The sequence below is a fragment of the Podarcis tiliguerta genome, assembly GCF_965153285.1.
Source record: "Podarcis tiliguerta genome assembly, chromosome: 5".
Lineage (NCBI taxonomy): Eukaryota > Metazoa > Chordata > Lepidosauria > Squamata > Lacertidae > Podarcis > Podarcis tiliguerta.
In genome coordinates, this window is record NC_139538.1 from 64,897,781 (window position 1) to 66,051,213 (window position 1,153,433).

General features: G+C 41.0%; 2 protein-coding genes and 1 long non-coding RNA gene across 27 annotated transcripts; 1 reads left to right on the forward strand and 2 right to left on the reverse strand.

Annotated features, from left to right (window-relative positions):
* Window positions 1-77,821: 77,821 nt before the first annotated feature.
* Window positions 77,822-686,865, reverse strand: PCDH15 (protocadherin related 15). Of its 24 annotated transcripts, none has more exons than XM_083441361.1 (42): window positions 682,250-686,865; window positions 620,311-620,535; window positions 522,654-522,732; window positions 498,163-498,299; window positions 472,968-473,001; window positions 462,234-462,298; window positions 369,140-369,258; window positions 341,713-341,727; window positions 340,653-340,718; window positions 310,401-310,561; window positions 306,963-307,118; window positions 287,966-288,085; window positions 284,176-284,286; window positions 280,321-280,491; window positions 262,538-262,646; window positions 255,312-255,424; window positions 246,057-246,263; window positions 238,321-238,455; window positions 236,833-236,982; window positions 223,620-223,813; window positions 220,128-220,260; window positions 217,985-218,064; window positions 213,741-213,834; window positions 208,980-209,108; window positions 197,144-197,449; window positions 195,457-195,681; window positions 181,782-181,898; window positions 171,458-171,598; window positions 168,835-168,947; window positions 159,841-159,950; window positions 159,588-159,728; window positions 145,311-145,438; window positions 131,533-131,748; window positions 127,605-127,693; window positions 116,628-116,804; window positions 110,256-110,474; window positions 105,799-105,909; window positions 90,513-90,534; window positions 88,958-88,996; window positions 86,054-86,127; window positions 84,201-84,312; window positions 77,822-78,643 (listed from the first exon to the last, which is right to left on the reverse strand). In XM_083441361.1, the coding sequence occupies exons 7-42, from the start codon at window positions 369,228-369,230 to the stop codon at window positions 78,092-78,094; spliced, it is 5,127 nt and encodes a 1,708-aa protein (XP_083297487.1). In that variant the 5' UTR covers window positions 369,231-369,258; window positions 462,234-462,298; window positions 472,968-473,001; window positions 498,163-498,299; window positions 522,654-522,732; window positions 620,311-620,535; window positions 682,250-686,865; the 3' UTR covers window positions 77,822-78,091. The 24 variants fall into 24 exon arrangements, with proteins under 24 accessions (XP_083297487.1, XP_083297477.1, XP_083297488.1 ...); XM_083441351.1 differs by having other exon boundaries at window positions 84,201-84,336; XM_083441362.1 differs by lacking the exon at window positions 682,250-686,865 and adding an exon at window positions 681,008-681,122 and having other exon boundaries at window positions 84,201-84,336.
* LOC310677842 (uncharacterized protein) lies at window positions 78,652-82,201 on the reverse strand (the record flags this gene model as incomplete). The annotated part of the gene is made up of 1 exon (XM_083441029.1): window positions 78,652-82,201. One exon carries the CDS (start codon window positions 82,199-82,201, stop codon window positions 80,906-80,908), a length of 1,296 nt encoding a protein of 431 aa, XP_083297155.1. The 3' UTR covers window positions 78,652-80,905.
* A 338,312-nt stretch (window positions 686,866-1,025,177) lies between the features above and the next one.
* Window positions 1,025,178-1,056,948, forward strand: LOC310678129. Of its 2 annotated transcripts, none has more exons than XR_014511638.1 (3): window positions 1,025,178-1,025,287; window positions 1,054,477-1,054,646; window positions 1,056,325-1,056,948. It is a non-coding gene; the product is annotated as an uncharacterized lncRNA (long non-coding RNA). The 2 variants fall into 2 exon arrangements; XR_014511639.1 differs by lacking the exons at window positions 1,054,477-1,054,646; window positions 1,056,325-1,056,948 and adding exons at window positions 1,035,450-1,035,654; window positions 1,041,459-1,041,537.
* Window positions 1,056,949-1,153,433: the final 96,485 nt, after the last annotated feature.

Here is a 1,153,433-nt window from a genome sequence, read left to right on the forward strand (position 1 = left end):
TGCCCTCTACAAAATACAGACTTCAGCCAAGACCAGAAGATTCTAGAAGTGTCTCCTTTGGCTCCACCAGGCAAGCAAGTAATTGAAGAAAGAATAGGGAGGACTTTGATCTCAGTGAGGTGCTAATTTGTAAGATCTGGAGGCTGTTAAGAACTTAGGAAGCAAGGAATCAGTACATAAACAATGACCTTTATCTAAGGCCATTACTGACGCATTACTCTTTGGATACATTCATTTACACAAGTTTTTGAAGACAAGACAATGTGTCAATAAAGGAATTAGACCAGACACCTTGAGTCCATCACATTTATCTCAGTTTGCTGACAGGAACAGTAGGTGACACTAAGTCACAGAAAATACTTCAAAGTCTCCTGGGCCCTAGGTTTTCCACAGAAGCCAAACAACATTTACTGCTTTGGTAACAACAAACAATGTGTTGGGTTAATGCAGCTGTAAGATGAAAGCCTAGTCCACTTAGCAAACACAAAGCTTTCACATCCAGTATTCTTTAACCAGATTTAATTCAATTGCCGTTGGCTTTTGAAAATTGAAATTATTTCTAACTTTCATCTTGACCATTTTGAAAGGAACACTTATTTTTTAAATGGATGTAGCAAGGTTGAGAACTAGGATGTTTAAAGCCATGAAAAGCCAGAGTATTTGTTTCATGCTGTTTAGAACAAACACAGCATGTGGTGTGACTAAAAGGTAAGGATCATTTACCGGGGAAAAAACCCTAATTTTCTCTGTAATAATTTGGACTTCTGCAAACAGTAAGTTTTTCTTCCCAACCCTCCCCAATATACAGTTTATAATTGTTTGGAGCAATGGAATAGCTCTCAAAATTGTGCAGGGCTTCCAAGATGCTATGAAATAGAAAACCCAGGTGAGCTGAGTGTGCTTTTAATAAAGAACCAGGTTCTCCCTTGAATAAATATCCTGTTTACTTAATGCTGTTGGTGGTCAAATCTAAAACTGGCAGGGTCTTTCAATAAAAAAAGAAAAAGGACATTTTGTTCTGCATTTAACCTACCAGAAAACTGAAACATCAGTCATTTGAAAAGTGATTCTGATAAACAACAGCAACAATTCTATTATCACCTCTTTTAAGTCCTGCTGGCCTCACCACCTAAGACTGTAGCTACAATAAGGCCACTGAGAAACAAGAAGGATAAACTGGCATGCAATGTCAGCAGAAGTACAATGCTTACTTAAAACAAAGTAAAATTATATGAAGAACAACCAATACTTTAAAACAATGCAAAAAACACTTAATAAAAGAGGTTGTTTAAACAGCATATAGTTTATTTTATTGACCCCAGTGTAGGCCTGTTGACTTTCGGTTGAAGAAGGCAACGAGTAAGGCTGCTTGTCCTTGAGCTCCATGGTCTGTTTTAATTTGTTTTAATTTTGAATAGTTTTAAAGTCAGTTGACTCAGCTGTTAAATGTTAATTGAAACATACAGGCAATGAGCATATCTGTTTATCTATTTTACTTTTACATGGGCTTAAAAGCCATATATTTTAATTGGAGGGCAGGCGGTGGGATAACGGCTGTTTTGACTCAGCGCTTAGCTGAACTCAAGGAGACTGCAGTTTTAATATGGTTACCATGCAAGCACAGACCTGCAGTGCTTCAGATAAATCGTCCGGAACTCCATTGCCAAATTTAGTCCAGAAATCTATGCTAGACTCTGGTGAATCAACAACTGGAGAAGCCAGAGCAAGAGAGGCAGAAGTGACTGTAAAGCATTTGTGGCAAGATGCAGTTCATTTGTCGTCTATGGACAGGAATGTGCAAGGAATGGGGCTGGAGATGCCGGATCTCAAATAAGACGTTTTGCAGCATATTCCTCTAATGAAAGCTTAACCAACTTTAATCTGATAACTTTCATTGATCAATTAATCCAGACTTGTCAGGAGCCAATACATATGCTCCCAAGCAACCTCAGCTTCCTCCATATAACGAAACCTCAACCATGCATAGTAACAATTTTGGCATAATAGACTTGGCCACAACAGAGGCTGAAACTCCCTCACCGTGGGAACTTTCACGTGACCAATGTCTCTTGACAAAACAAACAGCAGAGGGAATCTCTAGCAGAACCAACATATTGGAAAATGAATTTCCAGTTCGAATGCCATCATTAATACTTCTGTAGTAAAGTACTACGGCTAGTCATCCTCATCCTCACTGTCACTGTCAATCATCAAGTGCGTTTATAAATCACTTCCCATAAAACAACCTTAAGCAATTCAACTATCTGCATTTAAAAGGCTTCTGGGAAGAGGAAGGTCTTCAACAGCTGCTGAAGTATTTCCACACAGCAAACACTACTGTACCAGATAGGCATTTCTTTATTAGTAAGATTGGTTGCTAATGTGGTGATTAATGTTTCCTCAATAGAAGCTAATAGTCGAGAATGATCTTAAGTATTAGTCATAAGATGGAGGAAGGGGCTTATGTAAGGCATGCAAAGTAGTAGTAGTAGTAGTAGTAGTAATAGTAATAATAATAATAATAATAATAATAATAATAAATTTATACCCTGCCCATTTGGCTGGGCTCCTCCAGCCACTCTGGGCGGCTTCCAAGAAAAGATTAAAAATACATTAAAACATCAGTCATCAAAAGCTTAACTAAACAGGGCTGCCTTCATATGTCTTCTAAACGTCAGATAGTTGTTTCTTTCTTTGACATCTGAAGGGAGGGTGTTCCACCGAGAAGGCCCTCTGCCTGGTTCCCTGCAACTTCACTTCTCACAGTGAGGGAACCGCCAGAAGGCCCTCGGAGTTGCACCTCAGTGTCCGGGTAGAACAATAGGGGTGAAGACGCTCCTTCAGATATACTGGGATCAAAAGAAGCATTTTGGGGGACAGAGAAAAACGAAGCATAGAGAGAAGAATGAGCTGAAGGCTGGAAGCATCTTGGGTCCAAACTAGAGATGACTTTAACTTGAAGTCTATGGTTTGTTTTTAACCATATTCCCCCAGCAATGATTTTCATTGGGACAGCTGCACACAGGGAGGGGAAGTTAATCCTTTGCTTCCTTGCTGTGGTCATGATGAAAATTCCTACTGCTATAGCTCTTAATAATAGCATTGCCATGTTTAGCATCAAGGTTGGCACTGGATCTGCTGCCTGGTAGGCGTGCAAGTGCTGTTTCCCCTCCACCTATGCTCAGCTTCTAAATAAGCAATATATATAAATAAGCAATATATATATATCCATATATCCATATATATATATATATATATATATATATATATATATATGCTTTCGTAGATTTTCACGGGTACAGGAATGCAGGTTTTGGTGTCCTCGGGTGTCTTCCCGTGTAAAAGTTGGGGTGTCTAGGCGACGTTTCGACGAGGTCTCACTCGTCATCTTCAGGCTGGTGCTTTCGGCTTCTTGTTACTGGAACAGAGCAGGATCTCAGTGTTTGAGTTCCTATAAATACTGTTGAGGAGGTGTGGTGTATAGCCTCCAATGTTCTGGGCAGAGAGGAGGTTCCCAGGCTAGTGTGCCTTTTCTTCTTTTGTTCCTTAATTGCTTGAGGGATATCTTGAGTGATTTCTTGAGTGATTTCCTGAATCCCACTTAGGTGGGTCATTAGGTGTGGATTAGTTGCTAAAGCCTTCGTGTCTTGAACTCTTGAACTTTGTGAAGAGTTTTTCTGAGAAGATGGCTGTACTGCACTTGGTTGTGCTCTGGCTTGGCTTCGTGTATAGGGGCGAGCAAAAGTTCAAGAGTTCACAAAGTTCAAGAGCAAAAGTTCAAGAGTTCACAAACTCTTGAACTTCACAAAGTTCAAGAGTTCAAGACACGAAGGCTTTAGCAACTAATCCACACCTAATGACCCACCTAAGTGGGATTCAGGAAATCACTCAAGAAATCACTCAAGATATCCCTCAAGCAATTAAGGAACAAAAGAAGAAAAGGCACACTAGCCTGGGAACCTCCTCTCTGCCCAGAACATTGGAGGCTATACACCACACCTCCTCAACAGTATTTATAGGAACTCAAACACTGAGATCCTGCTCTGTTCCAGTAACAAGAAGCCGAAAGCACCAGCCTGAAGATGACGAGTGAGACCTCGTCGAAACGTCGCCTAGACACCCCAACTTTTACACGGGAAGACACCCGAGGACACCAAAACCTGCATATATATATATATATATATTTCTTCAGTGTTTTTTTCCTCCAATAGAAGCCAAATCCAGATAGTGCTGCCCCTGGATCTTTCCACTTCTCAGGGAAGTGGGGTGCTTGTAAAAACAGTAAGTGTCATTACAGCATATAAAACTTTCTTTATATTGTTTAACAGATTGCAGCCTGATTAACTGATTCTTTTGGCTTGGCCAGTGCAGATCTCAGACCAAGAGCTGCATGACAGTTTTGCAGAAGAGGATAGAGAAAGCAAGGGTTGTGTAGCTCCTTAGAGCTTCCACATCTTCCTCAAGTCCCTCATGTTGTTCTTACAACAGCAAGAGAATTTGATACAGTGCTTCTCCCCTTCCTATTCCTCCCCCTTTATCCCCAACTCTTCTAGCTGAGTTATGCTGCAGTTGCAACTCAAGTCTGAACTGCGCAAATGTTGTTCTTTTGGCACACTAGGAATGTTTATGGGCTAGGTCGCTTCTCCATCCCCCTCTCCTGCTAAAGCACTACTTTTTAAAAAGAGCAAACTGCTTGTATTTACACTGTCACTCCTGAAAGTTCCACGTAGATTGTTATCTATGTACCAGGCTGACAAACGGTTTCAGCCTGCCAACAGTCACTCCAGAATAAAGTATATATAATTTTAACTTATGCTTATGATTGTCGGCAACCGGCTCCCAAACACTTTATTCAGTAAACAACTTGCACATTAGACAGAATGGTGATCAGACTAACACAGTCTTTTCACTGTAGTGTGTGTGTGTGTGTGTAAGCACGTGCACCCACACACCCATCCCATGTTTCAATATGAAGTTTGCCATCCATGGGCAAGCTTATGATTTAGTAAGTATAGACCAGCAGGCTAAATTTGGTTTTCAGAAGTTATCCTGTCCCAAAATGAAAATTTCCAAGGGCTAATATGAATTTTGATTGTGAACCTATAAGATAAATAGGATCATCTTAAAAGATGGTCCTGGTTGCAGGCAGGCCCTCAACTCAGATTCACCCCCTCCCTGGCGTGGGTGGAGTAATACCCTCACGCCAGGGTGGCACCACGATCACCCCAGGCCTATTGGCCAATCATTTTGAATGGGGTGATCATGAGGGGGTATAAAGGCGGCAGCACGACGTGTGCCAAGCACCTGCTTCACACTGTCCGAAGTCCGATTGAGGGGCTAGGGCCATGCTAGGCCTCTGGGAACACCGAGGAAAGCTGCAGGTGGGTTCCCCCGATGTTGCTCCCTCTTTTGGTGGTTTACCCTTACTGACTTCCTGCAAAGGGGGCAGGAGTCTGCTATAGTCTTTTGCCAATGCCTAAGCCAATACTGCTCACATTTGCTGTAATCAATAAAGTTGTGACCTAAATTTTGCCCAATAATCTTAAACCAAAATTCTGTGCCAGTGTGAATTTCTTTATTCTAACAGGGGGGCTGGCTTGGGGGCCTTGACACGCAAGTACTGGGCAATTTGACACAGTCTGTTTCTTCTATATACAAGCAGTCTCCCCCACACCCACTCCCCGGCCACACCACCCAAACATGGAAAATTTACTAACATGGACTTGAGGATCAAAGACACCACTAGTCATTCTCAAGGCTACAGTGGTTGAGAAGTGCCATGAGATCAGTGGTATTTTCAGATCAAACGACAGACTTCCCCTCACCCACCTTTGAAATGAAATGCTGGTGCCCAATCTTAATTGTGATAATGTTTTGATTGCTTTTATTGCTCATGCTTTACCTCTACCCTTAATAAAGTTGGGGGTTTTTTTGTGTGCAATGGAATGCCTTTGCATCTTTAGGAAATAATATGTCCAGGATGGGTCACATGCAAAGATTTGTTCATGCATCTGGAAGATTCCTACCACTTGCACCTCCAGAAAGGTTGGCAGTCCTTTTGGAGTGGCATCCAATGGGACACGAGAGACTGCAGTCACAAGTGAAAATGTTCAACACTTCCATTTCATATGGAAGCGTTTTAAGGTTTACACATACACTGAGCTTTGGGGGACTCAGCCAAAAATATAATCCTGAGCATTATAGTTCAGTCTTTTCAGGTGATTCACATTGCTCAGTGAGAAGTATTACCCAGCACTGGATCATTCCTGTTGCTAAGTGAGAGGCATTATACAGTGGTGGACAATTCATTTGTGTTAATTCTTGCCTATCTCTATTACCATAGGTGAAGAGAGACAGGAGAGGATGAATACTCTTAATAGCATTTTCATGTTGCATGACAGTTTGGTGAATCCCGCCATCAAGATAATCTCTTAATCAAAATGTGGCAGGAAGAACAGGGATGTTGCAAAACTCAGCACAAATGCATGACTTGATTTGAATTATATTGCATATAAATCACCAGCCTGAATAGTTTGCAGCAAAGGGCTTTATGTTTCAGGATGGGGACCTGATTTTGTGTAGGAACATCGTGGCAGAGATGGGTTATTGTAGCTTAAAGGTAAAGGTAAAGGGACCCCTGACCATTAGGTTCAGTCGTGACCGACTCTGGGGTTGCGGCACTCATCTCACTTTATTGGCCGAGGGAGCTGGCGTACAGCTTCCGGGACATGTGGCCAGCATGACTAAGCTGCTTCTGGCGAACCAGAGCAGCGCATGGAAACGCCATTTACCTTCCTGCCAGAGCAGTAACTATTTATCTACTTGCACTTTGGCATGCTTTTGAACTGCTAGGTTGGCAGGAGCAGGGACCGAGCAACGGGAGATCACCCCATCGCAGGGATTCGAACCGCCGACCTTCTGATCTGCAAGTCCTGGGCTCTGTGGTTTAACCCACAGTGCCACCCGCATCCCTGTTGTAGCTTACTGTGGGGAAAAGGTGAGGCAGTGGGGAGGTTGGTATGATGCAAATGCAAATGCACTGGCATCAGTGCTTTCCTCCTTGACCATCCACCTTCTGGTAAGTAGCAGTGACCCATCTGATGGGAAGCCTGCATAGCAGAACTACCCCACCACCAATCAAGCCACTTCTGGACCCAATAGAGAATAAATAGGCCCATTCCTTTATTTATCTCCCTATTGGAGCCTTATAGGCAGCTCTGCACCCATACAGGTTTGCTCCTAAGAACAGAATACATTTGTCCACTTGTAGAACAAGTAGTGATGCATTTGAAAGTGCAGAAGGCCACCCATACATCAACAGCTCTACTGTTGGTTTACACACAAAAAAATTCCTTCTTATGTACTTTATTATTTTTAATCTCTTGTTTGCGGTTTACAGTGTTCTGCTGTCTTCAATTTGTGGCCATTCGCTAACCACCAGTTGTGATTCTCTGCCAGAAGCTGTCCCCATTACAGAAGCTCTTCTGGGCAGCCACAAAGATTTGGAGAATTGGGATGCAGTGGAATATTTACAGTGGAATTGTTCAGCTGTTGAGAGAAAGAAAACAAAACCAACAGCAACTAGACAGCAACGCTCTAAAAATGGTAAATGCCGGTGAAGAAACAACAAGCAGGAGTAAATTTCTGAACACTGTGCAACAAATCTAATCATTTTATCATGTCAAAATCTGTCAGACTAAAGACCTATCTAATCTGGGTATGTGTAAAATGATGCTGGAAACTGAATTCTCACAAGACCTGCTGAAATCCAGCTTGCCTCCTCCAGCTACTAAATGACAGATGGAGGAGGGGCATTGCAAGGAGCATCGCCTCCCACATCCCCATTGATTGCTCTTCCTTTGTACAGTACCATGCATACTAGTAGTGCATGGTTCAAGAAGGTCTTTTCAGGTGCCATGAAGTAGTAGCTAGTATGGTGCAAAATAGAGGGCTGGACTGCAGTGCAGTTGTTAATATTTATGCTAAGCATTATATGGATATAAAAAATAAGACAGCCTGCAGGCTCACCATCTAAAAGCTATGATGCAAAAGGAAGCAAGAGCAAAGAGGAGGAAAGCAAGACTTGGAGACTATGGACTAAGACCTGCATACCTATCTTTGACCACACAGGACCAGAAAGCTGCAAAAGAAGATGGGGGAAAGGTAAGCCCATAGAGGCTGTATACATACAATACATTTAAAGCACTTTTTAGGACCTCCTTGAAAGAATCTTTGGAACTGTAGTGTGTTAAGGGTGCTGGGAACATTAGCTCGGTGAGTGGTAAGCTACAGTTCCTAGCATTTTTAGGCGCGGAAGGATGTGCTTTAAATGTGTGTACATAGCCAGAGACTATGGTGTTAAGAGGTATACAAACTGTTGAAACAAACTATTGCCCAAACATAGTCTATGGGGACAGTCAACAAACTACCCATAAAGCACAATCCTATTCAAAGCAAATATTACTTGATTCAGTGGGTCTTACTCTCAAGTAAGTGTATATAGGATTGTGGCCTTAATGAAGGAGTGATACTTTTCTCCCTTTCCCTGCCTCCATGACACAAGATTCAAGATCCAAGCCCAAATAAGAAATTTGTCCCCAATGTCAGCTTCCTAAAATTACAACATCTGTTTTTATTTGGTGTGCCTCCAAATCAGAATTTGAGAAGCCAGCTGGAAAGCACACATATGTACTGTAGGCACTCCCCAGCAAGGCTGCTACCTTCCTGCAGTGCTCTTACTGATGGGATGGGATATATATATATAGACTCTCATCTCCAGAACCAAACGCCATATATATAGACTCTCATCTCCAGAACCAAGACTCTCATCTCCAGAACCAAACGCCTGGCTGACGAAGACCACTTGACAACTGAGTTACAGAATCTCTCAAATGTGTTAATTGCCAATGGATACCAGCAAAACAGGGTTACGAAGCTAATCCAAAAAGAAACACCCCCCAAAAACCAAGACACAGAAGAAAACAATGGCATAGCCCTCCTTCCTTATATCAAGGGCACTACAGATAAAATTAGCAAAATCCTCCATAAACACAATATCAAAACAGCCTTTTGCACCAACCAAAAAATAGCCAATATCCTCAGAAACCCCAAGGATAAAATTCAGTTGGAAAACCAAGGGGTCTATGAAATACCCTGCAAAGTCTGCCCAGCCACGTACATTGGACAAACAAACAGACGAATAAATGCACGGATCGCAGAACACAAGAATGCCGTCAAAAAAGAAGAAAAAACTTCCTCTCTTTTCCAACACATGAAAGAAACAGGACACGAAATTAATTTTGCAGATTCCAAATTGCTCTTTAACATGGAACATCACCACAAGAGAATAATCATGGAAGCCATCGAGATAGAGAAACACCCTCACAACATGAACAAGCGTGACGACACATCCCGCTTGCCAGACATCTGGAAATTAGCCCTCCCCACAAAATCTGACACCAGATCCAGAGGCACACAGAACGCCATCACCAATCAACCACACCAGACCCAAACCCAGACCCTCTCCACAGATAAATTACAGACACCATCCAGTAGCCAAACCAGGGTGGCACCTCCGGATGCTGCACCCCCCTGCAATCCCTACACAGATCTGGCTGGCACAGGCCACAAAACCACAGCTCGCCCCTATACACGAAGCCAAGCCAGAGCACAACCAAGTGCAGTACAGCCATCTTCTCAGAAAAACTCTTCACAAAGTTCAAGAGTTCAAGACACGAAGGCTTTAGCAACTAATCCACACCTAATGACCCACCTAAGTGGGATTCAGGAAATCACTCAAGAAATCACTCAAGATATCCCTCAAGTAATTAAGGAACAAAAGAAGAAAAGGCACACTAGCCTGGGAACCTCCTCTCTGCCCAGAACATTGGAGGCTATACACCACACCTCCTCAACAGTATTTATAGGAACTCAAACACTGAGATCCTGCTCTGTTCCAGTAACAAGAAGCCGAAAGCACCAGCCTGAAGATGACGAGTGAGACCTCGTCGAAACGTCGCCTAGACACCCCAACTTTTACACGGGAAGACACCCGAGGACACCAAAACCTGCATTCCTGTACCCGTGAAAATCTACGAAAGCAAATATATATATATATATATACGCACAAAGTTTACAGTTTACAGCTAGGGAGTACAGAGGAGCTTGGGCAGAACTACACCATATATTGAAAGTGCATCCAGCACACATTTAAAATACATGATTTAAAGCACATGGTAAAGGATAATGGGAATTGTAGTTTCTGTGGGAGTCAAACCTAACACTGCAAGTTAGTATACGAAGGGGTTAAGGACCACAGAGTTCTAATTGCTGAAATAGTGTCAGATATGCCACATCTCCTCTTCTCCTAAGAGGGACGAAGTAAGTCTTGTTTCCTGTTTCTTTTCTCCCTCCTCCTCTCTTCACACTGCATGCAATGGAGTCAGACATGCCTCAACATAGGTATCTGTGTCAAACATGTGTCTGAGGCTGCCTTTGCTATATTTTTCTACCTAAGAACATAGACCTGCATTTCTTATTGCTATATAACATAACACAACACATGATTGTGACCTTGGATCAAGTAAGTAAATCATTTTTGAACTTACTTCAGAGTGTGGTCTGTTTCATGGCATTAGGGTATTATTATTATTAATTCATTTTATACACCGCCCTATACCCGGAGGTCTCAGGGCGGTTCACAAACAAGACCACAACATATAAAATCAAACCAAAAACAATAACCCAATAAAAAACCCCCAAAAGAGCCACATTCTAAAAGGGCGTTGGATGTCAGTAAGATCAACCAAAGGCTGGGTTAAAAAGGAATGTTTTTGCCTGGTGCCTAACGGTGTATAATGAAGGCGCCAGGCGAACTTCCCTGGGGGGAGCATTCCACAGATGGGGAGTCACTGCCGAGAAGGCCCATTCTTGTGTTGCTACCCTCCAGACCTCTCAAGGCGGTGGCACATGGAGGAGGGCCTCGGAAGATGATCTCAGGGTCCGGGTAGCTTCATATTGGAAGAGGCGGTCCTTGAGGTATTGTGGTCCTGAGCAGAGGGTGGGGGGCAGCTACCTTAAAGCAGCTTGAGTGTAGTCTATACATAGCCTATCCCTATGCTTCACTAAATCTGCCTAATGATGGATTTATTCATGCTGTACTCATGAAGATTGTACTTTATTATAAATGTTCTCCAAACCGCTCCTTACCCAACAAAGGGGACATGGCACTTACTGGTCCTTGATCATGAATATGGGCTGCAAATAATTGTTAGGCTTTACACAGAGGCTTCTACCAGCCTGTTTCCTACCTTGCAAAAGGTAAAATATAGATCTTAATCATTAAATGTCTGAGAACTACTTGGGGAATGGCATAGATTGCCTTACCTCATGTGTAGGGCAAGATACTTGGATCTAACACCGCTATGTCCTACTAATGCTATTGAATCAATTCCCTCCTGCTAAATTAATTTAACTTAATTAGCACAACAGATTACAATGCATGTTAGAGCAAGTTTGCGTAAGAGACCAACAGTGATGAGTGAAACCTAAGAACTAGGACTTCAGCCATCCAGCATGAAGCTTTATCAAGCAGGCAAATCAGGCTTTTAAGTTGTGCAAAAAGTCTGTACGATCATATTAGATAGGTTCACGCGTTCATTCATGGTGTTGAATATTTACAGTCACAGTCAGCAGAGATGATATTTACCATGTCCAGGGAACAAACCCTTTCCATATACTGGGGAATCTGTTCCAGAATCTTAGCATAGTACTTCTCATGTCTCAGTTATTAATTGGCATATTTATAAAATGAAGATGCAGGAGTAACTTGAATGAAGTCTCCCATGACTAACAGTACAATCCGGTACATGTTTATTCATGCCAGAAGTAAGCGTCACTGGTTTCAAGTTGGGTTTATTTCCAGGTAAGTGTGTAAAAGATTGCAGCAAGGGTAGCCAACATGATGTTCTCCAGATGTTGCTGGACCACAACTCCCATAGTCTTTGGCTATGATGGCTGAGGCTTATGACAGTTGGACTCAAACAACATCTAGAGAGCTCCACATCACCTACTCCTAGATTGCAGCCTCAAAATATAATCTGGGAAACTCACGCCTATGAACAAAGGAAAAACCAACTAATTTATTCTGTTGGTGCACACTGATATCCTTTCATCTCTCCCAGTAGGGTTGCTTTCCTCCTGTTTTACATGAGAGGGTGTGACCCAATCAGTCCCAACAGCCGATGCTCTTCCTAAATGCCTGCATTCCTGGTCTGAGCAGTATACTTCCTTTCTCCATCCACTATTTTCACTTGGGTTTCCTCCATCATGGAGAGTGCTACTAGTTGGAAATCCTTAGCACCCCAGATGAGCAAAAGTATAGCAGGAGTGCCAGAACGAATGTAAACAGAGAATTACCTTATTACAGCTGCATGTGGTGTTATAATTAAATAAGACTGCAGCAGAGCCACTGGTGCATCACATGCGCCACAGTGTCGCCAAATCTGCAGATTTTCATCCTTACTTTTATTAAGCATGACGATGCCCAGCAGGATCTATTTTGTCTGATTATACTCGACTGGAGAAGAATAGTAAAAGGCAAGATAATTAGAAATATATGCCGAAACAAAGGATGTGTCTACAATTCCTTTTTTCCAAGGCTTTGAAATAGTTCAAATTTCTCAGTTGGCTCATATGTATACGGAACCCAAAGGATGTCTTAAATTTAGACATATGTCTTCAGTCTGTTTAATGTGCCAGAACAAAAAACATTGCTTGAGACCACCATGAATTGATCTCCAAGTGGCGGCTTGACAGAGTGATCCTAATTTTTAATATGCAACGCATGCCATCATCATATATCTACAGATCTTTGCGGAGGAAACTGCTGCAGCCTCTTGTTCATGATATTTCTGAACTGCTGTAAGTTTTCCCCACTCCTCCCTGTAGTAAAAACTAGGAAGTCTTTGCTGACATTCTCATATGAGATCTTAATTTTAGAAAATCATTTCTTTGAAACACACAAAACAGCAACAGCAGCATACACATACTGAACTATTTGCTGTCTTCCAATTATGTGGTTTCTCAACTTACTGAATGAGTAAATTAAGACAGACATGTTTGTGTACAAAATGATAGCCGTTTAGCAGCAGTAGTGGCCACAAAGGCAGAAAAAAACACATATGGATGGAAGCTGTACATGATGCATTTAGGCTGATCACCAGGCCAATAATACTTGCTCCCACCCAGAGGACAATGGCTGTGCCTTGTTTTCTTTTCAGGCTCCATAAATGAAGGCCAATCCATGTGTTATACATGTATAATCAAACAAGCAGATTTCCTTCTAGCAGTTAGTACTGGCAGCGGCGACTGGAGAGAGCCCCAAATAGACCACTTACCGGCTGCTATGGGGGGCAGTGTTTGTGGTCTGGCATGGCCCCAATGGTGACTGGGCGGACTTCCGGTGCCGGCGCAGACTGGAGGAGGATACCACTTCCTTCTCCCTAGGCTTCCAGGGCCTGCCCACAACTGCAGCTAATTGTGGGCAAGCTGAGGGGCATGAATCATAGAATCATAGAATCATAGAATCATAGAGTTGGAAGAGACCACAAGGGCCATCGAGTCCAACCCCCTGCCAAGCAGGAAACACCATCAGAGCACTCCTGACATATGGTTGTCAAGCCTCTGCTTAAAGACCCCCAAAGAAGGAGACTCCACCACACTCCTTGGCAGCAAATTCCACTGTCGAACAGCTCTTACTGTCAGGAAGTTCTTCCTAATGTTTAGGTGGAATCTTCTTTCTTGTAGTTTGCATCCATTGCTCCGTGTCCGCTTCTCTGGAGCAGCAGAAAACAACCTTTCTCCCTCCTCTATGTGACATCCTTTTATATATTTGAACATGGCTATCATATCCCCCCTTAACCTCCTCTTCTCCAGGCTAAACATGCCCAGCTCCCTTAGCCGTTCCTCATAAGGCATCGTTTCCAGGCCTTTGACCATTTTGGTTGCCCTCCTCTGGACACGTTCCAGTTTGTCAGTGTCCTTCTTGAACTGTGGTGCCCAGAACTGGACACAGTACTCCAGGTGAGGTCTGACCAGAGCAGAATACAGTGGCACTATAACTTCCCTTGATCTAGATGCTATACTCCTATTGATGCAGCCCAGAATTGCATTGGCTTTTTTAGCTGCCGCGTCACACTGTTGGCTCATGTCAAGTTTGTGGTCAACCAAGACTCCTAGATCCTTTTCACATGTACTGCTCTCAAGCCAGGTGTCACCCATCTTGTATTTGTGCCTCACATTTTTTTTGCCCAAGTGCAATACTTTACATTTCTCCCTGTTAAAATTCATCTTGTTTGTTTTGGCCCAGTTCTCTAATCTGTCAAGGTCGTTTTGAAGTGTGATCCTGTCCTCTGGGGTGTTAGCCACCCCTCCCAGTTTGGTGTCATCTGCAAATTTGATCAGGATGCCCTTGAGTCCATCATCCAAGTCGTTGATAAAGATGTTGAATAAGACCGGGCCCAAGACAGAACCCTGTGGCACCCCACTAGTCACTCTTCTCCAGGATGAAGAGGAGCCATTGATGAGCACCCTTTGGGTCCGGTCAGTCAGCCAGTTACAAATCCACTGAGTGGTAGCATAGTCAAGACCGCATTTTACCAGCTTCTTTACAAGAATATCATGGGGCACCTTGTCAAATGCCTTGCTGAAATCAAGGTAGGCTACATCCACTGCGTTCCCTTCATCTACCAGGCTTGTAATTCTGTCAAAAAACGAGATCAGGTTAGTCTGACATGACTTATTTTTCAGAAATCCATGCTGACTATTGGTGATCACAGCATTCCTTTCTAGGTGCTCACAGATTGTTTGCTTGATGATCTGCTCCAGAATCTTCCCTGGTATTGATGTCAGACTGACTGGGCGGTAATTATTTGGGTCCTCTCTTTTCCCCTTTTTGAAAATAGGGACAACATTTGCCCTCCTCCAGTCTGCCGGGACTTCGCCTGTTCTCCAGGAATTCTCAAAGATGATTGCCAGTGGTTCTGAGATCACATCTGCCAGTTCTTTTAATACTCTTGGATGCAGTTCATCTGGCCCTGGAGACTTGAATACATCTAAACTAGCCAAGTATTCTTGTACTATCTCCTTAGTTATTCTGGGCTGTGTTTTCTCTACTGAATCATTTGCTCCAAATTCTTCAGGTCGGGCATTGTTTTCTTCATCGGAGAAGACTGAGGCAAAGAAGGCATTGAGGAGTTCAGCCCTTTCTGTGTCCCCTGTTTGCATTTCACCATCTTCTCCTCTGAGTGACCCCACTGTTTCTTTGTTCTTCCTTTTGCTACGAACATACCCATAAAAGCCTTTTTTGTTGCTTTTAACCTCTCTAGCAAGCCTGAGTTCATTCTGTGCTTTAGCTTTTCTGACTTTGTGTCTACACGTGCTGGCTATTTGTTTGAATTCCTCTTTGGTGGTTTCCCCCCTTTTCCATTTTTTGTACACATCCTTTTTTAATCTTAACTCAGTTAAAAGTTCTTTAGATAGCCACCCTGGCTTCTTTAGGCACCTTCCATGTTTCCGTCTCATTGGTATTGCCTGAAGTTGTGCTTTTACTATCTCCCTCTTAACAAACTCCCAGCCATCATGAACTCCCTTTCCTTTTAGTATTACTGTCCATGGGATCTCACCCAGCACTTCCCTAAGTTTTATGAAGTCGGCTTTCTTAAAGTCAAGAAATTGAGTCCTAGTATGCTTGGCTGCTCCTTTCCGTTGTATAGTAAACTTCAGAAGAGCATGATCACTTGCGCCTAATGATCCTTCCACTTCTACCCCATTAACCAGGTCATCGACATTGGTTAGGACCAGATCTAAAATGGCTGTTCCTCTTGTTGCTTCTCCCACTTTCTGGACAATGAAGTTGTCTGCAAGGCCAGTGAGGAATCTGTTTGACCTTATGCTCTTGGCTGAGTTTGACATCCAACAAATATCCGGGTAATTGAAGTCCCCCATTACTACTATCTCCCTTCCTTTTGCATGCTTGGCCATCTGTTCCAGGAAGGCATCATCTATGTCCTCCGTTTGGCTTGGGGATCTATAGTAAACTCCCACAATGAGGTCACTGTTATTCTTCTCTCCCTTAATTTTGACCCAAATGGCTTCGGAAGTGGACCAGAGGGGAAACCTCTTTCCTCTGGTTTACTCCCTGCCTATATAAGCTAGTCACGCTCTGCACCTGGGCTCAGTTAGCACTGAATTCCCTACCATCCCACACTTAGTGTTACATTCCAGGTCTCAGAATTTTTCAGCTATTGTATTCGGGGCCAGGGAGCAATTGGTCTTCAGACTGCATTGGACTGGGGCTTTTGCTATAACCTGATAGCAGTTAAGGCATAGGGTGGGATTCTTAGTCAAGGTGGACCATCCTTGGAGTCCCACCCATTGTGATCCTAAGGAAGGGTATTTGTCAGGGGCCGGGCAGAGGAGGGGTGGTGGAGACCACCTCGCCATCCTGACCCTTCCATGGAGGAGAAAGAGGAAGACAGAATAGATTTACAACAGGGTTTGAGGCAGGTCACAGCTCAGAGGCAGATGAGGGGGAAAGCTGGGAAATCATGGGAGAGCCGGAACAATACATTGTCATTAGAAAGCATTCCAGACCCTCCATCTCCCAGAACCCGATGATCCTTAAAAGTAGGAGAGCAAAGAGCTCAAAGACCGAGGGCACGTAGCAGCACCCATAGAGGGGGTGATGATGATGACGGATGAGGAAGTGGGAGAGATGGGGCAGTGCTGATGGAGATTCACTCAGGACAACACCATTATCCAAGAGGCTGGGTTCTATAGCCTCTCTCTGTAAAGACAGAATTTAAAAAAGGACGGTAAGAAATTTTCCCTTGTCCTTATACTTTTCTGGGCAACCAGCCGGCAGCCGCTTAAAGCATCCTGACAATATCCCATTAAGGCAGCCTTTCTCAACCTGTGGGTCTCCAGATGTTGTTGAACTACAACTACCATCACCCCTAGCTAGCAAGGCCAGAGGTCAGGGATGATGGGAGTTGTAGTCCAACAATATCTGGGGACCCACAGGTTGAGAACCGCTGCATTAAGGGGATCCAAGGGGAGGTGCTTCTGTCCAGATGCCCAAATGGTGGCTGATGGTGATCTCAAAATGGTGATATTGGAGAGTGGCCCCCATTTGATGTATGTCGTAGGGCAAGTCTTAACCTTGGTTAACCCTGCCAAACAATCAATCAGCTGTGGATTCATTGATACTGGATACACACCCAATACCTGCCAAGATCCTTAATCACTCAAGTTGTGGCCTATTTTATGCCAAAGTGATTGAACTATGCAGGGCTGTCTTAAGCATATGCGGCGCCAGGGTGCACAGATCCGCCTGGCGCCCCCCCCCCCAGGTTGCCCAGAATTGTCCACCTTTTTTTAGCAGAGGAGCCCAGCACAACAAACCACCCCAAGGAGCGCTCTGGGCAGGCAGTCAAGGCACACACAGCAGAGCTGGCCAGCCGACTCAGCGACAACAGAGAAACCCAAGGCAGCGGCGCCAACGCCTGTGTGACTTCTTTATTTTGAAGTGAAACTGCTCACACAAGGAGACCACTTACATGTGTCACTAAGGTGGCTACGGTAATATTGTTGTCGACCCTTCTTAATCTGTTCTTTGCTAAATTCAAGTTTTAGTGGGCTATAGGACAAGGAGCAAAGAAAAAAAAAGCATTATGGGAAATATAGTTTGTTAAAGATACTGAGAGTTGTTAGGACAGCCCTGTTTCCCTCACAGAATTACTATTCTCAAGGTTGGTTTAACTATCAATCCCTCTTCTCAGATAACTCTGCAAGAGTGTATTTTTTCATTTCAACTCTTGTTTGCTTCCAAGATACAATTGAACTGGTTAACTATTTTATTTTTAAAAACTAACCCTATGACACAAAGATGGCGCCTGTAGCTATAAGTGGTCTCTGGCCTTGGAGCCATTCCTAGTGCCTCCAGGAGCCAGCTGGGAGATAGTCACCTGGATTTTCTGCTAGGAAAGGAACTATAGGAATGAAGAGGACGATGCCTGTCCCTTTACCTGCAGGTATGGATGGGCAAATATATCAATTTCAGTTTCTCATTTTTCCAGTCTCCAGTTCTCCATATTTCCACATCACTTTTTGATTACTATTATTATTTTAAGAGAAGCACTCATGAAAATTCATCAGCATTTTTGTGCAAATTTCCTCCACAATACACATTTTACAAGTGTGTTTGCCTAATTGTAGACCAACTTGCTTAACAAAAACTGGTGGAAAGTATTTTAGATAAAATAACCAAGGATGTCAAAAAACAAGACTTTCTGGAGCAGAAGCAGCATGGCTTTTACATAAGTAAATCCTTTCTCACTAGCCTATTACAATTTTTTTCTTTATGCATCATTACCTAATGTTCACATTTTTGAAAAGCAATTTCTCTTAATATAATGCTTTTTTGAATGCTATTTTACTAATATATGCATTTTGGTGCACACTTTACTCTAGTGTGTTTACACACACACACACTTTACTTGGATGGAGAAGTGCATTGCAAAATTCAGGTAAGTTTAAATTTCAAATGGTAGCTGTGTTTTGCATTGCACATTGTTTCAGAAAATATGGATTTGGTCTTGTCAAACTGCAGCAAAAGCTTTGTTTCAGGCTTAGCGTAGTAATACTTTCAACAAAATTAGGAGGAAAATGTTTCCTGTGTGTTAAGAAAACACACTGCAGTTCTCATCAACTCACCTATGGACCTTAGCCCTAGGAAGGGACCCATCCAGTTATCTGTTCTTGGTATGTTAGCATGCCTGCATGCTAGCAATTACTTTTCCATGTGTTCCTCTGAGATTTGATCTGCTGATAAAACATTTTGTTCAGCATGCAGCACTTATCATGTGAGGTCAGATGGAGGTGGCACGCCCACTTCCTGTTGACTGTTTGCTGCCACACTTCCTCCACTATTACACGAACAGTTGGACACTAAGCATCCTCTTTAAGGAGGTTTTTAAAAAAATTCCGGAAGTGTCGCTTACACAGTGTTGAACCATGTGGCCCAGATTCCTTTCCAATGGGAAGCTTGCTGTAGCACTCTGCTGTATTGATTTAATTCTTTTGTAGTCCCTAAGACTCCCCCTCTGTGTCTGTACAATTGCCAGAGCCAGAAGATTAAAAAAAAATCACATCAATCTCATTAAGAAGCAGTATCTAGGCACATCCGGTTAAGAGCTTGCTTCTACTTTTTTTTTTAGCATGATTGAATTAAAGGCAGTGTTCAGTCAACTGAGGAAGGAATAGGAGACCTCTCAGCTTTTTATGGTGTCTATCACCTTGTACCAAAAGCATCTCAGTTTAGTGTTTCTGCTTCTACAGTTTCTTTTATTGCTTCTGCCTACATTCTTATCTCAGACAAAACACTGACTCGCTAGTATTCCTGATCTTCCACTGGAACGATTGGCCTTTCAACATGCCAGACCTTTGTGGAGTGCTGCAGTATGGAGCTGCCTGTTAATATCATTATTTTTGTGGGGATGGATATTCCCAAAACCTTAGAGTTGCTTCGATTGTTTCAGTACAGCTGGGTTACCTTTTCATTTGAGTTTCGTGTTCAGTGAAAATTATTTCCTGTCCCATAACCCTGCAAGATAAGAAGTCTCAAAACTGGTCTATAGCTACGTTAGCTTGTTATTTAATATAAAGATCTCGAAAAGGTTTGAAAGGCATGCATTTTAATTTTGCTTGGTTTAGCATACGCATACACACACACACACACACACACACCAGTGGCGTATTCCAGGTATATCTTGTCCTTTCCCTTAAAAAAAGAATCTATTTCATTAGTGTATACTTGCAATCAGAAGTGCACAGAGCCCTTCCCTTAATAAATTGGGAGTGCTTTTATCATGTGCCCAAACACCAATTCCTGGATATGTAGTGATTTGTTTGGCACCATTAATGTTAGACATTCCACAACCTTTTGGATATTGTTGGTCAAGCTGAACTGAATATACACCCTCTTTCACAGGACCATTTATCACCCTCAAGAAATAGGAGTGGGATGTCTGGGGACTAGAAGGGTGGAGAGGTGAACATTACAAATGTTCATCTCATCATAATTATAAGGTTTTTCTCTTTATTTTAAACAAAAAACTGGTCTTGTTCCCACTTTGGAATGCCCCTGAAATGACAATAAATAGGTAGGTTATAGAATTGAATTCAACTAAGCTGAAGATGAAGTCTCACAAATTTAAGGATTCTATTGCTTTGCCTGATATAGTTTATAAAACAAGAGGGGAAATTGCAGGCGAGAAAAACACATGAAACCATTTCTTCCATGTGGTTCTGGCATTTTCTGTGCAATGTCATCTGATGGAGGGGGGGGAAGTATTTAAATATAATTCACGGGGGAGGAGAATGATTTCACTGAATGTATTGTAGGAGAAAGCAGTTTATAGGAATTATCTGTGGTTTACAAGAAAATAATCCTTTTGGATGAAACATAAAACAAACTGACAAACTAAATAAAACAATTCCTCTGAACTGTGCTTTCCTTTGACAGTTTAAAAACCATCGAAGCTCAGGGAATGTTGAAACCAACATGAATACTTTTCCTAAAGGAGAAGCTGAAAAACAATATTCTTTCAGTGGATCATCTATTTTGAAAATTATATAGCTCATGGCCACCGTTTAGATAATTTCTGTTGTTTAATTGACTGGTTTATGCCATAGCATGCAAGTGTCCTTTGTGGCTGGGAATGCCTTTTAGCAGCTTCATCTGGTTCATCAGCTACTGCCATTCCTGAACAGGGTTAGCCTAAACACTATAATCCATGCGCTGGTAACCTCAAGGCTAGATTACTGTAATGTATTCTACGTAGGGCTGCCTTTCAACAGTCATTGTAGACAATACTGGGCTTGGGTCTGGTAGTGGTCTAGTTCAGTACAAGGCAGTTTTCTATGTTCCACTGCTAACTTGAAGAAAAGTAAGATAGAAATATAAATATAAAGATCCAATCTGTTTTATAAGACAACGCCTCATTTTCCCCAAAGACACCCAGGCAGTTCAATTAGTTTTCTTAAAGCCTGCTGTTGCCCCAAACATATTGCACACGATCCAAGGCACCATGGACCAGTTATTTCTAAGTGATCACTTAGAATCCTATTAAGGGCTGCAACAGTTCAACTGTGCGTTTGGTTGGGCAACCAGGCACTCCAATCAGCTTGTAAGTATATCTTATTGGTTGGTGCAGGATTTGACGACAATAAATGTCTACCAGCTCCATCTGGTACACCGGCTGAGACCCTACCTGCCTGCAGATTGTCTCGCTAGAGGAGTACATGGTCTGGTTATCTCTCGCTTCTTGGGAGCCAGGAGAGTGGAGTTTTCACTAAGCACTCATCTTTTGCAAAGCCAAAACTCTCTGGAACTTAAGAGCTCATAGGAAATATGTCTTTAATTATCAACAGTATAAACCACCAGCAAACAGTACAGAAATTAAGGAAGGAAGGAGTTTTATGTCCTAATTTAGTGGAGGCTTTCTAAGTTGTAGCACATAAGTTTGCAATCCCACTGCCATATATATTTTTTAAGGGTGCAGCAAAAAGCATATGTATTGGGTGGTAATGGGGTTTTCCTTAAACAACACATTTCCTCTGTATAGCTAGCATCCTTTATTCTACAATAAGCAGCACATCCTGCAGTTGTGACTTAACACGTACATTTTTAATTATTTCAATATAGGCCAGAGCAGGACTGAGACCAGGGTGTGCAGAGAGAGATACAGTGGCCCCACAAAAAATTCCATTTGAAGCTGATATTAGCCATAGCTATCAATGGAAGGTCCCCACCCAGACATTATTAGTGGGACTGAGGTGCCTTGCCGGACATTTTCGGGAGAAGAAAAGGCTAAGGAGTGAATCCTACACAATTCCAGAGTGGAGTCCCTATGATGGTTGGGTGGCGTCTTGTACGCCTCCTACTGGCAACTCCTGCAGCCAAGCTGGTACCAACTATAGTGCTCTGCTTTCCTTTGGACCACATCAGTAAGGCCAAGAGAGGGCTTTTGCCATCTGGGGAGCCAGGACCTCCATACACACTGCCTGGGCTTGGTTTGACTTCACCCCTGGAGGTACAGTCCATTGTCTCTTGAGACAGATGGATGCCAACAAGAGGTACATCAAGGTGCAAAGGAACTTGACCCTCCTCCCCAGACCCTACAGTTACAATCCTGCTCCCTCATGACTGATATAGTTTGAAATTGCACCAAGACACATTTCAGAACTGCTACCTGCTAATATATAAAAGGAGAAACACTGCATTCAGGACTGTTCTTGCCACTGGCAGATGCTGCAAATAGTAGTTCTGGTGTTCATGACATTGTGTGCATTGGTTATTTGAAGCTAGTTGAAGCACTACTCTCCTCATCTATCAACTGACTATTCTGCTTAGCATTTTTCCATTGTGGAAATGGGAATTCATTGGATTATTGAGTCAGTAATAGACTCTCCAAATCACGAGTGATTTATTTGCTTCATCGTAGTCATTGATTTGTTGGACAATGACTGATGGGCTCCTCTACACACGCTAACCTATATTAGAATCTCCATCAGTAACAAGTTAACTGCTAAACTATGTCAAAAGACAGCTAACATCCTTATATATGCAAAACTTCCAACTCTGAAGCATATATGGCATATAGTCTTTTAAAGGATATATGAATTTTATGCATGTGTGTGTGTGTACACATACATACATACATACATACACACAGTGCTTTTTTCTGGGGGAACGCAAGGGTACGCATACCCCTAAACATTTTGTGAATCTAAGTTTGGCCTCATTGAGGGGCAGTATTTCAATATGAGTAGGAAAAATGAGAGTACCTCTAAACATTGTTTTAGAAAAAAAGCACTGTGTGTGTTTGTGTGTTTGCTCATTGGCTTGCATGAATGAAAAGAGGCAACATATTATGGCTACTCACATTCCCTCTCCCTCTTCTGTAAGCAGTAATATAAAGACATTTCAAATGTGTGCATTGTGTTATATCCCTTATGGAAGGCCTACACACTGTGTGCTTTGTCACTGATGGATTTTAATTTTATGGTTGCAAGCAACAACCTGCAACAACCTAGTAACATTTCCTTCCGCTGGTCTTCCACACATACCCATAAAAGTATTACATCACACATGTTCTTCCTCCACCATATGGACAACATACAATCAGGAAGTAGGCCATCATTTCACTGGCCTTGTTGGTAACATGGTATATATAGTTTGGTGATAGAACTAAATGGTCTATCATCCCCTTCAAGTTAAAAATTATTTAAACAGCTTGCAACAAGCAAGAACAACAGACTGGGTGGAGTTAGGATAGTATGCAGGGGTGCCACTGGAACAAAATATTGGGGGAGGAATGAAAGCTTCACCCCATATAATCGATCACAAGAGACGGGGTGCATACAACATTTGAATGGCAATGCCCATCAACTTCAAATGTGACTGTGTTGGATTTTCTTAGCAATTGGCCATTTACATGTAGATTTAATTTAATAGCACTATAATCCCTGCTCCCAACTAGTTTAATAACACATCTTGCACCAGAACTTGGGCGCCCCTTAAGCTCCTTGATAAAATAAAAACCAAAGTACTCCACTTGTTACACTAGTTGTATGTGGAGTTATTACGAATCCAATTGCTCAAAATGCTCTTAATAATTGCCTGTATTAATATATTGACTTAATACAAGCGCAACATACAAGGATTGTGAGATTTTAAAAGGATAAAAAATCCCCCCTCCCCCCGTAGGTAAGCAGCTTAAATCTTCATTGATTTCAGTGGATGTAGGATCAGATATTTCTTCATTTTTGAACTTCTTTCCTTTATCTAAAATCATTGGAGCCCCGATTCATTAATACCTCTGCCAGATATCTGATGTAAGAAACATAATTACAGCTCAAGACCTTGTCTTAAATCATTAACCAGAACTTTGGCTTTTGTGCCCACAATGATTTGAGTGAAGAATTGCTTTTCAGAGGCTGTCATGACTAAAAAGTCATTACAATCAAAATTTCCATTGTTGATTTATTCCTCCTATTTGGGCTCTTAATTTTCAGGGCTTACCAATTAGTTCCGATGATTAGAATGAGAGCTGTTACGCTTAAACTAAAGGATGTTGCCTCCATTATTCAGAGACTTCCGTGTTGGTTTTTTTTTTAAAAAAACCTAAATAGACTTCTCTTATTGTTCATGTTTTCTCTCGTCTTAGGTTATTAATTGCTATGGCTATGATGGGCTTTGATTTATTTAAATCAAAACAGGCCTATCTGGCTTCAGTTACTCTTCATTTAACTTCACGTAGACATCGTTAGAAGTCTTACTGATACAAAGCACATCTGGTTTTGATAAATGACATCTGGGGATGCATGGCACCAGTCAGCTCCAAAAACATCCGCAGTTTACCATGCATCATTAGATGCATGCAAATTTTGTCTATGGCTCTAATAACACTGAGTTGATTAAGGGGGTAGAGGTGATAAAGCACAGGAAACTCTCAACAACACAAGGGTTCAAGAAGTAGACTATCACAAGGAGGCACTGCATATTGCAAATAGAGAGGGAAAAGGTTATGGAGCCGTATATTGTATGAATTGTGTAAAAATCTACAAATATAATTGATAAAGATGTGCATATACACATTCCTATACATAATAACTTGGGAGTTTTTCTATGCCCTGCAAATAACAGATTGACTTCTAAGTCTGAAGATGTTGAAATCATGTGCTGAAAATGGGTTTGGAAACGTGCATTTTAATTCTAAAAGCATACTTTGAAAATAAGTCATATTAAAATTAATAGGACTTGCTTCTGTGTAGTTAATTAAGGCAGAAATTACTAACCTTGTGGATCAGTGGACCAAAATTTTGAATTCTGAGAGAGTTCTGTGGGTGCAAGTCACAAAATGGCTACCTGGGGATATGGCACAACAAGTCAAATTGTGACTTGGTGTGGCATTTCCAAGCAGCAACTGTCCCCAACTTCCCTTTCTTTCAGTTCCAGGCATGCCTACATCTGCTGTCAGTTCTGCAGTTCCTTCCATGTTCAAGTTCAGTTCTGCTGAAACTCATAGCCCCAGTATCCTGTGTGTCTGGTCATCCATAGCCCCAGCTGTCAGGAAGGCACCAGCTATAGTTACAGATATATGTATATTTTGGCTACTTCCCTGTGGTCTGGCGAAAGTAAAAGAACAACAGCAGATACCCACAGCAACAATTCTTGTCATCATGGCAGTGAGAAAAAGTGCAGCCACAATAGCGGAAATTGCAGCCAGATGCTGCTACCTCTATCTGTGCACACTCAGCCTGGTTCACACTGACATTATCTATATTTAGGCATGATGATGAGTGATTTTCATGGAGATTAAAAAATGTGCTGCTTGAATATATAAATTAGCTCCTAGTTATCATACAATGGGGGGCAGGAAAATGTGATAGAGAAGTAAGCGCAAGAACACCCAATCACTGCTAAAGAAATTAAGTAAAAAGTAATCAAAACAATCTGGGATTCTCAATCTGAATTAATGAAGCTGTGCTAGATCTGCAAAATTGTAATAATAATATACTCAATGCTTTTATGTTGGTACCTTAACTACGATTATGGGGGTGCAATTTCTGTAATGTCGGTTTTTAGAATAAGATAGAAAGAAAAATGATTTCTTATTCTGGATGCAGTCTCATTCCCTGGCAGGAATATGTGTATTGTTTGTTTAGATGTTTGTTTCTCAGGCGGCGGGGGGGAGGGGGTTACTCCTTGATCTATGTGCCTTGAGACCCAGGTGGTTTTGGTGGCTGTAATGGCTTATTTCCAGCCATTCCAGGTAGTTCACCAGCTTTGGCTGTTCCTGGACAGGGATAGTCTGACAACAACGATCAACACTCTGCTAACTACCAGACTAGACTAATGCAAGGTGCTCACTGTGGGGCTACTCTTGAAGATGGTTCAAGATGCAGAACGTGGTAGTAAAGCTGCTGGTGGGGGTTTCTGACCAGACACATATTATCCTGGTTTTGAAATATCTGCACTGGTTGCCAATTTGCTACCAAGCCCAATTTAGGGTATTAACACTGAAATATAAAGCCCTTAGGCCCCAAATAGTTGAAGGAGCATTTCCTCCCATGTCAACCTGCCTGGGTGGTTAGGATTAGTGGGGAGGTCCTGTGGGACCGCTGCCACTGTCTGTGGTTTGAGACAATGCATGAGAGAAAGAGCCTTCTCTGTGGTGGCCCTACAATTTGAGGAATGACATCTCTGTGTCTTGGGCCATCATTTAATGATTTTTGCCAATTGGTCAACATGTATCTCCTTACACAAGGCTTGGGCTGAGTGGATGTCTTCTCTCTTCCTGCACTGCTGTTCTGAGTTGCTATTTTGTTAACTTTGTTATTGCTTAGTTGTATTCATATATTTTATGATTTTAATATCATTTGTGTTTGTTTTAATTGTGGTTTTTTTTGTAACCTGCTGGAACCATTATAAAGTACAAATAATAAATAAATATTTTATGGATCTTGAAGAGCAATGCAGAGGAAGATTTGGAGTACCATGTTAAATGATAATGCTCTTTGTTCAGCTTTTAGAAAGTTTGTTTCAATTTTGGAATACAATGAACAGAAACTCAAAAAATGCTGATGCTATAAAGATGAACATATTTATACATAATCTCCCTGGCTTGATATTTCAAAAATAATAATAATAATAAATTAAGCAACTGTTGACGATGAGTTCAAACTAGCAGATCTTAAACTGTAGGGTAACTATTGAATGATAACAAGGAAACATTTGGAAAACTGCTATGGTGGTAGTACATAAAATAATTTCCTGTTTCCAATGACTTGTATATATGGCTCATTCAGAATAAATTTAATGGGTAACTAAAATATACATTGGAAAAGAAAATGGCACAATATTCCAGAGAAGTGTTTCCATATGCATCTTAGAAGAAAGGCATTCTACTGGCTAATAGAAACATGTCCTTTAATCTCAGTGAGTACAATCAAATGATAAGGATCCCAAGTATAAGACAAGGCTTATAACGTCTGCAAGTTTATAAAAAATTAAGGCCACAAAACAGAATTAAAACATTGTGTAGTATTTGCTGCTAATCACCCCCATCCTCTTTTAAGTTCTGGTGCCTCATGTAATCAGTTGGCCAGATCACTTCCTGAAAGGGCTATTTTCAGTTTTGACAGGGTGCCTTTCTGGGTCCCTCCACCCCTGCTCACTTACTGAAGGTCAAACTGTGTTGAGTTTATAAGCGGGTTAATGAAGGAAATGGATGCATGAAGTGCAATGATTAGATCTGAGCTTAACAATATTAACTAGTATGATTTGTCCTTGTGTTAACATTTATGGATCTTGAGAGACATGGTAAAGTAAAAATGCAGATATAATTCTTCCATCATTCATCATGCTATTTCATCAGAATGTACTGGTGCCCCAAGGAGAAAAGGATTAGGAATTTAGCCACAATTTTATGTTAAATGCTTGTTTCTTTTATATCACCATAAACCTGCATTCCACTTATTTTGGTTGAATCGCTTAAAATCCTACATCATTGAATGGGATGATAATTTCAAGCATCCTAGAACCAGGATACATATTACGCATAACATTTAAAAAGAATCTAGTCTGTCTCATTTAAAGTCAGCAGCATTTTCTTCCACAACAGGAAACAATGAGTGGACATTGGGTGCATTATTGAAATAGCTGAAGATAAAGTTCAGGAAACTTTATCTTATGTTCATGGAAACAGCCTTTGGCTATCTTGGTGGAACAACTATACAAGAAAAGGGGCAGAGAAAGCGTGGCCTCACTTCCTATGGCTGCTTTGATAGGTGGGCAGAGGTGCCCACCTGCCAATCACCTGACATCACCAGGTGACCCAACTCTGATTCTTTCATTTCCTCCTTTTCAGCTCAGCTTGAACTGAAGTTGAGCTGCAAAGGAAGTGCACTTTGTAGCCACTGCATATCAGCTGATCAGCATCGGATGCCAACCTCAGTTTTGACTTGCCTGGATAATTTCCACTCAGGAATTCCCAAGTTCAGCTGATCTCAGCAAGGTTGCAGCCGCTGCCGACCGGCTGATTAGCACCAACTGCAATCCCCTCCTTTGGCAGAAATCGGCTGCAATCCAGAGACTCTTGAGTGGAGCTGATTTCAATCAGCCGGCCATTGCCAGATGCAAACACCAATAGGGAACTCCCAAGTGCAACCAGTAGGCTTTGCCTTTGGCACCAAATTTAAATGATGTCAAATACAAAGGAATATGCCTGCCAAGGAATATGAACTTTAAGGTTCCTTTTTCTCTCCCCCCGACATATCTTTACCTGCCTCACACCTGGTGCTGCTTATGATGTCAGGTGAGGGGCAGGTGAGTGTGGCTTGGGATAAATTAGGCTAACAAGCTGGATATTTCCACCGCTATCTTAGATCTTCCAGAGACATCAGTATCCTTCTGAATCACAGTAGGAGCCACCACCTTTAATCCCTTAAGGATCTGGCTTGCAGTTGTGAGCGCACCAGGACATGCAAGTGGAGTACTTAATACTCTATTAGGAAAGCCAAAATTTATTTTGCATCATGGAGATGGAGACCTGTGTGTCTGTATTTGTTGTATATATGATAAAATTCCACCAAACAGCATAGAGTTTTCCAGGATCCTCTGAGCCTTTGGCAACATGTGGTTTATGAGTTATTTTTTCAGCGAATGCTCAGCTCCGCATTTTGCTAACAAAGCAAAAGTCTCAAGTCCTGTAAAGCTCTTGCTTTCCCCTGCGCTTTGTTAGCCAGCAGCAATTTACAATGCAGCACCTAGGTATAAGAGGAAAACTGCAGCTATTACAATCCTGAATCCGTTATTCATTCATTCCAAGGAGCAAAAAACCCTCCTGTATGGCATTCTCCAGTTTCTTAAGATATTTACACTCCCCTTTCAGAGCAATTTCTGTTGGCTCTAAGCCAGTTCAGATTCTGTTGGCTCTATGCCAGTTCAGATTTACATTTTAGTGGGAAAAGGAAAAAAAGGAACAATTGCTGTTAGAACATGAGCTGAACAAGACTTGATTGATACCTTTGATCTGAAAATGCATAGTTTATGAAGAAAGGAAATAATTATATCACTTATTTGCTCATACATAGTATAGATAACCATTTCACCTACATTTTCCATAACATGGCATGGCATTTGACATTAAGTACTATTTATGTGCCCCTTATCAGCCCCTTGCTTATGATAAAGCAACTTAATGGCAGCTTCAATACCTGTAATTGCTTGGGATACCATACCATTAGGCAGGGAACTATAATTATCAATTCTCTAAAGGAGACAGCCTTGAAGACCAAGGAGCTAAAATGTGCAGTATCTAAACTACTTAAATACAGGTCTTCCCTGATTCTTCATAAGGTTGGTCTCTTAGAGCCAGACAATGTTAGTTCATTTCTTCTGTTTACTATGCTGCTTGAATATCTAGAGGCAGCTCTCTTCCTGAGTTGTAAAGTCCAGAAAACTCTGTGAATGATAAGCCTGAATATATATTATGGCAAGTGTGCTTTTAAAAAAGGGCCCAGGCACACTTGGATGAATATGATTTTCTGGATCCATTTCAATCATGGTTCAGTCTGGTTTCAGTACTGAAACTTCCTTGGTTGCCTTGTGGAATGACTTATTCTGGGAGAGTAAAACCCTACAGCTTCTTCTGGACCTCATGGGGCTTATGATTCCATCAGTCATGGTATCCTTCTAGACAGACTGTCCTAGTAGAGTGTAGGTGGGACTGCTTGACCTTTAAAACTCTTCATGGCTCGTGCCCACAGTATCTGAACAATTGCCTCTTCTGGTATGCACTTGAAACCATCAGTGACAGGGCCCCTCTCTGATTGCCACTGTCAGTTTATATATAGTGGGTGGCTACAAGAGAAAGGTTCTTCTCAGTGGTGGCCCCATTGCTATTGAATGGGCTCCTCAGATAGTACCTACTTTGATATCTTTTTGGCAGCAGGCAAAACCCTTTCTTTTCTCTCATACTTTTAAAACTTGCTGCTTTTTAAGTTGGCTTCATTTAAATTTCCTGTTTTTAAATCTACAGTTTTTGTAGTTTTTAATGTGGTTTTAATCCCTGGCATTTTAAGGTTGTTTCTGCTGTTTGTATAGTTTTTAGTCCTTTTTTCGGTTTAAGGATGTTTTCATATTTGATGCTGATTTTTGCTTTGTTTAAATTTCCATTTCTTTCCCCCTTTTCTCTTTCTCACATGCCGAAAGAGCAATAGCTATTAGCTGTCTAATAAAATCAGTGAGTATTTTAACTAAATCATAGTCTTGTCTCTAGATTTTTGTATAGCTTGGTGACCAGAGGATGCCTTGAACCACTGGGATTTGAGACATGTCTCACCTTCCTGAAGGAGACGGTGAAGCAGATTGTATTCAGCTGGCCAAAGATCTCAGGTTTTAGCCACTGGCTGGCAAGAAAATACAATAATCTCAGGACTGCTGCTAATTTTGGGGATTGATATTGTTTGAGGAGCTGTGCTGCTATTTATCCTGTGCACAGAGTTCAGGTTGTAAATAAATGGACTGGGTTAAAACACGTCCTCTCTCCCTACAAGGAAAAGGATGGTGTGTGGAAGCCTTCTCTTGGAATATCCTACCACTCAGGAAAATGGGGAGCATGGAACAGTATAAGCCACAGTACTGATAACTGGTTGATGTATGGGAGGTTTTGATTCATTAAGGCACCTTAGATGAACATACTCTCAGCCAACAGTAATGAGAAATGCTTAGTCTCAAATTGTAAGAGAAAGTTCACTGACTGATCAACCTGAATCCACAGGTAAGAATCGTAGAGCTGCCTGCCCAAATCCCTGACCATTCCATGTTGAATGGGGAAGTCTGAAGACTGTTTGTAAGCCAATTCAGTTGGACACACAAGCCTCCTTGTGATCAGGAAGCCTGATAATGCATTTCAACACAATGACCTTCAATGAAGGAAAGTTAGAGTTGGGTGGAATTATTCTATCACAAGAAGCTAGGAACGTAGAAAGTTGCCTTACACTGAGGTAGACCATTGGTCCATCTAGTTCAGAGGCTCTCCAGGATTCAGAAAGGAGTCTTTCTTAGTCCTAGCTGGAGATGCTAAGGATTAAAAATAGGTCCTTCTGCTTGCAAAGCAAGCACTCTTCCACTTAACTATGCAAACTTGCAATTGCAGCATAGAGGACATAGTCCTGCAGAGGAAACGGCTTTAGTCAGAGGTAGAGAACCTTTGTATCCAACTCCATATATTTGAGACATGATCAGTCTTTCAATGCTAGTTCCCCATTTCAGAAGGGGCAGAACTCCCTGAAACCTGGCAGGGATGCCTTAATGTTACCCGTGCTCATTATGAAAATGTATGGCAATATCCCTCATTGTGCTAAGCTAAAATAAAATAATCTGAATGAGGTTCTGAGACCCCCATGCTAATCTTCAGATTTCTCTTCTTTGATGGAATGCCATGAGAAAACTGCTTTTCATGGTAGTTCCCACTACAAGCACATGGCTTTCATCTGGGCTGTAACCACAAAAAGAAAACCACGTGTTTATGGCTTGAGAACACCAAGGAGAGAACCCGTACTCATTGAATTCAGGCTAGAAGAGATGCGCTACGAAAAAGTCTCGATTCTCTTGCGTCACCAAGTCCTGCTATTATTATTAAACAAGATCAAATGGGTCCAGCCAAGATTAACATGAAAGCAACAGACTTTTTTGGGGGGTGGGGTGCAGGGTTGGGGGGGATAAGGCAGTGAAAAGGAAGTGTGGAAGCAATAGAGAACAAACGCTGTGTGCAGGAATTTGTAATTTAACTTTTAAAAATCCACCACATTTGGTATCCATGTCACTTCCAATATTTTAAAGACATGCATTTCTGAAACCTACATAGACCTGGTGTATTAAACTGTGAAGTCTCACTGGAATGCCATTTCCACATTGACTTGACATGGTCAACAACAAGGAGAACTCCATGAAGGCAGGCTTGTGGAGACCAACGATCAGTGGCCAGCAATTTAAGTTCTCAAGGAGGGAATTCTTGAGTCTTGAAATCACTGTATGTGTAAGTGCATGAATTATAGGTGTGCAACTGGCAATTCTGAAGTAATAAGAAAATTTTAAAAATGTATAATTACTTTTTTTCCTTACTTTGAGTTTGATGTGTACAAAGTTCATCTTATTATGAACAGCTTAATCCAAGATTATAATACAATTAATTTTAAAGGAACACACACAGACACACACACACACACTTGTTATTTCCCCCTGCCCCAGGCTAAAGCTGCATTCAAAAGCCCCTCTCGCCCATGTCTTAATTTATAATGTAGTTCAAATGGTGTCAAGGAAAATATCTTACAGCTTAAATTCTAGATAGGCAAAGGATTTAGTAATATGCCTAAACTATCCAAGGAATGCTTTGTTGTAAAACATCACCATCATTATTATTATTTTACAAATGGTTAGACTCTAGAGGTGTGATTCTCTTAAATTATATTTTCATTCCCATGAGATTAACACAGCACCCTTTTTTGTAGATTTGTGTGTGCTGTTGTTGTGTTTTATCTGACCTGATATTTCATTGTATCATTTGATTAGCACTTTCATTTTTTGTGGAATTGAGTAAGTTGTGCACTATACAGTGGTACCTCAAGTTGCAAACGCCTCAGGTTACAAACGCTTCAGGTTACAAACTCCACTAACCTGGAAGAGTTACCTCGAGTTGAGAACTTTGCCCCAGGATGAGAACGGAAATCGTGTGCCGGTGGCACAGCAGCAGCAGGAGGCCCCATTACGAAAGCATGCCTCTAGTTAAGAACAGTTTCAGGTTAAGAACAGACCTCCAGAACGAATTACGTTTGTAACTAGAGGTACCACTGTACATGTATCTTGTTAGATACTTGGCATATGAACTGAGATATCACTGCACCATTTTTAAATAGAAAATGCATCATTATCACATGTACTGTGCTACACTATTGACCAGAAATGTGATTAATAGTAGGTGATTTTATTTTCAACTTTGCAACAATCATAATGCCCTTAAAGTGACTGTAGATACAATAGAAAGTTTTGCTTTTTAAATAATGTCCTTCATTTTAACATTTCAGCTAGAAACTGTAGTTTTGGGATCTCCATGTAATTTTCTTAAGACTTTTAAGCAGATTTCATTTCATGTTGTATTTGTCCTTAACTCATTCAAATATATCCCAAATTAAACTAATTTCCCCATAACTCATTTTCTCTACATCCAATTACAGCAGTTTAACTTTGCCATGTGGTTTTCACCGTTGCAAAGAGGAAACTTGAGCTCTGCAGAAATTCATGAAAACTCAGTCAAAGATTTACTGAAAACAACCCCACTGAGGAATGTTTAGCATTAGGTAGTTGTTGCCTTCTTGTAGAAACCACAGTTGGCAAACCTTGCTTAATGATCTGTCTTAATTACTACCACAGAAAATGAAAAGATTGAGTCTTTTGAATACAAAAGGTGCCCTCCTACCAACTGAAGTTGTATATTAGAGCAATATCAATTACTACTGATCTGAGTAGCCAAATCATAAACAATGTAGGCTTCAGTCCCAAGCAGTAATATGATCAGGAAAAATCGTGAAGCTGAGGCTCCAATACTTTGGCCACCTCATGAGAAGAGAAGACTCACTGGAAAAGACCCTGATGTTGGGAAAGATGGAGGGCACAAGGAGAAGGGGACGACAGAGGACGAGATGGTTAGACAGTGTTCTCGAAGCTACAAACATGAATCTGACCAAACTGCGGGTGGCAGTGGAAGACAGGAGTGCCTGGCGTGCTCTGGTCCATGGGGTCATGAAGAGTTGGACATGACTGAACAACTAAACAACAACAACATATCCCAAGAAGGTAACAATTTTGCCCCTCTGGAACTGATGTATTTTTACAGGTTGGAATTATGGGGCTTTTAAAAATTCCTAACGTGATACGCTCCATGTGGCTGGCAATATGATGAACTGCTAACTGGGAGTTCTTAAATAGCACACAAATGGAAAACCTCAAAATCTTGTCTTGCCCAGACTCAAGTGTTGAAGAAGTCGGGCTCTGCACTCAGTTTGTTGCACTCTATTTATATGCCTTTACATAGAAAATGCACTTTTTGCTGGGCCAATATGCAAGCATTTGACTTACACAGAAATATGCCACAGCTTTAGGTTTTCAGAGCCGAAATTATCTTATATATTAGCCAGATGAATCTGCTTGCTCTTCCCAACAAAGAAACCATATCATGGCAACAGTGGCGCAGCGTGGGTTGTCAGCACCCGGGGCAAGGCAAGTAATTTGCGCCCCCTAACCCGTGGATTTTAGTAGGGGCAGAGAGCTGCGAGTGCGAGTGCGCCCCCCCAGATGTTGCGCCAGGTGCGGCTGGCCCCCCCTGCACCCCCACGCTATGCCACTGCGTGGCAAAGCACTATCTCAACAAGGTCTTCAGACTTTTTTTCATTATGTGCTTTAATTGTATGACTCTTCCACAATGTTATAGGAAACAGGGAGATTGTGTTGCTCTTTGCTTCCCCTTTAAAGAAAGCTATATTAGTGGGACAATGTCCTCTTGCACTTAAGAGCGGTTGCACAGATTCAATGGCAGAAACTGTTGTGAGGGCTATCTCAGAAAGGAGCTCATAAAGCAGTTGCTGAATGAGTGTCCAACACTTGCCTGCATGCAACAAACAAGAAAAAAGGGTCAAAAGCAATATGTTTTGGGAGAAAAAATTGTTTCCTTATTTGCTTATTTAAGGAATTAACATTTATAAACAATGTTGCATTGGTTATTATTCAAGCCACAGGCGAAGCCCAGTAGAAGACGCTCAAAACAACCACCTTCCATATTGTAACCACATTATGAATAGTAGAATTAGTAGGGATGCATAGGATCAGATTTTCCCAGTAACAGTCTGTTGGCAGATGGGTACAATACACATATGCTATCATTTTGTAACAGGATCAACGTCTTCTTGAAGGGAAATATTTGGATCCTATGCAACTGCTCATTTATTTAACACACACACACATATATAGTTTGAAATGTCATTTGATTGCCTTGCTGGGAATGTTTAAGTTACATATAGCCAAACAAACATATCTATGAAGTACATCTCAATGGCTTGATTTGGACAATTGTTCACAGCTTCCAGCCAGGAACAAGTGTTGGGGTTGAGTCATTTTTCACATGCATCTCAAGATTCTTCACAAGCATACCATTGGTTATGCTGTGAGCAAACCAGGAAATTCTGGCTTAATGTTGGGTAACAAATTGGGCGAAGACGTCAGGATCATATCTAACATTAAGCCAGAGTGGCGCAGTTTTTCTGTAAACAGGAAATCTGCCTTAATACAGGCCAGGTTCTTTCTGCCAAAGCCAGCGTGTGATGGGACTAAGGGATGGGTGAGAGACGAGTGCTTGACCACATCACAAGTTCCCAAATGCATAAGCAATGGACTCCTTTGGAATGAGGTGTACTCTCCTTCATTTAAGGTTTATAAACAGAGGTTGGATGGCCATTTGTCAGGAATTCTTTAATTGTGATTCCTTAGCTGTAGTTCTCGCATTGCAATGGATTGGAGTATATGATCCTGGGGATTCCTTCCAACTCTGTAATTCTTTGAAGTCTTGAACCATCATTTGAACCATGCCACTGACTTCGGGTGAACTTATTTCTTGACCTGCCAGTTGAGAATGACACTTCATGCATCCGATGAAGTGGACTTTAGTCCATGCAACATTATACCACAAGAAACACATTCAACTTTAAGGTGACCCAAGATGTGCTGTTTTTGCCTAATTTTAAAGGTTTTATAAAATGAATTACTAAAAAGAAATGTTAATGTGGTTGTAACGACTCCCAGGAATATTAAAAGTTTTATGTACGCAGGATTCTCTACAAAAGTCAAAGCTGCAGCAAGTCACATTTGCTAATCCTTGGTTTCAGAACTTTGGAAGATAATACCCCTAGAGAGGGAAAGAAAGAGTGTGTATATATATATATATATATACATACATATATATACTGTCTTGTTGAATGTGGTTTGTGAAATGATAATTCCTGCCCACCCAGTGTATAGAGGATTCAGTGCTTTGAAATAACTTGTTACAGAAATCTATTTTTGGTGATATTTAATTCAGATGTAGGAAGGGAGGCCTATTGAATACAATAGACACATATAACAAGAAACATCTTATGGACTGCATTTGTGTGTGCTTGAGTAAAAAGACAACCGACACACAAATCTGTCTCTGGGTGTTTTCATTCTCCCTTTCTCATATATCACACGAAGTAAACAATATGTTCACTTTGACAGGCTCGTGCTTTTATTCTTGTCTGTTCAAGAGAAGCAAAACAGTGAAACCTAAACCGGTCAGCAATCTTGCATACCCACCAACATTCCTCACATGAAAATAGAGACATTTCTCACACTCACCCAACTGATCCTCCTTGACCCCCTCCCCATTTTTTGTGTCCCCCCCCCAAGCATTTCCTATCAGAAGAAAGGCAAAAGCCACCACTACAACCGGACACAGCACACCCACCCTTCACTGTCCTGAGAAAACTCCTTAATCCATTTTTTCATTGCTTTTTGGTAGGGGAAAGATTAGATGTGGATGAACAAAGTATTTATAAACAAAAACCAAGACTCCTTGCACTCTGCTCTGTTCACGCATTCTCCTCTCCCAGGGTGGCCCTGCCCTCTGCCTGCCCCTCAGAGCTAGCAAGTCACACAGGGCTGGGCCTTTCCTCCTCCTCCTTGCCTGCTCTCCAGCAGCTGCTATGAACTGTCCAGGGGAGAAGGGCTGTCATCAGTGTCCATGGATAGGCAGTGGGAGGCTCCCTCGTAGCTGCCACTACTACCACCGCTGTCACTCAGGACAAGCGTTGGCTCCTCTTCCTCCTCCTTGAGCTTGGCAGTGGCAGCACTTGCAAGGAAAATGGGGCCATTCCAGGATCAAATCAGAAGCTGGGGTGGCGTTCATGATTCTGGGTCTGTCCCTGCAAAATCAGGACACTTGGAGGGTATGAGCTTGTGATTGACCTTCCCTCCCCATGTGTTGGGTTCCTTCGCTGACACATGCCAGTGTCCTTAAAAATAAATTATATCAGCTTGGTCTTCAGTGCTCTCAAAGGCCCTCTTGCTTTAAAGCTGACAGAACCTCACATTTGTCCCTATTGAAATTAATTTTGTTAGCTTGGCACAGATTAGAGAAACTGGGCCAACACTAATGAAATAAATTTCAACAGGGACAAATGTAAGGTTCCACACTTAGGAATCAGCGGAAATAATATAAGATGGGGGGACACCTGGCTTGCCAGTAGTACATGTAAAAATCTAGGGGTCTTAGTACACCACAAGCTGAACACAAGCCTACAGTAAGATGCAGCCGCAGCAACAATAACCAAAAAGCTAATGCTATTCTAGGCTGCATCAACAGAAGTCTAGTGTCCCGATCAAAGGAAGTAACAGTACCAACTCTATTCTACCTTAGTCACAATTTTGATGGATAGCTGTGTTGCACTTCTCATATTGTTTTGGAAAGAGTGATTTTTTTATAAATTTGATTCAGTTTGCATTCATTGCCAAATTCATCTTCATTTCTATCCATGACCAGCAATAATTTTGTGCAATGTCACCAGTTGTGCCTCCATGCACTCCACTTACCCTCCATGCACCCACACTTTTCTTTGGTTGCCTATGAAAGATGTCATATCAATTTATCAATATAATGAGTGGGCAGTGGAAACATTTATTTATAGATATACACAAACAATAAAATGTCTGCAGACTGGACTAAAAGACCACTTCCTGACATTAGATTTATTTTGAGCCCAAAGCACTGCAATTTGATTTCTGAAGGTCTTGCGCTCACTGCTTTTAAAGTGTATTTCCTGCCTTTGACCAAGCAGTTGGGAAAATGTCTAAAACAGAATTCATGTCAAATTTCCCCTCTGTATTGGCTGCTTCTCTTCAAATATATGTGAACACCTCTGACTTTAAATAATAATTCAGAGGTATCACTTCAGATAAATATTTCATAAAGCTATTGCTTTATAAAAGAGCTTTAAGCTCTGCCAAAACCTTGCTCACATTGTTCTTGTCATTCCTCTGCACTTCCAGATGTTACCACGATTGCCATTTTTGGAATCTGAACCTTAAAATAACAAACACATCCAACTTTTTAGAAATCTGAGGATTAGTTGATTAGACTTTTACTTAATCCTGGTATGTCAAGGAACACAGAACGTAAACTTTGATAATTACTGTAAAATCAAAGGCCTCTATGACATACCTCTTCCAGGAAAGAAAAAGGCATATTTTATATTAGAGCATGACACAAAGTAAACAGAGAAATGTTGTTATCTTACAAGTGCTGTTCCGCTTCTTCAGTTTCCTCTAATTATTACTCTTCTAAAAAAAATTCTACGGCAGTTTAATAATCTGTGCAGGCATCTTTTAAAAAGGTAACTAAAAAACCATGCAATTAAGTATCATTCAATGCACACAAACCTTTGGGTTGTGAGCAAAATATACATAACTGAATACTGACATTTACATGTAAATGCTGACAACAACCCCACATGCCTTTTGTGAATGAATATGTATCTCAGCTTTTAGGACATATACCAGTGAATGCTTCCAATTGTATCAGTGGCAGAACATCTGCTTTGAATTCAGAAGGTCTCCAGTTCAGTCCCACGCTTCTCCAGGTAGTGCTGGCAATGTCCTCTCTCTGAAACCCTGGAGAGCTCCTGCCAGTCAGTGCAGACAGTATTGAGCTAGATGGACCAATGGTCTGACTTAGTATAAGGTGGTATCAGGGACAGTGCTGAGGAGGGCAGCACTGAGGAAGAATGGTGGGAGTCACCCCCTGACCCTGAATCTTCCCAGGAGCAGGAGGACAGTATAGATTTGGAACAGTGGTTTGCAGAGGGGCATAGTTCAGAAGGCATATGCTGGGAAATACTGGATGGGGAACAGCTAGCAGAAGAAACACTAGGAGAGAGAGAGTTAACAGATTTGCAGTCCCTGGAGAGTATCCACCCCCTCCCTTTCCAAAGTCACAGACAGCTCAGAAAGTGTCAGAACAGAAAGTGCAGAGGTTACAAACTCAGATTACAAGACATAGGAGTGACATATATTAATAGGGATGGAGTGGGGAGTGGCCCTTAATTGGGAGCACCACCATTCTAGGAGACATGTTCTTTGTTCTCTCACTGTGATTATTAAAGATTCCATCTGGTAAGACGTTCCTTTCATTTGATCCTTTCTTTACTGCCACGGGGGAGCAAGTCGATTCCCTGAAGCCTGACAGGTGGCTTCTTATGCTCCAGAGCAATCCTATCTACTAGGAGAAGGCCCAGAGTCTTGCTGGCTAGTAGCAGCTAAGATAGGAAGTTGGGGGAGAATACATTTATAATTTTGTCCCCTCCCATTGCAACCAGTGGGAGAGAATTTACTATGCCTGCCCCATGGCTGGTAAAACTCCAAGCTGTTTGAGGACATGTTGGGGGAGCATGCCTCACTCTTCCAAATTCCTACTCTAACTCTATGTACTTTTTAAGGAGGCAAAAAGATAACCCTCCACCTGACAGTAGAGGGTCCCAGTGGCTTTGTGGGGATCAGACTTCAAGGGCGCCACATTTGCGACCCCTGCTGTAAGGGAACGTTTTCATAAGTTTCCAAAATTAATTCAGACCTACCTTATTTTACTAATTGATTAATAAGTACGAGGAGGAAAGATATGGAAACACTCTCCTGCAGTACGCATTTCAAATTGTTATTTAGTGATGCTGAAAATTACTTCTAGGTAGTGGTGCCTGCCTACTGTAGAAGCCTGTGGTCTCTGATAACCGGATTCTAGTTAAATGAGTCCCATTTACAGTGCAACTGAGATTTAAAAGGGTAAAAACCCAGCAAGTTAATAGATGTAAATTTAAGTAAAAGCACTAGACCATGCCTGCTCACTAATATCAAGACTCGAGCCAAACAATTTGCTTTGGGCATCCAGAAACTATTAAATTTGTTTTGCACATTTGATGGTGGAAGTCATGCAGAGAAACAAATGGATTCGTGGAAATGTGGGATTCAACTATAGTTATAGATTTAAATTCATAAATTATATAGTCATGAAGAGATATTAATGTAAAAATAAACACGAGCATATTAAATGGGCTGGGATACAACCCAGAGGCTACTGCTACTTTCTAGAGCAGAGAATGGGGAATGTCTGGCCCTCTAGGTGTCATTAGCTTCCAAGTTCCATCAGCCTGAGCTAGTGGAGCTAATGATCAGGAATGAAGGGAGTTGTAGTCCACCAATATCTGGAGAGCCACAGGATCCCAATTCTGGTCCTGGGGGATTCTAGCTTTGAATAAAAAAAAGGATATGTGTAGGGCCAAACAAGAAATAGAATAGAATAGAATAGAATAGAATAGAATAGAATAGAATAGAATCATAGAGTTGGAAGAGACCACAAGGGCCATCGAGTCCAACCCCCTGCCAAGCAGGAAACACCATCAGAGCACTCCTGACATATGGTTGTCAAGCCTCTGCTTAAAGACCTCCAAAGAAGGAGACTCCACCACACTCCTTGGCAGCAAATTCCACTGTCGAACACGTCTTACTGTCAGGAAGTTCTTCCTAACGTTTATGTGGAATCTTCTTTCTTGTAGTTTGGATCCATTGCTCCGTGTCCGCTTCTCTGGAGCAGCAGAAAACAACCTTTCTCCCTCCCCTATGTGACATCCTTTTATATATTTGAAATTCATAATGGTGCTAAAGCTATCGCTAATAATAATAATAATGATTGTTATAAAACACCATGATGGTGTTAAAGCTATCGCTAATAATAATAATTTATTATTTATACTTCACCCATTTGGCTGCGTTTCCCCAGCCACTCTGGGTGGCTCCCAACAGAATTAAAAGCACAATAAAACATCAGACATTGAAAACTTCCCTAAACAGGGCTGCTTTCAGATGTCTTCTTAAACTCAGATAGTTGTTTATTGCCTTGACATCTGCTGGGAGGGCGTTCCACAGGACGGGCGCCACTACTGAGAAGGCCCTCTGCCTGGTTCCTTGTAACCTCACTTCTCGCAGGGAGGGAACTACCAGAAGGCCCTCAGCGCTGGACCTCAGTGTCTGGGCTGAATGATGGGGGTGGAGACGCTCCTTCAGGTATACTGTGATCGTTCTACAGTTTTCACAGGGAGGAAGGTTTATTCTTTCCTCCCTGCTGCAGTCCAGATGAGATTCACCTCTTCCCCATGGTGACTTTTCACTCCAGAAGGTAAGCTCATATGGACACTGCCAACCTGCCTGCCTACTGGATTACTACTTCTTCATTTTGCATGTTGACTGGTGGGTTTTACTTCAGCTGTGGTTATGGAAACTTACAAACCATTTACCTGAATTGACTTTACTACAGTGCCAGGTTGTTGGTCTGCCTTTGGCAATGTAAAATGACTAATAATACAGATTTTTGCAAACAATTTTCCAAAATATAATCCACATTATATGCATTGTGTTTTCATTTGCATTTTTTTATGAACACTTTCCCCTAATATAAGTATTTTTATACAATGTTTGGCTGGATAACTGCATTGCAAAATTCAGGGACATAAGAATTTCAAAGGAGAATTGTCTTTGAGTTAACATATTGGTTTAAAAAGTCAAAATTAGGTAGTTACTCAATAAAATGCAAACAAAATTGAATTTCTTCCCCATTTCTAGGTGCAAATCGGTTTCTCTGTTTCACAAATTCAGATGGAGGAGCAAGTTACATGACTGCATACTCTTCCATAGCAATCATTAAAAAACAAGGGGGTGACCATTTTAGTCTCTTCTAAATGACACACAATTGCCAATGCATGGGTCCTTTGGGACCTGGAAGAGGGAAGAATGGGCCAGAACAGAACAGGGCAAGATGCGCTTATGCACACACAATCAACATGCACAGGGGCTGGGAACGGAACCCCTACACGAAATGGCCGTTGCTTGTAAAATAAAATCCCCCACATAGCAAACTAGATATCAGGAAGTGTACAAGCCTAATTCATCCCAATATGCACATTTTATATACCCTGGAATTTTTTGGTATGGAGGAACATGAGGTTCCTATGAATACAGATGTATGGGTTAGGACTAGGTTTGTGCACATGCCCCAATCCTTATTTGGGGCCTGATTCAGCATTTCAGAATAGCCTCGGAATGATCTGGGGCCGACCCAACCCATATCAAAGTCCTAAACCTGGGATATTTGCATAGTGTGTAATTAGTTTTTCAACCTTATTCAACATGTGATGGGGCGGGGGGGGGGGGGGAGAGGAAGAGAAGGAGACACAGGCAATATTGGTCCACTTTGGTTTGGGATCTGTGATTTGGGCAGAGTAGTTGCACAGCTCTAGTGAGGACAAAACTGACTTTAAAATGAGTATGCGATATATTTATTAGATATTACTTTATGTTCTGCTAATTTATATTTGCAGGCTTATAAATTCGCATTACATTTACATACCACTCTATGTCAGAAGGCTATCAAAAGGTATACTCAAAAGACTTTATAGTCTCACAACATCTCACTCTCTGCTTTTCTAAAGTCTGAGAGAGCCCAATGTAGAAACCACACAGAGTTAATGATAATTGAGATCATGTGTTCTTTATCAAAGCTTCCTCAAGAAAGCAGCTTAAGGGGAAAACCCATAAATCTGTCTTGACCACAGTCTACCAGTCTTCTTCCACATTGCTGCCTTTAGCTAATTTGTTGCTTTAATTTGTGTAGGAAGAGGAAAGTCCATAAGAATTATAATCGAACGTTGTTCAGATAATCAGATAAAAATAAGCTTGATTCAGCAAAAGCTCTCGCCTATCTTTGCAATCCTATACCCATTTACAAGGGAGTAAGATCCACTGAACTCAATGAGACTTACTTCTGAGTAGACATGTATAAGATTGAACTGTTAATGATTTTTAAAGAACATACTGCAATTTATTATATTTTATTCTGATTTTATTTTGTATTTATTATTGTTTTTGTAAACAATCTGGGAATCTTTGCTGAAGGGTGATAGGTAAATATTTTAACTAGTAATAGATACTACAGCCTTGCTATGGGGCAAAAAATAAATCATAGCTGATATGGCCAGTTAAGGCAAAGAGCAAAATCTTTTCCTGGTCCCATTCACTAGAGATTGACACTGTCCAAATTCAAAACAACTGCAGTTGAGGATGGGTGGGGAAGCTGGCAACAGTGAGCACATCACAGTCATGGAGACAGAAGAAAAAAATATTCTCCCACAGCCCTCCACCCTCAGCAGCCAGCTTTATGTGGAAATGTGTCCAGGTGGGAGTCAGCAGGCCTATCCTGCCTCCACTTTGCCAGTGTGAAGAAAGGTTGCTCTGCAAAGGCAGTGAGAGAGTTCTTATGCATGCATGAAGTTTGTCGTGGCAGCCAAGCAACTCTCGTGGAACATGCCCCCCGCATGGGTGTCTTTTGGGGATGTGATCTTGTGCGAGCCAAAATGAGACACCCCAGGTCCAATCAGAAGCCGGGATGGCTTCTGTAGTTCCGGGATGTCCTACTAAAGTCGGGACAGTTGAGCAGTATGGTAAAGGTAAAGGTAAAGGTAAAGGGACCCCTGACCATTAGGTCCAGTCATGACCAACTCTGGGGTTGCGGTACTCATCTCGCTTTATTGGCTGAGGGAGCCGGCATACAGCTTCCGGGTCATGCGGCCAGAAGCAGCTCACAGAAATGCTGTTTACCTTCCCGCTGGAGCAGTACCTATTTATCTACTTGCACTTTGACATGCTTTTGAACTGCTAGGTTGGCAGGAGCAGGGACCGAGCAATGGTAAACAGTATGGTAGTGGAAGCACATACCTGGAACCTCTGGTGCTTATAGTATGCATACAAGGGAATGAAAAGTGGTGGATTTAGACAGTCTGTGGTTGCTGCTTTTATCCTCTTTCCTATATTTAATTGAATGGATTGTGTGATATGCAATGAGATTTTAAACCAGCGTTGAGAGCATCAGCACCATGTGAAATGAAAGTAAGGAACAGGCGGAAGTGGGTAACTGAGCAGGGAACAGATGATTATGAAAGTACCTTTGAGGAGTCTGTATGTCTGCCAGGATGGGAGGGGGGAGTGATCCAAGAGGGGGGAAAAACAGGAAGTAAGTTGTTTGCTAAAATTATCACTTTCAAGTCCATGAACCCAGAATATGTTAGTGCTAGGATAAAAATGAAAAATGCTGTCCATAACTTGTCATCAAAGTTCATTGTCAGAGTCAGCATGAAGGCAGCGAGGCATTTTAAATATAGAAATTTATAAGTAGCTATTTATGTCTTTAATAAAATGATACTATCCAAGGAGAGCAGAAGGAACAATGGGGAAGTTCAGTTGCAGAAGCCTTGTACACAGGTTTGCACTGAACTTTTAGATCAAATTGGTGTCTATTTGTCACAGTTTCATAGAATTTGAAAATCTTTCCTGTTGAAGAATACAGTGGAAAATTCAATAGCCTCTGTGTGAAAAGCAGATGATTAAGAAATCAGATTGCTATCACCTGCAGAACGGAAAGATAAAGGAGGAAACATAAAAAGGATATTTGATTGCTGCACAAGTAGAAATTGTGATGCTGGGATCAAAGGCCCTGGGATCTAACTTCCTAACCGTGTGCTTACATTTCATTCATTTCAATAGAACTCAGCAGTATTTAACAGTCTGGCTTCCAAGCTTCTTTTTTAAAGTGTGAATTGCAAAAAATCATAGGAAATCAGAGAAAAGTAGTGTCATATACTAGCCACAGGTATGCAGCTACGATCTGTGCCCCTGCCCACTATGCTTGCCTACCTCCTTGCCATTCCTCCCACATTAAGCCCCTAGAGCTTCCCCTAACCACCCTATGCAATTACCACGCTACCTTTTCACCTTCCCAACCCCATTTCTGAAGGCACTTCTGTCTTCTATTCTGCCGCCCTTCTTTGCACCTCTGTTTCCGCATTCAACCTCATGCCGATGCCTCAGCCCATCTTTTCGTGCACACAAACCACCCCTGGTGAATCCTCCTGCATCTTCAATATTGCTCGCAGTTCAATATTTCCATGCCTTTAGTAGGAAATAGATACAGTTCTCAAATACAGGTAGTACTTTATCAATTCATGAACAAAAAATCAGGAACCTAAGAAACATTTTGATCCTACTTCTCTTCCACTAGCAGGAGAACATAGGGAATGGGTTATAGTGAGACAGACCATTGATCCACCTAGTACTGTCTACAATGACTGTCAACAGCTCTCCAGGATTTCAGACAGGGTTCTCTCCCCAGTGTACTGCCTAGAGATGCTAGCACAGAACCACTGAGATATGGCCTTTCCCAATATTGCACCAGCATGGTGTACCAACCTACCTAAAGAGACATGTATTTATAAATATAAGCCTGTCTGCATGTACCATTTGCTGGACTGGAAACTCTGCATAATCTGAATGTATATATGAATGTGAACTAGAGTGAGGACACAATCTATCACCACTGTAATGCTTTGAATGGGATAAGCATTCTAAATATGCTGTCGAATGCATGTGCCTGTCCACATTTGCATGCACCTAGTCATGATGCGGGTGGCGCTGTGGTCTAAACCACAGAGCCTAGGGCTTGCCGATCAGAAGGTTGGTGGTTCGAATCCCTGCAACAGGGTGAGCTCCTGTTGTTCGGTCCCAGCTCTTGCCCACCTTGCAGTTCGAAAGCACGTCAAAGTGCAAGCAGATAAATACCTTCCAGCGGGAAGGTAAACGGTGTTTCCGTGCACTGCTCTGGTTCGCCAGAAGCGGCTTAGTCATGCTGGCCACATGACCAGGAAGCTGTCTGCGGACAAATGCCGGCTCCCTTGGCCTACAGAGCGAGATGAGTGCAGAACCCCAGAGTCGTCCGTGACTAGACCTAATGGTCAGGGGTACCTTTACCTTTTAGTCATGTATTAACATCTTGTTTAAATGGGATTAGAGCTGGATGACCAAGAACATGTGCTAGAGACCCATGGCAAATCAGAGATCTTTGGTGTATATCCACTGCAAGTCCCTACATCTTTACAAATGTTATCACCTGCTTCCCCCAACGTGTATGAGGACAGCCAGGACATAGATCAGATTTTTGCAACTTGATGCCCTCTAGAAGTTTTGGACCAGAACAACTCCCAGCCAGCAAGTACTGATGGGAACTTCAGTCCAAAACACATGGAAGGCATCAGGTTGGGAAAGGCTGAACTGGACATTGTTATCTTCAGATAAAACTTAGGTACCAAGCCCGTCAGTTGTTCCTGTTAGTGAATTTCATTGAAATCAATAAGATATTCCATTCTACAATAGTTGTGAATGAGATCAAAGCCAATGATCCAAATCCTGCTAAAGTTAGCCATGACCGAGTCCTATTGAAGACAATGAGGCTCTGGCTTGTTCACAGTGAACTTTAGAGGATATAAAAGAACTGATGCAGAATTTGTTTAAATAAATGTAGAAAACCAAAGCTTTTTTTCTTGCCACAGAAGAAAAGACCAAACAACAACAGCAGTAATAATAATAATAATAATAATAATAATAATTCATTGTGATGTTTACTACATGGAATATGCTTGAATCCATTGTCCATATAACATTACTTACTATTTATTTCATGTAATTTATAAACTGTTTTGTAGAGCTCATAAGAAACTGTGAGCAAAAACAGAAGTAAACTAATGAAAACACTATAATCAATAAAATGACACTAAAAGGCAGTGGGATCTCCCTTGGGATCATTTCACAGTTGGGGAGCCATCGCTGAAAAGGCTCTGCACCTGGTATGACCACAGAGGTTGACCTGATGATGACAGGGTCTCTGAAGCTAATGGGATGACTTAAACAGGTTCATATACACAATTCCCTACCGGAAGCTGTGATGATGGCCTGTGGCTTAAATGGCTTTAGGGATGGTTTACACAAACTTAAGGAGGTGAGATATTTCATGTTCAATGACAATATACTAGGCTGTTGCCTTCATGTCATAGTAGTCAGTTGTCATAGTAGTCAGCTTCCCACAGACATTTGACTATCTAGAAAAAGGATGCTGAACTGGACATGTCTGATCTGGCTAGGTCCTTCAGCGTTCCCTGCAAAATTCATTTGTTCATTCTGTAGCTTCTGGGACTATTAGTTTTAAAACTTAGCACAAAATAGGTTAAGTATTTGTACTTAATCACAGCGGCAGACAGGAGCGGTTTATGCCTAAACCACTTATTTGCAGACAAAAATGTTCATTGAGCTAGCCAGGAATCCCCCATCTTTAGGGCTGTCAATCTAGCACCTTTCTGAAGTGCTACTCTAATTAAAGCCAAAATCTTTCCTTTTGAACATAAGTGCATCATCAAACTCTGAGCCGAACAACCATCCTAATATGGGGTCACCAGCAAAGGAGACACAACAGTCTTTATCTGAACTCCCCGGCAAAGGAAAATTGAGGATTTTGTTGTTGTTTTGCTTGTGTTTCTTAACTTTGTCTCCACTAATTAAGCAGCAGTTTATCTACTTGCACTTTGAAGTTTCATTCAATACCTGTCCTGTGTTAAGTCAACAAAAGGCTGAGCTCTAAGGCAGCGAGTGGCTGGCTACCCCTTTCTGACTGCCTAATTAAATGTAATTACTTTATTTTGTACCAGAGATCGTACTTGTAACATTGCCTTGTAATAATTTAAATTGCATGCGTGCTTCAGGGGGACTGTTTGACGCCAATGAGGAGACATTCCTGCTGTCCCTCCCCTTGTCGTAGCATCAAAGTCAAAAGTACCGGGATGTCATCCCTCTATCTGCTTATTAACCTCACTACAAGAGAAACTTACCAGAGGTGGTGTCTCTGCTTAAATGGACAGGATGTATCCCAGCGGACCCCGTTGTATTGCTAATGGGGAGTGGAAAGGATCCTGTTTCTGGAAGTTTGTAAACAGACCTTTCAAACAAATACATGTTTTAACTGGCTAATCTGCTTCTGTTTTATCCATTTTTTAAACAAACAAACCAGAATAATTAGTGGCACAATATGGTGATATGTAACAAGGTAATGGCTTCTCTAGACAACTTAAACACAAGATCTGTATGTAAAACTGATTTCACTGTCACTAGGCAATACCTTACCAGCCAGATATTTCTCTCTCTCTCTCTCTCTCTCTCTCTCTCAGAGCTTAGATAGATAATGTTTAAATGAACTTTTTCATCAACTTTACATCGCAAAATACAGAAGTAAAAGAGGGTAATAATAGGGGTTGCCCTGTCTTTCACTTATGTACAGTTTTGCACACACGCATACACATTGAAAAGAATTGTTTCATTTCTCATTACCTTCCTTAAAGGATTTGGGAAATAGTGTTCAATCATAAATTGCAGCAGGCTCTCCCACCCACTTTTATGTTCTGAGATGCTGGCAAAAAATATTAAATCAAAAGAAGTTTATTGATATCATAGAAATAGTAAATTACAAGTCCTATTAAAAAAGACAGGTTTAATGAGCTCTGGATAAACTCTCAGTAGCCAGCCAGAATTTTGATTCTGACTTCAGTGATTAATCATATGGTAAATCTGTGTGTCACTAGCACTAATAATAGGGTTTGCTATTTAATCTTTGTTGGCTAGTGAAATAATAGCATCTTTTCTGAGTGTCAGAGCCCTCCCCTTTTGTTAATGGTGCCAGTAGGTCTACAATGCTAGCAGTTAAAACTAATATGAGACCCAAGTCTCTCAAATTGCATCCAAGTTTAAAGAGCAAAGGGGAAGTGGAGCGAAGAGAGCCGTACTTCTTGACTTGGGAGACACAACCAATTTGTGTATTGTGCAGGCAATATTACAAAGAGTGCAGGTGGGGAAAAAACAATTCACCCACTTTAATTCAATAAACAAATATTTTATTTATGTACTTATTTTATTTGAGTGTTTCCACACCACAAACTTGTTCAAAAGTGATGTAACATTTTTAAAACACTATAAAATTATAAAACCATAAAATGCAAAAGAAATGACCAAACCGATTAAAATTAATTCTCTAAAAGCTCTTGGTGAAGCAGAAATGTTTTCAGCAAGAGGGAAAATATCAGAATTGCAGTGGCTTGCCTGATTTCAATAGGAGCAGTGTTCCAAGGTACTCGTGTCACTACTCTAAAAGCCTTCATTTGCCTAGTAGAATAAAAGCCTATCATAAACCCAAACACTACCTTAAAATCCCTGCTGCAACAATGAGCCTTAGTCATGTCTCTGCAGTTCAGCAAGGAGGGTGCCTGTCTAATCACAGCTGAGGAAGGAGTTCCACAGGCTTTGGCCCACTATGCTGGATGCACAGCTTCCATACCTGCCAAATGCCCCAGGAAAAATCACTTTGTTTGGGGCAAGAGTGATGTGCGTCACATGACTTGTCTGGCAGAGAGTCCTAGAAGACATGTGTTCCAGTTGGATGGTAAGAGCTTCTAGCAGTTACAATCCATGCATCCGAGTCACAGGGGACCACCAACAGAGACTTCCCCAACTATCTCAGTGATCAGGCTGGTATATAAGGAACAACAGAATTGTAGCATTGAAAGGGACCCCAAGGGTCAACTAGTCCAACTCCCTGCAATGCAGGCATCCCAACACATTGTCCCCCATCCAATTCAAAATGATACTGGACCCTGCTTAGCTTTGCAAATGTGCAAGCAGTTTTATTGCAGCACCACTATCACCTTAGGATACCGTGGACCATGTTGTTAAGGGCCATACAAATTAATACAAGAACACTGAGCTCAGCCTGGTAACATACCAGCAACCAGTGCAAACTTTTAAGCACTGGGGTTTTGGCATGGTGGCAGTCTGTCCCCATCATCAGTCTAGCCACATCATTTTGCAGCAGCTGGAGCTTCCTAACCAGGTGGAAGGGTAGCCCCAAGACTCAGCTATACAGCTGCAATCATAACTAGAGGGGGATGGTGAGTTTATGGTAAATTCGATATATTTTTCAAAACGCTTAAAAAAAGGAGCATTTTCACAGTGTTTTTTCATATGTGTCTAGATTCTGCCCCACAGAGAGCAAATTGCAATGGTGAAGTGTTGAGTTTAACAATGAATCCCTGCAGCCAGGCTACCCCTGTCCAGGAATGCCAGTATTTGTTGCACTAGTCAGAGCTAGTAGTAGACACTCCTAACTATGGAAGGTAGCTGAGCCTCAAGGGACAAGGATAGGTTGAGGAGCACCTCCAATCTACACATGTGTTCTTTCAGAGGGGAGAGTAAACCCACTGAGGACAAAGAGATGGCCAATCTCCTGGAACAGGAACAATCTCTCAATCCACATCATGGGTCTTAAGCACTTTTTAAACAAGCTATTAACATAATATGTAGCTTAGCTCTCATTTAGCATTCCAAGCCAGGGACCAAGGATCTATTTCTAACACTTATTCACCACAAATGATAGTATATATGTGTACAAATGAATAAAAAAAGCAATTATTTGGGGTTACATAGAAAAGGGGGGATATGGAAACTTGGATTCAAGACCATTTGAACACATACAAAATCTTTTGATTACTGTATCAATCAGCAGTTGGGGTGGGGGGAGGCAGTTCCTGATGTGATAAATGGCTGTCAGTCATTTAGCCATGGTGAAGTTGTCGCCAAGCATCCCCTCCACTAATACAAAACACACACAGCTGGCTGTGCTCTCCCTGTTTTCTTGCACAGAGCCACACCAGAGCAGTGCGTCTCTGCCCTGCTCCAGGCTGTTTGTCTGTGCTAATACCCATGGAGACAACAGCCTGCTTATGTCACAAACCACATCTGTCACCGTGAGCTTTGTTTCTCTAGCCTTGAGTTAATGATTTTTGAAGGAGGCACCAGATCACTCTTGCTCTCTCTCTTTCTTCATCCCAAGTATGGAGCCTGCCTTTTGGTAGAGGTGGTTGGGAGATCAAAACCATGCCTTGGACAGTGATGGGTGGCCCTGAGCAGCGAGGATGACAGCGTCAAATCTGTTAGATAAAGCTATAATGTGAATCTCTGTGGCGAGCCACGCTGCATGGTCCAAATGCTTTCTCTGTTGCTGCCGCCACCAAGCACAACGCTTGACTTTCATAGCTCTCTGTTTTACTAGGGCAAGCACATCCTCTTCCATGCTAATAAAATAGCTCATTTTTGTCATCACGCTTCCTGATTAATAGCATTTAAGGACCGCCTACTGGTGTTACATTTGCCCACTGCAAGAGCACTTTTGGAGAGATTCTAGGGAAGGCATATCATACGGAGGGAGAAAAAAATGACATGCCAGAATCAAGCTGCCATACAAAGTTTCCTGCAACAACCATAAGATCAGGAAATGTGACCTGCTTTTCAGCTATACCCCTGGAAAACCCCCATTTGGACAACATGCTGGTTTCAATTTGATTTCATCTATAGAGTTAGAGCAACATTTGGGTCAGCTCTAGGTTTGAGGTTCCCCACTGAACTAGGGCTGCTTGACAGGGCTTGCCAGCATTGGCATGTGAATCTGTGGCAGGTGGTTATGATTCACCCACAATTTTAATTCGTTTTAATTTATTTATTTATTACATGCATTTATTACCTTTATGCACCATCCATTCCTCCATGAAGCTCAACATGGTGTATATGGTTCTCCTCCTCCTCATTTCATCCTCACAACAATCCTGTGAGGTGCCCATGTATGATCTCCCACATAATGTATTTAGATTATGAGCCATAGAGAGGGAACATTTGGGAATATCTGAGTAGAATAGCTCTTCTGCTTGACTACCATAGTTACAGACACTTTGTCCCAGCATCTGACAAGCCTTAGTTGGGTCTTGGCATGATTCAACAACATAATTAGTACGTCTTTTTTTTTTGCAGGCATAATGTAGACATTTTCTGAGTGTTTCAGTCAGATTTAAATCAGTTTTATGTATCCTGCTTTTCTTTTGATGGTATACTGGTTTTTTAAAAAAGTATTTCCTGTGCAGTGTCGTCTGCAATTCTGTTTATCATTCCATAGGAAATCCTACTTTTAAGTTTATTTGTCCTTTAAAGCTCATATTTTTGATTTTTACCATGGACACTCGAGGTCAATTTCTACATTCCTTAAAGAAGCAAAATTCCCTTCTATGTCAATCATCTCTTTTCTTGATCCTTAGTGTTCAAATCTGTTGCTTTCTCAACAATAATCTCCCATTCCATGGGAATGCTGAGTTTTGCACTTAGCAAAATAATTGCACCCATAATCACACTGCAATATAACCGTTCCTTCCAATAAATTAAATATGTCTTGGACAAATGTGTCTCATTTGAATCCATTAAAAAAGGGTGGGTCTATTGCCCCGCTTGCTAAACACTGGTTTAGCATTCTGAGGATGAGCCATGGAAAGACCTGGGCCTTCATATACTCCTCCTCTCTTCTCCTTCAGTTTGGCAGACAGAAGATCAAAAGCTTCTGTTTAGATTGAACACAGTCATGTCATCCAGACCTGGACAAACTGTGGTTAATCCTAAATATTCTTAGCTGAAACAAAACAGCTCCATAAACCATAGTCTGAAGTTAGCTTCTATAATCTAACCATAGCTAACTTCTACAGGCAGCTCCCCATATTTCCCCTAATTCTGCTCTGGAGGGTCACCAGATTTAGAGAGTTAGGGAGGGTGTTTCCACTGACAGAAGCCCAGAAACCATCAGTTGAATGACATCATTGCATCATACCCATACAGTTTATATATTCTATGCTTAAACTGATAAATTAATCTAATAAAAGGTATAAATAATAAAATAAATTCCTCATGGTTAGTTGGAACAAGTAGCCTGCAACTAAATACTAACAAGACTCAAATGACCAAATTCAACAATAAAGAACCTGTAGAAGATACAGCCTCTTTTTGGTGTGATGAATCCCAGTCCTGAATTCTACAGTGCCAGACGTCAGTGGATATTGTAGCTTAACTACAAAATATCTCAACCAATCCCTTATAGAGAAGCCCCCTCCCCTCCCTTCAGCCAGATGCCTTTGCCTGTGAGTCACTGACCTAGAACTATGATGATAAGAGAAGCTTTCAGGGAATCTCAGTAATGTGTGTGGACTACAAAGGTATTACAAGCTGTTTTCTTTTGGGATTCCATTAGATCTGCCCTTTTCATCTCTTAATCAATCGGTTTAGATCCTACATGTATTCATTTTAAGTGCCTTTTATAAGTCCGAAACCTTTGAAGAATGCTGCCCAAAGGAGATCAGCATCAATACATTTCCAAGCATTTTGGGCATTTGGTACCAATTTTATGTGTCTGTTAGGACAGACCACACAAGGTTGGCCCTTGAACCAGACACAGATTCAGGTGAGGAGCAGGGAGAGCAGGACTCTCCAGCACAGGACTGGGGAACCTTTGCCCTCCAGATGTTGCTGAACTACAATTCCCATCATCTCTGATCCCTGATGCTGACTAGGGCTGATGGAAATTGGAGTCCAACACCTGGTTGGCCACAGGTTTGCCATCCTCATCCTAAGTAAACTTTCCAAGCTACGATGACATAAACAAATAGAACCTTCACTCTTGAGACTGGGCCCCACTCCAGGAGAGGTTCTTCCATTATGTGCCTCAGCTGATCCCTCCCATTTGCCTCTTTTTTGAGTTTCTCACTGAGGTGCATAAAAGGATAACTTGTCATGGTCCCTATTGCAGTTCACACTGGGTAGTACTGAAGTCCACTTGTGCCATGGTTTACAGGGGAGAAGCGGCTGTAAAGTGCATAAGGGAGTAGCCTTAGGATTATGCTGAATACCATTTGGGATGTATCCGAGCAGTATAACTATCCTATTTATTTACTAAATTCATATTCCACCTCTCTTCCATCACAGAACTCAAGGCAGTGTACATGGGATTCTTAAGCAAACACTCATTTAGGCAATGATCAGACTCAGACTGGCTTAACCTTCAGTAAGGTGGATAAATTATGTGCAAATAAGCCTTTGAAATATCACAAGTGAGTTTGTGCTTTTTTAAAAAAAGAATTAAATGGGTGAAAATACAAACTGGCATTTTGATGCCAGCAAGATCATGTAGACCCAGGCGGGGGGGGGGGGGGGAGCAGAGAGAACTCCCTTGCCAGCATGAAGCATTGGTCCCAACAATAAGTACATGCTTGGAAGCAGCTTTTGTTGTCTTCAGAAGATGATCTGAGCTTGAGGAGATAAGGCTTTTGATCTGAGCCATCAGTTTTCTACATGCAACAAATATTGAAGTTGTATTTTTAGAAACAGATCTCAGTGAGAAATGAAGCGAAAAGGCAGAGAAGCTAAGCTGCTATGATAAAAACAAGAAACTATACAGGGAATATGTTACAAGAGGTTCTTCCATTCATAGTTGCAATATCTACGTGGAATCAGGACCAGTCTGCTGCTGCACAATTTATGAATACAAAAGGGTTTTGCTTTTCAAGGAGGGTGAAATTTCCCCACCCCCGGATTATTTGAAGCTGCATTGACAGTTCTTCAAAATGCTGACTATACACATGCTTTATCAACAGAATAATTACAGAAGGCCTAGTAAGACTTCATTGAGATGGAACTTCCCTATTTGTTCTTCAGTCACCATTGTCTTAAAGTGAAGAGACTGATTTGGCAAAAATTGTGTATTGCATTGTTAGTTTGGGTGGGTTCGTCTAGATACCATCTGAAGGGTCCCTTGGAGCCCTGTGATTCTTGGCTGCAGGACTGGGGTTTGATCAGGAGAGGGCTAAGGGAACAAGCAGGACTGCTGGAGATTGTCTTGATGGCCCTGGGACAGTTGTCAATAACTCTCTTATTTTAAGGAAGTGTCTCTCAATGGATGGGCTTTTCTTAAAAGGAGAGACCCACATGGAAATCGGGTACGAAAAAGGGACGCGGGTGGCGTTGTGGGTTAAAGCCTCAGTGCCTAGGGCTTGCCGATTGAAAGGTCGGCGGTTCGAAGCCCTGCGGCGGGGTGCGCTCCCGCTGTTCGGTCCCAGCGCCTGCCAACCTAGCAGTTCGAAAGCACCCCTGGGTGCAAGTAGATAAATAGGGACCGCTTACTAGCGGGAAGGTAAACGGCGTTTCCGTGTGCGGCTCTGGCTTGCCAGAGCAGCGATGTCACACTGGCCATGTGACCCAGAAGTGTCTTCGGACAGCGCTGGCCCTTGGCCTCTTTGAGTGAGATGGGCGCACAACCCTAGAGTCTGTCAAGACTGGCCCGTACGGGCAGGGGTACCTTTACCTTTACCTTTACATGGAAATCATGGCTCTCACACTCCTCCCTTGAGTGTGAAATAAGAGCAGCTAGTTTAATTTTGCAGCTGGAGCTGGGAACATCCATAGGCCTGATGTTGCTCTTTGTGAGAATCCAGTTTGGGAGACCACCTTGAAACCTAATGGGGTGTCTGTTGCAGTGTCAATGCTCCGAGCCCTCTATCTTATGCTCAGACTGAAGTCTCATCTGCACTATACATTTTACAGCAGTGTCATAACTCTTTTCAAACTGGCCCGGTTTCCTGGGAATTGTAGGGGTTTTTTTTCGTTTTTTTTAAAGGGTGCTGAGAGTTGTAAGGAGACCCCTACTCCCCTCACAATTCTCAGAGCTGCTTAACAGTCAATCCCTCTTCCCCAGGAACTCAGAATTTTAGCTCTGTGAATAGAATAGGGGTTATCAGCATTCATATTTGGCTCCTATACATTGAAACGGTCACATTGACTGTGCAAGTTTATTAACCCCTGGGGTTTGCATCAGCCTGGTGGAAGGGCAGCTTGGCCAACTTGCGGCACTATTGGTTGGGGTCACTGAGTGGGGCTTGTGGGTGTCACTAAGGGACCTCTTCTCCCCTCTCCTGCTAATCAGGACCTTGCAGGACAAACCATACAATTGGGGAGTTACCAGATGTCCTTGCATTTACTAATGAGTAAATCTTGGTATTGATGGGCTTTCTGCATAGCAGCACTGAGACTGCTGTGGCATTAGGAACTCAAAATAGAGGGGCAACTAACGTGGTAACAACATTCCTAGGGCATAACAGTTTGGTAGCAGTAGTTGGATTATTTGGTGAGGCTAGCCTGAGATTTCAACCCACAAAAGAACCTTATCTGGGAACAAGAGAATGTATTAGCTCTGGATGGAGGAGAGCTGCTGGGCAGGATGAACTCAAACAGAGAAGCATCCAAACAAAAGGCTGCTCGGTTGACTGATCTGGTCATGTTAATTGCAATCCACAAGAAGGTCCTTGAGAGCAAAGTCATTGAGGGCAGTATCAATCAACGTCTTCATGCACTGTCAATGAACACGGATTCGTGGCAGTTTCACTGAGAGGGAAGCTAAATATGAATGCACTTTTGTAGCCGACTTGGTAATTCACTACAATCAGTCTTGGTGAGAGGAAGGTGCTTAATGTGGAATATCATGTTGCACATGCAGTTACAGGGCTCCTGGTCTGCTGGACTTTGATGCCACAGGGCAACACTCAACCCACCACCCTGGTTTCCAGCTTTCTCCACAAATGAAATCTATTTGCCCTAATTTGGCTGCTTTGAGGGATTCCTCTCTTTTACAGCTGTTTGCCCCTAATTTTATTTTATTTTTGTACTTGGGCAAAACTTGCCGCATAGGCTGATTCCACTCTTGTTTATTGGTTGTGCTGTTTTGGCTACATTGGCACCCGACACCCCAGACACTGGAAAAAGAGGGAGTGGTGCTTTTCTCTATGGGGAAGAGTCATAGCTCTGTGGTAGAGTATCTGCTTCACGGGCAGAAAGGCCTAGCTTCCTATTCCCAGCATTTTCACATAGGCAGGGCCAACTCAGGACATTTTGGCATCTGAGGCAAACAACAAAATGGCGTCCCCCTCCTCACTAGGGCAGAAGGGGCGAGGGGAGAGCCACATCAGAGGGGGGGGGGGAGGATATATGAAGATGAACATCAGGGTTCTGCTGCCCCTACGGATCCTGCTGCCTGAGACAGTCCCCTCATCCTGCCTCATGGGTGGGCCTGCGAGTAGGAAAGAGAGAGAGGGCTGCTTGAAACCCTGGACAGCCATTGCCAGCCAACCTAGATAGACCACTGGTCTGATATGGCAAGGGGTGCTACCTATGTTGTAATTCTGTGATCCAGCCTGCCAAGAGTATAAATATATTATAATTCTACCATAAGCTTTGGAAAATGGTTTGTCCGCCCATGTAACCTCTGTAGGTTTAGCTGCCTCTTGAGATATTTTTTCCAAATTTGGCATAAGGGTTGCCAAGGTGAGGGGGGGAGAGGTCTTTATTAAAGGTTGGATGTTGGGTACCATTTTGAATCAAGATGATGGAACCAAGTGTGGCTTTGGTTTGACTTTGCTGACTTTTAGCCTGAAGGAGAACTCACAAACTGCACTATCCATTTAAAAATCACCTTTTTTTTGTTTCTGCAAATTCCCAGGCACTCCCCAATAGTAAATACAGAGACGTTTCCCCGGAATCTCAATGTATTTATTTGTAATACATCTATGCTGTTTTTTTATGCTGTCATGATACTATGACTATTGTGTGTATTCTTCTAGCTCACTGGTCATGGACGGTAGCCCATCAGACTCTTTTTTTGTGCCTGCCAGGAACTTAAAAAACAGGTGGGCTGTCAGACACTCTGCAGGCTATCATACATAAGCTAATGGTATCCCATTTGGCTTGGTGGACCTCAACTTGTGCAAGTCTGCATTACGGTTTGCTGATTACTTTGACAATGTAATAAAGCCAGTGCTTTTTTCTTTAAAAAAAAAAAATGTTTAGTACTCTCATTTTGACTCAAGAAAAACCACCATTTTATAGTTCAAATTGGGGGAAAAAAATACAATAAATGGACAAAAGTACGAAGGTTCACAAAATGTTTAGGGGAACGCGTACCTCTGCGTCCCCCCAGAAAAAAAGCACTGAATAAAGCTATAGCTGCACAATAGCTGCTCAAAGCTTCCTTTGCCAGATCCCTCTGTATTTTTTCTCCCTTAGGAGCTTCAAAGAGATGTCTGTTTAAGCCTGAACACACAACTTCATTTAAGCTTTTGTATAACAAGGTTGTGATGTCAGCTGGGAAGCTCTTACAAGAAATTGTTGACCTTTGTATTGTGTGGATTTTGACATGAAACTTCCAGGTTCGGCTAAATGGCTTATACCACAAGAAGTGTGGTTGAAGAAAATCAGAAGTAGAACAAACAAAGGGCATAAATGATTAAACAAAACACTTCCAAAAAGAACTCTTCCCTCCAATGAATGAAAGTGAGTCTTTACTGGAAAGCTGTTTTGTTTTTTTTGTTTTTTTAAAGACGTATCAGAAATGCAGGCAGCGCCCTCTTCTGCCTAGTTTTGGAATAGGCATAATATGGAAAACAAATACTGTACAAAGAAATAGTTTTTATCCGGCATTAAAAGGTAAAGGTAAAGGGACCATTAGGTCCAGTTGTGACCAACTCTGGGGTTGCGGCACTCATCTCGCTTTATTGGCCGAGGGAGCAGGCATACAGCTTTCGGGTCATGTGGGCAGCATGACTAAGCCGCTTCTGGCAAACCAGAACAGTGCACAGAAACGCCGTTTACCTTCCCACCAGTGCGGTACCTATTTATCTACTTGCACTTTGACGTGCTTTCGAACTGCTAGGTTGGCAGGAGCAGGGACCGAGCAACGGGAGCTCACCCCGTCGTGGGGATTCGAACCGCCGACCTTCTGATCAGCAAGTCCTAGGCTCTGTGGTTTAATGCACAGCACCACCCACGTCCCATGTTCAAACCAAGTGAGATTAGGATAATTAATACTGGTCAACACTGGGAAGGAGTAGAGGGCTGAAAAATAGTGTTTTACCACCCACTGAAGAGATGATCTCACTGGGGCGGCAAATGAACAATTCTCCTTGTTTGGGATGTTTTCACCCTTGTGCAAATAAGCATGCCACATTAGTTAGACCTAGAGGTGGCAGCTTTTGAATCAACTCTTGAAAGCACTTGACTCTGATAGCTATGCCTATTTCAACCCCCCCTTTTTTCCCAATAGTACATGAAATTCTTTCAGGTGTGGGCACCCTCAGAACCGATAAATGCCAATATGATTTCAACAGCTCCTTCCCATTTCTGTCTTAATTGGCCCGCAATCAAAAATTGAAAGTGGTGTTAAGATGGTGAGGACAGCAAGAGCAGATTTTTATTTTTTGCTACAGCACGAGGTGATGGTGAAATGTGCATGTCTCCAAAAGTTACTCAATAGAACAGTTTTATCTGTATTAAATACTTATATTTTAGAGCCACTTTTTGAATTTTAGCTTAAAGGCTGTCTACTGAAAGTATTTGATTGTTTGATCATTTGATTGTTGTTAGCTGCCCTGAGCCCGGCTTCGGCTGGGGAGGGCGAGATCCCAGCGCCTGCCAACCTAGCAGTTCGAAAGCACCCCCGGGTGCAAGTAGATAAATAGGGACCGCTTACCAGCGGGAAGGTAAATGGCGTTCCGTGTGCTGCGCTGGCTCTCCAGATGCAGCTTGTCACGCTGGCCACGTGACCCGGAAGTGTCTGCGGACAGCGCTGGCTCCTGGCCTATAGAGTGAGATGAGCGCACAACCCTAGAGTCTGGCAAGACTGGCCCATACGGGCAGGGGTACCTTTACCTTTATTATTATTATTATTATTATTATTATTATTATTATTATTATGTGCTATATCTCCAAAGCAACTGTGGTTTGGTGGAATAGATTAGTTTCCAGCGAGGTTCCAATTGCATGTCATTCCTTCATTCTTGTCCTTGCTAAAATTAAAAGTTCTTCAGTGTTAGTTGGCAAACCTGTTGTTGTTGTTGTTGTTGTTGTTTTAATCATCATTTCACTGGGCTCTTCGAATAGGTAGCAATGTAAGCCAACAGTGCTAATTACCAACTTACCATCACAGAGGTTTCTTGGGGAAAGAAAAATGACACGGCTGATACCCTTGTGATTCCCCATAACCCACATTATGTTCTGCTTCATCAGTCTCTTCTGCAACACGCTATTATTCTGCCAGCCGCAGAAGCAGGCCATCATAAATCAGGCGCTCAGAATATTTCCTCTAAACAAGATGATGATGCAGAACCAGGATAACAAGGTTTTGAAGCAATAGGGCTTGAACGCCCAGGCATTACTGCAAGACAGGAAAAAAGCACTAAACAGAAAAGTATGCCTAAGAGATAGGAGTAAGTGCATGGGATCTTCATCAGCTGGTGTTTTGCCTCAGAGATAAAGTCAATGTCAGCATAAGCAGACTTGGCTTTGGATCAAAGGACCTAGGAATCTTCTTAGAAAAAGTTGCCCAAGCAGTCGCAAAGCACAAGCAGCATGGGACAGCACCAGGGGTGAAATATCCAATGGCAGGGCTGGCTCCAGGTACATTGACGGCTGGAAAGTTGCTGGGGGGAGGGGCAAAATGCTATAGTATAGTATAGCATAGTATAGTATAGTATAGTCTGGTCATGTTGTGCGGATGCCTGATGATCGCCTTCCAAAGCAACTACTCTATTCCAAACTTAAAAATGGAAAGCGTAATGCTGGTGGTCAACAAAGAGGTTTAAAGACTGTCTCAAGGCAAATCTAAAACAATGTAGTATAAACACCAACAATTGGGAAATACTGGCCTGCGAGCACTCCAGTTGGAGAACAGCCTTTACCAAAGGTGTCATGGACACTGGAACTCAGGATGCAAGGGAGAAACGTGCTAAGAGGAAGGCACGCTTGACAAATCCACACCGTGATCAACTCCCGCCCAGAAACCAATGTCCCCACTGTGGAAGGACGTGTGGATCCAGAATTGGCCTCCACAGTCACTTACGGACTCATTGTTAAAACCGTGTTTCTGGAAGACAATTTTACTCGGCTACGAGTGATCGCCAAAGAAGAAGATGATACAGTGGTACCTCGGGTTACAGACGCTTCAGGTTACAGATGCTTCAGTTTACAGACTCCGCTAACCCAGAAATATTACCTTGGGTTAAGAACTTTGCTTCAGGATGAGAACAGAAATCGTGCTCTGGCGGCATGGCGGCAGCTGGAGGCCCCATTAGCTAAAGTGGTGTTTCAGGTTAAGAACAGTTTCAGGTTAAGAACGGACCTCCAGAACGAATTAAGTACTTAACCTGAGGTACCACTGTAGTACTATTTTTCTGGGGAGGTGACAGAACCAAAAGGTTTAACTGCATAGATTGGACTCTTCTGCCAACACCGCTAGCTGACTGTCTGGCACTGCATTGTGGGAGAATTAAAATGGCTGTGCCAGAGACTCCAGGCAGTTGCATGGGACTGGAACTGACAGTTGCCTGGCAAAAGGAAAAAAGGAGAAGAGGGCAGACTGGACCCTGTGGGAATATCCACTGCCACAGTTATAGATGTAAAGGTGAAGCAGAGCTATGTTTCACCAGCGTATTGCTGGCAACATACTCCAAAACTTTGTGGTTTCATATAGTTGCTTGCTATACAAAAAAGAGCTCCAAACAACTTGCAACATGTTTAAGAGCATAAGCAGGAGGAAAAACTTATTATAGTAAAAAAACATGCAATTCATAAAATCTACAGAGCAGGGTCAAAAGCAGCAGCTAAAAGCTTCAGCAGGGCAACAAAAGCAAAAAAATACCAATGTAAATCCAGACAGGGCAATGAAGGAAAGTAGGACAAAAAAGATCAACATGTTAGAAAAGATCAACAGGAGGAAACTAAAAAAGTTTTAAAAGAAAAAAAATAAGGGAGGTACAGCCAAGACCTGAAACAGATAAAGAAATCTAATCCTGTCAGTATGTTTATCAGGATGAAGCAACAGCGGAAAAGAGAAGACCAGTAAAAGAAAATGCAGCAGAAGTAACTATCGGAAGAAGATAATCAAGTATTAGGGAAAGAACAAAAATCCAAAAGAACGCTTATAAGACAATGGAATGAAGCAGAAGAAAAGGTATTGAAATCAGATGCAAATAAGCAAAGGAGGACTGCGCTTAAGACAATTGCCAACAGATGATCGAAACCACAAGTCAGTAAACAAATATGAAAAGACAGAAGCTGCTTAACACCAGTATGAGTCAACTGGGCAGAAAATGAGAGCGGATGCCGATTCTGCAAATACATCTACAATAGTCAGCCAAATTATGACACTGAAAAACTCAGTACAACTCAGTAGAGGGAAACTTGTGCTAATTTACTGGAATTATTCTCTAATACACATCTGGGGAGGGGAAAGGGGTTAGACTAAAAATATTGAATCACCTTTTTTGTTTGTTGTAAGGTAGAGAATAACACAAGCAGAGTCCTGTTGGGGCAGGCCAAAAGGGCTCAATAAGTGGCGTCTTTATGATATATGTTTTATTGACACATATATACAACCTGAACCTAAGACGGAGGGGCTCACAGCATTAACACTCTAAGAGGATCTTGCTTCTCCCATGCCCACAGCCTTGGATCCCAGCAGAAATTAGGCCTGGCTGTGTCTCTCAGCTGCCCAGCCTGCTTCTAGCTTCAAGCTCCCACACCTCAACTCCAGCTTTTGTCTTTGTAGCTAACAATCAGTTGAGGGAGGGGCCCCCACCTTTCTAGCACAGACCCACTCCCTTTGTGACCTTATGGAACTGTACTTAAACCATTACCCCCCAAAAACCTTGCCTGGCTATTCCAGGAACTGAAATCTTATTGGATCCAGGAATTAGAAGGGACCGAGGCATACAGGCTATCCCCCCCCAAGAAAACCCTCACAACAATATCATGACAATAAAATAAATTTCATTTCAGCCAAAGAGGTACAAAAACCTCACTAGCTTCTTGTCAAATACAATTTCCAGTAAATGGCTCACTGTTTTCATCCACCAGAGTAAAATATGATTCGAGGAAGAAGCTTAGCTGAAGCTGCCTGGGCATCTCAGACTCACAAGTAGATCCCACAGAAGCCACAGCCTTTAGATGGGAGCCAGGCAAGTAAACACCCAGCTGCTGGTGAGAAAACAAGTTCCAGGACTCGGTATCTGTGCCTTATTAACTTCCAAGCTTGAAATATTCTGACTGGTTTATTTGCTGCTTGATGTGTACCGGCAAATGTCATTGCTGCACTGTTTAATGTCTAATGCCCGGAGCTATAAACTTGCAGTGGTAGAAGACTGCTTTTGCAGTTTGTGTATTTCTCCAGCAAGCAACCTGGCAATTCATTGGAGGTTAAGGACGAGGTGCTTCTTTTATTAGCATGGCTCTGTGAAGGCTTCCACAGGCAGAGCCACACACTACTCAGTAACAAAGCATGAAGAAGAGGATCCCCATTCATCACTGAAGCAAATGCAAAAAAATAATCCCAGTGGTGTGACATTATCAAACCGGGCAAAAGCTAGTTTTATAATAGCAGGGTTAAGTGCACCAGCAATGAAATCCAAACCCAAGATCTTGTGGGATGAGAGAGTTTGGGTTTGGCAGATCTTGGGATTTCCTAGTCATCTTGGGCTCTGCCGGCAATACGCCTACAGGCAGGAGATCCTTCATCCTAGCTCAACTGGGGCTTAGCCGGCAGAACCGAAGCCAGTGTAATGTACGCCAGCCTAAGTCATTAAAAGGGTGTGTGGCAGGGGCATGATGGGATATGGAAGGACTTGCACCTATTCCAAACCCCTTTCAGCTCAGTCACGTGATCTAGCAAGCCAGGGGAACTTAGCTGGCAAAAAAAGATGGTATATTCCTCCTCACTGGAGTTTGGAATAGTCTTCTTCAACATCATCTTCACATTAGATCAACGGCAAAGAACAAAGAGCTGCCTCGGGACCTGCTCATGTCCCAAGACACTGCAGCCTACATACCTGTGGTGGAGGTAAGCCAGGTTCCCTGTCCTCATTCAACATTAGCAAATCTCATGTTGCAAGTACAATTATCAATGATCTTGAATCAAGAAGTAGAATCAAAGATAACTCCTTAACTTTTGCCTTTGCAGGTGGTCAAACGAGAGCGAGACTTCATCTTAAAGTCCTTGTGTGGAATAAGAGACTGCTCCAGAAAGGCTTCAAGCACCATTGTTGGGTTTGTTTGCATATTCCTGGACCGTTGTGGGCTGCTGTTTTATACTGTGTTTCTGTTGTAGATAGCTTTAATTTTGTTAATAGCTTTTTAAAGAAGAAAGCTTTCCCTAAAGTGCGACCCAGTCACTTAATGGCGTTATAATTGCACAACTGTAGAAGTGGCTTTATTGCTGTTAGTTTACTGAGTTCGTAATCTTTTATGCAGCAGACCTGCAACTTACATGGAGGGTTACGTTCTGAGGATAGTGCATAAAGCCAAAATCAAGTATAGTCAAAATATTTTGGGTGCAATGGCAGGAAGGATTGCCAAAATCCCCTTTCCCCAGACACCTGCCCCCTTTCAATTTTTTTTTTTTTGCTAAGCACAAGTTAAATGTAAGCAAGTTGCAGGTCTATTGTATTTTATATTTGACTGTGCACTGTTTCTGTTACTTTGAGTTGCAAAACAGCTTATAAATCTGTAACTAAAACAGAATAAATAGCTCTTACCCACTTTGGGATCAGGAAAGTGATGAAGGGTGGGGATATAAATCTAAATAAGTGCAATAATAAAAGTCCAGTTCAGTTATAAATAGTTTCCAGGCCTCTTGGAATTGATGGAAAAGCTTGCATAACTGTGCACTGGATTGAAGCCCAGATGATAATAGAAACTGGAGGACAGAAATTTTGGAACAGGCGTCTGGGCCACAGCATATTAAAGAGACTGTACAAAAGGCACGTACGGGGGGAAATTATATGTATTTTCAGTCACATGCAGACACTTAACACATTTCATTAAAGATACAGCTCAAGGACCATTATGTACTCCACCGGCACCATTAAAATAAACGGCGCAAAATCCATTTAAGTAGCAGGTTGGCTTATGGATATACGAAAGCAACTGTTCATCTTTTAGTACACGTGAACCCTTATTTAAATATAATCTGGGGTGGAGGAAGCATAGGGTGGGAGGAACGCAGTTCTGGCAAGGCAAGGCAAAAGAAAAAAAGAAAGTTTGTTTTGAATGAAGCCCTAACAGATGACCAGCTGCCAAGGCCTTTTATGGCCAAAAAAAGATGCTTTTCTCATGCTGGCTGCACACACACACACACACACTACCCTTCAATTTTGTTTTGACAAAACAGTTATAAAACCTGTTTTAGAGGCCAGTTTGTTATTATAAGGCAGCCCATGAAAGCAGCCTCAGAAACTGACGCTCTGCATTGTTATGGCAAGCTCTTAGACCACAGGCACAATGGTTCTAATCGCTTACTAATAATAAATATATTAGTCTCTTAAATAGAAATCTAAAATTAGAAGCAGCTCAGTCACTGTCCTCCTATCAACACCACATTCCTATCAAATAGCTTTTCCTGGTTTGCTCATTAGTTCCTTGTCCTGTGGTGACCCCTACTGGAAACTAAATGTACTGCAGCCAGCTCTAGGAAGGCATTTTTGTTTAATTTCGATAAAGCTCATAGACGTTTCATCAGTTTTTGTTTTACAGAGGTAACAGATTCCCCACCTGCCCCCCCCCCACATCAAACGCCTCTCTCTCAGCTGGCTCTACTGCACCATCCCACTCACTCCTAAGGATAAAACAGAAAGTAAAAGTATGAATAAATAAGAACATGAAATCTGAGGAACAGAGAGTGGATTAAGGAGGTTCCTTCAGAGACACAGGGTATTTTAGGACTGTTCAAACGACTGCAATGCTCCCTTCAGCCTGCTGCAGCCTCTGTGCCTCATTCACTGTGCCACAGGGGTTAGAGTGTCAAACTAGGACTCATGAGACCTGGGTTCAAATCTCCACTGTGGCATGTGGGGGTTAACTGCATTTACCTGGGGAGGGAATTCCACTAGTGGGGTGCTGCCATCAAGGAGGTTGTTCTCTCTGGTCTGAGCTACCACCTTCTTGATGGCAGCTCCACAAGCCATGCCCACCTAACTGCTTGCAAGCAGGGCCTCTCCTGGTGATGTCAGAACACAGGTCAGTAGGCACAAGAAGGCACTCATTTATGTAAAAGTAAAAGTAAAGGGACCCCTGACCATTAGGTCCAGTCGTGGCCGACTCTGGGGTTGTGGCGCTCATCTCGCTTTACCGGACGAGGGAGCCGGCGTACAGCTTCTGGGTCATTTGGCCAGCATGACTAAGCCGCTTCTGGAGAACCAGAGCAGCGCAAAGAAATGCCGTTTACCTTCCTGCTGGAGCAGTACCTATTTATCTACTTGCACTTGATGTGCTTTTGAACTGCTAGGTGGGCAGGAGCTGGGACTGAACAATGGAAGCTCACCCCGTCATGGGGATTCGAACTGCCGACCTTCCGATTGGGCCCCTACTTGCACTTTGACATGCTTTCAAACTGCTAGGTTGGCAGGAGCAGGGACCGAGCAATGGGAGCTCACCCCATCGCAGGGATTCGAACCGCCAACCTTCTGATCGGCAAACCCTAGACTCTGTGGTTTAACCCACAGCACTACCCATGAAGATCAAACACATCCATTCTTGAGGAAATCAGCCCTGAGTGCTCACTGGAAGGACAGATTGTGAAGCTGAGGCTCCAATACTTTGGCCACCTCATGAGAAGAGAAGACTCACTGGAAAAGACCCTGATGTTGGGAAAGATGGAGGGCACAAGGAGAAGGGGACGACAGAGGACGAGATGGTTAGACAGTGTTCTCGAAGCTACAAACATGAATCTGACCAAACTGCGGGTGGCAGTGGAAGACAGGAGTGCCTGGCGTGCTCTGGTCCATGGGGTCACGAAGTGTCGGACACGACTGAACGACTAAACAACAACAACAACTACCCATGTCCCTTCTCATTTATGTACTTGGGTCCTAAACCATTTAGGACTTTGTCTGATGGTGGCAACACCTTGAACTGGGTCCAGTAGCCAGTGCAGAACTGTGAGGACCAGTGTCACATGGCCTTATATAGCTGCCCTGTTTAACAGCTTGGCAACCATATCATGCACTAGCTGCTGCTTCTGGACCATCTTCAAAAATAGCCCCGCACAGAGTGCATTACAGCGATCCACTTAGGAAGTTCTTAAAGCACAGATCAGAGTCCAAACTGCATGATCTAAATGTTTTCAGCATAGCATATCAATGAACACCCCACCCCAAATCCCCAGATAGCTGTATTTTAATCTATTAATATCCATCAAAATCTATTTTAATTTTTTACAATCCATTCCATTCATCCATCCACTATGTGCAATAATTCAACAGAGAGATGTCGAATAAGAACTGTGAAAGTTCTTACTGCTAGATGCAATCAGAGTTCTCACGGAGGTCAACTTTACATGGGAATAGATTGCGACATAAAATTGCAGATGTAGTCTCTAGTTGCTTTCATCAGCTGGAATGGACAACAGATACAAAGACCAATTGTTTTCACATGAAAACAATTTTAAAAATATGAAATGGCTTTCGGATTGTCATTCACAGAGGTTTAAGGTGACAAACCATAATTCTAATTGTGAAATAAAGGCATTGCCCTAATATGGATTTTGGGACTTAATTCCCTCATTTTTACAATCGCTTCCTCTTCCTTGCTGTATGTTTACAATATAAGATGAATGCATCCCCTAGGCAGCTCTGTGGAAAGTTCAGATTTGAAAAGCTATTTAGAGTGGCGGTTTTAGTGCAATGCAACAGTTTGTACCAATCCCCGCAACGACTCTTTGAGCCTTCAAGCACCAGCAATCAGGCTTTACCCAGAGTCTATATTTTAACATCAGCATCACCTGGGAAGCTTTTTGCGTGTGTGTCATGTGCCAAGGCTGTGGAAGAGCACATCTCCTTAAGGAGCTGTCAGCTATAAACAGAGAAGAAAAATGGGTTGTGAATCATTCATTAGCAAGCAATGGGAAAGTTGAGGAGCCATTTTGCTGAATCGCCACTTTTGTTTTCTAATGTGAAGGTAAGCAGGTCTAGAATACTCCACTCGTGACGACATTTCAGTGTCATTCGAAGCTGTGAAACAGAAGCCACTAAGGGCAAGGGACACTTACCCTCAAAACCAACGAACCTTCATAATCATTTATCTCAAAGAGGGTCATTGGGATTAGTAAACATTTTCACAGGTGGCCACAGCGTTGGCGGTCTGTCAGGTTGGGCGCTGGCTGAGGGCCTGATGGAAGGTTCCCTCACAGATCTAGACCTGACTATACTCTGCCTCGCCTCTAGGCCCTCAATGCTTTTGATTGGTTGGTGGCTAACGAATGCAAGCCAAGCCCATCTTCCATCTGTGGTGACTGCTCACTGTTTTGAATTATTCAAAATGTAGTGCCCAGGCCCATGTCTTTATGAAATGCATTGGTTTCCTAGACCTATAATTTGGGCATGTAGTCAATGTATAAGAGGACAGCTTTGTTCTACGTATAGCCATAAACCTTTAAAAAAAGTTATGATTAAAGCCTTTAAGAGAGATTGCTAATTATGGCTAGTATGGCAACCTTACACAAATGCACGCTTGGAAAATGGAGGTGAACAAATAGAGGGTTATCAAAAGGGAATTGCCTCTTTTCTATAAGATTCCCCCAAATGCATGCTTGAAATTGTATTTGCTGTTCCAGTTCTATGGTTTCGGCGACAATAAATCCGATTATAACATTTAATGTAAGATAATGGTATTTTACGCCACGGTTTTAAAATAGCTCCATTTAGCTAAGGGTTTCTGCTTGCCGTTCAGTAATTCTCTATAATGAATTAAGTATCACTTTCTCCTTCAGAACAAAAGTGATGACAGCTTCCCATTAAAAAAACACCAAACCAAACCTGGATGTTAGTGAAGCTGTGTCTGAACATTAGCATGGCTACCAGAAACAAAAGGCAGTATTAAAGATGGAGCTTTATGTTCTTTTTAACTTGAGCCTTATTTCATATAAAAATTATGTTTTCTAACTTTGTAACAGACTTTACAGTTATCTTGCCAGTGTGAACAAAGCCCGTTGTTATTTACCTTCTACTGCAGGTACTTCACTCTTTGGCCAACAAGACTCCCAGAGCGGATTAAGAATCACAAAATCAAGGTGGTCTCTGCCCCCAGGTTTTCAATCCAAAAGACACAACACAAAAGGAAAAATGGATGAGGAGAGAAGAGGAAAGCAAACAAGCTCAGTTGTCAATTCTTAAAGTTACAGTAAGTAACATTACTTTCTAAATTTCTATTATCATGGTGCACTCTACACATGCTTAGAGACACTTATATTTATATATAGACTTTGGGACTGCTTGAGTCAAGATTCCTCTGCTCACATGGGGGGAGCGCCACACATACACATTAGTAAGTGCATTTTAAAGATTTTTCCAATCTTCAATTGAGTTATTCACATTTCCACGAGTTTGCATTTTTTTAAAAATAAAGAATTCACGAAAATTCATCTAATTACATCTAATATACTTGTTTTTGCATGCAGCTTTGCCTAATATGTTGCATTTAGTGTGCTATTTCCACTAATGTATGCATGGGCTCATTTGCAAAAGCTGTGTATCTGGCCTCTCTTCTGCAGAGCAGGAAAATGGATGCTGCTATCATTCATCATCTCTGGTAGAGTTCATAAAGACTCTCCTCCCTGAAAGAGAGGGGAGTGGTTGTGGGCGGGAGCCCGAGCTCCGCCCCTAGCAGGGGGCATCCGCCCCCTGCTTGCTTACCTGGCTGGCGCCCCGCCCACCAACCGGCACCCAATCGGGTGCCGCTGGGGGCGCGTGACCAGCGGGCTTTAAATTGAAGCGCTAGCCCTCTCCCGGCCTCTTTTCCTCCTCGTCTCGCCGAGATTATTGCGGTATGGTGTGTTGGAAGGTTAGGTGTGGCCATCGCCTAAGCCTTCAATTTTGGGTATTCCGTTAAAGGAATCCGGCGGTCGTGTATTCTGTCCGATGCCTGCTTGGCGGGAGGCCATGGCACGACCCCCGGTGATGTCAGGGGAGAGCCTATAGTTGTATTATCATCAACAGGCTCCGCCCACTGGTGATTCAACCCCTGTGGTGGACATCCAATGCCTAAGCCAATACCTTTTCACTGCTGTAACCAATAAAGTTGTGGCCTTTTCATGCCCATAAACCATAATCACGTGTCCTTGTCTATTCATTCCCACGGCGCGGGGGTCGGGTCCTCGAACCACAACCACCATCCCTAAAAGGTTGGCACTTCCAAACCCTCCATAATTCTATTATTTCCACCGAGTATGTCTCATTCTTAAAACTTAAATGGCACAAAAGGATTTCTCTGAAGCTTGGAAAACTACCAGGGTCAAAGCAACAATGCACAGTGACAATGAGTCGCGCTTCCTGGGAAAATGGGATAGAAGAGGTTCTGCAAGCCATAGTAATTCTCAATTATGAAGCTCCCAATTTATTTATGTACAAGGGAGCCCCATGCCATGAAGCTCTGCCAAGACATTAGCTGTTCCTGTATAACAAAACCCGAGAGCTCCACCATGGGACCCAGCACAACTAGCAGGTAAGAAAAGAGTCCAGGTGTCTTGGATGTATCAATCTACAGAAACAAGCGCAGCCAGCAGAGCGTAATTGGCTTTGGCAGCAAAGCTTGTACAGTGTGTGGTAGGAACAGGAGGGAAGGGCAATCAAAGTCTCTCCTGCCATTTCAGATGTTGTTTTCTATGGTAAAATATAGTTACTATGTCATCACCACAGCTGCCACCTGCACACCATTTTCACGTTAGGTTCACGGGGTGGGAATGATTATCCTGCATATATTTATGCTCTTGAATCACAAAAGGAGAACTCACAGCACGACTCTGTATTGTGCCAGCACAGGCCAGTATCCAGGATGGGTGATGCTGGCATGGGGAGAAGCCATACCAAGGCGTCTCACGTGGGACAGGGCTGAGCTGTATTAGCTCCCATGCTGCTAAAGTAACATGGGTGGGTGGTGCCATTGACACCCCTACTGCAACGCTTTCAACATTTAATTCTACTGACAACCATTAAAGTGATTTTTTTTTTGCAAACAAAAAAACAGAGTTGAGTCAGCAAAACGCTGGAGAGGTTGCTACTCTGCAGGCACATACCTCCACTTGTGGTGAGATTGCCCACAAATCTAACCATTTGGGACATCAGTCCAACAAGAAATAACTAAACAGGTACAGTGGTACCTCTGGTTGCGAACGGGACCCGTTCTGGAGGCCCGTTCCCAACATGAGCAGAATGCAACCCGCGTATGCATCTGTGCATGCACGGGTCACGATTCGCCGCTTCTGCGCATGCGTGTGACGTCATTTTGCACGTCTGCGCATGCGCGAGCGGCGAAACCCGGAAGTAACCCTTTCCGGTACTTCCAGGTCACCATGGGACGCAACCTGAAAAAACGTATCATGAAGCAAACGCAACACGAGGTATGACTGTATTAGAAGCCACCCGCAGAACTGGCCCTAATGAATATTTTCCAAAACAATAATGTGCACTCACACTACGAAGAGCTCATCTCTTCAGCCAGGAGCACGATAGCTAGACACTGGAGGGACCTGTCAGGAGTGAACATGATACTAAACTGTATGGGAAACAGCCTTACTACAAAAGCTAGCCAACAAATTGAAACTAGCACAGGGACAAATAAAAGAGGATGCCTTCACCCTGGTGTGGCTCTCTTTTATTACGCACGCAGCGCAACAGGAATGCACCGACAGCATATGAATCGATATGGCTAGCTTGACCAAGAACCCTTCCCCCTCTCACATACAACCACAACTCCCTGTAGTCAACTGAAGGCAATCAACTATGCCCTGGGCCCCCCCAATCTCTCTCACCACCAATGGAAACTAATTAATGAGTAAAAAGTGAACCTACCCATGTGACAATGACACAAAAACCTTCTACACACATGATTTAAAAGAATGAGAGTTTACTACCCCGTCTCCCCCCCATCTCTCTTCTCCCCCAACCTTATACTGTATACAACCTTTATGATCTGAAAACAGAGACGACGTATGTACTTTTGTAACCCAAGAAAATACTAAATAAAAACAATTAAACAAATGTAGTAAGCCTGCAACTTACACAGGAGTTCCATTCTGAAGATCATGCCTAAAACCAAAATTGTGTATAGTCAAAACATATTGGGTTCAATGGCAGGTGGGACTGCCAAATCATTTTTTCTTGTATGTCCACTCCCTTTCCACCCTCTTTTAATTTTTAATTTTTTCACAAGCATGCAAAGCTGAATATGCACTAGTTAAATGCGTGTAAGTTGCAGGCTTATTGTGATGAAAGTGTTACAAAAGAGTGATGTTAAAAAAAATATTCATCCACAGAAGCTGGGGTGGGAAGAAGGGGCTAAACTTCATTGTCTCTCTTTGCAGCTGCTCCTCTCCCCAATGAGAAAATGTCAATTTGTTTTTTTTAAAACAATAGCATTATTCTGAGGCAATCTTAACTAATCAGAGATCACGGAGGTGACATGAAAACATGATCATGCAAGCCAATCTTGACCACAGCATCACAAAGACAAATTAAAGAGAGGGTAGGAATCATTACCCTCACTCTGAAGAAGATTCCTGATGGTGTTAAGAAGTTTGAACGGAGCAGGGAAAGTGCTTTCTGCCAGAGTTCTATATGGCACCTCCTGATAAAAAAAGCTGGTGTGCTTTACCAGTAGGCAAGTTTTGTGTATACGTGCAAAACTCTGTGTTCTGCTCAATCTAAAACAGCAACCAAAACAAATAACATCTATTCTTTATGCTGCCAACAAAGCATAGACCCTATTTTAAAATCATGTCCTCTCAGAAATACTGATTCCAAAATGTCTACACTTTTTTAAATGCAATAATGCCTCAGATTCACCAATACTAGCAATGGTTTTTTAAAAATTCAATAAATCATAATTCATGATACTTAAGGGACGAGATTAACTTACACCTGTAGAGAATGATGCTGTGCTGTTTGCAGGACAGAACTCAAACACACTTTATCACACTGATCAGTAATTAACAGACTGTTGCTTTGTGGGAGCAGCCCTCATATATCTTTGCCAAAGCTCTCCACAAGCTTCTGCTTCATTATTTTGTGCTTTAAAATGCACACGAGGCACACAGTTCTGTGCATATTCCTTTACCATCCTATGTTCCGAATACAAAATATAATTCTTTCCAATCTGTATCCTTTATCCCAATTTCAGTACTCCGTCAAAATATGTACAATGAGGCAGTAATAGTGACCTAAATGCTTTATTAAGAGTGGGTTTACGATGGTTATCATTATAACTTCAGACATCCAAGAAAACTCAGTTGGAGGGGCTGTAAATAGGTTTCCTTTCCCCACAATTTTCAGTCTCATCAAAAGATGGTACACAGCCCCCCTGCGGAAACATAGGAACATAATCTCCACATCAAAAGCACATCTCTCTTGATAAGAGTTGAAGAAGACAAAATGGAACCAAGGTGCTGGTAGTGCCAACCAATCTTGGCTGGCCTTCGTAACTGGCTGAAGCAAAAGCTATGCACAGAACGGAAGTTCCCAGCAAGCTGTGCTGGAATGTAAACAGACATGTAACACGTAACAATCCCATGCATGCTCCTTAAGGCAGAATGTAATTTTCCAACAGTTTTCACCTTCGCCCTGTCCTGCCTTTGGGGGAAGTCATCAGAATCATGAGACCTTACACGGAGCTCAAGACACTGCATAACTGGGCTGGAGAGGATGAACCTCTGCTTTCCTCCACAGTTGGGAAGGTTGGTCGTTCATTGCTATTACAAGGTGGGGGGGGGGGGGAGAGGTACAGATCACCAGTGGCCACCTGGTAAATGTATTTGTGGACCCTTTGCTAAAGAAGACTAAATCATGGAGGAGGCACATTCAAAGCCAGACAAGAAACAACAGAGAAGGAGTACATTACCAAATCTGCGAGCTGTGGGGTGAAGATAAAGTCCAGTGGAGGTTCTGGGTGAAAGAGGCTGAAGAAATGGTATCTGCTGTGGTGCAAAACACCACTAGAATTCAGGAGCCTGATACAGTCCTTTGCAGCCCTTGCTTAAATTAAAGCTGGGGCTGCAAGGGAAGAAAGAGGAGTGCACTTAGAATGTGCTCCTGATTATTCAAGTTGAATCACCTGGTGGGTGATTCAGGTGGATGTCTCTGCCCAGCTGTTAATAGTAGCTCAGTTCTAGTTCTGGCTGTGGGGCAGATTCAGTTCCCTAGCCAATTTAATGGGACACAAGTAGTACCTATATTTAGGTTTGTTTGTTTGCTTAATGAAATGTCTTATTTTTGTTTTGGAATTTACATGAAATATTGGCCATGGAGTGGGCAGTGGAACTGAAAGAGTGAAGGGTGATTCTTCCCTTGTTTGAATGCCCTCTCACCTGAATGCCTTCTTCCCCTCACCCTGTGCAAGGCATTTATTATTGCTTCACCTGTTCAGGGAGATTTTAAAGCAAAGGTCTGGTAGATCTGGGCTTAAATTAAGCCCTGGATTAAAACTCACACAAATGGTCACAGGACTGGTCAGGGATAAAGGCTTTCCCCTTTCTTAGGTTGCACAGGTGCTGGATTGAATCCAGCAAAAAATTTACTGCTCTGCCTTGATGCTGCTACTGCTGCTGCATTAAGATGTGGGTAATAATGTGTTTGGGAGGATGTTGCATCACTCAAATGAGCGTTTCCACCTGTGCAACGTGTTATGCAAGCACAAGTTAATCTGCAGACCTTTTCTGCCAATCTAATTATATGGGTTGTATGCAGAAATACCCTCTTAAAAGTGTGAAAGGGGGATCACTGGCTCTGTATAGCAGTCACATTTGATTGGGCTCCAACAAAGCAGGCCAGAGCTGTAAGGGAAATGTCAAAATATCATTATAACCCGTTTTCCCCCAGGGGTAATATATCATGGTTTAACTTTATGCAAACAAACATTTCTTTGATGTGCCCAGACCCTTTTTGTCCCTGACAGGTCATTTTTATGTAAGCTAAGCTTATTAAAGGTTCAGTGTTCATTGGCCTTGTGGAATTCGTGGTGGAATCCTTTTGGCCTGGAATCTGTCTTGCATTCTTTAGCCCAAAGACAAGCTGTAGCTGAAAATAAATGGATCTGAGTTCATCGCCTGATTACCTTCTGCGTCTCTTGACATCATTCAAGTGCCTGCGTCATTCTCATTTTAATTCTGGCTGCTGTTGCCATAAGGTAAAGAAATTATTGATTAATCATAAAAGCTGTAGACACAAACAAAAACGGATGCATGAGAAGCTTTACCAGAAAAGATAGATATTTTTTTTTTAAAAAAACCCCTCAAGATTAATTATCACAAACATCCCTGCTGTAAATGATTTTGCACCATCTTTAATCTTCCATTCTATGCATCTACAAAGGTTATTGCATTATATAATGAGTATATTGCTGATACCAGGGGCCTGATTCATGTTTCACTTAGAACAGTTTTATAGCTTAAGAATTCCATTATGGAAGCTCCCCAGCAGTTGTAAATTTACAAAGCTCCATTGGCTTTAGCAAAGTTATGCTGATTTAACCTAGAAATAATTAGAAATGTTTCTAATTTATAATGCCATGAGATCTGGATTGTTCCCTTTGCATATTTAACAGCTCTTGTGAATGGGATATATTTTTAAGACTGTCCACCAGCTGTATTGTGCAGCATGTTGTGCTGTAAATGTGATAGGTTGTATCCAATGGGTGCTTTGCTTCTGCAAGTTAATTTCCAACTACTTTTGCTCCCTGAAAAGCTGTTCCTAAAGACTAAGCTAAAGCTGTGTGTTTTTTAATGTGAGCTGATGGGTCTCCCCCACTTTCTCTAACTTTCCCCCCTCTTTATAAATGTGCTATTCAGTGCTATTTTTCTAGAAAAAGAGGTGCCGGAACTCACCATAAATATGTCTCTTGTTCTCTTATAATGACAATGGTGCCCACCTGAGAGGTGCCGGAACTGCTATCTGATGAGTGTGTTTTTATTTGTGTGTGTGTGTGTGTGTGAGAGAGAGAGAGAGAGAGAGAGAGAGAGATAGGAAGACTCTCTTGAATAGAAAGGGATATGTGGAATTCTGGAGTAGGTAGAGGGGGATCAGTGACAATTAGGTGCAAGCAGAAGAGTTTTCCATTAAGGCAACAACACCATTGGCTATAGCCTGCAGCATCCAAAGCAGTTAAATGAGAGAGTGCATTACACTTGGTCCACTTCTAACACGCTAAAGTCTCTGTATGCCCAAAGTGGTCTATTTAGAAGCAAGGCATGCCATCCATTTCAACAAGATGATGAAGCAGGACCTCAGGAAGAAGTAGCTTCTTAAGGGTCACATCACATATCTAAACTGGGCAGGCACTTTCAAGAATGCAAGTTGAATAGATCTGTGCATGGTTTTTTTGTATGTGCTGATGGTATCATAAATTTGCTCAAGAATCTGCTCGGCTAAAAAAAAAAAGTCAAGTCACATTGAGTACATCCACCAGTCAGTAGGCTTGTTAACTTTTTATTTTTTTTGAAAAAAAATATTGATCCCCCCGGGTGAAGCTAAGTAATGGGACCAGGGCAGAACCAGACATGTCAGACACACAGACAAGTAAGCGCTGACCCACACCACCCATTTTAAGCACATCCAATATACATCTACTGCACACATTTTCCCCAAGAATCCTGGGAACTGTAGTTTGTTAAGATGGCTGGGAATGATAACTCAGTGAGGGGGAAACTACAGTTCCTAGGACTCTTTGGGGGAAACATGTGTGAAGTAAACATGTGTTGGACGAGCTTTTAAGTGTAAGGTGTGGATCTGCCCAATGGTGCGTCATGCAAAGAGGCTGGAAGGTTCTGGAGCTCACTGGCTTTCAGGCTCCCCATACTGATTGCTAGCTTGGCACCCCTCAGCCTTTTAGGATTCCTGCAAATGTAAGATTGAACTATGCGTTGACAGTGTGAAGCAAATCTCAACCTTCATTCCCATCACACCAACTCTGTTATGTGAAGTGACCTGTAACGGGAGCTTCCTGTGCAAACTTTAGCATTAACAATAGCGATAATAAGTGGAGAAACGCACCTGCAATGATGAATGGAAGAACTTTGAGTTACATGTACATTATCTAATACTGCTGCCCATAGTGTGTAAAAGATGTTACAGATCAGAAGGGATACAGAGATGAGCTGCATAAGTTATCTAAGACATGAAAAGGATCTTCAGAGAGTCAACATGCTAGTTTCAAACAATATTTGATTTAAGTCATTTGGAGGGAGGGAGCATACTGGTCAATGGCTCTTCTAATTTTTTGAGGAAGACATAGTGAGAGCAAATTGCTACATTGTTGGATACATTCTTATTAGAAATAAGGCACATTTTTTAAAAAAAATAAAAATAAAACCTGTTTCCCAAGGCAGCTAGTGATTTTCTTCATAGTTTGTTTCATTCAAATAAAGGCTCAACCTTCACAAGAAGGGGTCGCACAACACAGGCCACCTTTATGCAGTGTATAATCACTGAATTTACCATCCATGAGTGGCCAATTCACAGCCTGAAAATAATTTAGATCAGGGGTGTAGGATTATCAGCAGGGTAAAATCTGAAACAGCAGTGACCGGTGGTTAAAGCTTCTATGTGCTTTACCGACACATCAAACAAGTGTGTGATGGTTGCCTTCTCAGCTACAATCCACTTGATCAATCAATTTCTGTGCATTTCAGTAGTGGTTTGATGATTATTAAACAATAACTCCAGAGCCAACAAGACTAGTCCATTTTAATGATATTTGTTCAGTGAATTCGGAGCCTGTCAAAAAGAGTTGTTGGGAAGAACAATTAATTGGTACAAATGTGAGTGCAAATTCTCTGGATTCCCCCCCACCCCTCACCCCCTTTTTACTTTAAAGAATTTGGTTCAAAGTATACAACTTATGTGCACGATAACAAAGTTCATACGGTTTTCCTCGGTGACGATAAAAAGCCTACTTTTTGTTATAAATGGGAGTAAAAATCAAAATGAAAAAGAGAGGTCACAGTTTTGTCATTGGTATGTGAAGGTTGTTCCACGGACCCATCCACAGTTCGTCGTCGTCTGACTGCGTGTGATCGCTGGGTAATTCCAAAGGCTCCTTGACATCCTCGTTGTCAACAATGGACTCCTGCTCTTCTGTGCTTTTCAACCTGTTGCCCCCTGACTTTGCTCCTGTGTTATCAGCGTCTATAGCGGAGGATGCAAAGGAAACACTACACGGTCTTGTGTTCAGTTTGTCACTAGATGATGCCCCCGTTGAAAACGTGTTGAGTGGGACGTTCTCCTCGTGCGTCACTGCCAACTTATCAAGTTTCTTGAAATGTTTCCCCAGCCTCACAGGGGATGTGACCTTTAAATTGTTTGAGAGGCAACTGCGCCGGGTTCGAATAACCGAGCCATTTTGGGCAATGTAGATGTTCCCGTTGATATTGGTTTGAATGTTGGGGTTGCTGAGACGATTCCTCTGGCTTTCTGGGGCACTGTCCTCTCCAGTGGAGCTGGTCTCATACTCGGGATCAACAACCAGCTTGATCCTTTTTTTCCTCGCCCACTGAGTGATGACAAAGAGAGAGAGAAATCAATTATTTTATAGTGTAGTTTTTTTTAATGCATAGCACTGGCAGCTCCGTTGCTTCCACTAGAAAACAAAATTAGGTAAGTGAACAATTTCCTTTAGAAAAATCAATTTAACTGCACTAAAATATGCTGAATGACTTGTTAACCACTGTGTATTGAGATTAAAACAAGGAATGCCTCAATATGGATATTTTTGTTTCAGAAATGAAGTAGAGGATATTTACATTAATATCTATAATAAAACAGAGGGGGCAGGAATGTGTGAAGCAACAAGTCTTATAAACATCTCTCATCTCTCACTGGACACATGCAGGAAAACACTTTATTCATGACCTGGAAGGGAGGAAGCAAGTAGAATCTAGATTTTGATTTCTGTGGTGGCCAGTGATTACAAAGCACTTCTGAACTGACTTTGTCTAGTTCCCCCCAGACGTCACTGGACTACAACTCCCATCATGCTTGAATATTGGCTGTGTTAGGTGGGGTTGATGGGAGTTGCAGTCCAACAAGATTAGGAATTGGGGAAGCCTGCTCTAGAATCTCTGTTCCCTGACACCATTTGTATAATGAACTGAAGGTGTTTTCAAGTTAACATGCTTGGTTTTGCATTTCTATTAGCATTGGCAGGAGTGGATTCTCTATATTGGAAAGACTTGGGAAATGAAACACACTGAGGTATCTTCCCAGGAAATGGTGTGATGTCATCTTCAGGCTGATCCGTTTGACCCCATAAGCCAACCAGTGAGCCCAAGCTGCAGAAAATATGGGTGACTTTTCCTGGGACTCTCTCTGAAAGCCTGAGGTTTACGTAGTTCTCTCTGAAATACATTCATCTGAGGCAGTAGATTACGAATGACATCTTATCTCTTGATATGCTTACCTCCATGATCAGAAACTGAACTTACATAGAGTTATATCCATGATAACTGTCTCTGTCAGACATAACCAAACTCCCAAAGTTTTCACACCATAAACACAGGCAGATAGATGAACTAGCCTTAGAGATCAACAGGGTATGTACAATATACCAATAGGGTACATATTTGGAAAATCATTATCACTTCCTCCTAGAATTAATCACTTGAAATATTGTATTGTAATATCAGCTCATGAAGAGCACTTGACATTTCTGCTTCAAGGGGGTCATTGAACGAAAGCAGTGGTATTTTACAGCTTGACAATCTTAGTTTCTGAAGCAAGTGTAACCGTGTGCATGTTGCAATTAAAGGGGATGGGGAATATACCACATGAAACCATGCTTATCCCCACATGATGTCTCGCTAGCATGAAATCCCGATGCATGTAAGGATTTGCTCATTTACATTAATCGAATTACAGTACACAAACCAAAACTTTGGAATAAACCAGCCAAATATAATTGCAACAGATTCAATATAATTATTAATTATCTTCATAATTGGCCTCCCAATCTGAGCACTAACCATGTAAATTTAATGAAAAATAATCTATCTAGTTAATAAGTAGTTTTCATGCTAAATAACGAACCTAGCTATAAGCAATTTGGGTAGGCATAGAATTTATGCAAATAGTTTTTCAGTGAAAATGTTTTTTATATATATATAAAGCAATTTGATTTCTAAGGCACAGAGACATCTTTAGAAAATGCAAATCACACAGTGGTAGAAATAGACATATCTACCCCTCTCCCCCAATATTTAAAGAAACCGCTAATTCACACACGCTGGCTGTTTGCTTGATTACTGCAGCTTCAGCTTTTCTGAGTGAATGAACCATCTCACAGCACAAACACCAGAGGAAGAATGTTCATAGCAGCTCACACCACTTCAAACGCAACCCCATTCACCGGAGTTCACCTTCTACTAAGGATCAGGAAATGCTGAGAAATCAAGAATCACGTCTGGACTCAACCTAATCAATCCATCCATCAATAAGTAATAAAAGTTTTGTTGTCAAAGTTGTTGTAATCTGGACAAGCCACCCTGTTTTTAATTATTCTTATTATTTTAGCCCCTGTGCAATCCTATTAGTGTGTATTCAAGTTCGTGAAACTGTTCAGCTAGGAGCCCTTAACTCTTCTGCAAAACAATTCTTTTAATAGAAGAGAGTGGCAGGCAGGCTACTGGCAGGTTCCCAAACTGTGTCCAAGACTTGCATAATGCTCCCTCCCTCCTAAAAAAGCAACACAGAGAGAGCACAGCAAACCAAAACCACACCTCACTGCACACTGTCTACCTCTTGTTCCACCTCCTGTGTTCTAAAAAGATGTAGAGTCACTGGGATTTTCTGACTCAGCAGTATCTGCGATCCTTGTGGGCCCTTTCTTCCGATTCCTCTCCCTTTTGGGGACATCTTCAGAATCTGTTGGAGTGGCTGAGCTCTTGGTAGTACCTCTCTCTACCTCACTGTCCTCCTCTGGGTCAATTTCGTCCTCACTGCCCCCTCTCTGTTTACTAGAGGTTTCAATGTCATCTGACTCCTCCTCTTCTATAGCTGATGGTGGCTCTTCTTCTTCTGATAGTTCTTCTATGGCATCATCTAATTCACTTCCTCCTGTAGATGACCGGTTCTTGAGACTGGACTTGGAGCTCCTGCTTTTCTTTGTCCTGGCAGTAACTTCGCTGCTGACGGAGCTCTGCAACGACGACGACATCTTGGACTCTGTATCTTCGGACGCTTTGCTCTGAGAATCGGAGGTTTCGTCTTCGGAGCTGCTGCTACTTGAACTGGACCCGGACGAATCTGAACGCTCTTCATCAGAGTCCACTGTGCTTTCAGTGGTTTCGTCTTGGTCCAGCGTCACTGTCAAGTAGTCTTTATCAGAGGCAGAGGTGCTGCTTGCGGACGACGACGACTCACTTGAAGACGACGACGTCCTTCTCCTTTTCTTCCTGCCGTAGTCGCTCACTTCAGACTCGCTTTCCGCCGTGACGCTGATTGAAATCCCTGACTTCGAGTCCGATTCGCTCACTTCCTCTGATGTACCACGCTCCCGGAGTTTCTTGGAGGTGCGCTTCAGGGCACGGCCAACCTTCTTTGTCGATATCACGTCACCGGCTGATTTCTGGAAATAGCTTCCCTTGATAACCATGCTGTCTTCTCCTTCCGCTTGGCGAGCTGCTGCCTCCAGCTCTGCATAATCTGCATCTTTCCCTTTCACTTTCTGCAGCATCATTGGGAAGATCTTTGCCTTCTTCCAAGGAGATGGTGTTGCCTCCGTGGTGGGTCCTGGCTTGGGGGCACTAACTGCTATTCGGCTCAGCTGCATCACTGCTTTGAGTTTCTTCCTTCCCTGGCTGGGGCCTGCCTTTTTAGCCGCCACTTCACCTACTGCACTAATAGCTACTGGAGGCCCTGGCCTTTGGCTTACAGCTCTTCTGGGAACAACTGCACCAGGACTTGTCCTCTGCAAATCATAAGAAATGGAGCTTAGTTGGCTGGCTTGAAAACATGTCTCCCTAGAATACTTTGCAGCAGGAAGAAATGAAGAGTTAATTGCAAGGGAGAGGGGAAGAAGCAAAATAAGTATATGGATTAGACTTGTTTTTAACATTGCCACTGGTAATATCTAAGGAACAATGAAACTAAAGTAGTTGTGAAAGTCATAGGCCAAGTCTTCTTTTTTTTGGGGGGGGGGAGATCTCCGTACGGCTTGCAGTGGAGGCAGGAGACAATTCTATGGCACAGTAATTTGAATCTTCTTCATATGTTTATACCAGACCTTTTTGATTGTTGCCTGTACCAAAGGCTTTTAGATATGCACTAGTTATATGATAATTTAAAACCACAATTGTAATAAAATGCACTTTATCACTTTAGCCACTAGATGATGCTGCAGTGCTGAAAATGAATAGATGTCAAAGAAACCGTTTTGTAAAAACTCTCTCTTTCCCCCTCTGCTCCGCCATATAGACCCATCTAGAGCCCTAAACAAGTGGCCTCTTGAATTTCTCTATCATATTTATTGGCAGAGGCACAGACACTCCCCCTTTCCCCCCTAAGGTATTTTCTTTCTTTCCTGGCCACCCTTTTGCATCCTTGCAGTGCTCCAGAACCAGAGTTCCCCTGAGGCCCCTGGGGGCTGGGATGGCAGCAGCAACTCAGGCTTGATAGCATATTATTAGGGCTTTGGTCATGCTACAAGATTGGTCTCAGTTTTATAGTGCCCACAAGGAGGAACGTCTCTGAAGATGCAGAGAGTACACTTCCTTCCTCTCAATCCTCTACATCCTGGGTAGGCAAACTAAGGCCCGGGGGCTGGATCCGGCCCAATCGCCTTCTAAATAGGGCCAGGAATCAGCGTGTTTTTCAATGAGTAGAATGTGTCCTTTTATTTAAAATGCATCTCTGGGTTATTTGTGGGGCATAGGAATTCGTTCATATTTTTTTCCAAAATATAGTCCGGCCCCCCACAAGGTCTGAGGGACAGTGGACTGGCCCCCTGCTGAAAATGTTTGCTGACCCCTGCTCTACATCTGTCTACTATCCCAGAGGCAGGCGACAGCAGAGGGAGCTCTAGATCAGGGCCATGGAAATGTAGCTTTCCAGGTGCTGTTGGATTCCAACTCCCATCAGCCCCAGCTGGCATGGCCAATGGTCATGGCACGACCAATCCACAGGTTTCCCCCACCCTGGTCTATGTTATCCACTTGAGAAGTGGGATATGGAAGGTGAAGATAAGAGACATATGACCCTTGATTCACTGTATTCTCATAAGCACCAGCTTCTCAAGATGACTGAGGGGGGCTGACGTGACGTCCTGACATCACACGTGTGACTTCTCATGATGTCCTGAAGTTACAAGCGTGACATCATGCAACGTTGCAAGGAGCCAGGGGGCAGAGCTGAACGCACTCTGAACATTGAGGGGGACCAGCACCCTCACAACAAACATGGGGGGGGGGGCGAAGTGCCTTGGCCCCAAGGAGCCAGCACCCATGCATAGACTGCCACGTATAATTGTAAGATATATTTTAAAACATATCTACTATGGCAGGGCTTCCCAAACTTGGGTCTCTAGCTGTTTTGGGACTACAATTCCCATCTACCCTGACCACTGGTCTTGCTAGCTAGGGGTGATGGGAGTTGTAGTCCAAAAACAGCTGGAGACCCACATTTGGGAAACCCTGTACTACGCTATCACTCTTTCCCACAACTCAATTTTTTGATTCACAGAAATTCAAATACTGAAGATGGTAACACAATGCGGTGTGGGGTGGAGAACACTGCTTAGAAGTGTTTGGACAGAAATCTGCTTGGCTTGGGGCAGCTGCCACCTCCCTTGGCAGCCTCACTTCCATGCCACTGTGATTAGGAAGTCACCCCAGATAAGTTTTTTAGAAGGGCAAGTGGCTTTGGAGAAGAAGAAGTGAATGCAAAGCTTTCCTTCCACAAATGTCCTTCCATTCGCTTACCTCAGAATCGATGCTGACCCTGTCAGAACCGAAAAATTGCTTACCAAATGTACACATGTCCTGTTAGGAGCTTTGATATATTTGCAAAAGGTCAATACATTTGGAACTGGAAAAAAATAAATAAATGAATAAACCTACGTCTGCTTCTGCCGTAGGTCCCTGTGGGCTATAGTAGTAGCCGCCATCGCCTTCCACGACCACTTCGCCATATTCATCATACATTCCAGAAGGAGACAGCAATCGGCGACGACTTCCGTATTGAGGCAATTCGTACCTGGGGAAAAAGCCAGGTACAGACATCCTCTATGTTTGTATCCATGTTGGTTGTGTATACTCACAAATACATGCAAGAGCACTCATCCTTAGCTTGCTTGCTTCCTTTTTTTTAAAGTGAGTACTCTTGTCACATGCCTTTGGCCTCCTATAGTTTTACAGCAAACTGTATCTTATATATGGTACCTTCCTGGTTTTGGTGGCAGTGAGGAAAGAGGGACACACACACATATATACATACAATTTACTTTTTTTTAAAAAATTGCCCTTTTGCTTTCCTACCTCAGTCTTACAGCTATTTTGAGGAATTGGGGAAAATGTCAGGGGGGGTCACAACAAAACTGCTATGAAGCCCACGGAAGATACACATGTGTTGGTAATGTAACCATCACTCTGACACTACTGTAGTCAGTCACAACAAGGGATGGTTGAATCAGTCAATTTTGGTTTCTCTTGGTTTCTTGTTTTTCTACTCACGAGTTCAGTTCTTTTCATTTTCACATCAGTTTGCATTTTTTTTTTATAAAAAAAGAGGTTCTCGTGAAAATTAAGCAGCTATCTATCATCTATCTATCTATCTATCTATCTATCTATCATCTATCTATCTATTCATCCATCCATCCAATCAATTTATATTTTGCCCTTCCTCTTGAAGGAGCCCAGGCTGGCAAACTTTAATGCAAACTTCTCCTAATATACACATTGTCGTATGCAATCTTGCCTAATATACATTTTGCGAAGCAATTTCCACTAATATAACGTGTTTTTCTATATTATCTGCACCAATATATGCATCTTTATGCACACTTTGCCTTGCATATGCATTTCTGAACATATTAATTCTCCAGAGAATGACATTTCAAAATGCAGAGAAGTGCAGATTTCAAAGAATTGTTGTGTTTCAGCCAGGCGTATTGTTTTGGAAAATGCAGCTTAGATTGGTTTGACTTTAAAGGTGAACTGAATCAAATTTCTCCCCCATCTCTTGTCACAATGGGAGACTAGAATACTATTTTATGCTGTACTTGGCCCTGTCCTTGGAAGCAGCGACAAATAAATCTAGTGTAAAGAAATCTAGTGTAAAAACTGTTTGGCTATGCCTAAAGCAGCCCTTTCAATTCTTGCTCTGGTTGGCATGTAAAGTTGTGAAGTTTTACAAGATTAACAGACACAACAGAAAGGCACAACAATATAATCACATGCGGCATGCCCAAGGGCAGGGACGGCCTGTCCCTTCTTGCCGCCTGAAGCAAATTGGAATTGCTGCCTCCTGGCTTGCCGTGGTGCACTACATCACAGCCCACTTCCTTAGCCACTGTGCCCCAGCTATCGCCACATTCTGTGGAAGACAGGATGCTCCTCAAAGTGTTGCCCCTCACTCAGCTTCTCCTCCCATGAGCAAGGAAGATAGGTGGCAATGCCACACACTGAAGCCCCTCCCTCTCAGCAGTGGAAGTGGTGAGACAAACAGAGCACCGCCTCTTGCACTTCAACCGCCTGAGGCCGTCATGGGTGAGCCGACTCTGTCCAAGGGAACGAACAAAGTGATTTTTAATTCAAAGGGACTTTCGCAGTTTGTGATATGGTACTGGGCTCTGCTGTTCAAAGCAATCTAGTGTAAAAACTGCTTGGCCATGCCTAAAGCAGTCCTTTCAATTCTTGCTCTGGTTGGCATGCAAAGTTGTGAAGTGGTATAGAAAATGCAGAATGAATAATACCCATGTTCATAACTGTAGTAATCTTGCCCATAGTACTCTTGGCCAGGATCAATTCCAGATTCCATAGAAAGTTCCTGTTTGTCACAATACCAAGAAAAAGAGAAAAAGAAATCTCAGTAGGAATACACAAACCTATAGATCATAAAGAGCCCTGAGTTCATGTGTGAGAAGGGTATGAGCACAGACAAAAAGATAAAAGTTGCCGGGTCCTTTTTATCCTCAACCTTTGGCACTGGAATAATAACACAAATAATAATCCCTGGGGTTTTTCTCCCTTTAGTGCCAGTGCTCAGATGTGGGAAACATAAGAAGTTCTTCTGTGGTGCTCTTCAGAATTCTCAGCCAGCAGTGGGGCTGAGGAAAGGCCAATGGGAACTTCAGACGCATTTTTGGAGTATGCCTACGTCTATTTCAACTTCCAAGAGGATCCAGTTGACAGAATCTGACTAAAGCTGAAAGAACAATATTTTGTTATTGTGCTTTCTTTACAAACTATTTTCTCTGACATGATGGGATCATCCTGAATGTGGTATCGTACTTCTAAAAAATAAAATAAAAAATGTCAAGTTTTGCTTTCCTGCCCCCAACTTCGTTTTATATCATTGCTATAATGCCAAAGAGCCAAAGAGAGAGAATTCATTCTCAGTACTCTTATTCCTATGATATAAACTACATAATTACCATACAGTTGTTAAACAATTATTGCACAATTTCCTTATTTTTATTCCCTATAGTGTACTTGGATAAACCATTGTAAGTCATGAAAACATTTGTCTGAACCAGAGTGCACTTCAACAGATGCATGAAGTGTCCTCCTGTGTTCTCTGGTAGGAGTGTAAAGAGGGCAGGGGGAAGTTAGCAGTGAGGTCTGAGAGAAATGAAATGAAATGCAATAAATACCATTGTGATAATTATGCTAAAGCTTAGATCGATGTAAAACACAGTGCCTGTTCACTGTAGTGTTTGTTTTAAGTTATGATGATAAATATCCTTACACTGATCGTTAGTAATGAATAGTCACTGCAATTATTTTACATGCATCTAAGGCAGGGGTAAGAGAATCTGCAGTCAGACGTTGTTTGACTATAACTCCCTGACCATCGATGATGTTGGCTGCAGCTAATGAGGGTTCGAGTCCAACAGCATCTGGAGGAGTAGAGGGGGCCACCAGTCCCCCACTCCTGAACTAAGCAGACATATTTCAAGTTGCTTGGAAACTAAACTTATAAAAACAGTGTGAAGTAGACTGTTTTTCTTTGAAACAAATTTTAACAGTTGGAGACATTAAATATGGGGAGGCAGTAACAAAACTCTCTATCAAACTTGCTTGGAGGGATGTTATGGTCAATCATGCACAGCTTACGTTGAAGCAAGAACAACAAGCATTCATCATGGATTACCAAAGGACATACCAACAGGAGAAAAAAGGCTGATATAGCTCATGACATTAATATCTCCTGAATCACATCCATATTGCTTCACTATAATAGCCATGAGTTGTTACAATGTGCTCTGCTGGGCAATATCTATGGCTGGTCTCCTAGTCTATTCTGTTTAAAAGCAGTTGGGCCTATGCTGAAGTAACATCTTTTCATGGGTGGGGAGCCCAGGATCAAGCCTTGAAAATGTGCAAATCTGACACCATGTGGATTGTTGAGTTGGCCTAAATACATGCACCATTTGCTTCCAAGACATGGTCCTTCCTCCTTTTGAAAACCAAAGAAGGATCAAGCATGTGAGAATCATTAGTGCATGTATGTCGAGATGTGCAAACTTCAAGCTTGCAGGATCTATGTTGGCATTTTTACTAGAACCTCAAAGTCCACTAGCCAAAATTTAGTGCAAAATACATACCGTATTTTTCGCCCCATAGGACACACTTTTCCCTCTCCAAAAATGAAGGGGAAATGTGTGTGCGTCCTATGGGGCGAATGCAGGCTTTCGGTGCCTGCACATGGTGCAGGGAAGAAAAGTCGGTGGTGCGCACCGACCCCTCTCGCTCTCCAGGCTTCAGGAAGATATCCGCAAGCCTTGCAAGCCCGGCGGGAGTTCCCGCGGGCTCACAAGGCTTGCGGGCAGCAGCCTGCAGCCCGGGCGAGTGTCCGCACCGGCGGTGCGCCCTATAGGACGAAAAATACGGTACATGTAAAATTAAAGAATTTTAGGCCAGAAAGTTTTTTTTAATACTAGAATCCTTCTACACAAAAAATTCTTCCTCCTGGTTCATCCCCAGGATATATTTATTCCAGCAGTGAGAAAGGCATTTTGTTTTTGCCATTGTTAAATAATTGAGAGTCAAAAATCCTTGCCAGTCTTCTGCAAATCACTACTAGATCAAGGGCTGCCTTCTTCCTTCTGCTTTTATACGCTCTTCATTGCCTCGTGCAAGATATAATTCTGGCTTTCCTCACGTGGAGGATGATGCTATGGCCCGAACCTCTAAACCAAGTCTTGCATTTCATAACTAAAGCACAATCACTTATCAACATACTTTACAAAGAATTGAGGGTATCGTTCATGCTGCTAATGAAAGTTCTTAAGATTATTAGAGCATAAAGGGTGCTTGTAATTATCATTCAGCTTCTTGAGTATAGCTTATAACACTGCAGTTAATTGAGTTATTTGGGCCAAAAAGGATCTTGGGACAGTTTGAGTAACAGCAGAGAAGCTATAGAAATATGTCAACTTTAAAATCACACAACTGAAGTCCGCAGGTTCAGGTGCATGAAAATATCACAGTATTGCCAAATAACTTGTCAGCATAAATACACTAAAAAACAGACTTTAAAACTTGTTTTCTCCTTCAGTGTTAATGATAAGGAAGTGCCAAATGTATAAATGTGTGTCAGAAGGAATTCTATATGAGTGCTCCCAAAGTTCTAGAAGAAAGTGAGAAAATTGTACCTCTGGTCTGAGAAGGGACGGCCTCAGCAATTGCTGTTGCTGACAAAGAAAATTGGAAACAGAAACAGGTTGATGAGAAAGATATAACAGAAAATGCAAGTAATTTATTTTGAGGTTGAAGGGTTACGAGGTAACCTTTAAACCAGCACGACAACAGTAGTTTTGCTTATGACTCTAATGACCAAAATATTGCTCAGAGCTAATTTAGTTCTACTCTAATGATGGATTTTCTCAAGGCAAAAGGGCAAAGCCACTTCAGATCCACATGTATTAAATTCAGCTTCGCTGCCCTGTGATTTGGCAAAGGTCCCAACAGGCCATAGATGTTCTTGGCCTCTAGGGAACTGGTTCCCACAGTTGTCAGTATTGTCATCTTCTTCCAAGACATTTATACTTATTCTGAACAGATTCCTGAGTCCGAAACACCTGTCTTGTGTTAGTTTTGAAGAGTGACCACATGTAACAATCAATCAATCAATCAATCAATCAATCTTTATTGTGGTCAAAGACCTGACAGGGCCACATGTATAATTTACAGATTTTCTCTTCAAAAACTCACATGAAGAGTTATTTCTGGAGGGAAAAGTTACAATTAGCATACTTTGGTGTCATCTATATATATATAACTGAAGCTAAATGTGTATTTTGATCTGGGAAATCTGTTCTCAAGTAGAAAATGTTTATTGTAGCAGTTCTAGCCAGTGCTTTTTTTCTAGTGAAAAAGGTGCCAGAATGTACCTCCCTTAGAATACCCACCTGAGCCCAAAGAGGGTCTTCTCACCAGCCAGAGGTTTGTTGAGGCTGCTCAACTGAGGAGAAGGGCGCCTTTCCATGCCTCAGCTGAGCAACTTAACAAGCCCCCTGCCCATGCCACTCCAGCTCACATATCATATGGATTTCCCATATATCAGCTGTTAGCTGGGGGGGCTGAAGAGCCTCAGTAAAGCCCAGATGCACATCCAGCTCGTGAGGACACCCGCTCTGGAGTCTGTAAGGGATTTCATCTTTGTGCTCTCAGGAGGGTCTCCTTGCGAGTCAGAGGTGCAGGGGGACTTTGCTGAGGCTGGTCAGGTCTCTCCTCCCACTTCCGGGGCCCAGCTGAGAGGTCCCAGCACATTGTTCTGGCAAGTTCTGGTTCTAGCTCCCTGAGCCCATTTATTTCACAACTGCCAGTCCAACTGGGTTTTGAACAACAAATGGGAGAGAGGCTTTCATATATTCTTATGCAGAATGCCTTGTGCAGGCCCTATTCATGAAACATTCCAACTTCTAATGCTCAGACACTAGGCAAGCATTCCTGCAAAAATTACTTTTTTGAAATATAATTACAGAATTTGGAAAGGCATTTCACAAAACAGGTACCGAGGAGATGCCAGGTGTGCTGTATTTGGAAATCCCACTTGCGGCTGTGCAGATCCTCAACTCTCATTGATAATGCAGTTTAAATGTTGTGTTCAGTGAGTCAAATAATATAAAATGCAAAAATTATCCAAGCCATGCTAAAGAGAAAAAATGTAAATGGTAACTTCTTACTAAAATATAGGGTATGTCTTACCTCTTGCTGTGCATATCCACGCCTGAAATTAAGCACAAGAAAAACAGGACATTAATCCAGCTATTCAAGTTGTAAATAGAAATATGCATTTTACCAATATCATTTTCTTCAAAATGTAAAGACTTTGCAATAGAACATTATGGGCCTCACAGTACATCCCACTGAATTCTGTAGAACTACCCCAAAACAAATAACATGACATATAGATTATGTTGCATCCTTATGGGGACTTTTCCTTGCTGTGCTTCAGGATCCCAATCTAGAAGGTCCTTGAGACTTAATTTGGAACACGAATGTGGGAGGCAATCACATTTTCTTTGTTTCACCTTTGTTTAAAAAGGGCATCAAAGGCATTAACATGAGGGTGGCTCTTGGGCAAATGCATTGGAAATAATGATCAAGATACAAAGAAACAGATAATGATGGCAACAGTATGAAAATAGGCCAAAAATATCTTAAATACTGGATTACTGTGGGTTTCTTTGGATTATTACTGCCAACAGAATAATAAAAATGAGAACCCAAAATTGACCAAGGAAGGCAAGGTTCATTTGACATGGGCTGGGTACCATATCCTAATCCTAGATCTCCCAAGGAGATATGCGTAACTCTCTCTCTCTCTCCCCTCCTAAGAATGCATAGAAGCAAAGGTGGAACATCTATTTGTAGTTAAAAGCTGCTGGCCACATGTCAGATATTCAAAAGCCTTCCCCTTGTATCTACTGCCCTTGGAACCTTCCATAGGGTCACTTCAGAAAGTCAAGACACATCTAGGAAGATCTTCCATCGAATCCGTAGTTCAGATGGAACTGTGGTCGGAATGGAACATACTGAAAATCAGGATCTGCCCCTCAGAAATAAGTTTCCTGGTAGCACCTCATGTATCACAGTACTGAATAGCTTAAAGCCAATGGAGGGTTGGACCCAGAATTAGCTTGCTTAGAGTAGGTGCATTAATGGCTCTACAAGTTAGTCATGACTAAATTAGGCTCCATTGATTTCAATGGATCTACTCCAAGCTGGAGCCAACCAGGACAAATTTCAAAGCAGCTTGGGAGTTTGGATGGCGGAGCTACAGGTCAGTAGTGGCTGCTGAGGTGGCCCCGGTCAGACACCCTCACTCTCCTGGCTTCCTGACACAGTGGGTTACTGTGGAGGGGGTGAGGTGCAAGGAACCTGGCCTTGTGGTGACAGATTGGCTCTGCTACCATGAACCAAGCACCCCCACCCCTCCTGGGAAGTGCCAATCAGCTGCTATGCTGAGAAGCCAGGAGAGCAACAGTGTCACATTGCTCCACTGGCTATTGGGTAGCATCCAATGTTTCTGTTGACAGAAGTCTTTCATTGGAAATTCCTTTTCTTCCCCATTCTACCTTCTATCAGTAGAAGGGAAACATTGCAATCCACTGAATGGAGAACTGTAGATTGTTAAGGGTTCCAGGAAACTCTAACTCTGTGAGGAGTACAGTACATTTCCTAAGATTCTTTAGTGTGGGGGATGTGCTTTAAATGTTTGGTGTGTTCACAGATGGAATCTTTAAATGACTTGGGAGGCAGACGACGATCCCATACACAGTTACTTCGGAACAAACACAATTGGATTTACCAATTGGGATGCAAGTAGCTGTGGCTTCCCCTACCCATTTTCTCTGATACCTTTGTTCCACCCCATGCTCCCCGTTGTAGAAAGCCGGATTCAAAATGTGCTGCAGAGTGGATGTGGCAGGCAAAGGGCAGAAGGTGAAATGGGTAGCTGCTGTGCTGTATGCTTGATCTAGCTGCCAAAGGGACAGCATCCATTTCCAGGGTGCAGTTTTGAAGACTTAACATCTTCTCACGACTTATCCCACTAAATTCAAGGGGACTCAGCCCCCCAGTAACTGTGCATTGATTGCCAGATTAGGTGTTTAATTGCATGCTTATGGACAACTGGTTTTAGTCAGCTTTAAGAGCACTTAAGTTCCTCTGGACTGATCTCTTCATGTTCTGTTTAGGACTTACATTTTTTTATCTTGAAGCAGACATGCACACAATTATATTAAGGCTAAACTAGTAGAGAGGCAGCAGATGAGGGAAACAATTTAATGACACCTAGGGGGGAAATAAAGAAGAGTCTGGAGGATCACATTTAATTTTTAATATTACCATCTGCAAAGCTTTTCTATTAGCATTCAGCTTGTGTATTGGATTATCAGAGGTAAATTATTGCTGTAGTCCATTTGATAGGAAAGTAAGGAACATCTAAAATGGAGATTTATCGCTAGGATTATCAATGACTTTTCAAAGTCTACCTAAGCAGTATTGCTTTATTCTTTTGTATGGCATGTTCCATTGCTGCCTCGTGGTTAAAACTCTGGCTGGCTGCTGCTTCTTAGCAAAGTGGCACTGAAAGGAGGAAACCTGAAGAGCAAAAATGGCAGAGAGCAGCAGGGGAACTTAACTTTCCCTTGTTCATTGTTCCACAGACACACCTTCACACAACCACTCCCACCCCAGTTGGCGTTCCTGACTGACAGAAACATAGATCTGAAAGTTGGGAGGGGGGGAGTTGTTCGAGAGGCCATAATTTATAGGGAAAAACAGTAGGCAGGAGGGGGGCAGCTTAAGCCTTCTCCCACCTACTGATTTCCTCCTGAAAACCCACCAGTTAAGGTTTCAGGTACAGTATATCCTCACAATGGCAATATGGACCTGAAACCCAAGATGTGAGGAGTACTGGGTGGGCAGAAAAGACCTTGCCACCCACTTCCTTGTCCTCATTGTTATTCCCTGTGAATGCAACTTTGCAGAAGAGAGGTTGTGGTTCGGGTTTTAAGGCACAAGGTAGCAATAGAATGTGCAACTCCACCCACAGTCTCCAAAACCAAGATGGCTCAGATCCCAAGTGGCAATTCTCAAAAGCACTTCTACGTTTACATAGAGACTGGCAATTCTTCTGCTGGCCAGGTCGCAGCTTCCCAAGTCTCAATGATCATGTTCTAGATGGTTCAGTCTTCAGATGACGTTTTAAAGAGCTGCCACTAGAAGGAAGAAGCTAATTGTCTCTGAGCACACGCTTCTGTGATCCAATATTGCAAGCAAAATAAGCAACACTATTGCTTTAATTCAGGGATGGGGAACCTGTAGGACTCCAGATGGACTACAAGTCTCATCATCCCTGATCACTGAGCAGGCTGGCTGGACCTGATTGAAGCTGGAGTTTAGCAACATCAGAGGCCGGGGAACTGATATGCACTGAATGATATAGTGTCAAATAAAACTGTTCATAACAAAACATTACATAATAGTTATGTAATAACTTGCAAACTGTTCATAATAAAACCAAAATAATACTTTTCTCTCTCTCTTATTTTTATAAAACAGACCTCAAAATATTTTGGCAATGGTTGCCATGCTATTGCCCTATGTATTAAAGGAAAACTGGAGAAGAACCAATATACATAATATTTCTTATACACATGCAGTCGTTACTAGAAATCCTGCCACCACATTTTACCAGTCTCTTAAGTTGCACTCAATGTGTGCAACCAATGATCTGTTAGATAATTTGAATTCCTGACAACTTTGGTTTTCAATCTTTCTTTCTTAAAAGTAAGGCACATTTCTAATCATTATTGTTACGAAGAAAAAAAACTTGAAAATGCATTTATGGTTTTGGCTAAATGTGAAAGCTACATTGTAATTCTAGTGGCTTGAAGGAAAACCATAGACCTATCTCCTGCAAACTGTCAACATTTCTGGATTACTATTCAATGAATACTAGTAGCTGAGCAAAAATCTCTTAAATCTCAAAAAACAAATAATGATATATAATCATGTCCAAACAGCAGCAGATGTCAGAACACTTTCTGTAAATATACACCACTTCTGGATACAAGAAACATAATTTGCACAATTGTTTGCATACTGTCCTGCAATTTTTTGGTGATACAGATTTAAACGAGTTATAATTTGTCAACTCCAGTTACTGGATAGATAGATTCCTATGTGTATTTGCCTTACTCTAAACATATTTTAGTTGTTATCTTCTATGAAACCCAAAAGATAGATCCAAATCAAAGGCAGTAAACAGAATGTAGAATTAGAACATGCTTTCTTGCAACTTTTGGCTCCTGAGATAAAGGTTTTACTATTTAAAGCTTCAAAGATACTGCCTATCTCTGTAAATGATAAATACACAGGCTCTTTTCAAATAGCTCATGGAAGGATCACTTGTTTCTCTTTAATCAGTTCCATTCTATCCTTGCTGTAAACAGACTATAGTTTTTCAGAGTCCCTCTCTGGTCTCTGATCAAACAGTGCTTCAAAAATGGTTTGCCACTCAGAGCAATGTCAGCTGGACTGAATTTTCAAGGGGCCTCAAAACGCCAAACTTCAGGTGTGCATGGCCCTCAAGGCTAAAAATGCCCAACTTCTAACAAGATATGTAGCACAGAGGACACTGGTCTTCTCAATGGCTTCAGACACTTTATGTTACATGCTGCAGATATGTGCAGTAGGAGGTATCCTTGTGGTGCAATTTCTTTTACTCCTGTTTTAAAAGACATTGGAGGCACCAAAAAAGTTCATATATTTGCCCTTTACAAATGGCAGGAAATGCTAAAATAGGAAGTATGGGGAAGGAAAAAAAACAGGATGGTTTCAAAACAAGCGGAAAAGAAGAGTAGGCCAGCCAGAAGCCACATCCACACCATACATTTAAAGCACCAGGTCTTCCTCTGAAGAATTCTGTCAGCTATTTTTTTTGAGTGCTTAGAGTTCTAACTGTAATTCTGGGAGGAAAATAGGGGTCTCCTAACAACTCTCAGCACCCAAAACAAACAACTGTTTCCAGAATTCTTGGGGGGAACTCATGACTGTTCATGGAATCACATTGCTTTAAATTTATGGTGTCTATGTGGCCTTAATTATGTCTACCTGAAAAGAAGTGGGGTGGTTACGGGTCTACCTGAAACATAGGCAAATGGCATCCCACCCCAAACAAAATGATAATTTATGTTGGAAAAAAGACACCATTTATGGCCCTAAAAAGCATTCTTTAGAATGACAGCATTCATTTCACCCAGGAGATTAGTCTAAACTTTGGCTGAACTAAAGAAACCTTTGTAAACAGGCTTCTTGTGTACTGGCTGACCCACTTGCATATGGAAGGTCACACATGATTAGAGATTCATTATCCTCTTGATGAGATCCACTAGAAACTAATTTTGAAAGGCAATGGCCATTTGGTTCTGAATAATTTAGTGCTTTGAAAAATATGTTCTTCAGTAATAGATTTCGCGTGCCCTCTCTGGTCTGCCCATATCAGCCCTTCAAACCCACATGACTAGCTTTGTTCAAAGTAGGAAGTGTAATGGAATCTAAACATACTACAGACGTCATAGCACATGGAAACTGTTTTTAAGGACCTCAACATGATGTAAGGCTCCATCTTCAGGTTTAACCTGAATAACAGTAATTGAGGCTGAAATCCTATATCCATTTGCCTTGGAGTAAGCCTGGCGTGCTCTGGTCCATGGGGTCATGAAGAGCCGGACATGAATAAATGACTAAACAACAACAATAAGCCTGCTGGAACTTCATGAGGCTTACTTGCTCACAGACAAGTAATCCACACATTTTCACAAGGGCTGGAAAAAATGTCTGGTCTAACATGAAAAGTAAAAACGAAGATTATTTTGATTCTTGCTTTAAATTATGCACAAGGACTTGACTATGGGAGGGACTCTGCTTGTGTGATTGCTGGTGCACCCTCTTAATAACAGGTTAATTTGTACACAGCCAAGGTGAAGAACCTGTGAATGATGTTGAGCTCCCAACTCTCATCAGCCCCAGCTGACATGGACATTGATCAGGAATTATGGGAGTTGTAGTCCAATAACATCTGTAGGGCCCCAGGTTCCCTACCCCTGATATACAGCAACATGATAATTTCCCAGCGGGCTCCGCATCAAGGCAAACTGATCACGAGAAGCAGGAATGGGAAACCCATAGCCCTACAGATGCTTCTGGAAACAGTTCCTCCCTGGCTACTGACTAGCATGAGGGTGACGTGAACTGGAATCTGACAGCAAACCCCTTCAGTATATCATCACCACTATTTTAATATATTCCCCACCCTTCACCCTAAGGTCCCAGGGTGGGTTGTGACAGAGTAAAGAGGGGAGTCTTCAGCATTTTCCAAAAACTGTACAGTGGTACCTTGGTTTTTGAACGTCTCGGAAGTCGAACGCTTTGGTTTTCAAGCGCCGAAAACCCAGAAGTAAATGCGTCCATTTTCGAATGTGCCTCGGAAATCAAATGGCTTCGGCTGAGCCCCCCCCCCCATTTTCTCTATTGAATTTGCAGTCCGCCCTTTGCGGCTTGGTTTTCGAATGTTTTGGAAGTCAAACGGTCTTCGGGAATGGATTACATTCGAAAACCAAGGTACCACTGTATAATGAAGTTGTCAGATGCATTGTATAGAAGTATAGAAGATAGTATGTTTCTGAATACCAGATGATGGGTAACGTAAGTGGGAAAGTTCTGTGCTGCTCTTGGTGGCTTCCCCTACACATCTGGTTGGCTACTGTGGGAACAGGATGCCGGACTAAATGGGCCAGTGGGGCTCTTATGCTTTCATGTGTCTTTTGGGGGGCCACAAGTTTCTCACCCCTACTTTAAAGGCTGCCCTGAACTTTCCATTACTTAAAGGAACTCAAACACTGTATGGCAGCATGTTACAGTATGTTGATAACGCTTGAAAATTTAGCTAGTTATGCAGCACTGCAGCATTTCATTCAATTTCAGTGCCATTCTGAAATAACAGAATGAAGCAAATTGAAACTTACAGATTTAGAAACCTCTTATTTCAGGAGTTCCTGCTGTTCCTGAAGTCGTGCTATACTCAAGAGTGCTCAAAAATGTTAAACTTCTGTTGTAGCAAGAAAAGAAAATGAATTGATTACTGTACTCACTACATAGCTGGCTATTATTGTTACTGATGGCATACGCTGGACCTGAAATAAACTCCACCTTGAATAGGAGACTTTATTAAGCACAAAGCATTTTCTAATGTGTCAGCAGAACTCAAGTGATGAAGTTTGCAGCGCTTGGCTCTGGGACAAAATAGAATCTACCTTCAGCAATTTTTGATTGAGCCATCCATACTTGTCCCAAGAGCCACTGGAGAAAAAGCCAGACGGCGAAGAAAAGCAGCATATTTTTAGACCTTTAACTAAAGTACCCTTGTAATTACTTGTCTGTGCATGACTGATAATATTAGCCCAACAAACTGGCTTTAAGCTTTTAAAGTTCACTCCAAATACATGCTTTCTTTTGACACTGTTCATTAACACTTCTCTTAAATATTAGTTTTAATATGATTATTCTGATTTGAAGGGGCAAGAGGAAAGATGTGATGAGATGAACTCACATCCTAATCAGGGTACAACAGCAAAGATCTGTGATTAAATCACCCACTGTCATTTTCTTTCATGGAAAGAATATCCAGAGTGAGACTCTTTTGCTATTTTGTTGAAGAGGGGAATCAATGCTTTCTCTGATGGAAGTCACCTTGTTTCCTATGCCCTAGATCAGTGGTAGGCAACCTAAGGCCCATGGGCCTGATGCGGCCCAATCGCCTTCTCAATCCAGCCTGCAAGACGGTCCAGGAATCAGCATGTTTTTACATGAGTGGAATGTGTCCTTTTATTTAAAATGCATCTCTGGGTTATTTGTGGGGCATAGGAATTCATTCATTATTTTTCCCAAAATATAGTCTGGTCTACCACATGGTCTGAGGGACGGTGGACCGGCCCACAGCTGAAAAAGGTTGCTGACCCCTGCCCTAGATGGACAGAAGGTAGGACATTGGAGAGTTTCAGTAGATAACCAAGGGTTTCTGACTCACTAATTGTTCAAGACTAGCAACAATTTAAAAATTGCCCACCCCCTTTTTCTAAAAAAACTAGGCTACTGAAATGAAGAAAGCTGAGGGGGAAAACCAAGTGGATTTTGTGTATGGCAGGCCTATGAGCTCATTCTTGATACTGAAAACAAATCCCTGGTCTGTGAATATGATCAGAGGTACCTTGTTCCTTATTTTTAAGAGAATTGCCCCCTTCCACTGCCAATCACTATTTTACACCTGGCTCAGGTTGACGGACCTCTGCATTTTATGAAAAACTGCTTCTGAAGTCCACTTTCCTCTGCAAGCTAGTCTGGTGCAGTATAGACACCTCTCTTCCCCCCCACTCTGTGGCTAAAAGCAGTTTTGAGGGGAAATGTTCAATCTCCATCTCCCCAGTGCTATTCCCATGATCCAAATAATTCCCTGCCCCTCCTTCTGCTTTTTACCACAGAATGGCAGATATTTGCCTATACAGCTCTAGCTTCTCCATCTATTTTGGCCTTTAGCCTTTTTTCTTCTTCTAGCTTGTCATGTATTCAGAGAGCCAGCTACCCAATTTAATAAAATTATCATTTAAGAAATAGGTTTCATTAGGAGTACTTCAAGCCAAATGCCTGCAAAATCTACCCCACCAAAAACCCCGCACACTTATAAATCCCTCTTTTTGTAATAACGATTCAAATAACTTTATTAGATTTGATGAAATTGGGGGAGGGGGACTTTCTGAAAGAAATATGCTGAGCAATGTAGCATGCGGAATGGGGAAACTCTGTGTTTTAATAGGAATATTTTCTTTCTTTCTTTTTTTATAAAATGCTTTTTACACAAAATAAATTACAAACGTGAAGCCTTAGAATATGCAGTGTCAGTATATGAAAAAAGTAATGAAAGGCATGCTGTGGATTACAGAAAGAAGGAAGAGAAGGTGGAACGACAAATCAGAAAACCTTTATCAACACGGCAAGCCTGCCATCCTCTCCAATCTACAGAACAAGATGATACGTTATTGTAATAACTTCAGCTTTCCTCTCCCCCCACTTTTTTTTTGCTGAGTCTGTTTTGCTTGCTATCTCTTGCTTTCCAGTGACATCCAACATCTTACAGTGGAAAGTTAAGACTTCTCCCCTGGTGAACATTTTAACGTGAAAGCAATAAGACACCACAACCCCTCTTTGCATTGCAGAGTAGTTGCTTTGCTTGTTGATACAAACGCTTTTGACGGAAGGATGCCCCCGTCCCCGATAAACAAAAACATCCCCATTTAGCATTGCATCTGAGCTAACATGTGCTTCCAGTCCGCTGATTTTAGTTCTGGAATGCCTCCTCCTCCACCTAAGAAATAAAAGCAGTACTTTTTGAAAAAGTAGATAAGGACAGCACTCCCATAGGGAAATAAGCATCATAAAATTAAACCATCTGGACCAGCTGAAGAAAGGTGTTATTATGGATTTGCAGGTTTGCAAAGTCAGGAAGAAAAAGCAGAGAAAGAGAAGAGGAACTCTCAGTGACGATGACAAAGCAGTTCTGTGGATCCTGGGGTCCTGGGCAACAGGTCTGCAATGGTACCAGGTTATACATCAGGCAACATACACAGGGTTGTCATAATGCAGTGGACTGCGATGGGAATCTTTTTTCAAGTTCCTCCACTATGCAGCTCAAGTTTCCATTCTGCTGGCTGTGCTCCGTCTCAATCACCGTTTGTGTACTTGGTGGTTCTGGCGTTGCAACTGGCCTCAGCTTGGCGATGTGCTTAGGTAAGATGTGGTTTTTGTCTATTTGACTATACATATTGGCCACAGATTTTTCAATATCTGCTAAGTTCTGGATGTTTTTAAGAATCCCCTTCAGCTCCCGGCGAGGAGGGTCAGGTAAATCAGGGATGCAGACCACTTCTTGTTTGGAGGGTGACTTGGTGTGTTTTGCAGGGGAGAGGAGCTGAGTGCTTAGAGTAGAAGAAGACGACGATAAGGAAAGGCTGGGAGGAGGGGAAGGAAATGGAAGTGGCAACGGGGGAGGAGTTGGTGGTGGGGGGAGGGGAGACGGAGGCGGTGGTGGCGGTGGAGGGGTTTTGGGTGGATCAGGAATGATTTCCATTGCTTCCACTGTAGGTTGACAGGGTAGAAGATTTTGGCGAGCTGGAATTTTGATCCTAAAGGAAGGAGGAATGGGCTTGTGAGTTGGTGGAGGGGACAAATGTTCGGGAGCATCATGGTGAGTTATGATCACAGAAGGTATAGTAGATGTGTCGAGTTCAATAACCTCAGAGTGAGGACTGAGGGAGGAAAAAGAAGGTGAGAGATGGACAGGAGATGGAAGGAGGCTTTCGGTAGACAACTCAAGTGAGCTCTCTCCATCCTGAGTGCAGCTGCTATGTGTCGGTGAACGCAAACTTTTCATATCTCGGGATCTCACTTGTTTCATTTCTTGCAGGGCCTGTTGTTCAAACTGCCTTGCTTTCTCTTTGACTGATATCTTTGTGCCAATGATCTTTTTGAAGACTGGGCTGCCAACATCGGCTCTGCGGTGCTGAATCCCTGCCCTTTCCTTCTCTTCCCTGATTCTCTCCTGCTCCCACTGAACTGGGTCCATAATGACTGCCCTACTCAAAGCATCAGAGAGGTGTCTTCTGGGAAGACGAGTTGGTAGAGTCCACGCCCGGTGAATGCTTCCCAAAGGCCATACCAACAGAGAATTTTTCGAGGCTAACCTTCTGGGAGAAACGGGGGACAGAAAATCTTTTCTCTCTGGCAGGACCCCAGAATAAGCAGAACCCTGGATTGCACCCTCCATGTACAGAGGGTTCTGAGTTGTCAATGGGTTCTCATCAGACAAAAGCGTCACATTACTTGCAGATTTGGGGAAGTTATTGTTCAATGTTCCATTGATATTAGATTGCTTGTGGGCCTCAATAGCACGAGAGGCAAAGCTGCTTATAGCCCTCTGACGGTCCCCTTCTTCGAAGACTGACTTTTTTCCCCTGCTTTGTTGAAATTGATAGAGAAGAAAAAGACTTGAAAGAAAGAAAATAATCACAGGTAAGGAAGCATGCATGGACATTGATTTGAATGAGAAAATATAATCTGAATGCTGTGAACAAAAAACGGTGACGTCTAAAGCTTTCTAAGGATATCTAAGAATCTAGAGCTACATGTAATTAATCTATATGTAATTAAGCTACAAACACAAGACATTTATTTATTTACTAAGGGAAGTGGTTCACATCTCTTACCAAGGGAAGGCAAATAAGGTAAACTTTGATCTTCTTAATTTAAACAAATGCCTTTCAAAAGCTAATGCTTTTTATAAATCTGAATTTTCTCCTGAAAGCTCAAAAGCCATGACAAAGAGGCATTGTGTATGAGATCTATTTCAAGGAGTGCACATGGTGTCTAGGTTCTTGCTTATAGTAAGTGGGGATCAAAGAAATAAAAATGACAGGACAGTATATTGTGAGGGAAGTTCCCAGTCTAGTGCATTTCTTTTGGCTTCAGAGACCTGAAGTACACATGGACTCAGCCACAGAAAGGGCTTTACCATTCATCTGAATGGTGGAGACAGCTTCATGTTGAGAGCTGCCCCTTGAGTCGATATGCACCTATGTGAATAAGAACTCGGTTGTACATTATTGTAAACATAAGGGTCTGGACTGGGATGTTTAAGTTGCAAATGGGCTAGAACAGTCCTTATGGTCACCAAAACAGCTGTTAATCCCTGTTCTATCTGAAACATCATGGATTTATGGTAACATGCTGTGCATATGCTCCATATTCCTAGTGGGATCAGGAGTCTATTGCTCTGTTGATATGGTGATTACGGGGGTAGTGTGGGATGAGTCACTTCTCAGCGGCATCCCCATGGCAGTTGTGCCATGTGGTCTCCTTGCAAGAGCAAATGGAAATTGTATTTAAATGAGTCAACCCACTAAGCGATACTCCTGTGCAAGCTCTGCTCACTTCACTAACAAGGCGCTTTCAGGAGCAGTGGTTGGCAGGCTATGCTCTATGCTCCCTATAACTCAAATCCATTTTGGCTTAGCCTAACTGCAGACATGGTGAAATGAAAAGGCTACGCTTTGGTGATTTGATGATTGCAAAGCTTAAGCTGCTCAATAGCGATCAGTCCCATTGGCGTTAATGAGCCTTCCAGTAAATGCACGTTTTCAGGTTGCAGCCTCTAAATTTTAGAGGTGCCAACAAGCTGAAGGGGATAGAATCTACTCACCAGAAATGTCTTCACACGCAGTGCAATGACAATGCTTTCAGTTCCTTAGCCCTACTTCCCTTTGGAACGTAGTACATTGAATGATTTAGAAATAAATGTCTTCCAGGTACTACATTACTAGGAAATAACTGCAATTCTCAGTAACAAAAATCAACTACTTTCCCCATCTGCTACAATATTACCCGCAATGGTTTGAGTTTACTTACTGATGCCTATGTGTCCAAAGACAGAGGAAAAGGAAGAAATGAGACATGAAATGAAATGTTAGTTCATGTATATAGTTGTGTATATTATGAGTAAATCCAAAGCCAACAATGAGAAAACAAGAGAAAACAAGTAGAATGAGTGATACGGGGAAAATCAGAAAAGCAATTAGAAGCAGATGTCCTCTTCAGAGCACCTATCATTTAAATTTGGAGAGATGACAGACGCACTGGCACTTCAATTTCATGTTGAAGAACTTATTGAAGTGATACAAGTTATTGTTTTGCACAAAAACAATTTCACCGATGAGGTTTAAATACAACACAGTTAAGCAAAGCAAGGCGTTCTTAATCCACAAAGTCTCTCAGTAACTTCTCTGGGCACAGCAGGTTTTCTGAAGTAAGTCCCATTTCTAAAAACAACCTCATCCCACTGCCATCTTAATAATTGGCTACCAGTGCTGCATAGAGTGCTGGGCTGCATTTTGGACTCTTTGGATTTTGAGCTCTATCCGATCTATATCTGGACATTAGAACTTCTGTACATGCATACCATGTTCCTCACCCCCTGAGACAACCTTGTCCTCCCTCTTGAAACTCTCCCTCCCTCATTACTGGGATTTTGCACTCAATAATTTTTAAGGACTAAACAGGCTGAAATGTTATGAAATGTCATAAGTAATGACATTTTCTAGGCAAGTGACAGTATAGTGATGATAACCTTTCGTACAATTTCCACTTTAATGCAGAAGTTAATAAAACATATACACGCACTCTCTTGAAAAAGAACAACAGATTAATTTATTCACATGTGCTATTCATAAATGTACAGACCCTAAACCTGGTGACCGCACACTTTCCTTTAATTTTTTGTTGAGCACTATCCAGAACTTCTGCATGAGGTGCGGGAGTGGTCAGGAAGTTCTGATGTATATAGCTACAATCACAACCCATTAGAAGGAGAGAGCTTCCTATGCTGTGGTACAGGTGGATGGCATCACATCCCTTACAGGGCCATGGACTTATCCGGCCACATACTAAATAATGGAAGATTACCTCCTGCATCACCCATGCACTAATTCCTGGGCAAGCTAGACGTTCCAAGTTTTGTATGTCAAGAATGCAATTTTCTGGTTGAAATACCAGCCTGCTTGAATATCACTTCCATCATTTACAGCTGAATCCATGGTGGATTGACTCTACGCCATAAAACCCTGGTGTCAGAACCAGCTTCATAGTGTGAGTAGCGTGTCAGTGAAAGCAGCAGTACAGAATCCTGGTGGTGTGAAATATTTTGCTTCCTCCAGATTTAACTTATTTTGTCTCCACTCTGACGACATCACTGGCTCTGCTCCCTCAGATCCTGAGCTCCCTTCCCCAGAACTTGACCTGGCTCTGACCACACACCCCTCTTTCTATCCTAGGCTGGCAACTTCCCTGGGTCTTGACAACCAACCCTTGACTCTTGCTGATACCTGAAAGAAAGTCAGTTTAACTGGCACATCACTAGGGATACAGTGACCAGTGAGAAATGCTAGGACCCACAAAGCTCATGGGCTATCAATCTCCCCCATTCCAATTGTCCGAGGATGTGGTGACTCCTAGAAATTGGTGCAACAACCCCTTCTTGGCACAGGATCTGCCTGGGCAATCTTCCCACCATAGCTTGGCTTTGCCCACATGCTCTAAGCAGGAATAATCTGCACAGAAGGGGTAGCCCAGACCCAATAAGCTGTGGATCATGAAAAAAAGGTATAGTAGCAAAAAATGATATTGCCAAGGCATGGCTTGCTGCCCAGGTATGCCCACACATGGAGGCTTCTACAGCCAACTCTCTATCGATGATAGTGAATGCTGGATCAAGCCCAGCATTTAAAAGCTGTAAACTATTTCTGAAATGATACGCTGTTGTCCAACATGTTGTTAAAGTGGTTTTTTAAAAAAATGCTTTGGAGAAAATTATATGATGCTATTTGAGATACATTTTCCCTTGATGCAACCGGCATCAGTAACCCTGAGCAAACTTATCCTTCCCATAATTGCCTTGTATTTAAAAAAACAAGCAAATGAAAACACTCTTCCTATGTTAAAAAAAGGGAGGGCATCATAAAGACGTTTACATGGACTAGATTATAAGACTTACCAGAATAACAAGGGCAAAAATGTGCAAGGGCAAAAATGTGCATTGTTTGATGTAATAGCATCTCTTACCACAGTTGACAGTATAATCAGAGTAACCTTGGGCCTCAAATGCGTTCCAGAAACAATCAATGCTGAATTGACCAACATTGCTATGACCAAGCCATTTTACAACCTCAACCTTCAGGGACTGAATGTGGCCCTCCATGGATCTCTATGCACCCTCAGGACCCTCCCCAGGTCACATTTATTTCTTGTTTACATATTTATAAACCACATTTTCATATATAATATCATGTCTTTCATTGATCCTGTTCTGTGAAGTGTTACCAAAAAGAAAAGTGTGGGTGGGGAACACAGAAGCCTGTCTTTTACATGGCTAGCCTGTTGCCTATTGGACAAAAGCAGTGCCTTTTCTTTCATTTGGGGGAACTCGAGGGTACCCAGTACTGGCATCACATTGTTGTTGTTAAAAAGTGTGGGGTTTACAGTAACAACGTCATGGTGAGTACTGGCACCTATTTTTCTAGAAACAAAAAGCACTGTACAAAGGTAAGGGTTACATCTGTTGGTTTGGCCATTTTTGCCGTTGGCTCTGCCCACCACTGGTATTTGGCTGTCTGGAAGGTTGATCATGTTGGAATGTGGCCCCCAGGCTGAAAACATTTCTCCATCATAGATCATAACCTTGATGTTTAAGCCACCATGAGTGGCTTATTAATTCTTCCCTGTTCTTGAATGTACGCAGCAATGTCAACTGTAATCTCTGAAGCATCAGAATTATACTTTGAATTGCTAGTATTTTAAACCGCAAACATCACCGAGGACTTACATGGTGCTGTCGCCGAGTTCTTCATAGAGATTATGGGCAGGAGTGCTTGCTGGTTTGCCAGCTGGTAAGGCCATCTGGATTCGAGCTGTCTTTGCACATTCTGCTTGTCTCCTTTGGTGAGTCACATGGAAAGGAAATGGAGAGTGTCACACATGGTCTCCCACCAAGAACACATCAGCCGCGACAGCCCCCAAAGGGATATTTGTTGCAGTTTTTCACCTCGTGATTGGTGACAATACTAAGAAGAGAATTTGAATGCACCACATGGCAGAATAAAATCTGGCTCCTGACGATTTTATTTGCTTCTGACATACTGTATGCAACTCAAGTTATGATAAAATATCCATTAGTGAGAGTTCTGAAAGAGTTTTAAATATCACCTCTCACTCTTGGAAATGGATACCTGAGATACCTAAACATGAAAGTGAATGATGTTTTCAATGGAGCTTATTTCCAAGTAAATTTAAGAAAAGATGCTGCATTTGTGTTACAGAGCAGATAAAACCAGATTATCTCAGTGTGTTACTGCTGACCTAACAATCCATGTATTGATTAGTCTGTGTTAGGAAAATACACCAGGATTTATTCTTAAGGCGATTATACTATTCATTCCTCTGTCATTCGTAGCCATGTTCAAGATTCAGCAGTTTTTAAGAAAGTGCACTTCCTTTACACACACAAACACACCATGCAGTGCAACACGACATCTATCATCTATCTATTTATCTATCTATATTGATAACTCTTATCTTTCACTATACAGGCTATATAATTATCCTGTCTCTTTTAAAATCTAGGCATACTTTGATATATGCCATTTTCGTAGTTTAACTTTATTGCTTTCTGTAGGAATACTTCAGCCAATATTAAAAGTGGCATATGGTGACCTGTATTTCAATATGATCTCTGCTTTCAACAGGCAATAGCCAAGGGGTGGAAAATCTGGGGGCAGAATGTATCCCTCAAGTTCTTTCCATCTGGCCCTTGGGATTTTTCCTTGACCACCCTCCCTCTCCTCAGGCCACAATCTCCAGTGATATTTATTTATCCTATGTAATGCATTTGAAACAAGGCCAAAAATAAATACTTACTCTTTAAATCTGTTTTGTTATGCAGAGTGATAAAACAGAGAACAAAGGTTGTGAGTTTCACTTAGTAAAAATACTTCACATTGTGAAATCTAATAAATTTCATAAGGCATTAAATTTAACTGTACAAATCACATTAGGGCTAAAACATTAATGGGTTAGTCAGTTAACAGTGCAATCATATAAAGGTCTGCTCAGAAGTAGACCCTATTGAGTTCAATGGGATTTACTCCCAAGTAAATGTGTATAGTACTACAGTCTTAAGAAATCAATTAATAAACTAAACAGGCATTACTGATCAGGCAATGCAAATTAAATTAAGCATTTTACTATAACCAGGAAAACCACACATGACAAAACACCATCTTAAGAGAACAACCACCATTCTCCTATAGGAGTTAAAGTATGTTCTGAGACAGCAGCTGGTGTGTCATATAAATGCCCCCTCTTTAAAATAAAACAGCAAGCTTTTTTCCTTTAAAACAATCACATGTAAATTGGCCACTGTTCGTGGTTAAGGAAGGAAGAGCTTAACCCCAACTGAAGATTTAGATGACACACTAAGTAAAACCTTGGCTTTACTGCCATGGCGCACTCAGCTAAGGATTGTGGAAGAGCAAAGTGGCTGCAAGCTCCTCTCTGGGAGCCTCTATGTTCATGTAGTCCTACGAAGCCATAGTTCGATTTATTGTGTTGTGCAAACAAATAGTTTCCTGGTGCACTGGCTTAGGGCTAAGAAGGCATGCAAAGGTCTTCAAGTGACCCAATGGAATTTCCAGCAGGGAATGGGTCATGCTTTGCAGTTGTCAATTTATTACTTATGGTTTTGTTTTTTTTTTTTTTTTTTTTAAATCATTGTAATAATGTGATTTGCAAGAAGAATTCCACTGGCTAAAGACAGTCTACAAAAGCCAATGTTTTGTTTAAGTCGTTAATAATAAATTTCCTGATAGCAGCCCAGATGGAGATTGCAGTCTTATGGAGAAGTGGTCACTTGTTAACTATGCAAAACTGGCATGATAGGTTTGGAAGACAGCGCCTGTAAACAAACTAGCACAACATTGCAGAGTAGTTAGAGTCAACATTATCAGTGATACATTTTATAGCTGGTCTATCTTAATTTCTGTCATTAATTAATTAGATATATTATTTCCAGTGTGTAATGGGGACGTGTGGGTCACTTATGTATTTTGTCTCTCTCAGTGTGGTATTTGGAATGTTTTGATTGTTTGGTATTGTATTTTGTTTTTTTTAAAAAAAAACAACACCAAAAAAACCCCAGTGATTAAAACAGCAATTCCAACTAGAGTTGTTGCTTTCAAATGTTAGGAGACAAAAAAAAAAAGTCTTACAATTACTTTCTGAATTCAAATTATAGATATAATATAAAGGAAATTAAAAATAATAGCAAAGCTGTTCTCCATTTTGAGGTCCATTTAAAACGTGCCAATCTACTATCATTAATTCATAATTTGTGGTTCACCACTGATTTCTTCTTCAGTACAGGATACCGAAATTTCAGAGGTGCCACCTAATAGAAATGAGCAGCAATAATTTTTTGGGTTATTTGCAAACTATACAAGGAGGCACTGAGCAGTGCTACAACACTGTTAATTCACCCTGGAAAACAAGTAGTGTAAAATTCATTTAACTTTACTGTGCTTTTTTACAATCTGCAAAAATTAATTCATTGAATATTAAGCTGATCAGTGGGCTGGAAAGTATTGAAAAATGTAGCTATGACACACACACAATTTTAATATAAAGCAATTCTTAATGTTTCCATTTTATGTGCACCAATGATGACAGTTATGTTCATTTGGCTTTAATTCTTGCATTAACTTGAATAGTTATTTTGCTAGCTTTGGTATTTGGTGTTTAAAGCACAGCAAAACCTTAGGAGAAGAGGAAAATACACATATTTCCTTATTATTTTAGTACAGATCACAGGTGACAGGTACACAGGAGTACTATTGAATATGGCTTTAAAAACCATCAAGGTATTCTTATTCTTATCCTTATTAATCTTACTAAATTTTATTAGTTGCTCTTTCACAAAAGAGGCATGAAGCAACTGACAAATTTGTAATACAACAAAATAGTTCAAAATACAAACATTAAAGCCAAGTATAAAAGCCAAAATAAATCAAAAACTTAAGAATGCATCCACACATGCAAAAAAACAAGTTGAACACATCCTACTCCATTAAAAGAGGTCTGGAGGGTGGCAATACGAAATTGGGCCTTTTCCACGGTGGCTCCCTGGTTGTGGAATGCTTTTTCCAGGGAAGCATGTCTGGATCCCTAATATCCTGCCCCCAGGTCTTTGGCTAATTAAACGATCTATGGCCTTTTAAATGTGCTGGTGGTGGGAGAGAGTTATTGCTTTTGGTTGTTACTATGGTATGTATTCTTGTGTTTTTATATTGTAAACCTTCCTATGATCCTCTGTTGAAGGGTGGTATATAGATTTATAAATAATAGTAACCACAATACTAACAACAACAAACACCTAAAACACTCCAAATTAAGGGCCAAAAGCCTGGGTAAAAGGAAACATTTTTTGCCTGGTGTCTAAAATTATTGTTATTATTTATTGAATTCATATACCACTCTATACCCGGAGGTCTCAGGGCAGTTCACAGAACAGAATCAAAATATAAAACCACAAAATATATAAGCAAAATAAAAACATCAACCCAATAACCTATCCCCCCAAAAACCCACATTTTAAAAGGGCATAGGAGCATTCTACAAGCAGGGAACCACCACTGAAATGGCCCGTTTTGACCTCTTGCACCTCCCTCGGAGGGATCACACAGAGAAGTTTAGAACTCACAGGATGGAAGTAATCTGAAAGATGGATGAGGTACAGAAAATCTATGTTGCAGCCCCTGGAAAAAAACTGGATTGCTGCACTAATGATCCCTTGAAGCATACCAGAAAGTTGGAGGCCTTTTTCAGAACATGATGAAAGGGTGACCAGGTTGTGTAAGAAGAAAAGGAGAAGGTTTGGTACCTACAGGCAGCTGATGTATGCTGAATAGAAACCCATAGCTCATTTGGCTGAATTGTTAGTTCTTCTAAAGTCTTGGGAACAAACCTGGAACCTTATTTGCGATGTGTATCTTCTACCTTTTAGTCATGAGCCTTGCCCCCAAATGGTGAGCCTCTGTTTCCAAGGGGGGTAGAGCCTTGAGTTTTTCTGTAAATGCTCTTGGTGAGGAGGAGAGACAGTGGAACCTGGAGCCTAAATAGGAAGGGCTCCTCAAATGTGCAAGCCGGAAATGTGACCAAAAGTATGAAACCTGCCACCAAGCACAGCCCAGTCCTCCATCTTTGATGTATACAGAGTGCTGGAATACTTACTGTTTGTAGCTGACCATAACTATTAAAATAGCAGGCATGCAGCAAAGGATGATGATGACAGCCAGAGCCAGCAAGGCCCCTTCTGTGTAGCCTACGGCTTGGGCCTGCTTCTTGACATTGGCCACCACATCTGGAGTGCGGATCTCCAAAATACGTCCTCCTTGCCCAAGGTACGGCTGGAATTCTTTATTGATATCCAGGAGTTTGCCATCCAGAAATCTTGAATATTAAAATAAAATAAAGAAAAGAAAATAGCAAGTAAAACAGGCAAGATCAAGCTGCCATGTCTCTTCTCCAAACTTGATGCCTCCTCCAGATGTTTTGTAGTGGGAGTTTTAGTTCAAAACATCTCAAGGGCACCATGCTTGAGAAGGCTATTCTATTCCTATTTAGGGCTGCACCGGACATTATTTAATATTTACTCCAATATTAGCATATTAGACACAGATAAATAATCATCAGGAAGAAAGCAGGAAAGTATTTATTGGGGGGGGGGATATGAACATTCTGATTTCCCCCCAGTGCCCTTTTGTTTCCTGATAATGATTTTTGTGCATGGGGATAACAGTTTCCTCTTCCTTCTTTGCCTTCTCTGAACCACATGCGATCTCACTGCCATGGTGGGATGCATTGCTTGGCTCACTGCTTGGGCTGTAGTGATTGCTCTTTAGAGGGGTGACATTTTCAATGACATTGCATTAGACACAGCATCATGATATCACAACAAACCTACATTGCCATTGTTAATTGGGCTGAACTGCATCAGGGGCAAAGGGGGAGGAGTAAAATGGAGCTAAGACACAATGACCCCCGAAAAGGACCAAAGGGCATCGAACAACACCGATGCAATGCAAACATGATCATAATAGTGAGTGCCCAAAAGACCACATAAAAACAAGAACGCATTGCAAGGTGTAGATGCTGTTCTGCAAATGGGCAGAACATCAGGAGACTCAGTGTTCCCAATATTCTTTCTGAACTATACCATGGGTCCATTGAAGCTAATGGACATAACTAACTTAGGTTCATTTATTTCAGTGGGTGTACTCTGTGTAGGACATAGTTGAATACAACCCCATTAGACTAGCTGCACATTCAAGTGTAATGCAAGAAGAAAGCCTCTCACCACACACTAGATGATGCTCGTGTATGCTAGATGTCATTTGTACCGATGAAGAACATGAAGGAATTTTGCTTGGCTGGCAGTATACTTTTGGGAGATGTAACACTGCCTCTCCTAAAAATTCTGTAAGCAATTTCTCTACAAACCTCTATTTTAAGGTTTTTATAGCTCAACTGTGCATATTCCACTCCAGATGAAATCTGGCATACTGTACAAAATGAGACAGGGGACCTTTTTTATTTTTTAATGTCACATATTTTCACGAAGACAGTTTGCTTGAGAAATTTTCTCTGTCTCTCGTGTTTGTAGATGATAATGCAGGCACCTAATATTTGGTACCTAACAGTGACCTTTTCCTGGTACTAGTAATGGAATTGCAATGTAGCACACAACTGGAGTTACTTTGGCAAATAACTTCATATGCATCTTCAGGACACTCTCAAGTCAGCACTCAGTTCAAAACTGCAATTATATAATTGATCGCAAGACTTTGCACACTTAACTGGAAGAAAATGTCACTGAAATCAATGGAACTTCCTTCCAAGTATGTGGAGTTGCAGCCAAGAATACCAGATAAAATTATGCAGGTTCATTCTGTGTGAGCACTTCAATTAATGAGAAGTGAAACAATCACCTAATATCCAGTGACTATAGAATGTTGATATACTGAAATAGGGAACCATAGCCAACTTTATGAACTAATGTTCAGATCAGAAGACACAGTGTATACCTGACAGCCTGAGGAGTCCCATCCCTAAACCCAGCTTGGGAAGACGAAGAATCATGAATATGTTCTCTGGATTATGGAACTGCTTTAAGCACATATATGTTTGTTAAAAAAATGCAAATATGGCTATTTAAAACTTGCTGCCTGACTGCTACAACAGACCAGCTCAAGTCTCCTGATGTGACTAGACAGCTGTCTTGCTTTTTTCAGAAATGTTGCCATAAGCATTGGGGTTTTTTTTGGTCTTGCTGGACAGCCATCCTGCCCTAAGTAGATTATGAAACTGAGCCCCCTTACTCCTCTCTTGATACGAATAGGACATCTGCATAGTCACATCTAAGTTTCTCTTTACTGTCATACAGCCACATTTTGTCCACAGTGGGCAAACTATTGTTTGCATAGTCAAGATTTTTTTAAAATTGTGATCTCCAGTTGTGGTCTGCAGACAAAAGTGGGTTGCATAAACTATGCTTTGCTGAGAACCAGGAAATATGGGAGGATATAAGAGCCCATGAAGGGAGGAGAGAGATACAACAGAGGGCTTGTGTCCTTTATTTACCTCTCTCCATTCTCTCTCCCCCAAAACACATTCTTTCTGCTGTTCTCCATTCCCTGAAGGACATTCCTTGAATCAGGTCATGAGGCATGGAAAGAAGAAAAAACAGGTGTCTGAAGAACCCAGCTTACTCTTCCAAAGGACAATGAAAGCCATCTCTAAGATCCCCCTGCAGGATCTGCTGGGTAAGAAAGGTCACAGAATCCCCTTCAAAGCTTCTTACAGCAGGATTAGGTGATGGAAAGTACCAGTTGGAGTAGCTTTGGAGATTAGGATAAGAATCTGAGCTTATCTGAACCAAACCTCTGGAGGTTCCCAGCCACAAGCTAAAACATGTTAATGCTTCAGATTGAAACTCTCACTTCATTTCCCCCCTTTACTTTGCTAAGCTGACACTCATTCACCTCTACCCCAAAGCCAAGGTAGTATTCCCTAGGATTTTGCTGATTTAAATTTTATAAAGCCTTTGAAGAATGGGGGAAAAGGCTGACTGTGCAAGCATAAGAAAATTGTTTAATTAGGTTGCTTCTAAGCCAGTGTTAATCGGTAGCTGTTCAAAACAAGAAACCACACACTTTCTTCACTTTTTTTTCCATGTTAACCTTCTTTAGTACAAAGTCTGTATATTAAATGAAGGAAAAATGATACAAGATGATTCCTCAGACCTGTCTTGGGGGAGGGGGGGTAGAGGGTTGGAGAGAACAACCAATTAACACAAGATGCTAAATCTCTAAAAATTACACAAAGCTGAGGCTGCTGTTAGTGCTGATGGTATAGAAACAGTTCTTTTTTTAATATGTGATCCTGTGATCCTGTGTACATTTACTTGAGAGTAAAACATCTAGGCTATTGGGTGCTGCAGCTCTTTGGGTGTTCTGATTCACAATAAGAAAATGTAGCTGTATAGTCAGTTTATTAGTTCCTGGCTTGTTTATTCTTAGTTGTTCAGTTACAGTTATGCAGCTAAGAAGAGGAAGTCACAGAAGACTGACAGAAGTCATATGGAATAGGCTCTCATAGTCCAAAAGGAAAGTAGAGTTGCCAGCCAGTGACGGTAGGTGTTAAAAAAAGAGTTGGTCCAACTGCTGAAGTATCACCAGTGATTTATGCAATTTGTGCATATGAAGCTTAAAATAACAACTGCGTAATGTGTGCAACAAAGGTGTTTCCATTTCCAGGTATAGATTGTGACAGGAGCAGCTGCACTGGTGAAGCTTTCTGGAGCACCAGAAATTGTGTGGTGGTTGTGATCTTGTGGATCATCCTTGCAGAGTAGTTATCAAACTAACATGCCAGAAACAACACACCAGAAACTACAAAAAACAAAAACTAAGGGTATTTTCTTGACTCCATATTATGAGAGGAAGAATTAATCAGGAGACTGTTCCGCAGCCATGTAGGTAGCCGGTCTAAACGACTATCAGCTGACTGACCCATCTACAGAGGCATGATGCGAGTGGGCTTTGTGTATGTGTCAAGGAAAATGTCTTGAGCCAGAGAAGAGTACCAGCCTGGCTCCTGGGCTTAGGCCTAAGAAATATATTCTACTATCGTAAAACAAAACAAAACACCCATTTTGAGGCTGTTTGTTACATAGCTTACTAGAAAGGCAGTGAGATCTGTAAACTAGCAGATCTCTAGGCAAGCTTCACAGGATCACTGAAACCCCGTATTTCAGAAATTGTCTTCATTCCATTGAATAAATTGAAACCAAAGAGCGATTCTAATAAAATATCTTGTTGAGTGCATGATTAACTATGACTTTTAGGACATAAAAAGAGGACATAGCAGGATAAAAGACTGACTAGAGACTGAAATACTACAACATGGGACAAATTTGCACAGGGATAATATTCCTGCATACAAACACAGCACTGAGAAAATGCAGATTAAGACATCTCACCATGAATGCAAATAACTATCTTGTCTTAAGTGATAGCTGTGTGAATGCAACTGATGACTGAATCCAGCCCTTCTTTTTTGAGTGTGTATGTGTATCTGCATGTGAAAGGGGGGACCAATCAAGAGGTTTGAAACTACAGAATAAATCTTATGTTTTCTTGTTTTGTTCTGTATGTTCAAACCTTTACCACTGTCAGGCTGTATATTTGCTACCTGTTAATATAATATTAGTCTATAAATTAATTTTCTCCTCTCTTTTTCTGTGGCTATTTCTAACTCACACCACCTATGATGAGCCTATTCACTATACCTCTTCTTAACAGCCACATGCTTTTCTATATCACTTGTGCTATAATTTATCCACACAAGATTTGGGACTCAGGAGAATAAGATTCCTCTAACGAATCACAATTCCTAAGGCAGCCCATAGGTATTTGCTTCATGGACATATGACTGACAGATTGCCTCATTCCATCATGGAGAACTGTGACCTGACTCTCCTTCGGGGAGAAGAGGTACTATAAAATATATGCAAAGCAGCAGCAGGCACCACAGGGGGTTTTGAGAAAGAATAATGATCTCCCACTTTCCACAAATACAAGGCAACAGATGAAATAGGTTTGGGAATAGAGATGAAAAATAGCAGTCTTCACAAATGAATGAACCAACACATACACACTCATTGCAGCAAATGTCCTTAGCTTGCTGACTGCATCATTTATACAACTGCTGAAGATCCCAGACAAAGTTTGGGAATAGGAATATTCGTGGGATGGAGAGGAGAGAAATTCAATTCAGTTCGTATTTGAAGCCAATTTTACACTTTCCAAAATGGTATGCAAATTGAGAACAAAATTCATTCTGTCCTTTGCAATGCAGTTCTCCAACCAATGTTTACAAAAATGTAAATATTAGAAGAAATGTGTGAATAAATGAGTATATATTAGTGAAAATAGCATACAAACTGCATTATATTAGGAGAAAATGTATACGTTGATCAAAACTGCAGACAGAAATGTGTTTATTAGTAAAATATTGTACTTCATTTAGGACATTATTGAGGAGAAAAAAGGTCTTTCCCACTGGCCAGGCTAAGCTTTTCTCCCTGACTTCTAGTTTTCTAGTTACAGAGAATGCTTTATACGGAAGAGCATTCTGTCATGAGAGCCTCTACCAGTGATCCAGATACAGGTTCAGTTTGCCTTCAGAGTCCTGTTTGAGTGTCCCCTCCCATGTGATTATAGTTATGAAAAAGGGGAGAGTGCTGTTGCAGTTTCTGTCTCTCCCCCTCTGTTGTGTCCTCCTTGTCTCATTGTATATTGTCCAGGATTCTCATTGTATATTGTCCAGGATTGTATATTGTCTTGTCTAGGATTCTAAATCACATATGGAGCCAATCTCCTTATGGTAGGCTTCCTGCTGCAGAAGGTATCTTTATTACAGGTCAGAGGTGTGCAGATTGAGTGGTGAGGACATGAGAGAGGAGGATAGGTTTAGAAAGCATGACTCAGTCTCCTTTGTGCACTGCAATCCCATGAAACCTCAATAATGCTCAGCTGCTTGAGAGAACTAAACCTATGTTCTTCCTCATTCTGAGCCCTGGTATCTAATCCATCTGGAAAAAACCCAAACCAAGCAACCTTTCTGTTTCTGGTGGGAAAAACTAGATATATGCTTCTTTCCCCTGCCCAAAAGCTAGATAGCGAATGGGAAATATATATTTCTACATCTACACTGGAAGGGCAACCTTGAAATGACACTGAGTCAAGATAAATCCAGTTTCAAATCCTAATGTGTTGTATGAGACAGCAGCATTACATGGGTACTCAAAACTTTCCAATGAGCCTTATGTGGAAAGTGGCTATAGTATTATATACATATATCAACAGCTTATAGGTACATAATGGTGTGCATGAAATCACAGTGTGGTACAAAAGGAGAGAGGGGTATTAATTTTGCTAAGCAATGTGGTCAAGTCAGTAACTGAAATAACCATTCTGCCAACCAGATATTCACAGTGCTGACCACAGAGATAATGCTACAATGACATGATGGAATACATACTTGAAAAGCTCGTTCCTCATTATAGCACGGTTTGTTTGAGGGTCAATTGCGTAGACCATAAGATCGGATTTTGAATAGTCTTCTTCTGAATAGCCATCTCCGTATCTGCGAGCACCAATGGATTCTACCACAACCCTTGCGCCAGGAATCTGGTCTTGAATATAGCGTTCCAAAATCCTGATAACGGAATACAATAGAAACATCTTCTGTGACTAACTGACATGTTCATTACAGAGAGACAGAGAGAGACAGAGACAGAAACAGAGAGAGAAGCTCAATGGTAAAAAACACATAGACCCTAAAACCCAGGTATTTTTAAGTGCAAAACTCCTAAGGAAAACTGTAGCAACAAAGAAGCAGCTCTCACCAGCATTGTGCCCATAACACTACTAATGTGTATTTATGATAGCATTTGAGTTTTAAATGGCTTTGGGGAAATTCCAATGGTATTTTCCAAATAAAACTGTTAGCATTATATAGGAGTCGGTTTCACCTCTTCATAGAAGGCTAATAAATTCTCTCTCACACAAAATATGCCCACGATGAGTTGCAGTAGAATATTTCATTGATACATACAAGATGACATAACATAGCAGGTAGCAGTGCAGCTAGTATTCCTCAAGAAATATAGTAAGCTTTGCAATCAGGGTATGGAGCTGACAGGTTTACCACAGGATGATAAAACAAACAAGCAAAAACCAGGCCTGCAGTTAAACCACAGGCATTATATAGAAACTGACAAAACTGTTGCAAGATAGCTGAAGCAATGTAGATGCACAAACATGCACTGTATCAGGGACATAGAAAACACAGTTTAAAATTGTCCTGAATCTAGCAGGTGGGATCTATCCACAGAAACAGGCCTCTGCACTGATACATATCTAAATGCACATTTATGCTCTTCTTAAAGGGGGTTCAAAGCAAAAACAACAACAACAATGCAGTGGAAAATTAAAACAGTATAACAAACCCAAAAGAACTGTAAATTAAACGAAAACAAGAAAAATCAAGTCAATAGAAAAACAGCAACAACTGGATTTTGTCGTTATTGAAAAAGTAGCAGCTGAAAAACTTGTTGAAAAAAGTAGGTTTTAGCTGTTTATTGGAAGGCAAGATTTCCTTCAGCAGGGCATTCCTTTGACACAAGTCTACCACAAAAAAGACCCTTGTGCTGACTTGCCGTACTTCAGATGTGAAGAGGAACAAAGAAAAGGGTCTCAGGGGACAAACTCAAGAGTCAGGAGGATTCATATGGAGGGGGGAGAGCCTAAAACAATGCCTATATTCTGGATTTCATGTTGATGAGATACCGACCTTTTTCAGTGCTTAAGCCAGCCTGAAAGGGGTTAAGTGCATTCTGAACCATTAATGAGAGGTGCATCTTTTTCTTCTTGATACTATTTTCCAACCATTTTTTTCTTTACCCCTTTTTTGGGTCCAAAGAGCAGGGGTAGCTGGCTTTTGGCCCTCAATATGTCGTGGACTCCAACGTCTGACCAGGGTGGCCAATAATCAGGGATGATGGGAGTTCTAGTCCAGGCATAGGCAAACTCAGCCCTCCAGATGTTTTGGGACTACAACTCCCATGATCCCTAGCTAACAGGGCCAGTTGTCAGGGATGATGGGAATTGTAGTCCCAAAACATCTGGAGGGCCAAGTTTGCCTATGCCTGTTATAGTCCAACAATATCTGGAGGGCAAAAAGTTAGCCACCCCTTCTACAGGGTACATACATTTTATGTCCTTTATACAGTTGACTAACAGGTCTGGGAGTTGAGTGGTTTGTTACTGTTCAACATTTTGCTATGTTCGTCTTTGGATTCTCTGATTCTCTTTTGGCCTATAAAGCAGATTTTCTTGTACTCATCCATTCAATCCCCAACCCCCATCATCACATGGACTCTTGTTATGAAGGTTTTTCACCTCAGGTTTTTTTATATGATGAAAGGTGTGTGTTTTTTTAAACGCAGCATTGTAAAGAGATATGTAAATTGCCTTGTAATTTATGTTATTTACACATTCATTGATGTGTAATTGGTGCTGTCCCAACAGGGGCCTTTCTTTTTCCTGAAGTGTTGTTTGCTAATTTTATATGCAACAAAGTTGTTTGTTTCTAGAGGCAGTCTATAGACACTAAGGATGCAATTCTAACCATGTCAATTCAGAAGTATCATTGAATGATTGTAACCTTTTAAAAATAGAGTGCATCATTCATGATTGTTCCTTTCACATGGAAATAAGTGACCTGTTGTCCCCTGTTGATTTTATCTGTGCTCCTCAGTTAAAATCTGAGGATTTCTAGCTGTCAAACACAAAACCCTGTTTACTACAAATATTTAAAACATAGACTAGCTTGAGCATTGTTTCAGCAAATGCATACACACAACCATCTTCTGTATAAAATACTCATTTATGAAATAAAATATTGCATTGCAAACACTTTTATAAGTGGCATTACAATGACCGAAGGAACATGCCTGTAAAATATTTATTATGCCCACAGTAATTCACACAAGCCAAAACACAAAGAGCAAAAAATATCAACAGGATGCAAAACTGTCCTTCCCTGATATCTGAGTGAGGGAAATGAAACAGGAATAAATTTCTGCTGAATCAAGGACACAAGCCTTCTAGCTTGCCTTGTCCTGGAGTAAGCCCAGTGGAATTCAATGGGATGTATGTCTGAGTAGATATGGTTAGGATTAGATTCATTAACTTTGAAAGGGAACCCATAGGGAAGTTAACTGGTTTGTAAATGCTGATGACTGATATATGCATGTCTATTGTGCACTACAATATTAGATAGATAGATAGATAGATAGATAGATAAATAAATAAATAAATGTATTTCCACATCAGCAAATGAGGTAACAGAAGACTTGTGTAAAATAAACCAATAACAGAAAATACTGGATCGAAGTGTGAATGAACAGATTGAGGTACCTTTGTACATCCCTATTTGAGGATACTTCAAAGAACAACCATTATATTTATATCCCCACTTTAAGATGGGAGTCCCAGGTTCTCTTGTACAGAAACCTGTAAGAGCCTTGCCCACAATTTAAGCAACACTAGGAATCTCTCTTGGGCCTCTGCCCCACCTTTCCTTTCTCAGTTCTAATCTGGAAACTCTGAGAAGGGTAATCCTCATGGTTCATGCATCCATTCTGCACTGGAAAGAGGTGTCTTTTAGTACTCCAAAATGTTTGCTATGACAAAATATATAAACTACTCTAAGGACAAAGCGTGTTCTCCTTCATGGAGAGCACGTGTTGCGGTGGGGTCTACTGAGCCACCCCTCTGTTACCAGGCAGGGTCTCTAAAGATGGCCTGGGGCAGTGATTGGTTCACTGGGTTGCTGGGATAAAAGTTATGTTGCAATTTTGGTGGGAGGGGGTAAAAGGTTTAAATACTCTGCACGCAGCCTTGTTCTTTCTCTTTTGCTGCGTGCAACGAATCACCTGCCCACCCGCCCTAGAGTAAGGGGTTGTTGCGTTGACCTTGCTATTGCCTGTCATGGGGTCGTCTGCCTTTGAGCAGGGGCCTGGTAGCAATTTTTCCACCTGGCAAATTGGCTGGCTGGGTGGTTTTTGCCTACTGCGTAGCAAATCGTCACAACTTGTAAGGTTGGGGTTAGGCATTGGTTATAAATCTGGTGGAGGAGGGGTTAGGATAGGCTGTGCCTGCCCCTCCATGGTTGCTGCGGAAAGGGAATTCCGTTAAAGGAATCCTGGGGCTTGCCATCTTTTCGTCCAATCCCTGGAATGGGACTAGGGCCGGCAAGCCTTCGGGGAGCAGGCGGGTGAGAGTTGAGGAGCTGTGACTCAGCTCCAATTCCTCCCCGACTTGCTTTCCCCCGCACTGTCTTTCGGTGGTGCCCGGAAGTCAGTTCTGTCCCCAGGCGGGGGGACAGATAGTCTTAACCAATGCCTAAACAACCACTCACGGTTTGTATTTGAATAAAGTTGTGGCCAAAATCATGCCAAAAATCTTAAACAAAAATTACGTGTCTGTTGTGAGTTATTTGGGGGGTGGATTGGGGACCTGGACACGCAAGATAAGCAAAACTGCAGCAGCATAATACTAGGAGTGGCAGAAAACTAATCCAGTTCAGATCAATATGTGCTGTTCCTCACAATATTCTCTGAATTTCATTTATTGTTTTAAAAGGGCTTGACACTGATTATTCTAACCATACAATCATCTTGGGTACAAACCTCACTACTGAAAATTTCAATATACAGATCAATGAATTGTTTTCAAACTGATCCAATGAACAGTATGCCTCTGTCCTGTTTCCTCTGAAATTTAACCTGACAGAAAGAAACTACTAACAAAAGAAGTGCTTTTCATATTCATTATAGACAAAGGCATATATACATTTCAGAATAGTATCTCTGTGGGCATTTGCTACATGCTGCATCTAATGAAAAGGGGATTTACAGGAGTTACAGGAATGACTGCATGAACTTCAAACATTGTAATAATGTAGCAAACAGCTATTCTGTTCAGCAATTTAGAAGTTGCTGAAATGTGATAGCGATGGAAGGTGAATATTAATGATTTTTTCCTTTAAAAAACCCCACCTGAAATGTCTACACGAGTGTTAAGAAAACTAAGGCAATGATTTTGTACATTTCTAAGGCAATGATTTTGTACATTTTTGTTTGTTTGAAAAATACACATAATTGTATGGCTCTAGAAATAACGCAAAATCCTCCCAGTATGGTTATTCTATAAATATGGAATGAAAAGGAGCATCTTGATGAAGACTATATGTTGTTGGTTTTTTAGTGTGAAAGCCTTGCTTGTGTGCTGTTGCTGCTGAACTCAACAAGAATAAGAGATGAGAAGAAGAAAAAAGATAAGAAGAGCTCTGCTGGATCAGGATGGTGGCCCAACTAGTCCAATATTCTCATAATGGCAAACCAGATGCCCATGGGAAGCCTGAAAGCAGGTCTTGAGAACAACAACCTCTCACTTATGTATCCCAGAAAATGGCATTCAGAGGCATCCAATAGTGCAGGCAGAACATAGTCATGATGGCCACACAAAGAGAAGCAGAGGTTAACGTGGATTGTAAAGATCACAGAGATAAGGTATGTGAAGCACCCCGGAATCTCAAAAATGGCATATATATATATGGGAAATATGGTGAAACTCTGCCAACCGCAACCGCACTGTTTCCAGTATAGAGTAGCACATCTATGCACTTATTTTTGTCCAAAAATTTAAAAACCTGAATGATTTTAGGGACCATCAACTTTAGGCAATATTGGTTCTGTTGTAGCGCAAAAACATCTAAAGCAGGATGTGTGTGGGAGCATATCTGCACATGAAAAAAACTGTCTTGGACATGGTACCACACACACACACACACACACTGCTACATGTGCCACAATCATGCACACGTGGCAAACACACATATGCACACAAGGCATCACAACCACACACATGCACACACTACTGCGAGTAGTTTTTTTCAACACTACTTTTTGGGGGTGGGGGAAGGGGTACTTCCCTGGGTTTCCTTAGGAGGAAGGTAGGATATAAATTGAATGAATAATAATCTTTCTCAGAGTGCAAGAGTTGATTTTAATGCCCCAGCTGCAATTTTCAAAAAGATCACATCATTATAAATATTAGGCTTTTCAAAAAAAGAGGCTTTCTCCAATACCCACAGAGATCCACCCAATCAATGTGTGCTTTTCTTAAGCCTAACTCACTCAAGGGGAACATTTTAAGTGAGTGTGTGTGTGTGTGTTTGGGCCACAGCTGGAGACATACTAGTTAACCCTTCTCTATCCAGCTGTGACTCTTCCTCCAAAACAGAGAATGACAGGGAAAGCCATCATCATCATCATCATCATCATCATTCTCACTTTATCTTGCCCAGGGCAACCAAACAAAAATACAATAAACCCCACATAAATATATTAAAACACGAGGAAAAAGAAATACATTAAAAGCATCCTACCTACATAGAAGGCCACTTCTATAAGTTCATGTTTGTTCATAGGTGCTGCACTGGCTTGGAAAACAAGAAAGGATTTGTTGTCTTCTACCCATTTTTCCAATCCACTTGTGGAGAACACAGTGCAAAGCCAATTAACTCTCTGTGTTACCTAAACCAGGCACTCAGCTCTTGTTATTTTTCTTTACCTAACTTTTGGAATGTAATGGATTTTCAATGCCCACCCCCTGCCCCACATTCGTCTGTAGGAAAATGAATAAAGCTGTACTTATTTATTGCCCTTTCCTTCAGTTGTTTCCTCCATTTTTGCATTACAATTATACAGCAATGCTTTCCAGGAGATCAGCTCTGCATGCTGCCTTTGCTTCTGCTTTTGTATCAACATCTCTTATTTCTGCAGCTAGCAGAGCAGCTTTCAGAGGCAAGGCACCCTCTACATTTCTCTCCCCTCAGCTTGCTTCTTTCTCTCTCCCTCCTCCTTTGTACTTAACCAAACCTCAGGGGGCTGCTTCTCCCCGGGGAGGCAGACATTCTGTTCCTCTCTCCACCCTGCATAAACATCCTCTTCCTCATGCATGCAGTTCTACACTTTAAAGCAGGGGTGCGCAACTCAAATCACTATGAGTGCCATCTTCAGATTTTTATTACCTCAGGAGGTCCACGTAGCTACATTAACTGCAGGAGGTGATTTCTGTTACCATTTTAACTAGTTGCTTTCTTTTCAACAGTTATTTGTCAAGCTTCCTTTTTCACTCTTCACTTGCATAGATTAACCACTTTTTTCTGCCTATAGTACATATCGTGTCCTCTTTCTTTAAAACTACTGAACACCTGTATTCTATTAAACCTTTTTCTCTTTTTCTCTTTCACCTCCAGTTCATTTTCTTAGCCACCCCCTTTCCTCTCTACACCCCACAGGGTTCCTTCCTTCAACATCTCCCTCCTTTAATTCGACACCCCATCTTATTGCCACTCTTCCTTGTGGAATTTGCCAGCAACAACACAAACAGCTTTAACTCTTCCTGCAACTAACAGGTTGGGAGAGGCTGGCCATGCAGTATGCCAGAATAGCAGCAAGAAGTTGCAAAAAATGGCTCTGTCAGCTAAACTGGCCTTCTTGAACAAAACGTGGGGTGGGGGGTGGGGGGGTGGCAGGCCCATCTTGCCCTGCCCTGCCCTCCACTACCTCGCCTTGCCAGATGCTGCTGCCTCCTCATTGTGCTGCACTACTTCTCAGCCAGGGGTCACGTTGACGCACGCCCAGTTCAGTGTAGTGAGTACAGGTGGTTGGTGGTGGTGGTGTCTGCCTTCCTTTCTCCCTCCTTGCCTCGGTCAGCTGCCTTCCCCCAACCATGCTCCCACCTCTCCAATGCGTGCTGCTGCCCGCTGGCCAGGTGTGCTCATCAATGCTCAGGCTGTGGTAGTTTGGAGGGTGGCCCCCAAGGGACCCACTGTCCCTGCCATTGGAAGACACTGTCTCCACTGGCTCACCTGCCTGACCATGCGCTCCTGCAGGGCTCCTCTATGCCAAGCCACAAGTAGGCAGCAAGCGAGTGAGCAGGGGAAAGAGGGATGTGCAGCCAGGACATGCACACGCCACAATTGCCTATGCCCATGGCCACCGCTGCATCCCTCTTACTCCCCCTGGAGACAAGCCAGAAACAGAGGCAGCAAACTGAGGGAAGGAGAGAGGGAGGTGGAAAGGCAGGCAGGCGGGGGAAAATATTAAGGGGACTGGGCCCCCATAAGAAAATTACAGGGCACGGGGGAACCCTAAGGGACACCAGCTCCTTAAAAATCTGGCACATATGTGCTGTACTGTCATTTCAATTCAATTCATGCAATGAATTCTGCTCCACCACTGGATATGAATGTGGGGTTCACAAAATTTGGCACAAGGATCCTGATCTTAACGATACAGTTAAAAGTACAGACTCTTCCTCCAACAGAGCTATAGCTATTAATTCATTTTTCCAAAATGAAAAGACCAATGGAAGTATTAATGTTTCATTATACTGATTCCGCCCCCCCAACTGCACTGAAAACTGAAATTTACAGAGAGATTATTATAATAGACCCAACAAAGCCCTAACACTGTATATTGAGATTTGCTTCGAGATCTTCACCATGCTGTCTAGAATCCAGGAATCCCAGTGGAGGATCAAAGGCTGAGCATACGTATGTCAGATAAGGATTTGAAGATATTAATTCTTCATTCCAAAATAGATATTGTAAAGCCTTATGAAATGTCATAGGATACAGCACTGTAGCTCATTGTAAAAGTCACAGGCAGCCGTAATACCTAATTTTAACTCCCAAATGTTGAAATTGTGTATTTTCATTTTTTGTTATAAACATACCTTTAGAAGTAATGCAGTGGGAGTGGGGAGGAAGGTCAGTCCGTAATTGGGAAAATATTTCTTGCTTATAAATGCCCAGGCACAAACACAAAAATGTATTTCTGAGTTGCCAGCAATATTTACATTAGCCTGAACAGCCAAGATGAAGACACTAACATATCTACAGGCTTCTGCAAACATAGCTGCAAATGCAAATATAATTCTGGTGACCTTTTGAGCCAAGTGGGGTAACTGAGCCATTTTGTACTCCACTTCTAATTCACCCCTTTGGTTGGGATGGAGAGGAATTCATTTTGGTTACCTAATTTGCAGTTCACAAAACAATATGTGTAGCAAAATACTTCTCCTAACTTTCCAACACAGTTCTGCAACCATGAAGGTGATATATAAAAATGCATAGTTTAGGAGCAAGTGTGCATAAACATGTCCCCCTTTCTTAGTTAAAATAACATCTTGATGTTTTCAAATTTTGTAGTGACATCTCAAGCCGCAAGGCCATTTTATTAATTATCTGCCATTTTTTGTACATAAGCATTTAAACACATGTAATTAGATATTTATGGACTCTTGCTAACTCCTCCAAGCAGGCAAGGCAGGTATTGACATTTCTCAAGCAGCAGTGACATGGTGCAATAACCACTAGAATGAAACCACTGTCTCCAGATTAAAGAGCCCCATCGTTGTAAACACTTATGTTAAGATATGTGTGCACATGTAAATTAAGCATAAGTCAATCTGCTAACAACTTGCTATTTCAGTTGTGTATGCTTGGATTAGGCCCACTGTGCTGAGACCACGGGCATTTCAGTTTTGTGAGAGATGAATGAATTTCTGTTACTCATTTGTTGTACACACAGTCTTCATGTAATCACCTTTGCATTTCCCTTGCTGAGGGACATGGTAATTCCTGAGTACTGAAAGCACAGCACCTAAAGCTGTTAACACCACACCTGTGTTGCTGTTGTGCTTTCTTCCTGGAGTGCTAGGTGAGTGTCCCAAATAGGTGGGCTCTCTTGTGACACAGTTCGTGATAAGCCGCACAGATATCTCTGCATATGACTGGCTACGCCCATGTTTAATAATACGCTTTTGATTTTACCAACCAAAAATTTTAATAACCCCATTTTATTACACAATATTATTTTGATCCATTGTCGCAGGGCCCCTAGAAAGCATGGCACTGTCACACAACTCGATTTTGTTAATGAATAAACATTTTAAAATAGTAAGCTGTTAAAAGATGGATTGTGGAGAAGAAGGGAAGGACTATTGTATGCATCCTGTTATAGTAACAGAACAATAGCCAGAATGAGATGCTTTCTAAAATTGGTCTTTGGTCTCACAGCCAAAATAAATCTTTGGTCTCACAGCCAAAACAACATATCTGCATTGAACTGGGAAATGATCACCAGTGCTTTTATGGTAAATAAGCTAAAGAGTAGTCTCCTTGATTTCATCAGAGATGTTAACCAGAAGTAATTGCTCTCCTTGTGGTCTAATTTATTGTTGCTTTGTTGAAGAATGAATAAAATAATTCTTGGCATAGAAATAAATCATAAAATCCTAATACCTTTAGGTAGAGCTACAAGTTGTTGTTGGTTTAATCAGTGCATTAATAAAAAAACCCTGCACTTTATTTATCACTGAGGATCAATTTTAATACGTGGGAACTGTGGGTTAAGAGCACATTTCTTTAATTTGTTTGAGGTTCATTTTGTTCTGATGTGCTACTATAATAGGGAAGGAATAAAAATGGAAGATGGTTTTTAACAAGGAGTGCTTTTTTTTGTTAAAGAAGAAAATTTTAAGTATGGTTATCTTACATTGCCTTCAGTGCTTCCAAAAAAAATATGTCTTGAGAGATTTTGATAATAACCACATTTATATGAATGTAATTAATTGACTGAAAAGACTGGATTGTGGAATTTCTTTCACAGGGTCAGCAAGGTGAGGATATATGTGGAATTTCCTGGTGTACTTGTTACCTTTTCTGATTCCCTTCCAAGTAGGGATAGATGCCTCAATCTATTTCTCATCCATGTCAATTTTGCACGTGCTTATTCCTAAGTCCATTTCATCCTGTTTCCTCATTAAATGGCAGTGATTTAAAAACAAAATCTGTACCAAGGGTCAGATTCAACTTATGAGTCCTGCTAGTAGAATGGTCTTCTGCTAGTGCTGGGGGGGGGGGGCTTTCTGTCCTCTCTCCTCCCCCGGTGTTTAATTAATTAATTAATTAATTATTGAATTTATATACCGCCCTGGGGGTATATTTGAACCCCTCCCTGGAGGTTCAAAATTGGCTTGGAGGATGGGGAATTGGGGAAACCCATAGAACAGTGGGGGTGGGGAAAGAGGAGAGATTGTTCCACCTGGCAAGCTGAAATGGATGGACCAAAACAAATGAAATGTCAGCGAGCCATTCAAAACCACACCCAAGTGGAAGTGCTTTCCAAAAATAGCAAAAGTGAAACTCAAAATGTTGTGCCTTAGATCTTCTCCCTCGGTTTCTCCCTTCTTTCTAAGCTTTATATTGCCTATTGCACTGATGTTTCAGGAAAGATTGAACAGTAACATTTTAACCACTGGTACTTTCCAGGGTTTGACTCTATAAGACGTTTAGACAATGAACACATTTCATTACCCTATAAGCTGATCCTTGCTTTGTTCCACAAGAGTAGGAGGAACATTGGAGACAATGACTTGCATGTCCAACTGGTTGACTACAGAGACCTGGAAACAGAAAAGAAAGATACACTTGAGCTTTCAAAACATACATTATCTCAGAATGAGAATGGGAGCAAGGTGAGATTCTCCACCTGCACCTGTAAGCACCTTTGATGTGGGGCAGGGATAAAGAAACACTGAGAGGAAACGTATCACTAAAGAAAAAGCTAAGAAGAAACAGAATTGGGGGGGGGGGTAAAGGTAAAGGTACCCCTGCCCGTACGGGCCAGTCTTGACAGACTCTAGGGTTGTGCGCCCATAGCTACAAATTTAGTTACCATAATGTGAATAGAAATACAATACACCTCTCACCACAGTGGGAAAGACTGTTGACTAGGCAAGGTCGCTTTCAACAAAACGTGGACTGTCATTTATAAAGAAGGGCACATGGCTATCCTAGTTGCAACACTGTGCCCACTTACAGTGGTACCTTGTGTTACATACCATCCCCCTTACGAATGCTGCGGGTTACGCGCTCCGCTAACCCGGAAGTAGATGCCCCTTGTTGCAACCTTTGCCCCGGGATGCGAGCGGAAGTCGCGCTCCGGCAGCACAGCAGCAGCAGGAGGTGCCATTAGAGAAAGCACACCTCATGTTACGAGCAGTTTCCGGTTATGAACGGACCTCTGGAACGGATTAAGTACATAACACGAGGTACCACTGTATATGTAAATTAATTCCCCAAATTACACCTGAGAAGCTAACTGTGCGTAAAGGTTCTGAAGCACAAAGGTATCAAAGATAGTGCTTTTCTCTTTCTTTCTGGAGACAAAACTAGTAACTGTCTCCCCTCGAGCTCTGTTTCTCAGAACAGCAAAGGCAACCTGTTAACAGCAAGGCAAACAGTGATAGGAAATCTCAGCTCATATTTTGTCCCCTATATGTGAGACAAAGCAAGCATAGTGAGAGTTTAGCCACATGTACACTGAAAGAGCGATCAAGCTGTGTGTAGTTTTTTCTTTCCTTATCAAAAGTGGTACAGCGTTGGTTTCAAAGATGACAGGAGGGAAGGAAAACAGCTTGAATGATTTTTTTCAAATGGACAAGCAGAGAAAACTCCAAGCAAGCAGGGCAAACTTCTCTCTTCCTCTATCACACAGAGCCTTGTTTGTCTCTGCTGGCCTGTATGTGAAAGGGAAGCAATCAAGTTGCTGAACTGAGAAAAGAAATATGAGAGAATTCTCTCCTCTAGTGTTCGCAAACTAGCCAGGGCAGTTAAGGGTAAACAGTATTAATGGCACAGCAGACAGATGATAAAGGGCCTACAGTACTACCAACAAATGTCCATTCAGTGATAAATCAATCAGTTTTCCATACAAATATAGTGCACAGCATATAATCTACAATACAGGAAGTTCCATCTCTCAGTCATGGTTATGTACATAAGCATGTAAAGGGCAGAAACAATGTGTTTGCAAACATACATACCATACATGTGCACATCTTAGGGAACCATAAACTTTCAGGTATTCGAAATAAAGTCAGTGGCTCAGCTGTGAAGGGGATGCAGGGGCAATAAACTTTAGCTGAATTCAGTAAAAAATCCCCCTTGGATAAGGAACCTGCAGTGTTTCTGAATGTGGGGAGGATTCTACCCTTCAAAGTGATGGTGTTGGAATCCCCATTCAGAGCTTCATGCTAAATGCACTGGGAAAAGGCTGGGAGAAGAACTGTTGATAATGTTCTAGCTCTGGATTTCCTACACTTAGCTGCCGATTAGCTTACAAGGCCCCTTCAAGCTCTATGATTCGACATAGACAGTTGCTCCTCAAATTTTCAGGCATATGTCTCTACAGCCCTACTTGGAGATGCTGGGGATCAAACCTGGAATCTTCTGCATTCTAATCATGAGTTTTACCACTCAGCTGTGGCCCTTGCTTGAAAATCAGTTGCTTCCCCATCTGCACATTGAGACAACTCCACATACCTGGGACAAGAGTTTGATAAAAAGGTAATACTGCAAATGATATGCAGAGGTACTAGATAATTACATGCAGATACATGTGCAAATCATCCGAATGCTATTAAACTCAAATGCAAACTTCAGTGTAATCTACTAAATGAAACTCTAAAGCAGTGAAGTGTTGGTGTATTAGTCATTCTCAACATGCAGTGTTTTAAAAAGGACAACTCTAGTTTGTTTGTTTTTAAGAGATGGTATTATCTAATTCTTTATAGATTTAAGAATACAACCTTTCCATTCAGTGGCCAGGTACCCCTCCACTGAGATAGTGCAATAATGGAAACCATAGTAGTGGCTTTGGTAATTAGAAGTAGTATCATCTACTGTATTGAAGAATAAATCCTAAAGACATTTCTTAACACCGGATGACCGTGCCTTCTATTTCAATTTGTTCTTTAAAGCAAATAATAAACACTTGCACTCTACATACTCCCATTTGCACCAGCAGGTTTGTAATAAGGAATAAATGCTGTGTAGATCTGCAAAACTGAAGGAACAGGGGTCCACAAGGTTTGATTATTTATGGTTGCCACTGTTGGGAATTTTATTCCTCCATGCTGCAGATGTGTGATTGTTATTGTCATACGTCTGTGTTTACATTCCACAGTGTTGGATGTCATGGGGAACGGATACACTGTTCCGTTCTGTATTGCTTTTGTTTTTTTCCTTCTCTCCATGGAAGAAAGAGAGAGGGGAGCCATGTTTTCTTTGTTCTGTTATGTTTGATTTTGTACATAATAAATCAGGCTTAGATGTCACACCTCAAGGCTCAGCTTCTGTTTGGACTCTGCTAGTGTTGTGTCCTCATGTACTTGGATATGGGTCACATCAGCACGATGGGACACAAGAGTGAGGAATCATCCCAGACGGCGCTGCACTGGGGGAAAGGTGATGGTCTTGGTGTTTCCCAACAGCCACTACACCTTTTCCTATTTCTGAATAGGGATGCAGAAAGCTTGGTGTGGGAGGAAGCTGGTTATCTCATGTTCTTTGGCAGAAGTGGAAGCTTTGGAGAAAACAAGAGGAGCTTCTGCCTGCCAGAAAGCCCAAGTGATATGAGATTATTTGATGCAAAATAGTTCTGAACTAAGTAGCAGGGGCTACACTCTCTTTCCTCCTTGAGTGCTTCCTCTGAGTGCTGCAATTTGAGTCTGACCAACATAGTAATTTGTGCCACCAACTTCATCCTTGGACACATCTCAGACAGTGAAATATCAGCTTCAAAATCTCAAGGCTGGATCCAGCTTGCCAGTGAGTGGAATGAAGATGAGTGAAATGACATCTTTGCATGACTCAGTTGCTCCCTTTTGCCATGGCTGGATGCACAATGAAACTACCACAAAGCAGTGACCTTCACACTCTATGCTTCTTGCTTCTGCTCTAACCTCTTGTGGGTAATGTTGGCTAGTTGTCTTTGAAAGTTGAAAGAAGTGACTGGGCACACGTTTCCTCTGCGCTTGAGGACAGAGACCCTACTAGACTACCCAAGACTTCTCAATGCTTTACAGAGAATTGGGGAAACAGGGAGAGGAAGGCCTCAGGTCAAGTGTTTTCAAAGTTGAATGCAATCCTCCGCAACTCGCAAATAAACTTTGGACAGGGAACTAATACGCTGGTGGGTGTTGTACACAAGTTTCACTAGGGCACTAGTCTTTGGCAACCTGCTAAGTCAGCCCCCTTGAGGCAACAGGAACAGGAGATTTAAAGACCCACTGATGGGCTACTTAGGAAGGCCTGACAACACCAGCTATTGTATCCTCATCATATGCAATCAGAATAACAAAAAAAAAAAAAAAAAACTACAAGGAGGGTGGATGCCTGTAGCACAGTGTCGTCTATAATAAACTTTGCAGCAAGAATAAGCTCCCAAATGCATACTTACAAGTACATCTGATTTATTGCTCAGCCCCTTTCCATAGTTGTCTGTAGCAATGACCTGAAACTTGAAATATGATCGCCGCATGTTTTTGAAGAGCATAGCAGTTTTGATCAGCCCCGTATAAGGTTCGATCACAAAACCTTCCTTGCCATCCTTGATTGGAGGGATGATGAGTCTGTACTGCATAGCACTGTAGTTGCCCGTATCTTTATCAGTTGCCTGAGAGGTTCAAAAAAGAAGGGGGAGAAAGAAGGCAGAGAAATTACTGAGATAATCATGTATCCTGAGAAGCACTCGCTGCGGCTTCTGTAATCAATACAGAAACTAATCTCATGGGCATTATGATAATCAGTTTGACTGCTTTCTGCATTTGTAATATCAGAAATTAATTTTTAGTAGTTTCATGGCTTCCAGAGAAATTTAGGCTAGGGGTGGAGAACCTGTTTCAGCCCAAGAACTGCATTCCCTTGTGGACAACCTTCTGGAGAATGCACTTCAGTGGTGGTTGGGGCCAGAGGGAAAAGTGGACAGAACAATGGATGTGAGTAGTAGGTTATATTTCAGGCACACAAACACACACTTGATCCTCCATGCAGGCAAGGAAAAGGCATCATCACACTTCTAAGGCCTGAGGTTCCCCAACTCTCATTCAGACTCACAAAAGTAGCATCAAGGATGTGGGGGAAAGCAGAATAATTTTTGGGCTATCTTCAATGAACTCAGGGTAGAGTCATTGAAATTAACGGCCCTGATTGATTTTGGTCCATTCCTTTCAATGGGTCTGCTTAATATTCAGTGGGGTATTTTGTTCAGTGCACTTAAATCCCTCCCTGACAGGACCCAAGGCAGCTTACAGATAAAAACAAGAACCACTAAAAACAGGGGGGGGGGGAATTATGTGAAAATAATTAAACACCGATACAATTAAAACCATATACAGATATAAAATCTGTTCAAAACATTTGTTCCAAAATTGTTTAAAAGATTGACATGAAGACTACTGTCTGCTATAGTAAAAGAAATACTGAACACAAATAATCAATTTATTAAAAAATTATCATGTGTTTTGTCTGCAATTTGTTTTTCTGTGTTTTCTAATACATCTTTAAACGTTAGTAAAAATAAATAAATAATGTTTATCTGTTTTGGGACCACCAGAGCAACCCTAAGCTCAGCAAATGACATAACAAGCACAAGTTCTTTTTAACACAAGGGAAGGGAGCTTGTTATTCCTATAATTTGTCCTGAAGGTAAATATTTTTGTCACTTCATTAAGGGAAGATATGACACCTCAAGGGAAGTGATATGCCTGTCAGAAAAGAGAAAGGACTACAGTTGATCTTAATAGCATTATATATTTTCTTTTGTTTATGTGGCAGACATAAATACGCAGATGTTTTCACAATTCTTTTATGAATGAATGTTGAGAAATATTATATGTCCTCTGTGTCAGACTTCACCTCAACTGTCAAAATAAGGAGCGGCATTATCTTTCGGGTGCAAATTTATAGCTAAACTGAGGCATGTTTTAAAGGTGCTTAAAATACCAAATCCTTCTAAAGCTTCATCATAGGCTACTTGTTCACATCTATGAAGGGAAATGTTTGGGTGAGAAGGGGTTGGAGTTGGGAAAGAAGCCTCTTGTAATGGAACACCCTGCAGAATTGATTCCCCTTCCCCTATAATGGGGAGGAGACATGTCTCCTTTCTCGGGCCCACTGCCAGCTGTATGTTTACTTGGGGTTTTTTAAAACCTTAATTAAGCATTACCCTTGTCACCAAATTAATTTGGAACTATATCTGTGGAGGGCTGGGCGGTCCTTGGGTTGTCCCAGGGTGGACTAGCCTGATTGAAGACCATTGGATTATAGCCATAGGGTGGATCAGGGGTGCTGTGTACAGCCCATGGTCTCTCATTTGGCGAATGAGCTCTGGTAAGCCTCCTCTCTCCTCTTCTTTTGTAGTTGAGAAGAATAAATCGGAGGCTTCCACTTCTAATCTCAAACAAGCAATATTTCTCCACTATATCTAAACTCTGGGAACTGTGGTTTGTTTGAACTCTAGCTAGCAAGAACAAACCTATATCAAATCAGGATTTCAGATTCTGATTTGTACACTGACTAGAATTTAAATCAGCTTTTGCTAACCTGGGACCTTCCCAAGATTTGGACTACAAGTACCATCAGTCCCAGCTATTAGTTGAAGGAAAATCTCCTCCCAGATCAGCCTGCCAGATACAAATAATCATTTACCAATGACCTTTTTGAAGCACCACCTCTAGCACAGGTGACGTTTCTTATGACAAAGGAGATGGCTTTTTCAGTAGTGACACCCCAGGTTGGAACTCCCTCCTCCCGAGTTATGCCTTCCATCAACCTTTAGTGGCCAGCTGCTTAAAAAAAAACCCATCCAGACATTTTAAAGCATGTTTGATAACTTTCCAGCCTCTGCATCATTCAATAAACTGCTTGCAAAACTTGGATGAACTTCAGGAACAGCCTTTGACACAGCGTGAAGAGTTTCAACCGGGTTGTGTTTGTGTGTGTGCCCATTTACCACATGTGCAGAAGTGCTGACAAATGGCCTAATGGGACATTCTGGATTGCAGCCACTGTCGTTAGATTAACTCAATTCATCGGCAATTATCTCTTGAAGATATGGCATCTTTAACCAAGTGTTCAAAATAATGAAAACCGATCTACTAACACTGTTTGCATAGACATGCAATCAATCAGGACCTAATCACTGAATTGTCAAGATGAAAGAGAAGTGGCAGTGGACCGAAGCATAGATGGAATGTGCTTCTGTTTCTGCTGTTTTTTGCACTGCGATGCATCTTCCAAAATACAGACTGTTGTAAAATTAATCCATATGTGCAACCACGCTGTGTGGGTTGTCAGCTGAAACAAACAACCCCATGTGTAGGCTAACAAAAAGGGGCTGGTGCTGATGAAATGATCCCCATCTTTTTTTATTGGTTAATTTCAAATCCTGGTAAGTATTAGGCATGGCTAAGGTGGGAACTGATATCCAAAGTTTTCAGTGGCAAGGGATAGGGTGAGGTGAATTTATGTCAGAAAGGGAAGAGGCCAGAGGAGAGGAGCATGTGATCCTGTGGCCCACTTCTTCAGCCATGCTTAGGAATTGGGAAGCTTACATAGGTATTGGCTTGGTTTGTGTTTAAAAATGTCAACGTCCCATAGCCAGATGACCCCTCTCCCCAACTACAGACAAGTGTCTGATAAAAGTGAAGCTAGTGATGCTAGCCTTTGTATAAGGGAAAGACTAAGGTATATTAAACAGCATGGCTGGGAGAGGGGCCAATTGCCCACAAAACACTAGATTAGGAAAGAATCATCAACCACAAAACAGTGAATGCTGCCCTTGTCAGAAAAACAAAGCAGCTATACTTCTGAAATTTGGCAGGCTTCATCTTACAAAAAAGGACTACTATGCCTACAAATTTTATGCAATTCTGCTGGGAGGGGGAAGTTATAGACATTTCATTTAAAAACACACACAATAACTTCCAATGTATCCACTGTAATACCCCTGGACTTACTTGGCAGGCTTAATCTGTTCCTGAGGGGCTAGTATGCCTGCAACTTCCATCTACTTCTACCAAAAGTTATAGCTTTTTAAAGATGTCCCAACAGTAAATTGCAGTGGGTGAGGAGGGGAGACAAAGCCTTGTTTGTTTGCTTGCTTTGCCAAAGTAGATCAGGACTTAGACCCCAAGTTGAACTGGTCAACCTCCCAAGTGCTTTGGACTGTTTTCTGATGTGCCAAACTGGGGTCTGAACTGAATCTTATAGTTCTAGGATGTGCAACAGTTTGATCGCGATCTACAGGTCAATCTTGGGGGGGGGGGGTCCTTGGTCAATAACGGTCAACCGCGGGATCCCGACCCCTTCCCCCTCCCCAAAAAGCTAGATCACTGCCAATTTCTTTATAGTGGAAGTAGATCGCAGTCTCTTGAACATTGGACATGCACACCCCTAATATAAATGCACAAAAAACATATGATAATGTGGAACTGCCTCTATGTACTTGGGCTTTAAGCCACTGATGTTTTAGGGCCCCATGTTGCCATTACCCAATCCTACATGGCCAGAAACCTTTATGTGGCTGCCTGAATCATGTCTCAGTGAAGCAAACATCCAAGAACACAAAGTGCGTCTCCAATACTACTCTTATTTTCAACCTGCAAATACAGCAGGTTCCAATGTTCTCTTTATAATGCAGGGGTGGGAGAAACCTAATCTCAGCAGAGTTGAAACAAGGTGAGCGTGTGGAACTCAGAATTTGAAAGTAGTAAATACCATCCAGACACTTATTGTAAAAGACATATACTGTATTAGCATGGAAGCTTACAAGGACGAGTTTAGTTTTTGCTCTTGGAGAACATACACTTGTAGATGAGTCATCCTTGTGGATCACTAAGATTACTCAAAAGAAGAAGTTGTTATCGGGAATTTATAGCTGGAAAACCACCTATCAGGACAACCAAGATAGTCACAATACAATGATGGAAACAAGTGGTATTTTAACTGGGGTCAAAGCAAGGCAAAAAGAAGAGTATAAAGAACATCTAAAAGTGAGAACAAATTTACTCACAACTATATGTGTGAGACAAGGCACTAATGTCAAAGTGTTAAAAATACTGGGACAGCAGATGTAGCTTTTAAAACTGAACATATACATCAAGCTGTCAGTTCCTGCAGGGAGAAAAGTGATCTTGTTTTAAAAGCTATTATATTTTGCCGGAAACTGTGATTGGAAACATCTGAATTTGCCATCTGCTTTAGTGGAGCTAATGTTGACTAGGAAAGCCTATTCGTTTTATGAGCCCCCTCAGTATATTAGAACTAAAATTAAGAATGACCCTATGAGGAAGGCTGCAATGCACAAAAGGACTGGTGATAGTTTATTCGTCCCCCTCCTTGCTTTAAGTAGCTAGTTTGACTCAAGCTTGCTTTCTTAAAAGGAGAAAAAGAAATGGTTAGCAACTGATGGCTGTCACTGCTAATAAAATGATAAATTTTCAGCAGTCTTCAGCCCCTGAGCAACATTTTGCTGAGTCCACAGAGAAGGTAAGGTGATAGGTCAGTACAGTAGTCCTCACAGACTCAATAAAACCAAAATAATTGTGCAATGCATTACTAAAGTGACATAGACAAACTGTATCACCCCTTAACTTTTTGATATGATTTTTATTGCAAAATCAGAAAGAATTTCATGAAGCTATAGCTTCTTAAAAGTGTCTTAGAAGCCTAGCTCAAAGTTCAAAATGCGGTATTTCTACTATATCCTGGAATTCCTCTCTTTTAAAACAATACTGCCATTTTGTTCAGCCACTGCCACTTTCACTCCAAATTATAACAAAATGGAAATACACATGACTACATTTGGTCACATCTATGCCCTGCTACCCATTCCTCTGCTGCGATTTGCTTATTATACCAAATTGGGGAGACTGTACACTTTTGCATTTTCATGGACAGCTAGTCCCATGGCTTACTTTCCATCTCTCTCTCTCTCTCTGTGTGTAATACATATGGGCAACACCTGTCCATAACAATAATTAAAACCATCTAATATGGGGAGGGTGAGTGGGGAGACTGGTGACAAAAATCCCATAGCCCCGCAATCAGATCCTCAATTATGGTGCAGAAGGAAACCCATTTATCCTTCTGGTGTGCTCCCTGCCCTTAGAGCCCACCGGTGCCACTTACTGGCTCCTGGGGTGTGGCCTTCCCTGGCCATGATGCAGCTGAACCACTGTCCACACACCACTACTTGCAAGCTACCACCACAATCCTAGTACAATCAGGCCTGCTCCTCACCTGTGCAAGGGCATAAGATGAACCCAAGGCTACTGATAAGTCTCAAATTGGAACCTTAGAGTTGCCAGGGATACGGTTTGACTAGGGCTGCCATCCATTGGAAACAGCGCCCCCGAGTGTAAATCTCTTTAATGTCCAGGGAAATCTGGACTTGGCTTAAAAACTTCATTTTTTGTTGTTGAGATTTTGCAAACAAACCAAACCCAACACCTTGACAACTTTTGTGCCCAGATTTCCCCTTTTTGAAATATGGCAGCCCTAGGTTTGAGAAAACTAGTGCCTTTTTTCCCAAGTAAAAACGGAATAATATAAAGAACATATTTTGGTTTCCTGTTACGCCTCGTGAGGTCAGGAGAAATGATATATAAAAAAACTGGACAAAAATTAAACAATGCCAGTATGCCATGTTATAACCAGATGTTAACGCTCAGGAAAGCAGTGAAGCAACATGACAACAGTATTGAACTGAAAGCTCGCTCCTTTAATTAATCACCCACAAGATAACATGTGTTAATTATTCTTTTTAGAGCAAAATTAAGGAGTTGAGAAGAGTGAAGAGATAGGACTAAATAATGTGGAGGGAAACAAAAGGTATGTGAAAACACAATTGATATGCAAAGCACTAAAATCATATCATATTAAGTAAATCTCAGGCTTCAAACCCCATAGATTAATAGCTGCAATTATTGCTGGTTTATATTTAATTTACTTATTCACCACAAAAATGCATGGTGTAACATTTGGCCTTAGAATGATAGTAAAAAAGGAACAGCTGCTCTAATGTGAAATTTCTAAAGAAATGGAATTATAACAAAGGTTGTCAAGGAAAGATAGATACAGTTCTAAAGCAACTCGTTCTGTTGATGACTGACTTTTTATAGCAAATCTCTATCTCAATATCAGGGTGGGGCACCCTGGCCACTAGGCCTCCCTACTTGGCCTGCAAGTCTGTATCTGGGTAAGTCACACGCATGGGTCCTACTCTTGCCATCACACAGGATACCAGGCATGAGGCAGTCAACAACAGGATTTCAAAGGAGCTATCAGGAGCTTAAGGTGACATCCCAATTGTTTCTTTGCTGAAGCAAGGTGCTGATGGGTGCTGGAAGTATGCTTTGCTCCAAGACTGGCAAACAGTTTCCATTTGAAACTAATGTTAAAATCTGTGCTTTGAACCTCTGGATTGCAGAGCTGTTTGCAAAAGGGCTTTCAAACAGCCCCAGCGCTGTGCTTCCAATCCTGACAATCTGATTTGGCCTGCCAGGGGTGGGGAGATTAAGATCTGGACTTCTGGCCAGAAAATGTTCCCCTCTCTCCCTCCTGATCAAGATATTATATTCCCCCACAAGAGAGTTACAATTCTCAGAGTTCTCTAGGAAGAGGGATTGATTGTTAAACCACTCTGGAAACTGTACCTCTCTGAGGGGTATGGGGTCTCTAATACCTTTATGATATCCAAGGAACAATCATATTGCTTGTGATGAAGAAGACAACTGCCTGCAGAGTTTCTTACAAATTCACCCCCCCCAATAATTAATTTCAGATTCAGATTACAAAGGCAAAATATATTTCACAACTATTAATATTGCTTGTGAAATTATTTTAAGAATTTTGAACAAGGTAGTTTCTGTAGCCTTCCCAGGGGTGCCAACTTGAATAAAATATTGTGGGAGCCCAGGTAAGCCCCATCCCACATAATTGATCACATGACACAGTGCGCACACACTATTTGAATGGGAATGTCCACCAACTTTGGGGGAGCCCAACCCCACAGCTCCCAGGAGTTGGCTCCTATGAGCCTTCCCAATTTTATTTTTATTTTGTACAAAGAACATTTTCCTAAGGCATTGTTTTCACTTCTTCCCTTTGATGTCTGTATCAAAAAATAAACTGAATAATCAGTATTAGACCTGTGGTCAAATTTGCGCCACTAAAAGACACAGCAAGGACATAACAGATCTACTTTCATTTTATACTCAAACATAACAACCCCCCTGTTTTATTTTTGTTCCATTTTAATTTAATTGCACTTGTTGATGATTTTTGTTTCTTTGCTTAGTTCAAATAATATTTAGCAGGAGAGATTAAATAATGCTATACAAAGAGCTGTATTTCTGGTTCGTTATTATATTTATATGTGACAAATAGGAGCCTACAATTATTGCACAAACATTAAGGCTATATAACAATTTTTAGGATTAAAAACTTCAGGGATTAATTTCTACCTAGATTATTGCTCATCAGACTGAAGTCATTTTTCATGAATTTGTGACAAAACAGACACACACACATCTGTGGCAAGTGAAGATCAATTTACAAGCATGCAGCTGTGGCACATTTGATATGATGCACATAAATTGCTACCCGAAAACTTAATAACTACAATAACTAAATCATCCAGGACTATTAAAGTGACACTAATTATAGTGAAAATTGTTTATACTGACTTGAAGTGTGCACAAGCCTAAAGAGCTTGTCTTTTTAACTTCGTATAAATTACACACTTTAAAACTTGAAATGCATTCCATACCAATAAGACCCAAACTTTTTACTCCAAGCTGAATGATAGAGGGGTAACTAAATACAAAAGAAAAATGCAAGAAATTGATTCGGAACATTTTATAGTGCTTTTCAATTAAAATTTATTCAGTGACTTACAGGGCACTTTTAAGTGTGTTTACTCAGAATTCAGGGCTGTTTCCAACATTGTAGCTTCGTTTGCAACACAGTTTTTTCTTCTTCCCCTTGAAAGCAGAATTGCATATGACTACCTGAAAAGCAGGGACACGGGTGGCGTTGTGGGTTAAACCACAGAGCCTAGGACTTGCTGATCAGAAGGTTAGCGGTTCGAATCCCCATGACAGGGTGAGCTCCCGTTGCTCGGTCCCTGCTCCTGCCAACCTAGCAGTTTGAAAGCAGTTTGAAAGTGCAAGTAGATAAATAGGTACCGCTCCGGCAGGAAGGTAAACAGTGTTTCTGTGTGCTGCTCTGGTTTGCCAGAAGCGGCTTAGTCATGCTGGCTGTACGCCGGCCCCCTCGGCCAATAAAGCGAGATGAGCGCTGCAACCCTAGAGTCGGCCACGACTGGACCTAATGGTCAGGGGTCCCTTTACCTTTACCTGAAAAGCATCATGAAGACAAATAATCATAGATGCTCAACAGAAAGGTGGTTGGAAGGAGCCTTGTGTCTTTGTGATTTCCCCTCTGGAATTTGGGGTTGCAAGTTGGAACTGTGGAGCTGATGGTGGAATCTGGTCTGGTGACTTGGGGCTTTTCAGGAAGGCAGTAAGAAGTGTCCAGGCTGACTAATTCATGGATGGCACAAACCTGACCTTTTGTCTTTTACCAATGGCAATACTCTCTACTGCCGTGTCCTGTTTGAGCTTTGGCTTGTCTGCATAGGAATTCTATTGCTTCCTGGATACTTGTGCCACATGCTCAGCTGCTTTTGTTCCAAGCTGCTACAATTTCTTCCAGAATACTTTTTTGTCTCCAAGCATTCTTTTGCCCCTGCTTTTTTTTTTTTTTTTTTTTTGCCAGTTGCCACTCTATATACTGGACATTTTTCTTAAACCCAATCCATCCTTTGCCCCTAAAATTCCCAGCAAGTGTCATGAATCACACAATGCACCCTCATTCCTTTTCTCAGGTAAGGCAGCTACAGCCTCCATTTGTCTTTCATACTGCCCTTCATTATTAATGGTTTTACTTCTTCAATGTGTCACCTCGCTCTGTATTGTTCCTTCCCAGTCCCCTTTAATTCTGGCTTTCTTGATCTCAGTTTGGCTTTTATATATATATACTTTCGTGAGCCTCCAAAGTACAAATCTACTAGAAAACACACAATGTAAAAATGATACCTTCTTACTCAGCAGATCTCCCTTGTGCATTCATCATAATACTGCCTACTGCAAGAATGAAGAAGTTCTTGCAACTTTTTAACTTGAAGTAAAATAGCCATGCAACAAGGGACAGGCATTTTAGAAACAGGCATTTAACTCAGTATGTTAAATTCCTACAGATCTGAATATCCAGTGCTACACCGAGTCTCATTTCCCAGGCTAACAATACTGCAAAAGTGGCTCCTGTGCCTCCGCTACCCTGATAAAATACTAGTGATGACTGCCGTATCTGTGAATACTTTTACTTGCTATGTTTCTATCTTTGAATGCAGAGATGTTTTACCTGTTGTGAAGTACGATTTAAAAAATATTAATTATGGAAGGCAAATCTTAATCAGTATAAATAATTACTTCAAAATTTGTGATCTAACTTTCATCAACTAAATAAAATTCATCTGCAGAAATTCAACAGAAGGCACTTCCAAACTAACTGTATTTTATCATTTATTTTCCCTAAATGAATAAATAGCCCAACTGAGGGTTAACAGCTCTATTCAGAATGCACTATATGCAAGCTTTGGAAGAGTTAAAACTCCCCACAAATTTGCGGCAATGCCTATATTTCCTAATTGGTTGTATTCGGTTTTTTGCTTAGATTTATCATTGTCAATGACCTGCTGTTTTACTGCTGAGAAACTCATAGTAATGGCAATAAGAAGGAAACATCCATACGTCAGCAAAGTTTTGGAGCATCCCTCTTGCGCATTAAAAGATCAAGTACCTTTCCCCTTACATCTTATTTTAAAGCATGCACATTTAATGATCTTTGCTGTTAAATTTACAATGGCATGACTTGCTTTTACATTCAAATGCAAGCATCTTCAAAACTAACTATAAGTATGCAATGAATTTCTTTGATACTGGTATTAATGCAATTTTTAAACTTCAGGGTCAAAGTGACATTAGTTGAAAGGCTTGACTTGATTTTAAGCATATTGCTTTCTCCAATTTAATGAGGACAATTATGAAATTCAGAATCCTAAATTACAATGTAGAACTTTAAAGAAATTTTAAGCCAGAAATGTCCTTTTTCTTTTCCGAGAACACTATTTTTGTAGTCTAGTTACATAAAACTTAACTTATGTCTAGACCCATAAACATGGCAGGGTATTTTATAGTTACTTTTTGCTTTCTTTTCATTTGCTGCCTTGTAATGTTATGCAATAGTGAAGGAGAAATAAACTGCAGGGTTGTTATTCATTTCATGATTTTATGTAACCTGCAGGTTTAGTTGATCTGTACTTTCTTGCTGCCTATCTAGAGAGACAATTCTTTGGAAAAGGTACAGATACAACTTTCATTTACAGTAACGTTCATTCTAAAAGACTTACTGTTTGGAAGGGGGGAAAGTCAATCAACTCGGAAAATGCACTTCACGGATCAAGTAAATTGATCTTCTTTTCCCTACATAATGGAAGTGTATGATGATTTTTGTATAAACATGGAATATTCATACAGTTAAGGTTGTTTTGTGATTGCTGTTTCAATGGTTGATTCAAAATCTCTCTCTCTCTTTTTACTGTAATGGCTTCTGGGATGGAATAAAGTCAACCTATATTTTGGATTATTTACTTGCAATTTTAAGAATGGCTATTCAAAAGTGAGTTTCACTGAGCTCAGAAGGGTTTATTCCTTTGGTAAACAAATTTAGGATTAGAGTGCTAAATTCTGTAAAAGTCTATAGGGCAAAATGTGGAAGGTCAGATGTAAGAGTTCAAAAATTAGACAGAGCGTAAGAGGCTCACCTAATCCAGCATTTTGTATTCATAATGGCCAACTAAATGCCTATGGGTATCCCACAAGTAGGACCTGTGTGTAACTGTGCTCTCCTCACTTGTGGTACTCAGCAACTGGTATTAAATGGTATAAAGCAGTAGATGATACAGTGGCCAACATCAGAGGCATGGCATGGTCATAATCATTGTCATTATTTTAGGGTTAAAAAGAAAGTTGGGTGACAGTTAGATACAGAAAGAAGCAGTCATAAATCTAAAATAAAACAAAGAAAGAAACAAAACCCACTATAGTAAGATGCCCACCTTTGTGACGTATGAGATGATAGCTGGGCTTTTACTAATGAATAGTGCAATTCTATGCATGTCTACTCAGATGTAAGTTCCACTGAACTGAATCATGTATAGGGCTGCAAGCGAATTCAGCCAAAGTTGGCTCAGCCATCTTTTGTTAATGGAACACATTTCTGTGGATAAGAAATGCCTTCATTCTTTTTACACTGGTGAGCAAGAGGACGGAACTGATGGGTTTCTTTATGGCAACTAATTATAACTATAGACTGGCTGTAAATAGAAATTACAACAGTAGTTTAATTCTCTGTGATACGAGCACTTTTATTCTTCTGACTATAGTCAATCCAGTGATTGTACATTTCTATAGCACATTTATGGATAATCAAGTACTCCTAATATCCTCTGCCCACTTCTTAAGCTATAATGATTCCTGCTTAGCCTTTCTGATTTCAGGGTTTGCTTTCCTGGATGTAGATTTCCTCCCAATAGGCCTCCTGTCTCCTGCTGCTACTGTCAGAGACGGTGAGAAAATATAAATGATGAGAGCTTACTTCTTCCCCTCCTCTAAATCTTAACCTAACCATAATACCTCTGAGTTAACATTATGAAGAACTACCTTGAGGGAAAATAATGGGCCTCTTTAATAAACTGCTGTCATTCTCCATTAGATTTCTAGCTCCCTAAATCAGGTCCAAATAAGAGAATTCTTGGTAGGCCAGGCATCCATGGACACTTTTCAACAAACCTGTCAGCAATTTAGATTCTTCCCCATGTTGACTGCACAAAATGCAAGATGAGGAAGATAGAAAAGGACACACATAAGTGTATTCTAGTCACATGTAATCTCTTCATAAACATACTTGCTTATATGGTACTTTTTGCATTATCTTTCCCCCTACTCCCTTCAAATGCAACACCCTGGTATACAAGTTTTTAAAATGTATACAAACATCAAGTAGTGAATCTGATTTTAGGGCAATTTTATGCTTTTGTATGTATAGAAAAATAGTCAAAAAATATTTTTAGATAACAGCCTTAGTAGAAAGGACCTCTGCCCAATTCGGACCCACCCCCTTCCCCAATATCTCCCGTAATATTCTCAACTCTCTGGAGAGGTTTTTCAAGGGTAAAGATGGCTGTAGAGGGAGAAGGAGGGGAGTCAGGGATAAGAAAATCCCTTTCCATGAAATTAACTGCATTCATGGTTCTTGGGATCCATGCCATCTTCTCTGAAGCAACTCTTACTGATTTTGATGGTGTTAACATGCAAGTATGGATGCTTGGATTAAAGCCTTATTTTAATTTTATGATTCAGTATTGCTATGTGAAAAGTGCTTTTCCTTCAGGGATCAAAAGATGGTGGAAAGAAAAGCTCCAAGACTGGGGACAGCTGTTCAAACTCTTTGCCATGCCTCTGGTGCCTATCTCACCGCCACCACCAAAGACACCAGGGCAAGTGCTTCTATGTGGAACTATAAGAAAGGACAAGTCAATGTAACAGTAGTGTCAGCTGCTGCTGCATTGGAGCTGCAATTTCCCATGGGCTAGCCCATGCCCACCAGTTAGAATCTCATGCCAGTACCAAAATCCTAGCACCTCCTCTCTGCACATGTGAATGGACTATCAGGACTGACACATAAGCATGCCTTTAAAAAGTATTATTGTGGTATTAATTATACTATACTATAATAATACTATAATAATGTATAATTATAGTAAGTATAAATGAATATTTATACTTTAGGAATTAAAAATAATTGTATATTGAATCAGTTCTGAAATTTCTTTTCACAAGCAAACCTTCACACCCATAAATAACAAAATATCTGTATACATACCAAATGGCATCTTCGCATCCTGATAGACTCAAAGCTAAGTGTTAGAATAGGCAGGTGGATTTGCTTTACATAGTTGCACCTTTTGAGGACATCTAAATGAACATATAATATTTAGACATCCAAAATACAGGACTCTTGACCTCAGCCATGTGCTTGTTTAATTCTCACCTTCACTTTCATCACGGAAGCAAACATTCTAGCATCTTCAGACACGCCTCCTATGTATTGCTTTCTTGTGAAGACAGGAGCATGGTCATTTTCATCCTGTACTTCAATGAACACCTTGGCAGTATTACCTAAAATAAAACACAAGGAATTAGAAGAATTTGGCTACACACTGAGTGCTTTTAAGTAATCAGCATTTCTGAAAAGAGACACATAATGGAAGGAAATTAATTTGTAGCATTAATGCCCTGATCTTAAAGGCCTGCAGAGGTACACTGTGCACATTGCATAGAGTGGCTTGCTGCCAACGTTGCTAAAATAGTATTCTGTGTGAGACTTGCTGGCCTATGCAACTCCATTATATAATGTTTCCTCAACTGCATGGAACGGCACCCACAACGGCATTTAGGTGAAATGTTCCTTTGTCCTTTTCTTTAGCTCCAGAATGACTTTGGGTGGTATCACTGCCCCTCATATGAGCATGGTCATGGTAGTTATTGCCTGCTGCAACTGCACAGATCCACACTTCAAGGGCCACAATATTTTACTGATGTGGCACATGATTATTATTTATTAAATGTATATTCCACCTTTCCTCCAAAATGAGCCAGCAGTCGTGACAGGGCACTGATATTGCAGTGACTGCAGTTCATTCTGAAAACAGACTAGAATTTCACATGGTTGGGTTGTTAATCACACAGAGACCATTTCACAACAAGGAGTGAGGGCAGGGTAGCAAAGTGGTAAAGGTGAAGCCATTATTGAGTGGAAGAAGAAACAAGGTGGTAGGATTTGTGGGGTTTGTGTTTAGTGAGACAAAGCAAAGAGATTGATGTGGGACTAGTCACAGCATGTATTTATGACTCTCTGTCATATGAAAGTCTTGGTAGGTATCTCTTAGGAATGGGAAATTTTGCCTCATAATATAGCAAGGTAGCAGGTTGAATGATATGGCTACGAACTCTATCATCATCAATGCATAGACTGAGGCATCTAATCAAATGAAATCTAGCCTTGTATTTGTAACTACAATTTGGTTCCCAGCTTGAACTGAATATGAGTAATCGTACTAATAAAATGGATACCAAACTCACTGCAGCCAAATAATAGATCTTAGATTTGAAAGAACTTTCTTTCTGGTAACCTTGGGCCACAAGAGCACAAAGCCTGAACATCAATATGAAAAGTACATAGTAATCTAACTCCCCCCCCCCCCAAAAAAAAACCCCACATCACTTTCAGACTCCATAATCAAAGAAGTTGACACATTGTCGAAAACGGTGAAAAGTCAGTTTGCTGAAAGAAATCCCATTTGCCAGTGAGAAATGATTTCCTTTCAGAGTTGATTCTTTTCCATGACGGCAAGTTATGGCTGTTTTATACTGCTATATATGGGGCATGTTTTCTTCATATCCGTCACCCTGATTATTTTGGTCTCTTTTCTTTTTGAGTACCGTATTGAAAAGAGTTCCATAGCTGTATCTGGAACAGAAACCACTTCCTATATTGGCCAAGGTGTCAACAATATGACATCTTTTGAAGTCCAACCATTGGAAAAAAATATAACTTCATAAGAAAATGGAATCTCATGCTTTATATGCATGAGAAGATAAACAAGGAACTGGTGATACCTCAGCAGAATATCCAGTTATTCAATTTCTTTGTTGATGTCTACAGGTCTTGTTTTAAATCACCACAAGGTGATGCTTCTATAATTTTCTGTTGCAGACAGTTGCACCTTTCCCTCCCTGCAATTTATTTCTTTGTGACTGTTTCCCTACCTATTGACACCAACGTAATGGAAAATACCTTTGGTAGCTCTAGGCTGGAATAGTTTGGGGGTCTGTTTTGTAGGCATACTGCAGGAATGAATGGACTTTGGATTCAGAGCATCCAAGGCTGCTTCTGACACATGCTATTTCAGCTCCTACTGCCAGTCATAAATCTACACCTATGAATCTTTCTATGGGCATACTGGGGATCTCTTGGCTCCATCAGAACTCCCATCTCCCAGCCTTCAGCAGTGGCTAAAATTGCTCTGCTAGGTTAGAACTACGGCAGTGAATTGTTCTCAGCAGTTCCTTTACTTCAGTTATGCAGTGAAAGAGTATTTTGCACAATTATAATCTATATAAATGTTCCAGATTTGCAGAGCTTGTAAATTGCTAGTTATTGGCAGACTACTCCAGGAGTAAAGATTAATTTAAGTTCCATGCTTGCTGGACAGCAGAAATTTGCATAATATATTTAAAATGTAAATTAAAGATTTCTTCAATAATGCTTGCTGTTCTTGATTTGACAGTAAACAGGAAGGGGGAGGGGGGAGATTGTGGCACACCAGCAGAGCACACCTCTGCACTTTCACAAGAACCAATGTGGCGTAATGGAACCTACTGGGTAACCTTGAGCCTGTTACTCAGTCTAACCTACCTCACAAGGTTCTTGTGAATATAAATTGAAGATGGTGCCTTGAGTTCCTTTGAAGAAAAATGGGATAAATGTATTTTTTAAAAAACCCTATTTGCAGTTGTGCTCCCCACTGATATTTGCATAATCACCAAGATGCTTCCAATTTTTAAACAAGGTATAAAGGTCAATTTTTATTTTAACTATAACAACAACAAACCATATATATATTGTTTTAGAGGTTTCCTAATGACTTGCCACATACTACCTCAGTAATCCTTATAACTATCGATCAAGGGAGAGCAGTATTACCACAACTCTGTTGTTTGTGTTCTAGAGGCTTATTAGAAGGAATAGGAGGGGGAAAGGGCAGTAGGAAAAGAGTTTCTTAAAAGAAAATAAAGTGTGATATTTCTGTTAGTAGAACCCACATTACAAAATAAATGTTTAGACCATCTCCACCTTCCCTGCCTGGTGCACTATGTATTGCTAGAATCAGTGCCTTTTTTGGTAAAAGGTGGCTGGACTCATTTTTTGATAAACGTACTGTGGGCTGCTAGCACATAATGGCTCCCACAGGCAGGGGAAAACAGGAGTGATGGTACTTTGGAACAGTAAGTACCATCACAAAAGAGGCTCTGCTAGAATCACAGAATTGTAGAATTGAAATGAAGGGACCATAAATACCATTTATTCCAACCCCTGCAATGCAAGATTCTTTCACTCATTGTGGGGCTTGAACCCACGATCCTGAGATTAAGAGTCTCATGCTCTACCGACTGAGAAGCAGAACTTCTCCTTAGCCAAAAGACTGAGAAGCCCTTTCAAGACTTAGCCAGACATGACCCAAGTCAAATACAAATGGCCGATCAGGTCATGTTGCTGAACATTTATGTCATGTTCTGCAACAGGAAATAATAAGTGAACTGCATTATAACTTCTATTTATGTTTTCTGTTAAAAGAGAATTAAATCCACTTTCAACTTCTTCTTTTTAAGCTAAGCTAGCTAAAATGTTACTGTGAAAGGCAACTGGCAGACCTTGGTTTGGTAGCTTTCAGTACTTCCAGGTCATCGAAAGAAAGCTGAAACTGGAGCATACAAGAGGTGTTTTCAACACTACTAGTCTACTTAGCTCAATATATTTATTCAAATGTCAAGTAATCCCTTCCTCTGCATAATTAAAATTATTCTGTTATTTCTGTGTCTTCTAATTTCTGACATTAAACTATTAAAGCCTTTAGTCCATATAGTTATTTATCTACATAAATCAATCTACCTTCCAGCTTTAACTTCGATGACATTTAATTTCATTAACACCTTCATTTCAGCTCATCAGTTCATTTTTATACATGGCATATATTTCATTGGTTTGGCAGCTTGAGAGCACAACATCTGTGAGTCACTCATTATTTAACTCTTTCCTGCTAGGAAGCTCCCAAGCAACCAGCAGCTAACTATAATGGAAGAATTAATATGTCAAAATATAGTCATTGGTTTGTCTTCCAGTCTGGGCTAACAGATGTTATAATCCCAGATCTCATTCTTCACACAAGCAGATATATGCAAGAGGAATGTATTTGTTTTGATTGTGGAGGCAACTGCAAAAACACCATGTGTGACATAAACACATCTAATCTATCTATCAAGTCTAATTTACAACAGACTTTTGTGTCACTCTCAACTATGAAATGGAATCCAGCATGAGGTTAGGGAGGCAAAGGGTACAGTGTATGCCCGTAGGAGCATGTGTTATTCTAAAGTTATTGAGATATATGGAGGAAAGTAGGCTAGCATAATCCTGCCCCACTTCCCCAGGATTCCCCCCCCCCCCCAGCATGGAAGCTTTAGCCCCCTCCATGAGTTATCCCTCAAGCAATCATTGTGTGGAAGCAGAATGCGAGACTCACTTTGGGGGTTCTACATCTTGGTGGGAGTCTACCTGTGAATAGGAGTCTCTCCCCGACAGATGCATCTCTCAGCACATGAATGGCAGAGAGGTGAAGCTGATAGACAACAGCTTGGGATCAGTGTGGGATCAGTGTGTGAGGCCCATATTTATACCCTCACATGCAATCATTAATCATGTGAGGGGGACGACCTGAATGGGTGTTTAAGTTTTAAATATTGGGCTTTATTTTCAATATAGAAACTATGCAACCCCTACAAATGAAGAAACTGCAAACTCTCCCTTATTGCCCTCTACAAACCCGCATTATTTTACTGGCTACTCTAGAAATTTTGGCTTAAAACCAAGAGTGCTATTTTGCTAGTGGAAAATGTCTTCCTCTTCAGCAAGGGCTGTTTCTGATGAAGTGGAAACATGCTGTGTGAGTAAAGTGAGGCCAAACCTAGATTTCTTCCACTCACAAAACTCTTTTCATGAGGTGTTTTTTAATGGTCCACTGAAGTTTATTTGCTATCACATGAATTTTCTTTCTCCACTATATTTCTCATCACTGTGAGACTAGCACTTATTCAAGAGTTCACATAACGGCAGTAATATATTTTCTCCTTCTGCTCACAGTTGCTTAGATCCACCCCATGTAATGGCAAAAGCAATAATAAATATTTAACTTTTATTTGGGACTTCAAAATATTCAGAGTACTTTACATACATTATCTCATCTCAGAACTCACTATAACAGCTTGAAATACATGCTGGTACTATTATCCTGCAGAGGAGTGGAGACTGAGAGGAAACTGAGAGAATTGTAGCTTGCCTGAAGTCATGTAATTCACAACTGAGGTGAGATTACAACCAGAGATTTCCCAACTCAGACTCTTAGACACTCTGCTGCACTAGCTCTTCACTTGCTTTACCTACAGCTCATTCCTTCTTCACTGTATCTGATCTTTTCCTCTTTTTTAAAACAAAAAAGCATGGTGAATGCTTCCAAGATAGAGGCATTTTGCACCAGATAAAGGTGAGGCTCAGAAAGGACAGTGATAGGTTTTAAACAGGCAATATTGTAATATATCAAGAATAGTTTTATACTTCATTATTCACACCTTATTTCTCTTCATGGTGATAAATTCCAGGGGTGCAGTGCCTACCTATATTTGGTTTCCCTGAGAAGGGAGGTGACTGGAGATGACAGACAGACAATTCTGTCAATTCCAGTTTCTCATTTTTCCAATCTTAAGCTCAGTTCTCAACATTTCTGTGCTTTAAAAGTGCTCATGAAAATTGATCAGCATTTTAGGGCAAATTTCTCCTAAAGTAGACATTATTTTTGTAGGTAATTTTGCCTAATATGCACATTTTTGCAAAACAAATTTCCTTGGTATGCTCTTTTAAGTAACATGCATTTAACGCACACTTTATCCTAGTATATGCATTTATGCACACATTACCTGGCTGGAGAACAGCATTGCAAAATTTGGAGAAATGTTTTGAAAGGTGGCTGTGTTTCAGCTTGCACATTGTTTAGGAAACTGAGAGTTTGGTACATGCATATTTGAATGCAAACTGAATAAATTATCTCCTCCATCCCTACACGAGGCCTATGGTATCTTGTAACAGCTGAGTGAAGGAAAGGTGGATACACACCAAAACTCCAGATTTACTGCCAATATCAGATCTCCAGAAGGAGGCAGTGAGCACCCCAAAATACTACTAGATTACAGAGCCTCTAAAGCTCTCTTTCCCCAGATCTCTCCCAGTTGGACTCATTCTATGACTCAATCTGCAATTCTGTTGTTTATTTTCACAGAGAGACCTAGAATACATCCATGCTTAGCTAGAGGTGGAGAAAGGGGAGGCATGTCCCCTTTCAGGACCACCTAGATATTTCCTAGCTATTCAGAAATTACCGGTACCCACAGACAGGAATCAAGTGCTTGGCCACTTGGCCACCAAACATTAAATAAAATTTGCAGTCACTGTGGGCTCATTAACCTACTGTCCTGCCCAAGCCCTCAGTCTTACATTTATATGCAGTTGAACTGAAATATTTACCAAGCTCCATGGCATTAGGTGAACACTACTTTTGGTTGATCCTCCCTCAGAGGAATGCTCAGCAGAAAAAGAATGGAGCACCTGTTCTTTTCCACAGTAGGTTAAAAGTAGACAGTTATTTCTATTACAAAGGCCGCTTTAATTAAACTGTGGGTGAGCAATATAAATTGGATGGGCATCAGTAATAATTTATGCAGTTCTGCCCTTAACGATCTGCCAGGATGTTCTTGCATATTGGCAGGTAAAATAAACCTATCTATTGCTAAGCTCAATTTCTGCCTTAAAAACCTGGCTTCAGCCACAGTAATTTAATGACAAATCTTACCTGTTATTTCAGTTCATCAGTTGCCTGCCTTTTAAACAATCAATCACTAGTTTAATCTGGTAAATGTAAATACATTTGTCTATCACTAAACTTCAATACACGGACCATTTTGACATAATAAAGGGAGTGCAAAATAATTACAATGTAGTACAATTTAATAAACAAGAGCTACAACATGTTAATGAGTGATACTGAATGTCTTGCCAGAAGCAGCAAAAGGCAGGCCACCTTCTCTCCCCTCCCTACAACCACTGCATTCCCTCTCCCCAAATCTGCTCCCCCCAAAATGTGTTGCACAAGCAGAATGGTACTGTTTGAAGTCACCCCCTTCTTCTTTTCATTTTTGCTTCTGATACTGTTGGAAAACTACATATTACCTTAAAACATGTGGCTGCTGCCAACCTATGTCTTATTCCTACTTCTTCTGATGATATTTAGTTAAAGTAGTGATGGCCCACTAACTTGGATAGCTTGAAAAGAGGATTAGACAAATTAATGGAGGGTAAGGCTACTAGTGGATACTAGTCACAATGTCTATGCTCTGCCTCCAGTGCTGGGGACAGTAAGCCTCTGAATAGCAGTTACTGTGAATCACAGGTGGAGAGACTGCTGTTGTGCTAAGGTCCTACTCGTTGCCTTCCCATAGGCCTTCGGTTGGCCACTGTGAGAACAGGATGCTGGACTAGATGAGCCATTGACCTGATTGGGCTTCCCTTATGTTCTTAAATCTGTCACGTGATAAGATATTGTCACACTCAGCTATTTCCATGCCTCCTACAAGTTGCAGACAACTGAAGTTTGACACAGCTACATAACAGAACCAAAATAGCTGGAGAGAAAAAAAATAAACTTGACTTACGGTCTTAAACTGACAAAGGCTTTCCGGAAAGGTAGCCAGGTCAGTCTGTTGCAGCAAAAGCAAGAGTTTTTAAACTCATGGTTAAAAGACTGGCAGGGATCTTGCAGATATACAACTCAAAGGGTGGAGTGGAATTCTACCTCATTATTAGCTGAGCTGTTTTGTCCCTGAAGCATCTGCTCTGAATAAGAGCAGGCTCCCCAGCTCTAAAAGCAAGCGTGGTAGAGAATAAAGACTTTAATCTCTGTATTGTTCCCCTTTTAAACTAACCCCAAGGCTTTCTGTGTCTGTGAGCAGATGGAGGGCCCAAGGAAGGATACTGCCTTCTACTTTTCCCTCTCCACTCCTCTCACAAGGTCCACTGACTCTACAGAGCAGCAGGCAGAAAGATGCTTGTGTGAGTGGGGTGTTTTAAATGCAGAACAGGTACCAACAAGGACTTATAAACTTTCTTCCACTAATGTTGTATGGTGAACTCCTGCTATTGAGCCCTGCTGCTGCTTAGTGGGGAGATATATGTAGTTCTCATACATGTGAATAAAGTATTCCAGATGTCCTTGAAATAATGCAAATTGCTACACATAATCTTAGGAAGTAGCATAGCTTTTTCATCACATCTCTTCATTTAAAGTGGGGTGGGGAGGGAAAGTGTGTCCCAAGTTGTTAGACTACAACTCCCATCAGTCCTAATTGGCATGGCCAACAGTCAGGGATGATGGGAGCTGTAGTCTAACAACATTGAAGGCAGGATTGCAGGTTCCCCATACTGGCATGAGTAGATAAATAGCTTCTGCTGTGGTGGGAAGGTAAACAGCTTTTCCATGCACTCTGGCTTCAGTTATGGTGTTCCATTGTGCCAGAAGTGGTTTAGTCATGCTGGCCATATGACCCAGAAAGCTGTCTGCCAACAAATGCCAGCTTCTTTGACCTGAAAGTGCAGATGAGTGCCGCACCCCAAAGTCGAGTTTGACTGGACTTAACTAACCAGGAGTCCTTTACCATTTACCTTTACTTTTACCTGTACCCCACATAAATCTATCTAATCTATCTATCTATCTATCTATCTATCTATCTATCTATCATCTATCTATCTATCTATCTATCTATGAAATAGAAACTTTGAAACAGCACGCGCACGCACACACACAGGCACACAGACACACAGACGCACACACGAAATAGAAACTTTAAAACAGCACACATTTCTTAAAAGGCACTAAACAGTAAAGCTGCCTCATTTCAACTTAAAGGTGGTGGTAGGGAAACTAAACACCTTTTTTCGCAATATGATTATCCACCTGAGAAATACTCATCACCTCTATTGCTTAGTTCTTGAGCATGGCAATTGCTCTTTGAGGTGATAAAACAGAAGAGAAGATGCATTCTCTCTGTAAACATCCTATAGCTATAAACAACCTCCTAGTCTACAGCTGACACAACAGCAAAAAGAAGATAGTGATCAAAGGTAACATTTACCGAAGATGAAGTTTCCACTAGGCATCATCTGCCAACTGGCAACACCTTTATCTTTGAGGACTTATTTTTCAGCCATCTATTTGTATCCATGACCATTTTCAGAGTGACACTAGAACAGCCTGGAGGCTTCTTCCACTGAATCTCTGCCAAAGCCTGCTAAAGTTGGGTGTCATATGTAACAGGAGTGATAATTCAAGAAAAGATAATAAACTGTGACAACTACTGTCAGCAGTTGTACAATAAGCAACCGTCAAGCATTATACCTGAGGGGTCATGAGAACTGAGTTGAAATATAAACAGCCACCTTATTTTTTGGGTACTGTAAGAATTAAATATGAGAAAATATGCGACAAAACCCCTCAGTTTTGACTCTCTAGAATATGGGACAACACTGTGATCTACTAGTAGGATACAGCCCCACTGGTGTGAATCAGATTGCATTACTAAGCCGTAAGGTACTAGATTCTCTGTCAGGCCTTTCCGGAATGAAAACACCTGACTGTGACTGTAATAATAATATTTCCCACATGCCATGGCTTTAGTAAGGTATAATGGTTACAAAAATATATTATCTTGTCACACTTTTCTTCTATCCTCTTAGATCTCTTTGTTCTTCTTTTGCTTTCTAAGCTTCTCCTTCACACATTGCTTTGGCTTCCTGAAATTCTCCATTCCACTTCACTGCAATGCTCTTTCTTTCCCCTCAGGTGAGTGTGTCTTATATTATTTATTATGAGTAAGTGCCAGGTGCATTCTCTTAAAGTGACACTCACATGTTGTCGTATCTAGCACTGCACTTTCAAAGCACAGATCCATCTGGATCCACACTTCCAAAAGGCACCCCTTTTTGGTATGTTGCATGGATGGATATCTGCAGTGTGTGAGAGAGAGATGCTTCACCCTATCTCCATGCCACACAGCTTCTCTCTTATTAAAAATAGAAGGAAGCAGTGCTGGGTGGTGAGGAACTTAATGGAGAGAGGATGAGTGGTGTCTTTGGCCCCGCCCACTACTCTCAGTGGCCTACCACCATTGTTTTAAGGTGGACTTCTACCTTTTCCACTTCAAAATTACTGATTTTTGCTTTCTGCCTCAAATTCTTTTCATTTGCGGGCTCAACATTTTAAGTGGGGTAAGATGTTTGTGGTCAACTTCTGTAGAAGTGATAGGTTTCAAGAGTCTTCTTCCCATTCTTCCTCAGGCGCATGTGCCCAGCAGGAATTCTCAAATGCAAGGGTTACTGCAGTGACTGTAGAATCCATCCATTGCAGCTGCTGGTAGAAACATGCCCTTGAAGATGGATTTCACCCCAAAACATGGCAGGCCTGGAATGAACCATATTTCTAGCACCTAAAGTTTGTTCTTCTCTTTTGCCTGTCAGTGGTGCCATCTCCGCCTTATGCTGTTGTTGTTTCTCTTCTTCCAATTACCAACTCTAGATGAATTATAAGCACGTCAAGATTTGTCTTCTGATCTTGTCTGGAAGATCATTAGCATTTAGGTACATCCATCATTCATATATATATATATATATATATATATATATATATATGAAGCAGCTATTTATATATGATAAGGAGAACTCTTGTGTCATACACTTTTGACAGCTTCTGTAAAGACACATCAAGAATGGAACTTGGCTCATATGATGATAAACTCTGCCAATCATTCAACACACCATATATGAATTTCTAAAATAGGTGGGGTGGGACGCGGGTGGCGCTGTGGGTAAAAGCCTCAGCGCCTAGGGCTTGCCGATCGAAAGGTCAGCGGTTCAAATCCCCGTGGCGGGGTGCACTCATGTTGTTCGGTCCCAGCGCCTGCCAACCTAGCAGTTTGAAAGCACTCCCAGGTGCAAGTAGATAAATAGGGACCGCTTACTAGCGGGAAGGTAAACAGCGTTTCCGTGTGCGGCTCTGGCGAGCCAGAGCAGCGATGTCACGCTGGCCACGTGACCCGGAAGTGTCTCCGGACAGCGCTGGCCCATGGCCTCTTGAGTGAGATGGGTGCACAACCCTAGAGTCTGTCAAGACTGGCCCGTACGGGCAGGGGTACCTTTACCTTTACCTTAAAATAGGTGGGGAAATGAAAGAAAGTGAAACAGGGCTGGTGGACGGTTCACAAACATCACATCATCTTTAAAGTATTTACATGCTTCATAGTTGCCAATAATATTGCATTCATCTTGACTCTGGTGAATGAAGAAATGAAAGTGACAAACACCCCATGGACCCAACAAGTGTTTGTTTAAGGGAGCCATACTTTATAATCAATATGTACTGATTTTTAACATTGAGCCTCTGGGAATAAATAGCCTCAAAAAGCCATGTTCACAGTCTGAAACAGTACTGGAAAACAAAAGGTAGCAGAACAATGGAAATTATAAAACAAAAAATAGAACCATAAAATGCATATAGATGTTGCTGTTATCATTTTACTGATAAAGAGGTATTGGAATTAAAATGGAAAAGGAAAAGAAATATTGAAGCTGAGAGATTTTTCCCTACTAAAAGTGCAGAGCTGAGGCTGTTTTGGCAGACAGCCACTGACTGAAAGAAAACTGTTATTGTTTTACTTTCTAAAACTGGCTGAATAAGGAAAAAAAATACTTCAAAATAGCGCTTTACTTAATTAAAATATGTTTCTGATAATAGAGATTATATATATATATATATATGGCCTTCCATTTTCTAAGCTCTGTGGGTTGGAGGAATCTTAAGCTATTTAACCACTGGGGCCTTTCAGGACACCCAAGGAAATAACACAGACTTTCTTTGCTATGGAAGAGCTAGCAGCTGTGTGCGATGAGTGATATTTTCTGTGAATGCTAATTTTAATAAGAGGTGCACTCGCTCACATCAGTCTTTGGGATCATTTTTGGCATACTGCCTATGAAAATGAGAAACATTACAAGGATATGCCCTGAAGCAAAAACATAAAATGGAATCAATAACATTCAAGTTGTCTTCATCACAAAATTTATTTTAATTGCCCTGCAATTCATTATTATTTGGAAGTCTGATTAGCCAAGTGTTTTGATGTTCTCAGAAGACATGTTGCCGTGACTCCCAGTATTTTGGTTCATGGTTATTATGGCTCAGAGACAAATGGGAAGGCTGGATTAATTCAAACAATTGCTTATGAGACATGCTGTGCCCCTTAGAGTTTTCCCCTACATCCCTATCCAACTAGCAGCATATCTTATGATGGAAACATCATTGCTCTGAAATGGAGCAATCTTTTTTGCCACTTTTCAGGGACCTACAAAACTGCCATGTACTGAGACAGGCCACCAGTCCCCATCTACCTCAGCATTATCTACTGGCAGCAACTGTCCAGAGCTTCAGCCAAAGGTCTTCTCCAGCCCCACTTAAAGATGTCCTCTCCTAGTGAACTGTGGCCCCTTCAGTTAATTGCATGATGTCCTTATAATGGAGCAATAGTCCACCATGTTAGTAGCTATCCCATTCTGCCATAAAAAATGTATAATTCCAAGATTTGATTACAGTTCACTTCTGTAGTCTGGAAGGCAGATGTGGCATTACAAAACATTTCATATCACAACTTGCGACTTGTATTTAAAATACACCAAAAGAAGAAGAAAAACCACACAGAAAACTGTGTCTGCAGAGAGGTAAATGTTTTCAGAAAAGCAGAAATGTGCATTATTTCCTCTGTCTAACCTGCGGCCCTTCAGATGCTGCTAGACTACAACACCCATCATCTCTGACCAGTGGTCATGCTGATTGTAGCCGACTGGAGTTTAGAGTCCAGTAATATATTGAGGGCTATGCATTCTACCCCACTGCTGTAGAAGAACAGAGTAAGCCCATCCAACCAAATTAAAACTTGAAGATGATCTCCTTGTTCTATTACTTAAATCCATTAACTTTAATTAATTGGGATGAAGCAAGTAGATATTCATAAATTAAATGGCCATAAATTTTAATCAATTTAAGATACCAATTAATGTATTGTTCTTATTTAGCTTCATGAACATTTAATTATGCTTATTGAAAAGTTTAAAAGACTTCCATTCTTTGCTGACTGCATACCAGGAGACACTCTTTCATAAAGTATTCATGCAGAACTTATTGCTATATTATTTGACCAAATCTTCCAGTTTTAATTATGATTCACACTTTTCATTTAAATACTTGTTTCTTGTACTAAGAAACTTTTAGAAAAGTTGCTAACTCAAGATTGCGTCAGGTTTCAGAAGCTGAGTGTAAATTGGTACAGGAGAATGTATGAAACACATAAGTGTTTCCTTTAAAATGAAAGATAGGAAACAGAATATTGTGTGTGTGTGTGTGTGTGCGCGCGCACACACACACACACTTTGTTCATATATACTGTGCAGGATTTTCCTCAGAGAGAAACACAATATTACATTTTTTTAAAAAGTAAGCACGACCCATCCTTTATGTGTAGTGGAGTCTGGTCCATTAGTATGGATACGACACTGCCCCACCAACTACAGCTCTCAGCTCAGCCACACCCCATCCACCTTCTTAATTACAACCAGACAAGAGGATGAAGCTGTCAGCCTCTTTAGTCTCAGCATTAGCCTTGTAGAACTAAGCAAGGAAGAGGATGAGGGCAAAGGGGCTCTGGCTCCACCTACTGTTGGCCTCCCTGCCTTCCAACCTACCAACCCTAATGGGTAGCAGCCACCACTGCTTATGTATATAGCTGTATAGCCTTTTATTGGCCATATGCTACTACAACTCCATGGAAGAGAGGCATTCTGTGTCACCCTGATGATAGTAGTGGGGATGGTCTTACCAAACTGTGTTGAATCTTCAGAAAGACTGACATGTGGAGGAGGCTGGGCAGAGATGAAATGTTTGGCAGTGCAGAAGCCACCCTACATCCTGCAACCAGCAAGCCATCCAGAGAGCTGCTGGCGATGCACCAGGACAGCAGTATTCAGTCATTACATTTTCAAACAACACACGGCATATTGTTAGCACACAGTAAGAGCCAAATAAGTAAGAGTCCTAGATATTCTTACAGTAGAATTAAGTTGTAGTGGCTTGAGGCTCTCTTTGTACTACTATATCTGAAACTGCTAGGCAAATTTAGCACATGAAGGAATTAACTAACAATGTAAGAAAAGTGGCAGATTAATTCTTAAGGTAATGTGTGCAGCATCAGTGGTGGGGGAGGTGATGAGGGGGAGAGCAAGATGACTTTTTGCTCAAATATCCAAATGCACAAAGAAATAATAAAAAAGGTGAAAGTAACTTGCTTTTGGATGGCACAGGTAAATTGGAGCGGACCACTTGTAGTGAGTCTGCTTGCACACGAAGTAAATAGCTTTTCACAGTTTCATAATCCAGTGGGTTTTTGACGGAGATGACACCTGTTCTGTTATTAATAGCAAACACATCTGGAATGCAGCAAAGAAAGGAAAAATTAGTGACATTTGTTCCCTCCCCTCTCCCTTAAAAGTACTTTTTATTCATGTATCGTACTAGACCACCTGGGACAGTATTACTTACCGTCTTCATTTCCTGAAACAATGGAATAGATAATCGTCTGATTCAAAGCAGCAGCAGTTACAACAACAACGTGAGTTCCTTTGGGTGCACCTTCACTCACAGGAGGGGGCCTGCAAAATTGGGCAAAACAGATTGCTCTTTCTTATTGTCACGTTCTCAGTGCTCTACTGAAATAATATATACAAGATTTTTCTCCTTGTCTGGCAGACAAGAAGAACCTGGAAGCTCTGTATGACTAGGATCATGTAATTCCAGCTGTTGCCTGACATGAAATAAGGAAAAAAAATAAGCATACAGAATAAAGCAACAATAATGGCTTGAATCACACACTAGTGGCGTGATTGCTGCTTAAATTTGCTGCTACAAGTGAATATGTAAACATTTCAATCCCTTTCCCACATGGGTCTGCCTGATTGCTTGTGGAAGGAATTCCAATATTCTCACAGCCATATAAGATCCCCCCCCAGCCTTATTGCAGAAAATGTTGGTGGGCAATCTATGCCATTGATTAAACGTTTTAAGCACATCTATGATTACTCCTGTCCTCTGCACAAAAGATTTCTGCACAAAAGAGGCTGGATAAACTTGCCGAAAGAAGTAAGCTCAGGACTAAGGCTGAGCTAGAAAGAATAATGTAGTTGCTAGTTATTGTCTTTGCTGAAGAAAAAGGGCCATGCAATGGAGACGCACGCCCTGAGAAGCTTCTCTCTAAAATGTCTCTGCTGTCAAGCAGCCGTCACAAATAAATGTGCTTGGCAATAAAATGCTGTTCCCTGCACCTTTGAACATGAAGCCATTATTCAGTTAGATCAGTTTGAAAGGAAAGGAAAATGCTGAAATCAATTTATGTTTCTCCACCATTTTGCAGGACATCGTAGGCCTAAGGGCTATATGAATCTTTTCAAATCAGGTCAAATATGAGCCTTGATCATTCTGTAAATGTCCATGGCAAGCATGGATGGATTATCCCATTGCCCTTGTTCGATGCATCTTAGAACCGATTTTCATTTTACTTTTTATACTCTGATCGTACATCTGATGACAATATGTATGCATATCCAGAATGTAGGGTGTGTGCATGCAAATATGAAATTAGAAACAATTATGGGAAAGACTGGATTTTTAAAAATAGACACACACCTAATTCTGCATGTATTTGTCTATGCAGGCTATATACAGGGAAACCCACATCTTCTGTATTTAGTTATCTATTCATACCAAAATACAAAGTATAAAGAGAGAATTGGCTCTAAGATAACTCCAGTACTCTAACTCAGCTTCAGTATGTTGGGATGAAATTTCACCATATGCTGATATACTTGCACAGGAAGGATAGATAGAGAGGAACCTTCCTAGACTGTCTTTCTAGACTGAAGCTATTGATCTTCCCTTAGACCAATACTCTCGGAATTGTTGGCCTCATTTCCTTCTTCATCCTTTCCTTGGGAGAGGAGACAACTTTGTGTGTGTCTCTTGCTGAGATGAAAGAGCATGCATGGCTCTTCACATCTCCACCTTAGTTAGAACAAGGATCTTTGCTTTCAAGTATGTACTTCCTGCAATAAACACAGCCTTTTATTTTCTTAAGAGCAGAGTCTCTGTGTGATTATATCCAGGATAAAGTGTGCTCCTCCAGGGATCCATTCTGCTTCCGTAAGCATGTTAACACCAACTCAGTCATCCTTCCTCTGAATATTGCGCTTCTGCTGGTGTGTTTGCACCTTGCTAGCCTCTGCCTAATACCCCTCTACCTCCTGGTAAGCAGGAGCCATGCAAAGCAAACAGAGGTCAAGTGAATAACCTGCAGTGTAACCTTTTTTCATAGGGTATTTGCTCTATCCCCATTGATTGACTGGGTTGCCCTTTTGTATCCTTGCTTGCCATGCACACAAATAATGTGTGAAAAGAGCTACAGCCTTTGCTAGCAGTGCACCTAAAAAAGGTATTTAAAAAGTGAAATTTTCACATTTGAATTCCAGGTTGGAGTGACATGCTTTTCATTAAAGAACAGTAGAAATGTTTGCTACTTAATGCTTAGTAAGATATTTGGAAATGCAGAGCCACAGAATTATTTTGTGACTGATTTTCCCATATAGAAGCATTTGGGCTGCAGTTGGGTGCAGCCTGAAATCTGATAGCAGACACTATAGTGAAGTTATGGATGACAGGATAAGAATCATAAATTTAATTGTAATCCAACAGATTGAACTGGTTTTCAATTAAACTTTTTTCATTTATCTGGCTTCTGCATTGGTCTGCATGACACCAAAATTCAAGTAATGATAACAATACGTTATTGATGTAATTGGTGAGCAAGGTACATTTGACAAACTCAAATACAGTACAAACAATTTTCTACCTTGTTATTTTCAAGACCTGCAGGCTAGATTCTTTCCATGTCCACTTTTCTAAGATGAAGTCTTTAAAAATTCAAAATGGATTTTTGGGGAGTGCGTGTAAAAACCCTTCTTTTGATCCTAACCTGTTTTTAGCACTTTCTTTTTTTAGTAACATCTCTGTAACTCCTGTTCTGACATTGCTGAATTCTATGGATTGAGAAATCAATATCAATTAGGAAGGTGCTTTTGCATTCAATATGGAGAATTTGAAGGAAGTGAATAGAGAAACACCAAAATTCATGTTCTTTGTAACCTTATAGTAATTGTGCCTTATCGATTTAACTTCCTTGAGTTAACTAATGCAATCAGGTTCAAAGAACAATACATCACTTCAATGAAAACATACTGTTAGTCCCTTAAGAAACTTTTGTCGAAACATATGGAACTGAATGGGTAAAAAGGATAAAAGCTAATATGTGGCTGTGTTTGTCCTGTGTACTTTAGCTCAAGTACTTTTCCTGTTTCTGTAAAGGTCAATTATTAAGCTAGAATCTTGCATTAATTGCACAGAGGGGCTCAATTTCTACAAAGGGGCAGTGGGCCTGTGCAGGTGGCTCTGCTCCTGAGGTTGCCCAGCTCCTCAGCATCGCTATGATGGGTCTACCCTCTTCTTCCCCAAGGGGAGGCATTGTGAGCGGGTCTCGCATCCCCCAGCCAATCAGGCTGGCTGGGGGGCGTGGTTTGCTGCTCTTAAGCAAACACAGGACCGTGGCTCAGCCTGTTTGTTTCCTGCATGCATGGATCTCCCTTCCTCCCTCCCTCCCTCTATTCTTGTGCATTCAACACCTGACCTTGCTATGGACCTCGGTTGGTCACCTGTTGAAGGGGCCTGGTAGAATTTTTTTCCACTTCGCAGATTGGCACCAGCCACTTGGTTTTTTTTGCCTACCTCGTAGCAAATTGCCACAACTTTGTAAGGTTTGGTGGTTAGGCATTGGAAAATGCATTGTGTGTTGGAGGGGAGGTTGTAGCCATCACCTAGCCCTCCCCTTGAAGGGTATTCCGTTAAAGGAATCTGGTGGTCATGGTTCCTGAGCGAAGCCCAGGTGGTGGCTAGGGCCATGGCCCGACCCTCCAGGGACTCTAGGGGAGAATTTCCAGTTGATTTCCACCAACAGGTTCCCCCTACAGGTTGTTAATCCTTGTGTGACTTCCTGCAGGATGGACAGGCATCAAGTATAGTCTGTTCGGATCCAGTGCCTAGGCCCTAAGCCAATACTACTCACATTCTATAAACAATAAAGTTGTGGCCATTTTTCGCCCATTAACCTAAAATACTGGTGTCCATGTGTCTTATTTCATCATAAAGTGGGGGACAGGGCCTCGACTCACAAACATGTCTTGGCCTTCTTAAGAATATATTTGCTTTTTTTAAAAAAAAAAGTGGTAGTAGTAACCTGTCTCCTTCAGTCATAGTCCCCTTCCAACCCCCCTAAGTATGAAGAATGTGTACATTATAACACACTGTCATGTCTCATGCCCAACATATGCCAACAGAGGCTCTTATGTGTAACAGAAGATCTTTATCTAGGCATATATAGGCTTGGCAACGGACACAGTTCAGGAGTCACAATTTGGAAATTCAGGCATCAACCAAGATGTTCAGAACTGGATGGAAACAACAAAGTTGTCCCAACAGTTTCCACACCCTGCCCATCAAGCTCTTAAATAACAGACTTTGCAGGAATGTTAGGAGTACAAATGTGTACTCCTCTGAGGTGGGTGCTATTTGAAGCTGGATGTTGTATTTGGCAATGAATGCATGTGATCTGCTGGTCACAGGTATGGAGACAGGATATGTGTAATTTCAAGCATTTCCCACTTATCAGAAGATTGTAAATTGGGGACACACAAGCACAGAGGAGGAACAGACTTCTCTCCTGCGGTCTAGGGCTTTGGATATTCCTTTCCTAGTGTGGTAAAGATCCACACTGCAGTGACTTCCATTCATGAATCTAAGAAGAAAAGTGGTCCTAATGTTCCCTCTCTGTTCCATTGAGCACCAGAGAATAAAATCATTCTGTTTTAGAGCTCTGTAAAGTTTAGCTGACATATTTTAATTTATAGCATTTCACCTTTGCATGCCTTTGTGCTTGTGTGTGCTGTACCACGTCAGTAAAACATCTGCAATAGGCTGAGCTGCCAACATTCACTGCTTCCAGAAGGCCAATTTAAATTGTTTCTTTTTCTTCTGTGCAATATTATTTGCAAGGTATGTTCAGTGGGATTGTGTGTCTTTTTCTATGCCCCCTCCTTACATTTGTCATATTGGTTCATGAAGTTTTGACCTTTCGGTGATATTTACCTCAAAAAAAAGATGACAAGGGAGTTTAGGTATTATTACAATGAACCACTGACATGGCCTATTATCCTTAAAGATAAATGTCAAACTTCATTCTGATGGACTTAATGTCATCAGGTGCAATGCATCCTTGTGTAGTCCTTGCAAGGATTCAAAATGAAAGCTAGAAGTCAATATTTTTGTCAGGAATTCTTCAGAATCAAAAGAATAGGGGTTCAAACTCCACTCTTCAAATAGCTCTTTAACAATCAAGTATTACAGCATAGTTGCCAAGATGAATTAGATATGGAAAGGTTATTCTGTACGCCGAAAGACAGTGAAAAGGTGGGATGTGCTGCTAAATAAATAAATAAGAAAAGAAAGAAAGAAAAATGAAGGTGTAAGAATTCTTAAATTTTTATGATAAATTTATACTACAGTGGACACTCAGGTTGCAAACGTGATCTGTGTGGGATGCACGTTTGCAACCCGCAGCGTTCACAACCTGCGTCTGCACGTGTTGCGTGCACGCACATGTTGCGATCTGGCGCTTCTGAGCATGCGCAAAGCGCGATTTAGCTTCTGCGCATGCACAACCGCTGAAACCCAGAAGTAACCCCTTCCGGTACTTCCGGATTGCGGCAGTCCGTAACCCGAAAAAACGCAACCTGAAGCGGCTATAAACAGAGGTATGACTGTATTTGTTAAAAATGATTTTGCTGGGGGATGTTTGCCATTAAGAATTTATTTAGCAGCCCCTTCATTTCTTTTGATAATAGTAAGAGCTGAAAAAACTTTTTTTAAACTTCTTTGTGAAGGTCAGAAGAAAGTCTTCCTTTACTGTAGCAGTTGATGCAGAATCTTGCTATGATTACATGCCTCATGTCTTCTGTATTAAACTCCCTTAGGGAGGTGTCCTGAGATTCAGTTATTTGACTTTGAAAGAAGGAGGAGAAAAGAAGTATTATTGTACAGAATCCTCTAAGGAAGAATACTTTGATTTGTTGTGCCTTTTTGAGCATTCTAAAGAGAAAGTCCTGCTAGTGAAAATGCTTTGGTTTGTGAGAGCAAAAGATGTTCTTGGGATCATTATACTGAAGTGGGGCCCATACAGAAAATGAACAGGAAAGAGATGAAATGGCTGGAAAGATATTGGCTTGGTTCTCACACAGTGCTAAGCCGTGGTTTGTTGAACTATGAGTTAACCATGAGTTGTATCACAGATAAATCAAGCAAACCATGGTTTGTTTCTCAAAACTTTGGTTTGTTTCCCCGCTGTGTCTGTGGTGGGATGGCCATATAAATGATGATTAAGTAAGGGTGTGGGGTTCAAACATAACACAATCCACAGTTAAGCAAGGATCATGGTTTCTTGGTAATAAATAAGAAAGCATAGTTAAGCTGTTGGGTTAATAGATAACATTAGTGTTTTTCTTGAACTACCGTGGTACTTATCCAGGGGAAACCTTAACCAGCAAGAGAAAAATACATGCGCTCTCTTAGGATACTGACATCAAGGCTACCTTTATACATAGGCAAGACAAGCGTCTAGTATTTACAAAACCATCTTCTTTAGAAAGCATGGATTGCTGTCTGGCTGCTACAGAAAAATAGTTCCCAGCCATTACTTTTCATATTTTTGGCTGCCATGTAAAGTCAAGCTGACAATGTTTACTGCATTTTTTTAGCTGTGGTGTGAACACAGCTTCATAGTTTATACCACAGTTGTACACGCAGGCAAGATGAATGGTGAAATAACAATTTGCTTCCCAGGCTAAGGAAGTCAATCCTGTCCACCCCATTGTGTGTCGAGTAGGTTGATTAGCTTTAAAATATTGTTTAAATAGGCACATACACGCTTCTGTGTATAAACACTCACACTTCACATTGGAGAAGGAAATTTAGTAAGATTTCAAACTGTTTACAAAACTACACAGACAGAACTGACAGCAGAACACACACACAGAAACACACACACACACACACTTTAAGGATAGTAAAAGCAAAGTGCTTCTCTCCTTTTGAAAGGTTAACATCTGTCTTCACTCAAACTGTCTCCTTAACTGTTATGTACAACTAATTTCTCAGTCACAGTTTTCTCTTACCCTATATGGCACATGCCTGGAAATAGGAACAGAGCAGAGAGGTGAACATTCTGGTCAGTCAAGATCATTCTTGTGAATTAGAAATCTGTGCACTGGATCATGCTTATAGAAAGAAAGGTCATGTTGCAACAACATCAACTGAACACTGTGACCTTTGGTATTTCACTTTTTCTGCAAGAAATAAAGCCCCTAACAGAAAGTTAGTGTTCCTTAACAACAGACCAATTTCCCAAAATGGAGCCTAGGGTTTACTTTGCTGTTTCAATGCATTTGAAAGATGTGACTATTTTCCTTTACTTGACATAAAATGCTTGAACACCTGTTAAATGTGTCCACAGGCAATACTTAATAGCTATTGATTGCACTCTTTAGCTAGCAATTTATTGCCTACAATTGCAGTCCATGGCTATTAACTATGACTTTCTAGTTGTGTAAGAGGACAAGATATGCATTAATTAACAAAAATCCAAGGTACCTTTGATCTCTTACTTTTTAAAAAAGGGTAATTAATCACAAGAGGATGCCATTTCTAAACACACACACGCACACAACCAGATATTAATTTGATTATTTCTGCTTTAGGTTTAATTTCACATCTGGCCTTTGCACATTTTATAATGCTAGAAAGAGTTAGAAGAACTTCTACGCTCCTTTCCCCCAGAAATATTCCATTTTCTTAACTTCAAATTAATTTTGCACATGTACAGATTACAGTCACAGCGATGCTAAAAACATGCCATTGTCAAATTCTGAATGAATCCATAAGCAGCAGAGCACATCGTTTAATGAACTCATCTTCTTTGTTAAAGCACCCAATTATCCAAATGCTGTACATAGCCTGCTGATGTGTCCATGCCTACCAGTTCCTGTGTAAATTGTGTAACTTATTTGCCTGTGATTCACATAGCTAGAATCACAGGCAAATAAGTGTCCAATGCCATACAAGCCAGGCAGGTATATGAAAAATGGATCAATGGAAAAGCAGCTATATTCAGAATTAACAATACAGCACAATAGGAATCTTTCTTATAATTCCCTGCAACCTAGCATAACAACTCTACTCCTCACATGCTTTAGCTTCAATCAACAAATCATTTTATTTCTCTGCTTGCTCTGACACATCCTATTAACTATCCCAGCATTCTGTCCCTCTCGTTGCATAATTGTTCTGGTTATGCTTTGTTCTAGATGTTTTGAGCATAACATACATGGCAAAGTGGTATATAAACGAAGTGGCTATGAAAATAATGCCATTACATTTTTGAATGTTTTCATGGTAAATAAGAGAACAATGCAATCACTTCAGTTTAGCAGCTCTAGTTTTGTGGTACGAGATCTGAGGTGGACCTGGAGTCTCAACATAAGCAGACGTTGGACCTTTGATGTCATGGAATGTCTGGATAGCTCAGCTGGTTACAGCATGGTGCTGATAACACTAAGTTTGAAGGTTTGATTGCCATATGGGAGAGCTACATATTCCTGCATTGCAGGGGGTTGGACAAGATGATCCTCTAGGTGCCTCCCAACTCTACAATTCTATGATTCTATGATCCTTTCTATACATTAAGGGGAGCCATAAAAGGGTACATAATCCAATTATAAGCCCTTCATATCTGTGTAACTGCCCATCAGTGAACTGAAGAATGAATGCAACCTATTAAATAAAACCAGCCAGATGAATGAGACACAGGCAGTTGTCATTAACGTATAACATTTAACTACACAAGACTGTGTCCAGCTAAGCCATAGGCAGAGTAGACCCTGTGGGCTTAAGTTAGCTAAATTCATTTGTTTCAATGGGTCTGCTATATGACTTAAGTTGGATACAATCCACAAGCCTGACAAGGAAATCGCTGTTTATTTCTTGGTGGTACCTTTGCTTCCTGATTACATTATACTTTTCACAGCCTACATAATGACAGAGTTCAAATAATAGTTTCTTTCTCCTCCCCTCACATTTCCCTTAAGTAATATTGATGATATTTTAAATATTTATTCCTTACATTTACATACCACCTTTATCTTCCAAGGATTTCAAGGTGATATGCATGGTTCTCCTCCCCCATTTCATTGTCACAGCAACCCTGTGGTTAGGCTAAGAGATGGTGCCTGGCCCAAGGTCACCCAGTGAGCTTCATCCTCTCCCAGGTCATCCAGCACTCTAACCATTATCCCACACGTAATGGTAGAAATGGAACACATACTATACCTGTATTCATCCTGGGTAAACCTTGGAATTACTGAGGGTTGCAATACTGAAATTTCTACAGTGGTGGTGTTGAACTTCACAGGATCCCCATCATCATAGGCAATGACCACGAGCTATCAAGCACACAAACATAGTGAAGATCAACTCCAGTCTTACACACAATCATATTACATGCCATTTGGCTTCTGGTAAAAGTAGTCAGCTACAAGCTTTGCAGGTCTCCAGAAAACTCTCAATTCCTTCATCACGGACTAGCCAATTTTTTATTATTACTTTTAATATTTTTATTGAGATTTTGTAATTGCAAATTCTAAATATCACATACCATTATCCAATCCTACCTTACCATTACATTTACAATCCTCTCCCTCCCCACGTGACTTCCCTCAACTTCCCCTTCTGGTTTGTTACATTGTTTGTTGTATTCTACATGTACATATACTATTGAATGTTGTTACATTATCATCCTCTATGTTTAAATTCAATAAAGTTGTGAAAGTTTATTCAAATCCTGCCAGTGAGTCCATTTCCTTTTGTTGTTTCTGCACGGACTAGCCAACTTTAGGCGTGATGATGATGTGCTCAGGTGACTGCATCATTGCAAAGCACTCTTAATTTCTTTTGCTTTAAGATTTGCAGCATTTGATTTTTTTATGAACTTACTCACTTTTGTTTAAAGGCAAAAATAACATTGAAATAAAAAATGAGTAGCAAAACAAAAAAACAAACAAAACCAAACTTTTTTAAAAAGCCTGTTTGGAACCCAAAGTGCAATTCTAACTCTTTAATCCTAAAGCTTAATCCTATAAATATTCTGAACCACAGTGAAATATTAAAGTATATTATGCAAAAAAGAAAAGAAAAAGTGGAAGGACTTTAATTAGGGGTGTGCTGCAGTCCCCTGGGAAGTTTCACCAGTCTTACTGAAAAGATTTTCAATTCCCTAAAAGTTATTTGGATCTTTCACCACAGGTGTTTGAACCTCAAAACAACTCTAGAAAGCTCAGGAAAATAAATTACATACATACATACATACATACATACATACATACTAGTTCATAAATTTCCAAACAGAGAATCCAGAAACCAACAGCTTTTGCTCCATTCCAGATGTGTGCTATTATTCATTCATTTATTTATTCATTGAATTTGTATACTGCCCTTCATCCAAAGAGCTCAGGGTGTTTCGTAGCATAAAATACAGAATAAAACCATGGCATACACAATATACATATATACACTATAGTTGATATAGGCTACCCAATTCATTGTAATGGAGGCAGCAGATCTGCAGTCTTCATTGGCATGGAATGAGAAGTTCTTGTGGGCAAGGAAGCTCTGTGTAAAAAAGCTTATGCAAAATCTGTTGTAGTCTATTACATTTTTGAAGCAAAGCATTCAATTTTATATTCAGTACTCCTGAGCACAATTATTTGAATCACTGCAGACAGCAAATACTAGGATAACAAGATAATGTGTGTAAATTATACTGGCATTATTGTATCTCAAAACTTGGTTTCTAGTGTTTTTTTATATAGATGCAAATGATGAAGAGATTTAACATTAGTATCATTCTGTCTTCTCAAAATTTTATTTTAGAACTAATGTGCAGTACAATCCTTTGCCTATTTACTCCTAGTAAGCATACAATCCTGCAGATATTTACTCCCTAGTAAGCATATTTAGGATTGGAACTTAAATTATTGAAAGGTACACGTCTGCAATCTTTGATGGTCCCAGAATAATTTAATGGATTATTCATGGCAACATTTTCCTGAAGCAGAGGTATCAAGATGCCTAAAACCCATTAAACACATTCCTTATACTTATAAAAAGTGAAGCAACTTAACTTTCTGTCATAGTTTCACACACACATATAAGCAAATAAGCTAGAAAACCCTAGCAAGCAGATGGTGTTTTTCAAGAAGACAGATGAGTGGGTTAAAGTACACAAACTCATTGAGATACCTTTTTGTGGGTTGCTGGCATGTTTTTCAATTAAGAAAATGTGTGATTAAAAAGGAACTGCTTTAACCCAACATATCAGAGAAGAATAATTAATTATCATAACTTGAACCAGTACTTTCTTCAGGGAATATATATATATATATATGAACACTCATCCCCCAAATTACACTGAATTCGATTTTCTGTAAAATGATGCATTATAATCTGAGCTTTTAAAGTTGCAGCGTCAACTGAAATCCTAACAGACAAATACTATCAGAATTGCAAACATTAATTAACTTAATGGATCTCCTCAACCAGCAACTGTCAGTACAAAGCTTTGATAACAAGGAAAAGTAAAAAAGAAGAAGAATAAGAACTGCAGGCACCCCCTTCCTCATTTTATACATATTTGCCTGAGTGTAGATCCCTCTGATTTAATTGGAGATTGTTTCAAACTGAGCAGCTTGAGACACTGCAGCAGATTCTGTGCTTGCTCATCCCTAGTGAAAACCCAGCACTGGCTCTGATTTAATTTGTCTTTCTTTTTGCGGCCATTCAGTGGGGTTGTGGAGGACCGGAAAAAAATGCTAGGTAGTTGTGATGGAGCCCTCAGGCTGGGGGATAGCCACTCCAGTGCGAAAACATATTAAAGTGCATATGTGGATGTTATCACCTTAAACAATGTACTGGGCTCTTCATTAAGGTTCACACGAGTAACCACACGTCCAGAATCTTCTTCAACATCAAAGATACTTGCACTGTAAGGGAACTGGACCACATCCACTTTATACCTCACCCAACTTGCTGGTGTCCCCTATAAGAAAAACACACATTTGTTATTGTATACAGCATGGGCTGGAAAAGAAGACTTAAATGTTAAAATACAACCCAATATTATTACGTTGACTTTTTAAAAAAAGTAAATAGTCAAAACTACAGGACCGAAAGCAACCTGCCCAATGACAGGAAAGAGCGAGGGTCACAGCGGAAAAAAACATTTAACACATTGGTTACTGATCTCACGACAAAGGGATGTTACTTTGGAGACCCATTTACAACACAAAAATCACGGGAGAAGTCACCTCGTCAAAAATTATCAAGGCTTCTGATACTAGAACTGAATTACACTTTCAGTCCATTTTGAAATATTCTGGTCCAAGCAAAAGAGCTTTTTAAGTCTGAAACTATGCAACACCTGTAGTTAATGTATCTCATTATATTCATAATTCTTAACTTGAGGGTACCATTTGTACTAATGTTATACTGTGGTCTGCAGTATGCTATGGCGGGGGGAGGGCTTGAGATAATAAGGAAAATACTAGAGGTATTTTCTAAAACAAAGAGTGGCAAGTGGTGAATTAAATTTAACTCCCTTTGGATTCTAATGGTTTCAGTACAAAATTCACATTGTGCAGGAAAACTAGAAGTCCATGGCAATGCCTATTCCATGCATTGGGAAGGTTTGCCTATCACTAATATGTTCAATAATAATAATAATAATAACAACAACAATAATTTTTATTTATACCCCGCCCTCCCCGGCAAAAACCGGGCTCAGAGCAGCTAACATAAAATGTTTAACACATTAACATAAAATCAGGCAATCGATTAAAATACATCCTAAAATCAGATCAGGATCAGAGTAAAATGCAATCAGATGGCAACCCACAGATTAGGGTTGGGAACCTTAAATACTCACCAGGCCCAACTGTTTGTGCTGAACTTATATGGGCCTCTGAGAACAATTGGGAGGCCACTTTCATGCAAGTTCTTATGAAAGGGGAGGGAGAGTCAGACTGAACCCCAACCAAAGGCCTGGCGGAACAGCTCCAATTTCAGGCCCTGTGGAAAGACGTCAAATCCCACAGGGCCCTGGTCTCTTGTGACAGAGCGTTCCACCAGGCCAGGGCCAGCGTTTGTGCTGAGGAGTCAGTTGGATCGTGAAGCAAAATCTTTACTGATGCAATTTTCTACTTTTCCCTTTGTAAGTAAGCAACTGGTTTAGTTGTTTTCAATCTTTATTATCCCTGTGCTGTTTTCCCTGTGAGTAAATTCATTGTTATACTTATTGATGGTTATGAGATGGCAAGCATCAATGAATATGTGATCAATAACAACAAAACTATTTTGCATCATATTAGTAAACGCAGCTTGTGGCAACCAATCATGTTAATGAAAACGTCAGTGAAAATTGGTATTTGATGTTTTGCGTTATTAAGAAAGATGTAGACATTTAAATGGAATCTGGTTGCATTTAGGTAATAAGACAACCTTTCGTTTCTTTTGCAAAACTGATCGTGAATTTTGGAAGTGAATCATATAGAGCATGACCACCAACCAACCAGCCAATTCACTGATTTATTTATTGCTTTATTTTAGGGACGGAGAACCTATAGCTCTCAAGATACTGCTGGACTTCCATCAGCCAAAGCCCATGGCCAGGGATTATGGGGGTTGTAGTCCAACAACATCAGGGATGCGGGTGGCGCTGTGAGTTAAATCACAGAGCCTAGGACTTGCCAATCAGAAGGTCGGCGGTTCGAATCCCCGCAGCGGGGTGAGTTCCCGTTGCTCGGTCCCTGCCCCTGCCAACCTAGCAGTTCGAAAGCACTTCAAAGTGCAAGTAGATTAATAGATACCACTCTGGCGGGAAGGTAAATGGCGTTTCGGTGCGCTGCTCTGGTTCGCCAGAAGTGGCTTAGTCATGCTGGCCACATGACCTGGAAGCTGTACGCCGGCTCCCTCGGCTAATAAAGCGAGATGAGCGCCGCAACCCCAGAGTCGGTCACGACTGGACCTAATGGTCAGGGGTCCCTCTACCTTTACCTAGTCCAACAACACCTGGAAGGTCACAGACACTTCATCCCTGTTTTGATTTCAGGGTGCTTTATATCGCCCCCCCCCCCACATACAACACAGGCATTAATTCACATCCTGGAGGTGAAACAGAGAAAGGGGATTGGGAGGGCCAAGTCCAAGCCATTTTGCAGCAAGCAGTCAGAGGAATGTGCCCCCTTCGTGCCATAACAGAGAATGCTGAAGTACACATCTGGAGAATACACAAACATTTAGCCAGATATGGGATCAATAGGGAATGGGTATCATAAAGTTGGCTCACTGGAAGGGCCTGGAACAAGTTTCAAAAGTCATATGCAGATCCAATATTTGTAGAACAATCACAGGTGAGTTGGGACACGAAACTTTTTATTTTTTTAATGCTATGCCATGGTATAGTGTTGTTCCCACTGGGTTATCCTCAGTGTCGAAAGCCACCAGGCTGCTCCTGCTTATAGCAGTTCACTTGTGCATGAATGGCAGAAACTCTTTTTCAGAAGATTGAAAATTGCATTGTATCTCTACCAGTTGTTCCCAAACTCCCCCACCAACCCACGGATCACTTGAAAAGTGCTCTAGGTTCTTGGTGGACCACTTAATGATTTTTTTGGCCTGTTGTAGCCATTGTAGATGCAAGAGATACTGTATGATTCTTAATTGCATTTTTACAGACACCTTGTGGACCACCTGTATGAAGCTCACGGAGGTGGTCTATGTGACTCGCAGACCACAGTTTTGGCACCCCTGGCCTTCATGGTACATAGCAAAGTTTAGAAACTTCTCTCAGTCTCCCAGAAAGCCCACACAAGTTCATGGGTGATGAATGGTTCCATGAAAGGTGATACTTTCTCCTCAGTCACATCTAGAACCAGATTTTTATACAAACGCTTCAGTTTCAGAGTTGTTTGTTTAGCACCTCTGGCGCTTATGGGCCCACATATGCTTCTTACATTCCATATGGAAAATTAGTGTTGAGAGGGGTTTTTTTTGTATCACTTTTCATCTTATTATTTACAAAATCCTCACAGGAATAGCTATTATAATGTGTGCTACCTCATCACTGTCATATCCTCTCCTCACTAAAACATAACACGCCATTCCTGACATCGCATTCTCTTGTCACCATGTGAGGTGCCAGATGCTTCGAGGTCAGTCAGAAACTTCAGCCACCAGGGAATTTTTTTGCTGTCATCAAGAAATCCCCAGAAAAGCAGATTGGAATTATTGTCCCATCAGAAGGGTAAAGCCTCGGGATTTGATTAATTCTGCACACACTGTCAAAAACATACTAAAATTATTAGTAGCAAGAGGAGCTAATTGAAAAACAAACGTTTAACAATTTTGCAGAGTCCCCCCCCCACGCCATCTCCTGTAAATCAGAATACAAAACTGATTACATGGATTTTTAGATGTGTGTGTTAATTACTGTAAGTTCATAAACAATGTGTCCTAAAGACAGGAGCTGCTGAAGCAACTGTATATGCAAGCTAAGCAGCACATATGTGTCGTCTTTGTGTGTGGTTGTTTTGCTTTTCAGTGGTTTCCATCCTCTATGTGTGGCTTTTCTATGTCATTCTATAGGACCTCATTTACCTTCTGAGCAGCGTTCTGAGGACCTTATGACAGTGGTGGACAGAGGCAATACTAGGCAGATCAATTACTGTAAATTTTACTTGAGCAATTTCCTTCTGTTATGGAGACCTTGTTTATTGTTGTTGAGCTTTTCTTCTTCTTTTTTACAAAAACATCAAAAGAACACTGACCACAGAGAGTACAAATTTAGTTGTGTTGTTCTATTTCACGGAGAAGAGATTCTGCTTGATGAGATGGCTCCTGTATGCCATAATGAGGTATGATGACTACTCACAAAGTCTTCCCACTTGACTTGGCTTCTGCAAGTTGGCTTATTATATGGTTGATTCATATAAGCCTTCTGCAAATCAGCTGCCTGAATTCTGTATCACAGACAAGGTAAACTAAATCACCGCACTATGGTTTTCTTCTAGACTTACATGTTAAAGTTCACTATATCAAACCTTGTCGGTGATACTGCAGCCTCAGAAGAAAATAAATTACATCCTAAACATGCCTTTTCCAGGAAGGGGAAAGAGAACTACCATCCAATGCTGCTTAACAGGAGGCTCTGAAATCAAACTATATATGACTTTCCATTCCGCATGGGTGTAAATTGAGAAAGGCAACTCAAAGAATGGCAGTAATTCCATATATCGAAATTCTACCCCGTATGTAGAAGAGAAAAGAGACAGATTAGGAGGCATGGAAAGCAACTTGTTCTCTTTTCGAACTATCCCATAGTTAATGTGATGAGCCTTCAGAACTCTAATCAGTTCCTTGTGGTGAATTGCAACCCCCAAAAGTATTTGGAAGACGGGTGTGATTGACATTTCGCAGGCTCTGGCTCAGCTTGCAGAAATGATACAATATTTCAATAGAAGGCACATGGCGGCTTCCTACAGGGCATTCCAAAGAGGCCATTTGTTCTCTCATTGGTTTATTACTGCTGGTACTTCTTCTCTTTGTGCATTGAATATGAAGGTCTGAGAGAAAACATAGGAAGCTGCCTTGTGAGTCAGACCACTGGCCCATCTAGTTCAGAATTGTCTACACTGAATGGCAGCAGCTATCCAGAGTTTCAGGAAGTGGTCTCTCCCAGCTTTGCCTGGAGATATCAGGGACTGAACCTGGGACCCACTGCATGCATGCTGGGTGCTCAACCACTGGTTCTTCCTCAGCAGTTAACATTTTACTGCATACTTTTGCATGTCAGGAGAGATAGGGTGGAACCAGAATACATAGGCACACTGAGGGTAGGGTGAGCACATGTACATTTTGTGAAACCTAAAAAGGGCTTCTAATGTACCAGAATTTAAGAAATCATATATTACTGGAATAGGTAATTTTTAGATCCTTTCAAACGTAAGGTATTCCAATGAGATCAGAAGGCACTAAGATGATTATACTCTTAATGTCAGGCGGAAACCTGATTTAATAATGTTTTTACAAAATATAATTAGCAAGAAATTACTCAAACCCAGATAATGTGGTTCAGAATAGCAACAATCACACTCTGTTCCAATGACTAAAACCTACAATTATCATTAAGCATCAGCACATTAGGTAATTAGTTATTGAATTCATAAAGCTGGCATGAGATCATTATTTCTGAGGAAGCTACTTTTCTTCCATCATTTTAGAAAACAACAACAACAGGATATTATAGTTATTGGCAAAGTTGCAATTGATTGACAAAGATCATCAAAGGAAGATTTAACATGGGTTGTTTTTTTTTAATAAACTTGCTTTCATTATCTGTCACATTCATTATCTGTTTATGTTGCTTCAAGTCATTCAGAAAGCATGCTTGCTTCTGTTGTGAACATCAAACATTTTAGAACCCTGGGTTGGAGCACATTTATACCAGGAGAGGTGTTATATCCTATGCTAAGAAAAAGACATAAGCTATGCATTGACTTGATGTGCTGTAGCACATAAAAGGCTACCACTATCATCCTCCACAAATGCTTTGAAGGGGTGAGTGCTGCCAGATTAAGAATCTTTATATTAACTAACAGCATGATGTTATGTGTTCTTAAATGGCAATTGGCTCCATTGAACTCCATAGGATTTACTTCCTCGCATAAACATCAAGGATCAGGGCTTCAAAGCTTCAATTTCCAAAGCATTAAAAATGGAAATGCCACAAGCATTACAATAAAAATTTGTGGTTACTGTCTCACAAAAGGAATTGTATCCATACACCCCCCCACACACCCAAGCTATAGTGTCTATGGAACAGTGAGCAGCCCAGCACAGACATAATGGTAAAAGGTAAAGGGACCCCTGACCATTAGGTCCAGTCGTGGCCGACTCTGGGGTTGCGGCGCTCATCTCGCTTTATTGGCTGAGGGAGCCAGCGTACAGCTTCTGGGTCATGTGGCCAGCATGACTAAGCCGCTTCTGGCTAACCAGAACAGCGCACAGAAATGCCGTTTACCTTCCCGCCAGAGTGGTACCTCAGTTCAAAGCACTGGCTGTAATGAGGAATCGACCTGAAGAACCTACGCTGCACAAATGCCCTTTCCCTTAACTGGTCAGACTTAAACCATAGATTAGCATTACATCTGTACCTTGCCAAATCTAAGCCACACTAAAAAAAGCAGAGTCCACAATAAGGGTTCGAAGCAGGTTCACAAATATTGGTTCAGGGGTCTAGTGTCAGTTCAAATGTATTGCTAAACTATGGTTGACAGCAACAGTGTAAGAGAAGAGCATACATGAGAGAAGAGGATGTTGGGGAAGGAGCCTTCCTGATGAAGGCTCCCTGCAAACCACAACTAAAAACTGGAAATCCACATCAGACATGCATGCTTCTCTTTCTCAGTTTCCTTTGGGTGTGACTGCTTTAGGTGGACAGCAAAGGCAAGGGCCAGGGCTATTTTAAACATGTGGGAATAACTTCAGACTCTCCTTTAGACTTTAGACTGGGTGGTCTCTCTCTTTCTCTTACTGGGAATGAGTAGGAAATTTGTTTTTCATGAGTGGTGTAGGTTTGGAAACTCTTTGCCTTGAGATGTTCCTAACTGCCAGTCAGGGAACTGCCATCGGAGCCAGAGGGAGAGGGAGGGCTCCAGAGGGATTCCGGAGAGCGTCCCGGGAGGGAGAGAAGCAGCACATCTTCTGGGGAAGGAAATCAGCATAGCACCAGTGGAGAAGGGGGGCAGAGGGGGGAATCGACGAGGTGGCTCCAAGGCTCCTCGCCGGGGACCAGCGGGGAGAGCACGGGTCCTCCGATGCCCACTCCCTCCCTGCGCAGAAGGCTTCCACGCAGGGAGAGTAGGCGGCGACTAGGCGTCAAAGAACTTCTTTGCTGGAAGAAGTTCAAGAAACGCCCACTGACGGATTCTGCCAGCGATTGAGACAGCCACGGGCGAGTGGCTGTCCAGACAGAAAGGGTTCACTCAGGCAACCCACCCAGGTGTGGCGCCGATTTAGGCACGAGCAACCCCTAGAACCATTACACTGCCTCACTAGATGACCAAGCACTTACGAAAGTTTATTCCTACATGTTAATGTATTTTGCCTGCTACTTTGGTTTTAATTATCTAGATTATAAATGAATTTGATCAGCCTCCTTTCTTTATTTTAAGCTTGTTTCTGATTACTTGGCTTTTGCACTCCTTATTGCAGTTTTCACGAGATCATTAACTTTTAATTCTTAGCGTGGCTTATATTGTAATACTGGATTTTGAGCAGTTAGGAATCTTAACTTTTATATTGCATTTTTAAAAGTCTAACAATGGAAATTATATAACTGGCCATCAATAATTATTCCGTGCATGGTTTACAGACAAAACATTGTTTAAAAATACAATATATAATGAAAATCAACACCCACCAAAAATTCTTGAAGAAAATAAAACAGATATAGGGAAGCAGATGAAAACATAGACAGGTGGGCAAGTGCCAACAAGGAGCTTGTCCCACCAACCTGCCCCTCATTTCTGTTCACCTGTCATTCACATATGCTGTTAGTTTTCTTTCTCACTCACCTATAAATATGCTTTGCTCCTTCTGTGGTCCCTGTCAAATATTATCCTGGTGCTGTTACTGCTAACAGCAAGGAAAGGAATAATCAGATGCTCACTTTAAGTTCCCAATTCTTCCTTTGTAGCTACATCATTACCTGCCCCACACCTGATATCTGGAACATGGGAAGTGGTTATGGTTTGTGTGAAATGGCCTTGTGGGCCCTTCTTGGGACCTATCCCACGCTCATAGGCCAGAAGTTCCTAACCCTTGCTCTATAGCTATAATTGAGGAAACTATCTGATCTTTATCATTTGTGTTTCCTTGCAGACTCCAAAATCGTACTCATCAATATGGTATGAAAAAGTGAAAAGGGAAAGTATTTTTCCTGCTTTGCCAGCAGGAATGTGTAAATAAAGTATCCACGAGGCTCCCTTAACACCTCATCTCCAGGCTTATTTACTTATAAATAAAGCTAGAAAATTATACACACTCTCCTTGGTTGTCCTAATGGCTCTATTTCGCCCCCTGCTAATAGACTGCTATTGAATGACTATTTTGAAGCTTAGCAGGTTTTGATAAGATTGGCCACAATTACTTGGTGTCCTTCAGTGGCATTATGCTCTCTGCAGTAAATAAGCACTCCCCCGCCCAGCCCACCCCCGTCTTCCTCTAAAGACAATAAAAAATGCCACTCTGACTATGCTAGAATTTAATGTGAAGGGAGGTAGAGAAGATACAGGAGGGACAAGCACAATAATAATGGGCAAGTTCACTTATTCTCAAACTGATGGGACAAATGTCAGCTCAAGGCACTTTGCCAACGAAAAATTACTAGATAGCATAAATGGCTTCTTCCAACTGCCAGCTCTAAAGCCCATTTAGAGACATGCTTGATTTAGTCTTCAGTAGAATGCTGAAGATGTCCACAACCCTCTGCCAAAAGCTAGGACTTCATAGCAAAGAGGAAAATTAACATTTTCACGACTGTTTTGTGGCTTCTTTTACCTTACTGCTACAGTAGCACTTTTCGCGGTCCCTGTACAGAAATGCTAGTCAAGATAAATCACTGCTGTATCCTAATACCTACATTAAACATGGTGTTGATCATGCAGAGCCCTTCTACAAACAGGCTCCTGTGATGGGATAAACTTCAATTCCTCTATGGATTAAATCTCAGGAAATCCCTTAAATCCAAAAAAGGCTAGTGCTACAAAACCCCAAAACACTCATCCCTTTTAAAAACAGCATTATCTGCTGGCTTTGGTAACAAGATGTTTAGGGAGAGTAGAGGGGAGTTTCTCTTTCCCATCCTCTGCCAACATTTTCTACCATTTGCGTAACCTGGAATAATGTTGTGGTCACTGTCCATAGTTAGAAGGAGATTACTGAAGACTGCAGAGATACAATCTACTAGGAGAAAATGACTAGATTCTGACCAGTGGGGGAAAGTAACTATTTTGCAGAAAGTTCCCCCCACACCCCCAGAGGCAGGGATTGTTCCTACATGAAATTTGCCCAAGGCACCTATAACACGGGACCAGTGCTTTTTTCTGGGGGGACACAGGAGTATGTATACCCCTAAACATTTTGTGAATCTAAGTTTGGCCTCATTGAGGGGCAGTATTTCAATATGAGTAGGAAAATGAGAGTATCCCAAAACATTTTTCTTTTAGAAAAAAAAGCACTGCATGGGACTGTCATGGTCCCACTAGTGACAGACTGGGAATACATGCATATTCCCTGTGAATGTTGACCAGTCTGACAACTACTGAGCTTTTCCCTTTAAGCTCCCTAGAATGTGAGATAGCTGAGTCAGTAGAGCATGAGATTTTTGATCTCATGGTCATTGGTTTGAGTCCTACGCAGGGCAAAAAGATTCCTGCATTGCAGGGGGTTGGACTAGATAACCCTCATAACCACTTCCGGCTCTGCAATTCTATGATTCTAAGATCAGTGCTTGGACCAACAAATCAGAGTTTACCCATGGGATATAATACAACTCTGTCAATCGAATGCCAGACTGAAACCCAGATGCTGCTGGGAAAACTGATTCCAACAAATCTGCCCTGCTATATTCTTACATTATATTAACAAAAGGAATTTTTAATGCGGTGTTTTATTTCTTCACACACACACACAAAACACTTTTCATGCTTGGAGGCTTACAATAACAGCAAATCAAGGAAATAACAGCCCTTCAAAAGTTTTGCTTTGTTTTCTGTTGGAGCCACAAAGCTGTTCCAAATGCAGGCCCACCCCTTGCGTTTTCCTGTTTATCATCAACACACTAAACCCTGATAAGGATTTCACATATAAATTGTTCCATAAGAAAAGAAAGCGGAGCAGGGAGGGAGGAGGCATTGGGGAGCTGGGGAGAAGTAAAAAAGAACTCTGCATTATGGCTTTATCCGTCTTGAGAACAATAATTGAAGTGCTCAAGCCAGAGGATAGGCTGGCATAAAAATGCATAGGAGCCACTGCTGGGTTAAAATAAATAAAAATAAATCATAGTAATCACTTATGTTGTTCAGAGGATTAAGGGCACTTATGCGGCTTTTAAAGAAATCTCTCCTGGGTGCAGGGTATTAAGAAAAAAAAATTGTTTTCCTTACCGGAGGGTCCAGATCCTCAGCTTCAACTGTTGTTATAACCGTGCCCTTGATTGCATCAGGAGCAACCATGCCCCTGTACAGAGGTTTGCTAAATACTGGGGAGTAATCGTTCATATCCTGCAAAACATAATTAAGAATTTACTGCTGAAGCTGAAATGAAATTATGGACACATTCACAATAGTTCTTTCAAACTAGGCTCTGCTCAGCCTCTTCTCGTTATCCAATTCATTTACTACTGTCAGGCCTTCTGGCTCCTCAATTGTGTTACTTATCTGCGCACAAGACTGGTACTCAAGAGGAGGATGCAAAATTTTCCATGCAATGTAAATGTGTAAAGAATTGACATAGAGTAGATCTGCTTCATCAGAACAATTGTCATTTCAATAAATGAGATTTCCAGGGACTGAGCAAATTCTTGTAGGCTGTGAAAATGCAAACTCTAGAGTAGCATCTTGAGAAATAAACATATCACTTTTTTATTTTTAAACATAACTACTGATAGGTAGCTTTCATCTTGTGATCTCTTATGAAATTAGTTTCAGAGGTTTGGAGTGTCCCAACCGGTTTTGAGAGGGGGACTCTTTTTCTTTTTAACAAAACGTGATGCAAAATAAATTGGATCAAATCCAGGGTTTTGTAGAAACTGTGATCAATCAAATACACTGGCAATAACAAACTCTGATACGAAATATGGTACCTTAACTTTCAGGATCATCATTAATGCATGACCTATGTATCCTATGGGGGGACTTTAACCATGCTCCCATGGTGCCAGTTTTTGTAGGTTCCACTCACATGTTGAAACAAACGTTACCACTCTCCCATGCATGCAGGAAGAGGCAGCAATCAACCAGAAAAAAATGACCAACCCAGTTTAAGGGAATCTGCTTGCACTGGATTTGTAACCCATATTGGCCAGAGTTCTCGATTGGGTATAGTGGGTCTATGTGTGTGGCAGGGCCCTTTCACATAAACCCTGAAGGTATAGCTACTCCTGAGTGTGATCTCCATGCATTCACTCAGCATGTGAATAGAGCTATTGTGGTTGGATGTGCTGCTCATCCAGCACAAGAAAAGCTATCAATGCAACAACCAGTCCAAGTAATCACCAATGCCACCAAGCGCTCTCTCTCTCTCTCTCTCTCTCTCTCTCTCTCCTCGCTCTGTGTCTGCATTTCTAGTTCATGTTTGTTTGGGGGGGCAGATAGAGCTCCATGCCTTTTTCCCCCTTTTTGTTTTGCCTATCACCCACTTTCTCCCACTTATCATTGGCGAAGTTTGAATCTGGTCAAGCTTAGAAAATTAAGTAGATGGGGGAGAAGATTTTTTTTTTGTCAGGTTCAACATGCTAAGTGAAGGAAAGACCACATGCCTGTTTGGATGTTGCCTGGGGAAAAGCTTATTCCAGCTGACAAACATATTCTGCAGATCAAGTAAGGTTCATATGCTTATCCACATGATGGCCTCTACACCAGTGGCTCCAGTTTTCTGCCTTTTGTAGCAATTGTAATATACTGTGCTAGTTGCTGAATTATTTTTCAATTGTCTTTTTATAGTCATGTTGTAGGCCACCTAAATGAAGTACCCATGGACCACAATTTGGGAACCCTACCTCTACACTACAAAGGTGCAATCTGAATAGCCCAAGAAGTTGGAGGAACTGAAGATAAAAGATGGAGATAGTGTGTAGGCTATTGCTTAAATTGCAGTTATTTCATACCAAACATTTCTCTTTATGGATATAATCTGTGTAGGAAATACTTGCTTAACTGTAATGTATGAAATATAGTGCCAATATTTTTCAGTACACTGATCGCGCACCCCCCAAAAATGTGGGTTTTCCCCCTATTTGTTCAAGAACGTGTAAAACAAGTGATTATTTCAAGCAAACATCATATTCAGCCCTGTCAGATATTGCTATGTCCCTTTATTGTGTCTGCACTGTTTCCCGATAATAGATGACAAATTCAGAACGCCTAAACATTTGTGTTCATCTTCTGCATGTCCTTATGTCCTTTGTGTTAGGAAATCAGCAACTATAAATAGATATGCCAAAAAGAGAAATGATGTAGAACATCCTCTGATAAGAATGTTTCAGAACATCCTCTTCTATGGGAAATGACTGGAAGGCCTTATTTATATTTTTAAGGTAAACAAATCAGGAGCAAATAAAAGTATGAATGCAAAGTTGCCTAAAATTAGGGTCGCCATATCTGCAAAAGTGAAAATCGGGACACAGTTGTTGAGGTTTTCTTTGTAGGAGAACCAAAGTTTTTGAGATTTTTTTTTTAGTAAAGCTACAATCATTTTTAAAGGCATTTTTAACATGATTTAACCCCCGTTGCTGATTTCTGAAAAATTATCCAGGATGCAATTTTCAAAGGCTGGTTCCAGGAAAACAGGACTTATGGCAGCCCTAGCTAAAATGCTGAAAGACAAGACGTTTTTGACCTAAAAACACATTTTTTTCTACTGAGTCAGTCAACACATGAATATTTGGTGAGGTGAAAGTTGCACAATTAGCAACATAGAATGTTCTTCAACAGACATTCAAAAATTCAGCTCTAAACCTTTAGCTTTATGTAGTGAAGTTCAAGGAGAACTCTACCCCATGATTTTGCTGATATACAAGCTTTGTTCTTAATCCCTTGTAAAGTTCACTGTTTGTATAAAAAAGCTACTGAAATAATATTTGGAGGAATCTATTAAGGGAGTGGACAAGTTGGATATGATAGTAATTTAGCTAGAGGGAAAGGGCACACTTCCTTTGAAAGTATACGTGAACAATCAAAATTAGGTAAAATGATAGTTTTAAAAGAGCAGCTATTTTCCATGAATGAAAAGTTGTGAGTGTCCAGCCTGCAATTTTTTTAAAAAAGGAAGGCTTTGTTATCCCACAAAAGGAAAAAGAGAAGAAAAAAATTATCTCTAGCCTGCCTATGTAAGATGAATCAATATGTCAGATGAATCAATCAATATAAATACATTGTAAAGAATTAAGACATTTTAAAAGTAGCAGGGAGATTTGGTCACACAGCTTTTATGTCCTCAAGTAAAGTTACTCATGCACAACTGCATGGAGAAGAATGCATTACGGTTGGAGAATATCTGCCATTGTTAGGAATTGGGGCCTTTTTTATCTCATTTGCCTTCAACCTGGCATGTCTCCACACCAAGACAAAAGTGTGGTGGGTCCTTATCCGAGAGATGCCATTTGCAGATGACACGGCCTTGACAGCACACTCTGTAGAGATTCATCAGATGTTTTGCCCAAGCCTGCAGGTAGTTCAGCCTCCCTTCAGCCTGACAAAGACCAACATTCTGGGTGAGGACATCACCAGCGCTCCACGAAACAGCATTGGTGGCCACATGCTTGAGGTAGTAGATGATTTTGTCTGCTTGGGCTCCACTATAACCAGCAACCTCTCCATTGACACTGAGCTGAATTGGTAATGTAGCTATAGCAAAGACTTACTTCTCCAAAAGGGTATGGGAGAATGTGATGCTAATACCAAGCTGAAGTTCTTCCAGACTTGTGCGTTGAGCTCTCTGCTTTATGGTAGTGAATTGTGGGCAACTTACACTCACCAGGAGCAACACCTCAATGCCTTCGATATGTGCCGCATCAGGAAGTTTTTGGGTATGAGGTGGTAGGACTTGTTTGTGTCTCAAACAAAGAAGTGCTCTCTCAAGCCCACATTTCCAACATGTTCACACTCCTGTCTCAGTGATGTCTATTGGCTTGGTCATGTCCACAGAATGGAAGCTGGTACGATCCCCAAGGACTTGCTCTATGGGGAGCTGGCTTCAGGCACCTGGCCCATTGGCAGACCTTCCAGAGGAGAAATGACCCCAGGAAGGAACACAGAAAGAAGAAACACCATGGTACATCTGCATCAGCACAACTGGATGCCTTCATGTGTCCTGCTGCAACAAAACATGTCTCTCCCTTATGGGTCTCTACAGCCCCAGCAGATGCTGTAACTCTCCAACAGTTTGACTTTACCCCTGAAAGCACACTCTTCCATTGCCCCCCAAAACAAACAGATTCAAACAACAACTAGACTTACAAGAACACTGACAGAAATAATTTCATTTGAGTGTTAACTACGTATTTTAGCTGATTGCCATTTCCCTTATTATTTCATCTTAGATATTTAATAATACTCTGTTTATGTGTTACTCATCCATACAACATATCATTATTACAAATGTGACAAAAATGTAGAAAAAGGGGAAATGAAATTCAGTTTGATGCTGTATCCTAAACATGAAGGGTTTTGTTTCAATTAATTATTTGTATTAGGATTTAGAGTTATGAAGACAGCAGAGACTTATACCACATCACAAATCCCTGGATTATTTCACTAGGGGGAATTATATGTATGTTAAACAGCATGGGAAACAATATTGTAGGATTTTGCATTGAGAATTGAGATATGATAACCCCCTCATAACTTCTGCTTACTGAAAGTGCATAGGCAAAATGGTGGTAGCAAGTGTCCTTTGACATTATCAGCCTGGTGGAAGAGACACTGAAATAGATACTACCTCATATCTATTTCGACTTCTCTCAGGTTTCCCACAACTTACACTTCAGCTGTCACTTATCACCCACAATTCTGTGGAATAAAAGTTGCACATCTTTGCCAGGCATCAGATATTGCAATCTTTGAGTTGTCAGTTAGAGCTACAGTAGGAACCTCTCTTCACATGTTTTGCCACTGTATTATCCTAAGGTAAATATAATCTCTTTCAGTTATTTCTGAGTCTCTGGGCTTGCCGATCAGAAGGTCGGCTGTTCGAATCCCCGCGACGGGGTGAGCTCCCGTTGCTCGGTCCCTGCTCCTGCCAACCTAGCAGTTCGAAAGCACATCAAAGTGCAAGTAGATAAATAGGTAAGGTAGGAAGGTAAATGGTGTTTCCGTGCACTGCTCTGGTTCACCAGAAGTGGCTTTGTCATGCTGGCCACATGACCTGGAAGCTGTACACTGGCTCCCTCGGCCAATAAAGTGAGATGAGCGCCGCAGCTCCAGAGTCATCTGCGACTGCACCTAATGGTCAGGGGTCTGTTTACCTTTATCTTTACCCAAATATAATCGCTTTCAGTTATCTCTTTTGTTGACTAGGATGACTACCCACAGAAGAACCCTAGAGCTATACCTGTTGTAAACATTCTCAGGGGGTTACTACTTCCCTATCATTTAAACAGACTGATGCTAGTTCATAATACAAAATCAAATATTGCCATGTAAAATATTAATAGTGATCTGCATATTGTTTCTGTTGATTAAAATCCAAATGTTGTTTCATATTGCAGTAGATACAGCCTGAAAGCAGAAGACAAAATGCATGCTTTTCTTCTGACATTTCATACTTAAGTATATGTGAAGATTGCCATGTAGGAGGAACGTCCATGAATTCTGACTGCACATTATGAACTCTGTCTTGCTAGCCTTGGAATTATGCCACAGTAAAAATAAAGACTGATAGACAAGATTTCCGGAAGCCATCCCTGTCATCTTGGCTCTGGCAAGATCTGCCAACACCCTTCCATCAAGATGTGAACTGACAAATCAGCTCTATTATATTTAAGAGTCTAAGAAGTTGACACTGACCTTGCAAAAGAGGAAACAAATATAGTAAACAAACAAACACAAGGTCAGTGAAGGACACACTGGGACATGCATTCTAGAGACATGGAGAAAGAATGCGAGGGTACTGAAAACTGGCCAACTTTTTACTGCCTGCTTAGCCTGGTCTCTTGCTTCCTCCATTCATTTTAGTGAGGTCTGCAGGGAAATAGTGCTTGGAGGGGCTGCAAGCAATTAGAAGAGATAACAAAATCACTAGCCAATAATGGCAAATAAGAGGCTCACTGAAAGCTAAAGTTCTGTTATACAAGATGAAGATAAATTGGATTATGATGTACAATTCAACCTGTAAATCAGCTAGATTATGAAAACATAGCCCATTTCACCTGTTACGCTCACATTTCTAGTTTGCATTTCTTTTAGAAATGAATGAAAAATTAAAGAAATGAACTGCCATTTGGTTAATCATTTCTAAAGCACATACGGAGAAACATGTGAATGAATAAAACTTGTTTTAACTGCTTTGCACTGAAGGCAGTGTTTTGCATTGATAACACGGACCAGGATGCTGTGTGCTGTTCACAGAAATGTCACTGTGAGAAGCAGTTGAGAAAGAGCAGTGAAAATAACAAGCCAAGAGATGTCAAAGAAAGATTACTGGGGCATGGGAAATAAAGGGAGGGAAGCAGTGAAAGTATACACAATCACAAAATTTAGGTATGATAGCATTTAGGCTATGTATGCCATTTCCCTTTCCTCAATCTGTCTGAAATTAGGCTGGATTGAAGTAGTGGGTGGAAACATGCCAATAGGATTACACATAGAGAAGTTACAATCAGGAGATTTGCAGCTGGTTTTTGAATTGAAAGTTACAGGGTGGCCTATGAGGAGGCTTTGCCCAAACTGCTTACATTTTGACAGGTCTGATGCCCTGGGAGATAGCGAAATGCCTGCAAAGTTCATGCCGTTTGGAAGGAAAACATGGAACCTACAGATAAAAGAAGACTGTGTGGATCTCCTGTTGATATCAGTGGTAAAATGAATGATTGAGGGAACTGAATGATAAATGAACTAATGCAATTAAGATCTATTCATAACTAAGATCTATTTTCTAGCTACACATTACTGGAACACATAACTTGTTTTCATTTCTATTTTGTATCAATTAGCAGAACTTGATTCTAGAACAGGCATAGGCAAACTCGGCCCTCCAGATGTTTTGGGACTACAACTCCCATGATCCCTAGCTAACAGGACCAGTGGTCAGGGATGATGCGAATTGTAGTCCCAAACATCTGGAGGTCCGAGTTTGCCTATGTCTGTTCTAGAACGTACTCATATTTTCTTCAGTCAAACCTGCACAGTTTGATAAAACCCAAGAGCTTGATGTAACCCTCTTTTTTTGCTGCCTGCTCCGATTACAAAAACAAGGACATGTGCAGGAAGGCATGGGAATGTTAGCTGACCCTCCTTTGTTTAACTGATATTAGAATGATTCCCTCTCCCAAATTACATGTTCCAGAAGTCAGTTTATCTAGCCAGTCAAGTATGTGAATCTCAATTTCATTATATGCATATGCTGTTGCATTACTCTCACAATCCTGGGCCGAACTTAAAACACTTATGAATAAATGTTTAGGTTATAAGGCAGAATGGTTGGCAATCAACTATGATAAAGCCAAATGAATATAAGAAATATATATGTGTTTCAGATCACTAAATAATTGAATGGGGAAATAATTTCAAATATTTGGGAGTTATTTCTCAGCCAACATTGTCCCTGTCAATTCAGATTCAAAACATGACATCTGGTGTATTGAATATTTTAGTGGCAGTACTAAGTTTTTATTATACAAAAGGAGAACAGCGTATACCTTCAGCTTAAATGATTCAGTTCTCTTGGATGTCCTTAAAAAGACAAGCTTCTCATACAAAATATAGGCACATATATATGTATGAGATAATCGGAATATATACACTTTATTGTATAATGGGCCATGAAAAATGGCAACAAATGTTTCACAAATATTCCTTAAATAAATAAAAGTGTGATCTTGACCCCACACTATAGATGCCTGGAGGGAGTTAGCCTGCAGCAATAGTACTTTTCCAATGGCCTTTCTGTTAGTAGGAAGGAGGAAGCAGAGCCTGGGAAGGAAGGGCGCTATTGCTGTTAGTAGCTGAAAAGATGTGTTTAGTGAAGGGGGCGGGGTCAGCAGTTTTGAATATGTGGGATCCAAAACTCCACAGATCTTCCAAAGGGCCAGTCTTCAGTGTCCTCAGCCATGCCCACCTGGAGCTGGCATTGGAAAAACGAAGAAATGAGTCATTTCTCGGCCCACATTGCCCTGGTCAAGTCAGATTCTAAACATTACATCTGCTGCATCAAATATTGCTGAATTTTTATTCTAGAAAAGGAGAACAGTGCATACATTCAGCTTCAAAGATTCAGGTCTTGCATACTTTTCTAATGATACAAATTTTCAGGACAAAGTACAGCAAGGGAGTATTTATTTTTCACACAGAAGATAATCAGAATATAGATACACCATCGTGTAATGGAGCCACTGTCCCAACACTGGTGTCACTACAACTTACCTGAGCAGAGCTCTGGCGTGTTGGGGTAGGAAGCCAAACCTTGCTGCCTTCCTGCCCTTCCCCATCCCAAAAAAGTGCAGCCAGTGTCTGGAGAGTGTCTCTGCCCTGCAACATGGGCCACTGCTGCTGCTGCTAAGTCATTTTAGTTAACGCCACTTATCATTTTGGTGTCAGTGGAACTGTCTGCAACAATTATTGGTAATACTGAATCTACAGCAGAATCGTATCAGAAATAAAGGAGATTAAGCAGTGAGGAGTTTACAGTGAACCAAAGAACTGATTGCAAAGTGATTCAAGTCAACATGGCAGGATTCACTAATACAGTGCCAAGTGACCACTGCAATGAGAGCTGAGATTTGCTAGGAGAACTGTAACAATGCTACTTGCTAGGAGAAACTCAGATTTTCTTAAAATGGCGTCATTAGGAAAATGATATATTTTTTAACCTCAGCCCTGTTTTTTGTTGGAGTAACGACTGACGGCCAGATGACCATATAATTCCATTACATATTATCAGTCTGTCTGACTCACTGTCATTCTCCACTCCCTCACAACTGTTTGCAATGGCCTGAGTCCAAACCTATTCCCTTCCCCTGAATACCTGCAGCCTGAGGGACTACTCTCACATCTGTTCAGGTGCAGAAAGGGGTGGGTGCGTCCCCTCCTTCCCTCCATTTTGAAACTTCCAGTAACCCTTTCACTGCCACCACAACACAGTGTCTGCTGGGCTGAACTGAAGCAGCTGCCATGTCATGTCAGACCTTTGGTCCATCTAGCTTTGCATTGACTAGACTGCCCTGGCTCTCCAGGGTTTCAAACAGCAGATTTTCCCAGTCCCATCTAGAGATGCTGAGGACTGAACTTCTGCACGCAGAGTTACGGCCCTTCCCCAAGATTTTCATGCAGTATTTCCAGTCTAAATAGCAGTGGTACATCGGACTGCATAATAAGTACAATCAGAAAACCTATAGCAAGTTAGTGACTGAGTATTGTGAGGGTGGATGACTTTGCCTTGTCCTTTAAGAAAACTTTTTGGGATTCTGCTCGCAAGTCTTTGCTACTTTTCTTATGACAGTCGAAAATGGCCACTTTCTCTTATTCTCTCTCTTTAAACTAAACAGACCTTAAACTAATTGCAGTAATGTTGTTAACATGGCACAACGGCCTCTTTTTCATATTTAATGTTCTGCAAGCCTAAAGAAGCTAATTATTTAAATTAAGGGATAATGTTCACAATGAAGTATATGAGGCAATAAAAGGCAGGCAGACAATTAAACACCAAAGTGAAGTTCAGGAGTCTGGTATCTGTTCAAGCTTCTTATTACACAAACTGTCCAGTGTGCCAGTGCATTCCTTTTCTCCAAATAAAAACAGAATAAAGAAATATATATATATATATATATATATATATATACACACACACACACACACACACATACACACACACACACACATCCATTATAAGCATTCTCCCTTGTGGGAGCAGTCAAAAATGGATACCCCCACCTGTAGTCTGAAGTGCACCCTTCCCAAGAGGGTGTACTATGTTATATTTCTGCATCCACCATCCAGCTTTAAGAGAACAATCTGGAAGTTGCCTCATGCACCTCAGCTGGCACAAAGTAGTAGAGGATCTGTGCTCATGGTGAAGCGATCAGATAATATTTTCCATATCCCTCACAAGTTTAGCAAGCCATGCCTTGACAAATATTGTTTAGGGCCCGTGTCACAACTGCCACACCACTACTTTAAGTCAATCTACATGGCTTTTGCCACCATGTGATGAGAAGTCCATGTGTAGTGGATCATCATCCAGACTAGGTAGCTTTTTCTAATTCAGATATGTAGTGACATGGGGAGGGGGGGGGGACAATTCAATTGGTGCATTGAGATGAACTTACATGTGGTTCATCACACGACAACATCTCCACATGGCTTTCAGCTGTTCCGTCATGCTATATGCACTAGATTCTAGTTCAAGTTGATGTCAAGACTCTGACTACTGCAAAGATGCCTGAAAATGACTTTTATAGAAACACAGAATTGTAGAGTTGGAAGGGATCCCGAGAGTCATCTAGTTCATCCTCCTGCAATGCAGGAATCTCAAATAAAGCATACATGACAGGTGGCCAGTCAACCTCTGCTTTAAAACCTCCAGGGAAGAAGACTTCCACCTTCTGAGGAAGTCCATCAAACAGTTCTTCCTGATACTTAGTCAGAAACTCCTTTCTTGTAGCTTGATTTCATTGGTTTGGGTCATACCTTCTGGACCAGGAGAAAACAAGCTTGCTCATCTTCCATGTAATAGCCCTTGAGATATTTGAAGATGGTTATCATACCTCCTCTTAGTTTCCGCATATCTAGGCTAAACATATCCAGCTACTTCAACCGTTGCTCACAAGGCTTTGTTTCCATGCCCTTGATCATCCTGGTTGCCCTTCTCTGAACGCCTTCCAGATTGTCAATATGCAAATTCATACATGCACAAGGTTGTGAGCATTCTGACATACTTTCCCCCTTGCTGCTTATCCCATAGGACATGTGGCAGTGAGACTTGTTTTTTCCTTGTTCATTTGTACAACGTTACAAAGTGAAAATCAGACAAGAGTGGTCTGGAATGTACACAAATGTCAGAACAATAATTTCTAAAGAAAGCTACATAATAACTTTTCCCAACAACCACATCCTGTTGTCTTAGTACAACTACAAAGACAAATTATGACCGCAAACACTAAATACAACTGCTAATAGCAAGCAATATATTACTTTTAATAGCAAGAAATGTTTTATTTTAATAGCAAGCAATATTTTACTTTAATCTTTTTTGGGGAAACGTTTTTATCTACAGTGTCTCTAAGGTGTCAACAACCAATGTTTTCATTTGATAAAAAACATTGGCTTTGTTTGCATGCACAAGCCTTGCCCCACTAGCAATATCTCATTCCTCCTCGTGCAGCAGAATTGTAGACTACTTGGTTAACTAAGCATAGTTTTCTGTTACTATATAACCAGAATACTATGTTTACAAGGTACTGTAGCTTGTATTCCTGGTTTGCCCCGGACCTGATATCTATAGTTTCTTTGTTCAGATATTACAAGAAACCATGGTTATTTAACCCAGGAAGTTTTCAATCATGGCACGCCAAGAAGGGGTGGCATGAAGGCAGAACTTGCTTGCACAAAGCAAGGGCATGTCTTGGCTTAATAAGTTGAGATATGTATGTCCAAACTGGGTGAATTGTTAAGGACTTGTTTTAAGACAATTCATTCACTTGCTGGTCCTGAGAGACAGGTCTTTGCACACACCAATATGTACATTAATAGAGATCGCATGAAAATATGTGAGAGCAATAGTATGCATTCAAATGATGCTCAAAATCATTTTTTTAAAAAAGAGAGAGAATTAAAAAACCCACAAATGAAAATACAAACTGTCTCAGCTCAGATACTAGAGAGGCTGTGGTTTTTTTGCACTGTATATAACTATGTCAGGGTATAACCAGAGAAATAAATAGGCATGCCACGTTGATTTCAACGAGTCTGCTCTGAGTTGGATACCTAATAGGATATAATTCATTAATAGCAACATAACCCCAACCAACAGCAACAGTGTCTCATGTACAACAGAAGATATAGGGGGGAAAGCTCACTGCACAGAATACCATTAATTGGCCCAAAATGAAGATGGGAAAGGAGGTAAAGTATGATCAGTGAACAGAACATACGGGAAAGGAAGAGTAATCTGTGCTAAATGATGCACATGATAAACTGTGCTAAATGATGAAAAATAAGAAGCATAAAAATAAGGTGTGTTGTCGTGTTCAAACAAGCCCTGCCTCTAATACCCTGGCTCTACTTCAGATCTGTATGTTCACCACCAAGGCCCATTGAATGTGGTCAGAATCTTCCCTGAATTCAGGAATCCTATACAATCAGCGTTCCCAACTCAAGGGGCAATTCTAACTGTGTTCAGCTGATAGCAGTTAGATTCTTGCCACAGAGGTTTCTGCTCACTGTACAACAAACAACAGAGGGCTGGTGTGTGCTCCTGAAACACAGTTTGAGCCCTTACACTTTCTTTTGAATGTCTGAAAACGGTGGGGGGGGGGAGAGAGAGAGGTATGTCTGGTACTATTCACATGTGGAACAGTTTAATGTTCCCATTGTACAAAGTATGTAAAATACTCTGGCATCGGACTAGGTTGATATTCTGGCTGAGATAATATTCACTCTTCTGTGGTTACTTCAGGCGTTTACCACCATTTAGTTGAAACATTCCATAGCAAGAAGATTGACAAACTGAACCCAGCTACCAATAGTTTAAATTAAAACCACTGAACAAATGAAAAAGAAATAAGTCAAGCTTGTACAGTGGTACCTCGGGTTACAGACGCTTCAGGTTACAGACTCCGCTAACCCAGAAATAGTACCTCGGGTTAAGAACTTTGCTTCAGGATAAGAACAGAAATTGTGCTCTGGTGGCGCGGCAGCAGCGGGAGGCCCCATCAGCTAAAGTGGTGCTTCAGGTTAAGAACAGTTTCAGGTTAAGAACGGACCTCCAGAACGAATTAAGTTCTTAACCTGAGGTACGGTACCACTGTATCTTCTGCAGAGATGAAAGATGCTAAAACACTGTCCCTTTCAGATAAACACATCTTCACTGCCCTGCTGCAGGCCATCCAGTAAGCACCTCTGCAGTTGCCCCATGTGTGCCACTACTGGGTCATTCCCCATTCCAAGAAAACGTGGAATGGGCCACCAATGTGCATTTAGCAACGAACAGCAGCCAATCACAATCCCTTGAAGAGCATACATTTCAAGCATGTGTTTGGGTCATGTTCACAATATACATTGCTACCATTACACTTAAAATGTATTGATTGTACACTTAATAATTTAATGTCTTTAAAAAGCAGGAAGAATAAAGTAACAAGATACCACACTAAATTATGAACAAAGAAATATTTATAATGAAAAAGCAGCTTTCACACGGCCATTTCTTTTGGAAAGCTGGAGCTTGTGACAGCAGAAATTGAAATTCTAATGCAGCATGTACAAGCAGTTGATCCATAAGCGAGGCTCATAAAACTATGGGTTTATGCGAACTTAAACTGAAATATAGATGTTGCTACTTTGGCAAACAATTCTGTTGAGTGTTTATTTCAATCTTTGGGGGAATTTAAAGGATTCACCAATCTAATTTTGTAACTCACAAATCTAGGAGCCAAGGCATAGCTCTGTAATTATGTACATTTGCAAAGCAATTATATTTGTTAGTACTGTACATTTTAAATGTGAACAAGTTCCTGCTATAACGTCTGCAGATATATGCAAATGAAAGAGAATGAACATTATAAAACTGTAGGGAAAAGAAGAGGTTTTCTCTTGGGTGCCTCTGCTTCTGCAAAAATACATTTGGGTCTCTGTTTAATGGTACCATACAGCCAATTAAGTTAGAAGATAGGAATTTTTTAACTCTTACCCTTATTCTCACAGTGACAGTAGCAAGGCCTGGAGGCATTGTTCCCCCAATATCGAAGGCTTCCACTAAAAAAGTGAATGCTGCATCTGGGTCAGGAAATGACTCAAAATCCAAGGATTTTATAAGTGACAGGTCCCCGTTAAATCTGTTCAATGAGAAATACTGCAACGCTTCCCGGGTTCGTATTCCATAGGTAATATTGGCTCCAAGGTCAATATCCTTAGCCTAGAAGACATAAAGAACATTATTTTGGCTTCCAGCAAAAGCAGTATACACAGATGTCATTTAAAAACAACACCACCACCACTTTGGAGGCCAAAAATTATTATTGCTTAATTTAATCTGAGTAATTACGTTTCCCCAAATTGTTTTTTCCTAAAAAATATATTAAAAAATCCGTTAACACAATATATTGGATCCAATAAATCCTAACACGGGCACTTCTGTCCTTCTGAACTCCAGACTGTAGGCACAATACCTCCATGAAAACACAGCCCAACAGAGACAGACATAGAGACAGAAGGAGCTCTTTTCTTTACCCCACACACCTTGATGTGCATTGTCCTTTACCTGGAATAGGAGGCTGATATGCCTACATATATAGTGCTTTCTTCCCTCCCCAAGATCCTGAGAATTAAATTACTCCTATGCCACTGAACCATATTGCAATTGTTCACTGTGCAGCTTTATAGGAGGAGGTCAGCTATTTTGCCCTGTGTTTATAAGGCCACTGTGTTGCCCCCCCCCCTTTCAGTTTTGTGACGGCATGAAAAATGGGGTAGGAGGTAGGAGGAAGCATCTTGCACTGGATTACAGGCAACCTGTTTGTACTGCAAGAGTCTGAAGATACATATAGATCTCTACTGGCTGCAATAGCTTCCTCTTCCATTTCATGACCACATGTGAATTTCTTTGCACACCAAGATCTTCTTTCTCCTTTGGACAAATGGGTTTGTGCACATCTTGAACAAATCCAAGAGTACCTTCAGACCCCCCAATTATAATGCATATGCTTTCTCTTGCTGGTATAAAAGTTTTGCTTTACAATCATGAAAATAGTAAGGAAGCTAAAACAAGTTGCAGAATTTCAAGAAGTCTTCAAGGTGCAATCAGGGGTAGGGAACCTCCAGCTGTTTCTGGATTGTGTCATTCTAACAATTAGACACGTTGTTGGGGGCTGTGGGTATGTTGAAATTCAACAGCGTTTGGAGGGCCACAGGTTCCCTTTTCCTGTAATACAGTAATAGTTTACTGTATCTGTACCATAAGAAAGGAGTTAGATTTTATTAAGAAGACTTTATTAAATTCAAAGAGATGCTGAGATTAATAAGGAGTCATAATTCAGGAATTCAATTTTTTAAAGTACCATTTTGGGGTGGGGAAGAAGATCTAATGGTGCCTCAAGATATTTTAGTATTAATCTAATTTCAAATATTGATGATCTTTCTTTTAATTAATTTATTATGAAGACTGCCAGTGTTATAGACTGCCTTTTGTAGGTTAAAAACTTAATATAAATCCCAGAAATAAATGATTAGAAGTTTTATTTTTTGTTCCCTACTCTCTCAACTAATTTTAATTTTTTTCTTTTAAGAGATAGCCAACTAGGTGGACTGGTTTTGATGCAATACGATTAAGATATATTCTTCTTCACAGAGAATATTCAGGGAACTCATGGCTCTCTTACCTCTAAACGTAGAAAGACGGAGCCCGGGGGCAGGTTTTCAGGAATAGTCACTGTATAGGAGGCATTCGTGAATACAGGGCTGTTGTCATCAATATCCAGAACTTTGATTCCCAGAGTTAACGTTGTACGGCGGGCATCCACAGCTCCATCTGTTGCTTCAACAATGAGTTCATAATAGTCCCTGTTTTCTCTATTTAGCTTCACTGAAGTGTAAATGCTGCCATTGGATGTTATGCGGAAAAGATTGTTGAAGTTTGCCAAACTGTAACGGACTTGGCCATTTACTCCAGCATCTGGGTCAGTAGCCTAAAAGATAAGGGAGGGGAAGAAACATGAAATCAGGAGTTTGTAGCACAAATAGACCCTTTTCAGGTTAATGGAAGGAATTCAGATTCTTTGATATCAGATTCAAAGCCCCACAACCCTAAGAAAGTATGGGCATCCAGGGCCACTAATCCAAACCTCCTTGACATAAATCCAGCTTCCAAAAAGCAAGGTCCCTGAAGGTCATAGGAAGGTGTGAAAATAAGCCTACATAGCTGCCTGGGGTTGCTCTAAAACTGGATGCAGGAATGCTAAATTCAAGTAGGGACCAGGAATTAAGAAGAAGGTTAGGAAGTCCACACCTGCAACAAATAGTTAAGCAGTAAGGATAAATAAATAGTAGACGGTACAATACTCCATACAGATCCATTTCCCAAAGTCTATACTTTATCCTGAATCTCTTGAATTCAGGGTGTTACCAGGGTGAATGAAATCCTTGACTGTTCCTTCGGTCACTTGCTGCCAGTCCCACTTGGACCCACAGCCCTGTTCCATTACTCCATTAGAACCATAGAAGAGGAACAGAACTCAGAATATCAGCAGATGTGACACCATACCTCCTCTTCTCCTTACCTTAAATAAATCAGGGCATAAGTAACTTGGCTGCATAAGAGAAGGGAATGCCTGCTTGAGTAAGGCATTTTCATTTGTGCACATTTCTAAGAGCCTGCAGATAACACCCCACAAGTTGTTACATAACATAAAAGTCCCTGGTTATCAGCACTACTGTCAGGAAGTTTCCAAAGACATTTAATATCCTGCCATGGTGCTCAGTGGGAGGCATAATAATGAAACCATTTATCTTCATGGAAATCAATTAAAAGTTAATTAAAATGGTTAATAAAAATCACACACTTGTGTCTCTTTTGTACTACATCAACACAATAAACATTGGTGGTTTCAGCTTTATTTGTGTCTCAGGTTAACACATCCTTGCAAACAACACCTTATCAGCATCTATGTGGTGCCTACTGTGGCTTCTGCAATATAAGTGTTAATGTTTAGAGAGCTGAAAGAAGCTGCTTTCACTGGGATGGGGGGCTCAGGTACAATAGTAGCATATGCTGCACAGGTTACATTTCTGCCTGATAGGCTGCTGCTAGAGGAATAGGATCTGTGCCCCATTTTAGACACACATTCAGCAGGTGCAACATTTACTACTAGACTACCTGCTTCTCCATCCAACATCTATTAAATTTCTGCCCGCCTTAAGAGTAACCTGTCATCAGGGGCAAAAAATAGCAATCCTAGAATTGATGCTTTTGAATTATGGTGCTGGAGGAGACTCTTGAGAGTCCCATGGACTGCAAGAAGATCAAACACATCCATTCTTAAGGAAATCAGCCCAGATTGCTCACTGGAAGGACAGATCCTGAAGCTGAGACTCCAATACTTTGGCCACCTCATGAGAAGAGAAGACTCCCTGGAAAAGACCCTGATGTTGGGAAAGATGGAGGGCACAAGGAGAAGGACGAGATGGTTGGACAGTGTTCTCAAAGCTACCAGCATGAGTTTGACCAGACTGCGGGAGGCAGTGGAAGACAGGGGTGCCTGGCGTGCTCTGGTCCATGGGGTCACGAAGAGTCGGACACGACTAAACAACTAAACAACAACAACAAAAAGTAGGTATTTGGATATGGTAGTGACACATAGAAGCAGGGTCTTGTCATAAAAGTGTATATAATATGGTGGATCTCTGTTATTCTCATTTCACAGATGGGGAAATGTGTTCTCTTGGCTTCAAAACACCACTTGCTGTTGCCATTTCTGAAGGGAGAGACAGGGAAGGAGGGGGGAAGGCCATTTGGCTCAGTGCAGTCACAGGGCCAGAGAGAATTTCATGATCGCAGCACTGTGGCTGCCCATGTCAAGCTCCCTTCCTTGCACCTCTCCCTCTTGATAACCAGCAGCAAGGTGTGGTGTTGGGATGCTGGGAGAGCAACACAGTTCCAACCACGCAGCCCTGCCAGCTGCTACTGGGTAAATATGTTTGTGATACACAGTTCGATTGGAAATCTAGGCCAGGCCTCCCAAGACTGGCTGCACTGGAGTTTTGCAATAAAAGTTGCTAACGGTAGCTAGTCATAGAGAGTACAAATTAAAAACATTTTTTAAAAATCTTGTTGCAAAAGATTTTCTTTTTCTTTTTTAAAGACAGAATGCATTGTGGGGATTTTAGCTGAGGGAGTAGTGACAGAACACTATATCTTCAAAGCCTTAATCCAAGGAGCCAATGTGTGCGCTCAGATAGTTTTGCTTTAAACAAGGGCCACATGAAAGCAATTAAACAGCTGCTAACTGGATTACAACCAACACCCATTAAGACAATAGTAAATTAAAAAAGATTTATCGCTGTCTGGAATTCAACAGCCAAGTTAAGTTGTATAAACATGTAGCTCTTAATTTATCAGGGGAGCAGAAAGCGGAAATGCCCCCAAGTAACAAGAGAATTTTTATTTGTTAAAAGAACACCACCACACACGAAAAGTATTATTGTTATTGCCATTTTCTTCATTTGAAAAGTTCAGAGCAATTTTTGCTCCAATAAGCCTTCGTGAAAAGCCTATAAAAGTAAATGAAGGTTTTGAAAAAGTATATGACCCTATTACTACACTACATATACCGAATTATCTGAAAGAAAGAAAATCAAGACTCATGTTCACGGGACGAGATAACAATTTGGGAACATAAGAGTTGGGAAATGCCATAGTGGTAGAGCATCTGTTTTACCTGCTCCCAGGTGCAATCCTTGGCATCTCTAGGTAGGACTGGGAGAGACCCGTCTGAAACCGTGGAGTGCCGCCATCAGTCAGTATAGACAATACTGAACTAAATGGACCAATTGACTGACTTCAGATAAGTCTGTTTCCTATATTCCCAATTGCCTTGCTGGACCCATCAAGTCTAGCTCACTGTTTGCCTTGCTGGAAGGGAAGAGAAGAGAAGGTACAGCAACTTGAGGCCCACCTATCCACATTTGGCGCTATTGGGCAAGATGAGGAAATTCTTGTAGACCAGAGTGGGCTGTCCTGGAACAGAACACAGGTGGGGTGCCCTTAGGGGGAAGGGAGATTGCCAGTGCAGGAGATGACTTCCCGAAAGAACGTGACATTAAAAAGCATGCCGCTGTAAAATCGATTCCATGCCATTACCTTGGACACTGATTCTCGGCCAGAGAAGAAACAGTTGTTTCAGGCCTCAGAACACACTGGGGTGGCAATAGAAGGAAGATACCGTGCACAGAACAATTCCTGCCACTACCAAGAAAAGGAAGAGACATCTAATAGTGGAATGTGACTCCCTTTGGAGAGGGATGGAGGCAGCTGTGTGTGGAAGGATAACTTAGGGTTTAAGTTGTCTCTATATTAATGCGCAGTGTATGTGCATTAAGCAAGAAGAATTTGAGTTCTTAATACAGGAAGACAAATATGACCTAACAGACATTACTGAAACCTGGTGGAATGAGACTCATGAATGGAATGTAGAAATTGAAGGGTATAAACTATTCAAAAGGAGTAGATTAAACAAGAAGGGAGGAGTTGCAGCATTATATGTAGAAGATGAGAAGAGATCCATGACATTGAGCATGAAAGACAGATTGAGATCATACACCATCAATGCAGCCAGATTTCGCAGGCCACTGTCCATAATGGCTACAGATCAGTATCATTAAATTAATATCTATTCACAGAATTCTCACATAAGAGAACAGATAAATGCTACTAATATTTTTCTACACCTATCTGGAGGCGGGCTTGTTTATATTCAATGCTGAATCAATACATTGTCTGTTTAGAATGAAACTCTGCATAAATATGAATTAGGGTTCTTCCCCCCTTTTTTCTAGAAGCAAAAACTTAAATTTATTCTCTGCCAACAGCTGCATCTTGTCAATGACTGTAACAAAGGAAGAGGGTGATGATATGTGCTGTTGGGGCTGTACTTTCATTATACACAATCAGAATTGTAACAAGCCAGTTCTTTTGAAGTTTCTACAGTATTTGCTACTGCCTGATCTATTTGACTACCATTCTTTGTAATGTACATAATGTATTACCTTGGATTCAGAGGCAAGGCATGTGGAATTTTCACAGCATGAAAAACAAACTGCAGCAAAGCACAAAAATTTAAAATAAAATGACCTTACACTAAGCAGATACTAAGCAAACAGAGATACCTAGAGAGATGCAGCAGTATGATTCTGAAAATTTACTGAAGTTCTCCTTTCTTAAAGCTCTGGAATTTAACATTTGGAGCAAAAATGTGCCAGGAAGTTTGAATGCAGAATTTTTTTCCAGGTTTATTAGTTTAAAGCATTTGTGGAATGCTCTCCTTGGTGAGGCTCGCCTGGCTCCTTTATTACAGATCTTTAGATGCCAGGCAAAAAATCCCCTTTCTCCCACACCTTTGACTAATTTAACGATCTATGGACTTTTAAACTGTGGGTGGGTGCATGGGGTATATAGTTTTATTTTTTGTTATGGTATATTTTTGTGTTTTTATCTTGTAATCCTTGGATGAAGGGCGGGATAGAAATTTAATAAATAGCAATAATATATAATTAGAATTATAGATTGCAGTCTGCTATCTCTATACAGTCGTACCTTGGATCCTGAACACCTTGGTACTCAGCCGTTTTGGCTCCCAAACACCGCAAACCCGGAAGTGAGTGCTCCGGTTTGTGAACGTTCTTCTGAACCCAAACGTCTGACGGGGCTTCTGTGGCTTCCGATTGGCTGCAGGAGCTTCCTACAGCCAATCAGAAGCTGCATTTTGGTTTCTAAATGTTTTCTAAATGTTTTGAACAGACTTCTAGAATGGATTCAGTTTGACTAAGGTACAACTGTATACTTGTAAACCAGACATGTGTGTGACCACATATTTTAACAGGAACCTGAATGTGTGCCAACTAGTCATTTCCATGATGCTGATAACCAAATACTAATATTAAATTGCCACTGTCCTACAGTCTGCACCTTCTCCATTATCCTAATTGGAATAACTGATTCCATTCTAAACATATCTGTTTTGCCCTAAAGGCTAATGGAATGACATTTAGTTCTTCCACAAAGTTTAACATATAGAACTGAAACCTATTCACAGGAATTACAAGAATAACACTTGCATTCCTTTACAGGGGAATTATATGCAGGCCTCAATTAAACCGAGAAGCCCAGTCCAGAAAACTGCAGTTGCAGAAAGCTACACATCCACTGCTGCACTTATCTTTTTGAAATGTCGCTCATGTAGCAAGGACCAGGCAATTTTCATCATGCTAACATAAATCACCCACAAAATTCTGATGAGGCATGGTGCTGTAAAAATTACTGGATCCAGAGTAACGGCCAACTGCAAACTAGTGCGTTGTACAGAAATCATGTTCTCTAACGTGCCGGTGATGTTTTCTTAAACTGGACTTTCCTTGAAGAAATCCCTGTGTCAACAGGAGAACTCAATGAATCCGGCACTTATCCAGTTTTCTGTTTAATTAGCTTTTCTTTTAAAGCCATTTGATCAAAGCTGCAGATTTTAAAATAGTGATGTGGAATTAAATATTCAATGAAACCTTTCAACTAGTGGAAAAAACACACATCTGAATGGGAAGATCATAATTTAATTATTATTTATTAGATTTATATCCCACCATTCCTCTACGGCGTACATGGTTCTCCTCCTCCTCATTTTATCCCTTACAACAACCCTGTGTGATAGGCTAGGCTGAGAGTGGGTGACTGGCTCAAGGTCACCCAGTGAGCTTTTTGGCCAAACGGGGATTTGAACCTTGATCTCCCAGGTCCTAGTCCAAAACTCTAACCCCTATGTCACAGAAGGCAGCATAACTAAGCTCAGCAAAGTGAGAAGTATCTTAGAAATATGGGGTTTTTTAGGGGGTGGAGGGAAACTTAGATCTTCCACTACAGAAACATTTTTTCCTCCATCACCCAAGGGAAATTGGCACTCAGAAAAATATGCAGTTCCCAGCAAAGCACTCACATAAATTAGTTTTGAAAATATATCACAGGTGGTTATTTTAAGGTGTAGCTTGATAAACTAAACCACCTAAAATAACATAAGAACCCTCCAAAATCCATGTAAAGGTGTATATTCCAATTCTTAGAACCTTCACATTAACGTACCTAAGCATAACAGTATAAGAACTTTATTGTGCTTTTAAGTCGCAATAGTTTCACTGGGATTTAAATGCATTTTAACTTGGTATTGCGTCCTTTGTCTACATGACACCTACAGTACCTCTTTCTGGAGTGCCTTTCTGAAAACCCCCTGCTAGGGAAGGATTAGGAATGTTACACACATACCAAAAGGGAGCACTTAGCTCTTAGCCATTTCTATTTATTTCCCAAAGATTAAACTTGCCAATGGATTCTTAATTGAGAAAGAGATTCAGTGCAAAGGGATGTAGGCATTTTTACATTTCACATGTCAGAGCAGAATATGTAACATGCCGTGCCACATTGTGTGAAGTAGCTTCTTAAAAATGGAAAATATTTCAAACTTTGTAATTATGAATAATTCAGGAAGTTAATTCCGACATAATCTATTCTCCTCTCTTCCCCCTTCAAGGACTCCCACTGTGACATTAAGAAAAATAACCAAGGAACGGGATGATCCCTGCCTAGGAAGTAATAGTTCAATTTCATAGAACATTAGGGAATATGCTGTAATTTTCTTATAAATTCAGTTTATTTGGTCAACATTTCAAAGCCAGAGACTGTACTCTGTACTCTACACTGCTATTTTATTCCTCCCCCCCTTTTGCACAATATCACCCCCCCCCCACTAATCCCTCTGTGAGTTTGATGCCCAGTTCAGAAATTAATGCTTCTCTCTCCAAAGGTGGTCAAAGAGTATTATTGAATTAAGGCATAAATAGAAAGGTCACCTGCAGGTTACAATTATATATTTATTATCCAGCCCTTATGTTGTGATAAACTGTTACAGGATAATAAAAGAACCAAAGAACTTAGGAAGCGGTATGTGGAAGAAGAGTGTAAGCAGACAAGCCTGGTAGATTTCCCAAGGTTACTGTATGGAAAGTGGTTGGGAATTCTCAGCCAATGGGCTGAATGTAGGCCACAGCATCTCCCCACTTAGTCCCACCCACTCCACACAGCAAACAGGATTGATTAAAAATAAAATTGAAGCAGCTTACACTGGTGTCAGTGGAAGTTTCTAAAGCTTAATTGCCACAGTGGCTAGCCATCCACAACACACACATTCCAAATTTTCCCAGACAGCAATTAAGCTGGTGAGGGAAGCCTTCAATTGGCTGTAACTGGAAGCTCCCATTAACCATGGGGTGTCATTTTCCTGGAAGGGATCACAGCTGAAAAGAGAAGGGTTGAGTCTCCCATGCACTGCAGGTGTCACCACCAAAAATCACTCCCCATGCAGTACTTAGTCTTGGGGAAAGAAAAGCTCCTACCAGCCTTAATGGTGCACTGTTTTTAAGCCTAATTGCCACAATAGGGGGGGGGGGGGAGGATCTTTGTGGATTGCAGTTGGAAACAAAAGAGTGTCTATGAACCATGATCTCCATGAAGATCATACCCATATCTAGAAATTAGACTTGAAAACAGAGAGAGAATGTATGAAAAGGTGTGTGTATATGCATGTGTGAGAGAAGTGCACAGTCCTATCTACTTTGTGTTAGTCCCATCATTGCTGGCATGTGGTCTCCAGAAGGTGAGCCACAAGGGGATCTGGCATTTGGGCAAAGCTTCTCCCCTTCCAATACAGAATAAAGAATGGAGGAGGACTCTGGTCATTTCTCTCCCATCACAATAGGAAAGGATCGTGAACTGGAAGAAGATAGAGGAGTCTGGTCAATTTCCAATCATTCTAATTTTTAGGCATTATGAGCCACATATTTTCTTGTATTATTCTGTTGGCGACTATCTTTTCTTTCTGTTCTTGCCTATACAGTGGTACCTCGGGTTAAGTACTTAATTCGTTCTGGAGGTCCATACTTAACCTGAAACTGTTCTTAACCTGAAGCACCACTTTAGCTAATGGGGCATCCTGCTGCTGCCGTGCTGCCAGAGCACAATTTCTGTTCTCATCCTGAAGCAAAGTTCCTAACCTGAAGCACTATTTCTGGGTTAGCGGAGTCTGTAACCTGAAGCGTATGTATCCTGAAGCATATGTAACCCAAGGTACCACTGTACTGATGTAGACACAGTCACAATCAGAAACAAAAAGGAACCTGGTTTAAATATTGGAGTTCTTTGACTCAAAGGAGGATGGTGGACTAGTAGCATTAGTTTTAGATTATTTAAGCTGCAGATGAAATGCTACCCAGTGGGATATGGCCAAAGAAGACAGACAAGAGCCACACAATGTTAGCATAAAATAGATCATGCATATTCAAAGAATAAATAATAGGACCAAGAAGAAGGAGATGAAGCATCAGCCTAGACCAGCCATTGCCACATTACCTCATCTCTGTGATGATGGGAATGGTCCAGAGCTGAGATGGGAAACCACCACCGGGAAGTAAGGAAGCCCAGTATTGCAGCCCCTTCCTTTGGGCAAGGTGTTTTCAGGGGAAGCAGCTCTGGTTTTGGCACAGGGGTATCTGGTCCCACACAAATGCCCACCACAGGATCCTCCCCTCCTGTCTTCAGAGAAGGTTTCATCAAAACTGAGAGAAGAGTCTTGTGGGTCACGCCTAGTCACTGCTGTTACTGAATGGACTTAGGACAAATTGTTAACGTGATTGAGAATAAAGAACTCTGTAAACTGGAACTGGAACTGAAATAATAGTATTTCTTATTTCCAGTCCTAAGAATCTTAAATTCAGCATAGTTTTGAAATGTACTTGGCCTCTCCAGCATCACTATGTCCCCTTTCCCACCAGCAATATAAATGGTTGCTTAGAACCTAGGGAATTGTGTCATCCACACTCATGTTTCTTAAAAATGGATTAGTTGTAAATATTAAAATATGATCTCAGAAGACATCTCGGATATAATTTTTGATCAAAATATTTTAATGTCCTACAGAAGATAAGTCAATAGCTATAAGAAAAGTGGTTTGATATGGTTGAACTTCACTGTCAGTTTCATGCATTTGAACTCTCAAATGTTTCTGCTTCACAGTGGCCTTCTAAAAAGAAGAAAAGGAATTGCATTCAAAAATTGACTTTGGGGGATCCCAATGATAAAATTAAAAGAACAGTGGGGAATCTGGTACAACTCCAATTTCCACAGTCAAGTAAGTACTGTGTGGAGTTTAAAGGATATGAGATGCATCCACAACACTTTGAGACTTGTCCTTTTTAGTTTTTCTTCTTTTAATCTTCTTTGCATTCCCCCATTCCCAGCAGGGGTTTTTCCTATGCCACCACCTACAAGGATACCAGCTGTGAGCTTTTTTACTTCATAGGATATTAACACTTTCTATTGGCTCTGAATATGCAATGAGGTTTATTGATGTAGCTTGGAGTTTCCAAGGAACTATGCAGTCGGAAATTCTCTTGTTTCGGTTTCAGCAGCATGTTCAAAAGAAAAACTCAAGCAAGGATATCTACATTCAGGTGGGAAAGACCTGTTTAACACTCTGCTAACAATAGTTCCATTCCAGTTTTCTGAGTTGTCTTGTGTTTCTTCAGACTGATTTGTGGTGTGCTGTTGTTGCTGTTTTAAACTGTCAGGTGTGCACTGGCAAAGCTCTGCTGAGGCTCCTGAATAAAAGACTACTGTGCCTTTAATTAAAAGCTTCCTCCTTGCCGTTCCCTTTATTGTTTCCCGTTCAGCATGAGTAGCGGATAAATGATGTATTTCCATTTAACTGCTCAGTTCATTTGAACAATTAGTGGGGAATTAATAATTTATGCCCCCAGTCATGCTGGTTTTAATTACTGCATTCTTTTTGTTCCTTTTTCTTAATTTTCTTTAATAGAACCAGTCATTAAAGCCTTGTGCCCTACAGAGAACTGAATACTAATTAAAGGGTAATTCATCACTACTCTACCTTCAAGTGTCCTGCTTGCACAAAACCTGTGGATGTAAATACAAACATGCATAGTCTTCTGTATGGACAGATCCCTTCATGGAAGAGACACATCATGCACTGGGGAGCCTATGCATATTCAGCTGTATGCAGCAGAACATGTGGAGGTTGGGGTGGGTTGGGCCAGTGGGTGTGACCCCAATACTCAGTAAGACTATAGACTTCAGTTCCTCTTGAAAATGTTAAAGCTTTTCATGCTACATGAGTTACAAATCATGATGTCTACTCCTTGCTTGTTAGATCTACAAAGCAACTGAAGGAGTCAAACTCAAATTGCAACCAACATTTTCCAATTAAGGCAGTTTTTTATTTGCATTGTTATTTATCTTTTCTTTGTGCACAGCTAAGTGTATGGCTCAATTAAAGTGGCTGGGAAACAAACCACTCTAAAGCTTCAAGAAAGAAAGAAAGAAAGAAAGAAAGAAAGAAAGAAAGAAAGAAGAAAAGAGAGAAGAGTTAAGTTTTGCCAACACTTTTCTTGTTATTTCCATATTTACTACTAGATGACAATTCTGGCTTCAGTGAAGACAGCACTTTGCATGATTTAAAAATTACAATGACACAAAAGGTAGAGATGTGTTGGAGGACTGATATATTCTATTCTACTACCCAAGCTAAGGAATGAGTTGCATTTTGTTGTTTGAAATGATACACTGACAGCATCCTGACAGAATACAAAACAGATTGAAAAAGATGCTTATTGCTACTCTAAAATGACATGACTATATCCTATAGAATGTCAAAAAATCCACCAGCCACAATTTTATCCCAGTTTCAAACACTGTAGGCTCACTTCAAGTTTTGTTCTGGAATATTTTATGAACACTGTTTTCACATTTCTTACTTAATATTCCAAAATTGGATTTGCACATTTGTGGAAGGCATCTTTCCACAGATGAGAAACGAAGGCTCCATTTTAGATCTCATCAAACTGGTACCTGCTATTTTTCTGCAAAAAGTGAAGTGGTTCTAACATCACATGTTTACTCCAAAGGAAATCCCACTACATTGAATAGGGCTTACATTTTAGTGTTTAGGACTGCAGCCTTAATCACAACGTGGGCCAGAAAAGAATTTTAGAGGGAAGTTTGTAAATATGGGTAACATATTTCATTTCCACCCAAGTACTATGAGAGCAATACAGGAGAGGTATGAAGTTGGTTTCATGGGGAACAGTTGCCAGATACCAAGGAAAGCTGTGAACAGGAAGGGTTTAGTATCCATGTGTCCCTTTTGCAACACTCCATTTCACATTCCCAACAGTTCATGCATGGATTTTGCCTCATGGTGGGTTGGGAGGCAGGGAGGGGTCATTTGCAAATTATATCTACCGAGATATGTTTAAGTTCATTTTTTAATAAAAAACGTAGTTAAAACCAACTTCATAAATTGGCGTCATCCACTGGACAACCTGGCAGCTTTAATTCATTTAGAGACAATTTCAAATCAGTATGTTCACCTTTGCTAGCAACAGACTTACCCTCACTTGACCAACAAATGCATTGGCTTCCTCTTCTAGTACTGTAAGGTTCTTAGGCAGAAAAGGGTCAAAGACTGGCCCATTGTCATTTACATCTGTTACAACCACATTCACTGTAGCAGTTGATGTCTGCAAGAAAAAGGAAATAAAATTATGAAGCAGATGTTTTTACCTTACAGGAGGATACTTAGTCCTTATTATTGAAATTTGTATTCCACCATTTACCATAAGGGTAACATCCATAAGAATATAAGCAAATTAGAAACCATACAAAACACTAAACTATCTAAAATCATTATACAAATGAATGCTACAGAGTTGGATTATCACTATTACATTATACCTGGTGATACTTAGAAGGTACTGCGTTAGTAGGGTAGGAGAGCTGATACATTTACACACACACACACACACATCCAAAGTGTGCACTGTAGATTATTTTTGAAAGTATCAAAAGTAATCTGAGACCAAAGGGGTGCATTGGTTATCGGATGTGTCCCAGGCTTTTTAGACTTGTCTACCCATGTACTGGGACGTGGGTGGCGCTGTGGGTTAAAGCCTCAGTGCCTAGGGCTTGCCGATCGAAAGGTCGGCGGTTCGAATCCCCGCGGCGGGGTGCGCTCCCGCTGTTCGGTCCCAGCGCCTGCCAACCTAGCAGTTCGAAAGCACCCCCGGGTGCAAGTAGATAAATAGGGACCGCTTACTAGCGGGAAGGTAAACGGCGTTTCCGTGTGCGGCTCTGGCTTGCCAGAGCAGCGATGTCACGCTGGCCACGTGACCCGGAAGTGTCTTTGGACAGTGCTGGCCCTTGGCCTCTTGAGTGAGATGGGCGCACAACCCTAGAGTCTGTCAAGACTGGCCTGTACGGGCAGGGGTACCTTTGCCTTTACCTTTTTACCCATGTACTACCGGAAACCAAAGGGGTGTGTTGGTTGCCAGATGAGATTTTTTTTCCAGCTCTCCTACCCAACTGCAGTGGCAGAAGACAAGACTCAAAAACTGTTTTGTGGATAAAATATGTCATCATTTAAAAGTTCAACAAAGGCTGTAATTGTGCAAGTAAAATATCCCAGTAACAGAGCAACTGGATGAACATGAGCTCCCCGCCCCCAGGGGAAGAAGACAATAAACAGGATGCTTTTGCAATGTGCTACTGCTATTGAAATGTAAAATGATAGAATTATGTGCCATTCAAATGAATATTAAGCGAATGTATGGATTTAAATAGAGTCTGAGTCACAGAAAAGAAATTACCTGAAAACTAGGAGGGGAAATTTTAGGCAAAGCCTAAAATGTTCAGCTATGAGAGTATAAAAGAAGCTATGAATATATAGCACCTTTGTCTACATACACTGATAGCCTTGTATAAATGATACCCTGATCAAGCAAGGGAGATCTGCCATGCATACGGTTTCCAAACATGCACACTTGGATGGGTACCTACATCTGCACCACAGTGCTCATTTGGACCCCACTGAATGAACTGGATCATCTTTTGAAGTAAAGATGGGGATCTGCATTCCCTTTCAGAGCCATTAGCTAATTAAAAGACGCCTGCTTCTTGGGAGAAAAGCGATGACAAACCTAGACAGCATCTTAAAAATCAGAGACATCACCTTGCCGACAAAGGTTTGTATAGTTAAAGCTATGGTTTTCCCAGTAGTGATGTATGGAAGTGAGAGCTGGACCATAAAGAAGGCTGATGGCAGAAGAATTGATGCTTTTGAATTATGGTGCTGGAGGAGACTCTTGAGAGTCCCATGAAGATCAAACCGATCCATTCTGAAGGAAATCAGCCCTGAGTGCTCAATGGAAGGACAGATCCTGAAGCTGAGGCTCCAATACTTTGGCTATCTCATGAGAAGAGAAGACTTCCTGGAAAATACCCTGATGTTGGGAAAGATTGAGGGCACAAGGAGAAGGGGACGACAGAGGACAAGATGGTTGGACAATGTTCTTGAAACTACCAACATGAATTTGGTGAAACTGTGGGAGGCACAGGAGTGCCTGGAGTGCTCTGGTCCATGGGGTCACAAAGAGTCAGACATGACTAAACGACTAAACAACAACAACAGACTTTCCTACTATACCATTACCCCAATCTCCAAGCGATATGAGATTCCAGGGGGTTCAAGAAAGGGAATATCCTGAACTTGCACAGTTGGATGCTACATCCTACTGATGGAAAGCTCAATACATTCCTCTTTTACTTTATGTATTGGAGCTACGGGCTGAAAATAGAGTGCAGTAATTAGAAGCAAAGATGCAAATGTGACCTTTCCCATGAAAAGGTGTAACCACAGTGACAGTTAACTAGCCAGGATGAAGCAACTGAAGCAGGAGCTCCCATTCTGTACCTCATTACAGTCTTGCTGATGCTCCTATAAATGCAACTGCAAGTCTTAGAAATTTGCATATTTTTTTCTGCTCACCAAACATTCTGTTTAAAATGAAATAAAGGTAAAAGTACTAAAATCCAAGTGCTAATGTACGGAAGGTTGAACCTTGGACAGATTCCCCACCCCACCCCTTGAGTTATATCTTCATTAGAGAAAACTCTTTGTGCACTAAACAGAGAAGACATGCAAAGTCCTTAGATGGAAGGTGCATATATGATATGTTTATTTTTGCTTTTCTCATGTAGCATTTTCCTTTCCACAAGAATATCCACAAGAAAATAATGAAATAAAAACGTGAAATCTACATGGACTTTGCAGGAAGTTCAAAGAACAACAGGACAGAATCTAGCCTGTTGCTCATTGCTTATTTGACAAAATTCTTACTTGAGTTGTTTGGTATTCCAATCCCCACTCCCCACTTCCCAAAGATAGAGAAAAAAAAGACATCAAAATAATCTTCCTTATGGGCTTTCCACAAACAGGCACAGAACAGGGATTTGGTAGATTGGGACCCCCAGACTATATCGTAGAGCCAGTGGAGAAAAAATAACATTTCAAAGCTAAGGATGAAAGGTTTAGGTAAATGATTGTGCCATTTTTCAGCCAGGAAGCTTTGCCCAACGCTGGTTTGCCCAGGCATCCTTTACCAAGTGATGAATTCAATGTGTGATAAGACATCACAGATCTTACAGCATGGAAAGAGCTTTCACATTTTCTCACAATTGCATTCAGTAACAGGGTATAGGTAGAAGAAGTAACAGCGAATAGGTAGAACTCCATGTGGCAGCTGAAGGTCAGAAAACCATCTTGGCAGGCTGGGACAGAGGCACAGAGATTAAGTTTAGGATGCCTTGGAAAGCTAGTGCTGCACTGCTGGGGAAACAAGCCCCCTTGAATTGTGAATGCTGTAAACTCTGCATTCCCTCCCTTGAAAGCTTCCGGTGTAAATATGTGTAATATAAACCATATGTCTTAAAGGCAGTCTCTGCCACATCTTGATTCCCTGCAGAAGCATGACCCTGCGTGAATGCCTGGAACTCCCCTGGAATCTTGCTACTTCTCGGCAGAGATTGGGGGCGGCATAGAACCTTTGCAATATTACACATATGAGCCAGCCTGTAGTCTCCAAAGTGCAGAACGAAATGTTATGGCAGACACAAGCGTACTTTCAAAACAGCAGCACTGTGTGACATTATTATGCTGTAATCCTCCCTGGGTCCACTCCACTGGCTGCAGCTTTGTGAGATAGGGAAACATAATATCATGTATTGAGTATCCCTTGATTTTCAAGCGGAGAACAAGACACAACATTGCCATTTTTTTTGTGCCAGTCCTCTGTCATTCATAATATATAATTCCTCTCTAAGCTTGCCTCCTTACGGACACTTGTATCTAAACACAGCACGTGAATTTCACTGTTAAGAGAATAGTATCAGTTTACTAGCAACTCATTGCTCATAAATGCTTTCATTATTTAATTTTAGCACTATAAACACTACCAAAATCTTACATTATAAGCAACAGTTCAATTCTCCAAAATGATGCTTCATTTACAGTAGCAAGTATGAACTACTATCACATTTCAGGTGGAAGAAGTGGAACCATGATCCAAAGAAAGACTACTATCCAGGATATGTTGACAGCATTTAAGAGAAATGTAGTATTAGGCAGTAAATGGAAGATTACCTTTTAGTATTAAGAAAGATCACTTGTCACTAGCAGTCAATTACATCATCATTGATAACAAATAATGTAAGAAAGCAAAACCTCCTAGCATCTCAAGAGCTAACCTAATTTGTAAAAAAATGTTCTCTATACCATAGCTAGTGGAAGAAAACATTTGATACAGTTTTCCTTATGATTTGTCACACAACATTTTCAAAATGATTTCCCCAGTGCTAGGGGGGAAATTGAACCAACTATATCTGCCATGTGCAAAGTCTCTGTAGAGATTCTGGTAAAATGTTTTTATATGGCACAACAAGTATCTCAGGTTACGAGTGCAAAGGAAAATGTTCAAAGATGATATATGAGAGACTTGGGCAGTGTCCTGGCCCCAGGGAGCTAGAACAGCCATAAGATGTCCCCCATGGGATGTCCCTCGCAGTGTGCAGTGTCAGTACTGGCCATAAAAAAAAAAACAATGGGAGGTCAGAGGATGTGACACAAATCATTTCAGTTGCAGCTCTATTTCCAAAACAGCACATTGGAGGCATTCACACAAAACCTCCCAACATAAAGGGGAATTACTGAGGGTTATAGACAGTTTAACAAAGACTTGCCCTGTTTTGGCTGTGCTGCTCTCAGTGCCCTGTTGTTTAGGTCTCAGAAATTTGTTTTTATATTTCTACAAGAAACTTACCCCATCTGGTCGGCCATCTGAGGCTGTAACAATCAAAATGTAGCGATCGGTGCTTTCTCTGTCTAAAGGCTTTCCTAAGGCTAGAAGTCCAGACCTAGCAATAAAACAAACATGTATGTTACATCAAAATATGGCTCCTAAAAATTGACAAGCACTGTATATATTTATATGCCGCTGGGCTGGTTGCATTAGTGAATACTTCTCATTGTGATCCAAAGCAAAGCAAAAAGTGATTTTTTTTAAAAAAAAATCAAAGTTTGTAAAAACTGCAGACAAGTACTTTCTAGTTTGTTTTCACATTAAAAAATAAAACAAACCACAAACCGCTAAGTGCTAGGAATAGACCAAAACTATTCTCACGGAGGAAGTTACAAGGCAAGTATGTTTTTTTCATTAACTTCTGCTGATGCAGAAGATCAGAACTCTCAATTCAGGGACATCTTTATTATACCATTGTGAGTAAACTATATTATTTCCTTATACCTTACCTAATTTGGCAATATAAGCAGCAAAACAATTGTGGCTTTCACACACAACCATTCACAATAGAAATCTGAATTCATGACCAACTCTTCAGGCAAAAGGTTCACAGCAGACAATGGATGTGAACAATCCACTTTCTCTGTACAGCTACATACTGAGTTATTTGTATTACTGGCTAGCAGACATTTCCACATGGTGCTATACGTGGGGAAAGGGTTTCCCTATTCCCATATTTCCATTTTGCTCAATCCCTATCTGCAGAAGATATGAGGAACTGGCACAGCATGGGAAAACCGTAATTGGTATCTTAAGAGCTATCTGACACTGATGTGCCATGCCACAATGGCCTTTGGAGGTGGAGAGAATGTCCAGTTATTCCAACTTCATTTTAGCTTTTAAAGGATGCCCCTGGACATGGGATTGTATTTCAAGCCTCTCCTATCTGCTTGATCATTCGAGAAGTGATCGGTTGTGGCATCTAAATACTAGAATTAAGTATTTTGTTTTTCTCCATTCCTGTTTTGAATTCAATGGCTCCCATTATCCTAGGGTCATCTGAGTTCAATGGAAGCAGAGACAAACTGCTCTACACCAGTCAGTTCTAAGGCATGTATATGCTGCAGCACCATTTCACCACCTAAATTCTTCTAATTCTAAAAGCTTGCATACATAACATAGACCTGCTCTTCTGTCCCAGGAACATCAAAGTGCAATGGAGATGCCATGTAGGATCCTACAACATGATCTGGCTCTTCTGACATTACCACTCAACAGCTCCCGTCTCCTAAAAGGAGCACTGGCCCTAGATTACCAACAGGGCATTTTAAAACTCCTTTATTCTGAAATCAGAAGAAACCCTTGAAATGAGAAGAGCAGTGCTGTGTTTATATTTTATTTCTATTTTATTTTTTTGCTGTTCATTAGGTGCTAGTTAATTAATCAGTAATATAGTGGTACCTCAGTTTAAGGACAGTCAGGTTTATGAATGATTCGGTTTACAAACTCCGCAAAACTGGAAATAAGTGTCTTGATTTGAGAACTTTACCTCGGTCTAAGAATGGAATCTGAACGGTGGAAGGGCACTGGTGGCAGGAGGCCTCATTAGGGAAAGCGTGCCTCGGTTTAAGAATGGTTTTGGTTTAAGAACGGATTTCCGGAATGGATTAAGTTCGTAAACCGAGGTACCACTGTACCAGAGTTACACTATTAGACCTACAGGAGGACTAATCAGGGAAGGGCTGCTTGGTACTATCCTACCCCTACCTGGTCTGCTTTTCCTAGCCAATAAGAGTGGGTGGGTTTTTTTGGGGGGGGGGGTTTACTACAGCAGTTTGTTTGTCCTGTAAGATACCTGCCTGCAGGTAAGGTGCTGATTGCAGTGTGGCGTATTGTTTGATTCCTGGCTGAGTAGATAGAGCTGGGGTCTGAGTGTGCCTCCAGAGCCTGCCTCAGTATAGACTCTGCCATAGGTCACCCTTGAAATGGCCACATCAAGGGGGTCCCATATATTGACTGATGATTTCCCCTTGCCCCACCCCATAGGCCAGGTACTGTGGGTGACAGACAGGCCTGCGACCCTTATCCAAGGTGAAAGATTGTGCTCTCACAAAGTTTGGTTTGGTAGGGTTTCTCCTGAGAGAGACAGAGGGAACAGAATGCCATAGTGGTTATTACCTTCAGCCTGACAGTGCACGATGCTCCTACTACTAGGCCTTAGTATATCATCCGTGAACTTAATTTCCCAATTGCATGTAGTGATGCCATATGATGGTGCTACAATGTGCCTAGGTAGGCAAGGAAGCAGGAAGTTGTGAAGATGTGCCCCCAATATCAGCGGTAGTGGGCAGGGGAAGGTGCAGCCGGATCAGAGGGGCTGAGCATGATATCAGGGAAGACCTAGCTATTTGGCTCCTGTTCCTGATTTTAGCCCTGCCTCTTCTCTGGTAGCTTTTCAGCACCTGCTTCAAACATTTTTGTTCAGTCAAGCCCATTCATGCCTTACTGCAGACCTGATTTCTTTAAAGTTTTTAATGACTTGTTTTGATTGGCATTAAAATTATTTCATGTAAAATATAAACAAAGCACTTAGAGGTTTCATTACAATCAAGCTGTTTATAGATTTTGTTAAATAAATAAAATGGATTAAGTAGTTATGTTGGTTCAAATCAGAAATGGAGTACTTCTGTTTTCTTACAGCTCACTAGAGAGAACCTGTCATAATATTATACTGCATGTTCTGAACATGGATCCTCTGAAGAGCATCTCTGCTATACTTGCTTCTGGGGACTGCATGAATAAATACTGTATGTATTCAAATGCAAATATTGCCCATTACTTTCATTGGAATAACCTGGAAATATGAATGCCTTTTGTAACTTTTAATGAGTGCACACAGAAAAGCATATTATAAAGTAGTGCTAGCTGGAAGTTAGTTGGCCCAGACATTTTGGGGGTGGGGTGGAGGGGTGGAGAGGGGGGTGGCATTTTGGCAAATTTTCTGAAGTTGCAGAGAGAGAAATTTCTAGTGTTTTTCAGGGAAAGAGTTTCCCACGATAGATATGAGACAGAAAGCTACAGTCACTCATTTTTAAAATATCTAGTAAAAAAAATAAGCTGGCCATGGAGGCAGACATCTTTCCTTTTTTAAAGGAAGTCAAAAACAAAATACCCCTGGGTAATTCCTACTGGACTATTTTGTCAATGAGAAATGCTGTCAGGATGCTACTGCTTAGAGCAGCTCCTTTATCCCTCGAAGAAATCTTTTTTTGCCAGTTAAATGAGAGGCATTTTCAGCCCAGTCTCATACAAAAGTAGATGCTGCCCTCAACTTTTGATGGTTTATGCATTTGCAAACCTCCAGCTACCTGGTGCAACAGTTTCCACAGCCAGACCCCAATATGCATATATATTTTCCCCTACAATGGAAAGTAAATTGCATAGAAATAACAGAAAACAGGTTCAGGATAATAATCTGCAGTGGCAGAAGCATACCATCAACCTGAGGAGTGGAAAAGTTCCTAGATTATTGCAGCATCCTCTGTTTTTAGTATGTTGCTTATACACACTGGTGAACAAATGTCTTAGTACATGAGCTTTGAGAACATAAGACTCTTGCTTGCTCTTTTCCTAATTTCTGAGAGGGGGAAACCTTCCCTCAATATAACCTTCTTTCTCCATTTACTGCAATTAATATTCAAGCAAATAATAGCTTTGCAAATGACAGGATCTTAAAGGAAAGGTTTTCACTATTTCTGGTACATATGCTTTCAGTGTTCCAGGGCTTTTCTTTTCACTAATTAAGGTGGCATCCATTTAGGAAGAATGCTAAAAGCTTTCTCAGTTAGTAATGCCTGGAATGTCTGGTGCTGAATTCAGACAATGGGCCCAAAAGGTCTTCCTTTTCATTACAGTACATTTCATTTTTCCAGACAAGAAATGGTAAGTAAAAAAAAAAAAAAAAAGTCACTGTCATTAGGAGAAACCTGGCAAGTCTAAAGGCTTCTAATTAATCCCAGGTCACTCATATAATGGAAGTTTCCATCTCAGTGGGTTTTACCTAGTCAAACATTTAAAATAAATAAATGGTCTCGGGTGTACAATTTCAAAGTTCAGTACCATTCACAGAGCTCCCATTAGTGTCTGAGAGCTCAACTTCAAACAGCTGAATACCTCCGATTAGAAGCTGTGTTATTTGCACACAATCTGCATATTCATTTGGGCTGGGAAGTTGAAAATTCAGCCATAAGGGTTATTCGACTTACGTTCGAGAAAGGTTAAATACTTGCTGAGGATCTCCATTCTGTATGACGTATGTTATGGGGTCACCCTCTCGATCAGTTGCCTTCAGAAGAACAACAGAGAAAAAGTGACATGTTACAGATTGCAATGGCTTCTTTTTTTATAAGGAATTATTTTAAAACAAAAACAAAGAACAAATCCTGAGTAGTGACGGGCAACACATTTTAAATGCTAATCAACTCATTCATAACAATTAAACATTTGACAGCTTTAACTCTAGATCAACTGATTGTATGTGTTTGTCCCCCTCTAGAGAGTGTCTGCATTTTGGCTTCATGGAGAGTGTGCTCTCATAAGCATGGTAATTGCTTATTGGAATTTCAGGAAATTAGAGTATTTGCATACTTAAGCTTTAATCAACAATGACTGACAGAACGAGAGGTAATAAAGAGGTTTTCGGCGGGCAGTAAATTCCCCAGCTAATTTTCAAAATAACTCAGTAGGGATTATTTATTACTGCATTCCTTAAAACAAATATGATTGCTGCATTTAAATATTGCACCTATTTGGGCTCTTCTTAAAACATGAGGTATTAAAAATTATACTGGACAATAATCAGTTTGAAAAGAATGAAGAGATTATTAGACAATAACATTAATAAAACAGATCCAGGGGGTATTGAAGACTGATTTTCTAGATCCATTTCAAATAGGGTTTTGGCCTGTCTTTGGCACAGAAACTGCCCTGGTTGCCTTATATAATTACCTCTGCTGGGAGAGAGACGAGGCAATACATCCCTGTTAATCCTCCCTGACCTCTCAGCATCTTTCAATACCACCAACCACTATACCCTCTAGGTGATGCTATCTGAAGGGGGGGGGGGGGCAGCACTGCTTTGCAGTAGTTCCAGTCCTATCTGGATGGTCATTTTCAGCAGGTGATACTTGGGGATTGTTTTTCAGCACAACTACGCATTCACTGTGGGATTCCTCAGGGCAGAGGCAGTTGTATCTGATTTAAGAATATAATACACAATCCAGTTCTGAAGTTAAGCATGTGCTTAACTATCACCCGTTTAAATCAATGGGATAGAGCAGTGCTTAACTTTGACTGTATTTCTCAGTATAAAAAAAGAAATGTTTTGGTTCCACAGTTGTTTAAAAACAACAACAAATAAATAAGAACACAGTGGTTCTCCCCACCCCCCAAATGTCCAAACTTATTTTTTAATTTCAGGTGTCAAATCTTTGTAAAATTATAAAAGTACACCTCATACGTATTACTTTTATGGAGCAGGAAGCTTAAAAACACTGTGTAACATTATCTACTATTGCATACATATTAACATTTCACACCTTTAAACAGCTGCAAATGAAGATCCTAAACATCTGTATGACAAAAGCTGTTATGTTGAATGAATGAATTTCATTTAAGACAAATTAGAGCAACAATTTTCAGAAGTTTTGCAAGGATTCCTCAATGAAAAAATATCTATAATGATGGGCAAGCTACTCTAAATGTCCACTAGTCCATCATTGTTGTCCACTACAAAATGGAGCCAAAGGAGACTGCTGGCTCTGTTCCAGGAGGCATTTTCAAATCCATGATGGGCAACAATGAGATCCAAGAGGCCCAACCAACACTTTACGTGAAGTGAACATGCACCTCAGAAGTGTCTGAGATGTACATGCAGAGGTTTCTCAGCAGGCAAACCAATAAGGAAAGGGTTAAATGGCAGCAGAAACCCCATACTATAGAGCAGGGTCCCAAACTGGGTCTCCAGCTGTTTTTGGACTACAATTCCCATCATTCCTGACCACTAGTCCTCCTAGCTAGGAGTGATGGGAATCATAGTCCAAAAACAGCTGGAGACCCAAGTTTGGGAAACCCATGTTATAAAGCAATGATGGGGAACTTGTGACCCTGCAGCCATCGTTGGAGTACAACTCCCATCAACCCTAACCATTAGCTGCATTGTCTGGGGCTGATGGGAGTTGAAGACCATCACTTGTAGGGCCACAGATTCACTACGCCCCCCCCCCCCACGCTATAAAGTAATATTTGTCCAGAACAGACCCTGAAAACAGCAAAAGTAGCTAGGATCAAGACCATCACATCCATAAGCAGAAAGAGTTCTGTAAATGCTTACATTGAAGCATTCTGTACCTGCAAATTTAGCAAAATGGCACCAATTCTCATGGCCTCACTAAGTTCAAGACTGTACATCTGCTGGGGAAAGCGGGGTGGGCTCTGATTATTTGGAGGAAGAACCTCAATGTAAACAGTAGTGATGGAGCTCCTGCAAAAACAATGGAACAAACAAAACCCAGTCAAAATCTTTATTGCAGTGGTACCTCAGGTTACATACGCTTCAGGTTACTTACGCTTCAGGTTACAGACTCCGCTAACCCAGAAATAGTGCTTCAGGTTAAGAACTTTGCTTCAGGATGAGAACAGAAATTGGGCTCCGGCAGCGTGGCAGCAACAGGAGGAGGCCCCATTAGCTAAAGTGGTGCTTCAGGTTAAGAACAGTTTCAGGTTAAGTACGGACCTCCAGAACAAATTAAGTACTTAACCCAAGGTACCACTGTATTATTATTATTATTATTATTATTGGAAAAAATTTTACACCACACTCCACACTTTGGTAATAAGCACTCAACATTTCTTCTGAACCTTTGGGTTACATCCCTGCAATTCTTTGCATCTGACACAAGGTGCTAACAGGGCAGAAAGATTAGTGTTTAATTACATTTTAATTATTTTATTTTCTATGTTTTTAGCTTGCTCTGTTTTATCTGTGTAAGTTACCTTGAGTCTTGGACTAGGAAAAAGGAAGGATAAAAATAATTTTAATCATAATCATTATAAAGAATATTAAAAAATTATTTCCTTTTTATACTGGTCACTTTAGTTGATTTCACTTCATTGTTTTTCTTTTCTTTTTTCTTTTGGGTGGGGTGAATAAACATTTAACTGATCTAAAGGTTTAAAAAGGTAAAGGGACCCCTGACCATTAGGTCCAGTCGTGTCCGACTCTGGGGTTGCGGCGCTCATCTCGCTTTATTGGCCGAGGGAGCCGGCATACAGCTTCTGGGTCATGTGGCCAGCATGACTGAGCCGCTTCTGGCGAACCAAAGCAGCGCACAGAAACGCCGTTTACCTTCCCGCCGGAGCGGTACCTATTTATCTACTTGCACTTTGATGTGCTTTCGAACTGCTAGGTTGGTAGGAGCAGGGACTGAGCAATGGGAGCTCACCCCATCACGGGGATTCGAACCGCCGACCTTCTGATCAGCAAGTCCTAGGCTCTGTGGTTTAACCCACAGCGCCACATGTATCCCTATAGATCTAAAGGATTAAGAAGCTATTAGTTATGCATAAATAAATAAGCTATTTAGATCTCTGGGGTGATATGGAGAAAAAAGGTGACTTGAAAATTCCTTTCATCTGACCAACTTGGTGGAAACACTTTTGTTTTGTTTTTAAAGAAAACCATGAATATTTTCTTAAGGCTAGAAAAGAATAGTATGGGTGACACAATGCCTTAGAGTGCTGTGCTGAATATTGAAATTTGCTTCTTAAATGGCATCAACAAAAAACAAAACAGATAAAATATAGTCTTATAAATGCAGGGATGGAAAAAGTAAAGCCTGAAGGACGTGTGTACCACACTCAGTGAATTTGTCATAGTCTATGAATTTATTATAGAATCCGGAGGGCAATGACTTTCATTTAAATCTTCTGGCCCTTGCATTTGCAACGATACATTAGAAAATGTGATGGCAACAATATTAAATGAATGGGAACAGCAGCAGCAGCAACAACATCAAAATAACCTTAGAGTTAAAAGTTTAAATGCCTATGGATTTTGAGCCTATATACCACAATTTTCCAATGATAATGCAGAGTTCTTCACATTTAAATGCAACTGTAGGTCTGAACAGATGATAGCTTTTAGCAAATACTGTATACTAAACACATGGATGGGGAAATGGGCCTGCACTTGTGAGTCCCATTCCCTATGTCCACCGGCTCTGCCACCAACGTTAACACATTCAGTGGACCATCAGAAAGGATAGCCTATGTATATATACTTGTACGTGCCTCAGTTCTCCACCCAATCAGGTCAATGGCTTACGTATCTTGGCTCTCCTTTCTGGTGGCTGTTGAAGGTAGTGACATCCACAGTCCTACTCCTGCCTCCACACATAAGCCATACATGTGGAGGACTAATGACCAAACATCCCTACAGTTGCAATTAAAGAGTGAAGACGTTCTCCATAGGGTGAATAGTTTGGTTTTGATGATATTTGGAATGGTTCTTTGTCTCACCTGGTTCTTCCCCATCCTTCTCCCTAAATATGAAAGGTAACATTCAAACCAGGAGGAGAGAAAGTCCCTCTCCTGCCTCTCACACTGCATGGAGAGGTGAAGGGCGGGAGCGAAGTGTCACCCAAACAGGGCATGGAAAGGTTTAGGAGTATCTCTTTTACTCTGTTGTGTTTTGTTTTTATTTGTCTTACAACTGTGTTTTCTTTTTATTTGTCTTACAACTGAGTGGCCAAGATTCCTTAACTGGTCTCTGTTTCTCCAGCTTTGCTTTTCTGAACTTTTGTGGTGCTAAAATGTGGCCAATTTCTATCTTTTTGCCAACACAGTGGTAGCCTTGGCATATACATTCCCAGAAACATGTAATACACATTCCAGAATGGATTGGGTTGACAACGAAATCTCATTTAATTTCAAAATGAATCTGACCTCACTTAAAATACACACATTGCCCGGTTATGTGTAATGTCTTCCCTTAGGTACATACACTGTCACATTTAAGGTGGGGAAACACCTGCAAATTATGACATGCAAATCAGGCTTAAGGCCTCTCAGCTATTCTATTCAAACCTGAAGTGTTCTGTGAGTTAAAATCAACCTTTGCTTTGTTTTGCTTCTGCCAAGTTGGTATGAGAAAATCGTCTCTTTCTACTCTACGCTTCCCAGATCTAACAAGTAGGAGATTAGAAACTGAATGACTTTGCTAGTGCAAATGTAGGTTTCCATGGAGTGTATTTCATTGCTTGTCCGGTGTTTGCACAGCTTGCAATTTGTGCTCTAAATTGAGCTGAGGCACACTATAAGATTGTATCATCTGGATAAAAGGTTACCTCCAGCTCAGTGATCCTTTCATTCCAGGACATTTGGAGATACTACCTTTGCATGATAGTTGGCAATTTACAGAACAGACAACTACTTTTGCCTTTATTGCTTTGCTTTCCTCCTTTCTCTCATTCTCAGTTTCTTAAACAAGCACACACTACAAATATGGATGGAGCAAACTTAACATACTAGAACTTACTATATTAATGCTACTGCTGCTACTAATGCTACTACTACTAATGCCCTATCAACATATTATGGTGCATATATCTGTGTGCTGGATATATACTAATTTCATGAATGAGCCACAACAGTTCAGATATAAAGGCTTCTTTTGAATAGGATGCTTAGCAAACAACCGACTGAAGTGCCTTTTCTAAAGAAACCAAATCACGGGCGTCGTGTTTCTTTGATGACTGATCCTTTACACCTTCTACTCATTATAGTGCAGAAAGGTTAATTTCTCAGCTATGGAGAAAAATATTTAATTATAATATTAATTACCTTCTCTGTGCAAGAGGAGCACTGTCAGATGCTTTGACAGTGAGGGCATAGGAACGTCCTACCACCAATTCAATTCCTGGAGCAATAGTGATAAGGCCCGTTTGCTCATTGATCACAAAGTCTCCCGGATCTCCGGCCAGGATTTCATATGTGATCCGCCCATTTGAACCTTCATCGGCATCCATGGCAGTGAGCTGCAATTGAAAATTAGAATTTAATTTTTGTTTCCCCTTAGGGTTGCTGCTTGAATGACAGGAAACCCAATTTCAATTGCTGTCAAATTAAAGAGATTATTTTCTGTGTGAGGCATCAAACAATCATGAATCAAATATGGACACCCTGTGATATAGGATGAAGCAGAAACTACATTATAGAAAGCATGAACAGCAGCAGCAGCAGCAGATCACTTAATCCAAGATGTTCCAGAGCATCTTTTGGTGCTGTTGTGGTGGCGTGGATTAGCTCCATGGGTGCATTTGCACCACACTGACCTTTCCCCTCCCAGTAAACAGCTGGGAGGTCATCTGCTGGGAGGTCATCAAAGAACCTCCATCCCACCACACAGTCCACTATTGTTGTACACCTACCTCTAAAACTGTGCAGAAGGGAGTCAGTTTCACCCTTCTCTTCCACTTCTGAGCCTCCCTAATTTCAGTTCTGAACCAGACAGAGACATGACACCTACAAAAATACTGATCTATCAGGCTGCATACTGATGTACTTGAAAATAGAAAGGCTGTTTGCTGACAGCGAGCTGTGCTTTCACCTGCCTTTATTCCTGAATTGAGACATATATACAGCATATCAATCTATTCCTGACAGCTTCTTTCTGAACACTCCTCATGCTTCATGCAGGATGTCTGCTTTATATTTCATTTTCAAAGCAACTGGTATAATTATCAAATTACAGATGTGCTTGGAAGGCATTTTTTTAAAAACACCCCCCTTAAAACACACACACACACACACACACTCCTTCAACAAAGCATGGGGGAAGGAGGTGGCCCCATAACTAATACAATGATTGTTAGCATTATTCACAGGCCTGGTGAGAAGGGTAGGTGGCTTTATGACTGACACAGGAGCTGGCCAATAAGTCCTCCTTTTCAAATAATAAAGAAGGCTTTGTCCTAAGCCCACTTTGAGTAAGAAGACTGTATGTATGACACGACTTGTTGAGTTTGGTTCCAAACTGGGCTCTTCAGTTCACGTTTGTCTGTCTGTTTGTTCCTATCATAACCAGCTTCTTGAAAAACTATTACATAATCCCATTTACTTAGATCTCCGATAGGTATTTCTACATACTGGCCAAGTGTACAAGGTTTAGCGAGTGAGCAAACTGAGTGAGCAACAGCAGCCGCCGCTTTTCCTTGCAGATAACACAGGAAGGGAGAGACACACAGCCCCCTTCGTGCACTGAATATAAGCAAGGCTATGGGGCCACATGGCTTTCCCCTTCCCTGAGAAATGTCCTCTTGAAGTATGCTGGAAGGAGTTATTCCCAAGTTCAGATGCACATGCTGATGGCTAATGCATGCAAGGAGGGATTCTGATTGGCCAAGCTCCCTCCCCAAATGCAGGAGGCCTTTGTGTGGACATCTGTATCTCGAAGAACACTTTCTGACAATGTCAATCAGATATAGTAGTGGCGGCGTGATGGCAGTGGACAGGACTAACTCTTATGACCCTGTAGTCACCCCCACAAGTACATTCATCGCCTGGAGGCAGTTGTGTGTGTCAGGAGCTTGTCCTACTTTTGAGTAGGACCCTGGCAGAGACACATGCCCAACTGGCATGTTCCCTCCCTCCTGGTTGATCGTTCGGGAGCTTCAAAAGCTTTCTTCTGCCCGAAAATCACAGCGACCAATGCCAACTGACACCGGCACACTTAGGGATCCACAGAGTCTTCACAGCTTGCGTAACAGACCTCAGCAACTCAGCATTTTGGCTACTCTACTTTATTTACATATAAACACACATGGAACACTGCAACATGGCTCCCTCTCTATCTAGCATCAGACAGCAAAGCGAAAGAACAAAGGACAATACTCCCACTTCACGGAACACAGTAACACAAACATCCTGCCTCCATCACTTCCCACTCTGTGGAGTCAAACATACACCGTCATGTGATAGACAACAATCCTATGACTGCAACCATGGAGCAGGAATTCTTACAGTGTGGAAAAGGCAGTGTGGGAAAGGCAGAATTTTTCTTTCAGCCTTTGCCTGTAGACCATGTGTGAACCAGTAACCTCGACAGGCAGACAACTGATTAAAGCTGCAATCCTAAAACCCACTGATTAGGAAGCCCTGCTTACCTCAAAGTAATGCATAATGTGAGACTGTAAGAGGAGCTCTGTTGAATTGAACCAAATACCCATTGAGTTTGGCATCCTGTACTCACAGTGGCCAACCAGCTGCCTATGGGAAGCCCATAAGCAAACTTGAGTGCAAAAGCACTCACCCCACTTGTGATTCCCAGTAACCAAGAGTCCTACCACCTCCAAAACTGGAGGTAGTACATAGAAATCACGGCTAGTAGCCATTGATAGCCTTATCCTACACGAGATTGCCTAATGTCCATTTATTTATTTATTTTTACATTTATATCCCACCTTTCCTTCTAGGAGCTCAAGGTGGTGTACACACTTCCTCACTCTCCCCCCCCCCAACAAGCCTGTGAGGTGGGTTCGGTTGACTGCTTCAGAGACGCTCAGTTGGCTTCCTGGATGAATGGTGATTTGATGCCTGGTCTCACAGGTACTCTAAAACTCTACACCACACTGGCTGCTTTAAAGCTATCCAAGTTGACGGACATCACATATTGTGGGAGAAAATCCCATAGCTTAACTACATAATTGTATTGCACAATTAGAACGGATTTCTACCATTTGAATAGATCCACAGAGTGTTAAAGCACTGAAGTCAACTATTTGCTTCATTTTTATTGCTGAAAAGGAAATCTCTCAATTCGTATATTCATTTAATCATTTAGAAATTTCCCTGCAAAACTGCTCATAGTTGTTGACCTCATAAACGAATGTCCCTAATAAAGGTTGATGACAGCTTTAAAAAGTGTTATAATAACCTTCTCTAGATCAGCAGTAAAGGGGTTGGGGAAAAGATAAATAAGAGCTTCACGCAAAATGCAAGTCCTAACCATTTAATTACATACTTGGAGCCCAGCCAAGTTTTAGTGCGACAACACGAAAAGGGAAACTGGTAGAATACACAAATACATAAATTAACAAGGTTAATTAAATTTACAAATGAAGGTGCTTTGAAATGCTAAGTCATCTGAATAACATTTTGGGGGCAAAAAGATGCCTGAAAGGGAGAATTAAAGTCAAAGAACTGTCACAGCATTCTATGATTTTGGAAATTCAAATTGCAGGTGGTTTTGGCTGATAGACTCCATAGTTTAGGTGTTTTGGGATGGGGGGGATGAACATCTAAAAGAGACTGAAAAAGGGATCCATTCTGCTCTTCCAATATATCTTCTTCATGCAGTAGCAGCAATTTTGTTCCATTTAAAATGTGCAATGCTCACAAGCTGACAATGATAAATATGTTCCGTTAATGCTGAGGCAAAGACGTGATTCTCATTATGCAAATAGGAAGCTATAAGAAACCTTCACAGCATTGTGCCTTAACAATGCCATGTTGCTTTATTGGGATGCCAGTTCTGATCTGTTGCAATCATTTTGAACAAGGATTAGTTTAGTGGGACAAAACCCTTTTCAACCAGTGATGTTTTCCACCAATATTTGGAAAAGCTAATAAGACACTCTGACTCCAATCTGTCATGAACTAAAAGTTCAGGCAAATTGGTCTGACTCCCAAATGCCTAATGTGATTACTTCCTACTGATCTAAACTGAAACCTGCAGTTGTCGTGTTCCAAAAGGCTTTGCCTTCCAACCACCACCACACATGGAAATAGTGTTCCAGGCAAACAAACCCACTTCCCCAAAGTCATACACAATTAACATAAATTTATTCTAGCTACTCCTACAGTGTTATGAAAATTACCATGTGGCACTGCAGCTGACACCTCTGGATTAATAAGCAAAACTCAGCCAGCCCATTGAATATGGGAGCTTTGTTTGTTCTTGGCCTCAGCAATGCAACCCATTTACCAAGAGGTACAGTTTCAAAAGCTGGACATGAAACTTTGGGGAAATGACATTGAAAGTTCCATGGAGGTGCGTCACCAGATAGTCACCTCACGTAATTATAACCAAATATTGAAAAAAGCTACATTTGTGCATAATAATTCAGCTTTTAACCTATTCCCTCCCAGCTAGTCATTTCTAACTTTGATTCATAAAAAATCATCCTTAGCCACAAGCATTTTTTTTTTAAAAAAGCACTGAGAGATCTTTAAGCACCACAAAAACAATTCCCAAATGAACGTTATACACAGATGCAACTCTTTTGCCACATTTGGAAAATAACTTCTAGTATGACTATTGCATATCTCCTTCACAGATTTGCTTTCGGAAATTGTAACTACGTAAGAGAAAGGCAAATTCTACCTAACATTGTTTTGGTGTCTTCCATTTCATTTTATTTCCAACTGCATGCTGACCATAGACCTGAAGCCCGTAATTACAGTGGTACCTCTGTTTAAGAACAGTCCTGTTTACAAACGATTCGGTTTACGAACTCCGCAAAACCAGAAGTAGTGTCCCGGTTTGCGAACTTTACCTTGGTCTAAGAACAGAATCCGAACAGTGGAAGGGCACCGGTGGTGGGAGGCCTCATTAGGGAAAGCGTGTCTCGGTTTAAAAATGGTTTCAGTTTAAGAACAGACTTCCGGAATGGATTAAGTTTGTAAACCGAGGTACCACTGTACATAAGAAGTAAATCCCATTGAATTCAATGGAATAGGACCTAAATGTTTATAGGATTTGCAGCCTTAGTGAATAATCTGTCTATAGCAGGCTTCCTCAACCTCAGCCCACCAGATGTTTTTGGCCTCCAACCACCATGATCCCTAGCTAGCAGGACCAGTGGTCAGGGATGCTGGGAACTGTAGTCTGAAAACATCTGGAGGGCCGAGGTTGCAGAAGCCTGGTCTACAGCATAGTGAAGCTTTAGCTAGGATTTTTACACACACACACACTTACTTTAAGGCAATATTACTTGATGCTATTTTTTAAAAATAAAAAAAATGGAAGTAAAGAAGGAGGTGGTATGAAACAAAGTGAGGCGGTAGAAGGGTAGAAAAGTCAGAGGAGTTGTGGCAGAAAATCAGATACATCCAAGGACATATGAGGTGGCAGGGAAGTACTTATAATACACAGGATCTCAGGATCCATTCTCACTTCAAGAAAGATGAATCCATTTTAACTCCTTCTCCAGACAGAGGTCAGGTACAGGGGATGGATAAGGAGAAAATAATTATCTCCATATCCTGAGGACTGTGAAAGCACTGAACCGCACAAGTCTCAAAATTGCAGTTGCAAAGGTTACTGTTAAGATAAGAGGGAGAAAGGGAAGAACCCAGAATTCAATTGGCTGTAACCAATCAATGAATAAATCAAACCCACCTACTTCTTCCCTGAACTCCGTCCTTGATTGTGTGCACTCATTCTTCAATTCCACATGGGAAACAGCCAACAATTTCAAATATGGAAAGCCAGTGATTGGGGTTTTGAGGTCAGGTAGGGCTGAGTTTAGCAGACCCGGTGACTGTTTGGGGCACTAGGTTCAGAAGGTGCTTGTCACAGGCTGTTTACTCAGAAATCCACTTCACAAATAAATCAAACAGTACAAAAAGTTCACCTTCGCTTTCAAAGCTGGCTCTGTGTGGCCAGTGGTATGTTAACTTTTTATACTTGTTATTTGCAGGAAGATTTGCATCCGTGATCAGTCAACAAGCCGTGTGTGGGACTGTGAGCAAAGCCATGTGTGCAAAATAATTCTAAACGACAAACTCACAAAATGGGTCCAAATTCAATAAGTTATTCAAAATGTAAACAAATGGAGAGAGATGTTGAGGATGTACCTCACTGGGTAGTCATTTGGGCAAAAGGAGAAACATCTGTGGTGGCTTCAAGACAGGCAAAAGGCCCACTACGCCAACAGTCCCAACACCCTGACTTTCCATGGAGCACCAAAGATGGACAGAGGAAGTGTAAAAGAAAAGTCAGTTTGCACATACCACTTCTTCCAGATAAAGTAGGACACTGGTGCATTGCCCAATGATCCTTAAAGCTCTGTAGCCAGTCCTGCACATGGCAAATGCCATTGATTAATCCAACCCTAATGTTTTCCAAACATTTATCTTAAAAAGCTTTAAGGCCCATGCATCTGACAAATTATACACACGCCAGATAGCGTACTGGACTAGGAACTGTCATTTTTGCAAGACAACTATATGCCACTCAAATTAAATGTTTTACTATCTGTGTAATGCAACTCAATTAGCAAATAGAAGGAGCCTTTCATCATGAATTATTGTCTAACTGCAGAAACGCACTGAGGTCAGGGCTCTTTTTCTAACCTACTTCTTTTTATTGGAGTATCTGGTTTCACAGTCTAATCATGACTGACCTGGGCCATTTTCCTTTTGAAGCTATCGCAGCTGATTATCACTCGAAGGAGGCAAGGGTCCTTATAAGATTATACAGCAATTAGGAGGCAAATCAACAGAGTAGAACTGCACAATTTCCAAGGATGTATATTAAGATCTGTGTGATAATGACTGATATACAACCCTACAATTAAAATTGTATGTTTCTTAATTAAGAGATGTGAAGCCCAATCCTTTATGTGTTTATTTGGAGGTATGTTCCTCTGTGCTTGGAGTCAGTGTTTTGGTATAGTAGCCAAATTCTTAAAGCTTACAATTTCATATACAATAAAATCGGACATCTCATCTGATCCAATATCCTTCCACCATCAAGCCCCCTAGACTCAAGAGACCAACAGTTTAAAAGGAATTAGTATTTAAATACTAGGATGACACCCACACATCCATACATTTAAAGTACTCTTGTACCACTTTAACAGCCATGGTTCCCCCCAAAGAATCCTGGGAACTGTAGTTTGTTGAGCAGCAGATCTCAGAGCTACAATTTGCAGAACCATTAACAAACTATAGCTCCCCAGATTCTGTTAATGTGTGCTTTAGACAAATGGTGTGAATATAGCCTAGATTAAAGGTTTCAGGTGCGTTATCTTGCCAGGTAGGTTATAAGCATTGCAATCCTAAATGTCATTCGTCCTTGAAGAATGTTTTAATTTGAGTTAAATGGAGATCTGCCAAAACAAGTGCGTTTAACACATATCAAATTAATAATTTCTTACCTGAATCAACTACTCTTTATAGCAGTCCAAAAGCCCAAAGCAGATTTATACTCTAACTGTATTGGGAATGCATATTTTGAAATTCAATCCAGATAGCAGAACTGCAAACTTTTGAAAATATAAAAACAGGATATTTAAGCTCACTGCAGTCATCATTGCTACAAGTACATTTTCAGGGCTGCTGAGATATATTTTACTCAGAGGTAAGCGATGCATGTGGTAGGGCAGAGCTGCCTTCCTGGATAGGGCTTGGGGTGGTGGCAGTAGCAGTGAAGCTGTGGCCATGAAGTAACACTGGCAGGACTGCCACTTCGAATCCTCCACCTTTGCATCCCTATTCCACATATAACACTTTAATCTTACTGCATTTCTGACAGTGGGACAGCATACTCCTTCACTCCTGAGGTCATTCAACAGGCTATTTTCGGGGGTGAACATGCAGTTCTTTTCTACAAGAGTCTGCTGCCACACCCTGATCCCAGCATTCACTGCTGGGATGGTTTCATCACTTTTCCAAGTGGTCCACACAGATTCCTTGGAGACTCTAATGGGTTTGGCCGCAGAGAGTATGTGCAAACGTCCTCACTTTGGAGAAAAAGCAAGGTAATGGTATGGCAAACGAGAAAGCTAAAATCTAAAGAAGAATGGAAGGGGATTGTCATCACCTGTATAGGATGGTTATAAGCTGGGAAGAGGTGAGATGAGATATAGTTAAGCAGTAAAGAACATGAAGTTTAATTCTCAGCTCAGCCGAGGACTCAGTGAACATAGCCTTAGGCAAATCACCTAGGAACACAGGAAACTGCCTTACATTGAGTCAGTCTACTGGTCCATCTAGCTCAGTATCGTCTACACAGATTGACAGCGGTTCTCTAGGGCTTCAGAGAACAGTCACTCCCAGTTTTACCTGGAGATGCCAGGGATTGAAGCCGACACCTTCTGCATGCAAGGCACATGATCTACGACAGATCTATGGCCCTTCTGCCTTTCAGCCTGTGTCATCATCAATAACAGAGGACACTGACACCAGCCCTTCTATATACCTACTTATGACAAGTTTCATGGTCAAAACCAAATGGTAAAATCAGAGTAATCCCTTCATTTCAGTGCCAGCTATGAACACACATCCTTTTTCTCAGATTACTGTTGTTGCTGGCAGTATAGCTCTATGTATTTGCATTTTATACAAAAGCCTTTGCTTTTCATTCACAGTCAGACCTCACAAGTGAATCCCTTTCCTCAATATGCTCATGGCCAAGTCACCCCTTTCTCTTCCATTGGGTCAGTCAGCTGAACAATCTGCACTTCTGACCTCTTGACAACTGATCAGCTCAGAAAACTGAAAATTATTCCTGTAGAGGAGGTACTTAACTCCACCTTACTGCCCACATGGCCTCTCCCTCTTCAGTTTAAGAGGAGGCAACTAAAAAGACACAGAGGCCCTTGACTTTTATCTCAGACACATTCACAGTACTCTGATAAAAGTCAACCACAATTTTCAGCTGCTAATAATGAAAACTTCCAAAGGTGATACATCCTGATGAGGGAATGATTTGGTCTCTCCTCATTTATGAGATCAAATACCCCATGAACAGAATGAATCAATTGTTGCACAATGCACATGCTTGTTAGGAGATCACAGTGGGTACTCAAAATGATTTCACTTTTTGATTTGTTCACTCTGGTACATACACAGTGGCATTTGCGTATGTGTGCCTTATACAGAAACAAATTCATTTAATCCAAAGTGTAATAAAATATGTATTGTTGAGTTACCTGGCCTATGGAAGATCCCCAGGTGACTCCTTACTCCAGGAAGCCTCCCTTGCCTTCCTCCTGGTTCCCAGGTGCCTCTTTGAGTGAATTCTGGTGTTGCAAGTTGGCTCACTAGGGGATCAGAGTTGTGGGGGAGAAGCTGCTATTCTGCCATGCCCTTTAATCTGAAGCAAAAGCTACGGTCTCTATCGTTACATTATAAGTGGCTTCATGCTGGCAAAAGTCGGGGATATTCATCATGAAATGGGACAGAATAGCAAAAAATCATGAGTAGTTGCTAGGCAACTCCCGATATGGCCTCTATGGCCAATTGTGACTCTTCATAAAAAGTGCATAGTGCATCAAGCCACAACATACTTTTTGTGTATTTCATGTTTTGTTGTACTTGTAGATATTGTTCCATATATGAGTCAAGAGTGTATATATTTATAAATGAATTAAGGTAAGGAAACTATTCAGTTGGACACCGTCTAGATGTAAAACAAGTAGCTAAGCAACTGTACTATGAATCAGAACGTTCATGGCTAGAATCTTACCACAAACTAAGTGGCCTCCGTGCTACCTAGGCCACCTGAGCCTAAAGCGGCAGCAAGGAATCCAGAAGTACCTTCAAGCTGTTTACCTGTTCCTTCACAGAGAGTGTAGCCTCCCAGCCACCTGGTCTAGGGAACTACCCACTAACAATGCTTCATTCTTATCTGGACTGAGCTTTTCCAACTCCAAAATATTATTTTTGTGGTGAGATGATAAGCACTGTACATAGTATTCCAAATGCGGTCACACCATAGACTTGTATAACAGCTTTATAATATTAGTAGTTTTATTTTTAATTCCTGTCCTAAGGATTGCTAGCATTGAATTTGCTTCTTTTCACAGCTACTGCACACTGGGTTGACATTTTCATCAAGCCATCTACTATGACCCCAATAACTTCTTTCTGGTCTGTCACCACCATCTTTAAAGGAAGCCTTCTCGCCTCTAATAGCTGCTTTGAGTCTACTTGTTAACCATGCTGGGGTCCTCTTGACCCCCAAGGTACCTCCTGATCTGTGGTATACGCTCCAGGGAAAGTTGTTCCACTCATGCATTTTTGACGTTGAACGCGCCCTTCTGATATTGTGGGTCATCCAGATCATGTGGTTACTCCCCATGCCAACATCAAGAGAGCCCATAGCTTCTGTCAAGGGAGCAATTTGGTTTGCTGTTATATTTAAGATACACATAGGTGGTAGATACGGGGAGTGCACACCATTCAAAGAAAAATGAGTTTTAAAAAACAGTAATACATTCTTGAAAAAGTTGCGGGATTATTGAGAAGTAAGCCCTATGTGAGGCTACACTGATATTGATATAAACAATCAATATGCAAATGTAATTTGCCATATTTTAAAAACTGCTATGGGCACATTGTGCTTTATTCATCACCTTCTGTGTTGTGGTAAATAAGCTGCATATGATAGATAAATATGCATACATATATTGCAGCAGTGTTGATCAATGCAAGTTAGTTTCTGCTTTTCCCAGGTATTGCTGACATGCTTAAAAAACATGTTGCAAAATCAGTTTTGGCAAGGGACGATGGTGGAACAGCAACAATGGATGTGTACGGAATTGGCTAAGATGGCTTCATAATACCATTTCCAGCCAAGTTCTGTTGCTGCAGTGAATTAATTGCAGTACATTACATTTATATCCTGTCTTTCCTCAAAGGATCTCAAGGCAGTACACATAGTTCTTGCCCATTTTATCCTCACAACCTCACTGTGAGTTATGTTAGACTGAGAGAGAGTAACTGGGTCAAGTTTACCCATGGCAGAGTGGGGCACATGCTTCTCCACAGGCCTAGTCCAACCCTCTAACCCAACAACACCACACTGGCTCTCCACTCTGAAAAGTTATTAATATATAACGCCATTATTAATCATTACAATAAGTTTTTGTCTGTCCACAGCCTAAGGTTCCTGAATCCTACTGACAAAAGGCTGATGGTAAAGTTAATACTGTTGCTCCTGAAGCATGCAATCTGAAGTTAAAGAAACAGTAGTACAGAATAATGTAGCAAAGAAGCAGAGAGAATTTAAGAGTCCTGTTTGCAACACGTGTGTGCATATAAAGAAGAAGAAGAGTAGTTTGGATTTGATATCCCGCTTTATCACTACCTGAAGGAGTCTCAAAGCGGCTAACATTCTCCTTTCCCTTCCTCCCCCACAACAAACACTCTGTGAGGTGAGTGGGGCTGAGAGACTTCAAAGAAGTGTGACTAGCCCAAGGTCACCCAGCAGCTGCATGTGGAGGAGCGGAGATGCGAACCCGGTTCCCCAGATTATGAGTCTACCGCTCTTAACCACTACACCACACTGGCTCTCATTGGAACATAAGCAGAGCCTTGCTGGATCAAACCAAAGGCCTATCTAGTCCAGCATACTGTTCTCACATTGGCCAGTCAGATGCTATGGAAAGTCTGTAAACAGGGTGAGGACAATTTCACTCTCCTTTAACAACTGGTATTTAGAGGCATGGTACCTTAGATACCTGTTGTTCGGTTCCAGCGCCTGCCAACCTAGCAGTTCGAAAGCACTCCCAGGTGCAAGTAGATAAATAGGGACCGCTTACTAGCGGGAAGGTAAACGGCGTTTCCGTGTGCGGCTCTGGCTCACCAGAGCAGCGATGTCACGCTGGCCACGTGACCCGGAAGTGTCTCCAGACGGCGCTGGCCCCCGGCCTCTTGAGTGAGATGGGCGCACAATCCTAGAGTCTGTCAAGACTGGCCCGTACGGGCAGGGGTACCTTTACCTTTACCTTACCTTAGGAGCTGGAACACAGCCATCACTGATAGCCTCACACTCCATTAATTTGTCTATTCACCTTTAAAAGCTTTCTACTGTAAATTGGTGGTCACCACCACATCTCATGGCAGTGAATTCCATACTTTTAAGTACATGATGTGTGAAGTAGTCTTTCATTTTTGTCTGTTCAATCCAGCTTCATTAGAGAAGCCTAAGTTTTAGCATTTTTCTCCTTATCACACATAAGATACACACCTCTATCATGTCTTATTTGATAGTTTTCCTAAACTGCCCCAAGCATAGTAAATCATCATTTTGCATGCCCCATTCTGCACCTTTTCTAGGAATATTGAGGGGGGGGGGGGAATCTGTATATTGCTTCAACTAGAGTGACCCTATTAGCCAATCTAATTGCCATCCCAAAGCAAATGTGGTGGTTTTGGGATTAAACTCATTTGGAAGCAATGGCTAATTTTCATTTATTTGAATGGCAGCAATAAGAAAATAATCAACAGGATTAGAGAGCTAATCTATGGTAAATGAAGATAATGACATTCACATAAGAAGAAACCACAACTGGTATCTTAAAACAATTAGCTGTCCAATTACAATGCAACAAAATTGCCAGTCTGAATCTCTTTACTCACATGAATATATAATTGTAGTAAGCAGTGATTAAAAAAATCTACAGCTCAGGAGAAAATGTATTAAGGATCAACTTCTGCAAGAGCTGAATTGAAGAATAGCACTAAAGCTATATACAAAGCCCAAATCTCAAGGTAAAGTCTCACAAAGCCAAAACAAAAACAAACCCCCAAAACAAGTAAGTCCTCAATTGTCTAAAACAGTATTCAATACAAGCCTCTGAAAGGTGTTATGTACTGATTTTCCCCCTACAGAGGCCACCAGTGGTGTCAGAAACAATAGCAAGAAAATATTTCCTCCCACTACGGATTCTGTGGAAAATGAGTATTACTTATTTTCACACTGAAAAATGAGAATGCATTCTTTACATTTTTGACTCTTCCTATTTTCCTTCCTAACACATCTTTCACAAGGCAAGTTGAAATGATTGAAATTAAAGACTGTCTGGATTTCCGTCTCATGCTTACTTTACTTTATCTTTACATGCTTACTTCACTTTATCTGTCTACCTATCATCATCATCATCATCTCTCTCTCTCTCTCTCTCTTTATTTATTTTGTATACTGCCCTATACCAGTAGATCTGCTGGTGAAGATCAGGATCCTTCCTCCTGAACATTTTTTATTTACATTTAATATGTTCCACTATAGGCTTTGTTGAAGAACATGCTGAAAAAGCAAATGTACCTTGATAACGCTTTCTCCAGGCCTCATGTCTGTGTAAATCTTGACGTTATATGATATGTTGGAGAAGGTTGGAGAGTTATCATTTGCGTCAATCACAACAATATTGACTGTGACTGGGGGGCTTTCTTGCACACCATCAGAAGCTATCATCTTCAAAAACAAACAGACATGAGAAAAACTTTGAGAAAAAATACAATTAAATGAACATAATAATTCAAATATAACTGAAACTGAGCTTTAGCACATCATGCACACAACCTAAGTATACGGATTAGAGCAGTTCCTGAAATCACTTTAAAATCCCATTTCAAAACATTTTCCAGGTGAAGAATTATATCCAAGAGAATCATGGGGAAAATGTTTTATTTTAATTGGTGAGCTACCTCCATTTTATTCTCCTTTAGATCTATTCACACATTACCTTTTTTTAGGTGTAGATCTAAAGGTGTTAATTGAAAAGAAGGGTGTTGCTTAGGGAGCTAGGAATGGCTGCCGATCCCTGTCAGCAAATACTCACTTGCAAACTTGGTTTGCCCTGCATAATGTGTGTGAAATTGCTCCCGATAATGTATAGATGAAGCAAAAGGAATAAGTAAGCTATTAAAATGATTAACTATCATCTGGGTTTCATGCTCCAAATTATGACTTGCAAGCCTGTAACACCTCCAGTAATAGTCGTTGTTCATTTGCTTATAACAAATGATCTCATTATAGGCAGAACCAATCAGCAGAGTCTACAGTCACAGAAGATGTGTGATGGGACAGTGGTGCTCACCTGACCTCCTCATAGCAGTGACTCAGCTGTCGGGAGTCAGGTGATGCCCACATTACCACCAAACTGTACACTAATATACCACACTGTGCACATGAAGGTAGCATGTCTCACAGGAGACTGAAGTCTACAAAAATACCCTACCTCCTGTGAAAGTACAAGGCACCAGATATAACTTTCTATCTATATGCTTAACAAGGAATGCAACAAAGATGGTCAGCAGTATGGAAAACCAAGTCCAAAGAGGAAAGGTTGAAAGAACTTGGTATGTTTATCCCAGAGAAGACGAGACTGAGTGGGACACACAATGACTCTCTCAAATACATGAAAGCCTATCCTATTCAAGAGGGCAAAGACTTGATCACTGCTGCTCAACAGGCTGGGATTCGATCCAATAGGTTGAAATTACCAAAAGGCAGATTGGTTGAACAGAAGGAGAAATTTTGTAACTGTAAAAGCAGTTTAATAATGAACTGAATTATGTAGGGTGGATGGGTGGGCTCCCCATTGCTGCAGGTCTTAAAGCAGAGGCTGGACAGCTGCTGTTGTTGCGGATTTCCTGCACTCAACAGGAGGGTTCGATGTCACTGCCTACAAGTCTTCTACGATTTTGTGAAATAGCTTTCTTAAAATTTATGCCGACTTGACACATCCAGCAAAAATATCCTACTTGTTCTCCAACTGTTACAATAAACCAGCAACTGAACTTTGCTTACCGAAAAGGTGTACAGCTGTTGGAGCTCCCTATCAACTGGTTGAAGCAAGGTGAGGTAGCGAGTTATGCCAGTCTGAGTCACAGTGAAATACGTGTTGTAGTCGTTTAGAAAAATATGGAGCAGGGGGTCCTTTGTCTTGAAAGAGAAATGAAGAGAATGGTTATTACATTCTCAAAGGTCTAGTAACAATATGCATGCAGGCTGTTTTATTTATAGTACTATGTATCCATCACATTTGGGAGGAAACGCAATACAGTTTACCTAAATTGCCGGAATTACAATCTCTTCTTGAATTGGAGGGAGGTGCTGGGGAGGCAGCCCTTATCCCCACTGTACCATTTCCTTTTAACCAGAAGTGCCATTGAAAAGCCATCAGCCTTTCCCCAAATAATTTGAGCTCTGATCATAACCGTCTTTTGGCAATTGGGCATTTTAGCAATTATTTCCGAGATCAAACTTTTAAAAAGCAGTGGGAGGGTGAAGACTCCAGCCACCTGCCAGATGAACAAAACCGCAGTCCATAGCGAAAGCATTATACCATTCACTGATAACATATTTGCTAAAAACAGCCGTTCTTACAATGCAGATTTCAACACGCCAATGGGAAGATGATAATTTATGATTCAAAGCATCTGCTTCCATTGAAGGTCTTGAGAAAGCTGCCAGTATGCTTAACGTAATTGGGAAGCACAATAGCTTTGACATGTTGGCAACTGGTGTGAGGCTGTTGCTTGTGTGTCATAGAACAAAGGGCTGAAGATCTCCATTTGTGCCACAAAGCGAGCCATTTAGAAAGAATCAGAGTGAAGGATCTTTTGTTTTCTGTATCAGAAAAAAAGGGCTCACATCACTGGGAAATAAGAGGATTCCCTTGGTTTAAAAAATGGTAGAAGGCATTAAAAATGGCTACGTTTTCAATGTGATGGAGCTCTTTGCTTTAATTCATATTGAACCAGAGGTGCCAGCTTGCAAGGGCGATTGCAGGGTCAAAATCATACATGTGATATCAGAATGTCGAGAGAAGCTGGGGGCAGAGTGGAACGCAGTGGCTACATGGCTTCAATGGCTGGCGGCGCCTCCTCCACCTGCTTCCACCCTTCTTCCCCTCTGAAGCAGCAGGAGGAGAAAGAGCTAGCTGCTGGAGCTGTTCTGCACTCAGCCTCCTCCACCCCCTCAACATTGGGCAGCCCTGGCCGCCCCACCCAAAAGATATTGAGGGGGCCCAAAACTGCTCAGCTCCCAGGAGCTGGTGTCCTCCTATAGAACTGTTTTAAAATGCTGGGTTGGATCCAGGCTTAGAGTGAGATCCACTGAAATCAATGAGACTCAAGTGAGTCATAAGTAACTTACTGGGTCAACTTTAAGAATGGATCCAACACACCATAAATACTCTCAACCTACAATACTTTCCTCTGCAAAGTGTAGTCTGCAATACATATTTGAACACTGTGACCAAAGAGCCCAGAAGATGAAAAAATATAAAAAAAATAAGCAAGGCCCGAGCTGTGAGGAGGTGGTGGGTTTTTCCCTTCATCTAATTTGTGACAGTTTTGGGATTAGTGAAAATGTTACATTTCTGAATAAACAAGGCAGCACCATGTGCCACAACGGCAGCCAAAGAATGTGCCCCCCAGGTCAAATCCCGTGAAACTGTATTTTTGCAACGCTGTTGTGAATAGTATTTGTGAGATGCTATTGTGGAGTATGCTGTGATAAGTGAAAGTCATCAGACTCCTAGGCAGCAAGCCAGCTAAGAAGAGTAATAAAGGTCTCATTCCACACACCAATTTTCAGACAGAACAACATCAGGACTTCCCATTTTCAAAGGTTTCCATATAATTTTCTGCAAGTACTGCAATAACATTTATTTGCTAAGCAAATATGTATTATAAAAACCTTGTAAACACCCATTAAAGTGACACACTTTCCTTTCACCAGCTAATTGAAATATCGAAGACTTGTAAGATATTTCAAAAGGAAGTTTCTACAGGTGGCTGCTCGTGTTCCAACAAGTGTTAACAGCATCACTGCAACTGACAGGAATAGGAACAGAGAAACAGGGAAAGTACTAAGGATCTTTCCCACACGTGATGCATCTCTTTCCCCCATGTTCTGCATTCTGTCATATGTCAGTAGCACTGCTGTGTGCAGACAAGAAGTAGGAGAAATACAGGACAGTGCGCAATGGGTGAAAAGGGGGTAAGGAAGAGAGATGGTAGCTTTGAACATGAAGCAGCTGCTGCTTCTTCAGAAGAGATCATCACAGTTCTGATCTTTGGATGAGGTATGGAAACAGAGAAAGGAATGCTGCTATTAAATAGGTTCTTCTTTTCTTCCGAAATTAGTGTTTTGAAAAAGTATATTCAGAAAAGGACAGCTCAATTTTTTTAATTTTTTTTTTTTTAGACAGGAAGAAAGGTGAGGAAAAGTAAAGTTGATGAGTAGGAAGGAGTTAACACACCAACACAAACATCTAAAAATACCTACAGGATTGGCACCTGGTGGGACCTAAAAAACAAAACGAAGCAAATAGAAAATAAAATAAGTGTAAGCAGTAAACTTATATAATGCCTGGAACCACTTTAAAAAGCTATTGAAATAAGACATGTAAAAGCAATGGACCACCAAACAAAAGCACTATCAGGATCTTCTTTCCTTTGTAAAGATTACAAATTTAGACCTAATCTAACACTCAAAACACTTTCCCTTTATAATCACCACTGACATTTCCCTATTCATGAAAGGGGAGTCACGAGCTCATGTGCACTCTCTCTTCTGAAGTTAACAATGTCACACTGTTAGGTCGCACACACATGTTGTGATTTGCAGGAAACAGAAGTAATATTTCTGCACCATCTCTTAAGAAGGTTAAAAGAGTGGAAGTAGATGTAAAAAAAGAAAAAGCTACCTGGCTGGTAAGTTGTTAGTTGGGGAAATTAGAATCCCTAAATAACATTTATACAGGTACACTGCGGTTCCCCAACATCTTCTCTTATGGAAAACCAGTGTTGGTTATTCCTCAGAAAACACTGTGTTTATGAAGGTAAAGCTTTTGAACAAAAGCAGAGGTTAGGGGTGGATTTTGTTGTTGGCCACAGGAACCTGACACCACTGTGTTCATTTCCTATACTATGAAGATGTTATTTGTACTAAACATCAGGAGCTATGAATTTGGATATTGGATACAGTCCCACTGTATTGATTCATCCAAGGTCTTGCAACCTGTGGGGAAAAAGCAGGGGTAAAGCCATAATTCATCTTGCCTTTGTCTCCAGCCAGGGCAAAGCAAGGAGCATAGACAGAGCATAGATATTTCAGCAGAAAGCCTTGTTAGTCCTCAGGGTGACTCTGTCTCCTGGGACACATGGTGCAGTGTCTTGGGAAGAGGCCCTGCTCATAACTTTGCATATTGGGAGCTGCACCATACATTTAGAAGCACCACAGCAGAGTAGCAGTGCAAGGAGCTAAGGATGCTCACTGCCCCTTGCCACAGACTAGGAGGGAGGTGTAGTCTTGCCTTGTGGGGAGAAACAATACTACAGGGTTTGCAGAATCGGCACCTGGCTCTGTGGTGTTTGAGGAGGTTGTAGCTTCTGCCCTGAAGTTTGTTTAATACCTAATGACAAGGCGGCTATGGAAATCCATATAGTGCATATCTTGTAGCAATTATGGGTGGGACAGAAATGTCTTCTTAGAATATCATCTAGTTAGATGTGGATGCAAACTCAAATAAAGGGGTTGAGGTGAGCTCTAGGGTCTGCAGTAACCTTTGAGAATACATAAGGGACTGAATATAGGCTAAAGAGTAGTATTCTGCTCTGAGCTGTATGTGAACTAACCAAACCTCCAGGGAACTAAATAGATGTAAACACAACAATAAGTTTCAGTTTAGTGAACAGAAGTTCAAAAGATTCTTTCCTGAATCACCTTGGCAATGAATTTCAACATCTCCATCATGAATTTTGGTTTTTTTTTGCCAGAAATCTGCTGAGAAACCTCAGAATTGTTTCCCAGTTCAATTGACAACTCTGAAAAATATTGCAAATGATGGCCCAGAAGAACCATCTTTGCCACACACATGGGATTACAAACTATGGTATTAGAGGTAAGGTACAACCAATAGAGGTTATAATTGGCTTCCATGAGAAATATCTCTCTCCCTGAAAGGGACAGAGCATTTTTTCAGGGCCAGTTGAACTGTGCCAGAGGGACCATACTGACTAGCTGTCTATGTTAGTTTCCCTGAGTCACACAACAAGGTTTATAATCCCTTCCACACTGTCTTAAACCATAATATGCCATGTTGCTTTACTGACTTTGGAGCCTGCATGATGCCAGCTGTTGTTGTTTGCATTTATAATTTCCTTCTATTGTAGATCAGCCTTCTGGGTAGGATAACATAGATAGCTCAAGAGCATAAATCACTTTGTGGATCACAAGTTTCACAGGCCTCATCTACACATTCTGCTACAGAGTTAATGTTGAGCTTGGAGCTAATGCAGAAGTCTCATGCTAAAATGAATACTTAATGTTCTACACTAATTCCATGTCTGAGCTTGTGAACTCCACACGATTATTAACACTAACTTCTGTCTTTCGATTCAAGAGGGAAAATGCATGTTCATTAATTTTACCAAATCTTCAGATGCTCATGTTCTCACATGCAGAAATCAAATTGTTACACCCCAGGGGTTCGTCTACAGGGAGTTAAATTAGCATTGAATCTTTATTTCTGTTTTTGATTTAATGGAGGAAAACAAATTTACCGTGTTTTAATTTTGAATTAAATATTTTTGATAATATGTAAATGAGATTACAGTGATGTTAGTTGACAAAGTTGACTCTTTAAAAAACTTGACTGAAAGTATTCTTGAAAAATTACTTAAGCAGCTAATTCTATTCCCCTTTCCTTTTCCCTGTGCTGCCATTGAGTCTATCTAGTCACAGAGATACCTGTTTTGACATACAAGCATTTATTTATATAGTCTGATGACCTATTTAAAAGCTTCATGGCCCCCAAAGCTCCACTTTCTTTTAATCCTTCTAAAAGTCCAACAAGCTAATGCAAGTTCTACAGAGTCCTAATGCTCCTGTATTGCTTCTGGAAACTGAAAGTCAGGGATGCAAAGTCTAGGAATCCAATAGCCACAGGCTCCTAAAATACTGGAGTGAGTGACAGAACTGCTGGTGAGGTTAGGAAGGAGGTTTCTTCTCTTTCCAAGGATGATGCAGCTGCTAACAGGCCACCACCTCTTCTTACTCCTGATGTGGTCCCTACCTAAAATTCCAGGAATAATTATAAATTTGTCAACATCCCAGACCTGAGCAACCAGGAGGAAGTGCTGTAGCTCAGTGATAGAACTTTGCATGCAGAAGGTCACAAGTTCAATTCCTGGCATATTCAGGTGGGACTGGGAGAGGCTCTGAAAACCAGTCAATGTAGAAGAAGAAGAAGAAGAGTTTGGAGTCTCAAAGCAGCTAACAGTCTCCTTTTCCTTCCTCCCCCACAACAAACACTCTGTGAGGTAAGTGGGGCTGAGAGACTTCAGAGAAGTGTGACTAGCCCAAGGTCAGCCAGCAGGTGCATGTGGAGGAGCGGAGACGCGAGTCCAGTTCCCCAGATTACGAGACTACCGCTCTTAACCACTACACCACACTGTCTCCCCAGTGTGTATTAACAATGTATTAACATTATCACCACCATCCTAACCTTTACTCTATGGTCCCAGGGCAAATTACAACATTCGAACAGAACCTTACAAATTAGATAATACTGAGCTGGATGGACCATTGGTCTGACTCAGTATTAGGCAGCTTCCTATGTTCTTAGGGGTCTAATTCCATCAGTGAAACACATTTTCTCTCTTCCTCCCCACCCACTTATCCTGGCAACATGGGTCTGCGAATTTGGTGTCTTCAGTACTATATAGATTCAATGTGCTGACAGGCTATGCTGAACTACAAAACCTCCTTCCAGTTTCAAAACAATCAGTAGGCTGGAAACCTGGGTAAAATCAGACAAGAGGAAACAAGGCATTTTGGAAGTCATCCCAACAGCCTATTCCCACATGTCTCTACCTGTGGACCACACTGTATGGCATGGTCATCAGATGCCAGCTGCTAGTAAATAATGCATCCATCAAGAGAGTTGCTCCCCATGATGAACCGTCTGTGTGAATGTGTATTTGAAGATCATGCACCAGACACTTATAGGAACTGCAGCAACAACTTTCAAGGTTCTGGAAGATTGTGATGGTATGAAGAAAAACACCATAAAAAAGTGAGGCATGATCCTGGTCCTATAGATTTCGGCGAGGAACAGCACTGTTAGCAGGTGGCTCTTAGGCCTAAGCCCCAAGCCTTTTGAAGTGGATCCTGTCCCTACTCCGTTTTTTAAACTTGAAAAACAATTTACTCACTGGGAGATGCTGCAAAAGAACAGTACCAGTAAGACTCCACCCACCTAACCTCTTAATTTGCCTAGTGGGAAATTAATGTGTCAGGTCAAGAATATCCTGTTTTCATCCCGCAGCTCAAAGTAAACTAAAGCTGGATTTTTGTTTTCCCCTCTGAAAGTCTGTTTAAATTTGCATCATAAATATGATTTGCTCTATGTGTATATACTATGTGTGAATTTGTGTCATGAACTTGTGCCCTGAATTTTTTAAGTATCTAGAAATTCTCGTGTCAATGGGCAAAATTTAAACACATCCTTAATTCTTTTCACTACTAAGAGGCAGGCAATCGAGTACAATAGAGCACATTCTTAAATAAATAAATAAATAAATAAATAAATGGGGAACTTGTCAAAGATATGATTGAAGGGGGATTGGTAGAATAGGAAGGCATCTACCTATGGCTGCATAAAATAAACTAAATATGAGAAAGGGGAGGAGACATATGCTGACCTCAAGAGGCTTGAACAAGACAGAGAATAGTGGAGGGCTTGGAGACCAGTCTATGGGGTAAAACATTAGAAGAGTAGCTTTTCTAACTACTACATTATAAGGTGTATGCCCTCTGTAGAACTCTTGAAAGTACTGGGGTCCTGTCCTTCTCTGCATCTAGCCATTCTGCCTATGCTATGATTGGGTGGTGACAATCTGTGAAGCTGCATCCATAGTATCTGTGAAAAAGCATCCAGGTTTATCCACAGTTATCACTTAAGACTTTATCATGAAGAATATTATGATCTGCCTTCTACACAATGTTTTGTTTCCTTCTAAATTGCAAAAACGTATCTTTTTACTACTATGGATGGAATTTCAAAACTTCCTTAGCTAACCGTCCTAATGGTTAATCAGGCCTTATTGTTAAACTTTGTTCGCCATTCCTGCCTGAATTTGTCTAATGGCCTGAACTAATCAGAAAAAAAACCCTGAATCAGAGCCCCTTCAAGTACATTATTGCCATTCTAGCCTGGAATTGAAACACTTCAGTTGCAAAAGCCACTCGAGAAAATATTTCACTGCTTTTTAATGGATCACAGAAACAAGAGATTAGCCTGAAACAGTCTTTGTACTGTGGGAAAGTAATCTGTTGAGGACTGTTTCCAAAAATTCTGATATTTATTTTAACCCATTTTATTGTGTGTGTGTCACATGCAGCAGTTACACTGGTAAACCTTGGTGCAATTGGGTTATTAAAAATCTATTTATGTAATCATCCAGCGTTTATGGACAAATATGGCATTTTACAGAGCACACTTAAATGTTTTAACAATGCAAAACACAAACCTCTTCTACATCGTTATCCAAAGCTATGATCTGCAGTGGAGACGTCAAGTTCTGGTTATCTGAGATCGTTGTACCCACAGGGGAGGACTCTAAAATAAAGCCCTCATACGCTGCTTCTGTGAAGTAAGGCTTCTGATTGTTTTCATCTAGAACTTCAATATGTAGATTGGCAAATGCTGGAAGAGGATGACCATTGTCTTGTTCTGCCTACAAAAACAAAAGGTGTGTTTGTTACTGTTAAAGTTAGCCCACATCCAAGTAGGGCTATTAACTCCAAGAGAATTTATTTATTCATTAAAAACATTCGTAAGATGTCTTTTAGGAGGCCCTTGCAAGCCAGCTTCCAAAAATATTATTACAAATGTTAAAAACCAACCAGCCACCACACACACACACACAGAGTAATAACAAATTTTTAAATAACCATAACTGGCAAAAGCATTTATTCTTATAAATAAATAACCAAATAATATTAAGCATTGCACTCAAGGAAGGACTGTGCGTAAGACACCACATTCCAGAGGTCATTGTCATTTTGAAGCCCCAAGAAAGATCCCATGTAGTGTGATCAGGTGTGCGCTTGTGGAACAGGGCTTCTATACCCTTTCCCGGTCCCCTTTACTTTCAGGCCCCTGCTCTAGCACGGGTAGGCAAACTAAGGCCCGTGGGCCGGATGCGGCCCAATCGCCTTCTCAATCTGGCCCAAGGATGGTCCGGGAATCAGCGTGTTTTTACATGAGTAGAATGTGTCCTTTTATTTAAAATGCATCTCTGGGTTATTTGTGGGGCCTGCCTAGTGTTTTTACTTGAGTAGAATGTGTGCTTTTATTTAAAATGCATCTCTGGGTTATTTGTGGGGCATAGGAATTCGTTCATCCCCCCCCCCCCCCACAAAGTATAGTCTGGCCCACCACATGGTCTGAAAAAGGTTGCTGACCCCTGCTTTAGAGCGTTGAAGGGGCCTCCAAGAATATTTGGGGTGTATGAATGGGAGAATAGGGATTAATCCGCACAAGTTTGTTTCTGTAACACAGATTGGGAATGGGATACAAAACAGCATCACATTTTTTAAGGAATGTATGGCTGGATCAGACCGATTTATCACTCCAATACTAAGTTTAAGAGCTAAGGACATACTGTCCTGGTGGACATGGTAGCGAGTGGAAAAGTCTACAGAGAAAAAGGAGTGTGCGAGTGTGTGCAGAAACTAACCTACTGTACAACGGTAAAATTTACCCACATTTCCCACATTTCCATTTCATGAAAACTTTTCTCGTGGAAGTATTGTGTTCATTTCACAATTTCTTAATTGAACCACTCGGCTTCTCTTCAGTTCTAGCTTCTGAACCGGCTCATGGCAGGATGTGGGGCCTAATGGAGACCTTAAATGCAGCACCTGAGTTGAACCTTGGTCACTATTGTCCTATCTTGGTGCGTTAGGGAAATAGAGGGCAGCAACACTGAGGGTCTTGTGTCGAGCCCTGTCGAAGAGGCAAGTCAAAATGAGTCCAATTAAAGATTGAGACCAGCCCTAATTGGATCTTGGGGGCTGGGATGGATGCCAGGAACTTCATACTCTATTTAGGATTCCAACCCATCACTATAAATCTCAGCATCACCCATCAAATAATAAATATCTCCTTGGCAAGTAAGGAAAAAATTACTGACTGCATCACTGCTGCACATTCTAAATTATGTAGTAAAAAACACCACCTCGTTCATTTTAAAGGATAACCATTAATTCTAAATATCAAAGTCTACTCCAATTAAACACCAGCTGTGTCAGAAATAGGTAGAAAATGCTGATATGGTATTTTTGAACTCTTCCTACTTCCTCACCACTACATCTATGCGCACACAGAGAGAAGGAGGGTGGGGGTGGGGAGGCAGATAGGATGGCCAGGTTTTAAAAAATCTGTGTCAATCAGAAACATACTCAGAGGAAAATTGATTGCGCTCAATTCCTCCACTACTAGAGATCATTTAACCACAAATAATCAGTGTAATGAATCTGTCACCTTCATGAGATGAGATTGTGCAAGTATTTAATATAGGGTGTGTGTGTGTGTGTGTGTGCGCACACACACACACACACACAAACACAAACACATGCATACACAGACACCTATGTTAAATATATATTTTCATTTCTCGCTGCCCAAATTCAGTGCTGATCCAAACATCTCCCTTTCCTTGTGCTATAGGAGGGCAAAATTATCTGGACACAATACTATGGGCTGACTTATCGTACAGAGGGCAGGAATGACATAATCATGTTGTTCTCCTTCCACATGAAGCATCAACAGCAGCAAAGGCTTATGGGTTTTTGTTTTGCTTTAAAAAAAAAGTAAACTGAGATCTCCTTCAATAAAAGTGCCAGGAATAGGAAAGTGAATAGCATTTTAGTTGTATTTGCCTTTAAGCTTCCCTGTAATGAACTCTCATCACCCTCAATTTTGCCAGTGCTGCCTGGGGAAGATAGCAGTGGGGGTCCAACAATATCTGGAGGGCCATAGATTCCTCAACCTTGATTTTTTTGAAGTTCCTGGACATTTTGGCCAACAGAGGTGCAATATCAGCAAAGGACAAGGAATTATGCAATACAGTGGTACCTCAGGTTAAGTATTTAATTCGTTCCGGAAGTCCGTACTTAACCTGAAACTGTTCTTAACCTGAAGCACCACTTTAGCTAATGGGGCCTCCTGCTGCCGCTGGAGCACGATTTCTGTTATCATCCTGAAGCAAAGTTCTTAACCTGAAGCACTATTTCTGGGTTAGAAGAGTCTGTAACCTGAAGCGTATGTAACCTGAAGTGTATGTAACCTGAGGTACCACTGTACACAGAATTATGTGTTTCTGTACCTTTCCTTATTTGTCCAACATTTTAAACACCAGCATGGCCACAAGGAACAGGTAACTGTCAAGAAATTATAAAGCAAAAAGGACATTTAGAGTCCAAAACATAGGATTAATGGTTGTTGAATAATATAACACCAAAACTGCAGTGGAGGAGAGATGGTGCACATTTCAGGGGGACAAGTAGCAGATGTGAGATGGAGGTGTCAATTTCCAGTGGGAAAACAGTGGTCCTAATCCTGTTTGGGATCCCACCATGGTGTTGCTTTAACTGAGACTGGGACTGCCCATGGCTGCTTTCGGTAAGGAAAGAGACATGGCCAGTCTAATCAAAGATGTGATCTGAAGAAGTTGAGTTTAGTCTTTGCTTTGAGGTTAGTGAGAGCTGAGAAAACAACATCTACTTTTGCTTCCCCAAAACGAAGGCATTGCATCAGCTGTACTCAGAATTCTGCATTTATTTATTGTTTTGTTTGAAAATACCCATTTCATTTCTGATCTGTTGGCTAACTGAATATTTCCTATCAAATTGCCGCTCAGTAAATACCCAGGTTGCTAATGGAGGACACTACAGTAGAGAAGTGTCTGCTTGGTTTTTTAAAAAACTAAATGTTCACAACTAAGGAATGCACTGAAATATTTTAATGACCAATTCAGACCTACTGGAGATCAACACACAATTGCACATAACAAAAAATATACATTTTCTTGTCTAGGAGAGTGAAAGGAAATAACTGATTATTCAACAAATCAGAAGCTATGTAATATTTATAAAGAATTTGAATAAAATTTGGGCCAAAAGTTATCCTTGCCAAATGCCTCCTGAGATCAGGGTGGAATGCTTTTATTGCTCTTCAAGCCTGACCTTGAAGGAAGTTTTGTGATTTGATGAGAAACAAAAAGTCTCCAATCAATATTCATCTGGCTGAATTTATACCTTTCTGCCTATACTAATAAGATCAAATGCTGACAGAAGGGTCAACTAATGCTGAATATAATATATCTATATATATCCTGAGCATATTTAAGGGCGACAAGATGTAAGAACTTTTCATTAGTGGGTCTTTCTTCTCTAAGCCAGCCTATATGCCAATAGTTCTATTATGGCAATTTCTGAGTATTCTAAGTACTTAGCATATATTTTTACCCACAGTGCTAATATACCTAATGAAACAGCAACAACAGTTTTCTTCGGCTACTTTCTCAAAGATAGGAACCATGACACAACCCATCCCTGCCACCAAGGTGCACAGCAATATGCCCAGCCATCATTCAATCACAGGAGGCCCTTCTGGACCTCACAGTACATTCAACTCAATAGGTATGTTGTAGACAGCAGCTGCCAAGTGGCCGCCGAGACCATATAACACCAGTCTTGAAAGACCTACATTGGCTCCCAGTAAGTTTCTGAGCACAATTCAAAGTGTTGGTGCTGAACTTTAAAGCCCTAAACGTCCTTGGCCCAGTATACCTGAAGGAGCGTTTCCACGTCCATAGTTCTACCCAGACACTGAGGTCCAGCGCTGAGGGCCTTCTGGCAGTTCCCTCACTGCACTAAGTGAGGTTACAGGGAACCAGCTAGAGGGCCTTCTCAGAAGTGGCGCCTGCCTTGTGGAATGCCCTCCCAATCAAATGTCAAAGAAATAAATAACTATCTGACATTTAGAAGACATCTGAAGGCAGCCCTGTTTAGGGATTTTTTTAATGATTGGTGTTTTAATGTATTTTTAATCTCTTGTTGGAAGTGCTCAGAGTGGCTGGGGAAACCCAGCCAGATGGGCAGGGTATAAGTAATTTTTTAAAATTATTATTATTATTATTATTATTATTATTATTATTATTATTATTATTAATCAAATTCACTGCAAATATATAAAAGCTAGCATCTGCTCAAACCATCTCTCTCTCTTACTGCCTATCATGCTCAGAAGTGCCTTCCAGAACTTCTGCACGAGGAACCTCTCCTACTTCCATCAAATCCCCCTTCAAAACCCAACTTTTCTGTCAAGCCTTTGGGCTGGGCAAACCCCACTAGTTCTCATGTCTTACTGAAACTAAGCTTGCAATCATGCATATGTCAAATGCATATTCTTTTTGCCTAGTTTATCGCTGCCGCTGCTTCTTTACCCTTCCTGTGTTATTTTCCCTATGTTGAATTCTAGACTGTAAGCTCCTTTGGGCAGCAAGTTGCTCTCTTGGACTCTGCACAGAGATGGCTCTGTACAAATTAACAATAATAATCAGAGGTCAGATTAATCAATCTGATTAAGGAAATTTGGAAGCCTTAAAACTCAAGCAATAGAGACAATGTAAAGCAAAGTATCCTTTCCAATCTAGTGATTCTGCCTTTGTATCTTTCACAATAAGTAGGCAGGGTGCCCTCCTTTGCAAAGCAGTCCTTTGCACCTGTTCCTTCAGTTTACCTCACTCGCCACTCAACCAAATCCAACCTTAATTAGGTAGCCAGTGCAATTAAGTAGGGGTCATTGTTACTAACCAAGTTCAGGAATCCCTCACAGACCTAAAGCTGCAAAGGGAAAGGAGCTAAAAACAATTCACGGCTTTTTCCCTTCCCAGCCCCACATAATAATCATGGATTATCAAAGCAAAGCAAAGCACAGTACACACACACACACACACACACACACACATTGTTAATCAGAATTGTAATGGAAACTCTTATCATGTTTTGTAATTTGTTGGCTGTAACACAGAAGCAAAATTTTCACCAATCTATGTAAGCCCTTATTATAAAACAAGATGCTAGTTCAGTATGGCTTTTTCATTCTGTGTTGTGGTTTTTGATCTAGGCTAGTAGCCTAGGAGTTTGTCATGCTCCCACATTGATGTGTTAGTACATAGCATCATGCATTCATGGGCTGATTCAGCTGATGTAACATGTTTCTCCTACTTAGGCTCAGGGCTGCAATGATAGAGCAGCTTTCACACTGCATTTCACACAGGCTATCCATCATCCCAGGCTGGCCCAAGGCATTTTCCTGTCCGAGATAGAACAAGGCAAGGTGCACAGTCCCCAAAGCTGGCCAGGTTATTTTGTTACATATGACAGAGAAGCATACAGGCACTACTCCAAGAGTAAAAAAATAAACTAAATTAAGGAGCTAACAATTTCCTAACCTTTCATGATACCCTAGAATAGATCAACTGCCTGTTAGCAACCTCACTTTGCCTAATGGCAGGGCTGGTCCTGTGAAGTGTCACCCCTTTACTAGATTTTTTCAGGAAAGCAGTTTTAGAAGAGAAAAGTGCTTAGGGGTTCCAGGTGATATTTAACCTGTCACCAACCTGACAAGGCAAGGAACCAGTCAAACTACTTAGAGCCACCAAGTTTTGTACACAGAGAATAATTCTCAAAAAAATTCATTGACTTATGGTCAATTGATCCTTCACAGAAGGCTCAGAATGATTCTATACTATCTTAAGAATAATACAAGTGGGATCTGCAACAAAATGTTGAAGTATACTCCAGTCATTACTAGCTGGTTGACACCTTCTTCCTTTCAGGATACTCCGCTCCATTATTCCTTACCTCTATCCCGTCCAACAATCAGTTAGCATTCCATGACCTCTTGGTATGCTCAAACTTTGCCAGACCATTTCTCTCTCTCTCTCTCTCTCTCTCTCTCTCTCTCTCTCTCTCTCACACACACACACACACACAGACACACACACTTCTGCAAACCTTTGGTCTTCCACCAAATTATGGTACTATTTGGCCTATATAAGGATTGGCACTCAGTTAATTGAGGTATCTGTTAGTATGTATAATTCCCAACTTTTCAGCACAATTGTAGCACTATTCATTCACTGAATACTACAGCAGAGGTTCACAAAAATATAACAGAAAATTCATCCAAAATAATTTATCACATGAAGTATAAATTCAAGGGAACAACTTGTAATGGAAGTAGGGTAGAAGCTTTCCCCAAGATAAGGACAAATACATATTTTTTTTTTTTGAGGGTATCATTAAAATTTGTACGGAAAACTTATTAATGCTGGTGCTACTTGGCTTTATGAATAGGTTTGCCTTCAGATATAAAGAGAGATATTTTGTTGAGTTACACACTACAAAACACAAGCCCAGATAAGCAAATTTGCCACATCTTGCCAGCTTAATGGAACTTTCGACACTGTTGTGCTAAATGATACTATTCAAGCATGTGGCATATTATTAGTCTTACAGATTGATACCCTTGCTTATTATCCACTCAACTACTCACCAACCATGGTAATTCGAATCTAATAATGCCTGTAAAAATTTCCATTAATAATATAGCCAGTTATTAAGGTACTACAATGTGACCATGGGAAATTGGTGGGTTTTTTTTCTTTTAAAGATTGTTATAGAGTTACTTAGCACCAATCCCCGGTTATTTTTTCCAGTAAAAACTAACAGGTATTTGTGAATGTGGGTCCAAGCACTCAAATGTCTGAAAGCATTTGTCTTAACTAACATCTATGCACATCTGAAGCACTCAAATAAGAGAAGTAGTCTAACAACTAAGGCATGAAAATGAATTGTTCAATAAATTCCCTATAATTAATGGCATCAATAGCTGTCACATTACTTAACAAATATTCATATGGAAGCAAACTAGTACAGCATATGGTTGTATATGTATATACACGTGAAGAGGGAGAGAAAGAAAAAGTTTGCATATATTTACCATACTCAAATGGTAATCATCACCTTAAACAGCATAAAACCATTGATACAGACAGTATATACTTGGTGTCCCTTGAAGCTTATATGGGTTTGACAGAATATACTGATGAACAACTACCTGATAAAAAAAAAAAACAATCCTACTGTAGGATCTATGGGGAGGGGGCAATGAAGGCAAAATGCTGCTGGTTGTGTAGTGGCCGTGTATAAAGGAGCAAGGAAAAGGGCTTGCCCTCTTTCTTCCCTTTACCACTGACAGGGGAAATACACGTGGCAACTTCAGGACCATTGCCTCATTTGGGGGTCATGTTGGGAGACTAGGAATGCTCTGAATAATTTGGAGCCAAGCTTTCTCCCACTCTATCCCACCACACACAAGGTTGGAGATCCCTCTTAAAAGGGTGTACCCCTCTTGGTGGAGAGGGAGATAAAAACATCCCATGGCCTCTAGGATATCCTCCCAGGGACCATAGGACTGCAGCCTCAGAGTGGACACAGGTAAGAACTGTTCCCACTACATTCAGAATGAGATTCATCATGGCTGTCTGCAGGGGGAAATCCCAAGTTACAATGAACTTTTTAACTTCCATTTTGTCAGCAACTGTGATTTCAGGGCCTTTTCATAAAGCATGAATATCTAGGGTAGGCTGGATTCTCTGACAAGCGCTCAGAGCCCATGGTGAAGTGGCAACAGAAAAAGTGCTATCTTCTGGGGAAAATGGCTGCCTGAAGCTGCAATCATATGTATGTCGACTCAGAATAAGTCTTATTGAATTCAGAGTAACTAACTCCCAACTAAGAATATACAGAATTGCAAGCTAAGCCTCTCAGCGGAATGAATGAATGAATGAAACTTCTAGTTTGTTACTTAAAATATTGGGTTTTTAAATCCCACACAGTCTTCCACATGAAATCAAATCTATAAATGTCAAAGAAAAAATATATTCAGGCATGTCTCAGACAAAGCTTGGGGTTTGTATTTTCTCCGAAAAACACATCTCCTCAAGACAGAAAATCAAAACATGGTAGCCACAAGAGACTAACGTTAGGTGTGGGGAAGTCCTTTGAATGGCTTAATAATGCCTAACTTTGTATTGAATTATGGTCAGTAAAATTTATTGCAATATATAAAGGCAGTTGTAAAATTACATTTTGTAGCAAATATTTCAGGCACAACCCAGCAAAACTTCATTTTGATTTTGGTTGTAATCCTGTACATATTTACTTGGGCTACAAATAAAATTGATCTCAGAGGGACTTACTTCTGAGTTAACATGCATAAACATTGGGCAGCCTTCCCTAACCTGGTGCCATCCAAATATTTTGGACTGCAACTCCAGTCCCAGCCAGCATGGCCAATGGTCAGGAATCATGAGAATTTTAATCCAAAACATCATAATGGAGAAGACCGATTTGGGACAGAAGGTTCACTGAATGTAATGAAGTGAAACTAAATGCCAGCAAATGTTTGAGGGATGCCAAGTTCAGTGTGTTTTCTCCCATGCAACATTATTGTCAAAGCAATTACAATGATATAGATCAGTTACTTCTAATATGGCACTGAATTAAACTTACACCTTACTGCTAGAAGAATCTTTGTTTATAAGTTGACGGTTCCCTTTTTTGTATAAGGAATCCTCACATTCTCCATGGACACTGCTACTTAGTAATGTACAAACACATGGAAATGAGAATTCAGTTGAAATTACCTTAATAACCAAATCAAATTTCTGGTGCAAATCCCTGTTTATTGGCTTTAGGAGGCTGAGTACAGCAGTTGTCGCATTCATACTGAAATACTGTGAATAATCCTCAGGAGTCCCTGCAAAAAGACAGCGAGGTTTGAATAGATAATTGAGAAGAAGGATCAGCATGGAAAATCAAAACTTTATTTTAAATATATATTAACTCAAATAATCAATAAAGGAATAATTAAAAACAAAAACAAAAAAAACAAAAGAAATACCATAGTGTGAATATTCGATAGAGCTGCATATAAGAAACCCTTCTTTCTTTTTGACCTTGATCACCATGTTTAATAGGTTTGGGGTCCCTCAAGAGACTTTATTTTTTCATAAAAGAGAGATGAGTAGAAATGCCAGCATGCTAATATTTGAAGTGGAGAACACTTGATCAGCAGCTTTTATATCAAGCCATCGGAAGCTCCATTATATGGAATCAAACCATTGTTCCACATCAACTAGTAAGGTCTACAGCAACTGGCTGTGGCTTTCCAGGGTTTCAGGGCAGCAGTCTTTCCCAGTCCTACTTGGAGATTCTGGGCCTTGAACTGGGGAACTGCTGCATGCAAAACATGTGCTCCTTTACTGCACTGCAGTCCTCCCCCCTGTAATTCCTCCCAACGTTCCTGAAACATTCTTACTCCTTACAACATAGAATATGTATGGCATTTCCAAAAGCTGTAAAATTGCACACAAGAAAAGTGCAGGAAAATGTTATTACTCCATGCATACATACTTTTTTTTGTTCAAGGGGATGGATGGAATAACAACTCTGAATGCAAACAAGAATAAAGATGACATCTATTTGCAATGTAACAAGAGAGAGAACTTTCACACAATCTTACTTCTTTCCTGCAGGAAACAATTTTCTAGAACAATTTCTTAGAAGCATTACTTTACAGCAGCATTCCCCATCTCTCCCAGCGCATCCGCACTTAGGCGTTTTAACAATTATACCCCTTGCTGTGCTGGAGATCTGTGTATAGTGCTCACCCATGCACAGAGCAGATGAATGTCTCTATCCATTGCGCACAAAAATAAGAGAGGGGGGAAAAGTGAGTTATCCTCATCGCTGTCTTTAGGGTCTTCCATACAGAGTGGTTCCATTTCAGAAAGAGAATCTTTTCTAGTTGCAAAATGATAGTATAGATTGCTGAGGTTTGATCGGTAATGAAACGTATTGCAGGCTGCATCAAACTGCAAAACATTTCCTAGGGTTGGTAAGTGAAACACCATTCTGATAAATGCTTTTGGGTGCACTTAGTTTTAGGGACACCAAATAGCCCTCCTGAATTCAGCTAGATAGACATACATTCTGTTCCTTCACAACACCCCTGGAAGAGGCACAGGCTCTATCCAGATGGACTTTTAGATCTCCCCAGAAGGAAGAATACTAAAGCAGTGTTTCTGACATGATGTACCTACAGCATCAGTTCCAGCTCTTGATTCTGCAGTCAGGAAGAGCAGGTCTCCTAGTAGTTCAGAGCTGCAGCAGGCCTTAGGTAGAAGCTCTTATAGGGAACAGTGATAATCACTGTTGGCCTATAATCACATGTGCCTATAATTGTAAGATGGCTTCCTTGGCTGGTATAGCTGATTTCTCTGCAATTTATTTCTTGGATGAAAGCTGAGTAGTAGTCAGAGGTTAACCCCTTGCCTGAAACCCTCCCATCACACATTCAAGACCTATTGTGGGCTCTGGTCTGAACACGTGGAAAAAAACAGGCAGAAAAGTGTCTCTGTGCAGCATCAGTACATTCAAACTTCTTTTGGAATTGTGCTTCTTACTATGCACATAGGGAACAAAAGCCTATGAAAAAGTGCGTGATGTGGTATGTTAATAAACCAATAACTCATAGTTGTAGCTGAATGCAAAGCTAGCACAGAATGGAGTGAGGGGTGCATGGATGTATATATTGAAAGTATTAATAATACAATGATTGGTAATGCTGGCCTTTGTTAGTGCTACTATAATGAGAAGCAAAATAAATGGATGTTATTGTAAATTGTGTGTTTCCAGCTGGAAAACACTACTGTATCCACCAAAGCTTACAGGAAGTGTGGGCTCTGTTAGGAAATTCTCATCCCGTAGGAGATTTGCCACTCAATCTTTTCTCTCTCCCTCCCCATACCCCTCTCTCTTTCTGCAGAACTGCCGACAGTGGAGATGACTAACCTTGAAAAGAGCCTAGAGAAATTCACATTGTATGCTAAAACGAGTCCTGATTGTCTTTGTCAGAATGTGGCATGAAAGCCATGCCTTTCTGTGAATGGAAACTATCAAGCTATTGTAAAAATTAAATAAATGGTAAAGGGAATAGAGCAGCTGTATTCTATTGCATACGCGAAAGCAGTAAGTCAATTGTTCTGTATGTCTGGTGGCTAAAATTCAGACAAGAATAAGGCTGACTGTTGCGATGCTAGAAAAATCTGTTATGCAGAGCAGTTCTAAGGATACAAGCATGGAAAGGAAATAGCATCTGAAATAGTCCTTCATAAGTACTGGCTATTTCTGGGTACAGTTAACGTCTTAGATAAGGTGGGAGTGAATTATTCAATTTTGTATGGATAAGTCTTAACAGTTTAAAATTAAAATAAAGGTTAATTTAATTGCTGACTATTCACTATAGAATTGTGTTTTGAAAAATGCTCAATCTATATCCCCCTACAGTTTCAACCTAGCTTGTCACCTTGGCAATGTTAAGTTATGGAACAGAGAAGAGATTGATCATTAGAAAACATTAGTTTATAAATGATGAAGCTGTACGTTGTAATCAAATTGCTGGAATTAAACAGTCTATGAGTACCAATATTTCCACCAGTATTTACAGACAGAAAGAGAGATAGACAGATTTAAATCAGAAACAATGGATGGCATACAGAGTTATAGGAGCTAACTGGGAGTTCTACTCATGCAACCTCCCTTTGCTCGGTGTTGCCCACTCTTCCATTCTTCAGCTCTGAGAGCAGCCAAGGACTCTGAAACAATGGGAAAGAACCAGCTATATCGGGAAGAACATGTAAACTGTGGAGATGCTGAATATGAACCCAGTCCCTGTGTCCAAGCCTGAGTCTGTCAATCAAGAGGCCCTTGAGACTGAGATTCCCAAACTTGGGCCCCAAAGAGAGCATCTTTCTTTTCATAAGGAAAAGGTGCCTGCTAGTAGTTGTAGCCAGTGTGGAGTAGTGGTTAGAGCAGGCATAGGCAAACTCGGCCCTCCAGATGTTTTGGGACTACAACTCCCATCATCCCTAGCTAACATCCCTAGAGATGTCCCTAGAGTTGTTGTCTTTCCACCAGCAGGAGAAGACTTTCTTGTTCCAACAGCCTTTGGGGAATGGACTGCTTTTAATGAAAGGGCTGGTGCCGTGCTGTTTTTATTTTAATTATTCGTATGGTTTTCATAGATTTACCTCTACACTTTTAATTCTATCAATATTTAAATGTGTTTCAATCATTGTTTTTGCCCTATATTTTAGCTGTTCCAATTTTAAATCTGCAAGCTGCCTTGACACTGGAAAAGCCAGGGTATAAATTATTATTATTAATAATAATAATGTTAATCACAATTATCTGAACCTGTTACTGATATTTTTGAAAAGTATTAATCCTTCTCCCCCTCCACCACAAACAATTGTTTTTCATTATCTTCTTTAATGCTTTGTCATGCTTCATCCATAATTTATTCATGTTAAAAAATCCTTTAAACACACACACACACACACACACACACACCACAAACTCAACTGGTGCCATTTCCCAATGACAACACAGAAAAGAGTGATGGCCGGAAACATTTGCCACTGCACCCATGCAAATTGCTCTGGAGAAGTGGCAGTTGTAACAATGGACACAGCTGGGCACAGATGCTATTTCCTCCATGGGGCTTCTCTGCGCGGGGGATTTTCCAGCTTCTGAACCAGCCGTACGCTAGATGAAATGCGAACACGCACCAAGCCAACCATAATTAGTACATCAAATGGACTGAGAAGCCCGAAATGTTCCTGCTCTACAAATGCAGCTGTGGCATAATGAACTGTCTGCTCATCTCCATTTTCTTGTTATTCTTAGCAAAATATGACAGACTATGATATTATAGCAATCAGGATATGAGACATTCGAACAGCAACAGGGGCTTAACTAATAAGCAGAAATGTATGAGGAAAGGAAAGAAAGAAGGAAAGAAGGAAGGAAGGAAGGAGGGAAGTTGGTTAGTTAGTTTTTACAGGGCAACTGGATATGTGGCAAGGAAGATGAAAGAGATCACAAAAATGTACTTGAATCGCTTAGGCGTGCAATTACGTAAATTGCTCAGTAAGGATAAGAGGGGTTGTAATCTTCTCCACATTTTAAATGATCATCTCCTAGGGCTCAGACACCTATTGGAATGCTCTGATAAAAGGAAGTGCTGCTGAAATGCCACTTCAGCTGATAAAAACAGAACTCTCTATGAAAAACAGTAGTTTGGGATTACGACATAGCACCTACTAGCAAATCTTGGAAGGCTTATGGTTTGTAGCACATTGACAGAACAACATTTTTTGAAAAAAACAGTACCCACTTTTTCTTTTGCTTTGGAAGAGAGCACACTGTGGGAGCTGGCAAACAGTTTCTGGCTGGCAATATATTCAGTTGGAGGCCAGAGTATTGGGACATGGCCTCTGAGCAATTCAAAACAACCATGTCTTTCCAAAGGCTTTCACAACCAAAATATTCCTGAAGCTGGGATTTCTGGGATTCTCTTAAGATCACAATGAGTCCCCGTTACAGGAATCAACACTTGACCAGTTCTTGAAAGTAGCAAAACAAAGTGCTAGATCAGGCAATGCCAATATGGTAGGTACGCTACTGATAATGTTGGACTACATCTCCCATCATTCCTCACCATTGGCCATGCTAGACTGATGGAAATTAGAGTCCAACAACATCCCAAAGTCACCAGGTTGTCTAGATGTTGAGAGGAGCAGCCATTTTTGTATACAGTATTTAACAAAGCACCCTGCTTCAGCCAGGTAGATATGAAACCTACCTCACCAGACACACAACCTGGTGAGGAATTTAAACCTAATAAAACATTTCTTCCAAGTCACCAGTGAAATGAAATAGCATATGTCCAGTCTAGGATGATTGGCACTTCAGGCAATTGGTCTTGCTTAATGTTCTTTGATGTGAACAGAGAGCATCCAAAAGACATCATGCAATTATGTGCGTGCACAAAGGCTCTCTCTCACACACAAACACATATACACTCAAAAGATAGTACAAAAGACATAGGATAGTGTGATAAATATCTCACACTCCTCAGTATCATAAAGCCTTTATTTAATTGCAAACCAATATGCTTTAATTGGAACTAATTAGTACTCATGTTTGTCCAGAAAATAGACAGTTTGTAAAGAAAACAGACAGCGTATAACATGGAAAACCTGATTTAAATCAATTATTCAAATCAGTTCCCCACCGCCAACCCGGTTATTTAAGTCTTGATTTCTATTATTCATTTAAGCCGCCTTCATTCAAATTATTCCACCCTGCTTTAGAATCCTTGCTTTGCTATAATTAAATGACCCACCTTTAATTCCAAATGGAATATCTTTATATGTGATAGTCTCGGCTCCTACACACATACCAGAATCCTATTATACCTCAGGTTAATCACTATGTCCCAGTTACTGGACAGTTCAAGCATGAATAAGCTCTATGCAATTTAGTAGTTTATCTTTGTTTCAAACTTACCCAACAGCCTAGTTTTACACTGCTGCACAGGCTTCTGCCACAGAAGCTGAAGCAGCACTCTTTAACTTAGCCCTCCCATCTCTCCTTACTGCATCAAGTCTTTGGGGCAACATCATATCCACACATGACATGATGCTCAATGCTGCAGGTGGTCTTGTGAATGACCAACTTATGCCCTTGAGCAGCTAAATTTGCATCAGTGCAAATGCTGATGCTTCTCTAATTATTCCATTGCAATAGAACATCTGAGGTACAGGTAAAGGGACCCCGACAGTTAGGTCCAGTCATGAACGACTCTGGGTTGTGGCGCTCATCTCGCTTTACTGGCCAAGGGTGCCGGTGTACAGCTTCCAGGTCATGTGGCCAGCATGACTAAGCAGCTTCTGGCGAACCAGAGCAGCGCATGGAAACACTGTTTACCTTCCCGCCAGAGCAGTACCTATTTATCTTTGAAGTGCTTTTGAACTGCTAGGATGGCAGGAGCAGGGACCGAGGAACGGGAGCTCACCCCGTCGCGGGGATTCAAACCGCCAACCTTCTGATCGGCAAGCCCTAGGCTCTGTGGTTTAACCCACAGCGCCACCCACTGAAATTGTGGTACCTCTAGCAGTGCACCGATGAAGAAACAGCAATAACTGGCTATCCATAGTAACGGGGAAAATATTAAAACGGAGGACAAGGAATTGAAGAACACAAGGACATAGGCTATTTGTCCATTTAGCCCAGGGCTGGGTAATGTGTGGCTCTTTTGAGCTGTAAACCCCATAAGTCCTAAACACTGCTCATACTGGCTGTCGCTGATGGTAAATGGAGTCCCGCAGCATTTGAAGGGTGACAGGTTCCCCATGTCTGATCTAGCCCAATATTGCCTACTGCGACTGGCAGCAGCTCTACAGGGGTTCAAGCTGAAGTCTTTCCCATCATCTCTAACCAGCCCTTTTCACTGGAAATTCCAGGGAGTGAACTTAGGACTTCTGAGTATGAGCTTTATTGCTGAGTTACTATCACTCCCTTAACCCTATGAACTATTCATGAGCTACTTTTCCTATGCTCAGGGAAAAAAATCATGGCAACCAAAGAATCTAACATAAGGGGTTTTTGTTTTTGTTACGCCTCTTATTTTTCTTTTATCAGCCCAACATAGTCTAGAAGCAAAATCTATGTATATGGACAAGCATTTCATTGGATTCATCTAATGTAATTGCTTCATTATTCTGAGGCAAAAACAAAACCCTTCCAAAAGAAAGCTAAATCTTCAAACAGCAGCAATCCAATTTGGAATAAACAACCACAAGAAGAAACCGCACAGTAAAACACTTGGATAGAACAATAGCAGCTATCACACCAGACTCAGCATGAATCTGTTATTAGGTTTCTGCGCCCCACTTAATCTTTGCCTGCCTGCTGATAATACAGTGTTTGATTGTAAAAGATAGTGAGGTAATCAAATACCAACCAACTAAGATGGAATAGAGGATCCCTGGCCGATCTGAAGGAGGCTGGATGTTTCGGTCCTGATCTATAGCTTGTATAGTTGGTGTGACATTGATTGGGTTCACACGTGCCTGGAATAAAAGTTAAACACATTATAACAGAATATTTACAAAGTGGGTTCTACTTAATAGTAACTAAAGTTAACTTGTGTATCGAATCCCTATAAAATAATGCCCTATGGTAGACAGACGGCATATAGTTGCACAAGCATATCATTTTGCAATACTTTTAAACCTACATTTTAGGCACAATCTAGAACAACTGAAACCAACAGGAAATGTTCTATTGGTTCACAATTGGATACGCATATGCAGTCACCACTTATCTGGGTTTTGTTCACTTTGGTAAAGAGACTTAAGGTGTTCCTGGAGTGTTCGAGTTTATATACAAAAATGCAAATTGAGTATAGGAGGAGGCAGTTCAATACTCTCACACAGCAAGTCTTTTGCCCCAACATCAGTTCTCGAAGGAGAGACACTACTAGCTTCCCAGATATAAGCAAGATCTGTGTTTGAGGCATCTGAAGTTGGGAATAAGGACACAGATCTTGCTTACATCAGCTGAGAGAGCAAAGGTATGCCATCTACTCCTCCACCCCAGTGTTCTGATGGGTTTCACATTCCTGGGAAGTTTCTGCAATTTCGTGGCTATTGGTTTCCATTTGATTTGAGAAAACTGATTAGTACCACAGCTCTGGCATTATGTACCCTTTTGAAAGTTTTACCCATTTTTAGACTGCAGGTATTTTAGACTGTAAGAAATTGGCTCAAAGAGACTGATGCCATTTTCTAGTTTTCAACCAACTTCAATGTATCCACAACAGTTTTAATACTGCACTGAACAGCGGCACAGATAAGAACAGATTTCATTGAGAGTGACAACCTTTAAAAAACTGTATGAATACAGATCATCACCATCATTTGCTTGTACATATTTCATCAGTTCTTAAATCTACATTAAAAATAGCCTGGGGCATGAGCCACCTACAGACAGATAGGACTTTTCTTTATGCATGTGATTGATTTATGGCTAAACTTCTCCCATTCTACTTTAACAGGTGGTACATTGGAGAGATTAAAAAAAAGAGGCTTTAAATCTGAAGTCATTTTAACTATAATCCCACTGTTGCAATACATATAGGCTACTGTCAAAATGCAGCAGTACAGCCGCATAAAGGAACTGCCTTAAAAAAGATTTAAAACCCATGGGTTTTATGCGCACACACGTACCCCTTCAAGAATAGCTTGGTGTGATTCAAAGCATGTATGGAAAATGAGTCATAAATTTCAGAAATGGAATGTGGGGAAACCAAACCATTTTAAATAGCAGGTTTCTGAGTTCGGCATTATATACTTGTCATATAATATGACAGGAAGATAAACAGCCAAGTGCTTATTTAGAGGTGCCACTTTTGAACACATATGCTATAACTTAGCAGACTTCAACTTCCTATCACAACAATGTTAGATTTAAATTTTACTGGAGGATTTGATATCTTTTATTAAAGATCATTCATGATTTCCCCTTAAATGTGGTATTTAGCAGGAATCTAAAACAGAACAGTAGCGGCATTCACCTCCCAAACCAACTGCGGCTTCCACACAGTGGTTCAAAGTGAAGCGGGTGTTCTAGAAGCTTTGAACCTGCTTCTGAGCTTTGATGCCAGGGATGGGCAGGAGCCCAAGGAGTGGGGGAATTTGTGGGCAACGGAGGCCTGTGGGGAGAATGATTCAGGGCAAGGGACCAGTGATTTGTGGGGTTCTGTGCTGCCCATGAAACAGCTGCTACTGGTGGTGGAAGTGGGGAGTCAGCAGGAAGAGACCAGGCAGCTAGAGGTAGCGGAGGAGGAGGCAGGAGAAGAGCTTCAGGAGATCTCTGGGTTTGGAGAGCCGGTGGTGCTCCCAGAAAGAGTATTTGGAGTCCTCTGCTGTCTCCTTGCTCAAGGAGGGGCTTGAAGTGGTGGGAGCAGCTGGAGCTGTTGGGTGCTTGAGAGCACCATGTCAGACAAGGGGGTTTAAGAAGGCAGGGCGGCAGGGCTACACTGTTGCTCCAACTGTCTGAGATGGGGGACACGTCTGCAGTCATAGGTTCCTTGGACAGCTAGTTAGCAGGAAGCGTTGTCTATTATTTGAATGTTAGGAGCTGATGTAACCAAGTGCTTTACCAATAAAGAATTAAAAATCTAGTCACTTGTCTTCATTGGTTTGAATGTGTTCATGACATTCATTGGGGCAGTTATCAAAGGCTCCATGTGGCCTTCAAAGTACCCCCTGCTATGGGTATGTAGCCCCTAGGCAATTCTTGCATCCCCCCCCCCCCCCGTGCTGTTTCCAGCGACTTGCATAGGGAAAACAGAACAAAACAAAACCTGTGCCCATAAAAATGGCTGGTGCAGTGGGTTTCATGTTCTTTGCGGTATTTACTGCTGAAACTAGTTAAAACCTTTTTGGTTAACCAAATAGGAACACTGAACGGAGCTACAAAATACAATACGCTGTTGGTGTTGTTACACCACTTTGTGTTTTTACACACTTTGTAACACTGCATTTTGCCAAGTAACAACTGTGCAGTAAAAATGTGTTCACTGGGCTTTCCAGTTTGGCCCTGTTTATATATGGCATTAAGCTGCTTTTTGCACATTTATGGTAGTCTCCCAGATATTTGCATTTGTATGACTAATGCAGTGTATAAGACGGATCTCAACTGCAGCAGCTTCAAGGATCTCTGGTGCATAAGGAGTCTGTTGCAGCTGTCAAGATTTGTGAGTTTCCTGTGAACTGGAGATATAATTCCAAGTCCTACCAGTGAAAAACCAGTCATTCGCTGACTTGTGTGGCAAGGCCCCCAAACCAGCCCCTCGTTAGAGTAAAATTCACACTGACACAGAATTTTGGTTTAAGGTTATTGGGCAAATTTTAGGCCACAACTTTATCGATTACAGAAATGTGAGCGGTATTGGCTTAGGCATTGGTAAAGGACTATATTGGACTCCTGCCTCCTTTGCAGGAAGTCAGTAAGGGTAAACCACCCAAAGAGGAAGCCACATCAGGGGAACCCGCCTGTAGCTCTCCTCAGTGTCCCCAGAGGCCTGGAATGTCCCTAGCCCCTCAAGCGGACTTCACACAGGATCCAGGCCCTGGATTCCTTTAACGGAATACCCTTGGTCAATGGAGGGGCAGGCGATGGCTGACCTCACTTCCCCCACAAATCAATGAGCCAATGCCTAACCACCAAATCTTACAAAGTTGTGATGATTGCTAAGAGGTAGGCTAAAACCAAGTGGCCCATGCCAATCTGCAAATGGAAAAATTCCCAAGCCAGGCGACCAACCAAAGTCCAAAGCAAGGCCAGAGGATATCTAAAATAAAGGGTGGATGGGCAGATGTTCGGCAGTGTGAAGCAGGTGCCTGACACGCGTCACGCTGCCATTTTTATATCCCCCCATGATCACCCCACACAAAAGTGATTGGCCAAGAAGCCAGGGTGATCGTGGTGCCACCCTTGCATAACGGCATTACTCCGCCCATGCCGGGGGCGGGGATGGAATCGGCCTGGGGGCCTGCCCGCAACCAGGACCATCCTTATAGATGATCCCACTTCCCTTTGCCATTTAAAAAACTACTATGTGCTACATTGTTTTTTAAAATGAACATCTTAAAAGTAAACAAGTATTTGTGTTTGTGTATTTGTATCACTGCAAACAGAAAGATACATTCCAGACAATATTAAGCACTTCAGCATTGGTAGCGGCATGAGAGGTCTAAGCAAGTGAAACTGATGACATTTAGAAGTACTTAACATTGACTGGAATGTGTCCAAAATGTTTCAACATAAGAAAGTATGTTAATTAACATCAGATCATTTTTGCACCAATAAACAAGCACAGGCTGCACTACTACAAAAGGAATCACAATATTGATGTTAGTCAATGTTACCTTTTCTTGTTCTTTCTTTCTTTCAACCTCTGTCCAAAATGCTATTGCTATGTTTAGGTGCAGAACCATTATTCAAGGACATAGATGCCAAGAGAATTTCCTGGGCCCAGTACACACTGTATGTGGATTGGGACCCTCTCCATCCTGCTAACACTGCCCCGTCCCCTCTATCTTTTTCTACTGCTTATGTACATATATTAACTAAGCCCAGTTTAAAAAGGTAAAGGTACTCCTGACAGTCAAGTCCAGTTGCGAACGACTCTGGGGTTGCGAGGTTCATCTCACTTTATAGGCTGAGGGAGCCAGTGTTTGTCCACAGACAGTTTTCCCAGGTCATGCGGCCAGCATGACTAAGCCGCTTCTGGCACAATGGAACACAGACACCAGAGCAGCACACGGAAACACCGTTTACATTCCAGCCAGAGCGGTATCTATTAATCTACTTGCACTTTGATGTGCTTTTGAACTGCTAGGTTGGCAGGAGCTGGGACCGCACAACTGGAGCTCACCAGGGGATTTGAACCGCCAACCTTTCGATCGGCAAGCCCAAGGCTCAGTGGTTTAGACCACAACACCACCTGCATCCCCAGTTTATCTAGCTGCAAATATAAAAGCAGAGCGAGGAGAAACATGTATACAACCTTGTGCTTTTGGAGGGAAAAGGAAGATATAAATATATACCACATAGCACATAGATAAACTATGCAATACACTCCCATTCGAGGCAGCAATACCCACCAATTTGGAAAACCTACCAAAGCTGCCCAATGGTATTTGATTCCGTAAAAGCAGCCCATTTGGGGAGTGAATGAAGTAATGTAAACATGAGGAGTTTAAACAAACATAGCTCAGCATCTTTCTGTACCCAAGTTCACCTGATTTCTCTGCACCTCTGGGAGGGCCCGCTCCCAAGTCTCAGGAGGGGGTGGTCAACATTCCTTCTTCTGATTGCCTTGCAGCAGTGATGAAGTGATTAAGACTCCCTAGCAATGGGGCTGTCTGTGAAGTGCCAAAGCCTTTGGAGTAGTCTCCAGAATTTGTTTTATAACTTTCTGAAGAGCTTTTTTTTTAAATGAAAGCTAAGAGTCTGGGTTCCTGATGACATGGGACCTGGTACACATTCACCCCTTGTATGCCCCTCTCAGTGAGATCTAGTTGCCAAGAAGCTATAACTTCTTTTGGATGCTGATAATACTATAGTCTACGTGCTTAATAGTGAGGGAGAGAACCCCAGTATATGGATCAAATGCTGAACTGTAAAGAAACTTCCATACCCAGTAATGCCCTTGTCATTGTAACTGACAGCAGGCTAACTCCTCAGCTAACAATAAATAATGCAGGCATGCAGACAAGCTCTTTGCTCAGAATTCACCTCATGAAATGCCATTGACATTATAAAGTAGGTTATAAGAAACTGATTTACTTTAATTATTTATGCTAATGATTAGGAGTTCAAATGCCTACACACAAGCCTATAAATAAATGAGAAAAGAAAGAGATTTTGCATCACCCACGCTTAGGTTGTAGCAGATAAGGCAGGCATTGAGAAGCCTATGAAAGCCATGGCAACTTCATTTGTTTTGCCTTAGACAACCCTCACCGTCCATTTCTTGTTGCAATGTTTGGCTTGGCTCAGTGGGCAGCGCTTCCCACGTTACCTTTAGCCTGGCATGCAAAGTGGCAAAAACACATCTGCCCCACCTGACATTCTTCCTGCCCTTCACAAGGACTGTGCATGGTAGAGCAGTGCCATGCATGGGCTTTTCTGAAGATGGAAGTAAATGGGGAATTCTGAGGAGGATGCAAAATAATTTACTTGACAGGCTACTACTAAAGCTTGTGAAGCATGGCATATTGCTCTCTTGAAACCGGACAAGCTTTACCATCAAATCCTCTTTTTCTTCCCCATCACACTCCAAATGCTTAGGGCCTTTGATCCACACGCAGCACCATGATCCTACAGGATAATAAACATGCCATTCCTTTGAACTTACCCACATCACACAGAGAGAAATTACTAGAGCCAAATTACATGTGACGTCCATTATATAACAGCAATTAATGGGCATTCAGAGGCATGGTGCCTCTGACAGTAGAAGGAAAACACAGCCATCATGGCTTACAATGCCTATTAAGTCACTATGCCTATGGTCAGAGACACTATGCCTCTGAATGCTAGTTGAGGCCTCCCCATTGTGCAGAACACTATTACACGCAGCTCAGGGCTTTGCATATGCATCTGGCTGGCCAGCACATTGAAAATAGGGTGCTGGACCAGAATCACAGGATCAAATAATTGTAGAATTGGAAGGGACCACAAAGCCTATCAAGTCCAACCCCCAAAGTGGGGCTAGATGGGTCATTGGCTTGATTTAGCAGAGCTCTTCTTATGTTGATGTTTATACATTTTAAATAGCTACTGTGGCATTCGAATTATGTTGCATGGGGAGGGAGGATTGACCCTCTTTTCTCTTGAAATGGTCCCAGCAAAAATCAATCACTTGCCCCCTGCCAAATCTGTTATTTGTATCAGGAAGGATGTTTCCATTCACACCAATGGGAGTTTCCCTCCCAATGCAAATGGCAATTTGGGGGGATTTCCAGAGGGATATCGGGGGAGGGGGGGGAGGGTCATAGTCCCCTCCCTGACTGATGCAGTCAAGATCCCACTCAGAGGCCACTGCAAGAGGCATTTACAATAAAAAATAACTGTGCACATTATTTTATTTAATAGTTACAGCTCTCTCTAACAAGCTACAATGTACTTTCTCGGAACTGCTGATTCAGTCCCTGGCTTTGGCAAGCAGTTTAAAATCTTTAGGTTAGGCTTGGTATAAACTGAGGGTAATGGGTTACTGCCTTTGCCTGGTGCTCAGCAGTATAGGTTATATCTTCTATCTCCTTTACAGAACTGCAGCCTTTAACTTATACAGTGGTATCTCAGGTTAAGTACTTAATTCGTTCTGGAGGTCCATTCTTAACCTAAACTGTTCTTAACCTGAAGCACCACTTTAGCTAATGGGGCCTCCTGCTGCCACTGCACTGCCGCTGCACAATTTCTGTTCTCATCCTGAAGCAAAGTTCTTAACCCGAGGTAACATTTCTGGGTTAGCAGAGTCTGTAACCTGAAGCGTATGTAACCTGAAGCGTAAGTAACCCGGTACCACTGTAGATCCTTGCCAGGTTCCTGGTGCTCCCTCTCTGAGCCCCAGTCTGCCCTTGGTGGCTGGAAGAAAACCTATAAAATTCTTCAGTCAGATCTGTTTAGTTCATGGTAGAAGACAATGCACATGTGATTTTCTCCCTTTGTATCAAACTGGAACAAGTGGGATATCAGTTGGTTGGAAAGATGTATATTTCTGCTAATCTATTCATATCTGCTAGTAATGACATGGAAATCTGCATTCATGCTTTCCCCTATTTCTGTGTTTTCTGCTTTATAGTCCCAATGTGGCAATTTATTTTGGTGTGACTCATACATTTGTGTTTAGCATTTACTTCAGGCAAAGCCAACATTGGTCAGATTTGGGGATGGTTAATTGTACCCCCCAACATACACCAAGCACTTTATGTTGTGACAATAATACAGTGAGACAGCATCTTTCCTGAACCTTTAATGAACAATCAGTTTGCAGTCTAACAGGATAGCTTGGCAAGTAGAATTATGATTATCTCCACAAGTGGCAGCACTGTGACAAAGATGAGAAATCTTTTAGAAGTGAAGCATGTTGATAAGGCATCGTAAACTACCTGATCTAAATGTCATTTCAGAATCTCCATATGGTGAAAAATGACATTTAATGATGAAAGTATATGAATGCATATCACTAGATCAAAATAATTAAAGACAATAATTTCCTCTTCTCCTGATTTTTTAATAAGTTTGATTTTTTGCAAAAAAAAGGGAATTTGATGTCAACTTTTTAGCAAGCCTAAATCTGTCGCAGAAAAGATTTTGCAGAGGAATTCCATTGCAGCAAGCATCAGTGGTACCTACAGGGGCTTAATCAATACTGGAAATTGTACAGAGTCCTTAGATGGATAAATGCTGGAGAGCTATCATTTCGGCTGAAAGAGCAGCAATATGTGGGAGAAAGGAGGTCTATTTACATACTGAGATTTATAAGTGGGTAATATAATTTGTTAGTTTCTAGGGCTGTGCATAGCCCCCTGTACTCCGCAATAGCTGACCTGGGGAATACCCAATCAGGATCCAGCACCAAATCAATTTCTGGGACGGGATAATGTGACTTAAGAGTTTTTTAAACCCTATATGATCAGAAGGGGGGTAGGGGAAGGAAATGCTATGTTGCTCCCCTCCCCCAATGTAGAGCAGGAAGGTTCAGTACTTCTGTAGGCTGCCTAGTCAGTATGTTCTCTGCACAGAACAGAATAGTAAAGCAGAGACGGCATGCAACCAGCAGGCTTCCACCCTGGGGGGCTGCATCTGTATAGCAGTCCTGCCAGGCCTACTTGCCCTCCCTCTTTGTCTTGTCCCTTCCTGCATTACTGCCCCCAAATGCCTCACCTATGTGAGCTTCAGTCCCTAGTCATCCTCACCACTGACAATGATGCCACCTCTATGACTGCCATATAAGTTTTAAGTGGTTTAAACAACAACAACAACAACAACAGGATGTAAACATAATGTAATAATGTAACATTAACAATTGGTTTCCCCCCTCTCACCTCTCCCCCAGAACAGAGGACTAATACAACAAATTTTCCAAGTTTTAAGGTATAAACTGTTTTTTTGGAAGTATACAACTTTTTCTTTTTTGAAAGAAATTTTGAAGGAAAGATGATTGCTTTTGAAAGTCTCAAGTTATTTAACCTCCATCACATTTTAAATGTTAGAAGATACACTTAGGCTTCATTATGTAAAATAGCCATTTTAATGTAATTTCAGGTTAAAAACTGAGCCGCTTGCGAAGCACACTTATAAAACAGACCCTTCCATAACCGGATAGCTGTGCAGGTAAAATAAATGCTTGCACATCTGCCAGGAGGGAATCACAAACCCCTCCACTCCTAAGCTTCGTGTATTTCCATATTAAAATTAGTGCCAATTTCTTTTAATTAGCCTTGTCATTCTTTGTGCAGCCCTATGCAGATAAAAATTAATTATCTGTAAATTCACATCTTCATAATTTTTAACCTTCGCTTCACTTGTTTTCAGTGACATTTACTGAAAAACACCACTTATCAGGAGATTGCACATGGAGGACAGACAATTCATCAAAAGGTACAAAATAAAAATAATAGAATAAAAAAGGATGAGAGAGGGGGGAAATCATTCTGAAACAGTGCATGAAGCCTTAAGCCTAAACTACCACATAATCAGGAGCTCATCAAACCTTTCTGTTTTGATGCTGCTGAAAGAGGCATCTCATTTAAATGCCATTAATATGAAATGGCGGTTTTCATTAAGTTGTAATATCTAGTACCTGGCAAGTCTTGCTGTAAATCTGTTGAAGACTTAACATTCCCCTTCACTTTGTATATAAATCACTTTGTATTTATATTGCTGATGACTCTCTGTTCCCATGTTGTGGTAAACTGAAGCCATCTTTAAAATATCAGTGGGAGGGGGGAGTCAAGAAAAATAAATAAGAAAATATTTAAATTTCAAGGATGGCTTTATATCTCAGTGAAATAGCTTCTTACAACTGTTGAAGTAGTTTCCACCCAAAAGGTGAATGTCAGTTTGTCACGCATCTAAAGCTACTAAAGATGCAACACTTAGTCGAGTGGAACAATTTCTGAGAAAACATCCATAGCACTACACCGTAAACATGCCATAGTTAATAAATCCCCAGCTGCAATTAAACAAAGCAAAATAAAACCCTTAGGAGTAAGTACCTGAAATTGCAATTGGCTTTCTTCTCTACCCCATCTAATGATTTCAGCTTTTGCCCACAAATTGTAAAAAAAAAAAATATATCAGTGGCTCTCACGAAATTGACAAATTGTTCATAGTCAGCCCAATGACAACAAAACAGTTACAACTTTCTAATGGGAAGATAGACTGTTTCTAAATGGCCGCAAGTGAGCAAACATGAATAATAATATTAAGAGTCTAATTCCATCCCTAAAGTTCTGATTGTGGCTGAGATGAGGTGACAGGACTAAATTGTATCTAATATTTCACCACCTACCAAATGTCTTTTTAAAGATAGTAAGCACACATGCATCAACTCCATTAGCATTTAAATTTATTATCTGACAAGAACTTGTTTAGGATGAGAGATTATAATCTAATTAACACCATCAATTCAGGGGCAGTCTTGAAGTGTCAAGGTTTTTGGAGAAAGCAAAGGAGCATGGTCTTTGATTTCATATATTGTGGCATAAATGGAAGCTTTTCTTCAAGTGCAGGTAATAAGAGTGGAACCCAAAAATTAGATTAGAATAACAGAAGAGGACAAGGGGTTAAGGCTTCTTACCTCTACCCCCTCAATACCTTCCTATGCCAGGTTTCTGATCTGGATCAGATGTCCTGAACCTGCTATTTACCTTTAAAAATCCTTTCAAACAATTGCATTCTGGTCCCATGAACATGCCATTTGCACAATTTTTCTTCCATCCCTTTTGGTAAAGTAAATTTGGCAAAGCAGGGGTGGGGAAACATTTTGGTTCAGGGCCCAGGATGGTTCTCAGGGCCAGTCTCTCGGGATAAAGTTGATAGATGGGGGGCACTCTCTTGTCAACCACATGACATCAATACCACATGATTGACAGGTAGACGGGGCTATCCAGGTGTCAAGATTGCTTCACCTGCTTTGAAGAACTTCCTGTGATCCCCCTTTAAACCCAATGTGGGTTTAAAAGAGGAATGTAGGGAGACTTGCAAAGCAGCCCTTGAAGGAAGTGAAGGCTGTTTCTGAGAGTGTTTTTGCCAAGCATTTGTAGTTAGTTGCCTTTGCTTGACAGTGCTCTGCCTTTCCTTGGAAAATAAAACCTCCTCTCGTTCTACCTTCTCTGTCACATGGCACACCAAACACAACTCTAACTTTGCTTTAGAGTGGAAGCTGAGGAAGGAAGAGGGAGGAGACTTGCAAAGACTTTCCCCTTCTTCCCATTTAAGTACCCAATCTCATGCCAATCTCACTGCCATCTTTAATTTCTGCTCATCAGTTGGATGAATGGAGATTACATAGCCTGCCTAGGCTTCTTATACTTTCACTGTGCTAAACAGCTCACTAACCCCACCGTACTCCAGGGAGGCACCTGGTTTAGATGCCAAGAAGTTCCCTATTATTCATTACAACTGGCACATAGGCGTGGGAGAAAGCACAATTCTTCCCCTGGGAGCCTCCAGAGGTCAGCAAAGGGCTTCCTCATGATGTGGGCTTCAGCAGGTGCCCAGTGATGCCAGTCTGAGGGAGGGAACATGGTCATCCTGAACTAAGGTGTCTAAATGTTTCTAAACTGGAACCAGCATTGCCATACAATCTTGAAATGAAAATAAATTATTGTTTGCTCTGCCAGAGAGGCCTTCATAAATGGGAAAGGACTATAAGAAGTTTGAACTGCTGCTACAAAGGAACAGTGAAAGGCTTTGTAAGATGTGGAGGTCTACGCAATCTAGACCTATAACTAGAGAGCACAGAGATGACTTTGAAGCTTTCTTTGAAGTTCCTCGCACAGTTTGGGGTTTCTTTTCTGTTCTATATATGCTAGGCTATAGAGAATTCTCTATATAGTTAAGGAAAGGCCTTTACTATAGCTGCACAGTCAACTAGTTGTATCATGAAAACAAATACTTCAATTTCAACACCACTGTCACGAAAACAAAGGTTTTATTTGACCTTGTGCTCTTGAAATTGTTAGTGTCACTTCTGAGATTTCACAGGGGAGATGTTATTTTCCAGGGATTTATTTTGCTTTCAGAATAGTGTACAGTTTTAGAAAAGTTTTTATTTCACCCTCCCCCCCCCCCAAGCGTTAATGTGTTTTGTTTCTAAGAGCAAAGCAGCATCAATGTGAAAAATACTTTAGGAGATGATTGAGAAAGGATGGAATTTGTCACACAAGAATAACATTAAGAAGTACTTTCTGCCCAGTGGTTTCAAGAAAGATTAGAGGGGTGGGGGTGGAACAGAAGCCTAAAAACCTTAGAAAAGAAACACTGGGTTGTATCTGATTAAGTCAGGAGTGCTGAACCTCTGGCCCTCCAAACAATGCTGAATTATAATTCACATCAGCCCCAGCAAGCATGACCAATGGCCCAGGATGATGGGAGCTGTAGTTTAGCAACACCTGGAGGTCCAAGGTTCTTCACACCTGTACTAAGCCACAGTGTAGATCTTGACTCCTATATGTCCATTGATTTCCATGGGTCTAACTCTGAGTATAACTTAGTTGGATACTACCTAGTCTCTTTGTGACAATGTATACCCTGTTCTAAAACTTGAATCTTGAATAGTTTCTTCATTATCAAAACTATAACTATAACCAGGTTTGTTATAGACCTCTCAATCAGTTCAGAAAAACTGTTATCTCCTGTCTCCTCCATGCGTGAAATACAGTTTTAGGCTCATGTAATAGGAACCAGAAGCAAGCAAGTAGTCATAGGCATTGGGATTGGCACAATTAGGGTGCAGAGGGGTTGATTTCGGCCTCAGGTGCCCTTGGATACACACACACACACACACACACACACACACGAGTGGTGAAAGAGACGGAAACAGGACTGGATAACCATTCTTTTCACAGCTACCAGCTCCATCTACAAACATAATATTCTGTGTACAAAAGGCACATTGGATACATTAAGAATTGGACTAAGAGAGAGAGAAGCAGGAGGAAGAATAGGTGATGGCAGAAGAGATTAGGAGGATAATGGTGGCACTGCTGGTGCCACCAAAAAGAGGATTGACTGTGGGAAGCAAGAAATGTTGTTGAATCTGTCCAAGAAACACAGAAATGTGAAAGAAATTAAGTCTTAAAATTTGTCTCCTGAGTATTAGTCAAGGTATGTTTTATTATTCACAGTAGCATGCATTGGTTTTAGCATGTGGAAATTTCATAGTTGTCTCTGAAGAACGGTAAGTTGCAAAAAAAGAGAGAGAGAGAGAAAAGCCTTGAAATATCACTTTTTAAAAATCCCAAGCCAGTGTTTCCTGGCCTGGGTGGCATTGATCATATTGGCATTCATCACATTCCCTAGCTACAAAATGCAGTCTTCTGTGTGGTGGTTCTCAGGTTTATCAAATGTGCCACATGAAGGACATTAGAACTTCAAGACAAAATAGCTTTTCCTTTGTTCATGCAGAACCTTGATGAATTGTGTTTTCTCTAAGATAATATTTGCAGAAGTCATTTGGAAAAACCCTGCTTTATACCAAGTGCCAAAACAAACAATGAGTTGCTGGCAAGCCCTTGTGTATGTGTCGGCTTCATGACCTTCAGTTTGGTGAGAAGGGAGAGATTTATACAAAGAATACATCCGTTCTGACATACACAGATATCACAGATTGCCCTGAAATGCATTGTCTACAATGTTGGTTGTGACGTTTTTCTTGCAGAAAATGTCTGATTAAAAACATTTTGAAAACAAATCATGCAGTCAAAATGAAGAATGGTAAAGGACAAAGCAGCAGCAATGCCGCTAAGTGGAACCAATGAACTTTAGCATGACAATAACTCTTTGAACTTGGCAATGATTCAAAAACAGACAGCCATATTAATATGGGGTGCATTCTGTCATTCTGGGCTAAGTTGGTCACACCCTAGCAAGTGTGTGTGTGAGAGAGAGAGAGACGGGGGCGGGGAAACATGGCTGAACACACCTTATGACTATGGCGTAGGATGGATTTTGATCCATCCTGTGTTTTAGTTCTGCTGTTAATTTGTGTGTGTGTGTGTGTGTGTGTGTGTGTGTTGGGGTGGGAGTTCACTCCTAAAGGGCTGTTGATAAGCTTTTGATAAGCTTGAAACACTGGGTAGTTGGTCAGAAAAGAGAATAACTGAGTATCTGTCAAAACACCATAAATCTCCAGACCCACCCAAACACCCAGTTTCTGCTCTCTACAGCATATGTCTATGTACATAAATGGAACCGCATTATTCAAGGAAAAATAGAAAAATAAATAAATACCTACATACACACAATATATATATATATATTTAAAGGACACCAGTTATTTGTTTCTGTAATGCAGAATAGAAATTGCTATCAAAATATTCTCTTTGAAGATCAAATACAAGGAATAAGAAATTACACAAAGACTGGAGGGAGGCTTGGGCAGGCAAAGCAAAAAGAAACACAATTAAACCTGCTTCATATAGAGAGCTGTTTACAAATGGTGTAGAGTTACCCACACCACATGCAACTCACACTTCTGGACTTGTTTCCAGACACATCCAAGAAGTAGGTTCCGAAATCTTTTCAGTTTACAATTACATTAGGGAAATGTTGTGGTTCTAGGGATTGCTTGTGCGTAAATTGCCTTCACTCGTGGCTGTCTTGCATGGTTGAACCCTTTCTGACAGAGCAGCCTCTATCTCGTGGCTGCCTCAGTCACTGGCAGAATCCGTCAATGGGCGTTTCTTAAACCGCTTCCAACATAAAAGCTGCTTCACGCCCAGTCTCCTCCCCCGTTGCCTGCGCGCAAACTTTTTATGTGCTGTGGGTGTGGGTAACGGAGTGCTTGTCCCCTCTCCGCTTGTCTCCTGCGAAGAGTCTTGGAGCCAGCTCTCCACTTCCTCTATCTCCTCCCCTTCTCCACTGGTGTTACGCTGATTTCCTTCCCCAGCGTATGGGCTATCCCTCCTCCTACTAGGACCCTCTCCACCATCGTCCGAGAGCCCTCTCACCTCCTCCTGCTCCGATGGCAGTTCCCTGACAGGAAACTATATCACTTACTAATGCAAGTTATGTTCAACATGTACATGTAGTCAAGTGGGGGATAAATAATAAACAAACAAAATAAAATGCAGATATGCAAGTGCCAGAGTGACATAAAAGAACCTGGGACCTTTTGCATCCAAAGCATGCACTCTGCCACAGATCTACAGCCCTTTCTCATGTACACTCACTTGAGAAAGAATGAAAGGAGAGGTACAAATTAAACTTTTTGCTGTCCACTGGGAAAGTGCTCTTTCTTTACCGATTAACTGAAAATCTTAATTACTGTCTCCGAGACACCTATCAATCGCCCTTCTGATTTTAAAACTATGCAATTGTGTTTTAAGCTTGCTGTCATTTAGGGGCACATTGATTTGATGGATAACAGCCTCGTATTAAACGCTGGCTCAGATGCTTAGAATTTTCCCTTTAAACTACACATTTGTTGGCTGAAAGCAGGCAACACTCCGATTTCTGTTCTATTACCGAGCTGTCACAATACATCACAGCTGCTCAACGCCATTAATACTGATGTTCTTACAACCTTAAGTACACATTATACCATCAGTGTTATAGCAGGGTAGGGAGGCAAAAATATTGGTGTTGCCGAAATGACAGAGTCCGCAACATCCATTATGACTTCCTCAAGCACCTGCTTCACCTTTAGCCCCCTGTGCATCCCAAAACCAGTTGTTAACCATCCAGCCTTTTGACTCGCAGGGTAGCTATTTCTGTTATAAATGCTTGCGTTAACATCTGTATTCTTGACAAGGAGCAAATAATATAGCTCCTTCAACACCCTTGGGAAAACTTCCTTTACAAAACTGGCAGTTTGGGGGCAATTTAGACCATAAAAAAAGGCCAGCCAAATCCCAAAAGCTGCTTCGTGGAATATTACAAATCAAAGCAAAACATTGTATAGGCCTAAAACTAATGTTCAGAAGACAATGGTTTCTCACAGAGGCATTATTAACAGCTGGCTCCTGGAAGTCATGAATAAAGCACATGTTTAAACAAATAGTGTTCTCCTCAACAGAGTCATTAAATTATGCCAGCCACCTTAATCTCCTCAGTCACATGTAAAATAAAATAAAATGTTCCTTTGTTGAGACTTTGTATGTTTTCAATGTATCACGCTGCTTAATGCTACCAGAAGAAATAATTGCATTACAGATGTAATCTCTTTCTATTTTTTACATCACAGGCGGCTTTAACTACTACTACTACAACAACATAACCAAAAACAACAGCAATGACTGAAAATAATTGTGCTACAGACACAGACCAAAAAACCCTTCTTACATGCTACATTTAAAACTTAGAAATGCAATATTCTGGTTAATTCAGTGTGACATCCCATGTTTAAAAATTACCAGCATCCATAAATGGAAAAGCTACTGTATAGGTGACAATATAAATATGTGACATTTGGAATGCTAAACTCCAACACCACCCTTTTGCTAGGTAGAATAAAGTAAGAACCAAAAGGGAAAGTATTGCAGGAAAGTGAACCCATACAGTATTTGGAGGTCAATAAATTGTGAATGATTACAACATAATTTTGTGTTCCATCTCACTCTAACCACCTAAAATAGTTATGAAAGGCAGATAAAAGGTGGGAAAGAAAGAAGAAAGAAAGAAAGAAAGAAAGAAAGAAAGAAAGAAAGAAAGAAAGATCAGGACTTTTTTCAGCCAGAATTCGCTGTAACTCAGTTCCAGCACCTCTCAAGTGGGAACCATTGCCATTATAAGAAAACCAGCGAGGCATTCATGGTGAGTTGCAGCACCTCTTTTTCTAGAAAAAATAGCACTGATAATAATTATAATTTGTTTGGAAGCAATACAGCAACTTGTATTCCTTAAGTGATTAGTATATTGAGAATTCTATCAATAAACAGGACATACAAATTTATACAGATGCCCAGCAGGGCCTTTCTACCTCTGTTTACTATGGTAAATAAATAATCAGCAATTCATGCCTGCGTTAATGGTAAGGTGACTAGTCTTGTGCCCAGATGAACTGGCAATGGCCCTGAATACAAAAGTATCAGCCAAAGACCAGGATACGTTGTTCATGAGGAAGATAATACTGGATATATGTTGACAAGCCCTGAGGTATCCAGGGACTCATGACCAATTCTTAGTTTGTTTGTTTTTGGACTTGAGCATGCATCTCTCATTACAAACCACATCCATAGTTTGCTGAGTCTAGGGGGAAGGCACATGTGGAATCAGACATCTCTTAAGAAGAAGAAACACCCTTGAAATATTAGTCAAGAAAGGAACGCCATTTCAGAGATTACTCTGAAAGAGAGAAATGGTACTCGCAGCAGTTTGTAATACCTGATGGAAAATAAATACATATTGTGCTCAAGTACATGTCTCTGTGTAGATACAGATATATACACACACAAAGTACAAAAAGTAAAATGAAAACAAGCCCTCATTGGGTGTGGCATGAGTGCTTGTTCTGCTTGAACTCTGGTACAAAATAGTGATTCTGCTACTGTGCCAGCAATGTTCTGCTACAGCAGGGGTGGAGAATTGCCAGCACATGAGCCAAATGTCCCTAGGGTTCAAAAAAAGCATTCTATTAGAGATAGGTTAATCTTCCATTCCCTATGTGTTAACAAAAAACTGAAAATGTTCCCATGCTGAAGTTAGACTTGAAAATAAACCATTCTGTTAACTTGAATAGAAGACTTTTTTCGAGACCAACTGCAGTGTGCCGTAGCACTTTTGGATGGGGTGTCAGTTTTTGCAATCTTCATGGACCTGCAAGAACAAAAGGATGTTCAAGCACCTGACAGGCCACAATATATGCTTGCTGGATTGTGTTTGGCTTGCTGGGCACAGAATCATGCTACACAAGAGAGTGATTGACCTGAACATAGGCAGAGAATGAATGAATGAAAATAAAAGAAAGGGAGAGAAAAAAAAGTCCCTTCTTGTACTTACAGGGTCCGTGAGCTCTGGCAAGCTAGCCTGGTAAGTGAGCGGCCGACAATCCCGAGTGTTAATAACTAATACGCATGGAAGGAACATTGGTCCAAGGTCATCCCCATCAAGGACATCAACAGTAAGGGTGGTTGTACTTGTTCTTCTTTCCATAAGGTTTTGAGCTCGGTCCTGTGGAGAAAATAAGGATTTGACCCGACAATAAAAGTTGTTTGTCTTGGTATCACTGCATATAATAATGTGAAATTCGAAACCGCAAACTGTAAACATGTTGCAAAGACAGGTGGAAGTGAACATTGCATTCCCTGACCCCACAAAGCTCTAATCTGGGACCACTACTAAGACCAAGAGGGGTTTTGTGTGTGAGAGTGAGTGAGTGAGTGAGTGAGAGCGCTTATCAGCCTTTTTTTATCTCAAGAGGCAAATATGCTTCAGGTAACCTTGTTCCCACTTCCTTGATGTCATTATTTTATATCTTAGTATCATATTTTGTACCCTACCATCCTCTCTTTCCTTCCTCAGTCCTTTTCTATGTATCTTCTTCCCTTCCTCCCAACAACCCCATTTTTGACCTTCCTTTATACCTCTATAGGGACGCGGGTGGCGCTGTGGGTTAAAGCCTCAGCGCCTAGGGCTTGCCGATCAAGACGTCGGCGGTTCGAATCCCCGTGGCGGGGTGCGCTCCCATTGTTCGATCCCAGCGCCTGCCAACCTAGCAGTTCGAAAGCACTCTCAGGTGCAAGTAGATAAATAGGAACCGCTTACTAGCGGGAAGGTAAACGGCGTTTCCGTGTGCAGCTCTGGCTCGCCAGAGCAGCGATGTCACGCTGGCCACGTGACCCGGAAGTGTCTTCGGACAGCGCTGGCCCTCGGCCTCTTTGAGTGAGATGGGCGCACAACCCTAGAGTCTGTCAAGACTGGCCCGTACGGGCAGGGGTACCTTTACCTTTTTATACCTCTATTCCATGACACATCTTTCTTTTCTACAGAAATTATTTTCGTCAAACCCTTCCTCCTTCCTTGGACTCCAAATCATCACACTTCTTTTGTGCTGTTTTGGGGGTCAGGGGGCTTGTCTCAGAAGTAAAGCAAGTTATCCAATATCAGCAAAGAAATCTGATATTAGCCATGTGTGTGAGGGAGAAAACATTCAAATGGAAGCCCCCCTCCCATCTAGCAATATTTGGGGAAACAGATTATGTGATAAAATCTTCTTTCTGGCAAATTTGGAACTGATAAGCATTGTTTTCCCACACATCACAACAAAGGATTTTAATCCCCTCTATCTCCAATGAGAAAGTTGTATGGTTTTAATTATAGAATCACTTATCAGCACAGCACACCAGTATGTGTTCTATATATTCTGCTTACTGACAGAAGAATTCATAAATTCTCTTTGTTGCTTTTCTAGTAGGAATAAAGTAGTCTGTAGAAAAAGAATTAAGTCAGACTATTCTTATTCAAAACGGTAGCAACATTATCACATCACAAAGATTTTTAATTTTGTATTCGCATGCCATTCCTGCTTTTCAGCCATTTCATGATGGAGGGTCTGGGGTAGAACATTGCTAATGCCTTGCTTTTGGTGATCAAACTGTTCAGGACAAGGCAATCTGCTTAGGAGGATACAACCCACTATATTACTATATGTACATTTGTTGAGCTGGTCAACTAAATAAAAAGTGCAATGTCTCCAGGAAAATATATTAAAAACTGATATTGGAGATGTGGTCTCGGGGAAAGTTTGAACTCGCAATCTTAGATGATAAACCCAGGAGCTTGGTGGAAAGAGAAGGCTGATACTGTGCAAGAAGGGGGAGAAAATGGTGGCATGATTACATTGCACCCAGAAGAGGCAAGGTTGTGTCAAGATCTGAAAGGAAGGAAGGAAATCAGGTGGAAGGAAGTAAAGAAGAAGAGAAGTTTTGCAACAAGGGCAATATGGAGCTAAGACTGGAACTTGAGACTGAAGTCCATGGCCATGCTACCCAGGGAGTCCTGAAATGGCTACCCAGAGAGTAACTGATAATGGAGAAAGCAGCAAACAGGTCCAGCATCAGCATCAGCACCTAGGCTGGCATAGGGATGCTTAGACTCACTGAAGCATCACTTTGATCACTCCAGCATCTTCTTTTCTTTGCCTTCATCTTTTGAGAAAACATTCAAAAGACAGGTGGTAGCCATCAGGGATTATACATAGTTACAGGTACTCATTTTGTTGTTGTCTTTACTTTAAAAGTACATTACTGTTTTCTACAACGGAATAGTGCTTATTCACAAATGAATGTGTTTTGCAGCAGAATAGTAGAAGCAAACATCATCTTAGTCCTATAATAATCATTACGGCATTATGATTTAAGGAAGTTTAAAATGAAAAAATAACTTCACATACTCAGAGGGGTGCTTTTTTCAAAACCAGGGATGGAAACTTTTTTGTTCCTTCATTTTGTTCTACTGTATCAGGAATGTATAGAAAGCGCAGAAAGGCAGTGTTGGCAGGAAGAAGAGAAATAACTGAAGGAACAGACATGGGAGTCTAAAGCGGGGTCCCCCAAAAGGCTATGGAGTCCAGAATCTAAAATTACCCAGCTTGCACTCTTAGAATGTTGAGCAAATTAAGAAGCAATAACAACAAGGGCATTTACCCTTATGTTTAGGCAAGAACTCAGAAGTGGTTCAGAAGCATCCCTGCTTCTGCCTCGGAGTCTGAACTGTGCTCTGCTGCAGACTCTTCCTGTTCACAAAACCCCGTCACCTATTCTGCTTCTGACACCTCCTCCTCCCAGTCTGCTCCCTTTACCTCTGACCATTCATTGTTGTCCCACCACCATTCCCCAGGCTCTGAGTCTTCTTCCCTTGGAGGTCACCTGGCTAATACCTCCCACGACCCCTCTGCATCCAGCTTGTCCATGGCACACTTGCTTTGAGAAAATGTCATTATAACCTCCTAGCAAACCTATTAGGATGACTGCTCAATAAATGAGTTGTCTGGAAGCACCCTCAATGGAATATGGCACAAGAATGGCTGGAATTCAGGACTCCTTTTAAGCGGATTTATAATTATGCAGGTAACTTGCAGAATTCTGCAATGAATGGAAACTTTGCCAGCTCCGGTTCCAAAGACAACATCAATAGTAAAGCTGATTCCAAGTAAAGCTTTCCAACTGGTATACTCTGTATAATGTAGGCATCACTTTATTTCTCAGCTTGAAATATCTGTTACATAACATGTCAGGAAAATGCTTCACACACACCCCTATTTGATATACACAACTGGAGGTGAAAGAAAAAGCATCTTCAAAAGGTTGCATTTCAGAGCTGAAGGATGCAGTTAAACTGCAGCCATTAAATTAATTTCACAGCAAATTAGTATTGCTAGCTGCAACAGAACAGTAAAACTCATTGACACTACAATGCATCATTCTATACCTTCCCAGACTAAAAAGGCTCTATTTTGCAACTGAACACCAACACCTTTATAACCAGTAAATATGTGAAAGATTGTGTTACATGGCAGCAGAAACATAGGGCTGATTCTCATGCATTCAAGTCATTTGATATCTCATCAACAGATGATGATCACTTGCGGATTGCAAAATAATTTGCTGACTTGCAGTAAAATGCAAGGTCTGCTTGCAGCATCTGCTCTACAATGGTTCATTCAAATACAATGCCGCAGGAATCAAATGATGGATATTCATAGGGTGAATGCCCTCTTGAATTAAAAAAAGTCATGTGCTGATAATGACAATTTAAATGCCCATCAGATACAATATGAAGATACAGTTTCTATTCTCCCTTAAAAACAGTTATATTCGCAATGGACACCAAAAATTACAAGTCAGTCATACTCACATTGGCTTGGACAATGACAAAATAGCGTGTTTTTTCTTCGTAATTTAGCCTCTCACGCAAAACTACTGCTCCAGACAGTGTAAGAGGAATATCAAAAGTTCGATTTGAAGTCTGCCAAAATTAAATGAAGAAAACAGAAATATAGGTCACAGGGGAAAAAAATGATGTAATCAAATTAGGAAGATCCATCAGTGGCAACTGACAACAACACTTCCTTTTCTTCAGTGAGCAATCAGTTCACTTTGCCCTCACATCCTTCCCCATAGACCTAATGAATTTCCACAGAAGACAGACCCTTGGCATAATGACAGTGTGGAGTCACATTTATTCCAATTAAAGAAAGAAAAAAATGCCACCAAGGAAAAAGAACATATCTTTCAACAATAAAAGCCTAATTAAAACATTTCGGGCTAGATAGGAACAGACGATGATATCCAACTGGATGATGCAAAGAGTAGACCCACTGAAATTAGTAACTACAAGTCCATTGATTCCGGTGGGTCTACTCTGAATATAACTGACATTATATATCTCCCAGTTTCTGGTTGAAGCAAATGAGAGCAAGTGATGTGATTGCAAATGGGACCTAAAGCTGACACGACCAACTATGACGTTCTGGGAGATTTGGAACCTGTTCACATGACCAGGCTGCATTTGTGTGCTTCTGGTGACCGTTGAAACCGAGGCAAATGGGTTGCCTGATTTCTTAATGGACCCAGAAATACTGTAAAATCAGCAATATTCTTGCTGTAAATTTCCTGTGGTTATGTGGTCCTCACAACCACAATCATCTGTGGTTGGAAGCTTGCATAAATAGACCCAGGGAGGGGACTTCTCCCCATGAACATGGGTCCTTGAATGAAGGGCCAGCATGTGTCACAACACCCTGTCACACACACTTGTTCATAATTTGTGTAGAACTGCAGTCTGATGAAGTAGAGGTAAAATTCTGGACTTTCCTCTGTTGAAGAATTAACACAAGCTTTTAGGCAAATCAACAGGCCTTCTCCCATGGTTTTATCTTTATTCTTCTTCATGGGGGTGCATTTATACAAAGAGGTAACCATGGAAGGATCTTAGGAATGATTTCTCACCCCACTGTGACATTTCTATGCTTTAAAAAAAACACCAGACAAGTGTATAAGCTCAATTGACTTTCGGTGAAGCCGTGAAATGACCACATTGCCCTGATGAAAGTGCTCACCAGGAGCACAGCACTTTAGTTTGTAATTTGCCTAAAAGGTTGTGCAACCTAAAATCATTACAAGGTATGGTAATTGTGATCAAGTTACTTTTGAGCACTGATACCAGTTAAATTTAAACCGGAATGAATCATTTCTATAGCCAAGGATTCCTCGAACTGCTATGTACTGATTCAGATATCTGCAAGTGATGGGAGACTTTACACGATGGAGCATAAGTGTGTGGGGGCACAGAGTGCTACAGATCTAATGTATGTTGTGGACACTCCACCTACAGATATGGAAGCTACTCTGTTTGAAGCTACTTCCTTCACAGCTAAGACAAAAATGAATGCTGGTGCCATAATTTGACTGTTGTGGAGATGTGACCATATCACTTCTTCACCACATCAAGCCTATAACAACGAATAAACATCTGAAGTGAATGTCATTTTTTTCTAAAGACCAAAGATGTTCAGGAGATAGAAGAAATATTGAAAAGGATTTTTTTAAAGCAAAAAACAACAACTTGTAAACCTATGTTTGGGCAGATCCACTTTAGCCTGCAGCTGATTTAATTCTCTTTCATTTTAAAATATATTCTATGCACATAGCTTTCCCTTTGACATACTAATATTCTACATATAATAACCTCTTTTTAAATGTAGCAAGGGGAACATTCCATCTCATGAGTCCACATGGGCAGTCTGAAATGGCATACTTTAGCAAGACACGGGCTTACCAACATCATCCACAGCTTGTGAGAACTAGGTCCATCTCTTGCTGAATATTAAGCCTTGCATATCAGTATTTTCTCCATCTCCCCCAACACCCTTGGCAAAGTTTCATGGAGCAACACAACACATTGTTTTCCCATGCTTTTGCCTAATAGTGCAGTAACAGTGAGTGTAATTATTTTAATCCAACAAAAGGTGTGCCAATCATTCTCCTGATCAATTTTCTTGAACACTGATTCTATAACTTTCTAGAATACAAACCGTTCACATCTCAGCTTTTTGTATGATCTCAATCACAATGCAGTCTCTACTATTACCTTGGAATAATAAGCAACCTACAAATGATAGTAATCATTCCTCCTCTTCTCATCAAAATGTACTTATTTTAACCTGAGTTTTATTATTATAGTCTTACTGCCACTGATAATTTAGAGCCTTTGCATAGCAATAATAATCCAAATGTGTGTGTGTTTTTTAAAAAAGCTCATGGTGTCTAAAATGAAGTATTTTAGATATATATCACAGGTAAAAAGTTTTCTGTGTATAAAATTGTGTTTAATTCTGCAGTAAAATATTTCCTCAAAAAATGGGCAGTCTAAAATATCATGACATTATTTTGACTTGCCCACTAGGAAACCTTTTAAAAAATCCTATCGACTAAATGCATCTGAATTAAACTTACATAAACTCACTGGTTTGAAATTTTTGTAAGTTAAAAAAGAACAGAATGCAAAGCCCAATTTTAAGAATGATATAAAATGCACTGATAAGTAGATGTACTACTATGTTTTATATTTAGTGCTGTAAATGAAAGTGCCATTTTATTAATACCAAAACTCTATGCTATGCTTGACCTTTGGCTCACTTAGGACCAGTTCATACGGATCATGTTAAAAGTCAATCATCACCAGTGGAACTGGGGCGATCACACAGTCCTCCCCTACACAAGTAGATCCTTTAGTGAGTTGGGACCTGAGTATGTAAAATGCCTACATCAGTGAGCCCCACTCACTGAATCCCACCCCTTGTTCGCAGCGGATGGATCATATGAGTGGCCAACATTCATGACTCTAGTTCACACTAAGCATTCTACATGTGGTGCCCTCCCATGTCATCCTAAAAGTACATTATACATGTGGCATAATGGAGGATAAAGTTCCATACTCATATGCCCTTCTTGGATCCACACACATAATTGCCTACACAAGTAGTTCCAGTTGCCATGACCTATTTTTCCAGGGAATTGATATGAGCTGAGCATTATGCATTCAGTTGTATTTACACCTTCTGGACTGGTTCTTGAACATCCAGCAGGGGCATAAGTGTGGGAAGAAGCAGCACATGGGATTCTAGAACTCCACCAGCAGAATCAAGGAAGGGTTTTGTTTTGTTTTTTTAATGGCTCGTTCTTTCTAAAGAACTTCCACACATTTTTTGTCAGGTTTTACTTGTATGCATAATCTGTTCTACATGTGTATGATTAAAACATCTCCCTCTGCCCCCGCCAAAAAGAATCACTCTCAAATAGCTTAAAAATGAATAATGCCAGGTTTCTTGAAGAAATGCTTTTGGGCTCATAAATCTATGTGTGATACAAATCCCTTTTCCAAATCCCACATGCAAAGGAAAGTCCAGTTCATCCCTCCCCAGGATGCTATCTCCATGACAAATATACCTGTGCCCAGCACCACACACATCAAATCAATCTTGGGTTCAAAGTGCCTTATGAGAAAATGTTACCCCCCAAAAAATATGTTCAAAGATTTAAGAAAACAAGGGCAAATTCTGTTAAAGATAAACTGAGTGTGCTTTTGTATCTTATTTTCGTTCTTCCAACAACACATGTTTACTGAAAATAAGAATTTCACATACTGGGTCGCTGGGATTGTACTGGATGACGTACTCTATCTGTCCATTGGGACCATCATCTATGTCTGTGGCACCATTGTTTCCAGAGAATCCTGTAAAGATGGTAGTTCCAACTGGTGTCAACTGCAACAACAAAAATGATGTGCACACTTAGGAACCCTTGAAAGACAGAAGAAGAAGAAGAAGAAATCCAAGTAATGGTTTCAAGTAAAAATGTAGTTCAATGATGTGCTGGCAATGCTACCCTGTTGGACAATGTTACTGGATGAATGTATTGCGTGCACAAGCATTTCAGCTTGCCAGATGGAACAATCTCACTCTCCTTTTCCTGCATGCTGTTCTGGAGGTTCTCCTGACCCCAAAGAGCCAATTTTGGAGGAGTGGGGACACAGAAGGGAGGAGAGGGGAAGAAAGCTGCACTGTGCAAGCGGAAGTCCTTGCACAGAGCTTCCACTGATGGGGCTCATTCAGCTAATCCCACCCATTATCCCTATTCCCAGTTCAATGTTCCTTTTTAAAAAATAATAATAAAAAAAAACCTCAAGAGAAAATAGGGAGGCTAAGGGCACTTCGAGTGCTGATATTTTTAGGTAGGATTCAATCTCATACTGGCAAATTCACATTGTGCAATTAGTTGACTGAGAGCTCTTGTGCAACAAACCCACTTCCTCAAAAGTTTTGACCTTTTTTTGCAATTAAGTGACAGGAAAATGAACTGGAAACCGAAGGATGCAACATCATCTGACCTCCCCACAAAGAAATAAAATGGGATGTTTGTTAAATAGCCGACACCATCTCTATCCCTGCAAACAAATCAGGATGAATATATTTATTGAGTATAAACAAGCTGTCTGGAAGTGTCAATAGGCTTAATCACACACTGCAGTCCATGAATGGTTTGCACTCTAAAATTAAAGAAATACAGGTATGTGAGAGAGTGAGGCTAGTTACAAATGAGGAGAGGCAATTATAAGGCTGCAAAACGCTACTGACTGGTTGAGAGGGGTAGAGGCAAGTAGCACCGTCCAGTGTGAGCTATACTGACTCAGATGAGCAAGAGGAAATTGCACACCATGGCACTTTACACCATTTCAAGGAACAGTGAAATGCAAAAATTACACTGCAGGCTTTCACAACACAATCACATCCACACGTGCATCAAAGTAACTACCACCGTGTTCAGTGGGGCTCACTCCCCCTGGTAAGTGCATACAGGATTATAAAGGCAGTCTCATTGTCACCTTCAACTTCTCTTGTTCACATGCCAGATATCATTTTGAGAGAAATAAATGATGTTATAGTATTTGTCTGAACAATTTTTAGCAATGTGGAGCTCTACTACCTACCAAAATTTTAGTTGCTTCCACACTGAAGTTACTGCAAGTTGCAAGGATGAGGGGAAGACTTATTAGGCACTTCTAAGATTCAGAATCCACATGTAAATGCTACTCATGCTGATCCCTGTGCTGTTCAAACTACATGTGTATGGGTTTCACAACCTCGTGGAGAAATGCTATACGATTTTGCAGAAGATTATGCCTTCTTTTTCACCTTCTTTTCCAAGTACTGTCTTGGTTTATCGCTTAACCACCAAGTCACAAGTATTCAATCAGTTCCCATATAGATGTAGTATTATAAATTGGGGGGAGGGGAAGACTCCCCCAAAATATCTGGATTCAGTAAAGGATTAGAATCTAAGGAAACCCCTACATTCCTGGGTCTGGTAGGGGTTGGAGTTTAAACCAGTTTTTCCATGTCCAGGAAACCACCTGGCAGAAGAACCATCAAGAGGTACCCACTGGAATGGCTCACTGATTAACCCCCTAAGACGGCCAAAGATGATGAGGTAACCAAAAAGGAAATGTGTCACTTATGCAAGTCAGGGAAGATAGGCAAGAACACAAGGTGGGCAGTCTTCAGAGGTTAGACATGATGTGTGGGGTCTCTTGGAATCTAAGGCTGCAGCAATGGGAGGAACAGGACCCTCTTGGGATATGAATACTCTGCACTCTCTGCATCTAGACACAGGTTGCATATATGTGTAAATAAACCATATACAATAAAGACACCACAGACTCTGCTGTGCCTCACTGTTCCAAAAGGAAACAAAGATCCTGATAAGCATGCCTGGTACCCCTGGAATCTCAGACCGCTCAGAGATTGGAGTGCCATGTAGCACTATGCTTATTCAGAAGTATGGTCATTAGAACGTTAACAAGACTTCATCATTCTGTATGCATTTGCCAGATATAAACATTCTAAAATTGATTTCAAAATTCTACCACTGAAATTCAACTGCCCATACTCTCTCTCTCTCGCTCCAGTTTTTCAAAATCTGCAATTTTTCAAACTTATTGAAATAAAGCCCACACTTTAATGTTAGTACCATTCCTACATCAAAAATCTGTTTCATCTCCGTCACACAACACACACTTGTGAGAATAGTTTTTACAACTCCCAGAAGCAAAACATGACACCCTGTCTTCTGATGGGAACGACTGCTGGTTCTTACTTTACTAGTGTAGCACTGCAGGAGTTATCTAGAGCATTATGGCAACAACTCTTGATATTATAGAAATACGTTTTTCAGAAAATGAATGGCAAAGCTTAGTATCAATCAGAACCATTTGGTGAAGAAGTACAAAGAACATTGGAATATAGGAAGATGCATTATACTGATTCAGACCATTGGCCATCCAGCTTATTACTACTGTCTATATTATTATTATTATTATTATTATTATTATTATTATTATTATTATCACCACCACCACCACAAACACTACCCAGCAGCAGCTCTCCAGGATTTCAGATAGTGGGGGTTTTTTTTAACCACTGGGGTACAGTTCTCCCCAAGGGTCAAACTTTACATGGTTGCATTTAAACAATAAATGCCCTTATAAAAAGTATCACAAAAACATGAATAGGACCAGGACCAAAGTGAGCAGAGAGGGCTTTAGCTCTTTAGACCTCGCTGACATCCTGTTGCCCACTGGCAACAATGGGAGCTTCCCTCAGGTGGTGGAGGGTGGGGTTGGCACTTGGATCCTGGCCGAGGGGAAAGGAAGTGCTAATGTTCACAACTCACCAAAATGCTGACCTGCTTGTGTGTCAATGAAATGAATGGGGATTGCACAACAGCACCATAGTGTTTTTCCTGGATGGCCTCTCTGTTAATCAAGAGATTTTAGTTATATTGCATCTCTTCTGTTGCCATGGACTTCAGGGTGACCCAGGTTAATAATTTTAATTAATATGGTATTAGTTAAAAACAGTAAATTACTGTACCATATGGAAAGCATGTTGTGTGCCAATACAGCAATTAATCAAATTCGTGGGTAGAGAGAAAAGATACATGGCTTAGATTTATTTTTATTTAAATTATAAATGGCTCACTGAAGACTATAAAAATATAACTGATTGCAACAACTGATGAACACAACCCACAGCAACATGTACACATATTTTTCAAATGCTTTTTTCCATTTATCACACTTCTTGGATTTATTTATTTTAAAAAAGCAATTTGTATTTTTACTGATTTTGTTTCAAAGGGGATTAAACAACCACGCACCCCACAAAAAAAAGTATCTGGCAGATACAATTATGAAATAATTGCCTGCATATGAGAGCCAGGATGGCAGAGCTGTTAGGCTGTTTGCACTTGGAAGACTTGGATTCAAATGCTGGCTTGTTTGGGCCATGAAGTTTATTGGATTAACTCAGTCACACTCTGTCTCAGCTTAAAAACACCCACACAAAAATCACTGAAAACCCTCCCATGTTTATGGATGATGCTATACTGCTATGATTTTGAAAGCTGATATTGTTCCTTGGACAAGTTATGCTCCCAACCACTATTTTCAGAACAAACAAAAATATAGCTTAATAACAGAATCAGTTTGCTTGCAGAGAGCCTTTCGGAGAGATATGAATATGATGCGTGGCTTATTTTTCAAGAAGCTAGTAGTCATTGCTTACACTTAGAGAATATTTTATTAGAGAATGTTATTTGCTTGCCACTGGCCTTTGGCAGAAGGAAAAAATGCACACTACCTGTTTTGGGTAAACAGAACACAGAGAGACAAGTTGACTGTGCCTCTCCCCATTTCTAAGTAATTGCTTTCATAATTTTCTCCCCATGGCAGTAAATATTGTATGATCAGTACACAAAACTCTTTGGTTTAAATATTGGATGCAGGAGAGTTTCAGAAGATTTTAGATACTGATGTCAGTTGAAGATAAAAATACCAGATCTGCAAAAATGGATAATTCTTTATTTTACTATTAAGGACTATTGGTCCATATAGTCTGAATTCTCTATCTCAAGCAGGTTCTGGATCCTATGGAAATCAGTCAAATATTGGAACAAGGTTTACCAAAAGGCTAATGACAGAAGCTCCTTACCAGATAGATAAGCATGCTGCTTGGATTTTGTTTTTTGTATCAAAACTGTGCCCTTCTGAATGGCAGAAACTTGCTGCTAAGAGTAGATCAGGGATTAGAGAATCTGAAATTCAGGGGGCAAATATGGCCCTCCAGGCTTCTCTATTTGGTTCTTGGGGCTCTTGCTACACCCCACCCATTCTCCCACAGGCCACACGCCTCATTTGCCCTGCTCCACAGACACCTGAAGTCCTTTTGCATGGTTGTGTGCATGTGTTTGCATTTCCTTCTTAACTTTATTTTTCTGTTTCTAAAAATGCATATAGCAAACAATCACCATTATACTGCTACTCCAATAAGCATTCCCTGTATATACAATGCAAATAATACATCCAATTTAGGTAAGTTTGTCAATAGCTTAAAATTGCTTACATCAGTTAGGTGGTTTTGTAGGGTTGCCATACCTCTGGAATTTCCTGGACATAGCCAGGATTCAGTCGCAGCAAATAGTGTCTGGGCGGAATTTGCTGAAACATCTGGGGAAATCCGGACATATGGCAACCCATGATGAAAGTGTAGATTTTGGGGAATTCCCTTAAAAATAGATCAAAAATGCATTTTAAAAAAGAGATCTTGTAAAAGAAGCTCAACAACTTCTGTGTTCAGATTTTCACTTTTTGAAATACGGCAACCCTAGGTTTTTTGTGTACTTGAACTATGCAAATATGGTAGACATACCTGGAGACAGGGAAGGATTTCAGTACAATGAAAAATTTGGAGCAAACCTATCCAGTCTGCATCTGACATATCATGCCCAGAACAGAATGTCGACATGTGGATTGGATCATGTGTCTACAGACCTTTCCAGAACGCAGCTAGTTATGCTTTAAATTTGTATGAAGTGGGCTTTCTTTCTTTCTTTCCTGCCTTCTAGCTGCTTGCAATGTCTTTTTCTCTGTATGATTACCTGAGAAGGTGTAATATATCATAACGTACCAATGCGTCCAGGAGCTTTTTGCTCCAAGTTTTCAACTCCATCCACAAAGTCCCTGGTTGTCATATACTGTACAGGGAAGGAAAGGAAAGGGAAGGGAAGGGAAGGGAGGGGATATGCAACAATGGACTGCCACTTCCAGAGCATATTTACTCAGACATTTTCAACAGGTTCTTTTATGTAAAAGAAAAGAAGTATGATGTAACCTCTTTTGGACCTCATTAATGTTCATTCAAAAGCTGTTCATTTCAAACCTGTTGAAAACATGTGGCTTTCTAAAGTGTTTTAAATGATTTTTTCTTTAAAAACATCCACCCAGATTCACCAGTCTACTTGTGTTCAAGGGACCCATGCCTGATCAAGACCATTTCATCCATCCACTTTGGCTCTTGCTCACCCATAGCTGGAATACAGTCCCTCCACCAGGGACTGAGAAAAAGTTATGCCATCCGGGAGGAAACTACAAATGTAAAAGACTGACATTTTAAAGAGGAGCAGCCTCTTTCTACCCTGGAGGAGATAAGTCCTCACTCAAGCCCCAAAGAAGCACAGATGGCAAAATTAGGATGGCTTAGATGAAAATGGACAGATAAAATCAGCAGAGCACAGATGTGATGCTTGCAAAAATAAAGAAAGAATGAACCTGTTTCAGTAGTTATGGGGGCATCCAACTAATTTCCCCCCTCAAAGATGCACTTCAAGTTTCAGGGCAAGTTTGATTTCCAGCACTCAAAACAAAGTATTTGGTTTTTCTTGGAAAATACAGTTTTACACATGCCACACCTATGTCTATCACCTCCAACAATACAGAACCTACAGTCTATTGTTTTTATTCCCATCATTTAAAAAGCTCTTCATAGAACTGTGATTTTGTTGAAGAATGTGATGCAGATGCAATGAAACGGCTTTCCTACAATTGTGGTTTGAAACATTTAGTAAGCTCGTTCATGCCCATGCTTGTGATCTTTCGTCATTCAGTTACCAGCATATGCTGACCTTCAACCAAATGCCATGAAAGCACTCCATTGAAAAGTATAGTGTTTGACTTAACAGTACATCCGGTGATAATGAATATTCTGTTTGTGGTAGTGCTATAACAATGGTGCATTTATTCATGAAGGTCATTGCTTGATCAATGAGGAATGGTGTAAGGTAAGCCATCACAGTATGTCTCAATAACAGGTGGCATTTTCAGAATGCTGATTTGAGGTAGCAGTCTTCCCTTACTTAATTCAAAATGTTTAAAACATCTTTTTTTAAAAAAAAACCTCTCCTCAAGGTTATAAAAATATGAGTGTTGGTGCAATCAGAAATTTAATCATGGCAACCAGCAGCAAAGGATATGCAGTGAACGGAAAGCATCCAAAATGAACCCCAGGACAAGAGAGAACGTATGTCAAGATGCTGAAAAAATATAGATTTTATTCTCAAAGCAGTCCAGTGTGTTTCAGGCAATGCTTGTTTAAAAGACTTCTGTGGATCAGGAAGCAAGAAAGCAAAGCCCTGCTGGCTACTAAAAAGAGTGCGGGCTACCAAGCACAGCCAATCTTTGTAGAAGTATGATTGTCTGAATCAGGAGATGTACAGCATGAATACCTTTCAACCCCCACCTCCTTTTCACATGGGCAAGTCTCAATTAAAATATACCTTCTTGCCATCTACATTATGTGAATCTGTGTGCTTCATTGAGTCCTGTGATACTCCCTGAGAAATGAAATAATTCAAAGCACTTTTAAATCACATTTAAATCACATTGCTTCCCCCAAAGAATTCCAGATTTGCCCCCTCACAAAGCTACAATTCCCAGCATACTTAACAAACCACAGTTCCTGAGATTCTTTGGGCAAAGTCATGTGCTTTAAATGAATAATGTGCATCTAGCTAGCCTGTGGAACACACAGCCAAGGGATTAGTGTTGAGACCCAAACTGTAGATAAAGACACTTCAAATAATAATTTAGAGGTTGCAGTAAAGGGTAGGAAGTTTGCATATCCAAAACCAAACAAAACACATCCTATGTGTGCATTAAGTAGGCATTTCCTCTTATGGCCTTTTAGGACATGAGAAAAGCCGCCTCCTTCTTTCTCTGGAACAAATGCACAAGAAGGCTTGGCAGCAATGAGTTATACAGTTACTGCCATCAGATGACAGAACTGGAAAGGTTAAATATTCTTTCAGGAACTGTCAGGTGTGATAGTAGTAAGTAATTTACCAGTCCCATCTATAATATTCTGAGGGACCAGAGAAGGCCTTTAACTGCAAACCTACCACCAAGGGAAAAAGAAAATTGCTAGGTGGACAAACTAAAGTTGTACAATAGCACTCTCTTTAAGTGCATGTTAGAAAATCACATCATCAGTATGAGGGGAGGGGGAAATTACACCAGAGGCATCCAAGGAAGAGACTGCTCATCAGCTATAGGTTAGCAAAATTTTGTCTGTTGGAATCTTCCATATTATATGTCAGCTCTTCTGAAGCCTAGTTACCTTGTTAATTAGTAAAAATTACTGAATGATATCAGTTAAAACAAAACCTTAGTACCAATGCAGACCCTCCAAGTGTCCTTATTTTTCAGGGACATCCCTGATTTAGAGAAGCTGTCCTGGTTAATGATTTGATTCCAGAATGTCTTGCTTCTCCTTAGGACATCCCTATTTTCATTGGAGAAATGTTGGAGGGTTTGGAGATGAAATGTTGGAGGGTATGGAGTTATCCAACTCCCGAGCTGTCTGAAGGCAATCCTATAAAGGGAAGGGTTTTTTTAACGTTTAATGTTTTATTATGTTTTTATATTTGTTGGAAGCTGCCAAGGCAACCCAGGAAGATGCACGGGCTATAAATGGTAATATTTTCATTATGGAATGGGGTGTCCCTATTTTCAACGGAGAAATGTTGAAGGGTATACCAATGTGTCTTCCTGAAATGCTAGTATAACACTGGTGTGCTGGTATGATTGCTAGCACTGCCTTCTCTAAGAAATGATTTATTAGCCAGACAACTTTTTTAAAGAGTTCAGCCCTTATGCCCCTCATTTTCGGTAGTACAGTTTTCAGGGACTGAAAATATGCATCAAGGCTACATTCCTTAAGCCTATTACCCTATAGCAGTCTCATTTAGGCTAAGCTGTTTTCTTAGACTTTTTCTAAAACCCACATGAAATTATATAGCCCTTATGTGAAACCAAATAAAAAACTTTGAACAGGGAGATCTCTTGAAGCTCTACAGCCCAAATCATGCCAGCAGCTGCTGGTGTGACTGCCCACAAGAAAATGGGAAAGGGACATAACTGCATAGTTGAGCAACTGCTTTTCTTGCAAGAGTTCCCAAGTTCGTTCCACTCTGAAACCTGGGAGAGCTGGATGTCATATATGAAGCTGGAAAAGGCAAATCCTGCCACATTCACTTCATAAGGCTGTATATGGGGCTGCCTTTGAATAACCTTCAGAACCTTGCATTGGTCTAAAATGTGACAGCAAAGTTGCTCACGGGACCATCCCATTTGCTGGTGAAAGCATATTGCTTACATTTCAGAACAGGTGCTCTTGTTTAGTAAAACATTTCTGAGACTGATTCAAAGGGCTGATCACCACCCATAAAGCCCGGCACAGTCCAAATCCTGGAAATCTTAAGGAATACCTGCTTCCTAAGACCCAGCAAAGAGGCCCTTCTCTGTGTGACAAAATGGGATGAAGCAAGAGTGGCTGCAAAGTGTTAGAGGGCCTTTTTGGGCCACCACTGACCACTGAGGCTTCATATGGAACCTTCATTTTTTAGATGTTATTAGTTGGTTAAGACAACTTTGTTTAGGCAGGCCCTTTAAAAAAAGAAAAATCTCATGTAATTTTATACTACTCTGATGTTTTAACTAGCTGCCATTTTGCCTCTTTAGTGTTTTGTCTTAACTTCCTGGAGCTTTAATTATTTTTATTTATGTGTTTTTACTGCCTTGAGTTATTTCAGTGGCAAGGTGGGGATAAATTATATTCATACTCAAAGCTGCATTACGTGCTGATTTTTTTAAAAAATGCCAACACTACCATCCTGATTTAGCAAATACAATCTGTCTGCAGAAACAGGTTTCTGCAGCCGAGTCTTCCCTGTCAAGTGTGCAGAAGACTAATGCATGGGCTGGGAGACCACATCCAACTACAACATAAGGCATGTAGAATCCTCATTATACCAACGAACCCAAGCTTGTGCACTGTCTGTATGCAGATGCAGAATCAAGACTTCTACACAGTTCATTAGAATTGTGAACCCTTAAGTTCAGTGCAGAGAAAATGAAGGACAGCTGAGATGGTTAAAGCAACTTAAAAACACAGTTCAGCACTTTGGGAGGCAATCCTTGGGACACCTATGTGGAAGAAAGTCCCATTGAAAAGAAAATTTACTTCTGAGCAGTGGTGCAGCATGGGAATAGAAGAGCAAACTGATTAAGCTGTAGGTGGTTATGAGAAGAAGAAGAAGAAGAAGAAGAAGAAGAAGAAGAAGAAGAAGAAGAAGAAGTTGTTGTTGTTGTTGTTGTTGTTGTTGTTGTTGTTGTTTGGATTTGATATCCAGCTTTTCACTCCCCTTAAGGAGCCTCAAAGCGGCTAACAATCTCCTTTCCCTTCCTCCCCCACAACAAACACTCTGTGAGGTGAGTGAAGCTAAGAGACTTCAGAGAAGTGTGACTAGCCCAAGGTCACCCAGCAGCTGCATGTGGAGGAGTGGGGAAGCGAACCAGGTTCGCCAGCTTACGAGTCCACTGCTCTTAACCACTACACCATGCTGGCTCTAACATCCACTATATACTAGAAGCTAAATTAGACTAGTTCTGCCGGTAATTCACATCTGGGACTATTGTATAACATTCAATATTTTTAAAGCAACATGTAGCTGTGTGGCATCAATTATTTCATGCCTTACTGTACACTATAATAAACAAATTCCATGATTAGGTACTCAGTTCTGAGATGACATAACTGACATACTGCTACAGATATACGGAATGTTCTTATGACATCCTTTGTCACACCAAATTGCCTTCCTGCCAATTTCCTTCTGACAGTATACTGCGAAATACCTTGTGAACTATTGCCCCTTCCTCAGGGTAAAGAATATTAAGCAAGGCTATGTAAAAACAAAATAACAAAACAAATTCCACCTCTGTGTGTGTGTGTGTGAAGAACCTAGAGTCCCTCTCTCTACTCATCACTGGGAGCAAAATAAGAAATGTGAATATGAATGAATGGTTTGCAACTCAGTCAAATATTTTAAAAGGTCAAACCAAACTTGCCAGCCAAATTAACACATCGAGGGACAGATTCCAGTATTCAAAACAATAAAAACTTTCCTATTATCTAGAAAGAGAGGGAATGGAACGTCAACCAACTGGGCACAGTAAAATGAGATACCTTCCACCATGTCATTGCATCAGATGCCTAAGTGTTTAATACTGGGTGCATTTGTTTTAATTGTGCTCAATAAGATATGAAGAATATCTGTCACTTCAGAGACCTCAGGGACTTTCCATCATTATATCTGAGATATATTAAATTTAGAACACCTTGGAAAATTTTGGAAGTACACATTTAAAATAGAAACCCATGGTGATGTCTTATACAGAGTCAGTCTGTTTATCTAGTTCAGTACTGTCTGCACTGACTGACAACCAGGGTTTCTCCAGGGTTTTAGTCAGGAATCACTCTCAGACATGCCTGGAGATTCCTGGGATTGAACCTGGAACTTTTTGTTGGAAAAGCTGTAATCCAAATTTACTGGAACCCACAGAGGAACCAAGTGGTGAAGTGGAGAACTTGCCTTACAGGGAATATTGTATTATATATTGTACAGTGGTACCTCGGTTTACAAACTTAATCTATTCCAGAAGTCTGTTCTTAAACCAAAACCGTTCTTAAACCAAGGCACGCTTTCCCTAATGAGGCCTCCCGCCGCCAGTGCACTTCCACCCTTCAGATTCTGTTCTTAGACCGAGGTAAAGTTCTCAAACCAGGACACTATTTCCGGTTTTGCGAAGTTTGTAAACCGAATTGTTCTTAAACCGGACTGTTCTTAAACCGAGGTACCACTGTACTCATTTATAACAATATGATGTGGTTTAATTATGCTTACTGATTGCAATATTCACTGTAACCAATATATCTTTGCCTTAATATAGTGAACATAGGAACAGAAAACGCTGCCTTAGACTACATAAGACCATTGGTCTAGCTCAAGTAATGTCTACACTGACTGGAAGTGGTTTCTCCATTGTAAATTGTTCTGTCTGCTTCTGATACATCCTGGATTTCATCATGTCTTGAGCCACTTCCTCATATTATTTTGATTATTTCACTGGAACATCGAAGTCCTTCATCCCTATAAAACAGTCTAACATTCCTTTAGCATGTCACCAATTCTTCATCATTCAAGCATCAGATTGTATCCACTTGCCAGATCTCAGGATGTCGTAAGAGGAAAGTTGCTTGTATAACTTTGCAAGAAGAATAATCTGTATGTAAGTTTCAGTTTTCAGGGACTGAAAATATGCATCAAGGCTACACTACTACATAGTGCTCTGATGGTGTTTCCTGCTTGGCAGGGGGTTGGACTCGATGACCCTTGTGGTCTCTTCCAACTCTGTGATTCTATGATTCTATTCTATGATTCAGGTATCTTTTTATCATGACATCTTTTTAATATGACAGCCTGCAATAAAAAGCATCTACATTGTTGCTCATCTATGTCAACTGAAGGTTCCCAAATAAAAGGGGGAGGACAGCCAGAGAAACTACTGCAAACTGTCTAAGTGGCTCTTTTTAGAAGACAAACTACAAAAGTTTATTGCTGCCAATTAACAACAAGACATTCTTACATCCCTGGGAAAAGTGGAAGCATTGTAAGTAAAAGAGAACCTTATCTACATATGGAACACTTAAGCTTTAGAAATCCACTTCAGTAATTTATGTATTAAATTAATCTAATTTCCATGAGATGCATTCATTACTTTCATGGCCTATTAAGCCTTATTAAGGCAATAATATTAATAATAATATTAATAATAACAATATGTTACTGAGGACCTTCATAGCAAAGCAAAATACAATGTACAGGTAATTATCACACACCAATATGCTTCTGATGCTGTACATACCAACTGAGATTAGTGATTTAAACACCAAGGTGGCGTGGGGAGAATAATTACACTGGAAGTAGAAGAAACTCACTTTGAACTATAATTTCCACGTTCACATCTTACTACGGACTTTACTTCCAACAAAGGGGTCAAACTATACCTAAGAATTATCTTCCAAAAATAGGGGGGGGGAAATGTTATCCAAAAAACAACAACTAAAGGACAGTTACTATCTTCTTACTATCCTCAAATCAAGGCAAAAAACCCAACACATTAAACACTTGTAACTAACAGAATAACTGGATCTGAATATTCTTAAACAATCTTGCCCTTAGAATAAGAGCTAAATACTACATCAACAAAATGGTTTCTCTCAAAATGGAAGATCAGTAAATTTTGCAGTAATTTCTCCCAGTAGTTATTACCCCAAAACACACCATGGTCTGTTAAGGCTGGCATTGAGGCATACTAAGATTTATGACTGTACAGGCTAGTAATGGATTCATTGACCTTCAGAGCTACCTCATCATAATAAAATTCTTGCAACTACAAAAGAACCAATGAACCAATGGACTATTTAAAGCATATCAATGTAAGCTATTGCTATCCACTCTCACCTTAATCTTCTTTTCTCTTAGCTAAACAAACCAAGTGCCTTTGACTTTTCCTCATGTGGCATGCTTCTGAACTATTTATCATTTCCATTGCTTTCCTTCAACTCTTTCCCATTCAGACTGGGTGTGACTGTTCTGTGTCCCCAGAAAGTTTGCAGTTTAGTTTAATCTCAGTTGCTAGTGTAAGTGATATGCATTTTGATTCCATTACACACACACACAGAGAGAGAGAGAGAGAGAGACACCATGTCTGGGAATGGCTGTAATGATAATATAAAGGTACTGCATACAATACCATTTATTTTCCTTACACTACCTGGTATGGCAGTTGCTAAACAAAACCCAGTCACAAATTATCAAGTTTATATGGAATTATAAAGCTCACAAGAAATGCCCATATTGTAAAGAGTAAAGTCATAAGCAATACAATAAGACAAATGTAGAGATAGATTATCAGTCTCTAATATTATTAACTTTTACCAGGCAACAACAGTATTAGGTTGCTGTAGTTTCAACCATTCAGAAGTACCCCACCATGGGGGAAGCAAACAGGGACTGATTATTCACCAACACAATGGATATGGCTTAGAAAACAAGAGCGAGAGAAAGTGCAGCAAAATGAAACCAGCATTTCTTCCTATGTACATTGAAATGTAAGGCTGTTATCCTACTGTAGTTCACATGGCTACCAGTAGGAGGCCACGTGACCTGAAGCATGACAACAGGGTGGCACACATCCCAGACGAACAGCTGAAAAGAGGGGGAGAGTGGTGAAGCATCTCTCCTTCCATTACATACAGGTGCAGTGAGGTTTAAAGGTGGGAGGAAGCACTTTAGAAACTTTCTGAAGCACCTTCCCCTCCTTTGAAAGGAGTTGAAGAGAGCTATGAGGGGAGTGGGTTGAGGTGAGCCATTATGGGAGTGGTTGAGCTGAGATGTGATGGGGTAGGCAAGGGAGTAAGTGAGGTGTAAAGGGAGGAGCAGTTGGTCAGGTGTTGGGGAAGATGGGTGTATGACAGGGTTGGCGAGCAGGAAGAGCAGATGTGGTAGCCCTAGGGTTTTTATACTTTTATATCCCACCTTTCTACCATCATGGAACGCAAGGCAGGATACGTGTTGCTACCAGGCTATCACTTATCCAGGCACTGGCCAGAGCTACTTAGTTTCAGCATGATGGTACTCTCATGTGCCTTCAAATCCTAAAGCACATGCAAATATCCCTCTCAGCTCCACTGCGCAATAGCACAGAATTTCAAAGAGCAAAACAAACGGGAAAGAATATTCTATATTCTATATGGAATTTTAAAACTTCATCTCTCAAGGGGTTATAATTTCATATACTAAAAAAAGAAAGCAAATAAATAAAAATTCTAGTCTTCACTTGCCTTTTTTCAGTATTTGCAAATACTCAAACTCTTGTAAGAGGAGCAGAAGTAAGGAATCTCACACCATGTGAGGAAAAAATAGAGTCTGGAAAACAGAAGGTTTCGTTGTCTTAAATAAAGATCTTCTAATAGATCTTCTAAGCAATAGTAGAAGGAATTCAGCAGAACAGGAACAGGAAAGAGTTTAATAATAACATTGGAAATACAATTGATCTGTGTAGGTTAAAACAATGTGAAATACACAACATATACTGTAATATAATAGGCATATGGCAATATGCCAGTTAATATATAAAGATGCAACCATGGGTTGGAGGTATGAGAAAAGAAGAGACACCTTTGCTCATATTCGGTACGTATGTAGCCTGATTAAATTTCAGGTATCGTGGTTATCACAGGCTTTTAGTTAAAATTATATTCTCCAACACTGCTCTTTGGGAATCTCAATGATCAGACAGAGAAAGGCTATATTGTCGGGCTGTTTATGCCAATTGCATCATTGCTGAGGAGTGGGGAACTTTCTTCAGCCCAAGGACTGCATCCTCTTCTGGGTAACCTTCCAGAGGCTACATGCTAATAGTGGGTGAGGCTAGAGGCAAAATCGGTTGTCTGGCTCTTTCCTCCCCACTGTAGCCTTCTGCACTCACAGAAAGCCTGAGGGACGAAGAAATAAGTAAAAATGAGGCAGACAGAGCTTGCGCTAGTGTAGCTCTGATTTGCAGAAACTGGCTGCGTCTGATCACTCCCCTCACCTCACTGCAGCCTCTCAGCATGCCATGTCCCAGTCCTTTCCTGCAGGTCCCCGGGGCACACAAGAGGCTTACTGAAGGTACAGGGGGCTGCAGTGGAGAAGAGGTGGCAGGACAGCATTGTTGTGTAAATTGAATTCAACTAGTGTAATGGTCAACGGTTAGGAATGGTGAAAGATGGAGTCCAACAACACATGGAAGACCACAAGTTTCACATCTCTGCCTTATAATTAAACCTATCCCAAACACTAGAGCTCTGAATTCCTAAGCTCAGCAGCTACCCCTGTACAAGTCAGGGGTCCTCCGAGAATTTGGGTTAGTTGTGAAATTCAGTAACATTTGAAACCTCCAAAGTTTGTAAGAACTGCACCTTGATAAGCAAGGAAAGGGGTCATTTACTGAAATCACCAATTTATTTTCTTGTCCTAATTTCCTCCAAGGCTATAAAGTGTTCCTCAGATCTATGGAGCATGTTATTGAGAGATCTTTTCTTTCAACAGACAGCTATACCAAAAGAGGGATGGGTGGGTGTGCAAGCAAGCAAGCAAGCAAGCAGAAGGAGACAGTTTGAAAGTTTTTACTGCTGCAGACCATAAGCTAGTTTTTACAATCCTTAATTTCAGCTAATTAAACCACACAATTAATTATGCTACTGATTTATCACAAGGCTGCTTGCCATTTCGTGTGACTTTTCAACAGCAACTCAAAGACACTCTTAATAGCCGCGCCTGATCAAGTAACAGAACTTATGAAAGATTTATACTGAACCAGCCACAAGCCACAGATGCCTGCAGAGGAGAAGTCAACAGAGGAAGCCAATCACCATTTGGCCAATTGAAGGAGGAATACAAAGGCATGAGCATTGTCTTATGTGAAAGAACTGGGTTCTATCGCATCACTTAACAGTGCAAAAATCCAGCTGTTAGTGCCGGCTCTGCAAGCAGCTTGTGATCTAGCAGATCCTGGGTCAGCTCAGCCCCACTCTGTCTGCAGAACACCCTGTTTGGGGGAATTTCCACTGGGCTCTGCAATGGGGGATACCACTGAAGGGCCTTCTGTCTGCCATTAGGGGGTGAAAAGGGAAGCTCTGTGTTGATGGAGGTGAAGCTCTGTCTTGTTTCACTCCATTGGTGGCAGCCTGCAAGAGGTTAGCTAAGCTGGCAGAATTGAGTAGAGGGACGGATGCTTCCACTCAGTCCATACCCACACAGCCCAGTATAAGGTGGTCCTTTATAAAAAATAAAAATTAAAGCATGCACATTCTTCCTGTGGGTGCAACCTTTCTCACACTAAAGAAAGTCACCAGGGCAAAATACACACACACACACACACACACACACACACACAAAGCTGAGAACTGATCATGCCTGATATTAATTTAAAGCATTTCTAAATGCAAAAGTCTGAGGACTGTGGATTACAATTGCTGTAAATAAACCACAACAAATGTATTCTATAATTATATCGAACTTATATGCACTTAACAAAATCAATTATAGGGGGAAATGTTTGTGCAGTTGTTTGAATTTTAAACCTACCCACCCCAGTGCTCTAAACAGCTCAAAAATATTTCAACTCAAAACAATAGCAAATAATTATAAAGCTTCAAGACGCAAAAAGAGCCAATAAACTCTTACATTAAGAAGAAATTTGGAACAACAATAATGGTGTTTACAATAATTTGTGCCACTTAAAAGGCAATAAACCTATGTACAGAATAATGAACATTAAATGCTTTGAAATAACAGTTCTTAAAATCAAGCAGTGCTAAAAAATGTTCTGAATTGTTTTGGATTTGGGCTCAGCAACGTAGGAATGAAAATAAATCTATATAGAAAGGGAGTGATATATATCAGACAGGTGCAGGAGGAAATTAATAAAGCAGCTGGAGGGGAAGATTCAGCTCATTTTTGGAAACTTATTAAAGGAGGACATCAATACATTTGGCATAAAATTGGTCTAAAGTATTGAACTATTCTGTTGTACTGGATCATATTTTCGAGAATTGCCATCATTGTTGACCTATCTGACATGGCTAAATGGTATACTAGGAAGATCTGGAGAAGAGCAGCAAGAAAGCATCAGGTGAGGATTTCATGTCACCTGACATCTATATAAAATTATTTTGGACTGGTGGGTTCCAATTCTAGCTAGTGATAGAAAATAATTTTAGAGTTGGATTTATTGCAAGCTGATTGAGATCCAAGACAAAGTCCCTTTGAATTCCAGCTTGATTCTACCTATGGGGTGGTATAAATTGGAGCAGGGTGGGGCATTGCTCTTTGGAGCCTTTATTAGATTGGTCCCAAAGTCTTTTAAACAGAATGAACTTTACCCATAAGCCCAGTGTACACACATTCAACAGTTCAAGAGCCTGAACAGGTTAAGTATCTGGAAATGCTTATTTTGATGGGTCACAGTTGGATTTGTTGTTTTCAAGTGGCAAAAATAAAATGGGAAATATCTCAACTAAAGCATCCACGACAGGTGGCCATCCAATCTCTGCTTAAAAACCTCCAATGAAGTAGAGTCCACAAGGGTGCAACAAATTTTCCACCCTTTGTTGAGAAAAATTGAGTAAATGTATTCACATTCTGCTTCACCTTGGCCCCTTCAGTTTTTCTCTGAGTTCTCAAGTTGGCAGATTCAAGACACCAAATGCTCAAGGTATTTCTGTAAACCAACTTGATTGGACATATGACTATGCAGGACCCAAAGAAATATATTATTAGAAAATATTATAATTCTGGATTTTGGATGGTTAATGGTTAAGAATTTCAATTAAAAAATAATTAAACCCCAAAAGGAAACATTTATTACCCAACTATGTCTTCAAAATTAAAACTGCATCATCTGCATGCAATAGATATCTTAGGAGGATGAGAAGATATTATTTCCAAAAATGAGGAGAAATTTACCAGTTACAAATTCAAAATAATGAAGGCAAGGACACATCCTTGCCTAACTGTATGAGAAGTCACAATCTCCACAGAAAGATGACCATAATTATTACAAGTTCAGCATACAGGACACAGATCAAAACCAATGGTTTTCTATCAGGATGGTACTGCTCTAGTTTACTCCAAAGACAATTGGGAAACATACAGAGCCAAAAGCTAATTTTAAGTCAATAAAAGCTTATTAACTTAAAAGGCTATGACTAAAATTAGACCCAAAGATCATTGTCTGCCTTTGTTTTTTGTCCGCAAACTAATCCAGCAATAAGTTCCTAACTTGGAACTGGTTGATACAGAATAAAACTAAATGAATGGAAAATGCAAATATTGGAATTGCCAGAAAGTAGATCATTGTGCTAAAATTGCCATTGAAGTGAGGAATAAAGAACACCAGGGGTGAGGAATATTGTCAAGAGATAACTCTTTAAAACCGAAAATTAAGGTTGTGCTTAGTCATTCCTTTTCATAGTATTATACCATTTCTGTTATGAAAGAATGTTCGGAATGTGTGTGTGAACGTCTTATGGCAGTATGCTAAAATAGTTTGTGTCTCCTTTGCTTACTCATATGCACCCAGCCGTTGTTTGTAATACCACCCTGTATGATTTTCTCTCAAGTGATTCAGTTCAAGGCAAGTTCTTAATATAAACACACAAAAGGGTCAAAATCAACTGGAAAACCCAAAAGCAAATTAACATTAAGTGCTTTAGTACTGTAGCTAGCATCGATGAGACAATATCAAAAAGTACATGAGTAGTTAGAAAAAAAATTGGTAACAATACCAATACTAAAACTGACCTCATTGACTGCTACATAGTACTGCTGCTGTTGAAACTGGGGAGAGTTATCATTTCTGTCCCTCACTACAATCCGAACTTCGTGATAGATGACAGTTCCTACTTTTCGGTTAATGCACTGGACTTGAACCACAATAGACTGAATGGACATTGGTGGCTGTAAAGAAGGGAGAAAAATAAATGTATAGTTACTTCTACAAAGCACCTGGATATGTGGAGATTTCTGTTTCATATAAAATAGAAGTGCAACCCTAATCAAATCTACTCAGAAGTTAAGTCCTATTGAGTTCAGTGGGACTCAACTCCAAGTAACTGGTATCAGAACTGAAGCCTAAGTTGGGGAAAGAGAACCTGGGGTTGTCCATGTGTTATTGGACTTTACCTACTGGCCACAATGGCTGGGGGTCCTGAGAGTTACAGTTCCATAACAACTTGAGGGCATCACATTGGCTTACCATGGTGTAGATCAGGGTTTCCCAAACTTTGGCCTCCAGCTATTTTGTACTACAACTCCCATCATCCCTAAGCTAGCAGGACCCATGGTCAGGAATGATGGGAATGGTAGTCCAAAAGCAGCTGGAGACCCAAGTTTGGAAAACCCTGGTGTAGATTATAGTGAGTTAGATGGACCAATGGTTCAAATAAGTACAAGGCAGCTTCCTCTGCGCCTGTTTTTAGTCTTTTGAGCCCTGCCCCAACAACACACCAGCTTCCTTAAGGAAACACATGTCGCAAGTAAGCGTCTGTGAAGGAACCCTTGCTCACATGTCTCATGCATTACACCTGTCTCATGCGATCAGGACACCTGGTCACACAGAACTCTTCAATGGGGCCAGGGTCCCATGCACTGCAATTCCTTTACAAGCAGCTTCATGCAACCCACAGTTGTTGAAGAAAGCTGATGAGACGTCAGTGGTGGGGTAAAGAGAACAGTTCCACTCCCCATTGAACACATCATTGTAAAACATGTGAGCTAGGCATTCCTAAAGCTTTAGTCACAGTCAATTCAGATTCCACAAGTGGAGAAGTGAAGTTGGCATTTAGGGGCTGGTGGATCACTGTCATTGCTTATACAGAATCTCATTAGCCACTTTTGCCCATTATCCCAATCTGACACTCCTTTCAGAACTCCTTTGCAGCTTGGGCACCACCCAAAACAATTTGGTGTAATCCATAAATTGGCTCTCTTACTGCTCTTCCTTGACTCCAGAACTTTTATGAAAATTAAATAGTGCAGGTCCCAATAGCATCATTGGGGGACCCCACTTCTTATTTTCCTGTTTTGTGAAAACCACCAATTTACACCTGTTTTCACCTTCCTATTATTTAACCAGTTACCAAATTTGTAAGAGGGCCCGTCCTATTATATTACACTCTTTAAAGCAAAACATTACATATTGACTGAAGATTTCCTTCTTGTATGATCACTTAATTCCACTTCATTTAATCCTGCCCAAATGCTTCTTTAAACACAGTGAAGATGTTTGCGCTCTCTCTCTCTGAATAAGGAGCTCAATCTGTTGAAATCAAACAAAAATGCACAAATTCGCTCCTGAATTGAAAATGAACACTGGAATCCTTATAAACCTGTCTTTTAAAAACCACCTTTTGAAAGTAAGTTAATAAAAGAAAGGACCAGGTGTTGGCTGTTAACTTCAAAACTTAGTTGCTTCAGGGCTTCACCAGATCAGATGCACCCAAGAATATGGTGTATGCCCTGGAGCCCCAAAATCTGAAGAAAGTGTAAAGAAATGAAGAAAGTGATTGGCAGCAGAAAGAGGCTGCAGGCTTGGCCAGAGGGAAGAAAACCTCTTGGCTTACTCAGTAGGCACTCCGCCTACGGTGTGCACATTCAAATCATAGCTGCTTCTGCAGAAAAGCAAATTGTATGGACTACGTTGTCAGCTGGCTAAATCAACTGAATATATCTGCCCACTTACTAGCACACAGTAGACTAAAAAAGATACATTCTGAATCTAAATAAGTTCTTTTGCCTAAAGAAACAAGGAGTTCACAAATATTCATCTCACAATAGCATTATATAATTCAGGAAGATTGTCTCTTTTGTGAATCGCATGGATGGGGAGAGGGAGGAAGTATGAAAACGTGTGAGGCTTCATTTTACATCATAATTGGTGAGGGCAGGACAGCCTGCTGGTAGGGAAAAATGCATGCCCACTCCAGCTTCTAATTTATAGCCATTTCCCCTAACAAGATGGTAGAGTGTTGAAATCGACTAGGCTGAACTGCCAGCAGATTCTTTTTTATCCCTTAACTGCTAAAGGAACCTTAAAACACACATACCCACAAAATAAGATAAATTTATTGAAGACGTAGAGCACTGCTGTGGATAAGTGCCTAGTTTTATTTATTTCTAGGCTGCATCGATGTGCATATAGGTAAGCTGATATGAACACATTATCCATATCTATCTATCTATCTATCTCTATCCTGTAAACCCATTCCTAGAACACCAAGACAAATATCTACTGCAGTTAACACTGGTTCTATTTGTAAGGAAGAAACTGGGTCTTTTCCAGGTTATTACTGAAGTGGAACAAGTTTTAATGTAATCCTATGTTCAAATAGCAAAAGGTATTGCATTAAAGATTTCCGCAGAAACCTCCCAGAAACAAGCAGCAAACATTGCACATCATGGGTTATACATCATGCAAACAAATTGGGTTTGACTGCCTGTGCTGATTCTACCAAGATCATTTTATTTTATTTTGGGCAAGCCAAGCATAGCTACCACCCAGTTTGTCAAGTAATAGACTGTTCCCTTTTCTATGTCTGCAGTAGAGAGCAAGACTAGGAGGCATATCAAACTCCTTGTGGTCTTCAATATATGTCTAATGAGTTGTGCTGAGTTTGGGGCTCACAGTAGGTCTGGATTATAGAGTGTTAATCATATATCATATTTATTGTTTGAAATCCCATCACTTCTGGTTTACCTGGTGCAGCCTTTAGATCAGGGATGGCCTGCCTGTGGCTCTCCAGATGTTTGTGGACTCCAACTCCCATCAGCCCCTACCAGCATAGTCAATCAACAGGGGTGACAGGAGCTGTGGTTCAGCAACATGGAGGGCCAAGGGTTGTTATTCAAACTGCTCTCGTTTGTATGCTTGAACAAAAAAATACACACAGCCTTGCATCAGTATGAATATAGATCAACATACAGATACAAAATGTCCTTTAAAAAAACCCTGCCACTATTTTGGATAGAACATCCAAAAACTATAAAATATACTAACAAACATCCTTAGGCTGCAATCTGAAGCATATGGAGCTGGGCTGAATGAGACTTACACTGAGTAAACAAACATTTCACATTTCCCACCTTTATTAGTTGTGAAAATGCTTATTTTTCCACTGAAATCAGCAGTTTTTAATACAAAACAGAAGCTGGAGTGAGGGGGAAGAAGAGACACCGACTTACATCTCGGTCGAGAATTCGTCCAGTACTGTTTAGATAAAGCCTCTGGTTGATAGGATCTAAGATAACCCAGTAGTCTACGTTGTCCTTTAATGTCAGTTCAATGGTGGGATCAGGTCCTCTTGCTGTACCTTTGATCAACATATTGTCTACCAATATTGTGCCTGAAACACAAACAGTGATGACAGGTTTTGCGTTACATAAGTGCAATGCAGGTTTTCAAAAGGCAGTCACGAGTTTCCTCATATGTCGGACAATTGCTATGCGCCACATTCACAAATTATGGCTACAGCTGTTCAAAATATTGACAAGTGAGATGCATTACGTAAAGCTATGAGCAAACAAAGGGAGAAAAAGAACAACCATAACAGAACCACATATAATACATTGATCAGAATTAAGCTTTCTTACTGGATAGGAATGGAAGGGTGGGTGGGAACTATTTGTTTCATGACTATGGCATTAGGCTGAATAAGATTTATACCTTTTTATTTTCCTACATTTATATGCCATATAGGAGTGCCAACTCTTTGGGGCTGAGCTGTCTTTGCCCCCTCCATATTTGTTGGCAGGGGGCCAGACCCCCTCAGTGTTAAAGTGTCAGAGGAGGCCAAGGATAGAGCAGAGAATAGTGTGTCTTCAGTGGCCGGCTCCTCCTGAGCATGAGAGAGAACCCGCTGGCGGTTGAAGCTGTGTTGGATTCCGCACTCAGCCTCCTCCTGAAGATGTCACATGCACAACAGGCCCTCTCAATCTTGCACGCAACTTGGCACCTCTGATATCATACATGTGGTTCCCATGTCATCAACTACCCAGGCACTGACCAGACTCAGACTTACTTAGCATCAGCAAGATTGCTCATATGTTGTTGTCACCCACACTATACGCTGGGGTATTGCTTTGAGACATAGGTCCAAAGTCATGAATACTATGAAGCACTAACCATGAAATCTGGTCTCTTGACTCGCACATGTTTTCCATTGTTTTTAACAAGTGAAGCATGCCTATTATTTCTACAGAAACCTTCATTTTTAAACTGTTTTCCAGTCCTTAGGACCCCGGGGCAGTTTATAATGAATGGCCAAATAAAACAACAATATAAAATACACTAAATCGTGAAATGATGTTTCTAAACCATTAAACCTCAGATATAAATACTTTATAACCACTGATGATTCAGTAGAGCTCAGGCAGAGCTTTGATAAGACACACACAGAGCACTGTACCAGAAAACCAAGTATTTGGAGAGCTTGAATTACAGGAGGAGGGGAAGAAGGAAGTGTTTGGTTCCCTTATCTGTTGTGACAACAAACCTTTAAACTTGCTTTCATAAGACTAATAGGGGATACCATTGGGCTAAAATTGAAAGGAGTCCCATTACAGGGCTTTTGGATTTCATTAAGTCCCCTACCTTTTCTCTTTATTCAAGCAACATCTAGGCAGCTTATTAATCTAGTGGAGCAAATGATTTACAGCTGAAGTACAAACTTAACCACTGAGGACCAAAATAAATGTGACATTCAAAGCATTATTATAAACCATATCAGGATTTACTTACTTATTTAGAAAGCAAGAGCAGGGTATATGGATTTCATCAGGACCACCATATGCAAAGAGATGAGACATTTAAACCTTACTTCTCCACATGTAACCTTAACAAAAGTCATCCTGATAAAGCTACTACTATATTTGAGTGGGGATAAAATGTATTGAAAATGTTCCTGGAGGTGGGATGTATGCTTAAAAAAAAAACTTTTTAAAAAAACTTCCTATCTTTTTCTAATGATGTGCTTAATGCCACATCTATTTGGTTCTGACTTCAAACACTATCATGTAGGATTATAATCTTTGATGTCTTTCATTATAGTAGGTTTCATTTTTTTATTATTAATGATACACAGGAGTTAATCATATTATACTCTTTTCGCTTAATTATACATTTTAGAAACAGTCCTTGATCCAAATGACTGTTTTATTATACTTATGAACTTAGATCCATATGTTGGCTTTTGCTAAATACCCTATTTTATTTCTTCAGAAAGCTGATCCTCCTCCTTAGGTGCTTAGAGCCTGCTTTTGTCCTTAGGCGAAAATGCCAACTCGATAACCTACTGGCAATACATCTGAAAGGAGCAGATAAGATTTTGATGCAGCATGGAATGACATTTTCTACACCGACTTCAGCCTGTGCACTTGTGTGGAAGGATACATATTCTCAGATACACAGTGTGCATTCTTCTTTACAATACATCTGAATCCCTAGTTGGCAACTCATTTCTAATAGAAGCCATCCTTGGAACCAGTCAAGAGGTGAAAGGCCACAGCATTGGCTTCACCTATTGATTCAATTCTACACAGGCCAGGAAACAAGCAGAGGGCTCTTTATGTGGAATAAATCAGTCTCATATAACCAACATGCTTAACTCTAATTAATGCACAAAGGGGTTAAGGCCATAGAGTAAGCTGTCCTGCCATTTGAGCCCTACCAATAAAGAGATCTAGGCTGGATGCTCCAAGCTTAGACCGCATGGCTTAAGCAAGCCATCTTTGTGTTTCTGTGCAAATAATTTAGAAACATCTTACTATTTTGGTACCCAAGTTATGCTGCCTGTCTTTTCTCGCTGCTGTATAGAAAAGCACATGAATCTACTCTTTGAATAATTTGTAAATAAAACATTTTTCAACTTACTAAAAGTTAAGGGAAGGGGGGGGACTTTGGAAATAGCATATAAGGGGAGAGTTTAAAGGTCTAACAGCCTGTATTTCCACACTTTGCTTTGATGCATGTTTTGTAATTTTAAATCCCTGCTGGGGCTGTCTCACCAAAGTACTGCAGGAACGGTTTAGAAGGAGTAGTTGTTTCCATACCAAACCAAAGGAGACTAAAGGATAAGCTTTGGGGATCTTGTTTTCCCATTTCAACAACTGAGGATAGCTGAAATGAGACTTGCTCAAGGCCAACCTGGTTTTGCATCCTAACAAAAATCCTGCAAGACACCTGAATTCTCCCTACAATATTGGCAACTTTGCATCCAGATGGTAGCGCGCGCGCGCACACACACACACACACACACACACACACACACAATGCAGAGCTCTCTGATATGATTCTGGGAAGGTCAATTGCCCATTGTCCTTTATGCTTGAACAAAATCCCCCAAAACTTTACAGCAGTTTTAAAAAGCAAACATTTTGAAGATCTGCTATGATAAAGTAAGTTGCATCTTTCATTTTACCTGTGTTGCACCAGTTGCTTTTGTAATTTTCTACTTTGGGGAATAAGATTCTTGTACAAAAAAGGACAGCAATTTCTCCCTATACACGTAATGTGCTCCCTTTCTAAAGCAGGGTTAACACGTGGCATTCACCTGCTGAAATAGCTTAGAACCAAGTAATTGGGATTTCACAAATGATTTCCCACTTAGCGTAAAAGGTCAACTGCCTTCTGTAGAGAACATAGTACAAAGGTTGCATATATGGTTTCTACACCTGGCTGCGCTATTCAGCATGGAATGGCTGCAAAGCCAGCTTGAGAGTGTTTTAGAGTTGTTGTTTTATGGCTTTTTGGATCTGAAACAGCCTGCTGTTCAGAGCTTCAGTGTGATATGAAAAACTCTTCCCCCCGCCCACCACATACATGCAGAAACAAAAGTCAAGCTAGAAATATTATCCCTATTCAGCCTCTCTGTACTGAGGCTCTCCACTCTGCAGGAGAGTTGGATGGAAGAGACAGAAGGCCTGGATTTAAAAAGATTTTCTATTTTCCATCCCCAGGAAAAAGTGGGAGGGTCTGCAATCCCTACATATACATTATATGATTTAGTCAATGCACTTTGCTGAATGTGCTTTGATTTGGAAGAATAGCACAACCATGGTTTGCTGGTTTAGATGCAATGACAAACTATGTGGTTTCTGATGAACTGGAAGAAATGGCACTCATGATGGAGGAAGGAGGAGGAGGGGTTCCAAGCTTGCTTTGACATTATATGTTGAGACAGGATTTGGGGTTACCTGAAAGACTCAAAGAAATGTGAACTCCATGTGGCGTTTGCCCTCCTATGTGTGTGACGTCATACTGGGTTCATAGGGAAAGGGTTAACTAATTATAAAATGACTAACCAATGGGAACCCAGGGAGCAGAGTTAACTGTGTATAAGTTTTAGGAGAGAGAGTTAGAGTGGTTGAGAAGACAGTCTCAGATTTAGATGAGACAGAGAAGATAAGTCTGTGGGTTGGGCTAGTCTGGCGTGAGAGAGTGAGATAATTTGTTAAGAGGAATCAGTCAAACAGTTGAGATAATCAGTCAGAAGGTATTAGGAAAGTATAAGCCGGTAAAGAAACTAAAGTTAAGATACTGACAGGAATATTATCTGAGAAACCATAAACTTGTTAATGTTTGTAAAATAAACTTTTTGTTGTTGTTTACTTTTAACAACTGACTGGACTCAGTGTTTTACCAGAGAGTAACTCGTTGGTGGCAGCGGGGAAGTGAACACAGTGGTGGCACAGGGATCAATAGACCGTTAAACGTCCGGGGACCCTGTGTGATCGCCACACTCCAATTTCACAACATTGCCGTGACCTTCCTTCTTATTTCATTTATTATTTTTTATGGAGCTATTCTTGAATAACGGGAATATCTCAAACTGAGACTAAGGAGAATGGTTTGTTCTTTTAAAGGACAATTTTAGGAAACCAGATTTGATAAAACTTTGTCAGGGGGACTATGGGATTTGATAGTTTTCCTTCAAAGAGTGATCATTTTAGATCTTCCCTTTCTTCATTGCACCCAGACTTTACCTACTAAAGCAAACAACTCTAACGAATGTGAAATCAGATTCTTGGTTTCTGAATACTGTTCATTTAATTCAATCATATGGATTTTCCTTGACATATTTTAAGGAGATTAAGCTGGATGTGACTGGGGTTAACTTCATGAATAGGATATTTTTGTGCAATCTGATCTGATGAAATTGAGTGAAATTAAAGCATCTTCTTAGTACCATATGATTAAATTTGTGCATGGCTCTGAAAGCTATTTACCAATCATTTCTAAATTTCAAATCAGGAAACATTCATTTTAATTCATGTTCTGTTTATGCTTTTTGTGGTTCTGGATTACCAGAGAGGAGAACGCCATATTCTCTCAAGCACAGCATTTATGGTTAAACAATATTGGAGAACTTGTCTCAGTGGTTTCTCCCACCCCACCAACCGCTGAGTTTTCAGTCAACATTTGCACATAGAATACAGCTTCTCTGCCTTTTTACCCAAAGTCTCTATTTTCATATAAAGGGCAAAGGAAAAAATTTTTTTTGACAAACTGATTTATGAGCATCACAAGAAATGTCAGGCCTTTGGGGAATGGGGAAAAAATAGGTGTGATAGGAAGAATAGGTTTTCAGTCCAGTGTTATGGTTCCTGTATTGTTACTTGCTATACAATGTGGTACTTAATCACAAACAGGTTTTGACACTGGAGGCCTGTCCATTTAGCCTGCTATAGCTGCAAATTTATTTAGGAGTTATTCAATGAAGAAATGGCTAAGTTAACTAAGCTAGTTTGGATTTTTCAAGGTGACATGGGTTTGATGTTCCTGTGAAGGCTGCTACAGGAATCTAGAACAGGGCTGAGCAACCTGTTGGCCATCAGATGTTGTTGGATTCCTATCAGCCCCAGTGACATCCAGCTACACCCCCACTACAATAAGTGCAAATGACAGGATTCAACAAATGGCCTTCTGATTTAGCACCATCTTTCTCTATTGTATCATCCTAATGAGTCAGCAGAAAGAGGAACCAAATTGCCCAGCAGAGTTTCACACTAATGTGCATTGCCTGCATATGGAAGTCATGATAAATCATGACTTTATCGTGTTAGGAATGAGCCTAAGCAAAATATGGGCCCTCTGTGCTCCATCTAGTCTTCTGGCTCAGATATAAGGAGGAGCTTTGAAGCTTTCATTTCTATTTTAGATTAATAGCAACTGATTGCAACATCCAAATTTGCACAAACTATGGTTAATCGTAATGATGGCTTATTGAAACAAGCCAACTTCTAACTGTAAGTGATTCAGCTGGCTTGTTCAACAAATCATAGTAAGATTTACCACATATTAGATCTCAGCTCAGCTGGCATGCTAAATCAATTAACCTGGGAGAAGCTTCCAATCTCTTCCTCATGGCCATGGTGGAAGAACAGAGGAGAATTTAAATACCACTTGATCCTAACAAAACCTTGAATCAGTTTACAAGAATCATCATCAATAAAATTGTTAAAATAAGTGATTAAAAACATTTTTAAAAGCAGCAGTAAACTAAAATGAGATCAACACACACCAAAACACAAGGGTTATTGTAACTCTTAATCATGACTTTTTTATTATTGATGCTTTGATGAATGGTTTGTTTGAAACGAGCCAGCTTCCATCCATGGATTATGAAACCATTTGTAAGAACAGACCATGGCTAAGTTTAACCACATTTTAGGGTTCTTGCCTAATCCTAGTCTGTAGTTTAATAATAATAATAATAATAATAATAATATAGACTCTACTTCTGCTTATGGCTGTTCCAGGGAAGGAGAAGGGAGAGTGCAAGAGTCCAGGCCTGCCTAGACTTGTTCTCATCATGAGAAACCTTAGTTGGTTGATTATGATGGGAATGAGTCTAGGAAACCCTGTATCTCTTGCACCCCACAGTGTTTATCATGTTGTCCAACTACAGCCACTGCCTCCAGATACTTTATCCCTAAAGCAGCGTTTCAAACCTGGTGATTCCTACTTGATTCAAACCCCTGAATTATTTCTCTAAGAATAGTGAGATGTGTCAAGGGAGTCTGCACACATTTGCTGTGCAGTGTACAAAGCATTTGAATGGGGAGAGAAGGAGAGGAAGTGCTTTTAAACGGTGTGAAGACTCAAGATTTTCACCTGTCCTTAGACAATTCCCCAAGCTTTGAGGCCCAGTTTTGTGCCTGCTGATGGACTTTGCCATTGCTATGTCAAGTGACATTTTAAAGATAAGAGTAGCATCTATGGACAGCTTTGTCTTTCATACCAAAAACAGACATAGAATACCATTGTATTTGCTACAGTCAGAAGAAGTCTCTAAGGTAGCAACAGCATAGGGGGAAAGTCTTGTAATGATTCTTCAGCTGTAAGATCAGTAAAAATCAAGCCTCGTAAGTGTTACAGAAATATTTGAGTTTACTTGACTCTTATCTGGGCCCCATTTACTGATTCTGATTGCCTTAAACCACCAGATTTTACACACACTCTTTCTTTCTTATAACCAGTGCTTTTTTCCTACTCATACTGAAATACTGCCCCTCAATGAGCCCAAACTTAGATTCACAAAATGTTTAGGGGTATGCGTACCCCTGCGTCCTCCCAGAAAAAAGCACTGTTTATAACCATCAGCTCAGTTCAGCTAAGTCTAAACATGGGGGAAAGAATTCAGAAGACTTCCCTGTCTACATCACACAGAAGGAAAGTGACAGATGCTGTCAAAATTTCATGCGATTATATCCCCCTCCCAAAGCTCTTCATAGCCCATATAACTCCTAGGTAAGAATGAACTGCAAATGTCCCAGTGCTCATGTATCTGATGCATAACAGAAGTAGCATAGCATGCAGAGCTATTGCTACATTTTTATTTCTATAGTAGCAGCAAAGTAACAGACTGTGTCACCCTGCTGGTGGATAAGCTGGTACAACATCCCCCAGCCACAGAATCACTTATTTGACAGCTGCTTCCATCAGCCAGATTTGATTGTCATCTAGAATACAGTCATATGGAGAAAAGGTTAGAAAAGTGCCTATCTCATTTTGTTGTAAAAGCACCTTGTTATTTGATTTTAGGTTTACAAAATTGGTTCAAATTCAAAGAAAAAAACAACAACAACTGTAGCTTTCTTTGACAGTTAGCTTATATTTGAATATGCAACAAAAAACTAAATACATTATTAGAGTACAGACCTCACTCACAGAACATGCTCTGGGAAATGAGAACACTTGTTTCCTAACATTCCACACAATAGGATTTTCTGCATAGGATTGTGCCTCTTTAATGTTCCCTCACATAAAAACAAACACCTGAATGGAAATATGTTTTAAGAAACACAGACTAGCAAAATGAATGGAAATGAACTGATCTGGCATGTTCCTTGCTGTGCTGGTTTTCTACTTGTAGGAAGCTTCAAAACAGGGCAATACTGACAAATGTGATCTGTAACTTGAATTGATTGAATTCATTCTACTACCTTGCTACTGCCTCAGTAAATGTAAAGGTAAAAGGACCCCTGACCATTAGGTCCAGTTGTGACCAACTCTGGGGTTGCGGCGCTCATCTCGCTTTATTGGCCGAGGGAACCGGCATACAGCTTCTGAGTCATGCGATCAGCATGACTAAACCGCTTCTGGCGAACCAGAGTAGTGCACGGAAACGCTGTTTAGCTTCCCACTGGAGCGGTACCTATTTATCTACTTGCACTTTGATGTGCTTTCAAACTGCTAGGTTGGCAGGAGCAGGACCGAGCAACGGGAGCTCACCCCGTCGTGGGGATTCGAACCGCCGACCTTCTGATTAGCAAGCCCTAGGCTCTGTGGTTTAACCCACAACGCCACCCGCGTCCCGCTGCCTCAGTAGAACAGGCATAAGTCCTTTGTTACTGCCTGCTCAAACAACGAAACAAACACCTGTCCATGGTTTCTCTGTTTTCTCTAGAAGCTCCCATTCCATCTCAGTAAAAAACACAACCATTGAAACCCAAATGATATAAAAATATCAATATGGAAGGGGGAAAAAAGAAGAAGAAAAGAGTTTGATCAATCCGAAATCTTACTGGGTCGGAGGGAGAGATAATAAACTGGCTCAGCTATCGTACAAATAACTTTTTATGCTCAGCTGTCAGCACACTGCAGTCCTATTGCCATGAAAGCCCAACTCAGTTTTATTCATGAAGCTGAGTAGCATCTTGTATTCTGCCTGAAAGATTTCCCTTTGATTTCACCCTCCAACTCTCTCCTCAAGGAGGAAAGGCAAATAGTTTCTGTCACTGTATGTGCTTTTGAATTTGGTCACTAGTTTCTGGTGCAAATATACGAATGTTTGGGGCTTGTTTGGGCTGCAGTTGATGTTCAGAAAGATATAGGAATTTGCTGTATTTCAATAGTAATAGTTAGCAGTTCAATAAAATATGGTCTGAAAACAAAAGACCAGCATCCCTATTTTCTTTTTAAGGGTGATGCTTTACATCATTTTAAAACTGTAACTGCATTTGGATAACCAGCATAATCCTAGGATTAGAAAGGTTAACATGAACAGGAAAGCAAATGAACTGGTTGGTGTGAATAACTATTTTGTATGTATTCCACCCCAGTTTCAGTGATGTATACTTTCACAGTTGTGTTACCTCAAACTCTTATATATGCCAAGCTTCTTCTTAATGAACTCCTCACTTCTGTTCTACATTCTTGTCTATTCAGTAATTTACTTTTGGTCTGATGAGCCAAGAACATGCACATGGAGGCATAGAAAGAATTTCAACTCTTGGATCAGAAATAAATATATACTGAGAGAGAGAAATATAGTCCATTATCATCAGGAAATACTGACAGTGACACTTTATTCCTCAATTCAACTAGCCAAAACTCCAGTGACAAGCATAGTAAACAGTTTGTAGTAAACTTTGGTACTGTTCAGGTTAATAATTCCTAACAAGTCTCTCTTCACGAAGGTCCTCTGGAGAGACAGACAGAGAGAGAGAGAGAGAGAGAGAGAGAGAGAGAGAGAGAAAACCAGCTTCAAGAAAGTTTACTGTATTTGATGTACTGTATTTACTTTTTATTATGGTATCACAATACTCAAATATTTTACAGGGTGATTTAGTGACCATATTGTACTGAAATTGTCAATCATCACTGAATAGATGGGATTGGAGCCAGACCTGGTCTTGCTTAGTGTAGACCCACTGAAATCAATAGGGCTGTTGATGTGAATGATTCTACTCCAAGCATGCATAGCAATACAATTCTAAGTGCGGTTAAGATTGCAGCCTGCCTAGATGCAAGCTAATATGATACACTTTTAATTTCCTACTTATTTTTCCATCATTCTACCCCCCCCTTTAATTTGTTGATTTTAGTTTTTTTTTTGCTATAGCAAATTCTGGAAATGAGAAACAGTCCAGTGCACATTGCTCTGTGCAATGTATGCATCATCATTATTTTTTGTAACAATAACTATCATCTGTAAATCCATTTGCTGAATCCATCAGAAATGCATCTGGAATTCAACTTTGTTGATTATTATTTTTTTGCAGAACAAAAAAAAATGTAATTATTTTTGTTTTGTTTTGTAAATATTTTAGTAGTGATGAAACTCTGAGACAGCCTTAGAAGAATATTGCTGAGAAAAGTAACTTCGTCCTGGAAAGAATTAACATTTCCCCCATGCATCCCCCAAACATTCTTTTCCAAGGTAACACTATATAAAAGTCAGATTTGCAATCCTTATCTCAAGGGGCCTTATCTTCTCATGTCCTCTTTAATGTAAGACAAATTTGTTCAAAGACAAATCCAAGTCCTTCAAAACAGACAACAGCTCAATGCAGCTAGAATAAGATGTGGGCAGAGAACAATCAGTATCTGAACAACTGTTTTGGAAAGCAGACTACAAGCACATAACATTTTATAAGTGGATATTTTATGTAGCTTGTCAGAATGACCACAGCCTCCTCTTTGTTCTGTTTCACCAAGGAACATTGTTTATATAGGTAATTTAGAAAGAGATTACTAAGCTGATCCACCTTGTATTTCAGACTGCAACTCAGTTTAAAATATGCCCTTGGAAAATCATGATTGCTTTCCCATTTCTTCTTTCATTATCCAGATAAGTGAACATCTGTACCTTTTGGTTCTCTTATTCAGAAGACTAGCTATTGGTTTTCAAGCAAGTATGGGATGAGTAATAATGAACAAAATGGGTCCAAATGAGCTTCATCTCTATGTCTCATCCCGATTCTATAAAAAATTGTAACCCCAGCTCCCATCCTAACCCCATTTATGTGGCATTAGGCCCCACTGAATTCAATAGGATTAACTCAGGAATAGAAATGGCTAAAATTTTGATGTTAACCTCATTTTCCTCAAGTTAATTGGGAACAATCATATGGCCCTTTGCCAATTACACAAAACGGAGAAACTTCAAGCCAAAATGTAATGATTATTTCTTAAAATCTTAAAGGAGCCCATTCCATGCTTTCCAACGTTATTTATATTTATAATTCATTAGTGATTTCTAAATAGTTATTTACCCAGTGATTCACCCATTATTGTTTTATTGTATTTTTATGAATTTTTAATATGCTTGCTTTTATTGTTGTACACTGCTTTGATATTTGTAAAATATGGCACTTAAAGTATTTTAAATAACATAAAAATAAAAGGAAACAGCTAGGCAAAGAACTGAAGATTAAATAAATACACAATTTTTCGGCTAAAAGCAGAGGCCAACGCTATGAATATTGTAAAGTACTGCTATTATCTTCATCATCTCTCAAAAAATACTCAGTATATCTTTACAAAAATATAATTATACAAAATTTAAAACAAAACATCTACAATTTATACATATAATAGAAAAACACATCCTGTTAATACAATAAGTGTTAGCACAATACATGTACAATAACTAAAGCCTGTTAGAAATCAAATGCCAGTAAGCAGATGGAAGTATTATCCTGGCATCAAAAAGATAGCAATCTTATTGCCAGGTGGGCGTAACATTCCATAAGCAAGGCTCTTCAACCTAAAAGGCCCTCTCTTCCTTGTCACCATTCTCTGAATTTCTGTGAGAGGGATCAGAGTTCCTTCCCAAATAATCCCACTACCTGATTCCACACAAACACGAGTGATGAAAGAAATTTTTTTATTTTAATTCTGAAATTACATTTTCTACATTTCTCAGATTATAACATAGTCCACACTGGGGTTTCTCTACAATGCCTCCAAACACCCACCTTTTCTTTGCAATTTTCCTAATATAACATCTAGCCTGCAAAATGAGTTTTGGGTCCCGATCAAGGTATCTAAGTTGAAGTTTTGACATTTTCATTAGTAACACAATTTATCAGTCACCTTCTTTTACAAAATAATCCCAAGCGATTTACAAAATAACCCAAACATCAAAACAAATATAAGAACCCGAACAAGAAAAAACCCTAAACACAGATCCATAACATTTGTACAACCAAACCCCACTAAAAAATAAGCAACATAATACTATCCAAACTAAGGGCTAAACCCCTGGGTGAAATACTTTCCCCCTGGTACCCAAATATATATTGTGATGGAGGCCTGGGGAGAGCATTCCACAATTGAAGAGCCATCCCGAAAATCTCTCTCCTCCTGTTGCCACATTCTTGTATACCAATAAGGATGCAAACATCTTGTAGTTAACTTTGAAACTTTGTTTTTTTCTCCTGACCTTTTTCATTGCGGAATCACGCATTATCTCCTCCAAGTCAATATCTCTTGTAATGCAACACTCAAAATACCAACTGGCTTAACTAGTTGCTGCCCCCCATGTAATTTCTGATGAGTGCTAATTTGCTTAAACTTCTTTCAGCTTCTGCCAGAGTTATTGGTACTGTATACAAAATCTGAAGGTCTGTGCACACGTCACTGAAGATTGCTTGCAGGTGCTGTTTTTAATATCATTTAGAAGGATAAGTGAGGGGAGTTCTCTCCCAAAGTATACTCGAATATGTTTTTGTAGATAGAATATCAAAAGTCAAAACCTTTATTGCATTAGCAAACTGCCATAGCAAAATAAGACAATACAAAAAAGAAAAAAAGACAAACTAGAGACAAGCAACCCAGCAAAATTCAGGTGTTTTGGCTGGCGTAGTGACATTTAAGTTACCCGAAGACAATAATGCAAAGATATAATAGCCAGCGCCCAAAAACTAGTATGCGGGTATATATAAAGCACAAAATGGCCCCAGAACAGACTCAGCATATTAAGTTAAAAGTAATAAAAAGATTAAAACAGGTCCAGGTCTAGGGCACGCTACCCTGTCAGAGTAGCCCTGAGTTTCAGAGCCTGCACTATGAATATTGCCACCCCACGTGAGATTTGGGGATTTGCGTCCACAAGAAGCGATTTCAAACAGTCTTCCTTAGATGTAATGGTGGACGGAATCAAAAGGAGGAGCTTAGATCTTATTGGCTCATAAATAGGGCAGTAGAAAAAGAAATGTATGAAGTCCTCTACTTCATTCATTGTGCATGGACATAGACGCTGGGTAATAGGGGTCTTAGAATAAATCCCCTGCAGGAAGGCCGTGGGTATAGAATGGAAGCGGGCCATAGTAAACGCTCTTCTCAAGTTGGGCTCCGTCAGGTCTATCAAGTAGTTGGCAAGTGATCTTACCACTTTCACTTTAGGGAGCCACATGGAGAGGCGAGCTGAGGTGGACTGTGCCCGGTCCATGGCCTCGTCTCTTGTAAGAATCCAGGCCCGGATTTTATGTTTGTCCCAAGAGGACAGCGAGTCAAGATTTGGGAGAGAGTAGCGTGCAGTAATAGTCACCATGGCCTTGGACCATTTATTGCTTTGAGAACACGTTAAAAAGGCTTGCCTGGCTAGTAGGGGACCTGGGGCATTGATTAATTTACAATAAAAGCTAATAATTCTAATGTGGGCTCTCGCAACAATGGAGGGGAGGCCCAGTTCTGTTCTTAACTGTGCTGCAACCGAGCCCTTGGGGAGACCCAGTATCTTCCGTGCAAAAGAATTTTGTAGAATCTCCAGCCGTTGTAGTGTTTTTAAATTCCACCCCCAGATTTCAACCCCATACAATAACATCGGGAGGACTTTGCTGATAAATGCTTTTCTGATTGGTGGAACCAGCTGGCCGCCTTTTGCATAGTAGAATTTCTCCAAGGCTTTGATGGTTCTGCGGGCAGCCAGGATGGTTGTATTTAGGTGAGCTGACCAGCTAAGCCCATGCTGAAAAATGATACCCAAATACTTGAATGCTGAACAATGTTCAATAGAATGGCCCTCAAAATTCCAGAGTGACTTCCGAGTTTTCATGCCAAAAGTAAGAATTTTGGTTTTGGCGAAATTAATTTTAAGGGAGTTGGTATCACAATATGTCATGAGCCCTCTGAGCATGTTGTTTAAGCCCAGCTTGGTTAATGACAGTATCACCATGTCGTCCGCATAGAGTAATATGGGGATCTTGAGCTGTTGTAAGGAGGGGGCAGATTGATTTAGGGCCTTCATAGTTGTGACGATGTCATTGATATAGAAATTGAATAGAAAAGGGGCCAAGAGACAGCCCTGTTTGACCCCTTTATTCAGAGGGAAAGAATCAGAAAGAGCTCCCAGAGGGCCGAATTTTACTCTGGCCGATATGTCATTATGAATTTCCATAAGAAGGAGGAGGAGTCTCTTATCTATGCTGGTATGACTAAGCTTCTGCCATAGCCTATCTCTGGGAATGGAGTCAAAGGCGGAGGTCAGGTCCACAAAAGCCGCGTGTAGTTTGCAGTTGAACCTGTTTAGGTATTTATCAATCAGGGTAAGTAGAACAAGACATTGGCCAGATGTGCTGTGACCTTTGCGGAAGCCAGCCTGTTCCGGATGGAATAGCTTTGTTTCTTCTGCCCACTCAATTAATTTCTCTAGCAAGAATCTAGAGTAAACCTTGTATGATATGTCCAACAGGCTGATAGGTCGGTAGTTGCGCGGATCTTGTGGGTCCCCCTTTTTATGTATTGGGATAACTATGCTCTGTTTCCAGTTAGGTGGAATCTTAAGAGTAGCATTAATGGTGGTAAAGAGAGATGCTAAGATAGGGGCCCACCACGACTGGTTCGATAAGAATACCTCAGGTGGTATCATATCCTCCCCCGGGGATTTATCCCCTGATAGCATGCTAATTAGTTGAGTACATCTCTCTGGGGAGACTGGCTCCCAGGTGGGCAAGGCAGATGCTGGAAGGGTGGTGACTACATTTACGTCAGAATCTGCGGTGGAATACAGCTGAGCAAAGTGAGAGTGCCAGCTGGCTGCTGTGATGTTATTAACAATGAATGAGGGGGGTCTTAGACCTGCATTAATTAAATTCCAAAATTTCTTGTCGTCACGGGTTTTAATGGCCACTGACAGAGCCGACCAGCGTTCTTTCGCAAAGAGCAATTTCTTATGTTGGAGCAGCTTCTTATAGTATGAACGAAATTGGGCTAACTCCCTGATTTTGCTCTGAGTGCTGTCTGCTTTCATGTCTGACTGGAGAAATCTAAGCCTACTTCTGCACTGTTTGCATTCTTGGTCGAACCAGGTTTGATTCTTCCAGGATAGGATCGCACGGGAAGGTTTCGTAAGCGAAGGGAGCAAGTAGACTAGAATTTGCTGGAAAATTGAGAAATGATTCACATTCGTTGTTAACAGCTGAGCTTTCAGGGCTAGGATCTCAGGGGAATTTAGGAGGACTTTTATGTCTTGCTCCAGGTAGATGTCCCACTTCTTGCGTCCGGGGGCCAGGGTCGATGAATCCTGGGGGTGTGGTGAGCTGGGAGGCCCCAGCTGTGTGTGGTGAAAGGAGATGGCAATTGGAAGGTGGTCACTTTCGGTTCTGTTGAACACATTGAAACAGTATGCCTCATCATTAAATGCTGAGGAGGACCAGATGTAATCTATAACACTTGCCCCTCTAGATCCTAGAAAAGTATAGTATCCCCCGGACCAGTCTTTGGGTGTGCCGTGCAAGCTGTGCAGCCCGCTGTTTATAGTGAACTCCAGCAGTATGATGCCAGCCCTATTAATGGTCTTGTCCTGTGAATTCCACGTAGGAAACCACTCCTCTTCTATGAATAATTGCGACTTATCGGTGAATAAGCTTATATCTGCTCCGATTCTGGCATTGAAGTCCCCCATTATAAGGATCTCTGACTTTGGAAATTCAGCCCCAGATTTATCTAGAATAAATCTTAAATCCTCCCAAAGCTGATTTGAGTGAGAGGAGGAGTAGGTAGATGGATTGTACAAGTTTACACATATGAATTCCCCAAGCGAGCTGTTAGTGATGTGCAAAGTTTGAATGTAATTACTCTCTAACCAAAAGATAGGAGAGATATTAAGCTGAAGCTCCTGCGAAACAAATGTTACCAGGCCTCCACTAGGGCGCCCATACAAGTGTGTTTTGGTCGCAGGAATCACAAAGGCGTCATAGCCCGGTAGGGATGGGGGGGGTGAAGATTCTAAGCACCAGAATATTTCACAAGGAAAATTGCCCAAAAGACCTGCAGGAAACTTTTAGAAGTGTCTTCCAGCTCCTCAGGCTCTTCTGTTAGATATCTTAGCACAGAAAATGGAATATAAAACAACTCTTTTTGGTTGCTTTGATCTAGAATTTAGGTCATTTCCCCCCTCTTGGTAATGAAGTTGCAGCCTTGGTCGGGTTGGGCCCTCACTCTGGATCTCTCAGCCCTGGTATCATCTGCTGCATGTACAACATACATTGAAAGCACATGGCTTCCCTCCAAAGAATAATGGAAACTGTAGTTTCCCCTACGGTGTTACAATTTCCAGCACCCTTAATTAACTGCAGTTCCCAGGATTCTCTGAGAGGGAGTCATGTGCTTTAAATGTATGTTGTGTATGTAGTCAAAGTGTCATGGTGGATTTGCTGATCTGTTGTTGGGCAGTTGTGTATGTGGCATAGGAACAGCACTCTGCATCTCAAGATGTTTAATTTCCCTCTCCACAGACATCTTTGCATGATGTTCTAAGTGAAAACTGTGGGGCATTCTTACAAATGTACATGGGTTTATGACTGGTGACTTTCATATTTTCAAAGGCTTTCTTCCCTTGGGAAAAGGAAAAGGTAGGTAATAAAATGGGTAAAGAAATAAAAAAGGTCAACAATATTCTCTTTTTCAATTGAATTCACATTTAGTCCGTTTGTAGGCACAACAATCAAGCTCTTCGCTGATAGCAGCAACAGCCAAATTTATGAAAACTGTAAACAGAGATTATAAACCAATAAAAATAATGGATGCAGCAGCTAAATCTAATCATGGATCACAGGGCATCAATAACTACACAGCAGGCATTAAGACCATGAAAATTAATATAATGGTTTTCATTATGAGCAAGTCAACTAAAAAAAATTGGCACATTAATACATTACCTTTTAGCTCCAATATGAGTGGTATTTTTATTTACACACAGAAATATTAATTAATGAATTGAACTTTAATATGAAGAACTGATTTGCTTTCGAATCTAGCTCATTAGTGTGCTACTCTCCTCTTGGGAATTAATTTAACATCTAATGGCATATCTGTTTCTTGGTGCATCATTTCATAATCTTTGATTCTCAGCATTAAACCTGACTGCTGGGAATCTTTTAGCAATGAGGACTGTTTTAACATGGACAATTTCATATGAAGGCTTCTCAGTCCTAGAGATTATGCATGGCTGTCTGCAGAGTGCAGACCATGGAAAAAGATGATTCGTAGAGTGAAAGAAAGGACACCTCTTTGAAAGTAAAATGAGCACCATAAAGCTTTGCTCATGAGAATTTCATCAAAATTTTCTCTTCCCTTTCATAATTTTCAAGTGTCATTTATCTTATTAATTGACGGAAGGTGGTTAAACAAACAAACAAACAAAATCAGGACAAATTTTTCAGCACAACACTAGGTGAACCTATCAAATCATAGAACCATAGAACTGTAAAGTTGGTCATCTAGTCCAATCCCCTGCAATGAGCATGCTCAGCAGCCATGAAATGCCAAATGACTGGAAAGGAAATGGAATCTCATGAAAGAAGAGCATGGCTAGCTACACAGAAACACTCCACATTATTGCTGTGAATATATTAATAGCAAACTTAGCTGCTGAGTTATGACAGCTATGTAGCCGAAGCAGGGTTCCTGATAAACATGGTGGAAGTATTAGCTCTGCAGAAGTAGATTCAGACCCACCCACCCTGGAAGGGCCCCTAAGGGAGCCAGTTGCCCCCCCCCCCAAAAAAATCCAACCCAGTAAGGTCTAAACATGCTCAGGGGCTATGTGTAAAGTATCCTCAAAGGAATGGCTGAAACACTGAACAGGAAGTCTCCAGCCAGCAATAGTGGGCCTCAGATGCTGAATTTAATAGACTACAAAATTATTGTACATATAAAATGTTCATTCTATATTTCTTAACAGCTGCTATGATAATTATCACATTAATATGGAACTAGACAACATCCCCCATTCTCCCAATTACTTGAGTAAACACTTCCATATTATTGCTAAATCCTAAAATGGTGTGGAACATTTGGCCCTATTCAAAATCTCTTATTTTTTCCATTTCATATTTTTTTTTATTTTCTGTATTCATTTTTTTATCTTTAAAACTTATTTGATATATAGCTATTTTGCGACATTTTGTTGTTTTAAATTTAAGAATCCTTGTTATCTCTTTATAAATCAGTTAAAATGAAATAGAAAAAGAGAAAGTTATGCCGGAATGATTGCCTTTCCTTTAGAGTTTTCTGAGCGTTCTTTGTGTTTTTAGAATTTTCTTTTTCTTTGGAGTGGCGGAACCATCACAGAAACCACAAATCTGAGTTTCCCTTTGGTGTCTGCAACTGCAATCTCTTTGATCTGACTAGTATATTTTAACACACAATATATTTCATGCCAGACAGAAATAACATTCTCCACTTACTTGTTCATGTATAATGCACGGCATGGACAGAAATGTGTGGCTGCACAGCTGCTTATCTATTCTCAGTGACTGCCACGCACAAACAACAAGGGTCAGCCCAAGACATTTTGCTGCCTGAGGCAAAAACAAGATGCTGCCCTTCCTCGTTGCATGTGCAGAAGCTGACCGGACTGCCAGTTAAATCCTCCACCATACATTCACCATACCTAAGGACAACATAGTAGTGCTGCAGTGCCTTGTCATTCAAGTAGCACTGACAGCAACCCACAGCATCTACCACCTGAGGAGATTACCTCACAGTAAAGCTGACCCTGTGAGCAACATTGCGTGCTACAAATGCATGTAATAAAACCTCAAGTGATACCAGGCCTCTGTTTACAAGTCTGCGACACTGGTAGAAGTAAGACCATCTGTGGAAGGAGTTTTCAGAGGAAAATGACTAGCAGAGAAAGGATTAAATTCTCAAGTTTCCGCGTATAACCCTTCTGTTACAAATACCACACACACACAGTGAGGCTTTGCAATGTGTGAGAGAAAGAAAGAAACCAGAAGGTTGTGATGGGGAGAGGGGGACCTTTTGTCAGGTTCCCAGCTTGACAACACAGTAAGCGTAGATAATTAAAAAGGAGGATTTATTGCAAAAACAGATAGCTCAGGACGGCCCTAACAAGGCCTCCGGCACCAATACTCAAGCTAACCCTTCTGAAGAGTTCTTCTGGCGTCACCGCAGATATGGAACTTACGACCCTGTCTCTTGTTTTGCTTCCGATCTAACAACGCCCCCATTTGCCAACTCCGCGGTCTTATTGAATCATCTCCAACCTCTTCCGGGTCTGAGAGGGGTTTGTTCACGCCTGATTGTGTTTCTGGAGAGCTTTGGCTGTGTCCCAGCCCGCTCTCAGCTACTGCCTTATCATCAGGATCATCAAGGTCAGGAAGAGCCAAAGTCTGCAGCTGCTGGCTCTCTCCTGCCTGACTAACATCAAAGCCTCCCTGTTCTTGGCTGCTTTCTGCAGTTGGCTGCAAACCTTCGCTTTGAGCTGGCTCATTCCTGACACCTTTATACAGAGCCTTTAAAAAGGGTAAAGGGCCCCTGACAGTTAAATCCAGTTGCAAACGACTCTGGAGTTGTGATGCTCATCTCGTTCTATAGGCCAAGGAAGCCTTATCTACTTGCGCTTTGATGTGCTTTTGAACTGCTAGGTTGGCAGGAGCTGGGACCGAGCAATGGGAGCTCACCCCGTCGTGGGGATTCAAACCACCAACCTTCCGATCGGCAAGCCCTAGGCTCAATGGTTTAGACCACAGTGCCACCCGTGTCCCTTTATACAGAGCCTATATGTATACAAATCAGGTGTGCCACCAAGATCCCACTCCTCCTCCACATATGCACTGATGCCTTGGGGAGTGCATTGCTTCCCTCAGGAGAGACAGGGGCAACCAGAAATGAACCTAGAAAGAGGCAGTTAAATGTGTTTAGGCTTCATTTGAGGTAAGGATGAGGACTTAGGGTTTAAGCCAAAAAACCTTGATGAGAGTTACTTGATGAGGTTACTAGAAAGGGGTTTGCTAGAAGGGTGATGTGGCACCACATAGATGTTCTTCTACTAAAAGGAAGAAAAGATGCCGCTCTAAGACAGAGACCTTCATGGGATTCAGAGTCACAGAACTGGAGGGTAAAGGTTAGGGACAGAGGTACATTATGATGACAGCAGGATGAGATAGGGAAGGACAGCTATGGTCACTTGGCTCCCTTCCAATTCTACATTTGTGTAAGAATGGAAATTCCTTCATTTGTGCAGGGATTGAAGATGGGCCATTCTATCAATTTTAGTTTCTGTTTTTCTCATTTCTCCCCCAATCTTAATTTGAGTTTCTCCACAATTCCACATCAGTTTGTGATTTAAATAATAATGAAAAAGTTCGCATGAAAATTCATCAGTGGTTAGTGCAAATTTCTCCTAAAACACACATCTGTAATATCTATTTTGCAAATAATGGATTTTCATGTTATTTGCATTAATATATCCTTTTATATGCACATTTTACCATAGTATATTAATTTTTGTACATAATGTGGAGGGCCACATTACAAAATTCAGAGAAGTGTGGATTTCCAAGGATGGCTTCATTTCAATTTGCACATTTTTTGGAGAGAGTGAGTGAGTATTAAGTAGGTTTGCCTTTAAATGTGAACTGAAATTGATTTTCTCCTCTATCCCTAGTAGGAATTTGTGGATGGGTTTGGTAGCCAAGTTCTAGACAGAACTGAGATTACTGAGAGGAGGAAAAGAAGTCAAAAGGTTATAGCAGTTAAGACAGAGATCTCTAGAGCAAGATCCTGAGTAAAAAGTTGATGGGATGGAGAAAGGGGGACAGCTTTGGTGACTGGGGAGCAAAGAAGAGGAAAGCATGAAAGATTAAAGCCGAGGATTCCTGTCTGTTCAACAGGATGGAAGGTAATGTTATATTGTGAGTGAAATTAAGAAGAGGAATACTTGGGAGAATAAATCAGTTCACAATTGAGAATACTGAGTTTGACATATCTTGAGGGGTGGAGGGAAGTAAAATAATTGGAACGAAAGAGTAAGCTATTGTCTGCCTGGTAGATAATTTCTTCTGTTTCTTCAGGTCTTTTGTATAAATACATATCCGGTGCATGTGGTGATACAAAGCAGGAAAAATTATTAGGAGTTAAAGAGGATATGATGAAAGATAGTGGGCACCTTTCTTATTTTAAAATATAAGAGAAACCATCAGAGGCACTAATTACAGCAGGAGGAAACAGTTGTATTATCTGGATATTTCAAAGAAGTGTAAAAGGAGATATGGAGTTAATAAAGCAAACTGATGAACTATTGAAGAACAGAGCCCTTATTTTAGAAGATATAATATTGGAAAGAAAAAGCGCATATTAAATGGTTACTGGCACCCCTTTGCCTACTTTCCATTCAAGTTGTAGACACCAAAGGCAGCTGTGCCAGTTACCCAACATTCCTAATCAAATCAAAGGGTTGTTCTTTTTAGCCAACAGACAGTTCACTTCTTCATCATAACTAAAAGAACTCAAGGATGCCTGCCAAAAGCTAGAGTCTTATGTTAGTTACAGCTAACGACTAGCAGGTGGTTTTGTGTGTAGAGGGAGCAAAAGATTGATAAAAGGAAACAATTTATTTAGAGTTTGTAAATTCTTCTATTTTTTGTATCAAGGCTATTAAAGGAAAATCAAGTTAACCTCTGGTAGTGCAAACAGCAAAACATTTTATATTCTGAATTATTATAGGGCTTTTTGAAGTTATAACAAAGGATTTGCAATACACACAAGCAATGCAAAATTACATCTGGCTATTCAGCATAAGATATATATACAGATATACAAGCTTGACACACTGTGTACCCAAGGATGGCCAGCTAATTCTTGTGGCTGGGTGGTGTGGTGATAGTTATAGGGTTGGGAAATATTGTGGGCGAGTATGTATGGGGAGTATGTATACTACATTTATTTAGCAAGTATCTGGCATCTGGCATCCAGTTTCACAGATTGCACCAGTTTTGAAACAGCAGTACCGCTGCCAATTATACATTGCTGGAACACAGTCATATTGGTATCAAGGGAATTCTACTTCTTCCTTGTGCACTGCTTGTTGCTGTTATTTATTTATTTTCATTTGTGAATTGCTTCCCATAAAGCATCCCAAAACTATTTACAATATAATAGCATATATACAATGATTGCAATTTTTAATATGTAACAGTTTTCTCTTAATTGGGTCAATAGTATAATCCAACTAAAAATTAAGTAAAGTCTGACATTGTCATAAACACTGGCAGATGTCCACCAAATGGTGGGAATATGTATGCTACAGTGATTATAAAGAGGGGCCATTGATTAATGGATGAGTTAGTCCTTCTAGCTTCCTTTTCCAGATGGCACCCTCCTTCTTTCACTTGGCCACTTCTCCTCCCTTACCTCAGCCCTGTGTCCCCATCTTTTCATTCCACATGTTCAGCTACATCCCATTACCATGGACATCTTAGGAAGATGTCAACCAAATGCTGGGACTATGTAGTGGAATATGTCCAACAGGAAGAGATGCCGGTGATGGTGTGGATTAATGCCAGCCAAAATTTTCCCCCTACCATTCTTTCCCTTTGCATACACTCTATCGTCATTCTTTTTGGGGGCAGAATCTCTGTATTTTAAGCTTCCGGTCAGTCAGAACTGTAAGTGCTGCTAATCCTTCCGCTGCCCTTCTCAATTAGTATATAAAGCTAGGAACCTCTCAGCATACAGACAGGTGAATGGACAGAGGAGCTGATTGGTTAGTTGCTCTACTTGCTGCTGCTGTCTCAATATCTTTTAGGTAGTCATTTTCTTACTGTTGTTTCCAAGGGCAGTTGGCAATTTGATGTCTCTCTTTCAGATGAAAGGACATAGGTTCCCCAGAAAGAATCAATTATCTTCCCATCCCTCATAGTTTCCTGACAATTGCTCTTCTATAAAGTCAGACATCTGGAACCTTACTACAGAAAACCATCGTATAAATCTACTTTGCACACTCATCTACTTTGAGCAAAACAAAGGTATTCTAAATGATGTCTAATGTATGATCTAGGAAAAAAGTTTGTAAAGATAGAGAATTAATTTCCCTAGTACATGACCAAACTTCAGAAGTATGTATATAAAAACACCTGTTTCAAAAAGTGATATATTTATAAATCTGTAAAGGGATATATCTCAATGTATTACATTTCATTTGGCCTACTTTGACTGACTAGCACACAGTAAAGTTGAAATATCACGCTACCTCCTCCTTCCCAAAAGTATCACAATTCTGAAATATCTCTGACATAAACAATAAGTCTGGTAGCACACCTGCAGAAAAGGCATTTATTTGTGCTGAGGACTATTTATATTCTCATATTCTTACTGCTACCATCAATTATCATATAAATAGTTGAAGTCTTTACTGACTTATTTATGAATAATGCATTTGTGTCTATTGCCTTCAAGAGAAAGTAAGGAAGATGCTTTGAAGCTCATAAATGTTTTCTAATGCAAAACAAGAAGTAGCTTGTATGAGTTTACAGATAAGATGTTCAGGTTGTTTGGATTCTGTTCCAATATTTTTAAAGGCATGCTTGAAAGCTGCTCCAGTGTTATGCCATTCAACCCCTAAACCATAATGGGACAAAGTTTTTCATTTTTTTTGACTAGATACTTGAGGGCTTGGCAGAATTGTATGAGTAATCTTATCTATCTGAGCTGCTAGTTCACTAGATCACAAGTATCACCCTACTACTTAACTTAGCTTTAAATCCTCTCCACTCCCCTAATGTTTGTGGTAAGAAAATGATGCTTTAAGAGAACCTTGCAAATTCAGCCTTCATCCAGTTGAGACATTGCTCCTGAGACTTAAGTTGTGATCATTGAAGCTAGAACATTTTTGATGAATATCAAATAGCCAGTTAGCAATCATTCCAATTAGGTATCCCATTCCATCTCATTCCTATTAGGCTTCCTTGCTCCCAGACTTGCAGTCCAAGTTAAGGTTACCATATTTTTTTCAATGAATCCGGGGGCACTTTTCAACTTCAATGGATTTTGTATGGGGACTGATTTGTAAATCCGGGGACTGTCCCCGGGAAACGGGGACATCTGGTAACCTTAGTCCAAGTGATTGAATGAATTAATAAACAACAAGCACAGCAAAGTGATTTACAACAAGGTACTGCAAAAGGCGGGACACGGGTGGCGCTGTGGGTAAAAGCCTCAGCGCCTAGGGCTTGCCAATCAAAAGGTCGGCGGTTCGAATCCCCGCGGCGGGGTGCGCTCCCGTTGCTTGGTCCCAGCGCCTGCCAACCTAGCAGTTCGAAAGCACTCCCGGGTGCAAGTAGATAAATAGGGACCGCTTACTAGCGGGAAGGTAAACGGCGTTTCCGTGTGCGGCTCTGGCTCGCCAGAGCAGCGATGTCACGCTGGCCACGTGACCTGGAAGTGTCTCCGGACAGCGCTGGCCCCTGGCCTCTTAAGTGAGATGGGCGCACAACCCTAGAGTCTGTCAAGACTGGCCCGTACGGGCAGGAGTACCTTTACCTTTACTGCAAAAGGCACATGGTTGTCTTATGTTAGTTAACATGAATTAACACTGATTTGCTTTTGCAGCCTCAGGTAGAATGGCTGGTACTGCCCTCCTGGCTCCCCTGCAATATGGTAGCAATCAGGGAATCACAAACTCTTCAGGTGCCTCAGGTAGAACATTAAGAAGAGCCCCTGGCACCTGCTCACAGTATGGAAAGTACATTAATTTCTGAACCAATATTTTATCCTCTGTGACAGTGTAAGATCAGGAAACGCAGTTTGGCCATTTGCTATCACCTTGCTTTGGGGGTTTCATTCCATAGAGAGCCTGCAACATATGGAAACCTTATGCTGTAACATCAGCTATTTAAATGTACATGCTTGAACCTGCTTTTACATCCCAATTTGTACTTAGACCTTAAGTCACAGTTCCCCAGTTTGGATGTAAGGTACCTTAATTAATTAATTTTTTTAAGGGGAGGAGTAAAGGGGGGAATTAGAAACACGTAATTAATTTCCCATACTGTATGTTGAATACACTGTAGGAAGACTTAACAGTTGTAGGGAAGTAGGATAAATTGTTCACATGATTATGGCAACTGATTGAAATTTAAGGCTGTCATACGTCTGGATTTTCCCAGACATTACCAGAGTTCCAAAGGCGGGAAGAACTCAACAACTTTCGGGTTGTCCTGGTTTTTACTTTTCGAAATATGGCAACCCAATGAAATTAAACCAATGAAACCATTTTAGCAGTTTGTCCATTTTTTCTTGCTTATATATTTTTGCTCAAGTAACTTAAGCGAGAAAAGCATTTGCCAAGTTTATTTTATCTTATAGAAAAAGAGTTGACATAAATGCCACTTTAAAGTAGCTGAAGAGACTGCATTTCGAAATGTTTATCTGATTGTTTCAGGGTGAAGATAAACATACTGTCAGGGGTTCAGGAGCAGAGTCACAGGAGAGGGACGAAACGGAGAGCGAGGGGGAGGAGTCCGAAGGAAATGTCAGCTATGACAGCAGTCCGAGGTCTCTGAGTCTCTCCAGTGACTCGGAGGATTCACAGAAAGGGGCCCCCATAGTCAGGGCAAGGGGAGTGCCCAGGGCGACACCTCGGGAAGAAGGGGCCAGAGGGGACTCAGAGAGTAGCAGCTGGAAATCTGGACCAGCGTCCCCCCCAGAGTGCAGTAGGGGGGAGGAGTCCAAGGCATCGGGATCAGGGGGCGCGCGGGCAGAGGGAGAACGTGAGGCAGGAGTGACCACACCCTCGTCAGGGAGCGAGGAAACGGTCATCAGGAAAGTTAAACACGCGCGCGCGCCAAGTTCAAATGTACAGGAGGGCGGCAAGGTGGGCAGCCCGGGTAAGGAGCCAGGTCCTAAAGCCCGCCGAAGAGAGGGGGAGGAGTCAGAGGGGTCAACGTCTGCGTCAGAAGAGTCCAGGAGGGAAGAGACCCCGGGGGGTAGTAAGACCCAGAGGAAGAGAGAGAGAAGGAAGAGGTGGAGTAAGATTAGAGTCTTAAACTGGTGCACAGGGGGCGGAGACTCAGACAGAGCTTCGCCGGTCTAGAGTCCAGACGTAGAGCTGGGACGCTGAGGCTTGGAAATGGAGACTATTCTTCAATAAAGACTTTGATACTGTACTACCAGCTAGCGTTGGTCCTTGGTGAGCTGGGACCAGGAGCCAGCTCTGACACATACTATTTTAAGTTGATAGTTATGCTATGACTCGCCAAAGAAATTTACATTTTTCCCTCTAGAGTTGGACTGGGGAATTTTTTTCAACCTGATGGGTAGTCTTCTGGGGTTAGCATTCCAGTAGTGAATGGGGCAGAGACAAAAGTGGTGAGAATAGTGTATGTGACTTTTTCCTTTGTACACTTATTCCAGTTATGTGGAAGTCAGTGGTTTCCACGCACACTTCACCATTCAGAAGACAGGAAGCATTATCATGTTTTGGCCAGGCTAAAGCACTCAGCCGGGCCAGTGAAGGGTGTGGTGGGAGCTGGTGGGATGGCTGAAGGAAAGTCCTGAGGCCCAAATAGATAGGTCTGAATGACTATATTCACCGCTCCCAGCCTGAGGCTTTCCACTTTCCTCCAGAGCTTCTGTGGAGACGTAAGGTAGTTCAGCATCAGTGGCGTAGCATGGGGGGTGCAGGGGGGGCCGGCCGCACCCGGCGCAACATCGGGGGGGGGGGCGCTCGCACTCGCAGCTCTCTGCCCCCTGCTAAAATCCACGGGTTAGGGGGCGCAAATTACTTGCCTTGCCCCGGGTGCTGACAACCCACGCTACGCCACTGTTCAGCATGAATGTGGGGAAGGGGGATGGGGACCGAAGGAAACACAGGGTTGTAGTCAGCTAACTGTTACTCAAACCACTGGGGCAGGGGGAAATAGTCAGGACTAACTAAGGCCCATTTATTTCAATGTGTCTGTTCTGAGTTAAAGCTGGGTGAATACAGCTAATGCTTGTGATATCTGCAATGCACCTTCCTATCCTCATAATCAGTTCATGACTTTTAATAAAAAAAATGGGATTTTAAAGGGGAAAGGAAGGTGATCCCAAACTTTGCTCTCCAGCTGCAAATGTTGACTACAGACCACACAATTTCTGTTTCTCTGTTTCCTGATTCTGTTTCCTGAGCATTTAGATAATTATTAATCCTACCCTTTGCAGCACCAAGGTACATTTCTGAGACAGTTCAGAAGCACCATTCATTTCCAGGAATGCATATTACGTGACATTAGACCTTTCTTCTTTAATGTGCCTTCTTTGTATTGCTACTCTGTTGAAACTTAGGGCCCCTGTTTTAAGTATTTATTTGCTTCAGTAGGAGTGTTGGTGGTGGCTGGCAGTGACCCCTGGCTAGCATTGGAGCTTCCCAGCCACCACCACCCATTCTAGAAGACAGGAGTGCCTGGCATGCTCTGGTCCATGGGGTCACGAAGTGTCGGACACGACTAAATGACTAAACAACAACAACAAAAGAACAAGTACTTCAATAAGGCTTAAGCTGCCCATATCCAATTATCTCCCTGCTGTAGACAAGCTGGGTGGGGGGGAATTAGGCTGATGGCTACTAGCCCTGCCTCCATGTTCTCTGCATTTATCAAAATTTCTGCACAGAGTTGGTGTGGGGGCACTCCAAATGTGTAGACTCTAAATATAAAATATGAACCTCACCCATCAGTATCTGTAACAAAGCATATGAAAAAAATTCCATTAGAATAAATGGGACTATCACATAATAACGATGGATGCAGTCTCAAGTGGCACACTGCAGGTATGTGTACTTCACCTGGAGTTTGTTTCTGAGACATATCCAGCACTTTTAAAACAGCATTCTATCTCATTAGGGAAGCAGACTATGATTCATTCAGATAAGAAACGCAAGTACATTTCAGCATTTATTTTACACCCAAAGTATTTGCAAATGTCTATTTTCTTTTGCATCTTAAACGAAACATGGAGACCTTTTTTTAATATAAAAAAACAGCATTACAAACCTACACAGCCCTTCTTATGTGCCAGTAACTGACAACACACTGGCATGATCCTTAAGCAAAAAGAGATAATTGCAATAAATGACTGCTTTTTGGCAGCAATAAGGAAAGAAAAAATCAACTACACTCTGGGTGAAAGGAACACCATTCAGACAGAAATATCTTCATTAACATTTAGTATATTTGCATTCACCAGATGGAAAATGCTTATGGCAAATACCTTTACTAAAGCATTAATGAATATGAGAGATGAAATCATAAATTTGACTTGAAGCAAGCAGCAGCAAATTATATTTTACTTTGGTTAGCAAACACAATGGTGCTTATTTAATAACAGATGCACTCTTGTTGCTTTTTGTGCCAACTCTCATTTTGTAGTACAATATGCTTAAAAAAAAGTGTACGGATATATGTGTGTGTGAGAGAGAGCTGTGGCTTTCTGGTGCAGCTGTTGTCAGTCAAGGCAAAGCTACCTGTGCAATTTCATTTCCTTCTCGTCTAGCCTTTCATGACTTTCGTGGACAAGTGCACAAGAAGATAGAGACAGGAAGAAAGAACGGTGTATTGTTAAAAGCCATGCCGCCAGAGGCTTCAGCAATAGTTCACACCACACAGAAGCATCAAACAGCACTGGATCTCAAACTCCTTGGGGCAAAATGAGATTAAACTTCCAGCTCTTTTAGCTATTAGGGACTCCATAGCCTGGCCAGGCAATCTGAAGGCAAATAATTGGCTTTCAAAGTTTGGTACAAATGAACACACTGCATCATGTTGTATCACTTCCAGGATGCCACCACAAGGAGTGAGTTAATCGTAAATATTAGCATACACATAGACCCACAACTTACTAAGCATCACAATAAATCTTTCAGTAGTCCCCACTCCTCACTACTCATATTGCTACAAGGTAATGGAGTTCAGAATGTTGTTTAAAAGGCAGTGGCGTATGCTGCTTGTTTCACCACCCTTCAGAGGAAAGTTGGTGGAAAAGGCCACTTCAGTTAATTTGCAAGGGTGGGGAAATTTGAACACTTGTTTCAGGAAGAAGTAGGCTTCATACCTTCTTCTTCTTAAAAAATAAAATAAAATAAATTCCAGGTGTGGGAAATGATGGTAATTATCATCATTATCATCATCCTCTCCCTCCAGACCATAGGATATATAGCAGGCTTCTTCAACCTCGGCCCTCCAAATGTTTTGAGACTACAATTCCCATCATCCCTGACCGCTGGTCCTGCTAGCTAGGGATCATGGGAGTTGTAGGCCAAAAACATCTGGAGGGCCAAGGTTGAGGAAGCCTGATATATAGACTTGGAGTTAGGAGGTAGTGCTAGATAGATCAGGGATGGAGCCTTGTGAGAACTGACTATGCAGAGATATGCCTTGGCCAGTCAAGTAAAGACACACCTGTCTATAGTATGGAATCTGATGGTTGTGGTGGTGGGACAACAGAGCAAATGGCAAAACCTCTCAAGGTATTCACAAAATAGCTTTTCAATTGATTCTGGCCCCTTACCCCTGAGATTTTTTAGTTTTTACCCTGGATTCTCTAAGGGAGAGATAAATTTCTGGTCAAAACTGACCCCTGGAAACTTACTGGATGCGCCAGAAAAATAATTTATATTGGAGAAAGATATTAATTATTTGAACCAGAAAAAACAACAATATTTTTGCAGTGAAAAGTTGATGTGAATTGTTATCACCAACTTTTAAAATAGTGCTCACTGAAGACTGAAAAATAAAACGAACTGCATGAGGCTGTATTCAGCTAACCTGGTGCACTAGTGGAAAGTCCCTCTACTCCCCCTGTGTCTCCTCCACATCTACTCTGGAAGGTTCAGGGAACTCCCACAACAGCATTTGAAGGAAGAGGGGAACAATCATATTTGCATGACATAGATTTCCACCCATTATTAGCATCTGATGCGTACTCACCATTCCGACTCTCTTCATCAATTGGAACTATTGTTGCTGGAGGACCTGCCCTGGCCAACTTGCAGTCTACAAATATGAAAATAAAAAGTTACATCAAATCGCAGAGTATGATGATGGTGGAAAAATCTTTGTCATAAATCTGCAATAGGAACGACCAGTTTCCAAAGTACTTACCCAGATTTTGCCTAGCTCTTAATTAAGTGAACTCCTCGTAACATAATGGTTTTTCTTAGCAAGGTTTTAGCATAGGCTCTTGTACCTGACTTTAACAGCTTTCAGACGAGGACTGGGTTTACATGTAACACTATGCAATGGTTAACATAAACCAAGATTTGCAAAACAACAATGGATTGTGGTTTTTAGTGGTTTGTTCAAGGTTAAGGTGCTGGGCTGGGTTCAGATGACCAAATTAATCCATGGAGTCATTGCATAAGCAGAACAACAGAATTTCCCCTCTCTCTCCTGTCCCCATGTCCCCCCCCCAAAAAACCCCCCCAAATCTGCTCCAGAGGCTGCAAGGAACCCCAGAGTAGATATGGGGGGGGGGGTTTCCAGGGGAGAGGGAGTAGAAGTTCTGTTGCACAAGAATAAGTTGTTCCACTCAAATAATGACTTTGTTGCATACAATCCATAGTTTATAAACCATGGCTTCACCTTACATGCAAACTAGGCCATCATCTGTATTGTTTTACTAGGATGCTAGCATCTACTTGCTAAAAAATTATGTCATGTACACAAACACCAAGTCTTTGTCACATCACAAAACAGTACCTTTCACTTGCTACTTTTAAAATTGTGTGTTGTGCTAAACAGAAGTCCTTGTGCTAAACAGAAATCAGGACAGTGATAATGTGATGGTAATTTAACCCAAAAGAATAACACAAAAGAATGATTAAAAGGAATAAATCATAATTAAAGCTTCACAACAGAAACAAACATAATTGAAATTTAATTGCAACACAAGTCTCTAATTAGAGTGACTGAACAGAATTTCAATAAAGTTCTAAACAGAGTAAAAACAGACAAGCAATTTTCAGGAAGTTACTGTTTGCTATCTTACCCTCATATTGCCAGTCTGGAAGGAAGTTAAGAGTCATCAGTGGAAGCAGAGCAGAATAATGAAAGAAAATAAGTAAGATTTTGCTGTGGTTTGTAGAGAAAGTTTTAAAGACACATAAATCAGTACAAGAGGTTTGAGGAAATATATGTATATTATTCACCGCAGTGTAGCAGAGAAGTTGTTGTTAAGAGCCCAGGACAATCTTAACAAACACGGTAATTGCAGTGTGTAATATTTCATACAGAAACCATCCACAGCCTACAACAGATGAAATAATCATTCATTCTGATTCAGCAGCTTCTTGCATTCATGCAAAGCCTTCTCCATTCAACTCTGTGGACAGGCAACTGCGGTAGAGTTTCCCTCCCAACTGAAGTGAATAGTATTTGCTGAGCTCGAGGATCTGTGTGAGAGAATCTGCAAACCTCTACACTGAAGAGGGCAAGAGGTAACCTGATATTCATAAAAGAACAAGTAAAAGTGTTGGATGTTTTCAGAGCAATGGGCAGCAGAAGGAAAATCTAATTTGTTCTTTTAAAGAGAGGGGATGGGTGACCATCTCATGATCTGTATGATTCAGCTGAGATTCCTGCATTGTAAGGGACTGGAGTAGAGGGCCCCCAGGGACCCTTACAACTTTAAAGAATCATAGAATTGTAAGGAAGTGAAGATATATAGTTATTGTAAATGTATACCCCACATTTTTCCCTGACGGGGTTCAGCACAGCTTACAGATAAAATAAGAACAGCTATAAAGATAGGGGGAATCATTAAAAAACAATTAAACATTAACAGAATTAAAACTATGCAAGCATTAACCAAGTTAATGAAGAATATGAAACTTCACACCATCTATTAAGGTTTATCCAGACTTTAATATCTGAACTCTACATTATTTCGAAACTGACAAAATGGAAATGCCCGTTTAATTTCCATTTGACGAAAGGATAAAATAATACTACAAGTGACAGGAGGAAGTCAGTCCATCTTGACACTGCTTGGTCAAATCCCTATTGACCCAGTCAGTGCAACCCATCCCAACCTGGTGCCCATCAGCTGTTTAAACAACAAATCCCATCAAACACAGCCAGCTTTGACCATACTGGCTTGAGCCCAAGGGAGTTGTAGTCAGAAGCATCCAGAGGGCAACAGGTTGGACAAGATTAGCTTAGTGAAAGGCAGGACTAGCAGACTCTTCAAAGTCACAGGAAGAAGGAAACAGAAAAGCCCTATTCCATGAATATGTCTGCTAATTTCCTTACACACCAAACCCATTTTTCTAACTACATAGTTTGCAGAAGTAAAATTCACTTCTATTCAAATTTTCCATCATAGATTGAGTATTAGGGATTTCCTTCAGTCAGTCCATGTTATAAAGCAACCAACCCGATTTGCCCTTCCAAGGTTAATATAACATTCTTTGATTTCCACACACCTTTGAATATACAGTAATCGGCTTAAGAAGACAAGCAAATCAAACCAAAATGTACATATTTTAGTTTCAAATGCATACAGAAATGTTTATTTTGGTGAAAAAATATAATCAGGATTGCAGGTCTTCATCAGTTACTGCAGAATGACGTGGAAATGGGAATGAATGGACTTATGAATCAATTTATGCAAAAGTTACGCCAAATGAAAATAGTTGTCCCTGCCTGCTAATATTACAAATCCCAGATATCCAGGTTAAACTATAGTTCTCTTTTACAATTGCCATATTTTTTGCACCATAGGGCGCACCTGACCATAGGGCGCACCTAGTTTTCAGAGGGGGAAAATTAAGGAAAAAAATATGACCCCCCCCCCCAGCTCTGGGAGCAGCGGACAGGCTACAGACAGCCTGTGCGATTCTCCCAGACCTTCTTCCTGCATTTGCGGGAGGTGGGGGAATTCCCCCACCTCCCGCAGAAGCCCTGCACTCTTTAAAGGGGCTGCGCGGCTTCTGCTGGCTTTTCTAGGAGGTGGGGGAATTCCCCCACCTCACGCAAAACTGGCAGAAGCCGCACGCACTTTAAAAGGGCTGCATGGCTTCTCCTGGCTTTCCTGGGAGATGGGGGAATTCCCTCACCTTTCGCAAAAGCCCGCAGAAGCCACACAACCCCTTTAAAGAGATCGTGGCTTCTCCTGGCCAGTCAGTCCCTTCTCCCTCCTGTGGGAAAGCCCGCAAGAGCGCACGGAGCTTGTGTGCGGCTCTTGCGGGCTTTTCCCGCCTGCCTCCCCCCCCTGCATTCGCTCGATAGGACGCACACACATTTTCCCTTGCTTTTTAGGAGGGAAAAATTGTGTCCTATGGTGCGAAAAATACGGTACATGTCACTAGGGGCATGTTTACACTGAGACCAACATACAGAAGGATTCTGCACAAACATTAGATTTTAACTATCTCCGGCATTAAATCTTTGTTACTAATGAGATTCTTTGCTCAAGCTGGAAACCTTGGACAAGAAGGCGGTAAAAGGAGTGCAAGAAGGGAGTCACAAAACAATGATGAGAGAATACTGAATTTACATCAGCTTGCAAATATTGCCAGGCAGAAAAAAAAATCAATATAGATGACAAATTGCAGATGACATGCATCTTCTTAATTAAAATGCACATCATACATGAACAGTAGCAATCCTCAAGAAGCATTTCTATCTTTCTATCTGTGATGCTGCTTAAAATACTGAGACAATTCAGCTCATGCCTTGCACTTATGCTGCTTGCATATCACAGCTTTTATTTTCATACCTTGGAGAATTCAAGGATATCTATTTACAAAGCAGTTTTTGATATATATTTGTTGCTACATCCTTTAGTTCAACAAGATGCACTCCGTGTTCAAGAACTGGGCTTTTTAAAAATTAGATTTTTTCAAGTCAGTGAACACTGGACATATATACTGATATAGTATCTCTTTCTCACGCACGCTTTCTCTGCTTGTGCTGAAAAGAGTGTCAGGAATAATAATAAAAAACCACACACATTTTGAAAGCACAGCTACCACCTTAGTCTTGTGTTGCCTCTATGTGAAAAAAAGATGCATATTTTCTTCCCACTCTATAATTTCATTTCCTGTTTAAGAAATAAAAACAAAGATGAATAAATGCTATTTTAATTTTTTTCTATCTCATCACCAAGGACCTCAAAGTGAAGTGCATGTTTTAACTTCACTTTCACCATCTGAGAAAGAGTAATATGACCATCCCTGCCTGTGTGACCAAGTAAGAATTACAACCTGAGGTTTCCATATCTAAACCCAATACCTGTTCAGTGACACCAGCCTAGATCTTCCTCACAACGTGTTGATGTTGAATTTTCTAGAACGAAGGATCATGATGCAAAAAAACCAAACAAACAAAACCAAAAACCACAACCCTACAAGTGAATAATAGGAAAGACTGTGCAGTCACAGGGGCCAGACTGGTAGTGGTAGAAGAACCACAGTCTGCAGTAGGCAGCTGTAGCCACCAATCATGTAAACTTCCTGCAATAATGCTCTGGTGCAGCATTCTTGCAGAGCATTGGGGAGGGGTACTTAAAGTGGTGGCCCTACAGAAAGTAATAATAAAAAAAATGAGCTGGGATATATGTATGGGCCAAATCCACAACAGGCATCAGCACCAGTGGGCCTTGATAACAACTTGAGGTTTCTGAGGACTAACGTTGGACGTGCCCTAGATGTCTCCTTCTGCTTACTATATTTATTTCATTGTAATCTCCAAGGCATGCCTATTGCATTTCTGAAACTAAAGAAAATTTAAGCAAAGGCAGTTCTGTTAGTTTCTAATTAATTTATATGAGAAACAAATGAAAATAGATAAATGAATGGGAGAAGTGAATGAAAACTATCTCTCCCCCCCCCCCCCATTTGTTACCATTATTTCCGTTCCATTCTCCTAGGAGATCTTATTGAAAGTGACAAGAGGCACCGAACTGTATAGTTTTAAAAAGAGACACATTCCTAGAACAGTATATATGTGTGTTCAGATGTTTGCCAGAACATGCAAATGCTCTATTAATAGAGGGGGGCAGGGAACACACCCCACCAACCTTCCTCATGTTGTGCAGGAATGGTCTGTAGGGGACTTCAACACATTCAAATGGATTTTCAGTAATTATGCATGCCGTAACAAACAACTCTACACTTGGGAATGTATACATTTTCTTACTGTTCCTCATTGTTTCCATTTTTATGTTGTTAATAAAAAGTGAACTGTGGCTCAACAGAAAGCGTCAATTTTAAGTGTCAAAGAAGTAGCACAATTAAAGTAATTGGCATACTGCCAATTACTTGACCCAAGAAAGACAGCAGATTGTGATTATGCTCAAACACATCCTCAAATATATTTCATCAGAGGTGTAAAATATTTACCGTAAATGTGCCTGCCAAATCCTAGTTTAACACTCATGTATATTTATGTGAAAGTGACCTCTTATAGATGAACACACAGACACACACTGAGTTGGTTACAACGTGGCACTGATAATACCAGGGTCACTGGTTTAATCCCCATATGGGTGCCCATTCCTGCATTGAAGGAAAATGAACTAGATGATTCATGGGGTCCACTCCAACTCTATGATTCTGCCATTCTAGCATAACAATATTGAAATAGACAGACTCAGTAGAACAAAATATGTTCCCATCCTCTCAAAAACAAGTTCTTCCAAACATTAATTTTTTCTCTATTATTTCCAAATGCCAATCCTCCCTCAATTCATTTGTGCCAGTTGCGTTTTCCTTCAATACAGTCTGATCTTGTTTGTAGCTTGATCCTCTGCCTCCCCCCCGGGGAAATGGGACATCTCCATCTTCACAAGATGGGACTCAGAAAGCAAAAATTAAGCTGCAGCTATTTAATCAGCAGCCACTCAATATGCCAGCTATCCAACTTCTCAATACTGCAGCCCAGCAAATGCCAACATGTTACTCTAGCTTCTACTGTAGGGGTGGCCCTAGGAAGGAAATTCAGCGATACCTCCAATTTTTTTGTGTGCCTCCTGATTTGGCATGAAGTGCCATCTCCATCTTGGATACTTTAAAATCAACACCAATTCTGAAAAGCCATCTTAAGCACAAAAAGTTCATAAATTTCTTTATTTACCTTTTTGCACTAAAGACAGTGGTTTAGCGGATTAGCATAATGAACCTCTGTGTCCTGAAGCCTGGCATACTCTGAGGTAAATCTTGATAGACTATGCTGCTTGCCACTTGCCATGTGCACTAAGCTAAAAGTTGTACTGACCACAGTCTCAAAGGCAACGTTAGAGAAGAGTCAGGCAATCCTATTATCAAATACAGGTTCATGTTGAATGCAATGAGAAAGGTTCAAAGTCAAACTGTAAAGCCAGGTTCCCATCTCTGACAAAGATCCAGAGTTGGAGTCCTAGGGTCAGTCCCAATATTGCTTTCCCGAAACAGTCTGGTGGCATTCCCAAAATAGTCAAGCCGTGACCCACCAACTGTGAAGACTGAGCAGACAAAGTTCATCCATGAACTGATAAACTCCTTGTTGTTTAGGTGTGGATGTAACCCCTTCCCTAGGCCAAAGACTAAGATCTTAAACCAGTATTTCAGGGCAGCCCACCATGCTTTTGTTGAGAGAGGGCATTCACCTGTCTCTAAAAATAGAATTGCATTTGGAACACAATTTGAAACCTGTAAAAGGGACCAGAGAAACTTTGCCTGGAACCCATCAAACATGGGGAATGAGCCATTGAACAAGACGTTTGAGGTGTAGAGGAGCTGAGAGACAGATGTTGTATTAAATACCCTAGTGGCTGATGGAACATAATGCCCCCCCTTGTATAAAAGAACTGAAGTATAGCCAGTTTGCTTACCTCTGCCTTTTGACAGACGGTCGAGCAGACAAAGAGACTCTGCCTTGCTTCTCTCTTTTCCCCTCCCAATCTTATTTAACACACCAAAACTTGCTTCAGCTGTGTGGCTGTTGCTCTGCTGAGTTGCCAGGTTCCAGGACCCTTAATGAAGCATATGGCCATCACCTGCCCTGAGCTCAATCAAGCTGAGTGAAAACAAACCTCCTCCTGGACCTAATGAGTCCTATTATCGTCACCTGATCAACTAGTAAGCTGGACTGTGTTCTCCTGCCTGTCTCAGTCTCTTAAAGTGAACTTCCCACTGTTCACAACACCACAAAGCCTGTTGTGTTCCAGAGAAGGGGGCACTTCAATTTCTGGTGATGTGTCCACTTCCCCTGGCTCCCATGTACTTTTGGCTGCCCCTTCAACATCCTCTCATGTCCATTGAGTGCATCCTATGTCCCCAACCTCCCCTTCACCATCTTCAGCTTGCCCCAGTGTGTACCAATCATGGCTACATCCCTTGCTGGAATCCCCTTCCCCTTCCTTGGTGTCCTGCCAGCTCATGGCATTCTGATGCCTCAGATGGATCAAGAATTCTCTAATACTAGAAGTTATGCCAGACCTGACCTTCACTCTGCACTTTCTTAGATTGCAATCTTATGGCTCTGGGATGCATAGTTTAGGATGCAACAGATAACTCACTCAGCCAGAGTTAATTCCACGATCCCAGCTCAGCCAAAGATAGACTGGCGTAACTTGCTCAACCTGGTTTCAGTTGAAGGGCATTCTGGGGGCAGGACCAGAGAAGGGCGGCAGGCTGGATCCTAAGCCCCTAGAGTTCAGTCCTGGGACCTGGCAACTCAGCAGAGAACACTATTTTAAAGGTCTTGCGCACAGGATTGCTTCCTAATTCTGTGAAATAATTACCTTTGTACATTAGCCACAGCCCCACAATGGTCGATTGTGCTTTATGAAGAATGAATGATCCTTAAAACAAGGTGCAATGACATGCTTGCAAAAAGCACATAGGAAACTTTAAGTTAGGGGATAATATAAACAAACAAATAAAAGGCATTTGAACTTGTTGACAAAATCAGCAACACTGAAATGTGTGCCTGTCATTAACATTCAAAAATTCTCACTCTTTGAAAAAAAATTGTATTAATTAAATGAAATAACCCATGACTATATTTTCAGTTGCTGTTAACACTTTAAATTAAATGTTCTAGAATGCAAGTGAATGCAAGTGTGAAGACAACATCACAACATCATCTGAAATTTCAGCGAATTAAAAACACATGAGCCTGGGAAGACAGACAGTAGCAGAGAACACCCAATATCCAAACAGACCAGCTTTCCCCAAGCTGGTGCCCTCCAGATGTTGTTGGACTACAACGCCTATCAGTTCCAGGCAGCATGGCCAATGGAACAGGGAAGAAGGCAGCTGTAGTTTAAGACATCTGAAGGTCACCAGGTTGGGGAATGTTGGAGTAGAGTCTAATGTAAACAGACAGGTACACACACACACACCAGTTAAAGCAATACACCAGTGTGGTGTAGTGGTTAAGAGCGGTAGTCTCGTAATCTGGGGAACCGGGTTTGCGTCTCCGCTCCTCCACATGCAGCTGCTGGGTGACCTTGGGCTAGTCACACTTCTTTGAAGTCTCTCAGCCCCACTCACCTCACAGAGTGTTTGTTGTGGGGAAGGAAGGGAAAGGAGATTGTTAGCCGCTTTGAGACTCCTTAAAGGCAGTGAAAGGCGGAATATCAAATCCAGACTCTTCTTCTTCTTCTTCTTCTACTCATTTTTCTTGATGTGTGATGTGTATGACAGGACACACAGTTTATTTTTCCAGTTTACTGATAAGTAAAATATGCCAAATCCATTGTGATTCTAGATTTTATAGCCACAGGGTAACAATGCAGATAAAGCAAAACATTTTGCCAAATGCTGTAGAAGTAATAAAGGAAATGACCCTATGTACAATACAAAAAGCAAGTATTCTCTTGCATTTTTTGAGCGGGAGGGGAAACATTTCACTTCTTTTTAAGGTATTCCTGCAATTTAAATTGCGGACAATGAATAAAATGTTAGACATATGTTGCATTTTTAAACACACACACACACACACATTTTATTGTCCTAATTATCCCTTGTGATCGATTGTCTTACATAACAGACACACAATGAACATCATTCTTAAAAATGAAAATCTGGGCTACAGTTCTCTGTGGCATCGTGATCTCATGCCATTTCCCTCAGCATTAATCAAACTGGAAATCATGTGTCAATAAACAAGCATTCCAAAAACATTATAGCCTACTGGCTCTTAGCAACACAACTCCAAGGAAAGCTAGGAAGAGAGACTGTACTTGAATCAATTCTACCCTTGGCAATGACTGATGTTTGCTCTTATAGCTGGCCGATGGAACTATAGCCACTGCAGTGAAGCCAGAAATAAAGTAAGGAGGCCAGAGGCGTTCTGCAAGCATGGAGTGTTTCATTCCAAATGATGTACTACAGATCTCATAGGGCCAAGCTCTACCCAGTTAGAGTAACATGATCTTTCTCCTTCATAACTGGAAGGAAGAGAAATGTCTCTATGGTGAGCTCTTCTGGGTTTTGGGTTCTGTTGCTCTAACTGTTTCAAGTGTGCAGTATCACACAATATTTAGCACTAACAGAAAGTGTATCATCTTGTGGCTGATATGTTTTGCATCCATGTAAACAAGGAAAAATCTTGTTTGGGAACAGAAAGCTATGCAAGTATCTCATGCGAGACTAAAAAAACTTGCACTGGGTTTACACTGGAAGAGACTTAAATGTCAACTATTATGAATTTGCTCCCCCATTGAACCGATTGCACAATAATCACATGTCAATGTCATATTATTGTTTTTATTATGTGTTTAATAAATAATAATAATAATAATAATAATAATAATAATAATAATAATAATATTTATACCCCACCCTCCCCAGCCAAGACCGGGCTCAGTGCGGCTAACACCAAATATAAAAACAATTGATTGAAATACAGCTTAAAAAACAAGATTAAAATGCAACATTAAAACATTAAACTACAGCCTCATTTCAGTGGAAACTCAATGAAAAACTTGGGGGGGGGGGGATGAAAATGTCAAGTTTAACCAAGGCTAACTATCCAGACTGGTCCTACATGGGCCAGAAAAAAGCCAGGGAAGTCCCCAAATAGGAGTTCCAACACAGAAGGAGAAAGGAAAAAAGAAAGAGGGGGAGGGAATCAAATTGATTACAAGCCAAATGCCAGGCGGAACAACTCTGCCTTAGAGGCGCTGAGGAAAAAAATCAGATCCTGCAGGGCCCTGGTCTCATGAGACAGAGCGTTCCACCAGGCCGGAGCCAGTGTTGAAAAGGCCATGGCTCTGGTTGAGGCTAATCTGACTTCCTTAGGGCCCGGGACCTCTAGGGTGTTGCTATTTATGGACCTTAAGTTCCTCCGTGGGGCATATCGGGGCATTGTCTTCTATTTTTATGCTATTAGCTGCACTGAGATCTATGGATTAAGGGCGATATACAAATTAAATAAATAAATAAATAAATAAATAAATAAATAAATAAATAAATGTCTTTGCTTGTTGGAAATAGAAAAAGAAAGAAAAAAAACCTCCATAATTTTTCTTCTTTATTTTTTTTTAAAGCAAATAAATGGCTTTACAACGGATTATATAACCTCAAGGGCAGAACATAATTCCAAATTGTCTGAAAAAAACTAGGTTAAACATTTCACCCCACTCCCCTTTAAAACACTTTTTTAAAAACCTGACAAGCTGCAGTACAAGTTCCTAATAAAGAGCTGCAAAGAGCCATACATCTAAGTCATTTGAGTATCTAAGCAACCCAGTGTTAAGGGGAAATTGCCCTGTTTCGTTTCCTGTGTAAGTGAATTCAGAACTACAGCTGTGCAAATTAGGATAAGCTTGCCATAGCTCTTTACATTAGCTAAATTGTAGTATAATTCATCTGTATTGAAAATAGCATAAGAGGGGCTTTCAGTCTATTTCCAGCTCTTCCTGCAGAGAGATTCAATTGTAAAGTCCCTGGAAGGAATGACAGTGAACTTTAAACTGTATTCATCGAGCACCCTTATAGTATACTTGTAAACTACACTTGGTTTCTGGGCTATGGTTCAGACTGTAAATTAGGCGGCTAATTAAGCAGCATTTGGAAAACTGTAGCTCAAAGATTCAGAAGGAGAGATGGCACGGAATAAAAGGTTCTTGCGAAAAGTTGGCCAAATGCTAATTGTTGACTCTGACGACAATGTTGCTTTTCTTTCTTAACAAAGCAAAGGCTAAACCCTCGGCTTGCTGTGTTCTAGAAAAACAAATAAAGGAAACAAATGTGAAGTGTGTGACCTCTTCTTTCAGTAACCATTAGCAAATGGAAGCTCATTCCTTGAGAATCATCTGAATGAAGCATTTCTCACTCTCAAGCAAAACAGTTTTGTTCGAAAGAATTATAATTCTCCTTAAGTGGTTTGAACAAGCTAAGTACCAAGGGGAGAGGCCAGTAAATCACCTCCTAAAAGTAGTCATTGTCATTGAATATCCCTTTTTCATTTAACTGGTAAAAAAACAACATACAACTATTTTTTATATATATGCAGGAATGGGGCATCAAATGCCCCTATGCATTAAAAGAACATGTAAGGGGGTGTCAGGGAACATGCTAGTCATTCTAATGGATATCCACATGTTCAGCCAGCAGGTGAAGAAGATTCACATGGGTAGCTATGTATGCAAGCAGAGCTACTCACAGTGGAAGGGAAACCTTGATTTGACTGGGGGCCATCCTCATTTGAAGGAGCTCTGTGTGACATCCAAGCATGCAGATGCTGGGTTTGTAGCTGCTGGACATGCTCACAGCAGTGCCAGTCCACACAGCCCCATTCACATTCAACACACATGATGGATCATCTGAAATGTCCTACATCTGTGTTGCATTCCAACATAACCAGGCAGCGGAATGCAGGATATGGCTCTGTTGATAGAGGGACAAGGCTCTACAAATGGCAATGGATTCTTATCTGCAACTGGATGTTGTCAAGAAGCAAAGCTCACACACAAGGAATTTTGGGTGCCAGGGGCAGGATTATCCCCTTCCCCAACAGAAATCTTGAACACCATCTTTATGTTTCCTCCAACGTAAGTGAATAGCTGCCATTCACAGCAATGGGATTAAAGAAACTTTGAAATTAGCACTCATTTCAAGAGGAAACACTGTCGCTTGTTTACCAATATAAACACTGTATAATACTAAAATGTCGTTTGAAAATCTGTGTAGCTGTAATTACTGAACACAGCCCAAAGGGCATACCTTCCACATTAAATGTAAAGGAAATAAAATGCTTGTTTTTTCAAGTAATTTATTCATGGAAGTTTTATTGGTATATGCCATCATATTACCTTGACAGGCATTCTAAAATTTAATGTGAGAATAGCCTCATAAACTAAGAGCTACTGTATTCACCAATTAAATTAAGTATACCGTAATTTGGAAAAGGGGCTCATTTTTAAATGACAGATACCCTTAAAGTAAGTGAAATTAAGTACTCTCATTAGGGATCCACAAGTACTGTAATTTTTAAGACACAAGAGGTTAATAGCAAATGTTTCTTATAATAAACAACTACTTCATTTGTCTTATAAACATTATCTTACTGGTTATAACCCATGGTGAAATTCTATGCACGTCAAGAGATTCTATGCACGTCAATGCAAAAGAAAGCCTTACTGAGTTCTATACCAACTGTATGCAGGACTGCAGTCTTAGGAAAGCAGTGATTCAGCTTTGGTTGGCAAGACAATTACAGCCATTCCTGGATCTGGATAGCCTGACCACACTTGTCCGTGCATTGGTTGGATGACTGCAATGTGCTCTATGTGAGGCTGCAGTTGGTGCAGAACATGGTGGCTAGGCTGCTTATGGGGGCAAATTTCCTTCAGCATATAACACCCTTCATCTGAGATTTGCACTGGCTGCCAATATGCTACCAGGCCAAGTTCAAGGTGTTGATACCAATATATAAGGCTCGATATAGCTCAGTACTTAGGTTACTTGAGAGACTGCCTTGTCTGTCAGTAGATTGCTGCAGTTTGTGGAAATGTTTCTCTTGCAAGTTCCAAGGATCTCAGAAGTCTACTCCACAGTTAACTCAGAGTAAGACTTTTAGTGTGACTGCCATTGTTTTGTGGAATAGCATTCCTGTTACAGATGGTGTCTGGAAGCAATCAAAGACATTTTTGTTCTGACAGGTTTCCCCAGCTGCCATGAGTGCTGCTTTGCTGCTTTTATCATATACTGCCTCAATTTGATTAATCAATTAATGGTGACAATGTTTATAACAAAACCTTTCCACCCTCTCAATATTATGTGGCAAAGTAGTCTGGAGAAAGAGATCTCATGCTAAACCACAAGTGACAATATGGTCTGGTATTGATAACATTTCACATGACCATGTGAGACCATTCCCACGAAATTATCTTGTCTTGCAAAAACTGAGAGGAAAACCCACCATATACTAGTAGTGATGTTTTAATTTCAAAAATATCCAGGATCTGTAGAGCATCCAGCTGCAAAGATGATGACCCCAAAGGATGGTAGGGATACAGCCCTTTGAAGCCCCTTAAATGAGGGGTATGTGCAGCTTGCAATGATTATGTCCCCAAACTGTATTCTGCAAGATTCAAAAGAATAGATACAGCTTCCCTGCTGATTAATAGGATCAGGCTCACTGGGAGTAGCAGTGTTAGACATTTCTAGAGACAAGAATGCAGGCAGTAAAGCATTTCTTGTTGGCCCTCGGGGACCTGGGGTGCAGATTCCTTGTCTTTAGGAGGAATCTTTAATGTTCAGCAGTGAGTAGATGAGAAACAAAAGTTTAACCGAAAACAACATAATGTCAGTATAAATCCACATTGCTTCTTCATCAGTTGACAAAACCTTTGCAAATCAACCTGTTCATATCCCCCTGCCCACAAACTGCATCTGAATTTAATGAACACTCCACCCCATCACTCTACTGTGGCGGCAAATTCTACTTTAACAAATTCTGCTATTGATTGCTGTCTCTTTGGTGTTCTAAGCATATTTGCAAGTAAATTTGCAGTGCTCTCTACCATTCAGCACACACTTTGCCTGAGGAAGGAAGGGGCACGAAAAACAATCCTACAGAGTCAACACGTAAAGCTTCTTCTCCCTGAAGCTTTTCTGGGGTGTATGCTTTAGTATCTGGCATAGACTTAGGGTTTTTCAGTCCATCACACACAAGCAAATGGCTTTTTTTTCTTAATCAAGTCATTCTGGACAATTATTTTCCTGAGTTAATTACAAATAGTGGTTCTCCCCTCCCCCCCTTCACAAGAAACTGTGATGCAATCCAGTAACATTAGTGGTTGAACTCTGCAAATGAGGACAAGATAAGTGTTCATAAACATCCACACACACCAACCACCTCTTAAGTAAGGGAGGTCATTCAAAAAGAGACGTACTACAAGTGTGGGGGAGACATCACAAATTTGTATCTACTGATTTACAGGAATACAGGAATTGTAGCTATGGGCTCTAAGGCAGGCAGGAAGAACTATCCCCACACAGTCTCCAGCAATGTGACACAGCATAGTGCTAATTATGGCTGTTTGTCCCATATTTTACTTTCTTTTGGTACCCACAGGGTGTTGGATGAGCAGTTTGGTAGTAAGGTGAGGAGAAGGCACATGGAGTGAACAGTGAAAAGCATCATGGGGAGAAGTTCAGCTCCAAAAGAACGAGGAGTGGGACAACATAATGGGAACTCAGGTGTGAGTGGAGCAAGACAATTGGCAAAAATTACCTGAACCTACATTTATAAAGCTGTTTTAAAATTTTTCTTTTAAAAACTTTGCTCAGGCAAACACATAAAATGAGCTAGTGCCATTATTACAAAACAAACAAAGCAAACTTTACTATTTGCTTGCCAATGGGGCATTTTGGACCGTGACCTTCTTTACAAAGCAATTACTTGCAACTCTACTTTTGTGCATTCACCATGAAAATCTTGCTAATTAGTTATCATTTTCGCCAAAATGCTGCATTGCTATGGTGCCCCATCTTCTTAATTTCTTCCATTAGCTAGTTAATATGCAGAACACCTGACACAGAGATAATCCATCAGATACAGCACACATTCCCATCTGGCATGAGTGAAGGTGCTTATGAATTTTGTATCCATCAGTACGTGTTGCAGTGGAAGAACCTCAGGTGCTATCTTATCCTGGAACAGTAAGCCAGTGGGATATCAGGAGCCATCTTTTCATATAAAAGTACCTCATATTATTTGAGTGTATTGGTGGTGTCCATTTATTACTTTATTTGCTTCTCTTGGATTTTTGGAAACACAAAGCCCCCACTCCTCCACACTGTACTAACTTATGTGTGACTGGCATGATGTGAATGTACTCTTATCCTTAATATAGGTGCAAAGAATAATAGAGGAATAAGATAAAGGTAAAGGGACCCCTGACCATTAGGTCCAGTCGTGACCGACTCTGGGGTTGCGGTGCTCATCTTGCTTTATTGGCCGAGGGAGCCGGTGTACAGCTTCTGGGTCATGTGGCCAGCATGACTAAGCCGCTTCTCGCAAACCAGAGCAGAGCACGGAAATGGTGTTTACTTTCCCGCTGGAGTGGTACCTATTTACTTGCACTTTGATGTGCTTTTGAACTGCTAGGTTGGCAGGAGCAGAGACCGAGCAACGGGAGCTCACCCAGTCGCAGGGATTCAAACCGCCAACCTTCTGATCGGCAAGTCCTAGGCTCTGTGGTTTAACCCACAGTGCCACCCGCGTCCCTAATGGAGGAATATATGGAGGTATATAAAGGTAAATGTATATAAATTATGCATTTGTGGAGAAGCTTACATTCCATGAGGATTCAGAGGCGGGGGGGGGGGGGGGAATCACCCACCTGAAGATTGAAAGCTTAGGCAATAACAGCAAACATTACTCATACACTCAGGGATTCATTATTCCTCATTTCCTTAGTAAAACATGTCTCTGAGCATATTCGAAAGGCTTCTTTGGTGCAAGAGAAACATGCAGCTCCAGCATCCAACTGACTGATATGGGACAGAATGTGTGAATGGCATGAGATCTTACAATGGAGAGCAAGTAGATGTGCCACACTGGCTAGGAAACCAGTCAGGCTGTCAGGCTGGAGCAGAAAAATGCAGACTGACCTCTCAAAACAAAGCAAACAAATCAGTATGTACCCACAGATATAACTGACTACATGCAAAATAACTCTGCCAAAGGTTTGAACAGTTCCACCCCCCTCCCAATTGAACCAGTGCACACTAGTGCCATGTTGATAATTTCTCCCCTTTGCAACATGAAAGGGGATGAAAAGAAATTGTCCTCAAAATGGGGGGGGGGGGGTTGGGAAATTCAGGGGACTCTTACCTTAAGGCTTCATATTGCTATGAAGGGGCCAAAGGAGTGTGGTTTGCTTAAAGAGTGTTGTTTAAAACAATCCAGCTCTGGTCCTATATAGCTTCAACAAGACCCCCAGCCATGCACTGGACTCAGTTGCTCCTCAGGCCTGGCCTCATATCCTGCTCATGCTCTGACATTCTCCCAAGATCTTTCATTAAGTGCAAGCAGACAAGGAGATTGCCTGTTGAGCTCCTGAGACCAACAAAATGGGAGCTCTTTTGGAAGCTAAAATGTACTTCCTGGTAGGAAGGGGGCCCACAAGCTGGGCTCCAATCAGGCTGCTGGCAGAAGCCAGAGAGTGAGAGACATGCTTGATTTATGTTTGAATCCAAGGCTGTGGTTACGGGAGAAACAAAATCTTCTGGAGTTTTGATTCTGTGAGTCCCTCCATCATAAGCTCAGGTTGTATATATGTGTAGGTGAACCATGTATCATAAAGACACCACAGTCTCCGCTCTCCCTTATTCCAAGGAAACCGAAAGCAGCTGGAACCCGTGCAGCCTCACACTACTGGCGTGCAACAATATATTGTTTAATTGCTAAGATGCTTAACTCATTATCTCCCTGAGGTTAACGCTTCTTCCACTTAAATATTAAATGAAATTTGCATGCAATCTTTAGCTAGCAGCATCATGTGGCAAATGATTTATTTAGCAAATGTAACCAAGACAGCTATATATTCCTTGTATCTTAACAGCTTGATTCCCCACCACCAGTAATGGACATTAATCAGTCAAATATGGTTTATTTTATTATCTTTAATGTGTTTTGTTGATAGATGGGAGATTTTGTTTACATATTATTCTTCATTGAACTACCAAAGCTTACAAATTATATGATTTTTAAGGGAGGCTCTGAAAGTAAAGCTTGTACTGCTAAGGAAATGAGGTCACATCTAGATTAGAGAGCTGCACCAGAGCTGTACCGCTAAGGAATTGTCTGGTTAACAATTGCCTGGGGAGCTGCATAAAGAATGTGGTTGGTCAAGGTAGCCACCGAAAAGCACTGTCTTAAGCCATTGCCCATTGCCCATGCTGTCCTTGGGACTACTTCGCTATCTCAATCCTGTGTATTTCATACGAATTATGAAATAACCTTTTCAAAACGAATAGACCAAACATTAATAGTCCAAATATTTTGACATTTATCTGCCTTTTAAAAAAATAGAAGCCCAAAATATGTTTTAACACATATTTAAATGTGTGTGTCCCACCCCCACCACCGAATTCATGTTTTCAATGTGTATTTTGATACATTTAAACTGCTGAGAGCTGTGCTACAAGCATTATAAAAAATTGTGAATTCTGGAGGACAGCAATGTTCCAATCCTCATACTAGTCTAATCCTCATACTAGTTCCAATCCTCATACTAGTCCTCCTGCGTTCCTAAGTCCATAGGTTTGGGGGCTCTTTTTTTCTCCTGCGATCAAGAGCACAACCTGCATGTAAGCAATATTTTCCCCCATTTAATGAGCTTTAGCACATGAACAATTAAGAAAACATAATTGAATGAAGCTAATCAGTGAGATATGGGAGCTTGCCTTAGGGATGCTGCAGAACTAAACTGCTCCTTCAATCTACAATTTTATCTGTTAAGCTAATGGCACCAGTGTGCATAGAGGCATAGAGCAGTAATTGTACACCTCCAGGGGCCCAGCATTTTATTTATTTATTTTTAAATGCTTAAGACTTAAACAAAGGGGGGAGCTGCTATTTTGCTTGAGCAAGTTCTGCTAACATATCATGGGGGTGTTTGTTTATAGCTTTCTGGCTAATCAAACACAAAAGAGGAAGTATAGATAGAGAATGTCATATTTGGAAGATAGGAATTCTAACATTCTATCTGAGGACCACGGGTGGCATAGTTGGTCAGTGAAAAACCAAATGAGGGCAAATAGAGAGGGAAGAGGAAGACAGCTAGGACAGGATCCTAAAGAGAAAGCAGACATAAAAAGGCCAAGTGGAACAAAACAAATCACCAAGGAGGTTCAAGGCATCCTAAGCAACGGCTGTTGATCAACCTGCCAGCAGTCCATCTGTGAACTATGACATCTAATTTAATGTGTTACAGTGTTTATTCTCATATAATGAATTGTTAGGGCTTGAATATTCCATTTATTATTGAAATGGTTTGTTCTGTGATTCTTCGTTTGGATTATTTACTCATTTTTTATTATCAACTTGTTTGCTCTGGGATATCGTATCTGCGTCTGTTTCATGAAGCCACTTTTGAGAGCCATAAGTGCAAAACAATGCATATATAAATCTCCCTACTGCCCAGTTCACATGACGTTTGCTCTCCATGACAAATGAGGGGTAGTTCTGCAGTACCTCTGGGGGTGGGAGAATATTGGGGACTTTGGGGTGGGGCAAAAATTGCAGGCCTTTCACTTGGAGTACTTACTATTGTTTAAGCTGGCATTCCTATCCTCCCCACCCCCCACTTTCTTTAACTTTAAACAAGCTAAGCTGTTGCACCATGACATTTTGGGAAAGAATACCCGTTGGAACAAAAAACATTCTTTCCAAGGGCATACCTGGGGGGAAATATGGCTGCTCCCTGGGGTTCAGTGGAGACAGACATCAACCCCACCCCCACTGCCTGCCCGCTCGCCAGGAATGGTCCAGGGAATAAGGGATGCCTTGGGAGTGTAAGAGAGTTCTGCAATTTATTTTTTATAAAAGGAATTAAATTTCAGCTTCCAAAAAACTCCCATTATGATGGTCTCTGGTACAAAGCAACTTCCTTTCTCATGCTCTCTCATTTCCCCAAGAAATCCCCCAAACTCACAACAATTTATTTATATCTATATCTATATATAGTTTTATATTTGTTTGACTGTGAGTCCTAGGAATTATTAACATATGAAAATGTAATGTTTCATAAACAGCGTATAAGCAGCACCACGTGTATATTGTGATGAGTTTGGAGTGGTAAACTGGGTGCCTGACTCCTCTAGTCCCTGGATCTGGCAAGTGTTACAATCTAATCAAGTCAAGCTAGCTTCCTCATGAGGTGATAGCCTGGGGGATGAACCATTAAAGGGAATCAAGGGTCTTATGTGGGAGACAGCAAATGGGTGGGGCCCCTTCCTCAACTCACAGACAGCAAAAAGGACAAAAGGACAAAGTTTAGAGCTGAGAGTGGAGTTTTGCACTGATGTGACAGGGAAGTAAAGCAGCAAGCTGGAGAGACAGAGAGACAGAGAGTAATGTTCAATGTCTGTTTGAATCCAAGGCTACAGCTCTGGGAGGAACAACTCCTTTGGGGATGTTGATGCTGTAAACTCCTCCATCAAAGGCTCAGGTTGTATGCTTTTGTAAGCAAACCACCACCTTTATATCCTAAAGACCCTCCAATCTCCGTTGATCCTCATTTTGGAAAGGAAACATGACATACCCTCCAACATTTCTCTGATGAAAACAGGGACATCCCACTCCATAATGATAATTTTACTATTTATATCTCACACATCTTACTGGGTTGCCTCAGCCACTCTGGGCAATTTCCAACATATATAAAAACATAGTAAAACATTTTGAAACCTTCCCTATACAGGATTAGCTTCAGATGACTCAGGGATTGAATAACTCCAAACCCTCCAACATTTCCCCAATGAAAATAGGGACATCCTAAGGAAAAGTGGGGCATTCCAGGATTAAATCAGAAACTGGGACGGCTTCTCTAAATCAGGGATGTCCCTGGAAAATAGAGAAACTTGGAGGGTCTGACATAAGCCCTGGGTAAGCATCTGGGACTGCTGGAATCTCATGGTTTCAGTGGGGTGGCATGGAACCATATGCTGATATGTCCACCTCAAAGGAAAATGTATTACAAAGGACCTCTTTAATTCTTGGTCTCTGTATTTTTCAAAGAATTAGCCACCTGTTAACATGCAAAAATATGACCTCTTTGTGAATGCAGGGCAACAGTATTTGCTTTATATGACTGCTACAGTTCCATTCATTATCTTGCAAACTAGGTGGAAGAATGTTTAATCAAATCAGCTGGACTTAAGAGATGAACGGCATCCCATGGGTCCCCCTTGGATAAATAATTCATAAATATAAATGTATAAATGCCTGTTTACAATCCAACACTCCAGTCTGGCGCTGTCCCTCCTCTAAACCTTTTCTCTTCATTCCACTTCCTTTGTATGTTTTGTCTTTTTAGCCTGTAAGCCTGAAAGCAGGGCCTGTTCTCATATTCCTTTATGGGCATTGCATACCAGCAGCACCGTTCTGAATTTTTGATTGATGTGAACTGCTTTGGGATATGCGTGTCTGAGAAGTGAGATAAAAATCTACCACATGAAAGAAAAATAAACGAATAGCAGCCAAGCAGATATTTCAACCTAGATAACCTTATGTCCAAATTCAAACCAAATTCAAATGAATGAACTTGGAAATAGCAGAAGTTGTCACAAGATGTTCCCCCACCCCCCGCAACAACATAAAACCAAACTACATTCTCTGATTCTCTGACACCGATTGCTTTTATAAAAGAAATCATATATAAGCACAGTTTTGACATGTTCTCCCTCCTAAACTGTAGTCCCATGGTCCCTATTATAGCAATCATTTTTAATGTTTTCTCATGCCACAAACCATGGCTCATGGACCACATGCAGCCCTTAGCTAAATTCAGTGTTTGCCATAGCCCCACTCCCCAATGCCAGTTGATTCTTACTGCTTTGCTGCCCAGGCAGCTGATTATAGCAACAACTGAGAAACTCCTTAGCTCTTCCCACCACCAATTAACTAGGCAAAGGGGGGAGGCACATAATATGAATGGTAATATGATCTCAGACTCCCCAGTTTATTGCGACTAGGAATAGTTAAGGAGAGTTCTAGCGCTCCTCAGCTGTTTTTGGTTCGAATCAGCTGGGCAACTGGGAGTGGGGAGGTGTGCAATGAGATCTCCCCATTCTAACATGGAGAAATGAGGGGTGGGGGAAGTGAGTCTCTGCATTGGAGATAGTGTGTGTAAGAGAGCTGTGGGGGTGGGGGAACCCATGTCCCACCCATGTCCTCTACCTGGTGGCTCCACACACTGCCTGCCGGCAGCTCCTGAGCCACCATCCACTACTGCACAAGGGACAATATTGTTTCTGGCCACCCCAATCTCTTCTGAATGGTGCATGGTTCCAGGGGCCTTGACACTTAACCAGGGTTTGTGCTTTCTTTGCGGCAAATGAAGCAAAGTAGAGATTGTTGTGTCTTTGTAAAATATGGCTTCTTTAAATATATTTAAACCTGAGTCTGGATGGAGAGAGGGTTCTGAGCATCACATCTGAAGAGGGGCCTGCTCCCCACAGCAGCACAGTATTGCATTCAAAGGCCACCTCTGTGTCTCCTCTACACAACTTGTCTATCTCTCTGTCTGCATGGCATCTGGCTCCACCCTTCTTCTTCCCAAAAACCATTGCTTAACCACAACCCAAGACTCACACAGAAAACAGAGACTTTTTTTCCCATGGTGGCATCACACCTCCTGTAACCCAGCCTCCCAACTCTATTATCTTTTGCTAACTTACACACACTCCACTCTCTTTCTTGTCTGACACTGAATGTCAGAGTAATGTCTGACGTCACCTGTTTTGTTATTTGATGGCACCTTTATCAGTCAATCTCCTGAAGAAGTTGGCTTGACTTAATTTTTAGGGCTTCATAAATCCATTGATCAATTTCATAAATTATGGGTTGAACCTGGGACCCAGAATTTTTAGGGGGTTCCTTGCCCCCCTGCAAACCTGTAACACTATGGTATGCCATGCACTCATAGGTGGTGTTTGAAAACCCAAAGCCCCCCCTTGGGGTTGAGAAACTAACTGCAATGGTATAACATAATTATAGGATTCTCACTAATCGTATGTTATCTAAATTGGACTTTCGAATATGACAAAGAACTCTACCTTAAGTAACTCTGTGCAGCCTGATATTTTTCCTCATAATACTTGGATGACCCTGTCGCTGCCAGCTGGTATGGCTGTTTTTAGTATCTGCTAAAGGGATGTCTTTTCTCTCTTTTATTTCATTAATGCAGAGTTTAATGCACTGGCTTGTTATACTGACCGACAGAAAATATGACCTTGTAAAGGATACACAGCAAGGAAAACAGCAGTGCTATTACACTTCTAGACATGGCAAACTACACTTTCCAGTGCCTTCAATGCTGGTCCTAAATACCCCTGATTAAACAAGAGTAGCATAAGGCAATCGGATGTGTCAAACATATAAACCTTGGCCATCTGTTACTTTGTATGGAGCTTACCCTGATTTTATGCCTGTAGCAAATCTGTAATTTTGTGTGTTTCTCTCTTGATCTTTAGTGCCTTGTTGTGCATATAACCAGCTGAACAACAGAGCTGGCCATTTGTTTAATTCCTCTGCTGGTACAGAGAAAGAAGTTACAAGAGGGGTTGCTTTGATGGTCCCAATGAAAAGCAGATGAGAGATTTTATTAGTCCAGCTGTGTAGGTAAGAGTACAGAAACAAGTTTTGGTTTGCAAATAAGGGAGCTTTGTGAAATTCAGAGCCTGCCAACCTGATTAGATCAGTAGTGCTGGTCAAATCTACTTTTTTTTAATCAACAGGGAGAAGACTATGCAAGGAAATGCAAACAGCAATACAACAAAAAGGGGGGTTTTAATTAGGCTTCTAAAAGTAACAAGCTGAGACCTTTGTTTTCAGAAACTGCGACAGTAAGGAAGCTAAGGAAACACACAAATGTTACCATTCCAACATTTCACATGCTTTAGCCTACACAGCAAATAACACATCATGGTCATTGAACACTAAGGCATCAAACTACTCCAACAAAAGACAAAGACAGAGGAATTTTCCTTTTATACACATTACACTAACATTACTTTTCGTATTCTTGCATCTGTGATACAAACATAAAACCTACATTTGCTGGAAAGAAATTTCATTACTGTATTTTTTTTTTAAGTTCCCTTCCATTTTTAATTCACCATTAGCAACATTCACACATGTAACCAAATAGTAAAAGGGAGGCTCAATAATACTTGGGTGAAAATGTCCTTAGAGTCAGTTATAAGAACAATGCATTGGAGCTGGGCTACTGCATGTCTAGTGAGAAGGCTGCTTCCAGAAAACAGAAGGCATCTAGAAGACCATTCTACATGCAGACTTCCATCATTTAGGCTTTTAGACTGTGGTCCAGAGATTCTTCCAGGTCAGCAGTTTGTGCTGTGTGCACATCAAGCCTTGTATTCTGAACAGCAAACTTTTGCTATTCTCTTGAGTTCCAAAAGCTCACATGGTTTTCTAGACTAGAAGCAGAAGATTTTGCTGACTTTTTAAAGTCATAATTTAACTGGCCAGTTTAGGGGATTTTTGCACTGTGAAGATTATGTGCATTGACTATTCAGATTGATGTAGATCTCAGAAAACAATTCATATAGATCTCAGAAAATGCATTTTCTCATTTGTACTGGACAAGGCTTATATTTAAACAAAATAGAGAGGGAAACATGCATAACAGAGTTTCAGAACTTCTATACTAAAACAGATAAAAGTAGAGCACTCATCGCAGACTAGAATAGTTGTTCCTATGTGTATAAACTCCTACCAATGACTTTTCAGATTAAAATAACTTTCGCCTACAAGGAAATTCAATTGCAAACATAGCAAATCACAAAGCCTCTCCAAATTGCAAGACAGACAATTTAAACCGAGATATTATCTCTTGCAACAGATGTCATCCTGCCCACAGGCTGGGGGGATGGAGGGGAGAGAAAGCGATTCAGAGATCATATTGCTAAGAATAATTAGTTACCATATAAAAGATGAATGAATTGAGTATCTTTTAGTATACATTAGACTAATAAATACATCTTGCACTTTCCAAATGCAGATAAACAATAATTGAGATTCATTTTCAAATTGGACGTGGATTTAGTTGCACAATGGATTACCTTTATTGACAGAGAAACAGAGAGAGTGCAACTCTGTTACACATAATCTCTCAGTGGCCTTTGATACCATTGATCATGGTATTATCCTGGATACCATGGCATGAGATTCAGAGGCACTGTACTACAGTGGCTCCATTTCTACTTGTGTGGGCAACTCCAGAGAGTAGCACTGGGGAAACGTTCTTTTGACCTGGCACTATTATGTTCCCAGACTATTCAACATCTATATTAAGCTCCTGACAGAAGTCATTAGTTTCGGAGCTTCGTGTCACCAGTACATTGATGACAACAGTTCAGTTTCTCTGTAATGGCTGATCAGCGCCTGAATGCAGTGGTGGATCAGAAGAGGACCAATAAATTGAGTTTGACTGTTGGGAAGATAAGAGGCTCTTGTCCGTAGGTGGTTGTTGTGTCTGGAAGATAAGGCAATCACCTGTTCTGGAAAGGAGCAGGTTCGCAGAGCTTCCTGGGCATATCCATAGCCTCTTTTGTCATCTATGATCACATGTGGATAGCCTGGTCACTGCAGTCCATGCATTGGAACCCTCAAGACTGTATTACTGCAATACACTTGGTGTAGGGGCTGTCCTTGGTCCTGATTTAGAAGCTTCAGCTAATGCAGAATGCAGTGACTGAATTGCTCACTGATGAAAGCAGGTGACCAGAGGATCTCTGCTAAATCATATGTACTGGCTGCCCATATGCTTCAGGGTCAGTTTCAAGGCTCTTGTGCATACAAACTCTTGAACAATTTTTTGTTCCAGGATACCTTAAGGGCCACCTTAACCCTTACATCCCAGCTTCATCCATTACACTATCCACTGTTTGAGAATCCCCAGAGCAGAGTTCTTTCAAAGGGACACTCTTGAGCTCTGTTCAGGGGACACTGCTACTGCTGCTGCTGGAAGGAACTTTTGCTGACTCGTCCCTCCTCTTCAATGCCCAGCACCAGCTTTCACACTGTTTCGGTCAGCTGGCAACACATTTGTGGGGTAGTGCATCAGGCTACAGGGTGAGAGGAGAATCAGCAAAAATTCCCTTTCCACTGGATCAAACGAAAAGATATTTTCCATCAATGGAAGGAAATGCCTGGCTCCAACTCAGCATTGTATCTATTTCCAAAGTATCTTAACAGTTTCAGTGAGTGAAGCAATCCCATCCATCCTAGTTTCAGTATGATTTACTGTATATTTGTTCGATCAAAAGATGCTCTCCTTAACATTTCTTCTTTCTGCCCATCTGCCCATTTTGATGCTACAGGAGGTCTTACCATAAGCCTGAGTTGAAATCACACACACCCCATTTCTGACAAGTATATTCCCCCTCCAAAAACGGCAGCCAGTTTTCTGTGGCTTTCTTGGAGGGTGGAGGGAGCAATTTTCAGGATGTTTATGCCGCTTACATTACTGCCAAGTGGTGCACCCTGCAGGAAGCTCCTACTGTTACACACTGACCACACTGCTGATAATGCAATGGAAATGATGTGATGTGCTGTGGTGTTGCTCCCAAGGCATCACTCGACTTGTGGCCAGCAGGAAGTTGCAGAAAAAGCCTTGTACTACTTTGAGTGGCATGGGACATTTTTAGTTAAGAAAGCAAGAAAAGAAAGCAAAACCCTTGGTTTAGTAAGGTAAGCAGCAATGCCACCCTGAAAAATCCAGATAAACTTCTCACTTCCCCATGACTTTTCGCAAGTGTCATGTTTCAGGTCCTGTCACCCAATCAGTGGTTGAAAAAGATTTTCAGCCTGGCTCTACTTTATGTATGTCCCTTTTGGCTCCACTGAAACTAGCTGTTCTGATGACACAGATAGCCTCAGCAGCTGACTATCAGTATTAAACCAGGCAGGTGATAGTTAAGATGGTCTGTGACATCAGGGCAGATCAAACAGTAGGGTCAGGAATTAGATTTCCACGGATCTTGAGGAACTGTTGCAAAGCTAAATACCCTAAGTACCTCCCACCATACTGGTTGAAAACAAATTGGTTCAGCAGCTTCTGAGCTTTTCAGCTCTGTTGATGAAAACAGACAAGACAGATGACAGTTGCTGCTTATAAGGAAGGGCTGGTCTAAATATAGTTGTATAAACATACAAGAGTGTTGTGGAAAGTAGTAGCAGTCCTTTGATGCACAGCATGAACAACTAATAGTGGTTACTTTTCAAACCACCATTGCATATAACAAAGTAATAATGATCCATAGCAAATAACAGCATAACCCCCTCCCACTACCAACCCAGCTAAAATAATTTAAAAAACAAAAACGAAAAACACACTTTCCCATAGCAAAGTGATACAATGCAAAGCAACAGGCTAAATATGAACCTGGGGCTCTTGAAACCATTCTAGCACTGCCGACTAAAGAGGAGCCTCCAAAAACCAACTTTCTCTACCTCCTAGTGATTTAAGCAAAAGCAGCAGCAAAGTTTACCATGTGCTGGGGGATATATTTTGTGAGCCACAACTACTTGTCAGTTTGTACTGGAGAGGAACTTAATTTCTGGGTTATATTGGTGCCTTCTGGGTACGGAAGGCAGGCTGAAGAAATTAGAAGTTTTGAGTGTGTCCCTCCTGAATACTGTTGGCTCTGAATATTTAGACATTTGCTCATGATCTCAATAATATCAGGCCATAGATTCCTGTATAACTTAATGTTCTAAAGCAAGAATCTGTGACCTTTGAAGGACTCATTCAACTCATTACATAACCTGTTCCAAACACTATGAAAACGAACAACTCATCAAAACTTAGGTATCACATGAAATGCTTCCAGCACAATCTTATAAGTAGAAAATGACCCATATCTCACAATATATGTTTATTTACATATCAATCCTGAAATGGGGGAGGTACAAATATTCTGTAACCATGTAACAAGGTGACCAAAATCCCAGGAAAATTCATAATATGAAACAAGTCATGTGGCTGCTCTTGCAGTTTCACTACACTTTCCTAGAACCACTGCTGTACAATTGGACCAAAAGAAAAAGTAAGAAAAGGCGCTGACAAGAAATTTTGACAGAATATCAGATGAAAACATCTAGACACTTATTAAAACTCACATCCAAGATATGGTGTATTATAGTTAGTTCAGTAAAACACAATTGTGTGCATGCTAATCATGATCTATAGAATAATATATGGATTGTAGGATCTATGTTTTATTTTTATTGAGCTAATTTTCTTTCAGTTAAATAACATCATAAATAATGTTCACATGCTAATGTTTGCTATTTTTATTTGAAAACTGGAAATGATCTTAGAATGTTTTAAAAAGAAGAGGATACACATGCCCACAGAGCTGATTGGTCTTTCTGGAGGGGGGAATTTTTTCTCTGACTCATAGAGTTGAACCTTGCAGGTCAGGTAGGATGACCTCAAGGCAGTCTGCAACTACAGCATCCCTGACCGATGGCCATTCAGACTCAGCTTACCTATCTCTAGTAAAGGGCAGCCCACTACTTTATGTACTAGCCTGTCAAACAGTAGGACATTTCTCCTAATGTTTAGTCTGAATCAGCTTCCACAAACTTTCCATCAAGCAGAATCATTGGTTCTGAGTGCAATGCAAAACATTGTTTTGATGCAAAACATATGATGACTCCCCACATTTTGGTTTATACCATTTGGGATTTTCTCATGTTGGTGCCACCTTGCTATATCACACCATTTTGGATGTAAGTAGGCAAATCCGATAAGAAATAAATGTCCAGCCAAGGGGAAATAATAGCAGAAATAGAATGAAGAGCTGCATGCAGAATTGTCCGTAACTGTATAGGTTCATTCCAACTTGGCATCACAATTGCTACTGAAAATCAAAACTTTCAAACCATATGTTCACCATATGCCAAAACATGCCATCTTAATTCATCCTTCTGTCTACACTGGTGACCCAACCAAAAAACTATGGGGTGTACAAAGCTGAGGGTTTGTTAATTGCTCTGTAATGATTCTACAGTCTGCAGCTGTAATTCTAGGAGGTCTGAGATTATCATATATTCACAGAATTTGTGGGCTCTATCTTTTACCCAGCACTTTAGCCAAAGCAGACATAGGGTGGTCCTTTGAAGATGTGGGAGAACTTGCTTTATGAATTATATATTTATGAAATCAAGTATAGGTTTGTTTTTTTTCAGAATTATCCAGCACACAGAAAAACACTTACCATCATCATTCTGGGCCAAAGAATCCATGAAGACAGCAGAAACTGCAATCCCTATCGCTAACCATTTTGAGAAGCAAAGCCGCTGTAACATTTTATGTCACACTTCAATCAAGGCAGATCTAGAAGGAAGTAAAAGAAGAAGAAAAATCGATTTTAAAACCTGTTTGTGTAAATTCAGCTGAAAAAAACTGCTCGTTTGAAAGATTCACACAAAGACCATCATATATCTTCTATGTTTCGGGATACTGCTTTGGCTCAAAAGTAGACAAAATAAAATAGGCTAGGAGGAGTAAAAAAGAGGGATAGTTTTAGATCTGAGTGGTTTGTTTTTGCAGTGCATGTGAATAAGGAAATGAATGATGTTATGCTGCCATCTCAGCATACTACTTTGTGCAACTCATAGTTGTTTATTTTTGCTACAGTAACTTTAGAAATAATAGTGACATTTGTCATATCTCTATTGTACTTTGTAGAAAGTAATTGTTGCCTTTTAGTGTCTGGAAGTGAGTTTTATTTGTTATGTTCAGGAGTTTGGGTATAATCCATTATCCTGCTATTACCATCATTCCACTCCTCAAATCCCAGGTGAAGTTCCCAATCCCACAGAGCCATGGGCAGGGCATAGGGGAAGGGAGGAAGTCCCGTAGTGGGGCTCACTGTACTGACTCCTGCTAATGCGACTATTTCGTTGAAACTCAACCTTTATTTATGTTTTACTTTATGTTCTGTATATGCTTCCATTAAAAAAAAATAAAAGGATTAACTTTTAAATTCCTGAAGAATAACTCTGTTTTTGAGATAAATTAGGAACACACTGTTCAATGCAAAATCTTTTTTTCCCCTCTTTCTTCATTCCCAGTTGTTAGTCCAAATGGCTCAGTGAAAACACATGAACATTTGGGCTGCCAGAAAGGAGATTGTGGGTGCTTCACTTCTCCCTGGTGATTTGATCCTGCTCTGTATTGGGTTAAGACATGGTTTGGCATAGCATGTTATCCAAACCCAGGCTTGTGGTTTAGCTCTCTCCTAACCATGAGAGAGCGCCATGAGAGAGCTACTAACCAGCGCCTGCCAACCTAGCAGTTCGAAAGCACCCCCGGGGGCAAGTAGATTAATAGGGACCGCTTCCTAGTGGGAAGATAAATGGCGTTCCGTGTGCAGCTCTGGCTCGCCAGAGCAGCGATGTCACGCTGGCCACGTAACCCGGAAGTGTCTCTGGACAGCGCTGGCCCCTGGCCTCTTGAGTGAGATGGGAGCACAACCCTAGAGTCTGTCAAGACTGGCCCGTACGGGCAGGGGTACCTTTACCTTTAACCATGAGCTGTAACCAAGGATTGTCTTATGGCTTATGTCTCATAGTTTGTGCAGGGGAGCTAAACTGCAAACTCAGACAAACATGACCTATGACTGTACCATCTTAGCCAGGGATGCCACACTTTTAAATCCCTGTCCTGTGAAAAACCCAACACTCTAATCATCTGGATTTGTAGGAAACCAACACACATGCCCTTCTATCTCTCCCACCTTCCCCTTAATATTAAAGAGACCTTTTATAACTAGCTGTTACTTCTGCTTAAGAAATCTGTGCCATGGATTGATTGACTGACTGATCTTGAGCCAGTCATTTATTGATTTGCCTCTGTGTTACCGTACTTAGCTGTAAAATTGAATGGTTGCTAAACATATAAATGCAACATAGTATGTATAAATGTGTGTTCATTTATACCTTTATATATGTAACTGCTTTTGGCTCACAGTTGAGATCCCAAACTCTGTCTGTAGTGCTATAATACATATATTGGTGTGTATGGTGCCACACAACTTTTTGTTGGTTTTGCTGCAAGAGGCTAGTGCATCTACCCCTCTGGAAATTGAGATAATGTATATTAAGCATGTTATAAATGCTAAGTATTGAGTATTTTTCTTATAATGGCAGCATCTATGAAATAGCTAATTGTAGGAAGAGGATGAATGAACTAATCAGCAATACCCACCACATTTAATAGAGCATTTAAATTAGGAACCAGAAGAAAATGCCAAAGGATGCTGACAAGAGTCTCTTTTTTAAGCATGCAGGAATAAAACAGTAGCAAGGACACAAAATGAATAACATGATAAAGGCCCATATTAAAGTAAGTTTGATGCATTATTTATAGAAGTGTGAAACAATACAGGGTTAACTCTTTAAACTGCCAAATTTAGCGTATTTACTCACTGTCACTGTTCCATGATTATATTTTGTATTATGGTCACATAAGCAACACCCCCCCCGCGCCCGCGCACACACACACACCGCTTTCTGAGTCAGAGTCCCCCTTTCCTACCCTCAGCTCAACATCAAAACAATCTGTTCTGCCTTCATTCTCAAATCATTAAAGTCACTGCTATCATTTTACTTCCAGAAGTCAACTTTTCTTATCTGTGCATTTGCAGTGTCGTCTCTGGCAGTTATTTACATCACAAACAATGGTATCATGTCAAGACATTAAAGCTCCTCTCTGCATCTTTCATCACCTCTTTATATTCATTGCAGTCAAGAGAAAATAGGCTTGCCTTTAACGGGGGTAGGTGGCATTTTCATGGAAAGTAGGAACAGGCAAGCACATCTATCAAAACTTGAGGCACTGAGGAATTGCTCTTGATTTCTCAACTTATGATTTGTATGGTATTCGGGGAGAGAAAGCAGTCGTTTCAATTGACTATATGTTTTGAGCAAATTCAGCAAATAGATATATGACATCCGTTAGAAGGGAAGCCAACAAATATGATATATTTGAAGTAAAAGCTAGAATTCTTTTCAAAGATAGTTGCAGAATAATGAATAAAGGGCTGACAAAACTGGTTGTCGGAACCAATACTCTGATACGTCACTTTATTGTATGGAAAACCACAGTCCACCCTCATTCACGAATACAAAATTTATCAACTATTCTTGTTTTTTTAACACACATATAACCAACCACCTTTCAAAAAAAATAATCAAGGGGCTTTTGAATGCCATAGCACTTACTACAATGAATGGATAGGTCTTTGCCACGGGTGTCTACTTGGCATTGGTTTTTATATGCTCCTATTTTTTGTAGCGTTTTAAGCTGTTATTTAGCTGCTTTTATTACTTTCTGTACATTGTCCCAAAAAGTGTGTGCAAGGAAATAAATAAATAAAATAAAAAATACATTCCAAGAACTCCTAAAGTGGCACATCAGATGCTTGGGGATTGTGTGTGTGTGTGTGTGTGTGAGAGAGAGAGAGAGAGAGAGAGAGAGAGAGAGAAGGACACACAGAGTGGGGAGAGACAGAGGATAATGCAAGGAGGTGAAAAGTGGGCAAGACAGTAACACAACATTGTTTTCAAGGAAAAAACATTTCAATGCAAAAAATGGAAAGCTTTGAAGAAAAAGAAAAACACCTCAGAAAAAGTATACAGATAAAACAAAATCGGTGATGAAAGGTTGAAGGAATTGGGTATACTGAGTCTGGGGAAGAGAAGACAGAGGGTTTGACGTGATAGCGCTCTACAAATACCCGAAGGACTTTGACATAGAAAAGAGAAAATATTTGCTGCTGTCCCAGAGGGACAGAGGAATAGATGCAATGGGTGAAAATGACAGGAGAGTAGATTTTGGTTAAACATTTGGGGAAACCTCTTGACAGTAAAAGCAGCTTGTGTAATCAATTATCTAAACTGGTGGGTTCTCCCTCCTTTAAACTCTTGGAGCAGAGTCAAGTCAGCCATCAGTTAGAGATGCTTAGCCCTAGTTTTCATACAATGAATAGGCGATGGACTGGGTGGCTTACAAGTCCTCCTTCAATTCTACGGGAGGTATTTAATGCGTTTATTCTTTAGTGTAAGGATTTATGCTTGCACTTTTAAACTTTTCTCTCGTCTCCACTTTTCCCCAAGACTGGGTGATCCTCACATTTCCCAAACCTGCACCAGAGGATTGGAGGGAACTCCTAGAAGGGATTTAGGGTGCTCAGGTCTCAATGAAAGTAATGGGCTGCATCAAATGGAGAAAATCTGATTGGGGGAGTTGTTGGTGAGGTGTTAAACACATGCGCGCACACAAATTCTCTCAAACGAATCTTCCCAGCATTTCCACCACTTTGCAGTGAAGTAGCAGCTGGGGTTTCCAGATCCATGTCTGCTGCCAAATATTGCAGACCAGTCCTATGCATCTGCACCCCCCAAAACACCCATCTCCACCCTCCTTACATATCCACTCACAATGTAGTTTCTCTCTATCTGTAAGTGTCTTCTTGCTGCCTTCTCAATTCCACTGTCAATTCACCCTTCCATCCTTCAGCCCAGGTGAAGATGCTGGGTAATCTATGTTTTGGACACCACGGACTGCATTATTGCCACCTTCCTCTCCTTGAGTCGAAGTGTGTTTCCCCTTGGCGTGCATGCTTCATTTATTTCTCTTCCTATTCTCGGTTTCTTGACCTTGAGACACAGTTTGGCCATCCTGTCTTGTTCTCAGATAAACTACAGCATTAAAGGCCAACTATGCTTGGGGCTGGGGAGAGAAACAGCTACTTCTAACAATAAGGCATTCTAATTTATTTATTTCAGCAGAAGGGAGATTAATTGGCTATGTTGCGAACAGGTTCAGCAGATGAGACAGTCTGCAATATCCCATATTCCCTCTGATGCCTCTAGAAATGGGTCAACAATTTCACAAGCCTACGAATAAATTAATTCCCCAAAGGATCACAGTAGTTTGTTGAAGTGATTTTCAGAATGTGTGCCTGTGTATTTGTTGCTGTCAGCATTACAAAGAGGATACCTGATCTGAACTAAGGCCATTCTTCTGGACAGAGAAATCCTAATTCCATAGGAATAGTTGGGAACGGTGTTTTGTTTTGTGAGCCACCCAGAGAACTCTTATTATCAATGTAAGTAAATGAATGAATAAATGAATTCTGCTAGGAAAGGTTGGCTATTTAGGAGTAGATTCAAAGAGCATGGTTTAGTCCTCCTTAAGACCGAACCACTTTGGAATAGGACAATATCTCATCAAGAAGGAAGGGCTTCCTTCAGCCTTTTTCACATGTACCTAGGTTGAAACCTGCCTGCCTGTACTTGTTAAATTGCTTTGAGATGTTTTCTTTCATATAAAATAACTGAAAAATATCATATATAGTAATGACTATACCATATACTTTCTCTGAAGGTATGACTCAAAGCTTATGCCATTTAAAATGCACTAGCAAATCATTTTACATACACATGCATATGCTATTTTTAGAGATTAACAATGCAATCCTATGCATTACTCAGAAGAAAGTCCCATACACAACAGGGTGTACTCCAAAGAAGTGGATATCGAATTCCAGCCTTAGTCTGAATTGTTTATTTTGAACAAGGGACTGTATTTAAGTAAAGTTTAAACAGTCAATTGTGCTTTGTTGAGCTGATAAAATTAATTTGGAATGGTTGATTTCATCCCCCACAAGGCTTGTGAAAGATGTGATTCTTAGAACAATTAATTCATGGCATTTTAATTGAAAGTAGCGATGAATCATAAATATGCTCAAGTATGTTTGGATCTGTGTTCTATGATGCATTCTGAATACTTTTGAGTCCATGAATAAAACGTCCTCAAACTCAGCTCACATTCTAAAAATGATCACCTGTTGTACATATTGCCAAATGTGTTAAAAGCTGAAAGCAGTTATTCAAGGGCTGATAAAAACACGTCGCCCACGGGAAGACATATAGCAGGGCAATGAAGACAATGCGAGATGTTGCTAATTAAAAAGAGGGCTTTCTGTTGGTTTGACCTTCTTCTTAATAATGTTTTCAAATAGAAACCTCCCCATTTCACTTCCCAACTGTTACATACTTATTCTCTTTAATCCATTGTGAGAACACTTTTTTTTTTTTTTTGCATAATACAATAAACATACTGATTTATTTTCCTTTCCTGTTTTATTTTGAAATTTCATTTTTAAGGAATACAAATAATTTGAAATGGTTTCAGAATTCTACATCAATATATTTATATGTGCTGCTGATCACATACAAATTTCTACATGATGTTTGAGAAGCATCACTTTCAAATGAGTAGGCAGCATTTATTTAAGGCTACCCCCCCCCCTAAATACTTCAAAAACACAGGCAGATTTAGGGGAGAATGGCTGGTTTACATGCACTTGGTGCCCAATCGAGAGGGTGTTGCAGGGGCCTTGCAACAATAATGAACAACGGGGGGGGGGGGTTAAGCACAACACAGGGCACCACTGAAATTTTAAGAGCCAAAATCAGTCACTGGAAATACACATCTTTGATACTAAGTCAGCATGCTGAGTTGAGACCAGAACACTGAAAGTCTAATTTGTCTGGTTCTTGCACAATCATTCATTCATTCATACATACATATATGTCTCTCCCCCCCCCCTCTGTGTGTGTGTGTGTATGAGAGGATCCAGGGATATAACCACAGTTACCCAGATGCAATTTTCATGATTGCAGCTGTAATTATTACAAGTTCTCACTAAGGTGAAAACTTATGCCTGGGCTTTCTCACTTCAGACTACACCTAAAGACAAGCTGCACAGACTAAATTGCATTATCACACTCTACTCCATGCAAATACAGCAGCTCCCTGCATATAGAAAACTACCGTAGGTGTCAGGGGAATGTTCTAGCCTAGTAGTCTAGTATGTCTAGTAGACATACTAGTTTCCTATTTGAAAAGTTATTCTGTTTTTTAATTTTTGTTCTAACCCATGGAAGCATTCAGTCATGTGTTAATTTCTACCTGATTTTTGAAATGTCACAGCCTATGTTTTGCCACCTTAGTGAGAATCAGACGAATGATTATCCATGCAAGTAAATTATTGGTTTGACTTGTAGCCAAGATTTATTGATCCTGGAGCTGGATCTTTGTAATCAAGTCCTCCACCCATTTTGCACACAGAAAGGAATGGGAAATAATTTCAGAACCAACTTAAGGATGACAGCTCACAGTAAGAGCTGTTTGGCAATGCAAAGGACTACCTTGGAAGGTGGTGAACTCTCCTTCACTGGAGGTTTTTAAACAGATGTTGGGTTGCCATCTGTCAGGGATTATTTAGCTGAGATTCCTGCACTGCAGAGGGATGGACTAGATAACCCTTGGTACCTCCCAATCCTAGAATGATATGATAACAAAGCTCAGCTGTATCAAAAGATATGCCATTTTAGGCTAACAGAAGGACCAGACTGCATCCTGATGCTGTTCTTTCCCTTCCATTAACACTCTCAAAACATACCCAATTACAAACAGTAAACTTTCTCAGAGGTTAGCTATGAGAACAACTGATGAGATTTAAACTTCCAAATCTCCTTGAATGTGGGGAAGTGAACAATTAAACCTGGTGTATTCTTATATGTGAAATTCAACTTTTCCTCACACACATTAACAAATAAAACCAGATACATGCAATTTCCACGTGCAAACTAATTATACCACTCAAAAAGTGTTTCCCAAATACATACTTGCTTGTACAGAAAATCCTACTTTTAGCAAGTGATTGGCACACAATCCTATGCACATTTACTTAGAAGCAAGTCCCCTAGTAAGTGTATTTGGCAATGCAGACTGAATACTTATCTGCCTTCCTTTCCACTCTGAAAGTGAACACAAAATGTAAGACACATTTTCTTCTATATTGTCCTGATTGGAAAGGAATGGGATTTCACTTTAACTCTTAAATCAAGGAAGACACACACTGGAATTGGTAAGGAAAATATTGTAGCTTCTTCAAGTAATTGAGGGCACCTTTCTAGGATGGTTCGCTTTATGGTTTGACAACGACGCTCTGCAGTAACAATTCAGGGCTTTATTCTGAGTGCATCAAGCTAAGCCCATTTGCAACAGTGCTGTTAAACACTGCCTTTTGATTACAATGGCCATGTTCAGTTGTAAAAGTAAACCATGGTTTAGCGCTACATGGATGTAAAGTGTAATAAGCATCTCCTGAAGATGGCCCACAAGGCAATGGGTTTACTCCCGAAGGCTTTCTCATGAATGAATACAGCCACAAGGCAGAAGAGGCTTAGGATCAGAGTTTTCTTTCTCCCGGGCTACCTTCCCAGGCTGACAAGAATCATCTGCCCTACAGGATACAAATGCCTCCATATTAGCTCTATTAATACTCCCACTTGGTAATCTTTAGTACCATACAAATGAGGCATACTAAAAGGGAGATAACTTGAATAGATTTTATGAAAGTAGTTTCAGTGTCCACCCCACCCCCCGCATTTATTTGGCTATATTCACCCTCTATCATTCTGTAAAACCATTGTAACTGCACAATCCTATAGATGTCTAGTTAAACTTGTGGGTGCAATCCCCTATCAACTTACCTAGGAGTAAGGCCCACTGGACTTACTTCTGAGGAGACATGTATAGGATTACCGTTAAGTTTTATTGCGTTTAAAGGGGTTTACTCACAAGAAAGTTGGAGAAAGACTTGCAGCCTTAAAATTCATTTTCATAAGTTATAAGTGGACAGAAGTGGAGGCCTACAATATCTGACTTCATTTCCTCAAGATTATGTACTGGATGATAAATCAAAATCCACTATATTAATTGCCAAGTTCAACATAATCATTGCAATTTTCCATTATGCAGGCAAAATGAACAGAAGGCTGCCATTTTGCTAGGCCTTTCAATTCAAGGTGATAGCAGCAGTAGTGTCAATAAGATGTAAAATTTAATTCAGTTTCTCCTTAATGAACCTTAAGAGCTTAATAGCGCACATTTTAATTGAAAGTTACAGCAGTGCTAAATGTGAGAATCGGGGTGGCTCTTTGGGTTACATCCATGCAATTGGCAGAGTAACGTAGCTAGAAAAAAAGCTTCAGAGAATCAGAGTTCTATTATCAAAGGATAATGGGAAATTACAGAGAAGCAAGGCCTGAGACACAAGCATTGGGAAAGAGCTGCCTTGCAGGCATAAGTCATCTGAAAGCAGTGATGTATATCTTCCTCTAGGGCAGTAGTTCAGGCTTCACACTGTGTAGTTTCTCTTATCCACAGGGAGCACAATGTCACCCTATCTTGAGGACACATGCTGTACTAAACTGATGAAGTTTCCACCTGTCCTTAGTCTTCAGGGTGGTTTTGTTGCTATTATAAAAAAAGATTGCACTCATACAGTTCTCTTTCTAAAAGGAGCAACATCCTGTAAGTCTCTCTTTGTCTACTACCATCCATCTCTCAAAGGCATGGGTGCCTTGAGGGCCTGAGCAGCACCAGTCTCAATTCTGCCCTAGCCTCCAGAGCAAAACCTAGTCGCTGACAACATCTTAGTACAATGCTTCCCCAAAATTGCTAAACAGACAAGCTTTCAGAGAGGAGCTGCAGCATAATCTGGTCTATGGAAACCCACCCAAATGCTTACTCTCCTTCTTCTGTCCTCTGTATGCAAGTAAATTGGGGAGAAATGTAGTGGGTGACACCCTGAATCAGGGACCAGCAAACTTTTTCAGCAGGGGGCCGGTCCACTATCCCTCAGACCTTGGGGAGCGGACATAGACTATATTTTGAAGGGGGGAAATGAAAGAATTCCTATGCCCCACAAATAACCCAGAGATGCATTTTAAATAAAAGGAAGCATTCTACTAATGTAAAAACATGCTGATTCCCAGACTGTCCACAGGTGGGATTTAGAAGGCGATTAGGCCGCATCCGGCCCCCAGGCCTTAGTTTGCCTACCCATGCCCTGGATAATAAAGAAATCATAAGCATAACTGTATTACCAATTCAGAAACACTACACAGACCTGCATTCCAAATAAGATACAAAGATTTTTCTAGGAGGGATTTCCTCTTCAGTGACATTATTTATTTGGTTAAGTTGTGTGTTTTACTCACAAGACAGATAAATGATTGCAATGACAAGCAACCACCTTTCCTTGGAAGCAGCTCACACAAACTATCACATAGGGGGTTCTTCCCAAAGAGAGAAAATTGGAAATGTCACCCTAGAGACAGAATAGAATATAATTTCAGTGACAACTGTAGAAAGGGAGGGGTTTTTCTTAGAGGCAAGTAAACCAATATAGTTATTTTGTCCAAGGGTTGTAAAAGGTAATTACAGAAAATACTATGTCCTATAGGCTCTAATGAATCATTGTCTGCAAATGTAAAACCCTATAAAAAACTTAAGTGTTTGAACTTTTTCACTGACTTTTGCAAGGGAACATCCTGCAATCAATGATAGCTGAAATTGCAAGATTTATTGAAATAATCTTGTGGCCTGGTAGATAATTATAATTATCTAGATAATTATAATTCATGGTTTGGGGCAAGCCACTATGCTTCAGCATTCCTGCTTCACGGGGTTGTTGTGGAAATAAAATCAGGAATTCCTGCAGAACACCCTGAGCTGTTTACAGAAGAAAATAGAATGGAATAAACAAAGCCAACATAGAAGAAATCTGGTGTCGATCTGGTAGTTTTTGCTGAGACCACCTTGCAAGGAACTGGTCAGAACTTTATGGCCATCATGACAACCAAAGTTTTGACTTTTAAAGCCTATTTGCAGCTTTGAACTGGAGAACCTGTCTCTAAATGTGTCTTTCTATATGCGTCTCTTAAAATATTCACCAAAAGTTATTAACAGAGACCATTTTAAACAACACCATAAAAACTGTTGTACACCACCCCAGTCTCCGAGCAGTGTGAGATTCCAGGGGTTCTAGGTGCTATCTCCTGTCTTCCACTGCCTCCCGCAGTTTGGTCAGACTCGAAGCTACAAACATGAGTCTGACCAAACTGCAGGAGGCAGTGGAAGACAGGAGTGCCTGGCGTGCTCTGGTCCACGAAGAGTCGGACACGACTAAACGACTAAACGACAAGGTGCTTTCTCAGTGTTCATGTTTCCTTTTGAAGATGAGGCACAGCAGTCTTTATGATACAGTAGTACCTTGGGTTAAGAACTTAATTCGTTCTGGAGGTCCGTTCTTAACCTGAAACTGTTCTTAACCTGAAGCACCACTTTAGCTAATGGGGCCTGCTGCTGCCGCTGCGCCACTGCAAAGTTATTAACCTGAGCTAATATTTCTGGGTTAGCGGAGTCTGTAACCTGAAGCGTATGTAACCTGAAGTGTATGTAACCCGAGGTACCATTGTATATGGTTTGTTTACACTTACATACAACCTCAGCCTATGGTGGAGGGGTTCACAGCATTAACATCCCTAAAAGGGTATTCCTCCCCCATAGATGCAGCATTGGATTAAAACAGAAATCAAACATGGCAGTCTCTCTGCCTTTCCAGACTGACACTTCTGGCTCACATCACTCTACAGTGGCATGGCGGCAGCGGGAGGCCCCATTAGCTAAAGTGGTACCTCAGGTTAAGAAAAGTTTCAGGTTAAGAACGGACCTCCGGAACGAATTACTGGTAAGTTCTTAACCCGAGGTACCACTGTATTCTAGCCTTTTTTCTTTCTAACAAACAGTTGAGGTGTGTGGGGGGGATACTCAAGTGTTCTCCAGCCCAGAGCCACACCCCTTCTCACCTTCAGGACATGCTTAGTGGGCCATTACCAAGCTGGCCTGGCTATTCCAGCAATTGAATCTGTGCTTGATCCAGGAATTAGAGGGGGGGGGGGGGTTAGGCATTAGGAGGGTCTTGGCCTACAGCTTACTTCCCCAAACTCAAAACAATACATTTCTCAATATAAATGCAATTGTTGCCAGGTGTTCTGACTACTAAACAAGCTTCCGTTTGAGCTAACAGCAAGTGCCCCATTTAAAAGGAAAGAAAGATACACTAGACCTTGTTGCTGTTTGTAAATAATCTCAAAAAAAACCTGTTCATACTATGTCCATTTAAGAAGTCAGTATTTTTATTCTCTTGATATTGATACGTGTGTAGAAAGGGAAGGTGGTGAGTTCAATAAAAGTGAAGCAGATATTGTTTTAAGCTCTGTTTTTCCTGATCCCACCACCGAAGCCTATAGAGCAGCCTGTTGCAGTTACTAATTCAAAAAACATGCTTTCCTCTATGGGGAGGGGAGACGCAGAATCCTAGATGACAGGAATCAAGTTTACATCTAAGCTAATGAGATCAGTGTTGATAAGGTGCATGTTTTGGAAGGATTTTATTGCACGCAGTTCTTATCAAGAAACAGCAAAACAGCAAAAGTCTTTATATATATAAAAACCTAATCTCCCAATTTGTTACTGTGCAATCCAGTCTGTGCTGCAGGGGAAACAAGGCAGCGGTATGCCCACAGCAAGTACCCTATATATTTATGATGAATGGGAAGGGGATATTTAAGGTGCATAAAGCAGATTAGGAATTTCATTAATTTCCTGTTGCCATTGTGCTAACACCACTCCAGGTTTAATCTATTTTAGGGGAACAAACACCATTAAAAACCCAGCATATGATATCTTTTGCCAGCAGGTATTATAGGACATAAGCGAATTATTTATTTTTGTGGTTTTTTTTTTGGTGATAAAGATCCAGACAAACTTGTCAAGAACACCCACGTTGTGATTTGCTAAGGTAGGGCACACGTTGGAATTCTGTTGCTTCTCTACATTTATTTATTTAAATTGCAAGCCTAAATGAAAACCCACATTATGGTGCACATTTTAAAAGTTATGTGAGGTCTTAAGAATTAAAAAATATCATATTAAAAAGAAAACAGAGATAAAAACCCCCAGAGTCACAATAAATCCCATATGCATTTAGAATTGATATGTTTAATATGTTGGAGAAGCTTTTACCAGTCACAGGAACTTGGAGAACATAAAGTATGAACTAGAATTATTTATGTCTTATATTAGTTTCAAAATGATGCTTAAGGCTGCAATCCTATGCATAAATTCCTGGGAATAAGCCCCACTGAACTTATTTCTGAGTAAACATGCATAAGATTGTTTGCCTGCATTTCCTCCAGGTGTGATACATATGCAAGAACATATACTTCTTCTGCTGCTGCTTCTTAGCTTAAATTAACTACAAATAGCACAAGGATGCTTTAAGTCATTCTGAACATCGCATGTAACACAACCATTTCCTTGAGCTTTTACACTCTGAAATATGATTTGGAGAATATGGAAGCTACTAAAATCTGTAAGTTGCCAGGTCATGTATAAAGATGGAAATAAGAATGGACAGTTCCTGTGAGTGAAAACAAAAGTGCTCTATGTTATCATGCAAATGTGTCTCTATATGTGTTTTCTTGTTAGACAGACTTGGATACATTTCCACCGTCTATCAGAAAAACAACATATTCACAGCTGCCTCAGCCTCCAATGCACCACATAATGCTTGTCAATAAATGGATTCACTAGGAACCATTAGGGTGACCATTTATATTACCTTACCAGCATATGATGAAAAGGTTATCTCAAGAAGAATCATCACCACCTCATGCTCAACACTTTAGTCAAACAGGATATCATCTGACAATAGCAGCCATGATGTGAATACCACAGCTTCTTTTAAGTCACCTGTAAAATATCTTTGTTTCCATCAGGTAGGTAAACAGTTGAACACGTCACATGTGATCCACAAGTCACGCTCTAACAGGAATTCTCTATCTTTTCCCTAATACTCCTGCATCTCTTTTAAGAGCCGAAATGGGTCAATTCTGCATCAGATAAATGGCCCATTCCTAAACATGTTCAACCAGAAGGAAAACCCACTGAGTTTGATGGTGCTTACTCTGAAATATGTGTAACACTTTAGCCTAAGGATACAGACATGTGCCTTTTTGAACAGGCTAGTAAGATTCACTTGCAGAACATCAAGTATCCTTACTTTTGAATGTACTCACTCACCTAGTCCTTCAAACAGGCCCCACATAATCCAAATGGAAAACCTGGTGGTCCTGAAGTCATCTACACACAACTATCACAAACTAAGCAACAAAAACCGCTTAAATTATTTCAGATGCAGTGGGTTGTATCCAGTGGTGTTCCTCAGATGAAGAAAGAGTCTGTGATCCAGCAGGGGCTTCTGTCAGTGGAACAGTGAAGGATTTATATATTTTTAAATTTTTTTTGAAATTCATAAACTTTATTTAAAAAAAAAAATTCATAAACTTTATTTTAGACCAACACCCACCCCTCTCCCTAAAAAAAACACTCTCCTTCAAAGGGTTGGGGGACATTTCAGAAGAGTGTGGACATATGGGTGGGGGAAGCTGCAGGGGGAGAAGAATAAGCAAAAACATAGCCTCTCTCTCCATTCCACTGACAGCATCCCCACTGGCTCAAAAAGCCTGCTATCAGTAAAAGGGGGGAGAGCATTTGGATTCAGCAGCAGCAGAGAATTCTCCTACATCGACTTAATTTACAGCATGGGTAGGCAAACTAAGGCCCGGGGGCCACATGTGGCCCAATTGCCTTCTAAATCCAGGCGGTCCAGGAATCAGCGTGTTTTTACACAAGTAGAATGTGTCCTTTTATTTAAGATGCATCTCTGGGTTGTTTGTGGGGCATCGGAATTTCTTCATTCCCCCCAAAAAATATAGTCTGGCCCCCCACAGGGTCTGAGGGACAATGGACCGGCCCCCTGCTGAAAAAGTTTGCTGACCCCTGATTTACAGCCATGCATTATGAAGCTCAGCACATGAAGCAGCCTTAGGTGCTGGTTGAACAGAGCACATGGGAGACTAAGCAGCTTAATTCAGTAGATTCCTAACTCCTGAAAAGTGTAATTAGTGTAATTAACTCTAACAATTACAGAGGAAACAACAAATCAAGAAGTCAAGAAGAACAGAGGAGATTGTGGCCTGGCTGATTTGTACAGAATGCCTAGAAAAGAGAAAACCTCCCACATGCCCAGATGACATCCTCGTGCCCACAGGGTTTTTCTTGCAGCACCAGAAGAAGCAGTGCTCTTTTTATGCCTTTTGATGATATAAAAATCTCCATGCCACCAGCAGGTGAGGGAGACAGCAGATGAGCATCATCACAGCGAGGAAGGTGTAAATGAGTGTCTCTCTGGTCAACTGTAACACTTTTAATTACAAGCGCCAATAGCTGGTATAACTAGCCAGAGGCTTCTGACCACATGGAAGCATTTTTAGGGTTCTTGTGAGAACCGTTCCTGATATGTCTGAAGAAGAATCATTAATTTGTTCATAATTATCCATGCAGAAGTAGCAATTCATTAAGTACAGTGGAGCACCCTGTTAATATATCATTAACCAGACCTGAGCTAATGTGTATACTTTGGCTGTATGCAATTTGCATTATGTGGCCATTTTTTATGAATGGTTTGGATTCTCCTACACCTAATTCCTGGTATTCCAGCTGAAGGCTATGAATAGGGCAACATGTGGTCCTTGAATTATATTGTTCTTTCACTCATCTAGATTTCTGTGTATGAACATATGACAGAAACACATCCCATCCCACAGGTGTTCTTCACAACTGCATTTTAAACAGCGGCACATTTGCAAAGCAAGGCATATGGCACATAAAGAGAAAACTACAGTGCTGATGAAACATTGTACCTTGGGCTGAAACACAGTTTAACCAAATCCTTAGTTGCTGCTAATGGTTTCTGCCTTGGAATTTCAATTTCTGGTCAATTGCTTGGGCCACTACATTTTACATCCTCAATACTGGAGGCTGGGTTTTTTTGGTTTTTTTAAAGCAAAAATTAAACATCTGTTACATTGGTAATATCCAGCATAACCACTGGAGCCTGGAATTTCACAGGAGGGAAAATCAATAAATGTGGGCAAGAAAATGATGGTGCAATTGATACCTTAATTAGAGGCTTAATGATCTGGTTTAATTTAATAACAAAAAGTATGATTTCACTTTATGAATGTGTAAAAGTGGTAGGGGAGGAATTGCTCTCTGTCCACAGTTGTGTGGCTCTTCAATGATACATTACAATGTTATTAGTGCTTCATTACCCAACTTGCTGCTGGGCATAAAGCTAGAAGTCTGATGGAGCCCAGCATCTTCTATTACATAAAAGCCTAGGCATTAAAACACCACTAGGTTTTGTGTCTTTCACAAAAATGTTATGATTTGCTTCTACGGTTTCATAGAGAACTGATGAAGTGCACGCCTTGCTCATCAATGGCATAATTAATTAGGGTAATTAATAATTATTGATTAACGTTGTCATTATCCAGTCCAATGTTTTTATTTTTTTAAAAAAACTATAAAAACAAAAGGACAATAATGTACTGGAACAATTTTCAGCAACTTGAGGCAAGTCTGAAGTACTTGGCCTTAAGTGGAAAAAGCTGTTTGCGGTTCAAGATGGGGAAAAAGGAATTTCCCAAGTGGTAGTTATAGCAGACACAGAGTGATATACCAGCATTTTAATATACCAGCATTAAGGAAAAACATTTTCTTAAAAAACTTAATTCTGCATACCAACTTTTTCCACACTTATATTTTTCTCCCCTTCCCCATTCCTCTCAACTGTGTGAATCTGAAACCATGTTAAAGAGAGGTTTAAGATAACAGGTGCACCAATACAATATTTACAATCCTGATCCAAACATGTCCTGTTCCTATGTCCAAAAGTCTAGGGCAACTCATGTGACGCAGTAGATCTTGAAAAATAAAGCCTCAGCTTACACACACATGAGTCAAGCAAGAACATACGAAGAGCCCACTGGAGTGCCAACTTGAGAAAATATGGGGGGGGGCAGGTAAGCCCCACCCTGCATAATCGGTCACATGATGCAACACGTATACATTATTTGAATGGCAATGTCAATCAACTTTGGGGGGGCCCTGGGGCCCTCTAACAACAACAACAACAACAACTTATTGAATTTATATACCGCCCTGTACCTGGAGGTCTCAGGGTGGTTTGCAGAACAAAATAAAAACATATCAAAATAAAAACAACATCCCAATAACTCCCCCCCCCCCAAAAAAAAATACCCCAAATTTTAAAAGGGCATAGGGTGTCCATCAAACCAAACCAAAAGCCTGGTTTTAAAGGAACATTGTTACCTGGTGCCTAATGGTGTATAATGAAGGCGGCAGGCAAACTTCCCTGAGGAGAGCATTCCACAGATGGGGAGCCACTGCAGAGAAGGGTCATTCTCATGTTGCCACCCACCCTTCAGACCAAAAAATATTTGGGGTGTGTGGGTATGCAGGCGATCCCTCGGCCCCTAGGAACCGGCTCCTATGGAAGAACCCATTTGTACAAACCAAAGGTTCCTCTATCTCAGCACAATGCTTTTCATAGTGACCAACCAGATGCTACCTGGGATATCTGTTCTGTACTCATTTTTACCTTTACTAACAACCAAAACCTCACGTTTTTAGATTACACCTTGATTAGGTGCACACCAGGCACCAAACAGAGTTGATCAGGAGAGGGGCCAAGGGCCACCAACAAATGCCAAAGTTAAGGTTCTTCCTATGCCCAGTCTAGTTTGCCTAGGACCACACCCCCGCCTCCCACTTTCATGTGCTGAAATAAATAAATGAATTTATTCTAGTAGAGAACAGTAAGGAAAGCGAAATTAAACACCTTGTAGCATTCAATGTAAATATTTCAGTGTTCCTTTCTGTGTTCAAACATCAGCCTGAGGCAAGATAATAGACAAGGCCAAACATCACCTTGGGCTGCCCATTTGCCAAAAACATAAATTTTGCGATATAAATGGTCAAGGCCTATGATTGCTACGACAGTCATCAATAGCTGCTATTGGGCCTGACTACCAAGTGAGCCTAGTTTTTGCAAGAGCAGCACATGATAACAGTTTCTGTGGTAGATGAGATTAAATGCGGCATATACCTCCTGGAAAAGTGTGCAGTTCCAATTGATCTGAATATATAAAACTAACATTACATGTGGAAAACAAATGAACACAATTTAATGGTTTGTGTATAGAATAACAGTTCTTTTCATGCAGATTTTATTGTGGAAAGTTTGAATTCCAAATGCTTATTTCACAATATCTCAGAATAGTCCACTAGTTATTTCTGTAAAATGCATAGCTTTTTGAAAACTGCACAAACATTTTCACCTGAGAAAATTAACCTAGTCCAGCATGTTATGTACACGAGTTGCTTTATAAATAATTGAATCAAAATATGCTCTTGAGCAATTCCACCTCCACAATCTAGACTTCCAAATTGACCAATTTCTATTGCCTCCCTATAACTCATCCAGTGCCAGATCAACAGATTTTGTAATAGGTGGCAAAAGTCTGAACTGCCTCCCACACCCTCAGAAAAAAGAGAGGGAGGAAGGCACAGGTCCTGAAAAATTCATAGGGAAAGCCTTTTACAATGCTTATCACTTAGATGCACCCTCACCCTTTTAACCATTTTAATCATGTCTGCATCTGCAGTCAGCAAACATGGATGTTTGCTAAAGCAAGCATGTTCAGCAAGCTAAAAGGAAAAATTTAACTTTTTATGAGAAATACAAAGTGTACTGTGATGAAGTGCTACTGTTTAAACAGCCAGTGTGAAATGGAAACACTATCAAAGAAAAGGAAAGTAGTATTTAGGTAAAGGTAAAGGGACCCCTGACCATTAGGTCCAGTCGTGCCTGACTCTGGGGTTGCGGCGCTCATCTCGCTTTATTGGCTGAGGGAGCCGGCGTACAGCTTCCGGGTCATGTGGCCAACATGACTAAGCCGCTTCTGGCGAACCAGAGCAGTGCACGGAAACGCCGTTTACCTTCCCGCCAGAGCAGTACCTATTTATCTACTTGCACTTTGATGTGCTTTCGAACTGCTAGGTGGGCAGGAACTGGGACCGAATAACGGGAGGTCACCCCGTTGCGGGGATTCGAACCGCCGGCCTTCTGATCGGCAAGTCCTAGGCTCTGTGGTTTAACCCACAGCGCCACCCGCGTCCCTGTAGTATTTAGCCCCTGCTTAATTATTTTCCACATTTCTTATTTCCCCTATGCTATGCTAATCTATCTCAAAAGAACTTGAAGGTTCACCTCATTCACTTGCCAGAAAAAGGAGAGCCCATCAATTATCCTGGCATTATATGTAAAAACAAATCTAGACCTGCACTTCTTTATTATCCCCCAAAACATCACTGCATGTGTATATTAGACTAAAAGATTCCACCCAATGCCTAACTGGGGTAACCAAAGCACCACCCCCTCTGGCCAACGATTGGCTAATTTCAAGCTTGTGAATGGCAGGCTAGCCTGCCCTCCTTTGCAGCCAGCTGCAAAATTCCCCAACAGACCAGCCCACAATAGAAGCCTTTTACTCTGTGGAGTTGAGGCCCTTCTGTGAGAGACCACAACCACTCCCACCCAGAGACTGGGTAAGCAACCATTGTCACAATAAGGTCAAAACAGCTGTAGTGACTAAGAGTGCCTTTTACCAGCTTTGCTAAGTAAATCAACTGTGCCCAATTCTGAACAAAAATAGCCATGCTACTGTGCCTTATACATTGCAACTTCAAGACTGGGCTACTATAATGAGCAGCATTCAACAAGGTTTTTTTCAGAGCAGACTCGCTGAAACTGGAGTACATGCCAAATTAGGTTCATTCATTTTAATGGGTCTACTCTGAGTAAAAAAACATAGCTGAATACCACCCAATGTGTTTGGTGTGTTCTATGTATGGCTGGTCCAGAAGCTGAAGGAAGTGCAAAACACAGCAGCTGGACCACTTTATAGGGTCTCTTATTGAGTGTGTATTCTACCATTCTTAAAGGTCCAGGTTTAACATTTTTGGAATTCACCTATAAAGCCATAAATGACTTGGGACCAGGGTGCAGTAGCAACTTTCCCCTTACTGCTCTGAATGATGCTTATAGTCAACTGATGATGACCCCTTGGCTGCATTGCAGTATCTGGAAGCTCAGTTGGTGGCAACCAGAGGGAGAGCTTTCTATGAGATGGCACCCATATTGTGGAACATCATCTCCCTTCTCAGCCTAGGCAAGCTCACATATTGATGTCTACTATATTCCAGTACTTTGCTGGTGCTTAATTCCGGGTTATTTTATTTTATTTTTCTTACTTAAACTGTACCCGACTTATCAGCAGTGCAGTATTTTATTCTGTGTGGTGATTTTAATACCGTTGCTGTTTAAATTATTGTACACTGCCTCAAGAGTAAGGTACGTAGCATAAAAAAAAAATCTGTATGAATAAATGAATTAAGCAAATCCTTCAAATCAAAAGATAGCAATAAAAAAGAAGAAGAAATGAGGCAGTTTACTTAGCATGGTAGCTCCAAAGCTCTTTCCGCCCTGGGCACTTTTAGGACTGCAATAATACCACAGTAAGTGATCATCAAAGAACAAATGCTAAAGGTCCTTTAGCCATGCTCATAAGATGAGCTCCCCACACCCCACCTGCCCAGATCAGAACTGACATGTTATATTCATTGTAAACTTGAACAAAGAAAACATTTATTTTTAATGAAGGCAGCAGGGAAACAAATGGTTGCACAGCTATAGTCTGTCATATATGACAGCCTCAAGACTTGAGAAAATATGCAAATACTGTCCAAGATGATATATTTCTTAGGCAATCAATAAACATACAGAGATGTCTCTACATGAGGCACCACCTCAGGTTGCAGATTTCTGACATGGTTAAAAATGAAGTTTTTGTTTTTAAAATGTCAGTTATTTAATGCCTTTATTGCTGGGGGGAGGGGGATATAATTTGGATTTTTTGCCTCAGGTACAAAAGTGTCTTCAACCAGCCCCAAAACTAATAAGTTAGAATAATAAAAATGGCAAAGCTCGAATAAATCCCCAAACAGCCCTTTGCCAGTCTGATTTTGATTTAGGAGCAAAGTTGAATTCCTTGATAAATGCCCTTAAAAACAGTATAAACTGTTGTAAGCTTTTCAGTATTTAATGCTGTGTGCTAAGAAATCACCTTAAAATCGATCCGAGCAGTGGAGGGGGTTAGAGCAGCTATCACCTTCCTGGTATCCTTCAAAGGTTTTGGAATACAATTCCCATCATCTCCAGCTACTGGCCATACAGACTGGGCTGATAGGAGTTGTAGTCCAAAATGCTTGGAGGATACCACCTTGGTGAAGATTGAGTTAGAGCGTCAGACTACCCCTGGGAACATCCAGATTCAAATCCTCACTCACCCATGAAGCTCTCTGCATGATCTCAGCCTAGTTACCATTTCTCAGCCTAACCTACTTCACCTCACAGAAAAGGACAACTAAAAAGCGCTGAGATACATGACTCTGTCTGGATCTGGCGGGGGAGGGGGGAGGGAGGGAGAGGAAGGTATGTGCAGTGTGTGCAGAATTAGGACCTCCTGTGGCCAAGGGATCCCAAGTTAATAATATACTTTGTTAACTAACTGAGAGGATATATTTGAAATATGACTACGAAGAATGAGTTGCCATTGTTGAATTTTAGTATTTTATTTGGTTGTATTGTTCCCACTCTTCATTCCTCCTAATTCCCAGTGAAAGTCAATGAAAGCTGGTCTACTAAGTTGGGAGTCACCTTCATTTGTAAATCTAAACAGGGGCACCAGACTGTTACTCTTTTTTCTTTTAAAATCAACTCTCTAGAACTTCTAGAAAGAAAGTTATGAAGCATAGTATGCAGGTACCCTTTTAAGCAATTTCTGCTAAATGAGCCAGTCTGGTTCCTCCCACCTGTCAGTCTTTTTGGCCATTGAGTGAAGTCACACCTGTGATTAATAAGAGAGTTCTTTTAGCACTAGGCAATAGGAATCCTTAGGCCTAGGCCAGGCATAGGCAAACGTGGACCCTCCAGATGTTTTTTGGGACTACATTTCCCATAATCCCTGACCACTGGCCCTGTTAGCTAGGGATGATGGGAACTGTAGTTCCAAAACATCTGGAGGGCCGCAGTTTGCCTATGCCTGGCCTAGGGTCCTAACAGGAACAAATTTATAATGGTGCAACTGGAGTAACTGCACCACGACCCATGCTAACAGAGGCCCAAGGCTTTCATTTTGTAAAAGAATGTCTGTAGCTATTCTACAAAGAAAGTTATAAACATAATGTACAGGCAACCTTTTAAGCTGGGGGTTGCAACCCGAACACAAGCAGAGACACTGGCTCTGTTGCACAGGGCATTTGCTTTAGTTGGAAGGGCCCACCCACTTTCAACTCCAGTTGGCTATGATGTTAACTCCTCCCCTTCTGGAGGCAAGTATTGGCCAGGGCAGTTGCTGTGGGACAAAGATGGAGTGGAGAGGCAGGATAGTTGCCACCCCTTTGGATTTTTGAATGACTTTCATGGTCCTGTACTTTGGTTGCCCATGGAATATTTTTTTGAAAATGTGGGGGTGGGGGAGAAACTAAGAAGTGTTGTGGCCTGCTTGCCTTCCCTTCCCTTTGCTGGCCGTGGAAGGGTGTATTTTTTAAAATGGGGGAGTGGGGAGGGCAGAAGGGTGTTTTGTTCCTGATGGAAGGGTTTTGGAAAATCAGGGAGAAGAAGTGGCAGAGCCCATCTGCCTCTTCTTTGCTTTCCTGACCTCTAAGCCTCATGAAGCAAACAGTGGGCAGTTGCTCTGGCAATAGATGAGTTTTAGGAATAGGGCAGGGGCATGGTAGAGGAAGATGTGAAGGACCCAGCCAAGGAGCTATTTCTTTTGTTCTGCTGCCTGTCAGCCACATGGAACAGTAGGCAAGCACCTCCTTAAAAAGAAAACAGATGTTGGGATGATCAGAAGTAGATGATAGCTGACAAAATTATTTTAAAATGCTTTTAATTCAGATTTTCAGTCTTCAAGACTGACAGAGATAAACATTAAAAGATCTCAGCAGATGTTCACACCTGTTTACTGCAAACTACTCTCTTCATTTGTTACTGCCATCTGGTTCCCCACCTCTTGTTTCTTTCTCCCCACCCAAACAAGCTACGCTGAATAGACACTTGTTCGAATTTGTTTTCATATCAAGAAACTGATTTGTTTTGGGCACTGAAAACTTCAAAATACTCTAGAAAGCATAGTACCAACCTTATTTGTTCTTTGTTATTTTATGGCCTATTTTATTTCAAGAGATCAGTATCTTTGACTAATATAAATTCCTCCTACAAGGTGGTTCATTTTCATAACACCTCCTGTTTCTTCATCAGACAGCTAATTATGTGTACACTGCTTTGCATTTTTCTAAAAAGGAAACCAGAAAGCGATTTGCCAGAGATCTGGTGGCAAAACATCAAGAGTCAATGCAAGAACTGATAAATTCAAACTTACAGGTTTCTGCTTTAATTGCCACTCAACACTTTCATCATCAGACATATGTAACTGTTTGATGTTGTAGGAAAACATCCGTACTATATGGCAGCATAAAGAAAGGGAATATAGCAACATCAGCCTCTGAACGCAAAGAAAAATGATCACATTATTTCTTATTAATACTGTGTCACTTGGTCACAATAATAAATGCCTAAACCATTTTTGTAGTTGGTTTAATGGGAAAGTGGGGCTATTTTATTGATTGATAAAATGTATTACTTTGCAAGGAAAACTAAATGACAGCTTATTACTTCACTAATATTCAACAAAGGGCGTACTTATTTCTGAGGTACCCTGATGTGTCAATTAACTCTGAAGAGGCACCTGGTTATGTAGGCATGTCATTGGTCTCTTCACCCAACTCAGTTTTAATTAATGGGATTGTTTTATTATGGATCTTTATAGCTTAATGGGATTACTTTATTGTGCATTTTAATTGTGGGCGTTTGTATTTTAATGCTTGTGTGTTTCCTTTTTTACTAGTAAACTGCTTATTTTGCCATTAAACAGCATATAAACAAACACTATGCAAAGTATCCTGCCTCTTTTGGAGCTGGAATGAAATTTCTAGGAAAACAATTTCATAATAATTTTTCTCTTTCAAGCTCATCTTGAACTGCTTGGGAATTTCCCCCAAGTGTTGAAATGTTCATGCGGCAGCAGCACTGTGTCTTGCTTCCTTTAGATGAGAGAGCTTCAATGACTCAAGGTGCCTTTGTAATATCTACCTTATAAACAAATATATAAGCAGAGCCAACAGAAAATGGAGTCAAATGGAAACCAACAGACACTCCTAAATGGCAGAAAATCCACTATCACATATCAGATCAATATATAAACGAAATTCTCTGGATGTGTGTTGGAATGACCCAGCAATGAACTGAGTTGTTCCCATAAAATATATAAATAGTTCATTTTATGGTCCCATCAGCCCCCAAAGCACCCCCCAATCCTTTTCTTTCCTAACCTTAACCTTCATTGCATATTTCCTAAAATGAAAAGTCACTTTAAGAGAAAAGGTTAGGAATAATTAATTTTGTGTGACAGTGGTATATAAAGGTAAAGGACCCCTGACAGTTAAGTCCAGTTGTGAACTACTCTGAGGTTGTGGCGCTCATCTCGCTTTGCGGGTCGAGGGAGCCGATGTTTGTCCAGAGACAGTTTTTCTGGGTCATGTGGCCAGCATGACTAAGCCGCTTCTGGCGAAACCAGAGCAGTGCATGGAAACGCCTTTTACCTTCCCGCCGGAGCGGTACCTATTTATCTACTTGCACTTTGGTATGCTTTCAAACTGCTAGGTTGGCAGGAGCCCTGTCACAGGGATTCGAACTGCTGACCTTCCAACTGGCAAGGGATTCGAACTGCCGACCTTCCAATAGGCTCAGTGGTTTAGATCACTGCACCACCTGCGTCCCAACAGTGGTATATAGTGTGCTACATAACTCTGTTATCCTTTTCTTGGACAGGAAATATTTATATCTTTATTTATTTTAACTAGATGTATGTTTTTAAATGTGTGTTCAATCATTGTCCCAATACCACCATAATGAATACATTAATTCATAACTCTATCATTGCTTTTTACAGCAACCTGAACCTTTGGTGAGATCCCAGATATAAGATTCAGGTAGTTATTCTGCAATAGTTTAATGCCACATACTAAGTGGGTGTCCTAATCTATCCCTCTGACGCTGAGAAATCACTAAATGAAGTAAAGTATTTAAAGATGCCTTCGGGCCAATTATGTAGTTCCTCACACAAACTAATTAGGCTTTTGGACCAATGCCAGGAGTGGGTGGGAAATATATGAACAGAAAGTTAAGCTTTCAAGAACTTATGTTTACAAACTCACACGAGGATGTGATTGGAACACACTTTTTAAACAAACAAAAAAATCACATTATATCCAAATTAGTAGTGCACATAAACAATTGTGAACTTGCAAAAGCAAAAGACAAAAACAAAAAGCCTTTCCTAATACATCACACTCAATATTACATCACATTGTGACATAACCAAGAAACATAAGCTATGTAGTTTAAATAATAATGGTTTGATGCTCAAATTCAGATTGCAATTCACTATAAATGGCTGCATTTAGGAATGCAGTTTCAGTGAGGGCAAATGTACACCTGGGCAACCCAGTATTCACTATAATGGATTTTAAGCAGTGTGTACGCGTGTGTGTGTACATGCACACAAACAATGTGTCTCTGTAGGCAGAGTAAGCAGAGGCTTACTGGACAATGTAAGTATTTCTATCAAAACAATGGGGGTACTATATAAAAAAAGCCAAAAATCTATCTTCCCAGGCTACCAGAAAGGGCAGTGAGAGTTCACACACCACACTGTTGAAACAAAAGTACTGGAAGGCTGAATAATAGTAGTAGTCATTACAAAAACAAGACTGTATCAACCTGTTTGTAAGAGACCAGAGATACAACATGGAAGGGCAGGATTAAAAGCTGAAAATGCTACTGTAGAGAACAAATGGATTTCGATAGTTGTTGGAAAATGAGACCAGATGAGGGTTTTCATGGTATGTAGCATGTATGATCTGTCTCTTTAGGGAAAGACCTGGATTGTAATAAAGCGGGTATATATTTACAGCTAGAACCAGTTAGGGTATGTTAGTCTCTCTTGAATACAGAAGGTTCTTGAAGTAACCCTGCCCCTTGACACTTGCTGGTTCTTGGCCTTGGGGAAAGCAAGTTGGAAGGTCATTTCACATAGTAAATATTCTCCTCCAGATCCAGATGAATAGAGGAGGAGACATTTTACATGGAACTAATCTACAGGTAAAAATGACCCCTGGACAGTTAAGTCCAGTCAAAGGTGACTATGGGGTGTGGTGCTCATCTTGCTTCAGGTCAAGGGAGCCAGTGTTTGTCCACAGACAGCTTTCCAGGTCATGTGGCCAGCATGATTAAACCGCTTCTGGCACAATGGGACACTGAAACGGAAGCCAGAGTGCATGGAAACATCATTTACCTTCCCGCCACAGAGGTACCTATTGCAGTGCTTGCACTGGTGTGCTTTTGAACTGCTAGGTTGGCAGAAGCTGGGGCAGAGCAACGAGAGCTCACCACTGTCACATGGATTCGAACTGCCGACCTTCCGATAGGCAAGCCCAAGACGCTCAGTGGTTTAGACCACAGCACTACCCATTCCCTGCAGGAACTAATCTATGCTAGCCCAGAAGTGGTTGGAATGTCAAAAGACTGTACTAGATCATATCTGGGCAGAAATGTTGATATAACTGTGGGCCTAGAGTAGGACTGTGGCCAGCTAACTGGACAGGGTTAGTACAGAGCCCAGGAATACATCACTATCCTACAATATACTCCACCCAGTAGTTCAGGGGCAGCAGCACACAGAGCCAAAGACTCTTGATTCTTGCCCTGGTGGTCCCAGCCACATCTCCAATTAAACATTATCTTGAGGACAAAGGGAGGGAAAGGATTTCCAATGAACAAAAGGTATGTTCAGATATTAAGCCAAGATGGTAAAGCCATGGTGTGTTGGCTAACACTAAAATGTTCTGGCACATGGCAGAATCATTACTCACCACCCAGCTGGTTCAACCCAGCCTTGATTTTATTTTTCAATAGATGGTCGCCTGCAATGTAACATGTAAGTAACATCTCAGAGCATTCAAAGAAAGAGTCACCATCTCAAGAACAAAAAAGTGCCACTATTTTAGCTGTTTGTGGTTAGAGAAAGTAGATGAAACTGAGATTAAGAGAGAGGTATAACAGGGATGATGATGAAGAAGAAGAAGAAGAAGAAGAAGAAGAAGAAGAAGAAGAGTTTGGATTTGATATCCCGCCTTTCACTCCCTTTAAGGAGTCTCAAAGTGGCTCACATTCTCCTTTCCCTTCCTCCCCCACAACAAACACTCTGTGAGGTGAGTGGGGCTGAGAGACTTCAGAGAAGTGTGACTGGCCCAAGGTCACCCAGCAGCTGCAGGTGGAGGAGCGGAGACTCGAACCCGGTTCCCCAGATTACGAGCCTACCGCTCTTAAGCACTACACCACACTGGCTCTGTAGTGAATATAATCTTTCCCCTCTGTGGAATAGGGGCAACATCTGCTTGAACGTCTTGAAATTGCTTATCATGGTTTGATATAACTTAGTTCTAGGCTGGAGTAGAGTACACAGGGAGATTTCATTTTATCTTCACAATAGCACTAGAGTGTTAGACTAAGAGACACTCATTGAGCTTCATGGTCCAGCATGAACCCTCATCTCCTCAGCCCAAAATCTTACCCTCTGTTCAAATTGAGCTGCTTCCTTTCTGAAGAGCAAAAGAATCAAAGAATCAATAGCAACAGTAGTAGTAGTAATAAATAATAAATACGGTAGTAGTAGTAGTAGTAGTAGTAGTAGTAATAATAATAATAATAATAATAAATTATTTATACACTGGGCGGCTTCCAGCAAAATATTAAAATACAATAGTTCCTCAAATATTAAACGTTTCCCTAAACAGGGCTGCCTTCAGATGGCTTCTAAAAGTCAGATAGCTGTTTATTTCTTTGACATCTGGTGGGAGAGCATTCAACAGGGTGGGTGTCAAAGGGTTATAGAGTTGGAAGGGACCCTGAGGATCTTCTAGTCCAACCCCCTGCAATGCAGGAATATTCAGCTGTCCCATATGGGGACTGAACGAGCAACCTTGGCATTATCAGCACCATGCTCTAACCAACTGAGCAAAAACAAACAAAAACTCACAAATGTGCAGCAAGTTAATAAGTTTGCAGTGCAGTCACACTGGCAATCTCTTTTCAACAAAGCTATAACCTATTTACACTTTTGATCAATAAAAAACACTGCGTTTTATTAAGTATACTGGCATAGGCAATAAGAAACTCCTAGCTAAAGAGCCAAGTGTATTTTCTTAGGCATCAAGTGATTCAAAGCAATAATATAAAAGACAAATGGAGGGCTAAGTAACAGGAAATCTAAATAATTTCTTCATTGAATTATATTGATTTCTTTTCCTGGAAGGTGTTTACTTCATTAACATGATTAGTGAAGGAGGATAGTAGAATCCATAATGAGGAAGTATCAACTGGGCCACTGTAAAGTGTGATACCCCAATGCATCATAAGCAAGATGAAAAAATAAGCACACTGTATAAGTTGGCTCAATAGCCATATTATGTAGCCCAAGAGAGAAGAGTCAAGCCTACATGACTAACCAGAATTATTTTGTTCTTTTTAATCAAACTAATGGTGGCACTAACAAAATTGCCTGTGAATAATTCTTGTGTTAGGTCTCTATTGCAACACAGTGGAATTATTCCCATTCATTTGCCCTGTTAGCTTCAATTCACCATGAATTCTGTTTGTAGAAATGAATGAGAAAGTGGAAAGCTTCTTGGGATGTACCAAGAATACCCAGTAACTGTAAAACACTAGAAATAATGAGAGATTTTAAAATGTGCACAAACAAAAATAATAGTTTAGTGATTCCAATCGAAATGCTTTCTAAAGTCAGCTTAAAAGAATATGGGGCCCTGGTGAATTATAGCTGCAAAGCACCAATATGAGGCAATCATGTGTTCTAGCTAACATACAGTAGACAATACTCTGTTTGAAAGAGTATCTGGTCTAAGTACACTTTAAAGATAAAGAACCCTAAGGAGGGAAAAACATTGAAATTGCCCATTATCAATTAGCAGATGGATAGCATCCTGAGCCCGCACTCAGGTCACTTGGCCACAGCCCTCCCAACTATGCTGAGATTTGTTGTATTTCTATTTAAATTATAGTAGTTATTATAAATTCTGCATCTATACATTAGCACATGCAAATTTAATGTAAATCTATTTCCTGTTTTGCTCTCCTTTCTGGTGATATGTTTTCTCTTTTGAGGCAATGCATAAGTGGCCACCCTAGGAAAGGATATAGTCCTAATCTTTACTTGGATTCTGATTTCCCGTATCATTGGATAAGGCATTTAATTATAGCAGAGAGGTCTAGAAGGAACAAGATTATGAAGAGCTGGAGTTGTTGACTAAGAGTGTAAAGCTGTGTGATGAGAATTCTTGAATACACTCAGCCCCTTCCCAGCAATGTATGGATGATGATGATGATGATGATGATCATTATGATACTGGACTGCTTCACAGGGTTGTTGTAGAAGCACTTGGAAATAAAAGAGAAAGAGAGGGGGAAGGGAGTGAACAATAATAAATGCTAAGTATTCCTTCTGTATTCACATAACTCAGTCATATAAATAATTTCCATAACTTCTGATTTTATATCAGAAGATTTCAAAGATCAAAAGTATTTGCATCTCTTTAATACAGCATCCATGCTACTTCTGGAATGCCTAGATCTATAGAAGTTTCCAAATAAAATATTTTGTCTGTGTGTCACATTTCTCCTTACAGAACCTTGACTGTGTTTTCTTTTATGTTTTCTTCTCTATAATTTTCTAGTCTCCCGCTGGTTTCCTTCTTCATCTTTTCTTCTTCCTATATGCCCTGAGGCATCTGTGTGTGTGCGTGTGTATTCTCTCTCTGTGTGTGTATGTATGCACACTCATGGCTGTCAGACCATTTTATTTCCTGTCCCTCTTTATTACTATTTTTCCTTCTTTCTTTCTTCTTAGGCTTACTTCTCCTTGCATCATTTACAGCAATATTTCTATAACGTACCTGCTAAAAATCAACACAAAGCAAGTATTACTTGATCAAAAGGGGAAGCTTCAAAGTCTATATTCAAAAAGATCCTGCCAATTTTTTGCTCTGAACTCCAGATATAAAAACGAAGACCAATTTTCTGATTGCAAGCAAGAAGCAAACCAGGACAGAGGTCTTAAGAGAGAAAGGCAGGGAAGCAAAACAACCTGAAATGGAGAGTGAGGAGGGGAATGAACTTACTATTGTCAAACTATACTTACATCTAACAGCTTAATCTGCTGTAGTTCCAGAGCAAAAGGCTGAGAGCTAGTATTTCAGGGCTGGCACAGAAGAGCACTCCATTCTTGCTTTACTTATGGTATTATTAACTGAGCTGAGACAGGTCTGGCTCTATTAAGTAGTGATGTCAGTGAGACTCATATTTCCAAGGTAGGAAGTACAAGTCCCAGAGCTTATAATGCTCAGCTCAGATAAGAAGCAATGATTATGGACGCAAATTCTTCTCCAACTCTAAATATATAATCCAATCTGGAACAGAATTCCCCTCCATCAGATCCATCTGTGCTCTCCCTGATCCTTAGCCCTATCTCACTCATTAGAGGAAAGGTGGGCTATAATAATGCGAAGGATTCGACAAATGAACTCTGAGCTGAAGCCCTGTGCATGACTTCTGCTTGTGAAATAGGACTTTCCCTCCTCTCCTTCCTTCCCATGCCCCCACAAATTGGCTTGGAGGTATCAAAAATGCACTAGAACATCACACAGGAGGAGAGGGGAGATTTATTCTGTCTGGCAAAAAGAAATGCTTTTCTCCTTTGGATGATGGTATCCAAACAAATATCTCTGGATAAACTGAAGCATGTCCCAATGTAGTAGGATAAAGGAGGACATCTCCAGGTCACCTGTTTATTGAGTATTCATCCTGGTTTGCTTGCAGAAAGTTTCCAGGGATGCTAGATTACCTCCTGTCTCTATCGAGCATGTGTTCTGATTTGTTTACAGAGGGGTTATAAAACAACAAGCACTTCTCCTGCTTTCATCCTGATTTGCTTAAATGGTGTTTATATGTTTTTTCTGTTAGTTATCCCTCCATCCCACACTTTTCAATGCATTTTCCCATCTCTTTATTAACTGCAACAAGTCTTGTGGATTTGGTGTGGCAGGGCAAGAAGAGTACTTTAACTGCAAAAACCTAAAGTTCTGGTATGCTCTCGAATCCTTCCTGCAAAACTGGAGGTGCCTGTAGAGGAATATGACATAGATGTTCTTGCTCCATGCAGGCAAGTGAGTTCTTCACAAGCTTAAACAGTTCTTTGTACTTCAGCATCTGGAATGCTTGCTTGTCTTGATTGCTTGGTTACCTTTTATCAGTTTCTCTCTCCAGCTAAATTATTGTTTGTCCAGAAGCTTTAGAGTCAAATTAGCAGCAACAGTTTCCAATGCTGCAAAGATCCACTGACAGCAGTTCTGTTGGATTTTACTGATACTCGAGGGCTGTGTGCACATCATCATTTTTTTAGTAGGTCTGAGATGCTCGTTCTGTTTCACAATCACTGCAGACAGTATAGATTGCTTGTGATAAGCTGAAAGTCATTTTTGCTTTAAAAGGTTGCAAAATCTTGACAGCATGGTCAGCTGGCTGCACAGCCTTTTCATTGAAGGAATCTGACTTCTATGTCACTTGCAGTGTAAAGCCACAGCTGTAGCTGCTGTTCCCAGACTGCTTTTTTAAAAAAGTAATTGAGCATCTGTTGATTAGATCAGAAGGAGGCTATGACTTGTTCTACCAATTCAACATCTCCACCAACTTATATTTATTAGGCTATTTTATAAGTAATCTACTGCCAGGAGCCAATGTTACTATAGGTAACATTCCTCAGCTCTGTAGTCAGCTGCCCATTAGAAGTGTGGTTTGGAGCACCTTCCTGAGCAGTAGAATATTCTTATGCCCTGGGCTGGCCCCACTCAGCCAAGATGGCCATAACCCCCCTCTGGGTAGGAACAGCTATAAAGCCTTCAGGTTTAGACTGGCTAAACTTTGCCTGCACTAGTGATTAGCCCTCCCAATTACTCTGGTATTTTCTGTTTCCTTGTGGCTCCCTCCTCCCAGGCTTTAATTGAAATGTGGGCACCCAAGAAGACTGCAGAGTTCACCACTGCTCAGATGAATTGCCGAATGAAAGGAAGGGCATTCGCAAACATTCCTCAGCTACCTCAAAATAAGGTGTACGCAACTAAATCCATCCACTTGGCCTATGAGAATTTCACCATAATTATCACTCCACTTTTATAATTTTTGAGTGCAATTTCTTTTCATATTTATTCATGGGAAATTGTCAGGAAAACTCTGGGTCCAGGTTCAAAACTTTAGTTCCAGGTTGCACTCATTCATCAATTCTGATTTGTTCTTTTTATTCTTGACCCTCCAGTGACCACTGCTGTTTCCTGAGTCATATTCTGACAACTTCCTATGGCTCAGCCTTGATGTTCATTTTTTTTTAATTTTTGGCACACTGTTTCTCTGACAAGGGGATGCAGGCGGCACTGTGATCTAAACCACAGAGCCTAGGGCTTGCCGATCAGAAGGTCAGCGGTTCAAATCCCTGCGAAGGGGTGAGCTCCCGTTGCTCGGTCCCAGCTCCTGCCCACCTAGCAGTTTGAAAGCACGTCAAAGTGCGAGTAGATAAATAGGTATCGCTCCAGCAGGAAGGTAAATGGTGTTTTTGTGCACTGCTCTGGTTCGCCAGAAGTGGCTTAGTCATGCTGACCACATGACCTGGAAGCTGTCTGCGGATAAACGCCCATAGCTGCCAAGTGTCCCTTATTTGAAGGGACAGTCCCTTATTCCAGCGCCATGCCCCGCTGCTGTCCCTTATTGATGGATGTCCCTTAAATGATGTCCCTTAAATGATGTCCCTTAAATTTCAAAGGAATGTTGCTTGGCTGTGTTGCTCACCCAATAAGAAGTCTAAGAACGACTGGGGGGTGGAGCTTGCATGCCTTGTGTGTGGCTAGTTAATGCAAGCTGAGGGTTTTTTTGAATGCTGGACGCCATTTTGTTGCACGTGCTGCTGCAAACTTTGCAGTGCAAAACCAGGCCGGGGAGCCATCTTAAGTTGAGGCTGCATAGGCCTTGTGGTGCATGTGATTCAGATTCTATTCAGTTGAACCTCTGGTTACAAAGTTGGTTGGACAGTGTTCTCGAAGCTACCCAGCATGAGTTTGACCAGACTGCAGGAGGACAGGAAGACTGGAGTGCCTGGAACAGGTGAGGCTGCAGGTCCCTTATTTTGGCTGCTGGTCCCTTATTTTCAAGGCTGCTGGTCCCTTATTTTCAAATCTGTAAGTTGACAGCTATGTAAACGCCAGCTCCCTCGGCCTATAAAGCGAGATGAACACGCAACCCCAGAGTCGTTCGTGACTGGACCTAATGGTCAGGGGTACCTTTACCTTTACCTTCTCTGTCAAGGCAGGCAGCATGTTAATGTCCTGTCTTTTTAGTAGATCTCCTAAACTGATTTTTAATTTACGTTGTTGAAAGTAATGTTGTTAAGACCACTTGCTCTTTATTATATACAGGCTGTCATTTGCTTTCTGTCATCTTCTCTCTGCAATATGCATATAGCATATAAATCAGTTATCTCCAAGTATACTTGAGAACACTTATAGTTTCACTGTGCTGATGCTTGACCAGCTCAGAATGACAAGTTTGTGTAATAGCTTTCTGAAGCACTTGTAATCTCTGTGACAGCTTATCATAATAAAGACCTACTACAAGACAGACCCTGAGAAGGTCATCTTTGAGGATAAGATACTTGCAAGACTTTGCCAGTGTGTCTAAAGACATAATAAAGTTGTCTATGGAATCTGCAGGTCCTTAACTTTAAAATGCAGCCCACACATAAGAAATGCCCCCACCCACCCATGAAATGGGTCTGAAAAGACATCTGCCAATTTATTATATTCATCTTTGTGCTCTTAAGGAAGGAATATTACATCTTATTTGTTTGATCCTCCATAGAATAGAGTTGGGTACCACTTGGTAAACCTCAACATTTATATGTAAATATCTGGGCTGTATTAAACCACCTTTCATGGTTCAGTTTCTATAACTACTTCCCCACACTCCCAGCTGGCATTTTCTAATCTGTTCCTACTGCTAGCTGCTGGGATCTCTTAGCTTGTGTTTCTTGTGAGGTCGATGACACAGTCTAGCTTCTGCACATACAATTCAGTTAATGATGATATATGGTAGCATGGCTGTAACTTTATACGGATGTTAATCTCTCTCTAATGACCAGGAGTTCAATCCTTTCTACTAAAAGTAGACAGACAAACACTATTTCTGAGTTACATATCTCCAGAGAGCTGGTGTTATCCTTCACCCAGGAGTCCACTGGAGATGCTGGTAACCTCTTGAATGCAACAATGGTGGCATTTCTCAGATAACAGAGGGGAAAAGAAAACACAGAGTCCTCTCTCAAAGGCAGCTCTTAACCCTTGTCTCACACAGAAAATAGTGGACCCTCCCACCTGTCACATGGGAGTTTTCCTTTCTTTTCCCAGTCTCTTACCTTGGAAGGCCTTCCCTGCCTCTCACTCAGGGTCCTTCAACCACTACCTACATGTGTGTGTAATCCTGGACCCCAAAACCAGCTAAGAGAAGAGGACACGAAAGAAAGAAAGAAAGAAAATTCAAAGGACTTCTGATTTCTACCAGACAGTTACATAAAGAAATTATTCCAAACATTCACTCTAAAATGACATCCATCTGCTCTACTTTCTGTTAGGCAATATTTTCCCAATCTCTCAACCAGAATGTCTCAGATTAGTTCCTTTTCCTTTTTCCACAAAAAGTCCAAAAGGCATTCTCTAATTATTGTTATTAAAAAATGTCAGCAATGGTTTTTCTCTAATCAAACGAATCAACTTTGTCTCTAATAACTTCAACAACCATTCCTCCATATTAAAAAATAATGAATCTTTCCATCTTTCTCCATACAAGAGAATCTCCGCTGGGACCATATATTAAAATAATATTTCATAGTTCTTTTCTTGTTATGTATTCATTAATTTGCATCCATTTCCATTCTTCCATCCCCATTTCCTGTTGTATTTGCCATGGTTTTCCAACCTGATTAAAAAAAAATAGCCGTTCCATTTATGCTTCTTCCTTGAAAAGCAACAAAGGTTTGATAGCTTTTTCCTCTGAATTCACTTCAAGTTGTACACAGAGTCCGTTCTCTCTCAGCACTATCTCTGCTAGCTCAGGATGTCTCTTAATCTCTCCATTCTTGGCTTCATTACACTTCTCCAACACCACAATTCCACCATTTTGCTGTTACATTCTTCTAAATACCTGTGTGAATGACTTTTCCATTTCACCATCTGTTGCCTCTAACTCTACCATTTCACCCTCCTGTTCTGACAATAGTTTATTCATATTATTCTCCAAGGTCTCTGTGTCCTCTTTGAGTCTGATTTCCATTTCATTCTTCTCTGGTCCGTTTTCATTCTCCATTTCATCAGTCTTAGATCTAATCAATTTTATTTCCTCATCAAACATTTGCTGAAGGATGCCAATAGTCATGGAATGTCCAACAATATATTTGTCATTCTGAATGTTCTTTATCTTATTAACAATTCAGTCTCATTATATCTCCCATCTCCACCTTAAGATCTCCACAGTGTTCTCTTATCAAACTCATTCGTTTCCCATGGAGGAAGTATGAAGGGGCAAAGTTACTTTAAATTTAAAGGCAACATTTACATTGCTATCATCAATCAGGATGGAAACATAGATTAAACACAATGGGGAATTTATTCCTAAACCTTAGCACAGATGTGACCATCTCATGTTTTTGAAGTTCTCTCAACACTTATCACACCAAGGATGAAAATACAATCCCATCTATTTTTTGTGATTAATGTTTCAGTATCATGCATTATGCAACATATAGTTAATGTTTATGATCGACATGCCATCTAGAATACCTGGAAATCAGAATTCAACATCAAACACAGCTTACTGAAGTTTGGTGTTAGATATGTAAAGGAAAAAGTTCCACAGAGGACGACAGATATAGCTGCTCTTGGGCTGCACTCCTGTATTCTCTTATCTAGGAGTAAGCCCTATTGGACCAAGTGTGGCTTATTTCTGAATAGACATACCTAGGATTGTACTATTACTCATATCTATCTTTAATGCAAAAAATAATAATCCATTCATTTAAAAAGCTGCAGCCAATTCTCATTCATCTCTTGAGCAAGCTTTATAATATTAGAGCACCAAACTATGAGCACCAAGTCTGAAACAACTACAATCTGAAACATGCCTTCTTTAAGTTGGACATGCTTCTAAAATGAGACCAAAAGCATCAGTACTTTATCATTTATCACCCTGTAAAATTCTCACACTTCAGCAAGTCATCAAAATAGTTTATATTGGCACAGCAGATGTATTATCTAGCAATCTGTTTGGATTTATTCTGAAAACCAGCATATGGTTGGAGCACATATGGAGAATAATGGTTTCAGCCAACAGTGAGTGAACTGCAGTCAAGAAGTTAAAATGCAACCATTGTGCTATTCGCCGTTTTGTGTGCAATGCTAATATTCTGACTCTGTAGAATAACAAGATTAACTAGAATAATTTAATCACAACTGGCATTATAAATCAATATCTAACACATAGCACATTACACACACATCTAAGCAGAGAATGCCTTAATGTTGCATATTCACTTCAAGGAGAAAAAAGACACCAGGGAAAAAGAAATTTTCAGCAAGTACCACCATCTCAAAGCATGAATTTCATTTGCAAAGAGGCTATTTGTCCTTTATCAGTAAATGTCATAATACTTTAGAGAACTAGGAATTTCAGTTGATTCAGCAAATTAAGGACAAGGGCTTAATATCCATCACATTCATGGAGATACTGGCTGCATTCAGATGTTGGGCCAGACAATGCCTTGCTGAACGTGAATGAACATACCCTACTCCCAGATTCATATGTCTCTCTCACCTTCCCTATAGTCAGGAGAAGGAGTTGAGAAACTTCTGCTTCTGCTTAATCAAAACTTGATGTGACATTCAAATTCATAATTATGGCTAACCTTAGCTGTAGTTAGTTTAAATGAGCTTGCTACAGTTTGTAGTTGGTTGGTTTGAAACTATCATAGTGAATATTTACCACAGTTTGGATAATATGCCAATCTGTGACAAATCAAACCATTGTGCTTAATCTGGAGAAGGGGAGGGAGGGAGGGTAGCATGTAAATCAGGGAGGGGGGCTAGGTTTGTTTATGCCTCACTAAACCATAGTTTTGTATGGCATCCAAACACAGCCAGTGTTAGAACAATTTTGATTTTTTTTCTAGTGATGAACTCACACCCATTTGACACATATATTTTCATATACAGTCATTCATCAGGTTACAGATGCTTCAGGTTGCGTTTTTTCGGGTTACGGACCCACCGAAACCCGGAAGTACTGGAATGGGTTACTTCTGGGTTTCGAGGGTCACACATGTGCAGAAGCACCAAATCACAATCCGCGTGTGCGCAGATGCGCCACTGTGGGTTGTGAATGCTGCGGGTTGCGAACATGGATCACGTTCGCAACCCAAGTGTCCACTGTATATGAATAAAAAAACCTAGAATAAAACATGAAAAATTGCAGCAGATTAAAAAGTTACTTATACAGAGTCCAAACAAGTTATTGGCATTACCTAAGGCATTACAGACTTTAGGCCAACAAAGGAAGACACTTATATTGGGCAAACATACACACATATTTTCGCAGGGAAAGTATTCCAAAGATGAGGGTCACCACAGACAATATCATTTCCCTGATATCTGTCAATCTAACAACTGTCACTGGCAGACCAGTGATCTACCCTCCAGTGCCAATCTCAAAGGCTGGGTAGGTTTCGTGGGTGTAGACAGTCCTTCAGATAACCTGGCTGCAAACCACTTAGTACAACAAAGGTCATTACTAGCACCATGAATTGACTTAGGAGAGGAAAACCAGTACCAGCACATGGACCTAGCTCTAAGCCAAGAAGGAGTGCAGTAGCCAGCTCTAGTATTAGCTCTCGGTTTTAATCTGACTGGCACTGGTGCAAGAACTTCCATAGGGTCTATTTGGAAACTCCAACTCACAACCCCAGTGCAAGTGCCAACATTTGCATGTCTTCCCACCCTCTGGGGACTGAGAAACAGGCAACTCCCCATTCAAAGAATTAAGCATGTGCACAAATGCTTGTGGGCAAATTTTATGCTCATGTATTTCAGTTATTACCTGTAGCTAAAACAGAAACTAAGTTTTGTTTACCTTTTAAACAACTGTCTTATCAGTTGATCACTGCCTTGTTAATTGGTTTCAGGTAATTGTCACTTTCTGCTCAGTTTGCATTTCATTTCCCTCTGACCTCACTCCTCTACATCCCCACTGAGTGCACATTCTTGTCATTTAGGATTAGAATCCATGCCTCTTATGCAGTGGATTGTGGTCCACAAAAGCTGATGCCTTCAGCATGCTGCAAAGGCTCTTTGTTGTGTTTGCTACGAGAGAGAAACATGACTGCACTTCTGGAAAATGTCTTTCCTCATCTCAAAAATTCATCCTGAACAAACTGGGAGCGTACACAACAAACATAAATGAAGTCTCACTTTGGAAGTTCAAGTTGACGGAGTGTCCTATTCTCAATAGATCAACAAACACACACAGGGAACAACTGCATAGCCACTCATCATATACCATTCTACAACTACAGTGACTCAAAAGCAAATACATTCTTATATTTATCTCAATTAATGTTAACCTCTTATGATGGATAACAGCTTGTTGACTTCCTATTGCCTGCTCAAAAATAATTCTAAATGCACCACAATAAGAGGGATAGAAACAAGGTTGTTGCCACAGTGCAAGGCAGAGAGGGAGAAAGGAACAGGCAAAGAAACAGATTTCCGAAGAGAAGACAATTCTGATCAAATATTTCCATGTCCTAATCCAACTAAGCTCCTTCCAAAGATCTGAACTGCTGGGTAGCTCTTTACCCAATGCCCACTGGATTGTGTCCAGCTGTGAATTCAGAAGCTTGTTTGTGATTTTTCAAACGTAGAACCACAGTCAGAAGCTTGAGTGTAGGAGTAGCTACAGACAATAGAGGAAATATATATATATATATATATATATATATATATATATATATATATATATATTTGTCCAATATCATGGAGAGCAGAGTCTCTTCTCAAACATCTCCATGGTCTATTCTGTTCAGTCACTAAAGTTTCTTAGAGGGCTGGCAACATCATCCAGCACCCTCAGCCAGCTGCCAAAGACCACACATTCAGGCAGGGCCCACCAGTGCTTCTGTTTGGCTCTCCCACCTGCTCGGTCTCTTGGCTGTGGGATTATAGTGGCAGCAGCTAAGAAGCCACTCATCATTTTTAATTTTTCCGCAATGCCCCAGAACATCTAGAAATTCTAGAGCACTGCAGGAAAATACAGGGGGGGGGGGTGGCAAGCAGTCAGGAAGCCTAGAGAATGACCTGGTGGGTAGACATCTGTATGGAACCTAACCACAGGGCACTTTCATGGGTGGTCTTCTAAGCTAGCCTTAACTTATCATGATGGTTGTTATTGGAACTGAGGCTGGAAATGCCCTGAAAATGAAAATGTACCTGCCTTCTCACCTAGAAACCATGATGAAAGTGCATTATATTATCTTTTGCATTCTTTGTACACAGTCAAACACAAGAATTATCCTACCTTCCAAAAATTACTGAGTTCTGTAATTAATGGGCAACTGATTCAAGACAAATTTGGAGAAGAAACCATGGTTTTTCAGGGCGAAAAAGAAGAGGCAGTTCTGCCCAATAAACTATAAAAACAAGCAAGCCAAATAAACCCCGAGTACTATGAGATCAAAGAGCTCTTTTCTTGCTCCTCTTGTGTAGCTTCAGCTGGATGTGCCAGTGAATAACAAATCTGTGATCTTTGAAATGCCACAAACTCAAAATAAATTAATTTTTACCCAGGAATATCTGAAACAGTCTTTGGTTTTTAAGCTTTCTGTAACAGTCAAAAAAAAAAATTCTTTTAAATCCAAGTGTCACTCAGCCATGCTAACCTTGATCTAATCTAAGCTTTCCCACTTCTACTGCTTGAAAAGCAAGATTGAGCCAGACCTTTGAACCTCAGTAGAATCGGTCAGCCTAACTCTAATAGCCGCATCAAGCCAGAGAGGATAAAGAAGAATGGATACATTCAATGTATCATTGAAAGGGAGGACATGAGAGTTTCAACCACGTTCATACAGAAAACGGTTAAAATGTTGTAAATGAACAGAGGCAGCAACTTATCCTTACTAGTAATTTCTCCACACACATCTCTGACCATCAGTGAAAGGTTTTTTGACACAAGTGCTTACAAATTAGAAAGAAAAGAGGCAGATGCAGTGGGGGGGGGGGGCTACAAAAAAATCCAGGTACTGTATTTTCCCAATGAAAATCACTGTTGCCCCCTTGCTTCTTCCCAACAGATGGGCCTACCAAGCAAGAAAGAGGCCCACCTGAGACTGTCCTCACGTGAGCTGTGTTTTGACTATCCCCTCATAAATTAAACAGTTGCACAATCTTTCAAACATATTTTTCCCTGATCACTGTGGCCTGTTTAGCCTTTATATGTGTGTTAAAGGGCAGGAGAGGATATATTAATTGCAACATAATGTGCCAGTGATTCACGCTATACATAAACACAAATCAGAGAGACTTAACTAACACAAGGAAAATGCTATTTACATTGTGGTATTATTCATTCCATATAGAATTTCAAGACCTGGGCTTTAGGCAGCTTCATGAAACAACAACAGATTGCTATATTATTTACACTGATTGTATTTCTACTCCCACGGAGAAGCGCTCATGGGAGTTTCTGTCTACAGTTGGCCAGTCTTGTGTACAACCGGAGTGGTGGTGGGCACCATTTTCTCTTCTGCCTTAAGCACCAGAAAATATGTCAACAGTCATGTAAATCAGGTAAACACTGAGTTACAGCCTTTTATTTCATTGAAATAAATATATAGTTATATTTATTTCATTTAGTTTACCATAATTTAAACACCACCTTTCCACCAAATGGTGTCCAAGGCAGCTAACAGGGATCAATACAAAACAATAACCAACAACATCATAAAAATAGAGCACATAAGACACATGCAATAAAATCCCGGTCAATTAAAATAGATTACTACACTCACTGTGTCAATAAAACAAGTCAACCTGGAAGGCCAAACACCTGTCTCAGGAAGCTGTCTTCTGCTTAATTACACCATAGGTGCATCAGGCTCAGTACTATCTACATTGACTCAGAGTGAGTCTCCAGGGCGTCAGGTGGGAATCTCTCCCAGCCCTACCTGGAGATGCCAGGGATTGAACCTGGAACATTCTGCGTACAGGACAGGTGTTCTGTTGTCAACAGAAGGTAACCAGAAAAGGGGCAAACCAGACTTCCCCTGGCAAGGAGTTCCAGATCTTCAGATCCCATCAAATGTTCCTCTGATGTTTGTTGAACACCACAGAGAGCCTCTCCCACAGACATAAAAGCCCAGGCAGACTTGTATAGAAGAAGGCTATATTTTAGGTAGTCTGGCCCCAAGATGTTTAGGGCTTTATAGGCCATAGCCAGGGCCATGATGCTCCTCGAAGGGGGTATGGAAACTTCACTGGTTCAGCATTCTACAGCCAGACTGCTAATCAATAGATATGAGAAAGCACATACTGTACAAACTTTTGATGTACAAAATGCAGCCTTTTGTAGAGCATGTTACAGTAGCTGAAATGAGATGCAGCTAAAGTCCACTTTATATGTTTCTCCCATGAAAAGGGAAAGTGAATAGAGACTATACTCTTGGCCCTGTTCTTCTGTCATACGGCAGATATGGGACAGAGGCACCTGGAAAGGTTCGTCAAGCAGGCAACAGAGACCCCTGATGAAAAGGCTGGTGGAGGAAGGAGAGAGAACATTGAAGAATGCCCCCCCCCCTTCTCCCTATGGAGAAAAGGAGTAGAAGTGGGAAGAAGTAGTGAATAGTCAGTGGGGATGGGGACTGTGGGAATCCACTTTGGGCTATAATGGGAAAGTCCCCAATTTGTACCCTTTCTGAACTGCAAATCAAGTACTCTTCAAAATCTGCACTTCTCCAAATTTTCCAGTCAAACAATAGGTACAAAAGTGCTCATATCAGAAGAAAGTTTGCAGAAAATTCATAAAACACCAACATGCATTATATTAGGAAAGACAGCTTGCAAAAAAAATAAAAAATGTGTCTGTTAGGAAAAATTCTCACTAAAATAATGATAAACACTTGTGAGGATTTTTTTTTAAAAAAGCAAAAATTGCTGAAAAATGTGAAGAACTAAGAAGAAACTCAGAAAAACTGAAATTGACAAGATTCATCCATTCCTTGCAGTCAAGCAAAAACAACGGAATCCAGTCCCTCCTGGTCAGGGTAGCCAACAACGGAGTGCTGCACTTGTGGTTTTATAATAACTGAACATTAGGTACATGCATGGCTATGTATGTAGGACATGTGTGTATGTGTTTAAATTGAAAGACTGTGACTGCCTGCCTGTCTCATCCTGTCCAAACAACACCTCCATGCAGTGCCAGTCTCACCCACAGTGGCAGCTCAGAAGTACTGCCTGGCTTCCTTCCAGCTAGACAGACACCAGTAGAAGACAGCAGGTTGGCAGATGACCAGAGTGGCAGTGATGGTATGCCATGCAGGGGATTGCCGAGTCCTTACATTTCCCTCCATATGCCATGTACACGTACAGAAGAATCACAAATCCATTTGAAGAGTACCACCTCTCATAGAACTACACCAAGTGAGCTGTTTAAACACTCACAGTGGACTTTAAAACTTGCGAGGGAAGGACAGAAACTGCCAGTAATTAGAAGTTTGGCTTAAAGCATGTGACTACTGAGCACAAACATTTTAACTATAATCTTGCCATGAGTAAGCCATACAAATCACAGTGGAGTGGGTTTTTATAAATGTGAAAAGTACAACCTCCCCATTGTGAAGATGATGTGATCAGACTTTAGGGAGAAAATCCAATTAAACTCCAATAGATTAATGTCTATGACATATGGTGTGTGTGTGTGCCTCTGTGTGCATATATGTACACACACACACATGCCTAGCTAGGTATACTGAGTACATCATTTTAAGATCATATTAAGTGCTGCCATTATTAACAATGTATTGTTAAAAACATAAAGGTATTTCCTACAAAACATAAATCTATAGTATTATCTTCAAAAAGAGCAAGGAGAATAGTATTTTTTCCCCCCAAAGGCTGTTTTGCTGGTCAGGTGAAATGAAAATATGAATTAATTTTAGGTCATGAGAAATTAACTTAAAAATGTCCACAGAACATAGTGATCTGCCACCAAACATCTGTTGCACAACGGTGTTTATTGGTTGCCATTTTGTACCAGTTGCACAACCTACAACAGCCTCCACAGTTATATCTTGCATATTATATATACCTTACATATTACATATAAATATAAATCTAGAGAGCAGGAGAAGGGGGAGATAAGCAGTATATCCAGCCTTTTCAGGAATATAGTTGTTGTGTGTGCATGAATTCTCAGGATGTGCAAGTTATGGTTACCTTATGGTTTTGTGAGGTGGCCAAGAGTTCTTTCCCCCACATTTTCGTTTACCATTGTAGTGGGTAATGTGCTATCCAGCATCCTTTGCACCTATATTACCTGCAGAAAGGATGCCCATGGGACCACACACAGGAATTCTTTCACCCAGGTCCCAGAACTGATGTCTGGAGGAAAGCAACATAATCTACTTTAAAAACAAAAACAAAAACTGAGAAAGTAACCATCAGCCAACCTATAAAGCTATAAAGTGACCCAATTTCCACCAACTGCAAGTATGCTTAGATGCAGCACTAACTCACATCTAAAAGTAAATTCCAATACCCTGATTTCGCTATATTCACTTGTATGAAATGCATGAAAGTTGACACTGGTGCAACTACTGTATATGATTCTTCAAGATGACAAAATGGAACTAGTTGGGTAGGGGAACCTTTATCCAGCCCCTCAAGGGTTTATTGTGCCTTTATTGTAATCCCCCTCATTACTTTAATTGACTGCTTACATGGGTCCATTATGTCTAAAAAGAAATCGGTGGTCCCCCAAGCGCCTACACATTTGTCCATTTACTAATTCAAAAGGGGATAATTATTAAATTTACAGACCCAGGGTCCCAGGGGTTGCATTTTGGAAGGCAACATTGTGAACTGTAGTTCTCACCCCACCCACTTTTACACATTGACCACATCTACTTTTACATTCTCCCCAACCCTGGTTAAAGGTCGGCCATAGAACAGTGCCGTCTTCAGCCTAAAAAAAAACATTTAAAAAGCCATCCCTGGTCTAGTGGCAAACAGGTACAGAACCAAGCCAAAGTGGCAAGACTTGTGAAATAGCAGAGAAGTCGCTAAGTACTTTTCTCCATTTGATGCAGTCAAATCACCTGGAAACCACATATAAAAGAAAAATGACTATCAGAAGCATTTCAGTAATATAGCGGTGCAGAAAGGGTTAAGCATATCATACCTTGCCACTTCTCTCCTCCAAACTGCCTCTCTCTGTCATTCATCACTTTACAATGGTGAAATGGTGGCAGGGATTCCCAGACTTATGTTTGCTATATATTAGCTTCTTTGTATAGGGAAATGAATGTCCATTTCATTCTAGTTCAATATGTGGAAGTCAATGTAGGTATCAATTTCCCAGTGTATTTCCCAGTACACAGTAAACTTAACAGGCCCTAACCAATAGGTAAGCTGAAGCCACTATGCTTCTTTTTCAGCCTTTGGAAGGTCTTGTCTCTTTGATTAGATGCTGTTCATCCAATTAGTAAGTGAATAAAAGTGTTTAACTTAGAAGGCCACTAAGAATAATTTTAGTATGTGCAACAGCTAGCTGACTGTTTGAATATAAGCCCCAAAAGCGATTCTAATCTTCAGCACTTCTTCAACATCAAAAGATACTGAAAAATAAATGTGTTATTAGCAAAGTCTACTAAAAGCTAAAACTATAGGTCACTAAGTAAATGTAAATATAAGTGAGCATTCAAATTCAATACAGGACTGATTTGTGTAAGGGTGATATTTCATCTGATAAATAGCATGTGACTTACACTTTGTTCCCCTTTTTTACAATCTTCGTAAGACAAAACATGTGGAGGTTTTTTAACATCACAAACTCCAGATCTAAGAACACTGTAAAAACCAGCACATCCCACCCTTTAAGTCTTATAAAATCACAGGCTTTCAGGGGAGAAACATGGTAGACTGAATGTCTTTTGTCATCAGGCTGCTGGTGGAGATAATGATGTGGAGACTGATGATACCCAGGCATAAATCTTGGCCAGGCATAGGCAAACTCGGCCCTCCAGATGTTTTGGGACTACAACTCCCACCATCCCTGACAACTGGTCCTGTTAGCTAGGGAGGATGGGAGTTGTAGTCCCAAAACATCTGGAGGGCCGAGTCTGCCTATGCCTGATCTTGGCTATCGAAATCACTCTGGAGATAAGTGAACAGAGAATTAACCTCTGATGCTCCGAAAAAGCCATATTCTACATCTGAAGACTGAGAAGCTGATGTGGGTGAATGACGCATGAGCAGAAGCATCAACATTTTGCCCAAAAGCCACATAAGAGCCCTGTTGGGAGTTCTGAGTGCTAAGAATTTTTATCTTCTTCATTTTTAATTCTCTGTTTTCTCAATAAAAGTGTTGCTTGGAAATTGAAAGTAACTTTGCCACTTCATTTTTCCTCCATAGGAAAGGAATGTGATTTGAAAAGAGAATGATGTGAAGATCTTAAAGTGGAGATGGGTGATAAAGTGATAGGAATTGTTAATAAGATCAAGAACATTCAGAAAGACAAGTATATTGCTGGGCATTCCACTGACTGTTGGCACCCTTCGACAAATGTTTGATGAGCAAATAAAACTGATTAGATCCAAGACTGATGAAATGGAGAATGAAAGCAGACCAGAGAAGAATGAAATGGAAAGTGGGATCAAAGAGAATGCAGAGACTACGGAGAATAATATAGATAAATGATTGCCAGAACAGGAGGGTGAAATGGTTGAGCTAATAACAATAATTAGAGAACCCCTTTTGGACTGAAAAGAAAAATGAATTAATCTTAAACATTCGGGTTGCAAGATTGGGGAAATATTGCCTAACAGAAAGTAGATCATCTGGATGTCATTCTACAGTAAATTATTTCTCTGTGTAAGAGACGGATATTCTGCTTTTTTCTGTATATTTTTTGTCTTCCTTTGTGTCCTCTGCTCTGGTCCATTTTGGGGTCAAAGGATTACAACCACATGAAGGTGGTGAATGGTTGGTGGAAGGACCTTGAGTGAGACACAGGGAAGGAAAGTCCTCTCAGGGTGAGAGACTGGGAGAAGAAAGGAATGCTCCCAGGTGAGAGCTGGGAGGGTCCACCACCTTCTATGTGAGACAAGAGTTAAGAGCTACCTTTGAGAGAGGAGTCTGTATTTTTTCTTTTCTTTCTGTTTTTGTGCTTTATTTAGATTGCATTTTTTTATCTTATGAAAAAGCTTGAATTTTTTAAAAAAGTCATAAAATAATATTGCAATTAATTCACCCATGTATTATTTACAAAACCTTTGTAAATTTGTGAATTTACCTTTTCTACTACCAACCCCAAGATTTCTTTTCCTGGCGATTTCAGCCACTTTAGAGTACATCATGTGGACTATGTGAGTGCATATCATTTTGCACTTAATTTGAAACTCATCTGTTCATATTTCAAGGAGATATTATTCTGTAGCCATTAACATATTTATATCAGCTGTTATCATAAATGTTTTTTGTTAAAAAAGTACACAGGAAATAAATACTGAAAAACAAATGTATCAGATCTCCATGCTTTTATCATTATTCCAGGCATCTTTAGTGAGGGTTATGTTTTACTTCCATTGAGCTCTTAGTTGATATGATCTCATCAAGTTTTGACTGTAATAGCAAATAATTGTATGGCTAAAAATGTAACACCCCGCACTAGCACACCAAATGTGAAATGTAAAGTAAGTAATAGACTTGCATCCTGAATGTTAAAATAAAATTAAAGGAGACTCTTCTCAGACAAACAAATTGTGCTTCCATACGGATTCAGTGATCCAGAATCAGAGAAGTGTCACTCTGGCTCCTTTCTAAAACAACAGGGAAAGCATTCATTAGGAGGACTTGCTATTAGAATGATGCACTTCATTAAGTACATGGCTGTCTTCCTTTACACAGGAAGCTGTTATTAATTCTACTGGCCATGCTCAAGCTTTCCTTTCACTGAATACAGAAATGAAAGAAACTTCTAAATAATAGAAATCACACATCTCTCAGCAATAGAACATTCATATCCAGTGGGAAGTTACTTCTAATTCACAATTCAATTCCGAGTGTGTTTCTTTCATCCTGAGCAAACACTATTCTGCCTAGCCCTACTCACCACCTTAACTTAAGAGATTATCCTTTCAACAACTCAAAAGACTGCCAGAAGGATTCGTTCAGAAGACAAGAAGCAAATTTATTTTAGAATGTGCTAGAATGGCAACTTATAGGGTGTATTTTTCATCCCACGAAGGAAGAACATGGAAGCCATAACGTTCAAATGAACTGCAGCCATCAGCAAAAGCCCATTGCAGTGGGTTTCCCAATGAATTTATCTCTAGGTGTCTTTTCTTACTACATTTGCTGAATGATTATGTTTCCTACGTGATACATTGGTGTTAGTGAAGAAAATGGAACTCGGGGAAATGCAGTTTCAATAACAAATGAAGTATACAACAAAGGGGTTATATACTACTGAGGCCAAGTCATACAACTTCTTTAAGTGTGGGTAGCCATATAAAAGGCCTGTGCATGCTACCCTTTTCAATCCTGAGGGAATAGCTATGGCAACATCCACACAGAATTTGGGTTTTGGGTTGTCACTACAAATGCTCAAAAAGCACCATTCAATGTGCCATGCAATAAGTAAATAAATAAATAAATCAGAATCTTCCACTAACCAGCAAACACATACAAATATCTCACAATGAAGCTGCTTGAAGCCCTCCTAAGCACCACAGGCTAAAGCCCCTTATAGATGCAAGTTTGCCATTCATCTTGGACTGCTTACGTTCACACTATCTTATTTATTTATGTATTCGTTTCAATCCTGGCCTGGAGCTGAAAGTGCCATACAAAGTTCTTCCCTGCTCTTAAAACAACTATGTGATGTAGAGCTAGGTTGACAGACAGTGACCAGTGCAAGATCAGCTAGTGAGCTTCATGATGGAGTAGGGATTTGAAAGCAGCTCTCATTAATCCCAGTCCAATGCTCTATACACCACACTGATTCTACTGCTAAATGCAACTTCAGCAGGTCCAACCTCTTGAACCTCTGTACAAGCAAGGGGTGCTCCATTCATTTCAAAGTCAGGGAGTCCAGTGAGGAGGGCAGTCTGTGATTGTGCTGAGCATTATGTGAACATCGGAGCCAAGAGGGCTCTGGATTCTGGCCAAGGGATCATTTGCCCACAGAAGGTTGAGATAATTAAAAACATCATTATCTTGTGCAATCAGTAGCCAAGATTAACAATATACAAGTTACGAACTGGAGCAAACTTCAAATAGGGAACAATTTGTTTCCGAAGTTACTAAACACAACCACAATGCAAATGGATAATAAAATAATTAGATCAGCCAAGCTAGTAAAGTTGTTACAGCACTGGCTAAATGATTTATGTTAATTTAAAACCCGCTGGAACAATCATATACTTGAATAACTATGAACAGATGGAAATCAATAAATGATACTGCCTGTAGACACTAAGGCATTAGTTTTCTCTAGATAATATTATTAGATAATGAGGTCTTTTAAAAGCAAATGTGCATACATCAAGTTATTTCAAGATTAAAGTTTAGTTTTATAAAATTTTGACACATGAAGAATTTCTACAGCTTGCTAAACACAATAAACCAATTCACAGTGGAGTTTTTGTAACTTTTAAAGAGCCCGTTCATATATTAGCTTCGCCACTCTGTTGCACATTAAGTTGTGCTACTTAGCTGAGCAATGTAAGAATCTTACAATTCAACTTCCTCAAAAAAGATTTCTCAGTAAGGAGTACTCTGGGCACACAGAAGTAGATAGGTTCCTTTGTCTGATATTACACAACTCTTGTGAGTAGATCCACTCATTGAGAAGATAAACGTATAAAAGGGTTAGCAACATTTAACACATCAATAGACTCCTCAGAGGGGAATTATTGCAAACTTTCTGAAATTTTCAGCTCAAAGGAAAATTGTGTAGCAGAATTCACATCACTGTAAGAATCTGTCCTTAGGATTCTCAAAGTCTGGATTTTATTGTGGAACTAGCATTGCTCATGCATTGAAGATTTTTAAAATAAATATTGTGTCCACACAAGCTCACCTTATCAAAATGTCAGCCTACACTTTAATAAAAAACATTTAATTACTGCAGAAAATTTCATAAGTAAAAAAAAATCCATTATACATCTGTAGCCACTAGCAATATGGAAGCTTGCTAGCATGCTGCCATTTTTGTTGACAATTTGTAACATGTATGGTGAAATTTCAGTTGTGGCCTCTAATGTCACACCCTGAATTCCCTTTTTGCAGTACCTGAGTACAACATAGCCAATTTATTTCTGGCAGTCCAACTCAGATGAGCATCCTGATTTCCATCAATTGCCACATGCTGAAGGCATGTTTAAATTTCAACAACCAAGTTAGGAGCAGCTGTTCTCTTCAGAGCTTCACACCATACATGTAGGGTTTGCTTGGGAAACTAATCACAGTATGTACACTGGGCTAATAATTATTGAAAAGCATTTCCATTTTTTTAATGCCCCAAAGCATTTCCATTTTTTTATATTAACATTTTGTGGTTTTTAAATCCTGAACACGGAAAGGAAGTATAGAAAGTCCCCTCCACACACAGCTTACCTTTTTTAAAAAAGCCCTGGGGTGCATGCCCTGAACTAGTTCATAGTACGTAAGTTTCTGGCCCTTGGGAGCAAGGGAACTGTAATCTCTGAGCTTATATTTGCCTCTGGAGGAACAGAAGAGTCATGGAAGTTCCTGCCATTTGGACAGGATGATACAAGGGGATCAGTTAAAAATGTAACTTTACTTCTGCATAGTGAACTTGATTTCCACAGGGAGGCATAATGTATCTTGACTTTTGATCACAATTTGGATGGCAAGAAGAAACTAGCACAAAACGAACACAAGAATGCACCAAAGCAAATGCATTCTTCACCACCCCTTCATTGTTATGCATTGCAAGGAAATACAGCATTGGCAGAAATAATTCAGTGAAGTGTGAATATCTTATTTTAACAATGCAGGATGTGAGGTCTCATCTTGCATGGTGGAGACCTCAATTCCAGTTTTGCTCTCCTTTTTCTACTTGAATTCACAAGATCACTTCACAAGGGTTAGAAAGCAAAGAGCATTCATGGAAAATAATTTTCTCACAGTATCTTGGTAGTGAAACTGGAGTATAGGACAGATTTCGGAAGCAGAAGTGATAACTTTTAGTTATAGGTTTTTAAATAATTATAATGAAGTTTTTTTCCATTTTAGTTGTGAAAACTATTGGTTGAAAAGTGGGATATAAATGTAATAATGCATTAAACACTTAAATTTAAACTGGATCAGAGGTTAACATAACGTTGAGGATATAAATGTGCAGTGAAATAATTAGAAAAATCTTTTTTCTGAGTTTGAATCTGGTTTGTTATAGAAGTGGGAGAAGTGAGAGCTAGGTTAAAGTGTATACACTAGCCTTTGTTATATGATCTTGAGAATGTTTCTTTAAGTATTGTAAGGGGATTCTAATCTATTAGTGATTCGGGTTACAGAATCAAGAGGTAGCATTTATTCATGATTACTTAATTGTGAATAAAAACTGCTAGTTCTGCAACTGCCTCTTTAGGCACAGATGGGCAAATTAGGTCTAGGATAGCTTGAATCTGTATTGTGATGTTGCAGAAAGTGTGAAATCATGAATGCATTGGACTACTGGTAACATACTAAACTTTAAGTACTCACACATATTCCTTCCTAAACTATGGATATATTTGTTCGACAATAAAATTGTTTTTAAGCTACCACAGGAATGTTTGTAACTTTTGCTGCAACAAACTAACATGTCTATCCATCTAGAGCAGGCATCCCCAAACTTGGCCCTCCAGCTGTTTTGGGACTACAATTCCCATCATCCCTGACCACTGGTCCTGTTAGCTAGGGATGATAGTAATTGTAGTCCCAAAACATCTGGAGGGCTGAGTTTGGGGGTGCCTGATCTAGAGTTTGCTCCTAAACTCTTCTCATGTGGTCGGATCTGCTCACCTGTTGGCACTTGGCTCTAACACTTCAAACTGACGGATCAAGGTATCCTTTATTGTATAGTTCACAAACTTCATTGCTTGATCCTGACTTACTAATTCAGCACTGAACAGTACCTAATATTTGCAACAAACATACCAGAGACACACATGGGTAAATCAATAATCCAATATGAAAAAAAACACTTTTCAAAGATTATTAAGAACTTCAGTGCCACTATTTTTACAGGCGACTGCTCCCCTGGCAAAGCTATTGCACCTGAGCTAAGATGACATGAGATGACAATGCAATTATTCCAACCAGTGATTTAAGACAAGTAGATAACTATAAAGCACAGAGGAAATTCCATAGTTTGCTACAGCCTGCACGCTTACCATTCAAGGATAACTGGTGAGGCAAAGTGATTGAAGCTAACATTCCAGCCCTAAGCACATCACTGCATCAGCAAAGAGAGAGGTGCTTTGTCTTTAAGCCGAACAGTACGCTGTCTAAACTGCACTCTTATTTCATAGGGCTCTGACTCCAACCTAGGTAGATTATATTGCTGAAACAAGAGTAACACCACAACCGGATAGAAGCATCAAATAACACTTTATCAGCTATAAGGCAACCCTTTCAAACATGAGAGAGAGAGAACCCATAATTGGACTAGAGTAACTGGAAGTAGCATAGAAAGTTGGGGTTTTCCGCTATAACCGTTAGGCTAGCCACAGCACAGTTAATGCTGAAAATGCTCCCTAGTGTGTAAATTAATTGTTCTTTTGTTATCAGAAGAAGCATCAACTTCACCTCCTGCCAAATTCACTTACCAGCTCTAACAATTAGCTGTCTGTGAGAATCAGAAAAGTATGGTTGCAGACTTAAACTTGCAAGATCTATCTTCTAAGAATGACCCAATTAGTCGTGTCTTATATCTCTTAATAATAACAAACAAAAATAGCAACAGTGATTGTCAGAATAATGTGGATATCTGTTAAGCACACGGAATTTCACACCATAGCTGGACACATTTTGGGGTGTATATAAAGTAAAACTATGCACATGTTTAGGAAATTGTATGCTGACTTTCCACAAGTAAAACACACTAACTCTGCAAAGAAGTTATTACTTCAGCTATTTTGTATTCATGCAAAGGGCTTATTGCTGCAATGAATAAACCAACCTCATATATTTTCTCTGAACAGCTTTCCAATTAACTTAATATATGGATCAAATGGTGCCTCATTAGACAACAAGTAAAATGCAGCCCCTTCTTTCTGGATAACAGCCCTCTCAACTATTTTCATCAGACAAAAAACAAAACACAGAACAGCCAAATCCATAATTAAGGTAACTTGCTTTCAACACCACACTAGAAAATTGCAAGCATATACTGACTTACACTGCAATTGTGAACAGACAAGAATTTTAAGAAGCAAAACACAACAAGTAAAAGCAGGCATGCTACAGAAGTTAATATGCAGAAGACAGGGTGAGAGAAGCTACTGAACATCTAAAATAAATGGTTAGTAGTACCACTTCATTACTGCCGGCTTCCAGCTATAAACCTCAAAGCAGATGATTCATAAGCTAGATACATTACTTCGCTCTTTGAGAGAATCTCCACTCTTCAGGTAGTTTACCATCAATGCCAGTTTAAAGTGGGGAAAAACAACTTACTGAATAGCTGAAAGTTTCATGCTTAGCCAACGCTGGGTTGTGCATTAAGTTTCTGTTCCTGCTAAGCCTGTTTACAGTGAGTGTCTCGCACATAAGAACGAGGTTTCCTTTTTCTCTTTTCAAGGTAAACAAGGTGAAGTGAAGAACCGCAGCAATCTCTTTGCATGAGAAACATTCATCACAATCATAGCCTGAACAACAGCGAACATTTTTCTGGGGGGGAAAGAATACCTTCTCATATCAGAAAGCCACAAAAAACATTTTCCACGTTCTGCTATGCACTCCAGCCGCTTTAGTCATCACAAGTAACTAGCCATACACTCCAAGCAGGAATTTGTGTGCCCTCTATCTGCAGCTATTAGCTCAGCACACTGATTCACTGGCATTAAAGCAATAGCAATTAGCTGTCCTGCTCTCAGCAGCTACTGGAGAGACAGACAAACACACACACACACACACACAGAGAGAGAGAGAGAGAGAGAGAGAGAGAGAGAGAGAGAGAGCACGAGCTGTGGGGTAAACTATACAGTGACCACTGAGCTCTCACCAGCAATTAGTAGCAGGTGCTGCAGCCCTAAGACAAATTGATATCCCACTGATAATCAGGGCTAGCTCCTTGAATATACTGTGTGTCCAATCAACCTTTGCCAGGGGCTCTTTGTTTGCTTTTCCCACTTCATTAGCAACAAAGGAGTACAGCAGCTTACGTTCATTTACAATGTATCATTTGACCAGAAAGGAATAATCTGTTTAAAGCCTCTCAGCACTAGAGGAGTGGATACTTAAGTCCACTTTATGTTTAATCTATTAGGTAAACAAATAAAGAGGAGTAAAAGATATTGCCCTTTTTGCTTTTTCTAAACTAGCAGTGAAAATATTTTTGCCTAAAAATCTTAATTAGTAATTTTCATCAATGCATTTTATATACAGTGGTACTTCAGGTTAGAGACACTTCAGGTTACAGACTCCGCTAACCCATAAATAGTACCTCAGGTTAAGAACTTTGCTTCAGGATGAGAACAAAAATTGCACTGTGGTGGCGCAGCGGCACCAGCAGGAAGCCCCATTAGCTAAAGTTGTACCTCAGGTTAAGAACAGTTTCAGGTTAAGTATGGACCTCCAGAATGAATTAAGTTCTTAACCTGAGGTACCACTGTATATGCATCCAGAATGCACATCCATTTTCGATTTAAGGAACCTTCCTGTAATACTCTTCAGCATTGTGTGGTTATAAGATCATACAGTGGCCAGACTAGATTACACATTCGCTAATTGCTTCCCTATGCCTATTTGAGAAAAAAATTGAGTTGCCTTCACTTTCTGCTGCCTCCCAAAGCCACCAGGAATCCTTGATCCTTGGGAAGGGAGTATGAAATTTTAATTGGAGAATCTAGTGAACATACTAGGGGCTGCATCCCTGCTTACTCTACTCACCACCCCCTCTTTGCCCACACAAATGAACTACCATGAGCTTCCCTTCACACCCCGTGCAACTACTAAGCTCACTGTTCATCTCCCCAACCAGACTTCTTTCTTCTATCCTGCACCCCCATTTTCACCTTCTCCCCATGGCCATGACTCTGTCACTCGCATGGGCACAAACCATGATAACCACTTGCATCTTTACAGACCCACACAATGCAACCAAGCAGCACCCCTTTCACCTTCTGCCCAGTTATGGAGTCACTGTCCTCTCCTATTATTTAGACCTTTTCGTGTCTCTGCTTTCATCTTCAACCCCATTCCCTATGTCCCCTTGGCCACGTCCATTTTCACCTCCACTCCCTTTTCCCCTCCACCTTCCTCCTTACTTTTCTCAACTCTACCTTGCGCACAGATCACCCCCATTTCCACGCCTTCTTCTCTCTCCTATTATGCAATCACCTCATGCTGATCTATATTGCTGTACCTTTGAGATTAATGGAATCTGAGGAGCATTTTGGTTTCAAAATGCCACTTTGTCATATTATTATTGAAGCTAAGTTTGGACAACTGACTTAAAACACACAGATACGATACTAAGACCACCTTACAGTGATCCTACGTTTCTGCCATGCCCTCACATTCATTTTCAGTACAATACAGCTAAAATAAAGCTGTATACATTTGTGATTAGGCCATTTTCCAATATATATTTAAGACTAATAACATCACATCCCCTTGCCTTTCCTGTGAACAAGACTGGAGTCAGTCTTCAGAGAGAACAGAAATTGGAACAACAGAGGCAACATCACCAATGGTACGCACACTCATTTCTTTTGTCCCATTGCTGTGTGTGGAGAAACAGGTTTCCAGGGTTTTGAAGTCTACATGGCACAGTCAACAAATGCCCATTCTCTAATACCCTTTTTCAACTCTCTGAAATAACTGTAATCTGCCTCTAGTCCTTGGAGCATTTAGCAGTGTCTTATTTTGTTGGAAAAGTAGGGATATAGGAATGATATACTGTATAATTTGGAACCCCACAAGTCTTAGTGCACATCTTAACATACTTGTGTAGAACCAAATGGTGAAAATGTTCCAGAAGGCCTATATCTTGACAGTCAATATAACCCCAGGACTAATGGTTAGCTACTGCAAGAATGAACTCACATATGTTTATTTACCTGCTTTGATATATGTTAATTGGCTTGCTTTGATGCTATGTTTATCTGTGGGCTTGGGAGGCTCAGCTAGTCAGGAGAGAGAAGGTGTCTCACACTGGTTGGCTGCCAGCTACTTCCTTATTGGGGTGATGGATGAGACCTGGAAAGTGGCCTCCAAGCAAGGGGTGAACAAAATGGGCTACTGATGCCAGCTTACACAGCTTGCTTCCATATAAGTAATTGCTATTTGTTTCCTGGGTTCGGACAAGTCATGATGACTGCTTAGTGCTTCAGTATCTGTCCCAAGTCTATAAAGGCAGCAGGGCTCTGATGGCTGTGTTGTAAGTTTACACCTTTCTTTAATAAAGCACTAGAACTGGCCATTCTATCATTTTCGACATCTTCTTCGGTACCCCTGCACCAAACCACTTGGGCCTACAGATCAGGACCAGATTCTAGGCTGTGTCCCCCATTCAGTGTGATTTCATGCAACTTCATAAAAGCCAAGTAAGTTTATTAAGATTAGACTGAGTAGAACAGAAGAGGGAATAGCCGCTCACTCTCTCACACACATTTTGGGTAGATATACAGTTATAATGCTACTATTGAATACAAACTACAAATCATACTTTCACCAGCTCTTAGAGAATGCAACTTGGGAAATGATGTCAAAATAATGAGGAAGGCTGTATGTTTTCAGGTATTTTCAAAATAAAATTGATCCTTTAACTATAGCCTGCTGATTTGACTCTTGGTAAGTAAGCAGTAACCAAATAACTCCAATTTTGAATATGCAATTCTATTTTAATGGAACTGACCTTTCCCCTAAGATGGTGTCCAGTTTGTGTTGAATTTATTCCATGCTGCTAGCAAGTATTGTAGAGCTCCCTAATTAATTGCCTGGTGCCTCTCCCAGACTTTATGATGGATGAGAAAGACAGGGGCTCTCGCTATAGCATATGTATTGGACTTTTGATATTTAAAATTTCTCCATTTTGCCTGACCTCTAAACTTCAAGTCAGTGGAACAGTTCACACACTCACCAAAATGGTAATTCTCAATGCATGGTGGGACATGATGGCTATGTGCATTATTACTATTTACAACATTACATGTACCCCATGGTATATGCACCTGAAAAAGGGGGCTTCGCCAGATGACCTGTTTATTAATAATTCTGACTTGCTTATACAAAGGATAGACTATGCTCAGTCTTTATTGAACATTCATTTGATTCATTTTCAGGGTAGTTGTGTGACAAGAAACATTCATCCTGATTTGCTTGTGGGGCATTTATATATCTTCTCCCCAATCATTCCTTCATCCCACACTTTTCAGTGCATTTGCCCGTCACTTTCCTAACTGCTAAAGGTATGTTGTTGTTTTAAGTGGATTTGTTATAATAAGTATTTGTATTTTGTATTTATTGAACTAAGGTAGCTTTTTCTGGCTAGCAGGCCAGAAAAATCACCTGATGTCAGGACTTCAAAGTGCATCACTGGACCGCTTTCAGAGGCTGTTTTAAAACCCATTTGCAAGCAGCACCAAGCTGCTCTTGTAACATCCAAAACTGCAGGTTTAAAGAGCAGCATGGGGCTGTTTGTAGCAGGATATTAAGACAAAGCACTGAGCTTTGGCTACATGTCCTTGTTCTCAGCAGGGAACAACCAACTGAGCAGGATTTAACCCCTGCTCATCAGCTGATGAGATAATGCAGCTAAAGCAGAACCAAACTCTGGCACTGTGCCTATCAGCTGATGTCACCTCCTTCCATTTGGCAAGTTTAATTTTTCTTAATGGTATTTCGGCCTGAGATTGGCCTATGAGTTCCCCACCCCACCACTTGGGTTACCTAAATTTCTGGTATGCTCTTGAATTCCTTCCACAAAATATTGAGTGTCTGGAAGCACCCTGGCTCCAACAACAATCTGTCCATAGTGGAGAGAATACAAACTGGGTTGGCCTGTTATTTGTTTAAGTCTCCCACAAATAACGCAATGAAACAAACCCGTGACAGAATCCTACGGGAGAACATCACAGATGATGAAGGGCATTAGAGTAGATAACAAAAAGTGGTTGCACTATAGAGCAAAATTGGTGGCAGAACAGAAGCATTCACCCCTGCCATCTTAAGTCAATTTGCATGTTACAAGAGACCAGGCTTGCCAAATCACGGTTGACTTACTCTTCTGCTAGACCTGCTTCTGATGAATATCTATATAAGCCCCGTATTCATAGCCACAGTTCTAAATATATTTGCAAATGCAAGTGAATTTACTTTTGTGAACTTTGTAGCTATTCTATTTAGTTGTTTGATGTTTACTTCCCAAACATGTATCAAATCATATCATTTTTCCCCCCCAAATTTAAGGCCACTTTGTATATTAATTTTAAATCATTTTTTTCCTGGACAGGCTCTCAGAATCATAGAATTGTATATGTCAGTCCTAAATCTAAAACCGATATCTGCAAAGCATTTATAAAATGCTACAATAAAGATGCCAGATATGGCAATATTAAAGAGTCTCTAATTCTCCCTTATTGTTTTAAAAACACTGTCTGGGGTTAAAGGCACAAAGGAAGGTTGGAGAAATATTAGAGGGGAAAGCAAGGTTACCAAAAAATACCATTATCATGGCGAGCTATTTTTCCCTGTAAAGTTGTGACTGAAGCATCTGTGGCTGTTCTAACAACCCCTTTACCAAAAGATGGTGTAGGGAGTTGGAAACTTTCAAAATATATTTAGTGCAACTATGGAATCTGCGTCCCTCAATATACTAACAGCAATCATCATCATCATCACCACCATCATCATTATGGGCAGGATTCAATTATTAAGTCATGCAAGCAAGTCTTCCACTTGCACAATGGGACTCCCCCCCCCCCACACACAATTGGCTCTGGGGAAGTTGGGAGAACCTACAGGAGAGAAGGAGGGGGATCATTCTACCTGGGAAGTTGGAATAATTGCTAGTCAGGAGAGAGAAGGCATCTCACACTGGCTGGCTGCCAGCTACGCCCTTATTGGGGAGATGGATGAGAGTTGTAAAGTGGCCTCCAAGCCAGGGGTGAGTTATATGGGCTACTGATGCCCTCATGCAATGCCTAACAACAGCAACGTCCTTCTTCTATAAATAGCACAATTCACCTGTTAATTGAAATCCCATTTGTTCTCGCTTTAAAAACTGACAACCACCAGATCTGTATAATTACACACTAGTTGCTCCCCACCCCCAATGTTGATATAAGCACTGCTGGGGATAGAAATGTATTGGGGGGGGGGGCGCAAAACCTTTCCATGGAGTATTGTTAAATACTTCCTGACTTTTCTCACTTTTCCTGCAGTACTGTGAACATTTAATTGCTGTTGCTAGACTTATTTAGGGTTTAGTTTGTGCTGAGTTTTATTCTAGGTTGGTTTAAATTGGTTAGAAGTTCATATTATGTTCATGGAGTTAAGGTGCTGTGAGCCTGAGATGCAGTTATAAATCTCTGAAAGTGGGATGTGTTAGAAAATGCTGACAGACTTATTACAGTAATCCCTGGGGATTCGTAAAAAGGCTACAACATTCCAGTGGGTATACAGATACCAGGAACCGCAAATGCCCTGTTACAATCAGCTCCATGTGGTATGATTCTAAGAACAGCATGGGGTGGGGGATTGGAAAAATAAGCTCTATCTACATAAGGGCATTGCAGAAAAGATGCATATCTGAAGGGACTCTGCTAGCATTACTTCCATTGTTATTGTTGCTGAGTGGCAGGGTGTAAGGAAACTTGATTATAACTCAGAACACAAGGAGCAGGGAAGCAGTAGGACATATTGTTCAGAGCCCTGCAATCAGTCCATCTGTTCACCATGAGGTCTTAATCTAAATCCCATATTCACAAATCCAGGGACAGTAGTAATTGACTATTAAACAAATGGAAGTTTCTGTTGCATTTGCAATTTCATGTTAGCATTTTGCCAGCACAGGTTGGTTTCCCCAACATAAATAGCTGTTTTTTTCTCTACCTTTCAGTGCTTCTAAGAGATTCCGTATACCTACAGGGGGGCCAAACTGCTTCGTTAAACTGGTGCTTTGAATACCAGCATTTTATTAGAATATATCTTGGTTGCTGAAATACAATGACAACTAATTGCATTGGTATGGACAAATTGCTTTTTATAGAACACATCGCTCCCATGCCTTATAAAGTTATAGTGCTCTAAATTGATATGAACAATCATCTACATTTTACATACAGCTGTGAAGAAGATTATAAAAGCTGTTTACGTTCAACCCAATTCATCTGTGCTGGGACCATATGAGTGAGAAACTCTGGCCAGAGACTCTAAAGTTATTTTTGCTGGTCTGCTTTTTGGAATCAGCTACTGCCTGTGGAAACATGCATGGAGGCATTCCATATAATCTAAACCTTATGTCTTATACTAACAGTAAACAGCAGTTTGGTCAAGTGCCAAATCATTAGTTTTCTGTAATTGGTGCTGCTGTTGGTGGGCTGTTTCTGTTCCAGTTCATCTGGCCCTGGCTCTAGTTTGGGCTACTAAAGTGTCAGCAACCTTTTTTGGTGCTCCTGAGCTGATGGGTTCATTTCTATATATAAAAAAATAAGTATCATTACCATTACAATGCTTATTTCAGTATGTGATAAAGACACCACTGATCATGATCACTATGATATTGTACCCTATCCCTACTACAAGACATTTAATTATGCTAGGCAGAAAAGCCTACGAGTGGTATAGGAAAATGATCTATAGCAGGAATGGAAATATGGAAGAAATATGGAGAAATAATGGACTGATCTCAGATCACCACTCAATATTTACGGAGATGCAATATTAAGGGACATACGTTTACATAGACATACAATATGTTTGCTATCTTTACTCCAACAATATCATATAATGTTGCCAGATTCTGTGAGTCTCTTGGAGCTGCTTTAGATATGGAAAATATAAAAGCTGCTGCACCCTGCGCTGATTATAGTGCACTTCTGGAATATGGCTCAGAGCCTTTTCAGGATCTGTCATGGGTAGAAGGCATTGCAATAGCAGGACAAGAGACAATGCTGAATCAGTTCAGATCTGGCAAGTTTGGAAACAGAAAGGCAAAAATGTACGCAAGAAGATTCAAAGGCCAGTGAAACACACAATCTCAAGCAAGCTGCTGACATGTCTTCTCCTTTACCTAGGCTATTGGTATTGCCTCTTCTCTTTCCTTCCATTGTCTCAGACTGGACCCTTTATGGGTTCATCCAGACTTCCTTTTGCACCACGCTTCCCATGGTGTTCAGGCCCATGTCTGAGCAGGGCTATTTTTCTTTTTCATTTTTTGTCCCACCACTTTCCCCAGGGAAACCCAATGTTTACTGCTGAATGGGAACAAACAGCAGTCTGCAGAAAACCCAAGAACCAAGTTCCAATTCTGCAGTTAACAGCAGGTTTTCCCAGAGAAAGCAGAGGGACAAAACAGAAACAAAAATGCTTGTATACAGACCTGCGCCTGTAAAGTGTGAAACAAGGGGAAATCTGGATGAACCATCGGATACCAACATCATTCGCTGCTCCTGTCAATCTGCTCTGGATTCTGGATCCAGGAGCTTTCCTTGGCCTTACCTTCAAAGCCCTCCACTTCCCTGCCCAGATTATCTCCTGACACATCCCCTTCTATGACCTTTACTCCTCCAGTTCCACCTTCTTCCAAAGATCTGCTGCTTCCTTAAAAGACCCTTCATTTTCACGCTTGTTGCCATGTATGTTTGGAACTACCTTCCAGAATGTGTGTTGAGATTCTATCCATTTTTACTACTTTCGGATCCCTCCTCAAAACTCATCTGCTTTTAAGTTTTTGGCACACCCTCTGAAACAATCACAGGTTCCTGCCTCCACTTTTTCTCTTCCTTTGTTGCTTCTTCTGTGTTGAATTTCAGATTGTAAGCTTCTTGGGGCAGGGACCTGCCCTCTTGTATTCTGTAAAATGTCACACACACTGCTGTTGTTTTCCAATATTATTATTATGAATACCAACAGCAACTGAGTTTATGGATAGTTATACCATAGTAAACATCCACCTGGAATGAAAGCACATTTATGAAAGTAAGCTTTTATTCCTCTCATCCTTAATCTGAATTTGAACTTGAGGTCAAATTGCAAAAGCCTACATGCATATGCTGTTTCAAAACCCTTGAATCCCAAGACTCTTTTAATAAAACTCTTATGAAGAAAGACCCTACTAAGTACTGGTAAAAGGAAGCAATGGGAGGAAAGGGGAGAAATGGATAATATGTTAAAACTGTTTTTAAAATAATCCTTATGCTTACCCACTATTTTAAACCATTCGGATGCCTGATTATTATTCATAAATTAACTGTTGGACTTTCAAATATATTCCAGAGGTTTGCATAATACACTACTGTACTATAATGAATTTTATTTTCTCGGAAGGTTTTGAACCATTAGAAATGAACTTCTGAGAAGCCAACGTCAATACTATCCTCAAGTTTAATAGGACAGAGCAGCAAATGTACTAGGGAAATTATTACAGCTAGGAGTAAAATTAATCCAGAAGTCAAATAAAGTTTTAATTCATTCTACTTTTGCTGGACTAATATGAGAAGAAGAAGAAAAAACAATAAGCTGAGATCTCAAACATATAAAAGAAAACTCAACTGAAGTTATTTCTAACCTGGATTAATTTCCACACGTGAAACAATGGCAGTCTTGGCTGAAGCATTGGCACTGAGTGGATCCTCACATGAACTCCACTCTGGATAAAGAAGGCATGAATTTGATAGTCCTGTTGTTCACACATAGGTATGGTAAGAAGAACTTAAAGCCCACTGTCTCTTAGCCACTTCCCTCTTCAAAGGCAAATCACACAAGATTAAATGAGGAACTCTCTAAGCAGTGCTGGGTCCTAAAGCCCAACAGCTTCAAGAAGCACTCGCTGTGCTATTTAATACAATTAGAAAGCAAAGCAAAACCAGATGATGTTGGAGTAACTGCATATCTCACCGGGTTGGGAAATTACATTTCATTCTATCCTTGCCTAAGCAAAGCATTTCTATTATTATTATCATTAGATAAAGTGAACACTCCTCAAAGTTTTTAGCCTTTAGGATTCTGTATTACATAAAAGACAGAATCTGGGCGTTGAAACAATTTGAGTTACCCAGTATGAATCTCATGCAGCAACAAGCTTGCACATTACTTAATTAATAAGCATATTTTGACCCACTGCTTATCCTATTATTTTAGAGCTGGGCACAATGCAATTAAAATGCAATCAATTCCAAGACAATTAAAAGAGCAGTTAAGAATCACAGCACATCTGTAAAAATTACAGAAGCGAAAACTATGGAGTCATGCCCCCCTCTTTAAAAGCACGTAGCGGGATACTATCACTAGCATCCTACAAAAGCCTAAGCATGTAGTTTTAGACACTACATGAATAGAACACATCACCTCCACTATATGTTGATAAAACTGCTACAGATTTTAATAGTGGCGGATTGTACCTTTGTGCGTGGCCAAGTGGCTCCCATTCCTGAGCACGCTTCCAGATTAATGATCACTAACATTCAAAGTATGAAAGAATCAAATAGCAGCCTTAAATTCCTTGGATATCACTTTCAGGCTATGGCATGGTAGAAACCTTATTTTTAAATCCCACCATTTCACCGGAGTGTACACAGCCAATCACATAATGCAGTTTGAGTCAAATATTTGGCAAGGGAGGCCTAAAATGACTGAATAGTCTTTGGGGAAACTTTCCAGACTTTTTGATCTGGGTGTTTGGCATAAATTTATGGTGGGCGTAAGTCCTAATTTACAGAAGACAGGACAGATAAACGGCCATAAGAAGGAAGATCAGGATCTTGAAGCTGTCCACCAGCAGTTAGCACCTGACAGAAGGCCCAACTTCCATCCATGGTGAGATGTATTAAATTGCTATTTAAATTACTGTGAAAATTTCTAACTTTGCATCTGTGCATATGTTAGCATGGGCACGTTTTATGCAAATCTGGTGTCCCCTTATTTGATGTTTCCTCTTTTTTGGATGGGGGATATATTTGTAAATTTGCGCCCATGCACTGATTGTTCTTTGGTTTTGTTTGTTTGTGGGGGAACAGTCTTCCAGGCTTAAGCATTTGCACCTTTGAAAATACTGTAATTACAGTTTTATCATACGGGGCAGCTAAAAAAAACAAAACGAAAAAAAGACCTCACTTCACAACTGCAAATGACTTTTAGCATTTTTCCCCCACCAGGAAAAGATCTATACTTGAAGCAGTACAAATCTTCCTATCCCTGAAGGGTTTAAATCTGCATGTGACTGAAGAAGATTACCATGAGGTTAAAAAAGGCACACTGCCTTATTCTGCTCACTCACACCTTAGCTTGCAAGTCAGCAAAGAAGCTTGAATTCCCACTCCAAGCGCCTTAAGCAACACTCTTATTTTAAAAAATAAACTTTTTATTCCCTTTACCATGCTCACTGATAAGACAAACAAATATGACAATGCAAACAATGATAAAAATATTTTGTTGGGGTGAGGGGTTGTGGTTACACAGCTTGTAAATGTGGTGCCTTGTGCATTGGGTGATAGATATATCCCTTAACGTTTAATGTGAAAATGTGGTTAAAATAAATAAGGTTTGACTGTGTGCATGCAGCTTACTTACACAGCAGCTATGGTCCTCGTCATCACACATATGAGCAAAATCATGTAACACCAGAGCATCCCCTAGAAAACTGGGTGGGGGGGGGGTAGAACAGTTTAAAACACAGTGAGGGACAACAACAGCTCTCAGTCTTCCTAGCTCAGTTGGTAGAGTGTGAGACTCTTAATCTCAGGGTTGTGGGTTCGAGCCCCATGTTGGGCAATGGATTCCAGCATTGCAGGGGTTGAACTAGATGACCCTTGTGGTTCCACTTTACAATTCTATGATTCCACACACTATGATTCTCTCCCTCACTGGATGATGCTTCAGTGCATCTGGCTGCTAAACAGAAGGTTGGTGGTTTCAGCCCACCCCGGAATGGCTGTGGGCAGGATTCCTGCATTATAGGATGACCATTGGGATCCATTCCAACTCTACAGCACCATGATTCTAAGATATGAGGACCAGGGGAATTGACCAGTAGCCAGAAGAAGTGCTTGGCTGTGGTTCAGATCCAGAGGTGGGCTGCATGGGCACATCTGCTGCTGATTTCTTTCTGAGGAACATGGTGATTCACAACTGCTACTGTTGCCTTTTGAGCTCGTCAAACATTTAAGAGTTTCAGAGTGTCTTTAATCCCATGGATAATCTTGAGGCGGAGTTCTATGGAGCAATCAAGCTCCACAATCAGATCATTTGCATATTTTATGGCTTGCTGGCTCATGCTCACCAATGTCATCTTCTCATTCTGAACTTGATCTGACCACTTCCTCCAGCTCTTCAACAGTCAATTCCTGTTGGCCCTCAGTTAGCTCTTCCACTTCTTTCTGGATGAGGTCAACAAAGCCATCACTACCCACTTGCCTGGTCATCTGCACAGTGTCCTTCACCTCAATGGCAATGCTTGGGAATCCCTTGAAATTGTGCACACCTTCCTTCCACAAGTTCCACCAGTGTTCATTCACTGCTCCACGCATCATTGCATCCACTGGAAGTGATGCATTGGGCAATGCTGAAAGACTTCCAGCATGCTGTGAGGTCAAGACCTGTACCAGCATCCATTGCATTGATCATCCAGGATAAGGTGAGTGTGATGGCCTGGGAATCGGATTCAGAGGCTGAACCTGAGGAATCCCAGCCTGCACAGGAGTCCCTGCCTCCAGGACCAGCTGAGCCGGGGCTGGGGCTTGAACCTGAAGGGCCCTCATCTGTGCCGGATCCTCAGGAGCAGACACCAGCTGAATCTGCTCTGGCTCTGGAGGTGATCAAGGACCCATTGCCTGCAGGTTCTCCACTCTCAGCCCCATCAGGGAAGGTGAGGATGCCTCTGGGTCCAGTAACCCTCCAGCCTCTTCTGAGCTGCAGAGGCTCAGGACAGAGAGGTGGAGGGAACTAAGCTCTTTTGGTACACGATGCTGCTATCCACAGGAACACACTTCCAGTTCATGTCTCCCTGCCACAAGTTCAGTGCCTTTTCTGTCTCCACCAAAGCCTTATCCCACTCCTGGCTGGTCACATGCTGTTAGTGTGGCACTTGCCACCACAGCCCCACAGTTCTCCTTCTCAAAAACCTTGATGACACAGATGTTGGACTTGTTCTAGCCAAATCTGCATGCCACAGCACCCACAGACGTGCCACATCTCAAGCAGTCCAGGACACTCAACTTCCAGTGTGGTAATCACCATCCACTTTTTTGGTTTCTCAGCAGCTGATGATCATCATAATGATGATGCCTTGCATTTTAGGGTCATTCTGCCGTCTGAAGCTCTGTCAACCACCTCCTCTGCATTCCAACCCCATCTGTTGGCTCTCCAAATCCCTCTGCAAAACTCTCAGGCCTTTTCCAATCCAATGTCTCGAACTGCCTCTTCCCTGTTTCCGCCCACGCATGCTATTTTCACACCATTTCCTTATTCCCCCCCCCCCACGTGTGTCTCATTTTTGCATAATTTTTACTTATTTATATTTATTTTTTGGGCAACGTGCATTTGTTAAATAAGCAAGTTTCCTTTATTTTGCTTAATACTTTTTGCTTATTCTCTTGCTAAACTAAACACTTTTTCTTTTTTAAAAAATAACAAAACATGCACTGTTACATGAAAGTTTGGTAAAGAGTCAAGAAGCTGTCATGCCTCAGGAGAAACAATGTAGGAAGATAGACTGAAAGTTAATGGAAACCAAAAATATCCACAAAAACCCTCTTTGAAGACTTTTAAGTTCCCCCAATTTCATTTTTTTCATGTCAATTCAAGTCCAGTGGGTACTAAAATTAAAACAAAACTGATTCATTAAAAAAAAAGGCAGAGAGAGGAAGGAGTCCCCTCCGTCACGCTGCCTTTTATGTCATACAGATAAGTTAGGCATGAGAGCTGTGTTAGGATGGTCCAAGATTTCCCTGAAGAGTGTATGTTAATCAGATACTCTTTTATCCTACATTCCTTTTACCTCTCTCTTGAGGTGCACAAATGCACTGAAACGAACTGTTGGAGGTAAAAAGAGAGGCATATATAATGCTTAGGACAAATAGGCCATCGGACTGAAATAAAACATATCCTGTAAGAGTCATCTGCTTCCCAAGACTTCAAAGTGCATTTGAAGGGTCCTGGATAAGGAAAATATCCTGGAAATTTGGGGAGAAGTGAAAATATAAGATGAGCAAAATTTCATGCATTCCTAATAGGACCCACAAAGACACCAGTGCAGGACTATTCTGTGTGTGGCGGCTGACTCTTGTCAACACTACATGAACAAACCCACTGTGTACTGGGCAAAGCTGATATAATCTGGAACTAGTGTTGCTATTGAATTTTCATAAAAGTGACTATTCATGGTGAATTTGGACATTCTTACATGGAAGATGCACCTACGCAATTCTGAGGGAAGGAAAGGGAATTTAGGCAACACTAATGAGACATTCTTAGGGACATTTTCTGCCAACCTTTTTAATCAAAATTTAGATATACAGGAGGAAGACAGTAAGGTACAGTGAATGTTGGTCTTTGAACACATACATATCTGCACTCATCCACTAAGAAGCTCACTGTGTGACCTTGGGCTAGTCACTTATCTCTCAGCCTATTGGGATAATGTATGCCACTCTAATAAAATGGGATAATGTATGCCACTCTAAGATCCTAGATGGTATAAAAATAATAAATAGGCCAATTCTTCAAACTGTCCTTGACGAATTGAAGAATGAATGTAGGGAAAATAAACTCTGATTTAATTACACCTATAAACAGTTGATCTATTTGAGTCTCAATAGGTCTCAGTTTCTCTCTTCACTGAGTTTTGGAAGGTAGCTAAAACTCTGCTTTAGTAAAACTACTTCAACATCTGGCTGAAAATAGTCCACTACATAAATTAAAATGTTTATCAGTATTAATAAGTTAATGTCATGGACATTGAAAAAAATGCCTGCTGAAGTGGAATGTCTATCATCAGGAAAGCAGTGACTGGGAAGGTGTGAAATCTGGATAAGTTAAGTCAATGTTTATTAGACACTCTTGCCAATGAAGCTCTCAATTGATGAAATGGACAATGAGCTGATGTCTTTAGTCTTATTAATCTACAGATAAACAAAATCAGCAAAATGCAATGAAATCAAGGCCACTGATATTGCACTTCAAAATAAATAAGAATAGGAACCTGAAAAAGCAGGCTCCCCAAAACATCAGCTGAGCAATATGCAATTTACATGATGTATACTTAACTTATAGTACTCTGCAAAAATGTGGTATGAAACTTATACATTGGGAATTATTGAGGTTTATTTAAGATATTTCCACATCCTTTCACTATCAGTTCAAATTGGATAGTAATTTATTAACAAGATGCAAAGGAAATATTTCTATGCTGCAGTAATTAATAATATTTTATTACAAAACATCTATCTGGAGAAGCTGTTTGTGTGATAAGAGCTCTCATAAGACATGGCTGTTTTTAACTATAAGTTTTCAACTGCCTTGTACTGGGAACAAATCCCTTGTTGTCAAGAGTTGTGATGTCAACTATGTGCCACAAATCAGATGAAAACATACACAAAGGTTTATGCTTCACTGTCTGTTTTATATTCTCCACTTTCCATTTTCTCCTGTGCATTATAGCTCTCACGTGCCTGCAAATTTCACCAGCTTCTGCCTTAAGGGAAAAGGGTTACAGCATTTTTTAGATTTTAGATTTCCCTTAAGGGGAATACAGAGCTTTGTTTTATAGAGTACAGCTTGTTACCTGAATCACAAATTAAAGTAGACTGAGGACATTTTTCAAAAAGGACAGCTATGGATACAAGGTGGATTTAGGGCGCCATGCACACCCCTATTTTAAGCATGCCAGAAAAATACTGCCAGGCATCCAGAAGATAGGGGAGTGACTCTAGTTTAGTGGTAGAACACTTGTTTTCAGAATTGCAAAGTTGAAAGGGATTCTGAGGGGCATCTCCTCTCAGTCTCCTCTTCACCAGGCTAAACATACCCAACTCCCTTCACTGTTCCTCGTAAGACATTGTTTCCACACCCTTTATCATCTTGGTCTCACTCTCCTGAACACATTCCAGCTTGTCAAGATCCTTCTTAAATTGTGGTGCCCAGAACTGGACACAGTATTCCAGGTGTGGACTAGCCAAGGCAGGATAGAGTGAGACTATTTCTCTAATGTGTTTCAAATTTGCAGTTTGGTACCTTCTAACTCTACCTTACTTTACAACAAGTCTAGATGTTATGTCTGCTACACATACACAAGCTGTATATGAAGGACAACTAATAAAGATTGTGTCTACCTACAACTTAAATCAATGACACAGAAACTTAAGATACAACAGCACCAACTTCTATCCAACTTATATTGTGAGTCAATCTGAAACAATGATGGAAAACCTTTGACATTCTAGACAATGCTGGACTACAGTTCCCATAACCCCTTACCATTAGCCCCTGGGGCTTACTGGAGTTAAAAGTCAACAATATTTGGATGTCCACAGGTACCCCACTCCACTTCTGAACAGTAAATATGGTGTGCTTGCATATGTGTCTCTGTGTAGAACTCACTATTGAGATGCCAATTCCCTTGGTGCCATGACCTTGACAGTAATTAACAAGATTTTCAATGATCAATCTGATCCAATGGGTCAGCATATCCTGTTATGTTCAATTAGTCTTATTTCTGTAATTGGCAAAAATTATGCTAGGCTTTTATGGAATCAAGTTTTGGAATGGATGAAGTAAACATTCTGGAAGATGAACAAATTGGCATTAGATCAGGCCAATCAGCCATAGATCATGGTTTCCACTTGTCCCATCTTGCAGAAAGCACTCAAATCCAAAGGCTTTTTGAAATGAATATGTTATGGGCAGGGTTGGAGACATTGGTCATTGATAGCAGACTTCTGTTTTCAATCTGGAATTTTTATAGCCAAGCTGAAATGCAGGCAGACAAGCGCGACACTTTTGTGATTCAATTTTAACCACGAGAGTAGTGTGTAAAGGGTATGAAATACCTCTGCTTTTATTCATTTTGTAGTGACCTTGGTAGTATATTATTATTATTCATTATACAGTAGTACTAATTATTATTATTTGTTTTCACAAAAGTAACTCAAAGTGATTTATAGAAAGATTCTGTCTGAGAGCCTTGAACTTTTGGATTTGGCTATACTGTTTTCAGATCACAGGGTTCTTCGGTCACCTATGTAAAAATAAATAAATTTATGTTTCTGCATGGATGAAATTGTTTAGGCCTAAGATATATACTAGATCTGCTTCCCTGCCCCCGGTCCCAATGATGACGGCTAAACAGAAAAAAATCATTCAGAGAGCTATGGATGTAGACTTTAAAGCATTTAGTCTCTAGGAAGTAATATATTTATTTATAGATATGAATACCAATTAAGAAATGAAAATGAATATATATATATGTAGAAATATGAAATATTCCTTGCTGCCTATTTTGCTGAGTGATTTTATTGTACTGAACCTTTCAGAATTTTGTCTATATGCCAATAAAGGTTTGAGATTGAGATATTTCTTGTTAGGATTCATCAGTGCTTACCTTTGCTCCGTATTTCAAGCCACAGATCTGTGTTTTAAAGCTCCCTGTTTGAGCAGTTTTTCTTTCTTTTTGCTCTGCCGCTTTCCCCAAGAAAACCCACTCTTTACCACTGAATCAGAGCAAATGGAAATCTCCTGCAAATCTAAATTGTAATTTGCTCCGATTCAGTCATAAAGATCAGATTTTCCTGGAGAAAGTGGCGGGGGTGGGGGTGGGAAGCAATCAGACACAGAACGGAAAAATGCGGACCTGTGCCTAGAAGATGCAAGGCAAAAGGAAAGTGTGGGCAAGCCTTTAGAGACTTAACATTATGACAGGGGTTCAAGGTTTTATCTTCTGTAGTATTGCAAGGAAGAATTCAATGGTATCCTTTTCAATCCTTGTGAGACTAGAGAAGTTGAGTCTGTCACACATGTCTTATCGTACAGAGTCTGTCATGTAGAAATTAGATCAAAATTGATGTTAGATTTAAGGAAATCCTTGAATTATTGAATTGGATGTCTTATTTCTGCAAATCACAAATAGCCGATTGGGGCTTTAAAAAAAAATAATGTAAATGCAATGTGAGTAAAATTTGGAAAAAAAATTATTTAATGTTTTCAATTGATTTTTCATTTACATCATGCTGGTTTGGTATTATAACAGATATCTGATTTGATTTTACCAACGCCAAGAGCTATTTTTAATCCTGTAACCACCAGTTTTGCTGCATTGAGGCTGGTGTCTCTTCCGCCAAGGCAAGGCTTTTCAGTTATGTCATCACAGTATTTAATTAATATAATTTAAGAATTTTAATCAAAATCCACATGCCACAAATACAGCTCATTTGCTCTCTAATAACTTCATTTTGGAATCAAAATTTAACACTGAAATGTTTCAATAATCTTTGTTTTCCTAAGTCTGAAGGGTAACTGCTCAATTGAACTCATCTTGCAACGCTTACTATCCATAAAATATGTTAACTTTCATTCTGTAATATCTTGCACCTTCCTTTGGGAAGGCAATCACCATTGCCATCAGAGAGATAAGTTCCTGCTTGCATAAGCAGAAGCTTCTGTGACTGGTGTTTTGATGGCAAAGAATATATTACTTACTGCTGATTACCTTTGCATATAGCTTTGCTATTCACTTCTTGGAACCCATCGCATTTCCTTCTATAATGCTATTTTATGGACCACTGTGTACACAAATCAAAGATTCAATGGTGATGTAGAAAGAATGAACGTTGACTTCCTCCTATTGGAAAATAGGTTTGTTGTTGGGCTTTTCTCTTCCCTTTGAGGATATGACAGTTTCTTTTCTATGAAGTACAATGATGCTGATGGAAAAATAAATCTACCAAAGCCAATATGCAATAAAGTCAGACATAGCAAGAGATCACGCATATGACCCCCCAAAATGTGCTGGGTAGTCATCTATCTATCTATCTATCTATCTATCTATCTATAGTGGTACCTCGGGTTACATACGCTTCAGGTTACAGACTCCGTTAATCCAGAAATAGTACCTCGGGTTCTTTGCTTCAGGATGAGAACAGAAATCGTGTGGCGGCAGTGTGGTGGCAGCAGGAGGCCCCATTAGCGAAAGTGGTACTTCAGGTTAAGAACAGTTTCAAGTTAAGAACAGACTTCTGGAACGAATTAAGTTCTTAACCCGAGGTACCACTGTATATCATATTGAACTCAGGGCAGAGTACACAAAAAATCAATTAGTAACAATGATTTCATTAGCAATCAGAAGAGATGAAAGCGCATGTGCGCGCGTGCGCGCGCACACACACACAACCCCTTACAACAATAGAGTGACTTGTTCTCTCAGAATGAAATATTCAGCTACATAATAAATGCCTGAGAGAGCAACCAGGTCTTAGTCTAGCACTGAAATAAAAAATAAATTTGGCACCAGATGTTCCTCACAGGGGTGGGCATTCCACAATCGGGGAACTAACAGGGAGCAGCACTTTCAACCACATATGTTAGAGCAGCCTTCCACAACTCCTATGCAGTGGTACCTCGCAAGACGAATGCCTCGCAAGACGAAAAACTCGCAAGACGAAAGAGTTTTTCGTTTTCTGAGTTGCTTCGCAAGACGAATTTCCCTATGGGCTTGCTTCGCAAGATGAAAACGTATGGCGCCTTTCTTTAAAAACCGTCAATGCATTCCTATGGGAAACCATCAATACACAGTGGTGCTTCGCAAGATGAAAAAATTCACAAGACGAAAAAACTCACAGAACGAATTAATTTTGTCTTGCGAGGCACCACTGTGTCTTCCAGTTGTTCTGGACTTGAGCTTCCATCAGCCCTGGTTACAGGCCGTGCTGGTTGGGGTTGATGGATAATTTTATTTGTATGCCACCTTTCCATAGCTCAAACCATGCTCAAGGCCACTTACAACATGGAAAGAATACACAATGACATAACAAAGTAGTCATAATCAATCAATAAAGCATTAAAAAATACACAATCAAACTGAACAATTTCCATATAAATCACAAGAAGTTCTAAAATAAAGACACCCCAAAAATAAAACCCAGCAGCAACAGCAATAACCCCTGCCAACAATCCCTCACAAAACAATACACCAGCCCAAGAATCTGTTCAGAAGTCTCAGCTTTTGTAGCTGGAGTCAGTCTGGGCAGTGCCCTCCCAGGCTGGGTGGAAAAGGCCTGCAAGGCAGGGAGCAGGTCTTCCATGACTTACAGTCAACAACATCTGGAGTCCACCGTATTGACCACCCCTGTAGTATAGCTACAGATGGAGATCACTGATGTTTTCACATTCTGATGGTGGACTTCCTGGAAGCATCTGTCTGTCACTTTGGAAAACATGAAGTTAGACTAGATAATCATCAATGGGGTCAGCTAACTGCATGTTCAGATATATTAGTAAATAGAAGAGAGTTACAAATCTACGTGGACATGACTATGGGTTTGCTTTCGTGCACTCTGACTAGGATGACCAGAAAGAAAGGAGACAGTACTCTGGTATTATCAGTAGTTGCAGAACAGATTGAATTTGTATGGAAGAGTGATTTCCCTCCTCAATAATTTCTATGCTTTAAATGTAACTATGTTTCCCCCTTTTTCCATACATGTTACTGGAGATTTCCATGCACACTGCTGCCTACAGTTGAAGACAAAACACTGATATAGGGCTGGTTTGCACTTTATATTTTGCTTTGGAGGATAACCACCTGCTTGGGTGAATGTTAGTAGCAGGGTATATTAAAGGGGGGGAAAGTCACCTTTATTTGCAAGGGATTTTTTTTCAGCAGTTCAAATTCTCTGAAAAAGAGATGAGAGAGAGGAAAATGAATATTGATATGTATGAGGGATGGAAGTGAGGTTTTTTGCACAGAGGAGCTCTCTTGAAACCAGCCATTCTTTCTATTTGCTCCTGTTTATGAAGCTTCCTGTCCTTTGCCAGTGACATTCAGGAGTTTCAGTTTTTGCAGTGTGAAAAGTAAACCTTTTGGTCAGGTTATTTGCCAAAAGAATAGGTTAAATTGTGCTGTGCTGTGAAGTATACAGCTCATGCAGTTTGACAGGAGTGATATTTGTCTTTTTCATTTGTGCCATCAGCTTATGAAATTGGTCCAGACATAGTCAACAGAAACTACAAATTCATTCTTTTAGTTATTCACACAAGTTACAGAGCAAATTTGATTTGTATTTCAGTATTTATGTTCCATTACAAACGAATCAGAATAAAAATATATTCATTGTATCATGTTATATACTGTGGCTTATATAACTCCTAATATGGTGTGCTATAATTTCATCAATTCTTTTTATTCCTTTGTAAGTTGATTTTTTTTAAAAAAGAATCTACTGCACACAAAAAATACAAATTAGTTTGAATTTTATGACTGCTACCATGAAAAAAGCAACTTTTGAAATAAATTCATTTGGTTCAATCCTCCTCCTGCAACATGATCACAAATGAAACTGCTCTTAACATTTGATTTCTTGCTGATGTGGATTAGGGTAATACAGTTATTCTCCTCTTTGAAGTAAATTAAGGAGAACCATAGAAATCAATAAAATAATTAATTATATGGAGATCAGGAACTTTTGCATAAACAATTCCTATAGTTCAGCAGAGAGCTATAGTTTCAACATAAAACTAATTTATTCTTGGCAGAAAACTTGGTTCTCTCTCTCCATAAACAAATGCATGCTGTTCAATTCAATAAATTATAAGACTTGGCATTCTTATTGCAAGTGCTTACACTTTCTGTATCCACTGAGACAATGAATTTAGGGCAACGACAATATGGGGGAAATAAGAGGACTTTTATGTTAGTGCATGTTAGGCATGCAGACAAAAAGGACAAGAAAGGTTTGACATAGGTGTGCTTGTTTTACACCGGCAGCTGGTTAAGTGTGAGCCAGCAAACTTGTGAGTGAGTCAGTCAGAGAGTGACTCAACACAATATAAAGTTTAAATACTCTGGTGTTTGTAGCAAGTTTGCCTTGGTCCCTGTTCCTTGGCTAGAACCTAATCTGTGTTGGAATGGTGCAAGAAGGACACGTTGCTGGAAAGACCCTTTATTACTGTTGCTGTAAGCTGTCTGTCTGTCCTTTGGCTGATTAATATCTTATATCCCATTTAAATGTGTTTATGGGAGGAGATCAGGAGGTTTATTCCTGTGTGTTTTTTTGTTCCATCATGCATTTTGTGTTTTTACATTGAATTTTATATTGTGAACCGCTGTGAGATCTATGGAAGGAGGATGGTATACAAATTTAATAAATACAGTCGTTCCTTGGTTTTACGACAGCTTAGTTCTCAAACCTTTTGGCTGCTGAATGCCGCAAACCCAGAAGTGACTGTTCCAGTTTGCGAGCTATTTTTGGAAGCCAAATGTCCAACGGGGTTTCCACAGCCAATCAGAAGCCACACTTTGGTTTCTGAATGTGTTGGAAGTCGTACGGACTTCCGGAATGGATTCTGTTTGACTTCCAAGGTACGACTGTAATAGTAATAACAGTAGGACTTGCTTCATGTGTCTACACTATGTAAGAGGTGGACATCAGCGGCAAAGTGCAGGGTGTTCCCCAGAACTGCTTCAAAGTTATCAAACAGTCTCATCAAATGAGTTCAAACCTGTATTGATCTTCAGGGAAGATGTAAAGCCTACTGCTGCTGGGAGTGCACCATTTATATCCAATTACTCTCTGTGATTTTGTTAGGGTGGGGATGAAATCGTCTTTTATTTTTTCTTTATTGGAAGTAGCCTTGAACGTTGAAGAGAGGCAACTCAAATTAAATAAATATTAATGTGAAAACAAGTGATCAGTGGAGTTGCAATTGTTATCCATTGCAAGGCCTTATACCAGTGGCAGGCAATTTCTGGAGATCCTCTCTAGAGCAACAGCATTCTGGGGAGAAAAGTTATGTGACAAATACACCAACTGACTCGAGAACAGAACCTTTCATCAGAACGAAACAAGAGAACCAACTTCCATTCACATATACGCAACTGTCATGCCTACAGTACAGCTTCACAGAGAATCATTTTCAGAGAGAAACACCTGAAATAATCATTCTAAATAAAACATGTCTTCCGTTCGTTGTGCATCATTTGGTTTCATAGTCTTCAGGGAAAATTGCACAAGTAAAAGCAGGCTGCCAACTGACAACTTGGCAGTGAAAATAATTGGCATCAGACTTTAAGGTACACGGATTGTGTGACAAACACTAGTACAGCATATATTAATGAATAAGTCTAACAATCAAATCAATCTGTTGCCATCAGACCTGCAGGCCAGACTATTACCATTTATTTTCAAACATAAGCATTTGGTGCTGAGTGCCAACTGCTGTGTCTATTATGGCAAAATGTGTGCATTATTACTTAAGGGTGGTATAGGGGGAAATGATTTTCACTTACCACTAAATTTTATGCTTGGCAGTTCAAATTGATCTGATATGCTTTAGATGAGTAATGTTCATTTATTTCAATTTCTAACCTCCCACATCTTTGGGGCTCACACGAAACAAAAACCGCCTGAAAGAATTGTTTCCACTTATTTCAAAACCTGTGTGACTGTAGAATACCTATAATATCTAATTGCTCATTTAATTGCATTTCCAATTATTGTAATGGAATTCTTAGAGCGATTTACAAAATACTTTAAAAACAGATTCAGAGTTTCTTGCAAAAAAACAGTAACACAGAACATGTAACAAAGATCAAACAGACTAAAACTAGCAACAAATTAAAAACACCAGAGGAAATAAAAAGGCTTCAAATAGATATCAAGACAAGGCAAAATTGAAGTGGTTTGATTTTGCATAGATTTAGATGAAGAGCTGAGAACGGTGCAATGAAACACCCAACCTTGGATGCTGAAACCACCGCAGAATTATTATTTTTCTGATTACTGTAAAGTATCATGTGAATGTGCGGTACGCATGCCAAGAGCTTAAACCTATGAAATCTGGATTAGGCTACAAGACAGACAGAGAGTTAAACCCTCACCACATGTTTGCGATATGCCAGAGCATATGTTGAACTACTGATCAGCATGCCAAAAATACTGCTCACTCCATGCTGTCTTCATGATATCACTTGCCAGTTTATCCCAATCTACGTTCTGTAAGAATTCTTTTTGAGCATTTGTTTAAAACTTATTTCTTCATTTATTTATTTTTTAAAAGATCCAGAACATTTACAACCAGATCTTAACATACAATAGAGGAACTACAGTTAATAAGAAACAACTTTTAATGCTAAAAAGGATTGCAACACAAAGTGAAAACCCACCGGATAGTAAAGGTAAGAGGTAAAGGACCCCTGGATGGTTAAGTCCAGTCAAAGGTGACTCTGGGGTTGTAGCACTCATCTCGCTTTCAGGCCAAGAGAGCCGGTGTGTGTCCACAGACAGCTTTCTGGGTCGTGTGGCCAGCATGACTAAACTGCTTCTGGCACAACAGGACACTGTGACAGAAACCAGAGTGCACGGAAACACCGTTTAGCTTCCTGCCACAGCAGTACCTATTTATCTACTTGCACTGGTGTGCTTTCAAACTGCTAGGTTGACAGGAGCTGGAGAGAGGAATGGGAGCTCACTCCATTGTGGGGATTCGAAACGCTGACCTTCCAATCAGCAAGCCCAAGAGGCTCAGTGGTTTAGACCAGATAGTAAATACACCTGGTGCCTATACGACATCAACACTGGATTCTGGCTAAAAGCATGGGGAAAGAAGCAGAGGAAACACCCTTTACGTTATATATTTCTTTATACCCCACTTTTTCCCTTAAGGTGGCTTACAGATAAAAAATAAGAACAGCTAAAAACAGAGAAAAGCCCTTCTCTCCCTGATTGCCATCTATTACAGTTCAGACGGCAAAGGCACCTGGAGGAGAACTTCAAAGATGACAGTGGTGAACCAGCAGGTTGATGTGGAGGCAAAAGCTAGGCTACTTAACACACACACACACAGAGAGAGAGAGAGAGAGAGAGAGAGAGAGAGAGAGTTGCAGGAACATTCATCCCCCAGTAAAGCATTTGACAACTTTCAGTGCTGTCTTTGTGCTATGAAGGAAAGAAGAAATACAGTTGGTACCTATCTGAAGGGTAATTTTACATTGGCATCTAGCCTAGCCTGGAGATTGCTGATGGGTTGAATTTCTCTTGTTGGCTCACAATTTGGGTAGGCCCAGCCTTATTCCAGTCCAATATGATCATTTTTCACAACAGAGCACCAAAAATTGCATGTTGATGATGCGTGGGGTGATGATACAGTTTTATGCTGAATGTTTACAGAATATTTTACTGCTAAACCCATTTTCCTGGAATAAATGCAGCTCGAACCTGACTCGATCAAGCTGTGTGATATTCTGCTCAGTGTATATTTGCATGTACATCACCAAGTACTCATTATGTACGGATATGACTTATGGTTCCACACTTCAGTTTATAAAGATAACCACCTCAAGTTCTAAGGTATAATTTATCTTTTCATAGAAAGGTGCCTTATACTAAGTCAGCCCTTTGGTCCATCTAGTTCAGAATTGTCTATTGCCAATGACTCTCTAGGGTATCCTACAGGAGTTTTTCCCAGTCCCACCTCAAGACTTGGGGCAATATGCTGTCCCACTGAGATATGCCTCTTCCCCAAGGTATACCCATATGATACTGTGGCTATTTTTTTTAACTCTTTCCATTTAACTGCTATTTAATAACTCCCAATTATCTCTTATTTTCTTCTGTGTTAAAATTCATAAATTCCAAATCAAACTTGTAATATCTAATTTCCATTACAATCAACACAGCCCTTTTTAGTTTTGTCCTTCTCATCATTTTTCTTCACTTGATGTAACTTGCTGAAGTCCCTTGAAACCTAACTTAAGCATCTTTCAGGTCTGCCTTCCTTCCTACAGTTTATTTCAATGTTATAGGCCACTTAATATGTATAGACTATGCTGACAAACTTTTTCCTACTGCCTTTTCTGTTCACATGTTTTATTAAGCTTTTCATTAAATTTGTGATCCGTCTTGGACGGACCCCTGATGCTACCATCAGCTTTTAGAGTTCTGCTTGCCTCTGGGCAGAATTAAGGTATTCTCTACTTCATTCCACCCCACAGAAAAAGGGGTGGTTAACAGGCTCTCTGATATAGCAGAGGGAAGACTCCCACTGAGGAAACAGGGGAGGCTTATGAATAACCCATCCAAACATTTCTGAAGGCTTCCAGATCTAGAGAGCCCATGAAAAAAGATGTTCATGTGAGCAAATAACTTCCATTTCCAACAATATGACTCAGTACCACATTTAAGTGCAGTAAGAAATGAATGGTAATCTCTTGGGGATGCTTTCGTAGACTACTAAAAGGGATGCAATGGATAAACTCTTGCAAATGCAGAAGTCACTGGTGTTTATTTTCATAGCAGAACTCTTACTGACACAATGGTGAAACTGATATCAAGGATGCATTTCCTAACATGGGCAAGAGCTGAATATCTATTCTTCTCTTAGTTCTTAACAGGCCCAACCTACATTCCAATCGTTTTAGGAAGGCGTTGAATCAGCTCCCCACTTTTTGTTGTTGTTATTTGTGTAACACTGAATTCTTCTTCATGATCTTGATTCCACATTCTAATTTAAATGCGAATGAATTGCCAAACTTTTCCTATGTTTTGTAAAGGTAAAGGTAAAGGTACCCCTGCCCGTACAGGCCAGTCTTGACAGACTCTAGGGTTGTGCGCCCATCTCACTCAAGAGGCCGAGGGCCAGCGCTGTCCGGAGACACTTCCGGGTCACGTGGCCAGCGTGACAGAGCTGCATCTGGCGAGCCAGCGCAGCACACGGAAACGCCGTTTACCTTCCCACCGGTAAGCGGTTCCTATTTATCTACTTGCACCCGGGGGTGCTTTCAAACTGCTAGGCACCCCGCTGCGGGGATTCAAACCGCCGACCTTTCGATCAGCAAGCGCTAGGCACTGAGGCTTTTACCCACAGCGCCACCCGCGTCCCAATGTTTTGTAGCTATCCATTAAAATGTCTGTAAAGCCAGTGATATGAAGTGTTTAAATTCATGTCTAGATTATCTACCTGAGAGTTGTTTGAAGATGTGTAAAACTTGTTTTATTTTATTTATTATAATTATAATTATTTTATTATTATTATTGATACTAAAAAAAGAAAGAAATTATATGCCACCCTTCATCAAAAAACCAGAGGGCAGTTTGTGACACAGAACACAAATGTCAATAAATGACAAAATATCTATTCAATATAAAAATAAAAACAAGTTATATATAAGCACTATGTCGAGTGAGAAGCAGGGAAGTGAAGATCTTCCAAGGTGAGAGACTGGGAGAAGAAAAGAAAGCTCCCAGATGAGAGCTGGGAGGCTCGACACTTTCTGCGGGTGACAAGAGTTAAGAGCTCCCTCTTTCTGCTTTTGTTTTTATTTAGATTTGTTTCTTTTATCTTATTGCATTAAGGAAAAACTTCCATAACTGCTTATGGGGGAAAACAGTTATAGAAACAGAATTATAATAATAAGAAAGATATAATTGAATACAGATTCTCAGAAAATACATATTATTGTAAGAGCAACAGCACAGGAGATAAGGGAAGAGAAAATTGGCACCAGGGTCCTCAAAATACAACAACAACAACAACAACAACAACAACAGTTGCACCATTACTGAATCTTCTCTCTGCTGAAAGTAGCTTTTAATCCAAGCCACACATACAAAATGACAGAGCCTCCTAGCTCTCACCTGGGAGCTTTCCTCTCCCAGTCTTTCATTCAGCGAGCTCTTCCCTGCCTCTCACTGAGGATTCTGATATCATCTATCTGCCATTTTCATAACCCCCAATGGTGTCTTAGAAGCGAGACATGGGAGGGGAAATTCCGTGTGGTGTCTCTCCTTCAAGGTCACTGTGCAGCAGGCTGCCTTTATCATTCCAGCCATAGTATCAGCTCTGTACAGAAACTCATTTATTTATTTAAAACATTCTACTCCCTCTTCAGCTTAGAAGGGAGTCCTTATACTTACAATATTAAAAAAAAGCAAACAAACCTTTAACATAAAATAAAAAGGATAGGGGTGGGTGGGAAGTAAACAGACACCATTTCTTAAAGGTACAAAGATCATTTGTGATGAAAACAGATTTGGGGAAGGACAAGTCAAAAGGAGCTTGTCTCTCAGCTGAACTGATGGTGCGGTGCTTGAAATTCCACTAACAGTGCCAGATATTCCAGGAAACACAACAGAATTTTGCGGTTTCTGAACAAATTTTACACATGCCTTTATTTCCCCTCAAAAAAAAAAAAAAAAAAAGGGAATGCGTTTTCTAAAAAAAAAAAACCATTGTTATTGGTGTATTTACTCAAGCCCCTGTGAAAGGCTGAAAGAAACGGTGAAACAGACAAACTGCCTCCACCCCAAAGCTTGGAACCTCTATTTAAGTTCTGCTCTGAAGAAATATATATATATATATATATATATATATATATATATATATATATATAGCCTTGGTTGAAGAGGTGAGGGGGAACAATGTTGGCAGTGACTGTGCCCTCTGCCCCTTCCATGTACAATTCTCCAAAGAAATGCAAGATGTAACACAGAACACACTATGTACTATCAAGACCTGTTGCGAAAGCTGCAAACAACACCAAAGAAACTGACAAGCTTGAGGCGGAATCCATTTCCATGGTGAAATAACTTTTTCTAATCATGCTACAGAGTTAGAGTAAGGCTTCTCAGCATCAGTGATATCTGCTCTTAGCGTCCTTTGCACACAAATCTGCCAGTTTGTGCAAAGCATCCAGGCACAAATAATTGGTTTCTCGGAGGAGTGTGGACATCAGCTTATGTATCCAGAAAACTTCCAAATAATTGTTTTTATTACCTTTATGAAAACTAAACTAAACAGATATTTGCCCACTCAGTGGATCTACAATATCAATGTCAGAAATGAAAACTGGTGGATTACTGCAGTATACCTAGTTGTTTAGTTGTAAAAATAAGGCTTTTAAAACAAACAAAGCTTAAACATAGGAAAAATAACAGCTGCATTTTGTTTAGAGGTCTGAAAGTTTAAGGTACTAATTAAAAGGATTATGGGGTGTGATGAATGCTTACCTGAACAGTGGATAATCTTATTCCGCCAGGTCTTAAATAGTCCCATAAACTTAGAAAGAGCTTAAAGCAAATGTTCACCTTACCTTTAATCTATAGTGACCCAAATAAAACTTCATTTATTTGCCCTACCACACAACATTTGCTTATCTAAACAATTCTATGATAAGCAAATAGTTTCTTATACAGGCATAGTAAGACTGAGCAAAAAATGTCCTGTTGTCTCACATTCAGATGCAAAAGAAGATCTTTCAGATGCAATGAGTGTTTTATTCTACTCTGGAATCCTTTCTCAGTAGGACAAGAGTAGGTAGCTCACTTAGCAATTTACCAATTTTTTTTTAGGATAACAAAACGTTTTGAATAGTGCGAACCTAGATACTGCCTTAAAATACATATCCAGCTCCCAGAGAGCATCTGCTAAGGACTCTCTTGTTTAGAGCTTGAAAAACAATTTAAACAAATAAGCAGCATCAAATAAATAAATAATTTTTCAGTTAGCATCAATATTTCTGGCACCAGTCATGCATATAGCTGGATAAATATCTGACATTCCCATTGATGGCAAGCATAGCATAAAAAAAATGTATTCACATCTCTGCTCTTTTTTTTTTTTTGGTATTATGTCTGTCATTACTTCTTGATAAGAGCACAACCTCATCCCCAGCCAGTGAATGTGTTGGGTTGTGTGGGTTTTTTTTTGGGGGGGGGGGGAAGCTTCAATGTAATATTACAAATTTATATACTGATAATTAAACTGATTTTTCCCCATTTTGTAAATCAAATCTAACCACCACTTTTACTTAGTTTGTATCAGATGCCTAATGATGACAACAACAGGCAAGCAGGAGCAGCATAGTAGGCTGGAGGAGAAAAGCCGTGAGATTTAAAGCTGTATTTGTCAGGCTTCATTATTTTTGATGGGGCCTGGCAGTGCCAGGGTCAGAGGTGCTTGAAAACAGCAGTGGGAAAGAGAAGCAGACAACATACTTAGTGAGCCAATAACAAGGTACATGCTTCCACAATCTGCACATTTAGCAGGGCTTTGCTAATAAAACAGACCATGCCTTCTGCCCCTCCCTGGCAAAAAGTTTGCTTTTACTTTACATGGATTGATCATCAGCCTTCATCTCTGCCACTGACACTAGCTTCCTCTTTTCAGGTCCCCTGCAAATGGCCCCCAGGGCAAAAACTGGAGAGGACAGAACTGAAATACATTGGAATGATGTTTCCACAACCCACAATGTGGTGAGAATACTTGATTTGTGTTTTGTGAAGACTAAAAAAATGAGATTAGATCCAGAGAAGGCAGTGTTTGATGGCAGTCTGTAGCTAAGAAGGTCTGGGCTGAGCTACAAAATGGATGGGAATGAAACTGCTTTGTAATCTAATATGTGCTGCCGTGAGTTTCCTTGGTAAGTGCTAGGTACTTAGAGTCTGTGGGTTATAAATGTGCAGTGTTCTTGTGTGCTCCCGTCTTCCTTAAACAGCAAGAAATTCCAAAACCAGCACAGCATAACACATGTTAGAGGGAAGGAAAACAAGAGACATGAGTTGCTATTCCACCAAGAATTCAGAGTAGAACCACTGGAATGAATGGATCTGAGACACATTCATTCATTCATTTCAATGGACCTACTGAATGCCACCCCACTGGTGGTGGTGGTTCTTAGTAATTGGTTCTTGCTTTAGGCAAACCATGAATGAAGGTTAGGCAAACCAGATGAAGGCGGGAATTCCTTTTCCAATGATGCAGCAATGCTTTTTAATGTGCTGGCCTTAGAAATGGAAGGCATCACTTGCACTGAGCCTCAGGCAGCAAAATATCTTGAACTGGCACTGCATAACAATACTATTAGCTATCTATCTATCATCTATCGATCCTCTATCTTTCTATCATCTATCCTTCTCTGAGAAAATGCATGCTCTTAAGAGTGTCGGAAGGGACCACAAGGGTCTTCTAGGCCAACCCTCTGACGTGCAGGAATCTTTCGCCCAACATGAGACTCAAGCCCAGTGTTCTTTTCTGTGCTGCCAGGCTGATCCAGACAATTAAATAATAATTTTAAAATTATGTTATAGTTAGTGGGCTGCAGTTTAGATTTTTATGTGGTTTTCACTGTACACGTATCTGTTGTACACCAGTGTGGTCTTTTTTAATGAAAGGATGGTATACAAGCATTAAACAAGTAAATTAGCAAGAAGAATTCTGGTCATGGAACACTCCTACTGGTGGAAGCAGGAAGGTAACTTTCACTTATTTCCCCTTCCCTCTTGTGTCATTCCCACATAATCTGTTCTGGAATGTTAAATCACCTTCTGGAATAGTGTTGGGCGGGAGACTGGAGGGCAAATCTGGAAAACTGCCTCCCCCCTCCCACTAGCAGGATTTTCTTTTGAACCAGAATCCTTTAATGAATGGAAAGATCACTGTCTGTATACAGAAGTCATTGAGAATTAGCAGGTGTGTGTTTTATTACTTTGCTTATTGATTCCTTTGCAGTTGCTTCCTCATTGAGCATATCCACAAGAACACAGTAAAGCATTTTTAAAATGCTAATTCCACCAGTAACATTTCAATCATTTTCAAGTCTATTTTATCACACAATTACTGAGCACTAAAGTAAGGAAAAGCATAGTGTTGTTTTTTGTTGTTGCTACAGTAAACTTTCTGAGGTTGATTAAAGATTTCTGAACATCTTTTCAGGCTTCTTCAAACATTGTATGCACCTATATATTGGGAAGATGTTCTTTGTGGTTTATCCCTAGTTAATCTACCTGATTTACTGTTGCGGGGATTTCAAAGAAAGAGGAAACCCAGATCAGTGAGGTGAATAATTTTGTCATTTAAAAATGCTGCAAGCCACAAAAATAAGTCTGTTAACACTAGAAAAATTACATTTCTACATATGCCTGAATTAGATTTTAAATGAATGCTGAATCCCTTGCATTTTTATTATTTCACTCCAACTGCAGAGCAAATAGATCTGACAGTATATCCAAGGATGCACTGGTTGTCAATCTTTTTGCTTCTGTGGAAGAGGAATTTTTGCCACATTTCCTCTGAATTTAATCTTGAGTAAAGAAATAAAAAACCATCAAAAAACTATGTGTGAAACTAACAACTGTTACAAAAAAAACATATTTGCTGTCCAATACCAATTCACACAGGTGGTACTGTGATCTAAACCACAGAGCCTAAGGCTTGCCGATCGGAAGGTCGGCAGTTTGAATCCCTGCGATGGGGTGAGCTCCCGTTGTCTGGTCCCAGCTCCTGCCAACCTAGCAGTTTGAAAGCATGTCAAGGTGCAAGTAGATAAATAGGATACCTATGCTTTACTTTGGAGAAAGATGGCTGGGTAAACCTAGAATGTATGTATTTTCTCTTTGACCCCACCCATTGAGATTTAGGAGAGCAGCCTAAAGAGAGTCTCTGGAAGGGGAGTGAGGGTCAAGCCTCCATTGTAAGACAGACTCCCCACATCTTACTTAAAAGTCTAGCTGTTCCAGCCTCTAAGGTATAATTATTTAATTGATACTGAAATGGGGAATGCTGAAATGTGTTTTACTGCAGGCTTTAGCATGGAGAAATTCCACCAGAGTAGAGCTGCCATATGTCCTTGTTTTCCAGGACACACTTTTTTCATGGGTATGCAAAATGAGAGTCATCAAAGCGATCCATAATTAAAAGTAAAAGTGTGTCCTCTTTTTTGCTCTTCAGAATATAGCAACCCTAAAGAAGCCACTGACCTCGTGGGTTGATAAGTAACTATTGTTTTCTTCTAGCTAACACATGATTGTTTAACCCTAGATCAGGTGACAAAGGTATTTGGTTACAAATCTCAATTTAGAAAGGGAGCTGCCTTTAGTCTTTGCTCCTGGGCTCTGTGGGAGTAAGGATTTACATGAAGCTTTCCAGGAGCACACAGCCTCAGGCTGCAATGGAGGCTGGGGTGGAGGAGAGATGGAGTTTTGATATCAAAGCTGTTTAAAGTTACCTTTAGGAAGTAAAAGTTGAGAAATTCCTCCTTGTGGCAGTGCCAGAGGATAGAGGAAAAGGGTGCACTTATGTGTGAGGGTCTCATTTATTCAGTTCGCTTTTATAAAAATTCTACTGCAAACCTTCTGGTACACTAGTTTAGTAAAAGCTATAACTAGCTGCTTCTATTGCAGAATGCAGCAGCCAGATACTTCATAGCACCAAGTTACTGGCAACATGTTACCCCATTGCTGATACAGCTTCACTGGTTGCATACCTGCTACTAGGCCAAGTTTGTGCTGTTTCACAAAGCCCAAAACAACTTGGGCCTAAGGACTGCTCCACCTTCATCACTGAGGTCCTGTGATGAGTGGTTGTCCCACACAACAATCAAGTTCAATTGACACTTACCAGTAAAGGTTTGGCAGGAACCTTTGCCTTCATTCAGACATTGTCTGAAAACTGAACCATTCAGACAGGACTTTAAGACATTTCCACCCTTTTTAACCAATCAGTATTTGTTGATGTTTCTGTTGATGCTTATGTTACATACCACCTTGATATATTTTTATGAAACTGCAGGCGATAAAAATTTCAAACAGTAAAAATGTGCATGTCACTGCTGCTATGCTCTTGTTCTCTTTAAATGCCTCCTTTTAAATTTACATGTTATTAATTTGAGTAAATATTTATCAGCCAGTAACTTTAGTCTTATAATCTCTGCGTATTTTCCGTCCCCATTTCATTGTGTAACCTCCGTCTTCACTGCCTTCAACTCCAGCACCGTCCTTGCAACTGCAAATTTTCTGTAAAGATTATTTCCAATGGGAAAAGAAATATTTTTAATGAGCCCTTTACACCTTCAGCTCTCCATGCACAGTAATTTGAAGTATCTCTTTAATTTGGTGTAGACTGCATAGTCAAACATAAGCATTATGACTTTGATTACTGAAAAGTCTGATGGGTCTTTATAAATCACAGCAGCTAGTAGGGTCCAGTATGATGGTCTTGGTGATGGCCATACAGCCAGACTTCACTGCCATAGCAGTCTATGGCACATTTTAAGTGGATTTAAGTTCCTGACCCCAGCAACAACAAAAATGGACACTGATTTCTAAGTATTTTACTGCACTCTGCAAACCTTATGGAAGCCAGGATGCCCAAATAAGCCCCTAGCTGCTAGCACAGATGGCTTTAAAGGGGTAACTAGAAAAATTCACCGAGAATATCTTAATCAACAGCAACTATTCATGATAGCTAAATGATGTCTCCACATTGAGAACAACCCCATGTTGGATGAATGCCTACTGGTTTGGGGCATGTGAACAGTTGGAGAGGCCTTTGGAAATTGTATCCACACAGTTGTTTCAGAGAAAAAAGCTTGCTGATTAGACAGATTCTGAATACTCGGTTGAAGACCTCTTGCATCTTCCAACCAATTTCTTCACCTTGGCCTTAAACATTTAGAGATTAGTTTCAGTTGTCATGACAACAGTGGAAAAAGGTGGTAGCTACCCCTCATGGTACATATTTTCACCACAGAACATTACTTAGCAAAACAGAGTGCCCATGACAATTTCCTGATTTTTTTCCCTTCCCAAAATATATCAAAACAATATTGCAAAAGCCATGTAAGTATTTGAAGTCACTAAGCAGTCTCACTAAACAGATAAAAAATGCACAGCAATGTTTAACGGATTTGGCAGTTTTTAAAATGATACCTCTTGACCTAAACTTTCTTTGACATATCCTAGGAAAGCATGCAGAGCTCAGTAATAAAAGCGGATGGTATGTTATATAGATTTGCCTGCACAGATTATCATTAGGTGCAAAGCATTCTGTGAAATATATTTCTCTCTCCCCAGGATGAAGAAATAAAATCTACTGAAACAGAGCTAACAACAACATAAAAAGATTATATAGTTTCAAAACTGGATGACCTTGCAGACTGCCCCCAGAGTCACCAGAGGAAATGTTTTCCAGTAAAAGTGTCTGGGGAACCTTTCACCTGTTATTTTGTGTTTTACAGGTGCAAAAACTGAGCTCCTCAAAGTTTTCTGTAGGAATTGATACACACCATCTCCTTCACAGAACTAACACAGCAACAAATTACAAATAGTAATTTTTGAATGTGACCTGTTCTGAAAATCAAAGGCTTATTCCATTTTAGAAATAGAAATAAGAAGAAGAAGAAGAAGAAGAAGAAGAAGAAGAAGAAGTAGAAGAAGAAGTAGTAGAAGTATTTATAGCCTGCTCTTCATTGAATGTGTTCAATTCAAGAGAATGGAACAAAGACTACCACACAAGCAACAGAGCAAAATACATACACAACAGAAAAATTGGGTGGCAATAAACCATAGCTGGTATTTCTCTTCCCTTTCCAGGAAACTTATGGGCCACAAGGTCAGTATGGCTGCTAGGAAAGACATGGAAGTGGATTTGCTGATCTCTCCCATAAGGGCCAACAATTTACTTTAATTTCTATTTATGTGTGTGTAACATCTGTTCCTGTAGAGAAGGGGTTCTCTAAATGATCCTGAGTAGTATATCTATTTCAGTACTATTCACTTTTGTTCTTGACAATAAAGAGTCAATTGACTCAGGAGATACCAGTTCATTGGTATTTAAGGATCTAAAGCCTTGTCATTCCTTGGGGATTATCAGTTTTCCTGCAAACATAGTGGGCGGTCATTTCCTAGAAACAGTATCAGATGTCAAATAAGGATCACACCCAAATAACTTGACAACAAAATAAGGCTAAATTGAAATTTCACAGAAAATAATTTACTGACAAATGTTTGAAGCTTTTCTCTTTCTTTTTGAGTTCCTTTATAATATTTCAGAATTTCAGTCTTTTCCCAGAGAATAATTTGCAAAATCCCCCCCCCCCCCATATTGCCAACCATTCATTTTGGGCTCAGTTGTGAATCCAATTTTATTTTTTCCTACGTAGTCTCAAACTGCGTCTGTGCACAACTGATGTGCATCTGTGCACAACTAATCTCTGTTCTGCTCTTTTTATTCTCAGAGACCAAGACAGGGAGGTGAGCTGGTTGCAACTCTGCACTCTGCCATAGACTCTTCCTGCTCACTAAACCCTGTTGCCCCTCCAGATTCCGACACCTCCTCCCCCCAGTCTTCTCCCTCTGGTCACTCATTGTTGTCCCACTACCAATCCCCTGGCTCTGAGCCTTCTCCCCCTGGGGGTTCCTATGGGGGTTTCCCGGCTGGTTCCTCCTACCATTCCTCTATATTCAGCCAGTCCATGACACCTGCTTAGCAATCTGATTAATGCCAGACTTTTCACAAGTATTAAAACTATGTGATGTACCAACATGTTTAATGTATCCCCCCTTCCAGCCCGCCACAGTCTTAATGTGATGAAGTTTAATCTTTGAAATACTAAACAGGCTCTGAATATGCTAAAGGATTGCTGAGCAACCAGAGTTTGGAGCTGGGTGACAGAAAACAGTTTAGGTTCTGAAGGGACTGAACTTTGATAGCTGTGAGTCTGGTACTACAGGTAAAAAAAAGGTAAAGGACCCCGGATGGTTAAGTCCAGTAAAAGGCGACCATGGGGTTGCGGCACTCATCTCGCTTTCAGGCGTTTGTCCACAGACAGCTTTCCAGGTCATGTGGCCAGCATGACTAAACTGCTTCTGGCGCAACAGGACACCACGACAGAAGTCAGAGTGCAAGGAAACACCATTTACTGGTACTGCAATCTCCCCTCTGGCCTCATAAGATCAGCTTAGGCTGTGCTAAATTAACAGATAGTTGCAAAGATGACGCAAAGCCCCAATGTCCATACCTATAATAGAACCCCAATCTGTGAAGAGTGTCCTGATTTTTACCCTGCTTGGGTAGCAGAAGCAGCAGCATGCAATGACCCATCTTGTGTTAACAGCCATGGCCAAAATGAAAAATGATGTTGAAAGCTATAAAGCAACATTTCAAGGAGTATGCTGTAGCTAAAATATACTGATATGGAACATTACGTGATTACCACTGAGAAATTTACTGTTCAAGCAGAATTGTTTGCACCATTTAGGTTTGACTAGAAAATATGGCACATCTTCTGACAAGGATAGGCTTATTGAATTCTTATTCTTCTTCTTATTTTTTTAAAAAAACTTGCTATCTCATCCAAGGATAATACACACTTCATGCTGCACATGTAGGTGAGGGGAAAACACTGGAATCCCCTCATAAGTATGCAGAGCATACATTGTGGTTTCAAAACCAGGCTGCTTATTTCCGGGGAAATGCCATCAGAGAAGCTTTGCCCCCCCCCCCCCAAGTTGTGTCAGGTAAGGAAAGCTGAAAGGCTGTGCATACACATGCTTTCAACAAGTGCTGGAAACCCGAGCCAGAATTCAAGGGGTGAACCCCCATCCTTTGATACTACTTTTTTCCATGTCCGGGGTCAGAGAAAGGAGCAGCAGAGAAGCTGAGAGGCTGATAGTCATACAGCATTATCTGGCAGAGTTAGATGAAGTCGAGAGTTAACTGAAGCACAGAAGGAAATTAAAGAAAAAGAGTGGGGGGGAACTGCATGCTGCTTCCTACTCAGTTCTCTCTAGAAAGACGACACTGAGAGTTTGACCTCTTTTTCTACACTCTGCAAATGAGTCAAATCACAATGGTATGGAGACATAATAGCTGGGTTTAAATGGCAAGGGGGAGCGGGGAGTGGGGCTGAGAGAAGCTGAGAACTCCAACATTTTTACATCCCTCAAGTGTGATGAGTAATGGACCTTTTCAGCAAAGCCAGCACATAAATTGCTTATGAACACACAGTTATAGGAATAAGCACTTTAGTGCACACTGCTGTTTAAAATGGATGGTATCCATTTTATCCGGGAATTGTGAATTTATCTGAAAGGAGGGAGAGGGATTAAAATGATGGAGAAGTTCATTTTTGGGGGTGGTGGGGAGGGGCATAGAGCAAAGATCTACCTGCTAAATAATAGCAAACAGCAAATGGCAGCTGGCAGTTGTTGTTATATTGTTAGTACCTCTAGAGGGCAGTGAATAAAAGAAAATAGAACACCAAGAAGCCAGCCATGGCACACAAATCACAGTGCAGTTTTAATACACAGTGAACAACCTCACATCCAAAAGCTAGCCTGCATTTCTCATGTTAACATGTTTTATTATTTTGCTTCTTCACCCTATAGCCCCTTTTGTCCTTGTCCCAAAGGAAATTAAGACTACTATATATATGAAACTACAGTGGATTACTCATCATAATATCTTTGGCTTTGCTTTCCTTCAACCTGTTTCCTCCCAACTAAATTTGAACAATAACACAGGGACCTGTCAGCAACCTGATGCAAAGAGATGTTGGTGACTGACTGACTGGCTGCATTTAAATAGTATTTTATCCTGTTTGAAACCAGCTGAAGTTTGTCAGTGCTAATAATGAATAAGCTTGTTACAGCTTATTTGAACATTTAAGTTAGAATGAGATATTCCTCATATACATTTTTTCAGGGGGAGGGAAAAGTGAAAGCTTAGTGAAAGGAAGGAAGATGGGCCGACAGATTTGCCTGAGAATGGGAAAAAGCTATTTTATTTTATTTAGCAGCAACGCGTGTTGTTTAAAACATCCATAGAAGATTTAAGCTGGTTTTTGAATTTGCTAGTCTGTAATTCAAATATCAGCCTTACATTGGCTATGAATTAAAAATAAAAACCACAAGCACGCTTCCATGTGATGTTTCAAGTGTCACATGCAGAAAACCCCCTAAGGGTATAACTTAACCTTACTTTAAATGTGTGATTAGAGTCAACCAAGTTCAGGTCTCCTGAAGACGGGCAGGAAGAGGGGATTTAACCCTTTCCACTACTATCCTGAAAGGGGGGAGCTTTTCTGCATAGAAAATCAAAATTTGAAAACAACCCCCCAAAAAACCCAGTTGCTTCCTAAACTTGTTTTTAATATTATTATTTTTTTTAAAAAAACCCTGATGTTGCTTTAAGTGACAAGTTTACAGTAATGTATGGTAACCCCTAACTTAATACTAGAAATAGCCTTTTCACTACTTCAAAAATAGTCGCACAAGACTAACTCCATGCTGTGGATATCAGAAAGCAAACTTTGAGATATAACAGAAAATCCAGAATAAAAGATACAATGAGCATACATACACCAACTGGCATTATCAAAATGAACCTCAGGTACTAAGCTGACCAAGAGTGAAAAGCCGTTCTTCAGACCTAGGGTGTTTGTTGATAGCTTCATTTTTAAATTAAAGATTTCTCACTTTTCCATATAAATAGAATAGTGTTAATGCTAGGGATCCTCGTCTGCTTTTTGCCAGACAAATAGTGGTAATAAGCTTCATCTTTACATTTTTTATTATTTTGGAAACATTCTTCAAGCCCACAAAAATAAAACAGCTGAACATTCATCCTCAAAATGTAGGTTCATATTAATTGGCTGAGCACAAGAGGACATGATGGAATGGACGAAAGACATATCACAATATGAAGACACTTGCCAAAATACTTATACAAGATACAAGGGCATCCTGTTATAGGGATCCTGGAGGATGGGGACTAGGGCTATAGCACTTCTCCAAAAGGTGATCTTGGTGGGGTGGTACCTATTTGATGTGTCAAAGGACTCCCCACCACTGGCTCAACCTTTCAGTGAATCAACCAGCAGGAGACGAGCTGATACAGGTTATATCCAATGCCTAAGCCAAACCCCTTAGATCTCTAATCAATAAAGTTGTGACATAATTTGAACCAAAAGGGATTTTGTCACAAGTGGTCATTCAATCTCATACACAGTGTGGGGTGGTGGGCTCATGGTGTCTGAGCATGCAATCAATTACATCATGAACTTACTTATAGGCACACACACATTTTTACTGCTTCTATAGGATGGATACTGCTATTGAACCAATATGCAATATCAAAATATCCGTATTACTTATATACCCAATATACATATATTGTATTATAATAATATATATTGTATTATAGTTTTAAGCACTGGTTTTGCTTTCGGATATCCTATTCATTCCCTTCACTGCATTTCTATACCGAAAATTTTCAATAAAATATAAATATTTAAAAACAAACAAACAAACAAATTGTATGATACCTGCATTTCAGGTTATGTTTTATGTAGCAAACATTGGTTTTGTTTTTGAATTATGTGTTTTTGGTAAGAAAAGAAATGTACCTGAACTCTTTAGGGTCACTTCATTTCCCAGAAGAGTATGTTGTTTCATTGCAACTGGATGCATTCTGGAAGGGAAAAAAGCAAAAAGAGATAAATGAAACGAAACAAAAATTATTCCTATCAACAGATAGTGAAATATTTCTGCAAAGGATTAGGCTGCATTCCCCCCCCCCCCAAGTTAATGTGTGGTCTCTATAGGATCTTTGCTGATCATTAAATCCTAGTCTGAACTGGTTACAATATTACTTAGGCACATACTTTCTAGTTGCACTAATAAGATAAGTTCATTATCTAATAACAATACATGCTGTAGACTAAGTAGATGAAGGCTTCCATGTGAGTAACATCATTCCCCTTTTGGGTAGATTAAGGCTGCAATACTATATACAGTTGCTGTTGTTTTGTTGTTTAGTTCTTTAGTTGTGTCCGATTCTTTGTGACCCCGTGGACCAGAGCACGCCAGGCACTCCTGTCTTCCACTGCCTCCCACAGTTTGGTCAGACTCATGTTGGTAGCTTCGAGAACACTGTCCAACCATCTCGTCCTCTGTCATCCCCTTCTCCTTGTGCCCTCCATCTTTCCCAACACCAGCGTCAGTTATTTAGGAATAAATAATCCTATTAAATTAAAGGAACACTTCTGAGTACAGATGGTTAAGCTTCAAAAGAAACCCTCAACTTAACCTGGAAATAACTTGAGTTGAGTTCTTCCCCCAAAAAAAGAATTGGAAAAGATTAGATACTATTCCCCAACCAATCTGAGGCTTCATAAATCCCTATGAAAAGGATGCTTTACAGCCAAAAGCCTAGAGTGGGAAGGATAGTCGTTGACTATCCCTGCTGAGGGCAGACTAATAGAGCTACTGAACTACATTAAACCTGTATGGGTTATAGGGGAAATTCTACAGGTGCAAAACTATGGATTATTCTCTAGATAAGGTTTCAGTCTATGTTGGAGAAAAATTAGGGGGCATTTGAAACTTGTCTTTCTTTTTTTGCGGCAGGCTTTAATGAGTCCTCAAAGTTCCTGTCAAGGCTCACTCAAGAGAACATCACTGTTATCTATTTCTGAGTAGGCATAAATAGAATTGGGATGTATTTCAGAGAAAGGATAATTTGATTACAAAGAATATGGCCTATTATAGTTTTCACTGGAAAAAACACAAAATTTATTATAAAATGAAGAAAACAAATGTGTGTGTGCTGCTTTAATTTTTCTTCTTTGGGAGTCATTTCACATACTCTGAGGCAAATCATCCTGAAACTAGTGGAAAAAAAGTTCTTTTTTATTCTTTAAAACAGAATAGAACATAAAAAGACACTTTCATTCATTCTGAGTGCAGATGCAAATAAAATATTACATCATAGTTTTACGTGCAAAGCTTTATTGATTGCATATTTCCCAATGGTATGTGTATCATTTCTAATTTGATTTCCCCCCAATCTTTTCTTGCACCACATCAATATCATATGTTCTATGCTCTTATGGATGCAGAAACCAATTTTAAAAGAAGCATCTGTATGGAAATCATTGAAGACACTCAATGACATCTAAGTTATTTTCCTCTTTCGAAATTTGAAATACCCCCCAAACAAAACATAGCCTAAGGGCATCTAACTGCATTTGCACATAAATGCCACCCGCACCCCCAATCATTGTTAGATTGCAGGCTTCCATCTCTTGCAGGGAGGGGGAAGCTGTCTTCTGTATTTATGTTACTTTGTGAAATGTTATATACATGGCCTATGTAAACACCAACACATTACTTCTGAAAGGTATCCTTTTTTGAGGATCTGCAATTCTTTAGGGACCATAATGAATGCAAATTATATAGGGAGGCTGCAAAATGCTAACAAATGATTTTATCTACCATGGCCTAGATCTTAAAAACAACTAACCCACTCCACAAGGTCTTGTTTTAATCATACAACAGCTTCCAAGACACCATGGCAATTACATTTTGAAACTGTGAGGAGTTTCAAAAAATTTATAAGGTGGGTGGCAGGGGAATCCACTTTTTAATCCTAAACCCTTAGGCATTTTTAATGTCTTAAAGGGAACATGAGTAATGTCATGCCACATTAGACCAATAGTACATGGAGCTCAACTTTTTTTTTTATCTAACCATGACTAACCAGATGCCCAGGGCAACTCCTAAGATGACAACACCAATCCTTTCATGTGTACCTGGATAACACAGGTTTTGTTCACATTGCTCCATAGGGAGCCAGCATCCTTGTAGCTAGGGCAGCCTGCAGTATTGGGTAGGTAAGTAGCCAGGGGATGAACACAAGTGGCAAATGGTTTCAGGGCAAATATTCAGTGGAGGCAGCAGTGAGCAGGTGGGGAGGGGGCACAATTCACCACCCCACCAATCTGGTGCCTGAGCCAACAGGCTAGCCTCAGATCATGGCAGGGCTGGCCCTTATGAGGCAAGTCCTTATGTAGGGCTCAGCAGAAAAATGCCCTAATACCGCTTCAGCCACAGTCAGCTTTAGGGTGAGCCTCATTTGGAATCAGTAGCTCAGTTGTAAGGTCTGCCTTTACTAAGGGGGGAAAATGTGCCTTCAATTACTTGTAAAGTGCAGCTGCTCCAGCAATCTTTTACTCCAGCACAGCAAGGGAGTCCCTTGTTGCATTCCAAGTCACAAGAGACAATGCAACATATTTGGGGCAGAGGTGCCCTAGTAACCATTGGGCTTCTCTTGGGGACACGCTTCTGGGTGTGGAGCTACATGCAATGTCCTTTCTTATTCAGAGGCCTTATTCTCACCCCCTGAAAAAAAAGGAATCCAGTCCCAGGGACCTGGCACATAAGATGCTACTCTGTGAAAATATTTTATACAGGCTAATTGTGCAGAGTATGAAGAACTCTTCCCCTCCTTACACTCATTGCATGTTAAATGCATCTTCATTGCATGCAGAGTTCTGAAAGGAAAGGATTCTGGGGCTGTATCAAAAAGAGAAACTGGAGCAGAAGTTTGTGATCTGCCCAGTCAGTAAAGGATGCTACTCTACCACCTGTTCCAATATGAATCTTTCCATGCATTCATAAAGATCTTCATGAGTTCCTTCTCCATCTTAGCAATGAAGTGGGTGTGACATATAGCATTCATTATCATGGCACCACAACTGTATAATGTTCTGCCCCAGGGCCTACTAGGTCCAAGGATCTCAGGTGCAATCCCTGGAATCTCCAGGTAGGGCTAGGAAGTACTCTGGTATGAAATCCCAGAAAGCAGTATTATTGAACTGATTTGTACAATGTGAAATTCTTCGTTGTCAAATATTCCCTGTTGTCGCATGCATTCCACACAGAACTAAACCTAAGGCATTGGCAAAGGTGCTAGATGTTGGTTAATGAGAACACCTTGCATCCTACATTTTAAAACTGGAGCTATTCTCCAAATATTACAGTAATTCTTTTTTTTTTTAAGTTGGAAGCAAATCCCACTGAAATAAATTGTAAGTGCTTCCCATCATCATTATCATCAAGTTTGTTTATATTCAAATAGCACATTGAACCACTTGAATAGCCAACATACTCAAAGAGGTTGAGGTTGCAGCATTCAGATGAAGTAATATTAGAGCCATGAAAATGTAAACTTCAATGTGGATTCAGTTCTTCCTCCTAAAATAATCACAGCAGGAAGAACGGCTCCAGCAGTTGAATTTTTATTTTGTTTTCCCCATGCTGGGTGAAAGTCACAAGATCAACATAGAGTTTTTTAAAAATGATGTGCAATCACCAGCACTCTGAAAGTATCCATAAGGCTACCATCATTATCAGGAAGCTAATGAGAACACTCAAACATATTTAAGCCAGCTTGTTTGGGAAAATGCTCACGTGAAACAATACACAGTTCATGCTCTTGATCTTTTATTCTCATTAACAACGGTGATCAAGAATAGACAAGGAGCAGCTATGCTCATATAAAAAAATTAAACAATTTCAGAGAGTGCAATTTAAGACAAGGGAATTAGAGCATGACTTGCTTTTTAATTATTCTCACTTTAAAACAAAATGATCAAAACAAATTCCTATTCTGACATTATTCTTCCTTGATGTAAATCTGCTAAACCTCACAGCCTGTAATGATCTCAGTTGTTCCAGAATCAATATAATTATCTGGATAATATGCCATTTTAAGGAAGGTTGGCATTTGGAAAACATGATTTGATGAAAGAACTCAAATAATAGGACTGCCTTCTACACCATAATTTCCTCCCTTAACAAGCTCCACAATAGACAATATTTTCCTATTCCTTGCCCCATACAGGAAGGCTCCTGGTTGTGTACAGTTGCATCAGCTTTGTCTGTCTTGAGATGATCATAATGGATGTACAGCCATATCTTGGAAGTCGAACGGAATCCATTCCGGAAGTCCCTTTGACTTCCAAAACATTCAGAAACCAAAGCGTGACTTCTGGGTTTACAGCGTTTGGGTGCCAAAACGTTCGAGTACCATGGTGTTCAGGGTCCAAGCTACAACTGTACATTAGCCTGGTTGATGTTAATATAAAAATGCTATTTGGACTAAAAATATGATAGATGTAAGAAACACTTGCCAGTGGTAGATGTGAAAAGGATCTAGAGGTCTTAATAGACCTCAAGCTTAACATGAGTCAACAGTGTGATGCAGCAGTTTAACAAAACAAAAAAAGCTAATGCTATTCTAGGCTGCATCAACAGAGGTACAGTGGTAACTTGGGTTACAAATGCTTCAGGTTACAAATTCCGCTAACCCGGAAGTAGTACCTCAGGTTGTGAACTTTGCCCCAGGATGAGAACGGAAATTGTGTGCAGGTGGCGCAGTGGCAGCAGGAGGCCCCCATTAGTGAAAGCGTGCCTCAGGTTAAGAATGGTTTTGGGTTAAGAACGGACCTCCGGAACAAATTACCGTATTTTTCACTCCATCAGATGCACCTAGTTTTTAGAGGAGGAAAACAAGAAAAAATATTCTGAACAAAACAGTGGATGTATAATTTTTGTGGTTCATGCTGTGGCCACAAACATGTGATTTGACGGTGAGTTTGGGGTAGCCCAATGCAAAAATCCTGAGGATCCATGTGGATCCGTGCTATGTAACCACGTTTTAAGTGGGGAAGGAAGGAAAAACACTGAAGGGACAAGGAGCATGCGTGGGGTGTGTGGAGAAGGAGCTTTTCACCAAGCTGAGCTGGGGAGGAGGGAGGGAAAGAGAGCACGCTCGCTTTAAAGCAGCCAACTGGACAGGAGCCACTGACACCCATGTAAGCAGCTCCTCTCCTCTCCCGCTTTGCTCTGTTAAAGCAAGCAAGCTCTCGTTCTCTCCCTCCTCAGCTTGCTGAAAAGTTTTGCTGCTTTTCAGCAAGCTGAGTGGGGCGGAGGGAGGGAGGGAAAGAGAGCACAGTTCCTTTAAAGCAGCCAACTGGACAGGAGCCGCTTACACCCATGTAAACGGCTCCTCTCCTGCTTTGCTGCTTCAAAGCGAGCCACGGAGGAGGGAAGGAAGGGGAACCATGGATCCTCTGCTCACGACTGCAGCAGGACCTCCCCGCCATCCATTAGGCATTTGCTCCATAAGATGCACAGAAATTTCCCCTTACTTTTTAGGAGGAAAAAAGTGTGTCTTATGGAGCGAAAAATACGGTAAGTTCGTAACCCGAGGTACCACTGTAGTGTTCGGGTCATGGGAAGTAATATTTTATCCTACCTTGGTCAGTTCAGACCTGGAGTACTGTGCCCACTTCTGGGTACCACAATTTAAGAAGGATATTAACAAGCTGGAACATGTGGACAGGAAGACGACCGAGATAATCAAGGTTTTGGAAACCAGGATGTATGAAGAATGGTTAAGAGAAATGGGTATGTTTAGCCTGGTAAAGAGAAAACTGAGAGGAGATTTGATAGCCATCTTTGAATATCTAAAAGGCTGTCACATGGAAGATGGAGCAAACTTGTTTTCTCCCTCCTGAGGCTAAGACCAGAATCAATGGATTCAAGTTCCACGAAAGGAGATTCCAACTAAATTTCAGTAAGAACTTTCTGATGGGAAGAGCTATTAAACAGTGGAATGGACTCCCCTGGAAGGTGGTGGCGTCTCCTTCCTTGGAGGTTTTTAAGCAGAGGTTGGATGGCCATCTGTCAGGGATGCTTTGGTTGAGATTCCTGCATTGTAGGGTGCTGGACTAAATGACCTTCAAGGTCCCTTCTAATTCTATGACACTGTAATAGGAAGCCAAAGCAGCAAATGATTTCACACTGCCCAGATGTGAGCTGATTTCACTCTCTGTTTTTTAATACAGCATATTGGCTTCATCTTAACACCTATTATAGCTTCCTTGTCTCTGAAGTAACACATATAAATGCACAGTAACATTCCTTAAACAACCTGTTTAAGAGAGCAAAGAGGTCTCTAAATAAACAGTGCTCTGATCGTTCTAAAATATTATGTCTTCCTAACACATTTGCGAAGCAGTGTGTCACTGCCTCTTCTACGTTTTCTTAAATGAAATTTGAAGTCTGCTAAATTAAAAGTCGGCATCAAAGCAATGTAACGTGTAGGAACAAATCACTCTTTCTATGAAGTAAAAAAAAAAATCTAGAAGTTATCTAAGGATGAGTGAAAACAATGGCAGAAAGTAATGGCAGATAGCAGTTTCATGAAGATTGGTAATATAAACAATGCACAATCTGTGGAGGTTGAACTAACAGGCAATCCCTATCTAAGGAATCCTTCATTTTGTGGCTACTGAGAATGCAAAGTCTTCATTGGATATTTTTTTGTGGTACATGCTGGTACCTCCCTCTTGTTTCACAGTACGCTCCCCTTTACTATATAGCATTTGAGTTTTCTATTAGTACATAAATTTTTATTTTATTAAAAGAAGTGATTGCAAAATAAATTGTTCTTCTGATAGGTTGTTTGGTAGGCTGTGTTGTTTCACCTCTTTCTTTAGCGGGATCTAGCATAGCATAGCTCTTGAAGCACAAGTGTTTTGCATGCTTGTTGGTATTTAAGCAAGCACAATATTTTTTACATGTGGGAGCAGTCAAATAGAGGTGTCTGCAAATTAGATCCTTCAAGTGAAACAATAGTGAAGTATGTGAATATATGTACGTTTCATATGTTGAGCAGACAACATCTAGGACTTGGACTGATAGCTCAGTTGGTAGAGCATAAGACTCTTAATCTTAGGGTCAAGGGTTCGAGCCCCACATTGAGCAAAAATATTCCTGTACTGCAAGGGGTTGGACTAGATGACTCTCGTGGTCTCTTCCCACACTACAATTCTATGATTCTATGTCAGGAAAGGGTGCATTATGTCATCATCACTTCCAGTTTTTCTGTCTTCTTTCTGGCATCCCTATGTCAGCAATGTTGGCATTAAACCAACAGAACAAGGCAAGAGATTGCCAGGAACCTCTGAAATATGTGGTTAAAATGAACTCATTTGGAAATAATGGAAATATTTCATTAATACTTGATTGAACAGCTTATGGGATTAATCTTTTTTTGTCTTAAAGTGGATTTTTTTTATATAATTCCACACTTTTCTCCTGTACTAATAGTTTGAGCTATGACCATTTATGAAGGAGAGATAAGTCTCTGACGTCCTCTGCATTCTACAGTGAGAATAAAATTAAAAATGGGAAAGGAAACAATTGTTCAAATTAAAGCAGAATAGAACAAGTCATTTCTTAAAGAGGTATGAGAACCAAAGGGTAAAGCATTTACTGAAGTCATGGCACTAAACTTTAAAATACCCCACAGACTGGATTACTTTAATTCCCACTTAGTAAAGTTTACATAAAGGCTTCCCTGCCAAATGCAATGGACTTATAAGTGTGTTTGTTTATGGGTTTGAATAATGCATTGTCTGTGTTGTTGTTAAATTGATTTTTAGAAAGTGTTGTTTAAAAGTGCTAATCTTTAAAGGACACAGCATTTGGTATTGGCTTTAGCTGCCTCTTTTTATCTCTTCCTTCAACCTTTTTTATTTCTTGCATTCAAAGTCCATTTATCCTTCAGTGAAGTCAGAGTAACATCTTAGTTTCCTACCCATTCTGTGAGCTGGTTAAGCTAAGGGACAGTGACTAGCTCAAGGCTATCCAATATGCTTTCTAGTGAACTGGAGAAGTGAGCTGAGATTTCCTACATCCAAGCCCATTCCCAACAGTGATCTCCAAATAATGGGGTATTAAGAGAAATTTAATAACCATGCTGAGTGCATCCATCACTCTGTGCAGAGACTACCTGTAGCATTGACACTGCCCCCTTGCCATGGTATGATCAGTGATGTCATCTTAAGGGAGGAAGCAAACAGTGTGATTCCCTTATGCAGCCTTTACAACAAAAGAGAGGCTCAGAGAATCCTGGTGTTACCATTGCCCAGAAACCACAAGCTTCCTGAGTGAATGGGGAAAGGATAATATAACTGACTGATTGGGCAAAAGGCAAGACTTGCACAACAGCACAATCTTAACTGTGCCATTCTTCTGTTGGAAGTAGGACACACACCCTGTGTTTTTGCAGCTGACTCTCTGGAAATCAGATCTGGGGTAGTGGATTTTGCTATTGGTGTGTTTAAGCCAGTTCAGCACACAGCCCGAGGGCCACATGCAGCCCTTGATGCCTTTTTGGCAGCCCTCAGAAACCTCTGACCTCCCACACAACAAGGTTCCATGTCAAAGTATTCTTGTGGCCCACTTAGTATGAAAAGTTGGACTGGCTTGGTTAAGCAGTCTGCTTCAATCTGTGGCCAATTTGTATGCTCGTAAATAAACTCAAATATTACAAAGTATCTAGCAATCACTTCATCCAAAGGAAAGAGTGGTTTACAACAGTTATACATATTATTAAAAATACCACCCAAATATTTAAAATCAGAGCTCAGTTAAAAACATGTATTCTTAATTTGGTGTATTCTTCATTGCTTGTATAAACCTGATGGATTGGAAGCATTTTCAGCAGGTGTTTAAAGGTTGAAACAGGAGGCACCTGCTGATTCTTTATTGGCAGAGAATTCCACAAGACATGCCAATGTCACTAAAGGCTTGTTGTCTTGTTGCGGATAAATGAGCCTAACCAACTGAGAAAATGACTAGCAACACGCCTGCAGACAATCTCAGTGATCAAGCTGGGATACAAGGCTTTAGGCAACCTAAGACACCCTGGACCTAACGTCTTCAGGGCTTTGTAAATTAAAATAGGACATTGATCATGGCTCAGTAGTAAATGGAAAGCCAGTACAGATGTTTTAATAATGGTGTCAAATATTGTCGGCGATCAGCAGTCTGGCTGCCACTTTGCGTGGACAGGCGGAGTCCCCAGGTCCCGAGCGACCCCCCCCCCCGTCATGTGGAATAACGACTCAAGACAACGTGCTATGGGATTAAATTGGCCACAACTTTAGTAAATTTCAAATGTGGGTAGACCTTGGCTCAGGCATTGGGCGTTCTCCCTCCCCAGTCCCCAGCCGGGGATGTAGGGAGCATCAGGGTTATCCAGTGTTTGTGTGGGGGATGGGCTGGCTCTGGAGAACATGTGAGGATTCCCAGGTAAGATCCTCCCCATATTGTGTGGGCAGGTAATCCCTCCCCCACCTGGCCTGATCTCTTTGGCAACGCTTCCCTCAGGTGGGATTGGACAACTGACTGGGGTAGGCGGAGACCTCCAGGTATCCCACCTGAGGGAAGGCAAAGCCAAGCCTATGCTGAATGGAGCCGCTCCAGATCCAGGGGCTGCGCGCGTCCACGCAACGGTTGCCCCCCCCCCCCCGTTTTATGCGGGGAGCGGTCATTCTGCATCGGCTGGAGTTTCTGAACCAGGCCCAAGGCAGTCTCACACTGCAGTAATCCAGCCTTGGAGTTATCAAAGCGTTGACTACAGTGGCAAATCCGACAAGGCTAGTAAAAGGCACTGCTTTTCTTTAGTGTAAACTGTGTCTAACACCAACGTTTGTGTGGTGCAAAATGTCTAAGTTCTCTCACAGATTTGCTTTCTTGTTCATCAACATAAATTATGGGAGAGGGGATTACTGGTTTTGTTCTTGTATTATGTATTTTGTGTTTTTATTTTGTATTTTTATGCTGTGAACCACTCTGATATCTTTGGATGAAGGGCAGTAAAACTAACTAAACAAATATTATAGAAAAATACTCTTTCACAAAAATGGCTCTTTCACCAGCTCTTCATTCTTAGCTCTGGATAGCCTTGGGCCCGGAGGTGCACACATCCATACTAAGTCATGGTTTGGCTTAGTGTTATGTGTAGACACAGCCAAAGTAACTAAACAGGTAGAATTAAGAACACTGAACTGAAGTTCCCCTTGAGGTGTCCATATCCATTTCACTCACTGAATTTTTAAAAACCTTTCAGGACCTGAACTTCCCTGCACTCCACCGCAACGAAAAGCTGTGTGTTTAAATAATGTAGGTTTTATCATTCATCTAAAGATTCATATTCAGCATTCATCTGTACCACAATCCTTACAAATCCATTGAATCTACATACATGCAAGTTAAATAAAAATGTGACATATAAAGGTCAAACATGTATAGAAAATGGACCATTAGGGACAGTGCAGGAATCAGCCAAGAAAATGTGGTACAATGAGCATACAATAGTTATTTCTACACTGTGCCATTAAAAAACCCATAAAATGATTAATTTGGGGGAATTGGGAAAACATATTGTAAAATTTAACTTTGCCTATAGCATTTCTATATTAAAAGAAAATAAACTGTACCTTATTTGCATTTCTTCACCAGAGCTCTGATGGCCTGAAAACAAGAAATACATGTGTTTTTAAGTCTTTTGTTTACATTTTTATGTACTAGCTAAAATATATATAAATCTGCTTATTACTACCGCTGTTTACAGTTTATTACAGTAAAGTTTTACTCTGTCTCCTAGGGCCAGAATTGGTTTGCAAAATAAATAAATAAATAAATATAATGTCTTGGAAGATATTTTACACCCACATAGTGGATGCTTTAATAAGATAAATAATATGGAGATGATGCTCGAGGCATTCCTTCAGACAGTCTGCATATTCTAAGCAAGCATTTGTCAATTAAGGATCCAGACAACTAATGCAAGATTAATGCATCAGACACAAAGATATACACAACATGCATAAAACTCAGAAGCAGTTTCAGCCCTTCAGGGCTTTTACTTCCTTACAAATCTCTTAGGACAAAATGTATTCACATCTGCAGTTCATACATTTGCATTTCTTCAATATTGTTTAGTCATATTAAAAAAGAGAATTTACATCCAGATTGAATTTGTCTCTTCCTTCATCCCATTACAAAAAACACCCTGGAGTATGCCAATAATACAGCTAATTCTTGATAGCATTCAAGACTAATTCACATTTGCATGCACATGTATGAAATATCTCCTCTGAAAAGTATTGTGTCTGAAGTGATGCAAGAGTTCTGCTTGCGATGTGTGCTATGCAATTGCTGTTTTCATCATTCAACGAGGATGTCACAAAGGCCACAGTGTTCATGCTGGGTATTTTAGACTCTGGACCTTATGAGAAGGATGGCCTTTTATATGATCACTATCTTCAAAATGTGGTAAGAGAATCCTTGACTGAACAAAATTCTATACAGTGGTACCTCCGGTTGTGCACAGGATTCGGTCCGGAGCTCCATTCGGATCCTGAGGTGGGCGTATTTGGAGGTGCCACTTAGGTGCATGCGCACAGCACGGTTTAGTGTTTCTGCGCATGCGCACGGGGAGAAACCCGGAAAAATACTTTCAGGTTTGCTGCCTGCATATCCCAAAGGATACGTAACCGGAGGTGAACATAAGCAGAGGTACTAGATGGGCCTTTAGTCTGATACAGCAGGAATCTTCTTACACTACCACAGAATATGATTAGAAACATTACAATCCCTCCAAACAAATTAACAGTATTTACATAATTGACAAAGTCTTGGGATGCTGGAAGGATGGAACCACTGCAGCATTTTCAAATGACTCTTAAAGAATAAAGGCATTCCCGCTTGCAACATGTGCTCATTGAATGCAGCTCTCCTGCCACACATTTGCAGAAACTCTCAACAGAACAAATGTACACATAATTAAGAATTGTGTTTAGCGCATAGGAAGTCTATGTGCACATATATGCTACCATACAGAGTTCCAGACACACTTGCTACTGACTGTCCAAGTTTCTGCCTCTTGTTCTGGTGTCACATGAGAGTGAACAACACTAAACAGAGCTATTCAATGATGTCAAGATACCACCTTAGTACCCCTCTTGCTGTTTAGAAGGTAACTCATTTGTCTTCACCTGGTGGGTCACAACCCACTAATGGGTCATGGTCTGATCTAGTGTGGGCTTCAACTACAACTATACAAACATTTGATTAAAATAATGTGAGAATGGGTCCCCAGTGCTTGCTTCAGTTAAAGTTGGTTCCCAGGTCTGGGAAGTTTGAAGGTTATTGCAACAGATAATTTATTTTGAAAACGTTCTGTCCTGATTGGACTGAATTTTCACAATTCTTTTCAGTGCTTGTGCATTGAAATTAATTGAATAATTCTGATGTTCATGTGAGGTAGGTATGAATTGATTTGTTACTCCTATCTTGCCAACAAAATGACAAGGCCGTCACAGTCGTGGCTTTTAATTGGAGTCACTGGAGTCATTTATTGCATTATGCAATCCATTCAGTCAAACATTACTGTCATTAAGCTACAGGTACAATATCATATAGATTCTTTCACATCGATTGCAACAAAGAGAAAACTGCTCTACAGAATCACTTAGTGATAATTGGTTAACCAGCCATTTCAACTAAAACTACTTTTTATGGCAGTGTCAACTCTGACACTCAGGAGACTCCAGATTTTCTGTTTACACTGTGTTCAGTGTGGTTTTGTGCTCAGGTATAAATTCATTTTCAAATGAGCTATATTTGCAGGCACTGTACTCAATTTTTGAACTTTTTAGATCACAGGGTGGTTCACAAGCCTGAATTAAGTGTGATTTAGAATTACTTAAAATAAGTAAATACAATATCTTACTAACACCATGAAATGAGTAAGCTGGAGGATGTTGCGATTGGGTTTAACCTATGCCCCTCATTGTCAGATTGTTCACCTAGAATGATGCAAAAAGCCCCACACCAATAAAATAAGTTGCGTTTTTAAAAAAAAAATGGACAAAACACAGATATAGAACAAAATAAACTAACAAAATCTAATGCATGATTACTTGAGTGGCTCTTCCCATTGGTAGACCAGCTCTCAGAAAATGAATTGTGGGAAATAACTGTCTTCGTTCCTGAAGGATGTTGACATTTCTGGTAATCAGTTTGAAAGATAAAAAATCCAAAGCAAACAACTCAGCCGTTACAGGCACCAAGGGGAGAAATGTGTTTCTTTTTCTTAAATGCTATATATATTGAGAGGTGTATACACACACACACCCCAGAATGGCTGCATATAATATGCTTTGGAGGCAGTTGTTAATTCAGTTTTACTAAAATGGACTATAAAAGACTTCATCCTAGCTTTGGTTTTACTGAATATTTCACTTACATTTTTCTCCCAAATATTTTATCCCACAGTAGAAAATAAAAATATATAAAATCTATCTTCATGCTTAACAATAGCAAGCAAGAGTCCTTAATACTTGGAATGTTTAGCCCAGGTCAAAATCCCCACTCTGCTGTGAAACTCGGCATAATTTACCTCAGGGGTTTTTGTGTGAATATAAAATAGGGTGGAGAGAGAACCTTGCACACCGCACTGAGCTCCTTTAGGGAAGGGTGGTGTGGTAACCCATAGGTTTGGAAAGAGTACTCACTGTGTGGGGAAAGCCTACTCTAATACCAGGAAGCAGCAGGAGTGAGGATAACTTCAACAGTTGTATTTGTTGGTGAACAACAGAACAACAGCTCAGCATAGCAGCTAGGACTTGTTACACAAACAAAACTAAGGTTCCAGCTTGTTCTCAGCAAGCTATGGAGGAAAACACACCCGGAGACGGGATGAAATTTTCAATTTCAGAGTAGGCCGTATTTACTACCAGTGGAATATGAATAAGTAAACAAACAAACAAACATTACATTTCCCCAAACCGGAATGCCCAAACCCAAAAATTATGAATTTTTAACTAGAGATATAAAGGAGTACTTCTTAATTCTGGCAAATTGTTCTTGAACATGTTCTCATTATTTTAACAGTTTGCATTGAATATATGCTATTTCTAGTCAATATGTTTTCAAAATTTCTCGAGCAATTTGTAGATATTCTTACATTTGGTATGTTGCCAGGTTCTTGTTGCTGCCATGTGCGACAACAAGCTGCAATCAGCAAAATACAAAACAGAAGCGAAGAAAAACAACAAACATACCGAAGACGTTGAACAAAAAAAGAATCTAGGTTCAGATAGTTTAATTAGACTTTGCTTAATTTGTTTAGGCTGCATTGACTCCAGAAAACTAGCTAAATGAATTAAGTGAAGTCAATCTAATTAAGCAAATTTCAGCATTGTCAAAACAAGACAATTGAAGTAAATGTCAATTTCTGAGCATGCATTTCTGATGGTGTGAGGCTTGAAATTTAACCAGTTAGCAATGATAATCCACAGTAGCTTCTTTCTTCCCGGACACCTAAAGCTGGCAAACACTTAACACCGTGAAAAGCACAGGATACATTATAAATATTGGTTGAAATGCAATGGGTGCCCTTGTCCTCACAGGAGGGCTTCTGATCCTGCAGATCAGAGAAGGGGATGCCATTTTTGCCAGTTCTCTGTCTCCCTAGCACACCATGAAGATCAGCTCCAGAGACTTGAGGCTCCCTACAGAATGGAGTAGAAGGTGACATCAGTAAAAATATCACCTCCTACTCTCCAGTTCTTGGATGCATACCCTGAATGAATAGCCCTTTGTGAGTGAAAGGGTCCAATTGGATTATATCCCTAAATTAGGCAAAAGTTGTTGCTTAATCTAAAACCAAACATTCAGTAGGGCAGTACTATTAAAGATAACTGGGTAATTATCCCAACTGCAATATGATGCTCAATTCAGAGAAAAGGGGTAGCTGTGTACCACCTCCAGTTTCAGAGGGAGCACAATTGCTAGGGAGATTGCTGTGGCGCTCAGGGTCTACTTGCAAGCTTTCCTCGGGCACATTATTTGTCACTCTGAGAATAAGATACTGGCCTAAATGGACCTTTGTTCCTATCCAGCAGGACTCTTATGGATAATGGCTTTCATGCTAGGCGCAGGGTGTTAGGGCAAGGACCCATAGGAAGGGAGAGTAAGCTATAGCAGGTTTAAATAGCTCTCCACACTAGCTACTGGGAGCCCTCTCCTGAATCGCTCTAGTCTCAAAGACTCCAGTGTGCATTGCTTTCCTGTTTTTAAGCATTGGTCTATAGAGTTTGGAAGCCTGAAGCCCTGTGCCATGTGCTCCAGTTGTAGAGTGCAATATCACAGGAGCAAGCTATTCGTCTTCAGAGTCCTTTTAGGTTTAACTCTAGTATCATCAATACTAGAGACAGGAGATGTAATAAAAATATTAGTTTCATTATAATGAAAGGCACCCTATGGAAAAAAGAAACTGTGGAAAAACTCTCTTCCCTAAAGTCATGCATGCTTATATTTGTTACCCCTGATATCTTTTTCAGAATTTGAACTGACAACCCTGTAATATAAGTTCTCTCTCCAACTATAAAATGTATTCACATAAGTGAAGCACACCATGTTTCAGGAGACAAAGACAAGGAAATATAAAACAAACCAAAGAAAGTGGGAAAACGCGGCAGTATTTTTGCCTTTGTTTTAATTTTGAAGACAGCATGTAACCTGCTTTTATTAAAGAAATTTAACATCAATGCCTCTGAGATGCTTTTGTTTTGAACGATGGGAAAGCCTGTGAAAAGCCTGCATTTTTCAAGTGTGGCTAGGTTTAAACCTTTTTAACTGAATATTTGTGCATGTAAAACTTGTAAAACCATGTAACTTGCTGCACATTCTTCATTTCTAAGGAGCTTTATCAAGCCCGGGCAGCAGGGCACAGTGGAGGCTCATCTTGTCTGAAAGTACATGATGTAGAGTTTAGTCACAGAGCCCCAACCCACAAGCCCATCAAAGTGGAAGATTTTGATTAAGTTTAGAATAGCAGGCATGGGTGATGGTTGCAGATTGTTCTTCCCATGAAAGAGCATTTTGCTCTCTTAGATGCAAGCTGCAAGCTGAACCCTGTGTCAGAGGCGGCTTTAGAGAAGTGTGACTGGTTTGGCCACATTGGATGCCACAACAATGCTGTAGAAGAGAGTGCAAGAGACAGGGGATGCCGACTTTTAGCGTCACACAGAGTACTGCCAAACTTTGAGAGCCCAAAGTCCACCTCTGCCATTGTTGCACTTGCTTGATTCAATTTTTATCAAAGGACTTTGGCTTGCAGGTCAAGCAGAAAACATCTAAATGAGTAAATAACTGGTCAAGTTACATCTATCAGATTGGAATTAAAGAACCTTTTAATGAGGGTGAAAGAGGAGAGCGCAAAATACGGTTTGAAGCTCAACATCAAAAAAACATAGATCATGGCCACTGGTCCCATCACATCCTGGCAAATAGAGGGGCAAGAAATGGAGGTAGTGAGAGATTTTACTTTCTTGGGCTCCATGATCACTGCAGATGGTGACAGCAGCCACAAAATTAAAAGACACCTGCTTCTCGGTAGAAAAGCAATGACAAACTTAGACAGCATCTTAAAAAACAGAAACATCACCTTGCCAACAAAGGTCCGTATAGTTAAAGCCATGGTTTTCCCAGTAGTGATGTATGGAAGTGAGAGCTGGACCATAAAGAAGGCTTCTCCCTGAAGAATTGATGCTTTTGAATGATGGTCTGGAGGAGACTCTTGAGAGTCCCATGGACTGCAAGAAGAACAAACCTATCCATTCTTAAGGAAATCAGCCCTGAGTGCTCACCAGAAGGACAGGTCATGAAGCTGAGGCTCCAAAATTTGGCCACCTCATGAGAAGAGAAGACTCCCTGGAAAAGACCCTGATGTTAGGAAAGATGGAAGGCACAAGGAGAAGGGGACGACAGAGGACGAGATGGTTGGATAGTGTTCTCGAAGCTACCAGCATGAGTTTGACCAAACTGCGGGAGGCAGTGAAAGACAGGAGTGCCTGGCGTGTTCTGGTCCATGGGGCCACAAAGAGTCATACACAACTAAACGACTAAACAACAACAAATTGTATTATGTCATGTGAAAAAGAGAGTAGTGCATTATCAAAGGGTAGGAATTTTAGGGAGCAATCCTACTCTCAACCCGCCTGCAAGCCCAGTGGGTTTTAATGGAGTGAATGGCAACTGGGACGGAAAGTGGAAGCAGGCAGATTGCTGTGCAAGACTGAAACTGGAACAGTGATCAGCTTTCTTTTGGGGTCCAATGCAGTCATCTGCCCTACTGTGCCTGATACAATCAGCCCTAGAAAAGTCAATTTCTGCTGGCTCCTAGTGATGGTGATCCCACTTGTGGCATTACCACCTACATTTTCAGCAGGTGGAAAAGAGAGCTCTACACTACAGTTGTTACATGGGTCTCTCACTCTGCAGCTGGAGGTACATCAGATCTGGATAGGGGGATTCCTTTACCCAATCCACCTCACCACATATGTCAAAAGGAGCTTGGATGGCTCTGTTAGATAGCAATGTATAATACATTTAACACAGCAAATGTCTCAGCTGATATACTGTAAAACTGTTCAGTAGCAACTGACCAAAAACCTCTAACAAAACTGATGTCTCATTATGACTCTAGATGATGTATATATCACTGAAGAAATATTGAATTAACCATGGTAGCTGACAAGTACATTAATATCTTACATGCCTATTAATTTTTTCCTAAGCATTCATTTAATGACCAATCAATATTAAATTACAAAATAGGAACTGTCGAAGCACATTAAAATTTACTGCTTATTGGATATATTTCTACATTTGGATTTTATAGACTAATCTGAAATTATACACACCATATCTGAGTTTAGCCTTCTTCTAAACCTTTACTTAAGTGTTTGTAGATATAGATGTCTGGATATATTCAGCCCAGCAAATATAGCTATTTCAACATCAACAAATGTTCTAGATTTTTGATAGTTTTGAAAATAAGATGAATAATTTTGTCTAAGTCATCAAAATATTTATTTATACATTATTTTCAACTGAAGTAAACAACGACTTCCTAGCCAAAAGTGTTTTGCCCTAGATTAGTGCGTAAATTTTCTTGATTGTGCCTTTGATTTTGCTAGATTAAAACTGATTGCAGCTTGTTAAATTGACAGACTAATTTTCTGCTTTAAAAACAGAAACAACTATTTTGAATGAACTGACACTGTATTTTGCTATATGACATGAAATTAACCATTTCTTTCCCTATGCTGTAAACAGCAGCAGATAATTACATGCTCAAAGGAAGGATTAAGAAGAAACCAAGTGTTCTTTCTCCCTCTCCACTGAAATATATTCCTGTAACCATAAAACTGTGGCATGAGTTCCAAAATCCTAAAGCAAAACACTTTTACTATTTCATTTTACTTGAGCTGTCACCCAGTTAAATAACGCTTGGTGAGTAATCGTATACATTTGGTGAATGCTCAACAAAAAGCCAACTTTTTAGTTAATCAAAGGTTTTTAATCAATCAATGTGGCTGATTGGAACTCTATTGCAGAGGCAGTGTCATCTAGTTTAGTCACTAGGTGGCAATGGACCTCACTGTATCTGGATGGAGCCAGGAGTCTCTTGTTTTGGTTATATAATGAACTTCTTGTCTAGCTTCCTGACATGTGTTCTTTGAGCATTTCATGGCACTTGCCTTGGGGATCACACTACCCACTGAAGTTCCAGGCTCCAACACATTTCATTAGATACAAACAAACAAACAAACAAACCTACAGGCTTTCCCAAAAGGATGAGTTGATCCATGGGCAGAATCATATTTCTTTTGGAAACTGTTTTCATCTATCTTTATAATTTCATTTTTATTGTTGTATATTGCAATGATACTATCTAACGTTTATCCATGTATAAACCTTATGAATAAATAATAATAAAGTTTCCATAGTAGCAGTATTACATGGATATATTTTTACATAACACAATAGCTGAGCGTAAAAACTGCAATGGAATGATGGGTGAGGAAGATAAGCTTCTTGACCAAAGGTCCAAAAGTATTAAGATAATTATTTGATCACAATAAGCACCAAAACAATTCCCACCCCCATGCCAATTTATTATCCACTAAGGAACATGATAAATAAAAACTATACTGCAGTTTCCCAGCTATTACATAGGGCTGAATCAGCTAATCTCTAGACCCACAGCTGGTTTTTCAGCTCTCCAGTCTGAAAAGCCATTATTTACACCTAACTGCTGCTCAACCCCTGGCATAATTCATTCTGCCTGTGCCTGTTCAATATTCAGTCTTGGCTGTGTGGGTGAATTTTGATGGGTTCCCTAGTTTTGCATGTGTCTAAAGATCTATTGGACGTGGGTGGCGCTCTGGGTTAAACCACAGAGCCTAGGACTTGCCGATCAGAAGGTCGGCGGTTCAAAAGCACGTCAAAGTGCAAGTAGATAAATAGGTATCACTCCAATGGGAAGGTAAACAGTGTTTCCGTGCACTGCTCTGGTTCGCCAGAAGCAGCTTAGTCATGCTGGCCACACGACCCGGAAGCTGTATGCCGGCTCCCTCGGCCAATAAAGTGAGATGAGCGCTGCAACCCCAGAGTCGGCCACGACTGGACCCTTTACCTTTACCTTTAAAAATCTATTACCTTAGAGACTCTCCTACTTTCTAGGTTCAATATGCATCCAATCACAGTTGTGACACTCTGCTTAACAGTAGCAGATTCTGAAAGTGTCCATACTCCAGAAACAAACATTTAAGCTAAAATTGGTTCACAGGATTTGGGGGTGTATTTAAATTGAGTTTTGTGTATTTCACTTAAAGTATCCCACCTCCTAAAAGAGAGAAAATGTTATTTTATACCTTTGTTATAGAGATAAATGATCTTGCAAAGACAGAGCTGATAGTTTTAGAATTATATATGTTACTTTTAGGGATGTAAGAAAGCACTGTTTGCATTTCACCCTGTGTTTGTTACATGCAGCAATGTGTCAATTTCACAACAGTCTCTCTCCTGCCAACAACTACACTATTTATCTTTCTGTAGCTAAATTACATAATTTACGTAACTAACATAATTAATTACATAAATTACATTGCCATTATGTTATTCTAACACATTCACTTCATTGCAAAGGAAACAAAATGCAAATAGGGGTGGGGGATTCGTAATCAATTATGTAAGTTATGCAAATTTTTAGTATTCAAGACTCTGCAAAAGAAACTCAGCAAAAGAATATCATATATTCTAGCTTCTATGATTAGTTTAGACATAACTGTTCTTCACATTTGTAATCATTCCCATTAGTGCTGGTTCTCATTATGCTGTGACTTAATATTACTCCATTAAATTTTGTAGTTCTTCATTGTAGTAACAGTTTAAAACATTTATTTTTATATTAATTGTATTCCATTATAATGGTAATTAATAACTAAATTGATTTAATTTAGTAACTGAACTCTAAAGTAACCCCAGAACATCACTCAGTAAAACAATTACATGGTAGAATGAAATTAGATCAGTAATGCAACTTTATGGCCATTCAAGCAAAAAAAACAACCCAACTTATGTAATGGAGCTACTCAAGGAAAAAGTTGTGAAACCTATCAGAATGTGTTTCATAAAAGCCCAAATACCAACCCAACTGAAAATGTTCACCCAGCTTTGAAGTTCTTTTTCTACAATCAACTGATATATAAATTTTATGAAGGTGGGAATAGCTCAGGTGCATTTGTGGATAGCAAATGGTAAATTAAAATACGTTTTTATTGAGCATATTTAGCTGTCTTCCTATCCTTCAATGATATTATGACAACATAGGTTTTCTGGGTAGTATCCAATAAAAATTAAAACAAGACTATAAAACCATCAAAACTAATACAGCAGAAAACTAGTAGCAGAAAATAAAACCAATTTAACAGAGCTCAGAGCAGCACCTAATTGTCATGGATTTTAAAAGTACAAGAATATCCAAAGGATATGAAAACTACTCAAAGGGTTTAATATTGAAAACTCTGAGAAATGCCAAGGTCTCCAACTTTTGCTTAATGGTTCATAACATGGTTATCAGGCTAGCCTCTCTAGGGAGACTTTACACAAACATAAAAGTTCTTCTTTCTTACAACTACTCATCATATCTACCGTATTTTTTGCTCTATAAGGCTCACTTTTTCCCTCCTAAAAAGTAAGGGGAAATGCATGTGCGTCTTATGGAACGAATGCAGGCTTCTTGGCTATCCCAAAAGCCAGAACAGCAAGAGGGATTGCTGCTTTCACTGCGCAGCAATCCATCTTCCTGTTCTGGCTTCTGAGATTCAGAATATTTTTTTCATTGTTTTCCTCCTCTAAAAACTAGGTGCGTCTTGTGGTCTGGTGTGTCTTATAGAGCGAAAAATACGGTAATTTGATGTAGACATCTGGAGAAGGGCATCAGAAGATGCCTTCAAGATCCAAACTGGCATATCTGGTATACTAAAACCAACAAAACTATCACTCTCTCAGCTGAATAATTCAAAACAGAGTGGTGCTTCATTAGCAGGACAGAAAGCAAGATTTAAGTTGCCTGACAGTGTCTTGGGCTGTGTGCAGATTCCTGTTCACTCTGCATCCAGTGAACTCCCACCACTGAGTTGGGAAATGATCCACCCATATTAGCCACAACTCATATCTAACCTGGATCTATCCTGCCTATCTTACAAAACACTGCATTTTGATACATTTATCCCAAATCAGCTTTGATCTGAATTGAGAAGAAGAATAACCTTGCTGTGCTTTAAACCAGCAAATGTGTTTACAGTCTTAGATTCAGGGGATTGAATCTCATTTCTACTAACCCCTCAAGCCCGGAAATGCAATGGTTGTTTATCAATATATTTCAGCAGATTTATATCCTGCCCTTCTCACGATTCTCAGGGCAGCAAACAACGCAAAAGACAACTACAAAAATCCATTCACAAAACATTAGCAAGACAGCAAACCATTAATTGCTAGAGGCAGGAGCAATATATAAAAACAACCTAAAACAAGAGGTCAGTCTGCTAAAGATGCACCAACGCTGCTTGCCAGAACTTGTATTGACTAGGCAGTTGAAAGCACAAGGCAGAGAGTTTTAAATTTAGCCATGGCCATAGAGAGGGCCCGATTCTGCATCCCAGCCAGTCACACCTTCACCACTGTCAGGATGCAGAGAAGAGCCTCACCTGTTAATTTTAAAAGAATAGGCAGGCACTACTTTTACGGTCATCCATCCAGAAGAAAAAGAATATATTGTTGTGAGTTTGGGAGCGGGGGTCAGTCTGTATGATGCCTGAGGTTGCTTCTAATTCCCTGGAAACAGCAAGTGTTAAAATCTAATGGAGGATCCCATTGTTGAATTAGCCAGGGAAGGGTCTACTTGCCACCTAAGTACCAGCACAAGTATAGTTATCAGTATATTAAAGGATGTTTCTCTGTGCCAGAGGGGAAATGGGTAGGCCCCCTTCATCACATGGCTGGTAGTGAGAAGGGCAATAGCCAGAGTCATGTGAGAGAGCTGGGCTAGAAGCAGGAAGCAACAAGAGAGACAGAGCCATGATTGATTTCGTTGCATTATAGCTCATTGTTTAACAGGAACAGACAGGGATTGGAAGAGGACGGCAAAATGTTTCCTAACACATGGAATCTAAGTTGCGAACGATCATAATATATGAAGCTATTTAATATATATACATATTACATAGCCTAGAAGTTAAGAGAGGGACATTAATGTACAATTTTCATGCTCTTTGGTGTATGAATGTGTTTCTAAGGGCCTTTTCTTAAGCCAAAAATCATTTGATCTTGGAATATATTATAGCTCTGTATTTCATGTGCTGCTCGTCACTCGGGATAATTTACCTGTGAAGTGGTCAGGAAAAAACTCATTAGTAAAACTAAAATTTCATTATTTTTTACAATATTTACACTATGCAAAAAAAGTAAGAAAAGATCAAAAGAGATAAAACAAATTAAGTTTTCTACGGAGCACAATCTCATATATCATCCTGTACTGTCAGATTTGTTCCGCATCTCTAATTCTTTATTCCACTGTTTGAAATGGAACAGGTTTTGCTGATTGGTCTTATGTCTGTCATTGATTGCAACACCCTTCTATTTCCCTGCATACTTGTTGTAGATAATATTAGGCACAACAAAAGGCATTCATCAGCTAGCATTTTCACAAACTTTCTTTGAAAGACTATTTTAATTATAATCATATTATGTTTTCTAGTTATTCAAGAATACAATTTTCATTGACTCCAAACTGTCCAGTTTTGCTTTAATGATTTAAATAAGGTTGCTCTGGCATAACATTTGTACAGCCAAGTCCAATGAATGTTTCCTTAGAAATAAGTCATACTGTGTGCATTGGGACGTATTCTCAAGCAAGCATGCATCAAATTGCTGACTTATTTTCTTTACTTGTCTCTTCAGGATCTCTGTAATTTTTCACCACTTCCTGGTGAATTATTATGAGGACATTTCTCAAATATGCCACAGCACAATGTGCCAGTGAAATAATGTTTCATGAAATTCCAGAGTCTATGAAGAAGAAAATATCTGTAAATGTATTATGTATTTAACCTGTTTTGAACAAACTATGTATAAATTGCTGGTTGCAAGAACCTGAGTCTGCCAGATGTTCAAACAAAGAAACAAAAGGAAAGATCCTGCTGTGCCAGTTGATGTAATCTGCATTAGTAAAGCCTGATCATATGATATAGCACCACAAAGAAAATTACATTTGTAGGAAGTTTTTCCCCAATTGTCATATGACACCGATCCCATCTATCCCAAGTCAATGTTTTTTTTTTCTTCTTCTTACTCTTGCCAGATCTACTAATTAGAACCAATACATGAAGCTGCCTTAAATCGAGACAGCCAATTGGTTCATCTAAATCCCTGCAGACAGAAAACCAAATGTGAAGGAGAATGCTAGAGGTAATTTTTGTACAAACTAGCATTCAATCACAAGAGTATCCACCAGCATTCTCAGTAGCCCAGAAAATGGACTCCCATCTCAATGATGACTAGACCTCAGGCACAATTATACTCTAGACTCTGTAACTGGAATCATCAGAAAAGACCCAACATTCAACATACAGTGTTTAGAAGACACTAAATTGATCTACGTAAAGCAATTCTTTTTTTCCTGTGGTAACTATAGAAAGTTGCCCTTCAGGCAGGTTTTTACAGTTGTGTTTTGATGGCTCTTGTAGCTGAAATCTATAGTGTTGTTACTCAGAAATAATCTGCTAAACAACCCCTACGGAGAACATTTTGCTGTAACAATACATTTTCCCTTCTTAATCTCTTAAATTTCAGGAAACAAATTCTGCAGAGAACAAATTCTTCCTTAAGAATCTGAGAGCTATGATCTGGTCAACATTATTTACATTTAGTCACAGGAAGATTATAATAAACAGGGGTGGAATTTGGTTATATGGCATCCCGTGAGAGGCCAAAATTTTATGCCCCTCCCCCAGATGGTGCAACAGGAGGCTGGCAGTCCCTTCTTCTCCCCATGTCTTCTCCTATCCTAGCCTCTCCTCTCCATTTTTCCTCTCCTTCCCCCCAGCTTGATTCTCCCTCCCAGGAAAAAAAAAATTCACAAAGAAAGTCAGAGGGAGCTCTTTGGATCTTTCTCAAGCATAAAGAAAAATTCAAAGTTTAGAAATTGCCTCCTCTTTTCTCCAAAAAAGAGAGAAAGCTGTCAACTCCTAACGAAAATCATTCACCATTGGCTTCCAGTCTCACTACCTGCCTTACTGTTACCATGCATAAGAGAGGGACATGGGGTTGGGGATAGTCCTACCTCTCAGTCCACCTACTGAGTGAGGGAACCGATCTCACCACTCCCCTCTCCTCCCCTCCATTTGGTTCCTGTGCAGGCAAACTGGCACTGCCATAAATCCGCCCCTGTAACAATGCATATTTCTTGCGTTATAATATATTCATCTTAGTATTTCTCAGATTCTGACTGCCATTGGATATAAGAGGTAGGACAGGTGTGGAAAGAATAATGGAAAAAATAAATGGCCATTACATGGATTTTTTTATTATTATTATCTACGATATACTTGTTTCCCTACTTGAAATGCACATCTTGCCCATAATGTCATGGTGAAGGTATATTTAGCTTGGCTGGAACAAACTAAAGTGCAATTTTAAAACTGAGTATGGCACCTTGCCCTCTGCAAATGCTTCTGAGGTAAATGGTTTGCTGTAATGTCAGGCCAGCCTAAAAACAAAACAAAAAACACCTCTGCAGAAAATATCCTTTAGGCCCCAAATATTCTTACTGAGTCTGCCAGAGAAGTTCTCCCGAGCCACATTTGGAAAAGAACTTTGGGAACTCGTTAAAGCCTGCTTCCAAAGAGAGGTGAGGCTTAGAAATACCTGAATTATTTTCCAGCCCATATTAAAATCAAAGTAGGTGATCAATTGCCTATTTTTCCTATGCAAAGAAATGGAAGAACAGAGCACTCTTACATTGCATAGAAGAAAAGTTTCCTTAGATTGAACCTTCTATTTTTTTTCTCTCCCTACAGAAGCACCTTTAGCCCCATTCAAGGGCTGAATTCAAGGTGTAGATAGGAGATGGGCTTATTCCTTATTGGTCCTCAGCAAGGAAAACCAACAACCCTCAGCTGTAGCTCAGTGACATAGCATCAGCTTTGCATGCAGAATGTCCCAGGTTCAAGGCCCAGCATCTGCAGTTAGGGCTAGGAATGTCCCACCAGGAAAGTCCACTTTCAGAAATCCTGAAGAGCCACTGGTTAGAATCAGTGTAAAGAGGGGTTGGACTACAAGGTAGGAAATGCAAATGGCATGCACAAGGCATGGGGAAATGACCTAGACATAACAACAGATGAAGACGTCTGATTAAATTATGGGTGAAACATCTTATGAAGGTAGTGTTTCACTGGCACTGGAATCCAGTCAAGCTCTCTTGTGCCACCTCTGCAACATCCCAATGCTGGTGGCAATAGGAGGGGACCTCATACATTGATGGTGGGAGCTTAGTGGGCTTGGGCAAAGCATTTTTAATAGTTTCTAATGTTATTGATTAACCATTGAACCCAAACCCTTCTCTGGCCCTTCTTTCACTAGATGCCAATCCAGACTCTCCGTTTAGACATAAGGGCTTAACTGCCATGCCTGTTTAGAGATTGCCTCCCACAGAAAGACCTCAATGGTCTATCTTTCATGGGATGGCAAGAAACAGTCTGAGATATGGTTCTTTCCATGAATTTAACACAACACTGAATGGTTGCTGGAGGCCAAATGAAACATGATCATTATGGCCTATCAATGATATAAATCAAAGTGATTTTAATGTTAGACTTCCAACCACTCACACCGAAAAGGCAGGCAAGGCCTGTTCCATTTTTTTCACCCCTGTCCAAAGGGGAATCATCGCCTTCTGGCCTGGCCTGCCATGCTCCGGTACTCCTCCAAGTGTTGCCAATTGGCTTTTCCCCATGCCATGGGAAACTGGTGCACAGGAACACCTCGGCTCTTGCCAAACACAGTGGAAGCCAAGGCACTCCTCCAATTGTTGCTGCTTGTTTGGCTTCTCAAACCTGATTTTTTTATTATTTTGATGTGAAGATCTTGGGTAATTTCCAGATTTATCCAAGAGGAGTTTCTGAGAACATGCCCATCACTAACTCTTACCTTTAAATGACAATGAAATTAATGAATGCTCAAAGCTTTTCAGATATCTCTTGCAGAGCAGGTCTCGGATTATATATCTGGAGTGGAGCAATGATGCTGAAGACTGCCGGGACTGGAAGTATGTGTCCCATGCAAACACAATGCTGGTTCCCTGCAAACCAGTCATTTTAAATTGTCTCAATAAAGCAAAGATCCTTCATCCGTCTCTTCTCCAATCTTGTGCAAATTCCATCATTGCCTTGTGTGCATTAGCCATTGCCCAGTGTTGTATGTGCACCAAGGCTAACAATGGATGAGGCTTAGCAAGAATTGCATCCATTTAGCCAGGAAAGAAGGCCAGGGTTTGGTGTGAGCTTACAATCCTTGATTCAGATGGAAATTCTGTTTAGCCCTAATCATTATTAGGATTGGTTCAAGCACAATGAGACACCATGGTTAAGGCTAACAAAGGAAGGGAAAGGGGAATTTGTACAGAGAGGGGAGGACTGATGAAGAGGGAAGGATATTCTGGAAGCTGGGGCCCATTTTATAAACTTCAGTTCTAGGGATCCAGTTTTCTGTCTGCACTGAGTCAAAGTCTTAGAAATCACAGGCATTATCTGTTAAGATGGAATAAAGCCCATTGCTTCTTCATTCTAGCATGTCTAAGTATTTCAATACACTTTCATACAGCAAAGCTTGAACCTAATTAAGTTTGCAATTGCTTTCTCCACTCCCTTATGATTGAAGCAATCTGCAGACAGAGACAAATGTGACATAGTACCATGCTTCTACAACCCACCCAACCCCCCCCCCCATTTTTTCCTTTTAAAAACTGTTCTTGACTATCCAGTCATAGGATATTACTGTGTAATTTGAAATCTCAAAACCTGCACTGTAAACACTTATTTGACCTGATTATTTTACTAACCCTGGAATTTTTTTTGTCTGTAATAGCTCAACATGGTACTCTAATTTTGGTCAGCTCTGTGAAATAAGGACCTTCTGAAGTTAAAAAACTCAACTTAAAACACTAAATTTGCTTTATTGAAACTGTGGGGGGGAGACAATATTATCTGCCTGTTTTATGCTCTGATAACATTCTCATTGAAGCTAAAGCAATAAACTTTAATCCTTTACACTTTTTCTAACTTCCAATTTCTGCTTTAACAAACAAAACTGATTGTGAAACAGATGAGAGAGGAAAGTACTTTATCTTCATTAGCTTAAATCAGAATGCCCTTCAAGAAGAATGAGATGTAAAAGCATATAAATGTTAAGTTTCCTGCTTCTTAATTGGCATATTCAGCCTGTAAATATACATTCTAAACCGATTACTTCACTGTGGAAGTGCTGAACACAACTTTGCACTAAGGAGATAGATGTACAGTCATTGTGCACGATAAGGATTAATGGGCATTAGATCTTTATATAAATAATGTAGTAGAACACCGTCAGGCAGTTGTAGATCCCTGAATTATGTATTTTCTGCTAACGTTTACAACTTAAAAGGCATTGTGAGGTCAAATCTGATGACCTCATCGTACACCCGCAATATATTTAGGAAAAAGCATCTATCTTTTCTGTACGACACAGTCAGTGAAGTCAATGGGAAATGTGGTTTTGGAACATGAACTGCTATGGCACCTATGTTTCATCTCAGTTTATGGTAATGTTGTTGTTGTTGTTGTTGTTTAGTTGTTTAGTCATGTCCGACCCTTTGTGACCCCATGGACCAGAGCACACCAGGCACTCCTGTCTTCCACTGACTCCCGCAGTTTGGTCAAACGCATGCTGGTAGCTTCGAGAACACTGCCCAACCATCTCATCCTCTGCCGTCCCCTTCTCCTTGTGCCCTCCATCTTTCCCAACATCAGGGTCTTTTCCAGGGAGTCTTCTCTTCTCATGAGGTGGCCAAAGTATTGGAGCCTCAGCTTCACGACCTGTCCTTCTGGTGAGCACTCAGGGCACCAGAATGGATACGTTTGATCTTCTTGCAGTCCATGGGACTCTCAAGAGTCTCCTCCAGCACCATAATTCAAAAGCATCAATTCTTCGGCGATCAGCCTTCTTTATGGTGCAGCTCTGACTTCCATACATCACTACTGGGAAAACCATAGCTTTAACTATACAGACCTTTGTTGGCAAGGTGATGTCTCTACTTTTTAAAATGCTGTCTAGGTTTGTCATTGCTTTTCTCCCAAGAAGCAGGCGTCTTTTAATTTCGTGACTGCTGTCACCATCTGCAGTGATCATGGAGCCCAAGAATGTAAAATACCTCACTGCCTTCTATATGCCAGGAGGTGATGGGCCCAGTGGCCATGATCTTAGTTTTTTTGATGTTGAGCTTCAGATCATATTTTGCACTCTCCTCTTTCACCCTCATTAAAAGGTTCTTTAATTCCTTCTCACTTTCTGCCATCAAGGTTGTGTCATCTGCATATCTGAGGTTGTTGATATTTCTTCTGGCAATCTTAATTCCGGCTTGGGATTCATCCAGCCCAGCCTTTCGCATGATGAATTCTGCATATAAGTTAAATAAGCAGGGAGAAAATATACAGCCTTGTCGTACTCCTTTACCAATTTTGAACCAATCAGTTGTTCCATATCCAGTTCTAACTGTAGCTTCTTGTTCCACATAGAGATTTCTCAGGAGACAGATGAGGTGATCAGGCACTCCCATTTCTTTAAGAACTTGCCATAGTTTGCTGTGGTTGACACAGTCAAAGGCTTTTGCATAGTCAGTGAAGCAGAAGTAGATGTCTTTCGGAAACTCTAGCTTTCTCCATAATCCAGCGCATGTTTGCAATTTGGTCTCTGGTTCCTCTGCCCCTTCGAAATCCAGCTTGCTCTTCTGGGAGTTCTCGGTCCACATACTGCTTAAGCCTGCCTTGTAGAATTTTAAGCATAACCTTGCTAGTGTGTGAAATGAGTGCAATTGTGTGGTAGTTGGAGCATTCTTTGGCACTGCCCTTCTTTGGGACTGGGATGTAGACTGATCTTCTCCAATCCTCTGGCCACTGCTGAGTTTTCCACACTTGCTGGCATATTGAGTGTAGCACCTTAACAGCATCATCTTTTAAAATTTTAAATAGTTCAGCTGGAATATCATCACTTCCACTGGCCTTGTTATTAGCAGTGCTTTCTAAGGCCCATTTGACTTCACTCTCCAGGATTTCTGGCTCAAGGTCATCAACCACACTACCTGGGGTGTACGAGCCATCCATATCTTTCTGGTATAATTCCTCTGTGTATTCTTGCCACCTCTTCTTGATGTCTTCTGCTTCTGTTAGGTCCTTGCCACTTTTGTCCTTTATTATGGTAATCTTTGTACGAAATCTTCCTTTCATATCTCCAATTTTCTTGAACAGATCTCTGGTTCTTCCCATTCTGTTGTTTTCCTCTATTTCTTTGCATTGCTCGTTTAAGAAGGCCTTCTTGTCTCTCCTTGCTATTTTTTGGAAATCTGCATTCAATTTCCTGTAACTTTCACTATCTCCCTCGCATTTTGCTTGCCTTCTCTCCCCCGCTATTTGTAAGGCCTCATTGGACAGCCACTTTGCTTTCTTGCATTTCCTTTTCATTGGGATGGTTTTCGTTGCTGCCTCCTGTATAATGTTGCGAGCCTCCATTCATAGTTCTTCAGGCACTCTGTCCACCAAATCTAAATCCTTAAACCTGTCCCTCACTTCCACTGTGTATTCATAAGGGATTTGATTTAGATTGTATCTTACCGGCCCAGGGGTTTTTCCTACTTTTTTCAGTTTAATTTTGCTATAAGAAGCTGATGATCTGAGCCACAGTCAGCTCCAGGTCTTGTTTTTGCTGACTGTATAGAACTTCTCCATCTTTGGCTGCAGAGAATATAATCAATCTGATTTCGATGTTGCCCATCTGGTGATGTCCATGTGTAGAATTGTCTCTTGTGTTGTTGGAAAAGAGTGTTTGTGATTACCAGCTTGTTTTATCTCTTGATTCCCTACTTTAGCATTCCAATCCCCTATAATGAGAAGAACATCCTTCTTTGGTGTCATTTCTATAAGGTGTTGTAAGTCTTCATAGAATTGGTCAATTTCAGTTTCTTCAGCACCAGTAGTTGGTGCATAAATTTGGATTACTGTGATGTTAAAAGGTCTGCCTTGGATTCATATCGAGATCATTCTATCATTTTTGAGATTCCATCCCAGTACAGCTTTCGCCACTCTTTTGTTGACTATGAGGGCCACTCCATTTCTTTTATGGGATTCTTGCCCACAGTAGTAGATATGATGGTCATCCGAACTGAATTCACCCATTCCCGTCCATTTTAGTTCACCGATGCCCAGGATGTCAATATTTATTCTTGGCATCTCATTTTTTACCACATCCAACTTACCAAGGTTCATGGTTCTTACATTCCAGGTTCCTATGCAATATTTTTCTTTACAGCATTGGACTTTCCTTTCGCTTCCAGGCATATCCGCAACTGAGCAACCTTTCGGCTTTGGCCCAACTGCTTTATCAGCTCTGAATCTACTTGTCCTCTGCTCTTCCTCAGTAGCATGTTGGATGCCTTCCGACCTGAGGGGCTCATCTTCCAGCATCATAACTTTTATATGCCTGTTGTCTTTGTCCATGGAGTTTTCTTGGCAGGGATACTGGAGTGGCTTTCCAGTTCCTGCTCCAGGTGGATCATGTTTGGTCAAAACTCTCCATTATGACCTGTCCATCTTGGGTGGCCCTGCACAGCATAGCTCATAGCTTCTCTGAGTTATTCAAGCCCCTTCGCCACGGCAAGGCATTGATCCATGAAGGGGGTTTATGGTAATAGGGAGTCAAAATTCACACAAGAATATTGGGAGTAATGTTAATTAATTTTATTACTTTTTATGCTGTTTTTGTCACTCTTCTAATCAACAAAGTGTTTGAAATGGTACCTTGAGATGGCCCCGAAAATGAAACGAAATAAAGCTTTCCAAAAGTCTTCACAATTTATTTTTTAATGCATCAGTTTATATACACAAAGACTAGCACAGTCATCACATGTTGATAAAATGCCTCAGCAGATGAAATTGTTATGTTATATTGAAAGAAGTATAAGGATTGGAACAATCTGATTTGCCCAAGATGGAGTTTGAAAGGGTCAGAGGCACAGCAGGAGAAGCCCAGTTCCACACCTTCTAACCAAAGCAAAAGGAAGGAGCAAGCAGGGAGTTCACACTTCTCCAATGTGCCCATTACTTTCCATAAGACCAGTCAATCAAGTTATGGGTAATTCAATTCAAATGTATTGTATGCATTTCCAAATCAACAATTCTATCAAAGAACAACATGTGGATATCAGAGATGAGGGTGGAGAAGCCTAGATACTGTTATCAATACTTCCTTTGTATGTTTGGGGGAGTCTTGTTCAGCCAAATCAGATGACCCTCTGAATGACCTTTGAAATCCTATGTGAGCTTATTTATAGTCCCAAAATGCCTCACTTGATTATTTTTAATGGTTCATGCTACAGAAAGCTTTGTACCCAGCTTGTGCACACTCCTCATGGGCTAATACCTGGCATAGTTTGCCACTTCCTGTCCTAGATTACTGCAGAAGAGAGGATACATAATTTATCAAAATTATATCACCAGATATAAAATCAAAACCAGCAATCTCCAGTAAGCTTTCACTTCAATTGCATTTCCCTCCATTCAGATTGAAAACAAAGAGAAAAGTAGGTCAGTTTTTAAAAGTATTCATATAATGAATTTATATGTAATGGAATCTTCAAAGCATTTCATATTTCAGAATGCCTAAATTGGCCAAACTTTACTCACACAATGATAATAAAATATCATCATAAAATAATGATATGAATACTCTCTCACACAGTAGGACAGTCACTGTCTCAGTTGTGCTTACCCAAACAGTATTCCTAATTGTTTGAACACACTAAGACTGTCCCTGTTGTCACTTCAGCACCTACTGAAGATCTTCTTCTCTCAACAAGCTTTTTAATCTGAGATGTTTCCAAATCTGCATCTGCATTGGAATTTTTAAAAAAGAAAATATGTTTTTCTTGTTTTATCACTTATTGTTTGCTGCCCTAGACTTCTCTGTGGGGGAAGAGCATGATATAATTTTAATTAATTAATAATTTTTAAAATGACTATACAGTACCAGCAAAGTGCATGATGCTATCTATCTATCTATCTATCATCCATCATCTATCTATCTATCATCTACAAGAACTACAGGTAGGTAAATCCTGCCCCCCCCCAAGGAGATTAGAACATGAAAATCTAATCCAGTGTTCTGCTCACAGAAGAACCAACAAGATGCCTACTGGAAGCTCATGAGCAGGTCATCTCCTGCCAACTGCACAACACTGCATCTAAGAGAGTTGTTGTGGCTTTCTCAGTGACAGAAATGAGGACAGTTCAACTCAAACTGAGCCAACAGTGACTACCATTCTTAATAAGAACACTTCTTGGATGCTATTGTTACTTATTTTCATAGCTTTCTAAAAATTTGGGTAAGGAAGGACCCTCGTAGATGAGAAAAACAAACCCAGCTTTTCAATTATTGTCCTTGTACCCTTTTCCAGACCTTCTAGATGAAAAGTTTTGCTGTATCTAAGACCTTGCCCTTGCTTCATAAATATGGCTCCACTAACCTCAGTTATAGGGGGATGCAGATGGCATTGTGGTCTAAACCAAAGCCTAGGGCTTGCTGATCAGAAGGTCGGCGGTGCAAATCCCCGCGACGGGGTGAGCTCCCGTTGTTCGGTCCCTGCTCCTGCCCACCTAGCAGTTCAAAAGCATGTCAAAGTGCAAGTAGATAAATAGGTACCACTACGGCAGGAAGGTAAACAACGTTTCCATGTGCTGCTCTGGTTCGCCAGAAGCAGCTTAGTCATGCTAGCCACATGACCCGGAAGCTGTCTGTGGACAAACGGTGGCTCTCTCGGCCTATAGAGTGAGATGAGTGCGCAACACCAGACTCGTTCACGACTGGACCTAACGGTCAGGGGTACCTTTACCTTTTTTAACCTCAGTTATATCTTCCCCTGGGGATGTTGCAAAGACAACCTGAACATCAACTGCCATGTAGGTTGATTCAGTGAAGTTAAAGTTTTGCATGCCTTGAAGCAAGGTGGGGTCTACAAGGAGGCCATTTCTACACTCCAAGCTATACTCAGCACCACATGCCATGGAACTGTGGAGCATCTAAGCTGTAGTAAGAGATGCCCATTGCAGTATTCTTTAAAAAGCAGATATACTACAGATGACATTTGTTTCAAAGTTAAATTCTGAAATGCAATTTGAATGATTTCTCATCTGCCTTAGATTTGCACAGAAGGAACTTCTAAAAGATAAGGACACATCATCATCATTCTGAAAATGAATCTGCCGTCTAAAATCACATTAGTGTTGTTCATTCTGCTTTGCAGAAATGAGCACATAACTCACTTGCAGTGGTTGAATCTTTACAGAGGAAACACCATAAAATTTTTGATATCCTCTAGGGCAAATGTCTGCATGGGAAAGATAGTGAAGAATTATAGGATACATGAACCTTGAGCAACCTCCTCCTTGATGATATGTAATTACCTGCCAGCCACTAAGGCAGTAAGTAGTAACTATAAAAAATTCATTGTTCCATTGGACTCAGTGGACACAACCCATCTGAGAGCTTTACAAAACCTTAAAGAGCAATTTCTCTTTAAATAGCAAATGTTTTAGAGCTAGGAATAAACCTGATGCATTTAACTAATAAATCTTAATCATTAGAGGGAAATGAAATTTCCATCCAACCAATATCCTAAATCACATCTTTGATAAGCACTACATGTATAGATGTTTGCTGTTATTAGATACTGCCTTACTATGTCTGCATAAATATACAAAACTATTTGTCAGTCAATGTTTTGTCATTGATAAATCCTGCAATCAAGAGGGAAGTATCATTAAAGTAATATATGAGGACAAGTGAAAACGTTCTTGTAAAGTTTAGACTAGGAAAAAATGGGTGGGACACACAGGGGAATGAAAGATAACAGAATCTTATGTTCACAACTTTCTAAGAAAGAATATGTAGAATCGTGCATCTCTACTGCACAAACAATAACATTTAAGATAACATATTTGTATGCTATTGTAAAATCATAAAAAGGGCTCTGCTGGATCAAACCATATGCTCATCTAGTCCAGCATCCTGTTCTGACAGAAGCCAGCCCCATGTCTGCAACCAGGACATGAGGGCAACAGTACAATCCCCACTTGTGATTCCCAGCAAATTCTCTTCAGAGGCACAGTACTTCCGGGAGTGGAGACTGAACACTAGATACTGATAGTCTTATTCTCCATGAAATTATTTCTGGACATGAGAAACTAGAATAAACTTCACCAAGGTGGTGGGAAGTGCTTTTTGTCATTGTTGTTCATTTAGAAGGGAGAAGTGGAATTCAGGGATTTTCATTTTTTAAAAAAATATATAAATTGTGTGTCTTTGTTTCTCAGTTGGATCCTTTTACATGTTTTTGTATGTATTGTGGTATGTTATTCATTGTGATTTGCATTGTGACTTGCAGTTATCTTTATAGATCATAGTTTAGTAATTATTTATTGTAATTGTGAAGAGTGAATTTGTTTATTTATTATTTGAGCGTTAATTGTTTTGTACTCTTATATTCTAATAGATTACTGAAAATTACTTTATTTGATATGTCATTCCATTTTAAAGTTATGTTTTGTATTGGATCAGATTATTATATGGTGTGTGTTCTTTGTTGTATATTTTGTCGTTGTAAACTGCCTTGTGTATAGTATTATAGAAAGATGGTATACAAATTAAAAGTGAAACGAAACGAAAAAGTTGTGTATAATCGAAATGGATTCCCACTCAGTAATCAGGTGATTGCCAGCTGAAGTTTCCAAATCACCTTAGTGATTTGGACATCCCAGTTGGTGATTTGAACCAACCATAGCGGGAAAGAGGTACTCTTAGCCACCAAGGCCATATAATATTTTTTTTGCATTTGTGACATGTGTCATTGCATTAGTTCACTTTGGAAATAGCATGCAGCCCTACAACTAAGGCATTAAAAATGACAATTAAAATTACCCTTAGTTCACGCCCATTTTTCAATGTTGGTGCAGTTGTCAATATAAGAAGATAACTTGGTGAGGTCGTGAATAAGCCTTAGGTCCATTTCTGTTGAAGAGGCCCAAAAGCTGCTTATTCCTCTGAAGGCACCGTTCCTGGAATGATAAAACACTGTATTATTTGTAGAGAAACTGGTTGATGGCATAAAGTAATGGAGCAATAACACGAAGTGTTGTCTGAAAAAGTACTGAGCTTGCCCTACATGAAGTTCATTATTCCAACAACAGAAGACCTTTGGGCAACAAATTGCAAGCCATACAAACTAAAAATCTCATGAAGATCATTTAAGGGACTTTAAAAGATAGTTGATAAGTACATGGGTTTGGGTAAAACTGCAAATAGAAGGGGAAATAAATTTGGGAACAACTGAAGAAGATACAGATACAGATAACAACAAATAATATCACGACAGAGAACTCAATGGAAATTAAAGAAAGACACATCTAAAGTCCAGTGGGATTTCCCATCCTCTCATTCTAGCTGTCCTCTTGATTCAAGAAGAAAACATGTGCTTCTCCTGTAAGCATGCAATCACTGACACGTGTGGACACACGAAGGAACAGAATGTTATTACGGAATCATAGAACTGTAGAGTTGCAAGGACCTTGAGGGCCACATAGTTCAACCTCTTGCAATGCACAAATCTCATGAACAGTGCTATTTTTATAGAAAAAAGAGGTGCTGGAACTCACCATGAATGCCTCCCTTGTTCTCTTATAATGGTAATGGCGCCCACTGAAAGGTGCCAGAACTGAGTTAGGGAGAGTTACGGCTGAAAAAAGCCCTGCTTGTGAAAAACATGGATTGAAAGAAAAGTATGCTACATGGTTTATTAAAAAATAGTTATTGGGAAAATGCAGATATAAAAAATCTGACAACATAAGAAGACTCTGCTGGATTAAGCCAATGGCCCACGTGGTCCAGCATCCTGTTCTCACTGTGGCCAATCATATTTTTGTGGGAAATCCATAAGAAGGACCTGTGGTTATTAGCTACTGGTATTCAGAAGCATCACTGCCTCTGACTATGGAGGCAGAGACTAGCTATGTTTGGATTAAAGAAAAATACTGTTTTGAGGAAAGGTGGGGGTAACTGTTTTTATACTAGTAATGATTCCTTCCTTCCTTCCTTCCTTCCTTCCTTCCTTCCTTCCTTCCTTCCTTCCCCCTCTCTCATACACACAGCATTTCAGAGCACCTTTCACTAAAACATTACATTGAAGTTAAAAACTGCACTCTTTTAATACTAGACTATTCCACACTAAGGGTTTTCACATGTATGCTAATAGAGTGACTACAGTATCAAATGATGACTCATATATGCCATCAGAAAATGCAGAATGAGTGTTCCTGATGTAGTTTTCTTTGGCCTCTTCACACAAGCAGCTCATCAACCTGAGTTTTCTGGCCATCACTCCAAAGGCAGGAAAGCAGTCACAAACCACTCCTACACTATCATCTCTTTTCCTATATTTTTCTGGGTCTCAAGTCCCAGGCTGAGTCAGATGGTTGCCTTTTGGAGACTAAACAAAAGACACCTTTCTCTTCTGCTAACATTTGGAAAGGTCTCTTTTAGAAGCTTTCCCTCACATTTTGTAGAGAAATGTCCCCACTCCAAATCTTTACAAAATTATATGGCATTCTCAACATGCAGGAAATGTGCAAAGATGTTGACGATCACAGCTAAATATAATGGTTCCTCTTGCAGTGCTAGCATGTCACCAAAAGGGTGTGATGCCCAGCTGGGAAACTAAATTATATGGACATTTAGCTTGTAATTACAATGTTAATTGATGTGACAATTAAAATGTATATTTATTAATGTATTTATGATCCAGTACAACTCCTGTATCGTCCCTATTAATTTGGGTCCCAGAACTACTACCTTCCAAGTCCAATGGTAGCCCACCAGACCCATTTGACTCCCATTTATAAATTAGCCGCCTCTCCAGTACAGAAGGTAAACCATATGCTGGGAAAAGATAAGGAAAAAACAACTCATTCATACAAGTTTTCCCCCTTCCCCTTAAGATGTAATCTACTTTCATTAACATTTTAGCTAGGTCTTGCTGAACACTGTTTGAAAACAACAAATGCTGCTTTGGGGCTTATATAGTTCTGGCAGTTATTTGCATCAGCATTGTTTAATCAATGCTAATGAGTATCTTATATCTAAAAGTATTCATACTTAAGCATAAAGGCATCATCACCAACAACTGGATGCAATTAGTCTCCTAAGACCATTAATGGGGTTATTATTTAACAATGTTAATGATGTAGATTATCATGATTTAGGATAAGATGTTGGTAATAATGTGTAATTAGGAGATAACTTATCCATTTAAAGCATAATACCCTGTGGTTATAATTTGGAGAACAAAAGTAGGTGCTACAAACTTTATTTTGAAATACCTATGCAGATGTAGTGCTCAATATATATAAAGTATAAATGGATGTCCTGTCATAGAAGGTTTTAAGGTTGCTGACTGGTGTAGCTGCACCATGAAAATGCTGTGGACAATGTGATGAGAGAAATGTGGGGGGGGGTGTGTGTGCCAATTTTAGTATCTCTGAAATTTGAGAGCTCAAAGTCCACCACTGGTCCTATAGAAGGGACCCTGAGGATCGTATGGTCCAACCCCCTATGATGCAGGAATATGCAGCTGTCCCATACGGAGATCAAATCTGCAATCCTTGATGTTATCAGTGCCATGCTCTAACCGGCTGAGCTTTTGATATAAAAACCTATAAAGAATTATCAGAAACAAGGGTACAAATGGATGGAACCAAATGAGACTGCCTCCTCTCATTTCTAGTTAAACTAGGCATTGCTATTCCATCTTCTGGGGTCACATATGTCCCTCACATATGCAAAATGAGAGCCAAATAGAGTTCTATTCACTCTGATAGAAATAGGGCTCCATCTTCCTCCTCCTCTAAAACAAACAAACATGGAACCCCTGCTTAAACTAAGAAAACACCAATAGAACACCTCATTTTATCCCATGCCTGCTCACATCCTGTAATACCATGAAGGGGACGGTACAAAACTTTGCTGGTCTCCCTTAGCATGCCTTTAATGTGATGATCTATATATCCCTGAGACGTGCAGGTAGCTGTTGTTACTCTCACAGGCAGGCAGCAGGCTTAAGTGAACTGGGTTCTTCACGAGCCTTTAGGAATGCCTCCATGAGTGTCTGAATATGCCAGTCTTGACAAGTCGGACTTGCCACAGCTATCTTTAGAAATTCAGAGAATGAGTTATTCCATAAGGATTCCACACACATTCTCTCTTCAACTTCTGTCAAAAAAATTGCTGCAAGACACACCCAAAAAAGAAAGTAACAGAACACCACTAGTAATCACATACAGCTCCCAAGTTAAAACAGTTCAACTCATCATCAGAGATCTACAACCTCTCCTAGACAGTGACAGTTCTCTTTCTCAAGCTCTGGGAGGAAGACCTTTCATTGCCTACAGACAGCCACCCAATCTTAAACAACTCCTCACCCACAATAAAACAACAAGCAGACTTAACATGGACACTGGTACCAGAGCCTGCAATAAACCCAGATGCCAACTTTGCTGCCACATACACCCAGACAACACCATTACTGGCCCCAACAATATCAAACACAGCATCTCAGGACTATTTAATTGCTCATCTTCTAACATTGTGTATGCCATCAAATGCCAACAGTGCCCTTCAGCTCTTTATATTGGACAGGCCAAACCCTACGCCAAAGGATAAATGGACATAAATCTGATATCAGGAATCACAAGACAGAGAAACCAATTAGGAGAACACTTCAATATCCCAGGACATTCTATACAAGATCTCAAAGTAGCTGTCTTATTACAAAAGAACTTCAGAAATAGACTGGAAAGAGAAGTTGCTGAATTGCAACTTATTACCAAACTTAAAACGATGGAGAGACCTGGTCTGAATAGAGACAATGGATTCTTATCTCATTATACATGATAAATTATACATGATTTTTAGCCATCTCACCCCTTGCTTTTTCCTGTAAGACCAATTGCAGTCATTAACAGTCATCAACAGGTTTACCACACCTATCAGCAATCACCCGTTCCCACCACCCTTCTGAGTAATACCCCTCCCCAGCCTCTCTCACTATATATAAGGGTCTGGTGACTTCTGTTTCAGTGTATCTGAAGAAGTGTGCATGTACACAAAAGCTCTTACCAATAACTAACTTAGCTGGTCTCTAAGGTGCTACTGGTAGGAATTTTTATTATTGTTATTTTTTATTGTTTCTGTCAAAAAGTTATTAGTGTCTAGAATGAAATACACAAATGGTCAGATGGTATTTTCAACTGTCATTTCTACAGAAAGAAGTGATGTCTTAAAGCAAATTTTCTCAAAGCAACAAGCCAAGTATGTTTTGGGCAAAGTGGACCCCAGTTAACAGGATCTCAGAAGAACTGTGCAAGAACAAAACTCTATTGATGAATTTCAAATTATCATACAAGCATAAGGTAGGGATGCGGGTGGCGCTGTGGGTTAAACCACAGAGCCTAGGACTTGCTGATCAGAAGGTTGGCGGTTCAAATCCCCGTGACAGAATGAGCTCCCGTTGCTCGGTCCCAGATCCTGCCAACCTAGCAGTTCGAAAGCATGTCAAAATGCAAGTAGATAAATAGGTACCACTCCTGCGGGAAGGTAAACGGCGTTTCCGTGCGCTGTTCTGGTTTGCCAGAAGCGGCTTAATCATGCTGGCCACATGACCCGGAAGCTGTACGCCGGCTCCCTCGGCCAATAAAGTGAGATGAGTGCTGCAACCCCAGAGTCGGTCACGACTGGACCTAATGGTCAGGGGTCCCTTTACCTTTACCTTTTTGATAAGGTATACTAAGTAGTGATGGGAGAGAGAGAGAGAGAGAGAAATTTGAACTAGATTTTGTAAATCCAATAGCTTCCTTAAATAGTCAGCACACAGCTTGAGAATTACTGAGTCCAGTTACGACCCAAACCAAATTCCTTAAATGGAATTCCCTTCCAAAAGAGGTGCAGCTGGTCTTGTCAGTTCTGGCCTTCTTCTATTCCAAATGTCATATAGTTAAAATGAATTTTTTGCTGGCTTGCAGTTTGTGGGCTTCAAGGTGTTTGGTTTTTTACGATGCCTTTTTTGTTGGGCAATTAATGTTACAAAATATTTATTGATTTCAGATATTTGTTTCTGCTGTCTGAAGTTGATGTTTTGAAGCATGTCACTCATTCACAATGGAGATCTTGCACCTGCAGCTCCCGATGAATTTCCAACCTTCATGAGCTCTCAAGCACCCTTACATATCAGTTGCTGCTTTTTGTGGTGACAGCATGTTACTAGAATATATCCTCTAGTTACTAGAATATAGCTGCAATAATGGGCCAAGTGCCAGAAAACCTGAGAAAGATGGGAAGGAGACACTTCTACCAATTTATCAGTGACTTAAGTGTGTGCATGGGAGAAAAGGAAGAATTCTTCAACTCAGAGTCCAATTTAATCTGGAGAAGAATTTTGATGCCTTTAATGTTTGCCTCCTTTTTAAAGCTTACCATTATGAGTTATTGGGGTTTGGGCTCTAAGCCAAGTAATTGCAAAATTCAGTGAAATCTCTAATAATCACTTAATGATACTTAAATGGATAACTTATGAAAATGACAAACTGCTAGGGAGCCAGAAATGCATAAAATGGCTGTGATGAGGACAAAGAATGACAAAGATGGTGGCCCTTAATGTATTTTATTGCAATAATGTATCTTTACTATGCACTATGTATCCTAGCTTTCCCTGCAATACTTTCTTCTTCAGTTGAGTCACTCTGCTTTTATGAATTCTCAAGTTGCAAACAGGGCAATATAAGGGGGGAAATTATACTTGGTGCAACAGAGGAGTTGGGAGTCTCTTTACGATTTCCACTCTCCTTTTGTCTCTTTTGCACAGGAACCAGATTAGATTATAAAACCAATGAAATCGGATAAGTGATAATGGAGGACAGGGAGGCAAGATGGACAGAAACAATTGTGCTAAATTTTGCCTTTCTTCAGTGCTACTTCAGTGTGTTTGCCCGAGGAAGCCGATGTTGAAGCTACCAGTCACATATACTTGTGCAGATCCATTTGCTCTTTTTTACCATCACTTTATGAGGTTTTTCATTATTCCTCTGTTCCCACTAGCATAAACCAACTTTTGATTCTGCAGAAAATGTAAGACTTGCACTGGCCTCCAATTAGCTACTAAGCTAAAGTCAAGATGCTGGTCCTGGTTCCCGAAACCTTATACAGCTAGGGGGCAGGATGCCTAAAAGATTGTCTTACGTCTTGCATACCCAACTAGTCATTGTGCTCTGCCCCCTAAACAACATTCTCTTAATAATAAAAAAGGTAGATTTAACAGTTCTGTGTATTTATGAGATACAAATATATGGAGAATAAATCCCATTCAGAAGGGGAAAGTGAGTGTAAATGTGATACCCTGCCAGGCAACATCAGGAAAGCGAAGTGCAGGATGAAAAGGTACAGGTAATAAGAAACTACACTTTTCCTGGTTTCCAATTTCAGTTTCATCCATATTACAGACATATTTAATTAAATGCTAACATAAGAGAAGACAGCCTGTGGCTGATAATACTGTTGAAAGTTTGACCGCCTTATTACTGTGACTAGGTTTATCATGGTTTTGTCTGTGGCACACAATTGGTTCTAGAGATCAGGGGATCTGTAGATCCTTTAACAGTTGTGGCTATTTAACGAATGGCAATTGACTGGCAAGAGAACATATCAGATCAGTGCTCTACAATGTGTCTTTGTCTGTTTTGTTGGGAGAGCCAAAGAGTCCAAAAACAGAAAGGTTGAAGGCTATGCAAAATGCTCTTTGAGAATTCAGTACCTACTGCAAGACTTCCTGTCTGCATATCTGTAAACAAAGCAAATATTAAGTAAGATGTGGAGTTTCCTTTTGGTAGCTGTTTGTTTCCTCTGTTAGCCCTTACAGATCTAGGCATTTACACATTTACAGGCTTCCTGATACACCATTAAAAGTATCCAACCAAGTGTACAATGTGAAGCTGTCTAGAATGGCTGTCTATAGAGTTCTGAAGTGCTCTGATTGTTGTTGCTTTGGTTAAAGCAGAAAAACACGGGGTTTTTAAAAAGCCAATTGAAGCTTTTAACTTCTTTTAAAAAGTAATCCATTGCTACATCTTAACAAAGAATCATCCATATTTCTTCAATGCTCTGCTGGTGACATTTTGCACAGCCTTACTTTGGACATAGAGAAACATAGGAAAACATATATATAGGAAAATGTAAGGTTGAGCTATATGGCACATAGAACATAGATGCAAAGTAACACAAGGCTTTCTGGAGGTCCCTGTCTTAGGTGTGTGTAACTGACATCATGCTTCAACATTTAGAGAGGGGCAGATCCCCAAATCACCTCAGTTTGCCTCTTTATCCAACTCTCACACAGAGCCAATTCACACCCCTAGTAACTGCTGAAAACGTTAACAAATCTGGTTTAGGTTGAAATAATAAGCTCAAGGACATCCATGTGCAGGACATGCAGCAATATTGCCACTCACTTGAACTTTCTTAAAAATTCAGAGATGTTCATATGATATAGTAAATGTTCTCTTATCCATTTTTGTAAAAGAGAAAAAGGAAAAATGTGCACCTATACCCAGCAAAAAGAGAGTGAGATATCACAGTACTCCATATCAGATTGAAAAGGAAGAAAAGAAATAGCTCAACAAAAGCAGCCAATGTTATAGTCTTCACATTGTTTTAAAATTTTCCTAAAATAGCTTGCAGTGTAGAACTCATTCTTTTAATCTCTTCCATTTTTTTTTTAATGGGGTGATTTTGAAATGATGTTAGTTTCTCATGTCCTGTTATAGCTCATTCACACATGCAACCCGCCACCTGATGCTGCAGAATAATGTCTCTGTGTATTTGAACACTCATGCTTGGAACCAGAATAGCGTGAATGGAACCCTGCCCAGCTAATGTGAGCTTCCGAATTGCCACTTGATGGTTGCAGCCTTTATACTGGACTACAGAGTGTGCAATCCAAAGCAGAGGCATTCATTTTTCCATGAAGGGTACAAGTCTCAACACACATTGATGTATTCTACAACAGGTGTAGTATATGGAAACAGATAAGCATAGGGAGTGATTATATGTTGTAACGTCCCCATGTCTATCTGAGTGGCCTATGTACTTTGTGCAATCACTAATAATAGTCTTGAAACAAGAAAGTTTGCATCATCCATTAGTATTACTAAGGAACATAAATATATTAAAGTTTTTTGGGGATATATATTGTTTTATCAGTTCTTGGCAATTGCTGAACTCCATCCACTTAACCCCCTACATCCCTTCCACCAAAATAAAAATAAAAATCAGAGGGTTTAAACAATGTTGAATGTGGTGCACAGGGCTGCAGTGGAACAGGATAACAGAAGGATCTGCAGAACATTGGGCCAGGGCACCCTGTGCAAGTGACCTTTCAGGGACACAGAGTGATGAAGTACTTAAACTACTTAAACAAGTCAGTGTCACACCCAGACTGTACCCTTAAAACTGTACCGGTTGCAGGAGTGTATTAACAACATGCTTCTCAAATTTCATACTAATTAATAATGAATGCTGGCTGAGATTCAAGAAGCAGAAAATACCCCTGACTTCACTGTCAAATTAAATGCTGCTGTTAGTTGCAACAGCTGGGAGATTCAGTCTGCTCAATTCATAATTATAAGACTCTGACAAAATACTTTGTATCTGAAACCATGTCTCCAAGGAAATAGCACAAAGAGTGTAAAGAACAAGAACTTTACATAATGATAACAGAAGCCTGGAGCTATATATGCCCCCATGTACGGGATCACCTGTCAATATCAGGCTGGAATTCTATCAAAAGCCATGCAATTCTATTAGCGCTTCCATTGATGGTCGTCTCTGTGGATGATGCACTTGTTTTTCCACTTCTCTTTGGATGATTGACTTTGCACCAAGATTCCACTGAGGAAAAAATTGTTATGATTTATTTATTGCAGACACATAAACGTGGAAAGAACTGTCAATTGAATATGAAATATAAGAGCCAAGTCACAAGATGTTATCCTCCAAGCTGTCTCTCACCTTAATAAGTATGTGCCATAAGTCAGAGGATACAAATTAAATGTTTCTATTATACAAGTCGCAAGTAATTACTATTCAACTAAGCAGTAGAAAAATAAACACTAAATATTTGTAAATGAGTTTCTTGCTTCGGAAGAGGAACTCGATTTACAGCTATACACATTATCAACAGAAAGCACCACAAAATGCCCCAAAGCATTCCTAAAACTGCTGTGGTATATTATTTATACAACAGTGCAAAGTCAATTAAATAGGATGGACTTTTTTGCTAGTGGTAACCAGGAATAATACCTGATTCAATATTATATTTATTTATCTGAAGGAGGATTTTACTTACTGATTTTGCTAGCATATACACACACACATACACACACACATACCCACTCCCATTCTTCAGTATCAAGCAGGCTACGCATGCAACCCTTCAAATATACCATAGAACATCCCATTGCATGCCATGGCCCTGTGACTTCATTGCAATGAAATAACCAGACAGGACAAAGAGTATATACATTGTGTCAATTAGGCCACAACTGTGTTGGTTACAAATGTGAAAGGTTTGGCACTGCACAGTAGCCTGCCTGCGATTGGCCAATGTGCAGGCAGGCTACAATCAGGAGTCCTGGCCAGGACCAAGCCACAACACTAAGCTAATGTTTTGGCTCAGCATGCCTGAACCGGGGATAGGGTTCTCTAGCTTAACCAGGGCTGCTAGTGAAGCTTTATCCCATGGCTACAGCTCATGGTTGAGGAAAAGAGACCTTAACTTTGATCCCGTGTTTGGAGGACATGCTGAGCCAAACCTGACAGCTGTCATCCAGGATGCTAGTAAGCCATACTCTGGCTTGCCATGGCGTGTGATCAGGAGGATGGTGCAAGGCAGGTGGAAGTAGCTCATGGTTTAAAGCCAGTTTAAGAACCTCACTTCTTATGAAACTTGTAGCCCTCTCTGCAGTTGTCAGATGGGCAGCCCAGGTTTTCCGGCACACGTGAGAGTTAACAATAGAATTTCCTTCTTGGGAATTGTTAGGTATCCATCATACAAACAGGGACATGATAGAAATACTCATGAATTAAGTTTCCTGACAATATTTGCATGATGAAACAAATACACATTGCTGCATTGGAAAAGAAATAAATAAATGGTATTTTGGTTGCTCTCAAATCCCTTGTATCATATAACTGGGGCCTTATTTGGAAGAACATTAATCTTTCAAGGTACTTTAATACTTGAAGAATATGTCCTGGGGGTTTTTTGGTATTAAGTGTCTTGTATCTGGTTTTATCCATATGAAAACTGCAAACCAACTGAAGACCTTGGTATTATCCTGATGTTATTACTCAATATGACATCTATATGCTTTGGTCTCTTGAGCACTGTAAAAGGTAGTTTTATGGCCAATTTTGTTGCCCAATAAATCAAGATGTAACTGACTAACCCTTCCAAAGCTTTTTTTTTTTTTTTGTCAGTCTGGGTATTCCAGGACACAGTATATGTGTGTACACTAAAATATAATCTCCCACAATATATGATGGATTTATTTAGGCCCAGGGCTTTTCTTGGATCTCCAATTTGCCACATATATTGATTTACAGGCTTTAAAACTTTAGACTCAGACTGATACTATTTTCTTAAATATTTGTTTGCAAAGAGAGAAAATATATTTAGCAATAGGACACAAAACAGTTTTGTTCATAACCAAAGAGTAAATCCTCTGAAAGGTAGCAGGTGGCTATATATCATTTTAACTGAGAAATAATTTCTTTTCTGGTGCAGAATCTAGTTTTGATAAATCCACTTTTGTTAACAAACTACTTTATTTGCCCACATAATATATTGTCCTTTACATTCCAGTAAATATTTATTTCATAGCATTTGCCATTAAGGTGCCACGTGCTTGAGAAGTCATCAGTTCAAACAATTCTGTATAGACTGCAACAGCTTGATTTCAAACTCTTCTAGCTTGGCCTTGGCTACTGAAATATCTTCTTGAGTGTTTCATTCTCCTTTAAGCATGGGTTCCCCCACAACCTGAATCCTTGAGAGTATTCCCAAAGGAGAACGTGACTGGAAGTGTTAATAATTGTATTAAAAACTTTTGGAATTCACACTACCTAGATGGTTCTTCACAGTTCACCCTAACTGTACACATTTCCTCTTTTTAACGTGAGCGGTAGCTGTGATTTATATTCTTAATTCAGAATGCAGTACTTTTAAATACTGCTACCTGCCCCAAGCCTTTGAGTGGGATGCTCTTGTCCATAATCCAAAGATACAGTATTTAGAACAGTTCTGTATATGCCTTTTTTCTCTTTATTCTTTATAAAATACTAGCATGTGACTAGATAAAATAAAAAGGTGATGCATTTTAATATTTTAAACATGTACATAAAAACATATATCATTAGTAACTCCTAAATGGGCATGATTGTTAAGACCACACGTGTTGCATGGTTTCATATCAGTCTTTATTTGGATAGTCTCAACCAATAGCTGGATCCTTTCTGCAAAATGCACCCAAAGTTAAGCAATTTCAAATGCCATTTCAAATATAATTTTAGAATTATCTTTACTGGGAAAAACTTTACAGCCCACTAACCTATTGAATTCAATAAGCCTTGAACATACTAAAGTTTGCCTGGATCAAACTTTTTTTATTCAAACGATTGTAATCTTAGTTTATTATTTTCTTAAAAGAACAGAAAAGAGAAATTTGTTTTAATAGTTTGTTTATTCAAACCTGACAATGATAAAGTGATACCCCCCCCCCCAATATTTGATCAATGTTTTGATCATATGTCATATGACGGTTTATTTTCTGAAAATGGGTTTTAGCTTCAAGGCTCATATGAATACAAAATCAAATGAAGGGTCCACATAGTCCAATATCTAGATTCCAACAACAGCTCCCCAGGTGCCCAACTAAAATGCAGTGGAAGCTGCCTGCCATATTGTGAATGAGATGGCTGTCTCCAATATTGCTGGAAAACATGATTGTGCCTTCCTATTCTAGTACTGGGACTCCTGGGAGGTTATTGTGTAATGGCTTAGGTGCTGCCATCTGCTCATCCCACGTAATGAGGTGTCATTTTTTTATTATTATTGAATGAAAAGAATGTATATATCATATTTCATTTTGAAAAGAAATGCAAATGCTGTTACCTATGCTGGCACAAGCATTTCCTCATGTGGCCTGTTGTAAACACTGGGCTGCTGATTTGAACTTACAGCAAGCCCTACACCGAGAAGGAACTGGCTGCACTGTTCTAAATTGGGAACTCTCTAGTGCAGCCAATCCTTTGCAAGGCTTGTTCTCATCAATGCTCGCTGTCGATCAGTTTATCAGCACCGACAGCAAGCCTCGCTTGATAAGGGGCAATTGCATACCTGTCAACGGCTTTGAAAAGGAGGAGAAGGATATCCTGGGGTTTTTTCCCCCATGAGAGTACAGCAACTACTTGTTCTCATGAGGTTTTGTGCCAAGATCTCACCCCAAAAAAGTGTTTTTGGGTTCTCCATGCTTTTGGGCACCATGTCTGAAAAACCACTTTCCCCAGGTCTGTGATCTTGCATGGGATTTTGAACCTGGAAAATGGTGTCTTGGATTTGGATTGTGTCACATTGGAGGGAATGCAATTGGGAGTGCACCTTTAATGCTCCTTAGTGTTGCTTTCTAGCTATGCCCCACATCTGTTATCACATATAATATCATGTGAGGGGCTAGTGAGCATGTTCTGGAGAGAACGGCCTTGAGTATCAAATTAGGACCCCTCCCGGGTCTAATCTGTCCCTTGGGCCAGAAGTTTCCCTCCTCTGATCTATTGGAAGATATATCAACTTATGCTACCTAGTCCAGAATGAATACACAACAGATCATTTGGATATGTGTGTTACACCACCCTCAATTAATTATTATAAAGGAAAGGCCTTTGCCGCTGCCTCTTGGAATACATGATTAAATGTTCATAAAAATACCTCAGTGCTATATGAAACAAACCTAAATTATTTCCTGATGACTCATTTAGTTTGCTCCAGTAGCTTGACAAGTTCGACATAAATTGTTCTGATCCCTCAGGCTGAAATAATTTTCTTGGATTTTTAAATGTTTTCATCGTATATTAATGCTACTAGAGCTATCGGTTTTATTAACACAATGAAAACATAAATAGACAGTTGTGGCAGTTTTAAATAGCCAAGACTCTCTGATGGATAGGGGCTCAGAGTGCCTTGGATGGATTTGTCAGAACAATATAATTTTAATTCCAAGAGGCTAAAAAGAAAAGAAAAAGCCACCTTTGCGACAAACTTTATGTAATGTGAATCACTATGAAGTTACCTTATACTGAGTCAAGCAACTGGTCCACTTAGCTCAATACTGTGTATCATGGCTGACAGATGCTCTGAAGGGTTTCAGACATGCTCTAATTGAAGAAGACAAAACTAGAAGGTGGGGCAAAACTGGAACAAAATCAAGGGGACTTCCTGATAGGTGCCAGGAAACTGCTTCTCTCTCCCTCTCTTTTGCCCTTGCTGCCTCTTTAACTGCCAGGGTGGCAGAACTCTTTGATGCCTGTGGCTGACAGCCACCCTTTTCTTCCCAGAGTGCCCCAGGTGTTGTATTGCTCCAAAGAATTGGTGGGAACAGTCAGGCCATTGGCCTAATCTGTCCCATCAGTCCTCCTCATTTGGCCCTCCAGGCTGTTTTAGGCAAGCCATGGAGGTGGGAAATGACCATTTCTCACATTAGAACACAACATAATTCTGGGACATTTGGGGAAAGAAAAAAGATAAGTTCACCCCTTCAAAAAAATCTTCCCCAGTCATCAACATGCCCACCTCTTGGCATATAGTAACAGGGAAGCCAACAGCTGACATCTTAGCTTTGCTCTAATTTTAATCTTTGCTTCAAAACTAGTAAGAGTCTGTGTTATTGCTGCTCACAGGCATCTGGGAAGGAAACTAATTCCACCCCCTCCCCCTCGAGAAAGTAGAGGAAAAACTAAAACTAAAATAAAATACCTATTCCATATTTAAGATGCATATTACTCAAGATTTCCCAAACCATTTGAACTACCATCTGAACTGCTGATATCTTCTTTCAGATGAGAATGTCATCAGTTAAATAATGAAACTGTCTACCGGAAAAACTGCAAAGATCGAAACAATGTTACAACAATTCTTAGAAGTGCAGCAAAGGATAGCTAAATTTATTCCGAGCGGACTAAGTCACAATAAAATATTAACTGATTAGCCTCTGGCACAGAAGAAAAAATTAAGATCAAATGGAAATCTCATTGATGTAAACTAAATCCTAAAAGAGAAGGGTGAAAAAAATAACATCAGCCATGTCTGACTAGAAAACAAGAGGCTATTTATGTCTTGAAATGAAGTAGCCTACACAATAAATTGCAGGTTTGCTTCTTTTCAGACGGATTCACTGTTTGGGAAGAAGGGGCTTGGACAAGGTGCTCTCATTGGGTCTTCTCTGGAGTGAGTCTATAGCCATTCCAGTTGCTACCGCCTACTTGCTTATCTTGAAAGCAAACAGGCTGGTGAACAAGAGAAGAGAAAGGAGCAGAAGTGCAGAAGTCATTATCTCTGTGAAAGGAAGAAAACAGGGAAACAAGTGCTCGGCAGCCAGAGCTGGCTCGAAGATGGGCAGGTGAAAATGGTAAAAAGTATCTAAACTTACTTGTTCATTGAAATAACAAACGTCCCCCCCCCAAAAAAAAATGTTAAATTAAGTTTATGCAAATTTGTTGAATAAGGGACATGGGTGGTGCTGGGGTCTAAACCACAGAGCCGAGGGTTTACCGATCAGAAGGTTGGTGGTTTGAATCCCCGTGATGGAGTGAGCTCCCGTTGCTTGGTACCAGCTCCTGCCCACCTAGCAGTTCGAAAGCCCGTCAAAGTGCAAGCAGATAAATAGTTACCGCTCCGGCGGGAAAGTAAACAACATTTCCGTGCGCTGCTCTGGTTCACCAGAAGCGGCTTAGTCATGCTGGCCACATGACCCGGAAGCTGTATGCCTGCTCCCTCGGCCAATAAAGCGAGATGAGTGCCGCAACCCCAAAGTCGGTCATGACTGGACCTAATGGTCAGGGGTCCCTTTATCTTTAAGCAAAACATGTGCTTGCCACACACCTAAAATGTCAACTTTTGAGCTTTAGTGTCAGGAAACAGGTAAAATCCATGTTGCCAGGTATTAATGCAACATTTGCCAAAGTGGCTGAAATAGCAACAGTTAAGGCTATCAGCTGTTAAAACAAAAAACGAACCATGGTTGTTGCTTTAAAAAGCAAAACCACCAAATACCTAGAAAACCTAGACTTTCAAATCACATTATTTCATTGCTATTTATTTCTGGTGTGTTGCTAATGCTTAGCTTAGCAATAAAGATTGAATCCCGTACAGTTATAATATTCTATAAAACATCTTAAGGAAGAAGCAAAGGGCCTGTACCTTATCCTTAACCGGATCATACAACTTTTCAAGCTTTTCAGATGAGAGTTCTTAAACCGTTAGAAATCATCTTTCAAGGACAACCATTCTCCTGTTTGATTTTTTTGTCTGTGTGTAATATCTTGAGTAAACTCAATGTAACATGATACAACATTATCAGTTGTAAGACAGATAGGGCAAATCTTAAGAAGTAACTGACTCAGCTTTCCAATGAAAACATGTCAGAGGAACTGATATTTGTTTCCTTGAAAAATCGAAACTGCACAGCACTTTCAAATATATGGTTGCAATGCTGTCACTGCACACAATAAACTGGGCGGACTACTCCATCCCATGGAAATATATCATTTTAGGATTTTGAAGTTATTTTTGCAAGGCTGAAATGTAGAAGCACTCCTGAATTCCATAATTTGGGGTGGGAGGGGAGGTGTTGTGTGTTTTCAAAGATAGCTACTTACTGGGTGTACTGCCTGAACCAATGTAAGGAAGCAATTTATGGAAGCATATATATTTGTACCTGTGAAATGTACTGAAAAATGAAGGGGGAAATTCTTCGAGAGAGTGAGCACAGCAAAAATTGATTCTCATACTACTTTCTTTCAAATAAGTTGAAAAATGTGCAGATCTGTAGACTGACAGCTGCTTAATTTCAAGGCACGCTTGAGCAAAACCTTCCAGAAGCTGATCCAGGCAATTGTGTCCAAGACCATATTCACATTAACAGATGTGTATTTAATTGACTAGGTAGAAACTACTTAATAATGATATTTTCATAGTGAGGTTTAAATTGTCTTTTGAACCTCTCTTGCATCATTGATTTGAATGTACAATGTTAATACAGAAGAGAAAGCAAGGAAGTGGACTATTACAATGAAAATTAGCACTATGGCCAATTGATGTAAGTTTTAGGAATGCTGCAAGAAACTTTGGGTTTGCTTTTACAGGCTACTCTGTTCAACACTCTGTGGATACACTGAACAGTCTCGATAAACTCCCGCCATAGTGTCTATTCTGCTACCTCCTTCCCTTGCAGAGGAATCTGCCACTAACCTGTGGTGACAGGGAAGGCCATGAAGACTCCCTATTTGATAATCCATCCCTGTAAGGAAGACCTGGGACCACAAGCCCAAACCTCTCCCAGTATAAATTGTGATGAATACAATCATTTTTCATTATGGAACTTTGAGTCTTCCCAATGGGAATGACCCTGCCATTGTTATGCCTAATAATAATAATAATAATAATAATTTATTATTTATACCCGCCCATCTGGCTGAGTTTCCCCAGCCACTCTGGGCAGCTTCCAATCGAATATTAAAAATAATACAGCATTAAATATTAAAAATTTCCCTAAACAGGGCTGCCTTCAGATGTCTTTTAAAGATAAGATAGCTGCTTATTTCCTTCACAGGGCAGGCGCCACTACTGAGAAGGCCCTCTGTCTGGTTCCCTGTAACCTCACTTCTTGCAATGAGGGAACTGCCAGAAGGCCCTTGGCGCTGGATCTCAGTGTCCGGCCTGAATGATGGGGGTGGAGATGCTCCTTCAGGTATACGGGACCGAGGCCGTTTAGGGCTTTAAAGGTCAGCAACAACACTTTGAATTGTGCTTGGAAATGTACTGGGAACAATACAGATCTCTCAAGACCGGTGTCATGTGGTCCTGGCAGCCGCCCCCAGTCACCAGTCTAGCTGCCGCATTCTGGATTAGTTGCAGTTTCCGGGTCACCTTCAAAGGTAGACCAACGTAGAGCGCATTGCAGTAGTTCAAGCGGCCCCAAATTGTGTAGGACATCCCAGAATTACAAAAGCCAACCTGATTTCTGATTGGATCCCGGGATGTGCTGTTCTGGCTCCCTCAAAAGTGTGGCCTCAAAAGACACCCATTTTGGGTGGCTGTGCTCTCTTGTGATTCACCTAGTTTCCGTGGGAGCACAGCACCAAAAGACATGAATCCTGATTTTCCTCTACAGCATGTTGGAGAGTGTTGTTACTGCCTGTGGAATCTATAGCTCTGTGCCACAGAGATTGACTTTACAGTCCACGCCTATCTGAGATTATAATTAAGGATCAACAAATCCTTTGGGACAAGCATGGGTTACGGCACAGGGTACTACAGGGTAGGAAAAACAGAGGAATTCAGTAGGGTATGTTATGCAAGTGGATGTACTTTTCTGGTTGTGCAACACATCTCTGGATCCAATGGATGTGTCACTCCCAGGAATGCTAATTAGGGAGGTAAGAAAACATTGCTTCCCATTCCATCCTATATTTGTTTCATGCAGCATGGTTTCCTTTCCACGGCAGTTCATCCTCCACCAAAAGCTTTATTTGTCTCAATGTGCACAGTGGCAAAATTATGTAAGTTAAGTTACATAATTATGTAGGTTACATAATTTACATAATTAATGCGAATCATATGCACTGGATTTTTCTGACATCCAGTGAAGCAGTGAACACCAGCAATTTCTGCTCCCATTTTTACCAGTATTCTCCAAAATCCCAACTGCTGGTACTAATTTTATTGCCTGATACCAATAAAACCCTGTTTGGGAAGATTGACTACTGATTTTATGAGTAGTTTATTGGCTTAAAATTTGTGATTCTGTGTTGAAATTTTCAAGTGTGAAATTTAACTTAAGCTATATGGAAGTATTTCTCTTTTAAAAATTGCTAACAAGGCTTCTTGTTTTTAAATAAAATGCAACAAGAAGGAGAAAAGTTATTAGTAACACGTTGGTAGGATCCCGTCCACAACCGGAGGTACCACTGTAATGTGTTTGTTAATACTAAAGGTGTCATGACTCTAACACTGGGTGGAGGCGAGGGAATCAATAGGGGTTTCAAATATAACATCCCCAGCCCAGCAAACTATGGTTTGTTGAAGCAGGAGAAAGAAGAGGGAAGCACCACAGCCAGTGGAGTAACAAAAACAGAGGCTAGTCACACAAACAGTGACAGAAATAAGGAATAAGGAATGTTAATAAACATGTCAATTGCCCAATAAAGTGCAGATGAAATCTTCCTTGGGGGCACAAGAATATTATTTTGTTGGAAAACCTGCTGAAGTACAACCGACAGCTTGGCTTGCTGCTGGAATCTAACCTCAGAAGCACTGCTAACGTAAAATCATGTGCTTTTTCTGATTCTGTTTCACAAGCAAGCGTGACTGTTTTAGTTCCATTGGGAGTTCCTTCTGTCCCCTTTCCCTTTCCATCATCATCATCATCTCATTCTGCTCTATCTGTAGGTCTTCTGCAACCCATAGGAACCACAGAAGGTAGTGCAAACCTGCTCACATTTAATCAAGAAAACATCAGAAAATATCCAGATATTCTGTGCATGGGATTGTACGTCAGCTGCAACAGAGCAAGCTACTATTTGCATCATTTCAGCTAAAGCCAATCTACAGGACCAGGTTGTTAGATACAGTGCAGAAACAGGCAGGCATTCAAACTTCTTTTGTTCCGGTTGAACAAGCACAAGATTAAAACATTTTCTCAAACTGCTTGAAGCTTTGTCTAAGTACTGCTTTCCACACAGGCAGGTCACCTTATAAATTACATTGGCACTTTTAGAGCACTGCTGAAACCTGGTGTTAAATTGGCACCCAGTGATGGAGCTCCTAAAACATTTTTCTGTTAAAGTGACAAAAACAGAACTCCCATTATATATCATGGCATTGATCAAACAAACTGCCAGTATTAAGAACACTCTTCCTGACTTTAAGATGTTAAAAGTTCAGCAGAGCTATGTTGACTCCTGACGAAGTAAACCCATGTAACAAAATGCTGGGATGGATTTTAAACAAGGGGTACTGGCACCTAGCTACTATCTGCTTTTGAAAAGAGTGACAACACTGATCATTGTTACAGATATTTATGATACAGGTTTACTTTGGTGTTAATATTTGAAGGTCACTCATTTAGTATCACTAAGTATATAGATATAATAAGAATTCACCTGCCCACGCAACTGCATTATGTGACCCATGAGAGCGGCAAAATAACCAGACTGTACAACGGTGATGGGATAAAATCAGGCCAAATCTTTACTGACAGCAGCAGGCGGGGGAAGTATTGGAATGGCATTGGGTCCCAAAATCAGTTCAGCATTCCACAAGCCCCATGTTGATGGAATGGGTCCGCTGGGTTTGGATCTGGGGTTGGCCAGTGTCGAACCGTGCTGTGGTGCAAGTCAAGCAAGCAAGGTTTCACTGGGGGACCAGGGTAGACCAGGGTACAGATTCCAACCAGGCAGATACCAAACCCATGCTTGGGTTTATCAACCCTCCCCTCAGGCCCCTTAGGGCGGCCCCCTATACTATGTTGATCCTGCCATTCCCACCCTCATACAATGTTCTTCCACCTAACAAAAGAAAACCATAATTTTACTGAGAGAAAGGCGGGGAAAACCCCCCAACCAAGTGCCAATCAGGTTGAGAGAGAAAAGTTTCTTTCTGGCCCTGTCACCCAGCGACCCAAAATTGCTCAGTGAAGACTCTAACCTGATAAGCTCTCAAAGCAAAATGGCTGTGAGCTCCAAGGAAAGCAGCCTTATATAGGCTTTCCCCTACTCTTTGCAGCAAAGGCTCATGGGACAGCTTTTTCCCATGAGTCCATCACACAGAGAAGATAACTGGGCAAGACCTTGGTCCATTGTGTTTTCCTGTTTCTCCTGCCATCCACCATCAGTTTAGGAAGGGGCCAAACCTGTCACTAACTCCATATTCCTCTGAAGCAAATAATGGCCCCTAGAGAGATCAGAATAAACACTCCTTCCCCTCCCTGAAATGTTCATTGCAATTGTGCTTAATTCAACCTGCTTTGGTGTGCCATGCACTGGCGGAAGAAGAGGAGTGTGGGGGGAGCGCACCGCCCCCAGCAGTGTGATCCCGGCAGGGTGCCATCGCGGCTGCCCCTTGCCCCCACGATGCGTGCCAGCCCCGCCTCCCCTGCTTTCCACCCCCCGTGCCGGAGCATGAAGCTCCACCACTGGTGCCATGTGTGTCTGCATGCAGGTATGCATGCATGTGCACAAGTACACAAATGAATGAACACACACACATAGGGAAGCCCTGGATATGCATTGTGGATAGCTCACTCAGCACAGCGTGAGACTCTTAATCTCTGGGTCCTGGGTTCAAGCCCTAAGTTGGGCAAAAGATTCCTACATTGTAGAGGGTTGGACTAAATTACGCTTTGTGTCCTCAACTGCAACACTATGTCCCCTATAGGAATGAATGGCAACTATTCTCTTGTGTGGGAGAAAGCCAAATATCATCATCATCAATCTTTATTACAGTCCAGAGACCCAACAAATCTTTACAAAGCAATACACAATTCATACAGCCTACCTCCAGGTTAAACAAGCATTTTGTTCAGAATATAGGGATTATTTGTTCTTGCAACCACCGATAAAAACCTATGTATTTGGGGCACCATTAAGTTAGGGGCCAAGCCTTCTGCGTCCTCTCACAGTTAATACATTTAAATTCAGAAAATTCATAAATACTCCAACCAGGGCTTGCTCTGGCTTTTTGGCCACCTCAGGGTGCAATGAAATGTTGGGAGTGTGGGATGAACTGGTGGAAATGGTCTCTAGATAAACTATAACCATTACTTGCCAATTTGGTGGGTAAAACATCTAGCGCAGATCAGCTATGAAGGATAGAGTTGTTGTTTCAAATGATAGTCAGCTGCTATTAAAAGCAAGAGAATCTAACAGCCACCCGACCCTCATCCTTTAGTAAAGCTTTGACTTAGGTTTAGTGTAACAGCAGGAAGTAACTTATGACATAGACCCGCATCTTACCAGTAGAGAAAGGCTCTTAAGTGTGCAATATTAAGCAGAACTTATCAATACGCATTCAAGTGGTCTAGACACAATAAATTGCCCTCTAAAATGTAATTTAGGCAAATAAGAAAAGTTCCTGTGCAAATTCCCAGCAACTGAGCACACCTGTCAGTTGTGCCTATAGGATTTCCAGATTGCCCTCCAGCAGCCTTCTTAACAACAAACAAAACATTCCTTTCTCTAACATATGACATTTTTCTTCCAAAAATGTACAAAACAGATTTTACGTGTAACTAAAAAGCTCGTTTTAAAATATAAGCTAGGGCTACAATGCATAATCATCTCTTTCTTTTATATATATATGTATATATATAAAAAGAAAAATAATAAATAATTCATATGCATTGCTTAAAACCATAACAATCCCAATATAAAACAATAAAACAGAGGGATAGACACAATGCAGCAAATAGCATGAAAAACAAAGCTTAAATAAATAAACGAAGCATAAATAAAAACAAACTAATTAAAACCTGGTAGCTGACCCTTCAAATGTCATAATTAGTTCTACCAGTCATTTAACTAGATTTAAATTTCCATCATACTGGTTATTAGCTGTAGTTTTATAGGTAACTGCTGTCCATAATTAAATATACAAAAATATATTTGAGGAAATAGAGACAATCAATTCTGTGATATTTCACATTTGCAATGTAAGACTTGGCTTGTGCCCCAGTATACTGGGGCTCCCACTTATGGAGTATTATGTTCTGGGCCCCTAAACGAATAAAGTGGGGAGCATCCTGTAAAAATCGCGTAAAGTGGGAGCACCCTGTAACTGCCCCTTAAACACCCTCTCTGCTGCTCTCTCTTCAATCCATGCAAAAAATACTGTATCCACAAATATGTAAGTGTGGGGATGCCTGTATTAATATCCTTACAGGAAACCTATTTTCTGACCTATTGACCAGTGGTAGAAACTTAGATTGTATGGTATCTTTGCTAATATCAGGAAATGTAGAAGGCATTAATTGCAACCAAGCAAGATTGAGTTCCTTCATCAAACAAAGTGTACTAATTTTAAATAAGCAATCCCCTGGGTCTGGTTTATATTTATACTGGAGGTATAAAGAGATGCAAAAGTTTTCCTGCATAAGCACATCATTTCTACATGATTTAAAATCTTTCTTGGCTAAAGCAATATCTCCTTGGGGGAAAAAATAATTGCATAGGTTGTCAAATTTCTGAAATAAATATGTCATATTTTGATACCAGGATTTATCCATCAATGGACTAAATGTTCATTGTTCCTGATAGCATAATTTTGCCAAGCAAAGCTCTGGCATTCTTTTACATTTTAGAGAATAATTAAATATCTGCTGAGAAATCTTCATGGACCAAATAAACGATCCTGTCTCCAGCCACAAACACTGGATTGGGTATAGCGGGTGAGGTGTGTGTGAGTTTTTACCATTAATTTAGTATTCTATTTTGGATGCCATCAACTAAAGCTTTAATGGAAGATAAGAAAAACTGTTCCTTTGTTCATCTCAATCACTACAGGCAATCACAAGAAGCAGCAAAAGCCCAACAGAAGCTATTCAGTTCAGTTCAAAAGGAATCAGTGGTAGAGGTAGCAATTGTAACTCATATTTATCATAGCATCATAGAACTGTAGAGTTAGAAGGGACCCCGAAAGTCATCTAGTACAAGCCCTTGCAATGCAGAAATCTCAACAAGATCATACATGACAGGTATCTAACCTCTAATTACAAAGCTTCAAGGAAGGAGAGTCTTCTACCGATTACATCTGGGTCTAATCTGAAGCAACAGGAAAAGGAGGGGAAGGATTTGCATTTCCCAGTACAAGAACAAAGTGTGTATCTACTATTGGAGGAAAATTCATGTTCTCCCATGGCATGGTCTGAAGGCACTACCTTGCTGAAGCTAAGCACTTCTAGGTCTGCTGCTCAATGCTTGGATGGGTGATGGCTTTGGATTCCTTGATGAAACACAGTGGGATATGATGATGATCATTTCCCCCTTTGCCTGTGACCCGCTAGCACAAGTGTGACTAAAATTTGAGTCTCCTCTTCCCATTTACTTTTAATATTTGAAGCAGCCTTCAGAGCAGCTGAGATTAAAAAGAACACTGTCATCCCTTTCTCTATGCCTATATTAAAGTTTTGGAAATACAGCGGTACCTCGGGTTAAGAATTTAATTCTTTCTGGAGGTCCGTTCTTAACCTGAGGTACCACTTTAGCTAATAGGGCCTCCCGCTGCCACCGCACAATTTCTGTTCTCATCCTGAAGCAAAGTTCTTAACCCGAGCTACTATTTCTGAGTTAGCGGAGTCTGTAACCTGAAGTGTCTGTAACCTGAAGCGTCTGTAACCTGAGGTACCACTGTATGCAGATTCACTCAGTTTAAGCCCCAGAATATTAATCAACAGGGTTGGTTTGGCTTTTTTTTTTTTTAACTGTTTGACAATAGACCGGGACAAGGAACAAACTGGACACAAGAAGGACCAGCCATACTGGCTGCTCATGTCCCAATGCATCTGCCTCATTCCTATCGAAGTGGTCAGGTGAGATTGGGCTATAGTATTTAACACTGATATATCCATATGGACTTGGAGGGAAGGAAACTGAGCTCCCTTTACCTCCCTTTGACTTATGATTTGTTTCTATGCTGTGACTTAGCATGTTTCTGCCAACCTGGCTCAGTTATGAGAAATCAGTCGGCCTGAAAACAAACATGGTTCATCATTTGAGCAATGAGTAAGACAGAGGGGTGGAAAGATTTGTCTCAAGTCACCCATATAGAAGTGTTCTTGAAAAACCCTAAGCACCCTTCCATTTTAAGAAGTGGACAGATGTGTACATAACCTGTGACTGCCACATTACATCCCATTTGGCTCTCAGTAAGTGCAAGGATTATGAATATAAATAAAAACATATTTGTTTAACTCTTTGTGCAAAATGTAACATATACTCTCTGATGTTAAATAAACAAAAAGATTCAAGTTTCTGAAACATTTCCTCACCAAGACTCTGGAGTCATGATGTTGGGTTGAGCTTCACTGCAATATGGCATTCTGTAGTTTGTCCGCCATTGCTGCAAACCTGTGGATAAAAAAAAAAAAAAATTAAAAAAAAATGGTAGCAAAATGGTGTTATGTTATAAATGCATGCAGTAGCAAACACAGAACAGTCTTAACGATAATTTATTTGATCGTATATAATTGTTGTGGCACTTGCCAACTGTAATAAAAAGAGGGCCTCCTTCTAATCCAAGTCTACATACTGAAGACTGGCGCAAAAGCAACAGCACTTCTTTCTTATGGTTGAGTTAATATCTTTATTTCACTTTACTGTTACAATATGGTGCTTTTATCCACAACATATGTATATGTGTGTCCAGTATTTAAAGTAATTACAATAAAATTTTGACAGGAGCCTTTCTGGATTTTTTATTCAAGTAAGACACTGAACCAAGAAGCTGTAGGAACAGTATTTTATTCTAGTTCTTTAAAAAAATATATAATAAAAAAGATCACCAAGATAAATGTGAAGCAGCTAAGTATTCCTCAGTGACTACCCAAAAGTGAATTTCTTTCACTCCCCAAGCTATTTATAAAACTATAGTAATATTTAATATTTAATGTTAATATTTACATGAATATTGTACAAAACCCTGTAAAGTCCAGATTCTTGCACTTGTAAAATAGGAATACTTGATATATGCCCTAAACATCCTCGGTATTGTTCAAATGTCATTCATATTTTGTCCATTAGGGTCCACGCAAATTAGCCAGTATATAGCCCAATTGCACATACTGTCTTATTGTGTGGGTGGCAACATGCCTTTACGTGGTTGCCTCTCAAGGCAGAGCTCTATTCTGACTTTCTTCACCAATATAAAAGGACCTGTCTCATTATATATTGCAAGTGGTGATGTTGCCATAATCCATAAACACAAGGAGCTCATATGTAACACAAATAATTCATTTCCCCCAGAAGTAAATCAAGATTCTGCGCATGTGCTCAATATTTAGCAGACCCAAACACCAGGTCATAGTATCTAAAATATTATTTGCTTGAAAACATTTTTTGTTAGTTTTACAGACAATAATTTCAGCAATGTAAGTATCTAAAGTCAAATGTCCCCACAATAAAAGAGAAATGTGCTTATGTGTACCTGCGAATCAGACCGCGTAGCAAGGTCTGCTGCAGAATCTGCTAATCAGCTGTGAAATGTGCCAAATACACTTTCCTTTTTGTGTGGTAAGAGCACTTGTGCTTCTAAGGAGCTCTCCTTAAAATTCAGTGCCACCAGCTATTGAATAAATTTATCCAATGAAGACCCAAGCAGCTCACAAATACTAAGGTTATATCTGCAATGAGTGTTTATTTTCAGAATGAAACCACTTTCTCAAGAAGTGCTTTTTAGGGGCAAAAATATATGCTCAGTCTTCACAATCTTATAAGAAAATGTTGCATTTATCCAGCCTTAATGGCAGTTAAATATATTAATACCTGATGAAGAATATTGAAAAAAGAGAAGGAAATGGTTCTGTAAGCATACTACTAAAATGTACCACTTTCCACATGCTCTGAAAAAAAATATGGAAAGCAGGATATAATTAATTACTAAGAATTAAATTATAACATAACAACATAACATAACCCTAAGGACCTGCATCTCTGAAATCAGTTCATTGTGGAATTAACATAGAGATTCCACACATGGTAATTTAATTTAGTGATGTATTAACAAGCAGTGTTCTTTCCAGTGCTCAAGATTCATTCTATTATGCTGATTCACAAATAAAGATCAACATATGTCCTTGGCAACTTAAAATGAAAGTTTATTACCTACATGTTCAGCCCATGACATTTGTTCTTATTGACTCAGAATGGGCAATTACTGAGCAATATCCTCTTGAAAAACCTCTCTGTGAATCACCCCATTAGCTACTCCTGTCTGTCTGTCTGTCTGTCTGTCTGTCTGTCTATATCACTAGCGAAACTGTGATTCATAAACTCCATGTCCCCAACCCATTACCGGGGGGGGGGGGGGGCCTCAATCTGCTTGTAATGTTCTTCCCACATGCAGGCTGGGTGGCAATACAACTTGGCTGTCTGGTGTCTAGATCTTTGCTCTATGCTGGGTCAAATCCTGTCATAGCTGTCAATTTACAGATTTGAAAATAAGGGACCAGCAGCCTTGAAAATACGGAACCAGCAGCCAAAATAAGGGACCTGCAGCCTCACCTGTTCCAGGCACTCCAGTCTTCCTGTCCTCCTGCAGTTTGGTCAAACTCATGCTGGGTAGCTTCAAGAACACTGTCCAACCAACTTTGTAACCAGAGGTTCAACTGAATAGAATCTGAATCACATGCACCACAAGGCCTATGCAGCCTCAACTTAAGATGGCTCCCCGGCCTGGCTTTGCACTGCAAAGTTTGCAGCAGCATGTGCAACAAAATGGCGTCCAGCATTCAAAAAACCACTCAGCTTGTATTAACTAGCCACACACAAGGCATGCAAGCTCCACCCCCCAGTCATTCTTAGACTTCTTATTGGGTGAGCAACACAGCCAAGCAACACAGTTGGAGCCTCCCTCCTCCCTGGCCGGCAGGGAGGGAGGGAGAGGAGCTGCTTCCTTTGAAATTTAAGGGACGGACATCATTTAAGGGACATTTAAGGGACATCCATCAATAAGGGACAGCAGCTGGACATGGCGCTGGAATAAGGGACTGTCCCTTCAAATAAGGGACACTTGACAACTATGAATCCTGTGAACTGAAACATTTTAACTCACTTCTGTCAATATGTAGTTTTGGCTTCTGTACCCCACCCTGCAGGACATTAAAAGGTTAACTTTATGTATGGACGTACGGTCTCCAAGGTTGGTTTCTTCACAGAGGTTTATTAGTAGTAGGGTGTACTTGTGCATCATTCATGCAGAAGAAGGAAAAGGCACTTGCTGAAAAATCGGAATGCCCTCTAAGCAAGATAAAAAGAGGCTGTACCAACTCCAGCAAAACAGAATTAACTTTTTCCCATGGACTTTCCCATAGTTGGGCAAAAGAACAGAGGACTAATAGAAAAGGAAATATTTTTAAGGCCCTTAGGTGCACAAATAGACAAAACACTACAGGTATACAACTATGTAAGTTTCAAGGAAGTGCCTTGAGGCAAAAAGCAGTGTTGCAGATTTCATCTCCATTAAAAAACAACAATAACACCACAAATCTAAAAAAAATCCACAGCTGTTCAAGTTAGAGGATTAAAGTGAGCAGGGAACTCGCAGCACAGTCAGAATACAATGAAGCATCATCAGCAGTATTGGTCAGTGAATCACTCCAAAGGTTTATCTGTCCTACAATAAGCCTTGAAGAGATATAGAATGCAGATTTTGTGGACACCTGGGATGCCAAACTCAGAGAGACAGGGCAGAAGGCTATCTGCTATTGTTAGCTGCCATCACCCAAATACTTGCCAAAAAATAACATCCAAAGTACTTTTTTCTCAAGTCGGCCAAGCCCTCTCCTGTCACTGGGTGTTAAGGTGGTTTCTGCTCCCAAAGTGCACAGAAGGAGATTACACCCGGAGCTGACATGAGGGTGGTCATGCAGCCAGTACTTGTTGCTGCTAGCCCAACACAATCTCCTGTTATTGGTCCTGGGACCAAAGTGTTAGCTGAGTGCTCAGCCATATCCCCAGGGCAGAATTTAAATATGTGTTGTTGGGAGAGATGGACACTAGATAAGGGCAATTCATGGCTCAATGGTTTTGCCACTTGGGCATCCCACAGTGGATTGCTTACCTGCTGCTGAATGTCCACAAATGATAAAAGGGAAAGGGGAAGTGAAAGGGGAGACCTGAGGAAAGGATTGGGATTAGGAGAATAGAGGGGGGGGGAGAGGGATCCTGTGTTCTTCAGAGAAGGTATATCTGAGAGTATGCATATGTGATATAGACAGATGGTTGCATGGGAAAGCATAGGAGGTTGAGTGATGGAAGAGGGAAGGGAATTTTTACAATATAATATACAAATGCAAATATAATTCTCCACTTGTAAATATATTTTTTATGAAGATTTTCTTTTTTATCCTTCAGAAAATCAAAATGCAACAAAACTCAGTTTTAACTGGAATTATACGAGTTAATAACATGACTCAGTAAGCACTGGGTTGCAAAGCCAGTTTAACAGGGCATTCCAAAGTAACAAGGTGCCCTACGTTCATTAATTTTCAACACAGCTTCACTTACAATAAAATGATTCCAGAAATACTCCCAGGGTTCTCATTATTGATTACTATCTACAGCAAAACAAATGACCCCCTCATACAAACTATCCTATTAATCCAGGTTTCTTCAGATTGGAACTCGTCTAGGTGATCATGATATAGTACCAAAGGATTTTTTTAAAAAATAAATAAATAAAAATAAAATAAAAGGTAGGATACATGCTATGCAAAAGTGACATTTCACTGCAACAGATTAAAAACCTTTTCAGCACTTAATTCACTGAAATCCCTTTCCATATCAAGGCCTCTATCTGACAATAAAAAAAATCTAGTCATTTTCAAATGCTTAAAATTGAAGATTTTTTTCAGTAATTCAACAGCTATCACCTTTCCCACTTTGCATTGGAAGCCTTTGCTATTTTATATAGTAGATGAAAAAACAATTATGCTAAAAGATGGTTCACTTCACAAAGGTTGAAAAATGCATTCAGGAATTGAATAGGCAAGGGATAGCCTTAACTTGTCAACTTATCTTCTTTGAATATATTTAATACTTCTCAAAAGTTGTCACTCTTAAGGCAATTAACAGCACAATCCTACACATATCTATTCAGAAGCAAGTTTCACTGAATTCAATGGGACTTAGCCGCAAGTCAGTAGGTACAGGACTGCAACCATTCTCCTTTCCTTTTGATGAACATTCTTTATTGCTTATACACTTCAGCTCCATAAAACCAATATTAGGCTGAGCACATGATTATTCCAGGACAGTATTTCCCTTAATTTCTATTGCAATGATTGAAGTGACCCATTTTTCACTTCACTTATAATTGGCCGTAGAAAAGTCATGTAAAATCTAGGGGGGTGTTAGTAGATCACAAGCTGAACATGAGTCAATGGTGTGATGCAGCAGCAAAAAAAGCTAATGCAATTCTAGGCTGCATTAACAAAAGTATAGTGTCCCAATCAAGGGAAGTAATAGTACCACTCTGTTCTGCCTTGGTCAGACCAGTTGGCCCAGTTCTGGGTGCCACAGTTTATGAAGGATATTGAAAAGCTGGAAGGTGTTCATATTGGGGTGACCAAGATGTCTGGAAACCAGGTTTACAAGGAACAATTGAGGGAGTTGAGTATGTTTAGCATGGAAAAGAAAAGACTGAAAGGTGATACAGTGGCGCAGCGTGGGGGGTGCAGGGGGGGCCGGCCGCACCGGGCGCAACATCTGGGGGTTAGGGTTAGGGGGCGCAAATCCACAGGTTAGGGGGCACAAATCCACGGGTTAGGGGGCGCAAATTACTTGCCTTGCCCCGGGTGCTGACAACCCACGCTACGCCACTGAGGTGGTATGATAGTCATCTTCAAATACGGTATCTAAAAGGCTGTCACATGGAAGATGGAACAAGCTTGTTTTTTGCTTCTTCAGAGAGTAGGACCCAAACCATTGGATTCAGATAACAGGAAAGTAGATTCTGATTAGACTTTCTGACAGTAAATGCTGATCCCCACCTCCAATTCATAGTCTTTTTCGCAGTTTGTTTGCATTTGGTACAAGACACTGTTTTCAGAGACATTATGCAGCTAGGGGAGAAGAGAGAAAATTGGGCAGAGAGTGAACTTTTGTCCTCAAATGCACCCATTTACTTTCTTCCATATTTTGCCCTTCATTCATGTGGGAAATAATATAAAATTATTAATAAACAATATAGGGGAGGCAGAACCTTCTACCTAATCATGAAACTGAGTGGTTAGTCCTTCTCCAGCAGGTAACCCACAGTATTTGTGCATGCACATAAGATGCAGCGGTTATGCCATAACCGCATATGAGAAGCAAGGGAGCATAAAGGTTTCTGCCATAATTTTTCTTAATATTGAAACAGAAATGAAAACAGATTGATCCTCCCTTTCTTTCAAAAGGGTCTTTCTTCTGCAATAGGGCATAATAACTCATACTGCTTAAGACTCCCTTTCTTTTCCGATTCATAGGAACAACAGAAGAAAACTGACAAATTGTCTTCTAGGTAACGTAAAAAGTGCATATAGTGGTACAATAGCCAGTTATAGTTTTTGATGTGGATTAGTAGGAAGATATATTAATTATACTTAATCCTCCACAGACCTACATGTGTGGGTTAATGAACAAAGCAAAAAATGGCTGGTACCTGTTTTGTTTTTTGTTTTTAATAAAAAAGTCATGTGGCTAGCACACAAAGAGTCCCAGTAGCAGATCATTGAGTCTCATCATGAGGCAGATTAATGAAGCATAGGAATAGGGTATTAAACCTTCTTGTATTTCCATTCAGCTGCATGGAGCAGCTGAACCCATCCCCTCTTCAGTTGAACCCATCAACCCTCATGCAGTGAAGCAGACCACACTCTGAAGTAAGTTTAAACATGATTTACTTACTTAATTGAGTTCACAGTAGTGCATTTTCCTTATGGCAACAGCAATAAGATAATGCAGGTAAAATACTTAGCTGAAGTTCAGCAAAGGCAATCGCAGACAAATGTCTGAGACTGGGAGCTAAATTGAGGCATGTCTGTCTCCTCTGCATGTAGCATGAGAAAGAAAGAGAGAGAGAGAGGAACAGGAAACAAGTGTTACTTCCTTCCTCCTATGAGAAGACAGGACATGACCTCACTGATCCTACTCTACTAATTAGAACTCTGTTGTCCTTAACACCTTCATATACTAACTAGCATTCTTAGGCTTGAATGCAAATCTCTCACAGTTTTAGCAGTGATGCTGTCAGGGCAACACTATGGGACAGAAGTCCAAAGTCCCACTCAGCAGAGTGAGTAAGAAGACCACCAAGGTAGTATGGCTGACTTTCCACATTTTCAAATACGTGAAGTAATGCCCAATACTATCTAAAGATAGTGCAGAATCTAAAATTGCTAAACTGTGCCAATGAGTTTCAGCAGCAAACTACTGCAGAACAGTTTATAGTGTGTTACAGAATGACAGAAACTGAGAGTCTTGAGAACTTGCTAAGATAGGCACACAAATATGAAAATGCTGCAGCAATGGCTGGAAGTTGAAGTGAATGGAAGGGCAAGCAACCCACAAAAATATTACAGTTGTGACATCTTAAGTTTTGCATCTGTTTGAAATAGAAAATGATGATACCTGTTTCCATGCCATCCCCTTATTTCAATATTTTCATGCCAACCTATTTATCTGCATGAATAGATTGTCTCAAACAGCAGCAAAAGGTTCATATAGAAAATCCCTCAATGAGCTTTGTAATTAATAATTCACCTTGATGCAAACAAGCTGGCAAAGGTCAGTTGGTTTGACCATGCTATCTAGAAGAACATTAATCTGACTTTACTGAAGCATGCAGGCATGAAGCTTATTTGGTTGGTTCTTCCGCTGACTGGGAGGGAAGCCAAAGCAGTTTAAAGAGAGAGAGAGAGAGAGAGAGAGAGAGAGGAAGAGCAAATGATGCCTATTTCCCCAGGAGACCTTGAAAGGGCTTGGGTTTAAAACATGACCTGACAACATTTCAACAACCCAGATTTTGTCAGCCACTAAAGTCTGATTGTTTTAATACATACATATGGCACAAGAACCCTTGAGGCATGCCTGAAGGTGAATAAAGAGCAGCAGATCAAATCTGCAAGCAGAGGGTCACCGCACAGAATTCTGAACACATACAAATATATTTTTTAACACAGTGCAGAAATAAAAAGGGACATTAAAGTCTACTATCACAGCAAGGCAAAGCTATTTACAGGTACAAGTATGCCTTTTCTGCTCATATCACTCTTATTTTCTGTATTGTTTTCTCGTTGCTGAGATTGGCCAGGACCAATGAAGATTTCAAAAACCTAAGATTCTTTTTGTAACTTTGTGTTTTTGGCATGAATTCAAAGGATTCATCTTCTTCAGCCAGATCTGCGTGAGCCATTATATTGCCCCTAGATGGCCTCCCACCCCAACCTCCTCTTTCCCTTCTTTTAAAATCCCAATTATGGCTGCAAGGGCACCATGTAGAGTCTGCTCTACAAAAAAGCCCTGGCGGTGGTAAAATATTTCCCTGCAGAAAACCCATAGGGCAAGGCTGTCTTCTAAGGGGTGAATGTTCCCACCATGACCCTAGTGGTTTTCTGAGGACACAGCCTTTTTATCTGCACCATTCCCCCCCCCCCCCAGCTTCCTGCTTTTTTTGCTACCAGTCTGGTAATCCAACCCTAACAGAACAAATTTTGGGTACGTACAGAGGCTGGAGAAGGAGGAAGATAAACCTGATATGCCATTGCGTAAGTGGGTGACCATCACTGGATGGCACCCCAAGTTTGTATGGGCAATGGGTGGGGTTAGAAAGACACCTAACATTTTTCTCATGTTACTTTGATTTAGTATTCATCATAACTCATTTCATCCCATAGGCTGCCTTCAGCCAGAATCGTGTTGTTGTTTTTTAAAAAAATGTTCTCACTGGAATTTATTTTACAGGTTTAGAAACTATGTATTCCTCTTGAGTGCTGATTAAGAAAGGATTATCCTGCTCAACAGCACACTTAATTCAGATTCTACATGATTTCCTGAGGTTACTTACAAACTAATATTCCAATTACTGCTGCACATTACTTTAGTATCCTTCTTCTGATCCCCCCCCCCCTTTTCAAGTATTATTATAATCTAACTAGGAATGGAACATAAAAGGGATCATAAGCAAAAAGTAAAGCCAATGAGCAAACTTAATCATCTTGCTGGTGACATTGCACAAACAAGAGTCTGAAGTCTACTGAAGCAAGAATTGCCCACTGTAAGAAACAGAGAGCTGTCATCAAAAAGAGCATTTCTCTGTTGATTCTTCCTTTTATCTCCATGGTGTAGTAAACCATTTAACTCTGTGACAGGGTACCATCATGTGCCTCCTTCCTCCTAAGCTTCAGATCACTAGCTACCACTGGTGAGGTGTGCACAATAGGATAATGTTCTGTGAATCTGTCACTGCTACTGAATGAGAGTTTGGAGACCTTGACAAGGATGGCATTTTTGGTAGGCACAGCATGTCTTCAGTAATGTGAAGTATTACCCTGAGATTAAGAAAGGTCAAATGCTCTGAAAGCCATATTTTAGATGCAGCCATGAGGATATCCCACAATGTTGGGATGTAGTATTTCTTTTCAGTTGTAAAAAAAAAAGGATTGCCATCTTATTCACAGAAAAAATGATTATAGCCAAACAGAAAAAAACCCATTTTTACAAATAGCCCAGTTTGATGTCTTAATTAGCTCTTCAAGGGGCTGCAGCAGCTATTAATATATTCTGTGCTCGGCAGAATCCTTAAGTTGAATCCTTAAGTTCGTTAAGTTGGTCCTCTGTGGATAAAAAAACACACTGCAGTGGGCTTTCAGTTCAATGAGAAAGATGCAAGTTAACACAATTTAGAGCAATGTTCTGTGGCTTATGTTTGCTAAAGAATCTAATCTTGTGAAATCAAGCCTTTATTATTCTGCATAGTTCAAGCTTTGCAGAGCTTAAACAATTAAATAAAATACATACTTGAAGCTAGACTCCATATTCCAAAGAAAAAAAACTATTTCATTTCTGCTATTTATGTATATAAATGGCTTAGTTTGCATAAAGTAACAGGTATGAAATTTACGGCATGTAATGGCTTAAGAGAAAACTTAATGAAAATGATTTAGAATCATAGAATCATAGAATCATAGAATCATAGAATCATAGAGTTGGAAGAGACCTCAAGGGTCATCGAGTCCAACCCCCTGCCAAGCAGGAAACACCATCAGAGCACTCCTGACATATGGTTGTCAAGCCTCTGCTTAAAGACCTCCAAAGAAGGAGACTCCACCACACTCCTTGGCAGCAAATTCCACTGTCGAACAGCTCTTACTGTCAGGAAGTTCTTCCTAATGTTTAGGTGGAATCTTCTTTCTTGTAGTTTGTATCCATTGCTCCGTGTCCGCTTCTCTGGAGCAGCAGAAAACAACCTTTCTCCCTCCTCTATGTGACATCCTTTTATATATTTGAACATGGCTATCATATCACCCCTTAACCTCCTCTTCTCCAGGCTAAACATGCCCAGCTCCCTTAGCCGATCCTCATAAGGCATTGTTTCCAGGCCTTTGACCATTTTGGTTGCCCTCCTCTGTACACGTTCTAGTTTGTCAGTGTCCTTCTTGAACTGTGGTGCCCAGAACTGGACACAGTACTCCAGGTGAGGTCTGACCAGAGCAGAATACAGTGGCACTATAACTTCCCTTGATCTAGATGCTATACTCCTATTGATGCAGCCCAGAATTGCATTGGCTTTTTTAGCTGCCGCGTCACACTGTTGGCTCATGTTAAGTTTGTGGTCAACCAAGACTCCTAGATCCTTTTCACATGTACTGCTCTCAAGCCAGGTGTCACCCATCTTGTATTTGTGCCTCTCATTTTTTTTGCCCAAGTGCAATACTTTACATTTCTCCCTGTTAAAATTCATCTTGTTTGTTTTGGCCCAGTTCTCTAATCTGTCAAGGTCGTTTTGAAGTGTGATCCTGTCTTCTGGGGTGTTAGCCACCCCTCCCAGTTTGGTGTCATCTGCAAATTTGATCAGGATGCCCTTGAGTCCATCATCCAAGTCGTTGATAAAGATGTTGAATAAGACCGGGCCCAAGACAGAACCCTGTGGCACCCCACTAGTCACTCTTCTCCAGGATGAAGAGGAACCATTGATGAGCACCCTTTGGGTCCGGTCAGTCAGCCAGTTACAAATCCACTGAGTGGTAGCATAGTCAAGACCGCATTTTACCAGCTTCTTTACAAGAATATCATGGGGCACCTTGTCAAATGCCTTGCTGAAATCAAGGTAGACTACATCCACTGCGTTCCCTTCATCTACCAGGCTTGTAATTCTGTCAAAAAATGAGATCAGGTTAGTCTGACATGACTTATTTTTCAGAAATCCATGCTGACTATTGGTGATCACAGCATTCCTTTCTAGGTGCTCGCAGATTGTTTGCTTAATGATCTGCTCCAGAATCTTCCCTGGTATTGATGTTAGACTGACTGGGCGGTAATTATTTGGGTCCTCTCTTTTCCCCTTTTTGAAAATAGGGACAACATTTGCCCTCCTCCAGTCTGCCGGGACTTCGCCTGTTCTCCAGGAATTCTCAAAGATGACTGCCAGTGGTTCTGAGATCACATCTGCTAGTTCTTTTAATACTCTTGGATGCAGTTCATCTGGCCCTGGAGACTTGAATACATCTAAACTAGCCAAGTATTCTTGTACTATCTCCTTAGTTATTCTGGGCTGTGTTTCCTCTGCTGAATCATTTCCTCCAAATTCTTCAGGTCGGGCATTGTTTTCTTTATCGGAGAAGACTGAGGCAAAGAAGGCATTGAGGAGTTCAGCCCTTTCTGTGTCCCCTGTTTGCATTTCACCATCTTCTCCTCTGAGCGACCCCACTGTTTCTTTGTTCTTCCTTTTGCTACGAACATACCCATAGAAGCCTTTTTTGTTGCTTTTAACCTCTCTAGCAAGCCTGAGTTCATTCTGTGCTTTAGCTTTTCTGACTTTGTGTCTACACGTGCTGGCTATTTGTTTGAATTCCTCTTTGGTGGTTTCCCCCCTTTTCCATTTTTTGTACACATCCTTTTTTAATCTTAACTCAGTTAAAAGTTCTTTAGATAGCCACCCTGGCTTCTTTAGGCACCTTCCATGTTTCCGTCTCATTGGTATTGCCTGAAGTTGTGCTTTTACTATCTCCCTCTTAACAAACTCCCAGCCATCATGAACTCCCTTTCCTTTTAGTATTACTGTCCATGGGATCTCACCCAGCACTTCCCTAAGTTTTATGAAGTCGGCTTTCTTAAAGTCAAGAACTTGAGTCCTAGTATGCTTGGCTGCTCCTTTCCGTTGTATAGTAAACTTCAGAAGAGCATGATCACTTGCGCCTAATGATCCTTCCACTTCTACCCCATTAACCAGGTCATCGACATTGGTTAGGACCAGATCTAAAATGGCTGTTCCTCTTGTTGCTTCTCCCACTTTCTGGACAATGAAGTTGTCTGCAAGGCCAGTGAGGAATCTGTTTGACCTTATGCTCTTGGCTGAGTTTGACCTCCAACAAATATCTGGGTAATTGAAGTCCCCCATTACTACTATCTCCCTTCCTTTTGCATGCTTGGCCATCTGTTCCAGGAAGGCATCATCTATGTCCTCCGTTTGGCTTGGGGATCTATAGTAAACTCCCACAATGAGGTCACTATTATTCTTCTCTCCCTTAATTTTGACCCAAATGCTCTCACTTTGGCTTTGAGGTTCTAAATCTTGGATCTCTTCACAGGTATACACATCCCTGACATATAACGCCACTCCTCCTCCTTTCTTGTCTGGTCTGTTTCTCTGAAATAGATTGTATCCCTCCATTTTTACATTCCAATCGTGGGACTTATCCCACCAGGTTTCAGTGATGCCTATTATGTCATATTTAGTTTGCTGTACCAAGAGCTCAAGCTCATCTTGTTTATTTCCCATGCTTTGTGCATTAGTGTACAGACATTGAAGTCCATTAGTCATTCCCCCGTGTCTCTTATTTAAGGATTTTTTCTTCCCACCACTAGGTCTGCTTGCTGTTTGCTCCATTTGGGCTATGACATTTGGATGATCATCTTCATCAATTAATAGACTCCTACCTTCAGGAGCACTGTCTCCCTCCCCCACATTAGTCAGTTTAAAGCCCTCCTGATGAGGTTTCTTAGTTTTTTGGCAAAAACATTCCTCCCAACCGTTGTGAGGTGCAGCCCATCGCTTGCCAGAAGTCCATCCTCAAGAAACTGCAGTCCGTGATCTAAGAATCCAAACTGTTCCTGTTTACACCATTTGCGAAGCCAGCTGTTTACTTCCACTATTTTCCTCTCTCTCCCTGGGCCACGTCGTTCAACTGGGAGGACAGATGAGATGACGATTTGTGCATTTAATTGCTTCAATTTCCTGCCCAGAGCCTCGTAGTCTCTTTTGATCTTCTGGAGGCTATTGCTTGCAGTGTCATTGGTTCCCACATGAACCAAGAGGAAGGGGTATTTGTCAGTGGGTTTTATGATTCCTTGCAGTCGTTCAGTTACATCTTGGATCTAGCCCCGGGGAGACAGCACACTTCCCGAGACATCTTGTCAGGCCCACAGATCACTGCTTCTGTTCCCCTCAGTAGGGAATCCCCTATCACCACTACACGCCTTCTCTTAGGTTTGGTCAGGGTTCTTCCGTGAGCGGTCCGTTCCAAGGTCGCCTGCACATTCCCTGAGGACTGACTTTGCTGCTCATCTTCAGATACGTGATCGACTGTAATGAGGGAGAGATCCTCAAATGGAGTCTGCTCTTCGTCTTCCATGCTAGGGGAGAGGACCTCAAAGCGATTGTGTATTTCTAGACAATCAGAGCGAACCCTGGGCCTCCTACTTCTTTGAGTCACGTTTCTCCACATATCGGGCTCCTGTGTTGGTGAACTAGCCTCCTTCTCAGGGGAGTCCCCTGTCTCCTCCTTGGTGGAGACGGTGTGCTCTGTTGCTTCCAAGAAGAGCTCCAGCTCCCTAATTCTTTGGAGCGTAGCTACACGTTCCTCCAGTTGCTGGACTTTGTCTTTTAGGAGGGCAATCAACATGCAATTGCTGCACGTAAAGCTGCCTGCAACCTTTGGCAAGATGATTTATAGGTGGTACATGGTCAAGCTTGAAAAAATTTATCATTTGCCCGACAATAAATGTTGGAAATGTAAAGAGACTGAAGGTACATTCTTTCACCTTTGGTGGACATGCCCAAGGATTAAGACATTCTGGGAGATGATTTATAATGAAATGAAAAAGGTATTCAAATATACCTTTCTGAAGAAACCAGAGGCCTTTCTCCTGGGCATGGTCAGCCAATTGATGCTAAAGAAGGACAGAACTTTCTTTATGTATGCAACAACAGCAGCAAGAATACTTATTGCGAAGTATTGGAAGACACAAGATCTACCCACCCGGGAAGAATGGCAGATGAAGTTGATGGACTACATGGAATTGGCGGAAATGACTGGCAGAATCCGAGACCAGGGAGAAGTGTCGGTGGAAGAAGACTGGAAAAAGTTTAAAGATTATTTACAGAAATACTGCAAAATTAATGAATGTTAAAAGAATGGTGGAATGAAGTTATATGGCTTTAGTAGAAATGTTATAAGGATTTAAGTATAAATAGATTAATAGAATATTATAGGTAAAATAAGGTTAGAATGTGTTAAGATAATTATAGGACAGGAAACAGAGGAAGATGGAAAGGAATTGCTGAAATAATTGATAGAAGTGGAATACAAAAAGGGAGGTGTGAGGAGGTCGGTCAAATAAGTGAATGAAAGATAAGATATTGAAACTGTTTGAGTGTTTTAAATTGTTTTTATTTTGTTTTGTTAGTTTAATGTGTTAGTGTTATGTAGTGTTTTTGTGTTGTATTGTATTGCTCTTTTTTGTTTTTGTTTTTATTTCGTTTTGTAGTGTTTAAATTGTTCAAAAAGTAATAAATAAATAGTTTGCATAAAGTAAAATGTCAAGATCTAATACTGGAATGCATTTTTTTTTTTTTTAGATATACATATTTTTAATTACAGAACATAGTTATTCTGAAATCAGTTCCGCTTACAGATGGGGCACAAATCTTGACACAGAAATGTTACAAGAGAACAGGATTACTACAGATGCAGTGCTTGTCCACTAGGGGGCACTACATTTTCACTGCAGCACCTCCTGTTAAATTCTCTCATCTAATACAGTATGTAAACTAGTAAACTATAGCATTTTGCACCACAGAACACATTTGGGTTGTATACATTTGCAGTGCTGCGTTAGTGTGACATACTATTTATAAACTGTAAACACATATTGAATTATCTGTACAAATTCCAAACTCACAGTCATTTGTTATGACTTTATGCAGATCCTGAACCTTCTTTATTAAAGTTGTGGACTTTACACAAAGTACACACCTTGTGAATCTTCACTCCAGGTAAAAGGTAAAGGGACCCCTGACCATTAGGTCCAGTCATGACCGACTCTGGGTTGCAGCACTCATCTCACTTTATTGGCCGAGGGAGCCGGCGTACAGCTTCCGGGACATGTGGCCAGCATGACTAAGCCGCTTCTGGCGAACCAGAGCAGTGCACGGAAATGCCGTTTACCTTCCCGCCGGAGCGGTACCTATTTATCTACTTGCACTTTGACATGCTTTCGAACTGCTAGGTTGGCAGGATCTGGGACCGAGCAACGGGAGCTCACCCTGTTGCAGGGATTCGAACTGCCGACCTTCTGATTGGCAAGTCATAGGCTCTGTGGTTTAACCCACAGCGCCACCCGTGTCCTTCACTCCAGGTACGTGCAGGCAAAATATACTACTTAACAGTAACAGCAGCAGCAGCAGCAGGAACAACAGCAACAGACAAAGAATGTATGTAGTGTCCAGCCTTTCGAAGAAACAGACTAGAAATCTTGATAAGGGACACCAAAGGATGTGATACTTTAACCATATGGAGGCAACTTGAAACTGCTTCAGAGTGGCACCTTACAGCTAGGCATATTGTACACTAAGATGATCTGTCACTACCCTGTCTGATTTCCTTGGTTCTAGAACAAACTTAAAATGCACAGGTGGGCATCCTGCAGCCCATGGGCTACAACCTCATTTTATGCGGTCACCAATATTTCCCAAAACTCTCCCCATTTCCCCATCCCATCCTGCCTCCTGGTTCACTCCTCCTGGTTCACTTCTTTCGTGTCCCTGCCCCCCCTTATGTAGTATTAGATTGAATAATAGGAAGGGAATATACTGGGTTAAACCACAGAGCCTAGGGCTTGCTGATCAGAAGGTCAGCGGTTCAAATCCCCGCGATGGGGTGAGCTCCCATTGCTTGGTCCCTGCTCCTGCCAACCTAGCAGTTCAAAAGCATGTCAAAGTGCAAGTAGATAAATAGGTACCATTCCGGTGGGAAGGTAAACGGCATTTCCGTGCTCTGCTCTGGTTCGCCAGAAGCGGCTTAGTCATGCTGTCCACATGACCTGGAAGCTGTACACTGGCTCCCTCAGCCAATAAAGCAAGATGAGCGCCGCAACCCCAGAGTCGTCCACAACTGGACCTAATGGTGTGGGGTCCCTTTACCTTTATACTTTATTTGGAAAAAAAATTTAAAAGTGATGGGTTTTTAAAACTTTTAGCCACTCTTCTCCCCCCCCCCCAGCAACCTGAGTCCAAATGTAGGCTTCTGCCATGTATTTGTTCAGAATGGAGAGCACACTGAAGTCAGAAATGTATCACTTTCATTTGCTTACAAGAACAGTGCCTGCATTGCTCATTTTTATTTACTTAAAGAAGGCTGAGGGATAAAAAAAAATCCTATCCACTTTCTTCACACCATGCACAATTCCATATACTTCTACCACATACACCTTTCTCACAATTTTTCCCAAATAAAAAGCTCTGAAATGTTGCAACTTTCCTCCCCGGGGAGTTGCTCCACCACTACGGATGAGGAGGAGGTAGTGAAAAGACTTTCTTTCAGGCTTTTACTGGAAACAAAGCCCTAGTGAGCATGTCGCCACCACTAGTGATACCCTCTCATGGCTTGGGGGGCAAGAAGGTTTATGTTTCACTCGCTTGCTTAGGAAGAAATGTCTGGCAAAGCTTAATTACTTTTTAAAATATTATGTGCTTTTAGCCTTCCATATTGTATGCTTGTTGTTGAATCTGCATGAACTCCCTTGAGTCCCAGTCTGAGAACAAGGTGGGATACTAATATAGTAGTAGTACTAATAAGTTGCCCTGAGAAGTATAATCATTTTACTTAAAACTGCCATTTTTATTATTAATTTCCTTTTTGTACTTGTGGTTGTATTTTTGCTTGTATTAATCTATTACAGTTAAAAATCTATTGGGGAGACGGGACAAAACTCCAGAGATTTTCACATTTACATTTTTACATTAATAAGGTAGGAAATGAAACAGGCAGGGACGATAACCACTCAGGTCCTTTCTATGTATACAGGATTCCATGTATACTTTCCATGTATACATCCCTTCTAAATTAGGGATGGGGAATCTGTCATCCTCCAGATGTTACTGGACTACACTTCCCATCATCCTTCACTGTTGGTCATGCTGGTTGGGGCTGATGGGTGTTGTAGATCAACATTTGGAGGGCACTAGGTTATTCACATCTGTTCTTAATTAACACTTTTTTTGCTTATTCTATACGCTCTAGAATGAGATGCCAGATTTCATTAAAGTTAAAACTTCATTCTGCAGGCTCAGTGCTTGTTACTTGTTAAGAGCAGTATCTGACAGTGCTAATGTCCACTCCGAACAGTCAGTGGAAAGAAACTCTCTCAGCATCTATGGATTTATTTATTTTTAAGTATCAAAGGATTTTGACTTCATCCAGTTAAGTCCTCCTCCTCAATGTGCGGTTTCAATACTGTTCTGCAGAGGAAGAGCAACATATTGATATTTAATAATTCTATTGTCATTCTCAGCACTTGCTGCTGAGAAACTGTTTCTGTGCAAACCCAAAACATAAACAATGCATAATGTGAAAAGAAGAGCCAACATTAATTGGAAGGTTTAAGCCACAGGATTTTCATCCCCCTGGGTGTCCAAGTGCAACAGATCCATGATGCTAAGTGGGTTAGCTTTAAATATGCATCTTTTATAGCTTTAGAATATGAACTAGAAGCTTGCAGCCAAATATTCCCTGGCTGCTTCAGATCAATATATGCCCTGGCTGCATATATTGGTCTTTACTACAAATTTAGGGTTAGTGGGTCTCTTTGCTGGCACCTGGAATAGCTCTTCCGTTTATTAGACTCTTAAAGGCATAAAACCCTTTTTGGGGCATAAACTTGACAAACCTATGTCTCCTTGCATCCCCATCACACTGTCTTACAGTCTCTGCTCTCCCCAGCAATGGAAGGACCATGTATTTTGGTCTGTGGTACTGGCCCTTAGACAAGTGCCACATAATGTTCATTTCTCACTTGTAAGACTCCTTCACTCTAGAACTCCTTGCTCATTTAGGAAGGCAGCTTTGCTGTATTATTTTTGGCAGATGCATAAATCTTTTCTGTTTAGGAAAGCCTACCCAGGCATGTAAAGCTGATGCATATTTTAATCTGTAATTTTAGCTTAGAATTGCAATGGTTTGCTTTATTCATTTTACTTATGGGAAAAACTTGCTTTTAACATTAATTTGATTGACTCCCCCCCCCCTTTATATTATTTGTTATAGGTTTCGTTTACCCATAAGCGGTATACACATTTTGCTAAGTGAAATAAAAATAAAATAAACAGCACAGGGTTTCTAACAGCCTCTTTCTCCTTGGTCCCTTCTTTTATCATTTCCTTCCAAATACCACTCATTGTTTCTCGACGTCCTGCTCTGCATCTCTCTGCCTATTCTGTACTACTCGACTCTTGGCCAACTGGCCCTTGTCTCCTGACTCCATCTCTGCTTTGTGCCTATAGCACACAGTCTCTCCTGTGCTTTGGTCCTGTGCATTGTTCTCCACACCCAACAGTTCATTTTGCCTTCAACTATATGAGACACCCTTCCCCATTTACGACAGGACTTTAACTCCAAAGGCCAAATAATTGCTTTCCTCACAGAAAAAGGACTGCTCCCTGGCATTCTATTATGGAGAACTGCAGTTTCTGAACACTTAAGTGGCCATCTTATACTTCCTTACCTGACAGTAAGTCTCATTGAACTTAGTGGGAGCTACTTCTGGTAAGGTGTACACTGTTAAGAAGGTTTGGAAGCAAATTACCCTGTTCAGCTTGATAACGGCAACCCCAGATGGACCACCAAAGAAGCAGGCTACTATGGGATAATGTATTGCAGTATGAATAAACTGCCCTTCCAAACTGACATACCTAGTACTGTAGTCATGGCCCTCAAATAAAGTTATAATCAAGCAACTATAAATCATGCATGTTGGCAACTGTAACTCAAAGAATCAATGAATTCCTTTTACTTAGACCTAATTCTGGCATTTCAAACCATATTCTAAATACCTTGAAATGACAACCAGAGGTAGTATACCTACAGTACATGACACAAGTTTCCCCCATTGGCACTTGAAACCTGACAAACCTTCAACTCTACTGCAATAAGTTTGGAAGTGCTTGTCACAGCTGGTGCTTTATGTTTTATAGTCCGCAATGTTAAACCACACACAGAAAACTAGGTCAAATACACCCCAATGCTACAGCCAACGTGAAAAGGCATTCACAGTAAAAAGCACTACTCCCTTTTCACTTATTGCTTTAAAAAGAATCAAGAGCACTTGGCCATATACAGTAAGGACAATGCTTTACTTTGTTGTTTAGTCATTTAGTCATGTCCAACTCTTCGTCACCCCATGGACCAGAGCACACCAGGCACTCCTGTCTTCCACTGCCTCCTGCAGTTTGGTCAAACTCATGCTGGTAGCTTCGAGAACACTATCCAACCATCTTGTCCTCTGTCATCCCCTTCTCCTTGTGCCCTCCATCTTTCCCAACTTCAGGGTCTTTTCCAGGGAGTCTTCTCTTCTCATGAGGTGGCCAAAGTATTGGAGCCTCAGCTTCAGGATCTGTCCTTCCAGTGAGCACTCAGGGCTGATTTCCTTAAGAATGGATAGGTTTGATCTTCTTGCAGTCCATAGGACTCTCAAGAGTCTCCTCCAGCACCATAATTCAAAAGCATCAATGCTTTACTTTAATTGCCCTCAATAAAATCACACAGTGAATAAGATGATATCATGGTGCTATGTTACCATGTTTTACTATGATCAGTGTGGCTGAGGGCAAATTAAAGCATCTGAGACCAAGGATAGTCACTTCATGATCCTAGTCGATCAGTGATGGTATTGTAAACAGGACGGCATAATAATTATACTCCATCAATCCTATTTGCTTGTGCAATTTGCAGGTTCTTCAATGACATACATTCTCTCTCTAATCATATACTCCTTGCACAGTCCACCTTGCATATTCCTTGATTATATCAGGTGGCAAATTTACAGATGTTGCCCAAGTTGGGCAAAAGATCCATACATTGCAGGGGGTTGAACCAGATTACCCTTGTGGTCCCTTCAAACTCTATGATTTTATAATTCTAATTATGGTGCAACATAGAACACCTTCTGCCAATCTATTTATACCCCCCCCCTTGCCTCTTCCTTTGTGACATGTGTTCTCTCTCTCTTTTATAAACCGAGAATCTTCGTTTTGTTTTAGTAACAGGAAAGCTCACTGTGACAAAATGTTAATGGCTCTTATTGCTACTGTTTCTCCTTCTGTTCTTTCTGCTTCAGGATTTTTACCAAGCAGAGATCAGTAGCATTTTTGGGGGGTTTGCACCAGTGCACATACACCTTCCTTTGCTCTCCAGGCTAACACAGAGGTGAATTGTTGAGCTATGTTATTTGACAATTGATAGGATCTACCTCTTTTAAAGATAGAAAGTAGGGGGGGGGGTACATGAATCAGAAGCTAGCTCCTAGTAATTTGTGGGAAGAATCCTAAAGTGGTGGGGAAACTAATATCCAAACAGGGACACAGGTAACCAACCACAAGAACATATTTATATAGCCATCAACAGATAATTATTCCCTATGTGGCTTACAAACCAATAAATATTTCTACAAAATGTAATGAAAATATACAAAGAACAATACAAGACAGACACACCCACACACAAAACCCAAAATATATTTGGTGTACAAAAAAAATAGCATAAACCAGCTTGGATTTAAATTATAATTAAAAAGCCTGAGTGAGTGAATAAAAAATTATTCAGGTGGGGTCAATTACAGCATTTTAAAAAAATCAAGAAATCAGAGAAGGTGCCAAATGAGCTTCTCTGCAGAGCTATTCCCTCTGGAGAAGTGAATGTCACACTGGCAAGAAGACCCTCTCCCTAGTATCCACCCACATCACTTCATTTGGCAGGGACACTCATACCAGGGCACCAGAAGGAGGTCTTAAGGTTTTGATAGGCATACACACTAAAATACTATAGACTTGTTTACTACATAAACTCATTTGCCTCCTGATGACAACATTCCTGAAATTTCAAAATGAAAATGCCCTGTGTTTTTCCAGACCAATGATATATGGAACTGAATTTATGAAGCACTGAAGTATGCTTAAACTGTTGCCCACAAATTTAAGAAGAATAAAATTAGACTCAAGAATTGAATAATCTCTGCCAATATTAAAATTAATTCTATTCCTGAAGAACAGCACAAGAACAGTGCCCCCAAAAAGCTCCAAGAAGATACAAGAGAAGAAGCTATGAACAAACACAGGAATGCCTGGCATGCTTTCATAATATATTTTCTTGGGGCTTTTTATTATATTTTATTGGGCTCATGCTTTCCAAATTCTGACAGCCACAAAGTATCAGCGCCAGTAAACAATTTTCTGATTCTTACCAATTTAAAAGATTTCCAGCATATAACCCTATAGAGAGAGCGCAAAATGACTTGTCAAATATTTGTATAAACTTAGCCATGTTTTTTTCTGTTCTGTATAAAGCTTTTCTCCAGTTTGTTGTTTTACACTTGTCAGATGAAAAGATTAGGATGCTAGCTACTGTACTATGCAGTGAGAAAATGCAAGGCGACTTGTCTTCACTTTTCTCCTCCAAATTCAGCTAACAGTGGCTGGTAGAAGTTGAAAATGCAAGACTTTAGAGAGACGATTATCTCCTAATCTCAAAACGCTAGAACTGGAGGGCTATCCAAAGAAGCTGAATGTTGTAACATTCAGGTAGACAAAAAGACAGACTTCTTCATACAGCACACAGTTGAACTATGGTATGGCAGGGGAGGCCCTTCTTATGGGGAAAGCGTGGCATAGCCCTGCCAAGATTCTGACACGCGCCCTCAAAACTTCCAAAGCCATTGTCCAGTTCTGTAACCCACAGCCATATTGATATATTTCCATGTCATCTCCTTTGCCAGTCATAAAAATCACTATGATCACCCACCCCAAGCAAATCAGAACCATGCATTCTTCATAGGGGTGCAGCTCTTTCAGAGACTGTGAAGGCAATTCCCTCCCCAGTTTGCAGAGATGTGGAGGCAGAGGGAGTGAAACATTCGTTTTATTTTGATGTTTAACAGTGAGGCAGAGAACAGGGGAGGAACTCTGCAAATGGTCCCTTGGTTGAGGAAGCAAGAAGATAAAACCATTGTTTTTTTCTGGAGTGGACCAGTCCATTTATGCAGTGGTACATCTTTGCTTTGCTAAGCTGGGTTGTGAGCAAGGGGACACTTGCTTGCTGGGGAAAGCATTGCCTGCTTTCTTGGCTCTTACTTGAGTGGCTGGGGTCAATACGGGGTGTGGAGGGAAGATGGCTGAAAATCTACACAAAGAGGCTATATTACGGAAAGCAAAGATGGAAAAACTGCAAAAGTCCTGCTTCTATGAAAAGAAATAACTATCAAAATCTCGAAAATGCAAAGAATCTTAATCCAGAAATATACATATGTGTTGTTGTTGTTTTACTGATGGAATGCCAGAGATGCACTTTGTCATACTTACATTTATTGCCTGCACAAAACTTCAAGTCAGTCGTGTTTTCTTCCAAACAAGCCCAAGCTGCTATGTTCCAAAATACTGGAACATACAGATGGTAAAGCTAGCACTCTTCAGCAGATGAGTCAAGCAGGAACTGGTAAGCTCCAATGTGTGATACAGATCCAAGACGCAGTGCATGAATGCCCCAAATGCCAGAGTCAGAAAGGCCAGAAAATAATTAATAAGCAAGAGTAGTTCAGATGCAGAGCTTTCAAGACCCTGGATAGGTCAGCTGAAGTTGATCACTTGTTCCAACAGAGTCTCAACTTCACTATATCTCCTGATTCTGACTACACATGGTCACCAGCTGAGGAGCCAAGAGCCTTAAAGAAGAAGGCAGTGTTTCTCAAACTTGGGTCGCCAGTTGTTGTTGGACTACATCTTCCCTAGCAAGCAGGACCATTAGTCAGGGATGATGAGAGTTGTAGTCCAACAACAGCTAGAGACCCAAGTTTGAGAAAAGAGGTGGGTCCCACAAAACAAAGGCAATAGTCTGCCTTCTGATGAGTGCCAGAAGAACATTATACTCAGCATCTGCACTGTATTCTTTTAGTATCTTGGATGTAAATCAAGCTGTTTGAAAAAAAAAGTAACAACAACCACAGACAACTCTACATAAATAAATAAATACAAGACACCTACTACCTGGCACAGAAAGACAAATCACTTTGATGTATGCTTTCCATTGTTACAGGAGAGTGGAAATTATTATGTCGGGTTGTCAACATCATGATGCACAGAATTTGGCACTTCTTTTTCAGCACTGAATTTTAAACTGTAGCTCAACATTTGTAAATTTTCATATAAATCAGTACATATTTTTAATGATTTCTTTTGAAAGTAGCTGCGTTCCTAAGTTTTCATAATACAGCCGCCTTATTTTTTTATTACATCTCTCTCCCAATTTGTTGTCCAATGTGTTTGGTTGACTGACAACAGAATTCTGTGAGTGTCTACTCAGATACAAGTGCCACTGAGTTCAACTGGACTTAGTGAGAGGAAAAAAATTACGGTAATAGGAAGTAAAGCTGAGTGGAAAAATTAACAGGAAGTAAAGGGGCAAGCCTGGAGAAATAGAAAAAGAGAAATAAGAAAAACACAATGTAAAGATAAAATGAAAAGAAGAGAAGAGAAGCAGAGAGGAACAGAGGTCAGTTCTCAATCTGATGGCTTTTGTAGTTAGCACTTCTAATTAACCCGCTGCTTGCGGATATCTAAGTAGTGCCTATATTCAGGGTAGAAAAGGGCAAGTGGTCAAAGACATACCTCTTGCACTTTTTAATGGGCGTGAGTCTGGGGCACTTGGCAATAGAAATCTCATCAACTCGAAGTTAACATGAACAACTTGTTTACCAGCTCCTTTTATAGCAGGCTTAATGACAGAAGTGTCCAGAGACAGCATTATTGAAAAATGTGAAAGATCAGCGCCTGCAATTCAGTCATTCATAAAGCCTTTCTTATTCTAGTGTTCCAACTGGATTTTGTCCTTGCTTCTTTTTGCAATAATGCATTAAGACAACTTTAATAACCTTTATAGAAAAAAACACTCAATAGTCAAAAGTAAAACAAGTTTCCTTTCTTTATGACTAATAAACCATTAAATGCTTCAATATCTTTTCAAGTTGCTCAGGGAGCTGTAAGAAAGCTACAATTGTCTCCTTCCCTAGGGTAACCTAATTACAAATAATTTGACTACAGCCAGTATGCTTATTGTGTGGGTCTCTCAGGAAATCTGTTAAAAATTGCCATTCAATTGGATTTTGTTTCATTTCTCTCAAAGCGTTGAAAGGACCCAATAGTACCAATAAAAAAAAAATAGCAACAGAAAGACAATCAGTGGCGTTTCTTATTTCTTATTTTTAAAATGTCGCATTCTTTAAAGAGAAATGTGTAAGCATCCCAGTGGAGTTGTCTGATGCTTTTGATTTTTGTATGAAAAGCAATGCCTCATAGCAAGAGACTTCATTTTTTGCTAATAATTGCTAAATGAGTTCCACTTTAAGCAACATTGCTGACTTACTAGATGCGTTTGGTAATTTGGTAGAGGTAGTATTGAATATTTGAATGCTCCCCTATGAAATAAACACTACATGGAAATACATAATTTCTTTGTATATCAGAAATAAGTTAGGCTAGAACCTTCTCTCTATTTTTGTAGTTGTTTTGTTAAAAAACTGAGTAGTGCATTTGAACATTAAATCGTCACACCCGATATGCCATATGAACATGTTGATCATGTAACCCAACAGTTATTCTAGGTTATTTCCACATGCATAATGCAAAATGAGTTATAACTCATGCTTAACTGAATCAGAATGTTCATGATGTTTCACTGATTCAACTCACAGAAAGTGGTGGATTTTACCAATACACTTATTTTGATGACCTAGTGGATTACTATCAACAATTGAACAGCAGTATCTACTTACCCTATCATCTTCATAACTCATTACTTGAACCTCTGTTACTGAAGACACCTGATTATGCACACGCCACAAAACTTCATGTCTATGAATATTAATGCAAACCATGTTCCTAGTAATGTAAAAGCATGCTGTGTCAGGCCAATGGCCCATCTAGTCCAACATCTGTTTCTCACACAGGCCAAGCATATGAATATGGGGACCCTGCATGCAGAGCCCAAGCCCTGCAGCTTCCAGCCACCAGCATCCTGAAGAATACAGCCAATGAAGATGAAAAAAGAGAAACAGTCGTCAGGGTGAGTAGCCATTAATAGCTTTTACCTCAATGAATCTGTGTAATCCTCTTCTAAAGCCATTCAAGTTGGCAGCCATTAATGCCTCTGGTGGAACTGTGCCGGGTGAAGAAATGCTTTCTTTTGCTTGTCCTGAATCCCACAACGTCCAACTTCATTGGCTGTCCACAGGTTTTAGTGTTATGTGTGTGAGAGAAAACCATTCTCTATGCATTTTCTCCATGCTATGCATAAATGTATACACTTCTATCAAGTCACCTCTTCTTACTCACATTTACTAACTAAAAAGCCACCATACCCTTGATAATTTTGGTTGTCCTTTCTGAACCTTTCACAACTCTACAATGCCTGTTTTTTTGGTGTTTTTTTTTTTTGAGACCAGAACTGTACACAATATTCAAAGTGTGGTTACACCACAGAGTTGTATAATGAACGCTTATCCCTTCCTAGGTGGGCACCTGTTGTGGCCTCTCATGTTCGGCTGCCATCCCTGGGAACTGAGAACAGAGTGCACATGGCGAAGCGGTTGTTAGAGGAATTCCCCCAGGCTGCCTGGACATCTGGCTCGAGTTCCTGCCGCCTGCTGCATCTCAAATGGGCCAATCAGCAGTCACGCCTGCAGGGTGTGCCTCACTGGCTAAAAGGGCATTGGCTGCATACATGCCCTCGCAGCCAGTGAGGCATAAAAGCTGGTGGCACTGTCCCACCTCAGTGCAGTCAGGGCATAGGGCTTCTAGCAGCGGCTTTATGACAGCCAAATGGGATCCTCCTTAATGAGGGTCCTGGTTGTGCATGGGCCCCTGAGACACCCCCCCCACTGGGTTGTAGGGGTAAGGAGTGCCCCAGGCCTTGTCTGTGGGGCCCCACAATCACGCCAGGCTGTTTGAGCCAATTCGATGCAGGTGGCATGATTGGGGGGGGGGCTTTATAAGCGGCAGCGTGACATGGCTGAGGCACTTTCACGCTGCCGAACACCCACCCTCCTGTCCCTATTTGTTGGTGTTGCTGCTGTGGCCTTGCTTTGGATATTGGTTGGTCGCCTGTTTTGGAACAGGGGCCAATTTGGCACTGGCCACTTGGTTTTCACCTACCCACTTAGCAATCGTCACAACTTTGTAAGGATTGGCGGTTCGGCATTGGCTTAGTGAGGTGTGTGGGAGGGGAGGTACAGCCATCACCTGCCCCTTCATGAATAAGGGTATTCTGGTAAAGGAATCTGGGGGTCCTGGATCTTGTCCAAAGTCCACTTGAGGGGCTAGGGCCATGCCAGGACTACAGGAACCCCAAGGTGAGCTTCAGTTGGTTTTCATCGATGTTGCTCCCTCATTTGGTGTTTACCCTTCCAGACTACCAGCCAGAGAGGCAGGAGTCAATTATGGTCAGTTGCCAATGCCTAAACCAATACCACTCGCTTTGCTGTAATCAATAAAGTTGTGGCCTAAATTTTGCCCAAAAACTTAAACCAAAATTATGTGTCAGTGTGAAGTAATTTACTTGGGGGTGGGCTTGGGGGCCTTGGAGCACAACTCAGTAGACTGATTTCTTGGGGAGGTCATAATCCTGGCACATTCCTGCAGTGATTCCAGTCCTCCAGCTGGAGACTGGAATGGATATGCCGGAGCCAGAATTCCACCTACATCAATAAAGTTGTGGCCATTTTAAATCCAGATCGATGTCTGCCTGAGTTAATTAATCATATATTACACATAGACACTGTCTCAGGGTGGGCAGCACTGCGACTAAGCCTGCAATGACATTATAATATTGGCAGTTTTAATGCTGTGATCATTCTCTGCTCTGGTCTTTTTGTAAACCATTCTGGGGGATTTTGGAATCAAAACACTGCATACTTAATGTGTAAAATAAATAAAGATACAGGAGGGGTGAATCTATTTCCAGTGTCCTTGTACAACAGTAACCCACAAATTTCACAATACTCTCTTTTGTCTAAGCAGGTGTAATTATGTAACCAAAAATAATAACAATAAAAATTTGCTTGATATGTATTTGCATAGTCAACACTTGATAAATGTGTGTAAACTGAAATTCAAAATGATATTTCACACGGCTTTTGAAAAAGAGAAGGAAGCTACTGCTCTTTTCAATCAAAAGCTTCTACTGAAAGTACAAAGGTAAATTCCCTCTTTGTACTTCTCAGACATAAACAAACAGGAAGCAGTTAACACTTAATAAGAACTTTTTAAAAAACTGGCCTCAAGCCCAGTTTTTACTATCTGAGTCTGTAATCACTTCCAGAAACTACAGAAAATCAAAACTTCAATTGCATAGAGCCTACCTGAGAAATTGATCAATTATCACCCTGAGTAAAGAACGAAACTATGAGTATTGACTTTTGTATATTATCATTCATAATTTTAAACTGCAGTAGAAGGAGGATGCAGAACATTAACAAGGAAGCAGAGCTGCATGGTTCATTAGAGTTAACAGGGTTGAATAAATAAGGAAGAGGGTTTTTTTTTTAAAAAAAAAGTGTACCTCCCCAACCTCTTACACAGTAGAACATTATCAGACTATTCTGATAAAGTACCGGCATGTATTTTATGTATCTGATAATGCTCTATGTATTTTGGACACAGAAATATGTTGTGATTTAAATACAGCATAGAGCTAGACAGAAGCCTCCTAGTCACTGGAAATTGATATTATTGTGGGTTTCATGGCAAAGACTGGATCATGGCTTTGGAGGTTTGGGGGAGGTTCCGAATTTTGGCAGGGCTGTGTTCCACTTTGCCACTAAGAGGAACCTCCTCATGTTTCTTTAGAAACACCAGGTGGGTTGAGACAGCTCACTACTTCACGCCCAACACCACACAAGGCATTTTATCCATGCAGGAGGGTGGAAGTAGCAGGTAAGGTGGTTGGTATGGGAGGAAACTGAAGCAGCATTTGAAAGGCAGTGGCTGGGGCAGGGAGACAGTAAAACCAAGCTATCTTTTAAAAGGCGGGCAGGAAAGAGAGAGAGAGAGAGAGAGAGAGAGAGAGAGAGAGAGAGAGAGAGATCTATCTCATCAAAATTGGAGAATATTCGGTACAGATTCATATAGAGCAGTTCTAAAAGCTACCACTAACTGTGCTGAGATACTGTGAAATCTTAAACAGACCAAACCAGCATTTCGGGACACATGCCTTGCATTCACAAATCATCAGGAAAAATAAAAAAGCAAATATAACAGAAAATATTTATCTTTGGGAGGCAGGTGTGCTCTGCTGCAACACAGGAAGTATCAGGATAGGAGAAACACAGCTTAGTGGTGTTGTCTTCAGTCCTTCTTAAAATAGATAAGATGTAGCTCATATAGCTACACAAAGAGACTGTCTCATCACAGTGACACCACAATTTTCAAATAACCTCTTTAATTTAGGAATATTCTTATCACAGCTCTAGCAAGTGTCTCCTAATCATGAGAGCTATCATTAAAGCTGAGGGTGAAATTTTCACATTAGGCTGGAAGATTCTTGAAACGCTTTTGAATCCTACAAAAAGTGAAAGCTATTCCTGATATATTCTTATGTAACATTTGTGTGTTATATAACAATTGATTAACCCCCCCACACACACACTTTGCTTCCAAATATGCTGCTTAAAACATGGCCTTCCATATTTTGTACTAAGATGCATAGGTGAAAAGTTATATTACACAAGCAACAGTGCAAAATCCCATTAGATAAGAATGAGAACTTGTACTTGTACTTCAAGAAAATAATTTCTTCTAAACTGAGGCTAGCAATTCTGTAGTATGCTAAGCTGTTCTCTCATTTTGTTTTTACTCAGCTGTTCTTAACAATTGAAATAGAAAAGTTGCAGGGCACAGGACTTTGCATCTTTGCACGCACGCACACGTACAGTGGTACCTTGCAAGACGAATGCCTCAGAAGACGAAAAACTCGCAAGACGAAAGAGTTTTTCGTTTTCTGAGTTGCTTCGCAAGACGGATTTCCCTATGGGCTTGCTTCGCAAGACGAAACGTCTTGTGCCTTTTTTTTTAAACCGCCAATGCATTCCTATGGGAAACCGTCAATACACATTGGTGCTTCGCAAGACGAAAAAACTCGCAGAACGAATTAATTTTGTCTTACGAGGCACCACTGTATATGTATACATGTATACTCCCTCTCTCTCTCTCTCTCTATATATATATATCTATTACTTTTGGTTCAGAGAACAGATTCAAATGGTTATCTTCTTATTTCTCTATGTCCCCCTCCCCAACTTGGTACCCTACAATTCCCAACAGCCACAGACACAGTGCTCTCTCTCTCTCTCTCTCTCTCTCTCTCTGTGTGTGTGTGTGTGTGTGTGACAGTACTTAACAGTGTTGTTACCCCTTTTCTTTGCTGCCCATGGCAGCCATTTTGTACTATCACACATGGCAATTTTATAAAGATATGGGAACTGGCATAATATTTTCTACCAAAACACCACTGCCTAGATTCATTTCCAAAATCACCAAAAATATCCTTCAGGATAGATCCCCCCCCCTTGCTTCTAAAATTGGCATCTAGTAACTTAGGGCAAACAAATCCACAAATAACTCTAATACTCCATTAAAATGAAAGCACTTCAGTGAATACATAATCTGCTCTTTCAGTTTCTCCAGTGATTAAGGGCTTGACTCATGTGACATTTCTTTACTCGCTGGCCACTGCTAGTCATGTGAGTAAACAGCAAGGGCTGACAAGGCTGACCTCTTGAGGAAACTGCTTTGTGTTTTAATAATATCATCTAAGCAGCTCTCTCAAGCATTAAAGAATATGTGAACTTTTACAGTCATTTAACTCAAAACGGATTGTGCCACAGACTCTGGGGTTCTGATTACATTTTTGCTCTTTCTCCTAGTGTTTGGAACCCATCAAGCAAGTTAGGTGGTGCCTCCTGGGGCAGGTATGTCTGGTTAAAGAGGTTGGAAGGACTCCCACAGCTAGCTGATATGCAGTCATCATATGCCTCCCCCCCCCCATTATTTCAGCTATTTATTGGGTGGGTGAAACACAAATGTTGCTGGCATCCATCTGTTTCAGGAAACAATGGAGTAAGCAAGCATTTGGGGGTGAACTCAAACTGTTGGAAGGTTACAGCGCCTGCTGTGGCTGTAGAGACCAATACAGGAGAGACATGTTTTGTTGCAGCTGGGGCAGATGAAGGCATCATGTTGTGCTGATGAAGATGCACGGTGGCATTTATTCTGTTTGCGCTCCTCCAAGCTGAGGTCATTCCTCCTCTGGTCACTGCTATGAATCTGTGACCTGATTGCCTGTCTCCAGGCACTGTGGCCATCAGCAAGAGATTTCCGCATGGAGGGGTTGATGTTGCCAACCTCCATGCCACGTTTGCAGACATCTTTGTAACACAGAGTTGGTGTCTGCCAAAAGAACTCCTGCCTGAAGTCAGCAAAACAAAACCCTCCTAGAAGATTATGAGGGAAGGAAATAAAATTATCCAAAAATATAAATAGGAGAGGATTTGCACATGCATTATAAGTTTTTTTAAAAGGAAAAGTCTCACACTGCACACCGTGGTGCAAGACTTTCCCCAACACTTCCTATCATTCACACTTCTTGGAATGGCATGGGAGCAAAGCCATGCTGTGCCATATCACATTGGCCCCAAGGCATTCTGGATAGCATTGCCAGTAAAAGTGAAATGTTGCTCTTTGAACAACTTTGCACTGCCACACTTCTTGGTGTAACCCACTAACATAAGTGGCAACCTCCTCTAAAAAAATGCAACAAATTTCTCTCCCACCTCTAAGAAAGCCACACAAAAAAACCAGTGTGCAGGGTTTTGCAGAGCAATAGTATTTTTGGGAAACGGGGGGGGGGGGATAGATTTTAGCCCAACATCCTTTCCTATCTTGAATTTAGAAGGACTCCCTGCCAATGAAGGTGAAAGAATGAATTCTTTTAACTTATGCATTCTTTAACTCAGCAAGCTCTTGCAACACTGAACACAAACACAGTTTAGACCTTTACGTCGAAAAGCTTTGCTGAATGTCAAGCACTTTAATATGGATGTCTTGAAGCCCTGTGAGTGGGAGCACAGTAAAATTCTAAGCTAAAATCATTAACATTCAGCTTTCTCAAAGATACTCATACTTTGGAAAATCACCTTATAAAATCACAGATTATAAGAAATTAGCCACTAGAGATTGAATGTCTCTTATGTCTTAAGCCATTTTCCATTACCCAATCTGCTTCATCTCGCTTTTCAAATAATTGACAACGATGATTTAAGTGTCCCTTTTTTCTTCCTGGTCTCAGCTGAGATAAAATTCTGTCCTAGTTTTTCTAACTTTTCTATACAATATAGTGTGTGTGTGTGCGCACGCGAGCATGTAATCAGCTTCTAAAACTACACCATGAAGATATTTGATTATGTTTGACAATTACGTATTTATAATGTAGTGTCATTTAGAAAGGGTGAAATATTTACATTCCTCACGAGTTTTTGTTTTCCCTAGTGGTTCTGATATTGCAACAATAACAAACAAAAACATCATTTTGTCTTCAGCTTAGAAACATTTGCATAAAATGGAAAAACACTTAAAAGTGTTACTATTAACTATTAACAATCCACATGAGGCTTTCTCCATTTTTATTTTTCATTGAATAAGTTTTATTTTAAAATTTTATTTAAGTTTTAACATTGCTAACTATTAACAAAACTGAAAGCAATCATTACATGAAAATTAAAGTTAAGTTTGGAGGGGGGGAAACCTGGCCAAATGAGTTCTATTTCATAATCCATAATTTCTCCAGAAAGTCAGTGAAGTCATTGTTCCACTTTAGTAGTGGCTAGGAAAGACTGCCACATGAAAAGATCAGACAATGGCCAAAGACCCCAGATCAGTGGCGGAGCTTCACGCTGCAACACCGGGGGGAGGAGAGCAGGTGGGGGTGTGGCTGGTGTGTGTCCCAGGGGCGTGGTGCACTGCCTGGAGGGACCTGGCGCCCAGTGCGGGTGGGGGGCAGCCACGATGGCACCCCACCGGGATCGTGCTGCCGGGGGTGGTGCACTCCTCTTCCACCCTCAGTGCCCCAGATAGCATTTGAAGAAACCATTGAACCGAACCCCAGATCCAATGCAAAACTTAACCCATCCTTCATGCTCTCTTCCCAATATTTAGAAGAACAGCAAAGATTATGTCATGTTCCGTGGGAATTCTTGCCAGTGAGGAGAAGAGATGGCTCAAGCAAGGGAAGTATAGAAGTTCCTAGTTTCCCAATCAGGGCAGGCACCTTGGAAGAAAACCCAGGTGTGGGTTTAATACCATAGATAGCTGCTGAGGTCAACCATCCAAGTTGTCTCCTCAAGGTCTTGGAGCAACTGCCTGAGTTTTACGACAGGGCTGGCTAGCCACTGGAGGCCCCACACCCTGAGGTCTGCCTCCTGGCCAGTTAAAGGGCTCCTTCATGGCAACAGAACTCCCAGTGGTAAGAAGTTCCTCCTCAGTGTTCTCCTAATCTTAACTCTAACTGTGAGGAGTTTCTGGACCAGCCACCAGAATCTGGCTGCAGAGGCGTTCATGGTGTGAAATTTTTTTTAGAATGTCAAAGGAGGTCGGAAGCAGTAATGTTTCTGAATACCAGTTGCTGGAAACCACAGGAGGGGAGAGTCCTCTTTTGTTCAAGTCCTGCTTGCAGGTTTCCCACCTGAATCTGGTTGTATCTGGTTGCCCACTACAAGAGCAAGGTGCTGGACTATATGGGACACTGGTCAGATCCAGCAGCCTTTTGTTGTGTTCTTATATTTTTAATCTGCACCATGTATGTCACCTCTTCTGTTGTATGTGTCTAAAGGTAAAGGTAAAGGTACCCCTGCCCATACGGGCCAGTCTTGACAGACTCTAGGGTTGTGCGCCCATCTCACTCAAAAAGGCCGGGGGCCAGCGCTGTCCGAAGACACTTCCGGGTCACGTGGCCAGCGTGACATCGCTGCTCTGGCGAGCCAGAGCTGCACACAGAAACGCCGTTTACCTTCCCGCTAGTAAGCGGTCCCTATTTATCTACTTGCACCCGGGGGTGCTTTCGAACTGCTAGGTTGGCAGGCGCTGGGACCGAACAACGGGAGCGCACCCTGCCGCGGGGATTCGAACTGCCGACCTTTCAATCAGAATGCCCTAGGCGCTGAGGCTTTTACCCACAGCGCCACCTGCGTCCCTATTGTTGTATGTGTCTATATCTGTGCAAATAGATTTAAACACCCCATACAGAAAACTCACTTGTATTTATGTCAGTTCCATCCTGACAGCCTTAAATGAGTGATGTGTGTGTTTGGGGAGGAATCTAGCTTTCTCTATAAAAAGTTTATTTACTTGGTAACATGGAAGAAATTCTTACTTGTCACGGATGAGCAACTATCGGTATTTAGAAGACCATCTATAAAGAATTGTCTGTACAAATGACCACGTCCTATGCATTTATAACTGACCTTATCTTCAACTCGTGGACAAACCACTAAGCTTCTTCCAGATTTCTGCCCTCAAAAATGCTTGTAAAAAAATAAAATAAAAATCCTTTCATTTTATAGAGTTGGAACTGTTGCCAAATTGACCTCTGATGGTAAATGACTAAATGAATATATCCATAATATTGCACCCAAAGTTTTTAACCTCACAACAGAAAATGGGCTGTTTATAGTCTAATAAAATAAACAATGCTGTAAAAAATGCAACAAATTGAAGTGCACTAAGAATGCAGATTATATTACTTCTATACCATATTTTTATTGCAAAATGAAGCAGCAGCCCAGGGACATTTCTATAACACAAGTGCTTCATTATAATCTAATAACTTCCAAAAGGTCACATTACTTTTATGACTTCATTTATGCTACAAAAAGGTCATTCAGTGTAGGGGCATTAAAATGAGTTTACTTTGGAGGGCAAAATGTGTTCAGATGATAGATATTTAGGGTGTATTCTGCTTTGTGGTACAATGTACAATACGCTGAAGCCTACTTGTGTTTTAGTAGTTCTAGAATGCCATCAGGTTTGCAAGGAGGACACTATTTCCCCATTATTGACAAAAACTATAACAAGAAAAGTCCATGCACAAATCTTTTTTCTATCTTGGCTTTTCAAAAAAGAGATGTGCTTGTGCTGGGTGGAAGGATCCAGTGGCGTAGCGTGGGGGGTGCAGGGGGGGCCGGCCGCACCGGGCGCAACATCTGAGGGTTAGGGTTAGGGGGCGCAAATCCACGGGTTAGGGGGCGCAAATTACTTGCCTTGCCCCGGGTGCTGACAACCCACGCTACGCCACTGGAAGGATCAACAAGAACCAAGGAAAGCACAGCTGAGATAGAGATGGCAGTGGGAGGGATCGCTTTCAGATGCCGAGTTTCAGTTCCACTGCACTCTTTGATCCTGCACACATTGACCTTTCGCCTTGTCTTTGTAAAAGGTAAAGGGACCCCTGACCATTAGGTCCAGTCATGGCCGACTCTGGAGTTGCAGCGCTCATCTCGCTTTATTGGCCGAGGGAGCTGGTGTACAGCTTCCAGGTCATGTGGCCAGCATGACTAAGCCACTTCTGATGAACAAGAGCAGTGCACGGAAACGCCATTTACCTTCCCGCCAGAGTGGTACCTATTTATCTACTTACACTTTGACATGCTTTCAAACTGCTAGGTTGGCAGGAGCAGGGACCGAGCAATGGGAGCTCACCCCGTTGCGGGGATTCGAACTGCCAACCTTCTGATCGGAAAGTCTTAGGCTCTGTGGTTTAACCCACAGCGCCGCCCATGTCTTTGTACTGCCACACTTTTTAGGCATTTGGTTATATTGATAGAAGCTATCTCCTCTCCTTGCTACTTATTCCCTCTCCCTCCAACAGTTCATCCAAGAGTAAAAGAACTGGAAGCCGCAAGATAATGATTAGTTGGAGATGAGAAAAGTTGAGAAAATTGTGGCAGTTTGGTAAGATGACTCTGGTATATGCCACTGTTGCTATCTTGATCTCTCCACCACTCTAGGAAGAGTATGAACAGTAAATTTTATCTATTTGCTGCTTCTACACACACACTTCACCCTTTCTCTGAAAAGTGCTGGCTTTTTAGCAGAGGTCTTGATTGATAACATGCTGAGGTACATCCTTCAAAATGTTAAAGCTACAGAACTCTCATTATTACTTAGGGAATATTTTCTATTTTGTCCTTGGTTTTTAGGCACAAGTTAATAAAACCATACTGGCTTTAAATTAAATTATTGCAGAGCTAAATCTTGCATGATTGATCCATTCTAACATTATAGGTTTGTAGTTCTATGTTCTGAAAATGTTTTGTACTATTACGTTCATGCTGGCTATGATTTTACAAGTATGTATTGATAAGTGCCTCTTTGCTATTATTATTAAGAATGGTTTTTGAGATCTGTATTTTAATGGAGCCTAACAGAAAGCTTGCTGTTAGGTACAGAACGGGATTAATTTCATATATTGAAACTTGTCATTCAGTATTCAGGGCAATGATGAAGTTCTGGTGAGTATGCAAGTCTTCACTGTGTTAAAAAAGGGTTAAAAGTGAATCCTCAGACTACTTTCATACAACTCAGGTGGCTTTTGCCCTGTTTAGACTAGCTATAGCCATTACTGAACCAGGATAGTCCAGTCTCAGTTGTCCATGCTCTGAAGAGTGGAGTAAAACTGTTTCTGCTTCTTCAGCTCTGAAAATAACCACTGCAAGGTGCAGTATTGTAGTAACTCTGTCTAAGACTAGAATAACTTTCTTTCTTTCTTGTTTTAAGCAATTGAATGGAAAGTAGATTCTTACTGGGATGTTTGCTCAATTGCACTCATTTGGAAATTATATATAAGGGCAAAACATTTTGTTATTTCTTTGAAACAATAACTGTGTTTGAATCGTATTGTATAAAAGTAATTGAATGTAAACATAGCATCACAAAATAAAATTAAGTGCCATTCTGTTTGACACTTAGCTTAAAAATATAATCTGAGCTGCTCAGGTAGAAACAAAACCTAATTAGGGAATGGATCAAACAAAATGCATTAGTTTACTGTTGGCATTAATAAACCTCCTGAAATGTGCTTACAAAATCTGTTGAAAATTAAATCTAGTCTACCACTGTCTTAAAGGTAAAGGTAAAGGTAAAGGTACCCCTGAGTGTTAGGTCCAGTTGCATACGACTCTGGGGTTGTGTGCTCATCTCGCTCTATAGGCCAAGGGAGCTGGCGTTTGTCTGCAGACAGCTTCCGGGTCATGTGGCCAGCATGATTAAGCCACTTCTGGTGAACCAGAGCAGCACACGGAAACACCATTTACCTTCCCTCCAGAGCGGTACCTATTTATCTACTTGCACTTGACATGCTTTTGAACTGCTAGGTTGGCAGGAGCAGGGACTGAACAACAGGAACTCATTCCGTCACGGGGATTCAAACTGCTGAGCTTCCGATCGGCAAGCCCTAGGCTCTGTGGTTTAGACCACAGCGCCACCCGCATCCCTTTACCACTGTTTTAAGAACATACAATTAAATTATAAATAATATAACCAGGATTCATACTGCAGGTAATAGACTTTCCCCCCTTCCAATTAATTTGTATGGGAATCAACACCATATTTTAACATCAGGTAGCTGTGCGTATTCTAAACCCCCACTGATTTTATTGGTGACTGGTGCTACAGTTCCCACAAATTCCCTGATGCTCTGATGTGAATTAGCTGTAAAATTCTCTCAAGTTCATGTAAGGTATGTGACCTGCCTTTGATTGTCTCCATATCATTGCTAGCACTATATGTCTGGTCAACTAAAGTACCGGTACATTTCAGCAAAAAACAATGGTGATCCAAGAACAGGAAGTTAAAAATCTTGTGGTATGAGACCAGATACCTCAATTGCTGAACAAAGTTGTAGAGAGGAGCTATTTCCCTTCCACATTGCTCTCCATTAAGCCCAAGGGTAGAATCAATGATGCTTGCAATTTATAAAATGATGAATCAATAAGTCACACAAATGCAAATTGTTTTGTGAAATTTGAATAGCATTGGGTATTTCTTATTTATTTATTTGAAGGCAGAGTACATTTTAATCAATTAAAGGCCATGGAATCTGGCCTAAAGAAAGAGTATGAATAATTTACAAGTTTATCCACACACTGAAATGCTATTTTGAGGATGCTGAGCTAGATTTCCATAATGGAGTAATAGCATTTTCAATCAATGGTGTTGGGGGTAGCGGGGGAGGGAAACCAAGGATTAAATTGGCTAACCATTTTATTTCATTAGAAATATTATAAACACTATCTATTTCAGCACTGCATGAGGAAATAGGTTTTTGCATTCCATGATAACAATGTCAGAGAAGCAATGACCTGTAAAAGTTTTTCTTTAACCTTATAATATTACAAAATTAGAATCATAACCTTAATCAGATGCATGAAAAAATATTCAAATATAATTTTGTCCTTTAAACACTTTCTATGGGAGTAATTTAGGGTTTTCTCCCCATCATGAATTAATGAAAACTTACACACAGTGAATTCGTAACAGATTTAAAAAACGAATTTTGATTATGTGCTATTAAAATAGAACTGAGCATTTATATAAACAAAATGTTGCGCAAAAGACTTAATAGTTCGGTAAGATACAATTTTCATTTTAATGTGCATGAAGTTGATTGAAGTCATGAAACTAATCATGGAACTAATCAAAATTCATATTGCAAGATGAACATATATGTAAAGATTTGCAGATTGCTCAGTTTGACTGAAGTGCATAGGCTTTCCAAATTTCAGAGATATTTTTTTTTCTTAAGTGAGCAGCTGATTAAAAGTAGGAATTTAAAAATATGAATTACACATTAAAGATCCAGACTGTAAAACAGCTACTGTTTTTCCTCATACTAAATTACATTTAATAATTTAGTAACACCCACTGGGTTGGGAGTGCAAAAACCAGCATTTAGAATTTCAGAGAACATCAGTTAGTGGGGAGTATACGAGTACTGTAAGTACCGTATTTTTCGCCCTATAGGACGCACTTTTTCCCCTCCAAAAATGAAGGGGAAATCTGGGTGCGTCCTATGGGGCGAATGCAGGCTTTCGCTGAAGCGTGGAGAGCGAGAGGGGTCGGTGCGCACCGACCCCTCTCGCTCTCCAGGCTTCAGGAAGACATCCGCAGCCTAGGCAGCCCTGCGGGAGGTCCCGCAGGAATGACTAGGCTGCGGATAGCAGCCTGCTTCCCGGAGCATCGGGCGCCCTGAAAGCAGAGCGCCCGGCGCTTCGGGAACACGTCCGCACCCTAGGCAGCCCTGCGGGAGGTCCCCGCAGGGCTCCCCACGCTGCGGATAGCAGCCTGCCGCCCGGCGGGTGGGGCGCCCTAAAGCAGAGCGCCCCTCGCGCCGGGCAGACACCCGCAGCGTGGGGAGCCCTCCAGGAGTTCCCCGCAGTGCTCCCCACGCTGCGGATAGCAGCCTGCTGCCTGGTGCGAGGAGCGCTCTGCTTCAGGGCGCCCTCACGCCAGGCAGACACCCGCAGCGTGGGGAGCCCTCCAGGAGTTCCCTGCAGCGCTCCCCACGCTGCGGATAGCAGCCTGCTGCCTGGCGCGAGGAGCGCTCTGCTTCAGGGCGCCCTCACGCCAGGCAGACACCCGCAGCGTGGGGAGCCCTCCAGGAGTTCCCTGCAGCGCTCCCCACGCTGCGGATAGCAGCCTGCTGCCTGGCGCGAGGAGCGCTCTGCTTCAGGGCGCCCCTCACGCCAGGCAGACACCCGCAGCGTGGGGAGCCCTCCAGGAGTTCCCTGCAGCGCTCCCCACGCTGCGGATAGCAGCCTGCTGCCTGGCGCGAGGGGCGCTCTGCTTCAGGGCGCCCCTCAAGCCAGGCAGACACCCGCAGCGTGGGGAGCCCTCCAGGAGTTCCCTGCAGCGCTCCCCACGCTGCGGATAGCAGCCTGCTGCCTGGCGCGAGGAGCGCTCTGCTTCAGGGCGCCCCTCAAGCCAGGCAGACACCCGCAGCGTGGGGAGCCCTCCAGGAGTTCCCTGCAGCGCTCCCCACGCTGCGGATAGCAGCCTGCTGCCTGGCGCGAGGAGCGCTCTGCTTCAGGGCGCCCCTCAAGCCAGGCAGACACCCGCAGCGTGGGGAGCCCTCCAGGAGTTCCCTGCAGCGCTCCCCACGCTGCGGATAGCAGCCTGCTGCCTGGCGCGAGGGGCGCTCTGCTTCAGGGCGCCCCTCATGCCAGGCAGACATTGGCCAGCCCCACAAGCTCGGGGGACAGCAGGGAGGCGCAGCGCCGCCACCCCACTGTTCCTCGACCTGGTTCGGTTTCCCGGACCTGCTTTTGGGGGGGAAATAAAGGGAAAAAATTTTTCCTTTATTTCCCCCCAAAAAAACTAGGTGCGTCCTATGGGACGGAGCGTCCTATGGGACGAAAAATACGGTAAGTAAGTAAGTAAGTAAGTAAATCTAGTTTCAGAAGCCCCAAATGAAGTGTAACATTGACATTTTTACACTTTTTAACTCTGCTGGCAATAATATGAAGGATTGTATGGCTGCACAAAAGGTTTCCTGGACTACAAGCCACCTTCTCAAAAAGTAAATATTGATCTGGAAAATCCCAGCAGATGGTTTTGTGCATTACATGTATATGAAAGTGGAATAGAAGCTGCAGCCAAGTTTGCAGCAATGTTTTAAATATATATCTATGCATTTTATCATTGTTAGGTAAATGGTATGAGATTGCAATAGACTGAAAATTTTGCAATCATTAAAAAGTAGCTACAAAAGGCATAGCAGGAAAAGTGCACCACTGGAAATATAACAATTGGGAATACTGGGTGAAAAGAAATAAAACTATTTGTTTTCTTAGAAAGAAGAAGATGGGACTCCATTCTGGCATCTCATAACATAAAGTTTGCAGTGTTTGTATCTACAGCCTTTGATAAAGTTGAGTCAAACTGTGTATCAGGAGCACAATAATAGTTTCACTCCTATATACAGAAGATAGCTTTGGGAGACTACTGTTTGGACCTCTTGTATGTCTGGTTGGCATTAGTAGAGAATATTATGCCCTACAAATGTTATTGGCCACTCTGGAATGGAAATCCAGCAAATAAAAGTAAAACCATGGAGAGTTTTACCCCAATGTGTCAACATCGTATCCCCCACTCCCCAACATCTCTGAATATTCCAGAAAATCATTTATGATTGCTGTAATCACTTAGTATTATCAATGAATTCAAGTTTGCTAACACAAAGGTGATACCTTGTATAAATGTGAAGAAAGTAACAAATATACAACCAAAGAATCCACAAGAAAAGAAGAAGAAATAAAACCCTACTAGAGAGAGATCTGGTCTAAAGGCTTAATGAAAATACTGCATAGCTTTCTATCATAGCCTCTAGAAGTAATAGTATCAATGAAATTGTAATAAAAGATATATCAGAAGACGTCAGTACGTCAATCAAAAGGCATGAAATAAGAAAGAAGATGGAAGGGATAAAATTCATTATTGCTAGTAGAAATGTTTTTTTTTTTTTAAAGTACACACAAAACCTAGCAGTATTGTTCAGTATCCAAAGCATTTATCATCATTCCTGCACTTTGGAACAAAGGCATGGGGTAAAGTGTTTTTTTTCTATTAGGGGACGCTGATACAACTGCTTGCCATGGGTGCAAGGGGTCCTAGATACACCTCTGCTCATTAAAGTCAACCATGTGTGTCTGGTGATGAGAGATGAGGAAAGCCCCATTGTAGAAGTGGAAGTCCTTGCATAGAGCTCAGCTGACATGACTCCTTAGGTGAATCTCACCCTCTGCATAGACAACCGAGAAAAGAACAAGTACTCAGTCTCCACTGATTTTAGAATAGAATGCCAAGTATGCACAGTCAGAGACTCCTTGTAGTACTGAAAGCTGAACTTACAGCCAAGAATAAAATTAATGCATTTTACACCTAGGCAGTCCTGTGGATTACACTCAGTGGATTTAATTAAGTGGTCTGATGCTGGTTTCAATGTGCTTGATGGATTAACCTGCACAATCATGACAAAGTTCAGAATGCATCATCCAAATGCCATATTGGAAGGGCTATACATCTAAAGCTCTGAAGAAAGTGGACAATACACATGCATATGTGAACTCTGCAAAAATCTGCTAGCAGAATGCTGAAACTACTTCAGGACAATGGACTATCCAATTCTCCAAGCAGTGATCAAGGCTGATCAGTGAAGAATTATGCCAACCCATCTCAGCACTGATAGAAGAAATAACTGAAAGATGGAAATCCAAAACCGTACATGGGAAAAATGAAGAAAGACTGCAGAAGGAATGTGGCTGTAGCCTTATCAGTAAAATAGCGAAAAGCAGGTCAACTTAGAAGCACAAATTTTAAAAATAGAAGGTTTTATTACAGATAGTCAAGACTCATCACTACCAATAACAAGAAATGTATATACAACAAAAAACACAGATACAGACACAAAGATAAACTAAACATTATATGAATTACCTGCCTTAGTGAAACCAGTTAGAATATCTCAACAGACTGCAACAATCATTCATAAACAGCTAGAGCACTAACTGAGCATTTTAGTTCCTGGGCAGAGCCATATGAGAGCAAAACCACACTGATTAGCCCCACACCATCAAAGTCCCCTCTACTAGCATGATGTACACATCTGTTGGAAGGCTCCTTCAGACATACAGCTGTATGTGCAAAGGCCTCCATGGGACCCCCAATCTTGCAGGCTTCCAACTCTTGTGGAAGCCTTTTTATGTACAATGGTACCTTGGTTTACCCCTTCATGGATCACTGCCTTGTCGTGGCGAAGGGGCTTGAATAACTCAGAGAAGCTATGAGCTATGCCATGCAGGGCCACCCAAGATGGACAAGTCATAGCCAAGAGTTTAGACTAAATGTGACTCACCTGGAGAATGAACTGGCAAACCACTCCAGTATTTTGCAAAGAAAACTCCACGGACATAAAAAAGGAGAAGCTTTGAGAAGAAAGTGAGAGTTTCCAAGGTATGCTCTGGTTCATGGGGTCATGGAGAGTCGAACACGACTAAGACGACTAAACAAAAACCTTGGTTTAAGAACAGCTTAGTTTATGAACAACTTGGATTAAGAATGCTGCAAACCCGGAAATAGGTGTTTTGGTTTGTGAAATTTGCTTTGGAAGCAGAACATGTTCCCCTTCCCTTTGAGTGTGTTCCATTTGTAATTTGAGTCCCCCGCCTGCTATGGGAAAGCACATCTTGGTTTAAGAACGCTTTAGTTTAAGAACGGACTTCCGGAATGGTTTAAGTTCATAAACCAATGTACCACCGCATAACTGTATGCATGAAGACTGCTCCCTAAAGATGTTTAGGTAGTATGTGCAAACACCAGGAGAGTGTGCTTTTCAGTGTGAAAGGAAGGGCAACCCCAAGCATATTCTCTATATGGAAATAAAAAGCCTGTATAGCACTAATATACATAAACCCAACTGATTAATTTAGAACTATCCCATTAATACAAATACAGACTTTGAATTTAAGGTAGGTTGGCACTGTGGGTTAAATCACAGAGCCTAGGGCTTGCCGATCAGAAGGTCAGTGGTTCGAATCCCCATGATGGGGTGAGCTCCCGTTGCTTGGTCCCTGCTCCTGCCAACCTAGCAGTTCGAAAGCACTTCAAAGTGCAAGTAGATAAATAGGTACCGCTCCGGCGGGAAGGTAAACGGCGTTTCTGTGCGCTGCTCTGGTTCGCCAGAAGCGGCTTAGTCATGCTGGCCACATGACCTGGAAGCTGTACGCCGGCTCCCTCGGCCAATAAAGTGAGATGAGCGCAGCAACCTCAGGGTCGGCCACGACTGGACCAAATGGTCAGGGGTCCCTTTATCTTTACCTTTACCTTTACCTCCCTTGAAGTCACATGCAATACAGCACTAAAAGCCTATGGGAAGATTAGGAGACCCTGTTAAACAATGTGGGATAGGGGCACAATGTGGAGGAGGAAGGGATGGGAAACTTTCATTCAGTGAACTTTCTTAAGATAACAGCTTAGGATCCATGCCCAATTTGGGATGATTCCCACCATGACGATCAGCAGTCACCTATGCGCCACCCCACATTGTTCAAGATGCAGGACGATCCTTAACCTTCTGTAGAGGCTTTGGAGGGTGCAGCTAGTGGAAAACTTTCCTCCCATTAACATTATTTAGTTAACCATTCCCCGATTTCCCTTGCCCTTGGTGGGGGGGGCGGGTTAAAAAAGTTGCATTTGCCTGCAGGTGTCTTTATTCTTTTATTTCAATGGGCATAATACATAGTAATAAAATGGATTATTTCCTTCATTGAAAATGCAGTCACCAAGAACGTTTTGCAATTTTCCTTGTGCTTTTCTAGATTGTGGCGTTTCTTTTAGCCTACATGATACTGCTGTTTCTTTCAAAGCAGTATTTTTGGCTGTTACAAAAGTATGCAATTATCCTTAGGGTTATTAGCTGTGCTTCCATTTAGAGTGGGCACTGTAGTGACTTTAATTCTGCAAGTCATAAATCAAGGGCTGCTGTAAAGCAAAAGCTGATAGTTTCACTTGCCTGTTGATGGGGATATATGTATGCGGGTCCCCACCCTGGATGGTTTTATGCCCTAGGGCATGCTTGGTTTTTAGTATAACAGCAATAATGAATTCTGAGTCATCTTGCCAAAGCTCATAATTCCTTGGTTCTAAAGAGAAGAAGCCTTGGCCACCTGACATTTTCACCTTAAATATGGAGCAAGTTAGGGATAGGTAAATCTGTCAGTTCGGATTTCACAGATTCTCATTTTTCGAGTCTTCGGTTCAGTTCTTCACACTGGTTTCTTTTTTAAAAAGTTATTAGGTTAATTCATTTTAAAATTAATTAAAAGCTTATTGGCATAAACACATACAGAATACAATAAAAATGATGGATATAGCAAATAAAAATAGATGTAAAAGTAGAAAAATAAAACACAGATACAGAGGAGGGGTTAAAAACCCCCAATAAACTACTGAAAATATAGTGCCACATTCAATTGTTGCATACGAGAATAAAAAGATGGGTCAATTCAGTTCTCCACATACTTGTCTGTAGATCAAGGGGTTTGGTGGGCTGTTCAGTTGAGTTAGCATAGGAGAGAAATTTATACCATAGAAAGTAAAAAGGGTCCATTTCCAATGAACCATTAAGGAATCTCCGTTTATATGTCAGGTGTTCTGACAATGCAGTGTCCCATACTTTCTCTGGCCACTCCTCCTAAGAAGGAGATGATCTGGATAATTCATCAGCCTTTTAGTGTGAATGTTTTCTACTCCTCGGTCCACTCACCTGGCCCTGCAATGCTGCAGATTGGCATGTTTGAATACGTGTCCCCCAACAGTCTGTGGTGCCAGGAAGGCTGGCCAGCTCTAGCCAATCCGGCGTGTCTCAGGGGGCAATGGGGGTGCAGCATGCCAGTCCACAAATAGCGCTCACAGTTAGATGTGTGAGCGATTAATACCATACATATTTCCCCCCCAAAAAAATTTTTACCTAATAATAACGTAATGCATTTTGGTATGTTATTTTCACTAATATTTGCATTTCTATAGTATATGAATTGCAAAATTTGGAAAAGCATTGTGTTTTTTATTGATAGTTGTGTTTTTGTTGACCCCAGGTTTCTGAAAGTGCAAGTTATGTAGGTTCACCTTTAAATGTGAACTGAATTGAGTTTCTCCCCCACTCCCAAGGCAATCTTTGGTTGGAAAACTCCTCACTCTCACTCCCACCTATTTGCTGCTATTGCAGCAGGAGCAAGGGAAAGGACTTTTCTGTAGCAGCGGTGATGGGGGGGGGGGAGAAAGTTCTCCTCTGTCACGTTTAGTACATCAAAAACTGGAAATCATTTCTCTTTGTTTTTCCTTCCACCCTTCCCAGTGCCTGGAGTTCAGAAGAAGATGGGAAAGAGAGATACCTGATGTTAGAATTCCTGCTCCATGATTGCAGTCATGGGATTGTTGTCTATCACATGACGGTATATGTTTTGACTCCACAGAGTGGGAAGTGGTGGAGACAGGATGTTTGTGTTACTGTGTTCCATGAAGTGGGACTATTGTCCTTTGTTCTTTTTCTTTTTGCTGTCTGATGCTAGAGAGAGAGGGAGCCATGTTGCAGTGCTCCCTGTGTGTTTATATGTAAATAAAGTAGATTAGCCAAAATGCTGAGTTGCTGAGGTCTGTCACTCAAGTTGCAAAGACTCTGTGGATCCCTAAGTGTGCCAGTGTCAGTTGGCATCGGTCACTGTGATGTTTGGGCAGAAGAAAGCTTTTGAAGCTCCCGAACGATCGACCAGGAGGGAGAGAACATGCCAGTCTGGCATGAGTCTCTGCCAGGGTCCTACTCGAGTGCAGACTGAACTCCTGACACCTCCATGGGATTCATGACAGCTACCATTTGCCACTGTGCCAAATATACATGCTGCAGTTTTGACCTGGGAGAAAAGAACTAAATGTGGCAGCTTTCCATATATGAAATTTGAAAGAAATCAGCCATAAACTAATTGTGCCATCATAAAGATTTGAACAAAACAAAGAACTGTCCTGTCCCTACCCTTTGCTAAAAGCCCTACATTTCCATTTAAGTGGGACCGACAACTTCCTTTGCCACAATAAAATAAAGCATGCCGCAGCAAATGCAGCCTAACTCTTTCCATTCTCAAGACACCTCAATCAAGAAATCCATTTCAAGGTACACTCCATTAACACATATTGTGTTCAGCCCATTAAGCACTGCCACTGTGACATTCCAAAACAAATATTTGTTTTTAAAAGATGTGCTTGAAAACTGGAGTGGAATTATAAAATGAGTTCTGTTTGAACACCGTATTTTCTGAGGCCAAATAATATTATCCTTCATCTTAATTTTGTTTGTCCCATCATGCAGAAAACGCTGATCTTTACGTGGAACCGTTCTCTGTTAAGACCTTTGTTCTTGCAGCTTCAGATGGTTTCTTTGTATTGCTAACATTAGTAATGCCACTACATGCTGAGACAAGTGCAAACAACAAATGTGCAAATGGAGTGCTCTTTACTTACTTCTCTCTACACAGGTTAAAACAATACAAGTAATGTAGGGGGGGGGAAGAGTTCCTAAATTCTTTACTTCATCAAAACATCTTCCCTTCAACTCCAAAAGATAAACTGGAGACAGCACTTCAAGGTAATTTTATCTCCTTTTTTAAGATCCACAGAAGGTACGTAGATTTATCTGACAACCACAGAATGACACTGACTTTTTACTCCAGTGTGGGTAAGCCCATTGGTATGCTCTAGATCAGCCTTTTCCAAACTGCTTAGGTCTACAGCCTACATCTAACACCAGTGCTCAAAGACCTATACTGGTTGTTGATTTGCTACTGGATGAAATGGAATCTGTATCAGCATGGGAGCAACATTACTATGAAATAAAACACTCTCTATACAACGTCGGGCTCAGGGTATTTGGGGCTTTATCAGTATAGGTGGGATCTACACAAATATAAAATAATGCTGTGAAAATGCTTTTAAAAAATGTTTTGAAAAATATGTGGAATTTGCTATTAGTTAACCATAGCCATCTAATGTCACATTTGTATAATGCACTTAAAACACACTTAAAATGTTATATTTGCAGCTGTATAGCTAAGTCCAAAATGTAAGAAATAGAGCTCAAGTCTCCCATTATCAATAACCCAAGGCAAGCTTGTCCACAGATATGCTATTTCATTTCTGTTAGCATATGGAGAAGCAAAGCATTTTAAAGAAAGAGTTAATGCCTAAGGGTCATCATTGTTCACAACTTGACACTGAAGTTAAGAAACAAAGCTCTATCTGGATATTTATTTTAGGCTTCATTCAGACCTTTGAGATTGCACATTTGGTACAAATGCAGTCTATGATACCTTTCCTTAAGTTCTGAAATATGTATTTTCCTTCAGTTGTGGACTTGATCTTAGGCACTTAGTTACCCACACTAGTATCTCCATTGACAAAGACTTCCATGGCAAGCACCGCATAAGGTCAGGTTGAAAAAGGGAGAACTCAGTCCTTCAGACTTCCCAGCTTAAACATTAACACAGTGCTATTTGTCTTACAAGTATGCTGAAAAGGAGGAGCAGAAATGCAACTCTAAAATTATGCTGGAGACAGTACAGTATAAAAATGTACTAGTTTTTCAGACAATACAGGGATAAGAATAATCTTTGTAGTCATAGCAGCAGTAAACTTTAATTTTCTAAGCTTAAAAACACAAGAAAATACTCATAAGGTTTTCATTTCACATCCCTTTCCAAACTTCACTCTATATGTGTGGTTTTTGAAATCACTATAAAAGACTGGATTCTGAAACTTCATGTTATAAAGATTGATTTTCATCTTGAAAATGTCGAATTCTGCTTGTAATGGTCAGAAAGGTTTTCTGAAACAGCAAAGTTCAAAAAGTCATCAACCTGACAGATCTTTGACACATCATGATAGGTGCAGCAGATCTACTACTTTATTGCCAGAAATGTCCTTCAACGGAATGAGGCAATCAATGAAGAATAATAAATCTCACCTGGAGAGAAGAACCATGGATAGTTGTAAATGTATGAGAGGAGGAACACTGCTGGCATTTTTCATCTCTGGGAGATTGACATCTATTTTTAAAAACCCAATACTTCATTATTTCACTTTCTTATTTTTCTTCTGTCATGCATGACATACCCTGAACTGCAGGTTTCATATAAAGGCACTTGGATAGGCAACTGGGAGTCCAGGTACCAAATCATCCACATCCACATGCGACTTCACCCACCCACCCAATCCAAAGGGTAAGCTTTATGACATACTTTATTATGCTTCTCAGTCACTTTCTCCCAAGCTGAGATACAGGCCTATTTATCCTCCATTTCCTGATCTTGTCCTTAGCTACTTTCTCTTCAGCTTCTCACTCTGCATGCACACACACGGCCAGTGAACTGTTAGTAAGCAACTGTGTGGTATTGAAAGACAGAGCTTTCCCAAAGCTTCTCAGGCAATGCAGCTGTTGAAAAAGTCCCTACATCTTGGCTTGTGGGTGTGCCCAATTATTATTGCCCCCTCAGCCCTTATTCAGTTGAAGATACGGCTTCACTTAAAATTTAGTCACCACGTTAGGATCTAGTGTTCATGCAAGACGCTACCCATTTTTTGTAAGTAACCTCAAAATAAATAATTATTTGTAACACTTAAAAGGGAGCATAAACTGGGGATTCTTCACAAGACTTATTCTTCCAGCCAGTGAAACTTACCCTATTTATTGACTTCTCTTTGTCAGTCACTAAAGCTGCTTCTACTGTATCATCTGGTGAATTACGCCCCCATCGTCATGGAAGAGGCACTGTTATTGATTAACACTACATCAAGGTCCTTACTTCAAGTGCAGTGTGGATGCGTTTAATTTTCTTTCAGAACCATCCCATATTTGAGATTAATTATAGTAAGCCTGGAAGGGTAAAACTTACATTCATTCACTGGAGCAATTCACAAGGAGTACTGAGGTGATTTATAACTAACAATTCACACCATAACCTCATATACACTTCATGTAACAGCCTCCATGTTTGTAAACCAGCAGGTGGTAGAACTCCAAACACAATCCTGGGTTGTATCATTTGCTTATATTACCAATAGCAAACTTGCAAATTCCACACAAATAAGGCAATTGAAATATAGCTTAGTATGCAAGCAGAAAGCACATTTAATGTTTGTTATAACCCAATAAAACAAATGAGTGTTTTATGTTTCAGGTGGATGGCAATTTCTGGATGCGTAGGATGTCAGGAATACATTCAAACATATGTATAAACAGTGCTTTTTTTTCTTCTTCTAGAGAAATAGGTGCTGGTATTCACCATGAAGTGAGTTCTACACTTTTTAACAAGAACAAAAAAGAGGTGTTGGTACTTCATACCCTTGAGTACCCCCTGAAAAAAAGCACTGTATAATTCCACCAGGAGACCTATTTTCCTTTCACTTACATACAAAGCGTTGCATTTAACCAAGTCAGGAAATGCCTTGTTTCTCTGCCCCAATGAACAGTATTGCACATGAACACAGGAGTTGACAAGCTTCAATGCTAAATCCTAAGGCGATTATCAGCCTCCCCAAATAATTCCCTCTTGCTAAGGCACATTTGGCAATGGGCAGTCAGTATAAAGGCAATATGTCCCCATTGGAACTGTGCCTGAGCTAAAGTAGCTGATTTGCTTTGATGATGCCATGGCAAGCTTACCTGTCAGTAGCTTAATGTTAGAGCACATGGTTTGCATGAGGCTTTAGTACCCAGCATCTCTAGGGGTAATGGGAAAGAACGCTCTCTGGTATCCTGAAGAGTCACAACAACAACAACAACAATTTATTATTTATACCCTGCTCATCTGGCTGGGTTTCCCCAGCCACTCTGGGTAGCTCCCAACAGAATATTAAAAACACGAGAAAACATCAAACATTTAAAACTTCCCTAAATAGGACTGCCTTCAGATGTCTTCTAAATCAAAGTAGATCAGGGGAAGGAACCGGAACCCTGAGATCCAACAAATGGAATCCATTGCAAAAGAGGCACACTTAGAATTAAAAGAATTTTCAGTCTGCTGCTGTTCATTATTGAATTCTCTTCTTCTACTAGGATGCCCTGCTGGCCTCCTTACACCATCTGCTTCCTGGCTTGTCCAGTTCTTTATTTTTATTATTATTCTTGGACAGCTACCAATATGTCCACCTTTTGCCAAAATAGCTTGCCCTGTGTTTTATCTGAAGCCACATACTTTGACAGTCTTACCAAGGTCTGGGGGGGAGCAACTAACACTGACACATTAAAGCGGACAGGAAAAACCATTTATTATTATTATTATTATTATTATTATTATTATTATTATTATTATTACATTCAAAATGTGACACATATATACATATAATCCCACTATACATTTAAACTGGGGGGGGGGGGATCTGTACCAATCCTTTTACCTCACCTTTTCATTTACCAGATGTCCAAGACAATTTGAAACATAACCATCCAACTTAAAAGGACTTTAGCAGGGATATCCAACAGGTCTCTGACTCCTGCCCTGCCCCCTCGCCCCTCCCTCCATTGTTGTATGATCTCTGGAAGATGGAGCTTTCTCAGTGCTGCTGTTTTGATCCATAGAGATCCTTATGTGAGAGACTTTACCCCTTTGTCCCTGAAAGCAGATCGCAGTCTCTTGAGAGTTGGCCACCCCTGGACTATAGAAACCGAAATAGCACTATCTGCTCTAGTCATTGTTGGCTGATGTCGATAAAAGTCACACGAAATGAAATCACTATGGTGAGCTTAGGAAATACATTCTCATCTGTTTATGCTTCTGCTCCTGACAGTCTCTTTATGGCAGTAATAGCAGCCCACCTGTGCTAGGGTGTCCTAAAACCTGCTATGTGTCTGTCAGATATGCCAAAGAACATCTTATGCTGCAGATGACAAATGCAGCAGTACTTGTGACATTTAATCCCATTAGCCTGTAATGAACAGTTACCCCTGGGAAGATAATAAACAAGTATTATTTTCCCACTCAGAGGATTTTATCTTTGTTGCCTTTTCAATCCTGGCTTCTTGGATTTTGGTGTTTTTTTTAAAGTCTTTATTAGCAAAACTGTTTCCCCATGTCTATCATGCCTTATTATGCAGGAAATCCATTCAACTGGCATCACATTGCTGCTGTGTACAGCAATCTTCCACGACAAAATGTTGCCAGGAAGAAAAGAATGAAAACCAGGATTCTGTCTCCTCTAATGCATTATAGGAGCTGCACTGTATTGAGAGCATTTGTTGAATCAAGGTTGTCTCTATACAAATAGGTCCAAACTGGAAAGGCCTTCAGTCTTTGAAGAATCACAGACATTTTAGCAATAGATTAAAGCTATGGTGGCTTTGCTCCGTGAAGATACTCAGCATGCAGAAAAGGACACATAACCCACAATGTATGATTAACAGCATAAGAGCTACAAAAAATAGCGACTACAGTTTTTCCAGAGCACACATGAAAAGGCATCCTTAATAGCAAAAATGAACACTAAATAAATAAGAAACTCCTTAGTTAACCCCTGCATAGATTGCCACTGTCCTGTTCAATCCTAGAGACAGGATCAAAGACTGCTTTTGCTCCACAGACAGCAGAATGCAGAGCAAACTCTTGTCAGCACAAGACAAAGTTGAACAGAGAGTTCTCAGAGGTCCTGAAATAGAGGGGAAACAGCAGCTCACTGTAATCAAGATGAAGATGAACTGAAGAATGGAGAAATAGGACAACAATTTTTTCTCCCTGTAAGGAATGGGCTTTAAAAACCCCCAGCTTTAAACTGACAAGAGAGGGAGAGAGGCAGACAGCAGCAAAAGTCTTAGCACCTTGGGATGAGCTGTCAGCCAAACTACAGATACAAAGGCACAGGACTAAGTTAGGTGATATACAAAAGAAAGCTAAAGAAAACTCATTTAGGAGCTAGAGAAAAGGACTGGACTTGTCTGCTCCAGAACCAAAGGACTGTGGGTGGAAGAAACAAGAAGGATTTAAATCACAGGGACATGATAAAAAAGCAGGAACAGTAAATGACTAAGTCCCACAAGGTGTCCCACTTTTCCTTAGGATGTGCCTAATCAGATACATTAAACAAAGCATAAGCAAACAATCAGAACATCATCATGGGCACATGGATTTGAAGATATATTAATTCTGTAGTAGCAATTGTACATCAATATTTATATTCAGAAGTATTATTTCATGTAATTTGACACTGTGTGAAAAGAGAGGGGGGAGATAAATTTTGTTTTAACAAGTTCTTCTTACAAGTCATTGTAAAAGCTGGCTGCTGAACATTCCCTATGAAGGCACATAATGATAGCTTCATCAAATCACATTGAGCATTATTCAAGAGCAGGCATTTTCAAAGTACCACTTCATGCAGTCATAGCCATCACAGATGCAATTGTTTAAACTGTGTTCTACACCCCACTCCCAATTCTTAAAAGACTTGCACAGTGCGAAACTCTGTATAACACTTCTGAAATATTTACAAAAGGCAGTATTAAGATTTCCTCTTCTGGATATATTGTTTTTATAAGGTATGTATGCTACACAACCCCTTCATGGATCACTACCGTGTCATGGCAAAGGGACTTGAATAACTCCAAGAAGCTATGAGCACTGCCGTGAAGGGCCACCTAAGACGGACAGGTCATAGCCAAAGGTTTAGACTAAATGTGATCCACCTGGAAAAGGAACTGGCAAACCACTCCAGTATTTTGCCAAGAAAACTCCATGGACATAAAAAAGGAGAAGCTTTGAGAAGAAAGTGAGTTTCCAAGGCATGCTCTGGTTCATGAGGTCACGGAGAGTGGAACATGACTAAGACAACTAAAGAACAACAAAACAATGCTACACAAGTAGGATGAACAACAACACGTTTTGTTTGTTGGTGTCTGGTACACAACTTTTTAGTCTGACATCTATCTTGGACCATTCCCAAAGCACACAGACCTTGAGCATGATCAGCTGCAACTTTCCCCCCTCAAGAATCACTTTAGGCTTTGGGCCAATATGTGACAGCCACATAAACATATCTCAGAGTTTTGTAACTTTGGGCGCCCACTCAAGTTCCAACTATACTATCTATCTAGGTCTCTAAAGTTATCCGAAATCTCTATTGCATCAAGTTCTCTCTCCTCTTTTTTTGTTGAGAACACTTATACCAAAGGAAGGGGAGGGCTCCAATGTTAGAGAAAATTACCTGTAGCTTGAATCAGATAACTCAGAAGTAAGCTGATCCTTCATTTCTCTCTTCAACCCCACTCCCACCCCACCATCCTAGCCTCCAACAATCAGCAAATTGCTCAGTTTATTTCTAAGCAAAGCTGAATTTAGACAAACCTAGCCTGCATGTGACAATCAGAGACTGCTTGCAAGCCTTCCAGATCACTGGCTGCTAAGTGAAGGGCAGGGGAAGTATCTGGGAGAAACAGGCTGCAGGGGCAAAACTGCTTGTGGGAAGAAGGAAGACTACCTCCAACAAATGTCACTTGGAGCACAAGGGTCTTCTGTGATGGATGGAGTGCGCCACCTTTATGTCCATTCTGCAGCCTGTTTCAATCTCCCCGTACTCAGTCTAATGGAGCAACATTTTATGATATTGAATAGGAGAATTTAAAGAGGTGGCAAGGACAAAAACTGAAGGTGAGAGCAAAATCAGATGGGGCCTGAAACACATTAATGACAAGAGCAGGGCCAGTAAGCATGAGCCCAACTCCCCACCTCACCTATTCATCTGTACACTAATTGAGCACAGGAAAAAAATAGTCTGTTATGTACTGACTGCTTTCATTTTCTTTTACTTTGACTATTATGGTGTTTTCTTCACCAGCATTTCTGTCTCCCAGCTGAAATGTGTGAGTCTATTCTCAACCCTCCATTCATTTAATTTTTCTATTACAGTGGAACCTCGGTTTAAGAACAGCCCTGTTTACAAAGAATTTGGTTTATGAACTCTGCAAAACTGGAAGTAGTGTCCCAACTTGCGAACTTTACCTTGGTCTAAGAACGGAATCCAAATGGTGGAAGGGCACCTGTGACGGGAGGCCTCATTATGGAAAGTGTGACTTGGTTTAAGAACAGTTTCGGTTTAAGAATGGACTTCCGGAATGGATTAAGTTTCTAAACCGAGGTACCACTATATTACATTTTACCCATGCTACCCCTCTTTTATGCTTCCTTAATATTGGTTAGAATTAAGTTTAAACTTCTTTTATTATTTATTTACTTACTTACTTACTTACTTACTTATCTACCTACCTACCTACCTACCACTCCATTCTATTTGTGGGTCTCTTTGTTCTGCAAACACTCTCTATTTAAATGCACACTCTTTGTTCCATTTCTTGTCTCCCATACAGCTATTTCTTTCTTTAAATTATTTATTTTTGTATCGCATTAAAAATTATTTTTAATATTATTTTTGAAAGACACTCATCTCTTTTGTATTTGTCTCTTTAAATGTTATTAAACTTCAAAATTCTTTCCTACTTCTAAGTGACAAAGAATCATAGAATTGTAGAGTTGGAAGGGACCCTGAGGATCACCTAGTCCAACCCCCTGCAATGCAGGAATATTCAGCTGTCCCATGCAGGGATCGAACCTGCAACCTTGGTGTTATCAGCACCACACTCTGGTCAACTGAGCTGATCATTTACTTTCAACTCTTTGGCCCCGTTTGAAATATAATTTACTATGTTGCTTCATAGTTCATTTGCACAAACACACACCCAAGCAAAAGTCTGCAGAGCAGAAAACTTTAGAAAGAAATAATTTAAATTCTATTCAGTTGTATTACTCAGTGTGAACTTCAAAAAGAAATATCATAGCAACAAAATTACTACAAGCCAGGAAACTTTATTCGGGCACAATTTGGCTACATAAATAGCTGTGGCTGAGATAAGATTCATATTTGATATTAAGTTTGCCCCCTCATCCTTCATGTATCAGTTTCTCTTTATAAAAATAAGAACAAGTGAAAGGGGATGTCAAATCTTTACAAGGGATCTTTTAATTTCCTGATTATGACTGAACAGTCTTCAGTTAATATGTCTCCTGTATTCCATGCTGAATAAAATGTTCCACGTTATATTTATTGCCGAAATGGAAAGATAAAGAATTCTCTTTATACGTTTTAGAATTATCTGAATTTCCTCTAATTTTACAGAAAGTTGACTTCACAGTACACGAACTACACAAAACTCCACATTTAGGAGAGAGAAACAAGTATTACCGTAGTTTTCGCCCTATAGGATGCACCGGCCCATAGGACGCACCTAGATTTTTGGGGGGGAGGGGAATAAAGGGGAAAAAATTATCCCCCCCCCCCCGAGCTTCCCCCGACCCCAGCTCCCAGAACGGGACCCAGAGTGATGCCAAAGCTGTGTGCAGCTTTGGCATCGCTCTGGGAGCTTGCGGGGCTGGGGGTAGGGAAAGCGGAGCAAATATTCCAAGTACTTGGCTATTTCTATGCAGTAGTAGAGAAGACAGATTGACTAAGAGAGGGAAATGTTCAGAAGAAACTCACAGGGTTATTTTTGCTATGTTAAACTGAAGCCACACTCAAAGACAAGATAGGCTAAAATATACTTTAGACACTCTGAAATACTTGAAGCAACTTTAATAATAAAAATTATAGAAGTCCACTAAGCCTGTCTGATCTTATCATTTAAGAGGCTAGCTAAAATTGACCTTTTTATTCCAAAGACCTTTGGGCTGAGTTCACGATTTCCATGCTGATTTTACAGCTGATTCCTGTGAGTCACTTACAATTCATACACAGATTGTATTGTTGAGTCTTAAGATATACAGTATACCAGATGAATGTACCAGTTTCTTACTTAATGGTTTGGTGAAATGTATGTTGCGTGGCGATTCCCGCCCCCTCCCACAGATGGAATAAATAAAGACACAGGACACCAGAAATTAGGTTAATGGGCGAAAAATGGCCACAACTTTATTGATTACAGGTAAGAGCGGTATTGACTTTAGGCACTGGCCGTAACAGACTAACCGGTATAACCGGGAAGGGTTAAGCACCAACAGGGGGAGCCCCCGAGATGCACATCCCTAGGCACTGCCCAAGGGGTTACCACTCGGGAGCGCGCTTTAGGCCCTAGCCTCCATAGGTTTCGGACGAGGCGACGCCCCCCGCAGTCCTTTAACGAACTACCCTTCAACATTTGGGGGAGGTGATGGCGTTCCTCCCCCCATCTCATTTGCATAATAATACCCCTGCCAATGCCTAACCGCCAAAACCAAAGGTGTTGTGACGTTTTGCTACGAGGTAGGCTAAAAAAACCAAGTGGCTTCCAAAATATAGCCAATTAGCCAAATGGAAAAACTCCTACCAGGCCCCTTGCGGTGACCAGCCAAAGCCCATAGCAAAGTCCAGATGAGAACCTAAAGGGCGGGAGGGTGGGAAACCGCAGCTGCTGAAAGAAAAGAAAGGGGCAAGCATGGGCTGCCCTGACCTTAAATGCCCCTTACAAGTACCGCCCCCACCGCCAGCCGATTGGCTGGCACAGTGAATGATGAATCTTAATGACCCTGGGATTCCCCAAGTCCCGCGGGACTGCAGCCAGCCCCGCGAGGGTGTGAATGGGGCGTGAGCCCACCCCCACCCCCCGTATGTCGGGAGTGGCTTTACCAAACAAGGTTGCTTTAGCCATTCCATTCACATGACATTTGTCCCTTACTGTATCTTGTTGCAGGGGGAGAGTATCAGGAAAAATTGCAACCAAAAAGATCAGAGAGGAAAGATTACCGATTATTCAATCTGCTTTGCTGTTTCTATCAAGGCAATACTTTAAACAGTAAAAATTTATAGAAAACTGCTGTGTAGATGTGGACATCATATGTACACATGGAGGAACAAATGTTAGTTTTTGATGGCTCTAGGTTTTTAATACAGTTTTAAAAACTTGCTTCCCCTGGCCCCAGTATGCCCCAGTATCATCACAATCTACTCCAGTCCAATCTTGTACATAACAATCTATAGTTAATCTACTGTAACCTATCCTATGACCTTTACTCTTTGATTATTTTCACTTATTCATGAGAACAGTTTCATCAAAATTAACCATTAGCCCCTCTTTTTAAAGACTGAATGCAAGATAATCTGAAAGAGGTCACCCATGAATGTCCCTGTGTTACTGATAGAAAAATAATGATGATATACAGTATGGCTTATCTCAGTGAAGCACTGTGAATTATTCTACTCTCTTCTGAATTAGTCTTATCCAGTTACTGAAGAAATAGTAACCAACGGGTTAGGATGGCTGTGTTTGAATGAACTGGGTGACCTGTTAAGTTTCCTCCTCCTCCTCCTGTCAAACGTGCTGTGTGGTTTATGGCAGTTTTAATGTCAACTGTGCTGTGTTTTATTTATGTTGCTGTCACGTGGTAAGGTCCTGAACCCTCCCCCATTGATGGAATAAAGACACCCAACACCAGTATTTAGGTTAATGGGCTAAAAAAAGGCCACAACTTTATTGGTTACAGAATGTGAGTAGTATTGGCTGGGAACCAGAAAAGGGGCGAGTTACTGACTGCGGGCTGCTTAAATGGAGCAAGCCACACCCCCTGGCCAACCGGGTTGGTTGGCCTAAGGAGTGACACAGCAGGGGTCTACCTATGATGCAGGGGGCTAGCCACATCCCCTGTGCATGGGGCAACGTATGACCAGCCTGCAACTCCATTTCCCCAGGAAATGTCCCTTGCTTTAGATTTCTGACGTAACCTGAAATTACTTTTAGTGATGGAATAACAGGTGAAACAAATTGTGATAGTGTTGTCATTTAGGCTCTCAAATTATGTCCACTAATCAATAAGCCAGGAATTAATCTATTTCTCAGATGACTAGATTAGTCTTTTTTCCTGGCTGGTAAACTGTCCCACCAGTCCAGTTAGGCTAGAAACCAGCTTATGAAAGGCAGGGGAAATCATAATTTAGTCTTTTAAAATTAATACTAACACAATAAGGAATTAAGAATACTCACAAGTAATCACCAGGTCCTTAAAATATAGTTTGGCAAGAAACTGCAATTATATTTAATTTGTTGTGCTACTTTGCTGTATACCATTATCCTAACCAACTGTTCTTTTCTGTACTAATAAACTTTTTTGGCTTGTTATGGATGCCAGAGGTTTTGTTGCTATTGGCTGGAATAAATTCTTCCAACCTGTCAACCCACGTCTGTTTCCCCCTGCTGTTTGTTATGCCTGTTTATTTTACAGATTTATAAAGTGCTTCACAACCAAATCTATTGAAGAGGTTAGCAGCAAGATAAAATTCAAATTCTGGAAACAACCGCGTGTTTAATATTGTATGAAATGCCTGGGTCACACATACCTCAGGGAAAGCCACAATAATGTCTTCATTAGCACTCTAAACATCAAGATGCTAGGTTCCTATCTAATTTCAGTGCCAACTGATTTTAGCAACACTGAAATCCTGGTTTCTACTATGAACTAAATGCACCTCTGTGGAATGCGGTACCCATCTGACGAACGCAGTTGCTGGGTAGGGTAGGGGTATATTTGGCAAGGCAGTTCCTTGGGCAACCTGTTCCAAAGTTGCTTAGGACTTTTAATGCTAAAAGGAAAACCTTGAATTGCTTCCAGTAGCTGCACAGCCAGTGCAGCTTCCTCAGAAGAAGTATTACATGGTGTCATTGGAATCCCTCCATCCACAATCTAGCTGCTACAATCTACACTAGCTGAAGTTTCCAGGTTAAGCCCAAGGGAAACCCACATAGAGTGTATTGCAGTAATCAATGCCAGGACCACAGTGGCCAAGCTGTTTCAGTACAGGAATGGTGACATCAATGCAAGCAGGCAAAAGGCACTCCTAGCCACTGACAAAGTGACAAACCTGGATCTATGAGCATCTATGAGCATCCATGGATCATGTAGCTATTCCTTCAGAGGGAGTGCAACCCCATCCAGAAAAGGTAACTGGTTTATCTTATGTGCACAGGAACCACTCACCCACAGGGCCTCCATCTTGCCAAGGTCCAGAAACACTCCTGATTCAGATGTTACAGAGCTGTGTGTCATCAGCATATTAAATACACTTTACTCCAAATGCCCAATGACTACTCTCAATGGCTTTGTGTCTTGGCATCTGTCTGTCTAGGGAGACAAGAAAGGGGTATACCTTTGGGGGTGAGGTCAAACTGCTGGAAGGTTGCAGCGCCTGCTGTGGCTGTAGAGACTGATGCAGGAGAGACGTGTATTGTTGCAGCTGGGGCATTTGGAGCCATGGAGAAAGGGTAGCATACCAGTGGGGAGGAGTGGAAACTTCCAACTCAAGGTCCGCCAGCAAGACTCTGCCTGCTAGGGGGACTCCTGATTGGCTGGTGCTTTTGGTGGACAATCCCACCTTGCAATGTGGCCAGCCAGGATGGATTTTAACAGACAGCTGACCTCATGAGACCTGTGCTGCAGGGGATGGCAGCAGTCTCACAAGGGGCCACCACCACCACTCCGAAAAAGGGTAAGCAGCCATTCAGGACAGATCAAAGAAAGTACTTCACACTGCGCATCGTTAAACTATGGAACTTGCTCCCACAGGAGGCAGTGATAGCTAATGATTTAAAGAGAATTCAAAGAGGGTTAATTAATAGAGGAGAGGCAACAGCTGGAAGCAGTAAGCAGATGGAAACCATAGGGGAGAGTGCTCTTGTGCTCTGATCCTACATCTTCCACTGGCATCTGGTTGTGAGAACAGGATGCTGGAATAGATCAGTCACAGAAGAAGAAGAAGAAGAAGAAGAAGAAGAAGAAGAAGAAGAAGAAGAAGAAGAAGAAGAAGCAGAAGCAGCGGCAGCGGTGTTTGGATTTGATATCCCACTTTATCACTACCCTAAGGAGTCTCAAAGCGGCTAACAGTCTCCTTTCCCTTCCTCCCCCACAACAAACACTCTGTGAGGTGAGTGGGGCTGAGAGACTTCAGAGAAGTGTGACTAGCCCAAGGTCACCCAGCAGCTGCATGTGGAGTAGCAGGGAAGTGAACCCAGTTCACCAGATTACGAGTCCACTGCTCTTAACCACTACACCACACTGGCTCCACACTGGACTGATCCAGCAGGCTTTTCTTATGTCCATACACCTTTTGTTGAATAATAATCCCCACCACACACAGTGTTCTGCACCAATTCTAATGCCTGGTTTCAGTGTAGCATATTGCCTTAAACTTTAATCTACTTTTTGTTGTTGTTGTTGTTCAAGACATGGATGCTAATTACAGCTCAGAGAGTGCTGAGCTACAAGGTACCCCCTGCCCGTTCGGGCCAGTCGTGTCCGACTCTAGCGTTGTGCGCCCATCTCGCTTAAGAGGCCGGGGGCCAGTGCTGTCCGGAGACACTTCCGGGTCACGTGGCCAGTGTGACGAAGCTGCTCTGGCGAGCCAGCACCAGCGCAGCACACGGAAACACCGTTTACCTTCCCGCTATAAAGCGGTACCTATTTATCTACTTGCACCCGGGGGTGCTTTCGAACTGCTAGGTGGGCAGAAGCTGGGACCGAAAGACAGGAGCTCACCCCATGCGATCGGCAAGCCCTAGGCGCTGAGGTTTTACCCACAGCGCCACCCGCGTCCCTGCTGAGCTACAAAGGGAACTTTAAAAGACTCCAGGGAACTGTGAGAACAACCAAGAAGCAATGATGCCTTGTGACAAAGGAACTGTTCAGTTTCTTCACTTGCTTGCCTAAACGTTTGGAAATGTTTCAATCTAAAAACAACCTATGCAAGAATAGCCAATGTGGTATCTTCCAGATAGTACAGCACCCAACATCCCTGACTATTGGCCATTCTGGCTGGGGATGATGGGTTCTAGAATCCAACAGCGTCTACACAAGGTCTACACATCGTGTATCGTTCCCCCTGCAAGGTTCCTTTCTCTCAAGACCCTCCATATTGTCAGATGCAAATCTGCATTTAATTAGCTCTGCCTGAACTGCACTTAGTGTCCAGGATTTACAGTCTGCACCTTCGCAACACTTAAAGTTTTATTTTCTGAGCAGCACAGTGACTTCTGGGGAAAACAGCAGTTTATATTGCAAGTTACAGAAATCCATATTCTGAAACAGGTACTCGCAAAATTGGGCAACATCCCTGCTTATTATTGCTTGACCCTGAAACATCAATCAAATGTCTCTTAGGATCCCTTTAATACTGCTACCTGAAAACAGGAAAATCTTCAATGCAGTTATTGAAGGAAGTTGAAATGTGGTAGATTGTCATCCATCAATTTGCCTATATATTTCTTCATGAAGCACGATGTAATTACTAGAGAAAAGTGTTATGTCTTGTTTAAAATGTTTAGAGTTTAGTGTTAATGATTTCAAAAAGCATATATTTTGTGAATTTTTAGATGTAAAGCATCAAGCTAACTAGGAAACTTGTTAAAATATGGATGCTTTATCACAGTATGTCTTTCAAGGGAATTGCTCTGACCTGCACTATTTTTTTCCCAGAAGTGGATGAGGAAATTTAATTTAAGTTTAGACTAATAATGCCATAAATTGAAGTCCCAGATGATAATGAAGGATGGATCTTTCAATTTTTTAAAAAAAGGTTATTCACAACTAATATATTTAGTACCTATTGATAAAAAAGGCATTTTGAATGGTAAAGGCACCTGGGGAAATAAGTGGACAAGTACTGAACTGAATCTTAATTCTGGCATTTCTCAAGACCAAAGTACATCCATGCTATCTGTTTGCAAAGACACAGATGACTGAAAAACTACAGAAATCAAGCTTTCTGGAACACAATTCCTCTTGAATGTTTATAAGCAGCTATTCACAATGGACAATTTAGCATTATTCTCTACAACTAGCCAGATGCCTACTCTATACTGGAGGCATGTGTCTGGAGGCGGTTGCAGGATGGATGGCGGCTAACAGATTGAGGTTGAATCCTCACAAGACAGAAGTACTGTTTTGGGGGGACAGGAGGCGGGCAGGTGTAGAGGCATCCCTAGTCCCAAAATGGGGTAATTGTGCCCCTGAAGGACCAGATGCACAGCCTCAGAGTCATTTTGGACTCACAGCTGTCCATGGATGCACAGGTCAATTCTATGTCCAGGGCAGCGGTTTATCAGCTCTATCTGGTACGCAGGCTGAGACCCTACCTGCCCACAGACTGTCTCGCCAGACTGGTGCATGCTCTGGTTATCTCTTGCTTGTACTACTGCAATGCGCTCTATGTGAGGCTAACTTTGAAAACTACAACTAATCCAGAATGCGGCAGCTAGACTGGTGACTGGGAGCGGCTGCCGAGACCGCATAACACCGGTCATGAAAGACCTACATTGGCTCCCAGTATGTTTCCGAGCACAATTCATAGTGTTGGTGCTGACCTTTGAAGCCCTAAACAGCCTCGGTCCAGTATACCTGAAGGAGCGTCTCCACGCCCATCGTTCTACCCAGACACTGAGGTCCAGTGCCGAGGGCCTTCTGGCGGCTCCCTCACTGCGAGAAGCCAAGTTACAGGGACCCAGGCAGAGGGCCTTCTTGATAGTGGCACCCACCCTGTGGAATGCCCTCCCATCAGATGTCAAAGAGAAAAACAACTACCAGACTTCTAGAAGACATCTGAAGGCAGCCGTGTTTAGGGAAGCTTTTAATGTTTAACAGACTATTATATTTTAGTATTTTGTTGGAAGCTGCCCAGAGTGATTCGGGAAACCCAGTCAGATGGGCGGGGTATAAATAAATTATTATTATTATTATTTAGTCTAAATGTCCCAGTAGGGATGGGGGAGTCTTCATAAAAAGTAAACACATGATTTAGAACTATTCCTTCAGGCCCTTGGTTCTAGAACGAAGCAGACAACTGCAGAGCTGTTTTGCTATTTGACAGAATGGGCTTGTGGATGCAGCCCTGGTTGTAGGGTAAAACATCAGAGAGCAGAACCTAGCTGTACATGCAGTTCTGCATACATCTAAGTATACACGTCCACAAACGTGTCCACAAGCATTGCTCCTAGTTCCTAGCACATATATCTCCCTTGAAAACTTACAACAGTAGAATATAGCTACGCTGACTAATGCACTACGTAGTGCTTTTACAGAGAAAATTGCAACAATATTTTCCCTTTTTAAAAAAAAATAAACCCAAAACTATTTCAGACCCTAATTTGGTGCTTTTAATCTTTTTTTATTCTGCTACATTATTTTCTTTCATGTTGCAGCATCAGAAAACAAGCAGTATTTACTGATTAATCAAATACAAGCTGCTCTCAGCTAAGAGGAATCAGTCTGGGGTACTACTGACACGTTTTTTAAAATCACTCAAGACCAATTGAGTAGCCACTGTGGTAGTTTAATGAGGAGACTACTAATTTGCCAATCTATCATATTACAAAGGCAATATCCCTGCCCTAATTTCTCAATTTCTTTAAAGCACTGACATGTACAACTTTGCCTATGGTTGAAATAAACTACTCCCTTCCCTGTGCTTGTTTGACCACCTGCTATTCAAGGTTTGTTTAGCAAGACATAAATCACCAAAATATGATGCATATATTCTGATGGATTTTCTGTCCAATTCTACTGTCTTAATTTCTTCTTCTTCTTCCTCTTCTTCTTCTTCTTCTTCTTCTTCTGTTCTTAACTTAATGCATAATCTCTCCAATAATTGGCAGAAGGATGAGAAAGGAAGGAAAGAGCTCAATAGTTTGACACAGTTTAAAAAGAAAAGAAATTGTCAGTCCTCCAATGAACATCCTGGATTATAGCAGAGTTTAAAATTTAAGAACAGCAGCAAAGGAATATATATGTCCTCTCATTCAAAATAAAAGGAACACACACAAATATGATAGGGCTCATTTTAAGAACTATTCAGTACCTGAAGCATTTGGACCTAGTTACACAGACTTCCAATTATGTGGCAACCACAGGAGAAATGGCATGGAATCTCCCAGTCAATGAAAAGCTGAACACTGGCTGCCAGCACGGGCAGCAAGATTCATTTTAATGCACACCCAGTACTTCCTAGTATGCTGAATCATGTTAAAGGTGCACATGGGCAGCTTGCTCTAGGCTGAAGAACACTGCACACAGACTTGCCAAGGGCTGTACCTTAGTCTCCCTGTTCCCAATGCTCAGGGCGGTACTTCAAAAGATACACATACCTTCCCCGAATATCTAACGTGGAAGAGTTAAGTAACACAGTCTGCCAAAGCCAACATAACACTACAACTGCATTGAAACATCAGTGATATCTCATCCACTTAGTGCATGGCGTCTACTGAAAGAAGTATATAATCAGACCGAAATAATTTAAGAAAGATTTTGGAAAGAAAGCTTCACAACCTCTCTCTCCTCACCCCCATCAGTTCCCTATACCACATTGAGTCATGGGTATGGTGGTTGCCTTGTTGTGGGGGAGGAGTTGCTACTGGCACTTAAGAAAAGTGCATCTCTTTCTCAAGAGGACCTTCCTGGAGCAAGAAGTGATGAACTATTGCCAAGGCACCAATAGCCCCCTTTTGAGCAAGGTGCTTGAGAGAGTGTTGGCGGTCAACTTTCAGGCACACTTGAAGGGAGCAGATCATCTGGACCCATTTCAATCCAGCTTGCAAGCATGGGAGAAGATGCTCTTCCCATCATCTGGAGCCCTTTGCTTCCTTTTATCCCACATACATTCTCTACCCTGTGTTAAGGAGCAGGAAGTACAAGCAGAACCAAGGTGGGCGGGGGGGGGCTGCTTGAGAGACAGTGTGTCCCCTCAATTATGCTCAGAAGAGCTGAGATGCTTGAAGAATGCTCCTCTTCAGGTGTCATGGTGTGTGGTATCCATACTTAGCAAATAAACATGGAGGAATCTTAGTGTAGCTATGACTTGGTAGCAGCACAAGCAAAAACAGCAGTAATGACAGGAGTTCCCGTGTTTAATGTGAGCTTAGAAATTCCATATCCAATGTGGTGACAATTTTATCGCTCTGTGGTGCTGAATTGACATAAACATTTCACAGATCTTGGAGGTTTGCAGGCACATGTCAGTCTATTTGTGTACACACACACACACACACACTCCTGCGAATATGTAGAAACAGTACATTATTTTTATTGCCCTTTCATATGTGAGAATGTGAGACATTCAATCACATGTTTGCTATTAGCAGGTGATTAACGTTTCTGAAACAGGAAAGACAACTTTTAATACGTACCAAGAAAACTGCAGTTGTTTTCTTTGTATTAAAGAGGGTTGGTTTTTTGTTTGTTCGTTTGTTTTACAGAGGGAAGGGACTTGCACTCTTTATAGCACATTCAACATTTTTTAAATTCCTGATTATTTCATACATCCAGGCCAATTTTATCAAAATAGATAGAAGCAAACCATCAATTATTTAAGGAAAACTATTCAGAAGTGTTTTATATTGTCCCACCTCCTGCAACAGATCCTCTTCTCTTGACATTTGTTGTTACCGAATTCTGGACAAACAATATACATCAAAAAATAGCTGCAGCATTATGGGAACTCAAAATAAACCACACAAGCATTGCATGCCAAAAGTAATTTGCTGTATTAAAACTAGAGCTGCACTGCAATTTTGCCACATTTTTACATCAGCTTAAATTACATTTTGTACAAGGAAAACAATGGGGTAATGTTTTCCAGAATTTTTGTACCTTTATATGCCTGAGCTTTAGCACACCAGTGCTTCCCACGTATGGTTTAGGCACTTCAGTTGCCTGAAGCTATCTTTTTGGGTAGCCTGGCAAAGCAGTCCAGCAACTGCCAAAAGTTTAATTAAGATAGCAAGATTTTGCCTCTTTGCCCTGGGTGATGTCTTCCAATGGTTTCCCAGAGAAGACTGAACCATTTGTTGCTCTGCAGCATTCAGCAGAAAGGTGTACGTCCTATGACATCCACTTTTTAATTTCCATCAGCCCTGTCCCTGCTGACAGAAAAATGAGGACGTCTGGAGTACCTTGAAAGAGCAGCATTTTATCAATTATACAGTATGTACTGTATGCATGTGTGTGTGTGAACACACACAGAAACAGCATGAGGGGCAATTTGGCTTTCTGCCTCAGGCCCCAGAATGCCTTGCTCCACCTCTGATTTCCAAATTATGTAGCAATTCAAGGCACACTTTGAGGAGGAAAGTGCATGATTACACTAGGCATAATGTTTCAAAATATGAGCTGTGACTAATGGCAGTTTTTATACTGCCCTCCACCCACTAGTCCTTAATTTGTATTTAGTGAGTACTGCAGTTACGTATGATTTGCGGCAGTTCAGCTTAAACAATAATCTCTATGTTGGCAAAGGGACAACAGCATTTTACCTGCTTCAACTAACTTTAAAGCACAACAGTGAAATATATAATTTGCATTACATGTTGAAGTCTCATATTAATGGGGGGACTCACTAGTGCCTCACAAAAAAAGAGAACACCTGTTTTTTTATATAATTAGCACGAGCATTGTAGTGCTTTGTCCAAGAACCCAGTCTAGTAATTGAAAACCACATATTTTGAAATTATAGATTATACATCAACCAACACTTACTGCATGGTAAGAAACTAAACAAAAACATCCCAGCCTGGTTGCTTCTCATTCCCTTCTTCCTCGTTATATAACTCCAAATCTCTCCTTTTTCTTTGGCCAGAGTACTGTAATTAGGTAATGAAAAATAAATTGGCTCATTTACATCATTTTGACAGCAAGTTTGGCATCAGATTTTCACTCCATAGTCATGGTTAATGAAACTGCCTTCACTGCTTTCCTCCTAGATTTTAAGTATTCATAGAAAATTGCTGTGCCCACAAACTATATCACACACTAGCAGCTGCAGGGGGCAGATGCTAAGAATTTGGATTTTTGGTTATCATTCTAGATGACCTCTTGGGTGATTTTGCTAGCAAATACATCCTGACATGCCATTAAATAATGGATGGAGATGATGAATCATATTTTCTTTGTTAGTTACTGTAATTCTAAGCTGAGAAAAGACTTCATTATCACTTTGAGACCAGTGTGGACTCACAAGGATGAAGAATGAGATTATAAATGGGTTTTAGAAGAAAAAAATAGTAGGGGTATATGTATTGGGAGGGGAGAGAGAATGTTATCATAGGTCACCTTGCGGAGAGGGAAAGTGTTGTCTCCCTTAAAAGAGCTGCTTGTTATTTCATGAATTGCTCCCACAATTATTCAAATGATTTTTATTATCTCAATTAGAAACAATGTCTAATGGGTTTTCTTGTGTGTCCCCCTTCCCCTGTCCTTGTTGCCTCCTTCCCCTCTCCTCTGCAGAGGCTATGTGGTCACTCTGTGTGACACACTCTGTAAAAAACTAGCAGTATAGCCCTCCCATTCAGTAGGAATGCATCTGTACACCATTAACGGATCACTAACCACCAGAGGCATTACTCTCATGGTAAAGGAACCTTCACACTGAAATTCTTGGGTTACCACGTGGAAAGTCTTCAAAGACCACATCCATCCACTGTCACACATTTATTTGTCTTTGAATGCAGCTAAAGTTGGAATGGGGAACCCCTCCCTCACAGGTTAATTTCATTCACCCTGCAGCACTAACCTGCTATGGTGCCAACCTTGCGCTGAAAAATACAGCAAGATAAACAGAGTGGATGTGGCATACTTTGCCCCAGTCCCTGTTACTGGCATGGCCTTGAGGCAATGTATGAGTGTTGCATTGAGGCAGCAACAGTGTCTGGGACAATGTTCAGAAATCAATGCCTAGTTCACAACGCACATTCAGAAATCAACTCCTTCCTCTCCACACTGAACAACCTGGTTCTGCTCCCATCAACCACCAGCTGTCCCACTGCTGATTTGGCAAGAACTGTTCTGCATCTTTTCTCTGTTCCCTTCTCACATACTCAACCATCCTTTCTCCATGCTTTTAAAAAAGCAAAACAACTTAGTTGGGGAAGAAAGAGCAGTCACAAAACTCCTCTAAGTTCCCAAACAGGAATGCACTGAACACACACAGTGAATTCCTTTTTCTCCCTCCCCTCAGCCTGCATGGGCATGTGGGCATGAGAGAATATAGTGCAAGAGGCCAATATAGGGACTGCGAGATCCATGGGTAGCTTTCCAGTCCCCATCCAGCTCTTTCTCCATTCACTATTGAGGAAACAAAACAACTATAATGTAAACATACTGAACACGTTATTCTCAGAGATCATTTTTTTTAAAAGCACATTCAGCACATAGTTAAAGCCTATGACTTCCTCAAAGAATTATGGGAACTGTAGTTTTCTCCTTTTTTGGAAACAACACCCTGAAACCATCCACTTACATGGAATGCTAAGTGACCTGCTATTTTTGAAAATGCAGCTATGATAATGCTGCTGTGCCAGGCATTACAGTACTTTAACTCACTGCTCAGATTTTGGCCGGCAGAAACTCCTAGCTCAAAGACTTAGCCCTTCAGTGAAATCCTCAGTTTTCTGAAGACCAAGAGAGACTCTGAAAATATGGAAAATAATACTGTCTTTCTGGCTGCCCCTGCAAAATAAAATCAATGCCAGCTATGGCCAGTGGGCTCTAACAAAGTAAGGCTACATACACACTGTACATTTAAAGCACATTACTTTCGCCGAAGAATCGTGGGAACCGGGCTTTACCCATCACAGAGTTAAAATTCCAAACACCCTTATCAAACCACAATGCCCATGATTCTTTGGGGAAGTCATGTGATTTAAATGTGTACTGAATATGCTTTAAATGTATGGTGTGCGTCTATCTGATGTCCCTTACTTAATCTGACATCACATTGACCAGGAGCAGGCGCTTTTAACAGAAAAATATAGCCTCATTACTTGTACATTTTCATTGCTGCCATAGCATTATATTGGGAAAATACCAGTGACACTACCATCAACTTACATTCAAACTTTATCAGCTTCTGGCGCTGACATGTGAATGAATTATGCATATTATTTTGCTTGCTCGCATCTTAACCTTGAATATTCATAAAGGTAGGTGAACTATTTGACACTCACACCCACACCCCATTATTTACTATTCACAATACTAAACTAGCCTTACAAATAATCATTTTCTATTGTTCCAGTGCCCCTTCATAAGAACACAGGTTTAGGCTGCAACATCTTCCATTATTATCTTTTTTTTTTGTTTGTTTCACAGCAGCATCACTCCTAGTATTCTATTGTTGCAGCAGCTATACAATCAACTGTATATAAGAACATAAGAGCCAAACAGATCATATGAGAAGACTACAAGCAGGACAAGTGTGCAAGCACTCTTCTGCTTGTGGTCCAGGTAATTGGATTTCAGAGCACACTGAATACCAGTTGCTGGTATGTAATAATGTACTGGAGAAGTAGAGCGAGATTAGACAAGCAAGCAATACCTGAGAAGGGGCAGCTAGATTCCTTGCAGTATCAGTTCATTGCACATTTCAGTATCATGCCTCAAAATATGAAATCATTGCACAGGACGGGGCCATTTATTTACTTTTTGAGAAATCATGACTCTCTTTCATCTTCTTGATAGGTTACCAATACTGAAGCTTGAAGCTTGGATCATCAGAGTTGGAAGGGACTATGACGATCATCTAGTCCAGGCATAGGGAAACTCTGGCCCTCCAGATGTTTGGGACTACAATTCCCATCATCCCTACCTAACAGAACCAGTGGTCAGGGGTGGTTGGAATTGTAGTCCCAAACATCTGGAGGGCTGGAGTTTGCCTATGCCTGATCTAGTCTAACCCCCTGCAATGCAGGAATATCTCACCCAAGGTGGGACAACCTTGAGATTAAGAGTCTCATGCTCTATCAACTGAACTATGCCTCAGGGTACATCAATCAGAAAAGCAGCAAAACCGAAAAACAAAATGGGGGGGGGGAATCAATCTGCAGAACTTCATATGTGCAGCTGCAAAATATCCTACCCAGAATCAGCCACCACTAAAGCTTCCCAGAAGAACTTTATCACACGGTGAAAAATCATTCGGCCAGGCAAGCTTCCCTGAATAGGGCATTCCAGATTGTTGGCATCATAATTTTCTTGAACCTGTTCAGCAGATCTCAGTCAGTGGCATAAAATGCAACAGAACCTCATATATTGATAGGATACAAAGCACAGAACATGAGGGTGGGGTGACCTGCACGAAATGGGTCCCTGCTTCTGTGGTCCATTTTGTCTGGTCTGGGATGGCGATGGTCTTATTTAGAGGTTGTTACTGGGGAAACATTTAGTTTTGGAAAAGATGCACTATTTTATGCTGTTGCTTGGATGTTATTTTTGTATTCTCTAAACTGCTGAGCCTCTTGGGCTTGCCAATCGGAAGGTTGGCGGTTCAACTCCCCACGACGGAGTGAGCTCTTGTTGCTCTGTCTCAGCTTCTGCCAACCTAGCAGTTCGAAAGCATGCCAGTGAAAGTAGATAAATAGGTAGCGCTGCAGTGGGAAGGTAAACAGAATTTCTGTGCGCTCTGGCACTCGTCATGGTGTCCCGTTGCACCAGAAGCAGTTTAGTTATCCTGGCCACAGGAAAGCTGTCTGTGGACAAACAAGCTCCCTCGGCCTGAAATCGAGATGAGTGTGGCAGCTCCTTAAGTCCTTAGCTTTTGGCTTAACTGTCCAGGCTTCCTTTACCGTTACCTTTAATGAGACTGACTAAGGGTCTGGCTCAATATAAGGTCAGCTTCTGATGTTTCTTGGAAGAGTATCAGATTGTGTATGACAAAACTGGTTGGAATTACTGAGGCATTACTGATGAGCTCCGCTGGTTCAAACTGGGGGGACAACTCTTGCTGGAAGTTGCACACCATTTAAAGATTTTATGGGGTTAACATTAAAAACAATTGACGTTTGGAAGGATCACTGGTGATGTTTAGTAATATGGTGTAGATGCACCTCTAAATAAAAGAATGTTAAAAGCCAATCTTTATTTGGATTTATCTCAGGTTAATTCAGTGGTAGATTGTATAGGCCTGAAAGCAAGATGAGCGCCGCAACCCCATAGTCACCTTTGACTGAACTTAACCGTCCAGGGGTCCTTTACTTTTTTTTTTACCTTTGTAGATTTTATTATGTGCAAAATATTTTAAGAGTTTTGTGGGCGTCAATCAAACTGAATCAATACACATAACATTCATAAACCATACATGGATTGTGCCCATTTGCTTCTTGATGATGGAATCCTGAAAATGACTATAGTTCAAAATATGCTCAGTAGTCGAGGCATCTCCTTGAGGTAACCCTTCTCCCTTGCTTCTAATTTAATACTACAGAAAGAAGAAGCTGCCATCTGGTCATAGCTTTAGAACTGCATGATTGTCACCTTGTAAGAACAAACTGTCTGGTATATGTTGTCTGGTGTCCATCATATGACGACAAATCATGATGTTCATAATTAGAACATGAACAATGATGGTCTGCTCTTGATTTATGCTCACAGCATCATCCCCCCCCCTCCATTATTCTCAATAGCTTTGACTGCTGAAATGTTTGAACAAGGTGCCAAATTCTGCTCCATATATTCTTCAAACAAAAGCTTGACTGGCTGTAGCAAGTTTGACATGGAAAAATAAAGGTTTTGCTTTACACTACGCTCCCATTCAGCCTACTTCTCTATATTCAAAAAATAATGGCATTCTCTCTTCACTCCATGTACCAAACAAGACACTAAGTAACTGTATTCAGATCTAATGCTAAATTATGGTTTATCAGTATTCTTAACCTCAGCCTTGGACTCATGTACGTCTCTTCCCAGCTCTTACTCCAGTCCAGCATCAAGGAGATCAAAACTTTTACTTCTGTTTTAGATTGGCCACATTTTAGCATGTCAGCTTAATCAAAAATTGCTATAGCAGCTTCATAAGCTACGGTTTGAAGCTAAATATGTAAGAAGGCATCCATTTCCATTCTATGCATTCTGTTTCTGCTCTGCTGCAGTTCAGCGTCCAACCAAAAACTGTGCTATTTGTCTCACTGCCCACTGTGGCAAAATGTTATGTAATTAATTACATAATTATTTATGTTATTGTTATGCTTTTCATCACAATCCAAACATAGCACAATGCAAATTGGGGTAAAACCACCAACATCAATTGTGCATTGTTACATATCACAGTGGGTGGCACTGGGGTCTAAACCACTGAGCCTCTTGGGCTTGCCAACTGGAAGGTTGGCGGTTCGAATCCTTGCGATGGAGTGAGCTCCTGTTGCTCTGTCCCAGCTTCTGCCTAGCAGTTTAAAAGCATACCAGAGCAAGTAGATAATAGGAACCGCTATGGTGGGAAGGTAAATGGCATTTCCATGTGCTCTGGTACTCATCGCGGTGTCCCGTTGCACCAGAAGTGGTTTAGTCATTCTGGTCAAATGACCCGGAAAGCTTTCTGTGGACAAATGCCGGCTCCCTCAGCCTGAAAAGTGAGATAAGCGCCACACCCCATAGTCGCCTTTGACTGGATTTAACCATCCAGGAGTCGTTTACCCACACCGTACATATCATTTGCAGACTGAAAACAACACTGATAGTATTTGCTGGGTTGATTTTCATTCTGGCATGGGGCAAATAAGCAAACATCATTTGCTCCTACTTCCGTTTTTGGAAGAATTCTCCAATGTCCCTATTTGAAGCTGACATGTTTCAATGCACCACACTTCAAATTAACCAGAGACTTCTTGGTTTGGACAACAGAAGAAGTTTGTGATTAATCTAAAAAGCAAGAGCTTTCAGAGTTCTTTCCATGACACTTGAGGAGGAAGGAAAAGCATGAGAGCCCAAGACTTGATGGGACTCATTCTCTGAACAAGGCTATTCTCTAGGTGACTTTAACTGGAAATTTATATTTTCCTGCTTTCAAAGAGAGGTGCTTGAAACATTTCCACCCACTCAGAGACCTTTGCTGTTTCTTATACTGTAAGAAGCTTAATTGTGTCTTACACAATAGGGATGGCCCAACGGGTGAGAGACTCTTATGTGAATTGTCTGTTGGTGTTCTCTAAGATTCACCTTCCTTGAGAGCAAACTCCTCACTTCCTCCAACACATTTCTGCTTGTAAGGTCATGAGATACATCTTGTTTCTTCTACATTCCAAACAGGGGGTGGTTTGTTTGTTTTAAATGGTTTAAGTGTACTGATGTTATTATATTTTATAACAATATTTTGTTGATATAGAAGTGAAATGTTTCCTATATACAAGTTCATATTTATAATGATCTGAGGAAGTTGTTAAAAAAATTAATTTACACCTCTATAAAAATAAATGGAATTTTTTTAGCTAAATATAGTTTGATTAAAGGAATTTGCATTTATTAGCAGAGGAATCAGTAGGCAAACATGCTGAATCTGCCAAATTTCCTGCTAAAGCAAATTCTGTTTATAAAAGCACCAGTATTAAATATAAAACATAAAGGAAGTTGATGGCAATTCTTCACTTAAACTTTAGAAGAATTTACTTATAAACTACCTATTTCCATTTTGGATTAATAGATGAAGAAGTTATCAAAATGAGTTTCCTTTATTTGGAGAGCAAAACTAAGCCCTTACATCTCATGTCATCGTGCTGGCCACACAGTCCTCACATCCTACTACAAAGGAATTAAATTAATCTTGAAACTATCCATCCAAACCCAATTATCTTTGCTTTATGAAAATTTGGCAGCATATCATCTGCATAACAGAGTTTTACACAGAAAATCCATTATATAGAAAGAAATCATAGGGGTTTTTTTGCCTGCTGCCTGAAAATGAGAAAATGAACCCCCGTTTTAGTTTAATCCTAAAGTTTTTTAATCTTTCTTCATTTTAAAAAGACTGCAATTATTATTTTTTAAAGACAGCTTTTCTGAATGTATAAAGTCACAGTATATATTTGAACTTCCAATTAAGTACATGGTTTTTATGAGGTGTTCCTGCATGTAAGCTTACTCACACCACACCAACATTCTAGAATTTCTCAGATATATTAGTCTCTTATGTCTGTAAGGCTATGGACCCTGAATAGCTCTATTAACTATTCCACTAGTGAAAAATAAAAGAGTTGCAACCCAGGTATTATGAAACCAGCTCACTCTAACCTTAATTAAGGTAGAGATGGATGCTATAATGCATTCAATTTTAGAAGCAAGTCTCTTTAAGATCATTTGAGTGTGTTAAATTAAGAAGTAGATAAAAAAGACAAGATTTCAATGTGCACCTCTGTTTCTGAATTCATTGCATCTGCTAGAGAAAACTGAAATGGTTTATTATTTTCTGTGGGATGCTGTGGCTGGTTTTTATTTTAAAAAGACAATGCCACACTCAAGACAAATTACAGTACAGTCCAATGGAGTGTGCAGTGTGTGTCTGTGTGTAGTTACACTCACAAAAACCTCTTCCTTAATATCTAAAAATCCCACCAATTACCTGCCACGCTGGGAAAGGGGTAGTCCAACCCACAATTTTCCTTCCTGGAAGACCGATCACTAAAATCTTATCTTTGTTTTACAAAGTCTGCCATTGAGGGAACCGTGCATGCAACATTCCGTTGCACACTTCTTTTTTGCAGATATGGTTTCCAATCCAAGTTTGGGCAGTGTTCCTAAGATGAAGTGGGCCAATGGTGCCTTCCTGAGGAAACCACCTGTGGATATTATTATGAAACTTCAAAAAGCAATGTGTTTTGTTTTCTAAGTATTATTACTTAGTTCCTACTCATGGCAGTAAATTTACACCAGGCTTCCTCAACCTCGGCTCTCCAGATATTTTTGGCCTACAACTCCCATGATCCCTAGCTAGCAGAACCAGTGGTCAGGGATGCTGGGAATTGTAGTCTCAAAACATCTAGAGGGCTGAGGTTGAAGAAGCCTTATCTACACCGTCCATGATACATAAAAATGTAAGAAGAACCTGCTGGATCAGGCCAATTGCCCATTAGTTCCAGCTTCCTGTTCTGACAGTAACCAACTTCTATGGGAAGCCCAAAAACAGTACAACAGCTCTCTGGGCAACTGGCATTCAGAGGCATACTGTCTCCAACAGTGGGTAGTGAAACTGCATGAAAGTGTCACCTGATGGCATGAACACCCACACACGTCTCAACTCTCTGAGGCAGCACATTTTACATCTTTGTTTGCGAAGTGGCTTTTGATACGTTTGAAGCAAGAACTGGAGAAAAACGCCATCTTTGGCAAACTCTGGTTTCTTACAAGTTTAGGCCTGCAAGTGATCTCTGAAGGGAAGCCTTTGAGCTTTTCATAATAGGATATAGTTCCTCAAAGCCTTTGGCCAATATTATAATGTTGTTGTGGGCCTAGTCACAGTGCTGCCCACCCTGCTACACCTGCTCTCTATCAAGTATGCATTTGTTATTTTAGGTCATACCAACTTAAGTGTAAGCCAAGCATGTTTACAATTTTGAACAAGTACAAACAACTACCTGCCTTGACATTTGTCCCCTTTGGGTAATAGCCATATTTCCGTGACTTGTACAAAGTTTATTTCTATTTGTTCCTAGTTTCTGCCATGTAAACAAAAATATTGCTTCGGGATATCCCTCAGAAACACATAATAAATCCCTTTAATACATACAGTTAAAAGTAGCAAAAAGAGAGAGAAATCACTGCAAGGTGAATTTTCTCAGCGGTGCTCTGCATGGCTAGCTTTATATTTATAACAAAATATGGTATTCTAAGTGTGTATTTATGAGTTAGGCCCAAAGTTCTACTTAAGGCAACTCTGTTTCATTAAACATACTATAAACATGCATTTAGTCTTGTCATACAGGATTATTTTACCCATGCCTTTGGAGAAAGAATAACTTTATAGTCTATTACAGTTTCTTTCAGGGTTACAGCTGATGATAGGAGATGGGAAAAGAAACAAAACGTTGGATTTTATGAGACTCAGTGGGGTTGTATACAAAAAAAGACCTACTCTACCAGGATCTTCAGATATAGAAATCTCTTTTCACAACTAGCACATTCACTTTGTGTTTCCAAAGTCAATAAAACGATGTTGCTGTTTTTCCGTATTAAAGATAAAGTAGCAAAACTTTTATCTGGATGGGTTGTTTCAGTTATTTCATTGAAATTAATTTCCCAATTTTAGCAGCTTAGATCAGTACAGAGGTACCTCGGGTTACATGCGCTTCAGGTTACATACGCTTCAGGTTACAGACTCCGCTAACCCAGAAATATTGCTTCAGGTTAAGAACTTTGCTTCAGGATGAGAACATAAATTGTGCTCCGGTGGCGCGGCAGCGACAGGAGGCCTCATTAGCTAAAGTGGTGCTTCAGGTTAAGAACAGTTTCAGGTTAAGAATGGACCTCCAGAACGAATTAAGTTCTTAACCCGAGGTACCACTGTATGTTGTTCTCAATCACTATCTGAAGTATAATACAGGCATAAGATGCTGATTAAAGAGCCTTATCGTTTAGCCTCTTCCTGCCATTCCATTAGGGTTAGAAAGCACAGATATGAACGAAAAGCAGGTAGGGGATAGTGAAGAAACTAAAATAAAATATCCTGTGGTAACTTTATGAAAGTTGATTGCATAGTGGGTTGCCAATTTCCATGTGATTTTGCAAAAGAAACCTCAACAACTTTTCTGTCTGGAATTTCAGTTTTTGAAATATGGCAACCCCATTTTAACAACTTTTGTAATGCCTGTCTCGGGTGGAGACACTTAATAATAGGTGTTCAGTCATCTTTCTCATGCCTCTGGTATGCTGCAGACTCTCCCCCCACTCCCCAACATATTCCTTTCATTTTATCTCTGGCAGTAATGGCTCTTATGAGACATAATTCAAAAAGCAATGTGAGATGGTGAACTTTTTCCCCCAACAAAGCTTTCCAAGCTGTGTATACTGAAATATAAGGGGATAAACCATCTTCAGACAACACTTGATGTTTCAGCAGCAAAGAATTTAAAGCAATGTTAAAGCAAAGCTGAGCTAAATCTGGGCTGGCATTAGTGAGCAATTTCAAAGCTGTTGAAAAACACTTCTCTTGTTGTTTCCCCCACCCCACTCTTAAGACTGCTGTAAAGGGGTTAACCAATCCAGAAACCATTGCCCTCATTCTGAATTGTCTTGAGGATCGTTAAGTAATGTGGCACTGTCATGTGACCAGACCTGCTTAGTAGCATAGTGTTGTGATATGCATCCTAGTTCACTTGGCTGAGATCACTCAACATAACCCTTTCATGGGAAGAAGAAGTGACAGTAATTATAAGGGGGGAAATGGTGCTGAAGCAACAGCATCAGAAAACAATGGCAGCAAACAGTATCATGCCAGCATGGTGTAGTGGTAAAGAGCAGTGGACTCGTAATCTGGTGAACCGGGTTCGATTCCCTGCTCCTCCACATGCAGCTGCTGGGTGACCTTGGGCTAGTCACACTTCTCTGAAGTCTCTCAGCCTCACTCACCTCACACTGTGCTTGTTAAGGGAGAGGAAGGGAAAGGAGATTGTTAGCCACTTTGAGACTCCTTAAGGGGAGTGAAAGGTGGGATATCAAGTCCAAACTCTCCTCCTCCTCCTCCTCCTCCTCCTCCTCTTCCTTCATGCAATTTAGCGGTTTTCAAAATACTACTTGCCCCTCCAGCCTGAAAACACTAATGTAGACCCCAATATCAAAGACGTTCTAATTATTATATTATATTATAATTATATATCTGTTGACAAGGCAATATGTTTTGTTGTGCAGAGTTATGGAGGAGAATTCACTGGGTTATTCAAATAAACACACTCTAGAGAACAGCATTAGTAACTGAAAAAGAAAAAAAAAGTAGTGTTTCAAATGGCACATTTAAAAAGTTATTAAAGCTCTTCACATCCATGTTTTCAGGAGCATTTACAATTTACCTGTAAAGTGGATTAGCACTATTACTACTATATATTGTGTTCGTGTTCTTGTGGCAATTGCCCGCAGTGGTCAAACTTAAATAATAGTGGCTTGGAGAAGGCTGCCTATTGAGTTTTGGTCAATTCAGTATTTGTATCAGGGACTTCCCTATCGCTTTTCAACTTGTGGATCATCTGTTCTAAACATCTAATAGGGCTGCAGGAGTCCTTGAAAATGAGTTCACTTATAGAAAGAAGCACAAAGAAGATGTTCAAAACTATACTCCAATCATAGAGAATAGGGAAGTCTCTTACAGTGTGTGTATAAAATAGCTTATTTTATGCCTCAACTTACAAAGGGTGATGGTGGTTGACCTTTTGTGTTTAGCCACATTCTTATTCTTTTTCATGTCTATGAAACTTTGCTTTGCGAGAAAGCACTCTGCAGTGCATAGCCTCACAGAGAATGTGAGAAGAGAAGAACTGATTTGTTCACACCTGGTTTGGGTGCTTTCAGTTAGCAGTGGACCCTGGCAAATGTTCAAAAATGCTGACCTCTCATTCTGGGCTTGCCCACAGCTGTTCATTTATACAAAGATAAGATTAAGTGTTTTCACGTGTGAGTAGTCCAGCCATACCAATACTTGACACAGTGCATAAGAGATCCACTGGCTAATTCCCTATTTCCAACAACACAGTTCATAATCTGGGTCCTTATTCTTAATGCCCTGCACTAGGATGGACCTGCACCGATGATGATGTGGAGCCACCACTGAAAAAGCTCTGTCACTAAGTACCTGCCAGCATTAGAAATACTTGAAATAAATTAATAATACATGTTTTCATAAAGGAGATGTTGAATGTTACATCTCTGCTATTTATTCTGTATGTGGGGTTAAGGCTATGCCTGAAGAAACGTGTTCCATAAATGTGAAGCTTTTATTGTAAGATTATGACTGACAACTTGTGAGGAGGCGAAATTGTGTGTGATAACACACTGTTCTGGCCTTCAATCTACTATCTGGAAGACAGAGTGACCCCAAAGAAAACAGAACATTGCCATCCTTTGGCTATGCCATTACACAAAGATGACAGATGTATGATAAATGAATTTATTATGAACCTTTGGCTATCTCACCTCCTCTTCCTTTAACTCATTTATCTTCCCTATAAGTATGTTTTTCATACTGCATTAGATATTCCAAAAGCAAGCAGAACAAGGGGAAAATGACTAAAGGGATGCTAACAATGTACTTCCCTATCAAGTCATTTCACAAAAACCTGGGGGAAGGAAGTCTATAATGAAGATGATCATAAATAGTGTAATGCCCACAGAACAAATGTAAATAAACCAAAGTACAAAAGAATGCATATTTCATCACAACACCCTTCATTAACCCCAATACAAAATGAAAACTCTTATTTCCCCCAGTGATCACAATAGATAAAAGACAAACAAAAAGCTAAAGCCTTTGTGGAAGGGGGGCGGGGAACCCACTGCATACAAAATATTGTGAATATATTAGAATAACATGTTGCCCAACATTTTAACAGATAAGAATAGGGACTCTGCTGTAAAACTGTAACTGATTGGGGGCCCAGAAACTGAGAGGCAGAACCCAGTGGTCAGAAGGTACTGGCAACACAATCCAAATTAAAAATGTGCCACAAGCAAAAAAAAGTCTACAGGTGTGCATCCTGTGATCTCCAACCTCATTTTGTGCACTCACAGCAATGCTTACTGAAGCTACCTGATTTCCCAATCTTATCAGGGTTCATTTCTTTCTGTTCATTCATCCTTATTTTCTTTCTTGCTTTTGAAGGTGCTTCCCCTCCCTCTTTCTATGCAGATTCAAAACAAGCAGAAGTGACAACTCTTTACTTGATAAAAATTATTTTTTCTAAAACAGCACCTTTATCCTGGGTATTTTTCTCCACAGCTGACAAAGAACAAATTGGTAGGCTTCTCCTGTGAGTATAAAAAGGTAAAGGGACCCCTGACCATTAGGTCCAGTCATGGCCGACTTTGGGGTTGTGGCGCTCATCTCGCTTTATTGGCCGAGGGAGCCGGCGTACAGCTTCTGGGTCATGTGGCCAGCATGACCAAGCCACTTCTGGTGAACCAGAGCAGTGCACGGAAACGCCGTTTACCTTCCCGCCAGAGCGGTACCTATTTATCTACTTGCACTTTGACATGCTTTCGAACTGCTAGGTTGGCAGGAGCAGGGACCGAGCAACGGGAGCTCACCCCGTCGCGGGGATTCGAACTGCCGACCTTCTGATCGGCAAGTCCTAGGCTCTGTGGTTTAACCCACAGCACCACCCGTGTCCCTATGAGTATACAGTACACTTAAAAGAAATTACTTCTTCTTGCTTTCCAGAATAGCACCTGTATTGGTCTATTGTACTAAGAATACATAAACAAACCTCTGCATACTATTGCCCACAATAATACTTATTAGACTAACTCCATCAAATCTTGACTGCCTGAACTCATACAATCTTCACTGCACACTGAGATCTCAACCCTCTTGATGTGTCCACTCCAAGCTTTTCCGAAGGCCCAAATCTCTTACTAGTTTTGAATGCCATTCCCCAGAGTAATTTTGTGTCCCTCTTGGTGGATGGAAGCTGGAATTCTATTATGCTACTGGCATTTCAATTTTGTTTTTAACTTCATGATTCTGTTTTATTTTCATTTTTAATAATATTTACTTCCTTATCCTTGCAGTTTTTTATTGTTTGTAAGCCACTTTGTACAGTCTTTGTCTGGAAAAGCAGCATATAAATAAACAAAAAAAAAACCTAGTGCAGCTTTTTTTTGAGCAGACTTGCTCAAACCTAGGTAGCCAGGTAAGAATTGAATCAGGATGGTCTTTGATTCTGTTTACCATAAGCTCAGATTCTCCAAGTGTCCCTATTTTCCAGCGACAGTTCTGGATTTACAGAAACCATTCTGGTTTCTGATTTGATCCCAGAATGTCCCACTTTTCTGTAGGACATCCCTATTTTCATAGGAGAAATGTTGGAGGGTATGGAGTTATGCAATCCCCTGAGCCAAGGAGAGAAGTAACTATGCAACCGTTAGAAGACATCTCAAGGCAAGGTTTTTCTTAATGTGTAATGTTTTGTTGTGTTTTTATATATGTTGGAAGGCACCCAGAGTGGCTGGGGCAACCCAGGCAGATGGGTGCGGCAATAATAATAATAATAATAATAATAATAATAATAATGAAATAGGACATCCCTGTTTTCATTGGAGAAATGTTGAGTGGCTTCACCCAATTCCAGCAAGTACCCTGTGCCTTTTTAGCCCTGAGGGAACATAGCTCTCAACAGAAATATTGTTGAGGTATAACAGGGCCATGTGTCCTAGATGAACCAGGTCAACTTGCAAATATTGCATTTCCTACAAAAGCTCGTGTTACAATAAATGTTTAGAAGTTCATTGTAACAGGACTATTTGTTGTTCTCCTTGCAGTAGACTAAACACAAAGCTACTCTTTTGGAATCAATTAAGATGCAGTTTTTAGCTCCAATGCACATTGTTCTAATCTAAAGTTGCTTGGGACATACCACAAAGTATGCTGGCTTAGAGTCTTCTCATACACAGTACTTCTCATGAGCATTACTAGTGACTTTAAAAATCACACCCATTTTGCACATGGCAAGGCTAGCCAATTAATTTCGCCATCTAATTTATCAATGAATTTGCCTTCCACTCTTGAGTCACCCAAGACCAATAGTTCTACTTCCGTTACAATTAATTTACTATAGCTGTGAAGAGGTATGAAAAATGCACAAAAATGGAAAGGACACTAATCCAAAAGCAAGCCAGTATTGTTTCAGGAAACAACCCTCAATTAAATTCCCACCTGGATTCTGCTCCAAAATTGAATCAGCTGCTATTCAGTTAATTACACCCATCAATCACACATCATAAATTACATTTTAAAAATGGTGCATACCGGTAATTCTGTTTGGGAGGAGTGTCAAAATGCTGGGCAGGAATGGGAGGGCTGAGAGTCTAATAGAGGAGGTAGAGGGAAGGGGACATGGAAGAAGGTTAAGTAGAGGAAGATTTAGGAAGGAGGAAGGGCAAAAGGGAATGGAGAAAGACAAAGGTTTTGTGGTTGGAAATCAGGAGGGAGGGATGTTTGGAACAAGGACTGGGCAGTGTGGAAGAGATGGAGAGAGCATGGAAAGAGAAAAGCGGGAAAGGCCCACCCATCTGATCTATGGCACAGGGCAACTTCTTTGGTTATGCTAATGAAGGTGCCCAGCAAAAGCCATGCATAGTTCAGCAAGAGATTCCTCTATCAACTTTTAACCCTTACGCAGGATTCAGGGCACCATGCAAACCGATCACCCAAACTCACAACAATATACACACCTAACTAATGCAGGGACACTGAATGAGATACAGAGAAATATACAACCCAGGATTATACTGGCAAAGGAAATGTATGCTACTGACACATCCTTACTATGAAACAAGGCGATTGGCAAGTGGTGGCCTATTTCTTTCTTCTTCATAGGTGGCACAAGCTAATGCATGCTGCAAATTGAAACATCAAATGCCCCACCCCTTGAAAACAAATTTCTGCTTCAAGGGGCATGAGTGGTATAGAAGAAGAAATGGCTGGCCATCAAATAGACATTTCTTAGTACAACGTGCTGGGCTGGCAGGTGGCGCCAAGCTTCCTGCCTTCCCAGCCACTGCACAGCTGATAGGTGCCTTTAAGTACTTTTGCCTGGCTCTACTCAGCAGCTATGACAGTGAATCACTTTCCACTCTCACAGGTTCAGCAGCAGGATAGACAGCAGTTGATGGGTGGCAGCAGCAGGAGGCATCCATCAGACATCCAGCAAAGTGCAGAAAAGATTTGGGGCATTGTCCCCTCTGGCTTATGCCCCTGGTGCTGCACTTTATGCTGAATAATGAAGCAAGATTAGTTTCACAGTGCAGAGGGCCTGCAGTATTGTTGTTTTATATAGACCAGAAAATACCCTACAATTACTGGATTTTTGCACAGGTTTTTCTCAGTTGGTTTAGCTAGAATGAGCCTTGAAGCACACAAGACAGGGACTGAAATTGTTATACACAAAAGATCTAAAATTAGATTCTAGCCCATCATAAAATGTCTCAAACTATTATGCCAGTACTTGATCAAACTCTTGCAGAAAGAGACCTTAAACTTTAGTTTTGAAAAGTACTGTACTTCTGAATTTTATGCTTCAGCTAAAAAAGAGCGTATCCATGCAGAATTTTATAGTGCAATGCCCAACAGAGTCAAGGATTCAAGACTACTTTCAAATTCATATTAAAAATTTTGGCAGACCAGAAAAATAGACTGAAAGGTCTGCAATACTACAGTTCTGGAGACATATTAAAACTATCTCACTGATCCTCAGTTACATACTACAAACTGATCAACATCCTTAACTGTGTACTAGCCATAATTCAATATAGCTGATGGCCAGATTACTAGTGAAATATCCCTTTAAAATAATTTGAAACTCACTGATATATTAGTTCTCGTGCTGTTCCGATTTGTGAAGCAAGAGATGTCCCAAATACATTTCAGTTACTGCTTTGATGGAGAAAATGTATTTAAAAGTACACTTCAATAAGTTAAATGTCTAGTTGTTGAACAAGTTTTAAAAATGGTAGCTATTAAAATAATGCAAAAAGTGCCTTCAAAGATTATTGGCAAGGATCAAAACAGCCCAGTGTACAAGAAGAAGACACTTTATGGAAAACACACCCTCCCCGCTGCATTACACACCATTCTAAAGAGTACTCTTACCTTCAGAAGTGGGTCTGGGGTTTCTTTGTGGGGAGGGTAATGGAGACTGCAACAGCAAGTCAGCAGGAAAAGCCACCATGCTTTTCAAATGCATAGTCATTTGAATCCCAACCAAGCACTTTGCCACAGGGAATCTAAACAGTGCACTAACTCCCAAAATAGCACAATATGGCTCAGATGTGGAACAAAATCACAAACATTTCCAATTAAATTCTGGATAGTACTTATTCAGCACACACCACAACTTATCCTCCATGGAAATCAAGTAGCTCCTCAAGGACACCATCCAAAAAGCGCCGTTGCTGAGTTTTTAGATGGAAAGAACACATCGGAGTAATGTGCTGCAGCTGTGAAACAGAACGATGAAATCAAGTCCACAGGCACAATGAAAGTAAGTTAATGATTACAACAATTTAAAAAGTGACCATGGATGCAATTTCACTGCCTGAATCAAATATTTAGATGAGATATGCTCAGTTCACTAACTATCAAAGCTCAGTCTGAGAATGTTCTGTAAACAATGGCATCTTGCATTCAGAGTGTTTTGATTAGGTACTTAGTACTCAAAGATCATTTTCTAGAGAGGTCTGGGGACAGAATATAGATGTAGTTAGATTTTTGGCTTTTACGCAGTTTCTTAATTTGCTCTTTTAATTGTCAAAGGTGCTTGGTGACTAAGCATTCTTAGTGAAAATTCAAAGAAGAAAGTGATGTACCAAGAGATGCCAAGGCTAATCCCACCCCCCACCATATCTGTTGTTGCACTTTGCAGCACTATGGGGTATAGAATCCCACCCCCACCACCCCAATCTTTTCACATGAACACAAAAAAACCGAAGCAAGTGCATTATAGGGAAAATATGTATTTCACCTTACAGCTTGTAGACATTAAAATGATGTACTGATATTTTATGCAAACGCTTTGTAAAGGAATGCAACAGATTTTACAGCATTAGGTTGATTTTCAAAGCATAGTATTCTTACTAAAAGGTGAAGCAAACTGATATTTTATCAGAGTTTTGCAATACAGCACTTAGCTGAAGCGACTAAGGCCAAGCTACACATCATGTTAAATTTGTAGTTTGGTTCTTCACATTTTTTTTTAAAAAAAAGCATTGTGGATTTTGGGGGGGGGGCAGAAATGGGACTGTGTGTGTGTGAAAGAGGTAAACTCCCCACCCCACTATGGTACAGATATCCCTCTGTAAACCCAAGGAGATGCTTTGCAGAATGGATTTCAATGGGACCACAGCTTAGAGATAAAAAGCTAAAATCTCCCCCTATCCCAGCCACCGCCAAATGTCATTGTCTCTATCCTGATTGGTATTGCTATCTAATATTTCTTATAATAAATAACATACCTGGTAGGGTAGGTTAGGGTAGGGTAGGGTAGGGTAGGACAGGACAGGACAGGACAGGACCTAAGTGCAATCCTTTCTTTTTGTTTTATTCCGGACTGAGAACTAGCTTAACAGATCTTCCATACCCAGTGCAGCAAAGGATGTACCATTCATGTGAAAATTACTAAATGGGAATAACGTGCCATAATTTTATCTCTCTGCTATATATATATATAGATATACAGATATATAGATAGATGATAGATAGATAGATGATAGATGATAGATTTTTTTTAAAAAAATTTTTTTACAAAATACTATAAACTTCAAAAGCAGGTTAAAACATAAATCTGAGGCCTGCTATCTGGGCTGCATTCTTTACAGTTGTTCACTTTAATAGCCACAGCTTAAGAACTGTAATTATTTCTCCCTATATTAGCCTTTACATATAAATTCCATTGAGATTAACTTGCAGCATTAAAAGCATAATTGGGTAAGGTCACAGATGTCATAGTAGTCTCCAGGTCTGGTTTACTGATGAGCTTCCACCTCATAAGATGTTCATTAGAGTACATTTAAGCAGCAGCAACAGCTTCATCTTAGTACATCTTCACTGATCTTTTTGGCCAACACATCATGGCTTGTTGAAAAAAGGCTGTTCATCATTAAAGCCATTAGAGCTAGTTAAATCTGAGAGCTATTATATGCTGCATATAATGTTCTGAATGGTAACTCTCAACTTTTCTGAAGTGTCTGTATAGTTCAACATCCAATTTCTCTGTGAATAGTTGCTCTGCAACCCCATAATAGACTTATCGCCGTGCGGGCCTTAGCTGGAGCCAGGCCAGACCTAAAGTTATATTTACCACTGAACCTCACAGATGACAGCTCCTTCATCCCATCTGCCTGCATTTGCCGAGTCTGTTATGTACACGCAACTCCCCATTTGCATGTGTTTGAGTGCCATGCAACTACTGATGCAAACCCTGTTTTCGGGAAGGGGGTGGGACAGGCTGATGCGCGTGGTGCCTCAGAACACAATCCCTGCATAAATGAGGAACGTCAATTGTCTGTACCTGTAAAGCTACATAGGCATTCTAGAGATTTATCATACTATCATAGACTTGGTTAGCAGAGAGGTTGTCACCAAGGTGACTCTTTTAACTTCTTTATCTACTACTAGGGCTGGAACATGAAATGATGCATATAGGTAAGAATCTCGGACTCATAAAGCATCTTGTATCTAATCAAATTGAGTATTGCCTTCCTGTCGTTATTATACCTGAAAGAATAAACTATGCCCATTTCCTGTGTTTGCCTTATGTGATAAACTAAGGTAAATTTTGGAATCGCCATAAGATAAAGTATATTAGGGTTGCAATACGTCCAAAATTTCCTGGATATAGCCAGGATTAGGCTGTTGGAAACAGTGCCTGGGTGGAAATTGCTGTAATGTCTGGGGAAATGGCAACTTATGTCAAAAGTGTAGATTTTGGCAAATTTCCTTGAACCCCAAATTGCTGAACAACAACTTTGAGCAAAAGAAAAAAAACTTATGGCTACCCTATAAAATATGTATGGTAATATTGTGAATCTTTGGTATTCCTTCCTGATACCTGCACTCTGGACTTGAGCTTTAGCTGGCATAAGCAGAGAGCTGCAGCTCAGTGACAGAGCGCATGCTTTGGATGCTTAAGACCTCAGATTCAATCATAGCTTCTCTAGGCAGGACTGGAAGTCTAAAACTTTAGAGAACCACTACCAGAAACGGTAGCGAATGCTTAGCTAAATGGTCAATGGTCTAATTCGGGATAAGTCAGCTACCAATGCACCTACATAGAATGCAAGAAACAATACCAAAATGCATACACTATTTTAAAACCAGGAGGGTTGGATCATAGGGCTTTGAAAATAATGGCTATTAATCCAGCTGAAGCGGGACAGCTTTAGGAGAAATAAAATATGATGTCTCACCCACCCAACCCCAGTAGATATGGAGTATTTCCAGGCAGGTCAAATCTTTACAGGTTATCTTCTCTTCCTCAATTCTGGACTTTCAGTATAATAATTTTTGAACAAATTGTGGGTCTTGAAGACTTGTTTACTGTTTTTCCTTACAAACAGAACTGCAAACTGTTCTTTTGTGAAATCTGTCGCTAGGCAACTTACATTTCAAGCTCCTTTAGAGATGTTATTACAAATGAAGGAGCTCTTGCGGGTGGAGCTTTGAGGCAGGAAATGCATCATGTTTGATGCTTGTGTACAGTATTTTGAAATTATTATTCAAAACGTATTTTATTTTCACAAGCTCCCACAAATTATTTGCTTTAGGAGACCTACTTGAGGCATTTCGGGGTGGGGTGGAGAGAAGTGCGGATCAACATTATCAGTAAGTTATTCACCTATTAACAAACCCTGTGGAAGAGACATTCCTTCTGCAGGGCGATTATCACCAATTCTCCACAGGCTGCATCTCCTGTGCTTTTCAGGTAGCAAGTAGTCAAGAGGGAAATTGGTGCTAGACTAACTACCCTGCGTACAAGTAAAAGTGCTTCTGATCATTCAAGTAGATATTCAGATCCAAGCCTATGGATCTTACTTTCTTTACAATAAATTATCCCAATATAATTGATTACTATAGGTTTTTCATTATCACCTCATGGTCTATAACACTAATGTTAAGAAGAACATTGCAAAAAGAAAACACCACATCAGAAACACATCATATTGCAAGTTTATCATAAGAATCACAAACATGAACAAATATGACTAATACAATATAAGCTGGAAATTGGGTATTTTAGCCTGGCAAAGAGAAGACTGAAAGGTGGTGTGATAGCTATCTTCAAATGTCTGAAGGACTGTCACACAGAAGGCAGAACATGCTTGCTTTCTGATGCACCAAAGGATAGGACACAAACCAAATGGATTCAAATTACAAGAAAGCAGAATACAAGAAAGCCCTCCCTGCAAAATAACAACAGAACTTCCACTTGAATATACAGAGAGCATGCTGCAGCAATTAATGCATTAGTTAGGATCCAATGAACTGCACAACTTCAATTTCCTATAGAAAGCAGCAGCAGCCATGGCATATGTCAAAACGCTCTTTGGCAAGTCTCAAAAATGGATTGTGATCTGGAATTGTGCCACCTCTTCAAATAAACCAAAATAGAATAAAATAATAGCTTTCCTGGGCCTTAAATAGTGCTTCAGATCTTAGCCATTGGATCTACAAACATACTACAGTAATTAATGCTTTGTAACAAATTCAGCACTTAAAGTTACCATCAGATGGTTTAACTTTCCAGCTTTCCTCTACCTACAGTTTCAGAGAGAAATTAAAAGCTGTCTGTCACCTGTGCCCTAATCACTGTGGATCCTTTTAAAAATAAAAATAAAAAGTAAGATTTGCAACAGATTTGATTAATTTAGTTTGTTATCACATGGTGCAAGATGCATAACAACCCAATGCAATGGTTTGATTTCAAACAGTGGCTTGCATAGTCATGCATACCATCACCACTACATATGCACATCTCCACTAGCATGCCTTGTAGAACACTTGACAGGCTATAAAGGCTATCATAAGACAGGACAGGCACTACTTCATCCTGATGAGAAAATCTGGAAAATCACTTCAGAAGATACAATCATCAGAATGGATATAAAATTTTGATTACCTAAGAACAGGATAATGAAACCAAATCAGTTGAAGAGAGCATGCAAAGGAACCTACTAAGCAGAGCATGGAAAAATGAAAACTTCACATTGCCTATGTCTAAGTTTCTATCAGGGAAATTTACTGGGGCATGGATGTGTCAAGTAGCACTTCTGCCATTAGCAGGGGTGAGCTTCCTCCAACCCTCCGTGACCACAAAGACACTCTGATAGGAATTTCCCACAGGGAAGGGGCAAGGTCACCTGAGGCAAGGTTACCTATCGCACGGGGGGGGGGGGGGGGTTGGCCAATTTAGAGTCCCTGCCAAGAAGAGTAGACAATACAGTGTTACCTCGGGTAAAGTACTTAATTTGTTCCAGAGGTCCGTTCTTAACCTGAAACTGTTCTTAAGCTGAAGCACCACTTTAGCTAATGGGGCCTCCTGCTGCCGCCGCGCCGTCAGAACACGATTTCTGTTCTTATCCTGAAGCAAAGTTCTTAACTTGAAGCACTCTGGGTTAGCGTAGTCTGTAACCTGAAGCATATATAACCTGAAGCGTATGTAACCCGAGGTACCACTGTACTTTTCTAAATGGTGAATGGTCCGACTTTCTGTATATTTAATAAGCGTTTAATATATGCCATGAGTTTGTCCCCTCCACATATAACGCAGTAATGGACTGTACTCTCTGAACAAACAAACAAAAAAGTGCATAGTTTTGTGTGTTTTGAGGGGAGGGGAAACCTGTGGTGTTTGCTTCCCCATACTGTACCATTGCCCAGATTTTAATTCTTTATTGAAATGCTTTAAAAAGCGGCCTCCCAGGGGACACATTATCCTCAGCACTCCAAAACCCGATGTTGTGAACACTTTTCATTAACTAGGGTTTTCAGTAACTACAAATCACAAATTTAACCCATTGAGTGAATATTGCTTCATAGGGGAAAGGAAGAGTGGGTGAGAATAATCTCGGGGATTTAATGTGCTACACAGCAATGTAGGTATCTGAAATGTATGAGTTTGAACTCTGGCAATAGCTTGGGGAAGACAGGCATGTGTATGTGTACACACTAAACACACACAGACGGGCATCATTTTGCTTCTCAGCATATCTTACATTTGAGCTTAAGCTACAACCCCCTTCCTTTAAAGGTTTAACTTTCTACTTTTTGGTTTTCTCTTACTGTAAATAATGATGCTTTCTGTCTGGTTCTAGACAGAAGTAATGCATGGAAAGGCAAATAATAGCTGGTACAATAATATGCTTTTCAAGTCTTTATAAAACATCTCATTCTGGCTTTGCAGACATGTCTACAGAAGAAGGAAATCAAAGACCTCAAACCGAAAGTTACTAAACACAAACACACACACATATGTAAGAATATATGACACCAAATAGCTTCCAGCCAACTCTAGTTGTATCTCTCTGTGTGTGTGTTTGAGCTGTCAGAGTTATATGTGGCCCACAGAGTATAACACCATAAACTTAAGAGTCCAATGTCAATACTAAGGCAAAAATCAATGCAAAGGAATTGTAAATGAATTCCCACAACTGAGTGATGTGTGTACTAAACTAAGGGCTTTTTTTGGAGAGGGGGGACAACACTATGGTTATGGTGTACGGATATATCTTGCAGCCCTCTTGATGACAGATAATAAAATAAGCTGTGTATTTCATTATTCCCTGACATTGCTAAGACTACTTTGCTCCTTTGAAGTATATCTTACCTTTCTTGGTAATAGGCTTGTGCAATACAAAGAGCGGGAAAACATTGAGACACATTGTATACAGGATGATACATGCAGCAGAGCTAATGGCACTTCCTTGTATAAGAAGCATAACTGACATAACAGAAAAGTAGGTATGCTGATGGATAAGGGTGGATAACAACAACGCCAAGGAAAAAACAAAATAGAGAACTAATTTAAGATTACTTTGCTGTTTGAATTACAACATGATTTTCTCAGTAATGGGTGTATGCAAGACTATAAGCAGGGGGGGGGGACAGGTAAGAGATCCTCTCCAGTATGAGCCACATGACAGCACTAATAGCACCTTCTTGTATAAGAGATATAAGCAACAGAAGAGGCAGAACATAACTTGAAGGTAAGCAACAGCTCATCCTGTGTAGTTCTCTCTATATCACCTTTTGTTTGTGGTTTCAAAACAGCTTAATCATCGCTTACCTGCATGGGTGTCTTGCAATAGCAACTAAGCACAATTAATTACTGATCAGAGTGTTTTAATGTTCATTGTTGGTTTACAGTCTAGTATGTATTGTATATTATCCATATAGTGTTCAAAGCCACCTTGGGAAGTTTTATCCTAAAAGGTGGATTATCAATGCATTTAACAAAAAAAGAATTAAAAGTTATTCATTTGCTTATTTCTCAGTCAGACCCACACACTGGTACCTGTTAAATCTTTTCAGACAAAAATGTTAAAAGTAACGGAGGCACAATGCAGGCATCTTGTGTATAAAGTAACACCTATGGGTTCCATAGAAGTAGAAGCGCGAGTCTCGCACTGAGATTTTTTTTTTAAAAAAAACCCTTCACCCCCCAAACATCAGAATGTGGGCTGTGTAATCAAGTTAATGCTTGACTCATAACTTCATGTGACACCTATGTGAAAGAATGCATGCCATATTGACTCCCACCCCCCAATCCTCCATTATAATATTTCTGATTGAAAAGGAACCCTGGTTTTAATTCAGCAGTGTTTGCGTGGCAAGGCCCCCAGACCAGCCCCTTGTTAAAATAAATTCACACGGACACACAATATTTAGTTTAAGGTTATTGGCGAATTTTAGGCCACAACTTTATTGAATTACAGAAATGTGAGCGGTATTGGCTTAGGCATTGGCAAAGGACTATATTAGACTCCTGCCCCCTTTGCAGGAAGTCAGTAAGGGTAAACCCACCCAAAGAGGAAGCCACATCGGGGGAACCTGACTGTGGCTCTCCTCAGTGTCCCCAGAGGCCTGGCATATCCCTAGCCCCTCAAGCAGACTTCAGATAGGATCCAGGCCCTGGATTCCTTTAATGGAATACCCTTGGTCAATGGAGGGGCAGGCGAAGGCTGACCTCCCCTTCCCCACAAATCAATGAGCCAATGCCTAACCGCCAAACCTTACTAAGTTGTGATGATTGCTAAGAGGTAGGCGTAAACCAAGTGGCCCGTGCCAATTTGCCAAACGGAAAAATTCCTACCTGGTCCCTGACCCAAGACAGGCGACCAACCAACGTCCAAAGCAAGGCCAGAGAACATATAAAATTACAGGGCGAGTGGGCGGGTGTTCAGCAGCGCAAAGCAGGTGCATGGCCCACGTCGCACTGCTGCTTTTAAACCCCCGACAATCTCCCCACTCAAAATGATTGGCCAATAGGCCTGGGGTGACCATGATGCCACCCTGGCATGAAAGCGCTACTCTGCCCACACCAGGGTGGAGCGAGGAACAGGGCTGAGGGCCTGCCTGCAACCAGGACCATTCTAAAGATGATCCCACTTGTGCCACTGTACACATAATATAAAGCCATGGTTAACTGCTAAAAGGAAAGGGTTGTTGCTAGACTACAACCCCCATCATCCCCAGTCATTGACCATGTAGGCTGGGGCTGATTGGAGTTGGGAGTTCAACAATACTTGGAGAGCAATCACGGCAGTAAGTAAAGAGGAAAATAATTAGAAAGTGGGGCAAAGAAAGTATTTGCAAAACTGGTTATTTGTGCTTGTATTTACTGTTTGTTTTCACTGGTTTTTATACTTACTCCTGTTTTTCTAGAAAAAGATGAGCCAGAACTGAGTTTCAGTGAGTTCCGACTGAAAAACCCCCCTGCTCCTGATGCTTTTACATTCCCCCATCTTTCCTTCTTTGATTACTGTGTTTCCTGTGAAGGAGGAAACCTACTTACAATCCGCATAACAGTGATTGTCACAAGAAAGAAAAAGTTATCACAACCGGCATGCTGAACACCATCCTTATTTCTCAATGCTAGGAGAACCACATAATGTTTTCAATGCAAGAAAAAAAATTAATGCAGGAGCATTACTGTAATAATTAAAAATTACATTTGATGATTTATGCAATAGAGATTAATTTAGAGTGTTGTAAATTCACAAATTTATATGCAACGTGGCAATTAAATTCATTATTAAAATAATCACATAAAGATTTAAAATATTCCCTTTTGATTACGATAAATTTACTTGGACGAGATGAGATTGCCATCAGATTGACTCATTCATATGCTTACAATAAAAAGTTATATTAAAAACGAGTGGGTGGGAGAGAAAAAATCCACAGAAGCCAAAATGATGTCGTTCATGTGATATAAAACTCTCGTTCTTGTATCACAAAGACAGCGAGCCAATGAGGTCTGAACTTTCTGTGATATGAGCAAAGTCTGTCAGCTGTGGTCTGGAGAACAAGTGATAATGTTGAGCTGTCTAAAAGAGAAGACCAGTTCTGAAGTTTATGAAAGATGGATATTCTCTACTGGGCTGCACAATGTCATTTTGTCTAATTATGCCTGACATCTTATCCCACATACAGTAAACTTCCATAGAAGAAAGGTATAACAGCTTACTTCTCAACAGAGAGAGGAAATAACAGAAGGCAAAGAAGTACTATTCAATTTCCAGCTAAACTAATTTTACCAATAAATAATATAAAATGATCATTGTGAGAAGACATAGTTATTCCTTTTCTTATGAGAATAGGATTTAAAATAAAAAAAAACTATTCAAACCCTGTTTCCTATCCAAATATATATGTCCAATTTAGGACCAATTAAAAAAAGAGACAAATTGTGACACTCTTCCAAGTTGCCCAGATCCCTCCATCAGGCAGGTTTTGGAGAACAAATAAATAAATAATTCCCCAAATTCTTCTTGGATCTAATATTGTTTTGTAAGATTACTCTAGTTCTTTCTGGTGCTACTAGCAACATGTTGAATGGCAGGATATGAATCTCTAAACAAAAACAAAAACAAAAATAACTACTTTTATTTCATAATTACTAGTTTGTGAGTGTTAATATGCCCATAGAAAATACACGATATATATATTCCAATCCAATGAAAAATGACCTTAATAAGTCACATGATCTTATGAGACATCTGAAATATTCAGATAATCAAGGCAATTTAAGAAGAGAAATCTGTATGATTCAACTTTATTATATTTCTCCTGTTTGCATGTACACCACAGTTGTCACTTCTTAAATTTGTCACAACTTAAAAATAAGATTTGTCCAATGACAGTCTGCAAGGGAAGGCCCACATAATATTGAATGGTCAGCCAAGATAGTCCTGCCACTTACGTAAATGGCAAGTAATTCCTTTTAATCAACTATCAAAAGAGCTCTATCCAATAATACTAAAAGCAAATCTATGTTTTAACAGGTTGAAGGCACAAAAATCCCAACAACTCATCGTTCTGTGCACTCCTGCATACCGGGGACCAATTTGTGTTGAGGAGCTACAACACAGAGGGAGACCCAATCTTCCCTTGAATCTTGCAATACCTCACCTGCTTTCATGAGGCCCTGCAAGATCAGAGGGAGAGGGGTGAAGCAAAAGCCATTTGAAAGCCTTTGCCATATGCCAAAATCAGACTTTCCCTCATCCAGCTTCCTCACCCCATGCCCCCTCAGTTTAGGCTTTAAGAGGCTTCTGGTTTTTAGGGCCAGAAAGAAATTTTACTCTCAATGACTTATTGGTCGTGGTTGTGAGGTTTTTGTCTTTCTCTCAGTGAAAAGCAGGCTAACTCCTCATCAAACATTCTGGGACGGGTTTTGTTTGAACAGGACACTGGAAGTTCAAAGTGGAAAACAGATCCATGCCACAGTGCCATGCCAACTCTGCCTACCTTGCTGTTTTAACCCACACACGTCTTTTGGTCTTATGCCTCCCTGACCTTTGTATCTAGAGCAGCTTAATGTGCCTACTCTACCAATACCCAAAGGAATTGCCATTTATGTAAGAATGGCAATCCTGTAATTAATTGTTCATGTCTATCTGCTTTGAAGATGTCATGTAGGATCATGAATGCAGTTGCCTACCTAGACTCCAAATGAAACCAACATTCATTTGAAAACACTAAAGTAAAAGTAGCATCTAGAGATGAGAAACGTCCCCTTGGACTCACTTCAGAGAGGTGACTCATTCCCTATTATTATTATTGTTGTTCATCCTTAATTTTAAAACATGCCACAAACCCATCAATTCACGACACTAAGGGCAGTGATAAGCTTCTTGTCTACATACCAGTGATTAGAACTAACTGGGCTTCATGATTTCAGCTCTATTGTTCACAGATCCGTGGGCTAATATAGCAGAGGCATGCCTGTGTTGAATACTACCATAAGCATACTTAAGTTTTCTCAACAGTCTGTAGCTGAATAATACTAATCAAATTCATGATCAAACTACTCATTGTAAACTGCTTCATAATTTTATATTTAAATATCAAGGGCAAGGGGAGCACTGAAAGAGTGCTACCATACCACTGTCATTAAAGTCAACATTCAGTTTGCTATGATTTTATTACAGCATACAGCACATTTAAAAAAGTGCTTTGCCCATTCTCTAATCTCCTCATGCTTCTTTTCTATGACAGAGAGAAGACGCAATTGCAAAGACTAACTAGAATAAGAAATATATTCAAAAATTGGCTTTCTTAAAATTAATTTTATCAATTTATTCTGTGACAAGAAATTGCCAATCTGAATTCTTTTTATGGTCTCCATTACATATTAGCTCTTGCCAAAGAAGGTGAAAAAGCAGACAGGTCAAAATGTACATGAGGTCAGAATGAAAAGGAAAATTCATGTCAATATGGCAATCTGCTGTGTTAAAAATAATTGCACTAAGTTTTATGGTAGCATTAAAAGTTCAATACTAGGTACTACTGAGAAAACCAAGGGGACAATTACTTAATTTAATTCTTTTACCAAATTAAAATTCATACATCTACATCAAACTGTCTCAGATTTTGGAAAGCTTCTATAGTTCATATTTAATCCACAGGAAGCTAGGATTCAGCTATACAGCTGCGAATGAAATGTTTTAAATGTGTTTTAAGTGCAATATACAATGTGACACTAGATGGAGATGGTGAACCTTATGGAAAATTCAATGAATTTTTAAAAACGCTTTTTTAAAAAAGCACTTTCAGAGCAGTTTTTATATGTGTGTAGATTCCACCCAAGTGTGCTCTCTGCAATTAAACACATTAATACACATATAGTGTTTTGAAAAGCAAGAAAGTTTTGTGTGGATGAGAAGTGAGGAGGAAAGGTAATTAATAATTCCTTTTGGCAGAGATCCTGTGCTGGACCACTCATTTCTCTCCAATCTGTGCTTTTGATATGCTCCACTCTTTTTACTATCATTCTTAAAATTAGAAGCTAGTAAACAATGTTCATACCTCAGTTATTTATTCTTCAGATTCTGCATATTTCTCCTTCTTTCCTGGAAGTACTCCACATGCCCTGTGGCATGTGCAATTGAGCAAATTTCTAGGTACTGAGGAATAAAGCTGTTTGTAGCTGAATGGAGCTGGGAACAAAACTACTCTCATTTGCCTTACACCAGGGCACATATTATCACAGCAATACACCTCAAAGCTCATTATTTCCATGTTATCATTGAACAAGCACTGGAAACATATTTGAGATGGATCTTCCTCATCATTAGGTGCCTGTCTGAGGTGGGGAACCTCAGGACTCCCTATCCAGCTCTTCGGACTGCCTCCAGATGACAAACTTCTGACTGGCCCTGCTCCACACCCTCCCAGAATGCTTTTGCATTTTGCTTTGCTCAAGGAGCTGTGACCAAGCCTCTTGCATACCAGTCTGACTTCTGCATGGCTGGAATGTAGCCTTTCGTACAATGGTAAGAGTCACATGACTTCTCTGCCTAATTTTGCACCCACCACCACCACCACTGACATGTAACCCCAGATTACCCAGAAGGGAATTCTTCCCTCAGACTAAGGAAGGTTCCCCACCCTTGATTCAGCCCATTGTCCCAAAAGCTGATCATCCGGTGCTCAAAAATTTGCAGCTGAACATGTGAACCAATATGAAATTATTATCATTTCTATAAGGGTTTGATGTACGGTGTCTATGTTACACACACCAGCAAGTGCTTCAGGTTATAGCTCTGCTTGCAGATATGCACGTGAGAGTTACATGAGTTTTAAAACAGGCATCATAGCATCCACTTTGGCAAAAGTGACAAGACATGAGCCTTGCAACCCAAGTTTGGAACCACAGAGGTGGGTAGGGATTGTCTAAGCAGGTACACATAGCCACTGGATTAAGAAGTACCCAGAACACCTTAGCTATTGAGTAGCTAAATCAGCAAGTACCGCAACCCCCAGGGCTGGCCCATCCATGAGGCAAGCTGAAGCAACTGCCTCAGACAGCAGGATCCACAGAGGCAGTAGATCCGGCTTCTATGGAATGCAGCGCCCAATGCAGAGTTGGAAGCAACAGCTGTAATGCATTCATTGGAGACCTAATTGGAGCCCCACCCCAAATGCTGCCTCTAATGTGGCCTCTTGGCCAATAGGAGGCACTGCTTTTGTCTTCCCACTTGTGTTCCTGGTGTAGATTTTCATGCACCGCTTCTTCCCTGGTAGGGAGGCCTGCACCATTTTGTGGTTTGCCTGAGGTGCAAAAAGTCTTGGGCCTGCCCTGCCAACCCCCATTCCTGCAGCCAGACCAGCCAAGAATTGTGTACCCAGATTGTAAAGCATTACAAATAACCTTATATTATTGTACCGAAAGAGAGAGAGAGAGAAAGAGATTTGGCAAAAGTAGGAAGGTAAAGAAGATCCACACATTCATTAAAATTTCAGCAAGTAGAAACCCCCAGATATATTTCATACATATAAAACTGCAATTAATCAATGCTTAAAAGGCAACTAAAAATCCAAAAACTCACGTTTTACTCTTAGGTGGTGACAGCTATATTTCCTTCTTTGTACAAGAGTTTCCTGTGAGGAAAAGACGTTGTATCCTGGGTTGCTAATTCTTTATTTTATCACCTTCGTATATGTGAACTACTAAAAAGACTTCTGCTTGCTTCCTAGAGCCCCGTCTTCATAGCATATCTCCTGTCACTTGACAGCAGCAAACACATTTAGAGCAAACCAACAAAGGATAGTGCCTGTGAAAAGAAGAATCCATTTCAGCCAAAAAGCAACAGGATAAAGGAAACATCAATGCATAAGATGAGATTGCTCTACTAATGCAAGATTTTAAGCAGCGTATCAGCTGGTGATTGCTTCAAGTCAGGAAGATGCCTAATTTGGGCCACTACTATAACCATAGTTGTCTTGCAATATTCTTTACATGGGGCTGGGGATTGGAGGAGCGGAGTGGTGCAGGCTAGTTTCTCTCACACAAAGAAAAGAATAGGTACCTGCACATTTTGCCTCCTATTTCAGATTCTACAATTGCAGCAAACTAATTCCCACCCCCACCCCACCCCCATCTCTCAAAGTTGGGAATCTGGAGGTTTTGGTTCATTTAGGAGATACACCTCCAATAGATATCCACAGTCTTCCTTTGCACATCACACAATTTTCATACATCACTCAGATGTGGTAATTATACCACACTATAAAATATTGGACAGTCTTCTCTCTGTGTGTGTGTGTCCAAAAATTTGAGTCTTAAACAAAACAGCTGAAAGAATTTTCTGACTCCATCCAGATACAACTAAGTCCTGTGCTACTTTGTGGCTATATTTATTTATTTTATTTGTATGCATTGCATTTGCCCTTTTTGGGTGTTTGGGTGTTTGGGTGTGTGTGTGTGTGTGTGTGTGTGTGTGTGTAATGGGCAGCTAAACTAAACAATATACTGGCACCATCCACAGAAGCATCCAATTTTGGTACTAGTACTAGTATTTTCTGGGGTCTATTACATCCCTAAATGCATGCAATTCTTCATTTTTTAAAATAAAAAAAATGCCATTCTTGTGAAGAACATTCCCAGGCTTTCTGTTAACAAGTACATGTGTATAAAACAGTGTAATCAGAGCATTCGCATTACCTAGGATGGTCCACATAGTTAAGTGTTAGGAAAGCTGTATTGCAAATGTGAGATAAGTGGAAACAAAATGGATTGTGATTACACACAACCTTCAGAGGTCTTACAGATATAGCAGTGGCAAAAAAGAAAGTCTAGAGCTATTTTAAAAATGCTTTTAAAACTATAAAAATGTTTTTAAAACTAATTCCTAGCTACATTACCATTGAAATAACCTTCTTCCAAGTACTGTGGCACCATTCCATAAATATGACCAAGAAAGGCAAAGGTGAACAAGAATAAATATTACAGTTACATCATAGTGTAAAAGAAAGAAAGAAAGAAAGAAAGAAAGAGGCTATACAACGAAGAAAGTAGTATCTATTATTTTGCTGTTGTTAGCCGCTCTGAGCCCGGCTTTGGCTGCGGAAGGGCGGGATATAAATAAAAATATTATTATTATTATTATTATTATTATTATTATTATTATTATTATTAAAAGAAAAAGAGTAATCATTGAATTTATCTCCTAACACAGATGAGTTGCTGGACTGCCCTTTCCAAGTGGTCCTCTAACAAGAAAACAAAAAAAAGTGAGGGCAACAAGATGCAAAGAAGAATTTCTCAAAATCACTGCTGCTCTCAAATTATGAGACAAAACAGATGTTTGAAAACTTCCACATTTGCAGAGAAATGTTTAAAATTGTGTAAACCGTTGGGGGGGGGAGTGACCAACAAGGTTAAAGAACTATATTGAAAACTTCTCCCAGAGTTCAGAACATGGAACTTTATAAGTGCAACGCTACCCTTGAAAGCTCCTCCTAGTGCCCATGACATCTATAAGTCTCCTACCACTTCATACATATTTACTGTTACCATTGCCATCTGGTACTTTTCAGTGCTGCCGTAGTGCAGAAACATGGATCCAAGGCACACATTCTCATAATTTTTCAGGGAGACCCCCCTGAAAACTACAGGGCAGTTAACATTTATGCCCATAGATATGTTGTGTGATATGTTGGTTGATTTTTATGGCCATCCTGTTTTAAAACTATGGGGGGGAAATCATGAAGGCCCAAAAATCTTGCATCCATGCTTTTCTGATGTTTGTAAGCTTTACTTTGACTGTGGTTTTTATTCAGGAGTTTCCAACTTTATACCAACACCCCCGAGGAAAAGCAAAGGATGTGCAACTTACACATGTAGATAGCCATAATAAAAATAGGAATAATAATGATGATGATGATGTTTCTTATAGAGTATACTCCGAGTGTGCACAGCCAGACATACTGAATTGCTTGGATGTCATACAGGATAGCACAGTCGTAAAGCACGATTAAAGAAATAAGTATAGTGCCTATGTAAACAAATTCAAGATTAACCAATAAGCAACTCCACTAATAGCTGGCACACCCAGTACATTTCAAGTATATCTACAATGTGCTTGTACATCAGAACTCCACTCTTAAGATATAATAATAATTTTAAAAAACTAGCTAGAAAAACTCAGCCCCAGGAATTATTAGTGCTGTCGAAAGATGTGTCCCTCCAATTATGGTCTAAAATTGATCAGAAGAACATATAAGCTGAACATCAAAATGTTTCTAAGTGAATCCAATTACCTGAGAAGTGAAAAGTCATCCCAAAGAAGAAGCAGGTTCAGCTATTGAACCATTTCCACTTAAAGAATGTACGACAGATAGCATTGCTATTCTGGCAGAGCAAAGGCAGGTTGATAAACCTCTTGACAGAAGCATTGTTGTTAGGATGAATAAGGAAGGTAACCTGATAGCTGTTTTATAAGTTGTAGCTGCCTTACCACACCAGCCTTCATCAGCAGAATACACTGAAGCACGTGGAACCAAGTCCTGTAAGGCCTGTGGCCACACCCACAGAAGCAGCCACCAGTACACGTGTACAAACACCAGGCAGCCTTGCCTCACCCAGTCCCAGACAGTTGTCACAACGATCAAAGATGTACCATTCTACAGATGACAGGATTTTGATATCTAGAGGTGGATCATTCCAATATTAATGGCAACCTGACGCAGTAGCTGACTAGGAATTCAATATATACAGTTTAAATCTGAAGTGTCTATTAAAAATCAGTAAAAATAATTGTCACGAGCAGACCATAGTACAAACTGAAAACTCCTGGTAACTGAAATAACAGTTGTATATGTTTGGGATCTGTAACTTAGCATTTTGCCATTTTTTCCTCAGATTTGTGTGTGTAAATTGAGCGGCATTTGTGTATTTTTCTTTTACGATTTCTTCCAAAAGCAGGCTTGTCAAGATGGCAAATCTCAGTGTAGCAAGTGAACACAGCTATGAGGAAAATACTGTTTAAACAACTGCAACTTGGGGGTTATTTGCCTCTTAAAACGTCTGTTTCTCAAACCTGAATAATCATCACAACATACAAAAGAAATGTCCTCCTCACATTTGCACATATATGCATAATTATAATAAATAATTATAATAAATAAATATACTAGTACCACAGCATCCAAGCTGCAGAGCAACACTGCAAACATATAATTATATTCACAGCAGCTTGCATAACAATTCAGAACATTAAGCAAGCCATGCAAAAACCTAGTGTTAGTTGTCAAGAGATGATGTTACCTTTACAACTGTGGGACTAAACCCTGGCTTTTACACAAGCCCAGCAAGGTTCTTAAGTCTGCAGCTTTCAACCCTTGATTCATATACAGTGGTACCTCAGGTTACAGACGCTTCAGGTTACAGACTCCGCTAACCCAGAAATAGTACCTTGGGTTAAGAACTTTGCTTCAGGATGAGAATAGAAATTGTGCCGCCGCCGTGCAGCAGCAGTGGGAGACCCCATTAGCTAAAGTGGTGCTTCAGGTTAAGAACAGTTTCAGGTTAAGAACGGACCTACGGAACAAATTAAGTACGTAACCAGAGGTACCACTGTAATAGTTATGTGCTGCCCATAGATGATACACCCAAAAGGTCTCTCAAAATGGTTGGCGGGCTCTGCATCATTGTGAGAGCCCACTGATCCAGGATTTTTAGATCTCATGGGATTTGGTGGTGAGATTTTGGAGGGCCCTATATAATGTCCTGAACACAAGGATTGGCTTCAGTTCTGTTCGGCCAGATGGGCAGTACAACTCACCCATCCCTTCCATTTAGGGTCACTCAAAGATACAGTGGGTTGCTCTTTGAGGTCCAGGAATGATATCTTTTGTATCATCCAGATTAGTTTGGGAGGGACCTGCATGGTATCAGTCTTAGCAGGATAAAGTGGTCACCTATGCTCTGCACAGATAACTTGCTGCAATTATATGGCAGGTAGAATTGTGTGGAAGGTGGAAATATTACCATCCATACTGGATGAAAGGAAGTGCCTGTCCTAAGGTGCATTACATGGGGCATTAGGGCAGGGTCTACCCAAAGAAGGGGAGGCAGTTGAAAACAGAGTCACCTGGGCTGGGTTCACCCAGCAAAACTGGAGCAATTGCAAGGTTAGGGCCTGCCTTTGGGGAATCATGGGGACTTGCACATGGATTTTTATTAGTCAGGGTGCTCACAAATGAGCTGGTGACCAGAGGGCAATTTTGGCATGGAAAGCCAAGTTAGTACCATCTGTAGATTTAAATAAAGTTGTCTCTATTATACAGGAACATTGTTCTTCTCCTTATTGCCATTCACAAATGGTTTATAGAGGGTTAAGAATAATATTGGCCAAGTATCCACATGTCACAATTTCCCAATTTTTAAAAGGCATGGACCATCTGGTAACCTCTCCTGCTACCAGCAGTGGCAAAGATGTGTGTATGTGTGTGTGTGTGTATGTGTGTATGTGTGTGTGTGTGTGTGTATAAATATATATTAAAGGCATTAAGCGATGCCCTTCTATATTCATCAATAATAATTGACTTTGAAAAACAAAAGCCAAAAATCAAGACAAGGATTTAAAATATTTTCCCCGATTTTGCTACCAATATTGTATTCTATTTTTGTAACACAAGCATTAGCAAAGCAGAGTGGGGCTGCCAAAAAGAGAAAAGGGAAACAACTAAGCTGGACATGGTTGAGATACCAAAATCAGCTGAGCCTTGCAAGAGCATCCCATCTGACCATTAAGCTTGACACACCAGTTTGAAACTAATTTCGACAACATCACTTATTCTTCTCTTCCTTGACAACAGACCCATTCTGCACTTTTTAGCCTACATGTGTGCATTGTGCCAATATATGAACACCTGTTTTAAAAATGAAACATTTCCCCAACACACATGTAACTCCAAGGATTCTACTGAACCACATAACTATAAATCAAACAATTCCATATATTTGATATTAATGTTTTTTAAAAAAACAACAACAACCCAACAATCTGCATCTTTACATTTTACTTTCTGTATTGCATACTTCTTTAATGATGAGACAATGTTGAAAGCTGATACAGCATTGGCACAGATTAGACCAAGTACCACTGTGCTTCCCTCCTTCTAAGACTCTCATCCTGTCTATAAAACCCACCTGGCCGTTATAACCATTATGCAACTTATGTAACAACCGGCACCTGATACAGTTCCTTGTTTTCCTCCTTCATCAATATCCTCCTTTCCTTCTGTATTGTTTCTGTTAGATTGTATGCAATTTAGATTATGAAATGCTTCAACAGCATTGGCATAGAAGCAGTCTAAAAATGTAAAATTACTGGAGATCCACTGTTTCTGCACTTATTTCCATTTGTCATTGTGCATTTTATAGACATATATAAACACAAGGGTTCTGAGATTCTAACTGGAGATGGATTTAGGATTAGAGTGAATATTAAAAGTGTATTTGTTATGTATGTTTTATTATGTATAAAAATGTATGCTCATTCATACACAATGTGTTACACAGGGTTGAATCACAATATTGTTTAAGAAACAGGAGCTATAGGTGAGAGAAAAATAATAGATCATGAAAACTTCCAGCTTATCAGTGTCATCCCAGCCAGTTGCATGTATGGATCTACTTATGAGCTTATGTTTTAGCACTCGAGGACAAACATGTGTGTTTTTCGCTGCAGCACTTCAAAAGTCTAAGTTACTACAGCAATCATAATTTTATAAAAAGGAACTTGATTGATGTGAGGCAGGAACATTGGTTAAATGTGTAGCCTCTGTATACCTTCCCTGACCTCAACAGAAAACACGCTAAGAAACACCATCTTCCCTCTCCAACTTTAGGAACTACCAGATGACACTTAAATGTTTTTCTGTCTCCAAAGATATTATACTGTGAATAAACTCAAAAATATTTCTGTCAATGATATGGCAGATAATTGGCTTAAATACATTACAGTGGCACCTCGGGTTACAGACGCTTCAGGTTACAGACTCCGCTGACCCAGGTTACCTCGGGTTAAGAATTTGCTTCAGAAATTGTGCTCCGGCAGCACAGCGGCAGTGGAAGGCCCCATTAGCTAAAGTGGTACCTCAGGTTAAGAACAGTTTCAAATTAAGAACGGACCTCCAGAATGAATTAAGTTCTTAACCTGAGGTACCACTGTACTTGGCTGCTGAAAATACACACATTGTTTGGGGAATCCCTATACTGGTGAAGAGTGCAACTGGATATAAATTTTAAAATACAAACATAATCTTAGTTTATCAAAAAACTGTAAAACAAACAAACTGTACAATCAGGCTTTGTACAGTTTTAATAAAGAAACAACTGACAGCATGTTGCTGAGGTCTCCATTTGCAAATATTTTTTACTAAGGAGGACCCACAAAACATCCAGTGGGTTTATAATATCTGCTATTCTTGTGGAAAACATCACTATGCTTCAGATGGGATTCTGCGGACTGGTCTCAAAGGAAACTGAGAAACAGCAACTGAATTTTTCAAATCCTAATGACAGGTCAGGTTAAAAGAAAACTCAGAACAGAAAAACACTGATAGTGTTGCTTGTTGGAATATAAGCATAAAACATTTAAAAAAATCTATTTCATGGGACATAATTGAGGCCGCGCGCACGCGCGCGCACACACACACACACAGTATGCATGGGTTGTTTTCATGAAAGCATTTGTGCAATGATATATTGAAGTTAGTCTGGGAAAGACTTGGCAGCACAGCATGATGGAAGACTCAGAAATGGAAATAGCTAAAAACAGCTAATGAGAAAACTCAATCCTATGTGGATCAAAATGAAGAAGAACTGTAAAAGCAACAAGGAGACATTTAAGGAAATTACCCATAGTGAGGCTCTAGCTTGGCCCTAGTATTCTTCATAAATCATCAGACCTAGAGAAAAGGTACCCAAGGACTGAGCATCAGAACAAGAAAAGTGTCTTTTCCCCCAGTTACAGAATATATGTCCTTTATGAAAAATAATTCAGAACAATATTATACATGGTGCTTCTCTGTATTTACTATTCAGTTATTATTATTATTTGCAACCCACCCTGGCAAAAGAAAAAGAAAAAAAGAACTCAAAGCAACTTATGAACGCTAAAAACAGATATATAAACAAGGCTAAGAAAACAACCTAAAATACAATAATACGCATAAAGCAGCAAGTCCAACTGGACCCCAATTCACCAAAAATACACAGACAGCTAAGCTCCAATGGCCTGGCTGAACAGAAATGTTTTTAACTGGCCCCAAAACAGATAGTGATGGCACCAGCCGGGCCTTCCTAAGGCAAAGGTGGTTTTAGGGCAACATGACCAGGGTGGCCACACTGGGCACCGGGCTGCAGGGGGCACCACAACAATGGTGTAGAACAGAGTGCAAAAGGAGGGGCTAGCTGAATTTTGCCATCGCACAGGGTGCCACTGAAATTTGAGAGCCCAAAGTCTGCTACTGCCTACAGAGAGAATTCCACAAATGAGGAGCCACCACTGTGAAGGCCAGTTCTTGTGTCACCACCTTCCTCATCTCCCTTAGAGAGGGCATGCAGAGAAGGGCCTCAGCGGGTGTCCAGGTTGGTTCATGTGAAAGAGACGGTCCTTGAGGTATTGTGTCTTAAGCCATATTAAGGCTTTATAGGTCAAAAGCAGCACACTGATGTGGGCCCAGAAACTAAATAGTAGTACAGTTGCCATATTCCAAAAAGTAAAACTAAAGTAGTTGAGCTCTTTTTACAAAAATGACTAAAAAACCACATTTTTTCAGTTGACTGCCTAAGATCCACTGCCTTTTGGAAATTCCCCCCCAGACGTCAATTCCGCCTTTGAAATCCCAGTAATGTCTGGGGAAATCCGGATGTATAGCAACCCTAATCAGTAGCCAATGCAACTGTGCCAAAATTGGATGTGTTCTGATCATATTACCACTGCTACATCAATTGCAGTTTCCAAACTGTCTTCAAAGGCAGTGCCAGCTATAATGCATTCCAGTAATCTAACTTAGAGGTTATTTTTAGCCTACAGAAATTAAGGTGCCAATACCATTACTTGCTTTTCATAAGACACACCAGTTTGGTCTGTTAAAATTTTAATAAATCTGCCCCATCACTTTAATCTATGCATTTTACTCTGTTAAAATAACCAAGGCAGACACTGAGGCATTCACATAATAACTAATTTACAAAGAACAGATGTGAATCATTAATACAAAAACAGCTGACAAGGAGGAAAGACTATTAAACAGCATGTACTGTACTGAGCAGATTGGTTTTTAAATTACTCACACTTGTTCACTTACAAAAAGAACAAAAACAGATCTGATTTCACATAATAGAATTTTGTTATTTAAAATAAATTGCTAAGGTCACTTCACCCAACTTTTTAGACCCAAATGACAGAGCTAGATTTTATAGGAACCATAGAACCTTTACTAAAAAGTCGTATCACGGCTTGCCCTCTCATCCATAATGTTTTTTGCTTTGTAACACATGGAGGGCAAAATGGAAAGGAAAGTCCAAAATAGTTCAGCAAAAGAAGGTTGCCCCTCTTTCTCGTGGGCTCAGGTGTCCAGATTCCCTTCCCTTCCAAAAGTAGTAGTAGCAGATGGGACAGAGGGGTCAGGCTCAGCAAGTGCTTTCCTAGTAGCCAACTGCTTGTGAATTTTTTTTTGCACAGAAAGCAAGTGGGGAGGGGGAGTCAGTGGACTAAACATTGGGAAATGTTGTCCATGTAATATATTTAGTCCTTTTCCAGATACCGCCAACTGGCAAACTTCGTCACTGCACAATGAGAGTTGAGCTGAGTTTATATTCTCACCTGTGTTACAACCACTGAAACCTTTCACATGACAGAGAAGGTGCCAATTATTACGGAGGATACAGGCTGTTGGGCTTGCTGTTTTTGCTTTACAGTTTTGATCAGGTGTCAACAGACTCAGTACAGTGGTACACTGTACACAAACCTGGGCTGAAACAGGGAAACTTTTTTTAAAAAAAATACAAACGGATGTAGAAATGTGGAGAAATGAATTTAAGTTTAGAAATATATGAGAAATCAAAATTGACAGATCTGCCTGCCCCTGAATGGAACCGATGATGCAGAAGGAAAGAGGAACTAAGTTGAGTGCAGCAGTATCAAGCACAAAAAACTATTTCTCTTATCAACAATTTTTTTCCCCCTACACAGGCAGTCTATCTCTCTTGCACTCTTAACAACTAAGGATCTTGATATGTTAAAGGGGGTAAATGTCACCATCAGTCAACAGTGCAATCCCTCTAGGGATAGAAGAGAGATAAAAATCAGATAATATCTTGTGTTAAATTACTTGGAAGAAAAGGGCGATAATATAAATGCTATAAATACTCACTACACATGGTTGCAGCTTTTCAGCATTACCAGCGTTAATACACCCCCCACTCTTTTTCAGTTATCTGAGCAGCTGTGAGGGCATGATTCTCTCAGCTCAGTACACCATAGAGCCTAGATGCAACTATAATAGTTTGTGAGAACTCTCAAAGTAGTGATGTATGACAAGTGCTTGTATGCTTCAACCCCAGGGCAAGGGCCACACAGCAATAGGTCTGCTACCCAGGTTGCAGATTTAAAGGAGACACTAAATTATACATTAAGGATACACTAATCATGGGGCTTACCCACACTTCCTCTTTTACTGCTACTTTCCCCCTGGAAAAAACAAACAAACGTTTTTTATCGCTCAATTGGAGCACATTCAGGTTTTCTGTGGATTACTATTTGCTCCAATTTAAACCTAAAGAATGTGTTTTCCCTGGGAAAGGAGTGGAGTGAAGGAAAGATTGGGTCAAGTGGAAAACTCTCTAGAAAACTTTCTAGGCATGGTACAAGTGGAAGTGTGAATGAGACCCACGTCTACTCAAAAGTCCTACTGAATTCAATGGGGCTTACTCCCAAAAGCATGGGGGTCAGGATTGTAGATTTTGATACCTATTTTTACTTGGGAGCATTTTCTGTCTCAGCCGTGTGTGTGTGTGTGTGTGTGTGTGTGTGTGTGTGTGATCTATTTGTTCTAGATAGTTTTAATCCAAGCACTGTACCTAAAATCACACACAGTAATTACTCACATTCCATGGCCTTAAAAAAAAATATTCTCTTAGGCAGCAAAGCTGTAAACACCAGAAGTATGAATTGATCAAAGATGTGGGTTTAAAGAATCCTTCCCAGGCAATGGTTCTGCTTTTTAAATATATATAGATATAGATATGTAAGAGATCAATTTATAGCTGGTGCTCAACTACTTATTTTGGGCAAGAGCTTTAGATGTTGTTTTTTAAAACTTAAATTACACAGTGCAAGAAAATATTGAACTACCCCCAACCACTGCAAAGAGATCCTGTGGTAATATTGTAGGTTCTATTCACAAGGAACAACAGGTTGTCATAAATAAAACCATGGGACACTAGGCAGCAATAATTCTACTGTTTGTTTTCAGTGTTTGAAGCCCAGGAAGCTGCTGTAGAGACACAAGACCATGAAATGCTATCGCCAGCTTTGTTCACAGCAGGGGCATTTTATCAACACAAATAAGAGCCATGGATTTTCAGGGGAAACAAGGAAAGCAATAGAGTCATGCCATGGTTCACAAGCAGAAGTTATAAGAGGCAACCTTAATACTATCCTACTTTTTGCATTACACTGATACCAAATAACAAATATTGGTGGGGGAGAAGGGATTTCTCTTGATAACGAACATACTGCAATGATGTGGGACATAAGCTATAGGTAGTCAACTGTACTATGGAATGTTCCAGGGGTCACTTAAAGTTTGCTATTTTTCTCTGTTTTAAAAGATTTGTGGTGGCTTTACAATGCAAAGAAACTAAATTATTACCAAAGAAGAGTTCTTTTTTTTTTTTTTTTTTTGAGGGTGCTGTTGCAAAAATTCTGTAAATCTGTAGCAGTTATATTACAAGTACTTTACTAGGACATGCATGCAAAAGCCAGGTATATAAACAGTCAATACTAAATAGTAATGGTGAATAAGATATATTTTACAGAAATCTAGCAAACCAGAGTAGGGACGCGGGTGGCGCTGTGGGTAAAAGCCTCAGCGCCTAGGGCTTGCCGATCGAAAGGTCGGCGGTTCGAATCCCCGTGGCGGGGTGCGCTCCCGTTGTTCGGTCCCAGCGCCTGCCAACCTAGCAGTTCGAAAGCACCCCTGGGTGCAAGTAGATAAATAGGGACCCCTGACTAGCGGGAAGGTAAACGGCATTTCCGTGTGCGGCTCTGGCTCGCCAGAGAAGCGATGTCACGCTGGCCATGTGACCCGGAAGTGTCTCCGGACAGCGCTGGCCCCCGGCCTCTTGAGTGAGATGGGCGCACAACCCTAGAGTCTGTCAAGACTGGCCCGTACGGGCAGGGGTACCTTTACCTTTACCTAGCAAACCAGAAAATAATATGTGAATAAACACCAGGGGGCAGACTTTGGGAATATGGTGCCCTGAGCGAGGACAATATTGACCCCAAAATATTTATTTTCTTATTTTCTTATTCCTTTTTGAGCACAGCTTGTTATAGGAGCTTCCCCCCATCATCTACCATTCTGCGCATGCTCTCAAGTACACTATTTTGCACCCCCTTGGCTCAGCGCCCTGTGGGGGGTGGGGGTGGGGACTGCCTGCACTGCCCTAAGAAGGGAGATTTCATAGCACATTTATACCAGAGAGTTCAGGCTACTCAGCAACACTAACACACATTGGGAACTGATTTCCATTACAATTGAAAGGTGGTAGCTATACTGTTTAACGTATCGAAATGAAACAGAGATTTCAAATGCTGAGAAACTCATCTTGCGTAACAATGATCTTCCACCATAGCACTAGACCAATAAGAGCACATCAAAGCAGGACAAACTCTATTGGCATCTAGATGAAAAATGGCATTTTATTTAGTTACTTATTACTCTTCATAGGACAGGGAAGAATGGGGCAATTCGATTGTTGTGGCATTTCCAAGGACTGCCAAGGCATGACTGCCATGATTTTGGCAGACTGTCTGTGACAAACTTTGCGGCATTCAGAGATAGAAAGTGAGCGAACCTGGGACTAAATACGGGTACAACTTCAATTAAATGCTTGCTGTGGAAAAGCTTACTGCTAGAGCACATAGCTACACAACAAGCAGTTGATATGGCTGAGGTGAGGTAAACAGTTTCCTTACCTCTTGAAGGAGTTACAGAGATGGCCAGGCTTCCCTTGGGTACCTTAGTCAGCTGTATAGTTTACTGAAACCTGAATGTTCTAAGGCTTAGCTCAACATAGCACAGAACCAGGAGTAGCAGGGTAAGAGCAAAGAAGTCACAATTTTAGCCCTTTGTACCTGCATGCTTTCAGCAGTGGTTAGGTACTACACAGCAGCATTTTCCCCAAGGATAACAGACAATAGACAACGGTAGTCAACCGCAGCTAAAACCAACAGAGCTGTTTCTCTTTCACTCTTTTACACTGTATGATTTTAAATGTATAGTGTGAACGCTGAAATCCCATCTCTATCTATCCAATAATTGTTTTAGAAAGGCAGTCAAATGGTTTATTGAACGTCTCCCTTTGTTTCACAACCCTAATTAAGGACAAATCAAAAAAGATAATATTGCAATATAAAACTGACAGAGAAATAGTATGCATTAACCATTTAATTAGAAATACTATCAATAGCCTTTTATCTCCGTTACATTAATTTTACATCTCATGTGCAGTCTTCATAACCCATGACTGAATGGACAGCAGTTTGTAGAAGTATTTTGCCCCCTGACATTTTCATGTGACCAAAATTTGCTCCTCTGTGTGGCATAAACTGAGAAGGCTGTAGTATCTTGCTTTAGTGCAGTTAGTATCACTGGTTATGATGAACAACACTGTCAGCATAGAGCTCTTTTATGGAGGATGGCATTTTCTGAATGTTGACTGTACCCTGATTTTTTGTAAAAAATGCAATTCTCCATTTTATTTTATTTTTTAAAAAGCTACCTCTATAGGAGACACACTTTTTAAAGCTTTTATCCTAGGGCGCATACCGAAGTACCCACATAGTGTATAGGAAGGAAGGTGCTAATCAAGAGTAAAGGGATAATACAAAGTGGGAACATTCATTCATGCCACTAGCAAAGTCTACCACAGAAGAGTAACTAACCAATAAAATACAGTCAGCATTTGCAGTGGCGGAGCTTCATGCTACAGCACTGGGAGAGCAGAGAGCAGGCAAGGGTGGGGCTGGCACGTGTCCCGGGGGCATGGTGCTCAGCGCGCGGGGGGGGGGGGGGGAATGGACCGCGATGGCACCCCACTGGGATCACGTTGCCAGGGGTGGTGCACTCCCCCCGCACTCCTCTTCCTCCACCAGTGAGCATTTGCATAGCACCACTTTGGAAAGTGATGTGGCACTTGGAGGGCTTGATAAGCAGTAGATGATAGCCCAGGATGGACCACAGGAGCAGCTGTGGCTACCTTATCTTCCAGACTGATATATTTATATTTTGTTGATGTAAGAGTTGGCAACCCTATAAAGATATGAACACCATGCAAGTGAAGCTCTCAAAGGTGAAACTATGTGAACTCACAAAGGCAAAAACCCTTGGGAAAACCAGCATTTATACATTAACCACCTTGAGTTGAGCAAGCACCTTAATTTCCAGAAGAGGGAAAGTAAGTGGGCAAATACCCACATGTCAGCTCATGCTCTGTTTTCTATAAATTGTTCTATAACAAGTATCTGATTCTATGGCTCTCTTGTTTCTGAAATTACTGACACATACGTCTATGTATATTTTATCTTACAAATATTTTCTATTATTATACAATCTCCAACTATACTAGAAATCTTCCATCACTGTTCATTTTTGCAATGTTAAAGGAGTATTTTTATTGACTCGCCAGCTTTATGGAAACTTCTTCCTTCTGTTTTTTAATAAACAAGAGCACTTCACTAGTTTTTAAAAAGTTAAGGGGCTCATAAACAGAGTGGGGGCCCTAAACACTGGCACAATAGGTTCTAAAAATACCAAATGCATGCAATTTATCTCCTTATTAAGTTAACTGGTTTATTGCTTTACATATCTGGAGGCATCCTAAAGTGTTTTACAATATACATTGCTAGGTTTTCATCCAAAGGAGGAAAGGGTAATATAAAATAGCACAAAACAGTGTCTCCTTACACACAGGACCTCTAGTCATTTAAATCCTCACCACCAATGCAGTACAGATGCCCAGGAGTTTTCATCTAGCATCAGAAAGATGGCAAATTAGTGCCAGGTGAGCTTCCCTGAAGGGGCTATCACTAAAGAGGCCTGTTCTTTTGTAACTATCCTCTGAATATCTCAGATGGGGCACACAGAGAAGGGCCTCGGTTGTTGATCTCACAGGTTGGTATGGGGAGAGACATCACATAAGGTATTGGAGTTCTAAGATATATAAGGTTTTAACAATCAAATCAGCACTTTGAATTGGCTAAGAAAGAAAATGGCAGCCAGTGTAGGTTGAATGCTCAGATTAGTGAGTCCTGTCACATTTTGCTCTAGCTGCAGTTTCTGAACTGTCTTCAGAGGCAGCCCAACATTCAACACATTGCAGTAAGGATCAAGGATACCAGGCCCATAGCTGTCAACATTTCCCTTTTTATAAGGGAAATTCCCTTATTCTGAATAGGATTCCTCGCAAGAAAAGGGAAAAGTTGACAGCTATGACCAGGCCACAATACACCAAAGCCAGGCTAGCCCAACCCTGATAAGGTCACAGCTGGGCCACCAGCCAAAGATGGTAGAAAGCACCTCACACCAAACAGGCCATTTGTACTTCCAATAACAGAAGCGGATCCAAGAGCACCCTCAGGTTGTAGACCTGCTCATTTATGGTGAGTGTGACCCCATCTAGAACAGGATGCAGCTCACCATCTATATTGAAGAGTAACTAACTAATAGAATTATTTATCTTTATCTGGAATATTCATATGAATTGAGATTCAGTTCATTGATGGCTATTCAGTCCACCACAGAGAGTAGAACACTCTGAGGCAGTATAGGCAAAAGTGAGGCTAAGACTCTGTTCCCTCCACTTTACAGAATATTGCTTAGTGGTGGTTTTGACCCTGATGTTAAATGGTACCCTAGTCCATTAAGTACCCCTTCACATTCTGGAAACAGGGCATAGAAGTAAATCATTTCGGTGGGGTTATAATCTTTTTCCATTGGGCTCTAAGTTTAGAGGAACCTTGTTAAGAGTTCTGTGTGGCACCTTTAAGATGAACCAATTCAGATTCCAGTCTTTTCTGGGAGACATCCCCATGGAATTTAGTGGAGCTTACTCCTGAATAATGTATGGTTATTGTGACATTATCCCACACTAGACATTGTGACAGCAGACACCCATTCTAAACCAAGATCAGACAATTTTTCAGTTTAGCTAGGTGCTAAACTCCTTTGCAGAGGACAAAGATGGAAAGGAAACCAACATTTAGCCTGGCTCATGTGACCTTCTTGGTCCCACACACCAGGTCCTGGAGTTACCAGCTACTACTGCTCTGAGGTGTATGCCCATGGGAGTTCCCATCCTTTTCACTCCATGGACATTCTGGCCTAGGTAACATATGGTGGAGAGAAGATCCTTGTCAATATTTTGAGTGGAGGCAAGAGGTTTTTAATGCAAAAAATACCTAGAATACCTTGTCTAAACTGAGATAAGCCAACCTCCCAAAATAGACTTTCAGAGGATTTAGTTCACTCCTTGAAAGTGGAATAATATTTTTGTGTGAGATTACATAAAGTGCAAAAGTTGCAGGAGGAATATTCAGCCCTGTACTTCTTTCCAGCTTAGAACCTGCTCTTAAGAAGCCTGGCAAGTATCACATTTCACCACCCTTGACCCTCTTCGAAGATATTTAAACTGAATGAAGTTGTTATCATTGTTATGTCAGGTATTATATGGGGGGGGGACTGCAGTGAAAGTTCTCGTTCTGCTTTAAAGGGAGGGAGGAAACAGGTTTTCTTTTCTTTCCTTTTTTAAACAATCAGATTAAAAACGAAGTAGTTGCACACAGCAGGTGGAAAGAAATGTCACATAAATCTTTTTCTGAGGTTTGAAAAGGCTCAGGGGCTGACACATTGAAACTCCAGATCCAATATAAGTGCAATAACGGAATAATAATAATAAAAAACAGGTTGCATCTATTTTTATCCAGCTGGTGTGAACAGTGGCATAATTTTAATCCGATCAGAAGTTTCAGAAGTTGCTTCTATGGTTCCTTCTCTCTCGGAAGTAAACAAGATTTGGGCAATGCACTTTTCAAGCTTGCCATTTTCAGCTCCTGCTCTCCCATTCCAGTTGTAAAGTTAAAATAAAATATAGAGACAGGAGTTATTATTCAACTGTAAATGGATACAGAATTCTAGTTCTCCAGAATCCCAAATAATTCCAGGGAAAGTTACATAGGAACAATACTTGTGGACAGAACTAAAGGCTGTAAGATTGAAATCCCCAGATTTCATGAAATTAATGCAGCCTGGTTGTGGCAGAGTATTCTTATTGATTCTATGATGTAAGATTGGCTAAGCTAAACCAATGCTGAGAGTAATGTCCTTTTGATTATTTAGAGTTTTTAATGCATATTACTGCTGCTTTGCACTAAATACTCATCAAAGACACCTAGTATCTGCTTCCTATAGAATGACATACCACTCTCTGGAAAGCTCTTTATGCCAGAGGGGTAGACACAGAGGGTGGGAATACTCAGTTTGTGAATTATGGAGAGGAAGAGTGATGAACCCCTCTTAAGAATAGTATGGAAGAAATGGGTCATGATTTCTTGGAAGGAATCCAGGTGTCCTTTAATTTGAGCACTGGCCCCAGGCTACTTGTGCACTGATTGGTAAGAATCTGAAGCGAATGCATGAGTCACTGACTCCAATTGTCAATCCAACTTTCAATCGAGAAGTGGTTGAAAGCTTCCTCTTTTCTCAGAAGCTTGTGCATGATTCACATCATTTCAATTTGAATAATCTGTTTACTATTGCTTGCATCTTATGGAGCAGCAGGGGTGGGGAAGAACTCATGATGATGAAATCCGTCTGAAAACATTTGTCTGTGAGCGGGGGTTATTGGTTTGGTTTGCTCTCGCTCTTGTTTTTATTATGTATTTTGTGTTTTTAGCTTGTATTTTTGTGCTGTTAATAACCCTGACATCTACGGATGACTGCAGTGCCGGGAAACATCATGTTGTGTATCTATAGCAGTGACCAGAAGAGAAATGACCACTGGGAGGAACACAGAGAGACGAAACGCCATGGTGCAGCAGCAGCAGCAGCAGCACCTTCATCTGCCCTAGCTGCAACAAAACATATCTCTTTCACATCAGTCTCTACAGCCACAGCAGGTGCTGCAACATTCCAACAGTTTGACCTCATCCCCAAAGGCACTCTCCTCCATCGTCTCCCGAGACAGATGGATGCCAACAAATAATTTTTAAAAAGCTGTGCTTGGGAAAGGAGAACTGGAAAATGGAATGGAGGAGGAGAAAGCAGGTGATGAAAAGCCAGCCAGAAGGATGTATCGTGTAGGGAAAGAAAAACCCAGGAGATAGTTTGCTGAGAGAGGTGTAGACATGGTCAGGAGGTACACTTGCATGGAAGGCTGAAGTGATTTGCACTGCTGGTGCTTACCACATTCTGAAATAAGTAATAAATGTGCTGCAAAAAACTATGAAGTCTAGAAATTTTTAAATTCCCTAAGATCACCAGTGATGCTTTGAAATAACCAACCAGATCATACCTGCAGACCTTTAGGCATACTATAGTAGGGGTAGGAAACCTGTTACCCTCCAGAAGTTTCTGGACTACACAAATCACAACGCCCTGACCATTAGCTGGATGGGCCTGATAAGAGCTGGACCCCAACAGCATCCAAGGGGCCACAGATTTCCCAGACTTAAACTAGAACATAGTTAAATTATCTTGACGTCTTAGTGAAATGCGCTGTTCATTTGATTTTTGTTGCTCTTGCCTTGCCTTGTTTGATTTTTGCACCTACTCTTCAATTTTTAGAAAGGACTATTTAAATTGTAAAAGGCTTTGACATGACTTCTGATCATCAGTGCCTTCTTAAAATGGTTTCCCCCTCCAATCGTTCCAATTTTTTAAATTGCCATCAAAAGCAAGCAGGTGGGTTTTCTCATCAGTGAAGAATTAAGTACCGGTATATGACAATTATGAGGCAGCAAGGATGTTAAAAAGCCAACAAAATTTTGAACCAAATATATGTCCCCCAAGCAACAGTTTACTTTTAAAACATAAGGCTATAATCTAATACCCATTTACTTGGGAGTAAGCCAAAGGCCTTACTTCTGAGTAGACATGCCTAGGATTTCAATCTAAGGCTAATTACTACCCAGTGTCTGATATATATACCTGTAAATAAGAGAAAGCAACAGTTGCCAAATTATTTCACATTCTGTCTTTCCAATTCCTGTTTGTAGGGCTCCAGTTAAGAAATTTTCACTCACTTGAAATGCAATCACCTCCAGCTAAAACATGAGAAATTGTACTTTCAAGCTAAATATCCAGAGTATGCTTTTAGCCAACAATATTTACTCTATATGGGGAGAAATATTGCTAAAAAGAGGTACAACTGTATTTTCTTAAGCATAACAGCGAGACCTTGGCTTATATGCGTTAGGCTTTTACCGTAGATTAGTGCCAATTTAAAGCACTTGTAAAGAACGTGAGCTGATCTGCACAGCCTTGCCTGCATACAAATATCTGTGCTAGGATATCTGCTGTCGCAGTGAGAACTGTGCAATTTTGAAAGCCTGCATGAAGATCAGTTCAGCTGCTAGACAAAATGTGCAACATACTTAAGCCTTGAGGCAATTGTGATTGGCCTCAGGACAGATGATAATTGTATGGTAATTTCAGCTTGAAGAATGTGTAGCTGTTGTGGGTGTAAATACAAGCTTGGCAAGGTGACTGGTCAATATGAAGTGATTTTTATCTCTTTACACCTTTATTTGAACTAAAATCAATGTAAGATCAGGAACGAGATGGTTTTATTTATGTAGTTTTAAAAGCATCTAAATGCACAGTTCTGAGTATTGAATATTTTGGTAGCTGGCAGTGCCTGGTGGTACAATTCAGCAGCACACACTCATGCCATGTACTTGCAAATGTATACTTTTTCTCTTTTCTTTCACAATGTATCCTATGGACCAATTGTGAATGTTAAGGGACACTTTCTGAATAGCTTAAGAGGTTCCTCCTTCCATCTCATCCGTGTGTGTGTGTGTGAGAGAGAGAGAGAGAGAGAACAGAGATTGTCTAAAAGTAACTGCAAACCTAGATATCTCCTTTTTATGCATATGCCATCCTTATTTATTTTACCTAACACTGTCTAGAGCTGCTGATATTAACCAGTAGAGGGAGGTAAAACCTCAAGCTAATGAAACATGATTTCATCATTACTATTTAAATTAGTGAAATTATAACACAATATATATACTGCCAAAATCATAAGGAATATTATTATTATTATTATTATTACTGTTACTAAATAGCTGCTCATTTCAGTATTCCTTAAATACTTAGACTTCAGCAACAGATAATACATGTTAAAATAACCAAATTAAAAGCATATTGTATAATATGAAGATGTACAGAGTCGGGCCATTTAATGGCAAGAGCTAATTCCAGGTTTGAGAGGTCTCTGAGCAAAATATTCCTCCTACCATCCTGCAGCCAAAGCGGTCCAGGCAAAAGCACATTTGCGGAGGAAGCGGAAGTGGGTTAAAAAGCCACTTCTGCTTGAAGATGGTGGAGGAAGGAGGACCTTTCTGTTTTGGAAGAAGGGTGGTTATTACTATTTTGTTGGTCCAATACAGATCAGAGAAGGAAAGGAAAGATGGTTAGGTGAAGGGTTTCTTCTGAAATATGCCCAGTTCCTGCATTAAGAGCCCATGTGGCACTTAGGGGTTCTGGCCGGGAGAATTTTTCATGCAAGTGGGTCACCGCTGACTAAGTACAGTGGTGCCCCGCAAGACGAATGCCTCGCAAGACGGAAAACCCGCAAGACGAAAGGGTTTTCCGTTTTCAGAGGTGCTTCGCAGGACAAATTTCTCTATGGGCTTGCTTCGCAAGACGAAAATGTCTTGCAATTCTTGAGGGTTTTTTCCGCTCCCCAACCCCTTTTTCTAAAGCGCTAAGCTGCTAATAGCCTTTTAGCAGCTAATCCGCCAATTCCTTAACGCTTTAATAGCCGTTAATAGCCCTTAAACTGCTAATAGCGCTAATAGCTCTAATCCGCTAATGGGCTTGCTTCGGAAGACGAAAAAACTGCAAGATGAAGAGACTCGCGGAACGGATTCTTTTCGTCTTGCGAGGCACCACTGTATCAATTTGAGGTGGTGAACTGGTGGGTTTTAGCTGGGTTAGGGACTCATTCTTTCAGAATTGAGCCTACCTTCTCTGCTGCTCATTGGGGTATGTCTCCAGAGGGCATACAGCAGGTGGAAAGGTGGATATCTTCTTCCTTCAAGTCTTATATACTACCCTATGGGCATTTTCAGTGCCATCCTGTTGAAAGAATTTAGGCTTGTCCTATATAAAATATAGCATGCATTTGCAGTGCTTTTTAGTATAAAGGGTTGGGCAAAAATAAGCATCAACTGTCTGCAAATTTCACATGACTGTCACCTTATTTTTTTCCTCTTTCTTTCATGTTTTCTTTTACAAAATTCATGGTTCCAAGTGCAAGTGCTTTCTCTTTTGGGCAAATTTCCCTCAGATTTGTACTTGCCAACCCCAAATACACCCTACTATTCATTGTGGAATTCAAAGCATCGTTCACACTGTCTCAGTCACTGGCATCTGGCAGAAAAATAAAATCAGTCTCCATGTGCGTTGCCAGCCAAAATGCTTTGTTCGTGTTTGTGCTGGCAACAGTTTTCATAGGCAACAGAAGATTGCTCAGGTTAGCAGGCAGTCATCCCTTCTCATCTTTTTATCCCACACAGCTCAGATGTTCCAGAGATGGTATGAGAATTATTCCTTTCAACAGGTTCAGCTTTTTTTGTTCCATTAGTGACAAGGGCAGATTTCAGGAACCTGGCAAATCATTATGCTCTGTAACAGAATGGGATCTATTGCCATCACTCACACAAGAACTAAAGGTTCCTTTTTTGTATCCATGCACCTTCAAGCCTCGTGGATAATATTTGTCTTCCCAACACAATACACAATACAATACACAGTATTCCAGGTAAGCATGCTCACTTTTATTATGCTAGCAAAATGATCATCATTATAGTTTCCACAGTAAATGTAGAGCAGGATTTGTACTGGAAGGCCATTGGCTTAGCTAATCAGTGCTTACTTTAAGCCCTGTAGCAGATCCCAGCAGACTTGAAGTCACCATCAACTGATAGGAATAGATAGACATTCTACATGGGCCACCCATGCTACAAAAACATGTGTGTTGCAAGGAGCACTGCAGCTGAAGCACCACTGAAGGTATGTACTCTAATGTCTCGGTCAATGTGCGGGATGCATGGGGTGGACCCTCTGGGTTTGGGAACAAAGAAGATGGGAACTTGGAATAGACCAATTGTTCTGTTTAAAAACTGTGGAGAGGTATCATCAGGCAGGTGATACCATGTTATCTGCTTTTGTCATATCTAGTAGTTCTTGGATATTGTTCCCTGCCACCTTTCGATGTCCTGGTACTTCCAGGGGCTCTAGAAACGGGATTGTATAAAATGAAAAAGATGCAGCCCATGTCAGTAGTAGCTGGGGAAGGAAAAGCATGATGTCATAATCATGTGGGCTGAAAAGAGGGCATTTCCAGGCCTATTTAGGACTGCAAACTTTAAACTACTACTTAAAAAGGAAAATTATAGCAGCTAGAAGCTTTTTCTATATCTATTGATGGAGCAAAATGTTGACCACACTAAAAGCTCTTCTGCAAGCTACTGTGGTGCAATCTTTACAACTTGTGTGAAAAGCTCTCCTGTGGATCACAGTTCCCTAATGGATATATAAGCGATAAGGTAGTCTCTCAAGTAACCTGGCCCTAAGCTGTATGGAGCCTTATGTGATAGTACCTAATATATTATAGATTACTTACTTGCCTTAGCAGTGTATCAGCTGATGAAAGAATACAGACAGATGTCTGGACTTATATCTACAATTAAGGAATGTGTTTCTCAAGAAGCCAAGCAAATGAATTTGAAAGCACACTAATACAGTAAAGGAAAAGCTGCAGATGCCATCTTATCCAAACAACTTCCAAATTCTTGATCCCAAACTGCCCTGTCATTCCATTTCATCATACAACCTGGAATGGAATATCCTGCTGTTACCCAGGACATTATTTAATATTGGCAAGGATCTGGGAATGGTCCAGTGAGATAAGATTGATAGCTCAGTTGGTTAGAGCATGGTGCTGATAATGCCAAGGTTGCAGGTTCAATCCCTGTATGGGCAGTTGCATATTCCTGCATTGCAGGGGGTTGGACTAAATGATCCTCAGGGTAGGGTTGCTATACATTCGGGTTTTCTCGGACATTACCAGTATTTCAATGGAAGAAGAGACCTCCAGGGGGGATTTCTGAAAAGCAGTAGTTTGTCCTAGATTGTTGGCAAAATAACAGGAAAATCATTTCATTCCCCCCCCCAACTTTTCAATAACTTTGGGGGTTTTCTTTAAAAAAACCTCTACAATTCTATGATTCTATGACCCATAACACAATTCTAGAAGACCATTCAAAGTAGGAAGAATGGCTAATTAGGATGGTTGATGTACTTTGCACACTTAAATTATTATTATAATATTTTACCAGTTGGTATCATTGTAACATTATTTAACATTTACTTTATATTTAGAACCAATACCCACCAACTTACTAGACAGTTACAGTGACATTTTTCACCTGATAAACTAAGGGTGGATCTACACATAGGGAGGCGGGGACCCAGCTATAAATAAGTCAGAAATTAGATCGTTATAACAATTTTTTTAAAAAAAACAACTATGGAAAAATGTGTGTAAATTTTTCCTGCTCTCTGGTGCCATCTGGAGTTGCATGTTTATAGTGCATTCAAATAATTGTTTCTTTACTAATGTAGCTGAGTCCTGAATTATACTTTTGCCCGTTGCTCAAAGTATTATCAATTACCGCTAGTGTTTCCACAAAATGCAGGAAACTATATACTGCCATTTCTTGACATTACTGAAAGGCCATACATTAAATATGTGTGATAAAAAAAGTTATTATTTGGCATTTCTGTCTGCACTATTGTGAATGAGTTTAAAATGACAAATGCTATGGACTATGATCAATAGTGAAATATGATACTACTTTAAAAAAACAACCTACAGTTATGTGTCTAATATTACTAATCAGTGGCTTGTCAACCTTATTGAAATAACCTTCATGACTATTTAAATTACAAAATATCTACTTGGAGCAACTGTTTTTACACACACACAAATGCCCATAGGATTAGGCCTTCATTGAAGAGCATAGAAGACTATTTGATGAACTATAATTGTGCCTTGATTTCTTTGCTTTGTAAAATGTCATCCTCAAATCTAACCCATTAATCTGTATTACACTGAACTGGGATTTAGCTGCATATCCCAGCCTTTGTTGCAGTAAAGCTATAGCTAATAACAATTTTATTAGAAGCTGCAGTTACTGACACTGAATTTTCTTTAAAAATTAAATGCTTTATCCTATTTAGCAAAATTATACAGCAACAGAATTGCTCACTGGAGGCACGGATTATCCTGTGTTTTCATACTGTTAAAATGGCATTCTTACAATTGAGTTCCAAGAGTGTGAGGAGTCATCTGTTCCTGAGCATGCAATACCATCATTTAGTAGTTTCATTGGGGGGGGGGAGCTGGGCAAGACATCTTCAGAGGGACGTGCCCCTGACCCACATAGTGACTTGTTCTGCCTCTTCCTCATTCCTCACCATTGCCCAATTGATTTGCCCTCTGTGCCCAAATTCTTGTCCCTGCTCACATGCTCAGAGAGGGCAGGTAAGAGCGAGCCAGGAGCACCCACAGAGCCAGGGAGCTCCAGAGATTGACAGTGAGACATTGAGCCAGGCTGGGCTGGATCTGTGTGAATTGGAACCTTCATTAGATTATCTATATGTCAGTGCACAAATTCAGTAATTAGCTGATGAATGTGAAAAAGATTATATGCAAATATGCCAGTGACTATGCATGCAGCTCTAAAAGCCAAATGGTTCTGTGGTCTAACTTGTTCAGGATTTCTTATTTCATACTTCGGCTGTTGCAGGACAAATTACTATTTCAAGACTTTGACTCAGGGAGTATCACATTTCTAGGATGGAGATGATGAAGTAGATTGGATTAGTATTGGCTTTATGTAGCTTTAAAGATGCTGAAGTATGCAGAAGGATGCTAAATCTTTATTATATTCATTAAATGTTTGCACGGATTCCTGAATATGCCTCTGGGAAATTATTGCAAGTTAGTATTCTTTTATTTTTATATGCTGCATATTTATTAATACTTTTGTATTGTAAAGAATCCAGAATGCTTCTTTTAAAAAGGTCCCTTCAACAGATTAAAGAAAAATGAACAATCAGAAGAACAACTAGCTTAATTTGCCAACACTCACCCTACCTACGTACATATTTTTAAAAATGTTTTTCAAAGCAGTTATCCAGACAAGTTCTAATATATTCTGATTTGCATAAAAGTTTCCAAGCAAACTTAGAGAATTAATGTACTGTATTCTCAAAAATTCTCAAATTCTCAAAAAGACCTTAGAATGATTATTTTGGGTCCTTGCTGTTGTTGTTTAGTATTTGCGAGTTTTATTACTAGGTTTAGAGTGGGATTTTTTTTCTAATTTTCATTTATTTATTTGATTTATATATCAAAAGATCTCAGGGGAGTTCACAATGGAAGTATTGTTTTGCTACTATAACTTGCTGGCTGCCTTGAGAGGATATAAGCTTTTAAAATAATGAAAACAAATAAATAAATTCCCCTTAGGTCACGGGTAGCCAACATAGTACAGAGGTACCTTGGGTTAAGAACTTAATTCGTTCTTGAGGTCTGTTCTTAACCTGAAACTGTTCTTAACCTGAAGCACTACTTTAGCTAATGCGGCCTCCCACTGCTGCTGTGCCGCTGCTGAACAATTTCTGTTCTCATCCTGAAGCAAAGTTCTTAACCAGAGGTCATATTTCTGGGTTAGCGCAGTCTGTTACCTGAAGAGTCTGTAACCTGAAGCGTATGTAACCCAAGGTACCACTGTATGCTCCAGATTTTGTTGTGCCATAATTCCTATTATCCCTGCCCATTAGCCATCTTTGTTGGGGCTGATGGGAGTTGTAGTCCAACAACACCTGAAGGCGCCATGTTGTGGGCTGAGAAATGATTAATTATATTGTATAATGATATGGTATTTCTGGGAGATGATATCCAAAACTTCACATTCATGCTGTCCTTTAGACATATGCTCAAACAGAACCCTTTTCAGAGGATTATGCAAGCCACATATTGAAACATCAATAAAACTACATTGAAAAATATCCATTTATGGCACTGGAAAATGGCTACATAGGAAATAACAAAGGAAGTAATTTATTCAGATTTCTGAATGAAAATGTCACATTGTTCTTCTCAAAGATCTTACAAGATCTTTTTAATATGAAAGTAGTAGATAGGCAACATCTTTCCCCCCCTTTTGCGTTCTGTGTAAATCCACTTACTATAAATCATATGCATAACAAAGTTTTGACACACTAAAATCCAGTCAAGGATAATATTAATTTTTTACTCTCTCTTGAACCAGTTTTCTGAAACCTATGTTTGCGTTGCTTGCAGAATGAGAAGAGTAAAACCTGCCACTCAAACTAGCATTTGAAATGAAGCATAAGCAATCACATTAATCACAATCTGTTTTTCTGCACATGACATTCCTTTCTATTCCAATTAATAGTATGGAACAAATTAGTTTATAGAAAGGCTTCAAATGATACATTTGCTCAGTTATTTTGGCAAGATAGTCACAAGTTTCACATCACAAAAACCAGATAAGGTGATCAATACTTCACTTTGAACAATGAAATACTTCACTGGTTATATATCGGTATGTTATCTGTAGCATATGTGAACAAATTTATATCATATGCATAGGCCATGCATAGAAGTCCAGAACATTCCTGAACTGAGGTGGGTATAGATTTCTTGTGTTTTGTAAAGTTCAGCCACCCAAGAAAATAATTTTATACATCTACTGCAAGAACTGGGGGTCTAATGTGCCCCTCCACCCGGTTTCTCTTAGATGGCCCCTAATTTTACACATTGTATAGCCAACCAATCACTGAGCTCTTCAGAAGAAGATCTCCTGTAGATGCAATCTCATGAAGAGGTCCATTCCATATGATGTAGGAATCAAGTCTTTAGTGTGAAGGCACATACCCCCTGGAACTGCCTCCTATTATGTATTATATAAGCACCGTTTCCATTATCATTTCAGAACCTTCGGAAGATTATTTTTTTTCAGCTAGCCCTTTTAGTAGAGAGTCTTATCTGTATTGTATTTCTGTTTTTGTTGTTAATCACTTCAAGATGTTTCACAGAAGAAGATTCATAAATGAAATAAAGTGTAATGAAATAAGTGGAGTTAGGAATGTCAATGGATAAGTTCTTTTGGGATAAGTGGGTCCCCCCCCCCGCTAATTCCATGAGAAAATGATGGATTCTAACTTATAGTTCTTTTGTACTAGCACTTAACTCCAGTCAAGTCACAAAAGGTTTTCAGTACAGCCTCAAATAAATGTTGCATTCGGTAAACATTTCATGGTTGTTATCTCAAAATGCCTCTACGAAAGCAACAACTTTTCAAAAAGTAACATTATGACTATTCCTCAAACCCCAATACTTCAGATTCTAGACATTTCCCCAAAAGATCTAAAGTCTATACCACATAAAGCCTTTTCAGTGGTAATGGCAATATCGGCCCAGTATACCTGAAGGAGTGCCTCCACCCCCATGATTCTGCCCGGACACTGAGGTCCAGTGCCAAAGGCCTTCTGGTGGTTCCTTCACTGTGAGAAACGAACTTACAGGGAACCAGGCAGAGGGCCTTCTTGGTAGTGGTGACCGCCCTATGGAACACACTCCCCTCAGATGTCAATGAAATAAACAACTATCTAACTTTTAGAAGACATCTGAAGGCAGCCCTGTTTAGGGAAGCTTTTAATACTTTTAAACCCAGCAAGAGCGGCGGGGTATAAATAAATTCTTATTCTTATTCTTAGGCTTAATCTCAAGGCTTTTTTATTTTTATGAATCTATAGGCCACCACCCTAACAAATTTTTCTTGAACCATTGGTGTAGGCAGCATTGGGACCATTAATTTATTAATGGGTAAAACTGTCCATCAAGTGTAGATTGTTTTGTCCCATGTGAAGCCTGAAACATACTATGCCATAGTATGGGCCCAATTTTTCAGTATGTGGATCAAACAGAACTTCCATACTGAGGGCCGAACCACACCATACATTGAAAGTGCATGCCTCCCTGCAAAGAATCCTGGCAACTGTTGTTTGTTAAAGGTGGTGAAGATTGTAGCTCAATAAGTGAGGAACTACAGTTTCCAGGGTTTCTTGGAGGAATCCATTTGCTTTCATGGATATGCTTTAGATGAATGATATGGCTCTTCTGTTAGAGAGAACAACTAAAAAGTCATATTTTTTTGTAATTCTGTATTCTAGAACCTTAAATGAATTAATTGAATTTGACTCCCCCCTCCCTTAGGAGAATGTGTAACTGTTATTGAAAATATCTATGTTTCTTTTTTTAAGAAGCCACTGGAAACCAGGCCTAACTTTAAGGTAAATTTAACACTCAGTAAAGGTGATTAGATGGTAACCAGACAATGGACTCAGTAACATTAGTAAGGAAACACCATTTTGAATGTGCTATAAACATGCAATACAATACCAGAGAGTAAGAAAAAATTCTAAGCGATTTTCCATAGTGTTTTTTCTTTTCTTTTGTTACAATGATTTAATTTCTGACTTATTTATAGTGCTTTTTTCCTGTATGCAGATCCACCCCAAGCCCATTATCAACATATAACAAAGTCATTAAGCTCCTGGAGCCTCATGTTTTCAACATGAAGGAATTGCCAGATTCAATCATCATATATGATGCTGACAACAACTTTTGCATTTGCTTTAAATCTCATATAAGTCATACTAAGAATCCTCCTACCCAATCACAATTATGTGTAAATAAACAAAGACATTAAACTGGGCCGTGGCAATTAGAGTTACCAAGATGGTCTGCAGCTGTATTTTTATGAGGTATTTATCATTGTTAATATACTAAGGCAACTTCAAGTGTTTATGATAATCTGCAATATCTGAAATTGATTCAAATAGAACTCCTCACTTAAACCTTGCCCTAACTCCCAAAAAAAGCAAATGCTCATTACATGCGCAGTGAAGGAAATCAAGGCAACAAATTGCTTCTCTTGTATACTTAGATACATAACAGAACATTCATTACAAGACATATTTTGAACAAGCACTTCAATGTTACTGAAGTTATCATAGATCTGTTTGAAGCACAGTAGAGTCAAGCTACCTAATTAAGCTGAGATGGGTTCAGGAAGCTATCAAAATTTTAAAGGATTAGTCGTCAGTATATGCCAGCAATCATTTAGCTAAGATAAACTTCATAGCAAGCAGTCATAGATCATTCTGTAAAATGTGTTTATGTGATGCTACTGGCGAGAGCTGTTATCAAATTATGGAAAAAAGACAAAACACAAACAGAATTCAGGTAACTTCTGTAGGGTTTGAGACAGTCCCAAAGTTGCTTTAAAAAAAAAGTTATGCCTGCATCTTGATCTTTTTTAACATCTACAATGCAGTTCAAGGAAGAATATAAGAATGGGTTTATTCTATTGGACTTTAATTAAAAGGAAGCATTCTGAATCTCATATCAAGTATGGTATTCTTTTGAATCAGTTGTGTGGACTGAGCTTAAGAGGCATGGAATGGCAATGGCTCCATTTTCTTGAAAACTGGTCCCTAAATGTTCTGAGCATCTTGGTGAATGGCCTATGTCAGGCTTGGCAAACTCGGCCCTCCAGATGTTTTGGGACTACAACTCCCATCATCCCTAGCTAACAGGACCAGTGGTCAGGGATGATGGGACTTGTAGTTCCAAAACATCTGGAGGGCTGAGTTTGCCTATGCCTGGCCTATGTGTTTCAACAGGGTTCTGTTCTTCTTAATATCTTAATTAAACCACTGGCAGAAATAACCCAGAGGTTTGTGTTGAAGTGTCATAAGTATTGCATGTGGAATATACTCAGCTCCATCTCTCTGTTCCATCTTCTCAAACCAAGGAGGCCATTTAACTTCTGAATCAGTGCCTGGAAGCAACATTGGTCTGGATGAAGGTGAACAATTGATTTTGAATCTTTTTTAATGGGTATTCTAAGCTGCCTTTCCACAGCTCAAACAAGTTAATAAATGTTTTAAAATCTGGACCAAAACCATTGATAGCTTCTTGTAAAATATTGTACAGGTTGGGTTGAGCTATCTGCTGCTACCCAGAAGCTACTATAAGACAAAACAATTTAAGTCACTTTGAGACCCATGCTAGTGTGTGCACTAAGTTCTATCCTATGAACTGAACTTTGAGATGCTAATTAACCTAAGCCTCACTAGGTAAGGCGGCTTTATCCCACACTCACTAAGTTAAGAGCCAAACACTGAAATCAGTACTCTTATCAAGAGAACTCCAGGCACCACTGAGGTTAATCTCTAAAGTTGTGCTTTGGCATGAAATTGGCTCAGAACTTGATAAGAAAACGAATTAAGCTTCTTAATGCAGTACCAAACAGATTTAAATTTGCACCATAGATATGCCATTCTTAGAATAATAGGGAAGAAAATGGTATGCTGATATGTAATTGCAATTTGGATTCATCTTTTGTTAGCTATTTCGTTTCCTCACAATATTCTACTCCCCTACCAAAGAGATGAGCAAGACTAAGACTGTCTAAGCAAGAACAAGGGAATGGTGTAACAACACTACTTTATCAGTAGTACAAATTAGGTAATGTTTCAGGCTAACTAATGGCCAGCAATTACAAAAAAAAATATTAATTGAGGGATTTATTTTGTCAACTGATTAATTCTCTATCAAAGTCTAAGACCAACAGTTTTATTTTAAAAGCTTATCACATAATTTCATTAAAAGTTAATTATTCAAATGTGAGAACTGCTTGGCTCTTCATTATCAACGACTGATTATTACAGAATAAAAATAGCTCAGTTATTAAGGCACTGACACCATGTTCATATGGAGGCTAGGAAGTAACACCCATTGACTAACAAAACATTGTTCTACATAATGAATTCAGGATTAGAATGTAAGTAGTTTCAGATCAAACAGCCAATGGTACATTTATGTGGTGCATAAGAAATAGGATTTTGTACTTGACAAAAGACTGTAGGTGGCTTTAAAAAATCCAATTGACCATATTAAATATTAAAAATAGCTGAAAATGCAACATTTGAAATGATACCACTGTATCATATAGCAACCTGGTTAGCGCATCACAGTAAGCCATAGTTAGGGAGGGTGGAAGCTATGGCTTACCACTAATGAGCAGAATGCTGCCACATGCTGCTCAAATTACACCTGCCACACTCCTCCATTTGTTGGCCCAGGAAAAAGCAAAGTTGTTCTCATAATTTACTTCTCGCCAACCAAAATCCAAGAGAAAGTCTGTAGTGTGTGTCACTGTGAAAGCTAATATTTTGTTTCTGCTTTTAAACTATATTTTCCAGTTGTGCCCTAGCTTGTAAAACTCTGGTTAGGTTATGTTTAGCTAACAGAAGCTAGGTTCAACCAACGATGTATGATCCTGGATTTTTCATCAACCATAGCTTAAGCTAAACAGGGTGTAGTATGTTGTCTCTTTTGGCTTGCCATACCAGGAACTGTTGAATCAGGTCTCATGAAGTGAGCAGTTTAGGTTCTGCTCTGCATTATAAGTTGCAACCTGCTGTTTGGTTTGTTCCCTTAATAAACTATTTTATACTAAAGGACTTGCTGTTTATATCCTCCATGTGGCCTTTTCTCTGTGATTTCAAGTCAGGAAATGGTGGGAAACTATAGTTAAATTAAAACCAGAAGTATGAGAAAGTACACAAGTTTGAGGTAAGAAGGTACTGCAGTTTAGTGTTTCATTCAGTTCAGCCAATGGGACTTCTTACACTTCTCAAACTAATGGTCAGTTTGTTCAAGGTCTATTTTGATGGGTGCTTTATAATATGAAGCCATCATATGGTTAATTACAACACAGAGAGGCCACATCTATGTCCGCAACAAACCCATTATTATAGTTTATTTGCTATTTCAAACTGACACACTGACATACTTGTTCTATTACAGCTTAAACGACACAGGATAGTATAATATGGCCATCTTCCGCACCCATCTTCCCCCTTGCTCCACTTCGTTGACTTCTCAATCATGTCAATAAAAAGGGGCCTTACTTTTCTTTTCTGTTGGGGTATAAATAGTAACTGAAGCAATCAGTTCCCGCTCGGCTAATTATGGAACATGTCAGTTTTACGGCAAAATATAGTTTGAAATGAAGCTGTCTAACCTATGCTTAAGAAATTATCTAGTATGAGATGATTTGAAAAACATAATCATTCCACTCCGGAGCCCAAGTATGCATGTGGAGCTTCTAATATTGTTGTGGAGGAAGCTCTGAAGTACACAATGGTACTCACAGCCTGAAAGGAAGCTGATCCTTTTTCCTTGGGAAACTTCCTACATGAACAGCAGAGATTGCAGAGCCTTTGTACCTTGGCTGTGATTTGACAAGCACTTCATCCTTAAGGCAGAACATAGATCTTTATAAGTTTGAATATGAATTATTGGGATGAATGATGTATCAGATTCTACTCAAGGTATGTTCTCAGAATGCAATAACTGTTAAGGCATGATCACAATTTTCCTGAAAACTATAGTCATTTTACAGACTTCAGGTTCATCCACACTTCAGGTTGTCTTGCTGCTTCCCCCTTGGGGAAACCCGATATTTACCACTGAATCAGAGCAAACATCAGTTGGGTTTTGGATTGACGTTTGTTCCAGTAAAGAGCAGGTCTTCCTGGGAAAAGCAGTGCTGCAAATGGAAAACCAATCAGACCCATGTTTTTTAGGCACAAGACAAGTGGAAGTGTGGATGACCCCTTAAAGAAACTGGGGGTGGAGACACCTATGTGTATTACAAAGTAATCTGAAGTTCACAAAAGGGTAGTGTTGCAAAAAAACAAACAAACACAAAAACACCTTGGTAAGTACAGCTACATATGAATAACCAAAATAATCCTTGTGTCTGCTACCCCCACCTTTTGGGGGGAAAGGACTATTGTCATGTCCAAGGAGGCTGCCAAATGATTCCAACACCTGAGACAAATGTAACTTTGCTTTGTTCATGGAGAATGATGCTAAACAAAACAACCGAATCCCTGCTCTACTGAGTTTAAACAATCTTGTAAAATAAACACATGCTTTAGCTACTCTGGTTTATCCAATTTTTGAAGGCTGCAGTTCTTCACTTTTCTAAGCAGTACCACTGGAAGTTGAAAATTACCACTACTATTGGTCTGAGAGTGTAATAAACCATTCATGCTACTACTGTCCCTCTGTACACTTCATGTTCTGAATACAAAGAAAAGAGAGCGATTTGGGAGAGGATAATTAAGAGATGTGAATACCTTGGGGAGAAAATTAAACAGAAAAACTTTTGCCTTTTTCCTCAATATGTGTGTGTTTTGTTTTGTTTTTAAGGGGGGGGGGGGCGTACAGAATATAAGAAGATCCTGATGGATGAGACCAATAGCATAACTAGTCCAGCATCCTATTCTCACAATGGCCAACCAGATGCCTGTAGGATTCATGTGCAAGAGCCCTCTCCCATTCTTTGGTTTCCAGCAACTGGTATTCAGAAGGCAGAGTGTAGCTATCATGGCTGTTGTTGTTGTTTAGTCATTTAGTCGTGTCCAACTCTTCGTGACCCCATGGACCAGAGCACGCCAGACACTCCTGTCTTCCACTACCTCCCGCAGTTTGGTCAGACTCATGTTTGTAGCTTCGAGAACACTGTCCAACCATCTCGTCCTCTGTCGTCCCCTTCTCCTTGTGCGCTCCATCTTTCCCAACACTAGGGTCTTTTCCAGGGAGTCTTCTCTTCTCATGAGGTGGCCAAAGTACTGGAGCCTCAGCTTCACGATCTGTCCTTCCAGTGAGCACTCAGGGCTGATTTCCTTAAGAATGGATACGTTTGATCTTCTTGCAGTCCATGGGACTCTCAAGAGTCTCCTCCAGCACCATAATTCAAAAGCATCAATTCTTCGGCGATCAGCCTTCTTTATGGTCCAGCTCTCACTTCCATACATCACTACTGGGAAAACCATGGCTTTAACTATACGGACCTTTGTTGGTAAGGTGGTGTCTCTGCTTTTTAAGATGCTGTCTAGGTTTGCCATTGCCTTTCTCCCAAGGAGCAGGCGTCTTTTAATTTCGTGACTGATGTCACCATCTGCAGTGTTCATGGAGCCCAAGAAAGTAAAATGTCTCACTGCCTCCATTTCTTCCCCTTCTATTTGCCAGGAGGTGATGGGCCCAGTGGCCATGATCTTCAAACCATATTTTGCATTCTCCTCTTTCACCCTCATTAAAAGGTTCTTTATTTGCTCCTCACTTTCTGCCATCAAGGTTGTGTCATCTGCATATCTGAGGTTGTTGATATTTCTTCCGGTGATCTTAATTCTGGCTTGGGATTCATCCAGCCCAGCCTTTCGCATGATGAATTCATGGCTAGTAGCCAGCAATAGCTATTGACAGCCCTCTCTGCCATGAATTTGTCCAATCCTCTTTTAAAACCATTTAGGTTGATGTTCACCATGGCCTCCTGTGGGCGCAAGTTCCATAGTTTAGGCACTGCATGAAGAAGTACTTTCTTTCATCTTAGTCCTTCAGCATTCAGCTTCATTGGGCATCCACTAGTGCTAGGGTTCTGATCAAAATATTTCTTTATCCACTTTTCCCATGCTGTGCATAATGTTACAACCTCTTAAACTCCAGTCATTATTGGAAATGCTTGATGTGGACCTATATAGACATTCTTAAAGTGTTCTTTAAAAATGTGTTTGCATATTTGTTTCAAACATGTTAGGCATCATGTAAGGTTTAAGTGAACCACACAAAGTTCCTCAGTCCGTTTCTCCAAGCTATTCATGAAGTTGATAGATTAATGCCATCAGAGAGTTATCTACAGTACAGAAATCACAGCTGGAGGAAAAAAGTGTTTATTAAAGTTAACAGTAAGATCTGAAAATTTCTTCTGATCTTGTTAGTGTGCTTTATCAGCAGCATCTTGCTTCACAACACCAACAAAACAAAGCACACAAAAGCATTGTGTTACCTGCCAAACACTAAGCAAGCTGGCTCTCCTGACAAAGGAAAGCCATAACGTTACAATGGAGGAAGGACTTTTAAATGTCTATTCTTGCATGAATTCACACTGAAAGGTGATATGCAAGCGAGGCTGTGTAAATTCAATTCACAGCTGCTGGCTGACAACATGCTGACATACACAAACTGTGGAGCACATTTGTCTGGAATCCAGGGAGTCTAACAAGCTGACAGTAACATTACCTTTTACAGGGAAACAAGGATTCAGGGGTAGGCAAAATTGCAATTCTTTTTTTCTCTTTAAAAGAGCTCTCCAGCACACTTGAGGATATCTTTAGATTTTACTCAGCAGCATAGGAAGATGAGAATGTGTCATTTTGCTTGTCAGAAGTAATCTCTTTCTAAGCACAAAGCAAAAACACTTCTTTGATCCTTGCTATACTACTTATTTATAAAGCAATTCCCATTGAATAATATGGACAATTACTATGTAAGGGAAGACTAAGCCTGTTAGCTTCTTTCACAATTTTTAATTATTGAGACCAGAATGGAAACACAAACCAAAGTGTGAATCTTCAGCTATATGGGGGGTTTGGGGGGGGCTGGGTTGAGTGGAGGAAATAGCCTACTAGGATCTTTGGGGGCTGGGGGAATATTTATTTATTTATTTACCAGATTTCTAAATTGTCCTCATCACATTGCAATCCCAGGGCATTTCCCCAAAGAATATCTAAATACAAATACAGTATGCATATCATAAATAAAATACTAATATAATAAAACAAAGTTAAACCTTCTCAATTAAAAAAGAGAGCAGTAAATCACAGCAAAACCTACCCGCTAAAACTAAGCAAAACCAGCTCATCCAAAGGCATGGAAGAACAGATATGTTTTGATGAGGCAACAGAAACTCACAAGCACTGTAGTAATTTGACTTCCAGGGGAGCAAATTCCACAGCCCTGTCAACCAGCAGCTATCCTTTGTCCATAGCAATGTTACCACACAATAAAGGATAGAGGGTGTGTGATGAAGTCAGTAACAGCAGTGCTGAAGCCACAGGTAGGTCCTCCCATTCACAGTAATGGACTGGCTAGACGCATAGGAGTGGTGGAAGGCACCAGCTGGGGAACCCCCAAGGGAAGAAGGGTTAGAGCCTGGGATTGGTGATGGGATGATGATGAGTTGTCAGAGGGAGAAGAGGAAGCAGACTGGGAGGAAGTGTCAGAAGCTGAAGAGGCAACAGAATTTAGTGAGCAGGAAGAGGCTGGGGCAGAGAGCAGTCTAGAATCAGAGGCTGGAGAGGATGGTGGGGAGGAGACAAAGATGAGGAATGCTGCTGAAGAATCCAGGGAGTCCTCACAACTGCCTCACTGGGGCAAGAACTACTGGAAAGAGTTGCTGTGATCACTAGGCCTGCACTATTTCTTTGAATAGTTAACTTCACTGACATCAGTATATATTTTTTATTGCTGACCTACTCCTGACTCCAGCTCCCAATAATCCAGGTGCAGACTAGAAGTAGAAATTTCTTTCTTGGGTTTATTCTCTAGTCCCAACTGCAACTGCCTGGCTCACAGTATAAAATCTGACCCCAGCACAGCTGAACAGCACCTGGGCCCAGAAAGCCACCAACTGTGTGCTGTACAAGACTGGGCTCCCTCCCTCTGTGTGCTTCCAAGCAATGGTACAAATGGGGATTCCCAGTTAGTTGGGACCCAAGGCTTGGTTCATTTGACTGTATAACTGAGGAGTGGTTGTTGAAAACAAACCAAACAATAGAGAGGGGGAAAAACACAAATGTCAACTAACCATCAAGCATTTCTGAAAAAAGAAAAAGTGTGGCTTGGAGAAGTTTTTGAACAGATTTCTATGTCTTAGATTCAGGGGTATTTTTTTTCCTGGAAAGAAGCTGTTATCTTAAACAGTCTATTCCAACATTTCTGTAAAAGTCAATCTGTGGCAACTAACAATCCACAGGTTTTAAAAATGATATAACAAAAACAATCAAAACTGGCACCAGAAATGCAAGCATCAGGATCCCATTGGACAAAAACCTGCAGCACCCCGTCCACTTTTTACAGTCCTTCTCTAAACCACAAGCAAATGTCTACTATAAAGACTGAGCAGCAGCAGGCTATTTAAAATGCTTTGCAGTTTTGTTTGTACATGGAAAAGCAATCATTCCTGCATTGCAAGTCACAGAATTAAGCTGAAAACCAAGCAGTGCACTTCATGAAACAGAACAACTCAGCATTAGTAGAAGCTGACAGAGCCTACAAGAGAAGTAAAATCTAGTGTGCAAGTACTATAGTTGTGATAGGTTTGGCTTCCGAAAACAACCAGTCTCAAGCAAATGAAGACATGAACTAAAAAAGTAAACTAAAGAGTAGTTACAAAAGTTAGTCAATTGACCATTAGCAAAATAGTACATGCATGTGCATTACTCAATGAGTTTATCACTCAGTTGATGTGCCATTTGTTCCATCATACCCATTTCACACGGGGCCAGATAAGTCCTTTAGAGGTGAAAAGATTTTGGTGCCCCCCATATGTTTTTTCCCCAGCAATTCTAAACCATAAAATAAAATCTATCCCCTTCCCCCAATTGATGCAAAAACCTTCATGTATGCTGAAATGTACATGCAGGTATTCCATGTACAACACATTATTTCACATTATTTTGATCTACACTAGTAGGATGCCCCCGATTTAGCTGGGAATAAGTAATAAAAAGAGAACATAAAAAATGTGGGAAGAGTGTATGGTGTGGAGCAGGCTTCCTCAGACTCGACCCTCCAGATGTTTTGAGACTACAGTTCCCATCATCCCTGACCACTGGTCCTGCTAGGTAGGGATGATGGGAGTTGTAGGCCAAAAACATCTGTAGGGCAGAGTTTGAGGAAGCCTGGTGTGGAGTATAAGGAACTTGGAAACTCTGTATCTGAAACACTCCGCAGTGCTTCCATGAATATCCAACACCACTGGGTGGAACACAAAATAATTGGGACAAGGTCCACATATCTTCTATAATATCTACTGCTACTCTAGAAGAAAAAGTCCTCCTCCTCCTCCTTGAACTCTCACTCCCTAGTACTAGGGGTACTCAGATAAATGACATTTCCCAGCACCCCTAGTGCCTGGGATACTGCCATAGGAAGGATAGATCTCCCGTTCTGTGCCATGCTAAATACATTACATTAAATAAGTGATACCTACATCTTATTTTTGTTACCAATAAATGCAACATGTTAGTGTCCAATAAACTTAGGCAATACCATCAAAGAACTGGAGATAAATCTGAAATATTAATTCAGGCTGAAATTAATCTGAAGTGCCATTACATGCTGATATATGTGTGTATGCCGTCTATTTATTAATTTGTATCTTCTCTCCATGTGTATAAGATGAACCATCTCACTATGCTTTATAAATCAAAGATGCTATCAATAATAATCTTAATATATTCTTCTGAAGTAGCAGAAGGAATTAATCTTGAACTCTCTTTTTGAACCAGAGATACAAAAAAGAGAGAAGAAGAAGAAGAAGAAGAAGAAGAAGAAGAAGAAGAAGAAGAAGAGGAAGAAGAAGAAGATACACCTAAAGCAAATATCTTTTCCTGTAAAGATGACACTGAGTAAACCACAGGTCTTTTAATTCTCACATGAAGGCATCCTGTGTGACTTGAGGATCATCTCCAAAAGGTTTAAAATTCCACTGAAGATATTGGTGCATTTTACATTACTGATATAGTACCTGAACAGTGTCCATGCAGGTAAACAAGATAAATATTTCTCAGAGTGATTGTACTTAGCTCCTTCATCAATATCTTGTGACTTGCCACTGCTTATTATTTATATATTTAGGCATGCTATACAACACCTACCCTCCTAAAAGAGCCCAGGGCAGCTGATGTCAACTGATAAAACAATAAAATATATTTTAAGTATCTTTAAAAAAACTTTAAAATAATGCCAGTACAATTCCAAAAGACTTGTTGGGAGAGGAAAGTCATCAGTACGTGCAGAAAAGACAACTAAGATGGCACCTGCCTAATATATAAGGGGAAGGAATTTCAAAGGGTAGGTACCACAACACTAAATGCCCATTTCCTATATTGTACAGAATGGACCTTCTGATAAGGTAGTCTCTGCAGAATGCCCTCATTTGCACAGCTCGGGGATCAACTGGGTATATGAACTGGGTGAGACAATCTTTTGGGACTTTCACTGTTGAAATTACTAATTTAACATTTTCCAATGGGAAGTACTTCCCCTACTTTCCTCCTCTTTGTTGAGGTTTGCCAAGGAATCTATACCCAGTCCTCTACGCTGGTCCTAGGTGACATCAAATCCAATCATTTTCAGAACCACCTATATGCTGATAGCATGAAGCTCTGTTTCTCCTTGTGCAAGCACTGGTCTCCAACTGCCTATCAGATACTTCCGCTAAGAACTGTCATTTCCATTTCCAATGTTCTCTTGTTCAAAATGGAACTTCTTATATTTCACCCCAAGTCTTCCGCTCACTTGTACTCTCTCCATATCCATTGAGAGGTCACTATCCCCGCTAGGATCAGGTAAGAAATCTTGGCTTTGAATTAGTTTTCTCACTCTCTTTTACACTACATAATCAGCTCATAACTAAGCCACTGTTGTGTCTTCTGGTAAAACACTGTAAAACATGCCCTTCCCTCTCATCGTTTGGTCATGCCCCCTAGACTACAACAACCTTCCCCTCCCTGGCTTCAGTCCTCTCAGCTCTGCCTCAGTTCTTCAAGCAAAATTGCTTGTCACTCTCAACATACGAATGATGTGTCACACTACTTAAAACCTACACCAGCTTCGTCGTCATCCATTGCCTCCCTCCTCCCATTTTGAATTTTAGATTTGTAAACTCTTTGGAGCAATCATCAACTGTGTTTTTCCTCACCCCTGGCTCTGATCACCATGCAAACAATTGATGCTGCCATAAAAATAAATCCAATAGAAATTGGAATAAAAATAGCCCCAAAGATTGAAATGTAAGCAAAAAACGCACCTCCAAATAATCTGTGGAAAAATGGATACAAGAGAAACAGCATCTTGAGATGTAAAATCTGAAATGGACAGTTAAGCCACAAAATATTTTGAATCAGAAAAATAGCATTCAAAGCCTGTTTGGCGTTGTTTTATTAAGACTCTTTAAAACTGACTATCTGACAGAGCTACTGCACAAAAATCATTTTTTCCCAGTCATTTCGACAAGATTCTCTGTAGCTAATCTAGACTAAATGTTGTAGATTATTATAACCTAATTCACGTATTTCAGAATTCAATCATCCACCCTATTAAATTTTCTCATAGTCACTTTATAAGCAGTCAAAAGCAGTCCAATTCATTTGAAGCTATAGTGACAAATAAGCAGGGCACTTTGAGCCTGTGTAATGGAACAGTTATAAAAAACAGCTTTAAACAAAATGAACAGTAATGCACAATCACCTTGCACAACAGGAATCAAAATAACCTGCAAACTTCTTTATTATTAATATTTCAGTTGAAAGTGTTGAGACTTTCAACTAATAATAATAATAATAACAATGTTTATAGGTTGTTTTGATTCCTATTGTGAAAGGTGATTGTACATTACTGTTCAAAGAAGAAGGGGGTGAAGCACCAAACATACAGAATGTGAAGAAAACACATTTCTTCCAACATTCAGAATCCTGCAGAACAGTTAGCTATACCGATAGAAGTTATTTTCATTGCAGCAAGTACCCTAAACAAAACAGAAATCAATAAATGTTCAGTTTGAATTCACAACATGTACAAAGGATAGACAAAATGAAGTACACTACCCTTAAGATAGTGGGTGCTTTATTCCCCTACCATTTTAATTACTATCCCCCGATTAAATAGAAACCCACTAAGCGCGCATGTTACAGTGAATGCCTGCAATTTACTTCAGCAGTCACATACCAATGCTGCCGATCTCATTCAAATATTATGAAAGTCCAAACACACTAAAACACATGAACATCTATATGTCTGCACTTAGCAGTGCTCGGGAAATGGAAAAAATATATAAATCGATTTTCCTGCATTCATATCTTGAATTGTCTGCACTGAATTGTCGTTTCCCAGCATACCTCATACTTTCACAGTTGTAATATGCCAATCAATAAACCTTACATTATTATTTGATGCAAAACAATGTATGTCTACCTGGTGTGGGGAACCTTTGGTCCATCATATGCTGGTGAACTACAGCTCCCATCCTTCCTAGCCATTGGCTGTGCTTGCTGGGGCTGATGGGAGTTATATCAGTAACATCTGGAAGGCCAAAGGTTACTGAGACCTAATACACATTAAAAAGAAGATCAGATTGGCATTTTTGCATTCCTAGTTGCTCTCTCCACATATAATTACAGTGGTCATGGAGTTCTAACCCAAGCCAACTCTAATCCCAGCCTAGCTGCCCTGGCAAGGGTAACCCAGATGTTTACACTTTTGAGTCCTTTCTGCTTGTTTCTTCCCACTCATCAATATGAACAAAGGCTCATCAGGGCCCAGATTGGTTTTCCACACGAATGCACCCCTAAGTGCAAGTCATTTAGTAAATTAGAGTGCATCTAAGCATGCACAGAGTGCATCTTCCTCACTACTTTGTTTTTAGAAGCTGCCCCAACACATATTTGATTGGCAAGATGGGATATTCTAACTGGGAATCTTTAGTTCCAGCACCTATCTTTTTAGAAACTATGTAATGTTCCTTGCACACTTAAAAACTATATCTGGGTGATCATGGCATGTCTTTTAGGTTGCTGCAAAATAAGATACAATTAAAGCTTGTAGCACCCATGCTACCATGCAAAGAACTGCAGCCTATGTAGATATGGTATTTTTTGCACAGGAAGGTGACATGTGGACATGAGAAATCTAATAGAGCTTTGTTTCTGATGATACCCAAAACAGGGAGTCTGAAAATACCGTGGTTCTACAGCAGCTGTCAAGACTGCTCTGTTGAATTTACTTGATTAATCACATTCTACATTCAGATTTATTTTAGGCTTTCCAGTACACTGTTACTGTTATACAGTAGAGGCCAAAAAAAGGGGCCGGTTGGATTTGACACTAAATAAAGAAAAAAGAAGGGGGTGGAATAGAAGTGAAAGTTCTTTACATTGTAAACTATGGTCTGTATTGGTGAACTCTGGGAATCATGCGTCTTTTTCCCAAAAAATGTATTTAAATGAGATATTCACTTTAAAAAAGAGTATCATAATTGATTGAAAACTCAACATTTATTATAGAGCAATAAATATAAATTGCTGCTATGGCTATATGACCTTAGGATTTTATTCCTTCTTGCTACCTTAAGCTGCTTACGTAGACTAATATTTTAAAATATCATCTTGATTTCTTAAATAATCAATCGGGAAAAATAGTTGTATAAATAATTTATAGCCACAACTAATAATAAAATCAGACTATGAAAATTTATAGACGTGCAACCTGCATGTTATCACAACTGCTAGTTTTTACATTCTGCCCTCTAACTGTAGATTCGAAATCTCTTTTATCCTCATCCATTCTACCAAACCTAATTTCGGTACCTGACCAATGCACGTTTCCTCTTGTCTCTGTTTTTTCCTCCTTGAGCATAGCAAAGCAGAAAAACCAGAGCTGAATTACAAAAAGGCATAAAAAGAGGGGGAGAGAGGAGATAGGTGCTTCGACTGAGAAACAGATTGTCTTTCACTGGGATTGCTCTCTCTCTCTCTAGTGCTAAGGTTTAGAAGAAGAAAATACCATTTCATTCTAACTTTGCCTTTATAAATCCATCTATTTAATGGCAGAAAGTAAGACATCAAGCGAATGCATAATAGTCCAAGTCTAATTCAAAGCAGTATACAGAGACTAATGTCAAATCTTACCTAGCAACAATGACAGAAACAAACAAAAATATATCATACCCAGGGAATTCAATGGTACTGCAACAGTCACTAGTCTGCTCAAAACTCAGAACTATCACCAATCATACATCTACAATGCACCCACATTGGTGAATACAGGGCCTCTATATATGTAATTTAAGGTATATTACACAATGTGTTGTGTTTTTTGTTTTGTTTTGCTCAGCTACACTGCAATTTCCGTAAGTTTCACAGCTGGCCTGCAAATTAAAAAAGAAACACACACAAGGTGATAGACAGCTCTTTTCTAAGGTCTCACAAGCAGAATTTAAAACCCCCTAGGTTTAAACTTTTCAATTTGCTACTTAACAGTTGAATAAACAACAGATACCCAGTACTGTATGTTTCCTATCGAATCCACTCTTCAAAGCAATATGAAACCCCTTAAATGCTTCTGCTCCATCAATCAAAATGAAACTTGAATTAAGACTACTAGTCAGACATCTGTTTTGCTTGCTTTTTTTGTACCCACTTTTCAGAGTAGATAAAAAATGATTATTTCTTACAAAAATAATACACCCAGGTGTTTCTGTTTTAAAAAGGATGTAAAAAACTTTAAACGATAGACTTTCTACATTTGTTTGCTGTTTTTGTGTGGGTAGGACTGGTTCAGGGAAAGTGTGAAGCATGAAGAAGCAACCCTAGGAAGAAGGGAATGCAACAGTTGTCCATTATGCCTATCCCATGTTTCCTTATATGGGCTGAAATCCTACACCCACTTGACAGGGAATAAGCTGCATAGCAACAAACAGATTCAAGATGATGATGATGATGATTACCCCGCCCATCTGGCTGGGATTCCCCAGCCACTCTGGGTGGCTCCCAACAGAATATTAAAAACATGTTAAAACATCAAACATTGAAAACTACACTAAACAGGGCTGCCTTTAGATGTCTTCTAAAAGTCAGTTGTTTATTTCCTTGACATCTGATGGGAGGGCGTTCCACAGGGCAGGCACCACTGCTGAGAAGGCCCTCTGCCTGGTTTCCTGTAACCTCACTTCCCACAGTGAGGGAACCACCAGAAGGGCCTCAGAGCTGGACCTCAGTGTCCGGGCGGCTGCAAGAGTGAAACATAGGTTGTTGTACGCACTATAGCTTTGAATTACATTCAAAACACATTCTTTCTCTCAAAGAATTCTGGGCTCTGTAGTTTGTTAAGAGTTGCTGGGAATTATAATTCTGTGAGGGGTGAACTGCAATGCCAGAGACTTCTTTAAGAGAAAGAATGTGTTCTAAAGGGTTGTGTGTGTGTTTGTGTGTGAACATCATGGATGGTGAACCTGTGGTCCTTCCACGTATCACTGGACTACAACTCTCATAAATCCTGGCCAATGTCCATGCTGGTGCCTGATGGGAGTTGAAGCTCAAAAACATCAGGCGGGCTGCAGGTTCTCCACCATGTAAATAATACTCTGTTTTGCTAGAAGTGACATGGTTCATGATCCAATTTGCACCATTGTTTAAGAAATTCAAGAGGGAAATGAGATCTAAATCAATCCACCCTGCTGCTTTCACAAGAGGTCAAGAAGTAGTAACAGAGGCTTTTAAGTTAGGTCAGAAAAAGGAATCCATATCTTTTTCATTTTTATTTTAAATAGCTGGCAGGTATCCACCCTACAGCACAAGCATACATTAATTGTTTTTCGCTAGCCTGCACCCAACAAAACAATCCACAATTACACTAGTTCAGGCATAGGCAAACTCAGCCCTCCAGATGTTTTGGGACTGCAGTTCCCATCATCCCTGACCACTGGTCCTGTTAGCTAGGGATCATGGGAGTTGTAGTCCCAAAGCATCTGGAGGGTCAAATTTGCCTATGCCTGCACTAGTTAATAGGCTTCCCAACAGTGAGCCTGATAGTTATATCTGGAAATGTTACAAAATGCAGGATGGGGAAGAGTCTCCACACCCTGACTCACTCTGAGAGCTGCTCCCACAAAGTAGGTCAAGTTTAAAAAGTTGATACAATCAGATCATGTTCCTGTGTGTTTGAAGTTCTTTTTTTAATGAATATACATTTTGCCTTAAAGTTATAAAACCCTTTTGTTCTGCTCTGTGTGCAAGTTCTAACAAGTTGCAATTTTTTAAAAAAACTATTTAATTTATGTGAATTAAATTTGCTGCCAAGGATAAGAGATTTGCCAAACAGCTCTGTTTTTGGAACAGGTAACATATTTCAGAACCCTTTTACTCTATTTGCAAATATAATTGCCTAGGAAACTTCCATAAACAAATGGATACTTTTTACATTACAGATGAAAATACCAATACTGTACTGTTTTGTAAATTGGCTTTAGTAAGACCTTAAAAATGTAGGGAAACAGATGTATCCAAATAATTCATAAGTATTCTCATTGACTTACATATCGTAACCCTGCATATATTATTAACTGGTACTCTTTTTTAAAAGAGTAAAACAGCAATGAACAGAAACAATAAAGTCGATGAAGTATCTTTTTCCAGAAGTATGAAACACAATATATTTTACCCAGTGTGGGAAATTCAAAACATTCTTTTTGAAATCCCCTGTTGCCCTAATTAAAAATTATGAAGTATCAAGAGGTATTCTTGTCATGGAATTAACCAAAATTCCCAAACGAATTCTCATTACATTTCAGTCCAATTAGGCAAACTAGCATTCCAAGGTTCTTAAGATTTTGTAAAGTGCTTTTGGACTGTCTCCCCACACATATTTGCGCATTTTAATAAAAGCAGCTTAAAACAAATAGTGGCAGCAACAAGAAAACCAGTATCTTGGGGCTGCATAGAACCCTGTAGAACTGTTTTCCTACAAAAATGTGCTGCAGTTTTCCATAATATTTCTGCAAAGATGCTTTTGGGTCAGTATATGACATGTGGCTATTTGAGGGAATGCTTTCAACTCAACTTTAAATTTTACCTTTTTGCATGTTATAAATATAGAGTTTTTAGAATCACAAGAACAGTTACATAATGCAATATGTATTATTTTGGTGTGTCGTAGGGGAGAACCTTTAATTATATTTATAGTACACACACACAAACACGTATATACAGCAAGATCCATCATAAAAATAAGATGAGTGTGTTGCATATAAGCAAAGCTTTATAGTTAACAAATTTATAAAGTGTTTATTACTGTCTCTATATCACATCTAAATTACCACAGCAACAAGGATAGCATTTAAAGTGTTGGTAAACAACATCGTATGGATATATGATCCCATCAGTTAGAATATTTTGAATTATTAGTATGATGGTGGGAATGGAAGTTAAACAGGAACACACACATACACTTGGTGAATCAGCAGTGGTAAATGGAAGCTTGATTATCCACATATAAGGGGAGGCAATTCTACACACAGCTCTTCATGTTTATTGACATCACAAATTTCTAATGACCTAACCCATTTTCTAGCTGGACTCACATTCAGTATTGTCACTTCTCCTCCCAACTTTTAAGCCAGTCAGGAGGAAAGGGGAGTCTTGGTTAAGTTTCCATTTCCCTTCAGTTGCTAGGTTCTCAAGATGTATATTTGTCTGTTCTGTACACGGTATCCTGAGCAAAACATCCCCTTGTACTTTCAACCTTCCTGTGAACTTTTGATCTGCCTATGCCTGAAAGCCTTTAAAACAAAAAGCTATAGTTTTACAACCAAAAACTCAACATAAATGGCTAAAAGCCAACACGTACCAGTGTTCATTAGATGTGTCACATTAGCAGTGCCCCAAAAGAGACAAGTGACTAAGATTATGTGCCCAGTTGCATGGAATATTTTTTTAGTCACCACAGGTGATCAGGTAAATGCGTATTTACAGGTCTGAGCTGGTCTAAACTGAGGTTGGAAATTAAAGGTGCTTTGGGCTAGGCTTTCAAACTCTAAAACATTAATATTTACCTAACTAACATGAACCTTACTAGCATAAGCCTGTGCAAAGGCCATTTGTGTATTTGCAGGCTATCATTCACACCTTTTACTTGCAGACTTTTATACAATCTGCCTTCATTTTTAACCAGCTTTATCAAGACAGAACTACAGCACCATTATTATATTTTCTTATTCAAACAGCAAATTCTATTCAGTGGAGACATTATATATTTTAAGGAAGATAATTACAAATTAGGACATTCAATATAGTTCCCTGATAGCAGTAATATGATAAGGAAACAGCTTGTCTTGTTACTAACCTCAATATGTATTTCTGATACCTGGAATATATGCAGAAGACATTCTCAACACACTATAAAAATATACTGCTCAAACAAACTCTTGACATTTTAGATCACCATTTCCCATGAGAAAAACACTTAAATGGGATACAAATCTATCCAAATGAAGATCATGTCAGCAGCACTAAAGCAGCCTTGCAGTACATGATTTCCATTGCAATAACTCTGGAGACAGAAAATCAAGTGTATTTTTAACTCATGTCTCCCTTTCTCATATCCGATTTTATGGAGATTTGTAGCACAAATCTTCAATGCATGACTACATAATTAATATCCATGTTTATTTTATTAACCTCCGTAATTCTTGTGACAAATATTCTCTTTTCTGTGTTCTGTGGATATTGAATAACGACACAAAGTATACACAGCCACATTACTAAGGCAGTTTCACACAATCCCAAAACAATTGAAAATATATTCATTTCCAATGCTGCAAAGTTCCTAGCACAATCTGGGCCTTTGTGAAAGCTGAAAATCTGAGGTTGGTACTGGGAAAATAACCGTCCATGATGTGTTGAACTGCAGCATATTCTCATTAGTGGAAGAGTAAAATAAATTTTTTTTTATTTATTTTCATATTCTCTTCCACATTTCAACCCACTTCTCTCCAACAGATGGCAGATCCTAAAAAGCAGCAGCCATTGGTGGCCGGCAGAGTGGAGTGAGGTGGCATTGCTTACCTGGCTTCCCAACAGGTCACTGCTGGTAACTGAGAGGGGAATGGGGGGGACGGGACAAAGCAGTGGTGTGGTTTGATCCACTGCTATGCCTGCATTGCACCCATCCAACATTCCCTCCATTGCCCCTGCTCCACATCACAGCTGCCTCTCCTCTCTGCTACCTCTCCCTGTCCAACACCAGCAATGACCTCCGAATTGGGAAAACATTCTGCCCTTCCAGCTATTTATGGAAGCTGCAACTACAGAAACCTCTTTTTACACCCACCTGATACAATAGCATCATGGATAAATTGAGGCCTTTAGTCAATTGTCAAGAGACTGAGCTGGGGCATAGGCAAAAGATAGCCTCCGGGTTGTGTTTGGTCCAAGCCACTGAGGTTGCATTGAGGTAGTTTCCTCTTTCCTTTGTAATAAACCAATATTTCTTGTAGAATATTTGTGAGAGTGTTTCTTGGGTGTACAGCTTTGATTAGGTGTACACTTAGAACAGCATGCACTTGTCTCCATGCAAAAGGTTTCATCACTCATTGAAAAAATGTATTGGGGATCATATGTGGGGTAGACTGACATAGGGGGTGAATGCATGTAGCAGTTTCCCACAATGGAAGGCTTTTCCATTGTTGCAGAGAAGCGCTCTGAGGAGAAAAAAAATGTCAGCTACCACACATCTACCCTGAAATTCAGAATGTAGGGGAAAGGCACATCTTTCTTAGTCCAGCATCTTGTTCTCACAGGAATATGATACAATATAATACAAAATCTTTTTAAAAATTAAAATTAATGTAACTCATTTGACACCAAACTCCAGGAAATGAAGATAATACCACATGGTTGGAGCACACCTGGGTTTGTAGGTATAAGCACAGGCAATGAGTTCTGAATTGCTGAGGTCCCCTATTGAATGCATTTTATGTGCCAGGCAACCCCATGTCCTCTGGTCACTAACAGATGAGATAGCCCTGAGTGACAAGGGAATGCCTGTCTCTATAGATGAGAGGGCCTCCCAATCATTTCTGGATTCATGTGAATCTATGACGGTCCAGAAATCCAGTAAACATCAAGTCTTCAAGTTTCCACCTCATTTAGGTAATAATGCTTCTATACTACAGCCCTGTAAAGGCAGCAAGACTACGCATAATAGAAAAGCAATTAATACATCCAAGGGAAAGACAATGCTACTGGAACCAGACATATTTCTGCAGAAGAATAGCAGGTTAGCAAAAAGTAGCCTGCACTATTTGCTGACATTCCTGTTCTAAAAAGTTGTGTGTGTGTTTTAAGTCTCTAGTTACCTGATTGAGCACTTCAGAAGCAAGCACTTATCAAATGTAACCTAAGCACAGATCAATTACAGTGGCAGCTTCTGTAATCTACGGTCAGCCATGGATACTCTCTAAGGGCCAATCCCCCCAAGCAAGCCCCACTGCAGTTAATGAGAAAGTTAAAAAGGCAAATTTGACTTCTACTTTGTATACCTTGAAGAGTCGGTATAAAATTAATTTCCACTCTGTTAGAGTAATTTATTTTTAAGACAGCAAATTTCTTGAAGGAGAGCAGTCTCCAGCACCATTTCTGAAAGTGCTTATTGATTATCAGCCAGACCTAACAAGATATTTGACTTCTTGAAACTGTGCTTAATTTCTTTGTCACTGTGCTGCATTTTTCTGATCTGAATTCTTTTCCGGTACTTCTGCCTTCAGAATGTCACTCTCTCTTTGACTTAATATTCCAGAAAGGTGCCCAATAGCTTTTTAATTAAGAATAATAATTATATGCAAAGCAATGTATATATTATGAGAATACAATAAACACAGAAGATATATGCATGCTAGGCAACAAGGATGCATTCAAAGCAGCCAATAAAGTCTATTGATAATATATCATTGCCTTTATTAATCTAGTGCCCTCCGGATGTTTTTGGACTACAATTACCATCAACCCTGACAAATGCACAATGTTGTAGTCCAACATCATCTGGAGTTTAACAACTGAATGGCAACACTACAAACTCCTAAATGAAACTAGCTGGGCCAAGAAGACTCTTCACATAGGGAATTCTACCTGCATAAATATAAAATGCAACGTAGAGAGTATCAAGTGCAAATGCACATTTTGTAGAAGCAATAAAAGTGGGGGGCTATTAAATACTCAGTCTGAGCACAAGGGGATAGACAGTCACTCTTTCACTTACATAGATATATACATATTTTGAAATTCATATTGTTAATCAGTGCTTAAAACCATCAATTTTTCCACTGCAGTGTGTGTGTGTGTGTGTGTGTGTGGTATAATGCATGTGTGCAAGATTAACAACATAATTATTTATCCATCTCTGTATGACATGGGACGAGCTTGTACATCTTTGAGTTGTGGGGTAATGAACTTGCCTCAAATATGCTTGTTGCCAGGATGACTGCAGCAGCTCTCTGAAGACACATGGGACCAAGATTTGGTATACAAGAGGGAAACCAAAGGGAAGCACATGATCTTGAATAACAGCTCCTGAGAGGATAACCCATCACATTTCCAGTATCTCTTGTTTAGTCCATTTTGATGCATTGGCAGCAAACACACCACTTGAAACGAGAGGTGAAGGACAGTGTAATGAAAGCAACACTAAGGCAAAAAAATCAATAAATCAATATTATAGCACAGGGAATTAGGTTTTATTCCTCATTAGACCAAAGCAACTGGCTCCTCACTGAGAGGTAGCAGTAGCAAATTAAAATCTAGTAAGAATCTAGTCCTTTGCACTTGTCTCAAAGTTTTTCTGCAATTCCAGTATAGCTGTTTTAGAGACAAGCGCAGAGTTTTCTGTATGCAAGTTTTCTACTGGAAACATTTAATCATAATCTTGCAGCAACATAAATCACATTCCTGGATGTATTTTAGCATGTGTTCATATTAGAAATAATCAATATATCGTACAACATCAACATGAGATTAAAAAAAATACCAACAAAGGTGAAAATGCTAAATAAACTTGATTCAGAATAATATGCCAGGGAGAATAAAAACTGTTCAGATTTCTTGAACAGCAGCAGAAGGGTATCAAAGAGGGGTGGCACATTCCTCCCTAGATATGGAATTATAAGGCTAAGACACAGTAACAGAGAAGGCCCTGTTACACTCCAAGCAAATACAACTTGGATGTTGGAGGAATGTGGTGGATGGTATCTCAGATGAGTAGACAGGCTCATATAAGAGGATGGTTCTTAAGGAAACCCCACCCCCAAACCATTTAGGGCTTTAAAGATCATAGCAAGAACTATGAATTGGTCCTGAAAATGAATCTGAAACCAATAAAGCTGTTGATATATGTTATATGCACCTGATCATCAGCAGCAGTCCTCTATCTGACCACTGACTGGATCCTGGGCAAGCTGCAACTTCCAGGCACTTTTCAAAAGTGTTGAGAGCACTGCAGTAGTCTAATCATAATGTAGCTAAAGACATGTGACACAACAGACAAATCTGACTTCTTTAGGAATGGAAACAGCAGGCATACCTACCTAAGCTGGACAAAACAGTTCCTTGCCACAGGAAGCACACCCAGACTGCCAACCTGAATGCTTAATGGATGTGCATCCAACATGGACTCCTGTCTTGTCAGGATTAAATGTCAATCCATTACTAACCTCAAGCATGGGGTCAGAACCTCAACAGCTTTCCCAAAATATGACAGAAAGGAAAGATAATGTGGGTTGTTTTTTTACATACTGGGGAAATTGTACTCCAAATCCCAGAACATCTCTCCCATTTTATGTAAATGTACATTTTATGTAGATGTTAAACAACTTGGGGAAACAGAATGGGGCCCCAAGGATACTTGGCAGTGCTTAGAACTAGAAGTGGTTTCTTAAATCCCAGCTCTACAATTCTATGATTCTATTCTTGCTTCTACCTCTTTCCCTCAAAGCACTTATACTGAAAGAAAAGAAAGTTAAGCTTCTATATAAGTGGCCTGAAAACAATTCTTGTTTATTGATACACAAGAAGTTTGCCATACCAATTTTGATCTGTATGGAAGTCATAATGCATTTGCACAGGCCATTATTGCTGTAGTTACTGCAGCAATTACTACTGTGCACAGTCCTATGTTAGGTTTGCTTGCACATGTCTCCTGGTATAATAGTCCCCAGAAAAGTTTGAGCTGTTGTATAACTTCTTGCTCTAGTTTAAAATGCTCCACATTTAATTGCTACTGCTATGGTGTCACGGTAGAGCAAAACACTATACTGTACCAAAAAAGGGAAAGAAATGTTTAAATACTTTAGAAAGCCACACAGTAGCATGTGTTTATTTGCTCAGTTGTATCACTTTCGCAACTGTAGAACAATATTCTGAAAGATACATTGTTTCCAGGTTGTATTCTATTCAGGCACTGATCTGCTTAACTTCAGCTAGGATGCAGCAACATGTATCATATATAGATAGTTGTCAGGGGGCTGATGATTGCAAAGTTAGGGGGGAACTCATATTTGCCCATATGAAAAATATCCCTCCCAAGTAAATTACTAACCTGTGCAACTTTACTATTAGTATATTGAGGTAGATGAAGCTTTGCTATTTTATGCAGCCTTGGGTCATCCACGTGTCTTTTCTTGCAAAAATCATGCCACTGCAATGGTTTTGTTATCACAAAACCTACATGTTACAGAAGTATGCGTAAATGCTAACATACAAACCTTTTTTTTTTTTGTGACCTTTACTATTTGATCTTGAAAGCTAAAGCTCAAACATTTCAGATACGATGAAACCAATGTGTGCATAAATAAATCATAACATATCACTATTGTGATGAGTTTGTGGAGGAACAAGGCAAGGAGAGTACTAATCACCATGCATTTAATGTACTCAGGTTGGTGTGGTTGGTTGTTAGAGAGTGAAAGAGACAAACAGACAGACAGAGGTCTACATTTGCGAATCCATGGTGTATTACTTTTAGAATACATTGTCTCCAACACAGCTGCAAACTCTTCTAGAAAAAATACTGTATTTGTTTTTTAAAATTTTAGTTTATAAACACTGTGCTTTTCTCTCCTTGTGCACAATGAACACAGTAAAGCATTTTGCTTTTCCTTGTCAGGCAGATGACACTTAAGCTGTCATAATATAATTTTCCTGTACTTAGGTTTGATGTCTAGCATAGTATGTTTATTCACATTTTTAGATGTGCCAGTAAATAAACCTGAGTCAGATATATTCAATTACATTTATTTCGTGCCTTTATTATTTGTAGGTGGTTCTTTTCTTAAACATGTATCTTCTGATACAACATGCTTTCCAACTGCAAAGAGATAAAATGCAATATGAACACAAGCAGTGTCCAGAAGAAGGGTGTGTTATAGTATATTTATAAAATTCTGGTACATCTGACTTTAACTCCCATAAAACATAGAATGTTGGGGCTTTTGTCACAGGTTTAAGGGCTCAGCTAGTGCTTTCTCTCCCAGGCGTCTCCTATGGAATCACTTGGAGAAAATTCACTAAATGCACTAATCTGCCCTCAGAGTCAAATGATACAGGCAACCAAGTGCAAGGCGGGCAGCAACTTCTGGAAGTTTTCTGAGTTTTCTCAGACTATTTCCTATCCATCCAATTGGATCATGTGCCACTGCAGAACTGTAGTGTCTGAGTAGTACCTGCAGTTCAAACTACTGCAGTAGAATAGACTTCCCACCAACCCCCCAAAACATGTTAATCTGAAAGCATTTTCTGAGCTGGCAGCAAGAGATACTGAAATGTTATCTGCTTGAGGCAGACAGAACAAATACTTGCATTTAACTCAAGTGACTGAGTGTGCACATGCATGCAAGATGTTTCCATGATCAAAACTTGGGTCATTTTCAGGTGACACTAAAAATTCCTTTTACTTTGGGATCTGACACCTGTTATATGTGTATGGCAATGCAGAATAGAAAGAGGAAGATAGACATTCTCAAACCAGATGTGTATTCTAGACAACAGCAATCTAAATTATAGATGTGAGAAATGCAAAAGCTATTTCAGCATCACTTTAAAAAATAAATAAATACCTTATGGCTAGAAGATGTGCAATTTTTACTTTGCAATGCTTCAAGCCATAGTGTCTTATTTCTAAAGGTCCCAGTGTTCAGAGAAAGAACAAAATCATTATGGACTTTCTTTCCCATTAAAACTTAATAATGAAACATCTGATGAGTTCAGGGCTTTTATTAAAAAATAAAAACTTATGCTATGCAATTAATTTTTGTCTGTTAATAAGAAAATTACCCTCTCTTGATACACATACACCACAACTAATGAGAGGAAAGTATGATTTATGCATAAAATCCCTTTTTATTGCATGTTTTTATTTGTGAATTTTGATGGCCTTTCTTTGGGATATCTAAAGATAGGTGAGATATGACCTGATTTTTGAAAGGCCCTTATTACTTCTTGAGTCACTGCATTCTGAAATGCTTTCATGCTTTACCAAATACAAACCATACCTGTGTTGCTTGAAAAAAAAGCTAGCCAACTATAAAGTTACAGTAAAAGATCTGTGCATCTTCATATTATGTTAGGCAAAGACTCTATTATTCCAACACTGCTCACCCATCATCAATGCTTTCTGGAGACCAAGTTACATTATATCCAAGATGCAAGTGCAACCTGGCTCTCTGTGTTGACAATTACAGCCCCTACTGCCAGAGGAAACTGAAGGGGATCATGCCTGAAGGGAACAAACTGTCTTTCTGCACCTGTTGTTTATCTCTGCTTTTCTCTCTCTGGCTAATTTTCCATAGGAGCTACGGAACATGCTCCATAGTAGCTTCTGCTTACAACAGCATCCCTCAACTTAGTGCCCTCCGGATGTTCTAGTCTAGACCACAACTCAGTCAGTACAGCCACCAGAATGCTCAACAGCTTTTTCAAGGTGACAGTAATTCTACCATATAGCCTGGCTCTGAATAAAATAGAGGCAATGCCTTCATGTTAAGACTATACCTTCTCAGTAGGAAGCCCTGCCTCTAAATTCCAGATGTGTGTCATACTGGTGGAAAAGGGTGGTAAAAATACTCTTATTGCTTAGTACATTCCAAGCTTGATAGTCACCTTCCTTCATCTATAACCATGAGCTTCCTCACAAATAATAAACTGCTCAGTGTGTTGTTGTTTTTTCTTTTAAAGATCAATATATCAATATAGCAACATGATTGATGCAGTATCAGTAGAGAGCCCACCTATTTTCTTGCTAAGAAAGCATTTTTATATGCTTTCCCAAGTTTCAATTAGGGCTGATTCACATCCTTCTATGTGTTGAGTGTTATGGTTTTGCAGAACCACAGATGAAACTCGGAAAATTAGAATATCATGGAAAAGTTCATTTATTTCAGTAATTCAACTTAAAAGGTGAAACTAATACATGAGATATGGCTCCCCAAATCTCTTTTCTGATGAGAGCAGCTTTTGCATCTCATTTGGAAACCAAGGACCCAGAGTCTGGAGGAAGAATGGGGAGGCACACAATGCCAGATGACTGAAGTCCAGTGCGATGTTTCCACAGTCTGTGTTGATTTGGGGAGCCATGTCATCAGCTGGTGTTGGTCCACTGTGCTTCATTAAGTCCAGGGTCAATGCAGCCATCTACCAGGAGTTTTTGGAGCACTTCATGCTTCCTTCCACAGACGAGCTTTATAGGGATGCTGACATCATTTTCCAGCAGGACTTTGGCACCTGCCCACACTGCCAAAAGTACCAAAACCTGGTTCAATGCCCATGGGATTACTGTGCTTGATTGGTCAGCAAACTTGCCTGACCTGAATCCCATAGAGAATCTATGGGGCATTGCCAATAGAAAGATGAGAGACACGAGAACGAGCAATGCAGAAGAGCTGAAGGCTGCTACTGAAGCTTCCTGGTCTTCTATAACACCTCAGCAGTGCCAAGTACTGAGTACATATGCATGCTTCTACTTCTCAGAGGTCCAATGTTGCTCTCTTTGCAGTCCTTGTTTTGCTGATTTCATTTAATATTCTAATTTTCTGAGATTGTTAATTTGGGGTTTTCATCAGCTGTATGCCATGATCATTACAATTATTACAAATAAAGGCTTGACATATCTCGCTTTGCATGTCATGAGTCTATCTCATATATTTTTGTTTGTTTGTTTAGTCGTTCAGTCGTGTCCGACTCTTCGTGACCCCATGGACCAGAGCACGCCAGGCACTTCTGTCTTCCACTGCCACCCGCAGTTTGGTCAGATTCATGTTTGTAGCTTCGAGAACACTGTCTAACCATCTCATCCTCTGCCGTCCCCTTCTCCTTGTGCCCTCCATCTTTCCAAACATCAGGGTCTTTTCCAGTGAGTCTTCTCTTCTCATGAGGTGGCCAAAGTATTGGAGCCTCAGCTTCACCATCTGTTAGTTTCACCTTTTAAGTTGAATTACTGAAATAAATGAACTTTTCCACTATATTCTAATTTTCCGAGTTTCACCTGTAGTTCTCATGCCATTGCCAAAGCATATTATAGATTTGTCCATCATATTGGCTTACTGCCAAGTAAGGAGAAGAATTTTAGAGGATATTGAAATATATGAATGGTCAGTCTGTGATAAACAGCTTCAAACAAACCTGCACATCACATTCCTGTTCCAGTTTGACAAGCTTTTAATTATATCACCACCAACTTATTGCTACTATAGTGGAGAGTTCATGAAGGCATATTAACATTCAACAGAGCACTTGGATTAGAAGATTGTAGTCTTTCAGACCTATTTTACTAGTTGTGCCAGCATGTGCTTCCGATGACACCCACCAGCTGCTACACACCATTGTAGCAGCACAGACCACAACGTGACAAGGAAATTGCACTACATTATTCACTTACACGTATCTGAAATACAGAAAGAAATTTCTCTAAACTCAACTGTGTTGTCATCTTAGAAGCTCTGTACCATTCAGGGCTCCCCCCCCCTCCCGGCAGATTAACATATCACATATAAAACTGCAATGCTAGCAAGTTATGTACACCTTTGAGGAATGGTTTTAAATTGGCTTTTGAGCATCTGATTAGGAATTTTTGATTACAAGTCTTTGAATAATAAGCATTTAAGAAGTAGGCAAGTTTATCAAGACACCCAAAACAGATATGTGAATGTAGGGATCCACTGGTTTGTTTGTCAATGAGGGTATTTTAAACACTGACTACTAACACAAGACAGCCTTATAATAGTTATATAATATAATATAATAAAACAGATGAGAGTTACTTGGGAAGAGCAAAAATGTATACCGGTTTCCGCTGTTTTCAGTTGTTTGAACGACTGGATCACTGGACCATGGTGGATCCCAGAGAAATAAATCCCAGACTGGAAATGGCTGTAGCAGCACACAGACATATATCCCTCATAAACTAGAAGCTCCTTACTGGGCTGTAGCTAATCATCTTTCTCAACCTCTGGTGGCAGAAACAAGAGGCACCAGCGAGCAAGAGTGTTCATTTGCCCCACCCCAACAAGTCTTCATTCAGATGTTTCAACTGCCACGTTCTAAGTGCTGTCTTAGCCATCCCTTGATTTGTTGCCACCTGCCACCAACCTACTGCAGTTCCCCAAGTCATCTGTCGTGTGAAAAATGCTTTTGGAGAGATGTGGTATCCCAGGGAAAATTAGATAAGATGCTGCTCACTCCAAGTTCTTTGGCAGACATGTATTTCCATGTAAATGAGAACTTAAGAAAAAAGGGGCCTGCATATAATGAAGCACCCTGCTGGCTAGAGGTCCAGGTGCCCTTAACACCTGGCAAGCAAATTTATCCGCATGAAAAAAGGGTGGAATAAGCACATAAGCGCCATTATAAAAAAATTCAGACTAGGTCTCTCAGCCTAAATAGACTATGATCCTGCATAGATCCATAGAATTTCACGGTTGGAAGGGACCCTGAGGATCATCTAGCTCAAACCCATGCAAAGCAGGAATGCGCACCTGTCGCTTATAGGGATCAAACCTGCAACCTTGGCATTATCTTTCATAACCTTGTTATATTGTGCTCACTGCTCTGGCACAATGGACTAAGGGACCATCAATGAAAGTCTAGAGAAGGAGAAGCTCACACCCCAGAGTTACCACTAGCCATTTCTTCATCCAATAAATGCTTCTAACCTGGCAGCCCACAAACTTACTGCCATTCAGTAGGGTGACAAAGGCTTCAACAAGGAGCTAACTCAGTGCAGTCAAGCATTGGGGTAAAGAACGAGAAGCACAGGTACAAGTACCTTTGGTCAGTCATTAGCATTGTTGGTTCAGTTCTCATTTCTATGCAGGGACACAGTTAGAGAGCAAGATCAAACATGGAATGAAGACAGATTCAAAAACAACCATCTCCCTTGGAAGTGTATAGCATTTCTGCAACCATTACCTCTTCCATCAAGACAGTCCTGAAAATAAACAACTTAAGGAGAATAATATGGCAAGCAAACACCCAGTGGAAGCACAGGCAGGGAAGAAACAAGGCCATCTACTGCTGCTGAAAACCAATAGGAACCATTGTTAGCACACATCCCTTCTCTCTCCACAGACAGGCATCCTTCCTACTACACTCAGAGAAACTAGCAAGATGCTTTCCCTTGATCCACACAGGAAGCAAAACAGAACTAAAGCAGCGCTATCAGCAAAAAAGACAAGTGGAACACTAGATTGTGTTGTACTGCCGTGATGTACCTGTTAACTTTCCATATCAATAATGCTTTAAGTGACACAACTCCATTTCTTTTTATAGCAGTTAACAATGTTGGGAAAGGGAAAGTAAGAGCATGAGAAGATAAATAGCTCCGAGGAGCTATTTCTATTAAAGAAAGCAAATGCATTACTTGTAAGTACTCATATACTACAAACAGCTGCAAACATGCTCTTGAATCTCATTGCACATATAATTATTTGCACTGTCAAGAGACTCCCCACCCCCCTTGAATACTGTTGCTACTAGGAAAGATGTGCCACTTGAAAGCACATTAAAGTAGAACGGAAAACCTTACTGACAATGGCATAACCCTAAGCAAAAAGAGAGGGAGAAGTAATTTGTGCTATGCAAAAAAAATCACATTTGCAGGAACCACTTCAGATATCATGCCATTTCAATATTTTAAGTACTTGCAAGGTTAGGTACTTTATTCAAATAAATTGGGAGTTAGTCACCATGTCTTCCAGAGGGTGGCATAAGTGGGGCTTCCAACACAAACACAAGATACAAGCGATAATATCTGCTAACTAAAGTCCAGTTTCCGTATTTATATAATACACCATGCAATCTTTTAAACCACATTCTCCCCCATTCATTTTTTTGTTTGTTTCTATTCTGGAATCTCACATTGTGGAGAATTTCATCTATAAGTTCAAAATATAAAGAAAGTTTAAAAACTGCATTCAACATGTGGAATTACATGCACAAATCACAGACCCTGACAGTGTGAACACCCAACAAGCATTGCCATTCCATCATATTTTATTCTGTTGTTGCCAGTGATTCTTCTTTCCAATATACTGCAAGCTATTGCTGCAGCTAGGAGAGCTACAGAGATGCAAATTGAAGAGAACCATTCTCACAGCATTTTCCTCTTTGAGTACAGTTGTTGGCAGAAGAGGCTTAGTTAACTAAATATCTAGTCAAGTTGCTTGATTAACCAATACAAAATTTGATACTAGATTTTTATAACATGATAATTTTGCTACAAGCTTCTTGTCTGAGTTAAAAGAAACATTAATCATCTGTCCCATCAGACTGGCCATGTTTTTGTCAAAGTTGTTATTCAACATGGCATGTCCTCCATGGAAATATCGAAACGCAGAATAAAAACTGTCAGATTATGTTTTTATTCCAAGTGGAAATGAGCACCTCAGCAGAATAATAAGGAATGGATTTCTTCATATACCTCCAATTATTAAATGCCATTTTTAATAAATCAACATCTATTTGAGTTCCTGGCCTGAGTTTTGCACTTTAAAAATCAATAAACTTTGTTCGTTAGCAACATCGCACCGAGCTTCCTAGTAGAAGAGTGGAGTGGAAATGTTACAAAATAAAACAAATAATGAATCTCCAGCATTCAAACACTAGCAGCAGTAACCTTATGCACACTTATTTGGGTACCAGTCCCATAGATTTCGCTGGGACTTACTTCTGAGTAAACATGCACACAGTTGGGCTGCATGAATATGAAACCCTTTGCTATAGTTAACACAACAGATCTCATTAAACCTCTGACCCAGTTGAAGAGCCGTCTCCCATTTCAGAGCAAAATTGCTTTACTGATATATTATGTGCTGATCCACCCCATCTTTAAAGTGCTGTGCTCTCTCCCTCCGCTTTGCTATTAAACATCCACCAAGTCAAAAAAGCTCTGCTGCTCTGGGAAAATCTAAATGATGGATCTCGCCAGCGAGAAACATCACCTGTAGTGCCAAAACCACACAATTCTAACAGGGGAGGGGGGGGGGAGTAAACTGTGCATTCTGCAAATATCCTGGTCATCTGCCGGGACTTCCAGCTAACAGAACAAGCAGGCTGCTGGTGCTTCTGTAGTTCTGGCAGAATACATGCTGCCTCCCAACCCCGAGAAAGGCTTGCTTCCACTCACTGCTTACTGGTCCATAGGCAAACAGGAGCGGAGCCAGAACGGGGTGGGGTGCGCGCTCTCTCCCTCTCTGCCTTTACACCGAATCTGAGGGGGAAGAAGGCACGTGCGAGACAGCAGAGCAGGCAGCCAGCATTATTCCACTCCCACCAACGAGATCGGAAATGAAATGTAACAGAAGCCTATGTCTCCCGCGCCAAGTCTTACAAGAACAGAATACTAACGGGTTCATTTCTCTCTCTCTCTCTCTGACCGATTATTACCATATGCAGATAAGCAAAGCACACAGGCGCAGCAGGAGCAGCTCCCTTCGCCTTCACATCCTACCCGGCGCAACTTTTTGCTTGGGAAACAGGCGACGATCACCACGCCAGGGCAATGCTTCTCTCCCCTAGTATTTGCTTTAGCAGAAATGGTGTTTCGTCACAGATTCAGGAAGAACAGCGCGAGAACGGTGCTCGCTCTCCCTCAACTCTCGGTGCCCATCAACCCCAGAAATAGGGAAAGTCACGCCTCTCTCTAATTTCATCATGGCTCTTTGCTTCTTTCCCTACTCAGAACTTACTCCACTCCACTGAAGATGCCTAGTAAGCATCTTGAGTAACTTTAAGGGTTTTTATTTGAGGACGATCGCCTCAGAATAAACTGGGGGCGGAGGGGGGAGTGAGATTTGCCTTTCATTACATTCCAGAGCCTTTTGCTCCCTCCTCCACTAAGGAATCGTGGAATCATGAGCTGGAAGGGGACCACCAGGGTCATCTATCCCAACCCCCTGCAATGCAGGAATCTCTGGAGCCCACCACCCTGAGATGAAGAGTCTCACGCCTTACCGACTGAGCTATCTCACATCTCACACGTTAAAAGGTTAAATGTTGGAGTGACGAATATGGGAAAGCACGGTGGGCAAAAAGCTCTCGCCACGGGCAAAGCTCCCATCTTCTCGCGGAACCAGACACGCCGCCGTGCTACATGCAGAAAGGAAGGGAAAACTTTTACTAGCAGAAGGTGCTGTTGCAACAGCTTGAAATGGGGGGGGGGGGAAGGGGAGGGAGAGCATTCCAGCTACTAACCCTTTCGCACCCATATCTGGCACCCTGAGCCTCACGTCACACACTGCCCATCCTGAAAAATGCTGTCCTCGTTTTATTGCACGACACGGGGCGATTTCTGCCTGCGTGGCTTCGTCGAGGGGTTGGGCTGGATGACCTTCAGGCACCCCCCCCCTTTCTCGGCTCAGTGACAACAGTTGCCTTGGCAGCGCAGGGCCTGGCTCGGCTTCTTCCGCACGCGAGGGAAGCGAGAGGGAAACGCAACTTGGATCCTACCCCCCCCTCCACCCTCCCATCCCATCCTCACCGAAGCCCACCGACGGCAACTTTCCGGCATCGCCAACGGACACTGCAGCAAGGCGAGAGAAAGAGGACGAGCAGCCAAAAAGGAGCGCTTCAAGGAGACGCGGCCGTCTTGTGCCTCCACCTGCACGCGCGGAGCGGGGCTGTTCTTACCTCAGCAGAAGCCACCTCAGCACAGCCGGCGGATAATCCCCTGCCCGCGCGGGCGGCCGGCGGCGCTTCCCCTCAGAAGCTGCTGCTCCTCTCGCTGCCAAGGCGAGGCGAAGCGACGTCTTCTTCCGCGACGCCCTCCGTCCTCGCGCTTCTCCCTCCGCCCGCCCGCCCGCCTCGCTTGGGCGCCACCTGGGCTGAGGGAAGCCGCTTTGCCCCCCGCGCTCCTTCCCTCAGTCAGTCCGCGGGCATCTCTCCACAGGAGGAGGGCGACGACGACGCTGCTTCGCCCGGGCTGCAGGCTCGCTCTTCTTCTGCCCGGAAACAGGAGTCTTTGAGAAGGGAGAGCGAGGTGGGAGAAGAAGAGTAGCGGGAGATAATAATAATAATAATAAAACTTTGAGGTAAAAAAAGGGGGGAGGACGTAACGTTTAAGGCAGAGAGGGCGGGATGTCGGGGGAGAGACTGAGCACGCGCCCCGCGCGCTCGAGGAAGCGCCGCGAGTGCTCCGCGCGAAGAGGCGCTTCTTGGCCGAGCCTCTCGGCGAGGGGAAAGGTGTCCCCTCCCACCATCCAGGGCAAAGGAAGCTTCGCTGAGCGAGGACGAGCGACGGAGGAGGCGCCTGCCAAATCCTGAGGGAAGCGCGGGGTCGCCTCGACACGGTAAATCGAGGTGGTGGCTGGGGGTCAGGTGAAACCGGCCAGTTTTCGCTCTCCTCCTGCAGCAGCAGCGGAGGAAAGAGAAGAGCGCGGAGGGAGGGAGAACTGGAGGAAGCCGCGAGGAGGCAGCAGGTTGCAGCAGCCCTTCTTCAGCCGAGCGGGCGGCGGCGGGGCTCTGGGCTCGCTCCCTCTAGCTGGCGCAGGCGGAGGAGGAAGGCGGCAAGACGACGGCCGCGTCGTTCCTCAGGAGTGAGGGATGGCCGGTCGGCTTCAGATCAGGTGGGCAGGGAAGCTCGGAGAAGATTCATGGCGCGCTGTCAAGAGGGGTTTGGACACGCCGTCCTCCTCCTCCTCCTCCTCGGCTGTTTCACGCTCCCCGGAGTGAGACGGACGTCGCCGGCGCTGCCTCGGAAGGAGAGGCGAAGCCTTGGCAAAGCGGCAGTGTGGCCACGAGCGGCAAGGCGGGCTCTTTTTCAGATTCTCTCGCACGCGTACGCCTCGCACACGTGCTCTGATGCAAGGGCGCAGGGGTGCCTCGGAGGGATCGCTTGGTATGGGGCTCTTGCTTTGGGGTGGGCTGTTGATGCACTTCAGAAAAAAACAAACCCCAACCACTGGCTCGCAAGTACGCCAACCTCATGCCAAGAACAGCAAAGGGAAAGAGCTGTCATCGGCTCATATGATATCCTCTTCGGAGATTCTCGTCCCAGGCGATGGCTCCATGCAATGGACCCCAGAAACCAGGAAGTTTCCAAAGAATGGCTGCTCAGGGAAGTGAACCTACTGGCAGGTGCTATAGGAAGGGTGCTGCTCCTGGGCATTCCAAGAGTTTTTCAGTTTGCAGCCTCACCAGCAGTTTCTAAAGGAAGATGAGTAGTCAAGAGAAGAGTGCTCTGGAGTGAAGTGGTTGGCCCAGGTTTAGCCTTTCCTCCATCTTGGAAACTCTGGCTTCACATGGAGTGGACAACTGATACTTCTTCCCAGTGCTCCCCACTTTTTCATCCTTCCAAAATGGAAAGCCCAAAGGGCAGGAGACTGAAAAGCTGAAATACCAAAGCTATTTCACAGCCAAACTGTCAGAAGGGTCATAGCACCCTTCAGGTCCTCACTTTTGAAAGTAATTGTCCCAGCTAGGGAGACGGGTACTTATAGAGACTACATATAGTTTAAGATCTGAAGGTAGCATGATAGACCCATCATTTTCCATGGTATGCATCTGTCTTCCCCAACCTGGCACCTTCCAGTTGTTTTGGGCTGCAACACCCATCATCCCTGACCTTTAGCCATACTGGTTGGGATTGATGGGAGTTGTAATCCAAAATAGCTGAAGAACACTAGGTTGTGAAGGATGGTGTTCATTAATTTTTGTCCACAGTTGTCTATTGTTTTGTTTTGTTTTGCTTTAAGCACTTTCAATTTGTACAAAGCCCGCTTGTCCAGATATGACAGTGGGATGAATGTCCTTGCTAAAGAACACTATCACACCACTTTCAATTTAGTCTCCATCCTATTAGTGGATGCTTGCCCAGAACTGAGAAAGGATTACATCTCTAGATTCCCTTTCTGCATTTTGAACATCTCCTTCTGCTACCCTTTCCTTTACTCTGACCGTTACCTTTCTACTTCACTTCAAATTTAGATTATTTGGAACATAGTGACATAAGAAGAGCCTACTGGATCAGGCCAATCTGGTCTGGCATTCTGCTACACAATGGTCAAGCAGGATTCAAGCACAAGAGCCCTTTTCCCTCCTGTGGTTTTTGGCAACTGGTACTAAGAAGTTTTACAGACAGATAGATAGATAGAGTCAGGTGTGGTGTGGTTGCTCGAGAGCAAACAGGCAAGACTCCGACCTGACTTTTCCAGGCTTTATTATTAGTGCAAACTATTTACAGTGAAGAGCATCGCAAGTTCATGTCTGGCTCACTTGCTCACAGAATCTGAGAGTGGGCAGTCCTTGTACCTCCCCCAGCACAACAGCTGTGTGACCCCAGCCTTCTCTTCCCTTCCTTGCACCAAAACCTACTGCGCAGACTGGATGCTGGCAAACGGGTCCTTCCCTCCTCTCCGGCTTGCTCCGCCTCGGTGTTGAGGCTCTCCCCTGTTCCCACCACCTCCTCTCCACTAGAGGCGGAGCTTTCCTCCTCGCCAGAAGAGGAGCTGCTTCGCAAGAACTTCGGATGTCGCCTATAACACAACTGCCCTTCCCCCTCTCGCCTCTGACCTGATGGCAGTTCCCTGACAGACAGACAGGCAGATAGATAGATAGATAAAAATTTGCTATACAGGTTAAGCAGCCAGCAGGATTAAACCTACGTTTGTCACATTGCAAGTTGTCCCACACAGTTTAGCTTTAGATGCATTATATAATACACATAGTGTATTGGCTAGCAGTACCTTTCAAGCACCCTGGGCTTATATTGAAAATTTTGGAGAACCTCATCTGATACTATGTTTGCCATTATGGCACCAGCTTGTGTCTTCAACAGTGTCTATGAGAAAAAGGTGGCAATGCGTGTACCTGGAGCACAGAATTAACCTGGTAGAATCATATCTCTATGCCAGGTTCTGGGGAAAAGTTCACCTGCTAAACTGAGAAACTGGAGAAGTACAGTAAACATTTTACACAAAAAGGTAGAGTTCTTAACCTGCTAACCTATCTGCTTACCAAGAAAATGTCTGTTACAGAGTGCCCAGAAATAGCATGAATGAATAAAAATGGAATTGCACTAAACCCATGCCCATTTGCTCCATAACTGCTTTGAGGCTTTTAAACCACCCTGAGTTTGTTGGTTTTGTTGTTGTTGTTTTTACTGTCAAGTGGTGTATAAATTTTTATGAAATAAAACAAATATCAGGTCTAGCCCTTTCATCCCACCTCTTCTTCACCTGTTTTATACAGCTGTATTTAGGCTAACCACATGCAAAGGAGGATAGGGACACATTTTTATGGAATTTTTTTAAATTTCCCCTTGACACAACACATACATATACAGGAACTCTGTTCTTCTTTGCACCTGGTCACATTTGTCCAGGGGTGGGCAACCTGTGAGTCTTCCAATTCCAATCAGCCCCAGCCTGCCTAGCCTATTGTCAGAGATGGTGGGAGTTGTAGCTACAACATCTGGAGGGTGGCAGGTCCCCTACCCCTGCCCTTGTTTTATGGAAAAATACAAGGTGGAGTGTCTGAAGGGAAACACCTAGCAAAAAACCCACCATCTATCATAGCCACTGGCCAGGCATTAGAAATAGATTTACTGTGAAAAGTTTGCATGACTTACTACCATCTGGGTTGCTGTCACTTACCACTTGAATCCAAGCTTGGCATTGGAAAGGATAGCATATCCTGGGTACATGCCAATCTCAAAAGACTCTGTTTTGAAGGAATGCTATTAAAATGCATGCCCAATGGAATTGCTTACAAACATTAGCTTTATTTTTAAATATATTTCTTTGAGTCACTTAAAGTCAGCTTCCCTGCATGTCAGTGTGATTGATCACTTTGTTCCCTGTTTTTGAATTCTTTCACCATCTCCCTTGATTAGATTTGTTCTCTCCCAAGGACACCTCTCTCTCTCTCTCTCTCTCTCTCTCTCTCTCTCCCCCCCCCAAATACTTGTCTTTCTGGGTTCATTTTTTCCATTTGTATTGGCATGCACTACCACCTTTGATTATTTCGTTTTTACACATCAATCTGCCTTTCTCATGAATGTATTTCTAACATCATATCCTGTTAGGTTACCTTGGGAATTAGAGACTAAGTTTCAGTCAGTTGCAGTTTGTTTATTTATTTATATTATATACCATTCGTCCTTAAAAAACAACACACACAACACAACAATACCGAGGAAAGACCTACAACAGAATGGGAAAGTACCTGTTTTGCATCCAGAATGTCTTAGATTCAACCCCCATGTTCCACTATTAAGCAACATCGTCACATACATAAAAACTAAAATATATCTGCATTTATTCCAAAGCAGCAGTGAGCTATTACATTCCAAAAAGCAACAGAATAATACAAAATTGTTCAGCAAAACACCAACAGGTCAAGCAGGAGTGCCGAAGTGCATATTAAGTAGATAATGGAACTGAACAAGTGATGATGCCTGACTTACCTCCAGTTTGTCTGCATGAGTCTTCTCTCTTGACTAAGTTTCTGTTAGGATTGCCTTCATAAATAATGCTGTGGGTAAGTCTTCTCCATGGCAGTAGTTTGTCCGACAATTACAAAGTGATCCTGGAGATGGCGTAGTGGCTGTTAGACGTGCACATTTTCTCCTTGCCTTCATGTTCTTTCTAGATGGTTGTAAATTCCTTTCTGTGTATCTTGTTCCTATGCATATTTACAGAAAAAGTAAACATAGGCATATGAAAATCTTTATCACCAAGTTATTATTATTTATTAAATTTATGAACCATCCTTTATCTGAAGATCACAGGGTAATTTACAACAAAAAACACAACGTGTGTAACCTAATAATAAAAAGCAATAACCCCTTACACACATTTGAAAGGCCAACAGGAAGCAGCTTTACTCTCAAGTAGGTTTGCAGGATTGTATCCATGCTTCTGGTTGCCAGCTTCTGAACCAGTCCTGAGACTTACTTGGATGAGTTACTAATCAGCCTTGGAAGCTATGGCTTCAATACCCATTTTATCTATATAACCTGACAATAAATATATTTATTCAGAATTAAGTTCTCGTACATCCAGTCAGAGTTACTTCCAAATGAAAGAGCAGAGGGTTATAGTCTTAATATTTCTGGAGCAGGTAACATAAATGTTTGGGTATGTCCCCTACAATGAGTAGCATTAGTTATTCAGTTTATACTTCATTGTAAACTAGGGTGGAATCTACACACATATTAAAAACACTATGAAAATGCTTTTTTAAAAAAAGTTTTGAAAAATATATTGAATTTTTCATAGCTCACTGTTGCCATCTAGTGTCACATTTGTATAGTGCACTTTATAACACATTTAACACATTTATTTGCAGCTGTGCAACTGCACATGGTAACCACAGTGATGAAGGGCAGGCTTTTAAAAATAAGGGAAAGGGAAATTCTAGCCTCCTGAATTGTTATGTTTCAGGCTGCAGTTGAAGGCAAAGGAGCAACATCTCCAGTATTAAGTATATGTCTATCCAGTTCTCTTGGTTTTGTTGTTGTTGTTGTTGTTGTTTTAAAAAACTTTGTTTCTTCTTCAATACTTTATATGTACCTGATCACACAGGAGCTGCCTCCACATATCCATTCAACTTGTACATAATCGCAAAGAATGTGCTCAATAACAAAATTCAGGAACTTGCCCAATTCCTACAGCCATTTGTCTTTTACATTAATTGTCCTTTCACAACATATTCTACTACTGTAATATCCAGTAGCTCACTATTCCACACCCAATTACCAATTTGGAAAGGAGAGAATGGGAGGTGGGATAGAGGATTTTTTTACAGTCCCTGCCTAGTTCCTTTTGGTTTGCAGCTGCCAGCTATATGAAATAAAATCTATGTTGTCAAGTGCAGGGAGATTGTGCCCCCTTCTCTGTTTGGATGTTTGTTATACTGCAGCTGAAACTGGAGAGTCTGCTTCCAGCTCTTATTCCCACTTATAACATTAACAGAATGAAGTTTTTCAAAAGACCACATGGAGAAAGCGATACCTCTGTTTTATATATTAGCCTTCACCTTTAGCCAAACAAACCAGCCAACAAAAACCGACCTGCGCTTTTAACACCTTGATAAGACTTTTTGTTGCTGCTTTCATTAAAATCACTATCCTGCGTGGTTTCTGCCTCTCTGCCGTGCCATGTTCTCTCAGCTGTTTGCTTGCATGTTGAAAATCAAATCTGTGCATGGATATTTTCATACATTCCTTCAGTACCTGGCATATAATATTGTATTTCAGGTGCTGTCTTTTTTTCTGGCAGGCCTCCCTCCCCAAGCAGCTGCAAAATAGGGTGGAATCCAACAGGTTGAGCATTTGCACACCTACAATTACCAGGGGAAGTCCACCCCCCCCACAAATTTCTTGACCTAATGTACTTTTCTTAAAGATCCAGGATTTTGACAAACAAAAGGTAGAGCCCAACTGGTGCTTAGAAGTGTTGCTGCTATATATATATAATATTCAATTGAGTAACTTGCTTGTCAAAGGAATGCTTATCTATGCATTATAATGCTAAAATATATTAAACTGAAATAGGAGGCTTGTCGGCAACAAAAATCCTACTTAGTTTAGAGATAGTCCCATTGGACTCCAGAGAAGCTGCCCATAATCTTGGCTAAGTCTGACTTTTTTAAAAAAAACCCAAAAACACTACCATACTTTTCCATGTATAAGACTATGTTTTATCCCTTCAAAGTCATGCTAAAAATTTGGAGTCGTCTTATACATGGGTAGTGCATAAGTTGGACGTTTGATTGGTTGCTGTTGAGGCTGTCAGTGGCTATTGTGCAGTGGCTATTGGGCATGGTTGCCGTGTCAATGGGTGGTGTTGATTGGCTGAAGCTCTGGCAGTCGGGCAGGCGATTGGCAGCTTCTGCCAGCAATGGGACAGACGGGAGATGGATTTAGCGATGTATGTGGGTGTGTGATTTTTGGCAATCCCCCTTAAAAAAGCTCAGTAACTCTGGGCACCCCCCCCAAAAAAAAACTCAACCATCTCCCCCCATTTTCTTAAATCTGGGTCTCCCAAAATAGGGGTCATCCTATATATGGGGTCATCTTATAAAGTATGGTAATTATAAAGACCTTCCCCATTTAGCTTGCATGTGGGCTATGATTTGAAATTAGAGAGGATATGTGGATGCATGCATGTTAGCCCTGCTACCCTGACTACCTGGTTTAAAATCACTTTCAATCTTTGACTGGACCAGGATCATTGTGATTGTGGTGTATGAAAGTGTATTTACAAAACAGTTGCTAATTCTGATAGGTCTCTTCTTCCACTCTCGGTAGCCACTTTATCTGCATGACACCTCTCCCAATTGTTGCACACATGAATTGAATTAAGCAGATGTTCCTTGGGGGCCAAGCTCACAAGACAAGAAGCATAAAAAGTTTTCCTAGCAAATAAATTACCTGCTCTTTCTTTGTTGAATTATTCACAATTTTCTCCTTAATGCAGTAATTATATCATAAGCCACTGTCAAGGTAATGAGCGAATTGTTTAATTTCTATCAGATTCAGTGCAGTAATGAGAATTCTTAACACAATCTATACTGTAATAGATTTAAGCATTAAGTTTAATTGATAGCAACCAATACACTGAAATTACTTTGCACATGCTCTGTGATTTATTTGAAATAAATTGGTGGGTTTTGGTTTTTTTATTTGGGAAACATGAGGAAGAAATCCTGTGCTGTAGAATATATTATGCAGCAGTGGGGGTGAAACATATTGAATACATCAATAACATCGTATATATCCTGTTGTAATTATTTCCTATGAGATTCAAGGTGCTCCTGTAGTTTGAATGTTTTGGTAAAGCTTAAGATGAATATTTACAAATCGGGTTGACAACTGACCAGAAAAAGGGTGCTCTGGTGCCTTTAGCAGCAGTTTGATCTACAGAAATCAGAAAATTAAGCTTATTCATGGTATAGAGATACTGTAAACAATTTCACCTGTTAGAACCTGCAGATCAAATTGCTGTTCAACTTTTAACGAATCAGGAGCTGATTAAAGTTGACAACCCTATCCTAACCAATAAAAATGAACCTCTGTAGCACTCATCAAAATCTAATAGACATTGTGGCCAAGATCCAAAGTCCAGCCGGCTTTGGGTTTGTTTCCCAAACAGTGGTGCTATATGCCATATGGTGGTCTGTTTTTGAAAATGGGATGAGTTTCAGAAACAGTTTGTGAATGGGCACAGGGGATCTGTAGTTAAAGGAGGGAAAGTTCTAAAGTCCCACAAGGCATGCACAAGCCCTTGACCACTTTTAGAACATCTCTTTGGATCTCTGCCTGTTCTTTTCAAGTGTCATTGTAACTACTTCTGGAACAATATTTTAAAGGAATAACAACACAGCCCCATGCATGTCTACTAAGAAGTGAGGCCAGTAGACTCATTCCTTGCTAGCGCAGCTTCCCATAGACACCTATGAAAATAGGATGCTGGGCTAAATGGGCCTTTGATCTGATTCAGCAGGCTTCCTCTTAGGTTATAATTTTTTACTTTGAAACAAAGGAACAGATTCTGTCACTCCGTAATTGATGTCTGCTCAGCAGGGCAGCAACAGCAGTGCAGTTAGCACCCCCTGCCCCCTGCACAGATTGATCCAGATCAGAGTAGCTAATGATCTAGGTCAGAAGATCACATCTCCTCTACCACAAAGTTCTTATAGACCGCTGACTTGAACTTAGAGAGTCCTCACAACAAGGGCTTGTTGGAATTGCCCTTCAACCTTACCAATGACACAGAGACAGCTCTGACCATCTTTTCCTAATTATTCATCCCACCCTACACTCCACCCCAAGCACCTGAATTTGCAGTCAGCAAACCAGCTTGCAGGGCAGCTAGATTTAGGGGAGCTAGTCTTGAGAGCAGTATATGTGAAAAGGATCTGGGAGTCTTGGTTGACCACAAACTTGACATGAGCCAACAGTGTGACGCGGCAGCTAAAAAAGCTAATGCAATTCTGGGCTGCATCAATAGGAGTATAGCATCTAGATCAAGGGAAGTAATAGTCCCACTGTATTCTGCTCTGGTCAGACCTCACCTGGAGTACTGTGTCCAGTTCTGGGCACCACAGTTCAAGAAGGACACTGACAAACTGGAACGTGTCCAGAGGAGGGCAACCAAAATGGTCAAAGGCCTGGAAATGATACCTTATGAGGAACGGCTAAGGGAGCTGGGCATGTTTAGCCTGGAGAAGAGGAGGTTAAGGGGTGATATGATAGCCATGTTCAAATATATAAAAGGATGTCACATAGAGGAGGGAGAAAGGTTGTTTTCTGCTGCTCCAGAGAAGCGGACACGGAGCAATGGATCCAAACTACAAGAAAGAAGATTCCACCTAAACATTAGGAAGAACTTCCTGACAGTAAGAGCTGTTCGACAGTGGAATTTGCTGCCAATGAGTGTGGTGGAGTCTCCTTCTTTGGAGGTCTTTAAGCAGAGGCTTGACAACCATATGTCAGGAGTGCTCTGATGGTGTTTCCTGCTTGGCAGGGGGTTGGACTCGATGGCCCTTGTGGTCTCTTCCAACTCTATGACTCTATGAACCAATGGATGGTACTATTATTCAAAGAAGGTGATAAGAAAAAACAACAACCATGAGAATTAATGACCAATAAACCTCTTGTTGCGTATGTACAAACTCCTATCCAAAATAATTACTAAGTGCTTAACTAAGAAAGTGGATAGAATATCAAGCTCGTGAACAGGCAGGGTTTTGAAAAGGATATTCCATAGGAGATACTGATAGAAAAATGTAAGGAACATAAAATTCCTTGGATTACTCAATTATGAAAGAAACCTTTGACAGTATTGAAACTTGGGCTATACAATGAGCATTACAAAACTGTAGAATTGACAGCTGGTACAACCATCTACTGCAAGAATTGCAGATGAGGCAACAGCAACATATCTCCATGTAAAGACAAATCCAAAACCCTTAAAAAGAGGCATACAGCAAGGAGATCGCTTATCACCTAAGCTATTTATACTCACCTTGGAAGATGTGTATAAAAAGCTGGAATGGTCAGAAAAAGGAATCAATGTCAACAGAAGATATCTAAATCATCAATGAAATGCAGATGATACAGTAAAAGTCAGAAGTCAATAAGAACTACAAGAAATGTTGGTAGGACTGAAGATGAATCTAGCCAAGACAAATCATAAACCATGATCATGGGTTTGTTGAAAATTTGTGTTTGTAAACTGCAAAATCAATTAAGCAGATGGCCTCTCTTGTGTCAAGCTGTGATGCCTCTGGATTGGTAAAGGCTATTGGTAATTACTAGCCTTGATGCTCTTTCTCTGTGGTCAGACGCTGTATGTTTCTAAATACCCGTTGCTGGAAATCACAGAAAAGAAGAGTGCTCTTGCACTTGGTGTTCCCTGCTTGAAAAGAGAGTGCTAGTTGTCCAATACACTGCATTGTCAGTGGGATCACATCACACACACACAAAATAGTTCTCACGTGGCTGTGACTCAGCTATGTTTGAAGAATATCCCAAACAGACCTCATTCTAAAAAAATAAAAAAAACTGGAGTTTGTTGAGTTTCTGTGAATCATTAGAATGACTTATCATAGCTCTTCATGTATTAAGAATTCAGAAAACTTCACCACTAACATAGAATTATTATTTTTTTAGCACTCATTGGTATTTGAAAGGTAATGGTTTAATTGCTCAAATATTAATTTCCTCCTGCAACAGATTGTTCAGTGATATTAAATCAGCTCAGCGAGTAGAACTGCAAAATAAAGCTTAAGAGCATTATTAATTGAACATTTGAATGCACTGAAATATTTAAATTACTGTCTTATGTCATAAAATTTAGGGTAAATTATTACTTTTGGTTTTTGAATGCTGCAATTTATTTAGTTAATGTCTTAAAGCTCTGTTTAGTATTTTATTATTATATGATGGAAGTAATTACAAGATCATCAGATAACAAGAGCACTTCATGAAATGTCTTCTGTTAGAAACTTGTTTTTATATGGACACACCAGATATGTAAAGGGTGATAAAATCATATTGCCTATTGGAATATGTCTTTTATGCATTTATTCAAGTACAGGTGTCCTGGCATGAATACAGCAACAACAATGACAACCAAAGTGCATATGGTAATAGTAAATTATTGTATAGTGATCATGCTTAGCAACAGTGCAGTATCAATAGAAACCCCATTCTTTTGGTTGACACACATTGAACAGACAGTGGCAATGCAGCAACATTGGGCAGGATTTTCTACAATAACTTTGCTCAATGAAAGCCTGTGTTTTCAGCTTCAAAGACCATGCATAAAAGGTCACTTTGCAGTATACCACACAATAGCCTGCTAAGTTATCCCAAAAACCTTCTGCACAACATTTTGTTTTGTTTGGTTTTCCCCCCAAAACTGCCCCACAACAAACCAAACTCACACCTATTGCTTGCATTCCAACGAACCCCACCCCTTATCTGTGGGGAAATAATAGCATGCATTTTCCATAATTGTGATTCATAGTGTGTAACAAAAAAACTAAAGTGAAAGCCTGCACTGGAAATATTTCAATACTAGGTTTACCTTTTATGGGAAGGAAGCTCTCAAAAGTGTTATAGAAACCTGAGAACATTAAAATCATTGACAAATAAATGGCTGCCTCCTTATTTCCCTGTCTGATTGCAAACTGCCTTTTCCCTTCCCATATCTGATACCCAAGTGTCATTACCTGGGACACAGGTGAATGTCATGACCTGAGAGCCACTCGGGTCAACACAGCAGGCAGGCATTTCTGAGCATACAGCCTGCTAAGTGTTGAGCCTGCACAAACATGTTCCCAGTCACAACCACAATGTATCTGTGCTATTGTCCTGCATAAAAGTATATAACTAGCTAAGCATATATTCTTCATGCACCTCAACCTGTCTTTTTGCTAATAAGCAGGGGCTTGCTTATCAGCTTCACATACCAGAAATGCAAAGTGGCCTTGAAGAGACTAGATGCTCCAAACTGACCGCTTCATGTAACAAAAATGCAACATTTTGCACGAGATAGAAGAATAATGAATTTATAAACTTTGTTCAGAACTATATCTATTTCCATAGTACAGCCAGTAGACAGGAGCGTGCTTTTTTGTGAACCAATTAGAAGTGAACATGAGGAGACCACAAGCTGTCCACACATTTTGTTATCCAATCATGTTGCTGAAAGGGATTGTTCACGAGCTAAGCATGTAAAGAAAATGTTATAAAAGTGTCTTGAATTTTGTATTTGGGGTCCATAATTTGGAGAATTCCTCCGGATCATTTATTCTTACTGCAGTCTGCAATAAATGTGAACTCCTTCCATGTCGTTGCTGTCTTTATTTGGCTGAAGAGGACCGAAGTATTTCCAGATCCCCTTTGTAGGGTAGCATATCTTTGGTATAAACAGGCCACAACTTAATTCCTTCCACTGCTTTAACTTTTCCATATTTTGTCCAGCCTCCCTGGACTTTTTTTATTTTGCTTCTACTTCTCCATCTATAGCCCTCTCAGCTTAAGCACTCTAAATTTCTCTGATTGTAACTTTGCCAGTCTCATCCCTCCCCTCCCCCATGACCTACTGATCTTTCCTTCAGATTCTTCTTTCTTAGAGCACTGGGTACCCTCACCTTTCCTTCAGCTTTCATCCTCTGGTGTCCTCCATTATTTTCCCATCTGCCTTACACTCCTTGCTAGTCTTCCACCAATCCCTGTGTGTATCACATTTAATCTCAGCCAGCTGGCAACTTTTCCTTCCCTCACAGAAGCTTGAATGCAAACTGCAATGTTCTCTGAGCCACTGAACATTCTGAGCTATCACACCTGCTCAGCTAATCTGTGTCAAAGCCCCCACTCCACCCCACACATACAATGTGAGACTCAAACACAAGTGCCAATGGATTTCAATGAAATGAAATGATAAGGGGCCTGATGATAATAATAATGATAATAATAATGATAATAATAATGATAATAATAATAATAATAATGTGACTGGATTTGTTGTTGTTGTTGTTGCTGCTGCTGCTGCTATTATTATTATTATTATTATTATTATTATTATTTATATACCACCCTACACCCATAGATCTCAGGGTGGTTCACAACATGAAATTACAAAATACATAATAAAAATAACAACACACAATAATCCTTCCTTCCACAACAAATTTAAAAGGTCATTAGATGTCAATCAGCCAAAGGCCTGGTTAAAGAGGAATGTTTTCGCCTAGTGCCTAAAGGTGCATAACAAATGTGCCAGGTTAGCCTCCCTGGGGAGACCATTCCACAAACGGGGAGCCACTGCAGAAAAGACCCATTCTCATGTTGCCACACTACAAACCTCTTGTGGAGGAAGCACACAAAGAAGGGCCTCAGTGGATGATCTCAGGGTCTGGGTGGGTTCAATTGGAGAGAGGCAGTTATTGAGGTATTGTGGTCCTTAGCTGTTTAAGGCTTATAGGTCAAAACCAGCATTTTGAATTGAGTCTGGAAACTAATTGATAGCCAGTGCAGTCAGACCAGGATCAATGTAATATACTGTTTTGCCCCGGTGAGCAACCTGGCCACTGAATTCTGCGTTAGCTGAAGTTTCCAAAGTGTCTTCAGAAACAGTCCGATGTATAATGTGTTGCAGTAATCTAACCTAGAGGTTACCAGAGTACAGCTGCTCCAAAAGGATACCATGGTCAATGGTAGCGAAAGCCGTTGAAGTTGAAACATCATAATGAAATAGCTGTAGTTCCTAACTGCTGTATCACCTATGTGTAAAATAATAATATATCATTTCATTGCTAAAGAAGTTATTCGGAACTTGGATGAAGAATGTAGTTACTATAGACTAGCTTCTTTTAGAGGTGGAATCTAGCTTGACTTTTATAAAATGCATTTTATTATTCTGAAAATACACAAAAACTTCACAAAAGACTGTTATTATTCTGAAAATAATAAAGCTAATTCTTATGGGCTGCTGTATTTCACAATATCAAATTGTATTCTGTGTTTTCCATTAATATTCTGTAATACAGAGTAACTGGGAGTTTTCATAATTAAAGTTTCAGCACCATGGATAGTAGAAAACCAAGGAAAACATACCATGATTTGAAGACAGGCTTTCTATATTCTCCTTCCAAACTCAGTTAATTGTACACAGAAGCCATTTAGGGCAGTTACTACTGTTGTTGATTAAAGCATAGAAAAGGTCTATTTGCACCTACCCAACCAAAAAACCTATAGTTCATCTGAACATTTTTTTTATAAAAAAAACTCTGAGCAGACACACTAGAAATACTGCTGAGAAGAAAAAAACGCCATTACAAATGCTGTTCTATTTGAATATAAACTTTGTACAATAATGTAATGGTGTCAAATGCCATGCTAATGAATGAGTACAATGAAATAAGGTCACATTTTGGCAATCTTATGTTAGTAAGAGTAGGCTGCAATGTTCTGAGAGTACGTTTGCCTGGTGTATGATGACCCCTGGTGAATTCTAAGGGATGTGTTCTCATGAAAATTTCTTGTAGCCAAAAGAAAACCTTCACAATTATACCATGGCTTCAGGCATAAAAATATAGGTTGATATAAAAGCACTCGCTCCATTGCTGACTCCTTAATGAGCCTGTAAACTCCAGCCTACATTTATTGGTCCCTGATTTTAAGAGATGGCCGCAAAAATGTGCCAGGGCAGCAGCTTTTACAGAATATTGTTTTTCACATTTTCAGCTGCAGGTCAATCATAGCTTTGAGAACGTTTTATGAGGATACAGCCAAAAGGTCAGAGTTCAGGAGACTTTTGCAGAGCAGGCAGAGCAGCTACATCACTTCCCAAACACTGAAACCCGTAGAGTGAGAAGGATGTTTTATAGATTCATGTTAAGCACAGAAGAAACAACACCTGATATTAGACTGACTGATAGCTTTGGAAATTTCATAAGCTTTTGTATGTTACAAGAATCTCTAACAGATTGGTAGAGTCACATGTTGCTAGCAATCCACATAAGGAAAAAACTGTGTTATCAACATCTAGATTGTGAATGAGCAGCATTGATTTAGTTACAGACTGTAAAGCTTTTAAGCGCATGGGCACAAACCCTATCAGAAATTAGTTGCACATATCATTTAAGTAAGGCCTGTTCCGTTCTCCACTTCCATTTGGATTGTAAAGAGCTCTTTTAAGATTAAAAAAAGAAAGAAAAACAGATGTAGCAAACCAAAATCTGCTGTTATGTGAAATAAATACATTATCTTTCCAAGAACATGTCTGAACTTTTTTGTGCAAAGTATGGTTAGAGGGATGGGAAACATGTGGCCTTCCAGTTGTTGTTGAACTACATTTCTAATTATCCCTAACCATTGACCATGCTAAGCTGATGGGAGGTCCTGAGGTTCTTTATCCCTGCAATAGTAGTAGCAACAAGTATATGCAGGAAAGTCCTCAGTTGTCAGCCACAAGCTCACTAGATAGCAGGAGTGACTATCGAGGAGAGGTCACTGCCACTCTTGCATACTGGGTTGGGGCAGGGCAGGACAGCAGCAAGGTCAGGCTGGTGCAGGTGCACTGGCAGAGCTAATCCAGTGCTCCCACTCACCTCTACACCTGCACTGCCTCACCTCTACATCTTATTGGTAAGTAGCAGGAAAACTGGTGCTGGGAGCCCCCCCCCCCCCAGTTATTCTGCAACACTCCTCCTCCCTGCCAGATATCCTCAGGCAAGCCATTAGTAGAGGCAAAGTAACAGGATTTCGTCAAAATGTTTTGAGGGACAAAAGTCTGCATCTGTTTTGTGATCATTGTTAGGCCACGGCAATTCTCCTAAATATTTGAGAATTCTTGCTAGGTGAAAATACGAAATGGCCACCACTCAATAGGTTGTGTATGTGAGTCTTCTTAATGAGTTGGCGGTGATATGATGATTGTGTGGTGGGGGGATTTGATGTGGAGCTGAAATAAATCTGGGGCTCCACTGGTGCAAAGTTACTCTGTCTGATTTTGGGTGAGTCCCCCTCTCACTGAAACCTCTCAAGCCATAGCTCATGCTGTCCAGTCGGGCATCCTGACACTTCAGAGTCACTTTTTGAGGGCACAGAGGGATGTAAATGGGATATTGGTTGTGTGGGTTGCTTTCCACTTGCATAGCTTTTAGATCCCATCCCTAAGTGTGCCAGTGTGGTGTAGTGGTTGAGAGTGGTAGTCTTGTAATCTGGGGAACCGGGTTCGCGTCTCCGCTCCTCCACATGCAGCTGCTGGGTGACCTTGGGCCAGACTTCCTTGAAGTCTCTCAGCCCCACTCACCTCACAGAGTGTTTGTTGTAGGGCAGGAAGGGAAAGGAGATTGTTAGCCACTTTGAGACTCCTTCGGGTAGTGATAAAGCGGGATATCAAATCCAAACTCTTCTTCTTCTAAATACTCTGATCTGCTAAATGCTGCACTGTTTGTTTAGACCTTTGAGCTGGGTGATTTTTGAAAAATATATTTTAAAAACTGAAAGGTCTGTTTAAGTAAACATGAATAAAATCCAAATATGGGAAGCTGGTATTCATAAAACAACATGCCGCTTTAACCTTGTCCATAAGCACTTTGTTAAATTACTGTTTTAAAAGTTCATTAAAGAGCTCAGCTTTACCTAATAAATCAGATTAGACAGAACTATGGATTTAGACTTCTTTTGTAAGTGGTACATGTTTTATCCCTAGAACAGATATTTATTCTCTGTTTGACCTTAAGGAAACAAGATATTAATCACAAACTGTTATCATTTTAGATGGGAATTTAGATTGCTGTACTTTAATTCATGTTCTCTCTAGCACTCACCAATTATATATTCAAGCTAGTTTTTATCTGTTTTGGATACGTGATTTAACTTAGCATGATATAGCAGCTTTCCTAACTATGATATATTTTAAGTGGATTTTTTCCCCCCACATCTCCAGTGTTTACAACAGTCACAGTAGTCTTTGACATGCAGTTTTATTTCCCTAATAAGCATGTTTGTTACAAATAATTACAAGGTAGTTTGTGGATTGCAGCTTTACCATGGCGCGTGTTACAGATTAGCTGTGGGAAAACACAACGCTTAAACAAAATAAATAAAAGCCCAGTTCTCTCTCTCTCTCTCTCTCTCTCTTTCTCTCTCTCTCTCTCTCTCTCTCTGTGTGTGTGTGTGTGTGTGTGTGTGTGTGTATGTGTGCAACTACATGTATAGAAAGTTTTGTTTTTGGAAAAATAATGTGCTTACTGGAATAAGCCATTCTAAGACTGCAGTTGTTTGGCCCTGGGAAAGGTATCCCAAGGGATAAGTCAGATTTTCCCCTCCAAGCTCAAAGAGAGCACTCTTGACACCAGAGAGAAGGACCAGAGGTTGGATGCCTTCTCTGCACCACAAAAGCATCTGACAGAGATCTGACACTAGTTGGGCAAAAAGGAGACATGTTGGTGTCATGCTGGGATGGAATGGGTGAGAGCTTGGATCTGAAGGATCCATGCTTTCTTCATCTCTTAGGAAAGGTAAAGGGACCCCTGACCATTAGGTCCAGTCATGACCAACTCTGGGGTTGCGGCGCTCATCTTGCTTTATTGGCTGAGGGAGCCGGCATACAGCTTCCGGGTTATGTGGCCAGCATGACTAAGCCGCTTCTGGCGAACCAGAGCAGCACACAGAAACGCTGTTTACCTTCCCGCCGGAGCAGTACCTATTTATCTACTTGCACTTTGACATGCTTTCGAACTGCTAGGTTGGCAGGAGCTGGGACCAAGCAACGGGAGCTCACCCCATTGTGGGGATTCGAACCACTGACCTTCTGATCGGCAAGCCCTAGGCTCTGTGGTTTAACCCACAGCGCCACCTACATGCCCCTAAACCTGGGAGAAGTTTATGTTAGTTCCAAATCTGGTGCAGACCTCTTCCTTGTATCATTTCCCCCTTGCTTTCAACAAGGGATTCCCCAACCCTCCCCACTCCAAAAGACCAGAGGAATGCAAGAACACTCCCTTACAACCTGCTGGTCAGAGCCTGGCAGGCCATAGGTCAAAGAGCTCATTGAACTGCCTTTGGTTCCTCCCTTGCCACCCCTACCTTAGGATGGCAGGCTAATTCTTTACAAAAGGCTGTATTGATGCCTTGAGGAGTATGCTCCTATGATAAACATAGGAAGCAGGCTTATTCTTTGTCAGAATTATGAAGCAGCCTTATTCTGTGTCTTGCTCAGCACTGTATGTTCTAACTAGCAATATCTCTTCAAGGTATCCAGCAAAAGTATTTCCCCATTTCTGTTATCTGAGATGCCAGGGATAGAACTTTGTAACTTCTACAAAGCTTACACTCCGCTGATGAGCTATGGCCCTTTTGATGTCTTGAGTCTTAATCCCACAATCTTGTTATTACCGTATGTCAATACGGTTCTTGGAACTCTTCATCTGCCATGATACTGTATTACTGAGCATCTTGCCATAAGCACTAGCTGTCCCTCAAATTACCCTCTGTAGAAGCCTTCTAAAAGCACAAACCACCTATTTCTTCCTTCCTGCTTTGACGAGAATGAAGATTTTCACACATACTATTCTGAAAGGTTAAGGGTAAGGTAGAGAAAACTGCCAGCAAGGCTCAAGGATTTTACAGCTGACAGTTACTAAGATCTAGGGTGGTAAACAACCCATCTGACACTTTCTCAATTCCTTTAAAAAGTCTTCACACAGAAAAAGGGCATGGCAGATTGTGCCCCGTAACATTCCAATTCCTTTTGTTAAGGCTGTGCGTTTTAGAGTGCTGGATGTGCCTATCATTTCTGGAACATTTATCAATTTCGTTCAATCTTGAGAACTTTATGCCAGTCTGTATGCCATGTAGTGTGGCTTCACTTGGCTTTGATGGGAAGGTGTATTTGAAGATGACAGTACATATTTAGCAGCTGTTTAGACTATAAGAACTTTCAGAGCAGATTGACACAGAAAAATATATCTTTCCACTCCCCTCTTTTCCATTTGACAAATCAATAATAGCAGGTCACTAGCAGGAGCTCATTTTTAAGTACATTCAGGAACATTCCATTGTTATATTTACACCTATTTCACCATGGGATACTTTTGAAAAGTCACATTAGCCCTGGTACTGGTTTCAAAACTATTTAAAAGTGTGTGCTTCTGTACTGGTAATGTTAGCATCTCTCTGCTCTGGATGAATTCCACCAAGTAACCTCTCTAGAACTGAAAGATGTGCAGCTAGCAAATTGTGTTTCTTTTTTGATCTGCAATAAATTATTTATAATTATTCTTTAACAACTTATCCCTCAACTGTTGCTAGCTTAAACTTTGTGCTGGTGTTCATCTCAGCAACCTTTAATAAATAATAAAAGTCCATGCTGAAAGGAACCTAAGAAGCACGTAGAGATTTCAGAAAGGGAAAATTTTTATTCATAATTCTATAGACTAAACAAGCAACAAGCTAAATAACTAGAAAAAAACTTGTGGCAACTTCAACTAATACATTTATTGTAGATTAAGCTGGACTCAGCAAATGGCAAAAAATAAAGTCAAAGTACTAAATGAACATGTATTTTTATAGCATAGTGTTTTAAAACTTTTAATTTGTTGCCTATGGAATATACAATAATAACCACATAGTCATTTGTGACCTCACAACACTGAAAAACAGACACTGTGTATACTTTCAAACCAATGCTCATTTAGTACCTTGACTTTATTTATTCTTTTGCCTCTATTGAATGGTCAGGGAATACATTCTCTAGATTTGTTTTTCACTCAGCAAGTGGCAGCTATAGAACAAAATACATCTCATCTGATCCCCTCCTGGCCACCTCAAACACAAAAAGGGTATGTGCAGAGGGAGTGCACTTACAGAATAGTTGAGATCTGAGCCTCCAGGTTCTCCAGTAAATATGGTAAATTGTCCAAAGCCCTAACTTAAATTATTGCATCATTCAGATTCTTGTGTGACATCACAATTCTTTGTCTTGCAACTAATTGATGAAGACATTCAAGGGGTTGTTGAAAGAAGCAGCAAACACGTATTTCATATTTTATTTCCGACATGAACTAGCTAAAACAGACAGGATACAGAAAAGCTCTCACAATATGGGGCATGTTTTGTTCTCTTCTAATTTCCTCTCATTCTGTTAGGTCAGACACAGCATTGCTTTGAACATCCTGCCAGAAAATGCTGGAGGGTTGGTCAGTGTGAGAAGCTGGATGGTAGGCTAGATGTCTCAGTGGTATGACCCAGGAGGCTGCTATTTTCTTACTATGCGATGTATATTCACCCATGACATATTTTAGGTTCTCTCAAGATAAATGCTAGCAGAGCACTTCTGAAAGGAAAAAGCACTGAAATTTCAATCCTTGAGAGTGATGTCAGTCCCAAGTGATAGACCCAGGTACCTCTGCACAAGTTGTGATAAATGACCTGAAAAGAGAGCTTCAGGAGGTAGTTGGAGCCAAAACAATGCATTAATTGAGAAAAAAAATAACCCAATAAGGATGTAAACAGTTCAACACACTGCATGCTAAAGGGGCAGTTTAATCTTTGGTTTGTTTTTTTAAAGGCATTGCGCTATTTCTTTAGCCTCTGATCAGTCCATATGGAACATCTATATAAGACAGGGGGGGGGAAAGAATTATTTTTTTGAAGTTACCATCGGGAAAACAGAAATCACAATAAATAAATAATGCATGGGCTATATTTTAAAAGAAGGTTAAGAGCCAAGGGCTTAGCTTCTACCACCAGAAAACATAATTTCATAACTCTTAGACTTTTCAACTAAAAGATAATGCCTTTCAAAATTAGTTTTCACTGTGTTTCCAAAGAGGCAGATAAAACCATCTATAAAAAGAACCAGGGTATGCACTACAGAAACAATCACCCGCTTCTTTCAAAGTTTTTATATAGATACAGGAACAGTATATTGGTAAAGTTGAGAATTCTTAATGTAGGTCTTTTATCTCACACGGGGAAATCGGAAAGAAGCTACCAAAAAAACAAAAACCTCTTCATTGCATTCAAAGATACCTACTGAAACCTGAATGTATTTGAGAATTGTAACTAATATCCTTTCTATGCACCCCAAATAAGGCAAAGATTTGAAAGACCCTTCTTAGGGCATGCATACACACACACACACACACACACACACACACACACACACAGATATATCTCAAAAGCACAAAATATTAACCAAGACCAAAGATTGAATCACTTTCCACTTCTTTTTTTTTTGCAAAAATTTTATTAGTTTTTACAATATCAGCGACAAACAAAAACATAAAACAAACAAAACATAACAAACAGAAATCATAACCTTATTGAAAATAACGGTTATTTACTTTGTAAAACGACTTCATCGTTTCCCCTTAGTTGAATTTCATTGCACTTTCCACTTCAAGCTTCATGGTATAAGATTCAATGCATGTTGCTTGAGCTTTTTGAAAGAAGAATAGGATAGGAAGGTGATAGACTGATACATTACCAGCACATTCCTATGCTTTTCTGTTCAGATTAAATGCAATAGGGCTTACCCACAGGTAACAAACAGTACATGAAGTCGACTGTAGAAAATACCATCCATGCTAGCAGTGCTTCCACAAAATGTTTCATCTTTGCATTGCCAGTTTTTGCTTTGTGAAATCTTGGTGGCTCTCAGTTTCCACTCACACATAAGAAAAGCCAGTTGGATCAGGCCAATGGCCCATCTAATCCAGCATTTTGTTCTCACAGTGGTCAATCAGATGTCTGCGAGAAGCCTGCAAGCAGTATTGGTGCACCAGAGCATGGCCCACCCAGTGGTTTTCAGCAACTGGTATTCAGGAGCCATATTGCTTCCAGTAGTGGAGGCAGAGCATTGACATCCTTCCTAGCAGCCTTCAATAGTCCTCTCCTTCAGGGGAAATTACACTAGTGTTTGGGGATCTTCAGAATTCATAAAATTCTCATTATACAGTGGTACCTCGGGTTACATACGCTTCAGGTTACAGACTCCACTAACCCAGAAATAGTGCTTCAGGTTAAGAACTTTGCTTCAGGATAAGAACAGAAATCGTGCTCCGGTGGCGCAGCAGCAGCAGGAGGCCCCATTAGCTAAAGTGGTGCTTCAGGTTAAGAACAGTTTCAGGTTAAGAATGGACCTCCAGAACGAATTAAGTACTTAACCTGAGGTACCACTGTAGTTTCATACTTTCCACCTCTTTTCTTCTTCCTGAGAGCCAATTGATACACCCTGCACTGGGGTGCCAACCTGAATAAAATTTGGGGGTGGGGCAGGTAAGCCCTGCCCTGTATAATCGACCACAAGATGCGGCACATGCACAGCATTTGAATGGCAATGCCTATTAACTTTGGGTGGGTGAACCTTCAAATATTTTTAGGTGGGGGGGGGGGCAAAGGGACCTCAGCCCCCAGGAGTTGGCTCCTGCATTTTAAAACATTTGGTTAGCATCCACTTTCACCCCATTTGAGAAGTTGTTTCCTTTGGGTAAATATGTGTCAGGTGTAGAAATCACAAAAAATTGCCCACTTTTGAATGGCAAAGATCAAGTAAAGATCTAGTAAAAACCTTAAACTTTTCAAGGAAAATATGTAATTTTCAATTCTTCCTCAATGAATTCTGTCTGTGGAGTGATGGATGCCCCTGAATGAGATTTTATTCGCACCCGACTTCCCAGATTAACACACTTTTTCTGGCGCTCTATTAGACCACCCTCTTCCCTCACTTTTCCTGCACCCCCTCCTAATGTCCTTCTTTGTTTCTACCACTGTCAAGTTCAGCTAGGGTTACAAGCTATTCTGCAATGAGCAGTCACTCCCTTCCCCGACAGCTTCTTTCCTTCAGCATACAGGAATCAGCTGTGGCAATCGTCCTCTGGTCTAGCCAAGGTTTCCCCTTCAAATATGTTATTCCCTACATCTGTCCCTAGGTGGTACAATCCTGTACAAAGTGCTGCACATGCCTCCTTGAAACATTTTAATTGGGTTTTAAATGGTTCTAGAGAGACACTTTTCAGAGTAAGCTGAGACTGTGTATGCTCCAAATTAAAAAGAGAGAGCATCTGCTGATGAGTTTAATGATCTGCTCAAATATATTTTTCAACATTGTTACAGTTGTCACCAATAACACTGCTTCTCTGTCTTTTTTTATGCTAAAATGATAGCTGCATTTACCACATGGATGACAAGGGACTAGTTTCCTTAGCAACAGTAATCATATAAAAGCCTTATGTACACTTACACTGTTCCTCTCATTTTTTCTTATTTGGATGTGAAGATAGTTGAACTGGGTGCTGAAAGCCCAAGTGAAATCATTTGGCTCACATGGAGCTGAGCTGAACTTGACTATAAAGGAAGACCTTGGGGGAAATGCCTCTCATAATGGTAATCCAAATGCATGTCAGGCTTTCTGGTTTCAAGGAGCACAGATGTTTTAATTATTCTTTTCTTTTTTTTCTTCCCTTTTCTTTTTCTTTCTTTTTTTTCTTTTGCAAAAAATTGATATGCTTTGTATGCTTTGGGAATGCAATTTATCCAAAGTCAACATATTGAATACATTCTGAGATACTGAAGTGTTGGAAAGAGATGGAATGTTCATTTTTGTAGTACCGTATTTTTTGCTCTATAAGACTCACTTTTTCCCTCCTAAAAAGTAAGGGGAAATGTGTGTGCGTCTTATGGACTGAATGCAGGCTGCACAGCTATTCCAGAAGCCAGAACAGCAAGAGGGATTGCTGCTTTCACTGCGCAGTGATCCCTCTTGCTGTTCTGGCTTCTGAGATTCAGAATATTTTTTTTCTTGTTTTCCTCCTCCAAAAACTAGGTGCGTCTTGTGGTCTGGTGCGTCTTATAGAGTGAAAAATATGGTACTTATTTGAAGTTGGTAATGAGGGGACCCAGTATAACTAGATGTGCAAAAATATCAACTAAACATTTTGCCAAATTTAGGAACTTTGCCTTAGCTGTGGATGTGGTACCACTATAAAAATTAAGAATAGACTTTTTCTCCAAAGGGACGCGGGTGGCGCTGTGGGTTAAAGCCTCAGTGCCCAGGGCTTGCCGATCGAAAGGTCGGCGGTTCGAATCCCCGCGGCGGGGTGCGCTCCCGCTGTTCGGTCCCAGCACCTGCCAACCTAGCAGTTCGAAAGCACCCCTGGGTGCAAGTAGATAAATAGGGACCGCTTATTAGCGGGAAGGTAAACGGCGTTTCCGTGTGCGGCTCTGGCTCGCCAGAGCAGCGATGTCACGCTGGCCACGTGACCCGGAAGTGTCTTCGGACAGCACTGGCCCTTGGCCTCTTGAGTGAGATGGGCGCACAACCCTAGAGTCTGTCAAGACTGGCCCGTACGGGCAGGGGTACCTTTACCTTTACCTTTTCTCCAAATGCTATTTTTTATTGTAAGTCCATTAATTTCAGTCAGTCAAATCTTTAGAAAACCTAGTTGAATACCAGCCAATGTGAATAAATGATGCTGCAACCCTAAATCCACTTACTTGGGGAATAGGTACAAAATGGAGCTTATTTCTGAGCAGACCTGTATAGGATTGTGCCTTTTTATGAAGCTTTTGGTATGCATATCTAGCACACAGTCTCCATTCAAAACAATATACAGTGGTACCTCAGGTTAAGTACTTAATACGTTCCGGAGGTCCGTAATTAACCTGAAACTGTTCTTAACCTGAAGCACCACTTTAGCTAATGGGGCCTCCTGCTGCCGCCACACCGCTGGAGCACGATTTCTGTTCTCATCCTGAAGCAAAGTTCTTAACCCGAGGTACTATTTCTGGGTTAGCACTGTCTGTAACCTGAAGCGTATGTAACCTGAAGCGTATGTAACCCGAGGTACCACTGTAGTTGTAGAAACAGGGGGACTGTACAAAGATATACACTACCAGCCTCCAGGCAGCATGCAGGTTGAAGCAGAGCATGGAGGATTGTTCCAATGACTCTGACTCAACAGAATCACTGAATGCACTATTTTTATTTTTTGTTCTAGCCTTATGAACATCCCAGACAGGTTTAAAGGTAAAGGGACCCCTGACCATTAGGTCCAGTCGTGACCGACTCTGGGGTTGCGGCGCTCATCTCGCTTTATTGGCCAAGGGAGCCAGCGTACAGCTTCCAGGTCATGTGGCCAGCATGACTAAGCCGCTTCTGGCGAACCAGAGCAGCGCACGGAAACGCCGTTTACCTTCCTGCTGGAGCGGTACCTATTTATCTACTTGCACTTTGATGTGTTTTCGAACTGCTAGGTTGGCAGGAGCTGGGACCGAGCAACAGTCGAACCGCCGACCTTCTGATTGGCAAGTCCTAGGCTCTGTGGTTTAACCCACAGCACCACCCGCGTCCACACAGGTTTACCTGAAAGTAATTCTACTGATTTCAATGGTGTTTTTATAATATAAAATAAATAAAAAGTTCCAGATCAATTTGCTTAGGAGTGGGGTATAAAAACATGCAAGATGCACAGCTAATGGGGGGGGGGGTGCATAAGAATTTGGCAGCCTCTCTCCATCACACACTCTCTCATGATCACTAGAAGCCTGACAGCTTGAGCTGCATCCAAGTTCTGAATCTAGCAGGCAGCAAGCATCTGACTCTGAGATGCTTTATATAGTAATCCACAATGGGCTTAAAATTAATAATAGAGATGTTATATTGAAGTATGGAATGTCTCTATTTCTTACAGCTTGGAAACTGCCCCTGCCCATAGGAATGGAATTGTTGGCAAACTTTTACCATACCTTGATTTTTTAAAATGTGAAATGCCTGGATAGAATTTCCCTGAGACCAGCCCTGCATTTTTCCTTGTACCAAATATGTGTTTGCTGTTTACTATCCAGCTGTATGTTGAATGTCCTCCCATCACACACACACACACACACACACACACACACACTCAGCCCTGATCCAACAATGCACAATTGCAGCATCTAGGGCTGCATACGCATAACCTTAAAAGCAATGAGAAACACATCTTTCTTTTGCATGGCATGAAGAGTGCATTGGGGGTCTTAATAAACCCTTAACCCCAAACAACAGATTTCTCCATTCTAGCTCCTTCAAAATGCTATGCAGAATACCTAGCTCCATAGTCGTGTGTGCATTTGTGGCAATGTTTTCTGTCAAAATGGGGACTGCAGTTATGTGCTTGCAAAATGGAAGGCACAATCCAGTTTGATTTAATCCACAAGGAGGTATGTGTTTATGTTCTTTGGGTCTTTTTTTAGTGCTGCATCTAATTTTAATCGTCGTGAGCTTAACATTTTAAATGCCTTTTTAAAAAAGGTGCAGGTGGTCAAAATGTTAGGGCTAATATAATTGAGCTGGTTGATTTCCAGTCTAGAACATTGGCTGGGCACAACCAGGACCCAAGCATAAGAACACTCTCCCCTCCTGCAGTTTCCAGCAATGGGTATTCAAGTGAGTTATTTCTCCTTCCCCGGAAATAAAGGGGCAATTTGAACATTCCTGTCAAACACCTTAAAATCCCCAGAGGGGTTTTACCATATTGTTTGGGCTCACACTTAAAAAAAAAATGTTTTGCAGCAGACCATGGAACTTAGTTATATCTGACTCAATACTTAGCTTGGTAGTGGACAAATAAATACCTTTTTGTCACACAACTTGATCTTATGCATAATTGCTCCAAGACCATGATATTCATTTAAGATGCAGAACTTTCTCCTAAGTAATTTTTCATGAGATTGGAGTCTTTTCGTAGTTCTCTCTCTCCTCTTCCCTGTCTCCATCAGCACCCTGCCCTAGGACTGAGTTATGATTATGGTTATGGCATTAGTTCTGCTAAGTTTAATAAAATACTAAGCATGAAGTCAAAGGAGACAAGCAGCCCTTTATGGTATAGGTATTAACTGAGCAGCATGTATAACTGCCTGACAGGGGAACTCTGTCTCCTCAGAGATGTGCATGACCTCTGTAATGCAGATTTTAAATAAAGAACTATGTTGCAAAATGCAGCTCTCCTTTAACTCTTCTGCTAAAGAGCTATGTTGCAAAATATAGCTCTTCTTTCATTGTTTTGTTAGTCTTTGCATGACCTTTCTAACTATTACTGCTGCCACCTTTGCTAATTTAGGATTGTTTGCAAACTGCATTTATTGTGTTTTGATTATATTGTTGTGTTTGGGGGAATAAACAAAAAAAACAACAACAACCTGAGGTCTTTCCAGGCCTCCCACAGATAAGGCTGCAAAGTGCTTGCATCTTTTATTTTGAAACACAGAGTTTGGTCTCTGCTGCTTTTCTGAGTCCTTTCTCTACAAAGACCCTTAACTTGACAGGCAGTTATCAAAATATTGTCAAAAGGGCCTTTTTATCCCCCCAGAATGATGTTGCATACTGGTAGGTGAAGATATAAATCTGAATTTCCAAGCCCTTGTCTGTCTACAAAAGCCTGTACTATTAATAAAAACAGAACTCCAGTATCACAGGCAGCACGCCTCTGAATTCCAGTTCCTGGGGGCATAAGTGAGAGAAGGCTATATGTCCTGCTTGCAAGTTTTGCATAGGCTTCTGGTTGGCTACTGTGGGAACAGAAAGCTGGATTAGATAGGCCTTAGGTTTGATCTAGCAGGGCTCTTCTCATGTTCTTAGAAGTGTAAATGTAACCTTCTCAAAGGAAAGGAACTCTATTAGAGACAGTCACTAATAGCTGGGATTAAAACAGGCCAGGACTTCATTAAAGGAACACAGCAGAAGTTGCTAGCTCTTAATACCTGTGTGGATGAGGTTGGTTGTAGGCTTTCATACTGAGATGATAAGGAAGATTAGCATGGGCAGTCAGCTGCAATGTTGCACCAGCATAATTTTGAAAGTAAACCTGATGACGGCATCTATTCCACTTGGAAGTGTGAGGTAGCTTGCCTATTGGAGATTCCAATATTCTTAACAACTACAGTGGTACTTCGGGTTACATATGCTTCAGACGCTTCAGGTTACAGACTCTGCTAACCCAGAAATAGTGCTTCAGGTTAAGAACTTTGCTTCAGGATGAGAACAGAAATCATGTGGCGGTGGCAGCGGGAAGCGCCATTAGCTAAAGTGGTGCTTCAGGTTAAGAACAGTTTTGGGTGAAGAACGGACCTCCGGAACAAATTAAGTACTTAACCAGAGGTACCACTGTACGTGTTTTTTTCCATGCCCACACCGGTCCTTCTGCTATAGGAAGGTATCAGCCCAGCCTAACTGAATTCTTCCTGACCACATCCCAGCTACCATATTCCTTGTATAAAGGAATATATTTATACCTAAACAATTAGTGCTTCATAGATCGGAGCTTTCTAAACTTTTCCTTTCGGTGACACACTTTTTAGACATGCAGCATTTCATGACACAGTAATTCAGTTTTACTAGCAACCCAGAGGTTAAACTAATCCCTTTCAACCCTAGGAGGAGCACAGGGAACATTCGCACGACACACCTACACACTAGCATGTCACAACACATAGTTTGGAAAGCTGTGCTCTAGATAGTACTTCATAAAAACTCTTACTGTGCCCAGCTGGTTAACAATAACCCCACTGATGGTTTGATCCATTTTCCTTGCAGCCCAATCTAACTTGTAGGGTTTTACAACCACATCCAATATACAACCTCATTTCCAGCCCAGTTATCCCATCCTTGAGAAACAAACATTCAGTGGCCTCAGTAACCATCAAGTCCTTGCTGATCATTTCATGCTTTGAAATTTGGTATTGATAGTTCTTGTCAAGATGGATTCTACATCCCGAGGTTGTATTCAGCTAACCTTTACTTGGAGCAGACACATTGAAATTTATGACCATGAGTAATTTAGATCTATTAATTTCAGTGTGTCTGTTCTGAGTAAAAGTTGATTGACTATTATTCAAGTTCCTATGCTTTGTGGATCAAAATTCAACAGCTAGACCTACCTTGTTTCCCGAGACAAATCAGTGAATGTTTCTAATGACCAACTGAATTACCCAAACATTGGAAATATTATTTTTCTCTTTGATCAGAATACTGTGTGCTCATATCAAAACACTTAATAGCAAGCTATCTCCACCAACCACCAATCCCCTAAAAACCCCTGCTTTCACGTGTACAGTATGTGTAGAATATGGCTTAATCCATCCATAAACTGGGGTGGCTAACACTTTTTGAACCAAGAGTTTATTGGCCTGTGTGTGGCCAAAGTGCAAAAAGTGGGTCCTGTAATTTCATTTTTTAAATATGAACTACAGTGGCACCTCAGGTTACATACGCTTCAGGTTACATACGCTTCAGGTTACAGACTCCGCTAACCCAGAAATATTACCTCGGGTTAAGAACTTTGCTTCAGAATGAGAACAGAAATTGTGCTCCGGCAGCGCAGGAGCAGTGGGAGGCCCCATTAGCTAAAGTGGTGCTTCAGGTTAAGAACAGTTTCAGGTTAAGAACAGACCTCCGGAACGAATTAAGTACTTAACCCGAGGTACCACTGTATATATTTATTTTAAAATAGGGCCACCTCTGTCTTGGGTGGAGTGGGGGCACAAAATCCCATACAGGAGCAGACTGTTAATTTAAATAAGAGGAAAAAAATAGAATGTTCCTTAGGAAACAGCTAAAAGACTTTCAGCGTCATGGGATCATTGTGGGGTACTCCCTGAAGTGATCTTTAAAAAAAGAAATAAAGAAAAGTTATTATTATTATTATTGAAAATGACAGATTGGGGGGGGGGTAGGGGTGACAAAACCTTTTTTTGAGGGGAGGAGAAAAATAAACATTTTTGAGTGTTAATTTTTTTTTTTTTTTTTTTGCCTCTATATCTCACCCACAACATGCTCCGGGGCCTGCATCTGCCTCTTGCATGCCAAGACCTCCACCTTTTTGCCAGAATTATCCTTTGTCCCATTTTTAATTCCCACAGCAACAGTTGCAAGTCCCAAACAAAAAGAGTGGCAACCAAACACTTGAGCTTGCATGACAACGGCTGTGGCTGCCCACTTCAAAACACTCACAAATTGAAATTGCATTGATAGAGGCTTGTTAACAAGGGTAAAGACAGGGTCATGTTTAAGAGTTAAGGCTGTTGTGTACAAGGGCAAAAATGATCTGCCTGCATCTTAGATATAAAACAACTTGTAATCTGAAAGCATCTGAAATCTTATGTTTTATGATAGCTGTGTTTTATGAAGGTTTAAGAGCACTGAGAACCGAGAACCGAAACACATGTACTGTGATTAGCAAATCCACATTCAGCAAGATTTAGATCCCAGGAAAGAATGGAGAAGACCTTCGAACCTGACTTCGACTTTCTACACTTGATGGTGTCTGAGAGTGAAATGGATCTAAGAACAACATTTGGACTGTTAGAGTGTAAATTTACAAGAAGAGCTGCTGTTGGTTTGCTGAAAGAAACTGGATGTTATGTTAATAAGAAACGTTTTAGGGAAAGATGCATGTAAACCTTAATCTCTTCATAAATATTTGACAATGAAAATGTTGCACTTTTCAGGAATTTCAAAGCATTTGTCTGCAGCGCTCAAGCGGGGGAAATGTAGAGCAGCTCTCTGCTAAATATGTATCTGCTGGCAGGTACGAATCAGGCCACCAAATCTCTGACGTTTTTGGGTTTTGCCTTAAAGGCAGATGAAGCCTGAAAGACCCTTGAGGCTGAGATGAGCTGTAGGTCATAATGGAAATCAAGCCTTTGATCAGCTAGTAAAAGCTGTGTGAACACCGATTTCATATGGTAGGTGACTTCTCCCAGATACTTTGTCTATCTGCTATCTTTCATCTCTTTCAAAAGAATTCGCTTCCACTGCTAATCTTGTTAAAATGTATAAGCAGGAGAGCCGAACAACTACAGTAACTAGTGACTCTACGTTTGGAAGTGTATTGACCCACAGAATTTGCTGATTTGGAAGGAAGATTCTGAGAATTTTAAAAGCAGTCCCCTTTTCTTGGAGAACTGTCACTTTTATTTTGGAAGGTATGACTTGGAGCTGTGCTGAAAACCCCAATTCGAAACTTTTTTGGAGACATTTGGGAGCTGGAGGGGAAGAAAAATAATAGTTTTCAAGGGCAGGAGAAAATAATCATTTATGTCAGGCTCAAGGGACTTGTGTTTCAGAAGCTTGTCCTCCTCTCCCCACCTTTTTTTAAAAAAGGTTATTGCAGCTGTGGCAAACAACTGCAACACCCTCTTTTCATGGCATGGAGATAATTGTGGCATCTACGCTGGTTTAGCCGTGTCCACAGAATGGAAGAAGGCAGGATCTCCAAGGACGTGCTCTATAGGGAACTGGCTTTAGACACTAGGACTGTTGGCAAACCAACTCAGCGTCATGACGATGTCTGCAAATGTGACATGAAGGATGGCAAGATGGGGATGTCTTGCAGACTATCACAGTGCCTGGAGACAGACAGTCAGGTCTTGTATCCACAGCAGTGACCACAGGAGAAATGACTGCTGGGAGGAGCACTGAGAGAAGAAACACCATGATGCACCTGTAGCATCAAAACTGGATGCCTTCAACTGCCCTACCTGCAATAACGCATGTCTCTCCTCTGTTGGCCTCTACAGCCACAACTGGCAACTCTCCAATGGTTTGACTTTATCACCGATGGTGCACTCTTCCATTGTCTCCTGAGACAATACTAGCGATGGTAATGCGGAGTCCTATACTCTGTTATCTCTTTGAAGAGTCTATAGAATCAACCTCTTAATATTTTTAACAAGGCCCAGGTGTTATGCAATTAGTGAACAGTGGATGTGAAGAACAGTAGCTTCAGGCAGAGCTGGGCCAGAGAGACAACATACAGCTGTTCGGTCCAATTTCCATCATAAATGTTGATCCCAGCTCAATTTCCCCCCTTCAGCAGAAACTGCAGGTTTGAAGTGGCACAAGAGGAAACACCCCAAAAGACAATTAGAAGCTTTTTATGTGGTGTTTGTGTGTGTGTTGTTAATGAGATTGCAGTGGGGAGTTAGCAAAGTAAATATGTTTTTTTACATAAACGTTTGGAACAATGCAGACACAGTAGTAAAAATATTATGTTCACACAGGCACACACGTCATGTAGTGCAGCTGGCAACACGGCCAGAAAAAAAAGCTCAGTATTTCTTACTCCCAGTTCACCTTCTCTTGGGTCTAAGTGAGAATCAGCATTCATATCCAATCTGCTTTCTTCATTTTTAACCTCTTTGGCATGACTCTTACTGCTGCTTTCTTTGACAATTGTGCAGTTCTTAATGGGCTTAGAACTTATGATGGGGGGGGGGGAATGCCACTATCCAAAAAACCGAAAACAAAAATCCAAGTTACACAGTGAGAAGGGAACTAAAGACCTATACCTGAGTTTTTCTCCTCTTCCCTCTCAATCCATTTGCCTTTTGTGTCATGTATTTAAGCTTGAACTTGGAAATTGTCTCCTCCCCTCCCTTTTAATGATCTGTAAGCTGCTCTGAAAGCCTTTGTCTGGAGAGCATGATAAAACTACTTTTAATAATAATGTATTTTATTTGTATTAATGCAGAAGCACATTTTAATGATTGCAGGTTAGCTTCCTTCAAGTGTTTTGTTTAGACTGTTCCTTCCTAGAGTACTTTGCTTGAATAATAAGGCAGCTTCCACCTCTGCTTCTAAGATCATCTCCAGTACAACAAATGTCACTGTTAAAAGAATGTCTCAAAGAGCACAAATCTTTAGAGTTCTAACTTTTCTTTTGTATGTTGTTTAGTATTGAGCCATTATGACAATTGTATTTGCATAAAATAATGAAGCCTTTTCAAGCTATGCCCATCTGCAGCTCCACATAATGTATGAAACAGCTAAAACTTATGAAAGGAAAATAAATTGCTTCAGCAAACAAGAAGAAAATTGTGAATGGGAACATGTCTATTGACTGAATGGTCTCAGAATTTTGTATTCTGAGACTATGTCCCATTTAAGGAAATGAACTTTTCATCTTGATTCAGTTGCAGATGAAGAGGCAAAATGAACCAATTTTCAAAGAAAGGAGGGAGGATAACCTGGCTAATCCAGTTTTTCACACATTTCACTTCTCAGAAATCAAAGGCAGAAACAAGGTAATCAGTATCGACCTAATAAATTTAGAACCTTACGTACCATTCCTAAAGAAACACTGTAATGAAAGCATTGATGTGAAATTTTGCTGAGTGAGTGAAAAAAAGAATGGAGCTTTTCTGGTGTCCCCACTGTACAATTTTAGGCACCAGGCAAAAATATTCCTATTCACCCAGGCTTATGGATTTTAATTGGGAGGGTAATTAGATATGTCAGTGGCATTTGGTGTGCTTATCCTTTATGTGGGGTGGGTGAGACTTGTTCCTTTTAAATACATTATCACAAGAATGCTTATGTTCTGAGAACTGCTTTTATCATATCTATGCTACTGATTTAAAGCATACATGGTTGGTTAACATCCAGTCCCCTCAAGTGCACTTTTCCCGGCACTCCAAGCCCAATTCTGTTTCGGTGACTGGCAAAAAGAAAGAAAAAAGAAAGTTGCCACAGCACTGGGGTACATGGAAAGGCTTAAATCTCTCCATCTAACACAGCAACCTGATGGGCCTACAATTTTTCCCCTTCCCAGGTTTATCATCCACTGTGCAGAGACAATATTTTTCCTCAGCTTTCTGCACAGATCAGCTTGAGATGGTGGGGCTTCGTGCCTACATGTGTGTCCTGAATGTGTGTGCAAGAGTGAAGGTGGCCACAATTATAGTTGGCTGCACTCATCAACACTAGCATGTGGCCCCCAAGCGGTTGGCCAAAGGTGAATGTGGCTCTCAGATGAGAAAATATTAGCCACACCTGATATGGCACCTAAATGTATGAATAGACTTCACATGATTAAATGGGAAGTAGGGCTGCCCTGCTTGTCATGTCCCTGAGGTCACATGGTTACCTGACCCCTCCTCTAATCTGGATCACCACACACTTGTCCCCTCACAAAGTGGCTGATAGAAAATAGTAATAAAACATATAAATACAACCATTTAAAATGCACAATTGCATTCCTTTGAATTGAGCAATAAGATGCAGCAATTAATAAAAAGAACCCTTAAGATTTTTTAAAGTCACTAATGACAAAACCATGCATACTTCATAGGGATCAAGTTCCATAAATATGGCGCCACCACTGAAAAGAACTTGCCCCCGGTACCCATCAGCTTAACCGTTCTTAACAATGGACAACAAGCTGATATTATCACTCAGATAGGCTCCTACAAATGCAGGCAGTCCTTCAGCTAACTGCATCCCAAAGCGCTTAGGGCTTCAAACTCCCAGCCCAGCACTTGAAATAGAGCTCAGAAACAAATCAGCAGCCAGCAGTGCAGGCTAGGTGTAATATCTTTTTAGCATTGGGCTCCTACATTCTTCCTGTTGTATTCATCACCAATGAAAATTTCTGAACCATTTTTAAAGGCAGCCCCACACAGAGTGTATTACACTACTCTAGTCAGGGTATAGGTATAGGTATGCAGCTGACAAACTACTGAAACTTGTAAAGAACACTCCTGGCCGCTGATGCCACCCACACATCCATCAACAGCATTGAGCCTAGGTGGACTCCAAGACTATGTTCTTGACTCTTCCAGGGGAGTGCAATGCCCTCCAGAGCAAGATGGCCTCCTCCATATGAATGAATGGATTTCCTGGTGCATAGATCTTCCATTGTGACAGACATTGACTTCAACTGGTTTTCCTTCATTCATCCCCAAATAGCTTCCAGGCATCTGTTCAGAACTGCCCCTCTTCTTGATATGAAGTGAATGACACATGACGCAGTGGAGGGTCACATGCAGAATCAGTCCTAGCCACAATATCCTGCCACATAGGAGCAAGACCAATAATAGGGCTGAGGTGGAGGCTACAGGGAGGGAAGAAAGTTTCATTTGCAAGGGCAGATGTCACCAGGGGAAGGAGCAGTCCCATCCCAATAGTGCCTTCAAATCAGTGCATCACTTTGTTTTCACTCATGTGTGTGAATAACTGCAGTTTCTTCTTATTTATTATTTAGAATAAGAATGAACTGCAGAAATTCGCATGCAAGAAGTCCTCGCTCTTCACAGCCAACTGTGTTTCCACCCAAATGCTTTTCTGCCAGATCTTAGACAGGGAAAGGTAAATCTATTTTCTTGAGGATAATGTTACAGTGGGGGAAAACCTTGACATTAAGGGATATGTAAATCCACCCTTCACTTCCCACTCATATACAGGCAAATGTTTCCTCTCCTGTACAATTTACCAACACAGTTGCTGTCAGTATGAATGTAGGTTCACATGCCCAGTTCCTTGATAAGCCTTTTCAGACTGGGGAAATGCAGGTCTCACAGTGCATTGCCATAGACGGAATCCATTCTGTCCCAAACATCAGCTATGTTTTGTTTGCTTTGGCTCCAGAAAATAGCCGGATGAACGCAGCATCTTTGAGGATGTTTGTTAAAGCTAAGCAGGTTTTTACCTGGCTCACAGCTTGGACGGAAGATGACCTGGGAGGCCCATGCAATAAATAAATAAAAACAAATGACTGACTTTTATAGATTTCCTATAAAGTTAATGTTGTTTAAACCTTCCTAGAAACATTATCGAAGTAAATATATGTGACTTGTCTCTTTGAACTAAAAACACGATGCAATTTGTAGGACAAATCCGGTTAACTCTGTTCCTTTGGATAAGCCACCTTAACGGCTCCTCATCACGTATCAGTGAGGTGAGTAAGCTAAGAAGTAAACATTCTCTATTACAGTACTATGGAAATATTGAGGAATTCTAGTGAAAGGAGCATTTTGTTGCCCTTAAATGAATGCATTTATTTTTCAATTATCTAAAAAAGAAAGCACCTATATAATATTTTCATACCCTCCAACGTTTCTCTGATGAAAATAGGGATGTCCCATTCCATAATGATACTTTTACTATTTATACCCCACACATCTTACTGGATTGCCCCAGCCACTCTGGGCAGCTTCCAACATATATAATAATAAAACATTAAATATATATTTTTTGAATCCCTATACAAGATTACCTTCAGATAGCTTGGGGGTTGGATAACTCCATACCTTCCAACATTTCTCTAATGAAAATAGGGGACATCCTAAGGAAAAGTGGGGCATTCTGGGATCAAATCAGAAACCAGGACAGCTTTTCTAAATCAGGGGCATCCCTGGAAAATAGGGACACTTGGAGAGTCTGCATTTTCTAAAATAACATTTTCATGTTAACAAGACAAGAAAAGAATAAAATTTCATTCATACTAGTTATGTCCTATATTGTGAAAACTGTGAGCTACCACCATACTAAATCTTTAATTAAAACAACCCAAACATAGCCAGTAATATATTTCATGCTACCAGTCCCATACAATCAACTGAGAGTTCCTATATTGTTTCAATGAGATACAGTACAGATAGAAAAGTTTTAACGACAAAATTAAAGTACAGTGGTACCTCAGGTTACATACGCTTCAGGTTACATACGCTTCAGGTTAAAGACTCCGCTGACCCAGAAATAGTGCTTCAGGTTAAGAATTTTGCTTCAGGATGAGAACAGAAATTGTGCTCCGGCGGCACGGCAGCAGCAGGAGGCCCCATTAGCTAAAGTGGTGCTTCAGGTTAAGAACAGTTTCAGGTTAAGTATGGACCTCTGGAACGAATTAAGTACTTATCCTGAGGTACCACTGTATAGCCCTCCATGAGTCTAACCTAGAAGCAAGAACCAACCATGGTTTGTGAGATAATTCTTCGGAGTTCCATAGAAAACAACACTATACTTGTCTGCAAGTAACAGGGAAGGAGTGAGGTAATTGTATTTCGAAACAAAGGAAAGTGCCTTATACCAAGATAGACCATTGGTCCATCTAGCTCAGTATTGTCTGCACTGACTGACAGAAGCTCCAAGGTTGTAGAGGGAGGAACAAAAGAAAATCCAGTCCATTCATCCTGTTCTCACAATGGCCAACAAGACACCTGTGGCAAGCCTGAAAACAGAACCTGAGCAACAGCAATCTTCCCACTTGTGATTCCCAGAAACTGGCATTCCCTGTCCTATCCCTATGGAGATGCCAGGGATTGAATAACCAGCAACCCTCTGCATGCAGAGCCGATGCTTTGCCAGTAATCTACAGTGCTTACTTGAAAGGGGAGGGATAGATTTGTTGCAGGGGGATTCCATTGGCTGCTCTTTCAAAAATATAGAATATACCATTATATGATTCAGCTCTGCGGAATGATACAACGTTACAGCAATGTTCACAAAATGGTAGCAGAAGACCTTTGCACTTAGAATTACATGAGTGCTATGAAAATGCCTCTCCAATCTCAGTAGACAAAATGTGTGAGCCGAGACCTGTCTTGTCAAAGAAATTAGGCATGCCACACAAGAGACCAGCCTGTGCAAATGCTTTAGAAACCTACTATGCATGCCACAAACAGTTACATACCATAACTAGCCATTTCAGACTCTGGTTTACAGGAATTAGCTTCCCAGATTAAAATATTGAAGCAGATATAAGAGAAGGCAGTCTTCTTCTTTTCTTCTTCTTTCCATCTGCCAGACATCTTCCTAATTCCTCTTTCCCAAGCCTCTCATACAAGATGTTACAAATAAACAATTTAAACCACCCAACTTAAATACACTGTTTACTATCCACTGGGAACTCTTGTTGTTGTCAAGACTAAAGAATCTGTTCTAAGCACTCATGTCACTTACAGCTCTCTGTTCTGATGAAAATGGATACAAAGATGTTTTGCCAGTCAAGTCTTCTATTGCATCACAATTCATTCTGGAATGAGATGCTTATGCACAGAAGTAAAATACTTTTAAAACTACCAGTTCTGTGTATTTATCACCAAAGCAGGAAACAACTATCTCTCCTGCCATTTTGGTTCTAAGATTCTCAGCTGCCTTAGGCACCCTCCTGCAAATGACATACATGTTTCCTTCCATGAGCAGATAGTGCAAAATAAGTAAGTTATAGAAGACCAGGTAATTGGTGGTTTACTATAATTTTATTTTGCTTTACAGACAGTTACTTATCACATTATTATTATTATTATTATTATTATTATTATTAATCTATGCCACTGAGCTTACAACTAAAAATGCAGCAAAACACAAAAGAAGGGAATGAGAGTGGAAGGAAGAGAAAGAGAAGGGAGATCAGCTCTTTAAGGCCAGAACAAAGTGCTGAACAATAAGCATTTATATTCCAATTGGTCCTTGCTGATCTTCTCGTGCTGGTGTTCTTGCTTGAGTGTCAGTTGGTAGCTCTTGTTCCTTGCTTTGGCTGATGGAATGAGCCAGAGAAACGCTTTCCCTTGCTTCTGTAGTCCCCAGGCTTCTGGCAACTGGAGCAGAGTGTTCCTTCCAGCAAGGCAGGGAATAACTTGCCCTTCAGCTGCTCCTTCTTTATACAATGACTGGAGCCAGATTGGTCTCCCCCTTGCAGTGCTGAATTCATGCACAAGCTAAGTAAGCTACAATTTGGGGCCTCAGATTGTGAGGGGCCCCTGAACAACAGCAGCAACAACAAAACAAATTACAAGTTTTACATAATTGGTTAAAAATAAACAAATAGGCTTACTGCAATGTACATGCTTCGGTTAGATTGGTGGATTTTAGTTTCATCTTCCCCTATGTGAAACTTTAGCTTTTCTATTTTCACTGTCTTTTCTGCTAGAAAAAGACATATATTTTGGTAATGCTACAGGGGGCCTCTTAAACTTAGCATTGCTTTTGGCATCTGCATGCCTTGATCCGCCCATACCCCCTTGCCATCAGGTTCATTCTAGGCGTCACTGAGAGGAGCTTTCCAGTAGCCCTAGGTCCCATGGTTGACGGCAAGGACCAGAGTGTCCGGTCCTTCAGCTCTTCAGTCTCATGGGAACTGGCAACTATAATACACAAAATCTTGCATTTTGCCTACCCCCTCTGTGCTTGAGAAACGATGAGACTGTTGTTCAACTCTTCTAATTTGGTAGTGAAATCACACACTTCTTCCTCTCTGTTGTCGGTACAGTGGGCAGTGAAATGGATGATGAGCAAGCTCTACTACATCATTTTCTCTAGAGATACAAATAAACTCATTGGCTATGTTCCTATATATCCAGTTTAAGAATGCTGAGGGCACAGTTTAGAAACTTAATCTGGTGAAAGATTTTCTCAAGGATGGATGCGCGAGTGAGTTCAAATTAATACCATTGTGGGAAACGATCAATCTTGTAATGATAGTACCATCACAAGAAACCTGTATTTTGAATTTTTGCCAGATCTAAATGGCAGCAAATTTAAAGATCTTAAAGATCTTATCTTTGATTCTCTTTTTTTGCTCTGGCTCTTGTCTATTGATCTAGCAAGACCTGGTGATAAATTACACCGCAGCATTAACTTCTTGGACTACAAGGCCCAGTCATGAGTAGCTGTTCTGGGGAAAAAAAGTACATTATATTGATTCCCCAGATGATTTTGCAGTTGTCACCATAAAGAATTAACATTTTTAATTCTTTCCTTCAAGGAAGGAACATGTACCTCATATATTGCAACTAGTGTACAACACAGGAGACAAACCAGAGTTTTAAGAAACTGGTTTGGTAAGATCTCAAGGGATGCGAATAATAAAAATGGAAATAGGCCGTAACTCAGTGGTATTCAGAAGGTCCCAGGTTCAGTCCCTGGCATCTACAGGTAAGACAAGGAAAGACCTTTCTCTGAAAATTTGGAGAGCTACTGCCAGTCAGTGTAGATCAGAGGTTAAGAACCTGTAGTCCATGGGCCATACTTTGCTGCTTTAAGACAGTCTCCACAGAACCTTAATAGTCAGGATAACTAAAGTAGTCCCTTCCTGTAGGGATAACTTCAGAATAGTCTATGTCACTCAGGCATCTATTAACTTTACGTTCGATATATGATTTTTCAAGCATAGTTGGCCATTAACCAAAATACCTAAAGTTTCAAACCTAGGCTAGCATGCCCCTCTCCAGCAACCAAAAAGATCAGCCTCCTCTCAAAAAGAACGGATGTTTTATGCTTCATGATGGAATAAAACTGGATCATTTTATTGTTCTACAGTACTATTAACATAGAAATTGAAAATGAATGGGACCAATGAACAGCCTTGCTTTTCAAACCCTCCTCACTAGAGGCATATCTTCTGAGCATAAGTGCCCTGCCCTGCTGATAATTATAGGAGCAGTCAACTGCAAGACGTACCTTCCAAAGTCTACTGCAGTGCCTCTAATTTGTCAAGGAAAAACTTTGTGAGCAATGCTTGAACTCTTTTATTAAATTATTATTCCTATCTTATAAGGAATAACTTGTTCTTTCTTTCCATAGTTTTTCAACCACACCTCTGAAGCCTTTCCCTAACAATCTTAAGATCTTTGATCAAGGCTCTTTCCTAAGTCCCTTCCTTAGTGGAAGTGGGCCATTTATATCCAACGGTGAAATAATTTTTGGTGGTGGTGGTAGGTTTTCACATTAATACTTTCCCATTGGCCTAGGCCAGGCCTAGGCCAACTCCAGCCCTCCAGATGTTTGGGACTACCATTCCCACCATCCCTGACCACTGGTCTTGTTAGCTAGGGATGATGGGAATTGTAGTCCCAAACATCTGGAGGGCCAGAGTTTGCCTATGCCTGGCCTAGGCAGTGGCCCTGTCACCTCAGTCTGTCTTTACTTATTATCAATTTTGCAAATCTTATTTATTCCTGAATGGGATGTTCTAAGATGATCAGTACTGACTAGGGTTGCCAACCCCACAGGGCTGGCCTGTAGTCTCCAGGTATTCTCATTTTTAGACTTTGTGTTTTTCATTTGAATGGTATGCTCTCGGAGACTGTGGCTAATGCTTCATGTGTCTTGCTTAGTGACATGTGTCTTGCTTAGAAGATTCCACCTAAACATTAGGAAGAACTTCCTGACAGTAAGAGCTGTTCAACAGTGGAATTTGCTGCCAAGGAGTGTGGTGGAGTCTCCTTCTTTGGAGGTCTTTAAGCAGAGGCTTGACAACCATATGTCAGGAGTGCTCTGATGGTGTTTCCTGCTTGGCAGGGGGCTGGACTCGATGGCCCTTGTGGTCTCTTCCAACTCTATGATTCTATGACATCCCTGGCCCCCACTCCCCAAGGCAAAGCCTGGAATTTCAGGGTCTGGGATGCTCCTGACCTGGCAGCTATAGCAATGGCTAATCTTTTCAAATCAAAATGGCTTTATTATTTTGTTTTACTTTCAATATTAAGTTTTCAGTTCAAACAGGATGGCATAATCTCTCCCCATATGAGGCTGCAGTAGCTCTGTGTGGAAGGATCTACAGAGGGGTCAATGCGGAAATATTTCTCTCTCTCTCCACACTTCAGTGTACATGCGAGGACATGATTACAACAAAAAGATTTATGCCTCGTTTCCGTATGTCTATTCCAGAATTCATGTAACAAGATGCAGGAAGAGAGTGAAGGGAAGAACTTATGTGAGGCATGAAGAGACCTCACATTCCCTATGATGCCCTATGATTCCACATGCTACCTCTGAGCTTGCCAAGGTAGGAGAAGGTAAAATAGGGTGTTATTTTGCCTTATGGAGAGCTATCTACCCAAAGGTGGTGCATCTCATGTGAGGACACATCTTGCCCTGGAATTGTAATTGTATTCCCCCCCCCCCGTGTTTTTGTTCAGTGTTGGTCATTTGACTGTGATCTTTACTATATGCCCAATACATCAAAAAAAAATATTTACTTACTGACATAATACTATGTCAAATAAAGCCCAGATTCCTGTGTTCTTCTGCTAGCTATAGATAAGATAAAATTACTGCTCCCCCCATCTTCTTTATTCTATTTTAAAGTTTGAGAAAGTAGCACTGCATTCTCGCTTCCTTTGAATTTTACCTTGATGTAAGGTGGTAGAATACTAATGTCCCCAGTGCTTGCTGAATTACAGTGATGCATAGAATTATTCTGACCTTTTCAGGTATTTTGCATTTTGAAGGCCTCACCCTCCTAGTAATGGACTTGGCTTTCCCATTTGCAGCCTCAGTGAGCTGTGGGTGTGCCTTAGACTGTCCAGTTGAAGCAGATAATATTAAAATAGCTGGAAACAATATATTTCATGGGCGGAGGGGTAAATGTCCCAAGACAGAAATAGCTAGAGGCAATATATTTGCGGGAGGGGGGGGTGTACCACGACAGAAATGTTTTAATAATGAGCCTCTGTTACAAATGCCGAAAAAAGAGAGAATTGTAAGTGGCAAACAACTGAATTCGTTCAGGAAAAGTCAATAAAGAGAAAACAACATTGTCTTAGAATCTTTGGATTGTAATCTAATGGTTACACTTGGATGGTGTAACAAAAGGAATCATTTCCAGTTTCCTCCTGAACGGTACATAAAGGCCAGCGTAGATTTCAAGGAGGTTTACTTTACTTTTTTGAAAAGAAAATGACAAAATGTCCATTAGTTCCCCCCCTCCCCCAACTGTGTACTTTATGAAATGATGGCACACTTTTTTTTTTTAACCCATCGTTTTATTCAAAGTATATAAATTTCTTTTGGCAAGAGCTAACATCCTGCCTGCAGTTGTTCCAGGATTCCCCCTCCTCCAGTCTCTCCCCTCCCCCATGCCCCTCAATCTGCTCTTGAGGGTCTCACAACCCTCTATAGAAGATTTTGGGTGTATGGGGGGTGCAGGATAAAGCGGAGGAAGGGCAAGTCCCATTTGCAGAAGTGGATGTCTGCTGCCCAACTGGGACACCTCAATTGGATATCACCTATTGTTAAAATGAAAGCTTCCGGGCAAGAATAAGCTTTTCTGGAGCTTAGCCCTAATTAGAACTTTGGAGTGCTAGTATAATGTCAATAGCAACATATCATATTTGACTAGATATTCCCAAGTTGTACTTTCCAGATGTCAGCTGTGGTGAATATAAATCTTTTCCACATCTAACTTATTTCTGAGAGAAAGAGTGGCTGTTAGGAATGCACAGCATGGCAGGAAATGGCACAGAGGATATTTATGTTTCTCTAACACCATCCCTCATGTTTGGAGGTCTATGAAACTCAGCAAGAGTGCTCATTATTGAAAATAAATAAGATTGCATACTGCATTAAAAAAAATGAAATGGGCACATTAACCCTGTCACTATGTGCAAACTAACCACATGGAATTAAACATACCAAGGATTTTGATTTTCCTAAAACAGTGTTTTATTAAACAAAATAAAAACTGGTATAAATTAAATTTAAAAGGTACATTTATTGCCAATTTGCACCATTTTTAAAATATTTTGCCATATCTACATGGTACTCAAACTGTGTGGCTGACATAAGGATCACTTTAAAACCAAACATGTTTTATCATTGCCACTCAGTTGATGAAATTGATGTATGTCAGCTAATTATGCAGGCTATATTTTATCATTTGGCTGTTCAGCTGGTAACCGCTGGAGATGAGTTCTCCCATGATTACGGGAGAGCCAAAATGGATAGATGGGCTGTCTTCACATCAGGATTAGACTAAGATCTTTTGACATTTAGTCACAGCTGTTTTTCACACTCACAGCAGTTTACATTCTTAAACTCTTAATCACAGCTGGCTTGAATCCTGCAGCTATGCTTCTTGGAGGAGATTTAAAACTCAGCCATACCTTACTTGAGCAACTGCTTTATCCCCTATATAACCAGGAGGTCACTGCAGGCTGTGGGACAGTTTCTCTGGCATGTTCCAAAAATCTCAACATCCTGCTCCACAGTAACTCGGAGCAGGGCTTTCAGCAAGGCATTCCTATTGAGTTATGACAGGTGCCCACAAACTGCACTTTCTGGAAACAATTGAAGACATTCTTGCTCTGATGGGTCACTGCCATGGGTGTCCACTTAGCACTCTTCAAACATATCTGCTGTTTTCTGGGTTGTTCTAAACTGTGTTTTTAGCTGGTTGCATATTGCCTTGAGACATACGCGTGGAAGCAGATTAATTAATACTAATATTCATAATATTAGTAATAATATAAATAATACCTATTTCAAGCATGTATTTTTATTTTTTTAAAAAATCTGGCATTTCTGCTAATAGACATTTTGCAATATACTTTGTGGCCTTGCGCACAACTACATGTTTTTGTAATAAAGAGAACTGCACATTAACGAAACTGTTGTTACTATGCACACCTTATTCAATCAGATTTCCTTCTGAATAGGCGTGCATAGAATTGCATTGTTAATATGGCACCCCTCTGGTCCTCCAAGGCAATGCCTCCACCTTATTTTTGCTGGTCCTCAGTTTTGTTGTTGCTGTTTAGTCGTTTAGTCGTGTCCGACTCTTCCTGACCCCATGGACCAGAGCACGCCAGGCACTCCTGTCTTCTACTGCCTCCCGCAGTTTGGTCAGACTCATGTTTGTAGCTTCGATGACACTGTCCAACCATCTTGTCCTCTGTTGTCCCCTTCTCCTTGTGCCCTCTATCTTTCCCAACATCAGGGTCTTTTCCAGGGAGTCTTCTCTTCTCATGAGGTGGCCAAAGTATTGGAGCCTCAGCTTCACGATCTGTCCTTCCAGTGAGCACTCAGGGCTAATTTCCTTAAGAATGGATGTGTTTGATCTTCTTGCAGTCCATGGGACTCTCAAGAGTCTCCTCCAGCACCATAATTCAAAAGCATCAATTCTTCGGTGATGAGCCTTCTTTATGGTCCAGCTCTCACTTCCATACATCACTACTGGGGAAACCATGGCTTTAACTATACGGACCTTTGTTGGCAAGGTGATGTCTCTGCTTTTTAAGATGCTGTCTAGGTATGCCATCACCTTTCTCCCAAGGAGCAGGCGTCTTTTAATTTCGTGACTGCTGTCACCATCTGCAGTGATCATGGAGCCCAAGAAAGTAAAATCTCTCACTGCCTTCTCACTTCCCCTTCTATTTGCCAGGAGGTGATGGGCCCAGTGGCCATGATCTTCGGTTTTTTGATGTTGAGCTTCAGACCATATTTTGCGCTCTCCTCTTTCACCCTCATTAAAAGGTTCTTTAATTCCTCCTCACTTTCTGCCATCAAGGTTGTGTCATCTGCATATCTGAGGTTGTTGATATTTCTTCCAGCAATCTTAATTCCGGCTAGGGATTCATCCAGCCCAGCCTTTCGCATGATGAATTCTGCATATAAGTTAAATAAGCAGGGAGACAAAATACAGCCTTGTCGTACTCCTTTCCCAATTTTGAACCAATCAGTTGTTCCATATCCAGTTCTAACCGTAGCTTCTTGTCCCACATAGAGATTTCTCAGGAGACAGATGAGGTGATCAGGCACTCCCATTTCTTTAAGAACTTGCCATAGTTTGCTGTGGTCGACACAGTCAAAGGCTTTTGCATAGTCAATGAAGCAGAAGTAGATGTGTTTCTGGAACTCTGTAGCTTTCTCCATAATCCAGTGCATGTTTGCAATTTGGTCTCTGGTTCCTCTGCCCCTTCAAAATCCAGCTTGCACTTCTGGGAGTTCTCAGTCCACATACTGCTTAAGCCTGCTTTGTAGAATTTTAAGCATAACCTTGCTAGCGTGTGAAATGAGTGCAATTGTGCGGTAGTTGGAGTATTCTTTGGCACTGCCCTTCTTTGGGATTGGGATGTAGACTGATCTTCTCCAATCCTCTGTCCACTGCTGAGTTTTCCAAATTTGCTGGCATATTGAGTGTAGCACCTTAACAGCATCATTGTTTAAAATTTTAAATAGTTCAGCTGGAATATCATCACTTCCACTGGCCTTGTTATTAGCAGTTAGCAATGGCATTTTCATAGGTCATGCTTGTATTGAGGAGGGAGAAGATGAGAGCAGTATCAACAGCTGGCTACAGCAGCCTTTTGCTCCCTGGTGAGTGAGATTTTTTTTTTTTAATGTCCAGTAGCATCTTAGAGACCAACTAAGTTTGTTCTTGGTATGAGGTTTCGTGTGCATGCACACTTCTTCAGATACACTGAAACAGAAGTCACCAGACCTATATATATATATAGTGAGAGGGTGGGGAGGGGTATTCCTCAGAAGAGGGTGGGGAGGGGTATTCCCTAGAAGGGTGGTGGGAATGGGTGATTGGCTGATAGGTATGGTAGACCTGTTGACGACTGTTAATGACTGCAATTGGTCTTACAGGAAAAAGCAAGGGATGAGATGGCCAAAAATAGCTTTATCATGTATAATGAGATAATAATCCATTGTCCCTATTCAGAGCAGGTCTCTCCATGGTTTTAAGTTTGGTAGTAATTCAGCAACTTCTCTTTCTGGTCTATTTCTGAAATTCTTTTGTAATATGACAGCTACTTTGAGATCTTGTATAGAATGCCCTGGGAGATTGAAGTGTTCTCCTACTGGTTTCTCTGTCTTGTGATTCCTGATGTCAGATGGTCAGTGAGAAAGTAGGCTAGGACCAGAAACCTAAAATCATAGCCTCCATTCTGCAGGGCAAGACTAGCTGTTTGCTTCAGGACCGAGCAAGAATGTTAATCTTTATTGCAAACTGGCCTTGAGACTGGGTTGTGCTTGGTTTTTCCCTACCCTCTGCTGTTTGTTAGTGGATCAGTAATCACACACACACACACACACACACACTGCCCATCTGGTTTCCAACAGAATATTAAAAATACAATAAAACATCAGACATTAAAAACTTCCCTAAACAGGGCTGCCTTCAGATGTCTTCTAAAAGTCAGATAGTTGTTTATTTCCTTGACATCTAATGGGAGGGTATTCCACAGGGAGGGCGCCACTACCGAGAAGGCTTTCTGCCTGGTTCCCTGTAACTTCGCTTCTCGCAGTGTTCACTAAGCTAGGGGTATCGTATGATAAACAGGTAATTAAGCTATTCCCAACAGACAGGAAATTACGAATAAGGACATTCTAACAAGATCACTCTCCATACAATTCCTTTAGCAACAAAATGGCAAAATTCAGATGAAACATAAGCCCCTTTGTAATCGGTGGGATTTAAGGATGCAACCATGTCCTCCAAGGAATTGCATTGCATTCTGGTCCTGCCTAACCATCTCTGAATTTCGCTGCATAATATTAGACTGCTTAAGTGGCATACGACAGCTGCACATACTTTCCAAATTGTGCTAAACACAGGATGTACAATTTATATGAGAAATTTCAGAAGCCTAGAGCAAAAATGACAACAATCCCATAGAGTTATTATTTGAATTCCAAAGGTTTTGCCCTTGTTGTACCTCTCCTAAGGCTTCCTTAACCAGAATAGGTTATCCAAAGTGACAAGTCTTTGCAATCGCAATGTCTGCACACTATGATTATTTTCTTGTCAATTATTGGGTGTGGGTTTTTGTTTCTTGTTTTGTTTTGTTTTTGTTTCAAGACTTGGCTTGCATGCTATTCTTTGACAGGGGGAAAAATTCATCTGTCAAGCAATCCCCACAATCCAGCAGTTTGGATGGTGCCCAAATAACAGATCTGACAAACCAAGAGAAGGTTCCAAAGCAGCTGCAATTGGACAAACTACTAATTATTGTTGAGCTTTTCAAAGGATTATGACAGGAGAAAAGCCATTGCACAGAGCGCTGACTTTCCTTTCCTCTCTCTGCTGCTACTAGTGAATTTTTAATGCAGTTTTCCCTCTAAAATGTACAATTCAAAATATCTGCCCCCTGAATCCGAACTAATTCTGTAATGTGTATAGATTAAATGAAACATTATCTATTCTAAAAAAATGCAAATAGTCTTTTAAGAACTGATCTTGGTAAACGAGCACTTGCAGTTTGTGTTAAAAAAGAAATAGAGAATGCATGCTTCTTCCCTGTCAATTGGAGACAGCACCAATCAGTTGTATGGAGAACTGCTGGCCAAAGCTGATTGGGGCAAATGCTGCTTTTTAAAATGCAGCTCTTCACACATATAGATATGAATATATATAGCAGTTCTGCTGAGAGTATAGTTCACTTTTAACTAGGCTTTCAACCAAGGAGTTTAAGGCAGGGTACAGGACTTAGGAAATACAGCCTGGTGTGTGTGTGTATGTGTGTGTGTAGGGGATGATAAAGGTGGTCAGTGCTGAGTAAATTAATTAATTAATTAATTATTATTAATTGAATATATATATTTATATTCCTCCCTATACCCGCAGGTCTCAGTTCCACGAGGAAAGGTTGAAAGAACAGGATATATTTAGAGAAGGGGGTGGGGTGGGACATGATAGCACTCTTCTTCCTCAATAACTCAGTTGGTTAGAGGGTGGTGCTGATAAAGCCAAGGTTGCAGGTTCAGTCCCCATATGGGACAGCTGCATATTCCTGCATTGCAGGGGGTGGACTAGATGATCCTCGGTGTCCCTTCCAGATTAAATTGGTTGGGAAATATGGGCTGGCATTTTGATGACAGCAAAGTCATGCAGATGCCTTACGCACCTGAAGAGCGCTTGTCCCACATCCGGAAGCACCCTTATGTCCACATGCCACAGTGGACAGGACTAGAAGAGATGGGTTTAAGTTACAAGAAGGCATCATTTCAGTTGAACGTTAGGTGAAATGTTTTGACAGTGTGAGCAGTTTGAGAACGAAGCCAATTTCCTGAGGAAGTGGTGGTCTCTCCTTTTCTGGAGGTCTCCAAGCAGAGGCTGGTCAGCCATCTTCTGGGATTGTTCCTGCTCCAGATTTTTAACCGTTTGTATGAAAGAACTTGTTTTGAATCCTTTTTATTGTTGATTTTATTACTGTGAAATTGCTTTGAGATATTCTGTGGGAATATCTAAGGGAGAGCCTTCAGATCCATGGGTTATTTCTTATGAAACTGTTTTCTGCACCAACTAGAATGACATTCTGCTGCACCTTTTCTTCTGTGTACACAGGGTCTGTATTTCCTGCAAGTGCAGCTATTAGATAATGTTTATTATTGGATAGGTGTCAAAGGGGGCATTTTACCCAGACAGGATTGGTTACCTTGCTAATAACATTTCAGTTCAGCTCTCTTCTCTGATGATAACGATGCAGCAATTTGGATTGTGTTAGGTTCCCACCACCACCACCGCTAAACAGTCAATACAGAAAAAGTCAATACAAATTTGACACAAGGCGAATGAGTCAAATGGAATAGGCAAGCAGCCTAAATACATGCTTTCCGCTGCATCCCAAGCAGAGAAATTAATGAAACTTGCAGAAAGCAGTTTCCAAGATTTATTCCTAAAGGCAAAGAATTATTTTCCCTATGATGCGGTGCTATATTGAAACTGCTCTCAAACTGCAAGGAAGGATTCCCTCATCTGCTCAGAGCCTAAATGCAGCCAAAACATGATGCAAATTAAGAACTGGATTCTTAATAGAATGAAAGTACTTGTAGAGATCCCTGGCCCAAATCCTAAATGAATTTTAATGGATGAATTCTAAAATAAAATGCTGTGATGCAAGTGCATTCAAAGACTTCTGACTCCTAGATATGGAAGGGGAAGAAATAGGCAGAAATCATAAGTCTTTGAACGGGCTTGCACAATATTTTAATTTAGAATTCTTAAAAAATATGGACCAGGGATCGCCTCAATTGCTTTCTGCTTATGAAGCACCCAGTTATCTTAAGACATTTGTGATGTATAAAAATCATATGTTTATAAAGAAATAAACCTTTCATAGAGCCATTTTTAAAAATGATATGTGTATACACCTCAATTTCTGTAATGGCCTAAAATAGAGCTTTGGAGCCTGAAGCAGTCTCACCTCTGTGTTCAAGTATAGATATCATAAAATTTGATGGCTCAGGTAGCAATTAATTTTGAGTTCATTCTCTGCTTCACTGAGGTATACAGAAGCAGACCTGATGTGAACTTAGTGCCTTTCGACTGAGCTAGGAATTAGCCGCCAAAGGGCTCTGCGACTGTAATGAATGTTTGGTACTAACAGCCTGTAACGGAAGTAAGAGCAAGGTCCACAGATAAACAATAGAAAGTCACTAAACAGAATATGCACTCCTTTGATATGTGCACTTTTGCTAATTCAGGAACTGTAATTGGCTTTTGCAGATCAATGCTCTGTTTGCTATAAATTGTAAACACTTCAAGGAGGACATGGTTCTCTAGCAGAAGAACGAGAATATCAGTGCATTCTGTAGTGCTAAACATGCTTTATATATTTTTTTTCTGAAAACAAAATTATATAATAGACCTTAGGTGACAGTCCACAGTCCACAATAAATCCCCTCTTCAGGTTTGCCCCCTAATATGCAGACTGTGAAGCTGGGGAGCTATTTTAGTGTTTTATGGGGGGAGGGTGAAAGGATGAACAGGGATGAAGATTGTTACAGCATCATTCACTCTCTCCAATAATGCTGAACTCTGTTCCCCCTCCCACCCCAAGTGTTTTTCATTCATCACCAGACTGAAAATGTCCCTCCCTTCTTCCCCCGCTCCAATGGGTTCCATCCTGACGCTGAATGCAAAGGAGAGTAGTGGTGGAAAGCATTTATTCCCACTCATGTCCTCACTCTGACTTGATTTCAGGACATACACCATCAGAAGTGAGGGTTAGAAGAAATGATTCTTGTCTACTGAGGAAGGAATCGAAAGAAGAACATATGACAGGCAGCAGCGGCAGTGAGAATTGAACACGCAGTGGCAGCAGTGAAAAATGTGAATGGGGAAAACATCCTCCCCAGTGAACATCCTCCCCTTCCACTCTCATTCAGGCAAAAAAAATTCATTTAAGAACTTGTACTTCAGAAATAACAACAACAAGAAGAAGAACACCTTGGCTCCCTTCAGGGAGTCAAGAAATCTGTTTCTGAACATGTTGTAGAGGGAAGCAAGGGGCAGATGGGGCTTATCAACCTGGGAAGTTAGCCCATCTAGGAGAACTCTGGTCCTAAAGCTCTCCTGCCTTGCAAAATATATTTGGGAGAAGAAAAGCTAAGTAAGCCCTCCATAAAGTGGAGTCCCTAATATGGTTGGATGGCATCTTGTATGCCTCCTTCCAGCAACTCCTGCAGCCAAGCCAGTGCCCAACATATTGCCCTGCTTTTCTTTTGACCATATCACTGAGCCAGGGGGGAGGTCTTGTCATCTGGGCAGCCCAGGACCCCCATACACACTGCCCTGGGGAGTTCACTTCAGTGCTGCTAATGCAGTGGTTTGAATTCACCCCTAGAGGTGCACTCCATTGGCTCTTGAGACAGACAGATTCCAACAACAACAAAGCTGTGGAAACAAAGCCCTACCTGCTTCAAAATTTGTATCTAACCATCTGGGTCTGGATGAACAAGTATAATCAAAACACATTGGGTTCAGTAGCTGGTGGGACTGCCAGATTCTATTTTCCTGGATACCCACCACCTTTTTGCTCCCTTTTAATTGTTATTGTTCTTTTTATTTTTGCCAATTATGTATAGCTTAATGCACACAAGTTAAATGTGCTTAAGTTGTGAGTTACCTGTACTTAAATCACTTGGTGGCACTTATTTGTATCTGAGTTAAGGTGGCCAAGTTTCACCTGATAAAATGCCAGCAACTTGTCCGTTTTTGGATCTTGTCATCCTAAATCTTGGTAGAGATGAGAGTTTGATGTTGCTGCTCTGATCTTCTCTTAACAGGCACAATAAAGTTCTTTTCTAGCTTCCTGACCAGTATGTTCTCCAAAATTTCCATGACAAGATGAGACTGTATATTTGTATAAAATTACACAATCACTCTCCTCATATGCAAAGTATAATTAGATGCTCTCAGCGTCCGTTTGCCCACCTACTCATGAAAGATTGCAAACTTATACTTCCTTTCTTTTTCTTTTTTTAAATACCCAGGACAATTAAGCTTCTGTGTAACTAATGAGTTGTTTAGTGTAGACTCGTTTACAACAAATTCCAGAAAGTAAGTGTTTGATATGCTAATGCATCTGTTAATGGAAGACATCTATACAAAAGTTATTTACTTGATGACAGAGAATATTTAAGCAACCTATTGTGGTACTAAGAACATCTGTTAAGGAAAGCATTTATTAAAGGCGTGCAATGCTTTTGTACTGCTAAATACAAAAAGAAAAAGCTACCAGAGAGTCTTTTTCATTAATTACTACCCACAAAATGGATTCTCTCTAATCTCCCATAACATCATTTTGATAAACCTGTCAGTGAAAGTTGAAAGTGTCAAGAATGCATTTTCAGAAGCAGGTACCACCTGTAACCGTGCGAAGGTTCCAAACAACCATAATTTATCCGCTGCCCTTTGTATAGCTATTTCTGCAACCGGCATGGTGAGAAAAGTGTCAAGATGCCTGCTAAACCACAGGGCCTAAACCACATGGTGATGCGCAATGGGGTTCATTAACATTTCATTTCAAGATAGTATCCTCTACAGGCACAAGGTAAGAACATACAAAGCACATGCGGCTGGATCAGGTCAAACAGCAAGTTGACTAGAGAAGCAACTAGCAAATAAATTCTGCTATTTAAGTCAAAGGCAAACCATGGGAAAGAAGACAGATCCTCATCCAAATAAGCGTAACAAATTAATTTCCTGATTAGGATTAGGATAACATACCATGCAAGTGTTCTGGAAAAACTGGGACATCCCATTTCCCCCCGTAAGAGCACATAGGCCATTTTGGATGCTGTGATCTTGCAAAATTTTGTGTCAAGATCTCATCCTCCCCAGAACACTTCTTTTGGGATTCCATGATCTCATGTAGGTCACTTGACTTGTGCAGGATCACGGCCAGAAAAACATGTGCCTCAGTATGAAAATTGAACATGTTGAAGGGTGATGAGATGAAACCACATCCATTGGTCTTTAATGCATTGGGGTGATGTTAGCCGATTGAGAGGTGGGAGTGGGGTTTTTTTTTGGGGGGGGGGAGGGTCTTGTAGGCCAAACTGTAATTCCTGGTGAGTCAAGATTGGCCCATTGGCCAGAGGTTCCCCACCCCCGATGTGGTCCATGAATCCTTATGTCACAATAAGGCTGTAGTCCTATACACACGTACCTGGAAGTAAGTCCAATTGAAGTAAATATGACGTTTGTGTGTGCATAATCTTTTAGGGACCACAAGTCTCTTTCTTGTTTTTGCTGCTACAGACTTAAAATGGCTACCGTTGACTACCTCTATGGAAGCAGAAAAGGATGGGTGATCCATCCTGTGGACTTTGTCCAAAAATATGACTCTTTCTTGGGAATGGAGGAAATACTAATTTATTGATATGTAGGACAGAAAGTCTTTGTAGCAATATTAGACAGCTACAGAAGACCTGCAGCCTTCGCATGTCAAGAGGAAAATTGATACTCAGAGAGAAAATTGGCAGACTTACAGATCTTCTTCACTATTAATATTTTAAGTCACCATATGGGTGAGGTCCTTGTTTCCAAGATTTCAAATGAAATAATAAGCAATATTTCAGAATATGAAATGCCTGTCATTAGGAAAGAGGAACAGAGTTTGAGCATCAAATTTTGTTTTGTCTTTGCAATGTTTTTAGGTGTCTTTATCCACTCTGTAGTCCAGTGGATAAAAGAAGAGTTAAAAACTATCATCATCATCATCATCATATGTTTCTGCAAAAGTGAGGCATTGCTAATCCTAAAGGGGGAAAATAAATCCTATGATTAGGAATATGATGTTGGCCTAGAAGCTTGACATCTGTTACAAAGTGAAATGCTTTCTTTTTTAAAAAAATAATAATCATGTAAAGGTAAAGGTACCCCTGCGCATACGGGCCAGTCTTGCCAGACTCTAGGGTTGTGCGCCCATCTCACTCAAGAGGCCGGGGGCCAGCGCTGTCCGCAGACACTTCCAGGTCACGTGGCCAGCGTGACATCGCTGCTCTGGCGAGCCAGAGCCGCACACAGAAACGCCGTTTACCTTCCCGCTAGTAAGCGGTCCCTATTTATCTACTTGCACCCGGGGGTGCTTTCGAACTGCTAGGTTGGCAGGCGCTGGGACCGAACAACGGGAGCGCACCCTGCCGCGGGGATTCGAACCGCCGACCTTTCGATCGGCAAGCCCTAGGCACTGAGGCTTTAACCCACAGCGCCACCCGCGTCCCATGTAGTTTGTTGCTATTTCACATTTGGGCAATCTATACTGACAGTATGCAATATATCTCTCTTCCCACTAACCGCACAGATTTTCTTTACAAAATTACAATATATGCATTATCCTGTCTGCGTTCAATTTGCTTGTACTGCATTCATTAATCCTGTACTAAGTCAGAAAAGTGTCAGAAATAAATAATAATAATAGTACTGTGGCCATCATATTTAGCTATTCTGAGCCAAAGGGAGCCTGCTACATAAGAAAATAAATCATGGATAAGAGCAATTGTATAACATTAATAATGGTTATTTACCTAAAATAAATATATGCATTCTGTAAATGATTAATTCAGTCTCTGTCCACTTGTGATGCTACATGAGAACAAAGTGCTTTTCTGAGAGGAATTTTGAATATAGAGCTTTTGAAGAATTGCAGTAAGAGAGTCTGCTTAATAAGTCAGGGCACAAATGCATTGTGCAGCTCTGATTATTTAAGTGGTTTTAAGTAGATTCAGGTTTCTCCACATAATTATGCCCAATGGCAGAACAGTAACATCAGTTGCAATGAAAAGCGTATGTGAAACCAATTTTGTGTAAGGTAGAAATGTGCATGGATTATACATGCCACTGATTGGAATGATTGTTTCATTCAGCTGTTCTATGAAACATTCTAAGGAATTAAATGGCGATTCATGTTTCATTTCCCATTGTACCCTGTATTTATTGAATGCAGCAGTGTTTCTGTTCAGCTGCAGTTCATCTTCCACCAAAAACAACTATTTGTTTTGCTATCCACTGTAGAGAAACCATGTAACGTATGTAATTTATGTGATCAATTACCTACATTTCTTAAATTATGGAAATTACATTGTCATTCCATTATTCCATGCATTGCAATACAAATGGGAGTGATGTGGATAATAGGTATCATTTTTGAAGTGACAACAACAACAGCAGCAGCAAATAATCAATTGTATTTGCTGGATTGATTTCAATTCTGGATATGGGATGAATAAGCAAACAGTAGCTATATCCAATCCTGTAGCTGTTTTTGTTGAGATTCTCCAATATCCCTATTAAAGCCACAGGTAAAAGTAAAGGGACCCCTGACCATTAGGTCCAGTCCAGTCGTTGTGGCTCTCATCTCGCTTTATTGGCCAAGGGAGCCGGTGTACAGCTTCCAGGTCATGTGGCCACCATGACTAAGCCACTTCTGGAGAACCAGAGCAGTGCACGGAAACGCCGTTTACCTTCCCGCCAGAGTGGTACCTATTTATCTACTTGCACTTTGACGTGCTTTCGAACTGCTAGGTGGGCAGGAGCAGGGACCGAGCCACGGGAGTTCACCCCGTCGCAGGGATTTGAACCGCCGACCTTCTGATCAGCAAGTCCTAGGCTCTGTGGTTTAACCCACAGCGTCACCTGTGGCCCAGTTAGATTAAAGCCACGCCAACAATTAATTCCTGAACAAGTACATCAATCATTTTATTACCTTATTTTATCAAATGATAGACATGTGGACATTTTATTAAAGCCGCATGCAAAACAAGACACCTCACAGTTTTCCAACCTGTTTATGGACAGAAAGATTGGAGGATTGCCATTTGCACATTTCAGTTTTAGGAGAGAGGGGATGAGGAGCCAGATGCACATGGTATAGTTGGATTGGATGTATTCAAGATCAAACTTCAAAAGAGCAGTGCCTTTCGAGCATTGCTGTTAAAGCAATGCTTCTTGTTTCACTGCTCAGCATGTTATTGAATGTAATCATGTGTCCGATATTGAAATTTGACTATTAGGGAGGGGCGGAATTGCTATTTAGACTAAGTCAGTGACTTATTTATCCTGGTTCACCTGTTCTGTGCATGCAGAGAAAGATTCTGAGGTCAAGTTGATATCTTTGATCAGAAGCAGAAAAAAGGGACTGTTAAGGGGGTTGGAAGAACATTTAAACTCATTTTTTCCTTACATCTCTCCATGAGGAAAAACTCACTGTGGTCATAGAAATCTCTGATGGACCATTCTCTGTGCCCTCACTGAACTAAAATTCCCAGGATTAACCTGATTCAGGTTCATAGTGTCGACATGCCTCTAGATAGTAGAACAGAACATTTTTAATTCAAATGTGCATACTGATGTATGTGGCTTTTTCGTCCACTGTATAAATCTTGAAAAATCACAATGTCAGTTGTAATGCTACTTTAGAAGATCGAAATGCTCTTAGTCTTTTGCTTCAGTTATATTAGCGGCTGCAGTTTGCTGTCTTAATTGCAATGAAGTATTAATACGTAGTGGATCTAATTCATGAGTGGCAAAGCTTTTCTACATTAGGTGTTTAAGTCAATCACACCAATATCCGGCAATGTAGCTCTTAGTTCTGAACAATGTTATGTCACTTTCTTTATTTTAGAGAATGATACCATCACAATTTCTACTATAGTCACAGAAGGAACAGAACACCAGCTGCCACAGTACAAGTAGGAAAGAGGAATGCCCTCACTTGTTATCATCATTCAACATCAGTTGCCAGCAGTTTGGGAAGTTGTATCCAATTGAACAATGAAGGGAGTGAAGTCCTTGAACAAGTAAAAAATAGCGATGCAAAGTGATGAAATTGAATTCTTCTGCCCCTAAGGAAAGTCTTCATCAAAATGTGTTGGGCATGACACACACACACTGAGAGAGAGATATTTGCATGTCATCCCAATCTCCAGGCAGGGTCAGATTCCAGGGGATGCAGGCACTTACCCAGGATTTGTGTTTCCTTGTTATGAGGGGCAGCGGAGACTATGGTATCTCTAGGATATATGGTTTATATACACATATATACAACCTGAGCCTACAATGAAGCAGCTCACAGAATCAGCACTCCAAGAGCATCTTGCTTCTCCCATAGCCTGAAAACTGGCACGCTTCTGTCTCCCAGCTGCCCAGCCTTCAGGCTTGCTTCTACCTCACAAACTCAACTCTCAGCTCTGGCCTTTGTCTTTCTAACTACCAGTGAGTTGAGGGAAAGGGGCCCACCCACTTGGCATCTGGCACACAGCCACTTTCTTTGCTACCATAATGGCCCATACTTAGAGGGACATTACCTCACCAGCATGCTAGCCTGGCTATTCCAGGAATTGAATCCGTCTTGGATCCAGGAATTGGAAAGGTCTCAGGCATACAGCATACCCCTCCCCTCAATTCATAACACTATACACACACTCCTTTGTGAGGGAAGGAAAGTGCAATTTAATATCTCTCTCTCTCTCATATTTTTATATCCTGTCTATTATCCAATCTGGAGCACAGAGTAGTGAACAGCAACAATAATAAATAAACCACATAACTTAAAAATATAACTAAAACCACAAAATAAGTGAACATTTCCATAAGAGGTCCTTCAAAGTGGTCAGAAAAGAAGTATTGTCTTCTCACATGAACAAATTCTCAGTGTGCAGCACTTTAAGGACTGGGCTGGTGAAACAAGAATTTTTTCTTCTTGACTGTCACACACTGGAGAGGGAATGATAATGCAATCTCATTGCCAATTCAGAAAATAGTTCCAAGTCATTCACTGTGCAGATTTGTAATAGCTCCAATCTTCCAAATTCTGATTCGTCATTTTAACTTTCTATACAGTTTGCATATACCATGGTCTATTAATCAAAAGTATATTGTATTGCAAAGGAATGACAACAACAACAACAATAGCAGCAGCAACCATGATATTGTTATGAGTTTGGGGGGTGGGAAGAGAGGCTGTAGGTTCCCATTCAAATTCTTGGAATAGCCAGGCTGGTAATGGGCCACTAAATATGGGTTGTTAAGGTAACAAAAGGAGTGGCTTTGTGCCAGAGGACAAATGGGTGGCCCTCCTCCCTCAACTGTTAGTTGGAAAGACAAAAATAAAAGGCCAGAGTTGAGAGTGACATTAAGGGAGATGGAAGAGAGAAGAAAAGAATCAGGCTGGGCAGCTAGGAGACAGAGGCATGCCTGATCTCTGGTGTGATCCAAGGCTGTGGCTATGGGAGAAGCAAAACCTTCTTAGAGTGTTAATGCTGTGAACTCCTTCATCAGGTTGTGTGTGTGTGTGTGTGTGTGTGTCTTCGTATTCTTATATAACAGTATCTTTCCTTGCATTTGTAATAGTGCAGAAATAGCAAGCGCTGAAGCACAGCAGGAGTTTAAGGGGGTTCTGTAACAAAATTCCTATTCTAATTATGATTATTTTGATAAGACGTTATCAGAGTGAATGTTTGGAGAGCTTGATGGGACTTGATATGTGTTAATTTTCTCTTTGAAAAGCTACAACTGCTCAGGCGTAACATTTACAGCACAAGATGTGAACAAGCAAAAACAGTCAAGAAATGATGTGAAGTTATATTTACACTAGGAGAGAGAGTCAGCACCACCTCCCTAAGGCCACCCTCCTCTCCCAAGGTGAGGCGGGGTGGTTGGTCGTGTGGAAGGGGGAATGTTAGGACCACAGCAGAGTGCAAGGGTCAATTAGGTCTTCCAGTGCTCCTTTTAAATATTCGAACCCCTGCTAGATGTCTTACAAAACTTCAACAAGGACATTCGAGGGCCGCACATTGGACCACCCTGACTTAGGGTCTAGTTGGCAGTACATCCAACCTCATTTTCTGATCTTAAGAAAGTTGCTAGTAAACTGGATGATCTTTCTGTACAGAGGGACACAACAGCAGCAGCATGGTGGGCCAAAATTCCAATGCAAGAACACTTTAAAAAGAAAATCTTATATATTCCCAGCAAGTCACTAATGTGCCATTAACTGTGAGAACATGAGGCTCTTAGGCATAGAATGTTGTTGCATCTGTCAATGGAGTGCCCCTCTGGGGGTGAAGTCAAACCACTAGGCGAGGAGCAACAAAGTGACCTCATTGGGGAGCAAGCCTGGGAAGTTTATATGGAGATACTGGGCTGCCCAGACTACAAGCCATTTCCCCCACCCTTGTTGACGTGGTCCAAAGGAAAGCAGAGCAATACGTTTGGACCAGCTTGGTGCGGGACTTGCCAGAAGGAGATGCCATCCAGCCACACATATGAGATCAATGTTTTGCAGATTTTTCGAATTTGACGACTCACTTTCCAATGCTGAAGTGTCTGCTGGGTTCATATTCTATGATACAACACCAGGTCATATAGGCCTGACCTGTTGGACTGCCTTAACAAATCTCTGTGTGTACCAAGGATGTGCTGCCGAACACACTCAACATTCACCCCTCACTACACACTGCAGGCCTACTCATCTGTCTTTTAGATCAGGAAAGCATGTCTTTCATCACTGATCTTCTCACTGAAGAGTCTCTTGTCAGATTCAGAGGAACTCAAGATTTCTCCCATAATAAACTCTGAAACCTACTTTAACACACACCTATGGAAAATGCAAAAGTTTATTCTAGGCTGAGTGCATCCCACTTATATGGGGCTTCTATGTGACATGAGAGCAGCAAGTCTTGGAGAGCGGGGTGGGGAGAATGCTTCCTCTTAAAAAATTCTTATGTATCTGCTCACTTCCTGAAGTGCTTAATTCCTCTTTAAGTGCACTCTTCTAGGATCCCTCCGAAGTCTGAAGAACTCTTATTACTATCACTCCAGAAATTTATAGTCTGCTGCTTTGATTCTTTTTCATTTACCTCACCTATGCAGGCAAGGACTACATAGCCTTAATCCAATTTGTTGACTGTAGACTCTCCCCCCCCCTCCAAAATTCTTAATAATGAGAGCATCACAGTTTGGGGCTTATGAGGAGATTTTATTTCAGAATTATTCTACTTAAACCCCTTCTTCGTCTGAATTATGAGTCAGTTCCCAACTCCATTCCTGGCAGTGAGTTAACTGTGAAGCATTGGACCTTTAAATTAATTCCTGGAGGTCATCTTTGACACAGTGGAAACCCCCCACATGCCCCAGCAGGAACAATGAGCTTTCACTAGACTCTCACACAGGTACTTTATTTTCAGTTTTACAGCACAGGAACCAGCCACAGTTAGTGCAAGAGCTTCCGACGCCAAGTCCATTGCAGCAAGACAGGCTTTCTGCAAGTGGTATGAATCTAGTAGCCACTCTCTCAACATGGTGCCTCAGCATTGTGTCAATCAAGCACGTCCTCTGGGAGCAGTGAAGCCACATCACAGCAGGAGTGTGGGCTAAACACGGCCACAACTTTATGTGTCACACTGTGTCAATGTTTTGGTGTGGCACAGTGCAAGGATCCAATGATGGGGAAGCCCATCTGTTTTCTGATGCCGTGCTCCAGTCCACATGTTGGGCAACTAGGAGTGGATCCCAGCCCCTTCTGTGGGTCCAGCCTGAAACCTAGGATCATAGTGACTGGTCCTGCCCCCGTAAGCTAGGGCTGAAGCCTTCAACTTCCACCACTCCTATGAGAGTCCCCTCACAAGCCATGGATCTTGTCCAACCAAGATGTCGTGTCCGTTCTAAAACCTAACTTGAATCAAGCCTGCACTCTTGCTACAGGAAAGCCCACCCCCTGGGAGACTGCCAAGCCCACTGATTGGCTCTTAGGACACAAGCTAGATCAAGCTCTGGCACGTAAATGATGCCCATTGGATAGATCAGATTGCTCCTCCTGAGTGTCACACCCGGAGCACAACATAAGACTTGCCATGAAATGGTGGTAAGCCAGTTGCAACGAAAGTGATAGAAATATCACATTTTCTCATTGGTTATTCAAAAATGTGTGCTGTTAACTGCTGTGCCAAAAACTCTCCTCCCATCTTAAATGTTTACTTTCCCTGTGAAAGGGGCTTCCATTTTTTTTTCTGTTGCTTTTTCAGGGTACTTAAGAATTTCTTTATAATGTTGGTGGGTGGAGGTTTTTAACACATACTTTATCACTGTGAGGTGCCTGTGGGTGTTGTGTATGGTTTCCCCCCCTCATTAACCTTTTCTCCAGTGCTCTGTAGTCTCCTCAGGTGCCTGCACTTTCTGACCTGAGGAAAGCCTTATGGAAGTAGTTACCTCATGACATCTTTGCCTGAACTTTTAATTGAAACATGGGAAGCTAGAGGGGAAGGCTACTGAATTATGAGATTTGCTGCAGCTACTAATTTTGTTTCAAAGTTAGGTTCTTATTCATATCTTAAGAAAAACCTTTTGTACTGGTTTTTTAAAAGAAGTCTAGCCCCTTTTTTACTCGCAAAAAGCCAATAAACAGTTGTCAAGTTGCAGCAGTAGGCCTGCCATCTCCCCATGCTTACTATGAAACTCAGTTGGGGACATCGTGGGGGTTTCAGGAAACAAGCACCTAGGAAGGCTTCAGACTGCAGATGATTCGAGAGATGATTTGTAGAATGAAAGAAAGGACACTCAAAAACACTCCTTTGGTTATCTTCAAAGTAAGGTATGTACAGTGGTACCTCGGGTTACATACGCTTCAGGTTACATACTCTTCAGGTTACAGACTCCGCTAACCCAGAAATAGTGCTTCTGGGTTAAGAACTTTGCTTCAGGATAAGAACAGAAATCGGGCTCCGGCGGTGCGCCAGCAGCAGGAGGCCCCATTAGCTAAAGTGGTGCTTCAGGTTACGAACAGTTTCAGGTTAAGAACGGACCTCTGGAATGAATTAGGTACTTAACCCGAGGTACCACTGTACAACAAAATCCTGGATCCCATTTACCCCATTCATAATTTTCAAATGCCTTTTCTCATAAATTGCTGGATAATGAGTTTTCTTTTAAGGCGGGTTGTTGTTGTTTTTAAGCACCAGTGCTAGCCAATACTAATGGTCAAGTGAGATTCAGTTTTATGTGAAAGGAAGATGCTGGTGCCATTTGTTGGTGGCAGCAGTCCTGTGTAGAGAGACATGTGCATTGCCAGCTTTCAGTACCTACAAAGATAATGTGGATCGTATGGTGTGGTCATTTTGAACCTGCTGTATGTAGCTATGCTGTTGCCAACATTGAAATATTATTTTCAAGTGGGTTCTAATAGAAATCCACTGTATTCAGACATGTACAGTATAGCCCATTCACACCACAAAAGCAGCCCTATGATCAGCAGACATGTGGGATACATCTATACTCATAGCCAGTTCAAGCATTCATTTGCCAGGTTTTCTGAGGCTCAGAATATGGCAGATCAGTGGAAGAAGTAGGTTTTCTCCAGTACTTAAATTCTGGAGCATGCTAAGAGTTGAGCACATAAGAAATACTCTCAAGTAAAGAAAACAATAATTTTTGCCATGATTCTGGCTCCACATGCTGAGATTTTACTTTATTACTTTGGATCCTGGGAAGGGTACTGAAATTCTGATGCTGTTTATGGAACCGTAAAAACTGACAACTGTAGTATAAGCTCTTGCAGAGAGACAAAATTAGCAAACTGACTGACCAGTGTCAGAGGGCAAAATGTGTGTATGTTTTAATAGCATATATGCTTGTGCAGCTGCACAACCGTTTTGGCCTGTGTTGGACTAACAACTGAACTCGTGCTTCATCCATTGCTCACCGGTCTTCAAAGCTTTGTAGTAGTACAATTCTTTATGGGATAGACTTCAAGGAGGAGGGCATGTGACCACATTGTAAAATAAGGAGCTTCAGCATTCAATCGAGCCACTGAGTCCACATCTCAGCTTCGTCTTGTGAATAGCCCTTAGATATAAACAACTCAGTCAGAACTTATCACTTTCGTTACATCTGGCCAGTGGTGCTATTATATAACAGATTTCTCCTCCAAAATGAGAAACTTCATAGCTCTCTAGCCAGCCCCAAGAGTCCATTACGGCAAGACAGGCTGGAGCCGCTGCCATTCCTAAGCCTAGGGCAAGCTGTGATTCTGTTTGAGGGGGCCGGGAGCTGCTGTCACCTCCAGAATGTTACATGTTAACAAGACTGTGGTTTTGTCATCTTTTGTGGGAATTAAAGAACTACAAAGCACATGACAGTAACTACTTTGACATGGAAGCAGAGGCCAGGGTTGTTTCTTTTTTTGCTCTCTTGAGATTAATTTCTGGGCTCATATTTGGACAGCTTATTAAGGAATACTAGTATCATAATATTATATTTGATCTTAAAAGGAACACTGGCTCTGTATTCTTCACATGCCAAGCTACAGCATGCTTTTGCAAGATGGCTATGTAGAGCTAGGACAGAACGCAGGCTAAGCATGGGTGCTTTGAATTCCCTAGCAAGATTCTTCACAGCCTCAATTTCCCATCAGCAATATGGGGATAATCATTCTGGCTTAAGCTGTAAGTGAGCTGAGACACTGAATGGGAAGTGCGTGGAACACTTGCTGGTCACGGTATAATGATGACATCATCGGGGGGAAAATGCAATGGCCATTAATGTTTAAGATAGAAATTGAAGAACACAGATTATTTTCAATGCCCACAGGACAGTCTTATATAACAAATGACATCCTATGACCTTTGGAATACGTTTTTATTATATTGGGATTTCAAATGTCCAGAAGTCAATTCCAGGTATTATTGCCATTGCTGTGATTAAGACATTGCTCTAAATACTCTTCCTCCCTGCACATCATCTTCTCTGTGTTTACCCCCTCCCACCCCCGCGGAAATAAAATATATATCCTGTGAAGGCACAACCAACAAAAAAAAGCTATATACCAATGGTTCCCGTATCCCCTCCCACCAACCACTTGAAACTTGCTGAAGGTCTTCGTGGACAACTTAATGATTTTTCTGTCTGTTGTAGCAATTGAAATGTGCTGTGCTGGATGCTGTATGCTTTTAAATTGTATCTTTAGTGCTTCTTTTATTTCTTACACCTTGTATGTATTTTATGGTATTACAGTTTGAATTCCATAGGTACCATATCTATGAAGCAAAAGAAGCAGTAACAATTAGAAATCAATGCAAATGTTTAATGCAATGGATGTGCACAGTGGCGTAGCGTGGGGGGTGCAGGGGGGCCGGCCGCACCGGGCGCAACATCTGGGGGGCACGCTCGCACTCGCAGCTCTCTGCCCCTACCTGGCTCACTCACTCTCACTCACTGCAGTGCTGGCCGTGCGAATCCGATCCGAGCCGCCGGGTCGCCGCCCACTGTGGAGGGAAGGGTGCCAGGCGTGCGGTGCGGTGCGGTGCGGAGAGAGAGCGAGGGACTATCTGGGGGAGGGACAGTGCAGGGGGGGGCGCAAATTACTTGCCTTGCCCCAGGTTAGGGGGCGCAAATTACTTGCCTTGCCCCGGGTGCTGACAACCCACACTACGCCACTGGATGTGCCTCTCTGTATGTGTTTCTGACTTCTTATCCTCTCCACTTCTTTCAAGTGCCTCCTCCCCCTGTCACTTTGGACTTCCCTGAGCTCCCCTCCCTGGTGGGCTAGAATGGTGGAAAATTCACAGTCACTGCTCCCACTGTTCTGCGCAGACACACCAGTTGAGTCCAGCTCATGAACCTCGGTTTGAGAATGCCTGCCCTATGATGCTCTTATAACAGTCTATTCCTTGGATGGTAAAATGTATTCCATCCCACAGATAACCAGGGACTGGTAGCTTTCTACTTGGCACCTTTATTTAGCCATAGTCAGTTTATTTATATACCACAAAACACTGCGCTCAAAGCAGTTAACAGAAAAATAAACAGTTTCAGTACAACAGCAGCACAATAGCCATAGTGAATATAAAATTATAATATAAATATAATATAAAAATATAAAATTGGCAGTGTATGAAGAGAGCCCCTAAGGTTAAATTCACTCTGGCGACATCTTGTCAACCAACTGGGATCACAGATGATGGCTGTTAAAATGCAAGCTCCTTTGCTTTTTAAATTCTGGTGGGCCTACCTAAGAAAGAGACTTTCTTTGGTCGAGCACTAAGAAAGAGCTCCAGTCTAGAATGGATGTAATCTACTAGAAGCAGACAAAACTATTAGGCTTGTCAGATGAGATCAAATGACCTGTTTTACTATAGGTTTGGGAGTCAATCTGGATGATTCCAGTGGGTCCCCTTCAGACCCATTGTATGTGAAGTTAGAGTATGTATGAGGAGATCTGTCAGACCACTTTCATTGGAAGATAATCACCTTAGCTGGCCATGCACTTGTCCAGGTGCCCTGTTGCCATAGAGACAGATGGATGGACCTTTTCTCACTTCAACTGGCCGGGTTTTGCATCATCCCAGGAGGGAGAACAATAGGCCAATGCAGCCTGTGTGTGTAAGAGAGAAAGTTTTGATTGATACTTGAGGTTTATCTGTATCAAATTTATTCCACTATGGAGACCTGTGTACACACTACCTACTTTAAACCTATTTCAGTGGCCCATGTGCAGGAGAACTTTAGGGTGGATTTTTCATTTCAACTCTTGCCTCTCTGATGATATATATTTTTTTAAGTACACTAATGAAAATTTAGCTATAAACAAATATTTTCACTCTGTCATAAAAAAGAAATGTGCATACCATTCTTTCCCCTGATGTTATAAATTTGTACAATGCCATTCTGTGCATGAAGGGAAGGTAGGTCTGATATGTAACTCTGTCATTTGAATTTAAAAACAGGCTGCTATTAAATACCAAGGAGAGAACTTGTGTAGCTGGCTTCGTGAAGGTCAAAAAGTCAAAAAGTCATAACCAGAGTTGCAGCGGTCAAGACAAAATCTTCTCTCCTCTGGAATCCCTGACTAAGGATATTGTTTCTCGCTTCCAGACATTTCCATAAGGTCAGCCGTTCACAAGAGGGAGTAAATTTTAAGGAACGACTTGCAGCGCAATCCAACCCACGATCTGTCAGACTGAATTTGTTTTGGCTCAGCCTGGTAGACCTTAAGCTACCGATTTTTTTTTTTTTTTTTAAAAATGTTGTTCTGAGGCAGTGGTGGGGACAAGGAGAAACTTACACCTATTCTAAAACCTCTTAGCTTGGTCATGTGACCTAGGGCCTAATCCTTAAAACTCAGGCCTATTTTCACCTGCTGACTCAGCCATCAAAAGCCCCGCCAAGAGGATGGAGTCTGGAACAGGGATAAATTACACCCACCTACATTATGTCAGTGCAAGTTATGCTGGCTTCCTGTAGTTAGTATTGCTCTGTTATGGTTTATAAATATAGGGGTGAGGGGAACCAATCACCGAGATTGATACTTTGGATTAAGCAACCCATCTATTTCTGATGCATGTCTACATGTCCTTTCTGTCCTACGTACACAAAGATCAGTGATTTTTTAAAAAAATTTAAAAATGCATGAGAATTCACATTTAAATACATATAAATAGGGTAGGGAGAGAGACAAGGACTGCAGTGTCCCTCGCTCTCTGTGCTTTTGAGAGATTTTAATATTGTATTTTTATATTCTTGCAGTCCATCTTGGGATCTATCTTCTGGTGAAGGATGGGTAAAAAATAAAATTAATAACCCAATAATAAATAAGGCATTTGATCCTAAAATATATATGCAATGCATTTTAAAGCTGAGAACTATACCATAAATATCAGAGAAGTCCAAATTCCAAATGATAATACATTTTAATCTGCACATCAGGGTAGGAGCTGTAGATCTGTTTGCTTGTGTCAGAATACACAGGTATCAAATTTCTCAAGCATCCCTTACTGGTAGTATTAGTTTTCAGAGCATCATTAATCCCTCCTCTCCACCCAAGGCCTTTTATTTCCACCCTGCTACAAAACATCTCTCCGCTGTTGCTGGCCACATTCAGAACCACCAACCTCTTTCCATCTGCCTCTATGTATACAGGAGAGGTGGAAGTAGTGAGTAGCTACTCCAAAATTATAATAAATAATAATAATAATAATAATAATAATAATAATAATAATAATAATAATAATAAATTTTATTTATATCCCGCCCTCCCCAGCCGAAGCCGGGCTCAGGGCGGCTAACAACAATAAAACAGTACAACAGTACAACACAACACAACACAGCACTCTAAAATCATTCATTATAAAATTAATTCAAATCAAGCCACTGGCAACCATTGGGCCAGAGCTCTGTGAAGATTGCCGAGGGAGGGAGTCAGGCTGTGCCCTGGCCAAAGGCCTGGTGGAACAGCTCTGTCTTGCAGGCCCTGTGGAAAGATGTCAAGTCCCGCAGGGCCCCAGTCTCTTGTGACAGAGTGTTCCACCAGATCGGAGCCACAGCCGAAAAAGCCCTGGCTCTAGTTGAGGCCAGCCTAACCTCTCTGTGGCCTGGGACCTTCAAGATGTTTTTATTTGAAGACCGTAAGTTTCTCTGTGGGACATACCAGGAGAGGCGGTCCCGTAGGTACGAGGGTTAAAACCAGCACCTTAAACCTGATCCTGTACTCCACCGGGAGCCAATGCAGCTGGTATAGCACCGGGTGAATGTGATTTCACAGTGAAGACCCCGTAAGGAGTCTTGCTGCAGCATTCTGCACCCGCTGGAGTTTCTGGGTCAGTCTCAAGGGCAGCCCCACGTAGAGCGAGTTACAATAATCCAGTCTGGAGGTGACCGTCGCGTGGATCACAGTGGCTAGGTCAGGGCGAGAGGGGTAAGGAGCCTACTGCTTAGCTTGGCGGAGATGGAAAAATGCCGCCTTTGTTATAGCTGCAATCTGTGCCTCCATGGAAAGGGAGGTGTCGAAGATTACACCCAAACTCTTAACGGACGGTGCTGGCACTAATTGCGCCCCCGCAAGAGATGGGAGTTGCCCCCCCAATCCCATATCATCCTGTCCCAGCCACAGGACCTCTGTCTTCGAAGGATTTAACTTCAACCGGCTCCCACGTAACCATCCAGCCACAGCTTCCAGACATCTGGTCAGTGTGTCTGGGGCCGAGTCAGGATGGCCATCCATCAACAGATAGAGTTGGGTGTCATCGGCATACTGATGGCAACCCAGCCCCAAACTCCGGACAAGCTGGGCGAGGGGGCGCATAAAGATGTTGAAAAGCATCGGTCCGAAAGCTATTTGGACAGCACCTTCATCTAATGTTCCATATGAAAGCCCAGAGTAAAGGTAATTTGGCACATCCAGAGAATGCTTGCGGGAATCCTCTACTTTCACTGCTTGAAGCCTCCAAACAACCCACAAGCTGTGAGTCTAATGATGGAATAATACTTCTCAGAAAAACAGCTTGAATATCTTTAGCAGGGCCATAGTTCCATTGGGAAGAATACTCCACAAAGATGATTTAACTAGTCCTGGGGTCTCTGTCTAGTCATCAATCTTTAACCTCTTCCCCCTATAAGGTTGTGAGTGCCAGCAGGACAGACACACTGAGAAACAATGGGGATTTACCAGTATGTGCAGGGGAACCTCAAGGGATGCAGAAGTAATAATAGCAACAGCAATAACAGTAATAGTAATAAAGGGTAAAGGGACCCCTGATCATTAGGTCCAGTCATGGATGACTCTGGGGTTGCGGCGTTCATCTCGCTTTACTGGCCAAGAGAACCGGCATACAGCTTCCGGGTCATGTGGCCAGCATGACTAAGCCACTTCTGGCAAACCAGAGCAGTGCATGGAAACGCCGTTTACCTTCCCGCCGGAGGTAAGCACTTTGGTGTGCTTTCGAACTGCTAGGTTGGCAGAAGCATGGACTGAACAATGGGAGCTCACCCCATCGCGGGGATTCCTTCTGATCAGCAAGCCCTAGGCTCTGGAAACCTTTAAAAAAATCATCCCCTGAAAATTTAGCCCAATGAGGACAGAACATGCTCAGTAGCAATGAAATGATGGGTGCCCATCGGAAAAGAAAAACAGAAAAATGTGAGGAGGGAGGGCAGTGGAATGTCTTGCTTGAAGAATCATGAACAGGAGCACTCCTATAAGCAGGTTAGGGTACACGCCAATATTTTGCAGAAAATTCCACTTGCATTGATATAAATGCAATATCCGCCTTGCCCTTAGGAGGCATGTAAGCAGTGTTCCCCAAGGCTAAGTGGACTGGCAGCACAGAACCCTAAATAGACTTCTATTGACAGACTTAACTTGTAAACTCCTTGGGATGGAGACTTTCCTTTCCTTTCTTTTTCACATAGAATCAAATGTGATGTCTGTGTATAATGGATTAATAATAATTTGACAGCTAGCAGCTTGATTTGGGCACTACATCTTGTTATGCATGCAAAATGTCTAAAGTGTATTTTGGTTCTTAAGTTATGCCTCCTGTGGTGTGCATTTCTTCCTTTATTTTGTCATTCAGAGAGATTCTGGATTTATTTTGACTGCATTTTGTATGGAATAGGATTACCAGACCAATGCTATTTTGAAAACACCAAGTCCTGAATTCAAGGTCAAACATTGGGGAAATTCTATTTAATAAAATAAACCTCAGGGACTACTGTGGAAATATATTATAGAAATGCAGAGCTAAATCTGACTGGAGGGGAGGTGGAGAGGGGAGGTGGGGGGGGGAACAGAATTTGTTGCACTTTCATACAACCGAAAATGAGATGAGAACTCTTCCTTATTTTTATGCCCAACAGAAAGGAAATGAGGTTATGGGTTAGCAAAGTTACTTTGCCATTCACTGGATTTATAATATTTTATATGTCTTTACCAGCTCTCACCCTGTTCTCCTCTTCCTTGTGCAATTGCTTCAAAAGGAAGAGTTTTGTACAGTCCACTCCCCTGCAAAAGTACAACAAACTTGGTGCTATCTGTAGGTGATAAAGGGAGATTATTAAAACCTTACTGAGCCTCCTCTAGTGTTAGTCAGAGTGATTTGGCTGCCTAAGGCAACTCATTTGGGGTGTAATAAAAGGATGGAAAATTGTTCATTATTAATGTATTATTATTGTAGTTTTACTGACAGGGAGGGAGAGAGGCGCTTGTGATATTTTCTGCCATATGTGCCAAAACAATTTGACTGGCCCTTAAGTATACATTTTGACTTATAGGGATGTACATTTGCTGCTTCATCTCAGACAGCAAAGTGAGCTAGCTAAAGTTCACTATCAGGTGAGAGGAACCTGTGGAATGTCATATGCTGCACCAACCAACAGCGCCAACCCAGTAAACATGGCCAATGATGAGAGATTATGGAGTTGGAGTTTGCAGGTTGCAGAAGCAGAAGCAGTGAAGCCATGGGTAGTGGGCCAAGGCACGGTGAAGTTGCAATAAACATAGGATAACCATTTGGGATTTAAACAGGCCACAACTTTCTTGATTACAGATGTCACCCAGGGTGGGTCGCTTTTATAGCCAGGGAGCAGGCCAGAGGAAGATGTTTCTCTTCTGGTCCACTTCCTAAACCATGCCCCCTAGTTCGCCCACAATGAGCCCCGGCAGCCAGTGTGGCCAGTGGAGGAGGAAGTGACCCCCCCAGCTGTATCAAAGACAACCCCACTGCTGCAGCCGTGCCAGACTGCAACAACTGCTCTCCTTCAGCAGTAAGCATTCATTCCTAACACCTGATTTATATGCCATGTTTGGATTCATAAGGAGGCTTTCACCTGAGGAAATGTCTCCACCCCCATCGTTCAGCCTGGACACTGAGGTCCAACGCCAAGGGCCTTCTGGTGGTTCCCTCACTGACATAAGTGAGGTTGCAGGGAACCAGGCAGAGGGCCTCCTCGGTAGTGGTGCCTGCCCTGTGGAACGCCCTCCCATCAGATGTCAAGGAAATAAGCAACTATCCTACTTTTAAAAGACATCCGAAGGCAGCCCTGTTTAGGGAAGCTTTTAATATCTGATGAATTATTGTATTTTAATGCTTTGTTGGAAGCCACCCAGAGTGGCTGGGGAAACTCAGTCAGATGGGCGGGGTATAAATAATAAATGATTATGATTATATTCATCTTATTCAGTCAACATGCAGGCCCTTCTATGATTCTTTACTTCAAATCATGACTGATGAAACTACCAACGCAAAAATTGCACAGTGCACTTCTATGCACCCGGAAGAAAGAAGTAAGTAAGTTAGCTAACCGAACAAACTGATTAAAATTGGCCCCGCCAATTTGAGTATATTAACATTAGAACAGCTGATAAATGAAGAGGATGAATTTTATACATATTCCATTTTAAGAGACAACTACAGATTACCTACAAATGCTCAGTGGCAATATCTTCAGATAAAACACTTGCTAACTCCATCTACGGACCAGCAGCTTTTATAGTCTCAGAGACTCCAGAGATACTGAAGCAGTTGATTGATTCTTACGCAACAAAAAACCCGGCAATCAGCATATATAAATCTTTGTTACTAGCAAACCAATTTTATATACAGGTACTGAGGGAGGTTTGGGATAAAGAATTGGAGATCTCAATTTTGACCACACAGTGGGAAACTGTTTTAAGTGCCATAACAAGGGTGTCTCTGGACCTTAAATTTTGGCTCATACAACAAAAAATAATATTTAGAATATACTGGACCCCATTACGTTTGTTTTAAAAAAGGCTATCTGAGGTATCTAACTGTTGGAGATGCAATAGGGATAATGCTTCTCTAAAACATATGTTTTTCCATTGTCCTATATTGAAATATTTTTGACAGAAGGTAATTGAAATTATCAACAAAACTGTACGGAGGAACCTTACATTTACAGAGCAAAATATCCTTTTGAATTATATGCCCAGCACATGGAACCTTACAAAAGGACAATACGAGTGGACACTCTGTGCCCTTATCACAGCAAAAAGACTGATACTGATGAATTGGAAAAATAAAAATGCAGCTCCCTTCTACGATTGGATTGAAGACTTATACAAACTCGCAACATATGAACAATTTGCATATATATGCAGACTTGCCATGGACAAATTCAATGATATTTGGAATCCATTCCTACAAATACTGCAATAGGATAAGATTTGGTGAAGTACAATAACAACTTTGTAAAGAAAGAAAAAAGAATTGGCCCCGCCAATTGAGCAGCTAAAGCATTAGTTGATTAACCTACTGATTAAAGCATTTCCTAGCTACAGGATTTGAAGTAGATCCTTACACTTCAGCTTGAGACTGGGCTGAGAGTTAATTAACATGTGCAAGATTGAAGATGAAATAGGAATAACCTAATAAAGCTGAGAAAATATAGTAGTACTGTACAAAACACAAAAGCGATGTTATAACACGTTCTTGATATTAGCATGACCCAGTGGAAAGGGGAAGAAAAACACTAATTAAATAATGTTAAACATTTGAGAAGAAACTTGAAGCAAATGATGGAGGAACAAGAAGCTTCTCTGTTGGGAAGATTAGCATGCAGTACTGGATTCTTGCTCTTTTCAGCCTCCATTTGCACTGCCTGTGCTATAACTTGGTACCCACGCCTCCCCGTTTTGGCCTTTAATCACGGAGGGTAACGGCGCTTCTACAATATTCATGAAGTTTCTGGAAAAACCCTGGCAGACAGCCTTAGATACATATGGCATCACTTAGCAGGAATTAATCCTTTTGAGAAAGGGTTAAGTTGTGTGCGCTAACCCACTGAGCTAAGTAGCTCCTCAGTCATCACCTCTCTTATATCTATGGGAAGTGATGCAGCTTGCCTGAGCAAGGGACTTGGGTTTAGTGAATACTGATCTGCTTTTCTAAAGTAGGTGGAAATAATTTGAACACATGTTCTCTGCACTCCAATGCCTAGGCTTTGGAGTGTGTCGATGGACCGGTGAATTGGGCCTGTTGTCCCCACTCACAATATTTGCACTTTCAGCAGGCAGTCTCAACAGAGCCCTACAATTCTGTGAATGCATAGTAGCTGTGGAGGTTAGGACTAGTGGTGATGACCTCTTTCTCTCCCTGCCATTCCAATATGTCCAGCATTGACATTTTGAAAGGTTCTCTACCCCTTCAACACTGTGGGAAATTAATATGGAGGCTAGATTCAGCTGCCTGGTGCAGCTTCTCAGGTGCTGATGTCAGACCTGCACGACAGAACTTGAAGCATAAACAATGATATTTCCCAAAAAAAGCAACAGTATTTTCTCTATTTAGATAAGGTTCCAGGTAATATATACAAATCACTTTTCCTAATATATGGCAACGATAACCCATACTTGAATAATTATATAACTTTTACAAAATTAAGCTCCCCTCCTTAAGACTAATTGGCAGAGGAAATATCATAAAAATGATAATTTAGCCAACATTAACATATTTATGTACAAACAAACAGAGCCTTCCAAATACAAATTATTTACAAAATGAAAGCCAACGCACTCGCTTTTTTCCTCTGGGCAAATACCATCTCAAAGCTTGATCATCATACTTTATCACAATATCAAAAACGAAGAGGCGTGCAATTACAATGCTACCTAATTTAATCCACACTCATTCTGTAGACCTAGTGACTTGTTCAGACCATGTGTTGACAGCTTATTCACAACAGCAGGAAGCTTCCTGGAGCAGCCATATGAACAAAATGCATCCACAGAATCCATCAGAAAAGAGTGCAAGTGACTTACGACACGTTTCGGTACTAGTGTTTGGACAAAATACACATAAAATGCAAATCTGTGCAGTGGTGTGTCAGACTCAGTTACAAAGCAGCAGCATGCTTAAAGTAATAACCATGCAGCACAATCCTATGCATTTTTTCTCAGAAGTAAATTTCATTGTACTCAATGGGACTTAAGTATGTGATGTGATGGCAAAACTTCCCTAAGCTTCCCTCCATTCACCTAATATTAACAATTAGAGGTTCAACCACACCATGGTAGTCAGAAATCAAGGAGTTTCATATATCTTGTCCCACTCATACAAAACGATTTTAACAATTAGATCCAATGAGAAGTGTGTTCACATGTTACTCTCAATGAGTGTACAGTCTGTATACAAATTTAATAAAGATATAACACTACTATGGCCTTTTAAATGAGCTTGTGAGTTACTGGTTTGTATTTCTGTTATGTATTTTGTAAACCAGCACCATCTTCGGATGGAGGGCGGTATGCAAATTTAATTAATTAATTAATACAAATAGTTGAGCTGTAATGTTCAACAGGCATGCAGTCTGTGTACCTACAGTGGAGCTGAACAAATCAAGTGTATGCTCTTTCACATAAACAGTTGTACATGTGCAGAATGGACTTTAATCAGTTTTTAGTGTAATGTGTGAACAAGCCTAAAGTTACTAGGCTTGTTCTGTGTGCCATTTTATTCAGCCACCATTCATAGTTTTTGTTTCTTTTGATCAGGAAGACACGATGTGAGTCTATTCATGTACCCACTTTTTATTTATATTCGTATTAAAATTTACATGCCACTTTTCTATTCAAAAAGGGTGTGTTAGGATAAATGGGACTATAGCTTTCAGGGTGCCTACCATAACTAGTTTAGGAGGTTAGTCCCAAGCTGGAAAGTAGTTGAAGGAGAGAAGACTTGCTATACCTAGCTCTTTAATAAAACTATTTCTTGTTCTGCTCCTTTGATCTGCTCATCATCAAACAGAGAACATTACATGGTACCAGGAGTGGGATCAACAAGAAAAGTAAGGGGCAGAAAATCGAGACTAAAAGATGGAATAGCTCAAGGCCTCAAGGGATTCAAAACTCAGTGGCAATGCAGCAGAATCTTGGAATGGGTTTAAACAAGACTTCATCTTTGACAGGACTGGATGAAAAAGAAGATCCTCAAAAGGTAGCCATCTTTGCATATAGCATGAGGCAGTAGACATCTTCCATGCCATACAAGAACAATAGTTATTTGAAGAATATTGCATACCCAAGAGCAATGACATGAAGAGTGAAGAGAAATCAGCAGAAGAATTCCTTACTGACCTTAAACTGGCAAATCAGACATGCACCTTTGGGGTAATTAATTAGAGATCAGATAGTGTTGGGTGTTAGAGATGGTTCATGGTAGACTTTTAAAAAGGCTCCTGGATCCTACTCTAGACTGTGATCCTACTCTAGAAAGGGCTGCCGGGACTGCATAAGCTGCTGCTGCAACAGAGGCTAGAAGTAAAAGTCTTAGAAAAATGCCAAATATTTCCATTGATACAATTAGTCAAGACAAAAGCCCCAGAAATATTGGATAAAACAAGAGCAGGATTTTACAGAAGAGATAGGCCCGGTAGGAAAATGATGCCAAGAAACAAGGAAATCACAGGTATACTGGGATGCAACATGCACACATCTCTGAATTAACATCTCACAAAGAGAAGTGTGTGCAGCATGGAGGCAGTCAGGGGCGCAATAGGGAAGTGTTGAGCAGTAGGACTGCATCCTGCACACAATTAACTATTTCAACTGCTGTGGGTTAAACCACAGAACCTAGGACTTGCCAATCAGAAGGTCGGCGGTTCGAATCCCCGTGACGGGGTGATCTCCCATTGCTCGGTCCCTGCTCCTGCCAACCTAACAGTTCGAAAGCGTGTCAAAGTGCAAGTAGATAAATAGGTACCACTCCGGTGGGAAGGTAAACGGCGTTTCCTTGCAATGCTCTGGTTCACCAGAAGCGGCTTAGTCATGCCGGCCACATGACCCGGAAGCTGTACGCTGGCTCCCTCGGCCAATAAAGTGAGATGAGTGCCGCAACCCCAGAGTCGGTCACGACTGGACCTAATGGTCAGGGGTTCCTTTACCTTTACCTATTTCAACCTCACACAGTTGAAAACTGGCCGGTTGAAATCCCTCAGATAAATTGCATGCAAGGGGGAGAGCTTGGACCAGTACTTTTGCTGTGGCATTCTGCATAAGCTGCAGTTTCTGAGCAGCCCCAAACAAAGTGTATTGCAGGAATTAAAACCTGAACTGTGTGACAACAGCCAATCAGTGCTCTTTGTAGAAAGTTGACCTCAGCAACTGGGTTGCCTGCTCTGTCCCTCTGTCCCTCTCATCCTCTTTTGCTGTTCTGACATACCAACAGTTTCAGCTTCTCCACCCTATCATTTCCCACTAAAAACTCAGGAAGTGATGAAGGGAGAGAGAGAGATCTCAAAGCAGGATGGTGCTGCTGCTGAAAGCCTCTGATCCCTGAGTGATTCATTCAGTGGAGTTTGGCCCCTGCTGTGCTTCAGCTGGTGATTGCATACTGTCAAAGTGAACAGGCAGGGCGAGCCAAGCAGCAGGAAAATAAAGAGAGCGCCAGAGAGAAAAGAAAATGGCACAAGTTGGATTTCATCTCCTGCTGGGTCAATGGTCCCTCTGTGCATTAGGGATGGAGGCGGGTGGTCTGCCCTATGTTGGTGGCCATGAGAAGCAACAATGGATGGGATTTTTGAGCTGCTCCTACCCAGGAAGAATGACAGGGGCTATTTCTTGTGAGTTAAGAAGCCAAACTTCATTCCAGCCGACTGACAGGGCAAACTCAGCAACAGAAGAGGAGCAAGAATTAGTCCAGGTGACCTGAGGCATCAGAGCTGTGGCAAGGATCACTGAATGATCAGAATGAAGTCATATATTTTAAAAATAAACGTATTTCAGTTTCTGTTCCACCTATTCTATTATGATAAAAACACACACATCACAAATATACAAAGGAAAGGTAAGAATATAAGCCAAATCCAACCTAATTGGCTTGCACAATTAGCTATTTTTGGTTGATCTAGCTGTCCTGCAGAAAGATTCTCATGTGTTTTAAAAGTGACTTGAAGAAATTGCTTTCTGAATCATTATTATCATACCTTCTGCTATGAATGGGCCATTGGGTCATGTATTACAGGAGTGGATGACCTATAAATTGCGCATGCATTGTTGTTGTTGTTGCTGCTGCTGCTACATATACTGCTTTGTGCAAAAACAGACACATTTAACAACTAATTGTACAAACATGTAGTGTGACACAAGCTTTAGACACTCTTCTACATATAGAACAAACAATGTGGGGGACACATTGTAAATTGGTTCCTAAATGGTTTTTTCATAGTTCAGAGACATTTCCCTGCATAAACTGCACCTGATGATGATGATGATGATGATGATGATAGGGTAAAATAATTAAACTATCAGGAAAATGTGGCTTGGAAACCTAAAAACGAACTTAGATTAATTTAAATTGAAATATGGATGGCCTAATTCTAAAGAGATGGAAATCTCTGTCTTCATAGAATAATAGAGTGGGTGCTCTCAGCAGAGATGGTTTGGCAGCTTTGGGCAACACACGTGGCATTTTTAATTGATGAAAAAGGCAGCGTGTGCCCAGAGGTGACTTACTTTATGCATTAGACATCAGGATCAATAAATAAAATGTGAGAGGCTCAGTGTGAGTTCCTTTAATAATAATGGGGCAAAAACACATGTAAAGAAAGTAAGAGATCCATAAATTTCATGAAAAGAAAAGTCTGAACAGCCTTGACTTATAGGGTCTCTGTGTTAACGTAACTTTTCTGTGAAGGTTAGGATTCAGTTTTGGATTCAACTGAAGCCATCAGTCTAAACTTCTCTCAAAGCTCTCCAACAGAGGTCCTTCTTCCCTGCTATACTAACCTGAGAAGTTTTTACTAGGAATTCCATAGAGAGAACACTAGTTATGGAAGATCTCATCCATCAGGCCACTGTCAATCCACTATTGATTGCAAAGTCTCATTAGGAAGGCTTTAGACTAGTTAATATTTCACATTTTTAAACATTTTATGATGATTAAAAATAAAGAATTGATTATATATCTGTGCACTTATTAACTTCTCACTGTAACCTGTGAATACATGACTAACCAAGATTCTTGTAGTTAATTTTTACAACCTTGACTAAATCAACAATTCATGTCAGTCTATTGTCATTTGTGATAACTGAAAAATTCAATTAATTAGCTGTTTTATTGAAGGTAAACTTGCTGTGGAAATATGCAAATTTGCCTTTAAAATGTTTGCTGTAAGTTTGCTTTCTTCAATGCAGTTAGTGCATATAATTAGGAGGGAGAACTAGAATTGTGTAGCTAGCTAGAAGCAAAGGTAGACAACATGCTTGATACAAGGGGCAGGAGTGGGGCCCAGCTCGCCAATAATTGCATGATGCACTTTCATGCAATAGCAAATGAAGAGTGCATTGGTGGGAATTCCTAGATATTTGTGGTGGCTTATAGGCTATGGTATATGCATCAGCACTATGTATACTCCAAATAACAAGGTGAATTGGAGTAATTCATAAACTCATGTTCCCAGCTGGGATCACACTGTTAAACAAAGCACAAAGACCTCCTTTGCACCTCAACCACTCTGTGGCTTCACTTTTTCCAAAATGTTAAATCCTTCTTCCCCATTTATTTTTTGAGAAACAAAGCTTGGTTGACTGAGGGAAACACCCTCAGCTCAGAAGGGGAGGTGGTGGGATGGTGAACAGGGGAATTATTTCCTGAGGCCACTCCAATCACAGTGATTACTCTTAAACACAGTGAATTATTTTTAGAGGCCACTTCAATCAGGATGATGTGTGGCAGTGATGTTGACGTAAATAAACAGAGCTGTTCTTCACATGGGTTGTCATTCCCCAGGTTTTGGCTGTGAAAGCATGCAAAAGGTGGAGATAGACTATTGGGGTGGCCTGCATCTTTTGCAATTGATCTCCCACCCTTGACAAACAATTAAAAAGCAAAGCTCTCTTCCTCTCTGCTTCATGGAAGATACTTCCACAAAGTGTGGGGCACAGCAAGAAAAGCTGTGATTTCCCCAGTTTTTATAACCAAGTTAAAATCGCCTAGTGTGATAGCCACCCAACCTATTTGTTTATTACTCAGGGGCCCCTTTTCCATTTCCGAACCACAAAAAACTAGGGGAGGGAACATTATTCCTATTTTCCAAACCCAAAATAGTAAAGTCTGCCCTTTCTGAAATTTTGTCCTGTTTTGAAATTTTGCAGGCTTTATCCCCTCCGAAAGAGTGACTAGGCCTGCAGTTTGTATTCAGTTCTGGCAGGAAATACAACAGCCATAGTTACATTACATTAAAGGTTCTGAAGACAAAAGCCTATGTATGGCTCTGCCTGAAAGTTGGCAGATTTAAGCCACCATGAAGGGGTTACTTTACCTGAATGTGATAAGGAAAATAGTTATGGCCAATTTTAAATTGCCCATTATGGTTCATTGCATTGTTAATCCTGTGAATATTGATTGATTTTCAGTATGTTACCATCCTCATGGGCATTGTCAGAATAAGTCATTTTTGAAATGTAACCAGAGATTAGCATTACATAAACGAAACCAGTCACCTAATTGATAGCTTTTTGGGGGACTTGGTTGGTCAATAAGTTTCAGCATATTTAACTTACAGTATTCTTAGCTTCAGAGATAAAAGCAATTAAAGTAGGAAGCATGTAATCAGTGAAGCTTTCAAGATTTATTTTCAGGAAGCTAAAGTACTCATTACTTTTTCAATCAATAAAAATTCTTGAGTTGGTTAAATACCACCCACAGAGTTAAATATGCTATAATAATAAAAACACTATTATTATTTAGGGAACCTTTTTAATGTATAGTGTTTTATTATGTTTTTATATATGTTGGAAGCCTCCCAGAGTGTGGCTGGGGTACAAATAATAAAATTATTATTATTATTACTAGTAGTTATTTGTACTTTGACCACCTCAAGAGAAGAAAAGGCTCCCTGGAAAAGACCTCGATATTGGGAATGATTGAGGGCATAAGGAGAAGGGGACAAGATGGTTAGACAGTGTTCTCGAAGCTACAAACATGAGTCTGACCAAACTGCGGGAGGCAGTGGAAGACAGGAGTGCCTGGCGTGCTCTGGTCCATGGGGTCACGAAGAGTCAGACATGACTAAACGACTAAACAACAACAAAATTACTGCTACTAGTAGTAGTGTGTGAATAAACTGCTGTGATCTTCAGCTGAAACAAAGTAAATCACATGTAGATAGTTTTCTAGCACTCAAATAGTTGTTTATGATGGTTTCAAAGTAGCAAGTAATCTCAGTAGCATTGTTACCTTTTAACCCATATAATGTGGATGTTGTAAGAAGACATGATATCACTTCCCTTAGAAGAAACCTTGCATAAAGACTCAAGGACCTGAGACTCTTGAAAAACCAAAAGTTGAGTAGGCCACCCAGATGCATTTGTTAACAGCACTCTTCACCAGCTTTTAAAAGTGGCTTTTCCTCCTGGCAGGCATTCAAGTCATTGCATCATTTGCCTTATAAAAATGTGCAAAGCCTCTTTTCACAAGAAATGTCATAGATCTTGTAATGCCCTGTTAAATTCCTACCGGGCAATGTGGATGTTGCACCTTCTAAAAACAAGCAGTGAAAATAATTTGACCAACTTGAGACAGAAACAATTTTCCTTTCATGCAATCCCATGACCATTGAGTTCTGTGGGTCTTATTGCTACGTTTGTGTGTGCATAGGTCTAAAGTACAGCCTCCAAGAACCAGAAACTGAACCTAGTAAAAATGTTACTCTTGTTGGTGCAGCTTCTCAGAGCAGAAGGTGTGAAAGCATTCATCCTACAGAGCACTTATCAACACTTCAGCTGCCCCCTTCTGTGAATACAGATTCCTCCTAGAGCACTCTGGAGCAATTTAGATAATAGTGGGCACTTGGGAGGAGTTATCTAATTTTTTGGCAGCACAGGATATGATTGCATATGCTTGAGTGGCTATCACAGATTATGGTGAAAGAGCAACATAAATGGCATTCAGATCTCAATGACTGAAATTGTTAGTGCATGCCGAGTGCTTTTGGTAGGGTACTGCTTTTTTGCAGTTTATTATTATTTTTGCCACATCCTGCTAAGGCACTTGTAAGGACTGCTGAGTCATTTAATGACAGAGCACCAGGTTCCATCACCTCCAGTTACCATAAACATCTTGAGAAAGCTCACTCTTGGTATCTATCCTGCTTCCAACAGCGGCAACCCACTGCGTGCGTCAGTTTACCAGAATAGAAAGCCTAGGAAGGGTGAAGTCTAGACAACCTCCTGGGAACTGAGAACAGATTGTAGGAGCTAACTAACTGTAACGAAATCTGTAAATTAAAGTTCCACATTTTCAAACTACCTGGCCGACTTCAGGCACTCTATCTCAAGAGTACTTAGCACCCAACTATCTTATTCCCTTTTCAAATGAAACATATTCCAAAAGAGTAGGCAAGTAAGGCTTTAGCAGGTATGGTATCTTAGAATTTACAGTGGGGTGATCTCTGATAGGCAAATTCTAGTTCATCAGATGCAAAAGAAATGCAATAAATAGATATATATTTTTTAAAAAAGAATAATCTCTATTGTTATGAAGATTATCTTTTACAATTTAAATATTCTTTAATAATTCTGAAAAAGGAGATCCAGTAAGCCAATCCAGTATATGATTGTTCCATTGAAAGGAAATGAATGGGTCTTAAGTGCATGCCATTTATCATAACAGAAGTGTGATCCTGGTGGGGAGTTTCAGCAACCCAAAGTGATTCATATTCTGAACTAAAGTGTGTTCCAGCAGTGACATCATGACCACATCTTTCAGTGAAAAACAGAGAGTTGCGCCACACCAATGGTGAACTGTAAACAAGTATTGTGCTCATTTGCATCCCCTACTCCTTTCACGCTTTGATTAGTTACTTCATCCTTAATGCAAGCGGTAATTTGCTGTTATATCAGAACCATAACACCACAGTAATTGTTGTGCTTCTTCCCAATCAGGATCGCACACCAGCTTCAAACTGTGGTTTGCAGCCATAGTTTGGAAGATAAGCACAAACCATGGATTTCCAGTTTTTATGCAGCAGCAAACTATGTTTTCTGCTAAGGAGAAGTTATTTAATTTAAAAGAGAGCTTATGAAGGCAGGAGGGAGAAGAGAGGAAGCAGCACAGGATCATGTAACCCTGGTGGAACAAAAGGGGACAAATAGACAGCTAATATGAAAGGCTAAATATGCTGAACCCAAGTCCGGGTCTCATGAGCCTGAGGCAGAACCAGCAGCCTCTTGAACCACAGACTCTGAATTGGGACCCCCGGAATCAGCATCCTCTGAAGAACTTGATCCCCTTAAACCAGGGGGCCTCGTATTCCCACCCATCCCAACCAATTGCCAGCACAGGCAACGTGTATGGCAAGAATGGGGTGGAGGCAACAGAGAGGGGTGGAGAGTCATAAGAATAGGAGGGATAAAAGGCTTCCTTTTTCTTCCAGATAAAGCTGTCTTCTAGGAGATATCTAATGTCCTGCAACCTGACCATACCTGTTACAACTGACTAAGCCACCCCAAGGTTGTACCTCATGGGTCTTTGATCATGGTCACAATAGGATATCAAGGTTTGATCTATGTACAGTGGTACCTTGGTTTACGAACTTAATCCGTTCCAGAAGTCCGTTCTTAAACCAAGGCGTTCTTAAAGCAAGGTGTGCTTTCCCATAGCAGTGGGGGACTCAATTTACACTCAACAGGAAGCGGAACATGTTCTGCTTCCAAGCCAAAGTTCATAAACCAAAACACCTACTTCCAGGTTTGCAGCGTTCTTAATCCAAGCTGTTCTTAAACCAAGGCAGACAGTGATCTACTAATAAAGGAGGATGAAGCTCTTTTTCTTCATGGGCTGTGTGGAACAGAGACTCCTAGGAGTTTAAGCTTATCTCAAGCCTGCACAACCAACTGTAAAAAGGTAAAGGGTAAAGGTACCCCTGCCCGTACGGGCCAGTCTTGACAGACTCTAGGGTTGTGCGCCCATCTCACTCAAAGAGGCCGAGGGCCAGCACTGTCCGAAGACACTTCCGGGTCACGTGGCCAGCGTGACATCGCTGCTCTGGCAAGCCAGAGCCGCACACAGAAACGCCGTTTACCTTCCCGCTAGTAAGCGGTCCCTATTTATCTACTTGCACACGAGAGTGCTTTCGAACTGCTAGGTTGGCAGGCGCTGGGACCGAACAACGGAGCGCACCCCGCCGCGGGGATTCGAACCACTGACCTCTTGATCAGCAAGCCCTAGGCGCTGAGGCTTTAACCCACAGCGCCACCCGCGTCCCTACCAACCAACTGTACTTCTGCACAATTATTAGAGGAGCAAGATATGTGCCCTTATTTGCATCTTCTCATGAGAGACAGTGGTGATAGGTAGAAAGACTGATGTGTGTTAGAAAATTAAAAGCCTAGGGTTGCCAAAATGACCAAAATTGCCCCACCCTTCTGCCTTAATAACAAGGCACTGTGCATAAATGAACAAGTGGAATTTTCCAGTAAGTTGCTCATCAACCTTCTGCTAAAGGCACAGCTACAGAAGCAGGTTGAAAAGGAGCCAAGCAGAAGCATAATTTCCACTCTACAGATATATTACCATAAGCTCCCCAGAAAACTGCATTATATGAGGTGGGCTAAAAATGTTATAAATAAAGTAATAAAAGGTTGAGGACTACCAGGATGAATTCTATTGGAAATGGGCACGATCTTGCCAAAGTGAAACAGTTTTAAGTCACACACACTGCTTTCAGTAGAAGAATTCTGTATGTGCTTAATGTTCTCCTATTGACTTTGAAGTGTTGGATGTTCACTGGATTGTGGCCATTCCTTGTTCCTAATTATGTTGTCTGCACCTCTTGGCATCATATATGACCTAATGATTTCTATAAATAACATTAAAAGGCAAAGACAACCTGCTGAGTTTTTAATAAACATCCTTTACCCTAATCACTTTAATGTTCCCGGGAAAGAAGCCTAGACAAAGTTTGCATAACAGAATGCTTGACATTTATAATTTCAGCTATAAATACTTTTATTTATTTTTTTACAATGCCTACTGTTGATTAATTGCAAAACCTTGCAATAAATAGTTCTAGGGCAATGACAGAATGGATTTTTGCAAGAACAAACAAAAGATTGTTTGGGGTGGGGGGGAAGCATGCCGTTTTGCAAAAATAAAGGGCTGTGCTTTTTTTTAAAAAAAAAAAAAAATACTGTCACAGGGGAGTGTTTGTAAATCACCTTGACTTTCTTTTTGCTTTTTGCTTGTAGTATTTGTACTTTATAAATTTGGATGGGCTTCCACTTAAATATTCTTCCTGTTGGAAGAACATAACATAATCAGTGCTGTGTTATTAATTAAGATTAAAGCAGAAGTTAGGATCTAGGGTTGAAAAGCCTAAGAAGAAACAATTATTATTTTGAACCCAACACAGGCAGCAGCCAAGAAATATAATTATGCCAGAGGTCTCTTCTTCAAAAAAGCTGGCATTGCACTGTGTGGAGGTGCATATTTATCACTCCAGGAAATGTGTAACCAGCTACTCCTGGGTCACTCTCTGGAAGAGGCCCAATTCTGGAAGGTAATAGAAGTATAATGAACAGCTTCAAATTAAATTACACTGCTATAATGTGGCATTAGTTGGTATAAATGATTTCAGTGCAATTAAAGAAATCAGATACATGGCTCATACCAGGTGGTTGATGATATACCAAGGCTCAGACCAGTTGGTCCGCTTATAGAAAACACAGTGGAATTAAAGCATTTTCGTATATGCAGCTGGGTCCTTACCTTCACATATTCAAAGAGCATGTGTTGAAAAAGTTTGAACTGCTAAATAAAATATTAAGAGAAATTCAGCCACCTGCAAGCACTGGTAGGTTCCGTAGGAAATAGGCTATATTTTATGATAAATATGGGCTTTTGCAGATGGGTTTTTAAAGGCATGTGAGAAGTAGGGTGGTCAGATGCAAAGGAAGTCAGGGCTCCTGCACCTTGAATAGTTGCACAACAAGCTACATCTATGGACATTCTCTATTTTGCACAATTATTAAAGGTGTAGGACCCCATACTCTTTTGCATCTAGCAAAAGATGCACTTTGTGAGTTACAGTGAGCAGTCTGGCTGTGTGGGGGTGATGGCCAACTGGTCAGAGAAAAAAGGGAAGCCATGACTGGAGCTGTGGGCTGCTCCACCCTCCCCATACAGCTGGCAGTCAATTTGTTTATATTGGAAGGATGGGACTCTTTCACACCATCTTTTCCTCCTGAGATGCCAGAGTAAAAATTGTGCCTATCCCAGTGTCATTAACAGTTCCTTGGTCCTAGGTGGAGAGATGTTCTGGATGTGAAAGGAAGGGGACTGGTGAATCCTGGCCTTTTCTGACCTCAGAGGGGTGGAAATAGCCTATATTAGCGTCCCTGCCGCTGTGTCATATACCCGCCTGCCATTTGCTAACGTTCAAAAGTAATGCCAAGAACTACTGGTTGCACAGGAAACAGATACTTTCTCTGCTTTCTGGTCAGTGCAGGGTTAATCTGGCCTCCAATTATTATGATCTGACCTTTGTTTTTTGTTTTTGTTTGGTAACTTGCTGTTGCCTTTTGGTGCAAATCACTTAAAGGAATGACTGCAGGTTAAATAAACACAACTTCTTCTTCTTCTTCTTCCTCCTCCTCCTCCTCCTCCTCCTCAAAAAAGGGGAGCCATCAAAAATATGAAAGAAAAGCTCCAGAGATCAAGCAAAGCTACCTCAAGGACCATCTCTCCCCACATGAACTGACTCAGACTCTGCAATCATCATCTGAGGCCCTGATTCATGTGCCTCCTCCATGAGAGGTCCAGAGGGAAGCAACATGAGAACGGGCCTTCTCTGCCATGGCTCCCCGTTTGTGGAATGCTCTCCCCAGGGAAGCTCACCTGGCTCCTTCATTACATATCTTTGTATTTCAGGCTAATGGTTAATTTTTAAAAAGGGGGGTTTGGGGGTATTGTTTTTGTTTGTTACTATGCTATGCATTTTTGTGTTTTTATATTGTAAACTGCCCTGTGATCCTTGGGTGAAGGGCGGTATAGAGATTTAATAAATAAATAAATAATGTGAGGAAACTTATTGTTTCAAAAAGACCAATGTGAAGAAACAGAAATCTGGTTTTTTTTAAGTTCTCCTGAACACTCATATCCTCCATCATTTAATAGTAAAATGATGTACACTTGTTGATATTAAATGAACAAAGCATTCAGCGTGGTACAACAATGAGGAACCCAGATGAATTAGCCACTTCAATGGAGTTTGATGTCAGAGCTGATCAAAGTATTTCTGAAAACCTGAATGTCACAATATATATTTTCCTATCTCTTGGAAAGTACTTTTCACATTTAGGTGTCACACACCTGCACATTTCCCACCGTCTTTGTATCACATCCCATTCTTCAAGTTCTGAAATATTATATATATATATATATATATATATATATATATATATATATATATATTTAGAGTGTACTGTGCTATGAAAACGTTGAGATAAGAGTTGACAGAACAGTCTTGGTGCCACTCAAACCAATATTGCTGACAAATAATTCCAGTATTATAAACACAGATACTTGCTAGCAACCAAAACACAGTGTATTAAGATTGCTACTTTTGAAAAAGAACTGGAAAAGTAGGCCAGAGGTTCTGCAAGCTTTGCGTATTAGGTGAGATCTCAAGCGAGACTTCTTCATTTCAATTTAATTTACACCTCTTTATCTCCATTCTCATAATGCATAATAATTAACTGATTTTTGATGAAACTCTAGGTGTGCATTCATTCAGAGCCCGTTTATCTTCTTTGTCTTTGTGCTAGTAGTGCTATGAACCTTCAACAGACATATGGAAAGATAGAGTCTGTCTACAATATTTGCAATTCACTTAAGCAGCATAGTGTGAGCTTGTATCACTGAGCAAGTGGGACCTGCAGCACAATCTTGCAATATGCCCTGCCTCCTGTACAGGGTTCTAATCAACTGTTCCTCCAAGAAGACCAGCCAACTCCCTGTTCTCCATTTCCCTGTTGATAGTCAATATCCCATAGCTACTGTGCATGATCATTCTGAAAGGTCCCCCCATTTAGGATTGTTTTTAAATGTTTGCTGCTATTTTGCAATTTTTCAAGTTCCTCTTCCTCTTCATTGCTTTCCAATGGACCTGCATTGCCAACACAGCTATTGGCACTCATTGTTTGAGTTCACTGTTGGAAGGAGTGATGGTGCAGCCCAGGATCCTTTTCCTTCCTTCCTTCCTTCCTTCCTTCCTTCCTTCCTGAACACTGAAACTCAACTGGTCTGACTATGGTAGTTTGGCCATGTAATTAAAATTCTGTAACATTCCTAGATTCACCTCCACCCTCACATTTCAACAAGCACTTGAATGACTGATTAATTGACTGATTTAATATGAATAATCCAACGATAGTCCTTCCCCACACCATCTCTACAAAAAATGTTATTCAAATTCACTAGCCAGATGATGAATTCTGAGGGCACATCCACGCCATACATTTAAAGCACTCTTATACCACTTCAGTAGTCATGGCTTCCACTAAAGGGTCCTGGAAACCATGGTTTGTTAAGGATCCCCACAGAGCTATGATTCCCAGCACTCTTTAACAAGCTGCAATTCCCAGGATTCTCCATGACTGTCAAAAGTTGTATAATAGTGTTTTAAATGTAGGTGTGGATGTGACGCAGGACTCCATTGTCAAGATAGAACACCCAGAAGATTAACTGGACCAACTGGTTTCACAAATCAGTGCCACTCTTAAATAATACATGTATGTCTATGAGCTTTGCTCTAGGGTACAAAAATGTGTCTGTGGAATTTGAGGACCTGGGATTTATTAATTTAAATACCTTTCTTTCAATTGAAAAGTATATATCTAAACAGCTTCTATACAATTAGAAATCTGTACAAGAAAATTGCACAGGGATTTCTATGCAATTTTATCTTCAATCACAGTTGTTGCTTTGTTTAATTGTATTCTGTTTGGCTTGGGCTGAGCCAGACACGATGTCTGACAACTTACCAATGCTAGCCAATATTAGTGGTGATACAGATACAACTGGGTCACCCTGATCAGAACAGGTCATTCAATTTGAAATAAAGATTTGTCCAGTTCCGTTTGTGTAAGGCAACATTCAGTCATGAGGCGACTGTAAATGACAATATCAGTAAGGAATCGGATGTTTACCTGCTTATGTCTGCATCTACTTCACAGTGAAAACTTAGAAATGGAATGACTGGACACCAACCAGCCCCACTGTTTATACAAAAACCTGTCCTCAAATCAACAAGCAATGGTGAGAAGGCCTGGAGAGAAGCATGCAGTTCAGAATACTCTGAGGAGGAAAGAAAAGATTATCTGACGGCTTTCAAAACAACAACCCAAAACTGTATAGCCCCTGGGGCTGTGGAAAAATTAATCTCAGATGAGCAAAAACCAGAGGAAAACAAGTTAAATAAAAGTATGAGTGTACAGAATGTGAATTCTTACGAGGGGTACATGATTTTGTTTGTGTGTGTGTGTGTCTTTCTCCCTACTGCCTGAGGGGAAGTTAAGTTCTCTTGGATCAACTCTGAATTAACTCGAACAAAGCATGCAAACCATAATATATGTTACACTTCAAAGTGCATTTAAGAGATGTTGCATGAGACTTTGATTCTCTTCTTTATGGTTAGCATTGCCAACATTTTCCTGACAAAGATGGCCTGCTCCAAAAAAATCCAGATAGTCCACAGAAATGTAACAAGTCCTTATTTTAAACAAATGTTGAATTATTTGCCTGTTGTGCAGCTTTTCAATGAGAAGACCCTCTGTCAAGAAACCAGTGGCAGACCTAAATCAATCCTGCTGTGCAGAATTGCACTGTGGGAAGCTTTTAGACCAGAAGTTCTCAAGTAGCCTTCCTGACAGGGCTAAAAATGACTAAAAACAGAGGCAAGGGGCAGAGCAGGTCACAAAATGGCGGTGGGATGGGGTAGAACCAGTCACAAAGTCACAATAGCACCAGGACAGGCAAAGAAAGCCACAAACAAGTTGCGTGAGATGAAGACATGTATAAAATGGCAGGAAACGGGGTGGTTGCATGGCAGCGTTGCTGTATTACAAGCAGAAACATCCCAGATTCAATCCCCAGGATCTCTAGGTAGAACTTGAAATGGTCCCTGCCTGAAACCCTGAACAAACACCGCAACTCAGTATCAAGATTACTGAGCTAGATGGACCAGTGATATAACTTGATATTAGGCAACTTCCTATGTTTGTTCCTCCCCTTAAATCTCAGTCTCATCGTTTTCTCCCCGCCCCTCACTCCATGAAAAATGAGGAGAAACCAGCCAGCACGTGTGAAGACACTGCGAAGTGAGGGACATAAAGGTGGCCAGGGATAGAACAGCTCATCTGGTGTAATGCTGTGTCCTACACTTTAATAAGTTCTGTTTTAGATTCATCCCCACCATATTCTATATAGTCATACAATTTTGTTAAGCCAAAACAAGATGCGTGTATTGCTAGACCAGGAGCTAACTCCAAGGGATGCACAAATGGAAACAATAAAAAACCTTGGGGGGGGGGAGCCCACTAAGGAGGAACACAAAACATAGCATCATCATCTCAGTGGTGTTGAATGACTGAGAAGGGGTGGAAGAAGAAGAAGAGGAGTTTGGATTTGATATCCCGCTTTATCACTACCCGAAGGAGTCTCAAAGTGGGTAACATTCTCCTTTCCCTTCCTCCCCCACAACAAACACTCAGTGAGGTGAGTGGGGCTGAGACACCTCAGAGAAGTGTGACTGGCCCAAGGTCACCCAGCAGCTGCATGTGGAGGAGCGGGGAAGCGAACCCGGTTCACCAGATTATGAGTCTACCACTCTTAGCCACTACACCACACTGGCTCTCTTTGTTAACTCAATGGGAGGGAGAAATGGAATACTGCAACAGTATTCTGACAATTGGGTGGGAGGGGAAATAGAGGGACTGGAGCTGCAGGATATAATTTTATTTTATAGGTTTATTAAATTTCTATCTCAGAGTGGCAAGCACTAAAGTGATAAGACAATTCTATTAAAAACAAAGCCACACTATGAAAAACAAAACTTATTTTTAACATTAGAGAAACAAGTAAAAACCTCTACAGGTGTTTAGAATCATTGAGGGCATCTAAAAACGTGTAAAACAGTTCAACCATCTGACTTTCTGGTTAGGTCACTTCTGCGGTTCATGCTGAGAAGCTATTTTTAAATGCCACCAGGGATGGAAGTGAGAGTTGCCCATGGAAATCAATGGAATTCTCTCCAAAGATGGAAAAAAACAGACTAATCAGGACTTCACAATGCTAAGCTGCTCTGCTTGTGGTTGCTCAACAGTGAGAAATAGCTACAGTAATTTCATTAAACTAATGACATAATTGCTCTGGAAGTTCTATTTTTAAGCTGGATTTTAAATGCTATCATCTTGTGCAGGGGGCGGGGAATGTATCTTATTAACCAGAATGAATGATGGGATGCAGGCTTTCCTCTTATCATTTGATTACCTGGGGTAGTTTCCAATTTGTGCAGCATATTTTCTGGTGTTTTGCCTAGTATTACATTATTCAGTCAATGAAGCCTTCACCATCATTTCCCTGGAGATTTTTCTTCTTCTTCATTCATATAGACATCCCTGCTGAGAAGTTGCTTTAAGTTTCTCTGTTCCTAAAGCTGTTAAGAGCTACCAGAGGAAAAAATAAATAAAAATAAAACCCCTTTTCATGAGTGATGTTGACTGGAATAGTGTGTATATTACACCAGAGAGATTGTGTAATGGTGTATCTGGCACAATACACATTTCATAGTAAACATGATAAATTGTGCAGGGGAAAATAGCATGTGAGTAATCTGATGAAATATTCCAAGTATCATTAGGTGTGTTCAAGACTATATAACAGATCAGTCCCTGGGAAAGGTTAAGGTCCATAGCTGTACATTGCAGAAGTTCAAAATGGTTTGTGGGGAAAGATAGATAAGAACTGAGTGATTGCTTTTGAAGCTTTTTGCCTTTATTAGAAACCAACAGAGATTCACCATGTGGTGCCAACTCCAGACTTGTGATTTGCACAGGACTCAGATTGGATACTAAACAAAAGGAAACATTTTTCAAAGGGCACCATCACTTCTAAGTCATTGCTGAGCTGCAGCTTTCCCCTTTCAATTAAGTGGTTTGGGAAGAACAGGCAACAGTTTAGAGCCCAGTAGGGCTGTGCTTCCCATTTTATCTCATTTTTAGGTAGGTTAGTTTGAGAAAGAGTGACTTACTTAAGGCCACCCACTGCTTTCTCCATGGCTCATTCCTGGCATTGGTCCATACTGGTAACCCAAATTAGGGGCTGAGGGTACAACTGCTTCAGCAACTGTGGGTTTGATACTTTTAAAAGAGCTGCTGAACCTTTGATCATTTCCTCCTGGCCATCCAGGAAATTGTTGTCATTGTTAAAAATGTGGCTGGTGTTAGGAGGAGAAGAATAAATTGCTTGATTTAAACTCTGTAAGTACCATTTTGCAAGCACAACAGAGAAAGTCGTGTGTGTGTGTGTGTGTGTGTGTGTGTGTTGCTTTTTTAAGGACTTGGTTCCTTACCATACACACACACACCATCACTTTACAGAACATTGGTGGTTCTGGTGAAATGATAGTTCAATGAATATCACTGAAGAGATGGAACAACACACGCAATAGAAGACAGAGCTGTTTCTGTGAATGCTAGCCAAATAAACTAAATAAAAAGAAAGAATAATTCATTCCCCTAAGGAATGAATCCTTTATCAAGAAGATTATCTGCATTGGGTGGGGGCGGGGAAAGAATTAAACCCCTAAGGGTTTAATTATTAGCCAGATGTCCCTACACACATTTTTCTTCTCCCGGATGTTCCTATGAAAATTGCATTCATGATGTAAGAAACATATATCCCATCCTAGAATGCTGCACCTGTGTTTTCGACTTGAAACTAGTATGCAACTCAGGCACCCCGTAACCTGATTTTTGAGTGCATGGGCATGCTTGCTAACTGGGGAAACTGTCACGGACACCGCACACTCACCACAACCAAGCATGCTCCACAAACTATTACACTGACTATGACAGAATGACTTATTTCCAGTGTAATTTCGTCAGGAGGAGGGGTGGGATCCAGGGAAGCTCTCTGTGAGTGAATATAAATGTCAATGTGCATATTTATATTTATTACAAAATTTATATACCTCTTCTCAACCATAATTGTTCTCAAAGTGGCTCATAATAAACAAATAAATCAGATTTATAAGTTGATGATATGGGCCTCACACTGACAGATCCTGTAAAGAACAACCTGGCACAGGGGAAAATATTTCTGAATAATGTTATCATTTTGGTCTGAGAGTATTCCTCAGGCAAGAGAAGCAAGCCTCTTCTCTAAGCTATCTATCATCTGAATGTCAGGTGCAGTCCATGGTGTCAGATAAACCTGGGCTAATGTCCAATTGCCATGGCTCTTGGCTCTATTTCTCCTCAATGGCAGTGGCAGCAAAGGGAAGTGCTCACCAGGCAGATGTGCTTTGTAGTTTTCCTGCCTAGTCCACCATATGTCATGGCATGCCTGAGCACAAATATTGAATCTCTTTCTGATCTCCAACGGTGCCAAACGTACTACAAAGCTGACCCCCAGCTAGGCCACAGACAACTGTGTAAAGAAGTAGTTAGCCTTCCAAATCAAGAGAGGCTGGCCATCTATACTAGGATTATCTCCAGGCTGGACCACATAAATCACCCAGTTAAAATATGCAAGGATCTAGATTAGCAGCACAGGAAGTGATAGTTCAGGTTGTTGTTGTTTGCATCAGTACCAAATAGGGAGGGCTAGTGACAGTGGTAGGCACTGAAGTTCAAAGCTGCATATATCTTGGATGCCTTGTGAAACCTACTTCTGATGCATAGGATTACCCTGGAAATCTCATCCAAAAGATTGGGTTTTGACTCTGTTTCCCTGCAGCAGTTGCTCTTTGTTTCCTTGAGGGTTCCCACTGTTTGTTAAAGCAACAGTTCCAATCTTTTGAATCCCACCCCCTCTAAATTTATGGTGCCTTCTAGGGCTCTTCAGTTCAGTGCCGCTCTTCTGCAGTATGCAAAGATTCTTGCATGCAATTCTGTGTCCACGCATTCTGCTGCTGCTGCATGCTAGGGATTTGTGGGGCAATGTAGTGTATATCACATTGGCATTAGAAGTCTAGCAGAGCTATCCTATTTCCTACAGCCCTATTCATTCATCTAGTCCATTATGAACATGTAGATCACTCCTGCTGGCCCTATCACTGACCTCCATACGTTTAAGGCTGCTGAGTGTGCATGGAAGCTGAGGATGGGGAGGGTGCAACTCTGATCATCTCCCTGCTTCTGCAATACATATTCATTAAATGCTGGGACAGGATTAGTCAAAACAGTGAATTGTGCTGGGGTGGTTAGAAAAGCAGAAGAGCAATGGCATGTGTGTGCATGTATAGCTATGTGGACTGCTCTGAAACCAAATATTTAAAGTGCAATCTAATAATGCCTACTCAGAAGTTAACCCCCATGTAAATAGATCTAAGACTGCAGCTTTAACTTTTAGAGACCTAATGTAGGCCTCTAGATGTCCTGGTTTTTGGGTGAAAAAACGGTGTCACCAACACGCTGGAAAAAGCAGCGGAAACAGCTCCAAAAGCTTAAAATCACTATTTTTTTTGGGGGGGGGAGGTTTTGGTAAGAAAGCTCAACAATTTTGGGGTGTTCCTAAAGAAAGCTCAACAACTCAGGAATGCTACATTTTGAAACATGGCAACCCTACCTAATGTCTCTGCAGAAGGCAAAAATTGGGGCAGAGCAGAGAAAAATATCACAGTCATTCCCCATTTCATAGAACCCACAGCAAATGGCAGTCACCAATTTACCGATGCAGGGGGAACCTGGGAAAAATATAAGAAAGATTGATTTTTTTTTGCTTTAAGCTTGAGAAAACAACACTTTAAATTTTTCCTTAACACTACCATTGATTTCTCCCCCTTTCAATAATATTTTCTGAGAGAAAAGAATCAGGAAGAGAGTCTTCTGGTGCCAAGCCAACTTCCTACTAGCAAGCTGTTCTTTTTTCCAAAATACAGACCTACTCACCAGCACTACTGAGCAAAGGAAACCAAAATTTGCATTTGGCATCTCTGCTAGTTTTAGTGGGTTCTAGAAGGACCTAGATTTGGGGACTGGAAAGAGCTCACTTGAATATGCTGTGCGCCTTTTTCTTTTTTAAAAAGAACCGCTCAGTAATACACACACAACTCTGGGCAATACTTTTGTTTGCACTTGCCCTGTCTTATTTACTGAATTTTACAGAGGGTCCTATTTTGCAATTGCTCTTTACTATGTACTTGCACTGAAGTCTGGCACACATAGGCTAATAGTGATAATAATCAAACTGCATCTGAATTCCGGGTCTGGGCCTCTACCTAACAAGAGCTGTTGTGCTATCACTCCTGCTGCACTATTCTTCTCCTCAGAGTAGGGTTGCCATACCCTGATAGTTGTTGAGCTCCCCCCGCCCCCTTCAAAAATGCCCAAAGCCCCGCAGTTTTGCAACTGACTTGTCAAAGCTCCAGGACAAAGCACCACATTTCGGAAATCCACCCCCCCCCCCAGACGTCGCTTCCACCTTTGAAATCCTGGTAATGTCCAGGAAACTCCAGACGTATGGCAGCCTTACCTCAGAGTGGCTATGGTGTCAACAGATGCTCCTTGCTAAGCTTGGGTTTAGTACAGTAATGTGACTTGTTGACAAGCAGGACTTCACCAGGCTTGGTAAGACATAGTGCACTGTTGCTATCACCACCAAGGGGCGACACGTCTTATTTTGCTGCTTGAGGCAAAATCGGAAATGCTGCCTTGCCCTGCCACTGCTGCCACCATCTGTACCACCTGTCCCACTGCCTCCACTGCCAGCATCAGTGCTGATTTCATGTGATATCCCAAATGCTCTGCAAGGATTTTGAGAAATTTCAGCAAGATCTCACCTGGAATTGGCACCAAAGCTGGTGCCTCAGGGCAGGAAAGGAACCCACAGAGGTGCCCCCTTAAAGCCTTCCATTGCCTGAGGCAGAGGCCTCACCCCATCTAATGGCTGAACTGGCCCTGATCACTGCTTACACCCCTGATCAAATAGAGGAGGAAAGGATTTGCTTTAGAGTGGTACCTCGGGTTAAGTACTCAATTTGTTCATGGGGTCCGTACTTAACCTGACATTGTTCTTAACCTGAAGCACCACTTTAGCTAATGGGGCCTCCTGCTGCTGCTGCACCGCCGGGGCACAATTTCTATTCTCATCCTAAAACAAAGTTCTTAACCTGAAGCACTATTTCTGGGTTAGCGGAGTCTGTAACCTGAAGCATATGTAACCTGAAGTGTATGTAACCGAGGTACCACTGTACTATCTTCCTTGTGTGGAAGCAGTGGTGGTGGTGGTGATGGTAACAGGCCTCAGAGCACCTACGCCTCTGAAGCATGGTACAGAAATGTCGATAAACAATAGTTCTGAACCATGTGGAACACCAAACCAGGCAAGGAGAATGAGGAAGTTGCCCAGGCTTCAAACTTCCAGATTAATGAGATACATGTACAGCAAAATTCCAGATTCTTTCCTGATGGGATCTACCACAGTATAGCCTGCTCTTCCTAATTTATACACCCCAAGAAAATAAAAATGATTCTAATTTCTAAGATTTGAAAATAGTGTTGTGGACCTGGACAGTAACACAAATTATACACATGCCATCTAACAATTTAGGTGAAAGGGGGACAAGTTTTGCGTACTTGTGAATGCCAGTTTTCTTCCTCAGAACCATGCCAGTCCCCAGGACCATCTTACCCATAGGCGCTGGGTGTCCAGGGCCTGAGAGTTGAGTCCGGGGAAGAGCCTGTCCATCGGTTGGAGTGCTGTGGCAGGCTCTTCTGCTGTGGGCAGCCCTGCGCCATGAGTTTGGTGGCGACCGAGCCAGTGAGACAATGAGGCGGTGCCGGCTCTGCCTTCCTGCACGCCTGGGGCTGGGCAACCGGGGGGGGGGGGTATGCCGGGTGGATGTTTGCACCCCAGTGCTGCATATGCTTAAGACAGCCCTGCCTGTCCCCCTTTCCAAACTTACTCACTGCTGAATGCTCTCATCAGCTGACAACCACTTGTTGTGCACTGACTTCTGATTAATAAAAAGACTTTCCCCACACCTAGGCTATAACCTTAAACATTCTTAAAGGTAAAGGTAAAGGGACCCTTGACTGTTAGGCCCAGTCGTGAACGACTCTGGGGTTGCGGTAGGGAGTAAATTCCACTGAATGCAGTGAAACTTCCTTCTGAGTCAACATGTAAAGAATGTACTGCTAGACTGCAATTCTATGCACACTTTGCGAGAAGTAAGGCCACTGAAACCAGTGGGAATTACTTCTAATGAAGCATGCCTTGGGTCCTGTCATTCGAGCACAAGTCTGTTTTTAAGCATGTTTCTCTGCACTTTTGTGTGTGTGCAAAGCTGTTCTTAAATACAAGGAAAGAGATGTATTATACTACAACAATACACAGCTAAAGACATGTTTTCTTTACAATAAAATAAGTAGTATTATGGAACACAGCCTTTTAGCCTGAGTGTTTAAATCAATCATCCAATGGAAGTAGACTGTGTTGGTTACAATGAAGAAACAAATTAAATATCAAATTAAATGCTCCCTTCTATGTACCATAAGATCAATACTCACAAAGTAATTTGGGTCTTACTTTCACAAAGAAATAAAAGGCTGTTATAAAAAGAATGATACAGTCCTTTTAAATGTTGAGATATAGTGAAGGTGAACGGATTGGATTTAAGTATTCTAAAACTTATATTTTTTTTGCTTTCAGCTGTGTAATTGTTTTTCAAAGGATGCTTTGCTCTGTATCTGTATCTCTCCATCTCTCCACCCATCCACCCATGCACACACACACACTATAACTGTATAGTCTTTAGCATACTGAGAATAGTACTTGTATTTTAGTTCACTCCTCAGGTATGTTTCCACTTCCACTTCCCCAAGGAAAAGTACACCTGTGCAGCTTACCAGAACCAGTTCTCTGATAATTTATTTCAGTATTACATTTCAACCATTTATATATCATTTAGGTAAAGGTAAACGGACCCCTGATCATTAGGTCCAGTCGTGGCCGACTCTGGGGTTGCGGCGCTCATCTCGCTTTATTGGCCAAGGGAGCCAGCGTACAGCTTCCGGGTCATGCGGCCAGCATGACAAAGTCGCTTCTGGCGAACCAGAGCAGCGCACGGAAATGCCATTTACCTTCCCGCCGGAGCAGTACCTATTTATCTACTTACACTTTGACTTGCTTTCAAACTGCTAGGTTGGCAGGAGCAGAAACCGAGCAATGGGAGCTCACCGCATCGCGGGGATTTGAACCGCCGACCTTCTGATTGGCAAGCCCTAGGCTCTGTGGTTTAGACCACAGCGCCACCTGCATCCCTTATAATTAAAGCTGCTACTTGGAAAACTGCAGGACTGAAGTGAAAAACACATGTGGCTGTGTGCTCGTAAAGCACATTCAAAGCGCGCACACACCCTGCCACCATCAAAGAATTCTGGGTGCTGTAGTTTGTTAAGAACTCTTGAGGTTGTGCTCCGTGAGGCGCAAACCAGAGTGTCCAGAATTATTTGAGGGGAAAATGTGCTTTAAAGTTATAGTGTGTACTCAGGTAGTTCCTGATATGGGAAGCTAGGAGGGCCACTATACTACTTATTAAACTTACTCTCTTGGGACTAGGAAAGAAGAGTTATACAAGAGTAAGGAGCATACCGGTAATATGACCAAGAATCGCTATACAGTGGTGCCTCGCAAGACGAAATTAATTCGTTCTGTGAGTTTTTTCGTCTTGTGAATTTTTTCGTCTTTCGAAGCACCACTGTGCATTGACGGTTTCCCATAGGAATGCATTGACGGTTTTTAAAAAAAGGCGCAAGACGTTTTCGTCTTGCGAAGCAAGCCCATAGGGAAATTCGTCTTGCGAAGCAACTCAAAAAACGAAAAACTCTTTCGTCTTGCGAGTTTTTCGTCTTGCGAGGCATTCGTCTTGCGAGGTACCACTGTACATGGATCAAGCACCATTTGCAGTGTGTCTGCCACAGAAACAATGTTTCCATCAATCTCATGTTATGAGAAACCTCATTCCATGGCATACAGAAATAGAATGTGTTTGGTAGCTGTAATATAGGGGGAGCAAACCTGTGGCCTTCTAGATATTGTGTGACCACAACCCCCTGATAGAGTCCAAGAACTGGAGGATTGAAGATAGAAATGAGGCTCTATAACATGGCTACAGCTGAAATAATATATTGAGCAGCATATTAAGAAAAAGTGTCCAGCCCAGCTCCAGGTGTTCAGAACATTTGGTATGCCATGATTTAGTATTTTTCCTTTTTATTTAAAGATGTAAAAAACTACAAAAAAAGGAAAAAGGCTTTAAAAAAACAAAATCCCAATTTAATTGGTATGTCATGATTTAATCTTGGGATGTGAAGTTTATATGGCCCCTTTTAGGGACTGTTCTGGCCTAGTGCAAATGGAAACACACAACCCTGTTACATACCCTGAAAATACTAGAGATTTCACACTGAAAAGAAAATAGCAGGAGTTAAAAAAAAAAAAACACTCCGGAAACTTGAAGGTAAACTGAATAGAGTTGCCTGTCAGTTTGCCAATACAAGTGGCTGCCTGTTCTAAGAAGACCTGGTTTGTAGATATTTCTTCCTTTTCAGTTATCTCATTATGGATATTCTGGAAATCTCAGGTGCCTGGCAGAGGCCTGTCAACTGAATGAAAAGCTGTGCTGAGAGAAGCTGTTTTATCAATATTTGGGGAAAAAAGAACTTTACTTAAGACATACCTAGTTTTTAAAAAACACACTCTTCTGTACTCACATACATACATATATATATATAGATAGATAGATAGATAGATAGATATAGATATATATATATGAATACTTTTAAATAGTCTAGTCAGCAATTTCCTACTTTTGCCTTTAAAAGAAACAATGGGGAGAAGAAAGAAAACAATAATTCTAAATATAACCCTCCTCTTACCTTCCCACTTCAAATCCTCATGCTGGCAGCAGAACAGTCAGTGGCCACCACCTGCATTTCCTGCAGGGCAGATAAGCATAGCAACAGTAGATTTGTCATTCTGACTTCCTTGAGTGCCATCTTATGCACATTTCAGAAGCATGTAAGTACATAAAGAGAGCTTGCTGGTTCAGGCCAGTGGCTCTTCTGGTCCAGGATGCTGTTCTTGCAATGGCCAACAAGCTGCCTGTGGCAAACTCTGCAAGCAGGACCTGAGTACAAGCAACACTTGGCCTTCCTGCAGTTTCCAGTGGTTGCTATTCAGAAGCATACTGCCTCCAACCGTGGAGGGAGAACACACAGCCACCAGAGTTTGTAGTACCTGATAGAGTTATCCAGAATGAATTTCTCCTATTCTCTTTGCCAATCCATGTCGGCAACTATCACTACTTCTTCTGATAGCAAGTCCCACATTTTAACTTTGTGCTGTGTGAAAAAGCTCTGTTCAGTTCTTCTCCTCCTCATGCGTTAAGTCTGCAGGCAAGGACATCTTAGTCTGCACCGCCCATCAGTTGCATTCCCAAGACCGGCCCTGCATTCCTCCACATTTCGGAGGAGAAATGTCCACAGTAGTCCTGCTGTAGTTGTGGAGGTGCCCAAAATTCAGGACCCTCCACAAAGTTCAAAATTGTCTGGTGAGCCACCATGGGTACAGGAAACTGTCTCCCCCACCTGCCACTATAGACCTTTGCCCTCCAACATGCAGTGCACCATGGGACTGGGCAACTGAGAGGAGGTGGAGCCACCCAAGTTCTCCTCTCACATGGTTTCTAATTATGTAAGAAGCATTTTTGCACAGGACTATAGAATTCTTTGAACAAGGAAGGGCAAAAAGCGATGTTAGTAAAAGAAAAGAAAGAATATTATAAATAGATGACAGTGTTCTGCAATTGTGAGACTGAGTAGGGGCAGATATTCAGCTATGCTTTTCTGAAGCAAGGCCTCTTGAACCATGAGATATGGTAGCTCAGCTTTCTTCTGGTGCTCTCCAGATATTTTGGAATATTGCTCCCTACATCCCTGACTATTGGCTGCCCTGGCTGGGACTGATGTGAATTGGTGTCCAAAACCTCAGGAGAGCCCCAGGTTGGAGAGGGCTATCCTCATTCATTCATGAGAGGGGAGGACATCCTGGCAATGAGAACATTCCTCTGGGGTGCTTGTACTCTCCAGCTGTGGTGATGGGATGTAAGTTGTTTGTGGTTTTCTCTGAAGCTCCTGCTGATCATGGGAACTGGGCTACCCATACCCTAAAGCAAAATATAAGTCCCCCTACTGAACAATATGGTGTCTAAAGGTACAGTGGTGCCTCGCAAGACGAAAAGAATCCGTTCCGTGAGTCTCTTCGTCTAGCGGTTTTTTCGTCTTGCGAAGCAACCCCATTAGCGGATTAGCGGATTAGCGCTATTAGCGGTTTAGCGGCTATTAGCGGCTATTAAAGGCTTAAGGGATTAGCGGATTAGCTGCTAAAAGGCTATTAGCAGCTTAGTGCCTTAGAAAAAGGGGGTGGGGAGCGGAAAAAAATCGCAGCAACTCGCAAGACATTTTCGTCTTGCGAAGCAAGCCCATAGGAAATTCGTTTTGCGAAGCACCTCCAAAACGGAAAACCCTTTCATTTAGCGGGTTTTCCGTCTTGCAAGGCATTCGTCTTGCGGGGCACCACTGTATTTTGCTAACCAACAAGTACCCTGTGTGGTTGATTAATATTATCAAATAATACTCCTTACTGATTCCAGACAAATAGGGTGATTAGCACTTTAAAATTAATATATCTAAAATGATAGTATCTAATGAGTGAAATAGTATTTCATCAGAAGTATATACTCTCCAATTTATGCTTTCTTAGAATATACTAATCATCATAATAATTATTTTTATTCTATTTTTATTTATGCCCCATCTTTGTCCCCTTTCCCCCCTGAAGGCAGCTTACAGATAAAAATAAGAGAAGCTGAAAGCATAGGGGGGAAGTCATTATAAAACAATTAAACATTGATAGCATTAACCACACACAAACCAGGTGAGTAGGGATGCTATTTAGACCAAGTTGTATATATAGAAGATACACCAAACAAGTCATAGATGCACACATGTATACACATGCTAATGATGATGGTGATTTTGGAATTTTTACATTCTGATCTCATATATATTTACTTGGAGAGGTGTCCTACTGAGTTCCTTTGGAGACAAGTCCCTAGTAAAGGATGGTGGCCTGATTGTGTGATGTAGTTCAGACACTCAGCATTTCTTGTAATTTGTTTTCTCTGCTGTGAGTAATCATCCACTAAGATATTACTTGACAGTCTTCCCTCTTCCCGCAAACTTCTACACATCAGGACAGTTTCAACACAAACCCTTGCAAACAGACTGAGACTCCCCACGAGTTCTTTTGATTAATTTCAGCAGAAAACATCATAAATGATGTGATAGGTTGACGACACTGAAAGAACCTGTGTAGCTTCAGAAGCAACTAAGCCACATTTTCCAGGGCAATCCCCATTGGGGCTGAATCACACTCTGTGGGGAACCTTGTGTACTGTGAGGATATGACAACTACCAGAAATTTTGCAAAGGCTTCAGACCTATCTTCCATAACAGATCTGTTAATGAAAGGCCTTAGTGGAAGATTATCCTAAGACAGGATGCTTTGATATAAACTTCTCTTGTTCTCAAGGAAAAGGAACTGATAGAGAACAACATTTTCATTGACATTTTGACATTTGTATTCCCTATGCTTTTTGCTTTTGCTTTTCAATGACACATTGAAAGTCAGAGAGCTCTTCTAGTAACTGTCAGACTTTCAAAAAGGTATAAAATGTTCTGAGCTCACCTTCCATCTCTTTCTGGGTGGGGTTCCTCCTTAATTAGGAAGACCAGAGCTTTAAGTAAACTAGAATATCTTACCTCCTTCATTATCCCATTTTGCGCCCTATCCTAAGCGCAATTGACACAATTGAATCCCTTCCTTTTGCCTTACTATGGGTGCCCCTCTCAATTGTGCTTCTCTTCCCCTTGACCTCTTTGTTGCCACCAAATGGATTTTTTTTATTCTCCCTGGCTAGCTCCTCCAAACAACCTAAGCTCCCCTCTAGCTCTCCTCCAGACCACATTGAAGTTTAGCTCTTAAGCATCAGGTAGGCAAAACCACCAAAAAAGAGACCACAGGCTTTGTGAACCTAATTTACAAGTTTACTTTAAAAAAGAGAGAGAGAGAGAGAGAGAGAGAGAGAGAGAGAGACTATTCTTAGGAAAACGGGTTTAACACCTGAATTGTTACCTGCACACCAATCAATCCCTAAGAGCAAAATACCAATGGGAAAAGGCAAATTAAACATGTTCGGCTCTTCCCGTCTAACTATTTCTTACTTGGTGAAATTCTGCTAAGCAAGATTCTCTCAGTTAGAGTTCTTATGATATTATGTCAGTTAGCAGCCCACTTTCCTTCCTCCTGCACCAAGCTTGAGTTCTTCTGATCTTCCTGTGTGTCCTTCTGATCTCCTGCAAGCAGCTCCCTATCTATCTCCCTGAGCTACACTTCAATCCATAAACATACCAGACAACAAACGGTTCACTTTTGCCTTAATCCACTCTACTGACCAGACCACCCTCAATCCATATTTTACCTTCATCTCCTGAAGTGTTTACCTGCCAGACAAGGTTGGCTCCAGGAAGCAAATTAACCACATAATTGCCAGACCAAACGATATACAGTGGTACCTTGGGTTAAGTACTTAATTCGTTCCGGAGGTCTGTTCTTAACCTGAAACTGTTCTTAACCTGAAGCACCACTTTAGCTAATGGGGCCTCCAGCTGCCACCGAGCTGCCGCAGCACGATTTCTGTTCTCATCCTGAAGCAAGGTTCTTAACCCAAGGTACTATTTCTGGGTTAGCGGAATCTGTAACCTGAAGCGTCTGCAACTTGAAGCGTCTGTAACCTGAAGCATATGTAACCCGAGGTACCACTGTACAGGTTTCTTTGTTTATTTCAAAGCAATACCACTTCTTCATACTCCCTCAACTAGTAAAATAATTTCAGTGACTCTGCCAACTTAGGCCACCTCAAATCCAGCTTCTTCCAAAATATCACCACATCATGAGAGGCATTCAGGAACCTTACTAATATTACACAAATAGTGCTAAGTAGTGATTTTCAACCTGGAATGGACAAATCTCTTAATTTTGGTTCTACAAATTTCTTATTTTTACATTCCCTAGAAATTCATCAGCATTACAGTATTAATTTATCCCATTAAACTTATTTTTGTATGCAATTTTCACTAACATGCATATTTTGTAAGCAATTTTCTGTAATATAATTCAATTTGTACATTAGGTATTTTGTATTTTATGCATGCATTTACCCAAGTACACATGCTTCTGTACACATTACTTGGCTGGAGAACTGCATTGCAAAATTCAGAGAAGTACGTTTGTTTTTTATTTTTTTGGCAAGGCTATATTTTAGTTCACATATTTTTTTTTTAAAAAAGTGTGATTTTGGCAAATTCATGTTTAAATGCAAACTGAATCAACTTGCTCTCCCATCCCTAGCCCCTATCAAGTTTTTTTGTTTTTACCTATTCAGTATCAGAAGCTTTGAACCCAATTCTATGGTATTAAGAAGGAAAATAACTTCAGCGTTTCTATTTACACCATTGCTTGTGTAAGCACAATACAGTCAGAACCCAGAACTCAATTTTGCTACCATTTTTGAGTTCTGCATTTAAATGTTCATGGCATAAACCTCATGACAACATAGTGAGTTCACACGGTCACTCTTTCGAAACGCTGACCTCTAAACAAGATTTCTTGAAGTTGTAACTTACCCTTTTCTAACCACAATTCACTTATGAACTATTCCCCTTAAAAAAAGGACTTATGAATATGATCTTACTGTGAGTGGAATAAGAAATGCTTTTGGCTGCTCCAAACACTAAAATAAAGTTAATCTGACCTTTTAAAAATAGCACTCTCCATTTTAACCAGCAGAATTGCTTTACATTTTGTCTTTACTGAAACAATCAGAGGAGAAATCTAATTTGAGTTTGAATAGATGAGCTGTCACACTCTAAATGTGCATACACAGTACCTTCACTGACATTATGTCAATTGTATTTTTCTTCTTTTGAATACAAAAAAGGAGATAGCCCCAGTGCTTAAAATAACAAGCGAGAAACAAAGGCTCCTTTTCGTTAACCACCTATAAGGACCTGAAAATACCTTGTTAGAAGGAACAAAGGCAACATTGCCTCTGTGTAGTAGCTAAAGCTCCAGCCCTTTCTGTCTGGCCAGGAATCAGGCATAAAGAGCCAGTTAAGAAACCCATGGGAAGTGTGAAAAAGGCAGAGCCAAAGTCTTCTTTCCTAGCTTCAAGCAATGTGAACTGTTCAGAATCAGAGCAATCTCAGCATGACTCCTGTCGCCACGCTATTGCATTGCTAGGAAATAATACAAGTGTGGCGCTTGGAGCTTTTGAATGCCATCGGGATTGAGAAATCCTAGAAAGTTATTCTGTAAAGATAGCACACACTGGGGATAAAGTAATATTCAAAATGTCTTTATGTATTTCTTTTTTAAAAAACTATATGGTGTCCTTTGATAATAATATCAGGGCGTGTTTTGAATAATTTTCTATATATAGCAGACAGATGAAGAATCAGAAGTTCTCTCTTTTTTGCTTTCTTCCTTCCTTTCTCTCTTCTCTTTTTTTTCTCCCTTTTGGTTTCTGTTTTTATTTAGATTAGTTTTATTATCTTTGATAAACAGATATTGGATATTAACCTTATTATATTTTCTTTCAAACTTTAATAATAATAGGTGTGCATGAGACAAAAGGATGTTTGGAATTTGATTGGAAGAGTTGTTGCTATTTGCAGTAAGCAGCCCTTGCAGGGGGCAAATAATAGCTGTGGGCAGGACCAGGAGTGCTTTTCAGTGGGAAGCTGGCTAAGGCCCCTGATCCAGACTGATGCACATTCCACTTGGAAGGTCCATGCAGCTTCTTTTCCTTCAAAACAAAAGTAGCCAGCTTTGACAACGCTTCTAAAATAAGTGTGACTAATGTAACGCTTCTAAAATAAGTGTGACTAATGTAACAGAATGTATCCCAATTCTGTGTTCTAGATCTGATTGTGATGTTGTGCTAGGGAGTCAAGACGAAACCAGAACTGATGCGTATTCACCTATGTTGTTAATGCGTTATGTTTGAAAAAAAATTCATAAGGAGTTGGGTTTCTGAGCATATTTTTGTCCTTGCTGGTTTATATTTCTTCAAAAATAAATCTGTACTGTTTCATCCTTTACAAAAATGTGACATGCACTTTAAAAAGTGCTAAGTAAAACTGACGAATCTTGCATCTTCTTTTCTAGGTTAAGCTAGATAATTTTGCAAAGCCAGATTTTATGCTCTTTGAACATTGAGTCCATTGAGCAACTCAGCCTCATGTCTCAATTATTTAATTCCAAGTCCACGGAGAGATTCTTAAAATAACGGCTTCAGAGGCCCTATGCCAAGAATTGGGATGGTAGCAGAGCACATTATGGACTGCGCGAAAAGCAAATGTTGACAGTTTAAAGCGCGTCAACGTCTATGCTTTTAAAGCTGTGTGAAGTGGAGGGAAGCAGAATCTTCTGCAGACAGTAGATTCTACATTCCTCAACACACTGAAAATAATACTCGCTGGCCAATTAAATACTGGAAAAGTGAGGCTAAAAGAGATGAGGCTAGATTTGACCTAGTTAGTTTCATTTAAGTTCTCAGTGATAAAAGGAGCAGGAAAGGAAGGAAATCAGCAAACCACACCAGATAGTTTCCTAAATTACGAGAGGCAAAACACTCCTGAGGAATACTCAAGAACATAAAAATGATTATCTCTTTTCTTAACTCTCTGTGAAATCAACGACTCCACATCTGTTTGCTATAATATTTAATGAGCTTTGGTTATCTCAGGATGGAGTCTTGTTCTCCCACCAAACACTTAATCTTACTGTAATTCTTGACTCTGATGGATCAGCTGTGAGAGTCAAGAGTTTAGAGAATCAATTACATCCCACTTGCCGCTGCTCCTAGTCGCACAGGTCTTGCCGCAGATTCAATAAATTGCTGCAAAATGCATCACTTCAGCAATGAATAAGTGCAGCTCCACACTTTGCATGGCATTTGTGTATGCTGTGGGTAGAGCTGTGCTTCCTGCAGTTATCATGTGCACACCCTTAAACACTGGCAGATATTTGTGTACACACACAGAGAGAGACATTGCTTCTGGTCTTACATACATGTTGCATCAAGTCTGCCATGTTAAATGGGTGTGAGATTATAACAAGAACAGTTTTTGTCCCTTTCATAGCAGCCAGAGGGGAAGCATTGAACACGATCAGGATCCTAATCTACAGCCAGCAGGTAATTATGCCTTTAGTTGCATTGCGCTCTTTTCCCCTCCTAATACTATTAGCTTGAGTGCCCCTACTGGGATCAAAAGCCATTTCATAGAGGGAGTGATTTTTGGCAGGACTATGGTGCATGGGGGGAAAGCCGTGTCCTCACCGCATCGTGTTCCCCGTTCCCCTTACTTTTTACACAACCAGTTAAGAAACAACAATGTGAAATGCATATGCACATTAAATGCTGTTTGTAGTTCAATCCTTAGCTGAAGTTGTGGGAAAACAGGAGAGGGCTGAGGGCTGTGTGTCTTTGTAAGAAAATGGTAAGGTGGGGATATCACTGCACATAAGAGTCATCACATGTTTCCATCTGTTATTCCCCCCCCCCCAAAAAAAAACACGAAATGGTTGGTGATGCTTGTGGAAGGAACCCAGAGGGCATAGTTTGTTTGAAATCGGGCCCAGAGTTTGAGGAGCCTTGGTGTAATAGTCTGAATCCCCTCCCATTAAAAAAAGAAATCTGGATGTTTATCTTCTTACACCAAAACTGGAACAAGAAAAATGAAGCAAAAACACCTGGATCCAGCTGAAATCTGGAAATTTAAAACCTCATTGACCTCAGTGGAAGTTGCCTTTGAAATCAGTGAAACTCCCAAATCCTTACATTTTGCTTAAGTTTTCTTGTTGTGTTTTTTGTAATAAAGCGACAGATCACTGTTCTTGGCATTAGCTGTAAAATGTGTCAGAGCCCAGCTTCTAAATTAATAACTAAAATATACAAAATGAAGCAGACTCAGAATATTGTGGGCGGGGGGGGGGGAATGTTGTTTCGTTTTCCAATTTTTTTAAAAAAGCAATCAACAAGTACCAATAACCAATACCTGTAACTTTCTAAAGTTACAATGCCAGTGGATGCTCTTTATGAGAAAGTGTCATCTTTTAGATGACAGAGACCATTACAAACAGGTTCCAGCAAAGCTTAAGCATGTCTATGCCTACATTGATTTCAATGGGAGACCATTACAGCACTTAAATCTCCCAAGAGAAATCAATGAGACTTCAACATGCTGCACTGGGGACGCATTGTGCCATATATATTTTTGGAGCTCAGATAATTTGATACCCATGTGGTGTAAATGAAACACTGAGGAAATAGGTGAGGACAATGTGTAACAAATGAGGAACAATAAATTGTACTTGTTGTGTAGCAAATTCTGGGCGGGGAGAATTCCCACTGTGTGTGGGAAAATGCTAATAAGCTACCCAAATTATACAGCAATTGACTTAAATAAAACAAAAAAATCTATTTGTGAAGGAGCCATCTGTTTTCACTGGAGAGAACAGTCAGCATGAACATGTCCTCCTCAAAGGGGCTGATCTGCTGTAACAGGATTAATTTTTATGTCCAGAATATGGATTTAATAACAGGAAACAAACGTTCCTACCTGGTCATCTCCCGCCTCCTTTCCTGGCACCCTCTTAGAGGAATTCCCAGGAATCATGCAGAGTGCATAATCGCTATTAGTCTTTGCTTGTATAGTTGTGGCAGAGTCAGCAGCAATTCACCTGTTGACTTGCTCTTCCAGTTGTGCTCTAAATGTTCAGAATGAGGTTCATGCTTCTCACCCATGGCAAAAACTGCAAGCTTCAGAGGACCCCGGCAGGGTGAGATCTGTGAATCTCACTTTGCGCAAACAAGAGAAGCGGACACACATGTCACACATCTCCACTTTCTGTGCTTTTTGGTGGGGAGTGCCTAGAGGCATTCTTTGAGGCTAAGGGGTTGGAGCTTTGTAAATATATTCAGGAAACTGTGGCCAGTTCACCCACTTTAGAGTGCCCAGAAGGGGAAAGTGCACTCAGCTGCACACATTGACACTGTGCTGTTAAACAGCACTGATTCACACATCTCACCGCAGATGTCTCTTCAGGCTGGGGTATGAGCTTTTTTGATAGCATTGTGAGCCCATGGCACCTCCACTGAGATTGGCCTTAGCCTTCTTCACTCTTGTGCTAACAGACTGTTGTCAGGATCCAGAAGTTTACATTTACTCTGCAGCCAGTGGGTTCCAAATGCAAATGTAACATATACACTGGCCTGAGCAGTGAATATTTAATTTTCTTTCTTCTGAATTCTCTCCTGAATCAGCATTATTCACACAGGGCAAGGAAAATGAAACAGGCAACAAACAAAAGCAGCAAGCCTTTGCGCCAATGCACTTGCTACAAGTGGCACTAATGAAAACGTCCAGAGGATCTTCAAGGCGTGAGGTCATCCTGCCCTCCAGCAATGAAATGACAAAATGTCAAATATCGCTGTCTGAAATTAGTTGCATTTGGGAATGCTTACGAATTTGAGTATGGTTAGGTAACAAGCGGGAAATATGACAATCACAGATACAGTGGTACCTCAGGTTACAGACGCTTCAGGTTACAGACTCCGCTAACCCAGAAATAGTACATCGGGTTAAGAACTTTGCTTCAGGATGAGAACAGAAATTGCGCAGCGGCAGCAGCGGGAGGCTCCATTAGCTAAAGTGGTATCTCAGGTTAAGAATAGTTAAGACCTCCAGAACAAATTAAGTTCTTAACCTGAGGTACCACTGTACGGAATATTGAATTTGTTGGTTTACTTCTGTGAATTGCTTCATACCCAGCAGGTTTTCTAAACAGTAAGAGGGGGAACACTATGTATACTAAGGCTGGGAACCTGCAGCCTCCCCCTCACCCCCCCCCGATGTTTCTGGACTATAATTCTATAGTTCATGACTATTGGCAATTCTGGTTGACAATTCTGGGGTGTCAGAGCCTAATCAAGGACTATAGGCTTCTCAGCCCTTATGAACACAATGTCTGTTTATAACAAGACTGGACCTAGTTGCCTAAAACTGATGGTGGACAACATAGGACTTTCAGCAGACATTGGACAACTATCTATCCCACATCAAGCAGATGATGGCCTACATGTCCCCCATGATTCTAATAAAATATAATAAAAAGATATGAAAAAGGAGACCGTATATAGAAAAAATATTTCAAATAAAATATGCCAGTAAGTAAGTTCAGCTGCTGATGCACCATGGCAAGCTGTCAGCTATAGTGAGGAACAAAACCCAGGCAATTTTGCTCCAAAATCCTGGGTGAACCGTTCCTTGTGTCTAGAAGCTAGGAAAGAAGATGCCAGGCACATCTCCCTTGAGAAGGAGTTAGACAGAGTACAACCACAGGAAAAGTTCCTTCTTTGTTAGACACTCACCTAACCTCAGAAGGCAAGGGAGTCCTTCCTTTGGGAGATTTATAATCTTATAGATCGTTGGTGCAGGACACGGCCATTTTGTAAAAATACGAAAGTGTCCTCTAGGTTACAGCACTAAAAATGTAATGGACAACCTTTTCAGTGTCAGCTTCTTTTTCTAGTCTGTTTGGTCTACAGAGCTTTCCAGTCTTACTAGATAATACACTTTTGTTCAATCTATCATCTCTGTGAGCTGTGCAGCCCAACCCAATGCGTGCTTATTTTGAAGCAAGTCCTACTTCGTTCAGTGGGTTCACATCCCACTAACTGCATGGAATTGAAACTATAAATGATAAAGTTATGACCCACCTTTCTGCACAGCGCATAAGAACATGTCAGATGAGCAGATAAAGACATGAATGGATAAATATGGCTAACCTAAAAGCAAACAAAACCAGAAAAACATTTCCTGATATTAGTGGAAGCGCATCAAAGCTGTATCAAGAGGGCCTTCCTAGGAAGCAACTTGCAGAGCCTGGGTGCAGCCAGAGAAGTATCTGTCACATACGCGCAAGATGTACCTCTGATATATTTGCGATATGGAAGCTGACCTAGCCCAAATACCTTAATACCCAAGCAGGTTTATAGCAGACAATATGATACTTCAAATAACCTAGTCCCAAGCTGTTTAGGGCTTTAGAATCATAGAATAATAGAATCATAGAGTTGGAAGAGACCACAAGGGCCATCGAGTCCAACCCCCTGCCAAGCAGGAAACACCATCAGAGCACTCCTGACATATGGTTGTCAAGCCTCTGCTTAAAGACCTCCAAAGAAGGAGACTCCACCACATTCCTTGGCAGCAAATTCCACTGTCGAACAGCTCTTACTGTCAGGAAGTTCTTCCTAATGTTTAGGTGGAATCTTCTTTCTTGTAGTTTGGATCCATAAAGGTGATAACCACCACTTCGATTTGTGCCCAGCAGAGGAAGTCAGTGAAGCTGGGCAGCTTCTACACAGTTATAAAAACACTCTGAAAATGCCCTGGGAAAAACCCGTTTTAAAGCTCACAATGAAAAATTTCACAGAGTTCTGATTTCAGCTCTACAGCGCCATTTGGGGTCACAGTATTACAAGACATTTATAAAGTTTTGTTTTTACTAATATAGTTGAGTCATTGTAATAAGGGAGTTGTGGATTCTCTGAAGACCTAGTCCTGCTCCGTAGCCCTGCTGAAGCATTGTGAATCAGCTGTGGTTTCGTAACACTTTTCAAAGGCGGCCCCATGTAGAGCATGTTATGGTAATCTAACCAAGAGGTAACAAAGGTATGTGTCACAATGGCCAGATCTTTTACTCTGATAATTCAGTCTTTAGCTACACACATTTTCCCTGATAAGGTGGTTTGTTGCATTGACATCTCTTTCCTTTCCTTTCAACCTTCTCTTGTAAATGAGCTGGGAAAGCATGAAAAGCAACACTTTTAACCTCTATCTCGAGGTAGGCCATATCAGTTTCTTGGAGAGAGTTTATATATTTTGATAGATATAAGGATCGCTTACTTTGTGTGGTACTTAAAAGAGCCCCATGTCTGTATATATTGTGTAAGTTAACTATCACACAGCAGTAAAGGCTTGGTTGTCTCTCGACTTGCAGTTCTTGTAGACAAATGCATGCACTGAAGTATGTTTTGTAATACTATTGTGGGAAGACCTTTCATCCCCACGCACCGTCTTTCAGAAATTATGCGCCACAGCTGACCTGACTGTTGACACCATTACTTCAGTGTCTTATTTAATTTCATAGATTCCCACTAATGTATGCACTCTCTCTTCCACCATTTCCCACGCTAGAAAGAACATCTTGCCTTCCCTATTGTGTGAAACTGTTTCTTTATTTTTAAATGGGCTAGCTGCTGTCACTAAGCCTTTTTCCAGGCTAACATTCCTGTTCTGCAAACAGCATTTCCATACTGTTTTAACTGGATGCAGCAGGTTCCAAGCTTCAAAGCAGCATGGTACAAATTCCTTGTTCTGAAAGAGCTTCAGATGTGAAAAACCCAAGAAGAATTTATCAACATGTACTGTGGTATTCATTGATGCTTGCCGCAAGAGATATATACAGTGTGAAGAGAAGATGCCTATCTTTCAGACGCTGAGGAGATTGTGACTCAGCCCCGGAAACAAAAGGATGGATCTGGTCTTGGAAATCAGGCACTACCAATATTATGAATGTGACTTATGTACTGAGCTGAATCCTAGAACAATAGGATCCAGAATGCAGCATTCTGATTGGTCCGCAGGAGCCACCCAATCCAGCTCCAGGTAGAAGTGAATCAGTGACCTAATTGGCCTGCAGGAGCAGCCAATCAGGCTCCTGGATGAAGTGAATCAGTAACCTGATTGGCCTGCGGGAGCAGCCAATCAGGCTTCTGGAGGAGGTGAATCCACAACCTGATTGGCCTACAGGAGCAGCCCGGAATTAGCCAATCACACATGGCCCATTGTGTAAATAATGTACAACTGCCTCATTGGGGCAAGATCTACCTGAGCTGTTTGTTTGTTTTTTGAATAAAGGGTTGACTTCACACTTACACTGTGTAAGTTATTACTGACTTGCTTCTGGCACCCGTTCCTGACACTAATCATGAGGTGGTATGCAACAAAGCTTTACCCAGAGTAGACCCATTAAAATTAGTGAACATGACTAAATCAGGGCCATCATTAGGTCTTCTCTGAGTAAAACAGTCAAATACCACCCCTTCTGTTTTAATTTCATTACTGATAATAATGTTAGAAACTTCAGCCAATTCACATGTATCAGTTGTGATGAGCTTATTCAAGCCCAGCTGCATTTTTCTATCAAAAGAGTATGACTTTACAAAGGGAGAACTTGTTGTCTGAATGGATGTATGATGAACTACAAGCTTACATGTGTTGTTAGACACAATCAGAGTTTCTGGCTAGGCCCTGTGGCAAGCGTCTCAAACAACCAGATAATCTCAGGCAGACTAAAATGAGTTAATGGAGCCACATTTTAAAAGCAATGTACGTTAGTAGTGCAATCCTGTGCATGTCTACGCATAGCCCCACTGCGTTTAATGTGACTTACTCTCAAGAAAGTGTACACAGGTTTGCGGCCAAAGTAGTTCTTGCTGTAAGCTTGCCTGCTTGAAATGAAAGCAGAGATTCCCAGCTGTGAGTTAAAGCAAAGCTTTTGGGTTCTGTCAGCTATCCTATACATCACCTTTCCCAGCCTGATGCCCTGGTGTTTTGGACTACAATTCCCATCATTCCTAGTCAGCATGGGCAATGGTCAGGGATAATGGGAGTCCAAAACACCTGGAAAGTACCATGTTGGAGAAGGCTGCTCTACATTAACAATAGACTGTTCTGCTGCAGCGTTAGTTACTAAACCAAGTGTAAGAATAGCAGCAGCTCTTTAGAGAGTTGAAAAAATACCAGCACAGCCACAACGCTGCATGCTTTCCCCTTCCAATCACTCTTCTGCATTGTCTTCAAAGGTTGTATCTTTACTTTATTTAACTCACTTAAAAATCTATTGTTCACCTCTTCTTATTGATTTCATTTCAAATAAGTCTGCACTTAATTTTGAAAAAGAAAAATGCTTGTTCTAAAAAATTACATCCCTGCTTTTGGCAGGGGCTGATTTGCCTCAAAAGCCCTCCTTCCACAGAAAGAGGCTCAAGGCCATCTCTTCCTCTCAAAGGGGGTCTGGAGCCATGTGGGTCTGAGGGTCCAAGGAGAGGGGGCAAAGCAGCATGCTATTTAAGGCTGCGAACTGGCACTCTCTGCAGCTACTGGTCCCGTTCTCCTTGGATCATCTCTTAGTTTTTAGCATGAAACACAGGCTTGCCTTGGTATATGACATTCTAAATGTGAGATGCCTCATAATGAAGCATTTTCTAGATTGCAAGAGAGACCTTCTGCATGCAATCATGTGCAAAATGATAGAAAGGCAGGGAACCAGACAATAAGCAGAGCCAGATAGGCAGCGACAGAACCAATGATAGACACAGGCAATTAATTATAGCTTTATGCCCACCCTCCTCCCTGTTGAGGTCTACAAGGCAATGCTGAGACTAGGGGGAAAGAAACTGACAGGCAGTTCCACCCCTTGGTTGTAGGGGTTGACCGAAAACAGCCTGACAGTGGCACACGTGCCCTAATGGCCCAGCCTCCATGGGCTCTACCCACCCACTGAACTATGGCCATTTGTCCAGTCTAGTTCTCCACATGATGTACCTTGAAAAGAGGGCCTTCTCGGTAGTGGCACCCGCCTTGTGGAAGGCCCTCCCATCAGATGTCAAGGAAATAAACAACTGTCTGATTTTTAGAAGACATCTGAAGGCAACCCTGTTTAGGGACGTTTTTAGTGTTTGATGTTTTATCATGTTTTTAATATTCTGTTGGAAGCTGCCCAGAGTGGCTGGGGAAACCCAGCAGATGGATGGGGTATTGTTAATAATAATAAATAATAATAATAATATATCATCATCATCATTTCTCAAAACAAGGCTATTTTTTTCCTGCCATCTACGGACCTCAGTTTCAGTCTAAGATGATTCCATATATAGCACTTTTCTGCCCATTTCCGTGGTTTAAGACTAAGGGATTGAAGACAAGGTTCTGATAGAGTGTATAATGCAGCAGCAATAGGTAGTCTGCAGAGATTGCAATATTGAGCATCCTTCTTCAATCCATTCTTTCAGGAAAGCGATGGATCATTAATTGACCGTTTACTGAGCAAGCTAAACAGGACGCAAATGCACCGAGAAGGGAACTGACTTTATCAACTTTGCAACACAACAATTAATAATGTAGGTTAACCATAAGGGAAAAAAGAGGAAAAGAAAGGTTATGACAATAGCGGTGGAGGACTAGGGTGGTAGAGTGATTAGGGTTAGGGTTTGAGCATGAGATACCCAGATTCACAGTTCACCCATGAAGTACATTGAAAGGATACCATTTGACCAATAGGCCCAAATCCGAGATTTTTTAGAAGAATTCCTTAGAAGAAATAAGTGGCAAATAGCTTCATTAGGTTGTAAAGAATTTACAGACAAGAAGCTAGGAGGGATTAAACCTATTATTTTATAAATTTGTAATCTGCCCTTCATCTTCAGCCAAAATATTTTTGAAAACACTTTGAAAACTAGGCACACCAGTTCATTGAATCCAGTATTACTGAGCACGAATTTCTTGGGATGGCTAGCTCTGCAGGGATACAGCTGCAGCCACAAATACCCTTTTGGTAGCCATTAGGAAGTGAGAACAAAGACCTTCCTGGGACAACAGCCACCGTTTAATAGTGAAAAGTATCACAATTGACAAGGGATTTTTGCTGAACCCAGGGAGCAGTACCATTCAATATTGCAAAGAGGCAGGGGATGTGAAAACCAGTGATGGGGAATTTCTGCTAACAGGGGTTTCATAATTCATGAAATAATTGCAAGAGGCATAGCAATTACAACAGACTAGTCTGACAGAAAATAGAGAAATACCTTTAGTGTGATTCCTTAAAGCTAAAGGCAGCAAGACCACTCTTATCTAGCAGGGTGTAAGAGAAGAAGCAGGCTTCATCTATCTTTCCATCAGAAAATAAATTAAACATGCATGTATACAGATTGGCATGGTTCGTTCCTCAGCTGTGATTTTGGTCCTAATGATAATGGATGGCGTTTTTAAAATGTAGTTTTACAAAAGAATCCCTCAACATTGAATCTCCCTGTCTCAGTAGAAACTTGATATTCATATACCAATAAATTGTCAGATTGCAACCCAGAGACCTCATCTTTACCTTCAACAATGCATATAGAATGTGGATAGGTGACTACAATTGCATCCTCCATCCCATTCTTTCTGGTCCTCAGCTTCTTCTTCACCGTCTGCTGAAAGGCCAAATGAAACAGCTTCTTTCATCAACAGAGGAAGATGAGAATAGGACCCAGGAAAACGATGCAGGAGGTGCCATGACAGCAATATCTGACCCAAATAAATGAACAAAATTTCCAGGATGAATCCTGGCAACACTTAAAAAAAGTGTCATTTGACCTTTGACCCTGGGTTTCAGTGAGGCTCAGCTGCTGCTCAATAAGCATAAGCTCAAAGTGTCTCCTTGGGCGGCAGAACCCACCACACAATTCTAGCTATTGAATTCTTCTAAGAAAGGAAAGAGTCATTTTTCACCTCTCCATTGCACAGGCTATATGTTCCCCAGGATATTAGTCCTTCTGAAGGAAGAGCAATCCTTCACTCTGCTGTATGCACACCCTTGGAAATAAAATATTCAGCTTGAAACCTCACCTGAATTCTGGGAAACAGATCCTTGTATAAGGAAAGTATAATTAATTAGAGGGTCATGTACCATAGCAGCTAAATTTGTCTCACTTTTTCCACTGGAAACAGCTCACTTGCACAAGCACTTAAATATTTGCTTTCGGAACATTCACACTTCTACATTCTAAATTCATGGCAGTGCACACAAATTATATATTTCCCCCTTGAAAGCCAGCATAGAAGGAGTGATAGGCATTTAAGTGAATTGTTATTAAAACCGAGCAGTAATTTGTCAGCTTTGAATTTTCATTGGTTACAAAAGAAGAGGAAGTTGAATGAGAAGTTAAAAGGTCAAATATAATAATCCACCATAATATTTGTTCTGATGAAACTCAAACATCATGTCGTGGCTACAGTCAAACGTGATAATATTTTCTTCGTAACAGTGAGAAGGGATTGTATCGCTATCCTTTTTTTTGTGACGGTCAGACAACCTCTCAGTTGGGAGAAGGGTGCATGTGATGGCATACTTTACAGGAGACAATTGGCAATTTATCCCCTATGGACATGCAGGCAACTCTGGAGAAATGAGGAATAGTTTAAGAGAAAGACCTTTAGTCACAGGAGCCTCTAAGTCTAAGACCTTCTGCTAGAACTGAAACTAAAGGCTTAAGGACAGGCATAGGCAAACTCGGCCCTCCAGATGTTTTGGGACTACAACTCCCATCATCCCTGACCACTGGTCCTGTTAGCTAGGGATGATGGGAGTTGTAGTCCAAAAACACCTGGAGGACTGAGTTTGCCTATGCCTGCTTAAGGAGCTGTCCAGGTCATGTGACTCCATGGCAAGTCTTCATATTGCCAAGACCTTAACACCAAGGAAGTGTCAACAAATTACAAACTTTGCCATTATGCTGTGCAACACCCTATTTATAGTATGTTCCTAAAATTATTCTGGGGAGCTTAAAAGGGGGGGGGGGGAGGAAGCTGGTTTATTCTACTGATCAAAGTGCTTCTGCAACACTGAATTTCCATGTTTACTGGCTCCTGTCAGTTTCCTTTTCTTTGTGAAGGTCATTACATGAAATTGTATTAGGCATACCGCATACAAATGTCTTCTCCTTTGAAAGTTTCACAATGCATTTCCATTTCTGTTCCCTCTGTTGTAAATAAATAAATTTTTAAAAACCCCAGAATGGGAGGATAAATGGAAAAGGTAAATCCAGTTATCTTCCCTTAATAAAAAAAAAAGGATGTGATGCAAATTTGCTTAAAAAGCCATTCAGATCTTGGCACTTGGCACTCCAAAGTAAGCATTATTAGATGCAATGTTATGGCCTTGTTGGTTCAAAAGCAAGAGGGAGAAACCTTCTGATTGTGTGAATAATTATGAACGAATAAACCATTGATTTAGAAGTGTACCTGAATCACAGAAGACTATGTCTGATGGAAGAACAGGGTAGAATATATGGGGGGGGGGGAAATATGGGGAGTAGGAAAATAACCAGAAGGGAAAGTATCAAGCAGCCTCTGTCATTCTACAACTCTGCGAAGAGCTTTCCATGGCTACTTTTCATAAAAAGCCCAGCAGGCTGGCTCTTGCTTGGTGTAACATCTATTTTAGCCCTTAGAATTGCAGTAAAATTGAATTGAAAGTATCACGTTTTTACTATAATATTTATCTTCAAAAGAGGGACATTATGAAAATATTTCCATGAATATTTCCATAGTAAGTAACTCATTTTAAATAGGGGCGATATTATGAATCTCGTGAGCCCTGATTTGGCAGCCACATTCACTCTGTCAACAACGGATTCAACGCAACAACGGATTCGCCCCCATATTTCAGGAATAGCAAGATGTGTTGTCATGTTACTATTCAGTCCCTCCCTCTCATGTCCAAAGCTGTGGCTACAGAGCATTCTTCAGAGTGCTCCTGTTAAGCACCCTATGTAGATCACAGCTGTTTGCGTGTTTCTTGATTTCTGGGCTAAGAGAATCATGTCCCTAGATCTTTTCACTTGCAGGGAGAAAATTTTATTGGACAGAGTATTTTGACAGGGGAAAATTGCTGGGAGAGAAAGGCCTAAGTACCCCTACACTAGATGCCCTTTCTGTGTTGCTGATTGCAGCTTCTTTTAGCAATCTTATATGTTTTGTAAAAGTAAACATTGCCATAAAGGTAAAGGTAAAGGGACCCCTGACCATTAGTTCCAGTCGTGGCCAACTCTGGGGTTGCGGCGCTCATCTCGCTTTACTGGCCAAGGCAGACAGCGTACAGCTTCCGGGTCATGTGGCCAGCATGACAAAGCCGCTTCTGGTGAACCAGAGCAGCACACGGAAACGCCAAAATATTGCCATATATTCACACAAATTAATGTATTTAATGCAACCACATAGTACTTTCAGACAGCAACATAAAAAAACCCTAAGATCGTGGCCACTGGGCCCATCACCTCCTGGCAAATAGAAGGGGAAGAAATGGAGGCAGTGAGAGATATTACATTCTTGGGCTCCATGAACACTGCAGATGGTGACAGCAGTCATAAAATTAAACGACGCCTGCTTCTTGGGAGAAAAGCAATGAGAAACCTAGACAGCATCTTAAGAAGTAGAGACATCACCTTGCCAACAAAGGTCTGTATAGTTGAAGCTATGGTTTTTCCAGTAGTGATGTATGGAAGTGAGAGCTGGACCATAAAGTAGGCTGATTGCCGAAGAATTGATGCTTTTGAATTATGGTGCTGGAGGAAACTCTTGAAAGTCCCATGGACTGCAAGTCGCTCAAACCTATCCAGTCTTAAGGAAATCAGCCCTGAGTGCTCACTGGAAGGACAGGTCCTGAAGCTGAGGCTCCAATACTTTGGCCACCTCATGAGAAGAGAAGACTCCCTGGAAAAGACCCTGATGTTGGGAAAGATGAAGGGCACAAGGAGAAGGGGACGACAGAGGAGGAAATGGCTGGACAGTGTTCTCGAAGCTACCTGCATGAGTTTGACCAAACTACAGGAGGCAGTGGAAGACAGGAGTGCCTGGCGTGCTCTGGTCCATGGGGTCACGAAGAATCAGACACCACTAAACAACAACAAATATCTGAGTGCTCCCCTCTTTAGAAAACTTATGACATGAAAGAAAGTAATATCTGGGAGAAGGGTTTGTTCATAGCCTTCTTGACAAGCTACATCTCTGCATGCAAGGAGATGTTTACAAAGGGAAATGTTCAAACACATAATTTCCCAGTTGTATTCTAATTGGTGCTGCCCCAGTAAGGCTGCGTCATACAGTTCCTAGGACTGAATAGATCAGCCCTAAAGTACGTCACATCTGCTGTCTGAGAAAATGGTAAATCCTCTCTACAGAAAACAGGCCCTGAAGTATACATAAAACCAGAGAGCCGCAGCTAAAGACTCCATTAAAACAAACACCATAGATTCAAAATAAGTCTTCGTGTGTGAGTGAAGGAGATATTTTTCTCATTGCTGACACTACCCTTGATAAAAGATATATTTGAAAATTTTATTTCCCCATATAAACAATACTGCCCATAAGAATGTTTTATCCTCTCTGGGAAAGATGAAATGCATAATGAGTTATATTGGTATGATAGGGAAAGACTGTAAAAAAAATGTTTCTGGGTCAAGATGTGCTTTTTATGAATGAGAAGTGATTTAATTGTCAACATTTTAAAGGTACCCCCTGCCCATAGGGGCCAGTCTTGACAGACTCTAGGGTTGTGCGCCCATCTCACTCAAGGAGGCCAAGGGCCAGCGCTGTCCGAAGACACTTCCGGGTCACGTGGCCAGCGTGACATCGCTGCTCTGGCGAGCCAGAGCCGCACACGGAAACGCCGTTTACCTTCCCGCTAGTAAGCGGTCCCTATTTATCTACTTGCACCCAGGGGTGCTTTCGAACTGCTAGGTTGGCAGGCGCTGGGACCGAACAGCGGGAGCGCACCCCGCCGTGGGGATTCGAACCGCCGACCTTTCGATCGGCAAGCCCTAGGCACTGAGGCTTTAACCCACAGCGCCACCCGCGTCCCTTTGTCAACATTTTAAATGCAGTTAAATAGTGATTTTCCTCACCAGCCCTAATAAGCTGGAAGATGGAGGCAGGGGTGGTGGGGGGAGGAAATTAATTTGAGCATGAGTATTGTGAAAGTGTTAGATTCCATTTTAAAAGTCAAGGCATCTGTTTTTTATTTTTGTTTTTTCAAAATACAGGATACCCTTAAGCTAGTTGGAGACTGACCTATATACATAAAAACGAAGTGTTTATGTTACAGACTGTAAGGCTAGAAGTGCAGCAGCAAGCTGGGTGGCCAGGATGACCTATCTGAAAACTCACACTTAGAAGCCAAGTCAGAATTAATGGCTTGGTAGTGTAAGGCAAAAGCCCTTTTGTACCTGATTCCATGCTGAATTGGTGGCTGCAGTACTATCTACCTCTGATGATGACTATACTGTTAACTTCTGATGAGCTCTCCCATTTTTCAGGAGAGAGAGATCGAACGGCATCAGGGATGGGGCTAACGTTCAAAGTAGGGACATCTGACTAGGTGAGCACCATTGTTCAAATGTTAATGGGCATAATCTAGGTGAACAAATTCCACCTTCAGCAGACATCTCAGTTCTGATCAATCCCAGTATATTGTTACTGGGACATTAAGTGCTTCCCACAAGGCAGGGAAGTTGGTGCAGTGCAAATGCACTGGCAGGAGGGCCAGATTGGCTCCTTTGACGTGTTTGCCCCATGATGACCTCCCATGGCTTCACCCCTCCCTGTCTCCTTTTCAGTAAGCAATAGGGACCCATATACCAAGAAGCTAACATCATAGTTTCACCCTGGTGAGCCACTTCTTGAAGGCTCCCTTGATGACAGGAGAGACGTCTTGGACCTCCCCCTCTTGAAAGTTGTGAAGATGCTGCCTGCATAATAGTACCTCCAGATGTTGTTTTCTGCTGGGGATCATGGGGATTAAACCCAGTCAAAAAGGATGCAGGCAACATCTTTTACAGAAGTTTAAATACCCCCTCTTTGAAGAAGCCCTCTGCTTTTTGTTGCATTTATTCTCGCAGAAGTGAGAGTCAACTAAGAAGTCACCATAGGGAATTGGGCACATTTGAGTGGGCACTTTCAATGCTTGGAAATCCATTGGGGGTTTTCAAGGGCTGAAAAGTGCCTGCTCAGGGAGCCAAGCTGATTTTCCAGAAAAGAAGTCTGCTGCTCACCCATCTCTACCCCCTGGGTCTTGCTGCCAGAGTTCTGGCACCCTTAAACAAGCACTGTTCTGAACACGGAAAAGAATGCATGTTGTTCTTTCTTTATTCATTGTATCAGTATGAAATGTCTCAAGCTCTAATTACTACTTCATTATGAATGGGTCTGATTAATTTGCCTTTGATTTTGCTCCATGAATTACAAAGTCCTCAATAGTCCCCATGATAATGGGTGGTGCAGTATTATTTTTATTCCAGAATCTGACATCAGTCATTGACCTTTATTTTATTTTTGGTCCTTCTAAATATATGCATTAATAGAAAATAAGAAGTGAAGTTTAGGCAACTTATTATGAAAGCCAACAAGAGGGTGGGGGACTTAATCAGTTTGATGGTGGATTGTACTGAGCAATAAAATAATGGCCACGCTGCAGAAATATATCCTTTGTTATTATCAGAATATTTACTATGAGAGAAATCATGATAGGATATGATGTGACAGAAATTCAGTTTAGTTCACATTTTACTGTAAACCCACCTGATTCACATTTCCTGAAACAATAAACAAACTAATTATTATTAGTAATAACGAACTTATTATACCTATCCTTTGAAATTCACACTTTTCCAAATTTTGCACAGCAAAAATGTGTACACAACTGCATGCATTGGTGAAAATGTCATAGGGAACTACATTATATTAGGGAGAGTTCTTTTTTTAAATTAAATATAATTGCATACCAACATGTGTATATTAGAATTACACACTAAAATGTTGCCTATTTTACATCAGACCTCTAAGGGAGGAAAATGCAGAAATGTGGTGAATTGAAGGTAAGATTGGAACAACTGAGAAATGGAAAGAAATCAAAATGGACAGATTTGCCCATCCCTAACAGAATAGGACCTATTTTGATGGCTTGCAATACCAGTACTGGCCCCTTCCCCACACCCCTGTGTGCCTAGGGACTATGACATGGGTAGGCAAACTAAGGACTGGGGGCCGGATACGGCCCAATCACCTTCTAAATCTGGCCCGCGGATGGTCTGAGAATCATCATGCTTTTACATGAGTAGAATGCGTCCTTTTATTTAAAATGCACCTCTGGGTTATTTGTGGGGCATAGGAATTCATTCATTTCCCCCCCCCAAAAAAATATAGTTTGGCCCCCCTCAAGGTCTGAGGGGCAGTGGACCAGCCCCCTGCTGGAAAAGTTTGCTGACCCCTGGATGAGAAACCTAATTCTGGCTGCTGTGGTTCTTTCCGAGACCGCCTGGTTCAGCAATCTGTTGGCTAGCAAGTACCTACTTGGCAAGTTGTTGAGTTGGGAAGTACACAAGCATATGGATAAACAGGGACAGAGAGTCTGAAAACAGCTCAGATTGCAAAGCTGGGTCAGAGCCACAGGTCTCATAGGACTGGGTGCAGTATCGGACTCTGGCTCTTAAATTTCATTGGTGCCTTATGTGATGCCAACGTTCAGTGCCTTCCTGCCTCTCGTCTTGTCATAGTTGCAGTTCCCTCTGTGGCATTCTCTTGGCTCGGCGCCCAATGCGGGCAAACCAGTCATGCTCCCCTAAATCCACCTCTGCTGGGTGGAGCACTGTTGACACTTTGGGTCCTTCCCTCAGCTAATCTGGTAGATACACTACCAACCTCTGGTCTACTCTGATGCTGAGACAGAGCAGAGACTAGGTCAGCAACTGCCTTTCTTCAGCAGACTAGTCCTGTGGCACAGAATATAAAGTGCCTGGGTCATGCTGCCAAAGTACCTGGTTAAGGCTCCCGGTACTTTATATGTATGGCAACCAAGTCCACATGCATATATGGAAGGAAGAACAGATAAAGTGATGGAAGCTATAGAGTAGGAATTGATGCATTTCCAAGAAAATGCTAGTTGAGATAAGCAACCACGACTTGGTTTGTATCTGCTTTGTATGGTATATTTTTATGTGCTAGTTTTAAAAAATGCTGTTAACTCCCACCGTAGAATATAAATTAGTATAAATTAGATCTGAGCTGAACATTTGTCAGTTTTGATTTCTTTCCTCGTTATTTTCTCATTTCCTGGGATAAGTATTTTTCACTGAAAAAGTAGCCATGTGTGAAGGTTTTAGGGTGGCTTTGGAGAGCCGCTTTCCAGCCGCTCTAGAAGCATGCGTGCATGACAATGTGAATTTGAATTTGGTGTCTGTGCCTCGCTGACCATTGTATGAGCTTTGCTGCCATGCCCTACTAGTTGCGCACATCACACTTTCACATACACGTCTCGCTCCAGTTCATCTCCAGGTGCCTATAAATTCTAAACTTGAAAGACCTCTTTCTTCTGTGGCAGGAGGGACTGCATGTGTTGAAGATGTAGAATGGCAACATGGGAGGAAATAGGAAATTGTTCCATCTTGCTTTCCCTGATAGAATGATAATCTTAGCAGGAAGTTGAATTCCTCCCTGTTGTTGTTGGGTTTGTGCAGGCATAGGCAAACTCAGCCCTCCAGATGTTTTGGGACTACAACTCCCATCATCCCTAGCTAACAGGACCAGTGGTCAGGAATGGTGGGAATTGTTGTTCCAAAACATTTGGAGTGCCGAGTTTGCCTATGCCTGAGTTTGCGTGTGTGCTCATTCATGTACATGTTTTTATATATAGCACAGCTAAAATGCCACCTACTATACTTTTGTATATGTTGCCACCCAGCCTAGCAGCTGTCAACGATGGAATTCAACTTTGGGCTGGAAGAGGTTCTCTGCCCCGTTCTAAAGTGATAATTGTGATCAATTCATGTGAATGCGCTGGGAGAATATAGTACAACAACCATTGGGAAATACAGATGACATTAAAGAGAGCAATTCCGTTTTTTAAAAAATGGGAGCTGAGGTACAAAAGGGATGGCATCCTAACAGCAGGTATCATTTGTTTCAAATGGGATGGCATGGACATGGAGCTCACACAGATAGAAGCCAAGGCGACAGGAGGAAAGGTCATGCGGTGTCTTAAAACTGAGCAACAGAACAATAAAATCAATACAAATGGCTTTCAAATAGAATGCTGTGACCTTAACATTTAATCTGACACCAGATTTTGCGAGCTGGCCTCTGAGCAATTTTTACTTAGGAGGGCACAGATCAAAGAAGAAGAAGGATTTATGCAGGTGCAGGAGAAGATAGAAACAGAGCTAGCAGCAGCAGCATCCTGGGGAGATGAAATGCATTCTGACAGTACACATTTACAAGGCTAAAATTAAGGCAATCTTGTTAGATGAGGAGCAAGGATATCCTTGGTAAGAAAAGAATATTCGACCGTGTAAGCGTCCTTTATGAATGGAAATGTTAGATATTACTATTGGAACAGCTCCTATAAATGATGTTAGAAAGTCCAGGGAGAATAAGGGAGACCAGCTTTGCCTAGGCAGCTGTGGACGGAATCACATTACAGGAGCTGCACAGCTATTTATGCCAAATACTTAGGCAAATATTCAACATTAAACACATGGGCTACTAATGCTGTGCCTGAATTCTGCCATGGTGTAGAAAGGATGGCTCAGGCAGACTGCCAGGCGTCCCCACAACTGAGAGGATAATGACCAATTTGTCATGGAAATGAAAAGAAAGCAAAAGCAACCGTTCTAGGTACTGACAGGACCATGCCCACATTTCCCAACAAGCTGAGGACATAAATGTTCTTCCTTGGAATGACTGTCATCAGATTATATCTGTGTGTAAATGAGTAAATGAGCTATTGGTATGGTTCCCTGGGTGTAAATAAAGCTGTGTTCTTTTTCTTTGTCTAAAGTAGAGCTGTGGAGTACAAAGTTGAGCACATAAACAGATTGTGATGGACAATTTTATCTATAGGAAACGAGGCTTTAACCTTATGTTGTCTTGATGCTGACTGAAATTGTGGCATGGATCCCAAACACAGCTGTGTCAATTCCCCCCCAAAAAAATTTCCTGCGCAATTTGACAGATTGCTCCACCTCAGAGTACAGGTATACTGCAGTCACCAGATTGTTAAATGCTCCCAACGCTTAGTGGGCCGAAACAGCACAGCATCTATGGCAGATGCCAAGTGATTTTTCCACATTTCTTTCATCATCCTTTTATACGAATCCATAAACAGAATATAGAGCTCTTGATCGGAAATGGTGGTAGTGAAAAATGTATCATTTTATTTTAATGGCATTCTGTCACTCACATGTGGCTTCTGAAGTACGCTGAGCCGTCTCATCCTGCCCAACTGTGATGGAAACGCTTGTCCAAAGTCTTTAAATGACCACATTACCATTAAATCTTATGGGTGTGGGAAATCTGTATTTCCTGTGTCCTTAATAAAGTCTGGAGTAGATTTGCATCTAAAATACAATATGCAAAATAAATAAAGGCTGGGGGAAGAACTCTCATTACAGTGCATATTCTAATGCAAGATTGGGCAACATTTTTGAACCTGAGGACCACATTTTCTTCTGGCTTTCAGAAGCTGTAGGCTATGACACCTTCTATGTTGAGCTAACTTTTTGCAGCATCAGTAAAGAGTCAATCAGCTCTTCCACATGCTTGCATATTGTGCATTCAGTGTGAGCTTTCAGAGCTCTGGAAGCCACATGTCATTGGTGGTTGGGCCAGAGGCATAAGTGGAGAAAGTAATGAATGTGAATTTTACCTCAACAGCTGGAAGCAGTAATACTTCTGAATATGAGTTCCTGGAAACCACAGGAGGGGAGAATGCTCTTGAGCTCAGGTGCTGTTTGTGGGTTTCCCACAGGATCTGGTGGACCACTATGCAAACAGGATGCTGGGCTAGGTGAATATAAGGCTGCCGATTGTGTGGGAAAGCCCAGGGTGTGCACACACCACCATCCTTATGCAACTGAACCACGGAACGCTGCTGGTTTGAGACTTATTCTAACATGAAAATTGATGCATGTGTTGGGAAAAAATAGGGCTATAGAAAAAATAGCAAATTCTGAACTCTGAAAGCTCACATTGAATGCACAATATGCAAGCATGTGGAAGAGCTGATTGACTCTTTACTGATGCTGCAAAAAGTTAGCTCAACATAGAAGGTGACATAGCCTACAGCTTCTGAAAGCCAGACAATCAAAACTGATGTATTTTGTAATGAATCTCTTGCTGAACTTGTCAGGTAAATGTGACCTAGATGATTAAGGATTGTTAGTGCTGCTGCAAGCTAAAAATATTTGTAAAACTGAGTGTAAAATAGGGCTCAGAATCACAGTACTCCTCATAACCAAGGATGGACTGGGTTTCACTCAGTTTCTTATTTCCCCCATCTTAAGTTCACCATATTAGTTTGGTTTGTTTGTTTCATTAAAAAAACCCTTCATGTATACATTTTTTTGTACACATTGATTCAGAGATGTGTGGATTTTGAAGGACACCTATAGTTTGGAGGAACAACGAATTAGGTAAGTTCACCTTTCAATGAGAAATGAATGAAATTTCTTCCCAATTCTTACTCATAAGATACACAGTCCAAGTGAAGTAGCTGGAAAGTACAAATAAACACATTAAAGCCTGGAAAACAGACCTATACTTTTAGAAAGAGAATGGTCAATCTCTAAACAATAATCAGACACCTCTGTCTTTTTATCTAATAGAGCTATTAATCCATACTCATATGTTTGTTTTTATACAGGCTCTTTTATAGCCATTCAACATCTGTTCCCAATCCAATCCCATAGGGCAGACACAAGCAATATTGTTTTTAAAAAGCAGGGAGTTTAAAATATGGAGTATACCAAGAGGTGTAGATGCTGGAAGTTAAGGTGAATGAAAATTTACTCCATATGTTTTGATGGAAACTCTTCAGAGCAAATTAATGGCCCATTAATGCTCAATGTACTTGACTAGCTAAGGTGCATAGAATTCTTTTATGAACTGAAAATATGATGCTTAATTTACTTTCTTAGAACATTACAACTCCAACTATCCCTTTTCCATGTTGCCATTCCTTTATACATTGCTCAGTCTCCTCTTTAAAAGATTTCTAGTAAGAGACTGACATTTAGTTAAACAAAAGGACATATTTCTTTGTAGTACTACAGTATGTAATGGTTTGCTGAATTTATTGGCACTATAAAGATAATACATCCTTTCCAAGGGAAAATCATACAAAGAGAACAAAGTTTTAAAATGTGCATTTGCATAATAGTTATGGCTTCATACAATTTAGACTCTAATGAAACACAATGAAATATATTAATAAATTGCATTACATATCAGAAATGTAGAGAACCTCATGAGAAACATGTTTCAAAGAGCAATCAAAGCTACAATATTTAATTAAATTTCACTCCTGTATTTTTATATAAATGTACGTTAAGTTCAAGTTGAATAGCCAGACCCAATATAACTAGAAATCATTCTTTAGATCCTATTGTGTGTGTTAACACAATTGCTTAGGATACGTGTCTCTATACACACCTGCATAGACAAGGAATAAATTACTGGTGAAGGTGAGATTTAGCTCATGTGCTAGGGAAACATTTCCCCTTGGGACCTGGGAACTGTTCTTCAAGTGGGCAGGCGGGTATTTCCCTAGTAGAGAGGGCCAGTTATTAGCATGCTTACTGAAATACAAAGAAGTACAGCATGAGAAACTTCAGTTTGTTTAGTCAAAGCTCTGAGTTGTCCTAATATGACAGAGACGAAATCACACAACTTCCATAAACAAAATTTTATTAAGAGAGGAAGCAGAAATGGAAATTTAGAGGTTAACAGCAGGAGGCCATCCCCAAGACAGGAGTGTCTGCTGGAAAAACTCATGAAGTACACACAAGAGGTTGGTGAAGAACTCGTGTGACTCATCCAGTTGAGGGATTCCAAGGCACTCATAGCCTTTAATTACAGACTCAAAAAAGAATAGGGTAGTCCTGGAAGGGTGGTTTTCATGTATTTAAAATGAGTCCTAATGTAACCAGCCCAAGGCCCATCTTGTCCAGCATCCTGTTCTTACAGTGGCCAACCAAATACATACAGAAGTCTGCATGCAGGACCCAAGGGGAAAAGCAACCTTCTTGCTCGCAATTCCCAGCATCCAAATTCAGAGGTATACTACCTATTTGGGTGCATATAATATTCACATGAAAGCAAACAAGTTAGAGGAATCAGAGGTGTGCTGCCAAGCCCTACTCCTTCTGGTGCATCATTTTAATCCAGTTTATAGCTCAACACAAATTTGAGAGCAGAGATTTGAATCTCATTTATTCATAGAGGTTCCTTGTACGTTTTAGGACCCTAGTCTGATAGATCTTTACCAGCTCACCCTCCCCAAGAAAACTTAGCCTTTTGAGTTTACGTGCACATGATGGGACACACAAAATGGCAGTGCAAGAGTGTTCTGCTTACAACTGCCTTTCTTGATACCGAACTTTTCTTTGGAATTCTCAGTTCCTTCTAGCTCCCTACCTTGTTAGGGACAGGTGACCTGGGCTTTCCAGATATGGTTGGAGTCCCACTCTCATCATCCCCAGATGGCATGGTCAATTGTCAGGGATGATGGGTGTCATCATCCAACAATATTTGGAGGGCCACAGGTTCCACCAACAGCTTCTAATACCACCCATTTCTCATAGCAAGGTGACCAGTCATGAGCAAGCATTACAAATATCATATGGGTTCTGCATTGCATTTGGCACAACATCTGTGCTTTGATCTTGAATTTTCTCTAACACACAAAAAAAATCACAGCTGATTTGCTTTTTTAAAAAAACAAATACAAACCTGTTCTGTGCTTTGAGTTATTCCTAAGCTTGGTTGAACATTTTCCCCCTTAAAGTATCATTCAAGTTCAAAGCCCTGCGGCACATGAGAGATTTAGATTGTTCTTGCCAATCTGCATGACCGTTAAATTGATGCCAGTTGAATTGCAGCTGCCAAAATTTTAAAATTCAACTAGTGCCTTCTGCAGTCCTCTGTGGGTTTTACTAACTGAAGAATTTAAGGCCGAACTATCCAAACCTCTGCTTTGCAAACAGTGTTGGAGTGCACAAATGAAGTAGTTAGGAGTCTTAAAATGCCAAGGGAGCGACGATCGCAAGAGGCTGAGCAAGTATTTCCATTGCATTAAATTGCTAAAGGCTCAAAGCTCAATATAGCTCTCCCCACTTGAGAGCAATGGACCACTGGGCCAGTGACTCACTGTTCATCATAAAGGATGTTTGTCTTAATCTAGTTTATCACATATAACAGCATTGATACACCAGTGCTAAAGCTTTACGTATCCAAGACTACTGGGGCCATGACTGATTTATTCAAAATATGTTTGTTTTGGAGAATTCATGGCTGTTCCTCACCTCTGCTCTCTTTCCATCCAGTCCATTTCATCATCTGCAACATTTCTATAGGACTTTCAAGTACTTCTCATTAATTTTCTCTCTTTTTTTTTTCAGGTCAGCGCTACCACTAGGGAGAGTAAGGCAGCTATCCCAGGCAGTAAATGCTATGCAGTGGGGTGGAAGCAAACACACCACAATTTTCCCTGCACTTCCCTCTGTACCTTCAGTGTGTTGGAGGACGCTGTCCTTTTGTCAGTGCTGAAGTAAGAGTCAAATGCCAATCTTATTGGGTTTTGCATGCAGAAAAGTTTTGAATTATGGTGCTGGAGGAGACTCTTGAGAGTCCCATGGACTGCAAGAAGATCAAATCGATCCATTCTTAAGGAAATCAGCCCTGAGTGCTCACTGAAAGGACAGATCATGAAGCTGAGGCTCCAATACTTTGGCCACATCATGAGAAGAGAAGACTCCTGGGAAAAGACCCTGAGGTTGGGAAAGATGAAGGGCACAAGGAGAAGGGGATGACAGAGGACGAGATGGATGGACAGTGTTATCGAAGCTACCAGCATGAGTTTGACCAAACTGCGGGAGACAGTGGAAGACAGGAGTGCCTGGCATGCTCTGGTCCATGGGGTCATGAAGAATCGGACACGACTAAATGACTAAACAACAACAAATGCAGAAAGGTGTGTGTGTCTTATCTTATCTTTTGCATCCCGTACTTTGTATCACTCTACTTTTGTGTGTGTTCTTTTTCAGCCAAATTCATAAATGGCTTTGGATCCTTGGATGGAGTTAGTCTCTGAATGTGATGCCAGAAGACATTCTGCTTTTGGAGTTCCTGGCTGGGTACTCATCCTTGCATCTTTGAGTTGTGGAATGCCAGGCAATTCAAGAAAAACAGTCTGGCTTGGTGTGAAATCCTTGCTCTGAGTGCTGCACTTCCACTGGATGCTCCCCCATACAGCCTTTCTGCAACCAGAGGAAATACTTTTTGTCCTTTGGTGGAGGAAGGGTTTCTGTTAATGCCAAGGAGCCCTGCTCCCCCAATTGTGTATTGGGCTGAGCAGGGGTGATGAGCATCTTTTTTTAAAGCCACATTCCACATGCACCTTCCTTTCTGAATGTGGCCTATGTGTCAGCAGTGGGTGGGGCCAGAGGTGAAAGTGGGTAGAGTAACAAATGTGGCATGCACTTGCTTATACATTCTCTGTGATAAAGATCCAGGCAGGTGAGGTATATTGTGAGTTTTCAAGGACACATTCCAGCCAGGCAAGAACACTCGAGGAAGATGCAAAGCAGGCCTGGTGAGGGTTGTTAACCTGGGGAGTTTGGGTGTGGCTGGGGAGAAGTTGTCATCTGAGGAAAGACCAGGGGATCAGACAGAGAAGCTTGGAGGACTACATTTGGCCCCATTCCCAAGTTGTTGTTTTTACCCCAGGACAGACCATAATGAAAGAATGGCATCGCCCTATATCTATTTTGTCAGCCTTTGCCTTTCCCCCCAGAAGCCAAAGCAATTGCCTTACAGCTTCCTTGGCAATCCTAACCCTTCACCCTCTCATTTCTGGGCCAGCCTTAAGTAGCTAATTGCTAAGTTGCCTTTTCACTATATTTTCTTGATTAAACTCAGTTTCTAGAAAGCCTCTGTTCACACCTCTCTGGCTTCCTAAATATCTTACAAGGGTACATGCTGCACCCCTTTGGATTTCCACGAATGAGCTCATTTCTGGGTCAGCTCTACCAGAGAGACAGCAGCCTGTCCTCCAAAGGAGAATAACAGAACCAAGGTCACAGTAGGAAATAATTTATCTGGCACATTCAACCTAAATCTTTGTCCCTCCCACGAACTATTCATGCTCTGGAAGGGCTTATTTCATGAACATGGAAAAGTAATATTGAATGTATAGAGAGACATATTCCAAGCAAGTGTGATAATATTATACCACCCACTTTGTGTTTCCCTGCCCTCATATATAGGCGGCAGAGATTGGAAAAGGCATAAGAAGGCCTTGATATGTCACACATGGCAATACTGCACAGTATGGAAGACAATGGAGAAAGTAGACATGGGGCCGCAGTTTTCATTAGCAACCCAGTACTTGGGATAATGTCTAGTGCTATCTTAATGTTTGTGGGAAAGATCTTGTAAACATTGCAGTCCTCTGCCACGATCCCCTGACCACTCTCAGGCTCTTTGCTTGGGATGTCATTTGTATTCTTTCTGATTGCAGGGATTTGCAGAGATAATGCCTTTTGAGAGCTGATAATCTGAATAATGTAAGAGCTGCAATCTCTGCAGTGTTGTATTTGCATAGCTATTTATGTAAATATTATCAGGTTTAAACCTTCAAAGGGCTGCACATTTTAAAATTGCCATTGTTTCACTGAATGCTTCATTCCCTGCATTTGATGGCGAAAAGATCAACTTCAAGGGTTTTCAATTTACAAACAGTGAATGCATATTAAAGCTTTTGCAGGCAGCGCTTCATGGACCACACAGTCACTTTGGGTAATTTGAAATTTGAAACCATAAACTTTTGAGGTGAACCGTATCAAGATCAACTTAAGGACACACGCAGGCCTAAACTCAGATGTTTCTTGAGAGGCCTTCTAGGGTGTCAATTTAAATACATATAACATATTTGCTAGGAAGCAACCAATGGAGCTAAGTCTTTGGCATAGCATTACAACAGCTTTTGGCTTCAGTTCCTTTGAGAATGCACTCAACTGAAAACCCAGCTTTGCCCGTACATTATGTGTGAAACAGAGGGAGGAATATTCCAGTCCTATGCACATATACTAAGAAATATGTTCCCTTGTTTCCTATGGGCAGAAATCTAGAAAGAATGGAAAGGCCCCACCATCCATCAAAAAGGGAAGACAATCCATTCATCTGCTGCTCACATTTTAAGGTACACTTTCTGTAGATTGTGGAAAGATGCTCATAATGGAAACAGCTCCAGATTACTCAAGCAAGTCAACCAAACTGTGTGCTACAGAAGAAGACACCCTCCCTTAATTCTGTGAGTAAGTAACATTGAATGGCACTTTCAGACCTAATATTTTTGATCCAAGAGGGACCTTTGGCTCTCCAAATGCTGCTGAACTACAACTCCCATCATCTCTGGCCATTGGCCATGCTTGCTGGGGTTGATGCAAGTGGTTCAACAACATCTCGAGGACCAAAGGTTGCACACTGGCCTGACAGTCAAATAGAAAGCTGGGGTAGATGGACCTTAATCCATTGAAAAGACCGTTCTTACTATCTAGTAATGCAACTTCTAGTGATTTACTTTCAATTACTTCTAAGTTAGGAGTTTCTGTTAGACATATCTCATTTATTATTATCTCTCCATCTAATTGTCTAGCCAACCCTTAATACAACAGGCCCTGGGTTACGGTGTAGTGAGGTTTCTGGTTCTTCGGCCATGAGGGACATACTGATTATTGAGATTGTAACCAAACTTTAGATCAAAAAGACCACATGGAACTTCACAGATCTGGATATATATATATTTGCTCTAATATTCTCTGTGTCTGTGTTTATTCAACTCCTAGCCCCTGGGGACAAGTCTCAAAGAATAAACTATTTTTTTATAATAAAAAAACACAAATAAATCATCCACATGAACAGCTTGCAAACCAGAATCATGAAAATTGCAGAGTGCTAGCTGGTAACCTTGAGGGAAATTATTCAAAGAATAAGATGAGTGCATTTATCTGTATTTCAAAACTGTGGCTGTTTATGTCTTAATTCAAGAGATTCCTGTGTGCTTGCTGGAGCTCTGATTTTAGCAATCCATCTCCACTAACCAAAGAACACACACACACACACACACACTGTAACTGTTTGGAAACATGCAGCTAGCTTAGACATTTACAAATTGCTCCATGCTGAGCGGCCCAGCCATCTCCAAGGTTGAACCGATGTGGAGGAAGCAACATCTGATGTGGTGCATCCCTCGATACCAGCAGCATTTATCAGCAGTGATTAATGTAAATGTGGTGGATGAAAAATGTGTCACTGTACTCAAGTGAATAATTTGTAGGACATGGCTGTATCTAGGGTCACACCAAGCAAATTCTTTATTCATGTAATCAGCTTCTCATATCTATTTCCATTGAGTGGTTATACCACTCCATGGAGTCGTGTGTGAACTGAAAGTACATGATGTCATACATGAATCTGGATTAGTATTATATATCCACCTTAAATGCAAAAGATGGCGTAAGGGTGGCAAAATTGACCAGACATGGGTGATTGTGATATGGAAGGCGTCACACAGGGAGGGATACCCTCATGTGCCACCCTCCCCATTTAAATTACACAAGAACAGGGATGGGCAAGCATGCCAATTTTGGTTTCTTTCATTTGTTCCTTTTTCCAATCTTGAATTATTTACATTTCTTGATCAGTGTGTGTGTGTGTGTGTGTGTGTGTGTGTGTGTGTGTGTATTACTTCTGAAAATTCATTGGCATCTTTGTTAAAACTTCTCCTACTATACACATTTTTGGATGCAATTTCCCCCTGTATACATATTTTGCAAAATAATTTCCTCTAATATAAAGATTTTTATGTGTTAATTCCACTAATATATTCATTGAGGTGCACACTTTGCCCCAGTATATGCATTTATGAACACAGTACCTGGCTGCAGAACTGCATTGCAAAATTTGTTTCAGTTTCAGAAACTGAATTACATAAGTTTGCTTTTAAATTTGAACTGATTTTAATTCCTCTCCCAAGCTTATACATGAGAGGGGGGGGGGCAGCTTTAGTCATGCCCACTGGCATGCAATCTTTGACCACCCATCAATTGTTGAATGCAGCCATTAGATGCAAAAGAGTTGCCCAGTCCTGGTATAAAGAAAAGGGATTGACAAGTCACTAAAAATGGCTGCTACAGAAAGACCCCTCTGAGTGACTTTAGTCAACATTGCATGATGAACTCTCAAAAATTTCTATTTTTTTGGTTTAGTTTTAAGCTTTTCATTTGTAAATAATTTTTGAAAACAATTCCCACCACTGGACAAACAACAGAGCATAAAAGTAGGCAGTAGCATCGGTAAAAGGAAGTATAAAGGTAAAGGTAAAGGTACCCCTGACCATTAGGTCCAGTCGTGACCGACTCTGGGGTTGCGGCACTCATCTTGCTTTAAAGGTCGAGGCAGCTGGCGTACAGCTTCTGGGTCATGTGGCCAGCATGACTAAGCTGCTTCTGGCGAACCAGAGCAGCGCACGGAAACACCGTTTACCTTCCCGCCAGAGTGGTACCTATTTATCTACTAGCACTTTGATGTGCTTTTGAACTGCTAGGTTGGCAGGAGCAGGGACTGAGCAATGGAAGCTCACCCCGTCGCGGGATTCGAACTGCCGACCTTCTGATCGGCAAGACCTAGGCTCTGTGGTTTAACCCACAGCGCCACCATCAGAAGGAAACAAAATCTACAGCACAGACAATAATATCAATGTCAACAAAGCAAATGCAGGACCAACAATGACTAAGGCATGGCTTGGTGGATATTTTTAATAACAAAAGTAAATTATAAACTACAAACCTAATTAGGATCTGAAATCACAAGGTTTTAATATTCAGTTTTATATAACGGACATATATTACCTAAAACCCTCAAAAAGCAGCTGCAAAACAAAAGAACAAAGTAAAACAAATGAATAGCAGAACAGAGTTGTATGGGCAACAATAAATCACTCAGCCAGTGTTTTCATCAAAAGTCTTCTGAAGTAATCAAGATTTTGCTGCCTGCCAGAAGTTGAGGAATATAGGCAGCCGAATTATTCTGAACCAGAGCATTGATTCATCTAGCTCAGTTTTGTTTACACTGGCTAGCAGAGGCTCTTAGTGGTTTTAGACAGGGGACAGTCTCAGTTCTACTTTGAGATCCTGGGGATTGAAACGACTATCTTCTGAATGCACGGCAGATGCTCTGCCACTGAGCAACAGCTCTTTCCTTAACAGTGCTGGAGCACTGGGAAGTAAAGAGAGCAATAATGAAGCTGTAGATTGCGTCCTCCCTAAAAGAGGGCACGTGTTGCGGTGAGACCTGGAGAACGACCCCCTGTGTTGTGGTTGGGTTCGATTGGTTAGCCACAACACCCGATTGGTAGGTCTTGTAAGGTTGTGGACAGGCTCTGGTTCAGGTGATGGGGATGGGAGAACGCTCTCTCCATCCCTATGTGAAGGGTATTCTGTTAAAGGAATCCAGGGACTCAAGTGGTTTGGTCAACCCCTGTGAGGGGGTTGTGCCCGTACCTGAGTCCAGGGAGGCATCTGGGTGGTGAACAGAGTCTGTACCCGGCTTTTTGCCTACCCAGGTTTTCACCCTTGGCTGACCTATGCTGGTGCCCCGGGTCAGCGCTGCCTGCAAGAGTGCAGGGAGCTAGTCGAACCAGGGCCTATGCAACCACTCACCTTCTGTAATCAATAAAGTTGTGGCCTAAATTCTGCCAAAAACCAAACTAAAATTTGAGTCAAGTGTGTGTGTAGAGGACCCTTGGGATCCCTCCCAATTCTACGATTCTGTAATTCTACGAAGTCACCCAGGTCCCCTTAGGAGGCCATTGAGTGCTGTTGCACTCAGGTCCTGCATGTAGACTTCCCATAGGCATTTGACTGGCCTCTATGAGAAGACAATACTAGATGAGATGGGCCTTTGGACTAATCCAGCATGACATTCCTTATGCTGTTAGGGATAAGGTCCCGTTATGTCCACTGCATCTCAGACACTAGGGTGGAGGAAGATACACAGAATACCTGTGATTGTGTCTGTATCCTTGTACCATGATAGGCCTTGCTATAGCACAGCAAACTTAAACACCAAATGTTTACACAAATAAAGGATGTCATTAAAACAAAACAAAACAAAACCCATGTGGGCAATATAGATCAATTTCACTGGGCTATTTTAGTGTCTGGGTCATTTTGGGTCAGATCAGACTTTTATGACATTTGCCATTTTCTTTGAATTTCTTCAAATGCAATGATATTAAATTACTAAGACGGAGTCCCTGTGCAAACTGAGGATCCACTGAACTCAGTGGGATGCCTCGTTGAAGAGGCTTAAGAACGGATATTAATGAGTTCTGAAACATCTCAACTTTTCTAAATAATTGGCATGGCATGGCCAAAGTTAAACAGTTTTCTTAAACTAATGTGTAAAACTCTCCAGTTTGAAGTCAATGGCACTTTAAAGGGAATAACTTTGGCTGGAACATGTCCAATGATCTTAGACTGATACATGTTTTATAGTACTTTGGGAGCTGCATTCTAACTAGAGTGCCATTCTGCCCAGCTCCCGTATAATTCATCCTATCGATTGTCTTTACAATATGCTTGCATCTCTTCATATTTTGGCCTCTTTTTTTATATTGCTGAGACATCCTTGCTGCACAATCCTAAGCATATCTACTCAGAAGTAAGCCTCAATGAACTTAATGGGACTTACTCCCCTTGTATAGGATTAACTCAAGTATTTCTAGTGTTTACTTAAAAAAAAAAAAAGCATTGGAAAATGGATAAAACAGCTCCCCCAAGGTGTCATGATGTGCACAAACTTGGATAGCTTTAAAGAAGGATGAGACACAGTCATGGAGGAGAAAGTTATCAGTAGCTACTAGCGATGATGCCTGTGCTCAGTCTCCACCATCAGAGACTGTATTCTTCTGCTAACCAGTTGCTTGGTATCACATGTGAGTAGTTACCCTCAGGTCTTGCTTGCAGGCTTCCCAGAGGCATCTGGTTAGTCACTGTGTGAAGAGGATACTGAACTACATAGGTTTTTGGCCTGACCTAGCTAGGCTTTTCTAAGTCTGGCTGAACTAGCATTCAGGTTCGCGATATGCACATGTGTCCTATTAATTGCAAGGCCACGAGGGATGGCAACTCCTGAGCAATCACCGTGGCTGATGGTTCCACTGGGAGTTCTCTTTTTATATATGTCTATCTCCGCACACCTCCTGGGTTTTCTAGCCTCTCATAGAACCGGAGAGAGGCACTCACTTATGAATCCAACTTGTTTATGTCTGCAGATCAGATATATTCAAAGAGTGACTCAGTTTGGATTTAAGATGTGAGATTCATTATCAGTCAATATTAATAGTAATAATAATTTCAGTGGTTTCCCCGCCTTACCACTCACAGAGCACTCAAAGCAGAGTCGGTACCAAAAACAACAACATCTCATTATGAAATATTAATAAAATGAAAGCACAATGGAGCAAAACCAGTATAACTGGAAGATACCAAAAATAAGGCAAGGCAAACAAAAAGTATGCAATCAGCTGTGGAAACTAAGGCAAACTACATGGGACACAAAATTCCACAAGCTTGATTCCATTTCAGAGAACCCAGATGGTTTCCACTATCTAGACATGAGCAGGAAGTGGGAATCACAGAGGTTGCTTTCCAATGGACTGCAGGGGATGGGCAGAATAGGGTGAGATGGTCTTAACAGCACTTGTTTGTACCCTCCAGGTGTTTGTAACTATGAGACATTACATTTGATTTATAACCTCAGTCCAATCATTTGATTGGCCCTTGAGTGACCGGCATCAATTTCCCAGGTGTATTTTATATTTATGACAGTTATATAATGATAAAGGTCCTTGGTTATTATATTTGTACAATTCCACAGACTGAACAGTCTGCGCCTAGGTACAATTGTGGAGCATTATCTAATAGTGTCATTCTATCTGTTTGGGCTTTCATTGTGCTTCTCCTTCCCTAACTGCTGTACTTATTCCTGGGGGAGGGCGGGGGGAACCCTGTGAAGAATAGTGTGCTGACTGCTGATAAATTCACCACATTCCAAATAAAAGACATGGCTGAGTACCTTTGACTTGCAGCAAGTGTATATATGAGTGCTGGAAACGCTAGCCAGGTTGAATCTAAAGTGTCTCATTTGCTTGTGCACCTGATACCATCTGAAGCAATATTTCTCATACCTTTCCTAGGGAATTAGAACGCCCCAAGACCTAAGGCATGGGGCATGGAGCGTAATAAGAGACATTTCTCTTTTTATTAATTGGAATGCAGAGAACAAGGGCACAGGCCTAACAAAATTTCTAAAAGGTTTCTATATAGGGGAAAGAAAACAGCTTCCCATTTATCATTTGTATGGCTAACGCTGGCATTTGCAAAAAATATTTTTTATTAAAAACTGTAACAAATTACACTTCAAAGACTATGGCAAATGAAACATTTGCACTGCGGTCTATTCCTTTCAACAGTTGGCTCTAACAGATTCATTTCATCGAGCATAAGAAGCTTTCCTCAATAGGCAAGGTGTAAATAAATTCCTGAAAGAACCTTTGTTGTACACGCTCCATCTTGATAAAGCAGAACAAGAAGCAACGATACGTTGAATGATTTCCATCATTCCATTTATGGGGTCTACCATGTACTCTTTTTCAGAGCACACCCTTTTGCTATCCTGGAGTCTGACACATTTGCAGATAGACTATTTTAGCACCAGGCTTTTACACTGTTGAGCCGGGTTCTTCGTGGCAAAAACCTGTTTCACTAGCCATTTGTCCCTGTGCTAGTTTGTTAATTTTTCTAGTAGGGTTGTTTCCCATACATATTGGTACTAGTGGGCCATGTACACTCCTGATAGATCCTTCCAGTGTCTAGTTATGATATTTCTAGCTGCTGAGATTAAGTGATTTTTAAGTTCCTTGATATTGCTCCGTTGCTGCCCTGAAATATATTTAACAGGGCTAGTTCTGGAGTTGCTTCCACTACCTGTTTTGATATTTTGGAGATTTCCTGCAGTACTGATATCCAAAAGGATTAGACTTCACATATCCCCTCCCAACAGCATATGAATCAATATGGCTAATCTGATCCAACAACTGCACCCCCTCCCCATATATAAGCAAACCATACTGCAACCAACCAAGCTCTGGGCTTTCCAGTCTCTCACATTGCCAATCAAAATAAATAGATAAAAACCTATATAAATAAAGGACCCACCCACACGACAGTGACACAAAAATCCCTGCACAAAGAAAATATCATTATCCCTCCATCTCTCTCCCCTCTCCTCTCCCCCCGCCAATGTCTATAACAATAGCGTCTCATACCAAAGGGAAGCAAACTGTGAAAAACACTATATGTTCTATATGTACTTTTCCTTGCTTATTTGTTTGTTTTGTAGCACAAAAAAAATATTTAATAAAAACTAACAAGAAGAAGGTAGTGGTTTGCCCCATTTGTTTGTGGCCTAGACTAATGCAGAATGAACTCTTTATGCCTTGGTGGAAGAAAGGTCCATTTCTAACAATGCAGCTGCCAGCATATATGGATGCCTATGTGCGAGGGGAGGCAGTTGTGTCCCCCAGAAAAACCATAATAAGCTCCAGAGTCAGATCTTTTATCCATAGTTTTTCTTTTTCATTAGAGCTCTGGCCTTTGTAGAACCCATGAAATGAGGCAAAATGGGCAGGCACAATTCTGCTCATTTGTTTTGTGCGATACTGTCCTCCTTACGTCTTTCAGTGTTTTAAAGGCAACACATGAAGCCATAGCAATGAGCAACATTTAGGAAAGCAGAACTAACAGTAGATAAAAAGAAGGTTAGAGCAGTGCTGGGTAACCTGTGACCTTGCAGATACAAGGCAAGGTGGTGCCACAGACCTGGAGTGGCATTACTTTATGGCTGCTGCTGTCTCCAGATGCCCACTCTGGCAAACCATTTGGAAGACCCAGAAGAACCTTAAGCAACTGATTTGGTATTATCTCCAAAGTGCTAACATCATCCAAACTCCACAGTTCTGCACCACACAGACTTCTAGCAATACGATTGCCAACACAGATCTGAATGTTAAAGTCGTGTAGCTTTCTCCCCTGCCCTTAGAGAAATTTGGAACAACCTGGACTAACTGAAAGGTAGCAAGTTTTATTGCTAATTTGTGCCCTTTCCCACACAGACATTTATTTAAATGGACCTTTGAATATTAGAAACTGTGGACTTGATCTATGTCCTCTTGCCAAAACCCATAACTTTGGTTTTCTTATAATTTACTTTTAGATGTTCCTCCTTGCGGGAGGCTCACATATTTTTAATAGGAGTCGGAGCCTTACCTGGATAAAGGAGATGAGGGCAACTTTATTTGCATATAGCAGGGCACAGCTGTACCACTTTGAGCAGAAATGTTGTCCTGCATCCTGTGATGACTCATGTCTACCGCCTCTGGTGCTGTATGCCATCACATAGCACAAGGGGCTGCTGTGGCCAATCGTGGCTCCCCAACAAGGGAGCTTAGAGACAGATCCGCATACATATTTGTCACATTCACATTTTACATTTCTAGACTGCTACCCAACAACTTCAATGGCCACAAACTAAATCAAATAGCCGCAATTGCCACTGGCTACAAACAATAAAAACCTGATTCTCTAAATTGAATGTACTGATGGGTAGAGCAGTACAATCCCCTTTTGTGCTGAGCTGGTTGGCAGAGATCAATCTAACCAATCCTGCTGGCCTCTACCAGCCCCCTGCTAGCTGCTGAATGTGAAGGGTGGAAGTATCATTGGCGAGATCCCCGATAGAGGCAGACAGAAAACAAGTCCCTAAATGGGGCTTTCTGGGTAGCGTGTATGAGAGAGAGAGCTGGCCTGCAACCCACTGGATCCTGCTCTGGCTCTGCTGCCACTGTGTGATAGTACCAGGCCCAGTGTTGGCCTAATTGCAAAACAAGCTCGAAGCTGGTGCCTGTCTCTCCATCTATCCCCACCTCCACCCCCTGGTGTGTGGTAGGGCTGTGGTAAACCCAGCTGGGCTGTGTGTGTAGGTTAGGATTGCTCCCATTCCATTTTCCTTGGTGTGGCTTAATGCACACTGAACTTTTTCTGGATTGAACTCAGCAAGTGAAGTAGCCCTTTTGTAGGGTAGTTTCTACTGCTGGTGGTGGTTCTTGGGAAAGCTATTAGCGTCTCTTGGGAAGGCTAGATTTTACCTCATGAATTCTTGTGTAATTGTAAGCTTACCTGCCGCAGACATTTTGCATAATGCAGGGATTTTACTGGCTGCCTGGGAAAAAACCAAGAGCTGCTCAGTTGGAGCTCCTGATATTTCTCACTGTCAAACAGTAATCACAAGATTTTTCGTAAGACTGAGAAGAGAGTTGGAGAAGAGCAAAACAGCAAAGCCAAGATAAATAAATGGCTTGTTACAGGCAAATAAGATGTTTTTGTATTGCAAGCTTACCCTTCCAGTGGTGTAATGTTTAGAGTAATATACATTGCAATTATTAAATATTTATATACGAAAAGCATTGCTGAGGGAAAGGGATTATGGCTCAGATTGTTAAAAATCTATGGTTCATTTTCTTGCTGCTAGGGAATAAAAGGGATACTATATTTTCTTGATCAAATAGTCCATCTATCCCAGAATCACTAACAAATAAATGTCAGGTTCCAGGTATGTTTGATGCAGCAAACCCATGAACACTGTCAATGTGCAAATCAGGACACAGCAAGAATGGTGAAAGAGGGCTGGTGGGTAAACTATGGCTAAGCTTAACACTCCACCCTCCAGAGCTCAACCTTGAGGTATGAAGGTCTACTGCAGGTGGATAGACTTTTGCCCCTCTAACATCAGTTTCTGCTTCATATTACAACCTATGCAAACAGAAGGCGATGTCTTCTCCGGCAGATTGTATAAGAAAGGCATGGGGAACCCCTGACTTCCAGATGTCTTTGAAGTACATCTCATGTCACCCCTAGTGATAAGTTGAGCTGGCTGGGGCTGATGGGAATTGCAGTGCAACAACACACCAAGAGGGTCACAGCTTCCCCATTTAGCACGGAAGAGTGATTTGAAAGGATAGAGAACAACATGTGATTTCGGTCAGGCTTTATCCTGAACCTCTGGCCTACCTTGCAGCGAGTCAGTATGCCAAATCCAAAGTCTGAAGTCCAGGGTCAAGCCACACAAACAAAGTCCAAAAGCCAAAGGTCAGGAAACGTAGTCCAGGGTTAATCCAAGTAGACAAGTCTGAAGCCCAGCAGTCAGAATACAGTCCAGAGCCGAGCCTGAAGAACAGTCTTGTAGACATCTAAGAGCATCTAAGCCAAAGTCCAGCAACATGGGCAGTGGAGCAGACACAGCACCTCAGCTCTGCTTCCCTTTTGCACTTTGCATCTGGGCTTGATGAGGCAAGTGACCCTCACCTGTTCCAAGCCTGAGGAATCTCTCACCTGCTGAGGAATCTGAGGAATCTCTCACCTGCTGCCAGAGCTAACGAGACCCACCTGGCCCGCTAACGAGCTAGGCTGTGGGCCCTTGCCTGCCTCAGCCTCCTAAAGTGCCTCTCCCACTGTTCCCTATGCACCAGAGCTCACTTTGTTTGTGGGAACTGGACCCTCTGGCTCTGATGGGTTCTGCTGCTCTAGTTCTTGTGCATTGATCTCCATCCTCTTACCAGCCTCTGTCACCCTGTGGCAATGGGCTGCATATTGATCAATAAATTGAAGCTGAAGCTGATATTGAAAACACAGTGGTGTTGTGCATTCTGAGGTCTCAAGTCCAAGAGGTGGGAAGGCAACCTGTTCTGGCTGAGGATACGCTTCCCTGGAAAATAGAGGAAATCTATAAAATTGCTGCAGTTCACATGGTTGTCTGCACTCAGGAATGGAAATCAGTCAATTGAATACTATCAATTTTTGTTATTTTAAGTCCATAAATTATATGTAACTAATGACTCCTTAAAGTAGTGTTATGGCATTTGCTTTGCCTTGAAATGAGTCTAAGTTATGTGAGTTATGTAAATAGTCACTGAAGTTATGTAACCTACATTAAATAGCTGACAGTGAGACAAACAAACAAACCAGTATTTGAAGGAAACTGAGCTGCAGCAGGTCAGAAACAGTCCTGATTGTGATGAATACAGTTCCGAATGAAAATAACTGCCTTTTACATTCTCACCTGGAAGGAACATAGGTATTTGGAGGTGCTTCTAGATTTAAAGGCAGAGGAGGAATTAAAAAGCAGAGGAGGAATATGACTTCCTCCTTTAATGTATGCATTGTGGATGATTGGGCTATTTCCTTTGAAGCAGGGCTTGAAAGGTCTATTTCACAACGATGGCTGTGATGAATAAGAAAAGCCCTAAGATTACCTGAATGGAAGCTAAACTGGTCCTGAACTCAGTATTAAAATCAGCTTAAATGCAAAAATTTTGGATTGGCAGTTGTTTGGGACTATTTGTCTCTGTCAAGCTCTGAAAACTGTTAGCTCTCCAGAGAAAATATTATGAGTCTTGTTACATTTAATATTTAAAATCTGATTTAAATGTAAATAATTTATACCATACTGCATTTAATTTGCCACACAGAAAGGATTCACTGTGGTCTGTATTATATTCTGCCAGGAAGAAAGCTATGGGCGCTGCAACATTTTGTTGCTGGTGAAATCCAGGGGCTGAATGCATGCCTCTTCCTTTACAAATGTTATTTTTATCAAAGGGTCACCACACGGTGTTATTTATATTATGTCAGGCTGTGCTTCGCATAGTGCAGGAAGCTGGGAGCTTCTATGATAACATCTGCTTTTAAGGTTTGTGCTGTCAAAAATGGACGTCTATTAGCAGACACCAAGGGTTATGCATAACCTATGGTGCTACCAGAAAGGTAGATCAATGATGTTTGGTTCGCTGTTACAGCTGCAGCATTTGCACCGTTAAGCTCTTTGTTAGCATATACAAAACAGCATTTCAGAACATGCAGACACTTCCAAGAAAGAAACCAACAAGGTAATCTTCTAATGAACATCAACGTTTAGTGGGGTGGTTTTGTGTTCTTTTTTGAAACCGTGGCTAAGGAATTTGATCCATCATACATTAAAATAATAGTATGTCACATAAAGAAGGATGAATAAAATAAATAATTTTATCATTAAATATATATCACAGCATTTAAAGCAGGGGTGGGAAACCTCAAGCCTGCGAGCCACACCTGCCAGCCTTCAAGTTTCCCCAGGGTCACATCTTGTTTCCCATCTTCCTTGAGTGTTTTTGCTGGGCTGGAGTATGCCCTTGAACACTGATAATACCTCTTTCTTCCCTGGATGGAGGATAGACAGGGTGCATAAAAGCCAACCTATTGGGCAAAAGTAAATTTTACATTAATTGTTCTACCAACTTTTACATCTGGCTCTACTAACACATGGTCCATAGAGTGTTGCTCAGAACACAATCTGGCTGTCAGGCTGAAAAAGTTTCCTCACATTCTAGAGCTTTAAAATTACTTTAGAGTCAGTAGGCCCAAGGCCACAGTCTGATCAAATTCTTCACAGTACAAGCTGAAGGTTTGATGGGATCAGGCCTTGATCAGATGTTTAGGCATTGTTTGCTTTAGTGTGATATTATTATTATTATTAAGCACAGAGAAAGATAATTTGTGCATGGCATGCACTAATTTGCACAATAACAAACATTAAAATTGCAAAATATTTTATTTTGGGGTGCCTTTTAATTTGAAGAAACCCTAGGAAATCCTTGGGTGCAGGGGATAACATACCTGTAGCAGAACCCACAATATTTAGACTGTCATGACCATTTAAGGAGAGTTTGAGTTGATAATGTAACTTCGCTGAGATAACTGTGTGTTGACCGGAAAATAGCAAAGCATAAACTGTGGGCCAAGACACAAAACTCAGGCATGACATGAAGGCCACATTCGATGGCCCCCTGTTGTGGCTGCCTGCCTCACGGAGAAACATCCTGTCAGCACACGGGTTAGTGACAGCCAGTAATGCAGCTTCATGAAGCTACTAAAAATCAAGGCTTTAGGATGTTTGACTTCTTTAAACACAAATTAGCATTTTGTAGCAATTTTTCCCACATGCACTAGCCCAACAATAATAAACAGCTGATCAAAAAAGAGAGGACGATAACCCTTCTATTTTGTATTGTGTGCTAAAGCAAGAAGCATTTCCTTTCTCCCAAGTCCCTATGATTTTCCCCCCATTGTGTGTAGCTGCTAATTTGTTCCCCTGATTACTAATCAGCAACAAATCCCTAAAGTTTCAACAACAGTAAGCTTTGGGTGTCAAGAAGGGAGTGTGTGTTTTTACCTACAGACAGAGTAATTGCAGATATATGGCCCAGTGTACAGAGGTGACCATAACAGGATATAATTTAAAGTGCCTCTTTGGCGACCTCACATTTCATTTCTTTCATTTCTAAGTACTATTGCGCTGAAGCAATGAGGTTAAATTCACTTATATTGTAGACAGCTAAGTGGTGGTGGCCTGTAGTCAGGACAAAATCCAGCCTCTTAAACAATTTTATGTGACCTCTGGACATCATAACAAATTATAATCAAGGTATGACAGAGTAATTGCTTATTATTCTGTAAAATGATTGCTTTTTAAATATATCTTCCATGAAAGAGTATGAAGGAAGCAAGAAATCTGGTTTTAGTTTTTGTGGGTGTTTGCCTGCTACACTTGGAGTTCTTGTGAGGAGGAGTATTGTAAGAAAATGGACTGGAGCAGGACTGGGAGACCTGTGCCCTTTGAGGGGTTGGTGGTTTCCAGCTCCCATCAGCCTCAACCAGCATAACCAATGGCAAGGCATGATGGGAGATGTAGTCCAGTCACCTGTTCCCTATCACTGCTCTATAGCCCAGAAGAAAAGGGTAAGCCTGAAGGCATAACCACAGCTTGGTAGGAATGGACAAATGAGTCTATTTGTGCTCATTCCATGCCATTTTCATGTGCCTACACTTAAATCTATTCCATCCTCTTTCTTCATCAATCTACAATTTAAAATCTACATGAAATGTTGCATTTAAATACATCGTCTTCATATGTAGTTTCAAAACATATTTTTTCTCAAAATTTTCATCTTCGGTATGTGTTTTTTTGAACCAAGAACTGTGCCACAACATTTGGGAAGTGTGAAATCCTATGGTTCGGTAAGCTCTGGTCCACATATTAGTCTGAAAGGCCAGTTTATATTAGGATTCACAAAGACTAAATTCCTCAAGTATACCTTAGTTGAGTTTGGGCAATCATATATGATAATTATTTTAAAAGGCTAGTTGTACTGTACAAAGAACCTAACACATAAATGAATGAGCTGTTGCATCTCTTCAAATAGTAGAAGAGAATAATTATTACAAGGTTGTATCCAGTATAGCACTAAGCTAACATCATTTAATTGTTCTGCTGGTGAAATGTTTTGCTTCAGCAGAATGTGTTGGGCAAGAGAATGCATAAGCAGTTTGCTGGTAACTTTGAAGCACCATATATAGCACAATTCCCAAATATTAATTCGGTGGGTGGGTAGGTCACTGTTTTTGTGTGTTACTATGGTATGGTTTTTTGTGCTTCTCTGTTGTAAACCGCCCTGTGATCCTCTGATGAAGGGCAGTATAGAAATTTAATAAATAATAATTTTAAAAAACTGTTGCACTGGATTCCTTTGCTGTGCAACATTAAAGGAGACCTTGAACTAGCGGACAGAGAATGTTTGATACAATCCCCAGGATTTATATTGGCCACCCAACAACAGAGTTCTCCGAATAGCTCAAAAAAATAAAAAAAATGCTAAAAATATAATTTTAAAAATAGTACAAAATAATGCCTATCCAATAAAAATAAATTACAACAAACAAACAAAACTCCCACTCATTTATTACTTTGGCAAAATAAATAAAACAAAAATTGCCTCTGCCGCTAAAACAATTATTCCGGGTGAGCTTTGTTGCCATTGTTGAATGCAACAAATGCCATCCCTCTTCTTCAATGCAAAACTCCACCGGTAATTTCTTTCTACATGGGAAGCCACAAGGGGACACGCTGGCATAGAATCTCCCAGCTGTCAGAATGCCAAAGCTAGAGTGGAATTCACTTCTTTCTTTTTGTGCCACCAGGAATTAAATCCAAATATAGTAAGAGCAGTTTGCCACCATTGTACACTAAAAACACAGCAAGTATTTCTATGTGCTCTGTGTGTGTGTGTGTGTGTGTTCTGTTCTGTACATAAAGGATTATAATGTACCACCTGCTTCGTGTCTGGCAACAGCAACAAAAAGTATTAAAAAATCTGGATGAGCATTTTAGGAAGCAAAGACTTGCTGGGATGCTCTCCTGCTCTCCAGAAGCATTCAGAATGGAGCTAGCCAGCCCAGGGTGGTAATCTGTCTCACTAGTCTGAGCTCCGTGCATCATTTATATTGCCAAGAGTACACATAACAGCATATGGGAAGGAATATCAATAGACAGATGCCTGTAATCTGTGAAAGGGACAAAGATTCCGGCGGATGATATTGTCAAGCACTCTGCTGGTGCAAGTTTCATTTATTTCAAGAGGACTTGGATGGGCAACACATATTTCAAACGGGCCTGCCTGTCCCACCAAGATAAACCTATCTGGTCTTGTAGCTCTCACCTGGGAGTGCTGCGAGGGATGGCAATATATTCTATTCTCATATTGCCATCCCTCTGCAAATGCTTGCGGACCTTTCCTGCTTGCTTCTCCATTCCGGAATGCCAGGAAACATTTACCTGCCACAATTTAATATAGACGTATTTGAGCCATGGCTAATGCAGTAAAAAGAAATAATCTAACATGAGATGGCATATTCACCAAGTCTGAAGCACCTTGTGTTCACAAGTGGTTTTTTGTTTTTTGCAGTGGCAGGTATTTTTTTGGTGATATTTTCCTGGGTGCCATCCATTGCTCCGGTTCCATCTCATCATCGCCTGATCACAGCTTTTGTTTCCATCAACTCAAAGGAAAAGTTGCAGCATTTCCTTTTCCGCCAGTTGTTGCTGAAGGGATGTTCACAGTACCTTTATTTTTATTTTAACAGCTGTTTTGTGCAGGACTGCCTTTGTGCAAAGCAACTGCATTACAACTAAAGATATAATTAACCTTTGCATGTACAGGAGGTGGGAAAGAGAAAGAAAAACACTGGGCTATGTTCTTTCTCACATAAGCAATTTGTGGCTTGCTTGTTGGTTATACAAACTGTATAACTAACAGTTATACAGTTGTGGAAAACAGAAGAATGTTCTAGAAGGTGTCCAGTAGGACACCGCTTGTGCTCATCTAGGTTATATGAAAATTATCTGACACTATTTTTTGCTGTTTCCTTAAGGCTATAATATTTTTTTGTTAACTGTTATATGTCATTTCCAAGTAAAATAATCTCTTAAAAGGTGTTAGTAACCTTAAGTATAGCTCTGAAACAATGGATATATAAAAGCCAGCCCTTCTGCCCTGCAGCCACCATAGAGTCCTATTATGCTAATTCAGATTTCAGGAGTGTGGAAGATTATTGGTAAGATTTAAAGGCCATCTTAAGAATAAATAGTAAACAAACAAGCAAGCAAAGGACATTTTAAGAATATTTGTTATTCTTACTGGTGTGCTTGTCATCCATATCTAGTATAAAATATATTCAACCTCTAATTGTATGCATACTTACCATGTGATTTAATTCTGAGGGAACATGCATAAGATGGGCATTTTAAATGTTTGTAACAATAGTAAAAAAAAATAGCAGGCGCTCTTGATAAATAATCACCTGAGGAGCTGGGGGAACCACTGTTCAAATGGCACCCCAGTACATAATGTCTTAGAACTGTTTGTACTGAATTGTATGCATCCACGTTTTTGTGAAGATAGTTCTCCTAGATTGTCTGAATATGTCCATATTAATTTATTATTTTTAAGTTCTGTTCACACCATTTCTACATCAGTCTCTAATACCTATATCTATTTATATCTATATAGATAAATACACGAGAAAGTCCACACAAAAACTTGTATGTTTTTGGGGGAACATTTGCACCACAGAATTCAGAGAAGTGCAGTTTTCAAAGATAGCTACATTTGCCTCCTATATTCTTTGTGAATTTCTCTCCAGTCCCTCTCTCATACCCCTTATTTCTGCATCCAGCACATGTTGCTAATAATTCTTTATGGGGGTGGAAGAGAGTTGTGATTACTTTTTGATTGCTTTGTAAATGGTAAAGTACCGCAAAAAAATTCTCAGCCTCGTTTACAAAAGCATGTTGTAGATCTGCGGGTTAGGTTTGTATGCTTGTAAAAGCCAGAGCCGCTTCCCAAATTACAACCAAAAGGCACAGAGCACCTTTACAGGCATGCAAGTATCTTGTCAGGATACTTAATATAATATATGATCTTCAACACAGGCACGCAAATACGTGGAGCCTCCTGTGGAATATGAAGAAATCACATCACAATCCCTGTGCTTTTTACATTCTAAGTTTCAACTCACTGCTGGAACAAGCAGTGGCTGTGACGGCACTGTGATGAAAGATCTCAGTGAAACCAGGTAGTGCTATATCTAACTGATGGATGAATAGAGTTTTAGAATGTGGGGTTCAAGGATGACACCCGAGGGGAAAAATATATTTGTGATATTATTTGTTATTATACGGGACAGTGGTACCTCGGGTTAAAGATGCTTCAGGTTACAGATGCTTCAGTTACAGACTCTGCTAACCCAGAAATAGTACCTCAGGTTAAGAACTTTGCTTCAGGATGAGAACAGAAATCATGCGGCGGTGGCAGCGGGAGGCCCCATTAGCTAAAGTGGTGCTTCAGGTTAAGAACAGTTTCAGGTTAAGAACAGACCTCCTGAACGAATTAAGTTCTTAACCTGAGGTACCACTGTATAAGCACCAAAACATTCTGTCTGCTATTTGGAGGTCACCCATGAAAAACCAAGCGTTTTTAGTGTACACCTGATGACAAGGACCCTGCTTGTGGGAATTGTATGATTCTATATTTAGGGAATATGCAAAAAGAATTTCCCTATTATATTATGCAAAGGGGGGGGGGAAAGATAGGTACAGTATTCAACATTTTAAACACTCGATTCCTCTACCCCCCCCCCCCCCGACTGCAAAAACAGCGATCTGGGCTACTTAGCAATTGCACAGATGCCACAATGACTGCCATCCAGACATGTTCAGATTTGTTGGCAGCAGTGGGCAACGCGCCAATGTGCTTAATGCCGGCATTATCTACACGTGGCGGCTTCAACAATGCGGTGCTAGCAAGGGAAAGAGACACTTACGTACATCTGTTCTTCACTTTTGCTGAACAACGGGAGGCTTCCGAGTTTGTGATGAGACTCATCAATAATGTGAGAGCACAGTGTAGATACATCCCGGGTGCTTTCAATGCTGCACCACTAATCAGGCCACCAGATGTGGCCTAAATTACACTCCGTAGGAAGAAAGGGCAGGCTCAACAGCTTTTTCATACTTCCTACCCAGTGCCCATATTCCGTTCCTCAGAGTGCTTCTCAAATGCAGTCTTGTTATGTATTCCTGCAGTATATAGCCTTTGGTAACCTGGTGTCTTCCAGACATTTTTGGACTACAATTCCTATCAGCCCCAGCCAGCATGGTTGGCAAAGGCTCTTGGAGTACAATGCGTTGGCTGCACACAGTCTCTATGTAGCTGTCTCAGTTTGAGTAACTGTAATTTGATGCTTTGTGTGCTAGTTATGTATGAAGCTGAAAGTATTTTGTGACTGCAAGGAAGTGTAGCATCCTGTTTTCTAGCCCTCATTTATATACATACTTATTTAAACAATATTTAGGCCACTTCTCAGAAAAAGAAAAAAAACTTCGGATTGCCACACAGATGCAACCCAGTAGATGGATATACGTTTATTGTAGTTTGACTCTTCAGAGGTCCCTATTTTCCAGGGACAGTCCCAGATTTACAGAAGCTGTCCTGGTTTCTGATTTGATCCTGGAATCCCCTGCTTTTCCTTAGGACCTCAGTCTTTAGAAATTGATTACTCCACAGCATAAATACTGAGGCAAAACAATCCTTATAGTTTTGATGTAGTTTATCTGCTGTCTATGCAGGAGGCCACTTCCATGGACTTCCACTGTTCCCACTTGGTGGGGTCAATCTGCACCAGTTGCCAATTTCACCCAGGCCCAATTTAAGGTGTTTTCGCTGGTGTATAAAAAGTCCTGAGGGACTTGGGCTCCACATATCTGAAGGATTGCTTCCTTCCCGATTGGCCTGAGTGTTATGATCGGATGGGAAGGCCCTGATCATTGTGTCACCATCCGGTGTATTCCAGGGTGGTGGGGGTAAGTGAATGGACCTTTGCTATGATCTTCTCAAAGCTGTGGGATGCTCTCCCTAACATTGTGTGCCTTTTGTCAGCAGGTCGAGACATGACCTTTTTTGTAGGCCTTTGGAAGGTGATGTTTAGATAGAAGTGATGACACTTCCTCCTACTGGATTGATGAGTCTGGTGCTTCAAACTGTGATGATGATGGTTTTAAGTGGTTTATGCAATATAAAACCTAATTACAAATTGTTAAAATACACAGTAAATAAAACACACATCAAGATTTCCATTAAAACATTAAAATATAAATAACCATAGCTATGTACAGTGGTACCTTGGGTTAAGTACTTAATTTGTTCCAGAGGTCCGTACTTAACCTGAAACTGTTCTTAACCTGAAGCACCACTTTAGCTAATGGAGCCTCCTGCTGCTGCAGCGCCACCGGAGCCCGATTTCTGTTCTTATCCTGAAGCAAAGTTCTTAACCTGAAGCACTATTTCTGGGTTAGCGGAGTCTGTAACCTGAAGCGTATGTAACCTGAAGCGTATGTAACCTGGAGCGTATGTAACCCGAGGTACCACTGCATTGGCTTTTGTGACCTGCTTTGGAACCAACAGCTGAAGGGCATGTAATAAACACCATCCATCGACAGATAAGCAAGCTGTAATCTATCACAAGGTGCCATGTGGATCCTCTCAATCACATATCATATCTGCACTAGATATTATCAGAGGTAACTTTCACTTGATGTGGAAATTCCTTAACTTGGTGGGAAGAGCAACTCAAACAACAGATTGAAACAAAGCAAGAAGAGTCACCCTGTGGAAGCATCTTCTTTTTACATAGATCTGGAAACATGTATTGTAGCCTTCCTCAAACTGGTGCTTCCAGATGTTGCTAGACTTCAACTCCCATTAACGTTGAGCCCTGGTCATGCTAGTTAGGACTGATGGCAGTTGTAGCCCCAAACATCCGGAGAGCGGCAGGTTGGAGAGGCTGTTGTGGAGAATCCATGGTGTAGCACTCAACAGGAAAGTTTTAGAAGAATATGCCAATCCCTGTGGGCAAAGAGCTGAGAGTGTTTATGGGTATTCAGTCATTAATTTAGCTCAGTCTCTTAAAAGGCTTTTAATTACCTTTGGTTTTTAGAGAGGTTCCTTTTGATAACTACTCCCAAGATGCTGTGATCCCAGAGCCTCCCCACACCACACACATTGTGAATCTGCTGATGGAAGAGCCTAGGAGTCTAGTGGTTTAGCTTCAGTGCTGAATATAAAGTGCAATTTGTATGCATTGCTTTTTTCCACCGATGAAGCTGTGGATTTTGGCCTTTGGTCTTAAACAGTAACGATAAACTGTGCCCTTTCAGTTGATGGCCAAGTCCCAACAGATCTCTATCTGCATGTTGTATAACTATTTTTAAGTGAACAATGCATCACCTCTGGGAGGAGAGGACAAAATGCTGAAGCAGCCATTCTAAGTAGGTAAACTACAGAACAATCTCTATTCAGTAATTCAGTTATTTTTGGAAGAAATGAACCATATGAGCAGCAGGTGTATATGCTAATAGAATTACTTTCTATTTTAATTAAGCTGCATTTCCCCACAGAGTAATTGCATATGGTGTTTACTCAACTTTTTTTTAAAGGCCATTAAAGTCTTTGTAATCTCTTTTCTTCCCAGTCTATAAGCTACGGTTTCCAAATCTCAACAACATTTCCATCCTTAAAAGGCAAAGCGTCAGTCAATGAGGCACATCTCTTCTCCAAAGAATTTCAGCCCAGCCAGCTGCAGAGAATTTGCTATTCTTAGGTTTCAATCGCATACAAACGTATGTGAGGCAAGCCCCCTTGAACTCAGTGGGACTTCCTTCTGAGGTGACATACATAGGGTCACTCTGTAAACCTGCTATTCTTATTCTGACCAAAACAGTAAGGAATTTTTTGAATACCAGTTCCTTAATTGTCTGCTGAAATGTGACTTTTCTCTCCCCTCATCTTGCACTGTGACATGGGTTGGGCTGAAGAACTGGTTTCATTTGTCCTGAGGGTTTTCCTTCCAATAAAAAAAACAAGCCACACATAGGAATGAGATGCTTTCAGCTCTCACCTTGTATATGTGTATATGTTCTAAGGTTAACAGATCTGCTTGGAGAGGTTGACCTAGGTTAGTTCAGAATGTTGCATATCAGATGTAAATTATTAATAAAGTTGGCCCCATCATTCAAGTCATTTACTGTTGTGTCTTAATTCTGATGCTGAGGGGACAATGGTAGCTTGCCTGCATGTGGGTGAATGCAGAGAGACATGTGTGCACTGCTTCGTAAAGATGACACGGTCCTTGTATCCTGTACTGTTCTAGGTATGAAGCGTATTCTTAGAGACCTTGGATCACTTTGTAAAAATGAATTTCTTACTTTGAACTATGCCAAAACTCAGTTTACTTGTTTGCCAGGCCACATAAATGCACAAGTAGATGATATTGATATAGAAAAAGTTAAAGATTTTAAGTATCTGGGATTTCAGTTAAATAAAAATCATATTTGAAATCTGTAAGATGGGGAACTGTAAGTTAACTATGGGCATAATAAATTTTGCTCACACTCAAGGCAGGAATTTAGTACTCTCTGCACTTAATATCTTTTTTGGAAAATAAACCCATCAAGTGGTATGTGGTGCAGAAGTGCTGGGCTGGGCAAATGTTGCCAAATTGGAAACTTTCTTAGGTAATTCTTGAGCCTACCACATGCACTCATGCCATAATGACGTTTGAGGTTGAGTTTTCTTCAATATTGTTCAGAGTCCATACTGTCTTGCTTTTGTTCAGTGGTACCTCTGGTTACAGACACTTCAGGTTACAGACGCTTCAGGTTACAGACTCCGCTAACCTAAAAGTAGTACCTCAGGTTCAGAACTTTGCTTCAGGATGAGAACAGAAATCACGCGGCAGCGGGAGGCCCCATTAGCTAAAGTGGTGCTTCAGGTTAAGAACAGTTTCAGGTTCAGAACGGACCTCCAGAATTATTCACATTCGTAACCAGAGGTACCACTGTACTTGTTTAAATTACAGCACATACCAGGTACAAGGCTGCTCCAAAAATACTGTTGGAGCAAATTTCTAATAGACCTGTACAAAGCTGAGTGAATAAATGTGAAACTCTTTTAGTTTGGTATGAATAGAAGCCTGACATCCTTGAGGTTGCTACTTGTATAGCTTCAAAACAGTGTATTGAAAACAAAATTCAGGAATAAGCCTTTTGTTAATAAGCCTTTTAGATGACATCTTCAAACTATGTTGTTTTCATCATTTCATTATTATGTTAAATCTTATCATGGTCTTCCAGATTATGTTTTTGAATTATCTGTTGGTATGATGAAGAAAGCATTAACTGCCTGAGATCCCAAACTATGCCCACGGAGTATTTAGAAGGGAGAAATGATGGAATACCTGTAAATTGCTGTTTATGCATCTGTGGCCAGAGAGAGGCGGAAGATATTGTTCACTGTGTATTATATTCTGTCTTCTATAAGTCCCCTAGGGATAGGTTTTTGAAAAAGATTCTTTAGACAGTTTCCTTTTTTAAATAGTAAAAGGAAAATCTGTTATTTACTGGTTGAAAGGGATTAATATATCACATATACAGTTCTTATGTTTGCTCTAGCAACCCAACAGATCAGACAAAACATTTGTCACACACACACACTAAGTGTCCAGTACGCTGGGGATCATCTATGTTAAAATGCAGCTCTGAACTTGACTCCCCCTCCAATGAACACTTCTTTTGGCAAATACATTTGGTGAAATCTGCTCTTGACCATCTGGTCCCAAGGCAGTATCTATCTATCACCATCTGATAACAGGGTGGATCATATAAAACCTCGTAAAATGTAAACATCATATGTGATTTAAAAGGAGTATTTTAAAGCTATTTGTTTAGGCTTATTATTATACATACAATAAGAAGGATCCTAAAGTCATAGTTGTGCTTTGTCACTCATTTCCACATTCCTAGGGGAGTCTACTTTCAAGACGAAAAGAAATATTTTCTAGACAGCCATCATTTGTGTTGCTTGCTTTTGTGTGTGTCTGTGAGGGTTGTTATATATGCCAAGAAAGACGAGGAAACTCACTGGAGGACATTCTGTTCCTATTACGGATTTAAACACATTCACCGAGTCAAACCTTTGGAAATATGCTCTAAGGTAAACACGACTTCTCTTTACTGTGGGCTACTGCAGGCTGATACATTAGTGTCAGGTCATTGAAAAATCTTTATGCTGGGCCACTGAATGTGACAGCATGAATGACGCTTCTTACACATGCATTGTGGAGGAGAATATTAAAGGCTAATGTATGTGCTCCTTTCTCTAGAGGTAGATAAGATGAAGAAAAAGAAGTGCTAAGGAGGACGTAAGGTCCTGTATATCAGTATATATTAGGATGATACACTATTTTATTTTAAAATTTTCCAGCGCTTGTGAAAGTTTGCAGAACATTTAAAGGTATGTTAAGCAGTGCTTTTTTCTGGGGGGTACACAGGAGTACACATACCCCTAAACATTTTGTGAATCTTTGTACTTTTGTCCATTTACTGTATTTATTTTCCCCAATTTGAACTATAAAATGGTGATTTTATTGAGTCAAAATGAGAGTGCCCCTAAACATTTTTTTTTTGAAAAAAAGCACTGACGTTAAGTCTCAAGTATGAACTAATGCAGGCATAGGCAAACTCAGCCCTCCAGATGTTTTGGGACTACAGTTCCCATCATCCCTGACCACTGGTCCTGTTAGCTAGGGATGATGGGAGTTGTAGTCCCAAAACATCTGGAGGGCTGAGTTTGCCTATGCCTGAACTAGTGAGACTTAGGTTGTAATTTAATGGGAAAGGGTGAGTTCACATGAATTCCCTGTTTCACCGCCTGTGTGAGTGACAATTCGTGTGACCAGTAATGTGTAGCAGTCAACAGGTTATATGTGCATTGGTTCTTTCTCATTAAACCATTGCTGTTTTCTACCTACTGAAATTTTATTATGATGGAACACATGCAGAACATTTTATCTTATTTTCTATTTATTTATTTATTTATTTCAGGGTTGCTTTTTTATCATGTTTTACAGCTTAAGCACTTTTGTACACTGTTTCTTGGTTTTTGGTTTTTGTAGCTTTTGATACCCTTATCTTTGCTCTTAATTATTACATTTGCATTGCTCTCTTCTCTCTCTCTCTCTCTCTCTCTCTCTTTGTAATTTCAGAAATTAGAGATTATTTATATTTGTATTATTGTGGTATGCTAGTACAGTGGTACCTCAGGTTAAGTACTTCATTAATTCCAGAGGTCCGTACTTTAGCTGAAACTGTTCTTAACCTGGAGCACCATTTTAGCTAATGGGGCCTCCTGCTGCTGCCGTGCCGCCGGAGCATGATTTCTGTTCTCATCCTGAAGCACTATTTCTTTAGCGAAGTCTGTAACCTGAAGCGTATGTAACCTGAAGCGTATGTAACCTGAAGCGTATGTAATCCGAGGTACCACTGTAAGTAAAAAATAATAATAAAAATCTAATCCAGCAAACGGCTAGACCTACATAGAAGTAAGCTTCTGCATTTGTTTCTCTAGCTGGATGATAAACTATATTAACACATGGGACCTGTGTATTTCTTTCTGTGAACCAACAGCTGGTACTGAGTAAAGCTACAGAGCAACAAATATGCTCCACCAGGTTTGGGGGGCAGGCAGGAAGTACAGACAAAATCTGAATCCAGTATGCTGCACTCATTTGCATGCTGGGTTGAGTTGTGCTCTGTGTTGAAATAAGTTAAAGAACAAAAGGGTGCTTAGGACACCTGAGCCTTCTTGTTAGCCCACTACCCTCAGTAAGGATTGCCCAAAATATAAGCAGCCTCTGAAGAGCAGGGGTCACAGATCTGGTCAGGGAGAGGCTCAGAGGGACAGAGAACTACTTTCCCCCCTTTGTGAATTGAAGAGCTCTGGTGCAATGCTTGAAATAGGTCTGGTGTCTCCAAACTGTGATTTGTGGACCATCGGTGGTTTGTGAACTTCATTCAGGTAGCCCACAGTGTCTTTGTAAAAATAAAAATCATACAGCATCTAGCACAGTGCATGATAATTGCTACAACAGGCAGAGGAATCATTATGTTGTCACTTAGCAATTTTCAGGTGGGGTCCATGGGGGGTGGGGGTGGCAGCAAATGACAACAGGAATACTTCCATGACTCTGCAGCTCCCAAGCAATGGGAGTGGTTAAACTGGGTCTAAAGTACTAGGGAAACCCTAAGTTTCCATCTATCAATATAGGGCTCTGCTCTCTGTAATGGCTTTCCTATCTACATGGAAGCTCCCCAAGATATATGCAAGGTAAGTGCTGCACTCAGTACATTGGCTCCCAGTATGTTTCCAAGCACAATTCAAAGTGTTGGTGCTGACCTTTACAGCCTTAAACTGCCTTGGCCCAGTATACCTGAAGGATACTCTTATCATTCAGCCCGGACACTGAGGTCCAGCTCTGAGGGCCTTCTGGAGGTTCCTTCACTGTGAGAAATGAGGTTATGGGAAACCAGGCAGAGGGCCTTCTTGGCAGTGGCGTCTGCCGTGTGGAAGGCCCTCCCATCAGATGTCAAGGAAATAAACAACTATCTGACTTTTAGAAGACATCTGAAGGCAGCTCTGTTTAGGGAAGTTTTTAATGTTTTATGTTTTATCGTGTTTTTAATATTCTGTTGGGAGCCACCCAGAGTGGCTGGGGACACCCAGCCAGATGTGCGGGGTATAAATAATAAATTGTTGCTGTTGCTGTTGCTGTTGCTGTTGCTGTTGTTGTTAGTCAGCTCATGAAGTTGATCTACTGAACTCTGGACTAAAGCAACAAGGCCAGTTTATTTTATGGAATTTGAAACCACAGTTTAATTCTAAGCATGTGCTTGAAAAGAGAGCTGTTTCACAGGACAATCCTATGTATGTCTACTCAGAAGTAAGTCCCACTGGGTTTAAGGAGACTTACAAAGTGGCAGAATGTGTAGGATTTCAGCTTTCATTACCATGCATCTATGAAAGGAATTGGCAATTACAGTTTCCTTGCATTGTAAAGAAAAGGAGTAATTGCTACCTGTAAAAATACGATTAGCTGACCTTCTGTGTAGCACCTCAATTAAGTAGTTCAGCATCTAATTCTCTCCATACTTAGCCATGACCTCTGTACACTGTACATGAATGCTGGAGGATGTTTCTCTACGAGAAGATTCTCAGTGCCACTTCTTTCAAAAAGCAAACCTGAACTTGAGTAAATGCTTCAAATATGAATTGAACTGCCATCCTTGTTCTTTATATTGATGTAACTATGGACAATGAATCAATTATAGAGAAGAAGACACACAGTACAAAGCTTATTATGTGAGATGGGGAAGCTTGCAAACTAAGAAGCAGGTTTGTCAAGGAGGAAGTTCTGAGTGAAAAATTTAACAGAAATTGTAATTTTTGACGAGGAGACAATTGTTGTTGTTTTATAATATAAGACTCTGAAACAGCATTCACCATAATCAAGGCCACATCTGCACTATACATTGGTTTCTCTCATTTATATATATATATTTTCATGTAATAGTACTCCGCTTTTCAAACCACACCGAGCACAAAGCAGCTCCAAATAAATAACAATACCTGAAAAATCTTAGCAGAGATTACAATCCCTGTAATCATATAACAAACACAATAGCAAATAAATAAGGCAAATGTATGAAATAACAAACTGAATACAAACTCACAGTGATTCGAAATACCTGGCTGCTGAGCACCAGCCTAGTGCCAGTTTACATATTGGCTCTGTGAAACGGCTTCTTCACCCCTCACAGCAGCACACTCCCAGCCAGTAAGTTCTTGCATATTTTTTAGTCTTGACTTCCTTTTCACCCTCAAAGAAAGAAATAGATTACTTCTATTTTGTTTTCACAAGTTCTTCAGAAGATCCAGAAAGTCTACAATGTCTTTTCTCCATTTCAACATGTTTGTGGAAATTCATTAGCATCAGTGCAAATTTCTCCAAACATACATACGCCAGCATGGTGTAGTAGTTACGAGCGGTGGACTCGTAATCTGGGGAACCGGGTTCGCGTCTCCACTCCTTCACATGCAGCTGCTGGGTGACCTTGGGCTAGTCACACTTCTCTGAAGTCTCTCAGCCCCACTCACCTCACAGGGTGTTTGTTGTGGGGGAGGAAGGGAAAGGAGAATGTTAACCGCTTTGAGACTCCTTAAAAAGGGAGTGAAAGGCGGGATATCAAATCCAAACTCTTCTTCATATGTTTGTAAGGAAAGCCTTACTACTGGATCACACCAAAGGCCAATCTAGTCCTGTTTACCACAGTGGCTAATCAGTTGCCTCTAGGAAGCCCACAAGAAATTGTAAGAACTTGTAACTCAGAAATTGCACCTGGGGATGTTGATTCCCCTCCTGCCCCCCAATCCATTTCCCTGCTGTGTCTTATTTTTTTAGATTGTAACCCTGAAGCCAGGTAGTCGTTCCTTCCCCTCACCCCAGTCTGTAAGCTGCTCTAGGATTTATTTTTGCCAGAAGAGAGTGGTACAAATACATTAAATGAACAAACAATGAAACACCCTTGTTTAATATTTGCTTTCCATGTTGAATGTTTCGTTTCTACTGTTCCTCTGCCATGCCATCTCTTATATCAGCTTGTGCTGCTCTCTGACGCCTTGATAAACTATCTTGCTGAGGCATCAAGGCGTATGGGCATCTCTGAAGTTGGCAGTCGGCAGATTGGTGAAGCCAGCAGAAACCAGAATTGAGGTGCGCCACTCAAAATCCTACTGGTTCACCTTTATGACATGCTCTACTACTCTGGAAAATGCAAAAATTAAGACTACCTGAAACCTGAATCTTTGAGAAATGTGGTGCTTTCTGACTTGGCTTGCTTTCAAAATAAAAATAAAATAGAACAACAACTTGTGCACATGTATTTAGCAGAGCTTTTTATTTTAATTTTAAAAGGCATTCCCCCCCGATTCATGGCTGTTGTATTCAATCCTGTTATTCAGCACCTTACTGCATGCTATACTTGGATTAATCCATCTTCCTAGCACCCGTGTGAGTACGTGTTTTCTTCAGAATTATTCACTGTAGAGTTTGTGATGATTTCTTTTACAGTACTAACCTTCACATGGATTCCTTTGTGTAAGCCCTCCCAATACTACCATCTCATACTGAAACACCTCATCGTGTTCACAGTCAGGTAGCAAAAATGTTTAAGACATTAAATGAATAAATAAATACACATCACAGGACCCAGACCAGTTTAGAAAATCTCAAGATCTCAAAGCAACAGCTCAGAAGCCTCAAAATACACTTTTTTTGAAATAAAATGGTTCAAGTGATGTTGGGAGGAAGTTCCAAAGCCTGGAAAAAGACCCAGTTCCACTAAAGGCCTCTGAGGTAGATCTCAGTGAACAGGGTGGTTCACGTGGTGAAAAAGTGGGTCTCAATGGGGCACAATTGTGGCATGTGGAAAGGGGAGGTTAAGCCTTTCCTCTGCACAGAAACCCTGGCAAAAATGTCATGTATTCACTGGGTGGTGGTGGTGGAGGAGGTGCTGCCTTTGGTATCAGTGCCAGTTCACCTCCCAGAGTGAACAGCATCTTTGAAGAGGTGGTTTCTACAGGGACTGTGGTTAAATCCCCTTACTCCATCCACTGTGGTCCAGATCCAGACATGTTATATACATGACTTAATGTCACATAAACTTAATGTCACATCTAGTTTGTCCCACAGACCAATGTCACATCTAGTTTGTCCCACAGACCAAAGGGTGGTGTGTGTGTGTGTGTGTGTGTGTGTGTGTATTTGATAGCTACTTGTGTATAGTTGGAAGCTGATGCATTGTGGTCACAGCTAACCCTTAACCTGACACTAATAAATACTAGGTTTACATGTTTTCTTTTCCTTCTTTTGGCAAAACCTAGCAATTAGTCTTTGCAAAAATAACTCTAAAATGTGAAGAGTCTTCACTGCTTATTAGGGAAGTCCGACTCCAATTAATCAGTAACATCATGGCAGGCTGGATTGCAGGAGAAATTATGTCATGTGGTGGCAAAATGTGAGGACCAAAAGGATCAGCTGTCAGAAGGGCCAGTGAGCACTGAAAAGCTTGTAGGGAACTTTTTGATGGCTGAACAATGCATTCGCTGCTAGTGACCTAAAGCCCTTTTGTAGAACAGTCATCCTTGACTACAGAGCCCATACACGTCTGTGTCACCACACACCATAGGTTGCAGACAACAGAGCATCAATCTCTGCATGTTTAAAACACAGTTATTGAATGGATTCTAACTACACTTGAAAACCCAATGGAGAGCCATTGAATTTATGTCCACTTCTACATTCAGATAAGAGTTCTGTGGGATGGAGGGGGTAACCCAGAATGCAAGCTGGGGTGAATCCCAGTTTATTCAATGTCTAGCATGGGGGTGACTCAAGTTGTTTTCTTCAGTTTTCCTGTCCTTTCCAGATGCTCTGAAGTTGAGGGTGGTGTTTTGGTGCAGATACAGGGTGGGTGTGAGGATACAACTGTCAATCATGGAATGACCGGAAGTCCCAATAACTGGCAGGTAGGGATGTCAGAGAATCCAGACAAAAATGGAAACGGGAGTAGAAATTGCCCCTCTTTGCTTATTCAACCCATGTAAACCCATCTAGTGAACTTGATCAGTCTTTGCTGCTGCTGTTGTTTACAGTCCACAATCATACATGATTGCTTATGTCCCCACTATCACCACTGTGTTTTCTTTGTACAGTAAAGTATCAGGTGGAATTGCTATGGCAATGTAATTTATTCAATTAATTGTGTAAATTATGTTAAGTTGCCACAGCCGACAGTGGGACAAATAACATCAGTTTTGGCAGAAGATGAACTGTGGTGGAAGAGAAACAGTGCTGTATGTGATGGTCACAGAATGGAATGGAAAGCAATGGATTAGAGAAAGACACTATTTTCTTATGGTTCCGAGAGAGAAGACAGGAAACATCACTTTTTCTAGTTGGCTTCCTGATGAAACCTGGAGATAAATTATACTTTTTGGTACATTTAGCTCTGGAAATAACCTAAATGCAAACCAGGGGACAGGAGTGAGGAGCGAACTAGTAGTTGGGACCAAGCCACCATCAAGGATACAGAAGCACACCTAGAAGCCCTTGTTGCTCAAGAAAGACTCAACTGCCACTATAAGGCTTCTTAAATTTCTTCCTGGTTCTGCAGAATCCTATGACTCAACCACTGATACATAAGCCTACTTCACTGGGAAGTTGCCAACTTGTAATTATCCCCTGGGAAACTATTAGCACCTCTGATCTCTGCCCCTCATTACACCTGCCTAGTTTTCCTTCCTCTTGTCTGAAATTAAGTCCGTGTGGATCCTTCCTCTAATCCAGCAGTGAACTGATTTGTGCTTTGATACTCCTAAACAAACACAGAATATGCAACTATCATGATATATTACATATTTTAGTTAAGAGGGAAGCTTCATTAGGGAGAGCAATAGCAGAGAACATTAATTAGAGTTTTAACACCCTTATGTCCTTCTGGCAAAATATCACAGCATTAAGTAGCACAGAAATCCAGGTTAATTCAGGATAGATATGCTGAGAGCTGGTGTGCTGTAGCAGCTAAGAGAGCAACCTATGAATCAGAAACAAACCAGGTTATCAGTTTATGAGCTCAAGAGGGGCAAAACACTCTTCCTCAGACCATCTCTCTATGTCCAACATGATGATAATCACAACACTGACCTATCTTACAGTTCTGTTGTGAAGATTACAAAAAAATAGTATGTGAATTACTTTAAACACTATACAAATGCTAACTATTATTCTAGCATGGATCGTATAAATTTTCATTTTAAATAGGTTAAGTTCTGCATGTCAACAATTTACAGATTAAAAGAAGGGAAGAGCAAAGGAAAAGTACTTTGTGCATGTTCTCTCTCTTCCTTACAGCTTTCATGGACTGTGTCATCGATTATCACTATGCTAACTGGGAAAACAATATTTTCATCATGGTCTCTTGTCACTGGCTCATGCATATTGGAAATCAGGTTCCCTCAGGTTGGTGGTGTCTTTAGAATGTAAATATCACCAGCTCCTCTGATTTCACATTCAGGGTGTTGGATATTGCAGAACATACCACCCAAATTGCTTTAATCTGTAAAGGATTCAGAATTGTAATCTGTGCTTATGTTACGTTTTTATATTAGGAAAAAGAGGATAAAGATTCAATCAATGTCTATTTCATGGCTCAGCTTGTTAGATTTTTTTGACACTGGCATTTGTCACTTGATATAATTCTCCCACCCAGCTCTGAAACTTCTGCATATCTGCCAGAGCTCAATCAAAATGAAAAATCCATGCTCTGTCGCAAGGATGGGAGGGAGGGAACTTGTTCGCATTCTGATCACTGAAAAGATGGTAGTTCTTTCATAGCAGTGTCCAAAAGTTAATTTTTTTAAAAAACACACTCAGTGCTTAATGTCAACAGTTACTGGTTGCAGGAACACATGATGAGCATTTTAATCCCTAGTGCATTTTACACATCTGTAAACCTGGATATTATCCTCTCTTTCTCTCTCTCTCTCCAGCCTACACTCTTCCTAGCTGAATCTGACATCTGTGCATAATTTAAGGCGTATTTTATGTGGTATATGTTTGCTGTCAGAGCAGTGCTTGGTTTTCAGCAATGAGAATGTAGAGACCCAAATCCTGAAATACATGTAAGTGGCAATGTGCTTCCTATGCACTGCTGAGTACATTCATCTATAACTGTCTAGCCATCCAACAGATGGCACTATCAGCATTGGCAACACTGATCACATGCTCGGAGGCTAGAAAACTCCAGATTCTTCTCGTAATGAAGCGAAAGGAAACACAGTTCAGTTTTGGAACTGTGCATCTTTCAGTGTCTGGTGCAATGAATCAGCCATTAAAGCCGCATGCAGAACAAACTTTTGCTTATGCAATTTCTGATCCGGTAATGGATGCATGGATATAAACCTGCTTGTTTAATATGGACTGCAGTAAAAAAATAAGTAAGCATAAGGCCTCTCCCATCCAAGGCATACCTACATATACTGATCTATATCAGGCCCCACAGAAAATATTAATGCAGATTGCTAGCCAAGCTCTGCTGTCATTGCCCCTCAGCAGAACTGGGTGTTGGGTTTGGAAATCAGGACTGGAGAATAAGTTGTTAATTGCATTTATATTTCATAGGAACGTGGGCTTACCTCCCTCCCCCATTGTTTGGGCACTGTGATTAATGCAATGGTAACCTTGCAGCTGGACTACTGCAATGTGTTCCCTGTGAGGCATTCCTTGGGATTGGTCCATAACCTGCAGCTGGTGCAGAATGCTGCAGCCAAGTTGTTGAGTGGAGCATATATTACACCTGTCCTGAGGGAACTGCATTGGCTGTTGACCACCTACTGGGCCATGTTCAAGGTATTGTTGCAAACATATAAAGCCCTGAACAACTTGGGACCAAATTACCTGAAAGACTTCCCAATGGATAATTAATTGTGTGTGTGTGTGTGTGTGTGTGTGTGAGAGAGAGAGAGAGAGAGAGAGAGAGTTTGTAGACTTCATTATGGTCAACCTATCTTTTTCTTTCATTATTTCAACAAAGTTGCTGAAATCAGGGCTAGAGTTGTCAACAAAGTTCACCTTTGTTGAAATTTCAAGAAGAAATGCTTAGAAGAAATACAGTGGTACTTCAGGTTACAGAGGCTTCAGGTTACAGACGCTTCAGGTTACAGACTCCGCTGACCCAGAAATGTACCTCAGGTTAAGAACTTTGCTTCAGGATGAGAACAGAAATTGTGTGGCAGCAGTGGGAGGCCCCATTAGCTAAAATGGTACTCAGGTTAAGAACAGTTTCAGGTTAAGAATGGACCTCCAGAATGAATTAAGTTCTTAACCCGAGGTACCACTGTAGCTGAGAAAATTCAAAAGAAGCATAAGGCATTCTGAGAAAGCCTAGCAATGTTTTGCAGTGGGATTCCAAATAATCCTAAACAACAATCCCTCTTTCTCCACACCAACTAAGAATTTAAGGGCTGTTGAGGTCGCTTACAACACAGCTATTTTGAAGCAGCTGCTGCCGGGCTGCTGTGACATGAGAGATTATGTCAAAGATTCAGAAGTTACATTGCTAGAGTCAACTTGCTATTCAAAATGACTTTCCACCTGAGACACACACGGAGTTTTGATTATTTGTGTTTAGCATTCTACGACTGAGCCAAAAGCCTGTCTTTTTGGCTTAGCTGGGAAATAATTGATCATCTTAGGAGTCAGAGCATCCTGAAGCAAAACAGAAATGACTTAACACTGACAAGGTCAATTATCTCTTGATAAATCCTACAATCACAGCCATTAATAATAAAGGAGGTTACTCATGGAATGTCACCAGCCTTTTCTCCTTATTCGTTTTGTGGCCACTGTCATGTATGGTTAGTTTAGACTGAGTAAAAGTGAAGGGTTCAAATGAGAATTAATCCCCCCCCCCCAGTTCTAGCCACTATTATTTATTTGTTTCATTTTTTAAAAAGCGGTTCAGATATCCAACTATATGGGGAATGTGATATTTCTGTTTGCCAGGAAACCACTCATCCCTTTTTGACAGCCCAGCTGAAAATTCAAACCACGCTGTTTAAGCTTTGCTACCAGACACCATATTAGTTATGCCACTGAAGCTTATAATTGCTTAGTTCAGTATTGTGGCAAAATTATATGGGATTGGATTTTAAATTTGTATATTGGGAGGCAGTATTATATTACTGTTATGTAGATGATGTGTGTGTTGTGGGATTGTGCATTGTGGCATGATTGACTCTACTGATGTGTTGTTTGAGGTCATTCTGAATCTTGCATGATTGACAGGGGAATTTCCTCTGATCTAAGTGAGGAAAACCCCTTTTGGAGTCCTGTTTGGGGGAAACTGGTTCAGAGAATTCGACAGCTGAGGCGGGTTATGAGGGAGCGCAAGGGGAAAGAGATTGTTGGCTATGGTTTAGGACCAAAGGGGGCATTTGTGTTTAAAATTAGGGCTTTTGACATGTAGACAAGTGCAACTGTGAAGCTCCCTTGTTATTTTTGCTATTGTTGTTTAAGTAATCTTGATATATTTATAGGCATGAAATGTCTTTTTGTTTTGCTATGTTATTATGAAATTATGCAGTATATTATGCAGAAATTATACAGTATATGCACTGTTGTGTATTTACTTGGTTGGAGAACAGCACTGCAAAATTTGGAGAAGTAGCATATTGTTCCAAAATTGTTAGTTTGGTCCATCTTTAAATGTGAACTGATTTGCATCTGCCCCATCCTTAGGAGATAAACACACACACACACACACACACACACAAATTTTGTTATTATTAATACCAGTGTTCTTTTGATTCTTTTTAATATATTTCTATCCAAAAACATTGCTTGTGAAAAGAGCATGTACTGCAAAGGGGGCATGATTTCCTAGAGGAGCTGGCACTTAATTAACAAAAAATAATATATTCAGGAGATAAATCAGAATGTCTGAAGAGGTTTACTGGAATATCAAGATAGCTGACTGGCAAAAGGAAAGATCCATGACTTTTCTAGAAATAGATGCTGGGAAACGAACTTCAGCTCAGAAAAGAACATAATCAATGGCTAAGCCGTTGATTTTTGCATCGGGGCCTCTTCATCACAAAATGCAGATTTCATTCCAGGCTTAGGCAAAGGGTTTAAAGGTTTATGGTGGGATAGTGCTAGAAGTGAATAATAGTAGTTTAATTTTGCAACTGTTAAAGCCCATTTTAAAAGCTTTTATCTAATTTGCACATTTATCTAAATGCACGTCCTTCATTTGGATCCCACTATTCATTTTCATGATCCGCTTCCATGAGAGCAGTTGGCCTTGGCCAGAGAAGGAGCAGATAAGGGAGAAATGAGTCATAGTTCCTAACATAAAGTCAATAGTTCTGGAGGCAAGCAGAAGACTTTGGGGAGGGAAACACTCCATGAACTGAAGATTTGCTCTAAAACATATTTGATCTGAACTTAGGTTGGACAAAGGACTGAACTTTGGAGATATCTGGGCTTTTTCATCCTTTTTTTCCATATTCATTCATTCTCAAATCCTATATCCAATAACAATTTGCATGTCTAAGAAAAATAAAGGGGAGAAATCACAGGGATTGTAAAATAGTAGCAGTGAGGTGAAATAATAAATACCATGTTGAGAAGAGATGAGGAACCTGCAGTCTTCAAGGTACAGTGGTACCTCGGGTTACAGATGCTTCAGGTTATAGACGCTTCAGGTTACAGACTCTGCTAACCCAGAAATAGTACCTCGGGTTAAGAACAGTTTCAGGTTAAGAACGGACCTCCAGAACGAATTAAGTTCTTAACCTGAGGTACCACTGTATTGTTAGATTCAGCTCTCATCAGCTATTTGGTAGACAAAAACCAAGCGGGCAAAGACTTCTTTCCCAAAGTCCTTCCTTGAGGCCTCCAGAATGGAGGAGCTGATGCAAACTGCTGCTGCTGGCAGGAGGAGACTCTGAGAATTTACACCCCATTGTGGTGGTGTCAGTCAGGCATCCAATATACCAGATGGAGCACAGGTCAGGTTCAAAACTCTGCCGTCAGGTTCAAAACTCGTAATCATTTTCAATCAGGAGCTTAGCAGTCCCATTCCTTGCTGGGTGCACTGGTGTGGGTTGATGATATCATTTATCAGCAAATATTGGTGGTCTGGGTCTTGAATTGGGGTCAATGAACTTTGGCCGGGGGAGATGAGCAAGGGAGTCCAGAAGTAATCCAAACCCAGCAGACGATCCCTAGATGGCATCTGCCTAGCCATGCCTAGCTCTAACCAGAACCATGTGTCTATCCTAACTATGTATGTATCAGAGCTACTGCATATGTATGACTTTATCCGTAATAGAAGTTTTGTTGGATTGGGGGGGGTGGATCTTTGCAAAGTATTATTATAGCACATCATGCACAGTTAATGCTTGCCCTGTCCCCAACACTTTTCACAAGCATTAGAACAAAGAACCTCACCTTTTAAACCACCCTGTGTACCACGTTTACTTAGAATTGCTCTGAGTAACTCTGTCAGTTTACTCAGAGTTGCTGTGGGGCAGTTCTTTGCACAAATTTCTCAGCAGCAGCTGTTGCTAAAGAGCAGCCTGCCGGCAGCATAGCAATCTTCTTCCAATCTCTCCTTTGACTGGTTATCTAACTACGGCAGAGGAAATCTGTTTGTACTCAGACTGGATAATGCAGCTCTTTTTGTGCTACAGATTTTGTAGTGCATATGATTATCTGGATTTCTTGCACCAGGAACATTTGAAAACGAGCTTTGTTCCAGTTTATTAGCTTATAGCTGCAGGGAGTTTAGTTAAGATCAGACCTAAGATGTAAAATTCACACATGCGTGAGAAATTAAAATGATACAGTTGTATTGCTGTTTACTGAGATATCATATTGCAAGCATTGTTCCAGCAAAACATACGGTGAACAGTGATTGAGATGTACCCAGGCTTTGGGCATGCCATGATCTCTCATCACTGCCCTCCCCCTACAATATGGGGAATAATGTTACTGATTTACCTTATCTGGCTGTTATAAGATTTACAACAAATCATTTCACATGAACACTTGAAAAAGCTCTGCAGAAGTATTGTTAACATTGCTGCACTTCAGCACCATTGTAGTACAGTGGTACCTCGGGTTAAGTACTTAATTTGTTCTGGAGGTCCATTCTTAACCTGAAACTGTTCTTAACCTGAAGCACTGCTTTAGCTAATGGGGCCTCCTGCCGCCGCCGCGCCGCCAGAGCCTGATTTCTGTTCTCATCCTGAAGCAAAGTTCTTAACCTGAAGCACTATTTCTGGGTTAGCGGAGTCTGTAACCTGAAGCTTATGTAACCTGAAGCGTATGTAACCTGAGGTACCACTCTAGATGCAAAACTTGCTCTTGGCCAAAACCCCCCACAAACTTATTGCTGATTTGTTTTCTGTTTTCAAAAATTAAACTGTAATGGTGGTCACCTACAGGGATCACGCAGAGAGGTGATCAAAGCCCTTTCTCAGCAAACTTTGAAATTTAAAAGCCTTCCTTCCACACACACTTACCCATTATAACAATGGCTGATTGTTATGCTGAGAGTAGACCCCTTGAATTCCATTCATTTCAATGGGTCTGCTTTGAGTATGATGTAGCTGGATATTATCCAATGCATCATAATTTTAAAAACAAAGGAATTATTTAAATGTGAACATCACAAATGGTAGCATTGTCCAAGAAATTCATTGTTGTGATAGAAGAACCAAAATGCTTTCTTTACAAGAACAAAACCAGCCATGTTGAAATCCCTCCAGGGTGTTATATACATGCCCAGGGTCATAACATTACAAGTGCACCTAAAATAAATTATAGAGTTAATGAAAGGAAAATAAAAAGGAGGGATAAAAAGTTCCTTGTTAAGTATAATTGATAGCACAAATCTAATCAGAAAGGTTAACAAGCTCTTGAAAACTGTTGAATCAAGCATACAGAGTGAAGTTGCTAATATAATTATACACAGCTAAGCATATGACAAAGTATCCTTTATTATATTCTGAATCTAACCTAATGTAGTTTTATTTCTGAAAACAAATTATAAATGAGAGAAATAAACTATTTTTGTCTTGCAACAGTATAAATATTTTCCTGGGTTATTGTCTACATACATTTCTTTAAAAGATAGTATACTTTTAATAAAGTTATATGTTAAAAGCTTTACTTACATATCATTCCATTTTAATAGGGCCGATTCAGCAAAGACTTTTCATGTGCTGACTGAGTGAATACCCTATTTTAATATGGTCTCCTTTACATAATCTCCCAGAAGTAAATCTCTAAAGTTCTCATTCATGTTCATTTTCTGGATTGTGGCTTTAATGGCTATTGAGTGTGGCTGTTGAGGCATTTCAAAAAGAAAAGAAGAAGAAAAGGACAGATTATGTGCACATGCCCTGTAATCACCTGCCAATATATAAGGGAAGGGTGAGGCAGGGGGAAGGAAGGAGAAACCAAGGCTCAACCTAAACTGAGAGCAACTGACTTTGAAGGCAAAAAGCAGGGGGATGTTGTAGAATACCAGACCCATAAATTAACCTTGAATAGAGAACTGATTGGGACGTGGGTGGCACTGTGGGTTAAACCACAGAGCCTAGGACTTGCCAGTCAGAAGGTCGGCGGTTCGAATCCTTGCGACGAGGTTAGCTCCCGTTGCTTGGTCCCTGCTCCTGCCCACCTAGCAGTTCGAAAGCATGTCAAAGTGCAAGTAGATAAATAGGTACCGCTCTGGTGGGAAGGTAAACAGCGTTTCCGTGCGCTGCTCTGGTTCGCCAGAAGCAGCTTAGTCATGCTGGCCACATAACCCGGAAGCTGTATGCCGGCTCCCTCAGCCAATAAAGCAAGATGACCTAATGGTCAGGGGTCCCTTTACCTTTACTAGAGAACTGATTACAATATAGGCGGGAAAGTTATAGATAAGAGGTGTGAAGTTAACACCATAAATACAGGGCAGAATTCTGAGAAGAGTTCTGTAATGAGAATGGGGCAGACAAACACAGCACTTGCTACATGTGGGTGCCCTATGATGAGAAGAGTCTTGGACTTACCCCTCAGTAAAAGACAGAGGTTTCTGGGGCTCTGAGGGAATGCTGAGCCTAAACAAAACTCTTGTACCAGAGGGAAGGCAGTGAGTAATCTTGCACACATATCTGCATAAAAGTCGCATGAGCTAATTGATATGTGCAGATGCATATTTATAAATTATTACTTTAATTTAAATAGAAATAGCATATGTCTGGCCACAACAGAGAAGCCTGTGATCAAGGTGATGTGTGCCTGCTCAGCCTGCTTTGTAGGTGCTTACTGTTGACAGGTGCCTTCAAGGCCTTTGCTCTCACTTCTTATGGTTATTTATCATTAAACCAGACTTGAACCAGACAGCCCTTTGAATAATGGAGACGTTCAGACAGAGAACTTCCCTCTGATAGCCCTCAAATAATAGACTGCCCTCTGTAAAGTAGGACACATGACCAACCTAAATTTCAACAGGTTATCAAAATGCTTGGGCAGAAGATCTGTTCATCTTGATCCAACCGGAGGCGATAGATGCATGGAAGCAAATCCCCTACATGTTTTCCTTGATGATAAGTGATAAGGAATTTTGCATGCAAACATCTCCTTAGAGGGAAGTTCTCTCACCTGATCTACCATTTAGGGCTGTACATATGTACAGCTTATAGTCCAGTTACAGACCAACACTGATCAACTGTTTGGAATCTTCTTCTCCTCCTATCCTCCTTCATGGCCAGAGGTATTAAGAGTCTTTAACTAAGAATTGGTGTGCATGCATGTAATTGACTCTTGCAGTAGACTACTGGTAACCAATGTGGTGTTCTCCAGAATTAGGACTGTTGAACTTGCAAGACTTTGTACAATTAATATATGAACAAAGAATGAGAAAGGGAATAGGAGGACACGGGGACTGGCAGACAACAATGCTAAGCATCAATATGCCAATTCAAAGGACTGGTGTTTACCATCGAAGCCCAAAATGGCTTGGGACCCAGATATGCTTCACAGTGGCTAACAAGATGCTTGTGGCAAGCCTGCAATCTGGACAGGGGGTGCAACAGCACTTTGTAATTCCTAGCAACTGGTATTCTGAGGCATACTGCCTATGACAGTGCTGGTAGAAAATATCAGCCTGCCTGTGTTCCGGATCTCTTCATGTACTCGTTTTGCTGAAATATTCTTTTCTTTTTTGCTGGCTCATCTTATACTTGTGACTTATTTACTTTGTGTGTGTGTGTATTTGCAAAGTGTGCTGCAATCTATTTTGATTAAGGGTAGCATGTAAATATTATAAATAAATGAAAGACATAGCAATCGAATGTCATTATCCCCATTTTGCAGATTGGAGGCCGAAACAATGGTGCCTAAGGCTACCTAGAATTTCTGACTCACATATCAGACTCCACTGCTGCAACACAAGGTATAGACACCTGAAAACAAATTCAGTGCTCTTGCACACTGTTGCCTTCAGTCATACAGTATAAGCCCCTCTATTCCACACCTCCATGTTTATGCCCTGTGTAAGGACTTGGAAAAAACGAATCCCACCCAAAATTTTATAGATGTTAACCATACGATTACAATCTCCAAGCTGCCACAAAAGTGGATTACATTTGTCCCGTCCATATCTCGCTCTTGTTACAATCATAGCTGCAAGATTGGATTTATGCTGTGCTATTTTTCTGTCCTTGTTACAATCTTTCTTGCCGGAATGAAGTTGCAGGATTTTATAGCCTCCTATATTCTTTGAAAGATAACAGTAAACTGTGCTACTTTAATCTGTTCAATGTTCTATAATTTCACAGAATGGTCATTTTTATTCTTCCTTTTGTAATCTCGGCAGCATAGGGAAGAAAGATAGGAATGGCCAGCAAAAAGAATATATGGATGGTTACAATTCAAAATGATCTACCTGGCTATTGTCTCTCTCCCACTATACAAAGCACGGATGGATGTGTGTTGCGTGAGTGCATGCTTGTGTGTCGCTCTTGTTCCAAGGATTTTAACAAGAACAGAGTATGGCACAGTGTGAATCAATCAGTTCTCAGTACAAAAACAGTGATGAAAATGGATGGCCTATGGATAGTTGGGGAGAGAAACCGGAACACCTAATGATTTCATTTCCAGGATGAACTCCTGCAATGTCATGTACCAGGAGCAACTTGACTGAGAGACAGTCAGCATGAAATAACTATGGTAACAGAGGTATTGTGTATTTCAAAACTAGGAAGTACAGCGTTTTCAAGAAAATCACCTGTGCACTGAGCTCTTCTCATGAGACTGCTGCATTATTCAGTATTAGAGAGATGTAACAAAGAGCCGATTGAAGCAACAACAAAAATGACTGGGATGTGTTGAATGCCAGGCTATTTGTAGAGTGTGACAAGATGTTCTGTTCAGGGCACATGAATATGGAGAGTTAGGCTTAGAAAAGGGCAGGCAAAGTATTAAAATTAGGGTTCCTTTCTACCTGCCACATTGGAGAAATTATACTAGTCTTCTTGCACCTTTCCTTTGGATTCTCCTCATAATCCAGTGATGTTTTACCTCAGAAACTCCACTATGACTAAGGCTGCGGCCTAGTTACCCCAGTGTCAAGTGACTCATCTCTTTATTCTGAGGGGGGCCAGATTGTTTGGTAAAATATACTGGATTATACTGGATATACTGAATGGTTTTCAAATATATAGTAGTTTGCCATCCCTGTCTTAAAAACATGACTCATTCGCTTAGACACAGAAAAACCAAGCTATGCTGTGTTAATCATGCTGGAGTTGGAATGATCTCCATTCATTTATTTATCCCCACATGTCTCAATAGAGAGTATCGCGGCTGCTAGATTGGCAGTTAATAGCAGGAAAGCTGATGTAAGCACTATGTGTAACTAAGGTGGAGAGAGGAGAACACAGTTCCACCTTGTAAAGCATATGGGATAAACAGCTTCATATAACCAACATGCTTAAGTCTAATTAATACATAAGGGCTTACTTATATCCATTTCCTCTCACCTTGGTAATCAAGACCTTGTTCTCCTTCAGTCTACCTGAGAATCTCAGGCTCCAGCTCAGACCACATGGTTTTCACCAGCCTCTCTTGAGTTCCTATACTAATAATCTAGGAACTTTCACCACTTTGTAATTAAGCTGTGCTTAATTCTGAAGCACACAAACCTGACCTATTAAGAATTTGTAAGGAAACAATTTCTTTAACTTACCCAGCATGTGGTCTTTTTCTATGCTAGGGGAAAAGTGAAACTTTGGAAAGAAACATTTGAAGGGCACATTTTGGAACTTACTTGGAGGAGCATATTTTAGATGTCTAACAGCCTATATTTACACACTTTACTTTACAGCATATTTTGTGACTTTAAATCTCTGCTGGGGTTCTCTCACTGAACAGTACTTGCCCCAAACATGGATCTTGGCATCCTTCCTTCCTTCCTTCCTTCCTTCCTTCCTTCCTTCCTTCCGCCAACAGAGTAAGGTGAGAAACTGATCCCAAATTTTTTTGTTCAAGGAATGACTTTTCTTCAAGCAGGTTCCATCTTCTGTTCTCTTCAGCAGCATGGAAAATTTCATCAACTTCCCTTCCCTATAAACTGCTATGCAAGTGCTCTCTGGTGTTTATGAACACTATTTCCCTAATTTCTTATTTATTTATATTGTCACATATAGTAGAAGCAGAGTGAACAGCCATATCCTCCAACATTTTTCCAATAGAAATAGGGACATCCTAAGGAAAAGTGGGACATTCCAGGATCAAATCAGAAACCAGGATGGCTTCTCTAAATCAGGGACATCCCTGGAAAATAGGGACACTTAGAGGGTCTGTAAAAGTATAATGTATAAAGGTGAAAAATTGACTTTTAGTGTGTGCAGTAACAGAATTAGGTACCTAAAAGAGACTGAACCAATTCAGAGGCTCTGCAACCCTGCACACAGGGTGTCTATGAACACAGCCACATGGGGGAAGTAACATTCAAATCAGTGCAAACATGTTGACCACTGGAGCTTCCTAGCACTGTTGCTGATTGTAATTCTGATCACGCCAAAACAGATGTTGCTTCCTCTCTGTGGCTGTGTCCATAGGGGCTTTCTGCACAGAGTATTTTAAATAATAGGAACTGGCCCATCAATATGCACATAATGTATGGGCCCTTAAGCCGTGAGAGGCTGTCAAAAAGACAGGTAAGGTTACGAATTCTGATGGCGCAGACTTCGGCTGAGTTCCGATTTGCTACAATTCTGGAAAGGGACTGTTTGTGAGTAAATGGAACTGCAACACAGAGGCTGTTGGTGCAGCCACCGCAATTTGAGTTATCACTGATTGCAACAGCTTGAAAAAGAGCCACCTGTGATCACATCTCTGACAAGTAGGGAGGTGTCAGCATTTGCTTCATTTAGGTGACAAGTGTAAGCCTTTTTATTCCCCAGGACTGTTAATGGATAGCGTGTCACATTGATGCCAGCTGTCTGAGTTGTTTTTCTCTAAGTTAAAGCTACTACCAGCTTCTGTTGTTAGTTTTGATTTTATGAGAAGGCAGGCTTTCATGAACATTTCTTCCAGTGTTGTGTTTTTATATATTGCTTGACTAGTGAGCTGCTTTGCATTAGACCAAAGATAGGTGGCATATAAATATTTAAGCGAATGAATTAGGAAATAATGTAAATCAGGCTTCCCTAACATGGTGCCACCCAGATGTCTTGCATGATCAGTGACTAGTGGTGCTGAGCTTTATAGCCCTAAATGGCTTTGGTCCTGTATACCTGATAATGGCAACTCCATGTTACTGCTGCTGTGCCACTAGTCTCACACAAGGGACACTAATGTGTCATGCCAAATAGGTACAGTTAGACAGCATATATATCTGAGGGTCCTATATCCACTGAAATCAATGCAGTTTTGCTTTCCCTGCCCCCCCCCCGAAATATTTGTAATAAACGTTCAGAACCTGGTACAGCTGAACCAGGTGCAGAGTTTGCATACTTGAGGATACACCAAAGCAAACGCAAGATCTATCTGCAGAACCTAGTTTGTGGTCATGAAGACACATTTTTCATTGATGTAGCACTTCCCTAAAATAGTTTATATGCAGCAAATAAATACAGCAGCATTAAAGGGAAAAAGTGCATCAATTTGTTCTCAGAGGTAAAAATCCTTCCCCAAGGTAAAATGACATTAAACAACAACAAAAAGGCTGGATTCTTAAGGATGTCAATCATATTTTTTTAAAAAATGGGACAATATTATTATTTTCTTTTTATTTTAACATAAGCTTTGATCCTCAAATTGATCAAACATTTATTTGATGAGGATTGCAGTTGGTACTTGTACTCATTGTACTCCCTTAACTTATTTTCCTGTTCTTCATATTGTAGTCCTCAAGGATCTTCCCCCCCATCCCTATTCTTATTTAGACTTTGCAAAGAAAGGTGTTAATTACTTCATCTGAAATTCTGTTTTGTTAATCAACCTCTTCTTTCATGTTTCATGAACACAAATTCAAAGAATAAACAACCCCTAGATGTTCTTCATCCTGCTGTCCAAAAGTAGCAATTTTTATTAAAGATGTTTCTCAGTTTTTGATGCATTGCAGTAAGGCAGGATGTATTGTAATGACATTCAGTCCTGCCTCTCAAAAGCATCTCTCCTCTTATACAGACAGAAGAACCAAGCATTTTCAAAGTAAATTCATATATATTATATATATATATATATATATATATATATATATATATGCAGGTTTTGGTGTCCTCGGGTGTCTTCCCGTGTAAAAGTTGGGGTGTCTAGGCGACGTTTCGACGAGGTCTCACTCGTCATCTTCAGGCTGGTGCTTTCGGCTTCTTGTTACTGGAACAGAGCAGGATCTCAGTGTTTGAGTTCCTATAAATACTGTTGAGGAGGTGTGGTGTATAGCCTCCAATGTTCTGGGCAGAGAGGAGGTTCCCAGGCTAGTGTGCCTTTTCTTCTTTTGTTCCTTAATTACTTAATTCTTAATTACTTAATTCCCACAAAATCTGACACCAGATCCAGAGGCACACAGAACGCCATCACCAATCAACCACACCAGACCCAAACCCAGACCCTCTCCACAGATAAATTACAGACACCATCCAGTAGCCAAACCAGGGTGGCACCTCCGGATGCTGCACCCCCCTGCAATCCCTACACAGATCTGGCTGGCACAGGCCACAAAACCACAGCTCGCCCCTATACACGAAGCCAAGCCAGAGCACAACCAAGTGCAGTACAGCCATCTTCTCAGAAAAACTCTTCACAAAGTTCAAGAGTTCAAGACACGAAGGCTTTAGCAACTAATCCACACCTAATGACCCACCTAAGTGGGATTCAGGAAATCACTCAAGAAATCACTCAAGATATCCCTCAAGTAATTAAGGAACAAAAGAAGAAAAGGCACACTAGCCTGGGAACCTCCTCTCTGCCCAGAACATTGGAGGCTATACACCACACCTCCTCAACAGTATTTATAGGAACTCAAACACTGAGATCCTGCTCTGTTCCAGTAACAAGAAGCCGAAAGCACCAGCCTGAAGATGACGAGTGAGACCTCGTCGAAACGTCGCCTAGACACCCCAACTTTTACACGGGAAGACACCCGAGGACACCAAAACCTGCATTCCTGTACCCGTGAAAATCTACGAAAGCATATATATATATATATATATATAACATTTATATTTCATAGGTTTGATTTGGACAAGCAAAAATCCTCTTTTTGTTAAAACCATTCACAGTTTGAAATATTTAAAGAGTGTGTTCGCATCAGCATCATAATGGAATGGTACCATCAGGCAGGACTTTGGGGAAGGAAATTCAGGGCCCCAACTCGGCAGAAGAGGCTCACAAGTGCAGCAGTACAGACTTGCACATTTTGAAGCAATATACACCATCTAGAGCAGACACCCCCAACTTGGTCCTCCAGCTATTTTGGGACTACAACTCCCATCACCCCTAGCTAACAGGACCAGTGGTCAGGGATGATGGGAATTGTAGTCCCAAAACATCTGGAGGGTCGAGTTTGGGGATGCCTGATCTAGAGAGATCACCCCCTTACAAAAACTGTTAAGTCTAGGGATGGCCTAATTGAATCATTGATTTAGAGTGTGTGTGTGTTTTCATAGAATCCTAGAATATGGAGTTTGAAGGTCCATGAGGGTCATGACATGAAATTTATTATGGTCAGAGACCAGCTTGAGAAACACAAATGGAACCACAATCCCAATAGCAAAACAACAATGGAATTTAATATTAAAAATGTGATAGGCATATAAACACATAAAAACTTTAAGATAGTCTTTTTGTTGTTTAGTCATTTAGTTGTTTCCGACTCTTCATGACTTCATGGACCAGAGCCCGCCAGGCACTCGTGTCTTCCACTGCCTCCCGCAGTTTGGTCAAACTCATGCTGGTAGCTTCAAGAACACTGTCCAACCATCTGGTCCTCTGTTGTCCCCTTCTCCTTGTGCCCTCCATCTTTCCCAACATCAGGGTCTTTTCCAGGAAGTCTTCTCTTCTCATGAGGTGGCCAAAGTACTGGAGCCTCAGCTTCATGATCTGTATTTCCACTGAGCACTCAGGGCTGATTTCCTTAAGGGTGGATTGATTTGATCTTCTTGCAGTCCATGGGACTCTCAAGAGTCTCCTCCAGCACCATAATTCAAAAGCATCAATTCTTCGGCGATCAGCCTTCTTTATGGTCCAGCTCTCACTTCCATACATCACTACTGGGAAAACTATAGCTTTAACTATATGGACCTTTGTTGGCAAGGTGATGTGTCTGCTTTTTAAGATGCTGTCTAGGTTTGTCATTGCTTTTCTCCCAAGAAGCAGGCACCTTTTCATTTCGTGACTGCTGTCACCATCTGCAGTGATCATGGAGCCCAAGAAAGTAAAATCTCTCACTGGGAATTTTCTTAACAAACTAGATTTAATTGGGGGATAGTCTGCGCCTACAGATCTGTGCGCAGAATCTGGCGATAATCCAGGTCATTTTGTGGTCTTTGCCTAACAGGAGAAGATTGAATTTTTGCTTTCCCGGGAGGTCAGCAAGCCTCACCAGCAGGGGGTCAATGCTTTCTTTCTCTATCATGAGGGTCATTTAGTGCAATCCCCTGCAATGCAGGAATCTTTTGCCCAGCATGGGACTCAAACCCATGACTCTGAGATTAAGTCTCTCATGCTCTACTGACTGAGCTATTTTGACTGCACCCTTTTTGATTCCACACTTATAGCTGCTTCCTCCTCCTCCTCCTCCTCCTCTTCTTCACTAGTAATACTCTTATGACTAGTGCTATTTATCTAGAAGAAGAAGTGCCAGAACTCACCATGAACACCTCCCTTGTTCTCTTATAATGACAATGGCACCCACCCGAAGGGTACCAGAACTGAGTTCCAGTGAGTTCCAGATTGAAAAAAGCCCTGCCTGTGACTTATGACAGCTTCCTGGGTCATTCCAGTTAGTCTGAAGCTAATCCATGGAGGGACTGTAGTGCTATAGAGCTGGCTGTTTCTGATCTCTTCCATGAGCAAAGCTAGGGAGACAAGATAACACTCTGGTCAGGGTGATGTGCACTCCACATGCTCAAATTATTGAGCCACAAATAATCTGTCCTCAGCTTCTGATACATGGAAAAGATCCTGCAAAGTGCTCAGTTGGCTGTAGCAGAGGAAGCCTGATACACTTAGTCTTGCATGCATAAAAGGGACATGTGAATTCAGGACTGGGGCACCCACTCCATCTAAGCAAAGGAACTTGTTCTTTACAGGACCAGTTGCCTGAAATGTGATGCTCCCCATGTACCTTGGCAAACAAAGTCCTGTCAAAGAAACTGCAGGGCAAAGCTGTGGGGCTATTTAGTTTGCTGGATGAAAACGGCAGAGTGACACAATGGCAATGAATATTCTGGCATTGCTCTGACTTATTGGTAGAAGGTAGTTTAACAAGCTCTTTAGGACACCAATTTCACCAGTGTGCCTTAAGTGCCTTGGCCAATTATCCAGAGGTGCTGCTTCTGAACATCACTTTTAAATCTTTCTATCCCCCCCCCACTCCCTTCTTTGCTGCTAACGTGGCTAATTCGAAACGACAGTAAAGTGCACTTTAGTGGCAAATGGGGTATTGTGGATTTTTTTTATGACATCTGAAAGGTATGAAAGGGAAAATGGCTTCTGTGGGTGTCCAGCTAAATGGACAGTATCTGGTTGATTGGTGAGTGCTATAACCTTTTGTATGCTTTCCATTGTATTTCCAACATTTGTCCAAGAACAAAAGCTTGGGGGAAGCTGGAAAGTGAAATGTGTCCTGGAGTTTGGAAAAGAGAGAGTTAGAGAGTTTTCATAGAATTGAGAATTTCCACTAGATTTAGAACGGGCCTGAATGCTTTTTCATTGACATTTGGATTTCCACCCTTACACTTTTCCTTAATGAGTGGGACAATTAACATTTTCAAATTTGTAATGAATTAATATATGCAATGTAGTCAATGACCTTTTCTATCTGGGAGAAGGGGGCAGTTCTCAGTGTTAAATACTGATAAAATTTGCACACTGAGTGTGTGGTGTGTCTCAGGCAAGCCTTCTGTGCTTGGCAATCTTAGCTGTGCCACTGGGCATTTCTCTTAAATTGTGCAAATCACTTTGTTTGCGTGCCACACTTCCCCACAACTCTGCTTTCCAGTTCTTAGATCTGGCTGCATTAGTGCTTATATTGAGGTTTTGCTTTTTTCCAACTTGCTGAGGTAGTAGATACTGTTGTCGGCACATCCAGTCCCTGACAGAGTCTAGGAATGGGATGAACATCAGCTCAGGGTAGAGCGTCTGCCTGACATAAAAAAGATCCCAAGTTCAGTTGGCAGCATCTGCACATTGGGGAGGGAAAGATCTCTGTCTGAAACCCTGGAGAGTCATAGCAAGTCAAAATCGACAATACTGGGCAAGGTGGATCAATGAACTGATTCAGTATAAGGCAGGTTCCTATGTTCCATAAACCCTTGTGGGAAATGGATTCATCCCACATCGTATCCAAGACATTGGTGCAGGTTAAAGTGGTGCCCCCCCATTCCACATTAGCTACCACATTATCTATAGCAGGGACGTCCAACTCCCAAGAGACAGCAATCTACTCACAGAAAAAAAACTAGCAGTGATCTAACCCTCTTTTTGGGGGCGGGGTGGGAAGGTGGGTTCAGCTCAAAGGTGTTGAGCTTTTTTTAGGGAGGAAAGTCCTGGAGGGGGTGTTCAGGTCAAAGTTGTGGAGCTTTTTTTAGGGAGGAATGTCCCATTATGGAGAGGTAAATGTCGAAATTGAGGAAAGGGGACTCAACAACAGATCACTAAGGAAACTATCTGCCTCACAGTGAAAACTCCATCTTCCATTTCAGCAGCGATCATGCAAAAATGGAGGACAGGGTGAGGGGGCGCCACCGGGTGCTATTATGCCATCACAAAGGAAAAGGAGCCCGCGATCGACCAGAACCTTGTGGGGATCGACCAGTTGAATACGATCAACCTGTTGGACATCCCTGATCTATAGAAACTAACCAGACTGAATTGTTTTTCAGCACTGGAAGAGGGACAGCGACTTCTACGGCTTTGAAAGTAACAGGCTGGCTTAGGAGGCCAAATGGCCGGCTGTGTGTTCCACACAACTCTTTCCTTTCAACGTCGTTCTGCTGCTCATCACCCCCACCCCCAGCATCTACCACCTGAGGTGAATGCCTCACACTCATTATACTGGCTTGCCAAGAGCAGTGCAGTCGCAGCAATAGCCCCTTGGTTGCAACATCTTACTGGGAGAGAGTGGGGAGGAGTGAGGAGGGAGCTGATGGAAGTGCCAAATTGGCTCTGAAGGTGCATCCATGCAGCCTTGACCTCACTACCACCTTGCCCCACCCCCACCCTTCTCTCTCTCTCTCTCTCTCTAGGTAAGTGGCAGGCACTCTACTGCCAAGACACCGTGGAGGCGGCAGCACCCCACTGGGTGAGCCACTCCCGCTTAATCATAGAACTGGTTGTGGGAGAAGGCTCTGAGTTTTGGAGCCATTGAGGCAGGGGAAAGTGGTGGCTGTTCCTCCAGAGCAGATTAGCAAGGTAGCAAATAATAGAAGCACATTACCTTCTGCCAATGTAGTGTTAGGTGCCACCCCAGTCTCCATGAGTTGTGCAAGATTCAAGGGGCCACAGGCACACATTCCCTTTTGGGAAAATGAGGCACAAAAGAGACTGTGCTGTCTTTATGATATATGCTTTTATTTACACATACAGTGGTACCTCGTCTTAAGTACTTAATTTGTTCCAGAGGTCTGTTCTTAACCTGAAACTGTTCTTAACCTGAAGCACCACTTTAGCTAATGGGGCCTCCAGCTGCCATCACGCCGCCGGAGCACGATTTCTGTTCTCATCCTGAAGGAAAGTTCTTAACCCGAGGTACTATTTCTGGGTTAGCAGTGTCTGTAACCTGAAGCGTATGTAACCCGAGGTACCATTGTATATACAACTTAGATGCAGGGATTGTAGAACATTCACATCCTATGAGGGTCTGGCTTCCCACTTAAGGACAGCATTGGATTCAAAAGACAGCCTTTGTCTCCTGCTAATGGCCCATTCAGTTAGTTCTGCTGAGCTGACTTGGCTCATTAGCACAACTAAATCCAGGGGTTTCTGTGTTTGGCAAAGTTTAAACTTTGCATAATTCTAACTTTTACTAAATCCAAGAATTATGGGGAGGATCTGGCACAAACCCATGAGATGTTTAAGGGGACCCACTTCACAAATGCATAACAGTATTGTACTCACTTCTCCATTGCAATCCATGATAACAGATCCCACTAAGGAACCAGAGAGGTTCTACATATCATTCTTATCAAGTATAAAGTTTCAGGGCTCACTGATTTATGATGAACCACAAGTTCTGAATAATGAAATAAGATAAGAAAAGGTTAAAGTACACAGAGTTAATGTCTCTAGCCCAGATCCAGTTTTGGTCTTGCCTGTTAAAAAGGATTAGTGCTTCAAGGCAGAGATGTGCACTTCTGACCTCATCAAGAGACCCATCAATTAGGTTCAATAAGATCTGAATGCGATTTGCCCTATGTGTTTCACCTCGAAATATTTCTTGGTCTTTTTCAAATATTTATAAGCAAACAACATAAATACAACAATAAAAACCGTGCAAATTCAAAAAGAAAGAAAAAAGAACCCCACCTCGATGTAATTTATAAATTACATTGTAGAAAGCCATTTCCAAAGCCATCATTATGAAACAGTAATAAAAATAGTGACATATCTAGTAAAAAAAAAAACCTCACCATAAGCCATTGGAATGAGTGGGTTTTTAAATCTTTTTTGAATACCACAGCTGGCAGGGGGCAGGGGTGGGGGACAGGGAGACAACTTCACAGTTACAATTCTCAGAGTGGTTTAACAGTCAATCCCTTTTCACAGGAAACTCTGGGAACTGTAACTCCAGGATGGGGATAAAGGTTTCCTAACTCTGCAGCTCCCAGAATCCTTTGTGGGATACCAGGAGTGTTTAAAATGGTATTGTAGTAGTTTCAATGTATGGTGTGACTGTGGCAAAAGAGAGGAGGAGAAAGAGAGCTACCAGCAGCAGCAAGGAGCCCTTGCTGTGCTTTTTCATCTCCACTGGATGATCGGTGCAAATAACCTTGGAAAGTTCGAATGCATATTCATAGTCTCAGGATGGCTGACCATTAGCATTTCATACCCAACCATATACCATTAAATGACAGGCTTTATGCTAGTCCAATAGCCTGTTCAAACACAGAGCTCCGCACTCTCTCTACCCAATCCAATGAGACTGAGAAGCCCTTAGGCAAGAACCGTTTCTTTTATATGCAAAAGCTTCCATGATTTTTCTTGCCAGACATTTCCAGCAGCAAGAGAAAAACAGAGGTTTTCTCAGGAGATGGTGAATAACTAGGGCTCAGAGAGGAAGCTGGAATGGCAGGTGTGGCCTAATGCAAGGGATTCACCTTACCTAATCCTGGGTAGAGCCTCTATCACACCATAGCTTTTCATAAGAACACAAAGAACTGCCTTACTAGATTAAACCAAGGCCTATTAAACCAAGCCTAATCTTTTATTTCCCTTCTCTTCCCTCCCCCTCCCCTATTATGAAGATTACCTGCTCTGAGACCCCACAACTAATTCTCCCCTGGCCTCCTCACTGGCCCAAGTAGGACTAATTCAGCCAGCTAGCCCTGGTGACTATCTAATGTTTATTGGATGGATTTTCCCCAAATTGATTTCTGAACTTTGAATTTTATTTTTATTCATGTTTTTATACTGTATTTTATGCTGCTTCTACAATTAAGTGTTTTAAATTTGTTGTTAGCTGCCCTGAGCCTGGTTTTCTGAACTGGGAAGGGCGGGGCATAAATAAAAATTTATTATTATTTATTTATTTATTTATTTATTTATTTATTTGTCTGTCTCTGGAGTCTGAAGAACAAAACATAACTGAGTTATGCTTATTGCAAACTTTCTTTGATTTCAAGTGCAGTGCGGAGTGGGGGGCAGAACTTTATTAGGATCCCAGCACACAGAAAGGGGAGATGTATCCCTTCTCTCTCCAGGTTCCCCATGAAAATTACCCCCTTCTTGTGCACAGCTAAAAGAGTGTGTTTATTATTTATGTGACTTACTTATAGGTCACTTTATACATGAAATTTTCAAACAGTCTACAGAAGAATTCAAAAGGGCCCCTACTGATTCTAATGGGAGTGTTCCCACCCCCGCCTGCCCCCAGTTTAAACCTCTTGCCCACATGGTAGGGGTTTTCAGAAGGGGCGTGGTTGGGAAGAGAAGGAATAAAGCTCTCCTTCCTCTGTGCTGTGATTCCCAAAACTGTCCCCCTCCACACACCGATAGATAGTTGGATGTATGTTTGGCCCTTTGATTCAGCATTTGGGTGAATGTAGTCATATCCGCTTGAACTACCCGCCCCCCAGCCTCCCATGCACACCGTTCTTGAGGTTCTCTTGATTCCCCCTGAACCAATTTCAGGGGGGCAGAGGAAAGAGGGAGGGGAGTTCTGTTGCACAAGCAGAAGCCCTTGTGCAGAGCTTCCACTACCAGGGTTTGTTAGGCAAATCCTGCCCTGTATTTTGCGTCGTTTGTTATAAATCAACAGAATAAGCAGGATTTTGCGGTAACAGTAGCTACCGAGGCTGTTCTGAAGAGTTAGTGTTTCAAACATTCTCCTGGCCTTTTGAAAGGGAAAGCAGCAGGCGGAGAGAACCAGAGTTTTCGACAGTTATGCTTAGCTAGCACATAAAATGAACTGTAGTTAAATGCTTTAACAACAGCATTTTAAAAGACAGATGTCTTAAGTCTGACTCTGGCAGGCTTCTTTCTTTCTGTATTTGTTTGCAATCTCCTGCCTAGCTGCCTCAGAGACTAGCAAAATCCTGTCTTTATTAGCTTAGAAGTAGAACTTGCAGTTTTCCCGTGTCTGCCTCACACAAAAATATTGGCACTAAAGCTATTTATCCTTTTGCAATAGATTCTTTAAAAAACACAATCTTGTCTAGTTCTTGCTTGTGCTTGCCTATGTGTAATGCCTTATATTTATCTATTGACTTTTATTTTATTCTTTTGTACCCACTCCCCTCCTACTGTATAAAAATCCAACTTTGGGTAAGCACTTTCAACTTTTTAAAAAATATGTGTCCCATAACAGAGATTATGTGTCATATCCAATAAAGTCATTGTGCTTGCGGAATGACTTCCACTCACGCAATGGAACTTCCCCAATTTCTGCAGCCTCCTAAATCTGCTTGGGTTTGGGGTGGGTGGTGGCTTCTCAAATGTTCCAGAACATTTTGTGGCATGCAGGGGTGGAGCACAGCGGGAAGTTCCATTGCATGAGCAAAAGGAGTGCCACAGCTGCAATGATTTTGTTGGATGTAAACCAAAGTTCTCTCACCATTTTCATACCTTCACACTATTCACTGAGGTTGAAAAAAACACAGAGAAGCACCAGAAATATCTGACCTCTTCTGCAAAACCTCACCATTTACCCTCTTTCCTTATTTGACGAAACTTGAAGAGTGGCTAAAGCTGTGAGCTATGAGCCACGAAAGACCGTGTTTCAAATTCCACTCTATCCATAAACTTAGTAGGCAGCCTTAGGCAAGGCATTATTCTCTCAGTTCTTCACCTGAAACATATGGATAATTATTCAGACCTAATTCAAGTTCAATATTTAGATGTTGTGGAGATGTGCAGAAGCAGGAAATTTGAGGCACTTGAGTTTTCTCTTCCCTGTGCATTTCTCTAATGCAATCTAGGAATGGATCTGTCAGTTCTGTCCAAACTGTAAAATACTTTCACCCAAAATGTCTGGAACACTACTTCCTTTCCTAAAGACCTTTTTGGGTTTTCAAGATCTGTGGTGGGGTGGGTCTCAGTTGCTAAATTTACTGCCTTTGGGTGTTCAGGGGATGGTAGCCTTGGAGAGAGGGCATTATTTGTGGCAGCCCTTAAGCTGTGGAATTTCCTTTCCAAAAGAGGTAGAAGCTACACAAAGTTAAAATTGAAGATGCACCTCTTTACCTTCACCTGATATATGTATGTGTGTTATACACACACACACACACACACACAGAGAGAGAGAGAGAGAGAGAGAGAGAGAGAGAGAGAGATATTTTAGGACTAACCCTATTCTTCTGACCATAAATTGTTTTAAACAAATTCAGTATTGTACTTCTACATTGTTTTAACTTCCTCTGGGCCCTTATGGTAAAGGTCAGGTATGGGTTGTTGTTGTTGTTGTTAGTTTCTCACCTCAACCCCATCTTAATTTCAGTTATCAATTTTTATGCACTTCCAGCTGTTAGCTCTGAACCTCATGGAAGTTTTCGACTGCTGCAGCTATGTCTGTTCAAGCCAGTGGGCCAGCTGTGCATACCTTTCGCATTGTGCCCCAATGCAGCAAAACAACAATGTGTTTCCCCAGTGTTTTTCCCTGGCTTATTCCTGAAAGCTCTGAAGATGGCAAGCAGAGGAGCTGTTAAGGGAATGTTAGTATTTGGTAAGCCATAACTTTTGGGTTTCGAAGAAGCTCTTTGTCTTCCGCTGCCACAACGCTTCTTGCTCTTGAAAAGGCAACAGAGACCACTTTAAATAGCAGTAATAAAAAAAATAAAAAACCCAGTTCCCTCTCTCTGTCGCTAAGTCGCAAACATCTGGTGAAAAACAACAACAAAGACCTGCATTGCTTTTTTGCTCTTAATGTTTTATCTCTTAAGCCATGTTCACACAATTTGTTTAAAGCACTATGACACCATTTCAAACAGTCCTGGCAAGTCTGCAGTTTATTAAGGGTGTTGAGAGCTGTTTCTCCCACATAGCTGCAAATCCCAAAATTTCATGTGAAGAAGGATTGATTGTTGATCTGCTCTGAGAATTATAGCTCTGGCAAGGGAAATAGGAGTCTCCTAAGAAGAGAAGAAGAAGAGTTTGGATTTGATATCCCGCTTTATCACTACCCGAAGGAGTCTCAAAGCGGCTAACATTCTCCTTTCCCTTCCTCCCCCACAACAAACACTCTGTGAGGTGAATGAGGCTGAGAGACTTCAAAGAAGTGTGACTGGCCGAAGGTCACCCAGCAGCTGCATGTGGAGGAGCGGAGACATGAACCCGGTTCACCAGATTATGAGTCTACCGCTCTTAACCACTACACCGCACTGGCTCTGAGCACCCTTAACAGACCACAGATCCCAGAATTCTCTGGGTGAAGCCATGGCTGTTGAAAATGGTATGATACTGCTTTAAATGTGTGGTGTGAATGTGGCCTTTCTTAGCCTTTGACTTCCTTTTGACACCTGATCAGCAATATCATGGTCACGGTTGTAGCTTTACGTTATGGTAAAGTGTTATATTTTAAGAAGCTCAGCATACATGGGTTACATACATTGAGAAATAATGTTATACTTAATCAGTATGAACTACTTTTTCCTGTTTGCTGACTAATAAGAGTGTTTACTCACTCTATCCTTGTAACACTAATTTGTTTATTATTATTATTATTATTATTATTATTATTATTATTATTATTTCATTATTAAAATGAATGGCACACTAAATTAATCATGTAGCAGAATCCTATGCCTATTTATTCAGAAGGATGTCCCACTTTGTTCAATGGCATTCACTTCCAAGTAAGCCCCTATTATCTGAAAAACCATTGTCCATCACATCATTACAGTTTATTGAACAAGACATTAACTAGCAGTTGTTTTAATGATGTAGAAAGCTGAATGAAATATAGCTTGTTCTTCCATGGTTGTATTGATTCCTTCATCATACAATAGTAAGAATAAAATTTAAAGTCTGACTCCAGTGGAACATTAAAAAAATTGTTATAATTTGAAAGTTTTGGAGTGGCAATAAGATGAAGATTATGCTCATATGGCTTTTCTCATTAAAATTACCCAGTTGCTGTGATCTTTCATTTTTGTGAAAGTTTGATGACTTTTGATCCTATCAACCCAGCTTTGTAGACAGTTTAAAGTTACCAAGAGGTGGGGTGGAGTTGTTTGGGGCTCACAGAAAATACCTTTATTATTACCAACCAGCTTTCCAAAACTCTCTACTCCAACTTTACCTTGAAGTTCCAATACAAATAAAAAGGAGCAACTTCCTCACACTTAGAGGTATAGCATGTCAGAATGAAGGCCTAGCTGAATCCCAGCCCTTCAAAGTGTCCTTATTTTCCAGGGATGTTCCTGATTTAGAGAAGCCATCCCAGTTTCCGATTTGATCCCACAGTGTTCCGCTTTAACTTAGGATGTCCCTATTTTCATTGGAGAAATGTTGGAGACTATCGAGTTATTCGATTCCTGAGCTGTCTGGAGGCAATTGTGTATAAATGAGTTTTTTTTAATGTTTAATGTTTTATTATATTTTTATATTTGTTGGAAGCTGCCCAGAGTGGCTGGGGCAACCTAGTAAAATGTGTGGGGTATAAATAGTAAAATTATCATTATAGAATGGGACTTCCCTATTTTCATTGGGGAAATGTTGGTATGGAATCCTGACAATGTAACCTTATACATTTCTACTTAGAAGCAAATACTATTGTGTTTGCTTGTGCATATGCCTACAAAAGTGAGAATAGAATTGCAGAATTGATTGAGTTCAGTGGGGCTTACTCTGAGTAAATGGGCACAGGATTGCAGGAGGGAGGTTTGTTGCAGTGCAGTGATATGAAACTGGAGTTCTAACTGTATTTGCGCGTGCACGTGTGTGTGTGTTTGTGGGAGGGGGAGAGAGATATTTAATTTATTCTGGCTTTGTGTTACTGATGTTATGTTTTCTGCTTATATGTAAATGATATCTAAGTTTCGTGGTTGTTGCTTTTAGGAAAGAATGGTCAACCAGTGAAGTTCAAAAGTTTGTACCATTTTAATTTTTAAAGCAGGGTCCTATTATACAAGATTTGTAACTGAAGGGGAGAAAGGCCAAATGGGCGGGGCTAAAGAGGGAAGGACTGTGGTTCAATAAAGAGGAGGAGTCAAATGGTAGGAGTGTTAAAGAAGGATGTGGTGTGGTTAGAGGAAGAAGGGGTAGCTGTTAAAATGGATGGTACCAAAGTAGGTTTGCTGATAAACTTGTTGTCCAGGGCCCACAAAAACCTTGAGCTGGCTGTGCACTTTACCAATGAGAACATATCTTTCTTAATACTGAGAACCTGTATACTTGTGAAGTCATGCTGCCCAGGAAGGCCTACACACAAGCCTACACACCACATGTTTCATTGTGATGTAGAGAGATACAGTTTGTGGATGGCTTGGAACCATATGGATTTTATAGCCTGAATATGCCAAAGGTTTGCTCTACTTCTACGAAGCTGGTGCACATTTTTCTTCAACAGAAGGGGATAGTCAATGCATCTCTTATTCCCTGAGATCAGCATAGCCAAAAACGATCTGTGCCAAGTGAGAAAATTGGGTTGGACAACATATAACCTTCCTTCCAAGCGAGATAGATAAATCCATTTTAAGTGATCTTTAATACAATAATTCTGGCACCGAGACAAACTGTAGATTGGTTAAGAGATATATTAAGTGTATATTTAGATTTTATAGCCGCCATACTACCACCAGTGATAGAAAATTAGCCCACCAGAGTTGGGAGCAATTAAATGTAACAGCAGACTGTGATCTCCCCCTACTGGTCCACAGAAGTGGCATCAAACTCTAAAATTCCCATGTTGTAAGTACACTCTTTCTTGACAGGGTAGATGCTGCTCATTTGAAGGGTAAGACATACACATGGGCAAAAATATGAGATTATTTTTTTAAGGCCCCTTCTGATGGCAAGATTGTTGAAAAATGAGTGGTCTACCCTACACATCAAGCCATCGCATTCGGACTCTCTCTGTCTCTCAACACTGAATTAAATTTATGGCTCCTTCTAACTATTCTTTATTAAAAAATATTTTTTGTGTTTAAGAAAGGAAATTTAGACACACATGTGAGAAAACACTGAGGTGCTTGATTATGTGTTCTATATTTGGAAGGGATATAGACTAGAAACACAGGGTAGTGGAGGATTTCAGTATGTCGGTTTATGAAGATTTTCCTCTGTAGAGAAAATAATATTTTTCTCTTCCTTTCCATAGAAAGAAAAAACCTTCACATCCTTTGCATGAGGGAACCCATTCCAAGTGAACTTGGCTTAGTTTATGCAAAGGAAAGCTTTGCATGTTTCTTGATGTTTGTTGGGGGGGAAGCTCTCACTGAAAGCAACAAGAACCTTGTTACCTAAAAAAACTCACACTGTCTTGTGACTAATTTACTGGCTTCTCTGGCTTAAGAATGCTGAGAAGTATGTATACACTATGTACACAGAGAGATCATACATACATACATACTTTGTTTGCATTAGCCACTAGTCATAGCAAGAGAGATAATACAGTAAATGACTGACAGTGGATTTTGCTATTTCTCTCAATTCTAAGGATTCTGACATTTACTGGTAACATTCAAGATTAACCAAATGCCCTTGATAAATGACCAGATTGCATTCTTTTAATTGGTCAGTTGATCCAAAACTAGCCTTTGAGCTGGTATGTTTTCAGAAACACTGCAATGCCATTTTTTATTTGGCTAGGTAAAAGCAGATAGGACACAATTTAATCAGTCTTTAGATTTAATTTCTTTATTGGGAATTTTAACTGGTATTACTGTGATGCATTTTAAAACACAGAGTAAGCCCCGGGGATGAGAAATTTGGTGTCTAATTTAATGGATACATTGGTGAATTAAATGCTGATGGCAGCAGAGTATCTTAAAGATAAAATAGAATGAGGCAGATAGGCGTGTGAAAGGTACTTTGGGCTTGCATGATGGAGGAAAATGCAATGAGGAATGCATCTTAGGGAAAGAGAAGTGGCAGAGAAGAAAAAGTGGTTTATAGACAGGAAGGAATTGAGGCTCTAGAATATGATTCAGGACAGGCCTCTAAGACATTTAATTAATTCATCTCTGAGTAGAAGGGCTGCTTGACACAAACTTTACTACTGCCCTTATTAAAGATATACCTGCTTTTGGTGGTATATATTCTCCTTTGATAGTGACTATGGCTAAACACAGAGTGCAATCCTATACACACTTATCTGGGAATAAATCCCATTGAGCTCAGTGGGGCTTACTTCTCAGTTTAATCAAATTGCACTCCTGCTTGTGCTGCACTGATTTCAATGGGGGAACATATTCACAGGTAATTTTACCGAGAGCTAAATTACAGATGAAAGTAGCTATTCAGAAAAGCACAACTGAAGTGATCTGGTGGCTTGTAACAGGAAGGAAAGCAAGAAACAAGAACACAAGGAAAGTCTAGGAGTTTTGTTTCCGAAGTCGACGTCACCTTATCCCCTTATCCGTTTGCTTCTTTGCCACGTTCACTGGTTATGCATTCATTTAAAGGATATGTAATGAGCCTAAAGAAAGCTCCTTTCAAAGACCACAAGCTGCTTTTAAAGTTCTGCATTCTGCAAGAGCATCCTCAATCAGTGGCCATATATAGGAAGGAAGCTACAACTCCTTAGAAGCAGCAGGAGACTAAAATCTTCTAGTAACTTTTCCTCAACAGAATCTCCATGAGGTCTGTTTTATTTTGTTTCCATCTAGCAACTGAATATCTTCCAGCAGCAGCAGCAACAAAAAAGACATTTGGGGAATAAGGCATCCAAAGCCAACATCTTCCTATACATATAAATATCTAGTTGAAACTTGAGGGGTTTATAGTTGGGTAGATCTTTCAATCAATCGAGTCCAAATATTTTAGATTGAGGTCCCTAAGCAGCCATGGGCTGCTAGTGGCAAATATCAGGGGGATACATGTGCAAATCCCTTCCCAACCTGCTTTGCTCTACTTTGCTTTCCCTCTCAAAATCCTTGGAAAACTCACCTCTGTTTCTTGCCTCATCTGTATCGTTAAGTCAGGCCCTGCTCATCTCTTCCTTATAGTTCTGTTCAGCTAGTAAGCAAAGTTAGTAAGCAAAGAAATGGAGGCTTTGTAGGGTGGCTACTTGTGCACCACCACCCCCCAAAAAAAGAGAGAAATGCACAATCAAAACAGGTGGTTGGGTTTTTTTTAATGGCATAGCCTAATTGATATGTACAGATGCAAATTTAGAAATAATTCTCTATATATTTATAAACCCCACACCATTTATTTGTATTGCATCTGTCAATCGCTTTATACAAAGGGGTCTCCAAATGACTGAACTACAGGCCTAAGAGTGTTATTATGGAAGGTTTGTTTCATATCATATGGCAGGGATAGGCAATGTGGTGTCCTTTAGCTGTTCCTTACATCACCCCCAACCATTGGCCAATGGCCATGCTGGTTGGGGGTGATGGGAACTGGAGTCCCATGACATTTGGAATGTTATCATATTACCTATCCTGGTATATGCAGTTCTCAATAAATGTAATAGTGTGTGTGTGTGTGTGTGTGTGTGTGTGTGTCTACAATGTACTTCTGGTTGTGAACGGGATCAGTTCCTGAGCCCCGTTCACAACATGAGCAGAACGCAACCCGCGCCTGCACATCTGCACATGCACGGGTCACGATTTGCTGCTTCTGCACATGCGCATGACCCAGAAGTAATCCTTTCCAGTACTTCTGGGTCGCCGCGGGATGCAACCTGAAAAGACGTAACCTGAACCGAATGTAACAAGAGTTATGACTGTATTATGTGTGTGTGTTCTCTAACTTGGTACCCTCCAAATGTTTTGGACTACACTTCCCACCAGTCTCAGCCATTGCACCTCTGCTTGCTGGGTTTCATGTGAGATATAGTCCAAATCATCTGGAAAGCATCAAATTGGGAAAGGCTGCTACATGGAGCGGGGGGGAGCCAATCTGCATGATTAACTTGTGGTGTTCTTCCTAGGGCCTCCCAAGTTCCCCACCAGTGCTAAACAATGGAGCAAACAATGCTGTTAATTTAACACATTATGAATTCTGTTTTGATCTTTTTCTCCCCACACATCTGCTTGCCAAGAATCTATCAGAACAGCTTAGAATGATGTTCGCATTTCAAGTATTGCACACGCTGCTTGAAAAGTGATTGAAGATTAAAATTAAAGCAACTGCCTTGGCCTTCTGAAGAACATGGCAAGGATTGGATAGGAGTGTAGGAGCACCCCTGGATTCAGGAAGGACAAAAGGAATTCTTTTGATTCTGTTCTATAGTAGTAGTAGTAGTAGTAGTAATATCCCTCTATAGTGCTTCAACTGGACTTTATAGATGTAATGGCCCAAACAAGCAGTGTTTAAGGGAGGCTGATATTATAAGGTGTGGTGAGAGAAGAGAACTGAAGGAAGTTGGTCTGTCACATCCAACGCCTGGCCTAACTCTCACTCATAGATGTTAGGTGGGGCACCAGGGCACCAGATTTTGGAGGGTGCCACAGCCTGAGTGTCTGGGAAGGAGAATTAGGGCATGCTCCCTTCCTTGCTCTGGGGCAACCCACTCCTCTCCTCTCAGCCCCCCCCCCCGTGACTCCCAAACTAATGACTTGCAAGCCGAGTGGCCATGCCAATTGGCAGCCCCGGCGGGCGGGCAGATGGTGCGGCTGCACCAATTGGCAACCCCCCTCCCCCTTCCCTCTCTGGCTGGGTCTCAGATGAGCCACAGCAAAGCAGCTCTGTGGCTCTCACTCTTCCCCCAGCTCGCTGTAGGCTTGGGAGTAGGGCAGGTGATTAAGAAGGTCTGCCTCCCAAGAGACTTCTGCAACCTGAAGGATTCTCAATTGCTCTGGCTCTCCTGTTGAAGCCCTAGTCTTACTGTGGAACAGTGAGATAACAGAGACCTTAGGCATAGTTGCTCCTCTCTGTCATGGTCCCCTGGTACATAGGTGAGCACCAAGTGATGAAACAAGAGGGGTGGAGGCTAGTGTGTAGGTGGCCTAAGTGCTGTGACCCTAGAATCAGAATCCCCTTCCTTAGGGGTGAGATCAAGGACTCTGAATCAGAAGGGGAATTACACACAGGGGCCACACCCAGAAACCTGCCTGAAAAAGGCCCCCTCCAGCCTGAGAACATTGCACTGCCATCCTCTGGCTTGGAGGACTCCATTACAGAAGCCCCAGTACAACCAGATATTCCTACACTCTTTTGGCTCCTTTAACTGAAGAAATAGACAACTGAGATAGAACCACTGCTCCTGTATAAGGCTCTGTCTAAGACTGAAGCAACATTAGAGCACTGCAGTTAGAACCCTGATTGGCCCATCCCTTCCCTGTGGCCAGCCCCCTGCAACCAGCAGTGCCCTGAGAAAAGGCAGAAGTGAAGAAGCCCAAGCCAGGGAGCAGTCATCAGTCAGCCTGAGAGTGTTTTGCTGTTTCTAATTTTGGACCGTTGCTCAGTTTTAGTATTTTAAACTGCCATGGGGCATGTGAATGGAATTTTGATAATACTTTATCATCTATTAAATACCCAGCAACTGTGATTTATTTGTCTGTCATATGCACATCCCACCTATTATCAAGGACCTCCCAAGTGGCATAGATGGGATTACTCCATTATGGCTTCACAGCAGTTCTGTGAAATACTGCCGCGAGCTGAGTAAGGATTTAAACCTGGCTCTAAGGGACACTCCATTCACTATCCCACACTGTCTTTGAGAGATATCAACAAGCTGCGGTGCTAGGACAGATATCTGTCATGGTCCCCATCAGCCATAGTATATATAACTTAGTTTGTCACAATATGAAGTCTCTTCTATCTTCACGATGTATGCAATCTTCTCAGCCAACTTCTATCCAGCTTCATTCGGTCTGACATTTTTGCTGCTATGCTTTGTATTATGTGTCCGGCTGATGGAAATTATCCCTCAAAGAAACATGGTAGCCCAGAAGCCTTTAAGAAAAAAGATAATGACTGAGGGGAAATCCTATAATGGGGTTTTACAATGGCCATCTCTTAAAGTGCTCTTGATTGCAGTAGTGATGCTTGCATTCTAGTTGACAACCTGAAACAGCTTATGATGTATGATTGGCAGAGGTGTAGAAACCCTTCAGAATGTTTTTCCAAAACACTTCAAACCAAACCCTCACCAAAACCTATAAATTGCTCACTTTGATTTGCCTCTGAAAGACCAGAAAACACATTTACCTTTAATCTGGTATTAGGGTCTCAAAAATAGATAGGCAAACCGTTGATACCTTTCCTGGAAGGCCTGTTATGGAATCATTTTAATTGTGCTCACAGTTCAGAATTAAGAGGCAAATCGCAAGATAAATGAGGGTCTCACAAAGATCTGCAGAGGAAAAAACTGACCATCTGTGTGAGAATCAGCTGCTACCTCCTCCTCCTCTGTATGTTTAAGGGAAAGCCTGGGCACAACCTGCCTGGATCCCACCTCTTGGTTGATGGAGGTCCTTCCAATTCACTATCCACACCCAAGCCCCATGACTTTTGATGTGTGTTCCAGTTGGGCCTCAAAATGGATCCTTTCCCCACTCCTGGGTCTCACAGTCCATTCAGGAATCTCCCTTCCTTGTAAAGGTGCCTCACTGCCTTGTTCTGCACTTGTGAGGCTGATTTAGTTAGTGATACCACCACTCATTGCCCTTCAGGAGCAGTGTAGAGTAGGTGACTCTACCAACCAGGGCCAATCGGGCTGAGACAAGAACCAGCCAACCACTCAGGCTTATTCAGTCCTGCTAGTTCTGTCCCCACTAACCAGCATCACATACACATTACTGTGCAGTTTTTCCTCTATCCGGGAATGGCTGGAATTGCTCCCCCAACCTCACTTGCTGGGCTTGGGGGCAGGAAGTATTCTTATTCTGAAGGATCACTGTTCAGCTACATGTTTATCAAAGAAAGCCAAATATACAACTGGGCAAATGTCCCAAAAGCTCCAGCGTCAGATCCCAGTATTGGTACCTATTATAAACTCATGCTCCAAAACAGTGGGCAACAATCTTCACTCTTGCCCCTGAATCCAGATCAAGGGAGCATATTTAGCTGTTTCTGCATGCTGCAGAAGCTATATAATGCATTTTACAATGATTGGACATCTCGCCATCCATGTTTGTCCCTAAAGCAAACATACAGTATTTTATTTCAGCCTTCTCCACATTTATTTTTCAGGTTTTATATTCTCTGCAGAGACATAAATGAGGGAAGAAGTGGAGGTCTTTGTTCCCCCTTTCCACGTGTTCTCCCCATAGCTCAGAGGAATGTCACCTGCCTTGGTGAACTTGAAATTTGGTTGCGTCAAAGCCCAAGTTATTTCCTTGAACTCCTGCTGATTCTACCATTGCTGTTGTAACATTACGATTGGCTTTATGTGACCATGAAGCTTGTCACATGAAAGGGACAGAAGGAAATGTGGAGAACCAGGTGGGTGGTTGCCTAGAAACACAGAAACATCCTTTATTGCTTCTGAAATGCATAATTGGAGTCAGGGCAGGTAGAAGACCTCTGTGCTACATTGGGAAGTATCATAGGCTACAGAATACTCTGAATGCATCTAGCTGTCAACACTGCTTTCAAGGGACATATTAACATTTATGACGGAGACTTGGATCATCACATATTTAATTCTGATTCTCAACAATTCTAGCTGCCATTATCTCATTTCTTTCTTAACTCTCATACAGGTTAGAGATCCTGAAGTTCCATGAAATTCTGAGAAGTGGGGCAGTAATAAACAGAGGCTTAGTCTCATATTTAATCTGGGTGATTTTTCAACCTCCTGGACCTCTCGCTCTTTGTTTTATCAATGCATTTCAAGAATAAGACTGTGGGGATGGTAAGAGCTTTGGACTGAGGCCAAACAGCCACAGTCAAAGTTTCACAGAGTGTTTTCCCATTTGTAAACTCTTCCCCAGTCTCAGGTTAGGGCTCTGATTATTGGATAGTGGTGATGTGCTTAGTGTTAAGTTTGTATGTCGGAAACCCTGGTTCAAATTCCCATGAAGCTCAGCCATAGACAAATTATTCTGTTTGAACCAACTTCTGCAGTTGCTGTAAGGGTAAGGTTGCAACACTTATTAGGGGAGCTAGTCCCAGTGAATTAGAGAGTTCCACTCTTGAGTAAACATGTTTAGGATGGCTCTGCAATCTACAAATGACTGTACTGAATTCCTTGGAGCAAGCGTGGAGTACAAAGTGCTGGAATTGCAACAGGCAAGATCATTCAGTTTTTAAGTTAAGGGTTAATTCTGTTAGTGTTAAAGACAAGTAGCCAAGAGCGGGGCAGGGGGGTGTTGCTTGGCAACCAGGAAAAGTGGTATGAGTTGCACATGTGCTCTGATTGGTTCTGTTGTTTTGTGAGAACTTTCTTTGTATGTTTGGATAAGTGTCTCCCTCTCATATATTGAACTAAGAATTACAAAAGTTCTCTGTTCCATTCCCTTCAAATGATGCACTGTTTTTCTTCAGTTTGCTCAGTAAACTGTTATTAGAACTTTTCTCACTGGACTTCATTTGATATATTTAAGTGACTTTGGTAACACAAAGTACAATTAACTCCAACTCGATAAGACAAAGTATCAGTAGCCTGTGTACTGGAAAACGAGTCAGTCAGAATTAAGACAAAACTCAGTGGAAGAATACCTTTGAAGTAGAATCCTTCTACTACAGATGTTGAAGTTTAAACGAACACTGGAAAATCATCAAATATGTAATCACTGATTCATAAAGAGAAATTGCATTTTAGAAATCCAGATAATCTAGTTAATTGATGTCACCAATAGAGGAAAGTTCAGATGCAATTCAAAGAAAAATTAGACAATTGCTCAGATAATTGCTCAGATTAATTCAAAGAAAAATTAGGGAATTGGCAAGAAATGTCTCAATATGTACTTGGTACAGCTGAGCAATACAGCTGTTATGTCATGCATATTCTACATTTAAAATAGCTTTAAAAATACAGGTGGTGGTGAACCATTAGAACATAGGCTTTGCATGAAGAAAGTGTGTATTTCAGCCCCTGACACACCCAGTTAAAACAAGGCTAGGGAACCTTTCTCAGCCAATGAACTGTATTCCTGTTGTGGACAAGGGAGCTATATTCCAATAGGAGAGGCCAGAGGAAGAAGTTGGTGGGGGCAATGCATATTATGAGCTTTACCTTTGTGTTGTTGGCTAATTTCTACACCCCCCTCCCGGCCTCTGGCCAGGAAGTCAAGAGGCACCCTTACAGCTCAAGGCAAAAATACTCAAGTAGGGTGTGAAGAAGTTCTATAAAGGGAGTGACATGGGGAGGGATTGTGGCCTGGGGAAAATCTTGAGGGCCTAGCAGACCTAGAGCACTTCATTCTCATACCCTCCAGCATCCCACGGATCAAAATCAGGATGCTCATTTTTTGGTCCCGAGCTCTCGTGTGAGCCAGTTGATCCATGAGATCAAAAAAAGAGCATCTTTTAGTCTGGTGCTCTGGCGCAAGGCAGCTGACATGTGCCACAATGCAGGAACAAAAAAGAGAGAGAGAGATATTTCAGGATCCAATCCCATAATTCTGGGATGTCCCGCTTAAAACGGGATGGTTGAATACAGTCTCCCCACTGGCCTGATATTTCCCATCCCTGAACTGGGTAAGCAGAGCTGGTAAAGAACTCTGTGAGAGAATGTGGAAAATTGTTGTCACTCAGAGGAGACAGTACTAGGCTAAATGAGCCAATAGCATGTTTCAGTACAAGTCAACTTCACAATCCCACAAGCCTTTTGTTGTGCCTCTCCCATACCCAGCAGTAAATTGACAGTCAGACAGTTTCACCCCTGACCGTTGGTTGACAAGAGTTCACTTCCTTCTCTCTGAACTATTGCACCCGTGAAGATCGCCAGAGAATGCCTTCTTACCAATAATGTGCAACCCCTCTAAATAGCATGTGGCCTTTTCAGGAGATGCTCCTACAGAATTCTCTCCCTCAAAGACACATCAAAGCCTAAATATCTTTGAAAAGTACTGAAGGTGTTTTGTTTTTTTAAAGTAAGCTTTTAGTAACTAACAGTAAGCTGAGAAATGGAGAAAGAAATTTGTCTGGGATATCTTAAGCAATATTAAAGGTAAAGGGACCCCTGACCGTTACGTCCAGTTGTGGCCGACTCTGGGGCTGCGGTGCTCATCTCGCTTTATTGGTCATGTGGCCAGCATGACTAAGCCGCTTCTGGCGAACCAGAGCAGCGCACGGAAATGCCGTTTACCTTCCCGCCAGAGCGGTACCTATTTATCTACTTGCACTTTGATGTGCTTTTGAACTGCTAGGTTGGCAGGAGCAGGGACCGAGCAATGGGAGCTCACCCCGCGACGGGGATTCGAACCGCCAACCTTCTGATCGGCAAGTCCTAGGCTCTGTGGTTTTACCCACAGTGCCACCCATGTCCCATGTGCCACCCACGTCCCATGTGCCAAAACAAAGATAGCTGTGTTGGTCCATAAAGGGTGGAGGCCCCCAAAACTGGCAGTCGGGCAATACCTTTCTACGGACCAACCAAAATGGAACAAAAGAGTGGCAAGCTTTTGAGTGCCCCAGAACCCTTCTTCAGTCAAGACTTCACACAAAACAGAAGGGGTGTGGGGAAGGTTTAAATTCCCACCATTTAAATCCTGCCCATCAGCTCTTTTGGTGGGGAGGCTTGGGAAGTGGGACTGAATTACTTCAATAGTATTTCACATAAAAGTCAATAGATTAAAAATTAGGGAGATATACTTGTGAAGAACAATATATTAACTTCCCAACATCCCACACATTTTAAAAAACTCTTCCTGACCCTACACCCACTTCTTAAATGCCATCTGCTCAGGGGGAATATTTGTGTTTTGTTTTCTTCTCCATTGTGTCAAATTAATGTTCTTTTGATAGTATTTAGAACAGTTCTCCCTATTAATTTTCTATATTTCTTTTAAGAAAATGACACCTTATTTGGCACCAGAGTTGTCTGCATCTGGTGCATGGAACAAGAAGTAAAGTAATGTGTTCTAAACTGTGCAATTGAACACTTTTTGAAATAGTGAATCAATATGATTGGCTGTGGTTTTTTCTGTTTAATAAAAAAGAAGAAAAATAGAATAACTCTTCTCACTTCCACACACACACATGCTTGCTATGGACTGATTTTCAAGATGATGTATGGAAGCAATTTTCCCACTATGTTAATTTCACGAGGTGAATAATATGTTTGAATGCATCTTCTCTTGGTGAGAACAGATTTCTTCTACCTTGTGAGGGAAATCTATGGTAAATTATATTACTCATTCCACACACAAAATGCTTGCACAGAAAACTAGAAGTCAGGGCAAAGATCTAATACCAGCCTTCTCCCTGGCATGTTTTCTTTCTATTTGTTCAAAAACATTTTGCTGGCCGAGCAAAGGGCAATATGGTCCCTCTTTCCTTTCTGTGTACAAAAGCCAACCAGACTGGAATCTTACTTAAACACTGAGGATGGGAAAGGATACACTCATACCTGAGGTCAGCAGGCTAGTTTAGGGGAGGGCCGAGCACACTGCACATACAGCTTTGTTCCTCTACTCCACATCACTGCTGTTCCCTGTCTCTTGGCATCATTTGTCCCAGGCGACTGCATCCTTTTGCCTAATGGTTGGACTGGCCCCAGAGGTGTAAACCTCCATCTGTAATGTGAATTGATTGACCCAGTTTTCCACTAGAAATTATCCAAAATAGATATCAAGCTTTTCAGGAACAAGGGACTACCTGTATTCTACCTGCAAGTAGGAATGGAAGATAAATTCAATTCAGTTCACATTTAAAAGTAAATCTATCAAATTTCCACTTTCTGAAACAGCATAAGAACTGAAACATACCCATCCTTTGAAATTCACACTCATCTGAATTTTGCAATTCAGTTTTCTAAAATTGCATGTATGGAGGGAAACTGTGCATAAAACAAATACAAGAGTGAAAATAGCATAAAAATATAAATTGCTTGCAAAAATGTGTATATTACGCAAAAATGCACACTAAAATGCTGGAGTGTTTTCATGAGGATTTTTAAAAATCCAAATTGCTGCAGAAATGTGGAGAACTGAAATTAATGAGAAAGTGAGAGAAGCAGAAACATGGAAATCTGCCTTCTACCAAATCAGGCCACTGCTTCATCTTGCTGAGTATTGTTTACACTGAATGGAAGCAGATCTCCAGGTCTGTATCTGCTGTTACCCACATCAAGCCTTTGAAGCCAAAATAAATATGTAGTACATTTCTGTGTTCATCATGTTTCTTAGCTGAAACTTTGATTGTTCTGCTACATCCCCCATTGCTTTTCTTAACTAAATATATTTCTTGAATAAATACATTCAAGAAATGAATACATTGGTACCTCGGGTTACAGACGCTTCAGGTTACAGACTCCGCTAACCCAGAAATAGTACCTCAGGTTAAGAACTTTACCTCAGGATGAGAACAGAAATCGTGCTGCGGGAGCGCTGTGGCAGCAGCAGCAGGAGGCCCCATTAGCTAAAGTGGTACCTCAGCTTAAGAACAGTTTATGGTTAAGAATGGACCTCCAGAACAAATAAAGTTCTGAACCGGAGGTACCACTGTACATTTCTAGGTGAAGCATCTTAATAAATAATACCTTTACAACTCATTTCAAAAATTTGGTTTTTCTGTGCTGCATATTGGGCTGTTTAAATCTGAATTTAGCAGCATATGCTGCAGTCCTATTATTATTATTATTATTATTATTATTATTATTAACTTCCTCCATCTCATGGACTATATCAGAGCTGGTAACAGACACACATGTCTGTCCTGAAGGGGACCACAACAGAGTAAAGCTGGGCAATTTTGTACTTTTAGCTATTTAAACTGGTATGATACAGAGTTAAATATAAAGTACAGGTATGGTCATAATAGTGGGATGCTGAAAAACCTTTGTGGAAGAGCTTCCCCTATTATGCATCCCCAGACAACTCTACTGAGCTGTCAGAGAGAAGAGGGCTATGTTTTGATTCTCTGATACCAGTAATAAAACTAATTGGTGCTAGTCCTTTTAAAAATGGTTTTGATCTAATTACCATATTTCAGATTGGAACATTGTATGCACAAGAGTTTGTAAGATAATGAGCCTTTGGTTTATTCTACAAGGAAAAACAACTTAGAACCATTTTCTGTGTATGATTTTTTCCCCAACACCTTCTTGTCAGACAAACTTGCTTTGAAGTTGCATGCGGCAGCACCTATGTATCAAAAGACTCAACGTTTTTTCTCATCTGTTTTGCAAATTTGTATGAAAATAGGAGTTTAGGGGCCCATGTCACATTTGGTAAGGATGAGTTTTAATTATCCTTCTCTCTTTTAGCAAATGTACCAGATGGCAGATCTCTTTTTTCAAAGATTCATTGATCTAATGCAAATTCCTAAGTTTGACGGGGAAACTTTAAGTGACAGGATTTTACCAAGTTATTGTTCTGTGTATTTTTAAACTAGATAAAAAAATAAATGCAGATGTTTGGCCAATGTTGTTTGAACATCTTGTTTGCAATTAATGCCTTTCATAAGTTTAAATCATACAATTAATTGTGCATTAACCTGTTCATGTTCAACTTGTGCAGGCACAATTGTGTGTGTGTGTGTGTGTGTGTGTGTGTGTGTTAGTGCATGTTTGGTAGCAAAATCCATCCATTTTTTTAAATATTCCATTATTTGACTGGTGACAATTCAAGTTCAACCCAATTGGTTCTTGTTTGGATCTGATGAACTTGCCCAGCTTGTCAATAGTTTTTTCTCCAATTATTATCCGAGAACTGAGATGCAAGTGAAATGTGTCAGCTGAAGCAATCCTGAATATGCCCATGTGTAAGCAAATAAAGGAATGTTGGAGGTGACCTTAGACTAGCCTTGCATTTCAAGCCAATGGTCATTCCTTTTTTCCTACATGGAAGCTGGTGCAGTTTTGTGGAAGGAAAACATGTTCAATGTAATGTGACAATATCTGTGTTGGTGCCCATCTTAACTCTAGCATATGTTTTAATAAACTAGCACCACAACAGCCTCCTAAAATTATTTATGAGTGAACTCCCTTTGGTATAATTTGAAAACTGGGCTTCATAATCTGTGTGCCTGGTCTGTCTCCCATCCAGGTGCTAACTGTTGATGGGCAACTTCAAGGCCCTTGTTTTATATAATAAATAAAACTATTATTATCTAGAAAACATCACTGTCTTCCCCACTATGCAGAGCTGTATTGTGTTTTTATTTAAATTATAGTCATTTCCCCCTAAATTTGCATCAATATCTATAAATCAGCACATGCATATTTTACATCATTCTGCATCCTCTGAGTCTTTTCGACCTCCTCATCCCCCAACCCTGATATGCAGTAACACTCATCCACGTGTTGAATAGATTGTTTTGAAGGGTTACTGAGATTATATATGTGAAACACTTTCAACAGAAGTGCATGCAGTTATCGCAGTTCATCACAGTGTAAGAGGAATGTGTTCTACATTGCAAGAAATATTGTATACAAATTCCTGGCTTTGACAATCATGAATAGCTTTCTAAGCCCTTGCAATTGTTTACAGAAACAGAAAGGCAATCTATGCAGCCATCTCCATTCACCATCAATGGCACGGACAGCCACACAACTGCATCAGCTCCTGCCACATGTGTCCAGCAGTTAACCTATCAGTGGAGGCTGTAGGACTCAGCCCTTATTTGAGTACTTCATTGTTAAGTTGTCTCCTCAAGGTTACAGTGGTAAACTGAAAGAGAGGCCTGGTATATTTTGCCCAGAGATGCTCCTGCAGAGCTGCTTCAATGATCAGGTATGGGGGAGGCACTTCTATTTCCAAGAAACAGCAGGAGATTGGAAGCTTTTATCTAGTGACCCTAAAGAAACTTGTCTGTTGTCAGAGAGTGTGATGAAAACAAAATAGGGAATCTGCTGTTGTGTATGAGGCAGGCAAGGCTGTTAAAGGATAAAGCAGCTGAAACTTGTCTTAAACATAAAAAGGCAAGTCAATCTCCTTGGAATGAAAGCCCACACCTGTTTCCCTGTGGCTATTCTCTCACAATGGAGATCTTTCTTTATATACATTTTGATGACTGCCTCCATGTATGAAAGAAAGGGCTAATAAACCAAGCTGGCTAAGGCTGGGGACTGGGAGACATCCAACCCCAATTTTCAATGAAAATATTAGCCAAATATTCCCTTTCTGGATATATACGAATTATATTTGTTGAAGGCCTGTTGTCCCGCTTCAATAACTTCCCTACCACCACTCAGTAGTGCTGAGGACCAGTTTTACAAATCAGCAGAATCAAGGGGATATCTGGGATATAAGTGAGAAGCTTGAGTGTCTGAATGTACCCTCCTGAAAAAACAACAACAAAGCAGGCCTCTGAACACAGAAAAAGAAAATCTTGGGAGAGCCTAGCTTTCTCCCTGATGCATCCTTTTTATGTGGGCTGGGGAAAATTTTCCTTGCTGTTGTTGTGAAACATTCAAACATGTAACTAACACGCACCCCTCAGTCTGAAGTTCATTACAGAAACAAAGTTCGGCTTTGTTTGGCTCTTGGTGGCCTAAAGTGAGCATTGCTGTTTTCCCCTTTCAGGCTCCAGCTGGCTATTGACTGCACCAGGAATGGTGGTGGGTACCATCAGAGGTATATTTCACTCTTTATCTACCACTTCTCTTTTCCCTGCTGTGTAACACATTTTCAGCTGGTTAAACCTCCCCTGCAGTTCCCATGATGGCTGACTCCATGCTGTTATTTAGCCTTTCCATAAGCATCATAGCACCATGAGGGCCAATTTCCATCATAACTGTGGGAGAAAGAGGAAAGGTTTACAATGGTCTTTTCCCTGCCATCCCCTTTGTGCTGCTCAGCAGACCAGGCAATGGCTAAGACAGGTGAAAAGGGGACTGCATAGTTTTTATCTGAAGCACCCCAACTTCCTCCTTGGCTGATCAGTGGGAAGGTATGTTACGCACCACTATCATTCTAGGTAGTGGAGATTGCACACTTCTGAACAGTATTTTTTTTTAAAGGGATATATTTCATGGATACTGTGCATACTGACCAGAGAATGTGCATATGTGCAAAGGATGTACAAAATGCCGTCAAGATATGCACATTCCCTAAGGTCTGTTGGGAACTGCATAATAGCCAGAGAATGTACAAAATTCAACAAAAATTCACACACATTACTGAAAGACTGTTGGAGATTATGCATAATGGCTGGAAAATATACAAAATTCAGTTGATGCATACACATTCCCCAAAGCCTGTTTGAGGTTATGTGTATTGACTGGGAAATGTGTTCAAATTTCTCTATATTGAAGGACTATTTTCATATTCTCCATGAGGCATGTTGAATATGCACAATGGTCAGTTCTGATGCATATTAAATGTTTAATTTACATTCCCCTTATCATACATTCTCTGTGTGTGGAATGCAGTCAAATTGCAGAATGGCACTCCAGAGGGAGAGTATTCCACAATTGCTCTCTCCCATTTTGTGATATCCTGCAATCTCAATGTCACCTTCTAGTTTCCCTCCAGAAATTGAAGTGGAACCAAATATGATTTCTTAAACTGGGCTGAATGCTTTCCTGTCTCAGATTCAATGCGACTTTCTATATTGTGTTGGAATTAATAATATGATCACCTTTGAAAATTGGAGAAAATTAAACACACGAAAGTCTCTCTCAAGCAGCAAGGCAGCTTTTCCATTACAACGGTCACTAGCAATGATATCGTTACTGTTTCCATAAAATCCACAAAATGCTTCTCAATTTGCACTTGAACTGTAACATTCTATCTGCACCTAGCTGGGTAAGTTCTGTGAGGCAAGATGAGTCCCTTAGACATCCATCTCAGTATGAAAGGAATGTCAAGGTTTCTTCAAAATCAAATCAATTCCTCCCTTTCCTCATGCAAACAACCGAGAAGCTCAGTGTGGCACATTCAAGAAGGAGGAACATGAAATTGATTCCCCCAGCTTAGTTCAAAGAAAAACCTGATCATTTTTCATGTCTTATTGGTATTTCCATAACAAAAAGAAAAAGTCTTGTGTGTGCTAGTTTATTTATTACAGGATGATTGACCACCAACACCACCATTATTCTTACTACAACTCTTACTGTTTACCATAGGAGCCAACTCCTAGGAGCCGTGGGGGCTTCAACCCCCACAATAAAATATTTGAGGGGGGGGGCCACTAGGTGGCGCGTTGGAAGATGGCCGACAATAACATCTCTCTGACCCATACGAGGTATTAAGGGGCTGCTATGGGAAGTATGCAGCCTTCCTAAACCCCCCCAAGGGTATGGGGGGGGCTGCCCTGCCAGCGGTGTTCACAATGCACCCCCTGATCCGAGAGACGGGGGTGTGGAACACTTGGCAAAAGCCCTCGATGGATTCAGATCTTCCCGACGCCGATTCCAATCAGCGCGTGCTGGTTGCTTCAGTCTGGAATTATAATTGGACTAATTGGCAATAACGGATCGGAAGAAAGGCTGAAGCACATATATCAAGTAAGGCTCGAGATAAGGACTGCTGACTAATGCATCTCTGTGATCGGGAGTGACGGATGGATAAGTAAATCTCTTGATGAATTACCACCATGAGAACGTAAGGCTGGAACGAAGGGGGGGGGGTGGAGGAAAAAACCCTCTTAAATTCCTTTGCATGATATGACTACAATAATCCTCCACCCTAGAAAGAAATAAGATCGTCGCGTTTTAAAAAAACATAAACAGAACTTTAAAACTGTGTGGGGGAAATGACTACAATACGAGAAGATTGAAAGGCGAGAAGGAGGAAAATTCTTATGACGCAGTTAAAAAAACATGGCGTCTCGCAAAGACAGGCTGGCAGGAGAACAGACGAGGGGGAGGAGATTCAGGAATTTGAAAAAGAAAGAAGGCTGGAATGCAAGTTTGACCTGACAGAGCCCCTGATAATGTCTGATTTATGGCTAGCCTGAGGAAAAATAATGGACCGACCGAAGACTAACAGAGGTCGCTCCTGAATAATATGAGTTTGGCAGAGCATAAAACCCACACAGAGACGCTAAATCTTCAATCTGTTTGTGAAAACCATCAGAGATCGCAAAGAAAGGAATAAATGATAACAACAAGAAGAGAAAGAAGGTAATAAAGATCTATCCGAATCGAACTGGATGGAACTGTTTAATAAAAGCAGTAAATAAGTGATGTCTGGAGTCATCTGGAATTTTGGACTCGTGCTGAGCTTGATGTATGGGTACCCCCCAAAAAATTTTAAAATTTGGCTGTATAATTTGGAATTAATGTGATTTGAACAATGTGATGTGATTGGCCTGTTAATAAAAATTATTTCAAAAAAAATAATAAAATAAAATATTTGAGGGGGTCGGGCCCCCACAAAGTTGATGGGCATTCCCATTCAAATAGTGCGAGTGCACTGTGTCGTGATCAATTATGGGGGGGGACTTACCTGGGCCCCCACAATATTTTTATTCAAGTAGGCACCCCTGCAATTTACCCCAAGGTAAATTTACCTCAGGGTCCAAGGGCCGGTTGCAACAATTAAAACACAATATTAAAAAGAGACCAATTACAGAAATATAATACAAGCTTAAAACCATTTACCGGCATTTATGCTCATTTTAGGGACAAAAACAGTTTAAAACAACTTAAAATTAGAGAAATAAGGTGGGTCATGAAACTGTGTCAAAAAAGGAAGTGTGTCTTCAGAGTTCACTAAAAGCTGTAGTACAATGAAGTTTCCAGACTCCCTTCTGTGAGAAGATAGTTCTACAGCTTAGGGATCACCACAGAGTTTGCCCTCCAAACAGCACAGGACAGTAGGGAACTTGTGGCACCTCCAGATGTTGTTAGATTCTGATTCCCATAAGTCCCAGCAAGCATGACCAATGGACAGGGATGATAGAAGCTAGAGACCAGTAACAGCTGGAGGGCTACAGGTTCCCCACCCCGGGGGGCAGATAGTTAAGTATGCTAGTTAAGTATGATAACAAATCACAAAGCAACATGAAAGCATTTGAACCATGCCTAGTTGGAATAACTGCGGGCAGCCTATCCTTTTCTGCCTAACTTACATCACAGGGTTAAAACAGAGCAGTCCCACCACACTTCCCAGAATGCCACTTGACCCATCAGACCAAATGTTATTAACAGACTTCCTGATCTGGGCAGTTTCCTGCCCAACTTCTCTGAAATCTCAGCTTCTGGACTCACTGCAGTCTTCAGGCCTTACAAAGAGGGAATAAATGGAGAATAAATGCAATGTTTAATCAAGAAATAATATAATTTACTCTCCATCAAGAGAACACCTATTTGACCAATCAGATAACTGGCAATATTTTTGTATGTCTAGGGAGATGAATTCTTAATCTTCCTGCTGTTATTTTTTTTTCTGCCAGCAAAGGCATTTTCACGCTTTCAGATGTGGCAGCTGGATGGGAATTTAACCAGATCCCTATAGGATTAGATATATTTTCTTGTCTAAGCAGTGAAACCACAGGTAGTAATGAACATGATAAGCATTTCATTGCTACCACCAGGGCTTTCCCTTCTCCTGGGAATTAGCTGTCTTTACCAGTGGATTTACAATCAGTGGAAAGATGGGGCTGGAGAATAACCTACTTATGTTGAATAAAATGGAGATGACCACATCATTATGAGAACAATGAACACGTTTCTGGGAGAAAACAAGCATTTAAACTGAGACCAATTACAGAAATATAATACAAGCTTAAAACCATTTACCGGCATTTATGCTCATTTTCGGGACAAAAGCTTTACTCACATTCAAAAAACGATACTATTGAGAGTTAAATGTTACTAAAGTTCACTGATGGTTGTATTACTTCTGAGGCAACATCTGAATACTAAAGTTGCTGAGAATCCCAAGCAAGATGGTGCTGTTGTGCTCAGGTCTTGCTTCCTAGCTTCCTACAGGCATCTATCTGGTTAGTCATGTAAGAACAGAATGCTGAATTTGTTAGGCCCTTGTCTGATCCAACAGGACTCTACTTATGTTCAACCAATGAAATAAATCAGAATGAATCCACACATCCAATTAGCTTCAGCAATGGGTCCAGAGTCAACATACAGTCAACGTAGCCTGGTCTGTCAACGGAGGTAACTAGAAGCAAGAGGACTTCACCACTCATGAAGTGGAGAAATGTGACAAAATGGTTTCCTGAGGTGACCCAATCATGATGGTAGGGCCTATCTTAAAAGAATGTCTCTAGCCAGAGACATGCACAGTGGTTATTTGAAACCATGTCTTAATCCTCTTCTTTATGCTACATAAAACTACCCTTACAGTCACATGTTAAGTTCTGAAGCTCTGGGTAGAACATCCTGGTTACCTGGAACACTGTCCCATTGGGGTAACACGTATGAAGAGATGTTTCTGAAGTTTCAAGCTTTAAGCCCCAAATGTCTACTAAAAAACATATTTGGTTTTGACACAAGGAAAGCAGCAGAGACAGGATGGAGAAGTGGGGAGTGAAGAACTGAGAAAGTACTGCAGAATATGAATAGGCACTGTCAAGCCATACCACCCAGAACAGTTATTCCTTATCCTTGCTTGCTAATTTGTTATTCTATTTTCCCCCCTTTAATATCACTCTTTTTTTTTTACTACGTAGGTCTCAAAGCAGCTTACAAGAATAAAATAGACAATAGCTAAAGTTTGACTGCACTCTGGGATAGATGAAGTTGGTAGTATTGGGAACAGAGAAAGGAAAACATGAGGACATGCAAAGAAATGGACATGATGGCTAGGATATTTGGGCAATATTAGAACTAGGGCTCATCCAAACATCCCTCCTGTGGAAAGTTTGGTGTTTTCCAAACTTGTGTGTGTGTGTGTGTGTGTGAAACCCATCCTAAAGATGGAGAACCAGAAGGATGTCCTTGAATATGCTGCTAGGATATCATGTAATATTGTTTCCTGGGACGTAGTATGGTTGTCCCCTGAGCCCTTAAATATGATCTATAATAGTTCATAGGGAAGAACGGGGGGAGGGGGATCATAAAAAGAGATCAGAAGAAAGGAAGGATAATTCTAAAAGGAATGAAGGCTGCTACATTTAGGGTGGTAGTTAACTAAGTTTTATTCAGAGTAGACCTATTGGAATGAATGGCCCTAACTTGGTAATGGTCAATGATCTGAGTGGGTCTACACTGAGGACAACTTAGTTTAATACCATCCGTTGCATATCTGCAGGGTGGGGCAGGGTGGAGGCAGGAGAAAGAGTGGGGGCGGGGAATAAGACACTGGTGTAGCAGCTAGAAAACTCTAGAGAAGCAATCCAATTAGGATAGCAGCAATGATTAACAGTCAGAATATATGTTGGAGCTTTTGATAATTAGGTCAAAAGGAAAATCAAGAATTAAGAGTGAGTGCAATGAATGCAATTATAAAATTACAAAGGGGGTATGAAAAGACAACTTGTACAGTGAAAGAGATAACCGCTTGTGCTGAGCTTGTATTATTTGGCTGTTATTGTTTGTTTTTCTCTTTGTACGTATTGTCTGTTTCTGTTGTTCAATAAATTTTTGTTGTTCAGTGTTTTATTTTTATTTTTGTTCTGTTGTCCAATAATTTTTTAAAAAGAGAATATATTGCAGGAATGAATACATGAGTACTGAAGGGTGAGTGAGTGAGAGAGGCAGATGAAGTGAAGTTTCCTTGCCCGCTTTACTCATTTGGTTCACAAAGCAGGACTTAAGGGCAATAGCTGAAGGGGGAGTCAAAGGCACCATGGTCTTTTAAGGCTCCTCTTAATAGGGTTTTCTCTCCAGGGAGCCAATAGCTGGACTCTTCTACCTCACCAGAACCTTTCATTACACCAGAATTGTGCAGTCTTCCTCTCCTGACTGAAACTCATGCATGCAACCATACAGAAGCGAGCAGTCATCGCTTCAGCAAGAAATTTCAATTAACTTGTGACATGTGTGCAGGATGACCTCCATGTCTGAAAGAAACCATCAACAATCCCCATTTCTTCCTCCTGCCCCTCTGAGTTTCAGAAATTTCTTGCATATTCTAACTAATATATGACCTGAGTTCAGCCTGGAGGTTAGTTTCTCGAAACAACACCATGCCAATAATATTTTTCATTATTAATGTGTCTTTCTCATATTGATTCCTGCTTGAGGGAGAGCAGCAGGACATCGGCATGGAATCAGGCCAGCTCCCAGGAAGTTAAATGATTCTGTCAAATCTTGGCTATAATAGAGTTGATTAGGAAGGACAATGGCATGTTGAGAAGTTGCACTTGTTAGCTCAACTCTTGCCTGCTTCTTGGGGGCACACTCTTCAGACTTAAGAAATGGGTGAGGGGAAAGAGTTTGCTGCAGGGCATTTGTGACTGGCGATGCTTACAAATTATGGAGAGGGCAAGAGGGTTTCTAAGACAGAAAGATTAGGGAGGAGTAGATATGGAAGAGACAGTGAATAGCTTATGCTCAAGACTCAAAATTTCTGACAGGGCAAATGGTTCACATTGTCCTTCGAGTCCCTCTTCAGCTACTGTCCATTCCCTTTCCTTGAGGAGTGCAGAGGTTTTTCACAGAGATAACAAATGATGAACATGACATTTATATGAAAAGAAAATGATGCCAGGGAAACTGCTACAAAGCCACTTAAAGCTTTAGCAATACGGAGAGGGGGTAACGATAAATGTAAACACATACATGTCTAGAAAATACTGAGGAAAAATAAACACTGTACCAGTATTAGATTGTTGTTGTTGTTTAGTCGTTTAGTCGTGTCCGACTCTTCGTGACCCCATGGACCAGAGCACGCCAGGCACTCCTGTCTTCCACTGCCTCCCACAGTTTGGTCAAACTCATGCTGGTAGCTTCGAGAACACTGTCCAACCATCTCGTCCTCTGTCGTCCCCTTCTCCTTGTGCCCTCCATCTTTCCCAACATCAGGGTCTTTTCCAGGGAGTCTTCTCTTCTCATGAGGTGGCCAAAGTATTGGAGCCTCAGCTTCACAATCTGTCCTTCCAGTGAGTACTCAGGGCTGATTTCCTCAAGAATGGATAAGGTTTGATCTTCTTGCAGTCCATTGGACTCTCAAGAGTCTCCTCCAGCACCATAATTCAAAAGCATCAATTCTTTGGTGATCAACCTTCTTTATGGTCCAGCTCTCACTTCCATACATCACTACTGGGAAACCCATAGTAGTGGTTTAACTATACAGACTCTGTTATATACCATGAGCTAAACCAACAGTCAACAGTCCAGGAAACAAAACCAATGGTCCAGGAAACAAACATTGCTGATTAATTGTTTGACTGCCATAAAGGCCTTTTAAAGCCTATAAAATATGAAGGTTGTTTTGGAGGATTAGCAAATAACAACAGTTCCAGTTATCATACGTTGGCGTCACATCTTTTTGTGATCTTTGGCAATAAGTTAATGTATAAATGTATTTGGAAATGTGCTGTCACTTGGAATTTTTCATTGCATTCATATTTTGATCTTAAGAAATAGGAGACTTGTTAACAGGAACCAGTAAATAAGAACAGACTGCATTTCTAAGGATACTTCCTTAGAGGAGCAGTGGTACCTCGGGTTAAGAACTTAATTCGTTCTGGAGTCCCTTCTTAACCTGAAACTGTTCTTAACCTGAGGCACCACTTTAGCTAATGGGGTCTCCTGCTGCTGCTGTGCCGCTGTCATGCGATTTCTGTTCTTATCCTGAAGTAAAGTTCTTAACCCAAGGTTAGAGGAGTCTGTAACCTGAAGCGTCTGTAACCTGAGGTACCACTGTAAATGGATTTGGTTAGAACTGGGCTCTTATAGTGCAATCTGATACATGTCCAATCAGAAGTAAGCTCTACGGAGTTCAGTTGAACATACTCTCAAGCAAGCATGTATAGGATTGTAGCCTTAAAATTGTTATTATTTGTTGGGGTTTGTGTTTATCCTCAATCTATAAATCTTTATCTCTATGTGTGCAATGTGGAAGCTTTAGGAAAGCAGTTAAGCTCACCAACAAGAAACAGTTGTTGTTTTCAGCCGAGTTGTTTTACTTAGCACAAGCAAGAAAAATACTATATTTATACACCATATACTGGTTACACAAAGGCTTTTCTCTCTCTGGTCCCAGAGGGGGTTTCTGTACTCCAAGACCTTGCTGAACAAAGGCCACACACAACATCTAAGTCAATTTGCACAAAGTTGTGCAGCAGCTTAGAGTTCTCTGTGTTCTGTCACTTCTCCAAGTCTTCTTTTCAGTCGAGCTCCCCTCAAAGTGTTCTGATAACTCCACAGTCCAGCAGCAATCCACTCCTTCCTGATCACAACTCATGGCCCATGTAATCTGAGCCCTTTTATAACACAAAGTTGCATGCTTAGTAATCTGCCCAGTAACCTGATGAGGACGTCACCAGACAGATGAATCTCACGGAAGAGGCAACTCTTTCCTCACAAATGGAATTAACCCATTAACTGTGTTCCTTAACTTTTTGAGAATGTGGAATCTTGTCTGCTATACAGAACATTTAGAATTTATTGAAAAAGACAACTAGGTCAGCTGTGAATAAAATTTTATGCATTAATGTTTGACATGTTGGTCTGGTTTAGTAATCAATCTAGTCAACTAACATTGGAGGAATCAGCAATATTGTACTTTGGTGAAACGGCAGAACCACCATTTAATGTGTACACATTAGGCAACTCATGTTTATTGCATGCCACCATTTCTTGATCAAAATAAAAATAAAACAGAAGCTGGCTAGCCCCTCACATGTATATTCCCTTTTCCACGCACTTTCATCAATTGCCTTGCTTCAGACACAATGAACAGGATCCTAAATGATGGTATGGTATAAAATGCAAATTTGGACATTCAAGCTCTTCTTCCTGTTGCGTTAATAATAATAATACAAGTTGGTTGAAAACAAATGTAAACTACTTGCCAATAACATTCAAGATTAATTAAGTAACAGCTACTTAGTGCACCATATGTAAAAAGGATATTGGGTTAAAAAAAGATTTTAAAAAGTGTGCTGGATTTGTTTACATGTTGAATTATTGTAATGGAGGAGAAGGCTGCTGGCTCTAAAATGAATAGTTCAAAGCTTTGCATAATGTAGACTGATTTGCTCTTCAGTTTGATTCCCCCCCTCCCAGTACTAAGCTCTAAAAATAACATTTGTCTCTAGGAGCCCTCCTGCATTTTCTACACATTATGTATGTGTTAACTGAAGTGAATGAATGTGGGGAGGAAAGCCCCTATTGATAGGAAGATGAAGGGAGACACAGCCCCTTCATAAACTTTTCTAGAGCAGCCGCTATCACCCCCTCATTAATGTCATGAATCATGGCTAAAATGGCTGCTACAATTAATGAGTCTCCCTCTGTCACAAGCCTGTGCCTAATTTGCCTTTCAGACAGATGTCAGCCAATGATACCTTCAGAAAAATAAAGACCTTGTTCGTAATCTGATGCTAAACCAATAAAAGATGATATTCCTGCAATGACATCTTTCTCCAGGATAATGTCAAGAAGATAGTGATACAGAAAGCTGCAGTTAGGAGGGGGAGAACCCAAAATCATCCTCCTAGATAGAATGCTAAGTGACTTGCTATTTTTGAAAATGCAGCTATGATAATGCTGTTTTGCCATGCATCACTCTAATTCACTACTCAGATATTGACTGTCAGAAACTCCCAGCTCAAAGACTTACCCCTTCAGTGAAATCCTCGCTTCTCTGAAGACCAAAAAAGACTCTGAAAATATGGAGAATCATACTGTCTTTCTAGCTATTCCTGTGGGGAAGAAATATATGTCAACTATGACCAATAGGATAAAATAGAGTAAGGCTCTACACACCACATACATTTTGAGCACATTACTTCCCTCCCCCCAAGAATCCTGGGAACTGTAGTTTACCCATCACAGAGCGCCAATTCCCAGCACATTTAAAAAATGGCAGTTCTCATGATTCCTTGGGGGCAGCAATGTGCTTTAAAAGTGATTTAAATGTATGGTGCATACACAGTCCAATACAGATGTCAAAGAGAAGAACAACTACCAGGCTTTTAGAAGACATCTGAAGGCAGCCCTGTTTAGGGAAGCTTTTAATGTTTAACAGACCACTGTATTTTAACATTTTGTTGGAAGCCGCCCAGAGTGGCTGGGGAAACCCAGCCAGATGGGTGGGGTATAAATAATAAATTATTATTATTATTATTATATTAGATGTCTACCTGACACTGTCTTTGCACTTTGCCATGCTGCCCTGCAACTCACTTGATGTAAAAGTGAGTATCTGAGAGGACTTGGTGTTAAAAAAGCCCACATATTTACTATAATAAGACTATGAGTTTATCTGTAAAATGAATTGTATTAGCTCTTTGACAGAAATTGGCCAAAAGCACAATTCTGACTTGAATGTTACCATTCCGCTAATTTCCAGTATTGGCCAGAAACAAATATGGAAAGTTTACTGAAGCCACTAAACTTTTTGTAAATTTGCCTGATATTTATCCTTGAAGAAACGAGGAAAATGTTTTCATGTTTTACTGTAATCAACAGATGTTCTGTTTTCCCATTCTCTTCTCATATCTACATTCTTGTGATAGTTTAACCCTTTTGCATCACACAGTCTCCCAGACACTTTTCTGTGTAATGACTGCTACAGATCCAATTAAACATAGCTCACGTAGCAATTCATTTATGTTTGCACACATGCTGCAAAGCAAAATGTGCATAAACAATAATGGGTCTGTCATAATCTGATTGCAAACAGAAGATCGGGAGGGGGGGAACACAATCCTTTGTTTACAATCAGTGAATTTTAATAGTGTAACACACCCCACTTCCCAAAAGATTAAAAGCAGTGTGGACTTAATCTGATTTTGTTTTTTAAAATGTTCTTAACATTTTTTTTAAAAAAATTCAAAGTTATTCAAATCAGATCTGAAGGCTAAGAGAATAATATCACATATTGGACCAAAATATGAAAGGTGTTGATACACCCACACCCCGGCCAATATCTACAGGTAACTTCATTTTAAAAAATATAGCCCCAAATCACATTTATGAACAAATGACTAGACCAAAGGACTATACACCAGTTTACACAACTCCTGTTGTGCAACACAGTACCCAATACTTGTATTCATAATGCTTCAGGCAGAATAAAATGATGGAATCCATTTTTGTTTCCAGCGGAACTCTTTCAGCTGATCATTCCTCATATAAAACTATTGGCTATGGTACAGGAACTAGGTCATTAAAAAATGCTGATATCAACCTTTTGATCTGTGTTTGTAGTTTCTTCCTCTGCTTTCTCTCTCCTAGTTAAAAGACAAGATGCAACTTCAATGTATCTTGGAGGATCAGCAACTTTCCATTCCCAGAGGTTTTGGCTGGTGAAGTCCAAAAAAAGTCATCATTATGCTAAGAAAGCGTGTGGATTTTTAATCAAGTTTGGTCTGAATTGTGTGAGTTTATAGCACTGAAGTGGAAGGAAGTAATCAGACTGTGGACTTTTCACTTCTAAGATTGGGTAAAGGTAAAGGTAAAGGGACCCCTGACCATTATGTCCCGTCACTGATGACTCTGAGGTTGCGGCACTCATCTCACTTTACTGGCGTACCGCTTCCTGGTCATGTGGCCAGCATGACTAAGTTGCTTTCTGGCGAACCAGAGCAGCACACGGAAACGCTGTTTACCTTCCCTATTTATCTACTTGCACTTTGACATGCTTTCGAACTGCTAGGTGGGCAGGAGCTGGGACTGAGCAACGGGAGCTCACCCCGTTGCGGGGATTCGAACCACCAACCTTCTGTTTGGCAAGCCCTAGGATTGGGTACAGCAAAGCTATTCAAGTGGATTTAGGGGCAAGTGTTTGGAGAACATACACATTTGCATTCACCACCATACAAGATCATCTATATAGAATTGCATGTCTATATGCATGGAAACACATAAAATCAGAGAATAATAAAATGGTAGAGTTGGAAGGGACCATGAGGGTCATCTAGCTCAACTCTCTGCAATGCAGGAATCTTTCACGCAACATGAGGCTCAAATCCACAACCTTGAGATGAAGAGTCTCATGCCAGAGTCTCTGGGTTATATCTAATATGAGTCATACTCATGTAGACCAGTTGAAATAAGTGGACACGATTAACTTAATTTCAATGGGTCTACTTTAACTATGACAATCTGTATACTTGTAAGGTCAGATATGGAGATGGGCCTAAGTTGTGACATGAACTGGAAAAGCGGAGTGGGAAAGAATGAATAGGCCTCATTTAAACAAATCAGCAACCAAAAGCCTCAGAATTAAAACCAATCTTATTACTTTTTAATCTTTACACACCATAAAATTGCTCATTTTAACATGACAAAAATCTCACTTTTTCCAGCCTAAGCCTAGAATGATTGGAAACTTCTTCTCTTTTTTTGAAGTGACTGCTTGCATAATAATTCTTTTCAGAATTTAAAATGTCATTTACATTTCATCCTGAAAGCTATAGTAATAAATTCAATAGGAAACCCTATATTTGAGAATCAGACACTCAACAACATTATGCTTCTCTGGGCATCGCTGTTGACTTTGCAGCATTTCACACACAAAGCATTTGCCATGGTAACAATTTTCTCATGAAAATATGAATCACAATGCACATTTGCATGTTGTTGCTTCTTATTGCAGGGTATGTGGATTAATTTATTCAAGGTGGAAGCTGTATATGCAAACATATCAATATGATTGATTTGTACCATAAAGAAAACATGGAATCTATAAACATCCTGCTTTGATTGTTGCAGACTTTCCCCCCAAAAAATTATGTCAAGGTTTCAGAGGGAAAAGGAGAAGATGACAAAAACATCTGAAGAGATTTATGGGAGAGATGCAAGAGGAAGAGAAATTAAAGCTTGGGTATATTTGTGAATCCCCCATGTGGAAATTGTGTTCCACTTCCCAAGAAAGAAACATTTTGTGAAAAGACTCAACTGTTCGTAGAGCTCTAGCAAATATGAAAAATGTGTTGCTGGATGGCTCTGCATCTCCACGATGAAGATAACATTCTTGCCTCTATAAGCTGTCTTTCTACAAAGAAAAAAACTTGAAATTGGTATGATTGAAATGCAACAGCAGCAATAAATAGAAGGCCCTTTTGCAAGTCCCTGCCATATGAATATCTATCTGGTAAACATTCACCTGTGCTATCTCCACCACATGGTGTTGCTTGCCACCGCTTCTGTTTTCCACAGATCTGTCAATATGTTTGCAAATCCCTCATTTTGTCATTAGTAAGCTTATAATAATAACTACCTTGGAAGACTGGAACTGCCAGCTGATAAAATAGAATGCAAAGCTCTTGGTCTTTTCTTCAGGCAGAAATAAGGTGGGGGGAAATGAAAGGTTCAGTGAATTAAAGTAGCTTAAAGCTAAGCTTACATAGCAGACAGGTTCATTTACAAGGCAAATGTTTCCATCATGTCAGGTAGATAATGTGTTGTCAACAAGCCCTTAGCACGTCAAGGGAGTTTGATCTCAGGTTGGAAACTCTCTTACGCACGCTGTAACTCAAGATGCTAGGTTCTCAACTCAGAGTGGCTCCATTCTGTGACAATTGTGGCTGCCCCAGGTGTCATGTAAAAAAATATATGCAAAGGACCCTGGACAGTGAAGTCCAGTCAAAGACGATTATGGTGTTGCTGCGCTCATCTTGCTTTCAGGCTGAGGGAGCTGGTCTTTGTCCACAGACAACTTTCCGGGTCATGTGGCCAGCATGACTAAACTGCTTCTGGAGCAACGGAACACCGTGACAGAATCCAGAACACATGGAAATGCCGTTATTCTACTGCTGCTGTGGTACCTATTTAGCTACTTGGCTGTCGCAGGTATCCCATTGTTAGACCAGTATTTCCTGCTGTTCCAGTACTGGCACCAAACACAATTATTGCGTGAAATGTGGGGCTTTCCTAATAGCTTTGTCTCTCTTTATACTGCAGTTGAGCATATGAAACTGCTGTATAATGAATCAAACTATTGTTCCATCTTTCTCAGCAACTGCCTACATGAAGGATGAGGAATCTGATCTGTGGACATGTTGGATGAGGGTGATGGGATCTGGAGTCTGAAAGCATTGGAGGACAACGGATTGCCCATGCCTGGGACACACTGACTGGTAGGGGATCTCAGACAGGAATCTTCCCCAGCTCTTGCTGGAGGTGCCTGGGAACTTCTGCATACAAAGCATGTGCTCCAACACTAAACTACAGCCCTTTCACATTTGCTGCTTTTACACCAGTGGTTCTCTCAGTAAAAACGTACAAGTGTTAAGGGCAAAAAAATTGTTAAATGTGGGAACTTGCCCCAAGAAACTGTGGCTGGCTAAAACTTCTTGATGTGTGTGTCTACTGCATTTTTGGAATTTGACCTTCATGAGTCTTTCTGATTTTGAGTCTCTTAATGGAAATGCACATAAAAATGAAGATACTCCATTTCAGGGTTTATAATTAAACATTAAAGTTGTAAGGGAGCAAAGTGATTGTAAGCAAATGTTGCTTTTTTAAGGAAGTGCTATTTTCTTAAGTCTTCCTTTGATGCCATGAAGCATATCATCAATATCGTTAGTGTGGAGAAATAGATCAAGTTACATGTGAAATAGATTGCATCAATAAGATATACAGTATACTAGATATAGGTATGTGTGCATGTTTGTGTACATATAGGGATGTGCATGGCACACAGTATTTGCCTTATACAGTGGTACCTCAGGTTACATACGCTTCAGGTTACATATGCTTCAGGTTACAGACTCCACTAACCCAGAAATAGTGCTTCAAGTTAAGAACTTTGCTTCAGGATAAGAACAGAAATCGGGCTCTGGCGGCAAGGCAGCAGCAGGAGGCCCCATTAGCTAATGTGGTGCTTCAGGTGAAGAACAGTTTCAGGTTAAGTACGGACCTCTGGAACGAATTAAGTACTTAACCTGAGGTACCACTGTACTTGCATCTGTGTGCCTTTTAAGATTCTGTTTCTGAGTTGCTCTGTGTTCTCTCTACTTCACTATTTTGAGTCCTCTGCTTTTCTGTTTAGAAAAAAGCTGTATCATATGCCCAGGGGTCTGGAGGAGTTCCTCCCTAGCAGGATTAGTCAAAATCCTCACCTACCCATGATTGTTGAATTTGGTCAATTTGGTTAGTTAGGTTTGCAGATCCTCCAAGTTGGATATATTAAGAAATATACCCCTTATCCCAATGTTTCATCTAAAGAATCTGCTTGGTGGGTTTGGGCACAACCACTTGTCCTCAACTGCTTTGGGATGCCTAAGCTACCATGGCACAGAACCTGGACTTGGAAAGCTTCAGCAAGAGAAATGAAATATTGAAAAATGAATGGGCTAGCACAACACACCTGATCACTTTATCTATCAATTTGGTAAATTATCCTGAGCAGCAGCAGAAGCAACAGGAGCAAATTCAGCCATTGATTTATGGGCACAACTTCAAGTTTTGGCTTCCTTTCATTAATGGAAGTGTTGCTTGGAGCACAACTTGAGTCAGATGTCCTGTTTCCAGAACTGGAACCGTCTGGATGATTTGATGAGCATCCTGAAGCCACCTGAGAAGAAGCCAAGTGAAACCAGCTAAAACAATTTGTCACCGAGCTCATATCGCCTCTGCCCAACCCATATGATGGAAATAGCCAAGAGCAGTCAGATGTTCTACAGGACACATTGGTCCCTTGTGGACTTCTTGGATAATGACCTCGTGTGCCTTCCTTTCTTTTTATCCCATATGTGCCTTTAGGCCTGCAAGCCAAATTGGCAGAAAGCCTGTGGATGCTAGTTCCCACTGAAAACATGGATAAAGTTTGGCTGCGCAATTCTACACACCCACACACCCACACACACCCCTATCATTATTTGTCCTACGTGAGAACCTGCTTTGAAATGACCCTCCAGCTCTTCCCTCACTGTAGGATAAATAAAATGTGTGATAAAGAAGAATACGAATTGGCAACCCTGGGAGATCCATATTTTAAAAGGCGGCGAGACTCTACAACCATATTAAAGCAGATGACAGAAAATGGAACAAAATGTTAAGTGCTCACAGTCCCCATGTAACTGCACTCTGCCAGCTGCTTGAATTATTTACAGGCAGTTTGGCACGCTTTCCCTCTGTTGATTTTGTAACATCAATTTTTGCAAGCATTGTAAACAAACAAGACATCCGATGCGGAATATATCATAATGCAAATTTTTCCTCAGCTATCTTCTTCAGGGTAACACTTAGCTTGTTGCTTGCCCCTGAGTAGCTTAACTTCTGCTCAGCTTGTTTGGGGAATTCACTGAGGTGAATATCATATCCCAGTTAAAAGCGGCTCTCACAGACCATTACCACCACTGCTTCACCATGGCCTCTTGCTATCTTGTGATGGCAATGCTCAAAAACACCAAACCAGGTGGTAAGGGCTGTTTGTGTGACTCCTTACTCTCACTCCTTGTAGTCCAAGAAACTGCAGTAATGGTCTGGTCGCTGCTACTTGGTGGAGAGGCCACAATTAATTCTGGAAGTTGCAATGTGCTAGTACAAATAAAGGGCAAACATTGAATTAATGTTGTCCATTTATCAAAATGGTAGTTCTTGGCTGGAGAAGGACAGCTCCTTCACGAGTTTATCCTCCTCTGTGCAAAGAAATCCCTTATCCATTCATGGGCTGTGTGTGTATTTTAACAAGAGTCCTATTAAATCATATGCAAATAGAGATACAGCCTGAAAAAGAGGAATAAACATAACATGCTTGCTGAAAATAGCACTTGTTTCTGAGAACTCTCTCTCACACAAATCTTTTTTATTTATTTCAGCAGGCCTCAACAGATTCTGTATATTCATTTAAAACATTTTGCTGATTGTATCTGTGGTATATTGATAAATGTTTTGCTGAACTGATGTTTTAATTTATTTTGTGTATATTTATTCCTAATAAGTTGCTGATTTATTCTGTGTTTTATTGATAATTATTTTAATATGTACACCACTTAGCTATTTTGCTGATTAAGTAGTCTATGCATTTTTAAAATAAATGAAAAACAGAACAACAACAAACCCCCACTCTTCTCCCTATTATCATACACCACACTAGTGGAAGCTTCTCTTTCCCTTCCCCTTTAAGGACCCAGTGTAATTTTTAAAGGATGTTGAACTGCTTTATCATCCAAAAACTGTTCCCTATTAAGTCTACTGGCTTGTCCCATGATGTAGTTCTCCTTTAATAGGTTCATAAAGATTTGCATAGATTTTAAGCCTGAGCTATAGCTTTTATTTTAATTGTGTGGCCACATAAGTGGCAGTATATTTTAGTGGTAGGAACAGGCCATTAGTTACTTTCTGTATACGAACCAACTCGTAATTGGAAGATATTTGGGCAAATACAGAATAGGGTAAATGAAACAGGAAAAATGACCATGGGGGGGGGGGGAAATACATGCAGCAATTATTATTTTTAGACTTTAAAAAATCCACCAGAACTGCTATTGGGTAAGTTAAATGGGAAGAATTATAACCTTCTTCTTTAACTCTAATAAACAAAAAGCCAATAAGCATATGTTTTTATTTAGCCTAATACTAACAATTCCTCAAACGTAAGTCATGATGTTCAGCAAAGTCACATCAGAATAGTTCCATTGAAATCAGACAATTTACTGAAGTCCATTGATTTCAATGGGTATGAGTAAAGTTGGATATCACACAGCATCTTTAGTACCTTGGAAGTAATCTCTTCATCATGGATTTCTTTCATCACATCAGAGCTCCCACTGGGAAATCACTCTTGGCCTCACTCTTGGCCAACAGGATTGAGGCTACAACATAACTCTGACCAATATGTCAAACAATTGAATTCAAGTGTTGAATTTTGAAATGCTAACACCATCACCCTTGGAACTGCCTAACTATGTTTACATTCCAGCTGGGTTGTTTTTTTTAATGGATGAGCAGTGGGACCAAAATCTTGTGCATAGCTGATGATAAGAGATGTAGTCCAACAACATATGGAAGGTGCCATCTTGTCTACTATTACCTTGGGATTTTGTATTATGCTTAGTAGATCACAGCTAGCATGAACATTCACGAAACATTAAGGAAAAGTCCAAAAACTTTAAATCAGCAGCAGCACCATCATCAGCAGCATCTTGGTAAACTATAAGCCTAGATAGTGTAAAGACCTAACCTTAACATAACTGGTGTTACTTAGTGTTTTACTGCCATATTAAGGACAAAATGATTTCTGGAATTCTGGAACTGGGAAACAGTTTTTTTGCGGATAACTTTTCAGTGTTAAGTTAAGTAAAAACCTACCTTTCCCCCTAGCTTTTTGATGGACCACAATGGTGCTCTCTGCCTATTTTTTCTACTGGTGTGTTGGGGGCGGGGTACTTTGTGTACTTTTCAATGAATTTCACATGTTGTGGGGTGAATGTCTTATTGTGCTAATGAGCTTAAAATGCAGTTTTACTTGCACTGCCTTTAAATATTTTGTAACCTCTTCCTTATGCTGCTGAAGTTGACAGAGACCCATAGGATCAAATTTCCATGTCGTGCAATTGATTTGTTCAACAAAGTAACACATGTACTATGGATGTGTTAATGAAAGACAAATCCTGGATCCTGCACGTAAAGGACTGAGTCTTGTTTTGTCAGTGGTAACTGTTTGATTTGACAAATGCCTACTTGAAAGAGGGCTCCACCCCCCCCCAAAGGCAACAGTATGTCCCAAAAAGATGCCTGATAATTATATCTTCAGAAATGAAACCACAGGCCTTAATGTACAAAGACGTGCTATTGTTTTGTATTAAATCAGCCTGATTTTTCACAGTAGGAAGATGCTGAATTGTTATTTGGTACAAACATAGTGGGGAGAGGAAAATGTAATTTGCGCAATAAGCATGTACTTGAGGGAATGCAAACAAAGCAACATACATTTTCAAAAATGGTTTCCGCGAACACTGATTTGAATATTTTAACAATTTTCTCTCTCCTGGGTCCATGAATGTGATTGCTGAGATTTTTCATTTGTTTATCTTCTTAGCCAAATAATTTAATTCTCAATTAACAGCTTATAATGCAGAAGAATCTTTGTATTTTCAGTCAACCAAGGAACGGGACACATGCCACCATATTGTCAGGATCACCTTTCTGTTAACACAGGGCCCATGTAAGCATCCAGCCTTAGAGGAGGAAATGCCGGATTCCATGTGTTCCAGAGAGTCTACTGTGCTTGATTCCAGCCTTCCTTAAAAAAACAAAACATCAACAACCCAGCACTGGGAATAGAACCTCCAGGCCAGGTGGCTGCAGCCACAAAACTCTCCAATACCATGTCCTTGTTTTGTGTCACTGGCAATGCACCCAATGGTTTACTGACATTTGAAAAACAAAAGCTGTAGCACATAGCAAAAGCCAGGAAACAGAATACAAACCACAAAGCAGCAGTGATAATGGTCACATGTAACCATTCTGTAAAACGTGAGACAGTAGTCATCCAGGCAAAGAGGGAAAACAATTGATTTCAACCATCTTGAGGGAAGAGTTTCTGTACTACATTCCACCCTTTCCGAACACATCCAGATGAATCAGAGGCATCATCCCTCGGAATTCCAGTTGCTGGGAATCGCCAGTAGGAAGAATGATGGTGTGTGAAGGTCTTTTCAGGCTTCCCACAGACTTCTGACCAGCCCTGTGAGAACAGGATGCTAGATGAGAACAGCCCCTGGCCTGATCACTCCAGTACTGACTTTATGTTCTTAAATTCTTAATCCATCCTAAGTCTGCACTCCTTTACTCATTTACCTGAAAGTAAGCCCCATTGACTCCCTGGAAAAGACCCTGATGTTGTGAACGATGGAGGGCACAAGGAGAAGGGGACGACAGAGGACAAGATGGTTGGACAGTGTGCTCGAATCTACAGACATGAGTCTGACCAAACTGCGGGAGGCAGTGGAAGACAGGAATGCCTGGCGTGCTCTGGTCCATGGGGTCACGAAGAGTCGGACACGACTAAACAACAACAAAGCCCCATTGAACTTTATAGATTTCATTTACAGGCTACTGAGATCTGGAGATCTCAAAGCAGCCTGTGATACATAAAAATGCATAAGCACAGAAACACAATAAGTGCAATAAAAACAACATGAAATGATTGACGTACAAAAACCCCCCCACAAATACATAAACACACTATCCACATCCATAAACATAATATCAATATAAAGCCAGAGAGCATTACAAGGCAGCACAATGTCAAATCACAACCAACGTAAAGCAATTCAACCATTTGCCCCATTAACTTATACACACAGCAGCATGTGATCAGCTATATCAAGGACTGTCTTTGAAAAAAATCAGTGTATTCAGATTAGTTGCATTATTGATTTATTTACTTCACTACATTTCCATATGTTATATTCAAAGCCTTGTGTATTGATTCTCTTCTTCATTGTTATGCTTTGTGATGTGTTGCTGACTCAGCTGTAAGAATAGCATGTGACCTGAACCTTCCCACAGATATTTTGGGGTTCCTTCTTACTGGATCCTTTACATTTCCCAGAGGTGAATCTGCTTTAAGATTAATTTGGGCCCTGCGAATGCACAGAGCAACTCCAATCTAGTCCAAAGGCCTGAACGTCATAAATCAAATGCAGAAACCTAGCAGAGCACCATGTTAATGTAATCTAAACTGTTTGCACATCTGTCTGCAAAACACGGCGTCTGTAAAACAAACAAACAAACAAACAAACAAAAAACTCCTGGCAACACTTCAGCAGCAGGCCTTTGTATTCTTTTCAAATTCTTGGTACAGATAGCTTGTGCTGGGCTCATTTGTTGCTCTTCAATAGATCCAAATCTGGACTCATTTTGTTAGTGCAGAATGATTTTCCACCAGTGCACTCAGCATTGTTCAGCAAAGTTCATTCCTTTTTGCTTTGCTTCGGTTTGTCTCTGGATGCTTTTGTCAGGTTTGTGGAAACATATGCACAGATCACAGAGGAACAATGAGAGTCAAGTATGCTAGTTCAAATGTCCAGCTAGGATTCCTGGTTACAAATGAATGCCCTCAGATACTGTAATCCACCGCTGGCCTTGGCAAGCTGGATCTGCAGTCAACTGGACACAAGTACCAAACACTTCAGTCCTAGTCAGACCTATTTGAGAATGACTCCTATTGAATCTAACAGGATTTATTTTCTCATTGGTCCACCTGAACCTGTATATCCTAGCTCCATCACTGAGATCATCTGCAGGAAAATCACTGGTTATCCTCTAACTTGGCAAGGCTCCTTGGACAGAAACAAGAAACCAAGCCATCAGCCCAGTAGTGTGGAATGTTGTGCCAACAGAAATTCAGGTGGTGCCTTTTTAAAAGAACCCTTTAAATGTCTGCTGAAAACTTTTATATACTGCCAAGCTTATGCAGGCACTTAAGAAAATATACTTCTGTAATAGTTAGTGGAAATGCTTACTGTTGTTTCATTGCATATATGTAAGCTTTCATTGTACAGTGGTACCTCAGGTTACATATGTTTCAGGTTACAGACTCCGCTAACCCAGAAATAGTGCTTCAGGTTAAGAACTTTGCTTCAGGATGAGAACAGAAATCGTGCTCCGGCAGCACGGCGACAGCAGGAGGCCCCATTAGCTAAAGTGGTGCTTCAGGTTAAGAACAGTTTCAGGTTAAGAACAGACCTCCGGAACGAATTAAGTACTTAACCTGAGGTACCACTGTATATATGTATGATTGTAAACTGCTTTGGGTTTTTTTTATCAATAGCAGTAGATAGATAGATAGATAGATAGGTAATTAGCATGCATTGGATTCGGGTGTAAATGTCGTTTCAGGAAGAGGCTCTAGCTTGTCCATTAAAAAGTGACTTCATTCCCTCCCAGCAAGATTTAAAAACAGGTATATGTGATTGCAGGCTCTAAAGCTTTAAAGGGATGCCCCTCAGCATGTCTGGACAGACATCATGAGGGTCAATGAAGGACAGCTAATATGTTTTTCAATTATTTATGGCCGGCGATAAGCAAATATTTTGATGAATAACCCCAAAGTTGTTTTGGATAAATTCAGCATTTGCACCCCGAATGAATGTGGAAACCTCCAAAGGGCTTTGGGCCCCCAGGGGTTCAGGTGTTGAAGAAATGCTGCAGACAGTGTCTGGGGGGAAATGGAAACATTTCTCCCCAAGCTTTCCTTTTAAGAAAACAGCTGGGGAGGAAACAAGATCTCTTTAGTGAGTGCGAGGCACTTCTCCTTCCTCTTCGGAACTCATTAGTTGAAGTAGGCCCTATATTTCTAACTCTTCGTCCCTTAACCCCATCTATGCTTAATTCTCAGAACCCTTAGTAAGAAAAGAATATATGAGGAAGCAAAACTAACCGCTGAGTCTTCTGGGATGACTTAGAGCATAACTGAAGTTCACTTTCTACAGCAAACTCCATTTTCTGCACAGCATTCAATTACGGCTTCACATTTTTAGATGTTTTAACGGTGAATATAATATCTTCCCAGTGTCTTAGCAATGGGCAATCTTACAAAATTAGGACGGTAGCTACAATACTTTTTTCTTTTGCGTTTCCTGAATGAAATTGTTGGCAGTTCCTTATGGTTTCATTTTTTAATACTGCATTAACATGGGCTTTGCATTTCAATTCCTACCCTGTGATCCTGTAATAAACTGTAAACAGGCAGCCCCCTGTGGCGATGTTGAGCTTCCTTTCAAGACTGAAGCCTCTATTTGTTAAAATCAAATGCCTGAAGGCAGCCTAAGCACTTTATCCGTCTCAAATGCTGAAAAAGAAGAAGACATAAGCCCTTTAAACATATACGGAAACACAAGCATTTTAACTGCCTGATATCCTCACACTTTCATAAGGTTAAAGGACAGTAAATCCTTTAAAGGTCATGGAAATAGGAAAAGGCCATGGAAAATGTTGCATTCTTTTCAGAGCCTACCATGAGACAGGTTACAAGCGGCAAGGGCTCTCAAGGACATGGAGGGGGTGATGTTCCAAGGAAGAAGTGGGTAGAGGGCAGTTTAAGGATTAATGCAGAAAATTCAGCACTTCTTTCGCATAGCTATTGCCATTCCTGCTAACAGCAAACACAGGTGCCGAGCGCTGATAGAAATGGAGCTGCTGAGAAACAAAGGGGGAGGTGTCAGCATCCTGAGGGAAATGCCAAGGTTTGTCGACTTTCCAGAAAAATTCAAAGTCAGCAGCCCCCTCCCAACCACTATCGTCTTCCACAGCTCAAGAAGATTGGGCATGCTCAGTTGCCACAGACCATTTGAGTGCCAGTTTGGGGCAGGGGAATGTTGTGGGGGGGGGGACACCAGGAAGATACACTGCAACATTTTGTTGTGGGCCTTGAACCATCAGCTACTGTTACTGTAGTCTTAGTACAGTGGTACCTCAGGTTACATATGCTTCAAGTTACATACGCTTCAGGTTACAGACTCCGCTAACCCAGAAATAGTGCTTCAGGTTAAGAACTTTGCTTCAGGATGAGAACAGAAATTGTGCTCTGGCAGCGTGGTGGCAGTGGGAGGCCCCATTTGCTAAAGTGGTGCTTCAGGTTAAGAACAGTTTCAGGTTAAGAACAGACCTTCGGAACGAATTAAGTACTTAACCCGAGGTACCACTGTAGTTCAAATCTTAAAAATACCTGCCCTGCCCTTGTGCCAGCTGCTGCATTAGAAGCGAACTGAACCATAAAAAGGAAATATTTCAGCAAGAAGTTGTGTTTGAATGAATGCAGGAAATAATCTGTGGAACATTTCACCAGAAATGTCTCAGAATTCTGAGTGTTGACTTATCTTGAAGAGAAGAGTCTGAATGGGAAACAACAAAGCAGTATTTCAACCTGTTTTGTTTTAATGAACATATTGATTTCTTTTACTTAAGAGGTGTTCCAGAGGGGAACTACTTGAGTCAAAGCATCATGCTTAAGCAATGCAACCCCAAAAAACCCCCACAGATTAAAGTGTTATCGATAGTCTCTGGAAATGAGGTGATACGTAACTCTCATGCAATGAGCATGAACAGAGGTGATTTCTTGGAAAAGTTTACCTCAGACATCTTTTCCATGGGCAGGGGTGGAAGAGGTTGTATTTGAAGAAAATAATCTTAGTGCCACCAGCACCACCCTCCATCAAATTTGGTCCATGAGGCAGAACTTGAAAGAGATCTGGCTGGTGGAGTCAAAAGGGGTCCTCACCCCTGCTTCATGTTAGTAGGCAAATGCCTACAAATGCTACATTCTGAACCAAGTGATGTTTCCAAACACTCTTCAAAAGTAGCCCCAGTAATTCAACCAGGGGTGGAATGTAAGATCTGTGTTTTAATGAAACAGCTGCCTCCAATTCACTACTGGTGAATAGGAATGGTGACTTGGGTCAGCCATTTCAGTTTGGGCATAGTACAGTTTGTTTACTATTTTTCTCTCTTCATTTTTTCATATGCAAAGAGTTTTGGTTTGCAGTCTACATTTTGGTTTGCAGCCTACAATGCTCAACAGCACCACTATGATTTTTCATTGAAAATTACAAATGTTTTCAGAGCTTTCTGTCACTGCTGATATTTCTTCCCAAATCTCTGAACACTCTTCTTACCATATAATGCTGTCTCAAGCTCAGTATGAAAGCCCTTGTAGACTTGTGTGTGTTTTACAGTCCTATAATGCTCCATCACTAGGGTTCAATAATGTTTTCATTCTTTTGATCAAATGGGTGGGGGGAGAGTTAATTTTTCCATCAGTCTGAAATAATGGAATATACTGCTGGGAAGCAAGCGGGAACGTCATTAAGACAGTGATTATTCACTCCAAAATTGTGAGAACATTGGGAGTTTAATATTAATGAGTTTACACTATAAAGAAGTCAGAATGACTTAGGAACAGCGTTTTTCTATATAATTTAACACATAGCTCTACCTCCTTATTAGATGTTGGTAGAGCTAATTAGATGCAATTTCTTAAACTCAGAAAGGAAATGTGGCCTTGTAAAATTGTATTGTTTTCAAAGCAATTCATTGAAGCTGTGGGGAGGGCTTTATATTCGCTACAGGAATCTGCATTCTCACAGTAAGTTCTTACATCATAACATGTAAAATCATGTTTCCATGTCCCCAAGTGGTGGGCACCGTTGACACTGAGAATTATTTTAATTCTGGACTACTGTGGCATTTGGCTATAGGCAGTGAAGATTGTTCACATTCATGTCCAGTCATGTATGTTTGCAAACATCTTACGGGCCCAACGGGGGTGAGGGTAAGGGAAATAAGATGTCTGATGGCACCTCCTACATCTCCCACCAGCCCTCTCTCCCTTTGCCTGATGCAAGCTGATCTTCACAATGCCACAACAACAATTTTCATTTTTAAATCTCTCAGCTACAAAGCATGAGGGCTATTTCAAAAGAGGGGTGTGAAAAGTGTATTATAAAGCCTTGGCAGCATACATCAAGGAGTGTCTATTCCAACTCTTATTATTTGTGGCGATAACAACTCACATTTAGCTAACATTCTTTATGTGAGTAGTCAACTGTTAGCAGGCGAGGAAAGACATGGGAGGAGGGGTATGGGCAACGCTGCTTTCTCTTTGGGTTAAAATCCATTGAATAGGTCTTAAGAAATGTGTAGCAAAAGCTCTTGGGGGTTGACTACATGCACAATTCCATCTATTTAATTACAAGTGTCACTGCAAGCAGATTTAATTAAATTTCTTATTCTGATTTAACTCGAGCTGATGGATGAATGGCTAGGTCACAGTTTTACAAATTTCCACACGTCTTTCTAAAACGGTTGACTATGTGCCCAAAAGGCTAAGAGAACAATCCCATGGCGGTAGGGTGGCAGAGAAAATCCGTGGTGGTAGAGTCACCAGATCCAAATCCCTACACACTCACCAGGCCAGAAGGGGAGGGCTGGTTAGAAGGAAAGGGCATTCGCCAACCCCAGAATTGGGTGCATTTTGCTACCCTCTGACCCTGTTGGTGTTTCTAGAATGATCGCTTTGGATCTAGCAGGTTCAAAGCCTCCTCTGATCTGCAGTATCCCCATCCCATGCTCCATTTGTTCTTCCTCTGCTGTCAGATCATCTGTTGCAAAAGGGCAATGGCAAAAATGTATGTATATGGGGGCGGGGGAAGCATACCAAAATGTAATTTTCATGAAGACCATTTGATTAAAAAAAACAAAAGATGTGGAAATGTAGAGAGCTGAAATTGAGAGTGGAAACGTGAGAAACTGAAACACAAAAAATCGACAGCTTCACCTACTCCTATCTGAGAGTAAAGATAATTGAAATCAATGTGATTTTCTTTTGAGTAGCTATGCACCATTAAAGCATTTTATGAAGTACGGTATATTGCTTCCATTTATTCTGATTGACAGAATGAGAAGAGCTATTAGCTAACACGTCTCCTTTTCTACCATATTCTGAATCATCCCAAGTGTTTGGAACCTTTCATAGCATCACCCAAAGCTTAGATATTTTAGGCAACTCCTCCAGCTTTCTGAGCACAAGATGGTATATATTTCATTCAGTTGTATTACATGTTTCAATAACTGCATGGGAAAGTTCAGCAATTCGAAATTGAAGGTTCCATTCTCCCTTGCACAATAACTTTAGCAGTCACTCATTTCCCCCTCCCCACACGCTTCAGCTTAGGGCAATAAAGAAGGAAAGAATGAGGGTGGCACCCAAAATGAATGTTATTGCCCTGCTTCCTTGCCAGGCTTGTCACCATTGTCTTTACACTTGAGATGGAAAAGGACGCAAGTAGCTGTCATTGTTTCTGATAGTCTTTATTAACAATAACAGTAGGGAAACTTCAGAGCATGACAGTTTTATTGATTCTTTATAGTGTATAATGAGACATCACAGCTGACAAAGTCTCAGGTTGGGTTTAAAAACAAAAACAAAACCTCACACCATGTGAAGTTGCTTTAAGAAAGTTTTGATGATATAATTGTCTGAATGGTGCACAAGAAATAAGTTATGGTGTTATATGAGTGTTACACAAGTGTCGGTAGTTGCATATGCCCACCACATTCAAACAGAGAGGCTTACAGTGACCCTGGAATGCCGTCATTGTTATCACCGCCTGCAAATCAAGTGAGCATAGCAAAGATATCAAAAGATATGGTGAGCTGCTCATGAGTGGAAGCTGGAACAGGGGAAGGGGGCAGTGGGGGTGGGTTGCCCTGGGTGTCAATACTGAGGGGGTGACATTTGGCACGCCGCCCACCCATGACTCCCAAGCCTACCCGGAGCCATCAGGGGGAAAGGGTGACGCTGTCTTCCCCCCTTCCCCCTTAGTTTTGACAGCACTGGGGAGGCTTGGGAGTCGCATGTGGGCAGTGCGCCATTGCCCCCTGCTCCCGGGCTGCTTTCTGGGGGGGGGAGCCTCCCCCAAGCTGTCGAAAGGAAGAGGGAAGGGAGGAAGGCTGATGGCAAAGAAGTGCAGCTCCCTCCCCCCCCCCCCCAGGAAGCAGCCCGCCATGGGCTGCTCACTCCACCCCCCTGGGTGGCTCAGCCCCTGGGACACTTGCCGCAGGTGGAACCCCCCTGGAACACTCACCCTGCCCCCATGGCCCCACCCCTGGGTGCACAGCATGTGCGCCGCTCCAGGAGCCGGAGCAGCTATCTCTGCCTCTGAGTGGAAGGAAGCCAAGTGGCAAACAAGCAAATTCATAGCAGCTCATCTCTCTCTCTCTTGCTCACTTGCACACAAATTATCAGGTGGAAATATGTAGGACCATACCACACACAAACATATCACAATGAACCAACGTGCCAACATGTGTAGCAGCACACAGCTTCAGCTCAGTGGGTCCATAAAAGCCAAGTGCTTATATAATAAAATTGAAAGGAATAATGGGATAGTGCAAACCATTCAATAATGGAACTAACACTGTAACGAATGATGCCCAATGTCCCCCTATTGAAGGCATTGCCTATATCTATCTATCTATCTATCTATCTATCTATCTATCTATCTATCATCTATCATCTTTCTATCTATTTATTTTAAATAACCAGTGACTGGAGAGTTCTTCATTTACTAAACTTGTTAGATGCGCAATAGCAAATAGCTGTCTCCAGTGCTCCCCCCCCAAAAAAAAATGTTTAGGGGTGCTCTCAGTTTCCTACTCATACTGAAATACTGCCCCTCAATGAGGCCAAACTTAGATTCACAAAATGTTTAGTGGTATGCATCCCCCTGCGTCCCCCCGGGAAAAAAAAGCACTGGCTGTCTCCAATTCTAACTCCATTCCAGTTGGTGCAGGAACCTAGATGAACATCCCTGCTTGAATTCTTAAAGCTGAATTGACGCTGGTAGCAGTGGGCCATCTGCTTGATTTTGCCCCTTTGTTGCATCTGATCTCTGAAATAGTCAAAATTTAGCTTGCCTACGAGGGGTAGGGTAGCAACTAAGACATCATTCATAGATGGGAGTGGGACTGGCAAAGATGCTTCTTTCAGAGGGGCACTGATGAGGCCTTTTCCCACTGGGAGTCATGGAGGCAGAACTATAATCTAATTCTATGCAGCAAAATTATTAGACAACAAAGTGGCATGGAATATAAATATTAATGTACCTGCTCCACTAACTTTAGTAGTTTATTGGGAAATGTAATAAAATATAGGTTGCAGAACCCTGGTTTAGGAGAATGAAACTGACAGTGCAATCCTATGCAAAAATTAAGCCTTATTAAGTTATATGGGACTTACTGCCAGGTAGGTGTGCAAAGGATTGGAGCCTGAATAATCACCTGGAGATACATGCTGCCCTCATTCAGCTGCTCGGTGCAAATCAGATGGTCTGGCACTTAATAGGACACAGTGTGAATCAGCTGTTCAAATTAGCTCTTTGGGGTAAGTTCTGCTACTTAATATGGTCAGAACTAATCGCCTTTCAGTACTAAACACCTGTTCATTTGAAAGCCTGTTGCCTGACAAGTTATTGGCTTCATCAAGCCTGCCAATTAGCAGAGGCTCTACTGTAAATGTTTGTGGGTTGCGTGTGTATGGGTTTTTAAAAAATAATAATAATAATAACTGAACCTCTTTAATCCTATCAGACTCGCTCCTGTTGATCCCTTTTTATTGAATAACTCTAATCCTATCAACTCTGCTATTGTTGATGCATATTAAATCCAATAGGTGTAATCCGGAACCATTCAAATCAAAGAAGGGCTTGTCATTGGTTTCAGTGAAATGTGGAATGCACACAAGGCATTTACTTTAACCTTTGCAAAAGTTTGCCTTTCTTCATTTGTGTGGCTGGGCAAACACCTGGGTGAGCTCAGCTTCTGGCTGGGAAGTCCGTGTACACTCTAAGGTCCTAGGAAAGCAAGGGGCCGATGCTGGACGCAGAACCCTTTGCAGATTTCACTTCTGTGGTATTTTGGTTTCTGCTCTAGAGACGGTGAAAATGGGAAGCTGCTGTGGGAAGCATTTCTCTTTAAAATGCTGTCTTCTCCTAGGAAAACACTTGCTTTCAGAAAAGAGGTGAAGAAACTTGCATTAAGAATATGGGTTGTATCCAATGTAATGTAAAGGAACGCATCCTGTCACTGCATGGATTTGTACTTTCCTTCGCTCCCACCCTCTAAATTTGCTCTGTTCTCCCTACCTTCTAGATTCGAAAGGGGTGGGGGTGGGGGTAGACCATACATGGCGGTAAGAAAGGGAGAAGTTCCATTGCACAAGTGTAAATCCTTGTGCTAATGAGACACACTAGCCAAATACCACCCTACATGTTTTTTCAACCTCAGCAATGGTTTTATGAACGAGCCAGTAAACAGTTTAATACTAGTGTTAGTATGGGTCAAAGTAGACCCATAAGCATTCTGTTGTTCAAGACACAGGACTCTGTCCAACTGAACACTACTGAGCTATCCTCAAAATCCAATGGGTTGTATCTGTGATCTCCACCCCCTGCTCCCAGAAGGCACTTTGTGTGCTCATTTCCTACCTCCAGGTTCAGAGACTGCATGCTCCTGAATTTACCAGTTGTGGGAGTACATGAGTAGCAGACAGCTAATAACCTCATGTCCTGCTTCTAGGTTTCCCAGAGGCATGTGTCTGGCCACTGTGGAAAATGGGTTGTGGCACTAGATGGGCATTTGGTCTGATCCACCAGAACTTAACTATATGGTAGTACTACTGAGGCTGAGGCAGCAGATTTTTCTTAGGCACGAAGCAAGGGAAATCCAACTAGGTAAGAGTTTAGAGGGTTGTGCTCTTCATCTTCAGTTCTCCAATAAGGCTGAGCCCCTCACTGAAGGAAGTGGAAGTTCTCCACCACCATGTTGGAGGAAGGAAATTGAGGCCTCTAGTAGCTTTGCAACTATGGGGATTATTAGCAGAAATTACTTTGACTTCCTTTCTTTGCCAAAATTGAACACTGTTAGAGAAATGGAAGGGGACTGATATCTATACACTATTGACCCGGGGACATATTTTTCACAGCGTTTGTGCATCTGTCAAAAGTCTTTCGTGCTGTCAAGTGTAATGAGAGCACGGCTGCAGTACAGGCACTGGCTGAATCCTAGTACAGGATTTGACAGTGCTTGGAAAGCCAAAATGCAAATGATGCAAACCAAAGTTCTTCTGCCAGTGCAGATAATAAGGCAACATGCAAAATCTCTCAAATTGGGCATGCCACAATCAGGGGTAACTGCAGAATGTCAAACGTATAAAAATCCCTGCATAGAGCCAGCGCTGACTTTCTTCCATGCAACTTATGTTATTAAATGCCAGTTGTTTAATTTAGAGATGGCGTGAGCTTATCATGTTCCTATCACCCCATTCTCTAATATGTTTACTTAGTAGGAATATCCCTTTGGTGTCACTTGTACTTTTTTCTTTTTTCAGTTCAACACATTCAGACAAATCGTAGAAAGAAAGTGGTAGGGAACCTTTGGTCCTCCAGATATATTGTTTTATTACAACTCCCATTGTCCCTATGCTGAATGTGAATGATACGTGTGGAAGCCCAACAACTTCCAGAGAGCTCATAGGTTCTCAGCCCTGCTCCAAGCAGGTTTTCCTAGCACTACCACCAAGAGGAGTAAGGATACAGTTGGTGAGTTTATTCTTAAAGGGCTGGTTTCAGCCAGAATCTTGTATCTACTAGCTTGTAAAATGTCAGGGTAAATAATGGGAAAGATCAGGAGCATGATCTCAGAATAGAAAAAGGAGTTCATTTCCTATTATGAAGTCCACTGCACAGGCAGATTTTTCTCTGGTGTCAAGTTCAGCAATCACAGTGTTATTGAGCACAAGATCTAAGTGACAGGTGATCTATAATAATAATGAAGAAATACTGACAAAAAGTGTTCCTTCCACTATGACTGGTTTTGCACATACTAGGACAGTTCTGCCAAAAAAAGATGATAGATATGTGTCGTTTACCTGTTATAATAAGCTGAAGTTGGTGATTTGGCCTATAGAGAGCTAACTTTCTTTAAAGGAGCATATACATGAATTCAATGGCCTGATTAAAGATCACAGGCAATGCTTTTTCTTTTTCTAAGCACCTGCACATATTGATAGATAACCATCTCTGAAGTAAATGGGGAAGGTGTTGTGAACAGGGGAGCACCACATGCACATCGGATTCCCTGCACCTTCAAGGAGCCACTAAATCAGGGTGACTGATTATTTAGCCTCGTTTTGCAAAAGCAATTAATAAGCCAGATAAAATAAAGAGCTTCTTCATGCAACACATATTTAAATTATGGAACTCTCCCCAACCCAAAAGAGGCAGTGATGGCTACCAACTTTAATTGCTTTAAAAGAGGATTGGACAAATTCATGGGTGATGAGGCTATCAATGACTACTAGTCATGGTAGCTATTTTCTACCTCCACTGTCAAGACACAGTATGCCTCTGAATATCAGCTAATGGGAATCACAGGCAGACATGTTGTTGTCCTTCTTGTGAATTTCCTACAGGCATCTCATTGGCCACTGATCCAGCAAGCTCATGTTATGTTCTTACATTATGTATGTATCCCACCCATTCAAATAAATAAATAAACCCTAATCTGTTTCATTTTTGAGTATTGCAACATTTCTAAAGACTACAACAACCTTCTCTTTTTTTCAGCATGACCTGCACTGATCCAGGAATCAACAGAGAATCAGTTCCAGAGATTTGTGCAGTGACACTGCACATTGTGTTGATTGCGAAAACAACAACAGGAACCACGTACTGCAGTTTTCCAAGCACTTGGCATCATTAGAAAGGTCTTTCTGGAATTTGTAAAGTTCATTCATTGACTGAACAGAAAAGAAAGGTAAGCTCCAGTGAACTTTTTATGATTCTTGTGTGGCGGTGGCGGGGAATGGGAAGAGACAAAACTGGATTGTGTCTGAAAAGGCTAAATCATCATATAAAGGTTAGGTGCACCACTTTCAGCAAGACAGCAAGTATTTTTATAACTGGAACAGTACTAAATAGTTTTCAAAAAAACCCCAGAATAAAGTTCTCGGGGGGAGAAAGATGGGAAGAGACAAAACTGGATTGTGTCTGAAAAGGCTAAATCATCATATAAAGGTTAGGCACACAACTTTTGACGAGACAGAAAGTATTTTTATAACAGGAACATTTTGGATTTTTAAAATCTAAAATGTTGGTTCATCCTTTGAGAGAACAGCCAGGAATCACACTTTCTTCCAGTTAGCACCATTATATATATAGTGTGTGTGAGAGAGAGAGAGAGAGGGAGAGAGAGAGAGTGGGGGACTGTCTTAGGATGGGAGAAATTGAACCCACCATGGAGTGGGGGAGAGAAGAGCAGATTCCACCAGATTTCCTCAGCTGAACTGTGAAGCTCCCCTTTTATTGCTTCAGTGAAGAGAGAACAGTCACCTCACCACTGCACCATCGCGGAGAAGGGTGAAGAGGCCCTTATCCTAAGTGCATCTAATCAGGCAACTGCATTACCCCACTGCAGTCAACCAGACAGCTGTATCACTTCCTTCTGAATTGCTGGGCTTTGCCACTGCAGCAGCAGCAGCAGCACTTGTTTGCCTGCCCAAAGAAGTTGGTTGTGGTAATGGAGAAGAGGGTGGCCATTGAGTGCCTCCGACAATTTGGGCCATAGGACAGTGTGCCACTTGGCTGTCCCCTATCCCTGCCAGCGCCAGTCCTGTAGTCAATAAATAAACTCTAGTTCTGTGCAAAACTATTAGCTGCCTGACTCATTTTACTCTTATGTATCTGGTTAGCCTTTCATGCTGCCCTGGCTGTACTCCAGTGTTGACTGATGTCATCTCTTAAACCACCCTTGACTCTTATGTTCCTCTGGTGAGTTATGACTCATTTGGGGACCAGAGATGTAGCTTAGCAACGAAAGAAAAGAGGCCCAGGCAGGTCAGGAGAAGCTGCATGGATTGCTGTGTCAAAATCAAAACTGTGCTACAGGACAAACCTGTTTAGAAATGGAAGAATGAAATCATGCCGAATCAAGCAAGCCCTGGAAGTATAGTTAACAATTAATAGCATTACTGGAAATAACGATCACACATTTCATAGTGAGATGTGTAATTAATACATGAGATGGTATCCAGATGCAAAAATTTAGCAAATATGCCAAAAGGTATTGTTTGTTTTGTGGTTTTTATGTGCTTAACAGGATTGTTTATTGAACAATTAAAATTTATTATGCTTTCATTTGATGCAGTAGGGGTGAATGCAAAAATAAAATTAATATTTCACTGTATTTAATTAACGGAAGTTTGCTGTAGCAGATCTAGGCATCCTGCAGCCTTAGGATTTGCCATCAAGAAAAGAAAAGAAAAGTTTTTGCAATTATAGGCAAAGTAGCAATGGCACCTCAAGGCAATGGTAGCCTGAGGTGGTGAAGTTAAAAATTAATGGATTACATGTAGAAAGAATTTCAACATATTGATTGCAAGCCAAGCATTAACAGCTGAGGGATTGGACGCTTATGTAAATGTAACTTGTGAATAAAATGACTTCTGCTTCAACGATCTGCCGTTATATAATGAAAGTTGTAGAAACAATTTGCATAAATTGTTCTTAAAGATTAACTTACACTCAAAGTAATTAATTGGATACTCTTAGATTCACTTACTTTAACCTGCAAAATTGTTGAATTGTTTAAAGCAAACTTCTTAAATCAGAAGAGCTAACACGTGGCAGAAGGGCAAGCAAACTTTTTGTAATGTTACCTAGAGAAAGAATGCTCAAAAATAGAAAGGAGGAGAGGGAAGAGGTGGACACTAGAGGTCTTAAGCCAGGCATGGCTAAACTTGCCCTCCAGATGTTTTGGGACTACAATTCCCATCATCCCTGACCCCTGGTCCTGTTAGCTAGGGATGATGGGAGTTGTAGTCTCAAAACATCTGGAGGGCCAAGTTTGGCCATGTCTGTCTTAAGCCAACCCAGGATTTACCATTCTTTAGCTACAGTAGTACCTCTGGTTACGTACTTAATTTATTCCGGAGGTCCATTCTTAACCTGAAACTGTTCTTAACCTGAAGCACCACTTTAGCTAATGGGGCCTCCCGCTGTTGCCGCGCTGCTGCCACGCGATTTCTGTTCTCATCCTGAAGCAAAGTTCTTAACCCGAGGTATTATTTCTGGGTTAGCGGAGTCTGTAACCTGAAGCATGTGTAACCTGAAGCGTAGGTACCACTGTATAGGTTTAATGCCAGCCTTCATCACACCTGGCAATGGCAGGGAACAGTAGCAGCAGCATAGCAACCAGCAACGGGCAGCTCAGTCTAGCCACTATTTTACTTTCCCACAATGCACCTGAGTTGAAGTAGGGAATTTTCTCAGGCTGAAGGCCACAATCCCTCATGGAGAGCCTTGTAGCGTCCACATGCCAGTGACAGCTAGGAGCAGCAAGTAATGTGGGTGGAGCATCAGGTGTGCCACTTACATTTGTACAGTAGGTTAGATTCTGGTCACACACAGTGACATGTTTCTGCACAAGAACCCATCTCTCCATCCTCTGTCCTGGCAAGTGAGTGTCACTGTCATGACCGAAAGAGATTCCATGCAGACAATGCATCTGTGCAGGGTGTGGCCTACGTAGAGTCCCAAAGGCCAGACAAAGAGGCCTGGAAATGCTTTATTTAGTTCCCAGTCCCGAGGTTCCCCATCCCTGTGCCAAGTCAGAATAGGCCGGCTCAGGGCAGGCGCCTGAGAATTGGGATTCAGGTGCTGATGCTGCTCTTGAATGACTGCACTGAAGACATCCAGTGCGATTTTGTGGAGGGACTTCAACATGCTTAAGCGTTCCACCCACTAATTTCAATGGAAAGGATCTTCTTCACATCTCAGCAGTACGAGAGGCACAATTCATTGGGATGCAGGGGAGAAAAGTCTTCTCTGTGGCTTGCGCTCCCTGCCAAGAGAAGTTCATTTGCTCCCCTCTGTAATGGCCTGTCTGTCGCCTGGCTAAGACATTTTTGTTTCAGGAGGCATTTGACCTCTGGACTGATGAGGCCTTTTGTTTGTTTTTTGGGGGGTTTAGTGAACTGATCCATGTTTCTAAAAGTTATTTTCATCTGCTGCAGTTGTCTGTCATTTTATTCTGCAGTACATACAATAAACTATACTACTTTTTTTGTAATGGTTTTTAGCTTCCTGTAAGTCTTTCTGAGCACCATGATTGCTTGAGATGAGTAAACTATGTGGGAAATAGCTTTCCTTAACAGTGGTACCTCGGGTTAAGTACTTAATTCGTTCCGGAGGTCCGTACTTAACCTGAAACTGTTGTTAACCTGAAGCTGTTGTTAACCACTTTAGCTAATGGGGCCTCCTGCTGCTGCCACGCCTCCAGAGACCGGTTTCTGTTCTTATCGTGAAGCAAAGTTCTTAACCTGAAGCACTATTTCTAGGTTAGCGGAGTCTGTAACCTGGAGCGTATGTAACCTGAAGTGTATGTAACCCGAGGTACCACTGTATGTAAAATATGAGCAGTCATAACCTGGCACAGCATTCTATCCTCCTTCCCTCCCCCTTGGGCAGGGGGCAGAATTAACCCCAGCTTCTCCAACCAGTTTGATTACAGCTTTATTTTTTGCTACATCTCAAATCTTGGGAATATAATGGAGTTTTACTCAGAAAACTGCAGATTGGCTACCCCTGTGTCAGCTTGTTGCAACGTGACATCTTCCAGATGTTGATTAAACCACAACTCTCAACATCTTTGGCTGTTGGCCCATAAGCGACTCACTGTCTAAGGTGAAGCCACTATGCTAGCTTCCAGGTAAGTAGATCACTATTGCCTACCGAGAGACAGAGGGGCAAGGTGGCAGGGAAGTCAGTGTGGTGCAATGCATCAGCAGAGCCAACCTAGTTCTCCTGCCGTGTTCTTGCACTGTGCTGCCCTCCATTGTCAAGCCACACCATTTTGTTTTATTCATTTCCTACAGTTGCATGCTGCTGCGTGACTAGTAGCTCTCCAGGCAGCTGATGATACAACTGTTAAAATAAATGTTAAAATGTGAGTGTACCAGGCTTATCAAAGCTGCATTCCTAGATCTACTTCCTTGGGATTAGGTCTCATTTGAACTCAGTGGGAGTGACTTCCAAATCTACAGGATTGCTCTGTAAATCAGCAGCTCCCGCCCCACATTCCTCTGAATTCTTGCTTGGTAAGAAACATCAGGGGCATGGGGGGCGCTGTGGTCTAAACTACTGAGCCTAGGGCTTGCTGATCAGAAGGTCAGCAGTTCGAATCCCCGCAACAGGGTGAGCTCCCGTTGCTCGGTCCCTGCTCCTGCCAACCTAGCAGTTCCAAAGCACGTCAAAGTGCAAGTAGATAAATAGGTACCGCTCCGGCGGGAAGGTAAACGACATTTCCATGTGCTGCTCTGGTTCGCCAGAAGTGGCTTAGTCATGCTGGCCACATGACCCAGAAAAAACTATCTGCGGACAAACACCGGCTCCCTCGGCCTATATAGCAAGATGAGCTCTGCAACCCCAGACTCGTTCGCGACTGGACTTAACTGTCAGGGGTCCTTTACCTTAACCTTTTAAGAAACATCATCAAGACTATTTTGCTGGCCAATTCTTGAGGAACACCCAAAAGCAAAAAGCTAGAGGAGGAGTGTAAAACAACACAAAGAAGCAAATTTAATAACTGTCCAAGCAGAGTCTTACTGCAAAGGGAGAATGTGGCTTTGGCAGAAGCAGGAATGCGGAGAGTTTATTAGGGGCTTAGTGAAATGCCAGTCGAGACGTCATTTAAGTGACAACTGGAAGTGAGTCAGCCTATTGAAGTATGTAGGGAATTGAAGAAATGATGTGCAGGAGAATAAAGTGGTGATTCTGAAATGACAATGCCATAGAATGCCGACTCATAACTGTCGGGGAGCCTGATCTGCAATACAATTCTGAAGCTCTGCAGGATAAGAAAAAAGCATCATGGATTTCAGCAGACTTTGGAAATTTATTGGGTTTAATTGGCTTGTCAACCACATGGTAAAATCTTTGCAAAACAATGAATTTAGGGCATGAGAGAATTCTGCTGGGAATCTTTTCATTAAAATGGTGAGGCCTTTAAGTTTTAAAAAAGAAAAAAAATGCTAATACAGAAGAGAATAAGATTTTTGTAATAAATAAAAAAAACTTGACATACACTTTAGATGAATGAGGAAAGCAGAGCACAGATGCCCTGCGACTGGACAAAAGAAGGCATTTCCCCACATTCATTTATTTGAGTGATTTATTCATCCAACCATCCTTTAATAACATACTTTCACAGCTACTGTCAGTATCTTGGGGCTAAATATCTTCTCCATATGACACTCACAGCTATCCCTAGGAACACATTCCCATGGAGAAAAATAATGTGCAACCCAGTGTATCCATGGATACAACCACAGCTACCTGGAGGCAATTCCAATGATCACAGTGGTTTCAAAATATGCTGACACAATTGCTGGATTCACTGCTAGGAGGATGCAGCAGTATCTATGGATACACCAAGTCACACATCACGTTGTTAATGTGAGTGCATCTCCTCAAGTGTCTGTGTCTCATCCCTGTGTTGCTGCCATGCAGCTCAACATAACCGGCCTTACCAGGAGCTATCTCCCAAGTAAAAACCAGGAGCCTGGGATAGCGGGGAAGCCATCCAGCAGGGAGCACTGTTAGATTACCGGTAGATGTTGTTTCGGCACTGGCCAGGCTTCAGTTGAGGAGCTTCAAAGTTAGTGTTGCTGCTCCATCTCTGCCTGGCTTATCGTCTGGGCCCTCAGCCCGGACCACTTACAGAATAGAGCACCCACCACTACAATATTGTTGGACATTATCTATTGAAAGGCATCCTGCCTTCGTCGTGGTGTTCCCTGATAGCAATTTATTACCTTTGCTGTTTCTTGTTTATGGACTTATACATACATTAAAGGTGGATGTTTATGATCTGTAAATTTTGGATTATGATCTAATCATTAATAATACATTAATAATACTTACTAGCCATGTGTTTTGGGATGTGGGTGACGCTGTGGTCTAAACTACCGAGCCTCTTGGGCTTGCCGATCAGAAGGTCGGCGGTTCAAATCCCCATGACGGGGTGAGCTCCTGTTGCTCAGTCCCAGCTCCTGCCAACTGCTAGTTCAAAAGCACACACACACACACACAAAGTACAAGTATATAAATAGGTATCGCTCCGGCAAGAAGGTAAACAGCGTTTCCGTGCGCTGCTCTGGTTTGCCAGAAGTGGCTTAGTCATGCTGGCCACATGACCTGGAAGCTGTACGCCGGCTCCCTCATCCAGTAAAGTGAGATGAGCGCTGCAACCCCAGAGTCTTCTGCGACTGGACCTAACAGTCAGGGGTTCAGGGGTCCCTTAGCCATGTGTTGTGGTTGAATTTGAGCACGTAGAATAGGGAAGCTTCCTCATGACTAGGGCTCAGGGAGTGTTTTCTTCAAGATGTCTGCCAGCTTCTGCATTTCCATTCAGCCTCTGGTCCTGGGGGTGAGCTTGGTGAGTCTGAAACAGGGAAATGAGACCTGCCAGGATGTAACCATTGTTCCACACTTCAGCCCCTTTAAAATAAGGCCTCTTCTTGTGTAGAAGTCTCTGGGGGTTTATTAGCCTGGACTTAGAACCTCAAAACTGCTAGGGACAACAACAGAGTCTCCTCTTTCTCTGAGAGCTTGTGAAGCCCTGAGGTGGACACACCAAGTTGAGGCTGCCAGGGCAAGCAGAACACAATTGTCCTGCAACTATGGAACCCCTAAGAGATATGCCACAGGTGGGGCCTGGGAGTCTGACAGAAGCAGTGTAAGACTTCCTTCTCCCACCCAGGGGCTTTTTTAGGTGGCAAGGAATGAGAAAGAATAGGATAGTAAATTGAGCATATTGTTTCTAGGGCTGCCTGCAGCATTTGATCAATTTATTAGCTGCATTGACTAAAGCATCATCCTCAATTAATTGTGTGCCTTTAAAAAAAACCAAGAAGCATTAGTGTAACATAAATAGTCCTCAAAATGTCAAAGGCATTTCCCCTTTACTCATACATGTTTGCAAATGAGGTGGGATCTTACAAGAAGCTGTCCCTCCCCCACCTCCAAGGTTGTTTTGGGTTTTATTTTTCCTCTCACATCTTAGGTTTCATAAAGACTATTTTAGCTCTCTTGATACACAGTAGTGACCCAATTCCTGCTCACCTGATGAGCCACACACCATCTTACCCCCAACAGGGCTCAAGATGAGGCAGAGTCAACCACTACAGCTTCTTCCTCTCCCACTCCCATGGGGTTGCTCTGCCATAGTGCATTTCCCCCTCAAAATATGTACCTGAATGCATTTGTTTCCCCAGAAAAATAAACATTTCAACGTGTGCTTTGACGTGTTATAAGCTGCCAAGAGCTGTGCTGAAACATATGCCCCCTTATGACATACATGCCCACTTGACCTCTTCAATCTGCAGAACTAGCACTTGTATACATAATGTTTTTCCCCGACTACATATCCTTCATTCTGCCCTTGCAAGGAACATACACATTGGAACTCCCTGACCATTGATTTTAGACAGGCACCATCCCTGTACTGCTAGAAATGTTCTTGTCTGTTTGTTTGTTTTAATATGTAACTTTATTATTTATTTATCATTACTATTATTATTTATTAAATTTATATATCACCCTTCATCTGTAGATCTCAGGGCAGTTCACAACATAAAAATACAAGGTAAAAACACAAAATACATAATAAAAACAAGATCAAAAGGAGGGGGACATTGATGGGAGGGGGGCTATTGGTTTGTGTTTTTGCCTGATTACTTCACACCTATTTTTAAAAATAATTTAACAGCATATTTAATATTTTATGTAAACCACAAACATTGGTTGGCATCTGTCTTTCTTGGGAAACAATGGAAGACTGTGCCTTTGGGGATGAAGTCAAACTGTTGGGGAGTTATTGTGCCTGTAAATGGTATCTATAATCCTGTAAGATAAATAACTTAAATCAAAGTGTGAAATCTTGGAAGTTGCCCAGGCAGGCACATTATGTGACCTATTATAGCAGCACAATAACCAGACTGTACAATGGCGATGGGATAAAACCAAGCCAAATCTTTGTTGACAGCAGCCGGCGGGGCAAGGATTGGCATGGTATTGGGTCCCCAAATCAGTTCATCATTCCACAACGCCATGTTGATGGAATGGATCCACTGGGTTTGTATTGCTCCAAATCTGTATGACGCGAGTTGGCCAGTGTCAATCCATGCTGTGGTGCAAGCCAAGCAAGCAAAGTCTCACTGGGGGACCAGGGTGCAGATTATAACCGGGCAGATACTGCTTGGGTTTGCCATGGTCAATCCTCTCCTGAGGCCCCTTATGGGGGCCCCTTATACTATTTTGATGCTGCCCGATGCCATTTCCACCTTCATACAAACAATGTTCTTCCGTCGAACAAAGGAAAGCCATAATTTCACTGAAGGAAAGGCGAAAAAAAATCCCAACCAAGTGCCAATCAGGCTGAGAGAGAAAAATTCCTTTCCAGCCCCGTCAACCAGCGACCCCAAAATTGCTCAGTGAAGGCTCTAACCTGATAAGCTCTCAAAGCAAAATGGCTGTGAGCTCCGTTATATAGGTTTTTCACTCCTGTCTTCAGCAAGGGCTCATGGGACAGCCTTTTCCCATGAGCCCATCACACAGAGAAGATAGTGGGCAAAACCTTGCCCAGTATTGTGCTGCAATCTATGCGCCAAAGTGCCGCCGGACAAAGTCGCCCCGTATTTATTGGCCATGGAACAGGGCTTCCAATTCACACATTTGTCTGAGAGCTGCAGAACAGGTAGTTTCGTATACCTTAAGAATACAGTGGTACCCCGCAAGACGAATGCCTCGCAAGACGGAAAACCCGCTAGACGAAAGGGTTTTCTGTTTTTCGATGCGCTTCGCAGGACGAATTTCCCTATGGGCTTGCTTCGCAAGACGAAAATGTCTTGCGAGTCTTGAGATTTTTTCCCGCTCCCCACCCCCTTTTTCTAAGCTGCTAAGCCGCTAATAGCCTTTTAGCAGCTAATCCCTTAAGCCTTTAATAGCTGCTAATAGCCGCTAAACCGCTAATAGCGCTAATCCGCTAAGCTGCTAATAGGGTTGCTTCGCAAGACGAAAAAACCGCTAGACGAATTCGTTCTGCGAGGCACCACTGTACTTAAAATGTCAATAGCAGGAGTTAATAAGTTGTAAACTTTTCGGAACACAGGCAGAGCTCTGAGCTCAAAGCACAAGGCAGGGGAAAATATCTCAAAAGCACAAGGAAAGTGTCATTAAAATCAAAGTGTATACGTTCAAATATTCAGGATGATGGCACTCCTAATTCCTTCCCTTTTGTGAGTTGTGAGTTTCTAGGTCTAAGCATTATCAGCAAAGTGTTCAGTATTTTGCTTAACTACATCTGTATAAAGAACCAGCTACTGCTGAATCATAAATAGTAGTGTTACAAAAGTCTATCAGGAATTACTGATTTGTCTGAGCAGGTTGTGAAGCGATACATTAAGAGATCAAATGACGAGCTTGCCTTTTAAAAGATGCACAAAATGGGTTTCAGCTGCACATAAAAATTTGCATCATAATTGCTCCTGATATGTTTTAGCCTTGACATTAACAAGCCATTAACACTTGTGCATTCTTTGCATTCATGGCAGTTGCCACTTACTGGATATTATGGCCTGTTCTGCTGGAAGTTGTTAGAGAAGCTTACTGTGTGTGCTTAAAATATAGCAATAATGACATATTGTAATTCTGAATAAGCAGCACTAATTTCCAAACGCAAAACAAGGCTGTTAATGACATGTAAATTAATAAAGTACATTAGAGTCTTTCCCAAAAAGCATGTTTCTAATTGAAAAGTTTTTACTTATGGCAAGTTAAGTTTGTGCTAGAGCTTTTACTGTGCCTTTTAAAAAAATATGATTTTCATACCTGTGAACAAAGCATCAGAATCAATAAGTCTGGATCTCTGCAGAATGGATAACCACTTACAAATAGATCATATGCAGAATAAAGCATCTGCCAGCAGTTATGTTGAAACAATCTTGGGTTTCTTACCATTGTTGTTGTTGTTGTTACTACTACTACTATTGCCAGTACTATTTTTCTAGGGGGGGAAAGGTGCTGGAACTCACCTGAAAGGTGCCAGAATTAATTCTGGATAATTCCGGCTACAAAAAAAACCACCCTGATTATTACACATACTTATTTAGAGGATACATGAAGCTGAACTGCACATGCTACAGATTTGTAAGTGCGATACACAACCTTTCTTCATGATCTATGAAACAAATTCTATGCTTCAGGTTCCACTTTCTATATGAATTCAGAATATGCCTTCTTGATGCAAAGAAGTGAGTTTCAAGGGACAGAAGTAGTTGGACAGGCTTCCTTCCAACCTGCTTAACTCCAGATCAGTGGCGTAGCATGGGTTGTCAGCACCCGGGGCAAGGCAAGTAATTTGCGCCCCCTAACCCGTGGATTTGCGCCCCCTAACCCTAACCCCCAGATGTTGCAGCCGGTGCGGCCGCCCCCCCGCACCCCCCACGCTACGCCACTGCTCCAGATGTTTCTGGACAACTTCCACCAACCACGCTGGGAAAACATTTGGAACTCTCAGCATTTTCCAAATGAGCAAAGATACAAAAATAAAAACACCCGGTATATATAAAAGCAGGCAAAGAAGCAGTAACAAGAAACCCAAAGCTCCCCAAAACAATACAAATAGTAATACATACTTAAAATCTATCTCAGACTTTAGGAAGATTCTAAGAAAACAAACAAATGTACAATTATTTGTTTTTAAATTTACATCAGAGGGATGAACGAAGGTACAAACCATCTCATGATCTGTTATATACTCAGATTTCATTTGTGGCCAAACAAGTTTGCCAGGCAGCATAATAAGCAGATAATTAATTGTCCAATGCTGCAGAAGCATACAGATGTGTTCTAAGATGTATCTGCTAGCAAGGGACAGAAAAATAAGAAAATGTACCTCAGGGCAACTAATTACATTTTTTTTCTGTCACTTGGGGTGGGGACTTAGGAATTTCTACTTCAGATTATAAATATTTGGGGTTCAAGTGATTCAGGGATACTTCTAAAGTCCCAGCCTGCCCAGACCTATAACCAAAATGACTTTAAAGAAAGAACTAAGAGACAAGAAGCACAGCTTACTTTATGATCATGCAGCACCCCCTAAGCTCTCCACGTGGCATGCATGAGGTTTCCTCTGCATTAAAGATGCTAAAAAGTAAGTGAGAAAGTTGTTTATTTCTTTTTTCACCAGTCTGTACTGAAATCTATTTCTTTGGATACAGTTACATTATATTGGATTTTAACTGAATGCAAAATGGTTTTTGTGTTTCCTCAAATTTCACTTTTTGGTTGTAATTAACGTAATCAGTGGGGGGTGAACCACAGTTAAACTTCAGGCATCCTCTACTGAATAGGAGCAAAAGGAAGCACAGCAATGTGCAGTGGGGTAGCTAAAAGTCCCTCCTTTGCTTACAATCTTTCCATCGCAAGCAAAGTGATACCGGCCCCCTGCCTGCTTATCAACGCACAAAACTGCTTTTACAACAATCACTAATGTAGCTAATGTCACCCCTATTGTGCCTCAGGTGAATTACAGGCCATGAGATCAGTCATAGGTTAATTAAAATTATTATCTTAAGATACAATTCTTGACACTTTATCTTATTTTTCTGAACAAAAGATATTTGCTTTAAAAGGAGGGAAAAGCTCACTGAACTTGAAAGATATATTTCTAGAAAGTCATTATAATAATAATTAGGAACCCATTGTAGATTGAAATCTTTTGAAAGTCTCTGTAATCCTTTGGAGAGCTGAGTGTGTTTTCATTGTGTTGCATTAGTATTCTGACTCTTCTACATGAAACAAACCTTTAATCTCCACAAGCCCTTGGGATCTATCATTGTATACTAATACCTAGCATGGGCTTAACCTGTCTAAATATTTTAAACCACATTAGCTAAGTATTTTTTTCCAGAGAAATTGACCATAGGGTTTGGTTTCCCTCTACAGGCAATAGTGATAAGCAGCACCTGAACTGAAATCCCTGCCTATATAGAGTGAACTATGTTCAGTATGTGATCCTGTATGCGTCATCATTCGTCTACATAATACTGTAGCAACTCTTGAATACGGTTGGAGTGATTCTGAGCAGATGGCCATAGCTGCACATCGTCTTAAGATGAAGGCTTGCTATGGAACTGAGACATCAGCCCTCTTCATGCATTCATCACATGAACGGGGCCCCGTGTGTAGTCAGTGGACTTGTGCTGCTACTAGTCTCACTCCCAACATCCACACAATAAGCTTGAACATCTGAGAGGCAGAAGTATGTGCACATAGGCCTATATGAGTTTAGGCTTCCATTGGAGCTATACCCTTGATTGTACAGGGTTCCATCTGCGGAAGCCTACACACGTAGAAGTCTACATGTGTAGACGTCTGCGTCTTAAACATTGGGGAGCAGGAAGATGAAGTCACATGATATTGGAAACAGTCCTGGTGGCATGGTGCAGCTGTTCGTTTCCACATGTACACCCTCTCCTTGTGATTCTATGGAAACTAGATTTCCGATACAGAGGAAGACTTACAGAGGAGATTGTGGAGCATGGACAACTATTAAACATGGCTTCTCTGCAGTGGAAGGTAGTGAATCAGAGTTGAGAGGGAGGGAAACAAAAGTGATCTGAGGTGAGCAAGAACAGGTTTTCAGGTTGCTCATACCAGTGAACAGGCCAGGTAATACCCCCTGATCTGATTGGTGTATTTTTCTAAGAGTATTCTGTGTAGTTACCTCCATTGACCAGAGGTGGTGGGTGGTGCACAAGATCTCCATCTTGTCGTTTGAAAGGCTTTATTGTTTTTCTGGATGCTTATTTTGTTCGGTTTCTACCAAGTCTGAGTGGTTTATGACTGTAAGGGGCTCTCAGATTCCTTTTTGGCAATGAAAGGTGGGATAGAAATATGTTTCAAATATTTATTTAAATAGGTATATAATTGTTAATTATGGGGTTGGTTTTTCTTTAAAACAACAACTACTGCTGCTGCTACTACTTCAGATTCATACAGAAATGGTGCAGAACACACATGTTGGTGAAGATGAGTAGAAGTGATGCAGATCAGAAATGGGCAGATTCATCTATCCTGGAAATAAATGGGATCGAACTATTGACCCAGCCATTCAGTAAACTTTCCCTGATTCTTTTTGCAGATGTGCACATTAGGAGAAATTTGCACTGAATGCTAAAATGCTGGTGAATTTTCGTAAGGTGCTTTTATTCAAAAATCCACATATTGCAGCAGAAATGTGACAAACTGAAGGCAAAATGTAAAACTGAGAGATTAACAGCGTTGTCTATCCCTCCTCATGGGTAGCTGTGTCTAGGGCTGAGATCATGACAAACCACTCTTACCATGGAGGGGGACGGGACCTGTGGCCTTACAGTCATTGCTGTCCTTCAGCATCCTTCATCCTTATCCATTGACCAGGCTAGGTGGAGCTGATGGGAGTTGGAACCCAACAACATCTGGAGGGCCACAGGTGTTGGGATACTGCCAGGGAGACAAAGTCCATCATGACTCCACGTCGTCTCCGAACGTCCATCAATCTCCCGTAGACACGCAGTATCAGCAATTAGTGACATGAGCTCCAGAAATAGCTTGCCACATTCCAGAGCCGATGCACGCTCTATCAGCAGATAATGCACAGTGAAAGATGCACTCAGGAGAGCATTATTTACAAGTTTATTTCTGCGTTGATCAGAACAAAGAAAAACATGACTGCCTGTTTCAGTGTTCCAGCACAGAGAGAGACGAAAGCAAAGACACAACAGAAACATCCTGTGAAACAGGAAATACGCAGGCTGTGACACAAACATCCTGCTCCCTTTTAAGGTGGAACGGAAATATCCTAACAACAGGTTCCCCGTTCCTGATTTATAACTCAATCCTATTCAAGAAGTAAGTTCCATTAAGCACAATGAAACTTAGCCCAAGTAGTGAGGATAGGATTTCAGCTACAGTAAGCCAGTTCTCTTAGTCCCCAACCAACTCTTAAATAAGTAATTTCTCCCCAAGCACCTTATAATGCACCCCCCAACAGAGCATCTCTTTCACAATGTGTTTTTAAATTAAAATGTTTCCATATCTGGGTGACCAGAATTAATCTCAAAACAATTAGCACATCTTGCGTAGGATCATTATTAAGAGGCAAGAAGCCAGATTTTCATAATCATCTTGTTGCTTCACCCAGAAGAAATTCTGGCCACATACCTGCTCACTAAGTGAAGACCTTGGTAGAGGAGATTAATCCACTCCTCACACTCTGTTAAGATAAAAAGAAAAATTATAGCACTCCACCACTGAAAGGTTCTCACTGGAAATACTGATCACCAAGTCACGCCTAATGTTCCTCCTGCATTATTGGAAAATTACCAAAATAATAAGCTCTCTCACAATTCCTGGCTCAGGGTCAATTGACTGTCACTGCTTATTAAACACAGCATTAACCGCTTAAGTCAAATCCAATTCCACCTTCTTCAAAGCATCTGAAGTAGGCTTGAGAGGAAGAGGGCTTTTAACCATATGTTGTGAGTAGGAAAGTGCCCCAAAAATATAAAAAGGGGGGGGGGAGAGAGACTTGCTTATAAAGATACCTTGAAGCCCACAACCTATGTGCTCCACTGGGGATAAGAAGGTTTCTTTAGGCTCCTTGGTAAGAATAAAGCTGCAGAAATTCCAACTGAAAAGAATAAAAAGGCCAACTTTTCTAAAATAACAGGCAACCTCCCTCTGAATAACAAATAAAAGGACAATAGCTTTGAGAGAGAAAATATGACACCAGATCTATTTTCTACATCCACACATACTTGCAGTGAACACTGAAAGCAGAAGCAAGTCTTTACACAGCTACAGCTGCCAATCTTTGTAAAACCTGGGCTGCTCCTACTTCTTCTATTTTTATACAGAGATTTTGCGAGCAGACGCCTAGGATTACAGCCTCTTTGAACTGTGCAACCCTATGTATGCCTGTTTAGAAGCACTTCCTTGTAAAGGACTACAGCCTAAATTGCTATCTAGAGATGGTCAGGAAAATAGCTAGAGTAGCCAAAGTTTTTACCACAAACAGAAACACAACAGATGATGCTTCTCCCCACAGCACAATGCTGCCAAAAAAACACACAAAAAAACCTTAGCCACTCGATCTTCCGCTTGTTGCGTAGTTAACAAAGACAACAAAAGCTGCCTATCCCAGTCTGTATCAGAATGGTTTCAGGACAGCTGGCACGTCCATGTTTAGAAGAGGCTAATTTGGGGTACACTGCCTAAAAATAGGAAAGTTTTTAAAGGAAGCCTTAGCTCCATTCATTGTGGTCAAGCCCAGCACTCCCTGTTACAGAATGCAAATAGGAATTTACATTTTGTCATGTCTGTGATCAATCCTATTTAGTCCCAGATCGGATTTTAGGAATATCATCATTTTACTGTGACAGAGCTGTTAACCATCTGAGCAGAATCGATTAACAATGCAATGAAATATAAAGGGCTGCAAATGTTCCCCAATCATCACCATTAACCAAGCAGCAAGATGTAAAATGGAACCATCAACAGCCATGGAGTGACAGTAATAGGTATTTAAAGGGGAGAAAACAAACCCCTGTACAGTGCAATAAAAATATTACAGATTAATTGTGATGAATGCTGTATTTGTTCTATAAAATTCTGGGGAGAGGAATGCCACATGGGCAATATGGTTTTTTTAAAAAATCAGCTTTAACACCTTACCTGTAGCATAATTACACCTGGGGCTTTGTCGCTCTGTAAAGCTAATAATCTAACAAAAGCTATTTAACTCTGGGGGCAGGTGAAGATGAACTCAAATAGCTGGGCAGCTGTTGGATTGTGAAAATGCAAAATACATTAGACATTCCACCCTGCTTTCTGACATTGCATTCTTTATGTAAAGAGAGGAAGTAAAGAATATGAATCAAGTGTAGCCATTGGGGTCTTTGTATGTGTGTTGGCTTAAGGGCTGAAGCCAGTGGCAGACCTTGGGTCTCAAATTTCAGTAATGCCAACATTCATCGCCCTGCTACATCTCATCTTCTAGTCTGCTTCATAGTTGTGATGCCCTTGCAGTACCCTGAGGCTCTGCATCCAGTGCAACTGAACTGGTTGTGCTCCTCTAAATACACTTCTGTTCAGCCCTGTGCCCAAATATAAGAAATGAGTGGTGTTTGGTGCTCATTAAGGCACCAGGTGGGCAGACCAAGAATAGATGGAGCTTCAGCCAATGACAAGTGGAACCATGTGGTTCTGCTTTTCGTCATTATCATCCTGCCTGCTGAGTTCTCTAATGACAAAGCTGAGATTAAGGAGAAGGAAGCTGAAAGCCAGGGCCACCCCCTGGACTGGTCAGAAGGAAGAAAGCTGGTGGTTTGGAGGAATCAAGGTGGGTAGGGGAAGTGCCCCTCTTTACCCTAATGGACCAGCAAGCATTTAGATGTACAAATCCATAGGGACTGAGAGTTGAAGCTGCATAATTGCTTAATGTGGGGTGGGGTACATGGTGCCACCCACTGTGTAGAATAGGGTAGGACCTTAGCTCCATGGTAGAAGCAAGTCCCAGGTGGCTGTGCATTGCTTTTACATCCCCCACACATGCACAACTGGGGTGGACTTTGGTATTTCAAATTTCAACAGCACCCTGTGTGAGGCCAATGTTCATTGCCCCTTCCCTCTTGCCTTCCGTTCTGCTCAATTCACTATGTCATAGTTTTGACACCTTGCCACATCCTTGAGGCTCGGTGCCCAGTGCAGCAGAACCAATCACAATGCCCTAAATCTGCCTTGTGCACAATGAGACTGTAGTAATTTCTGGAACAATGAAGGGGCTTTGGGGGTAAGAGTTGGAGGCTCTATCATAAGTAGAGAGTAAGGCTGGATGAATCTGTCAGTTTCAAACTTTTTTGAGGGAGCCCTTATTGTTGGATCTCAACATGGAGCAACATCAGGATGTTGTGTTGGGCCCCTTCAATGTGCTTCTGAAGATGGCACCTCTGGCCAGAATACTGCCCCAGATTTTGTCACTAAGTTACCACAATTTTCCAGGTTAAGGGGGCTGCAAATGGCTTTTTTCTGGAATCAAATAACAGGGAAATGAGTTCTAAACATGCAGTATAGTCCATTAGTTTTCCGGAAGTGTCTTTTACTTTGTGAGAAGCCTCAAATACAATGCAGAAATTAACAGTTAGGGGAAACGTCAGGAAAATGGAACAAACTGCTGTGTCACTGCAGCCATCGAATGGAAATTACAAGGTCAAAGAGAGACTATGAAGTGTTTTTGCTCTTGCTGTTGTACATCACTGCTTACTTAGTCAAGCAAACATTGCCTGGTGCCTCTACAACAGTATCAGTAACTGAGTTAATCAATTGTTGGCTCTCTGTCTTAAGAAACTGAAAGATGAGTAAACACTGAAAACTATTAGAGGGCTCAGCCACTGTTCTCTGAGAAGATGCTGGAGCTCTTAACACTGAACAGCTGGTGCTCCCTCATCTCATCAGGGTGCCAGTAATTATCCACACCTGGCAAGCAATTCAGTGTCATGAGCACTGAAAAATCTCAGTAGAGAAATGTTTAAAAGGGAACACAACAAAACAGAATGGAGGTCACATCATCTGCAAATCAGCCAGGAGAGTGCATTCTGTTATGGCATAAATATTTATAATATCTCACCAGAACTTCATTATACAATTCATATCCATTTTCCAGTGAATCTATTCAATGTCCTAAGGTAGCTTGATTTTTAACGACCTTTATTAAAGATTTCAAAGAACCTCCCTGCTGCAACTGGGAGAGCTTTGACTTGTTGGAACTACTTGCCATGTGGCCCATTGTCCTCAAATTGGTGGGGCACAATAGTTTTCATGTGCAAGTCTGTACTTAGAGCTGGGGTCCCCAACATGGTGCCTGTGGGCACTGTGACACCCTCAGACGACCCCTTTGGTGTGTCCCTCTAATTTTGGTAAGAAAGAGAAAGAGAAAAGAAGGAGATGGGGTATTGTTTTGGTTGCTTGGTCGGTTGTGTTTGATTTGGTGGGCTGAGCTTGGTTCAGTTTGCTTTTCTGGTGTGTGTGTTTTTAAGAACGGTTGCCTACTTTGTGGGTTTGAGTCTCTTGCTGCACAACTCCAGTTTGGCTCACATAGGCAACCAGATTACTCTGGGATTGTGAGAGTTAAGAGCTTTAAAAATGACAAGCAGAACTACTGCTAACTCCCATGGTGACATCCAAGCTGTTTTATTTTGTACTTGTTTGTTTTACAAGTCTTTTGGACTCTTTGAATTTGTCCGCTGTAGGGGACTTGTATGTTTTGAACTACTCTATCCATCAGTCCCAGTTCCAGATGGACCTGAATCGATGGGTCTATCCATCCCTGATTCAGTGGGTCTACATTTATGTGAACAAATAGGGTTGTGTGGATGATGACCCCATCTGATGACCTCCTTCCCCAGAAAACATGCTAGTGTTATTAGAAAAGCAAAAACCTTGAAATTCTGAAAGTGTTTCACAAGGAAGACAGGAGGGTTGCACTTAACTGCAATCGCACACATGCAGTTTGCTGCTCCTTGAGTTCACTTCTGGGTTTCTGCATGTACTAATCTCATTTGTTAGACAGCAATGAAGAAGCAAAAGAGAACCTCCACCTCGGTTTTGAATTTTGCATGGGCCAAAATATCGTGCTTATAGCCAGAATTTCCACCAGTCTTATTAAAATTCTTGGAGCTTTCCTCAAAGGGAGAACCTCAAATTTGGCACTGGGTATCACTTTAGTGAAAATGTGGGTGGCAGCTCTTTAACTAGAATTTACTTCTGGTAGCACATTTCCAGTGATGGCATGAAACAGCTCTAATTGGCTTCTGGTGGGTTTTTCTTTTGTTTTGACTGTGCCTCACTGCATTTGAATGTACTTTAAACCAATCCATTAGGCTTAACCCAAACAAATTGAGAAATGGCTTTGTTTATTCTGCACCATCCTCCTTCTTCTGTATTTCAACTGTGCAAAGAACAATGTCTCCATGCGCTATGCGCCCAGGGGCTCTGAGTCATGCTTGTTTTAGAAGTCTGCACTAAATAAGTGTCAATCATGCCTGCTGAGAAACAAGACTTTAGAAGGCATTGTTCGGATTTATGAAGACTGAAACGGAAATAAATTCAGAGGGAAATACAAATGCAAATAGATCACAATTTGTCACTTTATCAAAGACGCTAGAGTAGATCACTGTTTGAACAGGGACCTCCAGTGCAGCACTGTGTTCTGTGCTGCTTGCATATCATGAGGGGGATGTTTCACAACCTAAATAAATAATATTAATGTTCAGAGATACTGAATAGCATTTGCCAGGGATGTATTCTCTGAAATATATAGCACTAGAAGTACAAAGCAGGGTCATTCCCTGATATCTTGCTCAGAAGATCTCAGTTACTAAGGCCTCTGCCTTTCTGCCAAATGCCTAGTACTAGCCTAGATGAGGCCACCTCATGAGAAGAGAAGACTCCCTGGAAAAGACCCTGATGTTGGGAAAGATTGAGGACACAAGGAGAAGGGGACGACAGAGGACGAGATGGTTGGACAGTGTTCTCGAAGCTACCAGCATGAGTTTGACCAAACTGCGGGAGGCAGTGAAAGACAGGAGTGCCTGGCATGCTCTGGTCCATGGGGTCACAAAGAGTCAGACACGACTAAACGACTAAACAACAACAAAGCCTAGATGAACCAATGATCTGACTCAGTATACCCTGTATGTGCAGAGACCATCACATCTAGATATTTAGAGACAGAAGGCTATAGCCTTATTTTAGTTGCATGTTAGCAACTGTGTGTGTGTATTCCTTGCATTTCTATATCACTTAATAGTGTAAGTCTTCTGGGCAGTGTACAATAAACATTCTAAAACCGCACATATAAAATAACCCATACACGTGAAAGACATTTAGGATTTTAAAGACATGGGCTGGCAGGTAGTGCAGATGGCAACATTATGTTGTGATATTATCATATTGGCCAATTGCAGTCTTGGTGCTCTATTTTGGGATCAGATAAAGTGTCTGGACCATTTTCAAAGGCAGTCCTATGCAGAATCACTGCAGCAATCTAGATGGGAGGTTGTAAGAGTCTGGATAATGGTAGGTAGACTATCTCTGTCCTGGTAGGGGCATATGTATAAATTGTAAAAGGTGTTCTGAGGTGGTACCTGTGACTCCAGTGACAATGCTAGCTCCAAAACCATTGTCCACACTATGAATCCTTAAGGCAAATACAACCCTTCCAGAATAGACTGGACACCATTCAGCTAGACAAAAGAACCACCAACTTACAGTACCTTCATCTTGTTGGGGTTTATTGGTCCTCATGCAGTCCATTACAGTGCTGAGCCACTGATATAGGACACCATAACTAGCCTTGGGCAATAATCCTGAGAACCATCAACACCATACGTGAGCCTATCTTCATTAGCTCAGCAGGGAAAACGGATAGACACTGATGTGGGTGGTACACCAGTAAAATTCCCAATCTGTCCCAAGTGCCCAAGAGATGATACATGGGAAGAATGTATTCATATAGACCAGGCATGTCCAACCGGTCAATCACGGGGTGTCTGTGGTCGATCATGGTCAATCGAAGTATCCTGAAGAACAAAAGAAAAGCTGAACAACCTTGGCTCATCCTCCCCCCAAAAAGGTCAACAACTCTGGTCAATCCAATGGTTAGATCATTGCCAGTTTATTTATCGTGGGAGTAGATCGCAGTCTCTTGGAAGTTGGACGTGCCTGCTGTAGAACATAGTATTAACAGCCACAGCTATATTCTATAGAGCCAGGGATGTTCAACCTGCAGCCCTCCAGATGTTGTTGAACAATATCTCTCATCAGTCCCAGGCAGTATGGCCAAGGCTCAGAGTCCCTGACCATCAGGGATGAAGGGAGTCGTAGTTCAGCAACACCTGAAAAGTCAAAGGCTAGCACCCCCAGTTTAGAGTAAGGGCAATATATTCTCATTAATCCCTAACAGCCTGCATGCTCACCACCAGAAGAGAGACTGGACTGTGGAGCTGTGGTGTGTCATGCCACCAGGTATATAATAAGCATGCAGGTCCACATCACTGTTCTGTACAAAGTACTGTGCATTGCCTTGTGTCCAAGCGGGTCGTGTTTCACAAATCAGGTGACAACACACAGGGATGATAAACGGGGGCAATAAATAATTAAAGGTGGCATCTCTTTAGTGCCATAGTGCTCTGCTGATGTGAGAGATCACGTCCTATATTATCAACATGCCATCGCTGGGATGATGTATTGGGGTAAACCATCTGCAAAGAGTCCACCCCTCGCTGATGTATAGCTCATGCCATCTCTGTGGTAGCAGGAACAAATTAGAAAAACACAATTCACATGAGTGCGACCAAGGAAAAGGAGGATGCTGTTATTGTTCCTATAAATATATTTTCAGGCATATACATGCACAGGCACACCTTAATGTGATTTTCTTCAGGCAGTTAACAGTTTCTATTTAGCATTCTTTTTTTTAACAAAAAAAAAACCTCGTAAATGTTTACATTTACCCTTGAAACAGAGGTTCCTTCTGTTGCTAAAGGGCTTTCTCAAAGAAGGACCAAAGTTCAGGCTGAAATACTTGGTGGATAATCTAATCGTATTTCACAGGGATTTTGACAATACAAGCCACACTTTAGGCCACCAGAGAATTTGTCTTTGAAGTTACCCCAATATATTGAGGAAGGTGCCTGCATATGCCACACCTGTGAGTCTCCTGGGCTAAATTTCAATGTTTCCTACCTATTTTATTCCAGCAGAGTTTGCTCCCTTTGCTCATGCTGGAGGGCAGCTTACAAACACCCCATCTCCCATAGGTCCAAACTTATCAGCTAAAAAGCAGCAGTGTCCTCAACTCAAGAGTTCTCTTTTAATAAATAAATGAGTAAAGCACAATCATCCTTTCCTATGTGCATGGGGGAACTTTTACAGTTATCAAAGCCCTAGCTTAGAAATACACCTGGATGGTTCAATTGGACAATATCACTAAAAACATATGTTAAACTGCAATCCTAACCCCACTTACCTGGGAGTAGGCATTGGGGCAGAAATTCATTACAGTTTTGCCTATTATTATTATTATTTGTATACCGCCATGTTCCTGCTGGTCTCAGGGCATTTAACAGGTTAAAATCACGATATAAAAACACAGAATATAATCTAAATAAAAATAAGAACAACCTAATAACAACCCACCATCCCTATGTGAGAGTAAGTCCCACTGAAGCTAACAGGACTTGCTTCTGAGAAGACATGGCTAGGATGGCAACCTTACAGCCTGTGTGAGACATGAGACATTTCTCACATGTTCCCTGTGTTAACAGTGAAGGTTGCCTGGTACAGCTGCCTTGCCCTAAAGGGATAACAGGCTGTATTTGAATGACAGGATCTGCTCCCTGAGGGAAGTGGACAGTTCAAATCAACAAGGTTGAAACTATGTTCAACCATAAGGAGGACCTTCCTGTTAAATAAATCCCCTTTGTTCTGAAGTGGAGTGGGGTGAGAAAACCGTGAGGAACCAGGCAAGCTGAACTAATCTCATCTTGGGATATATTCTGCTCAGAAGCACAACTTGAATAGCCTCTTTACTTTTCAGCATTTGAAGACTGAGAACATTTCCACATACCTTTCCACCAACCTGTGGCGTTTTCCCTTCTTCTAAATGTGACTTGTTTCCCTTTCCCTTTTCATATATCGTCATCTTTCTGGTATCCTCTCACCTTGGTTGCACACTTTTTCTTTTCTCACACGCTAGCAGCTTTTCGGTCCCCAGGGGTGCCGTTTTCATCCTTGAAGGACAAAGGCTCCACATGTGGTACTTGGAAATGAGAAGTCTTTGAAAGGTTTAGCATTTTACGGTGCTCCACTTCTGCTACACCCTACCTCTCAACATGACAGACACTCTAAAAACATTTGAAGCTGCATCCCCTCAGTCAAGCAGTGCTAATACAAAGCTAGCCTGGCAGCACATGGCAGTAAAGGCATTCAGAATGCCAGGGGATTCTCTAGAGATTTTAAATGTTGGTCAAATACAAGGAAGGGGGATAAGTCACTTTCAGACAGGGCAGACTTAAACTTGCTCTTCTCCACCACAAGGAACCTGTTTGTTTTGCTTAAGGATGGAGATGTCTATATAACTGCTAGATTTTATAGTATCAAAAATGGTGACTCAACAGTTGCATATGGCGGCATCTCAGTGACATCTGCCACAGAACATATGAGTTTCTCACAACACAAGCCCAGTCATGTGTGCTCAGAAGTGTGTGATATTGTCTTCAATGGAGCATACAACCTCTGGTAACTGCAGTTAGAATTGCAGATTAATTGATGAAGGGTTATATCCAGCTTAGTCATACTCAGCGTAGACCCACTGAAATCCATTTACACAAGTAACTCTGCAATTCTATGATTCTAAGTAACTTGAGTTCACTGATTTCACAGTTCTGTTTTGAAATTTGCACATATGTGGATGTTGTTGTACAGTTTCCCAATCGAACGTTTACAGAAACTGGTATATTGGAGGAAAGTGTGCATAAAAATGCATCCATTAGTGGAAATAATATGCACACATTAATTAAAATTGCACAAAAGTATGTGAATATTAGGAAATATTTGCTGATGAATTTTCATGAAGTCTTTTTTAAAAAATGCAAACTGCTGCAGAAATGTGGAGAAATACACTTACAGCTTGAAAAATGAGAAATCGAGAGCAATCAAACTGACAAATTTGCCCATCCCTAGAGCCTATGCAAACCCTTTGATGTCTACTCAGAAGTAAATCCTATTGAATTCAATGGAGTTACCTTCCACCTAGTTGGATACAGCATTGAAGCTTGCAATACTGCTCCTGCTTAATTATTCCCAAGTGATCTTCTGATCTGGACTGCTGCAAGTGGTTTTCAGCTAATGCCTGTCATGTTCAGGAGCATAAAGACAGACTAACGGCAGTGTTTGCTGCATATCTGATAACACCCTGCTATATCCATTCTGCGCCTTAAGCCACGTCATTCTGTTTCAGAGGAGAAAAAGGCTGGTTGTAAAAAATGTTCACATACTGTGAATACAGTTTAAGAACCAGGAGTTCATTAACCAACGAAGGAGAGTTCTTCATTAACTTTTGCCTCCCAACCTACTTTGTCCTTTTTCACTCCTCCAAATATTTTGAGCTGCCATGTCTAACATGTTAACTATAGCTTTGCCATGGTAATTTCTCTGACCTCCGACTTTCCCAAAGTGCACAGAGGTACTATAGGGATATTGAAGGGCTGAGCCTTCAGTGTATGATTTCCAAGGAGAGACTGTTTGGATAGTATGCCTGGAATTTCTTTACCCAAAACCTAAATATGTGGGAAAGCGTGTTCTCCAATAAATGAGAGCACGTGTTGCAGTGTGGGCCACCAGGCCAGGCCTCTTGTTGCCAGGCTGGTTAATAGTTATTGCCTGGCATCTGGGATTGGATAACCGGGTTGCTGGGGCAAATTGTATGTTGCAAATTGAGTGGGTGGGACCATAGTCTTTAAATATTGGTGCACTCTGGTTTCTCTTTCTCTTTGCAGAGTGCATCGGATCACCCGCCCACCCGCCCTCTTTTCCGGTTGACCTTGCTTTGCCTGTCATGGGGGTCGTCTGCCTTGGCGCAGGGGCCTAGTAGGAATTTTGCCATTTGGTGATTGGCTGTGCCATTTGGTTTTTGCCTACTACTCTGCAATTCGTCACAACTTGTAAGGTTGCGGTTAGGCATTGGTTATAATATGCTGGTGGTGGAGGGGGCTGAACAGGCGGTGCCTGCCCCTCCTATTGCGATGAAGGGAATTCCGTTAAAGGAATCCTGGGGCTTGCCATGATTTCGTCCAATCCCTGTTATGGGACCAGGGCCGCCCAATCCCTGTTATGGGAATCCCTGTTATGGGACCAGGGCCGCCCAATCCCTGTTATGGGAATCCCTGTTATGGGACCTGGGCCGCTCAATCCCTGTTATGGGAATCCTTGTTATAGGACCGGGCAGGCAAGCTTTCGGGGAGCTGCTGGGGAGAGCGGCGTGGGTCCGACGCTTAGCTCAGGTGACCCCCCAGTTTGACTTTCTCTTCTACTGGCTACTGATCGGACCTCGGGATGCCAGTTCTGTCCCAGGCGGGGGGACAGATAGTCATAACCAATGTCTAAACAACCACTCACTGATTTTGTATTTTAATAAAGTTGTGGCCAAAATAGTGCCCAAAAATTAAAACTAAATTACGTGTTACGTGTGAAGTTATTTGAGGGGTGGCCTGGGGACCTACACACGCAATGGCATTATCTTGTATCCAGAGGCTATTAAAAAACCATACATTCTTTAATTCCAGGAATCAGCCTTCTATTGAGCATACATCCTTGGATGAAACTCTGGTAAACTCTGGCAGAAATGAAGCTTTGCACCTGCTGCATCTGCTCAGAGTCGCACCAGATAACATCTGAACTGCCCATCAGTGTTGGCAGGCAGAAGGGAAAAACAGATGGATTTTCATTTGCTTCAGAAGAAATTATAAATTAGGGATTTACAGTTGCAAATGAGTATTGAGGTCACAGAAAATGGGCACTTTCCCCCTCAGTCTCCTCCAGATAAATTTATAATGCGTACCTTGCCCGTCAATCACTCTAGGTACAACTTTGTGAATAAATGATTAACCAAAGCACAGCCCTACAACTAATTTATTTCTGTGTTTACATCTGGGTTGTAATGTCTTTTAAAGTGCCATTTGAATTGATAGTTCAGACTGCATGGGGAGATTATAAGAAAAATGCAGGGAGAAAATGAGGAGAAAAAGATGGTACTTAGCATTCATCAATGAGTAATTCTGTTCTTTAATCCTAATACAAATGACTTTCTGCGTTATAACATATTGAAAATTATGTCACTTTATACAATATGTGTTTCCAGCTTTCGCAGCCTCTGAGTGTTGAATAATTTTTGTTTCATTATTATATTTTCAGGCACCATAGTGAGTCTGAAAACATTGATACTCGCAGTTTACAAAGGAGGAGGAGAAGTTTCCTAAATGTTATATGACATTCCTGCATTAATGCATTAATCAACCCAGTTCCATAAACTTACTAAGCCATGAGGCTTATGTGCTGTCAGGTAAAGGTTGGATAACTCTGAGTGATTTTGCAGCATCTAATAGTCAGACTAGGCTCTCTTTTGCTCTTTAATATTTATTTGGCACAAACAGTGTCCTAGTTGTTTTAACGTAGACTAAAATATTCTCAGCCTGTATTTCCCAGACCTTGGTACCCATGACTCAATTATATTTTTTATCCGGAGGCGCAATTCACTCTATTCTGATATATGCACCTATGTCTTTGTATCTTTTCCCAGAACAATCAGGCATCAGAAGGAGTATCTGAGGAAGACTACCATAAGTATTGCTTCTTAATGTCCGTCCTCTCTTGATTAGTTAGTCTAGACCAGACTTCCTCAACCTCGGCCCTCCAGATGTTTTGAGACTACAATTCCCATCATTCCTGACCACTGGTCCTGCTAGCTAGAGATCATGGGACTTGTAGGCCAAAAACATCTGGAGGACCAAGGTTGAGGAAGCCTGGTCTAGGTTTAGGGACTATACTATACTTCTAGGCAGTTCTCCTAGTATTCTCCAGAGCTTGTCAAAAAGCAGAAGATACATTTTTAGGTAAATAAACATTTTAAAGGTGCCTGCACATCCAATCTCCACTGACCCCTTACACATTAAAGAAGAAAAATGCAATATGTTAATGGTCTTAGAATGTATTTGCATCACCCAGCCCTATCAATTTGTTTGGAAATTGACAAACTTTTTTTAAAAAATCTAATTTTCCAACACTGTAGACATTTTCATCTGCTTATCCCTATGGAGAGATAGCTGAGAAGAATGACAGATGGTCCAGCCTAGCAGAATCACAAACAAAACCAAAATCCTTCTTTAAACATTTTCAACTTTATAAAGTTATATATATATATATAAATGTGTGGGGAGGAAAAGCTGAATAATACATTATCTAAATGACACATTCAATCATTTTTTAAATGACAGTATTTTAAGGTCTGCTAATTTGGCACATAAAGAACAACTTTAAACCTAGAGAAGTTGCCAAATGAACTAATGTTCAAAGAATATTTTCCATGTTCCTTCTAGAAGGAAAAAAGTGTAAATTCCCATTAAAGTTGTATCCAGCTGAGCTCTGTGCAAAGTAAGCCCATGGAAATTAATGAACTTAATTTAGTTGTGTATATTAACCTCAATAGGTCTACTCTGAGTAGGACTAGCATTGGAAACACCTCATAGTGACTCCAGATGCTGGTGCAATGCTGCCTCCAACACAGTAAAAGAATCTGCATAGAGATGTAAGGATCTGTTTATTTCTGGTCCATGTTGTTTTTGGATGTGTTCTTTTTTTATAAAAAAAAAAACCTGCCACGAAATATTTAGATATGCCTTTAAATACATGTTTTAAAACCTATATTGAGTGATATACAACCAAATAATACTCAGAGAACATCTGCTGAAAGTGTACCCTGATAATGACTTACATTGGCTATCAACCATTTTCTCAGAAAGTACGCATTTCTATATGTATTTTTAGACATATTTTGGGTACATTTTTGATGCACAAAGTATGAACTTGTGTGAATTTTATTGTATTTATTTTGAGAACTTAGATACCACTTAATCACAACTGTGTACAGTAAATAAACGAAAGGAAAATCAGTTAAAACTATAATAACATAATTCAGTTAAAATGCCTGTAGGAATAATAATAAGTCTATAGTAGGTGCTTTGTTGCAACATGAACATTGGCCTAAGAGGTGCTGAATACGTCAATTCGTACCTGATAAAATAAAGAGTGCATGCATATATAATGATCTTTTCAATATACTCAAAAGAAGGATAAATTCTGGTCAGCTGAATGACCCAGATGTTTCAGACTGAGCCTTGCCAAATATTGTCCCTGAGATAGGAAAAGCAAAATCCAAGTTGGCACAGAAACAATCCCCGTGTGATTTTCAAACAAAGTGAAGAATACACGATAAACTAAGCTGGAAAATCAACAGCATCACCTTTGTTGTTCATGTTAAAAGAAGCAGGTGAGGACATGTAGCAGGTTAAGTATCTCAAGCTCCATATTTCTCATATAATAAATAAGGGATAACAAGTTTGATGCCCATCCAGAACATTTGTGATATAAAAAATCACAAGATTTTGGCAGGAAACAATGGGGCATGCACCAAGTGAAAACAAAGCACGATCGTCACCCCAAAACCTCTGCAGGCACAATCAGTACTAAAAGTGGGATCATGAGTAACTACCTTCTCTAGACCAGGGATGTCTAACAGGTAGATTGTGATCTACTGGTAGATCGCGGTAGATCTCGGGACCACCCCCTTTGGCTCCCTAAAAAAAGTTCAACAACTGTGGTAGCTCACTACTGCCATTTTTTTTTAACAGTGGGCGTAGATCTCAGTCTCTTGAAAGTTGGACATGCCTGCTCTCAATCCATGCAATTGCAAGAGAGTTGCAAAGACTACAGTCCTGAACACAGGGAGCCTGGGAATGCAATCCCTAGACATGTCTGCTGAAAGACGTTAGTTCCATTGAGTGAAACAGAACATGCCCCCAGGTAAATGGATACAGTATTTTAATGCAAATTCCACCGAAGTCAATGTGATTTAATAAGTGTACCAATGTACATACATGAGATTACTTATAAGGAATGGCTCAGCTGGCAGAGCATGACTCTTAATCTCAGGGTTGTGGGTTCAAGCCCCATTTTGGGCAAAAAGATTCCTGCATTTTCGGGGGTTGGACTAGATGACCCACGTGGTTCCTTCCAACTCTGTAATTCTATGCTTCTATATATATTTGTACCATCACCTCTCTCCCTTTTGTGCTACCTAATTTTTAACCACAAAACCAAGCAAGCAAGCAAACCCACTGTAGGATTGTACTCTGTTGTAAAATCGCTTTGAGGTACTTTGTAGGATGCGATTAATAAATGAAATAAATGGCAATGATGGTAATGATAATAACAGCAACATCTGCTTAGATGTTGTTTTGTTTCTAATGAAATGTAATGTAATGTAATGAATGCCTTTTCTTATCTCCACCCCCCCTTCACAGTCTAAGCCTCTTCAGTGCCACATATTAACTCTGACTTTCATATTAACTCTGGGTTTTAATTGGCAATTGCGTTAGACAGAGACAAAAGTATCAGACAGCTTCAGCTTCTTAAAACAACAACACTGCTTTTATATGGACTGCCTCCCCATTCGGTTTGCTTCTGGTGGCTGAATTCTCCGCTGTGCCGACACTTTGTTGCTTCCTTCTAATATTCTATTCCTCTGATAGAACACTGGAGCATTCCTCTTCTTTTTTCAATGCAGATAAATATTAGCCTCCAGGCAATGAGACATTCCCCCACAATAACTTTCAGATCTCCTCATACCCAGCCAATGTGTTGAAGGATGCTTCTGCAGTACATACACTTGTTCAAATAGATATCATTGCTCATCTAGCCCCATGAGATTGATACATTATGCATGGTCTTTAGCTTCACTACATTACTGAGTGCAGATGTGCAATGTGAAATCTTGAGGTTTGGGAAGCTTTTTAAGAAAGATATTGGGCATAGCATATTTTACGCCACCAAGACTTGGCTGTGCAAGTCTTAAATGCACATCATTCATTCTGGGAATGCCTAATCTAATTTCTTCAGAGTTGACAACAGGAAAAGTAAATTACCTAGCCATTTTTAGCATCAAAGGAACTCAGGAGTAGTGCTAGTATCATCTGCAAACTTTACAAGACAACTCCAGCAAGGAAAATCCTTCCTTTGGCTGCTATTAGCATATGGAGTTTGTGGTTCTCTCAAATTATTTTAAGATTTGGGGGGGGGGGGAGTTAGCTGTTAAACATGGCTTTTAATACCGCCAATAAATGTGCATTTTACTAAACCTAGCTATATAAGCAAATGTAATGAACTATAAAATATTGTGTAAAAGAGGAGTCTTAAGGTGGGAGTGTGGCAAATGACAGTTGTCATTTGACTTGATTGTAATACAGATTGTTGTCCTATTCATAAGCCTAAGGTCAGCTTCTTGGGTCCAAACTAGACATTACGCGCAGGTGTCTTTATGACTCCTCTGTGGCCTGGCTCCCCTAGAAAGACAGCTAAATAATGGAAGAAATCCTGGAGAGTTTCTGCCAGTCAGTGTGCAGTATTGAGCTATGGACGCGGGTGGCTATGTGGTCTAAACCACTGAGCCTCTTGGGCTTGCCGATCAGAAGGTCAGTGGTTTGAATCCCCACCACGGGGTGAGCTTCCGTTGCTCCATCCCAGCTCCTGCTAACCTAGCAGTTCAAAAGCATGCCAGTGCAAATAGATAAATAGGTACCACTGCGATGGGAAGGTAAATGGAGTTTCCATGTGCTCTGGCACTCGTCACAGTGTCCTGTTGCACCAGAAGCCATTTAATTATCCTGGCCACAGGAAAGCTGTCTGTGGACAAACACCAGCTCCCTCGGCCTGAAAGCGAGATGAGCGTGGCAACTCCATAGTCGCCTTTGACAGGACTTAATCGTCCAGGGTTCCTTTACCTTTACCAAGACTGACTAAGGGTCTGGCTCAATATAAGACAGCTTCTGATGTTTCTTTGAAGAGTATCAGATTGTGTATGACAAAACTGGTTGGAATTTCTGAGGCATTACTGAGGAGCACCACTGGTTCAAACTGGGGGGACAACTCATGCTGGAAGTTGCTCACCATTTAAATATTTTATGGGGTTAACATTAAAAACAATTGAAGTTTGGAAGGATCATCGGTGATGTTTAATAATATGGTGCAGATGCAGCTCTAAATAAAATAATGTTAAAAGCCAATCTTCATTTGGATTTATCTCAAGATAACTCAGTGGCGGATTGTATAGTATTTTTATACTGGTTTCTCCTACCTTTTATTCTCATGGTTAACTTTAATTATGTTCTCGCTATGCTCATAAACTTAGAGAGGATTTTCACTAAGCTCTTTCTTCTGTAGTCTATATTAAGACCTTTAAGCTCTAAAAACCCAAGTACGTATAATGGATTTTGCCACTTTAACATGAAGGGACACACACACACAGCAATATGCACCCAAGCTTACATATTTTACTTTGGATTTGAACCTTTTCATTTTAATTGTGGGATTTAAAAACTTTGATGGGCTCAGAATTTTCAACAATCGCACTATGTCTTCCGAATCAGAAGGGAAAGATTCATTCAATTGCATTTTTAAAAGGAGCAGATAAAGCAAAGAGCAACAAGTTGGTGAACTATTCATACTGCAATTCTGGCATCTAGTAACATTGAGCAGGAAAATAAAATTATTTGTCCAACACAGAAAACAGATTCTCTAGTGTTGTTCTCCAGCTAGGTGATGTGTACAAGATACATGTATTAAGGTAATGTAAACATACAAGTGCATACACTAGTGAAAGGAACATGTATTATATGAGAGAAAATGGCTTGCAAAAAAATATCCCCAAGTATATTTTCTGCTGCAATACAGTTCACATTTCTGCCTCACCGAAAGGGACTGTACTATTGTACATATCCTCCTAGGGATTTTCCCATGATGCAGTAAAGGATGCATGTCTAAAACACCTTTTTCTGAGCCACCAACAGAGGTTATCTCCATATCTATCAGTATAATAAGCAGCCAACACTTCATTCTAAATTCAGCTGTCGCCGCTCTGTGAAACACATGAGAAATTGCTCAACACTTCTCTCTTGACTTTTCAGTTATTTACGCTCTTCTACATTAGAACAGCCATAATCAATATGATAAATTATATGTCCAAATGTTCTAAACATGGGGTAGTGTTTGATGCCGTGGCGAATTCAAGCTGTGGTGTTTTGTTCCACAGGTCAAGCCCACCCAGAAACTAATGCATTTTGGATCAGTCTCTTGATCAGTCCAGCCTCTGAACTGACAGAGCTTATCCCTGGGGGCTGCTGTTCATATACAAAGCTGCTGGAACCACAGGATATTTAAAAATATCTCTAAAGGAATATGTGAAGAATTGCTGTTTCAGGTGCACCTAGAAAAGAAGCGCAGTGGTGACTCTGGTAGAAGTTATATTTGCTTCATTTATGGAACGGATCAAGGCAGTCCATTTGAACTGAACAAATTCTAAGATGCAGCAGCAACTCTAGTTCACAGCTTATGTGTTGACTGTGTGGGTATCCTGGAGATGCAAAACTCACCCTATTTGGAGTCTATCTCACTTTTGCATATGTTCACTCATAAGCCTGTTCTGTTCCACCTCCACATTAATCTGAAATCATTATTTAAAAAGACATAATTAAAATTCACATCCAAATATGTCTTTGTTAAATTGTTTTCTCTGAAAAGACAAATTTGTTTCCTCTCAAAACACATGTGTCTATATATAGAGCCCATTTGTGTCCCTCTGTTGACGGAAAGGATGCATCAGTGGAACAAGGAAGGAGGCAGCTTCCAGCTATTTCATCTCCCCTTGCAGCCCTGACCTCTGAAATCTGCTTCAAAGGATATGGGTATCCTCAAGATCAGAGTTTGGGGGTCGAAGTGCAGAGGAAGGAAAGCATTCACTGAAAAATACCTCCCACTCTGTTCTACTGACAGATGCTTACCACTGGTAGAGCGATACTAACTGGATACCACGTTAAATATATGTTCTCTCAAAATATGCCTATTCAAATAGATTCTGATATACATTTTCCAGCTGAGAACAGAACTGGAACATTTTGAAATTGCAGGTGTCAGTGGATAACTGATCTGTACATTGCTCTGGGAGGTGCAGCGCACGTAGCTTCACATCGGAATTCACAAAGATCAACTTCCTGAAGCATTCTTAATGTAGTTTGACTTTACAGGCTTCGTGACAGAGTTTCTGGGATGTTGGGCAGAGTGTCTAACACACAAGGATTATGCTAATCTCCAGGCTGATTCTTCAGCAGTGCTACCAGTTGCTGGGGCGAAAACAGGAGAGGAGAGCGCTCTTGTGCTTGGGGGTCCTGGTTGTGGGTTTCCCACAGGCGGTGGCCACATCTAGGTGGCCACTGTGAGAACAGGATATTGGACGGGATGGCCCATTGGCCTGATCCTGATCCAGCAGGCTCTTTTTATGTTCTTATGAGGATCTAAACAACAGGCCAAGAAGTACAGGCACCATCAATGTGAATGGCCCAGTTATCAACCACAGCTGTGTACACACCATACGTTTAAAGCACCTACAAAGCACACCCACCAAGAACTGCAACTTATGCCTCACAGAACTACAATTCCCAGCACCCTAGGCAAACCACAGTTCTCAGAATTCTCTCTCTCTCTCTTTGTGAGTGTGTGTGTGCTTTGAATGTGCCTTATGGGGTACTCTCATTTTCCTACTGCCCCACAATGAGGCCAAATTGAGATTCAAAAAACCTTTAGGGGTATGCATACCCCTGCGTACCCCAAGAAAAAGCACTGTTTAAAGGTATGGTGTCCATGTTTTTCTCCCAGTACTCTTCTCCTATTTCTTATTTTCACATTGCATTCCTGGGAGAAGCTGTCATACAGTTGACAATCTTGACAAATACCACTTCAGAATGGTGTGCTCACAAGATCACCTGACTGTAGGCACCTCCCTTAGAAATACATTCCAGGCATATATAACTTTAGATGAACTTTAGTTGGCGAACTGGCTGGAGCTGGAAAAAGGCAGTCCTAGTCACCATGGCCATGACTCTCCAGTGACAGTTTTACATCAAGGAGCACCTCCAAGCTCCTTACAGGGGAGTGTATTCACCCCATCCAGGACAGGATGTCACCCCATTTCCTGGATTGAGAACTCAGGACACACACTACCCCTGTCATTTCAGAATTCAACCTCAATTTATTGGCCCACATCCAGCCTATCTAAGCATTGCTCTTACACCTCAGCAACCTCTCCCAATGCAAATGAAGCAGAAAGACAGAGCTGGGTGGAATCTGCACATGGATGTTCTTCATATGTACTTCCTAAATGTCTTTGACCCCCCAAACCATCTCCGTTTCCATTGAGGGGAAAACACCACCACCACCTTATTGCCTGGACCTCTGTTGCACCTTGTCCATTGTGCTAGCTTCTATCACAAATGCAAGGGACCCTGTTGAGTAAAACCACCAGCCAAAAGACCCATGCTACTCTGCAAAGCTTGCTGACACCTATATGCATTTAATCACATTTAATGGCTTCTGTCTGTAGCTCCATGCCACTAAGAGAACACCTTCTAAGTAATGCCATCTGGCACCATGAGTGCCTTCTCATAATTATACGTCAATAATTTTCCTGCAGTGATGTTGGATCTCTCATTAGTTGTACTTGTAATTGTAGGGCCAGATGTTTTCAGGAAGTGCCTTCAATACTTAGTGGCATTATGCTTTTGGTATTTGTTTTGTGAATAAACTATCATTATGCAAATTATACAACTGAGAGTCTGCTAAGAGTAAAATATACAAAGCTGTGTGAACTTAAAGCCACAAAGTATACAGGTGACTCTTAGATGTTTCCTGTTAGAATCAACTCACAACCTTCCTTCCCTAAAATGCTAAATATTATACATATTTATGAGAGGCTGATTGCCATGAGACATCACTGTCCCTGATTTTATATTAGAAGACTGTCCTATATAAAAAACATCTAACACAAGAGTAAATATTCTTTCTTTAATAGGAAGTTGCTTATGTCCATATCAGTAAAATAGCACAGTTAGTGGCTGCAGGACAAAATTATCACTTATGGAAAGTCAATATATATAATATATATAACTTTTAGGCTGTCTACATGCACAGAGGGCATATCAGGATTTGCCCTTGGTCAGTATCCTACTGAAGAGAAATAATAATTTTTAAAAATGTCCAGAATAAATGTGCCTGCACACGAAAGCTCATACCAAGAACAAACTTAGTTGGCCTCTAAGGTGCTACTGAATATATATATATTTCTACTGCGTCAGACCAACATGGCTACCTACCTGAATCTACTGAAGAGAAGAACTCCATAATAAAGGTAAACTGAGAGTAGGGAAAACCAACAATGAAAACCATCCACTTGCTAGTCATTGTAGCAACAACTACATTGGCTCTGAATGCAGGTTTTAAAGGACTTGTTGCAGTATTCAGAATGGCATAACAAACTTATCACCACCTTTGAAACCTTCACATCATCAAATTTCAAACTATCAGTATTGTAATATAAGTTACATCAGATGAGTTGAGGGCAATGAAACATGAGGACACAATCAGGAGGGCATCCTCTGGTCTAGAATGGATTACTTTCTTTTCATTGGTTATGCTTTCTCTGTTGATCATGAACAAGAGTTGAAAATTTCAACTGTTTCCCCAGACATTTAAGTCCAATGGTAGAGAAAGCCCAATCCAGCATCAAAAGGCAAAACACTTAACAGAAGATCTCTTGCAATAATGATAGCTTGCTTCATAATGAGGTCAGGAGACAAGACCTTGAGTTTGTTATTATGAGCATCCTTTTCTAAACTTTGGTTACATCTCCCATTTCTGGGGGGAAAGAAGCATTAAACTGCAGCTTGCAGTATAAGGGATATAAACTAGAGACCAATCTACCTATTCTACAAAAAGGGGGGTAGCCAACAAAACACACTTCAGATGTTATGGACTGTAACTCTCATTGTCCCTTGTCATTGGCCATGCTGGCTGGGGTGGACGGGAGTTCTAGTACACAATTTCTGGAGGACACTGTGTTGACTACCCCTGCTCAAACATGGATGTTTCACTTATTACGTCATGATACATTGCCAACAGCTGGGTGACATGTTCCATTTTTCCATTCTCAGACCACATCATTATGATGAATTATGGTTAGGGCTACCTTGTGGCTCCAATCCAGAAGTCCCCAATCAGGTTAAACGACTGAGCCAACCTGAGGACCACTCATTTGGCCCTGGAACCAGTCTTGGATTATTTCAAGGGACAGGGCTCATGCTTAATTAGGATGTATGTCAGATTTCAGTCTTTTCATGGGGTTTTCCACCTGATCCCTGACTCTCCTAGCTTCTGGATGCCCCATGCCCCTGACAGCCAGGGCTATCAGATTTCAGCTGTAGCAGTCCATGGCTGCCTACCTGACTTGTTTGACACCTGGGTACCTCTAAGTAGGCCTGTCTTTTCCTTATGGTGACCCTTGCTATATCAGTAAATACATAACAATTTCCTATTGCAAGGAGACGTTCCTCACCAATTCCACTCTTTCCCTTGGGTATCTAGTGTTGGAAAATTCCAGTGGCAGAGAATGTCCACATGATGGAGAGCCATCACATGGTGACTGTTACTAGACATAACAGAAGGGGAAATGGACAGTCATCCCCACAACTAAGTGACCAGGGTGCAAACAATGTACTTTGCAGACCAGCCCTGAATGTGTGAAATATTTCCATTGCAAAGCATTGTGTGGTGTCAGAAAAGTAGAAGCTGCAGCAAATTTGCATGCAAATCATCACTTGAAGATGAACTATCTGAATGATGAATATGCATGTCTGAATCAGCCCTCAGCAACAAGAGATACAAGGCGGTGGAACTTTACAAAGCCAGTGAAGAGATTCAGAGCAAGTTTATTTTCTTTTTTCTTTTTAAAGAAAAAAACTATGAGATGTGGAATGCAATTTACAATGAGGAACAACGTACTGAGGGAAAGGGGATTTCAGAAAGCGTTTCTACCTCATCTTACCAAAATCTATGCAAATTAGTTCATGTAATCAAGTCAGCTACAAAATATTTAATCATGGGTGGGGAACATTTTCTGACTGGAGGGCCAAATCTTTATCTCTTCCACCCCTGGTAGACCAAATTTGATAGGTTAGTGGTGCTGCTCACCTGTCAATCACATGGTGCAATAGTAATAGAATAACGGAATTGTAGAGTTGGAAGAGACCTCAAGGGTAATCAAATTCAATCCCCTGCAATGCAGGAATCTCAACCTGACATAGTCATGTCAGGTGATGCTGTGCTTTGAAGCCCCAGTTGTCAGGACTTCAGTACAGAGTGCAGGGCTCTTTGAAAGCCCCTTGCAATCAAACAGTTTTGTGATTGCCAAGGCTTATCACTTTTCCAGGTAAGCTTTGGTTGTTGTAGAACTGCCTGACAAGATAAGAGGCAGAATGAGTGTTCATGAGATATATGATAACAATGTTACACACACACACACACACACACACACACACAGCTATTTTATATCCACTTAGCTTGGGAAAAGCCCCATAGAACTTTCTGCTATGTAGTGATGTAGATGATTGCACTGTGAGGTTATTAAGTGGTGTTAACTGTAATTACAGTGGCTAGGGGCTCTAAAGCGAAAACATTCCCATAGTCCATGTTAGCTTCACTATTGGGGCAAATCATTAAAGCATTCCTTAGGCACAAAGAATTCTGTAGGCCAAACTAATTTTACATAATTTTTAATTAAAGGGAAATTAAATGGGACACCCGCTTGCTCTTTTTAGATTAAACATTTCCAGGGGGCATCTGCTGAAGTAAAAACAAAACATTCAGAAGAAATGTGAACCCTCAGTGGAGAATACAAACAAGTGGAGAGCCTAAACACAGAAAATTCAATATGTCTGGGAAAATGTCACTTTATATTTGTTGATGTATCCTCACTCGATTTCCTAGGCTCAGTTTGGCCTATGAAAATAGAGGATATGTCACAGCAAAGCAGCGGAATGTGCTTAGCAGTGGTTGTACTGAATAAAACCTATGCTGCAGTCAAAACTATTCTAATTCAACAAGTGTACAGATACATTTCGCAATATTCAGTTTCTGGTTTAGTAGAGAAACTCCCACTCAAGGTAAAAGGGGAAGGAGGTGGGTGAAACAGCCCACGTGGGTGGATTTTCCACTGGCATGTCACTCATAGATGAATAAAAGAGGTTTACAACAGGCAGCAGAATTCATAAAGTCAGAACAGGGGGAGGAGAAGGCAAATAGCAATGGAGAAGGCGAGATGGAGAAGCAATGAACAAAGGACAGAACAATGGGGCAAAGCCAGGAGGCAAGTAGAGCTATTGCTCAGAAATTAAGCATTAAGCAGAACTGTCAAGTTCGATCTGAGTGAGAATCAAAAAGCCCAGGCAAACAAATGAAAATGGAGGAAACAGCTATCGTTCCTGATCTTTCACTAGCTCTAGGGCTGCCATATGTCTGGGTTTTCCAGGATTTCAACAGCGCTTTGTCCTGGATCTAAGGCAAGTCTTCCTGAAAAAAAGGAAGACTGACCTGGTCAGTCCTAAACAATGATCAAATATACAGTGGTGCCCCTCCATTGATTCAAGAGCACTTTGATCACCAGAGGCTTTCATCAGAAGAAAGGGAAGGAGGCCGATTTTCATCAGTTTTACTTCACACCACCACAAATCTGCTTCAGATGGTTTTGGAACCCTTCATAACAACATGAGAGGTAGGCATGGGGCGGGGCTTCAGAGAGAAGGGGAAGTGTCAAAAACGATCTCCTACACCCTGATGGATTGGAGAGACATCTTTGGATAAAAGTACAGCCCTCTGTCTGCAGAGACTCATTTAGGGAATTTCAGAGAGCCTAGTTCAAATTGCATGTTCAGTCCAATTCAGTCCAAATGTCTGACCCTCTCAAACATTTCTGCAAAACCAAATTCATTTTTTAAAAAACGCATAACTCTTAAGATTTGTGGTCAAAACTGTGTGCACAGTGAAGCCATTTTTAGAATACTTCCCAAGTGCATCGGTCTGATAATCCCCACAGATGGATCTGACTTGTACAGGTTGCTATTAGGCAGAAGGTACTGCAATCCCAAATGGGTCTTAACTGAGGTCTTTGTTAAAAGATTGATGTGAATTCTCTGTTAGTGCAAATGCAGCATGTGCAGGAAAATATATAAGAGCCTGCAATTTAAGGGCATAAATAACAATATTGATTATTTCTTAAGCACCTAAAAAAACCCACCTCAGGATACTAAAGCATAGAATGTACTTAACCCCCCCCCCCCGAAAAAAATTATAATCTAGAATGATAAATAAGCCCACAAAGAAAAGGGGAAAAGAATGCGTGAAGAATGAAAATAGAGACCCACCTCAGGAGGCATTGCTAAAGTTGGGTTGCTCTCTTTTGCTCTCCATTTAGGAATATTTTGTTTGTCTTCTGTCAAGAATTCTGTAGAAGAACTGCTTTTTAATAATAATAATAATAATAATACCGTATTTTTCGCCCTATAGGACGCACTTTTCCCCCTCCAAAAATGAAGGGGAAATATGTGTGCGTTCTATGGGGCGAATGCAGGCTTTCACTGAAGCCTGGAGAGCGAGGGGGTCGGTGCGCAGAGTTGCCTGCATGCTGAAGCCTGGGCGCGCTGAGCTCAGCACGCCCAGACTTCGCGCAGCTCTCCACAAGGCACGGGAGCCCGGCGCTGGGCTCCCACAGCTTGCAGAGAGTTGCCTGTTCTGGGGGCTGGGGTCGGGGGAAGCTTGGGCTTCCCCCGCCCCAGCCCCACGCCTGGGAGGGGAAATAATTTTTTTCCGTTTATTTCCCCCCAAAAAAACTAGGTGCGCCTCATGGGACGGTGCGTCCTATAGGGTGAAAAATACGGTAATAATAAATAATAATAATAATCCATTGTATTTAAACCTGTTTGAATACACCTGTACTCATTGACCTCTTCAAAGCAAATAAATTGTTTGGTTATGTGTATAATAAATAAATTATACAATAAATTGGTTGGTTATACTATTGTTTAAAATGAGCTGAGAATGGGGAGTTCATTTCAGATTTCAACATGTACATGGTTAAACCCTGAAAGGGGGGGGGGCGAAACTAAGAAATTTCCCAATTGTAGCAATTGATGTGGCTCTCTTATGGCTCTGAGCAGCTGCTACGTTTTAATTGATGCCAATGGATATTTTATTCTGCATTACTTTTGCCTGTGACTGGTGGCTTGCCTTACCTTAATCACTTGAAACTCTTTAAGTTTTCTTACAGAAGGTGCCCTTGGGTGATGCATCTGCTCTCTGGGCCACTGTCAAGAGTCCAGGTTCCCAGCTTGATAACAAAGTAAGCGTAGCTAATTAAAAAGCTGGATTTACTGCAAAAACAAACAGATAGCTCCAGACGGGCCTAACACAGCCTCCAGCTCCATTAATCAAGATGACTTTTCTGATGCCTGCTTCAGTCATGACCAGAAGTAATTGAACTTACGAATCTTACATCGTTGGGTTTCCTTCCTATATTGAAGTCCTCCCATTCACCGGTGCCTCGGACTGAGGGGGTCAGCTCACACCTCTTCCCCATTCTCAGAGAAGCTGTCTCTTAACTCTTTCCCTCCTGTTTGTGCTTCCAGCGAGCTTTGACTGCATTCTAGCCTGTGCTCTGCTATCTTATCAGCTTGTACTTCAAGTTCAGGAAGAGCCAAACTATGCAGCTGCCCGCTTTCCTCTGTCTGACTAAGATCAGAGCAGCCAGGAACAGAGAGGCTGCTTTCTGGAGTTTGCTGCAAACCTTCACTGGGAGCTGGCTCATTCCTGACAGCCACAGCATCACTGACTGCAGGGGGCAGATCATGGAGGGGCTAATACATATATGGCTCTGCATCAAGACAGGAGGTTGGACTTAATGGGTTTTGGGTGCTGCCCACTTTTTTGACTCTAGAAACTCACTTGGACCAGAAGTCACCTTATCAGCAGCAATCTATTGTTATGAGAGGGCTGTATAAGGCAAGCCTTCATTTCCATTGTCTGTTATGTCTGTTTCCGTTATGGCTGTTCTCTTAATCCCAATGGGTGGTACCAGCTGTCACCTATTAGGCAGTTTACACTACCTTTCCAGAACTTTATTACCGAGTAATGCCAAATGCTCTGTATGGCGCAAGGCAGTATAAAGGTTTTTATTTGGCCATTACTTCTGTTGAGCAGATTTAAAGCTGTGGGCAATGTGCTACGCAGTTGTTTTGCAATTTAAAGACATGCTGGTCAGTTTCCTCTGCTTTGACAACAAAATAAAATGGGGTAGTTTTGAATTTGTATATTTTATGTTTAATTTTGCATATCTCAGGCAGCCAATAGCAACGTGTGCTAGCAAACTTCCATTTGCTCAGTTCAGCTTGGATATCTCCTAGAACTATAAACCCAGTCTCTGTAGGTGGGTATGAACAATTTTGTTTCTAATTTATCCTGATATTGTACAGAGGTCCCACATAGAATCATAGAATCATAGAACTAGAGTTGGAAGGGACCCTGAGGATCATCTAGTCCAACCCCCTGCAATGCAGGAATATTCAGCTGGTCCATACAGGGATCGAACCTGCAACCTTGGTGTTATCAGCACCATGCTCTAACCAACTGAGCTATCCAGGCTCATGCACAGGCTTTTATTGCAATTTATCTGTGCTGAACATAAACTGTAGATGAATTCAACATGGTTAATCTATGCAACAGCCAAGAAAATATCTTGTATAATTAGTACGTAAAAAGTATTCATGGATCAATAGATTTGGGTACTTTGGGGAAGGGGTACCACTTTAGTGAGGAGGTAGATAACTACACCATTTGCTTCAACTAGCATGGGAGAAAATCTTCCAGGAAAAATAGTAATAATACACAATATTTTACATCCAGACCCCAAATCTCAGTTATAAAGCACCACAGCTGTTTGTGTGCATGCTAGCATTTCACTAAAAGCTTTTGTCACTTGTGCCAGACACTATTTTTAAGAAATGTAAAGTTGGTGATAGAGGCATTGTTGCCTGTGATGTATACATTATTCTGTAGTAGTAGTAGTAGTAGTAGTAGTAGTAGTAGTAGTAAAAAATATAGTAGTAATAATAATTTATTATTTATACCCCACCCATATGGCTGGGCTTCCCCAGCCGCTCTGGGCGGCTTCCAACAAAATATTAAAATACAGTAATGCATCAAACATTTAAAGCTTCCCTAAACAGGGCTGCCATCTCTGGTTGAAGTAGCTTTATGAAGCACCGCAAAGAACTGCCAAGGCTCTTAGTCCTGAGATGATAATGAGAGGAGTTTGCACACAATGGGCAAGAATAGCTCTGTAAGGCTGCCTTCAGCTCCCTGAAATAACACTTGTCATGAGAATACTTGAATATTATGAATGGGTATCCAGTAAGTAGGGAAGTAAGAAGGCATAATTTTCCATACTTCTCTGTATTCGTTATATGTGTGCGAAAACATTAACTTGGAAAGTACACACAGCCAATGCATACTCCTAATAAATAAATTTATTTTCGGCTTTTAATTAGGAATGCAATCAATATTACAAAGAAGCACTACCATTTGAAATCAGTAAACTGTGGCTATTTTAAACTATGGATAGTGAACAAACTGGGACAATAAAATGTGATTTGAAATAGCTGATTAACTTACCAGAGTTAATTTAGGTTTAGGCCTAGTGAAAAAGTGGGAGTGGATGCTTCCTTCTTACATCTGTGCCAGACATGAAGAGAGCAGGGGGAAAGAGGGAGCCAAAAGGTTGTGCAAGCTCATACACACAATACACACAATGCCAAATCAAGGTGTAGCATTATATCAAAAGGGCCCAGACACGTAGTGTGCAATCTAGATTTAGCTGGCAGAGGGCTGAATTTAAGGAAAGCTAGGCTGGAGATTGGGAGACCAAAACAGTAACACTCTGGAATCTGATGTAAGATCAGCAGGTGTGCTGCCTATTTAAAGACATTTGCTTGATTCCAGTAAAATCTGCCTGCATATCTGTAGATAAAATATTCCATATATATATTTGAATTATGGTGCTGGAGGAGACTCTTGAGAGTCCCATGGACTGCAAGAAGATCAAATGCATCCATTCTTAAGGAAATCAGCCCTGAGTGCTCACTGGAAGGACAGATCCTGAAGCTGAGGCTCCAATACTTTGGCCACCTCATGAGAAGAGAAGACTCCCTGGAAAAGACCCTGATGCTGGGAAAGATGGAGGGCACAAGGAGAAGGGGACGACAGAGGACGAGATGGTTAGACAGTGTTCTCGAAGCGACCAGCATGAGTTTGACCAAACTGCGGGAGGCAGTGGAAGACAGGAGTGCCTGGTGTGCGTTGGTCCATGGGGTCACGAAGAGTCGGACACGACTGAACGACTAAACTAGCCCATGAGTGAGGAGACTGTGGCCCTCCAGATGTTGTTTGACTCCAAGTCCTATCATCCCTGAATGCTAGCCTTGTTGGTTGTGGCTGATGGGAGTCCAATAACACCAAGCTTCAGTAAGCAATGAAAAGAAACAGCTCAGCAGAGCTTCAGCGGAGTAGATTTAGAGCCAAAACATTACAGGTCCCAAAGCTGATTTTCTGGCATTGAAATATGCAAAAATAGATAATCACTTCAGGCTTAATTCTCTCCCCCTCACACCCCATCTTCTTTAGAAAACTATGTACAGTTTGCCTGAAAGCTAAGTATTATTGGAATTTAATTGCTGAATCAATCAATGAAAGACTGCAAATCAGAATACCCCTCAATCCAAAAATTTGTTTTTCAACCTAAAAGGTATGGTTGCCAAAAAACAAAATAGCCTAAATATTAGAAGCAAAAGACAATTCCTTAGGCAAAAGTCTGTGAAACTTCAGGATTTGGCAACATTAAAATAACCTGGGCTTTGTGGTGAAACAAGGGAGGCACTGAATTAGCAGGTTTTAGCAAGAAAGGGGGCCCTTTAAAAACTATTGCAACAGAGAAATATAGTTCAGGGTTGCTCATTTGAAATGAATAATCTCCCTTGTTATAAGGGAAGCATCCTATTGGAATTACTTCTCTATACACAATTTTATATGTGTAGCTATATCATACTTATCTGTATTTAAGACAATGTTCTTAAAGAATGGGCATTTTCTAAGTGCAAACATTTTTTGATGACCTAAGTGAAAACTAAACCATTAAATGTAATAGCGAAAACCCTGTTCAGAAGATATTTTTACAATCAGTGAACTTACACATGACCTATGCGCTTGTTCTTCAGCCTCGACGTGGTTAATTGAATCTGAATGCAGAGCCTAATATGAATTGCACGATGAGGCTCTCTTTATGTGTTCTGGGCCTTGGAGATTCCAGACATCAGACTGCATGGAGGGAGCCAACACACATTTATAATATGTACGTACGCAGGCTTCTCTGAACCTGTGGAGGTTGAGCCTTCTCACACTACGTGTTACTGAAAGCAGATATGGCCACAATCCAAATTCTGGCTACGGCCTTTTGGGGTTTAATGAAGTGGTAGGGGTACCGCTACATACGCAGCCTTGCTGCACATGCCAGCCAAGGCAGACATCAGGGCCTGATGCTGTCATGTAATGGAAGTGGGGCTGAATCAAAACCCACAGGACCCTGAGCCAGCTCAGCTTCTCCCCACCCACAGGACAACCTGTTCCAGAACTTTCCATTGGCTGCGACTGGCAGGTCTTCCCATTTCTACTCACATGCTTGGTCAGTGGAAATGGGAGCTCCAAGTGGAGTGATGCTGGCATCCCTGTGTAATTTTGTGTAATAGGGATGCGGGTGGTGCTGTGGTCTAAACCACTGGGGCTCTTGGGCTTGCCGATCGGAAGGTTGGCGGTTCGAATCCCCGCGATGGGGTGAGCGCCTGTTGCTCTGTCCCAGCTCCTGCCAATCTAGTTTTACCTTTACCTGTGTAAGTAGAGACTGGCAGATGCTGGAGGACCATCTCTGCCCAATTCAAGCACCCCAGTGCAAAGGGAATTTGTGTTGTGCCCTGAGTCTTTTGAACAGGACTATGATATTCACGAAAAGCCTAAGCTTAAGGTCCACTTTAGCTCATTGTTCACAGCCAAAAGAAATCAGCCTCGCCGAAAACTTTGGTATTTGTTTTGTTGCCAGCAAACCTGAGATGAACTTCCTAAAGTTTTCACGGAGTGCCCTTACTGCTGGCTTCTCCCATTCCCCCCTCCTGCATGTAGCAGCCTAATTTTGTCTTTGAGCAGAAGACAATTACATAAACACCTGTGCTAAATACATGAAGATCATCAGTGCAACTCCATTTTCAAATTAATGAGAGTTATATGGCTAATTCCCCATCTATCCTAATGGAAATTGCCTATAGTGTTAATAGCCCTCAATGTTTATTTCTTACCTGTTGTGCCAAATGTAGAAAATTGGATAAGGCCCACTGCTTCAAATATCCTCTTGAAGAAACAAACTAAGTAACCCCGTGTACCACACAGGGGTGTGGGGGGGGAGAATCCTTGTTCTTTCTTGGGTTTTCTTTTTTCTATTTGGTTATTTCCTGCAGGGTTCGGGTTGCATTTTCCATACTTGCTTTGAACTGCACTCCAGGGTGTTGGTGCTGTCCTTGTGCTGAAAGAAACATTTTGCTACATTCCACTCAAAGGCACTCTGCTGGCAGGAATCACCAGAAGGCGATGCCAAACTATATGGGAAAGGAACATTTGTAACAGGAGGCACTCAGATGCTGTGGCTGTGATCTAAATCCCTTGCGCTGATTGTTTATCATTAAGTACTTCTTATCCACTGACAGGTGGCTTCAAGCCACAACCACAACCCTGTCACCTCTTTTTCTAATCCCACGATGAGGAAGAAAAATACCTAAAAGCCAGGAAAAGCACAACTGGCAGGGGGAAAAAGGAAAGCCATAGGACTTACTAAATAAGTTTGGGCACTTGAAAGAAACAGCTATGCAAAATGTTTCCCCAAAGAAAGGTTGTTCTAAAATGTATCTGTCCTGAAACTAATATTTCTTGCTGCAACAGAAGTTTCTTCTTTTCCCTGTCCCATGATAAGGCACAACTATTTCTCATGAGTGGAATAACATGCATAGCTTTTCTAACACTGTCATAACACTGCACTGTCTCTAATTGTTCTATCACTCCATTGCCTCTCAAGACAACAATCCACACTCAAGGATTATGCCATCTCACTATGACATGTACTGGTAGGCCGTAGATAGTGCTGTTATTAGGGATGAGAGATAAATTCAGTTTAGTTCACAAACCTACCTAATTTGCCCTTCCCCAAACAATACGTGAACTGAAACAAAGCCATCTTTTGAAATTTGCACTTACATTAGGGGGGACTGCTTGAAAAAGTATAGTAGTAGTAGTAGTAGAAATAGAAAAAGAAAAAGGTAAAAAATATATTGTTCTTTTCCAGGGTTTCTTCTTCATGGATACAAAAGGGTATAAAAGCTCATTCTAAAAATGATGAAGGGGGCACTCACTCTGGAGGCAATGTCACTAGGGCTTTGTCTCTGCCAGCAGAGCATCATCTGAGGAAAGCAAGATTACAAAAGGGATTCTCACACATGACATACTTTTTAAATGTCATTCAACCAGTATCCTTCAGTTCTGCTTCTAACAACTGTTGAAGTTGTTTATTAAAAACCACAAGGACGCAACCAAAAATGTACACTAGGGCATTGTTAGAGGGTAGTCCAAGCCTCCTCCCATTCCCCCCATTTTAATTTAAAAATTAATTAATACTTTGCGTACATGACTGCTGAACATGCTGCAAATCACAGTTGCCAGTGAGATTCTAGCTACCCACCACCTTTATTTGTTCAGAGTCCTAAGTCTGCATCTGTACATATAAATTAGCATATGCAAGTTTTCTCACATCTGTGTCATGAGCCTGTCCTCCAAGTCTTTTATGTACCTAGCAATTATTTATGCAAAGCTATTTCGGGCATTACGTCAAATATTTGACAATCTGTGCACAGACTTAAGCGCTATGTGATCACTGATCCACGCAAAGGTGTTGGGGCAACCAGAGGCAACCAATTAATACTCATACTTTACAGGTGTGGGAAGTTCAGACTGAGATATTAGTAATTAGCACAAGGCCACCCAAGGCAAGTGTGTGTGTGTCTTTGCAATTTATTTACCAATCTCAAGCTGTTACTTTGAGTCAGAAACCTTGCCAATCTATAGCAAATGACCCCAAGTTCAGATAACAGATCCCTTCTGCCTGTCTTCCATCTACCGAATTCCCTTTCAAAATAGCCAGTTTGGGGAGTTGGGGTTGAGGGGGGCAGTGTATCACTATACCTCAATAAACTGCCTTTATTAATGCTTTTGATTTCTCAAAAGTAAAGCAGAAACAGACTTGTTGTTCTGTTTCAACGAGGAAGTTGGAAAGAGAGCAGTTGCACACGGGAATATATACAATCCAAACCTTCTCATTAACACAGCAAGTGGCCAGCTATAGCTACAGCAGCCAAGTTCCTGACTAATGAAGAATTCCACCGTGCACAGAAAAAACCAACCGCCCTCAACCTTCCAGCATCCTGTTTATTTTAGAAAGCAACCTGCAATTTTGTACCTAATCAAAGAGTTCAGGAATACATTTCTGCTAAGCCAAAAAGTACATATCTATGTCCCAAGGTGTTAAATAAATTAGGTGAGGAATATGTTTGTCAAGCTCTGGAGCTTTTCAGTGAGCAGTTGGTATAGCCCCAACAGCTTTAGCTGCCTATCCTGTCTCTCGCAGAGGACAGAGCTTAAGGAGCATGATTCCGAAAGTCTGCGGCCTCAAATACAAACAATCCCCTAAATGATCCCGCAGTTTGCCAGGAGGAAAATGTGCTTCGGATGTTTTGTGAACCACATTAACCTTCGCATCTTCGAAACCTACTACCCCCAAATCACACATTATTGCCAATTCATTACAGAGCACGGAAGTGCCCTTTTCTGAAGAAGAAGAAAAATTGTATGATATATTCATTCCATGTTCCATCGACATTTCACTTGATCCTGAAATTGAGCTGGGAATTGAGTCAGCATGGTGTAGTTAAATACACAAATTGAGACCAGAAGCCAATTTACACATGCAGTTAAATCACATGGAGATCAACCCAATGAAGTCACTATGCGAGTGAAACAACTTCCAATTCAGGCAACTCAACTTTCCCTCCTTCTTCTCCCTACACATCCCCCACAACCCCAATTTCTCTGGAGAGTTGGGGGACTCCCCTCCAAAAAAAGCAGATTTGTGCAGGGTCTGGGGGGATGACAAGGAGGGGAAATGCTATTGCATGAGCAAAACTCATTCCAGTTATACATTGGCTTCATTGGAGACAATTCATCAGACAGAGTTCAGACCATTTCAGACTTTGGGTAGGGAAATGTATGTGTGACGTTTTGCCCACAGTAAAAGGTTCCGACAGCTAGAAAATATGCCATGCCATAGAGAATTTTCCAGCAAAATGTTCTTCCTGACATGCTATTTTTTTTAATGCGTAGGAAGTCTCTCTCTTTTTTAATACAATGCAAGGTATTTATTTATTTGAAATACTTCTGTGCCACATTTCTGCTAAGACATAGCCTCCGAGGTAACATACAAATACAATTTAAAATAGCAGAATGACCAAAAGGAAGTAATTAAAATGATTCACAGCATAAACCACGGTTTAAAAAAAGCATAAATAAGGAATAGACAAATAAGAAACAGAAATAAGTGTTAAGGTTAAAGGTACAGAGGATTTTCCCTCAATTTATTCTCATTCTGTATTTTCCAGTGGAAATACAGGGCTTTTTTTTTTTCCAGCTGGAGCTCACTGGAACTCACTTCTGGCACCTCTCAGGTGGGCAACATTGCCATTATAAGAGAACAAAGGAGGCCATGGTGAGTTCTGGCTCTTCTTTTTCTAGAAAAAGAGCACTGTGCAAATATATTTGGTCCATTCAATCCTGCATCCTATTTGCACAATGGGCAACCACATGGCAAACCTGCAAGCAAGACCCAAGCAGAAGAGCACTATCCCCTTTTATGGTTTCCATCAACTGATATACAGACACATATTTCCTCTGGTCAGGGACACAGAGCATTGTCACTCTGACGAGTAGCCACTAGTAGCATTTAGCTCCATGAATTTGTCTAATCCTCTTTCAAAACCGCCCCAGTTGATGGCCAGCACTGTCTCATGTAGGAGGGAATCCCATAGTTGAACTATGCACTTCATGAAGGAGTACTTTCGTCGGTCCTAAATTCTCCAACATTCAGCTTCACTGGAGGTCCATGAGTTTTAGTGTTATGAAACTTTCCTCTCTGCACTCTCTCCATGCCATGCTTCATTTTATACCCTTCTAACATGTCGCCTCTTTTCATTTGCTTGTAAGTGATTAGCAGTGACTGCTCTGCAGTGGGTGGTGAGGTGGTGAACTGAGAACTGTGAGGCTGCCACCCCTGAGCATCAGCTAAGGGAGAATCACAACATTTTCTGGTAGGTATTCTGAAGTGGAAGCAAAGATGCAGGGGTTGCTAGGTCAGCCTGATGCAAAGACACAGCTCCTGATTGGCCACTTTGGCCACTGACATCACAGCCTGCACTGCATGCTGTTGGCCAATCACCAGCCATGTTATTGCATGGCGCTGAACTAGCTGACCCCCTGCTTTCCACCTAGAAGGGTTCTGAGCTATCTTTGAAACTGTTGCACCCCTTGCAAAAGAAAAATATGCCTCCAAAGTCAAATGAATGCCTGGCATTGTGCCTGTTTTTCTGCTTCAGGTACAAATGGCTTATTTGTTAACTACTTCTAGGCTGGAACAAGCATGCGGTGCTGAAGAAGGAAAAATAAATCCTAGCAAAGCTAGCCTGAAATGACAACATTAGAGGTAAAGCTGGTGTGACCTTATAATTTGTGTTACAAAAGATTGCTGCACTTGAAAGGGAATGCAGAGTGCAAGGCCTTTTGGGGTTCTGCATTCAAAGCTGTTGCTGTGCTGTCTGTTAAGCCTACTGGCTGAGCTCAGGAGGAAGTGCTGAGCCTTATGCCTCACTAGCTTAAACCTGGCAGCTGAGGGAGAGCATCTATTCTTGCACAGAGCTAAAATCCCATTCTGCTCAAGATAATGATACAACCTACTGGTCTGAAAACCATTCAGATGGGTACCTGCTGAGAATGCGAGCATCAAAGAATCAGAGAGAGAGGAGAAGGGGGATTTTATGTACCTAATGAATCAGAGATGATAAATAAAGAACACATAGGGCGGAGGAGGGAAGAAGAGAATTCCTGGAAGTCAATATAGGTAATATTGATCGTACAGAGAAAAATGCTAAGGAAGGAAGCTATACTTACTACCTATAGCTGTCACGAGCTTAAGCTCAAATGTTATTGCTTTCAGCCTCTGTAGAGACTGTTTTATGAGGTAAACAATAAATTTGACATGAGGGCCCACCAACATTTTAGGTAGACTACTTTATACCCAAAAGTGGCTAAAAGAGACTGCATCAAAATGGGAGATAACCTATAGATTAAACTGGAAAGATACCATAAGACTGAAAAGGAAAGGCTTTTAAAATCCTCTGTACATATTAGAAAAGATTTAAAAAACCAAAAGAAACAGAACATGGACTTTTATCCAAGTCAAACAGCACCAAAGACTGCAGAGGATTATTTGTTTCTGTAAAAGCTCTCCAAGCATAAATGCTTTCTCTGAAACTATGCTAACTGATCATTGCAAATATTTTCAAATTTACTGCATGAGCTACTTATTTTCTCAGCCCGCAGTAGTGGGGGGGGGGGGGGGCAGAAACGGAGTGCCCAGATTCATTTGTTACTTCTTACATCGAGGGAAGGAAATGATTCCGACCGATTGTTATTATGGAAGCCAAGTGCAAGACTACCCGAGGGCATGAGGAATGCATCAGTGAGCAAGCCGGCACATGGCTCAAACAGCCAAGGAGCCTGGGAACACAGGGAAGACCAGGAAAATAAACTCAAGGCCAGAGTTAATATTCACATTTATACTTCAAACTGAAAACACTCACATCTCCAGTGAAAGCAGGAGTTCATTATTCACACCTTATCTTGGCTCCATTGGAGGGAGCATAAATATCCATGCATAAATATCCATGTAAACAGCAGCTCAAAGGGTGATGGGAAGTGTTTCCTCTGAAGAACAGAGTTTGTTTGATGGCCCTCAATGAGATTCTCAGGCAAGCTGTATGGCTACCCAGTGTCAGAACCAGAAGGATAACAGAAGGGTTGTTCCTTCTTCCAACTTTCTTGGCTCCATTGGAGGGAGGCATTAAGAAAGGGTGAGAAGAGATCAAAACGCTTGGATTGATTTTACAAGTGTACAGATCCATGTGTACAGAATTATGTACATATCCTCATAATTCTATTAATGAAAAGGATTATTTTTTTTAAAAAATGAAATACTTTATTGATCTGAAACAGTTGGGGTCTACTTACCGTCCTACACATAGTCAAAATAGTTATCCTCTTTGTCTTGTGCTTAATGCAAAAGAGGGATTTTGCTGGTCCATGGCTAAACATGATCAAACCAGCTTCACTTATTAAGGAGGGAATTTTTGCAAAGTCCCATTCTTTTGTTGAGAGATTGGTACTTTGAATAACTAAAGAGTTGGCCAAGAGAACTAGCTGTACTAGTTAATGGTCAAGTAAGATATTTGCTAGCAGGAAGGTCAGAAAAATGTACACTATGTTTTAAATTACAAATAAAACATTCATTTTTTGAAGAGCCAAATTCACTCATTAATTTACCATGAGATGTGGCACATGTAAGATGGGAAGCTAGTTTCAAGGCCAACTTCAGGGTGCTAGAACACTGCTCTTTGTTTGTACATGAATGCTAATTTGGCTAATTTCTCAGACATCCTTTGAGGATGTTAAAACCAATTGTGACCTGCCCAATATAAATGTCTGAAGATGGCATTTGGCAAGAAGTAGTTCAACCAACGACTTCATACAGTTGGAACTCCTGAAAAATGCCAGATGCAAAACAATGCCATGGGCCCATCAGTTTGTAGTGGGTAAACAACAAGCCTCCACTCTCTTGCACCTCCCTCCTGCAAAAATCTGTTCCCCTACTGCATAATGCAACAAGTCTTGCCAGAGAAAACATAATAATAATAATAATAATAATAATAATAATAATAATAATTATTATTATTATTATTATTATTATTATTATTATTATTATTATTTATTATGTATACCCCGCCCATCTGGCTGGGTTTCCCCAGCCACTCTGGGCGGCTTCCAAAAGAATATTAAAATACTGTGATACATCAAACATTAAAAGCTTCCCTAAACAGGGAAGCCTTTCTGTGCTGAGCACTGCACACCCTCCCTCCATGTTCTGCATGCAGGAAGGGAGTGCTTGCTAATTGCCAATCAACTAATTCCAATCCATTCCCAAATTCTAGTTCCAGTCCCAAAAATACTGGCATTTTGTAATGGGAACTTCTTAAACTGGGGGGGAGTTAGCATCAGTGCCAGCACAGGAGATTGCACCACCTGAATCACCACCAACTCTACACATCCTCTTCGTCCTCCTCTGGCTCTACCTCATTGGCCATTTTTGTCTTTTGCCACCACATTAGCAGTGCCAGCTCTCCTCTGCCTCCGCCTCCACCCTGCCTTGTTCTTGGAAGGGCAAAAGGGTTTCTTTGTAAAAAACAAGGCATTCTGGCTGAGGTGGCTGAGAGAGTACTACCACAATAGCCCTGTGGTTTACCATGGCAGCTAGAAAGGCTCTTTAAACTTGGGGGTGGGGAGTATAAAGTTATTAGGTACTTTAAATATTTTATTTAAGTTTAAACAACATTTATAGCCACTGTGGCAGTACCACAGACAGTGCCCTAGCCTCCTCACTCAGAATGCCTCACTCTGAATAAGGAACCCCTTGATCCTTCCTATAGTGAGGCAGTAATGATGTGGTGGACACAGTAGAGAACGTCACTGGGTGGATGGCCAGCACTAGACTGGGTGGACAATAAGGCAAGCAAACAGTGGGCCAGAGAGGGGTCAGTTTGCCACTCCCCTGTGTCTGCCACCCGATACAATTGTCTCAAGTTGCTTCATGAACATTGTGCAACAATGATGTTTTCAACCACTCAGTATTTGGATCATCACTGATGGATTGCTCATATAAGAATCATGTACTCCAAAAAGGTTGTTGGGTTTTTGTCTGTTTCAGGAAGAAAGAAAGAATGTGAGTCATGTGGGTATATCTGAATATCACACAGCTCTAATTATCTGAAGCTTAGTCAACAAGAGTCCACTAGCACTAAATTTCCTGATACCTGCTGAGGTTCTGTCACCTTTGATGCTGTGTGGGAATACTGTTTATTATTCAAATACATTGAAGCTAAAAGATAATCAGCCATTATTGCAAGCTCTCTGAATCACCATGCTGCAGTTTTTAACTGTGCTTGTACACCATTAAAACTTGAAACATTTTAACAGAACACTGGAGCACAATCAAAATTAGTAGGAAAATGAAATTAATATAATTTCTGCAAGGCTTCAAATGCTAATGATTAAGATACAGTGGTACCTCAGGTTACAAACGCCTCAGGTTACAAACGCTTCAGGTTACAAACTCCACTAACCTGGAAGAGTTACCTCAAGTTGAGAACTTTGCCGCAGGATGAGAACAGAAATCGTGTGCTGGTGGCGCAGTGGCAGCAAGAGGCCCCATTAGCAAAAACACGCCTCTAGTTAAGAACAGCTTCAGGTTAAGAACAGACCTCCGGAACGAATTAAGTCCATAACTAGAGGTACCACTGCAATGTTAAGGATAACGCCTACCCAGAAGAACCAGTGTATAGTTTACTTTGTTACTGATTTTTAAAAAATGTGAATTTCAGAAATTGTGTGTTGCAGGGGGGAGTCAAAATGGGGTGGGGCTTGGGCTCCATTTTGCAGCTGGGCTCAGCTAATGCTGCCAATCAACTCTCCCTACCAGTCACTGTAATTAATGGAAACTGCTTATTGGAAATATTTCTGAAACAGGTGCTGTTTCTTGATCAAGTTGAGAAAAATAAATTTCTGTTGTAGTGCTTAGTACAGCTTGGAGGGGGTGTTGTTTGAAGGATATAAATTCAATAAATAATAATAAATACTTGTTTCCTGGTTCAGTTAACTAGGTGAGAAGACACTGGCAACCACAAGTTGCACATGGACTGGTAGGAAACGACATTTAAGTGCATGTTCAGGAGAATCAGTGCCTTAAAGATGGAATCTACAGGAAGCTCTGTCTCCAGTGAACTTTCTCTGCAGCCTGTTCCTCCTCCTTTTACGAAGATATATTTGTTTGAGAACAGGTTTGTGGGGGATAGGGAGGACAAGGGACAAACTCCCCAAAGCTTAGTTTTGTTTCCTTAAGGAAAAGACACAAGCTTTTTCTAAGAAATCCCCAAGAAACCTCAATACTTTACTCAGCTCACACATCACTAAGGCTGTAATTCTTGGCGCACATATTTATGGAGCTCCATGGAACTTACCGTATTTTTGCTCTACAAGACTCACTTTTTCCCTCCTAAAAAGTAAGGTGAAATGTGTGCGCGTCTTATGGAGCGAATGCAGGCTGCGCAGCTATCCCAGAAGCCAGAACAGCAAGAAGGATTGCTGCTTTCACTGCGCAGTGATCCCTCTTGCTGTTCTGGCTTCTGGGATTCAGAATATTTTTTCTTGTTTTCCTCCTCCAAAAACTAGGTGCGTCTTGTGGTCTGGTGCATCTTATAGAGCGAAAAATACGGTAACTTATTTGAGTCTATGTGTTTAGGATTGCACTGAGATTACACTGTTTGCACTGACATCATTCCCATGATATTAGCATTCTCAAAAAATGACCTTCATTTTTATTAGGTGTGGCAAAATCTGTTCTTGCTGTGTCTTTCATTATGACCATGTGAAACTAGTTGCACTGTGTATGTTTATTTCATTATTTATAAATTAGGTTTTTCTTTTTTTCTTGTTTGCAATAATTCTAAGTTGAATGCTAAATGCTAAATATTTTCAAGAGAAATTTCAATAAAACGATTAGACAATATTAATTCCTTTGGAAAGGTTATTTTCTCAGCAGTCATGGACATTCAGCATAGTAAGTTAAACTGGCTTTCTAAAGATAGTATGAAGGAAACGAGATTTTAAACACTTGCCATTTCAATAAGAGAACACATAACGATGACCCAGAATGTCATAAAACATTGACAGTGACAGTGCTTTAATTAAGGATGTTCATTGCTTATTTGCTGCCATGTGTTAGGCACTGATAAGGACATTTTCTATCAAGAAAACAAGAAAAGATTCAGAATACAGATGTTTATTAAAGAACATAAACGCTAACCATAGAGGGTTGCATTTAACTAAGTAATATGCAGAGCCAACTCATTGAAGTCAATGGACTTAAGTTAGTCACGTTCATTGATCTCAGTGGGCCTACTCTGAGCATGACTTAGTTGAATTCTGACCAGAACGTGTGTTTGAACTATAATTGAGGCAATGCTGGTCATTTCAAAACAAGACCAAAACACTCTGTTCCAAGGATTTGGGCTGCAGATGAGGGGATTCTCAAATGTGGCTTTGGGTTTATAGGACTTCCTCAGTTTGCAATCCACAAGGGCAAGTTTAAGTTTTTAAAAAAATCTGTTTGACAGAAGGAATTCTGGAATGAAATTCAAATAATCATTAAAAGAACTGAAGATTTATCTTGCTGCATCAAACGAAAAGTCAGTCTAGTCCAGCTCTGAGCCTCCCCAAAGAGCCAATCACATGCAATTGGAAAGCTCACAAGCTGAGCCATTTAGATATACTGGCCCTCTCCAACACACTTTGTCTATGTATGCATGTTGTTTGGGTCTGTGTGTCAGTGGGCTCAATGATTGTGCCCCTATAGAATGGCAAATCCTTTGCTTCCATTCCTAAATTGGCAGTAGAGTAGGGCTTATCTATCTATGTCACTTTGCATAGATTAAATATTTTAGTTTAACTCAGCCTTGGCTTTTTCACTGTGCAAATAAGGCACAACTGCTTAAACTCAGGGACGGGCAACTGGATCTGGCCAACGGTCACGATCCTTATCTTCCCAACACACATGGGCTGCCCACCTGTTATCACTATGCAAGTCCTGGCAATCAACTAATTAGGCCCATAAATCTATTTCATACTTCTTCTTCTTTTTCTAACATACTTAAATCTACCTACTTAAGTAGGAGCAACTGTTACCAAAGTGAAGGCTAAGAAACCACACCTCACAAATCAAATATGGAATATAATATAGTTGTGGCCTATCTTTTAACATATTTACTATGGCCTATGTTTTCATTCTGGAGGATGCAGACAGCATACAGTATTAAATGGAGAATGCAAGAAGACCCCTTCTAGATCAGATCAGAGGCCTATCTATTCCAACATTCATATCCCTGTAGGAGGCATACAACCACTGAACGTTTAGCTGTTCTGGCTAATAGCCCTTAATAGACACGTTGATGGAGCCTGGTTCTAATTCTTTTTCAAAGCCACTAAGCTAGAAGCCATCTGTTATAGTGATTCCACCTGTTTCATGTACATTGTGTGATGCAGTACATTTTTTCTTAGTCCTGAACCTACTGCTAATCAGTTCCACCAAATGACCTCAAGATCTAGCATTACTAAAGCGTGGAGCAGCGGGGAAGAATCCTTTCACTCACTTTACACCATTTATAATTTTACAGACCTGTAACTGCCTTTTTTCTGAGGTGAAAAATACCAATCTCTTTTAGCCCTTCGTCAAAGGAAACAGCTTGATAATTTTAGTTCCTCTTTTCTACCCTAACCCCTATACTACACTTTTTTTTTTTTTTAGATGGGGCTTCCAAAACTATATACAATATCATTCCACTATACTTGTGTATTTATTTTCAAACACCTTCCTGTTCACTCTTAACACTGAGCGGATGCTTTCAGCAAACTTTCACCTATGACTCCAAGAGCCCCAAACCAATTTACAACTCATCATTGTGTGTGCAAGGTTCAAGCTATACACTATGAAAACATAAACTACATTTGCATGAAGTATTTAGCACATGGGGCTGTGACTCTTTAACTCAAGCTGCAGTACTTATCACTGTGATAAACTTGTCAACAATTATGGTATTGTAACTAACAGTGGGAGAAAGTTACTCTGATGTTCATTGGCAGGCATAAACATAGGAGTCCTATGAGAACCCTCCCTCAACATCCACAGTTGTGTCAGCCTTACTTCAAACCCTCTAACACTGAGATGAAAAGTTTGAAGGAATATTCTAAGCATCCCTTTAGCATCTTCCCTGATTATCAGTGCAGTCACACAAACACACTCAGAATACCCCTTCAGACCTCCCTTCTCAGCTTGGAACAAATTAGTTGTTTCGACGACATAGCACTGAATATCTGTGTTCTCTGTTAGTGTGCAAAATATAGTGGGGTTTTTTGGGTTTTTTTAAAGCCAGTAAGATCTAATGTGGAGGAACATTCCTGAAGTAAATAGGTGCAGATGTGCAAATCAAGGGGGTTAAGGTGATTGGTTAATTCTTATGGGGTTTTTGCTACATTCAATCAGTGGAGAGAAAGTTGTCGCTGTTTTCACCGGCTATTCACCTTCTGCTATATAGAGTAAGGAAGGATATACTGTATGTATGCGTGTCAAAACAGGACGTGACACACAATATACCATGGCAATTGGCCATCTTGGTTGGGGGTGATGGAAGTTGGAATCTTCCAATTCCCCCAACTGGGGTTGAAGGCCAAAGCCCATGAGTGGTGATCAGTTTCATAGAGAACCTCTTCTTGACATGACAGGTAGCACAAAGCAGCCTAAGAAAAATGAAAATTTTATCCCTTTTACTAGACCCCAGAAAATCCAAAATGGGAACGTATCACTCTGTGACACTTCCCCCTGGCTGAGTAAGCATGTGAGGTTCACTCCATGGTTGGGGTGGTTTGAATATGTGTGATTTTCCTATTCTGCTGGATGCAAAAAAGCATGTGTTTATATTTTCAGATAAGTGTTCTAAACGGGGACCAAGTTTTAGATTATAATTGTTGGAGCAATTAAAAAAAAAGTGGCAGCTGGATGCACAATTGAGCTAATTGCAGATAATAATACAAACAATTATTCAGATCAGCATTAAAATGTTGGGAAGGGTAGATGTCTGTGCTTTACAATAGGAAACATGACGCACAGTTAAGCTAATTGTCGCTAACAACATGCATATGGTTCAGACCCATGATTCAGAACAACATGTCAGATTTGGCAGGGATGTATCCTACACATGCAGTGCCAGTACATGGAAAGATGAAGAGGGTGCCTGAGTCCCCATATCCCTATTTCCTGATATTAGTGTACATTCAGCAGCAAATTATATAAGAATATTTTTATTGTTGATATTTTTGACATTGTTGTAATGGATATTTAAAATTATTTAATTGTGATGTGATTTTTTTTTCTCTCTGTCTAGTTCACCTTTGTGTTTCCACCTATAGCCAACCAACTGCCTCTTGGGGGTGTTGTGGCGGGAAAACTATTAGGGAATGAGGTGAGAGCCTTTCCCTGTTAGTTCACAATAATACATACATTCATACATGCAGTAAACGTTTAGCCCTTCCTGTCCTTCACTGTCACTGATCTCAGCTTCTTAAAAACACCAGACCATACAATGAGATACGTATCATCAACAGGAAGAGGAATATTTGGTATTAGCTCTTGGTAGGCAACATGTCCTGTAGGCACAAAGTCCAGGGTTCCATCCAACCATCTCCAGTTAAGAGATGCTAGGTGAAATTGCAGAAGACTGCTGTCCAACAGCCTTACCCCTTATGTTGCAAACCATTCCCTGTGTTTACCGTATGTGTGATTCAGAGCCATGTTTTCAGTATAGCGGGCACACATCTAGGGAATTTCCTGCCTTTAGAAATCAGGCAGGCAATGCTAATTTTCCAACGCCAGGTTAAAATAGTTTTATTTCAGGAGGCCTTTGCACTATGAATGTCATTCTGATGTTTCTATTTTCTGAAGTTTTAATCTAAGTTTAATTTTGTTGTTGTTGTATGCTTTGCTTTGTCTGTAAGCCACTTCGAGGCATATAGTGAAAGGCAGGATATAAATGATATATCCACATGAAACTCCTTCACGTGAAGGGAATCCCTGATTGGTCCTGAAGGGGCAATACCATCATTATGCACAGTGATCTCTTTCTCACTCTGGTCAACCATGTGGACAGTGAGGAAGAATTTCTATTTTGCGCAGCAGCACTTTTAGGCGCCAGGAGAAGATTTCGTCTTCAACCAGGCCTTTGGGCGATTGACATCCAATACCCTTTCCTATGTGTTGTGGGAGGGGATTTTTTGGTTTGCTTTTGTTCTTACTTTTATTCTGTATTTTGTGTTTTTAATATTATAATTTTCTATTGTGATTCCCCCCCCCCCGAGATCTACAGATGAAGGGCAGTATACAAATTTTAATAATAATAATAATAATAATAATAATAATAATAATAATAATAATAATACCCATGGGGGCAAGATTAGCTGAAGTAGCCCAATTACTCCCATAATTCATTCTTTCAGTAAATGGGGTGCGTACAAAACTCCCCAGACTGAAGCTGCAATCCTGTACATACCTACCTGGGAGTCCGTCACACTGAATTCAATTGGCTTCGCTTCTGTAAAGATATGTGTAGGATACATCGCATTGTAAACAACTCATGATCCTTAAGAGGAAGCAAAATCCTGAAGTGGAGAGAAATAGAATTCACACTAGCAACAATTTAATAATGTAAAATAGGGACAAGACAGGAACAATTATTTACCTGGGGGAGAAATGAGAGAACACAGCAGCATAGCCTTTTGTCCATTTCTATCCACTTTGGCTCTCTTTCAGCATTTATGTCACATTTTCTGCTAAAATGGCAAGCCTGCTTTAATTTGCATCCTTAGTAATTTCTCTCTGACAATAGCAAGTGACCTAACAGCACATCCACAGACAACCTCAGAACTCCTTAGCAGTATACAAATTGCTTTTGATAAGTCATTGGTTGCAGATATTGAGGCAAAATAGGGAAGAAATAGCTCTCAAGATACTAAAAGGCAACAAAGGAGCCATAGCAACCCGGTTTAAAAAACACATTATGTGGCGGAAAGTGACAGCTACAGAACTTTAATTATTTAGAAAGTCAGTAGAAGATCGTTTAAGAGTAACTGAATTGTGAAAACATGATGGGGGGGGGACCCAAAAGAGACAGAAAGAAAAGCCATTGTGTTTTAATAACACTCCCAGCTCCAATTGTTCTAGTCATTTCCCAATGAGAATATAATCAGGCATTAACTACCAAAAAAACCACCCTCCATTAAACTGAATTTTATTATTAGCGTGATAGAAAAGCAGCATAAAAAGTTGGTTCAGTCTCCACACACATCACTTGGAATTTTCTTAAGGAATTACACCAGGCTTTGCCAACCTGGTCCACTCCAGATGCTTTGACTACAACTCTCATCAGACCCAACCAGCGCAGCTGATGGGAGTTGTAGTCCAAAATATCTGTAGGGCAGCAGGCTGGCAAAGGCTAAAATATACCCCTCACCCCAGCTGGTATCTTTAGTAGTATCTGGTCTTCCTTCAGCCTTCTACAAATATAGACATCTGCCTATGGACCATTGGTCAGTCTCAGTACTGTCTACACTAGCTTGGATCCAAATTTAAGTTAACGTAAGGATATTCATGGAAGAGTCTTCCTTGGTTCCTCTTTCCCCTGAAGCCCTCTGCACCCCCCGAAAAGCCTCTCTGGAGGTCCACTGGACCCCCTTGACCAATGTGAGATGGGTTGTGTGGGGCTGCAGGAGGGAGGGTGCATTTCTTCAATAAACGTCCTCTAGTTGACTTACCTTAGGGTCCAAGATTGATCTCAGGTGATTATTCACCCATCTCTCACATCACATTTTTTCCAGAAAGGGCACCCACCCACCAGAGGGGCTTTGGGTGGTGAACAGGTAGCTGCAGGGAGGAGGCTAAAAGGGGAACCATGAATTTCCTTAAGCTGACTTACCTTCCAATCCAAACCACTTGACTGATATTTTCCAAAGTTTCAGATGGGACTCTTTTCCAAGCCTACTTGAAAATGATGGGGATCACAGTTGCGGATCGCAGCTGGGACCTTTTGCATACCTCTAGCTCTGAGCTAGATGCAGGATGCGGGTGGTGCTGTGGGTTAAACCACCGAGCCTAGGACTTGCTGATCAGAAGGTCAGCGGTTCGAATCCCTGTGATGGGGTGAGCTCCCGTTGTTTGGTCCCTGTTCCTGCCAACCTAGCAGTTTGAAAGCACGTCAAAGTGAAAGTAGATAAATAGGTACCGCTCCAGCGGGAAGGTAAACGGTGTTTCTGTGTGCTTCTCTGGTTCACCAGAAGCAGCTTAGTCATGCTGGCCACATGATCAGGAAGCTGTATTCCGGCTCCCTCGGCCAGTAAAGCGAGATGAGCGCCACAACCCCAGAGTCAGTCACAACTGGACCTAATGGTCAGGGGTCCCTTTACCTAGCTCTGAGTTATGCTGATTCCCCTCAAATTTATAATCACAGCAGCTAGAAAAGGTGGAGCCACAGTCACAGAAATGGTAGTAACACTTTCACTTTATTCACATTATAATTCCCTGTGTGGTTGTATATGTGCACAAATTGATAGTAAGATTCTATAATCAGTGCTTTGGATCATCTAGTCCAATTGTTCATGCAGTCTATAAATTAGGCATTACCCCCTTGGCAGATGTACAAAGGGATGGCTGAGTGCAGAATTCATGTCCAGGTAGCTGCTGGCAAATCTCTTTCGAGGTAATTCACTAGATCAAAAGTAGGCAATATGGGTAGATGTTGTTGGAGTCCAACACCCATCAGACCCAACCAGTGTGGCCAATAGTGAAGGATGATGGGAGTTGCAAAATGAAGTGGAATACAAGGCAATTCCAGAGCCCAGAGGGATTGGCAATAAATGGGATTTACAAATAAACAAACTACATTAATAGCTGTCATAACAACAATGATTTGAGATGCCTATGAAATGCACAACTGTTTTTCTCCTGTGCTGTAAGTCAAACAAGCATTTAAGCACCAGTTATGAATTATAAACTTAGTCATTTAAAGAAATAACTTTGTTAGCTGCCAAGATTGATAACAGTTGTAGAAGCCAAAGGTCTTAAGATCACTTTTGACCTATCTTCATGCACCAGCCATGACTGACTAAAATATTGCTTCTCTCTAAACGGCCCCTTTTTCCCAACACTGCAATTTTCCCTTGTTAACACACACACACACACACACACACACACACACACAATATCTACTTAATGTAGATAAAAGGTGAAATCCTGCCATCCGTTATGCATCAAATTAGTCCCATTAACTTTAATAGTACTTACACATGAGTAACTTGGGATAGGATTTCAGGTCCTAAAGTTTATTTTGTTCCTGGGAAAGCGATTTCATTAACTTACACAGTGCTTTACCAGTGCCACTGTGTAGTTCTTGCAACAAATCCTGGGAAATAAGTCACTTTAACTCACATTTATATCAGGGGCTGCTGGAGACTACACAGCATACAGTTCTAACTCTCTGGGTCATACAGTGATACTTCCCAAGGATTACTCCCAAAGATTAGAAATAACTTTAAAATCCATTTTAAGTTTTAAAAGTGCACATACTCCAAAGCAGCATGGACTTGCCTTTTTAAAGCTTTTCAGTTTGAGAACAAAGTAGATGCAATGGTGAAGATCCATAGATAATATCTCCTGCTGCTTTCATTTGACTAATTCACAGCCTCATGCAGTGATCTGAAGTTGGGGTGGGGGGTGGGGAGATCCTGCATCTTCCCTCCCATATCTAATAGCAGGGTTTATAGAAAATTGGGGGTAGATTAGAGAAAGCACAAAAGTGGCAAGGGTTAAATCAGAGGGATTTATTTTCCACTGGAAGATCTATTATCTTCACTCTTGTAGTGCAAGTTCTTCAGAGATCTTCCAAGCATTGGCTCCTATAGAAAATTAACAGTGGATTTGCACTGGTATGGATAATTTGGATTATTCTTTTGAAACAAGAACCACCCAGAATGCATAGGATCTCACAGGAAAACAGAGGGGCCAAGGACTTAAAACATAATATACTAATTTCTAAGTTTTCAGCACTGTTAGGTGGACAGCTCCCTGGCTTCCCAGCGATGACTAAACCCTTACTTTTTATCAATCAAGGTGACTTGATTGGACTGAAAAAGATTTTTTAACAACAAGAAAACAAAACTGGCCAAGACCAGTTACCATTGAGATGATTGTACCATTTCAGTTTGCAAGCAGTGGCTTATATAATAAAATGCTCTGTCAAGGGGGGAAAGAATCCAAGCACAGGGCCAAACTGAGGTTAGCCACATGGTTAATCCCAGTTTGCAGGATTTTTAGAACATTGCAAATGCAGAAGCCATGATCAGTTACTCTGTGAACCACCCTGAGAACTCTGGGTATAGGGTAGAATATAAATTCAATTAATATAATAATAATAATAACCAGAACACAACCTTCCAATCTTCACATGGAATCCCTAAACTGCGTTTTATATTAATCTAATCCTGTATGTTGCCCTGATCACGAAGAACTACCTACACACCCACCCACCCAAAGGATCACAATCATGGATCTCCAAGACTATGACTAACTATGACTTGTTTTTTGGTCATTCTCCATTAACAGCTTTGACAGAGCAGAGTCTACAGTAGGGAACAGCATTCAGCTGCCACTAGGCTAGATCTATCTCCCACTTCCCCTACTCAGAAACAAAGAGGAATCATAGACAGACAGATAGGTGTCCCTTGCCATGAAACATGATAGCAATGCCATAAAATGTAGCTGAATACCACCCTGTGTCTTCCCCACCGATGACCCAAGCAGGTCTTTTGAAAACAGAGCCATAATTAAATTTGGTAGCAACAGGATGCCCAAAGGCCTACTTTAAACTAAAAACATTTGGGGCACTATCCAACCAAATTTAAGTCCCATTGATGTCAATCAGAAAGTTAAGGATGTGTGCAAATTTCTCTCATTAAGAACAATAGGACTTCCCTGTGCCTAACTTTTGCTGGATAGTGCCCAAATAATTTAAATTTATAGAAATTATTCATTCCCCCCCCCTTGGTTTCATCATTTTTGAGTAGAAATTTAATGATAGTTATTAAAATATAGGTTTGGCTGGGTAATAGGACTCATCAGGACGAATGGGTCCATAAAATGCTATATTTCTGCATCTGCTTTAGAGGCCCTCTTTCCCCCTAATTGGCTGAGTGGCTTTAAACATTTAATTGGAAACAGCTGTGTGTGGCTGGGCAACACAGAGACATATTTCAGTTTACCTAGGGGCTGAAAGAAAATGAATCCAGCTGGTAAGCATAGGAAGGTTAGAGACTGCTCATTAAAGCCAGAGAGAAAGGCAGGCTTGCCGGGAAATCATCTCTTCCAGAAAAGGATAAATTTAGAAAGTCCCAGGTTATGGGGAATACTGAATGAGAGGCACAAACGAAGTGACATTGACCAGAAGAAATTGTCAGGGTTGCGCTGAACCAAGTCAGTTTGCTGCATCAGGCAGAGGACAAGATGGCGGTCTCCCTCCATTCCACACATAGTAGCTGACAAGACTGGAAGTTTGCTCTTAAATACTGGAGAAGGAGCCCTACAACACATGCTAGCACAGGGGGTGCTGAACAGACAGTGTGATGCACACAACTCTGTACTTCAATGGAAAAGAATGGCTAAGAGACTTCTTTGAATAGGCTACTGCCCACTCTCACAACACTTCAACATATATTGCCTGAGGAATTGTATCACTCTGCCTAATGATAGAGCTGGGCCTTGTTTTTGTTAAGAACTGAAAAGAACACTTTCAAGCTTGTTATAACTCACATATGTGAACATACAATGCTACCTTGAGTCTCATTCATCCAGTTAGGCCAGTCCTGGGATGGAAAACTGTGGCTGCTATTGGATTAAAGGGGGGATAAAGAATCTCCTCCTCCTCCTCCTCCTCCTCCTCCTCCTCCTCCTCCTTCTTCTTCCTCTTTTTTCTTCCTCTTTCTTCTTCTTCTTCTTCTTCTTCTTCTTCTTCTTCTTCTTCTTCTTCTTCTTCACTGAAGAGCTTCATTTCCTTCCATATCCCAGTGCATGGTAGTGCTAGAGGCAAAAAATAATAGTTGGAGCAACAGGTATAGCTTTTTGTACAGTAGGCAACAGGAGCCATTATTACAGTTCAAGGACATATTCCTAGGCTCGCCATATGTCAGGAAAATTCCTGACATGCCCTGGTTTTTGAGTGTAAAAATCGTGTCACGGGGGAATTTTGCAAAATCGTCAAAATGTCAGGGGAAGCCTAGATGTATGGCAATGCATTGGAAGAAGCAACAGAAGTAGCTAAAAAAAGCTTAAAATCACTATTTTTGGGTTAGTTTCCCCTTTTTGAAATATGGCAACCTTACATATTCCAGCCAAGCAAAAGCATTTGAGGAGGGTGTGGTACTGGATCAGTGAGCCACAGTTACCTTGTTAAGTCTTGCAAAGCCAACATCAAAAGAAAGTGAACTTCAAAGCTAGCAATTGGAATATGTAGGATCTAGAAGTAGCACTGAACAGTCAATCTGATAAAAGATATAATTCTGAAACAGATTCAATTATCAATGGTATAAACATGTAACTGATAACAGAATTGCTATCTTTGCACATTACTTTCATTGTAGGATTGCCCTATGTCCTCTTTTTCCAGGACACGTCCTTGCATTTGTGAGATATCTATCTATCTATCTATCATCTATCTATCTATCATCTATCTATCATCTATCTATCTATCTATCTATCTATCTATCATCATCTATCTATCATCTATCTATGCCCACTTTTTTACAACGTAACTCTAAGTGACTTACAATATTTTAGCATGAAAGAAACCAACATACATTAAACAATCATAAAAGAAACAAAGAAAATTAACAAACTCAATCCTATTTTTAAAAGGCAGGATTAAAACATCCCTCCCACTCAAGGCTACTATAAATTAAACACCAAAGGTCTGGCTTTTAATTACCTGCGGCCTCTGAGTAGAATTTGAATTCATTAATAACACCCACACACATACACATACATATCCAGGAATTAAGCATTTCATACTTTTGTGCATTGCTTTGGGAAATGCAAATTAGGTAGGTTTGCATTAAAATGTGAACTAAACTCCTCTCCCACACCAAGGCACTGGGATGTGTGCATTGTAAGATGGTACAAGGAAGTCAAGCTTCCTTCTTGTGCAAGCTTCCTTTTGCCCGTGCTACTTATGATCCAAGTCATTGCATATTTTTTTATAACGCTAAAGAAACAAATTATATTATTTGCATTTCTAATTCTAACAAGCCAGGAAGCCCATTCATTTCAGTACAAATACCACTAAGGCTGTTGAAATCTTCACAGTTTCTCTGGAGAAACCATGTCCCAAAGTTGCTGTAGCCACTCAGAAGCAATTGGAATTTTTGATTGTTTCCAATGTGCCTTGCCAAATGTATCTTAGAGGCCCCTGGCAGATTTGCAATAAAATTGCAAATTTTATTTTGTTTTTAATTGTTTTTAAATTGAACAACACCCAGCAGTACAACTTTAGAGGCCAATAGAGGCACTGGGCTGGAGTGTGTGTGTGTGTGTGCACGCACGCACGCACGCACGCACACACACACACACACAAAACATTTTCCTCATTGTTCTTTTTGCAAAAAGGAACATTCCAGGCTAAAGTAAAGTGGAAATAGCAGGTTCTTTACCTTATTCCCTTCAACTATGTGGCATACTAGCATCATGTTGCAAGCACAAGTCTCATGGAATTTAATAGTTCTTGCTACTGTGTAGACATGAATGGGATTGTGCTAAGAGTACTAAGCACCCTTAAATTCCATGGGACACGGGTTCCCAAGTAAATGTGCATAGGATAGCAGCCTCATTCTCCTACCAGCTGCGCACATAGGAGGATGAATCTTGCCTTGTATCAGTAAGCCATTGGACAGCACTCCATGTGAGTAGTATCTATCACTGCTTACATTGTATAAGATCTACTGAATATAATAGTAAATGGGTCTACAGATGAGATCAGCACATATGTACAGGTAATGACTGGCCATGTTGCAATGTGTGTGTTCATCCAATAGGTTCACAGGCATGCAGGAAGTAAGGGAAACGGTTCCAAACTAGTTTTCACTTCATCTTAAAGGTAAACCCCAGTCGTGACCGACTCTGGGGTTGCGGCACTCATCTCGCTTTATTGGCCGAGGGAGCGGGTGTACAGCTTCCAGGTCATGTGGCCAGCATGACTAAGCCGCTTCTGGCGAACCAGAGCAGTGCACAGAAACACCATTTACCTTCCCGCCGGAGTGGTACCTACGTGCTTTTGAACTGCTATGTTGGCAGGAGCAGGGACCGTCACGGGGATTCAAACCACTGACCTTCGGCAAGTCCTAGGCGCTGTGGTTTAACCCACAGTGCCACCCGCGTCCCTTCACTTCATCTTACCTAGCATTAATTTTGAATGACATGAATGTATGCTAATTCTGAAACATTTGTAGATCTAGAGGACACACTGAGCTTTAATTTGGACAAATACTCATCTGTGTAGCAGGCAGATTCTATCCCTATGTGTTGTGGCACTGCTGTCTGATTACTGCGGGTACTGATCACTTTGCTTTTGCCCTTGGGCAAGACATCATAAAAGTCTGGGATTTTACAAAGGAGTGTAAGCCACCCGAGTGCTACAAACCAAGCAAGCAACATTCCATCAGCAGCCTAAGGGCTGGTGAGTGTGGGAAAAAATGAACAAACTAGGCATTGTTGGGACAGAAAGTGAGGTGGAAGGGGGAGAACTGATCTGGGTGAAAGTATTTGGGGATACAAGGGCACCTCTGTTTGCATTTCTGATGCAAGGTGTCAGGTTTGCTGTTTGCTAGGACTGCCTGTGCTGCTTGCTTATGTTCTTTTTGTATTTTTGTAAATTAATTGAATATTCCAAAAACAGTGATCACCCTAGTAAAAGTAGACTAGCTGCACCTCCCTGATGATTTCCAAGTGGTCAGGGACAACCTTTTTGTGATAGTAGTAGTAGTAATAATGTTCTTAATTTTTTTAGGTGCTTTTGCTTTAAAATATTTTGAATATGTTTTTACTACGTTGGCCCTTGATGCCCTACTCTCCTTTGAGAGTAAGGGCAGGACAGACAGACAAGCAAACAAACATTTTTTCGCAAAGCAAGAAAACTGAAACTATGATGTTTTTCTACATTGTTTTCAATAATATGTGCATTTTTATATACACTTTGTACAGGTATATGCAGTTTTGTACAGTTTACTTGGCTGGACAACTGCTTGGAAAATTGGCTGTGTTTTGGTTTGCCTTTAGTTTCAGAAAGTGTGAATTTGGTGAATTCTACTTTGAATCTAATCTGAACTTAATTTCTCCAATGTGGAGTGAGCCACTTTGGTCATATTAGGAACCCTCAGGGGGAAAGGCAAGGTGTAAATAAATATGAATTTGTGTTATTTTCCTAGAAAAAGAGGTGCCAGAACTCACTATGAATGCCTCCCTTGTTCTCTTATAATGGCAATGGCACCTACCTGAGAGATGCTGGAACTCAGTTCCGATGAGTTCCAGCTGAAGAAAGCCCTAAGATGATGATGATGATGCTTCCTGCTAAGTAAATATGCAAAGCACTTGTTGTTGTTGTTTAGTCATTTAGTTGTGTCCGACTCTTCGTGACCCCATGGACCAGAGCACACCAGGCACTCCTGTCTTCCACTGCCTCCCGCAGTTAGGTCAAAGTCATGCTGGTAGCTTCAAGAACATTGCAAAAATTCTGCAATGGCTTAATTTGATAAAAATCATTGAGTACTTAAATAATTAAGAACAGATAAGGCAGGATAAAAATGCCAATGTGCCAGTAAATAATTCCATTTTTATGATCACAGTGGGGAATCAGATTCCAAGCAAAAGATGTATAAAAGGTTTTGAGATATTTTGTTTAATGGATTACTTTTTATTATAACACATTTTAAAATATGACAGCTAATCCCATCTTGTACAAACATTTCTTTGTTGAAACCTAATAAAAAAGCCTCTGATAAATATGTCTGTGCAAAACAGCTGTAAGCAAAGCTGTGAGAATAGCTTGCTTCCAATGAGACCTGACAAGTGGAAAACAGATGGCAGAGTGGAGAAAAGTATTATTCAAACTAAATTCTGTTCAAAGAAAATGTACTTTGTAAAGCACTCCATTCCAAGAGTCCCGGTATACATCACCTTGCAGTATATAGTTATGGAGGGGGAAGTGTATCTCCACATATTAATTTGCACTGCATGAGGGTGGAAGTATTTAAAGACTTAAGGAACATATTGCAAAGGGCACAGATATTATTCGCTGCTAAACAACTTCTAGATTCGTTGTTGGGCATGAAAGAAGTAATGATTGGCTTTATGGGGAAATTATTTTTAAAGATTCAAATGACCTCCACTTCGTCAGTTCTAAAAGGCTACAAAAAAGCCAAGTAAAGATGAAAATAATTATCACTGAACAAGGTAGAAAAGAAAGTGTTACCTGCAACAAAAACTTGGAATGTGGAGTGCTATGGTACAGTGTTTCAGCCAGCCATGCCTGCCTCCATTCCACCTGCAATCTAGCTTCATCTTGCCCCCATCTCCTTTAGCCATCATTCCATGGCCATTTCAGTAGCCATTAGGCTATTTTGGGGGTCTTTCCTGTGTTAGATTCCCCTCCCACCCAATGTTTTGCACTTCCACAAACCTTGGTGTTTCCCAAGCATGCTGATACTCTGCATTTATGTATGGTTGGTGGTGTTTTGACTGTTAGTTTCTGTTTGCCACAAAAAAGATGTGAAATTAGTTTTGTATGCAGTAACAGCAGCCAGAATTTTGCTGGCACAGAAATGGAAACAGGAAGAGATGCCCACGAAAGAAGAATGGAGGATGAAACTGATGGAATACGCAGAAATGGACAGACTGACGGGGAGAATTAGGAACCAACGTGACCAGAGATTCTCCGAGGACTGGAAGAAATTTACAGAGTATATTAAAAATTTCTGTTATGAGCAAATAACGTTCGTTGGCTTTCAAGAAGCTCTGTGAAATTACTGTTAGAAATATTGTTTAAAAAATATGTTGTGATTAAGAGTATTTGAGTGCAATATAATATTGGGAAATGTGAGACAAGGATAAAAAATAAATGGAAAATTATCAGACAAGCTGAGGGAAGTTCTGGAAAAAAGGGTTTAAGTTAAAAATGGATGTATAATTTTGTAAAATTCTTTTTTTTAATGGAAAATCTAATAAAACATATTTATTAAAAAAAAATTGTTTCTGTTTGCTACTGAGCAGCTGCTTAGAGTCACAAGGCTCTGTTTACATTCCACATATTCCATACTGTTGGAAGTCTCACTGGAGACAGATGTGACGTACTGGTTTTCCTGTTCCTTTGTTCCTTTGGTTCAGTTGCTCTCTGCTTTCATAGAGAGAGGATGTATATTTCTTTGCTGTCAGGGTAGCTTAGAAATAAAGCATAGCATGTAGCCATAAATCTCATCACTTTTGCGTGCTGTTCTGGATTCTCTGCTGAATGGGATGTGCCTGGAGCCTTATCAGAGGCTCAGGTCGTTAATTATTGTTGGGGGTGACTCGGCCGGAAGATGAGCTTTATCAGCTTGGTCGAACGCAGATTCCAACATTGACAACATCAGGCAGGTATTGGAAACCTTTGGGCCTCCAGATCTTGCTAAACTACCATTCCCATTTTCTGCCCTTCCTTTTGAAATACTTCACTGCTATAAAACAACATCATCATCTGAGTGCAGACTGAGAAGTAACAGGGACGTATTACAGGTGCAATCAATTAGTGCAATTAAAACAGACAGCTCTGATGGGCAATGATTTATCAAGCAATGTTTAAAGAAGAATGCAAAATTAGAGTAAGGTCTATCTTTGAGCTTTAATGTATCTTCAAGATGCAGACTCTGGGCTAATTAGGGGACTTCATAGAAGAACCAAACACAGAAAAGAGAAAGGACCATAGAAGAGAAATTGCAATTGGAGGGGGGCAGTTTTCTGCTGCTATTAATATACTAAAACAGCAGATATTGTTTGCCATTTGTGACTAAAGGAGGACTTACTTTAAGTCAGGGGTTGCCAATAGCCCATGGGTGCTAATGGGTTCCAGTAGCTCCTATTATAACTGAAAAGGTGTCAGTAAATATCCTCTAAAAGTCCGCAATGCACTTTTTGCTGTTTTCTGCTTAGCTCCTGTTTCTCCTGGCTTGGAGTTTCCTACATGCCCCCTTAAACATACTGCATTTCATTAGACACCATCTTCCCATCCGTTCATGGCTTGGATGCATGGCTATTTATTGTGGGCCCAGTTTTATGGAACTCTTTTCTGCCTGAGGTCAAATAGTCCCTTCCCTGTTGAACTATCTGTGCTTACTGAATACCTTTACAGTGATACCTCAGTTTAAGAACAGTCCAGTTTAAGAACGATTCGGTTTACAAACTCCGCAAAACTGGAAATAGTGTCTTGGTTTGAGAACTTTACCTCGGTCTAAGAACAGAATCCAAATGGTGGAAGGGCACTGGCAGCTGATTAGGGAAAGCGTGACTTGGTTTAAGAACGGACTTCTGGAACAGATTACGTTCGTAAACCGAGATACCATTATATTAGTATTCCAGCAGGCTTTTAAACTGAATTCCGATTTTATATTTTTAACACATCTTTAGTCTTCTTGTGATTAAGCAGCACTGTTGAAATACATAAAAAAAATTATTTATGCATGTTTGCTACTCCAGAATGCATTGGATAAAGGGAGGCATAGCAATGCTTTAAATAAAAATAAATAAACCTACTCAATGGAAAAGGACAGACTTTTGCTCAGCACTTAGCTTACTAATATTCTAGATCTATCCACAACCCCAGTGTGGAAAACTGTCACAAGTTTGCAATTGTAGAGAGAGAAATCTATTTGATTACTGTGGGGGAGAAGGGGGAAGAAAGAATTTGTCCGTTGTATAAAAGCATGTTAAGTGAGAGGCTCTTCAGCTGATACCTGCCACTGCAGCGGAACATTTTCAACATATTATCTTTCTATTTCGAAGGAGAAATGTTTATGGAACTCTTCAATTAGTAGCAATTTTAAATACATTGTATAACGAGAGGCAATACTGAAGGGTGATTTTGCTGTTGCATTATCTGAGTTGTGCTCCTAATGAAACTTGTCAACAATGCAAGCTATCCAGTAACTAAAAATATAGCTTCACACGATTAGGAGAACATTAGTTGAGCTTGTCAAGGTAGTCTCTCACAATCATGTCAATAGGAAGTATCTGAATAGTGCTTCTGCAGAAGCCCATTTACAGGTGCTGTTTGGAAGTAATGCCTTTTAAGGTACTCGAAGCATTTAATCTCCCATACCTATATGCCAATCTTTCCTTCCTTAAGACTAGAAAATCCAAAGCCTACCTGGGCATAAATCCCATTGACTTCAATGGGGCTTCCTTCAAGGTTGACATTCCTAGGATTCCACTGTAAGTCATTCAAGTTTCAAACCAAAATCACATGGTTTTCTTTAACCAGGATTAAAAAGCAACAGCAACCCAAAATCAGTACACAATGAGTGAAGAGCAAAGGAGACTGCATGTAACAGGATTTCAGCTAATAAAACAGGAAAGCAAATACAACCTAATAGGCATTACTGAGACCTGGTGGGATGAAACTCATGACTTTGAATGTAGAATTAATCTCATTTGGAACAAATGTCAGGTTCTAGACCTAGGCAGGAAGAACTAGCTGCACAAATATAAGATGGGGGACACCTGGCTTGCCAGTACAGCGGTACCTCTGGTTAAAAACTTAATTCGTTCTGGAAGTCCATTCTTAACCTGAAACTGTTCTTAACCTGAGTTACCACTTTAGCTAATGGGGCCTTCCGCTGCCGCCGCCGCGCCACCACCGCACGATTTCTGTTCTCATCCTGAGGTAAAGTTCTTAACCCGAGTTACTACTTCCAGGTTAGCGGAGTCTGTAACCTGAAGTGTTTGTAACCCAAGGTACCACTGTAGTACATGTGAAAAGGATCTAGGGGTCTTAGCTTAACATGAGTGTGATGCAGCAGCAGGGGGGCAAAGGCTAATGCTGCTCTAGGCCAGGCATAGGCAAACGCGGCCCTCCAGATGTTTTGAGCCTACAATTCCCATCATCCCTGACCACTGGTCCTGTTAGCAAGGGGTGATGGGAGTTGTAGTCCCAAAACATCTGGAGTGCCGAGTTTGCCTATGCTTGTTCTAGGCTGTATCAACAGATGTATAGCGTCCCAATCAAGTGAAGTAATAGTTCTGCTCTATTCTACCTTGGTCAGACCACACCTGGGGTGGTGTGCCACAATTTAAGAAGGGTATTGACAAGTTGGTATGTGTGCAGAGGAGGGCAACCAGGATGACAGAGGGTCTGGAAACCAAGCCTTATGAGGAACAGTTGAGGGAGTTGGGTATGTTTAGCTTGGGAAAGAGAAGGAGATGATATGATATGAGGAGATATGATAGCTATCATCAGATATCTATAGGGCTGTCACATGGAGGATAAAGCAAACTTGTTTCTTCTGCTTCAGAGGGTAGCATCCAAACCAATGGATTCAAGTTACAAGAAAGGCGATTCTGACTAAATATCAGGGAAAAAAATATCTGATGGTAAAAGCTGTTTGACAGTGGAACAGATTCTCTCAGAAGGTGGCAGCCTCTCCTTCCTTGGAGGTTTTGAAGCAGAGGTTGGATGGTCATCTTTGATGCTTTAGTTGAGATTCCTGCATTGCAGGGGATTGGAATGGATTACTCTTGTAGTCCCTTCCAACTTTACAATTCTGTGAGTCTGGCATTCATTCCCAGCTTTATAAACTATGGTTTTATGAAACCTGGATCATTATGTTTGAACCGGGCCAAATTGCCTTCCAGAGAAAATTCTGCTTTGTGAACTGTTAAGCTTCAAAGAAAGCTGAGAATCCCTAAAAATGTCGCCTTCTGGTTTAAATGATTGTCATCAGCACTGAGTGCTATTTCCCTGGATGGTGTTGTTTAAAAGCCAATGAAAAATCCACATCTAAACAGTTCTAAATGAATTAAGTGATTGTACCAATTGACTGATCAATGCTTTCTCCCCAGAAGTAATGCTCACATTAAATTCTAAGATAAATAATCTTACCAAGCATCTAAACAATCTGACTAAGATTCTAAATCCAAGCACAGCTACGTGTACCTCAATTCCCAGGGAAAATTAAGTGCTGCTGAAGGGGAGGGAGAAGTCTTACTGAATCACAGTCTAAGAAGCTGGAACTCTGTAAGATAAAACACATGCATTTTACAACACAAAATGCTTCTGTTAGATGTGTACAAGTGGTTGGAGAGCAGGAGGGATTTCCCCTGATATATCATGGTGCAATTGTCTAGGAACATTTTGTTGTTCTTTGAAGCATCTGGTACAGGCTTGTCTCCAGAACTGCAATATGCTTTGGTAACGTCAATGTTCCTAGGAATTTCTCATTTCATTTCTGAATCCTGTAAGCTTGCAATAGAGTTCTTTTACTACTATCAAGATAAGGAAAGTACAAACTGCAGTAGCTTTGCTATGTGTGCAATTTTTCCTAGTTGCTGTAAGTGTCATTAAGTAAACTGAGGGTTTAGATTGTTGCTAACGGCCAAATAGCTGGGCAGTTTCAGTTGTTTTAATTCTCACTGTACAGACGCCACCTTAATATGAACAGAATAGAAGGAGAAATCATTGATTAGAAAATATTTCATCATTAAATGTACTTTGTTATAGAAGCCAGTGGCTAGCGATTGCCCATTGTATGAATAAGAGCAACTGGTGATGCATCATAGAGAGTATTCAAGTTAGAATCGTGCCATACTTATTTATATTTTTTGAGTTTCCCATTGTTTGGAGGAAGGGCACACTGAAGCCCTCCTGAAACAGATTTGGATTTGTTGTTGTTTTTTCTTGTGGGGTGGAGGAATTCCTCCATAACTTTTTGGGAGAACAGCTCCTGCCACAGCTTCTAGCCACCTGTACTTCCTGGAATGCCTTGGGAGCAATATCAATTCACTTTGCATTGCACCCCCCCCAAGGCATTCTGGGAAATCTAGCAGGCTCTCCCCACAGCTTCTAGATGGCCCCACACTTCCTAGGAATCCTCAGGAAGGTAGGTTGCCATCCATACAAATGCATGGATAATTTTCTCCCACCTTGAGAAAGCAGAAATAAATTGACTCCCCTGCTTTTTCACAAGGGAAGAATATGTTCTGGAAACTTGTGGAAGGATTTTGGGTCAGCCTTAATTCTAGTCCCATCTAGTTTTGAGAAACCCATTATGCACAGAAGACAGATGGGTAGATAGTTCTGATGTCAATGGATGAGTTATAATGGAGTTTTAAAATAGACTGAGAGCCAATCCAGATGTCGAGTTGTCATTTCCCTTATGCTCCCCAATTGCTCCATCTTGTTATTGCCTTTATCTATTTCTGGTAATACTTAATATGAAATGTTGATAAATTTCATTATTCTCTCCCCCCCCCCCCCCAGTTAATTTATGAGATTATATTTAAAAGAAATGAAAACGCAAAGAAATCCCAGATCCAGTACTGGAATGATATTCAGCAAGTTAATTACATTTACTGTAAGAAATTTGCTGCAGTAATTTATGCATGTAAAAAAAGAATCCCAACCCTCTTTATATAGCTGACAGATACCTAAATACATTCAAGTGTCTGGATATTCCTGAACCAACCAAAATGAATATGGACAGTTATACACATTACTTGTAAGTGTGGGGTAAGGAAAGATGTTTTAGGCTAAGACTAGGACAACTAATTCTACATCGTCAAAGAGGAAGTGCATTACCCCCAAAGAGGACAAAATGCTAATTTGGAAACAATTGCTAGGATCAAAATAGAAATACAATGCATCGCGCCATAGTAGGGAAGAATGTGACAAGGTGTCTGCCTGCTCAGCTGGATGCCCAGGCAAACTGTTTAGCAGTGGAATCCTGTGTGTAAAGTCAGCCCCATCATGTACAGTGGAGCCAACCTAAAGGTAAGTGGATATGCAGGATTGCAACCTGACTGAAAGAACTGCCTTAAAGGAAATGTGCACAGGTAAACTGTACATAGAGAGGAAAGGAGATTTGGGTCGTTAATTTTGGGCAGTGAAAACACGCATAGGTTAGACCTTAAGTAGCCTACTTTTCTCTGCCCCATGCAATCTTGGCAATGCCATTTTCTTTTTTAAATGGGGGAAAGAAACACACAAGTCCATTGAAGGTCTAGTTCCACCAGTTCCACCTTAAAGTTAACATTACAAAATGAAAAGGAATGGACTTTCCTTTTTTCTGTAATGAATGCCCATGTATCAAATATCCATCAATAGCCAGCTCATGATAAGCTTATCACCTCCCAATTTGATTTCCAGTATAGGGGTAATGGCCTTGCTCGGAGAGCAACACTCGCTGATGGCTGACTGGTCATGTTGTGACTAATGATAGTAGTTACCAAGGACAGGGCCAATTTCCTAGAAAATACACAGCTCTCCAGCACATGGAAGTTAATGTGCACACAGCAGCTTGGCACAGCCAATGTGGAAACTGATCAACAAGCGGTATTGGCTCCATTGTCAATGTCTGCGTAAATAAAAGAAAAAAAGCTGATGCCAAGCTTTTCATTTAGCCTGGCAGAAGGCATGAAAAAGGCTCCATCTTCCTTGAAAGCAAGGCTTGGTTTTAATATGTAGCAGCATGTATACCACTATTCCTAAGATAGTCATGTGAACAGAAGGCATTCCATTATTTGACTAAGCTTCCCCCCTTTGTGATTCCCAGCAACTTAATCCATTAGGTTGGACTAATGATGGTATTGCTGTAATATGGTCTTAATTTTTTCCCCCTACAGGCCAACATGGCTACTTTTATTCTATGTGCAGCTATGCTGCTGCTGAGATCGTGTATCAGATTCCATGAGTGTTGTTATTTTCCACCAGAATGGGGAGGGGCTGCTGCTGCTTGAAGCACTAGTGCAGTTCTTTACAGGGACTGTGAGCATCAATCACAATTAGGCTGTTAGGTTTGACAATTCTAACACAACCACCCCAGCTCCTTATGGAACCTGCAAGAAATTTGTAAACACATGCTCTGGTTTTGAAAATCTAAAATGTTTTCTGACCCCCTTGGGTATTATATTTGTTCTAATAGGACTGGTTCTAGTGTCCTTAAATTTTCACTATCCCCCCCCCTAATTCAGACTTTTATTTGTTACAGGGATTCTCATAAAAATTTGCAAACAAATTACAAACTGTGGTTAATGAGCTATACCATAACCCCTGCTTTATCCTTTCTCGTTCCAGCCATCTGTTTTCCTGTTTTATTATCCGCCTGCAAGCTAATCTACCTACTTTATTTCCCCTTTCATAAAAAATACTGCTGTGAAAGATTTCAAATGTCTGCCTAGTTTTATCTTTATTTTTAGTTCTTTTAATATTGTGTTTTATCCGTTTCCAGTCCATGCACACTTTCAAGATTTCCCACCATAAAGTGCAAATGGTAATTCTAGTTAACTTTAGTCATCCTAATTTATCTGACCTGTTGATTAGGAGCATCAGGTCTCAAAAAAATTAAAAGGAACAACTCTGTTTTTCACACGTAATATTTAAAAATCACAAAGTGATGTAAAAGTTACAATAAAATTCATACTTATGCAACAACAGAACCATTCTGGGAGCTATCTCAGAATGGTCAAGGCTACTAACAGTGTAGTGGTTAGAGTGTTGGACTAGGACCTGGGAAACCTGGGCTCCAATCCTGACTCAGTCATGACCCTTGCCCATTCACTGTCTCTTGGCCCAACCTCACAGGGTTCGGAGGCGGGAGCCATATAGCCACCTTGAACACCTCGGAGGAATAGTGGGATAAAACTGTAATGCAGTGGTACCTCAGGTTAAGAACTTAATTCATTCTGGAGGTCTGTTCTTAACCTGAAACTCTTCTTAAGCTGAGGTATGACTAGCTAATGGGGACTCCCACTGCGGCCGCGCCACTGCCGTGCGATTTCTGTTCTCATCCTGAAGCAGAGTTCTTAAAACCCGAGGTACTATTTCTGGGTTAGCGGAGTCTGTAACCTGAAGCATCTGTAACCTGAAGCATCTGTAAGCCGAGGTACCACTGTAAAGCATAAAATAAAAAAATAACAGTACAATCATATAAGTACATGTCCTCTCAAATGCAAGCCCCACTGAGCTCAGTGGAACTTATTACAAGGTAAGCGTAGTTAACAAAGATGGGAAACCTGTGAATCTCCAAGTATGGTTGGCTCCAACTCTCAACAGCCCCAGTGAACATAAAACAATGGTCTAGCCCAGGGGTTGTCAACCTGGTCCCTACTGCCCACTAGTGGGCATTTCAGGATTCTAGGTGGGATGTAGGGGGTTCTACGGCACAAGCTGAATCCTCCTTCCATTGAGCACTGGTGGGCGGTAAGGAAATTTTACCATCAAGAAAGATGCATTAGTGAGCGGTAGGTATAAAAAGGTTGACTACCCCCGGTCTAGCCTCATGGGAATTGTAGTTGAGCAAAATCTGGAGGGCCATAGACATTCCTTGTCTCTAGAATTCCTGCCTAACTGTGTACAGTGGTACCTTAGATTACATACACTTCAGGTTACAGACGCTTCAGGTTACAGACTCCGCTAACCCAGAAATAGTACCTTGGGTTAAGAACTTTGCTTCAGGACGAGAACAGAAATTGTGCTCTGGCGGTGCAGCAGCAGCGGGAGGCCCCATTAGCTAAAGTGGCATTTCAGGTTAAGAACAGTTTCAGGTTAAGAAAGGATTTCCGGAACGAATTAAGTTCTTAACTCGAGGTACCACTGTAATCTAATCTATATCATTACTGAGGAGCTCTGCCTTATTTTTCTTTTAAGTACAGTATGCCCCTAGCACTTTGACATCTCCAGTTTCTTAATGGAAGTATAGAAAACAAAAGCATAGAATCACAACACAAGAAAACTGCAGTGTGTGCTTGCTGACGACTACCTACATTTAACTACAAAGTAGTGTGAGGCCCTACAAATGGAAATGTTAAATGATTCAAGGACAGAAATGAATGGTTTTGCCTTCATCTAGCACATGATATCTGTTCGGCAATCTCACAACTCTGTGCCTATATCACAGCAGCTGAAGGGATATGTCAAGCTATTGGGTTGGAGAGGTGTGTGTGTGTGTGTTTACAAACTATAAAACATAGTACAAAAGAACAGACTGTGACTACAGGGGGGAGAAAGAGACTTATGAAATGTTCATTCTATGAAGTTTACAGCCCAAGTGTTTAGAAGAGAGAGGTGATAAACGTACTTTAGAAAGAAAGAAAGTTGATATTCCACGGAAACTAACACAATTCCTCAGATAGCACAAAGCTGCCTTGGGGCCATTTTCTGCTCTTAAACCGTATGTAGTGCAAGTCAGTGGATATTGGAAAGCAAGAAGCAGGGGGCTGAAGAACCAGCTGGGGTATAGCAGAGGCGCCTGTAGAAATGTTCCACTATCAGACAGGACAAGGAATACATTTAATACCAAGAGTAGAACAAACTCAGGGCCATTTCACTGGTCGTGGTGGTGATGGTGATGAGGGGGAACAGGACACACAGTTAATTTGTGCTTCCTGTTCCCGGGAACAGATATGAAATTATATCTGTGCATCTCTCACAGCAAGGTGTCCGTGCGCTTGTGGGGATAACGCAAGATTTATTTCAGACTTCCTTTTCCTCACCACCACAACATCACATCTAAAATGGCTATCTGGCAGCCTAATAAATCTTGCTGCTTCTGTAGAAAAACTAGTTTAGAAACAATTTTATGGTTGTAAGGATAGTTTGAATCCTTCCTTCTTGGGGTTTTAGCTCCTGTTTTGTTTATATCTGGAGTGGGAATACCTCTTCAGGCTGAGGGCCACATTCCTTTCGGTGCAGCATTCTGGGAGCCATATGCAAGTGAGATACAGAGGCAAAAGTAGGTGGAGCCCTGGATGTATATGATAGGTTTGTATAGTAGGCTTGTTTCTACATGCACACACACACACACACACACACACCCCTCTCTAGCCTCCATCCAGACATGCAAGAGGCCTCATCAGAGTTCAAGAACACATTCCATTGAGGCAAAAGCATTCAGAGTGCAAAGCAGGGACACAGAGTGGTGAGGCATGGGGGAGAGATATGATGGCCCAAGAGAGAGACATAGAGGACCCCCAGGTCTGAGGTACCCAACCCCATACATACGGTTTTGGGTCTTCCCTCTGAATTAGTACGGATCTCTTTAAATGTTTCACAGAACTAAGAGGTTAGGTAGTCATTTGACTTCTCACCCACAACTCCAGGCTCATGTGCCCATTCATTTCTCCTTGAAGCATCCAGAGCTGTAGTTTGGCCCAACACAGGCTGCCTAAGAGAGTGGGCAGGCCATACAAAGGACTGGTTGAGAAGCAAGGCAACTGGCAGGAGGGGTTAGTTTTCACTACTTCAGTGCCAAACAAGAAATAGAAGCCACCTCTGGACAAAGGCCTGGAAAACCCAACTTGACTGCAAGAGTGATGCACCAAAAACCATTTGATTTTGGATCTGCATTATTCTCTGCACAAAGGAATATATGTCTTTAATGTAAACTTTTAGCCAGCAGGCTCCAAAAAATGAGGCAGAGCCACTGTGGAGTCAATACCAGTTAGGATCAGACCTGTAACATACTGAAGCAAAACAACTGAACAGAATGTGACTTTTAATGATTAACTGTATCTGTTTGGGGGCACTCTGAGGTGATCACAAAGCTACTTAAATTGGCTCTAGTCTATAAATGATCATGCCGCCTTTTCAAGTGCCACAGGACTCAGTTGTTTGGGTTGAGTGTGGCACATCATATCACTGTTTACTTAAGGCTGTAAATTCAGAGAATGCTTAGTATTTAGATCCCCCTTACAGGGATTATTATCTAATTTTTTTGCTTCAGAAAATGCCTTAGCATTATCATCATCTTCAAAATTTCTGTTTTGCTGCAATGCAGGAGTGATGCATAGATTATCTTTAATTATCCTCACTACAGAAAGCTTGCAGTGTCGCTTGTAACAGAATCAGTCTTGTGAAATCCTGTACACACTGACTCAGGAAAAACCCAACCGTATTTAATGGGGCATGCTCCCAGGTAAGCGGTCGTAGGATTGCAGCCTAAAAGTGGTTTCTCTGTATTTTATGTTAAGGCTATTTTAATATTTGCATTTTTAAAACAATTAAATCCTCCTTATGTATTTACCATTTCATTCATTTTTCCACTGTCATTTGATCAATGATAGTTGTTGTTTAGTCATTTAGTCGTGTCCAACTCTTCGTGGTCAAACTCATGCTGGTAGCTTCGAGAACACTGTCCAACCATCTCGTCCTCTGTCGTCTCCTTCTCCTTGTGCCCTCCATCTTTCCCAACATCAGGGTCTTTTCCAGGGAGTCTTCTCTTCTCATGAGGTGGCCAAAGTATTGGAGCCTCAGCTTCATGACCTGTCCTTCTGGTGAGCACTCAGGGCTGATTTCTTTCAGAATGGATAGCTTTGATCTTCTTGCAGTCCATGGGATTCTGAAGAGTCTCCTCCAGCACCATAATTCAAAAGCATCAATTCACTTCCCCCAAATCCCAATAATGAAGATTTAAGGTGAATCGAGGCAGCACCATTTACCTGGTTCTAGTTTACTCTAGTGAATGCAGCCGTATGAGCAACACCAAAAACTCAAGAAGGCAGGGGAGTGACAAAACTACCCTCTCACATAGATAAACTCTTCTGATGATCATTTCCCTCATGTAGCTCCACGCCTGCTTTGCAACATACTGTCTGTAAATCTGTTCCTATTCACTCAGGCATGCCTGCTAGAGAAGTCTCTTATATTTTAACACATTTGTCTCATGGGAGGCATCTGCCTGATGGTGCATGTGGGAGATCTGCTGTATATACACAGAGCTAATTCTCTTCAGTGCAAGTAACATTCTTTGAGAAGAATGGAAAACTCAAAGTGCTTTCCCTATGGAGTTTAACATTGAGATTTCTGAGCCAGAACAAAAGGAGGGGGGCAGGCAAAATCACAATCCCTTAACCCACAAACACAACCATAAAGGCACAACCCTACCATGCACAGAGACATCCCCACACTAGGAAGCACACCAGTACAAGTAGATAAATAGGTACAGCTGTGGTGGGAGGGTAAACAGCATTTCTGTGCTCTCTGGCTTCCGTCACGGTGTTCCGTTGCACCAGAAGCGGCTTAGTCATGCTGGCCACATGACCTGGAAAGCTGTCTGCGGACAAATGCTGGCTCCCTCAGCCTGAAAGCGAGATGAGCGCCGCAACCCCATAGTTGCCTTTGATGGGACTTAACTGTCCAGGGATCCTTTACCTTTTTTACCTTTACACACCACATCATCCTTTAATTTGCCAGATAAATGATCTATTTGTTTCACTATCCCCCCTTTTTGCAATGCACGTTATAGGTGCTGAACTCCCTGGCATGGAGTTTCCCTGGCATGTTGGGAATGACTGGGAATCAGAATTAAAATGTTCTGTATTGTGAAATTGTTATACGAATCTATGTTGCAATCACATTTGGAATGCTGTGTATGTTTCTGGCTGCCCTCTCACAAAGGGGGTACTGTATTTCTAAACATGGGACAACAGTCAGTTATGTAATTTTAAACATGTAGCTTAATGATCTTAAGGGGACTCCTCCCTTCAGATGGTAATGTGTTTTACCTCCCTTATTTGACATGGGACAGCCTAGTCCCACTGTGCATGGGACAGGCTGAACAAGGCCTGGAACCTCTGCCCCCAAGTCTGCCTTGGTGACCCCCCCACTATCTGGAATAAGCCTAGGAAAGAGTCCCCAAAGTTATCAAGGGATCAGAACACCATCCCTGAGTCTGGCTGTCTGAAGTCTTTGGGAATGTTTCATTTAGAAGCGGGGAAATCGAATGGGGAACATTAATGTAGAGACTTATATAAAATGTTGATTTGTATTAAGCAGATAGATATTCTTCTCCTTTTTCATTAAGGACTTCAAGGTCACGAAAATAAATTGATCAGCAGGAGGTCCTGGGATTGCAAGGTGAGGAATATCTTCACTCCGTATCATTAGCTTGTAGCCATTGTCAGTTTATTTATATGCCAAATTATCCACAGACACATTTGTGCTCGAAGAGGTCTACAGAAACCAACAGTCCAAACAGAGGAGTACAATAATTGTCAAAAATAAATGTGTGTGTGTGTGTGTGTGTGTGTGTGTGTGCAAATCTCACTACAACATAACACTCAGGGTTCATCAAATAAATTCATTTTACGTAATATCAAAAGCAAACAAAGTGAGCATGAAGCTTACTAACAGGCCAATTAACAGTACCCTAAAGTAGCCCCCACATTGATGGTATTAGTACTTCAGGAACCTTCCCCCAATGTCAAATTGCCTCCCCTATGAAGGCCCCATAGAGCAGGAGCATGTGGCAAACACTGTCTGTCTGTCAGTCTCTCTAACCCCACCCCTCCCCATTAGAAGACCAAATCTCTGCATTAAGGTATAAAAAGAGGGCTGTTGCCTTTGCACCCTGTTTATAGGCTTCTTGGCGACATCTCACTGGCCGCTTTGGGAAACAAGATGCTGAACTAGGTAACCCCTTGGTCTGACTCAGCAGGGCTCTTCTTGAGTTCCCATCTATTTTTATCAAGGCTGTTTTCTCTGTTTGGAGAGAGTCGCCCTTGTTCCCCAGCTGCAATTGCAACTCGGTTCTATAATTGCCACTAGTACTTACTTCTATAGACATCAGACAGCTGCTGGCCACAGTGAGACTTGGATGTAAACGGCATCCTTAAGTAAAAGTTCACTTTGGGATTCCATCCCTGTGTGTGCCATAAAACTTCCACACAACCTGTCACATCTCTCCATGGCTGCTTTATGTGCTATCCTGGACTTTAAAAAAAACAGCAGGTATGACCTTCATTCTCTGTGTGATTAATGATAGCAAACAATTTTATTTTAAAGACAAATAAGGCAGAGTAACTAGGGATGAGAAAAATTAATTAGGTGAAGAAGTTTTGCATTAGTTATGCAGATTGTGGGCCAAATTTAATTGATTGCTTCAATTTTACACACTGTACCATCTCATTTATTCAAATGGTTCAAGAGACATATAAATTATTTCAGTAAACATAGACGTGACACAATCGCTGTTTACAAAGTTATGCTGAAATTGGGCCAGGCAGAAGTTTAGCAGGGATCTGGCTACATTTGTGTGTTTGTGTGTGTGCGTGCGTGTCTTACGAATGGGAGAATAAGTTCATTTAATTCACATTTTAATGCAAACTTAATTAATCTGCATCCCCCCTCCCAGAGAGAGAGAGAGAGAGAGAGAGAGAGAGAGAAACCAACACAATTGTCTTTCCAGATTTGCAGTTGTACAAATTTTGTAATGCAGTTTTCCAACCAAACAAAATTTGTAAAAATGCATATACCGTATTTTTCGCCCTATAGGACGCACTTTTTCCCCTCCAAAAATGAAGGGGAAATGTGTGTGCGTCTTATGGGGCGAATGCAGGCTTTCGCTGAAGCCTGGAGAGCGAGAGGGGTCGGTGCGCACCAACCCCTCTCGCTCTCCAGGCTTCAGGAGAGCCGCAGCGCCAGCCCCACAAGGTCGGGGGACAGCAGGGAGGCGGAACGCCGCCATCCCGCTGTCTCCCTATGTGGTTTAGAGGCTGACGGCGGGGAGATGCGTGCTTCTCCCCGCCGCCAGCCCCTCAAGCTCCGGGGACAGCGAGGAGCCGCGGCGCGTCTTCCCCCTGTCCCCGGACCTGACGTGAAGGCTGGCGGCGGGGAGAAGAGCGCTTCTCCCTGCTGCCTGCCCCGCAAGCTCCGGGGACAGGGGGGAGGCGCGGCGCGTCTTCCCCCTGTCCCCGGACCTGACGTGAAGGCTGGCGGCGGGGAGAAGAGCGCTTCTCCCCGCTGCCTGCCCCGCAAGCTCCGGGGACAGCTGGGAGGCGCGGCGCGTCTTCCCGCTGTCCCCGGACATGTTCTGCATGCAGGCGGTGGGGAGAAGAGCGCTTCTCCCCGCTGCCTGCCCGCAAGCTCCGGGGACAGCTGGGAGGCGCGGCGCGTCTTCCCGCTGTCCCCGGACCTGTTCTGCATGCAGGCGGTGGGGAGAAGAGCACTTCTCCCCGCTGCCTGCCCGCAAGCTCCGGGGACAGCTGGGAGGCACGGCGCGTCTTCCCCCTGTCCCCGGACCTGATGTGAAGGCTGGCGGTGGGGAGAAAAGCGCTTCTCCCCGCTCCTGGCCCCACAAGCGCCTGAGGGGGAAATAAAATTTTTTTTCTTTATTTCCCCCCAAAAAACATGGTGCGTCCTATGGGCCGGTGCGTCCTATGGGGCGAAAAATACGGTAATCATGAATATAACCAAAAAATGTGTTGTATTTGGAGAAAATGAAAAAATGGACAAAATTGCATACAAAATGTATATATTAGGAGAACTGCACACTAAAAACATTCCAAATTTTCATGAAGACTTTAAAAACAACAACAACTGTGTCCTGAAATGGCAGCCAGTGTACATTTGATTTATGATTGTTGTCATTTGAGAACCTAAGTACCGGTAATTACCAGCCAGTTGCCAACCTCCCTTTTAGGGCAAGGTTCTTGAGCGGGTGGTCATTGACCAAACCCAGGCCTTCTTGGAGGAGATTGATTTTTTAAATCCATTTCAATAGAGGTTTCAGCCTGGCTTTGGCTCCAAAACTGACCTAGTTGCCCTGGCCATCTTTACCCAGGGCTGCAAGGTGTGGGGGGCACCCGGGCACTGAATTCTGGGGGGCACCAGGTGCCCACTGCTGAAGCCGCCTAAGCTCTTAACTATCTACCTGTTATGAAATAATAAATAATTTTGATCAAGCTAGAAAACCAAAATACATATATACCTAGGTATCACCGAAATGTGTACCTACTGTTTCACTAAAGGACTTTCGACTTTGTGCGCTCATTTACCAAAGATGCGCTGCAGCAGCGGCGGCGCTTGTCAGACTCAACGACGGCACTTGTCATTCTCAATGGCACTGTGCATGCGAAATTAACTCTTACATCAAAATATTATGTTACGTATTGTACCGAGCTGCTATGCAGCAGCGGGGGCAGTGGCACCTTTGACACGACTGATGTTTCTCCTAAGTAGGTGCCTAAATAAATAAGTTTAAGTGTGGTGGTGGTGTATACTTAAGTATAAGTGTATTGTAAATAAATGAGCAAATAAAAAAGTTTGTTTCTTTTTCCTCCCTTCTTTCATAAAGAAGAGATAAGGCATAAGCGTGGTGTCTGACATATGCATAATAAGAGTTAATTAGGGGGCTAAACTAAATTCAGGGGGCACTGGGGGGATCTTTGCACCCTGGCAGCGCATATGCTGAAGACGGTGCTGCTAGATGCCATATATGATGACAGATGCAATGTGTCCCTGTTAATCCTCCTTGACCTCTTGGTGTCTTTCAATAACACTGACCACTGTATCCTTCTGGTGAGGCTATCTGAGTTGGGAGTGAGCAGATCTGCTTTGCAGTTGATCCTGTCCTACTTGGATGGTCATCTTCATTGGGTGATACTTGGAGTTTTTCAGCACCATGGGACCTTCAATGTGGGGCCCCTTAGTGCTCAATTCTATCCCCTTATTATTTGCTATCTATCTGTCTATCATCTATCTGTCCATCTATCCATCTATCTATCATCTATCTATCTATCTTTATCTATCTATTATTATTATTGTTATTGTTTTGTTGTTGTTGTTATTACCCCACCCATTTGGGCAGCTTCCAGAGTATATGAAGCTACTGAGTGGAGACATCCAGAGTTTTCAAGTGTGTTATCAGCAGTATGAATTCATTCCAGTATATTATTCTTATATATGAAAACAAGAAGTGGAATCCTACTACTTTGGATACCATATTGATTGGATAACTTATTGACTGGAAAGGCAGTATACTGTTAAAGGAGGAATTATGTACACCGTTACTGAAATGAACAAAAGTTCTTTATATGTACATACTTGAAACCGTCCTGCCAAAGTTGTTTCCTCCATAAGGTCATAATGGGGGGAAATGCATACTGTAGTAAACAACATGTGATAAATGAACACAACATAGTGGCCTTTAGGATTAATGAGCTATTTTCTAACGAGATATAACCAAGACACATTATGTTGCTCTTTTCTTCCTCAACATTGTTTTATATCATGGCGTATCATGAATAATGGCTTAGAGTCCAGAAAGTTAAACCGGCTGTTTTAAATATTTGTGCCTCAAAATGGCTCTTGGGAAGATTATCAACCAGGAAAGGATGAGCATGCATAGACTATGCATGCTTATTTGCGTAACAAGGCCCCGTGACCACCCTGTCCCCTCAGGTGAAAATTAGACAACAAACAGCTTATTAGTTTTGGGATCAAATAAGGCCAAAACTTTATTGGTTACAGATGTGAGGTTTGGCCATAGGCATTGTGGTAAACAATGGTGCATGTCATTCCATCCTCCAGCCCATCCGCTGGGAGTGTTTCCAAGGGTGAAGCCAGTGGGGGACCGTGCCCTATGACCTACGTCAAATTGGAGTGTCCCTAAACTGATCCCTGTTAGAGGGCCGTTATGGCCCTAGCACCTGTCTGGGCATCAGACAGGAGCCACTCCTCCTGGATCCTTTTAACAGGATACCTTTATCCATGAAGGGGCAGGCAGAGGCTACAACCTCCCCTCCAACCAAGCCTAGGCCTCTCCACAAGGGTAAATATATTATGACAAAGATCTTGGACTCTGATGCTCTTGATTACATCAGAGACAGAAAAAAAATATTGCCAGCATTTCCCCCCTAGGCGAAGCATTTTTCAATCATCTTAAACTCTAATTATTCTGTTGCCTTCCGTTTTGTATACTAAGCAGAACATCCATGGAGGGAGATTGATTCATATTATTATTTATTACAATATCATATAATAAAATTTGTATACTGCCCCTCAGCCAAAGATCATAGGGCAGCTTACAGAATCGAAATACAAAATGAGAGCACAAAATACAGCATGAAGAAAACAAAAACAAACCAATATCAATAGTTATTGTTCGATATTCCTGGAATAATAAGAAAGCAACCCTCCAGTCTTCCTGCTATCAATCCAATGATGCTTGGCAGAGGTTGACAAAGATAAAAAGGAAAAATAAAGCCACAGAAAATATTCAGATTGTGCCAAATGGCAAGGCATTTGCTAATACAAAGACCCATTACATCTCTGGTTAACTGAATGGATAGGCCAGGACCAACAGAATTTTGACATCAAGGAAAGCTTTGGAAGCAACCAGAAGTGGCTTACCAGGCACAGCGGAACTGCTGTGCTCCCATAGCAGCTGTGAGCTCCAGCTTTTATACTTTGAATTTAACTTCTATGTAACAGGGGCTTGCTTAGTGAGTGAACAACATGACACAATTTCCTTTTAATCACCCTTGTTCTTCCTAGTTTATGTTCCTGTGAGTTATGTTTGCAATAAGAAGGACTCGATCCTAATTTGTGGAAGACTACATCTTATCTTTATCCTGAATTTATCCTAAAAATGGGATTGTCTTCTCTGTTTGAAATCCAGTTTCTGCTCACAGGACTTGTGCTCTGATCTTTTCTGTAGCCATTAGGGTGAGGCTGTTCGCTGTTCTTATAGCTTACATATGAGATAGCAGGTGTCCCAGAATCACAGATAGTTCAGGAGGGGATACCTTTTATGTTATGCCAGCTTTACTGGTGCCACAATTCATAAAACTAAACCATGTAAAAAAGTCCAGACTAGCACCTATCATTACAGGAAGCAGTCAGAGCAGACATCTCTCTGTGAGCATGCAACATAACTTCACATTCTTGCTTAAGATTTAACTGGCTGTGCTCAAAACTTCTCCTATGTTGCCCAAACTAATGGTACTTTACTTAGCAACTTGTGAAAGAGACCGCTACAGGTCTTACAGTGTGCATGGAAGCTCTTGGATTTCTTTTTTTAAAAATTAGATGACCAGGATCAGTGGTAATCAAGCCACACAATTTATAATTGGACTAGGAACAAAGGCTAACAGAACAAAGGATGTCACTTCCAGTCAGAGTTGAGCATTAAAAGCTTCTGTTTTAGACACTTAAAAAAATAAAAAATCTGGACATGCCATTCTACTAACTCTGGCAAAGTATTTGAACATTTCTTTAATCTCTCTTATCTGTTAAGGGATTCCGATTTGGCAGTGCGATGTAGCACTCCGGGTGGCCAACACATAGAAAATGACTCTCTAGCAAAGGACATTTATTATGCCTTGTTAGAAAAGATTTGTAATTGGAGAAGATCCATGTGCAAACAATGCGATCTGGAATGTGCTCCATGAGGTTAAAGTCCCCTGAATGTAGTCAACGAGACTAAGTTTGCCTAAGAGCGTTTTGGATTGCAACCAAAGAAAACAGCTGGAATGAGAGTGACAAACTTGTCAGAGAGCATTAGGCAAATATGGAATCAACTAACTTTTGCCCCTATGAATCCATCACATTATTCAGAAATGTGGGCTTTGAATTTTTCAGCCTGTCACCTGGGTTGTCAAATCAGTACGACAAAACATGTAACAAAGGAAGGGAAAACAGGGAAAGTCACCTCTTCCCCTAATCAGAGCAGGTTAGATTTCTCTTCAACAAAGGAGATGCCATATACCCAGATCAAAAATCCCAGTTTGTATTCCCAGAAAGTTTTGCACAAAATTACCAATGTTCACATTTACAAAGCCCAATTGCCCTGTCAAGCTTTGATTAATAGGGCTACCACTGGTGGAGTGGTGTTTTCTATGCTGGGGGAATGGGGAAGAGCTTCTCTCCCCCCAAACAATTGTGTGTTGTTGTTGTTGTTGTTGTTGTTGTTGTTGTTGTTAAAAGAGTTTTGAAGCAAGCCTGGCTACTAATTAGAGGTCTAGGTATTGTGTGACTCATATCAGTTGTATTTGTCAATTTTGGGCTTCATGCAGAAAGTGCAGCGTGGCTTACTGTGAACGTAATTTATTTCAGTTTTGGGAGCACTGTGGTTTTTCTAATGAGCATCTTCTACCTTACAGGGGCTTCCCCATTTTCTTTGAGTGAGTCACACTACATTCTCCATTACAGTGAACAGGGAAGTCCATTTATGCAGGAGCTTCATGTTTTCAATGCAGTGCTTGGGGAGCTCTCAGTCAAGGGGACTATTTTCAGGTTTGTATGTGTGAAGGATCAATACTGTTTCTTTTCAGTTTGGTTTATTAATTTTATGGATTGCTTCACACAACTGAAAGGTGTCTCAAAGCCATATACAAGAGAGTAAAGCAAAAAAATACAAAATAAAGCATCCACAAACACAACACAAATACAAATATACAAGAAGTGTTCATCCGAAATCACATAGAACGCAGAATACCACCCAACACAAGGACAAACTCCAGAAACAGTCAATAAAAGCCAAACCACTTGGTGTGTTTAAAGGCCAGCCTGACTGATTAATGCTTTCCAAAACCATATGCAAAACAAATCACATCCACCCTCTTAATTTGGCAATGTCCACATACTTTTGTACCTGTAGATGTAATGCCTATAAATAAAGTATGTGTTTGTTTCATCATAACAGTAGCAACCTCAAGCTTTGTGATGTGCCTCAAGCATGCAGGTTCCTACCCTTTACACATGGTGTGTTTTTGAAGTATCAGCTTGGCAGTTGCAGGTTTTCTGAGTGCAAGTTTTCTCTAAATCGGTTCCCTACTGCTACATTTAATGAGACTACTTAGTTTCATGTTATTTTATAGCCAGCTCAGCCCTAACATATCTACCGTTTATGTTGTACAAAATGTGATGTGATCTTTTTCCATTACGTGACATTGCATATTAAAAATGAAAGAGATATAATTTAATTTGAACAGTGTTATTAATTTACATCTATGTATAAGTTATTAACTACTGCTGGTTGCTGAGCTCCAAGGTAGGAAGAACAGTGTTTTGATTTATGTATTAATTATAACGCAGAAGCCAAAGTTCCTTTTATATTTAATGTGTGATTATTCTCCCAAAAAAGTGCCTTCATAGACATTCCAGCATCACGGGGAGTTGGGTTAGTTTCCTACAGATTTCTTTATGAAGGGCTCTCTAATCAGAAATCAATGGATTCACTCGCTCAACAATTGGCAGCCTTGGAAAATTACTAGGGCTGTGCCAAGTGCTCTCTTGTTTCAATTTTCATGTGGAAAATAGTGCACGGGAGACAGGACCATTTTCCTTGTGAGAATGTTTGCTGTTATCCATTTCTGTTTGCTGCTATTGTTTCCTCTCTCTGCTGCACCAATCTTTTAATGACTGCAAGTACTTCTTCTTCCTTTGGGGGAACCAGAGCTCATTAGCAGAGCCCGTAGAAATCCCAGGTTTAATTCCTGACAACTCTTGTTTTGCAGTGGCAGCTGGTGCCCGTTGGGGCTGGTGGGGTGGAAGGCAAGGAGCCTCAACAGTAGGTGGGGACAGAGATAATGACTGACATTTTTGCCCCCATTTTCCTCCCTGGTGAGTTCTACAAGGACAACACTGAGACTACAGAGGAGGAGGAAGCCAGCAGGCAGGGCGACCCCTCGGACTGGCTGTAAGCAAGAAGATGGCTGAGGTTGGTGCACAAGTGGTGGCTGAGGTTGGTGCACAAGTGTCCCATTGGTCCTAATGGGTCAGCTATTTTGCTTTGTTTTTCTTTTTAACAGGAGACAGGTAGGACATGATGCAATATGCCCAAGAAAGCTGCTGCTAGTCAGAATCGGCCAGTGCTTTTTCCCTTAAAAATGTTTAGGGGTACTCTCATTTTGACTCAAGAAAATCACCATTTTATAGTTCAAATTGGGGAAAATAAATACAGTAAATGGACAAAAGTACAAAGAACTTGCATTACGTCGTATTACACAACTGACAGCTCGCAGTAACTTCCACTTTGGCATGAGGTTCTGTGCACTAACATCTTCCTGATTCCAGGCTAGATTCCAACTCCTACTTCACACATTAAAAGCTCGCTTCAGTCTGAGACTCAGGAAACACCGTGACAAGAAATGAGGCCATCATCAGGGGTGACAAGAGAACTGACCATTCACCATGCTATTCAACAAAACTGATGATTCACCGTGCTAGAGAAGAAACTAAAATTTTAATTTTTAAAGTTTCTTCTTCCATTAGATTCACAAAATGTTTAGGGGTATGAGTACTCCTGTGTCCCCCCCCCCCCCGAAAAAAAAGCACTGGAGTTGGCAAAGATGGACTTGGCCAAGGGCAGCCAAAGCAATGCCCTCCAGAGGTTGTTAGACTCCAACTCCTACCATCTCCAACATTTCACGATACTGGCATGGGCTGATGGAAATTGTAGTCCAACAGCATCTAGGGGCCAGCACACTGGCTACCCCTGCACAAGGTGGACAAATAATCTGGACTGGAATAAGTCTTCTTCCTATGTTCCTTAATGAGTCAGTGACAATGGGTAACCCAAGACTATTCAGGAAGCACAAATGTCCTTATGCCATTTAGCTAATCATGCTTGGCTGCTGGGTAACATCATCACTGAAGGCAATACAGTACCGATTCAGAAGGCACAGTGAGCCCTCACTCTAAATAGTTTTGCTCACATTCAACACAACTGTCAAAGGAGAAATGCCAAAGACTGTGTACGTGCTCCTTGAAAATGCCCAAAACGTAATGGAAAAGTAGGCTCTTTTTCAGCTAGAAATTGCCCTGTCAGTCATGCATCCATGAAAAAGAAATACTTTCAGCTGCTTAACAGTGCAATCCTATGCATGCTTCCTTAGAAATAAGTTCCACTGTGATAAGTAAGCTCACTCCCAGGTAGATGTACATGTGGATCCTGATTTAAAGGATTATTTTTACAGCAATGAACCCCTCGATTTTCCAACAAAGAGGACGATTTGCCACAGGCCGTGGTGTGAAGATAAATGCTTGGTAGGGGATAGATCAATGTGGAAACACCACCCTCTTTTCTTTTTGGAATAATAATAAAAAAATCTCATTCTGATTGTTAGTTGCAGCTGAGGATGACACCCTTCTGTGCCTAGTAACTATGTTGCATTCCTCAGCAGTAGCTGGCTTCAGTTAATAAGAACTCTTCTGTTCGGTGAATGCTCATGTAATCCAGAAATTATACTGGGTTCGTCACACAGGATAAACTTGGTGACATTCAGTAATGAAGAATGAGCTACTTTGTTGGCTGGCAAGTGAAAGTCAGCAACAGAGAAAATCCCAGCATATACATTTTTCTCTGTTATGTAAATGGAAGGCGCACTCAGCTTACCTTTCCACATGGTAGGATGGGAGAAGGCTTTTCTCTCCTTTTTAAAAAAAAGTTTGCAATTTCTATCTCACACTCAAAGATTTCAAAGGTCTTGCAAATGAGAATCCTAATGGGAATCAGAACCCCTTTGGCTTCCAACTTCCCATGCATTCCTAAAGTGAGGAGCTGACAACATTTGAAACCAAGCAGACACATCTCATTTCTCCCGCCCAAGACCTCAGGGGAGCACTCCCCTGGGCAGCCTTTACAAATCTGGATGAGCAGCATTTTAATGCCGCTCATTTAAACTGAGTTTTAAAATCTAAGGATGTTTTCATCTGTGACAGGATAATCATGGCCTAAGGGGCCACAAGGTCTGATAGACAGGAACCAAAAATGTCATCTATCAATCATTTGTAATGACACAGTAAGACAGAAACAAAAAAATCCTCTGGCTTTTCTTTTCTTTTGGGGTGTAGCACAAGTGTTAATACAGAAATGATTTTTATTACATTTAAATCCTACCTTTCCACCAAGGCGCTCAAGGTGGTGCATGTGGTTCATCCCCCCCCCCATTTAATCCTCACTACATACCTGTGAAGTAGGTTAAGCTGAGAGAGAATGACTGCCAACCTAGCAGTTCGAAAGCACGTCAAAGTGCAAGTAGATAAATAGGTACCGCTCCGGTGGGAAGGTAAACAGCGTTTCCGTGTGCTGCTCTGGCTTGCCAGAAGTGGCTTAGTCATGCTGGCCACATGACGCGGAAGCTGTACGCCAGCTTCCTCAGCCAGTAAACCAAGATGAGCACCGCAACCCCAGAGTCGTCTGCGACTGGACCTAATGGTCAGGGGTCCCTTTACCTTTACATACCTGTGAAGTAGTTTAAGCTGAGAGAGAATGACTGGCCCAGGGTCACCTGGTGAGCTTTATGGCTGAGTGAGGATTTGAACTTGGGTCTTCTAGTTCCTAGTCCATCACTCTAACCATTAGGATGTAGGGGGTGTTAGGGGAGGGATAGTACCTTTGGTGGGGAACACGTTGTGCTTCTTCTGGGGTAGTTTGTCCACCTTTGGTCCCCACCCTGCACTCAGCTCTCACCAGTGGCTCCTAGAAGCTGTCAGCATGTGATAGTGGCCACATCCTGGGAACAACTTCAACTGGTGGCTAAACCAGGTGAGAGAAGAAAGAAAAGGCCTAAGGAGTAAACAAATGTGGAGTGGAGTCTCTAAGACAGTAGGATGGCACTTTGTACACCTCCTTCTGGCAACTCCTCCAGTTATTGCTCCGCTTTTCTTTGGACCACATCAGCGAGGCCAAGATGGGGGTCTTGTCATCTAGGCAGCCCAGGACCTCCATACACACTGCCCAGGCTTGTGCCCAGAGATGTCACTTCAGTGCTGCTTATACAGCAAAAACAATGCAGGAGCCAACAGTTACGGCTCTCTGCAGCCACAACAATCACTGGGATTCTTCAGAAGTTTGACTTCACCTGCAGAGGTGCACTCCATTGTCTTATGAGACAGAGTGACGCTAACAACTCTAACCATTACATTACACTGGATTGCACACCACACTGGCTCAAACCTGCTTCATCAGATGCTTATGTGTTTGACAAGGGTGCATATGAGAAAACAAACTAGCTGTACACGGTGGATCTCTAAAGGCAATGAAACCACAAGTGACAGAATTAGACCGGCAGAACAGAGATGATTTCAACATCCATTTAGCTGCCAGTGGTACCTAGAAATAAACCAGTCATTAGTGGTAAATCTGCACTGTAAGGTAAATAACCTTGACACCTTAAGTCACCTATTGCTTTTTTTTTTTTTTTTTTTTTTTTGGTGTGAATGCTATTCTCATTAAGACCAAATGCAACAGCACTATATTTGCTAATGAGTTGCTCATCAACGTCATGCTGGAGTTTCCCTTTGAATCTTTTGTTCAAACCAGAAATAAGAACTGGATGGAGAAGATTCATGGAAAGGAGGGGGAGAAAGCAGTGTCTGTTAAGACAGTGTTAGCTGGCAGAGGCAGATGCCATCTCATTTTGCATATCTGAGTTTAAAGACTTTATTTCCCATAACCTTGCATGCTTTATCCCTCTATTATCTTCAATTGCCAATCTTTTCTCTCCTTTTGTTGGGAGAGTTTTTACTTTCCTAAAGGACTTCTAGCTAGAAGAATGACATTTCAGCACAGAAGTGGAAATCTGCATTCTGAATAGCAATTGTGAAGCAAGCACCAAGGGACTCCTTATTTATTCACTCAAGATTAACATATCAAATAAGACTCAGCCTCAGAATTAGGGGTGTGCAATGGGAGAAAACATGGCTTTGTTACTTGAGTCATTATCATTGTTAAAACCTTCATTTGTCCTATTATCCCTTTGTTAGGATCATTTTAATGTCATAAAAGGGGTGTGTGTCACATTTTTGTTATTCTCATTCATTTTCGTTGCCTCCTAATTTCTGTGCTAAAGTCCCAGCAGCTCTTCTGCTGCCTGCAACTTTGGTATTTTCCATCTTATTGACATAAATTGTTCTAGCATTCTGCTACTCTTCCAAAGAATCAGAGCTGCCAGATTTCAGATAGGGGAGGGTAAAGGACCCCCATTTTATGAGCAATTAAATAAAGCTTTCAGGCAAAAAAATGGGGGGGGGGAATAATATGGTAGACAAGCGCCTATCAGGCAGATATGGGCAACAAGCTTCAGCAGTAGTGTGGCATGGGGGAGAAGCACTAGACTGGAAGACCTGAGAGGCAGGAGACTGGGAGGGTGGAGGAAAAACCTGTGGCAGCAGAGTTTGACTGGCTCCATATTACACTATAGTGGTACCTCGGGTTACATACGCTTCAGCTTACATACGCTTCAGGTTACAGACTCTGCTAACCCAGAAATAGTACCTCGGGTTAAGAACTTTGCTTCAGGATGAGAATAGAAATTGTGCCGCCGCGGTGCAGCAGCAGCGGGAGACCCCATTAGCTAAAGTGGTGCTTCGGGTTAAGAACAGTTTCAGGTTAAGAACAGTCCTCCGGAATGAATTAAGAAGAAGAAGAAGAGGAAGAGTTTGGATTTGATATCCCGCCTTTCACTCCCCTTCAGGAGTCTCAAAGCGGCTAACATTCTCCTTTCCCTTCCTCCCCCACAACAAACACTCTGTGAGGTGAGTGGGGCTGAGAGACTTCAGAGAAATGTGACTAGCCCAAGGTCACCCAGCAGCTGCATGTGGAGGAGCGGAGACGCGAACCCGGTTCACCAGATTACGAGTCCACCACTCTTAACCACTACACCACACTGGAATTAAGTTCTTAACCCGATAATGAAGTACCCAATTCAAAACAGTTCCCAGCCATGGGAGCTATCCTTAATCTAGGGTTCTTGACGACTGATATGCCTCTTTTCTAAAGGCAAATGTCACCCTATTTATGCTGGTGCTATGATGCTGTCTATAAAGCTATCATCATCCATGTTGCCACTGTCCCACACGTTTGACACTGTAAGTCCCCAAAATATTCCAAGCAGCCTGAACAAAAGGAGTACAGAGCTGTGCCCACTCCCCTCCCCAATTCTTGTTACCTATTTTAGTCCATCTGTTTGCTGAACTTGATAGTTCTGCAGGTTTGGTGGTGTCTAGATAAACAATTTTTATCTTCTTAGGCCTCATCCAGACTTCTGCTTGCCTTTTCGCATTCTCCCGGGGAAACCTGATATTTAGCACTCATTCGGAGCAAACGGCCATTGACATTTGCCCCAATTTAAAACTAAACAGCAAGTTTCCCCTAGGGAAGGAATGGGACAAGCGGAAAACTGTCTGGCCCTGTGCTTCCTAGGTATGTAACAAGTAGAAGTGTGGATGAGCTCTTAGTTTAGAAAACAGGCAAATAATGGGGACATGACAGAGGTGTATGAAAGTATGAACTTTGGCAGGAACTGTCAGTGGAGTAACAGCACTTACGTGACCATCCCTCTGACCAGCATCACTGTGGCTTATCAGGAGGGGCAAGGGGAGCAAGACGGACATACTGTAAACATACTGTAGGAGTGTCAAAATGGTACCACTGGAGCATTGGCTGTAAAACCTTGCTCCTCTCCTTCCTGATAAGCCATCTCTCTTTCTATGGCTAAAACCATAGAAAGAATAGTGGGTTGTAAATTCCATTGCTCCAGAAGCGGTTTAGTTATGCTGGCCATATGACCAGGAAAACTGTTTGTAGACAAACATCAGCTCTTTGGCCTGAAAGTGAGATGAGCGCCGTAACCCCATAGTTGCCTTTGGACTTAACCATCCAGGGATCCTTTACCTTTTTACCTTTAGTAAATACTTCAGTAAATTAGAGTGCCTTCAAGAAATGAAAAAGCCTAGTCTGTATAGCAATGGAAGGCTAGAGAGAGAACTGTGGAGGAAACTGGGGGGAAATATAACAGAGCATTCATTTATTTCTCCTTAAATACATGTGACTAATAGAGTCAATTTTAATACTGATCTTATCTGAACATTAGAGCTTGAAAGAGTCACTATCTTTTCTAAAAGAAAAATTGAACATTTGCATACAGGGAGATCTTACTTGTATCAATCAGAAAGAGAGAGATCTTGGAATTGCAAATATTATTCCAGTAGGATGGTACTGTATTTGAAAGAGAGAATAGAAATGGGAATGAGAAAGTAATCCTTAGGTGTGTTTCCCCCCCTTAAGTTTGCAAAGTATAAAAGATTTTGAGCCAGTTACATTTAATGATTCATGTCAAGTCACCTACAGTTAAAGAAGCCAATTTCGATTTCCATGTATATGTAGATAAAATTGATCTTATGGCACATTGGCGCTCTTATTTTGGAATGCCATAGAATCATAGAATTGGAAGGGACCCAGGGGGCCATCTAGTTCAATCCCCTGCTATCCTGCTGTCTTTACTAGTACTACTCTGGAGTAAAATGGACAGGAACTGCAGACGCAGTTAAACAACACATAATAATTAGCAATCATATAGTGCTATTTGGATGTCCATCTGCATTAGCTCAGTGACCCTCACAACTTGATGAAGTAGATTATTACCCACATATTGCAGACAAGAGGCACAGAGCCCATGAGATAATGGCTTGTCAAAGCTATCTAATGAGTTCATTTCTGAAGCAGGGGCAGGAACTTTATTAATAAATATGCAATCTGCTTATAAACAAACACTGTAAAGCAACTAATATTTACAGTTTACTGTAGATATTATGGTGCTTAATTTTTAATCAGTAAAAACTCTTGTCAATCCAATGAACCAGTATCCCTCCCTCTTGAACCTTGCTACACAGCAAGATAAAAAGTGGATCCTGCAGCTATATCTCTTTATACCTGGGCTGCCTAACCTGTGGTCCCCCTGATGCTTTAAGACTTCAGCTCCCATCTATGCCAACTTGCATGGCCAATGGTCCAAGAGGATAATCCAATGGTTTTTGGAGAGCAAGAGATTATCCACCCCTGCTCTAGACAAACCTTCGGAAGGCAAGCTGAACCAAGATTTATCCATATCTCCAGAAACTTAAACAGGTTGAGGACCAGTGCTTTTTTCAGAGGGTACTCAAGTATATGCAGTACCAGCACCTCTTTTTTTTTTTTGCTAAAAAGTGTGGCACTTACTGTAACAACTTCATGAGGAGTACCAGTGCCTATTTTTCTAGGGAAAAAGCACTGGTGAGGACAATAAGTCATTCTAAGTAGGGATGTTGCTAAAGTTTGGGTGATAGGCTGTTAACATGAAGCCTTTCTAAGTGGTGTTGTTTTTTGGCTAAGTTCTGCATTCTCCATCATGTTCCACAAGCCATTTTTGGGTGAAAAATCTGGGCCGCTGTTTGGAGATTGTGAGGTGCTTGTCTGTTAATTACATTTTTATGCCACTTAAGATACATGATCCCAAAGTTCTTTTCATAAGATGTTAAAACCAAAACACAGAAGTTATCCCAAAATAAAACAATGAAACAGTTACTGCCCTGTCTGAGGTGTTATATCTGAATTAAAGCTATGAGTTGCATCTTTCTAATATTTGCGAAATGAGCCAAGCAGGAGGGGTGGTAGTATTTACTGCAGAATGGGGCTGTTAGGACATGCAGTGGTTTCCCCCCCACCTACATCTTGATTTTTAGCAAAATATATTGAGTTGTATCCAATGATATCGCCCAGTTGACAATAAGTCTTCCTTTGAGAAAGGAAGCAATTTTCAGGGATTCCCTCACCCCTCTAAATTAGCTCTGGAGTGCCCCTCAACTTTCTGGAGCATATTTAGAAGTGGGGGACTGCAGACAACAGGAAGAATCATTGAGAGGAAGACAGAGGTGTTAGTGTTGGCTTGCTAACACATCCCTGCTTCTTCATGCTAGGATACTTGAGGCACCAAAATGCAAAAGTATGTAGGCCAGGAGAAATTCACACTAAAATGCTGGAGAATTTCCATGAATAATAATAATTCTTCTTCTTCTTCTTCTTCTTCTTCTTCTTCTTCTTCTTCTTCTTCTTAAATCAAATTAATGTGAAAATGTGTAGAATTGGAAAAACGAGAACCAAAGAAAAAGCAAAATTGACAGATTTGTCTATCCTTGGACACCACTACTACTACCCAAAGCTCTGAACTGCAATTGCTGCAAAACTGGGGATCTAAAACTCATCAAAATTAAGAGCCCTAATAATTGACTCATGTTCTGAAACTTTCAAGAGTGTCATTTTTCATTGTTTGAAAAGTGGAAAAGCAACGGAGAGTACAAAAAACATATAACTGATGCAATCAATTCTAAACTCTTTCTAAACCTACTTAATGTTTGACTGCATTGTATATGCATGGGAATGTTTCTTGGGGGGTTGTATGGGGATTATTCGTTATGCACATTTTTAGAAACTGGAAAACAAAGAAAGAAGACAAAAAGGAAAGTAATGTGGAAGGAAAGGTGAAAAAGGAGGACTTGCAAATATATAGAACACTACACCAGCCTTTCCATTTGCCAGTTTCATCTAAAGAAATTGCTATCTTTTGGAGTACAAGGTGGGAATAAGGGTAATTGAATTATGAGTCCCACGATGAAAGAGTGGTAATGACTTTGTTCTCTGCTTCCTTGACTTCTGCCCTCGGTTTATATAAAGCAGTATGACGTTATTACATTTTGTACACAAGACTCTCCTGAGACATTTGATTATATAACTATCCTAGTGATAGTGAGACTTGTCATCTATTCAGGCTCCCACCCACCCACAAAGTTACTGAAATTGTTTATATAGTGACCTGAGGAGAACAGGATTTCTAATAGAGTCGCAGGGTAACAAAAAAAGAGGTACACTGCATAATGTCAGCAGTTTCCACAGTCCAATTTCTCATAAACTTTGCAAACTACAACCTCCTTCTAAATTCACTTTAGCTCCTGAGTTCTGCCCCCCCCCCCCCATCCATTGACAGCCATCACCTTGCAGGTAAATGCACATAATTGTTGTTGTTGTTAATTTATATATTGAATTTGCAACTAAGCATGTCTCTCTCATATCAGTCCCTACAGACACAGCAGGTGCTGTAACCTTCCAACAGTTTGATTTCTCCATTGTCCCAAAGCACACTCCTCCATTGTCTCCTGAGACAAAGGTCAACAATATTGAATTTGTTAATTGCTTTATCTTGCTCAGGGGAACCCAAAGCAACCTGCAACAAATCAAACAAATGGACAAAAAACACCTCACACTGATACATTAAAACCAAGAGGAAAAAGAAAAACCTCAGAAAAACCTCACTCAGAAGGAACTCCTGGATTCCCTCTGAAAGTCAGTCAGTCAGAAGCACAGATAGAACTTGAGATGGCCGGGGCTTTCTATATATGCCTTGCCTCTCTGCAACTTGCACGGTTAGCATGCTTAGCAGGAAGAAATGTGGGGTCCTTCACTGCCCATCATTGGCCTACTCTCTTTTGCAGAATTCTTCAGTACCGTATTTTTCGCTCCATAAGATGCACCTGACCAAAAAGATGCACCTAGTTTTTAGAGGAGGGAAACAAGAAAAAAAAATATTCTGAATGAAACAGTGGATGTATGATTTTTGTGGTTCATGCTGTGGCCACAGACATGTGATTTGATGGTGAGTTTGGGGTAGCCCAATACAAAAATCCTGAGAATCCATGTGGATCCGTGCTTTGTAACCATGTCTTTGTGCCATTGTGGCCGCAGGCAACAGTGGATGTGTGACATTTTTTTGGTGCAGGCTGTAGCCATGGACATGCTATGTGATCTGATGGTGAATTTGGGGTGACCCAATGTAAAAATCCTGGGCTTTTACCTCCCCCCTCCCAGGCAGCCTCCTTTATCCTAGCGTCCCTTATCTCTCCCACTGATCAGCTGCTTCCTTTCAACACTCCCTTTCCTCTTGTTTGCCTTAGTGTCTTTTCCTTACCTGGAGCAGTTTTTTGCTCCTCCTTTTCTTCTAATTTCTGTCCTCATTGATTTAGTCTTCCTGTCTCCTCTCCTTGCAAGTTTGCTGTCTTTACCTCCCCCCTCCCAGGCAGCCTCTTTTATTGCTAGCGTCCCTTATCTAGCTTCCGATCACTTGCGATCAGCGGCTTTGTTTCAGCACCCACTTCCCTCTTTTTTTTTTAAAAAAAAAAAAAAGCATGATCTGCTTTTCGCCCCTGGGCAATTTGGCTCCAGGGACCACGCATTCACTCCATAAGACGCACAGACATTTCCCCTTACTTTTTAGGAAGAAAAAAATGTGTCTTATGGAGTGAAGAATGGTATATTAAAGAGAGAAATAGTTAAGGTACCAATCCTGTTCATAGTCAACTGGGAGCAATCCTCAATGAGTGTAGAAGGGCTTATGCCTAAGAATATATGAATAAGGTTGGGCTGTGTGGCATTGTTTGAAAAGTGGTCCAATGTTTTATTAATAGCAGGAACTATTTGTCCTGCAATATTGATTTCAGCTGTGGTAAGAGAATGGATTTGAGCCAGAGTTGTTTTAATCTTACAACTCTGTCTGAATTCCAGGAATTATGTTTTTGGTAGTCTTCGTTTTCACAGAGGATGTCTGAGGAGTGCATTTATATAAACTAAGCAGGCGGGGAAAGCATAATTTTAATGCATGCTGTTGTTTCAATTCCAGTGTGATAAGTCTGAGAAATGTCCTTAATTAATCTAACATTTATTTTTAATTGATGGAGGGCTAACTGGAACCATCTCTCTTTTATAGCGTAATCTCTCTTTAAATATCACTTATCTTTATAATTAAAAAACTTGCCAATTTTTTTAAAAAATGTAATAGAATTTAATGTAATAGAAAGAGCTGCCTCTTCCTCCAAAGAATGCCATAAGAAAAGTCATGGTCGTTTTGGATCCGTAAACCAAGTGATCTCACCAGTTAACCACAAAGACGAGGGCCTTTTCGGTGATGATGCTCCCTAGAACAGCAAACCCAAAAATGTTTCCTTGGTGCCTTCTTTGTGGGGTTGGTGCCAGATAAAGACCTCTCTGTTCACTCAGTTATTTTAAATAAACAATGTCTGGGCCTCTCTCTGGATTTTAACTTTGGAGGTGCAACTGGACTTGGTTTATGTTGTATTTATGTTATCTTTGATTTTATAGTTTGATGTCTTATTTGTGTTTACATTGTTTTCTTATATGTTACCCAGAGAACTTTGTGTTATGGGGAAGCATACAGATGTCATAAATAAATACCAACTGGACTCCAAGCCTTTCCAAATGAGACACTCTTAATATGTGTCCCAACTTTCTGAGCCGAAGTCCCAGTCCACAGCAATTCACAGTCTTTGAAACATGCATCTGGCATTCTTAACTTTCTTTACTATAAGGACCTTTAGAACTTCATCTTATATTGTTTGTGACCTAGAGTCTCATGGGCACCATATTGCGGTTTCCTAGGGTCATTCAGTTGCTCCCCCTGGTAGAGCCTTTGCTTCACATCACTTCAATGAACTTAAGAAGAAAAGAACTCAGTGAAGCCAGGTCGTCCAAACATAGAAAGGTAAGCACTTATGTTTACTCCCTGTCAAAACCATGTCATTGATTGACTAACAGATGGCTGGTTGCAGCAAGCACAGCTAGGCTTTGTTTTCATCATACCCCTGTGCAGATGGCTACAATGTGAGCATAAGGAATTCATGGTGCTATCCTACTATTCCCTCCAGATGTTGGTTATCCACCCATTTTCTTCATCAGCACAGGTCTCACTCCTCTCTGTTTGATGGATTCTACTCATGGTCCATTTCAGATGTGATCATGGCTGCTCTTACACCCATTATGTATCTGTCACCTTTATGTATCTGATGAAGTAGACTCTGCTCTGTGAAACCATAATAAATTAGTTAAGTCTGGAAGGTGTATGCAAGAACAACTTTTTGTAGAAAGTAGAGAATGTATTGATAACACAGCCAGGAAACACAGGAGAGAATTTGTGACAACTAAAAAACGTGATTGGGCAGGCTACTATATAGCACAAATCAAATTGGTGGTTTTTGTTTGTTTGTTTTCGTTTTAACACGAATAGGTGAAAAAGGGAGCTGCTACTAGATGCTATATTTCAATCTCTTTTTATGGCTAGGACTTGCAAACATGCCCGCTATAAAATTTTCGCCGAAGTAGCTTTTTGAATAGAACTGCTTTCCCAAACACATTGTTCCAAAAGACACCAGACTGCTGGATAAAGATGACCTTAATACTGTGTATAGGAAAATGGATGGCATTCAGAAGACATATATATATAATCACACAAAGTGACTGAATGCAAAACAAGATGAGTCCAGCACATACAGAAATCCAGGATTGTTGTAATGGATTCCATACAAAGACGACTGTCAGTTTTCGTGCAAGTAGAAAAGCAACATGGTCTCAACAGGAAAAACATTATTAACCTTATAGTTTGCAGCCAGAGCTCAGAAAGGTTTTGTTAAATTAAACTTTACTGAACTTCCTTCCACCCACCATCCACAGAGAATTCTAATACCATCTTACTGCATAGACAGGCTCAGTGGAAAACAACGAAGTTACTGGAAAGCTAATTTTTCCCATTCAAATCCACAGATGGCAGCCCCACAGAGGAAAGGCTGCTATGGCAACCTTAGCTGGGTTTTTCTGAGAGATGTCCATTGTGGTGTCTTTTATTATGGGATTGCTGACTAATTGTGGACTGCAAGAGAGATGTTCGATGGGATGCTGAAGAGATGCATGCAGTGTTTAATGAGCTGAGATTAAGGAAAGTGATCTGTGCAATATAATATCGGCTGCAGAACACCAGGTGTGGAGGTGAGTGGGCCTGGGATTTTGATATTTTTACAGATGGTGAAAGGGAAATGGACTAAATCCTTTTCTTATTCAGTTTCCACTCTCCCCTGCCCTTCTCCTGCAGCATCAGACAGATGAAGATTTTCAAGAGTTAGTCCCACTTAATAGCTGGCAAGATCATTAAGTGGGTGAGGGCTGAAGTTAAGATTCCCTTTAAGGTTCTTTGCTAGGCCTGCATCTTAGAACAATCTGGACATGGGAAAAAGAAATTCAGCAATCTTGGGGTCTTCTCTCCCTCTGTTATCTCCCCATGGTTAAGCTTCTTTGAGACAGAGACCTATCTCTCTGTTTATGTCCTGAAGCACTATGTAATTTGATAGGTGCTTAGATAATAGATTCATGGAAGTGACTCAATTAAGGAGTAGCCAGTGTGGTGCCCAGTCTTCGAGATGTCATTGGGCAAACTCCCACAATCCCCGATCATTTGTAATGTTGACTGGGCTGATGAGAGCTGTAGTTTTTTGCCCTGGTATATATTTTTCCAGCATGCAAAAGGCAAGGGCATGCATTTTCTTCCTTTCATCTTGATGGGGCTCAAATTCCTGTTTCCTGCTTCCCTATAGAGTGAGCTACTGGTGGATGCTATCAGTGTGTGCCATGGCTCCTCTCTTTGACAAAAGGGTCTTGAACCTCTGTCCCAGGAAGGCTTTGACTGCTTCCTGCTGGTCCTCTGCCAGGGCACGGGGAGTTTGTGTGGAGTTCCAAGTCTGTGGTGGTGAGGAGAAAGAGACTTGAACCCATGTCTGGAAGGGTGCCTGGGAATTGCTGGCTGCATCACTGGGGTTGCTGGAGTGGGAGTTGTATTGATTTGCACACTTCATTGGGTGATTATGCAGTGGTGTGTGTCTCAGGCATGTCCCCATCGTTGTGAGCTTATTGGCTACCTCTGTGAATGACAAGTGGGCATTGGTGGCAGCACAGTCCCTGATTGGTAAGTAACAGAGGGATGCTGTATCTGTTATTTTTCTGCCATTTCTGGTTGCATGTGTCTTTCCTCTCCCCTCTCCTCCAATAAGCTGCCATTGGATTTGGCAACTGCTGCCTCTGCATAGAAGCAACGTGTTTCTGGACCTGGTATATGTGAGCACAGGATTGCTCTTCCCTTCCTGGAAATGTTTCCATTCCCAAATGCCAAATCATATTGACATTCTGTATACACCTTGCCTTCTGATGATGCAGGATAAATGAGGACAAATGACTCATCTGAACAAGCTGTCACCTGTCTGCTTCCATAATTTACCTGCAGCACAGCAGAACTTGCATCGGAATCAGTTATATTTATTGCTGCCAACACAAAGGTCTTAGGACTGAAGGATTTCCATCTGACAGCTCGTATACGCAGCAGACCAAAATGTACAAGAAGACTATGCTGAGGGATCAGGGCAAGAGAAGGGGGCATGTCTTTTATTACTTGCATCAATGGTTCCTGTGCATGCTTCTTCTCAGATTCCTGTTATGCTTCTAATCCTTGATGTGCAGTGTTGTCACAGAGTCAAGGCCAACTCATCGACTGGTTGTTATGAGATTGGCAAAGCAGTGTTTTCCTCCTAAAGTCCAGCTGCATATATATATTAGGGCTATCTTATGCACTAAGCAGAATTATGTAGGAAACATTTCATACACTGTACCTGTCAGGGAACTGCCATCAGAACAGGTGTGGGAAACAGAGGGGCAGTTGTGCTACAGGGAGCCTCCGAAAATCTTGTGAAGCAGTTCCTCTCCTGGTGATGAGGAAAACCCCACCTCCAGTGGGAAAGAGGTGAAAGGACCAGAGGAATCTGGTGGGAGCCTCAGCTCCACTCCTGGCAAAGCCGGCCAGGAAGGAAGCACACTCCTTCCGTTACCCACCCTGCGCAGAAGTCTAAAGCGCAAAGAGGGTAGGAAAAGGCTGGGCGTAACAAGGCTTTTATGCTGGCGGAGGTCCAGGAAACAGGCACTCCTGGATTCTACTAGCGATTGAGGCAGACATGAACTTTGGGGTTCTGCACTGTAAATAGTTTGCTCCTAAATAAAACCTGTAAAAGACAGATCGGAGTCCTGCCTGGTTACTCGTGAGCAACCACCCTTGCCATCTGAAAGGTGGGCTGAAAGGTGTAGGGGGATCACTCTCCCCCAGTGGTGTACAGTGAAATTTTGTTTAGGAGAACAGTTAGGGTCAGAGGTACCAACTTGCGAGAGGTGGGAACTTGGGAGGGGGCAACGTATGTGGTGTCGTCACGCACATGAGCATCGTGCCTCACTCCCTAAGCTGGGAAGAAGCTTCCGGGTTTTGAGAAGGAGGTGCCAAGGGAACATTTAAGAGAGTAGCCTAGTCCCCTAGGCTCTTTCCGCAATTTTTTTTATTGGCTTTGTGCATATGTACATCAATTTTCAATAACCTTCTTTTTCATAGTCACACATTTTCTAGAGTCACTACATACAAGTATTACAACCAAGATCATGTATGAAAATAAGTTATGAAATATACCATGGGATAAAAACAAATGAGTAATTTGCTCCAGTCTTCTAAACTAAACAAATCTGTTATCCAGCAATGTGAAGATGACTCTGTCATGTTTAGATGATTGTGAAAACTCTCACTTTTGAATGGCTAGAATGTTGCCAATTGTACAAAAATTAAGAGACACGCCTGTTGTGATGCCCGCTTTTGGCTCTGCACAAAAACAAACACACCAACTGGCATACTGGTCCTGAAAGATTGCTGCCCTAGGGCTGAAAGTATGTTTTCTAGGATGTCTAATAAGTCCATCTACACCCCAAATTTCATATGTATTGGTCCTCCCAATGTAGCAAGATTTGGGGTGACATTTTTCACTTAATAAGAAGAAAAAATACTTTGAACATTTATGAAATGTGTGGTGCAAGAGATGTAGAAAAAGGTCTGTAGTTTCAGTGCCGTAGGCAAGGGGTGCTGATCCTGCATTTTAATATACAACATAAAATTAAACTCATTTTGAAATGATACAGTACTTGGGGGAGCTCATTTAATCTACCACATCAAAGGCACTGAAGATGTTCCAATATATTGAGGCTCAAGTGTGTGAAAGTGGTTTAGTTTTTGTGAGTGGTCAGCCACACATATATTCAAAGTTAGTCCTTTGATATCAAAGAGCTGGTCTTCCTTAATGGCTGTCCATCTGTAAAAGTAATTAACATTTGAGTAGAAGCTCCTAATCTGTTGGTCTCTAAAGTCATGGTGTTATATATCTTCACACGCTTGTCTAAATGCAGAAGACATCAAATGATACAGCTAAATTTGGCCTCTTCCAGAAATACTCATTTTCAGAGCATCGAAAGTTCAGCACTGAAAATTAGCTAGACAGAGCCTGCAATTCAAAACAGCCTTTCCTGAAAATAAGTCTCACTGAACTCAAAGGGGACTTACTTCTTAGTAGATGCCCATAGGATTGCATTGTATGACTGCATTACTAAACACACTTACAAGGGAACACACTTGCAAGGTCCCATTGAGCACAGTGAGTAAATTTGCATAGGATTATGCTGCCCATTTGTAAACCTATGCACATTTACTTCCAAAGGTGGTTGGTATTCACTAGACCTGGTGGAGCTGCTAGGAGGTCATGGGGTGTGACCTATGAGGTCATGGAATCACGATGGGGAGGGGAAGCACACTAAAATAAAATAAAATAGAATCTGGGACACAACCAGCATATTCAGGCCTACAAACAGACTTTTCATATGGCCCCTCAGCACATCTAATCTGCGGTTGCCTGCTGTAACAGACTTAGCTGGGTGGGATGTGCAGGCAGGATGCGGTGCACGCTCCCATGCCTCTGCACATTGAGTTGTCATTTGAACCATCCAACTTTTTATAATAGCATTTTAAATATGCCAGTGTGTTTTGTAATCTTTCATCCTTACAACAACTTTGTAAAGTGGGTTGTAGTGCAACAAATGGAACTGTTTTAGAACCTTGGAGACAGAGCAGGAGCAGGAGGAGAATCTGGTGCAAGTTTTCCTGGTGCTCATTGTTGGTAATCTGTGCAAGTTTAGGTAGTAATACATTTGTTAGCCTTTAAAGTACTACTTGACTATTATTTCACTTCTGTCCAGAGTGACTGGAGCCACCCTTTTGTCTGATAGGGTACTGGAGTAATGTACCCAATACCATCCAATGACCCTGTGGCAGAGAGGAGAAATGTTAAATTAGGTCCCTCGATCTGGTGGGCTGGTTTTTTGGGGCGTGGCAGAGTGTAAAGGCAAGACTCTTGCCAATTGGTGTACTGAGAAGGAAGATGTGCAATCACGATTAATAATTATGAGCCCCAGAAATAAATGACCCTAGCATGCACAAACCATACCCTTTATAGAATTGGACAGCCTTTTCTTCTGAATGTCAGAATGCAAGTGTCACTGTATTCAATCAGGGCTCAAAAGAGAAGGCAGCACAAAGGCAGTCAGCTCGCATACTTCAGATTATCTCCTTGGGAAAATTCCCATCCTGCGAGTGCCATATTTAGAAAAGTCAGTCTGTGATAGAAGTTGCATTTCCGAGACCTTATGGATTCAGGCCTTATGTGCCTTTATTTTCGAGACATATCGCAGCAAGGCTGTAATTGAAAATAGACATGAGTCAATGAATGAAGAGTTCAATATCCCAGTAAAGAAAAAGAGCACAAGGTTAGTATAATAAAGCAAGGATTAGAGGAAGGAGGGCAGGGGGGAGCCTGAACAACCAAAGCAACAGCTGAAGATTTATGTAGAAAATGAAGTCATAGGAGAGATGCCAGTTTTAAAAAGATTAAAGCCGCAGTCTAAAGATACACACAAACCTCCTGTTCTGTCGTAGGCTGCTCTTGAAGTCCATAATTCCCCCCTCCCCAGTTTGAGGGAACAGTTTATTATTTATCGATTTAGCTGAAGTATTTTTATACCACCCTACAGTCATATTCCCAGGGCAGTTTACGAAAAGAATAAAGCAATTAAAATGCAAATACTAAACACACGCATGGACACAAACTGGCAGCCACAACGTTGTTAAAACAAGAGAAAAAGCAATAAGCAAGATTAAAATCTTTTTCAAATGTTATAGGGGCAGCTTGTGAAAAACAGTAGCTCGGAAGCCCCATGGAGCTCAACCCTCTGGATCTGATTCTAAATATGCTGGTTTTGAATTATGGTGGATAAAGCGTGTCCTCTCTAAAATGAGAGCACAGGTTGTGGTGGAGGCTCCCAGGCCAGCCCTCTGTTGCCAGGCAGGTTAATGGTTATGGCCTGGCGCAACGATTGGCTGACCGGATTGCTGGGGCAAATTGCATGTAGCAAATTGGGTGGGTGGGACCTTGGACTTTAAATATTGGGGCTCACTGCCTCTACTTTCTCTTTCGCAGTGTGCATCGGATCACCCGCCCGCCCGCCCTGTGTTCCGGTTGACCTTGCTTTGCCTGTCATGGGGTCGTCTGCCTTGGGGCAGGGGCCTAGTAGGAATTTTGCCATTTGGCTGATTGGCTGGTGCCACCTGGTTTTTGCCTACTACTTAGCAATTCGTCACAACTTATAAGGTTGCTGTTAGGCATTGGTTATAAAAATTGGTGGTGGAGGGGTTAGGATAGGCTGTGCCTGCCCCTCCAATGGTGCTGGAATCCTGGGGCTTGCCATGATTTCGTCCAATCCCTGAAATGGGACCACGGCCGGCAAGCCTTAGGGAGCTGGTTGGGTGAGCGGTGAGGGACTGTCGCTCAGCTCAACTGATCCCCAACATTGTTTTCCCTTCACTGGCGTCTGATGGAGTTCAGATAGTCAGTTCTGTCCCAGGCGAACAGAATTAACCAACGCCTAAGCAACCACTCACAGATTTTAATAAAGTTGTGGCCAAAATAGTGCCAAAAACCTTAAACTAAAATTACGTGTGATTTGTGAATTATTTTGAGGGGTGGCTTGGGGACCTCCACACACAAACCCAGTGTCAGTCAAAGGCAGCCAAAACAACACCAAGCTTACATACCTGCTGGATCAGGGGCTAGAAATGCTTAAAGAAGTCTGAAGCATTTCACCTAGTTAATATTAAAGGTGCAACTCAGGAACTAAACTGTGGTGTGAGTCTGGCTCTGAAGAGAGTAGGGTAGTGACAGGAAGAGTGAATAAGGAAATGATTAGTGCCATGTCAACTAAATATCCATCTCACCTGCTTGCATTTGGGGGCGCAGCTGTGTTCACCCCAGTAACCAATTTTTATAATTTATTTACTGCATTTATAGCTCACCTTTTTCTCTAAGGAACTCAAGGTGACTTACATGGTTGTCCTCCTCTTCCTTAAATCCTGTAAGGTGGGTTAGACTGAGAGACAGTGATCAGCACTAGGTCACCCACAGAGCTTCATGGCCAAGCAGGGATTGGTCTCTCAGATCCTAGTCTGACATGCTAACCACTAGGCCACACTGACTATCTTGGAGTACATGGTGCTCCCCCTCATTTAATTGCCACAAGGAAGGACCCTGTGAGGTGCAATCCTGATCACATAGCAGATTTTCTCCATGGACAGTGCAGGGGTGGGAATGAAGCTGGCAAGGGACACAACAGAGAGACAATTCTCACTATCTCTCCAGACAATGCTACTTCCATGGAGGAAAAAAATTAAAATGCCTCACTACAGCTTGTATCATGGCCATAATAGGTGACTCTGTGAATGGGTGCATCTCATCCTCTAGAAATGTGGGTGCTATTTGGGCGCCTCAGGGGAAGACCATTCAAGTGAGCTCGTCTGAGCAACGCAGATTCTGATACCATCCCTAATAAAGAAGCCTACTAGCCAAAATTTGGTGGTTCTACATCCATTCAGTTCAAGGGAGGTTCTCCATCATCTCAATTGGGGGTGTTTCATTAGACCAGGTGTGAGGAACCTTTAGTCCTCCAGATTTTGCTGAACTGCAACTTGCATCATTCCTGGTCATTGGCCATGCTTGCTGGGGTGATGGGACTTGTAATTCAGCAACAACTGGAGGGCTAAATGTCCCCCACACCTTGTATGTAAGGTTGCTTCTGTTTCCACCAACAGTAGGATGTACAGCAGCGTACCCCTCAACTGTCCCAATTAAATTTATTAAATCGGGGCATCCCATTTTGGCATGCTCTCATGTGCGAACACGGTGTCCAAATAAAGTATTTTGGGGGGCCATATTCTCATGCAGGTCACATGACTCGCATGGGAGCATGGCCCCAGAAGACACTGGTCTTGGTCTTCCACTGGGCCATGTTGGAGAGTATGCAGCAGGGCCTGGAAAAAGTCAGATCACTGAGGCTGCAAGCCTAACTTTCTTTGGTGTAAGGCTTATTGAACTCATTGAAATGTGTTTTTGAGTAGATGTGTATAAGACTGCACTGCTAATGCTTCAGTGTGAGCTGGGGATGAGCCCACCAAAATAACATCATTCACTTACTTTTGGCAGGTTAAAGGGTAAGTAGGTTTTCAGGATGTGAAAATGGAAGGTTCAGGTTGAGCCACAAGTCATTTTTGACCACCATGGCATTTTGGACTGTAGTCTACAGCCCCATCCTTCAGGGAAAGGTCTTTAAGGCTTAAAGGGAAGCATCAATATTTTACTTCCAGTAACGTAACAGCAACTGAAAACATAATGAGAAAAAGCCAATAACCACTGCAATTTGTGCTTCATAAATTGTTTAGCGCTGCTACATTTTACGGGATTCAAATTTTAGGAACAGCTAGTGAAGCTTTACATATAGTGCCCTGGGCATTCTTCTAAATGTTTGCAAAGAAAGGCTTCTGCACCTCTTACCATTCTAAGCTATGAACAGGCTTCTTCAAGTAATTGGAAAATAATAGTGAAAATGAAGCCATAGTAATTGACATTTCTGCTCCTTTTGTCTTATTAAGAGAAAACTAATTTTGTTCCATGGAAAACCCATTGATAAACACCAAGTATTTCCAATTCAAATGTTGGGATGGGTTAAATTTTTAGATAATGGTGAACAATTTTAATACCCACTCCTGAGAGTGATTACCATTGGGTAGCAATGCATCTTTATATTAACTTGAGACATTGTATTAAAAAAATGCCTATCTAGATTGAACAACTACTCAATTTTTAATATTTATTTAATTTATGATATATCATTCGTAATTATTTCTCTACTTACAACATACATAGCATTGTATCGAGCTACTCAAAACCAACACATTGACATTAATGGACCTACGGTAGTCCTGTTCTTATTTTGATAGTAGGTCTATCTGAATAGAATTAAAAGTGGCTACAACCCATAGTATCTGTTTCAGTAGAGAGGTTTATTCTGACTCTTAGGATGCATTTCCAAACCATTTTATTGGCTGGGGAACAAATATTTTTGTGCATTAGCACAATGATACTTCAGATTGCAGTCCATCTTAATATCAGCTTTATTGGTGGTGTGATACATTCTATTATTTGTGATTACTTTTGAAAGTCAACACTTTAATCTCATTAGCTGTTCATTGATGAGTGGGTTCGGATTGGAAAACTAGCACCTTGTCTGGGGAGCAAGACGCTGATGAAAAATATTAAAGATTACTGCAAAGAAAACTGACTGTCTTTTATAGTTAGATTCAGTTCAGTTCCTAGTTGAAACGGGATGGAAGACAGAAATTGAGCTGGACAGACACCTTTAAAATCAATGGTTATTTTTACAGATTCTGAAGGAAGGAAAATGGTAAAATATTTAGAAGAGTGTGCTAACTCACATGGAAAAAAACCCAACGTAAACCAAATTTGAACAATGTAGCTTTGCTTTAATCATCACAGATTTGTGGCATTTGCCTATTTATTTCAGGTTCCTTTCATGCTGCATAAAGTTTTGACTATTTCTGAGCTCACAGTGGATAAAGTTTAGCACAGAGTTAAGGTTACTTTGCTGAAATGCTTACTTCATTGTTTCTTGGTGTTTTACTTCAAAACCCTATGCATATTTACATGGAAAAAAGCCTCACTGGGATTACTCCCAGGTAAATGATTATAGGATTTCAGCTCCCATTGCTCTTATTTTTGTGCTCTGATTGTACACCGTGGATTTTACATGAATGGGAATGTAGACCTGGCTCGTTACATTGCAATACAGTTCTAAATGGGAACCACTCTTCAGATAATAAGCAGTCTATAAATGGAAATCATAAAAAGTAGAATTAATGAATGGTGGTGCCCTGCTTTTCTAATAGGCACTCTAAGTGGATTGCAACGAATAGTGCATCATAATTCAAATAGCTTTTCTGAGATAAATTGGGACTCTTCACTATCCTCTGATGATGTTTGATTTATTGTATGTTTTGTGAGTTTAATGGTTCAGTGGTACTACTGTCATTTTCATTTATTGCCATTTCAGAAGGCAAAAACCAACAGGCCCCATTTTTTTTGGCTGACTGGCACAATGAGTAGATTAAGGATAGTGGCTAAAACTCTAGCAGATGGGCTGAGCCTGGCTTCCACAACAGAAAAGGCTGAAATTAGATGCTGCAAAGACTGTATGGATGAAACAGTCTAGCACCTCCTCCCCCTCCCTTCCACAATGTGATATGACATCATCTGCTTGCAACATGACTACATCATTACATTGATAGTCTGTCCAGGCCTCCAAACAGCAGCCAATAAAGTGGAGCAGAGATGGAAAACTAACAACACAATAATGTAAAGTCAACTGTTATGAGGTGTTGCGGGGAGAGAGAGAAGGAGGTAACAAGATGGCTGCTGCGTGGGCGCTAGTCACGTGATCACTGAACCATTTAATTTCAGCCTGGGGCCAGGTTATGAAGATCAAAGTTCTTCTGCCAGGATCCCTATGAAACATATGCAACCAATATGGCTTTTGTACTGACGAGACCAGAAGATGGGCTAGCCTTCTCCCTTTTGCCTCACACAATGATTCTGTTGTTGGAATGCTGGTACCCACTTATCAGTGTACCATATCACCTATGTTTATCTTTAGGACTGTGGTGATCAGTCTTTCAACTGTATTGTCTCTGACAATAGCCATTTAAATCTGGCTTCTTTCAAAATCCTCTCCTGGCACTCTGAAGTGTCTTGAATGTACTTTCAGACACATGGATGCACTGATTTAAATAGTTTGAAATGCCTCCTTTTCAATTTATAATATCTACCTGTGTCTTCCTCCTCTTCAGTTTCCAGGGTGAAAGCCTTCTTACCCTCCTCCCTATTGTTTTTCACAAGTACTGATTAGCAGGAAGTTTGTGCTGAGTATAATAATTGGGGTAGATGAGATGCTGAAGAAGTCAAAAAAATGAACAGAAAAGCCAACGCTTTGCTACGCGAATGACAGGGTGAAATTATGTCTTTATGCTTCTCTTGTGACAGGCAGGCTAAAAGGTGAGCTAATTTTGCAATATTCTGAGACACCTTTATGGTATTTTGCTGTAAAGACAGTTGTTCCTGTCAGACAAAAAATATGTTGTGAATATTCTGCACCACCACCACCTATCCTTTCAGATGAAAATTGCAGCTGCAACATGTCCGGTGGCAGTTCCCCCCTTTCTTCCATTTTTCTGTTGCCATAGCAATGCACGAGACACCAAAACTGCATCATCACACTTGCCTAGAGAAATACTTTCACTGTATTTAATGGAAGTTTTTGCTTTAACTAATCATCACTCTAACTAATCATCACTTCTTACATTTTCAATAAAAAATCCCTCACTTTAGCATTTTGTTTTTAACCCCAGGGGTATATTTTCTTAATTTTCTGTGAATAGAGAATCTAACATAACAGAATGATATATTTTTAACAACAGCAAGAGGCACTTTTGTCAGCTATGAAACCTAAAACAGTATGAAGTATAAGAGTTTCCATTTTCCTCACCAAATAGACCTTAATATTTTTGAGCAAGGGCTCAGAAATGTTTAGTTTCAGTCCTTGATTTTTGTGTCAATGGTATTTTGGAATATGTGAAGTATATTTGAACATTATATTAAAAAAATTCAAAATAGCGTACGAAAACAATCAATACATTTCCATAGCTACATGGCATCTATCATAGAGGTCCTCAGACTTTATCTAGAAATGCCCATCCAAATGGAGGGAGGGTCTGAGTCCCCAAATCCCAAAGTTTCTAAAAGTCATGCATGGATGTAATAATAAAAACAATTGTAATAAAAATGAGATTTTGTGAAGAGAGCCTCTTTTTACTACCATGCAACTGAGGAGATTTCACCCCTCCCATATCCAAGAATCTCCTGAGGAGTCTGCTGATTCTGCAGAGAGGAGGCGGCATGCTCAGCTCTCTACTTATTCTGCTCCAGCACCACATCAAAGTGTCAGTGAGTGAGTCGGTCAGTGAGTGAGTCGGTCAGTCAGTCAGTGTGTCGGAGAGAGAGACTGAGTGTTAGATATTGTGTGTTTAGATAAGGTTGCTGCTAAGAGCAGCTGCAGACACTCAGTGCAGTTTAGCATTCATTTATGCTTAGGCTCATTTAGCTCTGTATATAGTTGTATAATAGTTGTAGATAGAATAAAGAAGATATTCTACAGAGCTGCTCTCCGAGTTGTTTATATACTCTGCTGTACTCTGCTGTGCGACGACTGTCTACTTGTGGAAGTGAATCCGGTGCTCACAACTCTAAGCTGTGAGTCCACAGCACTTTGACCTGTTCCTGTGCTGAAGGTGGTCTCTGGAAGTGCTACCCAGCTCGCCTAGCCCAGTCGGGACTGAAGTGGATGAGTCCAGTTAGTGGCACTGGCTCAAGGGCGATGCTGACAGCAACCATAGTCAACTCCCCCGATACCCCTCGCTTTTAGAAACTGTATTGAAGCAATAAGCTACTTCTCTAACCTGCTGCTGTCTTTTGCTATATTGCTTTCCCTGGAATGCTCATGGCATCTTAATGATTAAAAAGAAAAATCTCTGCCTGCCTCCTGCTGTATCCATTCACTGACATTCAAATGACATGAATCTTTCCTACCAGTGGTTCCACTTACATTTCTCCCTCTTGTAGCAGAAACCTCTTTCATACCACTTGCTTTGAGTCACCCTTCAGTGAAAAACGTATTGATAAGAATGTCGGCTGTCTCCTTAGTAGACGCTGCATAGGGGGGTGGTTGTGTTGGAGTGAAGATGAACTTGGCCTGCGGCGATGGAGGGAAGAGGCAGGGCTGGGATTAGCCAGCAAGGAAGGCCCCCCTTTGTCAAAGAATGTTATGAAGAAGAAATAGTAGAGATGCCTCTGCCATGGTTATTCCCATAGTTATTCTTTATTTTAGAGCTATTCAATGTCACTTTTAAATTTTCTTTAGGATTTGCGCTGAGGTCAAGATGCATGCAAATTTGCCGCATGAATTCCAATTCCCTTTGCAATTTGCAGTGAAACTGGAACTCATAGCATTTCTAATATCTGAAAAATATTTCGGCGATAACATTCAGCTGGGTACACGGAATCACTCTGTGGGGTTGGGGCTGGGCATTCAGCTAGCATTTAAAAGCACACTGAGTTAACTTGCACTTTTCAAAACAATATGCAAAAGTGAAACACGCAGTCCTTCAAAATGTCCATTTCTCTGAATTTTGCGACGCAGCTCTGCAGCCCAGTAATGTGTACAAAAATGCATGCAGATGGGACTGAAATATAGTGGCAAGCAGGCCCATGGGTAACGGATGGAGGTGAAATGATCCACACTTTGTGATCCACCACCTGAGGCACATTCCCCCCAATGCAATGTTATAGGACCGTCCCTGTCTATATTTTCATGGTGTTTTACTCTTGTCATCACCAGCCATCATTATCTTCAAGCTACCTTTCTATGCCAAAGTGTGTTCATTCCCCAGAGGGAGGACTAACATACATTTATTTATTTTTTAGTAAGTGCAAATAGATTTGCTTTTAAATGCAAACTGAATTGAATTCCTCCCCCGTTCTCTATTACTCAGTGTCTCAATATTTTACCTCGCTGTCCCTGTGTAGATATTATTAGCTTACAATATTTGTCTAAATATTTAGGGAGAAAGGGCATCCAAAAATACCTGAATATGACTGGCGTTTAAAATGACATATAGACAAGAGTAGACCATTAATTAGATCCACAAATGCCAGCTTTCATAAAAGATACCATGTATCACTTTTCTAGGCCTCCAAATAACAACACGCCAAACAACTATGGAAATATATATTCTTCCGGCAGTTTCCATAGCTTAAAAAAGGTTAAATGTGAAGCTCAGGCCATTATGGAACTAACTTCCAGAGATGAAAGCATGAAGTATTGTTCCTAGAAGTCATTATTACCAGGCAGCAGAAAAGGATGTCCATCACATTAAAAACCTGTCACAGTTTTCTTTATGAGGAGCATTATTGGAAGCTGCTATTCCTGTTCCCCTTATATATATATTTTAAAAAGTCATTTTTCATCATATTTGTTAACAAATTTTAAACTCTTCCTTCCATAGCACAGAATCCATCATTAGCAAGATACATATCTTTTATTGAGCATTTTCTTATTTAGCACTCAACAGAGGGGCCTATTGTTTTAACTTTTAAACTCCTCTAAATATAAAGAGCACCCTGCAGTTGAGAGGGTGATGGTAAAAAAAGAAAAACAAAAGCTTGCAAAATAAAAGACCTTCTGGGAGTGTATTAGTGTATTTTTCATCAATGAACTTCAAGAGCAGCTTCCAAATTCAAAGGAAGCATTTAAATACAATCCTCATGTAAATAACAATAACAAATAAATGCATATGCCTTTCAAATATATAAAATGCAAATGCAAATCCCATTAATCAAAATGGGACTCATTTTTCTCCTTCTTCCCAAAGTTCATGGAGAATAGCCATCCACGTAGCAGAGTGTCTTCACTCTGGGTTCAGGGAATTATGATCCCTCCCCCCGGTGGCAGTCAAAAAGCAGATAACCAAAAAGAGAAAAGAGTTCTTACCACATAATTTATTCAGTATTCACACAGAGAGACAAAGGAATGCTGTCTCTCTTAGATAATGGCATTGCTCCAAATAGAGTCCCACCTCTTCAGTCCCTCCTAATCTACGTTACCCCTGCGCCGGCTAGTCAGTGCTTTCTGCCTCTCAGATTTCTGTTCTGCTACTCTACTCTCACTCTCCTGGTTTTGGGAGGGGGGATCAGGAATGCTTTCAAGAGATACTGAATCTGTTATTTGTCTCTCCTCTGGTGCTTTCCCTTCCTGCTGCTGCTGCTGCTCCAATATTTCCCAGCTTTTTCTCTTGGCAGTATCTGCACTATGCCCTTCTGCAAACCACTGTTCTAAATCTATACTGTCCTCCTCTTCTCGGGAAGGTGGGGGGGCGGCGATCACACAGGGTCCCTGGACGTTTCACTGTCTATTGATCCCTGTGCCACCACGTTATTTCTCGCTGCCACCAGTCAGGGTTAAATTGGAACATAAACTTTTGTTTATTTATTGCAGTTTAACAAGCATATGATTTCATAAACGGTATCAGTCAATTACAATCATGGGGTGCCTATCCAGACCTATAACTTCTGCTACCTGCTCTCACTCACTAAACCACCTCTCAGATATTTACTTGTCTTCCTAGCCCCTAACTATTCCTGACCCAGCTTATTTCACTACACTAGCTAAACCTACCCACAAACTCTATCCCAATTCATTCCCACTCCAACCAACTACCCAACTCCCAACGAACTCCTCCCTTTGCCCCTCCCAGAGCTTTATATTCCCTCTGACTCCACCCCCCTGGGTCCTGATTGGGTAACCTGTTTAACTATTTCACCTCCAGGATTCTCGTATGTTAATGTCACAAGTGGTGGCTCCCACCATTCCTCAGTCCAGCCCCTGACACTGAGCACTTCTTTTACTGCTGTATATAATTTCCTGGAATATCCAGAAAACCTAGACATAGGTACAGCCTCTTTATTTTACTCATCCATAAGTATTTTCATGCTTTGGACTGATCACTTTTAAAGGATTCTGATCCAGCTAAAGTTAATCATGGCTGGGTCTCACAGAAAGTACCGCAATCAGAGTAAAGTTAGTGGCAGGGTAGTCTTACACTGGATCACAATCACTGATCTGTCTAGTTTGGTATTAGCTACACCAAGCTCTCCAAGGTTTGCAGATAAGACAGTTTTCTCAGCACCACCAGGAGTGGTCAGGGGCTGAACTTGGGATCTTTACATGCAAAGTGTGTCTTCTACCACCGAGTTGCAATCACAGTGGACATAAGCTGGACTGGGACTTCATGGTTCATATACAGTAATTACAATAGACATCCATTCAGTCTGGTCCTTGCTATCTGAATGGCAGTGCCTGTGGGTTTGAGACTGGGGAGATGCAACAGTTACATCAGGGTAGCTTTAGGAAACATGGCATTATTTCAGAGTTGTGGTGCCTTTTCTGGCGTAAATGTTCTAGATCAGGATACTAGTAGTGCAGCCAAATAAGAAGAGAATACATTTTCCTCATAATTTCACTGGAGTGAAATTTAACTGCAAGTCCAGTCATTCTGTGAGCAGAGTGGTGTGAGTAGGCACAATTTTGTCTGTTGCCTCACCCAGGGAATGCCTTGTGCAATATCTTCATTGTGTCCATTCTGCTGCCCATAAAGTTCCCCATTCACAGCAGGAACATATGAAGCTGCCTCCTACCAAGTCAGACCATTGCTCCATTTACCTCAGTATTGTCTACACTGGCCGGCAGTGGCTCTTCAGGGATTCAGGCAGGGCATATCTCACCATCCCACCTGGAGAAGGCAGGGATTGAACCTGGGACCTTTTGCATGCATTCAGCTATGGCCCTTCCTGCAACATGCACACACACACACACAAAATCTCTTATGCTCATACCACACATACACACCATTCCTATATTACTCACATGATAAACAACTTTCTCACACTGGGTAATAGTTGACAAACACCAGTATAATGTTGCCTAGTAAAATGAGTTTTTGCTTCCCTAATTTCATAGATTGTAAATATACAAGTGTCATGCAAGATTCCTCCTAATGACTAAAAACAACTTATGTGTATCAAGTATGCAAATTGATACAATATGTTTTCCAATTAGACATGGACCAGTGTTGGTGGTGATATTAACAATCCAGCATTGAAACCAATTCAATCACTGACTTCTGCACTTGGGACTGCGTTTATGCCAGGGGTCACTGGAGCTTGGTCCTGACTTTTTCTTTTTCCAGTGTCAAGACTCAGTCTCAGAACACAGAAAGTTTGAATGGATGTATTTGTCTATGACCACACACAGAGCGCAACTCTTCTATCACTTAGTAACTACAGAGTTTTCCCACCCATCAAATATTAGGGAAGGGCTTTCAGATCACCGAGTGTTTGTTTCCAGATAAATGTGAGTCCTATCATCACTTTCTCTAGAAATTAAGCACTACCAACACGCCCATTAAAATTCCGAATGGACGAAATTCCTGGCACACGCTTCACTGAAGTCACCCCCCTCCCAACTTCCCTTTTTCCACTGAGAATGGTATATTAAAATATGTCTGTCTTCATCAGTCATCACCCCACAGATGATACATCTTTACTCATTTCACATCACTTGTAGTTTATCTGAAAATAAAATTGCTTTGTCAGCTCTCTGATGATCGTCTCAGAGGACTTGTCTTCAGAGGCTTCTCTTTCTGTGCTTGAATTTCTAAGCACAGTGGGCTGAGCAGTACACATATCCAATAAAATTGACTTTCTCCCCTGTAATAGAGTAATCACTCCATGATTCTTTTTAGTCACCCTTGATATCAGCTTAGGCAATAGCATGTTTGAGGGTGGATTCATTCAGCTAAGCTAGGAGCCCAATTTCCCTTTTCCTATTTACTGTGCCATATCCATAAATGACTCATGCCAACCCTGGACATTATACTTGCCTACTGAAATAAATGAAATCCTCATTTTAAACAGAAATGCTTAAAAATATTTCCATTGAACCGTTTTGGCACAAAAATGAGCTTTTGGGAAACCCGACATGTTTCTTCAAAAGACATCTCAAAGCTTATATTTTTCACACTATTCGGCTGCTGTTTCATTTCCATTTTTTATTTTATTAAATTACTCTTTTCCTTCTACCTCTAATTTGGGGGTGTGATGACCTCACTGAGGACAAACTAAGGCGATTCAGAGTGAGGAGCATGCCAATCATAAATGCTGCTGTTGCTCTGAATAGCTCTGTTTGCCCTCAGTAAGGTCACTACAAACGAAAATCTGGTTGGTGCTCTGTGACGATGTCACTATTGCTCAGAAGAAGGAGGGCAAATGGGGGGACTGTGAAGAGGCTGACAAGAGGCTAGTACTGCCTGGATGCCAAGTATGGTGGTGTAAAAGGCCTCAATATCTCCTGAGAATTAAACCACCAGTTTTTGCAGGCAGATAAACTTTTAAACATTTCAGATCAGCTTGCATAAAATAAGTTGTAGCATGGACAAGCAGTGTTGAATGGACATTGTTCCTAGGACTAGCCTGCCACTAGTCTAGCTGCAGTCATTTCCTGTTACTGCCCATCGTGGACCTCCTGTTGATTCTTCCAGCTCTCAATACAATAGGAGCCTGGGTTCAGGGTGGCAGCTGTAGGTCAGCACCAAGATCAGCCCACTTAGTGCTCACAGTAATAGCCTCCAGGCAGTGTTACTGCTGCTGCTTAGTGGTAAGAGGACGGGCGAGGCAATGGCAAGGTCTGAATGCTGTGAGAGCACTGGCAGGAGTGCTGGGTTGCTTTTGCCAGTCTGCCAGTCCACTTGCTTTCTCACATATGAGCCTGATCGCCAGCTGATGCCACTTTTTCCAGCTTTGGGAAAAGGCTGCTTACTCTCTTTGTGACTCAGCCTAGCTCTGGTGGTAGCAGTCAGGGGTTGGCTCCATGCACCTCAAAATTCAAAGGGTAATGTATGATTCAGTCAGATGCCACCCCTCCCACCATTTCAGGGACTGAAACTGACTAAGCAAGCAGTTGAATCGCACATCAACACTGACTCAGGGCAGTATGTATGGTGTACACAGCTGTATCCTCTCTAGGACCTTGCAGCTGCCCCTTGCCCACCCAACCCCCTCTAACTTTTGTTGCCTTCATCAACAATGCCACCCTACTTAGGGATGGGGCCGGCCCTGGGATCAACCCTTAGCATCTATAACTTGATGCCTAGTCGTCAGTCTATCAAGCCATGAGTTTCAGAAGAGAGGGCCCATATATATTTGTTCCCTTAAATTCTGTTCAATATTTCATGGACATCAGCCATTCCTTAAAATCCAATTTGTGCCAAGCTGTGTCCAGCAAATGATGTTAAGAATGCAGCACAGTCCTCTCCAGTGGTGAGCAATGAAATATTAAGGCGAGCTCTGCTCCATACTAAAATGTAAAAGTAGGTTCTCGGAAGGGAGATATCGTCACACCTGTCCAATAATGTCACTTTCCCCCCCACTTTGAATTCCAGGTCAGGTAATGACTGTGCCCAGAACTGCCTGGAGGAAGTTATTAACTGCATTGTATAGTGACACTATCTGCAGTGCTGTAATGTTTCAATTAAAAGCTGCATTTAAAATTTTTCATGATCTAATAGGAAAGGAGAAAGAAAAGCAAATGCAGTGCAAGGCTGCCTTCTGTCACACACAGATTGGAACAACGCTGGGACATCTAATTTGTGCATATCAGTTGATCATACCGGGAAGAGTGGCAGAACCCAAAGCAACACAGAGCAAACCAACCAAAGCGATGACAAATGATGCCACTAATATCTGAGAGTTTCCATATCAGTACAAAAACTGCATATCCGCAGATAAGTGTCCTGAATAGGAAGCTGGTTTGAAATTGTTAGACACACAACAGAAAAAGTAGCAACAAAACCATTGCATGCTGTTGTGCAAGTAAGTCAACTGCAAATGCAGCTCCAATTAAGATCTGCATCACTACTTAGATACATATATGTATCTTTCATACCATCTTGAAAGGGGGAATTACTGGGCCATTACTGATAGCTGAAGGAAGCATTGAAGGCTCTAACACACAAACGTACCGTAAGATCCTTTGAAAGATGCTGGAAATAAGGTTAGCCATCAGGGAGAACTCTTACAGAAAGGGTGGGAAGCGGAAGGTTGAGGCAGCCACTGGTAGTACAAAGCAAATCTGCAGAGCAGAATGTTTCCGTTTCAAGTAAAATCATTTAAAGAGTTTGCTGGCAACCTGTCTTAAGGCCTGCAAAGGTAAAGGCTTCAACGGAACTTTAACATTAATATACAAACTGGTGTAACCCACTTGTAAGAAGTGAACATAATGGAGGCAGCTCTCTCTATTTGCACAGGAGACGATAAAATGGAGCTCCCAGACTGCTGGTTGCCTCTACCAGAACTGCTAATATTCTAGGTTAAGGAGACTCCGATAATCATATAGCTCATGGGTAGGCAAACTAAGGCCTGGGGGCTGGATCCAGCCCAATCACCTTCTAAATCCAGCCCACAGACAGTCTGGGAATCACCATGTTTTTACATGAGTAGAATGTGTCCTTTTATTTAAAATGCATCTCTTGGTTATTTGTGGGGCATAGGAATTCGTTCATTTCCCCCCAAAAAATATAGTCTGGCCCCCCACAAGGTCTGAGGGACAGTGGACCAGCCCCCTGCTGAAAAAGTTTGCTGGCCCCTGATATAGCTACTTTCCTTAGCTCATTGCTTCTTTTGTTAATGCTTGCTTACTTTGTTTTTAAAGACATCTAAATTGGTATTCAATGTTAAAATGTATCCTTGGGGCTCCTTGGTCTGAAAATAACCCCATGAAGAAGAAAATCCATGCCCAACCACAGGAGTGCCTACTTGAATAAAATATTGGGGGGCCCAGGCAACCCACATAATTGATCACATGATGAAGTGCACACACACACCATTTGAATGGCAATGCCCACCAACCTGAGGCTGGGACTTGGGGCCCCCTCAAATATTTTATTGGGGGAGGTGAAGCCCCCTCGGCCCCTAAGAGTTGGCTCCTATGCCTAACCAAATTCATCATGTGGAAACAGAGAGGATTTACCAACTTCCAAAGAATGAGAGCGAAAGGAGAGAAATTCAGAGAAACTAATTCAAAAGGCAGTTCCTCAGAGTCCTGCTGAATCTTCACAAATACACATATTCCTCTTTGTCTTCTGCAGGGTCAGAAACAGATTAGCCTCCATGACAAAAGGTATGTCCTTACAGTAGGGGGGGGGGGCTATTTTTGGCAGTGTCTCTGAGGCAAGTACTATTGCACATGCTTCATTTAGATAAGCTCTCACAGCTCAGTAGTTAAGCAAACTCAGGGGTGCTTGTGTTAACCAGAATGTGAGATTTTAAGGACCTGGAGTAAGGCTTTTTCCTTAAAAACAAAAAACCTTCCTACACAATAATGCTCTGAGCTGTCCCAGTAGAGAAGAAGCTTGCTTGACCAAATTCAATGAGATCCTAATGGAAAGAACCTAATGCTGTCAAATTTCTTCCTTATCTTATAACCTTAAACAGATCAGCAATAGCCTCTAATTTAATGTCTTGGCTCATCACTCATGAGTAATGAGTATTTTGAAGCCTCATGTTACTCTGAAATTGTGCTTTTCTGCCTTGTGTAGTTCTACATTTTCCTATGTAACCTGTGTATCTCTGTATTTCTAGAGGTCTATGGGCTTTGCGAAAGGTAAGATTATCCTAAATGTTGCCTGTTGTTGTTGTTTAGCAGAGGATTTTCTTTTTTTAAAAAAAGTTAAAACCTTCATTTAAATGTCTTTTAAAAAATACACACAGTGCTCTGCTTGGACAAATAAAAAATAAAACAATTACAAACCAGAACTCTTCAGAAATCAGCAGGTCTCAAGATAGACCTTATTCTGTGAAATAATTGGAGGCTTGTAAAGGTCTACTGGACGCAGACAATCACCAGAAAGAAAAGCCTATATAAAGCTGCATTAAAGGGGGGAGAGGGTACATTCCCTTTCACAACCACCTTTTAATTATTTTACGGTAAGAAAGTGACAAAACCCTGCTTCCCCTGGCCCATAAGATGTTATGGAGGCTGTAGAAGCATCAGTGTATATAAGAAAGTGCTTGGGTAGGCACTAGGCATGCTTACCTGAAGCTCTTTGGATCCTGGCAAGAGTCAACTACTTGGCACAGCCTCCTTTTATATATTATGCAGTTTCAAACATGTATATTTCCCCACAGCCTTGTTTATTTTATTGCAAGAAATCTGCATTTCAATGAGTTTGTAAAAAGTGGTTTCTTAATGAATTAGGCCTCATTCACGTAAAATCTTAATGTCATCAGCAGTGAAATGTAATGCTGCCGAATTAAAAAAAAAAGGGTAGAAAAGAAGAATGATAGCCAACCCTTTATGAGAAATCCTTGTTTAGCCCGTGTTATACAGTTTGCAAATAAATGTGAAAACTCTGGGGTACAGAAAGATTGATCCACACTAGTGCTGTGTGTACGCAGGTGACAGGTGTCACATGGCAAAGTTATTGCCTCCTAGGGTTTATGCAAAATCATGAATATCATTATATTTCAGTTGTAGCTGCTGAACCGATGAGGGAAGAACTCAGTGCATGTGCCAAAGTTTAGTCGTGTGTAATACTTGCTGGAAACAATAATGCTCTGTTCATCGATGGGGAGGCTGGTGGGAAGGAGATGTAGGTATGAACAAGGGCAGTTTTTTCCATTGCCGTTGACAGCTTCAAACAAAGTGTGTGATGTAAGGGGGGAAAGAGGGGGAAAGCTATGCAGTCTGATTGATTTGGCAGAACAATTAAATCACTTCCATGCATACATGGGTTTCTTTTAGCAACTGGATTAGAACTATTTGGGTGTGGGAATGGGTGCTCAGTGTCCCCAATCAGGATGGATTCCCCGACTTGTGCATTTCTTACTTTCATGCTACATTTCATAGAATCATAGAGTTGAATTGGAGAGTTTATTGTAGAGTTGGAAGGGACTCAAAGGGTCATCTGGCCCAACTCCCAGCAATACAGAAATTACAGCTTTTGGCCCTAACAAATTAAATTCAGGCAGCTGTTTTCTTCAGGAAGCCCAAATTCTGCAGATATTTCTAGGAGGCTCACCATAAAGAGAAGTATCAACATGGCTCTCAACTTTTCTAACTGTTCTTAAATTCTTAACAAGCAAAAGAGCCTACCAGCAGTGGTTGGTGGAGTGGCACAGGTGTGGGGGGAGGGGAGTCACTGAACACCTGGTTTCCTCATGTCAGTTATTCCTGCTGCTTACTGAGAGGGAGAGGTGAGGCACAGGGAACCCAGTGTGTGTTGCTCCCACAGCACTGGCTCAAAGGGGATGTGTTCAGGGTCGGATTTAGGTTTGATGAGGCCCTAAGCTACTGAAGGTAATGGGGCCCTTTATATGTCCAGCTGTCCTTTGTCGACAACAAATCGTCGCTGTTTTTCGTGTTGAATATATGCTATATGGTAATTTATGGACCTAATAGGTATCTAAAGCCATCTGCACATAACAAAATATGTATTTTATCAAAGTAATTGTTGAACTGAAATACAATTAAGAAGAAGTATGTTAATAGTGAAATACAATTAAGAAGAAGTATATTTTCGGGGGCTCCTAAGAGAGTGGGGCCCTAAGCTATGGCTTGTTTAGCTTAAACGTAAATCCAGTACTGGATGTGTTGCAACAACACAGAAATCAGGGCAGAGGCTTGAAGCTTCCAGTGGCACCAGTAATAAACAGATAGGAGGACAGGAGAGAGACATGCCAGGTTGCCATCCCATTTTATCTAAAGTGAAAGTTGGATATATCTATTCTTGCAAGCATCTGGCATATTTTGAGAGAAGCACCCATAAACAAACAAACAAACAAACAAATAATGTTATGATAAGACTACTGAAATTTGTTGCGAGTGGAAGTTGCTTGGGTGCATCTCTACAGTTGCACAAATGCTGAATAGTTACAGATGCAGCGTTTGTGTAACTGTTGCTGTTTTGTCCCAAAATCAGGGCAATGCATAACTATTTTACTTGGAGGGCAATGGAATAATGACTTTGCAATATATCATTCCAAACTGAGGTGGGTGGGTGCCAACAGGCTTGGAGTCAAAACAGGGCTGCTGAGAAACAAGAGGGTGGTATCAGCACGTTTGGGTGAAATATGAGATATGCAGTAAAAGGTAAAGGTACCCCTGCCCGTACGGGCCAGTCTTGACAGACTCTAGGGTTGTGCGCCCATCTCACTCAAAGAGGCCGGGGGCCAGCGCTGTCCGAAGACACTTTCGGGGTCACGTGGCCAGCGTGACATCGCTGCTCTGGCGAGCCAGAGCCACACACGGAAACGCCGTTTACCTTCCCGCCAGTAAGCGGTCCCTATTTATCTACTTGCACCCGGGAGTGCTTTCGAACTGCTAGGTTGGCAGGCACTGGGACCGAACAACGGGAGCGCACCCCGCCGCAGTGATTCGAACCGCCGACCTTTCGATCGGCAAGCCCTAGGTGCTGAGGCTTTAACCCACAGCGCCACCTGCAGAAACACAAATTATTATTATTATTATTATTATTATTATTGAGACCAAAGGAGGCAAAACTCCGGATGGTGGGGGAGCGCAACTCAGTGAAGACTGAACATGCTCAGTAGCTGCATATCGCTTCGAAAACAATATCTCCGAAGGGGAGGTCATACCCTCCAACATTTCTCCGATGAAAACAGGGACATCCCACTCCATAATGATAATTTTACTATTTATACCTCACACATCTTAATGGGTTGCCCCAGCCACTCTGGGCAATTTCCAACATATATAAATAACATAATAAAACATTTTGAAACCTTCCCTATACAGAATTACCTTCAGATGGCTCAGGGATTGAATAACTCCATACCCTCCAACATTTCTCCAAAGAAAATAGGGACATCCTAAGGAAAAGTGGGGCATTCCAGGATCAAATCAGAAACTGGGACAGCTTCTCTAAACCAGGGACGTTCCTGCAAAATAGGGACACTTGGAGGGCCTGGGAGATATTCTGCTCCAGTTCTTTACGACCTATAGTGTTGTGGAGGAGGATGAAGCTGGCTGGATCCCTGAACAGGAGCACTCAGATCTGTTAGGGGCAAGGCTGTACTGCAACATTTTGCTTCATTTCCACTAATAATAATTAGAGAATGAAAGGTGCCAAGCATTCTGCATTCTGTAATCCGAGAGGGCTGTCAGTTTTCTTTCAAATACCAGACACCTGTGCTTGCAAACGGCTTTTGAAACTAAGGACAGTCTTGAAAACCATTTGTGATGCATCATGGGGGGTCTTTAATTCAAAGGAGAGAAAGTGGAAAACATCACAGGGTGATCACAAGCCCTTGAGCGAGCTTCAAGTCACTCTTTCAATCTCAGCCATAGCATAGTACACTTTTTGTGGATGTGAGATTTTTACAAGGTGAACGGTAGCTTTGAACGAGTATTAAGAGAGAATGTACACATTCAATTTGCACACATTGTATGCACATATATAGTCACTTGCAGAACCCCTGAATACTGCTGGGGGGGGGGAGAACTGATGGGTGCCCCCACGTACCCATCGCTACAGCCATCATAGGGTGGGGGGAAAGGTGGCAGCTGCCATGAGCACATAAGGGCAGTCCTCTTTATTTTCCATGCATAGTTAAAGGGAGGTGTGACATGTCCTGTCCTCCTGCGGTCTTTTATGGCTCCATTTGAGAGGTGTGTCATGCCCCTTTCCCTCTGCACCCCAGGATGCTGTAGTGATTTGGCCAGATGTGCATCAGGTGAATGGTGCAGCCCTATCATTACATCCACTGCTGATCGTGCTTCTGCATTAAGCTACAAATCCTCTCCAAATAAGTATTTAAATATGCAGGTCCATTCAAAACATGCATCACAGGTTGCTTTGTTATATTTGTACTGCGGAGAGCAGGTCATTTCATATATGATTTCACAAAGATTGAATTCCTCAAGTGTCCCTAACTGAGCCTCTTGGGCTTGCCGTTCAGAAACTTGGCAGTTAGAATCGCGCGCGACGGGGTGAGCTCCCATTACTCTGTTCCAGCTCCTGCCAACCTAGCAGTTCGAAAGCACCAGTGCAAGTAGATAAATAGGTACTGCTGTGGCGGAAAGGTAAAAAGTGTTTCTGTGCGCTCTGGTTTCCGTCATGGAAGCGGTTTAGTCATGCTGGCCACATGGCCCAGAAAGCTGTCTGTGGACAAATGCTGGCTCCCTCAGCCTGAGAGTGAGATGAGCGCTGCAACCCCATAGTTGCCTTTGACTGGACTTAACCATTCATGGGGCCTTTACCTTTTCCTTACCTTACTTGGCATCCTCTTCTTTTGACATGAGAAAGTCACCTTGGGTTCTATACCAAAGAAAAAGAACCTCGCATATCCCTTGAGAACTTTGGTCTTTTTTTTCTTATTGCAAGCAGTTTTGGAAACCCCTCACTCCAGAAGGGAAGCAAAACAATTCCTCATTCTTTAAATAAGGTGACTATGATTGTAAACTCAAGAAACGTGAATGTCCCTCTGACATCTATGACAGACCAAAGAGGAAAGGTGTTATCAATGGTATAAGTACATGACATTACTTGACTATAAGCAGTTATCAGAAACCTGCTCACAGGCAGCTCTCTAAATGACTGCATAAAAGCAGTTGACAAAACATCAAGGGGAAAGTATATTATTTATAAGAAAGCATGGTATATTTTTGCATTAGAAGGAAAATGGGAGGAGAATTATCCCCCCGCTGAGAAAAAGATCTTCAAAAACATATTAATGAAGACTATTGTAAAGTTAGTTTTATAAAGAGCAAAGGGAAATGTGGCAAATGAAACTGCTAGTGAGGAATCAGTCACCGAAATCAAATGCGGCGTAGTCAGGCGGAGCTGCATAAATCAAGCATAAGATGAACTATTTATCAAACCCAGCAGATACATTTGTTCCCCCCCCCCCAAAAAAAAATATGTATTTACTTCGTGTGGGGAAAGGAGGACCTGAGCGAAACCATGAACAAGATGTTAAAGACTGACAAATGCCTCTGAACAGCACATTATTCAATCCTCCACAGTTATGCAACACAAACTTAAAGAAGAAGAAGAGCAAACATAGATTCATGATGCGCAGGATGAGTTTGGGATTCGAGATAGATAGAGTATTATCTGTTGCTCAAAATGATAGCCATTGAAGGTACATTACCACATTGTTCCTCTTTGATCTCCTAGCATGATTTCTGCCTAAAGCCATAACTAGAGCTGTGTGAACTCTGCGGGCTTTGGTTCCAAGAAGGGCATCACATCATAAACTGAACACTACAATGTGGTTCAAAAGAGCTGGCAGCAATTTACTGTCATCATTTCTTTTCCCTACAGGTGAATGACCCAGAGGAGCACAGTGTGTATCATACCATTATGTGGAGTGACATCTAAGATAAGCTGATATGATAATATTGCATGCATCCACCTACTTGTTTTCTCTGTGTCAGCCTGCACAACTTGTGACCCACCGAGCTGAATGCTCCATATGACACCAGCCACACACACACTGCCTTTGGCTTTATGTACAGGCCCGCTCTGTTTTTTTTCAGTGGAAAATGCCATTGTTCCCACAACTGGGTAAAGCGGAGTGTAACATGAACATGAAGCATACTGGAAGATTGTGTGCTTAGTTGTTGACATCTACCTGTCTTAAGAGGCAAAGGAGTGTGCCTCTGAGGGTGAAGTCTGTGTTAGCTGCAAAGACAACAAGACCCCTCTCTGAGCCTCGCTGATGTGGTCCTAAGGAAATCAGAGCAATATGTTTGGCAGCAGCTTGGCTGCAGGAGTTGCCAGAAGCAGGTGTACTAGGTGCCATTTAGCCATTTTGGGGACTCCACTCTTGCTCTGCAAGTGCAGCTTTCTCCCGATTGAAGTGCAGAGTGTTTGAGGGACATTCACAGGGAAACCAAAATGCTTGTTTACAAAGCTGTTGTACTACCAACCTTACTGTATGCTTGTGAAATGTGGAACACTTACAAATGCCATCTCCAACTCCTCGAAAGATTCCACCAACGGTGTCTCTGAAAATTTTTACACATCACTTGGGAGGACAGGCAAACTATTGCCAGTATACTGGAAGAAGCAAAGATCACCAGTGTTGAAGCAATGATTCTTCAACATCAACTTCATTGGACTGGTCATATTGTGCAGATGCCTGATGATCGTCTATCAAAGCAACTACTCTATCCAAACTTAACAATGGAAAGCGTAATGCTGGTGGTTAACAAAAGAGATCTAAAGACTCTCTCAAGGCAAATCTAAAAAAATGTAGTATAAACACCAACAATTGGGAACACTCCAGTGGGAGAACAGCCCTTACCAAAGGTGTCATGGGCATGAAGATGCTCAAACTCAGGACGAAAGGTAGAAACATGCTAAGAGGAAGGCATGATTGGCAAACCCTCCCCATGATCAACTCCTGCCCAGAAACCTATGTCCCCACAGTGGAAGGACTTATGGATCCAGAATTGGCCTCCACAGTCACTTACAGACTCACTGTTAAGACCGTTTTCATGGAAGACAATCTTACTCGGCCAAGAGTGATCACCAAAGAAGGAGGAGGAGGAGAAGGAGGAGGAGGAGGAGGAGGAGGACCACAAGGATTTAGGATCAGAGTTTTCCTTCTCCTAGATGGGCTACCTTCCCTGGTTGATGAGCCCCATCTGCCCTTGAGTGCTCAAGACATTCTTCCATTTCATCCAGTGGTTTTATTACCAAATTTGAATGTTGACATGGGAGGCTCAGCTTTGTTTAGTTTATATGGGTGAAATTGATCCAAACTTTGTTTTCAGGAAGAAGTAACCATGCTGAAATGAAGGTCTGGGTCTGAATGGAAGAGCACCTGGTTATGTTGTCTTGATGAAAGAAAGGTGGGAGTCAATAATCTGAGATTCAATCTCAGGCTCTGTTGGTGGGTGGTTCCCAGATGAAGATTTGGCAGTTTAGTTGCTCTGGATGGGTTTACACTTCCTCTGAAGAAAAAGCTATGTAATCTGGGACTACTCCTAGATCCACCACTGTCATTGGATGCATAATAAGTCTCCACAACAAGGAGCCATTGGGGGGCAGGGGACCGGGGATCAAGGCCCCCCAAAATTTTCAATGATCCCCTCAATATTCCATGGGCCCTGCCAGTCCTTCCTGCAGCTATGACAGGCTTTTCTTATGGCTAGATGTGTTTGTGAATCAAGAACCTTAATAAGAAATCATTCTGTGAATTTATTATTATTATTTTATGTATTACATTTTTATACCGCCCTTCTTCTGAAGATCTCAGGGCGATTCAAAGCATAAAAATATAGGATAAAAATACAAAATACAGATAACACACCCCCCCCAATAAATGCATATAAAATGATATGGAATGTTAATCAGCCCAAGGTTGAAGAGGAACGTTTTCGTCTGGCACCTAAAGATGTATAATGAAGACACCAGGCGAGACTCCCTGCATAATATTTGGGTGGTAGTCATTTAATTTTTACTTAGAGTAGACCTGTTGAAATTAATGGACCTAACTTAGTCATTAATTTCCCTGGATCTGCTCTGGCTAAAACCTAGTTGACTATCACCCATTGATGGTAGTGTACAGTAGTGAAAATGAAACTGCATTTTTGAAATGGTGGTTAGCTTTTTAGTCAGCATAGTTTCAAGTCCTCAAAATATATGGAATTCAACATGGTGTTCCTGAAGTCACAGCTCCCATCAAAGCAAACTATAATTTAAAGATGGCTGCAAGGGAATCAGGTAAATGATTGATGTGAATGCTATAATTTTCAGTATTAAATACTAAGCCTCAAAAATACCATTAAGCCGTTCTATGAAGTCAACACTCAAAACCTACAAACAACAGTTTAAGAGATCTCTGTGGTCTTAATAACAAAACACTATATCTCAGCATTGATTTTTTTAGACAGAACTTGGTCAGCGGGGAGTCCTGTTTAAAATCAATTGCGCAAAGGTTTATTAAATTACCAAGGGTGATCAAACTTATTTTTTCACCAATTTGTTTTGCTGGGTTTTGTTATTAGGAAAGGGATTTAGTTGGTACATAATGTGATGACTTAAAAGCAGATATACTTTCTCTCTCTTTCTCTCTGGGTGTTTTTAATAGTTTAGAACTGATGTACCCCAGCTGTGAAGCTAAAATGTTTGTGTGCAGTGTTTTTCTCTTTCCTCTTTCCTCTTTCCTCCTTATCTTTAGAATCCTCCTAATGGTGACTTGGGTAGGATGTGCATTGCCAGAAGCCATGCTTGTACTACTGTGAACACCACAGCCGTCGTAAAATGCTCCCCATGCAACAGAAATTACGATGCTGTACAACGAACCGACAGACATTTCTAAAAGCAGCAGCAAGGGGCCATTCAGAAAATGTAAGTGCTGTACTCAGTCAAGTTCAATGAAATGAAAATTGAGAGGCTTTTACTTCTAATTTACATTCATGCACAAACGAAGACAACGTTATGCTCCTTCACAGATGGTTTCAAAGAGACCATGCAGAAATATTCAAGCCATTTTATCAAACCAGTTGAAAGAAAACCAAACCAATCCTTAGTTCCCTGGGAGAGGGCATAGGAGAGGTAGTCCGTGGTCAGGAGGAGAAGCTCCACAGCCAGAGACTTTTTTTATTGTGGCGGCAGAAAGTGACCCCACCCATGTTTCTCCTCCTCGATCAGAGTTGGCCTTGTGTTCCTTCAGGAATACCATATCATCATCATCATCATCATCCATCTTTATTACGGTCCAGAGACCCAACAAATCGTTACAAAGCAATACACAATTCATACAGCCTACCTCCAGGTTAAACAAGCATTTTGTTCAGAATATAGGGATCATTGGTTCTTGCAACCACCAATAAAAACTTTGCCACTGCTAATGTTCTAGCGTTTGTCCGGTCTTCCAATAGGAAACTGACATAGTGAGCCTCTGATTTTCCCAGGAAAGGTACCAGCAAGGGTAATATCAGTTCAACTCTGGCTTGCTCATATTTTGCATAGTGCAACAAAATATGTTTTATGGAATCGATGTCTTGAGCACACGAGCAAAGTCTGTCCTGGTAGGGAACTCCTCTCAACCTGCCATCCAACACTGCAGAAGGAAAGACGTTTAGTCTGGCTTTGGTGAAAAGCCTTTGATAGTTTGGTACTGTCAGGTTTTTAATGTAAGATGTTAACTTAAAGACATGCGCATATTGTACTCCTACTGCCAGCAGACTACAGACTGTGTGTGATCGAGATCACAAGTCATTGTGTGCATTATCCCATAATCTTTGCTTTAACGTCTTTAGGGCGCCTTCATAACCCAGTTAATACAGTTGGGGGGGGGTGACAGACCAATAAAGGTGGCTTTTTTAGCCACAAAGTCCTTTCAATCCCCTGACAGTTATCTTGAGATGGGTGACTCAGTCAATTTTGGTTTCTCTCGGTTTCTCATTTTTCCAATTTCAAACTAAGTTTACCACATTTCCACATTTGCTTGTGATTATTCTTATTCCTTTAAATGTCCTCGTCAATATTTCAGTGTAGATGTCTTCAAATGTAGACATATTTTGCATGCAATATACACACTTTTGCAAAGCCCTTTTCTGCAATATGATGCATTTCCCTCCCTGCCCCCCAACAATTCATGCATCTGTATGCGCACCTCAGATGTAACTTTTCGTAAACACTTCCTGGCTGAAAAACTTTGTTGTGAAAGTGCAGAGAAGTGTACGTTTTGAAGGATGGCTTGTGTCTCAGCTTGCATATTGTTTCAGAAAGTATGAATGCAAATTGAATTGAATTGATCACCCATACCTACAAGCACCTAAACTTGGCAGGAAAAAAATGCCTTCAACAGCTCTGGAGCTGGCAGCATGAATTTCCCTTCACCACCACCCCAACACTACAGTCTATCAGAGGAAAATTAGGAAACACCCATCTGTGGGAGAGTGGATCAGGCTACTCCGCCACACTTTCCACCCTGGCAGGGCTTAGAAATTTGCAGTTTCTCCTCCAAGGAATCTTGCTTCCCTTACAACCTCCGTAGGATTGTTTTGTTATTTCGTTTGAGATGCTGAGTATGGAGGCAACAGAAAGGTGCTTCTCATCATTCTTGCAGAGACAAAGGAAGGGAGAGGAATGAATGTGCTCAAGATGCAGCATAAGGATCTTGACCAAGACTTGAAAGTTCTAGAGGTGACTTAAAAGAGATCGATAATTAATCAGTGAATAATGTTACAGTGTGAAGAGAAATTCACTTGTCATTTGGGGAACTTCTGTTCTGCTTCTCCTGTAGTGACCTTTGGCACATCACTGTTCTACTTCATCAAGCTTCCATCTCTATAATTAAAGTATGGACGTAAGGATAAAATCCAGCGTGTCAGGGAAGTAATTGGGGTATACGTCCCCAGATGGGAGTAAAACTAGAGAGTTAGGCTGAGGTTTTCAAATTACTTTCTCTGGAATTGCCTAATTGATACCAACTAGTCTTTAAAATTTGTTCTTGCGTGCTACCCAAAGGGATGGGCAGATGTATTCATTAAGTCTTTTCTGTCCAATTTCCACATTAATCTGCATTTTTGTTTAATTCACACAATTTATATTTAAATGCATATGCAAATTTTCTCTCTAAGTACTCATTTCTAAATGCATCCAATCCTAAAATACCAATTTCATATGCATTCTGCTTTTGCTCTTTTTTTAAAGTCAAGAACTCCACCACAGAATTCACAGGTGTGTGAAATCTGGTGGGAAACTGTGTTCTGATCTGCACATTGGTCCTTGAGATGTGGATCAGATCCAATTCGGGAAGGAATTTGCCCAATGAAATTCCTTACCCATCCCTGCCTGCAAGTGCACCATCTACATGGATTAGGCTATTTGCCACAGTTGTGATATATAACAAACCTATTGCAGTTTCACTATTATTTGATACTCCTGTGTTTCTATTCTAAACAAAAAGCCATCTAAGTTAAGGGTAGTCCTCCAGATGTTTGCACTACAACTCCCATCATTCCTAGCCGTTGGCCATGCTAGTTCGAGATGATAGGTTTTGGAGTTCCAAACACCTGGAAGGCACCACGTTGTCTACTCTGGATCTAAGTAGATTTGTATTGCAAGTTATGTGGGGAATAAATGGCTACCACCAGCTGTTGAGCAGAGGTTTATGTTCTGTGAGTTGGAGGGTACAGCACCCTCTGTCCAACAGCTGCTCAGTGGAGAATTAAATCCTGCAGGCTGTAGGATGCTCCTTCCTTCCTTCTGATCAAGAGCAAGGGGTCCAATCCTGCAGAATGCTGCTTTGCAAGAGGGAAGGCTCTTGAGAAGTTGTGCTTCCACAGGACTGAATCCTCTGTGGGCAGCAGGATGCTGCTTCTCTTGCAGGATTGAACCTCCTTGTTTCCATTTGAGAGGCGGGGAAGTAGATAATGTCCCTCCTTCCCCTGCCTCCTCTCATGTTTAAAAGATCAGTCCTTATTAAAGATCAGCCCAACTCCCAAAATATTTCAGGAATGGATCGTGTTGTCCTGGGTCAGGTGTTCCCGATTTGGGAGCCCAGGTCCAGATGGGGTGGGGGACTATGCACAGCCTTAAGTGGAACTATAGTGATGATATTGCTTTAGAATTTCAGAAAGTTGAGGTTCAGGAAAAATTATCGGATCCGTGTACATCTTCATACATAATCAAGCAATGAATGAAAGAAAAATATGTGAATATATGAAACTTCCTATACAGAGTCAGGAACAGTGTATTCATTTATCCAGTCAGTAGCTCTCAAAGGTTCCAAGCAGAGGTATTTCGTATGTAGAGGAGCTCCCTTTAATGGGCAGAGCCAGCAATGGAACCTAAGACTTGGCATGCAAAGGAGGTGCCATTGAACTGTGTGTTTCCCACGATTTTCACAAGCAAACAAGGAAGTTATAATCATACAGAGTGGTAGGAAGCATCTACTTATCTCCTAGGCATAGCTTGTGGTTCGAGGACCCCCAACCCCCGTGAGGTGGAAATAAACACACAAGGACGCGTGGTATAAGGTTTATGGGCATGGAAAAGGCCACAACTTTATTGGTTACTGCAATGCAAAGGTATTGGCTTAGGCATTGGATGACCACAGCAGAGGGGTTGAATCATCAGTAGGGTAGGCGGAGCCAGTTGATGCCTATCCAACTATAGGCTCACCCTGATGTCACCGGGGTCGTGCCATGGCCTCCAGCCAAGCAGGCATCGGACAGAATACACGACCGCCGGATTCCTTTAACGGAATACCCAAATCGAAGGCGTAGGCGATGGCCACACCTAGCCTTCCCACACAGCATAACACCCAAATCCAATCAAAGGCACACCTTCAAAGGTTCTAAACGTATGAACGTGCAGTGCTGAGGAATGGTTCCCCGATCAGAAACCCTGAATTGTCCACCCCAAGCCCTGCCTTATTTCTATCCCCCAAACATCAAGCGAAGGAGGGGGGGGTGGCTTAGAGAAACCAAGAGGGGTGAGGTTTAAGCGCACAGTCTTTCCCAAGCCCCGGCCGCCTTTAAAATTTACAGGGGGCTCCCGATTTAAGTGGTACCAATGGAAGGGATGGCAGGGTAAATTAATTAAACCCACGCTAGAAGAGTAATAAATCAATAAATGGCAGGCACCAACACACGCTGCAAGCACACACACACAACTTAAAATTAGAGAGGAACAGGAAAAGGAACCCTGAGGATCATCTAGTCCAACCCAGGCAATGCAGAAATATTCAGCTGTCCCATACAGGGATCAAACTTGCAACCTTGGCATTATCAGCACCATGCAGTCACCCGGACCAGCCATGCGATTGGACAGGCAAGGGCAATAGAGGGGAAATGTACAAGCACCCTGGCCAAAAATTAAAATAAGACGCACAGCTCAGCTACCAAGCAGAGGCAGGGAAGACAAGCGAGGAGACAAGGGAGAAAGAAAGATGGAGCCACACTCACACTCAGACCTCACCGGGGGCATGTGCTGGGCAAGGGAGCAAGCTGCAGCTTAAGGTCAAGCCCTCCCCCTCTACGGGCGGCTCCAGGTGGGAGCCGCCTCCTGGGCGTGAGGCACCGGCCAGGTGGGCCGGAAGAAGCGGGGCTCCCGCCCCTACGTGGGCGGGGTTGGGGCTCCCGTCCACAACCACTCCCCTCCCTTCTGGGGAGGAGAGTCTTTACTAGAACAGGTAAATAACTATGTCCTTGTAATGTACAGTTTAATCTTGGATACTCAAGCACAAATCCATGTACATATTTTTAATTATTGCAAACATGATTTCAATCTCATGCCTGACTGGTTGGTTTATGCAATGCAAAATAATAGTTACCCATAGTGAATAATTTAACTGAACATCATAAAAGATGCTTTCCTGAGAATATTCCTTGCAATTCATAAAACCATCATATCGCCACATACTTTTTTTTTCTATTATAAGTGTTTACTTCCCAAGGTTAATATGCTCTTTAGCACTTCTAGATAGCACATTAATGTTAGTTTGTAGAAATTTGATTGATTGTTCAGGTGATGTGTTGATGGCAAACTGTTAACCATTTAATGATTGTGATCCTTTCTTAGCAGTCTTAAGCCTACAATCCCATACCCTGTTACCTGGGATCAAGCCTGTCTTGACTAAATGGGACTTTGGAAAAGGCATGTAAAGGATTGCAATGTAAGTTGTTTTGTTTAAATCTCCTCCAGACATCATTTTTCTCACCAGTCTAAATCATTTCTGCTTACCATTGTGCAAAATTAGAAATAAAACCATATGTCTTTTTGATAATGAAGTGTGTGTGTGTACACATAATAAATTATCTCTGGTTTGCAAATTGAGAACTGTTGCAGTATAACTTATTGAGAAAGAAAAAGCTTTGAGTCCCAAGAAATTACTCTGATGGAGATGGTGGTTTTATTTATATAATTGAAACTGATGGATTTAATTCTCAGAAGGATAGTTCGGTGGGGGTGGGGGAGTGAGAAAAGTAATTGTTGTCTTTTCTGGTACTGGACTCAGTGTTCTTCATTGATGCAAGTTTTGTGCAGCTTCCAGATTCCCATTGAATCAGGATTTACAATTTCCACAGAAAACCCAACCCAACAAGTAAAATAAAAAATAAAAGGTAATTTCAGATTAAACAAGGAGAGAAATATCAAATGGCATTTTTATGAGGAATGCATCGCATAGCCACTGCAGAACACACCATAATCTTTTTAAATTGTGCATTCATGATTATTTGTGCTCCTAAAACTATCACAGTCACAAGCAATCCTGCCTCCAATACTGTTCAGGCCTGCAAGTATTTTGGGGGAGTCACACTGCTTCATCCCCAACCACTACATTTCCTGCTGAAATCCACAATTTTTAAAACTACAAATGTTCTGGTTTATTTTGTCTGCAGTTTTGTTACTCTATAGCCCCTGCAGACATCATGATGTAGTAGCATTTGGGAGGTATTAGAGAACAAACCAAAGCAGAATATATCCACCACTAATGCGCTATCACTGTGTCAAGAACAAGTTGCTGTATACCTGCAATAATGCCAGTCTGGTCCTAAACTGCCATATGGAAGTGTCCTTAAAGAGTTGTAAATGGCTAATGGCATCATATGCCTACCATGAGCTACTTCTTCTTGCAGTTTAGCTCCAAATTTTGCCGGCAAATAAGCTGTGGCCCTCCAGATGTTGCCAGACTCCAGGCCCATCACCCCTGATCATTGGCTGGGGCTGATGGGAGTTGACATCCAACAACATCCAGAGACCACAGCTTCTCCATTTCTATTCCAGAGACAAAAGCCCAGAGCCTAATACTTGGGAAAGGGTATTCTGAACTCGTGGAATCAGTTAATACAAAGATTGGTCAGACACTTCGGTCAGATGTCATCTTGGTAACCCTTTTGCATTCAAGTTAGTCTTCCGACATTGCTTGCCAAGGCAGAGAGACATAATGTGGGGCTTTAAAAAAAAAATGTATTGGGAACCATTCCAACCTATTTCGATCCTCTGAGCTAGATTTTTATTTCAGTGGCAGGCATGTAACTAAGCACAAAATTTGGTTAGACAGGCACAGAACACTGCATTAATATTGCTGTCCTTCTTTCGCTCCCAAGAGCACTCAAGGAAGGGATCCATCCTGCCTTTTTGCATTTGGACTCGCTTTTCTAAGTCAGAGCCATTAGTAGAAGAAAGAAAAATCCAAAGCAGCAAGGTTTGTGAGTAGTATTAATATCCCAGCTGAAGACAACAAGAGCTGATGTCTACTTAGGTTTCATTACATATATTGTCCTGTTTTGTAAAAGGAAGGAGATGCACTTATGTGACTAGAATGCCACATGTGTATAGTTGACATTGAAAAAGGTCTATCTGTACCCAAAGATGTCTACAAAATTCACCACATCAAAATATCTCTCTGGATTTTGTAGTTCTTGGTTATCAGACTTTGTTTTGAAAGTGGAACTGATGAAAAGCCAAGCAGTGTGGTTTAGTATGGACTATGCTGGACTATGACTGAGGTCCAACCCATGTGAAGTTCATTTGGACTACTCACTATATCTCTGCCTGACTTATGTCACAGGGTTGCTGTAAGGAAACAATGGACTGTACACTGTCATGCATTCCTTGAAGAAAGAGCAGAATAAATAATGCTCTTATTGGCAGCTGAATGACAGCATTGAACACAATCCTTAATATAAATAAACATTGGGAATTCACCTCTTTTTCGAAGGTTGTACGTGTGTGTCTGCAGTCTGACAAGCTCTTTGTTTCTGCGGGTTGCACTGTGGTCTAAACCACTGAGCCTCTTGGGCTTGCTGGTTGGAAGGTCGGCAGTTTGAATCCACATGACAGGGTGAGCTCCCATTGCCCTGTCCCAACTCCTGCCAACCTACCAATTTGAAAGCACACCAGTGCAAGTAGATAAATAGGTACCTCTGCAGCAGGAAGGTAAACGGCATTTCCATGCGCTCTGGTTTCTGTCACAGTGTTCCGTTGTGCCTGAAGCAGTTTGGTCATGCTGGCCACATGACCCAGAAAGCTGTCTGTGGACAAACGCCGGTTCCCTCAGCCTGAAAAAGAGATGAGCGCTGCAACCCCAAAGTTGCCTTTGACTGGACTTAACCACCCAGGGGTTCCATTATCAACGTGTTTGTGCATTAATAGATGTAAGCAAGCAATGCTAATGTGATCAACTGCATGACTGCACCATCCATGAGTCACAATGATCTGCATTTGAAAAGAAAAGAAATCAAAACCTAGTATTAAAATAGAGTTTTATAAATGTATTTTGATATGTTTTTTGCAGCAGATAACTGCATGAGATCATTTAGGAAGTATGAAAACTGGTGGAAGAACAAAGATCCTCACACGGGACTGGAAGGTGAAGTTTAAGTCTGTTTGTATCTGAATCCATGAATATAAAATTCATCAAGCATCTGTACTCTCACCCAACTGCAGATATGTCCAACAAGTCACACATAACAAATGTAAACCACAGATAAAGGGTGACAAACAACAAAAGACACATCTAGCCAGTTCAATAGAACTCTGATGAGTATTGAAATGGGGACTAGTGTACACTGAGGAAACAGTGGGAATGGTCTTCCTAACTTAGACTGCAATCATAATTCTACTTACCTAAGAGTAAGCCACATTGAGTTAAGTAGAACTTACTTCTGAAGAGAGATTCAGTCAGCATTTTAATGAGAAACTACCTAGTTCTCACTTCTCGAACAAACCTCAACTGAAACACAAGGATTCTCTGAATTTTGCACTACATTTCTCCAACCAAATATTAGGAGAATGCACACAAGTGAAAAGAACATGTAAAAATGTCCTACACTGGCTAAAATTTCTTGCAAATGCGTGTATATTAATCAAAGCTGTATACAGATATGTCTTTATTAAGAGAATCTCACACTGAAATGTTAACAAATTAAAAGTAAATATGCAAACTGAAGGACTGAATTTAAGGTTGCAAAAATGAGAAATTGAGGGAACTGAAATTGACAGAATCATCGATCCATACTTCTGAGTAGACGTGGTTAAGGCCACACTGTTAGTCAATATTTTAAAGTTACATTGGCTTGAGTATCACAGGCTTCAGAATCTACTTCAAGCATACCATGAGATTGCCCCAAATTCAATAAGCAAGGGAATGAGCACTATCTTTTTCATCAAGAATAGATTATTCCTTCTTCTTGTGACTGGGAAGGAAAATAAAACCATATAAGGTTGCTTTCTCAGTCATTTTAATACACAGCACTACCTGAGGCAAAGAAGGGAGGGGGGATCCATGATGTGTCAGTGAGATATTTGGAAAGAAGGAAAGGGAGCTTTGCTCAGATAATCATCCAAATGCATTTGTAAGTGGCAATCCCATTCCTTTGTCCCCTTTAATCACTTTTAGACCTTTGTTGTCTCACACATCTGAATGTCACTGCACATTGCGATGGAGACTTTGGTGACCTGAACAATCTTACTGCAAGGGCTCAGAGTATGGACCTTGACTTCACAGAGCCCTAAAAAATAAAATGAATTTTCTGAAGAAACATATTAAAGGTCTGTGGGTGTTTTTTTCGTTTGCTTGCTTTTTGACAAATAATGATTCTGGTTTGTGAGGGCTGATTTATCGATTCTCTCAGTTTGCATAGGCCTTCTTTTACTATCTGTCACTGAGTGGTATCTCAGCTAACCTTTAAGTGACTCAGTCAGACTCCAGGTACAAGAAAAGCAAAGTGAATTTCTGCCACAGCAGCAATTGTAGGTAATGAACACAGTGGGGAGACGGGAAAGGAAAGGAAAAAAGTACACAAATTCAGCATCCACAATCCAGCTGTCACACTTCTAAGAACTTTTGCAACTGAAATTAATTAACGGAAGTAACAAATGGAAGCTGTTTGGTGACAATACAGGAGGAAGAGAAGATCTGATGCAAAATAAATATTAATGCTAATGCCCCTTTTATATACAGTATAAATAGTTTTATATATTTCAGCAGCTAGCTTTATAGCCTTCCTTCACCTCTTGAGTGCAACAGCATGAAGGATAAAATCAATTAAAAGGTACACTGACAAAAAACACACTGTTGCATTAAATTTATTAGCCATACTCTTTTCCATGAGGTATCCTTCATACCAGGGCTGAGCAAAGATTTGCTTTGCAGGCTGTGTTGTTTTCTCTTCTCTTTACCACTGTTTTTCTTTTTCTTTTTAATGGTCTCTCTTTTGAATGGTGATGGTTTGTGAATATTGGGCCTGCAATGCGAGTATACCCAATTTCCAATACACAAATCATTTTGACGCAAGCTCTCTTGCCCCTGAAAATGAACTTCTGCTTGCTTTTTGAATGAGTTTATCGCAAGCTTATGTGCTTATTATGTGCCTGCGTGATTTGCATTCCCCCAACATGGTGCTAAAAAGGCAGCTGACCGATGACATTTGGAGGACCACAATTTCCCCATCCCTGATGTAGGGTTATATTGTTAACTGACACACCAGTAACAGTAAGTAAAGTTTTGACTAAGAAGCTTTTGCATTAACAGGATAGGCTAGTGAAGCAAGAGTTTCAGGCTGGGTGATTTTCTTTCAAGTCAAATCTTGTTCAAACCACATCAAATATTATTTGGCTTCATAACTTCTTCTAGATGTTGATTTATATACATATATACATATATAAGCAAAAGGCATTTCAAGTAAATAAAGTACTTGCATGACAGATACTAGCCGTGGGGGTTGCATTAAAATTGGCAATTACCCACCAGTAGAAATGGAGCAGTAGGGGGGTAATGGCAGAAAAAAGAACAGGAAAGCCCAATGATCAAAGGAAGTTTATTTACTTATCAGCAAGGGGGAAAGTGATTCAGCCTTTCCAGCTGTAGCTGCTGAAAGAGCCCCAAATAAACGTCATGTTTCTGTTTCTGGGCTTTTGGTATCTGACTGTGAAATTGTAGGCTGCTGCCTATGGCACTGCTAAATAGTGTATTCATTATTGGTATAATACATCAAACATAATATGTCAACTAATTCTTCAGCTTTACTATTTTTGTCATTCTGTCTCACTGGTCCTACTTCTTCCTCCTCAAATCATCTTGCACATGATTCAGAACCTCAAAACTCACCAACTTGAAGAATGGCTATATTAAACAGGCTGTGACCACTAGGCAGGGCTGGCCCTAAGATGAGGCAGGGTGAGGCATCTGCCTCAGACGACAGATGCTGAGGGATGGGGAGGGGGCAGAGTTGTGAGTACCATGCAGCCGGCCTGCCCTGTACCCTCTGCACTAGCTGGCTGCCCTCAAGTGAAGTGGAAGATACCGTATTTTTCGCTCCATAAGGGACACCCAACCATAAGATGCACCTAGTTTTTAGGGTGGGTTTCGCTTCTCCCAGAGCTTCTGGGGCTGTCAGGGGAAGCCCGCCCCCCCCCAGCCCGAGCTTCCCCCAACCCCAGCCCCCAGAACAGGTCCGGGAGCGGCGGCAAGGTTGCGTGCAGGCTTGCCTCCGCTCCTGGAGATGGCGGGGCTGGCTGGGGAAGCCTGGGTTTTTGCTATCAATGCATATAATCTACTATTTGCTATCAATGCATATAATTTTTGCTATCAATGCATATAATCTACTATTGAGTTAAAGCTCTTCCCAGGTAGTGTCTACCTAAGTGCCCTCTTAGGTCCTGGTTTCTGAAGTGAGCACATTAACTAATATTTCATTTCAACAGAGATGTCTATTCAATGCAGCAGCATTGCTAGAGTAAATAAAACCACAACATCATTAGTGGTGGTGATAACAATGTTTCGCCCGGTTGCACAGCACATAACCAAGGGACCCATAAGCAGTTGGAGGAATGCCAATAATGTAGCCATGGAAATGTGTCATTCTGAAATACTCTTCAAATGTGGCATCAGATAAGAGTTCAGGTTTCCAGTTAATGGGAGAAAAGAGGGTGGACAACAAAACAGAAGTTGAGCATGGTACTAGAGCGGGTAATTGAGCTACAACTTATTCCATCATATTATAATGGCTCTTAGCCTTCATTGGAAACTTGGTGCAGGATTCAACTAATGAGTCCTGGCAGTGGATGCCCAGGCAAGACCTTATACTTTTGCAATGGGGTTCCCTTCTCTTCCTCTTGTGCCCCTGAAAATGGCTTTTGGGGGGATCCAGAGAACCCCCAGAACAGGATTTAGGGGAAGGAGAGGGAGGATCATTCCATCTTACTGAATTGGGTTAACCAATTCAGAACAGGAGCACATTCAGAGCCACCCTGCAGCTTCCCCTCCCTCATCCCTTCAGAGGAAATGGGGTAGAACTGCTTGTATAATTTCCCTTATCTTACAGAAATACTTTTGAAAACAACGAAAGGTCAAAATGTAGAGTTGGTCCTCTTTGAATATATTCCCAAGAGGGCTTTTCCTCTACAGAACCCTTCTGAGAACTGCTAGTAGAATTCATCCACCAGCATTTTGCTTCTCTTTCATCTGTCTTTGCTCTGATCAGCAACTCCTTGAGATTAATAGGGTGGTATTCTCACAGAATCCATAATCTCACACACCCAGTGACTCACTGCCAACCAAGTCGGCATCATGAGATACCAGTGTACCTTTCACCAAAAGTACTGTGCATATTTTAATTACCAGGACCTGACCATGAATTATCACTGTTACCTACCATTTCTCCAGCACTTGTTCATATGTAAAGTGCTAATCAGTATGTTCCTTGACCACACAGTGACCATTTTTGGGTACTAGAAGAAGAAGAGTTTGGATTTGATATCCCGCCTTTCACTCCCTTTAAGAAGTCTCAAAGCGGCTAACATTCTCCTTTCCCTTCCTCCCCCACAACAAACACTCTGTGGGGTGAGTGGGGCTGAGAGACTTCAAGGAAGTGTGACTGGCCCAAGGTCACCCAGCAGCTGCATGTGGAGGGGCGGAGACGCGAACCCGGTTCCCTAGATTACAAGACTACCGCTCTTAACCACTACACCACACTAAGACCAAAGAAGCATGACTTGCCCAAGATACAGTGTGAATCGCAGGTCTGAAATAGGTTTTGAAAACCAGATCTTCCAGTCTCAAATCCAACAAGTGGTCTACCAGATACCATCTGTCTTTGATTGGTAGCCCATACTTTCAAGTGGGATTAGCCTGTCCTAAGGTTGGTCACACCAGTGGCACTATCTCTGGACACATGCATGAGGGTAGGAAGGGGAGGAACAACCATAATCTATCTTTGGACATTTCTTACCGAAGCTTGTAGCATCAGCACAATTGGACGCCTTCAAGCTCAGAAAAGAACAGGAGAGCCTGGCAGTGATAAGCACCGCAACTCAGAGTGAAAACAGACAGAGAACTCACCTTGAACGAAACGCCATACAATGGGAAAGAACAAGAAGAAGAAAGGCCCAAAAAGCTGAAGGCAACATGAAGAAGTGGAAAACCAAAGCAACCCGCTCTCCACCCTCCAGCGTTACAGGGAGAACAGGGGAGACTGAAAGAATCACAGCACAAGGCTGTGCGGGTAATAGATTTAAAAAGGGGCACTACAAGTTTCTGCAAGAGAAAGAATGGGAATTTGTGAGAAACGGCAAAATCACAAAAGACTAAGAATAGCTTTAATAGATGGTTGAGACTTTGAAAGCATTGGAAAGAAAAGAGGCCAAGAAATGACATTACAATGAGAAGAAACATAATGGGAAAGGGCTGGGTTGAGGAAAACATCCCCACTTAATAACAACAAGCAAAGCAGATCAAGTAGCTCTCATGACAAAGGGAGGACTGGGATAGTTCGCTTGGTAGAGAATGAGACTCTTAATCTCAGGATCGTTTGAATCCCACATTGGATGAAACATTCCTGCATTGCAGGGGGTTGGACTAGATAAGCCTTGAGGTCCCCTCCATCTCTACAATTCTATGACTCAGGTGTATGATGCTTCTCTCTTGCTTCTCAGGGGCCCTGTTTTGACTACATTTCTCCATTTCAGTCAGCTCCGAGCCATTATAATAATGGTGGAGAATATTTGAGAAAACCTTGAGGTTGAGAAAAAGACAAATCTCAGAAATGTCAGCTGTGCTCTGGAGTTTATTATTAGATCAAAAAATATGGAAAATCCATGTTCAAGTTCTCTGAGGGACCATTTCCAAGTTCTCTTATAAGTTTGTTGTGCCCCTCCCCTTGAACTGGAGCAAGACCCCTGGGATGCCATTCATCCTATAATGCAAAAATATATGCTTCCATCGTGGAACTTTCCTACCTCCCCCCCCCCAACTCACATTTGCCCTGTGCCTCCCCAAATCTTCTCTGAAGGGTTGTGGGAACCCCAGAACAAATCTAGGGGTCATCAGGCAGGGGGGAGAGAATGTTCCATTGCACAAGAAGAAATCCTGGCATTGATGTAATGCTCTTAGTGCTACTTGGGATACAACCCATTATGCATAATGGAACTTTCTTCTGAGTTAACATGTATTGGCCTGTACTGCACGGCTACAACCCCATAGGGTAATCTCAATTGAACTCAAGGTGACTTACATCTGAGTAAAGAGAATGTTATGCTGCACACTTCTGCCTTCACTGCCCTGGAGGAAGGGTGAGTTATAAATAATGCCTGCCATTTATCTTGCTCTGTGTTGTTCCAGTTCTATTGGTATCAGTGGTATTCCCAGTGACTGCTATACTAGGGCACTTGCCACTGCGGGCCTTTATAAATCTATACAAGCATCTCCCTTTCCTACTGCTAATATTAGCACGTTTCCAGGGTGTGTGCAAAATTCAATGCACTTTTATTTCGGCCTCATTTATTTCACTGCTTCAACAAGCCCATTTCATTCATCAGCAGAGCTGATGTGTTTCAGCCAAAGCGGCTTTCCTCAGGGTGCAGCCTTGCCAATAGCCCTGAACTGCTATTTAAATAGAACAATTTCTAAATAAACCCAAGGCTCAAATGAAAGAAGAGTCTCAATTGCTGAACACGGGAGTATTATTGAAATAGCAATGATTAAGCCAATCCCAGGATGATGATGTCACATGAGGGGAGCTGATGAGAGATCAGGGCTCCGATCTCATTTGCTCTCCTTAAACAGTAATTCAACATTGCTGGGAGCGCTCTAAGTGATTTTCTGGCTGGTTGCTTAAGAAACTACAGGCCAGGTTTGCATGTACTTTATATTGAACTCAGAAGGACCTAACACAGATACAAAGTTTAAAGGAACTAACAACGGGATGCCAGAACTATGTGTGAGGAAAAACTGCTTGTGTGGACTCTGAGAAATAAATACATTCAGTGATTAAAGATCCTCATGAATCTGGAGTTACCTGTGTTACTATGTCCAAATCCAGCTCTCAGCTCATAGAATAGAATCATAGAATCATAGAATCATAGAGTTGGAAGAGACCACAAGGGTCATCGAGTCCAACCCCCTGCCAAGCAGGAAACACCATCAGAGCACTCCTGACATATGGTTGTCAAGCCTCTGCTTAAAGACCTCCAAAGAAGGAGACTCCACCACACTCCTTGGCAGCAAATTCCACTGTCGAACAGCTCTTACTGTCAGGAAGTTCTTCCTAATGTTTAGGTGGAATCTTCTTTCTTGTAGTTTGTATCCATTGCTCCGTGTCCGCTTCTCTGGAGCAGCAGAAAACAACCTTTCTCCCTCCTCTATGTGACATCCTTTTATATATTTGAACATGGCTATCATATCACCCCTTAACCTCCTCTTCTCCAGGCTAAACATGCCCAGCTCCCTTAGTCGATCCTCATAAGGCATTGTTTCCAGGCCTTTGACCATTTTGGTTGCCCTCCTCTGTACACGTTCTAGTTTGTCAGTGTCCTTCTTGAACTGTGGTGCCCAGAACTGGACGCAGTACTCCAGGTGAGGTCTGACCAGAGCAGAATACAGTGGCACTATAACTTCCCTTGATCTAGATGCTATACTCCTATTGATGCAGCCCAGAATTGCATTGGCTTTTTTAGCTGCCGCGTCACACTGTTGGCTCATGTTAAGTTTGTGGTCAACCAAGACTCCTAGATCCTTTTCACATGTACTGCTCTCAAGCCAGGTGTCACCCATCTTGTATTTGTGCCTCTCATTTTTTTTGCCCAAGTGCAATACTTTACATTTCTCCCTGTTAAAATTCATCTTGTTTGTTTTGGCCCAGTTCTCTAATCTGTCAAGGTCGTTTTGAAGTGTGATCCTGTCTTCTGGGGTGTTAGCCACCCCTCCCAGTTTGGTGTCATCTGCAAATTTGATCAGGATGCCCTTGAGTCCATCATCCAAGTCGTTGATAAAGATGTTGAATAAGACCGGGCCCAAGACAGAACCCTGTGGCACCCCACTAGTCACTCTTCTCCAGGATGAAGAGGAACCATTGATGAGCACCCTTTGGGTCCGGTCAGTCAGCCAGTTACAAATCCACTGAGTGGTAGCATAGTCAAGACCGCATTTTACCAGCTTCTTTACAAGAATATCATGGGGCACCTTGTCAAATGCCTTGCTGAAATCAAGGTAGACTACATCCACTGCGTTCCCTTCATCTACCAGGCTTGTAATTCTGTCAAAAAATGAGATCAGGTTAGTCTGACATGACTTATTTTTCAGAAATCCATGCTGACTATTGGTGATCACAGCATTCCTTTCTAGGTGCTCACAGATTGTTTGCTTAATGATCTGCTCCAGAATCTTCCCTGGTATTGATGTTAGACTGACTGGGCGGTAATTATTTGGGTCCTCTCTTTTCCCCTTTTTGAAAATAGGGACAACATTTGCCCTCCTCCAGTCTGCCGGGACTTCGCCTGTTCTCCAGGAATTCTCAAAGATGACTGCCAGTGGTTCTGAGATCACATCTGCCAGTTCTTTTAATACTCTTGGATGCAGTTCATCTGGCCCTGGAGACTTGAATACATCTAAACTAGCCAAGTATTCTTGTACTATCTCCTTAGTTATTCTGGGCTGTGTTTCCTCTGCTGAATCATTTCCTCCAAATTCTTCAGGTCGGGCATTGTTTTCTTTATCGGAGAAGACTGAGGCAAAGAAGGCATTGAGGAGTTCAGCCCTTTCTGTGTCCCCTGTTTGCATTTCACCATCTTCTCCTCTGAGTGACCCCACTGTTTCTTTGTTCTTCCTTTTGCTACGAACATACCCATAGAAGCCTTTTTTGTTGCTTTTAACCTCTCTAGCAAGCCTGAGTTCATTCTGTGCTTTAGCTTTTCTGACTTTGTGTCTACACGTGCTGGCTATTTGTTTGAATTCCTCTTTGGTGGTTTCCCCCCTTTTCCATTTTTTGTACACATCCTTTTTTAATCTTAACTCAGTTAAAAGTTCTTTAGATAGCCACCCTGGCTTCTTTAGGCACCTTCCATGTTTCCGTCTCATTGGTATTGCCTGAAGTTGTGCTTTTACTATCTCCCTCTTAACAAACTCCCAGCCATCATGAACTCCCTTTCCTTTTAGTATTACTGTCCATGGGATCTCACCCAGCACTTCCCTAAGTTTTATGAAGTCGGCTTTCTTAAAGTCAAGAAATTGAGTCCTAGTATGCTTGGCTGCTCCTTTCCGTTGTATAGTAAACTTCAGAAGAGCATGATCACTTGCGCCTAATGATCCTTCCACTTCTACCCCATTAACCAGGTCATCGACATTGGTTAGGACCAGATCTAAAATGGCTGTTCCTCTTGTTGCTTCTCCCACTTTCTGGACAATGAAGTTGTCTGCAAGGCCAGTGAGGAATCTGTTTGACCTTATACTCTTGGCTGAGTTTGACCTCCAACAAATATCTGGGTAATTGAAGTCCCCCATTACTACTATCTCCCTTCCTTTTGCATGCTTGGCCATCTGTTCCAGGAAGGCATCATCTATGTCCTCCGTTTGGCTTGGGGATCTATAGTAAACTCCCACAATGAGGTCACTATTATTCTTCTCTCCCTTAATTTTGACCCAAATGCTCTCACTTTGGCTTTGAGGTTCTAAATCTTGGATCTCTTCACAGGTATACACATCCCTGACATATAACGCCACTCCTCCTCCTTTCTTGTCTGGTCTGTTTCTCTGAAATAGATTGTATCCCTCCATTTTTACATTCCAATCGTGGGACTTATCCCACCAGGTTTCAGTGATGCCTATTATGTCATATTTAGTTTGCTGTACCAAGAGCTCAAGCTCATCTTGTTTATTTCCCATGCTTTGTGCATTAGTGTACAGACATTGAAGTCCATTAGTCATTCGCCCGTGTCTCTTATTTAAGGATTTTTTCCTCCCACCACTAGGTCTGCTTGCTGTTTGCTCCATTTGGTCTATGACATTTGGATGATCATCTTCATCAATTAATAGACTCCTACCTTCAGGAGCACTGTCTCCCTCCCCCACATTAGTCAGTTTAAAGCCCTCCTGATGAGGTTTCTTAGTTTTTTGGCAAAAACATTCCTCCCAACCGTTGTGAGGTGCAGCCCATCGCTTGCCAGAAGTCCATCCTCAAGAAACTGCAGTCCATGATCTAAGAATCCAAACCGTTCCTGTTTACACCATTTGCGAAGCCAGCTGTTTACTTCCACTATTTTCCTCTCTCTCCCTGGGCCACGTCGTTCAACTGGGAGGACAGATGAGATGACGATTTGTGCATTTAATTGCTTCAATTTCCTGCCCAGAGCCTCGTAGTCTCTTTTGATCTTCTGGAGGCTATTGCTTGCAGTGTCATTGGTTCCCACATGAACCAAGAGGAAGGGGTATTTGTCAGTGGGTTTTATGATTCCTTGCAGTCGTTCAGTTACATCTTGGATCTTAGCCCCAGGGAGACAGCACACTTCCCGAGACATCTTGTCAGGCCCACAGATCACTGCTTCTGTTCCCCTCAGTAGGGAATCCCCTATCACCACTACACGCCTTCTCTTAGGTTTGGTCAGGGTTCTTCCATGAGAACCCAAAGCTCCTGACTCCACAGGGTTGTTGTGAGGATAAGATGTGAAACACGACCTTGTCTGCCACCTTGGGCTCCTTGAAGGATAGGAATATAACAAATAGCATCTGAATCTCTTGTGACTGGACAACTCCAGTCACAGCCAATGTAAAAACAGTAAGAGAATGATCTGGCCTCAGATGCCTTCTACATGACTCACTACCTTGATAGCAGGAGGTACGACTTGATCAAGTAACTCCTGCAAGAATTGCAAGCTGTGGACTCCTGAGACAGCAGCTCCATTTTATGTTCATGCACTGGAAAAGTAAAGCTTTTCAGATGAAAGTGCCAAGGATCCCTTGTTTTAACTGGGGCAACAACAAAAGGGTATGTGTGCATGTCTCAGTTTTCAGAAGCTTCAGAAACACTAAGCAAACAATTATTAACAACAGGGAGGGGAGAGCAACACCATCCGGAGTCTTTTGAACTTGCTTCCAAGGTCTTTTCTAAGTCCCAATTAGTGCCAACAGTGTTGCTGCTTCTGCTGAAATCTTGGAGATTTGAGCTTAGAAAGTGACATTACTTTACACCAGGGGCAGGGATCATTTTCCAATCCAAGGGACATTTTCCTTTGTGGCCTGGTTTCTAGGGGTTCACATGCAAGGACAGAGGCAAAAGTGAGTGGAGCAATTGACCACTGTGAAGAAGACTTCATTCTAGCTGTGCAGAAGTCAGACGCACACACACATGCACACACACGCCTTTCCAGAAAAGCAAAAGGCATCACCACAGTCCAAGGACACATGTAAGTCAGACAAAAGCACCTGAATGAGGCATGTCGTCTGGGGAGAGCCAGAAAGAAGAGGGGCTTAGAAGGCCCCATTTCACCCCCTGCCCTGAAGTCCCTCAACCCTGCTTCACACAGCGAAACACCTTCTCCTCTAAGCAGTGCTTTCTTCTGGGGGGGACGCAGGGGTACACATACCCCTAAACATTTTGTGAATCTAAGTTTGGCCTCATTGATGGGCCGTATTTCAATATGAGCAGGAAAATGAGAGTACCCCAAAAATTATTTTTTTGTAGAAAAAAAAGCACTGCCCCTAAGCAGTGGTGGAGCTTCATGCTCCAGCACCGGGGGGCGGAGAGCAGACGGGGGCGGGGCTGGCGCGCATCTCAGGGGTGTGGCACGCTGCTCACAGGGGCGTGACGTGCATCCTGGGGGCGTGGCGTGTGTCTTGGGGGCGTGGCACATTGTCTGCAGGGGCGTGGTGCCCAGCACAGGGGCAGCCACGATGGCACCCCACCGGGATCGTGCTCCTGGGGGCAGTGCGCTCTGCCCGCACTCCACTTCTTCCGCCAGTGCCCCTAGGGTATTTTGCCAACCCCCTTCACTTGGAGGTGATTCACACATGCATGAACAGCATGTGAATTCCCAACACCTGATGACTGGCCGCTGAAGGTGTGAACTGACCCAAATGGTTAGAGAGAGAGAAAGTACTGCATGCTTTTTTTGTAACAGGTCAGGCTGTTGTGGTTACATTTTGTTTATTTACTTGTACTGTATTTAAATGGACATGCCACTTTTCTGCCACAGAGGCAGTAAAAGTGGGTAACTGAGGGAATTGCTAATGGTATCTCTTTTTCCCTATCCTTCTTTTAAGCAACTATAAAAGTATTTAATGGAGTGGAAATGCAAAGAGTTCTGCTAAGTAACTATCCACCCCAGTATGTTTTGCTTAATTCCATATTTAGCAAGTTAATATTTTGTATCTGCCTCATTTAAACATTATCTTGATCATCAGCTTATGGCTTCTATTATGCTGACACGCCATTTTCACCATCTTTATTTTGATTAGAATGCTTTCTGACATATAGGGAAGTGACTTTTAAGAATCCCTTATTCTCATCCTCATTAAATTATGCAATTTAATTAGGACTTATTAGATTTATCTTTATTGCTATGGAGTCTTTCCTGGCAGTTTTCTGAACAGATAGGGCCATTGTGCATTATTTATTAGAACAGTCAGGGGTAAAGTTTTCAGTACTGCTCATTGTTTTACTGCCAGGGAAAAGGTACACACAATTATCTTCTTTCTCTCTTTCTTCCTTCCTCCCTCCACATCTCTCTCTTTTTTTGTAGCTGACTTGTAAATTTTACTATTCTAATACCAGGGCAAGAATATAAATATTTTAAAGAGTTAAGAACTGAACACCTTGTTAATTCACAGGTGAAATGTAGTGTATGACTTGCGGACAGAAGTGAGTCGACTAGGATAATCTCCATGGAGTTTCAGAGTTCCTTTGTGAGCTGGGCTACACATTACTCTTAGCATGACAAAGAGCAACTGAACTCTGCTGAGAGTCGTCAAATTCTAAATCAGAGCAGACCCCTCTGGTTCATAGCCTCTATTCAATGAATGGGGATTCCACTCATAGTAGGAATTGTTGCATTCAAGCCTTGGGGTTCAAGAGTACAGTAGCAGTCATTATTTTCTAAATGTATTCATTGCATATTAACATTCCTCCTTCCATTCTTTCTTGTTTGTACACTCAAATGTCTTCCTCTTGCATGCAGATTTGTACAAACAGCTTTTTTTCTTATACTCACCCTTTCTTACTTTTCCTAGGCATACATTAATCACAAAAATATATCCAATTTTCAGCATTCAATTTAAGAGCCATGTTTGCTCCTGAAAAACTTGCACTTCAGTGCCCCATTTCCATAATGTTGTACTGTAAATAGGTTTCAGAAGTGGTCTGTTCCCCTGCCTCTAAGATTTCTCTCTGTTTGAGGATTTTGTTATAACTAGCAGAAAGGGAAGTATAGAGATGAAACGTTTTAAAAATATGAATACAAACTTCTGTTTTGTGCAGTGTGGCAGACCTATTGTTTATACTTAACTGTCTGCTTTGCAAATAATAATAATAATAATAATAATAATAATAATAATAATAATAATAATATTCATACCCTGCCCCTCTGACTGGGTTTCCCCAGCCACGCTGGGCGGCTTCCAACAGAATATGAAAATACAATAGTCTATTAAACATTAAAAGCTTCCCTAAACATTTGTTTTCATACACTGTGTGGAATTAACCAACAGATTCAACTTTGGGTGTGCTACCAATTTCCCTTTCCTTCATGTTTGCTTCTACCCAAATAAATGCCTGGACAAAACTTCAGTTATCATATTTTACAATTCAAAACGAACCTTATCAGCTAGTGGGCTTTTAAAAGGCAGGCTGTGCACTACTCAATGCTGCATTGTTTATCAATTTTTTTATCTGATCAAGATGCATCTACATCTACTAATGGAATTAATTTCCGGACTATTCATTTATTCATTCATTACCTTTCTTTCCAGCCGTTCCTCCAAAAGGAGCCCAGAGAAGCTCCAAGGTGTCTAAAAGATGAACAATGGCATTTCTAACAGCATTCTAAAAAGGGATCCCCAAAGTTTTCCCCAAAGGAAAAAGAGGAAGAAAGATATCTTAGGGGCACGTATCAGAAAGTTGTCAATGTTCTTGGTGAACAGAGTTGTATCTGTCACTGTAGTTCCTGACAGATAGGATCCTAGACAGGATAATCACTATATAGTAGAGCTGAGTCAAAATTTGGCTTTTCTATTCTTTTTGGGTAAGGTTTCTGAGATCTTTCTCTTTCTCATCTCTCTGAAAAAGGGCCACTTTGCAGAATTTTCCTTGAATATTCTGTACGATCCTGTTGTGAAAGCTCCTTCACCACCACCTCTTTCCCTGGAACAACACTAGAACTAGGGCATTGTGGGAGATGAACAACATGGTGGCTAGGTTGTCAACACAGTTGCTGCCGCTTGAATGAGTAGCAGCAACAAAAAGGAAGGGAGAGGGGATAAAGAAGAAACAGTGCTACAGCCACTGCTAACGGTTACCCCACCCATGAGAAACTGTTGGAGAAATTCAGTGAAATTGTTCCCCTCCCCAATTACTCTGCTCACAAACAGGGTGAAACATTCCAGACCATTTGGGCACAGCTCAGCCACACAGATACAGAGGAAAGATGAGTGTGGGATGATGAAAAAAATAGCATACACTGCTGTCTTCAGTTAAGATTAGAGCAGCAGGATTCTAACAAAGCATCTTTGTGACCCAATCATCTCGTGGTCATGGCCATAACTGGAATGAAGCCTCACATTTTAGGTAGCATTATTATCACACACAGCATGTAACATCTACATCAAACATAAAAGTATTTCCTTTTATTTACCGTTAGAAGACGTAATTAATGTACCTATTCCCTTAATGATCCGAGAGCCAAGTTTCTTCAGAAATTGTGCTCTCTGTAGCTATCTCATTTGTGTATTGTTTATAATTCATTTAACTACCTTCCTTCCTTCCTTCCAAAAAAAAGAGAGGAATTCAATCGACTTCATTATGGTTTCATCCAATGTTTTTAAAGAGCTATACTTCTCATGATTATTCTCGTACTCTTCTATTACTCTTAGCAATTATTGGGATAATATTTTCAAACTGAACTTTTGCATTTTTATCATTACTTTCCACAACTGCCTTTTTGCAATTTGAAACTATTCCAGACCCTGCTTAACTTCACAAAGGTAAAGGTAAATAACCCCTGGACGGTTAAGTACAGTCAAAGGCAACTATGGAGTGCGGTGCTCATCTTGCTTCAGGCTGAGGGAGTCGGCGTTTGTCCACAGACAGCTGTCCAGGTCATGTGGCATGATTCTGTCATGTGGCAACTCCTGACAGTTCTAGATTTAAAAATATACCAGTAATTCTGTACATTGTTAAACTAATAGTTTGCCAGTATTTTTAGTATTAAGATAATTAAGTGTAGATAATCAAATGTCCCTACCGTCTTTGTATATATTTTCAGAATACAAATAAGAAATGCCACTTTTTAAAACTTTTTTTTTTGCAGATTTGATACACCACCTGAACATTATTTTGTTTCCATTTCTGCTTACATTAATATACAACAAGAATTTATTACCATACAGCAATATATTTTTCCCCCAACCCTGACATTTATAGGATGACCCAAATCTTGCACCCAGCTAATTATGACATTTTCCACCTATTCAGTTTCATAGCAAATTGCAGATTTTAAGCACCACATACTTTTTATTAGCTGATATTTTCGTGAACTTCGTTGACAGAAAAGATTGCTTCTGTAATTGCCTTGCTCCAGATACTTGCACCAATAAAGTTCCTAATCATCCACTTTGTCTCTAATTTCTTCATATGTGTTTAACTGCTATTACCTATTCAATCAATCAATATGCATAGATTGTGCTTGCTTACACACACACACACACACACACACACACACACACACACACACAAACACACACTTTCCTAATTGACCATTCAGACTGAAATCTAAATAAATAAATGCTGCTATTGGCAACTCAGCTGAACTAACTTTAAATTTGTCTATTTCTTTTTGACTTATCAGATTGCCAATGATAAGATGCTGTTTTCTTTGTTCAAATGCTGGCTTCCAGTTTATAAAGCCTGTAAGTTTAAATGGACAATTTGCTTTTCCATTTTCAGTGCTGATTTTCTTTAGACTATACATCCAGTTAATAATATTGGTGTGGCAAGAAACCCTTAGCCTCATTTTCTCTAGCTTGTATTATAACTTCTTTTGTGATCCATATGCATTACTTTATTAATTTCAATCAGTTTCTTAGTTGAGATTCATACTAACTTGTTGGAAGGAGGGTTGTGCATTGGCCTCCAGCCAAGTCCTAAATCCTGAAATGAATCGGGCTGAGTTGGTTTGCCCTGGAGGTTTAGGGCTCATCCAGACTTCCTTTTACACTGCACTTTACAGGCACAGGAAAACCCAATTGCTCTTTGCTCTGATTCAGTAGTAAAATGTGGGTTTTCCTGGAGAAAGCGCTGGGGCAGAGGGGACAACTGCTCTAATACAGAGCTTTAAACCTGGACTAGTGGCTAGAAGTGTGGTACTAAAGGAAATCTGGATGTACACTAAATTGAAGCAGATTGAGGCAGTCTCAGATCATCCTAGGTCAGATTAGGGCCCCTTAGAGCTCTGTGAGACTTTCAAAAGGGGTGGTGGTAGACTAGGGGCAAGGAAAAGAGGAGGAGGAGATGCATACTCCATCTTTCCCCTCTCCCGGCTGGATGTTTAATTAGGATTTAACCTCAAACTCTGAAGCAGCCCCAAAATAGGTTCCAGGGCTGGAACTGGGTCAGTTCAGTCCCAGATCATCCAATATTAGATCAGGGTCACTCCGAAGCACTGGATTGTGCCCCATATCAGATTAGGTGCCTTCTAATTTTTATGGCTGCTCTAAAAGAAAAGGTTTTAGTGCATTTAAATTCTCTATCCCCCCCCCCCAAATTCTTGTAAATGCTCTGGTAGTAGCTCAATTCTCATTCAGTTTTCTGCATTACCTCATTTAGCAACTATCTATTTTCTGTTTTTTACAGATTTTGAGACCAGTAACACATCAATATTGTAAAATGATTTCCTGCAATTCTCTAGAGTTCATAGGATCAGTTATTGTCAAAGTGAAATCATTCAAGAGGTGTTCATGGGTAAGCCACCACATTAGTTCAGACAGGGTAAAGGGTCCAGGGGAAACAAAGGCCTTTAAGATGGAACCAGTGGTTCCTATGGCAACACCTTGTTACATTTTAGTTTCAAACAAAGCTTAATTGTAAGACATGAAAAAGGGCAGGTGTTGATTATGAGTTAAGAGCCGAAGCTTCCACAAAATTATCAGTTCTCAGGGAATCCTTTTAACCTTTGCCTTTACAGAACTTTTGATTCTTCAATTGTTTTATTTACTTCAGATTTGATGAATGAAGTTTTTTATGGGGTCATCTATATTGGGATTTCTACTTTGTGCCATGTATGCATAGGGATGGATAAATCCGGCTATTGTTTCCAGTCTGTGTCACTTTAACCTGTGTTACTCATAAATCCACTTCATCCTGTTTACATATTACAGTGCATTTTATTTATTTTTAATCTGGGCAACAGGAGCAAATCTGTGGCAGCCTGTCCACCATTTTATAAATGGCACAATGCCCTAGGTCTAATGTCATTCTGTGTAGGGTAAACAGCAACCACCACAAAAATGGTGGAGAATATTCAGAGAAAACTTCAGAGAATTGCCTTCTTTTTTGGGAGGAGGGTTGGGTGCAAGAAAATAAACAATCTCAGGAATTTTATTTTTAAGACAAAATGACTTCTTTAAATCATTGAATCTCAGGTGAGGAAAACACTGGAAGCCAATGAAGACAAGCCAGAGCATGAGAGTGGTGGGTTTGAGCCTCACATTGGGCAAAATGTGCTGGGTGCTAGACTAGATGATCCTCGTGGTCTCTTCCAACTCTACAACTCCAGTGTGGTGTAGTGGTTAAGAGCGGTAGACTCGTAATCTGGTGAACCGGGTTCGCGTCCCCGCTCCTCCACATGCAGCTGCTGGGTGACCTTGGGCTAGTCACACTTCTCTGAAGTCTCTCAGCCTCACTCACCTCACAGAGTGTTTGTTGTGGGGGAGGAAGGGAAAGGATATTGTTAGCCGCTTTCAGACTCCTTGGGGTAGTGATAAAGCGGGATATCAAATCCAAACTCTTCTTCTTCTACAATTCTATGATTCTAGAGATGCACGATTTGAAAGGTTGCAATTTTCAGCCCTCTAGAAGCTACATCTGGGTTCAACTTAGGAGATGTTTTTGAACATTTCTCAAAGGCAGCTCCACAAAAAGCTCATTGCAACACTCTAATTTGGATGTATGATGTTGAATAGCTCTTCCTCTCCCAGGGAAGATGGTATATCAACCTAAGATGGACAAAAGCACCAGCTCCAGGAACTTTCCCAAGCAGCAAAAATTTAAAAAACCAGAAAGTGGAGTGTCATCCAAAGCAGGTGGTATACCTTTTGCTAGACTAGTTATGCCATCAAACATCTAGATTGGATTAAGGTTCATTAGGACAGCCCGCTTCCAATCATTGCTGGTGTCAGACACTGGTTTTGGCCTTCCGCAGCCTTCCTGGAATCTAATCCACAGCAGTGGTAGAGCTGGGTGCCATCAGCATATGGATGCTACTGGATTCCAAATTTCTAGGCAACGTCATCCATTGACAAATCAATTGATTAACATGCATGTGGGTAAAGCAATCCAGTGATTGGCATAATCATTGACAAGCACATAATAATCCAAATATCCCACTGTTTTCAGTACTTGAAGCTAAAATGTGTTTTTTTGTTTAATGTATTTTTCTCATTCAATACACACACACAATGGCTAACTTTGTGGCTTAATAATGCACCTGTCAGTGCACAGTATCTGATGGTTCTGATAGACTCCCTCTTCCAGAGATTATTTATTAGCAAGGAGGTTATTAAAAAGACAAGCTGAAAGAAACCTTTCATGTTTCTTAATACACCTGTAGTGATAAGTTACTGATGAAATGAAGATGAAAAGACTCAAGAATGTGCACATTCTTATTTGATAATGGTTGTATTGAAACTTCACCCTCAAATTAATATTAATTAGAGATTAAAGATAAGAGAGCCTCTGTTCTCTTGCTAGTGAACCTCTTAATATTTTTTTATTAAAAATTAAATTGCTTGTTCTGCTGCATAATTATATTGAACTTCCATTAATATTATTCATTCTATTGTTTAATTAGGTCATGCAATAAGAGGGATCCTGAACCTAAGTTTCTCTTACAATTATCTCTAAAGGAAAACAAAATAAAATGGATTTTCTTAAGAATTATCTGTCTTCCACCTGCATTATTTTTCCAGCCAGTGTATCCAAATGATCCTTCTATGTTCTCTTCCTTTTGCTTTATCAACTGTTTCTTTCCAGTTCTTGCTTTGATTTCTCAGCAATTAACAAGCTGAAGTCCTACAGAATTCACTTCTATGCACAGTCTTACTTATGGCTAGTTTACGTTAATTGTCTGAAAGCTGCTGTCACCGACCTAACTCCATAGGCAGTAATTGGCAACCAATCCATTACTCGTTCAGTCCATTACTAAGGCAAGACAATGGTCCAGCACATCTGCTGCCACCCTGCTGATGTAAAGGAGAAGTAGAGCTGTGTGTCTAATTGGCAACCAGTTCAGTCAGGCCAGGATTGGCATTATATGCTCAAATCATCTTGGTCCGGTGAGCAACTCGGCCACTGAATTCTGCACCAGCTGAAGTTTCTGAACTGCTTTCAGAGGCAGCCTCCCACACAACACATTTCAATAATCTAACCTAGAGCTTACCAGAGCATAGACAACATCCTTGTCCAGATAAGGGTATAGCTGGGCCACCAGCCAAAGTTGATGGAAGGCACTCAGTCCCTTGAGGCCACTTGAGCCTCAAGCTACAGCAGTGGATCCAGAATTACCCCCCCAGCTACGTACCTGCTCCTTCAGAGTGTATCTCTTCTGGTCTAGGGAACCGTCCACTAACTGTGCCTCAGTCTTATCTGGATTGAGTTTCAGTTTGTTGGTTCTCATTCAGTCCATTACTAAGGCAAGACATTGGTCCAGCAGATCCACTGCCACACCTGCAGATGTAAAGGAAAATGAGAGCTGTGTGCCATCAGCATATTGCTGACAACTCCAAAACTCCCAGTGACTCAGTGGTTTCATGTAAATATTAAACAGCATGGAGGATAAGATTGAGCTCTGAGTAGGGTTCCATGTTGATGGCTCGGTGAGGCCAAAGAGCACTCCCCAACCAACACCCTCTAGAAATGACCATCAAAGCCAGTCTGGAGCCACCACAAATCAGTGCCATCCAACCCTAACTTGAACAGCTGTTGTGTGTCAAAGTCCCAAGCCACCCCTATGAGAATAAAGACACAAGGACACAGAATTTTAGGTTAATGTTAATGGGCAAAATTTAGGCCATAACTTTATTGGTTACAGAATGTAAGTGGCATTGGCTTAGGCATTGGCATCAACTGACTATATCTGACTCCTGCCTGCCTTGCAGGGAGTCTGGTAAGAGTAAACCACCAGTAGGAGGAGCCCCACCAATGTGGATCGACTCGAGCATCCCCTGGGTTCACGCTGGGATCGTGGCATGGCCCTAGCCCCTCCCTGGGCTTCGGAAGAGATCCACACACCCGGATTCCTCTAACGGAATACCCTTGAGCATGGAGGGGCAGGTGATGGCTGCACCTCCCCTCCCCCACACAACGCTATTCCAGTGCCTAACCACCAAATGAGCCCAAGGCTGAAAAGGGGCAATTCAGTGTCACATTATGGTTTAAATTGGCCCGTTCCACGCCCCCCAAGCCACCTGACAGGCTGCTTGGCTAACTGGTGTGGCTGGGCCTCCCCAGCGTAAGGTGGGACGCAGTCCAGCCCGCTACGCTGAGGGGGGAAGCTTGGTGGCTCACCCACAACTCATTTCCAGAAGGATACTATGATTGATGGAATGAAAGCCACTGAGAGTTTAACAGGGACACATTTCCGCTGTCTCTCATCTGACAGAGACCTTCATACAGGGCAACCAAAGCAGTTTCTGTGCCAAAACCAGGCCTAAACCCCAATTGGAATGGCTCTAGAAAAATCACTTTTCTCCAACAGTGCCTGAATCTGGTCTGTGACCACCCACTCCAAAACCGTTCTTAAGGAGGGTAGATTGGCAACTGACCAGTAATTCTCTAAGATTTTCTGAATCCAGGGTGGGTTTCTTGAGGAGTTGTTTTATTACTGCCTCCTCCTATCTTTGTCATAATATCATAACTGAGGACAGTTCCTGGGAATGAAGTGTCCATTCCTGGACAATAAACCCAGGTTATCATCTCAGTATTTTAGATCCAGTTAGGCTGAAGGCACTAAAGCAAGTAAGCAAAGCTTCAAGGTAGATATGAGCAAAAAAAAAAAAAAATAGTCAGAAAACCATTGGCAATGTCTAGTAACAAGTAGGGTACTTAAGAATGTATTAGCAAAAGCAGACCAAACAAGATATTTTTATTCAGGTCTACTGTTATCACCTTGGCAACAGAAGACTTATTCCATCCACACTAATTACATAATGTCTAACAAAATTTATTGTCAATTTTGTGCCAGAAGTATTGTCGTTTCTCCTTCAATCCAGGAAAGGATTTGCATTGTTCTCCAAATGATTCTTCCTTTGCTTTTCCTATAAAGTCTGAAATACAATAAATGTTTATTTGTAGGTAAGTCATCCTGAAACCCACCAGCACATATTGTTCATTTTTACTCAAAGCCCTCTCCCTGCCTCCGGTTTGTAATGCACACGCCACATGTTCCCCAGAAGAAGTGGGTTCCATTCATTTGTTTGTTGCATTAATACAAGGATTTATGTTTCCACAATGGAACTTTTACCCTTTCCTGCCCTCATGCACCCCCAAAATCTGTGCTACAAATAGGAACAGTAATATGAGCTGATATTTAAGTCCCATGTATTCATGTATCATTTCAGCGTGTATATGACCTTCCAGAGCTTTGAGTTTCGTGTTCCTTTGAAGTATAAAAATCAGCTTAGAATGTCAGATGGGTTAGGACATTTTTTTTGTCCTTATGGGACATTAGAAAATGTAATATCTTTATTAGTGTTGTGGGAAGATTAAGAAATGAACAGATACATTAGCAGCATACAAGGATTACAACCGTAATAAAATGTTAAAACTGTGGAAAGATATCACTGAAGGTCTGCAGTTCAAGAGATTAATTCTCTCCAGGTAATTTCACTTTACAAGTATTACAAGCATATACTTTACAGGAATGTAATACCTCTTTGTACTTCAAGAGGACATGATAGGAGAGATCCAATTGTGCTCTTCCAAACCCACAATCACTTCCATCACAGAAATCCAACATGATCTACCATTCTTCACACACAAGGATACTCAAGTGTTAATGGAGAACAGCTGAAATCTATCTGGATATTGGGGGGGGGGGGAGGCAGAATACAGCACTATCACATCAATCTTTTTGCAAAAATGATTATGCATTAAAGAAGAAATATATAAGAAGTTCTCATACACTATAGCAGCATATTCCAGATACTGCTGGACTACAATGCCCATCATTTATGCCCAGTGCTTTTTTTCTGGGGGTAATCAAGGATACATAGTACCAGCACTGTTTTTTTCTAGAAGAAAAGCACTGTCTATGACTGTTGATCATGCTTGCTGGGACCACTGGTGGAAGAACAGGGGAGACAGGGGTAGCACACCGCCCCTGGCACCATGATCCTGGTGGGGTGCCATTGTGGCTGCCCCCCCCCCCGTGCGCTGGGCGCCACAATCCCGCAGGTGGTGCACCATGCCCCCAGGACACACACCATGCCCCTGCAGGCGGCGTGCCACACCCCCGGGACATGCGCCGGCCACACCCCCGCCTGCTCTCCACATCCACTGCCAGAGCATTAAGCTGCGCCACTGGCTGGACTGATGGAAGTTGTATTCCAACAGTATCTAGAGAATACCAGATCCAATGTGAGCTTAAGTAATCTCTTCACCATCCCTACCCGGGAGTAAATCCCACTGAATACAGTGTGGCTTACTTCCAAGTAAATATGTATAAGATTATACTGTCCGTCTCATACATCAAAATATACGTTTTACTACTCAAAACCTGGCCTGATCTCACTCTCTCTTCTTCCAGGGCATTTATATTTAAATTGTGTTTCAATGAATTAAGGGAGTCCACAGAAGCTTATCAGCAGGTTCTCAATCAACACATCATTAATGCTGGATAATTTCTCATGAAAGCTGTCAAGCTCACAATTACTCATCATGTCCTGCAAGCCACAGATACATGAAAGCTGGGTATGTTAACAGTGTGCATGGGGTAAGAATGGAGGAGAAAGACAGTTCAGTTCACATTTAAAGGTGACACAACCTAGTTTGCACTTTATGAAACTGTATGTGAAACAACACACAACCATCCTTCAAAATCCATACCTCTCCAAACAGCGCTCAATTCTTCTCCCCTTTCTTTTTGCTGAGGGTCTTCAATTTCCCTTGAAGTAATGTTTTGTGGAAATTGGTCCAGAATCTCTTGCCAGATCCAGATTTGACCTCTAATACTGAGCCTCCTTATTATCATTCTGCTCGGACAAGCCTTTAAAAACCAGGCTATAAATGCTCTCCTTCCAATGGCCCTAGGGTTGCCGTGTGCCTTTAAAGTTACACTGCAGAGAGTGATTTAATAGTGTCAGCTCTTTCCAGGCATGTAAGCCCAGAGATGGCGAAACTGTACCTGTTGACACTGGTACTATAACACAGGAACTATGACGCAGTTGTGAAAGACTCACATCTTATACAGAAATAAGTGCCAACCCTGAAAGATACTTAAATATAATGCTGCTTCAAAACTATACTGACCTTTATCAGAAGACGTTGTTCTTGAATAATCCAGGAAACTGATTTCTCCAACAAATGTCACACACAAAAAGCCCAGGATCCAAAAATTTATGGAACTGGTTCTGTACGCCTAAGTGTACTTGGACCTGTATTTATCAAGCAAAAGGATTAGCTCTGTATCAAGCATCCCCGAAAGGCAAAAGGATTTTAAAACTAAAATGGAGTTGCACAAGTGGTTTGTGATATGAATTTATTCACAACACTTTTAAAAAACCCTTGCCTTCTTTTGAGCAGTCTTCATGGCCTTCCCATCACTTTATCCAGGGTTATTTCCCCCATTTATCCATTCCAGTACACACACATGGGTTCAAACATGCCCTTGAAGCTGTTGGGAATCTGAGGCTAAAGTTGCCCCTAGTTCCAGCCATCACACAGGGACAGCTTAGGGTCCAAAACAGTTTACTGCTGCAGAATAAAAAGCTTCAGTAATGCAGTTCTGGACATAGATACACACACAGCTTGTATCCTTTGCAGATACAGACACAAATACAAAATAGTTCTGTTGCTCCAGCAATTCAAGGCATAACACAGATTCACTTCTCAAGGCTGAACCGGACACAGTTAGCACAAGACCCCAGATGCTAATGAGCTGACATGCCTTAATCACTTATATAGAGGTAAAGTTAAAAGCAAAGGTAAAGGACCCTGGATGGTTAAGATCAGTTGAATTTGACTATGGGGTATGATGCTCATTTTCGCTTCCAGGCTGAGGGAGCCAGCATTTGTCTGCAGACAGCTTTTCTGGGTCATGTGACCAGCATGACTAAACTACTTCTGATGCACGGGACTCCGCGACAAGTGCCAGAGCGCACGGAAATGCTGTTTCCTGCCGCAGCAGTACCTATTTATCTACTTGCACTGGTATGCCTTTGAACTGCTAGGTTGGCAGGAGCTGGGACAAAGCAACAGGAGCACACCCAGTTGCATGGATTCGAACTGCCGACCTTACAACTGGCAAGCCCAAGAGGCTAAGTGGTTTAGACCACAGCACCACCTGTATCCCTTTATATAGGGGTACTGGGCATTACCATAGCAACTGGCCTGGCTGATCCTGCACCTGTTGGCTTATCTCAGACCATGGGGTGATCTACGCTCATGAAGAAGAGAAGAAGAGTTTGGATTTGATATCCCGCTTTATCACTACCCGAAGGAGACTCAAAGCGGCTAACATTCTCCTTCCCATTCCTCCCCCACAACAAACACTCTGTGAGGTGAGTGAGGCTGAGAGACTTCAAAGAAGTGTGAGTAGCCCAAGGTCACCCAGCAGCTGCATGTGGAGGAGCGGAGACGCGAACCCGGTTCCCCAGATTACAAGTCTACCGCTCTTAACCACTACACCACACCCCTTCCCCCATATCCAGTTCCTCCAACAGATCATCCCCCATGTAAGCTAGGATTGCTCCATTCACGTCTGAGTCAAGGAATCCCTTAATGCATGGGGGTTGCCCATTCAAAGAAAATAAGTCAAAGAAATTCCAATGGGCTAGCCTAAAGGATATCTTCAGAGTCTAATATACCTCTATTAATCAAGTGGATGAATTTGTTTTAAATCATTTAGGATGCCATCCCAGACTCAAGTACTAACAGCAGTAGAACTTCTAAGTATTTACTTCTAAGTAAATACTCTTTAGACCATAATGTACACGTTTTAGGCTATGCAATTAGCAATACCCTTTAAAAAGATGTTTATCATAATGCCTGAATATCATATGAAATTAGCTCTACCGTTGCAAAACATTTATTACAATTTCCAGACAAAGTATCTCCTGAACAATTTTATTAACTCAGAAAAGACTTCTTCACATATGATTAATGAAGGAAACATAATGAGAATATGGTTCTGTCAGGGGATACAGATATTTATCTTCTCAGCCCAATGTTTTACTAGCCATTGCCTTTTGTTACAATACAAAAAGCCTCACATTTTCCATCAAAACTGTTTCAGTAGATTTTAATTATATTTTAATTGCTTAACATTTTATTATGATTTATAGGCAGCAGTATATGAAATTTCAAGGGACACGAGATGGTTCTTCATAAAACAGATATTAAGTCTAGAGGCACAGACTAAGATGAAGCAATGTGTCAGGTAAGCTATTTTCCGCAAAAACATACGTTATGTGGCCCATTTGTTGACTTGAACAATAATCTAACCAGCTGCTACTAGAGAAGACGTTATTTCTGAGACTCCATGCTGTGCACAGCCGAGAGAAAACTACAAGGGCAAATAGAGCAATTCTACCACTGAAACTGGGACGCTGGTGGCGCTGTGGGTTAAACCACAGAGCCTAGGACTTGCCGATCAGAACGTCGGCAGTTCAAATCCCCACGACGGGGTGAGCTCCCATTGCTCGGTCCCAGCTCCTGCCAACCTAGCAGTTAGAAAGCACGTCAAAGTGCAAGTAGATAAATAGGTACCACTCCGGTGGGAAGGTAAACAGCGTTTCCATGCGCTGCTCTGGTGCGCTGCTCTGGTGCGCTGCTCTGGTTCGCCAGAAGCGGCTTAGTCATGCTGGCCACATGACCCAGAAGCTGTACGCTGGCTCCCTCAGCCAGTAAAGCGAGATGAGCGCTGCGACCCCAAAGTCGGTCACGACTGGACCTAATGGGGAGAGACTCTCTCAGCATGGGGAATCATTACAACATCCTATCCTACCCTCTGTTAATGCATTCTGGTTGGAGGTATGCAGCTGGTGTGTTATTCACACAAAATCAGGGTTGGAAATGTTAAGTGGATGTCCATCTCCAAAGTGAAAATAAAACACAAGCTTTCTTACTCCTTTTGTCTGTTACTAGCCTCTTTCCAATTGGAACAATTGTGATGCAGGTGACAATTGTTCCAGTGGTTAGGAATCCTCATGCAAGGTAAACCAAAAATAAAGATAATGATTTTTCCAGGTGAATGCCTGAGCCGATCAAATTCATAAATTGTATACAATATAGCTTCTCAGCAGAGTAAGCTGGAAATCATGTGCAGAACTCTGACTTTTTTGTTTCTCCACAGAAAAATCCATTTTGTGTTGCTTGTCCTGCACATTTTCCTCTCCCCCCCAAAAAATAAACAAAAACACCCCTGTAGTGTCAAAGAAAATCATCACAGTGGAGGTGGGGGTGAGGGTGTATAATACCAAGGTAAAACTTTAGTGGGTGGCTGAAATCTAGAATGGGATGAAATGTAGATGACCTTCCTCATCAAAAATCTGAATCCACTGAACCTCATTTCTATGGAGAACGTGGGTCATTTCCCCCATCTCTGTATTAGCTTCACTGACTATCATGTTACAAAAGCATACAACCAAATATGACCCTGGAAGTCATATCTGCCCAAACTCTTTTGCATATCTGCCCAAACTTGCATATCTTGCATATCTGCCCAAACTTGTTAATTCTCCGGTTGAAATGAACTGGTCTAAGACGTGCTTAATTCTGACACAATATTGCCCGGTGCGCATGTTTTTAATGAGCATGGCAAACTTCATCTCTTAGGATTAATTAATATTTCGTATTGTATTTCAGCCCAGGAGAGCAGCCATAGATCAGAGATGAACATATTTGTCATGGCCTCTGGAGCCTTCCCCTGGCTTCATAAGCCGCACAGCTTAGAATCTCTGTCCAAGCTCTTTCAGGTCACTCCTTTGTGATAAGATTCAAGAATAAATTTAAAATGCAAGCTACCACTTTTATGTTTTCTTGCTTGTGCAGCTAGTTCAATAGAGGATGAAGTCTGACTCAGGTATACATATAGCAACTCTCCCACTTGACCAATTAGAATCAGTTTCTTCATTTATGCCCTTCGGGGCTATGCACCAAAGACCAGCCCTGCAATCCCCTAAAACAGCCATTGCAAATCTGTCAAGAAACGAAACACTCTTCTTCTACGTAACTTGTTATGCAGCTGGAAGGTTTCTTGTTAACCATAACTTCTCCTTTTTTTTTAAGGAGCAGTGTTTGCAGCTGGAAGAGGAGGGAGGAGGCAATGACACCTTAAATTTGTTTATTCATCTGCTACATTTATATGCTGCCTTTCTTCCATGTCAAAATGCAAGGCTGCGTAGGCAGAGTTCTCAGGCAGTCTCCTATGCAGGAGACAACAGGACTCAGGCTAGTTTAGTTTTAATGAGGATGTTTCTTTGTGAGCCTTCAGGTTATTTGCCTGTGATCATTTAGCTGGTACAAGAAGGCTTTCCCTTTTGTTAAATTGGAAGAAATGTAACACATACAGAGAGTGGCAAGGTTTCCAGTGTCTGGTTGGAAAATGAAGCAAAAGGGTCTTGATATTCATTTAGCTGTGATTCCTGCATTGCAGAGGGTTGGACTAGATGACCATTGGGTCCCTTCCAACTCTACAGTTCAGTGATTCCATGATGCTGATGTAACCATGTGCAGTTTTCCCTTCCCTTCTTCATGGCATCTCTTATTGCCATACAGTGTTTGATCACTGGCTGGCTCTTTATTTTCCTTTTAAAGTGGCTTGAATTCAACCTTCCCAGGACTTCTTATAAAGGACATGAGTTAATTGGAAATATAAGCTGTCTGTGTAGCATTGTCTTGTGACTTCAGTCAATGAGATGCTCTTGTTCCTAGGCACTTGTTGTCTTCTTTGTGAAGCTTGGTCTTACAATGGCAGATTTTTAATCACTGAATTTTATAATCTTCCTTTCAATCTGCTTCTTGCCATTGCAAAGTTTTCCAACCATCAGTTGTCAAGAGATGGTTCACACATGCATGTCCAGCAGCTGATTATTATCGGGATGACTTAACTGTCTAAATGTGCCATCACAGACAGAATGTTCATATCACCTCACATGGTCTCAAGCTCAAGGCCATCTAAGAGTGTCAAGTCACAAACTCAGCAGCCTGTCACCAAGAACACAGTAATCAACTTATGTACATTCATGTTTTAACCAGGCCCAGATATAAAGAAGTGCAATTAAGTGCAAATAAATTAAGTGACAGGAATGAATGTGCAAATCAGTTGCAAACCAACCAGATTTCTTACTGGAATTTAATTCAAGCTGTGCAGCCAATTTATCCTGTTCTTTATCTAGGCAGGTAAAGGAGGGGCCCATTATTCCTATGACATTGAGGATCAACCAACTTAGCCTTCCTAATGTAGAAACCAGATCAGGCAAATATTTTGCCACTTATAAGTAAGAATTGATTGAGATTTTTTAATAATAATAAAAATGCAAGCCATCATACAGTAGTTGGAGAGAGAGTTAATTACGCATATTGTCCCATCTTTGTTTTATTAAAGTGTGATACTGCCTTGGTAATTAATTTCTCACCTAAAGCTGTAAAGGCAATATCACCTAGCCAATTGAAAAATGCCCCAAGACTTAACATGTCTGCTACCATGGCTACCACTGTGAGGTGGTCTGAGGAAAAGCTCAAAATACAGCTCAGGGAATGGAACTGAGAACTAATTAAAACTCCCTCCATTATCTCCCATGTAGAGAACCAAGTGTCTTATGTATATTTAATGATCAGTGTGAAACAAAGGGCACCCACCCTAGCCATGTAGACACTCTGACAAGATTGACTTCTTAGAGATTATATCACTTCGGTAATAAGCTCCAGCTCTGCAACCATCCCACTTTTGCGTGTACGCCGTCTACAGTGGGATTAAAAATAATGGGTCGGAACATCAATAATACATTAAACACTGCCGCTATAACATGGCTGGATTGGCAGAGCAATAAAATCCATCATTCTTTGCACATTTCTAACAATATGTCTTATACTTAATGACGTGGTGTTTTTTCTGTGCTACCAAGAGATGCAGAAAGGATTCCCAAGCCAAGAACTGCCCCATGGTCCAAGTCTGGAAACCCAACCCATGCAAAATGCGACGAACTCTTAGCAGAAGGCTTTAAAGCCAGAATTCATGCTGTATGAAAGAAAGAGTGCATGGTAGACTCTTAAGGTGTCTAAGCTGATACTAATCTACAAGCTGAATGTAGAATGATGGCACAAGGTTACTGACATGAACCGTGTAGGCTCCATCCACTCATACAAAGGCATCTTCTTACTGATAGTCAGGTAATTACAGTCCACACTCTATCCCGACCTTTACTACCTAAATTCATGGTCTCTGTGCCCTACTGCCAAATGCCATATTCAAGTAAGAGATAATAGAGGCCTTCTGTAACTGAGAGATAGCAGAGGTCCAGACCCACATGGCTTGAGAAATGACTGATAGTTAAAGCAGAAGGACAGCTGTCAGATCTATAGGCAGGCAGTGAATCCCTCAGATGTGCAAGGAAAGGCAAGTGATTTCCCTAGGCAGAGGCCCAAATTACACAGACGTGTGGCCGTTCTCAAGGCACATTTTCTCCATACGTCTCTGGAAACGTAAAAGCAGATACATGACAGTGTGATGTTTTGCTCTATGTTTCCACATTCCAGTGTCGGTCCACTGGCTGCCCCATGGAGGGTGGAGTGGGAAATACTATGTGAGATGACATCACAAGTTTTAGGAGGAAATAGAGAGAAGGCATGAGGTAGTGGCTATATGGTTGGATTCAGTTCTTGGAGGCCTCCCATCCCCAATTTGGTCAATGCAGCAGCATCACCACTTCCCCCTGACCCGTCCCCAATACACTGCAGTTTTACCTTGCGGGGGGGACACCTTTTTGAAGCCAATATAATACTTTTTTTGAGGCTGACTGCAACACAGGCAGCCATTTTCAAGGGTGTAGTTGGAGAGGAAATGGTTCATTCTTCCCAAGTGCTGTTACCCACCACTAAAACTGTCCCCTGAACTCCAACTAGGCTTGAAAGAAGGCTTGTTGGCATCAGTGGGGTGAAAAGAAAAGTATTCCCTATACGCTGTGACCCTCCCCTCCCTCCATTGCTGCTAAAAATGCCCCAAGCTCCACAGGTTTGCGGGAGAAAGCCACAAACTCATATCTCTTTATTTTAAAAGTGTTCTCTTATTCATATCGACAAATAGGTTATAAAAGCAGTTTTCTAATTCTGTAGAATAAAAGCAGGTGTTCGTTGCCAAAATGCATCAAAAATATAAACATAATAGAAGCATGCGTGCTTTCATTTAACCTGATAACTGAACTGATTAAACAATACGTGCTGCTGATGTTACAACATTCACAGCATTCCACGCATTATTCATCTGTTAGAACTAATAGGGAAAATATTCAAGCTAAAAGAAAAGCATGCACAAATGAGCATATAGGAAAGGCCTGAACAGCTCAATTTGTCTATATTTCAGTCAAGGGTGTAATATCTTCATTAGCATTTTCAGATGTTGTTTATGGATGTCAGGTTTATTAATGCTTTCCTAGCCGTCTTCGGTTTTCCTGCCAATAACCATTCTATGGCTGACAGTAAAGCAATCAGATCTGCACTGAATCATATATTTTTTTCCCTTCAAGATAATTCGCAACCCACATAACGAGGAGCCCAGTGGGAACCATAGATGCATACAATTTATTTCAAGTTTTGTGTTCTACCTTCCCCTTTATTAGTCATGCTTTGTTCCCAAAGCCCTGCCACAGCTTATTAAAAGCTAACATAAAATAAGTTTGATACAAAGGCAAATCCCCTCAGTTTTACCATTTCTGCAGTTCTGTGTTCCTGAACTCTAGAGGCCTTTTAGCCCAAACCTAAATAGTCCCATGAACTCCAGAGACCCAACCCACACTCATGATTTTTAAGTCCCATCAGATTGGTTGGTTGGCATCCATCTGTCTTGGGATGCAATGGAAGAGTGTGCCTTTAGAGGTAAAGTCAAACCGTTGGACAGTTCCAGCACCTGCTATGGCTGTGGAGACCTATACAGAGGAGACATGGTTTGTTGCAGCTGGGGCAAATGAGGGCATCCAGTTGTGCTGATGTGTCCAGGCATCCAGGTGCTTTTTCTCTCTGCGGTCCTCCCAGTGGTCTTTCCTCCTCTGGTCCCTGCTGTGAATACACAACCTGACTGATTATCTTCAGGTGCTCCAGAGTCCATTAGAATCCCAATAACTTCATTTCTTTTTGAAAGCAATAAAATAATTATACATATTCTGTAGCCTTGAGTGGCTGGCCATATGGGTCACCAGTTTTCAACTGGAAGCTCCCTAGCAGATCTTGACAGCACAGAAGTGACATCCTGTCATTTGGCTGCAGAAGTTCAGAATTGATCCAGGAGTCCTATACAGTAGCTGTGTTTGATACTGGAAGAGAGTTGTGACTCTGGCCTAGAAGCAAAATGGAAATGGTTCCAGTGGAGAGATGAGGGCAGAACTTTGATAGGTTGATGAAATATGGCCCTGCTTTGTAATTGATGGAAAAATTACTATATTTTAGCTTACACTTATTTTTTAGCAGTTGCATGGGCTGTGGATTTGCATTCACTGCCTCTTTATGCCCTGTCACAGAAGAAGGTACTACGAGCCTCTGGCCTTTGTTCAGAGTAGACCCCCAGAAAAACAAGAAATACTATTTGAAATTAGAATTCTTACCATCCCTATTTCCTGGCAATATGGGTGAAATAGGCTTTAGATTTATTGCTGCTTAGTTTGGCTGACCTGACCTCACCCAGATGACTTTGGAACAAGATACTCTGGAAGCTACAGGTACTTTGGCTGAAGAAATACATTTCTTCGGGAAAAGGAGCATAGCTCACTGGCAGAGCATCTGATTTGCAGGCAGAAGGTCTCAAGTTCAATCCCCAGCATTTCCAAGTAGAGCTGGAAATGCCAGCTGTCTGAAACCCTAAAGAGCCACTGCCAGTTATTTTTTTACAATACTGAGCTCAACGGAGCAGTAGTCTGACTTGGTATAAGGCAACTTCCAAAGATCCTCTACAAATTTAATTCTCGAAAACAAGGACTAATTCAGCAAAAACACAGGAGATCTAAAGTTACATGGCTCTTTTAAGGCCTTGTGTAGATGGCAGCATCCTGTTCCTTCCCAAGGCAAACACGGTGGCTCCATACATTACCCTCTATCACCAAAGGCCTGGAGAAAGAGGAATGTTTTCAGGTGGTGTGGATGGAAAACTACTCAGTGCCAGTGTCACCTTGTGGTGGGAGGGGGTGGATATTCCGCAGCAGGGTGCCACCATCAAGAAGGCCCTGTCTCAAGTCCTAGTTCTACAAAATATAGCTAAGAGAGTCCACACTGTGGACATGGGCATGACTAAGGTCCAAACATAGGAGATACTCAGCAAATCTAAAATCAAATATAGATATGATATCAGTAAGCCTTGTAAAATCAGCCATGGACCAAAGGTTATTGGCCTGAAAGAGTTCAAAACATAGGTATGTTCAACTATCAACTCTGCTATGTAAACATTATCAGAATTGGTACTTGAGCATTTGAAGACAAGTGATGCAAACAAAACCACAGTAGAAAATCTTTAACAGCACACAGTGGTGTCTGTTGCCAATTTAGACTGGTAGGGTAGAAATCACAGAGGCCAGTAGTAGGTGGAACTAATGACAAATGGAGCCAATTAATTCTATTTGAGTCACCATCTTTATCCCTGATGATTTGTACAAGGGCAAAACTTAGACCAAAAAGGAGAAAGCACAAAGCCAGGCCTACCTAGAGTGATTGAAAATAAGAAATAAGATTGACTTGGATGAATTAAGACTGAGGTTTGTGGGGCAGTGACCCCATGTCCCTTAATGGTCTAGCCTCAACAGACAATACATTAAAGACGCAAGATCTACCCACGCTGGAAGAATGGCAAATGAAGCTCATCGACTATATGGAACTTGCAGAAATGACCGGCAGAATCAGAGACCAGGGAGAAGAGATGGTGAAGGAAGACTGGAGGAAATTTAAAGACTATTTACAGAAGCATTATAAAATTACGAACGTTTGAGGTTATCAGATTGAATGTAAAAGAATGTTATTATAAAAATGACAATGTTAAAGAAAGTATATTTAATAAGACATAGGGAAATGTAAGGATAAATAAGACAATAATATTAATCTGAACCAAAGATACGCCAGAGGGAAAGAGTTTACTACCAGAATATAAGACCTAGAATACAGAGTGGGAAGGCATGGGGAAGTCGCAGACCTAAGTTAATGCTGAAGAATATAATGATACAATATTTGTTTTTAACTCTTTTATTCTTACCGTTTTTATTTTTCTTTATGTTTTTGTATAATGTATGTATTGTTTTTCTTTTGCTTTTTTCCTTTTGATGTGTTTGTCGATTTGTTCTTTTTTTTGTTTATTGAATGCGGAAAATAAAATATTATATAAAAAAAAAAAACAGACAATACATTAAGTTTGTCGCTGGATGTCAGGGAACTGCCATCGGCAGGACAGGAGGTGCAAAGGCTCTCTGAGGTAGAGAGAGACGTAACAGCTGAAGAGGGAACCAGTAGGGGGCGAACAGGAACGTCAAGGGAAGAAGAGTCGGAGGAATGGCTCAGAGACGCTTCCAGCGAAAACAGTGGGGAGGTCTCAGGACCTCCTATAGGGACACCCGTTCCTCGCCGGAAACTGTCACGCCGAGAGTCCAGAAGACGTGTTTCCGTTAAGGAGCTTTTATGTTGGAAACGTTTCCGAAAGCAACCACTTTCGGATTCTGCTAGCGATTGACGCAGCCATGCTGGAGGGGCTCCGTCACAGGCAGAGGTTTGAGAACTTGTTCAAACTCTGAGGGACTTGCATTTTACGCACAAGCAGCTCTTCATCCCATCACAGCAATCCGAAAGTCACCGAAAGCTAGCTTGTGCCAGGGAGAGGCATCATGAGCGAACCAGCCGGAACCGGAGGAGCAGGAGCAGCTGGAGGAGGTCCAAGCCTGGAGGAAAGGTACAGGACGTTGGAGATCCAGCTTGCCTTGCAAACGGCGAGGCTGGAGGAGAGGAGGGCTCAGGATGCAGAGAGGGGGAAGGAGAAAACCACCCCGCTCACCAGAAAGATGCCAGGATTGGTGCAGAAATTTGGGGGGGACCCCAGAAACTATCATGCCTTTAGGACAGAGATGCAATACGCTCTCAATCTGCAATTTGATGACTTCCCTGATGAGGAATCGCGAGTGGCTTTTGTAATTAGCCATCTCGAATCAGGGGCGAAGGACTGGGTTAGACCCTTGATGGCAGCAAATAATGAGATCCTAAAGGACACGATGAAGTTTTTTCGTGCCATGGACCTGATGTTTTCCAGCGACATTGAGCAGGGAGGGGTGCGAAGGCAGTTGATGGCTTGCAAACAGGGGAACCAGACTGTTCGTGAGTACTGGACTGAGTTCACTATGTTGATTCATAGATTGGGGTGGGACCTGTCGACGGAGCCCATCCAGATGCTTTTCGAAGAAGGGCTCTCTTCGTCCTTAAAAGATGAACTTTCCCGGGCCCCCAGAGCGGAGTCTATGGACCAGCTGACTAAATCCGCGCTGGCCATAGGAGCGCGCCAGGAAGCGAAGGCTTTGGAGAAGCGGGAGGGAAAAGGAGAACGTTGGAGGGAGCTCCGCATTCCAGACATTCCAGAGCAGCCTTTCCCGCCGGCAGAGCCGATGGAAGTTGGAACAGCGCGGGCGCGCGCAGTTTCAAACCTCGGTGAAGGGCGGAAGAAGGAGGGAAAGAGCGCCAAGAAATGTTATCTCTGCCAACAGCCAGGACACTTTGCCAGAGTCTGTCCACGAAGAAAGGAATGGCAAGGCATGGCAGGAGCTGTTGGGGGAGAGGAGGAGGAAAGCAAGGAGCAAGTAAAAGCCAACGCCTGGCTGCCACCGTCGGGGCACAGCAGCCAGGCCCAAAAGCAGTGAAAGTGCCCTCACCAGAACCTCCCAGACCTGCTCTAGTGATAGAGGTGTTGCTAGAGCTGCCAAACGGACACCCCCTACAGATCAAGGCCCTTCTGGATTCAGGCAGCTCCTGTAATTTCATGAGTAAGGAGTTCGCAGCTGAGCACCAGATACAAACCCTACCCTTAAGTAAACCCCTGCAGGTGACCACGATTGACGGCAGAGAGCTGTTGGGAGGAGAAGTGAACCAACAGACAGTCCCCATGATAATGAGGGTGGCAAGGCACACCGAGAGGATAGCGTTTAATGTGGCCACCTTGGGAGGAGCTCCCATCATTTTGGGGATGAGCTGGCTGGCACTACACGATCCTCTAGTGGGCTGGCATCAGAGGGTGGTCTCCTTTGGGTCAGCGCATTGCCTAGAACACTGCAAGCAGGGGAAGGATCCAGGGGGAGCCAGGCTCACCCTAGCTGGGATGGAGGTAATGAATAAAGGGGAGGTGCCTCCGCAATATGCAGATCTGAGCAACGTATTTAGCGAAAGGGAAGCGGACAAACTGCCGCCGCATAGACCCTTTGACTGTCAAATCAACCTACTCCCTGGGGCTCAACTCCCAGTGGGCAAGCTGTACGCCATGTCAGACAGGGAGATGCAGGAGCTGAGGGAGTTCATTGACAAAAACCTGAAGCGAGGTTTCATCAGAGAGTCCCGAGCGGTGGGGGGCAGCCCAGTGTTTTTTGTGGACAAAAAAAACACAGATAAGCCGAGACTTGTAGTGGACTTCAGGGCCCTAAACGCCGTGTCGGAACCCCTGGCTTTTCCTATGCCCCGAATTGATGACATTCTGACCAGGGTGAGGAAGGGGAAGATTTTTACAAAACTGGACCTGCGGGGGGCGTACAATCTGATACGCATAAGGAAGGGGGATGAATGGAAGACCACCATGTTCACCCCTTTGGGAGCATTTGAATACCTCGTAATGCCCTTCGGTCTCCAAGCCGGCTCCGCATGTTTTCAAAGTTTCATCAACCACGTCTTGGGACCTTTGCTCTACAAGAATTGTGTGGCTTTTTTAGATGACGTGTTGGTGTATTCGGAAGATGAAGAGCAGCATGTGAGGGACGTGAGAGAAGTGTTGGGCCGGCTGCAAGCCAATCAGCTGTGGGTGAAACTGGAGAAGTGCCAGTTTCATGCCAAGGAGGTGGAATTCCTGGGGTACCGCTTGTCAGACAAAGGATTGGCCATGGATCCAGGCAAGGTCCAGGCGGTGCTGGAATGGAAGACACCGAAGACCAAGAAGGATGTGCAAAGATTCCTGGGATTTGGGAACTTTTATCGGAAGTTCATCAAGAACTTTGCACACTTGACGGCGCCCATCACCGACTGCCTCAGTAGCAAGAAGAAATTTGTTTGGACGGCGGAGGCGGAGCGAGCTTTTGAAGAACTGAAAAGGGCTTTCGCCTCGGAAGAACAACTTCTGCATGTGGACCTACAGAAGCCCATGAGAGTGGAAACAGACGCGTCAGACCGAGCGGTAGGGGCGGTACTTCTTCAGCCGGGAAGGAATACGTCGGAGTGGAGACCGTGTGCCTTCTTCTCGAGGAAGCTGAATAAGTCCGAGCGGAACTACACGGTGTATGACAGGGAACTACTCGCCATTCACGAAGCGTTCCGGAGGTGGAGACATTTATTGATTGGGGCACAACACAAGGTGCAAGTGTGCACCGACCACAAGAATTTGGAGTATTGGAGAACAGCTCGAGTACTCAACCAACGATAAGTGAGATGGGCACAGGAATTTTCCAAATTCCACTTTGAGATTTGTTATGTACCAGGCCCAGAGAACGTCAGGGCAGACGCTCTCTCACGCAAACCAGAGTATTTGGAGGGGGAGGGGGCAATCGAAGAAAGACATGTCATTCCTGAGGACCGCTGGGTGTGTGGGGCAGTGCTGGTGGGGAGACGAGAACTGGTAGAGGAAACGGAAAATGACGAATATGCCCAAAATAAGCTCAGAGGTCTCAGGGGAGAGGGTGAGAGCCCGGAGGGTTTTGAGGAAAGAAACGGGGCATTGTATTACAAAGGGGCACTGTATATACCAGAAGGTGAATTGAGAGGGAGGGTACTCAAGCAGTTGCACGATAGTCCCACGGCGGGACATTTTGGACAACACAAGACCATGTGGATGGTCACCAGGGAATTTTGGTGGCCCAAGGTGAGGGAAGATGTAAAGGAGTATGTAAGAGGCTGTGACCAATGTCAGAGGGCCAAGGGGGAAAGAAGGGCGCCGGCAGGGTTATTAGAACCATTACCCACGCCAGAAAGGCCCTGGGAGGCGGTATCAATAGATTTTATGACGGATCTGCCCAAATCCAAGGGGAAAACGGCCATCATGGTAGTAGTGGACCTGTTAACTAAGATGTGCCACTTTGTAGCATGTTCACATGCAGTCACAGCGGAAGAAACGGCGAAGTTGTTTGTAGAACACATCTTCAGGCTGCACGGCGCCCCCTTGAGGGTGATCTCAGACCGTGGCAAACAATTTACTTCCAGGTTCTGGAGGAAGCTCATGAGCTTGCTGCACGTGGAAGTCAATTTTTCGACTGCCCGGCACCCTGAAACCAACGGGCAGGCGGAAAGAGCAAATGGCATCCTCCAACAATATCTGAGGTGTTATGTCAATGACAGAGAGAATGATTGGGTCGAAAAGCTGGCGCTGGCAGAATTTGCCTACAACAATGCGGAGAATGTGTCCACAGGGATGAGCCCCTTTTTGGCTAATTACGGGTGTCACCCCAGGGCATTCCCAGGGGAGGGAGGCGAGAGATGGAGCGTCCCAGAGGCCGAACATTTTGTAGAAGAGATGGAAGCGATCCATCGTCAGCTTCAGCTCAACTTAGAAAGGGCCAAGGCACAATATAAGAAGCAGGCAGACAAGAACAGAAGGGAAGGTGAAACAATAAGGGTGGGGGATCAGGTGTGGCTGTCCACCCAAGGGTTGCCGTTCAAAGGGGGTTGTAAAAAATTAAGACCCAAGAGATTGGGACCCTTTGAGGTCATTCAGCAGGTCAACCCAGTGGCTTTCAAACTCCGGTTACCCAGCCACATGAAATTGCACCCAGTGTTCCACAGGTCGTTACTGTCACCGTACAAGGGGGGAGGTGAAGGGGAGTACACCAGGGGACCGGTCTTGGAAGAGAGGGAAAGCAGTAACCATGTAGCGGAAATCCTCGATTCCAGGTGGAAGGGCAATCAGGTGGAGTATTTGGTGGCGTGGGAAGGGGAACCGGAGTCAGAAAACACCTGGGTGACTGCAGAGGAGGTCAATGACGAGGTTTTAACAGAAACGTTCCACCAAAGATTCCCGAGGAAACCACAGCCGGTAGCAAGGTTTAGGAGGGAGTATTTCGGCACCACAGACTAGGAAGAGGAACTGGAAGGATTCGCAGAGTCGGAGTTGGAAGAAGGAACGGACTCAGATGACGAGGAGTACCGAGAGACTAGGAACAACAACAAGTGGAGAAACGTGTTCGAAACTTCGAACGATGAGGAAGGTTCTTTCCGGGGTTTTACCTCCTCCCAACCCGCAGGGGAGGAGTCGGGAGGGGGTGAAGGGGGCCCTGGAGGGGAGGTGGATGTCAGGGAACTGCCATCGGCAGGACAGGAGGTGCAAAGGCTCTCTGAGGTAGAGAGAGACGTAACAGCTGAAGAGGGAACCAGTAGGGGGCGAACAGGAACGTCAAGGGAAGGAGAGTCGGAGGAATGGCTGAGAGACGCTTCCAGCGAAAACAGTGGGGAGGTCTCAGGACCTCCTATAGGGACACCCGTTCCTCGCCGGAAACTGTCACGCCGAGAGTCCAGAAGACGTGTTTCCGTTAAGGAGCTTTTATGTTGGAAACGTTTCCGAAAGCAACCACTTTCGGATTCTGCTAGCGATTGACGCAGCCATGCTGGAGGGGCTCCGTCACAGGCAGAGGTTTGAGAACTTGTTCAAACTCTGAGGGACTTGCATTTTACGCACAAGCAGCTCTTCATCCCATCACACTAGCAATGCACATGAAAACAGCCTTTGGCAATATCTCTCATCCACGACAGCACTGGGGACAGCTGGGGGCAGTTTCTCTCCCCAAACTCCACCTATATCTCTGAACTGCTTACTGATCCTACACACTGAATGGCTATTGTTATAAATCAGGACAGGGGAACCTGTGGCCCACTATAACTCACATCATTACTGAAGGACCACAGTTCCCATATATCTCTTATAAAGAATAAAATGGCCCTATGCACTACATAGCGTGCCAAAGGTGCAAATACATTTGTGTGTCTGTGTGTACACACATACATACCTGTACATAATAGAAAAAGCTGTTTCATCTATGGTGATAAAATTAAGTTGGTCAATAACTGAAGGGCAAACAAAAAAGTAATTTAACAAATAGCCCTAAAATACTTCTTTAAAATGTTGTTGTTTTTTTTGAAATTCAGCCATGAAAGTGTCAAAAAGCAGGGTTATTCGTGGATTAACCTTTCCTCCTCCAGTTTCTTTGCTTCCTCAGATGAAACCTAAAGCAGTCCTCCATCCCTTATCTATATTGACGTATTCCTGGCAAAAACAACATTTTGTATGGATCACTTCTCTTCCTAGCATTTACTACTGAGGGAGGCAATGTAAATATCTTTTGAAGACACATTATATATTTTTTTGTGTACTGTTTTCTCTTTAAGCTTTTTTTTTTTTTTTGTCTCTGAAAGGCTGCGAATAGTACAGTAGCAACTTTTGCAGGTGTTAAAAAAATACTGAAAATTGCTGAGCCTAAAGCAGATCGCAAAGATTTATAGAAGGATGTCACAGCACTTGGTTCACTGGCAACAAATGGAGAAATTAAATTTAGCGTTGATAATTAAAAAGTGATGCACCTTGGAAGAAAAATAACCCAAACTATGGTGCTATGAAGTCTTGCCACTGAAAAACTTTTTTCTGGCATCCTTTCCTAAAGGAATCCATTAGGCCCATGAGCAAAAGGATCCCCATTTATAATGAGCTGCAGCAGTGGAACTGCAACAGAAGATTCACTAGTCTAAACATTATGCCACTCAGTAATACTGAATTAAAGAAGACAGTCAAGTTACAGTTGTTAAAGTTGGGGGACGTCAAAAACTGCTGATTGTCATATTTTCCCCAACAAGAGACATACAACAGTCGCATTAACATTCCCCACAAACAATGAGCTGCTAATGATCTCACTACTGGTTCCTCTGAAGCTATTATTATCATATTAGACAAGCTCATTATAGATGTTAACACTCCACAAGATCTATCAGCCTTCATCAGGAACAAAGGAAATGAGACAAGAACCAAATAGATGCATTTGTTATAATGTGGCTGAACATGCACTCATGCTTGTTAGAGCATCGAAGCTCGTACACACTCTAGGTGTTCACTTCTCCACCCCGCCCCCCGAACAACAACCAACATGGTAACAAATCACTGACAAATCAGTATTCCTTAAACAGCTTGGGTCTCACTCTGCTAGAGAAATGTGATTCGTAAATATTTCAACAAAAGTGACTGTGGCGTGTCACCCACATTGCATTAGACTTTTGTTCTTCCTTTTAAAACTATGGCTGGGATCCAAATAACAAATTAAAGTATACCCAAGGACTTTGCAATATTATGTGGCCTGTAATATCAGTGACTGAAGAAACACAAACTCAAAACTCTCTCACGGCTGTGGAGGTAGTTCTGTGGTTCTTTAGACTGTGGCATCTTCGTTTGGGTGTGGTCTCCATTTCCACAGGATGTTTAACTGACTGTGTCAATTATAATAGAGCAGCTTCCAATAGGAGCATGATTTTTTTTTAAAAGCAATCATGTTAATGCCTCTTATCATTTTGCTTATTTCAGTCTTTGATGATCAGCAATTCATATCCTTATAAATGTGTCATTTAAAATATTGTATAGACATAATTTAAAATGCATGATGGAGAAATTGCTCTGCTACCTGCTTTTTACACACAAATCCCTACTTTGAGAATTAGACTGGTTTTGACAATATTTACTGAAGCACTATAGCAATATATGCTAAGAGCTAAGAGGTGGTCTGTGTCACCTATAATAGAGGAAACGAGCAAAGTTTATTTGAATCATAGAATCACAGAGTTGTAGAGTTGGAAATGATCCCATGGGTCATCTAGTTCAATGCTTTGCAATGCAGGAATCTCAACTGAAGCATCCATGACAGATGGCCATCCAACCTCTGCTTAAAAACCTCCAATGAAGGAGAGTCCACAACCTCCCAAGGGAGCCCGTTCCACTGTCGAACAGCTCTTACCATAAGAAAGTTCTTCCTGATGTTTAATCAGAATATTGTTGTTTTTTTTTGTAACTTGAATTCATTGGTTCAAGTCCTCCAGAGCAGGAGATGTGATCTCTTCATGGATGTTACTGTCATCTTTGCCTGTGTTATGCAAGATTATTTGCCTTCATCGTCCAATATCCTCCTACAAGCAATGAGCATTTTTAAACAACAACAACAACAACAAAATTAACAGCATTTTTCAAAATGGTGGCTGATCCATTATGTGGAGGTGTGTGGTGGCAATGTTGAAGTGGTGGCAGCAGTGATCCTATGGTGAATTTTGAGTATTGACATTCTGGGCTTCCAAACAACTGTAGAATACTTCCAGTACTGTAAAAGGTAGCAGTGGAAGCTGGTCCACTGGGGCAAATGGGGTGCTACCCCTCTAGCCTCAGCCTGGCCTCAGCCAGCTCCCATCTGCCTGCAATCTTAGTTCCCACAAGCCCATGGTCAGCCAGCTTCTCCCTCCTTCAGCTCAGTGTTGCTCTTGTAGAACTCAGAAGGGAGAGGATGGAGACCAAAGTAGAATTAGTTGCCTCTGCCTCTTACTGACTCTGCCTTCACCTAGTGTTAGCCACCCTGCCAGTCCCAATGAACACCACCCACCAGTGGGAGGTAGGGCAGGGCATGAATATAACAGTGGATCCAAAGTAGGATGGTTCTATGTGTACTTCAGTGAAGTGAAACATATGATATTCAGATGCTCCACAACAGTGGAGGCAGCTTGTGGCAGTACAAGCATTGGTGCACTTAAGCAATTTTAAACTCTGCACTTGATGGTCTTATGCAGGCTTGCTTGCTCTTTAGATGGGAAAATGTATTACTCCATGCACTTCAAAATGTGGTAAGCCACCTCTGTTGCATTGAGGGGCTTCCCTGATCATTCTGCTGACTGGAGCCCTGGACGTCTTTCCTCAAGTCTTGCCCTGACAGCACCAGTGGCTACAAGACACATAAATGCAACAGATACACATTTTCCTGGCATGCAGATGCAGTAATGGGAAAAGCTTATTCACCAGCTGAATTGTGCCCTTACTTAGCATGTGGCTCTTCACACAGCCACCAGGAAAATGTTGACAATACGGCTTCAAAGCAATACAGCTTGGCTCCAGAATCTCATTACTAACTTTTAACTGCCATCTTCTCTCATCTAGAAGCATATCTGATTTTTGCAGTTTTGGTCATGTTGTTGCAACTTCTATGGTTTTCAGGCAGCATTGCTTACAAATTATATAATCTTATAAGTATCTTCCTTCTTGTAGTGGGAAGATTAATCCCTATTGTTGGCCAACTGTGGACCATAGTAAAATATCATAGATGTTGCAAAAGGTGCTTTACAATTCAGCAAACAGCCCCAATCTCAGCCTAGCAGGAATACTATAAACCCTGTTCTATATACATACTGTGGCTTTATTGTGAAAATGGATCCAACTAGTTATATCGCCTGAGAGCTCCAGCTTGCACTATATGTAGAAACTAGCCTTATTTATTGCACTTTTATACAATGAAATGGTTCACAAAGAGGTGCTTCACAGTACCTTATTGCCATACAGAAGAGATAATTCTGGAACATTTCTTGCTCCTTTGCAAAACTGGCCAACTTTTGAAAGATTTACCTAGTCTATAGCTAACAATTTGTACACACAAAAAATATGGAGTTTCTTTGCAGCCTATGGGAAACAAGGTTAAACAAATGAAAATCAATGTTAATTTAAAACAAGTAGGAGCAGCAAAAATTCAACAAGGTTTTTTCACAGACCCAACTCCTGGTTAAATAACAAATGTTTCCTTCCTTATTGCATGGTGTAGCAGAATATCAGGGTGCTACCAGTATCGGTCTATATGTGTTTAATTGGTGTGTGTGCTTTTCATGATAAATCTGCTGTATTAGTTTTCTTATTGCTATTGCACATTTTTGTTCTTGTGTGTGTAGATTTTTAATACTGGATTCTGGAATACAGACCCCAAACTGCAAAACTAATGCTGTATATGCCAGACAGCATTATCTCATGCCAGATGGCAAACTCTTTGCTACTGAGGGGACATTCAAAAGCAGTTTCTGATGTAGGAAGGATGACCTGGGGTTTCAAAATGGAAAAAGGAAAATCAAAAGGTCCCATTAGGCATATGCAGACCTTTTGACATACCTTACAGCAACTTTCTTGTATCCTACTCATCTATTCCCTTGAAAAGAGAATTCCCATCTCTGCCCACTTACCAAGGCTGTTATATACCAAGGCAGATGGAGCATTAACACCACCATTTCTTCAGGCTCCTCTTAGGGCAACATGCTAGAAGCATCTCAAGGAAAGCTTGAAATGTTGTAGGGGGATGCTTACTTTATACTTTAAGATGCTAACTGCTTCACCATCAAAGGAGACACTAGGAATTCTGGCCCAACCTATTAAATCTCGGCCCATCAAATAGGCAATCTCAGTGTCTGAAGCCTTCATGTGTCACGCCAGCTGAGTTTGATGCCAAGCAGCTACAGTTTTGGCGAACATGCAGGTTTTCTCACTAGTTCATTCATGGACTGTCATCTGCTTTCTGATTTCTAGACCCCAGCTGTCATTGGGAGGTTTATATCTGGGCGAAAGAAGCAAATTCATCCAAATGCGTTGTTGTTTTTTTTCATTTTTGCCGCTTTATCTAGTATCCATCATAATATTCCTTTGAAAGGAAGTGTGTCAACATAGAATTCACTTGTAAAATTGCTTCAGACAGCCTTTCTTCTTTTTCCCCTCCTTTCAATTTCTGTTTTATTTGTTGGGCTGGGAATGTTATATACCACATTCATAGAGGTAGTGAATTTTCACATGAAACTATGCAGTTGAGGCAGAGCCTAAAATTTTGTAGTACTGTAGTAATAATAATAATGATGATGATGTTAATGATGATAATCTAAATTGCACAGCAGATAGTACACTGAAAAGGAGTGTTTTATAGACTGACACTACAGATGCAGCTAAAATACTTCTGAAGCTGCATTATATTGTCAGATCACCGGAGCATCAAGTATAGTACTCTATGTTCTGACTAGAAGCAAACTCTGAAGGATTTCAGATGGGTAAGACCCCCGATACCTGATCATTTCAAATGGAAATTGTAGGGATTTTCTGCATGCAAAGTAAGTGCTCTGTCACTCAGCTATAGTCCTTGCCCCAATATATTTTCTTTACCAGTAACAGTGAAAGATCTTGGTCACTATACCATCAGGGAATAAAATACAAACCAACAAGAGAGTCTGTATGTGTGTTAGCTGTGAAACGGAGATAAATATTGGCAGCAAAGTTCTCTTTAGCTAATCTAACTAACGAAGTCCCTCTTCCAGTAAGCAGGGCGGTCTGTCTGTGGAAGGGGATGCTGTGGTAGTCCAAAGGGAATCTTGTCTGAAACATCTGTAGGTTGTCATAGCCATAAACCCGCAGCTGGTAGGCATGCAGCTGCCCTGGTGCCATGATGTACGGGGTCAAAAACTAATGATTCCAGTTAAAGGGCTGAAAAAGCCAGATGAAATGCGTTGTCTTTGCATAATAATCCAGGGCTTTGCCACCACAAGTAGAAAAGGATTGACTTTATGATGCAAGGCTTGTGGCATAACTCAAAGGAACGCCCAGTAATAGTTGAAAGTCACTTTGGGTTGTGTTGGGCAAGATAAAGTGGCTAATAAATTTAATAAAGAATAATTGAATACATCTTCTTCTTTCCTAAGGCAATGGTCTTCTCCCACCTGTTATCCCTGCTCTCTTGTTTGCACCTCTGTTCAGAATGACAATGGCACTTCAGAGTTGGTCTACAACAGGGATGGGGAATCTCACGTCCCAGGCCTCTCTCTACCACCCTTGGGGCTTTCCAAAGATCACAACCCTTTCTTCAGGCTGGTACTATTATGGGGCAGGTAAGCCTAGGAAGAAATATAAATGAATAAAGGTCCTCCCCACCTTGCAAATTCATGTCTGTAGCAAGTGCTACTACATATATGAAGACAGAATTTGCCACAGAGAAAGTGAATAAAGCAGAACGACGGCTAATGCACTCTCAGAAACCAGAAAATCCATGTTTTTCAATGTAATCATTTACAAGTTACTCGAGAAAGTGTTCTCATGATTTTAATCTTTAGTTGTTACATTTTGGTTGCAGATGACAACTTAGTATTTTACAGCACTTCTGCAGGTCCTCGAGCAAGTATTTTATCAGTTGTATTATTATCTTTGCCTCCTGGCTGAGCTATGTATTGAGTTAATGTTTGTAATTGAAAAATGAAAACACCAAAAAAAAAAAAAAAAAAACCCCCACACAAAGAAAACCCCAACACAAATGTTTAAACCACCCTCTCCCTTATCTCCTCTCTCCATCTCACTGGCATTTAGTTTCTTGCCTCCAGAAATACACAAGTATGAGTTTTGTTTTTCGGTACGTATCTAATGAGTACATGTTCAGAGCACAATTAGCTGTGTTATTCATAATATTGAGCTGCTGATATCGATGTCAGTAAACTTGCATCTGGGAAAGGCTGTAAGAAATTTATAGATGAGTTAGGGCATTTCACAGTATGATATTTTAAAAAATAGATATGCCAAATTAGGAAACCCACCTCAATTCCCCCAACTGTTCTGAAGACACATCGTATGACAGCTTGTACTAAGATACATATACACAGTGCTTATAGATTAAATCAAATATGGACGTGCCCCATTTGTATAAATGGTGGTTTTTCATACTGCTATGTGTACACCAGCACATATTTAAAACAACCCCTCCAAAGTATCCTGAGACTGTAGTTTGTTAAAATATTGGAAACTGCAGTTCTGGGAAGGATAAACAACAGGTCCCATGATTCTGTGAGAATGTGCTTTAAATGTATGGTATGGACACAGCTTTTGACAATTTGGGAAACCTGAGACCTACCAGAAGTTGTTCAACTCTTATCAGCCCTAGCCAACACAACCAATGATCAAAGATGAGGTGCGTTGTACTTCAACAACATATGGAGGACCACAGGTTCCCCACCCCTGATCTAGCTATCTAGCTTAGTACAGTTCGCTCTGATTGGTTGTCTAGGGTATCCAACAGAGTTATTTCCCAAAATTCTACTTGATATCTTTTTATCAAGATGCCAAACCTGGGACCTCTCATACCCAAATTACATTTTCTGTCATGGTCATTAACCTTCAAAATACTAGCAAACTAGGGCATCATTGGTACTTAGGAGTTCTTTGAAGGGGAAACTGTGCTTTAAAAACATGTGTACCCTTCATAACTGATGGGGTATGGGTGTCGTATAATCACTTCTCTGCATCTGAATACATAAGCATCTAGGAGCATGGGGAAACCATATGGATTGATGACATCCCTCCAGTCTTAGCGTCTGGCTAAGGAAAGGATGACAAATGTGATATAAAAAGAGGGGGGTCACAGTATTCTTCAAGTCCATCTTTAAGACAGAAGTGTCAGACAAGCAGAACAGCAAATCAAATACTGCCTGAAGTTCATAAAGTCCTGTCCCTTCTGAGTAGTGCGATAGGCAGAAGAGGCCTGCTAGATCAAATCCAAAGGCCTATCTGGTCCAACAACTTGCTTCCCACAGAGGCCAGCCAAAGGTTTACGTGAAATTTGCCAAAGTAGAACATGGGTCCTGCTATTCCACCTCTCATCCCCCCAAGTGACTGGTATTCAGAGAAATGCTACCTCTGATCATGGAGACTGTAGAGTCATCATCATGACTAGAACTCGCAGATAACCTTATCTTCCATGAATATAGAAATCCCCTTTTCAAGTCATCTGTGCTGTGGTAGCAAATCCCATAGCAACTTAACTACTTCTTTAAACCTCTATCTCAGTTTTGGGAATATGTGATAGTCCTTATTATAAGAGCATACCACAGGGATTTCAAAAAGGGTTCAAAGCTCTTCAGTGTTGTAAAAGATTGAGGCAGCTGCTATGGACTAAAATTCTCCTTATGATATGGCTGAATGATATAGGGGACCAAGCTATCCTGGGGGTGAGAGAGCCTACCAACAGCAGTTTCCTCACCTATGTATGTCAACTAACCACTCTTTGCTTCTGTGGTTCATAGTTCTTATTGTCAGGAGGAACACAATTCTCCCTGTTCTCCCTGTGATGGACATTGGCAATACATTATTGGGCTAATTGTGATGACTGCTTACAGCAGAAATTTCCAAGGCACACTGGAACTGATTCTGAGAAAATGACTACCATGGCACCAAAGTTGAACACAGGGCAGTGTGCTGAATTAAAACCAGATGGTTCTGGGTTTAAATTGCCACACAACCACAAAGTTCACTGGTGACCTTGTAGAATGTACTAAGTTAGACTGAGAAGTCATTTTTAACAGGGCACCATGCCTACTTGGCAGACCCATTGAGTTAAACAGAGCTTACTCTCGGGTAAGTGTGTATAGGATAGCATCCAGCATTTCTTATTTCATCAAATTCAGCTGAAAGAGGAGGGCAGATGACAATATTTGTATGTGCACAACACAGGGGCAGCCTCTTTTTGGAGACGACAATTCCACATATTTCGGCTGCAAGCCTAATCATGTTTACTCATAAGTAAGTCCCACTGAATCAAGTGGAGCTTACTCCCAGGTTGGCTAGGACTGTGGCCTTTGTTGTCAGCTCCTCCAATTAATCACATAGCAAAATGTACCCTGTGATTAAAACTTGGATGATTTGTCATCCCAACTAATGGACCAACACTTTCCAGTTAAATTCAAATCAGATCAAGATTGCCATTTGGTAAGATGCAAATGCAGATGCATTTGGAAAGAATTCAGTTTAGGACCGGATCTGTCTAGAAGACAAAAATGACCCCTTGTGAATAAGTGCCAGCCATACTCTAACCGTTCATAGAGCATGGCCTTTCAGTTGTGTTTGACAGAACAACTGGGATCACACAGAAAACTGTCCTCAATAGTTCCTCCCAATAGGAATCACCAAAGGCGCTGATACAGGATTGGCTTTTTGGTGATTTAGACCATGAGAAGGTTTAAAAATAAAAGAGGTTGATTTTAAAATATCTTGAGTGTTTTCCCGGATGCAGCAATGGGACCTTGGTTCTGAAAGATCTTTTACTGCTTTTCTGTCAGAACACACACAAGGCATTTTCTTTTTTTTTTCTTTTTTCGAATTCTCTTTATTAATTTCCGTTAAACAATCAAGCACAAATAAACACAGAACAAAAATCGCCATAAAAAGAAAACAAACGACAGAACAAAAAAGAAAAAACAAGAACATCATACAACTAATTTACTTCCCTCCATCTCAGTTTTGGGTTATGTAACAACAACAACAAAATTTCACACAAGGCATTTTCAATTACTTTAATTATATGTCATGGTTATTGACACTCTAAAGCCTCCCAGACATTCCACAACATTATCTTTCATCCCAAGCATATTCTTATCTACATTAAAAGTTCAAAAATGCTACTTTGTGCCATTTCGTTTGGAAAAGAACAGAAGGAAATACAGCTTTCAGATTAAGAAATAAGGAGATGAAAGGCTGAGTTCTCCCCTACATGACCCCATCATAATAGTATAATTATCATGGCAGCATTATTTACCCTTTGCAACTAAGCTTTTAAGCATATTATTAGAGGTTAATGTCCCATGCTTTTCTTTCTTTCTTTTTTACTAGTCCACATTACTAAGGCTCATGAAGTCTGAAATTGCCAAAGGTGGCGAGGAACAGAACAACATTCACTAGCACCCCTGCAGGCAGTTAATCCTCAATTGTAAAATGGAGAACAGATTGATTTTGCAATCTAAGTGACTCACCCTTTCTCAGAAGGAAATTACAACCTAAAGAAATACAGATTGAACCAGATTTTTGGCCGGGCTAAACTGAAATCATTCCCCTGAAGAGCCACGCACTGCTTAAATCATAAGTGTGCATTGGCAATATGTTATTGGGCCAATTGTGGCAATTGCTTACAGCAGTAATTCCCAGATTGGGTGCCAATCTGGACACTCTGGAACTGATTTTTGAGGAAACCACTACCATTCAACAGTGTGGTGTAGTGGTTAAGAGCGGTAGTCTCGTAATCTGGGGAACCGGGTTCACGTCTCCGCTCCTCCACATCCAGCTGCTGGGTGACCTTGGGCCAGTCACACTTCTTTGAAGTCTCTCAGCCCCACTCACCTCACAGAGTGTTTGTTGTGGGGGAGGAAGGGAAAGGAGAATGTTAGCCGCTTTGAGACTCCTTAAAGGGAGTGAAAGGCGGGATATCAAATCCAAACTCCTCCTCCTCCTCCTCTTCTTCTTCTTCTTCTTCTTCTTCTTCTTCAACAAAGAATAAGTGCAGTCGGTGTAGCATAGCAAGTTAAAGTGCTGTGCGTAAACCACAGAGATCCAGATTCAAATCCCCATTGGGTGATGTCTCTCAATGGCCTAGTTTGCACACCCATTGGGAAACACCTATTCCTCTCACAGGGCTACGATTTTCAGAGAAGTTTAATGGCCAATCCCTCTTCCAGAGAACTTTGGGATTTGCAGTTTGCCTGGAAGGGAATAGGCGTCTCCTAACAGCTCCGAGTGCCCTTAATGAACTTCAGCTTCCATAATTATTTGGGGAAGACATGACTGTTTAAAGTGGTATTTAAGAGCTTTATATGTCTGATATGACTGTGACCTGTGTAAGGTGCAGAACAGAGATGCTTAAAGCATGATGTGCAGTCTGATCAGACTTTCACTTTGCCCATATTGCAAACATGCACACTGGTTTTTAGCGCTTTGACAAAGTGGTTCTATCTGAATATATGTGGCAGCTTCTCTGCAGCAATTCTGAAATGAGCAATGAGAAAGGTTGCTGCCGTGCTTTGCATGCATCCTGTAAATTACAAAAATAATGTGTAGAAATACTAACCAACTGACCAGGTGAAAATGAAAAGCATCTAGGACACATTATTCAGGGTATTCTGTCTTCTTTTCACCCATTTCATCTTCTTTTGTTTTTAATTCCTTCTGCTTTCATTAGATTTCATCTACCGCAAACAGGACTATTTTGCCTTCAGGTGTTTCAATTATTTATGAACATGGAATATTTTCTGTGTTTTGCCCTTTCTGTGTTTCCACTTGTCACCTAAATGACTTTGTGCATGAACAGAATAGTCTATGTTTAATTTTAGAAGCTCTATTAGAAATCTATCCTGTTTTTAAAGCTTATGCTTCCCTGGCACTTTGCAGCCTTTCAGTAGAATTTTGGCCTCTTGTATCAGAGCCTACATGAGAGATCAGAGTAGTGAAACAGGAACTCAGCTAGAAAACCATATGCCTTAATTTGATTTGCGTGTCGAGGTCCCCAGGACCACCCCAAATAACTCACACATCACACAGAAATTTTTGTTTAAGATTTTTGGCATAATTTTGGCCACAACTTTATTAAAATACAAATTTGTGAGTGGCTGCGTAGGCATTGGTTGCGACTATCTGCCCCCACCATGGGGGACAGACTGACATTCCGCACGATGCGAAAGTCAGAATGGGGGAATACACTTGGGGGTTACGCGGAGCAGGGAACCTGCCCTCACCCCAAATGCAACCAGGAGCTCATTGCTATGGCCCGAGCCCCCTTGACAGAGTGGACAAGCAATAGTTAGCTCCCAATTCCTTTAACGGAATCCCTTGCAGCAGCAGCATTAGAGGGGCAGGCACAGCCAATCCATGCCCCTCAACCAACCAAACCATAAACCAATGCCTAACCGCGAACCTTACAAGTTGTGACGATTTGCTACGTAGTAGGCAAAACCAAATGGCCCCAGCCAATCAGCCAGATGGACAAATTCCTACCAGGCCCCCGCTCCAAAGCAGACGACCCCATGACAGGCAATAGCAAGGTCAAAGCGAACAACCCTAATTCTAGGGAGGGAGGGACGGACAATCCAATGCACTGGCGAAAAGAGGAAGCCCTAGCCTCGTGCAAGGAGTTTTAGTATTTCTGGCTGTCAATCAATAAATGGCAACATTAACTTCTTCCCAACAACAAGGGAAGCCCCAATCGCATCAGTGGTCAACAATCAATTAGCCCGCCTTCCAACTTTGGAGTGTCCTGAAGGCCCCCACCGCAACACGTGCTCTCCATGAAGGAGAACACGCTATCCCAGTCTTCTGCAATGTCTTTGAACTGCTGCATTTTCTTTTAGTTTGGTCCACTTGTATTGCAGATTACTTGATAGCATGCTTGTGGATTCCAATCTGCACTCCCATGCACAAAAGGGAAGCTACTTGCTTAAAGTTAGATACAGTCTAACAAACTCCAGCTGTAACCATGAGTTCCACTGAAAACATTCCGATTTACTTCCACAAAATAATTTTTTTGTTCAGATATCTGGCAACTTATGGACATTTAACATGTGTGCATTCAGCTTTACATGCTTGGCCAAAATAAATAAATAAATTAAACAAAGAGGAGGCGGAAAGTGGGTGGGCATCAGGGGAAAAAGACCTTGGCAATCCCACTCACCACTGAATCCAAAGTGTTTTGATTGTACGCCATTTTGTCTTATGTGCCATCCCCAGAATGTAACCCCAGTGTAAGTTGAGAGTTGCCTTTACAACGTTAGATACTTTAGTGGCCCCTTTCAAATTGCTTACTTTAAATTTGGCTTCAGTGTGATGAGTCAATAGTAAACTATTGGACCACTGATTTACTGGGCAGTCCTAATTTAACAGAACACATTTCCTGATAACAAGAAGAAGAAGAAGAAGAAGAAGAAGAAGAAGAAGAAGAAGAGGAGGAGTTTGGATTTGATATCCCGCCTTTCACTCCCTTTAAGGAGTCTCAAAGCGGCTAACATTCTCCTTTCCCTTCCTCCCCCACAACAAACACTCTGTGAGGTGAGTGGGGCTGAGAGACTTCAAGGAAGTGTGACTGGCCCAAGGTCACCCGGCAGCTGCATGTGGAGGAGCGGAGACGCGAACCTGGTTTCCCAGATTACAAGACTACTGCTCTCAACCACTACACCACACTGGCTTTATCCCTCTGGCAAACTATCCCTCCAACCCTTAAGATCTCCTGGAGAATCCCTGTTCATGTTCCTGTTGACCAGTGTGGAGGACAAGACAAAGACACCAGACAGGGCATTCTTGGTGGTAGCACCTCATTACGGAACCCTCTCCTGATTTAGACAGGACAATCTTCAGCATTAGCTATAAATAGTGACAGATGAATAAATACCTTTTTGTTTTGTTTTTTGCATGCCTTTGGGACCTGATGATGTTGATGCTGGCTGGAGCTTAGGCTTTGTGTTGCTTCTATTCTGTGTTCTATATTACTGTTTGGTTTGTATTTTGTGAATGAAGTTGCTAGGTGTTCCAGTCTGGAGGAATGGCAGAGTACCAATACATTAAAATAAATAAACAAATATCCTTTAATCCTTGCACCTTGCCTGTGACACTGCTGCAGCGATGGTTGGTGCTAATAAAGGTAATAGTTTATTGACCTGCCAATTTTATTTTAAAGAGCCTAATATTGATTTAAAATGGGACGGCATTATACTAAATTGATGTAATGTATCAGAGGACAAGATGTATGATTACTAGTCATGATGGATCTATGCTACTTCCAGGATATACCCCTGGAGGCATGATGCCTCTCAGAACCAGTCCCTGGAAAACAACATGGGGGAGTCCTGCTGCACATAATGCATGTGACAGATCACTGAGGTATCATGCCAAGGGGAGACCAGATCTGGCAACACTGGCTATGTGAGTCACTTGTCCATGTGAGAGAAGGGACATATGGTTAGAAAATAAACTGAAATTCTTCTTGTATATAAAGAAGTAGCATCTTTCTGTTTCTCCCCCCACCCTGTCTTAATCTCTGCAAGCAGATATCCAACTCCCAATGCAATGTATGCCCATTACCCTCTTATATACCGAAGGTTGTTTAATAATTCCAGTGCTGTGCCACTTCTGATCAGCATGCTTGCGTCTACCAATCATTTCAACACTTTTTAATCCTTCGCTAAACTTATTCTTCCAACTTTCACCTAGACTTATGTATTTGTGTGATATGACACACAAAAAGGTAGCACACGTGCTGTTGGGATCAGATTGACTTAATTGTCTCATTTGTTTCAGCTACTCTACGTGCCCTAGAAGTAAAATAGGATGCAATGAATATGAAGCCCTTTCAGCACACTTAACTGTTATATGAAAACTAAAAATTATTATTGCACAAGTAAGTTACTGGGCATCTACGATTATACATTTTTCACCACATCTATCCTGATAGCTACATTTGTATTTTTAGATCAGGTACAAATTGTCTAACCACCCACTTTCTATGAGGATATTATGCTTGAGAGAAATAGGTTCTCTCTGGAACCAATAGATATGAGTGATATAAATATAACTTTATTATCACATGCGAAAACATGTCACACTTGAAAAGCAAGCATTAGACACTTCTGTCACAGTCCCTCATCAGTTGAATCACAGAAAAGATCAAATGCATCTATTTGCTGGTAATAATCTACATCTCAGACAATTTTTTTACATAAAGGTGGGCTTGTCATTCAAATGGCAGTGAGCAGGAAAGCATATTACTTGATTTAATTATCAGGAGAACTGGTTGTTTGCTGCACATGCACACACAAAATGCCTATGCGGGGTGTTTCATATTTTCAATTCACACACCCCAAAAAGTCATTTTTAAATGCTACTTTTGGTCAGCAAGAAATATCTTCATGGAATTTAAATGGCATCTAGAGCTTTTTGTAATCCTATAAGTATGGTATAGCCTTTGCTCAGAAATGAAGTGTTGTAAGTGGGAACGAATGGATTTGTTATTCTCCAGTGTTTCAGTTTTACGAACCTTAGCAAGGTTCTCAGCTGTTGAGCTTCTTATCAAGCCACTGCAGACTTATGGCACTTCAGTTTAAAGCTTGTCGTCATCCAGTGCTTCCAAGTCTTAGGCAACAATCAAATATTAGTGTTCAGTATAAAAAGGCCCGGTATCCTAAATGCTTTCTGAAAGCCAACAAATCTTGGTCAGAGAAAGCAGGTCTTTAGAGTCATTATCTTTAACAGCAATGACGGAAGTTCTCGGCGCCTGTGGAAGTTGAAAACATCGTTTTCGTCATAAGAGAAATAAGCAGAAAAACTAAATAAGACACAGAAGTGTGACCATCAGGAGTCTCTTGGACCATAAATAATATCAATCTGATGACAGTTTGCAATGAATGGTGTGACTTCTACTGGTACAGTGATGGCAAGGGTTGCTTGAGAAAGTGTGGGAACACCATCTGTGTGCAAAGAAGACTCTATTGGAAATATAGAGTGTGATGTAGATCTTTCTCTTACCCCTTCTTCCCTAGGGAGACACCTTTTGTGGTTTACCATTTGTGGTTCACCTGAGGTACCAAAATCTCTTAGGCTGGACCTGTTCATAGATTTAACCCCTGTTCTCCTACACCCTATTTGATTTAAAATCCCACTACATTCGAGAAAGAAGGCATTGAAGTAAATAATTTGGGGTGGGGGAATATTGTTTTTCCATAGGGCTGAAAGTTGGGGTTGGGGCTTGTTAACAGTTTTGTGTTGCATCTTGAAGAATAATTATTCAGGTTTCAGTCCTATCTGGGAGCAATCACTATGGAATTTAGTGGGACTTACTTCTGAGTAATGCATAGTTATTGCGGTATTAACCTACACTAGAAATTTTGACAGCAGGGTCCCCTTCTAAACCAAAGACACTTTTCAGTTTAGTTAGGCACTAAGTACTTATACAACTGCAATCCTTTTGTGTCTAAGCCTTTGCAAGGGAGGATGGGAAGAAAACTAGAACAACTTGTTACCACCCAATGACCTCCTTGGTCCCACCCATTTGACCTTATTGGCCACAGGCTGTCCCATCAGTCAGGGGCTTCCAGACACCACTGTTTATGTTGTTTTTAGTAGGCTGCATTGAGCAATATGGAAATTAGAAATGTTTTAAATTAACACACTTTGTAATTCTGCAAGGAATCTGACAGAATTCACATCATGCTACAAATACATTTTATGACTGTGTGTGTGTGTGTGTGTGTGTGTGTAGTCCAGTTCATAATTAGACCATTGTGGGGGGGGGGTAATGGGTTTTGAGAGAGAGAAAATGCATGTGCAGCTGAGCAAGAAACTAAGTAATATTGCCAAACGCGGAAGATATCACAGTATACAGAAATGGGAAGTGTTCCATGAAGAAGGAGGAGGGTGAGGGAGAGAATATGCTGAAGGGGATCACTAAGATTAGAAAGTTATAGAGGTTTTCACACACATTTACTTCCAGGCAAAGTGTCCTTTTCTATATGATTTACTTCAAATAGTCTGTATCAAAAATGAATGGGAACTGATCTCTAGCATTGTGGTATGGATGGCAGAGTATTAAGGTGTTTGGGTCTGTGCAACTCAGAATCCAAGAACCTGTGACAGGTAAATCAACTGTAGAATTGCCTTGCGATCTGCAATTTAGATGTCAGGCCATAAGAGCCAGTTTAGAATATAATCTCCACTTGATCCAAAGCGTTGTACCAAATGGAGGCATTACAGATACCAACCACTGGGGCTTTCCTGAATTGAGATGCTGAACTAATAATTGGGATGGGGAAGGGAAGGGAAAGCAATGATATCCCTAAAAGCAAAAGCTGCAGTTTTTGACATTTCTTTCTAAAAGTGCTGCTAATGGGAGAAGAAATGATTAATTACATGTGTCTTCCAAACCTGGGGCTGGGTCACCCACACCCCCAACTCTGCTCATTTGGATGCTTCTTCTTCCCCACTGGTACAGCCTAGGCAGGGCAGGGGGATTACTTCCTGTTGAGGATCAGGCTCAGTGGGCAGAACCGCTCCTGTGGGAAACTATTTTCCTGTAGTTCTGGGGGGCCCACCACATGAGAGGGCTGGGCACAGAACCGACGTATCCCTCTTCCTGCCTTGGTGGCTTCTGACATTCATTCCATGTCCATCACTTAATGATTCAATGTAAGATGACAGGCAGCTCATTCTGGGAACCAACTCTGTTGAAAGCCCTTGTAATGAGGAAAGTTCTATTGACAAACCTGAACCCTGGGAACCTCTCCACAAACACATGATGTGTGCATGTGTAAACTCATACAAACTTGTAAGACATCCCTGCCCCCCAATTTCTGTTTTGCTTTGGAATAAAAAAATAAAATAAAGGATCGCTGTTCTTTATCTATGTTCCATTATTAAACTCCTTACATTTCCGGATCACAAGATATTAGGAAGTTGTCTTATGTCCATTTGACTGAGAGTAGCTTTCCAGAATTTGAGTCAGATTTTTTACCACGGAGCTACAGCCCTTCCCTTGATTTGTATTTATACCTAGGCATGACTGAATGACACAGAAGTATAGCAATGTAGCAAAAGCCCTCAGACACCATCCTGTATCTCAGTTCTTCTATGCACTCTGGAGATCGAACTCACCTATATTTTGGGGCCATCAGTAGCAATGACTCCCACTACCTTTGGGATTGCAATGAGCAAGTAATTGGGGTGCTTGTATTTCTCTCCTGCTGCCAGCTGGCTGCTAATGCCCCGTCAGCTCTCCTGCCTGTGCACAGGGAATGGCAGGAGGAAGGAACTGTGAAACTTGTCATTCTTAAGAGCCCGTGTCACAGAAGGACAAGGCCTAGACCTTCCGATACGAGCTCTCTATCACTCATATCATTATTATTTCTTGCACTTAATAGTCACTTGCTACTGCAAGCAACATAAACATTTTAAAGAGCATAAAGTGATGAATATAAAAGAACACAATGTAACTTTGTGGGGTTTTTTAAAAGCTCATAAAGAATCCACAAGCAACCTGCAATAAAGCAGCTACAAAAGCTTTGGCAGCAACAAATCAGATGAATAACAGCCAAAAACGAACATCATAATAGGCCTTCAAATGCCTTGGGAAAAGGTTACAAGATATTAGTAACCGGGGCCAGGCAGACCTCATTGGAGAGAGCATGCTACAAACAGGGAGCCAAAACTGAAAAGACCCTCACTCCATTTGGAGATTACTTGGGCTGTTCAGAACATTGCTTGCAGTTGGCTCTAGCAAATTTCACAAGATCTTATAAAATCTAAACAGCCGTTATTGATACTGCAAAATAAGTTTGCATAAACGTTTGCGAGTATGATTTACAATTTGGACTCAGTTTTCCTAGGTGAATCTCTTTGCAATATCTGGACCTGGGCTTGATCCCTGCATAGCACAACTCTCGGCAAGTGCGGGGTGTGGGTGGGTGTCACAACATAGTGCGAAATGTTCTCTTTGTATGCTGACAGAGAATATTGAGCAATATACCCTGAAAGGTGAACATGGTGACTTCCAGATGTAATCAGCAAAGAGAAAGCAAGATATTTTGCTTAAAACAGCGGCTCTCTCAGAGCTCACCATTGCTGTCATGTATGAACTGACCAAGTCAGCAAATATTCTGAGATAAGGACAAATGGCTATTAAACATTTCTCCTTGGCTAGGGCACATTTTCTCATTGTCCTTCTTATCATATAGCTGACTCAGTTCAACAGGAGTTTTTCTGCAAGAAGTTTTTTTTTTAAATATATATGTTAAAGACTATTTAAGAATATTTATACAATACAGCCCTTACATTTCACCTTTTTAATAGTGTCACTTAGCCTGAAGCAAAATAGGCTTCTTAGCTTATTGTTCCCCTCCATTTTCTTATTTATAATCCTGTCCAATTGCACAAACTTCTAAATGCTCAAAACACAATATCCCTGAATCAGCAACGTGAGTTTTGAAGCTGAGGGGTGTCAAGGCCACTGAAGGAAAATAAAACCTATTAATATATATACTGGAATACTGAGAAGCTTTGGCTACAGATATAAACATATTTAGAATTGATATGTTGATAAGAAAGAAGGTAATAAAGAAAATATATTGCTGGATTTTAACACACCCACACCCCTTAATGTACCTTCAGGGGAGCACGAAAGAAAGTAGAAAAATTCTGGGTAGAGATTCATACAAGTCTTTCATTTCTGGTTCCCCTTCACCAATTCTAACTGACCAAAGACAAATCAAACATTGTTTTTGCCCAAACTGGCACTGTTCATATCCATGCCACCTACCGGTATCTTCCAAGGAGCTCAAGGTGGCATTAATGAGTCTCATTTTCCCCATGTTATCCTCATAATAACCCTGTGAGGTAGGTTAGCCTGGGAGGCAGTGACTGGCCCAAGGTCACAGAGTGAGACACCCAGTTCACTTAATAGCCTTGTATCTTATTCCTCATTCCGGGGAAAAAGATGTACAAGTAAAGAAGACAGAGAAGGGGAATAATTGTTTCTCTCAGGTTCTGGAAATTTATGGGGTCCCTCATTAACTGTCTTGTGTTCCACCCTTAAGACTAATCAGTTCAGGCTTAATTCCTGCACCTACTTATAAGGGAGCGATCTCCATGTAATTCGGTGGGGCTTGCTTCTGAGTAAGGTACAGTTATGGTGGCACAGGCCCACATCTGGAGTCAGGAAGGGACCCCTTCTGAACCAAAGGAAGACACTGTTCAGTGTAGTTAGTTGCTAACTATGTTTGTACAACTGCAATAGTTAAGTGTCTACAGTATCTCTGCAAGGGAGAAAGATGGCAAGAAAACCAGGACAACTTGGCAACTTGGCCATGCTCCCAGTACCTCCCAGTAGCCCCATCAAGTCCAGTGGGCAGCAGCTGTGACTGTGTAAAGTAGTCCTCAGATAAACTCATACAAATGTATTTTTGTTTCATATATATATATAACAAAAAGGGGTAGGTTTTTTAACAAACCCAGCTGACGTTAGCTATAAGAAAACTCCATCAATCCCAATTGAAATGTATGCTTATGATTTATTTAAGTTCACCTGCTGCCAAAATAGTACCTTTGAATGGATGTGGGCAGTCAGCTGACTGATTCAGATTGATGACCGTAAGCCATGTTCAAATGCAGAATGGATAGTGAGATCTTCAGATCACTGAGCTTTAGGTGGTGGGTATTTGTCCTTCCAGCCTTATCATATACAGTATATCTCTTAGCCACCATTAGAGCTCATAGAATCTATTTTTGTTGTCAATCTGTTAGTTCCCACACCTCAGGGATATAATTGGAGAGTGCATGTGCATCCACAGCTATCAATTATTTCTCCAGAACAAAATTAAATTGAACACCAGTTTTTTACTGCAAAGAAGGCACCAAAGGACATATCCACATCCTTTACAACAAATATGATTTTGAATCTGTTTTCTGTTAAGGAAGGTGTAGCAACCCCAAGTAGTTTACGTACAAGAGCGCACCTTACACAATATTCTCTATACAGCTATTATATACAGCTTTTTTATTTTGCAACATTTTATTAATGCACTTCAAACATGATCACATTAAGGATGCTTTTTTGTGTTATCAATTAGTGTGTGTGCGCATCAGTAATGTAAAGAGAGGAGAGGCACAAATAAGCAGTTGGAATTGAAAGCTGCAGCAAACAGCAGTCTGTGCAAAATTTGGAATAAAATGTAATATAAACTGAATATTGAAGGATTCCTAATGCATTGGTTCTACTTTGGAAATATAATCAAGTAATTTAGCACTCCAATATTCTGGGAGAAGTTCAGAGGAGGAGAATTTTGGAAACACCCCTCCTCACTGCTGGACACCCATGAAATGTACAGCCAAAATACAGAGGCAGAAGGTGCATTGAGCTGGTGCTCAGCATGAGAAATTGAGGTGTCATGCCAATTGGAAAAGCCCTTTGATCATGAGAAGAAGCACATTTCTGTTGGTGCAGAATGGCTCAATCATGCATGAAGAGCCTGTGGCTACCCAGATGTCTTTGGACCACAGTTGCCCATTGGCCATGACTTGGGTTGATGGCAGTTGGAATCCAATGACTTTTGGTGGGCAACAGGTTTCCTACACATGGGCTAAACAAAGGGTACTCCATCCTTCATATTTTTCTTCGCTGGTTTTGTGGTCTTCCATTTGACAAGATGGTTTTAGAAGGACAATGGGATACAGTGAATCACTGTTAAGAAAATCCAGATATAACGTTGTATAATGTTTCTGTAGTATTGGATAATGAACTGTTTTTCATTCTCCTGTGTTTTTAACATTATCAGGATTTTCTCTTAAGGAACGTAATTTCAGTTTCCTATTACAAGTAATTGGAATGTCTTTTATCTCACTGCAGCGTCCACTCAGATGAAACATGAAAGTACCATTTAAAATAAGAACAATAAAAATACAAAAAACCTCCGCAAAATCTCTAATGTTCCTCTTTCATCAGTGCTACAGGATGTAATTTGAATTAACTTTTTCCTATTTTGTCCAGTATAGTCACCTTTTTGACAAGCAGCTTTTTTTTGGGGGGGGGGGAGCAGGAAGTCTGACTTTTCAGAAGCCACAGCTGAAAAGAGTTCTTGAGATGGATAGTGCGTGTGTGTGTTGCACCACAGCTGTGCCTTGAAAAGAATAAAATCAGCATGAGATGGACAGTGATCCAAACAACTGAATATAAAGTTCACGTTACATTGTTCTAAAGCACTCAGAAGCATGGTGCACCAATACCAGACCCTTCAAATGTCCCTATTTTCCAGGGACAGTCTCAGATTTACAGAAGCCATCCCAGTTTCTGATTTGATCCTGGAATGTCCCTCTTTTCCTTAGCACGTCCCTATTTTCATCGGAGAAATGTTGGAGGGTATGCAATACAAGACAATTTCAGAGTCAAAACATATGAAGCAAGCCCATTCCACCTCTGCCTCAGAATTCTGTAGGCCAAGAAAAAAGAAGGGGGAAATTTCAGGTGTTGGCTAGGCGGCAGGGACAACCCCTGACTAGTCTGTTGTTTATCTCAGCTTCTTTCTCTACATAATAGATCATTTCCCCTAAGAAATGGTTGGAGAGGGGAAAGCAGGATTTGTTTCAGTATCATATTATTAGGTATCCAACTTCCCCCGTTGTGGATGAAGACTGGCGAAGCTAAAAGCCAGCACAATTACTTGAGCAGGTAGCAAACGCTGCACAGAAACTCTAATTTTGTGACTGAAACATTCTGAGCCAGTCGGCTCTCAACAAATTCAGTAAACAGTCATTTTCTTTTGTCTTGCTGCAAAAGATGCTCTCCTCCACCCACTGCCACAGTTCCTTATATTCGATCCAACCCCAGTTGCTGAGAGGTTTGTAAAGGAGTTTGCAAAAAGTGATCATAGAAATGCAAGGATGGTGAAAGAGAATTTCTATTTATCGTGTCAATCCATAATCTCAGTAGGAGCCATTCTCTCTCACACCCACCCTCTCTCCCTTCATTCCTCTCTCTCTCCTGCCTGAGCTCATCCACAGGATCTGAAATGTCTCCCAGCCCTCTGCCGCCTCCTTCAAGTAGCCGTGAGCAGGTGATGCCAAAACTCTGAGTGCTTTTATACATAATGCCTGCTGTGAGATTCTTAGTTTTCACTATTTTCTGCACATGGTCTCCACTTTGACGAGGTCAGAGGATAGGAGATCAGAGTAGGCCTTGATGTTTTTTGAATGGTATCACTGTCTTTTCCACATTGTGATCCAGCTGGGAGCCATAGAAAGGAGGCAACTTACATATGCTTCAGAGAGGGCTTGCCATGGTTCACAGCTTCTAGCAGAGACACATTTTGCGCTTACTAAAGGTATTTTATACTGCCCAGTTCACCAAGGCCACTTGGCACATTATAGAGCCTTTTGCTTGTGAAATACATCCTTTCCAACTATGCCAAGTCCTTTCTTAATAACCACATTAAATGGACAGCATTAAACTGCATTAAGGCCAGTTTAAAGATGGAGAACAGGGTTTGGCCTTGAAGTTGCCAATCTGGACAGTGGACTGATCAGGCACACTGACCGCTTAGACTGCCCGCACACCACACATTTAAAGCACATGACTTTCCCCAAAGATCCTGGGAGCGTACCCATCAATGAGCTATAATTCCCAGCACCCTTTACAAACTACTGGAGGAACTCATGTTTGTGAAATGTGTTTTAAATGTATAGTATATGCAGCCCTAGTCACAGTCTTCACTACTATGGTTAAACGTATTGTAGTTCCATTTAAATCATCACTCTTTCTAAATTTGCAGCAATGCATATGAATCAGCCTATGCAAATCTTACACAAGGCTGTATCCTATCTACATTTCCTCTTAGTATGTAATCACCCTACTATTAATTCCCTCAGCTTTTCTAAAAGTCCATAAGGCTCCTCCTGCCCCTGAACTGTTTCTAAGCCATTTTATAAGAGCTAATCTTTTAAGAATTGGCGTCCGGGTTTGCTTCCCCCCCCCCCCCTTGTCCTTTTTCCTTGTGTGTTTTGTTTTTAGATCCTAAGCCTGTGGACAGGGGCTGTCTTATTTTAATTTATTTAATAAAAGCTCTTTGGGGAGCCATTGTGGCTGAAGAGCAGAATACAAATGCTCAAAATAAGTACCCTCATAATTGTCATCACAGCCCTTTCTGTGTAAGAGGTTTCAGGGGAACTGAGCTATACTCCTGAGAACTATAGTGCACCCTTCAATGAGCTATAATTCTCATCACGCTGCCACCTTTTACTTCAGCCTTCTTTTTGCTGTAGTTTTGATGGTAATTCTCTTACGTGCATCACCAAGAACTGTGGTACACATCTTGAATCATCCAAACTGGTTCAGCCCATACCGAACCAGATAAATTAATATCACACAAAATGAATAATGAGATAATTTGAAGTTCAGGTCAGCTTGTATGGCTCTAATTGATTGTAACCTTTCCATTTCTTTTAACACTAAATTCATGTCATCAAGACTCTGTGAAGTTTGATGCACAAATAACCTTTCAAATAAATACCTAATTTGTCTACTTTGAAGTGCAAGCAATCATTGCCGAGGTCAGAAAATATATTAACAGTTACACCACTTACAGCTTCAAATGTTGATTACCTTCCTTTCTGATGTCAAATGATCAGTGTGCAGAAAATAGGTGTCCCTGGATATCGAACGAATTCCCTCACAAGCTAATGTCAGCAGAATATCAAAACAATGTGGCTGTTGCTATTTAAAAATAAAAAAATAGGAAATCCCACTAAAAAATATCGTAAAGGATTGTTAACAGAGCTATGATTATGTAAGAAGGCAATGTCCCTTAGAGTTTCCCCAGATTAGTGCAAAATGTACTATTTGCGTGAAAAATGATGACCAAAAGATACTTTACTCAGAACAAACAAACTTTAGGCATGAGAAAAGTCCACCAGAAATCTACATCTTCAGGGTCTGGTCTCTTGAGCAAGAGTTCCCAAAATGTGATTCTGATCCCTCACATAGCTGTCAACGTTTCCCATTTTTAAAGGGAAATTCCCTTATTCCAAATAGGATTCCTCACAAGAAAAGGGGAAAGTTGACAGCTATGATCCCGCAGTGTGCAAACCAGAATCCGCAAACTTTTGGCATGGCCACTGCCATCTTGGTTGCAGTTGCCTCCCCGATGCCATTCAAATGATGTGCAAAGAGGAATATATAATTCCAGGAACGATGCTTCTCTAAATCCTAAACTAGTGGAAATGGTTGAAACATGTGCCCCCCCTTCTTTTTTTTTGCATCATTGCTAGAGCATATGTGTCAGGCCATTTCCCACAGTTAGTTAAATGCCTGACAAAAGACTTACAGGAAAGAAGAACAAATGTTTATTGTGTTTATTAGGGAGTGCATCTCAATAGCCACACAGTGCAAAGGGATCCCAGATGGAAGATTTAGTTCAGGCATCCCCAAACTCGGCCCTCCAGCTGTTTTGGGACTACAACTCCCATCATCCCTAGCTAACAGGACCAGTGGTCAGGGATGATGGGAATTGAAGTCCCAAAACAGCTGGAGGGCCGAGTTTGGGGATGCCTAATTTAGTTGCTTTAAAGGTAAAGGTACCCCTGCCCGTACGGGCCAGTCGTGTCCGATTCTAGGGTTGTGCGCCCATCTCACTTAAGAGGCCGGGGGCCAGCGCTGTCCGGAGACACTTCCAGGTCACGTGGCCAGCGTGACGAAGCTGCTCTGGCAAGCCCGCACCAGCGCAGCACACGGAAACGCCGTTTACCTTCCCGCTATAAAGCAGTACCTATTTACCTACTTGCACTTAGGGATGCTTTCGAACTGCTAGGTGGGCAGGAGCTGGGACCGAAAGATGGGAGCTCACCCCGCCGCAGGGATTCGAACCGCTGACCATATGATCGGCAAGTCCTAGGTACTGAGGTTTTACCCACAGCGCCACCCGCGTTAGTTGCTTTAGCATGGGCTTATTTAAATCTTACGGTAGCCTTATTTTGAATCTGAATCCAACGGAGTTGCTAAGTGCATTTTAATTTGCTCTGGATTTTGAACAGCTATGTAACAGCAAGCAGTGGCACAGAAAGAGGCACAAATATCAATTACTACACTGCACATCACCCACAGCCTAAATGCAACACAACACCTTAATTCAAATTGTGCCCTAAAGGCAGAGCCTCAAAGAAATGCACGCACTCACCCCTTGGTCTTTTTGGGTTTGCTTTTCGGTAGCCTCATTCCTGATCCTTGAAAAGCAGCCTGATCCATAGAAATTAAGGAGCCAATATTTTCTTTCTCACCCACATTGAGGGGTGGGCAGGAAGAGAAATTCATTTGCATTTAAAGGCAAGTCTATCAAATTCCTACCAATTTCCTAAAACAATACATGAACTGAAATGCATTAATCCTTCCGAATGTAAACTTACCCAAAAGTCGAGGAAACAAGTAAATGAAAGATAAAGATATGGAAATTGGATGTGTTTTTAAATGTTTTTGTTTTTTCTTGTTGTCTTGATGTATTGTTTTTTCTTTCTATTTTTGATGTACTGTTTGTTAATTTTTTATTGTTTTTTCCCCTCTCATATATATTTTTTTTCTGTAACTATAAAACCACTAATAAATATTATTATAAAAAAATGAAATGCATTAATCCTTCCAAATGTAAACTTACCCAAAATTTGTGATGCACTTTCCCAACCAAGCTGTGCTTGCAAAAATCCATATATTAGAAAACATTGTGCATAAAAATGAGTATGTCCGCGAAACGGCATTCAAAAATCCGTTCTGTTAAGGGGAAATGGCTTGCAAAAACTTACTTCGGAGTACGTGTGCTATTAATGATGTGCATTTCATGTATTTCTGTTGTTGCTCTTGCTGCACTGACATTTTAATGTCATAAACTGCTCTGAGAGGAGCATGGGCCTCACATCGGCCAGTTTTGGGGGCTGCAGTGCCAATTAAAAGCAAAGAGAATTCCAGGCTGTTCACAGCTGCAAATATTATGTATTAATATAAGCTCAGAAAAGAATTAATACCGTGGGAGCTGTAGGCTACCAACATTTTATCATTGTCACTGGAACTTGAGGTATTGCAGCTTCGATAGCTGCAAAGTAGGGGAAGTTTTGATTGGGTGTTGGAGTCACTTTCCGTACCATCTTCAACCTCTTTTAATCAATGGCCTGGGTTTTCTAGCTTGAGTGGGACCAGAGACCCAATTTATAAAGCAGGGGAATAATGCTATAGCTGTATAGGAAGGGCTGAATATGCAGCATGCCAATTGCTTTGTGGGGATGAAAATTAATATGAAGAAGAAGAAGAAGAAGAAGAAGAAGAAGAAGAAGAAGAAGAAGAAGAAGAAGAAGAATCCAATGTTGCACTAAGGAAGTCACTGCTTGATCATATGATCTCCCTTGTCCTCCCTGCATCTGCTGTTCTGGGGGCACATTAGGACAATTGAGTTGTTGTTGTTGTCTACCTTTCCTCCAAGGAGCTCAAGACATGATCCCTGCCTCTGTGTTTTATACTCAAAAGAACAGTGTGTGGTAGGTTAGTTTCAGAGACAGTACAGTGGTACCTCGGTTTAAGAACAGTCCTGTATACAAACGATTCAGTTTACAAACTCCGCAAAACTAGAAGTAGTGTCCCAGTTTGCGAAATTTACCTCGGTCTAAGAATGGAAGCCGAATGGTGGAAGGGCACCGGCGGCAGGAGACCTCATTTGGGAAAGCATGCTTCAGTTTAAGAACTGCTTTGGTTCAAGAACGGACTTCCGGAACAGATTAAGTTCATAAACCAAGGTACCACTGTACCTGACCCGAAGTCACCCAGTGAGTTTTGTGACTCAGTGAAGATTTGAGCCCTGGGGGGGACTCAGTCAAAATACAGCTATCTGAATGCATTATAAACATGCAACTCCAGGTGGCACCAGAGAGCAGAAAACTTTTCTATACCAATTTTTACATAGGTTCCCCCCCCCTTTTGTTATAATGATTTAGTTTCTGACTTATTTATAGTGCTTTTTCTTGTGTGTAGATCCATCCTTGGTATCCATGGTCCTAGTCCAGCACTACAGCTACTACAGCGCACTGGCTCTCTGTTTGTTTGTTTGTTTGTTTGTTTGTTTGTTTTTATGTGAGTGTCCCATATGTCCTTTCCTGACCCACTGGAGAATTGGTAGGATATAAATGTAAAATGTAATACATTCTCTGATGTTTCTTAAAAGTCGTCAGGATAACTCTGGGCCACATGGCTTCTGGATAACAGAGGTGGGTTTCTGTTTTGAATTATAAAGATGGTTCAAAGGAGAAAAAAAGAGTTCTTTCCAGAAATAAAAACAAAGTTTCCTTCTCTCCCCAAAAAGAAACTCCTTAAAAGATGAGGGTCCTGCAGGGAAGAAAAGTTTGTACACAGCATGTGGTGTTTTTAAAGTAGTTTGCTTTGGCTTTCTATTTTGAGTACTTATCACATTTTATGCAAATAGCTCTAACAGCCCAAGGATATATGACAAAACTAACCCAATTCAACACTGACAACATTTGTTATGTACTGCAAAAGTTCTTGACAGAGCTGGAGAGCAAAAGAAAATAACTTCAGACAAATCGATCAAAATCTCTCCTAACTTCAAAACACAACGTATGGCTAAGCTGCTATGTAGCAGATAGTGTAAGATGTTCTGTGCCAGGTTTTTGTACTCAGAGACTGCAAATATTTCTTGCTGCTGGAATGAAAACGATGGGTAGCATTAATGAATCATTCCTATGATTTAATTTTCTTTTTTTAAAAAAAAAAAATCAGTATGGTGGAAGCATATTGAAAGAACAAATGTTCTGCCTTCTGTTCTTGAATCTATAAAATCGTGATGGAGAAAAAAGAACAAGATTGAAATTAATGCCCTTGCTTTTTCTATTACAGCCAGAGAGAAACAATCACATTGAGTTGGACATAGATACTCCGAAGTATCTCTTAAATGCTATACCCAGGGCTATGGGTATATTTTCTAGGACAGAAGTGGGACCCCACCAACCAAAGAGACTGAGCCTACCAACCAAAGAGATGTCAGCATCATCAGTTTTGACAGGACCAAATACCAGTGGCAAGAAGAAACTGAATCCACTTCCCTCTCTTCCACCGCAGACAACAGTAGTATCAAAGCTGACAGTGCTTTTTGATCTCTTTGATAGGAAGATCCTTGTCCACAGCAATATCCGTGCAGTACTGTGCATGCAGTCTGCTCCTCGTGCACAAGGAACTGTGGGTCAGACCGAAACCATTGCCTTGTACAAAAGCCTATAGACAGTGGAAGCTCCTTTCATATTTCCATGGGTGCAAAATTCCATGCCAGTCATTTACAGAGTAGTGAGTTTCCTTAGATAGCTGTGGCTTTGCAGCATCTGTTAATTAACAAATGTGCAAGCTGAACTGGAAGGAACAGTTGGGTAACCAGACAGGCAGCAGACAAAAAGCAAGAGTGATAGGAGATACCGATTTTTGTTACTGGATTGATTTCAATTCTGGACATGGGGCGAATAAGGAGACACTGGCCATCTCCACTCCTGTTTCTGTTTTTGCTGGAATTCTAAGACATCCCTAGTGCGGAGCAAACAACTTATTCTATGTGAGATAGTTTTATTCCACCTTTCCTCCCAAAGACTTCAAGACCATCAATCCAAACAGCATGAAAATAAAGCTAATAATACAATTTTTTAAATGCCATATCAAAATATCATAGTATGAGAGTTCATATGGGACGGTACCTACCATTTCAGAAAGAAAAACCAAATGATACTTCCCATTCACATCAATAGGTCAACAGCTCATTGAAGGCAATGAGTTTTAGGCATGCTGAATGGTAGGTAGTTTCTATTGACAATGATTTTGCATTTTATGAAATGCAGTGCTTTTGCCATTTAACTTTCATTTCCTTTTGATATGATGGTGGGGGCATAACTTTGTGGCTGAAGCATTTTCTTATCAACGCAGAATTGCCACCATAATTTAAGGCATTATAAATATAAATGGGAACGAGGCACAAACATTTCCCGCAGTCAGCACAATGCAACATTAAAATTTCATCTGTTTCTTTCCAATCTCAAAAGTGAGATTGGCCACATCGTTGCAATAATCATCCTATAAAATCTCATCTTATTTGAATGAATTATTACTTTTTTCTTTCGTTCTGGTCTAATGTCATTTTTACTGCACATCCATGAAAGTTTTTACTGTTAAAAGCTGGATGGGACTAAAGTCTCTCAAGCCTCTTATCTGCTTCAGAAAATGGTTTAAAGTATATCAAAGAATATATTTTTGAGAACAATATAATTTCTCTGCAATATATTTTTAAAAACCTTAAAACTTGGCTAATTAGCTTTAGTAGTATATTATATTTGTTCATGCTGAGTAGTTGCATCTTCTAATTTGTTTATTAAAAAAAGAGACAAAGTTAAGTCAATTGTAGATATTAAAGATGCCTCAACTTTGCCTGAATTTGTGTGTGTGTTTCTGTGTCTGTGTTTCTAAAGCAACTTACAGAAAAGCAAACTGTCATGAGTTATTCATAGCCATTGTCAAGCTCAGTTTGTAGTAATTGTTTCTAGTAGCATCTGATATTATTGTGCGCTAATTCTATTCCCAAAACAACATAGTTTTGGGTCATAATAATTACCCATTGCTTTGGATTTACGGAAGAATTGGGAAGTAGGATATAGTATCCCCACAACAGAGGCCTGGCTAGTTGTTTTGTAAATACATACTTTATGTTTTGAGGAAACAGGTCGTTGCTAGAAAGTGTGATGTAAAAACTCCTGTCATTCATACTGTTCATGGTGTCTACCCAGTTATTACAATTTTCAGGCAACCCTTGCTACTTGACCAGAATTGGCATTCCCCTTTCACAATTCACAATTCCTCAAAGTAGAAGTTCCCCAGTACCACTCTGCGGTCATAATCTTTCAGCCTGTAAACTGGTCTCTTCCCCCTTATGGGGACTGCATCAACAATTGGAATTCCGCATGAAAATGCCCCTTCCTCAGCTTTCGTCAACTTAAATGGGCCATCTCTTCATAGACAGGCTCCTCCTCAGATATCAGTGCCATTGGCTCATAAATTACCTCTCCTCTGCTGTCTGTGAAACTCAGATCATTAGAGGCTCAGCTGTTTGGAGGCTTATCATTCATGCACTCAGGGAGTACCCAGATCCACTTGGGGTCAGTTAGGTTAGGTTCCTTGAAGTGCCCAGGAGTGATTTGATTTGCAATTGCTACATCTAACATAATCAGGTAAATGCTTGATCTTTCAAAGAACACAGTGCATTCACCTAAATAAATTTCATGTAGATATTCAGGACTGCATTCATCTTCCTTACTACATGCTTCTCCTACAGGAACTTAGGGAGTGTGTTTATTTCTGAGCAGTATCCCCAACCTGTGATGTTTATATAATTTAATATTAAATGTACACAATTTCATATGGAAGTTACCCCATTTTTATATAGAAAAAAAATGAACTTCCAGTAAAAGGGGTGGGACTTCCAGTGAATAATAGAGATTTGGATAATAGGATGTATTCAGGGCTTCAGTGAACAGTTGTGGTGCCATTTCTTATCTGTAGAAGAACCTGGACCACATTATCAGTAAGTACAGGCTTTAGATAACGTAATATGATTTTCAGGGCCTGCCTTTCTTTTGTCACATGAGAGACAATTTTAGACAATGCGGGACTGTTAGGATAGAGAAGCAATTTCCCTTTGTCATAAGGAAATATGTGTAGGACTCCAAGAAACGCATTTTGCTATGTACAATGTATGCTTTTCTTGGTTTGAATCTTTTGCAAGGTTAACACCATAGGAGGCAATGGATGCACTCAGCACGGAGCTCAGATCAGTCATATACATCACCTGAGGCCTGTTTCTTATGACTTGAAAATATTTCTTTGGTATGCCCCATTAGCTACTGCATCACCCAGAAGTTCATTATTTCTGGTTCCATCACAGTAGACGAACTATTGCAAGCAGCCTTCTCCTTTGCACAGACAAGGTAACAATACGGGCAGTAGGGAGCTTCTGCAGCTGCAGTGCCTCTGCTGACAATGCCAATAATCCTTGCATCCAATATCTCAGGGACAGCATTTTAAAAAAACCAGTTGCTTTTATTAAAGGATTTTCATAGTTAACAAGGCTAAATACAATGGCTCTGCTTTCAATACAGTGGTACCTCGGGTTACCAACACTTCAGGTTACAGACGCTTCAGGTTACAGACTCCGCTAACCCAGAAATAGTACCTCGGGTTAAGAATTTTGCTTCAGGAAGAGAACAGAAATCGTGCAGCGGCGGCACGGCAGCAGCGGGAGGCCCCATTAGCTAAAGTGGTACCTCAGGTTAAGAACAGTTTCAGGTTAAGAACAGACCTCCGGAATGAATTAAGTTCTTAACCCGAGGTACCACTATATGGGCATCTAGATGAAATTCACAGCACTGAATGACAGGCTCCTTTGTGGGTTTTTGCCCTTTCAGACACTTTTAGCCTCATAAACTATAGAAGAGCATAGTCGTTGCCTACTGGACTTTTTTTTTAACATGTTCCTCTGTCTTAGATTCAATAGTTGTGTTACCATCAACAATGATAGTCTCCAAGCTTTTTTCATTGCAAATAGGCTGGGATGCTTCCTTTGGTACAGTACTGTAGCTATCCCACCTGCCTCCCCCCCCAAAAAAATATTCAGCCAGCCTTAAGATAGGTTTATAGCAGGCATAGGCAAACTCTGGCCCTCTAGATGTTTGGAACTCAGTTCCCATTATCCCTAGCTAACAGGACCAGTGGTCAGGGATGATGGGAATTGTAGTCCCAAACATCTGGAGGGCCCGAGATTGTCTATGCCTGGTTTATGGTTTCTGATTTCTCCTGCCTTCAACAATGTATGCCAGGAGTTTGAGGTGACATCCGCCTTGAATTTGATGCTCTGGTAGAGTTGTGAATAATGCCATTCCACATGAGTTCACTTTTATGCTAGTCTTTCTTTTCCTGGTAGAGCCATTTTCACAACAGGCATTTTTGTATTTGACCTGTGAAATTCTCTGGAACTTGCCTGTATCATTCCTCAGTCACCTTTCATTCCTTCTTTGTTCCTTCCCTCTCCATTGTCATGAAAACCAGGTAACCCTTAATCGGCAAATTTAGAAACAGAAACATGAAAGAAGCCACAGCTGAGGCTATTATCACTGCTAATAATATTAAATTTGGTCACTTAGATAATAAGATTCATGAAATGATGACATTGTAACATTTATATAAATCTAAAAACATATGCGTATTGAAAAGCTGGTCAATTTCAAGATGACTAGTTGTACCTTTGCAAAAAGGCTGTTATCTGTTAGGAAAATTACATAAAATGTGTATATATTCAATTGTCTCTAAGTGTGCTATATCAAAAATCAATTTATTCATTCATGCTATGACTTATTGGGAAGGTAAAACACTAACCTACAATTGTCTAATACACTTTCTGTGTCAGAGATAGTGACAACTGCAGTAAACTATATAAGGTAAAGGTAAAGGTAAAGGTACCCCTGCCCGTACGGGCCAGTCTTGCCAGACTCTAGGGTTGTGCGCTCATCTCACTCTATAGGCCGGGAGCCAGCGCTGTCTGCAGACACTTCCGGGTCACGTGGCCAGCGTGACAAGCTGCATCTGGCGAGCCAGCGCAGCACACGGAACGCCGTTTACCTTCCCGCTGGTAAGCGGTCCCTATTTATCTACTTGCACCCGGGGGTGCTTTCGAACTGCTAGGTTGGCAGACGCTGGGACCGAAGGACGGGAGCGCACCCCGCCGCGGGGATTCGAACCGCCGACCATGTGATCGGCAAGTCCTAGGCGCTGAGGTTTCACCCACAGCGCCACCTGTGTCCCTAAAAAACTATATAAAAACTATATAAAAATGAGGGCAAAAACTAACTTTTTCTTGATATATGGCTTTTACCATGAAAATGGTAATGGATTGTTACATTATTACAATTATTTAGTTGTAAGAGAGATCATTAGCTTTCCAACACAGTTTTAAGAATTAAAATTAGTTCACACGTTATTACTTAAATCAGAAAGGTTAGAAACGGGGCTTCAGCCATCCTGATGACAACATAAAAGGTTTAAGCAAACAGAATGAGATATCACTTGAAAATAAAATTCAGAGACAATAACCTTTCCCCCAAAAAATCATAATGAAGATTTTGCAACATTACACAACACTAATTATGGGTCTGGTCCATGAAATGGACATTTTATATTCTTCTATAATGACTTAAAGGTAAAGGTAAAGGTACCCCTGACCGTTAGGTCCAGTCATGGATGACTCTGGGGTTGCTCGCTCATCTCGCTCCATAGGCTGAGGGAGCCGGCGTTTGTCCACAGACAGCTTCTGTTATGTGGCCAGCATGACTAAGCCGCTTCTGGCAAACCAGAGCAGTGCACAGAAACACTGTTTACCTTCCCGCCAGAGCAGTACCTATTTATCTACTTGCACTTGACATGCTTTCGAACTGCTAGGTGGGCAGGAGCTAGGACCGAGCAACAGGATCTCACTCTGTCACGGGGATTCGAACTGCCGACCTTCCGATCGGCAAGCCCTAGGCTCTGTGGTTACTTAGGCTCAATTAGAAGACTTACTTAGGCTCAATTAGATTTCAGAATTTGGATACGTACAATTGCTCAGACAACACTGCAATTGATTACATATAATCAATTAAAACACACATGATTAATTCATTTAAAATTCTCTACTCAGATAACAGTACTCAGTTGAGTATCACAGCGTGAGGTTGTAGCAAAAAAACCAAAAACACCACTTTTCTCAGATTATGTGGACATCGAAGCAAATGACCTTCATACTTGCTGTCTCTAGATTTGAAATTCTGTTGTGAAAGTTGATGATGAAAGGTCTGCACAAGGTCAGTAGCTGCCTTGCTGCTCTGACTTCAAGGGACAAATAGATCAGGGCTCCTGATTCAGCGTTTCCAACCAGTGGCTGGGAGGCTGCCAGTGCTTAGGCTTCCCCTGTGAGGCTGCTGACTCAGCCTCTCTTATTCCCTGGCCTGCTACAAAAGCACATCTCTCCTTTGATAAACAATACAGCCATTAAAACATTCAGGTTAATTATCAACATTAAATTCAGAAGAGCCAGAAAGGAGAAATGTGCTTTTGCAGCAAATTTATAGTCAAACAACTTCCAGAGGGGTAGCCCGGATTGTTGTTCGTGCTGCAGAAGCCTGAGAGTTTTGTGGGACCTTAAACGCTAACTGATGAAGTGGACTCAAGTCCTCAAAAAGCTTATGCCATGAATACACTTCTCGTTATTAATATTCCACAAGACTCCCTGGCGCCAGAGCTAAGCAACAGCTCACAAAATGAAACTTGGGAGAGAGAGAAAAATTCAGATGTAGCTACCCTATCAAGAAAAATAAACACCCTGTAATAATAGCAATAACTTCAGGTTACATATGCAAGAGATTATGTATGTAAATTTGATTTGTCCACACTACAAACAGCTTCTGTTGACACTGAATAGTGACCTTGGAGAATGTTGGTCATCTGTAATCCCAGAAATATGAGCCAGAAGGCAGAGCCAATGATACCATGTTGCCCAGAAAAAGTCCCAGCCTGACCTAGTTATTCCAGATACAGGAGAAGCAACGGACAATCTGGACTAGTGGAGTCACTCTGGAACCTGGGAATACTTAACTGTCATGGGGCAACAGCACAATTGTGCCAGAGCTTTGGAAAAAGTTTGGCCCCTGCATGAGTGCAAGAATTTTCCCCCTGCTACATGTACACCAAAGACAGAAAACACGAAATGGCCACCCTCTGCAGTCTCAAGAGACACTCCATATTAAAGGTGGCACTATCTAGCAGTAAGAGCTTCACTCTTAGAGTGCTAAGGCATCACATACAAATGTGCACATTTACATACTGCTTATGTAACAAACTTTTTTTGCAGGGGATGAAGTATAGTTGCAAAAACTGCTCTGAAGGGTTCAAGGACTCTCTGCAGCAGAGTTTGGGGCTGCCAGAGGGAGAAGAGAAACTTGAAATCTTATTGAGGAAGTGGATTTCTGCTGCACAACCAGGTGGACCTCACTAGATATAACCCATATTATTTTGAATGCTGGAGAATACATTTATGACAAAACACACATACATATATACTCAGAAACATTTTCTCCTCTTGTGTGTCCTTCTGTTAACAGAGCAAAAATGTTTTGTGGGCTAACATTTCACCAGATCTCCTTTTTCATGATGTTCTGGATTGCTAAACGGGATATATATATACGCAGTAATCAACTGCTGGAAATGAATAATTTTACAGCGATCCCTTTCACTCCTCATTTCACAAAGCAAATACTCTCCAAAGAAATGCGCAAGCAAACAAATAAGCAAAGGATGACCAGTGTAGGGTTTTACTTTTCCTCCCGTTGTCCGTAAAAAGTATATGAAAGTCAATAAGAGACAGAACAAGAAAGCAGTGTGTGTGAAAGACGATATAGCTTGAAATTCGAATTGGACATGACATACCCTATGCAGTGTGACAAGTCAGGAGTTAAAAGGAAAACAGCTCTTTGTAGATTGCATGGCAAGTGTCAATTCAAATAACTCTTTGATCTGGTTTTTATAATAAAGTGAAAGAGCTGGTTTTCCTGCCACAGCTCCTTGTCTTTTAACAGATTGTTTTATGGGCTTTTGTCCTTTAAAGTTTGATGATGCAGTTTCTCTCTGTGAAGAGTTACAGCAAAATCTCAGAGCAGAAAGCAGACTTTAGTTTTAGGCTATTAATATCCACAGTATCCTAAAATGCTAAAATGCTTGCAAGATTATTAACTAGTTTTCGGTAGCACAAGTAAACACAGAAGTGATTATTTCCTCAGTAATAGCTTACAATATGCTGCATGCAATGGAGCAAAATTCGAGTACTCGGATTAGATTGAATATAATCTGAACACTCAAATGCAGCAAGTACAAGGTATTAAATTTCTTGGAAGCAGAGAAGTAGAAGGCTGAATATTTAGAACAGAATATAAAAGTGCAATCAATATGGAATAAATACATGTTTTTGTGAGATGAAACACTGATATACAGGGGAAGGGGTTGAAAGCTGAGAATGAAACACATAACATCTTACAAATGGAATACAGTTCTATCTGGATTTGAAATGTAATAATATCCAATCCAACCCCCTGCAATGCAGGAATCTCAGCTAAAGCATCCATGACAGATGGCCACCCAACCTCTGCTTAAAAACCTCCAAGTGAGGAGAGTCCACCACCTCTCGTGGGAGTCTGTTCCACTGCTGAACAGCTCTTACTGTCAGAAAGTTTTTCTGAATGTTTAGTTGGAATCTCTTTTCTTGTAACTTGAAAACATTGGTTTGAGTCCTACCCTCAAGAGCAGGAGAAAACAATCATGCTCCATCTACCATGTGACAGCACTTAAGATATTTGGGGATGGCTATCATGTCTCATCTCAGTCTCCTCTTTTCGGGGCTAAACATACCCAGCTCCTTCAACTGTTCCTCATAAGGCTTGGTTTCCAGACCCTTGATCACCTTGGTCGCCCTCCTCTGCGTACATTCTAACTAGTCAATATCCTTCTTACCACACATCATCTTACAAATCTTGCAAATAAGTGTATATGAGACAAAATTGCATACAAAAATGTGTATAATTAGGGAAAATTCAAGCTATAGTGCTGATGAAATTTCACAAGCACTTCTTTTCTTAAAAAGCAAAAATTACAAACTGGTATGGAAATATGGAGAACTGAATTTAAGGTTGAGAAAAATGAGAAATCGAGACCTCCTCCCCGGGTGTAGAGATGGGGGACATTTGTTTCCCAGTCCCACTTTTGTTGTGTAGCACTCAACACTTAGGAAAGAACTGGGGTGGGGGGATGGGTAAGGAAGAGTTGAGAAAAACCCATTCAATGCATTCAATGAAGCTAGAATCAAGCTAGGACCCAGATCCCCCTCCCAGAGCCACAGGATTTCAGCTTTTAAAACACAACTACATTAGTGCCATGCTGGCTGTTACCACCAGGCATGCAATTCTGTCATACAGCTGGGATGCATCTGTCAAAGGTTCTTTCCGCATTGTATAAACCCTTCCTTGATAAAGGCATTTGGCTTTAGATATAACTGCCCTATTTTATTCCATCTTTAAAAAAAAAATGGAGGACAGGATCATATTTAAAATCATACAATTTAAGCAAATGAATAGGGTTGCACATTCAGCTAAGCCGGAACATGAAGTATAATTAGCATAATAGTAACCTTTATTGTTTCTCTCCATAAAAAATAACAGTTTCAGAAAATTATCTTCCTTTTCCCGGAGAAATGCATATTAGCAGTTCCAGCACAGCCAGAAGGTAACGTAGACCATGTTTTATGAAGAATTTTCTGTAGCTCCAGACCAATTTGTGCACTGTTTATTCTTTTATGACCACTAAAATACATGGTGATTTTTAAAAAGAAGAGTGGGGAATAAATGATTTTCCATTAAATTTGCAGCACTGAGGTCATTTAGATATATACTTCAAATACTGACTGAGTTTATGAACTTTGCTAACAAGCTGTGATAAAGTCTGAAGACAAGCTAACTTGGCAATCCCGAAAAAGTAATTCAAAGGAAATGAAATTATCTCATTCTTCAGTCTGGCATTTAAAAAAAACAACACACCACATAAATATTCTTTAAAGTAAAAGATGTTGAAAACTGAGGCACATTGACTAATTTATACTCCCCGCCCCGTCCCCATTCTCAGAAAGGAACATGACATTTAAGGTGAACATTTTTCTCAGGTACCCTTACTTAAATATGGTTTTCAAAGTCTGACATCCTTTTCTTAGTTATTAAGGGGGGGGGGGCATGTCCAGAAAATGGACAGCCACATTCACACCCTATATTAAAACATTGTGATACCACTTTAAATGGTCATTTATTTATTTTATTTTTATTTTATTCTATTGAGATAGCTTCCAATTAGACATGCATGCACTAGGATCCTATGCTTAGGATTGTGGTGGCCTCAACAGATCTGAAGTCGAGCCTTATACCAGAGACTGAAGTGTTTGTGGAGGTTGATTCCTAGGAAGAAGAGAGGCAATGCATTCAGACCACTTTAGACTTAATGGTTTCTTATCAAACGCTGTGTCATGACAAGGATGCAACCGTTTGCAGGCAGGCACAGCAAATATCAAACTCTTGTTAACTCTTAGACTCACAGTTCTGCTTTCCCAATGGGTCCAGCAACCATCTATGGCATTCTTTATATGCCTGTTTTAATGTATTATTATTATTATTATTATTATTATTATTAAAAGAAAGAACGCCACACACTTCAGTCAATGACTAGATTTGTGCCGTAATATAGCCTCCTATCTTTGCTCCACGCGGAGGCCTCTTGTTGACTGGGATTCAAGGATGCTCTGTAGAGCACTGCCCCAGGGTGGTCAAAAGAGTACACAATACCGGAATGCCATTTCAGTGTAGAGCAACACCCCGTGGAGAACATCTCTCTTGCCTCAGGGCCAGTGAGAAGGGCAAAGAGGCCACCTTATAAAGCAATGCTGACTTTCAGCAGCTGAACTTCAAACCACATTTGAAAATCAGTATACTTGTCTGTGTGATGCTGCTCTTCAGTGGGGGCAGGAGGGGGAGAATCTAAAGGGAAAGTGTACAAGCTCTTTTATGTGATGACATGAAGACAGTTCCGCTTTGATTTTCAAAGGCTTCCTTTCTTTGCTTCATTTATAATCGTGTAATACCGAACTTTTATGTTTCTGTGCCCATGGATTTCTTTTAAGGGTATCTTTGATCCCACCAGCCTACCCACCAGTGAAGAGGCGTAGCTCACCCACCCTGAAAAAGTTATGCTGCCTGTGGAACTTTTAAAAACACAAATGTAAATACAGCAGCCAACTGGCTTCTTTTTATTGTGGAGTGTACTTTGCTGGCTGTTTTGAAGGAGACTGGAAAAGAAGCACAGTCACTCCATCTGCAGAGATCAGTGCTCTGGTGCAGTGGCGTAGCGTGGGGGGTGCAGGGGGAGCCGGCCGCACCGGGCGCAACATCTGGGAGGGGGGCGCGCTCGCACTCGCAGCTCTCTGCCCCTACTAAAATCCACGGGTTAGGGGGCGCAAATTACTTGCCTTGTCCCGGGTACTGACAACCCACGCTACGCCACTGCTCTGATGCTTGCCTTTGATTCTGAGAGGTGCAGACCCAGCTGGGTTCATGGATGTGGTAACTTGAACCATTATAACCCTCCGCTCTTTATGAACCAGCCTCAAGTGGGGAGCTCTTAGTTACTCTGGGTGAGATGGCAACAAACTGAACCAGGGTCACATAGTCTAATCTGACAAGAACTTCCACCAGACAAGAAATGCACACCAGGAATCCTGGCCAGGAACCAGAAAATCATTGCCATCAGATTGATGTGAGCAGTTTGAAGGTTGCAGTTTGAAATCAGGTAAAGTTCCAAAGATCTGCTTCAAGGATAACCAAAGTTCTAAGGATGAGGAGAAGTTTACATTTTAATGCAAACCGACCCAATTCATGCTTCTGGGTCCACTCCATGAACTAAAATGTTGCCACCCCTTATCAATTTGCACTTCACTGAATTTTGTGATGTCCTTCTCTGACCAAAAATGTGTGTATCAAGCAAATTGCATATAAATATTAGGAGAAATGTGCAAATTCTCATAAAACAGTTCTTTTAAAAATCACAAACAGATGTAGAAATAGAGTGAACTGAAAGGACTGGTGGGGAAAAGACAGATTTTTTCAATTGCTACTTCAGGCACACTTGGTGGGATGGTTGTTGTTGATGATGATGATTTTGTTAAGCCAACTGTCATGGCATGTCATAAACTACTTTGGAACAACCTGGTAGCATCTCAAGAGTCATCAAATCTTAATGCTATCAAGGTTCCACAAGCCATATTTATATCCAACCCATTCTTATGTATGGAGGAACTCAACCCACGCTAATTTGATTGCTTTGTCGGGGGAAACATCTCCCCTCCCCTCATGACACACCCCCCCCCCAGACAATTGGGAGAGGAAAGGGGGAAAGTCCCACAGGCTCCTGCTAGTGCAACTAGTTACTTGAATCCAGCCCTTAGTAAGTTCCCAGGGCAAGTTACTTTACCAACCCTTCTTGCAGGTAGAGCAGTTTCCCTCCACATTTTGCCTGCATTTAAAAGGAGAAGCAAGATGAAGTGAGACAGTGTTGAGCAAGACAGGTGAAGCAGAGAGAAGTGTTTTGGTCACCAGCAAGTCGGGTTGCCATCTTCTTTATGGGCAGAGGGGATGTCCCTTTCATTAGCTGGCTGATGAGCAGAAGAAATTCATCATGCACCGAACTCCCCTCACTGTATCTTCGTGACAGAAAGAGCATGAAGTCTTGTCTGTCATACGGAGAAGTATCCATAAAAAGGGAGAAAACCTACAATAGAATACTCATTCAGGACTGAGGTTCAGAGTGGTTAATGTGGTTTCCACATCAGCCATCTGGTCAGCCACAGCCTAAGATATCATGCAAATCAACAGACAAAGCTCAATCCTGATTCAGCACTTCAACAGCTAACCTTTCCGCAGACTGCCTACAGTGTCTCCAACCACCAAGCATCCTGACAGGTCCTGCAGGGTCTAGCAGCTGGCAAATATGTTATCAGTTGCATTTCCCATATCCACAAAGGCATTTATTCTAGGTGAGAGAGGAAAAAGCTAGGATGTTTGCAAGTGCAGTCTGCACCACATATCTTTTATGAATGCCCTGGGCTTTAGCAACATTTTCTTCCTCCAGCCAAGCAAGGTTCATGGCTCTGAATCAAATAGCATGCTGCTAGATTCCATTCATAAAGACTGATAGCATTCAATGCAGGAAAAATGGCTTATCCCCTTAGGAAGTAACCCTGTCAACCTTATACAGGTGCAATAAATACGAGGATTAGAGGGTTGTAGGGGACCATTCAGAGAGGACGGCTTTACAATGTAAGGCAATGGTTTAGAGTAGCATTTTACTCAAAGGACTTGTCAGAAGTCTTTTGCCTGGGTTTTAGAAAATAGCTCCAATCTACAAGTCAATCCTCCTCAGCCTTTTGAAGGACGCTGCCTCAAATGTGTATTGGCAGAATCCTGGAGGCTCACTCATAGAGATTTGCAGTTTAATGGTGATTCCAAAATCATTATCACATCATCTTAGTTTCATAAATTACATGTTTCGTGACAGTCCACAGGACATGGAGGACAACAAGTATAGGAAAGAGCATACACAGTAATAGTGTTTAGAGTGGTTGATCACTCATCAATCAACAACGCCGTGTGTCAGAAGTTAATGATGTCGTTACACTGTGTGTTGCCTTTTTGACATTTTGGACCACAGCCCAGTTCTTCCGGTGCTGGATAACTCGCAGCATGATCTTATGCTGAACCCTTTGGGGCTTAAATGTGAATCAGAGGTGGCAGCAAATTCCACAGGGATTGGATTTTCAGCCCAGGTTTGGATTGCCTGCCACATGCTGATCAATTTCCGACTATACTGGGTTAGGCTACCCTGGGTCTCATTTCAATCAGAAATGTATCTAACACTGATTCCTTTGATGCCAAACAGGCAGGAGCATGCTGTGGGAGACCACCTCCCTCAGTATTGTTTACACTGACTGGCAGAGGCTCTCCAGGGTTCCAAGTCGGGAGTCTCTCCCAGTCGAACCTGGAGATGGCAAGAATTGAACTGGGGACCTTCTGCATACAAAGCAGATGTTGCACCCCTGAGTTGCATGTGTGCTGGAGCCTGGGGGCTTCAGTTGCTACTACAGGCATCAGTGGGACCTTTTCCATATCCTTTCACTTACCTGAGACACAGCAGTGCTTTCTTTTCCACTGAATTAAAATATTATTTTAAAAGGGCAGAGGAGGGGCTGAAGCCATGAATGCTGCTGCATATGTACTCACTTATAGTGCTTTCAGGGTAGCTGAGAACTATAGTTTCTGGGATGTTGGGGAACAATAAATCCCCCCTAATACCAGCAGAAAGTTTGTAACTTGACTATGGTCTCTTAATTAGGTTACTGAACTCTACTAAAGAACGCCAAGGGATGCGGGTGGCTGGCCGATCGGAAGGTCAGCGGTTCAAATCCCTGCAACGGGGTGAGCTCCTGTTGCTCGGTCCCTGCTCCTGCCAACCTAGGAGTTCGAAAGCATGTCAAAGTGCAAGTAGATAAATTGGTACCACTCCGGTGGGAAGGTAAACAGCGTTTCTGTGTGCTGCTCTGGTTCGCCAGAAGCAGCTTAGTCATGCTGGCCACATGACCCGGAAGCTGTACGCTGGCTCCCTCGGCCAGTATAGCGAGATGAGTGCGGCAACCCCAGAGTCATCCGCGACTGGACCTAACGGTCAGGGGTCCCTATACCTTTTCCTAAAGAACCCTACAAGAAGAATTTGAGGAACAATACACATAATGTTGGTTATTCTTTTTGATGCCAACAACTACCACCCTCCTGGCCAAAAATGCAATTTTAGTGAGATTTTTTTTAAAAAGTCTCAAACAAGTTCCATTGCTTATGTATTGGACCATAATAATAGAGATCACTTTGAGAATTCTCTGACCTTCTTTCCAAAAGCTTCAAGCTCTTGCTACTTTCTTTTTGTTATTTTAATCAGGTTTTGCACATTATTTGTAACACTGTATTTCTAACCCAGACTCTGCTGGGAACACACCATTCCTGGAGCAATGAACAAATTGTATCATTGAAGTTATGTGAGGGGAGGGAAACTTTGTTAATAATGTTTTACTTTGAAAACAGTTCACACCAGATGCTGCTTGTATCCCTTTCATTCCTTTTGTCATATCACTTGAAAAGTGGCTTATGGCTCTTTGTTCTTATCTCTTTTTTTTATTTATTGTATTCCGAAAAAGAGAGAGAGAAAAAAACTTGCAAAGGACAAATTTTCAGGGAACACGGCCACAAATCAACTGGCAGAAGTTTGATGGAATCATAGTTTAAGGCATTGTATCCCATCACAGCAGCGAACATGGCAGAAAGGTGCTTTGATCTTATTTTTCCACTTCTTTATATCTGTGGCAGGGCTTAGCTACACCACAGTGCATAAGAATGAATTCTAGATATGGCTGGAGACATGCCCTATTCAAACTGATTCTTACCTCAGCTATGATTCTGATAGAAACCACACCTCCTGCTCTGCAATTAGCAGAACAGATCCCATTGGTGCCCTGCAATGAACTTAGCACTATGAAGGACCTAAGCTCAATGGTGGAGCATCTGTTTTGCTTGCAGAAGATACCAGCTCCAATCCCTGGCATTTCCAGGTAGGGCGGGGTGAGTTTCCTGCCTGAAAACCTGTACAGCCACTGCCAGCCAGTGTAGACAATATTGCCAGGGCTGGAGTCAGGGATAGGTCAGCAATAAAACAATTAATCACCAGAAGCCAGTGAAGTTAATTCTTTATCAAGGAAACAAACCACAGCTCAGGCCTAGTAGTCTCAGCACCTCTTTCCAGGAGGTCATGCCCCAATGAACCAATTGCGAGGACTGAAGGCCCCTGCCTTTCCTTCACTCTCTAAGGCTCCCCCCACCCACCTACATATCCAAACACCGGTTCCTTCCCCAGCAACCTAAGGCTTCGCCTGCTTGCCTCTCATTGCTCCACCCTCTTCATCTCTCTATGTGTTCTGGGAGATCAGGGGGAGGAGAGCTAGGAGGGGAGATTTTCTGTCTTCTTCCACTCAGCCTCTTGATCCCACTCCTCACCAACCTCTGAGTCTGCACTGCTCTCCTTCCTGCTTGCTATGTCCTGTTGCTTCTTCTGCTCCCAACACCTCCTCCACCCAGTCTATTCCTTCTCCCTCTGACCACTCATTGGCATCCCACCACCAATCCACTGGCTCTGAGCCTTTTCCCTTGGGGGTTCCCTGGGGATTTCCCCGGCTTGTGTCTCCCACCACTCCTCTGCATCTAGCCAGTCCATGACAAATATTGAACTGGGTAGGGCCAATGGACTGACACATTATAAAGTGGCTTCCTATTTTCAATTAGACCCAAGTTCAAACCAACTTCTGAGGCCTCTTTAGGAAGGAAATATTGGTTTGGATTCAAAGAGGTCAAAAGCATCCACAAAGCACTTTGTGCATACTCCTGGTTAGGAAGCATGACTTCCTATGCAGCTATACCTCTTCATGTCACATCAAAAGTTGTGTTGGTCCTCGATATTCAGGAGATAGAAAGGGAGGACTCAAAAGTCTCTTCAGATCTCAGCATCTCTGTACAATGGAATGTTCACAGAATACAGTGAAAGCATCGGTATGAAGAAGAATGAACAGAGAATCAGCTCTCACTGAGAGTGCAATTATCACAAAAATATTCTGTGCCACATTTTATGTTTGTTGAATAGGTCGAAAATCCTGAAACCATTGCAATGATGTAATCTTCTGTTATAAACTGCCTCACCTCTGACAAGTAACTAAGGAAAGCATTATGTTTTAGGAGCCCTTTTCTGTTTTCAAGGGCACAGATGGAAGAAGCAGTTCGTGGGTATTGCTTAGGCTTCCCAGGAGGAGAAGATAAGGTGAAGTTTCATGAATCCTAAGTGAATCTGTTCAGGGGTAGGTGAATATGAAACCACAATCACTCCTGCAGTTACTGCAGAGCTCGTATTCCCAGGAAAGCATCTCAGAAATTACTCTTATTTCCTGCTCAAACTTGATGCCAGTAGAATCATCATGTGCCAAAACAAATGGCAAATGATAGCATCCAATTTTGAAACAGCAACAACACTGGTTTTAAAATATGGGCAACTCCACACTTTACATGTGAAGCTCACATGGAAATACAGGTACATTCTTCAGAGATCCTTTGGGGTGACAGCTCCCTTTTGAGTGTTCACTCCTTGGCCAGATTTGCTTTCTCATGATTTTCAATACATCAGGCTGGTCACTGTGAGACTAGATGGACCATTGGCCTGATCCAACAAAGCTCTTATGTTCTAAGAATGCCAGACCTTATTTTGAGCCGTATTTCAGTGCATGTTTTGCTATAGCAGGAGTGCATAACCTCAGGACAAGAAGTCAAAATTTGGCACTCTCTTTCCACCCCTCTCCCCAGACCATATCCCATCCCAAGCCACACATCATAGTGGTTTTGCTTCACACTCCCCTTGACTAGAATGTGTCCTTGAGCCCTGAGCTGCCTCTTGCTTCCCCGGATGGCTGACAGAGAAGGGTGTGAGAGTGCAGGAAGAAATGTCTACTGTACAAAGATAAACATCCATCTTCATAGCTCTACCCACTTTGGCCTTGGATTCCCCACCTAACACTGGCATTTGGGCCCTGGAAGCTTGCCCAGAAAGGCTCTCATGTTGGAAAAGGTTCCCTACTCCCATGCAATAGCTTCATGTTATTCTTGAGGAAGAAAGGAAAAACTTGACACAGAGCTTATGGGATGGGAGAAGGCAAAAGAAGCACTTGCTCAGTAATGCAAGTTCACTGGTGATCAGCGGAAAGCAGCTGCTGAAGGAAGCTGCCTTCTTTGGTTGTAATTTCAGATCAAAAGAGGGGAAATTCCATAAACTGACTCTGGCATTCATGCAAGATGTTCTTATTGCTGCTTAAGGACTTCAGTGTGAGAGGAGGGGTGGGGAGTCGCAGAAAGCTTTTCACTCCCCGCTCTCACTGGGGTTTTGGTTGCTCCAAGGGGAAGATACTTTATCTCCCCTGTGCTTTAATGGTTCTGTAGCCTAGGTAGGATGGCTGCTATGCAGTTATTGTTCTGTTCAAAGCCACAGGGCTTGTATTCAGCCTCTGAAATTAAAGTTCTGCCTTGAAGATTCAGGAAATAGCAGTCTGCTCTTCCACATCACTTTTGATGTTTCTTCACACTCAAGGAGAGTTTCCACCTTTTATATGCCAACCCCCCCCCCACACACACACACAATATGAACAACAACTGAAGTAGTCCTTCTAATTCTCAAAGTCAGCCAGGGGTTGGGGAGGAGAGAGTGCTTACAATACTTCATATAATTCAGCACACATCTTTTTCTTGCTCATTGCACTCTGAATAACTTCGGTCATTGTCTTAATGTTACAGGCTTTGTTTTTAACCAGGCCTAAGGAAACAGCATCTCTGCCGTCAGATGAGATTGAAGTGGGTTGGTACAGGAGAGACCAGGGGGCAGCATTGTGGAGATGTCATTGCCAATGCATGACACATACATTCTTTTTTAATTAATTGATTGATTGATTGATTGATATCTGTCTACCTCTGGTTTCTGACTGTAGCAGGAAACTCCGCAAACTCTGCAGAGTCTGGCCAGGTGGCTATCAGATGCTGGCCAAAAGGTCAATATGTTACTGAATGACAACAATATTAGGCCCTGTTTTGAGAGGAGAATATACTGTAACTCAGTGGTAAGGCACATGCTTTGCAGGTTCAACCTCAGGCAGCTTCAGATGGACTGGAAAAGACTCCTTTCTGGAATTCTAAAGAGCTGCTGCCAGTCAGTGTTGACAATACTGAGTTAGATCCAATAGCCTGATGTGGGTTATCTAAGGCAGCTAGAGATCATGCAGGGAAGAAAAGGCGAGCATCTCTATCTGCAGAATGTAATAGGTGCATCATACTCTATCCATGTCAGGGGCTTGGCTGAATCGGGTGCTGAAGGCTACTCTGACTCTGCAGAGGGGGAAGGCAGGCACAAACAGAGCAGCCTTTGTCAGAGGAGGAAGAGGATAGCTGCCCCTCCTTCCTGTCACATTCCCAGCAGAGAAAGCAGTAAGTTCAGGAGACTCTCAGTCGGAGGAGGAATTAGACAGGTCTGAGATAGTTGCTGAGCAACCAGGAAGGGGGAGGAGTTTGGAGGGCTCTTTTTTGAGAGTGGGGGGGATGCCCCCCTCCCCTTGGACTAGGAGGTATGAAAGGTTAAGGAGCAACAGAAGCACAGGGGAGGGAGCACAGAGAATTGGCGTGCTTCCTGTTGCAGGGGAGGAGAAGACTCAGAGTGAACAACTGGTTCCTTGAGATGGGTTGGCACCATGCCTCTCTCCATGTGTTATTGCAAATAAATGGCTATAAACCTGCCAGACACTCATTAATTCTTATCGGAACTTCAGTGCCCGCCTGTAGACCTGACAGTCCAGCTCTTCTATGAGTTTCAAAGGCGGCAGCACCCATTGTTTCCTGAGACAGACAGATGCCAACTAGTTTGATGTTGCTTGCTAGGCTCATTTGCACCTTCACCAAAGTGTTATGTTTAATGCACTGTGGGACAGGAAAAGCACACTTATGTTCAATAGGCATATTGACTCAATGGTTGCCACTCAAGTGGTACAGTCATGTGTATTCGCACATGCCATACACACAAATGACTCATTTACACATTATGGCATATGCACAGCATACTTTATTTTATTTTTTTTAAAAAAAATCTATTCATATTTTATGTACATTGCCCTGGAGTTCATGCTTGAATGATAATGCAGGTTGGACATTTTGAAAATTAGAACAGAAACTTTTCAAATAAGAATAGGGGGGGAAACCAGCATTTTAAAAAAAGATTAACAACTCAAACATTGCCAGTCATTTCCAATAAAATTCTAAGGATATTCCTGAAACAAAACACCAAGTGTAAAATTAATATATTTCTTTTAAACGTTCGTATATTTGTAGGGGCATCTTCCCATAAAATGCAGGTCGGTCTTCTATGTTAATAATTCAGGTAAAGTTCCCATTCAGAATTTAATTTTTATTAATGGTGGCACTTACTACTATGGACGAAAACACTCCATTTAGTTAAAGTTAAGGTCATGCTGTCACAAGTAGAAAAATATATTTAAAAACCGTAAACTTAACAACAAAGAAGCCAAGGGTGTATATGCCTGTGTGGAAGAGATGGAGGAGAGCTGAATTTGTCATGACAAACGGCCTCCAAAACAATGCAGGCTTGCTAATGTAGCACACAGCAGCAAAAGGAAGTGTGTAGGCACAAAGCAAAGGGCTGTAAATACTCAGGGCCTGTGCTTGAAATTCATCTTAAAAACAAAACACTTCATCTCTGTGGTCTGTATTTTCCAGCCCCTGTTTGTGGCAAGAAGCCACGCTTGACAGAAAAATAATAGTTTTGGCTACAGAGATGTAAAACTCTCTGACATGTTGTTATGACTGGGGATCCAGGGCATCTGGGTGATGTACATTCTTAGTTCCATTTTGCAAAGTTGCCTTGTAAGTTAAATCCAAGATATAGGACCAGATCACATCCCTGGCTAAATAAATACTCTTAATTTACCATTTCCTGTTGTCCTGCAACAACTCTGAATTTCCTCCTCCTTCTGCTACTATGTATTATTAATCTCCACTGTGGCCCTCTATTAATAGACAGCAACACCTGGAATACCATTTTTCATGGCTAAATAAAATAATGTTTTGTTGTCTTCTCATTGTTGCTTTGCAGCATGGGCAAACACACTCTTCTGGGGGACAGTTGCTCAACTGATGCATTTAAGCAAATGGTGGCGCTGGAGCTTAATACTCAGAAGCTGTTAATATTGCTTTACTTCATTAACAGCTGCATAAACATTAGCGTAGAAGACTGCGGGTGGCACTCAATGTTGTGCAACTGGAAAGCAGCTCACACAGCAGACCTTTTCATTCCCCTCGCTCCCCTTGCAGATCCCTGTAAAGCCTCTCCAGAGGGTCAGGGAGAGCTACCAAGCCTTATAGTTGTGTTATGTGGAATCATCCAACACTGGGTGGGGGAAACTTGCACCAAATTCTTTTGCCCAAATTCAGACGATTATCTCTGCCCAGTGTGTATGACCCAGACTCTACTATTCCAAAAGGGGCTACAGAAGGGAAGGGGGAAATCTATGGTGTGAGATTGCCTTCCATTTGCAGAGCAAAGGATAGGTAAAGGTAAAGGGACCCCTGACCATTAGGTCTAGTCATGGCCGACTCTGGGGTTGCGGCGCTCATCTCGCTTTATTGGCCAAGGGAGCCGGTGTACAGCTTCCGGGTCATGTGGCCAGCATGACTAGGCCGCTTCTGGCGAACCAGAGCAGCGCACAGAAACGCCGTTTACCTTCCCACTGGAGCGATACCTATTTATCTACTTGCACTTTGACGTGCTTTTGAACTGCTAGGTTGGCAGGAGCAGGGACCGAGCAACTGGAGCTCACCTCGTCACAGGGATTCGAACCGCTGACCTTCTGATCAGCAAGTCCTAGGCTCTGTGGTTTAACCCACAGCGCCACCCGCGTCCCAAAGCAAAGGATATAACCCTATAAAAACCCTTCTTGAACTTGTAGTCCAACAATATCTAGAGATCCACAACTCCCATCATTCCTGAACATGAGGAGGGATCTTGGGAGCTAAAGTCTAACAATGTCAGGAAGGCCATTCCTCCAACAAACCACAATACATTTCACCATTTGGTAGATAGTGGATATTCAGACCTGGATTATTGACTAAAGCTGCAATCCAATGCACACAAACCTGGGAGTAATCCCATCGAGCTCAGTAGACCTAGGATTGCACTGTTACACATTTCTGTTCCTGCAAGACTCATCAGTCAAACTAGATTTGCAGGTGCGGCAGAAGGATGTAGCAGAGTTGTTGAGATGGTGCAATCCCAAACGCATCTTAAGGTCAAGAGTACATCAGGAAGAAATTGACCAAAAGCAGGGGGAAATGGGAAACACAAAAATGGACGGAATAGCCATTTGCAGCATTAATTCAAGGCTTAGGAAGACGTGTTTAGAAAGCGTTAATTAAGCATGAGCTTCCTGAGAGAAAAGAGAAGAGTACTTTTGTTGAAGGACCATTAACTCGGTTTAATTTAAGGTTGCATCTGATTTCAGTCTACAGAAAGATCCAGTATTAGGAGAAGAAAGCAAATACAATGGATTGAAAAGAAGTTAAGTCATTGTGCAAGCTTGGGCAATAGAACTTTCTCTCCCTCCTCCCACTGGCCCTACACACACACACACGTTTTAACATTTCCCCTCTCCTAAGATGGGCTACCTTCCCTGGTTGACAAGCCCCAGCTGCCCCTCACCTCCCTATGCAGCACATGCAGAAATCATCTTCTTGACCATTGGACCCACTCTTGGTCTTGTCCACTCAATCCATCAGAGCCTGGCTTTGTATTCAGAGGAAGTCTGCTGCTCACCAAGGGTTTGAGATTCACAAACAGGGATGCGCAAATCTGTCCATTTTGATTTCCCGTAGTACTTCAGTCTTAAATCCAGACCACTTAATTTCTGCATCAGCTGGTGATTTTTTTATTTTAAAAGTCTGTACCAAAATCAGTGTACATTTATTTTTACATACTCCATTTTGTATGCACTTTTGCCTAATATATCCATTTTACAAGCAGTTTTCCACATCACAACACATTTTGTATGTTATTTTCATAAATATATGCATCTTTGCATGCACTTTCCCCCTAGCTTATGGTTTTTTGACTAGAGAACTACACCACAA

Coding starts and splice junctions, on each gene's coding strand:
- PCDH15 (XM_083441352.1), bottom strand. CDS start 369,230: ATGTTACAGCGGCTTTGCTTCTCAAAATGGTTAGCGATAGGGATTGCA. Junction 307,119..310,400: donor GACGAATTCTCGACCGAGAT/GTAAGTCGGTGT, acceptor CCTTCTTTACAG/CCACCAATGTCCATTCAGTC. Junction 171,599..181,781: donor CTGAGGATCTGGACCCTCCG/GTAAGGAAAACA, acceptor TTTTTCTTATAG/GGGACACCAGCAAGTTGGGT.